The sequence below is a fragment of the Canis lupus genome, chromosome 28 (genome assembly GCF_011100685.1).
Source record: "Canis lupus familiaris isolate Mischka breed German Shepherd chromosome 28, alternate assembly UU_Cfam_GSD_1.0, whole genome shotgun sequence".
NCBI lineage: Eukaryota > Metazoa > Chordata > Mammalia > Carnivora > Canidae > Canis > Canis lupus.
The window spans coordinates 8,890,381-9,752,609 of NC_049249.1; the positions used below are offsets into that span (position 1 = coordinate 8,890,381).

Below are 862,229 nucleotides of genomic sequence, written 5' to 3' on the forward strand. Positions count from 1 at the left end.
AGACCCCAGATCGAGTCCCGTCAGGCTCCCAGCATGGAGCCTGTTTCTCCCTCTGCCCCTGCCCCTGTCTCTGCCCCTGTCTCTGCCCCTGTCTCTGCCTCTCATGAATAAATAAATAAAATCTTAAAAAAAAAAAAAGTGGTTACAAGAGAGAGTTTAATTAGGAAGAACAGAAACTCCTGAGATGCTAGCAACAGTAGATCATAATCTAAATGGCAGTTACACATAATCTAAATGTGCATACAACTGAGCACTGAAGATTCTGTACTTTTTTTTTTAATTTTATTTATTTATTCATGAGAGACAGAGAGAGAGAGACGCAGAGACACAGGCAGAGGGAGAAGCAGGCTCCATGTAGGAGCCCAATGCAGGACCCGATTCCAGGACTCCAGGATCACAACCTGAGCTGAAGGCAGACACCTAACAGCTGAGCCACCCAGGCGTCCCTATTTTTATTTCATTAAAGAACTCTAAAGCTAAAAAGGAATGAAATCTTCATCTGACCACCTTAATTAGGTAGGTGGTGGCAGAGTACTGAGCATGAAGAGAGGCAGGCATACTTTATAAAAGTTCTGAAATACTCTAGAAAGAGGAGCAGAGCTCATGAGCTCATGTAACAACCCCCCTCCCCTCAATAGATGGTCATATTTAACCAAAATAGTGACGGATAGTTAAGTTAACAAGACTCAGGAAGAAGTAAACAAGACTCCAGAGGCATGACTTGGAGGGTCAATCTGTTGATTGATCTGGCTAAGACACAAAAGATTTGTGAAAGAGAGATCAGGAAAAATTATGGACAATTTATGCTTTAGGGCTTTCTCATAATGGTCTCTGTGGACATAGCCCAGGAATTTGAGCTTTTAATTATGTATTCATTTCAATCAAAATCTAAACAAAATGTACACAAGCACATTCTATTTTTTTTAAAGATTACTTTTAAAATTTATTTATTCATAGACAGAGAGAGAGAGAGGGAGAGAGGCAGAGGGAGAAGCAGGCTCCCTGCAAGGATCCCGATGTGGGACTCGATTCCGGGTCTCCGGGATCATGCCCTGGACTGAAGGCGGCGCTGAACCGCTGAGCCACCAGGGCTGCCCTATACAAGCACATTATAGATCACATGAATGACCAACCACTTTATAATCAAGTACAGTGGTCTATAACCTGGATTTAAATGCTTGTAGTTTCAAATTATGTTGGTACCACATAACACCTAGACAGCATTTGTCATCTGGTAGCAGTGGTGTCTTTGCTTGGCACTGCTGTCGAACTCCTATCCTAGTCACACACAACTGGACTATATTATAACATGTAGTAATTTAAGCTTCGTTTGTCAACTATAAGCCAAACTTTTGTAAAATTCTAAGAAAATGTAAAAATATTTTTAATAATTTTAAAAAATAATTTTAAAAAATTTTATTTTTTATAATATTTTATTTATTTGACAGAGAGAATGAGCACAAGCAGGGGGAGTAGCAGAGGGAGAGGGAGAAGCAGACTCACTGAGTGGGGGGCTCAATTCCAGGACCCTGGGAGGTAACACACTAGAGGTGTATTATTCTAGGAAACGTTGCTTAAAGCAAACTGAGGTGACAGATACCAGTAAAAATTGTTCCAATGGAAAAACAGGGATGAAAATCTGACTGGAACAGGTTCAGAAAAAATAGAACAAACAACAACAACAACAAAACAAATAAATAGGGACCTCTGGGTGACTCAGTTAATCATTTGCCTTCAGCTCCGGTCACAATCCCAGGGTCCTGGAATTGAGCCCCCCACTCAGTGAGTCTGCTTCTCCCTCTCCCTCTGCTACTCCCCCTGCTTGTGCTCATTCTCTCTGTCAAATAAATAAAATATTATAAAAAATAAAATTTTTTAAAATTATTTTTTAAAATTATTAAAAATATTTTTACATTTTCTTAGAATTTTACAAAAGTTTGGCTTATAGTTGACAAACGAAGCTTAAATTACTACATGTTATAATATAGTCCAGTTGTGTGTGACTAGGATAGGAGTTCGACAGCAGTGCCAAGCAAAGACACCACTGCTACCAGATGACAAATGCTGTCTAGGTGTTATGTGGTACCAACATAATTTGAAACTACAAGCATTTAAATCCAGGTTATAGACCACTGTACTTGATTATAAAGTGGTTGGTCATTCATGTGATCTATAATGTGCTTGTATAGGGCAGCCCTGGTGGCTCAGCGGTTCAGCGCCGCCTTCAGTCCAGGGCATGATCCCGGAGACCCGGAATCGAGTCCCACATCGGGATCCTTGCAGGGAGCCTGCTTCTCCCTCTGCCTCTCTCCCTCTCTCTCTCTCTGTCTATGAATAAATAAATTTTAAAAGTAATCTTTAAAAAAAATAGAATGTGCTTGTGTACATTTTGTTTAGATTTTGATTGAAATGAATACATAATTAAAAGCTCAAATTCCTGGGCTATGTCCACAGAGACCATTATGAGAAAGCCCTAAAGCATAAATTGTCCATAATTTTTCCTGATCTCTCTTTCACAAATCTTTTGTGTCTTAGCCAGATCAATCAACAGATTGACCCTCCAAGTCATGCCTCTGGAGTCTTGTTTACTTCTTCCTGAGTCTTGTTAACTTAACTATCCGTCACTATTTTGGTTAAATATGACCATCTATTGAGGGGAGGGGGGTTGTTACATGAGCTCATGAGCTCTGCTCCTCTTTCTAGAGTATTTCAGAACTTTTATAAAGTATGCCTGCCTCTCTTCATGCTCAGTACTCTGCCACCACCTACCTAATTAAGGTGGTCAGATGAAGATTTCATTCCTTTTTAGCTTTAGAGTTCTTTAATGAAATAAAAATAGGGACGCCTGGGTGGCTCAGCTGTTAGGTGTCTGCCTTCAGCTCAGGTTGTGATCCTGGAGTCCTGGAATCGGGTCCTGCATTGGGCTCCTACATGGAGCCTGCTTCTCCCTCTGCCTGTGTCTCTGCGTCTCTCTCTCTCTGTCTCTCATGAATAAATAAATAAAATTAAAAAAAAAAGTACAGAATCTTCAGTGCTCAGTTGTATGCACATTTAGATTATGTGTAACTGCCATTTAGATTATGATCTACTGTTGCTAGCATCTCAGGAGTTTCTGTTCTTCCTAATTAAACTCTCTCTTGTAACCACTTTTTTTTTTTTAAGATTTTATTTATTTATTCATGAGAGGCAGAGACAGGGGCAGAGACAGGGGCAGAGACAGGGGCAGGGGCAGAGGGAGAAACAGGCTCCATGCTGGGAGCCTGACGGGACTCGATCTGGGGTCTCCAGGATCATGCCCTGGGCTAAAGGCGGTGCTAAACCGCTGAGCCACCAGGGCTGCCCTCTTGTAACCACTCTTATAATCTTTATCACCTGAACTAATTCTACACTGCAAAAATCTATGTCAGGTACATGAATCAGTGAAGCTTGGGAAACATTAAATTAATAAAAAGCACTTCTTCCAGTACAGATAAAACAAATGGTAAGAAAACCCAGGGAAAACAGGTCTGTTATATTTATTTTGCTTTTCTAACAGAGGCATTGGAAGTACCAAAGGTAATCAAAAATTCATAATTCATTGATTATTATTTGGATTTGATCTTTAGTCATGTTCCTCAATCGGATATCTGCATGGTTAATTCCCTTGCATTCAAGTCTCAGCTCACAGTTCACTTTTGAATGAATGTCCCTCTATCCCTTCTTCCTCCCAAAGGATCTCACTCACTTCCCAATCTGTCAGCCTCCTCATCTCCATGAGGTAGCGTGTACTGTATAGGTCTTGTTCACGGTATAATAGAGCGTGTTGGAGTCATGAAACCAGAATACAATTACCGAGAAGAACCAGGTAAACACACTGGATTAAAAAGTATTGACTCTCAGGGGATGCCTGAGGGGCTCAGTGGTTGAGCGTCTGCCTTTGGCTCAGGTCGTGATCCTAGGATCCAGGATTGAGTCCCACATCAGGCTCCCTTTGGGGAGCCTGCTTCTCCCTCTGCCTGTGTCTCTGCCTCTCTCTGTGTGATTCTCATGAATAAATAAATCTTTAAAAAAATTAAAAAATGACTCTCCTAAAATTAAACAGAGGAAGGACCTCTATTAGATTAGTTTATCAGGTGCTAAACAGAAAAGACAAGGGAAACTATACCAGGGTGCATTGTAGATAACACCAGAGAGAATCTTCTAAAGCTAGATACCTCATTTACAAAGGCACAGAGATACAGTAGATGGCACGTCTTATTTTAATTAAAAGATCATGAGATAGATTATCAACGTATTGAAGGAAAAAAAAATTACAACCTAAAATTTATATCCATTATTCACCATCCCTGGAGATTCACACATAATGTTCAGCTGATTCAGTAGGTGCTTGAAACTCCTATAGACAAAGAATAGAGAAGTGCCTGGGTGGCTCAGTTAAGCATCCAATTCTGGTTCTCAGCTCAGGTCATCTCAGGGTCGTAAGTTCAAGCCCCACACTGGGTTCCACACTGAGCATGGAGCCTACTTGTAAAAGAATAGAGGAGTGATGTAATTGTAAATATCTGGATAGATGTTAATTAATAGCAGGTGACCATGTAACAAAATTCATCATTTTGGACTACAAGAGAGTCTCAATCTTTAAAAAAAAAAATTACTGTAATGGAGATCATTTCCTATAATCCCATTTCAGGATAATTAAAAACAAAATGTGAACTTAAATAGAGCAATTACTTGGAAACGTAACTCCTAAGTCTTTTGGCTCAAAAAAGGCACCCAAAACAGTATTGCGCTATAATTTAAAATACTAGCAATGGATGTACTCACTGTAGACTAGAGCCAACATTCACTGAAGAAAGTGCCATCTAAAACTTAAGAGTGTGTATGAAAAGCATGTGAAGGGATCCCTGGGTGGCTCAGCAGTTTGGCGCCTGCCTTTGGCCCAGGGCACGATCCTGGAGACCTGGGATCGATTCCCAGGTCAGGCTCCTGGTGCATGGAGCCTGCTTCTCCCTCTGCGTATGTCTCTGCCTCTCTCTCTCTCTCTCTCTGTGTGACTAAATAAAATAAATAAATAAAAATTAAAAAAAAAAAAAAGAAAAGCATGTGAAAATGAACAATAATGTAGCTTAAAAATAAATTGAAAAAAAGTTAAAAATTTTTGGAATAAAATATTTTAAAGCTCTGGAAATCAGAATTTTTTTTATTTTTTTAAATGTTTTTAATTTTTTTTATTTTTTAAAAACCTCAAAAAAAATAAATAAATAAAAAAATAAAAACCTCATGGTTTAATGAAGCAGACTTTTTTTTTTTAAGATTTTATGTATTTATTCATGAGAGACACACACACACACAGAGGCAGAGACACAGGCAGAGGGAGAAGCAGGCTCCATGCAGGGAGCCCGATGTGGGACCCGATTCCGGGTCTCCAGGATCACACCCCGGGCCGATGGCGGCACTAATCCGCTGAGCCACCGGGGCTGCCCTTAATTTTTTTTTTTTTTAAGAGATTTTGCTTATTTATTCATGAGAGGCACAGAGAGAGGGCAGAGACATAGAGATAGAAAAAGGCTCCTCGAACGGGAGCCCGATGCGAGACTTGATCCCTGGACCGGGATTAACGCCTGAGCCTAAGGCAGACGCTCAACCAATGAGCCACCCAGGCGTCCCAGAAGTTTCAGAATTTCTGATACAAAAATGTAAGAACTGCTTCTTGGGTTATTTTTCTTCTCTGGATGCCCAGTGAATTCTGTGGTCTCTATAGGAAGTTCCCCTGCACAGTTTAAGATCCTGGTGGAAGGACGCCTGGTGGCTCAGCGGTTGAGCACCTCCCTTCGGCCCAGGGTGTGATCCTGGAGTCCCACATCGGGCTCCCTGTAGGGAGCCTGCTTCTCTGCCTCTGCCTATGTCTCTGCCTCTCTCTCTGTCTCTCACGAATAAATAAGTAAAATCTTAAAAAAAAAAAAAAAGATCCTAGTGGAAAAGCACATGCTCCGGGGAGGTTTGGGGGTCATGTGAGTCCAACTCATTTTCTGAGAAGAGCACTCTGGGAAGAGGAGGGAACTGTTTGTTGTTTTAAGTTTTACTTATTTACTCATGGGAGACCAGGGGGAGAAGCAGGCTCCCTACAGGGAACTTGATGCAAGACTCAATCCCCCAACCTTGGGATCATGACCTGAGCCAAAGGCAGATGTTCAACCTCTGAGCTACCCAGGCATCCCAGGAACTAGTTTTCCATGAACCTCTGAATTTGCCCTCCTGGGGTGTTCCAGTGGGTCAGATCTGCTAACACTAGCCTGGGAGGCAGGTGCACCTGTCACTTTAACCCCTAGTCAGCAGAGATCACCTGAATGTTGTTTGCATGACCTTTGCAAAGTGAGTGTAACTCTTCACAATCTCCGGCAGAGCATGAAAGTTCTAATTTCTCTACATCTACACTGATTCTTGTTTTCAATCTTTTTCAATACATTTGTGGTGAGTGGTATCTCCTTGTGGTTTTCTTTAGTATTTCTCTGATGATACTTATCACTTTTTCACACATTCCATGTGCTTTAATTTATTTGTCAATTGTCTTTTCAAGTCCTGCCCATTTTAAGTTTCTTTGTATTATTGAGATTTACTTATTTATTCATTGAGGTGTCAGAGTTTGAGGAAAGGAGGTTACTAACACAGATAGGGCTGCTTTGCAATGGGACCTAGAGTCGTGGTATGAAGAGGGCATCCTGCATCTCCATGGAGAGGCAGCCAGAATAGGGATCATAGTCCAAGTAAGGCAGGAAGGGCACCTACAAGGACAGGATAGAAGCTGCCTTGTTTGGGGAGCCAATGCCCACTCATGTTGATGTGAATGTCTTCATGGGCATGTCACCTTGATATGGGGATCAGAAACCCAGCAGGATAAGAAGGGCTTCCCCACAAATGACTGTCCCCAGTTGGAGTATCAGTGCCTTACATGGGTGAACGCTGCATTCCCAACAAGGGTTGGCTTGGCACAATTATTGTAGCCCAAGCATATTAAGGAGAAATCTTTAGCCCAGGGAGGGTTTGGTGGCAGAAACAGATTGGTTTCATACAGAGGAATTGATCAAATAAGTATATATGTTAAGAATAATGGGAAGCTAAGTTTATCACTGTCAGCAAAGGGAGGTAAAAATATAGAAAGGGAGAAAACAGAGATAAACCCTATGGTGTTGGATCAGAATAGAATATATGTGTGAATTCATTGTAGTCATTATATATAGGTAGTGTAATAAATAGAGGTATAAGTGTATGCATGTATTGGACATTTTTATGTCTATGCATGTGTATACAATGCATATATCCCCTAGTTCTATAAACTGAGAAGTCCTGGGAGCTGTTGCACTCCACAACAGTGAGCATACCTAGTACACACATTTTTAAAAATATTTTATTTATTTATTCATAGAGACAGAGAGAGAGAGGCAGAGAAAGAAGCAGGCATCATACAGAGAGCCCGACATGGGACTTGATCCAGGGTCTCCAGGATCACACCCTGGGCTGCAGGCGGTGCTAAACCGCTGCGCCACCGGGGCTGCCCTACACACTTTTTTTTTTTTTAAGATTTATTTATTTATGATAGACAGAGAGAGTGAGAGGCAGAGGGAGGGAGAGGCAGGCTCCATGCCGGGAGCCTGACGTGGGACTCGATCCCGGGGCTCCAGGATCATGCCCTGGGCCAAAGGCAGGTGCCAAACCGCTGAGCCACCCAGGGATCCCCATCTACACACATGTTTTAAACCACTTTTTTTTTTTTTTAAAGATTTACCCATTTATTTGAGAGAGAGGGACAGAGAAAGCATGTGAGCAGGGGGAGGGACAGAGAAAGAATACCAAGCAGACTCTCCACAGAACTTGGAGCCTGATATGGAGCTTGATCCTAGAACCCTGAGACCATGACCTGATTAGGAACTAAAAGTTGGACGCTCAATGAACCAAACCACCCAGCAGTCCCTCTAAACTACATTTTATTAAAGATTTATTTATTTATTTATTTATTTATTTATTTATTTATTTATTTATGATAGACATAGAGAGAGAGAGAGGGGCAGAGACACAGGAGGAGGGAGAAGCAGGCTCCATGCTGGGAGCCCCACGTGGGACTCGATCCGGGACTCGATCCCAGGACTCCAGGATCGCGCCCTGGGCCAAAGGCAGGCTCTAAACCGCTGAGCCACCCAGGGATCCCCTAAACTACATTTTCTATTAAGAACCAGGACTCTCTGAAGAAATAGCTAATTGGAGAGAAGGGCAGTAGAATGTATGAGACTGGAATATATCGTTCCTTTAGAAAATAAGGAGTTGTTCAAAGATTGATGGGGTTATGTGAAGAGGGCAAAGAATTCGGTCATTAGACAAGTTGAAAAACAATGATGTAATGGATTGGAAAGTAACTGAATGCCTGATTCCATGATGATTCATAAATACAATTGAAAACTTGGGGCAAAAAGAAAAAAAGAAAAAGAAAACTTGGGGCAGCCTGGGTGCGGTTTAGCGCCGCCTTCAGCCCAGGGCGTGATCCTGGAGACCCGGGATCAAGTCCCACATCGGGCTCCCTGCTGGAGCCTGCTTCTCCCTCTGCCTGTGTCCCTCTGCCTGTGTCTCTGCCTCTCTGTGTGTGTGTCTCTCATGAATAAGTACTTAAAATCTAAAAAAAAAAAAAAGATTTAATGGAAGTATTAGCAAATGTGTGTGCCACTAAGCAGTCTTGTGTATTGTTCTAAAGTTATCTTCTTTGTGAAGCCTATACCCTGAGATTTTTTTTTTTAATTAATTTATTTATTTGAGAGACAGAGGTGAGGAGAGCAGAGGGAGAGAGAAACTTTAGCAAACTCTGAACTCACCAGGAGCCCAGCATGGGCTCAATTCCATGACCCAGAGATCATGAGCGGAGCCAAGTGGAAATCAAGAATTGCACGCTCAAATGACTGCACCATCCAGGCATCCCTGCCCTGAGATTATTGTAAACTTGTAAACTCTACTCCATCATAACTTTCCCTCTCTTTTAGCTTTTGAGGCTCCTTATGGTATTTTTTGCCACTTTGCATGTTTCATGTTAATTAACCTTTCTCATAAACCTAAGGGGTGGATAATATTTGTATGTGTTTCCTAATGGTGCTATAACAAATTACCACCGAGTGTCTCCAAACAACACAGATTTACTATCTTATAATTCTAGAGTTCAAAAGTCCAGTATATGTGACCTTGGGCTAAAATCAAGGTGCTGACAGGGCTGCTTCCTTCTGAGACTCTAGGGAAGAATCCATTGCCCTGCCTTTAGCTTTGAGATGTGACCAGCATTCCTTGGCTCATAACTCCTTCCTCCCATCACTCTCATCCTCTTGCTTGTCTTCTCCTCACTCTGATCTTCCTGCCTCCCTCTCCTAAGGATTGGTGTGATTACATTTGGTCCATCTGGCTAATTTAGGATAACTTTCTTATTTTAAAATCCTGAACTCGGGGATTCCTGGGTGGTTCAGCTGTTTAGCGCCTGCCTTGGCTCCAGATGTGATCCTGGGGTCCCGGGATCGAGTTCCGCATAGGGCTCCTTACATGGAGCCTGCTTCTCCCTCTGCCTGTGTCTCTGCCTCTCTCTCTGTGTCTCTGTGTCTCTCATGAATAAGTAAATAAAATCTTGAGAAAAAAAAAAAGTTAAAAAAAAAATCCTGAACTTAATCATATTTACACAGTTCCTCTCACCCTTTAAGGTATATAATCACAAGTCCTGGGGATTAGAACATAGACATCTAGACAGGTAAATATAAGATACATTTCCCTTAATTCCTAGCCCAGACTCTGGTGTTAAAATGTCCAGTAAATATTTACTGAATAAACATAGATGAAAGAGTAAGCTTAGACCTTTATTTATTTATTTTTTATTTATTTATGATAGTCATACAGAGAGAGAGAGGCAGAGACATAGGCAGAGGGAGAAGCAGGCTCCATGCACCAGGAGCCCGACGTGGGACTCGATCCCGGGTCTCCAGGATCCCGCCCTGGGCCAAAGGCAGGCGCTAAACCACTGCACCACCCAGGGATCCCTAAGCTTAGACCTTTAAAGAGGGTTTTAGGATATAAGAAGTTCCCTCAACTCCTGTGAGAAGTCCTCGTATATCTTTTTTTTTTTTTTTTTAAGATTTTATTTATTCATGAGAGACACAGAGAGAGAAAGAGGCAGAGACACAGGCAGAGGGAGAAGCAGGCTCCATGCAGGGGAGCCCGATGCAGGACTTGATCCCAGGTCTCCAGGATCACACCCTGGGCCGAAAGCAGATGCTCAAACATTGAGCCACCCAGGGGTCCCAAGTCTTTGTATATCCTAATTATTTTTTTTCTATAAGGAAAAATACCCAAATTTCAGTAAGCCTGTTTAAAAAAGAACAAAACACAATAAACCACAGCCGCAAAATGGTGTCACTTAGGCTAAATTCCCAAACTGAGGCTAAATACATAATCTAATTGCAGTTTCAACCTCAGAAATGTAGTCTTCACTAGTCACCCAGAATTTTTCCATCAGCAGCAATGAGTCTGCCACCTGGGGTCCTCTCCACCCCCCTCAAAGAAAGTGAATCCATCTGCATAGTCAGACTTCTTGCTTTTCTACCTTTAGGAAGTAGCCACATGTTGAAACAATCCTTTTCTGCAGCTAGTAGCTCTCTTCCCCCACCCTGCTTCTAAGAAAACCTTCTATTTTGTGTATGTCTTTAGAGAGCCACCTATTTGGTAGATGGGATGCTGCTTGATTCATAAATCATTTAATAGGGGCAGTGGTTTAGCACCATCTTTGGCCCAAGGTGTGATCCTAGAGACCCGGGATCGAGTCCCACGTCGGGTTCCCTGCATGGAGCCTACTTCTCCCTCTGCCTGTGTCTCTGCCTCTCTCTCTGTGTCTCTCATGAATAAATAAATAAATTCTTTTTATTTATTTTATTTTTATTTTTTTAGATTGATTTTTAAAAAAAATTTATTTATGATAGTCGCACAGAGAGAGAGAGAGAGAGAGAGGCAGAGACACAGGCAGAGGGAGAAGCAGGCTCCATGCACCGGGAGCCCGACGTGGGACTCAATCCTGGGTCCCCAGGATCGCGCCCTGGGCCAAAGGCAGGCGCCAAACCGCTGCGCCACCCAGGGATCCCCTAAATTCTTTTTTAAAAAATCATTTAATAGAGCCAATTAGATAGATCCTCAAATTTCCTCAGTTGGATTTTGTTTTTTAACAAGGCTTGTTTAAACTGATTTTTTAAAAAAGATTTTATTTATTTATTTATTCATGAGAGACAGAGAGGGGCAGAGACACAGGCAGAGAGAGAAGCAGGCTCCATGCAGGGAGCCTGATGCGGGACTCGATCCTGGGACTCTGGGATCACACCCAGGGTTGAAGGCAGGCCCTAAACCACTAAACCACCCAGGGATCCCCTAAACTGATCTTTTTTGAAGTTGTTCTTTAAAAAGAAACAGATGCAAATCACACCCAGACTTCCCAGTAATTACTTTCCCTAAGTTTATTAGATGTAGGATACCCATATCTTATTCTTCTGTTATATGAATATAATAGCATTTGATGGTTGAGTCATGAGACTAATATCAGAGTATCTAGGTAGACTTCCAAAACTAGAAGGTTTCGTTCAATCGTTTTTAATTTTATTAAAAACAATTTTAGGGATCCCTGGGTGGCGCAGCGATTTGGCGCCTGCCTTTGGCCCAGGGCGCGATCCTGGAGACCAGGGATCGAATCCCACGTCGGGCTCCAGGTGCATGGAGCCTGCTTCTCCCTCTGCCTGTGTCTCTGCCTCTCTCTCTCTCTCTCTGTGTGACTATCATAAATAATAAATAAAAATAAAAAAAAAATTTAAAGACCTCTAATACGGTGTTTGCAAAGATCCAATTTCATCATTCAAGAATCTCTACTACTATGAAGTTCTAAATGAGGTCAAACTAATTTAATAGAGTTAGAAACCAGAGCAGTGTTTGCTTCTGAGAAGGAGGATTGCCATGAAGACATGTGAAAGGAGTTTTCCAGGGGGATAAGATTATTCTATACCTCGATAGGATGTGGTTACTTGGGTGTTGGTGTTTGTGAAAACTAGGCTGTAACATCAGTTCTTATCAGAAGGCCCCAGGGCCCCCCAAAATAAGCAAAATGTTTAAGGCTATTTCAAAAAGGGAAGGTGTTTCAATTCCTTGAAATTAATTTCTTACATCTACTCTGATCTAGTCTGACCCTATGTTTATACTTGTCCTTTGAGACACAGAAATTGAAGGGACCCCATGAAAAAAAGCCATTTTTCCCTCTTAGCTGCTTTCCCTGCTTATACTCTTGCTAAGACCTGCACCCCTACCTTCCACATGCCTTAATGTGTGTCCTCCTTGTAAAGATCAAGGAGTTAATGATTTCCTTGGAGTCTTCCGGCATAATAGGTAACATCTAAGGAGTGATGACACAGGATCATCATAAACGTTCTCTAAGACCACTGACTCCAAACACCTTGACTGCAAAACCCCTGGCTTCAAGGAACAAGTGACATAGGAAGGACTCCTGGACCCTGTCCTTGTTCTGAGCGGTTCTTGGATGCCTGAGAGGACATGTGCACCAGATCACAATCACCAATAAAAACTCCAGACTCCAAACAAGGACAAGACTCCTTCCTTTCCTTTCTGAGTTTCCTAGACACTCAATTTGTATCTGCTCTCTCTATATCGCCAATAAACTCTGCTTTCACCTCCTGTTGCCTCATGTTTGACTTACATCCTGAGTGAAGCCAAGGACCCTCTTGTCTGGTCCTACTGGACCCCCTCTGGGTCTCTGGACCTGGCCTGCTTGTATTACTTTCAAGATATAGTTTGGCTTCAGCTTTGCATTGTGGTTAAAATATTAATCTTGATAAACATGATTTCTGATGCCAAATAATAAAATATTTAAGACAAGATGGTAAGTGCATATGCAGAAACTTTTTTAAAAAAGTCTTTTAAAAAATCAAGCCATTCTTTCCAAGTAACTTACACTATTTTTTTCTTTTCAAATAAACTAATACATGTCCCAAGGGCACCTGACTAGCTCACTAGATAGAGTATGCAACTCTTGATCTCAGAGTTTACATCCAAGCCCCACATTGGGTGTAAAATTACTTAAAAGAAATATTAAACTAATACATGTTCTGTGCTGAAAGTGTCAAAACATCAGATACTTAAAAAGAAGAAAAGTATCACACATAATTTCACCACCCAGTGACTTCTTTTAAAAACTTAGAGGAAAATCCCTTTTTCTTTAAAATGGAAGGTGTCTACACATTTGTTTGCAACATGCTTTTTGGCTTTGTACGTTCTGAACATTTTGTTGCTAACAAAAATGTTTCCCTGAGAGGAAAGCAGTGAAGCCAGATTGGGAGCTGCTGGGAAGGGAGTGACAAGACAGGACTGACCCTGTAGCATGTTGCTGTCATTTGGCCTCTCCTTGCCACCATCTACAGAGAGGACTGTCTCCTGAGCTGGGTGCCTGGAGTTCTGTTAGACATGGAGGAAAAGTTGCTTTTTTTTTTTTTTCATAGAATCCTGGCTGCACTGAGCTATAGGAAGCAAAGGGAGCATATCTATGGGGAGAATCTGTTTGCCTACAGAGTGTTTTAGCCAAATTTAAAATACTTTTTTTAAAACAAATTTAAAATACTTAAAGCCTTTGTCAGAGAGATAAGAAGCTTGAGTTACAAGCTGTTATAATCATCCAATGGGTGATGTTGTTATCTACACGAAATCTCTCTTTTTTTGGTTAAGATTTCATTCATGTATTTGTGAGAGAGAGTGAGCAAGCGAAAGAGCACAAACAAGGGCAGAGGTAGAGGGAGAAGCAGGTTCCCCGCTGAGCAGGGAGCCAGATGCAGGCTCAATTCCAGGACTCTCGGATCATGACCTGAGCTGAAGGCAGATGCTTAACTGACTAAGCCACCCAGGTACCTCTAAGTCTTTAAATATAAATTATTACAAGCCATCTGTGAAGGATAATTCCATGTCAGAGTTCAAGTTACCAATCCAATATGCTTTTATTTCTTTAAAAATCAGAGCATATCAAACAACAGCAGAATGATTCTCTACTACCAGCTTTTACTTTTACGAATTTTAGGGAGTGATGGAGATTGGTGCTGTCTTTTGACAGATTTCTACTTTAATTACTTCCTGATTTTTGTTCACTTTGTCTTCTGTGAATCTGTCCTTAAGTCTTATTTCTTTTAAAGAAATTGCATTGGAGCTGTATAACTGGTCAACCGCTCTGTTTAGGCCTCCAGCTAAGTTGGCTCTTTGCACCAACTCCCCTCCCAGCATCATGACCTCTGTGATTACTGTGCCTGTGACCATCTCTCACTGGCCTGGGCTGAGTTTGGACTAGAGCCACTGAGTGGCTCTAATGGTCAGCTTGGCTTCTGAAGTGTCTCTCAGGCCTTTAATTTTTCACTTGACAATGAAAGGAAACCATTTCTTAGTGACTTTAGTCTTTTTCTCCAAAGAATATAAAATTCTGCTCCAAACTTAGAATGTATAGTATTTCACTTGAAAAGGAACTTTCTTTAGGAGTTGGTTGACTCGGGCAGCCCGGGTGGCTCAGTGGTTTAGCGCCTGCCTTTGGCTCAGGGCTTAATCCTGGAGACCCGGGATCGAGTTCCACATCGGGCTCCCTGTGTGGAGCCTGCTTCTCCCTCTGCCTGTGTCTCTGCCCCTCTCTCTCTCTCTCTCTGTCTCTCATAATGAATAAATAAAATCTTAAAAAAAAAAAAAAAAAAGGAGTTAGTTGACTCAAAAGATTTCCTATTATTGATAGTAGTGGTTCAGTAAATACACTTTATTTTATTTTTTAAAAAGATTTTATTTATTTATTCATGAGAGACACAGAGAGAGAAAGAGAGACAGACAGACAGAGACACAGGCAGAGGAGGAAGCAGGCTCCACACAGGGAGCCCGATGTGGAACTTGATCCCAGGACCCCAGGATCAGGCCCTGGGCAGAAGGCAGGCGTTCAACCACTGAGCCACCCAGGCATCTCAGTAAATATATTTTATTTTATTTTATTTTATTTTATTTTATTTTATTTTATTTTATTTATTTTATTTTATTATTTTTTAGTAAATACATTTTATTGATGAGTTTTAACCATCCCATTTCATAAACTTTTCTTTGCCTTGGTTAAGTGACATGAAATCAGTGGAGGCCCTCTCAAAGTGTAAGCTGGAAGTTAATCTCAAAAGATAGTACTGAAATGTATACTGAAAACAATTATATATGGCAATATACTAAAAAACCACAAAAGGTGGCATGATTTCTCCATTAAAACTGATCTTTGGGGGACACTTGGCTGGCTCAGTCTGTAGGGCATGTGACTCTTAATATCAAGGTTGTGAGTTCAAGCCTCACATTGGACATACTTAAAAAAATTTTTTTTAAATAGCTGAACTTTGGGGTTCTAAATATGATTTCAAGGAATCTTTCCACATTATAGGACAAAAATCTCAATTTATTTTGCCTGTTGAAATTAAGTTGAAAGTTATTCTATAAATTAAGCTGAAAGTTATTCTATAATTTATCTTTGCAATGTCTTACAGCTTCCTGTGTGTCTTTCAAATCATTTCTTAAATTATTTCTAAATCTTCTATTATTTTTGATGCTATTGATAGACGGAATTCTTTTTGAAATTTCATTTTTTTAAAGATTTATTTATTTACTTATTCAGAGAGAGAGAGAGAGGCAGAGACACAGGCAGAGACACAGGCAGAGGGAGAAAGAAGCAGGCTCCATGCAGGGAGCCCGACGTGGGACTCGATCCCGGGTCTCCAGGATCACACCCTGGGCTGAAGGCGGCACTAAACTGCTGAGCCACCCAGGCTTCCCTAAGCCCACTTTGTTGAGAGCTTTTATCATGAGTGAATGTTGAATTTCATCAAATGCTTTTTCTGAATTTATTGAGATGACCATGTGACTTTTTTTAATCCTTCATTTTATTAATGTAGTGTATCAGATTGATTTCTGGATATTGAACCATCCTTGCCTCCCCCAGAATAAATCCCACTTGATTGTGGTGAATGATTTTTTTAAAAAAGATGACAGATTGATTGATTGATTTGAGATGCACAGAGAGAGGCAGAGACATAAAGAGAGAAGCAGACTCCCTACAGTCAGCCCAATGTGGGACTCCATCCCAGGACACTGGGATCATGCCCTGAGCAGAAGGCAGATGCTCTACCACTGAACCACCCAGGTGCCACATGAATGATCTTTTCAAGGTATTGTTGAATGCATTTTGCTGGTATTTTGTTGAGGATTCTTACATCTATGTTCATCAGGGGTTTTGGCCTATAGTTTTTGTGTATTTTGTTAGTGTCTTTGACTTTGGAAACAGGGTAACATTGGCCTCATAGACTGAATTTGGGAGTTTTCCTTCTATTTTTTAGGAGTAGTTTGAGAATAGGTATTAACTCTCCTTTAAATATTTGGTAGAATTCACCAATGAAGCTATCTGGTCCTGGACTTGTGTTTATGAGGAGGTGTTTTTTTTGTTTGTTTGTTTTTGTTTTTTAAGATTTTATTTATTTATTCATGAGAGAGAGAGAGAGAGAGACAAGCAGAGGGAGAAGCAGGCTCCATGCAGGGAGCCCGATGTGGGACTCAATCCCGGGTCTCTAGGATCACACCCCGGGCTGAAGGCGGCGCTAAATTGCTGAGCCACCCAGGCTGCCCTATTGGGAATTTTTTGATTATGGATTCAATTTCCTAGTAATCAGTCTGTTCAGCTTCAGGCTTATTCTTGATCCTTGGGTGACTGTCATCAAGACCTTCAGGCCTTCAAATCAAGGGGTTTGCTTGGTTCTTCTTATTTGGCCAGCTCTGAACGCCTCATTTTTTTTTCTTTTAGCCCAGAGAATTTGCAAAAATTCTTTCCAGATTCTAAGGCTCCTAAATGATATTTTATATAGTTAGCCTTTCAGCCTCTCAGCACCTGATTTCTTTTTTTTTTTTTAAGATTTTATGTATTTATTCATGAAAGACACACACAGAGAGAGAGAGAGGCAGAGACACAGGCAGAGGGAAAAGCAGGCTCCATGCAGGGAGCCTGATGTGGGACTCAATCCAGGGACTCCAGGGTCATGCCCTGGGCCGAAGGCAGGTGCTAAACCGCTGAGCCACCCAGGGATCCCCTCAGCACCTGATTTCAAATCAGTAATCACCTCAATGGTAAAATCACACAAATATCAGGCTTCCCAATATGGATTTCCCAAGCCCTCTGTCATTTTGTCCCCACGAATCTTCACAGCTTTCATTGCCTTCCCATGCTGACAAATATATATATGTACATTTGTGTGATAAATCAGAAGGAGACACAGACATAGGTATAGATGTTATATTTGGAAAGTTCTGGTTATTTCAATGAAATGTTAACAGATGATAAGATTTCCTACTTGAAAATCTAAATTTTTAGTTAAAAATTACTAAATCTGTCAAAGAATTCAATCCTCAGTGTACACAAAGGTTTGGTCAAATAGTCTTTTTATTACACTCATGATAGAAAAGTAAGCAGATCCATAACTTTTCTTCTGTTATGCTTCAGTATCTATAAAAAATAAAGTTCACATATATGTGCAGCCACTTCATATCTATTCCTGAAGAATAATGAAAGATATATGCATATGGGACTTTTATATTAACAGAAGTTCAAAAATAATCTATTCTTGAATAAGGAGCCAATTTAAAAAATTATTATAGCCATTGCAACAGGGTATTATATTTATACCACTTGTAAAAATACCTATAATGTTATTATATAAATTTCACCACCAAATCATAGGTATATGATATATAAATATATAGGTATATACACATACATAAAACACATATTTCTGTATATGTATATTCAAATATAATCATATATACATATAATCCTCCCCTCTTCTTTGCCTTACTATGTCTATGTATGTATGTGTCTCCAATTGTGTGTTTAACCAGTAGGGGGAAGCAGGAAGGGCATCCTTGGACAGAGCAACAAATTCATATTTTATCACACATTATTGCCCCTGCCTGGAATGACCTTCCCCTGTTTTCTACCTGCATGGACATACTCATATATACATACCTATACAAATGTGTATCACAATTATTTTTTAATAACCACTGGGAAAAAACAAATTACACATGCTAAACTATCAAGAGATAAGAGGAAGAAATGAGTGAATTTCATGCATTTAAAAAAAATTTGTTTTTAAAGATTTTATTTATTCATGAGAGACACACACACAGAGAGAGGCAGAGATACAGGCAGAGGGAGAAGCAGGCTCCATGCAGGGAGCCCGATATGGGACTTAATTCCAGGACTCCAGGATCAGGCCCTGGGGCCGAAGGCAGGCTCTAAACTGCTGAGCCACCCAGGCGTCCCAATTTTTAATTTTTAATGGAAGAAAATATGACAATAAAGTACCTTACATTGGTATACACTGCATATGAGATACAGCATGAAATCTTAGGACTGGATTACAAAAAAGAATTTTGTTTCATACAGGGAAATTTGAACTGAATCTTAAAGGATAAAGACAATGAAAAGAAAGGGTCAGGAATGTCCTTCCTGATGTGAAAGGAGAGGTGGATGGTGGCTGACACATAAGACAGAAAAGCATCTGGCTTGTTCAGGTGAGGTCAGTGTGGCTTTGCAATCTGGCGGCCTGGCCTTTCTTCAGACTGGAACAAAACAGAGCTTATAGGAAGGTGGTGTAGCACCCAACCCATTGGCAATTGGGGTGGTGTCAATGTCCTTTGGATCAACCAGAGGTTTCAAGGTGAAATGCTGTAAAATATTGGTCAGTAGCAAAAACAGCTCCATGCGGGCCAGGCCTTCTCCAACACAAACTCTCTTCCCTAAAAACAACATATAAATTCAATATTCATTTAATTCTGTTTCTGAATTAGCACACAGGGAAGCTTAAATAAATATGGACTGAGAAAATAAATATGTTAATAGACTAATTAATCCATGGCTTCTTTTATCTACACCGAAATTTGGCTTCCTTCACTTCCTCAGTACGTATTTTTGTATGCACGTGTAGAGGCAAGGGCAGCTTGCCCCTAGATGGGCCACTTTGGCATAAAGATTATTTTAAATTAAAAGCAATTAAAACCCAGCAAATTCAAAAAAGCTCCTTACCTCTCCTTCAACTGCCTGTCTGTACCAGGAAGAGAGCAATTAACAGATTATTCTTTATCTAAGAGACTTCTCTGTATAACAGGGCAACCTTTGTTTTTGAAACCTCTCCTCTCACCTTCATGCTAATGGCTTCCTCCCCTTTGAATCCCCAGACTCCTGCCACTCTCCTTAGCTCAGAATGTCCCAGAGGCCTATATTGCTCTCTTTGGAATTTCATGTCTTTACGGGTTCCCTATACCTGTGAAACTAAATTTGATTTTCTCCTCTTAATCTGGCTCATGTCAATTTGATTTTTAGTCCCAGTGGGAAGAATCCTGAAAGGCAGAGGAAAATTCCTCTTCCTAGAAAGCTGGCAGAATTGGTAGTATACTTTAACACACTGGACACTGCTTGCCACAGACACAGCTGCAGCCAGAAGATCCTTGGGACATCTGACATACAACTGGCAGAAGGTAAGATTTCCTACCATGTCAGTCTTCTGGAATCTGAGGAGTCTGATGGAGCAAGAATGCCGAGAGTCCTTTTTCTGTCTTTCTGAATTTATTTATTTAAAAGATTTATTTATTCATTCATTCAGAGAGAGCGAAGAGAGAGGCAGAGACACAGGCGGAGAGAAGCAGGCTCCATGCTGGAAGCCCGATGTGGGACTCGATCCCAGGTCTCCAGGATCACACCCCAGGCTGCAGGCGGCGCTAAACCACTGCGCCACTGGGACTGCCCATGTCTTTCCGAATTTAGATTACCAGGAGAAAATACTTGTGGAACTAGTTCCTTGTGTTTAGCAACTCTTGGTGAATTTGGTAGAGTCCTCTTTGTGGGAAACAGATTAACTAGAGATGATCTTCGTTTTCCTTTGTGTCTTTTATGTCGTTTGTAATAAAAAGCAATTACCATAGTGCAGAAAGTAGGCATAGGCCCTATAAGCCTGCTGTTTGAGCCAGCCCCACAGGCTGGTGAGTTCATGGTTCTCATCAGACTGGCACCTGTTTAGATAAAGTTTGCTGTAGGTTAAGGATTGTTGCCAAGGGACATCTTGGAAACCAAAGCTCCACAACTGATAGGCATGAGTGGAACACATAAAAGCTATGATAGCACTCACCACCTCAAGATGGCTCCTGTAATAAGTTGGTCACAGAACAGGTTAGATTGACACTTGATCACTTACCAACCCAAGAAAATGAGGTGTGCAGTGAGGCACACTGTAAAAACACACTGTAAATCGTTAACCCTGTGGCACATCCCTCTTAGGTATTAGTGTGGATCCAAGAGACCCAAAGTTTAGCCAAAAGAAACACTAGGTAAAGTTTTTCCTTTTGTCTTGTTCTATGTCCCAAGAGCTTGGCTTTGTGACCAGTGAGAATATTCTCTTTGGTCTCCACCATCCAGAGGATGTACTTGCCAGGGTGCACTTTGGTGGCCAGCCAAACAGAATGGGATCTGAGTCTCTCTCTCTCTCTCTCTCTCTCTGACCACACCAGCTCTCAAGGGTATTTGTCATGAGAGGTCTCAGCCTATAGGAACCTTTATGTTCTCAATCTTTGTTAGTGCTGGAAAGTTCCATTACAGGAGCACATGCCCGGTGTCGCAGATTTACTGAGTCTGTGACTAGAGGCATCTCATGATTTCACTGGAGACCAGTAATGAAGGCCTCTGCTTTCTTAGACAAATTATGAGAAAAATCTTTTGGATCATAAGGGTTCCGTCATCTATGCCCTCTCACTGGATGCCTCTTGTGTCTTTGGTTAAAGCATTAAAAGCCTTATTAGTTTGAGTTGCTCATAACAGATCCCACTCATGGATTCTTTAAATTGGCTGTTTGAAAAAAGAAAAACTTTCTCTCTCTCTCTCTCTTTTTTTTTTTTTTTAAGATTTTATTTATTTATTCATGAGAGACACAGAGAGAGGCAGAGACACAGGCAGAGGGAGAAGCAGGCTCCATGAGGGGAACCTGACGTGGGACTTGATCCCGGAACTCCAGGATCATGTCCCAGGCTGAAGGCAGGCGCTAAACCACTGAGCCCACCGGGCTGCCCAAGAAAAACTTTCTTAATAGAGACCTCTCAATTGTCCTACTTTTGTTTGTTGTTGTTTTTTCAATTGTCCTAGTTTAATGGCTAGCCTCAGGGACTCCATTGACAAGATAAAAGAACAGAAATTAGAAATAAGAAAAAGAGGGAGGTATTTGAAAATTGGGCCTATGATGTCCTCCCCACAAATATTAGTAAAAACCTAAGCTATAAAAATATTTTTAGGGCAGCCCGGGTGGCTCAGCGGTTTAGCGCCGCCTCTAGCCCAGGGCGTGATCCTGGGGACCTGGGATATATATATATATAATCTTATTTGTGTGTATGTGTCCCATGTTGCAAATGTGAGATATTTTCTCTCATTTCAATTTGCTAAATTGAATTTGTAAAAGAGTTCCATTTAGTTGAAGGCAGCCCTCGTAAGGATTGGGCATTCTAAGAACTCAGAAAGATAGAAACTAAGATAAATGTTTTTCAAGTTTATGTGATCAGGGAAAATACTCAGTATTAAAACTAACTTAAGGGATGCCTGGGTGGCTCAGCGGTTGAGCCTTTGGCTGCCTTTGGCTCCGGGCGTGATCCTGGAGACCTGGAATCGAGTCCCACGGGCTCCCTGCACGGGGCCTGCTTTTCCCTCTGCCTGTGTCTCTGCCTCCCTCTCTCTGTGTCTCTCATGAATAAATAAATAAAATCTTAAAAAATAAAAATAAAATTAACTTAAAGTTGTTGGTTTAATTAAAATAGCTGTGTCTTTAGAGTTATCAGGATTAAATATAAAACTTGTAGCCTGCCCGTGTTTACTAAAAGTCAAATAAATTCATATTATCTCTCACAAACTTTATGAGAAAAAAATGATGGTTGACTTTGATGCCTCAAAATATTTTATACGTAGTCTAAACTGTTCAGAACAAGTCAGTTAGATGTAGATAAGATAAAAAGGTTTGTAGGCAAACTTTTATTATTATTTTCAAAGATTTTATTTATTCATTTGAGAGAGAGCGATCATGAGCAGGGGGCTAAGCAGGGAGCCCAACACAGGGCTCGATCCCAGGACCCTGAGATTATGACCTGAGCCCAAGGCAGATAGATGCTTAACCAACTGAGCCACCCAGGTATCCCCTAAAGATTTTATTTACTTTTTAGAGAGCAAGAGAGCAGGGGAGGGAGGGTGATAAAGAATCTGAAGCAGACTCCACACTGAGCATGGAGCCCAACAAAGGAGCCTGATCCTGCAACTTTGAGATCATGTGTAGGTAAAAATTCAGGTTACCAAAGATTTTGGTAGTTCTGTAAAAGTTTAAAGTTTTGCTAAATGTTAAGCTAAATTAATTGAATATCTAGATCATTTCCAAGTAAGATAAAATAATGAGACATTAAGTACTGAACATAAGTTTATCTCTGTTGGGCGGGTGGGATCAAGGGGGATGGGGAATGGGGGGGCACCAACAAGACAGCGGCGGACCCCCCCCCTTGTGGCCCCCACCTCAGAACCTTCCGGGCAGCACCACCCGCCCGGAGGACACCGGACACGTCATCAGGGGAGCCTGGACCTATGCAGGAAGCCTGAACCGTACTTTACCCAGACCCCATATAAGGGCAGGGGCAGTCGCCCCTGGCCTATCTCACCAGTAATAAATAAGCCTAATACCTGTCACCCCAGCAGACACCAACCCCTTAAAAAGCCCACTTGCCCTCCCAGCCGCCACTTCCCTGCTCTCTCCCCCTCCACTGCGGCTGTGGGGATTATGTGTTGTTTTACAATATATCTTACTGCCCAGAAGTTTTCCTGAGGCTGGCAGGTGACCTCCTGTCAATCCTAGGCAAGCGCTCATAAAGATTGGGCACTCTAAAAACTCAGAAAGATAGAAACTAAGATAAATGTTTTTCAAGTTTATGTTCTCTGACCAACTTATCCTATCACTGGAGCCTTCTTGAGGTGGTGAGTGTTCTAACAGCTTTTTTTTTTTAAGATTTTATTTTTTAAGCAATCTCCACACCTAAAATGGGGCTCGAACCCACAACTCCGAGATTAAGAGTCACACGCTCCACCAACCAAGCCAGCCAGGTGTCCTAGTTCTAGCAGTTTTAAGTGTTCAATCTGTGTCTGCCAGTTCTGCAGCTTTGGCTTCCAAGATGTCCTTAAGCAACAGGCTTTACCTCATGGGCCCATTAACCTATATTAAAGTTTGTATGACAAACAACATAAAAGACACAAAGGAAAACAAAGAGCGTCTCTTGGAGGAAAAGAGATCAGTTACCAAAGAGGACTCTACCAAATTTACCAAGAGTCACTAAGCCCAAGGAACTAGTTCCACAAAAATTTTCTCCTGCTAATCTAAATTTAGAAAGAGAGAAATAGGACTCTTACCATTCTCGCTCCATCAGACTCTAGATATTCTGAGAGACTGACATGGTAGGAAATCTTACATTCTGTCAGCAGAAGGTGTATGGGGTGAGCAGTGTCCAGAGAGTTAAGGTATCCAGCTGACATAGCAATTGTTGGGAGCAAGAATCCCCTGTCCCTTTCAAGGTCCTTTTAGCTGGACTGAGAATCAAATTGACATGAGACAAATTAACAGAAGAAAATCAAATTTAATTTCGTATGTAGAGAGAATATACACAGACCTAGAAATTCCAAAGACAGGCAAAATGAGGTATATACATCATCCTAACTAAGGAGGTAGGAAAAAAAGAAATATTACAAATTAGCCACAAGCATATTAACTAATCACTTATCTCCAAACAGTTTCTAATGTTATCTGGATTCCAGTCAGTCCTCCAGCCTTCCTCTCTGCTCTGCCTGTTGATATTTTCCATATCCTTCTAGATCCAGCTCAGATGTCTTTCGTCTACCCAAACTTATTTGATGTGCTCAGAGTATATAACTCCCTTTTCTGTTTTCTACAACACTTGTTAATGCTTCTAAAATAGCACCTTTCAGATGAAATTATAATTATTCATCTGTCTCACATACTGGAGCCTAAGCTCTTAAGGTAAGGCCTCAGATCTTGTAATAATACCCACAGTGTCAGGGCAAACGCAGGTCTACAAGCCCTGTGACTTGAGACTCCTTGAGGTTTCTCTTCATTATACAGTAATGGGCCCAAAATATAGGAAGAAAGATAAGGAGTAGTATAATAGTACCTTGCTTTGTGATCATCTCTGGGCATTGCTCATAATCTTGTGCAAGTGTTGCTTGACACTTATTTTTTTTATATATTCAATCAAAAGGAAATCTGTTTTTGTCTTGGTTTCAATTACTTCTACAGGAAAGGCCCTTTATCCTCCTCCCTCCCCCTTTTATTCTCCTTTGGAATGTGCTGAATATTCTCCTTTCTCCCACTTTCCAGCTCCATTTTGTGTTTAACTTTTGTGCCTACTCTGTTCAGGAAGCTGATTTCTATGGACTGCATAAACCGAAAAGTTAGTTCCCTTCTGGATTCTGAATAAATTCAGAGCATTAGATATTAACAAGGTCAGAGTATTTATTCCCTTATCCCACCCTGCCAGGCTACAATTTAGGCAGTGGCTATATTGCTCTGCTATAGATACATTTCCTGTTGAGGCATCCACTCCTTCTTTCCTAAAGTTCTATTTAGGTTCCAGTAATGCCCTCCTCTCACCCTTTCTGACCTAGGATGGTAACATCTTTCTGCTGATGCTGGTCCTGAATGCTTTATCACACCTTGTCACCTACCTTAATCCTGCCCATACCTCTGAAAATAGTCTCATGATTAAATTCTCTTTAATTAACTTTTGAATATGCCACCTGTTTCTTCCCAGGACTCTGACAAATTAAAGGGAGATACTCAAATTTCCCTTACCTTCTATCTACTCTACCCACTGCCTCTTCTTAGGAACCTCAGTGGTGGGTTCTGGAGCCAAACTTGGCAAGCGCAGCCTCCAATCAAACAAGAAGTAACCTGGGCATTGGGAGTGATGCCTCTAGCCTCATGCAAATGACAATTTATCTAGCCCAGAGTAGCCGCCATGCAAAGCCCTTCCTCATCTCACTACCCCGATACATAGATAAAAATGAAACTTGCTTGCCTGCTGAGAAGGCCATGAAGTAGTCACTCTTCTTAAAGCTGCCATTTTCATCCAGGAAGTGGCCAGGATCAAACTGATCTGGGTTGGGGAATCCTTTCTCATCATGCAGGACAGAAGTCAGAGATGTTAATATGGTTGTGCCCTGATATGAAAAACAAAAACAAACAGATAAACTGAATTATAATGAAGGTCATGGAGCTTGAAATCCTTTTGTTTTATAGATAAGGAGAGAGGTACAAAAAGAACTTATTTACTCCATGTCACAGAACAAACTAATGACCAACTCTAACAGGTTTTAAATCCTGTAATGCTAATCCAAGGCACTATTAACTGATTCCAAAGTCATTCTATTCAGTTTGTGGCCTGACTCTAGCATGCTCTTTTAAGAAAATTAAGGGATCTCCCTAGAATGCATTGTTCCTGACAAATAAATTGCAGTATTATCTAAAAGTGCTCATGCCACTGAAAATCAGCTTTCTCTTTGGAACCAAGTATGAGGTCTTCAAAATCATACTTGAGTGGTCATTCCTGAAAACCCTTCACTTTCAAGGATAACAAACTGAGGGTGTCTGGCTGGCTCAGTCAATAGAGCATGCAATTCCTGTTCTTGGGCTCGTGGCTTCAAGCCCCACCATGGGTACATAGCTTACTTAAAAATAGTTTTTTTTTAAAAAAAGATGACAAATGGTTAAATATCCCCTCCTCCCATTGTGCTCTTTCAGTTGAATTATTGCATATCTTTATTGAAATGAGAGCATTTCTGGTTTCTAGTAGGGTTTTCTTAAGCTCACAGATACGGTGTAACATAACGATTTGGAGTTTAGTTTTCAAAATCAATCCAATCTTTCTATTAAATTAAGCTCTGTGATTATAGGTTACTTGTTTAACATTTCCATGCCACATTTTCATTACTAGTAAAATGTAAACAATAAATCTGCACTAGTAAATAATACATTGCACACATAAAATGAGATAATACAAGAAATACTTTTGCACAAAGATTATTTTACCACATGCTATGGGTGCCTGGATAGCTCAGTCAGTTGGGCATCCTACTCTTGATTTTGGCTTAGGTCATGATCTCAGGGTCATGAGATCGAGCTCTGAATCTGGCTCTGCACTTACATGGAGTCTGCTTGAGATTCTCTCTCCCTCTGTCCCTCCCCCTGCTTATGCCATCTATAAATAAATAAATTAATTAATTAATTTAAAAAAATCCTTAAAAAGAAAAAAAGATTCTCTCTCTCTCTCTGCCCCTCCCCACTGCTCACATGCTTTCACTCAAAAAAGATTACCACTATTCTCTATAAGTCCATGGTTATAGGTTGGGTGACACACACACAGGAGGGGACTCCATGAAGCCTGTCCCTGTATGATTGCTTGAGAACTGAAGCTGGATATCAGATGTTATGCAGAGATGGGGGAGTTGAGATTCCAACCGAGCTAGGGTGAAGAGAACTTTCTTGGCACCTCAGATTTTTTGTGGTAGCCCCCAAACTTGTAAATTGTTAGGTTAAAGAACCCACACTGGACTAAGGGTCATGCATAAAAACTAAATTCAAAAGTGAAACTAACCCACAATGAAAGAATTATAGTAAGCTTAACAGACTGAAAAACTTTTGTCAGTAATTTAGCTGTCTGCCAAAATAAGTCAATGTCCTTTAAAGGAAGATAGTATAATCAGATTCTCCACAAGGCATCATTCAAAATGTTCAGCATATAATAAATTGGTTTTTTTTTTTAAGTAGGCTCCAAACCTAATGTGGGGCTTGAACTCACAACCCTAAAATCAGAGTTGCACACTCCTCTGACTGAGCCAGCTAGGTACCACAAACATGCGAAAATTTATTAAACATGTGAAAAAGAAGGAAATGTGATCCAAAATTAACAAAAAACAAAAACAGAACAATAACTAAGATTGAATAAACAAAACTCTCTCAACAGACACCATTCCCAGACCAGATGGCTTCACAGGTGAATTCTACCAAACATTTAAAGAATTCTCAAAAAAAAAAAAAATAAATAAAGAATTCTCAACAAAATCTTAGCAAACTAAATTGAATGGTACAATAAAAGGATCATATACTGTAATCAAGTGGGATTGATTCCAGGGATGCACGGATGGTTCAACATCCACGAATCATTGTGATATGAAGGCTAAAAATCATATGATCTCAGTAGATGCAGAAAAAAAGCATTGAAGAAATGCTCAACAAAGTAGATATAGAGGGAATGTACCTCAACATAATAAAGGCCATATATGATAAGACCACAGCTAACATTATCCTCAGTAGGGAAAAGCTTTAGCTTTTCCTCTAGGATCAGGAACAAAAGAAGGATGCCTACTCTCACCACTTTTATTCAACATAGTATTAAAAGTCCTAGTCTGAGAATTTGTCAGGAAAAAGAAAGAAAAGGCATCCAAATAGGAAAGGAAGTAGAACTGCCACTGTATGAAGATGACATGATACTGTAGATTTGAAAAAACCCTGGGCACCTGGGTGGTTCAGTGGTTGAACGTCTGCTTTTGACTCAGGTTGTGGTCCCGGGATCCTGGGATTGAGTCCTGCCTCAGGCTCCCCACAGGGAGCCTGCCTCTATCTCTGCTTATGTTTCTGCCTCTCTTTGTGTTTCTCATGAATAAATAAATAAAATCTTCTTTAAAAAGTAAAAATAAAAAAACCTTAAAGACTGCACCCAGGGATCCCTGGGTGGCGCAGCGGTTTGGCGCCTGCCTTTGGCCCAGGGCGCGATCCTGGAGACCCGGGATCGAATCCCACATCAGGCTCCCGGTGCATGGAGCCTGCTTCTCCCTCTGCCTGTGTCTCTGCCTCTCTCTCTCTCTCTCTCTCTGTGACTATCATAAATAAATTTAAAAAAAAATTAAAAAAAAAAAAGACTGCACCCAAACTGTTAGAATAAATGAATTCAGGATAAAAATCAATATACAAAAATCTGTTGCATTTCTACACATTAATAATAAACCATAAGAGAAATTAAGAAAATAATCCCATTCACAACGGCATAAAAAAGTCTAGTGATAAATTTAACTAAGGTGAAAGATCTGTACACTGAAAACTATAAGACACTGATGAAAGAAATGGAAGACAATACATAATAAGTGGAAAGATATTCTATGCGCATGGTTTGGGAAAATTAATATTGTTAAAATATCTATACCACCCAAAGCCATCTATAGATTCAATGCAATCCCTATGAAGATTCCTATGGCATTTTCACAGAAATGGAACAAACAATTCTAAAATTTGTATGGAACCACAAAAGATCCTAAATAGCTAAAGCAATCATAAGAAAGAAGTACAAAGCTGGAGGAATCACACTTCCTGATTTCCAATTATATTATAGAGTTATAGTCATTAAAACAGCATGATATTGGTATAAAAATAAACACATTAGATAAATGAAAAGGAATAGAGAACCCAGGAATAAACCCCATGCATAGATGGTCAGTTAATTACTAACAAAAAGCCAAGATATACAATCAAGAAAAGACAATCTCTTCAATAAATGGTGTTGGGAAAACTGGACCATATCTTACACTCAAAACTTAACTCAGAATGAATTAAATAATTGAACACAAGACCTAAAACCACAAAACTTTCAGAAGAAAACAGGTAGTAAGCAGTCTTGCTAATGAATATTATGAAGAAAATCCTGTGGGAGTCTAAGCACTATTATTTATAAAATTTTATCAAGAAAGTAAAAGGAAAGGAGCATGTGGCCAGAGGGTAAGATGCCTGGGTTATGACTATGTCATACCTGTACATGGTTAGGTAATCTATAATCCTACTGTTGTGATACTTGATAACCTAACATTCTTAAGGAGGGGGCCCTGGAGGGGCTCAGTGGCTTAAGCCTCCAACTCTTGATTTGGCTCAGGTCATGATCTCATGGTCGTGAGACTGAGCCCCTGGACACGCTCCAGGCTGGGTGTAGAGCCTGGAGATTCTCCCTCTCCCCCTGTCTGCATTCTCAACTATATATATATATATATATATATATATATATATATATATATATATACATATTTTTAATTTTTTAAAACAATTCCTTAAGTAGTAGCAATGAAATATCTCTCACCTTGGGAATAAGGTATTCTCTAAACTTGATGTCCTGAGTCACTGAATGGGGCAGATTGTTGGGGACAAGATCAATGTATCTCTGGATCTCATGTACCACAGCATCTGTGTAGGGCATGCAGCTCCTATCTTGCATGCAGGGGCTCCGATGTCTGCCAACTACACGATGAATCTCTTCCTGGACTTTAGCTGGCAAGACAGGAATCAGAATTTATGTGAAATGGAAATGTCTTTTGATTTGGTCTTCCTTTGTGTTTTTTTTTTTTTTTGAAAGATTTTATTTATTTGAGAGAGAGAGAGCTCATGTGCACTTGAGGGGAGGGGCAGAGGGAGGAGAGAACCCCAAGCAGACTCTGTACTCAGTTCAGAGCCTGACAGAAAACCAAATCTCATGACCCTGAAATCATGAGCTGAGCAGAAACCAAGAGTCAGACACTGAACTGACTGAGCCACCCAGGCACCCCTTGATTTGATCTTAATCATGGTTACATTGTGGGAGGATATTGGGAAAGGGGAAAAATCACATATGGCTACTTCCAAAGGGGAGAGAAAAAGAAATCTGTTTCCTGGGCAAATTGGAGTCTCATTAGAGAATTAAATAAATGTACATATAAAACAAACTATACCATGAGATCCAACTCTGATTTCTCTATTTTGTGTACTTTTGTTTGATAAACTTATGGATATTGGGTCTTAAAAGCGCACTACAAACCATACTGTTTAACCACTTTGTATATGCCAGTTTTTGTTTTAAATAGGTAAGTTCCAAGAGGGTAAGAACTACCCAGTGCAATAAATGTTTAATAAATAGAACAACTAAGATGTTTGACTCAGCACATAGGAAGTTAACATTTATTTAGAATGCAAAATATGACAGGCATGCTGTACAATGTATTACATTACTTTATAATTCCTCAAAACAGTCCTGTGTGTTGGGTATTATCTTATGTGTCTCAAAAATAAGGGAACAGACTCATACAAGTAAATATATTCCTTAAGGCCACCCAGGTGTTATGTGGTCTTTCTCATTCCCAAACCCACAATGTTAGCAATTGAGTAAGATTACTGAAAGTAATTTTGTTAGCAAATTACAATTTTTCCTTTATTTGCAAAATATTGCAAAATATGCTCTTTTACTAGGACTGTTCAGTAGTTAACCATTTATTAGCTTTCTCCTATGAGGGAAAGATTCTGTGAATGTATCATCTCCCCTAAACAGATGAGAGACCAAGATATGCAGAGTAGTCATGAGTCAGAGATCACATAGCTACCTACTAATAAAGTCAGAATCTGAAGTCACTGTAGTCAGTCTAGAACCCATTTTCTCCAGTATCATGTTGCTATTTGGTCAAATGGTATTTATCTACTACCTGAAGAGATGTCTTTATTAATGGAGCATGTGACAACTCTGTGGTTTGACAGCTATAAGGAAGACAGGAATTCTAGAGAAGTGTTAAACTTCTCGGATTGAGAAGCTGGAGTTTCATCTAGAAGAGAGTGACTATGTAAAGTGGTTTGGAACCTACTTATAAAATCAGAATGCTTAGAGAATGGCGAAGGGAGGGATGAAAATGGGAAGAAAGAAAAAATATAAATGGATATGATGCAAGAAGAAATGAACATGGAAGCAATAGGGAGCTAGGACACAAAACGGGCTTTTGCAATGTACACAAGATGTAAAGGTCTAGAGACAACTGTCATACGGTATTTGTAGTCATAATCAACATGGATCTAATAAGAGGGAAGTTACTTGACTTGAAAGAGTCTGTGTCACCTAAGGGAAACACAGTATTATATCCCATGAGTGAGAGCAAAGGAATTTCAAAGCTATGCTTCCAAATCGCACCATTTGGAGAGCACTTCTTACTTACCTTGGGAGGACAGGAGGACCTTACACAAAGGAGAGTAATGTGGTGCCGATGTCACAGGGATAAGCCTCCTGAGATGTAACTGTGTTAAAGTGTCTCGGGGCAGCCCGGGTGGCTCAGCGGTTTAGCGCCGCCTTCAGCCCAGGGCCTGATCCTGGAGACCCGGGATTGAGTCCCATGTCGGGCTCCCTGCATGGAGCCTGCTTCTCCCTCTGCCTGTGTCTCTGCCTCTCTCTCTCTCTCTCTCTCTGTGTCTCTCATGAATAAATACATAAATTTTTTTTAAAAAAGTGTCTCGGTGTGCCAAAGCACAGAACATGATATAGTAGGGAAGGAAATATCTCCTTAGATGAGTACTCAATAAAAAAAAAAAAAAAAAAAAATGAGTACTCAATAAAAAAGAGAAGCAAAAGGGGAAAGGTTGCATTTGCAAGAGAAGTTATGTTTGTGAGGAAGAATTTATTTGCCCAAAAGGATATATTTGAAAATAATTTATTTGTATATAACTTTTTTTAGAGAGTGAGTCTCTTTGATAAAGACACTGTAATTTTTGTTGAGTCAATCCTTACATTGCAAGTGAATTTGAGTAGAAATATCTTCTGACAAAAATATACTTATCTGACCATGCAAAGTGTATCAAATGGTATCTTCTTAGAGCAAGTGGAAGACTGATTCTTCCAGGTCCTAAGACAACTCTGCTATTTGCATCTGTTAGGAAGTAAATCAGGGACATTCCACCACAGCAGGGAAAATGGTGAGCTGTGCCCTTCAAATCTCTGCTGCTGCTTGAATATTTCATTTCCTTTTATGTACTATAAACGAATTTGAATTGATTTATCCAATGATGGGAAGATGTACCAAAGATAGAAAATTTTTTGTGTGTATTGTCAAGGCAGGTGAAGAGTGGGACAATTGTCAGTGTCACCTGTCACTTTCTACGTGGAATTGCACCCTGCCCAACACTTGTGACCATACCTGTGACATCTGGGTGCTTTAATAGCACCAATAGTCCGTATCTCAGGGTGGTGCTCGTTGTCTCTGTTCCCGCACTAAACACATCCCATATGGTAATGATCAAGTTGTCCATGGTAAATTCAGACTGTTTGTTGTGTTTTTCCTACAAACAATGTGTTACAATTACTTGGTAAATAAAAGAGTCTCAGAGGTGACTTAACTCAATATGACATAGTTATTTGGTGTGAGTGCTACAGCTGCAGGTCAATTAGAAAGTTGTTAGGGTTCCTTCCAACAGTTAAAATATAATCAGAGTTATAAACTTTCAACAAGTCCTTTCCGATTCTTCACTTTCTCATCCCCTAGAATTGATCAGTTGCTCTACAATTTCTTTGAAACACAATTTTTATCAACTCCTCACTGCTACTCGTTGTCACTTTTAGCATCTATTGCCTATTTAATAATGTCTAATTTTCCCATTCAAGCCATCTGAACCACTCACCCCGCCAGTGCATCGTTATTCCCAACTCATCAATCATTAAACCCGTGACAATTCATCAGTTACAATTAAGATCACCTCTCTGAAAATTCCACACACTTGATCACTGCGCTTATTGATCCCTGGACCTACTATGTTGTCTCTGTTCATCTAAGCTAAAGTTTCTTCAGAACCTACCTCATCTGTGAAGATTTCCTACTGCCTTTCCAAAGTAAGCCTTTGTAGATCCCTATCCATTCCTGTGTTCCCTCTCTGGTTACATCTTCCAGTTGCTGAGCTTATTCAATGAAGGATGATGTGTTGTGTATCATTAATCTTGAAGTGTGTGAGTGTATATTTCAATCTGCCCTCAAATAAAGAACCAGCTTTAACATGATAAATATAAAACCTGCAAAGCCATTTTCAGTGAGAATTTAGCTATATCTCAAGATACCCAATATCGTTTGCACAAGCAAGAGGTCAGACAAGCAATTAATACATCTTTCGGAAGGACCATTTGTTTTATTTATTTTTTTTTTGGACCATTTGTTTTAATATCGCAGTTTCACTGGGAAGAACAAATCTAATCCATGAATCACACACACCACCCACAAAGATAAAGGGTCACATTTTACCTTTTCTATTTTGATCAGGAAGTAGTCAATAAAGTCCCGAGGGTTACTAAAGTTTAGAGATTCTTCGTGTTCTTTTATTTTTTCCGAAATAAACTTAAATTGGTTAGCAATGTTTTTAAATAACACATGATGACTTCCTGGAAGGTAATGTATTAAAAGAGGGAAAGCATTGTAGAGCTGAAAGAGGAAAGAATCATTCATTAATTCACTCGGCAAAGTTTTACAGGCCTATGTTATGAATCAGACACTTAGTTTATGCTGAGGATATAAAGAGGAGTAAGATATGCTTCCTGTACTATGACGTACTTGGAGTTTGAAGGACAGGGAACTGACACAATCTCTGGACCTACAGGATGCACGAGTCACAAAGTGATTTCAAAACCATTTAAATTTCTTTCCTAGCCATAACTCTGTGAAGGAATCCAGGAGCATACCATCTTTTCCCAAAGGTGAATATTGAGGTTCAGAAAGGTCAGTCAACCTTCTGAGACATCAATCTCGTAATAGAGCTAGAACCTAATGTTCATCCCAGTTTACCTACATGTATTTCTACAGAGTCACCTAAAAAAGTTTACAAGGCTTACAACCTTTTTTTTTGTAATGAAGAAACTGCACCAGAGAGATTAAAGAAATGCCCAAATTACTTAGTTATTTAGGGATTTTATACTCTCAGGAATATGCACACTGCCCTTATTCATCAGCCCATGGCCAGTCCTAGAATTTACAGATTCTACTTTATTTTTTTTTATTTAATTTTTATTTATTTATGATAGTCACACAGAGAGAGAGAGAGAGAGAGAGAGAGAGGCAGAGACACAGGCAGAGGGAGAAGAAGCAGGCTCCATGCACCAGGAGCCCGATGTGGGATTCGATCCCGAGTCTCCAGGATCGCGCCCTGGGCCAAAGGCAGGCGCTAAACTGCTGCACCACCCAGGGATCCCTACAGATTCTACTTTAGACAGTACCTCATGAGTTAATGCTCTTGGTGACACTGAAGCAATTTATTCTTTCCAGTAGCTTGTATCAAACTACGTAGAGAACTGAGAACTCTAGATTCCAGGTCTATCTCATTCCTTGTCTTGGCTAGGCTATTTTAGTGATAGTTTCTTGTTCCAAAAAATGAGTAGACTCTTTGTTCTCTAGAGTCCTTTCCAGGGGGAACACATCATGACCTTATGGTTCACACATAATTTTAGTTCTTAGTAACATAAGTTACTAACATTTTCTGAGACTGTACTGTAGTAAGAAACACATTTCATATCATCACCCTCTTCATCTATTGGATATAGAAAAGGTTTCTCAAAAAAACACTTTGCTATAATTGATGTACTATACTACATTTCTCTATCACTATATTTCATGGTTTTTAAAATAATTTTTTAAAGATTTGTTTTAGAGAGTGAGAGAGCAAGTGAGCATCAGGTGGGAGGGAGAATCTCAAGCAGACTCCCTGCTAAGCATGGACCCTGATGCCAGGGCTCAATCCCATGACCCTTGAGATTATGACCTGAGCCAGTATCACCAGTCAGATGCTTAACTTGAGCCACCCAGGTGCCCCACTATATTTCATGTTTTAAATATCATTTCAATACATTAAATTGATTTGATAACTCACTCACTAATTGGTTGCAAATGATAGTCTGGTAAACATTATTTTAGCCATTTGGAAACAGGACAAAGGGATGAGGTAAGCATGAGCAACAGATTAGCTAGAAAATTATTTTCCATTTATTTATTTATTTTAAAAGATTTTATTTATTTATTCATGATAGACACACAGAGAGAGACACACAGAGGGGCAGAGACACAGGCAGAGACACAGGCAGAGGGAGAAGCAGGCTTCATGCAGGGAGCCTGATGCAGGACTTGATCCCGGGACTCCAGGATCATGATCATGCCCTGGGCCAAAGGCAGGCGCTAAACCACTGAGCCACCCAGGGATCCCCTTATTTGCCATTTAAAGAGAATCTTGACCTTACCTGTATCCAGGAGGTGCTTGAAATTAGAAGGTTTTCATGAAAATACTCTAACAAGGTTAAAAAATCTTTATCATCATACTCAAAACGATTCTGGAAAATAATGGAGCAAATCACATTGCAGGGAGCACAGCCCAGAAGGAAAGTAGGATCACAGGGAGATGCTAAAACAATATAATTTAAAAGAGCACAATTTTAATATTAATCTCAAGTTGATTGTTTAAAATGATTGGAGAAGGGCTGACTTTGGATATTCATTTAAATATCGGAATTACCTGGATGTGTCATCATTGCCATAAACTCAACATGCCTAAAATTGATGGTTTGCCCAAACAAAGCTATCTAATCCAGCTAGCCCATTTATTAATTTTCTCCAAGTGTTCTATTTATGTTATTCTCCAAATAAGAACCACTGGATAATTCAAAGGAAGTCACTTTAAAATATCTTGAAAGCTGTAAAGTTTAGCTTTTGGTGTGGATATTTCTTCATGATACCTGGAGGAAGCTGAGCAACCAAATAAGAAAATCAGGAGCCTGGAGATACTTGAAACCATATTTTATAAAACATAGTTGAAAAAAGTTGGGTGTGCATTTCTTGTAGAAGAGAAGATCAGGAAGTAGTCAATAAAGTCCCGAGGGTTACTAAAGTTTAGAGATTCTTCGTGTTCTTTTATTTTTTTCTGAAATAAACTTAAATTGGTTAGCAATGTTTTTAAATAACACATGATGACTTCCTGGAAGGTAATGTATTAAAAGAGGGAAAGCATTGTAGAGCTGAAAGAGGAAGAGAAAAATAATTAGAGAAATTGGAGTTCCATTTGGATATTTGAAGAAATACGTTATATAGTATTGGAACCTGGCTTCCTATATACAAAACATGACTCCATTTTTTTTTTTTAAGATTTCATTTATTTACTCATGAGGGACAGAGAGAGAGAGAGAGAGAGAGAGAGAGGCAGAGACACAGGCAGAGGGAGAAGCAGGCTCCCTGCAGGGAGCCCGACATGAGACTCCATCCCCGGTCTACAGGATCACGCCCTGGGCTGAAAGCTGTGCTAAACCGCTGGGCCACCCGGGCTGCCCAACATGACTCCATTTTTTGATGTTTGGCTGCCAATAAATTTTGAACCACACCTTTTCTTCTTCTACTCACATCTGGACAAACTGATAAAAAAGCTCAAGTGTTCCTTCCTTTGGAAATAAGACATTTAAACTATACAACCACTTACTTGCACACAGAAACTCTCATTCCCTACCCCATCCCTTAACCACCATAAAAACATCAAGCCACGGCAGCCTGGGTGGCTCAGTGGTTTAACGCCACCTGCAGCCCAGGGCGTGATCCTGGAGACCCGGAATCGAGTCCCACATCAGGCTCCCTGCATGGAGCTTGCCTCTCCCTCTGCCTGTGTCTCTACCTCTCTCTCTATGTCTCTCATGAATAAATAAATAAAATCTTTAAAAAAATTAAAAATATTGATAACTCACTCACTAATTGGTTGCACCTCCTCTCACACTCCTGCATACACACACACACACACACACACACACACGCATGCACGCATGCACCAAGCCAACTCGTGCTACTGAAGCTCCCTCCATTCACACTCACACTCCTCCAGGTGAGCTATAATGCAGCCCTAAGCACTGAGTTGGATTTGGCGTGAATCCTACCCCTGAACCACCAGTGCTTTCTTTTTCCCCCAGTTTTACGAATGTAACATTGACAGCCCTGAGTAAGTTTACAGTGCTCAGCATAATGACCTGACATACAGCTATAGTGAAATGTTTGTGATGTTCCCGAGAACTTACTAGAGAAATTACTTCATTTTGCAAGGTGTGGTGGCAAAAACTATTAGCTCATTACCAAAATCCATGTTCTCCTCATTGTCCTATGCACACAGATAACCACATTTCCCAGTTCCTCTTAGAGTTGGTGTGGCCCTGTGACTGAGTTAGAGCCCATGGGATGGGAATGGAGTTTGGTGTCCCATGGCCATACCTAGCCTACTGAAAACACAATTTACCCTTTTCTTGGGTCTTTGCTTCTTCTGCTACCATGCAAGGAGATAAATTCTGGATGACACTGGAATGCACATGTTGAAGAAAGACATCAGGTCTCTTATCAAGCTAGTGCCTGAAAAGGCTATCATGCCAACCACTTCACCTCTTAATACTGCTATGGGAGCAAAATAGAAACTTCTTTTGTGCTTGAACTGTCAGGTCGCTCTGTAACCTATCTGAAACAGCATATAGTCTTCCCAAACTATTACTGTTAACTACATAAAGAAATACACACCGTTGGTTTTTTTTAATGCTTCCACTAGATACAAGGCCTCTTCTTGAATTCTGTCTTCAACAGTCTTCTTTCCCATCCCCATATTCCGCAAAACTGTCAGGGAAAAACGCCGGGTTTGCTTCCATTTTTCTCCGTTGCTGAAAACAATTCCTATCAGAAGAAAAATTGGGGGGGTGGGCACCTGAGTAGCTCAGTGGTTTAGCGTCTCCTTTTGGCTCAGGTCATGATCCTGGGGTCCTGGGATTGAGTACTGCATCAGGCTCCCCACAGAGAGCCTGCTTCTCCCTCTGCCTTTGTCCCTGCCTCTCTCTGTGTGTATCTCATGAGTAAATAAGTATTTTAAAAAATAAAAAAAAATTTTTAAAAGAGAATGACTTCCATTACCATGAATTCCAGCTGAGAGTCTTTATCTCAGCAAATAATAATCACACGTAAACAGGGATGTAAATACAGTGGTGCCAGCCACAGGATTTTCCAATGAGCCCTGCTTTACCAGCCTCCTGTTAACCCAGCCTAGGATCTGTCAAGACTCTGGGTTTGACATATTGCTCAACCCTTCTTCATCTGTTGGCTCCTTCAAACCTCAGAATAACTGTGAACCAAATGTTTTGTCTGCATTTTACTGATGATCATGGAGACAAAATGCTCTGTGATCACACAGGTCATTGTGAATCCAAGTCATAGGGAAAATTTTCAGGGCTGGTTTCTGTATGTTGTAAATGAATTGTAGGCGAGGCAACAAAAAGAGTCAGTTCTCAAGAGGAGGGGAGAACGCACTGGAAAGAAGTTCATGAAAATATATTCCTCCTCATTTTCACATTTCCTCTCTCTGTGTTAAGTCTTTTTCATGAAATATGGTTTCTTTTTTTTTTTTTTTAGATTTTATTTATTTATTCATGAGAGATACAGAGACATAGGCAGAGGGAGAAGCAGGCTCCATGCAGGGAGCCCGATGTGGGACTTTATCCCGGGATTCCAGGATCCAAAGGCAGATGCTCAACTGCTGAGCCACCCAGGTGCCCCCATGAAATATGGTCTTAATACCATGGAAGTTCAGTCAGACTTCCAGAGCCATGACAAAATCAGGAGAAAAAACAATTTTCATAGGAAACTTGTCCATAAAGATTTTAAAGAACAATGTGGAAGAGGAAGTGACCCCATTCAGGCCTTATCTCTTTTTGCAGAACCCAGTGACCCACCAGAGGGCCGGACAGCATAAGGCCAGCTCCAAAAACAAATGGAAGACAGTTCAATTACTTTAATTTAAAAAGGTTTTCCTATTATCACTTGCAATCCATATGTACTCACTATGCTGTTTTCCCTAAACCTCTTTTCAGAGCATATTTGTACTTTATGCATTGTATTCTATTGGATTCAAATATATCTTATGCTTTTTTTAGAAAAATAAAAGATTGAAGGCAAAGCTGAAAATATCTTAAACCTATGTTGGCTCCATGCATACTATATGAATTTCCTAAAATAGCCTCTTGGTCACCATGACTCAGGCCAGAAAGCAAAATGTTTCGTGACTAGGATAACTGAGTCATTTCCCTCTCTTCTCTTTTCTCTCAGTCTCTTATTATCTTAACTGAAATTAACATTAGCTTAACTGGCCATAATTTAAAATGAACACAAATTCATACAACACTAACAGTGAGATGATTTGCTTCCATTGCATCTACTGTTTCACGGAGACTTTGAGTCCCCTTCATAATCTAAAATATGGATTAATGATCCTTTACTGAAAAATGTTGGAATTATGACATTTTCATAAATTTCTCTAAATATTTACAATGTCTCAATCCCTTAGCCTGTTTCAGAGTCTTTGCGACATACAAACCCACATACGTTCCCCAAATTGAGACATACCTAATCCCTGTATGGTCCAGTCCAACAATGGGAAATGGCCTCTGCCTGAAAACTCTTCACTCCGATCAATTAGAGCTTCCTTCACCGCTTCATACCCGTACAACACCACGGTAGGCTTCATGCCAAAATACACAGTGAACACAGGGCCATAATTCTCTGCTAGCTGGGAAAGGAATAGGAGGTACAAGAGTAGTAGAATTTCAAAATTAGAAATGTAGATAAGTGAGGGAAATAGCTTTAATCTTACCAAAGAGGCATTTTAATATTCATTCACCCATTACAAAAGATTTCAACTTCTAGAAATAGTAATTTAATAAATCATATTAAGTGGTAATTATCATATTGTTAGAATGTTGCTATTATTATTATCATTACCAACAGTTATCCTTTATTCAGCTTCTACTATGTGACAGGGACTACATTATGGATTTTATTCATACTATTTTATTAGCTTTTATCTGCCAAACCTATAACTGCATCAAATTTCTCCTTCCTTCCTATAGTTACAATAAATGATGTATTTTTTGTCCTGTTTAAGGGAAATCCCTCCTCTTGCCCCTGTGTAGACACATAATCATCCCTCATTATCCCCTCTCCACATCTTTTTAGTACACAGACTGCTACATAATAATACATAAGGATCTGACAATATAGTCATAGACATTTCCCAGCTTCCCTATGTGGCCATATGACTAAGTTTGCATGAACCGCTATTAACAGAAATGATGTGTGCAAATCCTACACTGGGTGTAGGGCATGCATTTAATGGTAAATGCATGCCCTCCATTTCTCCCCCTACCCATGGACTGAAATTTGACAGCAAGGAGATAGCTCCACTGTGTCCATACACATGAGAACAATAGCCTAGGCACCCAGGATGGTAAACTACAAGACTGAGAAAAACTGGTTCTCTGAATGACCTCAAGGAAGAGAGGCACTCACCTCTATATCATTCTGTGAGACAGAAATAAGTTCCTGTTTTCTTTAAAGCCATTGTGTTATTGGGATCTCTCTGACATGGCAGCTTATTTGGTACACTAAATGATGTAGGACCTATACTTTTTCAACTTACCTTACAATTCATTCTCTATAAAGCAACCAGAGCGATATTTTCACAAGGCAAATGCTAACATGAGAGTCGATGACATCACATTGCTCTAATGCTAACGACCAATATTCTTCTTTTTTTCTTTTTTTTTTTTTAAGTAGGCTCCAAGCCCACTGTGGAGCACAACACAGGGTTTGAACTCACGACCTTGAAATCAGACCTGGGCTGAGGGATGCCTGGGTGGCTTAATGGTTGAGCATCTGCCTTCGGCTCAGGTTGTGATCCTAGAGTCTGGGATTCAGTACTGCATTGGGCTCTTTGTGGGAGCCTGCTTCTCCCTCTGCCTATGTCTCTACCTCTCTGTGTGTGTCTTTTATGAATAAATAAATAAAATCTTTAAAAAAATCAATGTGCGCTTTTAGGAAAATTTAGTGTTGTGACTCTGTAAATCAGTAGAACTTTGTTTTTTTTTTTTTTTTAACTGAAAGCAGTTTCGTTGCCATTAGAGTTTACCAAAGAATAATTATTAAATAATAATTACTAGTCACATTACAGACAGGGAATTCCTTCTTTTGGAAATTTCAACAATTATCTCACGGATTTATTTTCTGGCAGCCTTCCAGCTGTATACCACTTAAAGTCACATCTGAATATACAATGGACACTTGCCTTTCTTTCTTTCTTCTTTCTTTCTTTCTTTCTTTCTTTCTTTCTTTCTTTCTTTCTTTCTTTCTCTTTATTTCTTTTTCTTTCTTTCTTTTTTAAGATTTTACTTATTTATTCATGAGACATACAGAGAGAGGCAGAGACATAGGCAGAGGGAGAAACAGTCTCCTCATGAGCTCCCAGGACCCTGGGATCACGACCTGCGCCAAAGGCAGATGCTCATCCACTGAGCCACCCAGACATCCTGATACTTCCCTTTCAAACCACTTCTTTAAAACATGGTGTCTGGGATCATATTTTATTTAGATATTGGGCTGTAACTGCAAACAACTGGAAGGAAAGTATCATACCTACCTTGCTTAGGGATTTGCTGACATTCTTAGTATTTATCTGTAGAATATTTCCAATGATTGGGAGAGGAGTGGGGCCAGGTGGCAGCTTCCCTTTGGCACGATTTTGATTCCACAGAAAGAAAGAAATCAAACAAGAAAGACATATCACCAGAACTATGAAGAGATCCATTGCTGTGCTTTGTGTAAATGCAGTTGAAAGCTTGGAATCCAAAGATTTTATAAATACTAAGTTCAAGTTGATTATCAAATACGCACAAAGTCTTTGAACTTTTGGGTAAATAATTATTTTATCTTCAGTGGACTCTGACCCATTGGTAGAAATTAAAACAAAAACAGTCATCTTAATGTTGATAAATATCTAGGTTTTCAGTAGTAATTTCAATTAAAACAATAACACTTCAGAGATGGTCATATTTTAATAGTGAAATTGAAAGCTATCAGATTTTCAAAGGGCTGGAATTCATGATTTTGACAAATGATGAAAGAATATCTTACGTCAAAATTTATCATTACATGAGCAGAAGAAAGAAGCACTCCTAGTGCCTTTTCCCAGAAAATCCAGGAAAAATGAGAATTAAGAGACAGAAAGGAGGAGGCAGGGTAAAAAAAAGAAAGGTATAGTGAGGTAGTCTCTTCTAGAGAAAAGGAGAGATATCCCAACTTTCTTGGCAGAGCCCTTTTCTGTATGTCAAGAGTTTTGACACTTAACTCCCAAAGGGGCTGCAGGATCCACAGATGGTAGATAGGAGACAGAAATCTACCACGTCAAGGAAAGAAATCACTCAAACAGTGGCGAGTCCCTTCGGTGATATTATCCATCCTTCCCCCTGCACATCCATTTCCAGTGAGAGTCCTATAACCAGAGCCTACAATGCTGGTTCTCAGTTAGGCAAGGAAATATACTCTAGCGTTCAATACTATATTTGAAAGTGTCTAGAAACTTAGAGATATGAACAAAACTTCAGGACTCAAAAAAGTATTTGAGAAAATCCAATGAGGCATAACAAACATCACACTTAGAAATCAGAACACTAACTCCTGAAGAAGCTAACTTTGAGAAAACAGAAAAAAATATTAAAATAATTTTAACATCGGAGGTATTAAAACTGTGCCTTCAGGGAGGAGTTAAGATGGCAGAGTATAAAAGGGCCCTGACCTTGCCTCATCCCTCAAACACAGATCAACATCAAATCAGTTTGAACAACTAGGGAATTGATCTGAGGATTAAGAAAACAAATATACATGATTGGAGGGAGAGGATGTGGCAGATGCAAGGCTTATCTTAACAAATCAAAGCACAACTAGTTAAAGTTCCAAACCCTCCCCACTGCAAACAAGGAGGAACACTGTGGAGGACTGAACTGTGGGAAAAAGCCGTTAAAACACAACAACAGGGTGCACACAGCATATACCAGAACACTTCCTGAAGCCCCAGGCCCCGGACAGTGTATGACTCCTTCTTAACACAGTATTACTCTCAGGAGCAGGTAACATGATAAGCTTTCTTTCTTTTTTTTTTTTTAAAGATTTTATTTATTTATTCATGAAAGACACACAGAGAGAGGCAGAGACACAGGCAGAGGGAGAAGCAGGCTCCCTATAGGGAGCCCAACGTGGGACTCGATCCCGGGACTCCAGGATCACGCCCTGAGCCAAAGGTGGCACTAAACCACTGAGCCACCCAGGGATTCCCCATGATAAGCTTTCTTAATATACAAAAGACAGAAACTTAGACATATGAAAAGATGGAAGAATTCTCCCCAAAAATAAGATCAAGAAAAAAATCACAGCTAAGGATTTGCTCAAAACAGATATAAGCAAGATATCTGACCAAAAATTTAGAACTACATGGGCATCTGGACGGCTCACATGGTTAAGCATCTGCCTTCAGCTCAGGTCAAGGTCTCTGGGTCCTGGGATCGAGACCCACATTGGGCTCCCTGCGCAGTGGGGAGTCTGCTTCTCCCTCTCCTTCTGCCTCTCCCCCTACTCATGATCATGCTCTGTGAATGTGTGTGTGTGTTTCTGTTTCAACTGAATAAATAAAATATTTAAAAAAAATGTAGAACTATAGTCGGAGGAATACTAGCTGGGCTTGAAAGAAGCACAAAAGTCACCAGAGAAACCCTGGCTGCAGAGGTAAAAGACTTAAAAACTAGTCAGGCTGAAATTAAAAAAATGGTATAACTAAGATGTAAAACTGACCAGATGTAATCACAATGAGGATGGAAGAAGAAGATCAAATACGTGATAGAGAAGATAAAATTATGGAAAATAATGAAGCTGAAGAGGGAAAGAAAACTATTAGATCATGAATATAGACTTAAGGAACTTAGCAATTCCATAAAGCACAATAGTAGCCATATCATGGGAATCCCGGGTGGGGAGGGTGGGGAGAAGGTTTATTTGAACACATTATAGCTGAAAACTTCCCTAATCTAGGGAAGGAAACAGATATTCAAGTCCAAGAGGTATAGAGAACTCCCCTCAAATTCAACAAAAACAAATCAACACCAAGATATATCAGAGTGAAACTTACAAAACACAAAGATAGAATTCTGAAAGCAGCACAGGACAATGGTCCTTAACCTACAAGGGTAGACACATAGGGTTAGCAGCAGATCTGTCTACAGAAACTTAGCAGGCCAGAAAAGAGTGACATGATATATTCAATGTGCTAAATGGGAAAAACAGGCAGCCAAGGGGGCGGCCCGGGTGGCTCAGTGGTTTAGCACCACCTTCGGTCCAGGGCCTGACCGTGGAGACCCGGGATCGAGTCCCACATCGGGCTCCCTGCATGGAGCCTGCTTCTCCCTCTGCCTGTGTCTCTGCCTCTCTCTCTCTCTCTGTGTCTCTCATGAATAAGTAAATAAAATCTTAACAAAAACAAACAAACAAACAAACAGGCAGCCAAGAATACTTTATCCAGCAAGGCTATCATTCAGAATAGAAAGAGAGATAGTTTCCAAGACAAGTGAAAACTGAAGGAGTTTATCAACACTAAACCAGCTCTCCAAGAAATACTAAATGGGACCCTTTGAGCAGGAAAGAGAGATCAAAAGCAACAAAGACTGGAAAGGAACAGAGACAATCTACAGGAACAGCAACTTTACAGTAATACAATGGCACTAAATTTATACCTGTCAATAATTACTTGGAATGTAAATGGACTCAATGTTCCAATAAAAAAAAATAGGGTATCAGAGCACCTTGGTGGCTCAGTGGTTGAGTGTCTGCCTTTGGCTCAGGTCATGTTCCCGGGGTCCTGGGATCGAGTCCTGCTTCTTCCCCTGCCTGTGTCTCTGCCTCTCTCTCTCTGTGTCTCTCATGAATAAATAAATAAATAAATCACTTAAAAAAAAGCCAAAGTAATGTTGAAAAGAAAAGCAAAGTGGAAAAAAAAAAAAGAAAGAAAAGGAAAGTGGGAGGAATCACAATTCTGGACTTCAAGTTGTATTACAAAGCTATAATCATCAAGACTGTATGGTACCAGCACAAAAACAGATACATAAATCAATGGAACAGAATAGAGAACCTAGAAATGGACCCTCAACTCTATGGTCAATTAATCTTCAACAAAGCAGGAAAGAATATCCAATGGAAAAAAAGTCTCCACAACAAATGGTGTTGGAAAAACTGGACAGCCACATGCAGAAGAATGAAACTGGACCACCATAAACAAAAATAAATTCAAAATGGATGAAATACCTAAATGTGAGACAGGAAACCATCAAAATCCTAGAGAAGAAAGAAGGCAGCAACCTCTTTGACTTTGGCCACAGTAGACACATCTCCAGAGGCAAGGGGAACAATGGCAAAAATGAACTATTGGGACTTCATCAAGAGAAAAAGCTTCTGCAAGTAAGGAAACACTCAACAATACTAAAAGGCAACCACCAGAAAGGGAAAAGATATTTGAAAATGACTTACTGGATAAAGAAAGGGTTAGTATCTAAAATCTATAAAGAACTTACCAAATTCAACACCCCAAAACCAGATAATCCAGTTAAGAAATGGGCAGAAGACATGAATAGACACTTTTCCAAAGAAGATATCCAGATGGCTAACAGACACATGAAAAGATGCTCAACATCACTCATCATCAGGGAAATACAAATCAAAACTACTATGAAATACCACCTCACATCTGTCAGAATGGCTAATATTAACTCAGGAAACAATAGATGTTGGCAAGGATGCAAAGAAGGGAAACCCTCTTACACTGTTGGTGGGAATGCAAATTGGTGCAGCCACTCTGGAAAACAGTATAGAGGTTTCTCAAAAAGTCAAAAAATAGAGCTACTCAACAATCCAGCAACTGCATTACTATTTATCCAAAGGATACAAAAATGCCGATTTGGAGGGGCACATGTACCCCAATGTTTACAGCAGTATTATCAGCAATAGCCAAATTATGGAAAGAGCCCAAATGTCCACCACCCGATGAATAGATAAAGAAGATATGGTATATATATACACAATGGAATATTACTCAGCAGTCCAAAAGAATGAAATCTTGCCATTTGCAACAATGTGGGTGGAACTAGAGTGTAAGTGAAATTAGAGAAAGGCAAGTATTATGAGTTCACTCATACATAACATTTAAGAAACAAAACAAATGAACATAGGGGAAGGGAAGGAAAATAAAATAAAAACAGGGAGGGAAGCAAACCATAAGAGACTCTTAAATATAGAGAACAAATAGGGTTGCTCGAAGGGAGGTGGGTGGAGGGATAGGCTAAATGAGTGATGGGCATTAAGGAGAGTACTTGATAGGATGAGCACTGGGTGTTATATGTAAGTGATGAATCACTAAATTCTACTCCTGAAACCAATATACTACACTCTATGTTAACTAACTTCAATTTAAATAAATAAATTTTGGAAATAAAAAAATAAGATTAATATCATAAAATAAAATTTAGCAGTATAAAATAGTTATTAGAAAAGAAAAAGTTATTAGAAAAAGAAAAGATCTTGGAATTAATATGATTTCAAAAACATTTTTTCAAGTAAATAAATACGCTGAGTAACTAACTAGAGTTAGCTGCAGTTCAATTTACTTAGCAGAAAGACATTGGGAAACCAGGGGTTTTCCAGGAATAGAGTACAAAATAATAATAATGAAAACTACACTTGATCTTAGCCAAAAGGCCGAGAAGCGATGATGAAAACTATAAACAAAGTTGGACAATAGTTCTAGAAGTACAAGTGAATTTATGACAGGAGTTTCAAGGACAGAAAATATAGTCAAATATAAAAATAAGCAAAGGAAATCAAGGAAAAATTTCCTAAACTTGTGAAAAATCCAAAGGATCCACCAAGTTGGTAGCAGGATTAAAGTAAGACTCATGTTCCCATAATCTTTTGAGACCTTAGAACATTAAGAAATAAAAACAAAACCCTAAAAAAATTCTGGAGCAGAAAAGAAGTTATAAAGGATAACACTCAGTTTAGAATAAGGCTTCCCATATATGATGCTTCTACATGACAGTTTACAGTGCGGTAAGGTCTTTGAAGATTCAATAGGAAATGATTTTCAAAATTATTATTCTATGCCAAACTAGAATTCAAATATGAGGCACACCTGGGTAGCTCGGTGGCTGAGCATCTGCCTTTGGCTTAGGGCTGATCCTGAGACCTGGGATCTAGTCCCACATCAGGCTCCCTTCATGGAGCCTGCTTCTCCCTCTGCCTGTCTCTGCCTCTATCTCTCTGTGTCTCTCATGAATAAATAAATAAAATCTATTAAAAAAATAAATAAAAATAAAAATAGGCTTGTTTTTCCAGAAATGCAGGGAAAAGAAATAACCATTAATAGGTTCAATGGTAATTTTCTGGCTTTTCCTTTTGCATCAAAAGCTATGTATCTTTTCTTCAAAGCACCTTCTAGCTAGGACAAGCTAATTCCCCTCCACCCCCATCCCTCCTACTTTCAGCCATACCGTTTGGGTGCTGAGGACCCCTGAACTCTGACCAGTGAGTAGAATTGTCCTGTAAGCTAGTGACCCCAGGCAGTGGAACCCAAAGGCCCACTCCCAGTCCCCATGGCAGAGGCCAAAGAACTGGCCTTGTTTTCACTGTCTCAAAAAGAAGGAGCCGAAAGCTGACTGCACAAATGAAGGCCCCATATGGAGAGAGAACGAGGCTCCTAGGCCCAAAGGAGACTGTAAACTAGGGGAAGGGAAAGAGAAGTTTTGAGTCATTCCATCTTTAGAAACAAAGGGGAAACTGGACCTTTGTCCACTGCTCTCATTCTATAAGGTACTTTATTGCTCCTGAGCTCCAAGGGGAAGTGCAAACACAAAAGGGTCTAAATTAATCAGGAGATGCTAGGAACTTCAGCTCTTCACGTGGCTGCCAGCCCTACAGGGGACAGCACAGTGAGAACCAAGATAGCCACTCCAGACTGGTACAGCTGGGGAACCTTCACTCCTCTCCCTGGGTCTCGCATCAAGTGTCGGATCTCATTGCTGATATGATACGTGAGAGGGAAGAAAGTGCAAACTTGGCTGTGCAGATCGGTGACGGCCCTAGACACAGGAACTTCACAAATGAGACTCAAAGTTCCCAGGGGCCCTCAGGCATGACAAACCAAAAAGAGAGACCCCTGTACCCAAGGCCATCCCAGTATCACAATGACAAACAGATACTACTATGTGAAGAGACCAACTGTAGACAGTGATATGGGGAGACAGAGGAGTTTTTTTAATCTAAATATTGACTCATAATGTGGTAGTAAAGCTTAAAGAAATTAAGTTATTTTTTATTAAAAAGGAAGGGGCTACAATTCTAGATGTTTTAAATAAAATATTTAAGATAATACAGAATGAAGGGAGTGTCAGCGTTCTGAGAGCTGTGTCCTGCCCTCAAAGTCAAGTTATATGTGGATTTCCAGCTATACAGGGGTTGACCTCCCTTGCCCCTGTGTTGTTCAAGGGTCAAACTCTATGACTTTATGAACTCTGCATTGGAAAGTATTTCAACTAAATTACCAAACATCTGTCGAGTAAATACCATGTATCTTGCAATCTGATTTTGACATTAAACCATTTGTTTAAATAGTTACAGAGCTGACAGTTTCACAGTGGGTAAATAAAAAGGAGAGTTCAGAAAAGTTTGTCCCTTTGCAATCTTTAGAACTCTCCCCCTCCTCCCAAGGCCGAGCATGAAGCCATGTGGGCACGTGCTGACAGCCAAGGCCTCTGCAGCTGCCCAGGTCAGCCCTGTCTCGTCCCAGGCTGCAACACCATGTGCACCTGTAGCTAGCCCCTCCAGCCGTGCACCCAGCTTCATTCACTGCAGCGTGCACACCTGGTAGGAGAGTGGGCAGCCCTGGGACAGCACACCAACAGCCAGGGGCCCTGCAACAGCCAACGAGCCCTTCGTTGGCCTGATCCTTGCTGCCAGACCTTGGTAAGTGAGATAAACCAGTCATGGAAGGACGTACCGCATGATTTAACTGAAATGAAATATCTAAAATAGTCAAAACTCAAAAAAAAATAAAAATAAAAATAAAATAAAATAAAATAAAATAAAATAAAATAGTCAAAACTCCTAGAAGCAGAGTAGAATGGTCTTTGCCAGGGGCTCGGGGGAAGAGGAAATAGGGAGTTGCTATTCAATGAGCAAAGAGTTTCAGTTACATAAGATGTAAAGTTCTAGAGATCTGCTGTACAACATGGTGCCTATAGTTAACAATACTGTATTGTGCACTTAAAATTTTGAGCAGACAGATCTCATTTCAAGTGTTCTCACCACAAGGAAGGAAAGGTGTTGTGCCTAAGATTGCGAATCCGAGAAACCACCAAGGAGCCGACACCGATGCAAACACACGAGGGTTTATTACAAGCTCGAGCTTGGGTCCAAGTATACCCGACACAGCGGAGCAGGGACTTGGGCCCCGAGACTAAGAGGCTTAGCAGCTTTATAGGGGCCAGTGGCCCATGGGATACGCAGAAAGATGCACAGTCATGTCGGTCCACACGCAGGTGGCCAATTGAATTACATCTTACCCTACAGTATCCACTTGAGCTGGCCTATTACTTTGGTCAGAATCGGGCGCAGTTTTGGCGGGCACAAGGCAGGGTTACATTTTTATGAGCCGATTTCCGATTAGGGTGTGCCCAGCGGCTTGACTAGGGTGGGGCAGCGCCTTAAGCAATAAGCAGGTCATGTGGGGGTCATACAGGAGGTGGCGGGTGTAGCGCAAAATGGAGTTAGTCCTGCTCTGCTTGTCCAGGGGTAGGGGATTTTTGTTAAATTTCCTGGGTCCCACAAAGGAAGGAGGGATTGAGGGAGGGAGGGAGGGAGAGGGGAAGGAAGGAAGGAAGAAAAGAGGAAGGAAGGAAAGAGGAAAGGAAGGAAGAAATTAGCTATGATCAAATGACCAGTTGCAGAATCAAGGACTGTAGTTATTATGAACAGCTACACTTTGTTATAAGTGTGTGTGTGTGATCTTTGTTAGGATATCAATGAGAAGAATAAACATCACCCAAGGACTTGACATCTTCTTTTGTCTAAAGGGTTAGTTTTTGGTTTTGGGGTTTTTTGTTTTTTGTTTTGTTTTGTTTTGTTTTAGTATGCAGGATAGTTGTATCATGTTAGATAGAAGTATGACTTTGTTATTTCTTTATTTAGAGATTACGTATGATTTAAGGAGATGTGTATGGGTGCCAAATTTATAAGAGGTGTATTGTGATGGTTAGTATTGTGTACCAACTTGGCTAGGCTATAGTACTCAATTATTTAATTGAATACTAATTTAATATTACTGTAAAGGTACTTTGGAGGTGTGGTTAATATGGACAATCACCTGACTTTAGGTTGACACACTGATTCACTCTAGACACATAAACTCCCAATGAAGTAAATACTGTAATAATTCATTTCCTTGAAGAGATGAAAACATGGTATTCCAGATACTAACCAGTATACCAATATCACATGGTTAGTAGGCCCCAGAGCTGGAATTTGAACTGATGCACTGGCTCCAGGGTCTGAGCTCTTAACCACCATACTATCCTGCCTCTGACTGAGGTAGATCTATGTGAACAGATGTGAAACAGTTTCCAAGTTATCCTAGTAACTGGAAAATCAAGGTGCAGATCAGGACATACAAGGTATTAACATTTATCATCAAAGATACCTAATTTAGTTTGACCATTATTCTCTCGGAATTTTATGCAGCTATGGCTGCACTGTTGATATACCCAGTGATGATTATACATTCTGAAAGCACTCTGACTCCAAAAAGATGATTGGATGTCTCTTTCTCTCTCTGGGAGCTTTTAAGATTTATTTAATCTAAGCAATCAAAAGTTTTATGATCGTTGTCTTGAGATTTTTCTTTCACTGTGCTGTGAGCTTTATAGTCTCTTTCTATCTAGGTATCAGTATATGGAAGTTTTTTCTCTGGGGATATTTAGTTTCCCTAGAAAAGAATCCTATAGTCTTCTGTTACCTGGCTGCTGGGTTATTGGGAGCAGAATGGAAGAAGGACCTAGGGATCCCAGAAATCAATATGTGAACCATTGTCCAATGCCCAGGTTTTCATCCCTGTACCTCATTCTGACTTCACTATGCCAGCTGTTGCAGGTCCAGGGGGTCTCGTTTTAGTTTCTCTAGAATAGGTTTTAACCTGGGGTGATTTTTGTCCACCCCCAACCCAAAGGACAATTTGGCAATGTCTTAAGATGTTATTTGTTGCCATTAATTTTGGCATCTGGAGGGTAGAGGCCAGGAATGCTGCTAAACATAGTACAATGCACAAAACAGCTCCCCACTACAGATATTTGTCCAAAATATCAAGTACTGAGGTAGAGAATCCCTACTCTAGAGAGTGAACATCCTATATCCTATAGGAACAAACATGATGTGATTGCAAAGGATAGTGGAAAAATGGAGGTAGCAACAGCTACGAATGCAGAATTTCTTTTTTTTTTTTTTAAGATTACATTTATTTATTCATGAGAGACACTTAGAGAGGCAGAGACACAGGCAGAGGAAGAAGCAGGCTCGTTGTGGGGAACCTGATGTGAGACTCGATCCCAGGACCCCAGGATCACACCCTGAGCCAAAGGCAGAAGCTCAACCGCTGAGCCACCAAGGTGCCCCAGAACACAGAATCTTAATACACTGTACTCTTTTAGCTTCATCTATGCTTTCTTCCTTGAGAACTGGCACTTTCAAATCTTGAATCTCTGAAGGATTCTGTATAGGTAATTTGACTTCTTTCTCATGGGTAAACTTCATGAGAGGTTTGGGTTGTAAATTCCTTCACTCTGCTAAATTACTTACGGTTCCAGGGCACTTGGGTGGCTCAGCTGGTTCAGCATCTGTCTGGCTTGGGCTCAGGTCATGATCCCATGATCCTGGAATCAGGTCCCGCTTTGGGCTCCCTGTTCACTGGGGAGCCTGCTTCTCCCTCTGCCTGCCATCCCCCTGCTTGTGCATGCTTTCTCTGACAAATAAATAAAATTAAATTAAAAATTCAAAAATAAATTCAAAAATAAAAGTTACCATTCCTCCAACTGCTTTTTTTAAAAGAAGTCATCATGACTTCTTTAAGAAAAAAAAAAAGATTATTTATTTATTTAATTTGAGAGAGAGAGAGAGAGATAGGGAGAGAGAGCATGAGCCAGGGCAGGGGAGAGAGAGAAGCAGGTTCCCTGCTGAGCTTGATCCCAGGACCCTGAGATCATGACTTGAGCCAAAGGCAGACACTTAACTGACTGAGCCACCCAGGTGCCTCAACCTCCATCTGCTTTTTTTTGTCTTTCACAAATAGATTGAAATCTTTCTTTAAAAGATTTTCTCAGGATGCCTGGGTGGCTCAGCAGTTGAGCATTTGCCTTTGGCTCTGGGTGTGATCCCGGAGTCTCAGGATCAAGTCACACATCAGGGTCCCTGCACAGAGCCTGCTTCTTCCTCTGCCTGTGTCTCTGCCTCTCTCTCTGTGTCTCTCATGAATAAATAAAATCTTAAAAAAAAAAAAAAGATTTTCTCATTATTTTTAAGTAATCTCTACCCCCAACATGGGGCTGGAACTCACAACCTTGAGGTCAAGAGTTGCAGGCTCCACTGACTTAGCCAGCCAGATGCCCCTAGATTGAAATCTTTTATTGGCTAATCATTCTAAGCCCTTTGTTTGAAAAGTGGTACTTGTTTCCAAGTCCCTTAGAGTCTTCTTAGTGTGATTTTGGAAGGAGCAGATACAGATTTATATATCAACCTGTCATACTTCATCAGCATTCCCTCAAGGATGGACTTTTATTTTTTAAAGATTTATTTTTTTATTTATTTATGATAGACAGAGAGAGGCAGAGAGAGAGAGAGAAAGAGAGGCAGAGACACAGGCAGAGGGAGAAGCAGGCTCCATGCCGGGAGCCCGATGCAGGACTCGATGCCGGGACTCCAGGATCGTGCCCCGGGCCAAAGGCAGGTGCGAAACCACTGAGCCACCCAGGGATCCCCAAGGATCAACTTTTATAAAGAATTTACTTATAGGGCCTCTGGGTGGCTCAGTGATTGAGCGTCTGCCTTTGGCTCAGGGCATGATCCTGGGGTCCTGGGATCAAATCCCATATCAGGCTCTTCACAGGGAGCCTGCTTCTCCCTCTACCTATGTCTCTGTGTCTCTCATGAATAAGTAAATAAAAATCTTTTTTTAAAAAAAGGATTTACTTATATATTATTACAATATTGACTCAGGGCACCAGGGTGGCTCAGTCAGCTAAGTGTCTGTTCATCTTAGCTCAGATCTTGATCACAGGGTCGTGAGGATCCTCTCAGCGTGTGGCCCACTTACAAAAAAAGTGAACTTATATAGATAGGGATGCCTGGTTGGTACAGCATGCTACTCTTCATCTTGGGGTCGTTGTGAGTTCACGTCCCACACGTTGGGCACACAGTTAAAATTTTTTTTTTTAAATAAAAATATTGACTCAGATATTCTCTGTACTTGCTACTCTTCTAGATATAGCTTTCTTCTGGAATAGTAAGTTTCCTTTAGCTACCTCTTTTGTCCTTCATAGCAATTCCCTTCTCCTGAAGCTAACTTTTTAGAATGCTTCTCAGACTGCAAAATCATCTGAGACCATTTCTCACAAAATTCCAGAACTTCTTTCATTCTTCAGTAATAGAAAAAAGTAGGGTATCCATGTTCCCACTCCCAACGCTGGAACATGATTCTGGACATTTTCACTATGAAGAATGAATTGTGAAAAAATGCACACCCATCAAGAAAGTGGCCACCTTAGGGGAAAAAAAAAAAAAAAAAAAAAAAAACCACCTAAGACAATTTGAGCCGGCTGTGCCTGCCCCAAACCACTACTATAAGGCTGGGATTCTGAACATGGTTTAGAGAATGATCACATCTCCTGTCCGCTCTGCCCTCCAGTTTTCTCTGACATTCTCCTTTTGATGTTATTTACTCTCTCCAGTCCCACCAGGCAATCTGAACAAAAGATGGCCATGGGCTCATCAATATAAATAATAATGAAAATTTTTTAAGAAAAAGAATCAAGAAAAAAAAAAAAGAAAAAGAAAAAGAATCAAGGCAAAGACTACTCATGGCTTTCTAACTTCTATTAATTCTAATCTATTCCAAAAATTCACCTTTATTATTATTTTTTTAATCAAATCTGTGCTCTTAGGATATTTCAACAGAAGAAAGTGTCTGTATCTCAGGATGACGTTCCTTATTTCTATCTCAGCACAAGTCAGATATAATCATTTCATGTTGTCATAGCTAAAGTTTTTAGCATTTAGTGCTTCCTTGGTGTGACTAGATGCAATTACTTAACAAAATCATTGCCCAATATATGACCCAATATAAAGAAACAGTAGTACAAGGTCCCCCTGGATATACCCATCTGTTCAAATGCATCAGAAGATTCAGTGGTTCTTACACCTGGCCTATCAAAATTATGCTAGACTCAAGATAAGATAATGTTTCCTAGAACAATGAAGTTCTATTTAAATATAGTACTGGGAAGATACCTTAGTAATTCAGATTCCAGATGACTTGGAGCCCTCCTTACCCTGGGAGTAGTGCAGAGGCTTCATAGCACCCATGACACCCATAGAAATGTCTACAAAAAATAAGTGGTAAATACAAGTAAATTCTTCCCAGAAAGAACTATGGCCTCCAAAAGGTTAGGAATCATTCCTTAGGGATACAAAAAAGGGCGGATACTGGAAGAAATTTGTTTCTTCCTACAGCTCCTGAAACCACATGCTTAACCCAAATCACTGCACCTCGTCCAGACTTCATGAAACTGGTGGTTCAGACCAAATTCAACAGAAAATTACTTGAATGTCACTCCTTCTGATCTTCTTGACTCTATCCATTTAGGGTCCTAGGTCCTGCCCACTAACCAATTTCTCCATTTCACCCAGTGTTACAAAAAGTAGTTGGTTAAAGCAACTATAATTTCAGAGGAAGAAGTGTCCTTTTGTCCTCGGAGAGTACCACTTCTCTAAGTGTTCTAGAATCTTCCCTTCAGTGGAAACTTTGCACCCAAACTTATGTCTTTATTTCCTTCCTATGCAATCTTTCCACCTGACCCAACCAACATTTAAATCTGTCATCCAGCTCTTTCCCACTTCTGTTTAACTTCTCGGATAGAACATCTCTCATTACTGAAATTTCTCCCACTGTCTCCTTCCTTCTAAACTGCTCTCTTTAATTAGGACTTCCCAGAAAATTCTCTTTACCCATCCAAAGGCCACCTGGGTGTCCACCTTCCTAACTAAAAATCGGATTTTTAAATGTTTTTCATTTCCTTTGGCTTCTTTAGACCTGCCCAAATGATTATCTTCCTAGATCCATGAGAACACAGAGAGACAATCTTCATGTTAATTTTGACTCCTTTATCATCAAACTTCTCTGTATTTCCATGGCTATAATGATTATCCAGACTCTTAGATGCTAGGTCTAGAAATTAGAGATCTTCAGCAAGGAACCCCATCTCAATGTATTCTCAAACACTTCAGGGAACTCCTGCTTAATTTCCCTCAAATATCACCTGCAAGCACATCTTTATTCTTGCTCAAATTTCTTTTTAAGATTTTATTTATTTATTCATTAGACGCACACACACACACACACAGAGAGAGAGAGAGAGAGAGAGAGAGGGAGAAGCAGGCTCCCTGCAGTGAACCTGACGTGGGACTTGATTCCGGGTCTCCAGGATCAGGCCCTGGGCTGAAAGTGGCGCTAAACCACTGAGCCACCCGGGCTGCCCTCTTGCTCAAATTTCTATCTAATCAAATTAAAAATTTCTTTTTTTTAAAGATTTTTTAAAAAAATTTATTTATTCATAGAGACACAGAGAGAGAGGCAGAGACACAGGCAGAGGGAGAAGCAGGCTCCATGCAGGGAGCCCGATGTGGGACTCAATCCCAGGTCTCCAGGATCACACCCTGGGCAGCAGGCGGCGCCAAACCGCTGTGCCACCGGGGCTGCCCTCAAATTAAAAATTTCTAACTCAGTATTAAGGTCAGACCGTAAATACCAAACTCCAATTCCTTGTCAGTCCAAAGCCCTCTTTCTCTCTACCCAGTCTCCTTCCCAGTCCACTTGTCCAGAGTTGAGCTTGTCTTTACCCCATCTGAAATTACCTTCCTTATCCTTTCTGGCCTATTTATGCCATCCCTAATTTCCTTTTAAGATCTATTTATTTATTTGGGGAGTAGACAGAGCAGAGGGAAAGAGAATCCTAAGCAGACTCCGAGCTGAGCACACAGCCTGATGCGGGGCTTGATCTCACAAACCTAAGATCACGACCTGAGCCAACCAAGAGTCCGATGTTTCACCAAACGCACCACCCCAGTGCCACTCTGCCATCATTTCTTTTAAGTACACTATGATTGCACTCTGGTCAGTCATCAATCACAGCTTCACCTTAGAACACGGTATTTTTTGTGTGCTGCTCCTTAAAAAAGACGATTATTTCATCCAAGATGTAAGAATGTATATATTCTGCCTTTCTTCAGTTACACCTTTACCACTTACCAAACAAGGACCATGTTTTCTCTCTCTCTCCCCTTACAAGACTGAAAGTCCCCCATGATGCTTAGTGTAAGTCCCTGCACGAGGTCCCTGCTGCCACGAATGCTTTTCAAGTAGTAATATTTGCCCACTCACCTCAATGACACCAGAAAGAACAAAAGGATGAACCTCATAACCCAGTTCACATTTCCTTACACTCCTATATAATTTTGGTGTTTATAATCAATTCACAATTGATTTTTTAAAACTACATAAAATTATATATCGAAAATATGCCTCAATAAAAATGGCTATATAAAAAGATTTTCAGACATTCCAAAATGAAGTAAATTCATCACAGCAGACCACACTCATAAGATTATGACTAAAATAAATTGTTCATGCTAAAGGAAAATGATCCCAGATGGAAGCATAGATCTGTAGGAAGGAATGAAGACCACTGGAAAGGGTCATGAAGGAATTACTTACATAAAATTGTTTAGAGTATTATAGACTAACTTTTAAATTTCTTTTAAAGGGATCCCTGGGTGGCGCAGCGGTTTAGCGCCTGCCTTTGGACCAGGGCGCGATCCTGGAGACCCGGGATCGAATCCCACGTCAGGCTCCCGGCATGGAGCCTGCTTCTCCCTCTGCCTGTGTCTCTGCCCCTCTCTCTCTCTCTCTGTGTGTGACTATCATAAATAAATAAAAATTAAAATAAATAAATAAATTTCTTTTAAAGACTATTGTTGGGTTTAAACACAGGTAGAAATAAAATATATAACAATATAAAAGATGGGAGGCAAGAAATGACTATGCTACTGTAAGGTTTATATACCATGCTTGATAGAGTATGATGATATAAATTATAAGCCAATAAAAACAACAGAAAGAATAGACGGAGCTTATAAATAATTGAGATAAAATGGAACCATAAAAAATCAACAACTGATCCAAAAAATGCAGGTTAAAAAAAGAAAACAAAGAACAAAAATGACTCTGAGAAAATCAGTAGCAAGATGACATTTACCCAATGACATCAAAAAATTCAATGAAATAGGGGTGCCTGGGGGGCTCAGATGGTTAAGCATCTGTCTTTGGCTCAGATTAAGATCTCAACGTCCTGGGATCAGTCCACATTGGGCTTCCGGCTCAGCAGGGAGTCTGCTTCTCCCTCTCCCTCTGCCTCCCCAACCTACTAATGCTCTCTCTCTCTCTTTCAAATGAATAAAATCTTTAAAAAAAGAAAAAGTAAAAAGTAAATGAAATAAAAATAGTCAAAACTAAAAAGTAGAGATCGTCAGGCTGAATGAAAAAGCAAGACTCAATCAAATGCTTTCTACAGAAAATCAATTCTAAATACAAAGACTAGAAAAATTAAAAGGATGTGATATTCAAACACTCATCAAAGAAAGCTGGGACGGCTTTTTAATATCAAAGTAATTTCAGAAGAGGGAATACTACCTGAGATAAAGATGTTCACCTCATAAGCACAAAGCAGTTACCTCATTACAAAATAGAAGAATCTTAAATGTATATGCACCTAAAAAAGAGCTTTAAAAGATATAAAACAAAACTGACAGAACCAAAAGACATGATCATAGCTATAGATTTCCAGTATCCCCTCTCAGTAAATGACTGAACGAGTAGACAGAAAATCAGTAAGAAGATAGAAGACTTGAGCCTAATTACCCTGAACCTATCAACCAATTTGACCTAATTAATGTAGTTTATAAAACACTTCATCCTAAATAGCAGAGTACACATCCTCTTCAAGTACACATAGAACAGTCACCGGTTTAAAGCATGATCTGGGCTATAAAAGAAACTGAGAGTTGATCAACTGAAAAGGATTTAGTTCCAATTCACGGTGGAATTGAATTCGATATCAGTAACAGAAAGACAGAAAACCACCAAGTATTTAGATATTAAACACAATATTCCAGAGGTCAGAAAAGAAATCACAAGAGAAATATTCCAGGGGTCAGAGAAGAAATCACAAGAGAAATTGGGAAACTATTTTGAAATGAATGAAAATGAAAACACAGCCTATCAAATTTGTGGCATGCAGCCAAAGGAGTGCATAAAGGGAAATATATACCACTAAACACTTGTGTGAGGAAAGAAAAAAAGTCTCAAACCACTGACCTAAATGTCTACCTCAAAATAACCGGAAAAAGAAGATCCTACTAACCCAAGGCAAAGAGAAAGAAGGAGATAATAAAGATGACTACAGAAGTCAAATAGAAACGAAAAAGAAGACTGATCCAGAGGACAGAAGACACAAATTACAATACAGGGTCCCTACGTCAAGAAGGGGTAAGTGACTTGGCTAAGTTCTCACAGCTAGGAGTGGTGGAACTGGTTGCCCTGGGAGAAAAGCTTGGTTCCTTTCAGAGTGGGGTGAGTCCAGGGGAGTGAAAGTCTGGCAGAGGCAGGTCTCTCCCCATGAGTCCCCAGGTCTCCAGATCCCTCTCAGGAGGGAGGACTCTCCCATGGCAAACAGGTATAGTGGGAGAGGGGAGAGCAATAGAAACAGGACTCCAATGTGCCCAACACACTGGAGCACAAAAAGAACACGTCATCTTTTCAGCCACAAGGTGGAGCCTACAGCCCGGATTCATTCTGCTGGTGGCTCCCTGTGCTTCAGTCCCTCCACTGCCCTTGGCCTTTGCTATCTGCACCCACCAACTACTGCAGGAAGGATAGACAGGCTCAAATCCAATCAAAGAGGGCCTCAGGGACAAACCAACAGAATCCCACCACAAAATAATTTACCTCATAATTTATGGTACACACACCACAGGAAACAGCCAGATGTGCAGCTCCTGTAACAGGCCAAGGCAAGAACAGACCAAGATTACTTTATTTATCAGTGTTTAATGGCCCACATGGCTTTCTTCCTTCCCACTGCTAGGCTTTGCCCACCTGTGTTTCAGCAATGACTGACCCACACGCCAGGCCTTGACCAGCAGCCTCCGACCACATGCAGACTGGTTGCCCTTTCTCCTTGGACTCCAGGCCTTCCTGCAGAAGCTGGAATGAGGTGGACTACTTTTTAAGCTCCTGTTTCTCTTGTAGCATCTCACAAACCTCAGATTCTTGGCCTACACCAAGGTTGCCAAGAGTGTAATGCTTTCATCTGTGAAGAGTGTATGGAAATTCATGATGTGTCAGAAGTTAGAAACAATTCACCATGCATCTCCCTTCAGAAAACATTAAACACAAATCTCAGGATATATACATGTAGCCACAATGGAATAAACTTTCTCTTAATTCAACAGATGTTTTTGCCAAGGTTTTGAAGTATTTTTATCACCAGAACTGGCTGTTGCTTCAATGCAGTGTCTTCTGCCAAATTGTTTCAGCAATTCAATTCCTTGTCGGCTTAATCCCATTGGCTAGAAAAGCTCTAATTCTTTTCCAATTGATTCAATGACATGGCACCAAGAGAATATTTAGAGGGAGGAGGGTAGTGGGCCACAACCTAACCACCGCAACAAATCCCCTGAAGCTCCCAGTCCTTGGCCACAGGCATTCTTCCAGAGCAGAAACCTCAGCGTTTGCTGTAACTTCCAGCACATGCTCATTCATGACTCAATACGTTCTAATTCTCATTTGCACAGAGTCCCTGGTTCCCCACCCATGAAATCGCCTGTTAGTAGGGTTTATCATGTTCTCACAGCAACACAACAAATATAAGTGCATTTTGTAAAGTACCATCAGTATAAGGGACCATCATACCTGATGTAATTTCTAGATGCTACTCTTTCCTCTAGAGCAGCGCTCCCGGAGGTGGATGATGGGGCAGCTGAGGGAGCGAACTCAGCTCATGCCTGAGGGATGGGGGGACACCAGGCTGCACCTGCTACACTTCCTCCTGCCATTGTGCACTCCTGGCATAGAGGAGTGGGGCTAGCAGAGTTGACAGGTCTCCTGCTCTAGGGGCCCACTGCAGAGGGAGACGCTCTCTGTTGTCTGGCTGAGGAAGGAGACAGGAGGAGGGCAGCCCGAGCCAGCCTGCTCTGTGTTAAAAATCTGCCTCAGATCCAGTGATTTCTCCCCACTCCCGCCTCCACTACCCTGTGCCAGTCTTTCCATTCCCCACCTGGACCAAGGCAGTAGTCTGGGCCTAGTTTGTTTCCCTCTTGCCCATGATGGTTAGTTTTTGACATGGAATAAAACCAGCCATTTGAATGGGTCAGTTTAAAGTATGTCCTTGTGAAAAAAAAAACCTCCAAATAAATCCCATCAAAGAAAAAAAAAATTCAAAGTTTCTGTCATGGTTGTCACAAGTTGATTTTCCTAGGAAGCAAACTGTGACCTGGTGGTTAGTGTGAGGAAAGTTTAGGAGGGGTGCCCTTGGGACCACGACCTGGGGTGGTGGGGGTGGGGGAGGGAGGGAAGTAGAATTGGGCAGGGGGAGAAGTTGGCTATGAGCAATACAGCCTGCATGAAGGCCTCAGCTGACCCTTTCAAAGCTCTCCAGGGCTGGGGCAGGGGGCCAGGCCCAGATATGCCTGCTTCCCCAAGCACTGGACCACCTGAGAAAGGCGATATGCACAGCCTCTTCAGCTCAGACACTCTGGAAGAAGGCTGATGGACGTGCCCTCTGCCAGCAACTCTCCTGGCAGCTCAAGAACAGAGTCCTTGGGTTCTGAGATGGTATCTGAGTGATGCAGCAGGTGTCAACTTTCAGTGTCATGCAACTTCTGAAGGCAGCCCCGCCTACGTTCTGGTGGGCCAGCTTCTCCTGTGGGAAGCTTAGAAAAGGAAGGTCACTGAGATACAGCCTCTGCCCCTTAAGACAGTTGATAACTCAGGCTCGTTAACTCCAGTTTCCATCACACATTCTAAATTCCCTTCACCCTCACCCCGTGCCTGTGTGTCTGAGGCTTACTTGACAGTATGACCCAGAGCCTCATCCTTGCAGGTCCCTAACCACTGGTCCCATGTCCTCCTTAAGCTGTGACTGCTGAACTTGTCTATTTGCCATTAAAATGCCACAAGGGACTACCAAGAGGTGTCTGGTATCATGTAGGTGATATCCATCCTCAGTTTGCTTCCCTTCACAAAGGAGAGGGGCTACGGTGGCAGCAACCAGCCTGGAGAGGGACTCATTAGGGAATATATATTTTTTTACATATTTTATTCATTCACTCATGAGAAACACAGAGAGAGACATAGGCAGAGGGAGAAGCAGGCTCCTGGCAGACAGCCCGATGTGGGACTCGATCCCAGAACCCAGGGATCACACCCTGAGCCCAAGGCAGACGCTCAACCGCTGAGCCACCCAGGTGCCCCTCATTAGGGAACATTCTAAGGCCAGCTGGTAAAACTCCCGTCCCAGAACAACCAGATAGAAAAGACATTGTTTCATTAAAACATAATGAGGTTGATCTTATGTTAGCACCAGAGAAAGATCATCTGGAGCAAGCTTCTAAGAAAGGTGAGAATATGGCTCATTCAGATGACAATCTTTTCACACCTGGAGAAGGCCTGTGAGGCTCAGAGAAGCGCAGAACCCAAAACAAGAGGGGAGGCCTCGGGAATCTCACCTGGCTTGAGACAGGAAAGAGGACGCATGGGGAAATGACAGAGACACCACACCGCCTTGGAGTCTATAAATTTATTGAGTAAAAACGAATCAATGTCAAACATATTCAGTTCGGTTTGGTTCAAATGTGGCTGATGTCCATCTGCAGCAGAAATGAACTGAGGTAAAGAGAAGACCCAGGGATGCTGGCAAGGGGGCCACTGAACAAAACAATCCTCTGTTAATTGTAAAAGCAGGCGTCACACAGCCAGTGAGTCAGTTAGCAGAGGCAGGGAGACGTGGTGTTTAATGAGCAGGGATAAAACCAGAGTCAGCAAGAACTTTCAAGAGAGGAGAGGGCCAGAGCATTTAGAGATCGAGTTGCAACAGGTGTGGGCCTGCCGGTTCACTTGGGGAACACTGTGACCACGTCGTAGCCTTCAGGGGGTGTGACCCGCTCCCGGGCGTGCTTTTCACAATAGATCTGATCCTCTACGAAGAAGTGGCCCTTCTGTTTCAGATTTGTGCCACAGTCAGTGCACACATAACACTCAGGGTGACGGTGGCGGTCCCGGAGCTTCACGAACACGCCGCTGCAGGGGGGAGGGGGGAGGCAGGAAAGGGCTCCGTTAGTGACAAGCACCTGCGAGAAGCATCATGGCCTTGGGGGCACGGGGTGGGGGTCCTTCCAAGAGGCCCATCCACAAGTGGATCAGGGCCTCAGACCCGGCCTCCAGTCACAAAGCAGCTGCTCACTCCTGGGCTCCACAGACATTGCTCCCGAAGCCCTCCTGCTTCCACGGAGCAGCCCTTATTCTGGCGTCACATCATTCAACCCTTAAGGTTCCAGGGCCAAGGAAAACCTTCACACCTGGCTCTGGACAGAGGGCCTACGTGGCCTCCCTGCTCCATTTTCCAGGCAGGAACTCTTCCCCATCACACCCAAAATGTACAGCATCTGGCACTTTCCACATCAGCATGGTTTACCAAGCCTGCAGGGCCTCCAATGCCTGGGCGAGGCTGATACTCACACAATGCCGGTGCCACATTTGTCACACATGGGCAACTTCTGGGCGTTTCCAATAGACGCAGCCACTTTGGTGACCGGAGCCTTAACACTTCTGAAACCTGATGGCTTGTTGGGATCCCCTATAACAAGGAAAACACTTGGGTTGGCCAGGAAGGGTGGGATTGCACAAATTTCATTTAGCTTTTTCAGAGTCACTTATACTATATTCCAGCAAGTTCCTGGAATCCAACAGACCTGACTCTGCTGCGTGATCCTGAAAAAGTTACATAACCTCTCTGGTCCCCAGATTCCTTTTATATAGAGGAGATTATTTTTCCCTTCACAGTGGCACAAAAAGATTAAAAAATACACAGAAAGCCCTCCCACAGTACCTGGCAAAAAGTCAGCCCTCAAAACACAAATTACATTTCATTCTAATTAGATGCACGCACATACAGATTTGGGAGCTTAAAAATGACTTATACAGTTGGAATAAATAAATAAATTCTCTGATGATCAAAAGACAATGTATTAAAAAAAAATGACAGCGTATTTAGATGCTGAAAGAAACCATATCACAAGAAGTACAAAATCATTACAGTTGAGCATCTACAAGCAGCCAGATAAAACTCCCCTGCTCCACAGTAGAGAAAGCAACCTTCCTGCCATCAGCCTTGTATGCATAAAATAAGCTCCTAGTCGCTGGGTGCTGAACCAAAGCCCAGTCCAGCACGTCTTCAGAGCCCTATATCATGGTAGCTATTAACAACAGCAGGCTATTAAAATTATTGTATTTATTCAGCTGGTTAGCAGTACTGTTGTCAGCTATTTACACGTCTCTGTGACTGGACTGCTAATTCCCGGGACACCAGAACCCTGTTTTATATACTTCATAATACTGCACAGAGCCTAGCATGAGACTGATGAGTGAATAATAGAGGCTAAATGAACAGTAAAATGCCGTGACAGATACTTGAGGGTCCCTACCTTAGTCCAACATACTGTGGCCCCAGAAGCCAGAGAAGTCTCTACACCAGTGGTTCTGAACAGGCATCTGTGAGCATGCCAGGCACCAGGAAAGATTTCCTAAAATTCAGAGACCAGGCTCTTCCCCAACGCTGCAGAAGGCACATCTCCAGGTACAGGGCCTCAGGAGACCCTGCTCTATGGCCCTGGTTAAAACCCACTTCTTCAAACTGAAGCAGCAGTTCTAAAATTCATTCTGTGCATCAGAATGATGTGGAAGGCTGACTCAAGGCCCTGCAGCTTGCTGGGCCTCCCCACCAGTTTCTAATTCAGTGGGCCTGAGGTAGGGTCCATGAATTTGCATTTCTAACAAGTTCTCAGGTGCCACTGATGCTACTGGCCCAGGAAACACATTGAGAACCACTGGACAAGAGCAAGAAAATGGTCTTCTGTATAAGGTGAGGGGGTGAAGAAAGTCATCCTGTAGCTGCAGCCAGGCTGGGCAATCCTGGGGCTGACAAATGAGGGGTCTGGTTCTCTTGTTCTTTTAGAAAATAAGTCCCCATATGTTGACCTAAAATTGATATGAATTCAAATAAGGGGCATTTATAATTAGTTAAGATGGTAAATTGTATATTTTGTCCACAATTACGTATACCGTCCCTACCCTTGCCACACATCCCAGTAGGATCGGTGATTCTCTACTGGGGGTGATTTTGCCCCTCAGGGAAGTTTTGGTTGTCACAACTAGAGAGCAGTGCTTCTGGCCACTGGGTGGAGGCCAGGGGTGCTGCTCAATGTCCTAAAATGCACAGAACAGCCCCACAACAAGGACTTATGTGGCCCCAAATGCCTATAGCACCAAGCTGAGAAACCTTGTTTGGTCCTGTCCCCATGTAGCTTCCAACCTCTGCCTAAAAACAGCAAGGCCCCAAGAGTGACACCTCCCTCTGCTGGGCTCCTGGAATGGGAAGACTCATGGAGCTACGCCCAGCCTTGCCAAACTGGGCCGATCCATAGCCCGATTGGCAGCCCCCATAGAACATGAACAAGAAATGCATCCTGCAGCCCACTGCTGGCTAATGCAAGCTGACAGCTGGCTGGGGATATTTTGATGCCTTATGGAGACTGGTAAGAGGGAATATTTAAAAGCAGCCCATTTTAAATGTCCTATCATGGATGTTGATGGCATGGTCTCTCAGGGTTCCCCCATTAATGCAGGGATGCATCCTGCGCCAAGAAACTGATCGACACAGATGTCCATCTGGAGACACAGGAGAATGGGCAGATGTCAGGAGGCTCCAGAGTTTCCATTGTTTTCAGCCAGAAGCTCTACAGTTAGGCTTAGGCTTGGGGCCCAGTCCCCATCCCGCCTCCCCCCGTCAGGTGCCTTTGGTGCTTTGGTAATCCCCAAGTCCAAGTACGTTTTTGCCTTCCCAAACCTTCCTCCCTTCCTTGGCCACAGTCCCAACTTTGTTACAGACTTTTTTGTGTTGTAATTTTAAAAAATACTGCATTGAAGTATCATTTTTGTCTTGATTATTGAGGTTTTTGGTGACTCCTTAAATTCTATACCCAAGGCAAATGCCTCCCTCTTTGTCACCCTAATCCTGGCTCCCTACAGGGATCTCAGAAAGGCCTGGGTGGCCAACATCATGACTCAGGCATCCCAAACAGTCTCATCCTCATGTGCGGGCTCCTGCTGCTGGAGCCACCCGGGCTGCCTACCCTGGGAAAGAAGGAAATGCAGCATCTCTGTGGCATCTCTGCATACCCAGATGGCTTGGAAGGGAAACTGACTGCCCAGGGAACCAGCTCAGTGAGGTTGTGGTCTCAGATGATGGGGCTGTTTTTCACATAATTCATTTGATCAGCAGAAAATTTACCAGAAAAGCGTTGCATTTGCAAGAGGGCAGGAGAGAAGGAAGGAAGAATATGAGAGCCCAACTTGGTAGGAGAATCCATATCTCTTTTTCAAATAAAGAGAAGTAACTGGACGAAACCGGAGCCAGAGGGCAGCCCCGGTGGCGCAGCGGTTTAGCGCCATGCCACCTGCAGCCCGGGGTGTGATCCTGGAGACCTGGGATCGAGTCCCACGTCGGGCTTCCTGCAAGGAGCCTGTTTCTCCCTCTGCCTGTGTCTCTGCCTCTCTCTCTCTGAATAAATAAATAAATATTTGAAAAAAAAATTAAAAATGACACACACACAAAAAAAAAACGGAGCCAGAGCGTGGTGGTGGTGGGGGGCCACCTGGTTGGCTCAGTCAGTAGAGCATAGACTCTTGATCTCAGGTCATGAGTTTAAGCCCCAGGATAGGTGTAGATATGTTTTTTTAACAAAGAAAGAAAAACAAACAAACTGGGCACAGCTTGAGAAGAGGCAGCTGTGTGCAGGACATAGCCAACCAGCAGCAGTGTGTTCAGCCCCGCAGCTCCACCTGCTGGCTCCATTTTCTTTTCTCACTTATAGACAATACTGCAAACCCAAAGAAATTTCATTTTGTCCTTCTGAACAAGCTTACAGTAAAAATATTAGCCCCCTTTAGACTCCGGGAAGCTACAAAAATTTCCAAATTTCTCTTTTTTCTGTGGAAATTTGCACGTCAAAGCTTTCTGGGAAAAAAAAGTGAAAATGCCTTCAGTAAAGCCCCTTTTTAATCCACTTTTTCTCTATCCACTTCACTGCTCAACCACCTTCCGTTGGTCCACATTATCAAAGAACCCAATTCATGGTCCTTAAGCAGCTGGTGGTCTTCCAGGATGGGACTCCAGGATGTGAGGATTCTCCTGCAGCCCTGGATACCTTGATACTTCCTGAGCATGTCATCTCAGAGCCCCTGGTGCCCACTGTGTTTTCTCAGTCCTTGATGCCTCCTTCTAAGTTTCCTCTTGTTAAAAGTCCCCTTAAATGGACGAACGGATGATAAACAAGATGTGCTATAGGCACATTGTAGAATATTCAGCCTTCAAAAGGAAGGAAATGCTGACACCTGTTACCACATGGATGAGCCTCCAGGACATGATGCTTAGTGAAACAAGCCAGTCATCAAAGGCAAATGCCATAAGATTCTACTCCCAGGAAGTGCCTGAAGTAGTCAAATTCATGGAAACAAAGTAGAATAGTTGTTTCCACAGGCTGGGGGTAGGGGCTCTGAGGAGCTAGTGTTCAATGGGTACAGAACTTCAGTTCTGCAAGACAGAGTTCTGTGGGTGGGCAGTGCTCATGACTGCACAATGGTATGGATGTAACTACTGCCACCAAACTTACACTTAAATATGTTCAAGACAGTCAATCTTATGTTAGCTATAGGTCACCACAATTTAAAGAAAAAAAAAGTATCCTTGTTCCCTGCAAATTTGGCATTTCATCCAGAGCAAGATAAAGTTTGAGAAACCTTGGGCCCTTTCACCTAGTCCAGAGGCTGAATTTCACCCAAAATAAGAAGACCCACGTTTTCGGAGGTTTGTTGGCAAACCCTGCTGCAGCCAAGCCTCCCATGTGGGCCTCACTGACAGTGGGCCTGGCGCTTTCCATGCACCATTTCCCTTAACACTCTAAACTGTCTGTAAAGTAGCCATTTATTAACCTCCCTCCTGGGACATGTGCAGAAATTAGGGCTAAGAGAGATGGGCAGCCTGCTTGGGGTCTCTACGTCACAGGCAGAGACCAGATGCCGGTGCTGCTGGAGCACTGCTGCTTCATGAACCTGAGGCCTTCCTGAAATACGGTAGCCCTCACTGAGTGCTTTGTTACGGACCAGACACTGCTCTGAACTTCGACCATTTCATCTCAAATAAAAATAGGCATTTGCGCTCCTTCCCCGGAGAGCCTTCTGCATGTATGTGATGGATGTATGGACTGGAACTTATACTGTTCTATTCAGTAAAACTTTACTGCAACTACATATTAAGAGATATGGAAGAGACTATAAAATCCATTATCTCCTTTCTTTTTAGCAAAATTTTTATTTTCTTTGGAACAAGAAGATATCCATCCCAAGGAGGAAAGAACTATAATTCCCAGACTCTCCTGCAACTAGATGTGGCCATGTGACCAAATTCTGGTCATGTGAAATGGAATGCTAGTGTGGGACTTCTGGGAAAGAAGCAGCTGGCGTGTCTGAAAGGAGGAATCCCTGCTTAGCTTCTTCCTTCCCAGTGCCTGGATGTGGTCATGATGGCTGGAGCACCAGCTGCCAACCAGGGCCGTGAGATAATTTTGAGAATGGAAGCCATGGGTTTGGTAGATGGAGAACAAGATGGAATGAGTTCAGATCTTGATGAGCATGGAACTGCCATATCAGGGCAGCTTGGTGAGTCTGGGCTTTAGGTCCTTCTCTACGATATGAGGGCATTTGACTAGATGTGTTCTGCACTGTCTATGTCTGAGTTTGGGCTAGAATGGACTGACTTTTCCTCCCTTAATTGAAGGGTTTTGCACCCACTGAATCAGAGTAGAATAAGTTGTGGTTTCTCATGTTTGATAAAACTGTCATCCTCCAGGGTTGGTCCCGAAATCACTTGACAGCCCTAATACTGGAACTTAATACAGACTATGACTCATTCCTTCCAAAATGCACAGGTACAACAAGCAAAGGGGGGAAATTGCTGGTAAAACAATATCCGTTCAGCATAAAAAGAGAACTTTTCCTGTAACTTCCTGTGCTTATAAATTGCCAATTTTTCTAAGGTACACCCACCCAAGTGGGGAGGAAGCCTGGGTCTGGGTTTGTTCAGTAGGGAACTCTCAGCTCATGAAGAACTCCCAGGAAGCCAAACCTGGAGCTGGGGGTCAGGGAGAAGGAGGTTCCTCTGGCAGGGGGTGCTGGGCTGTGGCTCCCACTGGCGGCTCAGAGCAAGCAAGTTGCTCCTTTCCTTGGGGCGGGGTGAAGCAGGTTTCACTGCACGCCTTGGGAAAGGGGGAGAGAACAGGGAAGGGAGGCCTCTGGGGAAGCACCTGAGCCTCAGGGAAGGCCAGAGACACGGGGGGGAGGGTGGTGCTGTGGGCCATGCAGAGCCGTACATCAGAGTGCACACTTGGGACAAGCTGAGGCTGGCCTAGTGCCTCTTGACAAGGTCTGAAAACAAAATCAGAGGCATGAAGCACCTCCTGCGTGCTGGTCACGCTGGCAGGTGTTGGTGCTGTGCAGGACCTGGATCCTCATGCCAACTTTAGAGGACAGTACTTCTGCCCCTGACTGACCAAAGAGAAAACAGGCCCAGAAAGGTCACACAAGGAGGATGTGGCCAAAATGGGGGTTCTCTGGCTCTCATCAGTCCATCTACCCAAGAGCAAGAACAAATGCACCACCCAGCAGCTTCACTGTGTTGCTGATTCCTTTTCGTTCTGCTTGCCACGGCCACGGCCTTCGCCCAGTCACACACATCAGCCACCACAGAATCATGGGGTATGGGCTCAAATCAAACCAATGGACAACAGACAGACGAACAGAATCCCACCATAGGCAAGCTCACCCTGATGTCAGCCTCCTAAACTCATGTAATAGGAAACAGCTGGCCAGGTGTATTTGGAAGCTCATGCTCTCTCTCTCTCTCTCTCTCTCTCTCTCTCTCAGAGCCTTTAGCATTTTAAAAGCCATGCTTTCCAACATGCTTCTTCCACCCACTCAGGACTGTATTCACCTTTGTTTCAGCTACGAATGACCCTGACCTGGGTCTTGCCCAAGTCTCTGACCTCATGCATGCATGCAGGGCTGATTACCTTTCTCCTCAGACTCTAAGATTTCCTGCAATACCAGGAATGAAGTGGATTGCTTGGGGGGCTCATTTAACTCCTGTTTCTCTTGAAGCATCTTGTAAACTTCAGATTCTTTGTCGATGACAAGTCCACTTGGAGGCTGAGAATGGTCTAAGCTGTAAAGAATGTTTGGAAATTCATTAGGACATGTCAGAAGTTAGAAAAATTTCACCCCCTTCCATGAAGACACCCCTGAATCAAAGGGGGGGCTAGAAATGATCCCATTGGACAAAGCCCTCTCTGAACGTAGCCACAGACCGCCTGCCACTATTATGAGGTGTCCGTAGTCTGGGCTGGCTGTTGCTTCAATGTAGTAAGAGGCCATTTTCCCCAAATAGTTTCAGTAATTTGATTACTTTTTGGCCTAATCCCATGGAATGGGAATGCTGTGCTTCTTTCTTAATTACATAAACAACATTACGTCAAAAGAAGATTTAGAAGAGGAAAAATGTTAGCCACAACCTGACCACTAAAAGTTCGGCTGGGTCCCCTCGGTATGGGCCGCACGCATTCTTCTCACGGAGCAGAAATCAGTGTTCTTTCTTCCTGATGATATCAACGTGTTTCGACGTGATACCAGTGGGTTTCTATCTCCACAAACTCTCACAGAAACTCTCTGGGCACCTCACCGACAACTCAGAGAGCAGCTCCCAGGGTGGCGGCAAGGATGAAAAACACAAGTGCCCGGAAGCAGTAAGTGCTGTCCGATGGAAGGGAGGGGCCGAGGCCTGAGCTCAAGACCCCAGGCCAGGACAAGGCAGGCCGAGCGAGGGCCACTTGCCCCCAGAGCCCATTTTCCAGGCCACGGGCCTCTGCTGCGTGCTCTCAGAAGGGGTAAAAGGGAAGGAGACTCCAGTCAACTACTTGCACAGTGTGTCCTGAACCCCCCGGGGCTCAGCACCACCACCTCCACCACGTGGCCAAGCTGCTACTGCTGACCAGCACAACGGACCACCTTTGTCACCTGTCCCTGAGCTGCCATTCTTAGCGCCGAGACAGTCTTATTTCCAAACAGTGATCTATTAAACACAAGAATTGCACAGTGTCGTGATGGGCTTCCAAGGGTTCTCATCTGACTTAGAATCAAATACTTACAGTTTTAATAACAAAATGCAAGTTTAATCAATTTCATCTCCTTTGGAGTAAATACTCATTACAGAATGTAGAAAGGCCCTGAAGAATGTGGCTCTGCTTCCCTCTCCAAACACATGGCCTGCCAGCCCTTGCTTGCTTGGCTCTAGTCACATCAACCTCTGTGCTGTTTCCAGAACACAGGCAGCCTCAGAGCCTCTGCACTTACTGCTCCTTGTGCTTGGAGGGCTCTCTCTCCAGATTGCCCCAGGGCAGCCGCATTCCCCTCCCCATCTCTGTTCAGATGTCCCTCCTCAGAGAGGCCCCCCCTTCCCATCCCACCCCTGCCCTCACTCTATGGCACCTTCCCCTGTTGTCTCTCACCCCTGTCCCACTGACTCTACATGCATCTGACGGTTTCTTCACTGCCTTTCTCCCTTCAGACAGTGAGCCCCATGAGGACAGGTCTTGGTCTGTCTTGTTCACCAGCACAGTCCCATTCCTGGATCAGTGCCTGGCACAGGACCAGGGCTTAGCAGGTACGAGGGGAGTGAAGGGAAAAGGCCAAATATATCAATTTGCTCCACCCTATCCCTACTCCTATGGCATCACAGGGGAGCCTATAGGGCAGCAGGACCTCCTAGGGGTATGCCGGGGCTGGAGGGTAGGGTGGTGGGGATTGGCAGCCCGGCCTCCTGGGCCCAGATCCCTCCTGCTTCTCAGCCTCAGCTGCTTTTTCAGAAGCTGCCACTCTCTAGGGAAGAGAAACAGTAGGCCTGATGGGGCCAAAGAGCAAACGTCAGGGGGCGATGCAGTGTACCGATGCAGATGCAGATGGTAGGTTTGTGCCCAAGCACATGGTAATCTGTGGGCAACAGAGCTCTGTGCTGCCCAGCCCGCCAGGCCACCTCCCAGGTTTAAGGAGCAGGAGGCAGCGGCCCCAGCAGTCTTCCTCAGCAAGCCTAACTACTCTGTCTTTGGAGCTGAAGCCACTTTTACAAGTGCAAGTGAATTACGCCACTGACATTTACTCACTCGCTGCCCACCCACCCGCCCATTGTGTCATTTGTTCACGTTCCCTTTTAAAAAGAAAACAGGTATATGGATAATTATAGAGATAATTCTCCTCAGGTTACTTCTCCTTCTCTCTCTCTCTCTCTCTCTCTCTGTCTCTCTCTCTGTCTCTTTCCCGGTCAGCCTCCCTGGGAGACTTGGGGTACTCAGGTCCCAGCTGGAAGCAGAGTCAGCTGCATCAGTGAAAGCTCAAAGAGTGAAAATGCTATGCTGCTGCCAGGGAAGGTCAGATGGAAGTAGGGAGACTCATCAGCGGGTCACTCATGCTGGCTGCGGTGGGGGGAAGGGAAGCCAGCCACCAGCCCCATCCACTGCTGCTGGTTGGTCCCTGCCTTTGTCTCTCTCCCTCCTACCCACAGGGGCCTGTGGGAGCCCCCCCTCCCCCAGGCAGGTGATGGGCCACCTGGACGAGCGGTCTGAGGTGGACTCGAGTAGAGTCCAGTGTCCCCACTCTGCCTCTGAGACACATGAGGTTACTCGAGGCTACTCCTCAGCGCTGGACGGGGGAGAGGTCTGGCTGCCCACGTGGCCCCCACCGCCGTCGCTGGGGCTGAGTGGTAGCCTTGTTACTGCTCAGTGGTGGGCCGGGTCCTCTCTTCCTACCAGGCTTTTTCTTTTTCAAGATTTTATTTATTTATTCATGAGAGACACAAAGAGAGAGGGAGAGGCAGAGACACAGGCAGAGGGAGGAGCAGGCTCCATGGGCAGCCCGGGTGGCTCAGCAGTTTAGCGCCGCCTTCAGCCCAGGTTGTGATCCTGGAGACCCGGGATCGAGTCCCGCGTCGGGGTCCCTGCATGGAGCCTGCTTCTCCCTCTGCTTGTGTCTCTGCCTCTCTCTCTCTCTCTGTGTCTCTCATGAATAAATAAATAAAATCTTTTTAAAAAGCTTTAAAAAAAAAAAAAAAAAAAAAGCAGGCTCCATGCAGGGAGCCCAACATGAGGCTCGATCTCAGGTCCCCAGGATCAGATCCAGGGCTAAAGGCAACGCTAAACCGCTGAGCCACCAGGGCTGCCCAGGCCACCAGGATTTTTCCGTCTCGGCTGCATAGGGCTGAAACTTGGGCCTTTTCCGATGCCACCCTGGCAGGTCCTCATGATCCTGGTCACAGCCTGGTGAGGGTGGAAGTCTGGACGGCCTGCTTGTCTTAGTTGGGATTTATAGACACATCATCGAGTTGCTGCACAGGTGCTGGCTCAAGTTTTAGAAAAATTAAAGAGCCCCTCCCATCTCCATTCTGGCCACCTCATTGTTTCGACGGAATGGATTTTCATCCCAGGGTTGTTGTGTGGATCCTGTCCCAGAGCCAGGAGTCTGAGTCACCCAGGCATCCTGGAGCTGTCTGTCTTTTGAAGGAGTTTTGTTTGATTAAAAGCTTGTATCTTATTAAATGGTGAAGACTGGGGATGCCTGGGTGGCTCAGTGGTTGAGCATCTGCCTTTAGCTCCGGTTGTGATCCCTGAGGTCCCGGGATCAAGTCTCATGTCAGGCATCCCTTGAGGAGCCTGCTTCCCCCTCTGCCTCTCTCTTTGTGTCTCTCATGAATAAATAAAATCTTTTTTAAAAATGGTGAAGACTGAGTTCAGAAGAATGTGGTAACTTTCAGTGACCCCCTCTCCTTTTTTCCTGGTGACTCAATCACATCCATTATATTTTTGAACCCTTATCACTAGAATCCTTTCTTCCATTGTTCTCACCATATGTGAAAAATGAGAATGATTTTCTTTTTCCTCCATTTCTTAGGCATGTTTTGTTCTGGAATTACTTTTTAACATATTCAGGATATTATTTTTATTTTTGTTTTGTTTTTAAAGAAGATATTGATTTTTTTTAATCCCAGTATATTTAAGTGTCCCCTTAATCCCCATCACTTGTTTCCCCCATCCTCTCACTCCCCCACCTCCTCCCCTCTGGTAACCATCAGTTCCTTCTAAGTTATGAGTTTTTTGGTTTGTCCTTTTTATTCTTTGTTTTGTTAATGATACTATTTTTTTAAAAGATTTTTTTTTATTTATTCACGAGAGAGAGAGAAAGAGAGAGAGAGGGAGGCAGAGACACAGGCAGAGGGAGAAGCAGGCTCCATGCAGGGAGCCTGACGTGGGACTTGATCCTGGGTCTCCAGGATCAGGTCCTGGGCTGAAGGTGGCGCCACACCACTGAGCCACCCAGGTTGCCCAAGGAATGGATATTGAATGTGCTTTATAAATTGTCAAATGGTAGAGTAATATAATCAGTACTTCAAAATAAATAGTAAATTGTTTTCCTTTTTTTTTTTAATCACAGAAACATATTATAGGATTATTTGTTGGAAGAGTACATGATGACCTTGTGGTTTGAGTTTTGTCATTTTTAGTGTTCCCCTGGTGGCTTCCAGACATAACAACATACACCAAAGAAGGGGAAGAATTCTCCCAAGAACATTCCAGGGTCTGATCTTGATTTTAAAATAGTTCTAAGTGTAATAGGAAAAATGATTTATCAAAAAGAATGTAATATGTTTACATAGGGCAAGCTCAGAACTCAGGACCCACAGAGAGAGACATACAAATCAAATAACAGGGCTGAACAGGTGGTCCAAGAGGAAGACCATGGCCCTTGGTGGAGACCGCTCGTCCAGGTGGCCCATCACCTGCCTGGGGGAGGGGGGGCTCCCACAGGCCCCTGTGGGTAGGAGGGAGAGAGACAAAGGCAGGGACCAACCAGCAGCAGTGGATGGGGCTGGTGGCTGGCTTCCCTTCCCCCCACCGCAGCCAGCATGAGTGACCCGCTGATGAGTCTCCCTACTTCCATCTGACCTTCCCTGGCAGCAGCATAGCATTTTCACTCTTTGAGCTTTCACTGATGCAGCTGACTCTGCTTCCAGCTGGGACCTGAGTACCCCAAGTCTCCCAGGGAGGCTGACCGGGAAAGAGACAGAGAGAGAGACAGAGAGAGAGACAGAGAGAGAGAGAGAGAGAGAAGGAGAAGTAACCTGAGGAGAATTATCTCTATAATTATCCATATACCTGTTTTCTTTTTAAAAGGGAACGTGAACAAATGACACAATGGGCGGGTGGGTGGGCAGCGAGTGAGTAAATGTCAGTGGCGTAATTCACTTGCACTTGTAAAAGTGGCTTCAGCTCCAAAGACAGAGTAGTTAGGCTTGCTGAGGAAGACTGCTGGGGCCGCTGCCTCCTGCTCCTTAAACCTGGGAGGTGGCCTGGCGGGCTGGGCAGCACAGAGCTCTGTTGCCCACAGATTACCATGTGCTTGGGCACAAACCTACCATCTGCATCTGCATCGGTACACTGCATCGCCCCCTGACGTTTGCTCTTTGGCCCCATCAGGCCTACTGTTTCTCTTCCCTAGAGAGTGGCAGCTTCTGAAAAAGCAGCTGAGGCTGAGAAGCTACAACTGAAACAAGATATTCAAAAAAGGACTAGAAGATATGCCGATGACAAATAAACACATGAAGATGTTTGACATCTTTACCTACTAGGGAAGTGCAAATGAAAACCACAATAAGGGATCCCTGGGTGGCGCAGTGGTTTGGCGCCTGCCTTTGGCCCAGGGCGCGATCCTGGAGACCCGGGATCGAATCCCACGTCGGGCTCCCGGTGCATGGAGCCTGCTTCTCCCTCTGCCTATGTCTCTGCCTCTCTCTCTCTCTGTGTGACTATCATAAATAAATAAAAATTAAAAAAAAAAAGAAAAAGAAAACCAAAATAAGATAATTACTATACTCCTATTCAAGAATGGTTAAAATAAAAAATAGTGACAACACCAAATGTTAGAGAGGATATGGAAAAACTTGATTATGCAGACACTGTGGTAGGAATGTAAAATGGTACACTCTGCAAAACAGTTTAGCAGTTTTACAAAATTGAACATGTAACTATCTTATGACCCAGCAATTGCACTCCTGGGCACTTATCCCAAAGAGATAAAAATTTATGGTTGCACAAAAACCTATTCATAAATGTTTATAGCAGCTTTATTTATAAAAGCTGAAAACAAGACACAATCCAGATGTCTTTCAGTGGGTGAATGGTTAAACAAACTGTGGTACATCCATACCGTGGAATAAAGACAAATGGGGATAGAACAGCTAGACAGAAGATCAATAAGGAAACACAGGTATTGAACCACACTGCAGATCAATTGGATCTAACGGACATATAGAACACTATACCTCAGAACAGCAGAGTATACATTCTTCTCAAGTGCATATGGAGTATTCTCCAAGACAGATTACATGTTAGGCCACAAAAGAATCCTAAATTTATGAAGACTAAAATCACCAAGTATCTTTTCTGGCCATAATGGAATGAAGCAAAAAATCAACAGCAGAAAGAAAACTGGAAAATTCACAAAAATTAGAAATTAAACAATGCACTCCTGAACAAACAATGGGACAAAGAAGGAATCACAAGGGAAATTACAAAATATTTTGACACCAATAAAAATGAAAAAAACAACATACTAAGACTTACGGGATGTGGCAAAAGCAAAGAGGGGACTTTATAGCAATAAATACCTAATTAAAAAAGAAGAGAGATCTCAAATAAGCAAATTTTATACCTCAAGGGAAAAGAAAAAGAAGAACTACATCGAAAGTTAGCAGAAGGAAGAAAGTAATAAAGATCAGAGCAGAATGGGGATCCCTGGGTGGCTCAGGAGTTTAGCGCCTGCCTTTGGCCCAGGGCATGATCCTGGAGTCCCGGGATTGAGTCCCACTTCAGGCTCCCTGCATGAGGCCTGCTTCTCCCTCTGCCTCTGTCTCTGCCGCTCTCTGTCTCTCATGAATAAATAAATAAAATCTTAAAAAAAAAAAAAAGATCAGAGCAGAAATAAAATAGTGAAGAGAAAAATAATAGGAAACCATCAACAAAACTAAGAGTTTTTTTTCAAGATCAACAAAATTGATTAACTCTTAGCTAGACTAAGAAAAAGAGGGAAGACCCAAATAACAAAAAACAGAAATGAAAGAAGAGACATTATAGTGGAGATGACAGAAATAAAAAGAGTCAAAAGAGATTATTATGAACAATATACACAAATCGGATAATCTAGAAGAAACAGATCAATCCCTAGAAACACACAACCTGCCAAAATCAAATTATGAAAGAAAAAAATCTGAACAGACCTATAATAATTAACAAGATTGACTCAGTAATCAAAAGTCTCCCAACAACAACAACAACAACAACAACAACAACAACACCAGGACCAGATGGCTTTATTGGAGAATTCTACCAAACAATTAAAGAAGAACTGACACCAGGGCACCTGGGTGGCTCAGTCAGTTGGGTGTCTGACTCTTCATTTCAGCTCAGGTCATGATCTTAGGGTTGTGGGATTGAGCCCTGTGTCAGGCTCCCCATTCAGTGGGGAATCTGCTTGGGATTCTCTCTCTTCCTCCTCCCTCTCCCTCTGCCTCTCCCTTCCCCATGCTCATTCATGCTCCCTCTCTCTCCCCCGTCAAAAAATCTTTAAAAAGGAATTGACACCAATCCTTCTCAAAGTCTTCAAAATAACAGAAGAGGAGGGAATACTTTCAAACTCATTCTAAGAGGCTAACATTACCCTGATAACAAAACCAGGCAAAGATACCACAGGAATATAAAACTACAGACCAGTATCTCTAATAGTATTGATGCAAAAATCCTCAGCAAATGGAATCCAACATCACATTAAAATGATTATACACCATGACTAAGTAGGATTTATTCCTAGAATGCAAAGATGACTCAAGATAAAAAAAAATCAATTAATGTAATACACTTCATTAGCAGAATGGAAGATAAAAACCACAAGATCATCTCAGTTAATCAAGAAAACACATCCCACAAAATTCAACACACTCTCATGATAAAAACCCTAAGCAAATCAGGAATAGAAGGAAATTATTTCAACATAATAAAGGTCATGCATGACAAGACCACAGCTAACATCATACTTAACAGTGAAAATCTGAAAGCTTTCCCTCTAGGCTCAGGAAAAAGACAAGGATCACTCTCATTACTTCTGTTCAACATAGTATTGAAATCCTAGCCTATGCAATTAGGCAAGAAACGGAATAAAAATCATCGAAATTGGAAAAGAAGAAGTAAATTTATCTCTGTTTACAGATGGCATGATCTTATATGTGGAAAATCCTAAAGATCCACAAACAAAACAATTGTTAGAATAAAGGGATTCAGCAAAGCTGCAGAATCAATTCTGATATCAACACATGAAAATCAATTGTGTTTCTATATATTGACAATGAACAATCCACAAAGAAAATTATGAAAACAATCCCATTTACTTTTTTTTTTAACAATCCCATTTACAATAGCATCAAATGAGTAAAATCTGTGAGAATAAACTTAACCAAGGAGATGAAAAATCTGTACAATGAAAACTAAAAAACACTAATGAAATAAATTAAAGAGACACAAATAAATGGAAAGACATCCATGTTTATAGACTGGAAGAAATAATAATGTTAAAATATATATATTACTGAAAGCATCTCCAGAGTCAATGCTATCCCTATCAAAAACTCAATGGTGCTTTTTGCAGAAATAGAAAAAAGCATCCTAAAATTCATATGACATCTCTAAAGGACCCCAAATAGCCAAAACAATCTTGAGAAAGCAAAGCAAAACTAGGGATATCATATTTTCTAATGTCAAGACATATTACAAAGCTATAGTAACCAAAATGGTGTGGTACCTGCATAAAGACAGGCATATAGACCATGGAAGAAAATACAGAGCCCAGAAAAAAACCTGGTAAATATAGTCAAATGACCTTTGAAAAGGATGCCAAAAATACACAATGCAGAAAGGATAGTCTCTTCACAAAATGGTGTTGAGAAAACTGGGTATCTGTATATAAAATAATGAAAATGGACATTTATCTCATCAGATACAAAAATCAATTAAAATATGGATTAAAGACTTACTATAAGACCTGAAACCATAAAAATGCTAGAAAAAAACAGAGGTAAAGCTTTGTGACATCAGTCTTGGTAATGATTTCTTGAACATGATACCAAAGGCACAGGCAATAAAATCAAAATTAGACAAATGGGAGTATATCAAACTAAAAAGCTTCTACATAGCAAAAGAAACAACAGGGTAAAGAGGCAATCTATGGAATAGGAAAAAATATTTACAAACATATATTTGATAAGGGGTTAATATTCAGAGTATATAAAGAATTCCTACAACTTCAGGACAAAAAAAAAAAAACAAAAAAACAAAAAAACAACCAAATCCAAATAACCTGATTTTAAAAATGGACAAAGGACTTGGACAGACATTTTTCCAAAAAGACACAACTTGGCCAGCAACCATATGAAAGGATATAGAACACCTGTGACAAATAAATAAATAATCCCCAAACCAAAACAAAATACCAATAAACCACAAATGTTGGTGAGGATGAAGAAATTGGAACCCAGTGTACTGTTGGTAGGAATGTAAAATAGCACAGTGCTATAGAAAACACTATGTTGGGTTTTTTTTTTTTTAAGATTTTATCTATTTATTCGTAGAGACACACACACACACACAGAGAAGCAGGTTCCATGCAGGGAGCCCGACGTGGGACTCCAGGATCACACCCCAGGCTGCAGGTGGCGCTAAACCTCTGCGCCATGGGGGCTGCCCTATATATAGAAAACACTATGAAGGTTCTTCAAAAAATAAAAAATAAAGTTACTATGTGATCCAGCAATCCCATTTTTGGTATCTACACAGAATAATTTAAGTCAGGATCTCAAAAAGATATTTGCACACTCATGTTCAACGCAGTATTAGTCACAATACCTGAGGTGTGGAAGCAGCCTACCTGTCCACTGACAGATGAAAGGATAAAGAAAATGTGGTACATACAGAGGATGGAATATTGCTGAGCCTTAAAAAAAATATCTTGTCACATGCTGCAATGTGGATGAACCTCGATGACATTATGCCAAGAGAAATAAACCCTTCACAACACACCAAATACCATATGATTCTACCTATATGAGGTACCTAAAGTGGTCACTCTTACTAGCAGAGTGGAAGGGGTGCCTAGGTGCCTCAGTTAGCATCAGACTCTTGATTTCAGCTCAGGTCATGATCTCAGGGTTGTGAGATGGAGCCCACACTGTGCTCCTCCCTGGGTAAGGAGCCTCCTTAAGATTCTCTCTCCCTCTCCCTCTGCCCCCTCCCTTAAGAAAAAAAAAAAAAGAGGGGAAGGGCAAAGGGGAGCTGTTCAGTGGATACAAAATTTCTGTTTTGCAAGATGAAAAAGTTCTAGAGATCTGTTGCATAATGATGTGCATATAGTTACCAGTCCTGTACACTTAAAAATGGTTAAGATGGGGCACCTGGGTGGCTCAGGGGGTTAAATGTCTGCCTTCGGCTCAGGTCATGATCCCAGGGTCCTGGGATGGAATCCCGAATTGGGCTCCCTGTTCAGCAGGAGTCTGCTTCTCTCTCTCCCCCCCTCCCCATTTGTGTTCTCTCTTTCTCTCTAGCTCTCTCTCTCTCTAATAAATAAAATCTTTAAGAAAATAAAAATAAATAAAAATGGTTAAGATCACATATTTTATGTTAAGTATTTTTTACCACAATGAAAAATATCCTTAGAACAGGAAAAAGAGGGAACTATTGGTACATGAAACAATCTGAATAAATCAAACAAATTTCCAGTGGATTATGCTGAGTAAAAAAAAAGCCAATTCCAAAAGGTCAACTCTTATATGATTCCATTAATAGGACATTCTTGAAATAACAAAATTATAGAAATGAGGAGCAAATTAGTGGCTGCCAGGGGTTAAGGTGGGTGCGAGGATGGGGAGAGTTGGGTGTGGCTATAAAAGGACAACATGAGGGCCCCTGTGGTGAAGGAAATCTCTGTCTTGGCCTTACTGACCTCAGTATTCTGCTTTTGATATTGTGCTATAATTTTCAAGGTGGTACCATGAGCAAAGGGCATGGGGGACCTCTATTATTTCCTACAGCTGCACGTAAATCTACAATTACTTTAAAATAAAAAGTTTAGGGCGTCTGGGTGGCTCAGTCAGTTAAGTGTCTGCCTTCGGCTCAGGTCATGATCCCGGGGGTCCTGGGATGGAGCCCCATGTGAGAGCTCCCTGCTCAGTGAAGAGCCTGCTTCTCCTTCTGCTTCTCCCCCTGCTTATGCTCTCTTGCTCTCTGTCAAATAAATAAATAAAAATCTTTTTAAAGTTTAATTAAGCTTAAGAAATCTTTTCCCCACACGAGGGACATTAAGTGCTAACTGGAAATAATGGAGAGATTTTGGTCCTTGATTGTTAGGTCAGCGGGGATGAAGGATGCAGGCTGACTCAGAAAACCTCTTCATGTTGGAGGTGCCTCAACACGGTTACCCCATTGTTCACCAAAACACACAGCACTGAGAAACCCTAGCTAATCCTTTTTGGGAAAGGAGCCTAGCTAGAAGTCTCCCTAAATTTCAGTCTTCAAAGGCCTAGATGAGGGACCTGTAATAAGAAACCAGAGGAGTGATTATGGGCACCAGGAGAGGAGGGAGGAACACCCAGACTCCAGAGCCAGTTCTCTGGGGGCCGTGAGCAAGTTTAGCTAGGGGGTAAACAGTCACCATCATGATGGAGATTTTCTTCTGATCCAGCTCTGAATGAGTCAGGGTTAATATAATCTCTCTGGTATCATTTGAATGGAGAACAATGCATCCCTTTATTCCCACTGCACCTGCTTAGCAGTATGCCTCCTGAGTATATGGGGGAGGGGGGAGGGTTCAGCCTGAGAACACAAGCCGGAAGAGCTGGTATCCTTGGACTACTGTGTTGGTGAAGGGAGCCCACTCTTTCCACGCGAGGCCACCACTCCATCAGGAAGGCGATAGACTGTGCTGGTTAGCTGGACTTAAGCTACGATGCTGAAAAGAAGGCAGTCTACCATAAGTCATAGCAAAATCTTCCCCAGAACATTAATCTACGTGCTTCTAGCCTTCCAGAGCCCCCAGTACTCAGAAGTGATGGGTATGGAGTCCTCACAGGCAGTGAAATCAGTAATAACCGGCATTCACTGAGCACCTGCCAGAGGCCAGGGGCTGTGCTGGGTGCTTTTTTTGCACACCTCACTGCATTCCTTAAATGACCTGCTGATGAGGTAGAAAGTATTAGGTGTATGTCAGAGATGGGGAGGCTGAGTCTCAGAGAAGTTACATGGTCTGCTCCAGGTCTGAGGCCTACCCGGAATTCACCTGCCCTCTGTCTACGAAGCCTGTCCCTTTAGGATAGTATAAAGCAGCATCACATCTACAAGGAAATCCAGGCCCTGAATTATCAGAAAATGACTAGAGCCCTTAAAGTCAGTTAGTTCAAAGAGGTCAGAGGGCAGGTAAAAGCTTTCGGCTGACCAGAGCAATATTTCCTCCAGCCACGTGGTACACAGTAGGTACTCAATAGATGATTGTTAAGCTGAACTGCCCCCAAGGCCCTCCCACTCAGCTGTGTGTGTGTGTGTGTGTGCGCGCGCACGCGCGAGCGTGCCCGCGCGCTGGGAGGACAGGCGACAGATGGTGCCCTCTTGCCTGCCATCCCAGTTTAATTAATTTGGAAACAGCAATGCTGTCTGTATTGTCACATGGGGACGCCCAATGAGACAGGGAGCCACACACACCCTAGGCTGCTTTGAAGTGTATGGGACAAAGAAACTCAGAGTGAGCCCCAGGGAATCGGTGATGACCTCAGATGCAAAGTATGAAGTGAGCCAATTCTGGAACCTCAGTGAATTTTACAGACTAAACAGTGGGAGTTGAGTGAGCGCTTGGGACTTCTGCTGACTGAGCAAGCAAGCTACCCAGGGGCTGCTGGCTGCGCAGGAGTCTCTCTCTGCTGAGAACACACCAGTGGCCTCTCTAAAGTGGGCTGGTAAGCAGAGCCCCACGACGGGCAGCATGGCCCTTTCAGGTTCTGTCTCTGCCATGGGCTGCTGGTATTCTGTTTCTAGATTTATCCTCAGAGTCTGGAATGAGGCAGAAGCTCGGCCCCCTGTGCTGAGAAAATCTGGAAAGAAAGCCGTGATACCAAGAAGACTCAGAGCCTGCTGTAGCCAGAAAGTCCATGACAGGAGGGGACAGGGTCTACAGGAAAGGCTTGCAAGTGCTCAGACAGTTTCAGACTTAATTGTTTCAGATTGGAAGGGGGGAGCAGGTGGGGAGCATGAGAGAAGAAAGAAGACATTAAGAAAGGAATAGCCACCAAAGCCAGACTAAAGTACGCCCCAGCTTCATATTTCTCCCAATGCATAGCAGCTCTTTCAATTAAGGATGTGTCATTTCCTGGGTTATTAAACCCAGATCATGGAACATTCCACTGCGGGACAGTAAAAGAGGGTCATGTTCTCAGCTTCCCCTGGCCCCAAAGCAGCAAAGAACAGGGATCATAGCCCTTGGAGTTTTGGCCATTTGACTCCCCAACGGAGCTGCCTAAGAGAAAGCTTCCCTTCAGGTCATGTTCATGGAAAGCCCAGGGTGGGGGGCAGCATGATGCTCTCTCTCAAGTACTACGTCACCTCGAAGGGTATCATCATCTTAAGCCACTAAGGCCCTGCGGAAATCAGAATTTGGGGGAAGAAGCACCCAAAAGCAAGGTAAGCCATTCTGCCTCGCTTACTACAATGTCAGTAACCTTGAACAGAGATCAGACAAGGTTTGGACCACATGGTATTTTCCAACAAATCTGTCACCTACATTTAAAAATTAGGAGGTCTTAGATTAAAAAAAAAAAAAAAAGGTTTTCTAGCTTCCGTTTCAGTGAAATTAAATCAGCAGAAACTAACTGAACAGAGCTGCGGGAGCCACTCTGGGCGTGTTGCACGTTCAGCTGCTTATAGGCCACTCTGTGCCCCCTTGTCTGCACTCTGAGCTCTGCCCTCAGGTCCTTATCTTCCCTCTCACCTTTGGGCACCTGAGGGGGCAACTCATGACCTAGTCCATCATCTTTTCACTCACAGAGAACTGGTCCCACCTCCTATTTATTCTCCATCCTCAAGCCCAGATCCTTTGCTATGGGCTGTGGTATCCCCAGTATTCCTGGGTTCATTTTCAAAGAGTCTGGGAAGGGGCGCCTGGGTGGCTCAGTCAGTTAAGTACCTGACTCTTCATCTCAGCTCAAGTCTGGATCTCAGGGTTGTGGGTTCAAGCCCCGCACTGGGCTCCATGCTTGGTGTGGAGCCTACTTAAAAAACAAACCAACCAGGACACCTGGGTGGTTCAGTGGTTGAGCGTCTCCCTTTGGCTCAGGGCGTGATCCCGGGGACCTAGGACCGAGTCCCGCATCCGGCTCCCCACGGGGAGCCTGCTTCTACCTCTACCTATGTCTTTGCCTCTCTCTCTGTGTCTCTCATGAATAAATAAAATATAAAAACAAACAAACAAACAAAAAACAACCAACCAAAGAGACTGGGATGGAGTGGAGACTGGGATGGAGCAGACACTGGGCCCTCTCTGCTGGGAAGCCAGAGGATACTTCGGATAAAGAGTCGGAGGCAACTATGGCCACATGGCTGGTGACAGGAGGGGACAGGCCTCCCGAGCCCTGAGGAAGATACTTCCTTAAACCTCTCTACCCTGTCCACCTGCAGCTCCCCCCACCCCACCTCTGCCCCAGATCAGAACCCATTCCGACTGACACACATTTATATCCTCACAAACTTCTCTTCTATTGTTTCCACTGGGCCACTCTGGAGAAGAAAGCAAACACTCGTTCACAAAAACTGCATCATGAAGTACTTGTCCCTTGCTCAGATCAGATGGTGAACACAAGCAGAAGCCCCAAACTATAAATACTAACGAATTTTCAAGAAATCAGTAGGGCTGTCAAAGAAGGAATACGATCACTGAGAAGATGGTAATGACCAGAGAAATCCAGAAAAGAACAACACAGGTCTCAGTGAATAACTGATTAGTTCGTGCCAGGCACAGTACTAGGTGTTTTCACACATTACTTCTTACGTTCACAGCAGACCTACAAGGCAGTGGTATTTGCCCCTTTATAGAAATAAGGAAAATGAAAAAAAATAAAAATAAAAGAAATAAGGAAAATGAATGCAGAGACAACAGCACTAAAGGAGACTTTTTTTTTTTCCTCTCTGGAAGGCTCAACCTCCCTTTATCTGTCTGGACAAACCTGGTCCTGCTGCGAACAGCTTTTTCCAGGACTGGTCTGTGGGGGATTTCAGGGGCCTACTTACGCTCTGCCATTTGTCTCCTGCCCACTGGCTGCTGTCTTTGACTCCAAGGCGTTGTTGAAGTTGGATATGTTTTCAGAGGAATAGAGGCCAGCTGGGTTGTTGTACTGGTTTGTGATGACCCTGGGGGCAGAGCTGGAGGCCGGCGAGGCGGTAAAGGGCATGGCACTCCGGTTGTGGGCGCTTCCTATGTGCAGGACCTCCTGTCGGCAGAGATCAGAAGAGAAATCAAGGAGGCGCTTGGTGCACACCCCTCGAGGGACAGTGCAGGCTGAATGCAGAAAGAAAGAAAGGTGTTCTGATGAGCTACAGTGGCCCTGGGTCGCACACCAGCTCCGGCTTCTCCTTTTTCCCTGGGGCCCAGTCAGGCCTGATCTGCAGCTGGGCACCCGTGGGCACGACACCCCCAGGTGCCTTGGGCTGTCATGATTCAAGCTGGAGCTGATACACCCTTTCAGGGCACATTCCAGAGGGATTACGGTACAAGGAGGAGAAGAACAGGCAGTCGCTTGGGTCAGTGTGGAGCAGGAAACGATAAAATGTGGAAACAAATTAGCTAGGATCCAGTGGGTCAGACAAGCAAGATAAGAAGCCTGTGAGGCCACCGGGCAAAGCAGCTGCTGAGATGACAGAGGTGGCTTGGTGCTCTGGCAGGAAGGGGTAGAAGGAGCTCAGGGTCTGTGGTTGCTTGCAGGAGAAGGCCACGGCTCGGCTGGGCAGGCAGAGGCTGGAGCTAGAGGCTGGAGCTACCGGTTAGAGGGGCACGTCCAGGAGCTCCTTGCACCCGGCCCCTCCCAGAACGTGAGCCGGTGCCCTCCACCCCTCCCCGGGCTGCCAGGAGCCCTGGGTAATTCCTGCCACTACAACAGCCCAGAGCTTCTTTGCAAACACTTACACACACACTTTTTAAACTAACATTCCTGTTCTTAAAAATCATGGCTTTTCTGACAATCCAACTGGAAAGATGCTTTTTCCGCACAAATATTCTGGACCAACCCGACTACACGGACGGTGCAGCTATTAAACTCAACATGCACCATGTTTTCTGTGTTCCCCAATACAGAACTTTCCTGAACCCTGTTCTCTTTCTTAACACCGAGGCCCATAACAACTGGCCCCCAAAGAGTTCTGGTCTTCTGTTGCTCTTCCTTTTTTTTTCCCTCTCTCTTTTTTGCCAAAACTTCAAGTCTTTTGTACCTTCTTAAAAACACTATGATGAAAAGTAATGGCCTACTTCACAATGTACTGATTTAAAATAAAAGACCACAAGAAAATATTTTGATTGCAATCTCTTTTTCACTAGTCAGATAGGCTTCCTTTTTAACCAGTTGGAAACAGTGAGGTTTTAATGTAGAAATGAAGGCTGAGTTCACTTTGTCCACCTTGGACAAAAGCAAAGTACACACAGATCCTTCATAAAGGGGGAGGTCTAATTAGTTAGGAGAGTAACTTCAGCAGTAACCAAAGCATGGTTAAGTGAATTTTACGGAATGACAACCCCTGAGGAATAGTCATTAACAGCAGGGGATTTGTAGATCAGCGGTGGATTTGTAGATTGGTGGTGGCTTCGGGACTTTGGTGCATGCACGTCAGGGCAGCGTGGGATAGACACACAGACACAGCCATAGTCGCAGTTCTATTCTCTCTCTCTGCAGCAGTTCCTCAGAGCAGGATGCTGAGCACCAAGGAAGATTCCAAGGAAGATTCCTATTTTTCTGTCTCCACTCAATTTTCCTATCACTTCCTGTTTGGCTTTGGGCAAGTTCTAGCTCTCTGAACCCATTTCTTTTTTTTTTTTTTTTTTTTAATTTTTTAAATTTATTTATGATAGTCACAGAGAGAGAGAGAGAGAGGCAGAGACACAGGCAGAGGGAGAAGCAGGCTCCATGCACCGGGAGCCTGATGTGGGATTCGATCCCGGGTCTCCAGGATCGCGCCCTGGGCCAAAGGCAGGCGCCAAACCGCTGCGCCACCCAGGGATCCCTCTGAACCCATTTCTCATCTTTACAATGAAGTAAATAAAACCTTGTCCATAAGGACTTGGTGTGACATACTAGCATACCAAGCACAGTGACTGGCACGTAGCAGACATTCAACCAGTGTTGGGTCCCTTCTCCCTCCCTAGAAACACCTTTTCAATTAGAACGGACGTCAACAGAAAATTATCCCAGTTGGAAATTCTGAGTTTTCACTTTATAGAGAATCTTCTGAGAATGTATCTGTTTTGTACATAAAAGGAATATCTCTAACCCCATGTGAATACTGGTCTGTCCAGAAGTCAGGCGGTTAATTCAGGGCCTGCCTTTGGGAAGGATGATGTAATTGTTTGGGCTTTGTATTTATCAGTCTCCAAGGAAACTCAATAATGAGGAAATATAAACTAGGTGTGTAACTACTCTGACCTCAGATAAGCTGGGGTGGTGGTTGGCATTACATGAACTAACAGATCTTTTAATTATAGATGAACTCTGCTCTTACTCATTCCTTTATTTTAGAATGACTGGAAGTGGAAGGTTTTGGAAAAAGGAGAGTGGGAAGTTTTTCATAGGAATGAAGAATTACTGGAATCAAAAGAAAAATATACTCAAGTTAGATGCTAAAGTATTTGTAAAGAATTTTTTAAATTCTTTTTTTTTAAAGAAGGGAAATACCTTTCAAAATATGAATACAGGGACCAGATTATATGTTTATGATGAAAACCCAAGCATAAGACATATAAAAAGTATTAACTGAAACATTAAGTATTACCTTATTTAAGCGAAGATAAGATTTTAGGTAGACCAAATTAAAACAAAATCATTCCTTATGTATTATAAAATGTATGAGAACATAACACATTAAAACTTAACATTTACAGTAAATTCAGTGAAGTAGCTAAGAAAGAACTCCTTGGGAAATTGGAATTAATGGTGATATGTTTAAAATCAGTTTGCATGAGGTGTGCCTGGCTGGCTCAGTTGTAAAAGTGTGTGACTCTTGATCTCGGGGTTGTGAGTTTGAGCCCCATGTTGGGTGTAGACCTTATTATAAAATAAATAAACTTTCAAAAAATAATAAAAAAATAAAATTAGTTTGTACAACTACTGGTTTATAGGCTGAGTGCCATTCTATCAGCTTTCCTTACAGAGCTATACGGAAAAACATGTTTATGCCAGTTTTGAAATGCCAGATGCAAAATGGTCCTTAATATAACTCTTAGGATTTCCTGAGTATGACTTTTATGTATTACTGAAAAAAATGTTGTGTAACTACATTTCAGAAATTTTAACAGATACCTTTGAGAAAACTGGACTTATAAAAAACTACTCAATTTATTCACACAATACACTCCATGATTTCGTTTTCTTTTTTTTCATCAGTTCATTTTTTTTTTAAATTTTATTTATTCATTCATGAGGTACACAGAGAGAGAAGAAAGGCAGAGAGACAGGCAGAGGGAGAAGCAGGCCCTATGCAGGGAGCCTGACATGGGACTCAATCCTGGGTCTCCAGGATCAGGCCCTGGGCCGAAGGCGGCACTAAACCGCTGAGCCACCCGGGCTGCCCATGAGTTCATTTTCATAGAAGTTTCCGTCATGTATAAAGGATAGCTAGCTATGTGTTATCTTTTTATTTTATCTTGACTTACCATAAAAAGTCATATCCCACATTTAGAAAAAAAAAGTTAAAATTCAAATCTTCAAATGGGGTTAAATGTATAACAACAATCACAAACCACCCTAAGAGTAGTTTCTGTTTTTTGTTTTTTTATGATTTTATGTATTTACTCATGAGATAGAGTAATTACACAGAGAGAGGAGCCTGATGCAGGACTCAATCCCAGGACCCCGGGATCACAACCTGAGCCAAAGGCAGACACTCAACCTCTGAGCCACCCACATGCCCCTAAGAGTAGTTTTTAAAAGCCAATTTATCAATTTATTAACTTTAACTTTAACTTTTTGTTTGTCTGTTTTTAAATAATCTCTACACCCAACATGGGGCTTGAACTCATAGCCCTGAGGTCAAGAGTCAAGTGCTCCACTGACTGAGTCAGCCAGGCTCTCCTCTTTATTGACTTATCATTAACAATTCATTCATGTATCCAAGACACACTTTGTAAAAGGGAGACAGGTCAGACATGAGGAATTTTGCAAAAATGTTCTAAACATTCTGAAGTTTGTTTCCCCCTTATTTCAAAAGAATACCCATTCGTTGTAGATAATGTAGAAGATACAATTAAGGAAGAAAGAAAGAAAATCACTTTTGATCTAACTACTGAGATTTGTTTACGGGATCTTCAGATAGTCTACTTTGCTCAGAAATTCTATCTGGCTGACAAGCCGTACACTGACTGCCTACCGCATTGTCAGTCTGAACTGCCACTTTATTTTGTGATTTTAGGGTCTCGCTTCTACAAAGAGGAGAGAGTCCACTGGAAGGCTCAGGACAACCAGAGAGTGGGGCCCAGGGAGGAGAGGCAGGCCTCAGGACCTACCCTGGTCTTCTCCCTGGTATGATGGGCAGGTCGCTGAAGCCCACCGGGAGCCGAGCCAGCTCCTTTATTTCACTGCTGTCCTGCCACCCTGTTCGGCGCAGGAAGGCTTCGGCCCACTTCCTGTATCACTTCCTACACTCAGGCGTCACTGCCCTGGGGCTTTCCAGCGCCATCCTCCCGCTCCTTACGGGAAGAAGGGAGGGAACCGGAGCCAGGTCCCTGCGGCGTCAGCGGGGGGCTCTCGGGGCCTCAGCCTCGCCCAGGCCTTCAGGGCAGGAGACATGGGAGCGCGCTAAGCCGTGTCAAAGGGGAGACGGCAGGCTGGGCGGGCGATCGAGTACTTACTTGGGGTTCCGAGGCCAAATTCATCTTGTACGGATGACGTTTCCCTTCCTCTGTCACCAGGGGAGACCAGATTTTTTGTTCAGATCTGTGACAGATTGACAACGTGGTTGTTTCATCCATGTTAAATAACATATCCTGAAGTCAAGAAAATGTGCCCTCTTGCCTGACCCCCGCCTCCAAACCAGCACTCGGCCGCCCCCCCTCCACGCGCCCCCAGCAGGTCTTTCCAAAGCACCAACCTGATGACATCTCGTCTGACGGCTGCCCGGCGGCCCGCACCAGCCCCCAAGGACTTTCCCTGTGGCCCGGACCTCTCCCAGCTCACCTGCTCTTACTACCCTCCGCCTTGCTCCTGGGCAGCCTCGTGCCGTCCCACCTCTATCAGGACGAAACGAGCTTCTCCTCTACCTCTCCCAGGGTTCTTGAGCCATACCACATAACCAACTTATTTGTGAATAACAGGTCACCACGCTGGCCCAAATAAAAGCAATGCCTCCCATCTTGAGCCGGAAAGGGTTTTTTTGTACTGATCACACAGCAACAACCTTAGTCTGGTCCCGGCTTTCAATAGTGTAGTTCTTTCCTCTCTGAGAAAAAGAACATTTATCCTGTATGGTCAGAGTGCCAAGCACGGTGCTGGACCGATACAAGATATACCTGTTGAATTCACTGGCAAATGAAAAAAAAAAGAATGAATGAATGAATGTCTTGGAAAGCACTTGGACTGAGGTAGAAAGGGAGATGAGAATGAGGGACAAATGTGCTTTTGAGGGGACAGGAAAAAAATGGTGCAAGGCAACTGGCTGGCTCAGTAGGTAGAGCACGTGACTCTTGATCTCAGGGTCACGAGTTCAAGTCCCACGTTGGGTGTAGAGCCTACTTATTTAAAAAAAAAAAAAAAAAAAAAAAAGGTGCACCTTCTATGGGACCAGGGCTCTGAAGTATACAAAATATCCTGACCTCCTCCCCTACATTTGGTCTGTCAGTCCTGTGGCACAAGGTAGAAAAAGCGATAAAACCTATTTCATAGATAACCTGAGCAAATGTTCACAATGAAGAACAGTAGAAGCAGGGATCCCTGGGTGGCTCAGCAGTTTCGCACCTGCCTTTGGCCCAGGGCACGATCCTGGGGTCCCGGGATCGAGTGCCGCATCGGGTTCCCGGCATGGAGCCTGCTTTTCCCTCTGCCTGTCTCTGCCTCTTTTTCTCTCTCTATGTCTATCATAAATAAATAAAAACAAATCTTTTAAAAAAAAACAAACAGTAGAAGTTAAGGTTAATGCCATTAAGCAGCAGGTTAACAGCACTCTTAGATGGCTCAGTTGGATGAGCATCTGCCTTCACATCAGGTCATGATCCCAGGGGCCTAGGATCAAACCTCACATTGGGTTCCCCCTTAGCAGAGAATCTGCTTCTCTCTCTGCCCTTCCTCCTGCTCAGGCTTTCTCTTAAATAAATAAATAAAGTCTTTTTTTAAAAACCCACAACCAAACAGCAGGTTAACAGAAGATCAGAATGAAGAGTATGGACTTGATTCAACAGGAAAGAGGGAGCCAGTAAGGGTTAAACCGAAGCTCTCCTGAAATCATGCCCGTGTAGGACCCCTCCCAAGACCTCACCCCGTCACAATTCCCAGGGCCCTCTCCTCACATGGCAACCCCCTGAGAACATCCAACTCTCCCTCTCTGTAGCACACAGAAGCTCACAGGCAGCATTTTGTGTAAGCTGTTGCTGACATCTTTCTCTGCGACTATAACCTGTTGGCATGGTACCCCTGCTTGGTGTGGGGTGGCATAGGCAGCACCCTCAGGAGATTCCCAATGGTTTCCAGGAAGAAATTTTCATTTATTTAAGCTAATACTTTTTAAAAAAGATTTTATTCATTTATTCATGAAAGACACAGAGAGAGAGAGAGGCAAAGACATAGGCAGAAGGAGAAGCAAGGAGCCCGATGCAAGACTCGATCCCAGGATCCCGGGATCACGTCCTTCGCCAAAGGCAGACACTCAACTGCTGAGCCACCCACACATCCCTCACCTAACAATACTTAACTGATTTTACTTCCCCAAAGCTTTGGCTGGTTGTGTTGAAGCAAGTGAAAATGCAGAGCTCCTAGAGAACGACACCCACTCTTGGTCCAACTAGAAGCAGCACTGGGAAAATGTGAGAGGAAAATGAGCAACCTGAGGAAATTCCACTCCTACAGACCTGCCAGCCTGTCCGAGGCACACATGGCACTGGACTGGGGGTGGCAACCTTGCCCATACACAGCCTCCAGCGGGTGGCTGAGCACTTCCATGGTCCTCACCTGGTGACTGTGAGGGTCATGTTGTCCGTGCAGCCCTTGATTTTGTTCTGAGCTTCCAGGTGTGTCATACCACTGGTATTTTCCCCATCGATGGCTGTGATTACATCTCCGATACATAAGTTAGCTGCCGCAGCCTTGCTTCCGGGAGTGACCTGGAAAAAACGAAAGAGCAGGTTAGTGCCTCTTTGCCACCAAGGAAACCACTGAGGAAGTCACTACTGGGTGAAGTATTCGCTCATGTGGATCAGAGCATTTGAAAAACAAGAGGGCTGAAATCATACGTTTCAATAATAACAACCCTTTACATCCACATCATTATGGGTCACAGAGCCCCATATACCCTGTCTATATATCCTGTCATCAGATCCTCAGGACAACCTTCTAAGAAAGGACACATACATTAGAGACTAGGACACTGAGGCTCAGAAAAATCTGTGATGTACTTGGGATCATCCAACTAGTACATCACTGTATTACTAGCCATCCAACTAGTATATTTACAGAGCCAGAACCCAACCCTGAAGCCAGACCCAAAGTTCTTCTGGCTGAACTTCACTGCTTCCTTAAAATAAGTTACCAAGTACATTAAAGACACACATACATATAGAGAACATTATGTACAGCAACAGCCTATTTCTAGAAAAATCTTAATATATTATTTATGCACAGAAAAAATTGGAACACTGCAAACTGTTCACAGTTATATATTTCTGTAATGTTTTTGTTTTTTACAATAATCTTGGATTACTCTTGTAATTAAAAAAAGGAACAGAAGGATGCCTGGATGGCTCAGTTAGTTGAGCCTTTGACTCTTGATCTCAGGGTCATGAGTTTAAGCCCCATGTTGACCTCCACACTGGGCCTGCAGCCTCCTTAAAAAAAAAAAAGCGATAAAGAATATTTTAAAAGGTGGTAATATGGTCCATTTCCTCTCACCCAAGAGGTTGATTATGACTAGGATCATCCCCTATAGGTGGCTGGTTTTCTGCAGGCCAAATCTTCCAAACTAGCCATTCCAAATTTATGGGCTACCAATGCTTGGGGAAAGCCAGTCCATTACTACAGTGAGCCATCAAATCCATCTGCCAGCTGAGCATGACACATGGATAGAATAAATATCATGCTTCACACACAGATGTGCAGCTATTTTTCAAGTGAATTACAGAGGATATTGTAATGAGTGAGGCACAAACTCATTCTGCAGTAGTACTAACCACAGAGCAATATTTTGAGACTAGGTATTTTCTAAACCAAGGTATACTAAAAATACTACTATTGTCCCAGTATTGGTCCATGACTTTGATATTAAAAGACCTTCCTTGGGATGCCTGGGTGGCTCAAGGGTTGAGCATCTGTGCCTTTAGCTCAGGGCATGATCCTGGGATCGAGTCTTGCATAGGGCTCCTCATGGGGAGCCTGCTTCTTCCTCTGCCTATGTCTCTGCCTCTCTGTCTCTCATGAATAAATAAAATCTAAAAAAAAAAAAAAAAAAAAAAAGACCTTCCTTGATGGCACTGCAAGAACTCCAGGTGCAGAATGGTGGCAACACACACATACAGACCCCCAGCACTCACAGGGTCCTAGTCCCCGCCCCTACACCCCCACATCCCCACCCAATGCCTATCCCCACCCCACCCCCACCTCCACTCTGGAGTCAACTGTGGAAGATCTTGTGAACACCTGAGTGTCTCCACAAGGCTGAACCATGAGTAAGAAGCCCCCTGAGGCACCAAACTAGAACACAAGGTTTACACCCTAGGCCTCCATATCTGATGCAGTTTTCAGCAGCCATGGTTTCTAATCAGCCCTTGTGAATCTGAAAATTTGTCTGCCCTTTGCGCTGTGTATCTCCAGGGACTGGCCCCTTCTGAGGCAGCTGCTGTGATGCTGCTGTCATGGTCCATACCCCCTTCCCCCACCACCAGCTCCTTGACCCCATAAAGTAAAGGGTGGATGGCTTGATACTTGGGGGTCTCTTCCGGTTCACATATGCTATGACTTTATCAGGCAAAATTCTTCTGGAATGTAGCAGGATGTGGAAGCCAGAGCAGAGATCTTGACCTCCTAACCTCCCTTTCTGGCTTTCCCATCATCTGTTTACCAGAGATCTGTCTTTGCAAAAAGCCCTTGGGGTGCCTGGCTGGCTCAGCTGGTGGAACATGTGACTCTTAATCTCAGGGCTGTGAGTTCAAGCCCCACGTTGGGTGTAGAGATTACTTAAAAATGAAATCTTTAAAGAGGCGCTGGGGTGGCTCAGTTGGTTAAGCGTCTGCCTTCAGCTCAGGTCATGATCCCAGGGTCGTGGGATCCAGCCTTGTGTCTGACTCCATGTTCAGCAGGGAGTCTGCTTTTCCCTCCCCCTCTGCCCCTTCCCTCTCCTGTGCTCTCTTTCCCTCAAATAAATAAAATCTTAAAAATAAAATAAAAAATAAAATCTTTAAAATACACAATATATAAACAAAAAGCAAGAGCCCCTGATCCAAGGTTCAGACATTCTTCTCATCCAGCCACGGGGAAAAGCTCTTCTATCTAGGCAAGGGCAGGCTGCTCTCCCCAAGTCCATATGGCAGAGTCGGTCCCTGGATGAACCTGAAAACAAATTCATTTTCTGCCCCTCTTCCTGAGAAGACTGATCTGGTGCAACTTCATGTTTATTTCACTTTTTTAAAAATCAAGAACCATATATACCCTCTTGTTTTAAAAATGGTCCTAGATGGGGCACCTGGCTGGCTCAGTTGGTAGAGCATGCAAGCCCTGATCTCAAGGTCATGAGTTCAAGCCCCATGTTGGGCGTAGAGCTTTACTTAAAAAATAAAATATAGGGATCCCTGGGTGGCGCAGCGGTTTAGCGCCTGCCTTTGGCCCAGGGCGCGATCCTGGAGACCCGGGATCAAATCCCACGTCGGGCTCCCGGTGCATGGAGCCTGCTTCTCCCTCTGCCTATGTCTCTGCCTCTCTCTCTCTCACTGTGTGCCTATCATAAATAAATAAAAATTAAAAAAATTATTTAAAAAAATAATAATAAAATAAAATATAAATAAATAAAATTTTAAAAAGACCTTGAAGCATTACTCTGGGACTTTAATAATTCTGTTGGCAAATTCTGTCTCCGGAGACAGCAGCCTGATGGAATCCATCTATCATGAAATCTAATAGTGTGAAATCGATTAGTATGAAATCTAATAGCATTAAAAAGTCCCCTTAGGATAAAATCCAAAATCATTAACAAGCCCATGCTTCCTTCCTCACCTTCCTCATGCCACCATCCTCCCCATCCTCTAACAAAGCTCTAGCTATAGCCCTCCATAGTTCTTTCCCACTGCAGGGTCTTAGCACCTACTATAACTTCTGCCTCATTAACCTTGACTCTTCCTCCAGGTCACATGTAAATGACCATTCTCAGGCCTTTCCTGACCTCCAATCCAAGGTAGATCCTCGCCTTCCTTTTAACACACTGTTCTTCTTCATGACACTTGTCACATTATGTTTACAAATCTATTTTGTGGGTTTATTTATTTAATGTCTCAGGGCCCATTTACTAAACAGTACGGTGTGGGAGGGCAGGACTTTGCCCTTTGCACTGTGTTATCGATAGTAGATGCTCAATAAATATTTGTCCAATGAATGACTGAATCTAAAATATCTAGTGTTGTTAAATATATTATCATGCTGCTTCATTATACTCTTTCAGGAATGACTATTTCAAAAGGAATCAAATAATCATTTCCCTCAACATCACTATCCTGGAAGGTGACCACCCACAAAACTAAAATGATGAGACAAGGGTAGTGGGGGAGGGAAAAGCTTGAAAAAATAAAAATAGAAGTTTCTTTTCCTTTCATATGCTCAGCTGCTAAGAACTCTGAAATTTCCAGCATTGATTCAAACTGTCTTGTGTGAGACGCAATTCTGTTAAGTACATCATCCTGACATGTCCTAGACAAGCTAGAACCAGCCTTAAGAGTCCCAAGCTGGAGTAACCGAAGCCTGGCCATCCCATTTTTTGGTCTGATTTTTTCTTTCTTTCTTTCTTTTCTTTCTTCCTTCCTTTTCTTTTTCTTCCTTCCTTCCTTCCTTCCTTCCTTCCTTCCTTCCTTCCTTCCTTCCTTCCTTCCTTCCTTCCTTCCTTCCTTTCTTTCTTTCTTGACAAAAGGATGGGAAGTCAAAGTTAGTCTCAGAAAGTTACAAGACAATATCATCAGCTGGGACTCAAATGGAATGACACAGAAACAGATGAAGTTCACATTCTCTGAGCCATCTACTATTGGGGGAAAAAATGAATTTAAACAATCCTAAAGCTCTTTTCCATACAATCTCATTTTGATGACCTTACCACCAACATATAAGATAACTTCACAGATAAGGAAACAGATTCAGAGAAGCTGTGACTGGTTCAAGTGCTCACAGCTAAAGACTTGAGCCTGAACTTGAAACCACATGCCCTCATTCCAAATCCCTTTCCCTTTCTGTTTACCAAGCAGATGCTCCCAATCTAACTGACAGAGCCAAAGAGAAATCCAAATTTAAAGCCACACCTCTGTCTCCTCTGCTGTGGCCTTCCACTGGAGGAACTGGCGTCACAACCCCCTGCCGCTGGCTAGGTGTTTCCGCATAGCAGGACAATCATCTCAACTGGCCTCTACAGGGCGGGGCCCAGTAACCCCACCCTACTAAAATACCCAAATCAGAACACAACCCTGGAAGGGTCTCTAAGAAAGAGAAGAGCCCTGGTTCTCCAACACTGGTTAGTCCCTATCCTGAACAGTGGGCTCTGAGCCTCATGACATATAACTGTTATAATCATAATCAATCATAATCACGGCTGTCAGTTACAAAGTGCTTCTTACGTGCCAGGCACAGTTTAAGTATTTAAAGGCGAGGCTTCACTTACCACTCCTCACACGGTGCTGGCGAGGGCCTGTATCATTACAGATGAGGCAGTGAAGCAGCAGAGATTAAAGCCCTCTGCATGAGGCTACACAGCTGGGGGGCTCCATCCACTTAACCCAGGATCCCACACTGTCTGGTTTAATGTCCTCCCGACCGTCAAGTGCCATTAGAACCAGCTCATAATGGAGCCAGCTTCAGTTCTGGATGTCCCTCCAAAGAAATAGATCCATTAGATCAATGAACATCCTTGAAAACTCTCTCGTTTGGCTCTATTCCCCAGAGACCATACAACATAACTCTTGCTGCGTGAGAAAAAATGGGTTTAGGCATGATAATTTCCACTAACGAACAACCTGCCATTTTCTGCAGAATTGACTCAGGTCTCTCTCGCCCTTCCAGGCCCCCAAGGCAGACACTTTGCTCAGTGGCCAACCTGGACAACCACCCTGTACTGTAGAACTGAATGTACTGCATACCCTCTGGCCATAAGTGAACCGATACTCTTGCTCCTCTGTGATAACGGCAGGTTTCTATTTTATCCCTCCTCTGTTCTTTCTTGTTCTTCCTCATTTTCTCTTTCTTGTTCTTTCATTCACCAGCCATTCCTTAAGTACATTCTGAAAGAGAATGTAGCTTGTTGATTAAGATGTGGCTTCTGGGGCAGCCCGGGCGGCTCAGCAGTTTAGCGCCACCTGCAGCCCGGGGTTTGATCCTAGAGTCCTGGGATTGAGTCCCACGTCGGGCTCCCTGCATGGAGCCCGCTTCTCCCTCTGCCTGTGTCTCTGCCTCTCTCTCTCGGTGTCTCTTATGAATAAATAAAAATTTTAAAAAATTATTTTAAAAAAGATGTGGCTTCTGGAGACAGACGGCCAGGGTTCGAGTCCTGTCTCTGCCAGTTGTGAGCTAAGTGTCCCTGGGCAGGATGTTTCACCTCTTCTCATCTAGGAAACAGGAGTGATAACAGTCCTGGCATCGGAAGGCTGTTAGGAGGATTACATGAAATGATTCAGGCAGAGTACAATGTCAAGCTCTAGAAACACAAGCTACTGTTTATAGATTCTGGGAACCACACAAGGCACTGAAACAAAGGCCTGAAAAGGATGGTGCCTACCATCAAGGTGTGCACAATCTCCTAGGGGAGACAGGCATGTACCATGGCTGGTAAGTGCTGTGATGGCAAAAGCAAGAGGCTGTGGGAACCTAAAGATAGAATCAGGGAAGACTCCCAAGAGAAGGTGTTGCTTAAAACCGTGTAAAGGCACTAGAGGATGTGGGGAATAGTGTGCCCTGTGTGGATAAAACACAGGAAGTAAAGGGAGAGAAGGGATGAGGCTGTAAGGACTCTGCAAGATTGTACTTTGACAAACAATGGAAAACTTGCCAATATTTACATATTGGTAAATTTCACTGAAACCCCTACGTTCTCAGCTTCTTGTGAAAAATCAGGCAATTCTGCACCCAAATAATCAGCACAGGCTGAGGAGCCTCTGCCCTCTTAGGTAAGGCATAGGCTCTTCATTTAGCACAGTCCCCACCACATTGTACTGCCCCTGACAGTACGGGAACGGGAACGTTGGACCAGTTGGCATTGATCATCAGAAAATTCACAGCTGGATGTAGTGTGCAATTACAGAAACCACTAACCACTCCTGCAGCTATTAATTTAATTTTCTTATGACCTCACCCTCCAGCCAAAACTCATTTGTATTGCTTTCTGACCCCTTCATGCAAATGTCCCTGTGACCACTGGCTTAGTTTTAAAATTATGTAAAGCAAAATTAAATGGAGAAATGTTTTATAACTAGGACCATGAGATATCCTGGTATGCCCAGGACACTAACCTATTTTCCCAGCTTCATTATGAAAGGCACCCCATTTCACTTTTACCAATCTTCCAGTCTGGATGATAAACTGAATTATAGGCCCTTTTGACAGAGAGGGGATTTTAGCCAACTATTTGTCAAATAGTTTAAACAGTTTTGTGCAGAGCCTTTTTTCCCTAAGGGAAAAATTATCTCTATTCAGGTTTTTACCCGTGGACAGGAATATAGGGCAACTTCCTGAATGTTCACAGGACACTGTTAACCTTGCCCCCTTGGAATTGGCCTCTACACTTCAAGCTAGAAATGGACCCAACTCACCAGTAATTCAGGAGAACTCTGATATTTGCAAGGATGAAGCAACTGTTCCCAAGCGGGTCAGTCATCAGATCCCCTGGAGTTTTTAAAAATATAAATAGATCTCTCCATCCCACCTCAAATCTGCTGAAGAGGTTCTACACAGATGCCAGGAACCTATCTATTTTGTAAAGCTTCCCAGAAAATGCTGAAGCTCTCCAGGTTTGGAAACATTCAGAAGGATGGTGACTACCCTGAAGCTCTCTCCCTGAATGAAGTTGTAAGATAAAAATACTTAGACTCTAAAATCTTAGCTCCTCCAGAAACAACCTCAAGGGCTTACACTCCTATTAAGTGATGTAGAAGGCCCTTGAAAGAAACATTAGAATAGTATTTCTGTATCTTACTAAAATAGAGTAAAAAAAAAAAGTATATATATATATGTGTGTGTATGTGTGTGTGTGTGTGTGTGAACAATATGATAGGGGCTGACATATATATATATATGAATATATATGTATATTATGTGTATATGCCCCCTATATATACATATATATGTTGTATGTATATGGCCCCATACACATACATGTGTGTGTATATATATATGCACATGTGTATATATATGATCAATATCCTTGAAGGTGATATAGAAACTGCAAAGTAGGGCAGCCCCAGTGGCTCAGTGGTTTAGCTCTGCCTTCAGTCCAGGGCGTGATCCTAGAGACCTTGGATCGAGTCCCACGTCAGGGTCCCTGCATGGGGCCTGCTTCTCCCTCTGCCTGTGTCTCTGCCTCTCTCTCTGTGTCTCTCATGAATAAATAAATAAAATTAAAAAAAAAAAAAAGAAACTTCAAAGTGTAAAAAGCAATTTCATTCCAGATGTTGAATCACTCAACATGGTTGCTATTTTGCCTTGGTTAGAACCTAACAGCTCAACATGCAATTACAGAAACCACCTGATTTAAAGGTCCTGGCACATTTCTTTCCTTTATTATGTTCCAACTTTTAAAAAATATTATTATGTGTGTTTTTGTGTTGAAATATTGTAAATACGTGTTGTAAATCACCTTAAATTCCTCTTAGGTGCAATAGTATAAATACTGCTACAATTCACCATTATATAAAACAAGACTGGTATAAGGAAAATTGGAATTCAAATTCAATCTCAGTGCCATGTGTCTTTAAGGTCAACCTCCATTGATTTAATGACTGTATCAAAGTAGAAGATAAATTTCTAAATTTCTTTTAGAAATTTAAAAGATTCTGAGCTGGCCAACAGCACAGCACCCAACCCTGCAGTATGCCATTTAGATATGGAATTTGAACTCTCCTGAGTCAGACTTCTGGCTCAATTTGTTTGTGGGCCCAGGCTATGGCACCGACTTTGAAGCTACATTATAGCCACAGAAGCTGTATAAGTTTATACAAGTTCCCCTGAAAATCCCCAAGAATGTTTCAAAACAGTCTTGGTTACTCTATAACCATTTAATTAACAAAAAAAAAAGGGGTAACAGAGTAGGGATCAGGTGCCTGTAGATGAGCTGTGCCTTAGTCCTGCTGAAGCTCACTGTAAAAGGAAGCTACTCATACTAAGGAATGGTGGCAGTTGAGAGTGACTGCTGTCCTAGTCTGAAAGATCAAACATCATTTCTTAGGTAGGAATATAATTAAAAATGACTTTAAAAAAAATGGAACACCCTAATTTGTCAAGAAATCACCAAATCTCTAAAACAAGCCCTTATGAACCCATGTGTTTTTTATTTATTAAGATTTTTAAGTAATCTCTATACCCAACATAGGACTCAAACTCACAACCCTGAGATCACGAGTCACATGCTCTACCAACTAAGTCAGCCAGGTGCCCCACCCCATGTTTTTAAATTGCTCCAATAATTAGCACCCATAACCCAAAGCCCAACCATTGACCAAACACATAACCTTGGGCAAGTTGCACTCTATACTTCAGTTTCTTCATTTATCAAATGAAATTCATAATTAGAATCAACCCCATTAGGTTGTTGGGAGGATTAAGTGACATCATAGGTGTCAAGAATTTAGAACAGTGTCTGGCATGTAATAAGCACTCAATGCACAGATCGCCACTGGTGTTTTTTTTTAATAATACCACTGTATCCTGATGCCTTCTAGATGTTAGCCACAGCACTAGGCTCTCCGTATACGTCATCTTAGTCCTCACCACAGCCTTTGAAAACAAGTACTATTATCCCCACCGTACAAGGGAGGGTGCTAACACAGAGCTAAGAAATGGACAAGACAGTATCTGAACCCGGAGCAAGCTGATTCTGAGATTGCATTTCTCCAAGACATCAAGAGATCTTTAACTCTTGATTTGCTTCAGTAAAAATAAGGCAGAAAGTACAAAACAGGGGCGCCTGGGTGGTTCAGTCAGTTGGGTGTCTGTCTTCAGCTCAGGTCATGACCTCAGGGTCCTGGAATCAAGTCCCGCATCAGGCTCCCCACAGGAACCTGCTTCTCCCTCTCCCTGTGTCTCTGCCTCTGTGTGTCTCTCATGAATAAATACATAAAATCTTAAGAAAAAAAAAAAAAAAAAGCAAAAAAACTGAACTTCCGAAGCCCCCTCCTGCTTTCTTCCCTTCACTAACCTCTGACCCTGACTTCTAACACATGGGTTAATTTTGCCAGTTTCATTTTATGCAAGTGGAATCACATAATATGTACCCTTTTATGTTTGACCTCTTTCAACACAGTGTCTGTCTCATTCATGACATTGTGCATGGTTGCAATTCCTGCAATTGCTGTTGGTGTCTTATACCCTATAACTATACTACCATTTATTTTTCCCTTCTACTGTTGTTAGACACTGAAATTATTTGAGTTTGGGGCTACTGTGAATAGTGCTGGTTTGGAAATTCTTGCCATGTCTTTTGGTGCCCATGTGGACACATTTCTATGGAGTATTTAGCAGAATTGTTGGTCCTAGGGCATGGGTATGTTCAGCTTTAGGAGCATGAGTATCTTTTATAATTTGTTTAAAAAAGAAATGGATATAAATCATTGTAGCACCATCTGAATTTGATCCATCTGATTACCTTTCAGACATCTTTATCTTCTATACGTCATATCTATGTCCTTATCATCTCATGTGGTATATGAGCAGTTATATCTGTAAGAACTAGGTCCTGAGTCCATGGTCAAGTACGCGGGCTCCTTCAAGACTAGAGTTCTTCAGGAAATCATTTTTAATGTTTATCGCATTTACCAAGAAGGCGGTGTACAACACCCATGAAAGTACACTGCAGGCCTCAGTACAGAGGAGTGTTCCAGCTCACCCACGATAAGGCTAACAACAATATCAACAATCACACAGGGTGCTAAGTGCCATACAGAAATTACCTTCTTTTCCCTTAGGGGTTCATGGTATATTTCATTCTGACTTTGGCTTGGCTGAAACTTTCCAGGCCCACTGGCTGGGCAGGCTGGATCTGTCTATCCCTAGTCATCTTCATTTGACACAAAAATTGTCCCCAAATCCCCTCTTACCCACCCTGGCAGCCTTCTCTCTAATCCTTCCAATCCTCTGCACTTCTGTTCTCCACTGTCCACGTGGGCATGGAATCCCACAGCTGGACTGTCAATTCTCGCAGGTGAGGCAATGGCTTCTGGCTTTTCAGGGGATTGGGGAGCAGAGGTACTCTCTGAGATGCTCTGAGCTCCAGGAGCCCCAGGACTGAGGCCACAAAGCAGGTGGAAGGCCACCACAGCTAACCCTCATGGGTACAGCAGGCTCTGGGGTGAGGAGCCCAAGAGAGTCCTCTCTACCTCTCATATTATACCTGCACCATCATTAGCACTTCTTGGAGCAGAGCTGTGTGCCAAGATATCACCAATGAAATACCAACAGTTATGGGTTGTCAAGAGGCAGAATATAGTGGTTAAAGCTGGCCTGGGATCCAGTCTGTCTCACTTCAAATCCCAGCTTGGCAATTTACTGATTGCCCTGTGTATCTGTGTCATGGGTTGTGAGGAGCACAGAAGACAATGCGAGTGCACACATAGCACAGGGAGAGCATTCAAGAAATGTTAGCCGCTAATAAAATGGTTATTACGGGGATAACCTGGGTGGCTCAGCGGTTAACCATCTGCCTTTGGCTCAGGGCATGATCCCGGAGTCTGGGATCGAGTCCCGCATCAGGCTCCCTGTGAGGAACCTGCTTCTCCCCCTGTGTCTCGGCCTCTGTCTCTCATGAATAAATGAGTAAAATCTTAATAAAGAAAGAAAGAGAAAGAAAGAAAAGAAAGAAAGGAAAGAAAGGAAGAAAGGAAGAAAGGAAGAAAGGAAGAAAGGAAGAAAGGAAGAAAGAAAGAAAAGAAAGAAAAGAAAGAAAGAAAAGAAAGAAAGAAAAGAAAGAAAAGAAAGAAAAGAAAGAAAGAAAGAAAGAAAGAAAGAAAGAAAGAAAGAAAGAGAAAGAAAGAATATTATGAAATAGAGATTAAAGCCATGGGTTTTGAAGCCAGACCAGTCAGCCAATTCCAGCTCCATCACCTACTACTGTATGAAGCAGGCCTAGTACTGAACACTTGCATCCTTCAGTTTCCTCATCTGCAAAATGGGTATCTTAATAATTATATCTGCTTCATAAGATATGTGTAAAGATCACTAAGGGAATATACTGAGCACACAGAACAGTGCCTGGCATATAAAAAGTCCTATATTTTAACTATGACCATTTTAACTATGGTCATTATCACAAGCTGGTCAAAAAATATTTCTCACACAATCAAGTATAAATCAAGACTCTTGTGATTAACATGAGAATCTTTTTTTTTTTTTTTCTTAAGATTTTGCTTATTTGACAGAGAGAGTGAGCACTAGGAGGGGGAGTGTCAGAAGCAGACTCCCACTGAGCAAGGAGCTCAATGCAGGACTCAATCCCAGGACCCTGGGATCATGACCTGAGCCTAAGCAGACACTTAACCGACTGAGCCACCCAGGCACCCATAATACAAGAGTCATCTTAACACGGATATTCACAGATGAGTAACGTAAGGTAAATCCATCTGAAAACATTCCTGAATTCATAATACGTTTTCTTAATCAACTTCTTAATAGTTGAAGGCACAACCAATGCCATATGCTGGAACATTTTTTTAACAAGAATCAGCCCGCATATGCAAAGGGTAAAAACCAGTGGGCTTGTTTATTATTTTATCTTTACAGAGAACTGACCCCTAAAGAAGGTGTGCGACTTGCCCAGGGTCACCCGGTGTGGTGCTTAGGACTGGACTGGAGCTCAGCTTGACTCCTGGCCCTGGACACGTTACCAGGCACCCTACAGATGTTCTGGCAGCTTCCCCAGGCTTTCCTCTGAGACACACCGAAGTCAAATCATCCTTTAAAAATTAATTTTCTGGGGATCCCTGTGTGGCTCAGCGGTTTAGCGCCTGCCTTCGGCCCAGGGTGTGATCCTGGAGTCCCAGGATCAAGTCCCACATCGGGCTCCCTGCGTGGAGCCTGCTTCTCCCTCTGCCTGTGTCTCTGCCTCTCTCTCTCTCTGTGTGTCTCATGAATAAATAAATAAAAATCTTTAAAAAAAAATAATTTTCTGACATAGCTGCTTTTGCTCATTTTTAATCAATTTCTACCCTTTCCTTTATAAGGAAGTAGTTCAGTCAATGAAAAATTATGTAAATTCAAGCAAATTTCCTAACCTATGGGCACCGAGCTTCCCCTCTTTTCCTCTCCAGGAGTAAGGAGATGGTGTAGGCAATGAGCACAACTTGGAAGCCAGTCCCAGCCTGCCCCGTGCGCAAGAGTAACTGTTCGGTGCTCTCCCAAGTCCTGATCAGCTGAGGAGAGTGTGACCTCAGCAGTTAGGTGATAATCTCCTCTTGGTCATCTGCCTTGCTATAATACCGGAGAGCCATTTTTCTCCCCTCTCCTCAAAGACAAACCCTGACATCTGGGAGGTGGGGTAAGAGGAGAGTATTTGTCCACAAAGTCCCAACACAGCTTGGTGGATGTCATGCCAGCAGGCTCAAGTATTCACTTAAGTGCTATTCCAGGGGCACCCACTACATTTGGCATAGAGATTACTGAAAAAAAAAAAAATTCTTTGGAAGCACTTAAGGGCTATTCCCTTTGATTGACCCTCTTCCTCCTCTGTTCATAGATCAACCACAATCAGCGGGAGCAGCTAATATTTCCCAGGTGAAAAAGTGCAGGGCAAGGGCTATTAATACATAATCCGCCTTTATGGACGTGTCTTGCCTTTCACAATTTGACACACAAGCCCCGCTCTTTCCACCTTTAGGACATAAGTCTACTTGAGTATGAAAATAACACTCTTAAAAATCTGAAAAGACCCTCTGGCTACAAAGTGTCCATTATTGAGCTTCCCTTAGGATGCCAGAACAAAGGGTAAGGCATTCCCCCATAAAACCACACTGCTCTTAGCAAAGGCTTACTCAAGAGGCAAATGACAGCTCCTCCCTCGAAGAGCACCCCCTTATCTCTGGCCCCACCCCTTCCTGTCTTTTGTCAGTTGCCGAGAGAGAAAAACAGTCAACATAAACTGAGCAGCAATTTTGGCCTGGGTGTGGATTCTCTGAAGGCTTCCCTTGAAAGCAACTAGAGGAAATAAGAAATTGATATGGGGAAAAAAAAAAAAAAACCCACACACAACCTCAAGGAGATGGACAACTGTAGATCTGGAGCAAGAAGCGACAGAAAAAAAATCTCAGGGGACAGAAACAATGTGTGGCTCGATCATCAGGGAATCCAAGGTAGGGGCCCCAAGTGAAAAACTGGGAAAAGGAAGAAAGTTGGCTCATGTCCATTTAAAGTTGAAAACCTGGATCGAAATTTTAAGCTTATCACAATAGCACACATGAAAACAATGAGTGAAAGCAGCTCTTCTCACAAACACAGCATATGCTCCATAGGATTCTGCTCAGAAACAGGTCAAAATTAAGCTATGGTGTTCAGGATGCATATTTAGGTGGTAAAACTATAAAGAAAAACAAGAAAGTTGGTTACCGTAAGTCAGGATCGGATTATGTCTGGTGTGCTTGTTCTATTTCTTATTGGGGTGCTGGCAACGTTCTATTTCTTGATCTGGGTGGAAGATTATACAGGTATTTACAAGTGTTTGCCATGCAGCTATATTTTATGACTTTTTTATTTCAAAAAAGAAAAAGAAAACAATCTCAAGTACACACAAGATTACAGTTACATTCAGGAGCTTTAGCAGTTTAACAGAAGATTGGAGCCAGAACCAGAATAATTCATGCAAGAGAAAGCAAACATTGTTACCTAAATGAAAGGCACTCCTTTCCTCCCCTAATTTTAGCATTTGCTTTGGTGTGGAGACTCACAGGCTACACACATAATACCATACTAACAAAGTGTATCTGCCCACAATGATAAGTGTAGCACACCTACCAACCAAAAGGTGTGTGTACCTCTTTGTCACTGCTCACACCTCCTCACTCCTGTCCGTTGCTTCCAAAGCACTTTCATCAAACAACAACAACAACAACAACAACGCACTTTCATCTTGTTTAACTCACAGCCAGTGGTTGGGGTCATCCCCATTTCAGAGACCTAGGACGGGGGGAAGCCTCAGCTAGTAGAATGCTCACATCCAGCTACGGCTCAAGTAAGCAGCAGAAAGCAGACCACCATCAGATCCCGACGACCACCACAGGCCCCTCTATGACAACGTTCCTGTCCCCAAGAGGTGAGGAGGCACACATTCCTTCCGTGTGGAAATAATGAGATGAAAAAACAAGTGAATTACCTTGAGCACGAGTGTCACCTCCACTGAGTCACTTTCACTTTTTAATTAAAGCAACTGCCAAGGGCATTATAAAGATTAGCTTCCCTCACTTCCCCATGAACACCTTGAAAATGGAGCTGTGTCCTCTCATATCTGGGGACCCCTCCCCTGGCTTTGCACAGTATATGCTCATTAAACATGTGCTCATAAAGAAATGAAGAAATACATGAAGGTACAAACCAATGAATTCAGTGCTGTGCTTTCCACGCCATTGCACAGTGCCACTCGCACTGACTTTTTAAAGCACTTAAAAAGATAGGCGGTAACTGCCCTTTTAACAGATTGGCAATCTATCCTCCTCCTCTTAAGAAAGGGTTTCGTGTCCTATATAAATTCAGAAGTGGAAAGGGCTGACAGGTTAATTATAGACACAAAGAGCAAGGACAAATGGACTATGAGGTAAGCAAGTTTAAATGTGCCTTCCCTGGACAACACTTATTAATAAGCCTGCCAGCGTTTACTGGGGACTGCCAGGTTCAGCTCTATGCCAGGCTTGGGGGGCAGGGGGTGGGTCTAGATAAGGGGAAGGCACAGTATCTACGCTTGAGTAATTCGCCTGGTGGCTGAGCAGACAGCATGTACCTGCAAGGATTATCAAAGAAGTCTCCTCAGGACAGCAGGTGGAAGAGATGCGGAATACGGCCTAAGAACCCAGGCATCTGCCCCTTAGGGGATGGGATGGTCAGAGAAGACCTGCTTACTGGGCTAGACCCACTTGGAAGGAAATGTGGCCAGGACTGTGGCTGGCAGGGAAGCCAAGTCTTTGCCTCCTGCACCCCCCACCATATTCCCTCAGCTACTGGAGGCAGGGATTCAAGCAAAAAAACAAAAAAGAAAACAAAACAAAACCCCACAGGGATCTTCCCCTTCCCACTCCATCCTCCCTACTAAGAATAAAGAGATGTTCAGATAGCGGAGGAGGCAAGTTTAGGGTCAGCTTCACCAAGCAGATGGCCCCAAGAATGGAACAGGAGGCTTCTAGGCAGGGCGTGAACACCACAGAATGCTTTTTGCTGTCCTTCTTCTTTAGGTCGGAAAGTATTTATTGGCCACTTTGTAGGCGCAGGCAGTGATTAGGGCAACCCCACCTGGACAGCACAGTTAGTCCAGCCCAGGTGACCAAAGCCTGGGCCTCCAAACCCTGAGTCTGAGTCTCCCTGGGGTTTCTGCTTTATGGAGGGGGGTAATGGGCCTGGTGGTCTCAGATGGAACCTGGGCCCTCCCAAAGCAAGGGGGCCCGGCCAAAAAAGTTTTCAGGTACCCGTCCCCTGGTCCCCTCGGGCGGCAGGGTAGGAGCCCCTCCCCACGCAGTATTCCGGGGAACGGCGGCTCTCCGCTTGCGACCCGGGAACGCCGGGCAGAACGCGGCGCGGCCACCTCCCCGGGAGGAAGGGAATGCCCGAGCGCTTACCTGAGCTGGTCTCAAAAATCTGGGCTTTTCTGCAAAACCTATGAGGGAGGTGAGATCTGGCCACAGAGCGAGCTAAGCGTTTACCAGTGGTTTCGGGAATTCACCACCTGCCCGGGCCCCTTCCCGCCCACTCCACCCGCTTCGGGGCTGTCCAGCCGCTTCCAGTCCGCCCCGCGCCACCGGGCGACTCGCGGAGAAGCGCGGCGGGTAGGGGGGCGCGGGGTCTGCGGGGACCCTCCTGCCCCGCGGCTGACGAGGCGCGTCCACAGCCCGGGCCGCGCTTCCGGGGCGAACCAACGAGCGCAGCGGCGGGGAGCGGGGAGCGGGGAGCGGGGAGCGGGGAGCGGGCTCGGGCCGAGGCGCACCTGGACGCGCGCCGCCGCCGCCTCCGCCCGGCCTCCCCGCCGCCCCCGCGCGCCGCCGCCCAGCCCGGTGCGCCCCGCGCCCTGCGCGCCCCGCTCGCCCTTACCCGGGAAACGGCCAGGGGTTGTTCGAAGTCTTTGCCCCCCACGAGGCGGAAGCCCCACGGCCCCGGGCCCTGGAGCACGATCTGCTGGGTGGCCATGGCGCGGCGACCCGCGGGAACCGACGCGGCAGGACGCGCTGCGCTGGGCTCCCCGGCAGCGGTCGGACCAGGAGCGCGCGGCGCGGGCCCGGGGAGCCTGGGCGGGCGGGAGGAGGGAGCGCGGGGGCGGGGGCGGCTCCGCCTCGGCCGCCCCGCCCGCCCTCCCGCCCTCCCGCAGCCGGCGCGCCCGGGGCGGGGCGGGGCGGGGTGGGGTGGGGGGTCCTGGGTTCGCCGCGGCCCGGCCCCAGGCGCCCCCCCGGCCGCCCCTCCGCTCCCCTCCCCGCCGCCGCCGCGGGTGCTAGGGGACAGCCCGCCGGCCCGGCTCGGCGCTCTCCGGAGGGAGCCGGGAAGTGCCGTGCCAGCGCGACCCCCTGAGGCCAGTGCATTTTCACGTTTGCTGCCTGTAAGGGGCAACGATGTTTAAAAGGTACTTTGGAATGGTCTCATTTGATGCGATGTAGCAGTCAGGGCGTTTAGCCCCATTTTACAGGTGAAGTAACTGAGCCCGCCAAGTTAGAAGACTGGTCGGTCGGGGCCACACGGCTGGTCCGGGATGTAACCGTACCGCGGCCTACCACTGCCGGGGCTCCGCGTGCTGGAGAACCTCAGCCTGGAACTTTTCTAATGCTAATAAGACCATCCCACGCCGTCGGAACTGGACTTCAAAACTTTCCTAGAAACTGTCCCTCCGGGCTGGAGTTCCCTGTAGGTTCTGACCTTCCCAACAAATCAGACCTCGGGTCTGGGGTGGGCCAAAAGCTAAGTGCATGGAAAGACCCCTGGGTTGAGGACAAAAACCTGAGTTCCCAGCTTGCTACCAGCCTTGTAACTGGGCTCCCTGCCATCCTGGCCCTTGAGTGCATTCCCCACACCAGACCAGCCAGACCAGACCCCCCCGCTGTCCCCTGGGTCTCCCCACTCCAAGTAAAGCTGAAGTCCTTAAAATGCTTATAGGGCCACCCACAGAATGGCCCAGCCCCCTCTCTGATCTCATATCCTCCTGCTGCCCCCCACCCCACACTGGCCTGGCTCCTGCCTCCAGGCCGTGGCCCTCCCTGTAGGGCCTCTGTCTGGAATGCTCTTCTCCCAGCCGTCCATGGCTTTCTCTTTGTTCAGACGTCATCACACCAGTGAGGCCATTTCTGAGCACTGTATTTGAAACCTTCTCTCTAGACTGCCCTCTCACCTTCTCTACATTATTTTTCTCCACTGTATTTATTACCACGTGACATATTTAATATTTTACTTGTTTGTCCCATTCCCATCCCTAAGCATTACTTCCGTGAGGGTAGCAGTATTTAACTGTTTTGATCACTGCTGTATCCCAGTGTCTAGAATAGTGCCTGACACCTAGTATCTAACGAATGCAATACACTGGCCAACCTTATGATCACTGGCCCTCTGTGGGGCCAGGGTCTTCATAGATTTCTTGGCACTCATTCATAGTGGCACCCAGGCCCCAGCACGATGCTTGGCACAGACCCCACGCTCGACGCATTTTGTGTCTCCCTGTAATCCTGGCATACCTGCCAAGGAGTCCTGTGCACAGATTTACACATAAATGGATTACCTCCCTTGTCCAATTGTGTCATGGCACAAATGCATATATCTGGGAGTGGTTTGCTTGTTTTTAGAAATCAGAGTGGATTTATGTTATCTACACATCCCTCTCATTCCCTTGCACCCTGGAATTCTTTCTTGAATCTGAGAAAAAGGAATGGAGGTACAGCCAGGAACCAGTCCCCTGCTTTGTCAAAGCCAAAAAGACACCTTCTTTGATTGGATTCTATTGATTAGAAAACATGTTGGTGTTTTGAGTCCGTGCAGACTTTTGGAGAATCCCTAAATTCTGAGTCTGCCCTGAGATGTGCAGCCAATTTGAATATTTTGTATCCTAGGAGGAGAAGAAGGTTGAAAAGCCACAGCTTCTGTGCTCCCCAAAGGTGGGGGCTGCCTCTTATTCCCAGGTATTATGCTAGCACGAACTTGATACATCATAGGTGCCAATAAGTGCTTATTCTATATAATATTCTTTACAAATATAGGGCACTAGTACTTCTGTGAGCACTTGGGAGTCAAGTTGCTTCATTTAGCTGTTAAATGTTCTCAGTTGCAGACTGGCTTTCCATAGTGAGAGCTATAAACGTCAACCCTTTGACCCACTCATCCTCTTTCTGGGCACTGATTCCCAGGACATAACTTAAAAGAAGAAAAAAAGCTATATGTACAAAGATATTTATAGCCACATTATTTATAATGACAAAAAACTGGAATCAAGCAATAGCAGAAAGTGGCTAAATATGGTATTACCATGAGAGAATAGTACACAGCATGAAAATGAGAACAGTGAAGACTATGCACAGGCAAGGAAATGTGCTTTCAAAATAGGTAAAAAAAAAAAAAGTTTACAAAATTACTTGTAAACCCAATATTATGATTTATAAACAAAATTATTTGTAAATTTTATGTTAAAAAATAAAATCCATGGGGGCATCTGCCTTTGGCTCGGGTTGTGATCCTGGGGTCCTGGGATTGAGTTCTGCATCAGACTCCCCGCAGGGATCCTCCTTCTCCCTCTGCCTGTGTCTCTGCCTCTCTCTCTATGTCTCTCATGAATAAAGAAATAAAATCTTTTTAAAAAATAAAAATAAATAAAAACCATGTCTACCTGTTGTTAAAAATTAGGAGAAAGTACAAAAACTAACTTTGCATTGGGGGGTGGAACTGGGGAAATGTTTAAAAGATCATTTCCTCTAATGATGATGTAAAGTTTTCAAAATAAAAATCAAGGTCCTTAGATGGAGACTAAATGCTAATCTAATCTTTGTGTGGGGGCTAGGGACTTCATCTGCTCTTTTGATCTTTCTTCCTGTGCCCCAGAAGGAGCTCTGAGCTGGGCACACAGCTTGTATTCAGAAAATACCCCCTAACAGACTGACAGCTCTGACCCCAAATGCAAGCAAACTTGTCTTAACTTCAACACTATTACTTATTTATCTATACCCTCTAGTTCCCTCTGACCCTTAACTCCTGCCCAATACTAAATGAATGGCCTTAAGCAATCTCTGAAATTCAGTTGCCTGGTGGTTGTTATTATTATTATGCATTCCATAAACGTTTGTTGACCTAAAGAGCCTCCATCAAATATCTGAGGGGGGGGGGCGGCAGGGTTGCAGAAGAATTCAGGAGAAATGGAAGCAAGGAGGGTAGGAAGAAGTGGGCTAGGAAGTCGGGGGGACAGTGGGCCTTCCCAGCTCTCAATTTTACAATGTGGACCCGGTGGAAGGTCACTGCCGTGGGGTCCCGGCTGCCTTCTGCAGAGCTAGCACCCCCCATCCAGGGTGCCCCTGCTAGGACCCTCCAGAGCCGCTCTGCGGAGATTTTGCTTCCTGGAACAACAGCCCTAGGTCTTAAGGACTGGGAGTCCAGGACTGTGCCCTTCGGCTTGACAGACGATGATTTTATTTAACCTCCGGGACAAGTCCTGTACTTGGCCAGAGGATGCAGAGCTGCCGTTCCTGGGGTGGCCGCGGGCCCGCCCCGGGCCGAGCGGTTCTTGCAGGCTGGAGGGGCAGCGTGCGCGGGGACCTGAGGCCGGCCCGGCCTGGGGCAGCCGAGGGGGACGCAGCAGCTCCCGGGTCCCCCGACAGGGGCAGCTGCCTGGGGCTCCCTGGTCAACCACATCCCCGCGACTAGCTCCTCTGTCCTTTCAAAAGATCCGAAACCCCCGCTCACGGGCTTGACAAAGGCAGCTTTCCCTGCCCCGTCCGAGCCCGGCAGTCGGTCTCCTTCAGTCCCCAGCCCTGCTCCGAGGGTCAGCGGGACCTTTCCCTGGGATGCGCGCTCCGGGCGCTCCGGGACCCCGGGGAACCCGCGGGGAGGGCGCCCGGCTGGGCCAGCGGCTCCTAACGCTCGCTCTTCTCCCACTTCCTGCTGCAGCCCCGAGGGAAACCCTGAAGTGGCCGCTTGGGATTGGGCGCCCCGGGATTCCAGCCCGCTCTGAGCATGCTCCGTGGCGCCTCGGGCCGTAAGGACACCCCCGCAGCACCCGGCGGCAGCCTCCGCGGCCTGGGGGGTGTAGACAGATGGGCTGGTGTCGGGGTTGGCCTTGCGCAGAGCAGACGAGCAGCTCTTTTGTCCACCCGCCTCCTGGCTCCCTTGACATGTGGCACAAAAGTTGCCAAAGGCAGAGAAGATGCCTGGACCACTACCAGTTTTCGAGCAACCCTGCATAGTAAAAGAAGAAATTCCAGGGGCGCCTGGGTGACTCTGTCGGTTTCATCATCTGCCATTGCTCAGGTCAGGATCCAAGGGTCCTGGGATGGAGCCCCTCGTTGGGCTCCCAGTTCAGCAGGGAGTCTGCTTCTCCTTCTCCTTCCAGCTCCTGTCTCTCACACCATTTCTGTCCCTCTCTCTCAAATAAGTAAATAAAATCTTAAAAAAGAGAAGAAATTCCAAAACTGGATCATAGATAGGTGATTCACATTAAATTCTTATATTGAAGAAGTTAAAACAAAAAGACAATGTCATGTAATAGTGTTGTTCACAAGATAATTAATGGATTAATAATGTAATTTATCTGCTAATGGGACCTGAATTTATAGGTCCCATTTATGTGTGATGAACATATTTCATTGCTGTGTTCTGTATTTCTGTGGCTTTATATGTAACCTCATCTAGACAAATTTCCTGTCTGAATTTGAGTCTTTAGCTCACCTGGAGCCACCTTTCTGCTCCTCCCCCTTGCCAAAGAGGAAAGGTAGCTTGGGGTCAGAGTTACCCAACGGACTCTAGCCCTATACCCAGACAATAAACATTGTCCTCGTTACTAAACAGTGACTATGAGTCAGAGTGTGCGCTAGAACTTGACATACATCCTTTCATTTCATCAGGACAAGAGAAGTGTCTTGATGCCCTTATTATGGGAGGAAGCAGAGGCACTGGGCCACTGCCCAGACCCCCTTCATCGGAGGACTTGTTGTTCCAGCTCCTGGGAGGTGAGCGGCCTCAGGCCTCCAGCCCTGTCAAGGACTGCCTCCAACTGTCAAGAGCAGCCTTGCCCAACGGCATGCCCAGCCCCAGGCAGCCTGTGTCTGGTGACTGATCTAGGTGGTGCTGATGAAGTGACCGTTTGGCCCAAGATGGGACAACTCTGATGGATCATTTGGCCCCAGAGCTCCCTGTGGAATAGGTCGAGCCTGTCAGGTCTAGGTGGCAGCTCATACTCCGTCTGCTCGATCCAGTTTCCTCCCCACTCTCTTCCACAGACATATAAGGACGCTTCTTCTTCTTTTTTTTTAAAAGATTTTATTTATTTATTCATGAGAGACACAGAGAGAGGCAGAGACACAGGCAGATCAAAAAGCAGGCTTCGTGCAAGGAGCCCAATGTGGGATTCAATCTCGGGACTCCGGGATCACACCCTGAGCTGAAGACAGATGCTCAACAGCTAAGCCACCCAGGTGTCCCTATAAGGACCCTTCTTAATAAATATCCTGCATGCTACACACTGTCTCTGGGACCAGTGAACCCAGCCTACAATAGGCCCAGAGAAGTTAAGAGACTTTCCTAAAATTACTCAGTAACCAAGTAACAAGGCAGAGTCTGGGCTGGAGAAGTAGAGAGGAGCAATAGGGTCTGAGGGCTTTGTGTTAGAAGAGGGAGGGGCAGGAGGCTATTCAGAGGTTCCTAGGATCCCAGAAAGATGCCTCAGGCCCAGAATTCATGAAGGGCCAGATCTTCCTGTTTTACCAGCAAGGACTCCCATAGCCCAAATGCCCGCAAATCAACTAGACTAGATCCTTAGGAATGGCTTTTTGGACTTCCTCCACGGAGGAAGTGGAAATTGCAATAAGCTTTTTCTTCTTTTCTTTTTTTTAAGATTTTATTTATTATTTGAGAGAGAGAGAAGGAAAGAATGAGCAGTGGGGAGGGGCACTGAGAGAGAGAGAGAGAGAAAGAGAGAGAGAGAGAGAGAAGCAGACTCCCCAGTGAGTAGGAAACCTGATGTGGGGGTTCATCCCAGGACTCCAGGATCATGACCCAAGCCAAAGGCAGACACTTAACCGGCTGAGCCACTCAGGTACTCCTGCAATAAACTTTAAAAGTATGAACACATATGGAAGTAGAGAGTCCATACCAAGTGGCGGAAACAGGACAAGGTAGTAGGAGGGGCAGGAGACAGTCAGCTGGAGTGACGTTATTGGATGTCAGGCAGGCTGGAAAATTCTGTGGGGAGGGCTCTGAATGTCAGTGACCTGATGTGTTGTGTAATGGGGACAGGCAAAGGCATTCCCTTAGCCTCATCTCATTCCAACCATTCTCTCTCTCTCTCTCTGTGATATCCTCCCCCAAATCCATTTCCTCTCAGGGCTGGCCTGTGCTGCTGGCGTGGTCTGGCAGTGGCTGATACTGAAATCAACTATTTATAGTATTTGAGGACAGACGGAATGGCAGGGCCAGTTTCCATGACGCCAGGGCTCCTACAGGGTGGCTTCCTCCCTGCTGAGTCCCCACCACCAGCTCTGGGTCCATCTACTTTTCTATAACCTCTAGCTCTCTACTTCCACGTAGTCGTTCCTTAGGCAGCATCAGGGATGGTGCCACGTGAGAACAGAGGAAGAGGCCAACAAGTGATGATAATGCCACCACCTGTCACCCTACTCCCTGTGTTAGACCACATTCCAGGCTGAGGAGAGGTCTCAGCTCTCACCACTGGGTGATGTGGGCCTGGGGTCTTCTCCTCCCAAGTCTAGCCACCTAGCCTCTGCCTTCACTTCCCACCTGTTGACCACCTGAAGTTATAAATCTCCAGACAGAAGTCTGGAGGTAGAAGAGTACAGAAAAAATTAAGGTGAGAAAATGAAGATAACTACTCCCCTAGTCAGATGTTCAGCTTCTATTTTGTGTCCTCCAAGCACCATGAAAAGAGAGTTCTGCCATTTGTCAGCTGTGACAATTTGACAAGTCATGTAGCCTATTGTTTCTCTCTTCTCTTTCAGTTAACAACGATTTATCCCATTTGCTACGCACCACCACCGTTCTATGTGCTAGAAAATCAACAGCAAACTAAACAGCCACAGACTTTCTCTCTTGTGGAGCTTATTGCATTTTAGTGTAATGGACAAACAAAATAAGTAAACTATATGGTATGTTTTGTGTACGTATGTTTATGTAGGTGTACATGTATTTAAATAAGTATATGTATGTGTATTTACATGCATATGTTTTTTCCGGCCAAAAGGGCCTATAAACAAAGATACTCCAGAGCAATGAGCATACCTGGCATCCTGATCTTGGTTTCTAAATACCATAAAAGGAATCCAGGACTTCTCAAAGAAATTCTAGAGCTGCAGCAGGAGAGCTACATGTTTAACCTGGGATAGATTGTTATATTGTAAGGAAGGGTGAGAACGTGGAGGGTGCACAGAAGCCTGTGAAAGGGCTCTCCCTGGCCAAGTCTGAGACAATTTATTAAATAATAAGGCATTCTAGCCTATTGGGAAAAATAAGAATCTAAAAGTCCATACAGTAGATAAATAGCTAGAGAGATTAGACAGACAGAAAAAGGCAGGTAGGGAGGCAGGAAGGAAGGGGAAGGAAAGGTTCTCGCTTACAGTAGAATTTTGAGTTCCAACCAGTAAATGTAGAGGGCGTAACAGAGTTTGAGAATCATCATTGTGAAGCTATCATAATAAAGATCAATTTGGGCACAAATCATTGCTGAAGGCAAAATCGAGGATGAGAGTGTGATGAGAAGCAGGATATTTGCATAGTCTTTTTTTTTTTTAAGATTTATTTCTTCATTTTAGAGAGAGAGAGAGTATGGGAGGGAGGGGCAGAGAAAGAGGGAGAGAGAGAGAAAATTGCAAGCAGACTCTGCACTGAGCGTGGAGCCCAACACGGGGCTCGATCCCACAACCCTGAGATCATACCCTAAAACCAAGAGTTGAACGCTTAATAGACTGTGCCACTGAGGTGTCCCTGCATAATCTTAAAGTAGCTCCCCAACAGATTGCTTATTAGATGCAAAGGGAAAAATAACAACAGGTGGCAAAATCTAACACCATCTTGCCAGAAGGTCAAAATTAACATCACTGATAAGGGGCAAAAGTACATTGTGTGGCTCAAATATGGAATCCAGAGAAGGACATGATATTATTCATGTAACATTCCATGTATACTCTAACTCTAATCATAAGGAAACATCATACCACCACTTTTGAAATCTAAAGGGATGGGGGAGGAACCATATTCTTCAAAAATGGTAATGTCATAAAGACAAAGTTTCTAGAAATATTCCAGACTAAAGGAGAATAAAGAGTCAGACCATATAAATGCAATGTATCTTGGAGGACACTTGACCTGGACTGGAGGGGAAAAATGGATACAGGTGGGAGGTTAGATTAAAGTATTGTATCGGTGTTCAATTTATGGGTAGAGAACTAGATTATGGCTGTGTAAGAGAATATCCCTATCTTTAGGAAATGAACACTGAAGCATTTAGGGGTAAAGGGCAATGTGTATGTAACTTATTCTCAAATAGTTCAGGAAAAAGTTGCGTGTGAGTACATCTTATGTGTGTGTGTGTGTTTGTGTGAAGGGAGGGAGGGTGCAAATGAGACAGGTAAAGGATAGATGGATATTCTTTGTATTGTCCTTATTCTTGGAACTTTTCTGTAATCTTTTTTTAAAAGATTTTATTTATTCATGAGAGACACACAGAGAGAGACAGAGACATAGGAAGAGGGAGAAGCAGGCTCCATGCAGGGAGCCTGACTTGGGACTCGATCTATGGACCAGGATCACACCCTGAGCCGAAGGCAGACACCCAACCACTGAACCACCCAGGTGTCCCCTTTTCTGTGATCTTGAACTGATCTCCAAATAAATTTTTTTAAAGGAAATCATATAGAATGACAGATGGTATTATACTCTATGGAAAGGTATTATACTCTATGGAGAAAAGTATGGATTGCAAATGTTAATAATGAAAATGATGAGGGAGGATTTCTCCAGGAAAGTGATCTGAGTCAAGACCTGAACAGGTGAGTGAGTATGTAGCTCTCTGTGGGGGAAGAGCATTCCAGGCGGAGGAAATAGCACGAAGATAATGGGAACCAGCCTGGCAAGGTGGCAGGGGGCTGGAGCAGAGCGCAGGCAGGTGTAGAGGTGAGGTCAGAGGAATGCTGGCACCTGGCTGGGCAGTGCGCTTCCTGCGTGGGGCTGTCTAAGAACTGCCTAAGAACCGCCAAGAGGAAGGTCTGAGAGCTTTGTGCTGTGGATTCACATGATCTGCCTTTCATTTCCCTCACCCTGCTGTGCTGAAACAAATGGAAGAGGAGGCAAGAGCAGCAGCAGGGGACCAGTAAGTGGGTTGTTACAATAATCTAGGCGAGAGGTGTTTATTGGCGGGGCCTCAGGGTGGGAGCAGAGTCTGTGAGCGGTGCTTGGATTCTGGCTCTATTTTAAAGCATTTGCTGATGGATGGGAAGGGCAGTACAGGAGGGGGGGTCACGGATGGCTCATGTGTTCTGGCCTGAACAGCAGCTACAAGGATGGAATTGCCATTCACTGAAATGGGGAAGCCTGTGGGAGAAGCAGCTTTGAGGGTGTGCTGAGGAATTTGGTTCTGGACATATCTAAGTATCAGTTGCCTGGTAGAGATTTCCATGGAGATGTGGAACAGGCAGTTGTAGGTAGGAGTCTGGGGTGCCTGGGAGAGACCCAGGCAAGAGATGGGCACAGGGAGGATTTTAGACCTAGGAGTGGATGAAGGCATTGGGGAGGGGGGCAAGAAGCAAGGGCCGGGGATTGGGCATTGGAGCCCCAACTGTGAATGCTGGCCCGGGGAATGGGTAATGAGGAGGAGCTGCCAATGCAGATGGGGAAGGATCCAGCTATGAGGTGGACCAAGACTGAGAGAGAGAGAGCGTGGTGTCCTGGGAGCCAAGGGGAGAGTATTTCAAAGAAGAAGGAGTAGTCAGGTGTGTTGGTGTGTTGGGAAAGTCCAAGGAGTTGAGAATTGAGAACCGTCCATGGGATTAATGCTGTTAAAGTCATTTCAATGACTAAGAGCTTTGGTAGGCTAGCAAAGTCCTAACACTTGTACTATGACTGCTTGCCTTGATCCCAATGCTCTGTGTTAAGGAGCCCCACTTTAATTCTTTGGAAATTTTCAAGAATACTAAAGCCATTCATCTACAATTGGACTCCCAAGCTGAAGGTGATGAGGGCACTTCTAAACCCACGATCATTTTGTGGGTATAAAGCAAGAAGTTTTCAGGAAGTGGTATCAGTTGAGGGAGGGTGTAAGATGATGAATTCTTAATGACTAAGAGGTAAAGACAAATCCAAGAGAAGTGCCAAGGAAGAACTGACAGGTCTTGTCAACAGTTATATATGATAATGTGTATGTGTTGAAAGCCCTAAACATGATGTGCCCTTTGATCTAGCCATTCCACTACTAGGAATTTGCCTAGAAAAAAAAAAGTAGGCATTCAAAGTACTAAGAGTATGTAAAGGGTTGTTCATCATAGAATTGTCCATAATTGCAAAATATTGGAAACATCCTAAGTGTCAATAATAGAGGACTGCAAGGTATATCATGGCACATTTATACCATGGAATACCATGTACCAGTTAAATTAAGGTGTAGGGGTGAATATATCTTGTCAAGAAAGGTGTTTTTGTTAAGTGAGAAGAGCAGGTTACACACACACACACACACACACACACACATATGTGTAGAACGCAGGAGGTTATATCTCAGTGGTAATGATAAGTGTTTGGCTTTGATAACTTTGTACTATTTAATTTAAAAAGTAGGAAAAAAGTAACATAGAAAAAGGGGGTAATGTTAAAGTTAGGAGAATAGATAAAATTGCCCAGGCAACAGATTATGGGAAGAAGCTTGGGGAACATCCATATTGAAGGAGTGAGTAGAGGAGGAAAAGCTGAGAAAGAATTTGAAGAACCAGTGAGGGGAAAGGCAGGAAGATCTGATGGAAGCCAAAGACCAGGTGAATGCCAGGAATGGCTTGCTTGTGATCTTCACTGCTGGTTAGCTACCCAAAGTCATTCCCAACTGTCTTCCACCTTGCCCATCGCCCTCTGGCAATTTCTTTACAGGTAGGAGTAGCCATGGGATCAGCACCAGCCAATGAGATGTGGGAAAATATGTACTGGGGGTTTTCGGAAAAGATTTTCCTTCCTCCAGGAAGGCGTGAACAGACCAAACCTCTGTCCTGTGTTGCTTCCTGTTTCCTGCCTTCAAATGCAGTTGTATGGGATGCGATGCTTGGGGCTGCCACCTGGCCAGCTTGTAATCACGAGAGAAAGGCCGGGGGGGTCAGATATACTAACCCAGAGCCTGTCTTCTTTTCTTTTTTTTTTTTTTTTTAATTTTTATTTATTTATGATAGTCACAGAGAGAGAGAGAGAGGCAGAGACACAGGCAGAGGGAGAAGCAGGCTCCATGCACCGGGAGCCCGACGTGGGATTCGATCCCGGGTCTCCAGGATCGCGCCCTGGGCCAAAGGCAGGCGCCAAACCGCTGCGCCACCCAGGGATCCCCTGTCTTCTTTTCTGTGAGATAATGAGACACATCTGTTACCATAAACTGTCACTTTTGGGGGCCATCTGCTATTGTGCTTGAAGTCATTCACTGGCAGATAATAGGGAGAGTACAAAGTTCTGGGGCCCCTCTGAGCTTTGCAGATCTATAAACGATACATACAGGAGCCACTGTGCAGGTGACAAAGGGTTGGTGTGGTGAGGAAGTACAGGCCACGAGGCTGGACCACACTTCTGAGAGGCTTGTGAGTGGTAGGAGATATGATGACATGTAGTCAGCAGGGATACCTGAAGACTTCTTCTGTGCCTTTGCTGCGATCTTGACTCTGGCAGGAGACTGAGGAAACAAACCTGTTTTTGAACTTTTAATGTTTAAACACACAGTAAGTGTTCATCAAATGGTGATCACTATTGTCATTATTCCATGAGATCATTCTTGGAGACGTTATAATCTCTAGGTGAAGTTTAGGTGTTCCGAGGTGTACTGGTTGGCAGATCCCTCTCTGCTCTCTGCCCCTTGGAGGCAGTGCTGTGTGATCCAGTTACTTGCTGGGTATCCTTGGGCCAAACCCCTCCGTCTCAGGTGCCTCCCCTGTTATTGGAGATCAGAATGCCTACCTTGTAGGGTCAGCATGAGAAATTAATGAAAAAATGCATGAGAAATGCTGGTACGGGGTAGACACTGGAGGTACAGGAATGCTCCATGGTGGGCACTGCAGGTTGCCTTTCAAACATCACATTGTTTTCCTCCTTCTTAACAGAACCAACCTTGGTTCAGGTATCTCCTCCTCCACCCTAGCTCAGAGAGCTGACGTAGAGTTTCTGAGGTCTCACAACCTAAGTACCAGAGGCAGCACTTGAACCCAGGCCTTCTGACTTTCAGCCCATTGTTCTAATACCTCTTCTTCCAGGAAGAATTAGCACATTTATCCAGTAAGATTACTAGGTTTTAGAACTTCTAAAGTGTGGTCCGCTTGTCCCCATGAACAAGAGACAGCAGCCACAATGGCTTTTATGATCTAGTCTTAGGAGTGACACACCATTTCTTCTGTCACATTCTACTGGTTCCACGATCAGCCCTGACAATGTGAATTGTGTGAATACTGGGAGGTGGGGTTTGCCAAAGGCATTTTTGGAAGCTGGTTACCACAGCCTCTTAACATTATTGTGAAGACAGTTTTGACTTTTAAAGCTGCTGAAAGGGCCTGGGAACTCCAACAGGTCCACAGGCCATACTTGGATATTCGGTGACCTTGATGATACAAGCTCATGTCAATCTACCTGTTTTCTGCTACTCTTTGTTTTTGTTTTTGTTTTTTTTTTAATTTTTAATTTTTAATTTTTTTAATTTTTATTTTTTTTATTTTTTTTTAATTTTTTATTTATTTATGATAGTCACAGAGAGAGAGAGAGGCAGAGACACAGGCAGAGGGAGAAGCAGGCTCCATGCACCGGGAGCCCGACGTGGGATTCGATCCCCGGTCTCCAGGATGGCGCCCTGGGCCAAAGGCAGGCACCAAACCGTTGCGCCACCCAGGGATCCCTCTGCTACTCTTTGAAAGATGATTCTCAGCTCTATCTCATTTTTGCAGATTCATCTAAGTTTGTCAGTCTCATTTTTTAAAAAAGTCATCTCTACGCCCAACTTAGGGTTTGAACTCATGTGATCAGGAGTCGCATGTTCCACCCACTGAGCCAGCCAGGAGCCCTGGTCAGTCTCACTTCAAAACCAGTAAGCCAGAGGGCCAGACTCCTAATCTGCCCAGTATTTTGCCTCTGATGACACCAGGGTGAGAGTGCTGGAGGAGCAGAGTGGTTGTCCTCCAGGACAGACATCATAAACCAGTGTTACACGGTTATGAGATATCTCATCAAGGGCTTTTTCCATCTATTGGGTTCCTCTTAAATTTTCTTGAATATTTTCAATCTGAACCATCTGCCTGGCTAATCCATTCCACAGATGACTTGTATCAAGCAGTAACTTGATGTAAGAAGCAGTAACTTCTTTCATTTGTCTTAAAGGCCTCAGCTAACTGTTCCTGAGACAGGTTTGATCTCTACATGCAAAGACTTAGCAAATATACTTATGTACAACTCACACGAACATTCTTTATGACTTTTGGGATGCTAATCCTTTTTCCTTCAGAAGAGTGCTAATATTTTTAGCATGTGATACAGTTGTGTTGTGCCCTCATGATCACATCAAACCACTTGTCTGGGTGGCCATCCTGTGCCATGTTCTTCTCAAGACTTTGGCCAGCAGAGCCTCAGTATGTGGCCTACATAGAGCTCACTGACATTTGTATTGATAGGCTATAGTATTCCACTTTCCAAAGCTTGTCACCAAAGCTTGTTAGAGTCTAGCTTGCAGTGTGGACCACTGGGTTATCGATCCAGCTGCCTTCTTTTTTCTTAGAGCAGCACCCCTCCCCTGGCCTCCTACTCTGTCCCAGTCCACATGGTGCTGGTGAGGCTGACATTCACACTGCACCCGCTTTAGCAAGTGATTATCAAAGGAAGGATAACTATCCAAGTTGGACATGGCAGGGTCTGGAATTGTTTTCAGGGAAGCGCAACAGGAAGGCCCTTTTGCCTGGAAAAAGGAGTCAGAGATCTGTAAGAATGAGTCCAGAGCTGCCTACAGCTCATGTTTCCTATTGCTGCACTCAGTAGGTGAAAACGTAGCCAAATAAGACCAACAGTGCCAAGAATAAGACAAATACCAGAGTTTGAGAATCTGGATTCACTCCTGCCTAAGGCTGGTTCCAACTCCCTTCTTTCCGGTGATTTCACCCAAGAATGGCCAGTAGTGTTAGGTTTCTACCACTTATCATTGACAGAAGCCTTCATACAACTGATTCTTTCTGCCAAATTACATCGTGAGGGATCTCCCTGAAGGAGGATGTGTTAGGAGAAAATAACAGATGGCTGGAAATGCAAGTGAAGATCTAGAGAGAGGGCTGGCCAGTGAAAAGGCAGGCGAACCATGCGTTCCACGGAAGCAGATAATTGGGTGGTGTGGAAACAGACACTCCCATGGGCCTGGCGGGAATAGAAATTGGTGTGCAATCTATTTTGGAAGGCATTTTGGCAGTATCTCAAGATTTGAAAGGTTATCGCTTTCTGAGCCAATGATTGTATTCAATGCAGCATTGTTTGTTGTGGGGAATAAAAGCTGGCAGTATTTGCATCATCAATAGGGGATTGGTTAAGTAAATTATGGAATCATGTCCAAGCTCTATTATTAAGGGGAAAAAAATGTAAGACTATTCGAAGCATTTGTTTACAGACGTGTGTGCTTACTGTGCAAAGTAAGCTCAGAGGACGGTATAGCGGGTAGTCAGCCACAGTAATATGTGGGGAGGGGACTGTCATTACAGAAAATTCTCACCTATTTGTACGAGCCCAGAATAATTTGAGATTAATTGCTGTTCTATTTCTGCTGCTGTAAGGAAAAGGACTAATAACATATCCCTTCTTTCACTATTAGTATTGTGAGTTCTCAGATCTCCGGCCCCAGGGGTTCATTCATTTATTTACTCATTTACTCAATCAAGTGACTGAGTGCTATCTATGTTAGGCACGCCTCTTGGTGCTGGGTATATGAAAGCCAAATGGAATCATTATCCTCATGGGTTCTATAGGATTGTGAAACAAAGAGCAGATGCTGACGAGTTATGAAGCCCAGAGGAAGAGAAGGGGGAGAGGATGCTGCATGGAACAGTAGGGTTCTGTTATATATAATGTGGTCAGAGAAAGCCTCGTTGAGAAGGCAACATAAAGATGTAAAAGGAGGGAGGAAGAAAGCCATGCAGCTCCAGCAGAAAGGGTCTTCTGGATACACACAGAAGATCCTGAAATGTGCTTGATGATTCTGAGGCCATAAGGACTGTGTGGGTGGAAGGAACAAGGAGAAATGAAGCCAGAGGTAAGGGACAGGGGTCGGACAGCATAATAATGGACCTGAGGACACGGTACTACTTAGTGATGTGAGAAGCCACTAGAGGATTTTGGATACACTTTCAAATGATCACTCTGGTTGCTCTGTTAAGACCAGAGTAGAGGGAGCAAGGGGATGGGTGGTGGGTGGGAGAAGCAGGAAGGTGAGTTAGAAAGTGAGCGCAAGGATCCAGAAAGAAAATGACTTGTCATGATTGGATTCTAAATGTACTCTGAGAGTACAGCTGATGCATTTGTTGTAAGGGATGAACAGCATGAAAGTAGTGCCTGTGCTCCCAGGCTCAGTCCTGGGGCTGTCAGACCCCGAGAAGACAACCCTTCTACTACTTGAGGCCTAAGCCTACTAAAAGGGATGCCACTGAGTCACCACCAGAGGTGGCAGTGCTCTGAGTTGACAGAGATGGAGGACAGAACCAGGGGAAGGTGGAGGTTTGGTTTATGCACAGCAGGCCCTGCCCTACACTGAGATGGGTGGGGTCCTTGCCTTGGGATGCCAGGAGAGGCTGGAGGCCTATGCCACCATCTTGACACACTTGGTTTGGGAGGGGACAGACTGCATTTTGACCCACCACAGCAAGAGAAGGCTCACAGCCAATTTAGCTCAATTTAGCAAAACCAGTGGTTTAGCGCCTGCCTTCATCCCAGGGTGTGATCCTGGAGACCGGGGATTGAGTCCCGCATCAGGCTCCCAGCATGGAGCCTGCTTCTTCCTCTGCCTGTGTCTCTGCCTCTCAATCTCTCTCTCTCTCTCTAAAAAAAAAAAAAAAAAAAAAAAAGAAAAAAAGAAAAAAAAAAGAAAAACCAAATTTTTTTTTTTTTTAAACCAAATTCTATATCATCTCCTGTGCCCATGTCTTGTGGAGCAAATCAAAACCCATTACACATCTTTTCACTTTTGCTTTTAAAGACATATGCATTATTTTTGTAATCAGAATAGAAAGAATGGTGAGATGGTCAACAGCAGTCAATTTAGAGAAGGTCACAGAGTTAGCTTATTGAGAAAGTAGTAAGGTAAGAAGCGGGGTCTTCCAAGAGCAGGATGGAAGCCAGATGGTATGTGATTGAGAATGGAAAAGGAGAGGATGCGATACTGAAGCAGTGAATATAAGCCTCCCTTGAGAAACTTGGTGAAGGAAGGAAAGAAACAAGAATGTTAAGAACAAACATATGCCACCCAATTCTGAATAAAGTTTATTAAATAATATGTACAGCAAATGTAGTAACTCAACACCTTCATTTATCAAATCAATCCACGGCAATAAAGAAAAATAAATGAATAGAACAATCTGTGTCGGCATAGTACATGCTCTCCGTGTGTAAAATGGCAACACTTTAACTGCTTTTATATAATGTTATTTTTCTTTCAGCATATAATCATCTTTGTAGTAACCTATTCTAGCAAAAGAACTTAATACCTACTGTAGATAAATAGGACTGAAAAAAAAAACCCCAAAAAAATAAAAAACAAAAAACCCCCTATAACTGAGATAACAATTACCTTCTCTCCCAGAATGATTATTTGAAATTTTAACACTTTACAATACAATGGCTATTTTTGTGCTAAAAATCTGCAGGTGAGTTATTTGGAATTCCTTCATTTAAATAAAAATGCAAAAAACTTCATGACTTCCTTATTTTACCCCCCTTCAGTTCAAATTTTTAAAATTATTTTTCTATACAAAGTAGGTACATGGACTATACAAAGTTAAATATACATATTTACAGTCCTACCTCTTAGGCATGTGATTTTTTTCTTTTACTGATCAGAGAGAGACTGCAAAAGATAAGTAGTTGGGGGCTTGTTATTACCCAGAAGCATGGCGAATATATCAAAATGTGTTGCAAGGCATGGTGCCAGTTAGTTGCACTTGCTATTAATAAACTTGTATAAATATTTCAGCATAAAAATAGGTATTTTATATTACTAAATGTCTGAAGACAAAAAGAGCAATTGGAAACCTTTGTTCCTTGTTTTGTCATACATAGGAAGCTGAAGTTTGATGCAAGTTTTAACATGATTTTGTTAAAGACGGGCAAATTGGTGAGGCATACCTGGGTATTTGGAGATCTACAAATGCATGAGGCTGGCATCATATGCAAATGTGGCTTTACAAATTGGTTTTATTTTCTAGCTGTATTTAAAGAGGTGTTCAAAATTACCTACTTAATTAAGAAGCACCCCTCAAAAAAACTATTAGGATAAAGTCGTTATTAATGGTTTGTATCTAAGAAAGACCAGGAAACACGTTAGCCAATATAGGAATTACATTCCAAAAATGAGTGAGATGCTGTAGTGCAAAACGCACGTGCATATGCACTTGCACTATGTTCCTTCAGGGAGAGTCAAATAGTGCCCTGGGATGGTGAAGTGGACTTTCCAAAACAATGAGTCTTAGTCAAAGACTATCAAAAAGGCTCCTTCTACCCAGGAAGCGCCTCCACCGCCACCTGCACTCCCTTATCACAGTTAGTTCCACAGCCTCATTTTTTGAGGTTAAGGCTCTGCTCTGTCCTAGTTAAAAAACAAATGTCTCTGGGAAGAAGTAACACATTCCTCTTATCACTCATTTCCACCCCAGTGTCAAGGACTCAGTGGCAGTTTCTTTCCTGAGACTGGGACTGGAAGGGAGGACAGGGAGAGAATGAGGCTGTCTGATGTGGGGTGGGGGTGGTGCACAGCTGATGGGTAGCAGATGGATGGCAGAGGCACTGAAGACAAACTCTCCACCTACTTGTAAAGACTCCAGACTTTGGGACAATGGTCCTGGGGCAATTATGAGCTATATGCAGACGGCCAGGGTTCCTGTATACACCCTACCACCTACAACTGCTGTTCCTATTTGTGACCTTGGATGTGTATTTGTGGGGAGGACGAGAGTTTGAAGACTCTGGAAACAGTTCCGAGAATTTCCAGCCATAAACTACCCTCAGATAAAGGTTCTTCTCACAGCCCAGTTGTTCAAGAGTGAGCTAATGGAGAAATACGAGAATGCTTTCTAGAGTCTCTCCAGGGAAAGGTAATCACCTCCTCTCTCATACCCTTCTTAGCACGTATCACAGTCTCTCTTAATCCAGTATCTTTGTATGTCTGCCTCTCCAATCACCTCGGAGTTCCTGGCAGGTGGGTGGGTCATTCTCTATTTCTTCAAGGGGTCTAACAGAGAGGCTGGTAAACATCCTTGAATTGGATGGAATTGTGACCAAGCACTCCAGGTGTCACACGGAGGTTCCCCCCCACCTCAGAGGTAGCCCCACAAAGGACAGACGTCCCAGGAGTGGCAGAAATGCTGCCTCGCACTCAGGGCCACTGCGTGTGTGCCTTCTGCTCCCATGAGGAGCCTCACCAGGGTGCATGGGATTCATGACCCTGAGCTGTCCCTGAACTACTGCGGGGAGTAAAAATGAAGGCGCGGTGAGTCCACGTCCTGCTCGTCAGTGGCCCTGGCATCAGCATACATCAGTGTATATTAAATATTCACTGAACGCCATCCTTGGTTCTCTTGTGAGAATACGCCTATCAACCTCAAACTGCCCGGGCCAAAACAATCCAGAAAAGAAAGGTTAGTATTGGCATTCTGATAAATCAAACTGTGCTACAGGTGACCGCTTTTAAAAGTCGGTGATAACAGGAAAGGATCACACTGCAAGTGACCTTGACAGCTACAGAACGTCTTCGCTTAGTCACTTGGCGATGCAAATTTACAAATACACCCCACTCCCATGGGCAAACCTCATGTGCTTTTCTGTCTGAACACCTGGGGCATCAGGGCAATGCTGCACGCAGGCTGAATGTACAGGGCACCTACGTTCCGCTTCCATTTCCCCGTGTACCCGGGTGCAAGGCACATGGTCTCGGGTCACCTGGGGACCTCCGTCACTGTCCAGGGATGGCTCGGCAGCCCACACAGATCTCTAGCAATGTTGGGAAATCGGTGGGCTCCGGGGCAGCTGGGGTGTGGAGCCTTTGGAGAATGGCTGGGGATCTATCTGCCTGGCACTCCGAGGGCTGCTTCAGGCTAAATGACTGCTTTGAGCCAGAGCTGGTCGAGGCTGGGGCAGCAAAAGGTGTCTCTGACCTCACTGATCCTGGACTGTGTTACAGGTCAGATTACCCAAGACGGGGAGAGGCAGGGAAGGCTTGGAGTGGCTCCCAGAAGCAGCTAAGTAAATACAGATTTGCCTCATTTCTTTTTCCTCAGTTCGGCCTGCCTGATACACTGAAGTGTAGATAGGCTCCAGCTTCAGACACAACACTTCTCTGTCCCTCTCTTTTGCTTCTCATTTTATCCACTGCATTAGTTTTCCTACTGACTCAACATTTAAATAAAGAGACCAGTTCATGAATTATGCTTCATCCTCCAATAAAAATAATCTCTGGTTTTCAATCTTCTTATAGATACAAAGGCTTTACATAGTTGCCTGGAAAAGTACCAAATTGCCTTGTTCTTCTTGAAGTACCTATAAAAAAACAAAACAAAACATTAGCAAAATCAGCAGATGCATCCATGTGAGTTCAGAGAGAGCCCCCCCCCCTTTTAAAAATTATTTATTTGAGAAAGAGAGTGCACACATGAGCGAGCAGGGGGAGGGGCGGAGGGAGAGAGAATTATTTTAAAAAAAGATTTTATTTACGAGAGAGAGAGAGAGAGAGAGAGAGAGAGAGAGAGAGAGAGAGAGAGGCAGAGACACAGGCAGAGGGAGAAGCAGGCTCCCTGTGGGGGAGCCTGATGTGGGAGTTGATCCCAGGACCACGACCTGAGCCAAAGGCAGATGCTTAAGCACTGAGTCACCCAGGTGCCCTGAGAGAGAGAATTCTAAGCAGACTCCCCCATTGAGCGCAGAGCCCAACTTGGGGCTCGATTTCATGATCCTGACTCCATGACCCAAGCCAAAGTCAAGATTTGGATGCTCAACTGACTGAGCCACCCAGGCGCCCCTGGAGAGAGCCTTTTGATAACAACCCTACAGCATGAAGGACAGTGTATGGTTTTCTCTATCTTATCTCAAAATAGAGATAAAATTAGGCTGCAAAAGAGTGATAAGCCAGGCAGGCATTCTCAATACTCCCTTTTTCCGATGAGGAATGCAAAGCTCAGAGAGCTTAAGCCTCACAGCTTAGCAAGCATCAGAAGCAGGCTCTGAACCCAGGATTTCTGACTCCCAGCCCACTACTCTTTCTGATACTTCTCCTTTTTGGAAAAATGAGCACATTCATTCAACACAAGATACCAACGATTTAGAATTTCCAAACTGTAGGATTTCTAAAAGTCCACTGGATATGACCACACATGAAAAGGAAATTCCTCTCAGAAGCTTGTGCCCAAGCCCCAGATCGACTCCCTGTCTTTGCTGCCAACCTCGTCAAGGTTCCTGCTGAGCCAGGAGCACTGAGCTACCTGGGCACAAAGCCCTTCCTTTGCTGCTCCACATCCCCAATTGCCGAATCCCTGACCTACTTTCTTCCCTTGGAACAGACTCTCTAAAGCTGGGGGTGGGGGTGGTGGCAGATATGTGCCATATCCTTATTCCCCTCACTGGCAGATATCACAATTTGATGACTGCATCCTTTTCCCAATTGGCTTGGGTACAGCTTCAAAACCCTGCTGAACAGAGCATTTCAAGCAGTCACTACCAGTAGATTGGAGTCATTGCCCAAAGCTAAAAGAAAGCGTCAAAGCTAAAGACATTGAAAAGAACTATTGAATCCCTAGGGAGAACTGCCAAAGAGGCTGCAGAGAACTGAGATGAGGGCTAGAGATGGGCTCCTTACAGCAGACTCGCAGCTTTCCTTATGGACGAGAAAAATGAGCTCCATTGGGTTTCTTATTTTACTTTAAGCACAAGGCTATGTTTTGAAGCATTTGAGGGATTGAGGAATATTTCCTTTACCTAGCTGCCAGGCATGCCTCCAGGAGAGAATTGGTGGCCATCACCCTACCCCATGTTCTTGTAAAAAATATAACTACTTTTGAAAAAGTTTAACAGCTAATCTTTTTTACTTTTTAGAAATTTTATTTAGGGCACCTAGGTGGCTCAGTGGTTGAGCGTCTGCCTTAGGCTGAGGTCATGATCCCGGGGTCCTGGGATCGAGCTGGAGCCCATGTTGGGCTCCCCTCAGGGAGCCTGCTTCTCCCTCTGCCTGTGTCTCTGCCTCTCTGTGTCTCTCATGAATAAATAAAATCTTTTTTTATATTTTTTATTTTTATTTATTTATGATAGTCACACACACACACACAGAGAGAGAGAGAGAGGCAGAGACACAGGCAGAGGGAGAAGCAGGCTCCATGCACCGGGAGCCCGACGTGGGATTCGATCCCGGGTCTCTAGGATCGCGCCCTGGGCCAAAGGCAGGCGCCAAACCGCTGCGCCACCCAGGGATCCCTCTCATGAATAAATAAAATCTTTAAAAAATCTATTTATTTATTTGAGAGAGACAGAGAGCATGCATGTGTGTGCAAGGGGAGTGGCAGAGGGAGAGGAAGCAGCAGACTCCCCACTGAGCAGGGAGCCTGATGTGGAACTTGATCCCAGGACCTGGGATCATGACCTGAGCTGAAGGTAGGTGCTTAACTGACTGAGCCTCAGGCACCCTGAGGTTAACAGCTAATCTATACCAGAGCTGCACTCTAACACAATAGCCACAGGAGGCTACTGAGCACTTGAAACAGGGCTAGTCTGAACTCAGCTACACTGTAACTGTAAAATATGCACCAGACTTCTAAGGCTTAGTGAGATATTCTACATTCTTCCTTCTGTACTAACAATTTTTTATACTGATTACATGTTCAAATGATAATATTTGAATGCATTGGTTTTAATAAGATATATTGCTAAAATTAATTTCACTGCTTTCATTTTACTTCTTTCAATGTGGCTGCCAGAAAATTTGTAATTTCACACATGGCTTGTATTCTGTTTCCATTGGACTGCACTCCATTGGAGTGTTGCTGACTTTTCAGACCTGGCTTTTTTTTTTTTTTTTTTTAAAGATTTTACTTATTCATGAGAAACACACAGAGAGAGGCAGAGATATAGGCAGTGGGAGACGCAGGCTCTCCATGGGAGCCCCATGTGGGACTCAATCCCGGGACTCTGAGCTAAAGGCAAACGCTCAACTGCTGAGCCACCTGAGCCACCTAGGTGCCCCAGACCTGGCCTCCTTCTGATCGGAGCAGTTCAAGGTAGTGAGGGGCCACAGGCTTCTGGGAGCCTGCGGAGGATGGGGCAGCTTTCTAAGAGGCTGGTGAGGCCCAGGCAAATCCTTCTGGTTTCCCACTTATGCTGTGGCCTTGCCATTCTTACTACCCCAGGCCTGATAGGACTTCACTTTAGCAAATATTTTTCTAGAGGCATCAGGAAAGAGCTAGTCTTAGAAAGAAGATAAAGGTAAAGCTATCTGCAGAAGAGGAGAACAGAGGCAAAAAGTCAGTCAGTGCCTCCCAATAGCGTATTTATGCTTGAGGAGAAAGAATAGAGACTTGGGGACAGATACACTTGAGTTCAAGTATTGGTCTGCTATTGGCTACCTGGGTGACCTGGGCTAGTTATGTAACCTTTGGGCTTCGGTTTTGAGTTTGTGAACTTAGGATAATTCTTGTCTTATAGGCTGTTTGTTGAGAACTTCAATAAGTATATTAAACAAGTATCTGCTTTTTTTCTGGCGGGGGGGGGGGGGGATTTTATTATCAATGTATATTGTGACAGTTGATAGCCAAAAACTGGCTAGAGGGCAGGGGTATTGAGTGGTCAGAAGGGAACTTGTGGGAGCTCACAGCACACAGGGACGAGGGGTGGGAGATGGCAGCCTTTAAAGGACAACTGTGGTTGTAGAGTGATCTCTCTGTCCTGCCCCCAATACCCAAGACCAGCTGTCAGGCTGCCTGGGACCCAAGACCTTCCATGAGCTTCTTTCTGACTGATTCCCAGACCTGTCTGAGACTCTCCTTTTAACTGAGCCCCTAGGACATTCCTGTAGCTGCCTTCCCCTGTCAGGAATTGTGAGTAGGTGTCCAGTGAGGATGGATAGGGCTGGGGGCTGGGCCAGAGTAAGGGGAGACAGGAATTGGGGATGACTACCAGCATGCAAGACACGTCTGGGGCCATGGGGGCCAGCCCACTGCATGGACACACACTCTCTTCCAGGCACCTCATATTTGGAGCCTTGTGCACTCGGGAATCTCACATACCAATCCTTGCAACACTTGGGGCTTTTGTACACAATCTCTCCCATTCTGGGGACCTGGAGGTCACTGAAGACTTCAGCCTACCAGTGTGGACTTCTCAGGAGCCTGCCTCAGCTCTCAGGGCTGGGCCTGCTAAGCAGATCCCTGAGATCACCTAGTGTGACCGGGAGGGAGTGGAGCGGAGATCTGGAAGGGGGACAGGATGGGTGTCAGGGCTGGGTTCCTTGGTCTCATGACTGTGAAGGGGCTGGGCACAGAGGGTTCATTTGTTTGGCAGTGGGGGAGGCTGGAAAAGAAGAGGATAAGAAGGCCTGAGAGGCTGCCCACCCCTCGGGGCGGGGTGGGGGTAGGGGTGGGCAAGTTTCTGCTTTGTAACAAAATCTCAAAAAATGTTGACCTCTCCTCTCCTGTTCTATAATGGTGAATCTTTTGTATTAAGCAGGTTGCTTTGATCAAAGTTATTAGAAGCCTGCAGTAAATGAGGTCTTTAGAATCTCTATACATACACTTGAGTTTCACAGTTGAGATCATGGCTCAAATTTTCTCATGTTGTTTCATAAGAGTTTTGAAGAAATTAAATTTTCTAATGTAGAACAGATATATGCATAATAGAAATACAAACAGAACTCAATGAATTTGACAATTGCCCTTCTGTGCAGTTGTGTTGGCATATTTGGGTTTTGGGTCCAGTATCATTAGCATCATCCACATTGTCTTCAGAACAAGCACAGAGTGGGTGGCCCAGTGTTCCTGACAGCAGTACAGGATCTGAGAATGCTCTTTCTTCTGTGCAAAGAATATTGCCTTTTGTGTGGCTCATCATTCCTAGTTACTCCTTCAATACACAACTAGTAAAAAATAGCATGAGGAGATCACTTACCAACAAACCATCCGTCATCACATTTTTCCATGACATCAACAATATCTCCATCTCGGAGTTCCAATTCATCATCATTCTGTGGTATATAGCTATATAATGCTTGGTAGCTAAATCTAAAAATCAGAGACATTGAGTCAAACACTGATAGGACCAAATAATGAATTTTCAATGCCCATTTCAGCTAAATTAACACTTTTTTTGTACACATCAGTGGGATGAGAGTTATTTTATTGGTTACTTCTTTAATACTGTAGCATTTGGGGAGATCCACTCAGCATATAATAAGGAAATAAAGACTGACGGATGGGGAGCCTCTGACAAGCAAGGTTATGATCAGTCCTTTTATTTAGTTTCATTTGGTTATCATAGCTAAGCATTTTGTCTAGATGTCTCCTCCTTAAAGTTAACCAAGACTTTTTCTTAACATAGGAGAATAGAGAGAGATTATCAAGGATAATCAGAAGTTACTTAGGTCCAGAGATAAACACTATATTCTGGTCACATAAGTTGGAGAGCATAAAGCAATTGCTGTATACATATAAAATTGCTGTATTGACTTAAAAGATGTAAAAAGTACATTCCAATTGCTTACCTTGAATTTCTTAGTATGCTGATACATAGTACGTTAATGGTTTCTATTTTTTTTTAAGATTTTATTTATTTATTAATTTAAATAATCTCTACAACCAAAGTGAAGCTCAAACTCACAACCCCCAGATCAAGAGTCCCATGCTCTTCTGATTGAGCCAGGCAGGGGCTCCTCATTAATTGTTTTTAAATATGATGACGTTTTTCTGAAATTCTTGAAAGCTTTTTGCTTTCTTTCTGTCCCAGTGATGTTTGCGATTCAGATTTTTATGTACTTGTTAGTTGGCCTAAGGCAAGTGCATCTGTGCTGCTCTGTCTGTCCTGACAGCGGCCCACTGGAGAAGCCTGGCCTACTTGTGGTGAAATCCAATATGTGCTTGGGCACCAAGGAAAACTTTCATTTATTCCTTTGACAAATACTTAAGGAGCAACTATGGTGGACCAGTTTACAATTCTGTGTATTTACTATTCAAAACACAACAAAGGGCAAAACTTGGCAAATGAGCCAACCATGTACCAATTCCAGTAGATGCCAGTGATTTCCAGAGAGTGGGCAAATGAGACTAGACACACGTAAAAGGAGCCAGCCTCCAGGAATGAGAGGTTCATTTTCCTCTGCTAAAACAAAGGGACCATTTAATTTTATACATTTATCCAAATTTATTGATAATTTGGTCGATGGAACTGTCTCCAATGAAGAATTAAGAGATGCAGACAGATTACCAGTTGGTAAGCAAACATATTTTTGATATTTCCATATTTGCCTACTGTCTCCATACAACTACTTGGACTCCTTAGAATGTCTTATCCTTCTCTTAACTTTCACTGTGGCTGCCTTGCTAGCCTCAACCCTGGGAAATAACTCCTGATACCTGCTTCTCTATCCTTACTCCCAGACAGTTGAGACTGCTGGGCCAACATCCCACAACCTTGCTGCTTGGGTCTCCCAATCAACTCTAATTTTGGATGAGCCTCATGCTGCTCAGGGTGCTGTTCCATTGAGTCCATTCCCCACATGGACCTTTTCCGAGTTCACCAAACACACTGTCTATCTTGGGTCTTTGCATATGTGGTTTCCTCAGCTGGGAAGATCTTTTACTTTCCTTTCTAGCTCTCAAACCCAATTTGTCTTTCTGTCTTTCTTTCTTAACTAAGCTCTACACCCATGTGGGACTTGAACTCATGACTGTGAAATCAAGAGTTGTATGCTCTACTGACTAAGCCAGTCAGGGGCCCCTTCAACTTGTCTTTCAATGCTCATTCCAAATCTCCCTTCTTCTGGGAATGGAATTTACCTCTATATGCTTAAAATATAGGAGATAACCAATGTCGCTTTTTTGTCGTCGTTTTTTAATGAGTGGATCAACTCTATTCTTCCAGGCAGAACCAATGACTCATTCCTCTATATTCCCACACTAGGACTGAAGCCAGTCAGCACTGCCCTCATTTGCCCCTGGATGGCAGTTCATTCTTTCCTGGTCTCTACTCTCAGTAGTCTGTGATCTCCTTTATTCACCTGCCCACCACCTTTTCATGTTGGCTGATGGGAAACATGGCCTCAACTAGAAATCCTCAGAGAAGCTGGGGGTGACTTGTTCATTCCCCCCAGATGGCCGCCCCCATACTTGGTCAATGACCCACTCTCTAAAACCAACAGTCTACTAAGAATGTAAGAAGGGAAGCTCGCCAAGTGTACTTACAAATCTTGTGAGGTTTGACTTCTGTCTGGGGTGACTCTTCGCTGCTGGGCTTGAGGTTGCTGAGAAATGATTAAAGATGATTTATTGTCAGAAGGGGATACTTTGTGATGAAAGTCAAGGGGATGAGAAACAGTGCTGCAGTAATGAACAGATTTTTCGGCAATGTTTATGATCTCATTGCAAACTGCTTCCTGTGAGTGGCCCCGAGATATCCAGAAACCCCCATAAAACAGTCAACGTGGGGACAAAAACAAAAAACAACAAAAAAAAAAAAAGAAAGAAAGAAAGAGAGGAAGAGATGTAACATTCCAGACGAAGCACATAAGTCCAGGAAAACAACAGAGTTGAAGATCCAGGTTATAAAAATAGATATTCCAGTAGTGGAGTGCAGGAGGGATCCAGGCGTAAGCATGGAAAAAACAGGTAAGATACAGAATTTGGAATTTAGTATGAATATTAAAAAAAAAAAGGGCAGCAGCATAAAAGCCTGTAATTAGTGAGTAACTACCACAAATGGAATAACTTCAGGATAGAAATGCAAGTAGGTATCCCCAGTCATGCACTAACCATTAATTTAATCCCATAATGTAGGCAGAGTACAAATATTGCCTCTAAAATTCCTCTGCTTTCTGAGAGGGAAGGGGGTGGCCAAACATTTCCCTCTAGGACAATAGTCATATAATTCTTGCAAATAATGCCTCTGTGAGTTAGCCAGGCATTACTCCAATGGAGACTCTAGAAGTCAGTAAGGATTCACTTTAGAAAAGCTACAGTCTTATTCAACAGGCATCTTACCACATAGCACTTTTCAGATTCTGTGAGATCAGGTCCTGCTCTCAATGAATGATGAGAAGGCTGTGATCACCAAGCAAATTATAAGGGAGACATTTTAGCAGATGTCACATTGGAATGGATTCAAAATAAAAGTGTGAGCAAATACACGTACCACACCATCACACTCAATGACACCAGATACTCGTGGCCTATGGCCATCGAGTTTCCATGACAACACGGTGGGTGCACAGGAGAAAACGCAATGCACAGAATTACAAGCAAGCATCCAGGCAATGAAATGGGAAGTTAGGAATATGAGTGCATGAGTTGAAAACGAACACAGGGTCCCCAGATTGGCAGGAAAGAGACACAGAAGGGCTGCCTTAAGGAACAGTTATGACCCTCCAGAAACACAGACATTGGTCCTTTTGCTCTCACCTGGTAAGCAACTTTGGAAGGGCTGCTGTACCCAAAGCTGGTTTCAGTTATCTTACTAACTGGAAGCCTCCTTTGGCAAAGAAGCCTCAGAACACTAACAGGTATGCCACATTTGTGTATTTATGAAAACAAACAGAAATGCTTCTGCAAAACTCCTTGGTAATATCTGAGGTATCAAACAAGACTGTTCCCCTGGAGAAATCTGCACATGACACACTCCAGCCAGGTATGAGTTCAGATATCTCACAGGGCAGAGCTTGCTTCCAGAAATAGGACTGTGGGTTCTGACACAGCCGTAGAAATGAAACCATCCCTCTTCACTCACCAGCTCAGGTACCATAGGCTGATACGGAAACACAGGTGCAATTATGGCCAAGCAGACCCACTTTTATTTTATTTTATTTTTTTTTCCATTTATTTATGATAGTCACAGAGAGAGAGAGAGAGAGGCAGACACAGGCAGAGGGAGAAGCAGGCTCCATGCACCGGGAGCCTGACGTGGGATTTGATCCCGGATCTCCAGGATCGCGCCCTGGGCCAAAGGCAGGCGCTAAACCGCTGCGCCACCCAGGGATCCCGCAGACCCACTTTTAAACTGGGTCTCCCAACAGGTCAGGAAGTGTGTTTGGAATCATTTCCCTGAGAAAGGATTCAATGCCAAGCTCTAAGAAATATCCCTAAATAAATATTTGACGAGCCATCTTCCTTGGAGAAACACTCTAGGTAATGTGTACTAATAGCAACAAATCATGGTAACTCCAGGTCCTTCTAGAAGGGCACTCAGAGATCTTTTATACATGACCCACTTGATTCACAGAGAGGCCCAGGGCCTCCCCTGAGGTCACACAGCAAGTCAGTGGGAGATTTGTTTTTTGGATTCTTCTACTGTTCCACTGGACCTTCTCTTTTATCCTTGGACCATTTCCCACATCATTAAGAGTACTCATTGATAATATTTCCATGAGTCTCACAGAAACCCAGAAAATAGGCAGAATAGGGTTTATCACCCTATTTGCTTTTAAAACCCAGGAAGCTGATGCTCAGGGGGCTTAGTGCATGCCCTAATGTCCCACGGCTAGCAAGAGGTCGAGTTGCTGGGCTGCCTCTTGCATGCCACCACACCATCCCCTCCGTCGTCTCTGCTGTAAAGGGGCTCATCCTTTAGCATGTCTTACAGGACCAACTTCAAACTCAGATATCACTTCTATACTCCTGTCCTTTTGGGAAACCTCTTCAAGTTCTCTAAACTTCTTCAAAACTCCAATCCTTTAAACCAGGGAGTCTGACAGGAGTAAAGGAAGATTTGGAACTGCAAGGAGCCTTTTCATTGGTTTTTCTCCAATGTCTCCGGATCTGCAGGCCTTTGCCAGGTGACCTTGTGTGGCCCCACTCACCACCCATCCAGCCTCGGGATCAAGGCTTCTGTGTAACAGAGGAAAGCAATGACATTTCCAAGTTCTGGCTATGGGGCTTTGATGTAGTAGAGGAAGGAAATATATTCTGGGTGATACCTATAGGCAGATTTTGACAAGAGGGAAAACTCTAAAAGCGTGAGCTGTCCAGTAGAAAGGCTGCCTGGGGAGGGAGGGAGCTACCTATCCCAGTGGCTGGTGAAACTGAGGCTGTGCTATGACTCCATGGGATGCTGTGGGGCACTGCTTCTCAACCTTTTGTATATGCTGTTATCACTCAGAAACCCTGTTAAAATGCAGACTCTGACTTGACACACATGGGATGCATCCTGAGACCCTACATTTTACTTTTAAAATTTTATTTAAATTCAATTAGCATATAGTATATTATTAATTTTAGAGGCAGAGTTCAGAGATTCATCTAGTTGTATATAATACCCAGTGCTCATTACATCACATGCCCTCGAGACTCTACATTTCTATTGGTAATGTCCATGATGCAGGTCCACACACCAATTCGGGGAATAAGGCTGTAGAGGACCTTCATTATCTTTCACTGAGATTCTTTGGCTACAGTGTGCCAAGACTGATCGGTGTGGGTCACACCACATGAAAATGAAAGTTCTCACAATAACCAACATATTTCCAAACTCTGGCTAGTAGTCTACTGACTACAGGTCAAAGGCAGATCAAAGAGAGGATGTGGACAAGACAACCTCTTCACATTCTGTCCATAGCTTACTGAAGCCTTGTAGCATCTTTTAATGAACTTAATCTCAAAGGAGTGACTAGATCATCATGCAAATATCTGGTGCTTAAGAGAGGTTTGGTACATCAGATATAGTAAAAAGGACCTAGTATTTTAAAAACAAATAACAACAGCTTTCAAAAGCACAGAGAGGTCCATTACCTCATCTGTTTTGTACTAATCCTTTGACTTGGAGAGGGTAGAAAAGGACTTTTAGGGCTCAAGAAAGTGTGAAGATTTGCACAAGGGGACAAAGCCACTGAGTACTGAGTCCTCGGTGTCTAATGGACATATAGCACCTTCCTCTCCAGTCCCGTTGGGATAGCTATGACCATAGCAACACCTACTTTCTGCCATTTGAGACAACAGGTGCTGTCACGTTTCTTCCTGAATACCTTTTCTTTATGTAAAAGGTACAGTGTATGGTAATGGATATGGTCCAATCCTTAACTCAAGGATTCACTGTACTAGAAGGGATACTGACTCGGCTAATACTTTCCTTGGTCTGGGGTCATATCCAATCAGAGTATAATCATCATCACAGCCTTCTAGACAAAGTTGACATCTAGTAAAATTTAAGTCATCCCTGAGAGGTAAGGATGGTTTGACTCCTCACAGTCTGTGGAATGAAGGACAAAGGCAAGATAAACATTTATCCTATTAGCTAAGAGTCAATTTCTCCTTGTTTGAAATGCATTCCCTAAGATTTACTTTTTATTTTATTTTTTTAAAATTTTTATTAAAATAAATAAATAATTTATTTATTTATTTATGAGAGAGAGAGAGAGAGAGAGAGAGAGAGAGGGGCAGAGACACAGGCAGAGACACAGGCAGAGGGAGAAGCAGGCTCTATGCACCGGGAGCCCGACGTGGGATTCGATCCCGGGTCTCCAGGATCGCGCCCTGGGCCAAAGGCAGGTGCTAAACCGCTGCGCCACCCAGGGATCCCTACTTTTTATTTTTAAAAAAGATTTTTATCTATTTGAGAGAGAGAGAGAGAATGAGAGGGAGAGAAAGTTCATGAGCAGGAGGGAGGGGGAGGAGCAGACTCCATGCTGAGCAGAGAGCCTGACATGGGGCTCGATCCCAGGATGCTGGGACCATGACCTGAGCTGAAGACAGATGCTTAACCCACTGAGCCACCCAGATGCCCCTAGAAAAGTTTAAGTTATATACGTGACTCATGTTCTATTCCTATTGGATAGTGCTGCTCTGCTCTGAACCCTCTCTTGCCCTTCCTTAAGCCTCATAGTAGACAAAATTCTAACTATGACTTCATCCAGGGTTAAGAATAAAGAGAGTATTATCTTACACCAAGTATATTTTAGACTTTTGGAAATACACCCCAGTTTTTTTCCCCCACGTTTAGAAAACTAGCCATCAGCCCAACACACACACACACACACACACACACACACACACACACACACACACACGATGCACCGCCCCCCACCCAGCCCAACAGTAAGCAGGGGTTAGGTGCTTAGCTGCTGATCCGGAAATTGCATTAAGTCCATATTTGCACATGCACTCATAAACCAACCCCTTGGACTGGAGTGCTTGTTTTATTCCCCCCCCCCCCGCCCCCCAGCAAGCAATCCTGCATGAATCCTTGGGCTGCTGCCCTTCTATGTTCAGTTCACAGAAGACACCCCCCCCCCCCAGAATTCCACACTGGCCTTCCTGGGACTATTCATCCCTGTTTTCTTTTCTTTCTTTTTTTTTTTTTTTTTTTAAAGATTTTATTCATTTATTCATGAGAGACAAAGGGGGGGGGAGGGAGGGAGAGAGAGAGAGAGGAAGGGAGAGAGAAAGAGAGGGAGAGAGGCAGTGACACAGGCAAAGGTAGAAGCAGGCTCCATGCAGGGAGTCCGACACGGGACTCGATCCCCGGACTCCAGAATCATGCCCCGGACCGAAGGCAGGCGCCAAACTGTTGAGCCACCCAGGGATCCCCCTATTATTCCCTCTGGATTCACAAAACACCTGGTGCTACCAAGGAGTTAGTACGCATTCTGTCCCAGCTTTGGGCGTGTGCCAAAGCCTTGAAACCCCAAATAAACCATCCACAGTGTAAAGAACAGCAGGAAGTCCTGGAGATGTGAACAAGATTAAGGAACTCAACCTCAGTGTGGCCCACACCCCGGGAAACATCACAGGTCCCTTCTGCCCTCCTAATGCCCCCACCCCAAGTTGCTCAGAGATGGCATTCCTCAACCCACCGCACACCCCTATCTTGTCATCTGCTCAGAGCCTACCCCACCCCTCTTTCTGGGGACCTCCGCTGGCATCCCAGGGGAGATCAGACTGGGTGCAAGGAAATCTGAGGTCCAGGCCAGGCTATGATACTAATTCATTGTCTTTCAAGTAAAATGCTTAATTTCTCTGGATTTCAAATTCTTAGTAAAATAAGAGGATTGGACATGAGTTATGTAAATATCCTTTTTGGCTCCAAGGTTCTAACATATGGGTCAGAGTGCATGCGTCCCTGTGAATTGAGAACCAAGGTGGGGGGAGGGGCTGACCTGGCTTAAGAATGGAGGCACTTCACTCGAGGCCCACTGAGGACTGGGAAGAGGGCCTCTGACTGCAGCCTCCAGATGTGGACAGAGGTGGGGGAGGGGCAGAGTCGCAGCTCCTGGAACACCATAGGCAAACTAGGCCAGAGGAGCTGGAGGCCTGAATTGATTCGGGCTCCTGGCTTTCGGCTCTAGAACACTTCCATAGGACCCTCAAAACAGGACCCCTCCAACTTCTCCCTGAGCTTAAGAAAAAGATCCCAGATTACCCCTAAAATAAATTACAACCAATTGCTTCACGTGTTCCCCACCTAGCCCAGACACAATCCCCTTGCCAACCACTCCACAGAGAACACATGCCTTTGTTGTAACTTGAATCTGATTGCAACACTAAACTCAGACGCTCAGCCTTCTTGTCATGGTCTGTAGCATGTGGTCTGCTTCCTCCCCTAAAGTAACCACACAAGGAATGGCAAACGTATATCCAAAGATGAAGAAACCGAAATCTTTCCAAAAGGATGCCTTCATACTCAAGGTGAGAGAGAACAGGAAGAAGCACTACGTCTACAGAAGGCAAATTCACAGTTTTCTAGATTCTGGATTTGTGTCACATAAAGTGGAGGGATTCTTCTCTCTCCTACTTTCTTCACTCCCCCCATCCCCATCTCCTCTTAGGTGGGATGGGGTAAAGAGGATAAAGCAAACTGCCTCCGCTGCTTTGCCCCATTACCTGGATATCACACAACAGGTATTTTTTGAGTCCCAGTGACACGCTCTGTGCTGGATGTGTTTGCCTCCATGTTCTCTCACTTCATCCTCGTAAGTCAACAAGGTGGTCCACATTTATCTCACCTTACAAAACTAAGACCCAACATGTCTGAGTTGGGAACTGAAGAGCCAGGATGTGAACCCTGGGCTCTCAGACCCCAAGTCCTGTGTCCCACTATACCCTGATTCTCTGTGCTTGTGTGGTACTTGAAGGACACATCAGAGTAGCTAGAGGGGTCACTGATCAGGAAGGAGGTCATCTCAGGAAGTACTTTGTAGCTGGCACCAAGGTTGCTCTGGGTACCTACCATTGCTCCTAACACCTTTTTAGGGGTGGATACTTCCAACTTTAACTCTTATTTCCGTACCTCAAGTGTTGAGAGAATACCCGCTGGTTATTTCTGTAACTGTAGCCAACCCCTCTCCCCATCCTGTAAATTGTTAAACACTCTCTGTACATATTTAGAGATTTCCCTTCTGAGTGAGTCAAAGGAAAATGTTTCCCATTTTTAGTTGGGTATCTTACCTCTTTTTATTTCCTTTTTGTTCTTGTAACTTGCATCACATGCTTTCCCTTCTATTTCTAATTTCCATGCCCAGAGCAGGCCTCTGTCTTTGTGCTGATTTTTTTGGGAACAAAGCTAGCTTCCACATAGGCATATTCCCTCTGAATCTCCCAAAGCCAGTTTCTGTCATCACCTGAGTATCTTTTTTTTTTTTTTTTTTTCTGAGTATCTTTCTCTACGGGTATGCAGTAGTTTGTTCTGGTGCTTCTCAGATGCTTTGAGGATATACGGCTTTCCTGAATACTGATTTTATTTTATTTTATTTTATTTTATTTTATTTTATTTTATTTTATTTTATTTTATTTATTCATTCATTCATAAGGATTTTTTAAAAAATTCAGAGAGAGAGAGCGCGAGAGCGAGAGAGAGAGAGAGAGAGGAGAGGCAGAGACAGACAGAGGGAGAAGCAGGCTCCATGCAGGGAGCCCGATGTGGGACTCGATCCCGGGTCTCCAGGATCACACCCCAGGCTGCAGGCGGCACCAAACCGCTGCACCACCGGAGCTGCCCTGATTTTATTGTTGATTGTGCTTCCTTTCCTTTAGAACCCAAACAAATACTACAAAAGTTTTGTCACTATTCTCATCTCATCATGAGAGTAGAATAGGCTGGGGGCTCTTGACGTAGGGGGCACAGACTCCTGGGAAGCTCTCAGATGGACTCAGGAGTGGATCTCCTGAAACTTGATGAAAAATTGGGTGTGTGCTATCCTCGTCGTCCCCAGACTACTGGCCTAGAGTCCTCAGCTGACCTCAGATTCTCAAAGGTTCTGTGATCCAGAAAAGGCTATGAGTCACTGGAGTAGATGATCTGCAAAGATGCTTTTTTAATTCAGACATTCTATGAGATCTCCCATGCCAATTTTAGGAACTCTTAAAAACCAAGGCTGGATACCAGTCAGCAAACAGTGCCTCTCTCTTGGGAAAGCTCAGTAAGTTGATGATGATGCTAATGACTGAGATTTGTAAGATGATCTTCCCCTTCACTGTCTTGATCACCCTAAATCTTCTTGGCCAAAATGATGCCCAACAGAATCCAAGAATTCTTTTTTTTTTTTCTTTTAAATCCAAGGATTCTGTTGATAATTCTGAACTCTTGGGCATTTTGTATGTGTGTTTTTGTCCTATTACACTCCCCAAACCAAGGGGAAAACTTTTCATTTTTCTGTTGTGAAGTCCTAAAGCTAAAGGTCTTCAGTAAACCCCTTACTTAAAATTTTGTAATTGTCCTTTTTTTTTCTGTTATTCACATGGGATTTTTAGCTAATCATAGAACACCAATGCTAAAAAGACCTTTAATTCCCTTGTCTACATCTTTTGTTTATGGATGAGAAAGCTCCCAGAGAAGGGAAGTGATTCATCCAAAGACACATGGCAGGCCAACAGCAGAGCTGGGCCAGAGCCTGGGGTCCTGACTTCCAACACAGTGCTCTCCCCACTATATCGTGGTTCCTCTAAACATCCCCTGTACATCATTCACGCCTTCCACTGTCTGAAGAACACCCACCGAAACACAGGCAACTGACCCAATGTCATTTCAGTTTGGGAGTCTACAAAGGAGTGAAAAGCCAGACCTTTTCACAAGTGTTCATACATCTGCAGAGAGTTGGAGGTCTGGACAGGTAATGAAGGGGGAAGGAAACAGCTACACAGGGACTTAGCACTGAACAGGGATGTCTGACAAGTGATTCACCAGGGGCATGTGACTGTGAGGAAGGGGACTGGTCAGTGTTAGGAGGGGCTGGTGAGTGTCTATGTGCCGTACCAAGAAGCCCTTCCCAGCTCTGCTCCCAGATTCTCCCCTTCTACCCACCTGTGGACACCCTAAGCCTCACCCAAAGCTCATGATTCCCCACACTCCCTTTCGCATTCCCACCTGTGGGTCTTGGCTGGGTTACTGGTTTGCCTTAAATGATACCCTCATGCTGTTCGATTAGAAATCTCCCTGTGCTTTAAGCCCCATGTCAAATGTTACATTTCTTACAAAGTCTACCAGACTGCCATCTTCTATGTCGCTTATTATTTCTCTTCATCTTGAACTTCCAGAGTGAACTATTGGACTCTGCATTATAATTATTTGTGAATATATCATATCCCCTCACCCCACAATGGAGAGCATACATAGCTTTAATTGGGGTCACTTTTTAATTTTTTTTCACTCAACAATATTTATGAGTACCTTCCATATATCAGGGGTCATGGTCCCTGACCTTAGGATGCTAACACTCTAATGGCAACACAGACAAGCAGAGGTAAGAAGACAATAGAGCTGAGAAGTGCCCCCACCTGCCCCCAAGTCAGGTGCAGGGGACATGGAAGCACAAAGTTGGAGTACTTAATCCAGTCCTGCAGGGGCAGGGGGAAGCTGGCAGGAGAGGCTTCCTGGAAGAAGTAACACCTAAGTGGAGAAGTGAAGGACAGGTGGGAATGATCCAGGCAAACCAGCAGGGAGGCTCTGGAAGGTGCAACTGGCTTGCTGTCTAAATAGCCAGATCACATGACACCCTCAATATATTAGCATGGAAGAATGATCATAGCATTTCAGAATGTCTTTTCATTTACTCAGCTAAATTCCCTCTACCTACTGGTCGTTCAACCTAGCTTCCTAACAGCTAAAATTGAACTTCTGTTCAGTTCGCCACAGCAAGGAGAAGGGTGACTGGCAAGCTTCCTGATCAGACACGCTGGTTTGGAATGCATTTGCCCAAATACGTGATACAGCCTGAGGCCACGGCAAGCTGACAGGCCACCAAAGAACAGCTGTCCCTGTAGTCCTTCCCGTCATTATTAGCTCCATCATTCAAGGGGCAGGGGGCTTCTGCAGGTCCCCCTTTTGCGAGTGGCTGGCTCCTATTCCCAGTCACAGGAGGGGAAAGTAAAGGGCTTGGGCGGGAGACATGGGGCAGGGGTCCCTTCCACACAACCTTCCAGCTCTCACCAGGGAGCAAGACCAGGGCCAGGGCTAGGCACACCCACAGAGAAAGGGCTGGCGCTGGGAGAGCAGCAGGAAGGGAGGGGACAGGAAGTGGTACACTTGAGTTCTGGAGGCCCACCAAGAAAGGAAAACCAATTTTGAACAGGCCTGTCTTTCCATGTTGCCGGCTACCTCCCCCCACTGCCCCTCCATCCTCTGTTAGGAAGTGGAAAGTATATACCTCTAAGCTCGCCCGGAGCTCCGGGCCTATGCGCACTTCCTGTACACGCTGGGTCCTGGAATCAGGCTGTGCTGATGACTCATGGCTGATGATAACGAGGTCTCCAGGCACTGTGGGCTGACTTAGAATGGTTACGGAACTGTTTCCATGTCAGAGACATTGAATTCTTTTCAACTAGCCCCTTCACCATCTCTCTACAACCAACTCTTCTTTGCTTAACTGGACACATTCTTTTCTTCTGGGACAGGCAAGGTCTTCCCCAGGTTCTGCTATTGCCCCTCGGCCCCACGCTCAGAGCTGGGAAACCATCTATTTTATGGAGCCTTCCTATGCCAGGCACCACACTTACCTCATTTAATCCTTACAACCACCCGATGAAGGAGAGACCGCTTTCGCTCCACTCCTACTTTGCACATAAAAAACCATGGCTCACAGTCTGATTACTTATCACTATCCCACACTGCTCTTCCTGTGGGGAGCAACCTTCTGCTCCCAACCATTAGGCTGGAGCTGGATGTCTGACCTCGTCTGTGTCTCTAGCTTCTGTGGCCCTGTGGCCTTCAGCAAATCTCTGATACTGCAGTCATACTGCTGCTGTGTCTGTGTTCCAGCGAGAAGGCACTGACCCTGGTAACCCTGCCCTGATACAGAGTGGTGTCTACAGGTCTCAAATAAATATCGGCCAAGTGGCTAAATGAAACTTTAGAGAAAAACTAAGGTTGTGGGTCTGAGGATCAAGCATAGTCTACTGTGGGCATTGTACACGGTAAATGACAAATGAGACTTCTTCAAGAAATTCCATCTGACACTAAAGGCATTCTAGAATGTTTTCAGTGCCAGAAGCAGCTCTAGATCACCCAAAATGGAGAGCTTCCAAAGTGCTGACCACGTTCTGTTCCCAGTGCCTGCCCTTGGCAATTCATACACATCACTTCGTGGAATCCTCTCAACCACACTGTGAGGCAGGTTATCATCTCTGTTTTACAGATGAGGCTCAGAGAGGGGAAGTAGCTCTCTGTATAGATGGTAAGAGGTGAACAGGCACTCAACCCCAGCTACTTTGGAGAAGCTGCCCAAAGTCTTTGACTTTGGGGGTATTAAACAGCATAGCCAAAATTAGAATCATGCTCTAATTGCCAAGTTCACCCTCATCTCCATCCCCAGTTTTTTAGCCCTCAAAACACCCTAAGGCCACTTGGGTCCTTGAGATCTTGGTAGCTGACCTAGAGAGAAAATGGGACAGTTACCCAAAAACCTGGTGTGCCCATTCAAGGACTCTATACCTGCCAGGGCCCCAGCGCTGGGCCTGCATGCACCTCCTTAGGACCAAAATGCATTTGTTCATCAGTGAACAAAAGCCCTGTGCTCCCACACGAACACGAGACAGGACGAAGACCTGACAGCCGAACACTGGCAGAGCGCCATGGGTTACGGAAACAAAGTGCATCTCACACAAAACCAAGCCACACGGAGCCAGACTGAAGCCTGGTGTTCTCAGCTGTGTTAGAGCAAATGGATGAAAGTCTCCAAGGCATGAGTGGGCGTGAGGAAGGCCTTCCTTCCCATGGGGCTTTTGCACTAGGCCAGGAGGCACCCAAAGTGGGAGCAACTCCAGAATCCCCTCCAGAGGCCAGAGTGCAGACTGTCATTTGTCTCCAACTGTCCCCAGACTGACACCTCAGCCAAGGACCCCTCCGTTCCCTCCTGGGTAATATTTCTGCCCCCAAGACAAGCAAAGGGCTCTCACCGGCATCCACTGGGACGTGGTAGACGGGCCACGGGCAACACGTCCAGCCCACCCTGCCAACTGAGATGCCAAGGCACACGTGGTCATGCTGCAGGCCTACCTGGCTCACAGCACTCCGAGTGGCCCTCCTCTCAGCCTGCTCGCCACCTCTATGCAGCTCTGTCTGCTCAGCCTCCCTTCCCGGAAAAGGGCTACCCAGGGGCTTGCTGGGCCGGCTCTCCTCGGGGGTGTGGAGATCTGGGAGTCTCTGTTCCGCGCTCAGGCACCTGACCACGTCTGAAGGTCTCAAGCAGCTCTTCTTAGAAATCTTGGGTGCTCCGGGCCATCTCTCACCTGCCTCCCGCTCTGCTCTCCTGTCACACTGTCCGCGCTCTTCTCGCCTCGGCTGCCGCTTACCCTGGCTGCTAAAGGCGTTGCTGAGCTCCGAGATGACCCTATCAGAGCTCCCCGGCAGCAGCTGCGAGAAGCTATCCTGGCGGACACCCGGGGGTGGCACGTGGACACCACTGTCCCCGTTGACATGAAGGGAGGCCGGGGCACCAGGCGCCAAGGAGGAGGCTTTGTGTGGGGGAGGCAGGGCCAGTGGGGAAGCCATGGAGCGAGGGATGGAACGGTCTGGCCAGCTTGAATGGGGAAGGCTGAGAGAGAGAGAGGAACCAGGCCTCGCCCACGAGGCGAGGTGGTCAGTGTCATAGACAGAAGTCTCCGGTAGTGGAGGCAGAGGTGGCGTCAGAGCCAGAGGTCGCCTGCCTGGAACCCCAACAGTCAGGGAGATCCACTCAGAGGTGACAGCGTGCATCTCGGGGGACAGGGCTCGGTGGGGATGGGGTAGAGATGAGGGGGCTGGCATGAAGAGCTTGCTGTGACTGGCAAACTTAAAAAGAAAAGGAGAGAGAGGAAAACAAAGAAAGAAGCAAAAGGTACAAGTGTCAGCATAAAGAAGAAAAGAGGAAAATAATCACAAGGGATGTACAAAAAGAGGAATGGAATGCAAAGGACGAGGACACTCTGGTGCCCCCCAAAATGAAATCGTTTGGTTAGATTGGAGAGAAAGTGGGATGTGGGTGCATGTGTGTGGGTGCATGGTGTGTGCAGGTGGTAAAGGAGGGGTGAAGCAGGGGGTCTGGAGATGGGAGAAAGGGGCGCATCAGGGAGGTTACAGATGGCACTGGCCCGGTTTGCAGAATCACACTTTCAGAGGGATCATTCAAAGATTTCCGCCCCACCTCACCCAACCACTTCTGCAACCGAAGAAGCCCTGACCAGCAACCACAAAGGGAAAAAGATGCCCTGCCACTGCCCTGCCCCTTTTTTGGGCTTTTATTTTCTCTAGAGTTCTCAGCAAAGAGCCTTCCAGGGAGGGGTACGAGCAGTGGAGTCCTCTTGTTTTAGAGTTGTACTTGGCTACAGTGAAGCAAAAAATCTCACTGAGTTCCTCTTCTTACTACAAAGCAGAATGACCTGCACCGACCCCACGCCCTCTCTCCATGAGATCTCACAAGACGGATCTCGCTGTGCAGGAAGCCCTGAGCCAGCCATTCTAATGCTTTCTGCCAAGAACCATCCCTGGGGTCAGTGATGCGCAGGTGGAAGAGGGCGGAAATAATGAAAGGATGGCAGAAAAGAGACACCATCCAAGTGTCATCCTGGGTCCAGGTCCTACTCTCACTCCTCTGGCCATTCTCCCTACAACTTACCAGAGTGGTATGCTTAGTGTCCTTCACAGGAAATCACCCCACCATACCTCTTCTGAACCCAACATCCTAATTCTTTCTTGGCTTTGGGGATAGGTTTGGAAAAATTTGTATTTTTTTAAAACAAGTTTGTTCATAATTAATGTTTAGGGATGCAAACATCTTAGGAACATCTTAGTATGCCTATAAGCCTACTTCCTTTTGGCCCAGTGTAGATGGAGATGCTATACCTTTCTTTATAGTCTGGTTCTTGCTTGCAAAGAATACTCCAGATATGGTCTATAAGTGTGAGGATGAGAACATGACATTCTCTCAATCTTTGCCTTTTGCAGGCCAGCCTTGACTAATGAGATGATGAAGAGAACCACACTGGGTCATCGTATGTTTGGGACCCTGGTGGTCCCCAGACAAGCAGCTTCACCCAAGGTAGGATGCTCCCACACAGAGTGTTGGACCAACTGATAAAGTCTCATTTTTTTTTTTTTTTGCCCTAATCATCTTATCCCCAGAACAATCACCTTAAGCTCTTTCTTTTCCCAAAGATAATAGTTCTCCCTCCCAAGTTCTCAAAAAATGTCATTTGTACACATGGAAACAAACCCTGGTGTGTATATTCTGCACTACTGCAGATGGTTCTTAACCACAGTGCTGAAGAAGCACCCAGAGGGGCTGTGTGCCATCAGCACTGTGGATTTGTCGTGAGGAGCATGAAAACTGGTGTTGAGAAGCTTAGGTACCTGTGGGCTCGCGGTGGCACTACGACTTGGGGAGGAGAGAGGCAAGTCAATGTAATCCACGGGGTTTTTCACCAGTGGCCGCTTGATTACGTCCACATAGGTGATAGGGAAGATGCCTTGTCGGGATGTCCCTGGGATCCTCCCTTCATACCAGTTCTCGTCCACTTGTCGGAGCAGTGTGATCCTCTCACCCTACAAGACATGGGAGACAAGAGTCCTTGATCCCTCATGCTTTGGCATGTCTGAGGGCCTTACCTCACCCTATGCTATCCTTCATTATTTATCACGTTTGTTCAGAAAAACCTTCCTTGCTAGACCCAGATAAGATTGGTATTGCTGAGATGGAGATGCTAACAGCAGGAGAGCTACCTGGAAGCTGGGAAGTCAAGCTTAGTCTTTAAATATTGCAGCACAGGAGTAAGTCAGATTCATCCCCTCCAAGCTAACAGCCAAGGGTAGGGTTTTTGCCTCATCCATCACAAAACTGATTTCCAATTTCACTAAAGCAAAGGTTTTGAGGGTTATCATTTTTTCTTCCTTTGTAGAACTTTATCTTTTCTGCTATAAAAATGTTAAAACACAAACATTAAGCAGAAAACAAATACTACCCATAAGGTTGTCACTCGGGGTAACCACAGTTAATATTTTGATGTATGTATTTCCTAGATTGAATTCTGGGCAAGTGAATTAGACTTGCACATTTTTTTTTCTTATGAAAACTGAGTATGCACTGCATCCCCCTTTCCAACCTTCTTTTTCATACTTTATAATGTAGAGTGAACCTCCTTCTTTGTCAAGAAATAGAATTCTACATTTTTAATGCTATTGCAGCAACAGCGTCATGGCCCACTGCAGGCTATTCTATTGTACACACATCTAATGACTTAATTCCTGGTCTCCTGGTAGTGGGCACTGAGGGTACTTCCAGGGCTTCTCTCTTCCATCAAGTAGTTCATCTTTTTCTAAGGCAGGTGTTCATTTCCCTAATCCTCACTAAAATTAGTGACTAATAACTTTAGCAAGCCAGAGAGTTTTGACACGAGAAGAGCGCGTCTGGTCCCACGGAAGAATGGCATCCCTGCACACCTGACTAGTATGCAAAACGAGCATGGTGAGCTACTTGTGGGCAATGATGAGAACTCTGGCAAGGCCTGTTCGCTGAGTACTGACTGGATGCCATGCGCCATGCTGTGGGGTTCACAGATGTGGTTTCACTTAATCTCTTAAAACAGCTCTAGGGGAAGGCCATTTGTCTTCTTTTTACATATGAGCAAAGAGTGGTTTGGAAAAATTCTTTAACTCCCCAAAAGCTGCATGGTTGATAACCTGTGACTTTTGGCTTCAAAGTTTTTCAAACTTCTCCTGTCATCAAAGGACTTGCTCTTTTCCAGTAGGCCATATTAATATGTCATAAAACCTAGTCATGAACACTTATCACATCTTTGGATGCTTAATAAATGTTGGCTGAAGAGGTCTGAGACTCCAGAAATACTGCCTCTAGTCAGTGAACTTAATGTTATTAAACCCTGACTAAGCCTAGGGTTTATTTTTTAAATATCTCACCTCGGAAGATTCTCCACTTGCCTGTAATGCAATCCTCAGTGGGGCACATCTCGTAGGCCCTCCGACAGTGCCACCAGACTAGTACATCGTGGTAACGCCACTTCCCCACAACAACAGGGCCATCCAACGGAGCCCCAGGGGCCAGGAAGAGAGCACGCTTACCTTTCTGAAGGACATTTCTACTTGCGTATCACCATTAAAGTTGAACTTGGCAACAGCTTCTCCATAATCCAACACCTGCACTGGAGCCAACTTCTTGGGTTGAGCCTTCTCGGCAGGAGGAAGGAGCTGAGGAAGGGCGAGAGGCAGAAAAGGCAAAGAGAAGGAAGTGAGGGGATGAGAGGAAGGGAGGCTACGAGACCCAGGCTCTTGGGACATGAGTGGTGCTTCGGGCGTGAGCGGGCTGTCCCATGGGAACAGGAGGAGCTACAGTACCTCGATGTAGGTGCGCGGGAAGATGCCCACCCGGCCGTGGTGCTCGCCTTCGTACCAGTTCTGATCAATCTGCTTGTAGATGTAAACGATGTCCCCCTTCTGCAGTGGAAGCTCCCTGTCAAGAGGGTGGAGGCATTTTAGCAGAGCTTTCAAAATGGGTAAGATGAAGACACTCCATTTTTTAGCGAAAGGAGACTCGGAGTGAGGTCAGAGGGGACAAATGATAGAAGAGAGGGCTCCATGTTTGGAAGTGTGGAGTCCGCTCTTCAGGAAGTTACATCTCCTTTGGCATCTTTCCAGTCTTCTGTGGGACGGATGTTAACTTTCAAAGGGACACCCCACTCCAAAGTGCTCACAGGCCTTATGGGTTTGTTGGGGTTTTCTCAATGTATTTTTTTGTGAATGCTGTCTGCTGCTCAGAATGTTAATGCAACACATAACAATGCACCCAGCAGACTCAGCTGATGTCCAGGGAACGATGACAAATGTTTCCTTGTGGATACTTTCACTGCCTCACTACCCTCCTTCTATGCCCTCTTTGATATTACCCTCAAATTACTTGTGATATACTGACATCCTTATATTGTTCCATCCGCCAGCCAGCCATCCACCCTCCACATCACCCTGCATCCATCCATTTATCTACATCATGTAGTCAAAAGGCTCTAAAATCAGGCAGATCTGGGCTTAAAGGCCAGGTATAACATTTACTAGCTCTGACACATCGGGTGAGATACTTGATCTCTCTGAGATACTTTATCTGAATATAAGAGCTAACTCAAAGTTGTTGAAAAAAATTTAGCAACAAACTGCAAGTAAAACACCCAGTACAAACAAAACAAAACAAAACAAAATAAACAAACAAAAAAAACACCTAGCACAGTGTCTGTGATTAGAGGGTTAGTGCTCAGTAAGTGTTAATTCATTACATCCCCCTTAACATGGGAGAGGAACCTTGGAAAGAAAAATGGATTTTCCTTAAAATATTCTTCACATATTTTTGCAGCTTTTCCATCTCCTTCCATCCCTTTGTTTGCCTTAATAATAATGCTGTTAACCTCTAACCAGGGCTCCTTTTTTTAAAAAGAAAGATTAAAAAGATAAATTATAAGCAAAATAGAAACTTGAAGATAACAATTGCACCTTGAAAAGTTTTTTGAATTAAAAAAAAAAAAAGACCTAGGGGCGTCCGGGTGGTTCAGTCGATTAAGTGGCTGCCTTGGGCTCAGGTCATGATCCTAGGGTCCTGGGACTGAGCCCAGCTTTGGGCTCCCTGTTCAGCGGGGAGCCTACTTCTCCCTCTCCCTCTGCCTTTCCCCTTGCTTGTGTGTGCACACATTCTTTCTCTTTCTCAAATAAGTAAAATTATTTAAAAAAACTGACCTAGATCTTTTCAATTTGCATCAAACCAACAGCATGGAAAGAAAAGCTCCACTGCAATTTGGAGGGGATGTGCCTACTTTGCAGCGTGCCAGGAAGTCCCACGGTTATGTGCGGGATGCTGGCTAAACAATGGGGGCACATCTGGAAGACTTTACACAAAGTCAGCACTGTTCTGAGTGCAAGAACAAGGCAGCCTTTGTGGGTCTCACACTGGTAGCCAAGATTCTAATCCTGAGGAGGCCCATGAAGGGGATCTGGGGCATGTGTCTCTGTAAGAATATCTCTGGCCAGTTTTTTGCTATAGTTCTCCTTGGGGGTGTTCTGAATTCCCTCCTCTCTTTACCCCCCAACCATGGGCACATGGAATGTGCAGGGCCCTCGGCATATCCACCTCTGCTACAGATCTGTACGCTCCCCACTCTGCCACACTAAGTGACTTGCAGCTGTAGAGGCAGGTGGGAGTGTCACAGCCCCACTGGTAAGTAAGCAAGGAGGACAGCTTGTGGGGGTGCTGAGAGGTCTGCAGTCATGGCCAAAGGAGATGTGCCATAGGGTGCTTGGGGCTGCCATCCTTCCTGCACTGTGGACCTCATACCCATCTCCCAGAGAACCACATGTTAAGGTCTGGTGGTAACAGGGTTCGAGAACCAATATGATATACTTCAGATCTTTTCTGGAGTGTCACCATGTATATTAGCATGGTAGAGGCTCAGAGAAGTCCTGCAGGTTAAGAAACCTGTTTAACTTTGTTGACTCCAGTGCTCCTACAGAACACTTTTTTGAGTAACACACTACAGAGAAAAGTAGAACCCAGTGATTAAAGGTTTTTAGAAGACTCAAGTCAATGGATCTGTCATTTACTCTTAAAAAAAAAAAGTTTTATTAACTTTTCTGGGAGGGAGGAAGGGATAATAGTAGCACCGAGTTAGGAGGAAGGACTCTTCTCTCCAGCATTAGCACTATTTTATTTATTTATTTTTTTAGAGACAGAGAGAATGTACTGGGTACGAAGGGGCAGAGGGAGAGGGAAAGAGAGAATCTTAAGCAGGCTCCACATCCAGTGCGGAGCCCGACATGCTTGATCTCATGACCCTGAGATCGTGACTGAGCTGAAATCAAGAGTTGGACTCTTAACTGATTGAGCCACCCAGGCACCCATCATTAGCACTATTGATAAATGGTGACAGTTCCCTCTCAATCGGCCTTCTCCCCTGTTATATCTGACAAAGTTGCTCTAAGAAGAAAATTGATCTAAGACTTTTTAATGAAACCTACATAAATATATTATCATCACAATACCATTCAATGATTCTGTGGACCTTTCTTAATTCAAAGAAAAAAAGGGGAAAGGGAAAAGGTACTGCTTGATTAGGCTAAAAATTAATTTATGTAACTCTGTTATCTTCTCTCTGGTTAAAAAGAAGGGGTAGGGGGAGATGCTGACTTTTGCTACATTATGCAAAATGTTTTATAAATATTACCTCAGCTGCCCTGCAAGGTGGCATTTTTATGTCCATTTTATAAATGAGGAAATTTGAGGTGGAGGTTGGTGACTTGTTCGTAGTCACAGAGATAGTAGGCACAGTCACAACTCAAACACAGGACTTCTTAATGCTAGAGCCCATCGTTCCAGCACACTAGGCTGCAGCCTCTGGTTAGTTGATGAGCTAAGAGACTGGAGTGATTATAAACAAATCCAACATGCCAGATTTGTGCCAAGTCTGGAGATTGTTGCCTGGTCACTCATTTTGGTTAGAGGAGATCAGAATTATGGGTGAGTTGCCTCATCATGGCATTTCTCAGTGTCCAATGAATGGAGAGCTTCTCCTCTCATCATCAAGAATGGAGAGGTAGGGCTTCTCCTCATCAGGGCAATGGGATGGCTGATTATTGTTACCAACAGAAATTCATGGTCCACTTTAATCCATAATTAGATAGGAAGTGAGCAGGTTCCTTGTAGAACCCAGTCTTTGGTAGCTTTTCCAAATTTCATTCCATGGAAGAGAAAGGCTTCCTGGTTATCTAAATTTAGATAACACTGGGTTAAACAAGCTAATCAAGTTTCTTCATTGAAAGCCTTCTAGAGCCATTACAATGCCAAGAGCAAAGTCTCTCTGGGGAGAAAGGGGCATGGGGAAGTATAGACATAGCGTGCAGTGGTTCCTAGGATGGAAGATTCATTTCTAGGATGGAAGACTCTTTTTGAGAAATCTTTTACAGAGCTAGCCTCTTGAGGAACATACTGGTTTCCTGTGGGTTCCCACGAATTTTGAATGTCATAAGATGTTGTAGCAAAACTGATAAAGTTATCATCCTAGATCCTGGATCTAGTTCCTTCCATAGAAAGAGTGGGTCAGATCAAGCCACCACTTCATCAAGCAAACTGAGTCCCTGTATAGGAGGTGGCAGGAGCCCAGACTCTGGCACCAGGCTACCCAGGTTTGAATCCCCTGCCTCTATCACTGACCAGCTTGGGCAAGTTTCTTAACCCCATAGCCTCTTGGTTTCCCCATTAGTGTGAGGCAGATAATAACAGCACCAACCCCAGAGGGTTCTGGTGAGAGCTGAATTGGTTACCATATGTTAGTAACTTGAATGGTGCTTGGCATGTAGCAAACTCTATAAATTACTGTTTTGAATCATTGTTTTTCTCCATCTCTTCACAAGTGAGCTGTGCTTCAAAGAGGCAGTTAAAAACAAAACAAAAATTGGTGGTACTTACTTTAGGGTCTGAGCTTTAAAGTCAAACTTGGCTCTAGCAGGTCTCATCTAAACACAAGAAACAGTGACAATTTAAAACCACAATTTATGTACAATGAAAAGGACACGTTTTCATAAGCTTCTAGAAAGCAAAGCAGAAAAATTCACTCTAACTAGTTCATTCTGGTGTAGAAATCTGGGCAAAATTCCACTTATCTGATCTCAGCAGAACATTAGATGAATGTTTGATCAACTATGTCATGCATGAGAATATCCCTAAGGAGGGCCAGATTTAGGGAGGAGATGCTTTGAGAAGTCCCAAAGCTGAAGGGCTGGCTCCCCAATGCTGATCATGGATATTAAAAACAATGTGTGCATGTGCGCACGCACGCACACACACACACACACACACACACACACACACACACACACCAGTCAGCCAGAAAGTTCTCAGACATGCCTACTCTTTGGGGGGACATCTTCTGTTCGACTGACTTAATTATGATCTGCAAGTGGATGAAACCCCGATTCACCTCTCACGTCATCTTTGACTCCATATAATTTCTCATGGTCTATGAGATATCCCAAAAGCCAAAGTGAGCCCTGACTTCCTTCTCTTTCTCTAAAGCTTCCCTTCCTTTGGGGCAGCTCTCTCTTTCTGGACTCCAGGCCTGGAAGTCCTCCTCGGACTCCAGCTACTCAAGTCTGTCACTAAGTCATGCCAACCCTTCCTCTAGAACCCTCCACAAGCACACTCAAGTCTGACTTGAGCTCCCACACACACAAAGCCTCCTTTGACTTCATGTTCTCTTCACTTTCATCTACTATTACTCAGGAGCACAAATAACATTCCTCAAATACTTCCGTCCATCACTTCCTTGCTTTGAAGTTGGCAGAGGCTCTCAAGTATCCCTCAGATCAAATTTCAATTCCTGACGTGGGTTAAGGTCTTTGAGTGATTTCTCCCCAATTTCACACACTTCCTCTTCAACATTAGAGGACAAAATGGAGGGGGTGGGGTGGGAATGAGACTCAGTGAGAGAAGAGTGGTATTTAAAAGCTCCATCAAGCTTAGTTTTAGGTCCTAAACCTCTCAGTGATATGTTCCCTTTTTGCAGGCTCCTCAAGCTGGGATCTTGTAGGGATTTTCTTAAGGGTGGTGAATTCCCCACAGGAATTTATTTTTACATTTTCATGTTAATGTTTTGTCTCCATCTATCTGTCTCTCTCTCTATAAATGTAAATAAAAAAAGAATGGATGTGGAATTAGTGATAAATGACAAGTTCACAAGAGAAAGCCAGATAACCAACATTGTGAGGACAAAAATTTCACAGTAATTAAAAAAAAAGGGACGCCTGGGTGGCTCAGTGGTTGAGCTCTGCCTTCAGCCCAGGGCCTGATCCTGGAGTCCCAAGATCGAGTCCCACATCAGGCTCCCTGCATGGAGCCTGCTTCTCTTTCTGCCTCTCATGAATAAATATTTAAAAAAGATAAATAAAAATTTAAAAAAATTTTTAAAAAGTGGTGGTTACCCAAGGACAGCCAGCTGTAGAGCTGTGGGAACTTTACAAAATGTATACCAAACAGCACCATATTCCCACTTTGAGTGGCAACTGAGTTTAGTCAAAAGGATATCACCTACTGGCTAAATTAGTTAAGTTTTACACAAATCAACTACTTAATTTGTAAATTGGCTTAGGCCCATACTGTGGATTGGTGAAAAAATTGTTTTTTCCATTAAACAGAAACATACGTTACTCAAAGCTAAGAAACACTGATTCCATGGCACTGTTGAGACAGACAATGAGTCATCGTTGTCTGTGCAAAGCAGCATCTCCCTCTTTCTCTGCCCATGTCACCCGTGGCTCCAGTAGAGACAAAGATCATGAGGGTGCCCTCCCCCACTAGTCTCCCAGCTTCCCAAGGGCACAGGCTGGGCCCTAATTTCCATGTCTGCACAGGGTCTTGCACAGAATTAGTGGTCACCACATTCTACTCAGTAGGGGTGAAGTGCATCTGGGCCTTGGTGGTTCCTGTTTTCCCATGTCTGTCACTCAGCATCTAGGGCAGTGATTCTCCAAGTGTGGTCTCTAAACTGGCATCATCAACATCGCCTGGGAACTAATTAGAAATGCAATCCTTGGGTGCCACCCCAGAATTACATTTGTGGATGTGGCCCAGCAATCTGTATTTTAACAAGTCCCTGGCAGATCCTGATGAGTGCTCAGGTTTGAGAATCACAGCTCTGGAAAGGAGGTGGGATGGGTCAGGCAGTTTGCCTGCTTTTCTCCAAGGCTGTTCTACCCCAGTGGCATTTCTGTGTGCACGTGTCACCTATACATGTAACTATGCAGCCCTATGGTGCCCTGCATGTTCTCTTCTTTTCTATCACTTGCAAGCGGGCAGGTGTGTGAACAAGGATAATCTATCACCAGAGGCTTTGGAATAGGGTGGTTTGGAGGAGCTGGGATGCTGGGGGCTGTCTTTCCCTTGCATCTGAGTAACACCTGCTAACTTCTTCTTTATAACATTTTTTTTTTCTCCATCACCTTAGTGTCCTTCCCCTTCTTCCTTGCTTTTCTTTCATTCTGGTTCTCCTTTGTCAAAGAAACCTTCCATTTCTTTAAAAACAAAATAAAAACCAAACCATTTGATGAAGAGCCAGTGCCTCTGTCACTCAGAAGGCAGAAGCATGAATACTAATCTATCACACTGAAACATTATAAAGCTGTATATGCTTTGGTGTCACTCCCCTAGTTCCCTACCTCCCAAGCCCCAGACATGCACACATCCCCAAAAGGAGCTAACCCTTAGGGGACCAGTTGGGGTCACATGGCAAAACATACTCTGACGCAAGCAGCAGCATTTGGCCGGCATAAGAACTTCAACACGGCCGTTGGGACAGGAGGCCAAGGCCTGGATAAAATCACTTCAAAGGTTTGTGCTTTCTTCGCGTCTTTTATAATATTAAGCTTTGTCATCTCAGCTAAGAAATGTCAAAATGAAGGGAACAAATGAAATGTCTCTCAAAGAGCTCTCTTACCCTCCATGGACTTATCCTAACTGCAAGACTCCTTGGGTTTCAAAATTCTTCAGTGAGTCTTCAGCACTACTAAACACCTTATTCAATGAATTCATCCAATACCGAGTGGCAATATTATTCTCTGACATTTCAGGACCTGGGTAAATGGCGTAAACAACGCACTGCTTGCTAACTTTTATAAGGAGATTCACAAAACTGTTTCTTCAAAGAATTATCTTGTAACTGCCCACACTATAGGTACTAACACACACGGACTAAGGTATAAGGTTTCTAGGCAGAATGCACAGGCAACATGGTGTCATGATAAAATGCAGGATGTAGAGGACTGGATTCATGAAGGCAGCCGATGCTCTCAAAGCATGCATGGGGGGGTGGGGGCAGTGCGCCAGCAGATTCGGTCCCACAGCCAGGCATGCTTGAACATACAGAGCACAGGACATAATGTGACTCATGTCCATGACCAGCCACAGAAGAGCCAAAGCAAGCCTACGGGAAGCCAGGATGACAGATGCCGTTCGGAGAACTAATTTGGCCTACGGAAGGCAATGCTGAGGGGAGGCAGATATTGCTTTGGGTCAAGCAGCAGATTGAGGCAACCAAAACAGACCTCTGACCCAGATTTCCTTTTGGCCGTATCGTCTATATTGAGGAGGTCCCCAAAGCGCTCATTAGTGATAAACTGATGGTGCGTCGGAATGACGCCCGTGTGGCGACGAGCTGCAATATCGGCCTCTTCTTGCTCACGCTTAAGTCGTCTCTGGTCCGCTAAAAGTTTCTGCCATGAAATTGCATAAAATGGGCAGTGAATCATCTGGTCCAGGGTACTGGAAAACTGCCAACAAAACAACTAAGGAAAAAGGTGCTGGGTGAAGAGGGAGGAAACACTAAGGGTCAGGTGGAGGAGGGGCTTTCTGGCCACACTACCACGTCTCCTGTGTAGCCACGTCCCACGTGCTCTACGGAGGAGGGAGACAGCACTGCGCACGGGATACTTGGGGATGTCACTGGGGGACGCGGAGGAGGGATGAATTCCAGTCACACCGTCTGGAAAACTATCCCCTGGCTCAGCCAAAGCCTCCAGCCCCCAATATATGGCCACAAAGTTCAGGCCCTCTGGTGGGGGGCTATATCCAGGGCATCCACAAACATGTTGGGCTGAAGGTGGGAGGCTGGGATTGCCCACCTCACCTCGCTTAGGCAGTGTTGAGCTCCCAGTGTGTTCCCACGGTGGGGCCGGGGCTGGCCAATTCCTCCCACCCAAATCCGGGTTCTTACTATGCAGGATCCATGGCAACTAGGTCATTTTTTTGTGCTTCCTAGGTCTGTTACTCTAATATGTTCCAGAGAGTAGAGATGCCCATTTCAGAAACTATGGTACCCTTCTCCGAGGCTGGCCAACCCCTCCTCTGGGCACAATGTCTAGAAGGCCTTAGTACACGCATCAAAGGCTGCCTATGTGACGGAGAGACAACATCAATTACTTTCTTACTGGACTTTTTATGTAACTCTTTCTTCATTTGGTGAAATGAGGCTGACTTTAAAGGAGTGATGTAGAATATAAATATAAAAGATGAACTCGGAATAATAACACCTCAGTTTAGAAGAAATATGCTCTCCCAAAGTAAGGAAATAGTCACCTACTTCTATTTCTAAAGGCTTTCTCAATAATTAAACAATGTTGCATTTTACCAAATGTCCTCATTTCCTATTGAAGTGACCCTATGGAACGGAATTTTAATGTGTTTTTTAATTCTATATCAATCATACATTCCTGGGATTAACATTCCTTGAAGAAAAGCAATAATTAGGACTGGTAATTCTTAGCATTTTCTGTAAGGCATTAGTCTTCTTCCAGCAGGCAGTTAAATGCCTCAAGTGACACCCAGCCTCAAAGGATAGTGGGCCTGATTTTTTCCATTTTTCTCCAGGGGCTACAAATACTCAAGAAACAACTTAATCAGGAGCACTTGGGTGGCTCAGTTGGTTAAGCTTCTGTCTTCCGCTCAGGTCACGATCTCAGGGTCCTGGGATGGACCCCCGTGTCAGGCTCCCTGATCAGTGCTGAGTCTGTTTTTGCTTCTCCCTCTCCCTCTGCCCTGCCTGCACCGGCTTGCGTTTTCTCTCTGGTTTGCTCTCTTTCAAGTAAACAAATAAAATCTTACAAAAAAAAAACAACAAAAAAAACCCAAAAAACCGACAAAAACCAACTTCTCAAATGGCTGTGGGATGTCCAGTGCTCGGATAAGTTGTTGTAAAGATTAAATAAGACATGAGAAAGTGCTTTGCAAAGCCCAGTGCCATGAAAAGGGCACTGGCCCAGGAATCTGGAGCCCTGGTTTCTAACTGTGCCTCTGGTGTCAGTTAACTTGCTGCGTGACCTTGGGCAAGTCACTACCCCACTGGAGTCCTTTCCTGGCTAAAACAAGGGGCTTGGCCAGAGAACTACTAGTGTCCCTTCCAGGACTGACATACTCACTTTCTGAAATGCCACCACCGTCAATATTAGTAACAAAGCATTTGCAAAGAAAAATGTCAGGACTGACACTTCGTTAGCTGGAAGTGTGAGCTGTTTCTGTAGCAGGGGGATGGACTGATGTTTGAGGCCGCCATGCCCCTGGCGCTCGGGCCATGGATACAGAAGATCAGGGACAGCAAACAGGAGTGGAGATCCCAACCCAGTTCTTGAATTGGACCTCAGCAAATCCATTGTTCCCACAGTTTAACCATGGAAGCTAAATACCATGAATAAAGACACAATGTTTTTAAGAATCTGTGAGCCAGTGTTATTCAAGGAACAGGCTTCCCACCTTCTGAAAGCACCTTGTAACATAGTAATTGTTAAACCAACTAAGTAAAACCTGCCTCCTGTGTGGTAGGCATGATCCTATCACAAAGGCTTCCATGCTGGATACTCCTATTTATACTAATGACATGGAATGTCACCTTCTTTTACCTTACATTGGTGGGAACCTTGTATCTCAGTGACAGTGACTAGAACTGAAACGGTCTGTGGCCTGATGGATACTCACTGGGAGTTTGTTGCCTCATTATTACCAATAAGTCTGCACATCACTTGCTTCCTTATTCTCTCCCTGGACAGATACAGTCTTAATGAAGACTGTATTATGCCTGGAGAGGGGGAAAGCTATGGTCTTTCTGTCTCAGCAGCAAGGACTATCATCCAGACCCACTCAGGGTCAGCCTTTATGCTAACTCCTTAAGGAAAATCCATCTCAACCCTGAAAGCACTCAACAAAACAGAACATAGGAAGGGGGCTTCAGACTTGACAGGGCAAGGGACAGAGTTGTGTACACACAGGCACGCTCTCCTCCTGCCACAAGGTTCAACGCAATTCTTCTACCTTCCTAACTTGATACAGGAAAACTGGTCATTGGAACTGGTTTAATCTATAGGACCCTTTCTCCTAAAATGCAAAATCCAGAAAGCATTCCTCAAAACACCACTTTATCACAGCAGAAGCTTGTGATTTTGCCCAGGGAACTGATCCGCAGAACTGTCTCTCCTGAAATCTCAAGAGAATGTGCTCCTTCCCCAGCCTGGTCAGTGATTTCACTGCAGTGTAGACATTTCAGCAACTGCTAGAAGAGGTGCATGTCCTCAAGTTCTTGGGGGTTTCCCAACATCTAAGGGGGTATCTCTTCTTCTGAGTTAAAGGCAACTTCTTCAAATTGTTTTATAATGTATCATGCAGTGGTCATTAGTTATTATTTTTCAGTTTCCTTTCTCCTGCTGTACCCTCCCCAATAGGAACTGTGCTTTGTGCCAACAGGAGAGTGGGAAATACTGGGGAAGTATGCGGGTGGGTTTCCCTAGAGAATAATAAGGCCGGGGTTGGGGAGGGGATGAGCGAGTAGAGCCAACTCGGAGTCCCCTCACATGGCACTGAATGCAGTGGTGAACCCTCCCTCCACCCCCAGCCCCTACCCGGCCAGTGGGACTTCGCACTGAGAATCTACTGCCTGTGGGGAAATCAGTCCTCCTTTTTGGACTGGTGGAACAACTGAGCTTATGCCACATAAAAAGCCATTTGTGAAAATGCTTTGCTTCCCGTTGCTAGGTCATGTCACCTCTCTGACAGATGTCTAGAATGTTTGTTTCCTCGTATTTTTCTCTAAGAGCTTAAAGATTTTAAAGATGGCATTTACCTCTTTATCATCATGACGCCTCCGAATAAATTCTTCTGTGGATTCCAAATAATCGGCAGGTATAAAATGTCTTGGTGATTCTGAATCTTCAAAATAATAAAGTAGAATTAAAAGACGCAAAGATTTAGTGGGAAAACAGATTGGGAGATTTCACCCTGCATCTGTTAGACATGTTTTTACAGTTCGTGGATTATTGCCCAATAATCAAATTCTGAAGAAGAACCAATCCCCCCCCCCCCCCGCTTTTGGATTTACTTATAAAGCCAGTTTAATACAAAGAAAACTAATTGGAAGGCAAAAAGTGAGCAGAGAGAGGACCTTCTTTGAAAAGTGTCCCTACTAAGAGGCGTGCAGGATCTTACAGGGACACACCATACACTCACACACACACGCACAGGGCCACCGAAAGAGGCTGCCTCTCAAAAAACCACAGGGTGACTGAGGATTGGTGTGAATTCCATGGGGTTCAAGAATTCAAATGGACAAATTTCTCAGATGAGCTAAACGGCCAATTTTTCTTTCGAAACAGAGTTTGGTGGTTAGTCTGAATGACATGGGGGGCTTTGTTTTTAAAGAAGTGCAGCCACTACGAGCCATGATTAATTGCCAAGCAAAACAAACAGAAAACAAAGGACAGACCAGAAAATGAGCACCACGGGGACAGGGGGAAGAAGGGACAAAGCAAGCAGAGTAGAGAGACGGGGGAGGTGAGACTGGGCAAATACACAAATGCCACCTCCGAGGGACGTTCCCAGTTCACTGTGTGGGTTGTTGTTCCTGTCCAGGCCAGGGTCTGAGTACGGCACGGAGTTGCCATTATGAGAGGCCCTCAGGCAGTCCTCTGGGACTGCGGGTCTCCCCTGAGGGGGCTCCGAGATCCGGCTCAGCCTCGCCATGGTGTGTCGGGAAGACAGGCGTTTGGGAACCGAGGGCTTCCCCCCAGAGGGGGTCTCGTCCTGACGGGGCTGGCTGGGGAGGTCTGGCTTCTGGCCTGCCGGGGGGGCTGAGAAGTCACCAGGGGGAGGCTGCCGGGGGTGGTACTGCAGGGGCTTTTTCAACCGGAAAGGGAGGGGGCTCATTAGGTAGATGTTCCTGAGGAGGGTGCTCCTGTCCCCCCTGGGATCTGGGCGCCAGTCAGGCTGTCTGGCCGTCTGCTGCTGCTCGTGCTTCCGGATGGTGGTGAAGCGGGTGTACGAGGCCGGGCAGGTGCCCTTGCACTTGGTGAGGCGGTGCCTGGGAAAGTCTCCGTGGACGCTGCTGCTGCTTCCCTCTCTGCTGTCGCTGGAGACGTTTGAACAGTGGTCGAGATCGTCAGAGCAGGCAGAGAGGGGCTCAGAAGGCATGAGGCCCCTGAAGCCCAAGGTGGGTTCGGCCACGTTGCTACACGTCCGGGAGGCATAGAGCCCCCCGGGGTTCATACCGTCCATCTCCCGGGGCCGGAGCTTGGTTGACTCCAGGAGGGACTCGGCCGAGCGGGCTGCGGTCAGGCCACTCCGGGACAGCACCGGCGTGGGGGACTTGCTCAGCCTCCCGGACAGGTCCAGGGACGGCATGGACCGGGACCGCTGGATCAGCTGCTCGAAAGCGGTGATGCGGGAGGAGACAGTGTGCTTGGGGATGTGCTCCGAGCCCTCCTGGCTGGGGCCCAGTTCGCCCCTGGCCAACGCCAGGCTGCTCCTTTCGAAGTGGGAGGCAAGATCTCGCACGCTGGAGGAGGAAATGGAGCCCAGGAAGAGGCCAGCACGGTTGATCTGGTGCATGTCCCGGTAGAACATGGTGAACTGCATCCCGGCCTTTCTGGAGAGAGGGCAGGGCCTCCTGGCGCTGGTGCCGCACTCCTGCAGGCTCACGGTGCTGCTCGACTTGCTGTCCCAATCCCTCCGCGAGCGCGTGAGCAGGTTCTCGATGCTCCCCCCAACTCGGAGGGGGAGACCTCTTTTGGAATCATTCAAAGACAGTGAAACACAAAGGTTCTCACAGCTTTGAGCCTTTTCTGCCGGCAATAAGATACTCTTCTGTTCCTGCAAAAGAGCGCTGGGAGCAGAGAGCCTGGGTTTGAATTTGGAGGGAAGGATTTCCGAAATGCAGGCTTTGGCAGCGGACAGGGGTTTCTTGTGCTTACACATGGGGCCTAATGCACTGCTAGCGCTAACTGTTCGGCTAGGAACTGAAGATGAAGAAATCATGTGAGCATTCCCACCTTTACGATCCACTGGAAAGCATGCAGAATAAAATAAACAGACCCATTAGGTTAAAGCTGAAAGCTGCTTTAAAAAAAAAAAGAAAAAAAAAAAAAAAGGAGAGGTCACATGCTTATTTATCATAAGGGTTGTTTGTTTTTTTTTTTTTTCTTATGTGTGTGTTGTTTTAATTTCCAGTCGCTGTCCGGAAGCAAAATAATCTGTGCTGCAAAGCAGGTGCGAAGATGCAACGAAAAATGGCCACCCTGCTAGAGTTATGAAAGGCTAAGTAAGGCTCAGCTAAGTTCTAAGAGAAGGGAATCAGAACAAAAAAGAGAGAGATGCTTTAGGGAGAGCAAGGTTGGGGTTCAAAGGAAGGGAAAATACTACCAGAAAGAAAAATGGCCGGTGAACACTGGGGGAAGGGGCTCAGAGGCCTGGAAACGGACCCACACAAGGCAAAGGATATCCCAGTAGCTGGAAGTCACCCGCTACTGACGGGCGAGAGGCATCCGGACCACTATGTGGCTGGGCCAGAGCCCCGCAGGCTTCACCCAGTTACCTTTCATGGAGGCTGAGCTGGAGGGTCGCTTGAGCCCACTCAGGCCCTGGAGAGGGATGTCTCCACCTTCCAAGACGCTTTTATAAATCTGCCTCTCGTTCTCCAGACTAGCAAGATCCCCAGGAGCCCCATCTGATTCCCTCTTCACTGCATGGAAGTTGGAAGAATATAGACTAAAGACAATGTAATTTTAAAATAGAGAAGAGAGGAAAAAAAAAAAAAAAAAAAGAATGGGACTTAGAATTTTTGACATTTTTCTAAAAAGCATGTTACCACCTGAGGACAAGCAGCACATTCTCTGGCACCCTAGGCAAGCACTGCTCTTTCTAAAGGGCATTCTTACCTAAGATAGAATTCTTCAGACAAGATGTCTAGCCAAGGGTGGCCCTCAATGCTCAGGAATCTGCCCAGAACAGCAAAGTGCTAATCGAGATGACTGCATGTGGGCTTCCAAAGAGTAACTCTGAGAAACTTCACCTGGGGAGGAGGGGCGGGGGTGGCTGCTGGGGGCCCAGTGGCTACATACAAGATGGTGCAGCCCAGGACATGAGTGGAGCCTCTGACGTGTCACCAGCCAGAGTTGGTGACTTCAAGTTCACCACTTGGATTATCTTGCTGGATTACTCTTCACAAGCACTTTGGCTGACGTTAATGATTTTTCTGGGTCTCCAGGAAAGTCAGCCACCAAGTGAAAGGGAAATCTGGGATTGTATACACTGTTAGCATCCCAGCCACATTCTCTATCAGCTTCTTTCAAAATTTGTAGTCAGAGCCTTATGACATACAATAGGAGCATAAACTATTGCTCACTTACATCTTTCATATATTTTTACCTTGTTGAAATTCTAGGTATTTTTGCAAGTTACCACAAATCCTTTTAGGAATGAGGTAGGGCACAGAAAAAATGAAGAGCGCTTACTCACTGTGCCCCTCCCTTCTCCTGATCCTAGTTTTCTTTGCCCTCGCCCACGGACACATGGAGACACACAGAATACACACTCACTCAGATGAGTGAATGGCCCCCTTCCCACAGAAGTACTCAGGCTTCTGCTTGGCTGCTTTTCAGTCCTATGGAATTCAGCTGACTGGTCTCAATATTGATTTTTTTTTTTTTTTTTAACTCTGAAGATGTAAAGAGCTTGATGGAATTTCTCTGTCCCAGCATTTTATGATGAACATTATCAAGTGTATAGAAAAGCTTAAGGAATTATAATAGTGAAGCCTCACATATCCTGGACCCCTAGATTCTACACAGAACTAGGCTGCATTTGCTGTATCGCACATCCATCTCTTTCCCTCTACCCATCCATCAGTGATGCAATTATTCTTAATTTCACACAACCTCTCAGTCCCTGTGGTCACAGATAATGGCAATGACGACTCTATCCAAATTGGTGAGATGTCCTATGTGGGAGGCTTGACAATCCTTCTCTCTTTAATCCTCACAAACAATCCTTCTTTTCCCATTTCTGGACGAGGAAAGGAGGCACCAGGAGATCCAAGCACTTGCCAAAGCAGGTCCGTGGAATGGCAGGGCTAGAACCAGAGCCTAGTCATAGGGCACTGCACAGCTGCCCCGACAACAGTTTTAAATAGAACATTTCCCTATGAATGAGGAGGTGGTGCCTTCCAGGAGCCCAGGCTTGCACACCACAGAAGGCCTAAGGATGCTGGAGCTCCACATCACTGCCAATTGTCCCCTGCCATGACAAGAGGCCCCAGAGCCCAGAAGTCAGAAATAAAAAAAAGGGGTGACTCTGGTGCAACAAGTAATGTCTCCACCTCAGGGGAGGTAAGTTTCCTGAGCAATACACTGCTTCTGGCACTAGGTAGCCACCACTTCCTAGCCCCTTATCATGTGCCCAACACTGGCTTTCAGGACTTTCCATGCTCAGCAGCCTGCCGACGGGGGTCAGGGTTCCCTCCAGTCCCTTCTTTTCATTCTCTCTGGCTTACGTCAGGGGATCAAATGCTTTTTCCCTTTTCTCCGCCTAGACAGAACATTACTGAACATTTAAGGGAAAAGAAAATCAACTCTCAAAGCCGAGACCATAAAAGCATGCAGACTGAAGTAAGTTAACAGAGTAGCCTCCAGGGTGTGTCTCAGGGAGGAGAAACCTCCGTCAGGGGCATGATAGGGCAAGTCTCCCCCAGGCCGTGCTTTTATTTGCAGGGGCCCACGAGAGGGTCCATGAGTACACGCAATAAATATCTGTTCAATGAATATGAGGTTACATTTTCTGAAAGTAAAATTGGCACACATGATCTGATTAAGATGTTTCTAGAAATTTTTCTATGAGAATTTCATCACAGTCACTTAAGCTCCTGGCTGCTGACATGGGTGACTGTGGAGCCATCAGAATGGTGGGAACAGTGACTACAGGGAATGAGCACGGTCCAGGTGTAGGCTGGCTGGCCTTACCGGTGTCCTAGCCTCTCACTGAATGTCCCCACTCTCACCCCTGGAGGTGGAGGCTTGGCTTTGCCAGGCTCACAGGCCTTGGGACAAGGGCTGCCACCCACACAGCTTTTGCTCTCCCACTCCTACCTATAGGGGTGCTTGAAGATGTCTCCTCCAGCCTTCTGACTGATAAAAGCATCAACACCAGCTAGATGGCAGGAGGACCGTTAAAGGTGACTCGGAAGGATGTGGCACTTTATGCCAACCTAGATCAATGTAAGCTCATCTAAACTGACTCTAACTTTGAATTTCGTAAGTAAAGATAAATCTGTTCCTTATTACAGTTTCTCTTTTAAAGCCTATCCTTGCTTTGGTTGCATTTTCTGATTCTGTCCTTCAATTAACCCCAGTTTAACTCCTTTTTATACAACCTCAACTTCTAAAATATCTGTGTACGGATATCCTTTAGCCATGCCGCCAATAGCTCTGGTGAGGAGACAGTCTCTTAGGCCCTGCTGGCCTTGGTTTGGGGTCCCCAGAGCTCCCGCAGCTCTGGAGAGGGATCGCCAGAGGCTTCTATCCTGCTGTCCTTTGAAGCGCCTCAGCCTTGGTCATAACTTCCATGGCAGCCTTCTCCAGCTCTGCCTAACTTCATTTGGTCATGACTCTTGGGTGTACCCAGGCTGCCTGACTTGGTATCTCCCCTACTTCACCACTCATCAGAAATCCCCTCCCTACCTGCAGCCACTCTAGTTTCTGGCTTTATTCCATCCATTATCACCATTTTGTCCTGCTTTCCCACCAGAATGACAGACCAGCACTCAGGAAACCTCTCAGAATGGATTTGCTATAGCTAATTGTTTTCTTTCTGATACCAAAGCCAACACACTTTTTCCAGATGTGCAATACTTCCCAACTGAGGCCCTCCTTGGTTACAAACACATCTACAGGCTCTGGAACAATGTTTTCAAAAGTATCCTTGGTTTCAGATCTCCTAATGGTGTAAAGACAGATCTCATTTGTCCCACTGTGGCAAGGAGAAACTGAGGACCAGAGGGCCGAAGGTCACAGAGCTGTTGGGTCTTTGCCGTGTTCAAACAGATCAGACAGGATGAGAAAAGCAATGGGGTTGATGAGAAAGACCTAATCAGTATTGGCAGCTACCAATCACATAACAGAAGAAGCCAAGTTCAGCACTGGAGCTCAGCTCTCAGCAGCCTGGGCTGAGCTAGTTCCCAGTTCAAAGACAGCAGGCCAGAAGGAGACAGCTTCATCAATTCCATCTCTGGCTAAGATGCAAAGGGGGCTGAGTTTCAAGGGGATTCAACAAAAAACACACTCACTGGAAGAATAAAGGGAGAGAATGGAGTGATCCTCTTAGGGCCAACTGTTTGCAATCGTGTGACCAGATGGGCTTTAGAGGACTCCAGTCTGACTCCAACGAACTAAGGATAACCCACTCTATTTGAACACTTGGAAACAATCTGTTTCTCAAGTTCTTGCATCTGTAAAACCAATAGGTATGGTAAGACTGTCCAAGAAATCCACCTTCAAATCTATTATCACATAGACCTTTCTTTTGAGCTCCAGACGTATACATTCAATTGCCTTCTAGACACCTTCATGTGGGTATTTCTCAGGTTTCTTAAATCCCACACGCCCCCCAAATGAGATCCTTGTCTCCCATTAGCCAAGCCAGAAAGGCCAGGGAGCAACCCCTTTCTTCCTCTCCTTGCTCCCCAAGCCTAAGTAGTCACCAAGTCCTGACACAGCTGGCATCAATCCCTTGCCTTCCCCAGACCTCCCTGGCCACCACCTCACCACTGCTCACATAGGCTTCTCCATTAAGCATACCCCCAACTCCTGAACCTTCAGCCCTCCAGTCAGTCATCTGGAGTCAACTCACTGCTAGGGATATTTCTAGAAAAGATCTCGTGAAGTCAATCCACTGCTCAGTTTATTCACTCAAATATTTACTGAGCACCTATTAGATGTGAATTACTCTCCTAGGCAGAGCTTCAACAGGGAACAAAACAGACACAAAATTCTAGCTTCACTGAATTCACTGTCCAAAACCATTTGTTGTTTTCAGAAAGGGGGAAAACAACAACAATTGCTTTTAACTATGGCTTTGGGGGAGGGAGCCTAGGAAATCTGGGGAGGGTAGTTTCATCTTTAGCCTTTATATACTGCATGAAAAAAAAATGATCTTTTAGATTTATGTGATAGTTATTCCTTCTCTCCTGGGTCCCATCACTGCATGTACCACACTGGATTCTAATTGCAATTTACAAGTCTGTGTCCCCGTTACACTCTGAGCCCCTTGAGGACAGTGGTTTATCTTATTAATCTTTGCATGCCTGGTGCCCAGCACTGCTTTTCAATAAATGTTAGTAGAACAAATGATTCTATAAAATTAAATGCTTGCATGCAGATTTCTGAGAAATGAAAATTACATTTTCAAGGCCCAGGGGAGTCTCTAATGTTTCATTTAGTTCTTCAGGTAATGATCTGTGTTTTGATATTAGGTGAAGAGAAAGAAGGTTTTTTTGTTTTGTTTTGTTTTTGAGGAAAAAAGCAGCTTGTTCTTTAGTGCCACTTGCTGGCCAAATAGAGGAAAGCTCTTTGGTTAGACAAAAAAAAAAAAAAAGAATAATCTTCAGGACTGCTTTAAGATCTGATAGCTCTAGGGAAATAAAATACAAAATTGAACACTCTGATGGCAAGTGTAAAAACATATTTTTTGAGAGTAAGGACTGGCAGTTATAAATCTCTTCCTCTCTATACCCATGTTCTTTTAACATTGTGATAGGTAATTGTGTTAATTAATAAAATTCTAAACTGCAAGTCTGTCCAAGATATGAAAGTGGACTTAACTTCTCCAGTGACTTTTTATTTTTTTTTTATAAATAAATGTTTTTGAACCTGGGCTGTCCTGAGTCTTCTCCTTCAATCCCTGGGGTTAAGTCAAGTCTTGCCAATGTTTCTTTCAACACATCCTTCCCAACCATCCAGGGAGAGGGGCCGGATTCAGTCCGCAAATTGCTGGCCTCGGTGCTGAGCGAGTTGGATGTTCATGAATTAAGACTCACAAGCACATTTGTTTATTCAGCAAACATTTGCTCTGCACTTCCCTGTGTGTCAGGCACTGCATGGAGGCTGGCTCCCCACCAATTCCAAATACAGAAAAACCTTACTCATTTGAATAAACTGGAGGAAAACCCCACCTGACTTACTGAAAAATCCTCAACTGGTAGAATAGCAGGAGGATAGAACCCATCTATTCCTGCCAAGTAGCTCATGAGAGCCAGGCTATGGCTGAAACACAGAGGTCTTTGGAGACCTGTTTCAATGACATAAATAAGAGTGCTTGATGAATTAACACAGCCAGTATCTTTAGGTACACAAATACTCAGAATGTCTGAAAGCAATTTGCTCTTTGAAGCAGTTTGCATTAGGCCCCCTCAATCCTACTAACACAGTATTACAAATAGTTACTTATATTCTTTTTTTAATCATTCAAAACCAGTGAATTGCAGCATGCTTTCTGTGAATTTACTGCCCACTTCTGAATCAGGATGGTGCAGAGGAGAGTTTACTGCTAGCACTATCCCTCGGCCTGGAACATCATTGTTCCACCTCCAGCCACAGCTCTGCCAGGTACCAGCTGTGGCATCACACGCTGTTACGTGCCTGTTTCTTCACCTATAAAGTAGGGTTTGAAATAATGCTCGATTCTGGAATGGTGAAAGGATTACATGGGGGAATGTACATAAAATGCTAACTGTAGGGCCTGGCACATAGTAAATGTTCAATAAATCATTAGAATTACTTCATTCAAGACCTACATTCCTAACTTTGACAGCCTGTGGGCACTGCTTTTTCTTCTGAATACATTTATGATTTAATTATAATTTATTATATTTATTAACTTATTATGTTGATTGATTATACCTCAGGGGGCCCAACCCCGAATACTTTTAATCCTTGGCCCCCTTCATTCATTTGCCACTTTGCCTTCTCATTTACCAACATTTTTTTTGGGGGGGGGGGGTGTTGTTGCCAAAACTACTAAGGGGACTGTATCTTATGCTCCTCTGATAATACTGAGCATAGTGCCTTATATCTAGTAAGAATTCACTAAGGGAACTGACTAAGGGATTCACTGAGCCAGCCACCAGAAGTGGCCTTTCCTGTCCTGTGCACTCTGGGGAGATGGGGAAAGGAAAGTAGTTTGAGGGGGGATACCAGGCAGAAAGGTTAACATTGGGCAACCCTGAAAACAGGATTGTAGGGGCAGGGAGAGATCTGGAGCAGTCAATGCGCAGTCAGGACTGTCCAGTGACAACCAGGTAGCCTCAGAGACCAAGGAGAGTTTGCAGGGAGCCGTGGCCTTGAAGAAGCGCTTTATCTGCAGGTAGCCTAAGGTCATCTGGTGGACTTCACCTCTGAAAGCACGTCTCTGGGGACCGAGAGGACCCATGACTGTCATTCTTGTAGAAGGCATCCTTCAACTAGCTCCTTAAATAGAGCGAGCCTCAGAGCCCAGCGTGGAGGGAGATCGGGAAGGGTGTTCAGATGCTGTATCTGAGCTGTAATGTCTGTCACATTGCTGGTCTGATGATCAACCCCACGGTATCACAGGAGGCACAAGATTTTATGCCTAGATTTTTCCAAGATTGGACTGTACCCTAAGGCAGGTAACTTCCCTTCTAGCTGCTGTTCTAATATGTCTTCTCAATTCCCATGCCGGGGCAAATTAATCATCATCATTAACGCATATTTATAGAAGAAAAATGAACAGAATGGATTTGGTTAGAGATTTGGTCACTATGCTAAAAGAAACAAGATTTTTCCAGTTTTCCACTGAAATACCTTAATCCCAGCTGGTTGATTCAGATCAAGCCAGGCTTCTATTTGAGGAGGTGAATTTTGCTCCTTGTGAGCTTACCAACCCCAGGGGAGCAACAAGCAACAGATGTGCCTTTCCTCCTCATCATACCTCAAAGAATGAGGTAGAGATATGATGGTGATGAGAAGTTGTTCCCATCAGAACAAGTTCCCAAACCCACTGGGTGCACCAGGTACTGTGGAGATGCAGCCCTTGCCTTCAGGGAGTCTATCAGCAGTCATAAAAATACATGAGTACGATTCAGGTATCCAGCGACAGAAGAAGTGCCATAAGAGGCCTTACGTTAAATTGGGTACAGGCTCAGGGCTTATTTATAGGAGCTTAGTGCTTACTACGTACTATGGGGAAGGGGTTGGGGACAGCACTGAGACCTCTCAACTGGGATGATGGCCACATGGCAAAGTACTGAGAAAAGTAATCTGGCACAGGGCTCAGGGGTTTGGAGAGGGGGAAAAGAGGCTGGTGGCTATGCCACGAAGTGAGGGGGTATGCACGTTATCACCCAGGCAGAATTATGATTGGTATGAGGAAATAAATCCACACCTTTCAGCATTAGTCAAGTTAGGCCCTTCCTGGGCCCATCTTTCCCTGTGACAGGTGCCGCCTGAGGACCCAACCCCACCATCCCCCCACCTTTATACCCAGTGCAGCCTCAAGTCACACATCCCACCCAAGAACCAGCAAATGATGTGAGCTTTGATTCCAAATTCAAACTCACATTCTAAAGGTAAAGATGCCAACATAGGCAAAAGCTTACCAAAGGCAATAGGAATCATCACAAAATTAATTTGGAGGAGGAGGAGAAAACAGAAGAAAAATAATTTCAAGGCTGTGATTAAATTGCTACTTATCACCAAAGCTACTAGACTGATACAAATAAAACATTCTTGGATTCAAAACATAAGCCTCTTCCCGTTTCTGACATTAATACATTAAGCCACATATGTGCTGGCAACTTACTATCCAGGAAGCTCTGAAGAAATTTCCGGACTGGGACTGATTGCCGAACTCTGTAAATGTCAAACAAACAAACAAAAAATGTAGATCATTTATTTTGTGTCAGATGTTCCAAGTCAAGGGGGAAAGAGAGCAGCCCCTTTTCCTTTCCTGATGCAGCCAAGGACCTTTGGGGGATGGGGCCCTTGGCTGGAAAGGTCTTGGTGCTGGAGGATTTCTGGGCCAACGGGCACTCTCGCTCTCTGGGTGCAGTGGAAGATGGTCCCCTGGCTTCGACTTATCTTTCATATAAATATAGATCCACGAAGTGGATAGCCCACCATCTGGCCAACATGCATCAGTGACATGGACAATATCATCTTCATCAGCTTAACCCCAATCCTCCGAGCCCCTGGCCAAGCCCACCAGAGACTCCTTCATGCACCCCAGATGCCATATCCAGAGAGAGGGTCACCCAACACCTTAGGTACAGAAAATACAAAAATGCATCTGAAAAGACCACACTGCATTTAGATCATTTGTTCATTCCTGTAGATTTAGAATGTGGAAATGAGGAGAAATGCAGTTGCACAAAACCTATGAGTAGGGGAGCATTTTATAAAATTACAGGCTACTATGCAAAAGAAAGAAACCAACCAAGAGTTACATGCAGAGAAAAGGCAACATAATCAAGTAGGTTAAGGTTTCTGTCTTGGAGAAAAAAAAAAAAAAAAAAAAAAAAAAAAAAGAGCAAAGGGCTCAATATATTTCTTAAAAAATAATGTGGTAGTTGCATAAATCATGAAAAGGTTAACTTTTAAAGACACTCCTATCTCTAATACTGAACACGTCAAGGAAAAGATGCTATCTGGAGGAGACGAGATATTGGGGGAAAGGAGAGAAACAGCAGAAGGAAAAGGTAGATTGTCCAAGAGGGAAGAGAGGAATGGGAGGGTAAGCCATCTTCACCAGGAGCTCCCCCACTCGGTGCCTGCTGAACACCCACCCTCAACCTGTGGGGTCCTCTCACTTTGGAGGGCACCTCTGCCCTAGGATGAGGACTCTGCCCTCCAGCAGCCCCAGTCGCCTGCCACTATTCTTCAGAGAAGGTACATCCATATCTATATCCATCCTTCCAGCCCTCTTGCCCACACTGGTGTCTTCTGCTCATCTCCCACACCTTGGCACCCTTCCCCTTCTGGGTCTTCATCCACTTTGAGGATGATGCCTTGGTCTCCATCTGAGAAAAACTTCTGTGTGACCCTGCAGAGTCCTCTGGGAAGTCCCTCCTTCCCTCCTTCCACAATCACATGTTTTCAATCAGTGCTGTACCCCTGGGGGATCCCCAGGGTTCTTCCCCACTCTAGCTCCTGGCAACTACTTACCCAGGAGCCTCCAAGGTTTTTAGAAACCTCCTGGTTATCAAATCCACTAACCTTTCCTCAGAGTCTACTTTCAAGGGACCTCTCTGGAGCACCAGGTAGTTGTCTTACTTTCTTGTTTCACCACTCAACTTTTCTTCCTACTTCTCTGAGATGCTCACCCTCCTATCCTCCCCTTCTGTTCCATGTCAGGGGGTAGGTGTTGCTCTCGTCCTTCCTGTCCTTCAATCTTTCATCTGCTCCTGGGGCTTCAGCCATCACTTCTCTTCAAGTGACTCCAATGGACTTTGTAGGCCCCATTCTCTCAGGAGACCTAATCTTCTATTTCCAGCTGTCTACTGGATATCCCCTAGGTGACACCCAATCAACACTTCAAAAACAAATCACCTAAAAATAACTCCATCTTACCTCTGCACTGATTCTTCTCCTCATCTTTCTTTTGTGACATACTGATGTCTTCATCCTTCCAGCTTCCTGGCCAAAACCTTAGCATTGTCTCTATCCCCATTCCATCCCCGGATTCTTTGTTCTTCATGCCAATTAAAATGTCCCACTGCAATGTCCTCTGTGAGCACTCTCACACCTACCCCTTCCCTCCCTTCATGCTGGTGCCACTGGAGTATGTGCTCATATCACTCCATGGCCTGACTAGCACAGTGGCCCCCTTGCTCTCTGCACCTCCAACTGGAGGTTCTCCCTTTAACTTGGCCTCTCTAGAGTAAGGACACTGACCTTTCTAAAACAATTCCTGAACTGCATCACTGGTCTGTGGACAAAATCATTTCCTGAACTGTATTTTCTGATGCTGTGAACAATCCAGGGTCAACCCTCTTGCCACACCTATCACTACTACCACCCCAAATTTTCTATTACAGCTGAATCTTTTACTTTATTCCATTTCCCCCTCAAAGATTTTATTTGAGAGGCAGAGCATGAGAGCGGGGGGACAGAGGGAGAAGCAAACTGCCTGCTGAGCAAAGAGCACGATGTGGGGCTCTATCCCAGGATCCTGAGATCACTACCTGAGATGAAGGCAGACACTTAACCAACTGAGCCACCTAGGCACCCCTACTTTATTCCTTGAATACATGCTAAACACGTTCACTTCTGTGCTCTTTTTGTGCCTCACATGGATGTTCCCCATTTCTAACCATGTACCTACTTACACTGTATGGATCCTGTCCTGGCTTTTTTGAGAAGTCTGCCTTACTTTTCTACAAGATCACTGTTCCTCCTGACACTTAGAGCCCATGCCATTCTTTCAGCTCTTCACAGACACTGCTGTGTACTCGGGGAATTTTTAATTTGCGTGTGCCTACATTGTCATGTTCCTGAAGGCAGAGTTGTTTCCATGCTGATTCAGAGCCTCTCTCAGCACGTCCTATACATATGAGGGACTGCTGGGGAACATGTAACTGAACCAATGTGAAGAGGACCCTTCCCTGTGCTCACCTTGCCCCGGGTAGGAGTCCAGGCACTAGATGCTGTCTCTAACCTCACAGAGGCCTCAACATGCTCAGTTATTCTCCAGCTGCCCTCCATCCTTGCATGTGTGACAGAGCTGCTCTTCTTAGACTACTCTGAAGAGTGACCCTTGATTCCTTTTATGACCTGTAATCTTAGCACTCCCCTCCCATCCCGCAGCACTTTAGGACTTACCTGCCTAGTTCTCACTCTTGAACTAGCTCAGACCTTCCATCCCACAGTGGCTACAGTTGGTTCCATTCTCCACCCTGGCTGAAACTGAGCACCCTATCTTCCCTGCTCCACAATCTATCTGCCTTGACTGTGCACACACTGTGGCTCACCTTTGTGCCTCCCTCAAGTTCTGAAGAGGGACCTGGGTGCTCTCATTCTTCCGTGACTTTGGATTTCCGAACCCCAACTTCCCTGATCTGCTTGCAGTTCCTCAGCGTCTGACCTTATCTCAGCCCACTTTAGCTGCTGGCATAACCCCGTGGGTTCTTCTCTCCTTCCCTGGCTTGAGGGTCTGGCATTCAAGACTTTTCATAACCCGAGTCATTCAGGCTTGGTGATCTGACCCTCTTTGTTTCAGTTCTGCTTAAATATAACACAACCCATAGCATTTTCCACTTTTCCTGCTGGTCTGTGGACCTTCCTAGCCTCTTTAGCAGTGTCTGCCTTCCTTTTTTATTTTCTGTAAAGATATTCTTTCCTTGTAAAAATCTTTTTTTGTTTTGTCAGGGAGCCCTGGTGGTGGTTCTCCAAATACTTGGTATTTTTCTTCCCCTTGGAAACCTGTTTACCTTGGACTGAGTCTCTGACACATCCTTTAATAAATCACATTTTGACATAGCCCCCTTTAAAAATGTCAATACAGGTTGAGTTTCAAATGCTTGTTTGTGGTCAGGCTGTCTGGTCTCTGGAGTGCATCTTTTCACTGAGAACTTTCTGACCTTTCAAATGACAAATACAACTACTCTGCCAGTACCATGCATGTAAGAGGCACTCAAATCACTGCCACCATGTTTTTGAAAATGATCTCTGAGGTTGGTATCTCCCAGGGCTGCAAACAAAGACAAGGAAATTGCCCCCAAAAATGGCTCCCTGAAAATTTGGAGAAAGAATATGGAGGCAAAGGAAGGGAAGTTAAAAGGGTCACCTCCTGAGAGCAGAGAAACAGAATGATAAGGGGGTGGGATCGTTTAAGTCACCAGCCACCCTGCATATATTTGAAAAACTCCCTTTAAGGAAGATCCCAAGCTCAAAAGAAATCCAAGCAAAAATTAGGTTAGGGGGAAAGGAATCGAAAAACAGGAGTCAGAAAGCCATGCAGCTTATAAAGAACCAGCATAACCATTCATTGCCTCGACTATATTGAAACCAGAGAGCAGAGAAGAAAACAAAACCGAGCTGGAAGAGGAATGGACAGTGTGAGAAAAACTAGGAAATACCTGGGACAGGTTTGCACTGGGTGCTTTATTAAGTGTCTCCGTGTTTTCTAAATGTGCCTCTAACTCTGCTGGGCAGAGGTCGAGATCTTTTTTTAGATTAGTCTGGTTCAAGAAAGAAAAGATGGGAAAGAACGTTTTAGAGAACAGGCAGAAAGAATGGCAGGTTAAATGTGAAAAATGAATTTGTTTAGTGCTATGTTTTAATAAGGCAAAGATGGCATGACTGAACACAAGAGCTCACTAGAAATCAGGTAAAGACGTGAAAACAGAGAATGCAACATTAGGCAGAGAAAATATAAATCCCGAAGTTATCAGAGCTTCAAAAGTCTATTCTACTTGCTAGAGAGAACTACAAATACCACGAAAACCTACCTTTTGCAGAAGACCTATTTTTTTTTTTCTCTTTTCAGAGTATAGTGACTGTGACAAATAGGATAGGTCAGGAGAGTAAGGCATTGCTTTAAAAACCTCTCAACATTAGTAGAAGTCGTAGAGACTTTGTTAAATAGTTTATCACCAAGCCAAAAAAAAAAAAAAAAAGTTATCAAGTTAAAAAAAAAAGTGATTTAAGAAAAGAAAAAAACAAACCCCACAACACACTCACACTAACCAGGCTAGAGAACACACACACAGCCCACGGAGGAGGCACAGCAGAATTACCTTTCTATCCTCTCTAGGAAGGATAGAGCAGTCTCCAGGAGTATAATCCCATATCTTTTTGGGAGGCTGACGGGAAGCAGAGGAGGAAATGAAGAAATGAGCATAAAGACATAAAGACAAACATGGAGACTGGCTCAAACAAAGAGGGGCACGCTAGAACTGTATCAACACAGAAAAGTGAACTCAAAAGCACAGGGAGTGGGCACTCTGCCTCCTGAGGAGGCTGCCCAGGGAGGGATTCTGTAGAACTTAGGAGCTGGAAACATTAACTGGGAAGTTTCTAGGTCTACATCTCAAGAGTAAGTCATTATTGGATTCTAAACATTGAAAACTTAAAAAAAAATAAAATAAAAAACAGATAAAGAAAATAGAAAAAAAAAAAAAAAGAAAGCATTACCACCAATTTGAACAAAAACCAAAACTTTAAAATTCCTTATTTTTCTTTTTTTACATTGAAGTACAGTTGACACACATCCTCACTTTGTTTTCAAACTGAGATTGACACTGAGAGCCTATGTTTATGAAGCAGTCTTCTCCATGGCAAAATTCATTATGTTTAATAAATGTGTGACTTTGGAGATTTGGCCAGGGGAGGATAAATTGAGACAAATGTGCTTTCTGTGGTTTGTGGCAATAAAACCCATGTACATAATAGGTGTTCAATAATGTGCTGTGTAGCTAGACAATTCTGCTAGACAACACTTACAGTCTCCTTTTACAGCTTAACCAGACTTTGATAACATGGCTGGTGGTATAGCTATGGCTTCCATTTACCTCAGAGAACAATTTATAATTTGAATTTGAACAGCAGACTATAGGGTTATGTTCATTTTCTCCTTTAACTCTGTAAGTTAAAATTAGAGCTGCATTCCTAAAACAAAACTCTGCCAGGAGAACTGTGAGCTTAAGAAGGGAAGGGTTCAGAGGGTAGGACATCTGGAAATTACAAGTCACTTGTAATTCTGGAACCTCTCCCCCACCGTCTAGACCTTCTTGTTCTATTTAGACCTGATACATCTTATATAATGATCCCTGAAAAAATGAGATTAGTAGCTCCTGGCATTTTGTGCAAATATCATTTTAACTCTATGCAAGCATTTACACTGGTTCACATTGTGACATTTTGCCTTAAGCTTACTTCTGGAAATCACATGGATTTCTGCAGAAATTAAAGGAGGGGAAAAAAAAAAAAACCTAACATTCAGACTCTTAGTAATGAATCTGCAAATGAAAAGTAATCTGAATCCAAGAGACTTTCATCACTGACAGTGACGGGTCAGTAATGCTATCTCTGCAGATGTATACTTTGTAAAGTGCGTGCTATGAACAATTACCATTCATCTTTAAGCACTTAGTACACTTGGACTGTTCACCTGGAGAAGCAGACTGTTTACTGATGATACCTACTCCTTTCTTTTACTACCAAAATAAATAAATAAATAAATAAATAAATAAATAAATAAATAAATAAATAAATAAGGCAGTGCTTACAAATCTAATTGGTTTTAAATTCTTACAAAAATGGTCCTCAGAGTCTTGAATTATTTGATATTCTATAGCAACATATCAGAGCTAAAAGGGACTATAGCCAGGATCTTGCTAAAATTTCAGCTCATTCTGGGTGGTGGGCTTTAAGTGCAAGAGTTGAGGAAGAAAGGAGTTCAGGGTAAATGTTTAGTGTCTAAGTTCTGGCAGGCTTCACTTGGGGGAAGTGGGTCCTGAGTTGGTATGAAATAAAAAATAAGTAGAAATGATGATCCACGTGATTCGGTAGGAGTTTTAATTTCATTCTGCTTCTAAACGACTGAAAAAAGCCTTCCAAAACAACTCCTATGGTTTACACCACTTTGTCTCTCTTACTTTTATTACAGCCTAGAGTGATGAAGGTAGGACAGAAGTAAAGAAAAAATCTCTCCCTACCACACCTTCTTCCTCAACTCTGGGAGTAAGAGCCAGGCATTAAGTCGTTTCAACTGGATGATAAGCCCACCCTTTGATGCTTCAGACCACAAGGAACTGTTCATCTCAGCACTGTTCTTCAGGATATGGGCTCTGATTGAGTTATTTTGGCAAGTCTTCAACAATATTATCCTTTATTACTTTAAAAGACCCTCTCAAAAAGTCCCATTTAAGAAGGACTCTAAAGTCTCTGCAAGGAACATCATAGCTTCAGAAGAAATGGCATTTTAGAAAAGCATCATTTAAATAATTAAGAGGCAGCTAGAACAGAGTAGAGCTACAAATTCTAGGAAGGTCTCACTACACAAATGGACTATGTTCTCAATATTTGTTTAGATGGGCTGTGTGTGCTCAGACCACGGTTTCGGGCAGAAACAGTGTTAATCTACCAGGCTATTTATAGAGTTGATTTAATGTATGCCGGGACTCAGAGACTGCCCTTTGCTAACAAAAATGGAATCATTTGCAATGACAGATTAGGTAAAACAAACTAATCACATTATAAGGATTGTTTCATACCTTTCCTTAAAAGTTAATATTTCATATAAAACTAAGTTATTCAGCAAATGAGAAATGGCTAGAAATGTGTAGATTCTGAGGGGGCTTTCCAAAATCAATGTCACAGACTCTTTATTATACATAATTTAAAGCTAATAGTTTTTGCTTTCCCTGATGAAAGGATAGCATTATTATTACATATTCTGGCCATGGTCTTTGTTTGGCAGAGAGGGGAAGGGACAACACAATTCAAAAATAGCTTTCTGTGTGAGATAATTGAGCAAGTTTTAAGAAAAAGACAAGGGGTAAGATACTGTTCAATATTTGAGTGTGGAGGTGGTTGCCCGAGGTAGACTTCTTTGATGTCTGAATGGTGAATAGGAAAAAGGGAGAGAAAGGAGAAATGAGCTATGCACCAGAGCTTTGGGGAGAGAATGGTGCAGACTCCAGGTTAGACACTTCCCTCTGCACTGGTCACTAGGTGGTGCTGTTTGATCAGGACAGCTTCGCAGCCACTAGGAGCCAGCGTCCAGCAGAGCACAAGGCAGGAGGAAAGCTCCTTCCTGCAGCGAGGGGGTGGGGTGGGGTGGGGTGGGGGCCGGACACCAAGGACGCTAGCAGGATGCTTGCAAGTCAGCCGCTCCTAACTCAGAAGCTGCCTCAACTTTCTAACAAAGCTCAGCACTGCTGAATCAAACTAGCAATTCCACAGCACCCACTTCATTTGTCTTTGTCTTCATCTTAACGAAAAATTTACACCGTCGAATTTAACATTCTGTTGAACTATAAACTCCTGTCTGCAAATAAAACTATCATTTCAAACTGCAGTGATTCCAATGGTTAAAGTTTTATGCAAACATCTAACAAAGTATCCTATTTTTTACATTTACTTCCTCCACCTGTAAATTCTTTTTGCAGCTGTAGTAAGATGTTAAAGTCACTGGAGGTTTAGAGTCAGTTTCTAGTTCTCTCCAGTGGAAAAATGAACTCTCCCTTCTGTTTGATAACAACGTCTGGTGCAGGGTGAAGAAAATCCTCCTTAAGTGCCAAAGGCCAGCTCTGCAATACCACAGGGAAACTGCAGAACAGGAATTCTAGCAAATACAGCATTCAGCCTAAGTCCCATTTCAAGTTTTAGAAAATGTTACCCTAACTCCTAGAAATCATTCCCTATAATGGGTAGGCATTCCTGGATCATATCTACACACAGTGGTTCTTTTGGGCACTTCCTTTGCAATGTACTTAAATCTTTGTAAAGCAGTAACAATGTTGCTCCTCTTAGTATGTAATGCATTTTCCAGCTTGTCTTCAGCTTGCCATGAAGACTTAGGGTAAGTAATTGAACCAATGGCCCAAATAATGCAAATAATGCCATCTACGAGGTGTGTGAAATGTGTTGCTAGTGATGGGAAGGTCCTAAGACAAGCAATGATTTAGTCATGTTCCTCATGATTTTCTGACAAGAAATAATCCCAGAGCTCACTTTCATTTCTTGGTGAAACAAAGTGAGGGAAAAGCTTACAGGTTGTAGTGAGAAGAGACAATCCCACTATTGCCCACTGAAATGGCTGCTCCCCACTTCCTGCATTCCTTACAAATAGATCTGATTCTTTAGCAGCAGCAATGCATCAACAGCATTATTTAAAAAGGTGTCTATAACCACTGAAGCTATTAAACTTACCGGTTTCCCAAACTCCAATTCCGAAAAGAATTTATACCAAGGTTCATTCTTTAAATCTATCTCTTCTGGGCTTATATCCCGACTCTATAGGGGTTGGTGATAGGGAAATGGAAGAGAGAGAAGGATAACATTATGCAGAGATTACATAGGAACAGGCCAGTAGAGATGCAGTGGTTTCCAGGGATATACAGCAACTGTATCCAATCGCAGCAATCATCCATTTTACGGACATCAGCAAAAACAAGGAGCTACAACAGGTGGGAGAGGATGAGTTTATAAAAACAGAAAAATGGAGGCAGGGAGCAGTGAGTGAATCACTCTCAGCCCTAAGGCAGAAGGCTAATGGGCCACACAAGAAGAATTCTGCACCGCACTGCTGCCCTCCAGGACAGAGCAGAACATGGGCATATTCCTCAGTAACTGCATCTGGAGAAAAGAAAGCCCTCTTTTTCCTCTTTACGAAGAACTGTTAGTTAGGAGCAAATAACCTGGTGAGCACACCAAACATTTAGCCATCTATGCCAGATGAGTAGAGCAAATAATTTTTATTGGCTAGTATAGTTTTAGTACTTAACTTACAAAGCTGCCTTAAGGCTTTCAAAATAAATGCAAATACCGACACTTTATCAAAGCCAATTTGTTAATACTGCATCTTTAATGGCACATGAGTAGGTGAGAAATCATGTCCCATACACAATAAAGTGGAAGATGGTGTAAGTCAAAACAGAGGACACAAGTGCAAACACATTTTAAACGAGCATCCGTAGGGGAGGAATATAGACAGAATATACTCCGTGTTTTCACAAATAGATGTGAAAGAACTGGGAAAAATAAAGTGAAGGAAAAGCTGAACAAGACAGACAGCAGAACGGGGGGGCGGAAAAAACTTCTGGGTTATGTTACAAAAATAAGTCAGATATCTCAACTTCATAGAACTCGAGGAGGCAGTTCACACAGGCTGAAAATTTGATTCCATGGGGTTTCATACTGAGTCAGATATTTATAGTCTTAATACCTTGCTCTGTGGAATAACATGTGTTTCTGGAAATAATTAGTTGGAAATGAATGCCTGGAAAGCAAATCAGGTTTCCCTTTCATAAACTGGAGATGCAAGTTCACATCAGACAAAAAGCGTTAGAGGCTCATGGCGTCACGAAATTCATATATGCATATCCACTTCAAAATACCTGGGCAGTCACTAAAGGACAGAGACATGGTGAATTTCTGGCAACCATATGAAATACAGAATGTACACTTTGCACCTAGATTGGAAACAATGCATAAGAAACTTCACTCCCCCAGGGCAACAACACGTGGAGGAAATTGCAAGTCCCCTGGCCACACTTGGCCACACTTTCAACGCCACTGCTTCACAGAGCAGCTCCTCAGGGACATGTTTCTCTCAACGTTCTGTTAACAGGCCTTTTGCAGTTTGTAGAAAAGGCTGTAAGCTTTCTTTGTGACCTTCACCAATCCCTTCTTCTAAAATCCTTAGAAGGGTCTTTACCATTAATTCTACTTTTGTTTTAAAAGGACAAAGATATGACAGAGAACTTTCTTTAACTGAAATTCACTGAACATAAGTTAGTTGGAAATCAGAGGGAAATGTCTACTGCAACAGAGTCTGTCCTCTTGCATCCAGATTCAAACCTCCTCTAACTATCTTTAGGGACCTAGGGGCTTAAATCTCGAAGAAGGTGTGCTCCTTTTCACTGGGTTCTGAAATGGTGTGAAATAGTGTGGAATAGTGTGAAACATTGGATTCCAAATGGATTCTTTATTTATTCAGTGAAATGAGGTACAATATCTATAAGGACACAGCTCTTCAGGAGGCACAGTTCAGACACTGGGACATCCTAGATCCTTATAGGATGGAACTTCATGAAACCTACCTCATGTTTATTATTTTTAAACACGCTTTATAAACTGCTCCCTGTGAATAGGTTAGGTTTTTGTTGTTTTAGATAAAATGTACCAACCCTTTCAGGAAATGGCCTGAGTGTCCTGAAAGAATTAGCCCATTTTACTGCCGAAGGGTGCTTGCGGATTGTTTTCCCTGTGGAGGTTAAACACTGTGCTGAGAACTGAATCAAGAGGTATGTCAACTGCTCGGGCCCAGAGCAGCTGTCTGGGGAGAAAGTGAAAGAGGTAATACCACACAGCACTAACATCTGCATTTGATTTTGTCATTTATAACTCAGCTGTAGATCCAATTACAGAACAGACAAATAGGAAACGTTCCTTCTACATGCAGAGCAGGATCTCTGTACTGTCAAGCAGAGCAGATTCCGCAATGCCAGGCTAAGTTATCTGCTACCGTGGGCTGTCTGCCCCAGCTTGGCAAAATCCTTGGAAAGGGCAGATGTCCTGCCAGAAAAATGCCTGATTCTCCTCAAGGACGGTTTTTGTTTTTTTTTTTTTCTTGGATGGGAGCCAGAGGCTAGCTTCAATTTTTAATTAAACAATCTGAGTGTGGTATGTTCCTTTGCACAGCCCATTATAATGTTCACAGCTTTTATACATTTTACCACACCTTAGTCCTCTCATTCGATACTTCAATGAGTATGCAATCCTGCTCAATACTCAGTAGCAGTGGCAGACTAAGTAATACTTCTTTTTTACAGATGAAAACCCTGAGACTGTGAAAAGTTAAAGGACTTGCCCCAAGACAGCTGAAGGCAGAATTTGAACTCAGATTTTCCAATTCCTAGCTCACTGCTCTTTATGGTATATAACATCCCCTTCTCAACATCCTGAGAAGGAGGTAGACCCTCTGCGTTTGCAGAGGATGCCAAGCTAAAACAGGGGTAAGCGACAAACTTGAAAAGCCAGGAAGGAACGCCAAGTGACCATGTACTGGGGAAAAACCAAGTTGGGTAAATCCGCTCGTTTTATATATCTGAATCTGTATCGTGTCCATAAGTTCTATTTTAATGTCTCTCCTTCCCAGTATAACCCTGTGGGTGCAGCAGGGATCTCCAACCTCTAGCCCAGGGCTTGGCACATAAAAGTCATTCTATATATATCTGTTGAATTGAGCTGAAGTTCTAGAAGGAACTTTGGAGTGTAAAAGAGATAAAGCCCAAAGGAGGCCATTTCGGACAAAGCAGGGCCTGACCACTAGATCTCCAATCCCAAGGCCAGAGGACAAGACGATGGACTCAAATTGCGATGACAGGCAGCTCAGGAGTTATGAAGAATGTCACAGGAGTTTGCGACGTGGCTGAAGAGGTCATAAGGCTGTAAATCTACTGGGGGGGATCCTGAAGGTAGCACAATGTTTCCTCTGGCTTTGATGTCTGGGTTTGTCCCAAGGACAAGACAAGCTCTTAGGTGGCCTTTATTGTCTACCATCAACCCTGCCTGTAAACAACAGGTACATGTGCCTGTGACATCATCATTTAACTTGTAGGCTAACAGGACAGGAGTGCTTCAAATCGGAAAAACAAAACAGTTTTCCCCTCAAAAGGAGTTGTGCGTTTCTGAGAGCAAATTTAGATTCTGTATCTGTTACTAGTTAGCACACTTATCCACAGTTGACGACAAAACAAAAGTGTGTGTATGTGGTGGTTGGGGTGGGGGTGGGAGGTGTCCTCGAATTCTGGCAGACCAGATACTGGATGCAGAAAGGCAGGCCACACTGACACATTCCAACTTTCCTGTTCACGTGGCAAAAATAGCAAGGAAAAAAATAAGCGAATAAAGGACTAATTCAACTGCTGGGAACAGGAGACTATGACATGCAGAGCTGGTTGAAATTTCTCTCTAAAATGAAAGGCTTCTCTTGGGAAGAACAGCACTAAAGAGCCAACGGCATGGAATTAAGTGGCCGCCCTGGTGCCGCACCCCCCCCCCCCCCCCCCCCCCCCCCCCCCCCCCCGCCAGCCCCCCATCTCGTCACTGGGCTGGCCCAGGGCTGGAACAACACAGGGGAGCTTCCTGTGTTAGAAGCACTGCATAGTGCCTTGTAGTCCCCTAGCGCGGTCGCCACAACCCTCCAGAGGCTCCCCACAGGGGCACTACTCTCACTTTCCAGGGTTTGTAACCAATGTGGTATCAACGAGAAAAACAAAACTCGTTTTTTTCTCAATGCTGAATAGTGGTCAAATTATAAGGAACCAAGATAGGAGAGGGGAACGGAGAAATTAAAGGTAGCAAGCCCTCCATTAGAGCAATGACCACCTAGGAACAATAATATCACCCAAACAAAAGCATCCAAAGGGCTCTGGAGTCTCCGACATCATTTAAGTGTGTGGCTATGTGATGGTGCACGCCTGGCTTGTTATTCAAGTGTCAGGAATGTTCCTAAAACACAGGACTATCTTTCTAGGCACACCTGTGTGTATGATCTAACAGGGAGACAACCCCTAGGGCAGGGTAGAGCCAGAGGCAAAATTCTCTGCTCCTTTCTGAACTTTTTTTTGCTTAAAATAACTGTGGTGCACAGTAAATGCTAAAGAATGACAACTCTAAAGCACTTCTGTGAACTGCTGACCTTTCTTCCTAATTAAAATTACTTATCCCTTTGTGCTTTTAAAGATGTCACATTTTTATTTTAGTAAAAGTCAAATCAATTATCACTTAAACCATGTAGAGCAGAAGAGGTGGAGGGAAAATAATTTGAACCTGCATTTCAGAGGCCTACTTAATCTGTTCTCAGTGTGGCAACCGCATTTTAATAAAAACCAATCTCCAGCATGATAATTCCATCCTGCTGGCACGGCTGGAGGGCTGCAGTATTTATAGAGCTTTGGAGAATCCCTTTAACCATGATCAGAATTCTGAGCCAGCTTTCCTAATGAAGGGTGAATAAAAGGAAGCGTGAGTGGCAGATAAGAAACTAATCAGTTTGTAAAAATTCTTTCCCATTTCACAGAAGAAGCCGTTTTTCTAGGGTGGTCTTCTATGCCCAGATAGGCCATTTGCCCCACTGCCAATTGCCTGGCAATGTGAATGTGTGTAGAGAATGAGAAACCAGACTGAATATGAAATTCATCTTCAATATTGCACTTGTCAGAAAAGGAAGACCTACAAGACATATTCTAACGGCCTAGGTCTTTTCTTCCCAAGTCACAACATCATATTCATTATTTAGCTTTTAATGATGTGCTCGTAACTTCTACAAAATTTATGCACGTTCAAATAAGAGTCACACACAAAAAAACCCCTCACTTTAGCCCAGTTAGTAATAAGCCTGATAAATTAATGGTTAGATGTTTTTAAAAAGACAGCAGCAAAATCAATCCTTCCATTAGTAGAACATTTTAAATTAGTTCAAATCATGCACACACAAAAAAACAACAAAGCACAATATGGCTTCTTTCAAAGCAGACTCTCAGGACTTATTTTATAGACACCTGCAGAAATGAAAAGGGTAAAAATACTTCATTTTTTCATTGTCTTCTAAACATAGCAAGTCTATCTCAGGGGAGAAAAATGTCATCCAAGTGCACAATGCATCTGGATTAGAGAACACGGCAGGGGAGACAAAGAACTTGAATATACACATTACCATCTTTTCGTTGGTCAGAACAGAAGACTTGCCCGGCTGATAGTCGTAAATGCTTTTGGGTTCTGCACGGTATTTTCTCGTATCCACTTTCTTATCTGGGGGCTCCCAGTCGTTTCTGTAGAAGGAAAATCCTATTAGAGCTATTTTCATGAAAATTGGCATCCGACATGGTCTGACTTTGGCTGACTGCAGTCTAATCAAGGAGTTTTTATATCCAAAGCATAAAATCAGGCTCTGTGCGAAGCATTTAGTTGTGCTGGTTTCTTTCTCAAAATAACCACTTACATCTCTGTGTTCGTTTCACAAAGGGCTGGAGGTGTCCCGTGCTCAAAACCGGGCACCAGACACACAGACAAGAGAACACAAGGAGGAGGGTGGGAAGCGGTGGCAGCAAAGCTGGCCCTCCTCTCAGGAGCTTATTGATCCCCAAACATGCCTGAACCTCCTACTCCTGCTAGTGCAGTCTGAGAGAATGGAGGTCCTGAAGCCAGTTTGCTGTGGTTCCAGTCTCCAGTCTCTGCTACACCACTTGCTAGCCTGGTGATCTGAGCCACATACCTTGCCCATGGCTACTTTAGTCTCCTCATCTGAAAAATGGAGCTATTGTAGGGATTAAATGAGACAGTACACGTAAATCACTTAGCAGAGCACCAGACCCATGGTGTAAGCACTGAATAAATGGGATTTGCTATTAATAACCATGTTCTTCCCTATTCCACACCCTGGCCCAGCAGTCACCCAAATCATAGCCTTGGGTGCAGGTACTTAACCTGAGCCAGCAGTGGGTTCCAGAGCATACATGAACCTTTGGAAGCTGTTTACTAATTTTTAATGCACATACATTATTGCATTTGGCACTGTGAGTATAGTTACTTTCCCCCTGCAAAGCTATAAACATCTTGAAGGCAGAGTCAGTGATTTATATATACTTATATTCCCCCACAGCTTCTGGTTCAATCTGCATACAGAATGTACCTAGAAGATGCCTGATGCATGCACTTATGTGTGTATCCACAAGAACCTAAGGGTATACCCAGCCTTCCTTTCAAATTGACTATCAAAACCTTTAGGCAGATGCCATTTGCATATATGAAATTCCTATCATTTGTCTATCAAGATGGAAAAGATATGGAGATGTGAAGTTGAGTGTGTATTTAGAAAAAAAAAAAATTAGTTTGGTCAGAGCCTTGTTGGGAAGTGGTGAGGAGGGAGCCAGAACATGCATGGATATCAGTCCAGATGGCATAAAAAGGTGCCACAAAAGAACTCAATAAAGAAAAATGGGTCATTCAGCACAGCTATTAGGAGATGACAAACACTATCATTAGAACCACTCCAAGCCTTATGTTTCAATGACTCTTGTTGCATAATTAATAATAAGCATGGCTTTGGGGTGCCTGGGTAGCTCAGTCAGTTAAGCAACCGACTCTTGATTTCAGCTCAGGTCATGATGTCAAGATCGCTTTTGAGCTCAAGCATCAGGCTCTGTGCTCAGCATAGAGTCTGCTTGAGATTCTCTCTCCCTCTCCCTCTGGTCCTTCCTCTGCTCACTTGTGCACACACACACACTCTCTTTAACATAAATAAATAAAATCTTTAAAAAAAGTAAGCATGGCTTCATTTTAAAATTATATTCTCTGGTATGAGCCCTGTCAGTATGCACAGAGTATAAAAACACATGATACATTTTATAGCTAAGATTTCTCTGGTGAGAAGGGTAAAAAGTCATGATGATCGTAGCCAACGTTAATTAAGCCCATACTGTGAGCCGGGCACTACTAGGAACATTTTAGGCATTTTATCCTTGCCATATACCATATACATCCCCATTTAACAGATGAGGATACTGAGACTCAGAATAAGTCACAGGGATTCAAAATCAGATCTGTGTGACTCTTGCCTCTAAGGCTGCCTGACCCAGGAGAGAGAGGGTACTTCACTGGTAGCTTGATTATGATGGGGTGGCAAAGCTGATTGTGGGTGAAGGAGCACTTACCTTTCTGGGCTTGATTTTAGTGAGGAAGAGCGGGCTGGGAGGGGAAGGGTGGCCGATCTCTTAACCACCTTTTCACTGTCGATGTAGCTCATCTCACTTTTTGAGCGAGGCACAGAAAGGGGAGATTTTGCTGGAGAAGAAAAGTGGATACAAAAGACTTTCAACAGTGAAGAAAAGCAAAAATGGGAAGATGTCTTCCCTCACCTGCCACCCCCTCTTTCTCCCCCACAAGCAGAAAATTCTCCATCACTTACTGTCTTCAGAAAAGGAGTACCGAGGTGAGTACAGATCTGAATCATCATCTAGTGAACAGAACAAAACATAATCAGGAGGAATCCGGCTGAGGGAAGGGAACCAAGTGGCATGTCCCCCGCTTGCACCATCCTGCACCGGCACGCAGCCACACCGGGAACCCGAAAGACCGAGGGGGAGCCCAGGGCCAGAAGCTACACCACCGTTAGCCCCCCGAGAGCCCACCCACCCAAACAGGGCCTGCCGACCCGCACTCTGGGAGGTCCGTTCATGACACGGGGCTGACTGCCACCTGACACCAAGGAAGCATAGGGACAAAGAGGCAGGGTCGGAAACAGGAGCAGGGACAGGCCCCCAAAAGCTCATGCTGAGTCTCTGGTCCAGTCTGCTGAGTTCCAGAGCCGGCCAGGCCCACTACTGGATAGGCCTGGGAGGCCCAGGGATGCGGTTTCAGCTGCCCACATTGGCTGTGACCTGTCTTATGTGCTGCAGTCCCATACACAACACCATTTACCAAAGAGGGGCTGCGGCTATGAAAACGGGCTGAGAAGACCCTCCTGATCACTTGTGTTGATTCCACCTCAACCCAGTTCCTGGAGTAGCTTGCTTTCTTCGCAACACAGCACACCCTGGCAGGTCTGCTCTGCAAAGGTACTGCTCAGGCTAAGTGTCTGCACTGGGACTCTGCAACAAATCAAACTCACACGGTTTTGGGGACTGCTTGCAAGGGTGAGACAAGCATCCCTTGATACAGAGAACTCTGGGACATGGACACTTACAGAATTGAGACGGGAGCGGAGCCCCTCAGGGAAGTGGCAGCCTTGAACTCAAAGTGAGAGTGCATGTACGTTTACGGAAATGGATTTTTAAATTGGAACTGTCCTGAGGATGTAGGATATTGAGTCACTACAGCCCCTGATAATCACCCCCTCTCCCCAAGCGCTTTTCAAACAAGAGTGAGGCTGCATCCATCAGCCTATTCCATTTTCTTTTTTTTTTTAATTTCTTATTATTTTTTCCTATCCTGTTTTCTAGTATCTTGTCAACCCGAATTCAGAATCCTTAAGTAGGAAATGAAGACCCAAACTCCCTCCCTTAAAGCTTTAATGAAGAACATGAAGTCACCTGCAAACATAAGCCAAAGAATCCAAAGTCACATGCTGACCAAGTCTTAAGTCCTATCTCTCTGCAAATCATTCTAAGTTTCAGAGCAGGAAAGGCTGGGATGTTTTGTGAAGTATAAATTAACACTGCTATTATTCTGAGTATTATTCAAAGATGGCTTCTCTGGCAGTCCTTCTTCCCCCCTCCTCTCCTCTCCTTATTTTTATCTGCCCCAGGTCTTCCCCAGCCCAATTAAAGGAAAGGTATATAGTACCAAGTTATCTTTCCCTCCCTCTGTCCATCCTTCTGCTTCAAGGATAAGAACTTGATACCAAAGTTGGATAAGACTTACCCTGCTATAAATGCAGGGTGCAAGCTGATTTACATTAACTATTGAGAATAGGGCAGAAGTAAAATGAGATCCAGGAATGTATTTCTGGAGTACTGTTCTGAAGAATTTTGTCTTGCTTGTTTTTGTTTTTTATTTTTAAAAAAGTTTTTGTTGATTTATTCATGAGACAGAGAGAGAGAGTGAGAGAGTGAGAGAGAGAGAGAGAGAGAGAGAGAGAGGCAGAGACGTAGGCAGAGGGAGAAGCAGCCTCTCATGGGGAGCTTGATATGGGACTCGATCCCAGGACCCCAGGATCACGATCTGAGCTGAAGGTAGATGCTCAACCACTGAGCCAAACAGGTGCCCTCTATTTTTTAATAGAACTTCTGATTATCCTACTGAAAACGCCATGATGTCAAAGAAAACAAAAAATCAGCTCTGCCTACAGAGATCTGACTGGAAAAACGGTGGCTGCCAAATGAGAAATTAGCTTACTTACGAACCAATGGGTGTACGTACTGCTTAAAATCCAGCCTAGCATTTTAGCTCAAAACCCTGTATCTCTCTGAATCACAGAATGACAGCCTATCCATAGATGGTAGTAAGGTCAGGGTTAATTTAAAATTATTACCTGGTTCTTGGAGGTAAGAAGCAAAGTTTTCATGGGGTACACATGGCATTTAGATTTAAAAAAAGTTTAAGCTCTTTATAAGTTTTTCTCCCTAGAGCTTCCTTATGTAGAATTCTATAAGATTTGTTGGAAGGAAGTAAATACTTCTTACAAGATGGAAAAAAAAATAGCACAGCTTGGGGAGTAAATTAAACAGGAGTGAAGGCAAAGAGAATTCGAATGACTGAACACTCTTAATACTACTACTTATTTGGTGGGGGGTGGAAAAAAAATGCCACCCAGCTAAGGCCAACACAGGGCAGGAGCACTTCTGAGTGAGCAAGCTCTTCATTTCTGTGTCCATGGGATCCGAGTCTGACATCTGGATTTCAGTTTGACTTTTAAGATGGCAAACAGAAGTTCACGGATACAAAAGAACACTAGCAAAGCAATCAGGGCAACTTCCAGGGGATGTAAAATTTACTTAAATTTTACCTCTGCTTATGAATACATATAATAGCAGCTTCCATTAAGTGCTGAACAGTACCTGGTAATTTCCTAATGATCTCTCACTTAACCCTCACAAACACTCCTGGAGGTACATAAAATCTCTCACCTCACAGACAAGGAAATGAAGCACAGGGAAGTTAAGAAAATGTGCCCTTAGCCACACAGTGAGAAAAAGACAAATGGAATGAATTCAAGCTCTATCCAACTACACTTCCCTGTGCTGCCTCTAAGCCCTATGACAGGTATGTGTGCTTTGTTCTACTTCTCCCCTAGCCTCATCTACCCAATCCTGGGAAAAGCTGTGGCCCTTCCATTATAATTTTTATTGTGGAAGAGGTGGGGGGGGGGGGTGTTGTTTTGAAACTCAAGTCACACACTATGGTGTTGGCCAGACTGACTTCTAGCCCTTGAAGCCTTTGCTCTATTTTTCTGCATCATCCTCTCCCTGGTTATGCTTAAGCAAGTTTTCTGAGTTACCCACTTTTGGTTTTTCTGCTGGTCTCCAGGGACAATGGGCCAAACTGAGTCACTCTTGCTACCCACTTGCTGCTTCTCTTGCTACCTTCTCCTGGCAGGCTAAGTCCACACTGGGGGAGATGGATAGATAGGATGTTAAAAATACCAATGAATGGGAAAACTGGGTACAAAGATAATTTCTCCTGCATTTCTGCAGAGTTAGGCGAATGTTTTTAAGTACAGTTAAGGCATAGTAAATGAAAGGTTTTTCAAGTTGTTTGTGAACACAGACATTGTCTATGTCTGAAATCCTGCCTTTATGGTTTCTTCCAAGGGTTCTTTAAAACTGTGCCTTAGGGGGCTCAGCTGAGCTGGGATCTTGTGATTCCTGCTCGTGGTGGCACTACATGTTGACGATGCCCCTCGGATCCCCAAGCAGCAAACACTAAGCCTTGGCAGCAACAACCAGAACTTCCGGTGCCAACAACTTCCAGGAAGCTCTAATGCTCAGCGGGATTTACTCAGGGTGAACAATCCACTTCTGGAACCCAAAGGCCCCTGCTGGGCTCCAATGTTTACACACTGATGACTGCCCTCTAGGTTTTGGCAATCTATCCTTGGAGGCTCAATTTGGGGATCAGCTACTCCTAAAACTGCCAGGAAGTACATAATTGCTTTTTTAATCACAGTGACTTTAAATGAACGTTAAAAAAAAAAGACTTTTTTTCCGGATTTGGGGGGTTTCTTTTTTGAGAATTTATAACAATCTTACTTTTCTAAAGTCAGGGGCTCATTTTTGACACAATCTCTTTCTATAGCTCAAATTAATTCCATCTCCTGCTTTTACTTCATACACTTAGGAAGAGAAAGGATCAAGGGGTCAAGAGAGACACACACACTCACCCCACAAAAATATGCAAAGAAAAAGATGTATGCAGAAGTGAGGACAAAGTCTGGGTGGGATCAGAGAGGAAGAATAAGCAAAAGGAGAAATGTGGCAAGGTGGTCAGGAATAAGGAATAGTCCAGGGAGCTGGGGAAGCATTCCCAAAGCTGCCTAATGTTCTGGTTAAAGGCAAATTTTAAGGAATTAGAAAAAAAAAAAAAAAAAAAAAAGATTCTGAAGCAGAAGAGAATGATGGGAGAAGGAAAGAAGTAAAAGGAGGAAGACCTGGGGAGGACCAGAGGGCTGGAAAGAGACTCACCGTCCTCATCTCCAGTGGCATTCCTGGCCCGTGGAGGTGGAGAGGGAGTAGCTGCTACTGTCTCTCAACTATCCTGCAAGACTGGCCAGGACTCGGCACTTGCTAGGCGGAGCCCTGGTGCTCTGCTCTCCCCAGGAGAGCAAAGGTGACCACCCCGGCCCCGCCTCCCCTGGGCAGTGCTAGCTGGAGCCATGGGCAGGAGGCACAGATCCTGCCCAGGCATCTTCACAATAGAACTATTTGCTTGAACTCAAGCGAAATAAGGCTATTCTTAGAAATCCTGTAAGGCCAGTAGAGGATTACTTTCCTCAAATATAGATGTGCCTGGGAAAAATCAAATATAGACGTGCCTCCTTACTCCTTGTCCCCGTACATCCTCATCTAGGAATGAGGAGAAAGCTCCAGGAGACGGATCACCATGGCTTGATAGGTCACCACAACCTGGGGATGCCTTGAGACACTTCACCAGAAGGCGGCAGTGGTCGCCATCAGCATCCAAATGCAAGAGGAAAAGCTGGTCTCTGGGACTTCAACCTTCGCTGACAGGACAGCCCTCCACTCCGACAAGGCCAAATGTATTCTCACAGGCCATGGACCATGGAATAACACACCAGATACTCGGTTTTTGTGCTGATATGGAGGCGTTATTTGAAAAGCTCTGCCATTTTGTGGACACAAAGCACATCAGGAGAGCCAACATCATTTGGCCATGTTCAGAGTGGGAAGGCTAGCTCTTTTGAATCTGTAGTCTCCACTCAAATTCTGTATCCAAATCCCCCAGATTGCACTGGCGAGTATGCCCTCTTTCTTGGAGTGTGGGGAAGGGTGGTATTCCTTCATTCCAGTAGTTCTCAGTCTTGGCCATGTGTTAGATCACTTGGGGACGTTTCTTAACTACACACTCCTAGACATCACTGTGGGAGACCCCAGCTCAGTTGAGTGAAACACGACTGATTTAGAAGCAGGGCAAGCTGGATGCTGGAGTTAGGGGTCAGACAGCCCTTCGCTGGAGGAGTTAGTCAAGAATACAGAGTGCAGCAAGGAGAGGTAAAGGAATTAGCAGTGCAGCAGCACAGAGTAAGAAAGTGGTCCTGTTTGGGGTCCCTATAGATCTGTGTTTAAAACCTGGTTCTGCTACTTACTGTGTGATCTTGCACAAATTACTTAGCCTTCCAGAGCCTTACAGCCTCTACTGATGAAATGAGGACTTACCTCGTGGGGTCCCTGCGAGGACGAAACAAGGTAACAGTTGTGATGCACTCGGCATGTGAGGCCTTGTATTCAGTAAGGGCTAAATAAATAGTAGTCGTGGAAGGCGCTGTGGTGGTTACGCTGTTGTTATTATTATTAATATTATTATGCCTGTGGGCTGCTGAGGTCCAAGCCACCACACTGCTGTTATTTAAAGCAGGAGGCAGGGGAACAGGCAGCCGCAGCTTGTCTAAGGCCTTTCCTCCACAGCTCGCTCCTCCCTCTCCTGCTCCCACTCCAGGAGGAAATCATGGGCAGGGCCTCTGAAGACCCACCCCTGCAGCCCCTCCACGTCTGGGTGTGGCAGTGGGTGGGGCTGGTTCGGGTGGCTGTCAACACTCTTCACCCCCACAATCCTTCTGACCAGACATCTCAGATGATACAGAAGGACATCTCTCTGCCTTGAAGAGAGAGAACAGGATGGAATTCACAGACAACCAGCTTTGGGTCACAGAGGAAGGAATGATGGGGAGGAGAGGGTGGGTCAAGGGAAGATTAGGAAAGAAAGAAAAAACTCATTTGCTTAGCCCTACTTGGAAGTTAGTCCCAAAGGATTTCTGGGAAGTTATTTTTGATAAGTTTTCAAGTGACCAGGGTACACAATGAAATTTCAAGAAGTCAGTCTCCTGAATTCATTCTGCTCTTCCTCAAATCCCTAGCCCCAGTTTCTCCCAACTACCTCATGAAACAAAGAGCAATCTGCTCCTGTCCCATGGTGGGTCTCATGGGTGTGAGACCATGAGATTAGCTGGGACTGCTCCCTGTTGGGAGTTTACTGATTTCTTCTCAACTACATTTTAAACTTCACGGATTAAGATGTGATAAATTCTACTTATCTTCTGAAAGTCTGGACAAATTTGCTTTTTCATTATAGTTGGGAGCGCAAGGGGAAGGTTGCTAAGCCGGCATAAATATACTTTCCTATAATCTTTTACTATTTAGGAAGATCAGCTTTCAGACACTTAGAAAGCTTTTTTTATACTCTATGAACAACGAGAATTTAGAGGAGGCAGCCCTTATGCTAGGTTTTGGTAGGTTTACTGCAAATAATCCTAGTTTTAAATTTTGAGTTCAAGCAAAACAAAAAACCCAGCATCAACGAGTTGCCTTGTGGCAGAAGACAAGACTCTGGAATGACAGCTCACATTTCTCAGTAAAGCCGTCTACTTTTTAATGCTCATTAAAATGTGTGGGTAGAACCCCGGCTAGGTGCTAATTTGTCCTTAACACCTTTCTTTGATAGGCATAAATATTTCCCACGTTAAGAACGGTGTGCAGAGCCCAGGGCCACCTGTCAGAAGCACAGGGCTGAGAAGGACCAGAGAATCTCTTATTACTTAAAAAAAAAAAAAAAAAAAAAGAAAAGAAAAAAAAGAAAAGAAAAATAGCAATTCTTTAAAGTGATCTAGCTCAAACATTTCACTCATTTGTGAAAAGCCTTCATGTAACTGAATACATATGTGGCCTATGTCTGGATCTGTCATCTTCAGCAGGAGCAGGGGTGAGATAAAATCTCCCCTATTTTTAAAAGATCTCCAGGGAAGAAAACTTCTTCGATGCTTGTGTTAAAGCCTAATCATCTTGGTTATTATTAATCTTTTATGTTCAATCTAACTTTTTTCCTTTTTATCTTTTATAACAATTTCATCATTTTTGGTCTTTGAAAATAAAAAATACGAAGATCTGCTTCTTACATTATAGGTGAAATGTTATCGTATCGTCCCTTACTGTTTATGCCTCAAGGCAAAATAACCCCAATTCCCTCTTGTGCCTGACTTGATGTGTACCAAAAAGCAGACGTCATTGTTAGCCAGGGTTGCTAAGTGTAGCAGCTAGTGGCATGGCAGCTCTGGGTGTGAAGCCATGAAACACCATCTTCAGACCAATAGCCAGGCTGATTGTGGAAGCTGCTGGCACCACCTACGGTGGCCTATGGCATTCTTCCAGTTTGACGGAGTCACTGTATTTCTCCACAGGACTTCTCCAGGTGGCCTTCCCCTGCCTGTGGGACACTCTGCCTTCAGGCTTGCCACGCACTTGTCATCTTCCCCACAAGGGAGTCCTACTCTAGAAGTGGGCTGCTGGATTCTCAAGTGCAAATGAAGCACCAGTCAAAAATCACATTTAGTCAAAATTACCCCCCCAAAAGTCTCCATTCAGCTCAGTCAGTTGTTCCTTAAGCAATGCTTCTGGCTAGAATCAGCACCCCAGGATAAAAAGACAAGGTCATCGCACGCTAAACACATTCTTTTTGGAAGAGGAGGTCACTGATTACAATGAAATCATCAGCATCCAGTTGGAAGTCTGGGTTTGTTTGGTACACTTCTTCTCATTCAAAACCAGATATGAAATGGTTGGAAACCACTGACCAGCAAGCACATCAAAGGGAGAACCAAAATGGAATCTGGTATTTTAACTAAAACCGTATCTCTAATGCATCCCAAGGCATCCTTTCATATATGAGAGGTAATAAGAATTTGGTGAAAGAGTGAATGCATGACTTTACCAGTGATGAGAAGGACTGTGGAGAATGGTTTGCTGAGCTAATTAGAGCAGAGAAATACCGAGGTGGCAAGACAGGGATTCATCCCTAAAAAAGAACTGTGGTACCATGGTCCCAAGGCTCACTCATCAACATTCACCAGGTATATACTGAGGATCTCTTTTGCACCAACCAGCTTTCCTCTGGCCTTCTGGACACATGCTCTTGCAAATGCCACCACACTGGACATAGTGCAGGGCCTTGTCCAACTCCCTGCCAGATATGCAGAGAACAGAGGACATATCTTTACTCATGGCACTATTTTCAGTTCCAACAACAATGCATGGGGCTTGCAAGTGTTCAGTACTAGTCGAATAAGTAAAGTTCAGAGTGCTCAACATCTCATCCTAGGAGAGCATTTAATGAAATTTCCTCTTGCATACCCCTTCTACTTCCCTCTTTTCGGGTCACTCATCCAAAGATCAGATAATCCCTGGGACTAGGGTAATTCTCAGGATGGTGCCTTTAACTTACCTTTTAGAACACTCTTTGATACCCAGATTTTTTGCCTCAGAAAAGAGTATCTCTTAGATACAAGTGTGGCCATCTTTCCCAGCAGGTTCAAATTCCTAGCCAGCTCTTCCATGAAACATTTTCTAGCTTGGCCAAAAAACCCTTATTTTTAAGAGACATCATCTCCTGCCATGAATGAAATTCATACCTGGATACCTCTTTGGAAATTCCCTACCAAGGAGATATGCCCTGAAGGTCCACGATAAGAGGGCCTAGTGACGGGTTGTTGCACATATAGAAACTGGGTAATTATTCTATTGTTGACAGCAGGCATGCCTACCCACTCTGCACCAGCCATCATGATTGCCTCCCTGAGTCACTGCCCAGCCATCAGCACCATGTGACCACCCCAAATACTGGCAGCTTTTCCCAGAGCCCCACATGTTCAAAACATTATAACTAAGCTACACTGGTTACCCCATTAATCATATAAGCTACACTGGTTACCCCATTAATCATGTAAACTCCAAGAGAACAGTACTAATACTCATCTGGATAGACTCAGGTAATACAGTCAGCGAGGAGTGAGACTACACCACAAAACACAAGGCTGGGAGAAGCAAATGACTGGGAGACAGCCCATTAGTCATCAGAAAGAACCCCAAGGTGAAGAAGAAAGTAACAGTACCAATACAAAGAGAGGCACGTGATTTTCCTTTAATTACCTTCAGATTTAGGACTAGGAGTAGATGCTGGAAACTGGTAGGTAGGAGTGTAAGGATTGTCCTCTGTAGCAGAGAAAAGCAGTGGATTTTGAAACTACCCACCATGAAGTGGAGGAACTGACAAATCCGCAATTGATTCTTTTGAACGATTACCTATTTTAGTGTTATTAAAGCACACAGCATCACACTTAAATGAGATTAATGAATTAGAAAGGTCTTAGTTATTTTAATACAGCACATCATGCAAATGAGTGAAAAAAAAATTTCCACCAACCAAAAAGGACTATTAAAACAAAATCTAAAAGCCAAACCTTATTCCTATAATGGAACTATAAGAATTAATTTAAGGCTAGGACAACAGATACACTGTCTAAGGTTGTGGTACCTTCAGAATTTTGCTGGATTTCAGGAAGTTCAGGGAATTGGTACGTAGGGAAATAAGGGTTTTCTTCAGGAGTGTCTAGGCAGAGGAGCAGGTTTGGGAGAGAGAATAGAGGAAGATACAAATGGAGAGAATGAACGAATAGGGATTCACACACAGTTAAGGCTCCTTGAATTCTGGAACATACTAAGCTTCACTAGCGATATGAAAGAATTCAGATTGCAAAATCCAGTCCTTTTGCCTGAATTACTGAGACACATCTAAAGAGACAATATCATTTTTCCTCTTGGACAAAGAATAACATATATACAGGCTCTAGTAAGCTTCAAGTTTCCAAACAAACAGTAGATTCTTAAATTTTTACATATCTCCGTCTACCATTAGGGCAGCTGGTTTTGTTTAGAACATGTAATTTAGGTTGAGTTAATCCCTTTAACAGAAGAGAAATGATGTTGCCTGCAGGGACAGAATCACATACTGTTCACATATGTACCTGTGGCTTGGCATTTGGGCTGCCAAAGCCAGGTCTCAAGATGACAGAGTCACAGAGTGCTGGGGGAAAAGGACTTGGGCTTAAGGAAGTGACCAATAGAACTGACGTCACCCAATCAGAGACCCAGCTTTTGGCATCACTACCATGACTGAGCTTATCCATCCAACCACAGTGGATTTACTCTTGGTTTAGAGACACTAAACACCGAACATCTCAGTATTTTGAAAGAGTTTGAAGAGAGGCACGGCCAGGTTCATTGTGAACATTGCAGGAGCTAATTAACGGTGATGTTAGCTGGTATCTGCAGCTAATCAGAGAGACTAGTTCTTTGCGGCTTAGGCCGACACTGACCAGAATGCTTTTTCTTTGCCTCCATGTGTCATCTGTGCCAGGCGGCCAGACTGGATTTGGTTACAGGGAACGACAGGATGCTCTGCCCATGGGAAGAGTGGTGCCCTTCCCATGGTGCAGCTGCATTCCTGCCTATCAGCTGACTGGCAGCACAGGCGGATGGGAGCTGGTGGGGTCAGGAGCTGCCCGAGCACTGGCCTGGGCTTCTCCCACCATGCTGGATCACCTGCCCCCAATTTGGAAGTGCTTCTCTTGAAGCTTGTGCGGGCTTTGGTGTGTCAGCTCTTGACTGACTCTCTGGGCTACCTGCCAAGTGTTGGCTCCCAGGTGGGGAAGATTATTTTTCATATTACCACCACCTTACAGGTGTACCATACATTCTACTTTATAAGGTAGAATTTGGTCTCATTTGGACCCTGCAACAGCCCTTGGAGGAAGGGAGGGGGGTTGAATGCAGGGAGCTACATGACTGGCCCAGGGTCACAGGTGTGCTTGGGGGTACTGAATCCAGGTGAGGCCAGTTTTCTTCACTCCTAGTTCAGTGACTTGCTCTGCCTACAAGGCAGTCATGGGCTGACACAGGGAGCTGCATCTAAAGCGGGAAGCAGATGGGAGTCAGAGCTGCTCACATCTCGGGCAGGCAGATGCTGGAGCACAGGCAGAGTGCTGGGCTCAACCTGCCACTTCCCACAATGTCTGGGAGGCAGGACTGGAGAGCTGACCTCAAATCCCCCATGTAAGGCAGGGCACAAGCGTTTCCTCCCTGCTCTGCAGATGTATGGCTGGGCTCAGGCAAGCTGGTGCCCAATAAGTTGAGTGTCAGGCCCAGTCTCTCGACATCCTAACAAACCAAGTTTAAGTCCTCACTATGATAGTCAACATATGAACACAGCATAGCTTCTAGAAATCAAAATTAGTACCTCTGTTTAGTTTGTGGATCTGTTTAAACATGGTCTTGTACCAGTCTTTTGATCTCTCGGTGTTCTAGAGAAAAACAAAGGCAGAGTGTAAAATACAATGGAAATGTCAGCACGTTTCAGAACTTCTATGATGACAAAATCATACTGGAAAGAGACATCTGAGGTCAAAACTCACATAACTCTATACATGTTAGTGATCCCACAGTTAAATCTTTATTAAAAATGCAAAACTTTTGAGGAAGAATAGTTAAACCAATGGGTGCCTGGGTGGCTCAGTTGATTAAGTGTCTGGCTCTTGATTTCAGCTCAGGTCATGATCTCAGAATCGTGAGATGGAGCCCCATGTAACCTCCACACTCAGTGGGCAGTCTGCTTCTCTCCTTCTTCCTTTCCCGTTGCCCCTCCCTCTGCTCATGTACATGCACTCTCTCTTTCTCTAAAATAAATAAAATCATTAAAAAAAAAAAAAAAAAAAAGCTAAACCGAGAGATTCAGATCTGAATCTGCAGAGTAATATTTGGCCAAAAAGCATGAAGGTTTTGAAAAAGTAAACAAAGATCCTCTTGAAATGTGTTCAATTTTTTAAAATTTCATTTTTAAAATATTTTTTATTTCTTCATTTAAGAGAGAGAGAAACAGGACAGCATAAGCAGGGGGAGAGTCAAAGGCAGAGGGAGACACTCCCTGCTAAGTTGGGAGCTTGACATGGGCTTCAATCCCAGGACCTAGAGATCATGACCTGACCAAAGGCAGATACTTAACTATCTGAACCACCCAGGCATCCCTAAAATCTCATTTTTTAGAGAGACAACTAAATGGAAGTAAAGCCTCCTAGAAACATAAGAGGCAAAGAATATTTGCATGCACCTACCCATTTCGGGTTATTCTGTAGAAGTGTAGCTATATTACCTAGGAGAGGGCCAGATTTAGAACACATACATTCAAACGTATCCCACTCTGCCAGCCAATGCCAATGCCAGAGAGTTTTCATCCTAACCACAAAGCTGGGCTGTTGTTGATTTAAGACCAAAATAATACAAGGAAAGGTGCAGATCGGTGGTTAGATCAGGCATTTTCACGTCCACTTTACAGATGAGGAAATGAGGTACAAAGTCAAAATGATGCCCAAAGTCATAGAGCTGGTAAGAAGGTGAGTGGGAAGGCCGCCTCGCATGATGGTTAGGGGTACGAGTTTGGGAGTCAGAGAGACTGCTCCATCACTCACAGGTTGTGCAATCCTGGACAAGGACCATAATCACTGAGTCCCTGTTTCCTCATCTCTAAAATGGGAATTACATCAGTGTCCACCTTGTAGAGTCAATGACAAGATCATCAGTCAGCAAGTGGTAGTGGCAATGACCATTCTACCATCAAAATTCCCTCTCTACTTATTATTGTTATTATATACTTAGTATTACTTAGGACCAAACAACAGTTCTTTCAAGGCTTAGCCCACTGTTGTTTCTACTCCTCCAAAGGGACACAAAAAACAGTCCATTCATTACATGGAGACCAGAGAGAAACATATTGTAGCTAGTGTTCTGAGGGGCCCATGGAATAAAAGGGGATTCACCATAATCCAGTTTCAAATTCCCTTGAATTCCATAGGGCCTGCCGAACACTGGCACATCTGTGCAGAGGGGTAAGAACTGGGGCAGCCTGGATTCATTCTGTGGCTTCTGTAGAGTCTGTTGCTCACCCTGAATGATGGGGTATCTCCCACTCGGGGGAACTTCTTCATAAACTCATAAACAAAGACCCTGAGCCCCACATTCTCCCCAGGGTTCCTGGACCTGCAATTTCTGAGCATGTTCCAAGGACAAAAGCCAGAGACTGGGAGACACTGCCCACAACATTCTCCCCTTGAACATGCACCAGCCTGAAGCTTCTCAGAAGTGCTGCTGCAGAGAAACTGCTCTACCTGTGTTCCACCCTGCTTTTCCTCGTGTCACTTGAACCCAAAACCTTTTTCTCATGAGACTCATTAGTGCCTAACATGCTTTGGAGAAAGCTGCTGCACTCTGAGCCCAGGACCAAGGTGGGACAGGATGCTGGCACACAGCTCGGGGAGGCTCTGCAGCCCTCAGTGGGTTTAGAGAGTGGACAGAGGTGAGAATTTTCTCATGAGGGCCACAAGTGGGGTCACATGTACTTGGATACACACATGTCCCTGGCGTAGGAAAAAGCCTAAGTAGGACTCATGGGTCAGTATTCATACCCGGAGTGGGATGCCCACTTCATCCATGGAAACATCGCTTAGGTCCTGAGCGCTCTTAACCACCCGCCTGCTGTCATCCTTTGCCTTTTTTTCAGTAGCTCTTCCAGGGGAGGTGGGTTTCTCCTGGGTTGGTGCCAAGTCCTGCTCTCCCACTCTTCTTTCTGACACAGGATCTAGAAGTGAGAAGTAGTCATTAGCTGAAGTTCTTCTGGTGGCTGTGAAGCAAAATTCTCCCAAACAATCCAGCTGGAGGAAGTGTGTTTGCAAATTCCCAATTGGAATGAGTTTCACTTAGAGCATGGGTCAGAAAACTATGGCCTGGCCACCTGTTTTTGTAAAGTTTTATTGGGGCATAGCCACATCCATTCGTTTATGTACTATTTATGTATGCTTTCAAGTTACAGTGGCAGAGCTGAGTAGCTAGAAATGAAACTATGGCTCATGAAGACTGAAATATTTATCATCTAACCCTTTAAACTGCTAAGTGCACATTAAAATTTGATTCAGGGGCAGCCCCAGTAGCTCAGTGGTTTAGCGCCGCCTACAGCCCAGGGCCTGATCCTGGAGACCCAGGATCGAATCCCATGTCAGGCTCCCTGCATGGAGCCTGCTTCTCCCTCTGCCTGTGTCTCTGCCTCTCTCTCTCTCCTGTGTATTCTCATGAATAAATAAATAAAATCTATAAAATAAAATGAAATGAAATGAAATAAAATAAAATAAAATAAATAAAAAATAAAAAATAAAATTTAAAAAAATAAAAATAAATAAAATAAAATAAAAAAAATAGAATAAAATAAAATAAAATAAAATTTGATTCAGAACTAGAGGTTACAGAGAGCTAATAAACATAACAGGTGTAGCCCACAGATTACAAAACTACTTTGTATACTCTGTAATTCCAAACCCTGTCACTTACTATGGGAAGGCATTGTGGCTATGCATGCACATGTCCTGTGGCCATGAGGGTAAACCTCCCAGAGTGCGAGCCTTCAAGTAGCTAATGGCCAGTGGACAGAAAGGGCAAGAGAGGTAGCTATGAGAATGCAAGATGACCAGAGGTGGGTAGAGTCCGCATCATACTTAGCTGAGGAATTTAGGTTCAGGGCTGACCTTTCAGAGCCAAACAGGAAGTAAAGGGTACCCCTGGCAGAGGGAAGAGCATTAGCAAATGCAAGGAGCCTCTGAACTATTCTGAGGTTACCAGGTGCCAGGCACTGTGCTAAATTCTTCATATATATTATCTCAGTTCTCCTCCCAATAATCCTATGAGGAAGAAACCATTACCTGTCCATTTTTAAAAACAGTAAAGACCTGCCTGAGGTCACACGGCTGCCATGTGTTCAAGCTGGGCCTTGCACTAGGGACACTTGACTCCACTGGTTCTCTCTGAGCCATATCCTGTCGTAGCTCCCTCAAAGATGGCACCAAGGCTTCAGGCCCGGCCTGATCCAAACAAAAGTTAGTAAAGGGACTAGGCTGGGAAGGCAGGGAGGGATGGCTGCTTCCATTCCAACACAGTAACTCAGTGAGACGTCCAAGTAAAAATGCCCTAGGAGAAATAGGGGAGCGGAGCCCTTGTGAGGGGCCCAGGCAGGAGTGCAATTCCTGAGCCATCAGCATAAAAGTGATGGAAGAGGTCAGGGAGATAGATGGAAGAGTTCGTGGAGTAGTAAACGTGAGCAGAATCAAGGGCTGACGTCACATGCTGAGGGATGCTACGGTGACAGGCTTGAGAGCAAAAGGGATCCCCCAAAGGATGCAGGAGTTATCAGAGGGAGAGGGGATGAACCAGAAAGGAATAGCGAGGCTTCACTGAAGCCAGAGAGGACAAGATTCCAAGAAGTGAGTGATTCCACCCATGGATGGATGGATAGATGGATGGAAGGAAGGAAGGAAGGGAGGGAGGGAGGGAGGGAGGAAAGTGGGGAGGAAGGGAAACTGAAGCAGAGACAGGGCCATTCCATTAGGCAAAAGAGTCACGGGATCACCCCGGGGGGAGAAAGTTCAAGTTCAGAGGGCAGTGGGATGGATGCCAGACCACAGAGAAAGGGACGAACATGTGAGCAGGATGTAGGGAGGTATCTAGGGAGGGGGTCAGCACACAAGCACAGACAATGGCAGGTGGGAACCACAGAGGTTGAGAGGTTAGGGGTCGAAAAGGTCTAAGCCAGGGGAGTCAAAGTCCTAGTGGTGATGCTCCCGTGGGGAGGCTGAACAGGGCCAAGAGGCGCCCTGGCAATCAGGTGGTGCTCAGTTGGGATCTGTTCATTGACTGAGGGAGAGCATCTCATCCTTGATAAAGGAAAGGGTGCAGAGTGCTGGGTAGAGACCAAAATCCGGTAAAAAAGGAAGGGCCTGAGGGCACATGTGAGGTTGTGCCCAAGTCAGAGATGTCCCTGCGTGTAGGAGGGGCTGGGGAAGTAGGGAACCAGTGCGTCCACATGCTCAGGTACGACAACCTTCACCACTGGCCCTGCTGGTAGAATTACCCTGCCTGGATTTCCAACTGACTTCCCACACAAGTACTCATTCTGTGACCGCAGAATGGTTTCTAAACCCTCTGTGCAAGACCTAGCTCAGGGTATGCTTCAGACAACCGGATCCCTGGCATCATAGCCATGAGCTTTGAAGGATGTTGAGACCAGACTGGACTCTTGGGATGAGTTCTCATGTTCCTAGGCAATTCCCACAGAAGGCCAAGGATTTGGCAGGAAGCCTGGAAGTGCAAGGGGATTTCAAGTTACTGAAGTCTACCCTAAATATGGCTCTGCTGAGCATTCTCCTCCTGCCTGGGAAGGTCTTCCTGAGTGTCACCAGGAAGCAGCAGGGGAGGCTGATTTCAAGCTGTCTCGCCTGGTACTTGGAGGCGCTGACACTCCTCACTCCAGCATCCTCTCTTAAGAAGTAACAGATCACAAACTTGGCATTCTCAGGGTTTCCAGACCCAGAGAAATGTTTTAAATTGTTGGGGCAGGTGGCTCCAACAACAATCACTTAACTACAAAACTCAAGTTGACAGTTCATAGATTTGTTCTAAAGCTATCAGAGTTCTTCGGCTCTACAAAAATTAGCCCTGAATTATTTTACTTTGGAAGACTGTGATCATGTGACTCATGGTTGAGTGGATTTCAGTGTACAGAGAGATGAACTGCAGCCTCAAAGAAAGAAAGTTGTTTCTTGTTTTACATATAGTGAAAACCTCACACAACAGGTCTTATACCATGAGGGTGACAGGACTACATTTGGCATGTATAGGACAATGAGGGCCTCGTGAGCTATTTCGTGAGAAATAGCTCACGAGGCAAATACCAAAACCTCAACAGGACATCCTGGAGCATTTCCTTCCAGTTTTACACTGAGCTTTTACAAGGAAGGTGCTGGAAAGGGCCACTACATAAGTGACAATGTTGGCAACCTGGCACAGGGCCTCAGTGCCTGTGGGCAGCTTCCTTTCCTTCACACCCAAAGCTCGGTGATTGAGGACCACAGAAATGCCGACACCTCCCTAAGGAAGGCTAGACCCTCTGCCCCAGCCCTGACTTGTTTCTCTGTCCATCTCCCCAAGGGAACCATGAGCTTGAGGTGGCCAAACACCATGTGGCTCTCGATTCTGAATGAATCTCATTGAACAAGAAGCCCCATAAAGAGGACACCTGGGTAGCTCAGTGGGTGAGTGTCTGCCTTTGGCTCAGGTTGTGATCCTGGGTCCTAGATTGAATCCCGCATCAGGTTCCCCACAGGGAGCCTACTTCAACTTCTGCCTATGTCTCTGCCTCTCTTTTTCTCATGAATAAATAAATACAATCTTAAAAGAAAAGTAAAAAGCCCCATAAAGGCTCAATAAAAACCTGTTAAGATTGGGGTGGGATGGGGCGGGGGGGGGGGGGGGGAGTGTCAAGGGAGGTGGCTGGCCCATCAAGTGCCATCATGACAGGTATGATGGGCAAAGCCCCACTGCTGCCAGGAGCAGACTGGAGTGAGCCCAGCCAGCCCTCTCTCCTTCAAGAGCTTCTGAACAGAACAGTGCTGCTTCTTTTTCAACAAAAACTAACATCTAGTGAGCACTTACTTTACGTCCCACTCTATCAAATATCGTTAATGGGTCTGTTCCAAAACTCAAGGAAGACAGAAACATTAGGCTTATTCTGAAGCCAAGGAAGTGGCCCGAGCCTGCCAGACTGGTGGAGAAGCCCTAACATTGCATAGCACTTTCCAGTGTGCAAAGCATACCCTGCTTCCTGTCGCACACGATACTCACAGCTCTGAGGAAAGGATGAGGATTATCAATCCCCATTTCCCACATGAGGAAACTATGCCATAGAGAGGTAAAGTCACTTACCCGGGGATAAACAACGTCATAAGAGGAGATAGCCAGGACCCAACTGTGTGCCTCCTAACTTGTGTCTGTGCACCTGTTTCAGCCGTTCCACGGCTCTTTTCCAAATCCCAAAGGCAGGAAGGTGTTCACAGGAGCTACCTTTGCTTCAGAGCCACCCTGTTCTCAGCAACCCGGGCTGGGACCAGGGAATGAAGTGATTTGGTGTGGCAGAGTCAGGAGGGGGCAGTGAAGGGCACCTTGTGTTCAACCACAGCCTTCCTGGCCCTGGGGCCAAGTCCCGATAAAGCTGAGAGGGTGTGAGAACCCCATGTTCTCCCCACAGGGCTCTCTATGAATCACAAGGGCAGCAAACATGAAGTAACAGAGAAATCGTGAAGCAGCTCAGGCTCTTGTGTATCTACCAGATAAGGGATTCTTGCTCCAGATTCACACGTATCTGTAAATCCACCAGGTGCACACTTGACCTTGAGGCTTTTTCTATAAATGAATCTACTGGCTTTATTAGATTCTCCAAATGAGTCCATCACCAAAAAATGGTTATGAACCATTATACCACACTGTGAGCTGCTGGAGGGCAGCACAGTTCCTGGATATGGATACAGAGCCTGGTTCAGGGCCTGATACAGAGTAGACACTCAATAAAATGAGGCATGAATCCATGGAGGTGCCTGCTGATAATGGAAACTCACATCCACCAAGCACTTAGTGAGTGACAATGCTCGGTGTAGGCTGCTTTATAAGCAGAACCTCCGAGGCATTACTGCGTTTCCCATTTGGCAGATAAGAAAACTGACCTGTGGTTTAGATCATTAGCAGCCTGCCTAAGGCTGCCAGCCCCTAACCATTGGGAAGGACTCAAAGCAGAATGGCTACAGAAAGCCGTAAGGACACGGTGAAACCTTCCCATCCCTGGGTTTCCCCACAGTTCTGGCCATGTGTAGCCACACTTTATTAGGGAGGGCACCCTGACACCTGATTATCTAGCAGATCAATGCCCACCACTGCCAGTTCTTGATGGGACTCGCTCCTCAAGGTGGTCAGTACACAGGCAGCATTAGCATCACTGGGGACCCGGGGAGAAACGTAAGTTCTCACCAACACATTATTATTATTATTATTTTTCTCACCAACACGTTAAATCTGAATATGTGGAGCTGTGGAATCTGGGTTTTGGACCAGCTTTCCAGGAGATTCTGATGCCTGCTCACACCTCCTTTCAGGCACTGCTGAGCTAGAGGCTCTCACCCGGGTCTGTCATGCAGGGTCATTTACTGGCACCTGGGCTTGCCACTCAACAAGAAAAGAACTTGCCTACATTCCCTAACCCTGACTGACTCAATCCTAGAAGAGGGATTGGAATCAACAGAAAGGGGACTTCTTTAGTAAGGCCTGCCTCGAATGCTCCACCTAAGGTATAACTTTTTGTTCTTTTTTATTCAGATTGTCCTGTTCTTACCCATCAAGGCACTTATCACAGCTGCCCAGGACATGTGTGCTAGTTGGGGTTACTGATCTGGTGTGCCTCCTGCACCCCTTCAAACTGCAGGAAGGAGGCAGGACCATCATGCTTCCACCGTCCTTGTGGTCCAGCAACAGAATCCCCAGCACATTGGAGGAACTCCTCAGACTGTGGCTCACACGTCAAAGGTGTTAGCATATAAATAAATATTTGGCACCTACCTGAAAGGCTACTGAGTCGTTTTTGCTGTTCTGTGATAAAAGAAAAGATACACATTGTGAGATTCACACAGACATGGTAAGACCAGGAAGTCCTGCCACAACTTGTTAGCACCCCAAACTGGCATCCTAACTGTCCCTTGGGCTTAGATGCTGAAATGTTGTGTGGCAGCCACCACCCCCAGCTGGATATCGGGGCATTGACGCGGCTTCCGTTACCCAGGTGTGGTGTCTCCAAGCCTCCCTCCTACATCTGTACCAAGATTCAGGGAACAGTCACTGTTTGGTTGTTGTTTACACCTGGTTTCAAGGTGATCTGATCATGGAAGGAGACCCTCCCAACTCCCCTGGTTGGTTGGTTGGTTTGTTTGTTTATTTGGTTTGTTTATTTATTTATTTATTTATTTATTTATTTATTTATTTATTTATTTATTTATTTATTTAACTCCTCTCGTTTTAAGGGACCAGGACCTTATAATGACCCCAGTCTCATTAAGTTTGAAGGAAATATAACTGTCATGGCAGCTACCACCTCCTGAGAGCTTTACCAAACAGCAGACATTGTTTTTAAGAGCTTTCACACATGTTAACACTTTAAATCTAGTGGGTTGAGACACCTCAGATAAGCAGCACAAACTACCCATGATGACACTGAACGTCAGAGGGGGAAGCTAGAACCTGGGTCCCCAACTCCTAGTGCAGAATTCTTTCCAATCCTGATCTCCAGGCCACCATGCTCCCCAACACGATGGTCTATCAGTTCCTCACTCTCTTGGGCACCCGCGGACGGAGGCCACTATCTCTTTTTGAAAGTTCTGTGTGTACGTGCTTTGGGATAAGCACAAAAATGACCTTTACCTTCCACAGCTGCTAAATTTAAAGCAGCTACGTAGATAAAAATAGAGCACTTGCCAGCCCATGGGTGCTGTCATCATCCCCCTTGGCTGCGGCCCCACCCTCCCTCCAGAATCCATGTGGGCAAGAAGTAAACAGAGCAGCAGGGGTGCTTCCAGCCAGAACAGCCTGTCCACCTCTGGATGTGGACGAAGTTCACTCGAGCTGGATAACATAAGCCCAGCTGAGCTCTTGGCTCAGCTCTGCCAGCAACCTGCTAGAGCATGTTGGCCAATCATGTAAACTCTTCCCTTAATTTCCTCATCTGTCGGATCAAAATGCCCAACGGATCTATGGTTCCAGAGTCCAGTCTGCCAACCAGATGCAAGGGCTTCCTCACCAGGCAAAAGCAAATTTATTCAACTTAAAAGACTATGTTCCTACTTCTGAGATTGGAAATGGCCCTTCTTTCAGAGAATGACATGTGATATGGATAACAGTAGTTGTTTTTCAGAGGTGTGATTTACTATAGTTAGAAATTAGCAACCCTAGGGTAGGCTCCAGGCTGTTTCATGTGACTGTGAGATCCAGAGTCTGGGAACCACTAAGCTCTTGTTCTCCAGTGTGGTCTATGGACCAGAAGCACTGATGTGTTCTGCAAATTGCTGAAAAAATGCAGAATCTCAGCCCTGCCTCAGACCTCCTGAATCCAAATCTGCAAGTATGTACTCCCAAGACCACATACACCAAAGACTGAGAAGCTCTGAGCTAGGGGACCCATGCACCTCGTCAGTCCCGAGTTTTCTGGTTCAAATCCTCCTTCTAGACTGATCGTAAGTCATCTGCCCTCACATACGTGGTATGAGAAGAGGGACAAGGAGCTGTGTTGTGCATACTCATCAGTGCCAGGGCAGATGTATAGCACCCCCTCATTTATCTACAGTTGGGGGACCTAGCTTGTAGAGAGAGGGTTGTTGTCACACTGTGCCCTGCCCATCTAGGCCAGAAAAAAAGGGAATCCTTTTTAGGATGACTAAACTAGACTTCCAGAAGTAGAGTAAAGTTATCATTCCCTCAGGAGACTTTGCAATAGTTAAATTGTTTTTACGGGTACTTTCTATGAGCACTGCTGTCAGGTTGGGTAAATTCCAAAGCAAGGCCAGAAACACATGACCTAAACCCCAGTGACAACTAGTAATCCAAGGCTAGGTGGCAAGGCGCTTCCATTCTCCTCTTCTCTTCCTGCTCCACCTCCACAGGGAACATATGGTTTGCTCTTTAAGAAAAGCTACTTTTGATTCCAAAAAACTAATATACTTGTATCCTTTACTGAAGGATGTGTGATTCAGGCAGCACAATTCTGATCTTTAAACCCAAAGGGCAGGACTGCACAAAAGAAAAAGGCAAGAACCAAAGGCATTTAGGCAAGTAAGAGGAATCCATTTGCCCAGGGAAGAAACAAAAAAGAACTACAAGCATTTTTGTGCCCAAAGATGTCTCACTAGGTGTCACCAGAGGGACCTGGTGGAAGCAGCTGACATTACACTTGGCATTTCCCAAAAACCAAGTTGCCTTGGGAATAAATCCCATTTTTAGAGAAACTGCCTTTCCTTCTTTGAACTAAATTGTTTCTGGATTTTTTTTAAAAGACAAGTCATAAAGAAGTTCATAGAGAACCAAAATTTCACTTTGTCCTGCATTATGGACACTGGGCAGAGAAAGCTCTTGCCAGTAAGGGGTATGGCCCTGCTGAAAGGAGAATGGAGTCTTAAATAGTTTAGTGTGGGGCTTGGGACCCTTATCATCTTTGAAAAAACAAGATTCGTGGAGGACAGTTAATATGGAGGCTATACATAGTGGAAAAAAAATAAAATTACTAAAATAACTAAGATTCAAGTGGGAAGATTTTAAGTGAGAGGAAATGTTTCATTCATCTGTTTTACAAGTTAGAAACAGGAAACAGAAAACTCCATTTAATATGGAAAACAATTAAAAATAGACTCCAGTTCCATTCTGATCCAAGTAATGTGGGGGTGGGGCAGGGGGAGCTATGCAGTAGGCAAACGGCGCATCAAGAAAAGGAGAGGTTTGGTGCCTAGCTTTTTTGAAACTCAGACTAAAAAACCCTTTCTGCTCTATGAAACAGCTTGACAATTTTACACTTTACACTGCAAAGGATTTTCGTGAAGGAAAAGTTTCTCTCTCTACTGAATTCCAACTAGTAAAAACCTGAGACTTAAGATCACCTTCTGAAATTTTAAAGCAGAAGGGTCAACATAGACAACTATTACCTCAAAGCACTTCCGCTTTACCTAAATGCCCCTTCAGAGAAGGGAAGAACCAGCCGGAAGCAGTAAGAGAACTATAGAAAACAAATGTGGACACCCTCAGCAGAGCTCTATCAGCCACACAGCATACGGGACACACACAGCCACGTGAGTCTCATGTCCCAAAAGGGTGCACTGAATGACAGCCCAGTGTGATAAATGCTGGCAAGAGTCTAGGCCAGTGAGTCACTAAGAGAAAGTCCAGTGCCTGCTTTAGAGGCACAAAAACATGTTTGATATTTTATAAAGGTCTCCACCCATTATGCTTTTTAAAAAAAAAATTGGGTACTCAAAATTTTGCTTTCTAGAAAATTCATGATGTCAAAGAACTACATGACTTATTAAACGAGATATTATTGCTATACCTAGATTTACCCAGCAAAGCTCTGATTCAAATTCTCATGATGAGGAGTTAAGGTACACAGACTTTTTCCCTTCTGTCTTTTCCTTATTTTGGTGCTACCATCTGAAAACAACCGTAAACACCCAAGGTGCGGAACACGCGCTACACCAGCTTACTTACACAGATATCTGACATCATCTCATATCAGGGGCCGGTCTCCCTGCTGTGGTCTACTCTGTGGGTCATGGGAGTGAGTAAACAGGGGCAGACAGTATCGAGGAAGGGAGGAGGTTTGTGACAATTTCTCTGGAATGGGAGAATTCTTGCCCCTGGAAGTCACAGAACAGCTTTGTTGATGCCAGTGAGTGGGGGGCGCTCTGAGAAGTTCCCTTACCTCGATTGTGTTGCAAGAGTACAATAGTAGGATTGACAATTGTCGTAGAGGGGTAGGCAGATGATGACTTGCTAACTGGTGCAGCGATCTGGGAATCGGTTCCAACGTGGGATGAAGAAACTTCATTTAGTAGAGGACTTGAATCCTGAAAAGTGAACAAACACTGTGACCAACTGTAAGTATGTGAAACCTAATGTTCTTTTTAAAAAAGAAGAAATGTATAGCTTTACAAGGACCTTAATTATAAAAAGAAATGTAATCAATGAGACGTCACTAATTCCAGTTAGGAGTTTAATCTGGAATGCTTAGTCTCTTTGTTGGTGTTAGTAAGGGTAGAGAGGGAAGGTGAGTGTTACTGGAAGTCTCAGCAACATCATTATTTTCGCCTGGTAATAGCCGTGGATCAATCCGGTTACTGAAAAAGGAAATTCAAAACAAAATAGAACAACATGCAAGACTCATGCAATTCCAAACGTGATCCGAGAATGAGAGCTGGTTTAAGGGAAAAATCAGGAAAGTTTAGTATACTTGTCTAAAGAAACATGAGACAACATGAGGACAAGAAGCCATCGATGTGAGTAGGGAAAAGTTACATATTGGTATTCCTAGAAAGCCACTCTTATTTATTTGCATCACTCAACAACCTTACTAGCACTTGATTCTGAGATTTGGGTGTTACCCGGTTCTATCCTGAGTCCCCCCGCCCCCCCACTCCAGTATTGAATGACAAAGATCTTTGAAATGGTAAAGACTTATAATAATCTTGACTTCAGGATGCCTGGGTGGCTTCATGGTTGAGCCTCTGCCTTCGGGCGTGGTTCCAGAGTCCCAGGATCAAGTCCCACATTGGGCTCCCCTCAAGGAGCCTGTTTCTCCCTCTGCCTATGTCTCTGCCTCTCTGTCTCTCTCATGAATAAAAAAATAAAATCTTAAAAAAAAAAAAAAAAGAAAATCCTGACTTCAAAAACCTGAGGTCTCGGCTATAAAAACCAATAGAACTGTTACTATTAACATTATAATCTGCATGAAGGGAATGATGCTAGTCTTTTTTAAAGACAGAAAAACAAGACCTCAATATGTAGTAAGTAAGGATATATACACAGTTTCACCTATCACACTTGTAACTCTTAGAAAGTTTCTATTCTGGACCTCTAGCCAGAATGTCATTCTTAAGGAGTTTGAAAGGCAAGACTTTGATTGTTACTCTCCAGATTAATGTATGGCTCAAAGCAATTAGTATGCTCCAGAGAAGACGAAAGCCATGCCTCCCTTCCTCCTTTTGACCCCTGCACCTAGCATAAGACTCTGCAGACAGTTGGTGCTTGTTAAATAAATATCACTTGAATGACTGGAGCCATCTATTTGTAAAGGTGTTTCCGAACAACTTTTGCAGCAAGAAAACATGTGACCATAAAAGAAAGAACGTATCAGAACCAGGGACAGCTCCTGACGCACAGTAGGGGCCTTCAGTCAATTCTGAAAGTGCCCTAATGTTGCAGCTGCTAGTTATGAGCAACAGCTCAATTTAGTGAATAAAATCTTTCCCCAAGGCTTGAGAGGCATAATATGATCTTGTTCAGAAGTGCTTCATCTCCATTTTTTCATTTGTAAAGTAGAAAAAAATTACACTTGCCTTAATTTACTTCCCAAGTGATTTAATAAAGATAAATGATACACCCGTGAAAACACTGCCATAATGCACCTGAGAAACACACACACAAAAATCAGGCATGTGGCTCCCTAAGGTATAAATGCCTACTGTGATGTCTGGATAGATCATGTGAACATGAAGTATTTTACAAAATTTTATTCTGTGGCCCAAGTCTTATTTCTGGAACATCACAAAAATGGCTACAGACAAAAAGAATCTGGATCAATTCACATGAATTTTCTTCTTCCCTCTTATTCTCAAATAGCTACAGATGGAGCAAATCTCAACTTGTGGCTTGGCCACCATCCCTAGGGGGCTCGTGCTCTTCCTCACAGGTCTCATTGAGTGAAGGATCCCAAACAGTTTCCTTTTTCACCTTACGGTTACTTGGGACCAAACCAAATAAGTCACCAGCTGAAGTCCCCCCTGGAAGTTTATACCAGGCTGATCAGTCAGGCTGGAGAAACTGAGGACACTGTCCTAACTGACCTGTCCTGGCACCCCTGAAACAAAACTCAGTATGAACATCTAGATCTATACAGATGATAAATTATACAGCATACAACAAAACTACTCACAATCGTATACTATGGCACTAAAAACATCTCACTTTATATACTGTTCTGGAGAAATACCCTGTGCCAAAGGGAAGAATATCTACAGATTATTCGGGTGCCCTCCGAAATAAGAGCAGCTTCTCAATATGCCTACAAGCTGGGCTAGGGTGAGGGGAGTGCTTAGAAACAATCTAGCATTTTCCTTCAACAGGGTTGAGCTGCAAAGCTCAAAGCTGGAAGGATATCCAAAGCCCCTGGACCATGCTTGGCTGAGTCCTGACCTAACTGCATTGTGTCGCACCTAGAGATTTGAGAAGAGGTCCCAGACCAGAATGAAGCCATTCCCAGCTCTGGTGTGCCTGGTATCTGGCTACAAATTCTTCTACAAGCCAAAAAGGAGTTTCTCTGCTTTTTGCATGACTGGCTTCAGCTCAATGAATCATGAGAGCCAGTTTGGCATAGGTGTAGGCATACATACACCTTTACACAAAGGGATGTTACTAAGCATTTAGCTGCATCAGCCAATTACATGACCCACTCTATCTCAAAATGTGATCCAAGGACCCTCAGCATCAGAATCCTCAGGATGTGGGTTATGAAATCAGAGCCCTAGGCCCCTCTGCATATCCACTCAATTAGGACTCTAGGAGTATAACCTGGAGTTGACGATGTAAACCAGCTTCCTTGACTCTCAGATAATCCCATGTATGCTAAGCTTCGGAGCCAAAATGCTACCCAAAAAAACCCTTCAAGAACAAAGGCTGTGCCTTGTTCATAGCTGTACCTACAGAATCTAGCAATATGCCTGGAACATTGTAGGAGCTCATTAATTGTTAATTAGCCAATAACTTATTTTTGAGGGACTCTGGTCCCCATTTGCAAGGGCAAGTCCTCAGCAATGTAGCTAATAGTTATCGAGCATTCTCTCTTTCTGTGGGAAGCACCATCCTAGCAACTCTAACAGATTCAGTCCCACTGCACCCCACAGGCCCCTGAGTAGATCCACACATTCCCATTTTACAATTCACTCTGAGGTTCTGAGATCCTCTTGATTCTCAGGGCTCCTGAGGAGAAATAAAGACCCTGATTCAACCTCTCCTGTAAAGCACTTGGACTTTCCCCACCTACAATGGGGACTCATCTCTCAAGGGATGGGACCTGACGTATCAAGGCCCTTTACCTTCACTTGACCCCTGAAGCAACATTTTGCCGCAAAGGCCCCTGAGAGCCACTAGTCAGGGGGACGCAGCACTTTTTTGCCTTTGGAGAAAACAGTCCCAACATTTGTGCAAGGCTTTTAGAGCCATTTACTCAATTAAACTCAACTTTTTTTTTTTTTTAAACTATTCTCTGCCATTGGCATATATAAAAGTTTACTTGCTAAATCAACAAAAGAGGGAATCTTCCTCCCCTAGAAGCTCACTGCTCCCTGGTGGAGAGGCTGCCATTGGCTTTCCTACATAGCTCTTCAGCCTTCCTCGGCTCTCAACGCCACATTTGCTTGGCCTCTCAAGAGCATCACGAGCCAAAGGAGAGGCCACGGAGGTTCTCAGAGGGAAAACGGGGTTCTTCCAGAAGATGTGCATTCCAAACAGGACAGGCAGAGGCACGCAAGGGGCTCGTGAGCAGCTGAAGGAGACGACACGCACACGCACAGGAGGCATGCACTCTGAGGAAAGCAAACAGGGGTCCAGTCACCACACGAGCACAGTGGCAGTGGACACTTCCCTCACGACTTAGTACTTCAGTGACAAAGGGGTTTTCACTGCCAGGAGCAGACATTCAGGAAAGCTGTGAGGAGGGGGTTCCGGCAAGCTTACGGTACTTGAAACAGCTCCCGTGAGGTCAGGCTCCGAGGCTCTGCGGAGGCCCTCCGGTATCGGGGGCACCAGCGGAGGAGGTGGTGAGAAGGATGGTGGTGTCTGGCTAACGGGGGAGTGGGGGCCAGGAGCGCTGGCTGGCTGGCTGTGGTGGGATCGCCTCTGCAGACGAGGGGGAATGAAATCATCTAGAGTCGGGAAGGTCAGAAGTGGGGCGGCAGGGGCAGTCGCCGGGCTTGGGGGGCCAAGAGGCCCCAGAGATGCTGGAGGTCTGGCAGTGCCTTCTTGCCCTCTGTCAGTATTAACCAGGTAGAGAGGGACAACTATTATCTCAGGCTGGGCTGAACTGGAGAAAGTGGCGTCCTGTAGGAAATAAGGGGTTCGTTATGTAAAGGGGCATGGCAGGGAAGAAGGAATTCCATATTTAAACAGTAGAGACTGGACATGCAGTGATGTACTCTGAGAACTATTTAATCGGTGCCCGCTCCTCAGAGTACATGAGACAGCCGGTGCTGGCCAGCTGGCCTCCTGACACTCCATGACACAGAGGGAACCCCATCCAAGTTTACTTTCCATCCATCTATTTTTGACTCCTTTTAACACTTTAGAGAGAGAGAAAAAGAACAACAGAACAGGCAGGCAGGCTATGTTTTACCCCCAAACTGCTTGCAGAGCCCGAAAGCTTGGGAGCAAATACAATTTCTTTGGCACCTTGTGATAAAACACCGACACCCCGAATCTCACCAAGTTATTAGTATATGGATCCCACACTCCAGCATACTTACATACTACCAGGAAAGAGAGGGAGGGGACAGAGAGGACTGTGCCGAGGGGTTTAGAGAGAAGAATTCGGGACTCAAGCTGCAGCAATGTTGACAAGGAGAGGGAGGGGAGGCAGCCCAGAAAACAAGCGAGCTGCTTGCATGAAATCTCAAGAGAGATGATGTAGAAGACACACACACATTCCTAAGTCCTTGCCTTGTCTGGATAACACGGCTGCAAAAGGTAAGGTTCTTTTCTCTTCCGGTTTTCGGGAGCAGAGGAAAGCTGGGGCCCTAGCACAGGTGGTGGTCTCATCGCAGCTGGGAACGGAGGCCGGGCACACAGGGAAGGACTCGCACCCCAGTTAGCAGCATCTTTATGGATGTCAGAGAATAGCTTGGGAGGGTCAGGAGGAGCAGAGGGTGGCTTTCCCGTGCCGGCTGTGCGGGGGACAATGCCGGGAGCCGGTGCTCGAGTGCCTGCAGCTTCCGAGGGAGTGCCCGTGGCTGGGTCACGTGCAACACGAGAGGCCTTTTCCGCTGCCACCCGGCAGATGTTATTGGATAAACAAGGTACATATAAGCTGCTGACCTTTTTATTCCCAACTGCCTCATGACGTGGGTTAGAGCTCACATTCTCACTGTCAACTGTCCTGGTGGCCACACAGTGGTGCCAGGGTTGGGAGGAAGCACGGGAGAACGTGGACCCTGGAAGCGACGGCCTGGGGTGCGGCACACCTTTGGGAGTGGATCTGGCTGCCAGGGAGACAGGGACAGGCTGCGGTCGTGAGGGTCTCTGCTGGCTGGGGGTGCTGGGGGGGACGTAAGGCTTTGGTGAGCTCAGGTAGAGGGAGTCCTTGGAGGGACTGGGGGTGGTGGGGCACTGCCATGCAAAGCGGTCCTCTTTAGGGAGAGGAGGCCGAGGGGGGGAGAGAACCTTTAGCATTATCTTCAAGAGATAGTATCAAAATGGGGAAAAAAGAAAGAGGAAGGAAATGGAAAGAAGGATGACCATTAGAAATAACAGCATAACATGATGTGAAGAAAAATAATTCTTGATATGTTTTTAAGCAAACCCTGAGCTTAGACTCCTTGTGGTCCCTACATTTCTCCTCTGGATGAGGCCAACGGCTGAGTCCTACTCACCTGGAGAGGCAGGCCTGACTCTCTCACATCTCAGCCCAGGAGAGGCCACGTGTTAAGTCAGTTTGACGGCGATCCTTGGCTGACCTGCACCCTTCGTCAGCCCTCCTGATTGATGGGTGCCCAAGGTCTCAAGGCTGGGGCAAGAGGCCCCAAGAGCCCCCCAGTGTTCTCAAACTCTTCTCAAAGATTTCCTTCTCCATGCCCTTAGCACTAAAAGTTTAAGTTCACTGAAACACTTGAATGTCTTTCATTCTCTTCCCTTAGGAAATAGAGAATTGGAAGAAGCATCCTTATTTGTGTTCACAGGAGACAGATGTCTTAATTGAATCACTGAGATTTAGCACTCAATTCCATAAGCATAACAAATTAAAGCTCACCAAGAAGAGAATGCTAAGGATTTAGAATCCACATGTGCTCTTTTCTCAAAGGAAACAATTTGATGGAAGTAATTATTAGGAGGAAGACAGGCATAAGATTAAAAGCACGTAGTCTCCCATTTTGATGCACACAGAACAAAGGGACCAGACAACGAAGCACTTGATTTGCCTACCGAATTGGACTGTGCCTGGTTCATCAAAGTCCAGTGGGGCTTGCCCCATTCCCATCCAGAGCACCACCAAACAGACAATCCCACAGTGGGGTGACCAGCCCCACACTCCTGGCTTCAGCCCAAAGCTCGGTTCTAGACTGAGAAGAAGCTGTAGGTCACATCTTATTCCTTCTCCCTCAACACAGCTCCTAGCTCCTCCTTGGGTCTCAGTGGGGTACAGGAAACGGGGTAAATCTCCTGAACAATGCTCATTTCAATGAGAATTGTCAACTGGTGGCTCAACTGGAAATTGGACCATAATGAGAACAGCTTATTTCCTAGTGTTATGGATTAAATGTGCATGTCCCCGCAAAAGTTCATATATTGAACCCCTAGCCCCAAGTAATGGTATTTTGAGATGGAGCCTATAGGAGATAATTAGGGTGAGATGGATAATTAGGGTGAGATGGGGTTATGAAGGTGAAGTCCCATTATGGGATTAATGTCCTTGTAAGAAGAAGAGAGCTCATTCTTTCCATCAGGTGAGGACACAGTGAAAAAGTATATGCCAGGAAGAGAGCCCTAACTAGGAACCATATCAATTGGCACCTTGACTTTGGACTTCCCAGACCCCAGAACTGTGAGAATAAATGTCTGAGAGTGCCAGGGTGGCTCAGTTGGTTAAGCATCTGCCTTTGCTCAGGTTGTGATCCTGGGGTCTTGGGATCAAGCCCCACATCGGGGTCTCTGCTCATTGGGGAATCTGCTTCTCCCTCTCCCTGCTGTTTTCCCTGCTTGTGTGCTCCATCAAATAAATAAAATCTTAAGAAAAAAAAGAAATGTCTGTTGTTTAAGACACCTATTTATGGTATTTTGTCATAGCAGCCCAAGCTAAGACACCTAGATTTTTCCTCACTGGTTCCTATTTTTAAAGGTACCTATCCTATCTTTAAAGACAGCAAAAGGGAGCACCAGGAGACAGGATTCCCCTCTAGCCCCTGGGTCTCCTGGACCCCAACTCATTTCTTATAAGAAGATGCCAGGCCTGTGGGGCTCTAAGAGCTATCTTCATCTGAAACTGAGCCAGGTACCAGAGGAAAACCAGAATGTCCTCTAAATTGCATAGATGAGGTTTATTAAGAGTTTGGTCACTACCTGGTATATGGGTTATATCCCCAAACTGGGAGAGTACAGGGGTAGGGGTCTATCTGAAGTTTGTTTTTTATTTTTTGTGGAGTGCAGGTAGAAAGGCGAAGGGTAAATAGGCAAGAAATCAAGCTTTTTGAGTCTGGATTAGAATATCAACCCCAGAACCAGGGAGCAACCTATCCCATAACAAATTCTGTTCTCTAGCTACAAATAACCTGGATCAAGAAGAAATGAGCTGGATAGGCTAGGTTAACTCGATGCCTATCCCTTCCACAGGGTGCCCATGATGGTGCCAGTGGAATGAGGCCATGCGTACCAGCCAAAAATACAAAAACAAGTGGCCCCATATCAGTAGTTAGTAGGGCTAAAACCCTCCAGTTGGGACTGACTTAGTTTCGGTGAAATGCACTGGAGATTGCGGCAGTTTCAGACTGAACAATACTCTCTATAAATAATAAACACTCAAACTAGCATGCAACAAAGGGACTATAGGCTAAGTTGAGTGATGGTTGTCAGGGAGGTAAGCAAAAGATAACTTTGACTTTGGCTCAGATTTACTCTATTTTGAGCTCCAGTGTCCCACATGTGATTCCTTCTTGTCCAAAGATAGGAATCGGTTTCAATGAGTTTTTAACTTAATTTGGTTACGGCCATATAAGGTGCCAGGGTTGCATTACATCAGGCACAAGCCCTCCCAGGGCTTTGGCCCTGTAGAGAGAATGCTTCCCCAGAGTGTTGACAATGTACTCAGAGCCAAAGGCCTTCCTGTCTTAAAGAAGGAGGGGGACAGACACTGTCATCTTACAGGGAAGGAACTTTCTGATTTATTGTAAACGTTGCAGGAACTACATACACTGTTTCCATTCCTGCCATCAGCTGGCAACTGATGAAATTCCATTTATCTTTGTAGAAGGTGGGGGAGGGGAAGAAATGGGGCTGCTTGAAGAACTGGATATGTTCCTCGTTTATATAGTTCCAGAAACTACCAATCTCTGCCTCCACTGGAGATCACCATGATGCTGTCAGAGAGAGGGAAGCCCTGGTTCCCTGTTCTTGGAGATGAGGAGAGCAGGGCAGCAGTTCCATACGAGCAGGAGGAAAGATAGCAAAAGGGAGCTAGCTCCAGGAGACAGGATTCCCCTCTGGCCCCTGGGTGTCCTGGACCCCAACTCATTCCTTATAAGGAGATGCCAGGCCAGCTCTAAGAGCTGTCTTCATCTGAAACTGAGCCAGGGCAGTCACTAGCCTAACCCAACTGGTTTTGTCTGAGCCAGTGTATACTTAACAGCTTTGGCGATGGCTATATGGACAAGAAGCCATTTTTGCTTTCAGAAAACAAATCCAAGAAATAATGTATGATCTAAAGTTCTTGTAAGTTGGGTGGGTGGGTGGGTGGTTTGTTTGTTTATTTATTTATTTATGGTGGTCAATTTTATACTGAATATACAGAATAAAACCTCTGTATCAGCAATTTGCCAGGTTCCCTTTAAGACACCCCAGTAAAAAAAAAAAATCCTGGATAGTGACAGACAAGAAAATATGCTATTTGTAGGGGTTTGGGTGGCATAGTCGGTTAAGCATTTGATTCTTGATTTTAGCTCAGGTTGTGATCTTAGGGTCATGAGACACGGCCCTGTATGGGGCTCCCGGCTCAGTGAGGAGTCTACTTGGGATTCTCTCTCTCCCCCTCTCCTTTGACCCTCCCCCTCTTATTCTCTCTAAAATAAATAAATCTTAAAAAAAAGAAGATAAAATACACGATTTGTAGGCAATATTACAGGATGTTCACCCTCATGATAAGGCTCACCCTTATAAACTCCTTGACGGCAATATTTCACATCATGGTCTGAACACACAAATGCTCAATAAAGCTGCAGTAATAAATGTATTTAAGAGGAATTTTTATTTACTTAATAGGCTTTTAAAATTCTCTTTTAGAAGAGCTCTCTAAGAAGCCAAAAGGAATGAGTGAATTAGCCTTTGGGCTAAGTCACTGATAGGGGAGGAGGATGGGCTTCCAAATTTGCCTTGAATTAATTAGCACCACTTCCTAACTCATATAGAGCCAACTGTACCCATTCCTGAGACTGCAGAGATAGGAGCCTGGCAGCACACTTACACACCAGGAAAGGTCTTGGAAATGGAACAACTATGGCAAGTCATTTACTAGACAACTGCATCCAATGAGGGCTTCAGGAGGCCAAGCACACCTGCAGCTCTGGCCTCACACGCACATGGCTGTGCCTAGGGGAGACGAGCATGGCAGTGGTGGGAAAGCTTAATGGAGCGGCTCAGAGACACCTGTATGCCTGGAAAGACAGGGTCTGCGGAGAGGAAGGAAGACATCATCTTTGACTCTGTGCAATTTTGCCCTCGGGAGCAGGAGCCAGAGGATCACTGGAGAAGTGGGGTGGGAACCAGAGTGGCCTTCGGAATCCATACACTCTTTGTGAGTTCTGGGAGCACCTTCACAGAAGACGGGCCCAGGGAAGTGGGCCACACAAGGAACATAGTCTCCCCACACTTTTTTGAGCAGCACAGTTTGCTTTTAAAGAAAGTACTGCTGTTCCACAGATGTGACTCCTATGTAAAAAAACACTCTTCACGTATCACCTGAATTAAAACAGGGACTATGTTCATCAAAATGGCAGAGTAGCAACAGGGAGGAAAAGGAAGAAAGATCAGGAAAACAACTTAGGGGATAGACTGAAGCAAAATTATCCCTACTGCAAGCTGTACAAGCTTAGGGGTTTTCTTCCTCAGGCTAGCACGGGGTGGTGGAGGCTGTATTGCACTGCCGGCCGGACTTCCGTCTGCCTGCTCTGGGCTGCTGGATTCAGGGCTGCCCACAGTTACCTGATCATGATCTGTATGGCTAGAGTTGCTGGAACCCTTACAGCAAATTAACAGAATAAACACAAGAATGTATTCTTCTTTTGACTATCATAATCCAGAATTTTTAACACGTAGGCTCAGACCTTTTCCCCCTTCCTCAGGGCTAAATGGACTCTTTCAGAGCATTTCCACATGTGTTTCAACCCTAGAAAACACTGGGCTTACATTTCCTATCCCCTGGTATAGACCCTCCTCATCCCATGCCTCTGCTACTCTCGACCCCCAACTTTTCACTCACTCTGGTCTTCGAGAGCTTTTCCAGAGCTGTCCAAAAGCATGACTCAGAATCTAGTCTGTTATTCAGCTGGGCAAGCAGGAAGTCACAAGTGTAGATTCAAGAACAGGTGCCACTCACAGATTCCCCACCCCACCCGTGGGCACATGCCTACCTGGGACTTGTCGGAAGGAAGGTTGGGATGCACACTTCTGTAGCCTTTGGCAGCAAGTGAGGAGGGCTGGGCGTTTCCATTGGCATCGGCATTGGAAGAAAGCCTCCACTCATCTGAGAGATGGGGGGAAAAGAAAGAGAGAAACCCCTCACTCAGAGGGTACACTCCCTGGTTCCCCTCTAATCTAAGTCCCAGGTGGTAGGCAGAGGCAGAAAGAATGCAAGAGAAGCCCTACCTGTTGAGGGAGTCTCTGAGTCCAGAACTACGTGTGGTGCAGAAGGATGAAAACAAGAAGAAATGGGGGGCAAATAAAAATGGTTACACTTGCAGCAAACGAGCATGTACCACAGAGAAAGAGGAAAATCCAGCACCCGTCACCGGACACAAAATGCCCTCAGTCACGATGGCCTAATTACCATAGGAACCCACTCTAAACCATGATGTGCTCACAGGCGCTGACCTTTGAAAACACAAGGCTCACATTCACAGTAATGAAGAAACAATTGTTCCTTGACATTCTTATTTTACAGACAAAAAGGCAACAGAACTCTCCCCTCCTGGTTCCTAGTAACTCCCATTCCCCTTTTCCAACCCTGATGTGGGCTTTGGAATGACCTCTCCTCATTAGCAGGCTGGGCTAATGAACAGACACGGGAGAGGAGAAGTTGATAAGCACTTTTTCTGTGGCGACTGGCACTGGGCTAGGGGGAGAGCATGATTTAAGCCCAGAGGTATCTGCTGTGATAAGGACTTTTTTTCTTTTCTCTCCCTGCCTGCTTTTCTTCTTTCCATTAAATGACCCACATAAACAATTCAAAATCTAATCACCCTGAGTTTTCATCATGCTACAAGGCACCCTTGTCTCCCTTTAGCTGGCTACCGTCCTGCCTTCCCAGCCATGCCCATCTCAGAGGCCCAGAACTTCTCCTAACATGACCCACCTAGCACCAAGAGCCAGCAGGGCACAGCGGTTACCAGCTTGACCTCAGCTCAAATCCTGGATCTACCACCAATGGGCTCTGTGACCCATACAAGTTCTAAGCCTGTTTTCCCATCTGAAAAGTGGGGATAATGATGTTCCTAAGTGTTGCTATAAGGATTAAATGACATAATGCATGAGAAATGCTTAGCACAGTGCCTGCCAGAGCTCAGTAAATGTTTGCTATTTATCATCTTCCGCATCACCTCGTCTCTATGCTCTTTCACCTAGCCCAGAGGTCAGCATACTTTTTCTATAAAGGTCCAGACAATAAGTATTTTGGGCACTGTGGGCCATACAGTCTCAGTCCCAACAACTATTCAACCCTGCTGTCCTAGCACAAAAGAAGCCACATATAATATGTAAATGAATGAGTATGGCTGTGTTCCAAAGAACTTTTATTTATGGACTCTGAAATTTGAATTTCATATAATTTTCATATGCATATAATACCATTCCTCTTGTGATTTTCCTTTTAACCATTTCTTCCTAAAAATATTCTTAGTTCATGAGCTGTACAAAAATAGGCATGAGCCAGATGTGGCCTTCAGTCCAGTTTGCCAACTCCTGAACTAGCCAATCCCTTAACTTCCTTCTTTGTGCCTTACCTACTCTGATCTTACTGGATAGAGACGAAGAGGGATTAACACAGCAGCTCTCATAGCCCCAGCCCCATCTCAATGTGGGGCCTGCAAGGACCAGGGGGTGGGCTTTCCAGGTGTCCAGTTGAGTTTACCAATATCACTGACCACCAATCTAAGTGCCAGACACTGTTAGTCACTTTTGTACCCATTTAGTATTTAATTTAGTGTATACAACAAGTCTGCGAGGTGGGTGATCACTCGACTTCAACAATGAGGAAACAGAGGCCATGTGACTTGCCACAAATCACACAGCCAGGAAACACAAAGTAGCCTAGGTTTCCAGAATCCAGTGCAGCACTCTGCCTACTACCATCAGCCACCAACCCCACCATCAGCCGCGGATGTTCCGGGGAGGTGGTAGGAGCCAGAAGGTGCTAAAACAGAAGGCAAGGCACAGAGGTAAAGGTTTCAAATGATTTGCATCCAAGTACAGTAGTTTGGCTGAATTAGAATCACTGGAGTGCTTGTTAGAACAGACTGTTGGGCCCCACCCCCAGCCTTTCTAACTCCGTTGACGGGAGGAGGTAAAGCCTGAGATTTGACAAGTCTAACACGATTCCCAGGTGATGGTAAGGTTTCTGGTCCACAGTTCACACTTTGAAACCCATGATAAAAGGATACTCAAAAAACATCCTTTTTTCTGGAACCTGTTTTCTATTAGCTTTTAACTATCCCATATCCATTTTTGCTTTCTTTTCTCCTCTAAAGCAGAGTTTTTACAGCATGTTTCAGTTGTATACTCCTTTAGCGGGTTGCTGGTTACATTTCTGCCATCCCCTTATACATAATCCTTAGGTATTTGTCTTCTCTTTCCAATCACATAGCTGGAGAATTTATAGGACTTGAGTTTTACACATATTACTACAATGTACTGGCTTCTGTGGCTGATGGCAGGCTGCTAATCACTCCGAACTTCCTTTTTCTTACCTATAAAATATGATCTTTACTCTATGGACACCTCACATGGTTGCTGAAGATCTAGAGATCAGGCATGTGAAGGACCCTAAAAATGACCAGATCCCTGGCTCAGAGGTCTCCTTACACTTGGCAGGCCATCAACCACTAGGTGACACAATGTGACAATGACTCCCCACCCCACCCCCCTACATCCATCAACTTCTGCTTTGTCTTCCTAAGTTATTTCTTATCCACCTTTGTCAAATGTATTATATCTACACACACATCCTGAATCTCAAGAGGTTCTGAGAGGCCATCCAGTGAAAGATGTGAGCTTTCAACGTGGATATGGGGACACATTATTTTCCATGCTCTCTGGTTCTTGGTTGGGTTGCTTCTATCTCAGGTGGCACTGACTAACAGATGTGTCATGGACAGTTGAGCGGAGTCTGTCTCTCCAAAGCACTAGTCATAAAGGGACTACCACTTTGGCATCATACTGCCTTGTTTGAGACCTTGCTAACTGCACATCCTGCAGCAAATGACAGCCTTGCCTGTGAAACGAGGGGTTATCTACCTATTTTGAGTCATGAGGACTAAATGAGAATATCTGGCATGAAGTATGTGCTTAGTAAAATTGGACTCCAAAGAATATGGAAAAAGTTTCCCCAAACACAAAAATAAGTAAGAGCTGCCGACATCTGCTGTGTGATAGATAGCTTTGAGAACATAATATCCTTAGGGATCAACCCTCTTTTTCTTCTCATTCCAAGTCATTAAAACCATTCCCCTCATCCTGCCCCAGAAAAGGCAGTTCCCAGGACCTCTCTAGGCATTCCTCTCTTCCTTATTGAAGGAAAGTAAATTTCCAACATATATCATCCTCTGCTACCTAGTCTTCTGTAACTTCAAGGTTGGCAGCAGCCCACAGCCATTTGTACCTGAGTGTGGCAGGTGAGATTTTACATACATAATCATCAATTATTAACTTTTGGTTGAAAAGACTGTCAAGGGATCCCTGGGTGGCACAGCGGTTTGGCGCCTGCCTTTTGCCCAGGGCGCGATCCTGGAGACCCGGGATCGAGTCCCACATCGGGCTCCCGGTGCATGGAGCCTGCTTCTCCCTCTGCCTATGTCTCTTTCTCTCTCTGTGACTATCATAAATAAATTAAAAAAAAAAATTTTTTTTTAAATAAAAAAAAAAAAAAAAAAAAAGAAAAGACTGTCAAAATGCTTCTTTCTATAAGTGTTACCTCAAAGCTCCTAAAGGGGGAGGAGAACCTAGGAAAGTTGGATTCTAGATAGGTTTCGCAGCCCTTTAAGAGACTGAGCCTTTCCAGGACAAGTATAATTTGTTTTATCTTATCTTTCCCTCTATCTCTTTTTTTATACGGCTGGGGCCACAGCCTCCTGATATTTTCTTTTCTCTCATTCTGTGCTAATTTCCTTTTGGTCTGCTTTAAAGTTGTTTTGCTGATCAGTTCTTCTTGGGATCTTAGGACAATTTTTACTGAGTCAGATCTGATGTGTTTTAGTGGAGTATCTAAGAATTAGATGAGGTATTAAAAGTGGGCCTAATGGTGTTTCAAATCTCATTTGTGTTTATTTTTTTATTCTAGTTGTGTGGTAAAGAATTTAACCTTACCCATAAAGAGGTCTGGCCTTTGCCTTCTGGCTTCTGGGAATTAATCTCTAAACCCTTGGAATGTCATCCCAATGGGGGAGAGGTCTGTGTGCCAGATCAGTAACATGATTTAGCATGGAAGCTTTGAGCCATCAAGAGCTCAATCTCCTAAATAGACTGGAGAGTGAGATCAGCCACATGAACAGTGGATAAAAACTCTGGACACAACAGCTCAGGAGAATTTCCTGGTTGACAACAGTCTAAATACACTGTCACATCTCAATGCTGGGAAGTAATACATCCTGACTCCCTAGGAGAGGTCAATGAAAGGCCTCATGGTTGGTTCTTCCCTAGACTCCACATTGGGCTTCTTCTCTTGGCAGATATTAATCTGTATCTTCTCCCTGGAATAAACCATAACTACGAGTATAATAACTTTCAATGAGTTGAGTCCTAGCAAATTATAAAACCTGAGGGTAGTTTTAGGAATCCCTTCAACTAGCATTTGGTGTCAGAGGTGAGAGTGTTCTCAGGGCGCCTGAGTGGCTCAGGTGGTTAGGTATCCAACTCTTGATTTTGGCTCAGGTCATGATCTCAGGGTTGTGAGAACAGGCCCCATATGGGGCTCTGCGCTCAGTGGAGAGTCTGCTTGAGATTCTCTGTCTCTCTTCCCTCTGTCCCTCCTTCCCTCATAAATACATAAATCTTTAAAAAAAAAAAAAAGAAGTAAGGATGTTCTCTTGTGGAGACTTTTCCTTCCAACTTCTTTGTTCAGCCCAAATTCTTGTACAGGCACATTCATAAAGAGGACTCTGAGTTATTAGGGGGCAGAGAGTATCTTTAACTGCTTCCATGTCAATTTTCTCATAGTATCTTTTTGCTACTACCATTTCTAGAGCACAAACCTGTAAGTCAAACCAAGGGAAATGGGTTTAGTTCCAAAGCTAATATGGTAGTCAAGAACCAAGAAGGACTGGAGCAAACTGACACATGATTAACCAAATGTAAGGGATGAACTGAATTTTGGCTTGTGGGTCAGAACACAGGGACTGATAACCTTCAGGCTAGACCAGAAAGGAAGCTTAGTATCACACCAACCAGTTCATTAGGCTCCCTGTCTCTTCTACCTAGACCTGGTAGGCAAATGATATCAGGAAGCAGGGATAAGGTAACACCTCTCCCAGAGGAAGGGAGTCAGCACTAAGATTACTCAAGCTCTTTCTAGATGCTTCTGATCCAACAATCAAGGTCCACACTGAGAGATTAGAAGGCTGGCCAGGAAGCCATGGTTGGGGATCCAGAGTCAAGGTACCACTTGTAGGCAGGAGTCTGGAGGGTAGGTTTAAACTGGGCAACTCCAAGGGCTCCATCTCGCTCCGCCTCAGAGAGCACCTCCATCCTCCCAGTGTTCGTCTGGATGCATATGATTCTTAAATCCACATTCTGAACTCCAAATTTCCAAATGCCTATTAGAAACTTCCTCCTAGGGGCACCTGGGTGGCTCAGTGGTTGATCAGGTCATGATCCCGGGATCCTGGGATCCAGTTCCACATCAGGCTCCCTACAGGGGAGCCTGTTTCTCCCTTTCCCTCTGTCTCTGCATCTCATGAATAGATAAATAAAATCTTTAAAACAACAACAAATAACTTCCTCCTAGAAGTCCTGCCCTTGCCTCAAAACTCAATATGTCCAACAATGGAATTCAAGATTCCTTTCTCTCCCTCCAGAAAGCCATAGTCTCCAGGAACACTATACCATTCTCCTGGTCAACCAGGGGAAACAACGCCTTCTCAGCAGGGAGTCCTGCCCTTCAGTGCTCCTCAAACACACTGCACCGAGCACTGCCACTTCACTTCACTCGTCCAAATGTACTTTCACCCTGGCCCCAGTTTCTCATTTCCACTGCCCTTGTGGCCTCTAACTGAAATTACTGGAAGGCTTTCAGGGCCTCCGGCTGTGCATAACTAGAAAGGTTGCCATCAAAGAACACCTGCTGTGTGCCTGGGCTCAGCGCTAAATCTTGGTATGAAAGAGCTCACTGAATCCCAAGGTCATTCCCATTTTATAGATGAGGAAACTGAAGCTTGCCAAGGCTGAATGAGTTGCCCACATCACAAAGACAGAAGAGGCAGAGCTGAGCCATGACAGGGGGGCTGTGTCCCTGCAGAACTAGACCACGTCTCATAGGATGAGGAAGTTGGAGCAAGGAGTGGGAATAGGAGACACTTCTGAAATGTGGGTGTCAAGGGGTCATGTAAGGGAAGAAACCAGGACACAGGTGCTGGGCAGTAGTACAAGACTGGAACTTCCAGTCTGGGCAACTGATCAGCCACTTGTGGACCTGCAGAGAAAGAAGGTGGTGGTGAAGCCAGGGAGCAAGGCAGAGAGGAGGCAGACAGAGCAGCTAGGGGACAGAGGTTGGCCCTGGGGATAAGGAAGGGAGCTGGACACTCTGTGACATTAGCTATTTGGGAAGGCACTGGGAGTAGGAAGCATGCCCAATCGTTCATTGGCAAGAGACACCTGCTGCCTTATATTTGGGCTCCTGGTCCAGGCTGGACATGGCTGCCTACAAATACTGTAGGAACCTGTTTTCATAAGGCCTATCAAGGTCCATGGACTCCCAGGCTCTATGACAGTACTGGAGACTGGTGGGGGAAAGCAAGTTGTCATCCAGAGGCCCAGGTGCAAGGAGCAGAGAGGGATGAGAGGGGAACTGGGGAGCCACGCAGACACAGCCAGTCAAGTGCCAGCAGACTGCTGGTCAATGAGCAGTATGGTAGGAAGACAAGATCTCCGGCTGGAAGGTCCCATCTCTAGAGTGACATCCCTTTTCAACCTCACTCCAGTGTTGACTCATTCCAGCCTCTTTGGAACTCCTCTCTGCTCAAATCCAGCTTGCTCCTTCCACCCAAAATGCCCTGGGATGTAATCTCGAATTTGTCCTCAGTGAATGGGATTCCATTTGTGTCAGGTTAATTTGCACACTTCCAAGGTCACAGAGCATTTTGGAACTAGAAAGCCTTGGAAACCATCTTTCCTAGATCCGTCATGCTTTACATGGGCTTCAAAGGTGTGGCTTCCCCACAGTTAGAAAGCTCAGTAGTAGGCTAGTAGCCCACACCTGACTCTTCCATTGCAAGCAACCGGACTTCTGTCCTCATCTAATGCACCCAGAATTACTCTCCTTTTCCCTCCCTTCTCTCTCTTTCTCACCACAATTCCCAGTGACTACTTAGTGCCTGGCACAGAGATGAATGTCTGTTGACTTGGAATCAATGATCTCCACTTACCAGGAAGAAAATAATCTATGAAAATTGATTCACTGTAGAGGTGTGCATGACTGACAGCTATCCCCTAATTCTTCAGTGTATTCATTTTAAAACAAGATTTTTTTTTCCACCCAAATTAGCTGTCAGAATTTGTAAGATAGGCAATTATTCAGAGACTAGGGAGCTTCCCAAAGTGCTCAAATCATTGCATGGCACTGTAAGCCCAAGCCCACAGACTGCTGGGTGAAGGCTACTCTCCAGTGTTCTATGTTAGTGCTACCCTACAACCAGGAGGGGGAGCTCAAGGACTCTCTCCTTCCACTGGTGCTACCTTTCACCACCAGAGGAAGGGACCTGCACTTGATAAGGTCATTTTATTGAGCCATGGGCTGTAGCCATGGTCTTTTCCTTCAAATTATCCCTTAGGATTCTCTCTTCCCCAAACATCGTTGGGAGAGCTGGATCTTCCTAGTTAGGCCAGGAGAGGCGGGATTAAGCTAGCCTTAGGAAGAAATTTTGCCTTCACTCCTTGGCCTACTTTCTAGAAGGCTAGAGTGGCTAACTGCAGTGGGGCAAAAGTCAGGCATGGGATGCGGGATATACGGCCAAGAAGCTACTTTCAACCTGTAGTGCTAGAGGCCACTTATGCCTTCCCTGAGACCAGGAAAAAAGAAGCCCTCCACAGGGCACATTATCAGAATGGGGCTGACGTGCAAACCCTAGCCTGACTTCGTCCTTAGGCATCTGCTTTGGTGCTACTTATAGGTGGCTGAGACAGGAAGTCAGTTTCTAGGATGCTGGGTGCTGGCCATCCCCCTCCCCAGAATTCCATCTCATCACAACACACTGCTCCCCACTGCACCAGAGTTTGTGTGCCCCACTGCCTTTTGTCTCCAGTCCCAAGGAGTAGTCTTCACCCCTCATTCCTTTCTCCCTTCATTTCCTTCAAGAAAGATAAGAAAATCCCCCTCCCCTATAGCAGGAGCTCTCAGATGTGATCCTTGGGCCATCAGCATGACTGGGAACTTGTCAAAAATGCAAACCCTTAGACCCTATACCTCAGACCTGTAAATGGGAGTAACTGCTAATCCTAAAGCCCTGGCCTGGGGTCCAGCACCCTGGCCTTTTACTCCAGGTGATTCTGATGCGGCTCAGGTATGAGAACTAGTGGGGAGGGGGGCGGGACTGCCCCACCCTAAGCTAGCTGCCCCTGTCACACCTTAGTGTTTCTCAACCCCCAGAACATGTGGGGGAGCTCTGGAACACTCTGTAGAGAGGTCAAAATAACCACAATCATAACCTAAAAGTAGCTCAAATCTAATGCTTATTCCGTGCCACTAGCAGGTGCAAAATCTGTACACACTCCATGCTCAAGTAATGCTATGAGGCAGGTACAATTATCAAGCCTGTTCTATAGAGGAGACCACTAGGGCTGAGTCAGGGAATGTCCTGTCCACAACAGCATGGCCATAGGTGGTAGAAGCAGGATGTGAACATAGATCTACTGGGTTCCAAAGTCCCAGGTCTCAACACCACTCTCTAGACACCCTGAACAATGGATCACAATGGGAGGTGGGCTACAGATGGGCTTGTCTCCCGTAGATCCTGGTGTGCAGCGGCCTTGGAATTGCTCTTCTGATCCTGCTGTTTCAGCTGCCAGGTCTCCTCCCCAGGCCTGAGCCCTGCCCCACCCCTGCCCACCCCTTCCCCCGGAGCTAGGTCAGTCAGGCACCTGCACTTCTTAACCTCCCTTGGTTTCTCTCCCTCTACCGCCCCAGCCCTGTTCCCAAAAGCAGGGATGGCCTCGGACAAACCTAATCTCTAGCCCATCTCACCACTCCCCTCCCATGTCCTTAAGACACCTCTGGTCCCTGGGAATGCAGTCTGCAGAGCCACCAGTTCTGTAACGAGGTTTCTCCCCCTCTCTCTGGTCAAAAGCTGACAAAATGGTGGCTACTGCCATTCCTCTGTCTGAAGCAAGTGAGTACCTGTTAATTCAGGGCACCGATCACCACCCATCATAGATGTAACAAGGCGCTGGTGTTCTAGAGACCTCTGGGATAATGGGAGGCAGCTGGTGAATTCACACCCTTCTGAGCAAAAGCACGAGAGCCTCGCTCCCTCCCAGTGGGACTGTGAACACCTCTCCCAGGGAGAGGTCACACACCTGGTTTGCTTTCATGCTGTGGGGTCTCCTGAGGGCTCGTGGGGCCGCTGCTCGGGATTTCCCTGTAGGAAGATGAGGCCCGAAGAGTCACTGCTCCCTTCCCAGTGCAGATTTTTGTAGGATCCATGTCTGAAAAGGAAAGATGCAAAAAAGAAGCCTGAATCCAAGGCTCTTGAAAGATTAAAGCAATAGTCAGCTAGCAACTCATTATAGCCGGGGAATGAGATGAACCTGCTGACAGCCACGCAAAGTCTTATGGTCAATGTGGTGGTCAATGAGAATTAATTTGTGGGTGGAAGAGAGATAAATCCTGGTTTCAGAGGTTTTACCACATATCATGAGGTTCAGGGAAAATGGAGGCAACAATGAGTTCTGTATGAGTTATAATTATCAGCTGAAAACATTTCAAAATGAAAGCAGGTTAATTCCTTTTATTAGATGAGACTTAGGTTGGTGAGCAGACTTCTGACCAATTAGTAAGGCACAATTCAAGGAAGAGTTTATGAGAGATTTCTCAAGCTTCCGTTCCATCCTTCTTATGAAAGAGCAAGTTGGCAACATTGGGAATCAAGTTGTTCTATGGAAAAGAAAAAGAAAAAAATCACTGCTCCCTGCAGTTCTCCAGTGGAAAAAGGAAAAGAATAGCTTCTACCAGTAAGTCAAGACCCTTAAAATGATGACAGGATATGCTGCCTGTGGAGAAAGATCATGGGTGAGAGCCTCACATTCCAAACTTAATGAAGAAAATTCACACCAAAGAAAATGACAAGAAATACCAAACCCTTCAGTGAACAGCGTTCCTTAGGCCCCCAGCTGAGCCTTCCCTGGGCCGACCTCTCCCACACTTCACAATGGCTTATAGCAAACTCAGGTCATCTTTCAGATTTCCACTGAGAAGGATTTCAAAATAGGCTTCAGAAGATCCGGATGCTCCTCCTCTAGGAAAACCAGTGATGAGGAGTCAAGAAACTAATGTAGAACCACACGGTTCTAAAAGGCCTGTGTTTCCTTCTATACAGCTCAGCTGAACTGAATCCCACAGCTCATTTTTTTTTCAAATTGCTCACAGCACAGCCTGGATCTCTGACCTAAAGTTGTCAAGGCTGGGATTTTGGGGGTAAGGCTTAAGGCGGGCAACGGGCAGGATGCAGGCTCAGACGTCAACTCCTCCCCATCCCTGTGCCAGGGCAGAGAGAAACACAGCCTCCTCTCCTCCTTTTCCAGGCCAGCAGCCTCTCTGATTCAGACGGAATGACCACTGGTGTTACAGAAGAGAACAGATCTGCCCCATCAGCACCTCTTCCCACTGAAAGCGAAGCACAAAAACACAATGTATGGCAGGGCAGGCAGTGCCCTTGGTGACCATGTGACTTGTCCAAACCTATCAAGAGGATAAGTGACTGAGGTCACAAAAGTACTGGGCAAACTGATACATGGTCTTTTCAAAAAGGACGAGCAGCCAAATGACAAATCTAGCCCATCCTAGATTCCTGGATGCTTGGCCAGAGTTGCCCAACTCATGAAAGCACCACTGGGAATAAAGCGCTACCTGGGCCTCACTTAGGCCGTTTCGCACTGAAGGAAGCTGTACACCAGAGCTGACAATGGAACGGAACCCCCTCCTTGGAGAGGAGGGCCAGGAAGTGACCGCAGGTGAAGTCAGGGGTTGGGGAGGGAATTGGCCCAGTGAGCCACCGGCATCTGAGGCAGCTGCCTCAAGTTCAGCCCAACTCAGCGGTTCCCAGTGTAGACACATTTATTCTCAGGGAAGTCTGAAGTTTGTTTGTTTGCTTGTTTGTTTTTAACTCTGAAGTTTTAAATAAAGTATTGGGAGCTGGAAGCTGCCAGGGAGAGCCATGTACCTCACGCACCTCTGTGTATCACATACCCGACATACCAGAGACCCACAGCAGCATCCGTGTTTAGCCTCTGGACTGACCCTTCTCCTAAAGACAGGAGGGGCAAGGCATCTGTCAGTTCTTCCCCAGACTTGCTGGCTCACAGAACACACACACACACGCACACATGCACAGGAAGAAAGGAAACCAGCTAAGGATGTGAGAGGGAATAGCTCCTAAACATGCAAGGATCAAACCTCCACGTCTTTGTTAGAAGAAAGGAAAACCATGCATGATCTGCTAATAATTAAAAAAAAAAAAAAAGGAAAAGGAGAAACCAACCCAAGGAGAGATACCTGGAGGGAGTACCAGGCCTGAAGAGCTTTTCACTGTCTTCACGGGAATTATTTTAACAGCAGAAACAGAGCGTGCACGTAAAGGGTCGGCAGTTGCTGAAAACACAAAAGGATAAATGGTGCATCCAGACAGAACATTTGGGAAACACTCGAGCAGTTGAGGAACTGGGCAGGGACAATAGGAGGAAGTCGCCCACACGAAAAGAACAATACGAAGAGCAGTAGATGTGGTCATTTAAAATAGCCTGCTTTCTCCCTGCTGAGTTCTATGCCGAGATGGCAAAACCCCCAGCCCCGACACCATACGCAGGGTCAGCGTTTATCTGTGTCTCCTGTCACACACACCAGGAATGTGCCAAAGCTCTGGACGAGGAGATTTCCAGACACACAGATGGCCTGGCACATAGAGGAAGGGGAGAGCACCCAGGGTCCAAGGGGCTCCTGGGAGGATGCTGGGGTGTCTGTGCCGGGGGAGAGGACCGCGAGGAATGGGGGACAGAAGGGAACAAGCTGGTGCACTGCCCGGTTCTCTCAGACATCACAGCTGCCTCCCCACCATCACAACTTCTGGGGTCCTTCCTGTGTCTGTTCTGACAACGATGGTCCTCTGTCCCCGAGCAAATCAGAACCTCCATCTGTTGGGCAGCAGATGGTCTTGCCTAAACCCAGCCTTTCCAGGACGAGAGGTTGCCAGGTATCCAGTGCATACTCAAGACTCAGGGCTGCACCCAAATACACAGCCCAGGATTCCTGACGCCCGGCTGTCAGAGAACTAGCATAACTTCCTGGGACGTGGTCACGGCTGCTCTCCTCATAGGGTGCCCCTACTTCTCCATCTGCAGGCCTCCCTGGGCCCCCCACCTTCCCAGACCCTGGAGCCTCCATGGTGGGCACATCCCAAACTCTCCTTCTCATAGCCTGTGGGGAAGCCTCCCCTCACTCTTTCTCTCTCTAATGGCAGCAAATAGAGATGGGAGGTCATGTGCCATGGCACCAGGGTCATCCCAACGGCAAAACTCAGAGGTCTCATGGCCCCACATCTATGCAATAACTGGGGCCTAAGGGCTGTTTGGGAAGCAAGACTGTCACTAGTACATCAGAATCATGCCAGTGAGCTGTCAAGGGGACAGGTGGGAGGCAGGCCCGTCAGCCATGGAGAGTTCACCTTCCAGTCCATCATGCTGCCACTTCAAAAGGCAGTCACATAGCATAAAGCCATTGACGACTAAGTAGACAATGACAAGGCTGCATGTATCGAGATACAAACATGCTTGCACAATTCCATTGCCTGCTCCTTATGACCACCTGGGAGACTGGCTGGTGGGAGATTCATGTCACCATTTTCAGAGGAAGAAGCAAGAGGCTCAGAGCTACTCAGAGTCATCCAGCTCCTAGGTGAAGAGGCTGGAGCTCCGCTGTCTGGGCACCTGGCTCAGTGACATCCCTAGGCCACCATGATGACCTTCAGGGTTACATCTGCTGCCTCCTTTCCAAAGGAGGGTTGAGTCTTCCCAAGTTGAGAGTGGAATCCACCCCCACTTGCCACCTTCTCCCACAGCCCTGAAGTGTCCTCTATGGATGAATTCACAGGGATGGGGTTAATGGCCTCACAGGTTTTAAAAGCATCAGAGCCCTAAGCCCTCCCCACGCTCCCTAGATACTTAAACATGCCCCTGGGGCCTCTCAATAGACATGGCCCTTCAAAACTCCCAAGAGTAAAATTGTCCCAGGCCCTGAGAACATGGTCCCACACCATGAGTGGAGAAGGGTAGCTGGGGAGGGAGCAAGGTGGCAAGAAGCACAGAGAAGCAGCAGGAGATACCTCCTGCCACAGAGGAACCGACCCCCAAACTCACTGGGTCCCCCATTCCCCAGCTCCTCATGTGTTCTATGCCTTCCCTTCCTGGCTGCTCTTCCCAACTTTATGCTTTACCTCGTCTCAAGAGGAATACCTGGCTGAACCAGATGGAAATTACAAAGGCCACACATGTCACTTTCTGAAGTTATTCTTTGAGAGATGGTGCATTTTGACTTGCGTGCCCAATGACAGGACTTTTACTCCCTCTCTTTGATACCATAAAATTTAGTGAGATGAGCATGGATGGAATCACTAAAACCCAGAATTTGAAGCAGGAATAAGCACTGCAGAACATCTAATTCCTTGATTTTCTAGATAAGGGAACTCATGCCCATAAAGACAATGGACCTCCCCAGATGTCTGTCTGTGAGAGCAGAACCAGGACTCATCATTCCACCCATGGCACATTGCCGAAGTGACATAGGGGCCCTGAAGCCTGGCTACTTGGGCAGCCATGCTGAGACACTGAGGATGAGAAACCACAGGGCAAACAGGACCTCAAAGGTCATCTGACCCACCATTCACTTCCCAGTGAAATCTTTTTTTTGTCCTAAAACTTTTAAAAACTAAACATTGAGGATGCACATGAAACAAATGCCATGGAAATAAGTTATTTCAGCAATCAGAGGTTCTTGCCTCAGGGTCAGGACTGTGAACGTGTCACTATTTACTGCCAGTGAAGGTAAAATGCCGGGAAAGGAGACTCCAGGTTGATAAATGCCACTCGCACCTGGCAAAGGCCTCATCTGTGTACTTGACCTGTTGTTATTCATATCCTGTGAGCGAGGGACAGTTTTCAACATGTGACCCCACAGCGGGAAAGAGTGGCCTTGGACCTGTGAGATGCAAGAACATGTGCCCAGTCTCAAAGTCGGCATCGGAAACAGGTCTCCAGTTCACAGACCAATGCGACCAGTGACTGCTCGTCCCAGGTCAGCGGCCAGGCCCCACATACTCTGTCCCATCTAGAACTGCTTTTGAATACCAGCCAGGCTTCCCTTCAAGAGCTTACCTTTGTCCTGCCCATTGCTGCCTGGTGCCAACCCGTTGACCACAGCTTTAGAAGCACCAACATCACATTCTGAAAGACACACAAGGAGAATAAGGCTTATAATTATGACTCCCCGACATTTATTGAGTCCTGCTGGGAGGACATGTTGGGGACATGCTGGCTTTCTCATGCCTGAGGAGGGCCCCTTTAGGTGCCACAGGAAAATTCTGAGAATGTTCTGTGGCTTGAACCAGGAGAGAATGCAAAAGCTGTCTGGCGATGGAAGGTATGCGATAGGTGACCTAAGTTCTCCTGCCTCCTTGCTGTGGCTTCATTTCTGACATTTTTTTTAAAAATCTGCTTAATTCCCCCAAAGTGGTACTTCCTGAATGACAAAGGCTTATCTACTCATTCAGAGGCCAACTCAACTGCATCCTGGGGCATCCAGAGTGAGAGCTGTTAGACGACAGAGACCTCGGGATCTTTGACACCTCCCTTCATCCCACGCACATCCCCCTTTCCCCCGTCTCACCCCCTGTCCCACATCAGAGGCATACTATCTGCCCCCTGGAACATCTCTGGACATGGCTTCTCTTCCCCCACCCACTGTCCATTGTCCCCCATTGAGGCTCTTATGTCACTGTCCCAGAGATGACATAGCTTCCTGACCACTCCCCCCACTCCGTTCTGTCCCTTCGTTTCTCCTACACTGTCAGTCTGCATCCAAACAGCAGTTTCTAGATCCTGATCTAACCATGGCCTCCCTGGGTTAAAAAGCCACAGGGTGCAGGACAGATGAAAGTGAAACAAGACACTGCAATAGGATCTTCTAAAAACAACTCTACTTTAAGTAGATGGTATTTTACTTCTGTTTTGAAAATAAAAATATTGGTCTTTTGTTGGGAATTCAGTCACGTATATTATTTCTATGAAGAAAAAATGTATTCTGAGTTCCCCAAAATGGTCAAATGATTGTTTGGAATACAAATTTTTTATTAAGTAGAAGGACTTTTATCTTGGCTTACCTGGTTATATTTAACTTAACTGATCTTCTTGATAGATTTTTTTTTTAAGATTTTATTTATTTTTTCATGAGAGACACAGAGAGGCAGAGACATAGGCAGAGGGAGAAGCAGCCTCCTTATGGGGAACCCAATGTGGGACTTGATCCCAGGACCCCAGGATCACAACCTGAGCCAAAGGCAGATGCTCAACCACTGAGCCACCCAGGCGTCCCGGATCTTCTTGATAATTAAGAGCAAGCAAACAAACAAGACCCAGTGGCCAGGTGCTCGCCCGGGGACAAAGCCTGGCGATTCATGCTGGATCCTGGGCTCTTCTACCCATTGGTCCTAGCATTTTCCTGCCATGTTTCCCTCCTCCCCTGCCTGTCATGCCCATCTCCTCCCAAGCCCTGAGCTTGTCAGATACTTCCAGACCTTTAGGTTTGGTTCCCTGCAAGGCCCATGCCAGGAACACCTCCCTCCCCTTTCCTTACCTTGGAGAGATTCTCCTCGTGGCTTGCTTACCTTGAATGTCACCTCCTCTAGGTCAGTTGAGACCTTTCTGAGTTCTGCTCAGCTAAAGGCTCAGAGAGCATCTAAGTCCCACCTCATTCCACATCCCAGAACCCATGCAGGCAGGCCCAGGAAGACAAGTGGGTAGGCAGACAGGACCTGCTGCCCTGAGCCATGTGACCCGTGTGCTTAGAGTAACCGCCCCCACCGACAACCAAGAACCAACCAAACCAAAAATATAATCATAACAGCTATGGTTTCTTAAACATCTATTTGCCTGGATCGGAGGATCCATGCTAACATTCCATAATTAGCATCTTATTTTTATCCTTTAGACCCGGTCTCCTGGAGCTGGGAGTTAGGAACTCCTCTTTCACAGATAAGAAATTTGAAGTTCAGAGAGGATGCCAGGCTTGTCCAAGATCCCTAAGTTATGGTCTGAATTCTGGTCTGCTCCGTCCCACAGGGCATCTTGCCCCCAGTAGGAAGAAACATTTTTAAAAATTTTAAAATAAAAACACGGCTCCTATATATTCTATAAACACAAGCTAAATATATTCTATATGAAATAGCTTATATACTATTTCCTCAAATCCCAGGCGCTCCTCTTGGCTGAGACTAGGTCACCCTCCCTGACACAGCTCATACTGATGGGCCAGCCCGGATGCTCCTGGATCCAGACACAAACAGGGCCACTGACCCTCCCCACCAGCAGCCTGGACCTCCGAACACTGGCCCCACAGGTTCTGTGTTACTCGCTGCTCCCTTCCACCTCCAGATGAAGGTTAATTCTCCCAGATGCCAAAATCTCCCTTGCACCTACATTTTAGGGGTGGATGGAAGGAGAGTGTTGGCAAGAAGGCCAGAAATCCAAGTGAAAGAAATATCACAGGTTCCATCATCCCATCTGTTCTTTCCGTAACTCTCTCTTCTCCCTGCACCTGCCCTAGTTCCTCTTCACTATCTCCTCTCTGGGGCTCTAAGCCTCGCTTCAGGGCCCCTCGTGCTAGCACTGGGGTCGGCTCTAAGCTGCTACACAACCTGGCCCCAAGCATTTCCTTTCCTTTCTTCTTTCTCATGAAACAGAGAAACTTGAAGAAAATTTGCCAAATAATTCCAGCACCTCCAATTCAAACCTCTGTGGCACAGCGTGTTGATCTCCACAGCCTGGATTTGCCTCAGCGCCACCACACACTGGCTGCTTAGCCCAGACAAATCCTCAACCTCTCAGGCCTCAGATTCCCCATCTACAGAGTGGGAGGGGCACACACCATGCTGGCCTTTGCGGGTTTGCTAGAATGAATGAGAGAACACAAGCAAAGCACTTCCCCTGCTGACTGGCAGCCCAGTCCAAACTTGAAATAAAAAGAATGCATCATTTTCATGCTTCTCTTTGCACCAAAGTTTAAAACACAAATGTTTTCTATATAGCTGCTTTCTTTCTAATGATCACTTTTAATGGTGGTATAACATTCCATCAAGTAAATACACATAATGAACTGACTCATTCCCCACCTTCATGTGGGTGATGTTTGTTTACTCCAAATTAAGACAGAAATTCCCAAGAATAGGATTATCAGGTCAAAGGGTCTTGATTTTTTGGACTCTTTCTATGAAATGCCTCCTAGCACCACGCCTGAGAGTGAACCTGGGAGAAGTCCCACAGGCCTGTCCACACCCTCACCCTTCTGCCGGGCCTTTCCCTTCTTCTTCCTTCTGCCCTTAAGCATGCCAGGATTGGCAATGCCAGCTTAGGCAAATTCTGACAAAAGATCTAGAAATTTTAAGCTGCGAAGCAGAAGCTTTAAAAAAAAAAAAAAAGGCGTCCTGGAGGGGGCACCTGGGTGGCTCAGTGGTTGAGCATCTGCCTTTGTCTCGGGGCAAGATCCTGGGGTCCTGGGATTGAATCCCACATCGGGGTCCCCACAGGGAGCCTGCTTCTTCCTCTGCCTGTGTCTCTGCCTCTGTGTATCTCTCATGAATAAATAAATAAAATCTCAAAAAAAACAAAAACAAAAGAAAAGCATCCTGGATTGTTTTAAATGACCACAAAACAAAACAAAAAAAAAAAACAAGCAAATAAAAAGAAATAATGAGTTACAAAGCAGAAGCTCCTGGCAGTACCCAAGCTGGCTTGAAGGGAAAAAGAAGGTATGTAGCCTCTTCATCTGCAGCAAAAGTGCTCAAGGAATCAGAACAAGCCACGTCCCCCTCCTTGCAAGGAGGAAATCTGAGCTAATAGCCTAGAATGGAACACTGGCCATGCTGTGGGCTTAGTACTTCAGAAGGACTGTGTCACTTAATCCTTACAAAGTCCTAACAAGCCAGTGCTTTCATGATGTCTGTTTCACAGAGGAGAATGCAGAGAAGTGTTCCCCACCGCCCAGAGGCCACACAGTTGGTCTGAAAGGAAGCCCAGTTGAACCAAGCCCTGCACTGTTCCACCTGGAGTCCTCCTTGGTCCTAAGCATACAGTGTCTGGCACAATTTAGGATTCAGCTAAAAGGGCACTATGTCAATAAACGGAAAGGCTGGGCAGCCTGGGTGGCTCAGTGGTTTAGCGCTGCCTTCAGCCCAGGGCCTGATCCTGGAGACCCGGGATCGAGTCCCACATCGGGATCCTTGCACGGAGCCTGCTTCTCCCTCTGCCTGTGTCTCTGCACCTTTCTTTATGTGTGTGTGTGTCTCTCATTAATAAATAAGTAAAAGTCTTTAAAAAAAAATAAATGGAAAAGCTTGTTTTTAATCTGCAGAGATCTCTGATCACACTCCAGAGATAATGCAGAATTAGGAGATCCATTCTTGAATGAGCTGCTACTTGGTCATCTGCCCAACACCCCCACAGCCTGTGGGCCTCAGGAGGCCCCTGGGCACACTCAGAGCCAAGGTGGGCCTTAATCTCCAGATGGAAATTTCTCTGTCTTGAATTCTGGGCTGGAAAGCTGACAGCTGCTCAATGAGCAGGGACCTGTTCCTTCTCTGACTTTCCCAGCCATGTGCTTTCTACCCCAGCTCTAGACTAAAAACACACAAAACCGGTCATTTCTTTAGGTCTTGATTTCCACTACCATAGGCCTACACCAAAAATGTGAGCAAACTGCTCTTCTTCTCTTTGCACCAATTTCAATGCAGGAAGTGTTCTATTAGCTGGGACCCCAGGGCAATTATCAATTTGTTTACTTTTGCTGCCATCACCCAGATTAAACAATGCCCCCCAGGTCAACATTTATCAAACTGTACACTGAAAATCTCTGCAGTTCACTGTAAGCCAAGTATATCTCAATAAAGTTGTCTAAAATTAGAGAAAGGGAGATATTAAAAACAATTAGGACATGATGCACATGAAATGTAGAGCCTGCTGCTTAGCACATAGTAGGCACTCATTAAATCATTGATGATGAAGGTGATGGTAGCAAAGATAACTTATGATGAAGCTCTGGCACTTGCCCAGGTTTCAAAAAATAAAAAATGAAATGCAGTTGGGGCCTTAAGAATAAGTGGGAAACCTGGATAAACTACTCAGTTGTGCAGATTTGTCCAGAAGCGAAAGACAGGGTTTAAAACGACTTACCAGAGCTCATGGTGGTGACAGGACAAGTCTTCTACAACTGGGGCTCCAAACTGCTCTGCAGGAAAACAAACAACAACACAAGAGAGCTGATGAATGCAGGGTCACAGTAAATTCCCATGGATATAACTCTTGATAAAAACAGAATAGAACCAGGAGTCACCTGGCCAGGCTTCTAGTCCTTGGTTGGCTACCTACAACATGACGTTGACCTTGGGTACAGCACTCAACCTCTGTGGCCTCGGTTTTGTCACCCGTACTTGGTTGAGTGAGATACTAAGCAAGGTCTCCTCCTTGGTTACTAAGATTCTACTAAAATCTACTAAAATCTACTTCTGAGATTCTACTAAAAACCTCAAGCTCCATGAACGCACATGGGTCAAGGAGAAGGTAAAGGAAAGAAAGAACCAAATTTTAGGAAAAAGTAAAATCACAACACAAAATGATTATCAAAAGATAGTAAGTTACACACGTACACATATTATTGTGCATATGGAAATGTTCTAAATGCTTTAAATATATTCATTTGATTCTCCCAGTGACCCTACAGAGTAAGCACGGACATTGTATTAGTTTACATGGATAAGGAGACTGAGGTACAGGGAGGGATACTGGAACCCAGACAGACTGCCTCCAAGGCCACACTGTTAGGTTCTATACTCTACTGGCCTGAGGTAGGAATGTATTCTATCTATCCACAAAGATAATTACCCCCCTCATTTAGTATGGTCGCATCCCAAGTCTGAAGTAACTACTGATCTACTTTCTATCACCTTAGTCTAACCCTTTTCCTAGAACGTTATACACATGGCAGCAGAGTGTATGGAACCTCTTGCAACTGGCTTCTCTCACTTAGCATATCACCATTCAGCAACTGGCCGTATGTGTGTGGGTCTATTTCTGGACTTTACTCTGTTCCACTGATCTGACTTGAGCCCATAACTCATTGTCTTGACTACTTTAGCTTTAGCATTAAGCTTGAAATCCAGTAGTGTGACTCTTCCAACTTCAATCTTTTTCAAAATCATTTTTGGCTCTTCTAGATCCTTTGCATTCTCACAAAGTTTAGAGTCTTACCAACTTCTACCAAAAACAAAACAAAAATCGTGCTGGGCTTTTGATTGGGATCGTGTTGAATCTATGTGTCAATCTGGAGGGGAATTAACATTTACCAACATTGAATTTTCTAATTCATGAGAGTAGACCCTCTGTCCCTTTATGCAGGTCTTTCATTTCTCTCCACAAGATTCTGTAATTTTCAAAGCATTGGTCTTGCACATATTTTGGATAAAAAGGCCTAGGGGAACATACTGGAAGGACAATGTGAAAAGCAAGACTTTGGGATACGCAGAACCTTGCTATTTGAAGTGTGGTCCACAGAACAGCAGCACTGGCATCAGCTGGGTGCTTATTAAGAATGCAGAAACTCAAGACTCGACCCTGCACCAACTGAATCAGAATCTGCATTTTAACAAGATCTCCAGCTGGTCTCTCTGCACTTTAAAATGTGAGAATCAATGAGGGAGAGGAAATCAACTCTGTAGTTCATGAATTCTGCAATAAGGCAGCCAAGGTATGGTCTGAGGGTCTGTGTGAGGAGTTTCCTTTTTAATACACTGAAGCCAGGCACCGGCTTCCTTTCTGGATGGCTGCCTTGCTTACTGTCCTTGGAACAGAGTAGAATGCTAAGGGCAAAAAGGAAATCATTCCAAGTCCTCTGCTGCCCAAATCAGCAGTAGCTTGTCTCCGCCAAACACACCTGAGACTATCCATGACCTTCCATAGCCTCCAACCTGTGCAAACATTTGTTCTTTTCGTTAAGGAACACAACTCGCTGTGTTCTGTATGCCCTAGTGGCTTCCAATCCTGGTTTCAGGGCACCCAGGTTTTTGGCTTCCAGGAAAGGCCAAAGGGCTATCAAGATAGCATCCAAATGTTTTCATTTCTAAAATAATTTTAATAATTTCATTAAGGTTTTCTTCACCTTTTTTTTTTCCTTTTAAGATTTTATTTATTTATTCATGAGAGACACAAAGAGAGAGGCAGAGACACAGGCAGAGGGAAAAGCAGGCTCCATGCAGGGAGCCCAAAACGGGACTCGATCCTGGGACTCCAGGATCACACCCTGAGCCAAAGGCAGACGCTCAACCGCTGAGCCACCCAGGCATCCCAGGTTTTCTTTACCTTCTAAAGCGATTAAAGAAGTGACTTAAGCATGAAGCTATTTTAACAGAATGTGTATTTTCTTTCTTTACAGTCCTTTCTGACCTCTATCTGTGGAGGATTTACACAGTCATAAATGTAATGTCTAGACAGCTTTGTGTTTTAATTTTTAAATCAAAGATTTCAAGAACATTTTTCTGGATTTTTACTATCATATCCATTCTTCTAATGGCTATATAATATTTTATTGTATGAACCTTCCATAATTCATTTACCAATTCCCTCTGAACAGTTTAATTCATCTTAATTTTAAAAATAAGTATATAGCACAAATGCCTCTCAGGCTAGGAAAGAGATGAATGGAAATGTCCCATGAACCAGACGAAAAAGATGCCTCAACTCACACACAGTATCACTGTCATATGTGGGTAGCCCTTTGCACATGCAATATTTTTCAAATAAACACTAGTGATTTCTAAGTGTCAACCCCACTCTTGCTTACAAACTGATCTAATGTACATCCAGGTCAGGGAAAATAACCAAAGTACCATTACTTTGCCGCAAGTGCCCAGCAACTTGCCAGTTGTAGCATTCTCTGGGAGGCCCCCTCACCCCGATGCCAGGTGTTAACTAGTTAGTGGCTAGATCATAAGACAGAAGGAGAATGGAGCCAGGGTGGTAGGATACCATTTTAATACCTTCAGAACTAGAATGACAGTGATAGGTGACAATGACCATGCATAGGGGAGCACGAGCTCTGGATACAGACTTTTTGGGTAGTAGGTTCTGTTGCATGCTCTCATTTGGTGACTAAATCTGTAGCAGGTGACACAAAGGAGGGGGCAGTTTAAAATAAAATCTGCAGCAAGGGTGGCAGTGGCAGCTGTGCCAAGGAGGGTGCTCAGTGTCCAGTCCTCACCAGTGGTGGCTATGGCCATGACCTCCTATCTAGATTATTGCAGGGCCTGATTTCAGCTCTCACTGCATCTAACTCACCCTCCTGAATTCCTGCCTCTGTTCTGAGTGCAGTTCTCCAGCCTCTCACAAATTCTGAACTACCCAAGATCTTACCAATATATCCCTTTTTGGTTTGAGTTAACTAGAGGTAGTTTCTGGTCATTTGCAACCCAAGAATCTTGACTGACACAAGATAAGGGGGAGGAAAGAGTCCCAAAGGTTTCTTTCTGAGAGGAGAATCTTCATTCCTCTCCCCTGAAGTGAGGCCAACCAGATCTGAATCCCAAGTGACTCAGCTAAGGGTTTTGTCTCTCAACCTGGAGAGCTCAGAGTCAGCATTGCGAGGATGGTTTCAGGAAGCTGCACAAATGGAGTCTGACCAGCAGGACGTAAGCCTTGAACATCCTAATCTAGTCTCCGTAGTTTATTCAGAGATAATGCAAGCTATTAAAATCATATGTAGAATGTGATAGTTTATTTTACATAAAACCCCCTGACACTTAATATTTACTTAAAAACTAAGCTGTAAAGGGTTTGATTTGGTTGTGAATATGATGGCATGTCTTTGGAATTTCTCCCACAAATCGCCTCCAAAGGAGGCAGGCAACTTTGGGTAAAAGCCAAAGAGATGAACAGTGCCATCTCGTGGCAAAACCACACAGTTAAACATGGACAGCTATCCCCCAGGAAATGGCAGGAGCCTCCAGTGTCACAGCTGGGGTGCGCCAGCAAGGATCAAGCTTGGGCAGTCAGGACCTACCGTACTTGGGTAAAGGGCCACAGCATCAACATAGACATTCCACCAGAAGAACAAAATGTGAAGTAGCCAGGCTTGTTAAGAATGCATCTGGATAATTAATGGTTCTGCATGGTCCCTCCCTAATTCCATGACCCTATAATTCTGAGATAAGTCTTGATGACACAAAGTGAATAATTACTAAAAAGCAAAAGTTATACTCATGCTTCCAGCTCAAATAGGATCCAATAACTAAATATGGGCTGTTTATTGGGGAAGGAAAGAAGATCCTTCCTTATATGGATGGTTCAAGGATATACGACCAAGGAAGAATTGAGTTTGTCTGTAAAAATGAATTCAAGGTCCAGCAAATATTCTTGGAAAAGAAGGAATCTTGGACAGACCTCTCACAAAAGGTGCTCCAGCTTCTCCTGGGCCCTTTGTGTTTGGCTTCCACTGCTTCTCCCACATACGTACTAAGGACATGTGTACATGTACACATACACAACACACACACACTTTTAAGTTTCCATAGGAGAGAAACTGTGTCATCCTCAGGGCCAAGCACTCAATGGGTGCTCAGTCATGAACTCTGTCCTGTCTCTATTTAGCCTTTAGAACAAATTTTGGAGTCTTCACTTCAAGATAACCAGGACCCTCCTTAAATCCAATGTAGCTGCCTAAAAACAAGCCAGCTCCCCATTCCAACCAAACTCTGGTTATACTCTGGCTTTGAAATCCAATCTGGGACTTGATTTGATATAGACCTGTAGCTACTTCCTTCCAATGGCTTGAAAAGAACAGTAATAGCTCACAAAGTCCCAGAATAAATGCTTGGCCTTATTGCTTTTTACACTTTGCTGACCCACACAGCAAAGTCAAAATTCTTCAACTTCTCAACAGCTCATCCTCTTCTCAATCTCTATTAATGGTCATTTCCCTCCCAATGCACTCTCTACATTGTTGAGGAGGGTGCAGAAGGTTCTTCAGAAAGCCAGAAAGGATAAACATCGAGTCGCGACATTGCCTTTTTTCAAGAAGACGACAGAATACATACTCAGCCCTGACATTAACTTAGGTATGGAACCCCATGGCATAGCTGGGAGCTCAAAATGTTGTGGTTTTCACAAAAACCAGGTTTTTGTGAAGAGACCAATGCTTCTGGATAGGGAGCCATAGAAAAACATATCAGAAAGGCCATCCCCCACATCCTCTCATTTCCTCCTGGAGTGTCTCCAACTGGTTTCCGCTCTAACCAATTATCTGAAATGGCCTTCAGAAAGATTTCCAGTGCACCCACGGCCAAGCCCAACACTGGCTTCTGCACTGGTCAGGGCCTCACTGACCTTTTCCAATGAATTTAAAACACTTAACTCCTTCTTCCTCCCACAAATACTTTTTGGTCCTGTTTCTAAGTGTCACTGTGGACTGGTTTACATCAGGCCGTGAGGATCTTCTTTCTGGATCAGGGCTTCCACAGTTCTTCTAGGAGTTTAAAGACCTACAAGACTGCACACTGGGTCTTCATTCCTATCTTCCTGCTCATTTCCTTGGGGAATTTTTTTCTGGAATACGAGAGCCAGAAGGACCCATGCAGTTCACCCAACCCATTTCTCTGGTTTTCTGCCTGTTTTGGAAGGAGGTTCCATGAGTCCCCTTGTACCACACTGCTGGTAACCCACTCACCCATTCCCCACCTTTCACTTCAACCAAGGCAGCTGTGCTTTTGTTGATTTCATTCACCTATATTTCCTGAGTTTTCCTTGGATGATTGGGCCCTGTGGCTATAAAAAAAAAAAAAAAAGAAAAAGGCTCAAAAACCAGAAATCTAATCCACACCCTTACTGAGGTGCAAAAACCGAGATTCAGAAAAAGTTTCTCTTTATCTTGCTTTTTATTCCTTCTACTAAACCCCCTATCTCTCTTCTTCCTCCTCAGGCCACCTACAGCCTTTGTCCTCTTGGCAATGGATACAGAATTCCAGATGAGAATCAGTCCTCCACAGCTAATGCACAGACTGGCCAGGGCCATTTCCCTTTTTAGATCCTTTCAACATCACCCCATTGTTCATTGAACACCAAGTCCTGATAATCAGCTACAAGAGATGGTTACCCAACTTGCCCCCATCTTGCCTTCCAATCTCTCTGCCCCTCCAATCAGGCCTCATGCACTGAGCCCCACAAACAGTGAGCACCTTCCAGCAAGGCAGGGTCTTGCTCATCACTGTGTCCCAACGTCTGCTATGGTGCCTGGCAAGCACCCAATTAACCGTGGAGTGAATCACTGCCCCCACACACGTCAGAATGCACTGCTTTCTCCTCTTTCCCTTGTCACTCCCCTCTCACCCCACACCTGACAAGCTGCCTGGTCTAGTCAATTCTTCCTTCTTCATGAGTCATGTGCCTCAGCCACCTCGGCCTTTCCAATCCCACACACAATGTATTCTAGCACCTCATTCCTAGACCATTACAGTGGCCTGAGGAGCCTCAGAACCACCCTCTACCGCCCAGGAGCGCCACATTGTGACTTTAGCCATGGAAGATTTCCTAGGGCTAATTTTCAAATTTTCACAGGGAAAACAACAATCCAGAGAGCCCCTATGAGCTCAGAGGGGCTGGCTGGGCAGTACAGGGCAAAACGAAAAAAGGGCACAAAAACTCCTAGAAAAGAATAATGGTAGCTAAGGCACGGACAGGCCTGGTGATACGGTTCAAATGGTATTTCTCTCGCTCCTGCTATGTACCCAGGATGGTGCTTTGCCCAGAGGAGACCAGCATGAATCACACAGCTGCGGTCTCTGAGGTCACTGCAGAGCTGGAGGGTGACAGGCACGGCCCACTGAAATATATAACATGAAGGTAGCCCTTCTGCCAGCAATCTGAACTAAGAGGTTCAAGACCACAGAGAGAAGAAATACATTCTGCAAGGGGACAGAGAATCAAGGAATGAATGCTAACATTTTCAAATGTTCAGTGACATACTGCTCAGCTAACTTCAGGTATTGCACTTTGGGAAATACTGGTCTGAAAACTTAGGTCCAGATTCCTGAGCACACCATAAGGCCGTGTAGGATAAGGTCCCGGTGAGTTGAGTCTTCCAGCTGGTCTCCCCCATGTACTCAGTGAGCCCTGAACTCCACAGTGCCAGATCTGCCATCCCTGCTGCACCTTGACCAAGGGTTCCCCTCTCCAATCTTTCATCTCGCGGTTTTGTCCCACTAATACCCAGTCCCTCACCTCCCCAACCTTTAATGCCAACCCTAGGTGGCCAATGCACTGGCCGAACAAAAAGGAAAGGGTTTTGGGGAGGTTTAGTTTTGTTTTTAATCCCCACTAGAAGTCATGCTACTAAGGAACTCATTTCAGTAAGACTAATTTCCAATCTCAGAATTTAGAAATCTGATGCCCAAGTTCCCACTAAAATCATCACACTCTCATCCCAGACCCTTCCCAGAGACGGGTCAGATCTAGAGCTGGAAAGCTAATTACCTAGCTGCATGTTCTATCTTTTACACTTAAATGGAGCCTTTAAATAAACATACAAAGTTGATTCTGCCAACAAAATTGCCTATAAGCAAAATACAGCCCTCAAATAGTTTCAAGGCTTATAAATGCAATATTATTTGAGCTTCAAACAATAGAATTTGGGTAACTTGTAATCATACGTTACATTATCTATGTATTAAAATACATGGTTTGCAGTATACATTATAGAGAAGATTAGTATCCTTATCTTACAGTATGCTCATATTTATTGCCAAGAAAAAAATTTTTAAAGGCATGAAGAAATAATTCCCAGAAAAAAATTCAAACAAACCCACCAGAAAAATGTTCACTTAACCTGATTTGTTTTTTTAATGCAAATAATAACTATTTTTTTCCACTTCTTAAATTAGTCCACATATTTAAAAATACTAACACTGTGGACAAAAGCAAAGGCATTAGCATTTACCTGCATGGCCACTAACACTGTAAATTGTCATCCCTGTTTTGAGAACAACACATTAAGAGCTATACACCTCAACCCCTTTGTGCTTTCAAGGGAATCTAGCCCAAAGAAAGGACCCCAAATAACAATGAAGCTACAGAGAGATGTTTCCCATGGCTTTACTAATAATAGTGAAAACCTGGACATTCTCTGGTGTTCAGTGACAGGGGATCAATTATATCGCCACACACACCCCTGGGTGGACTACTGAACTGTTATAAAAATAATGGTCATGTAGACCACACAATATGGGAAGACACCTCTTGTAAGGGCAGGTGAGGAAAGTAGGGTATAGGTCTGTGTGACATTTGTGATTATAGTTACATAAAAAATAAAACCTATGCAGGGGCACCTGGGTGGCATAGTCGGTTAAGCATCTGACTCGGTTTCAGCTCAGGTTGTGATCTCAGGTTGTAAGATCAAGCCCCACATTGGGCTCCAAGCTCAGCGCAGAGTCTGCTTAGTTTCTCTCTTCCTTACCCTCTGCCCCTACCCCTAGGCTCATGCGCACTTTCTCTGAAATAAATCTTCAAAACAAACAAAAAGACATAGACATGTATTTGAAAGAAAATAGGGATCCCTGGGTGGCGCAGCGGTTTGGCGCCTGCCTTTGGCCCAGGGCGCGATCCTGGAGACCCGGGATCGAATCCCACGTCAGGCTCCCGGAGCATGAAGCCTGCTTCTCCCTCTGCCTGTGTCTCTGCCTCTCTCTCTCTCTCTCTCTCTCTCTGTGACTATTATAAATAAATAAAAAAATTAAAAAAAAAAATTCCTCGAAAATATGACCAAATTCTAATAATGATTTGGTGGCGTGGAATTACAGACAACTTTTAAATTTTATTTCTATTCCCCAGATTGTTTATAATACATTACTTTTTATTTATTTTTATTTATTTATTTTTTTTATGATAGGTACACAGTGAGAGAGAGAGAGAGGCAGAGACACAGGCAGAGGGAGAAGCAGGCTCCACGCACCGGGAGCCCGACGTGGGACTCGATCCTGGGTCTCCAGGATCGCGCCCTGGGCCAAAGGCAGGCGCCAAACCGCTGCGCCACCCAGGGATCCCAATACATTACTTTTTAAATGAAAAGTAATTTTATTAAGCTCATACTAGCATTTTAAATGCAATTATGTGATAGAACAATCAAGAGAAAATTTAGGTGACAAACTAAAAAAACACGCCACTAACAATCTTGTCCATTAGAATGCAGCCCCACATGATGCAATCTTCTACAGGACTACCAGCAAATGCCCCAAATGTGGGATTCCATCATTAATCGCCAGTGATAGCTTTTGTTTAATGAAGCCAAACTACTCCCATGTAGTTCCTTATGAGGACAAGGTGGGGCAATAAAATGATTAGAATGTTCAGCCAGATTTCCTAAGAAGCAATTGCACCAAAACGTTTCATCTTAAAATAGTCAGCAGGAGCTGCCAGGTGACAACACACACAGTACCCCATTGCTCCCTTGGCCTGCTTGCTGCCAATTCCCTGCCCCTAACCCAACTCCATGGCATTCCAGAGCCCTGAGCTCCTTCTCAAACTCTTTATATGTACAACTCTGGGCACACGAAGTTTCTTAAACATGCATTGTTAACCAAGACAAGTCTTAAATACAAAAACTGGCCCATTTGTGTTTCCCAAATATGGCTGTGTCTACAGAACCAAAACAAAGATGTCTAATTGCAGCATCCCGCACATTTGGAACTCTCCACTGAGACAATCTAGATAATTCAAACAAGAGCAGATTTCCCAAATTCTCGAGATAAAAGGAAAACATCTTAGCTAGTTTTAATTGCAAACTCATAACCTCAAAGTCCAGGATACAGACAATGCCTTTCTTCTACAGATCACTAAGTGATGCCTACCTGTAGGGAAAGCACAGCCATGGGCATTCTAAATTTTCAGAAGAGTCAAGGATAGACCAGAGTTTGCAATGCAGGAAAAGGAGACTAAGAAGTTAATGTGTGTGGCTGAAAAAAAAAAAAAAATTCTAAAAGGCTGAAAAGAGGTCTGTTAGAAGCTGAGAGTAGAAAAGAAGGGTGGGTTTGATATTGCAGGAGAGGTGTCCACTCTTATAGACAGTCCATAGTTCCCACTCAACTTGGCTTTTGAACCACAAAACTCCTAAGACTATGTACCACATCATATATCACATGGACATCTGCGGTATAGGCCCATACCATGCTCAGGAATGAAGGAACAGAAGTTCTATTCAGTAAAAAGACTCTGGGTCTTTTGCAAATACATAAGTTAAATACTTCAATTCATAATACTGGCTTATTCAGGAATTGCTTGTTTTCCTTAAGGAGTTTTGAAATTTTACTGAAAGTAACATTAATTTAGCAAAGAGCCAAGAAGAAACACAGAAAACAGTATCTTTTCTGAGAAAATCTCTTCTTAGTGGCATCTGTTTAATAACTGAGGTGGAACACATATGGACAGGCCCAGAATGAATGATGCTTTAACTCAGGTCTTGGAAGCTGAGGACTTCATCAGATCGTTGGTCCCAACTAGTAATGAATGGGAGGCTCTGACTTCCATTAATCATTGAAGAGTCAGTAATTATTTTTTAAGCTACCTTTCTCTATTCTCACCATTTTATTTTGTACTAATTTTAGGCAAATTTTCAATATATCAGTATAAAAGCTCTCAAATGCATCTAAGCATTTGAGAATACAGTACAAATTTCCAAAATGGGTTTTCTTCAAACTAAGCTATAACCACTAAAATATAGTAGCATTTTAAGGAAATGCTTAAACATCGCCAACATTCAATAAAAGTATTTTTTCAAATATGACAACTCTCACACTAGACTACTTAGAAATAGGTTGGCATCTATTATGTATTTTCATTTAAATAGAAATTGTATATATATGCATATACACGTGCACATTTCTGACTTCAGTTGCTCTATGTATATCCAACTATACCAATCATCACTTTGAATGTAAATGGTCTAAATGTACCAATTAAAAGACAGATTGTCAGAATGGATAAAAAAGAAAAAAAAAAAAGCAAGAGCCAACTGTATGTTGTCTCTAAGAAACCCACTTTGACTACAAAGACACATATGGATTAAAAATAAATGTACAGAGAAAATTTACCATGCTAACAATTGCTACATGTGTTTAGTGGTTGCAAGAAAACAACAAAAATCAAGGATAAGAATGGGGTTTGAATCCAAACCTTGCCAGGGCTGTGCAAATTGGGAAATCCCTTAGTGTCTCAGTCTCATTTTACTCACCTATAAAAGGAAATTGATAATGCCTAATTTCATAAGGGGTTTCTACGATTATATTTAAAAATATATACGAAACATTATAAGTTGTGTTATAAAAGACAAACTGTTCTAGCAAAGAAGGTGCTGGTCTAATCCTGCTACCCTTTGTCTACTGCTTTGACAATGCTTACCTGTACAAAACATTAAGCTTTACAAACTGAAGTCGCATCTAAAAACCAAGAAATTCATCCCTGGCTCTGCCTCCCTCTGCAAAGTCAGGCAATGAAGGACACTCTCAATAAAGGCTTTGTGGTTTTTAAAGATACTGCATGGTTGCTCTCTCTTCAAGGTCAGGTCTCAAGGAACCCAGCCATTCTTACCCAGATCCATCTATTGTGCATGCATTCTGGGCGAGATGCTTTGCTCATGCTTTCAGAGCAGACAGATGAACCAACCACTGTACATGTGTCATCTCTCATTTTGAGAGTGCCTTGTAAAGTTTCCATACCCACTTGGCAAATAGAAAAACTCAGCCTCAATGAAAGTGAAAGAGTCTTGTAGAAGCAATGAAAGAAAATGGAATACAGATTCTGGCGCTGGCTGGCTCCCAAGTATGTGCTCTTTCCATCCCATTTCCATTCCACAAAGTGGCCTCAGAGAGGCAGAACATGGTCCCTGCCTGAAGAAAGATACTCCTACCTGAAGGCTGTTCAGAGAACATATGACCAAAAAAGAGAGATGATCATCTCACGCACATTTGTAACCAGCTGTGGCAATAATCAAATTAATCAACCAGAACAAGAGACAGTTCCTGCCCTCAGAGACTTTACATTCTACTTGGAGAGAGAAGACTGAGCACCTGGAAACCTTGATGAATGGCTGAAGACAGCATGGAAGAAGACCTATGGATTGGCATCTGCTGTACAAATATACAAGCTAAGAGGATGCTCCGGGACTTACTGGGAAAGACCAGGACGTGCTGACCAAAGCACCCCTTTCTGAATGTGCAGAACACCCTGCAGTTCTCATATCAACTTCTCTCTAGAAAGTGTTTATTAGGGGAGGCCACACTGAATGTGATAACCAGAACGTTTTCTAGCAGCCTTTAGGAACCAGTGACACCCACCAAAACCCCATGCCCTCCACCCACACCTTAAAACATGTGTAGAGATCTCTTAAAATCAGTTGGATTTCAGTTGTTGCTCTTGCCACTTACTAGAGGCTTGATGTGAGGTTTTCCAGGTAGACTCGCAAACCTGTTTCCTCAACTAAAAATGGGAATGACAGCAGCCATTGGTCTCAGAGGGTTATGGTGAGCATTAACCATGAAAGCGAGCATGTCGAGGGCCCATCACAGGACTAGAAAGTGCTCAATAAAAGTTAGCTGCTTGCAGCGTGATCGTCAGCAGCAGCATCTAATAGGGATGCTTAAAACCACTTCCTCCTGAGCCTCCTGTCCAAAATCCTTTATAACTCATAGAAGCTCACTAACCAGACACACTACAATTAACAACACCTAAAACAGAATAAAAGATGACAGAGTCAGTTACCATTTTCAAACTCATGTTAAAGAGAACAGTTCTCAACAGTTCTCTGAGCAGATATTCAACAACAGGGAGGGGGAAAGACAGACCATGGGACTGGCCTTTTCTTTCACAGATCAGTTCATTCTCATGGACGTTCCAGGCTATCACTCGACCCCCATATAAAATTTATCATCTTCTGTGTCCTTTGGGAGGCACAAGCCGCTCTCACAAAAGTGCCTGAGCTGGGCTTTCCAAGGCAGGTTCCACATAGATGGAGTTTGGTCCACAGCATGGAATGTATTCAGAATAGACCCATGTCCAGTCCAGCTGATAGAAAGGATTTTTACTGAAGAGTGTGTGGAAATCACATTGGGTAGATGGGGCGCATGGGCCACCAATTGGCCTCAGATGCCAGGCAACAGCATCTGTGCTTGCTTCTATCAGGCCACAGAACCCAAGACGAATTCTGTAGACCTCTCCTAATTCAAGATCAATTTGAGGGAGGCATGTAGGATGAACTACAGAGGTAGGGGCACTGGTGCAGGGAGTGTGTGAGGTGAGGCCAGGCCAAAGGAGGGGCATTGACCTCTACAATTTTTTTTTATCATATCTCCTCCTCCAATTTCCATCAACCACATGTATACCCTCTCTGCCCAGGAAAGCAGCTTCCAGCAAACTTGTTTTGCCCATTTTTTGGCTGTGAAAAGCTCCACACAGGCATTGATTACAGAAACCACAGCTGAGAATTTCTACATTTGTCTTGTCTTATTTGCAGCAAAAACTGCTGCTCACAGAGAATTTGCTTTTCTGAGCTTACTCCTTAAATCTCATTCTGCCACTTTTGCCCACAGCCAACCTTTATTTTTGCCCAACTGCCTTGGTGGCTGACATAAAATTATCAGAAAATAAAAGGTGTCCAAAATCCTTTATAACTCATAGAAGCTCACTAACCAGACACACTACAATTAACAACACCTAAAACAGAATAAAAGATGACAGAGTCAGTTACCATTTTCAAACTCATGTTAAAGAGAACAGTTCTCAACAAAAATGACCTTGTATTCACAATTCACTACTCATACAAATATGACAAAACATGCTGGAAGAAGAGAACTATGTCTCCAACTACAGTTAATATGGGATTTGGGGGGAGGAGGAAGTGATGACTCTGAGATCCTGATTAAGAGAATGTTAAATGCCTCACACTGAACTCTTTCAGCAAATACTTCTAGGTGTTTAGGCAGCGAGTGATCCTACCACTATGAACCTCCATTTCCCTTCCACGTAAAACACGGATTAAAATAGCACTAACTTCTCTGCTTGATGGGGCCAAGCATCATCCATGTAGCACAGTACTTGCACATGGTAAGAACTCAAACGATCCTGTGTTGACATTAATTGGTTTATTTCTCATTTGTCTCATTCTAACTCCAAAAACGAGAGTAGGATGTGGGTGGAAATGCTGGTTAATAAAAGGCTCTAGTTAGTCATTGCTTTACCACAACAACAGTTTACTGGGATTCTGCTAGAAGGAGGCAGGGGTACTGCCAAGAATGAAGGTTTTTGGTCTTGGACAAAAAACACAAAACTTATGACAGTTCCACCCAGCACCCAACATTTGTACAGAACTTTGCAGATTATAGAACAGCAGTGCCCTTGGCTATCTACAAGGTAGATAATTGAGTTCAATTAAAAAAAGAAAAAGGAAAAAAATGCAATGTGGTCTGTCTCTAAGAAGGTTTCATGTGGCCAAAGGACTCCCAGAACATCAGAATATGTCAGGGTTGGAAAGGAGCACAATTACCAAATGTTGTGAACTTGAAGTACTGACCAATCCATTGAGATGAGAAAGCAAATCCGGACACACCTCCTCTCTGAAACAGATAGAACCCCTACCCTGACAAGCTCTTCCAACCAGATGAGGAGTGGGGGAAAGCCAAGCAAGTCAGCGATAGATGTTACAACTCCTATGCTTGTGGTCCTGCTGTGCTTTCTGGAAGCTAAGCTCCCTGAAGACAAGCATCTGTGATCACAGGAGTTTGTAAGTCATGAGGGCATTAAAGTATTCTAAATGGCTTTTAAAACCTTCATCTGAATAAATAAAAAATAATAATAAAATCTTAAAAAAAAATTGGGGCACCTGGGTGGCTCAGTGGTTGAGGGTCTGCCTTTGGCTCAGGTTATGATCCTGGGATCCTGGGATCGAGTCCCACATCGGGCTCCCCACAGGGAGCCTGCTTCTCCCTCTGCTTATGTCTCTCATGAATAAATAAAAAAATAAAATCTTTAAAACTTTCATCATGGCATTCTCTTTCCTCAAAGGAAAAAAAAGGCACTAGAAAATTAAACTTTAAGGTTTCATAACATTTATAGTAAGTCCAAATGTCTTTAAAACGAAAATCTAAAATCTTATATAACAAGTACAAAGTTGGGGAATACATGGATTTCTCCTTTTTAAAAAATAAATCATTAATTTAAGGCAAGTACACAATCAAATGCCCTTTGGTGCTGGCTGAACCCATTAATTCATTCAATAAAAGTTCACTAAATGTGAGGAATGAATAGTGGTTCTTCTATTTTAACTTATAGTATGTTGTTACATACGTATTTGGAAGTCAAACCACCAGATTCTAACAGAGGGCATTTTAAGAAGACTGCAGAGATGGAGGAAAGATAAATGTCCCATACAAAATCTCCCCTGCTCTTTAAGTATGCAACAAAAATCTGTCATAAAAATGTAACTTTAGAACTCTTGGGTTGGTTCCCAATCTTCTTCCAGAGAGCTACAGTATTTGTGGAGTTCTGAATATATTACACTTCTGGAGGAAATCCAGTTTAAGAAGCACATAATTATAGACTTTCTTCCTGTTTAATAATAAAAGCACAAAAATAAGTTTTTTCTTATGTAAAAATGTAAAACCTAAGTAAATACACTCAATTATAAGGGGAAGAAACTAAAATAAGAGCTTAAAATTCTTAAAAACAGACATGAAAAATACTTGAACTCTCAGCATGGTGATGAAGCATTTCAAATTCCCACCTGCTAATATCACAGCTCTAAAAAAGAACTGGCAAACCTAAATATGAGAATCAGGTGCAGTGAGGGCTTGGAGAGTATGAAACCCAGGAGTACTACACGAAGGTTGCCAACAGGTTTTGCTAGATTGTCATGTCCAACCAGTGAATGAGGACAGAACATCCCAGTGATGCCAAAATTTACATATAGGTGTGATTTAAAATACTCATTGCTCCTGCTTCACTGCTAGTTACACCAAAGTCGAAAGAGAAAGGAGGGAGGAGCAGGCAGGCTCAGGAAGGTGCCCCAGACACTGACCAGACAAAAACCAGCTGGCAGGGTCCATTCTTGGAATTGCACAGCAGTGGGCATTTACTCATTGAACATGGACAAGTGGCCGAGTCCTTCCAATGAGGGGCCAGACAGGGAAACCCTCCTCTAGCCATTCGGCTTGGCTCCCTCATTAAATTCAGAGTGAAACCAGCTGCCAGAAAAGGCAAAGGGTGACCCAGCCATGGCTCTGGAAATTCCTAGCAAAGAAAACGGACTGCCTGGGTCGTGGGAGCTCACAGATCACAGTGCTAGATAGCAGATTTCAGGCAACCGTATGAAAGATAGGGAAATCATCATTAGAGTGCCGCTCTGCTCCTACTGGAAATAAAGTGTGGCTTCTCTTAGAATGTGCTGGGTCCATTGTAATCGGGGAGGGAGAACAGATGGAGGAAGATACAGGCGGAAGGGCAGGGAGTCCCCAAAGACCAGTAAAACAGCGATGAATAGCAGACCAACTCAAACAATATTTCAACAAAAAATACCAATTCTTTACAAGAATTATTATCAAAGTTATATAAATACATATAAAATTCTTCACTAAAGTAAAAAGCCTTTGTTTAACTCTTATTCATTTCTTCTATCACTGAAATCTAAACAAATGACAGTAAGAAATTATATTTAAATATGGATGTTATATGAAGTCATTTTTTAAGTCAAAGAAATTTTAAAATAACGTGATTTTTTTCTCTCATGTGCTGATTAGTTTTTCCTTATAAGCTGTATCCATAATATGGATACTTTCATTACTTTACTTTCATTGCTTTAAAAGCCAAAAATGCTATGTGGTTGGAAGAGCCTATTGAAACCATCATTGTCTTTTTGTAGAAAACTGGCTATTGTCTTTACTTTTGCCACCAAATAAATCATATCTGTTAAGTTAAAAAATGACTTAACCATCATTGATTTCCCCAAATGTAAGTTTTCTTTTGGATACGGAAAAAGTTTTCTTAAAGTACTACTTGCGATGCTATTCCTAGTCAACTCTGACAAATCAGCGAATTCGCAAAAGAACATTTTAAAAATTATTTGTACAATATGCCCTTAAGCTAAATTTCTAACTTGTACTTCAATTTTCATTATAAATTTGAATTCTCTGGATTTAAAAATATTCTCAATTCAAATTACAACCAAAATAACCTTTGCAAAAATGTTCCCTCTGTATTAGAGGACTGCAAAAACTGCTGCACACTGATCATGTGGAGGAAGCACTTGTTTAAAATGTGGATTATAGGTTCTGCCCCCAGACATGTGGATAGAGAAGTTCCAGGGGGGCCCTAGAATCTGCATTTCTGGCAAATAGGGTTTAAGGCCATACTTTGAGAAACACCAGTCAATATGACCAAGTTACTGTAGCACCAAGTATTAAACGCCCAACAGCTCCACCACCATACTTGACACAAAGCTGGAAATGACTATGAATTTGTTGCATCAAATTAAATATAATTTATAATTTGCATCGATTGTGTCAGAATTTCATTTAAGCAAGGCGACAGTTTTTCCTTTTTTCCCTGCAAAATGTTCGCAGCGCATAAGACAATGTGCAAATGCAATCCCACTTTCAGGGCCTGCCAGGCATGATTGCTGCCCCATCTGCACACTGTCTGGCACAGGGTTTCCAAATGAGAGACTTACTATGAGTACACTCATCTATTAGCTTAAATATTCCTAAACTGGATAATTGAGAAAGCCAAGAAATCAAATGTAACCCAAATTTAGGACTGTTTCATGCCATAAGCCATAAAACGACTATCCTCTAAAATAAAAAAAATAAAAAAAAAAGATATACTTTGATACATCTGTTGATGCCATCTAAAGAGCAATTTTTTTTTTTTTAATTAAACAGACTTTGAGGGACCCCTGGGTGGCTCAGTGGTTGAGTGTCTGCCTTTGGCTCAGCTTATGATCCCAGAGTCCTGGGATCAAGTCCCACATTGGGCTCCCTGAGGGGAGCCTGTTTCTCCCTCTACCTATGTCTCTGCCTCTTTCTGTGTCTCTCTTGAATAAAAACATAAAATCTTTTTTAAAAATAAAAATAGATTGTGATTTCTAAAAGTCCATTAATACTTTAGCATATTATTATAAAGGAAATGTTTTACCCAAGTCAAACTCCTAACTTCTCAGTGTGTTTCCACTAGACAGTTCTATTAACTATTCAGCAACAGGAAAGCCATTAAAACTGAAAAAAATTTCTAGATAGATTTCTATTCTAGATTTGATTGCTATCTTCTAAACTGTTTCTAGAAAAGCAGTTAAAACTGAAAAAATTCAAAAAGTGGTTAAGCATTAAACTCTTTTTTAGAAGAATTTTTTCATCTCAGAGTAGTAGTTCTTTTTAGATCTAATGGGTTTTTAATTTTTTTTACAGTATAAAAGAAATATAAGCAGAGAATTAAACATTTGAAAATTAAAGAAAAAGATCCATACTGCCACCACCCTAACACTACCTCTTCATCTATAGGACAAAACTTTGACAAATACCACTCCTCCCCTGCCAGGTGTTCAGAATTACACCACTCTGCAACATGTAAACTTTTTTTAACTTGGGTTGCTGGAGAGCCATATACTCAGGTCTGCTCCCTGTTTCTTTTGAAAGGTAGCCAAATCTGATTTGTCCCCCTAGCAATAAATAAAATATAATTATTTCTACCATCAATCAAGAGCTCCCCTTTTAAGCATAGGCACTATGCTTAGCATGTTACATATGATATTTCATTTAACACTAATAACCTTTATGATGTATGTATTGCTGCTACCAGTGTAAAAAGGAGGCAACTGGGGCACGTAGATGGCTCAACTGGTTGAGGGTCTGACTCTTGGTTTCAGCTCAGGTCATGATCTCAGGGTTGTGATATCGAGCTCGCATTGGCCTCTGCACTCCGCACAGAGTCTGCTTGAGTTTCTCTCTCCCCTCCATGTGTGCTCACACTTGCTCTCCTCTCAAATAAATAAATAAATCCTTTAGAAAAAAAAAAAAAAAGAAGGAGGCAATGGTTCAATGTCTTCCAGGGTCACATGACCAGTATGCTGTGGAACTGTGACATGAAACCTGATGGGACATTAAATCCCAGGCTCTTAAAGGCCACCTCATACTAGGATCGCATCGCATTTCTCTTCTTCCCACTTCCCCCACTCATTTTGTACCCATCATTCCACAGACATACCCGGCCTTTATGAAGTGTCAGCTTAGTGCCATACACATCGCTCAGCGCTGGCTACAGAGATGAATGCCACCATTGCCCTCGGGGGGCCTACAATCCACGCCGTGGAGGGTATTGGAAAGCGAGATGGTGTTTTTTTGTTTTGTGAAGGCCATGTGATCCTAGACAGAGTCTGTGGCTGGCTGCTGAGAGAGTGACACAGAACAGAAGCTTGGACCAACGCCTGCAAGCAGATACAAGTGACCCCTCTGGTCCATGGAATGAACTGAGAACTAGTTAAGGACTAGCCTTTCACAGCAGATTCCAAAAGTAGAATTTTGGGGTTCTACAAATGGAGATGTTAAAAGGGAAATGTTAGTTTGAAGTAAAATGGAGTTTTGGAAAATTTGAAAACAATCTTTAAAAACTTTTTATAGTTATGCTGTCGGAGTCACTCTCCAATACCATGTAGTTGTTTACGTTCAGCTGTTTACTTCCTTGATTTGACTCTTGTCAACTCAAATGGCAAAGATATCCCAAGTTCCAGTAAACACACACGGCTCTTTTTAGCTCTGGCAGGAGTGCTAGGGGGAGGCTAAAAGGGGTGGTTTTGGCCAAACGTGGGCTACAGCCTTACCAGGGAGGCAGTATTCCCCAGTGACCCAGCAAGGCAGGGAAGGTGACCTAGGTGAGAGTACCAAAGAAAATGGGTCTGTGTTGGTGGTTCATGGTCATGAGTGTCCTCTTCTTCCATCACTAACCCTTGGCAAGTCCATGCTTTCCTTCAGTGAGAGAGGCCTGCTGTTTCCCTCCCCCCATGCCCTCACCTTCCCTCAGAGATCTGGTGATTAAGAATGTAGTTCAGTATCAATGATACCCCCACATCAGTTACTAACTGTGAACTTAGGCAAGTTACCTCGGTTTCTACATCTGTAAATTGAGTAATCACAGCATTCCTCTCATGCGGAGGTTTGGCTTGGGGTAACACTGGTAAAACACTTGGAAGCACCTGGCACAAAGCTGGGCACAGTGCAGTGCTTGACTAATGACAGCTTTGATTCAGGGCACTCACTGCCTCATCTACTTTTTTCCCCACTTATGTGTCGACTCTCATATTGTTCACTCTTCTGTAAAAACAAGGATTGTTCTCTGAAGGGTGGCGAAGTATTCTACATGTTCACTCTATTCTTTGCAGTGGTCTGCTTTTATGGGATGGTCAATAAATGTTCTGGGGTTTTGTTTCTGTTTATCTAGCTCTGAGGAACCTTTAAAAACTCACAGAAGTACAAGACTCTCATACTTATTTGGAACTATCTTTGTAACTTACAAAGTGGGAAGTATTCAATAAAAATCAGTGTTGGGGAATACCTGGGTGGCTCAGTGGTTGAGCATCTGCCTTCGGCTGATCCTAGAGTAGGACCCTAGGATCTGGGATCAAGTCCTCCCTGTGGGAGCCTGCTTCTCCCTCTACCTATGTCTCTGTTTCTCTCTCTCTCTGTGTCTCTCATGAATAAATATATCTTAAAAAAAGAATCATGTTGGGTTTATTTTGTTATGAAAGACCTTAGAAATAATCCAGCTTGACACATTCACTGTAAAGATGAGAAAGCAATCCAGGTGAGAAAGGAGAGGCCTGCCCACATGGTTGGAGTGAGCTTGTGACCTGGACAGGAATAAAACAAAGGCTTTTAACTCCCAATTCAGCACTCTTTCCTCCCCCAAAGGATGTTGCCTCATTTTTCTGTTGGCCAAATGGTACAGAGAATGTCATGCTAACATCATATTTCGAGAGGAACAAAATTCTTTACTACAATTAGTCTTTCTGAATTTTTATACAGTGCCTTGAATTTAAGTAAAGAGGCAATGTATATTTTGATTTTATATAAAAAGGCACATGATGCGAAGAAATATACCCTGTGAAAAATTCTTCTAGATACTAACTTTCCATATACAAATAAAGAATGGAATGTTCTAGAAGATAAAGTTGTTGCCATAGTCTAAAGGCTTGGCCCCCCCCAACCAATTCATATGTTGAAAACCTAATATCCAAGGTGATCATACTAGAAGGTGAGGTCTTTGAGAGGTGATTAGCTCATGATGGTGTAGCCCTCATAAATGGGGTTAGTGTCCTTCTAAAAGAGGCCCCAGAGCGATCCCTCTTCCCTATCATGTGAGGCAATGACAAAAAGTCTGCAGCATGAGAGAGGATCCTCACCAGAACACAATCGTGCGGGTGCCTTGACCTAGAATGTCCCCATACTGTGAGAAATAGATTTCTATGGTATTGAATCCACCCAGTCTGTGGTATTTTGTTATAGTGGCCTGAAAAGACTAAGACACTGGTTAAGTACAATGTCCAATTTTTGAAAAATGAGAAATAACATGAAATGACATATCCTAGCATCCGTAATGCAGTTTACCTTTCTCTGAACCAAAAGGTGTCTAGAGAACATGACTCTGGGCATCAATGGCCATGATTCTGCATTGTATCACATACTAAAAACTATTAGGCCAGCTCCAAATTCAAATTTTCTCTTTGCACCAATAAATAATTTAAATTCTCCACCAAATTCCAGTTTTCCAGAAACTAGTAACCAAATAAAGTCAGTAAGCATTATGTAAATATAACCATTAAACAAAACAGTCTAAAAAAAAAAGTAACCTCCTCAAAAACAGGACTTTAAAATGTTCTTTCTTAGGGTCTAAGAGGAATGAAGCATTCATATCTGAAACTTCCTGAAGAAGGTAAAATCAGGTCTTACAAAATTCAACCCTTACCATTTTCTAACAAGGGTCTTGGGCTAAAGGAGACTTCAGTGGGGGATCCCTGGGTGGCTTTTACATATTTGTAAAAGCCCCCAGTGTGGAGCCAATGTGACAGCAGACACAGATTGAGCAGCAACGCAAATTCTACAACCAGAATCTTTAATCACCTATTTTCCTAAGAAGGTCGGTAACAGACTTCTTAAAAGACAAACCCCCAAAACCCCCCTTTTTTTCATGATATTAATGTGAAGCCAGAAAACACCAAGACCAAACTCCTCAACTTTCTTTACTATTATCAGGTTGAACCATAACAAATGCCCTTAGTCAAAAAGAGTCAAATATTGGGTTATCACATGACTCAAATTAACATACAATGTCATGAGGGAACATAAGACCTCAGTCAAAGACAGCCTCAAGCACAGTTTCAGGAAAATTGTCTCTACTTCATGATCATCTTCAATGAGTTCTGGGGTAGAGAAAGCAGGAGGGGTTAGGGTTAACAACTAAGTTACCAAAACCTCCATTGACAGAACTCATTTTCTAAGTGTCCCCATTAAAGTTTCACTGCAGAATAATTTATGAGATGTCTGAGGAATGTTGTGGGGAAAAAAATACATCTGACATTTAAGACTATTTTAAAACACCTCTCTTGTAAAAAGAGCTGGAGGTGTGGCAGGTCAGGCCTTGCTGGTGCCTGGGGGGGAGCTGAAGTTTTGAGCAGTTTGGGGCAGAGGTCTGGCACGGCTTCAAAGCTCCAAAGCCCAGGCAGGCTCTCCTGGCCCCTCCGAGGCATGGCTGGGCCAAGACGGCATCTCTGTTCCTATCTGGGGCCTCCAGACTCTGTTTGCCCTGCAAGGTTCCCTGCTGCCTAAGGAAACATGCAAAATATTTCCGTGAAGGACCGCTGTGTGGAAGCAACAGGAAATAAAGGTTTACTCCACTGACTCCCTGCTAATAAAGAGGCAGGGGTCGCCTCTGAGAATCACAGTTTTCCAAGTGACTTGTTATTTTTACCAGATGTTTTCAAAGGCAGGGCTTGTGCACAGTATTTGAGAGGTGTTTTTGTTTTCTGGAATAAAGAGGGCTTGACCATAAGATACCTTCTAATTGAGCAGTAAAAGCCAACCCAAATTCAAAATGACATGGGGAAAGTAACCTCCTCAAAAACAGGACTTTAAAATGTTCTTTCTTAGGGTCTAAGAGGAATGAAGCATTCATATCTGAAACTTCCTGAAGAAGGTAAAATCAGGTCTTACAAAATTCAACCCTTACCATTTTCTAACAAGGGTCTTGGGCTAAAGGAGACTTCACTGGGGGATCCCTGGGTGGCTCAGCGGTTTAGCACCTGCCTTTGGCCCAGGGCATGATCCTGGAGTCCCAGGATTGAGTCCCACATCGGGCTCCCTGCATGGAGCCTGCTTCTCCCTCTGCCTCTCTCTCTGTCTTTCATGAATAAATGAATAAATAAAAAAATAAAAAAAAAAGGAGACTTCACTGGACCAGTGGGACCCTAATATAAAAAGTGGACTCAGAAGCACCTGAGGGTCCCACCATGACCTCTTCCATCTCCCATATGCTTGCCCATCTCCTACCACCAGCACCATTTCCATCTGGTGGAGGCGCCTAGGAATAGAGCACTCTCATGCTACTCCCATAACAAAGCCTTCCCAAGTTGTGCCATATGTCTCAAAAGTTTCCCTCTACCTTGTCCCAGCCCCAACAAGCTAAGCTGCCTCATTCATGCCCTTCAAATGGCTCCTATATCCTTCCAAAAATATTTTCTAGAGTGGGACCGAGCCCCCTAAAAAAGGATGGATGACAGATTTTCACAGCCCCAACCCACCTGGACACGGGAACTACATGCTGACCGCCTTTCTTTCTCCCTCATTTACAGAGGCTGCACACTTCTGTTAATTTACGTATTTGTCTAATGTACTATCTTCTCCTGTCTTGGATTGCTCAGAGCAACACATCTGGTTCAGGACACGAGCTTCTGGAGAGCAGTGTTTTCAGCCTCATCACACAGAGAAAGATAGAGGGAAAGAGGATATTCCACTAAAGAAAAGTGTGGGGAAAGTGTGGGGAATCTGACAGAGCAGTTAGAACTGTGCCTCCATTCCTCAGCTAACATCCAAGGGTGACTTCCTCTGCCTCTTTGAACTTCACTTTCCTCTTCTACAAAGCATGAAATAATAAAACCTAACTTTGGGGTGATTATGAGGACTGGATAGGTGAAAAACCTTGCATATACAGAGGGATAAGTCCTGCGTCAACCATTGTTGCTTTAACCAAACTCTGCCTACATCTTTTATAAATAGTTGCTTTATTTAAATCTCCTTAAATTACCTGATTTGAATGTGCCATAGGATTCCTGCCAGGACTCCAAATATGCTCAGTAAGTGACATTTTCCTTGTCTTCCCCTCTTCTCCCCTAGTATTTATGGTTTTCTATCTAAGAAAAACTCACTGCTTTAAAAATATATAACCTTTTATTCTTCAATGTTTAGCTACTTCCATTTTGTTCCAATGCTCAAGTTGTTGTGTAAGTCTGGTTTACCCAAATTATAAATTCTGGCATCATGTCTGATTTACCCTATGTTTGAAGTTTCAGAGTTTCACATTTGTTAACAGGGTTGTAAAATCACAAGGCTAACAGGACCCTTCCACATCACGTAGGCCAGCAACTCCCAAAACATGCTCCACAAAACCCTGTTGCCAGAAAAGCTAACATACAGCAGAAAAGATGTTCTAGAATCTGACACATTCACAACATCTTTCCATGGCGACTCTCAGTGACCTTCAGTGAAATATTTAGGTATCTGAGAAGTCTGGCCATGAGGAATCCTGTTGAAATGGACTAAAGCAGCATTCTGTTAATATATTTGCCCATGGAACTATTTGCTTACCCCTCCTCCCTCCGGGGCACCCATTAACATCCTGCAGAACAAATTTCTACAAACTACCCCTGGAACAGGAGAAGAGAAACAGAAAATCTCCCTTCCCTAAGGTCAGCTAGTAAATAGAAGAGGTGGCATCTCCGACCCCCAAACCCCAGTCCTTCTCACGGTACCAGAGGGTCTCTAACTTCATCCCAGTGGATAGCCAGGAGTGATTGTTAAGTGGCAGACTGCTGAGCCCTGCCCACGGACTGTCTCATTTGGTGGGTCTGGTGTGTGTTTCGAAGAGTGTGTGGGGGTTGCGGTTATAGGAGGGAAGCCCGTTTTGAGAACCCCTGCTCTGCCCACCATCTACAGTGGCACAGGAGCTGCCTGAGGAGGGAAGACCTGGCGGGGAAGCCAAGGCATCGACACAGGAAAGAGCCTAGCGACAAGGTTAATAAACTACCAGTTCAACTAACAAATAGCCAAACAGCCCAGAGTCAAAAAACTAAAAAACTGGACAGTGGGAATTACCTAGATGTGAAAGGATAGGAAAGCCTGAGTAGGTTTAAAAAAAAAAAAAAAAAAGATAATTGGGAAGAGCATTCCCAGTGGCAACAATGGTTCCTATTATCCAAATATTTGTTTGCAGAATGGAAGGGACCTGGCTGTGCATGTCTTTGGAGAGCACCCTGGTTCTCACATTTGAATATGGGTGTGACTGCTATTTCAAAAATTTAGACAAAACACTCCATGCAAAAGAAAGCAGCTCCCCTCCCAAGAAGTGATTTGGAGGATCTAGCAAAGGTCTTCTGCTCCCTTTCCAGTGGTAGCTTCACTACCCCTGCTTGGGTCCCCAGCAGCCCACCTCTAAAACATTAAACCAAGGGCCAACCAAAGCTAGTCACTAAGTCTATAAACCAGCTGGCTCATGCTTTTCTTGGGAAGTGGGTATAAAACAGTTAAAACAGTCCTCCTGCAAGTGCCTTCTAATGGAGCTTTGATGAAGTGAAGCATTTTCAAGACATCTCCCCGATACGTACCCCCACCCCCAAAAAAGTGATCCAGGAAAACAATTTTTAAAAGTTGACTATAGCAAAGTTTCTCAAAAGAAATAGCCAAGAATGAAAATACCATTCTCTATGATCACTTCAGGAACTAGCATATAACTCACCATGGCCCCTAATTGCAATCCCACAATGTTGTTGCTAGCTACTGCTTTCAAACAGTAATGACCTCACTAGGGCGGGTAAATGACAAGCCTGACTCTCACTCACTCACTTGCTGGTGTCCACTGAAAACTAGTTAACATAAGGTAAAATGCTACTGAGAATCACTGAGATATCAACTGCCCTTCCAGCTGAAGCAAAGAAAGCACACTGGTTCATCATAGAGCAAGTCAGGAGGAGAGTGGAGATGAAGAACACTGGGTTTAGGTGGAAGAGGCTACTGCCAAGGCACTGTGCTGATGGCAGGAGGCAGTGGGATGCAGGACAGTAAGGGGAAAGTACTGATGATTCGTGAGCACCTGCTCTGTGCCATACACCATTGGGTCCTTTACCTACCCCTCCTATCATCCTCAAAGTCCTATGAGATGGATGGATGTCTTCATTTACAATGCCTTGCAAGGAGAAGATCAAACAGCTGGCAGACACCAACATGGGGACTTTAGCTTTGGTTTGTCTGCATCCAGAAGTGGTGGTCTTCTATGACGTAAGATTTACAGGTGACATAAGACCTTGTACCTTCCACTGACGTTAACTAAACCAGGGTCAGTATACTCTCCAGTCTTTGCCAAAGATTTATAATTTCAAATATGGTGAAATCATTAAATAAATGAGTCCTACACATACACACACACAAGGTATTTGCTTAAATGATATTTTAGTATCATAAAATTCTAAGCTAGTTATGGATGGGTGAAATTTTATCACCATGGGCAATATATTTTATGCCTTTGAAGGGGTCTGGACACATGAGTAGAGAGTCCAGAAATACAATCTTTCCTTTTCTCCTCCAGGATGTACACAAAGAAATGGGGAAGGGGAGGAACACCATGGCCTTTTAGTAAATTTAGGAGACAGAACCCACACAATCAAAAACTGTGTATTACTAGTGGTTCAGAAACATACAGAGATAAGTACATCTTCAAATTCAGATGTTTCCACATCATGTAAAATAATATCACTAGACATCTGTTGGCATGCCTGGCACTGTCTATAAGCTTTCTATCAGCTTGTCTATTAGCTTGTCTGTAAGACTAAGGTTTTTTTTAATTATCACAGCCTGCCACAAAGACAAATCTATCTTAGAAATGATGAAACTGAGGCCCAGAAAGAAGTAACTGGCCAAGACCATAGAGTTCAACAGTAAATGGAGAAACTAAGACTTAACCCCAGGCCCTTGGGCTCTAAAGCCCACCTCAATAACCACTGAGAGGCAGTGCCTATCCTATGGCAGATGTATGAGATTGTCAGTATTCCATGATTTTAGTAGCAAAAGAGGAAAACAGACTAAATACTACTCACAGACTACTGTTTATGTGCTCTGACACATCTACTCACCATAAACAAAATTGGTAAAGACCATGAGGTAGCTCAAAATGTGAGATGGAATTCTTTTTTTTTTTTTAAGATTTTATTTATTTATTCATGAGAGAAACAGAGGGGCGGGGGGGACAGACAGAGGCAGAGGGAGAAGCAGGCTCCACGCAGGAAGCCCAATGTGGGACCCGATCCTGGGTCTCCAGGATCACACCCTGGGCTGAAGGCGGTGCTAAACCGCTGAGCCACCGGGGCTGCCCAGAGATGGAATTATTTCTAAGATTATGGTAAAATAGAAAAACAAGTTCAAAACACTATGAATAGTATAAAGTCATCTGTATGAAGAAAATAGACATACAGATTTACAGAGGCTGAGAAAAATCTCCAGCATAGTTTATAAGAAACCTGTGCTCAGCATTGCTTCTGAAGAGAGGGCTGGATACAGGAATCGAGAGAGAGACAGAGAGAGGGGAAAGATTTACTTTTTGTCACAAATATTTTTCTGATTTTTGAATTCTGAACATGATCATGTATTACCTACTTATTTAAAGCAAATTCAAAGACACAAAGTATTTGAAGAAAATCGCTGTAGAAGGTCTTCCAACCTAATTCTGAGTTGGAGGGTGAGAAGTGACCAGAACACCCTGTGACAATTCTCTATTCATTTCACCAAATAATTTTTCATAATAGAAATTCTGAAATAGTTAGAGCTAAAAAATAAATTAAAAATGCCATCCAGGGATCCCTGGGTGGCTCAGCGGTTTAGTGCCTGCCTTTGGCCCAGGGCGTGATCCTGGAGTCCCGGGATCAAGTCCCGTGTTGGGCTCCCGGCATGGAGCCTGCTTCTCCCTCCTCCTGTGTCTCTGCCTCTCTCTCTCTATGTCTATCATAAATAAATAAATCTTGAAAAAAAAATGCCATCTAGGGGTTCCTGGGTGGCTCAGATAGTTGGGTGTCTGCCTTCGGCTCAGGTCATGATTCCAGGATTCTGGGATCAAGCTCAAGTCAGGCTCCCAGTGGAGAGCCTGCTTCCCCCTCTCCCTCTGCCTCCCCCCCTTGCTGGTACTCTCTCTCTCATAAATAAATAAAATCTTTAAAAAAAAATGCCATCCACTTTCTTCAATTCAGACACTTGCTTCTTAAAAAATGCAATGGATAAACAGCACGAAAGAATTTCCTGTGTAGATGGTAGTAAGAGGTATTTCAATGTTTGTGCATGGGGTGTACATGAGAGAGCATGAAAACTCCCTAAAAAAATAAAGAAGACAGGTAGTGACCCAGCACAACCACTGTGTGGTTAAAATAGCAATGGGTATGTCACCTCCATGCCACTAAAGAAACGGAGTCTCTCATGTCCTACAAAACATGCAAGGCATCTTGTCTTGCCAAATTTAAATGGGGACATTATTTTTAAGTTACTATAATTAGTTCCCATTTGTCTATGAATCAGCCTTTATGAGGCAAGAGCATCTAAGCCCCATCAGATGAAACCTGAGGCCACATCATCTCTGTTTATTATTTTGAAAAGAAAGAGAGGGTGCCAAGTTTCCTGCAACACCCGATTCAAAAGCTGAAATTTGGAGGACAGAATGTCCTGTTGTCCACGTTTGAAGATAGGACTATATTTTCATCTAATACATCAGCCCCAGGTTCAGCTGGTAACAGGAAGGAATTGAATTCCAGAGCTCAAAAATAGGACTTAAGTACTAAACCACCTTTCACTGCTCATATAGAATATTTATATTTTAACCCGACACTGCAGCACTTTTTTAAGTGTCCGTGTTCATGAACACACGTGAACATATTTTAACCTAAGGATATCTGCTTAAGTGATGAGAGACTGGCAAATGCAAATGTTTTAAGCCTATGTTCCCGTTCCTTGATACATCCCTTTCATAATCCAGTTTCTTATAAGAAGTGAAGAATGTCACTATCAAATACAAAGGCAGGGGGAGGAGGGTGTTCCTATTTAGCCTGGGCTTCCCCCTCAATGAAACAGCTCCTCAAAGGGGCTCTGATATAAGGTACCTAAATACAGTAAGATCTTTTGGTCTCCAAAGGGAGTCCAACCAGAGTAGGCAGTTAGAATCTGGAAGAGGTTTATTTTTTATTTTTATTTTTTTAAGATTTTATTTATTCATGAGAGACACACAGAGAGAGGCAGACACATACACTGAGGGAGAAGCAGGCTCCCTGCAGGGAGCCCGATGAGAGACTCGATCCCAGGACCCCGGGATCACTACCTGAGCCAAAGGCAGACGCTCAACCACTGAGCCACCCAGATGCCCCTGGATGAGGTTTAAACTGGCAACCTTAGTAATCTTCAGAAACCCGACCAGAGGGTACAAGCCCAATGCTGTAATTCACAGAAGGCATCAGTCAGCAGAATGCCAGGGGATTGTGGCACATTTGAGCAAAAGCAGTGGGTACAGAAGTCAATACACTATCCACTTATCATTAGGTTTACTATATCACACGTTTAATGTTTTTGTGCACACCCATATGCTCTTGATTGACGTGCATGGGTATACTGGTATCTTTTTATCGCAAACACCATGGATTTTAGGCCCACTTTCACTTTCAACATTTACTAGGCAGGTTCCCTTCAGCAAACCATTTAACCCACCAGATTCTCATTTCTGCCCCTCAAATGTAACAGCAAATAGACAACAAGGGAGTAACATCAGCGCTGTCTAAACTCACAGCAATTCTAGAATAACCAAAATAAAGTAAGTTTTATAGTTTATAAAATTCAGCAAACGTGGGACACCAGGGTGGCTCAATGGTTGAGCATCTGCCTTTGGTTCAGGGCGTGGTCCTGGGGTCTTGGGACCAAGTCCTGCATGGGGCTCCCTGCAGGGAGCCTACTTCTCCCTCTGCCTATGTCTCTGCCTCTGTCTCTCATAAATAAAGAAATAAAATCTAAAAAAATAAAAATAGTTTAAAAAATTTAGCAAATGTTTATGTAACACGACATGCCAGGCACAAGGTGGTGTATGAACTGTACATTTTCTAAGATACACATGTATATACAGCATTTAGACATACATGATCATGTATCAGAATAGGGGAAATGAGGGCGGGCAGGGTTAAAAATAAGGCCTGAGATTACATCGGAATTTTCACTGAACGCTGAGACCCAAACAATGGCTTTACTTTGCCAAAACTGCAGGCAGGAGCTGCCTGGAATGCTGTCATACTAACTTACCCTCTTAGAAGATTCACGGACTCACGTGCAAGTCTTAACTTTTAACAATCCACTGATATAGGTACTAGGATTATCTCCATTGCATAGATAAGAAAACTAAAGCCCAGAGAGGCTCAGTAACTTGCTGTGGTCACATAATTATGGAGTGGGATCTGAACTTCGGCAGTCTGAGTCCAGAGTATGTTCTATCATACGCTATACTACACAGCCTATCGTATTTGTTATGATGATGATGACATATTATAATAAACCCCTTGTATTAATTCCGATTCCACAAATGAGAACCGTGAGGCTCAGAGGTGAAGTTGCAAGCAAGCCAAAATCATAAAGCGAGTACATGGCAGACAGAATTTGAAACTGAGTCAATGTGACTCTAGACTCCGCACGCTTAACCGCAAAGCTAATAAGCTTTGATCCATAAATATTTACTCTGCACCTTCTGTGCCCTAAGACTTTTTTTTTTAAAAAGGCAAGGAGTTGGTAGTGGTGTCCCCTCAGGAGCTGGCTTTCACAGCACCTCAATGCTAAAGCAGCCCCACCTTACACAGCAAAGCCCAGAGCCCTGCACACAGCAGGTGCCCTGTGATAGCTGATGCCAATAAGGAGGATGATGATGACAGAAATACTTTCAACGTTAGTATGTAGTTTCAAAAGGGAAGCTGAATACTCAATTTGGACGGAGAAAAACCCTAATGGCAGAAAACAGACAATTTTTAAAACAGTGTGAACAGGTGTGGTCTCTATCAACACATAGAACATTTTAGGTACTTTGTTAATTCCTACTAATCTTTCAACTTCTGAGGTAGTGCCACTGATCACCCCAGTTCTCCCTGGACTTTGCTAATAGTCTCATGTCCCAGGAAACCCCTTGGTCGGTCAGTCACCCTAGAGGACAAACATCAGGTTTTGTACTCTTGACCTTTCCATGCCCAACCCCCTGGTTCTAGCCCAGTTCCCTGCAAACAGAAGATGCTCAATATGTCTTAGTTGGTTAGATGGATGAAAGGAGCAATACTTTATTTCCAAGTACACTCATTTCACTATACAAGTGTTGCCAAGCAGCAGTCCCTGCACTGCAAAAATGACTATGTGAGAATCATTTTAATTAGCACTTTCATTGTTTGTATGCAAATGCACATTCCTAAAGTGGGTCCTCTAAAAAGCTCTCCCTAAACCAACATTCCTTAACTGAGATTTTTCTCAGTAAATCCTTGTCCATAGACAGTAAAGAAATAAATTTCCACCCAGCCTGAGTCTTACTGATCCAGAATCTGTAATGAAGTTAAGATGCTTTTCTCTATAGGAATGGCAAGTCTAAAACGAGGAAATGTGAAGCACTTCCAGGCTCCAGGATAGAGCTGCTCCTTGACTTACTCATCCCAAAATAGGATGGCAACTCAGAGGGCATGCTCCCAATTCTGAGTTCCTCTTACAAAAAAGTGGAACGCCCTGTTGCTGTCCCCTGCCCGCCTGGATTAGAGTCCTCAGAGTTATAGTTATATAGTTATAGTTATCAAGCAAACTTTCCAGCTTCCCTCAGATGTCCCTCCTACAGCTCAGCCAGCCCGTTTGCTCCGCTGGCCCACCCCTGGACTATTCCCTTCCTTTGGCTCTCTGACCCAGGGGCTGGGGCAGCCTTGGTCTTTTGCCTCAGCTCAGGGAGAGGCCCACATGCTCCTTGAGAATTCAACTCTGGCAGACGCATCAGTGGACCCAGCCCAGTCCTGCCCTGGGTGGGAGTTCTGGAAGAGCTGGTCTCTTGGGGAGTCAGGGTGGGAATACAAGTTCTGGGCGGTCAACATGGCTGACACCGGTCCTGAGTGACTAACTCAGCCTTGTGTGGTTATGTACCAGGCAGCCCAGGGAGCCAGTCACTATTTAAAATTAGAGAGAACACGACGTCACGTGAGAAGTTTTGGGAAGGCAAACAGGGAGGCAGAGGCTATCTGAACTTGGAGAAAAACTCTCCCAGTCCGAAGAAGCCGGGGAGAACCACAGCCAGACGGCCCTGGAAAGTCCTTTAAACGGCTGCAAAGCACTCCTAGCATGGAATGCTCTATTTGCATGTCTGGGCCACAGGAGAACAGAGTTGAGGCTGAACAAATGACAGTAGCATTTATCAGTCAGAAGAAGGTCCAAAAGGCTAACGTCCAGGATGAGTTAAAACATGTGAGAAATGTGAATAACCATCGGGGTAGATTTCTGTTTGTTGGTTTGTTTGCAAAGCTACGATCGGAGTGACAAGGAAAGCAAAGAAGTATAGGCCTGCTTGGAGCAGCCCAGTGTAATGTTACAGAGAGCAGGGAAGAAAGGCAGCTCCTCGCCTGTGCTGAGGGAATGTTCTTCATACTCTGGTAAGAAATCCCTAAAGCGGAAGACAGGTGTGGAGCTGAGAAAGCCAGAACCACTTTAAGTCAAGTCAGGTTTCTAGGCTCAGATGAATCACATCCACAGACAGCCAAAGTATGGACACATGTCATAGATGAATCACTGTCAGGAGTCCTTCAGAAGCGTCAAAGAAAGGAATGGTGTTCAAAGATCGGGAACTAAATAATTAACAAAAGGAAGAACATATATATTTCTAGAAGTATATGCCAAGAGGCTTGGCATTAGTGACCAGCAAAATTCTAGCCTGGAGTATTAAACAGGTGAATACCCACGTAAGAGTGACAATCACCAAAAACAGACAGAGGTTCACTGTAAATATCAGATTGACCAATTCCCTTGTTTGTTAGATTTATAAGGCTGATAGTTCAGATGAGCATAACTTTCCTTGAACCAGGCTTTAACAGTTCAAGGATATTTTACAAATGTGAATACGAGTAATGAGGCAGATCAGTATAGAGATGAATGAGCCACCAGTCTGTAGACATGCAGACTCAGTCTTGTCTTGTACATTTGAGTCAACAACTTGTATCTAGAGGCAATATATACGAGGGAGGGCTCGTCACCTTGTTACAGGACAAAGGCTGGCTATGAAGAGTTCCTTGTAGGTTGTGAGATGAATCGAATCTAACAAGATGAGATTTATGATGAATACCTGTGAAGCCTACCTATTCCTGGGGGAAAACTGGGGAGGAGGACTAGAAGGTAGTACTTCGGCTGACCACATGCTTCACACAAACCTAGAGCCTGAAGTGGTTCTTGGGAAGAGCAGTCAAGTTTAACCGTAGGAGGGTCCTTGTGATGATCCTCAGAGAGCTTCCAGATGAGATCCCAACACAGTTCTGGGACCCCAGCAGAGCCCCTTCTAATGCTCTCATTCATAACTACAGAGAAAGATTACACACACCTGGATGAGAGCTCAGGGTTGGGGTTCAGAGAAGCCACTACTTAGGGTACCTTGAGGAGATACCAGCAGTGTGACGACTGACACCTTAGAAATACTTTCTGGTCTGCTATAGTCAAAGCTGGTTCTGCCCCAGGAATGCCATTCTCAAACTTACTGGCCAGCACATGAACCACTGCTGGCAGGGTGGGTCAAGGAGGAGCAGATGTCAGGAGCATTCTACATTTGGTGCCCTTCTCACCCAGTGACCTGTGACTGACAAACCAAGATTCCCTAAAGGGAAGTGCCTTCTTATTAGCTCATTGGTCAAACAAGCATCTTTGGAGTTATTTTTCCCAAGGAAGGGGATGTCCCTGAAGGAAATGAGTAGATGCCAAGCAGAAAATACAGCAAATCAAAATACTTCCTGATGCAATTCAAATCCTTGGCTCATGTACTTCCAGCTCAAATACCTGGAACTCAAGACCAGCCCAGGGAGAATCAGAAACAGGCCCCCTAGTGGCTGGGAGCCAAGAAGGTCCACAGTGGCTTCAGAAGCCCTATAAAACCAAAGACACTGGACTTGTTTCCAAGCCACAGGATTTCTGAGCTAAAGGGGGCAGTGGAAGAAGAAAGAAGAAAGAAGAAAGAAGAGAAGAAGAGAAGAAGAGAAGAAGAGAAGAAGAGAAGAAGAGAAGAAGAGAAGAAGAGAAGAAGGAAGAAAGAAGGAAGAAAGAAGAGAGAAGAAAAGAAAAAAAAGAAAAGAGGAATATGGAAGTGCTAAGGGAGAACAACACTGCAGAGCTCCCTAAATAAATATAAAAAATTAAAAATCTGAAGACCCTGGTCTCCAAAGCATTTTTCCCCAAAAGTGGCAATTGTTGCCATATATTGTTTGGTCAATTTACAGAGGAGCCCAAAGGTTCAAAACAGTCACCCCCACCCCCAGCACTGACTGAGTGGACTTACTAGTCCTGCAACTGACCCTGAGGTACTTCAGACCAAGGGTGATGGGCAGGGAGTTGAGATGATCTGCAGTGAACTGGAACCAACCTCACAAAACTGCGTCATCCATGAATAGGCAGTAAGAGAACTAGCCACACCCCACCCTCTGTCACACTGAGACTTTAACCCTTGACAGGACATTCTAAACATTAAATATGATCCAAAAGCTCAAAGATAAGTTCTGGAGATGGAAAATATACAACAAACATTTCTAGGTACCCCCAAACTTATCCCACTCTCCAAGGATGGGTCTGGAAACCAACAGATACCTTAGGTTTCTGATACAGAATGGTTCAGACCTAGGCCCACTCTCATTCTCTGAAGGCTTTCCTTTTTCAGAGCTCTGTCCGTTCTGCCTGCTCCAAGGAGGAGACTCCCACTGTGCCCTACCAGTCTTCGATATGTGCTAAATCAGGGCAACTTGGGAGACAGAAGCAGCAAAGACAGCAGCCAGGAGGGGACAGGCGAAAGCACCAAAAGCTGGAAACCACAAACCCTGAATCTGCAATTCCTCTATTTACTTAGAAACAGTTGCTGATGCTTGCCCTCGCCAAAGATAAACCAGGACAAACCCGGAAAGGGAAGGGGAAGCAGTGAGGTAAGGGCTGTTGTAAACCTGGCACAATGCAGAGGAAAAGTTCCTTGGGTTGTCAGGACACGGTTTTCCTCCCTAGGAGAAAAATGAGATAACACACCCCTACGAACAGTGACATGAGGCTGTAAGCACGCGCTCGGCAGAGGCCTGCCATCTTCACGCGCTTAGAGGTCATGCACAGACACATTTGGAAAATGCCATGGTGCAGTGCAAAGAACACGGACGGCATTTGGAGTCAGAGGAGGTGAGTCTGAGTCCTACCTAGCTCTGCCTTGAGCAAGCAGTGATGACATCAGCTCAGGCACTCAACCTCTTTGGGTTTCAGTTCTCCATGAACCATAAGAATAAGTTGGACAAGCTGATCTTATAGTTTTCCTCCAGGTCTATATTCGGTTATAAACTAATCTTGCAACATAGCAGTTGTTCCTCCATTCAGCAAACATTTTTGGAATGCATTTTGTATGTCTAGGTACTAGGACAGTCCTGTACTCAAGAAACCAATCGATCCACAGATCCCAGCAGCCTGTAAACAACTCTCTACAGCACCATGGAAGAGACATGTGGACAGGGCGAAGGGTCAGTTGACCCAGCAGAGACTGGAGCAGAGTGCAAGCTGGAACAGCTTCCTAGCAATGATGACTGGGCCAGTGCTTGGAGGAGGGAAGAATTTGGCCGGGGAGTATAATATATATAAAAGCACACAGGAGTGGCCCAACAGGGCATGCACAGTGGGAGGAATGTAGAGGTAAAGGGCCTTACATGCCATGCTAAGAAGAGCTACTGCCCAGCACCTCCAGGTCCCCTCACAACTTCTCTGCTCTCTACCTCTACAGCTCCCAGTATGGCCACAGTCTCAGGGTTGGGGTATGCCTATATCCGGTCAACCATCAAGCAACAGTCCAATCCCTCCCCACCTCAAGCCTCTCCCTTTATCCCTGAGTCACACAGCCAGGCCACACCTGCTATCCACCACGGCTTTCTCCCAGGCGCTCTCATCTCAGGCCTTGCTCCCAGCTCTCACTCAGCCCCTAATGCCCAGCCCATGGCAGCTGTTCCAAATAGTTTCCATCTTCCTCAGAGCCACAAGCGCATCCCACCCACCCCACTCATGCTCAGCAGAAGACTCCTACCTCGTCCGTTCCTGGGCATGACTGTCCAAACCCAGCTCATGTAGCAACCCTTCTGTCCACCTGTCCCAATGTCCTTTCTAAATAGCCCAGGCCAAGCTGTGGGTATATCTGCTCACAAGAACAAAAGAAAGTAAAAAGACTCTATTAAGAAACAAAAACCACAGTCATCAACCAATGCAGGCTATTGCCCATGCATCTGATTGGACTCTGAAATGAACACATCTAAGTGGGATAAGGTACATAGATACACTCCATATGCCAAACAACATTACATAAGTATCAGCTACTCCAGAGCTGTTGTCTGAATAAACCAATAAAGAAATCAGTGAGTCTGGGACATGTGAGTGGCTCGGTGGTTGAGTGTCTGCCTTTGGCTCAGGCGTGATCCTGGAGGCCCAGGATCGAGTCTCACATTGGGTTCCCTTCAGGGAGCCTGCTTCTCCCTCTGCTTATGTCTCTGCCTCTCTCTGTGTATCTCTCATGAAAGAAGAAAAGAAAGAAAAGAAAAGAAAAAAGAAAAGAAAAGAAAAGAAAAGAAAAGAAAAGAAAAGAAAAGAAAAGAAAAGAAAGAAAGAGGAAGAAAGAAATCTGATGTTGAAGAGACAATCTCAAGAGTGCAAAATCCACAGTACCTTCAGGCATGTGAACCAAGAATGTAGCCTAGGATCTGCCAAGAGCCTTTTAAAACAATCCCAAGGCCCTTGCAAGCCTAGACTCTGGTCCCTGCTGGGCCCCTACAGACACAGCCCATTTAGCACCCCCCTAAGCAGCACAGAATCATTGAAGTGCCATTTATTTCTGAAATTTCCTAAAATACACCAATATATTTAATATAAAATACATACACGTTTAATATATATCACATATGTTGTACGTGTATATATGTATATATATTTATATTTCCATGCTCTTTGTGTCATTATAAGTGGTCAGCCAATAAAAAGAAGCAGACCACACTCTCAGCCAACTGTGAACACAGGCCTAACAAAAAACACAGCAGCCTCTGTGGCACCATCCTGTGTTGATCATGTTCTAAAACATGTATCGTTTATTCTGTTAAAGCCTCTCTGCTGGGCATTTATTTTTTGTTCTGGTCAAGAGTTTTGCCACACAGGGGCCAAGAGGTATGTACCTGCCACAAGGACATAAAGGAAAAGTATGACCCAGGGCTGTCCAATTCAAGTGTTGTGACAGTCCAACCAGTGAACATGGATCCACTTACACACCTGGGAGCACCAATGATCAGAAACATCCTACAGAATGGCAAGAAGATAAAAATCCTTTTTTTTTTTTTTTTTAAGATTTTATTTGTTCATGAGAGACAGAGAGAGAGAGAGAGGTTGAGAGAGAGGCAGAGACACAGGCAGAAGGAGAAGCAGGCTCCATGCAGGGAGCCCGACGCGGGACTCAATCCCGGGTCTCCAGGATCACGCCCTGGGTTGAAGGCGGCGCTAAACCACTGAGCCACCAGGGCTGCCCAAAAATCCTCCTTCTTAGTTCATTTCTGCCCCATCCACAAAGCAGAGCTACCAAGTTCTCTCCAAGTGTGGTGAGTGCGGGGTCGTGCCACAAGCTTACGGAGTACAGATTTCATTACCCTTAGCTCTCCCATGGATATTAGAGGCAACCACGAGGAATTCATGATGACACGAGGAACACTTCTCCACTGAGACTCCGCTCTTCTAAGCCCCACAGAACCTATTACGTGGCCAGTACACCAGAGTTTCCCAAAACTCATGCCCAGAACTGAGAGTGTGCTACATGTGACAGAGCAAGAGAATTCTAGACAGCCTTTGAGAGAAACCCAAATACGATCTCATTTAATACAAGAAACAAATGAAGCCCAGGGAGGGGAGGTGGTTCTAAGGTAAGCGGCAGGGGGCCAGGGTGAGGACACCAGGCTCCTCTGTGATGGAGTGATGGGCTCACACTCTAAAACCAGAAAGCTGAAACACAGAGACACTGTATCCTGGATAGCATTTTGTTTTCAGAAGGTTACAAGAATAATTTTAAGAGGAAAAAAGGCATTATTAGAAGAAACAAACTGCCTGTCACAAAGCTCATAAAATGAGAATGGTTCAGATTAAAATCACATGGTTATTAAAGTTTTAGGTTGGCTTGTTGCTTCATCATGTTTGTGTGAAGTTCCTTTCCTGTAACCTACTAGTTACTTTGGAAGGTACCAGGGCTCAAAAACTAACAACTGTATTCTATGAAAATGGTGACTTCTGTCTTCCAGTTTTAGGTTTTGTTCTTATTATATAAAGGGGAAAAGGGAAAAAAAAAATTAAAAAATGTTCAGCTCCTTCAAGGTCACTAATTCAGTTCTATTTGAAAGAAGAAAAAGGCAAATATTTAAGAGAAAACATAATTAGATTTGTACAAATGTTCCCAACATGGTAATTTTACAGGCAAACCATATTATGCAGAGTACATGATACGCTTCAAAACTAATATAATGACTTGGTATTTGTAAAGGATGCTCTAAAAATTACATTATTGCTTTCTTTCCTTCCTCCCATTTAAAAACACACAAATCTCTTTAAGGAAAAAATATTGGTTTCACTACTCCACTGCCCCAAATATTTTTCTCCCTATCATTTTAAATTTATGCTTCCATTATTCAGAAAGGAAGATACCAAAATGATGTTTCGCTGAATCTCAAGATCCTCTGATTTTTCAAGATAGGGCTTTAAACTGATATTCTTAATCATGGGTTACAAAACCAAAAGTCTGAGAGGGCCAACCAGGTAACAAGTGGGTGGTGTGAAGACTACGGCAAACTAGGACCTGAATGCCCCCCGCCCCCTGCACTCCTCCAAGGAGAGGACAGTCCCTGGTTCTCACTCTACCCATGGTGCTCCCATGCAAGAATACAGCTCGATATTACAACATAGTCTAATTGTCAAGAGGATTTAGAAATCAAATTATGTGAAATCTCCTGACTTTTAAAATTCTGGCCACTTACTTCAAAAACTTAAAACTGGTGTTTTGTGGGCAGCTAATTTGCAACCTACCACAACAGATATGATGCCATAAATGTAATTAACTCAGGAAACAAATGCAACATCTAGAAACCCAAACTTTGTTGGAAAACGAAGGTTGATCTCTACACTTTTTTTTAAATCTATATTCCTCCATAATAACTCTTCTCTTGAAGAGGGAGGCAGAAAGAAGGAATAAATGAACTTGAGAAAAACATGAAATTAGTTGTCAGAAAGTAAAAAAGATAAAGGTGCCACTTACCTTTTTTTATTAAAATAATACAAGAGTATTTCCAGCTTTTGAGTCCACATTGGGACAAATCTGGCAGTTGCAAATTTCAATGAAGTTAGACTGGTTTGAACAGAGCTATCATCTTAATCTTTCTCTAATAGAAATGTCTTGCAGAGGGGCACCTGGATGGCTTAGTGGTTGAGCATCTGTCTTTGACTCAGGTCGTGATCCCGGGGTCCTGGGATCAAGTCCCACATCAGGCTCTCTGCAGGGAGCTTGCTTCTCCTTCTGCCTATGTCTCTGCCTCTGTCCCTGCCTCTCTCTCTGTGTGTGTGTCTCTTATGAATAAATGAATAAAATCTTAAAAAAAAAAAAAAAGAAATGTCATGCAGAGCAGGTAACCTGCCACTCAGAACCACTTTTATAAGGATATGCTAATGGTTTGTATGACTAAGTAAGAAGGCAGGACAACTGGGTGTCACCTCCTAAAAATGTGAACATATGACATATGCCAATTAGGTATGTGCATATGTACCTTAGAGGGGTTTCTTGATCTCTCTTCCAAAAATGTCTAAGAACTAATACCTGATTATAATAGTGAAAGTTCAATTGTGCAAGTTCGAGCACAAATAATGTAGTCATTTTTTTTTTAAGTGTACCTCTGCAGGAACCATCTTTTATTTAATCACTGCCATAATCAGCAAACCAGAGAAGATCTCTCTGAGGGAGGAAAACAGAGTGAGTCACCTCCTCGTTGATCAGGAGACTGCAGGATGAGGGCACCACACGGAGAGGTAGGTATCAGATGGTGCCTTGTCCAAATTACTCAGTGGAGGGATGAGAATCATTTCTTCCCATGATGTTCAGTAATCACAGGAGATGATGATGGGCTCTCCGTTTTAGTGACGGCCACAAGTACGATCTAATGTTTACTTCCCCAAGACAGGGAGGAAAAAGAAAGGCAAAAGAGGTTACTCACTCTTTATTTGTAATCACTGGCTAGAAAAGGAGAAAATATCTTGTTTTCACATGTGGCAGACAAATGTGATAAAACTTCCTGTTTGAAAAGTACAGAATCAAATGTGTAAATCTCCTGGAGAAATACCAATACCTCAAAAATGTTGCTGCTGACAGAAATGGATAGCATTCTTTGCAGGACATGATAACTTTGGCCTAAACGTGGCCATATGAAAGTCTGGTAACACAAACCAATACAGCAAGCCCAGAGAGATACTTTTAGACAGTGACCTCTGCAGAAGCTGCCCCCCAAGAGCTCACACAAATCAACAGAGGCATAGGGACCGGCAACATTGGTATTACAATCCTGAATTCCTTCACTTAAAGAAAGGTGACAACTCATGCAAACTCCATGTCAAGCATATCCCTTTAGTAGCTGAGATTCTTAAGGAATATGAGTTTAGGTTGCTTTTAAATTGGACTGAGCTCTGGGGTTAGAAACTATCAATTACTGGATTCCAAATCCTGTGTCTTATTCCATAGTGCAACAATACTTTGCTCTAAAGGGCGGCAGAGAGATGTCTGGGTGAAGCAGCAATAATTTGTAGCTCACAAATTATTCATGGCAAGTCCACTGCATTTCAAATTCACATTTGTCTAAAGCTGCTGAATAAAATATTAGTCAGAAACAGCCTTAAATCCTTTCTACAAAGAAGGGAAGGAAGGAGGGAAGAAAGCAACTGGACTGATTTTATGCAAAATATATGCAAAATTTGAAATTCAAGTTCAAGAAGCCCAGTCCCAACCTATTGATGAACATGGAACCTCAGAATGAATAAAGGCAATGGACACTCAACAGGCAGAGTCTTCAATCAAAATACACGTTGAACAAGTACTTAGAAAACTGAGTAATGAAGGAACTTTAAGCTTTCTAGATCATGTATTAAAAGCTCAAAGGAAAAAAAAAAAAAGCTCAAAGGGATCCTTTCCATGCTTTTTAAAGCTAATACATAAACAGGATACAAAAAAAAAATCATAAGTTGCTAAAATATAAAACAGAGAACGTTCAAAGATCTTACTGGTTTTATCCAATGATTCACAGATTGGGCAGTGCCCCATGTAGCAGAAAAGAGCTCTGAGGAACTAGACAAAATGAAAGATTTTTATAGGCAGAAGGAGGTGGGGCAATGAAGTTATCCTAGTAAAGAGTGGACTGTTCCAGGCAAGGTTGCCTTCCTCGGGAGGGTGGGGGGAGGTAGAGGGGTCTATCCCGCAGATTACCTCCCTCACTAGTGCTGACCAGGTAATTCCAGATTGACTCTTAAAGATTACATAATTAGGCTAGGTATTAAGTCTTGGTTTGCTGACATGGGCCTTAGCACAAGTGACTCCACTTTGGATCTTTTCTTTTCTTTTTTTTTTTTTAAAGTATAAAAGGGTATAGAGTGAAAGGCAAGCATCCTTCTTACACCACTGCCCTCCCCACAAGGCTATTTCTCTCCCACATGTCCTCCTGAGATGGTCTACCATACAAGCACTGAAGCACCATTCTGCTTTGCAACTTGAGAACACCACCATTTTCTAATGCCTGACTACTCAGTCTCCAGGCAATATGATAAGGTGCTTGCTTTTTTTTTTTTTTTTTTTTTTTTTTAATTTCTAAAAGCACTTACTAAGAAGGAATCAGGCAAGGAGAAATCCTCTTCCCATGACTGTCAGTAAATTTCATTCTTTTTAATCATATTTAAGTTCCACTCTATGAGAAAAGACAAACCCTGGGTTGGTGTCAATTCATCATGAATACCATTCCACTGAAACCTTCATTTTCCCATAAACCATTGGTTATGAGTAGAGAATGCTACATAATCAATGCTTATTAAATGCTCCAGAAGTCCCATTGAGAATATTTTCAGTGAAGTATGAGGGCTTTGAAATACATAAAGATGCAGGTTGGGACGCCTGGGTGGCTCAGCGGTTGAGCACCTGCCTTAGGCTCAGGTTGTGATCCCAGGTCTGGGAATCGAGTCCACATTGGGCTCCCCACAAGGAACCCGTTTCTCAGTCTGCCTATGTCTCTGCCTCTCTATGTCTCTCATGAATAAATAAATAACTTTTTAAAAAATTAAATTAAAATAAAATAAATAAAGATACAAGTTAGGGCTACCCACTGCCCAAGCAATTTGAAACAGCACATCCTAGAACCTAGTTGCTTATCACACTGCCCTCAACAGCTGCATGGGTTTCTTATTCTTTTGTCCACAAAAGGCATGAAAAGACTAGGTCTGGAGGAAAAATGACAGTGTCCAGAAAGAACGGATTCCTAAAAGACCCTGAAAAGCCTCTGGGGAGGGCTTAGCTGGGAGGTTTACCAGGGAGGCCAGAGATGAAGTCCAGGCTGACAGGGAGGTGGCCAGCCAACTTTGGTGACTTCGAGAAGGTTAAAAAGGTCTATGGGGCCTGGAGATTACAAGACTAAAGAAACTCACCAGGTGGCGTAAAAATGGAAAAACTAAAGAACCCAAAGAGAATGTACAGGAAGCTCAATGGGGTGATTTCTCTTAGAGGACAAATACAATATGAAGCAGCTGCATTTTGTGACCAAAGCCCACAAATAGATAAAAATGTATGTGATTCAGAACCGATTACCTCCCATCAGTCAACAACAGTTGAGGGATATGGGTACTACCTGAAACACCTCTCTATCCTACAACCATCATGGTGTATATATATATATTTTTTTTCATCATGGTATATTTTTGCTGCTTTTTTTTATCTTATAACATTTACCCTTGATATTTCAGAGATATTCTAAATATTTTCTACATGGTGGTTCTACAAACCAAAAAAAGGCATTTGGCCTTTTCACACAATGTTAGCACATCTAACTTTGATTGCACAAGAAATGACCTTCATGCTTTTTCACTTTAGTGAGCCTTCATCTAATGAACTTTTAGGGCATCTGGGTGGCTCAGTCAGTTAAGCATCTGACTCTTGGTTTTGGCTCAGGTCATGATCTCAGGGTTGTGAGATCAAGCCCCTCATCAGGCTCTGTGCTGGGCGTGGAACTTGCTTTTAAGATATTTTCTCTCTCTCTCTCTCTCTCTTTCTCTCTCCCCCTGCTTCCCTCTCTCCCTCTCCCTCTCGCCCTCTCTCTCTCTACCCCCCCACATCGCCCCTCCAAAATAAAACCACAAACTTTTGGATGGTATGGTTATAGGATGAAAAATCCAAAATGTATTAACAGTGAATTAAACTTAGTCATCAAAATGGCTTGCAGAAATTCCAGTACAGATAAAGAACAGTGTAGTTTACAGGCTATTAATGGCAAAAGATGCTGGAACCTTCTGCTTGCCAGCCAAAGGCAAGCCATGTGCCAATTGCATAAATGCAGTTTATAATTCACTCAGCTGACCTGATTTAAAATTATGTAACTAAAACTAATTCTCTTGATTCGGGTATTTCAAGTTTTTTTTTTTTATATAAGGTGAGGCTTTACTACTTTTATATCATTATCTCATTTGAGTAATTCATATTCATATTCCATGAAGTCATACCATATTCATTAGCATGTGTCTTCACTCACTTCTAAGGGATTTTATATGGAAAAAAACCCACCCTTTGCCTCGTTTTCTGTCCAAATCCGACACAGCCCTCCTTTCTCTACCTAAGTAATCTCAGTCTCATAGCTTTTAAATACCATCCACAGGCTGATGACTCTCAAAGGTACTATCTCCAGCCCCAGATGTCACCCATCTCAGTAAACAGCAACACCATTCACCCAGCCTAAAACACTGGGCTCACCCTTGACTCTTTCTGCTCACACCCCAGACCCAATCCAGCAGGGACAACCTTCAAAATATATCCTGAGCCTGACCCGTTCACATCATTCTATGATCCCCACACTAATCCAGGTCACGCCCATATCTCCTGCCTGGACCCCTTCAGTTTATACTGATTCTGTTCTTGCCTCTAAAGTCTGTTCTCCACTCAGGACCCAGAGAAATAATTGTAAAGCACAAAGATGATCACCGTTCTGCTCAAACTCTCCACTGGTATCCAATCACACTCTCCTTATCATGGCCAACAAGATCTGGCTCCCACCTGCCACTGATCTCATTTCGTATCACTCTCCCCATACCTACCGCCCAGCTCAAGGCCAGCCAAACTGGCTGCCCTCCTGTTCCTCTATCACACCAAGCTCAGCTTACGTCAAAGGCTTCTCTTTTCGCTCGCTGTTCCCTCTGCCTACACACTTCCCCCCAGATTTCTTCACTTCATTCAGATCTCTGCACATAATTTCTTCCTCTCTCTCCCCCATGCACAGAAGTCTTCTCAGGTCACTCTTTCAAAAACAGTCCCTCTAGCCTTTCATTTTGTCATTCTCCACCCACCACATGGCACTTATTACTACCTGAAATTATTATTTAGTGATTTACTTTGTTCATAAAATAATTTTTAGTGAGCACCCACCATGTTTGCACTAGAGGTGCTCTTCTAAGGGCTGGGGATATCCAGTGAACAAGATAAGCAAAGATTCCTGCCCTCATGGAGCTCACATTCTTATTTGCCACCCTATTTGAATTTAAGCTCCAGAGATATGCACAGTCTGCCTAGAGACCCCTGAATCTGCGGTTCCCAGAGCAATGCCTTTGCACAGAGTAGGCATTAATGCATATTTGCTGAATGGGTAGTATCCTGTACACCTGAGACCTTTTGCTTCTCTGAGGACCCCCACCATGGAGCTCTTCTTGCCCACCAGATGGGACTCTGGTTGTGCGATCCAGAATGTCCATTGTGTCGTTTTAGACACACCAATCTGGTTAGTCTCCCATGCCTGAGCTGGATCTTTAACCCTGGGCCTGCCTATCCTAACTGCCTGTCCTTCCTGTACCAACACCAGCACTCAGCAAGCTCCCCACATCACCATGCCACTGGGACTTGTCTCACTGGGTCATATGAGCACATTGGTCCACAGGGTGGCAGCTGACCAGCCAACAGTCAGCAAATAAACCAGCTTTTCTCAACAAAGAGTGATGAGAATCAAGACACACAGGTCCTACTGCTTCTTTGGCTCATGTGGTCCTTCCCCTCAAATAGCTCACTCAAGACCTTCAACAACTAGCCAGGGTGTCTTGGAGCATCCTCAGCTCAGCACTGATGCACATTACTGTAAAGGACGTAACTTTGCCTCTTTCAACTGCCACAGAAGCAAGATGCTTACCTGCTGTGATGAGTAATTAAGTTTCTTTTGGAAAAAAGAAGAACATCTGTTACTGAAATTATCTGATCTCACATAAAAATGAAGGTAATTGTGAAATGTAGTTAATTCAATCTTTCAAGACAACGGCAGTTACAGCAGTGCTGGGAAGGGGGAGAAAAGGAAAATGTAAATGTCTTAAAGGACCACTCTGGAAGACTCAGAAAACAGGTATTTAAAATTCATGTTTCCAATGTATGTGTTCACATTTTAATTTGTTAGCTTAGAAGTGCCCAGCTCTACATCTCAAAGCTAAATAGGATTACATTTGTCCAGCACTTTATTCTGTTTGAAGCATTCTCAGATACATAACCTCTCTTAGCAGGGCAGGATTCACTGCTCTGCCTGGGGCCCAGAGAGGTCAAACAATTCACCTGAGATCCCACAGGAGAAGTGATAGAACCAAGTAGGTACCAGAACCCAGATATGCCTTAGGCCCAGCCCAGTGTTCTTCCTTCTGTAACAGTAAGGACAGTGTGTTTTCCTGAAAATCACATTCTACAGTCCACCAGAAATATTTCCTTTTGTTACAGCAAAAGAAACAAAACGGGGGCTGGGTGGCTGGTGGCCTGGGTGGCTCCATCAGTTAAACATCGAACTCTTGATTTCTGCTCAGGTCATGATCTCAGGGTCATGAGATCGAGTCCCATGTCAGGTTACACACTCAGTGAATTCTCCCTCTCCCTTTGATCCTTTCCTGCTTGTGCACGTGCTGTCCCTCTCGAGAAGAGAAGAGAAGAGAAGAGAAGAGAAGAGAAGAGAAGAGAAGAGAAGAGAAGAGAAGAGAAGAGAAGAGAAGAGAAGAGAAGAGAAGAGAAAGAAGAGGAGAGAAGAGAAGAGAGAAGAGAAGAGAAGAGAAGAGAAGAGAAGAGAAGAGAAGAGAAAAAGAAACAAAACAAAACATGTATTTACCAGTTTAAGGTGGTGGGATGCATTGGTCCTGAGCTCTGGGCAGAGAGAAGGTTTCAAAGACTCCTCCAACAAATGCCAGCTCCTGCAATGACACACATAAAAAATATCTGGTGTGAATCAGGCACCCTATGGCCTCTCCCCAAGGAGGCCAGCCAAAAAACCAGTTGGCAGGCATCCTGTTTCGGCTTCAGCCCCCATCCTCCTCTTCTAGCCCCATTCCCTTCTCACCCTGACTTCCCCAAATAGAACAAGAATCCTTAGTTCACCAGTTGAAATGGCCGTCATTGGAATCAATGGACCTTGGGCAAAAAGAAGCTCTAGAGATCATCTAAACAGGGATCACAAACTGAAAGTCCAGTGGGTTACATCTAGCCTGTAACAGTATTACATTGATTTAAGGATAGAAAATTTAGAAAATTTGAGCCAAAACTTAAAAATCAGACAGGTCACATAAAAACCCAGACTTCTAAGTTCTGTTAAAAACAAAACAAAAAAAATCAGTCAACATGGCCCTCATACAGTCTAAAAATGATCAGCTATGCTAAGTAGCAGCTGCCTTTCACAGGCAGGCTTGGTTACACCAAAATGCCACAGTCCCTACCACTCCCTAATGTCTCACCATATAGAGAGCTATAGTTATCATTGCCTTTATATTACTGGGCTTTTTGGTCTTTTGTATGTGTATGATACAGAAATATTTCCCTCTACCCAACAAAAGTGGAAACCTAAAAGAAAAAGGGGCAGAGTTGCAAGAGGGAAAAAAGAAATGGTACAGCACCAATGACAACTTAAGTCAGTACTCCCACTCTGGAAGACATGCGCAATCCCTGAATAAGACAACACTTCCATATTATAAAAGCGTAAGCAGGAAACTGACTTGCCTATTCCCACAGTTAAAAGTATAGCTAATTCTAGAACCTAGGTCTTTTGATTGCCAATCCAGGACTCTTCCTCTATGCCCCACCATACAGTAGTCTTATATTATAAAACAAAAAATATTTTGGGGCACCTGGGTGGTTCAGTGGTTGAGTACCTGCCTTTGGCTCAGGACATGATCCCAGGGTCCTGGGATCGAGTCCTGCATTGGGCTCCCCCCAAGGAGCCTGCTTCTCCCTCTGCCTGTGTCTCTGCCTGTCTCTCATAAATAATTAAAAATAAAACAAAAAACAAAAATAATTTCATATACACATGCATGTATGTATGGGTCTTTCAAAGTTAATACTAAATTCAAGGAGCTACGTTGAAGTATCCAACCCACTCCACTGAAAGGCTTGCCACCCTCTTCTATTCTTTGACAAATGAAGGTCAATTCCATCAAGTTCCCTAAGGGTTCACTTCAAGAAAACTGCTCCTTTAAGAATTAATTAATTTCTCATAAATAGCATGCATCTTCTACTTCAAAAGTGCCCAATGTCCCAAGCTATCTGAAATACTCTTTATGCTAGAAAAATGTCCCTTAACATCCATTTTGGGGCAGCCCCGGTGACGCAGCGGTTTAGCGCCGCCTGCAGCCCAGGGCGTGATCCTGGAGACCCGGGATCGAGTCCCACATCAGGCGCTCTGTGTGGTGCCTGCTTCTCCCTCTGCCTGTGTCTCTGCCTCTCTCTCTCTGTCTCTATGAATAAATAAAATAAAATCTTAAAAAAAATCCATTTTGAATACAAGGCTACAAATAAGTTTATAGAGGTACTAGGCTATAATAATGTTCAAGTATAAGATCTTGGTAGGAGATATTTATATCATCCCCTCAAAGAATGTATTGATTCACGGATCACTCAACAGATATTTACTGAACCCTATTACACACCAGGCATGTACAAGGTGATGGAATCACAACAATGAACCAGACCCAGTCCTAGCCCTGAAGCTGCTGTCAAGGTAAAACACAGATGGGACACTCACAAAGAGCTCTAACACATGGGTAAACCTAAAGATAGGAGCACTGAGCTGGGGCTCCCGGAGCAGCTGAGGTAAACAGACACCGCCCAGCACGGACAGACGCTGAGGAAATCCTAAAGCAGAGACGAGAGTGGAGCAGGCAGGTGACAACAGAGAAGGTGGGAATTACAGGCCACGGGGCAACATGGGCAAAGGCAAGGAGTGAAGAGCCCCTCCAATTCGGTCTCATCCAGATTTCGTGTTACCTCATCAGTTGTAAAAGCCCCTGCCACCTGGAGACACCTGGGTGTGGTTAAGTCAGTTGAGGGCCCAACTCTTGGTTTTGGCTCAGGTCATGATCTCAGGGCCATGCAATCAAGCCCCACGTCAGGCTCTGCCCTCAATGGGAAGTCTCCCTGAGGTTCTCTCTCTCCCCTTTCCTGCCCCCAGCTTGTGCTCTAAAACAAACAAATCTTAAAAAAAAAAAAAAAAAAAAAAAGCCCCTGCCACCTGACCCAGTATCTGCTGAGATGTCATGTACACTCTTGGACCTTTATCTGTTCAAGTGCCCATATTAAGAATGCCACCAAATCAGCCCTGCTTTTTGGCAATGCCCACCTATGACTCCCTCAGGGCAACCAATGCTGTTCCAGAGCCTGCAGGGCCCAAGAAACATGGCCATAGAAATACTGACCTTTCTAGTATTTTTAGCACTTCCATGATGTCTCCGAGAAGACAGCTGATAGCTTGCTTTTTTGTCCTGTGCCAGTCACAAGACCATCCTGTATCTACCTCAGGGCCTGGATTTCTCTTGCCAGAATATACTACACAGTCAAGCCTCCAGCAGGAAGTTTTTTTTAAGAAAAGGTTCCAAATACCTGCCCATCAAAATTCCCAGGTGGAGTTCTTCCATTCTTCATGGAAGGGATAGGGATGAGACAGCAGTCCCAATCTAGGCTGAAGCAAAGCCAGGGGGTAGCACCCCCAAAAGACACATTTTGAAAGGGACATAAAGAGGAGTAAAGATGTGGCCATGGTTAGGGCTGCTCAGGGTTCAAGCCAAACTGAGCAAGCAAGGAGGCAAAATTCACCTCACCTGAAGAAGAGCTTCTCTGGATCTGTAACTGGTGGGCAGACCCCAAATATGGCTAAAAATTAGAATCACCAAGAAAAAAAAAAAATTCTGGACCACAGACTCATTAAGTCAGAATCTCTGATTTGGAGACCCAAGCATTGTTCAGGTGATTCTGATGCCCAGACTCCTACCCATTTGGAAAAAAAGAAAAACTTTCACTCAGGTGCTTCAGGAGCCCCAGAACAATCTCCTCAAGCTCATTAATTCAGAATCCTCCAGGCAGGATGCAAGGATCCAAGCTTTTGGGGGAACTATATATTCTTATTCTTAGTGTGTTTACCCACTCCCTACATCAATTATGAGAGCCATCACTTAACTCCTTTCATTCTAAATACATAAACATAGAATGCCAGCAATCAGTGAAGGGGGCTCCCTGTGCCTCAGTCGCTCTATACCATGACCCAATGCAAGCACCTCCAGATAAACTACTGGAGTTGTCCAGTCTCCACAGATTGGAGTCCTCACACTTATGCAGGCTCACCCTGTAGGGCAAAGGGTCTGGGAGCATCCAGTCATCAAGACGGCCTTCGAGGAACAGCTCTAAGGCACAAAGTACTCTGCCACAAGTCCTTACTGCTCACCAAAGAGCAAGATGCTGAAGATCAATGTAATGCCTAGAAACCTCCCATGCCAGCTAAACACTTCTCTTTCTAGATTTCCATTTTGTGGTTAACTGATGGCCTGAGCAATCTCAAGCCAAGAAGGGCAAAGTAAATGCTGTGTGCCACAAAGATGACAGACAGTATTAAGCTGGTTCCAGCCAACCTACAGAAGCTCTTTCCTGATATCACCAGATGTTACCAGGTGACCTCCAGACAGCCTAGCACCAGAGAAACCCACGGATGACCAACATTAACCTTCCTTTTTTTCATTTTATAATTAAAATTCAATTAGCCAACATATAGTACATCACTAGCTTCAGATGTAGAGCTGAACAATTCATCAGTTGTGCACAACACTCAGTGTTCATCACATCATGCAGAGAGTAGGTAGGTGGGAGTATGGGTGATGGGCACTGGGGAGGGCATGTGATATGATGACCAATGTCAGCCTTCCTGATCCCAAGGCCCAGCAGCAATCCATAGTATCCTTCACCAGAACAAGGACACTTACACATCCCCTTCAACCTAAGGGTCCTCCACTTGAGCCATAATGCAAATTTGGGAGAACATAGGTGAGACAGGAAGTCTAGGAAAAACTCAAGATACTAATCTGCCCCTACTGGCTGTCATCAATTTTTAGGAGATCCATTGTTTCCTGCAGTAACATTCTCCTTGCCTAAAACAAGACATCTCTTTGACTTATCCCTCCAAAAGAAATCACAAGAGTTGCCCCAGGCCCAGCCAAACACCTTGAATCATTATCTCTCATTTACATACTCCTCTCTATCCTACCCCAAGAATATAGAACAATGCTAGATGTTGTGAAAGTCACATTAGCCACCTTCATTACTACCAATCTAGACCATCTGAACAGGTCTGGTCCAATGGAAGCCTCTCAGGTTATAGGTCCTCAGAGCACCATGTACCTCTCCTTCATAGCACAAAGCACTGACTCATGCTTACCACTTTGTTGCTTTTAAGGAGTCTTTTGCTTGTTTGCCCAGCTAATTACTGTATGTGAATATAATGCCTTCAAATCCTCCAGGTTCCTTCAAGATACACCTCAAATTTCATATCTCCCAGCTGAAGGATGATCAAGCCAACCCACCCCCCCACTACTCAAACCTGCCTCTGCCTCTTGCCTCTGAAATCTAGGCACCCGCTAACTAGCTCACTAATTTAGTGGACTCAGAAGAACTCTGTTCAGAAACCTAGTCTAGAACTAAAGAAAATCCCCAACTGGCCCTGAGGCTGACCAACTTGGGAAGGAAACAAATCAAAATAATTATCTTTATTTCTTTTGTGCAGTGTTTATCATTTTATTTAAGATGATTTTCTAATATATGCAAAGTGAACTGTTTTGGCCAGGAAAGCCTTTGCTATTTCCCAGAACAAATCCCACTGGGACCATGCCCAGATGCTCAATGCCAAGGTAGCTCAAACAGGTCTTGCCTCTGGTCCCCTTGCCCAGCCGTCCTCCCTTTCCACCCATTGGCAGAGGAAAGTGAGTTTGGAGGAACTTTTTAAAGCCCTCCTACCTACTTCAGATTCAGTAGGAAGCAGAATGAAGGTTTCCAAGTTCTGTGAACGACACAAAGCTCATAAAATAAAATAAAATTAGTTGGAAAATAGCAAAATAATTTTTAGCTCCCCTTTAAAAAAAAAAAAAAAGCACGCCTACTTTAAGTGAATCATTTAGGTATGCATGACTACATACTTTCTTCTACTGGGATATGGTTTTCTTCCTCACAAAGATTCCCTCTCACCTCCCCCTCCACTCCCAAAGACAGGATACCTCCACAAAATACCTGTTCTGATTTGGAGGCCCCTGAGAAAATCTTGACAAAGCCCTGAGTGCTCACCTGCAGATGGCCAGAAGCTCCTTCCCTCTAGGGTCTTTGCATTTGCTATTCTCTCTGCCTGTGAAGCTCTACCACTATATATTCCCCTACCCCAACTGCTCAGACTTGGGTATTCCTCCAAAGACTCAACTCCCAAGTTTGGTTTCTCATACTCTGCTTCCATCCAGCCATCCTGAGCTTGAAAAATTCAGGCATCCACAGGGATAGCTGACCTGCAGAACTCTGAACCAAGCCCACTCTTCCAGCTATACCTCCAATGCCCCAGTTACCCATTTCCATCCCCATCACCACTAATCAGCTTACTGCTCAGGTGTGTGCACCTACCATTCCTATAGTTGAAATTTTTCCTCAGGCCTCTCCTGCTGCCTCAGTATTTGTTAGCTTCCTGCATCTCTCAAAGCCCCCCCACTTTGGGCCTGGTGCTCTTCCCCTCTACTCCACAGTCATAATATTTACCTTAATATCCTGAAATTCTTTCTTTTGTTTCCCTCAACTGACTATTCTTTGTTGGTTAGGGTCCAATCTAACTCACCCCTCTTGGCCCTGAACCTGGTACACAGTAGGTACCCAGTAAAAGCATACTGAATTGTATTATCTTATTTTCTCTTTGACAGTTTTCATTTCTACAGTGACTCCCTAAAGAACCTTAACACTCAGCACAATAGAAGACATTCTGTTGTTAGCATGTTTATTAATGTAGTTTTATCATATCAAAACAAACACCTGAATGGTGAGAGGCAGAAAGGTATGGTACCAAGAGTACTGTTTCTTGGTTCAAGTCCAGCCTTGGCCACTTACTAGCAGTATATTAGTGGGCACACCACTTTCCTTCTTTGGCTTCAAGTCTCATTCTCTACAAAATGAAAGGGCTAGTCAGACACAGAAGACCAGTACATAGAGTACTATGGTTCCATTTGTATGAAATGTCCAGAAGAGACAAATTCATAGAGGCAGAAAGTAGATACGCAGTTGCCAGGGAATAAGGGGAGGGAGAGAAGGAGCAAACACTCATGGGCATAGATTTCTTTTGGGGGTGATGAAGTTGTTCTGGATTAGGCAGTAATAACAGTTGTACAACATTATGAACATACTGAAAAACACTGAATTAGATAATTTAAAAGGATTAAAGTAGTGAATTCTGTTACATGAATTTTATGTGAATAAAAAAAAGAGAGAGAGAGAGGGAGGGACTAGAACGGAGGTTGAAAACAGAAGGCTCAGCAGGCTCCACCAGGCCTAGGGCATGTGCTTTAGACCTAAACAGACTTTTTGATATATCTGCAGAACTGAAAAGCCAAAGACTTTGTCTGTAGAGGAGGGGACACAAATCTGCACTTGATAAAATTAACGTAGAACATACACATGCATGCGCACACACACAAATGAGTGCATATATAAACTCAACTAGTGAAACCCACGTAAGCCCTGTAGACTGCAACCATAACCATTTCCTGGTTCTGATGCTGTGCTTTAATTATGTAAGGTCTTCCCATTGGCGGTAGCTGGGGGAAGGACATACAAGAACCCCTGGACTTATTTTGTTTTTTACAACTTCCTGTGAACCTATAACTACAGTTGACCCTTGAATAACACAGGGGTTAGGGGCACCCACCTCCTCACTCAAAAATCCATGTATAACTTTGACTCTCAAAACTTAACTACCAATAGCCTCTTGTTGAACAAAAACCTTATTTTTTTTTTTTAAGATTTTATTTCTTTATTCATGAGAGACAGAGAGAGAGAGAGAGAGGTTGAGAGAGAGGCAGAGACACAGGCAGAGGGAGAAGCAGGCTCCATGCAGGGAGCCCAATGTGGGACTCGATCCCCGGTCTCCAAGATCACACCCTGGGCTGAAGGCAGCACCAAACTGCTGAGCCACCCGGGCTGCCCAACCAGAAACCTTATTGATCACATAACCAATTAACACATATTTTACATTTATATATATTATATACTGTATTCTTACAACAAAGCTAGAGAAAAGGAAATGTTAAGAAAATAATTAAGGAATTAAAAATTAAAAATACAAAAAAAATTAAAAATACATTTACAGTACTGTAAATGTATCTGGCTTAGGGAAATCCATGCAAATTTCTATTGCTCAAGATTCATCTGTATTTCTAATTAAAAAAAAAAAAGAAGAAGGACCAAGATTTTACCTTTTAAATATTCTAGATGTGTGGCTTCTCCTTAAAATAACAAGATCTGATAACGCTAGGTGTCAAGGACAACAGCTAGATGAGGCTGGGTAGTAGCTTAGAGGCTCTTAGATCAGTCTCCCTAAACACCAAGTGTGTGTCACTGCCATGTATCATGATGCTTGCACTGCTTGTTCCCTTAGAGAAATATTTCTCTATTAACAGTAAGGACAGACCAAGAGGGTCTTGGATTTCCAGAAAAAAGGGGAGACCACAATATCTTTGTGAAAGTGAAGAACATTCCTAAAACAGGAGTTGAAATCTCTTGCCCTTCATCACTCGTTACCTGCTGGACCTCGGAGGAATTTGAGGTTTGGACCCCAGGACCGTAACTCTTTGGGACCAGACTTCTTCCACTAAGTCAGCAAATATTTAAAAACCAAACCACTGGAAAAGAACACAGTTTAAGTATACACAGTATCCCCTTCTCCCCTAAATATTTTTATTCTTTTCATCTTACCTTTCCCCAGAACACAGGATCCTGCTCTCACCACCAAAAGGGAAGGTCCCACCCCTTATGCATGATCACATCCAGATAAATAAGCAGTCCTTTTTTCTATTGAAACTGCAGTTCTATTTGGTAGGGGAGGAAAAGAGCCTTCAGGGCACACATTCCCCCACCTTTCCCATCACACCACCACCCCACCCGCAGAGAACGTGCTCGGAATGCAAGTGTCCCTGAAAAGGGGGCGGGGCAAAGCCACAGAACCCAGGTAAATTGCCCAGGGAATGCATTTAGTGTGGCTGTTTCCAATCAGGTTACACAGAAGAATCACCTGGGACCCTAAACGGAGGACTTGTAATATCCCCTTCCTCCGGTGACACTCATGCAGACTGCCCAGCATTGGGTCCTCCTGCGGCCTTTGTAAACCATTAATTTAGAAACCCCTTGCTACCTGAGACAGCAGGGTAGGAAGCACCTCTCCAGTCCAGAGGTGCTAGAGCTGTGCTGTTACATAAGGTAAAGACTCGACACACATTGCCACTGAGCCCTTGAAATGTGGCTAGTGTGGCTTGAGATGTTCTGTGAAGGTAATATACACACTGGATTTAAGACTTGATATGGAAATAAAGAAAGTAAAATAGTTTGTTGACATTTTTATATTTAAATACTGAAATATTTCGGATGTACTAGGTTAAAGAAAATACGTAGTTAAAATTAAGTTTACTTATTTCTTTTTACATTTCCAATGTGGCTACTAGAAAATCTTAACATATATGGCTCATACTGTACTTCTATTTCACAGCTACATTCGAGAACACACTCAACATTCCAACATGGGGATCACAGCCATAATGGAAAAAAATGAGGACTTTGGGACAAGCCTGGTCTCCACCTACCAACTCAAGGGCACAATCCTAAGCAAGTTACTAAACTGATACTGTTTCCTCCCCTGTACACAGCATCATAACATCCAGCACACTGGGTTGAGTATAAATAAAAATGGCATTGCATCTTCCAACAGCTGATACTCCTGCACACTTCCCTTCCTTCTCCGGCTTCCTTAAGGCCCTAAAATCTGCACCCAGGATCTCCTGGCATCAAATTTACTAACCACAATGTCCAATTCTACACAATGGCTACAGATGGCAGAGTGGTTCTCCATTCAGTGGGTATAAAGAATCACCAGGAAGCCCCGGCCCCCAGAGACTCCAACTCTGTCTACTTAGTATATGCATTACTTACAAGAACCATGGAGTATTCTGATGCCCATGGTCTAGGAGTCCCTCTGAGAAATCCATGTGACCAACATCAGAGTCCTGAACTCGGTGATTTGGGCCAGCCTGAACAAGGCAGGTGTGGCCCATGGAGAGGCCAGGAACTGAGCTGGGCCTTTCCCCTGCAGAGTGCTGCTTTCCTGACATCTTTTAAGGCTAGGTAGGAAATGACCGTGTGCCCTGAACATTGTTTCAAACACCAGAAGGCAGTTGACACTTCCTGCCCTCACATAAAGCCCCTTAAGAGGATCAAAAAATATAATTTCAAGGTCCCCAATAGCTTGGCAGTTGAGCTGAAACAACAAAAAATGTTCTACTTAGCATCCCGCCCCCCCCAAGCCACATGAGAGGAACGAGGGCAGGTCCTCTTTCTGCCCTTGCCTACTACCCAAAAACACCAATGCTTGCCTCAACTCTCTGAATTCAGGTCAATGCTTTGGGATCTTCTCTAGAAGCGTTCCTCAGCTCTCCTTGGAGGTCAGGAAGGGGCCAGGACTTCACACACAGACCTGCACGTTCCAACAGCCTGTTTCCTCCAGGACCTCCAGGTGCTGGAAGAAGGGTCTTACTGAATGTGAAGGCAGGACAGCAGAGCTCACACATCAGTTGGGCCCCTAGAGGCACACTGGCAGAAAAAAGAACTTTTATCTGAACTTGTCACTGTTTCTTCCCTTGGTTTAAAAACCCTGTTTGCTAAGCCATCTCCCTCTCAACTCAGCACAAGAGAGCAATTTCTCAAAGAACAAAAATTTAAATATTCTTCCCCAATAAGAGTTCTGTCAGTAAAACAGAGCCAAGAAACTCAACATTGTCGTTTTTCTTAGGGCAGATCTCTCTGGAAAAAATACAATCCGAATGAATTGCTGCACTCTTTCTCCACAGTCTGAACTGACTTGTATTTTTTTTTTTTCAAATATGGTACAAAAGCAATTAACCACTGAATCTGAGAACTCTGACATATTTATTTATAGTGCAGGAAAATGATCTAGAGTTTGTTCAGAGGACAGGAATATAATCTGCACACGGCCTCTAGCACACCCAACCCCACGACAGGGCATTCCCCCCAGATCGGCCTGCTCTAGAGTCTGCTTCTCACAAGCTTGTGCCCCACAATCAGCCTCCATCTCCCAGACAGAAAACACCAGAGGAACATTAATACAGCCTGCTCTCCACGTAGCCCGGTGTCCACTTGGTGGCCATGAAAGCGAACAACCCAGTCTAAACACAGTAACAATTCAAAATGTTACTGCATCTTTTATTGAACTTCAATGGGAGAGAATGAAAGTCTTCATGCACTGAGAGTGATCTTTTAAAGATCACTTTCTCCTCCTTTCTTTCTCTTTCTTTCTCTTTCTCCTCCTCTACACAGACAGCAATTATTCTTCCGAGTTGACTCCTCTGCTCCCCACTCTTCCCAACCCTCAGCCCCATAAAACACCTCTCCCGCCCTCTCCTTTCCTTTACCCTGCATGCCTTCTGTGACACAAGCATTGGGCCTTCTCAGATATGAATACAGCTCCTTCTTACACTTACACACGTAAACACACACACACCTCACCCCCAGCACCTGGTCCTCCACCTCTGCTTCTATTTCTTGCCCCGATTCTAGATGAAAAAGGCCCAAGAACTGAGGTAACCAAGATAAAATTCTCCAAAGAAGGTAGGGTAAATGGGTGACCTGTTTAGCAAAGAGAAGAGAAAGCCCACGGACATTCAGTGACCTGTGGCAAGGGGCAGTGCAAGCTAAGCTAATGCTCAGTAGTGCTGTCAACCATGCAGATCGGCTGGTCCAGCTTCAGAAAAGATGCTCTTTATATTCAGATTAGACCTCTGTTGCATACAGCGTACCAGCACAGCCATTAATAAACCAAGCTTGGCTTCCCAAAGCTTCCACTAACACATCAGCTGGGTAAATTCACGATCACATTAATGGGGATAATGTAGCATATGGAGTAGAGTATCTCCCAGATCTCTGTCAACAGCAGAAATTCATCCAGGTGCATGGAAAAGTTACAGGGATATGAATGTGTGGAACTTGTGGGCCTAGCACCATAAAGGTCTCCTGAGAAGGCTCTGCTTACACAGATGGCTTGGTTCCTTCATTCGCCACTCACTGAGGCGGTGAGAAGAAAGAGGGAAAAACTATGATGAGAATGACCCAGCTTCTACTTTCAAGGAAGCAAGTAGAAGGGATAAGGGAAAAACTGATGAAGAGTTGTATCTGCTTGACACAGGGACAGCCATATGACATAACTGAAAGATTGCTAACCTAAGTTCTGGCTCTGCCATGGATTAGCTGTGTGGCCTGGGGCAAGTTCCTATACCTCTGTGAGCCTATTTCCACTCCTGCAAAATAAGAAGACTGGCCATAGGTGATCGGAGTTCCTTTCCAGCACTCCCATTCCAAGTATCTATGATTTTAGGGAAACCTGCTGTGGGGGTCATGAACAAACTGGTGGAGAATAGAAAGGCAGCCTCGAAGAAGAGTACAGAATACAAACTATTCCAAAATCTTGTTAGGATCACTCATTGTCATGGTTTGGAAAATACTCGCTGTAGCTTCTAAAGCTGCAATTGTCAAACATGGTTAGCAACCACAGATCAGTCTCTGGACTCACTAATCTTAACAAAACGATGTGCACACTGTACTTGGCACAGGCCATTTGTTTAAGGGCAGTGCCTTCTTCCCATGGTGGTAAGACCTTCCTTATCCTAGTGAAGGCCAGAGTTCATCTTCTGTGGTTTGCAGGTGAGCAGACAGGCTCAGAAGCATCTGAGTGACTCCAGAAGCCACACAGCTTGGAGGGGCAAAACCAGGAGAGAAGCCCAGATTGTCTGACTCCCCACCCACCATGAAATGCCAATTAGATAACTGTGTGGGATCCCCACAGAGCTGGGACACTTAAAAATCCCACGCAGATGCACCTAACTGGTCCAAGAGGATGGGGGAAGATTCTGGAAGGGGAGCCAAGAGCAGCCTTTCCTTCCTCCACCACCTTGACTGAGCAGGTTGATCACCAACTGTGGGGGGGAGGGGAGGTATCTACCTGCTATCTTATTATACATACACACTTCCATCTGTAAGCAAAGCAGGAGGTGGTTTGTACCCTAGAACTGAGGCACTCTAGCTCCTGGAGTCCAACTGATATCCTATGACAAGTCCCTACCACTTTCTAAATGTGTCCACAGGCAAGCCATTTAACATCCCAATGCCTCAGTTTCCTTGACTGTAGAATAGGGAAAACAAGAGTATCCATACCTCATTGGGTTAAGAGGAAGATTAAAAGAGGTAATAATACGTGCTTAAGTGCTTATAACACAACATTAGTTATTATTACTCTAGTTTTTCTAGGGAGGAGTCCAAAGTTTTCATTAGATTCTCAAAGGGGTCTGGGACACAACAAAAAAAAAATCTCTGTTTCACATTTTCTCCTTGAAATGGAACTTATATGATCCTCTGAGCAGAGATGTTATCTCCCCTAGCTTCCTCACCTTTCCAGAAGAAAGGGATTGGAGGCTTTCTATGCCCCGTACTCCTGGAGGGAAGAAAAAAGCAAGAACTTCGATGAACAGCACTGAAGGTACAAAGTCATCATTCCTGAGGCTGGGCAATGCCTCCATTCTAAAAGTGGGAGATTAGAAGGAGAGACTAAATCCCAACTCCAATTTCACACACTTGGGGATAAGCCCCCTCCGGCCTGGCTGGTCAGGGTTCAGAGGCAGCAGCCACAGCCCCACAACCCCACTGTCGGGGTCTGTCCGCCTTCCACATGCCTCCTGCTGAGAACCCATAAACACAGAGCCCACAGACTCCAGACCCACGAGCAGGTGATGTGTTGGGATGTGAATAAAATCTGAAGCTGAGGTCCTGATCTAGAAAGAGCTGATCAAAGAGGAAAGGGATTAAAGAGAAGGGTATGGAAGGTGTGAGAGATAAGAAGCTATTTCAATTCTAGCTTTGCAGCTCTTTGGCTTCATGACCTTGGACAAGTTACTCAACCTCTCAGAGCCTGTTTCTCCATCAATAAAACGGGGGCTAGGGATCCCTGGGTGGCTCAGCAGTTTAGCACCTGCCTTTGGCCCAGGGCCTGATCCTGGAGACCCGGGATCAAGTCCCACATCAGGCTCCCTGCATGGAGCCTGCTTCTCCGCCTCTCTCTTTCTATGTCTATCATGAATAAATAAAATCTTTTAAAAATTGTTTTAAATAAAAATAAAAAAATAAAATGGGGGCTAATGAGCAGTCTTTGCTTCACAGAGGAGTTGTGAAGATCAAATGAGATCCGTGTAGACATTGAACACAGGATCTGGTACTCAGTATGTGCTCACTCAACTGAATGCCAACTGTTAGCATCGTATGATAATGATGAGGCAGACAAAGCTTAGCACAGTCACAAAGCCTTACTGCAGTATTGGTTTGGGGCTGTTTCGATGTTGTTGCATTAGAAACAAAATCAAGGCAGGTTTATGGAAGAGATACCAGTACTAGAGGGAATACAGGGTCCTGGGCCCGAACACATATGAGCTCTAACTGCAAAACCCGAATCTTGGGTCCCTGGCTCGGAAAATCCCACAAAGGCAGCAAAAAATGTGGAGAACATAGATGAGTGCCTAATAGGAGCACCAAACATCATATCTTCATCCCCAACTGGAATAGCATCAACTCCATAAAGCAATCCAGGCAACTCTTATAGGCAATTAGTCTATCCTTGAGGGATCCACCATGGGGGAATTACTAGTTAATAAACACAATGTTGGGTTAGATGAAATCTTTCAAAGCAGGGACATTTAGAAGACAAATAAGAATAAAAATAAAGGAGAGGCATCTTTTATGGTAAAAAGGCCAACAGTTCCCATGGCAGCGCTGGCTCCCAACGTGCCTGGGTTCCAATCTGTTATCCCTCCTGTATTCTCCACCTTAGTACCTCATTGGCAGATTAGGAATAGTTTTGAAAGCAACCATGCTTTCCCTCCCACCCCGAATAATTTTCTCTAATATAGATTAATATACGTTCATCATAGAAAGCTGTGCAAACAAAGGAAGTCTCAAAGGAAACACAATGATCCAACTACCAAAGTTAACATGTTAATTTATTGCTGCCAGTGTCTCTATGGCAAGCTATTTTTTTTTTATTATTTATTTATTCAGGAGAAACACAGAGCGAGAGGCAGAGACATAGGCAGAGGGAGAAGCAGGCTCCTCGTGGGGAGGCCAATGTGGGACTCGATCCCAGAACCCAGGGATCACAACCTGAACCAAAGGCAGACAGACACTCAACCACTGAGCCACCCAAGCATCCCTCTGGCAAGTCATTTTTATTTAAAGAATAATTATACATGGGGTGCCTAGGTGACTCAGTAGGTTAAGTATCTGCCTTCAGTTCAGGTCAAGATCCCAGGGTCCTGGGATCAAGCCCCATGTCAGGCTCCCTGCTCCGCAGGGATTTTGCTTCTCCCTCTCAAATAAACAAACAAACAAAATCTTGAGAAAATAAAAAGGTAGAAGAATATACACACTTTTCCTAAGATGGCAAAAATCCCTGAAAAATTAGTAAAAGCAGTAGGAATCAAGGAAAATTTAGACCTGGTTGATAAAGGGAGATAGTCATGCGTGTGGGCGAGCATGCACAAATACACATACACACACACACACACACACACACACACACACACAGGTCTCACTTCTGAGAGGCCTCTTAAACTCACAATACAGGATTATTCACTATCACCACCCCTGAACTAAGAAATTTAAAGTCAAAGGATCAAAAAAGAACTACACCCTCTAAAACAATGTTCTTTAAGTATCAGAAAGTCTAGCATTTCAAACAAGCATTTTTAAAAACACATTTTTAAAAACCTTAAACCTATGAAGTGTTCCTTGGCATGAATCTGGGTCGGTTCCTGATGGGGTTCCAGGATAGAATTTCAAAAGATACTGTAATTATTCTTCATGCCACTGATACCATTCTATCGGACTCAAATCAAAATCATAATGAAAAACAAAACTGAACCTCTCTGGCAAAATAACTCAGTGCTTAGAAAACATTAATTTTTACCAGCATCTTTTACAGCTGCCTCTTAAAACCCTTTTTAATACTGCTTATGTTAGAGTTATAGGAGGAATAATTTGTTGACTATTTTCAACAAACTGTACCTTCAAGGTTGCCCTCACCTATTTAGTGGGAGTCCCAAACAAGGTCATCAGTCCGGTAGGAAAGAACTTCCCAATGAGAGAGGCACCCCACATTGAAAGAGGTGGCCTCTTGGGACACCTGGGTGGCTCAGTGATTGAGCATCTGCCTTTAGCTCAGGGAGTGATCCCAGGGTCCTGGGATCAAGTCCCACAACAGGTTCCCAGCAGGGAGTCTGCTTCTCCCTCTGCCCCTGTCTGTATCTCTATCTCTGTGTCTCTCATGAATAAATAAACTAAATCTTTAAAAAGGAAAAAAAAAAAAAGGCAAGAAAAAAAGAAAGCAAGAAAGAGAAAGCAAGCAAGCAAGCAAGCAAGCAAGAGGTAGCCTCTTGAAAGAGTAGCCCCCTTACTGCTGGAAGTATGCACACAGAGCTGAACAAACCTTGTTGTTTCCAAGGTTCCTCACAACTTTAAGACTCAAAGTCTTCATTTCTTACAGTGGAAGTCCTGCCCTGTTGCCCTCCTCATTCTTTATGAATGAAAAAGATCAGGGCAGCCCGAGTGGCTCAGCAGTTTAGCGCCTGCCCAGGGCCTGATCCTGGAGACCCGGGATGGAGTACTGCTTCGGGCTCCCTGCATAGAGCCTGCTTCTCCCCCTGCCTGTGTCTCTGCCTCTCTCTCTCTCTCTCTCTCTCTCTCTCTCTCTCTCCGTGTCTCTCATGAATAAATAAAATCTTTTAAAAAAAGAAAAAGATCAACTTCTGTAAGCCTAGCGAAGTCTTCTCCAGAACTTAGAAGGGCCATAAACAGAGACGAATGACAGGAGGTAGAAGTCTCTCACCAGCCTAGAGAAAACAAGTAAGGCCAGAGGAATGCCCTCTAGGTTTGGATAAAGAATTCAGAGTTATCCGTCAGTGGCTCTGGGAACAAAGTGAAACTTTAGAGACTCAGAGTAGAGTCTACATGCTCTACCCAGAGCCTGGACTGTAGCAGCTTTTCTGAAAAAGGTGGCACTTTTAAGACTTCATATAAATTCCTCAGGGTTCCCAGACACCCTATCACCATCTCACAAACCTTGGTAATCACCAAATGTAGACAGACACCAAATGTAGACAGAAGCTATCTCCTTGGGAGTGTCCAAGATCCCCAAGTCTAGCCAACAATGGTCCACCATTAACTAGGATATTGGATTTTTCTCTACACTCTATTTTTATGGAAAAGCAAAGGATAACAGAATAAGTTAATATTTGGTCCAAAAAAACAACATCCCAGAGATGCCCTAATTCAATCAGATTCCAAAAGACTCTTGGTTTTGGTTGGTCCATGGAGCTAGAAACAACACATGGCTCAATTCAAACCCAGAGCTTAGAATTTTGGACTTACTTTAAAAGTCTCATTGGCAAGATCATGAAAAGCCAAAAAATGTGCATGTCACTCCACATAAGGAAACTGTCCCTCTGGGATAAGGCATGATACTCAGGACTTTTAGAGAGGACAGGATTTTTCTCCCTTCAGAGTCAAAAGGCAGTAGTGCACAGGAGGGAGGAGAGAGCTAAATGCTCATCTTCTGTGGTGAGGAGTTAATAGATAATGCCCCAAAGCAGCAAAACATGCAAGTTACTGAAAAATGTGGAAGTAAATACTAGAAGAATCCATTAAGATTTTTAAGTGAGTGCTACTGGAGAACTGGGGTAGAGGTGAGGGGACAGGAAACTGCATCCAGTGGAACTATTTGGTTCTTGAAACTATACACATGTGTAACTTTGATAAGAACTATAAATTTTAAAATAAAGAAAAGGGGGGGAAGGTTAGGGTACCTTGGATGCATCTATTTCCCAACTTATGTTTTTATAAAAAAAAAATAATACATTAGGGGCACCTGGGTGGCTCAGTTAAGCAACTGCCTTCAGCTTAGGTCATGATCTCAGGGTCCTGGGATCGAACCCCCCATCGGCCCCCTGTTTACTGAGGAAGGAGTCTGCCTCTTCCTCTATCCTTCCACCCACTTGTGCTTGTTCTCTCTCTCTCTCTCTCAAATAAATAAATAAATAAATAAATAAATAAATAAATAAAATCTTTAAAAAATATATTTTAGGGTTGGGGAGGGAGAAAAATACTTTAAATGATATTATTTCTCATTTTCCAGAGTATGTTTTAATAACTTTTTTCCTGATTAAAGTAATACTGTTCAATGAAAAAAAAAAGTTAGAAAATAATACCCTTCCAAAAAAGGGAGAAAAAAATACTTATCATCATCCAGAGAGAATCACTAGATGGTTTAGAAGTAGTTTCTTTTTACATATGTGCATATGTATATACATATATCAATAAAAACAGAAATTTCATTAACTCTGGATTCATCCAATGATAAGGCTTTTATTTTGAGGGAGAAAGAATATTTTCCAAAGTATTAAATTGGGCCTTAGCTTCTTAAGCCATCAATAAAGATTTCTTTCTGTAAGACAGGCAGATCAAGTTGTCCTATTAACTACATGGTACATTAACAAAGAAAAAACAAATGCTTTTGTGACAGTGGTTGGGATTTCCTCAGAATTCCTAGACATAAAATTGCAGCAATGTGGGGGGAGGGAGGGAGAGGCAAATTGCTTTCATCTCAAATTGTGTTGTTTTCTGACTCTTTGTGTCTTGTTTCCTTCTGTGCAAGTCTCTCTGCCTCTCTCTCTCTCTCCCAGCCTACCTGTCACTAGCTGTCTTCCCCACATTCTCCCCCACTTCCTGTTTTATTCCCCTCTCACACACCTGCACCTTCCTCCTCCACCCTTACTTAACCTGGTGCACTATGGAACTGAACACATATTCTAATTGTTTTTTGCACTGGAAGAACAGATTGTCTTTAAGTTTAAAACAAATACAAAGCATTCCCTTTATCCATTTTCTATAGATGCTGCTGCAGTTTTTTTTGTGTGTATTTTTTTTTTTAAACAAAGGCAGCTGTTAGCCCCAGAGCCTAGGGCCTGATGAGGAAACCTTCAGAAATAAGAGCTCAGACCCCTGCATGGAAAAGCCAGTGCAAACATGTAAAAGGCTCTGTGTAGGCAAGGTGGTGGTTTCTGAGAGGCCAGGGAGGAAGACCAATGTCAAAGCCAACTCACGTTGTACCTGGGTTGCCTGCAGGCAGAAGGGGCATGTACCCAGCCCAGCTTTACCTCGGAGGGTAGGAGTAGTAGCTCCAGAAGGAAACCTAAAACTGTCAGGGCATCCAGCTAAAGAACCACCTACTCCTCTCTCCATCCTTCTAAGAGGGACCTGCCTCTTTTTCTGATCTTCCAAAATGAGTCTTTTTTCCCCACAAGAGCTTCTTTTAAAATCAGGTCACCCCCATCCTACACATGTGAGATTTTTTTATAATCCAGATGCTGGACATATCTTAAAAGAGCTTTTTGGATTTGGTTACTCTTTGAAATGTAAGCACTCTCTCCCAGCCCTAAGAGGTCTGTGCATTTCATATGGCTGCCCTCAACAGCTCCAAGTGTCTGAGAAAAACACTAACCAGGACAGACCCAGGCACAATCCTAGGTCTGCAACAATCAGTCTCCCACAGAGAACGCGAATCTGTTGTGGTAATCTGGCCAGCAGTGAATCTACCTGCAGCTTTATCACCCAGCCCTCATTTCCCATTTTAGCCATAGGCTACTAACGAGCTTCTTCCCATTAGCTGCTTCAACACACATGGTGCTGTTATCTCCTGCACATCCCAGAGCCTAAAAATGAATATGATCTGTTTGACAGGCTTGTACTCCTGGAATTAATACTGGTCCTTTACTGCTGCGTTCTCCTCCGTAACTGTCCCCAAGCCATCTCCTCACAAAGATAAATAAAAACTTACAGGAAAAAAAGAAAAATGAGAGCTCAAAGCGGTTCTGCTTTCCTTAAGAAAGTCAAGCACTAGCTTCAGGTACGGGAAATAAACCAGTAAGGTTTCTACGTAAGATTTAGGCAAGATTAGGGGAAGGAATAAGGAGGGGTGAATAGAAGGATGGACCAGTTCTCATCAAAGAGCAGCAAGATGAGACGCGTTTTTATACAGTGGCAAATGTTCCTTTTGGATTTGCTTCAAACCTGTGTGTGGGCTGATTCTCTGAAATAAACAAAATTCTCTTGTCTAACAGAGGTTAGGGGTGACTAGGAGGGTGAGGATTCTGACGGAAAAGAAATCACACACAAATCACCTCTGACTAGAAGTGAGGTCCGTTCTTCCACCTGCACTGGGTCTTGACTTGACAAAGCCGACCAAGGACATGGAGCCATCTCCAAGTGTCCATGTAACCCCGGATGGGCGCATATGTGCTCCAGGTTAAGTTCAACAACCACCTGAACTGGTACAGCTTTTGAGAGCATTGAAATGCCCTGTCCCACCCAGCAAAGAGCTGGAATGCCAAGCCTGGCTTCAGTCAGCTCCCAGACGCCACTGCAGGAGGCATGATGTCCTGAACAACAGTTTGGCCAAACACGTGTGAGGGAGGTGCAGCTGCCAGGCTTTCATGTTTACCAGGAAGAAAGAGTGTTGATTTTGCAGATTTCTGATCATGTTTTTACAGCCAGTGTTATTCCCAACTCATTTTAAAATGCGATCTGAACACCACCCCTTTCCTCATTAGTCTCCTTGAACAGAAGTGGTTCCATTGGCCCTTGGCCCTGGAAGCCCTTTGTTCTCCACTGGCCACACCTGAGTTGGACCAAGCGGCGGGGTAGAAGGAACCAGGATCTCTGCGATGGCAGCATGGGCAGGAGAAGAGTATTCCATTCAGACGCAGGACTCCTGGGCTTAGGGCAGTGGCCCCAAGCAGCTGCAGGATCTCTATAGGCCGGCCAGGACCATCTGGGAAGAACTCTTGCTACTCTGACAGTCTTGGGGTCTGTGGATTCCATGCTCTCACTTTAAATTTAGTTACCCAAATGCAAGAAGCCATGAAAATTAAAAAGAACTAGAATGAACTGAGAAGTTACTTTAGACCAGCAGCAAAGAAATGGGCAAAGCAACTGACAATCTTGCCGGAGGGACCTGGCATGCCACCACACAGAGGATCTAGGCTAGAAAGAGCCCTTTGCAAAATGCTGAGGGTTTGCCCAGGCACTTTTGAAAATTGAGTTTTTGGGTTGTTGCCTGAAATTTTCCCCACAATCTCGAACACTGACTATTATGTAGAAAAAATGAAAAAAAGAAGCATTTGAAGGGACAAAATACATCCTTGGGAGACACAGGAAGAATGCTGTTTGAAGTAAGGACCTTTTCTTTCTCTTTCTCCTACACACACACTCAACTAGCCTCATGAGTAATCCACTGCCATAGATGATGCCCAGCTAACTCCGTCGTAGCCAGCAGCCTCTGCCAACCACTGATGCAGTGAAACAGTTATCTGACCAGCTCCCTTCCTGATGCTGGTCTATTTGTGGTTAAAACCTCAAGCTTCATTTAGGGCCCAGACTTGCCTGGAGCTCCCTCCTCAGAAGTACTATTTGACAGTAAATCTCAAAAGGGCCTGTACTAAAAAGAACACACACATACACGCACACAAAAGACTTTCCATCTAAGACACTGGAAATCAAGCCAGTTCTAGGCCCTCATTGCCATGATTGTGAGATCTGGACAGGCATCAAGTAGTGGCCATCCCAACCCAGAAATGTCAGAGTAAACCCACCTATCCCACCACTGATTAGAGATTTATATGCCCAGTGCCATGTAGACATTATAACTTTCCTGACACTTATAATAGAAATTCAGAGATAAAAACAGCCTAGTGAGAGCTAGTGAGACAGCAATATAAACCAAAACAAACGAAGTTAAAAACCCATTACCAGTCACAAGAATTTAAGAGATGGATCAAGTGTTAGCTACAAAGGTCACCCAGACTTTGCACCGGGCCTTGGGGTAGGCATAGTTTGTGTAAGTAGAATGATGGAAGGGAAAAAGCTCTCTTCAGAGGCCAAGACAGAAACCCGAGGCTTTCTTCTCCCCAGAGAACCAATGGCCAGGTCCAAGAAACCCAACATTAAGCAAACCTTCTCCCCTCCCAGTTCCACAGCTATCTCTCTCAGGGATGGAATATAGCCTCAAAGGAGGACGGACATACAAGCGGCGGCTCTTAGGTGATTGGAGTAAGAGTGCCCACCACATGTTGTCAGACTGAAAAGCAAGTCAACTTTTTTTTTTTTTTTAAGATTTTGTTTATTGGGGGGGACACCCAGGTGGCTCAGTGGTTGAGCATCTGCCTTTGGCCCAGGGCGTGATCCTGGAGACCTGGGATTGAGTCCCACAGAGGGCTCCTGCATGGACTGCTTCTCAGAACCTCTGCCTGTGTCTCTGTCCCTCTCTCTCTGTGTGTGTGTGTGTCTCTCATGAATAAATAAATAAAATCTTTAAAAAAAAAATTTGTTTATTGGGGATCCCTGGGTGGTTCAGCGGTTTAGCGCCTGCCTTTGGCCCAGGGTGCAATCCTGGAGTCCTGGGATCGAGTCCCGCGTCAGGCTCCTGGCATAGGAGCCTGCTTCTCTCTCCTCCTGTGTTCTCTGCCTCTCTCTCTCTCTCTTTCTCCCTCCTCCTGTGTCTCTGCCTCTCTATCATGAGTAAATTAATTAATTTTTTAAAAAATATTTTGCTTATTATCTTGAGAGAGAGAGAGAGAGAAGGGGGAGGGGCAAATGGAAAGGGAGAGAGGTAGACTCTGCTGAGCAGGGAGCCCAATGTGGGGCTAAATCCTAGGACCCTGGGATAACCTGAGCTGAAGGCCGACACCTAACCGAATGAGCCACCCAGGTGCCCCAAATAAATTTATCTTTAATTGTCTCCCTAAGTCTAGGTCTCAGATCCCTAAAAATCTCTCCAGACCTAAGAAATCAGTCTTTCATGGTATAGCCAGGGAATCTATTTTTTAAGCAAGCCACTCATTATGATCCCAAAAGTGTGAGAATTGCTGCTAGCCTGTCTTCTTCTGAAATGGGGGTAATTATGAGAAAGGCTGGGTATCTCAATTAGGAAAGAGATTTAAGTAGAAACCACACATGTCATGGAAAGAGGGAGGAAAGTGGTTGAGGAATTAGTGGGAAGTTTCTTAGGGTAAGAAAGAGAATATGAAGATGAGCCACTTAGCCCACCTAGCAGGGATGCTCTCCCTCCACTACAACCTATGGAAGATCATAAGAAAGGTAATTCCTTTAGTGGAACCAAAGAGGGCTTCAGTATACTGGAACCAAAGAGGGCTTTCTCAGCTTTAGACTGGCCCAGTGTGGATCTGGATGGGTGGATCCCAGGGTGGATCTGGGCCAGTCTAAAGAATGAAAGAGTTCACCAAGGCAGATGGACTGTCCAATTTGGCCCAAAGCAACCTGCAAGAGATACCTTCTGCCCCTGAGTAGTGGGAACTACCAAAAGCCATCCTAAGTCCTCAGGGATTCAAAGAAACACTGAGCTATTCCCACCTAACTCTAGACATCACAGCCACTGAGCTAGGGTCACCAATGCCATGCAGCTCCATGTGGCTACAACCTGGGCCTGCACGGACCACCACACATACCACCACACCTCCAACAGTCAATGGGTTTCACCAATCACTCTCTAGGCCTGGGAAGTGGCAGGACCAAGGGGCTCCAGATCTAATTGGCGTGTTTCAGTGGTTCTCAAAGTGTGGCCACACCAGCCCAACAGCATCAGATCACAGGGGAACATGTTAGAAATACAAATCCTGGGGTACCTGGGTGGCATAGTCAGTTAAGCATCCGACCCTTGGTTTCAACTCAGTTCATGATCTCTGGGTCGTGAGATCAAGCCCAGTGTCAGGCTCCGTGTTCAGCAGGGAGTCTGCTTGAAGATTCTCTCCCTCTCCCTCTGCCCCTCCCCCTGCTCACACTCATTCTCACACATGCTCTCTAATAAAGAAATTAAAAAAAAAAAAATTGAAATCCTCTGGCCCCACTCTAGAGCTGATAGATCAGAAATTCCGGAGGACCTGCCCAGCAATGTGTGGCTTAATGAGCCCTCTGGGTGATTCTGATACAGCTGAAGTTTGAGAAGCAACATGCTATGCTATTAATAATATGAACCATAATGGTAAATCAACAAGAGTGGCATCCATTCACATAGGCCTACAAAACATGCTTGTTTAAACATTATCTTATAGATATCCTCTTCTAGTCCTAAGGTCCTATAATTCATTTGAATCTCACAGCAATGCTGAAGAGATAAAGCAGCATTACCATCTCATTTAATAGGTAAAGAGATGGAGGCTCAGAGAGATGAAGTGACTGACACACATTACCCTCCCCCAGAGCCCACTCACTGACAAGCCACAGAAGAATGATGGAGACCTAACTCTAAGTAATTAAAAATCACCAGCCCACACCAAGTTCTTTCCCCATGTTCTACAGGGAGACTGCAGGCAGCGGGAATGAAATTGGCATTTCTTCTATTTGACCCACTGTCACTCATCTCAAGTGACCATTTCTAAGACCATCCTCCATTAATGCTGGATTTGAACTGAAAAAGTGATTTTAAAGCCACTGTGAAAAAAAATAAATAAATAAATAAAAATAAAGCCACTGTGAGACACGTCCACTTAGTCTCAGTGCTGACCTGACACAGACACAATCCTCAATGGACAAATGGGCCATGCTCCAAAAGTTCATTTATAAGTTGGAGGGCTGGCACTGAGTGCATTTTCCCCATGGACACAATATGGAGATAGTGGTTGGATCTCCAGGTCAAGCCACAAAATTCTATCTGCAAGAGGGAGAGGCAGAAGGCACAGGTAGGTTTGGCAGTGGCCTAAACGGGATCCCAATTTTCCCATCATTAACCAACAGAAGACAAAGCTCAAGTCCCTTCACCTTTCTGAGCCTCAGTTTCTTCATTTAGAAATCAGAATCCTCACCTTGCAGGGTTATTGAGAAAAAAAATTTTTTTTTTTTTAAAGATTTTTATTTATTTATTCATGATAGTCACAGAGAGAGAGAGAGAGGCAGAGACACAGGCAGAGGGAGAAGCAGGCTCCATGCACCGGGGGCCCGATGTGGGATTCGATCCCGAGTCTCCAGGATCGCGCCCTGGGCCAAAGGCAGGCGCCAAACCGCTGCGCCACCCAGGGATCCCCTAGAGAAAAATTAAATGACATTGTATGTACAGTGCTTGCCACATAATAGACATGTAAAAATATAAACTATAACCATTTGCTGAACTTGTTTTAAAATTTTTTTTTAATTTTTATTTATTTACGATAGTCACACACACACACAGAGAGAGAGAGAGGCAGAGACACAGGCAGAGGGAGAAGCAGGCCCCATGCACGGGGAGCCCGACATGGGATTCGATCCCGGGTCTCCAGAATCGCGCCCTGGGCCAAAGGCAGGCACCAAACCGCTGCGCCACCCAGGGATCCCGCCATTTGCTGAACTCTTAAAGTAGCACCCATACTATATTTTTGCCCTAAAAACTATGCAATTAAAAAAAAAAAAAAAAAACAGCAAACATTTGAAATTATAAAAGGATTGACTGGAGGAGGACTGATAGCCTCCCTAAAAGACAAAGGGAAAGGAAGGAAGGTGGCTGGTCACCCACTACTCTCCCCTCTGGTCTTCCAGCTCTTAGTTCCATGGTGACTTCTTTGGGAATCTTCCTTGGCCTCTCAGACTGGGTCAAATTTCTATAGTGTATGCTCCAAAGGCCCCCAAAGTACTTCTTTACAACCTTACAATTATAATAACTTTATTATTCGCTTAACATCTATCTTCCCCACAACCTCATAAGCCCCATGGAATCAAGGCCTAGGTCTGCTTATGCTCACCAGTGTGTCTTGCCCTGCACCTGAACACAGCAGGTACTCAAACATTCAGAGAATGAATCATATCAGGGCAGCTGGGCAGGGATGGGTACAGGGAACAGGAGGTCATGTGCAGCTGGCTGTTCACATGTGCAGATAACTCAGAAGCCAGTGGTCTGAGATGCAGGCCTACCTGGAGAAGCATGCAACTCTTTTCTTTCTGCCCCAATAAAATCAATCTGCCTCTGCCATATCCCTCAGCCAGTAAAGGAGGATTGTGAAACCCACAAGCGTCTTCTTCCAATGGGCACACATCCTCCAGAGCCTCCTCTGCTCCCAGGGCAAGTCCCTCACAAAGATGGTGCAGAGGTCCAGGCAGGTTTGGAGTCCAGTCCAGTTCTCCCTACCTCAATATCCGTTAAAGTGGAGGGAAGACTTCACACTCATCCCAGCCTGAACTCGGAACCAAGGCATGGCAATTGCTACTGCTAGCTGCAACGTAATAATTGTCTATATGCGCCAGGGAACGGTCCAGGGTGATCCACAAAACCTAACTGAGACAGGGATATGGCTGCCATTCTAGAGATGAGGAAATGGAATCAAGGAGGTTAGGAGTATACTCACACTCATATAGTTAATAATCAGCAAAGCCAGAATTGGAACCCAAATTAGATTGCAAAGTGTTTACTCTTAGTCATATTCAGCTACCTATCCCCATGCTGATGTGGTGCAAGTTTCTCCAGACTGTGAAGGACATACAGGCCTTGGTGAGCCAACGTAATGGCATAAACACACTGCAGAAAGCAGACAATTCTAGTCTGGGTTCTTCTGCTATCATGAGACCCAGAGTAAGTCATTTTACCTCCCTGGATTCCAGAGAAGCTTCCTCCCCAGTAACATAGAAGAGAGGACCAATGAGCATTACAAGAAGAGAGCCAATGCTGTTGGCCACATCCAAACACCTGCCCATCAAACTGATCATATCTGCTAGGCTCTCACCAAGGACCCCACCATGTGGCTGCTCAGCCCTCCCCCCAAAGTGGAGGTTGACTAGAGCAAAAGAGCTTACGCTTTCTGGTTGGGAAGGAAGGACAGAGGTCACTGACTTTTCTACAAGGCCCCCTAAAGCTGGCTTGGATTGAACCAAGGATAAGCAATAAAAGAAACCATATGTTTCATTAAACACAAACCTCCCTTCCACAGCAAGAAAATGAAAAAATATCCTTTGCTGTCAAAGAAGCAAGTGTCTATCCCTAAATTCCCTCGGGCTCATGCCCACCAGCAACCTATAGAGTACCAGCTCAGCTCTAGGACGTGTTCAACATATAAGCCAAGGCAAACTGAAGGATCAGCCTTTAGAGGCCAAAGCCATCCATTCAAGCAATGATCTCTCCCTGGTGTCAGCCCCTGCATTGCTGTACAGAGTGATCTGGGATTTACAGTCTCTCTACCAAGCCTTACAAGGTCAAAAATGCTCAAGTTGTGTAATTCCTAGGATGAAAAGGCTGTGGAACAGCACAGACCTGATGGCCAATACAAACGACACTTCAGAAGCCAAAACCCAAGGGCTGAAAAGCAGAGTCAGCAACGGGCACAGCAAGATCCAAAGAACCTGGTGCTGGCCACCATCCCCCGTGAAAGTCACCACCTCCTTCCAGTCCCTGCCAGGGGTGAGCACTGCCACTCCTAGCACCAAAATAGGAGTCACAAATAGTTGACATCCATTTTTGGGAAGGTTGCTGACCCCTGAGCCATCACATCTTTTGCAAAATCCATACAGACTTCTACAAGCACAGTAAGGCATGGGGAAATTACCAAAGCCATTTTGTAAAATGTTCATCAAAATAAAGCCCGAGTGGGGCACCTAGCTGGCCCAGTCGGAAGAGCATGCCACTCTTGACCTCGGCATCATAAGCTGGAGTCCCACATTCAGTATAGAGATTGCTAAACAAATAAACATATTTTAAAGTAAATAAACAATGCCTGAACTAGGATGAACAGCAGAAAGCAGAGTGGGGATAGAACATCCCCCTTCTTCACAAGCCTCAATGTGCTGAATCTAGCAACATATACAAAATACTTCAGTGGCACAGGAGTCCAGAGAAACAAGGAAAATCACATGACAAGAGAAGGAAAAACAGAATGGGGTTGGAGGAAGCCCAGGATCACATCAGCCCCCAACGCTGTCTGGGTAGCCTGGTCGCTGCCTCGGCCCTACTTACCCAGGCTGCTGAGGAGGGAGGTCTGCGATTCCCCCCTAAACATCAACCATCACAGACATAACAAACTGATAACCCTACTGTACTACATGAGCACCCAATCTCCTGCAAAAGAAGAAAAGCAAACAGACAAATGCTGGGGTGGACCCATCACCCAGATATCAGACACAGAATTTGAAGACATTTTCTAGCTCCTAAAATAAGTTCTAAATGCCTAAACAAAAAAAAAATAAAAAAGAATAAATGCCTAAATATACGCAGGCAACCCTTTTACATAACAAAATACACATTTAAAAAGTAAAAATGTGAAGGTTTATGAACATCAAGTGTTACCGCATGCACACTTGAAAGAGCAAACTGCCAGGATTGGGCATAAATGCTGGGGGGTTGGCAGGGACTTGCAGGAAGATCGAGAACAGACCTCAGCTGTCAAGTCCACAGATCTGGTCCCACAGAGCAGGAAACAGGGATGTGAACAGCTAAACTCAGAACGACAGATTTACACGTTCTAGAAACTGAGTTAACACGGTTATTTCCACAAAGATATTTAAAGTAGTTTTGATACACTGACCTGAGTCCTCTGAATAACATCTCCTTGCCTGTTCAGCTATTAAAAAGACCCAAAGGATGGTTCTAGTTCTATCGGGCCCTGAATCGAACATCATTACCACAAATGAGACCCGTGCCAGATGCCAAGACAGAAGTGTTTAATGAACACTATTGCATGCCAACTCTCAGGGCTAAGGTCCCATTTTTGCCTGACTCCTTGTCTTCCCAGTCCCCAAACAGCCGTGCCAAGGGTAAGAATGGAAGAAGAGGACTGAAGGTCACACCATGCCTCCAGTTACAGCTGATAGCTAACAGCACCAGGTGCACGGCACACAGCAAGAGCTCAGTGCTCCATGTAATGGAGGAACAGGTCAGCCCTAATTCAGAGGGGGTTTCTTCTTCTTTTTTTTTTTTTCTGATTTTATTTATTTATTCATGAGAGACACACACAGAGAGAGAGAGAGAGAGAGAGAGAGAGAGGCAGAGAGAGAAGGAGGCTCTGTGTGGGGAGCCCCATATAGGACTCGATCCCAGGACCCCAGGATCACTGGGATCACAACAGGAGCAAAACAAAGGCAGATGCTCAACCAACTGAGCCACCCAGGTGCCCCCAAGAGGGCTTTTTCATCTTAAGAGGCTGACAGTTGCTCAGAGCCAGCTCCCTCTACAGGTTAGAGAAGGACAAGAAGGGTGAGGAGCTTTCACATGGTCCCAAGACCCAACCCAGAAGGGCCACCTTTTCTCTCTTTTCCCCTGTTGATTATTTCCCTTTTGTTTTTATAGTCAATCAACACATATCTGAAGCCTTAACATTAAAAAAAATTTTTTAAGATTTTATTTATTCATTATTTTAAAAGATTTTATTTTTTCATAATAATTTATTATTATTCATTTATTTATTCTGTGTGTGTATTCATACACACACACAGAGAGGCAGAGACACAGGCAGAGGGAGAAGCAGGCTCCATGCAGGGAGCCCGACACGGAACTCGATCCCGGGTCTCCAGGATCACGCCCTGGACTGAAGGCGGCGCTAAACTGCTGAGCCACCAGGGCTGCCCTGAAGCCTTAACATTTACGTTTTTTTCCCCACTTGATCATCAACATAATGCAACTGTACATGGCACCTTACATTTTGACATCCAGCCTTCAAGGGTCTTGTAGGAAGTCTTTCATGAAACATGATCTCTCCAAGTTAAATTCCGCCAAATGTTATTTTACGTAGGTGGACAACTCCCATCAGTACCCCACACCCAACCAACTTCATGTCAGTATTCGGAATCATCAGTGCAAAGTACTGATAATGAATGCAGGGCCAGAGCTCTTTCTGCACAACCGCCCCCAGGACACACATGAGCCGATTTACAAGGCTGGCATTAACAATCAAATAGTAATAATGAATAACAGCTGCCATGATGTATTGAGCACCTGCTCATAGGTTGGGCATTAGGCCAGTGCTTACGTACATTACTTGGTCCAATCCTTGCAACAACTGTGAGGTCAATTTTTACCATCCCAATTTAATGGAGAGAGAAAACCGAGCACAAACACCTTGCCTACAGTCACACAGCAAGGAAAAGGCAAAGCCAAATCTGGCCCCAGGGCGACCCAACAACTCTCTTCTCCCCAGTGGAGGCGAGGGATGAGACAGGACTCAAGGTCTGCAGCACATGTGGCAAAGCCTTCCCAAGTTCTGGGTGTCTTTTTTCTGTGTATGGACATGGCTGGTGGAAATGAATGTTGATGACCAGAAATCTAGGTGCCAGAAGTATCATGAGGCATGGTGGCAGTAAATGCCTGGTTGTTTTCATGATTTTTAAGGGTGGGGGGGATGGAGGGAGAAATGAGAATGTAAACATCTTATGTCCCCAGTAATGTCACTTACCTCTCAAACCATTATCTCAAGCTTTTGCACTTGAACATTTTGAAAGTAACTCTTGGTATGTAAATGACTCCAGCATGGAAAAGCAAGGTCTGACCTAATCAGACTGGGTTGCAAAGAGGCAACCTGTGCCATTTTACTCAAGTGACATCCAAGAATTGCTTAGAACTTTCAAATGTCAAAGCTAATACTGGACTACTCCTAGGGATCTGGACTACTGGAGCATTATCAGCTTCTCAGCTTCACCCTCAGGTACCGCAGATGAAAGTGACAGGGCTGCACGAACCCTGCCGGCCTGGCTCGAGCTCCTGCCCCTGCAGCAGGCCTGCAGCCACGCTCTGCAACCCTGACTCACTGAAGACTGGGGCACATGTGTGCAGTATTAGGAAAAAAACTAACAAAGAGGCAATATACTGCCATTTGGAACACCAGAGAAAATAAAACCACATTCGCCAATATTCCTACCACAGTATTATTTTGGGACATTTCCTTGTGAGTTTTTTTTTTTTTAATATATATATATATACATTTAGCACATGGTTGTGACTGTAGCTTATATACTTCAGTTTCCTGTTCCTCCAACTACTGCTTTTGCTTGATTATTGAGAGTCACCTGTTCAGTGGAGCCTTTCTAAGCCATCTCCCTACCCAGGTGAAACTGACCCTTTGCTCCTCTTTGCTTCTACCCTCTGAACACACTTGAACCATGCTCCTCTAAAATTTTAGTAATAAGCTTATACATCAGGCTCCCTGACCTACAAACCAAAGCACTTCCAAAGCAGTCTGATTGTAAGCTTTGATTATTTCTCAAATAGTTGGCAGAAATGAACCAAAATGTTACCAGGGGCCAAGTTGGAGTGGTGCACCAGAACTGATTTATTTTAGCATTCCTTCCATTTTTGATGTGGTTCCAAATTTTCTTTACACAATCTATAATTTCTTTCACACATATTTGACTATAAAAGTTTCTTAGAACTGCAACTGGTCAACTTCAAAATCACACAAAGGAGAAAAGGGTCTGATGGCAGGTGACATGGGCAAATGTCCCTGTTTCAAAGTAGCAAAGTAGGTGATCTTGACACCTACAAATAAATAAGCCCTGATGACTACAAACCAATAATGACTCCTGGCAAAATTATATAAAAAATGATATGAGGACAGTTAGAAAAGAATATGAACACGGGTACTAGATGATCGAGTTGTGCCAAAAAGCAATCAATGTTTTCTTGTTGTGATAACCAAATTGGTAGGCCAGATAAAATGTGAGATAAAATGTATCATGATGTCAGCAAAGCATCTTCAACTTGCATGATTCACCAAAGTTAGGGAAATAGAGTCAAGCAGCTTGTGTTAGTGGAGGACTATGTAGCCTACTGAGCAACTACCTCCACAAAATATACATCACTCCCTCCTGCTTTGTTTGGGTCACACTGTCCTTCTTTTACACACCCATACCCCTCTCATAGCACTTATTAAACTTAACTAAGCTGATAGTAGTCTGCCTTCCTATTAGACCAGGGGTCAGTACACCAAGCCCACAGGCCAAATCCAGCCAGCCACTTAACATTTTACTAGAACAACCATGTTATTTGTTCCCCTGTTGTCTGTTGCTATGTTAGTGCCACAAAGGCACTTAAGAGTTTATGACAAAGACTGTATGACCCACAAAGCCAAAAATATTTACTATCTGGCCCTTTAGAAACAAGTTATCTAGCATCTGTACCAAATGATGATCTCTTCTCAGGCAAGAAGGTGCTCTCAAGCCTCTGTATGCCCTCAGCACCAGCATAGTGCCTGGCACATACAGGCACACATTAAATACTTAGTGAGTAAACACTGCCATCTTTAATGGCTTGATGACAAGCTAGAGAAAGGTCACTGACAGCATGACATGGTATTCAATTCTCAGCCACACCCTGTCCAATGTCTTCTTGATGATGACTTGACTAAAGATGGACACAGAAGGCAGGCTCATCAAACCCCCAGATGGCACAAAGCTGAGAAGAAGAGCTAATGCTACAGGCAACCAAATCTAGATTCAACGATCCCAACAGCCTAGCATCCTGGGCCAGATACAAAGCCAGTTGTGCAAAAATACAGACTGGGGGCTGTTCCAAACTTCCTCCAGTCTGAGGGACCTGACCTGGCAGCCACTCACACAAAACATAGCTAGGTGCTGTTGCTAAACAAGGTCCATCAAAGCCCACAGTACCAAGAGTAATGCAATCTTAAATGGCATCAAAAGTAGGACACTTCCAATTCACAAGAAAGTAGTTATATTCCTACTGTACCCTGCAGCGGTCCAGCCACAAGTGGAGGACTCAGCTCAGGACGCCACTTTTTTTTCAAATGATCTTTTCAATGGGTTACAATCACATAATTTAAAAGGCACCCAACAGTTACAGTGAAAAGTCCCCAATCTGCCCAATCCTGCAGCCACCCAGTCTCCTCCTCAGAGACAATGTTACAGATTTTTTCTGTCCCCTTCCATGGGTACTACATGCATATACAAGCACATAAATATATATCGTCCTCCCCTTTCAATGCACAAATGGTAGCATACTATATATGCCGTTCTGCTTCTTTCACCTAAAAAAAAAAAAAAAAAATCGATCCTACAGAGTTCCCTGCCTGTGTCAGAAGAGCAGGTTCATTCTTCCTGGGGCTGCACAGGATTCAACTGCATGGAAATTCTGGACTGACGTTTAGGTTATGCCAGTCTTTGGCTACCCCAGTGTGTAAGAAATCAACATACATCATCATTTCTCACCTCTGCTAGTCTGAGCACAGAAACTATAAAAAGCAGAGACATCTGTAATTGTGATGCATACTGTCAAATGGGGCACTGCCCTTTAAAGACAGTCATGGACAAAATGGAGTTTCCCAAAAGAAGGGAGTAGGAAACTATGCCCCAGAAGGAAGAACAGAGGCTTAGTGTGGAGAAAAGAGGGCTGGGAGAAAAGACAAGCAACATCAACTTCAAAGATCCACGCTACCACCAGTAACTTCAGTCCTTGGTTCACTTACCAGTATGCCAGACACATCCTCGGAGACTCACAGACATCATCCCACTTGACTGTTAAGACAACCCTAAGGGATGGGCATTTTTATCCTTGTAATACAGATAAGGAAACTGAGCCCAGAGTCTCCTTGCTAAAAGCCACAGAGCTGATAATGCACAGAACCAGGACTCAAAGCAAAGTAACTCCACCACCTGCGCTCCTTACCCTATAACCACTGGTTCCTCCAGGCCTGGCTGCGCAGGAGAAGTTCCCAGGCAGTTTCTACATGGCTCTACCTTCGGATTCTGACCTAACTCCTCAGGGCACAGCAGCCAGAGGCTGAAAAATCAAGCTCCCCGATGAATCCAAGGCGCAGTTCAGTCTAATGATTCTCCAACTACGCAGGCATCAGAATACCCTGGAGCCCTTGATAAAACAATTTACAGCACCCACCCCACCCCCTGAGTTTCTAGGCCAGCAAGTCTGGGGTGGTACTACAGAATTTGCATTTCTAGCTGGCTCCCAGGTGATGGTGATGCTGCTGGCCTGGGTATCTGCCCAACCCCAGCTTTGAGAACTACTGCTCTAGAAGCAACAGCTACCACTGCTCCTAGTAATAATCATCAATTAATACTCTGTAAGATACATCAACCTAATGAACTTTTACGGCTTTAGAAGGTCCGAGGGGATAACGTCCTCTGTAAGATGAAGTGGTACTCAAGTGTCTTAGCCAAGTTCACACAGGTTGCAAGTACAAAAACCTTTGCTTTTTTCTTTCTTCCTTTTAAAGTAAATTTCTTCATTTTCTGACATTTAGTTCAATACTCCTTCCACTATACTAACAGGAGACTCCAAGCTCCAGGAGGCAAGAACTCTATCTTACTCTTATTTCTTTTGAATCTAAAACCTACCTTGGGATACCTTGGTGGCTCAGCGGTTGGGCATCTGCCTTTGGCTCAAGGCATGATCCTGGAATCCCCGGATCGAGTCCCACATCGGGCTCCCTGCATGGAGCCTGCTTCTCTCTCTGCCTGTGTCCCTGCCTCTCTCTGTGCCTCTCATGAGTAAATAAAAAAAATCTTTAATAAATAAATAAATAAAACCTACCTTGTGCTCAAGGCATATGCCTGAATGAATGAATCGTGGTGTGCAAATATAGTGAGAAATGTGTCCTAAAGGAGAAAATTAATAGACAAGTTGATGATAGCTCGTATTAAACAATTCTAATAATTAGAAGCATTAAAAAATATAAGGAACTGTCTCTGTGAATAGTGAGTGAGCTCCTTGTACTTGGAGACACACCAGCAAAAGCTAAACAGCTAAGTGACAGAAATGCCACAAAGCAACAATAGACTCTAAGGTGACCTCCTGCACCCCTAACAGTTTTTGCAAAGCTAAACTTTAATTCCTGTGTATTCTAGTAGAATGGTACCCTAAATCTCCTTGATTATTAGTCAACTGGTCTGCCAATTCTTTCACTATGGACATTTACACAAATTACTTCGTTCCCATGCCTCAGTTTCCCAGGACACAAAATGAGGGGGTTTGTCAGTCTCTGAGGATTATCTAATGACTGGCAAATAATAAACAACTAACAGATGTACCAAAGTACTTAACATGCACACCACGTCTACCTTTTCTCTTTGCTGCCATTCAGCAGTGCAACTAATGTTGCATCTAATGATATTTCCATGAAAATTAAACTTAAGAACCAAGGGCAAATTCAAAATCATACTGTCCACCCTCTGAATTCCATACTTTCACCAGTTTAATCACCAGTCTATCATTCTTTAAAAATCCATCCTCCCAGCAGCCACACACCAGGCATACACCATGGGCAGAGAACTGGGCAAGCCCCCCAGGGAAGGCAGAGAAGCGTCATGCCAGCCCTGTCTGCTTGCACGCATTCCTACATCTACCACTTACATTGTTTAAAACCAGCTTTGGATTTCTCCCACCTGGGTAATGCTGAAACGTTCGTCAGAATTTACTAGTATAGAATTGTGTTTATGGATTGATTTTGACACGGAAAACCATAACACAGAATAGTAGAACCAGAATTGAACCAAGATCCAGAGGAAAGTTCTCAATTTTTAAGGTCTGGAATACCAGGTGCCTAGGTTTCATCATTACAATGGGCCAAACTACAGCAATGTGCCTTGTCCAGCCTTCACCGAAGGCTACTTCATTCACACCTGAATACAACAAGGGGCTCAGACTGAGAATGGTCTTAGGCAATAGCTTCTCAAAGTGACCAGCACAGTGGCATCTCAGGGGCTATTAGACTTTCGTGGTGGATGGGAGGGTTGGATAAGAATATGGTGAAGATTCCCAGGCAGCTATGTACAGCCCTTATTTTTTTTTTAAAGATTTTATTTATTTATTCATGAGACACACACAGAGAGAGGCAGAGAATAGGCAGAGGCAGAGGGAGAAGCAGGCTCCATGCAGGAAGCCAGATGCGGGACTCGATCCCGAGTCTGCAGGATCACACTCTGGGCAGATGCCCAACCGCTGAGCCACCCAGGCGCCCCTATATAGCCCTTATTTACTCTGAATGTTACAGACTGTGTGTTCAGGTACAATATCAAAAAATAAGTTCATACATGGCAGTTATTAAAATATTGTGAACTTCCCTTAATAACCTCGCAATGATCGGAAGGGAATCAAAGCAGAGGTGACCTTGTAAGGATGCAGGTGGCCGAGGGGGAAGGGCCCCGAAGAGGGAAGTGGGTCAAACATTCAGAGCCAAGATGAAAAGCCAAGATGTGTTGGTGATCGTAATGATTCATGGACAGATTCTGACAGTCACATTCGGGTGTGGGTTAGCAAGGCTTTTCTTTCTTCAGCAAGATCAAAACCATCCTGTGGATTAGGTCCAGCCAGGACACCTCAACTATGAAGCAGCTTGGTGAAGGCATCTACTGTATGGATAAAACATTAAGGAAGCTAACATTTTGTCTTCCCAGTTCCTGTGGACATATATGTGACTGAGGAGATCAGGGCTGAAAGGATCAGAGGTTGCAATCATGTGGTATAGGTGTCCCGGAACTCTAAGATGTCTAGGAATCACCTGGAGTGTCTGTCAAATGCAACATCCCAGGCCTTACAGGGAGGGATGGCGTTATGAACAGAGAGGAGGTGCCACTCCAAGAGGACTCTGCATTTCCACAAGCACCTCTGCCATCCTAAAGTAGCTGGTCCCTGGCTTGCTGTTTGAGAAACACTGACCTGATCCAACAGCCTTTCTTTCGTAAGTGGGAAAAAATAAAAGCCCAGACCGGTGAAGGGTTTTGCCTAAGTCCAAATTCCTAAGCCCAGCGCAGACTCCACAAGGAAAAAAAACTGTACGAATACATGTCTCACAGAATAATTCAAATTATTGGATTATTACACAGTCCACCCTAGGGCAGCATTCAGCAAACTAGCTCCCTCAACAGAGCCTCTCACCAATGAAAGACCGGCAAAGGGGCCTCCTAGGAAAAAGGCCGATAAGCAAATATCACAACTGACTTAAGCAGGGCCCCAGTTTCCACAGACTCTGTCCATATGCCAATCACACTGTCACCTGCACTGTCATTTCTAATTCACCCCTGACTGTGAGCACCTGCAGGGCCAGGACAGAGTCCCATCAACTCTGCCTCACCACTGTCACACAGCAGGCTTTCAGGAATTGCTTTTATTGTCAGGTGAAAGCTATTACTACCCTCTGCCTAGATTCCCTTCCAAAAGCCTGGTCCACCTGGCACATTTCCCTCCCAGCCTTCAAGCCCCAGCTCAGGTGTCACCTCCTCTGAGAAATAACTGCCCTCCCTCACCTGACCCAACCAGGTGTTCCCTCCTACTTCTCCCAGAGGACCCTGTACATACCTGTTAACACTTATCACACAGTTTTGGAACGATCCCATTTATCTACAAGACTCCTCCTCAAGGGCTATGATTTTGGTCTTTGAAACCTCAGCACCAAGCTCAGCTTGCTATGCAGAAGTTGTCACATATAAATGGGAAGGATAGGAAGGCTGGGAGGGAGAAACTAACGCTAAATCTCTTACTGCAGACTCAAAATCCTATGAAGCTGCAAATATGCTTCATGGGGGTGCAGGGATTCCCTATTATTTCCTACACTCATATTTGAAAAGTCAGGTCACTATGTCTGGAGCACCACCACAATCAGAGAGGTATGTTGGCTGCCCTTGGAAACGGCCTCACCTGTCTCTCTCTCTCTCACACACACACCCATGATCCATCCTCAACATACCTTGCTAGCTCCGTCCTCCAGCTTGTCCAGCACTTCCTGAGTCCCCAGGGTCCTCCCACAGCAGTCATGGCCTGTACCTTCTGTACTGAGCATGGGGCACTTATCTCGGCCCACTTTGTACTATCGTTATCTCCCCCTGGGCATCTGTGGACAATACTCCCCAAGGCGTAGGCCGGGACTCCAAGTGTCCAGAGCTGAAAAGGGGCTTCCCCCCACCAGGCAAGGCTGATTTCTCCTTGAGATGAAGCCGAAGCCAGACTCAGCAGCCCCTGTCATGCCCGCACTCGGCAACTAATAGCTCACAACCAGGGAGAGCTGCATTAAGTCTAACACTCTGGGGTGTCAGCTCTGTGGCATACACCTGACACTCCTTCACCCCTGCAAAGCCTGCATGGCTGGCCAGGCCCGCTCCACCCTTTACGTCTCTGGCCCCCCTGCCCGCCTGGCTGCCAGCCGGGACGCTGCTCTGAAAGGCTCAGTGACTTGCCCGAGATCACCCAGTGGAAAGCTGAACCGGGGAAAAAGCGAGGTGTTCACTCTCCACCCAGCACTCCTGGCTCCCACATGGTCCACATTCATCAGTTTCCCAAACCCATGGGGGTTTCCAACCCTCTCAATCGAGGCCATCCATTTTCACATCCAACAGGACTTTAGGCTTTTTTGAGGGTTTTCCTAGTCACGTTTTAGCTGCTTTATAGCAAACCAGATTTCCTGTTTCTTTCTTGTGTATACTATGCTCAGGATATTTTTTTCCTGGTGCCCTGAGAATTATTCCCATAGGAAACATTCAGCCCCTAGGAACTCTTTTGACACTAAAACCCCTTTCCCTGAGAACCTTCCTCCAGGGGCATAAACAAGGCTGGCAGCCGCTGATAAGCCCCAGTGTGGAACAGGGAAAAGGCATGGAGTTGGAGCCGGCAGGCTTGACTCCACTGCCCCTGAACTGTGCAACCCACCACAATCGGCCTCACCTTCCTGAGCCTCAGTTTCCCCATCCATAAAATATGGAGGAGAATAAAACCTCATAGGTTGTTGCCAGGACTTAAGATGATGAAAGCACTACATCTAGCACAGGGGCTGATGTGGAAGCCACCCCTTTCCCCCCAAAATTGGGAGTCGATAATCGTGATCTCAACTGCTTTCAGGTACAACCAAAGTGGAGGTGGAGGAAGCACAGTATAGATTTTTCCTCACACCTTGAGAAATCTTCCCATAGGAAAAAGAGAGGAAGGCCCCCTGCCATGAATAATGGCACTCACGGAAGAGAAATCAGAAATGAAGGAGGCTGCTCTGACGCATCAGAAAACAAAAAACAAAAGTATGATTACTCTCCTCGGGCTCAGAAGGACTCACAAACACCTCAAGCTCCCTCCCGGCCAAGCCCCACATGCTATGGCCATGTTATCTGCAAGGCACTGCAGCTCAGGGAGTCTCATTTCCTCATCTGCACAACAGAGATAACCTTACCCACAGCCTGGCTGCTCAGGATGATGGAGGCGGTGTCCCTCGGGCCACCTGCATGCTGGGCCCTGGTAATTGCCTTCCCAACCTCCAGCCCCTGCTCCGTCCTTCCTCACAGAGCCTCCATTTTGTTCGGATACCTGCCTCTCCTCCAGATGGCTCCAGAAGCGTAAGCACCTTCCGGTCAACAGTGATGAACTCAGGGGTGGATGTGAAACAAAGCTCCAGCCAAGGGGGCATCATGGGAGAGTGCTGGAGGGGCCTCGGGAAGCTTCCTGGCTCTGGAGAGAGCAGAAGTCCATCTAGAACCCTCTTCTTCCTCTGGCTGTGATTGTCTAACTAAGATGTTTGGAAATGCTACAGCCGTCTTATTCTCTGCAGGTGAAGCCAACGCCAAAGATGGGAGAGATGGGAAGAACCTGGGGCCTTGCTGACGTCACTGAGCCACTGAAACAAGCCCACCTACCTCTAGATTCAGAAGCGTCCTCCTGCCAACTCCAGGGGGAGCAATCCACAGCCCACAGGACTGGTGGGTCTTGGAGTTATACAACGTGCCCCTCCCATTTGAGAAACGAGTTTTGCTATTAGCCAGTCTGAGCTGGAGTTTGTTATTCGCAGCTGACAACCTCCGGAGATAACTTGCATGACCTAGAGAACATGTTAAAAATTCAAGTCCTTGGGCCTCACCAGGGAGTGCTATGCATTTTCAGCAAGTACCCCAGATGAATTCAGATGCTCCCCAAAGTCTAAGAACCACTGCTGGAGCAGAATGTGAAGACGCCCAGTGCAGTGCCAGGCATGCAGTCAACAGCATCAGTCCAAAGCAGACTTACCTGAGAAACACCATCCCACCATCCTATTTCCTATGTAAAGATACTGCAGGAAGAGCACATGAGGGCAACAGAGAAGGAAGAGTGTAAGTTGTCAAACAAATCTCACCTCTTCCAGCAAAAGGCTGCTCTGCACATTTTTAGAAAAACATCTGCTAACCTAAGAGCCAAACGCTCTTCTGTGACAACCTGACTCTGTTCCCTCCTCAGCAGCTGCAGCTGCCGGAGTCACTACCTGGGACTCTTTCAGTGCAGACCACAGCACACAGCACGGTGGCTGGCGGCCACACGTCTGGCCATCCCTGCTCTCTCCCAGTGGCCCTTTCAACTTTATTAAAAGGTCATTTTCCTGGCCTGGCTATTTCTTATCCTGGACTGATCACCCCCTGTGGCACCAGGAAACTGCAGGGGAAGCTGCATTTATTAGAATAAAAGAAGGAGCTGGCTGAGCCACAGCGGATTCCTGAAATCATTGTGTTTGAAATGTCAGAGGTGTCATTCAGTGTCCTTGGGGGTCATGCCCTACCCCCCTCATTCCAAGGGCAAAACCAAGACCAAAGGGAGGGTGGGACTTGGGGCTCCCATTCACACAGCTCTTTCTTGTCAGCATTAGTCAGAGTCGGGTTCCTTACCGCCGCGAAGGTAACAGACAGAGGGTGGACGCTTAGCATGGAGGGAAGGAGATCAAAGAGGGGGCAGGCATTAAGTTAGAGGGGCTTTGGCAGGATACCAGTTACCTACATAAACCATGAAGGACAACGGCAACAGAGGACATCTCACCTGCTCTTTTTTGATATTAAGATTTTTGAGGCGAGGTCTCCTTAATTTGGACTTTTTTACTCAATAAATATTTAAATGACTATTAAATGCAAATGACTACACCAGGTGTGCAGTGACAGGGGAAGGGGCCAGAGCTGAGGATGATATGAAGGACCTCAGTGTAATAGTGAAGATAAGGTAAATAGAGAAGAACGTAAAAAGCAAGTCCCATTACGGGAAATGTCTTCAGAAAACCTCCCTGTTCCTCCCCAAGTTCAATAGGATTTGGGCACCCTTCACTCTGTGCTTCCTCAACAGCTTGAGCACTGCCTTGTAACTAACTGCCTGCTCACACACCTGCCTCTGTCTGCTACAGCAAGGGGCCCCTCATCTGTTCCTCTCTAGCAAGGATCCTGGCACAAGGATGCACTCAGTGAAGGCTGGTTACTGAAATGGATGAATGGATAGATGATGGACAGATGAGTGGACGGATGAGTGGATGGATGGGGATGCCAAAGAATTCTGACCAGGAATCGAGGAAGGCTTTCTGTAGGGCTGAGGTATCTGAGTTGGATCTTGAAACATTTAGAGAAGTGGAGATAAAGGCAGGATCCACCTCATTCAAAGTGCCCGGTACCATCTTAGGCAGAAAGCTGGTGCCTTAAATCTTCCTGGATGAGTTTACTCCTAAACTGGCTTTCCTAAGGGAAGGAAGCTGGCTTCATTTCCCACAGTCTTTTGTTTCTCTCTCAGTAAACAGAAGCAACTCCTACATAGCAATTAAACTGATAAGGGGAAGTTAACTGCCTAACTAGTCTCTACAAACACAAAGATACTTCAGCAGAATGGGGACACCCCAATTCTACTGATAGGTAGTTTTCCAAGGATAATCAGTGACAAAGGCAATGTAAGTCACACACACACCCCTGACATATATATCTGCATATAGAAATACTGGAAGGAAATCTAAGAAACTAATAAAAATAATTACCTGTCTGTAGAGGAATATATCATTTAATACCTAAACTGGGACTTTTTTCATGAGAGGCACAGAGAGAAAGGAAGAGACACAGACAGAGGAAGAAGCAGGCTCCCTATTGGGAGCCTGGTGCGGGACTTGGACCCTGGGATCACGACCTGAGCCAAACGCAGACACTCAACCACTGAGCCACCAGGTGCCCCTAAACGGGGACATTTTTTAGGGTGAAAACAGGTGTTACTGATCATTCACTGGGATGGAGAGAACACAAACTAGGGCTGTCATAAGTAAACTGGAATATTACATTCAGCCCACCTACCAGGGGCCAAGTTGGAGGAGGGAATGATGTGGAACATCACAGGAGTAAGAATAAAAATTCTCAATGCAGGGGAGCCTGGATGGCTCAGGCGGTTAAACATCTGCCTTCAGCTCAGGTCTTGACCCTGGGGTCCTGGGATTAAGTCCCCACATCGGGCTCCTTGCTCAACAGGGAGTCTGCTTCTCCTTCTCCCTCTGCCCCCCCACTCCCTCGCACATGCATGCTCTCTCTCAACTCTTAAAAACAAAGAAAATTCTCAATGCATACATTTAGTATTTTGACTTCTGAACCATGTTATGTATCAACTACTTTAAAATGTAACCATCTTTTGGTGTGTCTGGCATGGCTCAGTCAGTGCAGTGTGCAACTCTTGATCTCGGGGTTGTGAGTTCAAGCCCCACACTGGGGGTAGGACTTACTCAAAAATAAAACAAAATCTTAAAATGTAATCATCTTTTTAATGGGAATTTAAAGAACCAAGGAATTTGGCCTTCCGACTCTGAGACAGAGGAAGCTCATTTGGGGGCAAAACGGAATAGCCGCCCTGAAGAGCACCCCTAGATACAAAATGAACTCACTGCCCAGAGCATAGCCCTTTTGCAGCATGCAATAAAACAGCCCTGTGAGAAGTGAGCTGTGCATGGCCTAAAAAGGCTTTGACTCCGTGCAGGGCCAGTTGAGATGGGGAACATCAGGGGAATATAAACAGCATGAGACGGACATAAAGCAGTTCAGGTTTTACACAATCATGGCAACAAAGTGAGATTGATTCGGGACTGAATGAAGCTCTTTATATTGTTTCTACTTAAAAAGGAAATGTATTGACTACAGTCCTCCTCACAGATTTATCTTTCCTGACATCAAGCACATTCATAACCTATTTTAAATTCCAAGGAACAATGCTGGGGTTTAGGAAAGTGAATACCAGTGTGTTTTCACCAGAACGTTTGAGAGGCTGGGGAGAAGCTTCTCTGACTCTTAATTGCTCAGGAAACAGGCACAATGTAGATGTTTTTCTTATCAGTCATAACTTCAAGTTAGAATACCACTTATCCAGCAGGTCTGAACTTCAGAATGCATCTATCGTCAGAAGAGCCACTCTGGGGCCATCTTAGAGACCATGGGTGGTATCACTTTGGCCTTAGTCCTTTTGTAACCCTCTCCTTTCAAACACTACTGCGCCTTCTTGGGCTCAAGCCTTCTCTACCAGGACCAGAGAATGTCTTGTCTCCTGCCTCCAGGCGCCACCAAGCACTGACCTTCCCCACACCAGCGGGACCACATCCCATTGTGAACCCTTCAGGGGCTCCACATAGCTTTTAGGATTGCAGGGCCATACAATTTATCATCCAAACAGGGACACCTACGAGCAAAAGGGGGCATTATTACTAATGACATGGGGACAACCGACAAAGCCACGCTGGGAAACTGGAATATGAGGTCATCCTACTGTAGGATAGATAAATCCAATCCTTTTTTTAACACAGCTTGAATTCAGGACTCTCTTGAATTACCTTTCTAGCCTTTTTGATACTGATCATATCACAGGGTCCAGTCACAATGGACTGGCAAGTTACCCAGCATGCCTTGGGCCTTGCTACATCTGTGATTTGCTTATACATTTCCTTCTCCTGCCACCAACCCACAGATATCTATCCCCCATCAGTTCCATAACCCCCTCCCCCATCTATGTGGATCTAACTCCCACCCTTCCTTCAAAACCCAAGTCAATGGCACCATTTTTTACTGTACTCATTCAACAGAAATCTGACTGCTCACTCTGTGTTAGGTACATAGTGAACAAGACTGAAGATATTCAATCTCCAAAGAACTTTAATTCGTGGGCAGGGGAAAGTGAGGGTGTGTACAATTGTGATAACTGGTACTAAGGATGGACAGGGGGTGATATGCTGGCAAGTCTACTCTGTCATGATATAGACATACCTGGCCCCTACAAGGCTGTGAGCTCCTTGAGGACAAAGCCCAAGAGGCCCCATCTTACAGCCCTACTGAACCTACCACAGACCCTTGATTATAGCTGACACTCAACAAACATTTGCTGAGTAAAGAATTAATATTAAAGAAGCTTGCTTAGTTGGTCTGAAGATAGTTTCTTAATAAGCAGTTCTGAGTCCTCCATGAATCTGCATGGGATCAAAGGGGAACCTGAACTGCCAACAACCTTAGAGAAACACCCCAGGTCCTACAGCTGTGATTCTCATTCAACACTGATGCTGGAAGCAAACTGAAGTCACCTGACCTGGTTCAGTCCTATGCTGCTTCTCCAAAGGTCTCCTTTCAAACACTACTGCGCCTTCTTGGGCTCAAGCCTTCTCTACCAGGACCAGAGAATGTCTTGTCTGACTCATCAAGGTCACACAGCTAGTGACTGAACCACTGGAAAGATGACACATGAAACCTAGAATTTAACAACTGGAAAAAGACTAAAGGACTCATTGGAGCAGAGGGTATCTGGAGGAGGGAGGGGATCCTGCTAGCAGGAGTGGCCAGAGAGCTTTGGGGTGGGGCCCAGGGCTGGAAAGTGGTAGGGGGACCGCTTCTGTCAGCGAGGCCAGCAGGAAGAAAGGCACTGTGGGAGGTAGCTTGGCCAGGGAGGGCCTGTTAGGAACCAGGGTCACAACAGGAGGCGAGAATCTTACCTGGTGATGTATATACCATCTAAGCCCAGGACACAGACACAGCTTTTCCATGTCTGACCTGACAGAGAAGCCTGAAGGAAGAGCAGTTGGGGGTGAAGCAAGCAGGCTTTCCACAGGACTGCCCAAGCAGTGCCCCCTCAGGAGCCAGGGCCGTTCTGGCCAGCCTACTGGGATTCAGCAATGCTCAGCTGAAGCTGCTCGGAGAAGCTCAGGTGAAGGCCAAGGGTCCTGGGGCTTCTCCAAGTTTGTTTGTTGCGCTGCCCTGTGTGGCACCGGGCAGACCAGATTATACAGTAACCAGTAACAAAGGAGTCTGGCAAGCAGCACAGTAGTACCCAAGTTTACACGTGCAACATGGATACCCCTTTCTCAGACCGTTCCGATGCTGAGTAGTCCTAGTAATAATTTAATAAAGGCATTTTGAATGACACAATTCCCTGGACCTTGGTTATTTCCGTTACATGCAAAGAAACAGCCAAATTGGTTCTCAGCAGCCAGGGCCTGGGCCCCACCTGCCTGTCACCTGCTGTGGCTCATCTGTAGCCCTGGGCCACCCTGGCCTGCCACGCCACGCTGGAACTTTTCTTCCTGGCCTCCATCCACCATCACCACCATTCCAGCCTCTCAGGGCTCAGTAGGTGGGGGCCCAAACTACAAACATCCACTAAGGTACAACAACGTAAGTCCCTGAAGGTAAGAGACCAACCTGAGTTCTTTGGATGGACTCTCCGAATGGCCTTCCACTAGCCCTGTGCTCTGAGGTAAAAACATAACCAGGTCCCCAAAGGGCAAAGTTCCTCAATCTCAACACGCTGACATGTGGCATGTGATACTTTTTTGTTGTGGGCTGCCCTGTGCATTGTAAGAAGTTCAGGAGCACGCTGGCCCCCACCCGCCAGAGGCCAGTAGCATTCCTATACACTGTGACAACAGAAACGGTCTCTCCAGACGTTGCCCAATGGCCCATGGGGATAACACTGCCCTTTGGATTGGGTGGGCCTGGGTTGGAGCCCTGCCTTTCTGTGTCTTATTACCTCTGCTACTTTAGGTAGGTCACTTAGCCACGCTGAGCCTCAGTTCCTTCATCTTTAAAATGGGAGCAATAAAACAGCTACCTCATAGGGAGGCCCTGGCAGTTACCTAACATGAAATGTAAAGATTGCCCGGCACGGAAAGTGAATTTAACATTCAGTAAATGTTAGTGATTATGTATGGGCTTGGGAAATTCCTTTTAGTCAAACCTAGAGTGTAGTCTTCTATTTCTGGGGCTTCTGATCTTCCCCCTTCTTCCTCTGCCCTTTCCACCTGTTAAATGCCTTTGCTCTTAACCTTTGGTCTTAAGGAATCCTTCCTGCTGGTTCAAAGGCATCTGAGGTTAAAATGAAGGAAAGAACACACACACACACACAGAGAACCTTTCAGATCCAACCCTGCCCAGACCAACTCACCAGACAAAGGTTTCCATTGTTGTCTAAAAACAAACTTTTCCACAGGGAGGCCTTAAAAGAGCCACAAGTCTCGAAGCCTCCAGACTCTTCTAGTTCTTACCCCACTCTGCCCAGATTCTGGCATACGCCTTCTCCTTGCTGGGTCTGTTTCCTAATCTGTGCAATGAGGAGCTCTAAGTAGCCCCCATTCCCATTCTCCAAGATGCCATCTGTGTCAGAGTGTTGTGTGTGGACACCAGCTGTCTCCACATTTCAAGTAAGTGCGTGAAGTGGGCAGAAGGGTCACAAAGACAAATCAGTATCTTTTGCCCTACGTCCCAAGAGACAGCAGAATATAGTATTTACAGAATATATTAGTGGGTATTTGTTGCCACTGGAGTCAGGTCTGAACAAAATGAAATCCAGCCAGACCACTGAGACCTTGAGCAAATTAATACTGTCGCCATATCTGTAAAATGGGATAATAATAGAGGCAGAAATGGTGTAAAGATTATGAGACAAACATCATGCAAGCACCTGGTACGGAGCTGGTATACACACCCATCTTTTCCTTTCTGGACTCTATTCGAAATTGTATAATAACTCCATGCCATCCTCCTCCTCCTCTGGAAAGTCTTTCCTTCTCTCCATTACCAGGGCTCTGCCCAAGTCCTCCTCTGCCAGGAAGCCTTCTCTGCATGGACTCTGTCTCTAAAGGTCCAAGGCCATAAGTTTCCCATAGACTGGGTTGGGGAGGGAAGGAGAGGAGGGGAAGAAGTTCCCTGCCCTGAGAATTTCCTTTCAGTGAATTCAGAAAGATTAACCCCTCCCCTGCTCTACCCCCAAAATGGAACACTGACCACAACATCTGTGTAGGCCTGGAGTTTACATACTCATTACGCCAGAGTCTCATAACCACCCTGAGATGGACAGGATGAGTCGGGACAGCATCCTCTCCCCCTACAACTCGGTCACCCAGAGTCCCTCCCACTGCTCACTGCCTACTCACTCCAGGAAGGCAAGGAAGATTATGTGGTTTCTCCTCCCACCCCCAAAGGGAGGGCCTTGCAAATCTCCAGTCCAGACCCTTTCTTTTGCCCCAAGTCTAGGACTTAATAACTCCATGGTCACCTCTGCTTCTTCCCCTGCCCTATTTCTCTCATCTTATTACCAAGACCAGTAGCGCTCTGTAATCAGGGCCTGCAGACAGCCAGCCCCACCCTCCCAAGCCCATTGCCTGGTTCCCATCACCTCATGACAAAGAACCTAGGCTGAACTCCCAGAAGCCTATTCTACACAGCAGGGCCAGATTCCTCTTCCCTCAATATACCGCTGCCATGCTACTCTCCTGTCCAACAACCCACCATGGCTTGGGAATCTAGTTCACCTACTCCAGCCCACCTGGTTTTGCCCTGTTCCCCTATGTGCCCCCTCGCCTCTCTCCTGGATGATCTCCTGGCTCCCTCCCTAGACCTTTGCCCATGTCACTCCCCTCTTTTGCCAAGTCCTCTGTTCCCCTCTTCCTCCTATCCTGTTGGCCCCTCCATGAGGACACCTCCCCTGACCTCCATAGCCCACAGCAATCTCTAACTCCTCTGCACTTAGTCACCACTATGTAGTTAAAGGCCTGGTATCCTCTAGGTCTCATGCTGTCCCCATCCTGCCTGAGCTGAATGAACTTTACCTCATCACCAAACTGTAAATGGCCACCCAGCAACTTGGTCATTTTCCTTCCACCTCCAACCTCAGCCTGGCATTCATTTCACAAATACTCTTTGTCTTTGTCCTTGCTCCTGAAACCCTCCTACCCTTCAAGAAATCTTAAATGCCACCTGCTCTGTGAATCCTTTCCCAACCTCCCCACCATCTCCCTCACCCCCACAGAGGAATCTTCATCTCTCTACCTTAGGACCTCCTGGTTGTTCCCCAGACAATCTTCCCATTACTCCCACGTCCTCCCTGGATCCAGACTTTCCTTTCCTCACCCCTGGCTGGGCCTCCTACAATACCCTATACCAAGAAGATGCTCAATGAGTAGCTTTCACAATGAACTGAAAGAAACAGGATCTGCTCAATTCCCAAGCCAGTCTGGGTTCTTGGGTGGCCCCAAGCTCCGTACATCCAAACGACCTCTTACTGTTCTTCCACGATTGGATCTGGGCCCAGACTGAATCAAATGACCTCTTATCATTCTTCCAAAATTAGGCTTTCCTCTTTAATTACACCTTATCTAACCACACTCTATGTGGATTCTAATTACATAATTACTTCAAGCCTTGAGACTTAAGGAAAAGAAAGAAGAAAGAAAGAAAGAAAGAAAGAAAGAAAGAAAGAAAGAAAGAAAGAAAGAAAGAAAGAAAGAAAGAAAGAAAGAAAGAAAGAGAGAGAAAGGAGTATGATTACACAGGTAAGTGAACACATCAAATACACATATTTCTATATACCATATGCCATTTTTCTGTTCATATACAATTTTGTAACCCAGAAAATAACCCTGGAGGTGTCTAAGTCACATTAAGGTAAAAATCTCACCAGGTAGGCACAGATGGAGAGTTTCGTGGAGAGCTAACCCAGAGATGGGCTTCGAAAGAGGCCTGAAATCAGTGGCCAGCCTGCCCCCTTCCCTTTCTGCGAAAGAGAAGGCTGCGTGGTTGGGCAAGGACAGTTTTGAAAGCATGCCCAGTCTGATCCACCTTCCAACCCAAATATCCACCTTCTTCGGAATCCAGGCACTCACTCACTGTCTTCCCCTTAGGGTGTGTGTGCCAATTCTCTCCCCAACTAGACTACATCCACCCCGCCATCCACCCTGCCAGCAGGGGCCCTGTCTCAGCGATCTTGGTATTCCCAAATCTCAATCCCTCCACAAACCAGTAGGGGCATCTAGCAGCGCCCCACCACCACCACCACCACCACGGCCTTAGACTCCCAGCCCTGTTAAAGTATTGACCTCTCAATACAAAGCCTTCTCATGCCACCTGCCTTTGTTCATGCTGGCACCCCTGTGTTTTATCAGGAACACTCTCCTCTGGTCCTCTTCCAGCCCCCTCCCACCTCCATGGTGGCCCTGGTATTTGCCCTAATGACTTAGTGTTTATCACACCTGGGCCCAAAAACCTTTTTATGTGCCTACCTCTCCCGTCATACCACTGGTCACCAAACTTTTCGATCATACCTTCCTGTTAATAAAATAGCTTTGAGCATATTTACTTTTAAGTTAATTATAAAATCTGTGCTACTATAAATAGGAAAGATACATTCTACTTATGTTTGAATTAAAGAATAAATAGAACTTTAACTGATGTTTTCTTCCTGCCACTCAATCGATCTCTTGAGAGCTCACCCACTGCTCCAGATTAGGAACAACGTGAGGACAGCAGGGGTGTTTTGTTCTCTTTATATTCCCAGAATCTGCTGCTACAGAAGCCAAAACTTAGTAAATGAATTAATTTGCTCACAGATAGTCAACCCTTTCTGTGGGCCAGGCACATGCTGGGCACTGGGACAGAATGTGGCCACTGTCATCGTGGATCCTACAGACTGGTGGAGGGGGATGCAGACAAACAATGATTTCCCAAACAAGTGTAACAAAGCAGTCGAGACAGATGCTATGAAAAATGATCTGTCCAGAACCACTGAATCATGAGAGCCTCAAACAGGAGGTTTTAACCTGGCCAGAGGATCAGAGAAGGGTTCCCCAGGGATATGGTGTTGCAGATGACATCTGAAGGATGAGCAGAGCTAACTAGGCAAAGAGAGGAAAGAATGCTCCAGACTAAGGAAACCATACAGGCCAAAGTCCGGAGCTGAGTGGAGAAGCATGAATGCCAGGAACTAACAAGCCAATAAAACAAAATGAATGAACAAGCCCCAAAAGGATAGCAAGTTCTCCTCCCCTTTACTCCTCCACTACTTACCAAAACAGACTCTAGCTTCCAACTTCTAAAGGAGTTGCTCAGTCCTAATACTGCTGGGCCTCTGGACCAAGCAGGCAGTGGGCTGTAGGCCTCCCAGGTGGTCTTGCCAGGAGTGAGGTCCCACACCCCTCCTAAGAAGCTGAAAAGCCCTAAGAAGGCTCTCCTTCTTAGGTAAAAAAAACATGCATGTTGCTATGGGCACCACCAATCAAAGGCTCCTGGGCAGTTTAATTTTTTAAAGAGAGTATTAAATATTTTACATCTCCTAACAGCACTGTTTCTTCCTTGCTACAATCGAAAGGATCACCCACAAAAATACCCTACAAGCTGGCCCAAGGAGGCGCATACCCTGCCCTCCAGGGTAACCTCTGGATTTCCTGGTTGCCAGGTGTATGTTCCTTGAGGGAGCAGCCTGGGGAATCCAGAACCATGGTCACAAAACCTCTTCTATACCAGAGCTCCTTCGACTCCAGGAAGGGAAAATTATTCATAACGATGCTTCAGGTGAGTGCTGAAATAGCCCACAACCTTAATAATTCAAGACAAAACCAAGACTGTAGATTGTAACGTAGGCTGGCGGGCTGCAAGGCCTCCCCCTGCGGCAGCTGTTTTGAAGAGAAGCCGTATCTTCTATCCGTGCTCAGGCATGACTAACATTTCCCAGTTCCTGGGGGACCTCGCCCCCTCACACCTGCCAGTCCTGGCTCACTAATGCACCATGCCCAACATAAAGGCCCCACAAAGCAAATACACAACTGTCCTAGAAGGCCTGAGACTGTCTTGGCCCAGGCTCACGGGGCTGGCAACCTGACTGTCAGCAGCCGGCACCCAACCCTGCTTCGGCCCTCAGGCCTCCGGAGTCCAGCTTTCTCTAGCTACTCTATTTTCTGTCCCTGGTGGGGTTTTTCTTTCTTTGGAGACTCTATTCATTGTGTCCTGCTTAGAGCGGCCCAGTTCCCACTTTGCCTTGGCTTCTCTATCCAGATCCCTGGCCTGCTCTCAAGCCCACTGCCTAGGCCCCTGGGGCAGTGACAGATCTCCCAACTCCAGTTCGGGCCTGTCTCACCTCCCCACCCCCCATCCCTCCTCACCTCCCGCACCAGCTGCGGTATCCTCTCCTATGGCCAGCTTTCTATGTGTACAGCCTATAAAAAGAGGCGCAGGCACAGAACAGCCAATAGTGTATATGTTACAGCAGCCTGGGAAAGACTCCTGAACATCGACATAACATGAAAATGTTTACCCTGTCCCCCTCAAGTTCACATAAATAGCTAAAACCCCTGACCATCATTCTGTGCTCACAGGAAACAGTCACCCAGGCCTGGATCTGCCCCCAAGAAAGACAAACTAAATGGAGAAGCGAAATCTGCGAATGAATTACCCATTTACATGTCACACTAAGAAACTGCTCATAGGCTGCCAGGTTCCGCAGAAATTTCAGGCAACAAGAGAAACTATTTGGATTTCAAAAGATATGTCCTAGTGACCCTACTGGGAAGCCAACTCAAAGGTTGGCCTACAGGCTAATGTTAATAATCAATGCACAAGGCATTATATAAATGAGTAATGAGTTTGTGCACAGACACGTGGGCAATTCCGGGATCTTCTAAGCACCCATGCCTGTTGCAGCTGCTCCGAGCTAGCACATCATCCATGAATGCTGGAAAGTGACGACCCAAACGAGAACGAGATTGGCAAAGCCAGTTAGAGGTTAACGCGCAAGTGCTCAATCCTCCGGATCGTGGGTCCTCAGGCTGCATGGTTATGGCATGATGGGAATCCAGGTCGCCAGGAGTGGCCTCCACCAGTTCAGCCCCCTGGCCACCATCAGCAGACACCTGATTCAGGTCTGTCCCTGGCCCTACTCCAGAACCTGCCCTGTGTGCCTCACTTGGCTGAAGCAAGATGCCGTATCAGTTACATGCATCTCCAAGGCCGCCACTGCCCCCCCTACACCCACAAACACACACACACACACACACACACACACACACACGTTGTCAAACCAGAACCTTCCTACTTCAAAACCTGCGACAAACTGCCAAATGCCTGAAGGGGAAGACAAGAGCCCTGCACTCTCAGTGTTAAGGAGGAAAAAAGTCCAGGAGGGTGGGGGCCATGTCTACACATTGAGCAACACTTGTTCAAAAGATGAAATGCACCCATCGCTATTAAAGCACTTCTTCAATTAAAGTTCCATGTGCAAGCAGGGATTCACCTATCAAATAAGGCACCCTCCTGGCCCAGGGGCTAACAGCAGAGCTCTCTTCCTCCTCAAAACAGGGCACCTCGAGTGCATCACGCCCCACCAGGTGGACCTGCTTGCAAGGCTGAGCAAATCATCGAGCAACAGAAACCTCAAAGAAAAGCCTAGGATCCAACCACCAAAGTACCCAGGATCTGGGTCGGACCACCCATAATCCTGTGCGGTAGGTACCATTATTTCCTCCAGTTGACAGGTGAAGCCTGTGAGGCACAGTGGAGTATAACCTGCTCTAGGAAGCAGCAGGTGCAGGATTTGGACCCAAGCAGCCTGAGCAGAGACCATATTCTCGGTCACTCTGCTCCCCGCCTCACTTCCAAGCAAGAAGAGCCAAGCTCCATGAGAAGAGATCTGTTCCAGCTCGGGACCATCCAGTGACATGACCTTAAACAAATGGCTTTTCTCTGCACCAGCTGCCTCCACTGTGAAACAAGGCTAATCCCAGATGCCCGGTCTAGGAACACAGAAGCTTAGCTCCCTAGTCCAGCGCAGGCTGCCTAAGAGAACTTCCTGAGATGACAGGAACTTGTGTCTATGAGCACTGGAAATGTGGATGGTGTGACCAAGAGACCGAATTTTAAACTGTATTTCAGGTCACCTGGGTGGCTCAATCGGTTAAGCATCTGCGTTTGGCTCAGGTCAAGATCCCAGGGTCCCTGGATGGAGCCCCCTCAGCAGGGGACTCTTGCCTCTTCTTTTCCATCTGCCTCTCCCCCTGCTCATGTTCTCACTTGCTGTCTCTCTCAAATAAATAAATAAAATATTTTAAAAAGACAAACTGTATTTCACTTCAACTAATTTAAAATGAATATGGCTAGTGTCTACCACACTAGAAAGCTCAGCTCTAGTGTATAAATTCTAGGATAGCAAGTGCCAAGTCTCTTTGCTCACTGCTATATTCCCAGAGCCCAGCACAGACCCTGGTGTATGGTTGGTGCTCAGTAATTATTTGTTGAACAAATCAAAAGCAAAGGACTTTTCAGATGCTCTAATGAGACGGCATCTCCCACTCCGGGATTGATTTCCCAGGCTCGCTGGCCAATGGACATCTAACCTCAGCTTGACTAGGAGCTTGGGGCCTCCCAAATGCAGTACAGCAGGGAATGGCTCTCACGATGAAAAGTGCTTCTATGAAGCCAAATTTATCTCCCTGAAGTTACTACTTACTAGTTTTGGCACATTAGCTCACAGGTTTAGGAAAACCAAAATAAATTATGAAAAGGCACTTAAACATTTGTAAACACTATAAACACAGGATTATATCTACAATTCACTTTCTTAGTTAAGATGAATCTGATCTTAACTTGTAACAGTATGAGGCTAGTTAAACAAATACATGACTGTGACCTGTTTAGGGGAGACAATCCTCTAATGTCAGGGCTGTGGTACAGAACCACCATCTCTGCTGACTTTACCATCAAGTCATTTGAGATGTGAGCCCCCAGCTCTGTAAGTGAGCCAAGGAGTATGCAAGCTGGACTCCCAAGGAGCAAGGCCTCTGTTCTCCAGCAGGGTCTGGGGAATCTGGCAGAGCAACTCCCGTTTTCATATTTCCTTGTGGAAAAGCCTACCATTAACCATATACCTCCTATGTACCAAGGGCTATGTCAGACGCAAAGATACAAAGATGACAGCAATGTGGCCCTCATATGGAGCCTGCCGTCTGGAGAGGTCAAATCTGCAGAGTACTGACTGTGCAAGGCACAGAACTACAATCAGGAGAAAGACAGACAAGCCACAGTCATTCAGTGTGACAAATGCCCTAACTGACCTCACTCCCTTAGAAGAGACACCCAGAAGAATCCTAGCACCAGGCCTTGACACCACAGGTATTTATGGCAGTGAACTGAATCAAATCTTGACCAAGAGCTCATTTTAAGGCTGGGGAAACCGAGATCTAGATAGGTTAAGTGACTTTTCAAGGTGACCCAGGTCATGAGTGATGGGGCTGGAGATAGCACCTGAGCTTTGTCACTCTCCAGCCCAACAGCCTACAACGCTGCCTCACTGTGGTTATCCTACACCACACAGGCAGCAGGGCAGGTTCCGCTGCCTGTTACTACGTCTATCTCAGAATAAACAATGGATTTATTTTTGTAAGACTGTATGCTTGGGACTCTCTTGAAATCTCATGACTAACTGTATGAATGCCATCTTAGAAACATGTGAACATGTGTTTCTCCAAAATATACACTACATCTATCAGGTAACAAAGGGTTTGGATAAAGAGATGAAACTTCTGGTCAAATCAGAAGCTTAAACACCCGTATTTATCCTTACTCTCTCCTAGAACCCCACTGAAAGGACAGGAGAAAGCTTTGATTTTTTGATGGAAAGAAGACAAGGGCAGATGGGATCTAGCAACAAAACTCTGGAAGACAGACCGCTGACTGCCCTGCAGTAGCTGATTCAGGTTTCTGCTCTGCTAAGTGCAAGCAGGGAAGGAAAACACTAAACAAGTGGGGGCTTAAGCCACAGACACAGAAGAAGCCTCAGGAATTGGAGGCACCAAGGGCTAAGAGGCAACGGGACAGGGGCTAAAAAGAGAGTCTGCTAAAAGTTTGTTGAATGAGCCACTGCAGCCCAGGGAAAAGAAGGCAGAGATGCACTGTTTAGGCAAACTACCGGGGCGACTCTTGATTCAGACACAGTGGAGGGAGGGACACAGCAGAGATAAGAAGGGAGAGCAGGGGGCAACCTCAGGAAAGAGCCCAGTGAAAATCTGCATACCAAATGGGGTACCCAGCCTCTTTCCCCATCAAGGCTCCCAGAATGCAAGGCATAGAGCTATTATACCCCCAGGCCACATTTTTCTCCATGAAAACCCAACACCCCAGAGAAAAGATGTATAGGCACTGATGTTTAAAGTAGGCTCTCGGGCAGCCCCCGTGGTGCAGCAGTTTAGCGCCGCCTGCAGCCCAGGGTGTGATTCTGGAGACCCTGGATGGAGTCCCACGTCAGGCTTTCTGCATAGAGCCTGCTTCTCCTTCTGCCTGTGTCTCTGCCTCTCATTCTCTCTCTGTGTCTCTATAAATAAATAAATAAAATCTTTTAAAAAATAAAACATAAAGTAGGCTCTCTCCTGGACCCCTACAATGAAATCAAGCCCTCTTCTTTGTCACACAAATGACCAATCGGCACTCTTAAAATATAAATGGACAGTCAAGAATCAGTGGAAGAACACCTCCAATGGGAAATTCAATAACCGAAACAAGCCAAAAAAGGGGCTGGGAGGAAAGAAAGACAAAGCAGAAAACAGCAGAAAAACACCAAAAACAAAAACAAAAACCTAACCTAAGTGAACTTACTGCACCCATGAAACAAGAACAAGATACTATTAAAAAAAAAAAAAAAGTGAGCTTCAAACTAGGGAGTTCTAGAAAGTAAACATGTAAGCATGTTTCATGCAAAACCATGAAAACATAAATTTGAAAATTCAAAAGGGCTAAGAATGAAGCTGAAGAGGTCTCTCAAAAAGTAAAACAAAAATAAAATGAAAAACAAGAAATAAATGACTTTAAAATTATAAACTGGGGGAGCCTGGCTGGCTCAGTTGGTAGAGCATGTAATGCTCATCTTAGGGTTCTAAGTTCAAGCCCCATGTTGAGTGTAGAGATAACTTTAAAAATATATATTTAAGGGACGCCTGGGTGGCTCAGCAGTTGAGTGCTTGCCTTCGGCCCAGGACATGATCCTGGAGGCCAGGGATCCAGTCCCGCATCGGGCTCCCTGCCTGGAGCCTGCTTCTCCTTCTGCCTGTGTCTCTGCCTCTCTCTCTCTGGGTCTCTCATGAATAAATAAATAAAATCTTTAAAAAATAATAAAATAAGAGCAGAAGAGGGAGAAAGAAGTGAGGCAGAGGAAGATGAGAGACTATGTGAGAAGTCAGAGTGATGCAATGGGATGGAATTCAACAAGCCTTTGGCAGCTCTGATGGCAGAGGAAGGGGGCCAGGAGCCAGGGAATGCAAGCAGTCTCTAGAAGCTAGAAGATGCAAACATGGAAAAAGACTCTTCCGAGAAGGGAATACAGCCCTGCTACCACCTTCATTTTAGTCCAGTGAGAACCTTTTCTGACTTCTAACCTACATAACCAAAATATGAATGTATTTTGCTTCAAGCCACTATGCTGGTGGTAATTTGTTACTGCAGCAATAGAAAATCTCATTCAGTGACTGACTCTGGGGAGTAATCCCTGGAATGAGAAGGGGTGACACAGCGTTTCTTTATAAGCCTTGCAGTGTTACTTGACTTTTAAAAGTATAGACACACGCATATATATACTTATGTGTGTGTGTGTATATATATATAAATACACTTTTAAGAGTATATATCCACACGCATATATAGACATATATATATAAATAAAGACTTTGATGTAAATTAAAATTGAATTTAAAAAGACATAAAACACAGATTCTATCTTGCCAGGTCTCACAATCTGGTAGAAAAGAGAGACAGGGAACCAGCTACTGGTGAACATAGAAAGAAAAGCACCTCTTTCATATGTGAGGAGGGTCTGAAAGGAGAAGGAGGAGTCACCCAAGCAAAGCAGAAAAAGGCCTGGTGGTGAGGGAACAAGCCCTGGTGGGAGGGAGAACCTAGTCTTTAGGGACGTGGATGAGGTCTTAGCGACTGGGATATTCAGTGGTTCTGGAAGAGCTGGCGGCAGTGGGCAGCTCTCCACACCACCAGGTCTGATGCCTGCCCCACTGCTGGCTTCTCCAGCTGGGGTTTGGGACCTGCTGTGCATAATTAAAGTGGACATGGACAACTGAAAGCCCAATATAAACACAACATTTTCCTGGATCATCACTTGTACTCAATAGTAACGCACATATTTTTTTTAAGATTTATTCATTTGAGGGCAGCCCGGGTGGCTCAGTGGTTTAGCACCGCCTAAGGCCGGATCCTGGAGACCTGGGATCGAGTCCCACATCGGGCTCCCTGCATGGAGCCTGCTTCTCCCTCTGCCTGTGTCTCTGCCTCTCTCTCTCCCTCTCTGTGTGTCTGTCATGAATAAATAAATAAAATCTTTAAAAAAAAAAAGATTTATTCATTTGAGAGAGAGAGAGAGCACTAGCAAGGAGAGGGGCAGAAGGAGAGGGAGAAGCAGACTCCCCACTAAGTGGGTGGCTGGAATGGGGCTCCATCCCAGGACCTCAAGATCACAGCCTGAGCCGAAGTCAATGCTTAACTGAAAGAGCCACCCAGGCACCCCAACAGTAAAGCATTTCAAATACCTTTATACTAAACCCAGCACTGACATATTATAGAGTAGAATACAAAACTCATGTGAATTTTTAACATATTAACTAGAGATTTCAAGGTGACTACTTGCTTGCAAGGCCAGCTGTAGATGCTAAACTACCTGCTGACTACTGAGCACCAAGACTCAATCTTCTCTGTAATTAATCTGAGTCAGAAGAAAATTTTAAAGCACTACAACATGCATGCATCCATCAAAGCACCTGGGACTTCACACCTGCAACCTGTGGGTGGATACCTACCCTCCTTGTGCCTAACCTGGGTCCCAACCGAAATGAATCAGAAAGTTGAGAAACACCTCATTCTTTTCCAAAGCGATCTGGATCTTTACACTGACAGTTGGGTTAGCCCAGTTTAGGAAAACAAAGAAAAACCATCACAATGAATTCTTAAATGTACCCTCTTGGTCCTAAGCCAACCCCCCTCTTGGACTCTAAGCATTACGAGAATGCAGACAAGAGCCCCAGCTTCACCATCAGCACCGCGAACTTTTACAGTACAGCCTTCTATTGGAGAATACATCGCAGACACTCTTTCCATGGAAGGAAGTCAAGAAATAGGGCACATCTCTTGGGAGAGGGTGTCCCTTGTGTCCACAATACAGGGGTGGAAACTTTTTCTATTGTTGTAACTGTTTTTGTTATAAAAACAATAATATCCACATGACAGTGAGCTGGGAAATTTCTTTTTCTTTTTCTTTTTTTTTTTTTTTTTTGGAAATTTCTTTTTCTATAAAGAGCTATTACCAACCCCAGAAGAAAAGGGGCCGGGGGGGGTGGGGAGCAGAATCAATGGAGGGCCACACATAAAGAAGTAAAAAGCAATTTAATTGGGTTAGGGTTGTTTGTTTTGTGTGTGAAACACATAACCACACATCGAAAGAGAGTGAACTCAACTGACTGTAAATTAAGAACAGAGAAGATTAAATTTTAATAACAGTAAATACATTAAAATACATTACAAAAAAATACATTACAAAGCTCTATTATTGAAAGTAAAGAAAGAAGGTGGGGAGGAAGGTAAGAAGAAAGAGAAGAGCAGGAGAGAGAAAGAAATGTAGAGAGGAGGAAGCCATGGGAAAGCAAGAATGGGAAGACGGGAGATACACAGACACGCATGCCTCTCCATGTACAAAAAGAGGGAACAACTCAAGGAATCCACAGACACTTCCGAGGCATGAAAAAAACATCCAGCCAAAGGAAACTACATCATACAGGCCAGCTGTTGGCTTGGGCTATAGACTTCAAAGTATTAGCACCTTTCATCCTTGCCTTTGAATGGTTACTGATCAGGTTAACCACTGTTCACAGCTCCTTAATTGCTCATTGAAACATTCCCAGGCTTTAGCTCTGTCCCAGGCCTGAAGCTCCCCGCAGGTGAGCTACAGCTCAGTGAATCAGCCACCTCCTGAATCAGCTACCTCCAAGCCTGCCCTTTGAAGAGAGGATGGGAAGCAGGGTCCCATAAAACATGCAAAATACCGATGACAGAGGAGAAAACACTGCTTGAGTTGAAAATAAATACCACAGAGAACTTTCTTTCATGTTGCATTTACAAAACAAAACAAAACAAAACAAAACAAAACAAAAAAAAACCTGGGACTTCAGCATAACTGGGTCTCACCTCAGCATTCTCCTGCATCACCAGCAGCACACCTGACTTCCCGCATGTTCAGGTTCCATGTACCCCAGTGGCTCCAAAGGCCTCAGCTCAGCTGACCCTAAAACAAAGCAGCCTCTCCCACACTCAGCGGTTGGAGGGTCAACGGGAGAGGTCTTAAGGAGACCCCACATCAGCCCCAGCCCCGACAGGCCTCTCGGTCCACCCACTCCATCCTCTAAGTCAAGCCTCTCCTCTCTTCCTTCACTCCAAGAGCTGGCGAAACCTGATTTCACCGCTGGCAGAGCCCCATTTCAGCTCCATCCCTCCCTCCTCCAAGTTTGGAGGCTGTGTTTTCCCCTTCTCCACCTGACCTGCCTCCAATCTCTCCCTTCCTCAGCCCCATTTCCTCCTCACTTTCTCTATCCCATTTTAGAATCTCATCAGAGGAGGAGGGAATAAGAACTACATCTAGAACACAGGACCTAGAAACTCCCCGCCTGGCCTCCTGCCCCAGCTGTGCATCTTGCTACCTGTGTGACTTTGGACAAATCACCAAACTTCCCCAATCCCTCAAATTCCTCAGTGGGGGGGAGGGGAATGTGAAACCTGGCAATCAGGGTTTTCTTCCAAGGCTCATACTCTAAATCCCTGAACATTCACCTGTATAATCATAAATAAAGAAGGGAGTTAAACATACACAGGAAGACAGAATGGATTCTAGAGGCTCTTTTTCCTTAGCATCCTGCCAATTCAAGTCTCCCCAGCCCACCGCACCTCAGAAGGTCTGTGCCTCCCACTCCAGGCCATTCTGGCTCTGAATTATGGACGTACAGTAAATCCTCATAAATCATACTAATCAAAGAAAAGGTACGTCTGAAGCCACCAGAAGCCCGAGTCCTGGAATACTTCTTTCATGCCATTGAGCAGTACTACGAATTTAACATCGTTTAACAAACAAAACAATCTTAAAATGCTCTTACAAACTGGACTTGTGAATCCAAGAACAGTAACGCTGTCAGGAACCCTCCAGAGCCTTCCACCTTTTTTCCAACAAGCACACAGACCAGAGAGTAGAAGCCACTATCCCAAAGCAGGTTGGTGGCCCTGGCTCAAAGCCAGCTGTCCTATCTTTGGTCCAGAGCTCCTCCACCAAAGTTTTTTGGGACCATCCATTTCCTTTTACAGACAGATTAAATCCCAAATGACTAGTGAGTGCCCTATACAGCAAATCTATTTCCATGTCCAGAGAAGGGTCCAGAGCTAAGTTTGGATGACCAGACCAATGTGGCCTAATAAAAGCCTTCTTTCCTGAACCCTGCCTATTCATGCTCTGCAAAGAAAACCCCAGACTCCACTATCTATATGGAACCCTATTTTAAGGAGGCTGAACAGTTCTTTGTTCTGCCAGTAAGAAGCATCTGCTCATCCCTTCCCAGAACTCCAACCTCACTACCTCCCCCCTCCCCCATTATTCCCAATCCCTTAAAAAAAGTTCACAGAAACTCTCCAACTACCATGAAAGAGAACAGGTAAAAGACAGGGCCAACAGGGGGTAGGGTCGAAGGGAAAATGACAATACCCTCCATATCTTTGCCCTATAGGGTAGAAAGCATTTCTTTTCAGTTGTATACTCCATGAGGGGAAGTCACCAGAGACAACTCAACTCTGGGCCCTCCAGCTGAGAAATGAGCTCTCCACGACCCCAGAACTACCCCCTTTGCTAACCGTCCACTCTAAAGTGCCCAGAGCAAAAGTGCCAACAGACCCACCCTTCTCTGCCATCCCCTCAGGCCAAGAGCCTGAGACAGCAGAGCCTGGCTGGCAAGGAGCTATTTAAGGCAGCATCAAGAGGGTGGGGCAGAAAATTGCTGGCAGCATCCTCTTCCTCCACCCCTCCCTCAAGCTCGCTCGCTCACACACACACACACACACACACACACACACCTCTCAGTGGGTAGACAGCCATCTATCTCACCTGTGTCTCTAAGGGCTGTAGATCTGGAGTCTCCAAATGTCCAGCATGTGCTTTTTGTCATTGAGGCTGCTGTCCCCATCTGCTGCCCACCCCACTTTTAAACCATCCCCTTCTCTTCAATCACCACCAAGCTGCCTTTCCAATCAAAATAAATAAATAAATAAACTGAATCTAAATAGAGGAACTTGAAAACCAAGGAGAGTGGAGACAGACAAGCCATCCCTGGCCTTCACTTATGAGAGGAAAAAGGATGCGAAGGTTTGGGGGGGGGGGGGTGATGTCAGAGGCCTGACTGCCAGATAGGTTCCATGATATCTCTAAATGAACCTCCCTCCTATTGGCAGTGAAATCAATTCTGGCAATTTCAGCAGGTCGGCCCTGTGACAACAGGAGCATCCCAGCGCTCATTTTAAAACAAAAATCCAAAGGTTCAACCAGAACATGCTGGGCAAACCCAAGGTCTGGATAAAAGAAGCCACACTCAGTGGGATCCCTTCTGCTTTTATGTAGCAATGTAATAGCGTAATAAATTCTGTCTGCCCAAAGGAAGCATGCGCTGGTGAATTTCAAAGCCATCTTACAGCAGCGGATACAGGGGAGATGCAGGATTCGACAGTACATTCCCCCATGGAAGGTACACAATGACTTCAAGCCTCATCCCCCAATCTTGAATGGCGCTACCGCTCATCAAGGAAGCCACATCGGAAAGCAGCCAGGTGGGCGCCAGGGATGGCCCGGGAATTCGGGGAAAGGAGTTGCTTTTCCGTCCCTGTCGGTGGCGAGCTGCCTAGCAAGATGCCCGTCACTCCGGGGGACGAAGCGGCTCGGGCGGATGGCACCGAGTCCCCGGACCCACACACCCCCGCTCCTTCAGGCGGGTCGTAGGCCAGACGGATCGTCCTGGCGCACCTCCTGCCGCCCTCCGGTCCGGGGGATGCCGATGAATGAACACACCTGGACGCCTCCATCCTGCCGCTCGCTCCCGGCTTCTTCCTCTGGCTGCTGCAGAGGAGCCCCTCCTCGGTAGTTTCACTTTACAGCGCAGACCTACCCGGGCTTGGATGTCTCCTCCACCCACCCATACTGCAGCCAGCCTGAAGCAGGCGGACGTTGTCTCCTAGCAGTGGCCATGATCGTACGAACCCCCACCCACCGAAAATAAAACAAAACCTGAATCCCGGGGACCCCCCCCCCGCACCCTGGGGAACTTTCCTGGAGAGACAGGGGGTCCACCGCGTAGGAAGGAAGGTCCGGCCGAGGGGGAACCACGGCTCTCCCCGTGACCGCGGAGGATGCTCTGGCGGAGGGCGTCCCCCAAGTCCTTCCAACAGCTGGCCCTTTAAACGCGCCTCCTCCGAGCTCCGAGCTCCGAGCTCCGAGCGCGGAACAAAGGCGCCGCCCGCGGGGGCCGGGCCGCCGCACGCCCCCCGCGCCGTGGCCGCCGATCGGGCGAGCGCGGGCGGGCGAGCGGGCGGCTGGCGCGGGCTTACCTTGCGGGTCTCCGGGCGGGCGGGCGGCGCGCGTCCTGCCCCACTCGCACTACACGCCGCAGCTGGCCCCGCGCTGTTTTTCTGGGACTCGGCGCTGACTTCACCGACACTCCGCGGCCGGCCAATGGGCTGCGGCGGCCGCCCCCTCATTAGCATGCGTCTGGAACCCTCCACTCCGGCGGCGCCCGGGCGGGGGGCGGGGCCGGGCCGGGGGCGGGGCCGGGGGCGGGGCCGGGGGCGGGGCCGGGCCGGCCGTGACAGGAAGGGGCGTGTGCGCCAGTGGGAGGCGGGGAAGCGCCCGGCCGCCCGGCCCCGCGGCGTCGTGAGCGGAGGGCGCGGGCCCGCGGATGCTCGGTGACTCTTCCTGTCCTGGCCGGCGGTCGGCGAGCCCCGAGGCTGGCCCCGCGAGCCCTCTGCCCCTCCGAGGGCTCCGCCGCGGACAGCTGGGAGGGAACCCGGGGCATAAAGACAAAAGCCAACCTGTCTTGAGCGCATGTGCTACTGAACCCCTGTGCCCAGTTTGCTCATCTGTAAAATGGTCTAACAGTAGGATGCAGTGAGGATGAACACGCTTAACCTGCGTCAAGCATTTAGATAGTGCCTGGCCGTAGATGTTTGCTACTGTCATAATTATACTCTGTACCAGTGTCCTTGATGCTTCCTGGATGTTTTCTCATTTGGTCATCAGAGCTTCATCACAAAGGCACTGTCACTAATCTATTTTCTTTTCTTTTTTTTTTTTTTAAGATTTCTTACGTATTTATTCATGAGAGACACAGAGAGACAGGCAGAGACATAGGCAGAGGGAGACGCAGGCCCCGTGCAGGGAGCCTGTTGCGGGACTCGATCCCGGGGCTCCGGGATAACCACTCGAGCCAAAGGCAGATGCTCAACCACTGAGACACCCAGACACACACACCCCCATTTTCAAGTGGAAAAACCGTTGAGGTTTATATGGCTTGCTCAAGATTACAGAGAAAGCAACGCAATTGGGATTTGAACCCAGGCGCGGAGATTTCATTCAGGCAACACACGTTTAGGGACTCCATGACAGGCATGTGATAGGCCCTGGGGTTACAGCAAAAATCAGTGAAGTTTCCCTTCATGAGGCTTCCATTTTAGTAAGGGAGACAGGCAAGTGAAAAAATAAAATCACTACAGTGTGAAACTGAGTGAATAGAATAAGAGAAGGTAATATGCAAGGAAGAGAAGCGTCCTTTGTTAGGTTGAATTCAGAGCTAACTGCTGGACACCCTGACCTCCTCCGATACCCGCTCAGTGTTACAGAAAAGGAATCAGAGAGGGGAAGTTGCTTGCCCAAGGTCTCAGGGCCGCAAGCAGCCACGCCTAGCTTCTAGCATCCCTGAGACATCCCCCAAGATAGAGCAGTCATCCCTTGGGCTGAACAAAACTGACTTTTGTCAGCTGCCATTGACAAGAATCTTCAGCCAAAGCACATTCCCAGTTAACAAGCTGTATGTGGGGAGGTAAAGACAGGCCTTAATGACTGCATGGGCTGATAGGAAACACATCTGCTAAGGTTCTTAGATGTCAAGGAACGGTGACAAGTTTTTGCTGAGCATCGGCTGTCCTCTTCTGTGTAAAGAAAAAAAAGTTAGAACACTCATAGCCACCTGGGAGCTTATTGTACAGCTGAGGAGACAAGACGCCACCAGGAAACCACTCAGTCTAGGGAGCTCCCAGCCCATGTCTCCTTCCACTTTCACCTTGTCCTGCTGCTTTGCAAAGAAGACTAGATCAGGAATCAGGCTTCCCAGGCTCCACGATTGGCTTACTCCACCATCCAGACAAGGCAGTTCCTTCTGGGCCTGTAAAGTAATAACATGACTTTTAATCAAGCACATCTAGTCTGCTAGGCACTATTCTATACTTGCACTGAGAGCTTTACATGCATTAGTTCACACCACACAGCAACCCTGGGGATGGAGTCCAATTGTTATCCTGAGGTTATCCACGGAAGAGGAAAATAATAGGTAGAGAAACTAAATAAGTTGCCTAGCTCACAAATTCAGGGCAACGCCATTCAGAATAGAAAAAAAAAAATCAAAGCAATTCAAATGTCCAGTTTTAGTTGCATATGAATATGTATTCAGTACAACCATATGACAGATTACCACACAGCCATGAAAAATGACCCTGACCCGTAAAGGTGTACCAAATACCTTATTGGACAGGAAAGTAGATTGAAAGCTAGTTTAGTACTGCAATCCCATTAGAGTTCTATGGGATTGCAAGTAATTATTTTTTGCTCATCTCTGTTTTTTCATCATAAACATCTATCAAATTGTTTAATTAAAATAAAACAAAATAATTATAAAATGCAAAACTGGACTGTACCTCTGGAAATTCTCTATATAGACAAGGCCATCGCTATAAGTGGGAAAGTGCCTTGAGGAATCTTAAGTGAAGTCTAAGTCTTTGAGTCATCCCTCAGATATCAAACTCTGCTGGTTCCAGCCTGTATGTTTTCAGATAAATGGAAAAATACTGGAAGGACAGGAGGAAGAGAAGAACAGAAAACAGAGAGAAAGAAAAATCCTACTATCTTTCAAGGCTCATTTCAAATGTCTCCTCCAAAAAAGTATTCAGAGTCACGGTCTAATAACATCTTAACACTGAAAGTCACCCAAGAAATCAGCAGGCATAATTGTGTCAATTAATTCTTGTCTCCAGTCATTCACTGACTCATCTGAGTCTCGGGCCCTGTGCTGCTGGGCTGGTGAGACCCAACTCCCTACCTCCCAAAGGTAACCCCTGAGGAAGCAGCGGCAGGGAAGGCCAGCTCCGTGGGTGTCCGCCCTGTGCTGAGAAGGGTCCCGCTCTTGGTTTATAACCATCTTGAAATGCCTCATGTCAAGTGAGGGGCCTCACATTTTTATTTTGTACTGTGTCTTGTAAATTCTGGGGCCTGTCCTGGGAAGGAGAAACACCAAGCCGTTCTCAGTGTATCAGTAACCAAGCCTGGAGCTCAGGGCTTTCCATTCTCGTCCCATCTCTCTCTCTCTTTTTTTAAAGATTTTGTTTATTCATTCATGAGAGACACAGAGAGAGAGAGAGGCAGAGACACAGGCAGAGGGAGAAGCAGGCTCCCCACAGGGAACCCGATGTGGGACTTGATCCCAGGACTCCAGGATCACACCCTGAAGCAAAGGCAGATGCTCAACCGCTGGACCACCCAGGCACCCCATCTCATCCCATATCTTAATATCACATGCTCATTCCTGGTTCCCAGGGAAAGTGAGCATTCTTGCCTTCCAGTCCTACAGTCCTTCACTTATTCCTTCCTCATGGAATTTACCATATTTGGCATGAACTCACGTACATATGTGTATAGTCCTATTCTTCATCCTCTCTACCTACCAGATTGTAAATTCCATGAGGTCCTGGCTTGTGTCTGCTCATCTCCAACAGTGCTTAGCACTGTGCTTTACATACTGTTAAAAATGTGTTTAAACTTAATTTAATCTTATTAGTAACTCCTCGTTTTCTCTTCATGTGCATCAGATTATTCCCAGCAGTCCTTCCGCTGCTGGAGAGAAATAACAGTATCAGGCAGGAGAGTTGAGCACACAAACTGGCATCATAAACATGCTGTAGGAAGCATCCCCCAAGCAGGCCGTAACTGTGAGGAATTAGGGGAAGAGAGAGAATTTTGCAGAGGAAATGCCAGAGTTGTCAGCCTTTCCTCCATCTTTAGGGTCACACAGACTGCAGGAGAGGGAAGTAAACAAGACGATCTAGAGATGGCAGTGAGCATGGTGGTTAAGCCTGTGGACGGAATCCTGGTTCCAACACCTAATATGGAATCTCATGTAAGCTCTTGGGTCCCTCGTCTGCAACGTGAGGAATACACAACCCTCCAAGGTTTACTTGTGAGCTGTAGATGAAAGCATGCATATAAAGTGCTTATACACTGCCTGACGCATAAGCACTCGGTAAGTGGATATTATTACTAATATTACTAGGAGGCCAAGTCATGAGAGATGCTTTCCTAAAATGTGTTGGCTTTGTTAACTTGTTTCCCCAGTTACCCAAAAGCTGAACCATAATCACTTTCAGAAATATCAGCTGGAGAAAGCCAGGATGGGGGAGAAGAAAATAGGCTAAGAGAAAGGGAATTATGTATCAAAGAGTTTAGCTGATATATCACTAAAGCTCTGGTGACCATTTGTACCTAGTTTCTTTTGTAACATCTTGAAGAAAGCGAAGCAAGTAGTGGAAAGAGCAAAACTTTCTTAAAGAACAGATTCTTGGGATACCTGTGTGGCTCAGTGGTTGAGCGTCTGCCTTTGGCTCAGGTCGTGATACTGGGGTCCTGGGATCGAGTCCCACATCAGGAGGGAGGGAGCCTGCTTCTCCTTCTGCCTGTGTTTCTGCCTCTCTCTGTGTGTCTCTCATGAATAAATAAATAAAATATTTGAGAAAGAAAAGAAAAGAAAAAAGAAAGAAAGAGAAAGAAAGAAAGAGAGAAAGAAAGAAAGAAAGAAGAAAGAAAGAAAGAAAGAAAGAAAGAAAGAAAGAAAGAAAGAAAGAAAGAAAGAAAGAAAGAAAGAAAGATTCTCTTATTTCTTGCTGGTTAATTACTGAGAAAAAGTGAGTTTTCACTCTCATGCCTAAGGGCACAGAACTGACTTGAAGATAGGGGAAGGCCATACCCAAGAATTCCACATTCTTTGGAGGTCAGGACTGGCAGATACTGCCTTAGGGAAGTTTGATGAAATGGGTGGAGGTTGGTCAGAAGTCTATGGGACCAGAAATGAGAGGAGCCATGGTGATGACTTAGAAAGCAGCACTGAGATGAGCATGAACCAGTAACCCCAAGAGTCTAGTGACAGACTTCCATTTATCAATCTAAAAACACTTGCTCTGGGGCACCTGGGTGGCTCATTAGGTTGAACATCCATGCAACTCTTGGTTTCAGCTCAGGTTGTGAGATGGAGCTCCACACTCAGCAGGTAGTCTACTTGAAGATTCCCTCTGCCCCTCTCCCTCCATAAATAAATAAATCTTTAAAAAATATAGAAGATAAAAATACTTGCTCCAGCATATCTTGTGTTGTTTCTTGGATGAAAACATGTGTACGGGGACACCTGGGTGGCTCAGCGGTTTAGCGTCTGCCTTCAGCCCAGGGCATGATCCTGGAGTCCCAGGATCAAGTCCCACATCAGGCTCCCTGCATGGAGCCTGCTTCTCCTTAAAAAAAAAAAAAAAAGTGTACGGAATAGAATAGAATTCTAATTCAATGCAATTGTATTTGACCAAGTACATATGGTTTGGTTTTGAGAATTTTTTTCTGCAATTAGTCAAAATAAGACATTTAAAATGTCAAACAATTGACCTGGGTGGACCTTTGAGAGAAATCAGAAGTACAGAAACACATGTCTGTCCACTGTCACTGAATTAATGGGAGGGCCTGACTAGGTCAGGAGTTTTGGAGGAGAAGAAGAGGGGCCATCTGACTGGGCAAGGGATTCATTGATTAGAATATGCTGGGTTTACTTTAGAAGTTCTACTACTCTGAAGTAATTTAGGCAATGAAGTATTTCCTTGAGGAAAGCACTTTTAAGGTTGGTGGATCCAGCTGCCAACTCTGAGACAGGCATTCTGACTGAAGCTGGAGAAACAGAGGAAGCCAAGAAGGAGGAACAAGGAGGGAGGAGGAAAAAGAGGGTGGTTCAAGGAGAGCAAGAGAAAGTAAGAGCGATGGCAAGTAAGACGAAGAGAGATCATTGAATGTCCTGAGGCCAAAAAAAAAAAAAAATACACAATTTCAGAAACAGGGCAACTAGCCTCACTAAACTGCTATAACCTTAACAAGGTTAAAAAATCAACAACAATGGTGTTAAGGGAATAACTGACATTCTGGAAGCTGTTGGAAGCTTGTCAGAGGTGATTGGAAGAGTTCACTGAAGGAACTCATTACATAGGGCCAAATTGAGTCACATAGATGCCCTGGGAAGGTTAATAACTCTTTGTCAGCATTTATCAAGGGGAGATGCCAAGTGCTGTGTGGGGAAAGGGCAGGAGGAAAGATGGCGGGTGTGCCCACCAGGTAACAGCCCCTTCTCCATGACCTCAGCAAATCTCTTCTGTCCCCAAACTTGTTTGCCCTGTCTCCTAAACCTGGGTCACCTCAACCCACTTTTGTGAATAGCAGTTTAGTGACCACCTCTAGTCATCGTGCCATTCCCTTAGGGATCTTACCATCTGTTTCTCCATCAGGCAGAACCAAGCGATTCACCCAGGCATACAACAGCTCTTTGTGACAAGAAGTCTCAGAAAGTCATCTATTTCCAGGGATATCTGGAGCCCTCTTCAAACTGGCTATCTCAGCGGTGCTTATGTGGCCTACCTGCTTATCTGGCCCTGTAAGAAGGAGATAATCTGAAAGAATTGTGTTCTACAGCCAAGGGATTGAAGGTAACTGTACTTTATACAAGAGAGAAGTGGACAGATAAAACGATCTCCTCCCTTAGGCGGAAAGAACCAAGGACTCCTTCATTTGACCCTGATTAGAAGTAGAGCAGAACCAGAAAGCATGCTAAAATGAGGTTCCCAAAATCTGTTACAACCCAAGCTGCCACCTTCAAAGAAGGAAGTTATTATTCCTGGTGAACCCTCCAATAAGAAGATAGTAAGGACCCCTGGGAGGTCAGTGCCAGCCCCATTATTGAACTCAGTGACCCTAAGACAAGGCTCAATGGAGTTAAACAATGTGATACCACCAGTTGGTATTCAGACTGCTGGGATAAGCTGCTCCACTCTTTGGTTCCAGAGTATTCTATATTTGGATGAGAGCTTCTAACCCCCAGGTGATTCCTTGAGAGTGGGGAGCTGAGCCATCAGGTAGCCCTGGCATTGTGGGAAGAGGACTCTCAAATAATTCAGTTAACCAATATCATGTGCCTACTGTGTTCCAGTCCCTCTACTCAGTGCTGAAAAACCAGAGAATAATCCTCAAGATGCTACAAGCTACTGGGAGAGACCAATAAATACACAGGCAATTACTAGACAGTGTTCTAGAAAATTTTTAAATTAAAAAAAATTTACAAGACAGTATTCTAGAAAATTTTTTAAAAATTGAGATGGACTCCATGTAGCAGAGCATTTATCTTTTTAAAGTATATGATCCAGGGCAGCCCAAGTGGCTCAGCGGTTTGGTGCCACCTTCAGTCCAGGGCGTGATCCTGGAGACCCGGGATCAAAGTCCCATGTCGGGCTTCCTGCATGGAGCCTGCTTCTCCCTCTGCCTGTGTCTCTGCCTCTCTCTCTCTTTGCCTCTCATGAGTAAATAAATAAAATCTTTAAAAATAAAAAAATAAAGTATATGATCCAGTGGTGGTTTTTTTTTAGCATATTCATAAGGTTATACAACCATTACCATAATCAAATCCCAGAACATTTTTATCACCACAAGGAGAAACCCTATACCTACCAGCAATCATCCCCCTACTGCCCAGGCCATCCCCATTTCCCTCTCCCCTCAGTCCCTGGCAACCACTAATCTGCTTTCTATCTCTATAGATTTGCCTGTCGCAGACATCTCATACACATGGAATCATAGAATATATGGCCTTTTGTGTCTGGCTCCTTTCACTTAGCATCATGTTTTTGTTTTTGTTTTTTTTTAAGATTTTGTTTATTTATTCATGAGAGACACAGAGAGAGGCAGAAATATAGGCAGAGGGAGAAGGAGGCTCCCCACAGGGAGCCTGATACAGAACTCAATTCCAGGACCCTGGGATCACGCCCTGAGCCGAAGGCAGACGATCAACCACTGAGCCACCCAGGGGCCCCTAGTTATCATATTTTCACGGTTCATCCTTACTATAGCCGGTATCAGCACTTTGTTGCTTTTTACAACTGAATAACATTCCACTGCGTGTATTATCATAATTTGTTTACCCCTTCGTCAGTGGAGAGACATTTAGGTTGTTTCCACTTTTTGTTTATTATGAATAATGTCGTAATGAAGATTTTTGTGTGGGCATATGTTTTCAGTTCTCTCAGGCATATACCTAGAAGTGGAATTGCTGGGCCATATGGGAACTTTTTGAGGAACTGCTGGAGTAACTTTTATTAAGTTTTTGCTATTTTAACTGGCAGAGGCCAATACACCTTGCTGAGTGAAAAGCATGGACCACGTTACTTAGTTGTGTGTGTATTACTGCTTTACGTATTTCTATAAGATTTTCCTGAGGGTAAAGATACTACTAATCATTTCGGACAATGTTGAAAATACAGAAAAGCTTAAAAGAAAAAAAAAATGAAAATCATCCATATCCCTACAGCCTGAAGCTACCACTGTTCCCACTTGGCTTTTTTCCTTTTAAACTTTTTCTTTTTTCCTCTGTATGCTTTTTAAAGAAGCAGTGTCATGTCGTATGTTCAGTTTAATATATTCTATATTTTGTATTTTATATTCTCCTTCTCTCTCTGGTCATCATAAGTAGCTCAGTGTTCATTGGTTTATAAACTAGTCTTCAAATTTATTTTGTGTTTTTCTTTTTAAAATGTTACTTTTATTCTTCTTACCTTTGAAGGGGGTGCAGAGGTGACAGAGAGAGAGAGAAGCATTTGAGGAGTGAAATGTCAAGGAGGATACACGAGCGGAAAAGAAAAAAGAGCAGACAAGACTCTTGTTTGCTTTCTTATAGCTCCATATTTTATCCTGTCTGGTTGCAGAGAAAAATTGAAGAGGCCGCTCGCTTTGTAGCCTCACACCAGCTCTCCAGCCTCTTTCTCTGGTGGGGGAGCCTACAGCAGCTGCTGTGTTGGGTGTGCTGCCCCCGAGGCTGAGCCAGAGCTGGCTTCTGCAGCCTGCAATTCAAGATGGCCAATTCGCAATCCTAGCAAAATCAATCTATTGGAAACTAATGAGGCACAAATAGTTCATGCACTTTGAGGCTGATCTGCCAAATGAGATAAACAGGGCTCAATCAGCAGGGAAAAATCAATGATGCAAAAATGCATTTCAACCTACTGTCATTTCCCCCCTGGGATGCCCACGACATCACATTCTATTGTTTTGATGCTTCTGTGGCAATTCTTGTCTAAGCTTCTGTAGGCCAGGCCAGGAGAACTCCCTCACCCAGGGTTTCATGTACCCAGGGCTTGATAAATGCCAAGATCTGGTGGCTATGACAGAGAGGTCTGGGCAGCCAACATGTGAGAAATGAGGACTTTTAGTTTTGTAAGCAAACACTAACCTGTGTTTCTAAACCACCCCTTCTAACAGGTGATGTAATTAGCAGGGAACATAATTATGAACTTCCCAAGAGAGCAAATCACAAAAGTATTGTGTTAGTAATTCACATTTATAAAACATAAAATATAGAGTGATGTTTTTAATATTCCATCATTCTTTGTGCCACCAAGTTTATTTTCCCTTAAATATTCTACTGGTGAGATATGATCATTGTGAAAAATTTAGAAACTATTGATGAGCAAAAATTAAAAATATAAATAATTTCTATTAAATTTTATGTATATCTTGCCAGATTTCTCTCCACATAGAATTCTTTAAAAAAAAAATAAAATAAAAACAGGTAACACATATCTGTTCTATATAACCTACTTAAAAAAAATTGTGATATGTTGGAATTGCTTATTCTAAGAAGGCCTTCTCCACAGTTGCTTGGGAAGGCCAGGCCCCCAGTGCTGCCCTGTTTTTTTGGAAGCCCATTTAGTCCTTGGAAGGACTGGCTGGAATGGTTGAGGTCAGGGAAGTGGGGAAGGATATAGGTCACATGAAGTCTGATCCCAGACCAGGGGTGTCCTGCAGGAACAGGGTTCCAGACAAGGAGAGTCCAACAGGCCTCACCAGTCAGCTCACTCCAAGGAAACCATTAGAGCTAAACAATGGCCCATTTCTCCTGCAGGGTCAGCAGGTAAAACTCAAAGGTGGCCAAAAAACCAAGGGCACAGGTTAACACCCCAAACTCAGTCTGACCAAGGAATCTCACAGGGAGGCCATTCTAGGGTTCCAGAGAACCTGTGTATAATCTGAAGTAGTTTAACTCTCTCCTTGAGAACAAGGGCTGGAGCAACATATGCCAGCTCCAGTGCCCAGCAGAGTGGAAATTCAGTATTTGCTAAGTAATAGAATGATAGTTCTACTTCCTCCTCCTCATGCTTCTGATCTTAGCTTAGATATTATCTCCTCTGGAGAACAGGTAACATTGAGAATCTCAGTCTGGACCAAGAGAGGGGCCTGAGAATCATCCCAGAGATGGTCGAGTATGAGATGTGTGAGAACAGAACTGAGGTCTAGGAATGGGAGTTTTAGGCATAAGGCTAGAGCACAGTGGCCTTGAAAGCCAAGCTCATGATTTCCAAATATTTTAAAGATTTTATTTATTTATTCATGAAAGACAGACAGATAGAGAGAGAGAGAGAGAGAGAGAGAGAGAGAGAGAGAGGCAGAGACATAGGCTGAGGGAGAAACAGGCTCCATGCAGGGAGCCCAATGTGGGACTCGATCCCAGGACTCCAGGATCACAGCCTGACCCGAAGGCAGATGCTTAACCACTGAGCCACCCAGGCATCCCCGTGATTTTCAATTTTATCTAACAGCCAGTGAGGAGTCACCAAAAATTTTTAAATAAGGGAGTGGTGAGACAGGTGGCATGGTGCCACCTATCTGGTGGCAGCAGTGAGATGAATTAGTGCCAAGAAAGGCCAGAGACAGAACAACAGATGGGAAGTGACTGCAATAGTCCAGCTCTGAAGTAATAAGAACTAGAACTAGGGAGGTGACCATGGGAATGGAAAGAAAGAGACACTTCATTCATTGACTCATTCATTCATCAACAAGTATTTATTAATCACTGAGAGCCAGATACTGTACTAGATCTAGTCACCAAACTCATAAAGGAAGATATGGCAAGACTTGTCACCTGCTGGGATACAAGTGACTGTCTGCTACACAGAGAGCAACCAAAGATGATCCCCTAGATGATGAGGATCATCATGGTGCCGGTAAGAGAAACAGAGAAATCAGAAGACCTAACTTGGGCATCTGAGAAGTAAATTCTGAATTTAGGGGCACCTGGGTGCCCCACCTGTCTCTCATGAATGTATAAATAAAATCATTTTTAAAAAAATCTGAATTTAGTTTGGTGATACAGTAGGACAGGAAGATGAAACAATCCAGTAGGCAAATAGAAATGTGGGATTTGAGCTGCAGAGGGTAGTGAAGGCCAGCTGGACACAGGGCTGCCTCTGTGAGGAGCAAGGCCACAAACCTGCAGGGATCACCATGACTTAGGAAGGTCTGAACCCCCCTACCTGAACTACATTCCAGGCTCTGAGCAGAGAAAGAACAGGATAGACCTGGTATAAACCTGCCACCTCCCTCCTGTCATTCCTGACACTACGGCCCCACCACGTACCTTGAGATGAGTTTTCAGAAGTTGATTATTTAAATCCTCAAATCAGACTCCCGTTTCACCTCTGGCTTGAATAGTGCTCCTCCCCCTCCCGGCTAGGAAAGGGTGTGCTGCAGCCAGATGGTAAACTGGGAGCAGAAATAAAATCTCTTCAGATGTAGCAAGTATATTTATATCCAATCCTATAATATCGCTGCAGGCATAATTATAGCCAATCCTCTAATTGCGATGCGGATATCAGACACCAAAAAACAACCAAATGTGCTACAGAGTCCAGGGAGATAGGGCTATTGGGATGGGGGCTGCTGGGCCAGCTGCTGCCCTGTGAGATGAATGGATGAAAACAGGGCAGGGCGGTTTACAGATTACCAGGGGCTCTGCCTCCAGAGGTGGGAGGGGGTAATGATTCCAGAGGACATGCAGCTCATGTTCCTGTTTCAGTAATGCAGCATGTTTTTAGCCTTATTTCTTTTTTTAAAAAAAAATATAAAATCAATGCTTATTCACTGTATAAGGTTAGGAAAATGAAAAATTATCCATAATCCACAATCCAAAAACAGCACTGTTTAACTTTTATATTTGTCATTGCAGCATTGTATTTTGAATGTATGTGTTTTGTATTAGACTGTAAATAATATGTTTTGTCTTGTTTTTCTCACTTAATATCGTGAGTGCTTTCCTTTATTATTAAGATATATTCCCAAGCATTATTTTAAAACCTCTTATTGTGACATATTCATTCACATGATGGAATACTATACAGCAGTTAAAATGGATAACCTAGAACTTCACATATATACAAATAGTTCTTTTTTTAGATTTTTTCTTTTTTTTAAAGATTTTATTTATTTATTCATGAGAGACACAGAGAGAAAGAGAGGCAGAGACACAGGCAGAGGGAGAAACAGACTCCATGCAGGGACCCTGATGTGGGATTCGATCCCGGGTCTCCAGGATCACACCCTGGGCCGAAGGCAGGCACTAAACCACTGAGCCACCCAAGGATCCCCTTTATTTTCATTTTTAAAAGACTTTATTTATTTGACAGAGAGAGAGAGAGAGAGTGCAAGCATAAGCAGGGGGGAGTGGCAGACGGAGGGAAGGGGAGAAGTGGATGCCCCACTGAGTAGGGAGCCAGATGTGGAGCTCAGTCCCAAGACCCTGGTATCATGACCTGAGCTGAAGGCAGATGCTTAACCGACCAAGCCACCCAGGTGCCCATATAAACAAATTATTCTTGATATAAGATTAATAAAAAGGTAATATTCACAAATATAACCGTATATCATTTATGTTATATATTGTTAATGTTGACAAACATGTAAAAGGTCCAGGAAAATAAAATAGAAGGAATTTTCTTTGGAGAGGGAGGTTAGAGGTTGAAATTAGGGACAGATGTAAAGAGGCTTTGATTGGTTCTATAATTTGTAATTTCTTTGAAAAATGATCTAAAGAAAACATGTCAAAATCTTAAGACATTAAATCTATGTGGTGAATAAATGTGTGCTCGTTATAGTCTCTGTATTTTTCTGCATGTGTAGAATAGGTTATTACTTTTTGAGTTAACAGACTTTATTTTGTAGACCAGTTTAGGCTTACAAAAACTGAGCAGGAAGTATAGGGAGCTCTACACATTCTCAGCCCTCTCCCAACACGTACACAGGCGCCCCATTAGGAACACCTCGTCTGAGGTGGTGTCTTGGCTACCGTGGAACTGATATCGGTACGTTACTATTAACTAAGTAAGGTCCAGGGGATCCCTGGGTGGCGCAGCGGTTTAGCGCCTGCCTTTGGCCCAGGGCGCGATCCTGGAGACCCGGGATCGAATCCCACGTCGGGCTCCCGGTGCATGGAGCCTGTTTCTCTCTCTGCTTCTCTTTCTGTGTGTCTCTCATGAATAAGTAAATAAAAATCTTAAAAAAAAAAAAAAAAAAACTAAGGTCCATAGTTCACATAAGGGGGCATTCTTTGTGTTGTACGTTTTATAGGTTTTAACAAACGTATAATGACATGTATCCATCATTACTATATCATGCAGAGTAGTTTCGCTGCCCTAAAAATCTTGTGCTCCACCTACTCATTCCTCACTCCTCCCTCCCTCCACCCAACGCCCTGGCAACCACTGATCTTTCCCGCATAGTCCTGCCTTTTCTGAGCGCCCCAGAGTTGGAATCTCACAGTACGTATAGCCTTTGTAGGTAGGGTTCTGAGAAAAAAAATTTTTTTCAGGATAATTTACATTTATTTGCTGATGACTCCAACATACTTCAAATGTGGCAGAAGTTAGAGTCTGTCAGGTGAAGCCATTTCCTGCCAACAGCTAAAGGTGACTGATGAAGAGCAACCTGAGCATCATCTCCAAGCTGAGGCACCTGGTTCTGGTGCGTGAATCTGGTCCTTTCAGCGTGGGTAGGGGTCTCCAAGGAACTAGTCCTTATTCTCGTCCTTGTGCTTGATGTGTCTCCATAGCTTCCCCTGGTTGATGTGTTGGTAGAGCAATGCTGAGGGCTGAGGGCGAAGGTGGAGGTCCTGAGAACAGTCTCGCAGTAAACAGCCGCATGTTTCTCCCGAGAGAATTATTTTCAAATCTAATATGCAAAGCCAATCATAATGAAGAAAGCAAAAACCATCAGGAATTTCACTATTTTAAGGTGATCACTCTTAGCCAGGAATACCATGTATCTTTTTTTTTTTTTAATGTAAACGGCATCATAGTATCCAAACAATGTATTATGGAACCCATGTGATTCAGAATTCTTTTGAAAGCCTTCAGGAATGTTTCCTGGTATGGAACCTTCTATCAGTGAGTTAACCAATCCTTTACTGTTTTCATCTGTGCCAGGAAGCTTTTCTGCCCTTGTTAGCCCCTCAGACTAGAAAAGACCCTTGAAGTCTCTCCAGAGAATTGGGATAGTCAGCCTTCTAGATATATGTCACCTGGCAACATGCTTGACATTTCATTCTGAGTTCCCTGCAGTCAAAGACAATGTTTACCAGTTTTCCTCCCCTCGTTGCAAACATGGAGTCTAGCACATGGCAAGTACTTGGTGAACATGGGTTGAATGGATCTGAAATGCCCTTAATTGGATTATTTTAGGGTCTTCAAGGAAATTCCTAAACCATGGAGGGGGTGAGCGTCTTTAAGAGCTTGTGTTGTTCGCTAGAAACCTAAGAATGGGATCAGGGAGCCCTATTTTGTACAGCAGATCAATATGGGTGCCCTGCGGAATGGGGTGGCTGGGATTGGGTGGAAACAGAGGGCAGTGGGTGCGTCTGTCTACTGAGAGGCTCAGTGGATGGGGATGAGAACCAGCCCTGCTGCTCTGGAGCTCGACAGCAGGGAGTGACTGCAGTTTTGTGTAGGCAGAGGGAGCATTCAGGCTCCAACTTTTCTTCAGTTGGTCCAACCATACCAGTTGAGAACTTGGGTTCTGGTATGGGACTTCGGGTTCCAATCCCAACTTAGCCACTTTTAGACTATTTGGTTCTAGACAAGTGGTGAAGTCATGATGGTTTCAGCCTCCAAAAGGGCTGCAAGAGCACCACCTGGAAGAGCTGTTAGATGAGGTTATACAACCAAAGAACTAAGCAAACTGCCTGGTGCTTGGCAAGTGCTCAGTAAATCAGAGGAATGACAACAACAGCTTAGCATCCGTTCTTTGAAAAAGCAAGGTGATCAGTCAGCAAGAGCATGAGACAGCCAAGCCAAAAGGCCAGCTACTCACTTTCCTCCTAGTCAAGGCCCAGCACACTCCACAAGGCCAGGTGTGGTCTGGATTCAAGTGGGTGGGGTCCACAGGAGCAGGACATGGAAACCCCCTATTAGATGACTCAAAATTTATTTGGGGGGCTTTGATGAGTTTTGCAAGCTACCTGCCAGTCTGTGCATTCCCTGTGTTTTATGTTTACTCTCAAGTGTAGCTATCTTTCAATGCTAAATCCAGCCTTTGCAGATATATTTTCAAATGGATGTTAGGACTTTGGAGTCACCTGATTCTACTTCCCACTCAATGAGGGGATTTCTTTTTTTTTTTTTTAAGATTTTATTTATTTATTCATGAGAGACACACAGAGAGAAAGAGAGGCAGAGACATAGGCAGAGGGAGAATCCAGCTCCATGCAGGGAGCCCAATGTGGGATTCAATCCCGGGACCAGGATCACAGCAGACCACAGACACTCAACTGCTGAGCCACCCAGGCAACCCAACGAGGGGATTTCTATGCATAATATCCCTATATATCCCTTGGAGATACTCTGGATTCCCCCTTTCCTTTTTTTTAAGATTTGATTTATTTATTCATGGGAGACACAGAGAGAAGGAGGCACACAGGCAGAGGGAATAGCAGGCTCCACACAGGGAGCCCAATGTGGGACTTGATCCTCGGACTCCAGGATCACTCCCCAAGCCAAAGGCAGATGCTCAATCACTGAGTCATCCAGGTGTCATTGGATTCCCACTTTCTCCCAGTCATTTCCTTTTTTTTTTTTTTTTTAAGATTTTATTTGTTTATTCATGAGAAACACAGAGGGGGGCAGAGACACAGGCAGAGGGAAAAGCAGGCTCCACTCAGGGAGCCCACATGGGACTCGATCCCAGACTGGGATCACACCCTGAGCCAAAGGCAGATGCCCAACCGCTGAGCCACCCAGGCAACCCTCTCCCAGTCATCTTAATCTGCTTCTCCCTCTGCCTATGTCTCTGCCTCTCTCTCTGTGTCTCTCATGGATAAATAAATAAAATCTTTTTTTTAAAAAAAAGAACTGATCTTAGATCTCTCCTCTTCCCACTATTGCCTTTGCCACACTGCCAGAGCCAGCCTCCTCTAGCCCTTGCCTAGAATACTAGCCCCAACTGGCCTCCTTCTGCCCACACTTCCAACTCCCCAGTCTCTTCTCTCCCCGAAGCAGGGTATTTTTTAAAACTGTAAATCTGACCATGACTCTCTCTCTACCTCAAGTTGAGTTCCCCAGAGGCAATCCCTGAGACAAGGATTCATGAGAAAGTGTTTTCATTTAAAAATGCTCCCGGGGGGTGGGGGTGGGGGGTCCCTGGATACCTCAGTGGTTTGGTACCTGCCTTCTGCCGATGGCGTAGTGCTGGAGGCCCAGGATTGAGTCCCACATCGGGCTCCCTGCATGGAGCCTGCTTCTCCCTCTGCCTGTGTCTCTGCCTCTCTCTCTCTCTCTCTCTCTCTCTCTCTCTCTCTGTGCCTCTCATGAATAAATAAATAAAATCTTTAAAAAATAAAAATAAAAATGCTCCTGGATGGGCAGCCCGGGTGGCTCAGCGGTTTAGCGCCGCCTTCAGCCCACGTGTGACCCTGGAGACCTGGGATCGAGTCCCATGTCAGGTTCCCTGCATGGAGCCTGCTTCTCCTTCTGCCTGTGTCTCTGCCTCTCTCTCTCTTTCTCTGTCCGTCTCTCCTGAATAAATAAATAAAATCTTAAAAAAAAATAAAAATGCTCCAGGAACAGCCAGTAAGGGATTGGGGGAAGCTGAGCAGGGAAACACAAGACACCAAGCAAAGAAGTCTGGAAGCCTACATTGTTTCCAGAACGTTCTTCCTGCTGAAGATAAGGGCTGGGCTTTCATATTCTTACTCTACTAGCTGAGTCCTGGGCCAAGGAGGCTTAGGAGGAGCTCTCTGTGGCCCAAGAGCTTCAGGGACTCAAGGGCTATCTTTGGAACTAAGTTGCAAGAACCAGTCACTTTAGCAAAAGTGCATGGAAGCTGGGAGACTGGCACGATGAGAGCATGACAGGGACCCCCGACAAAGCACCAACTGGGTCCTCTCCTGTTCCCTCCCTATGTCCTGTCTCAGGCCTTTGTTCATTTCCTTCAGAACACTACTTTATAAGTAGTCTATAGAATTGTCTCTCTCTACTTGTTTATTGTCTCTTTTCCTTTTTTTTTTTTAACTTTTTTTATTTATTTATGATAGTCACACAGAGAGAGAAAGAGGCAGAGACACAGGCAGAGGGAGAAGCAGGCTCCATGCACCGGGAGCCCGATGCGGGACTCGATCCCGGGTCTCCAGGATCGTGCCCTGGGCCAAAGGCAGGCGCCAAACCGCTGCGCCACCCAGGGATCCCTATTGTCTCTTTTCCTGACTAAAATGGAATCTCTGAGTGTAGTTAGTACGTTTGTCTTGTTGCCTTTCATACTCTAATCCACAGAACAGAGATGGCACATTGTGAATCCTCCACAAAAATTTGTATCAATGGATGAGTGAATGATGGGAATTGGTTTGGACACCTTCAGCAATGGGGATCTTCTACAGTATAAAGAAGCTCATCCCACTTCCAGGAAACCTTAATAGGAAGCCTGTCCCAGTGCTCGCTTTGGCAGCATATATACTAAGATAGAAAGCCTGTCCCAAGACTGAACTGTAATCTGCTTCTTTGTCACACCAACTGGTCTCCTCTCTGGGACAAGTCAGGCAACCATGGCCTCTGTCCTGTCAGTCCCTTAAATGTCCACTATGCCACCTTTCTCACTTCCAGATTAATCAACCAGCTCTTCCAAAAGTTCCTCCTATGACATGGATTTTTAGAGTGTTGGCATCCATAATTTTACTGCTCTGAAAAAAATTCTTTTTACCTAGCTACACAATGCATAGCTATCTGTCCCATACTGTGCTGAATACACCCAGTCTTGGAAGGTAAATTGGGTCAAGCCAGATAAGAATCTGAGCTAAACCAAAGCTTACCTAGCCAGAGTCAGCAGACCCAGGTTTGAATCCTTATTGTTAAATCACTGATCTGGAGTGAAATACTTAGTTTCTCTGACCCCAATTTCTTTATCTGTACAATGGGAAGAATAAAAGCACTTAAGTAACAGGGCGGGTATAAGGGTGAATGAACTAAGACAACATATATAAACCACTGAGCAGAGTACCACGCCTGGGAGCTTCCCCAGATTTTACCTCTGATCTGATGATAGCTCTCCTTTTTTCTGGTCACATCCTCCTGCTAACCCAGCTCCATCTCAGACACCTCTGCACCCCTTAAGTCATGATGAGGCTTCCAGGTGCTGCATCCAGATGTTTTTCTGGTTATTATTTCTCCTGTTTTCTCCTCACTTTCCACCTCTGGATTCTACTTCTCCTACTCCTTGCTGCTCATGCATATCCACCACATATCCATCCTCCCTTTCCTCCTTACTTGCTCACTTAATTCTTTCTTGCTGTTTGTGTTCTCCCTTATCTTTCTTTTTTTTATTAATAAAGATTTTTATTTTATTTATTTGACCGAGAGAGCCAGAGAGCACAAGTGGGGGAAACAGCAGAGAGAGAGGGAGAAGCAGACCCCTCGCAGAGCAGGGAACCCGATGCAGGGCTCCATCCCAGGACCCTGGGATCGTGGCTCAAGCCAAAGGCAGATGCTTAACTGAATGAGCCACCTAGGAGCCCTGCCCCCCTTGTCTTTCTTTATGTCATGGAAACTCTAACCAGAAATTTCAATTTCTCTCTCTCTCTCTCTTTTCCATTTTTTTATTCTGCTTTCTACCTGGGCTCCAGAGAACCAAGAGGAAATGATCGACCTGGTGACAATGAAATCTGTACATGCTACCTCTCTCACCACATAGTCATCTTAAGCTACAGGCATTTTCTATCTGCTCCTTGCCACAGACTGAGTGGTAAAATCCAAGGTCGAACGAGGAGACAGCAGCTGTGAGGGCAGAGGAGAAATAGGAAGCTCTCCTTCCCCTGCCCCTATGCATGTGCTTCTGGTTGCTTTTCTTGCCCACTGCATTAGTACACAACGGTGATAGTTGTCTGATAGGGCAAGAAAAGCAGGCTGACTTTAATGGAAATACCTTTAGTATTTTCCCATTAATTATGAATTTTCCCCCTCGGCTTTGTGCTAAATAGCTTTTATCCAACGAGGAGAGTTCTCTTTTATATCTAGTTTGCTAAGCTTACATGATATGTCATTGTGGTTAGTAGGCTTGAGTTTCTAGATTGGAAGTAAAGCACTGAAAACCAGGAAAGCAGGGTAATAAGTAGGTTGGTTTGGGAGGTAGCCCAGGAATATCAGAAGAAAGAATTAAGGCCAAGCAGGTAGGCTGGAGGATGATGCAGTATCTGGTCCTGAGGGACTGTCATGGTACCAATAGTATTCTTCATACTCTGCTCTCAGATCAGGTGTGATACTGTGATTCAAAGACTCTACTAGACCCTTGAGGGTAGCAATGACAAAACTTGGCTCTAGTTATAGTTCTCGTTTCTTCTTTTATTAATTTAAATAAGCAATTCTGGATTTTCAAGAAGCCTTTGGAGCTTCTTGAATTGGAGCACATAACTGAAACTTCATCCCTTTTCACGTGAAAGCTTTTTGGAGGTGGATTTGATCCTGGTTTTCCATTCCAATCAGTTGCTGTGAAAGCCACTTCTTGTTCTGGCTGTGGGCAGATCAAGCCTCTTTTTTTTTTCCCCCGATGGAAATTCAGGAAGGAAACCAAATAATTCCCAACAGAGACAAGAGTTGACCACAGTACCATCCAAAATGGCTTTTAAAGATTTCAATCTTGCATGTGAGAATATTGGCAACTGAGGTTGGCTTGCTCACTCTGTATTGTCAGCTTGATAGAAATGTGGTTCTGCCATTTTGACAGGAAAATCTTTTCTGATGGAGAAGAGGTTGCAATCGAAACATTGCTGAGGTACACTTTAACAATGAAAAACTTTGGTAAAAGCATTTGTGACACACATCCAGAATAAAGTGCTAAACACTCAGATAGATATTTCTCAATAAACCAACCTGCATGTACTGTGGAATTGGTGAAAGGAAAGGACATGCTAAGCAGAATTATACTGTGTGGCATCTATTGATAGTTATTCTACTCCTATTACATGGTGGCTTTGTGGTTTTTTTGTTTTGTTTCTACCATGATTGACAGAAAATTTGTCAATCTGCTCCTGGATCACCAAGAGTTGATTGTGCTTGACTTCCTTAATTAGTTCCACTCTTAACTGACGAGGGGTGGGAGAGTAAGTGCTAAGTAACCCGTCATAAGGGGAAAATTCAAACCAACTGGTAATGTGTCAGACAGTTTTGGAATAGTCTCAGAAGGTGACAAGTAAATAAAATCTATGAGGAAAAGTTGAAGGAACTAACATACCTCTCAGCCTTAAAAAGAGAAAGTGACAGGCTAATATAGTGACTGTTTCTGGAACAGTAAACTAGATCATCGACACACTCCAAAAACACCTTCTGTGCTCAGTGGACAGTGGTGCCCTGGAAAAAGCAATAGCCTCAGCTTAGAAGGAGGCTCTGGTGACACCCCTGCCAAAGAGGGACTTTGGCAGTTTCCCTGTCTATCTCAGTTTCCAACTCTGTCAAATTAAAAACTTGGATCACTTTGGGGTTCCCAGGTAAGCGTTCCTTTAAGGTTTTCTAAAAGAAAAATGAGTATTTCAAACCACACAAAGGATATAGTACTTTTAAAGTATTACATAACAAGTGCATTTACTTAGTGATCAGAATCATTCAAACATGAAGCTCATCAGGAAAAAGAGGTACTTGGCAGTAACAGTTTGGGAACTATACTGTAAGACACCATAGAGTAGAGACCCTGCTGGCTTTGTTTTAAAGATCTCTGCTGGGATCCCTGGGTGGCGCAGCAGTTTGGCGCCTGCCTTTGGCCCAGGGCGCGATCCTGGAGATCCGGGATCGAGTCCCACGTCGGGCTCCCGGTGCATGGAGCCTGCTTCTCCCTCTGCCTGTGTCTCTGCCTCTCTCTCTCACTGTGTGCCTATCATAAGTAAATAAAAATTAAAAAAATATATAAAGATCTCTGCTGCCAGCACAGCACCTCCTTAAGTGCTCATTAAGTTTCCATCAAATGCAGATGCAGAGAGACCACCAATAACCTCCCGTGTACTCATCACTCAGTATCAAAAATGATTCTTCTAGCTTTTCTGTGCTTCTACCCAAGTGACGTCTAAACCTCTTCACAGATTATTTGATGCAAGTTCCAGATACCATATAATTTTACCCACAAACATTTCAATGCGTCACTCTGAAAAGTAAGTATTTTGTAAATACGGTATCATCATGCCTAAAATAAATATCATCTAATATCAATTCAGTACTCAAATTTCCCTGATTGTGTCCTAGATATTTTTTAAAGGTTTATTTAAGCTCTAAAGATTGCAAACTGGGTGAAATGTATATTAAGTTTTGTTTAAGGGACACCTGGGTGGCTCAGCAGTTGAGTATCTGCCTTTGGCTCAGGGCGTGATCCTGGGATCTTGGATTGAGTCCCATATTGGGCTCCCTATGGGGAGCCTGCTTCTCCCTCTACCTATGTTTCTGCCTCTGGCTCTCTCTCTCTCTCATGAATAAATAAATAAATCTTTTTTAAAAAGTTTTGTTTAATCTAGAGTCACCCTACGTGAAACCCCCCACACATATATTCTTTGTGATTTACTTGTTGAAGGGACCAGATCCCTTGCCCTAGACTTTCCCAAATTCTGGATATTGCTGGTTGCTTTGTATAATTTTTTAAGGATTTTTTTTATTTATTCACAAGATGCAGAGACAGAGAGAGAGAGGCAGAGACACAGGCAGAGGGAGAAGCAGGCTCCATGCAGGGAGCCCGACGTGGGACTCGATCCCAGGTCTCTGGGATCACACCCTGGGCTGAAGGCAGTGCTAAGCCGCTGAGCCACCTGGGCTGCCCCTTGCCTTGTATATTTTATTATTTACCTTGTATTTCCTATAAACTGGTAGTTAGATCAAAAAACTTAATCTAGGGGCACCTGGGTGGCTCAGTTGCAAAATGTTGATATGCTAATTCATGTCTTAGCTTCATTTCTTCTTCATTTACTTCTTTTTTTTTTTTTTAAGATTTATTTATTTATTCATTCAGAGAGAGCGAAGAGAGAGGCAGAGACACAGGCAGAGGGAGAAGCAGGCTCCATGCAGGGAGCCCGATGTGGGACTCGATCCCGGGTCTCCAGGATCACACCCCGGGCTGCAGGCGGCGCTAAACCGCTGTGGCACCAGGGCTGCCCTTCATTTACTTCTATAAAGAAAAACTTTATATTTATATCTGGCATATTTCTATACAGAAAAACTTCTCCTAATCAACTATTTTGTTATTCTGGCACACCGCTGGAGTAAGAACAACAGAATAAATGCTATTTCTTTCCCTTTGTTTACTAGTTTCAAAATAATAGGCTGATTCCCTAGCATCTTTCAAGAGATGATAAATGAGAGGGTCTTTTTTTAAGCATTACTATGAACTCATGGGTTTAAACATATTTGAGGAGTTTGAGTTTGATGCAATTATAATCCTTATTGATTATCCCATCATTGACCAGTGGCGTCGTGGGAGCCTCCAATCTGCTCCTGAGTCCTGCAGACCAGCTCTGGTGGTGGTTGGTAGGTTCTTAGTTTCTGTAGACTCAACTTTAGAGATAATCTCTAATGTCCTCCTTACCACTGCCCTTGGACCAGGGAAATAGGAGCCCTTGTCCTTGGCCATATATATTAGATACATTGAGACAAAGTATTTTTTCCTCTTTTCAGGTCTCATAGGAAAGTTTTCTGAAATGTAGGTGACTGATTGAATCAGGGAGGGGAGGGGTCATGTGTGGGCCCAACTGGTCCCCTCAGGCCAGAGGATGAGGGCGAGGCTGCCAATGATTTGGCTAGGAGGGATGAAGAGGAAGAATGGGAGACAAAATCATAGCCTCTGCCCAGGGAAATCAAAGAAAGCATGCCTACCTCAATTTAAAGTTGGCCCCTCAAATCAACCCAAATGGGTGTCTACTGAACTCATTCCTCTGTAACTACCTTCCTGCACATTCCCCTTTCCCCACTCCCTGTTCCTTGGCTGGGTTGCCATAGATTTGGGAGGCGCTTAGAACTGCCTGGCACTTTTGAATTGGAAAAGTAAGATGTGGAAGAGGGTATCTGCCTGCCCTAACTTTAATCAGTCTGTATCCTGGGATTGGATGCATCCAGCCATCCCCCAGGCTCCTGGGGCCAGCTTCCGTCCTCCCCAGCATGTCCATGAGAACTATGACTCAGGTGTCCATATGGCAGGAACAACCCAGGGAGAACCTTGTTCCTTTAGTTTCCATATCTCAAAGAAGTGGAGTTGGCTATGGGGAGAGGGAAAAGCTTGATTGGAGCACAGGATGGAAGTGGGCATAGCTTAATTTATAGCTTTTACACTTTTAGGCATATGGTACATGGGGCAATATTTGCATTTTTACAAATGTTAGGCAGCACTGGTCCTTCTGGCTTGGACATTCCAAGTCAGTGTTTGGATGCTCTAAGGAAGGAGCTCTACACTCTATAGTCCAGTCTAGTCCCTTAACCCAGTTCTTCCTCTTCTGTTCCAAGGCATCATGAAAGCAGTCTGTCTTTGGCATTATTGAATTCTGAGCATGCTTAGAAATTGGATTGGGGCTGCTGCTTTTTGTTTAAAGTTGGTGGAAACCTGCAGTTTTGGAAGAGCATAGTGGCAGCAGCCTGAGGCATATTTTGGGCTCACCATAGTTCTGCCTTGTTTCAGAAGGGTTCTGATAACCAAGGGGGACTTCCTCAATGGTCACATCTGCATGACTCTGCCCCTTGGCCATAGCTCATTACTCTTGGTGCAGACACCTCAAGCAAACTCTCTCATCTGAGAACTTTAGATGGAGAGATGCAGAGGCCAAGCATTTCTGAAGCAGTCACATCAATGGCATGAGGTCTATGGCTGCTGGCTACTGAGCTGCCTGGAGTTGTCCTAATATCTTCCTTGACTCTATTTTTTTTGTTCATCTCTTCCTCCAGATAGGTGACACACTCAACAGCCTTCAAAAAGATTATTTTTTATTAGTATGAGCTAATCTAAGTCAGTTTCTATTGCCTGCATGCACACATACATGTGCACAAAACTATTAATTAAAACCATTGTTTAAAAAAAAAAAAAAAACCATTGTTAGGGGACACCTGGGTGGCTCAATGGTTAAGTATCTGACTTTGGCCCAGGGCGTGATCCCAGAGACTTGGGACCAAGTCCCACATCGGGCTTCCTGCATGGAGCCTGCTTCTCTCTCTGCCTATGTCTCTGCCTCTCACTCTACATGTCTCTCATGAATAAATAAATAAAATCTTTAATAATAAATAAATAAAACCATTGTTATAAGGAGCACTGGAGGGGAGGGGACACCTGGATGGTTCAGGCAGCTAGCTAAGTGCCTGCCTTTGGCTCAGGTCATGATTCCAGAGTCCTGGGATCGAGCCTTGCATCAGGCGTCCTGCTCAGCAAGGAGTCTGCTTCTTTCTTTCTCCTCTCTTCCTCTGCCCCTCCCCACTGCTTGTTCTCTCTTTCTCAAATAACTAAAAAAATCTTTAAAAAAAAAAAAAAAGGAGTGGGATGTTGGGTGGCTCAGTGGTTGAGTATCTGCTTTTGGCTCAGGTCGTGACCTCAGGTTCCTGGGATTGAGTCCCGCATCGAACTCCCTGCATGGAGCCTGCTTCTCCCTCTGCCTGTGTCTCTGCCTCTCTCTCTGTGCCTCTTGTGAATAGATAAATAAAATCTTTAAAAAAAAAAAAAAAAAGGAGCACTAAGGAGCCAAAGCACCCAGATTCATTCCTTTACCTCTGACACTTACATCCTATCATCATATCTTTATTTTTTTTTAAGATTTTATTTATTTATTCATAGAGACACAGAGAGACAGAGGCAGAGGCACAGGCAGAGGGAGAAGCAGGCTCCATGCTGAGAGCCTGACAGTGGGACTCGATCCAAGGTCCCCAGGATCACACCCCGGGCTGCAGGCGGCGCTAAACCGCTGCACCACCGGGGCTGCCCTCATCATATCTTTAAATGCCAGACTTATTATCCTCTCTTATAATCAGAGCTGAAGCAATAAGGTGAAATAGAAATAATAATGATAAAAAAATGATGATAGCACTAATACCTATATTTTTTTAGCACTTTTTTTAAAGATTTATTTATTTATTTATTCATGACAGAGAGAGAGAGAGAGGCAGAGACACAGGCAGAGAGAGAAGCAGGCTCCATGCAGGGAGCCCGACGTGGAACTCGATCCAGGGTCTCCAGGATCACACCCTGGGCCGAAGGCGGCGCTAAACCGCTGGGCCACCGGGGCTGCCCTTTAGCACTTTTTATATCAGGAACTGTTAGGTGCTTTACATAAATTATTTTATGAATCTAATCCTCAAAAAACAATATTGGGTTCATTAAAATGCTTTTGACTCTGCATAAGAGAAACCCCAAGCACAAAATAGCTTAAATATGAGAAAATTAGTTATTTTATTGTAACAAGAAATCCCTAGCAAGGGCAGCTTCAGGCTTGGTTAACTTAGAGGCCCAATGTTATCAGGGACCCAGGTTCTTCTCATCTTTTTGCTTGGTTGGCTCTGGTCTCCAGGCTAGTACTCTTCATGATTGCAAAATAGCTGCTGAATTTCCAGGAGTCCCATGGTACATGACAAGATTCAACAGAGGGATGGTCTCTTTCTTGTATCTCTTTTTTAAGTAAGAGAAAGCTTTCCAAGAAGCTTCCCCTGGATGAACCCTCCCATCAGAACTGGGACATACACACATGCCTAATCTAACCATTGACCAGGAATAAGATTACTGCCATGGGCCTACACTAGGCCCATGGTGTGATTCACCCCATTCACCCCAGGGGAAGAGGTGAAACATTCTGGAAAAAAAGAAAGAGACCTTTCCCAGCAAAGAAGGGAGGAAACTGCTAGTTAACCAACGGTGTCTGCTACAAACTTGGTGAGATGTATAGGAAAGGGAAACAACTAGTTAAGGGCAAATGGAATCTGAACCTAGAACTGTCTCTCAAACTGAGTTTCTTAACCTATGCTCTGGGAAGCAGTTAGTCCTCACTAGGTTCTGGGCTTTTTGTTTTGTTTTTTGTTTTTCAGTCCTCACTAGATTCTTTGGCCTTTGAAGAACTCAAGTCACTAAGGCTATCCTGGCTGTTAACCTGAGAACAACTGGTATGGGAACTCCCAGCAAGTCAGATTCAAGGGACCAAGCAACAGAGCAAATTTATCCAGCTAGTCCAACACCTCATTTAGTCCCTTCTCCAATTGCTTGCTCAATTCTCTTCAGCCATGGTGGAGAAGGAATATAGAACAACAGCAGGCTCCAGTCCAAGATTTCTGGCTTTCTGAGTGAGTATCATAAATGAGTCCATTCCAACACTGACTTATCTTGTTCCTTAGAAAGAGCCCATGTAAGCTTTTGGTTGACAGCCTGACAGATCTCTGTCTTTCCAACCCTCAAAGCCTGTGAAAGATTCAGCTCTATTCCTAGGACTTCAGGCTTTTTGATCTCTTGCCCCACACAGCTTCAAAATTTAGCAAATATCTTGAGGGAGATACCCATCTTGTGTTTGATGCAACCCTCCTCCTTCTAACAGGACTTTGTTTCTTACATACTGCTGGCCTGGAAACTTTCCTTCACTAGTAGATACTTCTAGCCCAGTGTCACCTGCTCCATCTCAGAATTCAGCAAGTGTACCCAGGAGGAAAACTGCCTGTGTGCTTAGAACTACTCTAGATTCCAGTGTTAGGCTGCTCCAGATCACATTGACCAACAAAAGCTCTGCCAGTTTCATTTTGTCCCAGTAAAGGCCTTACTTCTGGGCCAACCTCTATCCTTGGCCTGCCCCAGAGAAGCAAATGGTCACAGATTATCACCTCATTCAGAAAAGGCTCTTTTCTCTCCAGAATTTTATTTTACATTTAAAGATTTTATTCACTTATTTGACATACAGAGTGGGAGAGAGCACAAGCAAGGGGAGCAGCTCCCATTGAGCAGGATGCCTGATATGGGGCAAGATCTCAGGATCCTGGGATCATGAACTGAGCCAAAGGCAGATGCTTAACCAAAGGCAGTTAACTGAATGAGCCACCCAGGCATCCCTCTCTCTAGAATTTAATTAACCAGTCTTTCTTGCTGCTTCAATTCTCCAATGTCTTTTAAAATATGATTTTTATAACTTACCCAGTTTTTTTCTAGTTGTTTCAGCAGGAACATCAGATTGTTGCTACCCATGCTACATCCTATCCAGAGAGGAAGTCCTATGAAATTATTTCAAGATTTAGCCATGCATAGTCATACAGATATATGTGGGTGAATCAATCCAGATCATGGCACGGCTCCTCTCTGGCATTTCTACTACGGTGAGGACAAGTGGCCCAAGTAGACCAACCAAAGTTCTTCTGCACTAGAACTGGGAGCCAGAGCCTTTTTATTTTTGCAGTGGGTGGGAGGTAGGATAAAGCTGTGAGAATAAGTCTGGAAGTTTCCATTGGCTCAGTCTCATGCTCAGGGAAGAAGCCAGTTTCTAGCAGGAGGAAGTGAAGCACTCATGCAGAAAGGAGAAGCACAGGAGCTTCTCAGACGATGCTGGAGTCCTTGATTCTACTCATTCATGTTTGCTGTGGTTTGCTTACCAGAGCCACAGATCTCTTTTTTTGCCAAAGCTAGTTCCAGTCTCTTGAGAGGTTGAGTTAGCTTTGTGTTTTTTTGCCCTTGAGTTTACAAAACATTCTAGGTCCATATGATATGTTATCCTTTCCTTCTTAAGCAAGGCGAAGGTGGCTTATGTTACCTGTAACTCAGAGTCTTAAATAAGACTGCTTCTTTAATGATGGGCAGGTGTAGAAGGGCCTGGTGAAAGCTGTCTCCCTTATTGCACAGTAGGAAGAGATGGGGGATGATTGCTGACTAGTGCTGAGATCTCAACTTTGAATCATGAATCCTTACCCCAAAAAGAGATGGATGCTTCTGAATTCTGGATACCCAGCCTACCATGGGAAGAACTTCAGACTTGCCTAAGAAGTTATCCAAATCTGTCTGCCAAAGCCATGATGTTTTATGTTAACCAAATTGGGAAACTGCTTCCTACCCTCAACACTCAAAGATGGGAAGGAACGGAAATAGAAGATTCCTGGGTTTGTACATTTTACCTACTCCTGGGGCTCCTGACTTGCAGATGAGCCTGAGGTTTACACCAGAGGGTAAACAAGATAGCTATTTGGACATCACACACCACTTTGCCAGTTTCCGTTCTCTTGAATTATTTACCATCTAATTGCCTGCGTTGAAACAGAATCTGGAAACACAGAGTCAGAGATGTAGCCTTCTTTGTGAGTTAGAGAAGGAAAACTAGAGTCCAGAGAAGTACCCAGAGCAAGAAAACTTCATGGCTTTCTGAAGTTCTCTTGCTTTGGGAGGGTTGTGAGCACAGGTCAGGGGAAACCAGAGCATCAGCAGACAGCCACAGGCAAGGGTTGCCCTAGAACTAACTAGTTCAGTCTCTCCTTTGGGCCACCATCCCTGGGTGCCAGTCTGGACTTATCCACTGAGCCTTGATTTCTTGTCTGTAAAAGACAGTTTACAAAGGTGGATGGCATAGAAAAATAAACCTCTATTTAGATTGAAAAGATTGTTATGACAAACCTTATTTTTGCCATCATACCAATAATTTCCCATAGGAATAAATACCAGTAGCTGTGAAAAAAGGAAAAATATTCTAAAAATAATTCAGTCAGTAATGTAGAAACTTTGGAAAGTTTAGAAAAGAATAATGACAAAACTCACTAGTAGTCTCACTGGTAAGAATGGCTCTTTATATTTTGACATATTTTAATCCAGTCTTTTTTTTTTCTAACCAAATATCGATAATTGAGAAATATTAATTATACAATAAAAAAATTATACGATTTTATAGCCTAGCTTTTTTCTATTCAGCTTTTTGTAGTGAGCCTCTCCCCCACATCAATAAATACTCTTTCAAAACAAGATTTTTGGGGATCCCTGGGTGGCTCAGCAGTTTAGCGCCTGCCTTCAGCCCAGGGCGTGATCCTGGAGACCAGGGATCGAGTCCCTCATTGGGCTCCCTGCATGGAGCTTCTCCCTCTGCCTATGTCTCTGCCTCTCTCTCTCTCTCTCTCTCTTTCTCTCTGTGTGTCTCTCATGAATAAATAAATAAAATCTTTAAAAATAAATAAATAAAAACAAGATTTTTAGGAGCATTTGGGTGGCTTGAGCCTACTTAAAAACAACAACAAGAAGAACAAGATTTTTAATGGCTAATTATTTTCAAATAGTTCACTGTAAAGAGATCCAAGATTAAAATATTATTAACTAGGATTCAATGGATTCAGTTTGATTTCACATTGAAATCTAATTGGGGGGATCCCTGGGTGGCGCAGCGGTTTGGCGCCTGCCTTTGGCTCAGGGCGCGATCCTGGAGACCCAGGATTGAATCCCACGTTGGGCTCACGGTGCATGGAGCCTGCTTCTCCCTCTGCCTGTGTCTCTGCCTGTGTCTCTGCCTCTCTCTCTCTCTCTCTCTCTGTGACTATCATAAATAAAAAAAAAAAAAAAAAAAAAGAAATCTAATTGGGGTATTGCAAAGGATATTGATAACAATATGGAGTCACAGACTGGATAGAGAAGATCAGGAGCAGATGTGGAAATGATTTTTCGCCACTAGGACAACTGCAGGTTGCACAGTGGTCCATGAACAGGAAGTGAGAGAGAGGACACGGTGGATGGATGGTCAGGTCGAGAGGTAGATGTGAGCAACCAGGTGAGCATGCGTGAGTGGGGAGCGGTTCCTAGAAAGCCCATGACCCTAATCATTGGATTTATTAACGGCTATTATGCTATTCCTTATGCTGTTATGGGCTAAAATCTATAGTCCAAGTCTATATATAGACCTTTATGTTCATGTTTCCTTCCAGTCTTTTTCCTAAGCATAATTGTTTTGTTTTGCTTTTTTACATAGGTGGAATCTATAGTCTGAATATTTATGTTACCTGCTGGGGTTTTTTCAACCTTACAACCTCAGTCTTCAAGTTTGACTTACGTAAACTTAGGATAGAGGGAAAGGACCTGTGTATCAATAGGAAAAGACAACTTATCCTTTTACTAGTTGGAGTCTTGGTTACACTAATTTCCACTCAGATCAACATGATTTTGAAATTTGCAAGAAATATGGTCCACTTACAAATAATTTTCAGGAGGAGATAGACATGTACACACTGTGGAGAAGGCTGATGCCTCCTTTTCCTTATAGGCAACTAAGCAGAGAGAAAAAAGGTAAGTAGAGGCATGTCAGGGAAAGTCAGAGAAGCATCCACACCTGCTCATCATATCAAGTGTCTAGAGATTCTTTAAATAATTCAGGTGCAGCCGGCTCCCTCCAGGGGCAGGTGCTGAGGAGAGTTTCCAGACAAGCATCTCCTCTTGCAAACTGGAGCAGACCTGGGATCTGATTACTTGAAAAGGGGTCCAGTTAGTAGCTACAGCAACCTCTTTCTTCAGCCTTACAACTTACCTTGGTTTAAGGTACAAGAAGCTTCTAGGGAAATATTACTGCTACAGCCCACTGTGGTGGGGAAGAACTCTGAAGCCCGACTGTCTATGTTCTAAAATAGGTTCTACTACTTCCTAACTGTGTGACCTTGGGCAATATACTCAACCTCTCTTATCCTAGGGATAATAATTCTTTCATTGAGATTGCTGTGGCATCACATGTAAGGCTCCTACTACGGTGCCTGATACATAATAGATATCTCCTCAGAGTGTCCCCAACCACATTTCCGAGGAAGAGATGTTTGTACTTTGAATAAAAGAGCAATGTCCAGAAATAAGAAAAATATATTTCTTAGAACAAAATAAATTTAACAACTAACAGTTATTGAAGGCTTACCAAAGGGTGGACATTGTGAGTGCTTTACATATAATCTCAGAAAATCCATTTATGAGTAAGTATTATCAAAGTTCTGAGAAGTTAAGACACTTACCCCAGGGCAAACAGCCAGAAGATGGCAGAATCAAGGTCCAAACCTGTTCTGTCTTTAAAAAAAAAAAAAAAAAAAAAAAAAGCCTGCATTCTTATCCTCTCGGTAAATTGGTTTCTCAAAGTTATTGCACTTAGTCTCCAGGTGAGCATCTGAGGATGGCCTTGTGGTATAAGGCAGACCTTCTTAGGTCCACGAGGCCAGACTGCCCTCTAGTGTTAGAGGAATCTTCAAACCAGATGGAATAATGAGTATTTTACTTTTGAGGTGGCAGTGAACCCTCCTCTCCTCCATCCTGGAGTGTGTCTGTAGTACCTATTATTGGCCAAAGGGTTCTCCTAGCAAAAGGGGGCAAAAAGGGCAGCCCGGGTGGCGCAGCGGTTTAGCTCCACCTTTAGCTCAGGGTGTGATCCTGGAGACCCAGGATCAAGTTCCACGTCGGGCTCCCTGCATGGAGCCTGCTTCTCCCTCTGCCTGTGTCTCTGCCTCTCTCTCTCTCTCTGTCTATCTCTGTCCCTCATGAATAAATACATTTAAAAAAAGGGGGGGGGGGCAAAAAGGTGGTAAGACTGGGAGCTACAGAAAACTATCTTGGGGAAGAGCAGCAATTCTCAGGTTAAGCTTTGAACCACTGGGTAGAGAGGGAGTGTCTCCTAGTCTCAGCACATGGTACAGAATAAGTGTTCAGTGAGTACTGAACAAAGTTTTAAATCTCATTCTCACGAAAGAGGGAGTCTTGACAGTAAGAGCAGTTATAAAGTTATTTGTTGATTTTTGCCAGAAGCACTAGCAGAAAAGACACTATAACGTGTAACACACCTTCCACTCCAATGGACTCCAAGGGCATGTTCATGGTCATGATCAGGTGAGAATGATGACACTCCTCAGTTATTTAGAAATTAGTTGGGGTCAGCAAAGATGTGTGATCATTTTAGGCTGCCACCCTCACACCAAGTCCCTAATGGGTGCCCCCCTCCCCCAGTCCAGCATCTCCTGCCATATCCATAACTCTGCCAAAGTGGTTTGTTTCACCGGGTGGCCAGCAAGCACCTGTAGGCGTTTCTCCTAGCTGGGCTGCTGGGGAATATAAAGACAGGTATACCAGGAGGGGCCCTATTGCTAATTGTGGCGAATACTGATGGAGCTGCTTCTCTGAACTGGGTATTCAGTCCATTACTTGAATCTCTCCTGACAGGTAGGTGTTAGTCTTCTACTTTTTCCAAATAAGGAAACTGAGGTCCATTTTGGTAAAAATAACTCTGTTAAGTTCACACAATTTATAGATGGCAATGCAGGTCAGTATTACACACCCCAATGCAAACTCATTTCAATATGTCCCTGGCTAATTTTTTGGAATAACTGTTACTGTTGCCTTTTTCTAAGATTCAAGAATCTTCAAGAGAATTAGCCCCATGGAGCCATCCCTTTACAAACAGATGGCTTTTTTTTTTTTTTTTTTTTAACACTTTGGTGGTCTAGCTTTCTCTGGGCTAATTTCCTGTGGATGCTCAGTCTGTACCCTCTGCCTAGGGCAAGTCTAAACTCCCACCCTCCTCCCCAGAAGTGCCAAGGAATTCATCTTTTCTCCATCTCCTACAGAGCAATTCGGCTTTTCCACATCCTACCATAAAACTTGATTTACAAAACCCGACAATGAGCTCAAGAGAACAAAGGAGGCTTCTGGTAAAAGCTACTCTTTAGAAGAGATTTAGGATAATTGTGGCAAACGGTGCTAGCAGCTTACACAATGTTTATCCTTTTTCCTTCCTTATGAAGAGGATCCTGATTTTTCTTCAGGTAGGACTGTGCCCAACTGTAAAACTGTATTTCTCAACCTCCCTTGCAGCTAGAGTTGTCCACATGGCTGCACAAAACAGTTCCTCCCTGTTGTTTAGATGAATGGATCCCCTCCAGCTCCCTGAGTCAGAATAATTTTCTTCCCTTACCCAATTTCTCTTCTCCTTTCTCCTTAGAGGTATAGACTCCTTCTTAGAGGTATAATATGCCCAGATTAAAAAAAAGTCACATTCCCCAGATCCCTTGCAGAAGTGGGGGGTGGGGGGCAGCCCTGGTGGCGCAGCGGTTTAGCGCTGCCTGCAGCCCAGGGTGTGATCCTGGAGACCCAGGATTGAGTTGCACATCAGGCTCCCTGAGTAGAGCCTGCTTCTCCCTCCGCCTGTGTCTCTGCCTCTCTCTCTCTCTCTGTGTCTCTCTCATGAATAAATAAATAAAATCTTAAAAAAAAAAAAAAAAGAAGTGAGGAGGGGGTGTCATGAGCCAGTTCTGGATGAGCAATTGGATGGGCCTTCCTAGAAAGTCATTTGGATGAGGCAGCTGGTATGTATTCCTTTGCCCATGGTTCCTCTCCTACCTGCTGTCTGGAATATGGTCCTGATGGTAGGGATATCACTATCACGTGGATGGAAGAGCAGAAACCGAAAGGAGCCCGAGTGCCTGATGACATCCCACAGCCTTGGCCTCAACCCTGGGATGTCTACCTCCAGACCTCTGCTTCTTACATGAGGCAAAAATGAACTTTTATTGTGCTCAAGCTCTAGTTGTTTGGATTTCCTGTGACAACGTAACTCAATTTCTACATTTACTACAGTGATTCAGGCCAGTTTATTAAGATTGGAGCTTAGGACTTCCATCTGATGGTACTTTTACTTGACGCCCTCCCATCCCAAATACACAATGTGGACAGCTTTGCTGCTGGCAGACATCTAGAATTGCGGTTCTCAAAGTGTGGTTCTTGGATTGGTGGCAGCAGCAGCAGCTGGAAATTTATTAGAAATGCAAATTCTTAGCCCTATCCCCAATCTACGGAACCAGCAATCTATTCTAATAACCATGCAGGTGATTCCGAGATTCTCAAGTTTGAAAACACCACTGATTTATAGAGCTTTGCAGAGAAAGAAAGCCAAGCCCCGATCAAATCATGTCTGAACTACATGTCTGGAGTTCCTCAGTTATGTAACCCAATAAATACCCTTTCTTTTGTTAAACTAGTTTGAGCTGATCATTGGATGTCCCGCCCTGTTACTTGTACTTTCCTGAAAACACCCCCACAGTTAATGCCTCATGGTCACTATCTGTACAGGGCACAAGATACTACCCAGAAATATTCTATGTACATTTGAGAAGCAGAAGTGAGTAGTAATCACATCAACGACAACTGCTCTGAGTCAAAAAAGAGACTTGATTAGATGTAAAGCCTTAGCCAGGCAAGACTGCCAGGGGACTCATCTAAATATGCAAAATCTTTGTGTTTGCTTGGAGATTTAGAAATGAATTTCTACTTCAGAAGCATGCACACTCCCACATGTATCCTGCACTGTACTGCAGTGCTCACAGGTTAGGTACCTTGAAACCAAAGTCTCTTGCTTTACTCCCATCCCCCTGCATAAAGCAGGCCTGCTCTCCTCAGCCAAACCAGGACCACCTCTTCTTTCAGGCAGAGCATGACGTTCATCCGGGTCCACCTTCTCCTTCCCAGACCCCACATGAGGTCTGTGCTGCTCATTCCCTTCTCAGTGGCAGCTGCCCACAGGCTCTGAGTGCTCAACTATATGATCTCAAGCTCAGTGCTCTGCTGCTTCTCACTCATTCAGGGGGCAAATTTGGGCTTCTGGTGACCAGATAAAACTGGGGTGGGAAAATCCGGCTTCTGAAAACTGTCTTCATGAATAACAGGAGCACACTCTGGTTTCTTGTGGAGTACAGAGCCAAGCACACAGCCGGGCACTTGAAAAATCACAGCAAGTGACCATCTTGCACCTACTGAGTGCGTGCGATGTGCCCATGCTGTGCCAAGTATTTACACTGCCACTTAGGACAAGGGAAATGTTAATATTCCCACGGGGAAATGGAGGCTCCCGGAACCTAAGTAACTCACCCAAAGTCACTTGTTTAAAAGTGGCAGAGCAGACATTTGAACACACGTATGTTATCCAGGATCTTCTATGATGCAAGGGATAGAACTCAACCAAATTTAAACCAGCTTAAGCAAAAAAAAAAAAAAAAAAAAAAAAGGAAAACCATGGAGTCCAGTGGGAGATTTCAGGCACTAATGGAGCCAGGTGGGCAAAATCTCTCTATATATCCCCTGGCTCCCTTTCCTCTGTGTTGGATACTTCTCTCTACATGGAAAGGGGACAATTTATTTTTCCTGATAACAGCAGTAAAAATTTAGTTCTACTAGCATGCCATTTCGCCAAGTTTAAATCATTGGATGTCCCGCCCTGAAGCAGTCACTGTAAGCAGGGAAACAGAGCACTTAACAGAGCACTTAACAGAGCTGAGTCATGTGGCTGCCACTAAAAATAGTGAGGGAGGGGGGTGATCAGCAGAGCCTCCCTTGAATCACAGAGATTGAATGGGATTACTAGAAAATGTGGGAGAGATGGTTCCACAACAAGGGATATAGAGTAAATGATACCTATTATAATCTAGTCCTTGGCTGCCTACCTTTCTTTCCATATGAATACTTAAAAAAAAACAAAAAACAAAAACTTGACAGAAAGAGAAGGAGAAAGCACCAGCAGGGCAAGGGGCAGAGGGAGAGGGAGAAGCAGGCTCAGCGTTCAGGCTGGACACTGATGCAAGCAGAAGTCCAGAGGCTGGAGAAGTGCTAAAGCTCAGGACTCTGGGATCATGACCTGAGCCAAAGGCAGGTGCTTAACAGGCTGAGCAACCCAGGCGCACCCATACGAATACTTTTCTAAATGGCCCCATAATGTATGTACATACTGTATCATTTACATTCTTTGGGCTGTAACAGAAAACCTAAACTCAAGTAAAGTTGGCTTGAAGAATAAGAACATTTGTTATCTTACAAGCCCAGAGGGCTTTCTCCCCCCTCAGTGGAGGAGATGGAAGCTTCAAAATTGGTGGTTCACTTTAGTGCTGCCTGCAGCCCAGGGTGTGATCCTGGAGACCCGGGATCGAGTCCCACATCGGGCTACTTGCATGGAGCCTGCTTCTCCCTCTGCCTATGTCTCTGCCTTTCTCTCTCTCTCTCTCTGTCTCTCATGAATAAATAGAAAAAAAACAAAATTGGTGGTTCAATAGCCTGTTGTCCACTCAGTAGCTAGGAAAAGGGCAAGATCACAGGAGGGATTTCAGGACAAAAAGCCCCCCTTCTACAGGACAAACCAGTAAGTACCAAAGACTGCCTGGGTGGGGGGTACTTATGAGGCTAAGGCTGCCTCCTGACCTCTCTTGACTTTGGGTGGAAAAATAAAAGAATGTTGGGCAGCCCGGGTGGCTCAGTAGTTGAACTCCGCCTTCCGCCCGGGGTGTGATCCTGGAGACCTAGGATCGAGTCCCACACACTCCCTGTGTGGAGCCTGCTTCTCCCTCTGCCTGTGTCTCTGCCTCTCTCTCTCTCTATCTCTCATGAATAAATAAAATCTTAAAAAAATAAAATAAAAAAATAAAAGAATGTTGATGGCCCACGGCCTCTGTAGAAGATGAAGGCTGAGGTTGCTATAGGGGAAACGGCCTTGTTGGAGGACTGAGTTCAGTTTTCCAGCTCAAACCCCATTCCTGTCCCATACCCCAGGGTGTCTTCCTTCCCTCACGGATGTTAACTGGGATCAGCTGTCTGGGAGGTTAACACCTTCCTGTTTACCCACATGAGCTTCTGTCCCCACCGGTCTGCCCCGCAGACTTGTTTCTTCTCGCCTCTAGACTTCTGCTTGCCCCAGTCCCGCCTGAACACCCTGCCCACTCCTTACTCCTAGGACTCATCTTGCCCAGGGCCTAGATCCAGGTCTGCCTCCTCAGTGGAGTCTTCCCCAAAGGCCCCAGCCTTCTTGGGTTACTTTCTATTTTTGACTCCAGGGGTACTTGGCTGTCTGCTTGGGAGCTGAGTGTGGTATTTGCCATACAGTTTCAAGCAAGACTTTTATTGCCTTTTCAGGCAAGCTGTCAGAATTCCCCATTCAGAGGGGAAGGCAGGCAGGGTGGCTTGCCAGACCATGTAAGGGTCTAGATGAGAAGTACAGTTTGGAGCCAGCCTGGGAACATGTTCCACACGACACCATAATTCTTGGGCTCATAAAACATCCTCAGAGGATAGGATGCAGTATGTGAGTGAGTGCTTATTTTTTTGGAAGGGCCCCCATGAGACAGGAAAGCTTTCAACTGAGACTGTCAGCCACCAGGGACCCTGTAACAGGAGCTAGATGGAGGGAGGGAGGGTCTTCCAAAGTGGACTAAGGATGTCGGCTGCGGCCATGGCTGTCCATGTGGATGCTCTGTGGACCTGGCACAATGGCGACATGCTGGTGCTATACACACCCACCGACTTCACACTGCGTGCTTCGGCTCCCTATGCTCCTGGGGCTCTATCCCCTGGGATCTGCCTGTGCGACCTCCACTGACACATCCAGCCGACACACTCTCTCCAAACAACTTCCAGAGAAGAGTCAGTGTGTAAAAGCAGGTGTGAGGGCCACAGGGAGAGCAGAGGGCCAGGACAAGTGAGGGTGCAGACTTTTAACCATCCACACAGGCTTTTCATAAGAACTTTATTTCTCAAAAAGGGGGAAGAATCCAAAGTATTAAAATAACCCTCTAATTTTTGTTTTGGAAGGAAAGGGTAGGATGACAAAATAATTTATATAAAAATTTCAAGCATAATTGCTGTAGATCCTTCATCTTGGGACTCGCAGCTCCAGGTTCCAACTGCATCCCCAGTAATGCCGAATCTTCTGGGTCCAGAGATGTGCAAGCAATTGGAATGTTGCTTTATATTTACTCCACAATAAATATAAAAGGTCCATCTTCCCAGTGGAAAAGATTCAGTTCTCTTTTGCAACTGTTTCTGATGAGAATGCGAAAAAGAAGAGCTGCCTCTCTTCTAAATTCCAAACCTTTCCTCTTTGAAGATGAGTGTGAGCATAGAGAGATAAAATGTGGAAAGACATATTAGGTGTGATGGGGTCTGGTGCCAACCCAGTGTCAGGGGAGACGTTACCTCATTGAGGCGATAAAAAGGTAAAAGCGGCCATGATTTTCCCACTGCCTTTTATGTGGAGAAACTGCACCTGTTTGTTTCCATCATGAAGGGAACTAGACCACGTAAAGCAAAGTCCCTAACTGCAGCAATTAAGCAAAGTCCCCATTCACGGTGATTATTTTCTAATTTAAAAAGAGAAAGGTGAATTGGAATCTGCACATTACCAAGACTAGTAGAGCCAAAGAGAAGCATCTAGATGGACTTCCTAACAGGCAGACCCTTCCAGGAAGTAGGAGATGAGACCTGGCTCATCCCCTGAGATTCTTAAGACACGCTTAACTGTGAAGACCTCCTGAATCTTTCCCGGCTCTTCTTGGAATGCTTTCAGTTGGTGTTTCTCTGAGGCACAGGGAGGTTCTCGTGAAGGTATTTTAAACTTCCATGCTCTGAGAAATCTGAGACCACGTGGTCCTGTCCTCGCAGAAGCCACTTAGTAGTGAGCAGTCCCTCCAGTCCTACTGGTCCCCGCGCGTGGATTCTCGATGTGCTGATGCCCACTTCAGCTCCTGAGAAAAAGCACAGATGAGGATGTGGCTTCTCCCAGCCTCTGCCTCCTATCCACCCACCAGACCCACATCTCTCCTTTCTCCCTGTCTGACACCCTCTCACCCTGCCCACTCCTGCTCCATTCTCCCCAGATCAGCAGGAGTTCCATGGTCCCCATCAACGTGCACCCCAGTTGCTATGAATCACAAGCCCTAACCCCCACAATGAAACACAATGCGTGGGATCTCTTGTACACTTTTATCCCAAATGCATTTTTGACAATACTAGCAGTGCTGTTCTAATATCTGCTTAGTGTCTAGACTGTGTATCATAATTTGACCTTTGGGGACACCTGGGTGGCTCAGTGCTTGAACATCTTGTCTTCCTTTGGCTCAGCATGTGATCCTGGAGTCCCAGGATTGAGTCCTGTATCAGGCTTCCTGCATGGAGCCTGTTTCTCCTCCCTCTGCCTATGTCTCTGCCTCTGTCTCTTGTGAATAAATCTTTTTTTTTTAAAAATTGACATTTGGGCATTTTCTGAGGTATACAGCAATGTCTAGTATAAAGTTTCATCTCAGGACTCCTGGGTGGCTCAGTGGTTGAGCGTTTGCCTTTGGCTTCCCAAGATCTGGGATTGAGTCCCACACTGGGGTCCTTGCGGGGAGCCTGCTTCTCCCTCTGCCTATGTCTCTGCCTCTGTGTCTTTCATGAATAAATAAATAAAATTTTTAAAAAGTTTCATCTCAAGTGTTCTCTAAATCCCAGACATGTTCTCAGTATCTCCCAGGATTCTTAGCACATAGGTTCTCCTTAGACAGTTATTGAATACATGCTCATTCTCCTTCCCTCTTGCTCTAAGCTTAGATTCAGGGCATAAGGGGCTTTCCTGGGTCTGGCTGGGTATTCTGCATGGTATACAGTGAAGGCAGGGCTCCCTTTTCCAACACAACTTTACTGAGCACATACTGTGTAAGAGGCACCATGCTGGACCCTGGGGAGGCAGTGGTAAATAATTAATGTGAAGGCATATTTTCTTGGAGCCCATACTTTTGTGGGCAAGGCAGCCGAAGAAGAGTTCAGCAAATAATTTCATGCGGTGACAGGAGTGCAGGGATGGGTGCTGTGACAGACTGCATGGCTAGGGTGGCCACCACACTAGTAGAGTAGTTAGAGGGAGCTTCCCTGAGGAAGTGCCTTTCCTCTTAAAGCTGAACGATGACAAGGAGCCGGCCAGTGGAGGTGGCAGGCAGAAAAGCACTACAGGCAAGAGACCAGCAGGGGCAGAGGCCTGAGTGGGAATGAGCTGGGAAGTAGTGGTTGGCAAGGAGAGTGTGACTACCAGATCCTAAATCTGGTTTAATAGCATAGGGACCACTTGACTTTGGGCACATGCCCAAACCATCCCTTGTGCTTCAGTTCATTTGGAAAAATGAGAAAATGAATAGTACCCAAAATGAATATTACCCATCATAGAGAATTAAGTGAGACAATGCATATGGTATACTTAGCACAGTCCTGGGAATATGTAAATGCTCAATAAACATCATCTGCCACTGTTATTAATTCACTGCATAAGAACTTAACAAGAGTTTGAGCAAAAAAAAACAAAAACAAAAAACAAACAGAGTTTGAGCATTTGCTCTGAGCAGGCAACGGAAAGACAATGGAGTAGTCTTTTGCTCTTCCCCCATCCTGGACTTTCACTTGAAAACTGGGCACCATGGGGATCCCTGGGTGGCTCAGTGGTTTAGTGCCTGCCTTTGGCCCAGGGCGCGATCCTGGAGTCCCAGGATCGAGTCCCACGTCGGGCTCCCGGCATGGAGCCTGCTTCTCCCTCCTCCTGTGTCTCTGCCTCTCTCTCTCTACGTCTATCATAAATCAATCAATCTTAAAAAAAAAAGAAAAGAAAAGAAAACTGGGCACCTCAACGCTTCAAAGTATACTATTTCTTTTTCAACAACATGGAAGTCAAAAATCAATGCAAGTGATGTGACAATTAAATCAAAATCCCAATATAACACAAACAGGCAACTAATAGTAGAGTCTAATGACTAAGAATAACAGTAAAATTCTCTTTAACAACCTTTAGTAACTTAGTGAGAACTATTCTCTAGGTAGATCTATTCCAAAGTTCAGAGGAATTAAAATGTCTTAAGTGGTTTTAAATAATTCTCAGATGTGTCCTAAATGCCTATTGGTACTCTGTATAATGGTACCTCTGAAAACCAGAGACTGTCTGAAAAATCTCTATACTGGGGAATGGAGATTTTCTTTCTTTTCTTTCTTCTTTTTAAGGATTTTATTTTTAAGTGATTTCTACACCCAACATGGGGCTCAAACCCACAACCCTGAGACCAAGAGTTATATGTTCCACCTGAGCCAGCCAGGTGCCCTTGAAGATTTTATTTCTAATGATGAAAGGGGAGAAGGGTGCCTTTCTTTTTTTTGTTTTTTTTTTTTGTTTTTTTTTTAAGATTTTATTTATTTATTCACGAGAGACACAGCAAGAGAGGCAGAGATATAGGCAAAGGGAGAAGCAGGCTCCATGCAGGGAGCCCAACGCATGACTCGATCCCAGGACTCCAGGATCACACCCTGGGCCAAAGGCAGATGCTCAACCACTGAGCCACCCATACGTCCCTGCTTTTTTTTTTAAAGGGTGTTTTTCTGAAGCTTTTTATTTCAAAGGTGTACTTTAGAAATCAACCTTGCACCTCTGGGGTTCCTGTTTGTTTCTGATGCTAATTTAAGCCCAGCATACGTATTAAAACTTTTTGTTCAGTCCTCAAGGGGAATTCCTCCTCTCAGGCAACCTGGCTGTGTCTCTTCTGAAGGAGTGAGTCTGCAAGTGAGGACTTCGGCATGTACGCCTGTCACAATGTGTGTACATAGACATGTTATGGTCTGCCCACACTGTAGTGGGAGCAACTCAGGCTTTGGACTTTAGTATAAGTTTGAATCTGAGAGACAGCTGGGGGACTTTGGGCAAGATACTTCACTTCCTGAATCTCAAACGTCTATGAAAACGAAAAACAAGTACCTACCTTCTTAATATGCAAAATGCTTAGAGCACAGGACTTCTCCTGGCTCATGGTTGTTCTTAGGATTCTCTCTCATCAAATGCCCTCCCACAATTCTTCCCTTTTATCTTAATCAAGCATGTGACTTCAAAGGACAGGTGTTTCCTCCTTCCTCACCATGCTCCTTGGACCACACAGTAATTCACAATGGAACCCCTTTCTCTCACGACCACAATCCTTACCCAGCCCAAAGCGGTAGCCATCAGAGAAGCGGGTGCTGGCGTTCCAGAACACACAGGCACTATCTACATGCTGGAGAAAGAACTCCGCTGTTTTTTCTGCAGTAAAAAGGGAAGAAACTGAATTAGGGTGACCCACAGGAAATATCCCACCTTCCAGTCATGCACTGGTGACTGACCAGGGCTGGGCCCAGGCCCCTGAAGAGCTTCCCCATATATTAAACATGCAAACTTGTAAAAACTCTGATGAGGAAGAAGGCCAACCAGCTTCATCAGTCCCTGTTGTAGAAAGAGTCTTTCCCAGCCTGGGAAAGACTGGGTTGGAATCTGGATCTCCCCCTGTACGTAGACCCTTGATGTTGCAATGGCCTGACTATACTATCTCTTTGTAAGGCTCTGGAGCCAGAATGCCTAAGTCTGAATTCAAATTCCATGCCCACTAGCTGGGTGACTATGGATAGGTTTCTGAACCTCTCTGTGCCTGAGCAAAATGGGGACTGACAATATTACCTCACTCACAGGGTTGTGTGAAGATGAAAGGACTTGACATCCATAGAGTACTCACCCCAGAGTCTAGTACACATAAGTGCTCAATAAATGTTAGCTATTATTATTGGTGGTGTTGTGATTCCCTAATAAACCAACTACAGGTCCCTTGAGAGGCTGTGCTGGCTGCCTTTTCTGCTGGGCCTCCAGTGCCTGACACCTCAGGTCTCTCTGGATATGTATCTGTGCAGTGAATGAATGTGTGTGGAGAGCTGCTTCTGCCCTTAACCTCCTGAGCCTGGGTTTCCTCAGCTGTAAATGGGTTGATTCTAAAACCTGGAGAGACAGTTCTCTGGATTCAATGGTAATCCCTGTGACACAGAGTGAGTCATCTCCAGAGTGTAGCTAATCATCTCTTCCCTGCCTCCTCCCCTGGGGCCGCTGTGACAATACTTTGAGGTAGCAGATGCGAGAGAACTCAGCAAACCCGCAAATACAACCAACATCAGGCATTATCATTAGTCTATTCAGACTATGTTTTCCTGCTGCTGGAGGGGCTGAGAGGAGCAGGATCCCATAGGGACCAGGATGGAAAAAGCAGGCACCAGATTCCTCAAGCACGTATGCATGTGCACACTGACCGTTCTCCGTGACGATGACATCTGTGTGCGAGCTCCCATACTTGTGGATGTGGTCGATGGCCTCCTGGACACTGTCCACCACTTCAATGCACAATTCCAGGTCCCCATATTCCGTTCGGAGGGACTTCACTTCAGAGGGGCTGAAGGTCAGATAGGAGGCAAACTTGGGGCCTGCATGAATTTTCACCTGGAACAGAGGAAATCGAGGGGTGACAATATAAACATAACAGCATTAAGTCAGCTAGCACTTCTTCCTCTAGGACCAAACATCCAGATGAGCCCAAAGGTATGAGCTGCTATGGCATGGATGATTAAACCAGCCCTGCTTTCCTTTTAGAAGCAGCCCATCACACTCCAGGATGCTCTTTTAAAAATGCTGACTGGCCACTTGCCAGCAATGGGCCCTCAGGAAAACTGAAGCAGTATTTGAGCAGGAAACCTTTGAATGTTAAGGACATTGAAGGCATTTAACAGGCTATCGACATAAGCCCTTACTGCTTGTATGTTATTAAAATGAACACCTGACTACAGAAATCCCATCCCCTGCATATGGGACTCAGGCATGGACTCACATGGAAAGAGGGAGAGGGGGCTCATATTCATTACTACTCCCTTCCCTCCAGAGAAGTCCTACGTGTGCTTCAGAGTTAAAGAGTATTTGGTTGGTAGCCAGGCCCACCTCTAGGCTCAGCTCACCAAAAGACTCTGGTACTAATCCCTTGCTCCTGGCTGGAGGAATTTAAGAATCGGAGGCTGGCCACTGAGGCTCCCGTCACAAGTCTGATCCCATGTAGGCTTCATTATCTAAGACCTCTCCAGGGCTGTATTCACACCTTGATGTTTTGGGACCAAGCTCTTGCTTTTGCTCAAGTTACAAGCGGTTGTCTGTCCTGTTCTCAATGTTCCTGAGGTCCTTCTACCTGGGACCCTGCTCCCTCCATGCCTGGGGTCCAACTATATTCCTCAGGGATAGGAAACCCATTCCCAAGCCTTAGCTCTGGACAAGTCACCCTGACATGCAACACAAAGGAGTTGCATGAAGTACACATTTTGACTGATTTTGATTTAAGGAATTTCAAGGCAATCTTGAAAATAACTACAGATATTCATGGATTTATCTGAAGCAGGATTAGGTGGTTTATTCCTGGCTAAAGGAAAGTCTTCCTCTTGTCTAGTCCAGTCCAGTGTGGTGTTTGGCATACACATGTGCCCAATCACACAAGCCAACAGTGTCAAGGAAGGCCTCAAACATGAATCATCATGTGATTTCACTCCATTTTACTGTGTGGGGTACATTTTCATTTTCAAAATAATCCTTGCAGTTCTCTTTGGGACCATGACCATTTTTAAGCTGACTGGAGCCTTCCTTTCCAGCGAAAGGATGAAGGGAAGAGACACATTCAGGGTCATAGCACACCCATAGCACACATTAAGTCCAGTAGTTGCTTTCTCCAAATGCTATGCTTATTTATATAATTACGAAAGGGTGCCATGACATCAGATATTAAAGCTTACATTATGCCAGAAAACTTAAGATTGTCCATTTTTGCCTGGAGAGTATCTTTTTTTTTTTTTTTTAAAAAGATTTTATTTATTCATGAGAATAAAGGCATCCCTCTTTTTTATTTTTTGCAGTTATTAATTTAAGCTGGAGCATACATTTGTCTGAAACTTACTGGCACTGGTTTTTATAACCTCAATGAAATGGTAGTAAGATAATCCAGAGAGAACATTATACAAACTGTTGACTCCCAAATATTACTGTATTAAGTACATTAATACTGGTAGTTGAAGACACCGGTGGAGGGTTAGACACATACAAATTTCTGGTTTAAAAACAGTTCTGGGGATGCCTGGGTGGCTCAGCAGTTGAGCGTCTGTGTTTGGCTCAGGGTGTGATCCCGGGGTTCCAGGACTGAGTCCCACATCACGCTCCCTGCATGAAGCCTGCTTCTCCCTCTGCCTATGTCTCTGCCTCTCTCTGTGTCTCTCCTGAATAAATAAAATCTTAAAAAAAAAAAAAAAAAGAAAAGAAAAGAAAACATTTCTGCACAATCTTTTCAAATCAAATCCAAACAGGAATGTGTGTTCAGAAACAAACTTTAAACTATGCTGCTTGAATAAAATGATTCCAGAAACATTCAGTGACCTGTCTTATCTTTGACCTCTCTTAGCACTTACACATTCCACTTTGTAATACAGCTATTTGAGTATGGGTTTCTTCCATCTATTGGACTGTGAGAAGGCAGGAATATGTCTTATTCTCTATGTATTTAGCACAGAACTCTGTACACAGTACATGCGAAAAATACTGCTTCTAAAATTGCCTTAAATGGTATGGCAGCTGCTCCTAGTCTAATCCCACAGGCTTCTAAATCTCCAAATGGAAGACAGGAAGTGATGTAGGAATCCTAGGACTTGTCATACCTGTTCCACTCTCAGCATGTCAATGATCTGGTCAAATAATGGTGTTCTCAGCAGATCTCGGTGGATTAACAGAGTCTCCAAAGCATTACAGGCAGCTGGATATTCACATTTAGAGTCTCGGACTGAAAGAAGGAAGACAAAGAACTGTTTCTAGTAACATGCTCCCAAGCCACAGAGCATCTGATAAATATCTCATCTCCATACGGCAGGGGCCCCATCTGGCTCACCCAGTCTGGTGACTTTATCGACACTGGCTTCTGAATCCACATACATGTGGCAGATCCCCTCACTGTGCCCCATCACCGGAATTCCCTTAGCAGCCTTCTGGATATCTCTGACCAGCTGGGAAGAGCCACGTGGAATGATCAGATCTATCATTTTGTCTAGGCGACAAAGATCTTCCACTTCTTCTCTGGTATTCACCTGAAGGGGTATAGAATAAAAACAAAAATCACATCTGACTGGGGCATCTGGGTGGCTCAGTGGTTGAGCATCTGCCTTTGGCTCAGGTCATGATCCTGGGGTCCTGGGATTAGGTCCTGCTTCGGGATTCCCCATGGGGAGGAGCCTGCTTCTCCCTCTGCCTATATGTCTGCCTCTTTGTATCTCTCATTAATAAATAAAATCTTTTAAAAAATGACATCTGACCTCACAAAATACATAGTAGCAGTACCCCTTTTATAGATAAATATCTGTATCTCCGAACAACTAAATCAGGCACTATGACAAATCAGGCACTTCCAAAAACAAGATTAAGTTTCTGGTATCATGGGAATTGAAAAGTCATCTAGCAAATGCTTACCAAATACTATATATTAAATGCTGTGCTCTGCATTACAAAACAGGCAGAACATGGTTCCAGCCCTCAAAGAGCTCCAAGTCTAGTAGGGAAGACAGGACTAGAAGACAATAAGCTATAACTCAAAGCAGGTAATTTTCAAAATGTCAGGAGAGGGGGATCCCTGGGTGGCTCAGCGGTTTAGCGCCTGCCTTTGGCCCAGGGCACAATCCTGGGGTTCCGGGATCGAGTCTCACGTCAGGCTCCCGGCATGGAGCCTGCTTCTCCCTCCTCCTGTGTCTCTGCCTCTCTCTCTCTGTGTCTATCATGAGTAAATAAATAAATAAATCTTAAAAAAAAAAGTCAGGAGAAGTACCAAGTGCTATCTCTGGAAGTTAGAGGAGATACAGATTATGCCTGGCTCAGAGGATCACAAAGGAAGTACTGTTCTGCGGCTTCTCCAATCATAGCCTTAATGATAGGCTGGGTCTTGCTAGGGAGTCATGGTTCTCCACAAGTGCTGCTGGCCACCTCTACTCTGGAATGAAGTGCTGGTGTCAGAACACTGAGGTGATGGCTGTTTTCCCTCCTGATTTGTAATTTCACCCATCTGTCAGGTTACTTACAACAGAAATACAAATACATATGTACAATAACATTCATAGCAACTTTATTCTGTGTAGCCCAAACCTGGAGACAGCCCAAAAGCTGGCCAACAGAAGAAAGGATAAACTATAGCATATACATGTAAATGGAACACCATGTAGTCATAAAAAAAAATGACTGCTGGAGGTAACGAAGTGAATGACCTTCACAGACATAAAAATGAACAAAAAATGCAACACAATTTGTATGGTGTATTTTGTATGATTCCATTATAATTAAGTTCAAAAACAAGCAAAATAGATTGAAAGTGAAAGAAGTAAAGAAGTGGCCATCTGGTAGTGGGGTGGGGCATACTGATCAGGAAAGGCACAGGAGCCATCTGGGATGCTGCAAATGCTCCAAAGCTGGATGTGGCTGGCAGTACGTATATGTGTACACCGATGCATGGAAAAAGTCATAGAGTTGTTCACATAATACTTGTCTACGTTTTTTTTTTTATAAAGATTTTATTTATTTATTCATGAGAGACACACACAGAGAGAGAGGCAGAGACACAGGCAGCGGGAGAAGCAGGCTCCATGCAGGGAGCCTGATGTGGGACTTGATCCCGGGTCTGCAGGATCACGCCCTGGACTGAAGGCGGTGCTTAAACCGCTGAGCCACCAGGGCTGCCAATACTTGTCTACTTAATGCATGGATGTTATATAGCAGTAGGAAGAGGGCTGGGAGGAAACCTGTCTAATTAAGCGAGGATGTGTTAGAGCTGGGATTTGAATCCCTAAAATCTCTGCCCTTTCCACCCCCTATGTTGCCATAAGAAAAAACACCCAATTCTTATCAGTGAGCATGTAAAGCAGCGGGTTTATAGACACTGTCCCAGCAGCCAATAGAATCCTGGAATGTCGGAATAAGTGGGCCTCGGAGAAAGAGAAGGATCTGGAGTCAGCTGAACTTCAAATCTAAACTTTACCACAGGCTGTGTGATTTTAGGTGAGTTACTTTTAGTATTCAGCCTATTTTTTCCCTAATACTAATGGTATCTTCCTGCTATGGTTGTTTTGAGGACTAAATGAGGTAACGGATGGAAATTGCCTTGCCCACAGCAGGTCTCGGTAAACTCTGGCTATTACTGTCTAGTTCAGAGACTCCAGTTGTCAATTGAGGAAAGTGAGACGATGGTTAAAATAACAGGCACGATAACAATAATGATAATAGCATGACCTCATATTCACATGTTGCATGATGGTTTCATAACATTTGTTTCATCTGACTTGCCCTAAATCACTGTTAGTGAGCAGAACCCTGACCTCATACTCTAGGTGAATGTGCCCTAAGAATGAAGGGCTAACAGGCATTCTTGTAAATCACAGCGCTAGGACACAGCTGTATGACAGTGGCCTTCCCAAGCCACTAAAGACCACCTGGGTCAAGGAAGCCTCTGGCATTGTCCAGTGTCAGGAGGTGCACAGGACCTGCTTCTGTTCCCGTCAAGCTTGCCTGTGGAAGTAGCTTGGCTTTAGGTGACCTAAGCTTTGCTTCAAACACCCAAACACCTGACCAGACCCCTCTGAGCCTGATTTGGCTCATTCGCAAGGACCTACCAGCTGTATGGCCTCTTTGACTCCGTGGATTGAGAGGGCCTCTTGGGCCAAAAGGTGAAGAATCCGATTGCTGTGTGTGGCCTCCTTCCCTCCTTTGAGTAACAAGCCGTTACCACTCGCAATAGCCAAGGCTGCCACCTGCAGATCAAATGGGAGAGCAGTGAGCCAAAGGGAAAAAGTAGTAAGTTAGCACTCACTGAACACTGAGCACTCCTCCTATGCCAAGGACAGTGCTAATCACTTTATAAGGTCTAATCTGTTTAAGGCTCACGACATTCCAGTGAATTAAATGCTTGTTGTACCCCCTGCTTTACAGGTAAGGACACCAAAGCCCAGAGAAGTTGATGACTCCCCAAAGTCATATAGCTTATAACTGGCAGGGCTAGAGGCCTTGACTCCAGGGCCAAAGCACCCAATCTCAGGAACTAAACTATACGGCTTGCTCAGCACCATTAAGCAAAGTAACCTAAGTGGCCAGCATCACACGGCCCTCTTCCCACTTTGGCCATGGTTGGGGACAGGCGGCTCAGCTGCCTCTGGCTGAGACTGAGTAGCATCTCCAGCCACTTCCTATTCTGGCCCCGCAACTGTTCTGAGAACTCTAACTGCCTGGTGCTGAGAACCTGGAGAAGACTAGACTTCCTGACACCCCCTGGACAAGCTGTGGCAGAGGCTGCTGGGAAAGAAGCACAAGCAAGGAGCATAGGGTGAACCTAGGAGACTGGAATGCTTTGTGATGAATATTCCCTGACATGACCTAAAACCATGCTGTTTATCAAGGACTCCCAAAACATCAGGGTCTGTCCTCAGGCCCTGGCTGGTGCTAGCACACTGCCCCCTTTGGTCACAAATCTCTTTGCAGAGATAATCCAGTGAAAAGCAGGCCACCCAGGAGGGTTAGTTATCCTCTTACAGCAAAGAGCTAATGACACTGACCTGATCATCCAAGACCTAAAGCTTAACTTTCTGAATGTTTTTGGGATGAATGAAAATTTTCCCATTTTTATAATGTAATAAAAGAAACTTTACTAAAAAACCTTGCCTGAACATGTTAATCTTGATTAGTTCTTTTTTTTTTTTAAAAAAGATTTTATTTATTTATTTATTCATGAGAAACAGAGAGAGAGAGAGGCAGAGACACAGGCAGAGAGAGAAGCAGGCTCCATGCAGGGAGCCCGATGTGGGACTCGATCCCAGGACTCCAGGATCATGACCTGGGCTGAAGGCATGCCCTAAACTGCTAAGCCACCCAGGGATCCCTTGATTAGTTCTGAATCCTTTTTTGTTCTTATTGCTCATGGACTCCTTATAAAATGTAAACCTTCTCTACATGAATGTACTAGTACACGGTATTGCATACAAATTTAAGAATTCATGGATTCTGGGATGCCCAAGTGGCTCAGTGGTTGAGTGTCTGCTTTTGGCTTTCAGGGTGTGATCCTGGGATACCGAGAGTGAGTCCCAGGATGGAGTCCCACCATCAGGCTCCCCGCAGAAAGCCTGCTTCTCCCTCTGCCTATGTCTCTGCCTCTCTGTGTTTCTCATGAATAAATTTTAAAAAATCTTAAAAAAAAAAAAAAAAAAAAAAGAATTCATGGAATCTGTGATGCCATCCAGAATTAAGATCCTAGAAGAGGAACCTTAGCTGTAGTTGGCTAAAGAAGAAATCTTTCTCCATGTGAAGTATCAGCTAGTATGGATGAAAGGAAGCAGAGAAATATGATGGACCCATTCCTAAAAGCAGATTAGGGTTCTACCATGACAGGAATAGTAACTTCTATAAGTTTCAGTTTCTTCAACTGTAAAATATACATATGAAGACCTACTTTAGAATCACTGAAAGAATCAGTAACATAATTACTTTAAGAACAACCTGTGGGCGGCCAGGGTGGCTCAGTGGTTTAGCTGAGTGGTTTAGGAGACCCTGGATCAAGTCCTGCATCGGGCTCCCTGCATGAAGCCTGCTTCTCCCTCTGCCTGTGTCTCTGCCCCTCTCCCTCTGTCTCTCATAGATAGAAACAAAATCAAAAACAAAAAAAAACAAAAAAACAACAACAACCTGAAAAATCTCAAAAATTATCTTTGGGAGAGGAAATAACAAGACTTTCTTACTAAAAAAAAAGAAAACTATCTTTGGGAGACTTATTTCGAGTCCTGAAAACACATTCTTCCCGCACTCCAATGGCAGGCACATACCTGGGGCAGACAGTCAGGGCGGGACTCAAAGATGACTAGCAGGACTCCAATTGGGACAGTCACTTGTTCTAGTTCCAAGTTCTTGGCAATTCGGGTTCGGCGCAAAACACGTCCCACACTATCCTGTGAGGAGGCTGCAATTTGTCGCAGACCGATGGCCAGGCTGTTCAATTTAGATGTGGAGAGGCTTAAGCGTTTCAGCAGAGGAGCTGCGAGTCTCCCTAAAGATGTGTGAAGAACACATGATAAAGGAGCCGCTATGGGTAGATTGCAGCCGCTTTACTGAACACATGGCACTGTGTTAGGAATAGACATGAACTTAGGGACCTTGAGAAGACAATGCCATGCCACTGCTACAGCTTTTCTAGGGGGCTTCTGGCAAGATATTCATCAGGAAAAGGCATGTATACCCATACCCACTGTGCCAGCAATTCCAGTTCCCAGAATTTGTCATTTTGCATTAGCAAACTTGCATGTAATGAGGATAGTTGTCACAGCATTTTTACAATAGAAAAAATCAAATTCAACTTAAAAATTTAAACAATGAGCTATAATGCAGTTATTACAAATAATGTATCTATATGTACTGATATAGAAAGCTGAAAAAGGCAAAGTTATGAAAAAGCATGCATGATAAAATCTTATTTATCAAATGTTGCATATATGCATGTGCACAGGGAGATGTCTGGTGATGATTTCTATCTTTCTGCATTATTTTAATTTTTTCTAATGACTAACTTATTTTTATGATCAAAAGCAAGAATCATGTTTTCTTCAGAAATAAAAACTTCCATGTAAGTTCATATACAGCATTTTCTTTGAATTTAAATACAACCATTTGCATGGTGTGGTTCTCTCTACACACACACACACACATTCATAACACACATATATTCACACAAGGAAAATCATCTGGAATCATATATCACAAATCATTACTATGGTTAATGTTGGAATGTGATGATGAAAAATTCCTCTTTCTTTTTTATAGTCATATCAACCAAGGTAAAATAATAAGTTTTCTACTTAGGAGGGGAGGAACCAATATTAAGAAAAAAGTTAAATCATTTTATCAACCAATTAAATCAATACTTTACTTTTCCCTGTGCGTTAAAATCAAGTTTTGAACAGTGTGTGTTAAATGTTACATTCCAATTTTCCACCTCACAATGCATGCATATTTTCTATATTGCCAAAACTGTTGTAATTACTGCTAAATATTCCACTGATTTGATATAGCTTAATATACTTAACCAGAAGTATGTTATTAAATACTGAGGTTGTTCGCAGGTTTCAGGGTGATAAATAACCCTGCTCCAAGAATTTTTATGTACAGAGCAGTTTTCTCTTCTTGAAATTGTTTTGTTGTTGTTTGTTTTTTAAAGGATTTTATTTATTTATTCATAAGAGACACACAGAGAGAGGCATAAACAAAGGCAGAGGGAGAAGCAAGCTCCATGCAGGAAGCCTGATGTGGAACTCGATCCTGGGACTCTAGGATCACGTGCTGAGCTGAAAGCAGACACTTAACCGCTAGGCCACCCAGGCATCCCCTTGAAATAGTGTCTTAGGATACATTTCCTGAAATGGGCTTACCAAGTCAGAGGGGACCACCATGCTCATGTAAACCCAGGACTTTGTTTTTAAGCCACTGTGTGTTCTTACAAATTTCCAAAGAACTATAACTAGGATCCTAAGTCAGAGGTCTGCCAACAATTAGTTGTGTGACCTTGAGCAAAACCTTTAACCTCAGTGGATCTTAATTCCATTAAAGAACTGGATAAGATTATCATCAAAGATTTCTTCCACTTTTGAAAATCTATTTTATGACTTTCCAATACTGCAAAAATTCAAAAGACCAGATGTAAACTGTAAAGGAAACTCCAAAGCAATACTCAAAGTGTTTTAAGAAATCAAAATAATATTGATGAGCCTTGCAAGGTTTCTTTGAAGGGAACACCACTAATCTGGCTGTTTAATTCAGGGTACATTTATTCAAGAGAAAGAACTCTAAACCCAATAAAATCACCCTCCCACTTTTTAGGGTGGAAATTTAAAAAATTATGAAGAAGAGAAAGACTGAGGGCTGACCTGACTCTACCTAGTTAGCTGCCTGCAGTGTGAGTTCGGCCACGTCACTCACCCAACTATCTGTACCTCAGAGGCATTTGTGGATGGCATCTGCTGTCAGCCCTGGGCAGACTGCGCACTGATTAACTATAAGAGAAACTGCCTTTCATCACAGGCCCCACAAACTACTTACACAGCTATTTTATATGCACAGTCCATATAATCCTGGATCTGTAACTAGCCATATGGTTTTAGGCATATGACAATTTGTTTGTGCTTCAGTTTCCTCCTCTATAAAATAGGGATAATAAATAGCAGCTAACTCAAAGATACCATGTTGTAAAGATAAAATGAAATTTTGTCTGTAACCTTTAGCATGACAACTGGCAACATAGAAAGGCCTCAGTAAGTGTCAGCTGCTATTTGGGGAATGTCCAAAATGATGGGGTGCTCAATCTTTTCTTTTTTTGTCCTGAAACTGCCATAGTATCCATGGCTCATGACTTGTAGCTACAGAAAAAGCCCTATGGAGGGCTGTACTAGAGTATTTGGGAAAGGAGCTGGAGATGGTATGTGTAATTTGAAAAAGCCCAATGAATACTGGCAAGCAACTTTTAATAAAAATGAGTATATGATTTCTTCTATAACAATCTTGTCTTTAGGCACACTTTGATACCAGAATTATTAGTAAAACAAAGAACAAAAACCAGAACAAAATCCTTCACAACAGACTCCAAATCACTTGGTCTCTCTACCTTCTGCCTCTTCCATGTCTTTTTTGTTGGCTAACAGGATCTCATCACGTTGGTCTGTCAACAGATCAGCCAGATGATGGATAATCTCTGCTCTCTAGGAAGAAAGGTAAAACATTAAACAAACAAGTAAACACATTAATCCAAGAAGAATGCACAGCATACTTTTAAATCTACTCCTCTGAATGAGTCAGGTCTTGCTCCTAAATCCAATGTCACTACTGACTGAAATCTCCTTACTTCCTGTCATTCTCCACCACCTAGGCTCTCCTCATTTTTCCTTCTTCTCTCACTAATCTCCCCAATGAATGACAATATCTGTCCCCAAGAAGGGGGCAAGCATTTTGAATCAGCATGATATATCCATCTCTGTATACTCAATATCGCTATATAGTTTACTTCCCAGGTAGGTTTTCTTTTACACAATTATTTATTAAATGAATTCAGCTAAAGGAAGAACACCCAGTCCTGGATGCTTGAAGAGATCCCAATCCTTACTTACCTACCTAGATTAAGAAGTGTGGCAAATTTGTATGATTAATGAAGGAGCAAAGGAAGTGGTTTAAGAGATAAGCTAAAAAAAAAAAAAAAAAAAGAGAGATAAGCTAAGCTCTTCCCTTGCTTTCCTTTCTCTACTTGTAGTTATTTTAAATTCTCTTCTTTCTCAGGCCAAAATACTTCCTAGAAAAAAACCTAAATACACCACTCTCAAATCCATCCTTAACAACACAAGCCTTGAGAAGCCAATCCCCAGCTTCCACCTGACTGCCTTGCATTTTTGGACTCCTCGTGTCTGCCACTTCACTATGGGCAGGACTCTTATCTGAGAGCAGGCTCTTGAGTTTGCATCTAATGGGTACGTTAGGTGATTCAGTTAATCAGTTTTCCTATATTTCCATACCTGATATATAATAGTGAACCTCTTTGGCCTCATCATTTTCATAATGTTTTTGATCAAAACAACATAGTGATGAAAAGCTACCTTAGCCTCAGGCTACAAAGACAAAAGGGAAAATAAAATTTGGAGAAAGAAAAAAGGCAGAATAACTAGAATAACTGTGGGGACATGAGGAATGAAGGAGGAGTCACCCTTGATTCACAGCATGACTCACTCTGAAAAATCAACAAAATTATGTTAGGATTACTACCTGTTCAGGTTCCAAAGTGGCCAACATCCTTCCTCCTGATCGAGCCATATCTCCCTGTTGCTCAACAGTAGGACCTATAAGAATATTTGCAAATATCAGATCATGGACAGCTACCTCAGCATGTACAAAGAACAGATGCTCAGTGTCTTGGTGTGCCTGTTTCCCACAGGTCACTCAGACCAATAAAATGGCAAAAGAATATACAAGACAACTCAGGCATAAATAAAACAAACTTGTCTGTATTTCTTTTTTTTTTTTTTTAAGGGTTTTTATTTATTTATTTATTCATGAGAGACACAGAGAGAGAAGCAGAGACATAGGCAGAGGGAGAAGCAGGATCCATGCAGGGAGCCTGATATGGGACTTTATCCTGGGATCACGCCCTGAGTCCAAGGCAAATGCTCAACCACTGAGCCACCCCGGTGTCCCACTCGTCTATATTTCTAAAGTAGACAATACAATTTACGTCTTGTAGAGTTCTTTCAATTCCACCTTGGCTTATATTCTCTAACATGTTTGCATTTCTGAATGTAGATTATAGGGCAATTCTATCTTTGTGAACAATTGAGCGTACATACCATGTCTTATGCATCTTTGCATCTCTGGGCATCTCTAAGCAAATGTTTCTTAAGAAAATGGATGCTTGGGCAGCCTGGGTGGCTCAGCAGTTTAGCACCGCCTTCAGCCCAGGATGTGATCCTGGAGACCCAGGATTGAGTTCCATGTTGGGCTCCCTGCATGGAGCCTGCTTCTCCCTCTGCCTGTGTCTCTGCCTCTCTCTCTCTGTTTCTCATGAACAAATAAAATCTTAAAAAAAAAAAAAAAAGGATGCTTTTATTCTTTAACTTATTGGTTTCTGAGAAAACAGGGAGCCTAGTTGGGCAGGTTAGCTAAATTTTACAAAAGCAAAGCAAATTCCAATTTTCCAAAGAATGTTTGAAACAATTCCATAATTCATAACATCAACACACTGATTTTGTGATCTCTATTCCTAGAGGAGAACTCAGTCTATAGTCTCATCTAGCCATGGTATGGCTACCTATCATCCATATACCATGGGATTCTATGAAGAATTACTTACCTGCAGGCTTTACTTCAGAAAAGAAGGTGCCAACTTTCTTCCCCTCCACGATGTCTGTGATGACATGCCCAGACACCTTTGGGTGGGTTCCGTTGGCAATAACCACAGAAGTGCCACCTTGCAAAGCCCAGAGGGCTGCTTTCACCTAATAGGAGAGGTTAGATCCCAACATGAGATTCAGATCTTTGCAGGTCTCGTCATCCTTTAAACTTGCAAAAAGAGAATATAATGTGGTATTGAACAATTGAAGCAATTTTTTTTTTTTTTAAAGATTTTATTTATTTATTCATAGAGATGCAGAGAGAGAGAGAGAGGCAGAGACACAGGCAGAGGGAGAAGCAGGTTCCATGCAGAGAGCCTGATGTGGGACTTGATCCAGGGTCTCCAGGTCACGCCCTGGGCTGCAGGCGGCGCTAAACCACTGCGCCACCGGGGCTGCCCTGAAGGAATGTTTCGAATAGCTCGGAAGCTCTGAAAACACTCAGCCTGTGCACTCTCTCCCGCCCAACTTCAGCACATGCTACCTAATGATAAGCCAATCTGCCCTCTATGCTCTGTTCCAAGACTCTCTAGTTCTGGAACTCCTAAGTTCTACATTTGACCTACTTGCCTCAACTTAGTGTCCAGCTTGGTGTTTGACCAGAGTCTGATTCTGAGTTCTTTTAGCTTTTGTCTATCTCTTTTGCAGGTTTCTGCCATTGCCACATATGATTCCCTATCTTAAGGGTATTGCTTCTTAGAATAACTTAAGGGAGAGAAGAATTTCTGAAAGACTTCATAAGGCATATTTGGGCTGGGATGCCTGGCTGCCTCAGTCATTGAACTGTGAGACTCTTAATCTCAGGGTTGAGAGTTTGAATCCCATGTTGGGCATATAGATTAAAATTTTTTTTTAAATCTATAAAAACAAAAAAAAGGAAAGAAATATTTGAGTGATAACATTAGAGGACTTATGAATTATGAAAAATATATAGACCTTGCCCTTGACAAGTTTACACATTAATGCACTATGTAACATTAGTAAAGAGAATACATACATAGACATGACTAAACATTGTTATACAATACACATTAAACCCACATTTAGATGCGTGCATATTTAAGTATGTATGTGCTTAGTATTGTAATCATTAGCCCCCAAACACTCACAGAAGTAAAAAGGGTAAAATACTGTTTGGTATTACATCTGTTACAGACAGTAAGAGCATCACACCCTTACCTTGGCTTCCATACCACCCATTCCTACTCTTGACTTGGTTCCAAAGGTCACAGACTGCTGATCTCCCGGATAAAATATATCAATAAGCTTTGCATCATCTGACCCGGGAGGACTGTCAAAGAGACCTAAAAAGTAGACAAGACTCAGTAACACTGCTTTAATGGAAGTGAGTGTCCCCTAAGACAGACCCCCTGGGAACTTGCCAACCACTCTGTACGTGAGTGATCCAGATGAATTGTGTCCTATCAGCTCTAACCAGAAAAGAGATTGAGGGATCTGTATAGTCTACCCATGCTGAAAAGCAGCAACAGGACGACTCTCCTTACATACTTTTATAACCTGCCTTTTTTTTTTTTAAGATTTTATTTATTTATTCATGAGAGACACACACAGAGAGAGGCAGAGAAACAAGCAGAGGGAGAAGCAGGCTCCATGCAAGGAGCCCAATGCAGCACTCGATCCCGGATCCCGGGATCACGCCCTGAGCCAAAGGCAGACGCTCAACTGCTGAGCCACCCAGGCGTCCCTATAACCTGGCTTAATGAATGAATGCTTGCCAGCATCACGGCACGACCATATCCTTGGCACAAAACTTACCAGTCCTGTCCACTGTCTACCGGCAAGCTGTCCTCACCTCTGCCACTGGTACTTATGATGCTGAATTAAGGAAGTAACTGAAAAGGATGACTGGACACTGCAGAAACCGAGCAGCAGCTATACACTATATATACTGTATACTATAATGTGACTATCTCTGAGTGGGATAAAATGGGAGATAGGTTTTATTAACTCTCACAGCATCCTTTGAAACAGCCACTGACCATACTCCCCATGTTATGGGTAAGCTGCTGTGAAGGTTAGGTTGTGTCAGCAGAAGAGTGCAGACTCTTGGCATTCAGTCCAGATTTATCATCACAAAGCCTATGCCCCTTTTATAACTGAATAGAATAACATAAAATACGAGTTACATGAAACATTATATACATACAATCCATGATTTAAAATCTTCACAATTTCACTTGTAAAAAGGACAAGTTGGAGCCTTGGAGAGAAAAATCATAGGCCTGTGAAAATGGAATCACATCAAGGCCTAAGTGGGATGTATACAGGGAGGAACTGCCCAGGGCTGGGGACTGGCTCAAGGACATTTGGTATGTGTGCTGCCGAAGCAAGCGTGCGGCTTAAGGACATTTGGGCAGTGATGTTTTTGGTTTAAGTTACTGCTTTTCCTATGTGATAATACAGCCCTCTCTGCTTCATTATTCCAAATCTCTAACACAAGCCTGCTAAACATGTCCTTGCTGGGAAAAAGGAATCAGAGGAGTGATGAAACCGGTGTGCGGTATGGAATGAAGCAGTGCTAACCATGGCAGCAATTACAGGGAGAGGAAAAACCATTTCTCACAACCTCTGTCCCTCGCATCCCCGTACTCATGGCTCGTGGATTCAGGGCTGGCGTCTTCTCAGTAGGCACTATGCTATGAAATCACAGGCTTCAATTCTGAGGCTGTTCTGGTTTTATACAGAAATAGCACAGGCAATGTTGCACAATTCCAGGCCAAACCTCCTCCAGAGACGTTTGACGAGTACCTAGCATTGATATGCTGCCTACCCTTCTTTTCCCCTTATAGCAGCTTCTCAAAACCGCCAATGATATTTAAAATTCTAATATTGTGCTAAAAATCAACATTCAGTGGATAATCAGGGTTAATATAGCACAAGTCTGATTTTTGTACATCTATATACATCTGTACACGAATATTCATAGCAGCGTTAGTTGTAATAGCTCAAATGTCTATCGATTGCTGAATGGGCAAATAAAAGGGGTATATCTAGAGTACAATATTATTTGGCAATAACAAGAAAAGTACTGATACATGCTATCACCCTGATGGCCAATTTTGATGTTCAAGGCTGCATTAAAAACGTTTACTAGAGTCTAGTTCAAATTGGGCTTTATATATTGATCTCTCAAACTCATGTCCTGTACCTTGCCAGGCAGCATAGAAAACAGGGAAGAGATTTTTAAACCGAACAGATTTAGTTTTGAAACCAGCCTCTGCTAAGTACTATGTGACTTTGGATATAACATTTAACTGATCTGAATTTAATTTTTAAATTCTTCATCTGAATAACTGAGCTAACCTACCTGCTTTGCAGGATTGCTATAAAGATTCAATAAATTAACGTTTATAAAGCACCTAGCACAGTATTTGTGCACAGTAGAAATTTAATAAAAATCTGTTGATTAACTGAAAAGCCACCTTCTCTAGAGTGGCTCACTCTTATGCCAATCTAGCTATTCCTATCCTGAGATTTCAAATTTACAGAGAATTAAAATGCTACCAAGACTTCTTATAGGTAAAGAAACTGACATGTAAGTATGGTATATATCAGACTTCCCACATGGGCAGAAGACAGATCAATCCACCTGTATCTGCCCCTGCCTCCACTAGGCAGCCCCCTGCTCTGTACACCACTGTACACCACTGGAGTGTAAATGGAAAAAAAGTCCTGCCAAAGGAGCCTGTCTTGGGTGTGGGCTGAGGAATTAACAGGTTTTTCTAATCTCCTGGGAATGTAAGGGGGGACTTTGGGATCCTGTAGGGTTAGCCAATTTTAGACGCAGCTACCACATTCCTTATGGGTCAAAATGTAAAATGGGAATAGCTTAAGAAAGTGAGAAGAGTAAATGGAGAATCAAACTGGAGTTAAGAGGGACCCCTCTATGAGGAAGGGAAAAGCAGGGAAAAATAGATTAACATATAAGACCATGGTGGCTACATAGCCTGGACTTCTGCGCTGGCTCCAATTTAATATCATCTGTCTCATGATCTACATTAAAAACTGAAAGTGATCAAAACCACAATGAAATAGCACTTCACACCCACTTAGATGGCTACAACCAAAAAGGCAGATTGTAAGAGGTAAGTATTGGCAAGGATGTGGAGAAACTAGAACCTTCATATAGAGCTGGCAGGAATGCAAAACGATGCAGCTGTTTTGGAACCAGTCTGGCACTTCTTCAAAAGGCTAACCAGGGGGTCCATGGGTGGCTCAGCGGTTTACCGCTTGCCTTTGGCCCAGGGCGCGATCCTGGAGTCCCGGGATCAAGTCCCATGTCAGGCTCCCAGCATGGAGCCTGCTTCTCCCTCCTCCTATGTCTCTGCCTCTCTCTCTCTATGTCTATCATAAATAAATAAATAAAATAAAAACAAAAAAAACCCCAAAAAACAAACAAAAAAACCCAAAAGGCTAACCATACACAGAATTACTAAATGATCTAGCAATTCTGTGCCTAGGTAATCACGTTCGCACAAAAATTTGGACACGAATGTTCACAGTAGCATGTCTGTCCACTAATGAATGGGTAAATACAATGTGGTACCATGTACACAATGGAGTAGTATTTGGCAATAAAAAGAAAAGGAATACTGACAGATGTTGTCGTCGATCAATGAACCTTGAAAACATTATGCTAAATGAAAGACCCCAGTCACAAAGGATCACATATTGTGTGACCTCACTTCTACAGAATGTCCGTAACAGGTAAAGCCATAGAAAGAGAAAGTAGATGAGATGTTGCCTAGGGCTGGAGAGTCGGAGGAAATGAGGAGTGACGGCTAAGGGGTACGGGGTTTCTTACTGGGATGATAAAAATTTTTCTAAAACTGTTGTCAGGGAGCACCTGGGTGGCTCACTCAGTTAAGTGTCCACCATTGGTTTGGGTTGTGGTCTGGGGTCCTGGGATTGAGCCCCACATTGAGCTCTGCATTGGACTCCCTGCCCCATGAAGAGCCTGCTTCTCCCTCTCCCTCTGCCTGCTGCTTCCTCTGCTTGATCTCTCTGTCAAATAAATAAAGAAAATCTTTAAAAATAAAAAAATAAAACTATTGTCAGGGTTGAGCAACTGTATGAATATACTAAAAATCAATGAATTAAATTTTAAGTCTTAAATAGGTGAGCTGTGAATTACATCTATATAAAGCTGCTTTTTTTTTTTTTTTTAATTTATTCATGAGAGGCACACAGAGAGAGAGAGAGAGAGAGAGAGAGGCAGAGACACAGGCAGAGGGAGAAGCAGGCTCCATGCAGGGAGCCCAATGTGGGACTCGATCCCGGGTCTCCAGGATCATGCCCTGGGCCGAAGGCAGGTGCTAAACCGCTGAGCCACCCAGGGATCCCCAATAATGCTGTTCTAAAAAAACAAAACAAAACAAAACCTGAAGTTCCTGGAAATGACAACATTTCAGCATTCACACTGTATCTCCTAGATTCCCTTACCTTCTTTAGAGCCATAAAAACCCTTTGTCAGGCCAAAGGACTCAGAAAATAATGGTCCACAGTAAAACAAAAATAAAAAAACAGAAGGACTCCAACAAAGAGGGGAATTCATGTGCTCACATGTTTAGTATTTAAAACAAAGGCTGAATAAAAGGAAAGGACATTACTTTGTACCTTCTACATCTGAAAGAACAATCAGGAGGTCAGTTTTCATTTCCACAGCCAGACGTGCAGCCAGGCTATCATTATCTTTAACACTAATAACCTGGAATGCAGGTAAAAAGTCAAAAAGTGAGTGAAAGCCATACAGTTCAAGAAGACATTCACAGAAGCACTCTGCTGGTTTTGGCAGGCAAAATTAATTTTCAAGTGTGTAGATAACAGCTCTCATAGGCCCCTTCTGTCTGTAAAACACTGTGTCTACTGGCCACCCCATTTCCAAACATGCACCCTTTTCCATTGCTACACACAAGCCATGCTCATAGCACCATGTGAAATCACTACAGCACCTCACCCTGCAGAATGAGACCCCTTGACTTCAGAAGAGCTTATGCAGCCACTGTTCCATGAGGCCAGCTTCTATCCCAATTTCTCCATCTTGTTCATGCCAAACTTCTGGTGTTAGTACATGCAGCATAGCATGGCATTAGTCTCCAGCATGCTCAACCCTTAGGAATACTTTACCCACATTTACCCCCTGGAGATCACTATTGGGCTCAGCAGGGGGTACAACAGCATCATTTGTGTTGACAATGGGGACAATGTTCATTCGGAGGAGCTCATGAAGTGTTCCATTAAGGTTCCGGCGCTTCTGCTCATCGTGGAAATCCAAGTTGGTCACCAAAATCTAAAATTAAATGGATCAAAAATGTAGAAAGGGGGAAAATTATGAATGTCCCAGCAACAGCATACAAAAGATGCTAGGAGGAGAGGAGTTAAACTCTAGGTTTCTGGATCCCATACAGATTGCAATGGAACATACATCTTTGGATGTTTAACCAATTCTTTTAAAGATGGGGAAAAAAAATGAATCACTTGGAATATTTAAGGATGCTCAAGACTTCTTGTAAAAGTACTTTAATTCTCAAAGAGCTGTTAAATCTCTTCTATTTACTGAATTTAAAAAATTAATGTATGAACTTTCAAGAGACACACTTTCAGGGAAGAGATGGCCATCCATTAATCTCTAAAATATCTCTGTATTCTAGCATCTGATTCAGGAGCTGGCCACAGTAGGCACTGAAATATCTGGTGAGTGAAAGATGGCCTGCTCTGCTTGGAGAAGTTTATGGGACAAAACAGAATCAGGCTGGGCTGCCACTGTTGCTCTAGTAGCTGACCGTTGCTGCACTTAGCAAAGACTATCTGAGTAGTGGGATTGGTCTGAGAGGTTTATGAAGGTGAGTCTTTAGCCACAAACTGAAAGAAGAGCTAGACAAAACTTAGTTCAGGGAAGAGCCCTAAAAGAGAAAAGTATGTGAGTGGAGAAGGGAAGTCTGTTAGGATACAAATCAATTTCATTTTTATGAAGAAAAAATAAGCTGCTGTACTTAAGGTTAAAATGTGACAAACAACCTGGTAGAGATTTCCAAAAGCCACTTATAGTGATCTTTTTTTTTTTTTTTAAGATTCTATTTTTAGAGAGGGAGAGAGAGAGTATGAACGTACATGTAAGCAGGGTTGGGGAAAGGAGGAAGAGGGGGAGAATCCCAAGCACACACTGCTGAGTGTGGAGCCCAATGCCAGGCTCAAGCCCAGGAACCCAAGATCATGACCTGGGCCAAAATGAAGAGTCAGATGCTCAACCAACTGAACCACTAGGCACCCCTGATAATGGTCTTTAAAACAGGGTTACTAAAGACAACAAGAAACCACAGGAGAGTGGGACATCTGGGTGGCTCAGTGGTTGAGCATCTGCCTTTGGCTCAGGGTATTCCCAGAGTCCTAGGATTGAGTCCCACATCGGGCTTCCTACATGGAGCCTGCTTCTCCCTCTGCTTATGTCTCTGCCTCTCTCTCTCTCTGTCTCTCATGAATAAATAAATAAAATCTTAAAATAAATTAAAATAAATAAATAAATAAAAATTAAAAAACAAATAAAAAAAAACTCAAAAAGCATCATACCCGGGAGAAAAAACCAAAAGCATAGTCACTGGACCTAAGTTTCCTCATTTGGCTCCAGACACTTTTAAAACACTAAAGACTCAAATTATCATTGGATTGTGGATAAGAGAGGTGATAATTGTGGCTGACAGAAATTGAGATTTCTATTATATTTATGCTAACAGGAAAAAATCTAAGAGAGTGGGGTCCCCAGCTACAGACAACAAGTAGGCAAGTCCATGCCTTTCTGCTTCAGTTCAGTTACTCAATGACACTTTGGAACAATACTACAATATCACTGTGGATAACACTGTGAGAATTATGGAGAAAACAGAAAAAGCAGTAGGAAATGAAAAGACCAAAGACTTGAAAGGTATGTACAACAACATCAGATATGTAAAATAATATCTGTGTAAATGGTAGGATCAGGGGCAGCAAAGGCAATAACTTGGGGAGTTCAAAATTTTTCAAATGTTTTGTGAAGTGACTGTTAGTTGTTTTGTGATATTTACATGTTTTCTAGTGTGTAGTTGTACTGATGACTAAAGATATAACTGAAAAAAAATTCTGGAAATTTAGGTAAAAAATGTGGTAAGAAGGTTCTAGAACATTCAGGGGTGACCACTCACTAAAAATGTATAATTTCCGTAAGGACTAGAACCATGGTTGATTTGTTTACCACAGTATCCCCAATGCCTAACACACTTTTTGGTACACCGTAAGTGCTCAATAAATATTTGCTAAATGAATGAAAACAAACCACAGACATTACTCTTTTTTTTGAATGCCTGATAGAAATTTATTATACAAGGCAATCAGGTACAAAGAGAAGCAACCCAACGAAATAAAGACATCTAACTTTATTGTCTTTAGGAATATAAACACTTATAGTAGTAGCCATTAAGTGTTACTAGTACAATAACAAATGCTAATAACTACTGGGAATGACACTACATTAAATGCTTTTCATATATTTTCTCATTAACTTCTTCCAAAGACCCTCTCAAGTAAGCCCTGATATTACCTTCTTTTTTTCAGATGAGGAGACTCAGGCACAAAAAGGTTAGACCTCAAGACTTTCTCCAGACTTCCCAACTAACAAGTAGTAAAGTCAAGACTGTATCCTAGCAGTCCGGCTCTGGAGCCCAGCTCATCTTTCCTTTGTTCCATGGGAATCATCCTTATAGGTCCTACACCTCTCTGTAAAGGTAAGCCTCTCACCTGAGCAGCACAGATGCTGTACTGGGTAAACATGGCCTCATATAAGGCCATCAGTCCACTCTGTCCGGCGGCTGCGCAGGCTCGTGCTTCTAAGACTGGAATTGCCTGTAACACACAAATAGATATAGTGCAGTTGGGAGTGAGGGAAGGAGGCCTGTGGACCCATTAAAGGGCTGGGGAAGTAACACTCACCATCTCTTTCAGCTGGTTCTGCCCCGAGTGCAGGGCCTGCCGCACACTCTGAGACAGAAGGATCTCATGGCGCAAGCGTTGCTTGCCAAAGGCTACGGCTCCACTGGTCACAAGCATCATCTCTCGGCCTTGATTCTGTAGCACTGACACCTGACATTGAGAAAGGAAAAGGCGCAAGTCCCTATATCATCTCTTTCCTTTCTTCACAAGAGACTCAAGTAGGACAGATGATGGAGTGGATCCCAAATGCTGGTTTAAGGACCAGCACTGGGCTGGCTTTGGAAGAACCACCCAGGTTGTTTTGTAAAAATACAGATTCCTAGATGCTAACTCAAATCTGGTAAGTAGATAGCAGACAGGTATCAGGAATTTTGAGTAAGCGGATTCTGCTGTGCAGGCAGCTTTGACATCCACAGCACTTGATGGTATCCACTGGGAGTCTATAGTATAGAAGGCCTAATTGTTCCAGAAAAAGAAGTCTGGAACTAGGAACTGCAATGTAAACTTAGCAGATGGCTTATTAGGTTCTAAGACATGATCTGGGAGATTGAGGCTCTTTCTGAGGTATATTGATCCCTATGGGTCATCTTAGGCTAGACCAAGGACAGATGCTGACCCCACTCTGTTCTGTCTGCCCAGACCAGCTGTCGTCACTTTGTTCCCTACTTTGGACAGATGTGCATTGAAAGAATCAAAGATTCAAGCTACAAATAAAGTCCGTATTCCTAATGTGTCCCTTCTTCCTGATGTTTGAGCCCTCTCAGCTGGCTCAGGAACTCAAACACCTATGATGAATCATTTTGAAAAATAACTTTTTATCATACAAAATTTCATACTTGGGGTGCCTGGCTGGCTGTCAGAGGAGCATGTGACTCAATCTCAGGGTTGTGAGTTCAGGCCCCATGTTGGGTGTAGAGATTACTTAAAATGAATAAATAAATAACTTAAGAAATATTAACAAATGCACTATACAAAAAAGAAAATTTCATACTTAACCATAGTGGTAACAATAGTTTTATAATTCCCCGTGTACCCATCGCCGAGCTTCAACAACTATCTCTCATGCCAATTTCCCACTCTCTAGTCCTGCCTTTACAGCCAGCTCTGCCATTATTTTAATACCAATCCCAAGCACCAGACATATTTCATCTATAAATATTTCAGCAGTAACTGCTAAAAGACAGACTATATATGCATATATCCAAAAAACCAGTGTTACCTAAAACATTTCAGTATCTCAATAGAAAAGATCCAATCAGTTATAACAGTGCTCCAATCGTTTTTTTAAAATTTTTATTTATTGAGAGAGTAAGCAAGGAAGAAAGAACAAGGGGAGGGGCAGAGGAAGAAGCCAACTTCCTGTGGGGCAGGGAGCCCAACGTGGGACTCGATCCCAGGACCCAGGGATCACGATTTGAGCCGAAGGCAGACGCTTAACCTACTGAGCCACTCAGCTGCCCTGCTCCATTTTTTTAGCTTGCCAAATGACAATGACTGAGGAACCCAAAGATGGGAAAGTCAAGTCAGAATACAGTTATGCTCATTAAGGCCCTCTGGGACTCAGCCTGGGCCTCCAAGACTGGTAGGATTTGTATCTGCTGCTAAGTGCAGTGTGAATGGTGCCCTTGGAGTTGTGCAACCAAGCGGTTCTGAGGAAGAGGAGGCTCTAAGAGTGGATTCCAGGTGGGAGACAAAGGCAGGAATGAATACGATATGCTGGTGGGCTAGGGAGGAAGTAAGCTTGAAAGTAGTGGTAGTGGTCTTGCCAGGGAGAATGGGAAATAAAGTAGATCATTCTATTAGGCAGGAAGTCATGTAAAGGAATTGTGTTTCAGTCTTGAAAGCAGATTGAAGGTTTTGAGCAGAGGAGAAGCTTGATGAAAACAGTGGGAAGACCCTGGTAATGGTTTGCTTAGGTCACCAATTAACCATGGACCCCAGGGACAGGCTTTCTAGATCAGGGCACTACTAATACATAGAATCAATGGTCTTATCCAAGGCATTTGATCATGTTAGATGGACTCAGGAGCCAATGTAAAGTGGCTTCCACTGGCCACAGATTGTAAGAACTGAACATCAATAAAGATTTAGGCCCATTCACTTGATTATTTACTGCTTTCAACAATCACCTAATTGCTTTGGGAGTCCCAATTCCGGCCCAAGGGCAGAGATAACAATTACACATTGGTAAAGTCTCTCACAATATGGCCCTTTTATAAATATCTGTTATAATGATCTGGGGTACCTGGGTGGCTCAGCACTTAAGCATCTGCCTTCAACTCAGGTCATAATCCTGGGGTTCCATGTCAGGCTCCCTATTCCGCAGGAAGTCTGCGTCTGCTTCTCCCTTTCCCCAACTTGTGCTCTCTAATACAATAAAACAAAACAAACTTTAAAATGAATTGATCCCATCCAAACTCAACTGAATACACTGAACTGAATCTCAAGTGCACATGGAACTTTCTCCAGAATAGACCACATACTGGGTCACAAATCGGGTCTGAACCGATACCAAAAGATTGGGATCGTCCCCTGCATATTCTCAGACCATAATGCCTTGAAATTAGAACTAAATCACAAGAAGTTTGGAAGGACCTCAAACACGTGGAGGTTAAGGACCATCCTGCTAAAAGAGGAAAGGGTCAACCAGGAAATTAAGGAAGAATTGAAAAGATTCATGGAAACTAATGAGAATGGAGATACAACCATTCAAAATCTTTGGGATGCAGCAAAAGCAGTCCTAAGGGGGAAATACATCACAATACAAGCATCCATTCAAAAACTGGAAAGAACTCAAATACAAAAGCTCACCTTACACATAAAGGAGCTAGAGAAAAAACAGCAGATAGATCCTACACCCAGCAGAAGAAGAGAGTTAATTAAAATTTGAGCAGAACTCAACAAAATCGAGACCAAAAGAACTATGGAACAGATCAACAGAACCAGGAGTTGGTTCTTTGAAAGAATTAATAAGATAGATAAACCATTAGCCAACCTTATTAAAAAGAAAAGAGAGAAGACTCAAATTAATAAAATCATGAATGAGAAAGGAGAGATCACTACCAACACCAAGGAAATACAAACGATTTTAAAAACATATTATGAACAGCTATACGCCAATAAATTAGGCAATCTAGAAGAGATGGATGCATTCCTGGGAAGCCACAAACTACCAAAACTGGAACAGGAAGAAATAGAAAACCTGAACAGGCCAATAACCAGGGAGGAAATTGAAGCAGTCATCAAAAACCTCCCAAGACACAAGAGTCCAGGGCCACATGGCTTCCCAGGGGAATTCTATCAAACGTTTAAAGAAGAAACCATACCTATTCTACTAAAGCTGTTTGGAAAGATAGAAAGAGATGGAGTACTTCCAAATTCGTTCTATGAGGCCAGCATCACCTTAATTCCAAAACCAGACAAAGACCCCACCAAAAAGGAGAATTACAGACCAATATCCCTGATGAACATGGATGCAAAAATTCTCAACAAGATACTGGCCAATAGGATCCAACAGTACATTAAGAAAATTATTCACCATGACCAAGTAGGATTTATCCCCGGGACACAGGGCTGGTTCAACACTCGTAAAACAATCAGTGTGATTCATCATATCAGCAAGAGAAAAACCAAGAACCATATGATCTCATTAGATGCAGAGAAAGCATTTGACAAAATACAGCATCCATTTCTGATCAAAACTCTTCAGAGTGTAGGGATAGAGGGAACATTCCTCAATATCTTAAAAGCCATCTATGAAAAGCCCACAGCAAATATCATTCTCAATGGGGAAGCACTGGGAGCCTTTCCCCTAACATCAGGAACAAGACAGGGATGTCCACTTTCACCACTGCTATTCAACATAGTACTGGAAGTCCTAGCCTCAGCAGACAACAAAAAGACATTAAAGCCATTCAAATTGGCAAAGAAGAAGTCAAACTCTCCCTCTTCGCCGATGACATGATACTCTACATAGAAAACCCAAAAGCCTCCACCCCAAGATTGCTAGAACTCATACAGGAATTTGGTAGCGTGGCAGGATGCAAAATCAGTGCCCAGAAATCAATGGCATTTCTATATACTAACAATGAGACTGAAGAAAGAGAAATTAAGGAGTCAATCCCATTTACAATTGCACCCAAAAGCATAAGACACCTAGGAATAAACCTAACCAAAGAGGTAAAGGATCTATACCCTCAAAACTATAGAACACTTCTGAAAGAAATTGAGGAAGACACAAAGAGATGGAAAAATATTCCATGCTCATGGATTGGCAGAATTAATATTGTGAAAATGTCAATGTTACCCAGGGCAATATACACGTTTAAGGCAATCCCTATCAAAATACCATGGACTTTCTTCAGAGAGTTAGAACAAATTATTTTAAGATTTGTGTGGAATCAGAAAAGACCCCGAATAGCCAGGGGAATTTTAAAAAAGAAAACCATAGCTGGGGGCATCACAATGCCAGATTTCAGGTTGTACTACAAAGCTGTGGTCATCAAGACAGTGTGGTACTGGCACAAAAACAGACACACAGATCGATGGAACAGAATAGAGAACCCAGAAGTGGACCCTGAACTTTATGGTCAACTAATATTCGATAAAGGAGGAAAGACTATCCATTGGAAGAAAGACAGTCTCTTCAATAAATGGTGCTGGGAAAATTGGACATCCACATGCAGAAGAATGAAACTAGACCACTCTCTTTCACCATACACAAAGATAAACTCAAAATGGATGAAAGATCTAAATGTGAGACAAGATTCCATCAAAATCCTAGAGGAGAACACAGGCAACACCCTTTTTGAACTTGGCCACAGCAACTTCTTGCAAGATACATCCACGAAGGCAAAAGAAATAAAAGCAAAAATGAACTATCGGAACTTCATCAAGATAAGAAGCTTTTGCACAGCAAAGGATACAGTCAACAAAACTAAACAACAACCTACAGAATGGGAGAAGATATTTGCAAATGACATATCAGATAAAGGGCTAGTTTCCAAGATCTATAAAGAACTTATTAAACTCAACACCAAAGAAGCAAACAATCCAATCATGAAATGGGCAAAAGACATGAACAGAAATCTCACAGAGGAAGACACAGACATGGCCAACATGCACATGAGAAAATGCTCTGCATCACTTGCCATCAGGGAAATACAAATCAAAACCACAATGAGATACCACCTCACACCAGTGAGAATTGGGGAAAATTAACAAGGCAGGAAACAACAAATGTTGGAGAGGATGCGGAGAAAAGGGAACCCTCTTACATTGTTGGTGGGAATGTGAACTGGTGCAGCCACTCTGGAAAACTGTGTGGAGGTTCCTCAAAGAGTTAAAAATAGACCTGCCCTATGACCTAGCAATTGCACTGCTGGGGATTTACCCCAAAGATTCAGATGCATTGAAACGCCGGGACACCTGCACCCCGATGTTTCTAGCAGCAATGTCCACAATAGCCAAACTGTGGAAGAAGACTCGCTGTCCATCGAAAGATGAATGGATAAAGAAGATGTGGTTTATGTATACAATGGAATATTACTCAGCCATTAGAAACGACAAATACCCACCATTTGCTTCAACGTGGATGGAACTGGAGGGTATTATGCTGAGTGAAGTAAGTCAATCGGAGAAGGACAATCATTATATGTTCTCATTCATTTGGGGAATATAAATAATAGTGAAAGGGAATATAAGGGAAGGGAGAAGAAATGTGTGGGAAATATCAGAAAGGGAGACAGAACATAAAGACTCCTAACTCTGGGAAACGAACTAGGGGTGGTGGAAGGGGAGGAGGGCAGGGGGTGGGGGTGAATGGGTGACGGGCACTGAGGGGGGCACTTGACGGGATGAGCACTGGGTGTTATTCTGTATGTTGGCAAACTGAACACCAATAAAAAATTAATTTATTAAAAAAATAAAAAATAAAATAAAATGAATTGATCTGATGGACTCAATCTGGGAGGCAGATCTGATAAACTGATTACAGAAAATATTAAAAAAAAATTCCATCAAGTTTCAGTTAGCAGTTTCCTAATACAAACTTCTTAATAAACTTGTTTTTTAAAACCTAAAATTATGGTTATGGAGGACAGAGATGAGCTACAGACAGGAAGAAAAAAATCTAGTTTAACCATGATGCTTGGATGTCTGGGTTTTGACTCTTGGTCAGGGGCTGGCAAATTTTACCCAGCAAGTCAAATTTCGCCTGCACCTGGTTTTGTAAATAAAGTTTCACTAGAACACAGCTATGCCCTTTCATTTACATATTGTCTATGGTTGCTTTTGTTGCTACAATGGTAGAGACAAGTAGTTGAGGCAGAGACCATCTGGCCTACAAAGCCTAAACTATTTACTATTTGGCCTTTTGTAAAAAAAAAAAAAAAAAAAAAAAAAGGTTTACTGATACCTGCTCTTGGCAAAGATAGGTATGGGATCTGTAATATGTTTAAAGTCTAAAATCTCCAGGTTAACTCTGAAGGTCAATTTTTACTGATAGTCTACAGTCAGCCCGGCTTGCTTGCACAGCCAGTGGGGCATAAAATCCCCACTGGAAACTTCTGTTCTGAGCTCTCCCAAAGGTAAGATTCCCTACACAGATCTCTTGGTAATTCGATCTGGGGACAGACTGCAGTCTGTACAAATAAAGACACTGGAGGGCTTGTGCATAGATGTCCCTCAGAACCCCAATGCCTACTTGCACTCTCTCTCTTACTGCCTTCTATCCTTTGCCTTTAAATGAAAGTCTTATATGGTATTCTCTGTGGAGTCTGCTGAATCCTTTCAAATATCTCAACTTGGAAAATCTTTGCAATGATAGCTCATATTTACTTCAATATTATTGGCCTAGTTAAAAAAAAAAAAAAAAAGCCTAGCAAAATAGAAACAAAAAAAGCTCAATATTCACAAACATCCATTTGGGTATTCAACCCTGAGTACCTATTAGTCACCTGGGGAACTTTAAAAATCCAGGTGCTTGAGCCCCTTCCCAGAGACTGTGAAGCCTAGGAATCTCTAGGCCCCTCAGACAATTTTTATGTGTAGCCAAGATTAACAATCACTGACATATACAGCTCCTTATCACTAAGAAGCCTGAGAGATGAACTGCACGAAATCGACTTTACTCCTTGACATCTCCTTTGCTTGCCCTGGGATACAGGATGCACTGGTGCCTTTACTGGAAACAGTTTTCAGATTGGGTTACATCTATTGTACTCAAATTATTTTTACAAAGTGACACACCTGAACTGATGGTTTACGGTGGGTTAGGGATAAAATTAGGGTTGGAAAAAACCAAAACCACCTGAACTGACAGCTTAAAAATAAAAACCCCATACTGTTTTTGTCCACTAGAATTTTCCACCTTGGCAAATTACCTGCTCAACAATAGATGCCAGGCGCCCCAGGGCGAGGCCACACTCATCCCCCCGGGTTACTACAGCACTTCCAAGTTTCACCACGATTCTCTTGGCATGCTTCAGCTCACTGCGGTGGGCAAAAGATTTGCCATGTGCACGACTGAGGGGAACAGTAATAAAGGGGATGTTGCTCCAAGAACGGACATGCCTGATGGTTGAAGGCTGGACACGATCTGCAGCTCCCAAAGTGAAATGCAAGAAAAAAGACAAATATAGAAGATAAATTTCTCATTAAAAAGGTACATGTACAATATTCACTAGGTCAGCCAAAAAGTAGTTTTATCATTCTTAACAGAGTAAAACCAGTAAATCAAAAAGCCAGTACATCCAGCATGTTCTTATCTAATCTTGTGTGGAGTTTTATACCAGTACACAGGTCCTAGATATACTCAAACATTGTGAAGAGTTTAAACAAAACAATCTTTCCTAAAACAAGTTGGTAAAATATACCAAGTCTTTAAAATGTCCACATCTTTTGACCCAGTAATTCTATGTCCAAAAATTTATTATAAGAAACTAACTGGAGATGGAAACAAAAAGTTGTATCAGAAGGCTATTCATCAGTGTTATTTATAACAGGAAAAATCACAAGCAAAGTAAACATCCAAAGAAGGCAAAAGAATAAAATAACTTTTTCAGAATTTTTAATAACATAGGAAAATGCTCATATGTTAGTTCCCTATATGTGTCTAAATGAACAGAAAAAAGATTAAAATAAATCAAAATGTTAGTGGTTTTATTTTTGATGGAATTACAAGTGATTTTAATTTTCTTCCTTATTCTTGTCTATGTCTTCCAAATTTAAGCAATAAAAATATGTTGCTTTCATCATCAAAAAAATGTGTGCTTTTAAAGAAACCACACCATTACAAAGAGAGTGAGCCTGACTAGCAAAGACAATAAAGAGCAAAGTAACTGGTATGAGTAGTAAAAAAATGTAACTAATCCACCTACAAATTTTCTGACATGGTGGTATGATTCCAGATATCTGTAACAATGGTTAAAAAAACTGGATAGCTTTTTTTTTTTTTTTTTAAGATTTTATTTATTTATTTGACAGAGAGAGAGAGGGAAAAAAAAGCACAAGTAGAGAGAGCAGCAGGCAGAGGGAGGAGAAGCAGACTCCCTGCTAAGCAGAGAGCCCAAGGCAGGGCTCAAACCCAGGACCTGGGATCACCTGAGCCAAAGGCAAATGCTCAACTGCCTAAGCCACCCAGGTGGCCCAAAACTGGATAGCTTTCTAAAGGACAAGGAATGTTGGAGTCAGATACTTTCAATCTCTTTGGATATCTGCCTCTAAGTAATCCTATACAGGAATTCTAAGGAAGCAAGTATTTTACATACATACACACACACTCATATATATTTATATATAATCTTAATTAAAAAGCTAAATATATACCTGTATAAAGCCAAAAGTAAAACAGGCACTGAATCCCTTTACCACTATTCATGCATCCAACTCCTCCTGCTGGCTTCTTACTAATTATGCATTATCCTTTTCTCTCACTAATTAAGAGACTTCTCTACTTTGAGCGGGGCACAATGCCCCCAGTCAAGACATTTCCCAGACATTTTGTGCAGCTAGACATGGACATGTGCCTAAGTTAATGAGATACATGTGGAAATGTCATGTGGGACTTCTAGGAATTTCCTTCAAAAGAGAAATGCTTCCTTCTTCCTTTATCCTGCTGCTTAGAACATGCATATGAATGAGGTAGGAGCTCAAATACAATTTTAGACTACAAGAAAAACATCAAGAACTCTGGAATAACAGGAAAGGAGGAGTATGGATGCCTAATGATTTCACAGAACTATTCTGAAAGCCCTGGATTGCCTCTCTTCTTAGAGAACCCCCAGCTTCCTTTCAAAAGAGAGAGAGGGGTGATCAGCTCACTCTGTGGGTAGAACATGCAACTCTTGATCTCAAGGTTGTGGGTTTGAGTCCCATGCTGGGTGTAGAGATTACATAAAAATAAAAATCTTGGGCAGCCCCGGTGGTGCAGCGGTTTAGCGCCGCCTGCAGCCTAGGGCGTGATCCTGGAGACCCCGGATCGAGTCCCACGTCAGGCTCTCTGCATGAAGCCTGCTTCTCCCTCTGCCTGTGTCTCTGCCTCTCTCTCTCTCTGTGTGTGTCTCTATGAATGAATAAATAAATAAATAATCTTAAAAAAATCTTAAAAAAAAAAAGAGAAATATAGACTTCTATCTTGTTTGAGCCATTATTATTTTGGATTTTCTATTACACCTGACCCAATTTTAACTGATATAGAAGAAGGAGTGCACAGGCAGAGGGACAGGTGAGGTCTTGCTAATGAATAGTCTCACTCACAGCAAATGGATCTTCTCATGGTAGGAGTCCTTGGTTGCAAGAAGCAAGTCAAGATGAGTAATACAAGTCTTTGGCAGAACTAAACTTCAGGTACTCCCACCTCAAAGAGTTCTCTATGTGTCATTACAGACAACTAATAAATATTTGAATGAATTACTATAGTAATCATTCCAAGCTACTTTTTGGACCACCATTCTATAATGGTACTATTACAGAGTAACTTTGTCCACTCGAATAAACCATTATCACCTCCCTTTATATTTACAGACAGATTTCCCAGATTTCTCTAGAGCCACTATCTCTAACTCCTGACCACTAACTTTTCTAACTATAATATAGCTTATACGGTTCTCTCTATGCTGTAACAATGGAGGGTAAAGTGAGCAGAATCTTATTCTCATGGACTAGAAAATCATTGTGTGTTGTCCTCCCTCTTTGCCTCCTTCACACACAAATCTTAGAATGTTTTTTTTTTTTTTTTTTTTTAAGATTTTATTTATTTATTCATGAAAGAGAGACAGAGCCAGAGAGTCAGAGACATAGGCAGGGGGAAAAGCAGGCTCCCTGCAGGGAGCCCAATGCGGGACTCAATCCCTGGACCTGGGATCACACATTGAGCTAAAGGCAGATGCTCAACCGCTGAGCCACCCAGGCATCCCTAGAATGAGTATTCTTCTTTCTTTCTTTTTTTTAAAAAGATTTTATTTATTTATTCATGAGAGACACAGAGGGAGAGGCAGAGACATAGGCAGAGGGAGAAGCAGGCTCCTCGCAGGGAGCTTAATATGCAGGACTAGATCCCAGGACCCCAGGATCACACCCTGAGCCCAAGGCAGACCCTCAACCACTGAGCCACCCATGTGTCCCAGAATGAGTACTTTTCTTTTATTTATTTATTTTCTTAAAGACTTTATTTATTTATTCATGAGAGACACAGAGAGAGAGAGGCAGAGACACAGGCAGAGGGAGAAGCAGGCTCCATGCAGGGAGCCCGATGTGGGACTGATCCCAGGACTCCAGGATCATGCGCTGAGCTGAAGGCAGACACTTAACTGCTGAGCCACGCAGGTGTCCCTGGAATGAGTATTTTTAATGAATCAGTAAAAAGGCCTTTCTGCCCTCTCTTAAATGACAATTTTAAAAAGTGATTATGTTTCAGGTTTGTGGAGATACAAGAAAGATGATACTTTTTTTTCCACAATAGGCTCGCAGTATAGTTCCTGGCACAAAGATGCTCAGTAAGTCCATTGTCTGGGATGGAACTGGGACCTGGCACTCTTCCTAGACCCACAGATGGGGTTGCTCTTCCTGCAGGGGGAGTCCCAGGGCTACTTGGCTGGTTTGTTGCTGGGCCTAAGTTCTGTGGAGAGTCCTCTTTCTTCATGAAGTTCATCAATATAGTTACTGTGGCTCAGTCCTCAGTGATCTTATCATAAACAATATATATGCCTAAGTCTAAGCTTTAAAGTTGTAAATATAATTCTGGCCTCACTGACCTGATAGAGAGAGGGTTGGTAGACGGGGAGACTTGGGGTTTGGACCTGGGATCATTAGTGGCTATTTGCAAAGCACAGAGAGCTACACCCAACTTATCACGAATCCCTTTGATAGCTGTCAGGACTAGGCCTGATAGCCATTTTTCTTTCCTGTCCCTGCAGGCCTTGTCCTGTCCTAGAGAGTGCTAAACATGGGTGGATCAGTGTAAGAGGGCACCTAGGGACACAGGTAGTTGGCAAGCATGTCAGTGCAGGTGATCAAATGGCAGACACCTATCAGAATCTAGCAGCCAGGTTAGCATGAAAGAGGCTCCTGATCCACAGTCTTTATCAGCAAAGATACCAGCACACCTTGGTGCCAGGCAGTCAAGGGTCATTCTGGCTGCAGGCAACTGGGTCACAGCAGACCAGGGCAGACAAGATTCAAGAGGAGGAAACAACAACGAATAAGGTTTCAATCAAGTCCAAGGCTCAATTACATCTGATGGATTCTAGCATCAGGTAGTTCTATGGGATCCGGGGCTTTTTGGGTTTCCTGTTCCACAATGCCAAGGACCTGTATTACTCTCAGATTGACCCTACCTTTCTTGGGGATATTTTTTATGTTCTACAGTGTATTCTACTTTTTTAGAGTCCATATTGGAGACTGAGAAGGCCTTGATAAGTTAGGAAAAATCCAAGGCTTCTGGAGAGGCAATCTCTTCCCATCTTCCCAGCCTTCATTTAGGCTCTAAGTCCCACAGAAAAGCCATTTCCTCCTGGTTAGTATGAGAGGATATTGAAAAGTATGTGTGTGCAACATGTGGGGTGTGAGGTGATAGTCATCCACATTCCGGAAAAGTCCATTACCTTTTCAGCATCAGAGTCCTTATGCTCAGCAATCAATGAGCCTCTGTTCCAGGCCCGAACAAAAGAGGACTGATAGGATTTCTATCTCCCTTCCTGGCCTTCCGTTTCCTTCTGTTTTTATATGTATACGTTCTGTCACTTTGCCTTTCTTATTTCTTTTCTGCCCTTCTGCTTATCATGGTCAGTGAACAGAGGGCTCCAGAATCCAGAAAAATCTGGATACAAAAATTGAAAAATCTAGGGAAAAGATTAGAAAGTACCTCCTTTAGTGAATGACACATATGAGAACAAACAATAACAACAACAACAGGGGATCCCTGAGTGGCTCAGCAGTTTAGCACCTGCCTTCACGCCAAGGGCGTGATCCTGGAGTCCCAGGATCGAGTCCCGCATCGGACTCCCTGCATGGAGCCTGCTTCTCCCTCTGCCTGTGTCTCTGCCTCTCTCTCTCTCTATCATAAATAAATAAATCTTAAAAATAAAACCAACAACAATAAAAATACTGAGTACTTAATATACTAAGAGTTTTGTTAGGTATTTACACACCTTTTACAGAGGCAGAGGATATATAAAAGGACAAGTGCAGGTTCTCGAGCTAGACTGTCTGGGTTGGAATCTCAATCCCTCTGCTTATTTGCTGTTACCTCACCTATCTCTTAAGGTTACTGTAGAGAATAAAATGAATTGATGCATGAACAAAAATTGGCACAGAATAAACACTGAGTATTGGCTGGTATTATAAAAAGTGTCTCCTATTGCTACCATCATACTAAAATTCTCATGAGTTAAGCCTCATTAGTTAGGTATTATTATGAGTTAGTTGGTGTTATTAGACTCATTTTATAAATAAGGAAACTGAGGCCCAGAGAAGCTGAGTAACTTGCTAACATTATCAGATTGCAAAAATAGCCACAATACATTGAAGCTTCTTCCATCAAGATGTGGAATCTGTTTTCCCACTCCTTGAATCTGGGCCAGCCCTATGATTTGCTTTAACTAATAAAATGTAGCAGAAGTAAGACGGCATAAATTCTGAGCAAGAGGCCTTGTGGTTTCCATGCATGCTCTACTTCGGAACCCTACAATCATTGTATGAAGAAGCCATGTTTAGCCTGCTAGAGGATTAGAGACCATGTGGAACAGAGATGATCCATCATCCCACCAGAGGCCATCCAGCCCTCAACAATCAGCCCTGAGCCAATGAGTTCTGACACAGATATAGAACCACTGTGCAGCTGAGCCAGGTCCAACACAAATTTGTGACTTAAATCTATAGTTGTTTTAAGCCACTAAAATTACTAAATAAGCAGAACAGTTAGTTTTAAAACCCCAGGAGCCTGGCTCCAGGCCTTGATCTTTTCTCCCGTATATTCTTCTTCATGTGAATGGGAAACAGGTTTTTGGAATAGAGATTTTTTTCTGATAAGCTTCATTAGTGAAAAGAAAGTCCTCTTACAATAAGGTCTGGAGACAGACTTTGGTAAGATTTAACTGATATCAAGGAGGCAGCCACTCAAAACATGATAAACAGCCTTTTGACAAATGCTGCTGGACCTAGATATCCACAGGCAAAACCATGAACCTTGACCTAATAAACCTTACACCTTATACAAAAATTAACATAAGATGGATCATACACTTAAATGTAAAATGTAAAGCTATAAAACTTTTAGAAAAAAACATAGGAAGAAATCTTTAGGATCTAGGGCTATACAAAGCTCTGACTCGACCCCAAATGTAAAGCAATGAAAGAAAATATTGATAAATGGAATGTCATCAAAATAAAAAAAATTTCCTCTGTGAAAGAGCCTGTTAAAGGAATGAAATGACAAGCCATAAACTGGGAGAACATACTTTCAAAACACATATCTCTCTCTGTGTCTCTCATGAATAAAATCTTATTTTTTTAAAGATTTTATTTATTTATTCATGATAGACAGAGAGAAAGAGAGAGAGAGAGAGAGAGAGAGAGAGAGAGAGGCAGAGACACAGGCCAAGGGAGAAGCAGGCTCCATACAGGAAGCCTGACATGGGACTCGATCCCGGGACTCCAGGATCACACCCTGGGCCAAAGGCAGGCACTAAACCGCTGAGCCACCCAGGGATCCTCCCCCCCCCCCCTTTTTAAAGATTTTAAAAATAAAATCTTAAAAAAAAAATGGTACAGGCATTCTGCAAAAAAAAGTTTGGTAGTTTCTTATATAACTAAACATGCAACTACTATATGACCCAGCAATTGAACTCTTGGGCATTTATCCCAGAGAAATGCAAACCATGCCCATACAAAATCCTGTACACAAATGCTCATAGCAGCCTTATTCATACCAGTCAAAAATGGAAACAACCAGATGCCCTTCAACGAGTGAATGGTTATACTAACTGTGGTATACCCATAACATTAAATACTACTGAGTAATAAAAAAGGAAACAATCAATACACACAACTTGGATGAATCTTCAGAGAATAATGCTGAGGAAAAAAACCCATCCCCAAAGACCACATACTGTATGACTTATTTATATAACATTTTTTGAAATAATAAAATTATAGAAATGGAGAACAGATTAGTGGTTGCCAGGCATTAGGGATGGGGAGGAGAAGGATAGTCAAAAGAGGAAACTAAAGGATCCTGTAGTGGTAGAAATTTTTTTTTTTTTTTTAAGATTTTATTTATTTATTCATGAGAGACATACAGAGAGAGAGAGAGAGAGAGAGAGAGAAAGAGAGGCAGAGACACAGGCAGAGGGAGAAGCAGGCTCCATGCAGGGAGCCTGACGTGGGACTCGATCCCAGGTCTCCAGGATCATGCCCTGAACCGAAGGCAGGCACTAAACCACTGAGCCACCCAGGGATCCTGAAATGTTCTTATCTTGATTATATCAATGTCAGTATCTAGAATGATATACTGGAAGAATATGTAAAGGGCCTAAGGGATGTCTCTGAATTAGCTCTTACAACAGCACATGAATCTACAGTGGTCTCAAAATTAAAACTCAACCATAAAAACAAATAATGAATAAAAATAGCCTGTAAAAAACTTTGAGGAAATGAATATAAGTAACATCTTACTTGAAAAACTTTGAGCTTCCCACAGGGAGCCTGCTTCTCCCTCTGCTTGTGTCTCTGCCTCTCTCTCTTGTCTCTCATGAATAAATAAATAAAATCTTAAAAAAAAAAATTCTAAAATTTTAAATTAGACATACAAAAAGCTGTACAAAATTAATGTGTACAGTTTGATAATTCTGTAGGTAAGCATATACCTATAAAACCACCACCACAGTCAATACCATAAAGCTATCACCTCCAAAAGTTTCATTTTATTGATAAATACAAACACTCAGAGCATTTCATCATTAAGCTGCTTTCTTGCTTACTGTCTTTGTCCAATTCTGCCAAATTACTTTTTTTCTCCTTTAAAGCCTTGTTTGAAAGACACTTCCAAACTTCCCACATACTTCTAAGTTTCCTATGGTACATACGAGATCTGGAGAGGGCTGTGGATTGGACCCAGGGTAGGAGACGCTGGTGGAAAGGCTGGAACCCGGAGCGGTAGACTTGACTCAACATCCTGTGATGTGGTCACTGATCAAAGTATCTGTAGAACACATTTTTAAAATGTGAATTTTTAAAAGATGAAAATGAAAATAATAGGCAATTAACTTTGTTTTTCTCCCACTTCCTCATACTCTCAGAGTAAAAATGGGAGGCTTCTGCTCCAAACTCCTTTGTATAGGGACATTCTCACCTGCTCCGTAAATAGGAAAGAGAGACAAGAAATGGCTCCTTCAGGGCAGCCCGGGTGGCGCAGCGTTTTAGCGCCGCCTGCAGCCCAGGGTGTGATCCTGGAGACTCAGGATCAAGTCCCACGTCAGGCTCCCTGCATGGAGCCTGCTTCTCCCTCTGCCTGTGTCTCTGCACCCCCCCTCCCTCTGTCGCTCATAAATAAATTAATAAAAAAATCTTAAAAAAAAAAAAAAAGAAAGAAATGGCTCCTTCCCAGGTTCCAACTCTATCCTTCCTTTCCTAGGACCTCCTTAGTTTTCATGCAAGCAAATGACAATTAAGGATTATAAATATTCTGAGTGACAAAAAAAGCTAAGGTACAATGTTTCTGTATTGATACTAAATCTTTACTACAATTCCTACGCCATTAGAGAGTCTCAAACAAAAAACACATCCAATATCCAATAAGCGGCCATCTCCACCTTCCTGCTATGACCTCCCCAAAGAACTCTGAAACCATATATTTATTTTCATTTTATTTTTTGTTTTATTTATTTTGAAACCATATATTTGAAATATCTGGAAAAAAAAAAAAAAAAGAAATATCTGTTTCACTCTTGCTGACACAAGAAGAGGATGGAAATGAAAGGCCACAGGTTACTGTCATCTTTCTTCCTGCTGCCCACAGGAATCTTTTTTTTTTTTTAAGATTTATTTATTTATTTATTTATTTATTTATTTATTTATTTATTTATTCATTCATTCATTCATTCATTCATGAGAGAGAGAGAGAGAGACAGGCAGAGGGAGAAGCAGGCTCCATACAGGGAGCCTGATGTGGGACTCCAGGATCAGGCCCTGGGCTGAAGGCATTGCTTAAACCGCTGAGCCACCCCGGCTGCTCCTGCCCACAGGATTCTAAAGCACACTCTTGCATTCCTGGGAGGGAGTGCAATGCCTGCAAATGGCTGGATCTTAAATGACTATGGGTACATCCTCGTAATAGAGGATGTGCACGGCTAGAAACCTGCATTGGGAATATGGAGGTTACAGGCATTTTCTGGCTTAAACTTGAGGCTCTAGATAAAGAATACTTTATTTCACAAAAAAGAAGGGGGCTCCCTCCTATATATGCACAAGAGAATAAGCTATTTATTATTGCAGTTCTCATGCCACAGAGACATTGCTGTTTTCACAAGAAAAATACTGCACCCTCTTTGCTTACAAGCTTCTTTTTAACTTTTGCTCTATGGATTGGTAAACATATTTCAATCCTCTTAAACATCTCAAGAGACTAGCAGTTAGCCCCATAGTGAAGAAAAACAAGGAGTGGCATGTATTGCTCTTCAATTTATACTGCACTAAGGCATAGAAAGGGGAGAGAAGAGATTGGCAGGATACATCTGTTGTAAAAGACATGTCATCCCATAGGCAACAGAAAGTGTTAAGTGCTGACCTTGTTGACTTCAGTTTGTGACAGCCATTAAGACCCCAAGAAAAAATTATCTGCACGACATTTAAGGAGGGCATAGGTCCTCCTCTTTGTGTGCTACTTATATATGTTCCTTCAGTATATTACTACAGCAAATATTTACATATCAATTCTCCAAAAGGAACACCAAAAGGGTAAAATAATCAGATTGTAACACTAAAACTCTAGTTCTGTCTCCTTCAAGAAAACTTTCTCAGCAGCTCTAGCATTCAGAATTGGATTTAATCCTACAGGTTAGCTTTTAACTGGTTCATGGGTTACTGTCACTTTTTCCACCTGGATTATAAACTTCCCACTGACAGCATGGTAAATGGGACAAGGAACCTGGATTGTGGAGCTGGGCAGATTTGGGTTCCAGCTCTGCACCTGCTAGCTGTGTGCCTTTTGGAAAGTTACTCAATCTTTCTAAGCCTCAGTTTCCTCTTTTGTAAATGAGGGATAATAACAGTAACGGCCTCATGAGATTATTTTGAGAATTAAATGAGACAATGCATGGAATGCTTGGGTATAACAAATGCTCAACAAATGTCAGCTGTGCTCCTTCTTTTAGGCACTAATGTCTACAACTTTCTCTTTATTTCCTTTAGGATGTGTCACAGGCACAGAATTCAATATATTCTCAAATGTATATAATTACAAATTATACTTGTTTTCATCTCTCTTACCTAAGAGTAACTGACAGCTCTGAATGCTCAAGGTCACTAGCTTGTTAGGTTCAAGACTGACCTAGAAACTAAGCCTTCCTGGCCTCTCCCCTGCACTATACAACCTCTGACTGCAACGAATGGTTCTCCTGCCAGAGTTTATTATGCTCTCAAAACGCAGACGGCTGATTCTTGGGAGCAAAGGCTATGTGTGTGTCTAGACTGGATGTCATCAGTTGAAAAAAGTTTCCATGTTTTGACTCAGGCAGTTTCCCAAGTACTTCTTTTACTCGTTTTAAACAGAATGCCTTTATCTTACTGATTTGGACAAAGAACTAACTTTAGTCCCAACAAACCTCACCCAGGACCCACAGGCTTGGTCTATGGTTCGCCTCTCAAAAGAGAAAGATGGGGTGATAAATCCGGCGGCCTCAGAGCAGAATAATGATGGGGGTGGGGGAGTCTGGGTGAGCCCTGGCGTGCCACATTGCAAAGGGTGACTGTGAGCCAACTACCCCGCTGCTGGGGGCTCGGTTTTTGCTTTATTTTTTTCCCCCCTTTTTCTTACAGATTTTATTTATTTGAGAGAGTGAGAGCGAGAGCGCACAAGTGGAGGAGAGGGGCAGAGAGCGAGCAGGGAGCCTGCCTGGGGTGACCCTGCCGTCAAGAACCTGAGCCACCTGGGCAGCCCTGGGGCCTGCTTTTGAAAGAGCGGGTCACGAAAGCCCGCGCGGGCCGCAGAGACCGCACACAGGCCGCTGCGCGTCGGGCGTGAGGCCGGTTACAAACCGCGGCGGCGACGCAGGTGCGCTGAAGCTGCTGACGCGGACTCCCGGGAAGGGATCCACCGAGCCGTCAGGCCTCCGCCGGGGCCGGTTCCTCCACGTGGGAGAAACCAAGGGTGGCCGCCGAGGTCAGGTACCCCAAGCCCCTCGGCCCCGAGGCCTCCCCGCCCGGGCCGCTCAGGCCGCTGCCGCGGGGCCGGCGCCCCTCAGCCCCCTCACCCCGCCGCGGGCCGGCGCCCCTCAGCCTCCTCACCCGCCGCGGCCGAGCGCCCCTCAGCCCCCTCGGCCCTCGCCCACACCCCCTCGCAGGCCCGGCTCCGCGGCCGGCCGGCGCCCCTCAGCCCCCTCACCCCGCCGCGGGCCGGCGCCCCTCAGCCTCCTCACCCGCCGCGGCCGAGTGCCCCTCAGCCCCCTCGGCCCTCGCCCACACCCCCTCGCAGGCCCGGCTCCGCGGCCGGCCGGCGCCCCTCAGCCCCCTCACCCCGCCGCGGGCCGGCGCCCCTCAGCCTCCTCACCCGCCGCGGCCGAGTGCCCCTCAGCCCCCTCGGCCCTCGCCCACACCCCCTCGCAGGCCCGGCTCCGCGGCCGGCCGGCGCCCCTCAGCCCCCTCACCCGCCCGCGGCCGAGCGCCCCTCAGCCCCCTCGGCCCTCGCCCACACCCCCTCGCAGGCCCGGCTCCGCGGCCGGCCGGCGCCCCTCAGCCCCCTCACCCCGCCGCGGGCCGGCGCCCCTCAGCCGCCTCACCCCGCCGCCCCTCAGCCCCCGCGGAGGCTCGGGCGCAGCGCCATGCCGCCACGTACCTGCTGCACGCCGCCGCCCGGCCCCGCCGCCTGGTCCGCGCTCCACGCCGCGCAGAGCCTGGCGCCGGCTTACTCCCCTTTTTCTTCCGTCCACGTCCCGCAAGATGACGTTACGTCAGCGGCGCCGGAGTCAACGCAGGCCGCGGGGCCTCCGCCGCTGACGTGGGGCGAAGGGCCGAGCCGGAGCCACGCTGCGGCAACAGCGTAGGCGCCGTGGAGAATCCGGGCTGCGCTCCACGTGGCGGCGCCCCCCGCCCGCCCGGGCCCGACGCCGGGAGGCGGGGCTCGCAGCTCGCGGCGCACGTCCTCGCCGCGCCAGGGGCCGGCCGCGCGGGCTTCCCGGGGAGGCGGGGCCTCCGCCTGGCTCCCGGAGCTGCTGGTGGACGCCGCGAGGGCGGTCGGTGTGGAGCGTCGTAGCCCAGGCGCGCCTCCGAAATAGGTGGGAGCAACTTGCACATACCTGTACTTAAAGAATCCACACTTTCGGCAAACTTCTGTTTAAACGCGAAGACTTTGTCACTGCAATAAAACGATTTGCCCCCCTGGCCGTCTGGAGGTTTCCCCAAGGGTCCTAGCCCAACTCTTGCTCCGCAAGGCGATTGGTGAAAGTATTGCATTTAAAAATAGTTGAATTAAAAAGAAAATAAAAAGTTGCATTAAATCCCTGACAATTGGGAACTGTTCCAAAGGTGAGTGCAGATCCACCTTTGAATTTAGAACTCAGAGTCCCCCTCTTTCTTACTTAGGTTTTCCTCAGAGCGCATGTTTTGTACAGGCGCAGGCAGGGCTGGGCAGGTAAGGCCGGGAGCTGCACAGCCCTTGACTGCAGAGGTCAGAGACCCTAAGGAAAAGGTCTTCCCCTTCTTGAGAACATTGCTGGGCCTGCTTATTCATTTCCTCATTCATTAACATTGCCCACTTTATGTGCCAGGCATTCCCTTGGTGTGGAGGAAGACATGGTCCCTCCCCTAAGATGAACTCACGTCTTCGTGTGAGTAAATGATTACAACACAGTGCGACTGACGCTAGAGAAGGGTACCCAGGGATTCAGGCAAAGCTTTAAAATGACAAGAGACATTTGAGTTGTGCTTTGAAGGACAAAAAGTAGGTCACTTACCTAGAAATGGGAAGCAGGATCATATGAGGAAGAAGGAATGCCGTAAGCAGAGGCATGAGATGTCTTAGAGAGAAGAGACTGCGTATGGGACGTGACAGGAGAGGTGTTTGGAGGTGGAGGAGGAGCATCTTGCAAGACGATTTCTGTGCCATGCTAAAGAGCTTGAATTTTACCATCCTCAAAGATACTTTTACTTATTTTTTGTCTTGCACATTAAAAAATTTTTTTTATTTAAATTCAATTTGCCGGGACGCCTGGGTGGCTCAGTGGCTGAGCATCTGCCTTTGGCTCAGGGCATGATCCCAGGGTCTAGGGATAGAGTCTGACATCAGGCTCCCTGCAGAAAGGCTGCTTCTCCCTCTGCCTATGTCTCTGCCTCTGTGTGTCTCTCACGAATAAATAAAATCTTAAAAAAAAAAAAAAAAACACCTCAATTTGCCAACATATAACACCAAGTGCTGATCTCATCGTGTGCCCTCCTTAATGCCAGTCACCCAGTTACCCCATCCTCCCCCTCCCCTTCTGCAACCCTTTGTTTGTTTCCCAGAGTTAGGAGTCTCTCCTGGTTTGTCTTCCTAATTTTTTTAAAGATTTTATTTATTTATTTATGAGACATACACGCACACACACACAGAGAAAGAGAGAGAGAGAGAGAGAGGCAGAGACACAGGCAGAGGGAGAAGCAGGTTCCATGCAGGGAGCCTGACTTGGGACTCGATCCTGGGTTTCTAGGTTCACACCCTGGGCTGAAGTTGGCGCTAAACCGCTGAGCCACTGGGGCTGCCCTGTCTTCCTAATTTTTTGCCACTCAGATTCCCCCCTTCCCTTATGGTCTCTTCCACTATTATAATCCGCATATGAGTGAAACCATATGATAATTGGCTTTCTCTGAATGACTTATTTCACTTAGCATAATTCCCTCCAGTTCCACCTAGGTATGTGTCTCTTCTGATGGCTGAGTAATATTCCATTGTATATATAGATGTATGTATATACATCTTTATTCATTCATCTGTCGAAGGATATTGTGGCTCCTTCCACAGTTTGGCTATTGCTGCTATGAACATTGGGATGCAGGAGTCCCACTGTTTCACTACATCTGTATATTTGGGTAAATACCCAGTAGTGCAAGTGCTGGGTCATAGGGTAGCTCTATTTTTAACTTCTTGAGGAACCTCCACACTGTTTTATAGAGTGGCTGTACTAGCTTGCATTCCCACCAACAGTGCAAGAGGGTTTCCCTTTCTCCACATCCTCGCCATGTGTTGTTTCTTGTCTTCTTAATTTTAGCCTTTCTCACTGGTGTAAAGGGGTATCTCATTGTCGTTTTGATTTGTATTTCCCTGACGGCAAGTGATGTGGAGCATTTTTTCACGTGCTTGTTGGCCATGTGTAGATCTGGAATCTTAAAGTACTGGAATGGCACAATGATGAGACTTGTGTGTCCAAAATCATTGAAGAGGGGTAGAAGCTGGGAAGCTGGTTAGCCTAGTGCAGAGGCTAAGTAAGAAATGATGACTGGAAAGGAAGCTCCAGCAGTGGGCATGGGTAGCATAAAGTGGGGAGAGCTGACAGTTCTTACTACTTTAAAGTGGGGGGTGGTGGTGAGAGAAGAGAAGGGATTCTTGCCAATCTGGTGATGCTGCAGTATAGTAAGTTAGGAAACAGATGGGTTCTTTGAGGTGAAAGATGAGAACAGTGAACATGGGTTGAGTTGTCAGCTCTTTGGGTTTGAAGTAGGCTGGAGGATACAAAAGTAATGAAACTGCTTTCCAGTAAGTTTTTTTTTTTTTTTTTCCCAGTAAGTTTCATCTGGTACTTCAGCTTTTAAGATTCTCCCCGTAAGCTTAGAACATTAAGCAACCATGGGGGTAGCCAAAGCCATTAGAAGAAGGCATTTTCCACTTGGGAAATCCTTCCCTAATTCTTCTCTTAAACCTCACATCACCTTAAGTAATTGCTTATCTGCCTTCCTTGCTAGAATATAAGCTCTTGAGCATAGAGAAATATCTTCCTGGCATATAATAGACAGTCAATATTTGATAAATGAATGAATTTAATTCATGTGGGTTTAGTTTTCTCAAATGAGAAATATTATTTCTCAAATAACACTGTTGTCTATGCCATAGGGCTTTTAGGAGAACAAATATAGACGTCCTTTAACACTGTACAAACATTTCCTATGTTCTCATTGTTACTTGATTTTTATTACTATTTTACTATTAATATTCTACTCCACCAGTGAGGAGAAAGGAGTGGGATATGTGATTATGGATTGGGAAAAACCAAATGTGGAAATATAAACTAGTTTGTGCCTCTGCAGTAACAGAGGAAATAACTCAGCCATGGTATCCTTCTTGTATATGATTTCTAAAATGATTTTTTTGGATTGGAGGGATCTAACTTTTGTCTCAGCAAATGGGAATAGAGCTGAGCATGACTAGAAAGCCACATAGGAAGTGGACTATTTAGAATTGGACTCTCAGAATGCATGATTGAAGACGACTTTTTTTTTAATAAATTTTTTATTGGTGTTCAATCTACCAACATACAGAATAACACCCAGTGCTCATCCCGTCAAGTGCCCCCCTCAGTGCCCGTCACCCATTCACCCCCACCCCCCGCCCTACTTCCCTTCCACCACCCCTAGTTCGTTTCCCAGAGTTAGGAGTCTTTATGTTCTGGAAGACGACTTCTTTACATGCTAAGGAGTATTAGTTTAAGTTATCTTACTGTCAGGTTCTTTAATTGCTGACAACAGAAACATTCAAATAAGGCAATTTACTAGGAGTAACATACAGTCTCCAAAAGCAAGAGGTAAAACTGAATCCCATGGGAGACGGGTACAAGGCCCTGGAAGTTAGGAACCCAAAGTACCCTTCCTCCCTGGGTGTCTTATTTACATTTCTCTCTGCATATTTTTTTTTTGGTCCCTTTTTAAGGTAGGCTCTCATCAGTGAGCACTTGGTAGAAAATGGCTTCCTCAGCCCTCAAATATCTTTAGTTAGTGCCGGCTCCTAAAGTTCTGGGAGAGAAAACCTTACTGGCCTAATGTGGTCCAGGACTCCATTTTTGGGCTGGTGGGAAGGAGAGGCAGGATCATGCAGGATCATGCAGGATCATGCAGGATCATGAGCCTGGAGGCTGGGCCCACCTTTGGCAGAACTCTGAGTGATGGGAATTCTCAGGGCAAAGGCAGTAGGTTAGGCTGGTAGACATATCACACAAGTTGGCAATGATAGAACAGACCCTTAGATGAAATCCATTTCAGCCACACTATGCAACATCACTTTGTAGTTTTGCAAACCAGGTTGCACATCGGAAGTACCAGGAAAGCCCTTTAAACAGATTCTTAGAGCCTCCTTTTTCTACCAGTGACTCAGAATATCTAGGGGTAGGGCCCAGAAACCAGTATTTTTATGAAGTACCCCAGAAAATATGATGTGACTGGCATTTCAGAACCCGATTCCAAAGACAAGCCCAGAATGCTAAATATATCAGTAGAAAAAGGAAGTTACTCATAAATATAGAACATTCTTTTTTAAAAGATTTATATATATTTATAAATTATATTTATAATTTAAATTTATATACTTTATAATTAAATTATAAAATTATATAAATCATATATAATATATATTATATAAAATTATAAATTATATATATAAAATTATATATATTTTAAAGATTTTATTTGTTCATGAGAGACACAGAGAGAGGCAGAGACACAGGCTCCATGCAGGCTGTGAGAGAGAAGCAGGCTCCATGCAGGGAGCCCAATGTGGGACTTGATCCCAGGATTCCAGGATCACCCCCTGGGCCGAAGGCAGGAGCTCAACTGCTGAGCCACCCAGGCGTCCCTAAAATATTTTATTTATTCATTTGAGAGAGAGAGAGCGCACGCACGCAAGAAGGGGGAGGGGTAGAGGGTGGGGGAGAATGATGATGTAGGGGTCAATTTCAGGACCCTGGGATCATGACCTGAGCTATAGGCAGACACTTAAGTAACTGAGCCACCCAGGCACCCCAATGTAGACGAGAGCATATATTGTCTTCAAAATAAGTTTTTGGAGAACATATATTTTCTTCAAAATATAGTTTTATTTTCTCTGATTATAAAAATCAGGAGCACTTACTATTTTTTAAAAATCTCAATTTTGACATGCTAGCTTTCCAAACTTTTTTTGTTTGCCTAAGTATACATGTATTGCTTTTGTTTTTTAAAAAATGAGATCACAGTATAGATGCTCTATTTTGTAGTCTGTTTTGTTCACTTAGAAAAAGATCATACTGTTGGATATTTTTCCTTCCTCAATAATGTCCACTAAGTGGAATTGTTAGATCAAAGTTTATGAACAGTCTTAAGGTTTTTGATACATATTATCAAATAGTTATCTGCCCTTCTCTCCAAGTTTCTACTGTTTATATTCCCAAAAAAGTTTTTGAGAGTACCAGTTTCTCCACACCTACAATGTCTGCCTGGTATTTCACTTTCATACTATCCAAATTGTACATAGCCCTTTACAATAAAACTTTTTTCCTTAAATTGAATGCATGGTTACAATACAGACCTTTTGTGCAGTAAGTCAAATAGCTGATAGCCTGTATAGATGAAGGGAACTAAGACTGCATTGTTCTATAGATGGTTTTAAAATGTCTTGAAAGGGGATCCCTGGGTGGCTCAGCGGTTTGGAGCCTGCCTTTGGCCCGGGGCACGATCCTGGAGTCCCGGGATTGGGTCCTGCATCGGGATTGGGTCCGGGTCCTGCATCGGGCTCCCTGCGTGGAGCCTGCTTCTCCCTCTGCCTGTGTCTCTGCCTCTCTCTCTGTCTATTGTGAATAAATAAATAAAATTTTAAAATAAATAAATAAATAAATAAAATAAAAATGTCTTGAAGGTCTGTTACTAGGACAGTGACTAGAGATAACCATAAAATCTTATCTAAAGTACATTAAGTAGTCTAGTAATTGGAAACTAGGTTTACAAGCTAATTAAATTAGCAGAAAGGAAGAGAACACTTGAGGTATTCTTCACTTGGAAAAGCAAAGATGCTGATTTCTGGTGTAAGATCTCCATGTACTACACTTTAAAAAGGCATGGTAGAGCACAGGTGATGCCATTGCATATCCCTCGGATGGCTAAAATAAGAAATGAGAATAACAAGTCTTGGCAAAATGTGGAGAAATTGGAATACTCATTCACTGCTGGTAGGATTTCCACTTTGGCAATTTTTCAACAAGTTAAACACAGAGTTACCATATTACCCAGAAATTCCACTCCTAGGTATATACTCAAAATAAATAAAATCTTTAGTCCACACAAAAGCTTGTACATGAATGTTCAAAGCAACATTAATCATAACTTCCAAAAAGTAGGAACAGCCCAAGTGTCCATCAACTGATGAATAAAATGTGGTATATTCATACACTGGAATATTATTCATTCATGCTACAACAGGAACCTTGAAAATATGCTAAGTGAAAGAAGCCAGACAGAAAAGGTCACATATTGTATGATTTCATTTATAGGCAAATCTATATATAGAGGAAATAGATTTGTGACTGCTAGGAACCTGGGGAAAGGGGAAATGGGAAGGGACTGCTAATCAGTATGGGCTTTTTTTTAAATTTTTTAATTTTTTATGACAGTCACACACACACACACACACAAGAGATAGAGAGAGAGGCAGAGACACAGGCAGAGGGAGAAGCAGGCTCCATGGACCAGAAGCCCGACGTGGGATTCAATCCCGGGTCTCCAGGATCACGCCCTGGGCCAAAGGCAGGCGCCAAACTGCTGCGCCACCCAGGGATCCCTTTTTTAATGTGATGAAAATGTTCTGGAATTAGTAGTGATGATTACATAACTGAAATATACTGAAATACCACTGAATTGTATACTTTAAAAGGGTGGCTTTTATGATATGTGAGTTACATTTAAATTTTTTTGGTAGGGCAGCCCCGGTGGCGCAGTGGTTTAGCGCCGCCTGCAGCCCAGGGCGTGATCCTGGAGACCCTGGATCGAGTCCCACATTGGGCCCTCTGCATGGAGCCTGCTTCTCCCTCTGCCTGTGTCTCTGCCTCTCATTCTCTTGTGTCTCTATGAATAAATAAAATCTTTAAAAAATAAGAATTTTTTTTTGGTAGAGGCATAGAATGGTTTCATAGCACAGGGGCACGGAAATAAGCATGTGAATAAAGAAATAGAGGGACCAGATTCTGAGAACTTGTAGACTGTCAGGAGTAAATTAGATGTGCCCTACTCCATAATATGGAATGAATTGTCACGGAAGTTTTTTCCTCTTTAGGAAGCCCAAACTGGAGACCCTAAATACTCTAATAGCTTTGTGGTCTGGTTTGGTACAGGCCTCTTGGGAGGCAGGGTTGCTGATTAACATTAACATCTACATAATGGACTCTAGTGGGAACCATGCCATCAGCATTCCAGGTCCCAACTCCCCCTGTGCATAATTTCCCTCTTACAGCAGCACTTCCTCCTAGTTTGGTAATAACTGCTATGAGAAACTTGCCACTTTCCTGCAGGGAAGTAGGTTACTTTCAGAGTACTTTGGAATGGGGCAAAAACGATAAACCCATCAGAGATGGTGTTTACAATAGCACTGTAACTTAAGATTTATTATAACTAAGTATATGCTTTATTAAAAGGCAATTCTAGATTCAGATCTTTACTATGTTGTAAAAAAAAAAAAAAAAAAAAAAAGTAGACTATTTTCAGTTCTCTCTGCCTGGCTTTCAAGTCCCTATATGATGAGCTCCCATGTTATTGACCCCATCTTAGAGTCTATTTTGCCCATTCAGTGTTTCTACTATAGTCACTTTAGGCTCCCAACCCTCTGGCTCCTGGCATCACCTCCACCCTCCCAGTCTCCTTCCCAATCTCACCTATCCTGCTATATTTAGCTCTAATCCCAGGGAAAGAGCTTAAGGACTTTGATCTGAATGCCATTGTGCTATGTATGGACATTTTTTCCTTCTTTTTAAACCTCATGCACATAGATAAGTAATCATGAGGTGATCACATGTCAGCTTCTGTGTGCTGCTGGAATTAGCACAACAAAGCTCTCAGTTTCATTTCTACTCACCACAATGGAAGGAAGGAAAAATATAGAAATGGGTAGTAGGATCAATCATTTGCTAGCAAAAAAAGGAGGCTGGGATTCCTCAATCATTTTGGAAACTGACCTGAAAGAACTGTTTTCCTTACTCCTGCCCAGGCAAAGAGTGTGGCCCAAGGGAGTAGGGAGGGGCCAGATGGAATCTATAGCCAGCAGTTTTCTGTTCCTAACAGTTACTCTTAAGTCCAGAGGGCATCTATTCCCAAATTCATCTGGGGGATAGCGGGAGCATGTTCCTTTTTATGCTGGGCCTAAGTGTGCCTATGAGCAGATGGATGAAGATTTTGCAAAACTTTAGTCAGGCATAACAAAACCTGAAGGGCTGGAGGAAGGGCTCTTTAGGTTCTTCCTAGCTTGATAAGTAGAGAACCTAATGTGTACTTGGTGGTCTGCAGAGTCCTAAGCAGAGAGCCCTAACAAAGATGATGTTTTTATTGCTTTTCAAAAATCTCTTCTTTCATATACAAACATTCCTTCAGTTAGGTCCTCTGTTATTTTAAATGTTGTCCTCTGGTCACAAGCAGGTACGGACCCATTTAGCCAAGATAAGCAGGCTGTCTTAGAACTTCCCATAGGGAAAATTAAAAAACTGACTCTCCTTGTTTCACATGGTATCTAGCTTGAGAACTCCAAGCACTAAGAGACACAGGATAAGGACGGGAGAGGCTGAGCCTTTTTGAGAGTCTACTCCTCTGCTGAATGCCACTTTGAAGGGGAAAAAGAAGTCGAATGGCAGTTTCCAGTCTATTCTAGGTTGGCCCCTTGGAGGCTCTGGCTTCTGGGTAATGTCCACAAAGGTCACAACAGTTGTCAAAGGTACTTCTGTTACTTGTTGGTAATCCTGTGGGAAGAAAGTCCATGACAGGTCAATACTTTACATAGCTCTCTAACTTAATTGTTTTTTTTTTTTTTTAATTTTTTTATTTATTTATGATAGTCACAGAGAGAGAGAGAGAGAGAGAGGCAGAGACACAGGCAGAGGGAGAAGCAGGCTCCATGCACCAGGAGCCTGATGTGGGATTCGATCCCGGGTCTCCAGGATCGTGCCCTGGGCCAAAGGCAGGCGCCAAACCGCTGCGCCACCCAGGGATCCCGTCTAACTTAATTGTTATTACTTTCTCTGAGAAAGACCCAAACCAAATTGTTCCAAGCAGGCTATGCCTTTTTCTCATATTGGTCCTTTGTATGTAGTTCTCATTCTACGATATATAGGGAACAAATTTCTTAGCAGTAGTCCACGACACTAGAACTGTGAATAGCTACACCTACATAAAGGGCGAAAGACTGACTCTAGCTTCCCCCAAATGGGGAGTTGGCTGATATCAGAGAGGCCAGATGGTAGAACTGATGCTGTTACATGCTTAGCAGCTTTGCCTTATCAAGTCCCAAAAGACTACAGGCTCTGAAGTACACATGTGGAAATAATAGTGGCAATTCTATTCCATCTTCAATTGTAGAAAGAAATGTGAAACTTCATGGAAAAACAAAGAACTCCATTATGTAGATAAAAAGCCCATCAGCTTCACAGAATTTCGGGGTTAGAAAGGATCCTCTCAAACGCCCAATGATTCAAGTCAAATGAAACAGATGCTCCTGGAAGAAGGGACCTTATCAAGCTGATTCAAGTATTTGATCTAATATGTATCACTTTTGGTAGATACAGTTGTAGCCTGATAACTAAAACAAGTTTATCTAAAATGAATTCTTTTTGTTTTGGCTCTGTGGTCACCAGACTTCTGATTATAATTCGACAGTGAATAACTATCTTGCTGAATAGGAAATGAGTATTTTCTCCACTTACCTTTGTTTACCCTGATGCTACATATTGCCTGTGGTCTTTGGCAACAGTAAATACCAAGCTCTGGAAACACAACTTTGCCAGGAATAACCTTTCTAGGTACTTAAAAAAAGATGGGTATGAAGCCAGTGCTGTGATAATCTTACATGTCATATTAAGACATTTTTTTTTTTTTAAGATTTTACTTATTTATTTGAGGGAGAGGGGGAGGGAGAGAGAGAGAGAGAGAGAGCACACAAGCAGGGGGAGGGGCAGAGGGAGAAGCAGACTCCCCACTGAGTAGGGAGCCTGACGTGGGGTTCAATCCCAGGGCCCTGAGATCATGGCCTGAGCTGGCAGATGCTTAACTGACTGAGCCACCCTGGAGCCCCTGGAATCCTTTTTTAAAGCTGTGAATTTCTGGACATCTGGGTAGCTCAGTTCTTGAGCATCTGCCTTTGGCTCAGGTTGTGATCCCAGGGTCCTAGGATGGGAGTCCCACATCAGGCTCCCTGCAGGCAGTCTGCTTTACCCTCTGCCTAGGTCTGTGCTTCTCTCTGTGTGTCTCTCATGAATAAATAAAATCTTAAAAACAAAAACAGTGAAGTTCCTAAGATACTTGGCACAAAAATAATATAGCTTTTGAGGCACTGAAAGAACCACATGCATTCTGGGACAGTCAGCTTAGGTTAAAACTGAAAAGGCAATCCTGACTCTAGCTAGGCACGGAAGACTGGCTGAAACTAACCAGACAAAGAAAATGGGGAGGCCAGGATTTAACATGGTGGCAGGTATGAAGTAGGGACAGAAAGTGGCTACTACGTGATACCCTCTCAGTGTGATCAGGCAAGTACCCCTTCCCCACTTCAACAAGAGATTGGACAATTTAAACAAGAGAAATTCTGGATTTAGGGACATTGGGCATGAAGAAGAGCAGAGCAACATATAGAGCTAAACTTAGGAAAATTATTCAGTATAATGAAATCCCTTCCCCCATCTAGCTCCAAAATGCTGACAGATGGGGCTTTAAAAAAAAAAAATCTATATCTATATCTATATATATATAATTTATTTATTTGAGAGAGAGCATGAATGCACAAGAAGCAGAAAGGGAAGAGGGAGAGGGAGAAGCAGGCTCCTGCTGAGCAGGGAGCCCGACTCGGGGCTCAATCCCAGGACCTTGGGATCATGACCTGAGCTGAAGGCAGACACTTAACTGACTGAGCCACCAGGCGTCCCTGATAGATTTTTTTTTTAAAGATTTTATTTATTCATAGAGACACAGAGAGAGAGAGAGAGAGAAAGAGAGAGAGAGAGAGAGAGAGAGAGACAGGCAGAGACACAGGCAGAGGGAGAAGCAGGCTCCATGCAGGGAGCCCGACATGGAACTTGATCCCGGGTCTCCAGGATCAGGCCCTGGACTGAAGGTGGCGCTAAACCGCTGAGCCACCAGGGCTGCCCTGATAGATGGTTTTATATCCATACTTGTCAGTCAGGAATCAAGAGGGTCTTTTTCTGGAGAAAATGATCCATTTCAGCAACAAGTCAAAAAGATGACATCTGGCAGTTCCAAAACCCAAAAGCAGCTGCACCTAACTGCCCTACTGTGAAGGCCACCAGTCAGCAACTTTCATTCATGATCACAGAGCTTTCAATGAGCTTAACAGCTTACTCTTATGTTGGACAGACAGCTAGAGGTTGCCAGATGTGTGGGGGAAGGTTCTCACATTAAAGAGAAAAAGTATACCAAGTGAGCAGAAATAAATAAACTCAGAGGAAACAGACAAGGAAAAATAAAGATGAAAAGTTAAGATCTTTATTTTTTTAAAGTTTTATTTATTTAAGTAATCTATAACCAAGGTGGGGCTTGAACTCACAACCAAGAGTCATGAGCTCTTCCAACTAAGCCAGCTCAGTGCCCCAGATCATTAAATTTATATAAGAAAAGGTTATTATGAAATGAAACAAAATAAGAGCTCTTAGATTTTAAAAATGTGATAGAAAAAAATCAGTAAAGAAGTTAAAAAAGAGGGGTACCTGGGTGGCTTAGTGGTTGAGCATCTGTCTTTGGCTCAGGTCATGATCCTAGGTTCCTGGGATCAAGACCCACATTAGGCTCCCTGCAGGGAGCCTGCTTCTCCCTCTGCCTATGTCTCTGCCTCTCTCTGTGTCTCTCATGAATAAATAAATAAAATCTTAAAAAAAAAAAAGGAAGTTAAAAAAGAAAGGTGGGAACTCTCCTCCTAGAAAGAACAAAAAAGTAAAGAAATAGACAATATGAGAGAACAGAAAAAGATTGGAAAACCAATCTAGTGACCCTTTAACAGATTAACAGGAGTTACAAAAATAGGGGAGAAAACTGTGTGTGTGTGTGTGTGTGTGTGTGTGTGTGTGTGTGGTTAATTACTAAACAAATAGTAATAATTGAAAATTCTCAGAGCTTTCAGTATAAAAATAATCCCCCAAATTGCTTGGCATAATGGAAAAAAAATGAAGAAAAAAACCTACCCAAGGTGTAACATTTTAGAAGCTTCAGACTACTAGGAGCAAAGATCTTAAAACAGCTTTTGAATGGTACTGAAAACTAGAAGACAATAAAAGAATGCCTTCAAATTATGAGTGAAAATCATTTCCAATCTGGAATTCAATCTAGAATACCTGATCAAATAAGCAATCATAATTGATATAACAGTGATGATGATAGTTGAATAAAGCTATCCTTAGACATGTGAATTAAAGAAAATGTGCCTTTTTTTCAAAGAAGTTATTAGATTTTGAGCTCCATCAAAACAAAAGAGTAAACCAAGAAGGAAAAAGTAGTGCCCAATAAACAGTGAATCTAACACGAGACGCAAGAGGAATTCCTAGAGTGACAGGAAAGTTCCATAACAACTGGTGGGCAGTAAGGAGTTTATACTACACCAGGTAATGGAGGTTGCCATGAAGAAAATATATAGGAAAAGTAGAACTGATAGTATCACATGGTAAGTTGAACTGCATTGAGAGAAATTTTACAAAGATATCAGAGAGTGTGAGACATCTTAGCATTTAGCTCAAAGAAAACTAAAGAAATGAAACGGGATAATTACTAATTTCAGAAGTAAAAAATTTCACAAAAATTTAATGACTTGGTTCAGCATATTTAGGTAATCATAATAATGAAACACAATATTGATTTAATAAAATATTTTTACTTAACATACATTGGGAGTGTAGTGGGAGGAGGAAAAAAAAGAGCTAAACTCACCAAAATAGAAGTCCATAAATTACCTACAACTCATAATTCAAGAGATAATCATTCAATATTGCTTAGAAGCAAGGCAAGAGGGAATATAGCATTTTATTTTTTTGTTAAGAGATCCTCTTTTCTGGCATTTCCTTACCTTAAAAACATATATATATATATTATTTTGATAAATTATACAACTATTAATTAATTTGATAAATTATAGCATTATCTAGCATTAGTCCAATCTGCAGGGGAACTCGGAAATATAAAGTAGGTTTCACAGTCCCAACAAGTTGTATTATCCCAATCCAAAGCAAGGGGGCTGAGTTTTTCTATGCCTGCATCTTTCAGGCATTGGTTAAGGGCCATTTGGGAGATGTATATTTCCAGGCACTTTACAGGCAAAGTGGGTTCAAGCAGGGTGAAAGCAGTTTTCTACAACAGACATAACAAAACAAAACAGAAAGGGTTAGAAAACCTCAGGCATACCCACTAAAGTTAAAAAAGGAGGGTGAAAAACAGAAAAATAATTGCAAAAAGCAAAATTATTTCAACAGGGTATGATATGCCCAAACTGAAAACTATCCATTATCATTGGCTCATTCTTCCTCAACTTCCATGTCCTAGCAGTCAAGTCCTATCTGTGGCATCCCTAACTCTATCTACTTTCTGCAGCCCTCACAGCTCCCACCTGGGCCTATGTTATCAGTATCTGTTGATGAATTTTTTGTAACAGTGTTTCTAAATTTTACTTCAGTATTGCCACCCTGCACCTTCTGTAAGGCAGGGATGATATCTACTTGTTTACCATGCATCATACCTAGAGCATCAGCCATAGTACTTGGCACAAAGTAGGCACTCAATAAAGATTTTTTTCTTTGACAAATGAGTAGAGGTATTTTTGGAGAAAAGGAACTAATACAAAGTAGCAAGAGGTAATAAGACACAAGGAAGAAAGTATGCCATAGCTATTTAATAGTCAGCAATTATAGACTGACCCTTTATTCTCCTCATAACACTATAATTAGAATCCCTAAAGGCTGTGCCTCCCTCCCTCCTTCTTTCCTTTATTTATTAATTTAAAGATTTTGTTTATTTATTCATGGGAGAGAGAGAGAGAGAGAAAGAGAGAGGCAGAGACACAGCAGAAGCAGGCTCCATGCAGGGAGCCCAATGTGGGATTTGATCCCAGGACTCCGGGATCATGCCATGAGCCAAAGGCAGACGCTGAAACCGCTGAACCACCCAGGCATCCCTCCTATATTTATAAACTAATATTTCAAGTGAAATGTTTTTTTTCTTCATGTATTAAGAATATTGCCTCCATAATTGTGTGGAGGTTTGGAACAAATACAGTCTAGTAGACAATCCAGTAATTAAAAGGAACTTGAATGCACTTGCCTGGTCACTGGATACTACTGAATGTTATTGATCCATTTTAGATTTTTTTTTTTAAGATTTATTTATTTATTCATGAGAGACACAGAGAGAGGCAGAGACATAGGCAGAGGAAGAAGCAGACTCCCTATGGGGAGCCTGATGCAGGACTTGATCCCAGGACCCCAGGATCACAACCTGAGCCGAGGGCAGATGCTCAACCACTGAGCCACCCAGGTGCCCCTAGAATTTGTGTTTTAGTATCACAAGAAGAACAAGGTTGTTGTTGTTTTTAAAGATTTTATTTATTTGAGAGAGAGAAACAGAGAGAGAGAGCAGGGAGGGGTAGAGGGAGGGGGAGAAGTAGACTCCCCGCTGAACAGGGAGCCAGACTCAGGGCTCAATGACAGGACCCTGGGATCATGATTTGAGCTGAAGGCAGACATTTAACCCACTGAGCCACCTAGCTGCCCCAAAGAACAAAGTGGCTTTTTTTTTTTTTTTTTAAGAACAAATGTGTTACACATAAATTCTGAAGTACCAAGTTTTCTATTTGCTTTTCAAAAGTTATATATAAGCAAAATTAGAGAATTCATTCTAGTGAATGTGTAGCAAGAATACTGGAAAAAAAAAACTCAACCCTCAAAGTCTGGTCATATGTCTTTTATCAAAACAAACAAAAGACACACAGCCAAGTCAGCACATTTCTTTTAATGTGGATCCAGTTCTGTTCTGTATGGTTGACTTATTTCTACTTAAATGATAACATTTTATGATGTTTACTTTGGAAATTACTACCAATAATTTTGTTTTAACACTTTGTAAGGTTTCTTTTTAAGATTTTATTTATTCATTCAAGAGAGATACAGAGAGAGAGGCAGAGACATAGGCAGATGGAGAAAGCAGGCTCCATGCATGGAGTCTGAGGCGGGACTCAATCCGAGGACCCCGGGATCATACCCTGAGCTGAAGGTAGATGGCTCAATCACTGAGCCACTCAGATATATTAAATTAAATATTTAATAATAAATATTAAATTTTGATAAGATATATTAAATTTTGATAAGACGAATACGTCAAATTTTTTAGTTTTATGGCTTATGATTTTTGTTTAAGAAATATCTGCCTACTTCAAATCTACAAAGACATTCTCCTGTGTTTCTTTTAAAAGCTTTATAACTCTGGGTTTCATATATAGGTTTATGATGCAAGAATAAGTACTTTTTGTGTATGGAGTCAATTCCTTTTTTCCCCAATGTTCATCCAGTAGTTCTAGTTTTATTCAGTTGTTTGTTTGTTTTTTTAAATCCTTTTCTCACTGAATTTATTTGGGGATCTATCATTGGACTCTATTTTGTCTCACTGGCCTATTTCTATTCTTATACCAGTACCACTCTATCTGAGATTTAGAGTATATTCTGTAATAAATAGAGTAAGTCCTCCAACTTTGTTCTTCTTTTTCAAAGTTGTTTTAGTTAGTCTAAATCCTTTGCATTTTCATGTAAATCTTAGAAGCAGGCTGTCAATTTACGCAAAAATGCCTGCTAGGATTTTCTGTGGTTTGCATTTATTTTATAGATCCATTTGGGAACAGATATTTTAATGTGAGGCGTCTTCTCCATGAATATGGCATATCACTTCATTTCTTAGGTCTCCTGGAATTTCTCTCCATGTGTGTGTTGTTTTTTTAAATATTTTTATGTATTTATTTGACAGAGAGAGTAAGAAAGCACAAGGAGTGGGAGCAGCAGAGGGAGAAGCAGGCTCTCCATTACACAGGGAGCCCAACGCGGAGCTTGATCACAGGACTCTGAGCTGAAGGCAGCTGCTTAACCGACTGGGCCACCCAGGTGCCCCTCTCTATAATGTTTTATAGTGAACAGACCTTTTGCTAAATTGGTTCCAAAGTATTTTATGTTTTTTCAAGCTATTGTAAGTGAAATTGAATAAATTCATCTTTAAAGTAACATCTAGTTATTTCTAGGTTTTTTTCTAGTGACCTTAAGTGTATCACACACACAAAAAATTTATTACAAAAGCAGCAAATCATAATGTAAAAGTTAAGACTACTGGTAAGTAAAAATGGGAAATAAAAACACCATATTTCCACCTTTAAGAATGCCACTATTAACATTTATATCTTGACTTATACACACAGACATCCATATATGTTTTTAGCCATGTGAAATCATATTGTGCAGGCAGGCTGTTTACTAACCAACTTAAAAAAAAAAAAAAGAAACTCTACCTTTTCTGTTAATAATATTTCTTTCTAAAATATAGTCCATACTCAAGTTTCAGAACTCTTCCAAAATGTGATTTACAAATGTTTGTCCAGGGGATCCCTGGGTGGCGCAGCGGTTTGGCGCCTGCCTTTGGCCCAGGGCGCGATCCTGGAGACCTGGGATGGAGTCCCACGTCAGGCTCCCGGTGCATGGAGCCTGCTTCTCCCTCTGCCTATGTCTCTGCCTCTCTCTCTCTCTCTGTGACTATCATAAATAAATTTAAAAAAAAAAATTAAAAACAAAAACAAACAACAAAAAAAAAAACAAATGTTTGTCCAAATCAGAAACCAATGAAAAAAAAATGAACTGCATCTGATTGTTTTATTCATGAGTCTCTTTTAGTCTAACACAATTAGGTATGATGATTTCTATTACAATGATTAGAACTTATTTAACTACAAAACCTATTATAAAGGTAATTTTCCTCAGATAAGTACATGATCTTTAAGAAGGAAGCTGAGGGGCACCTGGGTGGCTTAGTGGTTGAGTGTCTGCCTTTGGTTCAGGTCGTGATCCCAGGATCCTGGGATTGAGTCCTGCATCGGGCTCCCCGCAGGGAGCCTGCCTCTCCCTCTGCCTGTGTCTCTGCATCTCTTTCTGTGTCTCTCATGAATAAATAAATAAACCTCTTTATAAAAAAATAAAAATAAAAAGTAAGCTGATATCCATTGTTGACCCTATGACTTAATGAGAACTAATGATTTAAATAAAGTGAAATTAAGGAATAATAATTTCTGAAAAATAATGAATTATTTATGTACAGTATTCTGCTAGACAATGTAAAATTATTTCTCCATATTTTCTTAGGGCCAAATATATATTTGAGGGAGAAGCCAACAAAAAATTATAAATTCCCTCAGTATTTTAAAGATGTCAGTGAAATAAGATTTTCAAATGAGTTAAAGAAAACAAATATGTTAAAGAGTAAATGTGGTTCAACATCATGTATCAGGGAGATATCTCAAGGGGTTATACATTTTAACATATAGAACAGTGAGCATAACTTTCACAAGTTCTTAAAAAAAGATGTAAAAAAGAAAACACTCAGTGAACTAAGTAAGGTTCTTCTATACAGGTTATTAAGAACTACAGAAGAGGGGGCACCACTGGTGGCCCAGCGGTTTGGCGCCACCTTCAGCCTGGGGCCTGGTCCTGGGGGCCCGGGATGGAGTCTGGCATTGGGCTCCCTGCACGTAGCCTGCCTCTCCCTCTGCCTGCCTGTCTCTCTCATTATCTCTCTCTCTGTCATGAATTAAAAAAAAAAAAAAAAAAAAAGAACTACAGAAGAGGGATGTCTGGGTGGCTCAGTGGTTGAGCATCTGCCTTTGCCTCAGGTTGTGATCCTGGGGTTCTGGGATCAAGTCCTGCATCAGGCTCCCCGCATGGAGCCTGCTTCTACCTCTGCCTGTGTCTCTGCCTCTCTCTGTGTGTCTCTCATGAATAAATAAATAAAGTCTTAAGAAAAAAGAAATACGGAAGAGGGCCAAGTAATTCTATAGTCTTATCATTCATTAAGAGATAGAGGCAAATAGTGCTTGATTGAAAAAGGAAGACTTTAGTGACAAACTTTACAGGCTCTCACAATGATCTAACGGTGGTGATATTCTCCAAGACATCAACAGGTAAGAGAAATAGAACTCCTTACTAATCCAGCCACTTCCTAGCCCTTTCCCTTATAGCAATTATCTCTAAAATCAGTAAATTTCATTCTTATTTTGTTTAGTGTTATCTTTCCTAATATAGTTCTTAGCCTGGTTTTAAGAAATCAATAAATCCCTTGAAACTATATAAAGGACATTGTACGTTTGCGTTTTTCTAGCAGAACAGCTTTCAACAGATTCTCAGTGGAGTCCGTAAGATTAAAAACCTTTATGATAGACTGGGGGGTAGACTGGCAATTATACTAGCATATGCTATGACTGATATATAAAACACTGCCAACTTTTAATTATAATTAATAAAATAAATTATTAAATAATACAATATAATTAGCTTTAAAATGTAGTCAGAGATGTATTTCCTAAAGGTGTTTTTCTTTTTTTTTTTTTTTTAAGATTTTATTTGTTTATTCATGAGAGATAAACAGAGAGAGACAGACACAGGCAGAGGAAGAAGCAGGCTCCATGCAGGGAGCCCGACGCAGGACTCGATCCTGGGACTCCTGGATCAGGCCCTGGGCTGAAGGCAGGTGCTAAACTGCTGAGCCACCCAGGGCTCCCCCCTCCTAAAGGTGTTTTTCAAATTGCAAATTGTGATCCTTTAGTGTCTAGCATTAAACAAATAACAAAATCAACTACAACAGAATAGATAATATCACACAGTGCGTTGCATAAAATAATGTTTTCTAAAACTTTTGTGTCAGTTTTATATATGTGTGTGCTATAATGTGGGTTGTGTTGTAAAATATATTTCTTACCATGGGTGACAGCCAACAAAGACTGAAAAACACTGCTCTAATGCCTGCTTATACCTTTGATTTTTTTGCTTGAAACCTTTTTCTTCTTCTTTTTTTTTTTTTTAAGATTTTATTTATCTATTCATGAGAGACAGAGAGAGAGGCAGAGACACAGGCAGAGGGAGAAGCAGGCCCCATGCAGGGAGCCCGATGCGGGACTCAATCCTGGGACTCCAGGATCATGCCCTGAGCCGAAGACAGGCGCTCAACCGCTGAGCCACCCAGGCGGCCCTTGAAACCTTCTTGATACACTACTTCTATGGAAGTTTGGAACCAAAAAAGTTATGATGATAAAAATAGCAGTGATGATATGATTAGCAATATTTACTGAATATTCACTATGTGCTAGGAAATTTGCTAAGTGTTTTATGATCTCATTTAATCTGCACAATCCAATGAAGTATTATTATTAAACTCCATTTTATAAATGAGAAAATTTAGATTTAGAGAAATAAAATAACTTGATTTAGATCTATGTCTGACTGACTCAATGCCCATGCTCCCTAAACTGCAGACAATAGGTCTCCTAGATAATCTAAAAAGCTTGATGATCCATTTAAAGATAAAGATGAACTGAATATTAGATCCTGTGATGCTACATTGTTCTTATCATTCACTTGTTTTGGTTTTGACTGATCCAGAAACTCTGCAAAAGTAGTTGTTTTTTTCTAGAGATAACTTTCTTTTTAAATTAAAAAAAGTTTATATTCAGATAGCAGACATATTGTATCTTATTCACTCCCAAACCTTTTTTTTCTTTTTTAAGATTTTATTTACTTATTCATGAGAGACACACAGAGAGAGAGGCACAGACACAGGGAGAGGAAGAAGCAGGCTCCATGCAGGGAGCCTGACATGGGACTCGATCCTGGGTCTCCAGGATCACACCCTGGGCTGAAGGTGGTGCTAAACCGCTGAGCTACCTGGGCTGCCCATTCATTCCCTAATTTAAAGATCCCTTTAAAGGCTCAATTAGTATAAATTATAAGCAGCAGAGTACTATATTAGTAAATCCTATTTACTTCATGGGTTTGTTGTGAGAATGTAACATTTATTTTATTATTTTATTTTTATTTATTTTAAGTTTTTTTTTTAAGATTTTATTTATTTATTCATTCATGAGAGACAGAGAGAGAGAGAGAGAGAGAGAGAGAGAGAGAGAGAGACAGGCAGAAGGAGAAGCAGGCTCCATGCAGGAAGCCCAACGTGGGACTCGATCCCAGGTCCCCAGGATCAAGCCCTGGGCTGAAGGCGGCGCTAAACCGCTGAGCTACCTGGGCTGCCCTGTAACATTTATTTTAAAAGATTTGTAGGGATGCCTGGCTCAGCAGTTGAGCATCTGCCTTTGGCCCAAGGCATTGGGGTCCCGGGATTGAGTCCCACATCGGGCTCCCTGCATGGACCCTTGGGGACTTTACAAAAATTTTGCTACTTCACTTTTTATAGTGAGAGGAATTTAAACTGTTTCTAATGCTACATTGGTACGATGAAGTCATTCCGATAGTTCAGTTCAAATTTAACTGACCATTGAGCAGCTCCATTCCAATGGTCATAAACATAAATGCTTACTGCTCTAAGCAGATAACCCGAATGAGAGAATGGGATGGTTAAGGGTGGGTAGGCATAGGTTGTGTGAAAGGGGCACTCTATTTAAAAGTGGAAACCATCATTTGATGACAAGAAATTTATTCATGGAAGACATAGAGAGAGAGGCAGAGGCAGAGACACAGGCAGAGGGAGAAGCAGGCTCCCTGCAAGGAGCCCGATGTGGGACTTGATCCTGGGTCTCCAGGATCACATCCTGGGCTGAAGGTGACGCTAAACCCCTGAGCCACCCAGGCTGCCCTCCTTTTATATTTATAGGGGTATGGCAACTTTCATGACTGTGAGTTTCTCAAGTTAGCCCTTAAAGTGAAGATTTTTGTATAGTAAAAATTCCCTTTGCAAAGCCTTTAAATCATCCTAAGTAAAGGACATGATTTTGTATATCGCATACTACCTCTCAGTAAGTTCGACACAGTTAATTTTTGTTCCCTGATTGGAATAGATATTGTCTTTAGTTATACATGAATGAAGCACAGCTGAAATTCTCAATTGTCGACCACTTAAGCCAGTAAGATGTGAATGACTGTAAGGTGATTTTGTAGAGGGGGAAAACTAACCAAAAAGCTAACCTCTACTAAATACTAGAAAATGATAACAATGAAAACATCTACACAAGAAAGGCACTGGGTTGCTTCTATGCTTAAGAGAACCAGAGATTCAGAGAGAAAAAGAATAGTCCTGTGGGTATCTTCCTAAACTATACAGGTTCTTCCAAATATACAGTTTAGAAAAACAAAACAATATATTCAGTGTAGAATCTGTAACAGATTAGAAGGGTAGAATCTATTAGAAATAGGGCTATTTTATTCAGTAAACCAATACAGAGAAAAATGGAATGCTCTCAAAGGTTCTGGTAACCTGAGTATTAACACTATTTGTAGGTAAGAGCTAAGGTACTCAACACTGTTGTAAGAAGGAGCTAAAGATATTTTATTTCTGGCCTACATGTAGTCTCTAGTTTATTTATTTTCTGTGATGTCAATGCAATGACTTACAGGTAATAATTTTGATACTAAAATCAAGGCAGATGTTAATACATATCATAAATAACAGGTAGATGTTTACTACATAGTAAAATTATTTATTTTAATGGAGTGCAATCGGTCATGAATTGATGACTATAAACTAGCCCCAGCAACATCTTTAAGCTATCAACAGACTCAGAGACTTTGACAGTGTGTGACTGTCATAGTGAATGCATAGTTAGGGAAAATGTTTTCTGTAGTTAAATCAACTGGTATAGTAACACTGGTATGATAATTGAAAAGAAATTAACCTATACTATACTAGGTTCAGGAAATTAAAAGAGAAAACAAACTAGGGAAAAGGATATAGACTGTATTTATCATGACAACATGCTAATTTCAATAACTAGGCAGGAAGGATTGACTTAAAGAGTTATTCAGCTCACTCTAACCAAATGTTGGCTGGCAGCATAAACTGGTTCTCATTGTTAAAGTGGTCTGCTTATCATGTAGCTGATAAGACAATCTGGGTATTGAGAGGCTTAGTGGTCCTTTATGAGCCATGACTTACCTTTATGGATTGGCACCGGTATAGGAATCGGGTTCCTGACACATGAGCTTGTGGGTTGGACTGGAGGCCTATATACGCCCACAATACCTGGATCTCCAGGGAAACTGGTATGACACAGCAGGAAGTACAATGCATAGCCTGTAGAAGGGTAAAGAAGCATCTGCTTGAATTGCTTGCTGATGATTGCCTATAGTCAGTTACCATGCATTAAGTAACCATTGTTTCTTTCTTTTTTTTTTTTTTTTAATTTTTATTTATTTATGATAGTCACAGAGAGAGAGAGAGAGAGAGAGAGAGAGAGAGGCAGAGACACAGGCAGAGAGAGAAGCAGGCTCCATGCACTGGGAGCCCGACGTGGTAACCATTGTTTCTTAAACATTATATGTAACAGAGAAAGTAATAGGATTTAGAGAAAAGAATGCAGAAGTTCACAATAGATCATATCATTGTCCTGGATCTTAACAAATTACTATTCTAAAATGGGAATGACTATTATAGAGATTTAAAAAATGTGAGTTCACATACAATGCTTATAAGTAGTGCTCCATGAGTGGTGCATAGTCAGTGTTGTGGAATGCCAGGAGTAACAGCCATTTCTGGTTGAGGATGGCTTCGTGGGACTAAGATGAGTAATGTTTGACTAGAAGAAATGGTGATTAAAGGAAAATTCAGGTAGAAAGATGGCATATAAAAAGGTGTGCAAGTAGAACAGCACATGATGCCATGGAGGGACAATCATTGATTAATCTGAGTAATAGTTACTGAGTGTATTCTATGTGCCAGGCATGATGAAGGCACTGGCCTTGAGCAGACCACTTGAGTAAAGCAAAGGATTTGGACACAGAAGCAGTGAAAGGTTAAAGAAGACATTTCAGAGTTTGATAATGAAGTCCAACCAAGCAGTATGACTCTAGGAGGATTAATTCCAAGAAGTAAGAAGGATTGACAGAAGTGAGTTACTATAACTTAGCAGATACAAACTATCCTCAAATATGCCTGTGTTTTTCCAGCCTCATATTTTTTTTTTTTTAAGATTTTATTTATTTATTCATGAGAGACACAGAGAGAGAGAGAGGCAGAGACACAGGCAGAGGGAGAAACAGGCTCCATGCAGGAAGTCTGACGTGGGACTCAATCCTGGGTCTCCAGGATCATGCCCTGGGCTGGAGCCGGTGCTAAACTGCTGAGCCACCCGAGCTGCCCATCTTAAACCTTTTTATAGTAAGGCTCAGATTCTGGCAAGAACATATAAACTAGGAATGGGGGAGACAGATCATATTTAAGTTTACTTTATTTATTTTTAAAGATTTTATTTATTTATTCATGAAAGAGAGAGAGAGAGAGAGAGAGAGAGGCAGAGACACAGGCAGAGAGAGAGGCAGGCTCCATGCAGGGAGCCTGACATGGGACTCAATCCCGGGTCTCCAGGATCAGGCCCTGAGCTGAAGGCGGTGCTAAACTGCTGAGGCACCTGGGCTGCCCCTTAAGTTAATTTTATTCAGGAACTATCAAACTGTTTCTCAAAGTGGCCACACCATCTGCAGTTCTGCCAACAATGTGTGAAGGTTCCAGTTTCTCCACATTATTGACAGCACTTGTTAGTGTTTGTCTTCCTAAGTATAGCCATCCTAGGGATGCCTGGGTGGCTCAGTGGTTGTCATAACAGTGCTGGTGAAGGGGAGAAGGGCACTTCCAAAATAATCACTAAGAAGAAAGGCCTTTCAAAGTCTAAACCAAAACTGAAAGGTTAAAAAATATAAATTGATATCTTTCACAATAGAAAAATCAGTATCCACATGGCAAAAGACCAAAACCAAAACCAAACCAGAAACAAAGTCAAAAGACAAATGACAAACTGGAAAAAAAAATCTGCAAATCATACCACAGAAAAAGGTCCATTTCTCATTTCCTGTAAATAAGACTAGTAATTCGATAAAAATGGGCAAGGAATATAAATAGATAATAGTGAATAAAATACAAACTGTTCAACTATATGTCAAAATAATCTTACAGTAAGAGAAGACTAAGACTATACTGGGATACTATTTTTCACTTATGAAAAAAGATTAAAAAGTTTCATGACATAGTGTTGATGAGAGTAGAAGGAAAAAGTGGTCTCACAGATGAATGATGGGACTGTAAATTTTATGTATGGGTAATAAACTGAAATTATTAAAAATTTAAATCCATATACCTTTGATCTGGCAATTCTAGAAGTTATCATATAGGTTTATTCTCTAATGTACAAAATGGTGCCTGAACGAGGTTACAAAATACAAAATGTCGCATTGTGTATAATAGCAAAAGACTGCAAACAACCTGAATGTCCACCAAAAACTCTGGCTAAAAAATTCTGGTTCATCCATGTAGTAGAATACTATGCAGCTATATTACCCAAAGAATGAGGACACAGATTATGTACTGATAAAGAAGAAACTCTAAGATCAAGTGGAAAAAAGCAAGGTAGCAGAGCAGTGTTTATGATATTATATCATTTGAATAAAAAAAAGTACCTGAGTATTTACTTGTGTGACTATGCGGGATCTAATTTCAGTTGTCTATGTGGGAGGGAAGAACTATTTGCGAGAGAGATTTTTATTTTGTACTTTATGAATTTTGAGCCAAGTGTATGCATTACTTATACAGAAAAATAATTTAAAATTAGAAAGGAAAATTAAATTTAGTATGGCTGACTAAAGTGAGGAGATAGGGGGTAAGCAAAAGAGAAAGAAGACAGACTAGTACAGTAGATTTACTTATTTCACCTGGGCTGGTCAAGAGATATACCTGTTAAAATGGATCTAGAGGCCACCAGAAAAATTAAAAACAGAAATAGCTAAGTGCGGCTCTTTCCATGGCAGGGGGTCTTGGGGTTTTTATTCTTCATTTAATACCATTATACATGGTTTGATTTTTTTAACCTGATAATGTATTTTTATTAAATGTAAATATGTAAACTTTTATAACAGAAAGAATACAATTTCAATCTGAAAGAATCTGTGTTGACCATCATTCAGGAATATAAGAGAATATTTGAAATACATATGAAATAAATTTTTCTCTTATGAGTAAGTTGATTTTGAACCACAGAATAATCTCTACCTTCAAGTATTTTTCTGCCTTTAATTTTTTTTTCCAAGTAAGGAAAATAAGTTAGGTATAAACCTAACCTGAAATAATGACTTCAAATGGGCATGATTTCATGTATTCTTCCTTTTATGACAACTATATTATCTTCCTTCTATGAGAGTTACATCATCTACAGAAACAGGGTTGGTTTTAATTTTAATATCCATAGTTTACACACAAATGGGGAAAGTGAATCTTTGTGAGAATGTGTATTTCTCTCCTTACTGAAACACTGCAGTTCCTGCTGAGAATCCGCATCCACTCTCTCTTTTGGGCTGGGTCAGCATTACCAAAGATGGCAACATGTTCTGGGCTGGTCTTTCCATGAAGAGTCTCATAAATCTCCTGCTGTAAGTGGCTGCAGTCCATCTTTTTCAACCTGAAATGAAACACCACGGAGGCTGGAGTCCCATGCTAACATATTAATCCAAACATTAAAAAATAGTATTATAAAATAAATTGGAGAAAATAATCCTATTAGATAAAAAAGACGGTCAGAAAACTTTTAGCAATATTAATATTTTTTTATTTTTTATTTTTTTAGCAATATTAATATTATTTAGATTATAAAACTACTTCTAACTAGCACTGTCATTCAAAATATAAAAGTTGTTACATCAACATATTCCCTACAGAGACAAAATTATGGGAAATGATGAAGAAGCAAAGAATTACCTGAACTTGCATCCAGATATTGCATTCACTCCAAATTGTACTTCATGTCTCTTAACAGAGCAAATTCCATCACCCTTACTTTTCATGAGGGTGATCTGAGGTGGAAAAAAATGGTCAAGGAGAGTATAACGGAATAAAAAGAAGGCAGACTGGAAAATCTATGCTCTTGTTTCCTTAACACTTTATTTTACCAATGTCATAACATTGTTCAAGTCACAAATTTTTTTCCCTCTAGTAATTAAAAAACACAGACAGTAACTGTTCTCCCAAAAATGGCTAACCACATAGCAGTATATAAATATTTCATTAAAGCAAACAGAAATGAGTCATGATCCTTTACCTTCAGCCAGTTTAACATGCATCTACAGCCTTTGTTTAGTAACAATTCTGAAAACATAGTTTATTAATGGTTCGGTAAAGAAAATCCTGAATATCTACAAACTCAGGGGACCTCAGAACTGCGAAACCCAAAAGATCAGCAGCTGCAGCTTTTCTCATTAGGCTGCAACAGGCTACCCAGCTACAAAAAGGATACAGAGTGACTTATATCACCAGTTAGGGCCAAAAGTGGCTTCCCAACAATATAGCCAGGATTCCCACTTCTAAGACTAGTAAGAGAAGCAGCTTTGTTCTGTTGAAAAGCCTGCAGAAAGAGTGAAAGAAAGGCCCTTACAGAGAAAAGCATGCTCTCCCACCTTCCACTGCTTGGCTTCATACCCTTCTTTATGGCAATGAAGTAAGTTAGCTGCACTGAACACTCTGGCTCCCTTCCACAGTTAAGCATACTGCAGAAATTTCTTGCAAAGCTTCTGTATTTTACTTTTATTCACTAAAATAGATTGTGAGTGATCTGAAAATTGAAATTACTACATGCTACTTCTACCAAGGATTACAACCAAGGATCAACCAACTCCGTTTCTCCAAAATTACTATCAATTGAGGGCTATGTTCAGCCTGGATGAAATAAGAGGAATTTAAACATAATTTAAAATATTTTTTAATGAACTACAGATGTTCCAGAGACCAACTCTGAGAGACATGAGATTTGGTTGATCATTTGAGGGCAGAGTTGAGAAGAAACCAGATTCTGCTGGGTTCAAAAAGAAGAAAGCCAAAACATAGTGATCAAGATTGGAAAGTTAGATTAAGTGGGAAATGAATAAAATGTCTAATGCCATCACATTATATTTTGACATATTCATAAATACATACAGGCAAAAATTCATTATAAGCACATAAACTCAAATGAGAAATATAAAGAGTAAAAGTGAAAAACAAACAAAAACCTGCTGAATGCCCAGAAATATGAAAAAAAGCTGGTTTAAGAATTTCTGTGGGAGGTTCACTGAATTTATGATTCAAAGCGACTTATTTAAAGAACAAGTTTGGATTTGAGACTAAAGTCCTGCTTCATTGGGGGGCCAGATAATCAGAGAAAATATTACTGAATAAACATTGTTGAATCTCTATCACTTGCAGTTAAATTATCAAATACTAAATGTTGAGGCCTCAACTAACAAACTGAACTAGGCCTTCATGTTCTTTTTTTTTTTTTTTTAAGGCTGGGCATGGATCCCTAGGCCTTCATATTCTTAATCTATTTTTCATGCATCATAGAAGCACAGGAACTATTTCTAATCCAGTATTTCCTCCCCTCTTAATCCCCTATAGAAAAAGGGCCCTAACCCTGAAGCGAATGAGAAAGTGTTGCTGTAAGGAAGTGCCTGGCTTGATAGTCAGGTTGGTTTGTCCAAAACTGACAGAGACTTTCTGGATTCCCAAAGTCCCATTGGTTTCTATCTCATAGATGACCTGAAATACAAAAGTAGAATGAATTAATAAAAATTATTCAATGGGCCAATTATACAGATTTTCTGTCTTGAAGAGTTTTATTATAACTGAATGTGAGGGTACAGCATAGTGACTATAATTTACAATAGTATTATATACTTGAACGTTGCCAAGAGAGATCTCAAAAGTTCTCATTGCAAGGAAAAATGTATAACTGTGTGGTGATGAATATCAACTAAACTTACTGTGGAAATCATTTCACCATATATGTGTATGTGTATATATGCATGTATGTGCGTGTATGAAATCATTGTTTTGTACATCTAAAACTAATATGATGTTATATGTCAATTATATCTCAATTAAAAAAATAACTGAATGAGTAAAACTAAACAAGTAATCTTAAAAATGCCAAACACAAATACCATGAAAAGATAGACTATGTATTATATCTACAGATGTAAAAAGAGACTGGACAGAGCTCTTTGAAATGGTTCATGGGAGAAATTCATTTATGATAAGAACTGAAAGGGAAGAGAGATGAGTTTTGATTGTGTGCAGAGGTGAGTGGAGAGGGAGCATGGACAGCTGGTTTCCTTGGCTCTCCAATGTCTGAGGATGAATGAAGATAATAGCTGGAGATGGGAGTCATAAGCAATTAAAGGTAACATTAGATTTCTAAGCACTCTTTAAAATGATGCTTAAGGTTATTCTTCCTCCTGCAGGGTGATCAAAAGGGAGAATGGAGGACAAGAAGTTGACTCTTCTATTTCAGATGATACTAATTTTGTTAATAGAAAAAATGTAATAAGAGCTACAATAAACTGCAAATGGGTAAAGAAAGAAGAGTCAGAAGTAACTGTAATATTTTGGACATGAAATACTGGAGGATGGTAGCAATGGAAACTGAAACATGATTAAGGAAGAAGGTGATGGGCGCAATTCTTGACATGTTAAGTTCCACACACAAAAATTCATGTGGGGTTGGTCTGGTACTTAATAGAAGATGAGGCACTTCTGATAATGTTGATCAACATCAGTCCAGAATCTGAGGTCAGCATCCTCACCTGGGAAACCACATTCTGACAAGTGTTTCCAGACAAGAGAGGAGAACCAGCTTGTGAGACAAGGGTTACAGGAACCTGGAACTAGCAAGGGAAAAGAAGCAAATCAACTGAAATCGAAAGCAGTGTTTTCTCTCCTAGCTACATATTACGCTGAAATGAGTATTTTTCATTTTTGATCACCGCCTTCCTCTCTCCTTCCATTGCCAGCCTACACCTTAAGATAAAAAATCATTACTTCTCAAAACCATATTTCTCAGAACATTAATTCTACTACATATAAAATTAAAGTTCCATGGTCAAATAAATTTCACAAATTTTTGTGGGTTTTTTCTTAACTTTTTATTTTAAGTAATAAAAGTCTACACTCCATGTGGGGCTTGAACTCACAACCCCAAGATTAAGAGTTGCAAGCTCTACTGATCCAGTGAGGCACCCCCAATTAAATTTTAGAAATATCATATCCGATATTCCCCTCTTGGAGAGTATCAAGTCCCTTTAGCACAATAAAGACTCTAGGAAGTCCACGCTATAGTATTTAATTTTACGTAACCCAATGTTTCACAAACTTATCTAACATATTTTATTTCATGTGGTGCTTATTAATCATATAGAACATACACGGGAAAACAATGTTTTGGATTTGCACTTAACAGTTTGATACATCACACATAATAGACTTCCTTTCACAATTACAGTCCAGACTGAAATTGCCTCTGATGCAAAGGGACCAAATAGTCTTCTTCCTTTTCCCTGATAAACAGTGTCTTACCTTCATATTCTGCAGATCAGTCATACCTCTTGGAACCTAGAATAAGAGGACAGCAAGAATCATGAGTGTGCATACACCTCAGAGAAAACCTCCAGGAGCTTGTGGTTTCACATGTGGGGAGGAAAAATCAACATATTAGATTCTTCTCTTCTGATTCTTCTTTATACTAAAACGCTATGAGTAAAGCTGAGGGGAGGTTGGGCAGCAACACACCTACTCTGAGCAGAGCTCTACTTGAATGGCAAAAGCAAGAGGTTTTGGTGAAATAGTGAAATGTTATACCCTGACACTCTCTCAAGCCAATCTCATTAGCCAGGAGGATAAATCTCTTAACCCAGATGTGTATCTCCCACCTCTTTCATCTTTCTTTAGATGGGGCTTCTGGGCCCAGTTTTTTATGTAGTTCTTAGGCATTCTGACTTTCAGTTCAGTGCCTTTTCCACAACCCAATAGCAGAAAGCATGCTGACTTTATATCCCCAATGGTGACGGCAGGGAGGGAAGGGATACCACCTTCAAGACTGTGAAGTTATAGTAAGAGGCAGCATTGAGAGCTGGATCTGAGGTGCAGCTACTTGTCAGATTCTTGAAGAAGCGAGCACACGTGGTACTTTTACTCTCCAGGAAACCTTAGAACAGAAAGAATTAAGGGAGTGATAAAAGAGAATGCCTATTTTATTTTTATGAAAAGCAATCTCTTTCTGTCTTTTTAAACGGTTTCTAAGAAAGCCTATTTTAAATAGCAAAAAATTGGCACTTCTGTTTGAGACTCACCAGCAGGATTGCTCTCAGCACAGAACCCCCCAGCTCCAACTCCTGCAGGCTGCCTCAGCAAGCTGATTACAGACCACTCGGGGAAGTAAGTCAAAATGGGGTCCCCAGCCTGAACAAAGTATGGTAGAAATTTATTCACAGTGAGCTTGGAATGAACGCCACCAGAAAAGAAAAAGTAGAAACAAAATTAACTCAAGGGCTTGTGAATGTGGATAATACTGTCTTCTAAAAGAGCTGACAATGGTTGACCTAGTTGAAGGGGCGGGGTACCTCAAAGACACCAGGGTCAACTGTCAGCCATGAGGGAAAATACACATAACAATCCCATCCCTATCTCTAGGCTCACCCTGTAATGAGGTGGTGGGGACTGGGTTTGGATTGTTGAAGTGAACGATCCCCCTCCAAACTCTGTAGCCAGGGCCTCGAAGTGGGTTGCGTTGACCTTCTGGAGCTTCTGGAAATAGTTTAATTTTGCTGAAATGTTTTTTTTTAAGAGAAAAATAAGTTTAGATAAAAGAAAAACATTTATTTAAAAATATCTGGTACACCAAGTAAATGCTTTTAAAAAGTATCCTGACTGGGGCATAATACACACACAACAAAGTTTGCAAATGCACTCATCTTAAGTGTAAATTCAAAAGAATTTTTACATATTACTATACTTTTATTCTTACTACTCAGATTAAGTTTTAGAACATTTCCGCAGAAGACTCGGTAACACTCCACTTGCAAAGATAAAAATTCTGATTTTATCACCTACTACATATGTAATATGTTAAAAGAACTATTGTTTTTTATTAAGATCTAAGAGGGAGCAGGGTCCCTGCATCTCCCTCTGCCTGTGTCTCTGCCCCTCCCTCTGTGTCTCTCATGAATAAATAAAATCTTAAAAAAAAAAAAAAAGGATCTAAGATAAGAATATGGCCAATGAATGCCAAGCAGTTCCAAGTGCCTAATGCCAGGAAAGTGAGTGATTAGCAATCTGTGATGAAAACAGAAGGTCCAAAATTGCTCACATTTGCCCCATACCAGATGAATCTCTAGTACAACAAAATAGTACTGTTTCTGTCAGGACATGGCAAAGCTGGAGTTAACATTCAATCTGTCTTCTCCTTCCTGCTTCTTTTAAACTTCAACTCGCCATTCCTAATAATGTTTCCATCTCTCAAGTATATGAATTGGTTTATATTTTTCTCCTTTCACTTCATACTTTCTACATTTAAAATTTCAGACACTCCAATGAGGTATATTCTGTAACGATTCTATAACTTCTATTATAACAGTATAAAAATCTATTCAAGTTCCTGCAGCCATCTCCTTACAGCTAACAGGAATGACTGAAATTAAAGTTCTGTATGGGTTTTCTGATCCACAGCCAATAGGGCATAAAAAATCGCAAATGTTCACTAATAAAAGAGAGGGGGCAGGTGGAGAGGTAGAAGAGGGCAGATGACAGAAACTCAAAGACAACAGAAAAGTTTAAAAACAAAAATCCAGACACAAAGCCAATTTTCAACAAATGTTAGGTAACAAGAAGAACAGCCAACACATTTCTACTCACAGTTGTTCGCAAGGACACAAAACTGCTTAATTCCACTTGAATCCATGAAAACCCTTGAAGGAAATGGGGAATTACTCCTGAAGATAAGAGAGTTGTCCACACACATCCAACTTGAAGACCTGAGAGTAAACAGGATGAAGAACAGACACATTTAGAAGCGGAGCATTAGGGATCCCTGGGTGGCGCAGCGGTTTGGCGCCTGCCTTTGGCCCGGGGCACGATCCTGGAGACCCGGGATCGAATCCCACGTCGGGCTCCCGGTGCATGGAGCCTGCTTCTCCCTCTGCCTGTCTCTGCCTCTCTCTCTCTCTCTCTGTGACTATCATAAATAAATAAAAATTAAAAAAAAAAAAAAAAAAAAAGAAGCGGAGCGTTAGGGATCCCTGGGTGGCGCAGCGGTTTAGCGCCTGCCTTTGGCCCAGGGCGCGATCCTGGAGACCCCGAATCGAATCCCACATCGGGCTCCCAGTGCATGGAGCCTGCTTCCCAGTGCATGGAGCCTGCCTCTCTCTCTCTCTCTGATGTGACTATCATAAATAAATAAAAATTAAAAAAAATAATTTAGAAGCGGAGCGTTAGGTCCAAAAAGGTGCGGCACGGCGGACCGTCGATGTCTAGGAGAAGCCTCCTCGGGCAGCCATAGGACAGCAAAGAGGTCCTGTTCTATCGGACAGCCCTGCTCTAGAGAATCCAAGGGGGAACTTCACTCCTGGGAAAAACCAAAGTAATTCCACTTATAGAAGCGGAAGCGGGGCGGGAGGCAGGAAAGGCAACTCTTCTTAGTTCCAGATATGACCTATCCTAGGGTCCCAATCTCCTTTAGTATTCATCCGGCACACGGCAGCTCACCTCACGCTGCCTGGAAGGCAGAAGGAAAAAACCGTTCTCGGGTGCAGAAGATAGCAGTCCTTGTCGCAGCAGCAATTTATGTCGCAGGTACCAGGAGTCAAGTCACAGACACAGACAGGTAAGGCTATGAAGACAACGCAGAGCAGAGGATGGGATGAGGGTTCCCAAACTTCCAAGCGCGAACCCCCTCTGCCGACAGCCCCCCTCCTCACTCTGCGGAATTCACTTTGTCCACAGAATTTTATCTCTAAGCCAGTGGTTTCCATCCCCACATCTCCTCCCCTCACCTGGCAACAGGTGTACGGTCCCATTCCCAGGTGCAGAGAGGGTCACGGCCGTAGGGCCCAACGTAGAGATCCCAGGTACAGGCCACGGAGTTTCAGACCCCTCCGAGGAGGACTGAAGGGTCCCGCCCGGCGACCCCGGCCCCGCGTCCGAAGGGGTGGGCACAGGCGCTGAAGGAGAGGAAGCGGGCTGAGGCCAGACGCCCCCGGGGAGCATCAGGAAGAACACCTGCAGCAGCTCCAGCTGCGAAGTACACATGGGGCGAACTGCACAAGGGGCAGTCGAGACCCCCACGAGTTTAAAGTGGGCCGCGGCGGTCGCCAGGCGCTCGGCTAGAGGGTGGAGGGGAGGAGGCGCATCTCGTGTGACGTCATCCGCATGCATCCGCTCATTGGCTCAGAGCGACGGCCGAGAGCTCTTCAGCCAATAGGAAGCGGCGTTGTTACAGCTCTTTCCAGCATCTTTTAGTGTGCGCCCTCCTCCTTAGGCCAGGCGGCGCCGCGCCTCCGTCGCTTGGTAACGGCCTAACTCGCGGAAGAGCCCTTGCCCCTTCTCTCCGCTAGATGACAGTAGAAGGTCCGCGGAACAACAGGTGCAGCGGAGCGTGCACACGCCGGCTTCCTGGCCCAAGGGACCGCGCTCTGCCTCCGCACAGGGAAACCCCAGAGGCTGGAACGAGAATTGCATATCTTTTCTACCCCGGATTCTAAAGGTGAGAAACTCTAAGGAAGGATAATGACCTCAGGGAGGAAAATACACAGGTCATATACATCTTAAAAAAAAAAAAAAAAAAAGAAAGTCCCCTCTAAATATTGTATTCTTTTGGAAACAGATTAGGTTTCTTAAATTTTAACATCGAGTAATATTTAAAAACATATGCTGCAATCATTAACTGTGGACTGCATAGTTGTTATTACAGAAAATAGAGAAGTGATGACAAATGGGGTGAGAAAACATGTGAGAAGCTAGGGAGACAAGGAGTAAGGAAAGGAGAGATAGGTTTTCTAGGAGCTGAAGGGAAAATAAGACACAGGAATGGAAATAGCCAAAGCATCAAGAATAAAACTTATCCTCTTGCTATTATAAATCGCCACCTGTTGTAACCCTTTTCGGGAGGTTTTCGTCTTTCCCAGGAGTGGCGGCATTTTCTGGAGCAGCACTGTCTAAGAGAGCTTTCTGCAGTGTGGGAAATGTTGCTTGTCTGCTCTGTTCAGCATGACAGCCACGGGCTGTGTGGCTACTGTGACTAGGGAGCTGAATTTTAAATTTTTAGGTAATTAAAGTTAAATAACTACATGTGACTAGCAGCTACCATATTGGACAGCAAACTCTGGATGATCAAAATCTTGCTCCAGATAGACCCAGTATTTTCCTCGGTCTGCATAGGTCTGACATCTGTATGATTTCAGTTGCCTAATTCAGAGAAATAAATTGAGATCTGGTAGGAGTTGTCTAAAATCTGGTATGCTTATCTGAAATCTAGCTGATACCTCCTTTTCCCAGTGAATCACTTAGGCAGATAAATTTTAGGACCTCTGTCCTTTTTCACATTCTCTGACAAGGTATTGACTTGTAATGTTTTGAAATCAGTAGTTAAATGTATCTCTGTGTTACAAGTGTTCTCAAACACATTTTATTTATTTATCTATTTGATTTTTATTGAAGTATGATTAACATAAATGTTTCAGGTGTACAACATATTGATTCAACAATTCTGTATATTACCCCATCCTCACTATGCTAAGTATAATCACCATCTGTCACCCAACAACATTATAATGATAATATTGACTATATTCCCTATGCTATACTTTTCATGCCTGTGACTTATTTATTTTATAGCTGGAAGACAAAGATATTTCCATACGGTTGTGTGATGGACTGCTATAAGAAATACATATATTTGTGTGTGGGCATAAAACATTTATCTACCTTATTAGTAATTTTTGTAGGAAAGGACCAAGTTCAGATTACTCAAATTATATGTATTTACTAGAATATGAACTCCATAAATCAGAAGATTTTGTCTGTTTTGTTCACTGATACATCCTGTGCCTTGAACAATACCTAGGACATGTTAGATGTGCATTAAATATTTTTCAAAAGAATGTTTTGTTGAACTCTTTAGGTTAAACTCAAGAATATTTAGAGTTTATATTATTTCAGGACTGCATTTATTTATATAAAATTTCTATTGTGCAAACAACTGGAAATTATTTTAGATTTTTTTTTATTGGTGTTCAATTTACTAACATACAGAATAACACCCAGTGCCCGTCACCCATTCACTCCCACCCCCCGCCCTCCTCCCCTTCCAACACCCCTAGTTCATTTCCCAGAGTTAGGAGTCTTTACGTTCTGTCTCCCTTTCTGATATTTCCCACACATTTCTTCCCCCTTCCCTTATATTCCCTTTCACTATTATTTATATTCCCCAAATGAATGAGAACATATAATGTTTGTCCTTCTCCGACTGGCTTACTTCACTCAGCTATTTTAGATTTGAAAATTTGGAATTTACACTGTAACAATCAATGGTAAATAAATGATAATTATTCCTGAATTTATGTTGGTAATGTTGGTAAATGAGTCTGTTGATTGAAGTAATTCTGGGGTTGAGTACAGGGAAATAACATCTCAGGATCTTTCTTTTTTGTCTCTCAGGATCTTTCTTTTTTTTTATTTATTTTTTATTGGTGTTCAATTTGCCAACATATAGAATAACACCCAGTGCTCATCCTGTCAAGTGCCCCCCTCAGTGCCTATCACCCCCACTCCCCGCCCACCTCCCCGCCCACCACCCCTAGTTTGTTTCCCAGAGTTAGGAGTTTCTCATGTTCTGTCTCCCTTTCTGATATTTCCCACTCATTTTTTCTCCTTTCCCCTTTATTCCCTTTCACTATTTTTTATATTCCCCAAATGAATGAGACCATATAATGTTTGTCCTTCTCCGATTGACTTACTTCACTCAGCAAAATACCCTCCAGTTCCATCCATGTCGAAGCAAATGGTGGGTATTTGTCGTTTCTAATGGCTGAGTAATATTGCATTGTATACATTAAACCACATCTTCTTTATCCATTCATCTTTCTTTTTTTAATTTAAATTTATTTTTTATTGGTGTTCAATTTGCCAACATATAGAATAACACCCAGTGCTCATCCCGTCAAGTGTCCACCTCAGTGCCCGTCACCCAGTCACCCCCACCTCCTGCCCACCTCCCCTTCCACCACCCCTAGTTCATTTCCCAGAGTTAGGAGTCTTTCATGTTCTGCCTGCCTTTCTGATATTTCCCACTCATTTTTTCTCCTTTCCCCTTATGCCCTCTCACTATTTTTTATATTCCCCAAATGAATGAGACCATATAATGTTTGTCCTTCTCCAATTGACTTATTTCACTCAGCAAAATACCCTCCAGTTCCATCCATGTCGAAGCAAATGGTGGGTATTTGTCGTTTCTAATGGCTGAGGAATATTCTATTGTATACATAAACCACATCTTCTTTATCTATTCATCTTTCGATGGACAGAGAGGCTCCTTCCACAGTTTGGCTATTGTGGACATTGCTGCTTATAAACATTGGGGTGCAGGGAATCCCTGGGTGGCTCAGCGGTTAAGCGCCTGCCTTTGGCCCAGGGTGTGATCCTGGAGACCGGGGATCAAGTCCCACGTCGGGCTCCCTGCATGGAGCCTGCTTCTCCCTCTGCCTGTGTCTCTGCCTCTCTCTCTCTTTCTCTCTCTCTCTCTCTCTCTCTCTCTCTGTGTGTGTGTCTCTCATTAATAAATAAATAAAATCTTAAAAAAAAATAAACATCGGGGTGCAGGTGTCCCGGCGTTTCACTGCATCTGTATCTTTGGGGTAAATCCCCAGCAGTGCAAGTGCTGGGTCTAGGGCCGATCTATTTTTAACTCTTTGAGGAACCTCCACACAGTTTTCCAGAGTGGCTGCACCAGTTCACATTCCCACCAACAGTGCAGGAGGGTTCCCAATTCTCCACATCCTCTCCAATATTTGTGGCTTCCTGCTTTGTTAATTTTCCCCATTCTCACTGGTGTGAGGTGGTATCTCATTGTGGTTTTGATTTGTATTTCCCTGATGGCAAGTGATGCGGAGCATTTCCTCATGTGCTTGTTGGCCATGTCTATGCCTTCCTCTGTGAAATTTCTGTTCATGTCTTTTGCCCATTTCATCATTGGATTGTTTGTTTCTTTGCTGTTGAGTTTGTTTTTTTTTTATTTTTTAATAATAAATTTATTTTTATTGGTGTTCAATTTGCCAACATACAGAATAACACCCAGTGCTCATCCCGTCAAGTGCCCCCCTCAGTGCCCACCACCCAGTCACCTCCACCCCCTGCCCTCCTCCCCTTCCACCACTCCTAGTTTGTTTCCCAGAGTTAGGAGTCTTCCATGTTCTGTCTCCCTTTCTGATATTTCCTACCCATTTCTTCTCCCTTCCCCTCTATTCCCTTTCACTATTATTTATATTCCCCAAATGAATGAGGCCATATAATGTTTGTCCTTCTCCGATTGACTTACTTCACTCAGCATAATACCCTCCAGTTCCATCCACGTCGAAGCAAATGGTGGGTATTTGTCATTTCTAATGGCTGAGTAATATTGCATTGTATACATAAACCACATCTTCTTTATCCATTCATCTTTCGATGGACAGCGAGGCTCCTTCCACAGTTTGGCTATTGTGGACATTGCTGCTATAAAAATCGGGGTGCAGGTGTCCCGGCGTTTCATTGCATCTGTATCTTTGGGGTAAATCCCCAGCAGTGCAATTGCTGGGTCGTAGGGCAGATCTATTTTTAACTCTTTGAGGAACATCCACACAGTTTTCCAGAGTGGCTGTACCAGTTCACATTCTCACTAACAGTGCAAGAGAGTTCCCCTTTCTCCACATCCTCTCCAACATATGTAGTTTCCTGCCTTGTTAATTTTCTCAGGATCTTTCTGAATTACTTTTTTTGAAAATATTTTTTAGAATTTATTTATTCATGAGAGACAGAGAGAGAGAGAGAGAGAGAGAGAGAGGCAGAGTGAGAAGCAGGCTTCCCACAAGGAGCCCGATGTGGGACTTGATTCCGGATCCTGGGATCACACCCTGAGCCGAAGGCAGATGCTCAACCGCTGAGCCACCCAGGCATCCCATCTTTCTGAATTACTTTTTCTTATTTTTAATTTTAGCACTTAACAAATTTTGAAAAAAACAGTTACTTTCCCCCTCAGTTTTGTTATAGTTGAACAAAAATACTATTTCTGTTGTTACTGTTATGTGTTTGTAGGAATCTGTAATACAGAACTCTTAACTTTTGAGATATAATATTAAAATCTAAAAGGTAATTTCGATGAAAGAGAATGAAGTTTATTCACATGTGTCATACAGATGCCAGTTTTAACATAGGAACCAAGTCTTAAATTGCAATAATTTAATATGACATCACTTTATAAGCAGAGATTTCCAAATTAGATCATATGTTACTAGCAGCTGTTCTTGCTTGGTATTAAAAGAGTTCAATATATGCTTAAAATTTTAACTGAGATTGAATCAGGATGGCCAACTGAGAATAAGTTCTAGATCTCCCAATTCCTCCCATCTTTTCCAAATCTAAAAATTACAAAAAATTTATACAAATATAAAAATTCATGTGCATCCATGCACATACCTGAATGTTGAAAAACATGAAGGGGTGCTCTCAATGGACCAGACATTGTGAGAATCCTTGAAAAATAGGAACCAGGTGGGATTGGATTGAAGGTAGACAAACAAAAGTTGCATAACAGAGGCTTAGTGCAGAAATGCAGCTGGCTCTTGGGGGTGTTCTAAGTACACAGAAAAGAACTATCGGCATGAGTAGGGTCTTTGGACAATGTGTGAGTTATTGATTGAGGTACTGCTATAGGAAGAAACAGGTCAGCCTCTCAACCTTACTCCCACTTGTGCATGCAGTGGGTAGCAAAAGAACTTGGTCTTAAAGGGGACAGGGGCAGTCCATAGAGGTACTTTTGCTGAAAAGCTGTGATGGCTTTTTTTTTTTTAATTTTTTATTTATTTATGATAGTCACAGAGAGAGAGAGAGGCAGAGACTCAGGCAGAGGGAGAAGCAGGCTCCATGCACCATGGAGCCCGACGTGGGACTCGATCCCGGGTCTCCGGGATCGCGCCCTGGGCCAAAGGCAGGCGCCAAACTGCTGCACCACCCAGGGATCCCTGTGATGGCTTTTGATACCTGGGAGGAAGAGAGAGATTTTACGTCTTGAAGACTGATATTAACTTACCTTGTCAAGCTGCACATGCACCGTTCCTCCTTCACAAACCCTCAAGGCAGAGTGAAAAAGAGAAAATCTATTAAATATATAGGTTAAAAAGACACTATTACCTTCCAAAGAGAATAATAAGACTCGAAAATGGCTTTTTAACAGAAATGAGGAAAGCCATAAAAAGTTGAGTAATGTGGGCAGCCCTGGTGGCTCAGCGGTTTAAGCATCGCCCTCCTGCCCAGGGCCTGATCCTGGAGACCCCGGATTGAGTCCCACGTCGAGCTCCCTGCATGGAGCCTACTTCTTCCTCTGCGTGTGTCTCTGCCTCTCTCTCTCTCCTCTTTGTGTATTTTCATGAATAAATAAATAAAATCTTAAAAAAAAAAAGTTGAGTAATGTCTTAGAAGGAGCTACCCTATAATTCTATACCTAGCAAAATATCCTTCAGAAATGAAGATAAGATAAAAATGCGTTTAGAAAACAAGCATTGAGATAGAAGATCACCACCAACAAACCCACACAAAGAATTGTGTGTTATTCAGGCTAAAGGAAAAATGATCCCAGATGGAAGTACAGAAGTGCAGGAATAGCTTAAGAGCAATGAGAAAGATAAACAGAAGGTCAGTATATAAACTCAATTTCATTATAAATATCATCTAGAATTTTAAAGATTAATTTTGTTTTAATTTTTATTTATTTATGATAGTCACAGAAAGAGAGAGAGAGGCAGAGAGAGAAGCAGGGTCAATGCACCGGGAGCCCGACGTGGTTCGATCCCGGGTCTCCAGGATCGCACCCTGGGCCAAAGGCAGGCGCTAAACTGCTGCGCCACCCAGGGATCCCTTCATCTAGAATTATAGATGGGAAAATTTATAATAACAAAAAATTAAAGACCTACTAGGAATAAATCTATGATAGTGCAAGATCTCTGCATACCAAACTATATATGATTTCTGAGAGGAATTAAATAAAACCTAAATAAGTGGAGAGCTACATCAAATTAATGGCAAGGAAGACTTAAGAATGGAAACATGTCAGTTCTTCCCAAATTGATGTATAGATTCATTGAAATCCTAGTAAAAATCTCATCATTTTCTGGTAAAAATCAACAAGCTGATTTCAAATGCTATATATAATTGCAAAAGACCAAGAATAAACAAGAGAATCTTGAAGAACAAAGTTGGAGGGCCTATTCCTACTATATATTATCTCTTATTATTAAGATAAAATAATTTTTAGAATAGAATGGTATGGCTTTGGCTGTAAGATAGACTAATGGGAAAGAATGGAGTCCAGAAACAGATCTATGACTTGATCTATGACAAAAATGATACTACAGTGCAGTTGCCAGGTAATGATCTCAGGGTCCAGGGATAGAGCCCTGCCTCTGGTTCCCCACTCAGTGAGGAGTCTGCTTGAGATTCTCTCTCTCTCCCTCTGCCCCTCCCCCTGCTCATGTACACTCTCTCAAATAAATAAATAAATAAATAAATAAATAAATAAATAAATAAATCTTTAAAAAAAAACTGGGCAGAAAAATAACTTATCATAAAGAAAAAGATTGCTTAAATAGTATCTCATTAAAATTGATAAGTTTTAAAAAAATTAGCTATGAATATGTTTTGTATCATTTTCATCAACTGACACTTTAAAAAAATTTTAATTTTGTGACAAGTGTAGATTCACATGAAGTTATAGGACATAAATTTAGTTCTATACAGTTTTATCATACATGTGTTTCATGTGTCCACCACCACAGAGCAGTTCCATTAACTCAAAGATCCCTCCTTTTGTTTTTTCATAACCATTTCCTCCTCCCTTCCACTTCATCTCCCCAGGATCCATTTTTTTTAACCATTACTAATTTTTATTATAACCATGATTAAAATAACTCTAGTTTAAACAGTGGTTCACAGTATTTATCCAAGTAAATCGAATAAATAGTGCCTACATACCTAACAGAAAATGAAAGTTTCGTAGCTCTGGAGGAATTAATTTCCTCGCTTATGAAGAAAGAGATTAATAAACAATGCAACACATTGTAGAGGGAAGAAATAATGTTTTCACTTTGAAAATTTTAAGAAAAAACCTTTAACTGTTTGTATTAATCACAAGCACTATACTACTTAGACGTTTCTAAATAGATATGCATTTGTGATACTATGTTTTTCTTTAATATAAAAGGGGCATCTACTTCTTTTTTTTTTTTTTTTTCCATTTCCATGTCATTTCATCCTCTGGAGACTGCCTGTAGTTCCGTCTTTTCTCCAGTCTGTCTCTGTGTAAGGTTTCTTCTAGGCAGAGACTCCTAATTGATGACTACTATTCGTTCTTCCTTCTCCCTCAGATGCACAGAGCCCCAGTTTTTTACTGAGCACAATGTAGCTAAAAGATGACGATTCCCAGCCTCCTTTGCAGCTAAGTGGGGCTGTGCATATAGTCCTGACCAATGAGATATACATTAAAGAACAGATGGGACTTTGGGGGAAATCTCTTGAGAAAAGAAGGCTATTCCTCTTTTTCTTCCCTTCTACATCCTGCTGCTTAAATTTTGAGATGGCTGGAAGCTTGAGCTGTCATTTTAAAACATAAGAAGACATGCTCAACATGCTCAAAGGTAAATAGCAACATGGAAGAAATTTGGATTTCTGACAGCCATGGAAACTTCAAGCCTGCCTAGGACTCCTACCTCTGAATTTCCTTCATATGTAGGAGAAAGAATTTTATAAAAGACACTAGGTATTTTCACTTTGCCTCCCCTACATTTCACTTTGATGTAGGTAGACATTGCTGGTTATGGCTACATACTATTCCTTGCACGAATATACTGTAATTTATTTAACCAATCCCTTATTGATGGATAATTAGGTTCTTTACAATTTTTTAAATTATAGATATAGGTATAATTAACATCCTTATAGATATATTTTGCTGCCTGTGTGGGTATTTCTATAGTATAAATAACTAGAAATAGATTTATTGGGTTATGGAATGAGCACATTTAACATTTTGAGAAATACCACCGAAAAGATACTAACTTACAGCCCCATCAATAGAGTGCCCCTTTGCCTACACTCCTACCATTCCTGAATTCTTAAATAATCTTGCCATTCAGACAATGTTTATCTTTCTTTTCTTTGATTACTGATAAGGAGGAACATCTTTTCATATGTTTATTGACCACTTGCATTTTCTATTGTAAGTTGCATTTGCCTATTTTTTCTTTTTTTAGTTATGAAAGTATAAATGACTACCATTTCATTGTACAAAACTTAAATGGTACACAAGTATAAGAGCAAAGAGAGACACTCTTCTTCATTGCTTCCCATCACATTCCACCACCCACCGTTTTATGTACATCCACCTAGTCCTCTTCCTTACATTTCCATATAAATATACATACTTATATAAGTGCTATTTATATATAAATAGGACCATATATATGTACTGTTTCACAGCTTGTTTTTCTTTTTTACAGCTTGCTTTGTTTTTTTTTTTTTAAATAGGATTCAGTAAAACGAAAAACCCAATATTTAACTGTTCCCTTATTTTTTCTCTTGCTATTACATTGCCAAAGTAAATATCTTTTTCATATATTTGTGGGCATGAGTGTGAATTTCTTTGGATGGAGTTGCATAAGGGAAATTGTTGGGTCAAAGGATGTGCCTTCTGATAGATCCATCCTAGCTTTCCAAAAAGTCTGCCTAACTTTCTACTTTCACCAATTATATGGTAAGTGCTCATTTCTCCATAAACCTCACCTACATTTGATAGTTTTCTCTGATGGACAAAAAGGAAAAAAAGAATCATCTTGTATTTCCCTGGTTCATGGTGAGGTCAAAGTTATTTTCATATTTATTGGCCATCTATAGATTTATCGAGATTGATTGTATCCTTTACCTATAATAGTTTTCTATTGGATTATTTATGGATATATATTGTTTTTTGTTCAGCATCTCTTTCCCCATATCTGGTAACAGAATTCTTATTTATTATGGGGAACCCATTCCCTGTGTCTTAGATGATGAGTACATGACCAGGCCTGGCCTTCCTGAGTCCTGCAGCTCCTTAGCCACAGTGATGAAAGAACAGGCAGGCATGTTATTCAAGACAGGCTAAAAAGAACTTTCAACAGAACTTCCATGGGGACTATTGGAAAGAAGCTTCTGCAGAGATCCCACAAACTAAGGACTATGTAAGCCTGAATTTTGTGCCACGTGCAGAGTCTAAGGAGAAACTCAAGCGGCTAGCAGAAAGCAATGAGAACTGTTGTCCTGTTGTCATTTTTCTGGAGGCCCTAGATCCAGCTGTGCCTAAAGCCTCCCCTGCTTCTGAACTTTAAAGTTTTGTGAGCCAATAAAGTCCCTTTGTTGTTTAAGGTAATTGAATTGGGGGCACCTGGTCGTTCAGTGGTTGAACGTCTGTCTTTGGCTCAGGTCGTGATCCAAAGGATCTTTTTTAAGAACCTATCTTTAAAATAAAGATAATTGAATTGGGTTTCTGACCTTATTAATATATGTTATTTGTATTTTTTATTGATTTCTAGAAAAGTTTAGGATGTTAAATTCTAGACTTACATTTTATGCACTGTATAGGTTAATAAAATAAGCATGGCCTTCCACAAAAATGACACCAGCTATTTGAATCATAACATATTTTTGTGGTTTATCTATACTTATGTACTAATTAGAACTCTTTTTTTTTTGTTTTTAATTCAGTTTTTAAAAACTTAATTAGGTCTTGTGTATTTTTATAAACCTGAAACTATTTATAATTTTAGTTGTCAATGAGAATAGGTTCTGTGTCTCATATATGTTACATCTAGACTTACATGTATACAAATTTAGATTTAATTGTTTAATATCACAAATTGTTCCTTAGTTGCCACATGCAACTGTTGTAAAAACTGTGATAAATTTTGAATAGTGGATATAAGGAGTTCAAGAAAATGAACACTTTGCTCTACTGGCAAATATTTCACTATTCAAAAACTCTACTGTAGTCATTGTATTTGAGAGGAAAGAAATGATGATCTAATTTTTTTTCCTAATTATTTCTCCAACTGAAATTCTCCCCACAGTCTGAAACAATAACCATTTCTGATTTGAGTAATGCCTCAATCTTCAATTCTTCACTTGGATACAGTCATCTTTTCTTCCATGTCTACAGGGCAAGAGATATGACAGAGCTTTTTTTCTGGAGCCTGAACGGTGTGAATCACAGCAGCAGATATGTAACATTGTGAGTTTCCCGGTGCTATCACTGAGCCTGCTTTCCTGAGTGACAGAAATGTCCATGTGATTTTCACTAAATTCATAATTTTGGGTTTCTGGTTTATGGGTCCCTGTAAGATGTAGGAAGAGGGCACGGGCCCCTTACCTGGGTTGGAAAGTGGTGTGACTTCTCTGGGAGCATGAACTTTTAAATTTTGTCTGCCTGGTCACTCTAACTGCTAGCTCTAGGTCAGAGTTTATAATCCAGGAAGTCTCCAAGAACATGAAACTCCTTCAACAGTGTTTCCACAGTAAATTATGGCCCAGTTCAGGTTCAGAAATTGATAGGATGCCAATTTGTCCCCTATGGTGTTAGTCCAGCAAATCCAGTCAAATGGTGGGATTTGGGTAAAACATGGAGCTTCAACATCTGGAGATGTGATCACACTTGTACTCACAATGTTTCCTGACCTTTAGATTTGAGTAATAGTTTTGGTACATTGAAATTTCTTATTTGTTCAAGGGAGAAAAACGGACTAGTTTAACCAAGAGAAACTCTTGTATCAGTGAGCCTACACAACCTCCAAAAAATGAAGCCTCCATTTAAATTTACTTTCTGGAAATTTCCTCTCCATATCTGAGAATTGTAGTCAGAATTCAGTCTAGAGATGATTCAAGATCTCTCTAAAGCTTGATATCTAAGGAAAGCCATCTTAGATTTCTTTCTAAGTCAGTATGAGAGTACATACACTTTGTTTATTATTTTTTAAAGATTTTATTTATTCATTCATGAGAGACCCAGAGAGAGTGAGAGAAAGAGAGAGAGAGAGAGAGACAGGCAGAGGGAGAAGTAGGCTCCATGCAAGGAGCTGGATGTGGGACTCAATCGCGTCTTGATCACCACGCCTGATCACGCCCTGAGCTGGAAGGCAGTCGCGCTCAACCACTGAATCACCCAGGCATCCCCATAAACTTTGTTTAAATCAAAAGCCTGACTTATGGCCCACCAAGCATACATTAGTCACCTGCTTTGTAAATGAATAGCCTAAAGCAAAACTGTCTTGTCCTTAAGATGTTGATCAACACTCCTCCCCTCTGCATTCCTTGTTAAAGTTTGTGATTCTTGCCTATATGTTAATCTATAATCTTATAAGCTTTTACAGGTTGTATAAAAGGACCTGACCCTGCAAAAACTATTCACTCTCTAGAGCACTTTCTTCCCTGTGAAGAGTGTTCCCTGGGCATCTGTCCTAACTCAAATAAAACTTTCTTTTTAGAGATTCTAAAAGGTTTGTTCATTTTGTGTCAACAGCAGTACTGTAAAAATAACACCAAAGTAACATTATCTATTTATTTGATTACTCTTAGCAGTCCAAAACCCAAACAAATTTAAAATGTCCATATTTGGAGTGTCAGTTGTATAAATATTAGAGAATTTATATAAGCACTATGTGTAAATTGTATCCATTCTATAACACCCCCCCACAATTTTTAAAAATCCTAATGTAAGTTTTATTTGTTATTAGGTATTATAAACCAGAGCAATCTATAGCAAGTTTAGGAATATAAAAATAGTCGCTTACTAAGGCTATCAACCACTGAATATATTTAATTTTATTTAAGTTCCTCAGTTCTACTTCAGTATTTCTCTCTTCTCTCTCCCTCCCTCCCTTGCTCTCTTTCTCTCTCTTTCTAAACATATATTGGATATTCTAGCATTTTAAATGACATTCGTACCAATACTATTTCAGAGAAATACAAATATGAACAATCAAAATTACCTACATGGAAGATGGCTTGTCATATGCTAGAGTTTAAAAATTTTGTTTCCCTTAGCCTTACTGGGAGGAGGATCTATGTAAAAACTTTCTTCAGTCCCCAGCTGTTAGGCTTCTCACCAGAGTTCAGGAGGGCGGTACTGTTTCCTCAAGATGGTGTGATAATGGGGTATTACAAAGTTCCTGGTGTGAAGCAAAGAGATAACAGCCAGAAAGTTAATTAAAAAGAGTAGATTTGTTTTAAGGAAAAGGGTAAAGCCTTTTCCTTCCCTATATTTTTAAATCTTCTAGCTCCCACCCTCACAAAGACTTAAAACAATAGAGTCAACAGTAAGAATGACACCTTTATGTTAACTGTTATGAAATATCTTCTTTTGTTTCCTTAATGAAACATTTGTCTCCATCTTCCTCTACCTTCTCCCATGGGTAAGAACTGACAAATGCATTGTCTGAGTGGTAGTACATTTAAAAACAAATCATCTCCTCTCCCCCAAAGTTCCTTTTGTGTATCATTTTAGGCTGGCCAAATGAGGGACTGCACTGCTATACTGTTTGGAATCTTAAGGCATTAACAGTGTGATAGCCCTAAAGGAAATATTGTCTTTTTTTCACTACATTTCTCTGGGTTAGCGATATCCTAACAAGGCAGAAACTCTGAAATCCCCATTAAGGAACAATAGCTATAATTTTATTAATTCCTTGGATGTAGTCATTTCACATAGACGTTCTGCCCAGCATTCCTTACTGTAACCTAGCAGTATCCTGTCATGAGGCTTATTTCCTACATTAGAAGGGAAGTTAAAAAGAGAAAGGACAAAGAATTGTGATCTTGCACATAATTACTGGATCATCAGAAATGTTGAATCAAATAAGGATAAAAGAGGAAGGTTTTTTTTTTTTTTTTTTTTAAGATTTTGTTTATTTATTTATAGGGACACAGAGAGAGAATGAGAGGCAGAGACACAGGCAGAGGAAGAAGCAGGCTCCATGCAGAGAGCCTGAGGAGGGACTCGATCCAGGGTCCCCAGGATCACACCCCAGGCTGCAGGCGGCGCCAAATCGCTGCACCACCACCGGGGCTACCCAAAAGAGGAAGTTGTTAAAAGTGAAGCACACTGTCAAAAATAAAAGAAAATAACTAGGGAAATAAATGACTATTTGTTAGAAACTGATATGCAATTAATTGAAATCGTTTTTTGAGAAGGGATTAGTGGTAAGAAAATAATTATATATAAATACATGTTATTTATTTATGCCCTTTCTCATTTAAAAAATACCATGGTAGCAGATATTTGTGTAAATGTCTTCCTAATTAAAAAAACATAGTGAAACAAAGTAGTGGCCTTTCCTTCCTGAATTAGTTTAGAAATGGCATTGCTTCTCATCTGTCTGGAACAGTATGGGTATACTGACACCTCACATTCATTATTATAATAACCTTTTAACTACAGAGCATTTCACATTCTTTTGATTCTTACAATAGCTTTGTTAGATTTATGACCTAACAAGGAAACAGTACGAACTAAGTGACTTGTTTAAAGTGGCATCATTTCTGATTATTAGACTGAAGTTTCTATTCATTTAGGTAATGCTGGAACTCATTTCTGCTGCTTGAACTCACAGAAGTTTTCCAAAGTCCTTTCCACTTACAAGATCTTTTCTTTGGTCTTAGCAAATATACAAATGGATCACAATATTTTTATTTTTATATTTTTATGGTATTTTTATAGTTGAATAGTATAATATTTTTAGCCAAACCGTGCTTTTAAATATAGAAATTTAGAAATAGTGGTAGGCAGATGTGCTAAACACTCTTGGCCCTGCAGATCTGATGTTCATTCTCCTCTTCCCTGCTCTGTGTCTTGAGAGTGAAGGTCATCAGTGGACTTCTGGTTAGGTTCAGCAGGAGATGTGAGTGTGGGGAGAGTAAGATTAGGTATTTATTCCTCAGCTTCTTTCCCTGCTAGGCCAGACTGGCAGTAGCTATCCTCTTTAACTGAAGGTGTAACAGATCTTGTGGGCCCCCACCTATGTTTAGCCCTCACCACTCCTTATACATGGTGGTGGCTCCTTCCTGTGTAAACACCTGCCACTCTCTGCCTGAGGCCTTCTTCTGGCCATGCGAGCATGCCCAGCCCATGCACAGGGCAGGTCAGTGGTGCTACATAGTTGTTCCCCAAGGAGCAGCTCTTAACCAATGATGTATGGGAATTGGTGGATAACACTGCAGCTTCCTCTTCCATAGGTCAAGGCAACTCTGCACTGTGTTCTTTATCATCTCTCAGGGGTTCCTATCAAGACTGAGCCCCAGCTGCACTCATTGGTGATCTCCTGATCAATTTACTTGATATTGGCCTCCTTCCCTGTCCTGTCTCACCTATCCCCTTCCTGTGCCTCCTGGGATTGCTTCCTAAATAAGATTCTTGTGGTGGAATCTTAGCATCAGGGTCACCTTCTGGGTGACCCCACCCCAATAAAGAAGCCACACTTCTTGTCAGGCAGCTATCTCCTACAACCACAGCTTACTTTGTGGGTTCCAAGAACCTCTTTCTTTCTCTCCTTGCCGCTTCAGGCCAGACTTCATCGTGGACACCCATTGTTGCTAGCCCCCAGGTGATTCACCATCCTATGTATACACAGCTGTAAGACAGCTGGGCACTGTTATCTTTAGGCTGGGCAGCTAAACAGTAGGTACTCTTTTAGTTCAGAAGAAAATTAGAATAAGAAGAGTGAACATCTAGCAGTCTGCCACAGGGGCACACTTCAAATTCTAAAAAGTTTTGAGACATATTGCATAAGATGATTAAATGATTGAAAACAACACTAATCAAGTTGACAATGATTATAATGCATTGGCCACCATAATATCAATAAAAGCATCAGGGTCATCTACATGATGGCTATTGAGAAGATCTGGTTCTGCTTTGGCTGTGTTCCTCTTCTTGGAGGCAGAGTTCTTGCAGTGTCTCTGTGGTGCCAGTCTGACAATGTGCTGTCCTAATACACTTAGTTACATTACAGCAAAGCAGCTCCTACACCCAGCTGCCTGATGTGCTTAGTTTCACATGTCAGGCACTGCTGTGACAGGATTTATACTTATTTGTGGCAAAAATAATTTTTTTACACATCAAGAAAAATTTGAGGGATTTGATTTCTTGAACATAGTAAGTGAAAATCCCCATGTTAGGTATCTGAGAGGAATGAAATGAATAATAAATAATCCCTTCCCTCCAGAACCCCAACTTTAATTGTGATGGAGGATGGGGGAAGAAATTTGGGGAAATTTGGGGTGGGAAGAAATGATGACCAGTGTAAGTGTCAGGATACTTTGTTAATATGTTAATTATAGGAATGCCTGGGTGGCTCAGAGGTTAAGCATCTGCCTTTGGCTCAGGTTGTGATCCTGGAGTTCTGGGATCGAGTCCCACATCAGGATCCTTGTGTGGAGCCTGCTTCTCCCTCTGCATATGTCTCTACCTCTCTCTGTGTCTCTCATGAATAAATAAATAAAATCTTAAAAAAATATATTAAATATAGTGGGTTCCCAATCCTACCTTGGCTTATTGAAATTACACAGGGTGCTCTGAAGCATAGGGTAATGGGGAAGAAATAAAGGGGTACCCTTGAGGGCCAGGAAAGAGCAGAAATTCTGGAGCACTGGAAAGGGGATAGAAGTTGGTGGGCCATAGGTTGTAGGGACTCTTGTTTATTTTGTGGTTGTGTCCTGATAGGTAAGACCTCAGAAGGATGGCTGGATGCTGCCTTAGGGAGGCTCCCCTGTAGGTACCAGGGTTTCTAGTTGAGGCAAAGCTCCCTTTCAGCCCTATCCTATTTAGGCTTAGCATTGGAACAGAAAGCCTAACATTTCAAGTTGGGCAGTAAGAATATCACAAGTGATTAATATAGGTGAGAGATTAGAAGTCTTTCCCCCATTTTCTGATGCATGCACTTCTCTCAAATTCTGGTGTAAACCAGGGAAGTAAGGGGACCTCAATTATGATTATGATGGACTTTCTTGCCAGCTCAGGGGAGCTAATATTGGTCTTAAACTGATAGAAAGAAAATAAAGATAAGAAAAAATTTTGGACACCTAAATGCCATGGCTTAAGATTGAATGTGTTCCTTGCATAAATGAGACAAAAAGCAGAATATGACAAGGTTTCTGCAGGAGGCCAAGCAGAGTAGCATAGGTATAATAAATCATAGCATATTATTAGCTGTTTGGGAGCATTGTGTTTCTTTTTCAGTTTTTTTCCAGGCTAGGGAAGTTAAATAGGAGAGGGGGAAATCATTATTTTCCTCACTGATTTTGTTCTAGCTTGCTCCCATTTCATAACACAAAGCATTGTAACAAACAATTGTACAAGTGGTAAAAATTTATGTGTTAGTCAAGTATTAATGAAGTATTTTCTGGTAATTCCTTCTACTTTCCCCTAATCATATATATCATTTGAGCATATTCTGTGAAATCCATGTTATCTATCCTCTGGAACATAGAGGCTGGAAAAAACTAGTTTGCAAGGTATTATGGCACGCAGAGTACAGATCCCTTTGCTCCCCCATCCCTTCCTCCCACAGACATCTTTCTTAACTGGCAGCTTTCTCTTGTCATTCCAGAGGCTTCAGAGCAGAGACCTCTATGCATTTTCTGTTTTTCCTCAAGAAATCATGGCGAACAGTCGAGTGGGTAGGCTTACAGACATTTTCTATGTAGAAAATATATATAGTCTGTATATCTTTGATTCTAAAGCACTTGATAAAAACAGATTTTTATTTTTTGAAATTCAGAATGTGTCTTGCAATCAACGTCAAAAGCAATCTATCTGTTTCCAGGCAAAACTGTGTGTTATGCTGTTTGTCATTGTTGCACGAGCATGCTTAGTGTTGTGCGGAAGATATCTTTTCGTCTGATTGCCAACTCAGATGAGTTATTTGTAATGGTACTTAATGCAGGTGAATTTTATTTTTATATTCTATTTATATTCTAAAAATTAAATTTTATTTTTTACCATAGGTATTCACATTTTTTTGGTTTTATCTTCTCACTCATCTCCTTACCTCTCACTCCCAGCCTCTGGCAACCACCAATCTGTTCTCTGCATCTATGAGTTTGTTTTTTTGTTTTATTTTAGACTCTACATACAAGAGAGATCATACAGTATTTGTCTTTCTCTATCTAACTTATTTCATTTAGCATAATGTACTTGAAGTCCATCCATGTTGTCACAAATGGCAACTTCTCATTCTTTTCTTATGGCTGGATAATATTCCATTATATATGTACATACACACACACACACACACACATACACACACACCACATCTTCTTTATTCACTCATCCATTGATGGATACTTAATTTGCTTCCATATCTTGGCTATTGTAATTAGTGCTGCAATGAACATGGGGTTGCAGATATCCTTTTGAGGATATCCTTTTCATTTTCTTTAGATAATTACCTACAAGTAGAATTGCTGGATTATCTGGTAGTTCTATTTTTTATTTTTTAAGTAATCTCCATACTGTTTTCCATAGTGGATGCACCGTTTTACCAATAGCATGAACAAGGGTTCCCTTTTCTCGACACCTTTTCCAACACTTGTCATTTTTATTTTTTTTGATAAAGAACCATTCTCTTAGGTATGAGGTGATGTCTTACTATAGTTTTGATTTGCATTTCCCTGGTGATTAAAAGATGTTCTTTTCACAGACCTGTTGTTCATTTGTATATCTTCTTTGGAAAAATGTCTATTCAGATCTTCTGCTATTTTAAAATCACATTGTTATTTGCTATTGAGTTGGAGGAGTTCTTTATATATTTTGGATATCAGCCCCCTATCAGATATATGATTTGCAAATACTTTCTCTTATTTGGTAGGTTGCCTTTTCATTTTGTTGATGGTTTCCTTTGCTGTGCAGAACCTTTTTATTTGCTGTTATTCTACTTGTTTATTTTTGGTTTTGTTGCCTTTGCTTTTGGTGGCACATTAAAAAAAGTCACCGCCAAGGCCAATGTCAAGGAGCTTATTGCCTATGTTTTCTTCTAGGATTTTTTTGGTTTCAGATATTACATTCAAGTCTTTCATCCACTTTGAGTTAATTTTTGCGTATGTTGTAAGATAGTGGTTGAGTTTCATTCTTTTTTCACGTAGTTGTCCAGTTTTACCAACAATTTCATGTGAATTTTCATAATTCCAGACTCCCAAGTGGCTTTTAAAAATTATAATTCAGCAAACCTAAACTCATTTTTTTTAAACTGTGGAAGATTGCCTGTTGTATGTCAAACAATGAATTTAAAAATAGGGATGATCACATACATTGGACTAGATCAGAAAACTTCAGAATTGGGAGAGATTTGTGTGACCAGTTCATGTGCTGAGGAGTTTTACTTGGAAGTAGTACATGTGTTAAAGTGTTCTAACTTTTTCTCCTAAAGTTCTTATGAAAATGTTTAAAATTTAGTGTAAATAATATATAAATATATAAAGAAAAATCGGTAAATGAATGCAGAGATGATGCTCCTTAGGATAAATTGTGCATGAACTGATCAGCAGCCTCACAGGAAAAGGAAAGATGCTGTTTTGCATCAGGCCCTGGACTCTGTGTGAGCATGATGATCTAATGATTAGAATTTTTTCTGGTAATTCCTGTGCCTGCCTCGGTTTCCAAATACTATCAGCTCAGGTAAGAATACATACTATCTTTCTTAAGATGGGGGAGGTAATCAGATATGAATGGGACAGGGGAGAGTGGGCAAATCCAGGGCCCTGGCAGCGGTGAGTGCTAGGACTGAGCATCCGGGGTTGGATTCATTTTCATGGATCAGATCAGGGGTCACTGTCTGGAGGTTAAGATAACATCATCTTCCTGCATCAAAACAGGATGCAGCAGTCAGTTGTCTGGAAACCAGGGAGTCCTGTGTGACCAGAGTTGTGAAAGACCAGTTTGGGCAGGAGATGATGCATAACCCTGTTGGTGACCGCTGGAAGACCTATTTCTTCTCACCTCAAACCAACAATCATAAAAGTAAGCTGGACATAATCATGACAACCTCCTGGCTATTTTAAGTGGCTAACCAGAAGGATAGGGTGTACAAAGGATCTGATTTATATTTAATTTTTTTAATGGTAGTTTGAGGGAGATCGGAAAAATTACTCAAGATCAGCTCTTTAGGGGCAGCTAGGTGGCTCAGTGGTTGAGCATCTGCCTTCGTCTCAGGCCATGATCCCAGGGTCTTGGGATCAAGTCCCACATCAGGCTCCCTCTGGGGAGCCTGCTTCTCCCTCTGTCTATGTTTCTGCTTATCTCTCTGTGTCTCTCATGAATGAATAAATAAAATATTTTAAAAAGATCAGCCGTTTATTAAGATATGTGCAAAACATTGGACTAGGCGCTATAGGATATGAAAGGATATGGATGGGGAGGAAAGAAAAAAATTGCAGTCAGATTCAAGAATTTGAAGTAAAAAAAAAAAAGAATTTGAAGTCAACTCTAGGTTATATAAGTGAGATGTATTACACATGAAAAGAAGCTAGTAATGCAAGGCATTAAGCAAGTGCCAAGTAACTTGGCATTTCTGAGAAGAGAATTATGCTCTCAGAACTTGGAAGAGGGAGGCTTAGCTGGAAGACTAAAGATTTAAGCTTTAAACTAGACCTTGAAGGACAAGCTGGTAGAACCACCTAGGCTATGTAGTGCTGTCAAAAGTCTGAAAAACCGCTCTTATCTTTTCCTGCTCTCCTGTTTATTCAGGTTCTGCTGTGCACCCCCACACCCCATGGATAAGGGGCCTAATGTAAAGGAGAGCAGGATGCCTGACTTTGGCTTTGTCCCTGGGCTTTGTCACCCCTGGCTGATTTCTGCAAAGGTGGAGGCAATATCAAGCTTCCTGCTATCGACTGGCCTGGTATTGTGGGCTATTATTGTCTTCAAAAACTGGGTGTGTGAGCCATGCTGTGAAAGTTTTGATCATAAAATCCTAGAGGCCATGTGTTCTTTAGAAATTTATCCTGCCTCCGGGGAGTAGTAATGTCCAGAATTCTGAAGACAGAGACCTAGGCACTTTGGAGTCTTGTTTGCTTTAGCCAGTAAAATCCTGGGCACTTAGAGTTTGTAAGGTGTAGTAAGTTTTTCTTAACTCTAGCTCTTTTCCTTCTCAGAGCTACTTTAAGTTTTCTGGCAGTGTTCCCATTTGAGGTTGGCCCTCTGGAGAAACGTAGGCATTTTCCTTCCTTTTATTATTATTATTTTTCAAATCTGGAACCAGCCATTGCTACTCCTTCCTGCCCTCCCCTGGTCTCAGAGTTTCTGACCTCTCCCTAGAGATACTTATTTGGAAACTTTTCGAGTCAGTAGAGAATCAACTTAGAGGCTTTTTTTTTTTTTTTTAACTTTTAAACTAATGGGAATAATGTGTGTCATGGTTAGAAAGATTTGAGCGCTACAATGATCACATTGAATCTATATAACAAGGCTATTTCCATGTCTTGGCACACAGCCTGAGTTAACTTTGCTTTGCTGGATGTAGATATAATGAATTTTGTTTAAACAAGAAATCATGTGTAACAAATGCTTTTGCAAAACTATATGCATTTAGCAGTTACTTTAATAAAGATGTACTTCAGCAAGGGGGTCTCTGTACAACAGCTGGGTTTAAACACCTATATGTTGTTTAACTTAACATTGTAAAAAATGAATCTTTTATTTTAGAGTGGTTTTTGGCTTATGTTATGTAAGTCAAACTTAAGTTATGAAGATGGTACAGCAAGTTCCCGTTATACTTCCTACCCAGTACCCCCTGTTATTAACATCTTAAATTAGTGTGGTACATTTGTTACAATCAATGAACCAATATCGATACATTATTATTACTGTATACTGTATGTATCAACCATTATTGATACATTAATATTACATTATTAAGGTTCATAGTTTATTCAGATTTCCTTAGTTTTTATGCAATGTCCTTTTCTGTTCCAGGATCCCATATTTCATTTAATCCTCATGTCTTCTTAGACTCCTCTTGGTTGTGATATTTTCTCAGACTTTCCTTGTTTTTTTAAATTTTTAATACTTTCTTTTTTTAAGATTTTATTTATTTATTAGAGACACAGAGAAAGAGAGAGAGGGAGAGAGAGAGAGAAGCAGAGACACAGGCAGAGAGAGAAGCAGTCTCCATACAGGGAGCCCGATGTGGGACTCGATTCTGGGTCTCCAGGATCACATCCTGGGCTGAAGGCGGTGCTAAACTGCTAAGCCACTGGGGCTGCCTGACTTTCCTTGTTTTTGATAACCTTGACAGTTTTTAGAAGTACTGATTAGGTATTTTATAGAATATTCCTCAACTGATATTTGTCTGATGCCTTTCTCATAATTATACTGAAGTTATGCAGTTTAATCACAGAAGTGAAGTGCCATTTTTATCACATCACACCAAGGGCATATACTATCATCAGCATGATCTATCGCTGTTGATGTTTTCATGATCATCTGGCTGAGGTAGTGTTTGTCAGGTGTTTCTATTGTAAAATTACTCTTTCTTCTTCCCTTCCCATACTTCACTCTGTAGGAGGCGGCAAATAAGTTTAGCCCAGACTTAGGGACTATTAGGCTCTATCTTCTAGAAGGCAGAGTGTCCACATAAGTTACTTGGAATTCTTCTTGTCAGGAGATCTGTCCATTCTCCCTCATTTATTTATTCAATAATTTATATCAGTATAAACTCAGGGATATTTGTTTTATACTTTGGGTTATAATTGAATACTATTTTATTTTGTTGCTCAGAGTCTTCCGGTTTTGGCTATTGGGTCTTTCCTGTGTCAGCTTGATCTCTCACATCACTATGCATTTTTTTTTTTTTTTTTATCATTCCCTCACTTTCTGGCACTGTGATACTCTAGGCTCACCTTGTATATTTCCCACCTGGTACTAGAATCACTGAGCCACCCAGGGATCCCCTAGAATTGCCAGTTCTGAAGGGAGTTCCGGTTCCTTTTATTGGAGAATGGTTTTAGAACAGAAAGATTGAGGGGCTGCTTTGCTTATTGCTACTTGAGTATCATTTTTAGAGGCCCTCTCAGCCACAGAGCAAGGAAGTATTTACTTACTCTAAACCTTGCAACTGTAAATATTGCTGCATTAAGCAATCTGTATATTAAAGTAAACATGAGTTCATACTGATGTCCCCAAATATAGCACATTACCACTTGGGTCATTCTAGCCACCTCCCTTTGCCTTTGTAAACTTCTACTCCAGCAGTAAGAATACTGAAGCCCACTGTCATCCATTGTTCTACCCTACTATGTACAGTGGTCTCAGAACTATGAACCTGTAACCCCATGGGAAGCTTTATCAAGTAATGCATTTTTGAACAGTTCCTTTTGTTTTTAGTCTTGCAAACTTCACTTCTTTCCAGATTCAGCATCCCTTTTCCTTTCTTCCTTCAGTGACATTTTCTTTTTCTTCTTTCTTTCTTTCTTTCTTTCTTTCTTTCTTTCTTTCTTTCTTTCTTTCTTTCTTTCTCTTTCTTTTTCTTTTTTAAAGATTTATTTGAGAGAAAGAGAAAGAAAGAGAGAATGTGCACACATATGAGTGGGGGAGGGAGGCACAGAGGGAGGGGGGAGAGATAATTTCAAGCAGATGCCCCACTAAACGGGGAGCCTGGTGCAGGGCTGGATCCCAGGACCCTGAGATCATGACCTGAGCCAAAATCAAGAGTCAGATGCTTAACCAACTGAGCCACCCAAGTGCCCCCAGTGAGGTTTTTCCATATATTTGCAGTTAGATTCCTTTGTCACGATCTACATTCCACTCTGGGATTCTTAACCTCCTGAATGTTTTTTTTTTTTTTTAATTTGTATACATTAAGGCTCATTCTTTGTCCTTAAATTTTCTATCAGTTTTGACAAATGCATATTTCATGTATCTACTACTACATATTATACTGAGTAGTTTCACCACCCTAAAATCCCCTATGTTTCATTTATTCAACCTTCTCTCCACCCCCAATGACTCTCTGGCAACCAGTAATCTATTTACCATCTCTAAATGTAATGTTTAAAAAATATTTAAATTTTAAAAATTTATAAAGTTAGAACTTTTATACATTGATTAGACTTTCATAGATAATGATTACTGTTTTGGAAATGAACATCTTTGATCTAAAAGAAGTTACAGCTGTTATTAGTTATCATACCTGATTTGGGGGACTGCCTCTTAAAGTGGCCATAAAATCTTACTGTAATGGAGTGACAGTTCACTCATTGTTTCTACAGACCTCTGAGATGTTTAGAGGAATTGGGGCACTTGGGGTTGGGGTAATAGGGTGAAGGAGGTAAAGAGGATATTTCAACAGAAAATATAAGAAATTTCAATTCATACAGGGGAAGAGATGGGGGCAGTTCTTGTAGCTCAGATAAGAGTGGTTATGAATCAGTTGTGAGATACTTGATGTAAACTACTATAATCCCTATGCCACATAGGTTCCATCAAGCACTGGGGTCAGGTTACACATTGATCTATAGTTTGGGATCTTCCTTTCAATTCTGCAAACTCCTTCTTGAGGTCTGCTCTGCTTACAGTTGCTGTGATGTGTGCTTGAGGCCTGCCTTCTTCTTCCTCTTTTTTTTTTTTTAATTTTTTTTATTCATCCATTCATGAGACACACACACACACACACACACACACACACACACACACACAGAGGCAGAGACACAGGCAGAGGGAGAAGCAGGCTCCATGCAGGGAGCCCGACGTGGGACTCAATCCCAGGTCTCCAGGATCAGGCCCTGGACTGAAGAGCCACCCAGGCTGCTTGAGGATTGCCTTCTTCTGATACTACTGTTTGATCACATAATACTCTGTTGGAAGAGCTGGACATTCTGCATCAAACAAGGGATTTCTCTAGCTCAGGGTTCAGGGCATTCCTCTGACTACTAAGGCTTATCCTGGAAAGTTGTGGGTGATCTCAGGTCATACTTCACTACCCATTCCCATCTCTTAACATGGCCTCAGTCCACAGTTGCTGTTGAACGTATAGGATTGCTTTATATTTGGGGAAGGGGATGATAGGGAAATCCTTTGTGCTATAGGATGAAAGGGACTTCTGCTTTCATTCTCTTCAGGGGCCCTTTGGCTATACTTCTGATAAACAAATGGAAGATGTTAGAGGGGAAAAAGTAAGAGACATAGAAGAGATGTTTTGTTTAATCTAAACATAGATCTAGCATGTAAATTAATAGGAAAGGAACTCATAATTGTTGAGTACCAGCCATGTATTAGAGTCTCTGTTGGGCGTTCTCACATATTTTTTCTCCTTTTCCCCTTACAGTGCCTCTGTGATATAGATTAAAAACAAAATCTTTATTTTACAGATAAAGAAACTGAGGTTCAGAGAGGCTCATTAACTTGTCTAACATCACACATTAAGAATTGAACCTAAATCTCCTTAATTCTGAAGCCCTAACAGCACATTAAAATCATCTAGGCCCTTGGGGTGCCTGGCTGGCTTAGTTGGTAGAACATGTGATTCTTGATCTCAGGTTCATGAGTTCATCCCCCAAGTTGGGTATGTAGCCTACTTAAAAAAAAAAAAAAAGGCATCTAGGCCCTTAAAAAACAAAACAAGCAAACAACAAACTTTACCTGAGCCCTATCCCAGACCAAATTAAATCCTAATCTCAGAAGGTAGGGATGGGCATTAATATTTAAGTGCCCCAAGTGATTTTAATGTGTAAGCCAAGGTTAAGAATCCTGGCTCTGCTTGCAGAGACAGCGTCTCTCCTATTTTTCTCATAAAAGAAGGGAAGGGGCATTTTCTGAACCAATGTGCATTCTAACTACTTTGAGATCCACCCTTATTCCCAATTTTCTACCCTTCACAGGGGTTCTTATCATCTCTGAATAACTGTAAGCAGGCAGATGGAGTCAGTGCAGAGGTTATACTAATGGAAGAGAAGTAAAATTCAATCCAGTTAAACTATTTTGTGTTTCCCTTTTGATAAGCCATGTATATATTGTATATGTATATATTGTATATATTGTCAAATATGTATATATTGTCAAAGCATGATGTATAGTATCAAGAAAATTTCATATGATTTTCAAAATATCCTGGCAAATTTTGTTTGTTGAATATTTATACACCAACACCAAATAGTACTGACTTAATATCTTGGTTTGTATGGGGTGAAAGAAGATGAGCTCGGGTCTATTTCTTCTTCTTCTTCTTCTTCTTCTTCTTCTTCTTCTTCTTCTTCTTCTTCTTCTTCTTCTTCTTCTTCTTTTCTTCTTCTTCTTCTTCTTCTTCTTCTTCTTCTTCTTCTTCTTCTTCTTCTTCTTCTTCTTCTTCTTTTCTTCTTCTTCTTCTTCTTTCTTCTTCTTCTTTTTGCCAGCATGAGAGGTCATTTATTGTTTGGTGAGATTAGAATGCCCATCTTCTGTTCCATCCTGCCAGCAATCTTCCCTATCATGACCCAGACCCTACCATCACTACTCTGTCCGATTTATGTGATTCCTGCTTGCTTGGTCATTGTTGGGTGTATAGAGAGTTCTTCAAGTTGTCAAACCACACTGTGGATATTGCATATTGGAGAGAGTGCCTGATTATTGTGCTACAAACAGCACAGTGAATATATTTTTCTGGCTTCCACTGGCATAACAGCTTTTCAATTTTGACCAGTTTGTTTTTCAATTTTATTTGTCTTGCAGATGATCTTTCTTCTATTTGCTACTTAAATGAAATGCTCAGCCTATTTTGTGGTCATCATCTTGCCAGACTGTGGCAATTTTTTTTCACTGCACTTTGTCACCTTTCAGCCCCAGGCTGGTTTTGCATATATGACTTAGTGACTCAGTGAATATTCATCTGTGTTCTTTAAGTCCCTGGAGCAATTCCCTCATATAGCTATTGCATATTATCAGATAACCTCCCACTTTTTGCCTGAGATTCTTACCAGAAAATTCCAAACACACAAAGTAGAGAAAATAGTAAATCAAATCCCCATGTACCCATCATCCTCCTTCAGGAATGGTCACCTTATCCCCACTCTTGTTTTAGCTGTTCCTTACCTGTGTTTCTTCTTTTCAATGCTCATCCTACATTTCTTTTGAACATATTTCTATATATATATATATCTGCAAAGGACATGGGTTTCTGAAAAATTACAGACACAATACTATTAAAAACCTTTAAAAACAAATAGTTCTTTAATATTATAAAATAATTTCCAAATAGTATTCAAATTTCTTCAGTTGTCTTGGAGTTTCTTTTAAATTGATTTGAATCAGAATTTCAAGATCCAGATAGCACATTTGGTTAGTATATGTTTTAAACCTCTTTTATTCTGTAGTTACCCTATCCTCTTTTGTCTTCCCTGACGCTTACTTCTTAAAGAACTTAGACTGTTTTGTAGTATTTCCTCCAGACTAAATTTTACTGATTGTATTCTGGAAGTGTCTTCTAACATGGTTTTCTGTGTCCTATATTTTCTGTAGACTGGTATGGATTTAGAGCTTCAGTTTTTTGCAAGACTGCTTTAGAAGGTGTGTGTGTGCTTCTATCAGAAAGCCTTCAGTGCTGCTTGTACCTCCTTTTGTGACGTCAGCAGCCATTGATGATTATTACTCAGCTTCAGTACTTTATTCAGTACTTTATTTGTACAATGGTGATACTCTAATGCTATCAATTTTATGCTTTCATTATCTGGAATACTTTAAGGAGAAACCTTCCCTCATCACGGTCATTTGTGGTACACTCTGTGCAGCAAAGGCATGTTGATTTTTAATATTTCCTCCTTTTATTTGTTTTCCAAATAATGAATTGGTTCCAATTATGGACAATGGTTTCTTTAGATTATTGTTATGAACATGTAGGTATCAACATATCTGATGTGTTTGCATCCATTGTAGTTATTTTTCTTATTGCTGTTCTAATTGTTATTTCTTTCAGCTCTTGAGTTTGACACAACCCTAGTGGTTTTATATAGTGTCTTTGCTTTCTGATATGACAAAATATTCCAATCTCAGATACTTTCTGCCTCAGACTTGGAATCACCCATTTCCCCAAAGAGCTTTGGTTTATTTTCATGGAAAATAGTATTTAGAGATCACAATTTTGAATTGAGGTAGAAGATGATAATTTAGTAAAGACCTACAAGGAATGAGAGAATGAGTTGTGTGGGTATTTGGGAGAATAACATTCCAGGCAGAAGGAACAGCAGGTGCAAAGACGATGAGGCTGGGACAGAGGGAGCAAGAAGAGAGAAGTAGTGGGAAAGAAAGCCAAAGAAGTGGAGAGAAGGCCAGGTAGGGCCTCGTAGGCTGTCAGAAGGACTTTAGGTTTCCTTGGGGTAGATGGGAGCCATTGGAAGATGTGGAGCAGAGGAATCACATAATCTTTTGTTTTAACTAAATCACTATAGGTGCTGGGTTGAGGATGGACTAAAAAGAGTTAAAAGCAGAATCTGGGGGAGCAGTGAGAAGGCTATCACAGTAAACCAAGTGAGATGTGATGTGGTTTGAGCTAGTGTGGTAGTAGTGGAGGTGATTAGGAATTAGGTTCAGGATATATTTTGAAAATGGAACCCACAGAATTTGGTAAAGGACTGGACTTAGATTGGGAGGAAAGAGAATTCAATGTGACTCCAAGGTTTATGGCCTGAGCTATTAATGAAATCGTGATAATATGAGTGGCATCTCTTTTGTGGTTCAGTGCTGTGTTTGGGGGAGAAAGAAGAGAACGGTCAGGCAAAGGCCCACAGAAGACTAGATGCATAAGCTGAGTCATGAAGGATATGTAGGAGGACCAGGTAAACAAGAGGGGAAAGAACATTCTGAGCAGAGGGAGCAACAGAAGAAGTAGGAGGTGAAAATTTGGAAAAGGGTATCTTGCATCGGTACAACTTGTGTAAATGTAGAGTCCTGAAAGGACTGTGGATTTGGAATTACAATTTTTTTTTTTTTTTTTTTTTTGAGCATAGGGATCTGGCAGGAAATGAAACTAGAGAGGCAGAGATGGGGCAACCCGGGTGTCTCAGCGGTTTAGCGCCACCTTCAGCCTGGGGCCTAATCCTGGAGACCCGGGATTGAGTCCCATGTTGGGCTCCCTGCATGGAGCCTGCTTCTCCCTCTGCCTGTGTCTCTGCCTCTCTCTCTCTCTGTCTCTCATGAATAAATAAATAAAATCTTAAAAAAAAATGGAGGCATAGGGGGGACCTTATATATTCCATGATAAGAATTTGAATTTTGCTTTAATTTGAATTTTGCTTTATGGATAATAAGGAGACTAGAACTTTTTAAGCCTGAGGATGACGTTATCTGGTAGACACTTCAGGAAGATCATCTGGGCAGTTCAGTGAGAGAGACTGAAGTGATAAAAAAATGAACCTTTAATCATTCTAAGAATTTATCAAAGATCCTTTTATCATTAAAAGAAAGGTAAATATCTTCACCCCTTTCTAACAACTCCCTCCATCCTTCTGAGGGCAGTTTAAAAAAAATTCTTTTTTAATTTATTTATTTGAGAGAGGGAAGGAGAGGGAGAGAGAGGGAAAGCATGAGCCCTTGCTCATGGAGCAGAGGAGCAGAGGGAGAAGCAGACTCCCCACTGAGCCGGGAGCCCAATGTGGGGCTCGATCATGGGATCATGACCTGAGCCAAAGGCAGATGTTTAACCAACTAAGCCACCTGGGGGGCCTCTGACTGTAGTTTTTATTTTCTACTTCCTATTACAAATAACATGAATAATGATGATGATAATTTTTTGTTCAGAAATAAGGTTTATTTTTTTAAGATAAATTTTCAGGCCTTTAAAAAGACACACATAAACCCCATGTGTTTTGTAATCATTCTTGGATGAATGAGAGGCAATATTTACTTAACTATATAGTGTTTTCATATGCCAAGGAGGGTGTGAACATCAGACAGTATGTTTTAACTGTAGTATAGAAAATGTTACCATAAGAAGCACTTGACATTTAGTCAGAAGGTTCTCATATAGTCAACTCTGGTGAACTTCAAATTTTTATGAGGTACTAATTAATATGAGATTTTATCTTTTCTGGTTGAACCAGAGTTGGATACTTTACTCCTGACATGACATTAAAAGAGAAATGAGTCAATTGTCAGAGTAACCTTTAGTCAACAATATGATGTCTAAGTAGAACATGGTAGGAGTTGCTTTGAATTTTATTTTATTTTATTTTACTTTATTTTGAACTTTATTTTTGGTTGAAATGGAGAACTGTTGCCACAGTGCCCAATGTGAGGCTCTCTTTGACATGTTTGGTGCTTGTTGCTTGTTTCCCACCTAAACCCTCATCCACTGTGATCTTCCACTTGATCATTCTTTTCTCCTTCTAGCTTTGTTAGTCTGTTTTCCAATCTGTACTTCACAGGATATTTTGGGGACATGCTGTTTTTCACATTTTTTTCCAAAATGGTGATGCCAAGACAGTCATAAAGCAATTATAAAAATTGCTGATTTTAAAAAATATCTCATTATCTTACTTAAAAATAATTTTACCACAATAGGACAATATTAAACCAATATTCCTTTAGTAGAAATGTAACCTAAAGTGGCTCTGGAGAAGGCATCCATGGATTTTTTCATTTAGCATAATTAGTTATTAGTATAAATGCAAAGTCCTGTAACTATGAACCATTTAGTAAGATAAAAGAAGACTTTTGTTGTACACACTCAGATTTATTAACACATCAAAGAATTATTGAGTATATACTATGTGCAAGTTAACAGAGATGCCTGTACTGAAAAGTCATCCCCTGCCTTTTTATTGAAGTATCAATATATTTTATCAATATATTTTCTATAGAGAGTCAAAACCAATTTGTAATGGTCACCAATTTAACGGTTTATATGAAGAAAAATGTCTTATGGTGTAATTCTTTTTAGACACAAATACTCATGTTAGGCAATGTAGAAAAAACATGAAGTAGGAATCAGAAAACCTACTTTGCTGCTTTTTATTCATTAATTCAACTGTTTATCAAACATTTATTGAGAGCCTACACTGTGGAGCAACTCTATTGGGTGCCAGGGAGCATGGTAGCAAATAAGAGAGACCATGGTGCTCCCTGCTCTCTTTTCTCTCTCTCTGTGAACATGAGCAGATGGCTTAACTTTTCCTTGCCTCTCACCTTGGTGAGACTACACGTCTGTAGTATCTTTTCAAATCCATAATCCTGAGATTTGTGTTAGCCTTGTGGAGGGAGAATCTGCCCAAGGGGCTTTGGGCCTTGAGTACTTATCTTCTTCTGGGAGGATTAGGTCTTATCCTAATTTCAAAATCATATCTAATACACAGAGTTTTAAAATGTTTTGGTTAGCCTCTCATCTGCATTTGGTCATTTTGGCAAAACCTGAGTGTGGCAATTCGTGGTCATAAGACTTCAGAGGTAGGAGGTTAGCCTGGGAAAGGTGTACGGCTTGCATCAGTACAGCTGGATAGCTGTTCCCAGGGAGCAGCCTCCTCTGCCTTCCCACCAATAACTTGGCTTCTTCTGCCACAGCGTCCATCCGTGACAGGACCTGTTGCTCTTCTGGTCTAATGAGCCTCAAAAAGGGATTGTTCATCAGAGGACCAGAGGTGATCGGCTTTATGGGGCAGAAAGGACTGAATCCCACAGTTTTTCCGGTGGGTATCAGGTAACAAGCTTCTTGCTTTCTGGTTTCAAAACTGCCCTAAGTAAATAGCTTTTCTGCTTGCAGCCAAGATACATTTCTCAAGGAGAAAAATGGATTTCTGAGGCAAAGAGAGAGAGAGAGAGAGAGAGGAGAGGAGAGAGGAGAGGAGAGAGGAGAGGAGAGAGGAGAGAGGAGAGAGGAGAGAGGAGAGAGGAGAGAGGAGAGAGGAGAGAGGAGAGGAGAGAGGAGAGGAGAGAAGAGAGAGAGAGACTTGAACATACATTGCTTAAATAGCACAAGAAAGTTACAAGCCGGGTAACTAACACTTCGTGGTCTTTAGGGAAATGAGCAGCTGGACTCAGCCAATCTCTTCTTTCCAGTCGAGTCGAGTCGAGTCAATGAAAGAGACATAGGGTTTGATGTTCCTTCCGAAACGGGGCTGGCTAATTTAGCCCCTCCCATGAGCCGGAGGGTCTGTTATATCTCGGTTCCTTGAGTACCTCTCTTACTGAGACCGACCACAGCAAGCAGAGGCTGAAAAATAAAGAGCAAAGAGGAAGAAAACAAAAGCTGCCAATTATGGAAGATAGAAAGGGTAAGAGCAAATTGATTTGATCTGAATCCTTAAGAACAACAACAACAACAAAAAAAAAAAAAAAAAAAAAAAAAAGAAAAAAGGAAAAAACCCCTGAAAAGCCCAGACCAAAAGCAAGTACTTGAAAGAGCAAGAGGCATAAATCCCCAAATGGACTTTCCCCACCCTCTCCTTTTGAGGGGAGGCAGAGAAAGAACTTTGGGAAACCTTTTGGGAAGCAAAGCCTGGGGATTTTAGTCAGGGGTGGTTCTTGAGCAAGCTGGAGGGGCTCATGAATATTCATGATCAATTTGCTTTCAGATCTGGTGGTTTAGCGGCAAATGACTTCTTCCAGTTAAGAAGTAGCTGCCTCATTTATAGTCCAGAGTCATCTTGCTTCGGGTCTGTACCTCAATGAGTTTGCTGAAGATGCTGGTCTCTGTGTGTAGATTTGTTTTGTTCTCAAATTTCCTGCATGCTTTCCTGTTGTGAAATTAGCAAAGACTTCTCTGCCAGGAGTTAGATAGAGAAGTTAATGTGGCAAGAAGCTGTCACAACAGGACCCCAGAGTATGTCTTGCAAAAGACTGAGTATTTCTTGGATTGTGTGTATGTGTATGGGAGAGGGGGAGAGGAGTGAAGGGGTGAAGAGATAAATAGTTTTAACTTAAAATAACAAGGCATATCTGAGTGACTATATTTAGATTTTTGTCTAAAAACTATAAGAGCAGCCTGGTTTTTACAGATGGTGTGCAGTCTCTGTCTTTTACCTCTTTTGGGCATTTTCTGCCACAGCAGTGAACCAGCTGCTTGCCAGCCCATGGGAGCCAAGAAGAGTCTCCGGCAGCAGTGTGATTGTGTAGGGTTGGAGAACTTCTTCTTTTTTATCTCTAGTTTCTGATATTCCCCACACGTTTTTATCATATAGAATGCAGAGCAGTGGGATAAGTAGCCAATGGATTCTTAATAATGATAAATAATTGTAGCTGTTAATGTTTACTAAGTCTCTATTCTGTGCCGGGAGCTGTTCTAAGCACAATACGCATATTATTTATTCCTCACATCAGCTTAAGAGGTGAGTGCTATCATTATCATTCCCATTTTTCCAGCTGGTGGAGTTGATATAATGAGAGAGTGGCTGGCCTTGGAATCACACAGTGAGTGAGTGGTAAATGTGGATGCAGGTGGTTGGACCCAAGGTCTGTGGGCCTTTCTTTCTGTACTCTCACACTGTTACTCCACCTGGAGGCTCTGGGTACTGCCCTGACATGGTTGATTCTGAATTTCAAAGCCTTGAAGCTACTGGGGAAATGAATGATACTTAATGAAATCTAAAGTCAGAAGGAATCTGTGCTTTACTGCTAGTTCACATTCATTTTTCTCATTTGGTCCTTATGACCATTTTCTATGGTAGAGCCCAGGTAGTGTTATTTTTACCCTTTTATAAAAGGGAGAGAGTTTGGCTAGGAGGGATTCGGGGATAGTAATCACACAGACTAGAAATCTCCTGTCTCTGGTTTCTGCAGAGTGGACCCAGTCATCTCTGAACTTCTGTCCCCACCCCCAGCCACTTTCAGTTCCTCAAGTGACCTTGCTCCTTTCCTCCCGGTCAGACTGTTTTATGCATGGCACTTGCCTCTGCCCTGAAGGCCTATCTAGCCTTCTCCTTCCCCTTCAGTCTGGAGCCAAGCTGCCTAGGTTTGAATCCCAGCTCCATCATTTACTAACTGTGTGCCTTAGTTTCTTCATATGTAAATTGAAGAGAATAATATATACCTCATAAGGTTATAATAAGGGACTAAATAAGAGATGCATGCAAAATTCTCAGAACAGAGTCTGATGTATAGTCTATGTGCTCAGTAAATGTTAGCTGTTGCAGTCATTCCCCAAGTTTCATCTTGGTTGTTAATCCCCTGCTTTAAGCTTTCTTCAACTCTTTGAGCCTTAGATTAGCGTGTCTTGGATGTTTCTACAACACCTCACTGCTTACGCCTAAACCATTGCTCATCATACTCATCCACTCTGAATTCTTGCCCTCTGAATTGCCTCCTCCTTACCCTGATGATAATCTATCTGTTTTTGGATTAGCAGTACATAATGGGAACTCAACAAATATTTAATAAACTAAGTATTATGTTAGTTGATGTTTATCCAAGAAACAGGAGGCTGGTTTAAAAGGGGATCTATGACTCTTTTCTGGTTATTGTGGTGTGTGGCACTGAAAGCAGCACAGTCTCCCATGACGCCCTGTATCAGGGAGTGCGGGAAGTCCTGCAGGGGAACCAGCCTAAGAACTGGCAATGTTTGGAGAGGGTGGAGCTGCAGATCAGCTTGAAGAAGTATGATGCTGTGAAGGACAGACACTTCTTAGGCACCATCAGGCTTAAGTCTACTCCCAGCCCAAGTTCTCCATATGAGTTTTGGGGGACTGGCAGCACTGTGATGAGGCCAAGGTTGTGGATATTCCCCACATGAACATTAAGGTGCTAAAGAAACTCAACAAGAATAAAAAATCAAGGAGCTGGCTAAGAAGTATTATGATGCCTTTTTGGCTTCAGAATCTCTAATCAAGCAGATCCACAAATCCTGGACCCAGGCTTGAATAAAGCTGGCAAATTCCCTTCCTTGCTGACTCACAGTGAGAACATGGTGGCTAAAGTGGATGAAGTGAAGTCTACAATCAAATTTCAGATGAAGAACATGCTGTGTCTGGCAGTGGCCATTGGTCCCATGAAGATGACAGATGATGAGCTTGTGTACAACATCCACTTAGCTGTCAATTTCCTAGTGTCGTTGCTCAAGAATTGGCAGAACATCTGGGCTTTAGACATCAAGAGCACCATGGGCAATTCCCAGCACCTGCACTGAGACACAGTTTAATAAACCTTAGTGCTACCAAAATAAACAAACAAATAAATAAAAGGGGACCTATGAATTTGCAGTAGAGATCCTGCTGGTATATACTGCTCTTTTATGTGCTCTATTAAGATATCCCTCAAAGTGAATACACTGAGAAATGAGATGCATCCCTTCTAGGTGGGTGAGCTTCAGAGTTGATGTGGCCAGGGCACCCACTTTGGCCAGTCCAGCCTTAGCAGAACTTCAGCCCCCACTCCCCATTCAGCCAGGGGCCAAACTGGAGATCTCAGATGCCTCATAGTACAACCTTACCATCTTTGAACAGAACATCTGGTTCCAGAAATAGTGCCTCCCTAACCCTGTTAAATAGCAACCTTATAGTCTGAGACAATGTACTCTGGTAATAGAAGAAAAACATACTGCAGGGTAGGCCCTGGATAAAATCATAAAGTACATTAAATTTGTTCCCAGCACTCTCCTTTTTCTCTTTCTGGCATACCTTCAAAGCAATTTGATGAATATCATTGTGTGTCTACCATTATGTCCCTATGCCAGATGTGTGGGACTATAAACAGTTTGCTCACAGTCTAGTGAGGAAGACAGACTTGTATACAACACACTCTAATTGAAACCAGACCCTGTGAAGTGCTAATAATAATAGCTCATAGTTTATGGTCAGTTGACCATCATATATGACATAAATCAAATAAACATTGATTATTATGTGCCAGGCACTGTCCCATGTAATCTTCACAAGAAACCTATGATAGAGGTTTCTGCATCTTATAGCTGTGGAGGGAAGTGACTTGGCCAAGGTCACAGAGCTAGGAGTATAGGAAGAAGGGGAATTTATTCTAGTCAAGGGTAAATAACATATAGTGTTATGTTAGTTTCAGATGTATAATATAATGATTGAATAATTCTATTTTTTTAAATATATTATTCATTTTTAGAGAGAGACCGAGGGCAAGGTGAAGGGGGTGGGTGGCAGGGAGAGTGACAAGCAGACTCTGCGTTGAGTGCAGAGACTGACATAGGGCTAGATCACATGACACTGAGATCTTGACCTGAGCCAAAGTCAAGAGTCAGATGCTTAACAGACTGAGCCACTCAGGTACCCCAAGAATTCAGCTGTTCCGTATGTTACTTAGTGCTCATCATAAGTATATTCTTAATCCCTTTCACCTATTTCACCCATCCTCCCACCAACCTCCCCACTGGCAACTACCAATTTGTTCTTCGTATTTAAGAGTCTATTTTTGTTTGTCTTTTTCTTTGTTCATGCGTTTTATTTCTTAACCAAATGAGTGAAATCATATGGTATTTGTCTTTCTCTGACAGACTTATTTCACTTAGCATTATACTCCTTTTTTTCTTTTTTTAAAATTTTATTTACTTATGATAGTCATACAGAGAGAGAGAGGCAGAGACATAGGCAGAGGGAGAAGCAGGCTCCATGCACCAGGAGCCCGATGTGGGACTTGATCCCGGGTCTTGAGGATCGCGCCCTGGGCCAAAGGCAGGCGCCAAACTGCTGAGCCACCCAGGGATCCCGCATTATACTCTTTGGATCCATCCGTGTTGTTACAAACAGCAAGATCTTATTCTTTATTCTTTTTGTATGGCTGAGTAGTATTCCATTGAATATATATACCACCTCTTCTTTCTTTATTTTATTTTATTTTTTTAAGTAAGCTGTATGCCCAATATGGGGCTTGAATTCACAACCCTGAGATCAAGAGTTGCATGCTTCACTGACTGAGCCAGCCAGGTGCCCCTACCACCTTTTCTTTATTCATTCATCTATCAAGGGACACTTGGGTTTCTTCCATATCTAGGCTATTATAAATAATGCTGTAATAAACATAAGGGGGCATATACTTTTTAAATTAGTGTTTTTGTTTTCTTTGGGTAAATACTCAGTAGTGGACTTATTAGGTCATATGGTAGTTCTATTTTTATTTTTTTGAGGAAGCTCCATGCCATTTTCCACAGTAGCTGTACCAGCTTGCATTACCACCAACAGTGCATGAGGATTTCTTTTTCTCTACATCATCCCCAACACTTATTATTTCTTGTGTTTTTGATTTTAGCTAATCTGACAGGTGAGAGGTGCTATCTCATTGTGGTTGTGATTTACATTCCCTGATGATGAGTCATGTTGAGCATCTTTTCATGTGTCTGTTGGCCATTTGTACGTCTTTTTTGAAAAACAACTATTCATGTCCTCTGTCCATTTTTAAATGGACATTTTTTTGATGTTGAGTTGTATAAATTCTTTGTATATTTTGAGTATCAACCGCTTGTCAGATGTGTCATTTGCAAATATCTTCTCCCATTCAGTAGGTTGTCTTTTTGTTTTCTTGATTGTTTCCCTTGTTATGCTTTTTATTTTGGTGTGGTATCAATCATTTAATTTTGCTTTTGTTTCCTTTGCCAGAAGATACATATCTAGGAAACTATTTCTAAGGGTAATGTCAAAGAAATTATTGCTTGTATTTTCTTCTAGAAATTTTATGGCTTCGAGTATCACATGTAGGTCTTTAATGTATTTTGGGTTTATTTTTTTGTATGGTGTAAGAAAGTAGTCCAGTTTCATTCTTTCGCATGTACCTGTCTAGTTTCCAAACATCATTTGTGGAAGAGACTATCTTTTTTCCATTGGATAGTCTTGCCTCCTTTGTCATAATCTATGACATAATCAATTGACCATAAAATTGTGGGTTTATTTCTGAGCTCTTTATTCTATTCTATTGACCTATGTGTCTATTTTTGTGCTAGTAATATACTGTTTATAGTGTTATAGCTTTGTAGTATATCTCGAAATCTGAGGCTGTGGTACCTCAGTTTTATTTCTTTTTTTCAAGATTGCTTTGGGTATTTGGGGTCTTTTGTGGTTTCCTACAGATTTTATGATTATTTGTTCTAGTTCTGTGAAAAATAGTGTTGAGGACTTCATTAAATATGTAGATTGCTTTGGGTAGTATGGATGTTTTAACAGTATTGATTCTCTCAATCCGTGAGTATGAGATATCTCATGTGTCATCTTCAATTTCTTTAATCATTGTTTTATAGTTTTAGAAGTTTTTTTGTCTCCTTGGGTAAGTTTATTTCTAGATATTTTTTTTCTTTCTGGTACAATTGTAAATGGAATTGTTTTCTTAATTTCTCTTTCTGCTATTTCATTATTAGTGTATAAAAATGCAACACATATCTGCATATTAATTTTGTATCCTGCAACTAAACTGAATTAATTTATCAGTTCTAGTAGTTGTTTTTGTGGAGTCTTTAGGGTTTTCTATATATAGTGTGGATGTCATCTACAAATAGTGAAAGTTTTCCTTCTTCCTTACTAATTTGGATGCCTTTTATTTCTATTTCTTGTCTGATTGCTGTGGCCAGGACTTCCAGTCCTATGTTGAATAAAAGTGATGAGTGGGCATTTTTGTCTTCTTCCGGATTTTAGAGGAAAGGCTTTCAATTTTTCACCATTATGATGTTACCTGTAATTTTTTTTTATGTTGAAGCATGTTTTCTCTAAACCTACTTTGAGTTTTTAGCATGAGTAGATTTTGTACTTTGTCAAATACTTTTTCTGCATCAATCGAGATGGTCATATGGTTTTTATTCTTTCTCTTGTTTTTTTTTTTTTATTCTTTCTCTTGTTAATGTGATATATCATGTTGATTGATTTGCAAATATTGAACCACTCTTGCATCCCTAGAATAAATTCCACTTGATTGTGGTGAATGATTTTTTTAAATGTATTGTTGGATTAGTTTACTAATATTTGTTGAAGGTTTTTTTAATCTATGCCCATCAAAGATATTGGCCTGTAGTTCTCTTTTTTTGTAGTGTCTTTATTTTTTTTTTTCTTTTAAGATTTTATTTATTTATTTGAGAGAGTGACAGAGCAAGCACGAACAAGGTAGTGGGGGGATGGGCAGAGGAAGAGGGAGAAGCAGACTCCCCTCTGAGCAGGGAGCTGATGTGGGGCTTGATCCCAGAACCCTGGGATCATGACCTGAGCCGAAGGCAGATGCTTAACCACCTGAGCCACCCAGGCGCCCCTGTAGTGTCTTTATCTGGTTTTTGGTATTAGGGTAATTCTGGCCTCATAGAATGAACTTGGAATTTTTCCTTCAGCAGAGGGGGAATCTAGACCCACATATTTATGCTGGAAAGCCTGGGTTCCTAATAGATAAATTATCTTACCTCCTTAAGACCTTTAATAGAAGTCTAAAGAAGGGATCCCTGGGTGGCACAGCGGTTTGGCGCCTGCCTTTGGCCCAGGGCGCGATCCTGAAGACCCGGGATTGAATCCCACGTCAGGCTCCCGGTGCATGGAGCCTGCTTCTCCCTCTGCCTATGTCTCTGCCTCTCTCTCTCTCTCTCTCTCTGTGACTATCATAAATAAATTAAAAAAAAGTCTAAAGAAAATGCCATGAGAAACATAATAGAGAGTGATGATTTCTGACAGAGATTCTCCAAGAATGGGAATTTCAGTTCGACATAGAAAGATAGGTAGAGACTGGTGCCCACAACAAGCTCCTTCCAAGTCCCAGCAGTGCTTAAAGACCTTTTCTTTCTCTTTTACCAAAACTACAGCCTATATTTAAGAGTAAAAAGCTCTATTACCATTTTTAAGTTCCAAGCAGGGAATCTATTCTCCTGTCCATCCTGGTGATTTGAGGGCAGAAGTCCAAAGTGTGGTCTTGACTGTGAGGTTGGGATTACTTTCATGTAATTGAATTAAAACCTTTGCAAAGTAATCAGCTGCACATTAAATGATTTCTTGATCATGATTGTATTCCATGGTCATTAGGCACATATGATAAAGAGGTTTTGCAAATGATGGCGATTGGTCTTAATTTTACTTGGCCATACCACATTTTAAGAGTATTTTCTTCTTTTGTGTTGTCTTTTTGGTTGCCTCTGTACTTTAAAACCAGTGATTGTGCCTGGGGACATTAGCATGTAACTCCACCTGCCACGGGTTGAGCAGTGCTCGGCTCAAACCTGTGTAGAGTGAAGGTGAGGCCTGGAGAAAATCAGGGTCCATTCTTTGAGAGTCTTTGGAGGGAGGCTAGAATTGAGGGCAGCTCTTGTAGTAAAGAAACATCAAACTTCTTGAGGTTTGATAGAAGTACAGAAGAGCAGAGGCATTAATTAGCTCTATCTTAGTGAATCAGTGTGTGGGTTCTAAGGCAGTGTTTCTCAAACTCTAATGTATATGTGCATCATTGGGGATCTTGTTAAAATGCACATTCTGATCCAGTAGCCTTTGGGTGGGGCCTGAGAATCTGCATTTCTATTAAGCTCCCAGGTGATGATAATGGTGCCCTCCACTGGCCACACTTCAACTAGCCATATTATAGGATCACTGCATGCCTTAGTCTCAGGGCTCATTTTCGTACCAAGTGACCAACTTCTTTCTCCCTCAGTGCTACCCCACCCCCACCAAGCTGCTGCTTTGGGCCCCTGATCAGCTATGTCATTGCAGGATCCTGGGAAATCTAATTCATTCATTCATTCATTCATTCATTCATTCAATATAGGTCCTAGAACAGGAAGTTGAGGCCTCCAATTTGCCATAAAGAAGTCTGAATCTTTATTGTACACAAACTATTATTACACAAAAAGATCCTGTGTTGGAGTTCTAAACATCTCCCACCTTTTCTCCATGGCTCCAAGTTTCCCTAAGCTGCTTTCATTCCCTGCCTCCAACCTGAGAAGTATTGGAGCAGAACTTTGGCTGTCTCTAGAACAGTTTGCTGGATGTTTGTTGTGCCGGGGACCTGGGGGAGAACTCAGGGCACTGAGACTGGGAACAGTGTTTCTGGGGCATTGTCTCCACTCTACAGAAGTGAGGTGGGAATGATTCCAGGTAAAAAGGGGGGAAGTGGGTGTAGAGAGGACCAATGGAATTTCTTTAGTTTGAAACATTTAGAGAATATGAGGAAAAAGGAAGCTGGTGGAGAAAAGAAGGCAGAGGAGAGTTTGCGTAACAAGCTGCCATCCTGCAGTTTTTGTGCTAGAATATCATAAAACTTTAGAGTCCCAGGAACAATGGCAGTACATGTCCTTCATAAAAAAGTATTTCATTTTGATTCATAGGAAGGATGTGGACAATTCCTTTATGTCCATGAGAGTGTAAGTAATAAGGCACATGCCCATTAAAGAAAACATGAAAATAGAGATTAGGAGAGAGAAGAAAAACAATCACTTCTGACAATATCTTGGTGTATTTCCTTGTAGTTACTTTTACTATGCCTATGTTGTTTCTCTCTTTTAGCATTTACTTGGCTAAGATCTTGAAAAATTATGAGGTGGCATTGTGATCATTAGGCTGTACATACAGTTTTATTTTATTATTTTTTAAAGATTTTATTTATTTGTTCATAAGAGACATGCAGAGAGAGGCAGAGACACAGGCAGAGGAAGAACCAGGCTCCCTGAAGGGAGCCTGATGTGGGACTTGATCCCAAGGACCCCGGGATCATGCCCTGAGGTTAAGGCAGACGCTCAACCACTGAACCACCCAGATGTCCTTGTACATAACAGTTTTAAAGCCTGGCTTTTTTTTTTTCAAAAAAATTTTTAAAAATTTATTTATGATAGTCACACACAGAGAGAGAGAGAATCAGAGACATAGGCAGAGGGAGAAGCAGGCTCCATGCACCGGGAGCCCGACGTGGGACTCGATCCCGGGTCTCCAGGATCGCGCCCTGGGCCAAAGGCAGGTGCCAAACCGCTGCGCCACCCAGGGATCCCTGGCTTTTTTTTTTCTTGTCCATTCCATGGTTTATTTTTATTAAAAAAAATTTTTTTTTTTGGAGTTCAATTTGCCAACATATAGCGTAACACCCCGTGCTCCTCCTGCCAAGTGCCCCCATCATTGCCCATCATCCAGTCACCCCAACCCCCCGCCCACTTCCCCTTCCACTACCCCTTGTTCATTTCCCAGAGTTAGGTGTCTCTCATGTTTTGTCACCCTCACTGATATTTTCACTCATTTTCTCCCCTTTCCCTTTATTCCCTTTCACTAATTTTTATATTCCCCAAATGAATGAGACCATATAATGTTTGTCCTTTTCCGATTGACTTATTTCACTCAGCATAATACCCTCCAGGTCCCTCCACATCGAAGCAAATGGTGGGTATTTGTCGTTTATTATAATAAATAAATTTATTTATTAATAATAAATTTATTTTTTATTGGTGTTCAATTTGCCAACATACAGAATAACACCTAGTGCTCATCCCATCAAGTGCCCCCACTCAGCGCCCGTCACCCATTCACCCCCACCCCTCCACCCTCCTCCCCTTCCACCACCCCTTGTTCGTTTCCCAGAGTTAGGAGTCTTTATGTTCTGTCTCCCTTTCTGATATTTCCTACCCATTTCTTCTCCCTTCTCTTCTATTCCCTTTCACTATTATCTATATTCCTCAAATGAATGAGAACATATAATGTTTGTCCTTCTCCAATTGACTTATTTCACTCAGCATAATTCCCTTCAGTTCCATCCACGTTGAAGCAAATGGTGGGTATTTGTCATTTCTAATGGCTGAGTAATATTCCATTGTATACATAAACCACATCTTCTTTATCCATCTTTCGATGGACACCGAGGCTCCTTTCACAGTTTGGCTATTGTGGACATTGCTGCTAGAAACCTTGGGGTGCACGTGTCCTGGCGTTCACTGCATCTGCCTGGCTTTTGGTATAGAAGTGAAGCACAAGTATTTCTTTATTAGCCTAGTATCTGTTGCCATAATTTTTTAGTCATCATAGAGTTTATTTAATAATTCTCCTGTTATTGAACATTTATGTTGTTTCTGTTTCCAGTAAGCATCTTTATGCATGATGTTTTTCTACACGTAGGTTGCATGTTAGGATAGGATCCCAGCAGTAGAATTATATGGATTAAAAAAACTGGTGAATAGGGGCACCTGGATGTGCAGTTGGTTAGGCATCTGCTTTTGGCTCAAGTCATGATCCCGGGGTCCTGGATCAAGCCCCACATCAGGCTCCCTACTTAGCAGGGAGACTGCTTTTCCTTCTCCCTCTGCCCCTCCCCACTGCTTGTGCTCTCTCTCCATATCTCTCTTTCTCAAATATAGAAATAAAATCTTTAAAAACAAACAAAACCCAAAAACTCGTGAATAGTTTTTAAAGTTCTTGATTACTGTTGCCAAGTTACTTTCTCTAAAGCTGGACCCTCCATGCTCTCACAAGCCTTTCGGGTTTTGCTACATCCCTGACACCTTCCATGTGTTTTGTATTTTTTTTAAATAATCTCATCTACTTTTATGTTGTTTTAATTTGTATTTCATTAATTACCAGTAAATTCAACATTTTTCACATTATATGCTTCTTTTTCTATCCTTTGTCCATTTATTACTTATTGGATTTTATGTTTTCAAATTAATTTATGTGAACTCTTCATCAAATAAAGATATTCAAGTTTTTCTGCTATATCCACAGCAGCTTTAATGAATCTTCTTAGTGTTTTTTTATACAAAGACTGATAGCTATAAATAGATCCAGTACAGGGCAGCCTAGGTAGCTCAGTGGTGTAGCGGCGCCTTCGGCCCAGGGCGTGATCCTGGAGACCCGGGATCGAGTTCCACGTTGGGCTCCCTGCATGGAGCCTGCTTCTCCCTCTGCCTGTCTCTCTCTCTCTCTCTCTCATGAATAAATAAATAAAATCTTAAAAAAAAAAGATCCAGTACACTTTTATCTGTGGTAGTAGTTTGATATTGCATTTTTATTGTCTCTTTAATGTAGAATAATATGTATTTTATAAGTTCCAAGTAATTGTTATTTTTGTTTAAACCATTAATTTTAATTAATCTTTCATTTTATTTCACAATGGTTAGAGAATATGGCTTTATAATTTCTGAGGTTTCTCTATGTTTAAGCATGTAGTGAATTTTTATAAATCTGTGAATGGCTATAAAGAAGATATATTCTGTTTTTAAGATGTAAAAGTGGGTATTTACAAATCTATCTAGCCGTTTCAATCATATGGTAATCCTTCCCCAACCAATTTTCTGCCATGTGAAATTATAGTCTATATACATTATTTTCAGTTCCAGTGGGAAAAATGTGATGTGAATAATTTTTATTGTGGCTTATTAGAAAAGTGGGGGCAGGATGGAAAGTTGGGAATATGGAGGGAAAGTAAAGTAGATGCAGAGAAAGAGTAATTCAGTGTTAGGGAAGAGAAAAGGAAGTGAGATGAAGTGCTCAGAAGGCTTTTGAACCTTCATGGCTGAATCTTGAAGCTGAATCTTGCAGCTGAACTTTGCATGGCTACTTAACTTTAGGAAGTATGGAATGGGTGTGAGTGAGAATTACCAAGCCTTTCTCTTCCAACTAACCATGGCAGGCCCCAGGAGGCTGGAACCAGGTCCTGGGTCTTTTGGCAGAATTTAAGAGGTGGGGTCAGAATTCTGAACCGTAAAATTGAAACAATATTGCTTACATGGATAAAGACTCAGACACATGCACAAGAAGACATCTGAAGCAATGTGTCATCAGCAAAATAATTTTTTTAGGCTTCGTGCTGAAAAGGCAGGGTAGGGAAGACCTGAACAACCCCTGTTTCCGGTGAACAGAGTTAGTTAACAGAAATTAATAGTGCAATACTTACAGTTTCTAATTTAAGCTATGTAAAAATGTTGTTGGTACCATCTTTTGCTAAATGTCTTCTTTTTATTGCTTTATTTTGATGAGTTTAGAAAGATATTTTTCATAGAAATGGTGCTTTTTTATAGATTTACTTTCTTTTTCTTCTTTTTCAGTTAATATAGTAACTGAGGTAGGCTGCAAAGATTACAGCTCCTAATCCCTAGAATTCACCTATGTTATCTTATGTTGAAAAAGAGTTTTTGCAGAAGTGATTACATCAAGGATCTTGAACTATGATTATTCTAGATTATCCAGGTGGGCTCTAAATGCAACCAGAAATGTCCTTGTAAGAGGGAGGGAGTGGGAGATCTGATATAGAAGGCAGTGTAACACTGAAACAAGATGCTACAGGGCTGGCTTTGAATATGAGGGAGTGGGTCACAAGCCAAGGAATGTGTGGAACTTAGTTTAAAAGGTGGAAAAGGGAAGGCAGACCTGCCAATACCTCGATTTCACTACAGTGAAACTGATTTCAGACTTTGGACTTGTAGAACTGGAAGAGAGTAAATGTATATTTTGCTTTAAGCCACTGAGTTTGTGGTAATTTGTTATGGCAGTCATAGGAAGCTAATATATTAAGTTTTTAATAAATGGAAGTGGTGGTGGCTTTAGTTAGTTAACCTATAGGTTTAGTGTGTATTGGGCCACCTGCTACTCTTAACAACTGTTAGCTCAGTTTTCAAACACTGTTTGAAATTGGTACTGTTTACTGTTCCTATCTTACAAATGAGAAACTGAGGAATGAGTAGTTAAGTGACTTATATAAAGTCTTTCCTTTAGTAAGTGTTAAAGTTGAGATTTGAACCCATAGTTGTTGATCTTATTATTATTTTGAGATATAATTCACATACTACATAATTCACCCACTTAAAATCTACTTTTCAGTTTTTTTTTTTTTTTTTTTTGGTCATCACCACAAACAATTTTAGAACACTTTATTATCCTCAAAAGAAACCCTGTATCCATTTTCCATTCCCTCCCTATGTACCGTTTCTTCCCCCACAGCCCTTGGCAAACACTATTCTACTTTCTGCTATAGTTTTGCCTATTCTGAACATTTCATATCATATATTCCACTGTATGGATAAACCACATTTTATCCATTCATCAGTTGATGGATATTTGGGGTGTTTCTACTTTTTGACATTATAAATAATGCTGCCTTGAACATTCATATACAAGTTTTTTTATGAGCCTATGTTCTTAATTTCTCTTGTATATATACCTAGAAATGGAATTTCTGAGTCATATGTCTATACTTAACCATTTGAGGAACTGCTGAACTATTTCCCAAAGTAGCTGCATCATGTTACGTTCCCACCAGCAGTGTATAACATTGTCTCTCTCCATCCTTACCTAAACCTTTTTTAATTGATCTTTGATTATAGCCATTGAGTGTGAAGTGGTATCTCATGGCATTGATTTGCATTTTCTCTATGGCTAATGATTCTGAACATCTATTCATGTGTTTATTTATTTATCTATTTATTTATTTTTTAAAGTGTTTTTTTATTTTTATTTATTTATGATAGTCACACAGAGAGAGAGAGAGGCAGAGACATAGGCAGAGGGAGAAGCAGGCTCCATGTACCGGGAGCCCGACGTGGGACTTGATCTCGGGCCTCCAGGATCGCGCCCTGGACCAAAGGCAGGCGCTAAATCGCTGCGCCACCCAGGGATCCCTGTTTATTTATTTATTTTAAAGATTTTATTTATTTATTCATGAGAGACACAGAGAGAGAGAAAGAGAGAGACAGAGACATAGGCAGAGAGAGAAGCAGGCTCCATGCAGGGACCCGATGTGGGACTCAACCCTGGGACCCCAGGATCACGCCCTGGGCTGAAGGCAGATGCTCAACCGCTGAGCCACCTAGGCGCCCCTATTCACGTGTTTAATGGGTATTTGTGTATTTTCTTTGGAGAAGAAATCTTTGCCTAATTCAAAGTCATGAAGATTTGCACTTACGTTTTTTTCAAACAGTTTTGTATTTTTAGCCCTCACATTTAGGTCTTTGATCCTTTTTTTTTTTTAAAGATTTTATTTTATTTTTTTATTTATTCATGAGAGACAGAGAGAGAGAGAAGCAGAGACACAGGCAGAGGGAGAAGCAGGCTCCCTGCAGGGAGCCCAGTGTGGGACTCGATCCCGGGACTCCAGGATCACGCTCTGGGCGGAAGGCGGCACTAAACTGCTGAGCCACCCAGGGATTCCTGATCCATTTTTTAAAAAAAGATTTTGTGTTTGTTTGAAAGACAGAGAGAATGAGTGAGAGAGAACACAAGTGGAGTAAGGGGCAGAGGGAGAAGCAGACTGAGCTGAGCAGGGAGCCTGATGTGGACCTTGATCCCCAGCTCTGGGATCATGACCTGAGCCTACAGCAGATGCCCAGCCAACTGAGCCACCCTGGTCTTTGAACTACTTTGAGTAATTTTTTGTATGTTGTATGAGGCAGGGGCCTAACTTCATATGAATATCCAATTGTTCCAGCACCATTTATTGGAAAGACTGTTCTTTTCCTCAGTGAATTTTCTTGGCATCCTTGTTGAAAATAAATTGTGAATTGAAAGGACTCTCAGCTCTATTCTACTGATCTGTATGTCTATCTCTGTGTCGGTTCCACACTATCTTGATTACTATAATTTTGTAGTAAGTTTGGAAATCAGAAAGTGTGAGTCTTTCAATTCTGTTTTCTTCTTCAAGATTGTTTTTACTATTTTGGGTCCCTTGAATTTCCCTATGAACTTTAGGATCAGCTTGTCAATTTCTGCAAAGAAACCAGCTGGAATTTTCATTTTATTTTTCATGTAACCTCTATGAACCACTTGCTTTTAAAAATCCAAGTTGAATCTGTTTTCATGCAGGAATTTAAATACATTAGTGCACATTTATTTTACTTGCCATTCTTATTTTATTCTCACATTATGCTTTTTGCTATATAGACACTGCACTTTTGCTTATTTGTTTTTATCTGTATTTCTGCAAAGCTGTGCATAGCAGGCATCTTATTTTAATTTTTATCTGTGGCTATCTTAAAAGAAAAGAAAACCATTCCTGAGCTTCAGTTTATCTTAATATCAAAGTGAAAACAGGAGTAATTTTGACTGTCTCATGAAAGATAATAATTTAAGAGCTTTTGGTTCCCTGGCTCCTCCTTTCTTTTTGTAATTATTTAATCTGATAATATTATAAATTCAAATATTGAAAACCCTATTAATCATTTATTTCACAAGTTTTCCCTTTTTATTTAGACTTTAATATTTATACCCATCCCTCCACGATGTTAATTGGTTTCAATATAGTTCTTTTCTCACTGTGCCTTTAAATTCCATCTTTGAGTTCTTAATTTTGTTTCCCTTCATAATCTAATAGGTGTACCAAAGTAATTTTTCAGAAAGGGCATCAGTGTGGTAAACGAGTGACAACTTCTCTAAATATAGAAATCTTATCCCCATCAAGTAATTGAAGATATTCCTCCATTGTCTTGAGATGTCTGATGCTGAAAAGAAGTTTGAGGACAGATGTTTTTCAGCCTGAACTTTGTTGTCTATTCCTGACATTTATACTTCTTACAGTAAGACAACTGAATATAGACTTCCTTTCGTAGATTTTTGCCTAGCATATGGTAAACCCTCTTGATTCCAAGTTCAGGACATCTTTAGGAACAAAAAAGATTTCTCTTGTCATAACTCTCATAAGTATCCCTGCTTTGTTCATTATTTGCCTTCAGGGACCTATAATTTGGATCTCTAATTTTTGAACACCATCTACCTTTCCCTCCCTTCTTCCTCCTCCTTCTCTCTCTCTTTTTCTTTTTTCCTTTCTCTCTTTCTTCCTTTCTTTCTTTCCTCTCTCTTTCCTTTTCTTTCCTTCATTTGTTTTTCTTTGTATTCTGAAAATATTTTCCTGAGACTGTGTTCTACATCACTGATTCAATTTTCCTTAATTATCTCCAATATAAACTTTCATTCAGCTGCAGTGTTTTTGGTTACCATGAAATCTTTTATCTTAGTCTGTTCTCTTCTCATAGCAACATCCCCTTGTATCTAACTAAAAAGTAAACAAAGAAAGATTTCTCTCTTTCCTGTATTATATCTATTTTAGAGACAAGCTTTTCCTTACTATTCTTTCTACTTTACTGCAAAATTTGTTTTTTTTTGATGATTGTGTTTTTTGTTTGTTTGTTTTTTATTGGAGTTTAATTTGCCAACATATTGCATAACACCCAGTGCTCATCCCATCAAATTTGTTTAACCTGAGGCCTTACCCTTAAAAAGGGGAGATTCCTTTCGTATGTGTGTACAAATGAATGTGTATTTTTTTACCTTATTCTAAAAATAATTTCAAGAAGTATGAGGGTAAATTCATCCTAGTCCAATGTTAGAGATGATTGGAATGCGTAGTCTACCCTTGGCTCTCTCAGATTCCCCTTGGATCCTGGAAGAATGCAGTCACCAAGTGCTAGATCCCTTACTATGTGTGGGAAGACATTTTAGTCCTCTAGCCAAAATAAGCTCACTCAGATCCAGGAAAGAAGTCAAAAGTCCTGTTCTCATATAGTGATGTTTGAGAGGATAATCTACAGTTGTCAGAATTTTTCTCAGTCTTCTTGCCCAGAGGCATAGAGACAACCAGGAAGGACCCATCTCAGGACCGATTTTCTTGCTCTTGTCCCTTCCGCACTAAAAGCAATTTATGTTGAACTGGAGAGTGAGCTAAGTAATACCTTTTTATGGAGATCAAGTCTAAGATCTCTATATTCATGATAGACACATGGCTGCCAATTCATAGAGGCAAAAGCAAACACAAACAAACAAAACAAAGCAAGACAAAAACAACAAACCTGGGGCTTTCCAAAAAGTTCCCCATCCTTCTCCCATCACATGCTACTGTTCTCTCATAATACTCTTTTGTTGTTTCTAAGTTAACGGGTGTTGGGAGGGCTAACTTGCCTCTGCTTATGCTGCCATGTCTCAGAAGAGATGATCCTGGCCATCAGTGTCATGTCTTAATTCTAATGGATTCACATTTCATTTGGAGGAAAACTCCATTTTTTTCAAGGCATAGTTATAGATTTTCACAAGAATGTGGGAGAGTGTGGCAAAGTATTTTCACTTATACTACCATTGTGCTCAATGGTCTAAAACTTGACTTTGTGAGATCACCTGGACAGAGGTCTAGGGAATGAACCAAGAAGTTGGTGAGCAATGGGAGAACAGTATTGGGTTTCTGCAGAGCTTAGTAGGTGAGACATGATGGGGATCTGCACTAAGGCATTGATGGTGCAAGGTGTGAGGGCAGGGGAAGGATGGAAGGAGCTGGATATTGTCTAAATCCTACCTCCTTTCTGAGGTAGAGTCTGAAGTAGAGTGCTAGATGGTTTGTTGGAAGAGGGATATATCAAGACTTATACTCAAGTTTAGATTTGAATGGTTTGGTCAAGAAATATTTATAAAATAAGGCTCGAAAGGGGGGAAGGAGAGTAGATTTGGCAGAGGAAGAGAGAGATAACAAGTTCACACTGGTACATGCTAAACATGAGATATTTATAAGACCTCAATAGAGACATATTCTGATGGTTGCTGGAAATTTGGATTTAGAGCTTGGAAAGGTCTGGCTGAAATCCAGAGATAATAAAAGTTAGAGTTGGAGCGTGGTTGAAAGTATGGGCATGAAAAGTATGCTCAGTGGTCTAAAACTTGACTTTGTGAGATCAAAGTACTGAGTACTTTTCCCTGGAAAGTATAGAGAATGAATACAGAAGAGGATTAAGAATAGGACCTAAGAAACACCAATACTAATAAAGGGATGGAAAGTCAAAGGATTTAAGAAAAGAGATTCAGAATTTCTTTTGGTATTTGTGCTTATACTGTTAATTTATATGTTTTCTGTTGCTTATATTGGTAGCTGAGTACTTTGGTTTCTTACATTCCTGCAGGGGTGCCTTCTCCACACCATCCCTATATAGTGATATAGCATGTTTGGGTTAAATCAGTATCTAATATTTCCTTTAGCATGACTAGTTAAGTATTGTTTGTGCCTTAGATTTTCTTTCCTCTATGATTTTTTATTTTTACTGTCATTAATAAGGCCTCATTTCTTTACTGCTTAGTTTTTCTCTCCATATATATTAGTAATTCTTTTTTGCAAACCTTTGATATAATTTCCTACATAGTCAATAGTTTTTCTTTTTGTCCTTTTCTTGTCTGTTCTTTTTTTTAAAACCTCCTTTCTGAACCTACTGTCCTATCCCCATCTAAGCTGATTCCTTTCTTGGACTGCTGCATAGCAGTGTTCCTGGGCTTCCCCTGACCTTTCTCCTGTGTTGATTCTCCATTTGTACTACATCTCTTCCTTTTCCTTGGTTCACTACCTCATCTGGGTGGAGCACATCCTTCGGTAACTTCCTGAGAAAAGGTGCATGGAGTAAAAATGCTGAGGCCTTTGTGTCTTTTGGATTTTTAAAGTCTGATGCCATTCTTATTCTCAATTATTTTTGTCACTTGTTACTTCTACCCCACCCTCTGTTTTCTAGGAAGTATTTAGGATTTTTTCTTTATCCTTTAGGTACTAAACATCTATGGTGATGTACTTTGGTGCGTGTTTATTTTCATCTATTGTGTTGGGTACTCAGCCCCTCCCATTTGGCAACTCAGATTCTTCAGTTCTGGAAAATTTTCTCATACAGTTTCTTGGGTAACTTCCTTTTCATGATTTCCTCTGATCTTTCTTTCTGGAAGGTGTATAAGTTGGGTGCTCTCTCTCGTATTAATAATTTTAATTTCTTGTGTTTTCTCCTTATACTCTGACAGTTGGCTCTATGAGGATATTTTCTCAACTTTATCTTTCAAATTTCAAAGATATTTGTTAATTTCTTTTTTCAGTTATTATAGTTTAAATTTCTAAAAACTTGCTTTTATTTTCTGATGTTTCATTTAAACAAAACTGTACAGACTTTTGGTCTCATAAATGCCATATTTTCTTATCTCTATGAGGTCAGTAATTTAAGGTTTCTTTTCTTTTCTTTTCTTTTTTCTTTTCTTTTGTCTTTCTTTTCTTTTCTTTTTTTTTTTTTTAAAGATTTTATTTATTTATTCATAGAGACACACACAGAGAGAGAAACAGAGGCAGAAGCGTGCTTCATGGGATCCCTGGATGGCGCAGCGGTTTGGCGCCTGCCTTTGGCCCAGGGCACCATCCTGGAGACCCGGGATCGAGTCCTATGTCGGGCTCCCGGTGCATGGAGCCTGCTTCTCCCTCTGCCTATGTCTCTGCCTCTCTCTCTCTGTGTGTGTGACTATCATAAAAAAAAAAAAAAAAAAAAGAAGCGGGCTCCATGCAGGGAGCCCGATGCAGAACTTGATCCCAGGTCTCCAGGATCATGCCCCGGGCTGCAGGCGCCGCTAAACAGCTGCACCACTGGGGCTGCCCTCTGGGTTTGTTTTCATTTCAGTCTTTCCTGTTGAAAGAAGACTTTTCCCACATATTATTATTGTCTTTACACTATTCTTTCAGGTTGATATTATTATTATTATCCTGTTTTATGGCTAATGTGTCTTAGAAAGTGTATCACTTTTATTTTTCTTACAATAGATGTCTGAAAAAGTTATCATGGATCAGCCAAATCCATAGTACAGCTTCTCTGTTGAGTCCTAAAGTCTCTTTTTACCCTCCTATACTTTACCTTCCCCAACCCCCAGAGACAGTTGTGTTACTATATTAGACAGCTGTTTGAAAGATTTGCTCTTTTTAAAGTTTAATGGAAATATTTCTCCTTCCCTGCATCTTTCTTCTGCCATTTGCAATAGTTCTTCCCTTTGAGCCCTAGAGATGGACCAAATCTGAATCCCTTTCCATAGGATAGTCCCTCAGATTTTTGAAAGGATATTACCATGACTCCTCCATATCTGCTATTCCCCAATTGAAGAGGCCTTGACTTTCCTACTGTATTTCACTGTTTTGTCAAGCTCCCATTGGCTAACATTTTTAGAAAGCTTTGGATGAACTCCTGGCTGTCAAGGTCTCACTTTAAGTGTGTTGTCTATAACTTAATACAGAGTCCAGGTGTGCTTTGAAAGCCTGAGCCTTGATTGGGGTACTGTCACTTTATTAATGTGTCCTACAAAGTTCCCTGTGCTCTAACATCTTTTCCTAGTAGGTGATAATTTTGGTAAGTTTCTCAGATTTTAATTTCTAGGACTCAGGCTGCTTACTTCTATTTACCTCCTTTTTTTTTTTTTTTTAAAGAGAGAGAGCACATGTGAAGGGTGGGGAGGGGGCCACAGGGAGAGGGAGAGAGAGAATCTCAAGCAGACTTCGTGCTAAGTGCAGAACCCAACTTGAGGCTTGATCTCGCAATCCTGAAATCATGACCTGTACTGAAATCAAGAGTTGGACCCTTAGCTACTGAGCCACCCTGGCACCCTGACTTAGTTTTTGATTAGGGTTATGGGTATGTTGTCCTTCTTGGTTACTGCTTTTACATCTTAGAATCTCCTTTACAAGGCCAGTTGCTTTTGACCTTAGATATTAACTCCAAATGGAGGTGCTAAGGTGATACTGAAAAATGAAAAGATCTTGTTAATGTAAAGTACATAAAAAATAACATGGGCATATTTGAAAAGGAAGATACAATGTAAACAGGAGTTTTCTAGGCACCATGTTAAGTACTTTGTACACATAACCTTGACCTTTACAACAATCTTATGATATAAGAAATATGATTTTCCCATTTTAAAGCTGAGGAAGTGAGGCCAATGCCATATAACTAGGAGGGCCAATGGTGTGATACAGTCCTAGAAATGCCAGACTAAAGGCTGACAGTGCTGTTACCTAGAGAACTGAAGTGCACATGTTACATTTTGTGCTAATTATAGCTAATATTATTGAGTGGAACTATCTTATATAACCTACTGAGATGTATTGGACCTTTCTCTTTCCTTTAATAGAGCATACCAAGCATAAAAAGTTTCATTTGATAGATCAAGGTGATGACATTGACATTCTGAATATTAATTCTTATGGTTCCTTAAGAGCAAGGATTAGGTATTATTCATATTTATATATTTAGTAGCAAGCACATTCTAGACAATCGAATGTTATTCAAATCAGTGCAAACATGAATATATGAATGAGTATATAATGAATGAATTAATTAAATTATAAAATAGCAGTGACAAAGTTTTTAGGCCTCTTAAACTTTTTAGACCTATTTGGCCTTATATTAAAACTTCAACAGGCTGCTTTGCTTTATGAACTCATATGTTTGCTCTTTGTAACGTTTTTCATCCTCATTCTCAGTGTACTAAGTGGAACATCAATAGATATGAGATGTGCCTGAAGGGGGAAAGTAAAAGGAAGTTGCCCTAGGTAATCTAGATCACTGTATCCAAGGGAGAAGAATCTAGGACATGGTTGTATTCAAGGGCTTTGATTCAAGGTGTGGGGTCCAGCTGCAGCAGCATCTGAGGAGTACATTCTTGGTCTGTTGCCAGGTCATTGAGCAGAAGGTCTGTCTGAGAGTCACTGGAAACTGAATTCAGATCCTACATAAGAGGAGTGGACTGAAACCAGCAGAGAAAGTCAGCCCCCTACTAGTTTTGTCAACATCAGTGGTCTGACTAGTCCTATGATGGAGATAAAACAAGGATGAAGACCTGGGTAGCTAGACAGACTCTTTTTTTTTTTTTAAACATTTTTAAAAAAAATTTTTATTTATTTATGATAGTCACACAGAGAGAAAGAGAGAGGCAGAGACACAGGCAGAGGGAGAAGCAGGCTCCATGCACCGGGAGCCCGACGTGGGATTCGATCCCGGGTCTCCAGGATCGCGCCCTGGGCCAAAGGCAGGCGCTAAACTGCTGCGCCACCCAGGGATCCCTAGACAGACTCTTATGTACTCTGGGATGGATTTACCTAAGGAGGTTTACCCAGATTCTCCCAAAAGGGAGGTTTAATTCCTTCCAGGACACTTGACCCAAGACATGGAAGCACTCGTGGATTTTCAGATGCTCTCCCATAGGGATGAAGAAGTTCCTAATACACTGCAGGAATTAGGTAGAGTTAATCCTCAAGAAATAAGCTTATTATGTATTCACCAAAGCAGGGCAAAGTGGGGGAACAGGCACAAACAGAAAGGGATAGGTTGCTAATGGAAGAATTTCTGTGAGTAGGAGTTTCTTTCTCTCCTTTCAACCTTCTGCCCTCCAGTTTGTTGATGTCTCTCTCAAAATACACTGCTCTGAGCTGAAGATAATACTGCAGACAGAGTGCCATGAAGGCATTGATTTGCAGTGGTCCATAAGGGACTTACATTGTACTAGATCCTATATTAAGTGCTTGACTTTCACTATCTCATTTTATCTCTACAACAATGCTTTTGGCCCTCATCAAGCTATAGAGCATTTCTACCACCCATAAAAAGTTCCGTCATGATTCAATACTTATTTGTTTACTTTTTGTTGATTCATTGAGTGAAGAGCTGGTAATCACTATGGGTGGTACATTCCTTTTCTGCATCACATTGGAAGTGAGATGTTGACAAACTGGGTGAGTGGGTATGTCCATAATGGGAAAGGATTCAGAGACCATGTCATATAAGGAAGTAGTGACATGAATGTGACTCGTACTAATATGGTAGTTCTAAGAAAAACTGGAAACTTGTTCCTGGTCAATCAGGAAGGTTAGCCAAAGTATTTTAAGAGACTATCCAATATTGGAGGAAAGAGTTATTAAAGGGCCATTTGGGAAAAGTCCTAGGTCTTAGGACTATCAGTCATGAGCAGTGAGGATGTGAAGGAGGGAGTAAGAGTTTTCCCTGTTGCCTTAGTGACTGCATCCTGCATTAGTTCATCCTAGCTCCTCCTGTTTTCTCTTCCCCCCACCCCCACAGTCTTTCTATTATTTATCTGTTTATGTATTGATTCTCTAAAAGCTCTAAGTCTGCTTTATTGACTCCTTCTATTCTATTGATTGTCTTCTTCTTCTTCTTCTTCTTTTCTTCTTCTTCTTCTCCTCCTCCTCCTCCTTCTCCTCCTCCTCCTCCTCTCCTGGTCTTCTGTATCACAAATTCTACTGGTTTCAGGATTCTCGGATGATAATGGGGATGGTGAGGTGGAGGCATAAAGCATATCTAGGATAAAAAGACATGGGGGTGGAAGTAGAAGGTTTGGTTGCATTGGACACCCAGCCACAGACAGGTCGGGCAAGTTCCCTTGCTCTTTAGCCTCAGCTTTTGCATACCTGTAAAATGGGTGTGTTTGTAAAATGGGATCCTCTGTGTCCCAGGGAGTTTCTCTGAGGATCAAAAAGAGAGAGGACATAAATGTGTTTGCAAACTGTTATTAAGACCATTGAAATATAAAATTTTCTATTCCTGTTGCTATCAAGACACTACCACTTGCAGGATCTTATTTAATTTAGAAACCCCCTAAGCCACAGTGATTTGTGTAGTGGGGTCATTACTATGTTGGAGCCTTACAAGGAGACTTTATCTATGATTTCTGAAAGGTCATCCACTCAGAGTCATACGAGAACAGAAAGCCAAGCTTGTTTGTTAATTGGTTTCAAGTTCTGTCAGCTTCAAATGGAGGTCTCTGGGAGTCTTTGGCTGACACATCAACGGGGCATTTCGAAGGAAGGAGGCTAAATCCTGACAAGACCACAGAGCAAATGGGTGCTCACTATTCCCTTTCAGGAAAACAAATTCTACTTGTTTGGGTGCATGTGAGCATATGTGTACCAGCTTGTTCGAATCCTTTCCCCCCATCCCTTCCTTCGCTTGTTCCATTTTAAAGGTGGAATAATCTAACATTCCCGCTTTTATATAATCTCCTACTTTAGGATTTTCTCAGCATTCCTAGACATTCTGCCTAAGTAGCATTACACCTTCTTTATTTCACAGGTATGCATAAAAAACAATATCCATTTGCATTCTTCATGGCATTCTGATGGTAGGAAAAATATCTGAGTTTATTTTTAGGGGAAATCACATGACAAAGAATAACAAATATTTGTGGTTGCCTTGGTAACTCAGCTTCTAGATATTACTGGCTGTGGAAAGGAGGAACAGATTTGGAGCTGGGGCAATTGATGACTAAGAGAGCCCTGAAAGGGGTGGAAAGAAGTAGATCTATGTAAAACAATGGGTGCCTCATAAATTCTTTTCTTTTTGTCTGTTTCTGATTACTATATTCTACCTTCCTGAGGGAGGAATACAATAGGATGCTTAATATAACCAAATGATTTTCTTAGGGGTTGTGTGTGTGTGTGTGTGTGTGTGTGTGTGTGTGTGTGTGTGTAAAGATCAGGGTAGTAATTTGACCTTCTGCCAGATTGTCCTCGTAAGACAGGGTTTCAAAGGGAAGACACTGAAGCCAGGAAATCCAACTTTTTCTATTCCTGGATCTTTCTTGGGACAGCCTCTTATATGTGACATTTACAGATGTAGCATCAGCTGCTCATGGATATAAGTTCCTCAGAATACGCAGACTTTATGGGAGCACTAAAAATGTCCTATGTGGCTCTTTGCCAGCATTTCCAACACTGATACTTACCAGCAGCTCGTTGCTCTGGCCACCTCAGAAACAAGGGGATTTCTGTGAGCTCTGATGTCTCTTATAGACAGTGGGGCTAACTAAAGGGTGAAAGCCTGGAAAAAGATTCTGGCTTCATTCTGCAGTCACACCAAGGCCTTGGTCGGGAACATGGAAGTTCTGTACTTATATGGCCTTCTGAGTTGCACACTGCATTTGACTTGCTGCTCCTTCAGAAAACATTTGATGTACACCCAAACACTCAGGGCCTGTTGGAAAGCCCCGTTAGGCCTAGTACTCCTTTTCCTACAGCTGGAAGGCAGTAAGGGAGGGAAGAGTTACTTGTTGGGGAAAGAAGTAAAGCTGGAGGTCATAGTGGGGATAGGAGTCAAGCATCAGAGTCTACAAGGCTCCAAGGCTCTCACCACTCCATTCCAACAGGCCAAGATAGTGATGGGGTGTGTTGCTGGGAATTTTAGCCTAAGGGAGTGTGTATATGTGAGGCAAGGTGACAAGGACTGGGTTAAGTTATTTGAGGTGATAGGGGTTGACAGTCCCATTCAAAGAAGTCAGAAAATACAGGTAACAGTTTCTATTGCATCATATAAGGTGGTGGGGCCCCTTTAATGAGGGCACCCCATGACTAGCTCACATTACTAGACAGCCACTATGTCAGTCATCCCTTCTGATCACTCTTCCCTTGCCAGAACTCAGCTCTTCCTTAATTCTGTACTTGGTCTGCATCTCCTGTTGCAGTGGCTGGACAACTCTTTTCTGTTGTCACAAATTGCATTCAAAAGTCTCTTGTTCCAGGCCAACTCCACTGATCTTCCAAGAAAAAGAGGTAGAGCAGAATGTTCAAGGGTTTGGATGAACCAGGCTTCCAATCCTAGTTCTACTACTAGCTTTATCACTTCAGGCAGGTAATGTAACTTCCCTGTGTCAGTGTTCCCACCAGTACAGTACAACTGATATTGAACTGGTTTGTTAAGAGGATTAAATGAGGTAATGCAAGCCCAATCCTGGCTTTGGCTCAAGCAGCAGTTACTGAAACAAGCTATTGTGGCCAAGATCATGAGGTCACAGGACATGAAAGGCAGCCATAAAACCCAGTATGAAACATATGTGGCAGAAACCACCTGTGATGACCTTCTTAGAAGATGGCTAAGTAAACTGGCTGTACTTGACTGAAGGAAGTGGGGAGGTGGGTAGTTGGGGGAGGGTTGGGGGAAAATAGAAAAGGGAAGAGTTAAATGAGTGTCAGTTCCTCCTAATAACTAAGAGCATAGAGTTCCCAGCATCAGACAGGCTTGTGTTCACATTTCAGCTCTGCACTTACTGTGTGACCATGAACACTTTGCTAAACATTCTGACCCCCAGGTCCCTCAAGTGCAAATTGGGCTAATGATAGCTACAGTGTTATGAGGATTTCATGGATAATGCAGGGTGTGTTTAGCACAGTGTCTGGTACCCAGCAAGCACATAACAAATGATGACTGTGAGGACAACAGTGTTTCTGGTCTAGAGTCTTGTGGTGCTGCTCTTTCCATCCAAGGTGGCAGGAAAGAGACAGTGTAGTACTTGGTAAAAGTGGGTGCTGGTAAAGTAGATGTAGTAGCTAAGGGCTTCATTTATGGGCTGTCTTCTACCCCCTGAGCCTTGTGTTCTTCCACACTGCTGCCCAGTTCCTGAGTGTTGCCTAAAGGCCCTTTGCTGCAACCCATCATAAAGGATAGTATGCTCCTGATCACTTTCTATACTGCCTCCAAACCAAACTCCATATTCCTTCTGTTCAGCTTTGCTGCACCCAGGTTTGGGGAACATTTCACTTTAAGGTGTGAAGAACCACACAACTCCCGTCTACTTTTAGGGATGCCAGAAGCCTTTATTCTTTACTCTCTAGAGTGAGAAGCAGTAGAGAGGGAACTTTGAGCTCAAGGACTTCCATATCGCCCTGAAAGCCAAGCCCAGATAAGGGCAGGATCAGCAGGGGAGAAGAAAAGTGTGGGTTTCCCCAGACTCCCTGTAGCATCCCCGGTGGACCCTGATTCTAGAACCTGAAGGTGATGTTGCTCCCCAAGGAATCGAGTGTCTCAGTACTAAGAACCACCAAGCCAGGTTCAGTCCTAGATTCTGGCTCCCAGCATCCACTGTCAGCAGCACAACCTGGCTCCCAAAACACCAAATCCAGTGAGGAAGAGTATCAACAAATACTCAAGTAACAGGAATCTTCTCATCCTAGAAAAAGAAGAACCCTGGAAATTTGGGAAATTAAAAAATTTTTCAACATCATTTATAGCTGTAAAAAAAAGCCTCTGGGGGCACCTGGGTGGCTCAGTTTGTTAAGCATCTGCCTTCCACTCAGATCATGATCCTGGGGTCCTGGGATAGGGCCCCATGACAGGCTCCCTGCTCAGTGGGGAATCTGCTTCTCACTGGCTCTCTGTCTCTTCTCCCCTCTCCACACGCACTCTGTGCATGCTTACTCTCTCTCTCTTGAATAAATAACATCTTAAAAAAAAAAAGAAAGAAAAGAAAAAAGCATCTGGTTATGTGGGTATTGCACATTTGCATTATTTGATTTTATACATTGATTAAAAATGAAGTTTTGTCCTTGTAGACTGTAATCATCATTATTATAATAATCATAATGATTGGATTTACAGTTCATATGACAATTTCATATATTCAGTCCTTTTATTAGCCCCATCAAGTAGCTATTACCATTAACCCTCCATTTATAGTTGAGGGAACAAAGGCTGAAAATGGGTCTTACTCAAGATCCCAGATCTAGTAACCTGTAGGTGTTGTTTTGCTGTTGCTTTTCCATTTAGGTAATGAGCTACCATAGTTGGAATAATGCATGGAAAGGTCTTGGTTTCTGAATTTTGCTTCTTCTAATGTGAAGCATAATAAGTTGCATTAATTTCCAGGAAAAGAGGGCAGCCTGGGTGGCTCAGCAGTTTGGCATCACCTTCAGCCCAGGGCCTGATCCTGGAGACCCGGGGGTTGAGTCCCATGTCGGGCTCCCACATGGAGCCTGCTTCTCCCTCTGCCTGTGTCTCTGCCTGCCTCTCTCTCCCTCTCTCTCTGTGTCTCATGAATAAATGAATAAAATCTTTAAAAAAATTTCCAGGAAAGGAGCTGAGAGAGAAGAAAGGGTAATAAATTTATGATTCATTGATACGACTTTCAAGGAAATTTGATCTTAGAATTCCAGGCTTTATTTTGACCATCTCTCTCTCTTTTTTTTTTAAATCAAAGTTTAACCTATTGAAATTATTTCTTCTTCTACTGTACATAAACATGAAGCTCCACATGTCACAGGGATGAGTCTCCTAATTGGAGGCAATGAATTATATTTCTTATTCAAAGTTAAATGTTTTAGGAGAGGGAGGGAATGTCAAAATATTGTTTGTATGAAAGTACAGAAGCATGAGATTGGCAGCTCGATGCAGGGCTTTGGGTGATGATATGAAGGAGGAAGAGTGAAAAGGATATTGTTGTATGAGTGTAAGATAAACCACTGCAGTCAAGTGGAGGCTTTGGATGAAGTATTTCTCATACAAATTACAAAGCAAGGACAGAAGCAAAATGAACTATGAATAGAGTTTTTAAACTAAAGGAGGGCTTTGTAAACTGGATAAGCTAATTATTAATATTTCAAAGATACTATACCTAGTCTTGGGGAAGTTGTTTAACCTATCTCATTTGCATCTTCTTTATCTGTAAAACAGGAACTAAAACGGTACTTAACTTATAGTTCCTTTAAGAGTGTTAAATTAGAGAAGACATGAACAGACATTTCTCCAAAGGAATCCTACAAATGGCTAACAGACCCATGAAGAAATGCTCAACATCACTCAGCATCAGGGAAATACAAATCAAAACCACAATGAGATACCACCTCATATCAATCAGAATGACTAAAATTAACAAGTCAGGAAACAACAAATGTTGGTGAGGGTGTGGAGAAAGAGGAACTGTCTTACACTGCTGGTGGAAATGCAAACTGGTACAGCCACTCTGGAAAACAGTATGGAGGTTCCTCAAAAAGTTAAAAATAGAGCTACCTTATGACCCATCAGTTGCACTAGTACATATTTACCCAGAAGATACAAATGTAGTGATCTGAAGGGGCACATGCACACAATGTTTATAGCAACAATGTCCATAATAGCCAAACCACCCGAAGAACCTAGAGTCCATCAACAGATGAATGGATAAAGAAGATGTGATACACACACACACACACACACACACACACACACACGGTGGAATATTACTGAGCCATAAAAATGAAATATTACCATTTGCAACAATGTGAATGGAACTAGAGGATATTATGTTAAGGGAAGTAAGTCAATCAAAGACCATTATCATATGATTTCACTCATATATATTATTTAAGAAACAAAACAGAGGATCATAGGGGAAGGGAAGGAAAATAAAATAAGATGAAATCAGAGAGAGAGACAAGCCATAAGAGACTCTTAACTATAGAAAACAGAGGGTTGCTGGAGGGGAAGTAGTTGGGGGGAATGGGGTAACTGGGTTATGAGTGTTAAGGAGGGCACGTGATGTAATGTGCACTGGGTGTTATATACAACTGATGAATCACTGAACTGTAGCTCTGAAACTAATAATACACTATATATTAATTAATTGAATTTAAATAAAATAAAATTAAGTTTTAAAAAGAGTATTAAATGAGAAAAAAAATATGATGTGCCTAGTACAGTGCCTGGCACAAAGAAGGTTGCAATAGATGTTGGCAATACTTTCCTCCATTACTCCCACCCAACCCCTTTCAGTTATGAAATTCTGAAACATTGTAACTTTATCTTGATATTTACTGGAAATCTAATTTTCCAAAAATAAAATATATGGAAAATTCCTGATATTCCTTGCAAATAATTTTTGCAAGTTAGAAGATTTTAGTGCCCTTCTTCCTTGATTTAACTCTGGTTCAAAAGGAAGATATGGTTTAGAAGTAGGAGAAATGACTAGTTCATTTAGGCATTAAGAATCCTGAAGGAAGAAAACATAAGGCAATCAAACACACAGCCTCAATTTTTAGGAAGGCAGATTTAAAAAAAAGCAGAAAGATGATAGGTGAGATCTCATGGTCATATTTACCAAAGAATATGGCTCAAAAAGGATAAGAGTCTAAAAGTGAAATAACCACCTATGTGAGAAATCTGAATATGTGACCATAAGTAATCTTAATGGGTAAAAAAAAAAATGAAAGGCATTTAAAATACTTATTTGACCAAGAGGGAATTTTGAGAAGGAGCTTGGAAATTATGGGTGAATTTTATTTTATTTTATATATTTCACTATTTTCTAAAAATTTCTATGATCATATGGCTTTATAAAATAGTTTCCCCCCAAGATTTGTATAGTATAGAAAAAGATGGCAAATAATTGAGAAGAATGTTTAGAAGCTAGGAGATTCTTTTAAAAGTAGCATCCCATAAAGACTCTTAACTCTGGGAAACGAACTAGGGGTGGTTGAAGGGGAGGAGGGCGGGGGGTGGGGGTGAATGGGTGACGGGCACTGAGGGGGGCACTTGACGGGATGAGCACTGGGTGTTATTCTGTATGTTGGTAAATTGAACACCAATAAAAAATAAATTTATTAAAAAAAATAAAAGTAGCATCCCTTGGGCTAAGTATTACTTGGAGATGAGGCATGCAGGAAAAAATGCTAAGGATAACAAAAAAATTATTTTCATTATGGTTCAGTGCAAGACATGAACAGGAAGGGGATTCACAGTGGTAAGGGATTACGCAAAGGAATTGGAACCTCTATTTTGCTTCAGTCTGGAAAAATGCAGTTCAATCAATTCAAAGTAAAACATGCATCATTAAGAAGTCACTGAAAACAGATAGGAAGTTATTAAGAGAGTCCATGACTTTTCTAAATGAGTTTAAAGAACTTTACAGACATGATGGTCTTTAAGTTCTCAGAGTTAGTAATCTAAGTCACAAAATATGGGCGAGGATGGATTCAGGAAACTTGACATGAGGTTGATTCTTGGCAAAATCTTAAAATAAATATGGAAGATTGGCTAGCACCTAGAAAATAAAGCCCTGATCACTTAAAACTGGCATGGGTTAAATCTAATTATATCAAATTACCCCAATTTGGAAAATGTGTAGGAGGGTGTTTGAGTTAATGTTTGGCAGTTTCTCAAATTCATAGAAATAGTATATTTTATTTCAGCAAGAGGTTCATAAAACTCTATAGAAAATTTCAAACAAAACCAAAAAGAATAATATACCTCTAAATACCCATTACCCATCTTCAACAACTATTAATTTTCTGAGGTGTTTGTTTTCCCTGTTACTCTCCCCTCTACTAGTATTGGAATACTTTAAAGCAATCCCAGGTATTGTATCATTTGTTAAGTACTTGATTATAAGAAAAATGTGTAACATATAACAGGATGAGAAAGGTGTGTAACAGTTTTTCATGATATGTTTAAAGAGAAGTTGAAGAAGCATGAACTGGAAAAGAATGAACTTAGAGGATTAATATTAATGTGAATTATGGCTAAATCATGTCAACAAATGGCTTGAAATCCACCTTGAGGAAAAGTTATAGTTATGTATAGGGGAATATACCACAAGGTTCTATCCTTGTCCCAGTCTTTTTAAAAAAATTTATTTATTCATGAGAGACTCAGAAAGAGAGGCAGAGACACAGAGGGAAAAGCAGGCTCCATGCAGGGAGCCTGATGTGGGACTTGATCCTGGACTCAAGGATCCGCCCTGAGCCAAAGGCAGTTTCTCAACCGCTGAGTCACCCAGGCATCCATCCTTGTCCCTGTCTTATTTGACACATTCTATCAATGATTTGTATAAAACCATAGGAAGTACATTGAGCAAATTTGCCAATGATACATAGCTTTTAGTGAGATTGCAATATATTAGATGAAAGATTTAAGTATCCTCAAACTAGAAAGATCAGCTGACATATAAATGATACACACATAGAATCCTGACTTGGAGATAGGTATTTGAAAAAGATCCGTAGGTTTTACTGGACCACAGTTCTCAATATGAGTATCTAAAATAACTAGTCATATAAGATGGCATCAATTAAAGTTAACTTTCCAGATCAAGGATGTAATAACTTCACTCTTGCTGCAGTATTACCCTCAGTTCAGACCAGTTTAGAGAGCGCATCTAGTGGTGGGTGATTAGGGTAACATGAGATCTGGCTATCATGATATGTAGAGAATGGTTAATGGAACTAGGGCTATTTATCCTCAAGAATGAGAAACTGGAGGATGGGATTTGTATACTGACTATCTTTGAGGATTTGGAAGGAAATTTGTTAACGAAGAAGAAGTAAACATACTGCATTGTGTTGTAGCTTAAAGTTGAGGTCAGTGGGTGGGAGTTAGAATGACACAAAATTTGGATTGAGAGATAAGTTTCCTAGAAATTACAAATGTCTGGCAATGGCCTGGACTACATGGATATAAACTTCTGTCAGTGGATAAAAATACTACAAAGGTTAAATACCCAGCTTTCAAAAATTCCATAGAAATAGGTTTGCTGAGATGCCTGGGTGGCTCAATGGTTGAGCATTTGCCTTTGGCTCAGGGTGTGATCCTGGGATCAAGTCCCACATCGGGCTCCCTGCAAGGAGCCTGCTTCTCCCTCTGCCTGTGTCTCTCATGAACAAATAAACAAAATCTTAAAAAAAATAGGTTTTCTACTTAGATGAAGTTCAAATCCTTGGCTGCACATTTCAATCACCTGGAAGGCTTTGAAAATGACCAGTGCCTGAGCTCTGACCATAGGGATTCTGATTCAGTCACTCTGGATGGGATTGGAAAAAGTCCCAGGTGGTTTTCCTGTGCATCTGGGGCAGGGAACCTTGAAGTGCATGGACTCACTTGGAGATTTTTTTGATCTAAAAAAAGATATACCATTTTCATGGTGAATTAAAAAGTCAAAATGGTGGAAAGTCTGAAGATGACTGTGAAATCTGACACAAAACTGAGATCAAGGAAGAAAAGAGAATTGTTTAAGTGAGACTCAAAGTGCAAGATGTTACCAGGAGAGAGTGCATCTTAGAAGAGGGGGTGCCTGTATCTTTGGGAAGAAGGTAGGAATGAGGCTGAGTGGGAATGGTAGAGAAAAGAGACTTCATGACTCTTCATGACTGAAGAGCAAGGGGGTCTGAAGAAGATGCTAAATCCAGGACAGGCCCAGGCAAACTGGTATGGTTGGTCACCCTCAGAATGAGGGCAGCACAGGAAACCTTTTTGTTACCCCCGTCCATCCCCCTTGAAGCTGTGTTGACACATTCTATCAATGATTGTTGGCAAATTTGCTCAGTGTATCCACCTGAGTGCCTCACATTGGCATAGTGAGCAACAGCAGAAGTTGCAGTTCATTCTCCTCTAGCTGTTGGTTCCGGTGATGGGGCCTTACCTGCTTGCTGAGCATCTTGCCAGCAAGCCAGGGTTGGGCTCACTTCCTTTGGGGTGCCTGGGAATTCCTTACCCCACCTGTACCTGAAGCCGCTGCTGAAACCCTTAGAGATTTTGAAGTTTGTTTCTTTGAAGAGCTTCCTAGCAGTTCTATTATTTCACTTTTTAAAAATTAAAAAAATTTAAATTTTTAAATTTAATTTAAATTCAATTTGCCAACATATAGTATTATACCCAGTGCTCATTCCATCATGTTGTTATTTCATTTTTTAATAAAGATTTTATTTATTCATGAGAGACACAGAGAGAGAGAGAGAGAGAGAGAGAGAGACAGAAACATAGGCAGAGGGAGAAGCAGGCTCCCTGTGGGGAGCTCGGTGTGAGACTCAATCCCAGGACCCCGGATTATGACCTGAACTGAAGGTGGACACTCAACCACTGAGCCCCCCAGGTGTCCCTCTCTGTTATTTCAGTCCCCCTCACATCATGATGTTAAACAGTCTTGAAGGGGACTTCATGAAGCTGACTGGCTTCAGGAAAAGTGAACAGGGTCTACCTTTAAAAATTAGGCTGGAGGTGGCTGAGGGATGGCCTATTAGGCTAGAGGTGCTGCCCCCACATACTTTAACCTTTTTCTCATAAAAAGAGAAGTATGGGTGGAATATGTTGAGTTGTTTGCAAAAACAGCACAGAGAAAATCCCTCTGAAATCATAGGAAAAATGCCCATGGTTGTGCTTTAAATATAAGGAATAAATTGTATGGTCTTCACTCACTGTAACCCTAGAAGGCTTCACCACTGCTGTGTACTTTTTTTTTTTTTTTTTTAAATATCAATCATTAACTAGGGGGTAACTAAAGACCATTATGAATTAAAGCAGTAGTTTTCCAAGTGTGGTGCCTTGGCCAGCAGCCACAGCACCACCTGGCAACTTGTTAGAAATGCAAATCTCTGGCCTCCACCCAGATGTACTGAATCAGAAACTCTGAGGATGGGTCCAGCAGTTTTGTTTTAATGAGCCACCTACATGATTATGAGCTGGTTTGTGGTTGAAAACTGGATTGAAGAAACTGTCCTTCAAGGACTCTAAAGGCCCAGCTCTTTGACACAAGGCTGAACAGGAAGACTGCAAACTAAAGGAACTTCAGTTCTAATCACTGAGCCAGGGTGGGGAGTGGGGTTGACATTTGCTTAGTAAAATAGGTCATGTGACAGGAGAGAAAAACTAACGAGTAAAATCAACTGGAATTAGAGTGACAAAGCAGTAGCCAATCCAATTAATCCATGTCATTACAAAGTCATTATTCAAATGACTATAATTACTAATACATACTACATAAAAAGGGATTGTATGATATGAACTGAATTTTTAAATATGCCGTATTTTGTTTCATCTTGGAGATGTGGCTTGAGGGGAAAAAATTATGTCTAGTAGGTTCTGGTCAGTCCTTAATTAAAGTCCTATGTTGACAGGAAAATAGAAACTTGCTGATTTTTAAGAAGATAATTTGGGTGCTGCAGGTTTATTTTCTTGGAGTTATGTGGTAAAGAATCACAGATATCAAAAAGTGTGAAAAAATTATCTTAATCATGACCATATCAGCCATAACAACAACAACAATCATAACTACAGTTACCATTTATTGAGTGCCTACTGTGTGCACACACTGCTGTATGCTTGGCACTAGGAATGAAGTTGTGGATAAGCAGATTCAGTCCTTACCCTCTGAGCCAGTGATTCCCAACCTTGGCAGCACATTAGATGCACCAGGGAGCCATTAAAAAACAGCAATGTCTGGGCCCTACCTCCCACAATTCTGATTTAATTAATTTGGGGTGTAACTCAGGAGTTGGTATTTTCTGAGTTCTCCAGTGAATCTAATATGCAGCCAGAATTGAGGCTGGCTGGTGTGGTGAAGACCCAAGTGTGGAGTTAATTAATTATGATAGCTTTTTTTTTTTGCATTTATTTATTTATTTTTTTATTGGTGTTCAATTTACCAACATACAGAATAACCCCCAGTGCCCGTCACCCAATCACTCCCACCCCCCGCCCTCCTCCCCTCCTACCAGCCCTAGTTCGTTTCCCAGAGTTAGCAGTCTTTACGTTCTGTCTCCCTTTCTGATATTTCCCACACATTTCTTCTCCCTTCCCTTATATTCCCTTTCACTATTATTTATATTCCCCACATGAATGAGAACATATAATGTTTGTCCTACTCCGACTGACTTACTTCACTCAGCATAATACCCTCCAGTTCCATCCACGTTGAAGCAAATGGGGGGTATTTGTCATTTCTAATAGCTGAGTAATATTCCATTGTATACATAAACCACATCTTCTTTATCCATTCATCTTTCGATGGACACCGAGGCTCCTTCCACAGTTTGGCTATTGTGGCCATTGCTGCTATAAACATCGGGGTGCAGGTGTCCCGGCGTTTCATTGCATCTGAATCTTTGGGGTAAATCCCCAACAGTGCAATTGCTGGGTCGTAGGGCAGGTCTATTTTTAACTCTTTGAGGAACCTCCACACAGTTTTCCAGAGTGGCTGCACCAGTTCACATTCCCACCAACAGTGTAAGAGGGCTCCCTTTTCTCCGCATCCTTTCCAACATTTGTTGTTTCCTGCCTTGTTAATTTGCCCCATTCTCACTGGTGTGAGGTGGTATCTCATTGTGGTTTTGATTTTTATTTCCCTGATGGCAAGTGATGCAGAGCATTTTCTCATGTGCATGTTGGCCATGTCTGTGTCTTCCTCTGTGAGATTTCTGTTCATGTCTTTTGCCCATTTCATGATTGGATTGTTTGCTTCTTTGGTGTTGAGTTTAATAAGTTCTTTATAGATCTTGGAAACTAGCCCTTTATCTGATATGTCATTTGCAAATATCTTCTCCCATTCTGTAGGTTGTCGTTTAGTTTTGTTGACTGTATCCTTTGCTGTGCAAAAGCTTCTTATCTTGATGAAGTCCCAATAGTTCATTTTTGCTTTTGTTTCTTTTGCCTTCATGGATGTATCTTGCAAGAAGTTACTGTGGCCGAGTTCAAAAAGGGTGTTGCCTGTGTTCTTCTCTAGGATTTTGATGGAATCTTGTCTCACATTTAGATCTTTCATCCATTTTGAGTTTATCTTTGTGTATGCTGAAAGAGAGTGGTCTAGTTTCATTCTTCTGCATGTGGATGTGCAATTTTCCCAGCACCATTTATTGAAGAGACTGTCTTTCTTCCAATGGATAGTCTTTCCTCCTTTATCGAATATTAGTTGACCATAAAGTTCAGGGTCCACTTCTGGGTTCTCTATTCTGTTCCATCGATCTGTGTGTCTGTTTTTGTGCCAGTACCACACTGTCTTGATGACCACAGCTTTGTAGTACAACCTGAAATCTGGCATTGTGATGCCCCCAGCTATGGTTTTCTTTTTTAAAATTCCCCTGGCTATTCGGGGTCTTTTCTGATTCCACACAAATCTTAAAATAATTTGTTCTAACTCTCTGAAGAAAGTCCATGGTATTTTGATAGGGATTGCATTAAACGTGTAAATTGCCCTGGGTAACATTGACATTTTCACAATATTAATTCTGCCAATCCATGAGCATGGAATATTTTTCCATCTCTTTGTGTCTTCCTCAATTTCTTTCAGAAGTGTTCTATAGTTTTGAGGGTATAGATCCTTTACCTCTTTGGTTAGGTTTATTCCTAGGTATCTTATGCTTTTGGGTGCAATTGTAAATGGGATTGACTCCTTAATTTCTCTTTCTTCAGTCTCATTGTTAGTGTATAGAAATGCCACTGATTTATGATGGCTTTGAATGATAGAAAAAGTTTAGAGTGCTAGCTTGTGTGGGGGCTCATAGAAGGGGGTCTCTGAGGCATCCTTGAGGAAGAGACTTTCAGTTGGGATCTGAAGGCTGAGTAAAAAATAGCTAAATAAAGGGGGTGGGAGGAGAATGTTCCAGGCTGAGTAAAAAAATTTTGCTTGGGTGCTGTGGCAGGGGAAGAGTGGTGCAGTGAGGCTGAAGGGAGGCAGAGTGAGTGAATGGTGGTGATAAGAGAGGCTGGAAACCTGGGACAGTAGAGCATGCAGCACCTATGGCATAACGAGAAGGGCTTTGGCTTTTATTCTAAAGTAATGGGAAGCTCTGAAGTGTTTGAGTAACTAGTGGGTGATGTGATCATACAGGCACTTTGAAAAGATCACTCTGGCTTCGGTGTGGAAAGTAAATTGTTGAGAAGCAAGAGTGGATGCAGGGACATCAGTTAGAAGCCTGCTGTGGGAATTGGTGGTGGTTGGACTAGGGAGGTGGCAGTGTGATGGAGGGGGATGGGTAGGCATCAGAATTTTTGGGAAGTGGGACCTAGGACTACACACAAGGTCTCAGAAACATTTCCTGAATGAGTGGGATGCTTGGATGTGAAGGGTGACGGTGAGGAAGAAATTGAGATGCTGCTGCTGTTTTTGCTATCACAACTGGATGAGTTGTAGAGATGTTCACTGAGCTGTGAATGTTGAGCTATGGGAAGGTAGAGGAGGAACAGGTTTAAGGGGAGGGAGGAGGAAGCATTCTATTTGGGTAGAATATGTTTGAGGTGTCTGTGAGTCATCCAAGCCGAAAGGGCAAGGAGGCAGCTGTAAAGTTAAGAATATATGTGTCTGGACTAAATAGAGGTTAGACTATTTCCCACCTCTGGACAGTAGTAATAGGCCACAGGGAAAAAAAAAAAAAAAAGGCCACAGGGCCAGTTGGGATCATTCTAATCATTCTTTTGATATCAAGCTCATCACATCTTCACATCAGCTTCCCAAAGTAAGTGATAGATGTTTTAAAAATTTTGTTCTAGAAAATGAAGATTTAAAAACTTAAATAAGTCAAGTCAAACAGCTAGTAAGAGGCAGGGTTGAGAGTCCATCCTATGAGATTACATACTCATAAATAAGGAGATGCATTACTACTTAATCATACCATAACCTCTCTTTAATCAGAATGACTCATTCCCAGGGACAAAGTAGAGTTAACTATGCTTGCTTAGAAAGAACTAGCTAAATGTCAAGCTCCTTCTATTATAAACCTATCATTTGGGGCTATTATTCTTTGTAATTCAGTGGGAAAATATTCCATGGAGTTTATGACTAAGCCCTGGGATCCAGGTTTGGGATTTACTACCCAAACATTTGTCCTCTTGCTTCCTACAGTACATGCAGATTGAAGTTGAGATTTCCTGGCAACTCACTAAAAATAGAACCATGGCTTTGAGAAGTTAAAACATTTGGAATAATCAAATTCTCTACCCCTTTTCTTGATGGGAAACATTGTATACTAAAAATTCAAATAAATTCATTTATTCAGCTGACATATGGAGTACTGACATAGGCCAGACCCTTTATTGGTTTCTGGAGATCTAAAAGATAACACTGTGTTCTCAAGGTGCTTGTTTTCATAGAGGAGACTGACACAGGTTAAAGACCATTGTAGCTCTGTGGGTGGGTTCCATGAGATAGATGCAAAGAAGAGGCTTTCTGGAGGCTGCTTATTCTCAGCCTCAATTTCCTCATAAGGTAGAGTTACACAGAGAAGGGAGGAAGGAAGAGTGTTTTAGGCAGAAGAAAGAAGCAGAAACATTGTGGTGTGAGGATATGAAAAAGAAGGGCCCAAGTGGAGACCAACACCTTGAGCTGCACCTGGGACATGGACTCAAAATTGTCATTAAAGACTTTTATTTTGAGACATATTGCTCAGAGAGTCGTAAGTTCACACTGGTAGGGTTGTAGAATCAGGTTTGCATTTTTAGGATGATCATGCTAGCTCTAAAGTAGAGAATGGATTGGAAGGGGAAGAGCCAGATGTGGGACCCTTTATGAAAGCTGTTGTAGGAGCCTGGGCAAGGAATTAGGAGATAAGTAAAAGGATTTGAGAACTATTTACTGGGTAGAATCAATAAAACTTGGAGGGTCTCTGTGTGTGTGTGTGCACGCGCGCGTGTGTGTGATTGGAGGAAGGAGTTTAGGGAGACTGGTGGCATGGGTGGGGACCTTCACTGAGTAGATTAAGCGAGAAAGAAAGTTAAGTTTTAGACATGGTGATTTTGGCTGTAGAACATGAAAGCAAATATGTTCAGTAGGTGACAGAATTATAGATTTGGAGCTTAAGAGAAAGTTCTGGACTGGAAATATAGATGAGGGCATCCTCACCATAGAGATTAGGGAGTCATCTTCATTCAGATTAGGGAGTCATCATCACTGAGTTGGGAATATGTGTATAAAATGAAATGAACCGAGGTTCCAAGATGGAACATTACAGAATGTTCCTAGTTAGAAGTTATGTGAGAAAGTGGAGCCAGCAAAGTGGGGGCCAGAGAAATAGGAAGACAATTACAAGAGCCTGGTGTTATGGAAGCCAAGGAAGAAGAGACTATATGTAGTAAGAAATTAACAGTGTCAAATTCTACAGGAAATGTAAATACTGAAAAGCATCCATTGGATATTTCTGTGAGTGGCTTCAGTGGAGTGGTGGGACAGAAGCCAGGTGTGGTAGATCAAGGAGGGATGGGTTGTGAGGAGATGGAATTTAGGAAAGCACAGCGTATAAGGAGGAAAAAAAAAGAGGAAGTCAAATCTTAAGAACTTCGTGACATGTGTCACATGGAGATGCTTGAGGGGGAGAGCTGGAAGCAAGAGAAGTGGAATGAACATACCAGTTTCATTCAAAGATCTAAGAAGAGAAGAAGTGGCCTTTCCCTACCCAGTCCTGAGAGAGAGAGAGACCCCCAGGGTGGGCCTGATAGTGTCTTTATTATCTAATTTAATCCCATCCCTAAAGATGGGTCTACCAGTGTGTCATTCCCAGAGGTCAATTATAGGCAACAAAGACTTTCCCAAAAGGTGGAGTAAAATTTTCCTCTTCAACTCTTGTGTTCCCCAGAGCCTTTGGGTTTGCAAGAATTTCTGTAAATAATTTAACTATTTTAGCCATCATTTCCAAGGACCTTTTGTGTGGTATCCTGAGCTTTTGCTGAGGTGGAGATACTTTCCTTTCCACTCAGAACAATATGATAATTCCAAAGAAGAGAAAGCATATGGAATCACTCTTGTCTGCTTTGCCCCCCCCCCACACCAAGTCTTGTTTTCTTGTCTGGCTGCCTACCTCTATGAGTCTGAGCAAGTAAGATAGCTGACTGGGTCTAATTGGCCCATTATATATTTAAAGTTGGGAGGGGATTAAGAAGAGCAGCAGCTTCCCAGGTATTTTGGAAACAAGATTTCCAGGATCCTGAGGGGGCTAGCTATTGTTAGAAAGGGTCATTTATTACTGTTTAGTAAAATCTCAGTCATGAGACTCTTCAGATGTATATGGGTGGGTCATATACTTGGAGGATGATTGCCAACATGTATCTGGAGAGGAGGGGGCAGAGATAAAGGAAGTTTCTAAAGGAATTCTTATATGTTAAAGTAGACTTACAGGACCCTGGGGGTCGGGCTAAGATTGCCTTTTGCCCTTAGCAAAGTATTAACATTGAAGCAGCTGAGTCCCTAGAGGAATGTGACTGCCTATTTTAAGGACTTGTCAGTGGGCTGTAGATGGTAAGGAAATTTAATAATTTTTCTTCAGCCTTTGTTTCCCACATCAACAGGGCTGAACATACATTTTTTAAAAAGTGGTGGTGATATTGGTAGGTGCTGCTCTCATCTGTTATGTGTTGTTGGTCTTACTAGTTTTGCTCTAGGAGGACACCTTTTCTCCAAGGTTCAAGGACCTTTCTTTAACTCCTCCTTCCTTCCCGCCTCATTGAATGAGTACAGGAAATAAGCTAAAAAAAATCTAGGGGGGAATCCCTGGGTGGCTCAGCGGTTTAGCGTCTGCCTTTGGCCCGGGGCGTGATCCTGGGGTCCCGGGATCGAGTCCCACGTCAGGCTCCCTGCATGGAGCCTGCTTCTCCCTCTGCCTGTGTCTCTGCCTCTCTCTCTCTCTCTCTGTCTTTCATGAATAAATAAAATCTTAAAAAAAAAATCTAGGGAACTCTTAGATTGTTCCTCCCAAATATCATTTGTTACACCCTTGACAAGACCTAGATACTAATCGATTGAGTTCTCACATAAGTGTCTAAAGTGCAAATACTCTGTTGATAGTTAAAGAGAGCCAGCTGCTTAGATACTGATGATCTATGACAAAGTTACCATGGGCATTTAGAAACTTGACCGTATCTTATCCAAAGAGCTGTTCCCTCTTGTATTGTTACATAACAACAGAGATGCCTGAGAGGAGATGCCAAGTTTCCCTCAAAATAAAGCTCTGGACCCACCCAAAGTCTGGCCAAGTTACACCTGACGATTTTGCCCCAAAGAATACAAAAGAGATTACACAGACCTAGGAAAACTGAAGAAGTGGGGGCCCAGAGATGGCTGCTTGGCCTCATCAGGTTGGTGAGTGGGCAGCAGGGTGGCAGAGTGAGTAGAGAATCAGCAAAGTCAGCATCTAACTACCAATGGACAACTTCCTATTTACCCATACCCTACCTTCTGAGTTCCCAGTGTTTTTGCCTCTTTACTCCAAACTGGAAACTCTCTATAAATTTTTCTTCAGCTCAAAGCCTTTGGGTTTTTAGGAATTTCTATTAAGAATTTTAAGTTACTCAGAGAATCAGGGAGGAAGGAAAGAAGGAAGGAAGGAAAAAAGGAAGGAGGATAATGAAAGGAGAGAAAAGAGAGGGAGTAAGAAAGATCATGTGGTAAAATATTTAAGAATTGCTCATGTAGGTGTGAGACTGCTATCCTTGAAGGGACCTGCTGGGTGCATTGCTCCTTGGATGTATCTGGATTTCAGAAGGGTCTTCACCATTCTGAGGATTCATGGGGATGGCTTACTTGTGCTTGGATTGTGCAGGTAGCATGGTTTGTGCTGGGTACCTGCTTTCCTTTTGGGAGTCTGGAATATTGGTGAATGCTGAATGGAAGGTGCCTATGTGGCCAGCCCCCAATGAAAGCCCTGGGCCCTGGGGAGTTCCCTGATTGACAAGATTTCACATGTCTTGTCCCAGCTCACTGCTGGTTGAATTAAGTATGTCCTGTGGGCTCCAGTGGGAGAAGACCCTTGGAAACTTTTGCCTGGTTTCCCTGAGACTTAGTCCCATGCTTTTTTTCCTCCTTGCGGATGCTTCATATCCTTTCACTATAATAAATCTTAGTTGAGAGTATGACTATATGCTGAGTCCTGTGTCCTAGCAAACCCATATTCTTCCAGAGATGTCTGTCTTTACTCAATAAGAACACACTGTACATCTTCACATTTTGCTTTGCATGTATAAAATATTTCAAAGATAGTCTGCATCAACATTCATAGATCATAATTTTTTTCATGCCTGTATAATATTATCCATAGTGTATAGTTATCTAACTACCATCACAATCAAAATACAGGGTATTTCCATCATCTCTGAAAGTTCCTTTGTGATCTTTTATAGTCAGCCCTCTGTCCCTGAACCTCTATCCGCTGCTCTGATTTCTGTCTTCAATTTTGCCTTTTCCAGAATATCATATAAATCATACTGTATATAGCCTTTTGAGTCTATCTTCTTTCACTTAGCATAATACTTTTGAGATTCGTCAATGTTGCCCTATATTGGTGATATTTGGCCAGTACAGATTTTCTTAGTTTGTCTCACTGGCTACAGATAACCAAAGCTTATTTGCAAATGCAGCTGCTTTGAGAAAGGGTAGAGTCCCAAGGGTGCAGTTCTTCAATTCAGATGTGGAAGAGGATTCATTTAGTGGAAGCAATGTACTTATTGCAGAGACCATCAATACACGAGATTGTTACACTTGTTGGCTGGGACACAGGGAATTCCTGTCTGCGGTTTCAGTGATATCATTTTGCTGGAAACAACCCTCCTCCTTGCCAGCGCTATACTTGAATATGGAATTCCATGATAACCACAAAGACTTATTGTGCTCCATGCAGCCTACAGGGAAAATAATTCAGGAGAGGCCAGAAGGGGTCTGAGTGAGGAGGTAGATAGTATGGTGGGAGGAAGTAAGGAGAAGAGTGAGGAAGGGGACTCCTTTGCTTCCTTATTTCCCACACAGAGCCCCTGCTGACATTTGATTTCTGCAGTTGTTTTAACATTTTAGAGTCAGGCACAGCAAGTGCAAAGTCAGTTACTTGCTGCTAATCTGAAAAGAGCACAGGTCACAGCAAGAACTGTGGGGTAGGGAGCATGGGATTGACAGAATCTTATTTGCAGGAAGAGCTTGTTCTACACCCCACTCCCATTTCCACTGCCTAGTGTCCTGAGATAGGTTCCTCCCACCCAAAGCTGAGCCTCTGAAGGTGTTCACTCAGGGATCAGCCAGGCTATTTGTTAAGATAAATGCACTCCTTTTCTAAAAAGCTGTGGACTGAGATTAACCAGCTAATTGACATTCAAAGACTAGGAATAAAAGATCATAAATAAAATCAAATAACTTCCTCTGAAGTCTGTGGTTCAAGAGGCCAGTGGGATAGGACATGGGTAATCAATTATTCAACTCTACATCTCTTTCCATTCTCATCTTCCACCTTTTTAAAAAATTTTTAATTTTTAAGTTTAAATTCTATTTGCCAGCATATAGTATAACACCCAGTGCTCATCTCATCATGTGCCCTCCTTAATGCCCATCACCCAGTTTTCCCTTCCCCTCTAATTCTTGCTCAGATCTCCCAAGCCTGAGCCAATTGTGTTTTCCCTCCCTCTCGTTTGTCTTTTGCCTTTTAACTAACTGATCATCATTGAGGCCTTGCAGTTTATTTTTAGCATTTGTGTATTTATTGATATTGTACTGACTTCCTTGACTTAAAAACACAGGCAGGAAAAAACCCCCACCAAATTAAACTGCTTTGTCCTCAAACTTGACTCTAGATTAATTGAGAAAATATGGGGAATGTGAGATGGAGTAAGATCTTTACATATGAACAGACCTCGAAGTGAATTCTTTTGCACTGAGTCAAGGAACAAAGCTGAGTAATTTCTACACATCCCTAATGCAATGGCTGAGGCAGTGGACATGAGAGAGTTGGATAAAATTCCTCTCTGCTACCTGCAAGATGTATGACTTTGAGCAAGTCCCTTAACCTCTTGGGGAATTACAATCTCAACCTCTACTACTGAGCTCCAAGCTTCTAATTATCATGGACCAAAGAATCTATTTTAAAAGATTCAACATTGGTATCGTCTGTGACAACAGTCCCAACAAACCCTCCAGCCAAATCCTCAAAATCAGTCACTTTTCACTTCTGGATGATGGGGGTGGCTCCCACATACAGAACTATTAGTGTGTGCCAGGCACTGTACTAAGCCTTAGTCATGTGGTCGAGGAGTTAAAATCCTGGCTTCTGGGTCCAGAATACTTCCTAGTCCCAACATCTACATCGGTGTAACTTTCAGCAACTCACTTAACCTCTCAGTGACTCAGTTTCCTCAGCTGTAAAATGACAATAATGATGATGATAATAGTACCTGTAATTCTGACCTTATTTAGAAAAAGGGTCTTTGCCAGTGTAAAGATCTTGAAATGAGATCATCCTGGATATAGGGTCCCCCCCCTTTTTTTTTTTAAAGATTTATTTATTTATGAGAGAGAGAGAGAGAGAGAGAGAGAGGCAGAGACACAGGAGGAGGGAGAAGCAGGCTCCATGCCAGAAGCCCGATGTGGGACTCGATCCTGGGACTCCAGGATCGCGCCCTGGGCCAAAGGCAGGCACTAAACCGCTGAGCGGGATCAGGGATCCCTGATATAGGGTCCCTTAATCCAATGACTAATGTCCTGATAAGAGAAAAGAGAGGGAAATGTGACCTACACAGACACAGAGAGAAAGGCCATGTACAGACAGGGACTGCAGAGATACAGCCACAAGCCAAAGGACACGAGGAGCCAGCAGAAGCTGGAAGAGGCAAGAAAGGAATCTCCTCCAGAGACTTTGGCCCTATTGACACCTTGATTCTGGACTTCTGACTTCCAAAGTTGTGAGAGAATAAATTTCCGTGGTTTCAAGTCACCAAGTTTGTGATAGTTTGTTGTGGTAACCCTAGGAGGTTGACACAGATGATAATAGTACATCTACCTTACAGGATTGTCAGGAGGGTTAAATAAGTGGCTATATTTAAAGCTAAGAGCAGAATTAGGAATACAGTGAGGGCTCTTGAAGTGTAGGCTGCTATATATTGTTAGCTCATTGGATCTTACCTAGCAACCCTATGAAATAGGTACTATTATGACTCCCATTTTGCATATGGAGAAATGAAATGAAAGTCTTAGAGACTTAGAGAGGCTAAGCAAAGGTGAGCTTGTCTGGACTCTGCTCGCTTGAACCACCCTTCAAAAGTCTGTGGAGTTTAACTTTCTGCTCATGGATACTGGTGAGTATTGGCTTGGTGACCCCTCATTATGATGTTCTCTCAGCAAAGATTCTCTAGTCCTGATCCACCAAGACCAAAAGATATAGGGAAGACCTTCCATGTAATGGTATTTATTCCTCCTGGATTCATCTTACCAGCCCTAGTCTTGGCACAGACTCTACTCCAACAGAACCATTATCTATCTACACTTGATTGTTTGATTGTCCTATGACCTGACCTCATGGAGGTAGCCTCAGCACCTCATTACAAGAAACAGGTGTGTGCTGCCTAAAAGGCCACATCCTCCCTCTCTAGGGACTTCAAAGGCCCTTGATGATTTCTTATTTACCCGTATGGTGCTGAATGTAGATTATACAAATGACTAGAAATAAATCAGATCACTTAGAGTAAGGCAGAGCCCTTGCTGGAACCTGCAAGGTCCTACAAGCAAACAACCTAGTTACCCACCTGACCATCTTTTACTGTTCCCCCCTGTGTCACTCTCCAGCCACACCCAATCTCATGGCCAGGTACTTTTCCACCTCAGGGCTGTTGCACATGCGGCCTGGTTGCCCTTAATGCTATTACCCAACAGGTATGCATACCTTCTTTTTAACTCTCTTGACTGTCGTCAATATTACCATCTCAGGCCTTCTTTTCTTTCTTTCTTTCTTTCTTTTTTTTTTTTTTTTGTAAGATTTTATTTATTCATGAAAGATACACACAGAGGCAGAGACACAGGCAGAGGGAGAAACAGACTCCCTTCAGGGAGCCTGATGTGGGACTCGATCCTGGGTCTCCAGGATCATGCCCTGGGCTGAAGGCAGTGCTAAACCGCTGAGCCACCGGGCTGCCCAGAGAGGCCTTTCTTAATCAATTTATCCTTCTTCTTCACCTTTCCTGTTTCCCCCTCTCCTTAGCACTTATAATTATGTAACATGCCATACATTTTACTTATCTTGTTTATTGTCTTTTCTTCCAAACTAGGATATAAGTACCATAAGGATGGGAATGCTTATCTGTTTTATTCACTGCTACAGTTCAGAGCCTAGGACAGGGCTGGTGCACAGTATAATGCATTCCATAAATAATTGTTGAGTAACTAACTGAAAGGACGAATGAAGCATAGCCCCTCCCCAACAATAGCTATGGAACTCCCAAACTCAAATGGGTCAATCCATGAAGTATCTAGAAGCAGCACATGGAGAGAGAACTACTGGAAGCATATAGAGGGGAACGTAACCTCTTACTGAGCTTGATTTTAAAGGAGACAAGAAAAAGGATGTGGTGGAGAAAGAGGGGAATAGAATTCTAAGTGATGGAAAAGTCAGAATCCAAAAGTCATATATTCATTCAACTGGAAATACAGAAATGAACAAGCCAGAAGAAAAGTCCTAGCATGCAGGGTACGTTCTAGTGGTCATAATGTCAGGCTTGATCTTGGAGAAAAACATCTGCCTATTGGTGAGATAGGAATGGCTTACATCTCCAGAGGGCTGAAAAGTCTAGGCAGATCAGTGTGGCTTTCATCTGGCAGCCTGCAGGAAGCTACCTTAAATTCCTGATCCAGTAGAGCCCTGGGAATGTTGTTATGAGAAATTTCTGCAGCCACAAGAAGGATAGATTCTAATAGGGAAGGGCATTGGAAAGGGTAGGAGTACTAAAGAGGGCTGTTGTAGCAGAGGTGGAGGTGACTGTGGGGGTCAGGGGGGTCAGGGTGGGGGTGGATATTGCCATAGAAGAGGAAGAGTCAAAGATGTCTGGAATGAATGGAGAAATTGAGAAAGGATCTTAAAGCCCCAGAGCGTGAGAACAATCTAAATGTGTGTCACCAAGAACAACTACTTGATGGAAAGGAAGAAAGTTAGCTGAGATGCTGCAGGGACTTCGATGCTGGGATTTGGGACCAGCTTAAGGTCAGTCCCTAACTTCAGTGGCTGCCCCATCACCTGGCTTTGTGAAGGCCCACAGGAAGGCCCACAGTACTCTACTGGTGTTTATCCTCCAGCGTTTGTCTGTGTTTGCTCTTCTCTATGTGATAAGCCAAGCTTAGTCAGATGTGACCCATCAAGCTGGAAATGGTCTGAAACTAGTGAGTCACACCGGATCTGCAGAGTAAAACTTTGGTTGTTTTTCCGGAAACCCACTACATCTGTAAACACTCCAAATATTTTTATTAATGGAGTAAAATTTTAAGATATTACATCTTTGGTATCATGAAGTAGAGATGTCTGGGATTTTTTGTTTAGCAAAATTTTGACTAAGGACAAAATTAAATTATTTTGATCTTTAATAGGATGCTAGCTATAGATGTCAGGATGGCTGTTTGTGTAAGAATCAAAAGATCATTTTTTTTTCTTTTTTGTTCTTTTCCTCTGACATAGCTAATTGGCTTGAAATCGATCTGTTTTCTCAAAGCTTGGGTTTCCTTCAGTTTTGTCCCTTAGGTGAAGAGCTGAACTTTCTACCTGACTTTCACCTTAAAGAGAAACATTTACTCGCTCCTCATATGAAAGGGAAACAATGGAAGGGAACTGGTAGTCTTGAATTCTCTAGTAGAGTGAGACAACTTAAAGGAAAACAAATACAACACTTTACTATTAGATATTTAAATAAGAAGTGTTTCTTAAAGTTGTTTTTTGAAATGCCACTTCAGGGATCCCTGGGTGGCGCAGCGGTTTGGCGCCTGCCTTTGGCCCAGGGCGCGATCCTGGAGGCCCAGGATCGAGTCCCACATCAGGCTCCCGGTGCATGGAGCCTGCTTCTCCCTCTGCCTATGTCTCTGCCTCTCTCTCTCTCTCTGTGACTATCATAAATAAATAAAAATTAAAAAAAAAAAAAGAAAAAAAAAGAAATGCCACTTCACATTGTGTGATAGAAACTGAATTTCTGTTATCCACAAGGTAAACAAAGGCCTTTCAGGGAAGTGGGGGAGAGACAGTCACTGTGAATTTTTCATAACAATTTGACTATAGCAGTCATGGCATCTGAAAGAGCTCTGGCGGCCAGAGAAGAGGGGGCAGTAACCTAAGTGGTTCCCTTTTTATGAGCACATCCAAGCTAAGTCCCGACTGGATCCCCACATCTAGTGATATGGCTAGTACTATTTCCTAAAAGAGTCTGGCTTCCTGCACGTGATAAGGGCTTTTGAAAACTACTTGCCATAATCTATAGAAAACATGGTAATCTAGCCAGTTACAAGAAAAACAAATCTAGCCATTCTTTTTTTCTTTCTTTTTTTTTTTTTTTTAAGATTTATTTATTTATGATAGACATAGAGAGAGGCAGAGACACAGGAGGAGGGAGAAGCAGGCTCCATGCCGGGAGCCCGACGCGGACTCCATCCCGGTACTCCAGGATCGCGCCCTGGGCCAAAGGCAGGCACCAAACCGCTGAGCCACCCAGGGATCCCCTATTTTTTTCTTTTTGGTAATAAAGATTTTTAAAATTGTGTATAAAAAATAACTCAAGTTTCTCTCTGATCTAAGTTCTTTTTCTTATCATATCGGTAATAACAATATGATGAATATTGTTATAATACAATATGTAGAATATCGATATAGTCTAATAATATGGATGTCATTACAAAAGCTGGGCAAATGTGGAAAAGCATATTTCCAACTGTTCAGGAATAATAATGTTAGTAAATAATCTCATTAGGAAATGGAAAAGACAGAGTCATGTCAAGCTGTTTCCTACCTCAGGACTTTTGCAGCTGCTGTTTCCTCTTTCTGGAGTGTTCTTACTCCTCCTCATAGCTGATGTTTTCTCATCATCCAAGTCTCAGTCAAATGTCACTTTTCGGAGAGGCTTTCCTGACCATCAGTTGAATCCTTTCACCCCAGCTCTGCTACATATCCTATTCCTTGCTTCTAATTTCCATTAAACTATATAACATCCCTTAGTTTTAATTTCTTCTTAATACATATCATGACCTGGAGTCACTGATTTATGACTTCTGTTCTGGTTTATTTATCTCTCCAGCCAAATTGTGAACTAAAAAGAGCAGGGACTGTGTTGGTCTTTGTCACTACTAAGATTGGTGCCCAAATAGATGTGGAAGGAAAATGGGATAGCAAAATTATTATATTTATGAAAACAAAATAACAGGTTTTTGGAACAGCTTGAGGAAGTAAAACGTTCAGAATTCAATTAAAATAGAAACTGCTGCAATGTGCTACTCTTAGGTATTAGATTTGTTATTATCCATCCAAAGTTAGAAAACTTTGGATGAAAGTAAAGCTGAGTTTGTCAGTATCATCACTTTGGGAACTAAGGCAGGTATTCTAGGGTTGTTGTTGTTTTTTTTTTTTTCCAGATTCCAGAGCCCTGGCATCAAACAGGAGACTTCTGCAATACCAGTCATATCAGGATGTTATGGCTTCAGACTTCTAACTAGGTCAAAGCATAAGTCTCATGGGAAGATTGGAGTAGGGATTATTGTTCTAGCAGTTCTAAATGCTATCAAAGACTCAAGTTCTGTCCATCTCTCAGTTCTACCACCATTGAATGTCATCTTATCCAGGCAGGCAATGTCTGAGGAAGACAAGAATGCTGCCTTTCTTTTCCTAGATTTGCTTGTTCCAGCAGACTTCCTCCAGGGCTTCATGGGTCATTTTTGGGTACATATCTATTGTTGAACTAATCATTGGTGAGGGAATGAGATTATGCACAACATTCAGGCTTGACCCTGAACCTGGGGCCAGGGGGCAGGGTGGAGTGTATCCTTTTCCCATGAGGTGTGTGGACTAATTGGGGAGAGTGGAAGATATATGAACAAAACTGAGGTTCTTTGAGAAGGGAGAAGGGGGGATGTGCTATATATTTCATCTATTGTTCCTGTGTCTGGAAGCAGTAGCTAATGTGGTTGCTAAAACTTTTTCTCCTAAGTTTTGTACTGTTTGGTATGATGAGTAAAGACTAGTTCAAGATTCTAGAAGTTGATGAACAGACTGGAGACGCATACAGTTCCAGTCCTTTGGATTAAGCTTCTGTTCAAGAAGCTTGAGGAGGAGCTCCTGTTTCAGCAAGTGGTGGCTGCTGCTTTTCAAGAGGGAGATCTAGAGGGGGGAGTCAGTTGAGCTCCTCTTTCAGCTGTTTTTTTTTTTAATAATAAATTTATTTTTTATTGGTGTTCAATTTGCCAACATACAGAATAACACCCAGTGCTCATCCCGTCAAGTGCCCCCCTCAGTGCCCGTCACCCATTCACCCCCACCCCCCGCCCTCCTCCCCTTCCACCACCCCTAGTTCGTTTCCCAGAGTTAGGAGTCTTTACGTTATGTCTCCCTTTCTGATATTTCCCACACATTTCTTCTCCCTTCCCTTATATTCCCTTTCACTATTATTTATATTCCCCACATGAATGAGAACATATAATGTTTGTCCTACTCCGACTGACTTACTTCACTCAGCATAATACCCTCCAGTTCTATCCACGTTGAAGCAAATGGTATTTGTCATTTCTAATGGCTGAGTAATATTCCATTGTATACATAGACCACATCTTCTTTATCCATTCATCTTTCGATGGACACCGAGGCTCCTTCCACAGTTTGGCTATTGTGGACATTGCTGCTATATAAACATCGGGGTGCAGGTGTCCCAGCGTTTCATTGCATCTGTATCTTTGGGGTAAATCCCCAACAGTGCAATTGCTGGGTCATAGGGCAGGTCTATTTTTAACTCTTTGAGGAACCTCCACACAGTTTTCCAGAGTGGCTGCACATTCCCACCAACAGTGTAAGAGGGTTCCCTTTTCTCCGCATCCTCTCCAACATTTGTGGTTTCCTGCCTTGTTAATTTTCCCCATCCTCACTGGTGTGAGGTGGTATTTCAGCTGTTTTGATCCTATGCCCTGTCTTTAGAGAAATGCACTCCATTCTGCAGAGCCCGTCTCATTCCACGTGTTTCTTTATTGCTTTATCCTACCCTTCTTTCCCAAATCATAAGAAAAAAGTTTAGGGATGGTTTGGGAAGTTGAGAGAAGAAGAGAGTGAGTTCTCAGAATGGAAGGAATGGGACAGCTTTCCATTTCTTGTTCACTTCTGCTATATTCTCTGTTTGTAATGATCAAAGTAACTTGTGCCTTTTATTCTCTGGTTGGAGTTTTTTTTATGTCCTATGACAGGTTGAGACTAAGAATAGAATAGATGAGATAATGTGAATGCTGAAATGTTCAAAACTCCACAGCCTCTACACCATTACCAATTACAACATATAAGTGTGGTTGAAATGCAAGGGGTGTGTCAAACCAGAAAATGACATAGAGTGTTGGGAGTTTGATGTTTGATGATATATTCTGAATATTTCTTAACATCTTAAACATTTTGTGGTAGATTTGAAAAATGAGGGTAATCCTTGCTTTTTTGTTGTTTCTTGTACACTCATAGACTGGTATGACGTATTAAACTGCCAGTTTGGGATTCTTCACTGTCTTCATTCCTTACCTGGTTATTGATCTGAATCTGTCTATTCTCCTTACCACAGCCACTAACTCAGTCTGACCCTTACCACAGGACGAACAAATCCCTTTGTTCTTGAATTATTTCCCTATTATTCTGCAAGTGTGGTATGGATAAAGATTAGCTTTGATCTATCTTTGATGTCTCCAGATATCTAGCGTAAGACTTACTGAAAGTAGAGGGAAATCAATGTTTGTTGATTTCTTGTTGATATTTTCTTTTCTGCTCTTGGTTTTAGAGTCTGAACTGAAGAGTTTTTGTTCCAGAAATATACTGATCATCCTTGGCTTCTCCTGTATCATGGCTGTAGTTGCTTTGATTGCTGTGGGGCTGACCCAGAACAAACCATTGCCAGAAAATGTTAAGGTAACTCAAACCTGAGGGGTTCAGGCTGGGGTGCCAGGAGAGGGTAAAGAAGGTTATGGTAAATTAGAGCATACAGGAGGGGTAGAGGTTCTGGCATCCCAGGAGCAAATCAATATCTACTGGATTAGGGAGGTAAAATGGAAATGATGCTCATTCTGGTAGAGGGAATGTCCTGAATCAATTAGTGGTAGGAAGATAATGGTCTTTATACTTGTTCAGCAATTACTGTTAATACTTTAACAGAAACAAATACTTTATTCACATCCAGATATGTGCTGATATTATGTGGTGACATTTTGTGCTGATATTCTATAATCTAGTACTATCTCTACCTCTCATTCATTGTTTCACTGTGGATGTGTCACAACATTACACTCTTTGTTCTTCTTACTCAATTATTATTACTATCACAAAAGTAATATTTCTTAGAGAGCATTGGATAAAGCACTTTGAAGTCAAAGATTGTGGAGAAGACTTTTTCCTCATCTCCAAAATATTAAAGCAAGCAGCAAAATCAACTAAAAATACCCACAGAGAAAACATACATGTAATCAAATATAGTGATATGAAATGAATTCATAGGTGGACAGATTTCTTGGAAATTTCCACATTTGAAGAGCTAGATAATATCATTAAAAATAATTAGGGTCGTTAGCTACTGTGATTTATTTCTGCTTCCTTTCAAATTCATCAAAGTGAAATTTCAAAGACATGAATATCTTAAAAGTACCTTGTAATGTGGTCATTACTTTATTTAATCTGTTAATTAAAAAGCATATAGAAAATTTAAATTTATGTTGTAAATACACCATTGTATTTACACTTCCATTGTATTCAACTTTCATTGAAATTAAATAAATGTAAAAGGGCCCAGAATATATACCAATATGCTAATATTGTACATATTGACACATATGCACACATAAGTGATGACATGTCCAGAAGTTAAGTTGACCATGGAGACTCTGGAATACATGTGCAGAAATTTATTTTCTTGTATTTGAAGATGCTAAACTGTGAGACTAGAAAGATGAATGTATATGCCAGGCTTCTAAAACTTTTGCCATCTACCCAAATCAATTGCCTAATAGCAGAAGCCTGGATGTTACATTGGCATTTCTTTGCAACATGAACTCAACTCTGTTGCTGTGCACAGCAACCCCTTTGTCAGCATAGAAGGCTGATATTATCTCTTTGTCAATGGTCTCTTGCCTTTTAATGTTGAGTGATGTTGGCTCTCTTGGCAAAACTTCACTCACAGTTGAAGCCTCGTGACATCTTGGTTCTGCTATTTATTTACCAGCTCCAAAAGTACATGATTGCCCTCCTGATTTGACCTTTTTACATGTTAATTATTACATTTTTGGAGAGGGGGACTGCCTAGGAGGCAAAATCCGTGATAGACTTGAGCTCTGTGTTCCCAGTGAATACTTCTGGTCATGGATGACCTTCCTGCATTCACAGTGGTTATCATTGACTCAACAAAGTGTGTTGTGTTGGCCCCACAAAATGGAATAGGTCTTTAAATGGGAGGTATGAGTATTTGAAGAGTAGACACTGGCATATGAAATGAATCTTTATAGCAATATCACTGATCTAGCAAGATCCTTTTATATATGCAAACTAGTCATTTATTAAGGTCATACACTAATTTTAATAAGATTGCTGGCATATATTAAGGGCAAAATATTTTAGGAATTTGTGTTTGGTGATGGCTTTAAGCTATGTATGCTGCCCATTTTGATAGTCACTAGCCATATGTAGCTATTTCAACTTAATTAAAATAAATAAAATAAAATAAAATAAAATAAAATAAAATAAAATAAAATAAAATAAAATATTTTGTCCCTTAGTTGCACTAGCCAGATTCCAAATACTCAATAGTCTCACGTGTCTGGTGGATACTAAATTGGACAATGCAGACATAGAACATTTCCATTGCTGCAGAAAGTTCAATTGGACATTGATGCTTTAGAGAATACTCTTTGATAATATTTCTGAAATCATTCCAAACTAAGTTTGATGAATAAGGTATATAATAAAACATTATAAAATATAAAATAAGAAATAGTAAATGAGACTTTTTTCTTGTGTGATTTGTAAGCTAATACCAGGACATCCCAGATATCATGAGCTACTAAAATGCTTTGAGTAGTTTGTTGAATAAATTTATTTCCTTTCAAAAATGATAATTTAAAAGATAACACTTATTTCAATATTCATACCTGGTACATTTGTTTTAAAAACATGTAACATCAAACTTCCAGGGAAAATGGTGGAGTAGGAGGACTCTAGGCTCACCTAACCTCATGGAACAAGAGAACACCTGATCAGTGTAAATAACTCAGAAAACAATCTGAAGACTGAGAGAATTTCTCTACATTCACAGCTAAATGTAGAGAAGAGGCTGTATCAGAGGGAGTAGGAAGGTTGGAGACACATTTGGAAGTTAAATGGACCTGTCTGTAGGAGGGAGAAACGACACAGGCATGGCAAGGGCAGAGGACCGGGCCCTCATACCAAGTACCCCAGATGCACAGGGATCCTGCATGAAACCAAAGGGGCCCAATTTCCTGAGTTCTTATAATCAGCAGGAATTAACACCTGGAAGTTTGAAAATTAGTGGGCTCAGTTCTGGAAGAGCCAGGAGGGCGAGAGTAAACAGAGACCAGACCCTACACTTAAAGGACAGCACCCTTAAACAAATAGCCCTGTGGAGATATAGCATAGAAGCAGCAGTTTGAAAAGCACCTGTGTGTGCAGGAGGGAGATTTGTTTACTAATCTCAGTGCATGTACTTGGAGGGGTAGGGATCATTGGGAGACCTCTCTAGGTTCAAAGGAGCTGGTGGATATCATTTCCTTCCCCCATCCTCCAGCATAAACACATGGACACCTGTGAATCAGCAATTCTCCAACACTACCTAACTTGCTAACAGTCTGCCCCACCCTTGTGTTCTCCTGTGGACATGCTGGCTTCAGCTAGGCCTCACTCCAAGTCTCCTATCATACAACAGACCTTGCTAATACCACCCACCCTGCCCCCAAGTGCTTCTTGGGATCCACCCCCTCCAATCCAGCCAGCCTTGGTTCTGGTGGCTACCGGTCCCCTTTCACAACAGACCTCAGCAAACCTTGCTGACACTGTGTGCCTCACCCTCCCCCCCATTCCTGCATTCTCCTGTGTACCTGCTCCTTCCAGTATGCCCTTGGCCAAAGCCCACCCAAAATGGTGCCATAAGCCTGGCAGTGTGCAAGCAACTCTGCTAGGCCAACAGCACTCCAAAGTGAGTCCAGCCCTGGGGAGAGTGGAAGATAACCACACACACTGGTCTGACTGTAGCCCCAGCAGTGGGCTGAGGGCAAATGTCTGGTCTGACTGCAGGTCCTGCCCACCAATGAAAACCTCTCAGAAGACAAGGAAAGTACCCTACAGTTTGGTGTTACAGCATCTCTGGCAAACTCCTGGTCTGATTCAACCCCAGCTAAAAGTGGCCCTAGACTGGCCCACTAACAACACAAGGACCAAACTCTACTCACAATAGGCAAAGCGAGCCATCACAGACAACTGGATTGAAGGCAAATGTGGCTCAGCCACAACAGCAAGACATATGCATCACACATAGCAAATACCCCTGAAGCTCCAGATTCTGGTGAACAGGGGACACTGCATGGCAAGGCACTACAGGACCTTTTACAGGCTATTACTGTCAAATACATAGCTGTCTTTCTTAACACACAGAAACAGATGCTGAGAGTTAGACAAAATGAGACAGAGGAATATATCCCAAATGAAAGGATAGGACAACATTGCAGCAAGAGAACTAACAAATGGAGATAAGTAATATCCTTGATATTTGAAGAGAATTTGAAGTAATGGTCACAAAGATATTCACTGGATTTGAGAAGAGAGTGACATCCTTAACAAAGAGATAGAAAACAAAAAAAGAGGGGTGCCTGGGTGGCTCAGTCAGTTGAATAACCAGCTCTTGGTTTTGGCTCAGGTTGTGATCTCAGCACAGGTTGTGGGATCAAGCCCCGTGTTGGGCTCTGTGCTCAGCACAGAGTCTGCTTGAGATTCTCTCTCTCTTTCTCCCTCTGACTCTCTCCCCAGTCACACACACACACACACACACACACACACACTAAATAAATAAATAAAATCTTTGGGAAAAAAAGAACCAATCAGAGATGAAGTACACAATAACTCAAATTAAAAATACACTATGTGGAATAAATAGTAGGCTGGAAGAAGCAGAAGAATGTGTCAGTGACCTGAAGGACAGAATAACATAAAACAATCAGGCTGAATAAGAGCAAAGAAAGAAATAATTAAGTAAAAACAGGGAACTCAGGAATACCATGAGGCATAGAAACATTTGCATTATAGGGATCCCAGAAGGAGAAGAGAGAAAAAAGAGAGCAGAAAAATTGTTTGAAGAAATGATAGCTGAAAGCTTCCTGTATCTAGAGAAGGAAACAGAAATCCAGATCTAGGAGGCACAGAGAGTCCCCAACAAAATCAACCCTAGGCAGTCCACACCAAGACACATAGTAATTAAAATGGCAAAAAGTAGTGATAAGGAGAATTTTAAAAGCAGCAAGAGAAAGCAGATACTTATAAGGGAAATCCCATAGGGCTTTAGCTAAATTTTCAGCAAAAACTTTGCAGGCCAGAAGAGAGTAGCATGATGCATTCAAAGTGCTGAAAGAAAAAAACCTGCAGCCAAGAATACTTTATCTAGCAAGGCTGCCATTCAAAATAGGAGAGATAGTTTTCCAGACAAACAAAAGTTAAAGGAATTCATAACCACTACAAGAAATGTTAAAGGGGACTCTGAGTGGAAGAGGAATAAGAAAAGTAGGAAACACAAAAGCTTAAAATAAGTATATCTATAAAAATCAGTCAAGGGATTCACAAAATAAAAGGATGTAAAGAATGATAGCATATATGTAAAACATAAGGGAGAAAGATTAAAGCATGGCTTCAAACTTAAGAAACCATCAATTTAACATCAACTGCTGTATGCATAAGATGTTATATATAAAGGTAATGGTAACCACAAATCAAAAACCAGTAATTAATATGCAGAAAAAAAAGAGAAATGAATCCAAATATACCACTAAAGAAAGCCAGGAAACCGTGAGAGAAAATAGAGAAAAGAAGAACAAAGAAGAACTATAAAAACAACCATAAAGCAAATAACAAAATAGCAAAAGTATGTATCTAACAATAATTAGTTTGAATGTAAATAAGTAAATGCTACAATCAAAAGACATAGAGTGACGAAATGGATAAAAAGGAAGACCCACCTATATGCTGTCTACAAGAGACTCATTTCAGACCTAAAGACATATGCAGATTGAAAGTGAGGGGATGGAAAAACATTTATCATGCAAATGGAAGTGAAAAGAAAGCTGGGCTAGCAATAGTTATACTTGTACACAATGGCCTTTAAAATAAAGACTGAAACGAGACAAAGAAGGACGCTATATAATCATTAAGGGAACAATCCAACAAGAAGATATTTATGCACGCAAATACATAAAACTAATAACAAACATAAAGGAAGTAATCAATAGTAATATAATAATAGTAGGGGACTTTACACTCCATTTACATCAATGGATAGATCATCCAAACTGAAAATCAACAAGGAAACAGTGACTTTGAATGACACATTGGACCAGAATAATCTAACAGATATATTCACAACATTCCACCCTAAAACAGCAGAATGCATCTTCTTCTCAAGTGCACATGAAACATTCTCTAGGATAGATCACATATTAGGCCACAAAACAAATCTCACAAATTAAAAAACATTGAAGTCATACCATGCACTTTTCCAACTACAACACTGAAACTAGAAATCAACCACAAGCAAAAATCTGGAAAGAGCATGGACATGAAATAACATGCTACTAAACAATGAACAGGTCAGCCAAGAAATGAAAGAGGAAATAAAAAAAAAAACCCTTATAGACAAATTCAAATGAAAACCTAATGGTCCAAAATCTTTGGGATGCAGCAAAGCTGTTCAAAGAGGGAAGTTCATAGCAATGCAGGCCTACCTCAAGAAGCAAGAAAAAATCTTAAATAAACAACCTACACTTATACCTAAAGGAGCTAGAAGAAGAACAAACAAAACCCAAAACCAGTAGAAGGAAGGAAATAATAAAGATGAGAGGAGAAATAAATGAATAGAAACTAAAAAGACAATAGAATAGATCAATAAAACCAAGAGCTGGTTCTTTCAAAAGATAAACCTTTGATCAGGCTCATTAAAAACAAAGAGATGTGACTCAAATAAACAAAATTAGATTTGAATGAGAAGAAATAACAACCAATACCACAGAAATACAAAGGATTATAAGAGACTATTATGAAAAATTATATGCCAACAAGCTAGACAACAGAAGACATGGACAAACTCCTAGAAACGTATAACCTCTCAAATCTCAGCCAGGAAGAAATAGAAAAAGAGTAAACCTATTATCAGCAATGAAATTGAATCAGTAATCAAAAAACTCCTCCCAACAAACAAAAATCCAGGACCAGACAGTTTCCTTCGTGAATTCTACTAAACATTTGAAGAAGAGCTAATACCTATCCTTCTTGAACTATTTCAAAAAATAGGAGAGGAAGGAAAACTTCCAGTTTCATTCTATGAGGTCAGCATTACCCTGATACCAAAGCCAGATAAAGACACTACAAAAGAGAGAGAGAGAGAGAGAGAGAGAGCTATAAGCCAATATCTCTGATGAACAGTAGATGCAAAATCCTCAACACAATATTAGCAAACCAAATCCAACAATACATTAAAAAAATCATTCACCACTATCAAGTGGGATTTTATTCTTGGGATGCAGGGGTGGTTCAGTATTTGCAAATCAATCAACATGATACATCATATAAAGAAGAGAAAGGATAAAAACCATATGATCATCTCAATAATGAAGAAAAAGCATTCATTTGACAAAGTTCAAAATCCATTCATGATAAAAACTTTCAATAAAGTAGGTTTAGAGGAAATATATGTCAACATAACAAAGACTATATATAAAAAAAACCTACAGGTAACATCATAATGGTGAAAAACTGAAAGCTTTTCCTCTTACATTAAGAACAAGACAAAAATGTCCACTCTTACCACTTATATTCAACATAGTACTGGAAGTCCTGGCCACAGCAATCAGAGAAAAAAAATAAATGGCATCCAGATTGGTAAGGAAAAAGGAAAACCTGCATGTATATAGCATGATATTATATATAGAAAACCCTAAAGACTCCACCAAAAAACTGATAAATGAATTTAGTAAGATCAGAGGATACAAAATCAATATCTAGAAATCCATTGCATATCTGTACACTATACATCTGTAATGAAGTGACAGAACAAGAATGTAAGAAAACAATCCCATGGGGCATGTGGGTGGCTCAGTGGGTAAGTGCCAGCCTTCAGCTCAGATCATGATTCTGGGGTCCTGGGATTGAGCCCTTCACCTTCTTTCTCTCTGTCCCTCCCCCCTGCTGGTGGTCGGTCACTCGTTCTCTCTCTCTTTCAAATAAATAAAATCTTGAAAAATAAAATAAACAATCTCATTTACAATTGCACCAAAAAAGAATAAAATGCCTAGGAATAAACTTACCCAAGGAGGTGAAAGACTTGAACTCTGAAAACTATAAAACATTGATGAAAGAAATTGAAGGTAACATAAACAAATGAAAGCTATTCCAACCTCATGGATTGGAAAAAACCAATATTGTTAAAATGTCTGTACTACCCAAAGCAATCTATGGATTTAATGCAATCCCTATCAAAATACCAAGAGCATTTTTCCAAAACTGCAATGAACAATCCTAAAATGTGTATGGATCCACAAAAGACTCTGAATAGCCAGGGCAGTCTTGAAAAATAACAAAGCTAGAGATATCACAATCCCAGACTTCAAGATGTACTACAAAGCTGTAGTACTACTATAAACAATATGGTACTGGCACAAAAATAGACACAGATCAATAGAACAGAATCAAGAGCCTAGAAACAAGCCCACAAATATATGGTCAATCTTTGACAAAGGAAGCAAGAATGTGCAATGGGAAAAAGACAGTCTCTTCAACAAATGGTGTTGGGAAAACTGAACAGCTGTATGCAATGGAATGAAACTGGACTACTTTCTTATGCCATCCACAAAAATAAATTCAAAATGGATTAAGGACCTAAATGTGAGACCTGCAACTGTAAAAATCATAGAAGAGCAAAGACAGTAATTTCTTTGATGTCAGCTGTAGCAACATTTTTCTAGATACATCTCCTGAGGCAAGGGAAACAAAAGCAAAAATAATCTACTGGGACTTCAGCAAAACAAAAATCTGCACAGCAAAGGAAATAATCAACAAAACTAAAAGACAACCTACTGAGTGTCTTTCAAATTTATTTTCAAATGATATATCCAATAAAGGGTTACTATTCAAAATATATAATGAACTTATACAGCACAACACAAAAAAACAAATAATCCAAATAAAAAATGAGCAAAAGACATGACCAGAAATATCCCAAAGAACACATACAGATTGCCAACAGACACATGAAAAGATGTTCAGCATGACTCATCATCAGGGAAATGCAAATCAGAACCACGGTGAGATTTCACCTCACACCTGTCAGAATGGTTAGAATCAAAAACACAAGAAACAACAAGTGTTGGTGAGGATGTGGAGAAAAAGGACCTGTTGTGCACTGTTAGTGGAAATGCAAACTGGTGCAGCCACTTCAGAAAACAATATGGAGCTTCCTCAAAAAGTTAAAAATAGAACTACCGTATGATCTGGTAATTCTACTTCTGGGTATTTACCCAAAGAATACTAAAACATTAATTCAAAAATATATATGTATCCCTGCTTTTGTTGCAGCATTATTTACAATAACCGAATTATGGAAGCAGCCCAAGAGTCCATTGATAGATGAATGGATAAAGAAGATATGGTATATATACACAATGGAATATTATTCAGCCATAAAAAGAATGAAATCTTGCCATTTGCAACAACATGGATGGAGCTAGACGAAATAATGCTAAGTGAAATAAGTCAGAAAGACAAATACCATGTTTTCACTCATATGTGGAATCTAAGAAACAAAACAAGCAAAAAAAGAGAGACAAACCTAAAAACAGACCCAACTATAGAGAACAAACTATGGTTACCAGAGGGCAGCTGGGGGTAGGAGGATAAGTGAAATAGCTGAAGGGGATTAAGAGTATACTTACCATGATGCACACTGAGTAATGTATAGATTGTGGAATCACTATGTTGTACACCTGACACCAATATAACATTGCATGTAACTATATTGAATTAAAATAAATAAAAACATATAACATCATCTCTTCATGACCATACTTCATTCATCTGTTCATTTGTTCACAGATTCATGAATCAACAATTAAATATTCACTGAGGGGGCACTTGACGAGATGAGCACTGGGTGTTATTCTCTATGTTGGTAAATTGAACACCAATAAAAAATAAATTTATTATTTAAAAAAACAAATATTAAGTATCTATATTAGGCACTGGGCTACAGGATATGATTGAGCTTACTATCTGGAGAAGGAAACACATTTAATAGATGACCCAAATTATTAATTATAGTTGTCATGAATGCCACCAACTGAAAGTTGGGAGCCAGGGCAGTCTTCTCTGAAAGAAATGACATTTATAGTAAAACTTGAAGTTAGCTGAGGTAGAGAAGGGTAGAGAATATTCCAGGAAAAAGGAAAGCAAGTCCAAGAATCTCACAGATAAAGATGGTGAGGGAGGTGGTTTCGTCAGGGTCTTGCAAGTCAGATTGAGGATTTTAATTTTAATCTTAAGAGCAATAAGAAGACAGTAACTTGATCAGATTTGTGTTTTGAAAAGATCACTCTGGCTGCAGTGAAGTAGAGGGTGGGAGATAAGAACAGATATAGTTTAGAAGGAGGTCTTGAATTAAATTTTTGAAGAAAAATTTTTTATTTTTGAGGTACTGGACATCCAAGGAGAAATGTCAAAGCAGCAGTTGGATAATCAGATCTGGACCTCATAGAAGAGGTATAGACCTACAGTGCACATTAGAAATATAATGCAAGCCATATTTTAATTTTTCCAGGGGCCACATTTTTAAAAAGTAGAAGGTTGAAATTAATTTAATAATATTTTAGTGTAATTCATTACATCTCAAATATGTCAACATTTCATCAAAATAATTATTAATAAAGTATTTTCCATTATTTTTTCATGCTATCTTCAAATTCCAGTGTGATTTTTTCTTCTTTTTTTAAAGATATTTTATTTATTTATTTATTTATTTATTTATTTATTTATTTATTTGACACAGAGAAAGACAGAGAAAGAGAGCACAAGCAGGGGGAGCAGGAGAAGGAGAAGCAGGCTCCCTGCTGAGCAGGGAACCCAACTAGCATTTTAAAGCAGGGCTCAATCCCAGGACCCTGGGATCATGATCTGAGCTGAAGGTAGAAGGTTGACCAACTGAGCCACCCAGGTGCCCCTCCAATATGATGTTTAACTTAAATCACATCTCATTCAGACTCCTTTAACAACATGGAGATTAGGAGTGCCACCTCATGCCACATAGTCAAAAATCCATGTATAACTTTTGACTCCCTCAAAACCTAATTGCCTACTATTGACCAGAAGGCTTAGCAATAACACAAACAGTTGATTCACACATATTTTATATATGTGTTTTATACTTTATTCTTACAATAAAGTGAACTACAGAAAAAAATGTTAAGAAAATCATAAGAATAGAAAATACATTTATAATACTCTACTGCATTTATTGAAAAGAATCCAGAATTCAAACCTGTGTTGTTCAAGGGTCAACTGCAGCTAACATTTCAAGTGCTCAATAGCCACATGTAGCTAGTGGCTACCTTATTGGACAGAACATGTCTAAAGATACGTCTCTGATGCCACTGATGTATTGAAGCCCTAGAAAAGGATGAGATTATAGGAAGGGGGTAAAAAGCAAGAAGAGGGCAAGGACCAAATCCTGAGGAATTCTATCATTCAAATATAGTGCTTGCAGTTTAGAAATCATTTACATTTTTTCTTTCTAGGAATACTGTGAGGAATAAAAGATTATCCTCATCTTATAGATAAGCAAAATGAGGGCCTTTGAGGTTCTCTTGCTCAAGGCTCAGTATCTCATAGATTACTGCAAGAATTAAGTGGGGGGCAGCCCCGGTGGCACAGCGGCTTAGCGCTGCCTGCAGCCTGGGGCGTGATCCTGGAGACCCTGGATCGAGTCCCACGTCGGGCTCTCTGCATGGAGCCTGCTTCTCCCTCTGCCTGTGTCTCTGCCTCTCTCTCTCTGCATCTCTATGAATAAATAAATTAAAAAATCTTTAAAAAAAATTAAGTGGGATAAATAAATGCAAATGTGAAGTGCAGAGCAGGAGTCCTGGCCCACTGTGGACAATCAGTGATTGATAGCTCATATGTTATCATCTTTGCAGCCTGTCTGGTCACAAATTGCCATTTTATCTCCAGTTCTTCCTATCTAATTCACCCTTGTCTAACCCAGCCCATGTCAGCCCTCTCATCTTGATGATCCAATCCTGTCATCCTCCTACCTAATCCAGTTTGGGTTCAGCCTTGCTGGGGCAGTGGTGGCCTCATGCCCAGGCCACATCTAGCAAAACACAAGAACTCCTTATTGGAGTGACGTGTTGTTTACTTGTCCAGTTACCAAGGTGGTAAGCATATTGAGGGCAGTGCCGGGGTTTCATTTGTCTTTGTGTACATTTTATTATTCATTTACTCAACTTATTCACTTAACAAATAGTCATTGACCATCTACTCTTATTTTAGGTCCTAGGTATGTAGCAATGAGCAAAACTGGCAAAGTCCTTACCTTCATGGGGCTAATAGTGTAGTGGAAAAGATAATCACTAATCAAATAATCACAAAATAAATGTTAAATTACAACCAGTAATCAGACTTGGCTGGTTGCCTCATAGAAGTTTGCTGCTGAGTCAATGACTAGGGTAACATCTTGAACAGGTAAAACTGCTTCTTCCTTGGATGTGAAGAGCATGTTGAAGGGCAAGTCTTATGGCAGGATTTGTCAGTATAAGAGGCAGGCCCCTGCCTCCAAATCCCCTGGGAGACCAGGGTTCCCTATTCTTACCACCAGACCCTACCTGGTTTGAACCTCCAGATTGCAGGATCTGAGAATCTACATATTGAACAGGCATCCTGGAACATTCTCATGCCATTAAAGCCTGGAAACCACTGTCCTGTAGATATAGAATGGCCAGTTTTAAAAAAATAGGCCTTAATGAACTGAAGAGTCATTTAGCAGTACCTAAGTGCCCCCTGGGAAAGTGCCTTTGTCCAGTGGAACTGGGTGGGGAGGTAGCTTTCAGATCTGCTCAGTTCATCACTTCCTTAATTTCCTGGTCACTAGTGAAGACTGGCATTTAGTGAATTGTCAGATATTCCTTTTAGCACAAACATTCCACATTCTGGCACACACACATCCCCACAGGGTTCTCTTGAATGTACCAGACTGACCCAATACCAAATCATATGGCTTTATTAACAACTGCCACTTCTGTGGAATGCCTGCTGGCTCAGGGACCAGATGGTTTTGATTTCAGTCCCAAATCTGCTACTTTCTGCTGTGAGACTTGGGCAAGTAAATCTCTCTCTCTATTCCTCAGCTTCCTCATATGTCCAATGGAGGTGGTTGTGAGGATTATAAGGAATGATACCAGTGACTCACTTATCAGAGTGTCCAGCACATCAGAAGCCATCAGTGGAGACTAGCTGTCCACACTGCTTTGAGGGAGATGAGTTCTAGGGAAGGCCCTTTGCTGCTAATGTGTTAAGCTAATTGAGCTGGTGCTCCCAGGATTTCCAGCTGCTGCTAAAAGGTGATGACCTATCCCCAAACATCTGCTTTTTCACAAGGAACTAAAGTGCTATTCTTCGTTAAGCATTTGTGATTGTATCTTTTCATAGAGAGTTTGGAAGGACTTGCTCCCAATTTACAACCTCAAATACTCCCAGAAAATATCTACATTATTTTTACTTCACTGGATTTTAATGTTGTCTTGTTTAAAAAACAATACCTGGAGGGGCACCTGGGTGGCACAGTCAGTTAAATGGGTGACTCTTGGTTTCAGCTCAGGGTTGTCATCTTAGGGTTGTGGGATTGAGCCCTGCAATGGGCTCTGCACTCAGTGCAGAGTCTACTTGAGATTCTCTCTCTCTCTTCTTCTGCCCCTCCCACTTGTACTTTTTCTCTCTGGAATAAAGAAATCTTTAAAAACACACATATACACACAAAAGAAAAAAAACAAAACAAACAAACAAATAAATAAATAAATAAATAAACAAACCCCACAATAGCTGGAGATGGATGGTGGTGATAGTTGCACAAAGTGTGAATGTACTTAATGCCACTGAACTGTACACTTAACTGTACACTTAAAATGGTAAATTAATGTTTGGTGTATTTTACCACAATTAAACAAATAGCAATATAACTGTGGTTTGTATTGAATGTCTAGTAATTCCAATTAGAGAAAAAAGAAAAGCAGAAAATGGTCTTTAATTGTTTACAGGCCTTGCCAGCATTGCTGTAGCTAATGGAGACCTGATTTGTTTATAGAGTACTAGAGTTAAATTTGAAAGTATTAGCTTTGTTTATTCAAACAGACTCATGGATGGACTGATGATGTTGCTAAAAGTAGAGTTAAAGCTACAGGGACTTTTTAAAAAGATTCTGAAGAACCAATATGTCTGAAGCAACCAATAGAAGTTAATTATCTTACTGACTTATGGAGTTTTTTTTGGGTGATGGTGGAACTCAATATCAATGGCACTACTTTATATTAGACAATGAATATTAAGTTCTCTCAGGACTGGAAGGAGTTCAGGAACCATACAATTCTACCTGCCCCACCCCCCCATTCACTCATTTGATTCAACAATTGTCTGTTGAATTCCTTCTTTGTGTCTAACCTATGGTAGGATATACTGTGGTGGATGCTGGATATACCATGGTAAGCAAAACAGACCTGCCCTAATAAGGCAGCTCACATCCTTATGGGGAAGGTTATTCAAATAGCTACATAGACATGTAGTTATGTATCATGGTAAGTGCTTGTCTTTAGAGCAAAAATATGGGTACTCTGAGCCATGGATGAGGAGGGTAGAATCAAATCTGAGAAAGTCAGAGAAGGCTGGGGTCTCAGGTGAAGGGCATTCTGGGAAAAGGCCTTGGAACAGAAGCTACATGGCTTATAGGGAACTGAGAGCTGACCGGTGTCAGGGTGGGTGTTTTCTGAATGAGAAGACTTAAAGGGTTGAATATCCCACTTCTGCAGAGCCAGGAATAGAAGCAGATCATCTGACACTCAAGTTTTCTAGTTCTTTCTACATCTAGGGAGATTTACTCAGACACCCAGACCTATAACATTTGTGCAGAATAGAATTCCATCCTAAGGAGGGTTTTGGCCCACCTCCCCTTGACCTCCAGCCTCTGTGAACTCTGGGTCTGTTGCCACCCGCATCTCCAGGTCTACACCAAAGGCTCTACACTGGTGTCTTCATGAACCAAGCAAAGTCATTTTTACTGTTCCTTTTTCTGGAACACTGCCTTTGTTTACTCAACATAGCTTATGAAGATCAGTTATGATTGCTAATATCATGTGCATGACCAGAAACTAGCTTAAGATAAAGTTGTATGCACAGTTAAGATTGCAGCCATATAAAAATTTATGTATTTAGGAAAGACTGGAAAGAGATAAAGCAAAGTAACAGTGATGTCTAGTTGGTAGGATCTTAAATGTCTTTTTCCCTGTTTCCTCTTCATTTTCTAGATGCCATTTAGTAGTAAACCTTTAGTACTCTTAAAACAGAAAGTAATATTGAAATAATGTTAGGGGAATGTCCTATCTCTTTGTCACCACACAAATCTTTGATTTTTCTTTAATATGAAGAATGTACTCACAGGACTCTTAGAAGTACTTTAAATATGAACTATAGAGAAACACTGGATAGGAGTGATAGCATGGTGCAAGGCACAGCATTTGTCAAAACATTTCTGTTGGGTAGAGATTTTTATTTTAAACATAATTCTCTTATCACAGAGTCTGGGGAATGCTGGCTCAAACAAAGTTAGGTGAATTCTCCACTGCCAAAATCTCTGAAGCGGGATCCCTGGGTGGCGCAGCGGTTTGGCGTCTGCCTTTGGCCCAGGGCGCGATCCTGGAGATCCAGGATCGAATCCCACGTCAGGCTCCCGGTGCATGGAGCCTGCTTCTCTCTCTCTCTCTCTCTCTCTCTCTCTCTCTCTCTCTCTCTGTGTGTGACTATCATAAATAAATAAAAAAATTAAAAAAAAAACTCAAAAATCATTAAAAAAAAAAAAATCTCTGAAGCATTCACTACCTAGTTGGTTTGTGAGGCCAGGAGACAGAGAGAACACTCAGCCTTCCCCAAACTTCTGGGAAGATTTATTTGCCTAGATCCTTACAAGCTTAGTGCTTTGTGGAACATGCATCGAAAAATGCTGATGTGGTGAAAAAGAACAAAAGATGGTGACTACATAGGCTCTAGATGGGTCTTCAAAGCCCTTCACTATCTGTACTTGTTAGGTAAGTCCTTGAGCTGGACTGGACACGGGTTCTCAGCTATCAAATAAGAAGATTACATGCAATGGACTTCTAGCTCTAAGATGGCCAACTATGAAAATGAGTAAATACACTGACAGTTTTGTAATAATGAAAGGCAAACTTCCAAAAACTCAAACAGAATTTTCACACCATCAAGCTTTTATCTGTCTCTCAAGCTGCAAACCATTTCCAAAGACAAAAAATATTTGGCAAATTCAGCAGGTTAGCATTCCAGTCTGCTGTATACACAAGGTAGAATGTCCTCAATTCCCATGTTACAGTATACACTGCCTCCCCCTCAAACACTTGATAAACCAAATGTAGTGAAAATTTTAATTTCTCAACCACCTTACTGTGTAAGGCCTTCTAGAAACACAATGATAGAGGCAAGGCTGATTCCTTTTCTCTGCTGAAAGAATAACTGTCATGTCAACAAAGACAGAATAGAATGTCCTGATTCCAGATAAGGGCTGCTTGCTGCTGCCGCCTCAGTTTTTATCATATGCTGCTGTGGTTGGAACACTTTCTGGCAGGAAGAATTCATAGACCCTTCTAGGGAACAGCAGAATTTTCTGCTGTCTAACCCCTGAGCACCTCTCTCCACATTGGGAGGCTGCTCACAGTTCCAAAGGCCCCAGACCCCAGGCATTCTTCAATGGGTCTGCGATAGTCACTACCTAAGTCAGTTCTTGGTTTCCTCTCACTGCAAGCCTGCTTGTAGAGGAGTCTATCCAGCTTGCTTTCTTGCCACGAATACAGGCCTTTGTCTTTTTAAGGGCATAATGAATGCTCATTGCCATAGGGAGTCCTGCTGTGTGTAACTAAGCTGAGAGCACTGGAGGTTATGGAGCTTCAAGGACCTGCCCACTGCTGCATCACTGGTGCTCCCTGCTAATCTGGAAAAACAGAATAAAGCTTGACACCTCAGCAGACTCAGATTTTAGCTGTTCCCAGTGATCTAGGGAGGTCTCTTGAATTCTCATTCTTGTCCTCATTCCTCCCTGGAAGTCTTAGGTTCTTACCAGGTGATAAGACAGTATGGGAGGACATATATAAAACAACTGCGGAGTTAAGCACTATCAAGAGGCAGACTGCACTTCAAGGTCCACAGCAGCAAAGTGTGGTCAGTGCGGTTGGCTCACATTTTAGAAGTGCCTCCTTTTTCTCTTCCTTCTGCTTCCCCATTTACTTTCCTCCATGTTTCTCTCTGGTATAGGGATGATAAATAAAAGTACAGACCAGTACCATCAGGCTGTCCTTACAAGCCCATGGCAGACATTGTTATTTAACCTTGGCATTTTTCCTGATTAAACTTAGGGATGTAACCAAAGATGAACATAAAATGATCAAAAAGGGCACTTGGCAGTCTACTCCCAGGTAAATACCCAAAAGAAATGAGAGCTTGTATCCACAAAATGACATGTGCAAGATTGTTCCTGGCAGATATATTCCCAATAGTCCCAAACTGGAAAAAACTCAACTGTCTAACAACAGTAGAATGGATAGAAATGCAGTGCATGCAATGAAATAGGAAATATTCTACAGCAATGAAAAGGGATGAACTATAGCTACACACAGACTGGATGCATCTAAAAGACAATGTAGAGCAAAAGAAGCTAGACATAAAGGAGGCACATGGTGCAAGTCCCTTTATTGCAGCTCAAAGATAGGCAGAAGTCACCTGTGGTACTAGAAATCAAGACAATGGTTACCCTCAGGAGAAACTGACTGAGGGGGCACTGGGAAGCCTTCTGAGGAGTAGAAAACGTTTTCAATCTTGATCTTGGTGGTGTGGTATATATGGATATGCACATATGCAAAAATGCACTGGGATGCACACCTAAAATGTGTGCACTTTGGTGTAGTTACCCCTCAGTGAAAGTCTTTAAGAACTGTTGTTCTGAGGGGGTAGTGGAAGGGGAGGTGAGCGGGGGGATGGGGTGACTGGGTGACGGGCACTGAGGGGGCACTTGACTGGATGAGCACTGGGCATTTTACTATATGTTGGCAAATCAAAACTCAATTAAAAAAATATACAAAAACAAAAACAAAAACAGAGAGAACTGTTGCTCTGCCCTTGCTCCTGTTTCTCTGTATATGGAGCATAAGGTCTTGGATCTGACTCTGATCCAAATCCAGGCTCTGTCACCTATAAGCTGTGTATCTTGAGTAAATTACTTAACCTCTTTGAACTTTAGTTTCTCACTTATATAGCAGGGACAAACAGAGTACCTACCCTATAGCACTATTCTGAGGGGTAAGTCAGATAACGCTCATGAAAGAGCTTTGTGCAACACCTGCCCATTACATTTAATGTTCTCAAGAAACGTGATGTGGGGACTTTGCTCTTTCCCCTTTCCCCCCTGACCACCTGGTGCTTTCTCATGCTGTCTTTCCCCCTCTTTCTTCACACCTTCTTTTTTCCTTTATCCTTACTTTCATCTACCCTCAGTTACAAGAGCCCAAAACACAAAAATACATATCTTTTAAAATTTATTGAATACAATGTATAGTTATATTCATAATGAAAAAGCGAGCATCCTTAGTATTTTCCATGTCTCCCTTCCAAAGCCCAGGCCACATACCAGACCAATTAAATCACATATCTGGGAGTAGAACACAGAGATCACTAGCTTTTGAGGCTCTCCAGGTGATTTGGACATGATTCCAGTGCGCACACAAGCTTGGGAACTGCTGGACTGATGGCTTTCTAGTCCCTCCATGATATCTCAGCTGCCTTAGCATATGGTTCTGGTTCTTGGCTACCCATTAGAATCACCTGGGAAGCTTCTAATCAGTCTGAGGCTCAGGCCCCACCATGGGTAAGGCTTGGATATTTCTAATGTGCAACCAGCACTAAAAGCCACTATTCTAGGGGAATTGGTGTCATGGTAGTTCTTGTGATCAGGGCGGCAGCAGGCAACCCCTTTCTGCTCCTCATGTTCCTCTTGAATTAAAATACTTATGTTTCCTTTCTGTTGCAAGCTGAGTATGGAGAAGCATCATGTAATCCTGATGAATTCTTGATTTATTTTACCCTCAGTATGGGATTGTGCTGGATGCAGGCTCTTCTCACACAAGTTTGTACATCTATAAGTGGCCAGCAGAAAAGGAGAATGACACTGGGGTGGTGAATCAGATAGAAGAGTGCAAGCTGAAAGGTAAGATGAAGGAAAAGGGGAGGGAGACAGTGGGGTGGGAGAGCATACACGACAGCATGTATGGCAAGTGAGCGGAACACAAGAGATAAAGTACAGGAGATAAAGGAAGTTTGGTGAAGAGCATAGTGGAGCAGCTGCTGTTGTTATTTTATTGTCATTATACAAATTATATTGAAATCAGTCCTGAATAATGGAGCCCTTGAAGAAGAAACAAACCTAGAAATTGTTGAATAATAGGAAACTTCTGTATGCCATGCACCAAGTACTGAAAATGCATGATTTCTTCTTCATGGTCTCCCTTGGAGATATGTATTACTATTCCTTTTTTTTTTTTTTAAATGAGGGCACTGATGTAAAGAGAGGTTATGCCATTTGTTAAGGTTGCTTGATCTAGGAAGTGATGGAACTGGGGTTCAAATGGAGATCTGTCCAACCTTGAACTCATGACTTCTCTAGTGGTTCTCAAATTTGAATCTGCAGCAGAGCCACCTGGATGGTTTGTTAAAACACAGATGCTGGACCCCACCCCCCAGAGTTTCTGATACAGTAGGTCTGGGACAGGCCCTAGAATTTGCATTGCTGACAAGTTGCCAGGTGATATTGATGCTGTTGGTCCAAAGAATTGTTGCTCTTAGTCTTTGTGTCCTCTAAGCTACAGCTTGGAAGAAATTTTCAAAAGCCTTTGGCTTTCTTTCTTTCCTTTTTTTTTTTTTTAAAGATTTTATTTATTTATTCATGAGAGACACAGAGAAAGGCAGAGACATAGGCAGAGGAAGAAGCAGGCTCCCTGTGGGAAGCCTGACATGGGACTCAATCCCAGTACCCCAGGATCATGCCCTGAGCCAAAGGCAGACCCTCAACCACTGAGCCAACCAGGTGCCCCAGCCTTTAGCTTTCATATCGGTAGGGAAGGCCAAATCATAGATTCCTAGGGCTGGGAAAAGGACCTCGTGGATCATTTAAATCCAGAGGAAGCAAAACCATGGAAGACTAGTGACTTACAAGTAGCAACAGAACCAGATCAAGAGTTAGGTCTCTTTACTGCACTCAAGGCTCCCTGCATTGCTGAAACACATTACACATTGATATTTTTTTTCCTAGTTTTTTCTAAGGTCACAGAACAGGTTAGAGTCAGTTCAGTTCCTTCCACTCCCTCTACTCAACACTCCAGCATGCACCAACTGTTACCGCACTGCACCATCCTCTCTCTGACCTTTATCTTATCTCTCTTGGCCTTTTGAGGCAGGGACCCACTATTTATTTTTAGCCAGGTAATCTAACTTACTTTGATGGCCTGTGGGGTCCCCCAATTTTCAAAGTTTGTCAAGAAAGCAGTAGAGAGGAGGTGTTTCCAAGAGAGCAAGTCATTTTATGCAATAGCCAAATATCCTCAGATATTGGTGCCATCCAATCTGAGACAGTATGCTGAGCATTTCTTAAAGCCTAAATCCCTCATTTCATTGGCTTTTTAAAAAGATTTTATTTATTTATTCATGACAGACACAGAGAGAGGGAGGCAGAGACATAGGCAGAGGGAGAAGCAGGCTCCCTGTGGGGAGCCCGATGAGAGACTCGATCCCAGGATCCTGGGATCACTACCTGAGCCGAAGGCAGACACTTAACCACTGAGCCACCCAGATGCCCCCTTCATTTTATTGCCTTCTATTTAATTCGCTGCCTTCCATTTTTTAAAAAAGTGTTGGTATTTTTTAAATTTAGCAGCTATCATTTTTCTGAGACTTATCCCAGGTATGTCTGGCCTAGTAATTACAGGATTTTTTTCCCCTCTCAAAAGAGAGAGTTCTCTGATCAAATATTTAGATGAAAGGTGAGTGGAAAGCCACCAGTTCTTCAAGCCCAGAATTTTTAATCAAAACAAGTAGCTGATAACTTAGAGCTTATCTTTCATTACTGTTAAATAAACAGGCTTTTTAAAAGCCTGTGAAAGATATGGATAACATACCTGGACAATTATCTTTAACGCAATCTTCACTAGAGTGTAGATGTTTATTTTAAAGTGAGTTGAAATTGTTAAGCATAACTTCAAAAAGCTTAAGGAATCTTGGCTCTAATCTTCTTCTTAGCAACAGTTAGTTTTGCTCTGAAACTAGGAAAACAGTGTCACTGGGGAAATGATTTTCAGAGTGGAAAAACTGCTAAGCAGTCACGGATTCTACACCTGTTTATTCTAAGAAAGGAAGAAACTCCGCTTCAGAAATTTTAGGGGACTGGCCATGATCACACAATTAGTTAGCAGCAGTTCCTGTCTTTTTTAGTACAAGCCCGTGTGCCTGGTGATTATTTCAATTTTTGTTCTAAGTGTCTTATTTCTCGTTTTATGTCTTCTAGGAATTATTGTTGTTAGTTACAATTTTGTACAAGAAACGTCAAAAAGCAGATGTAGAGGGTAGCTATCTATAAGATCCCCATTAAGTTTTTTAAATTAAAATTTTTATTTTAAACGTGAGAGAACCTGTTAGGGAGGTTATGCAATTGAATGTGAAAATTGCGCCATCCAGCGGCAAAGTTATTGAACAGTGGACAGACCCAGCCTAAGGTCTGAAACTAGATCCTACCAAAGTCAGGTTCAGAGAGTTACCCTCTTAAGTACAGCAGCCTAATATACATCACATCAAGAAACTGTCTTCTTTGATTTTCTCAGAAAACAACAGTATTTTGCTCTAATGTTGTCAAGGTGTGTCCTGTACTTTTAAAAAAGATTGTCATCTGCTTCTGCATCTTTTCTTAGGTCCTGGAATCTCAAGATATGCTCACAAATTAAGTGAAATAGACATTTATCTGACTGAATGCATGATAAGAGCCAGTCAGGTGATTCCAAAGTCCCAACATGAAGAGACCCCTGTTTACCTGGGAGCTACGGCAGGCATGCGGTTGCTCAGGTATAGCAGCATGTGAAGACGAGTGTCTGGGGGTTAGGCTGGGTAGTGCAAGAGCCTCTGAAGTTAAGGGACAGCACCACACTTCCCTAATACTCCAAATTCTAAACCTCCTAAATGTCAACATTTCAGAAAGAAAATCTCAGTAAGTGCGTAAAACTCTGAAACTCTTAGTGTGTGTAATGGTGGGAGTTTACATATGTAAAAAAAAAAAAAAAAAAAGAAAAGAAAGAAAGAAAAAAAAAAAAGAAAAAAGTCCTCTTGCCCATCTCCCCGCAGAGAATTTAAGGGGGGTAGAGGCCCAAAGAGAAATGTTGAGTCTATGTACTCCGGGATTTGAGGCTACCAATGTAGCCATCCATTATCTGGGAAGAGAAAGACCAGAGGAGACCCACAGATGTTCCAAGACACAGATAATCACAATTAGCACATCTTCATTGGTCACCACTTAGTACCTGTGTGCATTATTTGTTCATTCATTCATTCAGCTTGTATTTGCTGCTTACTCTGTTCTAGGACATGAACTCAAGGAGATCAGAGTTTTGATACAGGTTATCAGTTCTTTAACAGAAGAGTGCTCAGAGCTGCTATGGGAGGATACTTGGCCCTGTCCAGAATGGGAAGAGGGAACACATGAGCTGAGTCATAAAGGATGATTGGAGGGCAGGGGAAAAGCATGTTAGAGGCAGAGAAGATGTCATGCATTCCATTACCTATGTTTCTTCAGCACCTCTTATATGGCAGACACTGTTCTGAGTGCTGGGGATAGAGAAGTGAGGAGGACAAAGTCCCTGTCTTCCAGAAGCTTGTGTTCTAATATTTGTGCAAAGGCAGGGATGAGTGAGAGACCAGGGTATATTCAGAAGACTATAAATAGTTCTGCATAGACAGAACATAGGATGCATATAGTAAAATAATAAGAATAAGAATAAAGCAGCTTATATTGTTGTGTCCTTACTATGTTGTTAGCACTGTCCTTTAATTTAGTCATCATAATTCTTATGAAGAGGCATTATTAACTATTCTTAACCAGATACAGAAGCTGTGGCTTACAAATGTTGAGTAAGTCGCTCAAAGATCACATGCTTGGTATGTGGTAGAGCCAGGATTCTGAGTGGAATTCCGAAGAGACAGGGTCTGGCTCGCAGACTGCCTTCTGGACCACAGTGGGAATTTGGTGTTCATCTGAGAGATTATGGGAAGCCATTACAGGATGGTACACAAATGGTGACACTGGGAGACAAGTGGATTGGGGGGGTGGGGAAAGAAAACTGGGGATAAGGCAGCCAGGGGTAGGGTGTGAAGCTATTCAGATGAGTAGTGAGAGGATTCAGTACTGGTTGGAAGATGGCATTCTCTGACCTAGAGGCTCTCAGTGTTGTGTAGCCTAGATCTTGGAAGCAGTTGCACCCCATTGTCATTATGACAAACCCGGAACATTCCTCTAGGTCTCAACATCTCAGACAGACCCAAGAACTGAGGTACAATATGAGGAAGACATTTTCCCAGTCTGACCCCAGCGGAGGTTGGGTATCTGTCCCAGGACATTTGCCACCTGATGTCTACTACAGCTATAATTAAAAACTTCAAGCAGAGCATGACTCTGGAACCAGCTGGAAGCCATCCAGTGATGGCTAATGTAGCATTCATCATCTCTAGGTGTGGTGATTAAATAATATCCATCCACAACCACTACAAAAATGAAAATTACTTTGATAATATTTTGGAGTCAGGGAGCAAAAACAAAAATGGTATTTTAGGAAGAGCAGCCTATGTAGGGACTGGAAGGATTTGGATTTGGAGAGGGTGGCCAAAGGCTAGTTCGGCCTCACCCAAAAGCAGAGCTCCTCAGACAGCCATGTGGGGGCATCTCCATCTCTGTTTATTCCAGTGAGTTATGATTTGCTTTCTAGGAGAACTGCTGGAAGCTGTGACTGAAATGAATACTTGTAATCATTCAAACAAAACTGGTAAACTCAACTCTTCCTTTGTGCAGGATAGAAGATGCACAGCTGGCAGACAAGGTCTTAGCTGCAGTGACAAAAAGCCTCAGCAACTACCACTTTGACTTCCAGGGTGCCAGAATCATCACTGGCCAAGAAGAAGGTGCCTATGGCTGGATTACTATCAACTATCTGCTGGGCAAATTCATTCAGGTGATTATCTTGTAGCACCCAGGGAGGCGACTCCCTGGGGGTCAGTGCCATTGCTGTCTCAGGCAGTTTTGGATCTGTAGCTAGAACGAATGCTGCATGAATGGACAAATTAACTTATGCCCGCCAGAGGGTCACCAGAGGTATTCTGGTGAATTTTATTACAAGGATTTTTCCTATTGGAGAATAAGGAAATCATATCTTTACCATAGAGAGACATAGAGGAAATTAAAAATATATCACTAAAAATAATAGCTAATATTTGCCTAGTGCTATGTGTCTTGTGCTGTGCTAAGCACTTTTCATATACTGTCTGATTTCATCTTCAGAACAACTACATGAGGAATTTTCTCATTTACAAGTCTCAAATTGATACCTAAAGAAGGGAATTATTCTGCTCAGGATCACATGGCTAAGGAACAAATGAGTGGAGATTTGTACTTGCATCTCTTCTGCCCAGACTCCTTGTTCATAAACACTGGCTATGCCACTTCTATGTTGCTGCAGCCTGAGCTCTATCGTCAAAGCCCCTCTTTTCTCACTGTTGGTGTGATGCAGACTCAGGAGTGTCCAGTGAGCTTAGTGTCACTTTATGCCCCCTTTCCTTCACCTTCAGGAAGTCCCCAAGTCTAAGATAGAGTGTGAAACAGGGGTCTAGAGACTGCTGCCACTGGTGACTGTACTCTCTTTCAGAAATTGAATTGGCTCTACCTGAGGCCAGATGAAAACGGTGCTCAGGAAACCTTCGGGGCTTTAGACCTTGGGGGAGCCTCTACACAAATCACTTTTGTACCCCAAAACAAGAATATTGAGTCTCCAAGAAATGCTCTGCACTTTCGCCTCTATGGCAGGGACTACAGCGTGTACACGCACAGCTTCTTGTGCTATGGGAAGGATCAAGCACTCAGGCAGAAACTGGCCAAGGACATTCGGGCAAGTATAACTGAATCCAGACCCACCCTCCCCACATCTGGGCCACCAGCCCCCACATCCTGTTGTTCTCTTTCTACTTCAGTAATTGGTCTGAACTTGGTTACTGTCCTTTCCAAAGCTTTTCAAGCAGGATATCTAACTCCATGTAGTCAACCCCTGTCAATCGTCCCATCCAGACATCACCTCCTGTTTGTTTACTGCACTGTCTCCAAGGACACAACTCAAATCCTGTCTTGCAAATAATTTCTCACCCCTGTGGGCTTGACAGTGAAAATTTTATGCTAGAGTATTGTTTGGAGAGGTGTGTAATTTATAAGCTTTTTAGCACTTTTTAGTCTCCATTTCCTACAAACTGCACAAAACAGCATTTTTAGAAAGAACCTGTAGGGGAGAAGGAAAACACTGAGGGAAAACAGAGTTTATCCATCAACACTTCGTGTCTTGTCTCCAGATGCTTTCTGTCTTCTGAAGACAAGAAAAGTTGTTTTTTTTTTTTTTTTAAAGAAAAGTTAAACATACTCAAAATCATGTGAGTATCAGGCACACCCTGACAAACACACACGAGCAAGGATGTCACATCCAGCTGTTCCCTTTCTCCACTGAAAGGACAACCAGTTCTCTGCTCTCCGCCAAAGCTCTTGCTCTGGTTCTTGGAAGCACTGTTAATAGGTGGCTCCCATTGGAGTAGGCGATATTGAGAGACACCTACTGAACCCCAAGGCTCCACTAAGCCTTTTATCTACAGCAGCCCCCTTCTCTTGTACATATTGGGTTGTGGGTTAAAAATCATTTTGATACTCCTGGGTTAAATGATCTAAGGTACTTTCAACTCCTAGAGCTTCTTATTTTTTGCTTGGAGGTGGGGACAGGATACAGGCAGACTCTTCCTTGAGAACTACCCCAGGCTCAGACTTTGAGGGCCTTGAGAGTTTTCCTTATGAATCTGCTTCTGACCTATGTATTTCATTTGTGCTAAGTGCCAGGGAACATTCCAAACTAACGGCATTTCTGCCAGCTTGAACTCCATTAGCTTTCTATGAATAGCGAAAGTTCATTTACATCTGATACCATTTCTGTTGCCTATTATATAAATATGACTATTCCCAAGGAAAAGGCATGTCTAGGGCATACTGATGCCAGAGCTATGATATTATAAAATTCCTACAAATTAATGGAGTCAGAGTGGTGCTTTTTGTACCCAATGCATTTGCACATGATTTTTTCAAATGATTTTTCCATTCAGGGTACAGATGGAATCCTCAGGGACCCATGCTTTCACCCTGGATATGAGACAGTAATGAATGTAAGTGACCTCTACAGTAGCCCCTGCACCAGGAGATTTGCAATGATTCATCCATTCAGTCAGTTTCAAATCCAGGGCACTGGAAACTATCGGCAATGCCAGCGAAGCATCCTTGAACTCTTCAACACCAGTTACTGCCCTTACTCCCAGTGTTCCTTCAATGGGATTTTCTTGCCACCACCTCATGGGGATTTTGGGGTAAGTTTGTAAAATAATAAGGTATATTGGGTAGATGATTTGAGTTACAAGTTATAGAGTATATGCCTACAAAGGGTTTAAATAATCAGATTTATTTTTCTCTCATATAATAAGCCTTGAGATAGATAATCCAGGGTTAATTCTTTGGTTTAGCAATGTCAGGACTTGGGATCAGCTTTTCCATTATCTCGTTGGCCTTTTTTGTGGTGCTAACATGGAAGCTACTGCTTCACTGATTTTTTCATGAAAAAAAAAAAAAAGAAGGAAGTTTCTCTTGTATACATTTCTGTCCAATTTTGCAGAAGTGCCAACAAATGTCTTTTCAGATGCCATTGGCCAGAATTTAGTTAAATACACACTTCTAAATCAATCTGTGATAAAGGGGAATGGACTACCACGTTTGGTTTAAACTAATAATTGTTCATCCCTTTCCTACACATATTGCTTTCTTCTACATGGGTAAAACCAGGAATCTCTAGGCCAGAAGAAGGGGCTGGCTGTCAGGGAGGCACACCCATTGGGATCCGCCATTGTTGGCTTCTTAATGTCAGCAGGAGGCAGGAGGAGAGGCAAATGTCTTGGTTAAAGGCTTTCCTCTATAAACTGAAGTAGAAACTCAAGAAATCTCAAGGAAATGAAGATAGCATCATTTGCATTACATTTTGAACAGCTGGGGGACTATTTGAATCCCAGCTCTGATTCCTTCTTAATTACTCTAGAATAAGGTAAAATATTTGAGCAGAGGTAGAAGAGGTGCCCCTTAATCTGCTCATAATTCAAATTTCATATTTTGGTCCTACAGACAAAACATTATTATAATTGTAGTTCAGTAGTATGCTGCAAAATTAGCTACCATCAATGAAGAGCCAGTTATTGACTATATACTGTATATGCATTATCTCATTAATTACTTAAGATATCATGCATAGAAGCAAGGACTTTTGTCTGCCTTCACAGAAAACAGAGCAGCATGTGAGAAGGGAGGTGTTTAACTCTCCTATGGAACCCCAGCAGGAGAGTTTCTCCCAAGGCTTCCTGGCTCAGCCCAATGTCACAGAAAGAGCTCCCTGCATAGAGAACAGGCCCTGTAGGAAACATACCAGCTTTAAATTCTGGTTTTGCCACATGCAAATTATATGAGCTCTTCATTCCCATGATCGCTGGGAAAACAACAATGGGCAGTGGATCCAGGCTTACCTTAACTACGGCACAGACCACAGTTCCTCCTCCCCTCAAGGTTTCTGAGGGAAATAACATGCCAGGACAATGCCTGGCAGAGTAATACCTGGTGATAAGTTAGCTCCAAACCTAAATTCAGAACAAACTAGAACCTCTCCTGGATGCCCTATAGCTGAGCTGGCATTGGCAGCCCATATTGGACTTTTTTAGGCCAATGCCCTTGCCTTGGATCTAAGTGCTAGAAGATAAAAGAGGGGGCCACAGAAGGGAGGGAGGTGGCTAGGGCTGCTGGGGACAGCCAAGGGCACTTTTCATTCCAGTCACGGTACAAAGTACATCTGAAGAAAAGAAATAGGCCATTGTGTTTTGACTTTTTAATTTTTCTGAAAGCTTCACCTCCTGAGAAACGGTCCAATTCTTGTCTTCAAGCTTGAGCAAACCCTTTCTACTTGAAGATGGTGGTAGTGAAATTTCTTGCCTTTGAATGTGATTCCTCCAACCTAGGTAGGGAGCTGTGGAGTTGGAAGGGGTGGAGGAGACTGTGCTCCCCTTTTTGTTTGGTCTCTTAGTCCCTCACTGAAATTGTTCTCCTCACAGCCTTCTGAACCTCAATTTGGCAATCTTCTTAGATTAGCTAGCTCATTGCTTTCCTCCGAATAGGACCTTTCTCATCTGAATATAGCCCTTAGAGTTAGCACTGTATCTGTACCTATTCCTGCATTGGCAGTTTCTGTTACAGAATTTTTTTTTTCACCATTGTAACTTCTCCCTAAAGCCTACAGATTTTTTTTTTTTTTTGGTCTGTTTCCTCATTTATAAAATGAGGACAGAAATGCCTATCTCCTTGCTAGTTGTAAGTGATAAGCCAGACAAGTGGTAATGGACTGGTAAATGTCTCACAACCAGCTCTCTGGGGATGTAGGGGCTGGCTTGTGGCATTTGCCAGTTTACATGGTATAAGTACTCATACCATGGTTTAGCTTAATCAACATAACATCAGCTGGCTCACAAAACTCTTGAAATTTTAATAGTTAGTTCTTGTGAATGGGTAAGAGCCACCTCTAGCATATCACTGACAGTAGCAAAAAACTAATATACTCTAGCACCAGGTGGGCCCTTAGTAAGGTTAATTCTTTCTCCTAACAGTCCTTTTTCTAGGCTATTATACCTGAAGAAGTTACCACTGCCCAGTCCTGCATCTGAAAGCATAACTATTTGCAACACAAAAATCCAGCTGTGTTCCAATTATTTCCAGGACCAATTAGCCTGGGTATTCTCAAGCCTCAGAGAATTTGCAGGGAAGGAATGTTTACCACAGTTGCATTCAGCACTGGTGATTTAATTCTTACTCTGTATATAGAGTATTAAAAGCTGTCAATGTTTTTCTCACTTTAGTTACATTGGTTGCTAGACAGAATCCAATTTGTAGGCAAATTAGAAACACACAAAAGGAAGAGGGAACATCTGTGGGGGAATTATGAGGTAATTTAGGAAATTTTTAAAAGATCACATTGTATCATTTATATAAACAAGAAATAATATAAAACAAATTCAAGAGGGAATTGGAATTAAAGAACGAACATTAAAAACTTGTTTGTTTCCATATGTATACATGTACTTTGTGTGTGTGTGTGCTTCCTAGTAGCCAAGGGGAAAAAGAAGACATAATCAGATACATAGTTTTCATTATGCCCAGCATACCAGGTTCCAGGGCAAAGCAGAGCTATCCCAAAACTGATTCCCAGGGATATTTTATAAAGAAGATTTTATTAGACAATGTCTTTGACCATACTTCTTAAAATCTTAATTCTCATAGAAACTATAACTTAGAGGCATAATATTAAGAATCCAACTCAGTCATAGGAATTCTGTGATGGACTGAGGCAGTATAGGCCTTTGAAAGATACTCAACTTGATAGAAGAAAAGAATTAAGAGTGGCTGAAAAAGGGGAGACATATTTTTTGAGTCCTCTTCCATAAATATTAATTATCTAAGCTGGAAACTGGAAGATGAGGAGAGCTGACCTTTTGAGGCTCTCTGTTCTCTAAAGATGACCTATCATGTTACTATTCTCAGTTGTTGCTTAAATATGGGCCCACAGGTAATAAACAACCAATCACATAAAAGTTTATAAAATAAGGTTAATCCCTAATCTGTAGATTAAGAAGATGATCACAGATTTTGATCTAAGCAATATGGGCATCCCCCCAATACCTAAAGGCAAGGTCAGAAATTCCTGGAGTTGAGTCAGCATTTCCCTCAAGAATCACCTTTGGGTCCATTCTGGCAACAGAACATCTACTTGATGTATTGAGTCTCCCAAGTCATACCCCAAGAACAGAATTAGGATGATTTTTTTTTCTTCAAGACTTTCAGAGAATCATCTACCACAGCCATAGGAAGAAACTTGCTGATGTGTCCTTGAACCATCTGGTTTTGATCAGGGTATCTTCATGAGGTATTAAAAGAAGGTTGAGTTTTGTCATTCAGTATAATTTTGGGGATTAAAAATAGAAGCATTCTGAATAGGATTGAGGTTTCTTTTTCATTATATAATATAAATAAATCAAGGAAAAATGTTCATTTTAAGCCTCATCATCCAACACTTGATTTTTCTGGGTTCAATTCTTTTTTTTTTTTTTTTCTGGGTTCAATTCTAATGTGTGTTCATGTAAGCAATATTCCACCCTAGAAGAGACCTTTCCAAGGGGTTTAAGAGGCCAGATTAGATTTTAAACTCAATTGGGTGGGTTTCTGAAGAGCATATACAGACAGGAAAACTGTCAGTTAGGCCTTGACACATGGAAAACTTTCACAAAATATTGATAAATGAAAAAATAAATACGAATAAGAGTATGAATCTGGAGTAGGGGAAGAGAAATGGATGACCTTATTCTGGAGCACAACTGTCTAAGAAAGAACAATGAAGAGACACATTCCCAGCCCACACAGAAAGCAGGATTTTCCCTTGATTCTAATTCTATAACTTGATCTCCACTGTGGCTACAGAGAATTAGACATATCTATAGTCTATTTCTATATGGAATATGAAAGTAACATTATTATCTGAGAAAATTTTGAAAATCTATAATGAAGAGAGTTTTAAGACATTACTTCATATTTGATTCAGGTGTTTGTAATAGTTAGAAGGGCATATTTTGTATTTTATTTTCTATTCCTTATATAATGGCAGTATTCCACAGTTGTATATCGCTTATTTGATTCTTTTTTGAGAAAAGAATCTATATCATAACCTTCACAGTCAAGGCAACAGCCTGAAGCAAAACATCAAGGTTGTCTAGACCAGCTATTCTTGTCTGTGTGTGTGTGTGTGTGTGTGTGTGTGTGTGGTAAAATATACATAATAGAAAGTTTACCATTTTAATTACTTCTAATAGTACAGCTTTGTGGCACTATGTACATTTACATTCTACATCCATCACCACCATCTACCTCCAAGACTTTTTTGTCTTCCCAAATAGAAACCCCACCCATTAAACAAAACACTAGTTCCCCACTCCTCTTTTCCCTCATCCCCTGGCAATCACCATTCTACTTTCCATTGCTATGAATTTGACTATTCCAGGTACCTCATATAAGTGGAATATCATGTATTTGTCTCTTTGTTATTGGTTTATTTCACTTAGCATTGCCAGTTATTCTTAATTCTTCAAGGGACCACAAGACTCTTTGGAGAATGTGTTGAAAGCTAAAGATCTTCTAAACAGAAAAATAGACACGTAAAGGTATACTGAAATTTTTGCATACAATTTAAAAAACGTGATTCATTGAGCTATACCTGTGAGCCCCATGTTAAGAGCCCTTAATCTAGAACAAAATGTATGTAGAAAGTAGAGATTAAAGTAGAATCATGAGCCCAACCAAGCAGGGCAGTGGCTAGGATTGAATGCCACACAAATGTTAGAGGTCAGTCTCTTTAGAAGTATGGAAAACAAATGCAGTCACATGTGCCTGAGACATGACCCTGAAAATGATGCTATGTCTGCTTCTAAGATGCTTCCTGCCAGGGTAGAGCAAACCTAGTATCTAGTAATAGAAGCAGGCAGGCCATGCTAGAGAAGCAAGTTAGCATGAGTAATCAGGTTAGATGAGAGGGTAGGTGAACATGTCAAGTAATCAGTTTGGGGCAGAACTTGCAACTAGACTGTAATACTTGTCCCTTCTGTGACTATGAATGCTTCATTTAATCTTTATTCCAAAGTGCTAGCTAGCAATATGTTTTTGATTGGATCTTTGGAAAATGACGTGACAAATTCCCTTTCTTCTGTTATGGACAAATTTGGCTGTGGTTTATTTTCTGGTTTGTTTCCTGGAAACATGATAAAGATGGGAGTGTCGGTTGTATTATTAGGCAACAGTTCTTCTGAAAAAAAAAAAAAAAAAAAAAGACCCCTGAACTAAACTGCTTCTGGATTGGAAGAAACTAATGAACTATGCCTACTCTGTGAGCTTCTCTAATTTGAATAAAGGCTCTCTCTATATATATGGAGTATGTAACAAAAGGCTTTATTTTTATAGCAGTTATTTACTCATCTTTCATACCATCAGTTACTTGTTTGAGTTGTGTTGTCTTCTACTGGAAGGCAGGGATTTTCATCTGTTTCTGTCACTGCTTGGAACATAGTTGTTATTCAGTTAATAGTTGAATGAATGAATGAATGAATGATATGCAGCCAAAAGTCAAGGAAGAGGTGGAATGAAAAAAATGGCTATTGATATTTTTTTAGATTTATTTATTTATTCATGAGAAACACACAGAGAGAGGCAGAGACATAGGCAGAGGGAGAAGCAGGCTCACTGCAGAGAGCCTGATGTGGGCCTCAATCCCAGGACCCTAGGATCACGCTCTGAGCCGAAGGCAGATGCTCAACCACTCGGCCATCCAGGCATTGCATGGCTATTGACTTTGCCAATTAGATTACTAGTGATTTTAATGAGTATAGTTTCAGAAGCCATGTCAAAGTAAACAGCTCCCTGGGAGATAGTCCAAAGTTGGGGAAGTAGAGTGGGTAATTGATATCACAAAAACAAGAAAAAATTTGAGAAAGAATAGATGCTGCACTGAAACCAGCTCAGTTAAGTTGAACAGGAATGCATGTATTGCATTTTGTGTGGGTTAAAAGAGCCCACAAAAATTTGTCTGGCAAGAATGGGTATTGTCTTTATAGGTTAACGTGCCTGTCTTCCTGACTATATCCTGAGGCCCTGGAAGACAGGGATGGTGTACGTATCATCTTTTCATTTTTAGGCCTGCTAAAGTTCCTGGAATACTGTATGTTCTCGGTAAAAGAACTTCAGTATTTGGAACATTCTAGTGTGGTGACCAGAGTGCAGAGAAGCTTGGAGGGGGCAAGGAAGAAGCGGGTTCAGAGACCTGAAAGTAGTTGTTGGGTTTCCAGGTGGACATGAAGGAGACTTGCATCTGGTATTTTAGAAGCTTTTCCCCCAAGCTTAAAGATCATCTTTTTGATCATTAGATGCCTTTGTTTGAGGTTTATGAGCTACAAACTCAGATTTCTATAGTACAGAAAAATGGTGGTAATTTTAGGAAGATTGAAGATATGGTTCAGGGGTTTAGAAAGAAATGATTCCAGGTTTTGTAGGAAATGAATAACACTGTTTGAGGGGCATATAAAGGATCATTTGTGGGACTCATAGAAAATAGAACATTTTTTAAGCTTTAGGGGGAAATTACCCCCTATAGTTATAAAGTGATCCAATCTTTTTTTTTTCATTTTTTAAATTTTTTTATTTTTTATTTTTTATTGGTGTTCAATTTACTAACATACAGAATAACCCCCAGTGCCCGTCACCCATTCACTCCCACCCCCTGCCCTCCTCCCCTTCTACCACCCCTAGTTCGTTTCCCAGAGTTAGCAGTCTTTACGTTCTGTCTCCCTTTCTGATATTTCCCACACATTTCTTCTCCCTTCCCTTATATTCCCTTTCACTATTATTTATATTCCCCAAAAGAATGAGAACATATAATGTTTGTCCTTCTCCGACTCACTTACTTCACTCAGCATAATACCCTCCAGTTCCATCCACGTTGAAGCAAATGGTGGGTATTTGTCATTTCTAATAGCTGAGTAATATTCCATTGTATACATAAACCACATCTTCTTTATCCACTCATCTTTCGATGGATGATCCAATCTTTTTGAAAGAAGATCTCACTGAGGGGACACGTGAGTGGTGGCTCAGTTGGTTAAGCGTCTGACTCCTGGTTTCAGTTCAGCAGGGAGTCTACTTGAGGATTCTCTCCTTCTGTTCTTCACGCGCCCCACCACTCCTGGTGTCTCTCTCTCTAAAATAAATCAACCTTTAAAAAAAGAAGATCTCATGAGATATGTATAGATATTTTTAAAATTTAGGTCTAACACACTTCAGTAAAGTGTGTACATTTTAAGTCCACAGCTTGATAGCTTTTAAGGAATACACCTGTGAGTCCATCATCTGGATGAAGGTACAGAACATTCCCAACATCCTAAAAAGTTCCCTTATCCACTCTCCCAGTTGATAAACCTCCTCCAAAGATAACCACTACTCTGACTTCTATCATGATAGATTAGTGTTGCCAATTTTTGGGTTCACAGTGTGTATTCTTTTTTGTCTGACTTCTTTCACTAAGTATTGTCTGAGATTTATCTGTGTTGTTGCATGTAACAGAAGTTCTTTCTTTTATTGCAACAATGTAGTATTCCTTTGCATGAATACATTAAAATTTATCTATCTGTTCTATAGCTAATGGACATTTCAGTTGTTTCCAGTTTGGGAATATTATATACTGCTTTATGAACACTTCTATTCATGTCTTTGAGTACATATTTCTATTCGCAAAATATGTTTACCTCCTGACCAAACATTTTACCCCAAGGAAATTGTCTCAAGGCAAAAGTACAAAGATGCAAGTACCTTGTAGCATTATTTATAATAGTGAATTATTATTAAGCCTAAATACTCATGAATAGGATAATAAGTAAATTATGATATATCCATACTTAATAACTTTTATAGTCATTTAACTGGTTAAGGTAAAATCTACAAGGAAACTTGTAGTATTATTACCAAGTGAAACAAAGCTGGATTATAAGACGATGTGTTTAGTATGATCATATTTAGGTAAAAATATATACATGTATTTTAATATTTTACATATATTTGCTGCAAGGATTAAGCAGTAAATTATTAAAAGTGGTTTTCTCTAGGGAATGGTTTGAAGAAGGGGAAACTTACTTTAACTTGTAATAATTAAATTCTATACAATAAACATGTTACCTTTGAGTAAGCCAGAATTAAAAAAAAAAAAAAAATATATATATATATATATATATATATATTCTGAAGGAAAAGAAGAGGGCAACTTTTATATGTTGAAAAATAAATAAGAGCAGAATTCTGAGATGCTAAAGGGAAACTTCTATAGGTCAGAGGAAAATTTTCAAGAGTCCATGGCATGCAGAGCTTTGGGGGTAGGTAGTGGCATAGGCCAGGAGTTCCTGCTGACAAGCTCTGTATCCCACAGAAGGCTCAATATTTTGCTATATCTGCCTACAAAAATTTTCTGTTTGTTAATGTTTTTAAAAATAATTTTAACAGGGTGCCTGGATGGCTCAGAGGTTGAGCGTCTGCCTTTGGCTCAGGGCGTGATCCTGGGTCCCAGGATCGAGTCCCACATCAGGCTCCTTGCATGGAGCCTGCTTCTCCCTCTGCCTGTGTCTCTGCCTCTCCCTCTGTGTCTCTCATGAATAAATAAAATCTTTAAAAAAATAATTTTTATTTCTTTAAAAAGCACATGTCACACTTAGAAAAAGCAAGAGAATTTCTAGGTACTTAACCCATATGCCCTTTGCTGGTAGAATGAGAAATATCAGAGAGTAATATCAGAGTAATATCAGAAAGTCTTTTGAAATGTAACAATTTAAAGAAAGATTTATTATAAAAATTAAGATACGCTCATTATTTAAAAAGTCAAACTATACAGAAAGTTTAAAGATCCAACTATATGTTCCACAAGAAACTCACTTTAGATTTAAGAAACTCAATTAGCCAACATATAGTCTAACACCCAGTGCTCATCTCATCTTGTGCCCTCCTTAATGCCTGCCATCCAGTTATCCCATCCCCCCACCCATCTCCCCTTCTGCAATCCTTTGTTTCCCAGAGTTAAGAGTCTCTCGTGGTTTGTCTTCCTCTCTAATTTTTCCCCAGTTTCTCCCCTTCCTTTATGGTCCCTTTCACTATTTCTTATATTCCACATATGAGTAAAACCATATGATAGTTGTCTTTTTTCCAACTGACTTATTTCATGCAGCATAATATCCTCCAGTTCCATCCACATCAATGTAAATGGTAGATATTCATCCTTTCTGATGGCTGAGTAATATTCCACTGACTCACAGAAGCCAAAAGTGAAGTGATGGAAAAAGCTATTTCATGCAAGTACCAACCACAAGAAAACAAGGCTGGTCATATTTATATCAGACAAAGGATACTTTAAGTCATAAATTGTCACCAGAGACCAAGAAAGACATTATATAATGATAAAGGGTTAATTTACCAGGAAGATACATTAATTATGTATATACTTATCCAAAATCAGAGCATCTGAGTCTGTGAAGCAAACACTGACAGAACTGATGGGAGGAAGAAACAGCAATGCCATGGTGGTAGGAGACTTGATGAGTGCCTCACTGTCAACAGTGGATAGAATAATTGCAGATTCGAACCACGCTATTGACCAAATAGACCTACCAGACAAATATAAACATTCCACCCAAGAGCAGCAGAATATACACTCTTCTCAAGTGCACATAGAATATTCTCCAAGACAGATCACATCTTAGGTCACAAAACAAGTCTCAACAATTTAAGAAGACTGAAATTATAGCAGATATCTCTTCTAACACAGTAGAATAAAAGCAGAAATCAATAACAGAAGGAAACTGGAAAATTCACAAGTATGTGGAAATGAAAGAACACCCTTTGGAACAACCAAAATCCTCAACAGAAGACCAGCAAACTGAATTCAACAGCCCACTAGAAGGATAATATACCATGACTAAGTGAGATTTATCCCTGGGAAGCAATGATGGCTCCACATACAAAAATCAATTCATGTAATACACCAAACTAACAGAATGAAGGATGAAAACCACATGATTATCCTAATCAATGCAGAAAAAGCATTTGACAAAATTGAACACTCATTTATAACAAGTTTCAACAAGGTAGAAATAGAAACTGCATCAACACAATAAAAGCCATATGTAAAAACACAAAGCTAACATTAACTCAGCAGTAAGAACTGTTTTTCCTCTGCGATCAAGAACCAGGCAGGGATGCCCACCCTCACCAGTTCTATTCAGCATAGTACTGGAAGAACTCACCAAGCAATTAGGCAAGAAGAAATAAAAGGCATTTACATCAGAAAGAAAGAAGTAAAATTGTCTCTGTTTACAGATGACAAGTTCATACATAAAGAAAACCCTAAAGTCCACATACATAGCAAAAGAACCCTGTTAGGCCCGTCAATACAGACAACAAACTGGTGGTTGCCAGAGAGGAGGGAGAGTGGGGGAATGGGTAAAATGGGGAATGGGAATGGGAGATACAGGCTTTAGTTATGAAATGAGTAAGCCACAGGGACAAAAGTTACAGTAAGTGTAGGGAATATAACTAATGGTATTGTAATAGTGTTGTATGGTGACGGATGGTAGCTATACTTATGGCAGGTATAGCATAATGTACAGATGCGTTGAATCACTATGTTGTACACCTGAAACTAAAGTAAAATTGTGTGTCAACTATACTTCAATTAAAAAATAAAGAAAAATAAGAAACCCATTAGAACTAATCAATGAATTTAGTAAAGTTGCAGAGTACAAAATAAACATCCAAAAATCAGTTGTATTTCTATAGATTAACAGTGAGCTACCTGAAAAGGAAACTTGGGAGGGGGGCCTGGGTGGCTCAGTTGTTGAGTGTCTGCCTTTGTGATCCCAGGACCCCTGGGATCAAGTCCCACATCAGGCTCCCTACAGGGAGCCTGCTTTTCCCTCTGCCTCTCTCTCCGTCTCTCACGAATAAATAATTTTTTAAAAAGAAAAGGAAACTTGGAAAACAATCCTATTTACAATAACATCAAAAGGAATAAAATACTCAGCAACAATCTTAACTAAGGTGGAGAAAGACTTGTACACTGAAAACTACGAAACACTGGTGTAAGAAATTTAAAGACATATGCAAAGACATCCCATGTGTTCAGTGAATAGAATGGTGGCTAAAGAGGGAAGGGATGGGGAGTTGCTAAATAACTAAAGTTATTGTTGTACACTCATTAAAGTATAAAGTTTCAGTTATTTAAGATAATTAAGTTCTAGAGCTGTACAACACTGTCCTTATAGTTAACAATACTGTACTGTACATTTAAAAATTTGTTAAGAGGGTAGGTCTCATGTTAAATGTTCTTACACAACAAAAATTAAAAACTTAAAAGTAAACCCTAAAAAGTCCTCCTCTCCCTCCTGTCCCACAATAAGTTCACTAGAGGAATATACTCTGAATAATTTTAATTAATAGGGGGGAACATTTCCAAGTATTAGCTATGCATATCATAGCTATCCGGGCTCTGGATTTATCCAGTTTCTCAGTCAACAGAGATCCAGCCAGTGTCTCTTACATTCTAGGCAGTGCTCTAGGAACCAGAGAGAGCAGTTTCTGCCACTTACACATTTATACAGCTCTTCCATGTGCCAAGTGCTATGCTAGTGCAGTAGATTCAGCCGAGAACAAGGCAATGTGATCTTTGCCATCATGGAGCTGGCGTTCTAGAGGGCAGACAGATAAAAGACCAGAAACACAAACAAAAGCAAATTAGACCGTGGCAACCACAGGGAAGAAAGAAGCAGAGTCTGGTGAAAGGGAATAACACAGTGTCCTAACCGGGTGGATGATCAGAAAAACCTCTCTGAGTCAAAGTGAAGGGAATTGCAACAGAGGGAATAGCAAGTGTGCAACCCCAGGGGAGGAAAAGCTTGGCGGTGACGAAAGGCCTGGGGTGGGGTGTGTGCAGGTGGGCAGGGATAGGAGGTGGTATTGATATGGTGGGAAGGGTTGGAACATGTCTGCCTTTGAGAGGCCCGGTAGAGTTTGGACTTTAACTAGGAGTCACTGAAGGCTTTATGTAGAGGAGTAATCTGATCAAATTGCTTTCTAAGTGGCCACTGGAATTGGTAGGTTAGTGGAGAAGGGGTACAAAAGTTCCACTGCAAGGTGAGAAGGAGTAGAAAATGAAGACATGGAGCTCAGTATTGTAGAAAACTCTTCCAAGCACTTATTCTGTGAATTTTAATTGAATATTTTCCTTTTTACTCTTTTGTACTCTTTTTTTGTATTTCTCATGTGATCATAATGATTTTAAAAAACATTTCAGTTGTGCTTAGTTCAAAATAGACTTCAACAAATTATTGTTAGATAAAGGTTGACCATTTAAAAGAAGCAGTACATGTACATAATAGAAATAGGCCAAAAAAGCAGAAATTAAAAGGGAAAAAACACAATTGCCATCCAGAGATAACTTTTAAAGATTTTTATTTATTTATTCATGAGAGACACAGAGACACTGGCAGAGGGAGAAGCAGGCTCCCTGTGGGGAGCCAGACGTGGGTCTCGATCCCAGGATCCCTAGGGGTCACGACCTGGCTCAACCACTGAGCCACCCAGGCGTCCCTAGAGATAACTTTTAATATCTTTGTATAGAAATTCCCAGTTTTTATTTATTAAAAGCTCATCTGTAATACACAGTTTTTAAAAGATAGGGTTTTTTAACCTCTTCTTCTCTCTTTTCTTCTCCCTCATTTTCCTTTCTTCCTGACTCTTCCATTAAAATCATAGAGACACTTAGTTACCAGGTGGCTCAGAAATGCATGTCAGCAGTAAAGGAACAGACACAATTCCTTCCTCTTCCAGGAAGGAAACAACTTTTGGGTCTGGAATATTATTTGGTTCATTCATTTACCCAACAGAGATTTCCAGGCACCTTCAGGAGTGTGGCCTTCTGAAGGGTGAGTCAGTATCCCTCCGTGGCAGACGCAGTGCAAAACCACATCTTCTCTTACAGGCATTTTCGGCTTACTACTATGTGATGGATTTTCTGAACCTTACATTAGAGGAAACCACCTCTCAGGAAAAGGTGATTGACACGATGGAAAAGTTCTGCTCTCAGCCTTGGGAGGAGGTAAGTGATGAGACACAGCAGCTGTTTCGTATTGCCCTGCGCCCTTGGGGGCACAAAGGCTGTGATTCTGCTCTTCAAGTCCTGCTAACTGGACGGAGACCAGCCAACATGTTAAAGAAGCCCAGAGGGCGCGCTAGGTTAGCAGTGAGTGCATCAGCATTTCTTGATAACTGAGCAGACCATGGCTTAAGCAAAAACGGTCTTACTTTTCTCACCTGATACCGAGTCTGGCAGTCGGGAGCTGCTGGCCTGGGGTCAGCAGCCGCTCTGTCTCAGCCATCATTTCTCCAGTTGTGGTGTTCTGCCTATTTTCTTCATGGACACAAGATGTGGCTTCAGAGATTACTTATGTTCAAGGTCAGAAGAAGGGTAGAGCCAGATCCATCTGTTCCATTCTACAAGAAAGTATAAAACCTACCCCAGAAGCTCCTTAGCAATCTTTCTCTTACCTCTCATTAGCAGGAACAGGCTGGGAAAGCAGGTGCAGGATTTTAAGACTGGCGTAGAGCCTTAGATCCAGTCTGAGCTACTCTCTGGGGCTGGGTACACTGTTGCACATCCCTGTCTCCAACCCCCAAGTCCGAGTTTTATTAGCAAGGAAGACCGGCGATTGACAAAATCTGCTAAAAATTAAACACCCCTGTGGCAAGTCCCAGGTATATCCTACTTATCACAAATTTGAGGCACAAATTTTTTCTTGTCCGAGGCACTGAGTAATTCAAGATCTAGTACTGCCTGATGAAAGTTTCCAGGGAGGAGAGAGGTATGGACTCTATTCTTATCAAAAAAGATCAGCTAGGGATAGTTTGAAATAGCAGTGGCTTTAAGGTGACAGGGTTGCACATGTGAATGGTACTTTCATTCTGAGGGAGTGTAATGAACTAGAAATGGATGTTTGTCTCCTTGGCACTGACAGAGAGGAAGGAAGGTTGTGCAAGAGCATGAGGCGTGAGGCGTGGACTTCTCCCTCCGTATTTTGTTTGAGAACAGGAAAGAAAGGGATTCAGGGCTTCCCGAAAGAGACCCTTGAAATGCCTCAACACTTGACAGTTTACTACACTCCAGGGAGCCTTTGTGCAGCTCATAGTGATCTGTGGAGGAAGGTGAGCATCTTGGAGTTAAGGCAACTTGAAACAACCCCAATGTATACCTGTGAAGGAGGTAAATTTAAACTTCTTTTCGGAAGAAATTCTTTTTTTTAAAAGTGGGCTTTACACTCATTATGGCACCCAATGCAGGGCTCAAACCCATGACTCTGAGATCAAGAACTGAGCTAAAATCAAGAGTCAAGACGCTTAACTGATTGAGCAACCCAGACGTCCTTAGAAAAAAATTACTTCTTGTTCAGACTGAAGTTCGATCCTTTTTTTTTTTTTTTTTTTAATTTCATTGGTTACATTAGGATGGCAATGCCTACACACAGACCTATAGGTCTGCTCAGATTAGCCACATGAGGAGCTGGCTAGAGGTCCTGGAAGTAGACTTATTAAGGCATTAAGGCCTGCACCTGGGAGAAATCCGGAAATCTTTTGCAGGCTAAGACCTAGACCCTCACCCAGAGCCTCAATGTTGAGGAGGGTGTTACAACCCTGGGTTCATTTTTCCCAAATGCATTGTCTATCCATATGGAATGCAGCATAGGTCTCGAGTATGCTCTTACAGGGCAACTCTTTTCCTACTATTCCTGTGTAACTTGAGTTTGGGAATGTCCCTTCTAGACACCTTTGGCCTAGAGAGAACTGACAATTGTTAAGCATATATTATATGCTGAAAAGTAAGCTAGATGCTTTGTACATATATCATGCTGCCCGTCCCTGCTTTGGCAAGAGAAATAAAATGCAAACTACACCTTTTGATGTCCTCCAAATCCTTGGAAGTGCCCCCATTCCTTGGGTCCCTTGGGAGGAGAGGTTAGGAAAGTGAGTGAAGGGGACACTTCATGCTTGTCTTCTGATAGGTTAATTAGAGGGCTGGGAACCCTCTAATTTTGACAACCAGAATAATCACTTCTGCACCAGAAAATATATGCATTCAAGATCTGGTCTACGAGAACAGTGCTATAAGATTCTGTGTATACACTAACTAGGATTTCTCCATATACTCTGGGTTCTGACATTTAACCTCATGGATTTTTACCCTTTCTAGAGAACTGCATCCCATTCTTGAAGACTTGCCATACTGCTTCATATGGGGGAAGTGGTAAGGGGAAATGGGTGAGGAGGAGAGAAGCTGGTACTGTCCCACTGCCCTGGGAATAGAGAGAGGAGAGAGAGGCAGAGAAAGCAGTGTGTGTGGGAGAAAGGCAAACCATTGCCCCCCCCCCCCCCCCCGATTTGGAGAGCACATAGTATTGAGTCCACAAGTATTATCATGATCAGATCTGGACTGATGAACCAGGTAGATGCCTTTGGCTTCCACATTTTTTGGCTACTATTATAATTAATCCTCAGAAGATTAGATGGCACGGGAATGTACATCTTTCCAGAAGGAGGAGGGGGTAGGAATGTTATTGAATTCAGGGAAGTTGGACCAAAATGGCATTCCCCCAAGGGATAGGCCAACTTTTAAGGACCTATGGGTTGCAGCAGTTTCAAGTCTGGCCCTAGTGGATTCCTGGAATTCCAGAGCAGTTTTTGTTTGATGGGCCTGCTGAGACTACATCAAATGAGAGAAGTTGGGCAGCCTGGGTGGCTCAGCGGTTTAGCGCCATCTTCAGCCCAGGGTGTGATCCTGGAGACCTGGAATCGAGTCTCCTGTTGGGCTCCCTGCATGGAGCCTGCTTCTCCCTCTGCCTCTCTCTCTTCTCTCTCTCTGTGTGTCTCTCATGAATAAATAAATAGAATCTAAAAAAAAAAAAAAAATGGTAGAAGTCTTTCCATGAAGGAAAAACATAGTGCAGTTACCGTAAGAAGGGAATAGGGATCTGGGTAGGTACTGATGTTACACCAAGGTCTTGGGAGAACCTCACATGCAGAGGAATTGATCAAAGAGTCATTTCTAGGACTGTGATAAAAAGACAAGTTCCAAGTTGGGTCATTCAGAGAATTACATCAGAGCAGGACAAAGCCGGCTAGGTGTGGACTTAGCTTTCCAGAGACTGGGGGCTGGCAGAAACCAAGTGAGAAACAGAAACCAGCTGGTTGTTAGGGGGTTCAGAAATGGGGGTGTTCCTTAGGAAGAGAGAGAAATCTGGGCAAAAGTGTGGTGGTGGTGATGGGTGGGCAAGGTAGCCAGGAGGTCCTACATATGAAACATCTGGCATGATTCCTAGTACTTGATATATGCTTAACAAATAGTAGTTCTCTCTCTGCCCTGGGTGCCCAGAAGGAAATGCCTGTTTGAAGGCCTGAGGAATAGGGCTACAGACAACTCTGGGCTGAGTTAGAGATGTTCTGGCCTGTTGTTCTCTGAGGGCCAGAGAAGAGCAGAGCAAGCTGGGGGCATCTGGGTATATATTTACAACAGGAGGAGAGATAAGGGTAAGGGTCAGTAGGCAGCCCTTCATTTGGGAGCAGGGTGAGCAAACACATGAAGGACTCAAGAAGACCCCTTTGCATGATTCATTAGCAAAAAAAGAAGTCAAGTAAGAGCTGAGGACAGAAGGTGAGATGTTGGCACTGTTAATAGTCCTGAGCAAAATGCCTCCTAAACTATGTTGTAGATCTGTGTTTCTCAAACTACTGTGCATGTGATCACCTGAGGATCACATTAAACAGCACATTCTGCACTGATAGTTCTGGGGTGAGGACTAACAAGCTCCTGGGAGGCCCCGATGTTGCTAGTCCAGGTACTAAACTGAGTGGCAAGGCTTTTTATGACACTCTTGCCTTAAGATGCTTCAGATGCACTAGTTCCTTCAGAGACTCTGAACTTAGACTCTGGTCAAGAGCAGAGAAAAGACTAATTAAACAAAGACTGATGGATTTCTTTCATGTAAGATTTTTCAGTTTTTAAAAATGCTAATGTGACTGTGAAATGCAAGTTTCAGAGAGGTGAAACAGTATACTGAAAGTCCATGCTTTGAACCTCCGAGACCACAGAAACCACTGTTTTCCTGGAGCACTTGTTAATATCCCACAGAATCCAGTGGAGGAAAAGTTTCCTTAACACTGTAAACTATAAGCCCTGCACCCACTGAAGGAGTGCAGCACCACTCCCAGAGCTCACTGGAGAAGCCAGCACCTGGGCCTGGGTGAGCCAGGCCTTTCTCCTGTCTTAATCAAATCTAACCATAAAGAGAGCCATGGAGCGGTGCCTGCTGTATGTGTGTGATATTTCCTTCACTTCACTTCCAGCTGAAGACATATTTTGGTGACGTGAAGGAGAAATACTTAAGTGAATACTGCTTTTCTGGAACCTACATCCTCTCTCTCCTGAGTAGCTATCATTTCACAGCGGATTCCTGGAAGAATATTCATTTCATGGGCAAGGTAATTGGAGTACTTGTTGGGTTGTGGGGAGATTGGGTGACTGAGGCAGCTTTGGGCTTGAAAGAGGTTGGAGTCAGTGTGATGTCCTTTTCTACCATTTCATCTCTAACCCAAGCTGACATTTTGTGTCAAGCCCTCCTATGTTGACCAGCTGGTGAAGGATATCCTATGTAAGGGGAGCGACCTGCATTCTCAGCCTCTCCTTTCTGCTCATAAAACAGTGACTAACTCCTTGTAAAGCAAACAGTGTGATATTAAATGTAACAGTATTACAGTAGCTTCAGTGATCGTTTGCTGACTTCAACATCCATCCCAAAGGCCCCTTCCATGAATCTGGAAATGACTATCTTGGCTTCTCATAAAGGCTGAAGGCCTTGCTGGTTGTAGCTTCAAGGTTGCCTAATCTGAAAGCTTAGCAAAAAAGGAAGAGATGAGTGACTGTGAATGGGGGGGGGGGGGTCTCTGCTTAGAAGTCAGGTTTAGCAGGAGCCTTACCACAGCGCCACCTGCAGGGATCCAGGCATAGAGAAATATATTGATAAGCTGCATGAAAAACACCAAGAGCAGTACTTTTCTGCCCTTTAAACCCATACCCACTAATGGGAAAAAGTTTATTCCATTTATTAAATATGGTGTCTTTAAGCAAGGCAAAACATTGAGGCAGAGGTCTGTAGCAGCCTAAAGGATTCACACTAGTCAATATTGACTTTGCTGATTCAAATGCAAATCTTTTCCTTGATTTAATTCCTAATCTTCCTTTCATTTTATCACAATTTATTTTGTCTGTCTGAAGGATATGTCTATATCAAATTTACAAGTGATTTCTATTCTTTGGACTTCAGTGAATGGTCCAGTATTTCTACACGGTAGGTGGTAACTCCTCTAACTCTGGAGCTTTCCTTGATACATGTAGTCAGGTAAGATTCCTGTCCCCCATAAGGGACGTGGACCTTTAACCAATTGTTAATTGCCAGTACTGGTAAAGGTTTAGGGGACAGGAGCATCTCCACATGGAAACTGGCTGGAATGTAAACTGGCACAACCTTTGGGGAGACTGTTTTGGCAATGTGTGCTAAAAGCCTTAAAATATGCAAGTCATTTTATCCAATTACTCCATTTCTAGGATTTATAAATAATTGGATAAAGTAAGTAAAAATAAACATAGAAAGCATTTCATGCGGGATCCCTGGGTGGCTCAGCGGTTTGGCGCCTGCTTTTGGCTCAGAGCGCGATCCTGGAGTCCCGGGACCCAATCCCGTGTCGGGCTCCCTGTGTGGAGCCTGCTTCTCCCTCTGCCTGTGTCTCTGCCTCTCTCTCTGTCTGTCATGAATAAATAAAATCTTTAAAAAAAAAAGAATCATACAATAATCTATAAAAAAAAAAAGCATTTCATGCTAATGATGATCCCTTGAGACATAAGATATTTAGAAAGGTACTGTTAAGTGAATAATTCTACACATAACTTAATTCCATGCTATGTAAGAAAAAAATGCACAAAGAAGACTGGAAAGACAGGTCATAAAAAGATAACAGGAGCAACTTCTGAGTGGTGAAATATAGCTGGTTTTTTTTCTTTTTTAGGATTATCTGTATGTCCTAATTTTTCTACTATGAGCATGCACAACTCATGTAATAAAAACATTTTCAAAATTATTTATTATTCATAGACTATATAGTCTATACGCTATAGACTATATAGATAGTCTATGAATAATAAATTTTCACATATGTGTTTTTCACATATATGTACAGTCTTTCAACAGTCTTTCAACTTCCATAAAATAACACCGATTTGCTGGGAGTCTTCCCCAATCTTCCCTCCTGAAATGATAAGGGCATCCTGGTACAGAAGGGTGAGATTCCTGGGCCTGACATAGATGTAAGAGGCCAGGGACAATCATAATTCTCTTATCCTTTGCCTGCTTGTCTGTCCTTTTCTGCCTTCCACACCCTTCCTTCCACATTCAAACAACAAAAGAGGAATGCAAATCTCCAAACGTTTTCCTATGTAGAGGCAGGAGAATTGGGAAGTTATTCACCAAAGTCCTCTCTGAATTTCAGGAGTAGAGCAGTAAGACTCCAAACCCTCCTTAATCACTTGCTCCAGCTCCATTTTCCCCACAACCATATTCCCAGCTGAGAATGTAAAAGTAATCCATTTAGAGAACAGAACACGGTGCTCTCCACCTTCTGTTGCTAAGTGTTCCGGATAGGATTGCACGAAAGCTCATTTAATCCTCAGACCCGAAGCAACAGCCTTTTCCACTGTTTGCAGATCCAAAGCAGCAATGTCGGGTGGACTCTGGGCTACATGCTGAACCTGACCAACATGATCCCAGCCGAGCAGCCGTATTCCAAGCCTCTCTCCCACACCACCTACATCTTCCTCATGATCCTCTTCTCCCTGATCCTGGTCGCAGTGGTCATCATAGGCTTGCTTGTCTTTTACAAGCCTTCATATTTCTGGAAAGACATGGTATAGCAGGATCCGCTGAAATCTGCTGGCTGGAGTGAAAAAACAAACTTGCCCAAGAAGCACTCTCCTCCACGTTGGTGCACAAGGTCATCCTTCCTTGCTCACGAAGGCCAGCCTTGACCAGCACGAAGCTTTTTGACTTTCGCTGAAGCCTCTCCGTGGAATGTATTCACCACCTCTGCCTCAAGGACTACCTGGCAGACATCGTCTCTTTTGTGAGTCCTACCCAACTCCCCTTCTCTCTTTTGTACTCTGAGCTTATGTAGGTCTTAAAGACTTGCTACCTTTTGTGATCTTTGCTTTATAAAAAAACAATCATGACTTTATCTCAAAGAACTCAGAGTCCTGAGTCCTGTGCTGGCAAGTTGCACTGGCTAAAAGAAGAATCTCAGGAACTGGTTGTTGTACTCGTTACAGACCCTTTCTTTCTCCTATTGCCCGTTTATTAAGAATGCTATACGATGCCTTTGGAGAAGGCAGACACACATCTCATTCCTATCCTGCCGTTTGCATGGGAGAATTTTCTAGACTAAGCAAATATGTGCTAGGGCCAAAGAGTCTTGCAAGAGAATTTATGTGCTTATATAGTTAATACAGTACTTAAACCAAGCCAAAACAGGGATGTGGATGAGTTATATGTTCCTAGGTGATGCCGAAATGCTAAACAGTGGGACCCCCCCCCCCCCAGACATTTTTTTTAAAAGCTGATATAACATATAGGTATTCAGGTATCAGGGCATACTACATGGTAGGTATACATGTCGGGAAGAAAAATACAAATACAATACTCCTTACAATGAAGTTTGGAAAATGCATCCTTCAATGCATCTGTTGGAGTTTTATTTTTATTGTAGTAATACAGATAACATAAAGTCCACTATTTTATGTGTACAATTCAGCTGCATTTCAGTGTTGTATACAGTCAGTTAACCATCACCACTATCTAATTCTGGAATATTTTCCCCACCTAGAAATTAGTTGGAGACAAGACCATCCCTGGAAAGGTTCAAACCACCAACTTTTCTGTTAACAGCCAAATATGCTAATCAGTTGTACCACAAAGATGCTCATGGAGTTTAAAAGCCACGCTGTATCTTTTTGTCCTGGGTTTAATGTAGTGAGAGGGCTATAGCATGCCTTTTCACTGTCACAGTATTTGCTCATCAAAGTGTGCCAGGAACCAGATCTGAAAGTGAGGTTGCCACACCAGTATTGGCTCTATTTATTTACTCCGTGGACTGTTTTGTGGAAGAAGCAGCAACTTAAAGACCTTGTCACAGAAACACGAAGAGACCCATACTGTCTTCCTTTAATGACTCCTGTGAAAAGGTGGAGTGGTGGCGTGTTACTCTGAAGTTGTCCCAAGCTCCCTAACTCTGCATCTGGGAACTGACTGTTGAGCTGATGCAGGGTGGAACTGGGGTGAGAGAGGAAAAGCTTTCCCACAAACTGGAAGCCAAATGTCCTTCTATCTAGCGAATAACCAAGTCATTTTTTTTTTTTTTTTTTTTTTTTTTTTTACATACGGGTGAATACAAGCTTATAAAGCTGTGGACAGGAACTTTTTCTTTTCTGCTACTCACAACTGCATTTGTTGTACTTGGATTAGGAATGAGAAGCCAAGTTTGGACATGTCTAAATTCTTTCTAGTGCTAGTAGTTATATTGTTACAGTTAGTATTTATTGAGCATTTGCTGTGTCCCATGTTCTGTGCTCAAGTGCATTACATTCATTTTCTCACTTAATCCTTACAACAATCTGAAGGGAGCTACTACCATTCCCACTTCATAGAAACAGAAACTGAGGCTTAGAGAGGTTAAGTCACTTGCCCAAGTGGCTGAGCTAAAAGTCTGTAATGCACTAAACCATTATTTTCTCCCCCTAATATACTAGACTGTCTCCTTATAACTTCCAAGCACATACTTCACTTTGTATGAATATAGGACTTAAGGGCATGGGAGAAAGGGAAGTAGACAGATGAACTGCTCCCCGATGGACTTAAGTCCACAAAGGCTGTCATGGGAACATTGATGTTCTGTTCACTTACTCTGGAAGGTAACATACAGAGCATATGATGCTAATCGAGGATTCCCATATTCCTAGCTTCTTATAGTGCTTGCTCCCTGCACAGCAGTTCTGCATCAAATAAACAGTAGTTGATGATACTGATGAAAATAAAAGGTCATAAAATAGAGCTACAAGCAGCTAGCTCCTTTCTTATGTCTACATATAAAAAGCACTGTCATGCACACTCTGATTCTAAAAAAAACCCTGTAAGGGTGTAAATACTATTTCCATTTTATGAGGGTTACACAAACTAGAGCAGATATGCAAATTCATGTCTTCTGTCCCAAGTTTATTGTTTTGTCTTTTCTAAACACTGCCCCTCAGCAAGTTGGAATTAGAATTCACCAGTTTATAAAGACTCCTAACTCTGGGAAACGAACTAGGGGTGGTGGAAGGGGAGGAGGGCGGGGGGTGGGGTGAATGGGTGACGGGCACTGAGGGGGGCACTTGACGGGATGAGCACTGGGTGTTATTCTGTATGTTGGCAAACTGAACACCAATAAAAAATAAATTTATTATAAAAAAATAGAATTCACCAGTTTCCGTCAATAAACTGAAATCTTTTCTTACTCCATTTCTGTCTTGCAGCCTGGGTCTAAAAAAAAAAAAATCTATTAAAGTATTTGGGAGTCAAATTTCACTTGTTTTAAGTCTTAACTCAGGGAGATAATCAGCAGTCACAACCTAATCTCATTTTTGTTGGAGGGAAACATGGTTTCATGGCAGATTCAGGAATCTGCTTTGGGCCATTCTAGATGAGGAGGGACAAATAAAATGGGTCACTGTCAACTGATTTTAATATTGGCCACTGGTTATTAATGATTATCATTCCTTCCTGGCCATTCACTTAAACTTGGTTCCACCATTTCTTTAGAAGGTAGGAAACTTTTTTCTATGAACCCATAAGGGGGAAATATCAGAAATAGTTACTTATGTAGACAAAAGAATGATATTACTTAAGTAGGCTGTGTGTGTGTGTGTGTGTGTGAGTGTGAGAGAGAGAGAGAGAGAGACAGGGAGAGAGAGAAAATTTTCACCTTACCCAATTCTTAAATTAATAAGAAATATAAAAAATGCAATATAAATAAAAGTTTTTAAAAGTATACTTCATTCTGATGTTGCATCAGTCATGACCTCTGCAAGTAAAAAGAGGGTGCAATCAACCCAGGAATGGAGAAGAGTTTAAAAAAGTGACTACAGCCAACGTATTATCATTTCAACATGTAGTTTTTTAAAATACATACATATATATATATATATATATATATATATATATATATATATATTTATGATAGTCACAGAAAGAGAGAGAGAGAGAGGCAGAGACACAGGCAGAGGGAGAAGCAGACTCCATGCACCGGGAGCCCGATGTGGGATTCGATCCCGGGTCTCCAGGATCGTGCCATGGGCCAAAGGCAGGTGCTAAACCGCTGCGCCACCCAGGGATCCCTCAACATGTAGTTAATATAAAAACTAGTATTTGTTTTTTCATATTAAGTTTTGAAACCTGTGTTGTATATCGCAGGTCAGGACTTAATCAGGACTTGCTACATTTCAAGTGATGGAGAGCCATGTATGACTAGTCACTACTACACTGGACAGCATGTGTCTAAAAATACATTCAGAGCTAAGAAAACCTAAGCAATCCTTTCTTTCTACTGAGGGATTTTTTTTCAGAACCAGCTATAGATACTATAACATCTTCCTATTATTTATTATATATGAAGTTAAAAAATTCTTAGACATTATTCTTCTTTAAGATCTCAGCTCAGGAGGGCAGGGCAAGATGGTGGAGGAGTAGGGTCCCCAAGTCACCTGTCCCCACCAACTTACCTAGGTAACTTTCAAATCATCCTGAAAACCTACCAATTCGACCTGAGATTTAAAGAGAGAACAGCTGGAACGCTACAGAGAGAAGAGTTTGCGCTTCTAATAAATAAAACTCGCTTTTAGCCACTCTGCACTGAGCAAAATGACTAGAAGGAAGAACTCACCACAAAAGAATCAGAAACAGTACTCTCTGCCACAGAGTTACAGAATTTGGATTACAATTCGATGTCAGAAAACCGTTTCAGAAGCACAATTATAAAGCTACTGGTGGCTCTGGAAAAAAAACAAAGAATTCAAGAGACTTCATGACTGCAGAATTTAGATCTAATCAGGCCGAAATTAAAAATCAATTAAATGAGATGCAATCGAAACTGGAGGTCCTAACAATGAGGGTTAATGAGGTAGAAGAAAGAGAGTGACATAAAAACAAGTTGATGGCAAGGAAAGAAGCTGAGGAAAAAAGAGAAAAACTAAAGACCATGAGGAAAGATTAAGGGAAATAAATGACAGCCTCAGAAGGACAAAATCTACGTTTAATTGGGGTTCCAGAGGGCGCCAGAAGGGACAGAGGACAAGAAAGCATATTTGAACAAACCATAGCTGAGAACTTCCAAACGTGGGGAGGGAAACAGGCATTCAGACCCAGGAGATAGAGAGGTCCCCCCCTAAAATCAATAAAAATTGTTAAACACCTCGACATTTAATAGTGAAACTTGCAAATTCCAAAGATAAAGAAAAGATCCTTAAAGCAGCAAGAGACAAGAGATCCCTAACTTATATGGGGAGAAATATTAGATTAACAGGAGACCTCTCCACAGAGACCTGGCAGGCCAGAAGGGGCTCCAGGATATATTCAGGGTCCTACATGAGAAGAACATGCAGCCAAGAATACTTTATCCAGCAAGGCTGTCATTCAGAATAGAAGGAGAGATAAAGAGCTTCCAAGATAAGCAGAAACTGAAAGCATATGTGACCACCAAACCAGGTCTGCAAGAAATATTAAGGGGCACTCTGTAAAAGAAAGAGGAATCCCAAAGAAATAAGCCACAAAAATAGGTAATACCTGAATAGGTATTATGATGACACTATAAATTCATATATTTTAATAGTAACTCTGAACGTGAATGGGCTTAATGATCCCATCAAAAGATGCAGGGTTTCAGACTGGATAAAAAAACAAGACCCATCTATTTGCTGTCTACAAGAGGCTCGTTTTAGACCTAAGGACACCTACAGCCTGAAAATGAAAGATTGGAGAACCATTTACCATTCAAATGGTCCTCAAAAGAAAGCAGAGGTACCCATCCTCATATCACATAAATTAAAGTTTATCCCAAAGACTGTAGTAAGAGATGAAGAGGGACACTATATCATACTTAAAGGATCTATCCAACAAGAGGACCTAACAATCATGAATATTTATGCCCCTACTGTGGGAGTTGACAAGTGTATTAATCAATTAATAACCAAAGTAAAGACATACTTAGATAATAATACACTTCTACTGGGAGACTTCAACACAGTGCTTTCTGCAAATGACAGATTTTCTAAGCACAACATCTCCAAAGAAACAAGAGCTTTAAATGATACACTGGACCAGATGGATTTCACAGATATTTCCAGAACTTTCCATCCAAACACAACTGAATACACATTCTTCTCAAGTGCACATGGAACTTTCTCCAGAATAGACCATATAGTGGGTCAAAATCCGGTTTTAACTGATACAAAAAGATTAGGATTGTCCCCTGCATATTTTCAGATCATAGTGCTTTGAAACTTGAACTCAATCACAAGAAGAAATTTGGAAGAAATTCAAACACGTGGAAGTGAAAGAGCATCCTGCTAAAAAATGAAAGGGTCAACCAGTAAATTAGAGAATTAAAAAGATTCATGGAAACTAATGAGAATGGATACAACCATTCAAAATCTTTGGGATACAGCAAAAGCAGTCCTAAGAGGGAAATCTATCGCAATACAAGCATCCCTCAAAAAATTGGAAAAAACTCAAATACACAAGCTAACCTTGTACCTAAAGAAACTGGAGAAAGAACAGCAAATAAGACCTACACCCAGCAGAAGAAGAGAGTTAATAAAGATTCGAGAACTCAATGAAATAGAGACCAGAAGAACTATAGAAGAGATCAACAAAACCAGGAGTTGGTTCTTTGAAAAAATTATTAAGATAGGTAAATCATTAGCCAGCCTTATTAAAAACAAAAGAGACTCAAATTAATAAAATCACAAATGAAAAAGAAAGGATCACAACCAATACCAAGGAGATACAAACAATTTTAAAAGCATATTATGAGCAGCTATAAGCCAATAAATTAGGCAATCTAGAAGAAATGGATGCATTTCTGGAAAACCACAAACTACCAAAACTGGAGCAGGAAGAAACAAAAACCTGAACAGGCCAATAACCAGGGAGGAAATTGAAGCAGTCATCAAAAACCTCCCATGACACAAAAGTCCAGGGCCAGATGGCTTCCCAGGGGAATTCAATCAAATGTTTAAAGAAGAAACAATACCTATTCTATTAAAGCTGTTCCAAAATATAGAAAGGGATGGAATACTTCCAAACTTGCTATATGAGGCCAGCATCAACTTAATTCCAAAACCAGACAAAGCCTCCACCAAAAAGGAGAATTATAGACCAATATCCCTGATGAATACAGATGCAAAAATTCTCAACAAGATACTAGCCAGTAGGATCCAACAGTACATTAAGAAGATTATTGACCATGACCAAATGGGATTTATCCCCGGGATGCAAGGCTGGTTCAACACTTGTAAAGCAATCAATGTGATAGATCATATCCACAAGAGAAAAAACAAGAACCCTATGATCCTCTCAATAGATACAGAGAAAGCATTTGACAAAATACAGCATCTGTTCCTGATCAAAACTCTCCAGAGTATTGGGATAGAGGGACCATTTCTCAGCATCTTAAAAGCCATCTACGAAAAGCCCACAGCAAATATCATTCTCAATGGGGAAACACTGGGAGCTCCCCTAAGATCAGGAGCACGACAGGGATGTCCATTCTCACCGCTGCTATTCAACATAGTACTGGAAGTCCTAGCCTCAGCAATCAGGCAACAAAAAGAAATAAAAGGCAGTCAAATTGGCAAAGAAGTCAAACTCTCCCTCTTTGCAGATGACATGATACTGTACGTAGAAAACCCAAAAAGACTTCACCCCAAGATTGTCAGAACTCATACAGCAATTCGGCAGTGTGGCAGGATACAAAATCAATGCCCAGAAATCAGTGGCATTTCTATACACTAACCACGAAACTGAAGAAAGAGAAATTAAGGAGTCAATCCCATTTACAATTGCACCAAAGAAAGAGAAATTAAGGAGTCAATCCCATTTACAACTGCACCGAAGAAAGAGAAATTAAGGAGTTAATCCCATTTACAACTGCACCGATAGACCTCTCCGAATTGTCTCTGCAACAGTCTTTAGATGTATAATTCTAAAATAAAAAGTTTAAAAATGTAAAAAAAAAAAAAAAAAAAAACTGATCAGATGATGACAGGGGTCAACTAGACTTTTTTTTTTTTTTAAGACTTTATTTATTCATGAGAGACAGAGAGGGAGGCAGAGACCCAGGCCGAGGGAGAAGCAGGCTCCATGCAGGGCCCCGACGCAGGACTCGATCCCAGGACCCCGGGGTCACGCCCTGGGCTGAAGGCGGCGCTTAAACTGCTGAGCCCCGGGCGCCCTGAGACTTTCTGTGGATATTTTGCGACGTATGCAAATGTGGAATCGTTATGCTGTAGACGTGAAACTACCCTGATGTTATAGGTTAGTTACACCTCAATTTTTAAGAAGAAAAATAAAAGTTTCCGTCGCGTGTGTTCAAAAAAAAAAAAAAAACAAAAACAAAAAACAACTGCACCAAAAGCATAAGATACCTAGGAATAAACCTAACCAAAGAGGTAAAGGATCTGTACCCTAAAAACTACAGAACACTTCTGAAAGAAATTGAGGAAGACACAAAGAGGTGGAAAAATATTCCATGCTCATGGATTGGAAGACTATTGTGAAAATGTCAATACTACCCAGGGCAATTTATACATTTAATGCAATCCCTATCAAAATTCCATGGACTTTATTCAGAGTGTTGGAACAAATCATCTTAAGATTTGTGTGGAATCATGGGCAGCCCCGGTGGCACAGCGGTTTAGTGCCACGTCGGGCTCCCTGCATGGAGTCTGCTTCTCCCTCTGCTTGTGTCTCTGCCTCTCTCTCTCTCTGAATAAATAAAATCTTAAAAATATATATTTGTGTGGAATCAGAAAAGAGCCCAAATAGCCAGGGGAATATTAAAAAAGAAAACCAGAGCAGGGGCCATCACAATACCAGATTTCCGGTTTTACTACAAAGCTGTGGTCATCAAGACAGTGTGGTACTGGCACAAAAACAGACACATAGATCAATGGAACAGAATAGAGAATCCAGAAGTGGACCCTGAGCTTTATGGTCAACTAATATTCGATAAAGGAGGAAAGACTATCCACTGGAAGAAAGACTGTCTCTTCAATAAATGGTGCTGGGAAAATTGGACATCCACATGCAGAAGAATGAAACTAGACCATTCTCTTATACTATACACAAAGATAATCTCAAAATGGATGAAAGATCTAAATGTGAGACAAGAATCCATCAAAATCCTAGAGGTGAACACAGGCAACACCCTTTTTGAACTTGGCCACAGCAAATTCTTGCAAGATACATCTATGAAGGCAAGGGAAATAAAAGCAAAAATGAATTATTGGGACTTCATCAAGATAAAAAAGCTTCTTCACAGCAAGAGAAACAGTCAACAAAACTAAAAGACAACCTACAGAATGGGAGAAGATATTTGCAAATGACATATCAGACAAAGGGCTAGTATCCAAGATCTATCGGGAACTTAGTAAAATCAACAGCAAAGAAACAAACAATCCAATCATGAAATGGGCAAAAGACATGAACAGAAATCTCCAGAGGAAGATATAGACATGGCCAACAAGCACGAGAAAATGCTCTGCATCACTGGCCATCAGGGAAATACAAATCAAAACCACAATGAGATACCACCTCACACCAGTGAGAATGGGGAAAACTAACAAGGCAGGAAACCACATATGCTGGAGAGGATGTGGAGAAAGGGGAACCCTCTTGCACTGTTGGTGGGAATGTGAACTGGTGCAGCCGCTCTGGAAAACTGTGTGGAGGTTCCTCAAAGAGTTAAAAATAGACCTGCCCTACGACCCCGCAATTGCACTGCTGGGGGGGGGTTTACCCCAAAGATACAGATGCAGTGAAACACCGGGACACCTGCACCCCGATGTTTCTAGCAGCAATGTCCACAATAGCCAAACTGTGGAAGGAGCCTCAGTGTCCATCAAAAGATGAATGGATAAAGAAGATGTGGTTTATGTATACAATGGAATATTATTCAGCCATTAGAAATGACAAATACCCACCATTTGCTTCAATGTGGATGGACCTGGAGGGTATTATGCGGAGTGAAGTAAGTCAATTGGAGGACATATGTTATATGGTTTCACTCATACAGGGAACATAAAAAATAGTGAAAAGGAATAAAGGGGAAAGGAGAAAAATGAGTGGGAAATATCAGAGAGGGAGATAGAACATGAGAGACTCCTAACTCTGGGAAACGAACAAGGGGTGGTGGAAGGGGAGGTGGGCGGGGGTCGGGGGGACTGGGTGACAGGCACTGAGGGGGGCACTTGACGGGATGAGCACTGGGTGTTATGCTGTATGTTGGCAAATTGAACTCCAATAAGAAAATGCACACACACACACACACACACAAAAGATCTCAGCTCAGAATCTCAGTTTATTCCTCAGGTTTTGTTGCCTTTTTCACGAAGGCAGAGATGCCTGATACTCAGGCCAAGATGTGTGATGAAAGACCTTTGGAAAATGTAATCTGGATTCAAGTTGATACAAGATAGTTTTGATGATTATATTCTATAATCAAATAGTAAATTTGAGTATTAAAATAAAGATTAGTTTTTTAATAGCTCACATAGATTACTATATTAAAATTACTATTAAAATATATTCTCATTTATCATCAGTTTGAAAGATGAGCTGGATTTCACTCAGATTGGTCTGGTCCCTCTCTGATTCAGATTCTAATAGCTGCTATCTCATTAGAATGGGACAGTTGCTTATGGTTAGTTGTGCTCACTAACCATGTTTATTTTCAGTTTGTGTGAGCTGTATCTTTTAAATTTATTATAACCTTAAAGTTTCAGTGGCTTACCACAACAAATGCTGATTTTCATGTTCATGGGTCTGCATGTCAGCTGGGTAGCTCTCCTTCAGGTAGTAGGTCTAGTTCAGGCATGCTCCCATACCTTGCATTCTCTTATGAATGGCAGGAACACCAGAGAGGAAGAGCAGAAACAGGATGCCTTTTATAGCTTGGCCAGGACAGGCCCCTGTCCACATTCTACTGACCAAAATAAGTCATATGACTAAGGGCAACAATTAGCAAGTTGGAGAAATACGGAGAGGAATGGCTAGGTCATATGGCAAAGGGCATGAATAGCTTATTCTAATACAGAAGAGGAGTGAAGCAGTGGGCATAATGACAACCTACCACACAGTGTCTCATTAACTAAAACATAAAGGCTGTTTTCTATAAATTAGAGTCTATTTATCTTGCCAAGGAATATTTTTTAAAAATGTCATTACTTCCAAGATGGCATCAATCTGCAACTTCTTTCCACAGCCTTAATCGGGATGTTCTAGCAACCTGCAGTTAGCCTTGTGTTCTATTACCATAGAACCATTCTATGGTATGGTTCTATTACCATTTCCTAAGAGAACATTCATCTATTTATTTTCTTTATTTTATGTATTTAGGAAAAAATGTAGCTAACTACCCAAGTTTTTCTTTGTACCTGAATCTAATACAACTGAGTACATTTAGTTTTATCACAGGTATAATGGATTTTTTTAATAATGGGAAAAGGAGTATCTCTGTGAATCTTCTCTAGAAAAGTAGCACTTAAGACTGTACATGTGATAGAAGCACTGCTATACGTTTTGCATTTCTCTATGTTAAATAAATGTCTAACTTTAAATTGATGATACAGTGATGGCATCACCCTCATCAGCATCTGAGTTGACTTTCTGTTTTTATATCCCTATTGAATGTATAGTGAATAGCAAAGGTCACCACAGTACATGGATCAGTCAATAAAAAATGAGATACAGTCACCTAAAAAACAGCATCACTCCTTATAATGAAGTCCTAAGAAGAAAGGGTAGGAAACCCTGGGAGCTGGGTGGGGAACACTGAGTACTCAGGGTGACCTAAACCAAATTCTATTTTTCCTCCTAAACCCGCCCTGACTCCTGAATTATATGATAATTAATGCCAGCACTGTGTCAAGTAACCAGGACTTCATCAACTCATCAGCACTTGCCCATTTTATCTTTGCAACATTTTTCATTTTGATTCCCCTTTCCAATCTTATTATCATCCCAGTAAAGACCTGACACCAGGAATGGTGGTTGTGTCTCCAATATTAATGACAGAGTGAGCTTTATAAAAAAACAGGCTTTGGGGCAGCTGGATGGCTCAGTTGGTTGTGTCGGATTCTTGCTTTTGGCTCAGGTCACCTGCTTCGGGCTCTGTGCTCAGTGCAGAATCTGCTTGTCCCTCTCCTCCTCCTCCCACTCTCTCAAATAAGTAAGTTAAGAAAGAAATAAGTAAAATCTTTTCTAAAGAAAGCAGGCTTTCTCACATTGCTCCCTAAAATTGCTAGTAGGTGTCCATTGCCTACAAAATAAGGTCAAACTCTCCAACGGACATTCAAGCTACCTGAACCATGCCTATAAGCGCTCTCCAGGCTTACATCCCACTCCACCCCTCTGATGTTACCTACACTCCAGGCAGGACAGACTGCTTGTTCACCCAACACTGTTCAGGTTATTTGCTCAAGTTGGAACACCTCTGCCCCACTCTACCTGTAAACCTCAGCTCAAATGCCTTCAGTGGAGCCTTCTTCACATCTCCAAGTCAGAATAAACTGTTTCTTCCCTGTGCTCCTGCAGCCCTTTTTCTAGGCCTGGATTAGACCTCAGATCCTTCTATTCTGGGTCTAGGTTAATCTACCTCTCCACTGCCAGGAAGACTGGTCCATACTACTATTTCTGCTTTGGTATACTTATTTCATTGTCTCTTGACATGACCTACATCTTCCTCCAGCTCTTAAGGACCAGCTCAACTCCTGCTTCCTCAGTGATGCCTCCTTGCATTACTTACGCTGAACTTCTCCTTGGACCATGCATTTCGTTTCTGTGTAGCTCTTGATCACACACATTATTTAAGTAGAATTTTAAGGATTAGAATGCACCTTAAAAGGCCGTGCTTATCAAAACTTAATGTGTATATAACTCACATAGGAATCTTGTTGGAATAGAAATTTTAATTAATAAAAGATGATTCAATAGGTCTGGGGTGAAGCTGAAGTTCTCCATTTCCCACTGGCTGCCTGGTAATGCCAGTACTGCCGTCCAGGCACACTTCGAGCATCAAAGCCGTAGGCTACTTTAGCATCCAGAGTTCCTTCTACTGGCTCTCAGGTGACTGCCATCATCATTTGGCAGCCCACTCCAGTGGCCAGCTCAAGGGCAATTCACAAAGCTTAACTTTTTCTCTATACTCAACATTCCTCAACGGTTTCATCAATTCTTCTGTGCCTCATTCAGATTTGTCTGCCTTGCCCTCTGCCTTTGGGGAGCCACAGCCTACCACCCAGTGAGAGCCTGGTGTGCCACCTAGGGATTTCTTCCAGTTCTCCTGCCAGCGTGTTATTCCTGCGCTTCTGCTAGAAACCCGTGGGAAAGAGCTGGAAGTGATCCATAATACAAGCCGACATGGAACCTTTAAAGACTTCATAAAGTTCAGCTGGTTTCTTATTATTGCTATGATGGATTCTTCCTTCTCCCGGCACTATGAGCCATAGAAGAGTTACTGGCTGAGAAATTTAGTTCTCATGGGCTTTTGAGCTCTATGATTTTGTAGTTTAACCATGGGGTGGAATCTATCTCCTGCTCTATGCACACAATAATCACTTGTAAAATGAATAAATAAATCATAAGGAAATTATTTTTTATGAAGTTTGCAACCAGAAATGCAATTCATTAGCATATATAACTAAAAATAGAGCCTCAATAAATCAAATTTCCAGTGCTGCAAAAGCAAAAACTACATGTATTCCACATTATAGTTTCCTTATATTTATAAATACTCTTAGAAAAAACTGAAAGATGTAGATGGCTAACTTTGTAATAACACAGGCTGCCTTCTGACATACAGCTTATTTGATTATGAAATTATTTTTGGCCCAGTAATAGTACAAAGGGAGCAAGTATAGATAAATGGTGGGCAGTTTTAAAGTGAACTACTCGGCACCACTTGCAGTTTTTTTCTAAAAGTAAGTCCATAATGCTCTCTCTCCAGCTCTACAATTGGCAGGCATACTGTAATTGTAATCAGTAGCTTAAAAATATGAACTTTTGTCCTGTTCCATATCTCTTGGGTTTCTGATTCCACAATAGTCAACTGAACCATCTTCTTGGAATTCACATAGAGATGAAAGTTCCTGTGAAGAATATGCTGTCAATCTGCTCTGTTTTCCGCAGCTAAATCCACCTAGAAGATGTATTCTTCGATTATCTTCTGGATACACCAGTCTAATAATGTAATATATAGTTATTTTTAGTTTTTTATTATTTGAGCTTTCAAACATAAACAATAGTAGGATAATACACATCCATGTGCCTAACAGAACTTAAACACTTGTCACCATTTTATAAGTGTCACACAAACAGGAGTTAATTATAACCACAGAACAAGATTCAAACTTTATAGGGGGGTGCCATGCTGAAAGAAGTGAGTATACACCTTTTTACCAATAATCAAACAGTGAAGGTGGGCAGAGCCCCTGTGTGATGCAACATGGTAACGTAAGCCAAGGGCTTAGGTCCTTAACCACATGGAAGAACATACCTCACATGAAAGGGGGTGGGTCCCTCCTCACCCTGCAGAGATTTAGGACCACAGCAACTATATTTGCCTATTCCTTTGTGAATTATGAAGTTAAAGACATCAGCAGAATCATTCTGGTGTAGCAGCAACTCAGTGGGTTATATGACCATAGACTCTTTTAGAATATTTCTTTGACACCGAGAAGCTAAAGACTAATGAGTCACCTGTTTTAAATTGTAGTTTTTGCTTTTCATACATGTTTAAACCTAAAATTTTTCTTTCGATTAACCTCAACTAAAATATACATTTGTGGGATAATTCCAGCAGGTTTTTAGTATAAATATTTGATAGTGTCTATATAAAGAACTCATTTTTTTTTCCTACTGCAGCCCCTTCTCCAAGTTGCTAATATGTGTGTTATACTGTCAGTAGTGGGTAAGTTGAAAGGAAGAGGGCAGGAGTCCTGTCTTGGCTGTCATTTGCCCTTTTTACCCTCAAACCAAGGTCTCTTTTGGTCTATCTCAATTTTTCCTCTCAGTCTATTTGATCAGAATACCTTAGAGCCATTTTAATCCTGTTAATAGCTGAAGAAGTTAGGAAATTAAGAAAAACTAGGTAATTTAAAACAAAAACTCCAATATGATTTCTACGGAGTAGTTTAATATAAATCAGTATTGAATATACTTTTATTTATTTATTTTTAAAGACTTTATTTATTCATGAGAGACACACACACACAGAGAAGAGCAGAGACACAGACAGAGGGATATAGGAGGCTCCACCTAAGGGAGCCCTGCAGGGAGAAGCAGGCTCCACACAGGGAGCCCAACTTGGGACTCGATCCCGGGTCTCTGAGGATCACACCCTGAGCCGAAGGCAGATGCTCAACTGCTGAGCCACCCAGGCACCTGGAATATTATTTTATACTGAAACTTCTGTTTTTTTCACATAGAATGCTTGTAATCCTGACCCCAAATTTGGTACTAAGTGACAAGATGGGAGAAAAAAGTAAGCCAACCAAAGGCCTTTTCTTTTACATGCCCTCTTTTGAATTCTATAATCCTCCTAACCCAGAGCATCATCAGTAAGAGAAAGGCTGTCCTAAGGGGAGTGAGAGATTTTTATTGACCAATCTTGTATTTTATCTTGTCCATTGGAAGACAGTGGGCTCGGGTTAGGTGCAGACTTATAATCATGGAATAGAGCTAAGCTATTATGAAGGAAATGAAACAAATTTCTAACCTAACTGGTACCAACTAATAGCCACTGGTAACCCAGCTGCAGATAAACCAATTAATTGGTTTTGCAACCCCAAGACCACAAGGGAGGAGTGACAGTCATTTCCAAGGCAGTGGCCGGGATCTGCAGAAGTTGTATATAAACCTTGAATACAAGTGGATTCAATAAATATGCATTTTCTAACATGTTTATGTGTCAATGGTAGCAATCAGGGATAGGATTGATAAAGATGGTTGCACAGCTCAATCGGCATTTACCTCTGACTTTTGCTTCTGCAGTTATCAGTGCCATGGTCCCTGTGAAATGAAGAAAGTGAGGAAGACAAGTGAGAGGTTGGTAGGAAAGGTAGGAGAAAAAAAAGAAAAGTTTCTAAAGAAAACCAGGATAACCTGTAGGAGATTCAGGTAAAAATTCACACCTCTCCAGGTACATGTAGAATGATTCTGTACAACTGGAGGAAACATTCTGAATTGAAAGGGAAGCACATATTCACTTTATATTCTTCATCTCCTTTCTCAAACTTTTCCCCTCTTCTATGGTCTTATCCTCTATCCCACCATACTGCTCTCTTTTCCTGGCTTGGTTTTTTACTTCCTTCCCTTTTTATATCCTTTCTTATATTGTACTTTCCCTTTAGAATGTCAGGCTTCCCCTCTCTCCTTCTGCTTGCACTTTAGTTTCACTGTAGTCCATGTTCTCCTGATGCTCCCATCTAATGGCACAGAAGACAATTACTGCATGGCAGAGAAAGGACTCCTGGCACATGTATATTAAAAACTAATTTGTAAAAAATAATGATAAAAAATAAAAAATAATTTGTAGCGAACAAAAGACAAACCAAAAAACAAACTTTTAACTATAGAAAACAAATTGATGGTTACCAAAAGGGAGGTTGGTGGGACGCAGGTGAAATAAGTGATGGGGATTAAGAATACCAAACTTATCCTGATGAGCACCAATATATAGAATTGCTGAATTACTTTATTATATTCCTAAAACTAATTTAACACTGTATGCTAACCATGCTGAAATTAAAATTTTAAAAAATAATTTGTAGCACATCTACAAGAAATACAGTTGACCCTTGAACAATTTGGAGGTTAGAGGTGCTTATCCCTGCATAGTCGAAAATGCACATATAACTTATGACTCCCTCAAAACTTAACAATTAACAGCCTGCTGTTTACCAGAAGCCTTACTGGTAACATAAACAGTTGATTAACATGTGGTCCTAAATAGTATATATTATATACTGTATTCTTACAATAAGCTAGAGAAAATATTCTTCAAAAATCATTAAGAGAAAGTACATTTACAGTACTGTAAAACATCCACATAAATGTGAACCCGCATAGTTTAAACCCATGTTGTTCAAGGGTCAACTCTATTTTTAAAAATCCTTATGTAGGGGATCCCTGGGTGGCTCAGCAGTTTAGCGCCTGCCTTTGGCCTGGGGCGCGATCCTGGAGTCCCGGGATCGTGTCCCGGGATCGAGTCCCGCATCGTGCTCCCGGCATGGAGCCTGCTTCTCCCTCCTCCTGTGTCTCTGCCTCTCTCTCTCTCTGTGTCTATCATGAATAAATGAAATAAATCTTAAAAAAAAAAATCCTTATGTAAAAGTCATGGTATTTCTTTGAAGTCTGTTCCTGATATTTTTTTTTTTTACTATTAGCTTACAGTGAAGGGTTAAACTGTTTAAATCTAATTTGTATATTTACTTCAATGTTGGGAAAAAAGGTAAATTTTTAATTCACAGCATCAAAAATAAACCTTGATTATAAATTGAATCTATTTAAGAATAAATCTGAATTTTAGTTTTAGGTGATAATTTGTATCACTCTTATACAAATACCTTAATTTGAAAGAAATCTGAGTGTTTTGCTGGAGTTAAGTATCATTCCTTACTGTGCAAAACAAAATGACTCACTTATCTAAATGCCCATCAGGATTTATGGTATCAGGAAGTAGAGAGTCCCGAAAATATTGTGGTAAGGATGTTTCCTGTTCAAAATTCAAGTCTTCCAATAGAATCTGTTCTTGTGGATCATTAGTTGGGTGGGTACAGGAGGTTAATTGCCATGGTCCTGTTTTGCTGTTCAAATCAAAATTTCTTAACTGTGTTTGTTTTTGAAACCTTGGAAAAGGTGGTCTTTGTCCATGATCTCTACTAACATATTTTTTCAATGACATTTTCTCTGAAAAATCATTGTTGGAATGGTCATGTAGAGATCCTTCATCAATACATTCTAAATCTTCCAAATTCATTTCATCATGAAAACAGTCCTGGTGGAAAGGTTTTTGCCTTTGAAAACCACCACCTCTGTTGAGAAAATGAAAGCTTTGTACTAGTAACTGGTCCTGAAAATCACCATGGAGTGGGTACTCACGGTTGTTAGAGAAAGGTTGTCGTTTTTGTTCCCAACTTCTGTTAGTAAAACCAAAATCTTTTGTTGGAAATTGTTCCCAGCAATTACTATAGGCCTGATGTTTCTGAATGGAATGTCTCCTTTGTCCATCAACTTTGCTAACAAAATCAAAATCATCTCCAGCATCTGGTTCATGACAGCCACTGTGACACTGATGATCATGAAATGGTCTCGGTCTTGTTCCTTGTATCTTGTTGAAATCTGTTTCTTCTCGGGAGATGCCATAACACTGGTGATTAGCAAAGAATGAACATCTTGGTCCTGGTCCTTTGTTACCCATATCCCAATTTCTCAAGTGTCTCTCTTCTGCCATGCTGTCACTACACTGGCGTTTGTAAAAATCCCTAGGACTCTGGACAGGCCCACTGTTGACATAATCATAATCCTTTACCTGTGTATCATTTCGAGGGTGCTGGTCATTAAGATGTCTTGACCTTTTCCCAGTCCTATTAGGGGGAAAATATGCTATAAATGCTAAGTATTTGAATAATAAAGGATAAATGCTATGCCTTTAGTAAAATCTCCCCTTGTTCAGTTCAACAGGACACAAACTATTGTTTCCCTGAACTGAATTGCACCACATTTTCATTTTTCTCTTCTGTTTGTGCTTAAGAGCCCCGAACTCTCTCCTGCAACTATTAACTTGTAAATTTCCAAACAAGTGTGTTGGTATTAAATAGTAATTTTTCCCCCTAAAAACTAGAGCACAACACATTTTCACAGCATCTTTTCATTTAAAGGAATGTGTCATAACCAGATCACTTTTATCATAATCTATGATAGGTTAAAGAAGTAATCTTACACATATGGCTGATAACATTCTGTATTATTGTACTGACTTCATGTCAGAAGAAATAAAAAACATGTATTAATTTTTATATAATTACTCCTAAAAACTATGAATAGAGCTTATAATATAAAATATTTGGTATAAATAATATATTTGGTAGTTCCAGTTTTTTTACTTTTATAAATAAAGCTGCTATGAGCATTCATGTCAGATTTCTCTATGAACAAGTTTTCAGTTCTCTGGGATAAATGCTCAAGAGTGCAAATGCTGGGTTGTATGCTAAATCTATTTTTAGTTTTATAAGAACTGCCAAACTGTTTTATAACATAAACAAGACACCAACTTGAAAGAGTTGGAAGAGAAATAGATAGCATTTGGAATAAAAATAACTATTTAAAAACCCTAGGATAGGGATCCCTGGGTGGCGCAGCAGTTTAGCGCCTGCCTTTGGCCCAGGGCGTGATCCTGGAGACCCGGGATCGAATCCCACGTCGGGCTCCCGGGGCATGAAGCCTGCTTCTCCCTCTGCCTATGTCTCTGCCTCTCTCTCTCTCTCTCTGTGACTATCATAAATAAATAAAAATTAAAAAAAAAAAAAACCCTAGGATAAGATACTAAAATTGACCACAAAGTTAGTTAGAACTTTGCTTCCTAGCAACAAGAAAAGGAAAGTTTCATAAAAACAAAACACAACCTAAACAAAAATAAACAACAAAACCCCTCAATGTTGTCTGAAAATTTCTGGCATCAAATTCTGAGAGGATTTTATTCACTGAAGATAAACAAATGCTTCCTTGGAATGTGGGGCGCAGACATTATGTGAAGGAAGAACTTGTGTCAAGGCAGATATGAACTGCCGTGATAAGCAGAAGAGCTCTGTACAACCCTTCATGTATTTCATGCACATCCTGTGATGTTGCTAATGCCTAACAAAATGCCTGGCATTGCTCAAGCACTCAGTGAGGGGTGGAGGGGAGAAATCGGTACCTTCAGGTGGCAAAACGCTGCCTGTTTTAAGATAAGATTTGAAGCCAGAAGAAAGAGGCGAACAGGAGAATATTGTCTAGTCTAGCTTATATTAAATCAGTTCATAGAAGATAATCTCAATTTATTGCTACTTCAGTTAAAAAATACAAATACCAAATATTCCTCTTGATTTAAAATAGTAAGTATTGTGTATTCTGTGATTAGTTTATAGAGAAAAATGCCAATAGAGAAGAATGCAATTTTTTTTGAAAGATAGAGGAACAAAAAGGTTTTAAGATAAATTTTAAATTCTCTATCAGTTTATAAAGATATGTGTATATATGTGAGTCATAGAAGAAATTCTAGTACCATTTGATAACCTTAATCCACTTTCTGCTAATATTGGTAGAATAAATACAAATTATTACTTAGAATTGGAGCATTTTAAATTTTGAAGGAATCACAGAGATTACCTAGTTTAATATTTGCCAAATAGTTTGGAGAACATTAGTCTTGTTAATACTAATGTTAATACTTATTCTGTCAAGGGGAAAAGAGTTTTGTGCTTGAAAAAGTTAGGAAAATGCTAGGTTCAATAAAATTTAATAAATTTCTTAACTTTAGGAATTCTAAGGGCTTTTGATAAGCTAGTGTTCATGGTGACATCAGCAAGCATTTCCAAAATTTATCTTAAAAAAACACTGTTTATTCCTGTAAAACAAATAATACTTCACAAGATAAGAGTTTTATATGTCCTTAGAATACAGCTTAAGAAAAGCTAACTGATCTTGTCCAATTTATGTTACAAATTAAACAACAATGGTCTGAAAAGGTTGTGTCACTGGCTCTATATTATCTACAACTTAAAAATGGCAGAATCAGATTTGGTTGTAAACTTCCCGATTCCCAATCCCATGGGTTTCCCCCATATTAATATGTATCTAAACTTTCATAAAATATTCATCTACAATTATGTTACTTTTACCCATGAAAGTCTTCATTTGGGGACCAATCTTCAGAGTCTTCCACAGAATTAGATGGGAGATTTGCATCTTCATCAGAATACCAGACATCCATTCCAAGATTACTAGAGGAAAAATATCAATAAAAAGTTCTAATTCAATCAGAAACAAGGTCATATGCTTTTAGACACATAAGTTGAGCACAAAATAAGATAAAAAGCACATCTGCACACCATTTGCATCTTGGAAAAATCTGTGAATATTTTTCCATTTGGCCTTATTGGACAGAATAAAGCTTAAGAACCTTGAGGTAGAGGTCATCAGTCAAGCAAAATTTAGGATGTTAGGATTTTAAACTTGGAGGATGTAAACATCTCCTGTGGCCAAAAGATCATAAAAATAAAGGGCTTCAGGAATAGGCAGTATGAGGAAGGGCTGAAGGGAGAGATAAAGGGGGAATGGGAATAAGTCAGGGGTACTAAAGTACCGGACCTCAGACATCCCTAACTCTCCCCTTCCATATACCTTCCCTGACTACCCATACTTCCATTATCTGAAATTACCTTACTGAATGCCTTTCTCCAGGACCATGCATTCAATCACTGACTTTTCCATTCAGCAAAATTTGTTAGGTGCCCAACATGTGCCCGGCACTGTTCAAACACTTAGAGACATGGTCATGATCAAAGCAGGTGAAGTCCCTGCTCTCAAAAGAGAGACAGACCACAAGTATGTAAATGGTATCATTTCTGATAGTAGTAAGTGCTCTGTAGGAGCTCTGGGGTAGAATAATAGTGATTGGGAGAGAGGGACAGGAAGGGCTGACTCTCTGAGGTGGTGACATTCAAGCAAAGTCAGTCATGCAAAGATATAGCATTCCAAGTAGAGCAAAGAGCAATGCAAAATTCCCTCACATAAGGTCTTGTAAGACTTCACAAAGACTTAGAAGCCTCACGAGGAAAGGGAGCTGGTCTGTCTTATTCACCTGCTGAATTCTCAGGGCCAAGCAGAGTACGCGGACACAGTAGGTACTCCATAAATACTTGTGGAATGGAAAAAGATGGGTAATGTGTTCTGCATCATAGCACTTAACACCTTCTTATATCTGCTGGTTTACTCACCTGTCTCCTGGAGGGCAAGGGCTCTTCCCAGCCCCTATAGCTTTAGCATCATGCCTGGCATATAGAAATACTTAACAGAATTCCTGAGCAGCATATAAGAGATGTTGAATCAATACTGTATCTTTATTGGAGAAGATAAAATTAAATGGAAGGTATTTAGGAATGCCTCATTGAATTTATGCTAAAAGACACTTAAGGTTTTTGTGTAGCTACAATGTTGTTTAGTTTCAAAAAGTAGAAAGATGATATCTGAACATGTTATAAAGGCAAGATCTTCTCAGGGATAAAGGCCAGAGAAGGTAAGAAGAATTATATCTGAGTGTCTATAAATGACAATCAATACCTTAGTAGAATTTTAATATGAGTTCAGAAATTATTTTTCTAAATTCTAGTAAAAAGGATACTAGCGTTGTTGTGGTGTATACGTTATCTATTGGAAATAACATTTCCTCAGGTAAAGGCTATAAACAAGTACAAGGAAAAGGTTTCAATAGAAAAAAACACATGAGAGAGAAGATTTAATTGAATAGCTCTTATAAGAAATAGAAAAGAGTAACCAATAAGTTTTCCTCCCAGAGTACTTGATAAATACTAAGAAGGAAATCTCTAGCTCTCAGGCCAAATTCAGGTTTTGGTTAAATTTTATTTAGCTTCTTAAATTCTGAAAGATGATAATGCTTTAAGTGCATTATAAAGTAGATGTGATCTTTAAAAAACAAATATAAAAGTCATTATTTTTATGAGCTATCGTATAAACTTTCCCAAACATCTATGATTTGAAAAGAAAATGTTCCCTACATAAGTGTGAGATTTTGTATGAAGTTCAGGTGTGAGCAAGATTTGGAGGTCATATGATAGAAATAAGAGCTGAAGTGACAAGAAAATGGAGTATAGGAATAAAAGCCAAACACAGTCTTATCAAACATCTGCAATAGGATGAAGAGGAGACCACTAAGGCGAATGGAGCTATGAGAAAATTAAGAGGCAAACTTGAATAGTATTGTATCCAAAATAAAATAATTTAAAGTATATGTAGAGAGAATTAATGATGCCAGATGTTGCAAAGAAAAACTGTAGGATTTGGCTAGGTGGTTCTTGACCTCTGAGAAGGAAATTTTAATTAAGTGGTAAAAACAAATGACACATTTAGGAGGAGAATAAGAAGGTAAAGAACTTGAAGTAGTGATCCTAGACAAGTGCTTTTTAAAATGTGATAATGGATCAAAAGAATGGAATGGTAATTTGTACAAGATGTAGAAACCAACAGAATGGTTCTAAGTATTTTTACAATTTTGTATACTTAAGGTATACAATTTGATGATTTGATATACATATACATTGTGAAATAATAAGACAATTAACATGCATCTCTTCACATAGTGTGCACGTTTGTGTGGTAAAAATTTCAAGTATATGGTATGTTATTATCTATTGTCACTATCCCGTATGTTAAATCTCTAGAAATTACTCATCTTACATAACTGAAACTTAGTACCCTTTGACTGACAACTCCCTATTTTCCTGCTTCCCTACTCAGTCCCTGGTAACCATTCTACTCCCTGCTTCTAGGAGCTTGACTTTTAGATAACACAATGTAAGTGAGAATATATACCATTTGTCTTTGTGTGTCTGGCTTATTTCACTCAACATAATACCCTCCAGGTCCATCTATGCTGCCACAAATGGCAGATTATTTTTTTTAAGGATGAATAATATTCCACTGTGTGTATATATCTCATTTTGTCTACTAATCTGTTGATAGACATTTAGGTTGTTTCCATATCTGAGCTATTGGGAACAATGCTTCAGTGAATTAAGAGTGTAGGTATCTCTTCCAGATCCTGATTAATTCCTGATTTTCAATATCCAGAGGTGGGATTGCTGGGTCATACGCATAGTTCTATTTTTAATTTTTTAAAATTAATCTGGGGCAGCCCAGGTGGCTCAATGGTTTAGCGCTGCCTTCAGCCCAGGGCATGATCCTGGAGACCTAGGATCGAGACCCACGACAGACTCCCTTCTTCTCCCTCTGCCCATGTCTCTGCCTCTCTTTCTCTCTGTGTCTCTCATGAATAAATAAAATCTTTAAAAAATAAAATAAATAAAATAAAATAAAATAAAATAAAATAAAAGCAATCTGTATGCCCACTGTGAGGCTCGAACTCACAACTCCTGAGATCAAGAGTTGCATGCTCTACCAAAAGAGCCAGCCATTTTTTGAGGCACTTCCGTACTGTTTTCCATAATGACTGTACACATTTACATTCTAACCAATAGTGTACCAGGGTTCCCTTTTATCCATATCCTGAGTTATTATTATTATATTATTATTTTTTAAAGATCTTACTTATTCATCCATGAGAGACACAGAGAGAGAGAGAGGCAGAGGGAGAGGCCGGCTCCATGCAGGGAGCCCGACTTGTGACTCGATCCCGGGTCTCCAGGATCACGCCCTGGGCCAAAGGCAGCCGCTCAACTGCTGAGCCACCCAGATGTCCCAGAGTAATTATTGTTTTTAAATAATGGCCATCCTAACAGGCATGAGGTAATATCTAATTGTGGTTTAATTTACAGTTCTCTGATGATTACTGACATCAAGCATCTTTTCATACACCGATGGGCCCATTTGTGTGTCTCCTTTAGAGAAATGTCTATTCAGACTCTTTGCCCATTAAAAATTTCTTTTTGCTACTGAGTTTGCAAATATTTTCTTTTGTTCTTTAGATTGCCTTTTCAACTTATTTCCTTTATTGTGCAGAAGTTTTTTAGTTTGATGTAGTCCCACTTGTTTAAGTTTGCTTTTTTTGCCTGTGCTCTTGGTACCTTATCAAAGAAATCACTGCCATGACCAATGTCAAGGAGTTTTTCTCCTAGGAGTTTTATGATTTAGGGACTTATATTTAAGTCTTCAATCCATTTTGAGTCCATTTTTGTGAGTGGTGTAAGATAGGGGTCCACTTTCATGCTTTTGCATGTGAATACCCATTTTTCTTAGCACCATTTATTAAAGAGACTATCCTTTCCCCATTGTGTATTCTTGCTGCCCTTGTCAAAAATTGACTGTATATGCATGAGTTTCCAAGCTCTCTATTCTGTTCCACTGGTCTATATGTCTGCTTTATGCCAGCACCATATTGCTTTAATTATAGTAATTTTGTAATATAATTTGAAATCAGGAAGTGCAATGACTTTGGCTTTGTTCTTCTTTCTCAGGAATGCTTTGACTATTTGAGGTCTTTTGTGGTTCCGTGTAAATTTTAGGATTTTTTTTTTCTATTTCTGTGAAAAATGCCATTGGAATTTTATTTTATTTTATTTTTATTTTTTTAATAAATTAATTTTTTATTGGTGTTCAATTTACCAACATACAGAATAACACCCAGTGCTCAATAGGGACTGCATTGAATCTAGTATGTTTCAAAGTAAGAGAAAAGTGGCAAGGGAGGTTTAAGATATGAGAGGGCAAAGAGATAGTGACAATTAGATCCTAGAGTTAAAGAGGAATAATATCCTATAGAGATGGAAGTTAAAAAAAAAAAAAGGAAACTTTTTTTCTAAGAATGAGGTAGAAGCTATTAAAAAGAGAAGGGGGTAGTAAGTCATATATGGGAGTGACAACTAGACTCTATTGCGAATAATCATAAACCCTTTTCTAACACAAAATAAGGTAATTATATGAGGTGATGGAAGTGTGAACTAACCTTCTTGTGGTAGTTATTCCACAACATACATGTGTGTCAAATTATCATGTGGCACACCTTAAACGTATGCAATGTTATATGTCAGTTATATAAAGCTGGAAAAAATTAAGCGCAAGTCTACCACATGACCCAGCAATCCTATCCCTGTAAGACGTGAGAAAACATATCCATACAAAGACCTTCACATGAATGTTATTAGCAGCACTACTGACAATAGCCAAAACCAGAAACAACTTAAATGTCCATTAACTCATGAATGGATGGATGAAATGTGGTATATCCATAATGAAAATATTATCCAGCAATAAAAAAGAACCAACTTCTGATACATGCTATGGCATGGGTGAACCTCAAAATATTATGCAAAATGAAAGAAGACAAATACAAGAGACCACATATTATATGATTCTGTTTATCTGAAATGTCCAGAAAAGGTTAAATATATAGAGATGAAAATATGTAGTGGTTGCCTGGGGTAGGGGAATGGGAATTAACAATAAATATGATGGATTTTATTAGGATGATGGAAGTAGTTTAAAGTTGATTTACAGTGATGGGTACACAACTTGGTAAATTTACCAAAAATTATTGAATTGTACCCTTGAAATGGGTAAATTATATGGTATATAAAATATGCCACCCAGGCATCCCAGTTGTTAAGATATGTTATGTGTAATTTGGTTTGTGCATTAGGCAACCAATTTAAATTATTTGAATTAAAACATTTCAAATTGTCTTTAAATTATATTTTTTGTAACAAATAAAACTAGAAAATCCCTCATGCTGGATAAAAACAGTAAAACCCACCATTAAACTAAGTAGAATCAAGTAATGTTTTCTGAATTTAATGTTCTTGATTCCTTTGAACAAATATAGAAGGCCTGAAGACAACAGAATTTAAGCTTATTTAAGGGAGCTTCAGGGGGCACCTGGGTGGCTCAGTCAGTTAAGCATCTGCCTTCGGCTCAGGTCAGGATCCCAGGGTCCTGGGATTTAGCCCCACATTGGGCTCCCTGCTCATCAGGGACCCTGCTTTTTCCTCTGCCTGCAGCTCCCCCTGCTTGTGCTCTCTCTTTCAAATAAATAAATAAAAATATTTTTTAAAGGGGTGGGGGAGCTTCAGAGTGTGTTTGTTCCAAATCCTTCAGTTTACTCTTGAGATAACTGTGCCAGGAAAAAGGAAAACTTAACCAAAGTCACATGACAAGTTAGTGGCAGAACCAGACAAGAATTCAGCTCTCCTGACTTTAATATATATATTTTTTACTATACTGTGTAACCTCCCACATTTTTGGAACAGAAACTGAGAAAAATTAGGAGAAAAATAACCTAAATTCATGGTGTTATATATTTTGTTATGCTATAAATATTCTTGAGCTTTGTGTCAAAGGTAGTTAAGTTACTTGGAAATAATTTGATCCTTTTACATGTTGCTTTGAAGAATTATTAGGTAAATTAAGGATAGTGTTTGGTCTAGGTCTAGCTATTCCCCACCAGTGAGTGAGACAAGACCCTTCTGAATACTCCCCAGAACCCTATCAATTAGGCAGTTTTCCAATCTGGCTGGTGGGAAAAGGCACTATTCCTGGCTCAGCGTAAGAACCATTCATTCCCTTAAATCTTCCAGTAGTTCCTACCCTGGCCTCCACGCAGTTTGCTTACATGCAGAGCACCTCTCTACTGATACAGAGAATTCTCTCTCTGTGCAGCTTTCCTCTCCAGCACGAGTTGCGTTGGTCTCTCTGATCATTGTCTCCTTAACTCAGGGTATCCATCTGGCTCTGCCACGACTCCTCCTTTCCTGTGCCATGGCCTGCAAACTCCAAGGCTGTAAACTGCAACAATCATAGGTCATCTATGTCCACATTTTGCCTAACTGTCCTTTATGCTTGGTATCTTTATGCTTTTTTTTTTTTTTAATACTAACCATTTTAATTTAAATTAATAGCATTTCTGGAAGTCAAATGCAGTTGATAGAAAATATAAAAACTTTTACTGTACAAATTTTACATCACATTCAAAAGAGCAAGTATGTGCCTGTGGCCACGGAAGACACTGGTTTTACACACACTAATGAAATCTGGGCTAACACTGCAGCATCACACAAGCTCTCTAAACGGCTTCACATTTACATCTCCACCCAGCCCCCTAATCAACTCAGAACAGCAATGCAGGCTTACAGGACACACGGCTGCCCCCTGTAGTCACAAGGAGAGATGCCACTAAGAGTGCAGAGGGGCTCCAGCACCCTGCATGGATTTGGTGACATGGAGAGGTCAAAGTTGCTACACTGCCCACGACCAACAGGGAGCTTGCTAGGACTGAAGACCTTGAGTTGGACAGAGACCCACGGACTGCAGCTCTGGTGGCTAAAGGCCACCAGGCTTGGTATCCAACTTCTTGAAAATTGTCTTTTCATATATTTTCTCTGCTTTTTAAGTTGTTTAGCTGTTAGGTGGGAGAGTAAATCTGGTTCCTGTTATTCTCTCATGGCTGAAAGCAGAAGGTCTAGTCCTATCATTTTTTTTCTGCTCTGAAATCTTGGGTCTAAGAAAGATTTATACGTTATAAATTGGCTAATAAAAATTCCTCTAATAGCCTTTTATCTTTTCATTAATTAGAAGCACAATTAAACTCTTACAAATTTTTTTTACTTATTTTGAGGAGAGAGAATAAGAAAGGGAAAAGGGAGAGACAAAGAGAGAGGGAGAGAGAGAATGCCCAGCAGGTTCCATGCCCAGTGTGGAGCCCAATGTGGGGCTTGATCCCACAACCCTGAGATCATGACCTGAGCCAAAATCAACTGTCTGATGCCTAACCAACTGAGCCCACCTAGGCACCCCTCTTATAAATCCTTATAAATAGTTCAGTAAGAAATACTTGGCAAAAGTAAACACTGGATTTAAGTATGGTGACTACCATATCCAGTTTTAAATAAAATCCTTTTATAATAGCATACATAGAAATTACAGCATTATACATATCTAAGCTGGAAACAGTCTTTCATCTCTTAAAATTAATATTGTATAGAGGTGTTATGTTAGCAAGATGGGAAGGGTAAGAGATACCAATGCTCATCTCCCTCCAAAACAACAAAACAATAACTAACGACAAATAAAACCGATCTAAGAAAGCTCTGGACTACAACGAGGAAGCAGCAGAAAACTTGTGGGGTTCTATGGCCACATAGAAAAGCATAGAAAGAATTTTACCCATCCCCCAGTTCAAAGCAGTTTGGTGTCAGCAAATCCCTTGGAGGGATTTCACCCCACAGGGAAAAAGAGAGCAGGAGAACCCCAGCAAACCTCATCAGTGTAGCTGATTGTGCACTGTTGGTGGGAATGTAAACTGGTACAACCATTATAGAAAACAGTGTGGTGGTTCCTGGAAAAATTAAAAATAGAACTACCATATAATCTGGCAATCCTACTCCTTGGTATTTATCCGAAGGAAATGAGATCATCATCTTGAAAAGATCTCTGTACTTCCATGATCATTATTATGCAGCATTATTCACAATAGCCAGAATATGAAAACAACCTAAAAGTCCTTCAATGTGTGAATATAATGAAAAGGTGGGGAGCACCTGGGTGGCTCAGTCAGTTAAGCATCGACCTTCAGCTCAGGTCATGATCCCAGGGTTCTGGGATCTAGTCCCATGTTGGAGCTCCCTGCTCAGGGGGGAGTCTGCTTCTGCCCCTCTCCCTGCTCATGCTCTCTCTCTTGCTGTCTCTTTCAAATAAATAAATAAAATCTTAAAAAAAAAAAAAAGAAAGAAAAGAGGGCAAGGTGCACGCACACACATGCACATACCCACACTGGAATACTATTTAGCCCTAAGAAAGAAGGAAACCTTGCTATTTGCAACAACACAGATGAATCTGAAGGGCACTATGCCAACTTAAATAAGCCAAACAGAGAAAGATAAATACTTTCTGTAGGATCTAAAAAAACAACAACAAAAACCCAAACCAAAAATACCCAGCCCATTTCAAAGAACAGAATTGTGGTTGCCGGGGATGGGGATGGTGGTGGTGACGGTAAATGGCCAGGGAAACAGGGAAAAATGCAGTTCAAAGGGTACAAACTGTCAGTTATAAGAAGCATAAGTTCCAAGGATTTAATGTACAGTGTGGTGAATATAGTTAATAAAACAGTATTGTAAACTTAAAAGATGCTGAGAGTAGATCTTAAGCATTCTTACCACAAAAAAAGAGTTAAGTATATGAGGTGGTAGATGTGTTAATTATTTGATCTTGGTAATCATTCCACAATATATACGTATATCAAATTACCATGTTGTACAGTTATATAAAGTTGGAAAAATGTTATGTAAATACTAAATTTTAAAAATTGCTAAAATTTTGCTGCCTTTGTCTTTAATTTTAGGCTCTGGAGCTATATCCCTACTTGTGTGCTTAAAATATAAACACCTGATGTGTTTATGTCCCATTTAATAGTTAGTTTCCACATTCCCCTTCTGCACACTGAGAACTCATTTCTATATAAGCAATAACCAGGGTCAATAAAAATTTTCTTCATTGCATTTTGGAGCCAAAGGGCACCCGAAAAATTTAGTACTTATTTTTTTGTGAGGCTCAAAAACCAAAATGCTGAATTTAACTGCCCCACTGCTATGCTATAGGAGAGATGAGACTCAGTTATCACTCACCTTGGTTTTTCAGTAATTTAAAATGTGATATATCGAACTGAACTCAAGACTTAAAATGTGGCAGAACCATATAATAACCATATTATAACCATAATAAAACTACTATCTCCTAATCACATGGCTTGCTCCCTTTCTTCCTTCGGGCCTTTAGTCACATTTCACCTTTTTAGTGAGGCTTTCCTTGGTGATCTTTCTAAATCTTCACCTTCCCTGCCATCACCTCAACATCCTCTATTCTCCTTGCCAGGTTTATGGACTTCTTCCATAGTAATTCACACCACATCACAAGTTACATTTTTTATTTAAATTGTTGGTTGTTTGTCTCCAAGTAGAATGTAAGCTCTATATTTTAGTCTGTTTGCTCACTGCTATATCACCAGCATCCGGAATGGTACCCGGAATATATCAGATATTCAATAAATATTTGTTGAATTACTAAATTTCACTCTCAAAGTGAATAAACAAGCAAGTTGTATCCTAGCCCATCGTTTAAATTTTTTGTCCAAGTAACTTGCTTGATGCAGTTTTTTTTTTTTTTTTTAAGATTGTATTTATTTACTTGAGAGAGAGAGAGAGAGCATGAGCGGAGGTGAGAGGGGTCAAGGGAAGAGAGAAGGGCTGAGCAGGGAGCCCAAAGTTGAGTTCCATCCCAGTATCCCAAGATCATGATTTGAGCCTAAGGCAGACATGTAACCAATTGAGCCACCCAGGCATCCTGCTTGATGTAGTTTTTAAATAAAGTGGGCATAGGATTTCTTGCCCAAAGAAAAATATGCTCCTCTATGATGATACCTAGTATCATGAATTAGTATACATCTCAAGAAGCAACTGCATCTTTTATCTATTCACTATTAAACTGTGCTATTTCTGTTTTTTTTTCTAAGATTTATTTGAGAGAGAGAGAGGAAGAGAGGGAGCATGCATACATATGTGAGGCAGGGAGGAGCAGAGAAAGAGGGAAAGAGAAACTTTAGCAGACTTCCCACTAAGCATGGAGCCCCACTCAGGGCTCTATCTCATGACCCCAAGATCATGATCTGAGCCGAAACCAAGAGTCAGATGCTCAACTGACTGAGCCACCCAGGTGTCCCTGTGCTGCTATTTCTAAAAAGCAATCTCAAAATATTATGAGATGATGATCAATAGTTCTATCAAGGAAGTCAAATCATTTATGTACTAAAGGGTACATTCTTCAATTTACTCAGGTTGGCAGCCCACAAATTATCGAGTCAATTTATATGGTCTAGCACATTGGCTCCCAATACTGAGAAGCTTTTAAAAATCAAATTCCTGACACTTCTCTTCCAAAACACATTAAACCTATTAAATTAGCAGCTTATCTAGTGGGACCTAGAAATCTTTTTTATTTTTTATTTATTTTTATTTTTTTATTATTTATTTATGATAGTCACACACAGAGAGAGAGAGAGAGGCAGAGACACAGGCAGAGATAGAAGCAGGCTCCATGCACCGGGAGCCCAACGTGGGATTCGATCCTGGGTCTCCGGGATCGCACCCTGGGCCAAAAGCAGGCGCTAAAACACGGCGCCACCCAGGGATCCCTGAAATCTGTCTTTTTAAAACATTCTCCAGCTGTATCTACTATATCTTCGAGTCAAAGACTACCATTTTAGGAGAGGCATTTCAAGGCTCCTCTGATGTGGTAAAGGTCACTGACTGGTAATACTTTTATACTTAAAGCTCTTCCAGTTCAAATTAATTTCTCCAATGCCCTCTGATGCTAAATTTAGGAGATGACAAAGTATAAATTTTTTGACAGGGTAACAATGGTAGCTTTTAACTATGATTACTATTCTTCAGGATAGTTTCCTAAAACTTATGAATATATTGAACACAAGAATTGGTTATGGCCAACAGAGTGTCCAAATGGTATACAGATTAGTTTTCTTTTGGTTTTTATATTTAACAATGAGAGCTGTAATGAAGGTTTTAATTTAAGAAAAGTGCAAAGCATAAGAAAGAAATTTACTAAGGAATAAGATCCTTGGATAAGATACAACTCACAGTCCAGGTTAAAATTTACCTTCTCATGGGTCGAGTTTTGAGATCCTTTAAGTACACACATCCATTTATTCGATGACCACGGGCCTCACCAAATGCTAAGAACAATCAATGAAGGATTAATGTTGATCAAATAAAATTGAGATAAATTTTGTGACAAGATCCTTGGATTTCGCTCACAAGCTAATAAATTATGTAATAAAATGATTTATTTTGGTAGCACTGATGAGATCCTAAAAATTTATACATATCTTAATATAAAAACATTATTACCTAAATTTTTAATGTTCCCATGTTCTTTTGTTGAGTAAATTACTATACGAAAAATCTAGTTAAAATGTATTAAGTTAAAAAAATGTATTAAGTTGAAAAGATATTAACAAAAAAGCAATAATTAGAATAAAAAAGAAAAAATCATTATTATACATATTTTGATCCATATTGATTTACATGGCACTAGACACATTTTCATAGCATAGTTGAACTTTCTAAAAATACCTTGAATTGCTGTATCTGGATCCCAGCCTTCAACATCGATAAGGTACCTGAATTAAAAATAACATTTTAATTTTATAGAATAGGTAAGGTTGAATTTTAAAATTTTCTTCTCGAGAAGACAGACCTAAAAATTTAGCACCTACATCATTCTTACCTACATATAAGGTATCCTGTTCTGTTAATTCCATTGGTACAATGAACTCCAATGAGTTTACCTATAAAATGTAAAAAAATAAAAAAGGTATGAAAAAATTCAGTGAAAAAAGTATAACATGTTTTATACACAATTTATAATATAATTTTCAATAAAAATATCTACCACTAGTTGAATTCTTAGTCATTAAATTTAAATCTTGGAACGCCTGGGTGGCTCAGCGGTTGAACGGCTGCCTTCAGCTCAGGGCGTGGTCCTAGAGTCCTGGGATTGAGTTCCATATTGGGATCCCTGCTTGAAGCCTGCTTCTCCCTCTGTGTCTCGCCTCTCTTTCTGTGTGTGTCTCATGAATAAATAAATAAAATCTTAAAAAAGAAATTTTTAAATCTAATATGTTAGAGGCATACTATCAAAGATTCAGGAAAGAAACAGGCTTTCTGTGTTCACCCTATAGTATTAAAAGGTGAATTTTTAAGGATAATTAAATGAAGGACAAAGTTTATATAAAGCCACCCTGGCAGCCCGGGTGGCTCAGCGGTTTAGTGCCGCCTTCAGCCCAGGGTGTGATCCTAGAGACCCAGGATCGAGTCCTACGTCAGGCTCCCTGCATGGAGGCTGCTTCTCCCTCTGCCTGTGTCTCTGCCTTTCTCTCTCTCTCTCTCTCTCTCTCTGTCTGTCATGAATAAATAAAATCTTAAAAAAAAAAGTTTATATCATGATCATGAATAACATGCTTCAAACATCATTCAGAAAGAAATAATTTTTAAAAATTTTGAAAAAAGAAAAATAATTTTAAACTTACTTCTTTGATATATGTATTTTTTGAATTTTATTTATTTATTCATGAGAGGCACAGAGAGAGAGAGGCACACACACAGGCAGAAGGAGAAGCAGGCTCCGTGCAGGAAGCCAGATGTTGGACTCGATCCCAGGACTCCAGGATTATGCCTGGGCCAAAGGTGGCGCTAAACTGCTGAGCCACCTGGGCTGCTCTACTTCTTTGATCTTAATTGTCTTTGCATTCAATGAAATGTACTCATACTTCCTGGTTAATAGTAACACCATTTCTCCTGTAAGGCACATTATTTGATACCACAGTTGAAGAATTAAAAGATGAATCTACTGACCTTGGTGGATGGGCCAGGAACCTTTATCTGCATGGTGGAAGGGACCTATCTTTTAAAGAGTTTCCCTACCCATGATGTTAAAATTTGAGTACTTCCCTAGAGAAGATGGATTCTAAGAGTCATATTCATCTCCTGGGTATCAATTCTAAGGAAATGTTTCAGTAAGATTCATGCTCTAGATGTTTTTTTCTTCACTTGTATTTACCTTATATTCACCTTTCCTATCCTCTCAACTGCCAGAACTTCTCAAAAGAGCTAATTTGCTACCTCTCTTAAGGGCTATATGTGAAGGAAAGTTCAGGAAGCATTCATTTAGTGTTCGCTAGGGCACTGTTTGCTTTTTTATTTTTTTTTAAGATTTTGTTTATTCATGAGAGAGAGAGAGAAAGAGGCAGAGACACAGGCAGAGGCAGAGACACAGGCAGAGGGAGAACAGGCTCCATGCAGGGAGCCCAACATGGGACTCGATCCTGGGGTCTCCAGGATCACACCTTGGGCTGAAGGCGGCGCTAAACCGCTGAGCCACCTGGGCTGCCTTAGGGCACTGTTTTCAACTGACACAGAGTCAAAACCCGTATTTCCAGGTATTTAAATTACCTTCAAATACCATAAATTTCCAGGTGAAAATATTTAGAATCAATTTATAATAGATTTTAGAAACCTGTTTTCATTATTTTATAGTTGGAATGAAATGGAATTTATTTTTGTAGAAAATAATAGAACTAATTTATGGCCTTTGCATGTAGAAGAATGATGACTATCTGAAAATTTTTTCCTGTTAAATACATATTTTTTTCAAATATCTCCATATGGCTTTACACACACATACACACAACACAAAGGTGAGGTTTTCATTTAAACAATGATAGGCAGGTTAAGTCCAGTTGAATCTATCTGGCACCTCAATGAATTTAGAGTCTAGTAGGGGAAGAGCTATAAGAAAACAAAGCATTTATCCTAAGAATACATGATGAATGTACACCAAGGTGTTATGAGAATACATAAGAGTCCTTAAATTTGCACTGGGGCAGAGGAGGTTTCAGAGTAAAGTTTAAAAGAAACACTGAGATAATCTTGAGAAATGAGAGGAAGTTCATCAAAAACAAGATGGGAAAACATTTCAATAGGACAGGTGAGTGTGCAAATGCTAGGAGTACAGCACTTGTGTGGGAAATAGACACATGAAACATATGTGAAAAAAATATAAGAGGCTTTTATAGGGTGCCTGGCTGGCTCAGTCAGAAGAGTGTGCAACTCTTTTTTTTTTAAGATTTTATTTATTATTTATGCATGATAGACATAGAGAGAGAGAGAGAGAGAGAGGCAGAGGTAGAAGCAGGCTCCATGCTGGGAGCCCGACGCGGGACTCCATCCTGGGACCCCAGGATCACACCCTGGGCCAAAGGCAGGCGCCAGCCACCCAGGGATCCCGAGTGTGCAACTCTTAATCTCGGATTATGAGTTCGAGCCCCACGTTGGATGTAGAAATTACAATAAATAAATAAATAAATAAATAAATAAACTTTTTAAAAAAGAGGCTTTTAAAAAGGAAGCCAAAAATCAAGTCATGAAGCACTTTGTTAAGGAATCTGGTGCTTAATAGATGGGATACCACTGAAGGATTTTAAGTAAGACCTGATTACATGTGCATTTTAGAAAGAAATTCATGCAAGTTTGGAGGAATGACTGGTGGGAGTAGAGACAAGAAACCTATGCAGGAGGCCATTAAAATAACCCAGATCAGAGGGATGAGAGTATATCTGGGGAGATAGGGGCAGGAGAAGGAAGATTAAAGAGTTCTGTTTTTGACTTGTTCAGTTTATTGGTGCCAGATAAACCTCATGGTGGATACAAGGTACATGTGAACATGGAACTCAGGAGAAAGGTTTGTGCAAGAGATACAGGTTTGGAGGTGAAAGTTGAAAACAGGAAAAGATGAGACAAAGTGAAGTGAAAAGACTTCTTTTTTTAATCAAATCATTTTACTGAGGGGATTGGGGAAGGAATGGAAGGACTGGGAAGACAATGAGATCTGACATCCAGGATCTCTCCCCAGCTCTGCAGTTGCCAAAAGCACAGAATCTTAAGAACAGGAGTCATCAAGGATTTGAGTAGAATAAATGGCAGAGAGGAGGTGGGGGGGAGAGGGAGGAAAATTATTAGCAAAGAAAACTAGGAAAAGGAAATTACTGGCTAGAAAACTGAAAACATTGAAGAACAGGTAGGAAAAAAAATGAGGAAAACAGTATCATAGAAGCCAAGAGGAAAGTTTTAAGGAAGGAATGAACAGCAGAGGTTAAGCTTAAAGAGATCTAAGCAATATACAGATAGAAAACTATTCTTTGGATTTCTACAAGCTTCCAACTAAACTACAATTAGAGAGCTGCAGAAATCAGATTATGGGTGGTCAATAAGAATCTCCTTGGTGAACAGTAATGAAATGGACACAATGAGTGGGGACAACTCTTCTAAAAGTGTAATCAACAGAAGAAGGAAACAGTATGAAAGAAAGAATTAAGGTTTCAAGATGGAGAAGGGAGGATTATTTTAAGACCTAGGAGAGGCCCGTGCATGTTTATACATTGGTAGTACAGAGCTGAGAATATGAAAAAATGTCCTGAAGGCAGGGCTGGAGCAGAGGTGGAGGTCTGGTCTGCTTTTCTTAGGAAAGCAGAAGGAAGGAAGAATATGTGAGTATGGATGCAGGTGAGAGTAAGAAAGGGATCTCTGTTTTCCCTGAGAAGTGGGGAGCTATGCTACCTGAGCATGAAGAAGTGTGATGTAGCCAAGATTCAGAAGGAGATGAGCGAGCTGGCAGGGGACAGGGAGAGGACTGCCAAGCAGCACTAAAAATCCAACTGAAACCCTTAACCATTGCCCCATGGTGGCACCCAGCCATACTGTGGAGGCATCTTCCCTAGCATGCAGGAGAAGGGAAGGAGGACTGTTAGATTAAACTAGGGTTGAGTATTTACATGGTATTTTAGAAAATATTTCTTGAAGATCTGCTGGTGATTAATTTTTAGAATAAAGATAAAAAAGGGATGTGTATTGTTAAAAAGGAGAGAACAGGCCCAAACTGGAATCACTTATGCTAAACCCCACCAAAATTTAATACCTAAGTGCAGCTTCAGCTTCTCCCAGAAATGTGACTTTTATTTATTTTTATTTATTTATTTATTTATTTATTTATTTATTTATTTAGGATAGTCACAGAGAGAGAGGGAGAGGCAGAGACACAGGCAGAGGGAGAAGCAGGCTCCATGCACCGGGAGCCTGACGTGGGATTCGATCCCGGGTCTCCAGGATCGCGCCCTGGGCCAAAGGCAGGCGCCAAACCGCTGCGCCACCCAGGGATCCCCGAAATGTGACTTTTAACAGCCAACTTGGAATGTCCTGAGCGGCAAAAGGAGATAATCAGCTGACAGACCCTTTGAGTTGCCTAAAGGAGAGTGGCCTTACCTAAAATGCGTTCTTTGCGAATAATTTTCTCTCTGCCTTTAAAAACCTTTCTTTTTCTGGATAGAGCTCCTTTCTATTTGCTAGATGGGATGCTGGCCATTTCATGAATCACTGAATAAAGCCAGTTTGATCTTTAATTTACTCAACTGAATTTTTGTTATTTAACAGTGTCTTTTCAGCCTACATATAGATTTTTCTTTTTACAGATTTTTTTCTCCACTTGGTTTTTAAAATCAAGAACTTAAGATCACAATGTTCTAGTACCCAAAGCATTACAAACTCTTGGTATCATAAACTAAAATGTAACTTTACACTGCTTAGCAGTATCTAGTAGGAACAATGTTCTGATTCATTAAATCTGTCTTCCTAAAATAAATAGTCTAACAAACAGGAATTACCACACCCCCTCCAATCCCCTTTGCCTAGTTATTGGGGTAAATAAGCTTAAGAAGCTGTTTTTTATTTGCTGAGACAGACAAAGGAAAAATTAGAAGCAGCAGGTCCAGAGTAAGGCTGCTGTGTGCAGCTAGCATTGTAACCATTCCTATCAGCCTGAAACCCTGAAACCAATTCTACTTCTCAGGCTCCATTAGCAATGCATCTGAAATAAGCCACTTCCAAGAAGAAGTAGGGCTTGTCTCCTGAAATTCTTCCCTAAGGCCACAACACTAGGTAGGAAGTACCAACCTCATCCTTTTCTTTCTGTTCATTTACCTCAAAAATAGGTTTCTTATCATTTTTACATTTCTAGATGTAAAAAATTGCTTAGTTCAGGAGACTGATGCAGGAAAGTAAGGAGCAATTGATATTTATTGTAATTACTTAGCTCAGGTACGGGGAAAGGTCAAAAAGAAGAGAGAAATTAAGAAAGCTAAAAGTGTTGGGAAAGCAGAGTTGATTTTTTCAGCCAGCAGGGCAGGCAGGGTAAGGAACATAAAAAAAAAAACCTAGAAGGACTAACAGGTGGGGAGAGAAAGGACGGCATCCAAAGTGTTAGATCTAGTGGGAGTAGGAGAATGAGAACTTCGCCGAGTGTAGGTGTCACCTGAGAAATCTATGCTATAGACATACTGTCCATAAGTAGTATTTATTAGCCATTGAGACTAATCCTAGATACACTCTAGTTTACTAATTTTGAAGTTTAGTAGCTCTTATGACCCAGACAAGCAGGCAATCACTACAGTGAGGATGCTCATGTGGCTAGATCACCTCTGAGGTCTTCCACAGTCTATGGTAAAGCCTCTACCAGACAGAAGTCTTTGGCTACTAAGCATTAAGACAATTGGATAGGGCCACATGGGTGGCTCTGTGGTTCAGCATCTGCCTTTGGCTCAGGTAGTGATCCCGGGGTCCCGGGATAGAGTCCCACATCAGGCTCCCTGAAGGAAGCCTACTTCTCCCTCTGCCTGTATCTCTGCCTCTCTGTCCGTGTCTTTCATGACTAAATAAAATCTTAAAAAACAAAACAAAACAAAACGAACAATTGGATATAACACTTTGTTTTTTTAAGCAATCTTTTAAAACTATAAACACGTCCATTATAAAAAACAAAACACCTAAAACATAGGAAGTACAAATATGAAGACAAAAATCACAATCAGATGCCACTACTAACATTGTGATGTTTATCTTCACGGGTATGTTTGCTCATGTTATTTATAAATATAATTATGCAGTGAAATCGCCATTTACAAATATTGCACAAGCATTTTGCCAAGTCACTAAGAATATTCTTCTACTCGGTTTTTAACATCTGCCTATTTTTCCATATGTGTATGTAAATGCAGGAATTTAATCAATTTCATATTAATGATCCTTTAGATCCCTTCCAATATTTCAGTATTATAAACACATCAGTGAACATTCTTGTTCACATGTTTACCTATACTTCTGTTTATTTAGGGAAGACATTCCCCAAAATACATTCATGGAATTAAAAGGTTTACATAAGGCTGTAAGTTTTATCTTTCTTTACTATATGAAGCTAAACTGTACACCAAAAAGACTAAGATGTACCTTATTTTATGCTATATATTCTTTCAAGAAAAGTTATTTATAAGTCAATTTTAAAATACTGAGTTATATTTTTATCTGTCCCGAGGGTGTCAGCATTTAAAGAATGCTGTAGGGAATCTATTTGCAAAGCAAAGTCAATGCACCTTTTCTGTATGCTTTACTTTCTCCAAACCAAGTCTTTTTTAAATGAGGGTCATGCATTGTAATCTAAGGGGAAATCTTTGATAATGTCCTTTTAACTAGAAGTATATAAACGAAATATATATATTATATCACCTTTAAGTGGTCTACAATAATTTCTACTAAAATTCTTTATCAATTAACTAAAAACATTTTGATTACATTAAAGGTTATTACCATTTTCTGCATTTTCCCACAGGAACTTTCTGACCCACTTTTTGAACTGTAGAATAGTAGCATTGTCAGGGACTTCAAGTCCAACAGTATAAAGTTTTTTATAATGTATACTTTTAGGTAAATCCTAGAAATGGGAAAATAGAATGCAACAATTATAAGTTATTAAAAACAAATTCTTCAACTTAAAACTTACCAGTAATTCAATATTTTTAAAATCAGGTACAAAGACTATACTGAAGGTACACCTTAAATCAATTTGTGTTGAACTTTTTTTTTTAATGTTAAAGATTTTATTCTGGAAGAGAAAGAGAGAGAGCGCAAGTGTGCAAATGGGGGGCAGGCGCAGAGGGAGGAGAATCTCAAGCAGACTCCCTGCTGAGCACGGAGCATGACACCAGGTTCCAGATCATGACCTGAGCCAAAATCAAGAGTTGGACACTCAACTGACAGAGACACCTAGGAGTTTCTATTTGTGTGGAACTCTTTTGTAGTCTACATGAAAAGAAGTTATAAAATAGCCACATTCCTAGTGGCCAATGACAGTCATGAGATTGGGATTCAAGTGATTAAGCAGGCACAGGGTCAACCTAATATACAAACAGGGCAGCCCCGGTGGCACAGCAGTTTAGTGCTGCCAGCAGCCCAGGGTGTGATCCTGGAGACCTGGGATCGAGTCCCGCGTCGGGCTCCCTGCATGGAGCCTGCTTCTCCCTCTGCCTGTGTCTCTGCCTCTCTCTCTTTCTGTGTCTCTCATGAATGAATGAATGAATGAATGAATATAAATAAATAAATAAATAAATAAATAAATAAATAAATAAATAAAATAAAAAATTACAAACTTAGAGTGTTAACTCTATAGTTAGTGTTACGATTCTAGATGTCAGCTTAGGCAATGTTTAGTAAGGCTGTTTTAAAGTGGTTACATGTTTGCCTGACTCATTCTTAAGTTTGCAAGAAGTCTAAAGTGGAGAGCCTAAAAATAGAAGGGCTAATTTCATCATTCAAGTAAACCAATTAATCAATTAGCAACATTCATTTAAAGAATATCAAGGTTGGCAGTGAGTGTAAAATACACACAGTAAGATCCTAGGCACAGTTAATAGTTTTAGAAAAATAAGAATAATGACCTCTGAATAGTTATATGCTGAATAAATATGCACAAGAATTCACGAGAAGCTGTAAATGTTAAGCCTTGAAGAAAAAGTAAAGTTTTGGATAGGGAGGGAGAGAAAAAAATTCCAAGTTTATGGAATGATTTGAGGCACAGAAAAATAAGAATGTTCATGAGATAGTGAAGAGATGGTTTGTTGTAAGAAACAAAGAGCATGATGAGAAGGGAGTCAGATTAAATTGGGCTTTGAAAAACAGGGAGAGGAGTTTAGATGTGATACATTTAAACAGTGGGGAGGGCTGAGAGAACTGAGATTTTTTTTTAGAAAGGACCTGGAATGGGCATGAAAATTACATTTAGAAACAACTACTCAAAGAAGAATTAAAAAGGTTAGCTCCTGAAGAATGAGGCAAAAAAGCTAGAGAATATGAGACACACTTTAGAAGAAAAAAATCTATAGGGTTTAATTCTTGATAGAGGGCACCAGGAAGACAGAGGACTCAAGTGATTTGAACTTGACTGATAGGCTCAGGAGAAACAAGGAAGCTGAAGAGATTATGAATTTGTATTTTTGAGAAGGAGTGGTATGGAACTAAAGAAATGATAGTATGTTTAGTTATACGTGTGATGAAATTTGACAAGGCAGCAAAATATCCAAGACTAAATGTCACCTAATCAGGGCAGGAATGACAGAGACACCTTGGATAGCACCAATCCAACTGAAGAGCAAGGCTCAAGAGTTATTCTCTCTAGAACAAGGTTTTAAAATTCTCTTGCTCTTCAGAGCCCTTAGCTAAGTCCTGTCACCAAGACTTAGGGACAGGGAGGAGAGGATTGGAGGATGATGAGGCCTAGTGGATCCTAATCTCCTGCTTCGGCCAGTACACTTCCCAGTTTATCTGCTTTATATAATGGGTTTTGGAGCAAGATATAATTGAAAGGATTTTGCTGCAAAAGAAAGTTAAAAAAAACACTATTGTAGAGTAATATGCATCTCATGTTTTTATCTTTTTTCTTTTGCTTTCTTTTCCATCATGCTGCTCTTTCCTTCTGTTTCCTTGCTCCCTTTTTTGCTTTTCCTTTCTTATTTCTATGTATACTCCTTTATTCTATGTTTGTTCTCTTGAAAGAAAACATTCCATTTTTTCCTCTCTAAACAACCCTTTTCAAAAAAAGGTATTACATGATCATGTGAAGGATTAAGAAGATTTCTAAGAAATTACACATGGAAAATTCTGAAATTTATATTGACATGGCCACAAGAGTTACTTTCTAAATGCCATATTAAAAAACCTTTTCTATTTCAAGACATATCTAACTTTACCTTAACTTCATAATATCTTGTGGTATATGTTAGATCGATAATTAATCCAAGCTCCACATTTAGTGCTTTTATTGCACTGATCAAATCTTTTGGTGTAAACTTCTGGGTTGGAGTAAGTCTCTGATTAACTGCCTATAATGAAAAATGAACAGCAATGTTACAAAATACAGATAAAATGTACCTAACATAAAACAAACAAGGAAAAGAAAACATAAGAAGGCAAAAAGAATCAATGAAAACTGTCATAGCTTTAAAGAACATTGTCAAAGCTCATAAGGAATTAGAGCTGTGAGAAGAGCCTAAACATACTTACATCTTTTGCTTCAGTGATTTTACACATGTCCTTCTCACCAAGGACTCAGAACACTTCAAAAAGAAACTATCCTGCTTTGGTGCCCTGGAATTTCCTTGCACCAAGTTCAGTTTGAAGTAAAGTATTAACTCTGAGTGAAAAATAATTTTGTAGTAGAATTCTCATTTGAGCTGAGACTTTGAAAAGTTAAATTAAAAATTAAAAAAAAAGAAAGAAAGAAAAGTTAAATTACTTGTCCAACCTCACAGGCTAGATGGCAGTCAAGATTGTAACCCAGAGATTTTCATCTTTATCCAGCACATGATACCAGTTTGACTCGTTTGATTAAATGCTCATTTTTCTCCCAGGTTCTAAATTTCCATGTTTATATTAAACAGAGAAGAGTATAGAATTTTTAAAATGTTATCAAATGTTATATATGGATTGTCTGGAGATAAATCTATAGTTTTGGTCAGTGCCTATAAACTTATCAGCATTCTTCTAGACTGCTGTATTTGTTATTGCTCTAAGTAGTGTGCACTGATGGTACAAAAGATTTGATTTTTGTATTATATGATTAATAAGAAAAAAACTGCAGTTAATAACGTACTACAAAGCCAAATATAGATAAGTTTTTAAAATTAATTCAATTTGGAGATAAAAAGAAATGAATTGTATGCTGTAAATGAATGAATCTCAAAAATATGCTAAGTGAAAACAGCTAGCCACAGGCTGCAAGATTCCAGTATATGAAATGTCCAAAACAGGAAAATCTACAGACAGAAAGTGGATTAGTGGTGGCCAGGGGGAGGGGAAATGGGGAGTAACTACCAATGGGTACAGGGTTTCTTTCTGATAGCATGAAAATGATCTGGAATTAGTGTCGTTGATTACACAACTCTATGAATTTATTAAAAACCACTTGATTATATTCTTTAAAAGGGTGATCTTGGTGGTATGTGAATTAAAGTATTAATTATATTGGGACACCTGGGTGGCTCAGAGGTTGAGCGTCTGCCTTTGGCTGAGGGTGTGATCCTGGAGTTCTGGGATTGAGTCCCACATAGGGCTCCCTGCATGGAGCCTGCTTCTCCTTCTGCCTATGTCTCTGCCTCTCTGTGTCTCTCATGAATAAATAAAGGAAATCTTTTTAAAAAATGTATTCATTATATTCAAGTATACTTGAAAAGTAACTTCAAGTTACTTCTCAATAGACTAAAATCTCAGTATGTTAAAATCTCAATATACTACAAAAGTAACTTAAAGACCAGTGAAAGAGAAAAATCTAAGTTAAATTAGGAGGCCAGTATGAAAGATTCTGAACTCTGCTCACACATTACCAATGTCAGAGCAAATAGGAGAAACTAAAGCTGCCATGGGTCTGAGGCCATATAAAACATGGCATGGGGTTCAAGTATCTTTTGATTCTTTTAGGAAATGCTGTACAATGGATTTGACAAATCAGTAAAGGAATGCTGATTTGGGGGGAGAGTACTCAAAAGTTATCCATCTTTATTTTGGACTATCACTTTTAAATAGGTCAAAACATGAAAAGCAAAAATAACAATAGGATTAAAGATATTTTCTCTCAGGGGATCCCATGGTGGCTCAGCGGTTTGGCGCCTGCCTTTGGCCCAGGGCGTGGTCCTGGAGTCCTGGGATCGAGTCCCACGTCAGGCTCCCTGTGTGGAGCCTGCTTCTCCCTCTGCCTGTGTCTCTGCCTCTCTCTCTCTCTCTCTCTGTGTGTGTGTGTGTGTCTCTCATGAATAAATAAATAAATCTTTAAAAAAAAAAAAGATATTTTCTCTCAAAAAGTATTTAATCTTGTTAAATGTTTTCAATAAGTTAAGTTGAATTGTTAAAAAATTAATTTAACTTGTCAATAAAAAGAAATGAAGTATGATACACACTACAACATGGTTAAATCTTGAAACATTATGCTAAAGAAGCCAATCACTAAGGACAGATATTACATGATTCCATCTACATGAAAGGTCCAGAACAGTCAAATCTATGAAGATAGGAAGGAGATTAGTGTTTGCCTACAAGGTGGCAGGTGGGAGTGAGGGAGAAAGGGGAGTGACTGCTCCTGTGCATGGGTTTTTTGGGGAGGAAATAAGGAGTGATGAAAATGTCCTAAACTTGTGGTGATAGCTGCCCAATTCTATGAATATACTAAGAAATCACTGTAAACGTTAATAGGCGAATGTGATTAGGTGAATTATATACCAATTAAGCTGTTATTAAAAAAAATAATTCAAAACTAGTCTCTTACACTAGCATGAACAATTAATAATTACATGGCTGAAAAGGTTTACTGTTACCTCCATAATGTCAAACATTTGCTGGAAATTTCACATATTTTTATGAAAAAATAAGTAAACATGGATCATATTAGTCTCAAGTCTCCTTATAACATAGGTAAGAAAATAATATACTTACTCCCTTTAAAGGAACTTTAAAAGCAATAAATCGTGTTCCAGGTACAGGATGTCCAATTGGCGTCACAGTCCTCCACCTGCAATGAAAATAAACAACTACAATTATAATAAAAATATTTTAAGGACTCAAGATGGTAAATAAGGTTTTTTTTTTTAAATAAATAGAGCCTCGTTTGTTGGTTAGTTGCTTTTTGAGTGCTATCATATACAAATTTTAATTTACTGCATCCTCTGCCAAAAAACACAAAAACAGGGGGATCCCTGGGTGGCTCAGTGGTTTGATGCCTGCCTTCGGCCCAGGGTGTGATCTTGGAGTCCCAGGATCGAGTCCCACATCAGGCTCCCTGCATGGGGCCTGCTTCTCCATGTTTCTGCCTCTGTCTTTCTCTCTGTGTCGCTCATGAATAAATAAATAAAATCTTAAAAAAAAAAAAAAAAAGGAAGGTTTTACATATATACAGCACTCCTATAGTAAAAAAGGTGGGATTCATTCTTGATACAAACTTCCAATACCCAAAATGGTATTTTGGGTTTTTTTTCTTGGGCAATAGTAAGAGAAGGAAAATAGTTTATGAATTTTTATACCATTGTCATTGATTATATATAAAATAAAAAGTGGTAATAGGTATTAAATATGAGGATAATAAAAGTAAAATATAAAAATCTACAGTCTTTTTAGTAAGTAGGAAACAAATCATTTTCTCAACGTGATTATTTTGGAGATGTCATGTTTTAATTTCTGATTTATCTTTTTTTTTTTAATCTCTGATTTATCTTGAATTAAGAACTAAAGTTCATTAACTGTCACGTTTTAATTTCTAATTAATCTTGAATTAAGAACTATAGTTCATTAATTTTAAACATTTTCATTTATCTATGATGACTTTTTATGAATAACAAAGTAGAGAAACCAATTTTTTTAGAAACCAATATTAAAAATAACTTATATAATTATTCCCAAGCTATTTTTGACAAATTCCAATTATAACATATGCAGATTTCTTAAAATTCCCTGCTTACTTCTCCAGCTTCATTTCTGTACCATCCTTCCCTTCTGCAGGTTCTGGCTTCACATTATTTCTTTTTCCTCAGTCCTTCCAATGCTCTGTGCTATTCCTTCCACCCCCTTCTCCCATTTCACTCTTTCAGTCACCCTCAGCTTATAGCTCCAGTATCAGTTCTCAGAAGTGAGACTGTCATCCCTCACCCAGTACCATTACACACATACCTTTCACCTTCCTTCTTGGTACTTAACAGTGTTTAAAACTATACACATGATTATGTGATTTTTTTTGGACAAATCATGATTTCTCTCTTGATCATAAACTTTGAGGGTGACCATATCTGTCTTTCTTCACAGTACAGTACCTGCCACCCCAAAGAGAATTCATAAATATTATTATTATTTTTTTTTTAATTTTTATTTATTTATGATAGTCACAGAGAGAGAGAGAGAGAGAGGCAGAGACACAGGCAGAGGGAGAAGCAGGCTCCATGCACCGGGAACCCGATGTGGGATTCGATCCCGGGTCTCCGGGATCGCGCCCTGGGCCAAAGGCAGGCGCCAAACCGCTGCGCCACCCAGGGATCCCGAGAATTCATAAATATTAAATAAATGTTGAGTAAGTTTGGTTTCATAAAATCACTATTTAATATACTGATTATATATGATTAACAGCTGACTTCTCATTAGAAACAATGAACATCAGAGGTAGCAGGATGACATTCAAATGATGAAAGAGGGATGCCTGGGTGGCTTAGCGGCTAAGCATCTGTCTTCTGGCTCAGGGCACGATACTGGAGTCCCGGGATCGAGTCCCATGTCGGGCTCCCTGCATGGAGCCTGCTTCTCCCTCTGCCTATGTCTCTGCCATTCTCTCTCTCTGTGTCTCTCATGAATAAATAAAACCTTTTTTAAAAATGCTGAAAAAAATACAGCAAACTAAGAATTCTATATCCAGCAAAACTATCCTTCAAAAAGGAGTGATAACTATGTTCCAGGGTCCTTTGTTTTGTAGGAACAGAAATTTGATTTTGATGACTTATCTGGAATTTAAAAATACAGTTTGTCAAGTTTTTAAATAGACTCCAAATGCTCCCAAAATCTAGTAACAAAACAATGATGTTGGACTAGGTTTCTTTCTCTTTAAAAATTAGAAAGTGATTTCTAGCACAAGTAAATAAAAGGCCTCACATTTTTACCTTTAAATAACCCATTAACTCTGAGATTTTTGCTCGTGACATTTTTAAAAGATCATTTTTTTTGATGGAATTCTTCACTTGAGAAATAAGATGCCCTGAATACTTAGGACGTTTATCATTTCCTTGATAGTACATCAAATTCCACTATTATGAATGACATTCGATTATGACTATGATAATTTTTTAAGATTCTATTTATTTATTCATGAGAGACACACAGAGAGAGAGGCAGAGACACAGATATAGGAGAAGCTGGCTCCATGCAGGAAGCCTGATGCGGGACTCAATCCCGGGACTCTAGGATCACACCCTGGTCCAAAGGCAGGCACCAAACTGCTAAGCCACCCAGGGATGCCCTCTGATAATTCTATAAACATGTTCATCTTTGGTTCTGACATCAGTTGGAAGCTGTTCTTTTTGCATTAACAATACAAGAGAACCGTATGTTAGCAATTTTAGACCATCTGCTAATATTGCTGACATTACTATAATATGCACTTCTTCCATTCATTTCCACAACTAGTGTTTCCACAATGACATAAATGATAATATCTAAATAAGCTGGTGCTTCATTTAAATTATCTAGCCAGCTACTTTAAAAAAAAAAAAAAAAGAAAAGAAAAGAAAGTGCATCTATAAACATTCCCAACACTTGCTTCTGGAATGCACTACTTTTGGGGTTCTGGTTTTCATATAGATAAAATTTTATTAAGCTCTGAAAGAAGATAGAAATCTTTAGAGTACACTATACAAAGCCAAAAAAACTTGCTTACAGAATTCTTGGACACAGTGTAAGATAAAAGGCAATTACCATTGCAACATTAAATAAATAAAAGATAGAGACCGCATGGAGAAAATCTATAATGTTCTGATTGCCACCAACAGATCAATAAGTTGTTAAGCTATCAATCATTCCAGCCATGTGAATGGATGAAAATACTAATTTAGAATTAACAGAAGCAGTGACAGAAGAATATTATAGACAATGTCTACTAGAAAAATCTCTCCACCTATTCAAATACTATCCTGTCCTTGAGGATTAGTTTAAAACATCATTTCTTTCATGAAGTCTTCCTTTATTACAATCTCCCTCCATGACTTAAAATCACAAAGAATAAGACAAACTGACCTCATGTGCCTCCTGTTGTAGTATACCGAGTAAGATATAACAATACTAATGTAGTGTTGTTGCCAAAAGACAAAGCAAAAAAAGTTTTTTGTTTTTTGTTTTTTAATTTTTATTTATTTGTGATAGTCACAGAGAGAGAAAGAGAGAGAGGCAGAGACATAGGCAGAGGGAGAAGCAGAGGGAGAAGCAGGCTCCATGCACCGGGAGCCTGACGTGGGATTCGATCCCAGGTCTCCAGGATCGCGCCCAGGCGCTAAACCGCTGCGCCACCCAGGGATCCCAAAGCAAAAAAAGTTTAACCTGAATCTTATTAAAGAAACAATCATCAAACTCAAAAAGAGGGTCATACATAACCAACTGCCTAGATTAGGGATCAGCAAACTTCCTAAAGGTCAAAGCCTGAACATTTTAGGCTTGTGGGCCACATATCTGCCACTGTAGTACAAAAGTAACTATAGGCAATATGTGCATCAATGAGTATATAGCTGTTTTTCAATAAAACTTTTACTTATAGAAACAGTTGATCAGGGATCCCTGGGTGGCGCAGCGGTTTGGCACCTGCCTTTGGCCCAGGGCGCGATCCTGGAGACCCGGGATCGAATCCCACGTCGGGCTCCCGGTGCATGGAGCCTGCTTCTCCCTCTGCCTGTGTCTCTGCCTCTCTCTCTCTCTGTGACTATCATAAATAAATAAAAATTTAAAAAAAAAAAAAAAGAAACAGTTGATCAGCCCATGGGCCATATTTTGCCAACCACGGCCTATAGACTCTGAATAAAACAATGTCATGAAAGACCAAAAATAGACTATTGTAGAAGAGATAAGTAAATCTATGCATGGCCTTTTGGGGATCAAAAACAAACTCCATCATAATTATATTGGGAAATCTGGATATGAACTATAAGAATATTGTATCACCGTTTAATTTGCAAAGTTTGATTATTATATGTGATTAGACAGGGACTTATCTTGTTTATAAGAGATACATGCTGAAGTATTCAGGAGTATACTGTCATGGCCTCTGCAACTAAATCAAGTGGTTAAAAAAAAAGTGTGATAAGTGCATATGTATATATACATGAAGATCAAGCAAATGTGGCAAATTAGATTGTAGGGCAAAGGTTATACAAATATTTACTCTATTATTCCTACTTTTCTGAAGGTCTGAAATTTTTAAAAATAAAAACAAGAAACAAATAATAAAAAATATAATTGTAATACTCTGCCCTAAAAAAAAAAAATCTCCTTTGAGTTCTTTCTTCTCTGAATTGCTATTTCTGTTAATTAAATGAACTGTAGAGTTCAGCAAGCTATTATTATGTCTGAGTACCTAAATTTTTTCTGGTTAAGTCTTATCCTCACAAAGCACTTGGTATAGGCAGTATGTATGTACCGTATGTTCAATAAACTGTCTGTTAATAAAGATTAGAATATGGCCATAAAAATATATGAACAAGTATTTTCCTGAGCCATAAACCCCACCAAAAAATGACAAGTAGCAATAACTTACTTGATTGAAATAATATTTATACATTAAATAAATAATATAGTAATTCTGGGAGAAATTAAACAGAAAGTCATGGTAAAGTAAATGAAAGTACAGATAACTGAGGTAATTTTACTAATATTGATTAGCCACTTCTGGAACCAGAGCTTAACCACATTCTGGTGAAAATTACAAGGTAGTAGTAACAATAATTTACATTCCTAGACTTTGAATTTTTTTCAGAAACTTTCATTAATATTATCTCATTTGTTCCTCATGACTCTATATGGAATAGAATATAAATTTTTTAAGGTAGTATTACTTATCCCTACTTAAGAAATGAAAAAAAATGAGGCCAAGAGTTGATTGAAGTTACCTAGTATCCCAGTGAACTAATAGTAAAGTCAACACTTGAAGCTAGGTCTTATTACTTCTCTGCAAAGCCACATTCTATATTTAGGGCAAAAAAGGCAGGAGAGTATAGGCAACTCTTTGTTTAGGAAAAAAAGGCAAGGAGGGAAGGATTTTACACTTGAACTTTTAGCTTTTTAAAGAGAACACTGTCCTCTATAGGCACCAAGTAGAAACTAAAAAAGACGCCTCTGCCCCATGGTACAAATTTAAGCTTTTTAGAGTTTCTTCTCGATTCCTGTGCTATTTTCTTAGGACCTTCAGCTTGATTCTATTTTTATTTTTTTAAAGATTTTATTTATTTATTTGGGAGATAGAATATGAGCAGGTGGGAGGGGCAAAGAGACAGGGAAAAGCAGATTCTTCATTGATCAGGGAGCCTGGCATGAGGCTTGATCCCAGAACCCTGAGATCATGACCTGAGCTGGAGGCAGATGCTTAACTGACTGAGCTATGCAGGCGCCCCTTGATTCTATTTTTTAAAAATCCCCAACACCACAATCTTATTACAGACCCCCATGGAAATAAAATTTGGTTATAATTTGCATTCATAAAGAACATATATATAGAGAGAGAGGATATATATTTTTGAATTAATTTTTACCTGCCTTGCTAGATCTCATTACATTTCTATGATTAAATAAGCACATATTTAAGTTCCCATTAATAAGATGGGAATGATGGGCAGCCCAGGTAGCTCAGCGGTTTAGCGCTGCCTACCCAGGTCCGAGTCCCAAGTCGGGCTCCCTGTATGGAGCTTGCTTCTCCCTCTGCCTGTGTCTCTGCCTTTCTCTCTCTCTCTGTGTGTGTGTGTGTGTCTCTCATGAATAAATAAATAAAATCTATTTTAAAAAAATAAGATGAGAATGATTAAATAAGCACATAATAAGTTCCCATTCTACAGAAAAGGAAACTAAATCTAATTATTTTAAAATTATTTATCTGAAGTTATACATCTCCCTAGATGGAGATAAGATAAAATAGAATCCAAAGTGCTCCCATTTCAATGGCTTCCAATTTCTAAACTGTAACATAAAAATAAAAAATTTTCATAACCATACTATACTTAGGAGCAGCTATACTTAAAAACAAATTTTAAGATTTATTTGAGAGAGAGAGAGAAAGCGCACACACGCCACGTGTGCATGGGGGATGGTGAGGGAGAGGCTGAGGGAGAGAGAATCTCAAACAAATTCCCCACTGAGGGTTGAGCCAGACACGGGGCTCCACCTTATGACCCTGAAATCATGACCTGACCTGAAATCAAGAGGTGGACACCTATCTGACTGAATCACTCAGGTGCCCATAGAGTGGCTATATACTTTCAAAAGAGGATAAGAACCACTAAGACTTTTTTCCTCAAATATTTTACCCAAATTGCCAATAATTTGGTATATAAAGAGATCAATTTTCCATCTAACCAAACACTGGGTTACTGGTAGGAAGGGATATTTTCAAAGAAGGCAGAAAACCAGTCTTAATATCAAAACTTTACCTGCCACGTTTTGAATCCGTCTTGAAACCCTGTACATTTTTAGTCTATACCACTTCCTTGGTTAAAATGTATCTACTCACTAGATAAGGGAGCAGATGGAGAAAGAGATCAGTCATTGCTATTTGACATATTAGAGAGGGATGGATTGTGGAATTCAGTGATTAGAGCACTGGAAAGTGGTGTGAAATAAAAAAAAAATCACTTAGGTGTCCTTCCTTTCCTTAAACTCTCAAATCTCACTGTTAACTTCAATTAGTTTTTGTTCTGATTACTATAAAATTTGGAGTCAGTTTGCTTTTATTTTTTAAGTAACAAAGATGGAAATCACAAAAGATTTATTGAAAGCTCTTGATTTGGCAGTATACTAAAACAGTTCCTTTCTCATCTTAGAATGAATTTTTTTCTCCCCTCCCCTCCAGCCACACACACACTTTGTGTGATTGTTTTGGAGAGGAAGAAAATGGAGGAAGTAGAGACTAGTTTCCTACATTTACAGAGAAATTTCAATTAAAATAGATTTCTTGGATTCCCTCACAGAGATGGATTGAGAAATTCTGTGATGGAGGCCAGGAATCTGTATTTAAACAGGCGATTCTGCTTATTAAATTAAATCAATTTAAATGGTAATTCTGATTCTGGTAGTCCAGGGACAACCCTGAAAAAACAAGATCCACAGACAAGCAGTACATGGCCAGGTAGAATAATTCATTCTAGATAGAGGGAAGAACAAAAACAAAACATGAAGGCATCCATACATATGCTGTGCCTGACAAACAGGTGCTTCGTTCCCTTAACCTTCCTCATCCTCAGTTTCTGTACCTGTTAAATGAAGAGCTGGATCACATAATCGCTGAGGACCTTCCCAAATTTAATATATGAGCATCACCCAAAATATCCAGAAATCATGCTTCACTGTTACCTGATGATACTGTGCTCATTGCTATTCATTTATTCACTCAGTAAACTTATTAAATACTAATAAATGGAGAAAGTGTTACTCCTCAAAAATGTTTAGTCTGGTGGAGAGAGAGACAATTACCACAAAATGCCACACGACAGCGATTTAGGGACGGCATCACAAAGAAAGTAATCTTGAGCAGAAACTTTATGAGGGAAAAAGGAGTGTCATTCCATGAAGGAATGAAACATGAAAAGGCATGCAGGCATGACGCCACATGCCAGGCCCAGGATACAGTGAGCAGTTTTGTATGATTTTAGCGTAATGTGCATGCTGGAGAGCAGAAAAAAAAAAGAAAGAAAGAAAGAAAGAAAAAGAAAGAAAGAAAGAAAGAAAGAAAGAAAGAAAGAAAGAAAGAAAGAAAGAAAGAAAGAAAGAAAGAAAGAAAAGAAAAGAAACAGTTCATATATGCCATGTAAAGAGCTCAGATTTTACCAGATGGAAGAAATGAAAACAGAAAATCAGGCTTGCATTTTAGGAGACAGTTTGGTGACAGTACAAAGAAAGAACCAATGACATATTGCCTTACACCTGTCAGTATGGTTAGAATCAATAAGATAAGAAAGAACAAGTGTTGATGAGAATGTGGAGAAAAGGAGCCCTTGTGCACTATTGGTAGAAGTAAAAATTGGTACAGCCACTATAGAAAACAGTATGGAGAGTCCTTAAAAAACTAAAGATAGAAAAACCATATGACCTAGTAATTTTACTACTGAGTATACCCAAAGAAAACAAAAACACTAATTCAAAAAGATATATGCACCCCTATGTTTATTATAACATTAATACAATAGCCAAGATATGGAAGAAACCTAAGTATCCATTGTAAGATGAATGGATAAAAAAAGATGTGGCATAATAGTGTACAGACTTGTCCAATCACTATGTTGTATACTTGAAACTAATGTAACATCATGTGACAACTAACTATACCTTAATAATAAAAATAATGTGATATATATATATACTTGTACATATAGTGAAATATTACTCAGCCATAAAAAGGATGAGATCTAGTAATTTTCAACAACATGATAAACCTAGAGGATATTACACTAAGTGAAATAAGTCAGAGAAAGCCAAATACCATATATGGTATATGCAGAATCTAGAAAACAAAACAAATGAGTAAACAAAAAGCAGAAACAGACCCATAAATACAAAGTGATGGCTACCAGAGGGGAAGAGGGGGAGGGGATGGGCAAAGTGGATAAAGAAGACTGGGAGATACAGGTTTCTACTTATGGAACAAATAAGTCATGGGGATAAATGGTACAGCATAGGGAAAATAAATCATACTATAAGACTGTTGTACGGTGATAGATGATAGCTACACTTGTAAGCAAGGCATAATGTACAGACTTACTGAATTGCTATGTTGTATAACTGAAACTAATGTAATACTATATTAATTATACTTTAATTAAAAATTTAATTACTTAATTTAATTTTAAAAATAAACAGAAGATGACAACTTGGAGAAAAAGACATCAATTTAGAGGCTACTATCAAGAGACCATGGCTACTAAAACAGAACAATGAAGACAAAAGTAAGCTCCAAAGATCAACTGTTTAGGAGACAGAATCAAATAACCTGCTGACTATGTGTGAGATGTTTAAAAAAAATTTAAATTTCGGAATTGTTCTTAGTTTTAGCTTGGGTGATTGGATACTGGCTTCATTCAAAAAATGGGAAATAAAGAGAATAAGTTTTGTGAGGAAAGGCAGGTTTTAAATACTGCATATTCAGAGTTTTGAAAATTGGGGTAAGGGTACCCATAGTAGTGTAGAGCTCAGGTCAGGAGTATTGGCTAAAGAGTTAGAATTCATTACCCTACAGATGGTAGTTGAGGCTATGAGACTACTCAAGAGGATAAAATTAAAAAAAGAACAAGATAAAGGACAAAGCCCTAGAGAGCAACAGTTAATGTTTATTTTTTTGTTTTATTTTTTGCTTTTCTAAAGATGAACTTCAAAGTGTTCATATGCCAAAGAGAAAAAAAATGGCTAAAAAAAGAAATCATAGAAAAAAGAGACTAGAGCAAGATCCCAAAGGAACAAGTATAGAAAATTCAAAATGTTCTAAAGAGATGGGAGAAGAAAAATAGAAATTGATGTTAGAGAAATCAAAGAAGGAAAGTTCAAGACTGGGCAATGGTCTACAGAACCAAGTGCATTTAAAAGGTCTAAGAAGATACACTGGATTTGTCAATTAGAAAGTCCTTAGTGGCACAGTAAGTGATGGAAGCCTGAACTTTGCAGGTAGAAGAGTTAACAGATATGGGGAATGGGAGATTACTCTCTCCACAAATGTGGCAGTAAGGGAGAGGAGAGAAAGCAGAAATCAGAGGATAGTCCAAGTGAAGGCATTTTCTCTTAGTTTTTTGCTGCTGTTGAACAGGGGAGATGAAGCTGGTACAGGGAACTAGGAAAAAGTATACTGAAGATTAAAGAAAAGGTTAATTGATGAAGCAGGGGCCCGGGGAGACAGAATGGTTGGGATCTAGGATACATACAGGATCAGTTGTGGATAGAAAAAGCATCTCTCTTTAGCTGAGACAGGAGAGAAGGATATCTGCTGTTAAAGTTAAGTTGGGCTGGTGGTCACTGTCGCAAATTCATTTCTGAGACTTGATTTCCTCTGAAAAAGCAAAACGAGCTGCTGAGAGTACAAGGTCAAAGGTGGGATAGAAGGCTTAAGGTTAGAATAGCAGCTCTGAGTGGAAAAGGAAAAGAACGGCTGATCTCTATTATGGACCATGATATAGCTGTCATTACAATAATAATCCAGTTTTGTGATTTTCAGTACTAGAACTTGATTATCTTTAGATATATGAGTTGAAAAAGCAAATGACTAGGGATCCCTGGGTGGTGCAGCGGTTTGGCGCCTGCCTTTGGCCCAGGGCGCGATCCTGGAGACCCGGGATTGAATCCCACGTCGGGCTCCCGGTGCATGGAGCCTGCTTCTCCCTCGGCCTATGTCTCTGCCTCTCTCTCTCTCTCTCTCTGTGACTATCATAAATAAATAAAAATTAAAAAAAAAAAAAAAAGCAAAAGCAAATGACTAAACTGAACGAGAGCGAAAAGCAAAAGTAGGGAACGACAAAAAACAAGGAAATTTTATTTCTTCTTATATATATTATTTTAGGCAAGGAAATTTTAGATACTGATGTGAATAATAAACCAAGCAGTGTGGCTAGACAAGAAAGTTAAACTATGTAGAGGCTGATGATGATAAAATAGTAGTCAAGGGGAAGGGCCTTTATGAGGTCACATTAAATATAGAAAAATAAGAAAGAAGGAGAGATGAATAAACAAAGATGAGAGGACAATGCTGGATTGTAGGATTTTTAATATGGAATAGTCTTAGACATTCAGGTCCCACAGACAGTCATTTCAGGTGCTGGAACTGTGTGATACACATGACTGCCTTAATCCCACCATGATCTTATAGGACTTGAGTAATGAATGCTGAGTTGGGTGCTAAATTCATTAATAAAAGTGAGTGAGTGACCAGGGAGCCGATAAATGATGGTGAAGAGGAAGGTAGATGGTAATTAGATGAGGGTTTCTGTTGTTTTACAAGTGCAGGATGGAGGGGCCTAGCAACAGCAATGAGGAGATGGAGCATATCAATGCCCTCTGAGGTATGTGGGGCATGACTTCCAGTGTTGAGATGCTAGAAAAACAGTAACCTTATGGGAGAGTCAGGTTCCAAATATCAGAAGGAAGATGTTCTGTAAGAAGATAGATAGGGATAGGGGTGTCTGGGTGGCTGTCAGTTAAGCATCTGCCTTGGGCTCAGGACATGATCGCAGGGTCCTGGGATCAAGCCCCACATCGGGCTCCCTGCTCAGTAGGATGTCTGCCTCTCCCTTTCCATCTGCCTCTCAACCAGCTGATGCTTTCTCTTGCACTTTCTCTCTCAAATAAAAGCTTTTTAAAAAGATGGGTATAAAGAGGAGTTTATTTACATCACATAAGGGGTGTCCAGAGAAAGAGTTAATATCTCTGGAAGAAGGTTGACAATCAGATGATCAACAGAGAAACTATGGGGATAAGGCTTTAAGAAATGATCAGCGTGATTACCAAGTATGATGGAAACAAGAAGGGTGGGATTTACTGATCTCTGATCTTTTTTTTTTTTTTTTTTTTTTTTAATTTATGATAGTCACAGAGAGAGAGAGAGAGAGAGAGAGAGACAGGCCGAGACACAGGCAGAGGGAGAAGCAGGCTCCATGCACCGGGAGCCCGACGTGGGATTTGATCCCGGGTCTCCAGGATCGCGCCCTGGGCCAAAGGCAGGCGCTAAACCACTGCGCCACCCAGGGATCCCACTGATCTCTGATCTTAAATAAAACTCTTATAATACTGTTTCAGTATCAAGCTTCCAGAGACACTAGGACTTTATTTGGTTGCTGAGGTTAAACAACAGTGTTAGTTTTATTGACTACATTATTAAAAAGTAAAAAGGACTTCAAGAAACTCAGGCAATCAATGAATCTCAGAATAAAAAGATTAATGATGTTTATACTCATCTGTCATTAATATGGACTTTCAGAAAATAAGATTAAAGCTTACAATCTCATGAGAAACTCACAAATTTCATTCCATGAAGCACGAAAGAAATAGTATGGAACATAAGGCAGTATTTTGATCTCTAGATGGTATGTTTATAAAATACTGCTTGAAAATACAAATCTGTTCTGAATATTTACATTATACAGTGAGGTTGCAGCTTAAATTCACCCAACGTTTGGCAAGAATCAATATGACAGTACTGTGCTACCAATTTTAGACCTCAAAGACTTTCATCTCCATACAGAGCTATAGCTGTGTTCATGGCAGACCCTCTGGTTTTGTGATAGAAAAGCTCTAAAATATGGGCAAACGAGTGGAGGAAAACATAGTATGATAGGACTAAGGATTCCAAATTATTTTGAGTATGAATATAATGGAATGAGGAGTAAAAATCCTCAGTGTGATTATTTTGTCACAATATATATAATACCTATTAAGATTCATATAGCAAGGAACAGAATTTTACTTGGAAAAAAACTGGATCCAAAGCATAATCATCAGGAACTGACCTTCTAACAGAGGAAAATTTCTCAAAGAAAAAAATAATAAGGCAGAGAGCTTAATAAAAGAGTATTCCACTCTTCAAAAAAAGAGAGGGACACCTGGGTGGCTCAGTCAGTTAAGCATCTCCCTTCCACTCAGGTCATGATATCAGGGTCCTGAGATCAAGCCCTGGGTTGGGCTCCCTGCTCCACAGGGAGTCTGCTTCTCCCTCTCCCTCTGCCTTTTCCCCTGCTTGTGCTCTCTCTCTCTCAAATAAATAAATAAAATCTTAAAAAAAAAAAAAAAAAAGAGTATTCCATCAGAACAAGTGAAGAGGGCATTTTTTAAAAACGTTAAAATACTGCATAATTTAAAGGGGCAATTGTACATTTTTAATTCTTGTTTTTAAAGATTTATTTATTTATTTATTTATTTTAGAGGGCGGGGGAAGAAGCACAGGGAGAGAGAGAATCTCAAGCAAACTCGCAACTAGTTCATTTAGAGGCTTTAGAATCTCCAAAGCATTTTTCCTATTGCACAGTCACATTTTACCATAATCCCAGGTGGGCGGTAGGACAGGGTATACACTATGATCACTCAGGCTACTCAGATGACAAAACTGCAACTCACAAAGTTAAGGGACTATAGGGAGATCTGAAGTGGTGTCATTTTCTGAGGCTCACATTATGGAAGGTAACCAGGCTTTTTAACAAAATAGTCCTTCATAGCACTGCCTGGCAACATTCAATAGGATGTTTTATTCTGGAAACAAGTAATATACTGAACTAAGTTCCTCCTCTCATTTACCCTTTACAGCCAGAGTTACAAATTCAAATGCCAGGCTGGTTGACATACCTAAGTAAAACATAGCCCAAATAAAGAAATGATAAAATAATAAAAAAGTCAACCAGTGCTAAGTCTCAGTGCTGTGGAGGCTAAAGAGGGATGGGAAACTGGAGAGGCTTACTCTTCATAGAGAAGACAGCTGCAAATCATTTATTATTGCCATGTACAGATCTGGTTTCCTAAATCCGATTTTTCAAGAAATCTAGATTTTCATGTGAAAGGTCCAGACCTTTAAAGGACAGGAACCTAAAAAAAAGAAGAAGAACTGAAGCAAACACTTTGGCAAGTAAGATTTAGATGAGTAGTCAGTGAGATATCTGCTGGACGAATACTATTTTCCTTTAAACTTGAAAATATTTAAGGTTGGGGCACCTGGGTAGCTCAGTGATTGAGTGTCTGCCTTTGGCTCAGGGCATGACCTGAGCTCCCTCCTCACAGGAAGCCGGATGTGGGACTTTATCCCAGGACCAGGATCATGCCCTGAGCCAAAGGCAGACGTTCAACCAATGAGCCACTCAGGAGTCCCTTTTTTTTTTACCCCTCTCAATTAGATCTCAAGTCCTACACTACCTCATTTTAGTCTATTCATTCTTCTGGCATATATACTTTATAACACACATGAAAGGGTAGTTATAACAATACATCTCAGTAAATACACATCATTTGTATTTTTAAAAACAGTACCCCTGCTGGGGCACCTGGGTCGTTAAGCCCGATAAGCTTCCCACTGTTGATTTCTGCTCAGGTCATGATCTCAAGATCATGATCTCAGGGTCCTGAGATGGAGCCCTCCATGTGGCTCCGAGCTCAGCCGAGAGTCAGCTTGAGATTTTCTCCTCCCTCTCCTTCTGCCCTTCCCCCACACCCCTCTCTAAAATAAATACTTAAATCTTAAGAACAAACAAACAAACAAAAATACCCCAAAAACCCCACCCAGTTGTCCTGTATAATAATTCGAGAAATTAGGTGAATTTAAGGAACAGCACAGATTACATGTTATTTGCATATGCACTCCTATTCTACATAACATTGCTATTTAAGGAAAAAGTATTGACTTTTTCCTTCTTTCACCACTACCATTGCTCCTAAATTCTCACAGCAGAAGAGCCGTAGAAATTCAAGATGGGAGACCCATTAAGGATCTTATCCAGAATTACCAGCCGGCCAAAGGATTTCGAGGCCTGGACACATCTAGCGGTAGGCAGTCACTTCAGATGATAACGCGGGCAGCAACGAGGTCTAGGTCTGCGTCTGCCACAACGTCCCGACATACCCCGGGACCTGCTTTCTTCCCTTCACATCTCCCCTCTCCCGAATACACACGGCCACACACGGCCGGGAGAAGCTGCAACCGCCTCCGGGGTTGCCCCGGAATCCCAGCGCCGAGCACGACGCCCGCTGCAGAAAGCGGCGGGGAAACGTCAGTGGAATGTGTGGATGGACGCAAGCCTCTCTCCTCACCAGCAGGTTTCCTCACTTCATCCCTCCGCCAGTCTCCCAGGACAAGTTTCAAAACACTGAACATTGTACTTAACTCGTTATTTTAACTTGGGGTGAGTCGCTGGGAAAAGAAAATAATGTCAGCTGTTTTCGTTTATTAAGCAAAGATGACACGACACGAGCGCGCAGGTCCTGCATGCCCTGATTCACCGCGTTTAAAAGTACTACCTTGCTGATACTCCTAGCAAGCGCCGGAAAGGAACGAACCCCTGGCATCTGATGCCACCTCCCAAGACGACTGAAGTCCAAGAAGCCCTCTTCTCCCGGCGCGGTGGCGGAGGGGGGTCCCCGGGGGTGCCCGCGGGCCCCGGAGCGCCCCCTCCGCGCCGCCCGCGCCGCCCGCGCCGCCCGCCGGCAGGGGACCGCAGGGGCCCGCAGGGGCCCGCAGGGCGCAGCTGGACCGCGGACAGCCGGCTCGGGCCGGTGCTCACCCGTCGGGGATGCTGTTCTTCTTCACCATGATGCCAGAGGTGCGGGGCTTCCACGCGCCCGCACACGCCGCTCTCAGGCCGCCTCCGGAACAGACCACTCGGGCTCACAACGCAGACGCCGGGTGAGCAGAGCGGCTCTCCTGCCGGCGCTGTAGGCCCAGCCCGGGGCGGGAGTGACAGACTCCGACGCCCCAGCTCGAGTCCCAGTCCCCGGGGCGGGTGAACAGACGTAGCGCACCGAAGATCCCCGAAGGCGCACGCTCCGCGCTCGCAGGGACCCCGCCGGCTCAGGGGCCGCATCGCGCATGCTCCGGGACCGCCTTGACGTCAATCCCCGAGGAGGGAGCGCTCCGCGGGCGGCGGGCGCGGTGCCGAGAAGCCCTTCGAGGCGGTTGGTGACCTCTCCGAATCCACGGTAAATGGTGCGTCCTTCCTTAACTGCTCATAACTAGCAAGAGTGCCCTGCCATCCAGGTGAATGTTATGCTGCCTGGTAAAGCCCCCCCACGCTTCCCTGTCACCCGCCCCGGTATCTTGTCCGGTTGGAGCCCTGCGCTGTGCGCCGAGCCAGAGCTAGGTAGCCCCTATGACCAGACCGGGCCCGCACAGGCCGCTGGGACTTGTAGTCCCCACAACCTGGCCCGCCGTCCGTCCCATTGTACAGCATTCCGGAGTCGTGCTTGATTTGCGCCAACGTCCAAGACCATGTTGTTTATTGAGTGCCATTTTGTGCTGAACATCCTGATGGGGTTGCTGGAGGGTAGATGAGTCCGCACCCCAGCTCTTGTCTTCCCTTTAGGGTAGGCAGAAAGGTGAACTTGCAAAGCAGGATGTATTGAACGAAAATTACAATCACGATGCCCCTGGAGATCACACAAGGGCAGAGGCAGAAAAACATTTCCTGGAAGATGTGGCGTTTGTATCAGGCTTTGAGACATGGATTGCTGTAGGTTAGAGGAAAGTTGCAAACATCGAAGGATGGATGTGGCAAGGAGTGTAAAGGAAGGTGATCAGGCGATAGTCAGGGTTTTATGTTCGAGAGTGCTGAGCAGGACGTAGGCTGGGAAGTTGACACGGCGGTCTTTTGGCCTCATCTTCAGGAAGGGCCTCATTTTGACTTTCTCTCCAGTTGAGATTCTGACTATAGACACTGAGATATATTGTCGAGTTTATATAAAAGACAACATCACCGGACTTACCTGTGTCCAGTTTTTGGACATTATTGGCCATGTTGTTCTATGAATTAATACATTTTTATGAATCCTGTAATTAACTTGGTAGTGGCTCAATTACATTTCATTGTGTGTTAGATATAAACTTTAAAAATATACCGCAGCTTTTGTAACCTCTTGGCATTTATCAATCTTTATGCACCTAAGGCCCCAAGGGAAGTGAACCCAAATCTTTCTTGACCTATAAGAACAGGTTATGGTGAGTTGAGGACTTAGTATGGTGGATGATTTAGTTTTGATGCCTTTCAAAGAATTATATATAATTCACAGAAAATTGTTTGTCAGGCCACTTGTTCCTAGCTTTTTTTTTTTTTTTTAAGAAAATAAGATTATAGTTAACAAAAAAGTATTCATTTTCAAATTTGTGAGATGACAAAACACTTGGAGTCACGATGCTTCCTGTAAAACATTGTGAAATAAGGCTATTATATTTACCTAAAGGTAGAATTTCTTTTCGTTAAATTCCACCTTTTCTATACCTTAGTACCAGTATATATGCCATATATTTAATAAATTTAGATTTTTTCAAAATGCTAGCAATTGCCTTAATTTTACCATAACTTTGAACAAGACTTTAAATTTTTTGTATAGTATCACAATGCAAATCAAAGAAGTCTGGAAAAGCATGCTTTGAGAAACACTGCTTGCTATAATGGAGTTCAGAAAGGACTGGTCATACTATGTGATAATAAATGAGCTAAAATAAAGATAAAGTTGGATTTAGGACTGAATTCCTAAGGCAGGAAGGAAGGTGGATTGAAGCATTTGGAAAGATTTCCAAGAGCTGGGAGAAAGCTAAAAGAAAAACAAATTTCAAAAAAAAAAAAAAAGAAAAACAAATTTCTAGTTAGTTCATAATTAACCAAAGAAATGTTACCAAATATCAGAACGTGCATATTGTGACCATTCCACATACTAGAGATTTTTCTGTAATTTTATTCTGCTAAAACTCCTGACACCAAATGGCACGTGACAGAGTTAACCAAGGTGATTGAATGTTAAATTTACACACAACATAAAATTTCATTTCAGGAGTCACCATAGTGATAAAGGCACAACTGGATAAATTTGTAGAACCCAGAGATTTCTGAATGCTAAGCAAGAGGCAAACATTTACACACATAAATTGCCTTATCTTTGCTATGGATCAGAAAGGCTGGATGAACTACTTGACTTTAATTCTTAGGTTTTGATTATGAACCTCCAGGTCATCTGATACAAAAATAGCTAATCCTCAATTTCCTTACCCTTTAGAAAGAACTTTAATGGGCAGCCTGGGTGGCTCAGCGGTTTAGTGCCGCCTTTGGCAGGGGTGTGATCCTGGAGACCCGTGATCCAGTCCCACGTCGGGCTCCTTGCATGGAGCCTGCTTCTCCCTCTGCCTGTGTCTCTGCCTCTTTTTCTCTCTGTTTCTCATGAATAAATAAAATTTTAAAAGAAGACCTTTAACTATAAGAATTATAAATTAACAATAACCTTGAATAGAAGATTAGGTTTAACTGTTGGAGCCAGTTTTTCAATAAAAAGAATAGAATTGCTGTTAGAAGGTGAAAGTCTGAGTTACAATTTTTCCTTACTTCTGCAAGATTTTCAGAAAAGCAAATTCAGGGGCACCTGGGTGGCTCAGTCGGTTAAGATCCTGGGGTCATGGGGTCCAGTCCCAAGTCCAGCTCCCTGTTCAGCCCAGAGCTTGCTTCTCCCTCTCCCTGCGCCTGTCACTCTGCCTACTTGCATGTGCACTCTTTCTCTCTCTGTCAAATAAGTAAATAAAATCTCTAAAAAAAAGGCAAATTAAATTTTTTTCTAGATCTTCAATTTTATTTATTTTGTTTTATTATTTTGTCTATAATCATTTGTTTATCTTGTATCATTTAGGGAATGATAAGTGAACCTGGTTAGAAACATTTCCAGATCTATAAAATAATACCTTGTTAAAAATTTCTTATAGGATAATTTATTATAAAATAAAATTATAATAAAATTTATTATAATTTATCTATAGGATGTACTATCACTAATGTTTCCCCTAGTTTAGCAGATAAAATATACAGATGTAGGTATCAGTAAGCCAAGTATTGATTTGAAGTTCATTTAAGACATTCTTGCAGAAAGCAAAGTAACTTAAAAATTCTCTTTTCCTGGCATCATATTCCTGTTGTGCGTAGTTTTGCTATGTTAGTAGGAAAGATTCTTAAAGATATTTTAAGGGGTCTTCTATTAACTTCCTAAATGTCTATTTATGATTAAAGAAAGAATTTAGGCCTGATTTTCTTCTGTTCTTCTGTTCTCTTCTATACAGTATTTTTAATCATCTTCTGGATTTCTCACCTGAATGTCCCGTAAACATCCATTAGCAACATCCAAAAACTGAATTTATTGACCCCTACCTCAACTATATTCCTACTTTGACAATACTTGAAATGACATTACCTTGCAGTGACTCAAACCAAACACCTGGAGTCCTTGATTCTTCCCTCACTGTCCTCTACATCTAATTGTTCATCGTGGAATCTTGTGATTTCTACCTTTTAAATGAAAATTTCTCCACCTTCCAGTCCCACTTCCATTTTTGATTCAGATCTCTAGCACCTCTCATTGGGACTATTATAATGGCCTCTTAATCAATCTCCTCTGTTAATCAATAATCTCCTCCTTAATCAATCATGCCTCTGTTGAATATCTCCAAGTTTAATCAGACATTTTTTCTCACTAAAGTTTTGTATTTTTTGGAGGGTTCCCACATATTTTAATTGTAGTTATTCCTAGGTATTTCGAAAAGATTTTTGTTGTATTGCTATTATGAAACTGATCTTTTTCTATTATGTTTACATACAGGGAAGCTATTAACTTACACATATAGTCCTCTTGATTCTGCTACCTAACTTTCTGATTGTGTCTAAACTTTGTGTGTGTGTGTGTGTGTCTAAACTTTTTGATTGTCGGGGATCCCTGGGTGTCTCAGTGGTTTAGCACCTGCCTTCTGCCCACGTTGTGATCGCATGATCCTGGGGTCCTGGGATTGAGTTCTGCATCAGCTCCCTGCAGGGAGCCTGCTTCTCCCTCTGCCTATGTCCCTGCCTCTCTCTCTCTCTCTCTCTGTGACTCTCATGAATAAATAAAAAAAAATCTTAAAAAAAAAGAAAGTAGAAATGAAAGAACCATCATGAAAAGGATTTCAAAGAAGATATGAAAGAAAAGCTATTAATGGAGTTTATAAGGATCTTGATTATACTATTAGCCCAATTATAAATGTAGGATAATCCTGAACAGTGTGATATATTTTGTTCTATATTTTAATCATAGTTCACATTTAAAAACATAGTAAGTTTAAGAATGAATTATAGTCTTTGATGTGTTAGTTATGCAGAAGTATTAGAGGTGGGTTGTTTATTAATCCCCTTATGTAAATATTAATTCATTTACCTGTTCTCTCAGCCAGCAGTCCATTTTCTGCTTTGTTCAAAAAAAAAGTTTTCCCTTTTTTTAGTCAGTGAACAAAACATTTACAGGGCCAATATCTACATGTCTTTTGGAGTAACTCCGGTTAAGACTCATATTTTATCCCTGCCTTCTAGATGGGGATGGCAAGTTATGAAGAACTGTGCAGAATCCTGGAAATGCTATGTGAAATTATTGGAAATTAAAGGGAGACCTCTATCAGTCACTTGCCAAGGTTATTTCCTCACACCTTTCCTCACGCCAAGGGATTGCTGTCTCTTGATCAAGAATAGAATTAGGTGGGCAGCCCGGGTGGCTCAGTGGTTTAGCGCTGCCTTCAGCCCAGGGAGTGATCCTGGAGTCCCGGGATCGAGTCCCATGTCAGGCTCCCTGTGTGGAGCCTGCTTCTCCCTCTGCCTGTGTCTCTGCCTCTCTCTCTCTGTGTCTCTTATGCATAAATAAATACAATCTTAATTTTTTTTAAAAAAAGAATAGAATTAGGTATTTTTAATAGTACTGAAGAAGGGATGCCTGGGTGATTCAGTGGTTTAGCGCTGCCTTTGGCTTGGTGTGATCCTGCGGTTCCCCGGATGAGTCCCACATCGGGCTCCCTGCATGGAGCCTGCTTCTCCCTCTGCCTGTGTCTCTGCCTCTTTCTCTGCGTTTCTCATAAATAAATAAAATCTTAAAACATTTTTTTAAATAGTACTGAAGAAGATACTGAACATCTCTCATTCAATAGTTCTTAAGTGTGATACAGGAAGCACTGGTAGATTTTGAAGTCCTTTCAGAAAATCTGTAGACAAGGCTCTTATTGTGATAATGACTTTTACTTTAATTGTTATTTAAAGAGTCTTGGGACACCTGGGTGGCTCAGCGGGTGAGCATCTGTCTTCAGCCCAGGGTGTGATCCCGGAGTCTCAGGATCCAGTCCCACATCAGGCTCCCTGCATGGAGCCTGCTTCTCCCTCTGCCTGTGTCTCTTCCTCTCTCTCTCTCCATGTCTCCCATGAATAAACAAATTCTTAAAAATAAAAGTAAAAATTAAAAAAATAGTCTTTTGTTATTGTATTTCTTAAAATGAAAAACAAACTCATAGTCTATATAGCTCTACAAAAGAACTTAACGTTGCTAGTATGATTTAATTTCAGAATATTGAGGCTTAAAAAACTTAAAAGGAGCGGCGTCTGGGTGCCTCAGTCCATCAAGCATCTGTCTTCGGCTCCTGATCTCAGGGTCCTGGGATCCAGCCCCACATCAGGCTCTCTGCTCAGCGGGGAACCTGCTTCTCCCTCTCACTCTCCCTCTGTGCATGCTCCCTTGCTCTCTCTCTCTCTCTCTCAAATAAATAAATAAAATCTTAAAAAATAAAAATAAAAAACTTAAAGAGAATAAATGTTCATTTGAACATACTGAGTTTTTTATAGTGGTAGGATATTCTATTAGAAATACGAGCAGGCAGCTAGAATAGGGTATTCAGGATAGCAGTAAGGTTGGAGACAGATTTGGGAAGCCCTGGGAATACATACACTCTACAAAGCCTTGGAATGTGCCCACATGTAAGATATGAAGAGAAGTGTGACCATTGAAGAACACAGGGAATAAGTCACCAGAGAAGTACAAGAGTAAAGAACAATGATATAGAAAGTTTTCAGAAAATAAAGGTGCCCAACATTATCAGATGCTACAGGGTAATCAAGTAATAACTAACAGGCGTAGAGTGTTGATTTCAAAGTGTTTTTATATGTCTGATCTTATATGGCCCTCCTAAAAGATATAAAGTTGGCAATATATGAACACTAAGAACTAACCATTGGATTTTATCATAAAAAGGTCTTTTTTGGTATTACAGGGAGAAATTATTTAAAAATCAACTGTATTTAAAGAGTTCATACCAATTGATAAAGAGGTGAAATTTAAGAAAACAGGCAGAGGATATGAACTGGCATTTTAAAGGTGATGGCTTGGGTGTCTAGGTGGCTCAGTTAAGCAACTACATTCAGCTTTGGTCATGATCCTAGGGTACTTGGATGGAGTCCCACATGGGGCTCTCTGCTCATCAGGGAGTCTGAATCCCTCTTCTCCCTCTCCCCTGCTTGTGCTCTCTCCAGCTTTCTTCTCTCTCAAATCAATAAATAAAATCTTAAAAAAAAAAAAAAGGTGATGACTTTAAAGGGCTGATGAACATATGAAAAGATGTTTAATGCCAAAACAAAAAGATATTAAGGTAACCCCCCCAACTTTTTTGCAGATGTCAGAAGATAACAGTGCAGAAGAAAATGTAGACAAGCATCTCCAGAAAGGTTCTCAATAAGTATACCACAACTCTGATACTATTGGTTTCTATTTTTTAATGATGTAAATGACTAATCTTATCCTAAGGTTTCAGCTGGGAACACAGGTTTCTTAAGAAATGAGTTCAAACAGAAATTAAACTTCCTAGATACAAGATGGACGTAAGAAAATACACAGTAGTAAAGTCAATACATGTAAAAAATCAAATTTTTTCTCTCCCTTCCTCAAACACCAGAAGCCCCTAGTGCTTGAGGCTGCATAAACATAATACATAAAAAACCTGCATCAGGAAGCTCCAGATCTCAGGGGGAAACATACATAAATATGGTTGAACCGTGGTTCATTTATCCACCAAATATTTATTGAGCCCTTACTTTGTGGTATCTGCCATTCTGAGTTCTGGGAGTAGAATATAAACAAACTAGTAATTTTAAAATTTACCAAGGAATACTGTGGTTAAAAATGAAGATTCTCATTATCTATAGTGATTCAGCTTTATACTTATTCTTTATTTCCATTAGCCTCTATGCAACCTTTGAGTACTCAACAGAGAAGAAAGAGAAAAATGCAAAGCAGACTAACCAATGGGCCCTCAATTTTCTACTGTACATAGGACTAACCAAATCCCTGTCTTTCTCAATCCATCTGGTGGATGAACAGAAAATAACACATGGCTTGGAGTGCACACACTACCTGGAACCTTTATATTCTATGTTTCATATCCTTTAAGAGCTGGCAGAAATAGAGATTGACAATATTGTACTGATTTTTCAGAACTGACATAAGTAGTTAAAATGAGTACCTAGAGACTTATCTCTCTTCTTCCAGATTTATTTCTCTCTAGTTTAATCAGATTAAAGTAACTTGGCTTTATTATTTGTATACCCTGTGGAACAGTCTATATAGAATATAGCTGTTCTCATGCTTATCTGAGCTTGCTTTTTTTTTTTTTCTTTCTTTTTTTGACTGACAATAAAGAAAGATCGTCTCCAGTAGCTGAGAATATAGAAGGTAGGGGGGAAAGTTACAAGAAGAAGCAAATTTCAGTCCTGACTACTTAGTCCAGATTGGAATAAAGGGGAAAGAACAAAAGCCTTTGGTCTTAGGTTCTAAGTTCACATGGGGCAATGACCCAGTCTTTGTAATTGTCATGATCTTTAGAAATGCATACAATTTAGCTATTTAATAAGCAATAAGCACTTTTGCCACTGTTGCTGTTTTATTATAAGAAAGTGTCATGAACTCTATTATATTGACTTCTTGATAGATTTAGATGCAGAAGAAAATCAAAACGTAATAGAAACATTGAGAGGCAAAGTAAGAGAGAAGCTAAAAAATGCTAAGGTAATGTTTCTTTGTTTCTTTTTCTTTCTTGTTTTCATATTTACTGTTTATTGCAATATGTATTATAATAAACTTCTCTTGTCAAAAAAAGATTGAAAATTCAGTCTTGATATGGTTCCTTAAATCCCAAAAGCTTCAAGTTCTTTCCCATCCATTTTTTTTTTTTTTTCAAACCTAAAGACCAGAAAAGTTGAGTTTGTCATGGTAATTATATATGACAACTTAAGGGAAAACATGTATATACTTGTTAAAAACTGAGAAATCTTGATTTTCATCCATTTTGGACAAAAGAGTTACAAGCACAATTATGTCTATATTTGTGAAGATTAAATTTTCCATGCCGTTTACTTTATGTTGTCTTTCAGATTAATCAAGGTGAAAAATCCTCAACTCAGCTACTCATTGATGATAATGTATATCACTGGCCTAAGGTAAATAACTTCGTTTACACTTTTTAAAACAGCTTTATTGAAGTATACTTTATATAGCAAAAATTCCCTCATTTTAAGTGTATGATTTAATTATTCTAGTAAACTTACTATATGATGCATTCAACACTATAATCTGTTTTTGTCACTCCGCAAACATCCCTCATGCCAATTTGCAATCACTGTCTGTTCTTACCTGACATTATTTTTATCTTAAAAAAGTATAATAAAAGATACTCCGACTTACAGATTTTGTTTTACAATTCAATGTGTAATTACATGTTTGAAATGCGAAATGACAAAACAACTTCCGTTTGGGGGAACTATCTTACGTAGGGTGAATGCTGCTGAGCCCCTTTAACCAAAAGATTCCAAGTAAAATGTCATAATTAGGACCGTTTTATTTCTGTCTAGTTTAACAAATAAGTAGCCTAGCTGCTAGGTGACTTCTGCCATCTACAGCAGATGACTTTCGTCTCAGAGTCCAGTGGCAAAGCTCCAGTGTCTTTATTTGCTAGCCCCAGGGAAAGAAGAAAAGAGCCAGATTTCTTACAGGAGAAGACCTACAAACTGCACACATTATTTCCCCTAAAGGAATGTAGGGAAGATGTTTAGGTTCCCCACATTCCCCAAAAGTAGATTCTATTATTAGAGATGGGAGAAAAGACAATAATGAACAATTAGTCATTTCTGCCATAAGCAATGATACTAATTCTACAAATTTTAAAATGCAAGGATTTTTTTCAAACTCATCTTTGTCTCTGCCACAGTGCCCATTTTGAGTACTTAGTAAGAATTATTTTAATTAAATTTAAAAGTAAAAGCAGACTTAAAAGATGTGTGTGTACATGCTATTCAACAAATTAAAAAATGTGCCTAAATTGGATTTAATGTAACTGAATAATAAAACGTTGGAAGCTTGTCAAAGTCGGTCCATTGAGTATCAAAAGAGGTGAAAAAATCAGAGAAATTGGCTTCTCAGACTCTCCATACTGACTGCTAGATAGGAATATCTGCTCAGGAAGTTGAGGATTTAGCAAGTGGTTTTTTGATGAGCGGAGATGAAGGGAGATAAGGTATATACTGACAATTTAGATATGTTGCATTGTTGCAGGGTGAATGACTTTTAATGTGGCAGCTAAATTTTAGGTACAAACAAGATAAGTTTTGTATTTTATATATTTAAATTTCTTCGATTTCTAGTAACTATGAGTTATTATGAGTTATTCTTTGTTATAGAATTAATTTCTTCCCAAATCTCCCTAAAAACAGTTCATTTTAATATGTGTGTGAGAGAAGTGGTATGTGATTTACATTTAAAAGATTCAGACTTGGGGCACCTCGGTGGCTTAGTCAGTTAAGCATCTGCCTTCCACTCAGATCATGATCTCAGAGTTCTGGGATTGAGCCCTGCATCAGGCTGCTGCTTCTCCCTCTCCCTCTGCCCGCCATTCTCTCTACTTGTGCGTTCATGTGCTCACTTGCTCTCTCTGTCTCTCTCTATCAAATAAATAAATCTAAAAAAAATCAGACTTGACCGTACCAAAAAATGAAAGCTTATTTGTCAGCAAATTTATGACTAAGGATATGCCACTTTTAATAGTTTTAACTATCTATAACGACAAAAGACTGTAGATGGGCTGGGATGGTACTTGCGTGTGATCATGCACATACATGAAAGCACCCAAAAACAGGGAGAGAAAAGAAGAATTTGCCTGGGGTCCTCATTTTGATCAAACTCTAAGGTAATACTCTTAATGCTCTAACTAGAGAGAAGAGATAGTTTGGGAGGCAGAAGATTTGGGCTCTACTTTATTCTATTTCTTATTGCAATTACCAGAACTTTCAAAATAAAACCTAAATAAAAAATAATGAACCAGATAGACTCTTGCTGCTCCTTGCTTGTGAATAAGATGACAGTTACTGTTTACCATATTACAGAAAAGTATTTCTTCCACTTATCAGCAGAAAAAATACTGATTTCCCCCCTAAATACTGGTTTCCTGTTGTTTAATCCACAGACTGAAGTCTCATTGGATGAAGGTCTTTTGTTTTTCATGTCGAGTGGTGAAGAGGGCTCAACTTTGGACTGGTACTCAGAGCAGGTTGGATTTCTCCCCCTTCCTCTCATGTTTTAGGCAAATTAGCTCTATATTAAAGATATAGGATGAAACACTTGGATGGGAGATGAAATTTTTATTATCAAGACACCTTCTTTTTGAATTAAGAATCAGTTCAAAATATTTCCAAACATTTTTTGAGTACTTAATGTTCTGCGCCATGTTATACTAAATTTTTAATATGGATTACGTCATTCAATACTCACTTAATAATCATGTGAGGCAGGCGTTATTAGAATGTTTCCTTTATAGGAGAGGAAGCTTAGACATAGAGGGTGAAATATCAGTAGAGCTGGAAGCACTGGCTGTCAGCTGAAAAGCCTGTGTTTTCTTCTCTGCAAGGCAGAGAAGCCTGTGTTTTCTTTTCTGTTCTCCAAACTCTCCATTACTCTCCATAGCTTCCTCATTCTTCACCCCTCCCAGTCGGATCCCAGATGCTTCTAATTTCCAGCAATTCATCTCAGTGTCTCCCAAACTCCTCAGCCCTCTGTTATTCCCTGGTGATCCTCTCTTCCCACACCAGTCAGTCTCATGGGTCTTCCCCATCTCTTGACCGGCCATCTGCCTTCTCACCCTGTCTGCTCTCTTGTATTCTTCTACACGTTCCCCAGTTCCTCTCTGCCTTCAGTCTTTGCACCGTTTCCTTGGTTTCCTCCCCCAGTATTACTATGTCCTGGAGTTCTACCCAGTGTCTTCTGATGTAGCTCAGCACTGTCTAATCCCTCGGGCCTCCTGAGTCTCTCTTGAACACCCATTTCCATTATGATTTACTTCCCAGTCCCTTCTATCCCTCTCTCTTTGCATCCTGCCCCAGTCCTTTCATTCCTTCTTTGTTATTGTTGGTTTTTCTACAATAAAAAGAGCGTCATCTTTTAAAAGTTTTAAGAAACTATGTACATTATTTTTTTAAGTGCAGAAAACCATATGGAAGAAACTAAAAATCACGTGAAATCCCTCTGCTCTGAGATGAACCACTATCATTTTTCACACCTTTATTAATGTTCATGTCCAGACTTGCACATACATAGACTTTTATTTGAATAGAATCATATTTGTAAATCGCAATTCCATTTTTCCAGGTGCTCAGCCAAACCTTGGTGTCTTGCTTATATCCTCTTTTACTAACAGACTTCAAATCCAACTTATCACAAATTCTGTTGGTTACCTTCAAAGTATTCCAGAATCTGACCCACTTTTCCCACCTCCACTGGTACCACCCTAGTCTAAGCCACCATAACCTCTCATCTGGATCATTGCCAATGTCTTCCTCTTTTCACAATTTGCTTCCTATATCATGCAGTGTTCAGAGTGATCCTGTTAAAATCTGAGACAGACCATTCTTTTACTTATACCTTGTAATTGTTTCCTATCTCACTCAAAATAAAAGCAAAAGTCCTCCAAAGCCTGTATGTCTTGGCCCCTTGGTACCTCTCCAACCTCATTTCTTACTACTTTGCCCCTCACCCACCCAACTCCAGCCAGATTGGCCTCCTTCCTATCCTTACAGCATTCTCCTGTCTCAAGGACTTTGTACCTTTTATTTGTCTAGAAAGCTCTTCCCATATCCTCATGCACGCGCGCTCGTGTTCTCTCTCTCTTGCTCTCTTTCTCTCCCCCTTTGGATCTCTGTTCAAATGACAAATCATTTAAGATACTGTATCTGACAACCCTGTCTACAATCGTGCCCTCCACCCACCTAGCCTGTATTCTCTGTCCTCTTATCTTGGTTTTTTTTCTTCAACATACTTCTTACCACCCAACATATATTTCTATATCTATTTGTTTATTTTCTTGCTGAAACATACAAGGTACTCAATGAATATTCCAATGAATATTGAATAAATGAGTTTCAAACATGTGCATGCTCTGCCAAGTCATCTAACCTCATGAAGTCTCACAATATGGGTTAAAGAATGAGATTTTCTGGGTAAATAAGAGAAAGTCCACCCAGCAGATTCCAGGGTCATGGCTGGAATAGTCATGGCAGGGTGGTTATGGCTGCTTTTCTTCTCAGAGGGCAGGCATGAGAGAAATGAGGCAAGGTAAATAGGCTACTTAGGCTTTAGTAAGTCAGGTTTAGATAGATGCAGGTTGTTTAGAGGTGTTGTCTTCAAAAGCCATTGCCCTGTGCCTGGTGACTTTGAGGTCCATAGGAAACTACTGCTCTCATCACAGGGAAGAGAAAGTCATTGTTTGGGAGACTGAGTTTCTTCCTATGGGAGAAAGGGGAGTCCTAGTCCCAGATATGTTGTCTGGGCAGCCCAGAGTGAGGTCCAAAGTTATTTTCTGACAGTTCTACTTATCACACCACAATTAACGAGGCATGTTCCTGTGGCATGGGGAGGGAGAGGTAATATCTCTTTTTTACCACACAAGCTCAGGTGTATCCATCTAGAGTTATGAATGGAAAGTTAGGTGGATGCCTTCTGACCTCAAACTCCCTGTCACACAGTACCTAACAGCACAGACACTGCTCTGCTGTTAGCTGCATAGTAAAGACCAGGAAGGAGAACAGCTAGCCTTAGATAAAGTGAGGAATAATCGGTCAGATGGGGCTTATATTGGTTGAAACCACAGTTTGTCTCAGGCTAAAAAATATAGGCCAACTGAATAGGGTAAGATTTATAAAAGAGACCTGTTTGGTTATAAATAAAAGGCTGGGATCCAAGACGAGGGCTGACATACTCAGCCATCAGTCCTTAGCTCTGAAGGCAGGATGAAAGCCCACACCAGGGATGTTGTCACGGGTGCCTGATAATAGGAGCTCCTGGTAGAACAAAGAGCCCCTTTTTTTTGTAGGTGATTGGCATCTTCATAGATCCCCCCAAATCTTGCTTCTAGATGTCAATGTCATACCTGGTTTGAATTCTGGAAAAGATGCCACAAGGTTTTTGAATGTAAAATAACTTTTTGATTTCATGATGGGGAGAGGAGAAGGATATGATGTTGTGATGACTTGATATGAACCTAGGGGTTGATTAACTGTTAATTCCTTAATTTTGTCAGAGCTGGTCAAAGCCATGTAAGGTTCTCTATTCAAAGGAATTCTGTGATTATTTTTTTAATTTAATAATTTATCTTCAAGTGTATATTTTGGAAAATTGAGGGCTTTTATTTGCGTGACTCACACACTTTCTGTGTCCTTCTGTTCTTCAATATATGTAGATTTCAAATTAGACAAGTAAAGTTATCCAGAATAAATTGGTGATTTTTTTGTGTGTGAAGAGGTTCATATAAAATTTCTGATCCTGATATAAAAATATACATTTTTATATTTAGTAATACACCTGTCTAGATACCTATGTTTGGATTGTTTGTAATTTTTATAGTATCTATCATATTTCAGAATTTCACTATAATCATTCTGCCATAGACTTCTATGGTTTTTTTTTCTTTTCAATACCATCCAGAAACTAGCATGATTGTTCCATATCATTTTAGAAAACATTGCTTTCTGAATGGTGAAAAAAGAGTGGTTTAAGACTGCGTGCCCTAGTGTCTTTGGACTTTGCCTTACACTGTGAATTCTCAGTAGTTGAAATATCATAGTCCAATATCTCAGGGCATTTTCCATGGAAGAGGAGGGGCTTGAATTGTAGTTCTATTTCAGTACTCCTGCATTGTGAATTGCAAAGAAAGGTTTTAGAAAAATCATTCTGTGTACTATTAAGCCATAAATGAGTTCTATGTTCAATGAAATTTTATTATGTTTTTTTTTGTTTTTTTTTTTTAATTTATGATAGTCACAGAGAGAGAGAGAGGCAGAGACACAGGCAAAGGGAGAAACAGGCTCCATGCACCGGGAGCCCTATGTGGGACTTGATCCCGGGTCTCCAAGATCGCACCCTGGGCCAAAGGCAGGCACCAAACCGCTGCGCCACCCAGGGATCTCCAAAATTTTATTGTAACAGTTTAAGCTTAAACTCTAACTTAGGTGGCTTGGCTCAGAAAGACAATTCCCAGCAAGGTCCCAATACATCTCACTTATCTATATATTAATCACTTGGGACAGCATGCTTACTTATTTTTCTTTTTGGCATTCAACAGAGATCAATAAATGATAGTTACTCCAAGCATTTTTCACTTGGTGATCACTTACAAACTTTTGCTGAAGGCCAAGATGAAGATTTTATGGAGGAAGTCATTTTTCCAGATTTATTTGAAGTAAAAGCTGCTGAATATGAAGATGATCAAGAAAAAATCAAAAAACAACAGGCATACATTTTTGTCCCAAGTAGTGCTCCAGGTAGAATTCTTTACAACAAAATGTTTAAATCATTAATAAATCATATTATAGAATAATAGTTGCTTTGTATGCTGGATAGATAAAGTGTACTGATTTAATATTACAGAAAGTTTTCTCTATTTGGTCTTTATGTCTTCTCTGACTTTAGGGAAATTGGTTAAAGGAACTCATTTCTGATACATATATATTTAGATTTCCTGCTAAACTTCAGTGATAGAGTATATATTACCTTTTTTTTTCTTGTTTGGTCAATACCAGTTTAACATTTTGGACTTCAAAGTAATATCTAGGTTTTGTTGTTAAGTGGTCAACCAGCGTAAACTGCCAAAAGATATGATTCCACGCATTTTAGAAGATGAAGGATTCTATATTCAGAGAAAGCCACAAATATATAAAAAGACCTGCAACAAAATGGAAAATCGCCTGCTTACTCTAGAAGAGGCAAGTGCACCAGCTAACAAGTTATACCGTTTCATTGATAGTATGTAACATTTGTTTTTAGTGAAATATTTTATTATGATATTTCATGAATAATTTTGATAGGGAAAGTGTTGGTTTGAAGAAAGTGGAGAAATTATGTCATTACCTTCGCCCATTAGACAGTCATGGAATTTCAGGCTAAACACAAACAAGGGATCTTTAAATCCAGCGCTAAAGACCACATACAGAAAGGTAACCAACAACAGTTTATTTGTTATTATGATGAGAAGAATTCTTGTAATAACAATTATAACTTATGTTTTTGTGATATTAATTCACCCTGTAAAATAATAGTAAATCTAGTAATATAATGGCAAAACTATGATGAAATGTAAAATAGCCATTTTGTTTTTGAAGAATGTTCAGTGATATGGGGAAATACTTAAATTACAAAGTGAAAAGAGCAGAATGCGAAGTTATAATATGATCCTAATTTTATAAAAACATAACGAATGAATTTATCAATAAATGAATAAGTACATAAATGTGTAGACATATTAAAAGATTGGAAAAATATATCAGTTAATAATTATCTCTGGATAATAGGATATAGAATTATTTTAATTTTCTTCTTTATTTCTTTCTCCATTTTCTAAATTTCAAAAATGAATGTATATTATACTCATAAGCAAAGAAACAAATTTTATATGTATTCTAAGACATTATGAAAATTAGTCCATTAACCTAACAAGAAGAAATATTTAGACAGAAATAGATGAACATTACATCATATGATATAATAAGCACTAGGTATTATATGCAACTAATGAATTATTGAGCTCTACATCTAAAACTAATGATGTAGTATATGTTGGCTAATTGAATTTAGAAAGAAATAGTTATATTTATTTATTTTTTTATCTTATTTTTATTTATTTATTTATTTTTTTAGAAATAGTTATATTTAAACGCTGGTTTGAAAAATTTAAATCAGGACTATGTACAAAAACTCAATTTCCCATTCACTTTCCTTAACTGTTCCATATATAAGAAATATGGCTGTAAGTGGATATAAAGTGGAAAAACTATACACTAAAAACACTTAATAGGATGTTATTCTTTATTCCCTCTGTTGTTTTGAACCTGTGAGTTATTTATCCTCTCCCAGTAATTATATGCCTTCTGTAGTTAATGCTTTTTCTTTACAACTGTAGTTCTTGCATATTCCAATAGCAGGGACATTTTAATAGCAAGGGCACTTATGAGGTTGATACCTCACAGCCTGAGGAAATGAGGGCTCTCCCTTACCTGAAGAGATTAATAGTTTTGAGACTCTCTTTGTCTTTCTGTAACATGTGAGGGTCTTTATATATGACATATGGTCTCTTTTCTTCCTTAGTTTCTATGTCTTGCCCAGAGAATTCAGGAAATTAAAATTATTTTCTTATATTGTGATATGTTTTTCATATCTTTATACTGTTTATAAATTGTTTCAGGATCTTCTAAAAATATACCAACACTTTTTGCTGCTAAGAAAGCCTTTTATTATTTTACTATACAAAATGCCTTTAGGCTTTACTTTATTTTCCCACTTTTATAAATTACAGACATATACAGTTGTCTACCAGAACTTCTGATCATTTGATGAGCAAAATTTTGTACCCAACCCAAAGCAAAGAAACTCAATAATGAGAATGTATAATTAAGTCCTTGGTCTTTTATTTTTTTTTTTAATTTTTTTTAATTTTTTTTTTTTTTTATTTATGATAGTCACAGAGAGAGAGAGGCAGAGACATAGGCAGAGGGAGAAGCAGGCTCCATGCACCGGGAGCCTGACGTGGGATTCAATCCCGGGTCTCCAGGATCGCGCCCTGGGCCAAAGGCAGGCGCCAAACCGCTGCGCCACCCAGGGATCCCGTCCTTGATCTTTTAATTGTCTTTTTCTTCATACTCTTTACCTGATAATCCCAATTTAATGGCTGCTGCTACCATGTGCTTGCTGGTGACTCCCAAGCATATATTTCCACAGACTTCTGTTCTGATCCTCAGTTGCATATATAGAATCACTTTTAGAGAGCTCAATTTGGTGTCTGTTTTGTTTTTTTTAGTTTTAAGATTCATTTATTTTAGATGGAGGAAGGAAGGGGAGAGGGAATCTCAAGCTGACTCCCCACTGCATGCAGAATCCAACTTGGGCCTCAGTTTTCGTGACCCTGAGATCATGACCTGAGCCAAAACCAAGAGTTGAACGCTAAACCGACTGAGCCACCCAGGCACCCCTCAATCTGGTGTCTTAAGATCAGATCTCTAAAAGAGAATTGTCATTGCCTCTGATTGAGGCAATTTTGCTGTGAAGTTTGCTGTGAACACACTAAGGAGTGTTAAGCTTAGGGTCCCTAACTTTGCAGAGGTCCCTTTCCAGGACTCTGAGAGGGATTTTAGCAATGTATTCACTTATCTTTATTTACAGAAATACAAACATATCAAGTATATTAGCTTGATGGGATCCCTGGGTGGCGCAGCGGTTTGGCGCCTGCCTTTGGCCCAGGGCGCGATCCTGGAGACCCGGGATCGAATCCCATATCAGGCTCCCGGTGCATGGAGCCTGCTTCTCCCTCTGCCTGTGTCTCTGCCTCTCTCTCTCTCTCTGTGACTATCATAAGTAAATAAATAAAAATTAAAAAAAAAAAAAGTATATTAGCTTGATGAATTTACACGAAGTCAACAAACCTGTGTAACCAGCATTGAGATCATTCCAGAAGACCCCCTCATGTCCTTTCCAGTAACTGTTTCCCCTCTAGGTAACTGCTATTATAACCTTACCACTGTAGATTATTCTTATCTGTTACTTTTGCCTGTTTTACATAAATAGAATAATAGAGTAGGTATTCTATGTTGTTGCATGCAACAATAATTTGCTTAATCTTCTTGCTATCTAGAACTCCATTGTATGAAATATATTTTTTCTTTTTCTCTTCTCTGAGAGAATTGTACAATATTAGTGTTATTTATTTCTTAAACGTTCGGAAGAATTCACTGATGAATCCGTTTTGGCTTGAAAATTTATTTGTGGGAATGTTTTTAATTATAGATACAGTTTCTATAAGAATAAAAGATTGTCTAGTGGAAAGACATCATGTGTTCATGGATTGGAAGACTTAATATCATTAAAATATCCATACTTCCCAAAGCAATCTACAAACTCAGTGCAATTTCAATCGAAATCCCAATGGTATTTTTCAGATCCCTGGGTGGCGCAGCGGTTTTGCGCCTGCCTTTGGCCCAGGGCGTGATCCTGGAGACCTGGGATCGAATCCCACATCGGGCTCCCGGTGCATGGAGCCTGCTTCTCCCTCTGCCTGTGTCTCTGCCTCTCTCTCTCTCTCTGCCTCTCTCTCTCTCTGTGTGACTATCATAAATAAATAAAAATTAAAAAAAAAAAAGAAATCCCAATGGTATTTTTCAAAGAAATGGACAATCTTAAAACTCATAGGGAACCACAAAGGACCCTGAATAGCCAAAACAATCTTGATAAAGAAGAAGAAAGCTGGAGAGAATGGTATCATTATCATAACGGTATAAGAATTTTCTATTTTCTTTCTCCCCAAAGTTCACTGATTTTGACAATACCCACGGAGAAAAGTGCCTTTGTAGAAGTCTGCAAGTCCAGTGGAGAATTCTAGCACATCTCTGAAGTAAATAAAATAAATATATAAAATAAAAATCTGAAATGGAGTATTTTTTGTTAGGTCTAGAGTTCTAGGTTGGATGTTATTTTGCTTTTAGCACTTTGAAAAGAGCTTTCCACTCTTTTGAATTGCATTGTTTCATTGAAAAGCCATCTTTTTTTTTTTTTTTTAAGTATTTATTTATTTAGAGAGTGGGGAGAGGGGCAAGGAGAGAGGGAGGAGAAAATCTTAAGCAGGCTCTATTCCCTGAATGGAGTCTTACGTGGGGCTTGATCTCACAATCTTGGGATCCTGACCTGAGCTAAAATGAAGAGACGTTTAACTGATTGAGCCACCCTGGCACCCCTTAAACAGCTGTCTTAAAGTCTTATTTTGGTTTTGAGTTTTTCTATTTGGTGTTCAGTAATTTCCAGTATATGTTAAGCTGTGGGGGTTTTTTCAATATTTATTCTGCTTTGGGCTATTAGAGCTTCCTAAATGTAAGACTCCATGTCATCCATCAGTTTTAGAAAATTCTCTGCCATTTTCTTAGCTAATATTACTAATGCCTTAGTCTCCTCCTCTTTTTTGTTCTGGGACTTCAAGTACACATGTCCCTTGTGTCTTATTTTGCTTTTATTTTTTTATTTTTTTATTCTTGTCTTTTCTCTGATCTTTAGTCTGAGTATTTTTTATTTGATCTGTCTTCTAGTTCACTTATCTGATTTTCTGGTCTATTTTATCTCCTATTAAATCTGTTGAATGAATTCTTTCTCTTTATCCATTTCTTTTTTATTTGGAAAGATTTCTCCTTTTCTACCTTAGAAGAAAGAGTGGGGTGTTTCTTTGTTCTGGTGCTCCTTCTAGTTTAGGCTTAATTTCTAAAATTTTTAATTTTTTTTGTCACTTTCTGTCACCTCATTTCTCAGTTTTTCTAATTCTGATTTATGTTCTTAAATGTCATAAAAACTTTCTTTTAGCTCATTCAAAAATACATTTCTATTTTTATCTTTATCTGTTTTTGGAGTTCTTTCTGTTGTACTTTGTAGGGATATTCTTTTACTGTCTATTCATTTTTCTTATTTCTTTTTAAGATTTATTTATTTTAGAGAAAGAAAGCACAGAGGAGGGACAGAGGGGGATGGAGAGAGAGAATCTCAGGCAGACTCCCTGCTAATCAGAGAACTGGATGCAGGGCTCTATCCCATGACCCTAAGATCCATAATCTGAGCTGAAATCAGGAGTTGGACACTTAACCAAATGAGCCACCCAGGTGGCCCCTGATAACTTTTCTAATGTCACAGAACTCTGTTGTTTTCGTGTAATGTTAAAAAAAAAAATAGTGCCTGGATTTCTGAAATTTCTTGGCTATATTTCCCTCCCCAGATATCTTTCCGTACCTTCACTTTCCTTAATCTCTGTGGTCCCTGGCTTTCTCAATTTTTATTTCACTCCTAGCAGTTTCTCTTTAATGTGAAGACTTGTCCTAAAAATTCTTAGGAAGTAAAAAAAAAAAAAAAAAAATTCTTAGGAAGTAGGTTCCTCTAAGCCCCTTTAGTCCTCACCAAAACTCCTTCCACTACTCCAACTCTATCTAGTAGGAAGACAAAACCTCTTACAGTTTTAGCTACTGTTTTAGAGTTGGCATGCTGCACTTTATGGTGAACAACTATTGACTCTTTGAGATTCTCTTGCTGTCGTTGCTTCTCTGTTTTCTTCCAGGAATCACCAATACTATGCGTGCCTTTTTTTACTGTTGATGGTTTGTCTCCATCTACTTGCATTTTGGGTTTCATGAGGGATTCTTAGAGATGTAGTTTTCTTATGCATCTTGTCCATGGATTTTTGGCTTTGCTATCTAGTTGCTCTGTTTTAATGGTAGAGATTTGGGAGTATCTAAAACTATAATGCCACCATATTCCCAGAAACACTTGTCTAATGAATTCTTAATTTCAGATATTTTCAGTTTATTTTTAGCCTTTTTAAAAAATATATTATTTATTTATTTATTTGACAGAGTGAGAGAACACAAGCAAGGGAAGTGGAGTGGCAGAGGGTGAGAGAGAAGCAGGCCCCCTACTGGGCAGGGAGCCCAACATGGGGCTCCATCCCAGGACACCAGGATCGTGACCTGAGCCAAAGGCAAATGCTTAACTGACTGAGCCAACCTGAGACCCCTATTTTTAGCTTTAAAATGTCCACTTGACATTTGATTCTTATGTATATATTCCAGCTTTCTCCTAAAATACACCATGTTTTCATTCTTATTTTTTAAGACACATTAATAATAGCCCCTTTAAAGTCTGTACCTGGTAACTATAACATCTGGGTCCCTGTGAGTCTGTTTTTATTTTTTTCTCTTCATTTTGCTTGTTTAAACTTGTCTTGTATTATGGTTGATGACTTTTTATTGCATTGCAAATATTTATGAAAAGTTATAAGAGCTCAAGAGGATGTCTTCTTTCAGGAAGATTCTGTTGCTTGTTTTGTTAAGCATACTGAGGATAATAATATTTAATCCAATTAGGTACTTAACTCATTTCCGCTGGATTGCAGTTCTCTCAAGGCTCAATCTGTATTTATGTCTTCTATTTACCTAATCTCTTTCCTGCTAGACTGCAGAGTAGAGTTTCCTTCCTTCCTTTCTTTCATTCGTTTGTTTGTTCTTTTTTCTTTTAAATCAATTGCTAACATATCCAAATGCTTAGTGTATAGTAGACACTCAATGGGTGCTTATATAGTTTTTTAAGATTTTATTTATTCATGAGAGACACACAGAGAGAGAGGCAGAGACACAGGCAGAGGGAGAAGCAGGCTCTATGCAGGGAACCTGATGTGGGACTACATCACACCCTGGGCCGAAGGCGGACACCCAACCACGGAGCCACCAGGTGTCCCATTGAGTGCTTATATTATTTGTAATGCAGCCTCAGTAGATGTAAACTTTTATGGTCCTAGTGTACATTAGAAAAGACATCATTTGACTGGCATAATCTTAGAAAATATTATTTTTTGCATGGTGCTCGTCATACCACATCTCTGCCCCATCCTAATTTATAACACATGTACTGACATTTTATAAAGTCATAAATGAGCCCCCCTCCCCAAACACACATACACACCCAACATCGAAATATCTCTGTTTTCTCTAGTTTGGCTACTAAAAACCCATCTCCATTAAAAATAAAAAATAAAAGAATAAAAGAGGGAGGAGAGAAAATCCCTTGTTCTTTGCTGTTATATGACATAACTTTTATATCTTAAGGTGACAAAATGTTTTATCTAAATTTTGCTGAAGCTAAAACAGATATTTTGACATAATTATCTGAGACCATTGTTCTTAGGGAGACAGATCCTTGAAATAATGACAGTTTGGTGAATGAATGAATGCATAAATGAATAAACAATTGGATGATAACAAATAAATGCAAAATATACAATTTATGGAGAAATTATTAACCATATCCAAATTAACCTTTGTAACCACCAGAATCCCAAATTGGAAACCCACTGGGCTGAACAAGTACCTTTTTCCTCAAGTGCATCTGTTCTAGCTTCATCCAAGCATAATTTCAATATTTCATGGACCTTTAGACTTAGAAATAAATGGAAATGTCATTTAACCAAGCTTCTAAACAGTATTAAAATTCATTCTGTAGCATCCTTAACAGACAATGTTCTGGAATTTATGTCAGATAAATGCTTCTGGGGACACCTGGGTGGCTCAGCCGTAGAGCATCTGCCTTTGGCTCAGGGCGTGATCCTGGAATCCTGGGATTAAGTCCCACATCGGGCTCCCTGCATGGAGCCTGCTTCTCCCTCTGCCTGTGTTTCTGCCTCTCTCTCTCTCTTTCTGTGTGTCTCTCATGAATAAATAAATAAAACCCTTTAAAAAAAAAAAGATAAATGCTTCTGTTTGCTTTTCCCTTTTATTGTCTCCACATTTGTTACTCTGCCCAGTTAACCTTGGAGGCAAGGCTCATTTGGGGTTTCTCACCAGAATAAAAGATATAAGGGCGACTGAAGCACAGATAATAGCTGCCCCAGTACCAAAGTCCTCTCCTCTCTTTGCTGTTACCTCTGCCAGATTCCTCTGCCCCAAGTCTTTTTGTTGTTGTTGTTGTATTTGTTTATTTGACAGAGCGCATAAACAGGGGGAGCAGGAGAGAGAGAAGCAGGGTCCCTGCTGAGCAGGAAGCCCCACGCAGACCTGCCCCAGGTCTTATTTGCATGTTGTTTGCTGACTGGTTTTGCCCAACCATTTATTTGACTATGCCCTTTACTCCATCTTCTAACATTTCATATGTGTTTGCATAGATTTTACACTTGTCATCAGCTTGAATGTTTTTGTGCATTTATCTGGCCTTTGATTTATTATTGCCTAGATCTTTGTGCTCTTGGTCTAACACACTTAGTTCCAGAGGTTCACTTAATCCCCTCACTTAATTCACCAGTGCTGAATCTGTTTAATAAGATAGGCCTCTCTAGCTTAGGAACTTTAGTTTTCAAAAGTTTATTTACAATTTGGTTACTTAATACTAAACTTTTTTTTTTTTTTAAGATTTTATTTATTCATGAGACACAGAGAGAGAGAGGCAGAGAGGCATTGAGAGAGGCAGGCTCCATGCAGGGAGCCAGATGTGGGACTCGATCCTGGGACCTCAGGATCACACGCCGGGCCAAAGGCAGACACTCAACCGCTGAGCTACCCAGACTTCCCTAACTAAATCTTATAAGTGGAATCAAAAGCAGGTTTTCTCCTCTGAGTTGGTCCTTCCATAGAAAATAGAGACTGACAAGATAAGGGTAAAACAAAAACAAACTTTATGGCTCTTCTCTTGCCTGCCCTCAAGCCAGTAAGGAAACAGGGTAAGATTCCTAGCTCAGGAGAGAGTATGGAGGAAGAAATGTAGGCATCATACTGTGACCTGCAGTCCTTAAGAAGCACTGGATCTGCCACACCAGGCCAGAGATGGGATAGCAGTTTTTCAGTATAACAGCTGCTGTAGTAGCAATGGCACAGGAGACCATGTTTTATTACACCAGTCCAATCCAGAGAGAGGGCTTGTGCTCTCTTATTTAGGTGGATGCAGTTATGGATCTTATTGGGAGTGGCTAAGCATTCATGAACTAGACTGTACATGCTAAGGAACCCATTAGCCCTCAAATTACATCACCAAAAACCAGTCACATATTTAAACAAATGCGCTTAAATTCAGAATAGTGTACTAAAACATAATTGAATCATTTTATATATAATTTAAGGCCTACAAACCTCAACTAGTTTAGGGGCAATCTGGTATACAAGTGGAGACCATCTCATGCATAAAGAAAGATGGTATCCTTATAAGGTAGTATTTGCTTAGAGGGTCCAAGCCCCTTCACAGAATTTTCCAGGGATTACCGATATATTCACATAAGAACAATGTTTTAATAACGGTTTACCACTTAACTCTGACCCATAGATGACTATTAGATCGTAAGGTAGTTGGACTATTGACCCAACCATCTAAAGACCATTTGTCATAGTGTTCCTATAGGAAATTGTTGTGGGGGTTTATAACTTGAAAATCAAAACTCTGCCAGCACACAACAATAAGGTATATGACAATAATTTACAGCAAAATGATTAAGGTGGATGTAATATATTTTATTAAATCAAGAGCCAAAATCAATTTCAAGAAAGAAGAATCAAATTATTCTTTATTGCTTCTCTTACAGTTAACGTGTTACTTTTATAAGGAAAAGTCCCTTGTAATTTCAAAAGGAATACAAAGAATCAAATTAACATTGTGTACATATTTTTCTTTAAAAGGCAGTGAAACCTGATCTAGAAAGCTCTATTAGGAACAAAATGGAAGGTCAAAGGGAAATGTACCAATTAGATCTCAACATAGTGGGTTTGCAATTCAGCCATCATCCTCTCTTCAATCAAGAACAAGTATTATGTGCTAGACTGCTTCAACTTTATGAGTGTTTTCAAGACAGGCAGCAACAGAATTTACCTCAGCTGCTTTATGAGAAGGTGAGAATAGCTTATTCCATTAGGATTTTAAATATTTAAACAATTAGAACAATAGTTGCTTTCAGTTTTTCTAAAAAGAAATTCTGTGAGTTGACTGGCCAGATAGATAGCCTCAAATATATTCTGCAGAATATTTCACTTACACATGGTTTACTAACCAGTGGTATTCTTGGAACCAATGGTATTCTTGGTCCTATGACTCAAGAAGAGTATTTGAAAAGATTACTATTTAAAAGAGCCATATGATTGTTTTAAGTCTTCTAATAAAATATATTTTTTAAAGATTTTATTTATTTATTCACGAGAGACACAGAGAGAGAGGCAGAGACACAGGCAGAGGGAGAAGCAGGCTCCATGCAGGGAGCCTGACAGGGACAGGATCACGCCCTGGGTGGAAGGCAGGCGCTAAACCGCCGAGCCACCCAGGGATCCCCTAATAAAATATTTTTGATAAAAAAAAAAATTAGAGATTTTGAATCTCATATAAAATGTGAAACATCTTGGTCTGAGAATGATTAACCTAGTCATCTAATGTCATCATAAAGAGTACATAAGGGCAGCCCGGGTGGCTCAGCGGTTTAGCTCTGCCTTCGGTCCAGAGCCTGATCCTGGAGTCCCGGGAACGAGTCCCACGTCGGGCTCCCTGCATGGAGCCTGCTTCTCCCTCTGCCTGTGTCTCTGCCTCTCCCTCATGAATAAATAAAGTCTTTTAAAAAAAATAAAATAATAAAATAAGGAGTACATAAAAATCTGGGGGGAAAAGAAATCAAAGGAGTACTCACTGATTATTTTTATGAATTTGTACCTCTCATGTACTTGCTTTTTAATTTCATCTTTTCTGTCTCTTGGCAAACATTACAATTTTTATGAAGTCAGATCTTTCGATCTTTTTTTCCTTGTGTATTTTAGGTTTCGTTGTTCACTTCCTAAGACCTCTACCCCAGATACATCAGTCAGCAGGCCTTAGGCTGCAATTCACAGAGAACCCTATCTTAGTTGCTTAAACAATTAAGGAAAAGGTAATACCTCCTGTATCACAAGTCCCAAGTTAGGGCAGCTCTAGGGTTGGCTGATTTGGTGGCTCTGTAATATCAACAACTCTAGCTTTTTTCCCTCCCTTTCTAATGTTCATCTTCAGCATATTGACTTGATTAGCTCCTCTCAGGTTAACAACTGGCTGCTCCAGTTCAAGGCATACTGACTAGACACACAATATGTATAGTATCTAACTTTGAGAGCCCTCTTCAGCCCTTCCTCCCACATCTGGGCAAATTTCCCCTTGTGTCTCCCTGGCTAGAATTATCTCACATGAGCATGCCTAAACCAGCACCAGCAAAAAGAATGAAATTGCTACAAATGGCTAATCAGGGATTACCTCTGAAACATATGGAAGATGATTAAGCAATTAAACAAAATTGGTGTTCCGCCAACCAAGAAAAGTGACCTTTCAAGGGCAACCAATAGTGTCTGAAAGACCAAAATTCTAATAGAGTCATCTTGTTATATATTCTTCTAATAATATACGTGTGTGTGCATATATTATTTCTAGACTTTTATTCTATCTAGAGTTTGTATCTGTGTCTTGTGGAATTGGGCTCCTATTCAGTTTCTTTCCCCAGAAGATTATCCTAATATTCAAATACCCCGATTTCCTAATAATTTAAAATTCTGTCTTTTGTAAACCAGCCTAACATATTTACATAGATTTAAGGACTATTTATTCCATGGACATAATGGTCTAGTCCTGCCCTGTTTTAATTACTATATTTAAGGGACACCTGAATGGCTCAGCAGTTGAGCATCTGCCTTCGGCCCAGGGTATGATCCCGGAGTTTCACATCAGGCTCTCTGCATGGAGCCTGCTTCTCCCTCTGCCTGTGTCTCTGCCTCTCTGTGTATGTGTGTCTCTCATGAATAAATAAACAAAATCTTAAAAAAAAAAATTTAAATAAAAAAAGATCTTTAAAATAAATAAAAATAAGGACTCTTGGGGATCCCTGGGTGGCGCAGCGGTTTGGCGCCTGCCTTTGGCCCAGGGCGCGATCCTGGAGACCCGGGATCGAATCCCACGTTGGGCTCCCGGTGCATGGAGCCTGCTTCTCCCTCTGCCTGTGTCTCTGCCTCTCTCTCTCTCTCTCTCTCTCTCTCTCTCTCTGACTATAATAAATAAATAAAAATTAAAAAAAAAAAATAAGGACGCTTGGATGGCTCAGTGGTTGAGTGTCTGCCTTTGGCTCAAGGCATAATCCCAGGACTCTGGGATCGAGTCCCACATCAGGCTTCCTGCATGAAGCCTGCTTCTCCCTCTGCCTATGTCTCTGTCTCTGTCTCTCTCTGTCTCTCATGAATAAATAAATAAAATCTTTTAAATAAATTTTAAAAATTAAATAAATAAATAAAAATAATAATTACTATATTTAATTATTAAATTATGTAGTAGGACAAGTGACTCCTCGTTTTTTCTTGGATGTTTCTGTATGCTTTTCAAGATTTGATCATCCATATGAACTTTAGAATTAGCCATCAAAAACTGCAAGAGACTCTTAATCATAGGAAACAAACTGAGGGTCACTGGAGGGGAGGGAGATGGGACAGGGTAACTGGGTGATGGACATTAAGGAGGGCATGTGATGTAATGAGCACTGGGTGTTATATAAGACTGATGAATCCTTGACCTCTACCTCTGAAACTAATAATACACCATATGTTAAATAATTGAATTTAAATAGAATTTTTTAAAAAGAAAAAATAGGGATCCCTGGGTGGCGCAGCGGTTTGGCGCCTGCCTTTGGCCCAGGGTGCGATCCTGGAGACCCGGGATCGAATCCCACATCAGGCTCCCGTGCATGGAGCCTGCTTCTCCCTCTGCCTGTGTCTCTGCCTCTCTCTCTCTCTGTGACTATCATAAATTAAAAGAAAAAATAAAGGATACTATTTTTTTTTAAGATTTTACTTATTTATTCATAGAGACACACAGAGAGAGAGAGAGAGAGAGGCAGAGACACAGGCAGAGGGAGAAGCAGGCTACATTCAGGGAGCCTGACATGGGACTGGTTCCCGGGTCTCCAAAACACTATTTCTGGGCAGCCCTGGTGGCGCAGCGGTTTGTTTCTGGGCAGCCCTGGTGGTGCAGCGGTTTGGTGCCGCGTGCAGCCTGGCGTGTGATCCTGGAGACCCGGGATCGAGTCCCGCATGGGGCTTCCTGCATGCAGCCTGCTTCTCCCTCTGCCTGTGTCTCTGCCTCTCTCTCTCGCTCTCTATGAATAAATGAATGAATCTTAAAAAAAAAAAAAAACACTATTTCTTTTGAAAAAATAATAAAACAGATTCATTACATTTGTATGCAAAAAACAGAATTAGCCTGTCAATTTTTATTTTAAAAATTCTATTACTATATTTACTGTGATTACATTATATTGTTGTATTAATTTTGAAAGAAATTTTATCTTTATAAAAATTATGTTCCCTCATCCAGAACTATAGTATGTCTTCCTATTTGTTGAAGTCTTCTCTGATTTCCTCAGTAAAAGTTTGTATTAAATGATCCTAGTCTTGGAGTTCCTACAAACTGTCCCTAACTGTAACAGATTTCTCCTATACATGTTTTAGAGTACAGGTTCATCCAGTTTTATTTCTCTATGAATATTCCCTGTAGATATTTCTGTCTTATGCTTTCCTCAGTATATCTTTTTCTCTTGATTTTATTTTTTCTTGTTTTTCTATGTTATAATGCATTTATTTTTCATAAAGAGATACAGATATAAACACAAATATACACATATAATATGGATGTGATGTTGACAGTGGATATGGATAAACAAGATAGATATCTTTTCTGTAACCAAAGGATTTTAGGTGGAAGATAAGGTAGATTCCTGTGTTCAGACTGCTATCTTGATTGGCTTTTTTTTTTTTTTTTTTTTGACTGGCATTTTTTCACATTAATTGATGAACTGGCCTAGAGAGTTCTAAGTATAATGTTTATTCCTTAGATATTAGACTCTTCTCAGTTCTGCCCCAAGGTCCTTATATGAAATATATTTTGGAAGATACAACAGTAATACACAAAAGTTACACACAAGAACCACAGTTGTGCTTCTACTGCACAGGCCTAGACCTTTGGAGAAATTGGAGTTCTGGTAACAGTGGATGAAATGTACAAAAAAGCTCTTTTCTTTGTTGTAGCTGAAAGCACTGACAGATGCTACCAAATTAGCAAATGAAAATCCTGAAATAAGGCAGCTGACCAAAAAATCTTTACAAGATTATTATTGGCAGATAAGGTAGGTTTCGGACCATTAATGTATTTATCAAGCATTTATTAAGTAACTTCTTTAGAAAAAAAAAAAAAGTAACTTCTTTAGGCTGAGTATTGCACTTGCTATGGAACATATAAAATAAGAAAAAGACAAGATCCCTACTCTTTAGGCAATTACAGAAATGGCTCCAAACTTCCTTAAGACCTAGTTTTGTGTAAAAATATATCATAGAAGTGTCACATGAAAGTAGTTGCAATTTTATATCCATTGATTTTTTAAAAACATGTTAATTATAAACCACCATGAATTCACTGGTATTTTTAGGATCATATTAGTCTCAAGCATTTGTATACCTTTAAGAATTAGTCCATATATACATATATCTACAAGATATATTACTATTTCAGTCTAAAGATAATACTCAAAGAACAGTTAGATTTAAGAACCTCTGTAAAAAAAACATGGTCTACAAGTTGGGAACCATTAGCTTATAGAGTAGTTGGGAAGAGAAGTTAGGAAAGTATGAAGCAACTAGAAAAACAATTCTAAGACAAAACATAATTATGTGTCAAGGACTCCTCGAAAGCAGAAAAGCTCACTGGGAGATATTTACTGGATAGAAAGTTCACCTGTGCCTAATGATGTAATAATTGTCTATATAAGAGAGTGATTTGATTGTTAAAGAATTTCCCTGACTGCCTGCTCAATGATTTTACAACCTCTAGAGGCAACAGTCAATTTAAAGAATTGGTTTCCTAGAATAATCTAGTTAAATGCAAACAATGTTGCTTGAAAAGATTGATATATACCTTGCACAAGGCCTGGCACATAATGAGTGCTCCCTATTACTTGGATGAATGAGTGAGTGAATGAATGACTAGAAGCCATCAGTATTTACAAAACAATAAACTGGTATTGTTTATTGCCACCATAATTAACACAGAACATGAAAGCTTTAATGCTGGAAAGAGAAAAGTAGGCTTTAGATGGAGTCTGATGGTGGTAGATAAGGATCTACTATTATATTCATGTGTGTGTGCACATGCATGTGTGTGTGTGTGTGTGTAAGGTTCACTGAAGACTTCATTGCTTTATCAGACCAGAAAAAAGCGATATAGTGGTGTTGAAATTCAGGAAAATTTTTGGAGTGGTGTTGAAATACCACAAAGAGTATTTATGGACATTTGAGAAATGGACTCAAATGGACTGTTTCTTTTAGGAAAGATATATATTTAACCTTTAATGACTGTCTACTAAGTGCATGGTACCCACAATCAGCTGGTGCCCAGTATAGAAAGCTGTAAGTTGTTCATGACCCCCCTTCTTACCTGTCCTCTCATCCCTCACATCTAACCAGTAACCATTCCCATTGATTCTGCTTTCTTTCAGGTGCTTATCTCATATAGAGCCTGACTACTCCAACAGTCTCCTAAAATACCTCTTTTTTTTTTTTTTTTTAAATACCTCTTTTAAAGCCATGCTCCATATTGAAACTAGAGTGATTTTTCTATATAAATAAAGCCACATTAGTGGCTATTACTTTCATAATAAAATTTATTTTATTGGAACTTTGCTTTGGAATTCCATAGGTCAGTGCCCTAAATGGCCTATACTCTCTAATATCTATATAGCTTTGTTTTAATGCCTCTTTTCTCTAGAAGGTTCTTTCATTGTTTTCTGCCTGACACTTAGTCAACATACTCATTTTATTCAATTGCATGTTACTTTCTCAGGGGAGGCTCTTACTTGCCCATTTTTTTTTCTTACTTGCCCATTAAATATCTCTCTCTCTCTCTCTCTCGTACTCACATAGCATTTATGTATTTCCTCTTTCAAAATATCCATCATGTTTGTAATTACTTGTTCTGTATTTTTCTCTACTGGAATATTAGTTACTAGCACCCAAAATATTTCCTACCACATAATAGATATTTATTATGTGTTCATTGATTTGAATTGAGTATCAAATACTCTGTGAAGTTTTTCCCTACCTTTAATTCTCTTATTTATTCCCACACTCTAGCTGTGTAAACTTCTACTATAGCACCTATACCATTTTATTGGATTGATTAATTTACATGTTGGTAAGCTTCTTGAACCTGGGGAGCATATCTATTTATCTTTGCATCCGCCTTAACCAGCATAGTGCCTGGCATGTAGTAAGCATCCAATGAATATTTGCCGAATGAATAAATGGTAGTAAGCTTCTATCTCTAGGACACTGGATTTCATGAATGGCACTTTTAATGAAAACCACTAAAAATGTCTGATAAAATACAAATATTATTTTATAAACATATTGCAAAAATAACAAAAAAAAAACCCAAGGAATTTGCAAAAGCCAAAAACAAAGTGAAAGGAGAAATAAAAATTAGCGAGTGGTAAAGCCAACGTTTACACTAAGGGTATTTGTTGAATATTAGTAACCTTGAGCTATTAGTAACCTTCAGACAGCTTTATGGAGTACCAAAGCAAAAGATAAAGCCAAATTCAACTTAATTAGAAAGTCTAGTAAGAGATCACTCTCTAATGGATGTTAAACCTCATGAATGGGGAGTATAAAGGGGATGAGAAACTTGTCTTTGACTTTGACATTTGGCAGAAGAGGGGAAATGCTCCTTTGAGCATTCATAACCACAAACCAGCATTCATGCAGATTTATAAAATGAATATATAGTATTTGTGTAGTCTAAGATATCAGATTGAGAATTTAATTTAAAATAGTCCCAAATCAGTAATGACAGCAGACAATTGGCAAAGCCAACATTTTAGTATATGTGCTGCCAAAGTGAGCACATTGGCAAAGCCAATAAATATTCTTTCTGTTAGCTGAGAGATTTTCCACAAATGTGAAATTCTAAGGAATATGAGCTGACAGTAAAAAATGAATCAGGGAGGATTGAAGAGAAAAATAAGTGGTAAAATATACAGGTAAGTGAGCAAATGATGTAATGCTGTCTCATCAGATACAAAAATATAGAAAGAGTTCAAATATATACCTTCTAGAATAGAGTAAAAAATGGAGGAGGGTAAGTGTAATTAAAAATATTTGCACTGATCAGGAGGAGAGTCAAGGTAAAATTTAACATTAGACTTTGATAAATCAAGGGCTTAGATTTTAACTTATAATATCTAAAAGAAATATTCAAACAACCCAAAGGAAGGCAAGAAAAGAGAGAAAGAGGAACATAGATGCAGATGAGATGAGTATAAAACAAAAGAAAATGGAGTTAAAACCTAAATATATGTAAATGGACTGAGTGCTCCATTTTTGTCTAGACTGATAGACTGATTAAAATTTAAAAAACAAAATCCACATGGAAGCAACCTAAGTGTCCATCAATAGATGAATGAGTAAATATATATATATATACACACACTGTATTACTCAGTATATGTATTTACATATATATATATATACTGAGTATATATATTACTCAGTATATATATTTATATATATATACTCAGTATATATATTACTCAGTGTGAATATATATATATATATATATACACACACACACACACACACACACACTATATTACTCAGCTATAAAAAAGAATAAGATCTTGGCATTTGTGACAATGTGGATGGACCTAGAGGGTATTATGCCAAGTGTAGTGAATCAGACAGAGAAAGAGAAATACAAGGAAATACCAGGCTCAGATGACTAAATTAGGATTCTTAAAATGTGGTTCTCCAGACCAGCAGCATCAGCTTTACCTGGAAACCTGTTAAAAATGCAAATTATCAGGCCCACCACAACCTTACTGTATCAGAAACTCCAGGGATGGGGCTTGGCAATCTGTGTTCAACAAGCCCTCTGATGATTCTGATACAGGAAACGTTAGGAGCCTCTGATTTAAAGATAACTTGTATTTTCACAAACTCTTTCAAAGAACAGAAAAAGAGGCCAGATTCTTAGCTCCATTTATGAGATTATTTTATCCTTGAAATTAAAACCTGGGATGTCTGGGTGTTTCAGTGGTTGAGCATCTGCCTTTGGCTCTGGTTGTAATCCTGGGGTCCTAGGATCAAGTTCTGCATCAGGCTCCCCAGAGGGAGCCTGCTTCTCCATCTGCCTATGTCTCTGCCTCTCTCTGTGTGTCTCTCATGAATAAATAAATTAATTAATTAAAATCTTAAAAAAAATAAATTAAAACTTGATAACAATATAAAAACTATTGCAACCCCATTTCATTCATAAACATAGTTACAAATATGCTAAGCAGAATTCTGTATACAAATAATATCAATAATACAAAGTTGGAATCATTCCAGGAGTGCAAGGATGGTTTAATGTTAGAAAGTCAATTAGTGTAACTTATCATATAAATAGTGTGTTTGCAAAGTCATGAAACAGAATAAGCATCTTTTAAAGCTGTATATTATCTCCATATCCAAATAATATGATCATTGATGTAGGAAAATAATGTTAGGTTTCAAAGCCGATGACCAAGAAAGAATTCTTGACTGTTTGGTGCAAAAAGGTGATTTTATTAAGGCATAGGCACAGGACCCGTGGGCAGAAAGAGCTGCATTAGGGTCAAGAGGAGTGGCCCATTATATAGTTTTAAGTTGGGAGAAGGTTAGGGATAGCATAAGTCTCTAAGGAATTTTGGAAGCAAACTTTCCAGGACCTGGAGGGGGCTAGCTATTGTTGGGAAAAGGTCATTTATTACCATGTAATAAAACCTGAGTCATGAGACCCGTCAGATGTATATTGGTGAGCCATATGCTTGGGGGACGATTGCCAACATGTATCTTGGCAGATTGAGATAAAGGAAATTTCTAAAGGAATATTTATATGTTAAAGTAGACTTACAGGATCCTGGGGATTGGGCTAAGATTGCCTTTTGCTCTTAGCAAAGTAGTAACATTGAGGCAGACAGTTGAGTCCCTAGTGGAATGTCACTCTGCCTATTTCAAGGACTTGTCAATGGTAGTAAGGAAATTAATAATTTTTCTTCTGCCTTTGTTTCCCACATCAGTCACTACCCCACCCAGCAAAGTACCTATAAATTTGAAGCAATGGTTTCAATCATTAATCTGAAAAAAGTATAATAAATATACTCCAGAATGACCAGAACATCTGGAAAAATCTGGATTTTAGCAGAGCACTTTTAAATAGTGAAAAAATCATCAAGTCATAAAGGAATTAACTTCTAAATGGAGTTTCAGTAGCTATCTCAAGATGTGGATAAAATGAAAAAAAATCATAAAGTGGGGATATCCAGAAGGGTTGGTGCAATACATTCTTCCAAGCCATTTTAAATGACTTATAGTTCTGGGTTCCTGGGTGGCTCAGTTAGTTGGTCTTCTGCCTTTGGCTCAGGTCTTGATCTCAGAGTCCTGGGATAGAACCCAATGTGGGACTTCCTGCTCAGTGGCAAGTCTGCTTCTTCCTCTGTGTCCCTCCCCCTGCTTGTGTTCTCTTTCTCAAATAAGTAAAATCTTTTAAAAAATGAGTTGTAGTTCTAATCCACTAATGTACTTTTTATCTACCATTATTGTTGTAGTGATACAAAACAGCTCTATGACTTAGAAAGAGGAAAAGACTTCTCTCTATTACACAGTATATTACGAACTTGGAAACAAATAAAATTCCTTCGACAACAGCAAGGATTTACAAGCACCCCAGTAAAATTACAGTTTCAAAGGTGAGTGGCTGCTTTATTTGTTCTTATAGGTCTCCTGAGGAACTGTGCATGAATTACTGAGAATTTACAGTAACTAGGAGAAAATCCAGAAGCTAGACAACTATTTGATGTAGTCAACAAAGGACTTGTATCTTGAATATATGAACAATTCTTACAACTTAATAAGACAACTCAATTTTTAAAATGGGCAAAAGATTTGAACAGACACTTCACTAAAGAAGGTATATGGATGGCTAATGAACACATGAAAAGATGTTCAGTGTCATGTCCTGTCAATAGAGAAATGTAAATTAAAACCGCAATGGGAGTATACTATAGACCACTTAGAATGGCTAAAATCCAAAACAAAATGAAATTAAAAAGACAATAATAAATACTGACAAGGATACTGAACAAAAGGAACTCTCATTGATTGCTGATGGAAATGCAAATACTAATAGCCATTTGAAAACAGTTTGGCACTTTATTATAAAACTGAACAAGACGGGATCCCTGGGTGGCGCAGCGGTTTAGCGCCTGCCTTTGGCCCAGGGCGCGATCCTGGAGACCCGGGATCGAATCCCACATTGGGCTCTCGGTGCGTGGAGCCTGCTTCTCCCTCTGCCTATGTCTCTCTCTCTCTCTCTCTCTGTGACTATCATAAATAAATAAAAATTAAAAAAAAAAACTGGACAAGATGAGTAATCATACTCCTAGGTGAAACATACAGTCATAAAAACATAGTGGAGGAGATAGTTACAGTTAGAAACTGTACTTGTTAATCACTTAAGCTGTCTGTGAACTCAGTGAAATAGCTGGTTCCCTCCTCACAACCCACTATCTTATTTTCAAAGCTGTAAGAGATTAATGTTACTTGAGCCTGTTAAGAAAGATGTTTACTTTGTTGATTTTTTTCCCTACTGCAGTGGTTTTTAATGACAGTGCTTTTTTTTTTTCTTTAAGATTTTATTTACGTATTCATGAGAGACACAGAGAGAGAGAGAGGCAGAGACACAGGCAGAGAGAGGAGCAGGCTCCATGCAGGAAGCCCGATGTGGGACTTGACCCCAGGTCTCCAGGATCAGGCCTTGGGCTGAAAGGCAGCGCTAAACCGCTGAGCCACCCGGGCTGCCCAATGACAGTGCTTCTGACAATTTCTAAACCTAACCCAGCATGAAACTTTATCGTAGAGTCCTGAATTCACGTATACTGGCGTACTTGCCTCTGTGTCTTTAAACCAGTCTGATACACATATGCATTATGAAACCCTGAGCACAAAAGGAAAGCAACAGATGCCATCAGTTTAGCACAGTAGCTCTGGACCAACATTTGCTTACTTGCCACTCACTCTCATTGTCAGTACCGTCGACCTTGAGATGTAAAATTGTGTGTTGGAAGTGATTGGTCATATGCGTCGTATGTGTGTTAGCAACACCAATCCAACCACTCTTTCTGCTTCAAATAATTATATTTATTATTAATTAGGATAAAAATGAATAAATGTGATGAACAAAACCAAGAAGAATTGCTAGGAATGTCTGAGACCAAGAAGGAAACTGAAGGAAAAGTATTGGAGAATGGGGAGAAACAGGAGGTATTTACATTACAAAATACCATTCAACTCCTCTGGTGAAAATATTTAATTGTTTGGTAGAATAGAAAATCATTGTATTTGTAACAGTTACCCAACGGAATGACAAATGTAAGAAAGAAACAAAAGTTTAAAGAATAGTTGTCTTAAGCAAGGAACTTACATTGTAAATTATATATTTATATTTTGGTTTCTAGAGCTTCTCATATTTAGCTTCAGAGCTTGAAGAAACAGATATAGAAAGAATAAAGCCAATTACTTTGATGCCACAACTTTCTTTCACTGCAGAATTAACAAACTTATCCAAGTGTTCACTGTAAGCATTTTAAAGGATTATTTCTTCATTATATATTATCTCTTTATTGTATTGTTTTAATAATAGTGTTAGCTTTCTTGAGTGCGTACCATATGTGGGGCACTTTACTAAGTTTTTAAATACATTTGCACATTTAATTGCAACCATAGCTCTGTGGTATTATCCTCCTCTTAGAGATGGGCGAATTTATGCTTATGGAAGGGTAAGTTGCCCAGGGTCACACTTCTAATTCATAACTGAGGTGTAGGACATAAACCTGTTTGATTTGATTATTGTTTTTTGTTTGTTATTTGTTTTGCTATGGCAATAATTTTTGTTCAAGTATAGATAGGCAGGATATAAAGCCATTGTAAAAAATAAGACTACGTGGTTGCCCTTGCTTATCAAGGGAGCCTCTTGCTTTCATAAAAGTATTCTGTATCTGGAGGATCCTCTGGGAAGTTTTCAACTTTGACACAAATTTCTTTCCTTCCCATTTGTGACTTTTTCCATGAGCTGTTTTCTCCCTATTCCTAGGACCTTCATGCAAAAACAGATCTAATACAGATCCCCATTTCTCCCATCTCTAGGCCTGTGGATCTCATCTCCTTAAAAGAGGCTGTGGCAATTTAGAACACTGAATTAGGTCCAACTTTTCAACATCTCTGTCCCATGGGACACTTTGTACTAATTCATCTTTGAGTATTGTGAATGTGCATCATTTAAGCAGAGTTGGAGGGTAGCAAATGCCCAATAAATATTCATATTTATGAAATGAACGGATGAATGATTACATTTAAAATGAACATAAAGATATTGGCTAATTGATTTTAAATATAAATAAATAAATAAATAAATAAATAAATAAATAAATAAATAAATAAAATAAAATGAACATAAAGAGTAGCAGACACAAAAGCACAATTACCAGTTCCCTCTTTCTGATTAGCAAAGTGCAGCAGTGGAGGAGTGCTTTTGTTCTACACCTACTTCCAAAGAGGGCCTGAGATAATCTTTATGTAAGACATGCATACAAAAGGACCATCTTAATGAGGATAAGATAACAAGAGCCCTAAAACAGGAAGTTAGAAGTAAAGAGCGGAAAGAGAAGGAGGAAGATAAATGTACTGGAAAGCCAAGGCTAAATCTTGGTGGAAGTCAAGGCAAAAGGAAATAGGATGTGTTCTATCTTTTCAAAGCTATTGTTATTGTGGGGCATTACTCATTATCCATTTAAAATGTCCAGTTGAGGGGCAGCCTGGGTGGTTCAGTGGTTTGGCGCTGCCTTCAGCCCAGGGCGTGATCCTGGAGACCCGGGATCAAGTACCGCATCAGGCTCCCTGGATGGAGCCTGCTTCTTTCTCTACCTGTGTCTCTGCCTCTCTCTCTCTCTTTCTGTGTCTCTCATGAATAAATAAATAAAATTTTAAAAAATAAAAATGTCCAGTTGAATTGATTCTCTAGAAAAGAAGAATATTGTTATTGTTTTGCTATGGCAATAATTTTGATTATTATCATGATGTCAAGGATAGAGATGAAGGGAAGGATTAAAGAATAATTATAAAGGGTTTATAGGTAATGAAAAAGGCAGGATTTCCTGAGGATGAATATAATCATGAATTAATGAATTTTCATAATCAGTTCACAAGCTCATTATTAAAACTACTTTCAGAGGGCAACATAAAGAGCGAATATACCTGACATATTTCTCTAATGGTAATTGAGAAGATAGTTAGAAGAGGCCAACAGAGAGATAGGAAAAATAAGTAATCTACATGGGCAGATACGGGCACCACTGGGAGATACTGGACCCACAGGGTGATTAGCGTGGAGAACAGAAGGGCTTGTTACGTTTCAACCCAGAGCCTTATCTCCCAACCAGTCCTCTCCCTTCTGAAAAAGAGAAGTCCTAAACATCATTAGGTCAGTTACCTTGCAGCTGAGAAGATACTCAATGTTGGAAATGAATGAATGACTGGAAGACTCTCTTTAGGAGTTTTATATCACTTAAGGGATTAGTTTATTTCCCAGCAAATGTTTCATAGAAGGCGCAGAGAATCTGGCTTGCCTCTCTGATCTTTGCAGTTAGAGAAAGAATGTCTGGGAGAAAGAGTGTATGACCTAAAGCCTAAAGGGATTTATAAAGACCTTAAAGAGGACACAGCAAGCCACCTCACTGAGGTTATTGAAAAATAGCATATTTCTTTTAAAAGTGTGTCTTTCTTCTAGAAGTCAGAAAATATTTTTGAATTTTAATTTCAAGCTCCTCCACCCCCAATCCTAAGTCCCTCTGTTTTCTCCTCTTAAAAAATCTCTTATGATGGGTAAATGTCATCATCTAAGTTTCAGTTTAGTAAAATAAATAGCTGAGTGTTTTATGGTTCCTTGATCTTAGTTCTTTCTCTATGTTTGAATAAACATCATTAAAAAAACACATTTGAAATCGAACTCCAGTAAAAAAATATACAAACCGCCCCCTCCACATTTGAGTAGGAGAGGCTTTAATTCACACATAGGCAAGTGTTATTGGGCTTAAAGATAGCATTTGTCCTCTAAAATGGTCATAATTTAATATACTTAGGTGCATTTTGAAAAGAACAATATTTTGTATCTATTTTGTTTTTCAAGGATCCTTTAAAGATTTATTTATTTTTTAGGCACGAACAAAAGAGGAGAGCCAAAATACAGAAGCTTAAATATTTTATTAAAATATTATACAACGATAAACAGGTTTCTTGCAGTTCAGTATCTCCCCTTCAGTTTGATTTTAAGGTCATGTTTCAGCAAATTTTCAATATTCAGTTAATATGTTGGCCTGAAACAATTTGCTTGGAGGTATGTCATTATCATTTACTTTTGTGTCTTATTTTATGCCATACATAATTTTAAATTTCTTGTTAGTTACTGTTTTATGTGACAAGTAATTTCTATTTAGAGATGACCAATCTATATGGGTAAGCAAGATACTTACAAATAATATATTTATAACAGCAATAGTCTTTTATACTACAAGTACAAAATTATTTGATTTGTGGTTCTTCTGAATACTTCCATTCTCTCCTGCTAAAATTCCTACCAACCTTGGATGTGCAGCACTACTCTTCATTTGCAGTGAGATGGAAAAGGGCTATTTAAACTGTAATGTGTAGCATAGCTGTTGTTAGCGCGGAATGATTTCTCCAAATTGTCTCAGCCCTGATTAGTGTTTTCAGTGTCTTGCTGAATTTGTAGGTATGTATGTGTGTGTTTATTTATTTATTTATCTGTTTGTTTATGTTTTGGATCCCTTTAAGAATCTGATGAAACAACATACAGACTCCTGATCCCTGTCAAAAGACCCCACCATAAGAACCCCTGCACTAAAGGAAGAAGAAAATAGGACAATGGAGAAAATTTAGAGACATTAGAGTATAGATAAGAAGTCTTGATGCCTAACATAGAGGTTAAATTTGCAACTAGATCTGAAAGGAAAGTTAGGAGGGAATAAATATTTTTGTATGTGAGTGTTGAGTGAGGTTTGGGGAATGGGGAGAGAATTATAAATCTAAATCAGAGGTATTTTTACAATACCTATAATAATTTTTTTCTATCCCTGATCAGAGGCTACATTCATTTTGTTCATCTATATTATCAAATTTCTATCATCTTAAAATGTACTTCTGTTGAAATTCCTATTTAAAAAATATACTGACTATACCTTTCTATGATACCTAAAATAAATTGTGATGTAATAATACAACCACTTGAAGTGTAAAACTTGCCTCCACCCTAAGTAGATAAATGTGTATTTTGAATCCTTCATCATCCTACTACTTAGAACATGATCTTAACAACCTAAGAGGCAGGGAAAGAAAGGAATCTAGCTAGGAATAAAGTGCACCATGAGCAACTGCAAAAATTGCAAAATAAATCTATATGCCCTAGCCTAACAGATTCTGACCTACGTTTTGAATTTACTCCTTATCATTCCTCTTTATTCACTTTAGCAAAATGAACTGCTTGGTTTTTTTCCCCCATATATCCTTGCAATTTCCTACTTCTGAGCTTTTGAACATTCTAGTTCTCACACTTACAAGGCCCATTTTCATTCTTGACACTCCAACCCCACCACACAATGGCTTTGAGAGCTGCCATCAGGGGACAAGTCTCTCCCAGAAGACTTCACTCATGGAGATGGAATTCTCTACCTTTACATTTACTATTCATGATATGGCCTCCAGCCCTCAGGGGTCCCAGCAGTTTCAGAAACTGGATTTATCGACAGTCCCATGAAAATATATCTATATCCTCTAAACAAATCACAAGGCTGATGTGTAAACTCAAAATGCCAGTTCAACATTTGAATATAATTATCAGTGCATTACCCCTTTTCAGTTAGCCAGGTTACTGATTTGCAGTAAGAAATTTCTTTCATAGACCTAGATACTGTAAGTCCATTAGCTACAACCCCTACAAACCTTTCTGCATTAGGTATAGATACCTTTGTCAAGGAACTACTGTGCTAACTTATAGTAACTCTTACAGGGACAAAAATTAGATGACCAGAAAAATTTTTATATTTGCTTCTTTGACTTCCTTTTTTCTTCTGCATTAATTAACACATTTCTTCCTTTGGTTAATTAACCAGCCTTTTGATTGACACATTCTTATCTTTGAAGAAACATGTTTTCCCTCCTTGATTTCCTTCTTCTTTAAGTACATGTCACTGTTTCCTCAAACACTGACAACACAATATAGGTCAAAATAAGATTTTCTTTTCTTTTCTTTTCTTTTTTTTTTTTTTTAAGATTTTATTTATTTATTCATGAGAGACATAGAGAGAGGGATCCCTGGGTGGCGCAGCGGTTTGGCGCCTGCCTTTGGCCCAGGGCGCGATCCTGGAGACCCGGGATCGAAACCCACATCGGGCTCCCGGTGCATGGAGCCTGCTTCTCCCTCTGCCTGTGTCTCTGCCCCTCTCTCTCTCTCTCTCTCTCTCTCTCTCTGTGTGACTATCATAAATTAAAATTAAAAAATTAAAAAAAAAAAAAAAAAGAGACATAGAGAGAGGCAGAGACATGGGCAGAAGGAGAAGCAGGTTCCTTGTGGGGAGCCTGATACGGCACTTGATCCCAGGATTTCGGTATCATGACCTGAGCCAAAGGTGACACTCAACCACTGAGCCACCCAGGCGCCCCAAAATAATGTTTTCTTAAAAAAATTAGGTTTGTACTTATGGCAGTGATGGAATTCTAGGAGAAAGAACAGCATACAGAAGCAGAAGACCTGGGTTCCAGTAGACATCTATGGAGTTGTCTACTCGGCACCTCCCTTACTCCTTCTTCTGGGACTCTCTCCCTCCCCTACCTCCCATAGATTTTTAACTTGTCCTCGGACTCCATGAGCTAATTAATCTCCCCTTTTCCAAAGCAATCCAACCTGGGTTTCTATCATTTACTAAAACTAAAACTAATGTAGTTTCATATAGAAACTCAATTTCTTCATTTATAAAATTGGAAGAGTAATACCTATTTCCTATAGTTTTTATCAGTCTTAAATGAGATAAAGAACTTTAGAAGTGCCTACAAGGGATCCCTGGGTGGCTCAGCAGTTTGGCACCTGCCTTTGCCCCAGGGCATGATCCTGGAGTCCCAGGGAGTGGGAGGGAGCCTGCTTCTCCCTCTGCCTCTCTCTCATGAATAAAAAAATGAAATCTTAAAAAAAAATGCTGTACAAATTAAGTTATTTGGATATTGTGTTATATATACCTATATGCTCAGAACTGTATTTGTAATCCTTTTATTCAACTCATTTTCTTTGAAACTAGTAAAAGATGTTATATTTTTAAGGACTTAAGATTATCTCTTTTCTCATAATCATGTGGATGAAATGCTCTAGAGAAATACCTATTTTATATGCTAGTATTTTTTTAAAAGAATAAAAGTATGTTATTGAGGGTTCTCATTTTAACTCTCCCCTCCCCCATTTTGTGCTTTCAGTGAGCTATCATTCATTTCTTTTATATTTAGGTTTATGAAGTAAGTAAAAGGACAAGCTTATTGGCAAAACTATATTTACCTTTACCTAACAATACAGAGTTGAAAAGCAAAACTGTTTTGGAATATGTAGAGTTTAGCTCTGATGAGCTAGTCATACCTGCATATGGAGAAGTAGGAAGCAGTAAGTTTATTTAAAATGTCGCCTTCCCCACCTTCCTTCACTTTATGAATTCCATATCCTACACGACTCTGAGTCATTTATGTGATTAAAGAATGCTATGTTTGTAGTATATATATTTTTTAAGATTTTACTTATTTATTCATGAGAGACACATAGAGAGGGGCAGAGACATAGACAGAGGAAGAGGCAGGTTCCCTGAGGAGAACCTGATGCAGGACTCTATCCCAGGACCCTGGGATCACAACCTGAGCCAACCACTGAACCACTCAGGTGCCCCTGTAGTATTAGGTTTAAAGTCTATTAAATTCTCTTTTCAGATGTTTAACTAACATTTAAAAAATAGGGATCCCTGGGTGGCGCAGCGGTTTGGCGCCTGCCTTTGGCCCAGGGCGTGATCCTGGAGACCCGGGATCGAATCCCACGTCGGGCTCCCGTGCATGGAGCCTGCTTCTCCCTCTGCCTGTGTCTCTGCCTCTCTCTCTCTCTCTCTCTATCATAAATAAATAAAAATTAAAAAAAAAAATTTAAAAAAAAAATAAAAATAAAAAATATTTTATTATTTGATAGAGAAAGAGTACAATCTTGGGGGTGGCAGAGGAGAAGCAGACTCCCCATTGAGCAGAGAGCCTGATGTAGGGCTCCATCCCAGGACCGTAGGATCATGACTTGAGCCAAAGACAAACACTTAACCAACTGAGCCACGCAGGCACCCAAAGTAACATTTTTTAAACTTTGTCTTGAATCAGATCTTTGGGAAATCTAAAATTTGGAATTAGCACCTGTAATTTTCCTAAATCATCTGAGATGAGAGCAGTATGCTCTCTGGAACAAGGGCTCTGCTCCTGAGTGGAGAGATGGCTCTGCTTCTGCCTCTCCTTTAGGAAAGCCTACAGATGCTCCAGGATGTACTGATTCATCTTTGAGTATACAGAAGGGAGGTAGAGAAGAAGTGAGAGAAAAAGAGAAAAGAAGGAACAAGAAGGGATATTTCTGTTCACTTTAAAAAAAAATTAAGATTTTATGTATTCATGAGGGACACACAGAGAGAGAGGCAGAGACACAAGCAGGCTCCATGCTGGGAGCCTGATGTAGGACTTGATCCTGGGACTCCGGGATCACACCCTGAGCTTAAGGCAGCCGCTCAACTGCTGAGCCACCCAGGCATCCCTGTTGACTTGTTTTTCAAAGGATTTTACTCCTCATGCAATTAAATTCAAGTTAGGGTGTCTGTGAGAAGACTGCCATTCCTCTCCTTCTCCCCCGGATTCCTTCTCTTTCCCTTCCTCCTCCTAGGATGCTTGTGTCCATCTGGTAAAAAGGAGTTATGAATAAGTGAGCAATGAGAGAGAAGAAAATAAGTAGGGAAAAGGCTGGAAAGGACAGGAATAGAGAGGAATATAGTTTGTTGAGAGTCTAGCTGAAACAGGAAAACAGGGTTGTGAGAACACAGGAGAAAAGACTTAGGGCAAACAATTTAGGAAGCACTAGGAAGTCAGCAGAAGTTTTGAGGAGTATTGTTAAGCTCTCTAGAGATTGAGAAAGAAAATGGATAGAGGGGACGACTCAGGAATGTAGAGAAAGGGAAAGTAGTAGCTAGTTTGCCTCTAGTTCTGCAGTCAGCAGTCCTTTCCCTGTTGGAAGCCACTTCCAGAAAGAAAGGTTAAAAAAGCTTCTAGTTTTAAGAAGAGGACAATAGAGATGTTCATCCCTAGATCTTCAGATTGACTGATATTTTCCTCTCTTTTGTAGTCTGTTTGAAATGATCTCCCTTGAGGTACCTTAGATGGGAAGTGGGGGAGAGATCTAAGGTTAGAGCCTGGGGTCACCACAGAGCAGCCTGAGTTCCACAAGTAGAGTCATGGAAAAAATCTACAATGTGTCAAATTCTATGCTTTATTAAAAATTCATGTGTTAATGCTCTTTATAAACAGATGTGCCTTTTCTTCTTGAGGGGAATGGAACTGAGGAGCTTTGTCTTTTGACATCAGGAAAACTAAGTTACTCTCTATCATGGGCTTTAGACGAAAATGGTATTCCTCTGACACCCACGTCACAGTCCTTAAGATCTGCTTACTGCAGGTAATCAACTTTTATGCTTGAAAAATAATGCCACTCCTCAGCAAAGTATCACACAAAACCTGTGTCTGTAAAGGGAAAACTGCAGCAGTGGTAAGAGCAAGCTAGTTTATTTAGACTATTTTTATTTGGATTTATATGTAAGTGAATGTATTTCTTTAATGCTTAGGCTTATAGTTACATGGATGATGGGGGAAGTGGTTCCACAGCTCTTGCAGGCAGAGGCTAAGACTCCCAAGGATTTTATTTCTGGAATCTTTGTATCTCCCAACCATTCTGGACTATGAAAGTATCATTTATGCATTATCAATTTGCTAGAAGAAAAATCCTAGAAATCTTATTCTATGCTCTAGGACTTCTTAGGGAAATTGAGATTAATTTCTAGTTCATACCTCAAATAAGATTGCTAGAATGAAGTACAATAAAAATCTATAAAAATTATATACTGATTTATATACTGTGTTGTGTTTAAAGAAAACAGTTAATATAAAGGACCAAGTAGATTCCATAATTAAAAATTAAGGAATGATGATAACAAAAAGATGGCCTTCTCCTCCCAATCTAAACACATATTAAAGAAAACATTGTTATTATACCCAACTATATGACATTATGGAAAAGTCAGAACTATGGAGACAGTAAAATATCAGCGGTTCCAGGCAGGAGGAGACAGGGATGGATAGGCAGGATTTTTAGGGCAGTGAAACTACTATTTGTATGATACTATAATTGTAGATAAATGTCATTACATATTTGTCAAAACCCATAGAATGTCAACACCAAGAGTAAACCGTTAAGATAAACTGTGGACTTTGAGTAATAATGCTATGTCAGCCATTTACTATATAACAAATGCAATTCTTTTATTGCAATGAATGTAATAAATTATAACTCTGGTATGGGATATTAATGGTAAAGGAGACTGCATGTTTGGGGAAATAGGGAACATATGGAAACTATGTGCTTTCTGATTGTTCTTGGTCTGAACTTAAAACTGTTCTAAAAATTTCAATTTTTAAAATAAAATAATTTTTAAAATTTAAAGCATTGCTATAAATAACTTGGATTAGACAGGAAATCAAAACTGAGAGACTATTTTAAAATAACAGTGAGAGAACACTATAAATAAAGCCAATGGCATTTGGCCAGAGTCATAGTAAGAGTTCATAAATGCTTTTCTTGGCAATAGTTTTAGAGAAAAAAAAACAAACAATTGTCAGTAGTACTCAGCAATTGATGGTGAGGAAGCTGAGGTCACAGATGTAGATTACTTACCAAGAAGTTTTAAAAAGAGGCTGAAAATAAGAGAGACAACAGAATCATAGTATAGGTTTCTTGAAAATTAGGGCAATTTTTATCTTCTTATAATAAGTGATGAAATCCATAGAAAAAAGAGCCAGAATGTATTAGAGTATGAGATCCTTTAGAGTCCAGAAGATTTTGAATCAGAATGCAGGAGATAGCTTGGCTGTAGAGAAGAGGAAATATCTTTTCAAATCAGAGAAGGAAACAAATCACTGTGTAGACAGGAACATAATTTTGATGATGTCCTTGTTTTGCTAAGTATGCAAGATAATCTTAGAGACCTGAATAAGGGCATTTTAAAGAAAAATAGACAATAAAGGTAATCCATTTTGGAGCTAGTGAATAAGCTCTTAAGACTCTGAACCATTATTTGCTTGTATTTCTTTGTTTTTCCCTAGCATCATCCCTACTGTGACTCTTTCCAATCTTTGCCTCCTCATACTATTTTCTGCTTTCTTTTTGGAGTCAAATGTTTGTCCTCTTTACTCTAAAGCTAACATTTAGACAGGTAATTTGGAACTTTCTTTGTCTCCTTTAGGACCTTGATGACATATTTATATCCTTTTCTTTCATTATGTTTAACTCTTCCATTTCCCTAAGCTGTTAGTCTTTTGTATTAAAGAAGCCCTCTTTGTTTTATTTTTATTTTTTTTTAATATTTTTTTTTAATTTTTATTTATTTATGATAGTCACAGAGAGAGAAAGAGAGGCAGAGACACAGGCAGAGAGAAGCAGGCTCCATGCACCGGGAGCCCGACGTGGGAATCAATCCTGGGTCTCCAGGATCGCGCCCTAGGCCAAAGGCAGGCGCCAAACCGCTGCGCCACCCAGGGATCCCGCCCTCTTTGTTTTAAAACAAAGAAAAACCCAAGCATTTGATTAAACCCTGAAAACCTGTCTTGGCCATTTTTCGTGTCCAAGTTGTCATTTGTGTGCTGATCTGTGTACAAGACCTCCACTTTTTATTCCGCATTCCCTCCCTGATTCAACCCATTTATTCCTGAAGAGTACCAGTGACCTTTGAGCCATATTCATGGCCTACCCTTATCATTTTCTTCTTGAAGTCTTTTCTCCTGTGGCTTCTGTGATGCTGCAGTTAGCAGTTCCAGTTACTTGGGAACTCAGGTTCACAAAAGATTGAAAGCAGTTCTGTGAAAGATTGGGACAAATGACAAATTTTAAGAGGCAGTGAATTCTAAGAGAAGGCTTCAAAGTCCAGAAAAGTCCATTTACCCTTAAGAAGCTTACTGTCTTTTTTTAAAAATTTAAATTCATTTAATTAACATATAATGTATTATTAGTTTCAAAGGTAGAAGTCAGTGATTCATCAGTCTTATATAACACCCAGTGCTCATTACATCATCTGCCCTTCTTAATGTCCATTATCCAATTACCCTATCCCCTACCCCTCTTCCCTCCAGCAACCTTCCGTTTGTTTCCTATGATTAAGAGTCTCTTATGGTTTGTCTCCCTCTCTGATTTCATCTTGTTTTATCTTTTCCTCTCTTCCGCTATGGTCCTCTGTTTTGTTTCCTAAATTCCACATATGAGTAAAATCATGGTAATTGTCTTTCTCTGATTGACTTATTTCGCTTAGCATAATAACCTCTAGTTCCATCCATGTCATTGCAAATGGCAAGATTTCTTTTTTGATGGCTGAGTAGTATTCCATTGTGTGGGTGTGTGTGTATAACAAAACATATATATATATATATATATATAAAAGAAAAAAATATATATATACACACACACCTATCTCACATCTTCTTTATCCATTCATCTGTCAGTGGACATCTGGGCTCTTTCCATAGTTTGACTATTGTGGACATTGAAGCTTAGTGTCTCTTAAGGGAGAGAGTAGACATTTATCAAAAAGCTAGGATACAAATTAGAATGTGAGAAGAACCAAGAGAGATATCACACCTAAATCTTCTGTTTTACCCTTAAATGCAGGGGATAGATAGGTTTTATCTTTAACTACCTGGAATGAGTAGGTTTTACCCTGTGTAACAGATGAATAACCACATTTTATATGCAAATTCACAAAATATTTTCCTCTATGTTAGTGTGTTAAGGAATGTAGATGCAAGAGGGGTTCCTGGAATTCCATGGTTCATTAATGCACAGAAGCTTTTTGAATGGGCAAATGAAGTAAAAATTGATCCAAATAATCCAGAATATTCTGATTTAATGGAATTTATTATGGTAAGTTGTAGCAAATATCAATAATGTAAATATATTCTATTTCCTAAGCTCTAACCTCCTATACTTGATAGTTTGCTGTGTATGTTTCTAGGCATCAGGAGGCAGGTAAAGATAAATCTAAGGACAGATATGATTTTCAACCAGTTTTATACGGTATTGTAAAGGCTAGAAATTCAGCAACTGAAATAATTGCTACTTGAGGCCTGATGGTTGGTAGTCTGCCATTAATTAGTATTCTGCAGTACATCCTATAGGCTAACCTTCAGGCTAGCATCTCTTGTTACAACTACTGAGTACCCATGGTATTATATATGCTAGGGATATACAGATGATTTATAGGCACATTCCTTCCCTCAAAGACTCAATGATCTGTTCACTTCTCCTATTCTTCCTTACAACGAACAGAACTCTTCTGTGTGCCTCAAACATGCATTCTTCGTACCTTTATTCATGTCATTCCCTCTGTCTTGAAGGATACCTAGGTGGCTATCTTATCTACCATACATGTCTGATAAGAGTTTCCCTGATAACCTCAGTGACACATGGGACTTTCTTTCCTTTCCCTCCTGTTAACTTGTTTTTCTTTTTATAACTTTTTATACCATTCCTCCTTTTATTGTAGCTATTCATTCTGTGTTTTATCTTTCCTTCTAGAACTACAGTGAATAAATCCTTGGTAGATAGCACTCGCCTTGCATGTACCATGCACATCTTTGCTTTTATTCAATAAAGCAATGCAAAAATTATCGCAATTAGTTGGAATCAGAGCTTCCCAACTAATGTGCTTCCCATCTAATGTGCTTCCCAACTAATGTGCTTTCTGTACACGTGTACAGAAATAATGATCCTCTCTCCACACTTATGACAAACAGATATGAATAATCTTTTAACCCAGTTGCAATACAAGTATTTTTATTTTTCTTTTAAGTCATGACCATGAAAGGTTAGGAAGCCATGTAGGTTAGATTCTGTTTTTTCTTTCTTTTTTTTTTTTATTCAGATTCTAGCTCTGTATAGATTCATTGCTCCATTTCCTACATATATGACAAATCTAACATTTCACATTTGAGGGGAAAAAGTGTTTTGAAATAATTCTCGAATTTTAAAAAGTTAATATTTTAATACTTCTGTGACTTATATTTTATAGTACATGAAACATAAAGGACAGGATATTCCAAAATATTTTCGTCTTGAACAGTTGCAAGATGAATTTAACTTTGTTTCTGAAGAAGAAATGAAAAAGAGTAAACGTTTCCAGCTATTGCAACTTAGAAATGCAGGTCAATTAGATGTTTTCCTTCTGCAGCAAATACCCCTTTATGACAAAGAGATTCCAGACTTAGTCTTCCAGGTACATGCTTTCTATTTGAATATTGCTTATTGTATGATAAATTCATATTTTTGCTGCTTTTAGAAAAACAGTTTTATTTATTTATTCATGAGAGACACACAGAGAGAGGCAGAGACATAGGCAGAGGGAGAAGCAGGCTTCCCGCAGGAAGCCTAATGTGGGACTTGATCCCAGGCAGATGCTCAACCACTGAGCCACTCAGGTGCTCAATATTTTTGCTGTTTTGAATCTAAACTTATTCCTTTTTTAACTTATAAGTTTATATAAAAAACCCATTTTAAAAACTATTATAAAAATAGGTTATAATAGGCTTATTAATTTCACTTGTTATTATCAATAAGAAAAAAAATGGATAAACTCTATGATATTTGTTTTCATTTTATCCTGGACTGAAAGTAAATTGCAATAAGCCACTTAACATTAAATAAGTAAAAGTTGTTTTAAAAAATAGTGTGTATTTTTGTTGTTGTCAAGCCATCCCTTAGCTTGTATACCCTAATTTAGAGGATACACAAACAATACACTATATAGGACTCATTATATTTAAAACTCAAGTTGCAGGGAGAGGACACTCATGTTCTGAACTGTCTGAAGGCTCTTTTGTCTCAGAGGTGAAAGGGGAAATGCAAATTAATGATTTTTCAGGGATCCCTGGGTGGCGCAGCGGTTTGGCGCCTGCCTTTGGCCCAGGGCGCGATCCTGGAGACCCGGGATCGAATCCCACGTCAGGCTCCCGGTGCATGGAGCCTGCTTCTCCCTCTGCCTGTGTCTCTGCCTCTCTCTCTCTCTCTCTCACTGTGTACCTATCATAAATAAATAAAAAAAAAAAAATGATTTTTCAATGACAAAGTCCTAGCACCACCAGTTAGCACAGTTGTTTGACTGTTCTAGTCCCACAAAGATAGGATTTGCAGATAATTTTTTACTTTCACAAACATGACTGAGTGCAGATATATGTAATCACAAACTGACCAGTTGGTATTTGGCTTTGGAAAGCATTTCCCAACTTTAAATTATGGTCAATCTCCTGTTTTGAGACCTTAGGAGCTTCAGTTAGTAAACTAGAGTAGAAAGGCCTGAAAATAGCTTGGAATAGCTAGAAAGTTATTCATTTTCCTTCTGCTGCTTTTCTCAATGACTGAATTCAGTTCTACAGTCCCATAAAGTGACAGGCAAAGCAGAAGGCTCAGCATAATCATGAATATAACACCATAAAAGAGGAACAGTTTCTGCTCTTGAAATCAGGGGCATTCCTTATCTTATTCAAATTATTCAGAGAGCAAAAAAGGAGGGAAAGTAATCCTATTCATTTTTGAGTCTGATATAACTTTCATAGCAAAATTGGGCAAGGAGAGCAAGAAATGGTCATTTTGGATCATTTTACTTATGAGCATAGTTGTAAATTTTCTAAAAAAAATTTCAACAAATTAAAAAGCCATATATTGTGAATAAATATATAATTACACTTTATAATCTGAGTTTGTTTTCACATAGCAAAGCTAATTTAATTAGAGAATCTGTTAATATAACTTACCATATTAACAGAATTAAGGAAGGAAAAATATGCTCCTCTTAATAAATGCCCATTAGGCATTTAATAAAATCGGTGCTCATTCATGATGAAAGCTCTTAGTATACTAGAATTAGAAGAGAATTTCTTCTTTGTTTAAAGTTTTTATTTTAATTCCAGTTAGTTAACATATAGTGTTATATTAGTTTCAGATGTCCAATATAGTGATTCAACAGTTGCATACATCACACTGTGCTCATCACAAGTGCACTGTTATCTCTATCACCTATTTCATCTGTTCTCCCCACCCCTCTCTGGTACCATCAGTTTGCTCTCTATAGTTAAGAGTCTGTTTCTTGGTTTGTCTCTCTCTCTCTCTTCCCCCCACCCTTTGCTTCTTTGTTTTGTTTCTTAAATTCCACATATGAGTGAAATCATATGGTATTTGTCTTTCTCTGCGTTATTTCACTTAGTATTATACTCTTTAGCTCCATCCATGTTGTTGAAATTGGCAAGATTTCATTCTTTTTATGGCTGAATAATATTTCATTGTATATATATTACCCCATCTTTATCCATTCATCTATCGATGGATACTTGGGCTGCTTCCATATCATGGCTATTGTAAATAATGTTGCTATAAACATAGGGGTGCATGTAACCCTTTGATTAGTGTTTTTGTATTCTTTGGGTAAATTCCCAGTAGTGCAATTGCTGGATCATAAGGTAGTTCTATTTTTAACTTTTTGAGGAAACTCCATAGTGTTTTTCAGAGTGGCTGCACCAGTTACAGTCCCACCAACAGTACAAGAGGGTTCCTTTTTCTCTATATCCTACACCTGTTGTTTCTTTTGTTTTTGATTTTAGCCATTCTGACAGGTGTGAGGTGATATCTTGTAGTTTTGATTTGCATTTCCCTGATGATAAGTGATGATGAACATCTTTTCATGTGTCTGTTTGCTTCTATATGTCTTTTTTGGAGAAATGTCTTCTCATGTCTTCTGCCCATTTTTTAATTGGACTTTTTTGGGGGGGGGGGATGTTGAGAATTATAAGTTCTTTATATATTTTGGACACTAACCCTTCACTGGATATGTTATTTACACATATCTCCTGCCATTCCTTTGGTTGCCTTTTAGTTTTATTGATTGTTTCCTTAGAAGAGAACTTCTTTAAACTGATTGAGAATGTTACAACATTTTGGGTTTTTCTCCTGATGTGAACCACATTGAAAGAAATGCTTCTTCTAAATTGTGGAATTGAGTGTGAGGAGACACAAGAAGGCAACATCTACATGCCTACTGAATGATTACATTAAATTTCAGATGTAATTAGCCAGTAATATAGAAACATGAAGAAAGCAGAGCAGAACAAAGGATAAGACAGCTACAACAAATTTTGATGCTGGTTTTTCCTGGGCTTTGGTACCCTAATGGGGAGTAAGCTTCTTGTGACATGTCCTCACAGAGTTGGGTTTTGCCAGAGTTAGCAAAACAAAATGAAAACAAAAACAAACAAACAAAAAAACCCTGTGTACAATAGGCAAGGTTTACAGATTAAGCAGATGTGTCAAAGGACATAGTTCACCCCTTAATGACAGGGGATTAGGAGTACCAAACCCTGAGCAATCGAAAATCTACGTATAACTTTTGACCTCTCCAAAACTGAAATAATAATGGGCTATTGTTGATAAGCTACCTGATAACAGAAAGCGTTGACACATTTTTTTAATGTTACACATATTACACACTGTATTCTTACAATAAAGTAAGCTAGAGAAAAGAAAATGCTATTAAGAAAATCATAAGGAAGAAAAAATACATTTTCAGTATCATACTGCAAAAAGTCTTCATCCGAGTGTACCTGCACAATTTAAATCCATGTTTTCAGAGGTCAACTATAATTACTTAAGAGGATGGATATATGGATTTTAACATTCTTGCTAATTTTCTATAGTTTTGAAAAAGTTGAGGAAAAATTAAAGACAAAAAATAAATAGCATTCTGTACACCAGTAAAAACCCACTAATTGTAACTTAATGAAGATACCCCTTGCAATGGCAATGAAAACTCTAAGATATATAGAAATATATTTAACAAAAATATATGTAAGAACTTGAGAAAATTACAAAACATTTTGAATGATGTAAAAAAAATTCTGAGTAAATGTTCACTGATAGGAAGTTGCAAGGTGCCAGCATTGTAGGATGCCAGTTCCCCCAGATTATTTCATACACATAGTAATGCAATTCCAAACCAGTGAAATAGAACAGAGGGGCTCAAAACAGACTTATACATGTGTAAAGACTTTTTATTTGATAGGTATCATCACAAATCAGTTGGAAAAGAATGAACTATTTGTTTAGTGGTTCTGGTCATCTGTCTAGAAAGAAAATTAAGATTCAGACCTCACAAAAGGAATAAATACCATATGTAATGAGGACTACATGTGAATTATATTAATTATACTGGAATTAAAATAAAAAATTAATAAAAGCAAAACTTTGTAAAAAGCAAAACTTTAAATGGATATCTTAATCTTGGGGTAAGAAAGTATTTCCTAAAACACAAAAAGTATAAAGAAAAAGGGGGCAGCCTGGGTGGTTCAGTGGTTTAGCACCGCCTTCAGCCCAGGGTGTGATCCTGGAGACCCGGGATTGAGTCCCACATCACGCTCCAGGCATGGAGCCTGCTTCTCCCACTGCCTGTGTCTCTGCTTCTCTCTCTCTCTGTGTCTCTCATGGATAAATAAATTAAAAACATTTTTAAAAAAGAGAATATTTCAGTCATTTTCACATTTTTTTCATAATTTCTCAATCGCAAAATTCTTTTTCTCAACATTACTCTAATTTAAAAGATGAATGGACCTCATCCCAGAAGCAAATAAAATATAGTCAAAAGCTGTTCTTACCAACACTCAGTGGGAAACTCTGAAAGAAATATTTTCTTCTCTGTGATCCCGGAGTCCCAGGATTGAGTCCCAGATCGGGCTTCCTGCGTAAGCCTGCATCTCTTTCTGCCAATGTCTCTGCCTCATTCTCTGTGTCTCACATGAATAAATAAATAAAATACTTAAAAAAAAAAAAAAGAAAGAAATATTTTCTTCTCTTGTGCCAGAGTGTTGCCAGTGTCTCCTACACATGAACGAAAGTGAATATTCATTATTTAATATTTTATTGCAATGTATCATAGCTGAACTCTGTTACATTGAAGAGGTAAAACTAAATTCTCTGTTTAGGAATATGAAAGTCAGATAGAGAAGGATATCTCCATTTCAGATGTCAATTCTATTACTACACAAAGAATTAATTCTGCCAATTTTCTGAAAAAGGTAATGATAACAAAATAACATCATCAGTATGTTTGCATCTACTTTTGTGAAATCTTCCTAATTTCCCTTTCCATTCATTACTTACAAAAATCGAGAGTAAAAAATGTGAAACCAGTAGCATTGTAAATTCTTAATCTTCAAATATAAACTATTATTTCCCTAAATTAAATTTACTTTTTTGTAGATGAGAAGATTGATAATGAAAAGAATTGTTAAAGTTAGCAAATTTAACTTATCAGATGTTGTAGCTGATTATGAAGAAATTGTATCTGCAAGGTATATATTATTTAAATATGAAATATAAAGCTTTAAACTAGTGCCTTCAAAGTTCTTTGTTTTGATTTTAAGTTACATGTCAGAGGATGCATTTACAAGGCATAAAGTGAAATATAGTGTTTAAAATATATTGGGTTTAAAAAAATAAAATAAAATAAAATATATTGGGTTATTTTAAAATTGCATTTTGGACATACCTATATGATATGTATTTTCAATTACATAGTTTGTAATGCTCTCCTTATTGATAGTTTTTAGGGCAAGAAAGAAAAAGAAAAGAAATACCTTTGTCCCAAATTAGTTTTGCCCCAAGATTTTCCTGTCCTGGAACTGCTATTAGAAAAATGGCGGAGGCGGGGCAGATGGCGGAAGAGTAGGGTCCCCAAGTCACCTGTCCCCACCAACTTACCTAGATAACTTTCAAATCATCCTGAAAACCTATGAAATTCAGCCTGAGATTTAAAGAGAGAACAGCTGGAATGCTACAGTGAGAAGAGTTCAAGCTTCTATCAAGTACAACTTGTTTTTGGCTACTCTGCACTGAGCAAAATGACTAGGAGGAAAAACTCACCACAAAAGAAAGAATAGAAACAGTCCTCTCTCCCACAGAATTACAAAATTTGGATTACAATTCAATGTCAGAAAGCCAATTCAGAAGCGCAATTATAAAGCTACTGATGGCTCTGGAAAAAAGCATAAAGGATTCGAGAGACTTCATGACTGCAGAATTTAGATCTAATCAGGCCGAAATTAAAAATCAATTAAATGAGATGCAATCGAAACTGGAGGTCCTAACGATGAGGGTTAGTGAGGCAGAAGAACCAGTGAGTGACATAGAAGACAAGTTGATGGCAAGGAAGGAAGCTGGGGAAAAAAAGAGAAAAACAATTAAAAGACCATGAGGATAGGTTAAGGGAAATAAATGACAGCCTAAGAAGGAAAAATCTACATTTAATTGGGGTTCCAGAGGGCACCGAAAGGGACAGAGGACCAGAAAGAATATTTGAACAAATCATAGCTGAGAACTTCCCTAACTTGGGGAGGGAAACAGGCATTCAGATCCAGGAGATAGAGAGATTCCCCCCTAAAATCAATAAAAACCGTTCAACACAGTTTAATAGTGAAACTTTCAAATTCCAAAGATAAAGAGAAGATCCTTAAAGCAGCAAGAGACAAGAGATCCCTAACTTATATGGGGAGAAATATTAGATTAACAGCTTATCTCTCCACAGAGACCTGGCAGGCCAGAAAGGTCCAGGATATATTCAGGGTCCTACATGAGAAGAACATGCAGCCAAGAATACATACTCTATCCAGCAAGGCTGTCATTCAGAATAGAAGGAGAGATAAAGAGCTTCCAAGATAAGCAGAAACTGAAAGCATATGTGACCACAAAACCAGCTCTGCAAGAAATATTAAGGGGTACTCTGTAAAAGAAAGAGGAAGCGCAAAGAAATAAGCCACTAAAATGATGACTGAATAGGTATTATGATGACACTAAATTCATATCTTTCAATAGTAACACTGAACGTGAACGGGCTTAATGATGCCATCAAAAGACGCAGGGTTTCAGACTGTATAGAAAAGCAAGACCCATCTATTTACTGTCTACAAGAGGCTCATTTTAGACGTAAGGACACCTACAGCCTGAAAATAAAAGGTTGGAGAACCATTTACCATTCAAATGGTCCTCAAAAGAAAGCAGGGGTACCCATCCTCATATCACATAAATTAAAGTATATCCCAAAGACTGTAGTAAGAGATGAAGAGGGACACTATATCATACTTAAAGGATCTATCCAACAAGAGGACCTAATAATCATGAATATTTATGCCCCAAATATGGGAGCTGCCAAGTATATCAATCAGTTAATAACCAAAGTTAAGACATACTTAGATAATAATACACTTATACTTGGTGACCTGAACACAGCACTTTCTACAATCGACAGGTCTTCTAAGCACAACATCTCCAAAGAAACAAGAGCTTTAAATGATACACTGGACCAGATGGATTTCACAGATATTTCCTGAACTTTCCATCCAAACGCAGCTGAATACACATTCTTCTCAAGTGCACGTGGAACTTTCTCCAGAATAGACCACATACTGCATCACAAAACAGGTCTTAACTGATACCAAAAGATTGGGATTGTCCCCTGCATATTTTCATACCATAATGCTTTGAAACTTGAACTCAAAAAAAAAAAAAAAAAAAAAAGAAACTTGAACTCAATCACAAGAAGAAATTTGGAAGAAATTCAAACACGTGGAGGTTAAAGACCATCCTGCTAAAAGATGAAAGGGTCAACCATGAAATTAGAGAATTAAAAAGATCGTGGAAACTAGTGAGAATGAAGATACAACCGTTCAAAATCTTTGGGATACAGCAACAGCAGTCCTAAGGGAAATACATCGCAATACAAGCATCCATCCAAAAACTGGAAAGAACTGAAATACAAAAGCTAACCTTGGACCTAAAGAAACTGGAGAAAAAATAGCAAATAGATCGTACACCCAGCAGAAGAAGAGAATAAAGATTCGAGCAGAACTCAATGAAATAGAGACCAGAAGAACTGTGGAACACATCAACAAAACCAAGAGTTAGGTCTTTGAAAGAATTAGTAAGATAGATAAACCATTAGCCAGCCTTATTAAAAACAAAAGAGAAAAGACTCAAATTAATAAAATCATGAATGAGAAAGGAGAGATCAACACAATAAATACCAAGGAGACAATTTTAAAAACTTATTATGAGCACCTATAAGCTAATAAATTAGGCAATCTAGAAGAAATGGACGCATTTCTGGAAAACCACAAACTACCAAAACTGGAACAGGAAAAAATAGAAAACCCCAACAACCCAATAACCACGGAGGAAATTGAAGCAGTCATCAAAAACCTCCCATGACACAAAAGTCCAGGGCCAGATGGCTTCCCAGGGGAATTCTATCAAACGTTTAAAGAAGAAACAAAAAAAAATAAAAAATAAAGAAGAAACAATACCTATTCTACTAAAGCTGATCCAAAAGATAGAAAGGGATGGAGTTCTTCCAAACTCGTTCTATGAGGCCAGCATCACCTTAATTCCAAAAGCAGACAAAGATCCCACCAAAAAGGAGAATTATAGACCAATATCCCTGATGAACACAGATGCAAAAATTCTCAACAAGATACTAGCCAATCGGATCCAACAATACATTAAGAAGATTATTCATATGACCAAGTGGGATTTATCCCCGGGATGCAAGGCTGGTTCAACACTCATAAAGCAATCAATGTGATTGATCATATCAGTAAGAGAAAAAACAAGAACCATATGATCCCCCCAGTAGATGCAGAGAAAGCATTTGACAAAATACAGCATCCATTCCTGATCAAAACTCTTCAGAGTGTAGGGATAGAGGGAACATTCCTCACCATCTTAAAAGCCATCTATGAAAAGCCCACTGCAAATATTCTCAATGGGGAAACACTGGGAGCCTTTTCCCTAAGATCAGGAACAAGAAAAAGATGTCCACTCTCACCACTGTTACTCAACATAGTACTAGAAATCCTAGCCTCAGCAATCAGGCAACAAAAAGAAATAAAAGGCATTCAAATTGACAAAGAAGAAGTCAAACTCTCCCTCTTTACAGACGACATGATACTGTACTTAGAAAACCCAAAAGTCTCCACCCCAAGATTGCCAAACTCATATAGCAATTCGGCAGTGTGGCAGGATACAAAATCAATGTCTGGAAGTCAGTGGCATTTCTATACGCTAACAATGAGACTGAAGAAAGAGAAATTAAGGAGTCAATCCCATTTACAATTGCACCCAAAAGCATAAGATACCTAGGAATAAACCTAACCAAAGAGGTAAACTACAGAACACTTCTGAAAGAAATTGAGGAAGACACAAAGAGATGGAAAAAATATTCCATGCTCATGGATTGGAAGAATTAATATTGTGAAAATGTCAATGCTACCCAGGGCAATTTACACATTTAATGCAATCACTATCAAAATGCCACGAACTTTCTTCAGAGAGTTGGAACAAATCATCTTATTTGTGTGGAGAGCAGCCCAGGTGGCTCAGCGGTTTAGCGCCACCTTCAGCCCAGGTCCTGATCCTGGAGACCTGGGATCCAGTCTCACATCAGACTCCTTGCATGGAGCCTGCTTCTCCCTCTGCCTGTATCTCTGCCCCCCCCCCCCCCCAATCTCTGTGTCTCATGAATAAATAAGTAAAACCTTAAAAAAAAAAAAGAAGATTTGTGTGGAAATAGAAAAGACCCCAAATAGCCAGGGGAATATTAAATAAGAAAACCATAGTTGGTGGCATCACAATGCCAGATTTCAGGTTGTACTACAAAGCTGTGGTCATCAAGACAGTGTGGACTGGCACAAAAACAGACACATAGATCAATGGAACAGAATAGAGAATCCAGTAGTGGACCCTCAACTTTATGGTCAACTAATATTCGACAAAGCAGGAAAGACTATCCACTGGAAAAAAGACAGTCTCTTCAATAAATGGTGCTGGGAAAATTGGACATCCACATGCAGAAGAATGAAACTAGACCATTCTCTTACACCATACACAAAGATAATCTCAAAATGGATGAAAGATCTAAACGTGAGACAAGGTTCCATCAAAATCCTAGAGGCGAACACAGGCAACACCCTTTTTGAACTTGGCCACAGCAACTTCTTGCAAGATACATCCATGAAGGCAAGAGAAACTAAAGCAAAAATGAATTATTGGGACTTCATCAAGATAAAAAGCTTCTGCACAGCAAGAGAAACAGTCAACAAAACTAAAGGACAACCTATAGAATGGGAGAAGATATTTGCAAATTACCCATCAGATAAAGGGCTGGTATCCAAGATCTATCAGGAACTTATTAAACTCAACAGTAAAGAAACAAACAATCCAGTCATGAAATGGGCAAAAGACATGAACAGAAATGTCACAGAGGAATACATAGACATGGCCAACATGCACATGAGAAAATGCTCCTCATCACTGGCCACCAGGGATATACAAATCAAAACCACAATGAGATACCACCTCACACCAGTGAGAATGGGGAAAATTAACAAGACAGGAAACAACAAATGTGGAGAGGATGTGGAGATAGGGGAAGCCTTTTGCACTGTTGGTGGGAATGTGAACTGGTACAGCCACTCTGGAAAACTGTGTGGGTGTTCCTCAAAGAGTTAAAGATAGACCTGCCCTATGACCCAGCAATTGCTCTGCTGGGTGTTTACCCCAAAGATACAGATGCAGTGAAACACTGGGACACCTCACCCCAAGGTTTATAGCAGCATGTCCAGAATAGCCAAAGGGTGGAAGGAGCCTCAGTGTACATCGAAAGATGAATGGATAAAGAAGATGTGGTCTATGCATACAATGGAATATTACTCAGCCATTAGAAATGACAAATACCCACCATTTGCTTCAACCTGGAGGGACCTGGAGGGTATTATGCTGAGTGAAATAAGTAAATTGGAGAAGGACAAACATTATATGGTCTTATTCGTTTGGGGAATATCAAAATTAGTGAAAGGGAATAAAGGGAAAGGAGAGAAAATGAGTGGAAATATCAGTGAAGGTGACAAAACATGAGAGACCTAACTCTGGGAAATGAACAAGGAGTAGTGGAAGAGGAGGTGGGCGGGGGTTGGGGTGTTTGGTGATGGGCAGCATGGGGGGCACTTGGTGGGATGAGCACTTGGTATGTATGTTGGCAAATTGAACTCCAATAAAAAAATTTTTTTAAGAAAAATTGCTGGCAGCACCACATACTAAGCCTATATATAATCTCCCCCTTTCAAAACTGACTCCTCGGCCAAATGTGAGTATGATCCACAGACAGCAGTTGGGGGAATCTTTTGGCTCAACTCAATTCTCATATTGTCCTACCTCTGAATCTTAGGGGTAAGACCAGGAATAGGGATGCCTTGTTTCTGGAAATCCTCCCTGGGGCCACTTGCAGATTCCTAGTGTTACCAAAAAACAGTTTTAATTGGTTAAGATGCTGAAACCTATTGTATTTTATTTTCAGTTTTTGAGGGGAAAATGAATGTGACCATAAAACTGTAATTCCATGGATTTTTGTTGGCAGCTTGTATAACTAATTCTTGTTTCAGAGTCATGTAGAAAAGTTGAGTATCTAATCACTTTAAAGAGAATGATTCCTGAAAAAATGAATAACATTCTGAAAGAACATCATGTTTTGTGGAATTACCTCTCTATGTGGCTATCTCTTCTTGGACCATGTACCCAATTGCATGGAGCAATCACATTTTCTCATAACATGGGAGTGAGCCAAGCATCTCTTCTGTGCTCAGAAAGAGGTTTTTACCTTGGGTTTAAGACAACTCTGTCTCCCCTCTACAATGGAGAGAATATGGTTCAGAATAATGGCCTAATTTACAATAATTAACTTTACAAATTGATGTCTTTTAAAACAAAGTTATCTTGTGTATATGCAGATGATCCCTTTTTTATCTTTAGCCAGTTGACAGATGCAGTTTGTAAGCTAGTTGAACAACACAGAAAGTTAAAGCCTCAGAGGAAAGAAAGGAAAAAGGTAGCAGCACAAACCATCTGTGATGGAGATATTAAGATTCTTGTCAGAATACTGCGGGCTTATAATATTCCTACCAGGAACATAGCAGTAAATAGGTAAGACACTGTGCACCAATTTTTACAGTTGTAAAAGCTCTATTAATTTTAATTTTAATTTTTTTGCAAAAAACTCTGTCTTAAATGTAAACATTTAAAATAAATAAATAGGAAATTCTATCTTATGTGTGAAATTTTGCACTTGGTTAATGCTCCATATTACAGAAACGGAATGAAAGTTGAAATCTTCATTTGGATAGTCGTACTGTCGTTGCTATGTATGAAAAGTTTTCAGAAGTTTGAGATGAGCACAGTAACTTAATCATGTGTATTTTGGGGTGCCAAATGTCAAATAAATGCCTTTTGCCCATGTTCCCTATCGTGAGAATTTGTGACCTTACTGTTGCCACCTGCACTGTTCTCTGCCACTGGCCCCTCTCAGTACTGCAAAAGGAACACAGAAGAGAGTAGGCTCTGTTTTGGATTTGTTATTTTAGTTGACCTCTGCAAAAATCATATCTTATCCAACTCTTCTGCAGGCACTCAATGGGTTTTATTTTCATTTCTTGAGCAGAGGATCTATGGGGCCAGAATGGTATCACCATTTAGTGGCCAAATTAAGTCATTATGCGTATTAAATGCTCGTGAATTTAGTGTGTCTTGAATATTGAGTGTCTTATGTATTTTGTCTCATGCATGAATCATATATTATTGATATTTAGAACCCAGGTGTCTCAGGAATATTAAGTATCTCTCTTTATGTGTAACATATATGTGCTTTACTTGTTTATCTTATGTTTACCACATCCCATGAATTCTACATATGAAAAATATTTTTACTAGGTACTAAGAGTTAAAACCTCCTAAGAGTTTTTCCTGTGTTTCATAAGCTACAACCTTATTTATCTAATAGAATTGATGTTCTCAAAACAAATGCACATTCCAAAGGCTAACTTTTGTGCAATAAGAATATCATAAAATCACTACCAGTTTCTATAATCATCAATTTGTAAAAAGAAAGAATATTGTAACACCAAAAATAGGAAGGATATAATCTCAAAGTATCACTTGCCTTATTTTTCTCCTTTGCTGAAGACCAGTGAAAACTTTATCACAGACTGAATCCAATCCATGGTTCAGCATTTAGGAGCCCCTCTTCCAGAGTGGTGATCATCAGATGTTTAGTTCTAACCACCAACAATAAGAAGATCCAAAACAAACTCTGTAAGACCCATGGTAACCGAATTATTTATCACCATGAATTGAGGCAAAAATCTTGCTTATTCCTACCAAAACTAATGTTAAAGTTATTTATTTATTTAAAAATTTTTAAGATTTAAATTCAATTTAGTTAACATATAGTGTTAATATATAACATATATTAGCTTTAGGGGTAGAATTTAGTGACTCATATATAATATATACCAGTTCTTCTTTATCCATTTATCTGTTGATGAACATCTGGGCTTTCCAAATTTTGGCTATTGTGGATATTGCTAATATAAACGGGTGCATGTACCCCTTCAAATCACTATATTTTTATCCCTTGGATAAATACCTGTAGTGCAATTGCTGGATTATAGGGTAGTTCTATTTTTAACTTTTTGAGGAACTCCATACTGTTTTCCAGAATGGCTGCACCAGTTTGTATTCTGGTCAACAGTCTAAGAAGGCTCCCCTTTCTCTGCATCCTTGCTTTACTGATTCAATTTCTTTGCTGGTTATGGGTCTGTTCAAGTTTTCTATCTCTTCGTATTTCAGTTTTGGTAGTTTATATGCTTCTAGGTATTTGCACATTTCTTCCAGATCACCTAATTCCCTGCTCATAATATTCTCTTATAATTATTTGCATTTCTTTGTGTTGGCTGTGATCTCTCCTCTTGCATTCATGATTTTATTTATTTGGGTCTTTTTTCTTTTTAATAAGTCTGGCTAAGGGTTTGTTAATCTTGTTAATTCTTTCAAAGAACAAATTCCTGGTTTTGTTGATTTGTTCTACTGTTTTTTTTAATTTTTATATCATTGATTTCTGCTCTAATCTTTATTATTTCTCTTATCCTGCCGGATTTAGGCTTTATTTGCTGTTCTTTTTCCAGATCCTTTAGGTGTAAAGTTAGGCTGTATATTTGAGATGTTTCTTGCTTCTTGAGGAAGGCTTGTATTGCTGTATACTTTTCTCTTAGGCCCATCTTTGCTACATCTGAAAGGTTTTGAACTGTTGTGTTTTCATTTTCCTATGTTTCCATGTATTTTAAAATTTTTTCTTTAATTTCCTGGTTGACCCATTCATTCTTTGGTAGGATAGTTCTTTAACCTCCATGTACTGTGGTTCTTCCAAATGTTTTCTTGTGGTTGACTTTGTTTCATATCATTTGGTCTGAAAATATGAATGGTATGATCTTAATCTTTTTGTACCAGTTGAGTTCTTATTTGTGACCCAGTATGTGATCTATTCTGGAAAATGTTCTATGTCCACTTGAAAAGAATATGTATTCTGCTGCTTTAGGATGGAATACTCTGAATATATGTGGTAGGTCCATCTGGTCCAGTGTGTCATTCAAAGCCCTTGTTTCCTTGTTTATTTTCTGCTTAGATGATCTGTTCGTTGCTGTGAATGCGATGTTAAAATCGCCTATGATTATTGTATTATTATCAGTGCGTTTCTTTAAGTTTGTTATTGATTTATATATTTAGCTGCTCCAGTGTTAGAGACGTAAGTATTTACATTTGTTGGATCTTCTTGCTGGATAGATCCCTTTATTATGATACAGTGTCCTTCCTCATCCCTTATTACAGTCTTTGGTTTAAAATCTAGTTTGTCTGATACAAGGATGGCTACTCTAGCTTTCTTTTGATTTCTATTAGCATGATAAATGGTTCTCCATACCCTCACTTTGAATCTGGAGGTTTGGGGTCTAAAATGAGTCTCTTGAAAGAAGCATATTGATGGGTCTTGTTTTTTTTTTTTTTTTATCCATTCTGATACCCTATGTCTTTTGATTAGGGCATATAGTCCGTTGACATTCAGAGTAATTATTGGAAGATATGAATTTAGTACCACTGTATTACCTGTAAAGTCGCTGTTCCTGTAGATTGTCTCTGTTCCTTTTTGGTCTTTGTTGCTTTTGGTCTCTCTTTCCTACTCAAAAGGTCCCCTTTAATGTTTCTTGCAGGGCTGATTTGGTGTTCATGAATTCCTTTAGTTTTGTTTGTCTTGGAAATTATCTCTCCTTCCCTTCTGAATGAGACAGTCTTGATGGATAAAGTATTCTTGGCTGCATATTTTCCCATTTATCACATTGAATATATCATGCCAGTCCTTTCTGGCCTTCCAGGTTTCTGTGGACAGGTCTGCTACCAGTCTTATGTGTCGACCCTTATAGGTTAAGGACTTCTTGTTCTAAACTGCTTTCAGAATTTTCTCTTCATCTTTGCAATTTGCAAATTTCACTATAATATGTTATGGTGTTGACCTGTTTTTGTTGATTTTGAGAGGAGTTCTCTGTGCCTCTTGGACTTGAATGCCTGTTGTCTTCCCCAGAGTAGGGAAGTTTTCAGCTATAATTTGTTCAAATAAACCTTCAGTCTATAATATGGATATTATTTCACTTTACGGAATTGCTGAGTTCCCTAAATCTATCTTCATGATCTAATAGCTTTCTTTCCCTCTTCATTTTAGCTTCATTATTTTCCATAATTTTATCTTCTGTATTAACTGATTTTCTCTTCTGTTTCATTCATCCTCATTTTTATGGCCTCCACTTGGGCCTGCAGCTCAGTTACAGCATTTTAAATTTCAGCCTGGCTAGATTTTAGTTCCTTTATCTCTACAGTGAGGGATTATCTAGTGTCTTCTATGCTTTTTTCAAGCTCAGCTAGTATCTTTATAAATGTTTTAAATTCTATTTTAGACGTCTTAGTTATATCTATATTGATTAAATCCCTGGCTGGGAGTACTACTTTCTGTTCTTTCTTTTGGGGTGAATTTGTCCATCTCATCATTTTGTCCAGAAAAGAAAAAAAGAAAAAAAAGAAAAAACAACAACAATAGCAGCAGCAGCAACAACAACAAAACAACAATTAAAAACTAGATCTTGAATTTGTTTTGGTCTGCTTATGAAAAGAAACTAGATCCCAAGAAGAAAGAAAGAAAGAAAGAAAGAAAGAAAGAAAGAAAGAAAGAAAGAAAGAAAGAAAGAAAGAGAAAGAAAGAAAGAAAGAGAAAGAAAGAGAAATGAAACAAAAAATAAAAAATATTAAGTGTATGTAAAAATTTTAAAATAATTGAAAAAATAAGAAGCTACCTGAAAAAAAAAAAAACTAAAAAGCTAAAGAATAAAAGTACAAAGGATGCTAGATACTGTTTTGCCCTAGGGCTGAAGCTTTGCAACTCTCTATGATCAGTAAACTTGGTGGGAGTGAGTTGTTTGTGCTGGTCTTCTGCAGGAGGGACCTGCAGCCCTGATTCTCAGGTTGATTTGACCCAGTGAAAATACGCTTTGAGGGTACAGAGAGGCAAGACTTGATGTAAGCGGCTCTGGACTCCACTATCTGGCACTGTTTTTGCTCCCTGAGGGCTCTCAGCATTGAGATGGGTGGGATGAATATGGCAGTGCTTTCCTCACTAGCCCTGGAGCTGAAAATATGTGCCCCCTACTCTTCAGTGAGTCCTCACATAAGAGCAGTCAATCACACTTGTCTCCCCAGTTTCCATCAGAACTCTGCCCTGCCTGGCTGAGTTTCAAAATTCCAAATTTTAGGGACTCCCATGGCATGGTCCAATGCTGTTACTCCCAAGGAGTGTCTCACCTCACTTCTGCCTTTTGCTGGACCCATTCCAGGAAAGTGGTTGCATGACCATGCAGTGGTTCTCAGTTTATGGCAACACAAAGCAGAAAGATGGCACCTAGACTCGCTGTTCTCAGCCAGGTTCCATGCTCCCATGCCTGGGAACAGTGCATCGCCTAGGTGCCACCTGTTCTTGCATCCCAGGGGTTCCTCAGAACACAGTGCCACATCTGAGATCCTGCCCCACTTTGCCAACTGAGCACCTTTAAACCAGGCAGGGCCCCTGCTGTAGCAGACTTCTAAAACTTTGATTTTGCCTCTGCTGCTTATGATACTTTGCAGTACCCTCCTTAAGCAGGCTCCCTTCCCACCACGATACCCTCAGCTATATCACACCAGAATCAAGCCTCCATACCTCCTACCTTCCAAAAGGTGATAGCTTTTTTACTTGTAGACTTGCAGTATTTGTTTTCTCAGAACTCTGATTGATTTCTTCAGTGTTCAGAATGATTTGATAACTATCTAGTTGTATTTGAGGTATGAGACAAACTTAGGGTCCCCCCACTCCTCTGCCATCTTAATTCCTACTGTCTGTTAAAGTTATTTAACATGTATATCTCTATATTGTTTTTCGTGAAGAGTCTTGGATCTACCTACTTATTTGAAATCATCAATATCTTGCCTCAGACATAAAGAAACAATCAAATCTGTAGAATCAGATGAGATCTTAAATGAGGTAAGTTTTAAACACTTCTGTAAAATATAATTTTGATTATGTTTGCTCTGGATAACAACTGGCTCATAATTGGTCTCTCCATCTCTAGAGTCTTAAGCTTCCAGTTGATTTTCTAGAACACAATGAAGGTACTCTGTATAAGATGTAATCCTAACTGATTCATTCCCTGATCCCCTGCTCTCAAGGCCTATAAAATAAAGTACAAGCTTCTTTAGAATGCCTACAAAAATCTATCATCTGACCCTTACCTACCAGTCAACCACGTCTCTCTCCTCCCCAAGACAGTATCATCATACCACTACTTCTAGAAGGCCTCTTTACCTTTCCTTTGCCTGGAATGGCCTCCACATAGCTCCATATTATTGGCCTCATAAAACTTACTATTTAGTGTTTCAAAGCTCAAGGTCCAGCAATGTTTTCTCTATGAAGTTCTCCTTGTCTTTACCTTAGAAAATTAATCATTGGTTCTCCTGAGTAACTATTATACCTTAAATATATTTCTTTTATTTTTCACATTTGATTGAAATTGTTTACCTGTTTATTTTTCTGATAGACTATAAAGTCCTTAGGGGTAAGTTCCATTTATCTTTCAATCCTAGAAAAGTATCTGATATTGAATAGGACCAATAAATGTTTATTAAATGAATGAATGAAAAATGGCTGTTTGACAATCTAGAAAAAGTAAGCCATCCAGTGGTCAGCCAGTATTCAAGTAATTTCCTAGCCTTCTACCTTTCATTAACTATATAAAATAGTGCAAAAAGCTAGTCAATGTTTATTATTTGTTTCAGGATACTGTACAACCTTTTGTGGAAGTTTCCTTTCAACACACTGTATACAAAACCAGTACTGCAAGTGGATCTCATCCATGCTGGAATGAAGAAATTAAAGTAGATTTTATGTAGGTTGGAATCTATTTTTACCTCAGCTTCTAAAAAAAGAGCAGTAACAAAATTGCTTTCTTCAGCCATTTGTTGAAAATAATCATTGAGATAGGCTTTATTGTTTAATCTTACAAATTATGAAATATCTCTTACATAGGTATTGATATATATCAATATACATATTGATATATATATAATGTATATGCAAATGTAAGTTCTGAGGAAAAATAATAATATGAATACTTGGGTGTATCTACCACCCAGCTTAAAAAATTGAATATTACCATTACCTTTCAAGGCTAGTACCTAGTTGTTACTAAGCCAGTTCCTAATTGTATCCCCTTCTTTCTCCCTAGAGGTAACAAATAATTTGTGTTTAACATTCCCTCTCTTTATGATTTTATATTATAAATATTTGTCCCTAACTATGTGTTATTCATTTATGGATGTTTCAACTTTATATAAATTGAATCATCTTTTGCAATCTTGTTTATTTACTCTTAATTATTTTGAGAGATTCATCTATATTCATACTCATAACTTTCTCCTGTCCTTCCTCTCTTCTTTTTTCTTTCCTACTTTCATACCTTTTCTCGCCTCTTCCTCTTTTCTTTCCTTCTTTTATTTTCACTTATGTATAGTATTCTACTGGACTAAAGTGCCATAATTTTTATACATTTCCCTGTTGATGTACATTTGGCTTGTTTTAATCTTTTGCTATTGCAAATAATGTTGCTTGGAACATTCTTATACTTGTCTTCTGGAGCATACATGCAAGAGTTTCTTTTTAAGACAGTAGCTCTCAGGCAGCCCGGGTGGCTCAGCAGTTTAGTACTGCCTTTAGCCCAGGGTGTGATCCTGGAGACCTGGGATCGAGTCCCATGTCAGGCTCCCTGCATGGAGCCTGCTTCTCCCTCTGCCTGAGTCTCTGCCTCTTTCTTTCTCTGTGTCTCTCATGAATAAATAAATAAAATCTTAAAAAAAAAAAAAAAGACATGAGCTCTCAAACTTTTCTGTGCATTAGAATCACCTGTATGGCTTCTTAAAACATTGCTGGGCCCACCTTCATAATTTCTAATTCAGTAGGTCTGGGGTAGGTCTTGATGATTCCACTTCTCACAAGTTCCCCGGTGTTACTGATGCTACTTAGTCATGGGGATACTTTGAGAACCTCTGCTCTAGGATATATGTCCAGGAGTAAAATTGCTAAGTTGTAACTGAATTCAGCTTTAACTTTATTAGATAATACCAAACTGTTCTAGTGACTGTATCAATATACAATCCCAACCTAACATATATTGTGCCATATCTTCAATAATATTTTGTATTTTTAAAATTATTATTTCTAATATAACAGATCTAAAGTGATATTCTCATTGTGGTTTAATTTGCCTTCCCTCATTTCTAACTAGAGTGTTTGTTTTTTCCCATTTAAAAAAATTGATAGACTACTTTTTGAGCAGTTTTAGTAAAATTGAGGTAAAATTGAGTATAAAGTACAGAGAGTTCTCATGTACACATTTACCACAATACACAAACATAAAACCTCACGCAGCCTTAGTGTGGTACGTTTGTTACAATCTGTGAACCAGTGTTGATGCATCATTATCAACCATTACTTTGGAGTTCACTCTCATGTTGTGCATTTTATGGGTTTTGACAAATGTATAATGACATGTACCCACTACTATAATATCATCCAGCATAGTTTTACTGACCTAAACATATTCTCCACTTCATCTATTTATCCCTTTATCCTTACCCTGGGGCCTCTAGAAACCACTGATGTTTTTACTGAGTCCATAGTTTTCTCTTTCCAGAATGTCATTGCATTAATCATGGTTCTCCAGAGGAACGATCAATAGCGTGTGTGTGTCTACATGTATCTTTGTGTCTTTGTCTTTCTTCCTCTCTCACCCTTTATAATATGGATGGACCTTACCTAATCAATTGAAAGTTTAGTGGAAAAAAGACTTACCTCTTCCTGGGAAGACGTGAACAGCAAGTCTTCTCTGGGCCTCCAGCCTGCTGGTGTACCCTGCAGATTTTGGACTTAGCTACCTCACACTCATGTGAGCCAGTACTACAGAGGGTAATTTGCTTTACTCAGGCTTACTCAATTTTTTTTTTTTTAACTTGGAAAGAACACTAAACATGAGATCTTCCTTATTAACAAATTTTAAAATGTGCAGTATATTATTGTTGGCTATAGGTACAGTGTTGTACAGCAGACCTCTAGAGCTTATTTTTTAAAGATTTTACTTATTTATTCATGAGAGACACAGAGAGAGAGAGAGAGGCAGAGACACAGGCAGAGGGAGAAGCAGGCTCCATGCAGTAAGCCCGATGTGGGACTTGAACCTGGGACTCTAGGATCACGCCCTGGGCCGAAGGCAGGCACTAAACTGCTGAGCCACCCAGGGATCCTCTCTCTAGAGCTTATTCATCTTGCTTAACTGAAACTTTATGCCTGTTGATGAGAAACTCCCCATTTCCCTTCTCCCAGCCCCTGGCAACCAACATTCCACTTAGTAATTTTATGAATTTGACTATTTTATATATCTTATATAAGTAGAATTATGGGGCAGCCTGGGTGGCTAAGTGGTTTAGCACGCCTTCAGCCCAGGGCCTGATCCTGGAGACCCGGGATCGAGTCCCACATCGGGCTCCCCGCATGGAACCTGCTTCTTCCTCTGCCTGTGTCTGTGTCTCTCTCTGTGTGTGTCTCTCATGAATAAATAAATAAAATCTTTTTTAAAAATCAGTGGAATTATGCAGTATTTGTCTTTCTGTGGCGGGTTTATTGAGTTTTTTCACTTAGCATAATATCCCCAAGGCTCATCTGTGTTGTCACATATTGCCAAATTTTCTTATTTCTTAAGAGTAAATAGTATTTATTTCATTGTATATGTATACCACATTATCCTCATCTGTCAACATTTAGGATGTTTCCATCTTGACTATTGTGAATAGTGTTACAATGAACATCAGAATGCTAACATCTCTTTGAGATCCTCATTCAATTCTTTTGGATAGATTCTGAGAAATGAGATCAGATGGCAAATCTATTTTTAATTTTTTGAGGAACCTCCATACTGTTTTCCATAACAGCTTCACTACTTTGCATCCCTACCAACACAGTGCAAGGATTCCAGTTTTCTACATCTTTACTAATACTTTTCATCTTTTGTTTTTTTGGTAATAGTCATTCTGAGAGGTGTGAGGTGGTACCTCACTGTTGTTTTGATTTCCCTTTCCCTGATTATTAGTGAGCATTTTATTATTAGTTAGCAATTACTGAGAATTTTTTTTTATTTTATTAAATAATCTCTACACCCAATGTGAGGCTCGAACTTACAACCCCAAGATCAAAAGTCATGTGCTTTAGTCACTGAGCCAGCCAGGTGCTCTAAGCATTTTTTCATATATGTGTCAGTCATTGTAGATCTTCTTTGGAAAATGTCTATTCAAGTTTCAACATAGTTTAAAAATTGGATTATTAACTTTTTTTATTATTGAATTGTATGAGTTCCTCATATGTTTTAGTCATCAATCCTTTATGATATATATGGTTTGCAAGTATTTTCTCCCATTCCCTAGGTTGCCTTTTCACACTGATGATTGTTTGCTGTGCAAAAGATTTATATTTTAATATAATTTCACTTTACTTTTGCTTTTGTTGCCCATGCATTGGTGTCATATCCGTGTAATAAGATCATTGCCACAACCTGTGCCATGAAGTTTGTTCCTTGTGTTTTCTTCTAGAAGCTTTACAGTTTCAGGTCTTCACTTACATTTTAAGTCTTAAATCCATTTTGTCTTTTTTTAAAATTTTATTTATTTTATTTTTTAAAAAATTTATCTACCCATTTGAGAGAGAGAATGAGAGAGAGCACAAGCAGGGGGAACAGCAGAGGGAAAGGGAGAAGCAAACTTCCTGCTCAGCAGGAAGCCTGATGGGGGGGCTTTATCCCAGGACCCCAGGACCATGACAGGAGCTGAAGGCAGATGTTTAACTGACTGAGCTACCCAAGTGCCCAGTCTTTAATCCATTTTGAATTGATTTTTGTCTATAGTGTAAAATAAGAATTGATTTGATTATTTTTGCATGTTGATAGTTTTACCAACATCATTTGTTGAAGAGACTATTCCTTCCACATTGTATACTTTAAAATTTTTTTTAAAATAGTTTATTTATTTATTTGAAAGAGAGAAGAGAGTGAGCATGGGTGGGGGGAGGGGCAGAAGGCGAGGGAGAAGTAGACTCCTCACTGAACAGGGAGCCTGACCTGTGGCTTGTCCCAGGGATCAAGACCTGAACCCAAGGCAGACACTCAACCAACTGAGCCACCCAGGCACCTCTACATTGTATGTATATATTTTTAAAGATTTTATTTATTTACTCATGAGAGACACACAGAGAGAGAGAGAAGTAGAGACATGGGCAGAGGGAAAATCAGGCTCTGGGACTCAATCCCGGGACTCCAGGATCATGCCCTGGGCCGAAGGCAGGTGCTAAATTACTGAGCCACCCAGGGATCCCCATACATTGTATATTCTTGACATCCTTGTCAAAGACCAGTTGACCTGATGGAGATGCAGGGATTTATATCTGGGATCTGTATTCTGTACCATTGGTGTATATGTCAATTATGCCAGTAACATCCTTTTGATTCCTGTAGCTTTGTAGTGTATTTTGAAATCAGTAAATTGGATGCCTCCAGGTTTGTTCTTTCTCAAGATTTATATGTGACACTAAAGTTGTATAAATAAAATTTGGTTATTGGAATTAAAGTACATTGATCAAGACAAATATGAAACGTAGAACTTAAAATTGTTCTCTAAACTCAATTAGCCATTTTCAGTTATCACTTCCTAAGTATCTTTAGCTCTCAGTGGCGTGAAGGAATATAAAGAACTGTCAACCACATCCATTATCAAAGTATTTTCTCTTGTCCTGGTGCCCTTTCCCCCTTCTGCCAGTCTTGTTCAGCCATCTCAAGTTCTGTAGATCATGTGGTTCCTATTTGCATTATTCTTTGATGGTGTCACTGTATTAAATAAATGGATTTAGGAGAACACAAAATAGTCAATAATATAAATTTAAATTAAATAAGATTAAATTTTACTCTTTAGTGAACTAAAGAGAAGGAGGCTGTAGAGTATTTGAATTCTCGTAGTTATAGCAGTAAGATAAGCCAAAAACAGGTTTAGAGTATAACCAAGTTGATTAGAGGGTCAGCTAAGGCACAACGATTCAGTTAACATTTTTTGTTCCCTGAGATACAAGAGCTCTTTTTCCTTCTCCACATGACATTTTAGTGAATAAAATCCACATGCAAATGGGATAGAGAGTAATGATAAATAAATAGTATATAGTAATTAGGCTTGTGATCTCTACTTTGGACAAGAAATTATGGTGAAATTTGAATAAGGCTTTCATAGAATACAAAATGCAAGACAATGCAGGACTTAAGAGATTTAAAGGACATACTAAGTTGACACACTCAAAAATGTCTGGATGATGATAGTGCTCACATAGTGTTGTAAGTATCCATTGCCTCCTCTCTCCTGTCAAGCTTTTGCCACATGAAAGGGATCTCTTGAAGAGCAGGACAGGGAAGTCAGCTTATCACTTAAAAATATAAGGAAACTTCAATATAAAATTGTTCTCTAATCTCAGCTAACATTTTTCAGTTGTCACTGGCTTTGTGTCTCAAAAGTTACAAACTGTTGGAGATCCTTTGAAATGGTGGTTGCTTCCTTAGCAACAATCTTCAATAAATAATATCAGTGGCAGTTGGTACACTGAAAGAGCCTGGCCTTTAGAATCAGCCAGAATTGCGTTCACATACAAGCTCTGTCATTTGCTGATGGCTTTACTTTTTTTTTTTTTTAAGATTTTATTTATTTATGACAAACAGAGAGAGAGAGGCAGAGATACAGGCAGAGGGAGAAGCAGGCTCCATGCAGGAGCCTGATGTGGGACTCGATCCCGGGTCTCCAGCATCACGCCCTGGGCCAAAGGCAGGCACCAAACCACTGAGCCACTCAGGGATCCCCCTGATGGCTTTACTTTTAAGCAAGTTATTTAACTTCTCTGACTTGTTAGAAGTTTGATCAAGGTTCAAGGTTCCACACACAAGCTGGAGCTAAGAGTGGAGGAAACTTCTAGGTTTGTGGTATATTACACTATCCTTTGTCAAGTACGTCAAGTAAGCCATCAGCAGACAGCTTGCAAAATGCATTCTACTATCCCAATTTCTAGTTGGAGAAAATGGATGTGGGAAAAAGAATAAGTTCTGTGGTTAAACAGTCGTATCTCTTAGCTGAGAACAAAAGAGCAATTTAAATATATATGGGAAATAGAAGAATGTAGTAGAATTTAAGGTATTTGGAATATCTTGATACACCATACTTTGGATAATTTGTTAGCAATGGATGTCTGTAGTGAAAGTCTTTCTGCTTGACATTTAAACATTTTATTTTTCATGCAAAATACTTTGAGATATGTTACAAAGCACATGATTTTTTTTAAGATTTTATTTACTTATTAATGAGACACACACACACACACACACACACACACACACACACACACAGAGGCAGAGACATAGGCCGAGGGAGGACCAGGCTCCTCGCAGGGAGCCCAGTGTGGGACTTGATCCCAGGACCCCAGGATCATGCCCTGAGCCAAAGGCAGACGCTCAACCATTGAGCCATCCAGGCATCCTGCACATGCTGGTTTTATTGAAAGATAACAGTCATCTGCAAAACACATAGCTTTTTCTTAGTTTACCCTTTATAAAAGAAAAGATCACAGGTAATTTTATGGTTCCTTATGAAAAATGCTCTTATAAAATAAGTTAAGCATTTACATATGTTTCTCTTATTTACAGCTCACCAGGACATGATTATAGCTTCTCAAGCTTATCTAAATTAAAAGATAATATATATATCAACATTTTTGATGAAATGATTATTGAAAAACATGAGGTAAATTAGAATAATTATAATAATCAATGTTGAACTGATTCTAAAGTCAAACTGAATGAAATCTAGTACCAGATTTGTAAATTTGCTTTTAGATGCAATGTCTATTTCCAACATTATAAAAAAGGATTTGGGGTAACTTGAAATAAAATCAGACATATGGCAAGTCAGTTAAAAAATAATAGAGATCATAAACCACATATAAGAGGAGGAGTAAATATACCAAGAATTTGGGAGAAGTAGGTTTCTGCAATTGAAACTAACACTTAAATGTGAGCTTCCTGGTACCAAAATAAATGAAATGAAACAAAAATTGGTTATATAGTTCTCATTTTCTGATCAAAGAAAATACACAACTTCCTTAGAAGACACCAAATTATTCTTAGGACTAAAACCCAGTTCTACTCAATCAAATTTTAAAAATTACTGAATGTCTTCCTCATAGATAAGCAAAAGCTCCTAACAACACTAAGTGCAAGCTCTCAAATAAATATTAGCTTCCTTTCTACTAAAGTTGGCACCAGAAGTATAAAGATGCCTATCCATTATGTCTCCTCTTTTGGGACTCTGAATTTTTGTTTTTGTTTGTTTTTTAAATTGGAGTTATATTTGCCAACATATAGCATAACACACAGTGCTATCCCGTCAAGTGCCCCCCTCAGTGCCCATCACCCAGTCACCCCAACCCCCTGCCCACCTCCCCTTCCACTACCTCTTGTTCATTTCCCAGAGTTAGGTATTTCATGTTTTGCCACCCTCACTGATATTTTCACTCCTTTCCCCTTTATTCCCTTTCACTATTTTTTATATTCCCTGTATGAGTGAAACCATATAATGTTTGTCCTTCTCCGATTGACTTACTTCACTCAGCATAATACCCTCCAGTTCCATCCATGCCAAAGCAAATGGTGGGTATTTGTCGTTTCTAATGGCTGAGTAATATTCCATTGTATACATAAACCACATCTTCTTTATCCATTCATCTTTCGATGGACAGCGAGGCTCCTTCCACAGTTTGGCTATTGTGAACATTGCTGCTAAAACCTTGGGGTGCAGGTGTCCCAGTGTTTCACTGCATCTGTATCTTTGGGGTAAACACCAGCAGGGCAATTGCTGGATCATAGGGAAGTCTATTATTAACTCTTTGAGGAACCTCCACACGGTTTTTCAAGGGCTGTACCAGTTCACATTCCCACCAACAGTGCAAGAGGCTTCCCCTATCTCTGCATCCTCTCCAACATTTGTTTCCTGTCTTGTTAATTTTCCCCATTCTCACTGGTGTGAGGTGGTATCTCATTGTGGTTTTGATTTTTATTTCCCTGGTGGCCAGTGATGCAGAGCATTTTCTAATGTGCTTGTTGGCCATGTCTATGTCTTCCTCTGTGACATTTCTGTTCATGTCATTTTCCCATTTCATGATTGGATTGTTTGTTTCTTTGCTGTTGAGTTTAATAAGTTCCTGATAGATCTTGGATACTAGCCCTTTATCTGATGAGTCATTTGCAAATATCTTCTCCCATTCTATAGGTTGTCCTTTAGTTTTGTTGACTGTTTCTCTTGCTGTGCAGAAGCTTTTTATCTTGATGAAGTCCCAATAATTCATTTTTGCTTTAGTTTCTCTTGCCTTCATGGATGTATCTTGCAAGAAGTTGCTGTGGCCAAGTTCAAAAAGGGTGTTGCCTGTGTTCTCCTCTAGGATTTTGATGGAATCTTGTCTCACATTTAGATCTTTCATCCATTTTGAGATTATCTTTGTGTATGGTGAAAGAGAGTGGTCTAGTTTCATTCTTCTGCATGTGGATGTCCAATTTTCCCAGCACCATTTATTGAAGAGACTGTCTTTTTTCCAGCGGATAGTCTTTCCTGCTTTGTCAAATATTAGTTGACCATAAAGTTGAGGGTCCACTTCTGGATTCTCTATTCTGTTCCATTGATCTATGTGTCTACTGTCTTGATGACCACAGCTTTGTAGTACAACCTGAAATCTGGCATAGTGATGCCCCCAGCTATGGTTTTCTTTTTCAATATTCCCCTGGCTATTCGGGGTCTTAGCTGATTCCACACAAATCTTAAGATGATTTGTTCCAACTCTCTGAAGAAAGTTCATGGCATTTTGATAGGGATTGCATTAAATGTGTAAATTGCCCTGGGTAGCATTGACATTTTCACAATATTAATTCTTCCAATCCATGAGCATGGAATATTTTTCCATCTCTTTGTGTCTTCCTCAATTTCTTTCAGAAATGTTCTGTAGTTTTTAGGGTACAGATCCTTTACCTCTTTGGTTAGGTTTATTCCTAGGTATCTTATGCTTTTGGGTGCAATTGTAAATGGGATTGACTCCTTAATTTCTCTTTCTTCAGTCTCATTGTTAGCGTATAGAAATGCCACTGACTTCCAGACATTGATTTTGTATCCTGCCACACTGCCGAATTGCTATATGAGTTTGGCAATCTTCGGGTGGAGTCTTTTGGGTTTTCTAAGTACAGTATCATGTCATCTGCAAAGAGGGAGAGTTTGACTTCTTCTTTGTCAATTTGAATGCCTTTTATTTCTTTTTGTTGCCTGATTGCTGAGGCTAGGATTTCTAGTACTATGTTGAATAAAAGTGGTGAGAGTGGACATCCCTGTCATGTTCCTGATCTTAGGGGAGCTCCCAGTGTTTCACTATTGAGAATGATATTTGCAGTGGGCTTTTCATAGATGGCTTTTAAGATGGTGAGGAATGTTCCCTCTATCCCTACACTCTGAAGAGTTTTGATCAGGAATGGATGCTGTATTTTGTCAAATGCTTTCTCTGCATCTACTGGGGGGATCATATGGTTCTTGTTTTTTCTCTTGCTGATATAATCAATCACATTGATTGCTTTACGAATGTTGAACCAGCCTTGTATCCCGGGGATAAATCCCACTTGGTCATAGTGAATAATCTTCTTAATGTATTGTTGGATTCTATTAGCTAGTATCTTGTTTAGAACTTTTGCATCTGTGTTCATCAGGGATATTGGTCTATAATTCTCCTTTTTGGTGGGATCTTTGTCTGCTTTTGGAATTAAGGTGATGCTGGCCTCATAGAATGAGTTTGGAAGTATTCCATCCCTTTATATCTTTCAGAACATCTTTAGTAGAATAGGTATGATTTCTTCTTTAAACGTTTGATAGAATTCCCCTGGGAAGCCATCTGGCCCTGGACTTCTGTGTTGTGAGAGGTTTTTGATGACTGCTTCAATTTCCTCCATGGTTATTGGGTTGTTCAGGTTTTCTATTTCTTCCTGTTCCAGTTTTGGTAGTTTGTGGTTTTCCAGAAATGCGTCCATTTCTTCTAGATTGCCTAATTTATCGGCTTATAGCTGCTCATAATATGTTTTTAAAATCGTTTGTATCTCCTTGGAATTGGTTGTGATCTCCTTTTTCATTTGTGATTTTTGAGTCTTTTCTCTTTTGTTTTTAATAAGGCTGGCTAATGGTTTATCTATCTTATTAATTCTTTCATAGAACCAACTCCTGGTTTTGTTGATCTTTCTACAGTACTTCTGGTCTCTCTTTCATTGAGTTCTGCTTGAATCTTTATTAAGTCTTCTTCTGCTGGGTGTAGGATCTATTTATTGTTCTTTCTCCAGTTTCTTTAGGTGCAAGGTTGGCTTGTGTGTTTGAGTTTTTTTCAATTTTTTGAGGGATGCTTCTATTGAGATGTATTTCCCTTAGGACTGCTTTTGCTGTATTCCAAGTATTTTCAACGGTTGTATCTTCATTCTCATTAGTTTCCATTAACCTTTTTAATTCTTCCTTAATTTCCTGGTTGACTCTTTCATCTTTTAGCAGGATGGTCTTTAACCTCTACATGTTTGAATTTCTTCCAAATTTCTTCTTGTGATTGAGTTCAAGTTTCAAAGCATTATGGTATGAAAATATGCAGGGGACAATCCCAATCTTTTGGTATCAGTTAAGACCTGATTTTGACCCATATGTGGTCTATTCTGGAGAAAGTTCCACATGCTCTTGAGAAGAATTGTATTCAGTTGCGTTTGGATGGAAAGTTCAGGAAATATCTGTGAAATCCATACACTGTGGTCCAGTGTATCATTTAAAGCTCTTGTTTCTTTGGAGATGTTGTGCTTAGAAAATCTGTCATTTGCAGAAAGCATTGTGTTGAAGTCTCCCAGTAGAAGTGTATTATTATCTAAGTATGTCTTTACTTTGGTTATTAATTGATTGATACACTTGTCAGCTCCCACATTAGGGGCATAAATATTCATGACTGTTAGGTCCTCTTGTTGGATAGATCCTTTAAGTATGATATAGTGTTCCTCTTCATCTCTTACTACAGTCTTTGGGATATACTTTAATTTATGTGATATGAGGATGGGTACCCCTGCCTTCTTTTGAGGACCATTTGAATAGTAAATGGTTCTCCAACCTTTTATTTTCAGGCTGTAGGTGTCTAAAATGAGCCTCTTGTAGACAGCAAATAGATGGGTCTTGTTTTTTTATCCAGTCTGAAACCCTGTGTCTTTTGATGGCATCATTAAGCCCATTCACACTCACAGTTACTATTGAAAGATACAAATTTAGTGTCATCATAATACCTATTCAGTCACCGTTCTAGTGGCTTATTTCTTTGGGCTTCCTCTTTCTTTTACAGAGTACCCCTTAATATTTCTTGCAGAGCTGGTTTTGTGGTCACATATGCTTTCAGTTTCTGCTTATCTTGGAAGCTCTTTATCTCTCCTTCTATCTGAATGAGAGCCTTGCTGGATAGAGTATGTATTCTTGGCTGCATGTTCTTCTCATGTAGGACCCTGAATATATCCTGGAGCCCTTTCTGGCCTGCCAGGTCTCTTTGGAGAGGTATGCTGTTAAACTAATATTTCTTCCCATGTAAGTTAGGGATCTCTTGTCTCTTGCTGCTTTAAGGATCTTCTCTTTATCTTTGGAATTTGAAAGAGTGGGGGGAGGGGCCTGCAGTGCTGATTCTCAGGTATGTGCACAGCTCGGTGGGAGCTGTTTATCCTGTGAGGTCCCTGTTCCCTGGAGGCCCCGCTCCATCACAGGAACAGAGTGACACCAAGAGGTGCAGCCACACTGGCAGCGGCCAGCTCTCCAGCCCTGGAGTCAGCTCCCGCAGTAACTACTGCAGTCTCCCAGTCTGCACTGGCCTCGATCTCTGGGGTGGGGGACGCTGACCTGCACAGCTGGGGGCACCCAGCGGCAGCGGCATCCTCGCTGTTTGTGCTCTCCCCGCCTCTGCCTCTCCCAGTGGGGGGGGGGGGCGCGCAGGATCTTGGGCTGTGTCCCCTGGCACCCTGGGATCCAGCGCCTGTGCTGCTGGAATCGCGCTCCCGGGGCGCAGCCCCCTCCGCCCGGAGCCACCGCCCAAGCTGCTACCGGGGCCCCACCGGGCGCTCCAGGCCTTTACCGAGCTCGGCCTCTGCTGTGCGGCAGGCTCTCCCCAGGGAGCCCCTCCTCTGTTAGTGCCCCCGGAACCTGGAGGCCCCCCTGACCCCTGCGGTTCTGCCCGGTTTCCCTGCTGAGCACTTTTCCATCCGGGAAGAATCCGGTATGGATTTTTAAAGTTCCTGCTTCTCCGGGGCTGTGCTTTCCTGTCCTGGAGGCTCTCACAGCCCGGCTTTAGCCTGGTTCCTCGCGGGAGGGGGGCAGGGGGCTCCCCAACTTGATTCTTTTTTATTTTATTTATTTTTCCTTCTTCCTACCTTGTTAGAAGCGCAAACTCTTCTCTCTGTAGCATTCCAGCTGTTCTCTCTCTAAATCTCAGGTCGAATTCGTAGGATTAGAGGATGATTTGAAAGTTAACTAGGTAAGTTGGTGGGGACAGGTGACTTGGGGACTCTACTCCTCTGCCATTTTGCCCGCCCTCTCCTGGGACTCTGATTAAATGCCCTAATAGAAATGCTCTCCAAATCCTATGGCAAATGCTGCTGAAAGAGCAATTAATTCTATCTGGAGGGATTGGGGATAAGAGGGAGAGAAGTTGAACTAGACCCTTCAACTATTGTTCAAGAATGAGCCTTCTCAAAGAAACATAATGTCAGTGTCTTCCAGTGCAGTTTTCCAGGAGATGCAGACACACATTCTTATTAAAACATTTTCAAAAAAAAAAATAAATAAATAAAATAAAATAAAACATTTTCTATCAATTCTACATAAAGGTTGGAGATAGAAATATTGAACAGTAATTTGGTGATGGCCATTCTCCAAAGAGTTTAATTGAGTAGTTTCTGATTATCTAAACTGTTAATGGTTAGAATTTGGGAAACCCAAAACAGTGCCTAACAGACTTTCTCCTGCAAAAGTGAATTATCTCAATGATCAATTTGACCAGAATCGAATAGTAGTTAATTAATAGTTCAATTCTTATAAGTGCTTTGTGTTGTTAGTGAATGAAATCTGTAGGCTTCAGGTATCAGACATCTGTGACAACATTGGTATGCTCTTTAGGAAAGGAAAAGTGTCTGACATGTATTCTTGCTTTCCTCTCATGCAATGGTTTACAAGGTAACTATAGGCCCAAACATTCCATTTTCTCATAAAAGACCAGATCTAGGCTGAGCCTCAAGTTGATCACCCAGTTGAAAGAAGATTTTGGTTTATCATCAGTCACTATTCTTTAGAAAACAGTTTCTTCCCATGCCTCAATCTTCCTCTTTTCTCTGCATTTCTTTCTTCTTCCTGCTGTCAACTATTTCTTACTTCCTGTGGGTCTCTCCTTCATTAGTTAACTTGTTAGCAAGAAGCTGAGGACTTGGAAGTCTCACAGACATGTGGCCTAATTTTAGCACGGGGGATGAAAAAGCTGGGCTGAGATGAATTTGAATCACTGTCTCTCTCATAGTAGTAGGAATATTTTAAGACCATGAATTTATCTCTAAAATATCTTAGGCCAGATTTTTTATATTAGGTTATTTTTATTTTGTGTTATTTTCTATATATTTTTATACATTTATATCTTTCTTGATCTACTAGTTATCTAATACTGTGTTTTTATATTTTCAAATGTTTAAGTGACTCCAGTATAAATTTTTGATATGATTTTAAAAAAATATTTTATTTATTTATTCATGAGAGACACACAGAGAGAGGCAGAGACATAAGCAGAGGGAGAAGCAGGCTCCCCACAGGGATCCTGATATGGGACTCTATCCCAGGACCATAGGATCATGCCCTAAGCCGAAGGTAGATGCTCAACCACTGAGCCACTCAGGCGTCCCTAAAGTTTTTTATTTTAAATTCTAGTTTTATTTTAATTCTAGTTTTATTGGATTATAGCCAAATTTTGTGATTTTTAATAATTGGTACTATGATTTTTGAAAAACATAACTCTTTAAACATGTTATTTTTAAAGTTTAATTTTATGCTTTTTCTAGAGTTTACAAGCCACTCCAGACAAATTTAGATTATTCAGATGCAAGAAATTCAACCCTATATTTCCTAACTGAATTTGTATTGGCAAAATTATTCTGGCAAATATTTTGCTTTCTATCCAAGGGGAAATAAATAGTAGAGACAAAAGACTAAAAAGGAAAAAAAAGTCAGCACTTCAGATCATGAAACCACATATTGCTAGTATCACCCCGGAAGCCTCTTTTGTGCTCTCCCCCAAGTTACTTCCTCCCCACGAGTAACTATCCTAGCTTCTTTTTTTTTTAATAATAAATTTATTTTTTATTGGTGTTCAATTTACCAACATACAGAATAACACACTATCCTAGCTTCTAACACCATGGTTTAGGTACTACTTATTTTTGAACTTTGTATGATTGAAATCTCATACAGTTTGCGTCCATCTGTGAATGACTTAGTTTTCTCTACCTTGTGTTTGTGGGAATCATCTGAAATGCTGCTCATAGTTGTATAGTATGTTTTTGTAGGAATATACAACAACTTTTTAATGCATTCTACAACTGATAATTTGCTTCTTTCTAGTTGTCAGCTCTTATATTTAACACTAATATAATTGGACTTGGGGAAATGAATCTATTCATTTCTGTTGGAAATATACTTAAGAGTGAAATTGCTAGCTCAGATTGTGCATATGCTCAGCTTTAGTAGTATAATACCAGTTTCCAAAATGGTTGTGTCAGTTCATACTTCCACTACCAGTTTATGAGAGCTCTGACTGATCCATGTCCTTGTTACCTAGCATTGTCTGATATTTTCATTTCAAACATACTGATCAAAGTAATCATATCACCTTATGGTTTTAAGTTGCATTTTAATGATAACTTATGAAATTGAGCACCATTTTCTACATTTATTGGCCATTTTGATATCCTCTTTTGTGAAAGATATGTTCAAGTATTTTGCCTATTTTTTCACTGATTTTTAACAGTGTATAATCTGGATATGAGTACTTTGTCAGATATACATTCTATAAGTATTTTTCCCATGCTGGCTTGTCTTTTTTGACTTTTAAATGTGTCTTTCTATGAACAGAAAATCTTGATTTAATATAGTGCAATGCAGTGGTGGTGCTTTTTTGGTCCTTTTTAAAAATATTGTCCACTTAAGGTCATGAAGATATTATCCTGAGGTTGCTTCTAAAACCCGAATCATTTTACCTTTTTCACATTTAGATCTAAAATCCAACTGATTGATTTTTATGTGTCTGTGAGATAGAGGTCAAGATTACTTTTTTCCCGTAAAGATATTCATTCAGTTGACCCAACACCATTTATGGAAAGGAATGTACCCTCCCCCATTGCACGACAAAGTCACCCTTTGTTGTAAATCTGGTGACTGTATAAATGTGGATTTATTTCTGGACCCTCTATTATGTTCTATTGGTCTATTACCTATTCTTACATTGATACCACACTCTTTTCATTACCAGAGCTTTGTGATAGAAACCTGTTTTTCAGCTTTATTTTTCTTCTTCGAGATTGCTTTGGCTAGGAGTGCCAAGTGACTCAGTAGTTAAGGTCTTTCTTTGCTCAGCTCATGATTCCAGGTCATGATCCTGGGATTGAGCCCTGCACTGAGCCCTACATGGGGCTTCCAGCTCAGCAAGGAGCCTGCTTCTTCCTCTGCCCCCTTCCTTGCTCATGCTCTTTCTCGCTTTCAGATAATAAATCAATTAATAAAAATTTTTAAAAAGACTGGCTACTCTTAGCCATTTGCATTTCTATATAAATATTAATATATGTACTATATATAACATATATAGTATGTACTATATATGTACTATATAGCATATATATCATATATATATATTATATTATATGTATATATATATATGTAAGCTGGAGAACCAGAAAAGCAAGTGCTGTAATTCAGTTTGAGTACAAAAGTCTAAGGATGGAGAGACTGCTGGTGTAATCCCCAGAGTCCAAAACACTTGAGAACTGGGAGCTCTGATGTCCGAGAGAAAGAGATGTCTGAGAGAAAGAGAAAGAGAATTTGCCTTTCCTCCACCTTTTTGTTCTATTCAGGCCCTCAAAAGATTGGATGATTTCTGCCCACATTGATAAGGGCTGATTTTTACTCAGTCTACTGATTCAAGTGCTAATCTCTTCAGGAATACCCTCACGTACACACCCAGGAAACATGTTTTACCATCTCTGGGCATCCCTTAGCTCATTCAAGTTGACATGTAAAATTAACTATCACAATTTCCTTTTCCTAATTTACACCACAATGGGGCCTAAGCACGCCTAGAATCTATCATACTATTCTAAACAGACCAAAATGGTTAATTTCTCTTTGTACACAGATGGATGGTTTAATTTAACAGGATGGCCTATTGTTTACTTCTTTAATGATAGGTCCTGGAAGTGAAAGGCAAGCTCTAGCCAAGGCTAACAAGGGGACAGGGAAGAAAGGAAATCACACCAATCTTGCAAATCTGAAATTCCTGTGATAAAACGTGATTAGGATCTTGGGAAAAATAAAATCTGTCAACTAGCATAAGGAACAACATATCAAGCAGTCTATCATTGCAATCACTTCTCAATAGAGAAAACTTTCTTAGAAACTCACTGGGCTCAGAAGATTGGTTGGTAAATCAGAGAAAACTGAATTGCATGGTCTTAAGGGCTTACGTTGAGGTAGCCTTGGGGATCACCTGTTTCCAGGAGATATGCCATGCACTTAGATTACTTAGCTGTGTCAGAAAACCTGCTTCTTTTTGACCACATTATATCAACCATTAAACTTATACCGAGTCTATTTTTCTCATTAATCTAGCATCCATGATGCTATTCTCCTCTTTGAAAGTGTCCTCATCATTTCAACATATTTTCACTACCATTTAACATCTTAAAATGTTGTTAATGGTGATGATGTCTTTGGGGTTGAATTAAGATAATTTTTTTCTCTGTATTCTGTAGTGTATTTTCAAAGTTTGCTGCATAGAGCATATCTACTGCAATCATGTAAATAGCTGTCCATAGGCCATAAACTCCATAATAGGTCATTATTTTGATTTAAATAGTCAATTATCTTTTAAAGAAATTAAAAAGAGAGAAAAAATGTTTTCTGTTTACTCTTTGGTTTCTTTATTTAAAAAAATGATTTTTATACTTGTAAATTGGTGAAATTATTCATCACATAGTATGAAGTACATAATAGAAAAATTATTCATATTAATAGGATCCTTATTTCAAGAGCTGCAGTAGTCATTCACATATAAGGAAGAATTGGCTCGGATCCATTGTCTTCCCTTTCTCTGCTCTTCTGCAACAATCTGAGGTAATAGAAAATGATTATTTGCTAATTATTCTCAGTTTTCACCTCTGGCTAATAGAAACTTACTGTTTGTTTATCTTTGAATTAGATTCTGTGATTGACATGTTGGTAGGTCAGTTAAAGTGATCTTGTGTTTGAGTGCCACTGAGATGTTGGAGTGTTTAAATGTTTACCTGTATCAAGAGACACCCACAAATTTATTTCTTACATCTTTAGAGTGTTCATTGATAAAGAATGACCTAGCCTTAGGTCATTTTTTTTTTTTTGCATAGCCTTAGGTCTTAAAGCAACATTTATATTTATATTTGCATATAATAGTTTTTAAGGACTAGAGTCACAAATGTTCTTTAATTAACAATAAATGATTAATAATGTTGCTTTGTGACCATGGGTTCCAGGAATTTCAGCTCCTCAGTGTTGTTTATTGGTAATGAGACAAATAATTAGCACCAGTCTCTGTCATATTCCAACAAGATTCTCCTGTTGAGTTATGTAGCACAAATATGCCTTCGTGACCAGCAAAATATAAAAGCCCCATCTTAGACTCCATTTTGGGTTTTGTTACTCACAGAGCTATGCCAGACACAGAAGTTTCAGAAATGAATTTTCTACCTCAAGGAGCTCACTGTCTGTAGAAGAAAGCTAATACTTGAGTACAACCTGATAATGCTTTAGTGCCTTTGATAGGGGCATGAGATAGATACTACGAGAACATACGGTAGGGAGTACCTTATTCTTCCTAGCTTGGAGGATGTGGGGGGTATACAGAGGAGTCAGGGCTGAGTAAGATGGGTATGAGGAGGAGAATGAATGGTCAGTACAGAAGAGATAATTTTTTAATCAATTCCTTAAAGACGATTTGCCAAACAAAAGAGGGCATTTGACTCAGAAGGAATTATTTTGCATTCAGCTATTTGCCACAGAATATCTGACAGTGATTCAAGCAGTCTATTTATCTCACTTAAAAAGAAGTCTAGACAACAGTGCAGCAGCTCAAGAACATCATTACAGGCAGCTCAGGTGGCTCAGCGTTTTAGCATCGCCTTTAGCCCAGGGCCTGATCCTGGAAACCCGGGATTGAGTCCCACATCAGGCTCCCTGCATGGAGCCTGCTTTTCCCTCTGCCTCTCTCTCTCTCTCTCTCTCTCTGTCATGAATAAATAAATAAAATATTTTTTAAAAAAGAACATCATTACATCACATAAATATCGTGTATCTTTCATCCTCATAATTGCAAATTGTTTAATGCACCTCCAGCCTCATATTCATGTTGTAGACAAGAGCAGGGTGAAGCAAGAAGGGGCAGTGCCTGTATCAGGAAAATAGACACTTTCTCAGAAAACCCTGGTGGACTTCTTACATTTATGTGACTTGGCCACCATGTGCCTGTTATGTTGCTACCTAAAATTGTTGGTGAGAAAGGACAAAATGGATATTAGGGAGGAGAGGAGAAATGTCTGCATAATGTGCCATCAAGAGGGATGTCATGGAGGAGCATGTTTCAAGTACAAGGGCTGCAAATAAAGAGCAATAGAAATTTAAGTTGTTGGAGGTACAGGGCTTCCTACATCTATAAATTTCTGGATATCTCTCACTCTCAGGCCAGACTCTAGGATAGATAGTTGAGAATGTGAACTTCAAAAGTAGACAGACCTCATTAGCTGTCTGAGTTTGCATAGATTACTTAAATTCTGTGAGCCTCAGTTTCCTTATCTGCAAAATGGAGATAACTCTATCGACTTCATTGAAAGATATGATCTATATCAAGCACTTGGCACAGTGCCTTGACCATAGTAAGTGCTCAATAACTATTAGCTATTACTATTAGTTATTATTATTGTAAATCAGCTCCTACCTTCACACACACATTCAAGAATAGCCAGGGAAATATTAAAAAAGAAAACCATAGCTGGGGGCATCACTATGCCAGATTTCAGGTTGTACTACAAAGCTGTGGTCATCAGGACAGTGTGGTACTGCCACAACAACAGACACAGAGATCAATGGAACAGAATAGAGAACCCAGAAGTGGACCCTGACCTTTATGGTCAACTAATATTCGACAAAGCAGGAAAGACTATCCCCACTGGAAAAAGACAGTCTCTTCAATAAATGGTGCTGGGAAAATTGGACATACACGTGCAGAAGAATGAAACTAGACCATTTTCTTACACCAGACACAAAGATAAACTGAAAATGGATGAAAGATCTAAACGTGAGACAAGGTTCCATCAAAATCCTAGAGGAGAACACAGGCAACACCCTTTTTGAACTTGGCCACAGTAACTTCTTGCAAGATACATCCATGAAGGCAAGAGAAACAAAAGCAAAAATGAACTATTGGGACTTCATCAGGATAAGAAGCTTTTGCACAGCAAAAGATACAGTCAACAAAACTAAAAGACAACCTACAGAATGGGAGAAGATATTTGCAAATGACGTATCAGATAAAGGGCTAGTATCCAAGATCTATCAGGAACTTATTAAACTCAACAGTAAAGAAACAAACAATCCAATCATGAAATGGGCAAAAGACATGAAGAGAAACCTCACAGAGGAAGACATAGACATGGCCAACATGCACATGAGAAAATGCTCCACATCACTTGCCATCAGGGAAATACAAATCAAAACCACAATGAGATACCACCTCACACTAGTGAGAATGGGGAAAATTAACAAGGCTGGAAACCACATATGTTGGAGAGGATGTGGAGAAAGGGGAACCCTCTTGCACTGTTGGTGGGAATGTGAACTGGTGCAGCCACTGCGGAAAACTGTGTGGAGGTTCCTCAAAGAGTTAAAAATAGACCTGCCCTACGACCCAGCAATTGCACTGTTGGGGATTTACCCCAAAGATACAGATGCAATGAGATGCCGGGACACCTGCACCCCGATGTTTGTAGCAGCAATGTCCACAATAGCCAAACTGTGGAAGGAGCCTCAGTGTCCATCGAAAGATGAATGGATAAAGAAGATGTGGTTTATGTATACAATGGAATATTATTCAGCCATTAGAAATGACAAATACCCACCATTTGCTTCAACGTGGATGGAACTGGAGGGTATTATGCTGAGTGAAATAAATCAATCGGAGAAGGACAAACATTATATGGTCTCATTCGTTTGGGGAATATAAAAAATAGTGAAAGGGAATAAAGGGGAAAGGAGAAAAATGAGTGGGAAATATCAGAGAGGGAGACAGAACATGAGAGACTCCTAACTCTGGGAAACAAACTAGGGGTGGTGGAAGGGGAGATGGGCAGGGGGTGGGGGTGACTGGGTGAAGGACACTGAGGGGAGCACTTGATGGGATGAGCACTGGGTGTTATTCTATACATTGGCAAATTGAACACCAATAAAATATAAATTTATAAAAAAAAGAAAAGAAATTGAAAAAAATAAAATTATGTCATATGTTACTCAAGTTACCTATCAATAAAAACTACATTTTGCCTGATTTAAAAAAAAAAATCCCTCCTCTTATGGGCCTATGGGTTGTCCTTTCTGCTGTTATATTTTCTCTTCTCTTTCTAGACCCAATATAAAATGTAACATGGTCTTTTAGCATCTTCTCTGAGCCTGAAATGGATCTTCTAAGAACTTCTATGACTCTGTTAGGGTAACTTGCATCCTCATTTCATCCCTTTCTTACATTTGCCCTTTCCACATAGTGCATATAAAACAGGGACTCAGGGTGTCAAGGGTGTCTGTGAATAGACCACCATGAAGAACCTGATCATCCTTGTGCAGGTATATATTAATAGACCTAGCACGTACTTACCCATGCAAACCTATTTTCTCCTACAGTATAGAAGACTATACTGTACTTGCTGATGTATGTATATATTTGTACAAAATCTATTATATTGCTATATTCTTTCAGATTAGTGGAACATTTCAAGTAAATATTCCACCAGTTTTGCTTGGATATACTTGGAGTAAGACTTATGTGTCTCCAAAAGAAGATAATAATGGGCAGAATTTAAAAGAATGTATTTTCTTAAATATTTTTGCTACCATTGAACCTCAAATATCATATGTCACCTGTAATCCAGAACTAGACAAGGTAGGTTTTGCATTGAATTGTTTTTATATGGGATCCCTGGGTGGCGCAGCGGTTTGGCGCCAGCCTTTGACTCAGGGCGCGATCCTGGAGACCCAGGATCGGGTCCCATGTCGGGCTCCCGGTGCATGGAGCCTGCTTCTCCCTCTGCCGGCTTCTCCCTCTGCCTGTGTCTCTGCCTCTCTCTCTCTCTCTCTCTGACTATCGTAAATAAATAAAAATAAAAAAAAATTAAAAAAAAAAAAGAATTGTTTTTATGTGTCCTATTAAAGAAATATAAACTGTCTTAAAAACTAGTAATAATAATTTCAAAGCTGGTAAAAATGAACATCAGTTCTTGATATTTTCCTGTGGGAAAAATATAGTACAATGTTGAAATATTTTGAATTTTATTTTAGTTTTCAGATCTAACAGATGTCTTGGAGAGAGCACAGATTTTCAAAAAAACTTGTAAGGCGATGTTTCCCAACCGAAGAATCACAACTACTGTCTTTAATAGTGAAGGGATACAGATCTTAGTAACAAGATATATCAAAGCATTAAATCCACCTCAGCAATTCCTGGATATGTTTCTTCATGATTCTAGTGCCACACTTGTAAGATACGTATTTTGGTAGCTTTGTTGATATATAATTCACATACATAAAATTCACCCATCTAGGGTGTACAATTCAATGGTCTTTAGTGTATTCAGAGTTGTACAACCATCACCATAGTAAATTTTAGAACATTTTCATCACTCTAAATTTATATTCATTTTCATTTGTTTACTGTTTTATATTAACTTTGAGCATAACTTTCTTCCAAAATTGCTTTGCTTTCAAAGACAGTTTCCTGAGAGAGAAATCATTTATGTTGTAGTATGTCCTCCTGAACCCCACATAGGGGAGAAGATTTCTTGCAGATTCCCTTCATTCCGGCCCCCTTGGACGAGAGTCACTGTTGCTACAGGAGTTCATGTGACCACACTAGTTTTGTAACATTTCTACCAAACTTTGAAAAATGGCACAGAAAAATTCCTTTGACTTCCAGGCAAAGTTAACAGTTATGTTGCTAAAGGGTTGTGTCCTTCTAAGGATTGCTTCTCACTGTATGTGAGAATAAAGAAAGTAGGTTATATTATTCCCTGTAAACTGCCAATATAGCACTTCCCACTCCATCCCTATGTGACTTTTTCTTTATGCATATTTATTTACCAGCTGACAAGAAAGACATATACTCAAAATTGAATTTCATATAAAATGAAGATTTATTCACTTGACTCAAAACCTCCTTCCACTTTGAGAAAGGAAAATGTGATATCAGAAATATATCTCCTCTTTGAGAAAAGAATAAGCTTTGCTTAAAGGCCATCCATGAAAAATTGCTTATATCTTTTGTTTATTTGGGTTTGATTGAGTCAATTGGTTCACCTCAGAATATTTATATTATTTGTCCACTATCAAGCTCCCTTAGCTGGACTCTTCAGGATAAAATCAGAAGTTCTAATTTAGGTTGCCTTTTGCTACACTCTGCCTTTCCATCATGAGTTATGAGTTTCTTCCTGCCTGTTTCCTGTCACCCAAAGTCCAAGGAGATAATAATGCTTTAGATTTATTTCAAAGACAATCTTTGTCTTTTTAAAAAATACATATAAATAACTCAGCAACTTTGCTCATGAGGGACTATGAACTATGTTTAATAACTGCAGGAAGTCAGAAACATGACCAATGCAGGAGGTAATTAGTGCACAAATAATGGTTATTATAAATCATTGGAAATGTCAGTAAACTTTCTGTATTGACTCATTATTTATTTGTATCCCTTTCTCATTTCCTACATTAGTCTGAGTCCTTGTCTCCAGCCCTGTAGGGGGAACAGTCCACAGTTGCACCAACATTTTCCTACTTCAACAGCTTGTAACAAGCTTATATTAGTAAAAGTAATTCTGATAGATTTGGAACTTAAAAGCAAATCAAGGGCAGCCCCGATGGCGCAGCGGTTTAGCGCCGCCTGCAGCCCAGGGCATGATCCTGGAGACCCTGCATGGAGTCCCAGGTCAGGCTCTCTGCATGGAGCCTGCTTCTCCCTCTGCCTGTGTCTCTGCCTCTCTCTCTCTCTCTGTCTCTATGAATAAATAAATAAAATCTTAAAAAAAAAGGCAAATCAAATTTTTGCTATTCTTCAATATTTTTCTTTTAAAAATTTAGCAGTTTTTAAATTTTTTTTAATTTAGCAGTTGTAACTTAAAGTATATATGTAATCTATATAATGTATATATGTATACAATATATATAATATATGTAATATATGTAGTATATACCATGTTTAAAAATTTAATAATTTATTACAGTGAAGTGTAATGGTTAACAGGCATGTTCTGGAGTCCAACTAATTTGGGCTTCTTCCTGCAAGACTCCATACATTGTGTTGGCTCTGTGACCTGGGCAAATTATCTTAGCACTCTATGCTATTTCCTCTTCTGGAAAACAATAATAATAATAATAATAATAATATGTATTTCATGGGCTTGTGGGATACATTTAATGTGATGGTATTGCATGTAAAACACTGTGCTTGGTGATGGATATATATATATATAGTATACACTTAATAAATGTATGTTAATATTATTTTAGGACCTCATTGCTCGCTTTGTATCTTTGATTCCTATCGTGCCTGATATTCTGGATGAAAATGATGGTTTTGATATATGGATGACATCAGAGGTAACAAATTGTATTTTATATATTTTTAAGATTTATTTATTTGAGAGAGAATGCACGTGTGTGTGAGTGGGGGAAGGGCCAGAGGGAGAGAGTGTCAAGCCGACTCCCAATGAGCATAGAGTGCTCACAACCCATGAGATCAAGACCTGAGTGAAAACCAACAGTTGGATATTTAATCAACTGAGCCACCCAGGTGCCCCATTATGTTTTACAACTAAAATATATAGTACTCTTGCTTTTTTCCTAAAGAAACACTTTTTTTTAAAGAAACACTTTTTAAAAGTATTATGCACTTATGAAATACTTTGTCTTGTGAAATTTGAAAGCATTTGATAATTTAATATATCATTTTTAGCTCTATAACAATCCATAGAGATAATTCTTAAACTGGAACAATTTTATTCAACATTATAAATGGTGGCTTATGAATATTTTAATTCAATGGGAATTCCAGGAGTATGATATTATGACATCCTCCAGAGAGAAATATGGTTTGTCACTATGGAGCTGGACAGATGCTGAGTCTAGGGCAAATATATTCCATTTCTCAGAAGCTTTCCTCAGTCTCTCCACATCTGAATGAAGAGCTTACATAGCAATGTTCTTTTTTAGCACTTGGATTAAAATTCTCTTTAGATCAGTTGCCAAATAGAATACAAGCCCCATGAAATATTTGAGACACATTTATACTAAAAATTTGTAGATTTAATTGGTCACCCTATTTTTTCCCAAAATCCAGCAACTCTAATTAGAGCAGTTTTTTCATTCCACCTTAAATTATATTTAGTTGTTTCTACACCACACTCTGTATATATAGCTCTCAAGTTTAATCTCCGAATGAAGAGGTAGTCCTGATTATTTATTTTTATATTTTTATATACATTTAGCAAGCATTCAAGAAATAACTTTTATTTGAAAACTACTAGTATGACAGGAGCCTAAGAGAGGGGCACTTTCCACCTGGAACCAATGGTCCTGGCACTTCTCTAGAATGATTTATTTATTTATTTATTTATTTATTTATTTATTTATTTATTTTTAAAGATTTTATTTATTTATTCATGAGAGACACAGATAGAGAGAGAGAGAGGCAGAGACACAGGCAGAGGAGAAGACTCCATGCAGGAAGCCCAACACGGGACTCGATCCTAGGACTCCAGGATCACACCCTGGGCGGAAGGCAGGCACCAAACTGCTGAGCCACCCAGGGATCCCCTCTAGAATGTTTTAGAGGCTAAAGTTGAGCTGAAATGGATTTAGGGGGGGCACCGGGCTAACTTAATAAGTCAGCTACCCAGTCTCCTGCTATGTGAGAACAAGGGAGACACAAGCATGTGTTTCCAGTGATTCAGTTATTAAAATCTAGTAGAACTCAAAGAGGTGTCATTAACTTTAGACTCTTCTGAGACTTTCAGACCTAACAGAATGTATTCATGGATATTATGATCCTGCAGAACATTGAAAGAGCCTCTAAGATATCTAACAAATAACCATAAAAATAACTATTTGGGTAAATACCTAATACTCCCGAGTCTCCCTCCTGCATACCCCCAATCCAAACAATGCTCCTAACCAAGAGGTTAGTGATTACAAGTGGGATTGATTACAACGGAATTCCTCTTGGCTAATGTCTTCCCACTAACGTGAACTCTTTAGCCATGAGATGCCCATGTTGTATGACTAACTAGACTGCCACAGGACAAGTGATATTTTCTCCTACCTAACACACAGTCTCCTTCAACCACTTAAGAGCTGTATGACCTAAGATAAGGGATTATACAGGGATTTTGAATGGATAGCACATATGCAAGGTATCTGGAATTCAGTATGTTAGTTACCTGTTCTCCCCTGTTCCCTCCTCCTATGACATCCAGTCAGGGGAGCCTCCTTGGCCTGACACTGAATACTACTGGTATTCTGCTCTTCACTCTTCTGTTCACACTTTTTTTTCAAAGGAGCACATTACCATCCTCCCTAATCTCCATTCCTCACCATCACATTCAGCCAGTGTGTAAGGATGTAGCCATATCAGTTTTTAAAACATTGAAATGCTTTCATACTGATTGGTAAATAGTCACTGCCAAGAGCTCCTGGGGTCCCCCCATCCCCCACCTCCCTGGCCACCAAAGCCCTTCCTCTAGGACTATACTGAACGGAAAGGCACAAGTCCTGTCTAAATGTTGCAGCTGCTATTCAATAACAATAGACTATTGCCATATAAACATTTGGGCCCATATATGTAGTTAGATCTTCTTGATTTTTTTAAGGGAAGCCAGAGCTCCCAATTTTAAAAGATATTTCAGGGCCAAGCAAAAAACACACTTATAGACTAGAACTAGATCATAGACTACCAGTCTACCACCTCTGCTATGCTTTCCTCTTTTGCTACAACTGTTTTACTAGGCACCCTATATTTGACTACAGATCTTTCAGTTGAAGAAGTTTCAGTCATTTTCCTGATTGGGCTTCAATTTAGTCCTCTTCCTCTCCTTGAGTTGAGAGCACTCTGCTGGTATGGGACAAACCAAAGGATCCCTTCCTCTAAAAACTATGTGATTTCCTATCAGATGAGGTTTCTTAAAATAACAGTCTGTATGTCTCTGTTTGCCAAAAGCAGTTTAATATTTGTCCTAAATATAAATATCCTATTTTTGTTTTTGTTTTGTTTTGTTTTTATTTATGATAGGCACACAGTGAGAGAGAGAGAGGCAGAGACACAGGCAGAGGGAGAAGCAGGCTCCATGCACCGGGAGCCCGATGTGGGATTCGATCCCGGGTCTCCAGGATCGCGCCCTGGGCCAAAGGCAGGCACCAAACCGCTGCGCCACCCAGGGATCCCTAAATATCCTATTTTTGGATGATGAACTATTTGGTCACTTACACAGTATCCACATTAATTGTCCCATAGTAAAGGTGATCCCTATAGTCCAAGTTAGTGTTCTCCACAGTGTTTTCTCAAGCAGAAGGTACCAGAGCTTTCAGCTTTTCAGTCAGTCATCCTAGCAACCTGGCAAAAATATGTGTATTTGAAGCTGGGAAGAGTAGAGGGGCTCTCAATCTATTGGATGCTTATATTATTGATCTTTCTCTTCTTTTTCTTTTGGCCTTGTTCCTTTTGCTTTGCCTCAGCGCTGTATCAGTCTGGCTATTGGAAATAAGGAAGAGCATGCCATACTACTCTGTAATTTCTTTCTGTATTTTGGAAAGAAAGCTTTGGTCCTCCTGGGGACCTCAATGTTGGAAGTAAGTGCTGGAGTTAATATTTAAATAGTGTAAACAAAACTAATCAGCCTTCAGCTGCAAGTTTAAAAGACATCAACCCTGGTTTTCCATCTTTTCACAAGCTAATTGAGGAATTTCATGGGCAACCAGTTATTTAGTTAAGAGGATAATGATGGCTCATCAAAATGATCACAATGTAAAGAAAGGCTTTACTTTTGTCTGTAAAACTGTACTAATGATAGTGCTTCTTCATGGGGTTAAGAAGATATTAAGTTACATTGTGCATATGTGACACTGAGAACAGTAGCTTGGTTCATGGTGCCATTTCAATAAATTTCACTTCAGTAAACGGTGGTAGTGGTGGTGATGTAGTAATAGTTATAGTAGTGGTTGTAGAGGTTGGTAACCATCATCACCACCATCAATCATCTCTACCTTTCTAATACTATATTTAAAAATCCTTAAGAAATACTTCTCCCTATTCTTCCTTGCTCAGTTTTAGTCATACAAGATGTGGGCCTGAAATTTGTTTACCTACCCAAAATTTTTGCAACTTAATTATATGCTCCTACATCCATACTTCCAGAATGCTATCTTCTTTTGGACTGTTCCTATTTCTACCACAAATATCTTGATAAGGCTAAAGATTTCCAGTCTGTTTTTAGGCTTTCTGTTATTATCACTTATTTCTCTATATTTCCTTGGCATGGCTTATTATTTTTGTCACATTTGCAAGCTAAAAGCCTGTGGTTAATTCCCAGCGCCCCCCCCCATACACACACACACACACACACACACACACACACACACGGGCGCACGCACGCACATGAAATTCTCCTGTGTAGTTTTTTTTTTTTTTTTTTTTTTTTCCTGTGTAGTTTTAAGTGTCACTAGATGGCAGTAAACGGTCGATGGTATTTCAACAAACATTTGCACTTTGGTTGCTCTGGCTGAGGTGAAACCTCTTCTTTACTGTAAAGATGAGCACAGTGATAAAGAACAAGAGCTTTGAAGAGTCCAGGCTACATGGCACGATGTTAAAATTTGTTTTTGAGAGTTGGTCAAAGAGGGATTTAAACCCAGCAGTACCATTTACTAACTGTGTGATCTCAGCTTGTTTACTTCCCTGAAGTTCAGGTATCTTCTCCTTAAATGTGACTAATGCCATTTATCATTCTGCTAGACAAGCCCCTCCACCTCTTGACTCTATCTGAAAGATGGCCATAAAGATTACCCCCACCTCAAAGAATTTAGAGTGAATGCAAATGAAAAATTTAGTGTGAATGCTGAGCATGGTACCTGGTGCACATAAATTCCCAAAAAATATTCAATAGTCTTTGTTATTATTATTACCTGAAATTGTTATTCTTTTCTAAGAAAACTTTGCACTTAAAAAGGTATATTCAGAACCGAATAATAACATAATGACTACTTTTATTCCTCAGATGGTTTCCTGTATACTTTCTCTCTAGCCTCTCATTCCAGATCTTGTTCTCAAAATTAACTTAACAGCTTTTTAACTTCACTTGGCTTTTTTCAGGGCATTAGGCAAGTGTCTACTTCCTAACTCTGTGTGGTGTTCCCCTTTAGTCCCCAAGTATATTCCACTCAAAGCAGGGCTAGTCCATATAGTACCTTGTGTGAATTAGACCAAAGTATCCCTGCCTCAAAACACTTTAGAGCTAACTGTTGGGAAATTATCACAGTATATTGATTTTTCTAGATCAACATGCTTTATTGCAGTGAGGGCACACCCTACAGGGCTGTACATGGCTACACCAGCTCAAAAGTTCTCTTATTTGAATCTTCATGCTGGTCTGGGCTTGAGGATTTCTGGAGCTTTGGGGTTTTTTTGCTTTTCAAAAAGAATTTGAAGACCCTAAGAAAAGACTTTTATAAGTCAAAGATATCACATGCTTACATTATAGTTCCACATGCAAAAATGAGTTAAATCAACCACCCACCAAACATGACTTTAACTCTTTTTCCTCACACAGGGGCAAGTGGCTTATGTATTAACTCAAGAAACTAATGAATATTTGCTTTGGAATCCATTAACTGGGCAATGTCATAAGCAGTTTGACCCATTTTGTCCTTTACAAAGTGTAGACTGTTTGTTTGATGATGGAAATGTAAGTATATGGGGGGAAAATCTTATTTTGAGTTATCTCATCAAGAGTCAGTGGCAGTGGTCCTCTACACTGGCTCTGCAATAGAAATGTATGGAAAACTTTGAAGAAACTACAAATGTTAAATTAGAATCCCTGGGATATGGGGTCAGGTAAATCTTTTATCCCTAAAGTTCCTCAAGTGATTCTGTAGTGCCTCCAAGGTTGAGAACCAGTTATCAGTGTAATGTTAACATACCCCTAGAATCCCTTTACCTCCTACCTCAGAACTTCCTTTGAAAAAAAAAAAAAAAAAAAAGAACCTCCTTTGACCTCCACCACTTCATTGGGCAATAGAACTGTAAAATTTTGCTCCATCCTAAACAGGTAACAGCTTTGTGCTCCCATGTGCCTATACTGATTTTATGGTAATGTTTTAATAGGTCTGGTTTAATATTCAACAAAATAATACACCAATGGCTGTACATTTCGACTATTTGAAGGAAAGTTTCTGGAAACAATTGCTTCCAAAAAATTTCCAAGGGACAAAACCACATACCATACAGGTAAATTCCAGGAGTGCTGTATTTTACCACTGGTTCTAATCTTTACCAGTCGTGCCAGCTCTTGTTATGTTTATATAGCTGATTGTGTATTGATTTACCTGGCAATTTAATAAAATATAGTTTTCTCTGCCATCCATCCTGAGTTTGGGCTACTCTGGTCATACTCCTCTATTTGCAAAAAGGAAGAATTAAGAATGTATCATCTTAAATGTGAATTTAGATTTTAAAATAAAAATTTTTATTATTTATTCTAAAACTGAAAATATAATGTTAAGATGGTGTGGTAAGTTTACTTTGACCTAGCCCTTCTGTTCCACATCCATGGCAATGATAAAATATAAAAATTGAAAAATAGAAAGTTTATTTGAGCTCCAAACCATGACAATTGTCTCATGGAATAGAAACAGGACAGAAATACTAGCAGTGAATAGGGCTGAACAAGTGACGGAAGTAGGGTCTGAAAATGGTTCATGAAATCCAGGGAACCAGAATCAGTCACTTTTTGAAGCCAGGTATTGTGATGGGGCTCCCTACTTCACTACTCTTGAAAGAAGATGGGGAAGAAAAGCTACAGACTCACTCCCTGGGGCATAGGAGGCAAGAGGTGGAAGCACAGACCTGAAGTCAAGAACCATGGAACAACGACCAGACGGCTCAGCCAGTGGATCTGGATGTATTCAGTGTTACTTTGTGAGGGCACTCCAAATTTCACTTCAGTGGCTGTTTCTGCATTAGGGCCATGGTATGGCAGGGTGCGGGCTATTGCAAAATCCATAGACTAACAGCTGCGAGCCCAGAGAAAGTGAGAGAAAAAAATAGAGAAATAGGCAGAAAACAATTCATAGAAGTAGAAATTTGAATGCTCAATCTCACAATCAGAGAAATACAATTTAAAACAACAAAACACTACTTTGCATGTATAACACTGACAAAAAAATTTTAAGAGTGATCATACCAAGTGTTGGCAAAGAAGCAGAGAAATGGTGGGAGGATAAATGGCTATAAATATTTTAGAAAACAGTATGATGATATCTGATAAAATTGAAGATGCTCGTTTTGATCCACCAATTCAGCTTCTAAGTATATACCATACAGGAACATGCCAGAAAGACAAGTACAGCAATGTTCATTATAGAATTGCAAGAAAGAAAGAAAGAAAGAAAAAATTCATCAACCAGAAAAAGAATATATGAATTATGGAAGTACTCATATAGGCAGTTCCGATGGCCCAGCAGTTTAGCGCCGCCTTCAGCCCAGGGCGTGATCCTGGAGACCCGGGATCAAGTCCCACGTCAGGCTCCCTGCATGGAGCCTGCTTCTCCCTCTGCCTGTGTCTTTGCCTCTCTCTCTGTGTGTCTCTCATGAATAAATAAATAAAATCTTAAAAAAAAAAAAAAAAAAAGAAAGTACTCATACTATGAGATCTTCTATGTAGTAGTTAAAAAAAAAAAAAGAACCAATTTACACTAGTTCTCAACTCGGACTGTATATCCATTACATCAGAACCCCTGAGGGTAGAACTCACACATCTATATTATTTAAGCTCCCCAGGTGGGACACCTGGGTGGCTCAGTGGTTGAGCATCTGCCTTTGGCTCAGGTCTGATCCCAGGGTCCCGGGATCGAGTTCTACATTGGGCTCTCCACGGGGAGCCTGCTTCTCCCTCTGCCTTTGTTTCTGCCTCTCTGTCTGTCTCTCATGAATAAATAAATAAATCTTAAATCTTAAAAAAAAAAAAGCTCCCCAGGTGATTCCAGTGTGCAGCTGATGTTGAGAACAACTGTTCTAGAGCCATGCACATCAGCATGAATGAATATTTAAAAAGTAACATTAAGCAAGATAAAGAATATGCGAATGACACATAGAGTACAAAATCATTTATATAGAGTTTGAAAACTATGTGTAGTTTATCTAAATGGAGACACATAGTGATAATGTAAAAGCATTCATAGGAATGATAAACACTAAATTTAGATTAAAGGTTACCTTTGGAGACAGAAAAAAAGGAATGAGGCAAGGGAACAGCATACAAAGTATGTCAAGTCTGTCTGTAATGTTTTACTTTTTTAAATTTTTTTTTTACTTTTTTTTAAGATTTTATTTATTTATTCATGAGAGACACAGAGAGAGAGGCAGAGATACAGGCAGAGGGAGAAGCAGGCTCCATGCAGGGAACTCGACATGGGACTCAATCCTGGGTCTGAAGGCAGGCGCTAAACCACTGACCCACCGGGCTGCCCATACTTCTTAAAAAAAAAAAATCTAAAATAAATATGGACAGATGTAAATATTAGATATAGCTAAGTGGTAGGTATGTTGAGTGGATGTTCATTACATTATTTGCAATGCTTGTCTGTGTATTTGAGGTATTTTACAATATCAAAAAGAATGCATGGCGGTTTGCAGGGAAGGGATCAAACAGTACCAAACTGTATAAAGAATGTCTCTCCCCTTCAACATCTTTTTCCCACTCTAAGAAATAACCACTTTTAGTAGTAACTTGTGTGTCCTTCTAAACATCCTCCACATGATGCAAGCGTGTATATATATATCCTGTTTGTAAAGTCATTTTTTTAAATTTTTTAAATTTATTTATGATAGTCACACAGAGAAGAGAGAGGCAGAGACATAGGCAGAGGGAGAAGCAGGCTCCATGCACCAGGAGCCCGACATGGGATTCGATCCTGGGTCTCCAGGATCACACCCTGGGCCAAAGGCAGGCGCTAAACAGCTACGCCACCCAAGGATCCCTGTAAAGTCATTTTAAAGGAGAAATGAAACGTGCTCATCTCTCTTGAGCAAACACTTGCAGCATCCACAGGCCAAGCCTTGCTTGTCCCCTCCCAGAGTTGTGACTGATGCATTGCTGCCTCCTAGGGGGGAGAATGGTATATTTAGAGATGAGGTTTTTTTGTTTACTATTAATCACTCTATTAGGGGTTTAGTGAACGTTCCTTGTATGCCTGCTATGAGCCAGTGCTACATCAGGCATCAGTACTACAAGGAAAAGACATGTCTCAGTATTCCCCAGACTTGTGTTCTTAAGAGGGAAGGAAGTAAGTGAGCGATTGCAGGACAGAATGGTAAATGTGATTACAGAAGAAATGTGTGTGCTTTGGGAGCATGCAGCAGGAGGACCTGAGGGGAAGGACAGTTACTGGGGTTACTGGAGCTTTTCGGGGGGAAAAAAGGATGATAGGCAAAGTGAAGGCGGTGAGCAGGAGCTGGCCTGGAGGGCGATCATGGTAGAGAACAGTGCCAGCAGAGAGAGGACACAGCAGGCAGGCAGACCTGCGGCAGAAGGAGGGATCTGTGGAGCTGTCGGAAGGCCAGCTTGGCTGCTGCCAGGGAGCAAACAAGACAAGCTCAGAGGTGAGCAGAGTCCTGCTAAGGATGTGGCCCTTTGTCCTCAGGGCAGTCAGAAGCCAACAGCATGAAGGCCAGGGCTGCCACGATCAAAATTGTAGTTTTTATAAAGCCACCCTGCCTGAGTATGAAAACTAAACCTTTTCCCAAATTGAATCTATAAATATAAAACTCAGAACTGCATTCGACTTGTATCTACTACTGATTTATTTCCTGTGGGTTAATGGTTCTCGATCTTCTGTCTTGCCACAAACACACCCAAGTAAACTGCTAACTGTAGTGAATAGTGTTGTGTTTTTTTTTTTATCACAATTGCAAACACAAATTTGAGTGTGTAAGATGAACATCTGGGTACTCGGAGATGAAGTTAAAAGGGAAATCTTCTTGAAGTTTTAAAAGATATGAATTCCCTTCTAGAAGGGGCCTTTGCCAAAAAAGGAAAGGGAGACTAACACCTCATAAATTTATCAAGTTAACATAACCCAGGTCTCTCTTTTGGGCCTGAAGGTGGCCTAACTAATCCTTACCTGCTGGAGGGAGGAGGTGGGGAGAAGCAGGGAGGCACTGGAGGACTGGACAGTGGTTGGTGACAGCCATCAAGGCATTGGGTTTGCCCATCCTGTCTGGGATAGCTGGTGGTCCTATAAGGTGACAGTGGAGTTCATTGTTCCCTTCTTCCTGTGTCTCTCATCTCCTGCTCAGATGTGTTGTGGGGAAATCCCTGTGCCCCGGACTCTTCTCACATCTGTCTAGGGCAGGCACCAGAACCCTGTTGGCTTTGCTGAAACATGGAGTGTTCAGCTTCGCCCCCTGAATTTCTGATTCAGTGGGTCCCAGTGGGGGCTAACAAGTTCCCAGGTGTAAGGCTGCTGGGCCGGGGGGCCACATTTTGAAACCACTGGCTTTAGATCATCATGTGACAGACTGAATCTTCTCAATCACTCCTGAAATATTCTAGCACCTAGAGGTCTAAGAACTGTTGCCTGCTTTTTGCACGACCCTCATGTCCCTGTCTCTACAGCTGTCTCTATTTCTCAATTCAGGAATGCCTAAAGTAAAAATGTTTAAACTCAGTTCCTCCTTCTTGTCCATGTGAGCCCTGGGAGATAGGGCAGGGAGGGCTGGTTTGGGTGGTAGACTTAAGGAGTCCTCTTTCCACATAGCAATCCTGCAGGGCAGGGAAGGGAACGTGGGAGAACATGGTAGGGCATGGCTCTCTGCTGTTTTTACAGTGCCTGGAGCAAAGGCTTGGAGATAGGGGAGATTGAAATGGACACACACACACAAAGACCTGGCTCCTGCCAACTGAGAAAAAAGGATATTCAATCAAAGAAGGAAGATGATAAACCATGTTGAAAGAGTAGTAGTAACAATAATACCTGATTTTATTGAACAATATGTGCCGGTTTTGTTGTATTATTTTATTTCAAAATCTTCACAAGACCTAGGGAAGTGAGTACTATCATTGTCCCTCTTTTAAAGATGTGGTAACAGAGACTCCGAGAGATTAAATAACTTCACCAAGACCCCAGTTAATAAGTGGAAGGAACTAGAGCAGCTGCCAAAGACTATCTGGAATAATTAATAAGCATGTCAAGTGCTTCTTTGAATTAATGGATGTGGGCAGCAGATCTATCTTTACCCAGGAAAAACACCTTTGTAAATCCATTCCTCGCCCCATGCTCTGGTAAAGTAGTGTGAAAAAGCACTGTGATCTATGTTTTACCTTTGTGCTTCTGTGGTGGAGGGATTTTGTCACGTGAAAGTGGTTTGGGTTCCCCTCATTATAATTAGCACTCCAGGGGTGACTGTGATGTAAAGGTGGTCTCCCTAGAAGCCTTTCTAACTTTCAATTACCTATATATTTCAGCCTGAAGAAATAATTTATTGTGAGACTAGTAAAAGCATGATAGAAGATCTAAAGAACAGGTACAACATTTATTTATATGTTACGATTGCTATGTTTCTCCCCAAATCTTTCAGCCCCCTTTCAACCTTTCAGTCCTCTACCCCAGTCTGTCAAAATAACTATTCCATTCAGCAATAGAAGCATGAAATGGAGTTTTTTAAAAAAAGATTTTATTTATTTATTCATGGGAGACACACACAGAGAGGCAGAGACACAGGCAGAAGGAGAATCTGGCAGGGAGCCCAGTGGGGGACTCGATCCCAGTACTCCGGGATCACGCCCTGAACCAAAGGCAGATGTTCAACCACTGAGCCACTCAAGTGCCCCAGAAATGGAATTTACAGTAGTTTGTTCCACTGAGTCATCTGTCTTTTGGTATGTGCATCAAAAAGCAGCCCTTCTACCTTTCCAGAACACTTCTTAAAAAGACCATCTAAGTAAAAAAATGATCGCCTCTGGGAACATTGTGGGGCTGCTATTGGGAAGTTCTTGATATAGACTCCTGTTGATGTTATAGTAATAATAATGTGGTAGTTAATACTTCTGGAAAGGACATGAAGGTAAATGGCCCACCACTTGGAGTATGGGAAAAACATCCAAATCTGGTGGTAATGTGAATACTGTCCTATCCCCAGCCCCGGCACTGCCTCCTTCCCTACACACACACACACACACACACACACACACACACACACACACACGTAGCCTAAGGACTTATTCCGTCAAGCTGAACAAGTTTATCAAAGCCACAAATTTTGCAGCAGGCCTTACTCCTACAGCAAATGTGTCAGAAGCTTCTAGATCTTACTGCCTCCAGTGACTCATGCTGACATAGTAGGCTGCCATATAAGCCGCTGCCCACTGATCAAAACAAAGCATGACAAAAATAATTTTGCTACTCCCTTCCCTCATGAGCACAAAACTCCCACTTCTTATTGCCTTCCTTTTTCCCCAATTCTTAACAAAAAAGGAAGAAATGCAGTTGAGAAACGATTGCCAACTTCTGGTTTTTATCAGAATCACTTCTGGAACTGTTTAAAAATACAGATGCCAGGGTCCCAGACCAGACCTGCTTAATCGACATCCGGAGGTAAAATACGTTGCTAAAGCCTGACAGGCGATCTTGATGCTTAGCCCCTACTGAGGCTGCAAACTCCAAACTGCTCAGTGACGCTACAGACTCAGCCATGAGGAGACTGCCAGTGGCTTTTTTTTGTTTGTTTGTTTTTTGTTTTTTTGGCTTTTGTTTTTAAAGCACACACGGATTCTGTGCACAGATGAGGCTTCCCAAGTGGGCCCCATCAACAAACCTGCCCTGTCCCTGGAATAGTCGACCAGCAGGTATTATTCTAGGGGCTGAATACACAGGCACAAATCCCTGCCCTTGCGGAGGGTACATTCTAGTAAGGTAACCTGATCATCATACTTATCAGTCCGTGCCTTGTTTCCTTCCAACTCTGCCTGCTGAATTAACTAATGTAATAAACCCATCCCTGCTCACATCAGCCAGACCAGATATCTAAACTTTTGTAAATGCAGTTTCTTGGAAACACCATGTTTTATGACAGGGGAGGGTCCTGGAGAATGGGGATGTCAGTCCAGTGATCAGACAGGTAGGCAGCTGCCTACACACAGGTACCTGGAAAAGAGCTCTGCCCTTGAGATCTCATTCTTGGCTACCCCAGGAAGCTTCTTGCTTTCCCAAGCCAAGCAAGAGCTTGCTTCTCCCCAAGTTAAGTAATATGAACGACGGCAGATATCCTTAGCCATAGAGGTCTGGCTCATCCTAAAGCAAAAACAATGTAATTCTCATACTTGAGTAAAGTGACAAAACTCTTATCACATTTATGAAACGGGTTGTAATTTGTCATAAACTAATCTTTGCATTGTTACGTTAGGATTGAAAGGACTCTGAAACGTAAAATGATGGAATGGCGACCTAAACAGCCGACACGTTGGAATCGACAATGTACTTATATTTTGCGAAAAATTCTTCCTACACTAGAACTTGGCACTGGAAGCTTTGTATCATCTGAAGAAGAGAGTGAATTTGAAAGACTGCTACAACTTTATTGGGTGTGTGTATGATTTAGTGCATTAATGGCATTTGTTTTATCTATGTTGTTCATTACTTGGGAATAGTAACCTCAAATATCCCTCAAGTGCTTTTTATCTTGATCCTAGATAATAGATGATATGGCATTAAAATACATTTATTTATAGAATAAGAAATTTCAAGTATACCAAACAACTATTACCATGACCGCAATGTATGACATTTTCTTGGAATCAGTCATATTGATGATTGTGGTATATTACATAAACCACAACCTTTGGAAAGAGATGACCAAAAGGAAATCACCTGCAACTAAGAAATTGAAAGATGATCCCTCGGTGGTAGTAATAGAACAGATTCCCTCTCACTGGTTCTGAGCCAGAGGACTCCAGGCAAGCGTTAATATCTTTTATAATATCCAAATATATGTACCCAGCCTGGACTTCTCTCCTCTCTTATATATTTACCAATGCATTTAACATCATCCCGGATGGTTAAAAGGCATCTCAAACTCAACAAGTTCATAACCAAACATGGTGGGCATTTGGTATATTGCTAGGGTCCTCTCCTCTTTTTTTTCCCCTACCTACCCCCAATTCTGAGCATTCTCTCACTGACTCTTCCCTAAGAACTGGTCCAATGAGGTTTTGAAAGCCCCAGTCTCCCAAGAGTGAGTTTCTTTCCCCCTCTATCATCCCAAACACTAGGGGATATCTCCTAGGGAAACCCTTTGAGAGAAGAAAGGAAGGAATCTGTTGGTGTTGAGTACTTAGGCTGTCAGGGAAGGATCTGCAAGTGCTATTTATTCATGAAGAGGGAGGAAGTTGGTTTTTTTGCATTAAAAAAATAGAATTAGGGGTAAACAGATGAGCAAAGCAATATAAGCCAAGGTTTAAAACTTGGAGTTTCTTTGTAAAATTATGTTTAATAACACATAATCAGGGACACCTGGGTGGCTCAGTGGTTGAGCTTCTTGCATTTGGCTCAGGTCGTGATCTCAGGGTCCTGGGATCCATTCTCACACTGGGCTCACCATAGGGAGCCTGCTTCTCCCTCTGCCTATGTCTCTGCCTCTCTGTGTGTCTCTCATGAATAAATAAATAAAATATTTTTAAAAATAATAACACACAATCATAAACCTGAGCTGAATCATGTGGCTTGGATTCAAACTCTGGTTCAACCACTTGCTAGCTTTGATCAAGTTACCTAACTTCTCTCTACTTTCCACCCATTGGGCAAGATAAACAGGAATAAAAATCATTATCTGGTTTGTGGTTATGGTGAGGATTAAATGAGCTGACATTTGCCACAGCACCTAGCACTTAACAAGTATTTAGCAAATGTTATTTGTATTCTATGTGCCAGGCACTGTGTTAGGCACTGGGGTTATGACCATAAACAAGACAGATATAATCTTGTGAATTCATAGAGACTATAGGCTAATGAGACAGACCATAAAGCATGTAATTGCAATATATTTCATTAAATAAGTTAGGGAAGGATAGCATCCTATTGCAACCACATGGAAAGAACACACGAACAGATTTAAGGATCAAGAAAAGCCTTCCAGGGGCGCCTGGGTGGCTCAGTCAGTTAAGTGTCTACCTTCTGCTCAGGTCATGATCCCAGGGTCTTGGGATGGAGCCCCACAATAGGCTCCCTGCTCAGCGGGGAGCTTGCTTCTCCCTCTCCTTCTGATCCTTCCCCCTTTGTGCTCGCTCGCTCTCTGTGTCAAATAAAATCTTAAAAAAAAAAGAAAAGAAAAGCACCCTGAAATAAGTAGTCTAAGGCTTGAAAGAGGTTTATGATTGTGTATTATTAAATAGATAATGTTACATACAACCATGTGCCATAATCCTTTAATCCTGTCATATGGTTGTCACTTAAGAAATATGAACCAAATCAATGTGAAATGAATTCTTCCATAATGCTCATTTAGATACCTCATTTTAGGACCAAGTAATTTTTTTCATTGTCAGTTTGCTATTCTAGAAAGGGTGCAAGTATGTGGAATATGGAGGGTGCATGCTCTGTTATCAGTTCTGGCTCTGTTCTTCTCTCTCTCTGGAAAGTGGGGATTATAGTAGAACTTACTTCATAAGGTTGTTTGAGAATTAAATGTGTGTGTGAAGCATTTAGTACTGTTCCTAGAACATCATAAGCACCTATAAAAATAACTTATTATTTTTTGCCTACCATTTTCTGAGGCTTCTGTAATATTTTTGTATACAGTGATTCTTGATTACCTACATAATTGTATCATGGGTTTACACGTTATTCTGTCTTTTTTCTAGGTCACAGGATTTCCTATCCAGATGCCATACACTGATGTAGAGTCAATTATTGATGCTGTGTATCAAACTGGAATTCATTCTTCTGAATTTCCCCAGACAGAATTTGCTCTAGCTGTATACATTCACCCATACCCAAACAACATATTATCTGTGTGGGTCTATTTGGCTTCCTTAGCTCGATATCAGTAAAAAGGAAGAAGGGAAAAGGAAAAAAAAAAAAGTGCTCAAGACTTTTCTGGTACCCTAGGATTTTGCTACTTATCCGTAAGTCCAGCCAAGTATGAACCCAAGTTTTGGTTCTTTTATAGAGTTGGGCACCATGCAGACTCACTCTCTGAACCTTTGAGAATGAGTATAGATGATTTCCCCATCAGGGACCTCTTCAAGGAGAATGCTTTGGGTAGTCTAGTAGCCTTGGTTCACTCTCTACAGTAGGTCTTTATTATGGGAAAGAAGCAATTCTGGCCCCTCCCTTTGAAGCCAGGATTACTCAAATTGTAGGCTTCATACCACCTCCATCAAATCACCTGGGGAGCCTTGTTGAAAATGCAGATTCTAACATCCCCCTAAGACCTACTAAATCCAACTTCTGGGAGTGGAGCTTCAGAACCCACATTATGGTAAACAAGATCTCCAGATAATTCTAATGACCTATTAAGAGTGAGCCCCCAGCCTTACAGAATGTTTTCATTACCAAAGTGAGCATGGCCCATTTGATGCTGGTTCTGATGCCATTCCAGGTAGAAGTTATTTAAGTACAAACTTGAGGTCATTGCCTCTTATAAGATAAAAGATTATTGCACTCTTGTAGAGTAAAAGGAAAATCTTCCAGGTTTGGCTAAAGGCTGAGGCCAGTTTCTGGGGGCTTCCTAAAAGTTTTCACTTGGGTTGCTACTGACCTGAAATTCTTTCAGCTCCAAGTATTTGGAAGGGCCTCCTAAGAAACTCTGTCTGATACACTTTGCTGATTCTATGAGAAAGAGAGAAAATGGTCTTATCAAATCTCCAGACTTCTTTTTCCTTTTGTGAGCAATCTGCCTCTAGCACTTTTCTGCAGCTTTCCTATCCCAGTGGTTGCTCCAAAGAGGCCTATCTAGATCCTAGGAGCCTCAAGAGAGAGTGGATAGGGATGTTGAGTCAGAAGCGCTGCCCTTTCCTTTTATTTAAGTGTTGTACGCTTCATTGAAAAAGATATTTATACACTTTACTTAAATGGCACAGAACAACTTATTTTTGAAAAACCAAAGGATACAGATTTCCAAAGGTTGATGAGAGCACTTTTATATGAGGTAAAAACAGGAGAAAGAAAATTCACCTATCACAGTGCAGGTGTGCTGGAGCCTCTTGGGTCACTTTCACAAGCAGAGATCCCAGGTTTATCCCCGGGGAATCCTCAGTCTGAATTCTGTCCTGCAATGTGCCTGCATGGGCTACCAGAGAAGATCTCATTTATTTGCAATGATGTTAGTCTTGGACCCAACTTGAGATTACTAGAAGAGTGAAATAAAATCGTAGTAATGTAGGTGAAGAGAGTGCTTTCTCTCCAAGGATAAAACCTAATTGTGTGTGTTTCTCTGGCATGCATACAAAAATTGATTAGAATTCTTGTTCTTATTTGAATGTTTGTGTTTAAATGCTAAAGGAAGTTTTGTTATTAACAAGTCTCCCGCAATGATTGGGGTAGCATAAAACGTCAATGGAAAAACAAGGTTACCAAAAAAATACTGAACTCATGCAATTTATTTCTGTGACACCTTCAACATTTACCTATTTTGCCAGTTGTTTATGGTTTTCAAATTGATAGGCCACTTGAGAGTAAGGTAGAAAGTGTTCATAGGCAAGCATAGAGGACCCTTCTGTATCATATCCCTTTCTTTTTCTTACAGGTGTCTGGATTTCTCAACGAAAATTTTTCCCTTAAAATTTTTGAAATTGTCTGTAATCATTTTTTTTTCATTTGTCTACTTTAAAGATACATGATTTTATTTTTAAGTTTTTAATTCCAGTTAACATACAGTGTTATATTGTTAGTTTCAGGTATATAATAGAGTGATTCAGTGGTTCCATCCATCACCCTGTGCTCATCATGAGAAGTGCCCTCTTTAATTCCTGTCACCTATTTAACCCATCCTCCCACTTACCTTCCCTCTGGTAACTGTAAGTTTGTTCTCTATAGTTAAGAGTCTGTTTCTTGGCTTCTCTCTCGCTCTCTCACTTTCTCACTCTCTCATTCTCCCTCCCTCCTTTTTGTTATTTTTGTTTTTTTCCTTAAAAAAAAAAAGAATGAAATCATATGGTATTTGTCTTTCTCTACTTATTTCACTTGGCATTATACTCTCTAGCTCCATCTATATTGTTACAAATGGCAAGATTTCATTCCTTTTTGTGGCTGAATAATAAATATTCCAGTATGTAATATATCTATCTACCACATCTTCTTTATCCATTCATCAGTCAGTGGACATTTGGGCTGCTTCCATATCTTGGCTATTGTAAATAATGCTGCTATAGACATAGAGGTGCATGTATCCCTTTGAATTAGTATTTTTGTATTCTTTGGGTAAATACCCAGTAGTGCAACTGCTGAATCATAGGGTAGTTCTTAAAAATACATGATTTTAAATGTAACATCTAATTTTAAAGTTCTTTAAATCATTCCACAAATATAAATGGGGCATCCATTATGTATCAGACACTTCGGTATGTGCTAGAGTACAGCAGCAAAAAGACAAAGGTCTCCCCTCTGAAGCTTATATTCTTCAGGGGAAATGCACCATAAGAAAAAAAAAAAAGTAAGTGAGATAATATCAGTGTGTACTGAGTGCTATAAAGTAAATAAACAGGATGGCACAATAGGGAAGGACATTGGTGGGGTTGGAGGGAATAAGCAGAGTAGTTAAGTCCTCTCTAAAGAGACAGTGTTAGAGCCAAGATTTGGAAAATGACTTATCAACTGGAATTTTATTCAGTTGCATGGAACAACAATTCAGTTGCATGGAACAGCATTAGGATTAGATACCTAATCACGGTAGCTTTAACCAAATAGAAATTACTTTTTCCACATAACTGCCAAGTCTAGAGGAAGCAGTCTAAGTCTGATATAGTTGATCTGTGATGTCAGAGGTGTACTAGCCTTCATCTTCTTGGTATCTCTACGGAGGCTTCTGTCCATTAGCTCCATAGCTTTCAAACTTCAGCATGCTTAAGCCTCACCTGAACAGCAGTTGACACAGATTGCTGAGCCTTAACCCTCAGCCCTCAGAGTTGCTGATTCAGAAGATTTGGGGTAGAGCCCAGCAATTTGCATTCACAACAAGTTCCCAGGTGATACTGGGACTGCTGGTCTGGGGACCAAACCTAAAGAACCTTTGTTTTAGCTTCACATCCGTTTCCATGGTAAGAAAATGCAGAAAGAGAAGGCGGAGGTCAAGGACGCAGCTGGTGTAACTCTTTTAAAAAGCTTCCCAGGAGGCCATCCCTAGTAACTTTCACTTATATCCCATCGACCAGAATTATCACCCTAGCTACAGGGGAAGCTTGGAGGTCAAGTACTGTAAATGAGATTTTGCTGTCCCAGTAAAATCAGTGTTCTATTGTAAGGAAGAAGGGGAGGGTGGCTTATTGGGTAGGCATATGTGGCTTCCACAGATGAGAGGAAGCCAATAGTGCCAACCTATAGCAAAAGCATATCAGGCAGAGAAAACTGCAATCGCAAAGGCCTTGAGTCCAGAGAGAAACTTACACAGGGAAGGCACAGTAGAGGCACATAAAGTTGGAGAGGCAAAGATCAGATCACATCCGTCATGGTAAGGAATTCAGATTTTATTTCATGTACAAGAGCAAATCTCCAAAAGGTGTTGGAGTAAGATATTTTTCTTTTTCAAATTTAAGACTACTTTAAAAATTACTTCTACAGATACTAATTATTTTATGTAATTGCATAAATATCATGTTTTTAAAGTGTGACTCATTTTTTCTCTTTTCTTTTTCTTTTTTGCTTGGGTACCTATCCCACCGTTCTCTCTCCTCCATCCATCTTATTCACTTCACTTGCCTGTCCACTAACCAAGTATGATCCTTCCACTTACTATCATTTTCAAATATACACATATATATACATGTATGTGTGTATATATATATATTTGTGTATATATATATATTTGTTTGTTTTATAAAATGGGACCATATTATGTATGCTTTTCTGTATGTTGCTTTTCTCCTTCAAAAATAGTAGAAATACCTCCCAGTGAACTAATTCCTATTTCTTGGGACATCTGGGTGGCCCAGTGGCTGAGCGTCTGTCTTCAACTCAGGCTGTGATCCCGGGGATCCTGGGATCAAGTCCCACATTGGGCTCCACACAGAGAGCCTGATTCTCCCTCTGCCTATGTCTCTGCCTCCCTCTCTCTCTCTCTCTCTCTGTCATTAATAAATAAATAAATAATCTTAAAAAAATTTTTAATTCCTATTTCTTAAAGGATCCATAGTATTCTAAAGTGTGGGCAGAACTGCTACATACACTTAAGCAATTTATGCATCACACAATTCATTATTTATGTGCAAGGACCCCTGGAGTTGTGTAGTATGTGGTAGCCTTTGTTGTGAATGTATTAGGGTTATATTATTCTCTTATTGAATATCTTTTGATGTAGTTGATAAAAGTGTTTTTTAGTTTTTCTATATCCTTGCTGTTTTTCTGTCTACTTAGTCAGTTACTGAGAGAAGTGAAGTTGCCAACTGTAATTATGGCTTTGTCCAATGTTTCTTTGAGTTCTGTCAGGTTTTGCTTCATGTATTTTGAAGCTCTGTTAAATGCACATACATTTAGAATTTATTTCTTCTTGGTTATTTAACTCTTTTATCATTGTGCAACGTCCCTCTTTATCCCTAGTAATTTTCTTTGCTCTAAAGTCTATTTTGTCTGATGTTTATATAGCTATTCAGCTTTCCTTGGATTCGAGTTTACTTGGCATATACATATTTTTTCATTTTTTCATTTTTAACGTATCTATAATTATAGTTGAAGTGAATTTTTTATAGATAGCATATAGTTGGGTTATTTTTTTACAAAAACCTCTGACAATCTCTTTTTTTAATTGGCATATTTAGACCATTTACACTTAATGTCATTATGTTTGGACTTAGGTCTACCATTTTATTATTTGTATTCCATTTTTCCTGTTTTTTCCCCCCACTGTTTTTTCTTTGCTACTTTATTAGATTATTTGAACATTTCTTAGTATTTCATCTTAATTTACATATCTTTTTGCTATATCTTTATTGTATATTTTTAAAGAATTCTCTAGGATTGTACTAAACATACTTAACTTTTCACAGTCTACTGTCACCATATAGATTTCTTTATCCTTTATGTGTGTGTGTGTGTGTGTATATATATATATATTATCCTTTATGTATATATATGTATATATATATACATATATATATACATAAAGATATGTTAAGATGAGGTCATCCTGATTTAGGATGGGCCCTAAATCCAATGATTACTAGGACCCATAAAGAGGAAGGTAGAGATTGGAATGATATAGTTACAAGGTGGGGAACACCAAGGATTGCCAGGTACCACCACAATCTAGGAAGAGGCAAGGAAGGATTCTTTCCTAGGGCTTTCAGAGGAGCCTGCTGACAACTTTATTTCAGACTTCTAGCTTCCAGAACAGTGAGAGAATGAATTTCTGTTGTTTTAAGCCACTCAGTTTCCAGTAATTTGTTATGGCAGTCTTGGGAAACCTAATAGAATAGTAAACCAATTCAAGATATATTTTGGAGGTAGAACCAACAGAGCTGTAGTTATGAAATATACTTTTGAAATATCAAAATAAAGAACGAAATGTAAGACTTTTACTGGAAATAATTCAATTTCAAGTTAAAGATAGCAGATTGAACACAGAATTTATTCTACTCCCTCTCAAGTGGACCACAAGAGTAAATAAAATAAAAGCTTAGAAACTAGATAGACTCATAATAACCAACTTTCCAGACCAGAGAAAGCTGAAAATAAAGTGCCTATAAATTTAGGGATGTTGGGACTTTTCAAAGTGAACATCAGAAAATTCCGATACTTTAAAAAAATATTTATTTATTTATTTATTTATTTATTTATTTATTTATTTATTTGAGAGACAGCACAAGCAAGGAGAGGGGCAGAGGGAGAAGCAGACTCCCCACTGAGCAGGGAGCCCAACATGGGCTTGATCCTAGGACCCTGACTGGAGCTGCAGTCAGTCACTTAACTGAGCCACCCAACTGTCCTAGGATCTGTGACACTTTAAAGATGGAGGGAGTGGTATGGAGATGAAGTGAATTAAAAATAGGAGGATTGTAAATGAGATTTTGCTGTCCCAGTAAAATCAGTGTTCTGTTGGTAAGGAAGAAGGGGAGGGTGGCTTATTGGGTAGGCATCTGTAGCTTCCACAGATGAGAGGAAGCCAGTAGTGCCAACCTATAGCAAAAGTGTATCAGGCAGAGAAAACTGCAATCACAAAGGCCTTGAGTCCAGAAAGAAACTTAACACAGGGAAGGCACAGTAGAGGCACATAAAGTTGGAGAGGTAGACAAAGATCAGATCACATCAGTCATGGTAAGGAATTCAGATTTATTTTTTTAAAAATTTTATTTATTCATTCATGAGAGAGAGAGAGAGAGAGAGAGGCAGAGACACAGGCAGAAGGAGAAGCAGGCTCCATGCTAGGAGCCCAATGCGGGACTTGATTCCAGGACTCCAGGATCACACCCTGGACCAAAGGCAGGCGCCAAACCGCTGAGCCACCCAGGGATCCCCTGGAATTCAGATTTAAAAGTCTTTAAAAGGAATGACTAAGCTATAATAAGATCTCCCTCCTCAGCCTTTGTAGCCAGGCAACTCTACTTACCAACACTAGAAGTCTGAAAGCTTATATTCTAAAGAGGTTGGACTGTGGGGAAAGAAACAAGGGTGCTACTGAGAACAGAGAAATCATGTGAAAGTCTGTTTACTGTCTGGTGAGGACGGTCTTCTAGGCTGCTTTTCCATGTAGCCTCTAAAACATTATCAGCCAGTCTTAACACCATCTTCCTATCCCCTTAGCAGAAAATGAGAGGGCTAGAAGGCACTAATTAGAGCATAAATTCAAAATTATGCAGGGAAGTGGTTTCCACGTTAGAGTTTCATATCTAGGCAAAGAATCAAGAATGAAGGGAGATTAAGGATATTTTCAGACATACTAGGTCTCAAAGATTGGCCCTCAGGTACCCTTTCTCAGTAAGCTACTGGGCTATGTAAACCAAGGAAAAGAAAGACATGAGATTCTGGGAAGAGGAATCTAATCCAGCATAGGTAGGCAGAGAGAACTCTTGAGAGAACCCCCCCAAATATTGGATCTGGAGCATCAGAGTAGATGGTTCCAGAAGGATAAATCAAGAGCAGAAAGATGAAACTAATAAATTATCTGAAGGTTGACTGTTTTGAAAGCTGAATGGAAACATTTTACAGAGCTATTGGAGGATATAGAAAATTTACAATTCAGGCTTGAAAAAGCTAAGAAAAAAAATCCAGAAAAACAAAAAGGGAAACCTTATTATAGGACACCATGTGGCTCAACAGTGAACAATATTTGTGTAGTCATTACAATGAAAACAACTGAAAGTGGATGTAACAAAATGTGTTAAACTTATATACTGGGGAGAGGTGTCTGGGTGGCTCAGTTGGTTGGGCATCTTCCTTTGGCTCAGGTCATGATCCCAGAATCCTGGGATTGAGTCCCACATCAGAGTCCCTGCTTGGTGCAGAGCCTGCTTCTCTCTCTCCCTCTGCCTGCCACTTCCCCCTGCTTGTGCTCTCTCTTTCTCTCTCTCTGGCAAATAAAATCTTTAAATAAAATTATATATTGGGGAGATGGAGGAAGGAGGAAATGTGTGTGTGAAAGGTAATGTATAGCATCTAAATCTTCATTTTCCAAGACAACATGTAAATATATCTAAAAATGACAAATTGAAATCATAAACATGACAGCTTGAAAGATGATAGCAAACACCATGAGAAATAGCTAAAAGAGATCAAAGTGGTTACCTTTTGGAATGGGATTTGGGAGTAGGGAGGGATTAGAATAAGGAATGGCTACTTTCCATTATATGCCTTTTAGAAACATTTGACTTCTTAATGGGTGTATATACATGAATTGCCAGGATACACTTGAAATTTAAAACCTTTAAAACTGGGTAATGACCAGACTTTTATTGTGAGTGTTGGGTCTCTTTCCCTACAGAAGACTTTGTCATGTGTGTGGCAAGAGCAAAGAACCTAAAATTAGTTAAAGTCAGAAGCAATCTGAGCCATCATCTAGTTTACTTTATAGATAGCAACCTGAGTCTCAGAGGAGATAAAATACCAGCACTCTACTTGGAAGCAATAAATCAAGATCCAGAACCAGAGTCAGGGCTTCTGGCCCAGTCCTTTGCATCCAGTAGAATACAATGTAGCCATGGAAAGGAATCCTGAAAAAAAAAAAAAAAAAAAAAAAGAAAGGAATCCTGGATGTTCTGTTATTGAATGTTCATCAGAATATATTGTATGCTAAAGCTAGGTACACAACAGAGTGTAAAGTGTGATTATTTGTGCACAAAATGGGGCATGTATTATGTATATGCATGGTTATAAGTACCTGGATATTCCTGGAAGGGTACAAAAGAAAATGGTATTAATGCTGCCTGGAGGAAGAACTGAGATTAAGTAAGAGAGGAGATTTGCTAGTCACTGTGTACACTTTTCTGTTTGACTGTTTTACCTTTTGCATGCATTCATTAAGAAAAAAAAAAATCCTCAACTTATCATCAGTTGCTTTTCACTGCCTAAAGTTTGAGTTTTAAAAGCTTTCCAGAGAATCTGGTCCTAACCCTCATCTTTTGCCAATCCATTTTGTGCCTTATGCAGCAGGCACAATGGACCCCTTGCAAGTTTCCTTACTCTGCTCATTGTGTAGTTCATTTTTTTTTTTTTTTTTTTAACTTCTATCCTTTCATGTCTTTGCTGGTTGCTGCTTCCAAGACTTCCAAGTGTTTCCTAACTCTTCATTCCAGGCAGACACTGACTTCCATATTCATTTCAAATATGCCTTCTCCTTAGGGCCTTTGAATTTGCTGTTCCCTCTGCCTGGAACACTCAGCCATCAGCTATCTGCATGCTCCTTCACTTCCCTCAGGCCTTTGCACACCTCACCTTATCATCAAACTGTCTGCTCATTGTCACTCTATTCTCTATTTCTGTTTTTCTTTACAGCACTTGTCACCATGTGACTTGTTGCTCACTTATTGTATTTCTCTCTCCCCATTAGAATATAAACTATGAAACCAGACATCATTTAGTAATTAAGTAAGTACCTAATTGTGTCCAGCTTGCCTCAAAGGAATTAATGAGGAAATCATAATAAGCCTGAGTTTTACACTTTAGGGATTTATAATCTAAGACACACTAGGGCAAATTTGTGTGTATATAATATATATGTAATACATACACATACATGTGTGTATATATGCACACAAATCTATAAAATGAATGAACATTAAGGTCCTTTCACCATAGGAGGAAAATCCAGAAAATCTGAGAACTGTTTGTGAACAAATATCTTCCAGTGAATATCCTTAAAGTAAACCATGAGAGACAACCTACTCATTACACTGATGATTATAGTCTGTGACCTATTTTTCTGAAAGGGTTCTTAACTAGACCCTGCACATTTAAGTTATTGGGATGCCAAATTATTGTCATAAAGTTGCTTAGTGCACATGAGTTAGAACCTGAGGAGGTAGGTACTATTTAAAGATCATCATAAATGGCATGGAGCTTTTAGCCTGATGTGTTCATCTCCTCTCCAAGGAAACCCTGCAACTGAGATAGGTGTGAGAAGCCTCTCCCTGACAGTGCTGGGCTAGGCTGGGTTCTGCCGACCTCTGCTTCTGACTTTTCCTTCTCTTGCCATTAGTTCCTGTAGCCCTGCTCTCCTGGTCATAAGCATTGCCTCCTCACACATCTGCAGCTGTTCTTCAAATATACCAAGATGTGATTGTGATAAATAAGACTAACTTATGTAACATACATTCATCACTTTATAGTAGCTCTTTATCATGCCTCTTTGGGGGACAAAGAATTCTAAGGAAAAGGAGGAAGTTTCCATGATTCATTTGTTAATAAAAGAGGTTGATCTACATTCTCAGAAAAGTGAGCATCAGTGTCCTGGGTTGACCATACACTTCTGTTGTGATATTCCACCGAGAGGTTAAAATACAAGCGATGAGGTTTCTGCGAATCGTATTCCAGGTCATCTTACTTGATGATGTAGTGTTCCCATAGTTTTGCAGTTTCCTAATTTAAGACCACAGATGGCTAATTGCATCCACTTTGGATTTCACAAACGAGGTTGCTAAAGGTAATCTCAAGTCTCTTCAAAGCCCTTGGTTATCTCTAAAGCAAAGGAAATAAGTAGGGGGTAATGAAAAATTACGTTTCTAGAAGTAGGAATAGGTTTTGAGGTGGAATTCAGAGACAGCAAAATTTACCGAGAAAGCAAAGCTTTTAGGAGCTTCGCTAACGGCTCAAGCATTTATGGAGGGAATAATAATCCCAGGGAGCAGCTCCTAGGATGTAGAGGCGGCTGTCGGGATGCGAGACAAAGCAGAGACTGAATCCACACTGTAAAGGGTTTAAGGGCCAAGCTGCGGCTTCAGAACTTTCCTCCGCGGGCATCGGGGCCAGCCAGGGTTCTCAGCAGGTGAGCGGCAGGAGCAGATTGGTCCCTGGAATGACCATCCACGTCGGATCTTCTGCGGCGCCCTCCTCGGGCCGGCTCCCGCGTGCGGAGCGGCCGAGCCGTCGGGGGCCGCGGGGCACCGGGTCCTGCGGGGTCCTGCGGGGTCCTGCGGGGTCCTGCGGGGCCGGGCCGGGGCCGCCGAGCCGCCGCCGCCGCCGCCGCCGCCGCCGCCGCCGCACCTGGGCCCGGCCCGGCCGCCGATTGGACGGCGCGGGGTGACCCCGCTGTATCGCGAGACGAGATTGGCAGCGGCGCGGCCGCATGTGCCCCCGCGCTGGCTTTGTACGCGGAGCCGCCTGCCGGTCCTTTAACAATGGGCGGCGCGAGCGCCCCGGCGCTGGGCCCGAGCTGAGGCCGGCGCTTCGCGGCCGACTGTCCGCATCATGAGCGGGGCCGGCTTCCCCCGCACGCCGGCGGGGCTGGCGCTGTGAGGGCCGCGGTTCCGGGTAAGGGAGGCCGCCGTGCGGACCGGCAGGCCTGCGCGGGGCGCGGGGCGCGGGGCGCGGGGCGCGGGACCCGGACCCGCCCGGCCCGGCCCGGCCTTTTGTTCGCCTTTCGGGGGCCGCTCGGGCCGAGGAGGGAGCGGCCTGGCGGGGAGGCGGGGAGGCCCGCAGGCCCGCCCGGCAGGAACGCGAGCCCGGGCCCCTGCACCGGCCCCGGCGCGGGGTGGGCGCTCGCCTCTCGGCTCCCGAGGCCGACGCGAGAACTCGCACCCGGGACGGGGAGCCCTCGGCGGGGCCTCCCCCTGCAGCCTCTGTGCGCGCCCCCGGGCCGCGCCTTGGCAGCTCGGGGCCTCGGCTCGGTGCTCGCTCTCGGTGGGGCCGGGTGAAGGCAGCAGCACCCGGGGGGCCCGAGGTCACAGCCCTCGGGAGCGGGCGCGGACGGTGGCGGGGAGGCGCTGGCCGTGACCGCGTCTGGGGTGTGTCTTGCAGACTGAAGTGGCCGCGTCCGGCCAGGCGCGCCGCCCGGTCCCATGGAGCTGGAGGGACAGTGGTGGCGGGGACAGCTGGCCGCCGACATTCATCAAGCGCTTCGATACAAGGTAACCCCGATGCCAGACTTCTCCCTTCAGGTGTTTGGTGCCAGTGAGTAGAACTCGCGGCTCCCTGGGAAGTGCGGTCACTGGGTTGCAGACCAGAAAAAGCGCCTTGGCTCGTTTGCTGGAGGTTAATTGACTTCTCAGTTTCCTCCCCCGGAGGTATCAGAAGAACCTGCAAGTGCACTGGGGAAGGGGGTGGGGCGCGGCGGTGTTTGGGAGAGGGACGGTGGAGCGGGATGGATTTGATACCGTGTTTAAACAGAAATGTGTGCTGGCTTTTTATTGGGCAGGGTGGCCCTCCTTGTTCTGCGGCTGCTGTCGCATTCCGGTCGTACGTCACACCTGTAGGTACATCAGTTCCCCAGCCTGTCCACTAACTTGCTGGGAGACTTTGGACGAGTTACTTAATTTTCTGTTTCCCGATTTCCTCATCTGTAGAACCAGTAAGAATAACAGAACGTGCCCTGTGGGGGGATCGTGAGGTTAAATGAGCTGATACAGCGGTTTAGAACGTGCTTGCTTGGTTTATAGAAGCCCTAAGCCATAACTGTTGTTATTTTCCCTGGGTAAACAGCCCTTGTGGGCTGCTCAAAATGCCTTAAGGTAGGTGTTAACTGCCCCTTCCAGCTAATAGAAGGCAGAAAATTGACATATTTAATAGTTAATGGGGGGGGGGGGCGAAGAACGGGGGGAACATACAATTTTCTGTATATTGTTGCTCTTAAGTAACAATTTTATTTTGTATGTCACATCTCAGCTTAATGGGTCATCTCTGCCTCTTTGATAACCAGAAGAGAGACCAGAACCAAAACCATCCTTAAGTCATTTTCACCGTGGATGGAGAGAGCCATTTGCTATGTATAGAAAATGAGAGAGAAGCAAAACAGCTGATTCTTTAATAAAAGGAATGCTGACTGTTGGAGTTGAGAGATCCTGGGATGAAAATGAACTTGTATCTTGATTTTTTTTTTTTTTTAAACCAGGTTAACTTAGAAAATCTAATTCTGACTTTGTTACAACTGTACCCTTTCTAAGGTTTGAGATTTCTGAATGCTACTTATTAGTTCTGACATTCAGCCTCTTAGATGCACAAAATACACTTCATCCTCCTAAGAGATTTTTCCTACCACAAGAAGTCTCAACTATGGAATGGTTCTCTGGAGTGTTAGGAAGAGAGTTTCAGGTTTTCCACTCTAAAAATAGTCCATATACTTTTGATTTTTCTTTTTTTAAGGTGTGGTGTTTTAGTTTTAAGTGTTCTCTTTTTCTAAGTGTCAGCTCTTTATCCCTCTGCTTTGTGGTGGAATTAATTATTTGATGTTAATGATACTTTTGTTTTTTTAGTGACCTAAAACTCCAAAGTTTTTTCAAAAGGATTTCCATGGTTTTTTTATTCTTTTATGTGTGTTTTTATTTATTTATTTATTTATTTATTTATTTATTTTTAAAGATTTTATTCATGAGAGAGAGAGAGAGGCAGAGACAGGTAGAGGGAAAAGCAGGCACCATGCAGGGAGCCCAATATGGGACTCAGTCCCGCGTCTCCAGGATCAGGCCCTGGGCTGAAGGCAGGCGCTAAACCACTGAGTCACCCAGGGATCCCCTTTTATGTGTATTTTTAATCCTGAATGACTACCTGAATTAGTATTGCCAGTTGAAGTTGGAAGTGGATTTTTTTTCCTGCAGATTTCTTGAATACTTCTGTGTATTAGGCCCTCAAGAGAATTGAAGGAATGACACAACCCTACGCCAACATTGCTTACAGACTATCAGAGGATGCGATAGTGGAGGATCTGAGGGAATGCCACTGAAAATTACCTTGTGCCACCTGTGGCATGTTGCCCTGGGTTGTCTTTATTTTATCTTTAAGCAGTGTGTAAGCCACATTTGATACACTGGCCACACTTTTTGAATAATTTATATTAATCAGTAAAACTTGAATGTCATGGAACTGGAAAGAGTCCTGGTTGTAGTAGACTGAAGTCAAGGAAAGTTAAAATAAACTTTTCTTATATAAAATACATGTTAATTCCAAGCTGATTTAGTTGAATAGTCATACGCTTATTTATTCAACATATTTGAGTACCTGTCATATATAAGGTGCTATGCCAGGTATTACAGTTATTACAGTGGTAATAGTGAATGAGACAGACATAATTTGTCTTCGTGGAGTTTAGGCTCCTATAACTCAGAGCATCTTGATTTAGGTCTTCCTTTGGGTAGTTGCCATTCAGACACTATGGTAGGTATTCTGTCTTTAGATCCAAGGTGTTTGGAGGAACAATTGCTTTGATCAGCATTGTATCTACTAGGGAAGGGTAAAAATTACAACAATTGGATATTTTCTTCAACCCCAAATGCCAACTGTACTGTTTTTCTGAAATATAATTACACCCCCCACCAAAAATTACAAAGAACCTATCTTCTCCCACCCGTGTGTCTTCTCTATTTTCTCATTGTTTTGCTGTACTTACGAGGGCCTTAGGATGCTTGGGAAGTATTTTCAGGAGCTTTTATGACAGATGAGAACAATGCTAGCTTGTGAGAAACATTCAGAAAATATCCCACAGAATTGCGTTTACATTTGTGAGTATTCCTTCTATCCCTTTATTTCCATCCTGGCTGGACAGTAACCTGTTCTGGGAAAAGGATAGCATTTGGGGTGGTGAACTGACTAGTACTTGAGGAGATGGAGATGACATGTTCAGGTCTCTGTGCTTTGGTCCTATGGGACTCCGAGAAGCAGAGAGGAACAAGACTGTAAAATTCTGGAGGGTCAGGAATAGATACTAGAAAAACCTTGTAAGCTGAGAGAAGCACAGGTCATCTTCTCATGCTTGCCTAACTGCCCTACCTGGAACAGGAGAACTAAATTTGACTGCCATCTGGTAAGCACTTATACTTTACCATTTAAAATGATGTAAAGAGAATAGAGAATATATTAGACACACTTAAAAATCTCTTGTTGGTCTTTGGTGTTCTTGCCTTTGTTTTGTCTACATCTAATAAAGTTAATATAGTGAAAAATAAAGTCAGCCAAGAAAGTGTTTCCTAGCGAGCCTTTGAGACCTTGTTCAGGCCTCTTTTAAAGAAAACTTTCTCTGGCTTTGTTTTTTCCCAGTGCTCCATCCCCTGAGCTGGGTTAGATCTTCCATCTCCATGTTCCTGTAATACCTTGTGATTACTCTATTACCTCCTAGTCATCTCTGTATTTTGGTTTACCTACTCAAGAGAGGCTTGAGACTGTTTTCCAGCTTTTATCTCTGGGGTTAGCACAGTATCTGCTACATAAGAGATGCTCAATAAATGTCATATGATGACAGCAAAAAAAAAAAGTGAAGTTTGAAATTGTAATTCATTTATTCCATTCTAAAGATCTACAGAAATGGTGAAGGAGAGAAGAAAACCCTGGGGGCTGCATGAGAAATAGGCATGTTCCTTTTTTTGGGGGAAAAATTATATATTAATTTTATATATATATAAAATTAATTTAAAAATTATTAATTTTATTTTAAATTATTTAAATTATTAAATTAATTTTATTTTAAATTATTAATTTTATTTTAAATTATTAATATTAATTTTATATGTATATAAAATTATATAAAAATTTTATATATATATAAAATTATATATATAATTATATATTAATTTTTTTCTCTTAAAAAAAACAAGCAAGCCTAAGCCAATGATTTTTCTTTCCTAAATAATGTTTGTATATGCTTTTCTCACATATGTAAAAAAAATTTTTTTTTCAAGATTTTAGTTATTTATTCATGACAGACAGAGAGAAGCAGAGACATAGAGGGAGAAGCAGGCTCCATGCAGGGAGTGTGATGTAGGACTCGATCCTGGGGCTCCAGGATTATGCCCTGAGCTGAAGGCAGACGCTTAACCGCTGAGCCACCCATGCGTCTCTAAAAATTTTAAATGGCTGATGAGTCTTTCTCCCAAGTAACTCCTACTAATATTTTTTAGGAATTCTAAGCGATAACATGCATGTGGTTAAAAAAATCAGATAGTATAAGGTTTAAAATGAGCTTTCCCCAACTCACTATTTTCTCATCCCCTAAGGTTACCACCATTGTTCTTTTCCTGAAAAGATACCCAGTCAATAGGTATATATGCAAATATTTTTTGTTGTTGCTATAAGAGGTCGTATATGTTATGATACCTCTTGTACCATCGTTCTGTATACTGTTGTTGTATACAGCTGTTCTGTATACCGTCCTTCCCCCCAACATCATTTCAACTCACTCTTTTTTTTTTTTTTTTGTATCAACACATTTAGGTCTATTGCCCTTTATTAATTAATTAATTTATTATTATTTTTTTAAGATTATATTTATTCATGATAGACATAGAGAGAGAGGCAGAGACACAGGCAGAGGGAGAAGCAGGCTCCATACCGGGAGCCCTACGTGGGACTCGATCCCAGGACTCGAGGACCGCGCCCCTGGCCAAAGGCAGGCGCTAAACCGCTGAGCCACCCAGGGATCCGCATATTGCCCTTTATTTTAATGTCCACATTGAATCACTGTCCTACGGTTTATCAATTCCCTATTGATGAATGCCAAGCTTTTTATTTTATTTTTAAATTTTTATTTATTTTTTAAAATAAATTAATTTTATTTTTTTTTTGCCAAGCTTTTTTTAATTGCACTTTTTATTTTGAGATAATTGTAGATTTACATGCAGTTGTAAGAAATGATACAGAGAGATCCCCTATACCTTTTACCCAGTTTCCCTCAATAGTAACATCTTGCAAAACTTTAGTACAATATAACAACCAGGATATTAACATTGATATAGTCAAGATACAGAACTTTTTTTTTCAATCACAATAGGAATCTCTTATGTTATGCTTTTGTAGCCACACCCTCTTCCCTCGCACCCTTATTCTCCCCCTTAACCCGACAACCACTAGTTTGTCCTTTGTGTCTGTAATTTTGTCCTTTTAAGAATGTTATGTAAATAGAATTACAGAGTATGTGATCTGGGATCGGCTCTATACACTCAGCAGTAAGTTCCTGGAGATGCATCCAGATTGTTGGATCAAGCTTTTCCCACTATTTTGCTATTAAAAACATTGTTGCAAAGGACTTCCTTATATATAGGGTAAATTGCTTGGTAAAAGGGTATTTGCAATCTGCACTTTAAAAAATTTATGTTACCTGATTGCCCTCCAAAAGGTTCTATCAACCTGATCTATTAAATATATGGTAGTTCCTGTTTTCACTCTCAGTAGCATAAGCAACAGTTAATAAAATATAATCGGGGAAATGAAAAACTATGTAATTCTTTCATTTTGAATGAGAGGAGCCATTTTTTGGTGTTGGCCCTATTTAATTGTCCTATAAACTGTTCATAAATGTTGCCTTTTCTTTATCATCAATGTATAAGATTTCTCTAAATAATAGAGAATTAATTCTGTCCTGTCAGAAACATTTATTAAATTCATCTATTCTCCTGATTTGAAGTGCCATTTGTTATCAAATAGATTTCTTTATCCAAGAAAAAGGAGTGCAAAGACACGTATGCAAGTTTTCCATACTTCTTCAGAATTTAAATGTTAACCTTCATAGAGTGCTGAAATACAAGTATTTTTTCTAGATGTTTTAATTTTTATAGTCCCTTTGTATGGAATCTTCTACTTTCTAACTAGTTACTAATTTACAAACAGGCTGTTGATTTTAATGTTAATTTTGTAAACAACCATCTTACTGAATACTGTTTATTTTTTCTATTGGTTTTCTTAGATATAAACTCTGTCATTCAAGAAATAATTTTATTACTGTAAGTGACTTTTGACTCTTCCTTTCCAGTCATTAAATCTTTTCTTTCCTTTTTCTATTGTTCACAGAATAATATTAAGTAATATTGCTAATAGCAGGCACTAGAATGTTAATCTTTTTATGGTTTTATCTCCAAGTGAGAATGCTGGCTCTTAATTTTTTACTTCCTTCCCTACCTCCTTTCCTATTCTTCATCAAAGAAATGTACATCCGATATTATTTCTCCCAGGGTCACCTTTGTCTAGATGCTATTTTGGCATCTATCAAGATGATTGTGAATATTCATGTGTGACTTTTAAATTATGATTTATATTAGTAGACTTTCTGATTAAAAAAACCATCTTTGCATTCCTGGGATATACTACAATTTTTTAAAAGAAGATTTATTTATTTTTAGAGAGAGCAGGCATGGGGGAGGGAGAAGGAGAAAGAGTTTCAAGCAGACTCCATATGGAGCCCAACTGGGGGCTCGATCTCATGACCCTGAGATCACAATCTGAGCTGAAACCGAGTTGGATGTTTAACCCACTGAGCCACCAGGTGCTTAGGGATGTATTACAATTGATGACAATATATTCTTTGGATATACTATTAAATTACATTGGCTAATATTTATCTGAAGTTTTATATATTATTAAGTTAGATATATAACTTCCATTTTTTGTCTTTATTGTAAAATGTCAACAACATTAAACCTTAACCATTTTGAAGTATACAGTTCAGTGACATTAGGTACGTTTACACTGTGCTATTTTCACCACTCTCCATTTTCAGAACTTTTTCATTTTAAATTAAAACACATTTTGTTTATCCATTCATATGTTGCTGAATTGTTTCCACCTTTTGGCTTTTGTGTATAATGCTGCTATCAATATATGTACCAATATGTGAGTCCCTGCCTTCAGTTCTTCTTGTTGAATATCTAAAAGTGGAATTGCTGGTAATGTTTAATTTTTTTTTTTGAGGATTGCAATAGCATTATTCAGTTACTGTATAATTTTATATTCTCACCATTACACAAGGCTTCCAAGTTTTCACATTCTTGTCAACATTTGTTAATTTTTGTTTTTGTTTTTGTGGTTTTTGTGGGGTTTTTTGAGAGAGAGAAAGTGAGCGTGCGAGAGACAGAGGTAGAGGGAGAGGGAAAGGAAATCCTATGGAGGCTCCACACCCAGCATGGAGCCCAATGGGGAGCTTGATCTCACAACTCCAAGATCATGACCTGAGCCAAAATCAAGAGTCAGATGCTTAACTGACTGAGCCACCTAGGTGCCCTTATGTTTTTTTTTTTTTTTATAATAATCCCAGTGGGTGTGAAATGTTACCTCATATTGGTTTTGATTTACATTTCTCTGATGATTAGTAATGTTGAGCATCTTTATATGTTTATTGGCCATTTATATATCTTTGGAGAAATGTTTAGCAAATCTTTTGCCCATTTTTAAGCAAGTTGTTGTTGTTGTTGGATTGCATGTATAAAAGAGTTCTTTATATAATCCGGATATTAACCTCCTGCCAGATGTATGATTCGCAAATATTTTCTCCCATTCTGTGGATTGCCTTTTCACTCTATTGAAGAGTGAACTTTGATATACAAAAGTTTTTAATTTTGATGGTCTCATTTATCTTTTTTTGCCTGTCCTTTTGGGATATCTGTGTAACTTCCTGTGATTATGATACCTGTTCGGTTTAGTTTTAGTCTTATGCTGATCTCATGAAATGCATTTAGAACTTGTCTTTCTCTGTGCTGTGGAAATACCTCAAAAGTATAGAAAATTTCTAATTAAAAAATAATTTATAATATATATTAAAATATATAATTCTGAGATTGAACAGCAATGAGGGGAAAATTTTGAGGTATATGAAAAGGTAATGGCAAAGGAGAGCATCATAAAACTGCTAAAAGGGAAACGTGCTTAGAAGATACTAGTGGATGAATACTAATCTCTACCTTCCACATCTCTGCAAGTGTAGTGTAATATGTATCATACCAGGAGCATATTCACTTCCCTGTTACCTTCTGACCCAAAGCTTTGAGCTTCCTGAATGGGGTGTATATGTGTTGTGTGTTAGGAATTTGGTAAGGATATTTTTCTGAAAAGAGCTGGTAGGGAAAACAGGATACAAAAATCTTGCTGGAATATATCCATTCTGGAATGCAAGAAACACAATTTGTCACATCAGAGGTAGTTAAAATTGAAGGAGAAAAGCTTGGTTTTAAATTTTAAACCAAATGCTATTAATTAATGCTATGCATTATCCTTCCACTGAACTTTTCATACTTGTGTTTCCTTCAGGAAAACTGTTTGAGGCACTTGTTAACACTAATTTGGGGGAGAAAGTTGTCTTTGCATTGTGTAGATACTACTCCTACAGGCTATGTTAGACTAAATGTTGTTCCTCTTGATATAGGAGCTGAAGTTGCCTTCCTACAAAGGCCAGTCCCCTCAACTAAGTCTCAGAAGGTATTTTGCTGACCTGATTGCCATTGTGAGCAATCGCTTCACCCTCTGCCCTTCTGCCCGACATCTTGCTGTCTATTTGCTGGACTTATTTATGGATCGATATGACATCTCTATCCAGCAGCTGCATTTAGTTGCACTTTCCTGTCTGCTTTTAGCAAGTAAGTATGAATCTCATCTATATGACTGGAAATTTCCATTGTTTATAGTAAAGAAAATTTATGTAGAGTTCAATGAAATATCACCAAATTCCATTTATTCCAGTTTACTAGTATCAGAAAGTTTATGTTGAAAGTGCTTCTTGGAATAATAATTTTAACTCGACATTAAAAAGTGGCTCTGAAGTCTTTTGAAAATATGTTCTTAAGCCCTACATCCTGAAGATTCTGATCCAAATGTCTAGGCCACTCCAGATCTACTGACTCAGAATCTGTATCATGGGGCTCAAGTTCCAAAGGTGGTTCTGATGTACCTTTCTAATTGAGAACCATTGCCTTGAAGTTCTCAACTGGAAAGAAAGGTGCCCCACAGGAAATAGTTGTCTTTGGATGAAGATGATTTTAGTTGTCCTCAACCTCACAACCTGGGAGGATGCTGCTAGCATCTAGTGAGTAGAGGGCTGGGATGTTACTAAATATCTACAATGTACAGGACAGCCCCCAATAAAGAATTACTGGCCCAAAATGTCGGTGGAACCGAAGTTGAGAAACTATCTAAAAGTTATTATTATCCTTTTGTATTGTTAGAAGAACCTTCTACTGACTACATAATGAGTTGGTTTAATGAACTAAAGATTCACAGGCAACTACTACAAATGGGAAAGACTTTACTTCTGCAGTAGGCACAGCTCCATGGTCAGCTGCAAACTTGACTCTGATAAACCAGATTTGTTACCTGATGCAGAATGTACTGGTGGGCCATTTGGTGCCTCTTTCTTGTAGCTTCTTCCTGTAACTCCTTTCATGTTAGTACCTTGACTGAAGAAAAAGAGGGTGAGTAAAGGAATTGTAATTGGGTTTTTCTTCTTTTAGTAATGTGAGAAAGATTGTATTTGATGTTGAAGTTGAATTCATTACTTTTATATTATTCATGTCATTATACTAGGAATATAAACCCTGCTTTAAGGTAGGATGTAGAAATACCTACTGCCTTCATCTCTAATCCCCACTTGAGGGTTTGGGATCTTACGTGACTGCTAAGGAACATTCCCCCTATAACCTGCCACCAGAGTTCTTTCTAGAACAACTTTGTGCTTTGACCACAAGTAAACCTAAAACCAAATGCAGGCCTGTGTGATAATTTCTTTTTTTTTTTTTTTTTAAATCTTTATTTATTTATTTTTTTAAATTTTTATTTATTTATGATAGTCACAGAGAGAGAGAGAGGCAGAGACACAGTCAGAGGGAGAAGCAGGCTCCATGCACCGGGAGCCCGATGTGGGATTCGATCCCGGGTCTCCAGGATCGTGCCCTGGGCCAAAGGCAGGCGCCAAACCGCTGCGCCACCCAGGGATCCCTGTGTGATAATTTCTAATACTGATTTCTTCTCAGATTTTTTTTCTACCCTTATTATTCCTTTGATCTCATGACCTCAACTACTTATTTTTTCTCCTTGGAGGTCTTTTGTAAGTTATTTCAAATCCTTTGTGGACTGAGCTGAATATAAATAAACACAGCCCTGGTAATGATTTCCCACTGCCTGTGGGTTAAGGTAGAAACTCCTTAGTGTAATATTTAGAACCTTTCATGTGGACCCAGCCACTTTTCTAGTCTTTTCTTCCCACCCTCTTCCCATGCACCTTGAACCAGTCTTATCAGAATACCATCTAGTTCCTGAAAATCTATAGCTCTCCTTTAATCTTTTGTCCTCTAAGATCCAGAAACATCACCTGTTCCTCTCTACCCAGAAAGCTGGAGAGGTAGTACTTGGACATTTATAATTAACCTTTAACCTTTAATTAGAGTGTCATTCTCATAAACAATCTCATGCACAATTCTGTATGTGTTTCATCACTGGCAGTGAAGCTCTTTGTGGTTTCATAGTTTGCATAGGATTGAAAAAACTCATACTTGACATATTGGATGTGTGAGAATCCATAAATAGAATGGTTTCTTGTTATCCTAATAGGATCAGTTTATAGTAGAGAGACACTGGAAATCACATACACAAATTAGATTATTTTAAAAACTTCGGATCGTTAATGAAAAATGATTTTTGCCTGTTGTGGCCATCACTGTGCTTTTACCACCACCAAGCCCCATCGGCTCTATGTCTAAGAGTCTTAAAAGTGTGATGCAGACCAAATAGGAGATTCCTCCTGGCGAACTGTGAAATTATGAATGATGCAGAATCCGTTTCTGGACCAACTTACATTTGTGACTAAAGTTTATTTACCGGTAACTTATATTCATAAACTACATGTTATTGCTAAAGTTCGCTGGGGACTCTAGTTAAATAATCTAATAATGTTTCTGGCCACCATGCAGTGTTTGGCATTGATGTCAAGTTTCTGCAATTTCTACGATTTGGGGAAAGGATAATTTATTTGCACTCCATTTTAGGTCGACTGGAATGGAGTTAACTCTTACTGTTTTTTAATTATCTATTGTTTATGGTTATGATCAATTTATTTTATTGAAGATGATTTTGCACATTTTCCGGGAACTAGGCTTTTTTAGAATTTGTATTTGCTGTGGTTCAAATATGAATTGTTGATCAGCTATTACTAAAAGAGTCAGATACCTCCTCCCTTTGTCTTACTGACACCCCGTGAGAAAGGATTGTTTTTCCATTGTTCCTTTCCCACTAGAGAATGGAAGAGTGTGAAGTAGGTATCCCCCAGGGTCTCAGCCCCTCCATGTAAGGCAGGGGGCAAGAGTTCAATCTGTCGGCTCTCTGCTTGGGTCAGGAATCGCAGAGGTTGGCCCTTAGTAGTTGGCTGCAATCTCTCTTGCCTCTATTCTGTAACTTTACTACAACAAAAGTACTTAAGATGCTTATAAACTGATAGCCTGTTTTCAGTGTCTGATGCCTGTTTTTAGTTTTTTACATTCTTACACTCATTTTACCTTTGGCAGCTCTCCAGTTAGGTTTCATAAACTTTAAGTAATGCTTCCCTCCTCCCAGAATGATTGAGCTCTGTATGTCCCCCCTTCTCCAGCTGCTCTCTGCTTTGGGATGGACAGCCTGTTGTGTAAAACTGAAGAACAGCTTACAGCTGACAGGACTGGGTGATAGTTGGATTCCACTTGTTAAGTAGGATGGGAGGAGGCTGTCAGTAGTTTGGCCAAAGATGGAGCACAGCTTGTGAGTTCCAGGTAATATGCATACCCAGCTGCCTATGGGTCTGCACTATTTGGAGGTAAGAAGAAACAGCCTATGGACTGTCGCTGATTGGAGAGGGGTGCACAGTGTTTTATTTATTTTTTTTTTTTTTTATTTTTTTTTTTTTTTGCACAGTGTTTTAGAGTAGGGATTACAGTGATGAATTTCATAGGTTTGAATCTTTTGTCAACAATATGAGTTTCAGCAACCCTTAAGTCTGAAGTTACTTGTTTATAAAATGAAACTAAAGACATTTAACTAACAAACTTGTGAGGATCAAGATGTTTAAAAGCACATATGGATCCCTGGGTGGCGCAGCGGTTTGGTGCCTGCCTTTGGCGCAGGGCGCGATCCTGGAGACCTGGGATCGAGTCCCACATCGGGCTACAGGTGCATGGAGCCTGCTTCTCCCTCTGCCTGTGTCTCTGCCTCTCTCTCTTTCTGTGTGACTATCATAAATAAATAAAAATAAAAAAAATAAAATAAATAAAAGCACATAGGAAATTGAAACAGAAAAGTCAGATCATAATGATTAATTCTTCCATAAACTGTTCTATAATCTTTAGTCTGGCTCTCTAGCCCTAAAGATTCTGGCTCTTTCTAAAAAAGTCTCTGATTCATCCTGAGAAATTCTCAAATTCCAACTCTTTGTCATGCATATGCTGGCTTCCCTTGGCTTCTATGATCAGCCCTGAACTTGTGGAGAACATGGAAGCAGTCTTGGAGATGAATGAGGCTTTTGATAATTTGCTCAGGGTCTTATGTAACTAAGAAATGATCTCAGAATCAAGATGAAGCCAAAAGTAAGATTATAGGCTGTTAATAGTAAAAATCTGTGACAAGTGCTTGTTTCTCCTTGCTTAGCAGTAATAGATTGACAGAGCTTTTTACTTGATTAACTGAAAGGTGAAAATTTTATCTCCTAGTTGATTTGATGTATGCCTCAATTTTTAATGAGAATAAAACCTTTATTCCCCCTGTGAATTGTCTTTTCCTGTTCCTTACCTGTTTTTCTATTAGATTGGTAGTCTTACAAATTTGTGAAAATCCTTAGTATATATTAAGGATGACTTTTTTCCTACTCAGTAATAACAGAATTGAATGTGAATTGGCAGAGTTTACAGTGACATCTGATCCTTGCCCTTCTGCCACCTACCTGCCATTCACTGCTGGCTTTGAAAATGTGCTGGTTTCCATGGCTGATCTGAGCATTTCCTCTAAAGGAAAGAAAGTCTGGTGTTTTGTTTCTGTGGCGTCTAATTCTTTATTTTCTGGGAAGCAGATGTGAATTTCCTGTGCCCTTATTTCCTGTTTGAGGCCTTTATCGATATAATCACATGGCTTCTGGTATTTCCTTTCAATTGAAGAAACTGATCTTTGTGATGTGTATGTGGTATTGCAGATAAGTAGATTTAAAATATCCATGCACATAGCTTTCAGCACAACAAAAACTATGGATATGAATGCAGATACTTACTGACACTGTCATTCCTTTTTAAAATCCTTTATTGTGTGTGATTCTGAGTATTTTTATCACTGTATATAATGAAAAAGTACCAAAAAACTTAAGCCCGAATAAAATCCCACGTATGGTTATTTATGCAGTACAAGATTATTTTTAACTCTGCAAGTTAGGTTGCAAAGGCTTTCATGCTTGTAATAGCCAAGTACTTTTATAAATACAGAAACCCTACAGGTATTTAGTAATATCGAAGTCTTGTCTATTTGGATAGTTGTCGTTTCCATATAAGCCAGTGCAATACTTTGATCTAGAAGTACAAATTTGGGAATTCAAACATAAGTCTTCCTTTTTGGCTTCCATTTTTGGCTTGGTTCAGCTTATTTGATCTTCAATGAATTGGCCAACCTCACTAAATTGGTTTTTTGAGCTTTGAAATTGGTGTATATGGTTTTGTTTTCAAGGTTGAAAATTTCAAGGAGATAATATGGAACATTCTTAATCCTTGAATTAAACAGTGAATTATAGTGTATTAATTTTTCAAAGGAACTCAAGCATGATATAAAACACATTAATTTTTACGATATTCCTTTGAAGTATACTGCTAGTGTTACTGCTGCTGCACAAATGGCAGGGTACTTTAAGAGCCTTAATGATTCATCCAGAGGGAGACTGGACTAAATTCCGAGGGCCTTCTCCATTCTGACACTGAGAATACTCCTTCCTTTCCTGTATCTTTATGCAGTGCTGATGCTGGATGACTGTGTCATAAAGACCACTTTTGTGCTTTCTGCTGTACTAAGTATATTATATTGGAAAAACTTGTAAATTCATCTGTATGTGATTTGAATTGGGAAGGGTTCTTTATCTAGGTTCTTTTAAAGTCTGAATTGTATGTGTTTTTTTAGATCAACTCCTAACTGCAGGAATATTTCGTTAACAGTAGTTTAGAGCTCAAAAAGCTCCAGAAGCTCAGAATTTCTGAGGTGGGAGAATAATTCTTTTTGGGGTCCGAGTCTTTTTCAGGTCATGGGTTTTGACTCTCCTGGCATAGAAGACAAAACCCCTCTACCTAAGTTCCCCCACCCTCCAAGCAAAGACCCAAGGTAGTCAGCAGTGCTTTTTCCCCAGCCCTGAGGCAGGCTGGCTTGAACAATGCCACTGGCTCCAGTATACTGAACATCTGGGCAGATGGCCACTACCATTTGTTGTAGCACCTCCAATGTGTGATATAAATCCATCCTTTCTGGAAGAGAAATTTCACAGGGAAGCTTGTCTCATTTCTGCTGCTTGGCAGTCTTTCTGGCTCTTCTCCAAAATATATATTTTTAAATGGATAAAATAAAATTACAAGATTTCCAGGGAAACCAAATATGTTGAAAAGAATTACCAAATAGTAAAATAAAAAATTATCTACAGTAATATGTAACATAGTCTTAACAACTCTGATTTTGAGCAAGTATAAAAGCTATTGTGAGAAATCTGTATGACAGATTATATTACATATAATACAGTTAGAAATAATTGCAATATAATATGACTATTTTAAACTTAAATGTAAAATAGAACATAATACTAGAAAGTAGAAGGTTTAAGTTAATTTCCCTTCTTCTATGGACCACCATGGAACAAACCCAAAGAAACTTGAAATCAATATTTTGGTTCTGTTGCTGCCTCTGGAAAACCATACTGGCACTTGGCAGTTTGAATTTTCTCCAGCGATAAATTCTAGAGATACTAAAATGAATGATTTAAATGTGAGATGGTACATGATCTATAGAAATGTTATTCTGGGGCTGGAGAGGGAATTCTATTCCTCAGCTGTACATTTGGATGAGTATTTCCTGAAAAGAAGTGAATGCCTTGGAATAATGAAGTTTAGCCATCTGATTGTCTACTTCTCTTCTGCTTTCGGTAATGGGATGTAAAAGTAAATATAAAGTATCCTCCCCTCCCTTTTCTGATAACAGACTTAGCTAGGTTTTTGTTGTAAATTCTGAAGAGGAGGTCTTTCTGTGGAATGAGAATGCCTATTAGATACTCACCCAGTTTTTTTCTCCCACTGTCTCTCTAGAATTGAGATTGTGCTGAAACTATGCCAAGATGAAACACTTGAAGCTTAGCTACTTTTGATTTCAGATAACTCCATGACATTAAATTCTTTGTACTTTCTTCTATTCTAAAATAATTTTCTTCCACCAACCACTGCCTGCCCTCCTCAAAAGAAATTTCCTGGAAAGATTTGGCTGGTGAAATTTGAGTTACTTTTTCATTGGCACATAGGACTATTTTCATTACACAGTGTGACACAGATCAACATGTTTACACGAGAGAAAACATGCAAAATGTGAGAGCCAGAGTTCTGGCACAATTATATCTGTCCAAGGTAGAAGAAGGAATGTCTTTGGATCTAAACCTTTGCTGTGAGACCACAAATCCCATTAAAGTGACTAGACCTATAATGATCACTTCTGGTAACATTTTCTCTCTCTCTCTCTTCCCCCACCCTTTCCTTATAAGGTAAATTTGAAGAAAAAGAAGATAGCGTGCCTAAGCTGGAACAGCTCAACAGCCTGGGTTGTATGACTAATATGAATCTAGTATTAACAAAGCAAAATTTGCTACATATGGAACTGTTATTATTAGAAACCTTTCAGTGGAACCTCTGCCTTCCAACAGCTGCTCATTTCATTGAGTATTATCTCTCTGAAGCAGTACACGAAACAGATCTTCATGATGGCTGGCCGATGATTTGCTTGGAAAAAACGAAACTCTACATGGCCAAGTATGCAGATTATTTCCTGGAAGTATCTTTGCAAGGTGAGTCATTGTGAATGCCAGCAGGTGACTTGTGAGTTTGTGACTTGTGTATTCTGTTGCTTAGGTTCATTTTTGATGTCTCCACAGATTATGCCTTTCTAAATTATGCACCTTCTTTAGTAGCTGCTGCATGTGTGGCTTCTTCAAGGATTATACTTCGTCTTTCTCCAACGTGGCCCACAAGACTGCATCGTCTTACTGCTTACTCCTGGGACTTTTTAGTGCAGTGCATTGAACGGCTATTGATGTAAGCCTCCTTGATCTTGTGTTTGTGATTTCTCAGCATTTTTCTTCGTGGCTAAGGGGCCCTAAAAAAAACTTCTCACAAGCATAGCAGAGCTTGAAGACACTGGCTCTGACAGCTGTCGGCTGCCGTGAGCAAGCTACTTCAGGTGCAGTGCTAGGTGGAAGGCTTTGGCTATTTTCCAGTGAGAGGCTGTCACTGCTGTCATGGTTCTGGGTGCATGGAAAGGAAGGGAGCCGCTCTTATGTGAGTGAGCCCACAACCCAGATCTTGCCCTGGTCTTCCTTTCCACATCTTTGAATTGTGGGGCCACCAGGATGTTGCCAAAGTGGCAGCCGTGTTTAAGTGCTTATGGTGGACCTATTTCCCAAGCAGGAAATAGGCCCCAAAGCTACCAGCAGTGAGTTCCCAAGGTTTGTGCCAAAGGAACGGGGTTCTTAGAAGGATGAGAGTGAAATCTCACCGTTGTTAAAATTATGGTTATAGTGGCTGCTACGTAGGCAGTGGGGAAGTCCGCAGAGTCAGCCATTGAAGAGTTGAAGTGCTGTTACTAACAGTTTTCTCTCTCTCCATACAGCGCACATGATAACGATGTGAAAGAGGCCAACAAGCAGAGAGGACAGGCAGGGTCCCAGCCGGCGCAGCTGAGTGTGCTGCAGTCAGCCTCCCAACCCTCACGGCCGGTTCACTTTCAGCAGCCCCACTATCTCCATCAGACGCACCACACCTCCCTGCAGTACCGCCATCCTGTAGCAGAACAGCCGAGCTGCCAGCAGATTGGATCTACCACACACACCTCGTCTTACACACTACAGACGTGTCCTGCTGGCTTCCAAACTAGTGTTCAGGGCCTTGGGCATGTGCAGACTGGTGTTGGGATGTCACTGGCAATACCAGTAGAAGTGAAGCCCTGTCTGAATGTTTCTTACAACCGGAGTTATCAGATAAACGAACATTACCCTTGCATTACTCCATGCTTTGAAAGGTGATTTTATGTGAAGGTAATTCCTGACGCAGACTGTTCTGTGACTTGAAGCTCTGGGGCAAGCTTTTTGTAATCTTCTCTTCAAAAAGGAAAGGGATTCAGATTGCATCAGAACTCTTCAGATACCAGCATCAGGAAGACAGAATTTCCCTTTCAGTGCACCACGAATACCTGGGAGGACTGAACAAACACTGCAAACACTTTAACAGTATGTATATCGAATCCTGTTAAAACACATCCCTGTGTGACAAAAATTTTAAGCCCTGGCTGATGGTCCAAATATTTCAAAAATACTCAATACAACAGAAAATTTGGACAGACTCTAAATCGCCATTTTGAGATTTGACCTGTGGTGGGCTCTGGGCCTAATGTTGGTTTATACATCAGAGACTAATATTTATCTGTGGACTTGCCAAACGGTCTTTTTATGAAGGAAAGTTACAGTATTAATTTTTGAAGAGGTCTTTTTTTTTTTTTCTTTTTAATTCTGCAGTTTTGAGTTACATTTTTGATCTACAAATGAATTGTTGACTAAGTTTAAACTCATGAATTGCTATGCTATACCGATCTGTGCAGTAAAAAAAAAAATTTTTTTAGATGAGTTATAACTTCCTATCACAGTATGTAGGTATCTGGATTTATGTACTAAAATTAAGGGTGGAGTAGATCTCTTAAAATCATGGTCATAAATTTTCATTGTTTTTTTCACCCTAAGCGATCAACCTCAAATCTTTAGGATTAAAACACATTTAACTCAGGGAATTTGTACTACTTGGAAACACTTAACTGTAATGCAACATGCTTTGGGAATGTTATAGTATGAACTACCTGTATAACATAGGTTAAAATACTCCTGCTAGGATGTGTTTTCAACTGAGAACATAATTGTAGCTTAGAATGAATGAAGTGGTTCCTATCACTCATAATCCATACATAGGTTTTGCATTTCTCAGTGCAATCAATGATTTATACTCAGATTTGATATTACACTCGAAGTTTTTTCAAGGAAGGCATAACTGTAAAATGTCAGTACTAGAATAAAGTCCTGTAGGTTTATTTTGAAGTGGAATGTGGCCAGGGTAGTTCTCAGGTTGTGCTAGAGCAGCACTTTGTTCTGTGGAGGACAAGTTCTATAAGCAGCCTTGCAATCCAGCCAGTCTGTGTATTAGGCAAAGGCCACTTGCATATATTGGCCCCAGAACTGCCCTGGGACATTTCACCGTGTGGGTAATGAGTGAAAACAGCAATAAGAAGTCATTACAGCAAGGGCAATTTGGGGGGGCGGGGAGAGTTCAGAGGGAATAAAAAGTAAAAAGAAAGCAAGCATTGTAATAACTGAAACTATACATTGTGCTCTTATCTGTGGGAGAAGAGAGATTTGGTGGAGGGAAGCTTTCTGATTTAAAAATTAGTAAGGTGTGTCTTTTTGTTTGTGTTTTTTTTTTTTTTTTTAAAGATAGCACTTGAATAGAAGGGAAACTGCATGGCAGGTATGTGACTGCCACAATATGCATTTGAAGACAAACTTATTATAAAGATGTTGTGGGTATGCAGCAGGAGTCTCCGTAATCAAGCCAATGGCTTCTGTTAGGAAGGGAAGGGACTCAACGCAGTAATGGACTGATCCAGATGGCTCCAGTGGATAAATGTGGGTGGGTGGCTTCTGCCAGCATGAATTCCTAGAGAATGTCCTCTCCTTAAAAGAATGGTAATCTTTATAATTAGAGTACATAGGGCATGATGTGGATTTATGAGTCTGGTAGATTAAAAAAAAAAAAAAACACTCAGGTAAGAACACTCACTCATGGCAGTTTTCAAGCTTGAAAATTGTTTTCTGAAAGTATCATCGCTTTTCCTCTTTACAGAAGGCTGCTAATTGGATTTTGGTAGTTCTTACCTCAAGAGAGTTTGAATTATTTGGGGGAAAGTGGGTTCAAAAGAGAATATATCTTTCACATTCACATTCAGAACCCAGCACCTGGAGTCCAATTTTCAGTATTTTAACTACCTCAATAATGTTATGAATGTAAGATATTGGGATAGAGATCCCAACTTGAAACAACAACCGGTGCCTATGGTAATTTAATGTCTTGTCAAATGCTTTTATTGATTGGTTTAAATGTCATTCTTGTTATAGAAGAATATGCCTTTTAAAAAGCTTATAACACTTTCCCAGTTTGTATTTAAAAAAGCTAAAGAACACTGGATTAATTTTGGGGGGGGGTAGAATAAAATAATTAATTGGTTACTATTGCTGCATACCCAGGGTGGGGTGGGATGGGATGGTTGGAGAATCAGAACTATTTTTAAAACATTAGGTTTCAATATAAATACAACTCACGACTGCTAGACTTGGGGGATGAGGGTGGGGGGAGTTGTGTGGGTTTTGTTTTGTTTAATTTATTGGTTAGTCTTTAAAGTAGGTCAATTTTCTTTTTTTTTTTTTTGAGATTACTGGACCATCATTAAATGTGTACTGTGAAGAGATTAATGATATGTATAAAGGGCTTTACCAAAGTCCACTAAATAAACACTACTCAAGTACAGACTGCAAACCAAAATGTATCTGTGTTGTGACATTAATTGCAAATAGTGAGTATGGTGCTAAATTCTACACCAATGGAATTAGATGAGTGCTATGCACTTAATTTTAAAATAAAATAGTTTTCAGTAAAATGGTTTTAGTGTTTTGCTTTAAAGATATATATTTGTAGCTTCAGTGAACCATGTCTTCGTATTAGCCTTGGAATTCTAAGTATATTTACTAAAAGCCATCCAGATGTAGAGTATAACTAAAGTGGTAGCAAACACTTGTCCGTTGATTATCCTGTACAGAGCATCAAAGCCCACAAAAGTATATTGGACACAGCTTTTGGCCTTTTAAACATAAAATCAGTATATTAGCAGTAACAGCACATAGTTCAGAAGTTGTGAAGTCTGATCTCAGAAAAGTGGGGACACTTTTGTCAGGGTCAACAGTGGATGATCATGGTCTGGTCACTAAGTATGGGTATCATTTGCCACCTACACTTAAAACTCAGCAGATAGAAGTTGCTTTGAAGAGTAAGAGTTGTACTTTGAAGAGTAAAATTTTCACAGGTTTGTATGTGTGCATCAACAATTCTCACTCCCAAAAAGCATTTTTAAAAAGAGTTCTCTGTACTGTCGCTTGCTGTGGCACAGTGCCACCATTTAGCAACAGACCTCGAGGGTCCATTAATAGACAATGTTCTTGAAGGCTGAATTTAAGAAAACAACAAGCATTCCAAACCAGGGCAGGCAGCTTTACATGGCAGTTCTGAACCCCATGTAACAAGTTTATATGCATCAACTGTCCTCAAGCAGCTCATATTTAGCTTGATAGGACTATCACATTGTATCCAGCTTGGAACTCAAGTTTAAAATTCCTTAGAGGGCAGCCCAGGTGGCTCAGCGGTTTAGTGCTGCCTTCAGCCCAGAGCCTGATCCTGGACACCTGGGATCGAGTCCCATGTCGGGCTCCCTGCATGGAGCCTGCTTCTCCCTCTGCCTGTGTCTCTGCCTCTCTCTCTCTCTCTCTCTCTCTCTGTGTCTCTCATAAATAAATAATAAAATCTTTAAAAAAAATAAAATCCCTTAGATTTGAAAAAAATATATATAGTAGGTCAAAAACATGAAGACCAAGCTCCAGCTTTCCTATGGGAAAGTAAGGGTAGACTGCTACCCTATCCATACACCACTGCCATTCTTTATTTATGTAAAAGACTTTTTAAAGACAAAACTGACAGGAAAGTACAGATTTCCCATGTACCCACTACCCATACGTGCACATTCTCCCCCATTATCAACACCCTGCCCCAGAGTGGTACATTTGTTACAACTGATGAATCTACACTGACCCATAATCACTCAAAGTCCATAGTTTACGTTATGGTTTACTATTGGAGGTGGACATTCTGTGGGTTTAGACAAAAGTATAATGGCATGTATCTGTGATCACGGTATCATATCATGTATTTTTACTGCTAAAAATCCTCTGTAATCCTCTCATTCATCCCTCCCCATGCTGTCCCTTTCCCTCACCCCCAACCTCTGGACACCACTAAACTTTTTATTGTCTCCATAGTTTCTCCTTTTTCAGAATGTCATATAGTTGGGACCAGACAGTACACATAGCCGTTTCAGATCAGCTTCTTTCCAATTAGGGGAATGTATAAATTTCCATCATGTCTTTTCATAGCTTGTAAGCTCTTTTTAGTCCTGAATAATATTTCATTGTCTGGGTAGATCACAGTTTGTTTAGCCATTCACCTGCTGAAGTACATCTTCGTGGCTTCCAAGTTTCAATAGTTATGAATAAAACTGCTATTAACATGTATGCAACTTTTACTGTGGACCTAAATTTCAGCTCTTGGGGGTAAGTACCAAAAAAGTGAGATTGCTGGGTTGTATGGTTAGGAGTATGTTTAATTTTGTAAGAAACTGCAAACTGTCTTTCATCATTTGCATTCCCATCAGCAGTGAATGAGAGTTCCTGTTACTCCAAATCCTCATCAGCATTTGGTGGTGTCAAGTGTTTAGGATTTTGGCCATTCTACAGGTGTGTGTGTGTGTGTGTGTGTGTGTGTGTGTGTGTAGTATCTTACTATTTTGATTTGCATTTCTCTGATGATAAATGATGTGGAGCAACTTTTCATATGTTTGTCATCTGTATATCTGAGGAGGTATCTGTTAAGGTCTTTAGCCCAATTTTTAATCCGGTTCTTTTTTTTTTTTTTTTAAGTTTTATTCGCTCATTTTAGAGTGTGCATGCAAGTGAAGGGGAGGGGCAGTGAGAGGGAGAATCTCCAGGAGACTCCGTGCTGAGCACAGAGCCCAATGCGGGGCTCAATCTCTTGACCCTGAGCTCTTGACCTGAGCCAAAATCAAGTCTCAGATGCCCAACTGACTGACCACCCAGGCGTCCCTCGGGTTATTTTCTTATTGTTTAAGAGTTCTTTGTATATTTTGGGTATTCCACTTTTTTTTTTTTTTTTTTAAGTAATCTGACCAATGTGAGGCTCAAACTCATGACCCTGAGATTAAGAGTTGCATGCTCTATGAACTGAGCCAGCCAGGAACCCCTCTTTTTATATTTTGGGTAACAATCCGTTCTTAGATGTGTCTTTGCCAGTCTGTGGCTTGTCTCCTCATTCTCCTGACATTGTCTTTCACAGAGCATAAGTTTTTTTTATCTTCATGAAATCCAGCTGATCATTTGTCATTACCTATAAAAGGGAATTACAAATACTGAAAGTGTGGCTGAACAAATACAGAATTGAGGTTATTATACAATCAGGAACAACAATATAAACCTTCTTAATTATCAAAAGAAATACAGAAAACAGGGCACCTGGGCGGCTCAGTGGTTGAGCACCTGCTTTCGGCCCAGGGTGTGATCCTGGAGTCCAGGATCAAGTCCCACATCGGGCTCCCTGCAGGGAGCCTTCTTCTCCCTCTGCCTGTGTCTCTGCCTCTCTCTCTCTCTCTCTCTGTCTCTCATGAATAAATACATAAAATCTAAAAAAAATAAAAAATAAAAAAAAAACACACAGAAAAAACCCCCAGAAAACAAAGCAAGCAGTCTATATAGTAAAATATTTTTAGAAGGCATAAATACAGAAAGTGTAACAATAGGACAGAACTAAGACCAAACATACAAATTAATATTATATAAAAGAGCTAAACTCAATTCTTAAGAGAAAAAGAATTTCAGGCTGAATCACATGGCAAAACTCAAATCTATGCTATATAACAGACCTACAACAAAAATAAAATGATTCTGAAGGGTTGTAGACAGAATGAGTAAAGAGACTCTAAAAAAAGCCCCTCAATAACAGACAAGGCTGACTTCAGGCCCAAGTGTATTAAAAACAGGGCACTATACAATGCTAAAGGTTATAATTCACAGTAAAGATGAACAGTAATAAATATGAATCAAATAATCTTACAATATTATGTGAAGGCAACAGAGGATGTGAGGAGACAAGAAAAACATGGGTAGTAGGAAACTATAATTCATCTCTTTTGGTCCATGGCAGATAAAGATATCGAAGATCTAACATTATGGGTGATCTAACTGACATATATGGAGAGATTCTTAGAAGGGGGATGGTATAGACTTGGTGGACAAGATCACAGAGCACACTGACAGTGTCACCCATGCCAATAGCATGCCAATAGCATGGGTGACAGTCTCCTCAAGTTTTTAACGACTGGAATTGCTTTCTTTGCTGAGCCAGCCAAGTGCCTATGATCACAATGCCTTGACTGGCCTCTTTGCTAGCTGCCAGCTAATCTGCAGCTCAGCCAAAGAAAAGAAAACCCATGGTTTTCAAACTGCAAAAATATTCCCATTTTTGCCTTCATTAGATGAAATTAAACCGCTACTAGTTTCTTTCATGCACAAGAGCATGCTAATAATTAGTGTATTTAAGCTTTTTTGGTAAGATTAAGCTCTAATGTGAACTTTCATAAAATGTGACTATATTAATCCACAAAGAAGCAATCAATTCCAAAATATAGAATTAATATTGTACAGTCACTGTAGAAAATGTACTTCCATGAAAATGCAATGAAAAAACTATAATAGGAACACAAACAAAAAAGCCAAAACACCAACAAGAACAAGTAAACCGAGCAAAAACAGAAGGAAAGAAATAAGATAAAAGCAGAAATTAGGGATGCCTGGGTGGCTCAGCGGTTGTGAGCATCTGCCTTCGGCTCAGCTTGTGATCCAGGGGTCCAGGGATCCAGTCCCTCATTGGGCGCCCCACAGGGAGCCTGCTTCTTCCTCTGCCTATGTCTCTGCCTCTCTCTGTCTCAAGAATATATAAATTCTTAAAAATAAAAAAAGAAATTAATTAGAAAAAAAACCTGATACATGTCTGCAGTGCAGCTGAAGAAAACAGTTTAAAAGTTGAAAAGGAGGAGGTAAAATTGCCACTATTTGCAGATATGATTGTACACCTGGTAACTCCAAGATAACCAACTGAAAAACTACTATAGACAGTAAGTGAATTCAGTAAATTGAGTACATAATTAAAATAGCTTTCATATACACAAACAGCCACCAGTTAGGTTTAATGAAATCTATTCAATTGTAATGGCCACCAAAAGATAAAATGCCTAGCAATAAATATAAGAAATGTGCAAGATCAATATGAAGAAAACGTTAAATAATTATGAGTGACACAAAATAATACTTGAACAAGTCACTCCATTTTTTTTTAGGATTTTACTTATTTATTAGAGAGCAAGTGAGCACACAAGCGGGGTCCGGGATGGGGTGAGACGGGGGTTGAAGGAGAAGCAGACTCCCCAGTGAGCAGGGAGCCCGATGTGGGGTTCAGGCTCAATCTCAGGACCTTAGGATCATGACGTGAGCCAAAGGCAGATGGTTAACTGACTGAGCCATCATGTGGTGCCCAGTCATGCTATATTTTTAGAGGAAGCATCAACATAAAGATGACAATTCTTATATTAATCTATAAACAATCTCACAAGCCAATTTTTAAAAAATGAACTAAACAAGAATAACTAGGAAAATTCTGAAAAAGGATAATGAGAGAAGGAGATAAGCCCTCTGACATACTATATTATAAACCTGCAGTAAATGTCACTGCACTATTTGCAAATGAGTTGATAGCTAATTGAACAGATATTCCAAAAATAAACCTAAACATACATAGAATTTAATATGTGATAAAGGTAGCATGCCAAGTCAGTGGCACAAAGTATGGATTATTCAATAAATTGAATTTAGTCAACTGGGGTAGCCATCTGGAAAAATAAAATTGATCCCCATCTCAAAAATTTTAATTTTTTTAAAGGTTTTATTTATTTATTTGTGAGAGACACACAGAGAGAGGCAGAGACATAGGCAGAGGGAGAAGCCGGCTCCCTGGGGGGAGCCTTATGTGGGACCTGATCCTAAGACCCTGGGATCACAACCTGAGGCAAAGGCAGATGCTCAACCACTGAGCCACCAGGTGCCCCTCAAAAATTTAAATTTTGATCAAAGAGAAATGACGGAAGAATTATTTTATAACCTCAAGGAAGGGATTACCTTTCTAAGTATGTATAAGAAATCTAGAAGCAACAAAATTAAACTATATAAATTAAAATTTTTTTCTACATGACAAAAATCACCATAATCATAGTTAAAAGATGTAACAACATGGGTCAAGTATTTGCAATTAATCTCTAGGCAAGAGCAAATTTTCTTAACATATAAACATGGAATGATATAAATAGGCAGTTCCCAGAAAAAGAAATACTGATGTCTTTGAAGAAAAGATGCCTAACCTCATTTTTAAGTTTGATAATGGTGTTGGTGAGGTAGTAGGCCTTATCCTACTTTACTTATGGGAGTGTCTGATAAAGCAAATTCTATGAAGGGCAATTTGGCAATAAATATCACAATTACAAATGCAAAAATATTTATTTTTTTGAAAAGATTTTATTTATTTATTTATTCATGAAAGACACACACACACAGAGAGGCAGAGACACAGGTGCTAAACTGCTGAGGTACCCAGGCTGCCCAATCAACAATATTTTTCATGAAATTAAAATACATGCAAATTAAAGTATTCCAAATATATGTTAGAAGGGTTTTTAGTATTAAATTATATGAATACAATATATTTTAACCATTTTCCAATGTTTTGAAAGGATTAAAATATGCTCTAGTAACATGTTTTTTACTACTTTCCCATTAATGACCAGGGGGTGTTGGTTATGAGGCTTAAAAATGTATCTCGGAGGAGCCTCGGGGTGGTTCATCTGTTAAGCATCTGACTCTTGGTTTCAGCTCAAGTTATAGTCTTGGGGTCATGAGACAGAGCCCCATGTCTGGCTCTGCGCTCAATGGGGAGTCTGCTCAAGATTCTCTCCCTCTTCTCTCTCTAAAATAAATAAATCCGAAAAGAAAAGAAAAGAAAAGAAAAGAAACAGAACAGACCGCAAAGCAACCGAAAGAAAAGAAAGAAAAACGAAAAAAAAGAAAAGAAAGAACGAAAGAAAAGAAAAGAACAGAAAGAAAAGAAAGAAAGAAAAGAAAAACAAGAAAAGAAAAAACACGGAAAAAAAATCAAGAACGAAACCTAAAGACAGCCAAATCCAGAGACGACCACACCTAAGCAACCCCTAAATAACCAAGAAAAGATAGAAGAACGAATAAAAAAAGAAAAACTAAGAAAGAAAAAAGAAAATAAAGAAGACAAGAACATATCTCAGAGACCAAAGATCTAAATTGCTCTCCCAGGAGTGTTTTTTTAGGACAAATTCTTTTGTATGAAGGCAACTAAGATAAAAATGTAAGAGCAAGAATCAAGTATTTGCATCAACATTCACATGATTTCTGCAGTACCCTTCCCTCTAAAGCCCATCCTCGGGTAGCCCGGGTGGTCAGCGGTTTAGCGCCGCCTTCAGCCCACGGCCTGATCCTGGAGACCTGGGATCGAGTCCCACATTGGACTCCCTGCGAGGAGCCTGCTTCTCCCTCTGCCTGTGTCTCTGCCTCTCTTTCTCTCCGTGTCTCTCATGAATAAATAAATAAAATCTTTTTAAAAAATAAATAAATAAAGCCCATCCTCCAGGAATCAAGGAGAGTGTAAATTATGATCCGAAAGTAACAGCAGGGATCCCTGGGTGGCGCAGCGGTTTGGCGCCTGCCTTTGGCCCAGGGCGCGATCCTGGAGACCCGGGATCGAATCCCACGTCGGGCTCCCGGTGCATGGAGCCTGCTTCTCCCTCTGCCTGTGTCTCTGCCTCTCTGTCTCTCTCTCTCTCTCTCTCTGTGAGTATGGTAAATAAATAAAGATTAAAAAAAAAAAAAAAAGAAAGAAAGTAACAGCAGGTGTTATGAGAGAGGTGCCCCAATGTCCAAATGTTTTCAAGTACAATTAATGTAAAGGGATATTATTACATTACATGGATGCATTACATGGATGTATTACAATTAATGTCATATCCACGTATGCTTTTAGAGTTCACAGAGCTTCCTCATAGTTTTAATCTCATTCAAGAGATTTTATTTACTTGAGAGTTTGCATACACACAAATGGGGTGAGGAGGGAGGACAAACAGACTCCTCTCCGAGTGTGCAACCCAATATGGGGCTCGATCCCATGACACTGAGATCATGACCTGAGCTGAAATCAAGAGTCAGACACCTAAATGACTAAGCCACCCAGGCACCCCTCTCATTTGAGAATTTTTAAGAAATGTAAAAGGAATATTAGCTTCACGTTATAGAGAATGAAAACCGAAGCCCAAAGATTTTGATTGTTGAAAGTTGCAAGACAGTAAAGGCCAGGTATGTCATCTGTTGTGCTTCTATGAATTTTGACAATCTTCATATTGGCTACAGTCTGAAAAGAGAGAAAAATTAAGATGAAATTATTTTCTGTGTGCTGTTCAATTCTTCGTAGCTGGAAAATATTTCATGTTGAAACATTAAGTCATTGAATCTGATTTTTTAATTCAGCATTAGTGGGACATGAAATCAACTCAGTGGATCAGTCAGTAAACTGAATAGAAAAGAATGGAAAAGAATATATGAATGCACTGGCCCAGTAGGAATAAATATTGTTTTATTAAACATTTCTAACTCTAGGTCACAGTCAAAAAAAGCTTGGCATTAGAGGAATACAAAGATGACTGCCCTGGAAGTCTTCATAGTCAGCTACTACCACTACCCTATCCCAACACACAGAAAGCAAGAAAGTGGCTCGGCAAATATTTTGTCTTTGTTTTTTGCAGCAGTCCCTCACGGATTTCAGATACCAGGGAAGTGGCTTGTTATAATCTGAGATGATGAGACTATATCCTCCAACTGCACACCTTTCCTTCCTTCTTTCACACAGCCAAAAGAAATACTGTTCCTGTCTTTAAGGAAATATAACCTATACTGCTCCTGTTATCACAAAGTAATATGTCATCCTAGAAACCATGTTCTCCAAAAGGTCTTGAGAAATACAAAATGAAAAGATTGTTTGGGTATGTGCTACAGTACTAGCAATTAGTCCATTTAGGAAGACTCATGTTTTACAGATACTCTTCCCAGGGAGGTGCTAAGTGAAAGCAGTCTCTGGAAGAGAGGTTCAAAGCCCTACCTTACTCACAAATCACTTTAAGATAGGCCACTGGGTATGTCTAACTGGTTCAAAGACAACTAACTTAATTTGATCATCTCAAAGGCTGTTTGTCAAAGGGTTTAACATAGTTATTGTTGGGTAGTAGCTCTGTGGATGATTTTAATTTTTTCCTTGTAACTTTGTGTTCTTTTTCTACAATAAATATGGATTACTTTTACAATTGGGAAAAATACATCTTATCTTTTTTTTTTTTTTTTTTTTTTTTTTTTTTACATCTTATCTTTTTACAGATAACGACAATCTTCTCAGATCAAGTAGATTGACTTCTTCACCATCCTTCAAAGAGGTTCTAGGTTTTTAAGATTTTATTTATTTATTTATTCATGAGAGACACACACAGAGAGAGAAAGACAGAGACACAGGCAGAGGGAGAAGCAGGCTCCATGCAGGGAGCCTGACTCAAGCAGGTTTCTTTTTATTTATTTATTTATTTAAAGATTTTATTTATTTATTCATGAGAGAGAGACACACACACATGCGGAGGCAGAGACACAGGCAGGGGGAGAAGCAGGCTCCATGCAGGGAGCCTGATGCAGGACTTGATCCCGGGACTTCAGGATCCCTCCCTGAGCTAAACGCAGGTGCCAAACCGCTGAGCCACCCAGGGATTCCCTGCAGGTTTCTTTTTAATAGGATGCCATTCTCAATGCCCAAAGATACTGTATTACTTAGCAGCAAAAAAAATAAAAACCAGCAGGCTTTAGAGAATGGTCACTTATTGATTCAAAACCTGCAATACATCAACTTCACAATAAATCAATTTGGGGTGCCTGGGTGGCTCAGATGGTTAAGCATCTGCCTTCAGCTCAAGTCATTATCCCAAGGTCCTCAGGATTGAGTCCCGCATTGGTCTCCCTGCTTAGCGGAGAGTCTGCTTCTCCCTCCTCCCCTCTGTCCCTCCCCCCTGCTCATGCATGTTCTCTCTCTCAAAATCTTTTTAAAAAATCAATTCACTCAATAACTACAGACACTCTAGGTGACCCCAAACACATTAAAACCCAGAGGTCTCTGGCTAACATAACAATAACACCCTCAAATAAAGCCCCTGAGAAGATGGTCATGTTTTTCCATTTTGGAGGATATATTTTCAGCATAAAGTGGCTTTGGAGGTGGGGACTCCAAGAGACAAACATGTGCTCACACTGTTTCCACAAAAGCAAAGCAGTTTTGCCAACTGTTAGAAACATGATAAAATCATAGTACATAAATTATAAATAAAACGTGTTTTTCTAAGCCAAATAGAAAGGCTTAACCATCTAAATCCAAATAATCTAAGGCCCCCATTTCCATCCTAGTATTTTTTATATGGTATGCCTAAACTTTTGGGATGCCCTCTTCTGTGGGCCTTTGAAGAGGAGTGTGCTCTGTGGAAGCCATTCCTGCATGACTCTATGACTTTGGAAGAGTTTCCCGTGTATCTTACTAAGTACTATCTGAATAATAGGCAGTCTGACATCTTGAATAAGATTAGGTCTATCGGGAATCCCTGGGTGGCTCAGAGGTTTAGTGCCTGCCTTCTGCCCAGGGTGTGATCCTGGAGACCCGGGATCGAGTCCCATGTCGGGCTCCCTGCATGGAGCCTGCTTCTCCCTCTGCCTGTGTCTGTGCCTCTCTGTGTGTCTCTCATGAATAAATAAAAATCTTAAAAAAAAAAAAAAAGTCCCACATCAGGCTCCCCATAGGGAGTCTGCTTCTCCTGCCTATGTCTCTGCCTCTCTCTCTGTGTCATGAATAAAGAAATAAAATCTTAAAAAAAAAAAAAAAAAAAAGATTAGGTCTATCATGAAATCCTCTAGATATGGTCAACCAAGGCTCCCTCCACTCAAATGTTACTACCACCAATTTTTTAAAAAGCTCCTGCTGTAGCAGGAAACAAGCATTTAGGGAGAAAAAAAAAAGCCCAAGTAAAATATTTAAAATAATCATACCTACTAATTTTGAATTTTTACCGAATAGCAGGGTACAAAAAGTCCATGCTGACATTTTGTTCACTAATGCATTGCCATCACCAGAAATAGAAGAAACCTCAGAATCTGGTCGAGAACTTTGGGAGAAAATAGAACATCACAGAAGAGATCTGAAATGGTAACACTCTAAGGATTTTGGGGATGACATTTTTGTCAATACTAATAGTTTTCACTGATTGTATTGAGTGTCGCTAGACTTGGAAATCTGTTTTTGTTTTTGTTTTGTTTTGTTTTCTCATCATAACTTAACAGACATCCTTGCTCCACAGGGCAACTCCCAAACAGGTAGCTGTGACTGAAGGGAGTGTCTAATTTAATTCAGGAGCCTATTCTAGGGCTCAGGGAATATCTGGATAAGGCTGTGGACAAGGAGTGTATGGAACAGGCTGCATGACTTACCCCCAGACCCATTCAGTCTCTGTAACAGAACCCAAAATTTAGCTGGGCACATGGGTCATGTAGCTAAAATGACTTTCCCAGCCTCCCTTTCAGTTAGGCATGGCCACGTGACTAAATGAGATAGAAGTGGAAGCACTGTTCAGGACTTCCAGGAAGTCTCCTTTAAAAGAGAGGGGGAGAGGGATCCCTGCGTGGCTCGGCGGTTAGGCGCCTGCCTTCGGCCCAGGGCGTAATCCTGGAGACCCCGGGTCGAGTCCCACGTCGGGCTCCCTGCGTGGAGCCTGCTTCTCCCTCTGCCTCTGTCTCTGTGTCTCTCATGAATAAATAAAATATTTGAAAAAATAAAATAAAATAAAAGAGAGGGGGAGAGAGATGCCCAAGGACACACAACCAGTAAGTGGGGAAGGTGGACTCAAACTCCTCTGCTGTGTGACTTTATCGCATGCTAAGGACATGCTGAAATCTTATGAACCATCCAGAGCAGAGTTTGGAGCTTAGGTCTGCAAGCTAAGAATAATTTTCACCTTTTTAAATGGCTGGAAAACAGTCTAAAGAATGTCTTGTGGCAATTTCAGGGTCTCTAGGTAAAAGGTTCACAGCCACATTCACTCACTTACGTGTTGCCTCTGGCTGCTTTTACAATGACAGAGCTGAATAGTTGTGACAAAACTGCCACGACCTACATAGCCTAAAATATTATCGGGCCCTTCACAAAATTTAGGTGTATTGATCCCTGACCTAGAGAAAGATAGGAGGTATGGCACCAAGAGGGTGAATGGCTGGGTAGGGATAATGCAACTCTGATAGCCATTCTAGAAGTTCAAGTGGGCCAGGAGATGAAGGGTCACACTGCCTAGTAAAATCAGTTGTTCATAAATATTTGTTCACTTGACAAAAGATTAAGTATGGCCAATAAGCATATAAAAAATCCTCAGCACCAGGAGTCATCAAAGAAATGCAAATTAAAATCACAGTGAGATACTACTACACATCCACTACAATGGCTATAATTGAAATGACTACATATTGGTGAGAATGTGGAGTAACAGGAACTCTAAGATATTGCTGGTGGAAGTATAAAATGACATAATCACTCTGGGAAAATAGTTTGGCAGTTTACTATAAATTTAAGGATCAACTTAACCACATGACCTAGCCATTCCATTCTTAGGTATTTATCCACAACAAATGAAAACATATGTTCAAACAAAAGCTAGTCCCAAACTGGAAACAATCCAAACGCCCATCAATATGTGAATGGAAAGACAAATTGTGGCATATCCACCCAGTGGAATAATACTCAGCAATAAAAAAGAGACAACAGGTACATAAACAACATGGATGAACCTCTAAAACATAATGCTGAGTGAAAGAAGCCAGACCCAAAGAGGAACACATTGTATACATGGTCCCCACTTTTTGAAAGTTTGTGTTACACTTTGCTTTTAGGAAAGACCTACAGGAGTACCTGTTTTCACTAACCAAAAGAAATCCAGAGAGGATATTTACTTTGATAGAAAAGGTGAAAAACAAAAATAGCATTGTTGTTTTGCAGCAAACCACGATAGGGCAGATTGTACCCCAAGTACTGAGAGCAGCCCCGCCAAGCTCCCTCACCGGGAACTACACTCAGTATTTAGCATCAAGTTGCCAAAACTTTGTGTTTTTTTTTAATAATAAATTTATTTTTTATTGGTGTTCAATTTGCTAACATACAGAATAACACCCAGTGCTCACCCCGTCAAGTGCCCCCCTCAGTACCCGTCACCCATTCACCCCCACCCCCGACCCTCCTCCCTTTCCACCACCCCTAGTTCGTTTCCCAGAGTTAGGAGTCTTCCATGTTCTGTCTCCCTTTCTGGTATTTCCCGCTTATTTTTTCTCCTTTCCCCTTTATTCCCTTTCACTATTATTTATATTCCCCAAATGAATGAGACCATATGTTTGTCCTTCTCCAATTGACTTACTTCACTCAGCATAATACCCTCCAGTTCCATCCACGTCGAAGCAAATGGTGGGTATTTGTCGTTTCTAATGGCTGAGTAATATTCCATTGTATATATAAACCACATCTTCTTTATCCATTCTTCTTTCAATGGACACCGAGGCTCCTTCCACAGTTTGGCTATTGTGGACATTGCTGCTAGAAACATCGGGGTGCAGGTGTCCCGGCGTTTCATTGCATCTGTATCTTTGGGGTAAATCCCCAGCAGTGCAATAGCTGGGTCGTAGGGCAGGTCTATTTTTAACTCTTTGAGTTGTGTCTGTGAGCATGTTCTTTATCCTGACTTATTTCATGCATCCTTTAGAAAAACGCATCCTTTTTGATCTGGGAACACTCAATCTTCCATATAAATTAATGGTAAATGCTACTTTGCTTTACACCATTTTGGCATATGAAAGGTTTCATAGGAATGCTTTCAGATAGTGGGGGAAATCTGTATTTGTTTGAAACTCTAGGAAAGACAGGTTTATTCCACACTGACAGATCCTTGTCTCAGGAGTGTTACTCCCAAGGGCTGCTTGGGTGGGAGAGGATTTAGTGGGGAAGAGAACGTGGAAACCTTTTAGGCTAAGGCTAACGTTCTATATTCTGATTGTGGTGGTGGTTCCGCAGGTATATGTATTTGTGCATTTTGTTACAAGTTTTATTTCAAAAAAGGGAGACCACATCTTCAGGACCCAATAACAGCGAGGAGCATTGATGCTGAGTATCACTATGAATCCATGCAGCCAGCTGCAAGAAATCCACATGGAAGAGAAGAGATGAAAAGCTTACTTCCAGACAGAAATTCTTCTGATCCTACAAGGAAGTGACCTTAAACAAAAAGTCCTCTTTGTAGGCTCCTTGCCATGGGGCATCTTTGAGCCAGGACAGGTCCAACTTTTGTCCTATATCAAGGGTTGCAAAATCCCTAGAAGTGAGGCCTTTAATACTTGGATCTCTGGATTTCCTTAATTGAATAAAAACTATGCATACTCTCTTATTCAGTTCCCCTGAAGGTACCAATTAGCAAGTTGCCTACTTGGACTCTTCAACTGGCAAAAGAAACACATTTATTAGCAGCAAAAATGAAGTCAGTTGGTTTGATCTAAGTCTCTGTGGGAAACCTGATCCACCAAGGTAACCGGACCTAATCAGTTGGAAGTTCAGAATGTAGTTGTTGGCAACTAAGTCTGCTTTAGTCTGCTGAATCAAAGTGGTCACCCTTCCTCATAAGAAACATAGTTGCCTAGAGTTGAAAGAGTAACATTCCAGCCAATCTGAGGCATAGGGACAAAGTTCAATAAAGTTAGAATCTGAATTCTCATTTTAGGTAAAATATGGATGATGGGGAGGTTGTGTCTTTGCCACTGGAGTTATGTAGACATGGAGGCAGAATGGTTTTATTTGGGGATGGCCAGATAGAGTGGACAGTTCTTAAGGAATAACAGAAAAATTTCTCTGAGGCTCTTTCCACAGGAAGCCTGAAGCAATACTCAGGAAGTGAGGATTGTTGAAGAAGCCAAAGCAATCTGTATTTGCAAGCTTTACCAGAGTAGAGACAAAGAAGGCCACTTCATTTTGCCTCTCGATTGAGTTAGAACTTTAAAAAAAATTTTTTTTAAATACCAGTTTTAAATAACCAAGATAAACCCCTAAGACAAATCACAATAGACTATAAGGACTTTAGTCCTAGGATAATGAGACAGGTAAGGAGAACACCTTCAAAGAAAGGTACTTGGGAAAATGGAAACTAGAGAAATTTATGTTTGATCTAGGTTCTTTGAACCCTTGTGCAAGTTCAGGATAAAGGGTGGGACCCTTATCAGTGATCTGTAGTGGGTGGTAGTAAAGCGAAAAAGGGGCTTAATGTAAGGCCTCTCAGGAGACACACAACTGCAGAAGAGAATAGAATTTATAAAGCTATACATTAAATCTATCCACTCCAGAGTTCTGCTGGTGAGGGTTCCAGGTTCTGGAGCAAGTCCTTAAAAGTAGCTAACAACAAATAAAGAATTAGTTCATGATCAAAAGAGGCTATGAAGACCACTGGCAGTATGCAGTGGGCAGTGCCAGAGCAGGAACCTCAAAAGCAGTGTCAGAGATCATTTCAAAGGAGAAAGTGCAAAGCTTCTAAGAAACCAGATAAATTTGCAGAATGTTGCAAATTATGGAAGAAGCAGTGGTATAGCTCTGGATGTGATGTGATGTTGGAATCATAATTATATACTTTCTCCCACAATGCAACACAAAAGATAGCAGAAAAAGCTGGAAAGAGTCTGTTATTGATGACATCACTGTGCCCATGAACAACGGCAACCAACCCTGAAGCCTGCCCTGAAGTTGGAATTGAAACAAAATAAAAATACAGCTAGCTATACCAACCCATCTGGTGCTGTCATCTATGAATGTCCTATACCAATTAATATGAAGCAACTGTACATCTTACAAACTCAGTGAGATATATAGACATAGTTAGTGTCCCTGTTATTCAAAGCTTGCTGGTTGCCCTCAGTGAGAAATACAACAAACCTTCACTATCACAGAAAATATGCTAGGGAAGATAAACAACCTCTTCTTGCAATTTTACCACAGGTATTTATCTTTTAGAAATCATGTCTAAACTTGCATTTAAATTAAGGGCACTAAGTTACAGATGAGTTATAGAAGGGGTAGGGATAAAAGAACCACTTAAAATATTAACAGAAGAATATTCCATTCGGCCATCCAAACAAGCTAAAAAATCTCAAACTTGGTTATAAAAATTAGTTTTACTCTTGGGGTGCCTGGGTGTCTTAGCTGGTTGAGCAACCAACTCTTGATTTTGGCTCAGGTCTGGATCTCAGGGTCATGAGATCGAGTCCAAGGTACTACTATGCTCAGCAAGGAATCTGCTTCCTCCTTCTCCATCTCCCTCAGGACCCCCACCTGCTCTGCTCACACTCTCTCCTGCTCCCTCATAAAGAAAGAAAGAAAGAACGAAAGAAAGAACAAAAGAAAGAGAAAGAAAGAAGAAAGAAAGAAGAAAGAAAGAAAGAAAGAAAGAAAGAAAGAAAGAAAGAAAGAAAGAGAAAGTTTTATTCTTAAAATTTTACTGTAGAAGTATTTTTTAATTTAGAGGTTGAATCTCGAAGGTCCGTGATTTAGTTTTCTACAATTTGAGGCTTTAGCTGTTCATATTCAGTGTATATAATAAGCTTCAAGGAGGGTCTAACCTGTGTCCCAGTACGGTCTTCCATAACTTTTTAAACCAGTAATTCTTATTTCACTGCCAAAAGGAATAATCAAAATTTGCTAAACTATTAGCGAAATTTATATCCAATCTAATCCAGTATTCATACTCAAGATCAATTACCAAATACAATCAACTTCTTCCCTTGTTTCCATCCCTACCACCCATCATTGCACACCTGCGTGACTGGTCTTCTCACCTGAACTCTACCCTGCTCTTGGCCTTTCTTCAACTTCAGCCAAGGAGATCCTCTCAAAACTCAAGTCTGGGGATCCCTGGGTGGCGCAGCGGTTTGGCGGCGCCTGCCTTTGGCCCAGGGCGCGATCCTGGAGACCCTGGATCGAATCCCACATCGGGCTCCCGGTGCATGGAGCCTGCTTCTCCCTCTGCCTGTGTCTCTGCCTCTCTCTCTCTCTGTGTGTGACTGTCATAAATAAATAAAAAAAAATATTAAAAACAAACAAAAAAAAAAACTCAAGTCTGACCTCAAGCTTCATCTCCTCACTCTCTACCCTGTAGCCACCCAGCTTTTCTTCTCATACCTCTTTCCTGAATGTTCTCTCCTCTCAGAAGTTCTTGCACATTCTAGCCCTTTTAATTGGGGAACTCTATCCTTCCTTCTTCACCTAGATAATATTTAGTTAGTCTTTAACCTGATCATCATCTTAAGACTTCCCTAACATAGTCAAATTCTCTTGTTATATAGACTCATATAACTTTGAACTTTTTCCTACTACCTGTTAAATTTGCATTTTTTTGTATTTCTGTATGGTTATCTGGTTACTGGTAACGTGTTACACTAAACTATAAGCTTTATGAACAGGTGTTTTATGTTTTTAGTCATCATTACATGCCCAAGAGTTGAGCACAGCAGTGGATGCTCAATATATATGCTGGATGAAAAAAAATTGGGGGCAACATTTTATCTCATATACAATAGTCCCAAAAAGAAACTTGAATCTTACCATTTGTTTGTTTGCTTTTTTCCTGGTTGTTTCCAGTGATCAAAGGAACTCAACATGGACTCCGTGGCTAAAAGATTTTTACTTTAAAAACATGCAATAAGAGGACAGAGCTGGATCTTCTCAGACCCACACACTTTGGAGGCTACTGGAAAGACTATGGATGGCATAGAAAGATAGTGCCCAGAATGCAAATATCCTATTACTTGTGACCACAAGATATCAACACCAGGACCATTTCCTTCTTTTGTCCCCAGAAATAGCCTCATCAAGTGAGGAATTACTCAGCCTCCTGCTTGCCCCCTTCTCTGAAGCTGACATCCTATGCATCATTTGAACCCTAGTAGAAGCTAGAATCTTACTCAATCTAATTTCAAAGTAATGATACCAGCTCTATTAATTACTTCACTTTCTCCATTTTAAGGATGAGTTATGACACTCCTGAATATTCTTGTGACACCAATCAAGGCATATAGGAGTGGGGGTTGGAGGGTAGGGAAACAGTATCTTGACCACAAATGTTAGGCTGGAGGAACTGGTTTAATGTTAACATCTTAGAGGAAGTATCCAATGGTTACAAAATTTCTCTTTTGGGAAAAACTTTTTTTTTCCAAGTTATTTATTTATTTATTTATTTTATTTATTCATGAGAGACTTGGGGTAAACTATTACAGTTGGGTGGAGAATAAATAATGTAAGGAATAATGAATAGAGACAACTCTTTCATAAACCGTGTCTGTGAAGAAATAAGAAACAGAATGGAGAATGATTAGTTCCTATTGGAAGTTTTTTTTTTATTTATTCTCTTATATTTATTTTTTTATTTTATTTATTTTTTTATTTATTCATTTATTCTCTTTCTCTCTGTAGAAAGAGAGAGAGAGAGAGAGAGAGGCAGAGAGACATAGGCAGAGGGAGAAGCAGGCTCCATGCGGGGAGCCTGATGTGGGACTTGATTTCGGGTCTCCAGGATCATGCCCTGGGCTGAAGGCAGCGCTAAACCGCTGGGCCACCAGGGCTGCCAAAAAAACTGCTTTCATTTTCATTTTTGGCACCCTTCACCCCCCTCTTTTTAAAAAAAAAATTAAGCAGCTGGTTTTGTATTGTTTTTTTAATGTTTTTGTAAAAGCTTCTACTAAAGAAATTGCAAGTTCCAAAGCAAGGTCTCTTAATCTACAGTGATAAACAAGTATTTAGTGATCATGAAACCCTTGAAAACATATGCTAAATTTTGTGTGTATGTTTGGGAGTGTGTTTTTCTGGAGAAAGACTCCAGGTTTTATGTCAGATTCTGTCGCCAGCACCTAGTACAGTGCCTGGGAGTAAATATATGAGTAAAAGAATGAGAAAAATGAATGAATGAGATGCCCTTAAAGACACTGAGAAGGAATGGTTGGAGAACTAAGTTATCTGATACCAGGGAAACAATGGTGTCAGAGAAGCCAAGGAAGAGAAGATTTCAAGAAAAGAGAGTAGTCCAACTGTCACTTGTTGAAGAAAGGTCAAGTCATATAAGGTCTGAAAAGTACACAGGGATATAAAAATAGAGTGGTAGTTGGAGATCTTTATAACTGATAGTTTCAGTTGGGGTAAACTATTACAGTTGGGTGGAGAATAAATAATGTAAGGAATAATGAATAGAGACAACTCTTTCATAAACCGTGTCTGTGAAGAAATAAGAAACAGAATGGAGAATGATTAGTTCCTATTGGAAGTTTTTTTTTTTTTTTTTTTTTTTTTAAGCTAGAAAAGACTTGAAAATACTTAAATACGAAGGAGCCACAGATAGGTAAAGGACAAAGGTACTAAAAAGCAGGGCTGGGAAGAAATCCAGAGCCTTGTATCAGAAGAGGGTTACCTTTTCCATTGTGAAAGGAAGGAAGGACAAAGAATGGATACCAATTAAGTAAGTTTGAAGGTTTGGTGGTACTAATTTGAAAGAGATTCCATCCTACAGTTTCTATTTTCTCTGAGAAAATGAGAGATAAAACAATCTGCTGAGAATGAAGGGGTATAGGTTGGTGGACACAGGGGTAAGGTCTTAGGTGAGCAGAAATTTAAATATCTCCTGTGGAGAATGGGAAACAGTGAAGAATTGCCAGGCAAAGTCATGAACATAAATTTGTTGTGCTACTAATGTTTTCTGATGTGTGATTTTTCTCTAGGAAGTTTTTTAAGCAGAAAGGGGTTTTTAGGGAAAATCCCTACTTCACTAGGGGCTACCTTCTCTCTTGAAATTGAGTAACTAAAATTCAGGTTCAGAATTGTGGTGAAGATGTTATTTCTGTATTACATACAGAAATTGTGATGAATTTGATAATAAAGAGGTCATGTATTTTAAGTACATAGAAATAAAATTCACCTTTCAAGTACCTAAGAATGGCAGCAGGTAAGGCTTTTTGTACAGGGAACCAAAATCACTGTCAAAATCAAAGCCCTAAAATAACTACTTAGAGGGCCACACAGGTAGGCCCATTAACTGGAGCCATCAGCTCTCAAAAGCCTTATCCTGTCACTTAAAGTGATAATGTCTGGGTCATCAAATCCATGACAAAAAGAGGTATATCTAGAGAAAAAAGTTCAGAGGAAAAACTGGTGAGAGTGACTATTCTCAAAACAGAGGACTCTATCCTGTCTACTCCACTGCAGATAAAGCCAAGTTAAATCTCTCAAGTTCAGTAGTTACCTGGTCATCAAGCAGAGGTGACCTATCATGTCCAGCTCCCAAACTGATGCATATTCTCTGTAATTTTCCTCTCTCCAGCTACAGACACCCAAAAGGAGCTGAGGGGATTAAATACCTTATCACTATTACTTCCCTCTATGCTTCCAGCTTTGGCTTGAAACTTAGCGTCAGAGGTAGTTACTGAACCAAAGGCTAAGGGGAGTACTTTCGACACTCTATCTAGCCAAACCCACTCTATCCCTAAAACAGCTCAGCAGTCATGCATGGAAGCACAGAAGACAGCTAGTTTGGAAGGCAGTCTAAGTGGTCATGAAGAGCATGATTTCTAAGGGGCAAACTGCTTGGATTCATATTCTGGAGATACTACTCAGTAGATAGAAACTGTGTTTTAGTTTCCTCATCTGCAAAATGAAAATAATGATAATGCCTATCACATAGGGCTGATATGAAGGTTAAAGAAGACAATCCAGGTCAACTTAGAAAAAAGTGCTTGGAATACAATAAACACACAGTATGTATTAGCTACTATTATCATTTCTGATCTATGGTTGAGTTTTCTTGAGTAGGTTACAAAAGTGCAGTGGTTGAAATGATGGGAAGTGAAAAGAAGAAACTGATAGGGAAGAGTAGCACAGTCAAGGTCCTGGATTTCCTGAAGTTGAAGTATAGATGCACTAGAAGTCATTCAGTTAGGAAGCTGGGATGGGAAAATGGACAAAAAAGTAGAAGAGTTTATTTTAAGCTTTTAAGGGTGAAGTTGACATAAGTGATGACAAGGTCCAGGAGTGGGTGGTTTTATAGAAAAGGTAAAGGTCATTGAATTTGAGGTCAAGCAATCAAGAGACCAGAGTATCACCTGGGATTTTATGTAACCTGGCTTAAAGGTAGGACTTGGGGAAGGGAGAGAAACTGTAAGTCAGGTACCAAAACCTTTGGAGAATGCAAGGAAGGAATGAGAATGACACACATGGACAGAAAGTATCTGAAAGCGATGCGGTCTATGGGAGCATATGCATTAACATCGGTACTGAGGAGCACAGAAGCCAGCTGCTTCTCATGATGCCAACTGAGGCTAGTTGGTGGGAAAAGACCAGAGAGCCGAGAATACTAAATATTTTACATGGCTTAGGGGAGTCCAGTACAGTAAAAAACTGTTCTATCCTATGTTAACACTGCCCCGTTAAGACACCACAGCCACCAAATTATTTAGAGTGCTTCCTCAAAGAGCCTGGCTGTCCAAGGTATCACAGTTCTAGGAAGCTCCTCTTCCACCTTTTAACATGCTCTCCAGACATCAGGAAGGATCACCTGTGTTTCTCTCTACCCAGCACATTCATCACAGTATAGTACAGGTCATCCTTCATAGTACTTACACATTTAAATTGTTGCTCTCATGTAGGTACTTCCAGGGTTGTGGCAAGGTGTAGTGAGCTTTTCACGTTTGCCTCTCAACCCTGTATAGGCATTCATAAATGTCATTTATTGAACAAGAGACTTCTCACAGTCACCAAGTTAGGAGGCAGAGCATAAAAAGAATTTTCTGCCTATGGAAATTGGTCATCAAACCTTTAAGTTCTGACTATAAAGAATGATTTTTCTGGGATGCCTGGCAGGCTCAGCTGGTGGAGCATCTGACTCTTGATCTTGGAGACATGAGTTCAGGCCCCACAATGAGTATAGAGATTACTTTTAAAAAATGATTTTCAAATAAAGATTAGAAAGAAACGCAATAATTTCTTCACCAACTTGCAGCATAACATTTCTAAACACCTTCTATTAAAAGAAGTCATGGTTGAGATCTCAAGGGGAAAAAAAATCAGAATTTTAAAACTAAAGCTAAGTAAACTTGTAAAATCCTTTTTCTTTGATATACCATACTAAAAACAATAATTAGCAACATTCCATTTGTATTCCTTTTCTAAAAATTTTTGAGATTTACTTGCCCTAAAATTTAAACGTGATACTTGTAAATTCACTTTTGTTATAGGTAAATAATCAGAGGTTTTAAATTTTTGTTTCTGGTTTACTTTCAAGTGTCTCATTGCCTTTCTGATTTCATTACTTTGATTTATATTTATTTTATCCAAATGACAGATTGACAAATCATATGTATTGGGCATAAATCCTTAAACATGTGGAGAAAGTATACAAAACAAAATGAATGTATCCTAGGATTTTATTCAAGACGAAATCATATGAAGTCATAGGTGGAGGGGAGTGGAGACAGTTGGCAGCCCAGGAAGGGGGAAAAAGGTTTACTGTGATTTATTTTAGAAAACAAAATGAAGAAAAAAAGATGTGACTTTAGAAGTTTTAAAGAAATGGTTTTTTGAGGTAGTATAGAGCACTACCATTAGGCACTTTAAAAAATTCTTTAGTTATTGAACTCGATGACTGTATTTGTCCAAATTTAATGATAAATATCACTCCTCCTTCACTTCTCCAAAACTGTAGAGGAATAAGCCTTTAATAAATACACATAAACTTATGTAAAGACCTCATAAAATGAATTATTTCATTAGAACTATAATGTCTTGTGGGCTCTTGGCCTTATTCTCCTTTGAGTTTGGTGATTTGCAAAAGGATACATTTACCCAGCCTGTACAAGAGTGTACATACTAAGAGAAGTGAACATTACTCCCTCATTATTGTATAGGCTTTGACTTATAAAAGAATAAAAACTATGTTTTTCCATGAAAAGGTGTCCTAAAAAAAGCAAACTGATAGTAGAAATTTATAGAGAAGGTCACTACTAGCTAATGTTCATCCAGTAATAACATGTTGTAATGTAGCATTTATTTTAGTGGCAGAAATTTTAGTAGCTATGTAAATTTTACTAACTTTATGTATGTTAGTCTTTAAAAGTTGGGTATGTAGGCATATAGGTATTCCAGAATTATATGAGGAAAACTGTATCTACAGTCATATTTAAGAATTAAAAGGATTTTGAACATCTAGATCTATCCATCATGAATATAAAGTAACTACTTATACCTTTATGTTTAGGTAGACCATTGTGCTGTTTCAGGGTAAGATATTTTTTGTTGATTTTCCCAAATCCTTTTATTTTATTTTATTTTATTTTAATTTTTATTTTTAAAGATTTTATTTATTTATTCATAGAGATGCAGAGAGAGAGAAAGAGGCAGAGACACAGGCAGAGGGAGAAGCAGGCTCCATGCAGAGAGCCCGATGTGGGACTTGATCCAGGGTCTCCAGATCACGCCCTAAGCTGCAGGCTGCGCTAAACCGCTGCGCCACCAGGGCTGCCCCTTTCTTTTTCTTTTTTTTTTTTTTAAGATTTTATTTATTTGATGGAGAGAGAGAGAGAAAACACAAGCAAGGGGAGCAGCAGGCGAAGAAGGGTCCCTGTTGAGCAGGGAGCTGGGACGCAGGGCTCAATCCCAGGACCCTGGGATCATGACCTGAGCTGAAGGCAGACACTCACCCAACTGAGCCACCCAGGCACTCCCCCAAATCTTTTTTGATGATATTTCACATGTTGTTGGCTTTTCTGGCCACAGCAGAACACTTGGCTGAATATCACCAGAGAATAGTCTATACTCTATAATAATTACTGTGTCCCCTCCCTGGTTCTAACTGAAAGAACAGACCTCATCAGAACTACTATAAATATAGCTGGGATAATCTCTTTAGTTACATTATCTTACACTTAGCCACCCCACAATTTGAACACTTTTCTGCCCGTTCACACAGTTTCAAAATATCTTTCAGGGATCCCTGGGTGGCGCAGCAGTTTGGCGCCTGCCTTTGGCCCAGGGCGTGATCCTGGAGACCCGGGATCGAATCCCACGTCGGGCTCCCAGTGCATGGAGCCTGCTTCTCCCTCTGCCTGTGTCTCTGCCTCTCTCTCTCTCTGTGTGACTATCATAAATAAAAATTAAAAACAAAAAACAAAATATCTTTCAATTATAGTTTATTTTCATCATTCATAACTCAGAAATATTCAATATTATTTGTATATTTGGAAGAATGGTATGTTTAATCACATCCAGAAAATTCATAAAAATTTAATAAAGACATCAAATTATTTTTCCAACTTTCATTAAAATGAAAATCTACATATTAATCAGTGTTCCTATACTTTTGCTGGTTTAAACAAAGTCTGATGCCTTGTTAAAAAGTTTATGCCAGCATTTCGATTTTTACCATACCCCTTCAAGGAACAAAATGTACCACACACTTGACAACACACAGAAAACATGTTTGGAAACAAAGACTGCTGTTTTATGGCAGTACACTCCTGAATGCAAAAAATGTTAGTTAAGTATTTTTGCACTATTAACACTATTCTGTTTTATGTCATATTCAAGTCACTATTTTTTAAGAAGTTGTATTTGTGATATAAAATGAAAATTTGCTTATTTCATTCAGCAAATGTTTACTGAACATTTACTACATGCATTGTTCTGGGTATTGAAAATTCAGGTAAGAAAAAGACAAGAATGGTTCCTACTTTTCCACTACCAAGAAGATAAAATAAGCTTGTTTTATCTTGAATCATTCATATTAAAAAATGTATAAACCAACAATAAAATGTTAGATAGTCACCAATGTCATAGAATCGGGGTTGAAAGGAGCTCAGAGATCATCTATGTTATCAATTCCAAGCCACATCTTTTTTTTTTTAATTTTTATTTATTTATGATAGTCACACAGAGAGAGGGAGAGAGAGGCAGAGACACAGGCAGAGGGAGAAGCAGGCTCCATGCACCGGGAGCCCGACGTGGGATTCGATTCCAGGTCTCCAGGATCGTGCCCTGGGCCAAAGGCAGGCGCTAAACCGCTGCGCCACCCAGGGGATCCCCCAAGCCACATCTTACAATGTGGTCAGACCAGGCTATACTCAAGGAGATTTGTCACTGCCTGCACATGTGCTTCAGAACTCAAGGAAGTGTCAGAGGCTTGGAAGAAAATATGGGAGACAATGGTGAAGGCACTCTTAAGGATTTTTGATGATTCAACATCAATAAAATGTAATAGTTGGAAGTGTTTATTGCTTATAGGAGAGAAAAATGAAATTCAGAGAGCTTAAATGACTTGCCCTACTTTACAAAGCAGAGTAGGTAGTACTAGAGTCCAGGTTCTAAGTTCCATTCTTTTCTTCTACCTAAGTCTTCAGAAAAATGAAAAGAAAGGTTCTAGAATATAGCTCTAGTTTTGGGACCAGGGACAAGGAACTTAATCCCTCTTTGCCTCAGCTTCTCCATTTGTAAAAAAAAAAAAAAGGGGGGGTTTAACAGACCTAACTCATAATACTGTACTAATGAGTATTAAGATAATGTATGTATAAGTAAGAAAGATAATGTATGTATAGGACTTAACACAGTTTGGCATCTAGTAAGCGCTCTGTAAAACCTAACTATTTGAAATCAAACTTTTCATTTGGTGGGAAATTTAAAATGACCAATTACCCTACAAATATTGCTTACTATATGAAGCCTACATCTAGTTATTTGACTAAAATACTGGAAAATAAATAGACTGGCAAAAGTTTGAACTGATTAATACAATAAAAATTTCCACCTTAACAATGCTTTGTCCAGGTCCATATGGTACTATGCCAAGAACCCAGTAGACCTACCTGAAAAAAAAACATACAAAAAGTAAGAATTGACACCAACTAGGATTATCAAGTTACTAAGAACTCTAATGTACACTCTAATGTGTACAAATGCATTTGTAAATACAATCTGAAACAACATATAAACAAGAAAAAATATTCAAAATGTATAAACAGTTCATTATTTTTGCTTTCCATAACACAGAATCATAACCATGTATATTAATACTTGTACAAGAAAAAAAAATACTTGTACAAGAACCACAAGTTCTGGAGTTTAAAATGTACCATAAGGAGACATGAATTGGTCAGAAGAGTGAGAGTACTAACTGTTCATGATTATTATATTACTCTATACGTTGTAAAAGCGCTTTCTCATCTGTTATCAACTCAGTGCCTTGCATATAGTACATAAATAACTAAAAATAAATCCCAGATGCTTTCCAATGTCATTTTGCTTTCTGCTCAAATAACGGCATGTTTGGAGAAAGGATGAACGTCTACATTTCTTTTTTAAGCCTTTCTGGTCAGCTCTTCTAATTTTGGGAGTTTAAGTGAAAAATCCAAATTACAACACACTGATTTTTGTAGAGTCAACTTGCTTTAAGTCCTAGTTTCTATATTTTTGTTATAAAATAACATTCTATATGTATACTTTACATTATGAGTTCATTACATATTTCAGACAAATAAAAATGGTTTCAACTGAGATTCTGGATGCAAGAGACAGACAGTTAAGCACTTAAAAAGTAATTTTACCTAGTAGGAAATCAACTCACATTTGTTCCTGTTTCACCTGAAGACAACACCTATAGACCACTCTTCAGAAAGAACTAACTTAATAAATTTATATTTAGAATTACTCTATTTGCAGAAGCCTCTCGCAAAGTCTTATGAGGTACAATTCTGATGTCTTCGTATTTCATCATGACAACTGCACAGTAACAAAGTGCAACAATTTTCTGAATATTTTAAATATTAGCCTATTTTCTCATACCAGTTATTTTAAAAATGCTTTTGTTAAAAACAATCTCACAAGCACTAACATGGTATCCGAATTTAAACCTTACAGAAAACCAACCCCATACTCAACATGTAAAGTTTCCCTATGAATTCTGAAGCTTAAAATTAACATTATTAGTATGCTTATGTTTGGGATTTAAAAAAACAAAAACCAATCGCATTCTTCACTATACACATCTTGGATGTTATTCGAGGATCAAAGTCTAATGCTGGGGCGTGGTTAGGGCGGCACACAAGAGCCCTATGGCCAATTATGGAGCCCCACGGCAAGGTGCAAGTCGCCAAGAAGGCCAGGAGCCAGACTCCGATGGGTGCCGAGCTCGAGCCGCCTGCACTCGGTGGAGGTGGGGCGCCCCAAACCTCTGCCGCCGCAGATTTCCCACGGCTCCCACCTCGGTGTCAGCCTCGCCCCCCCACCCCCCTTCCTCCCCGGCCAGCGCCCGCACGGCCCGCGCCCACATCGCCCGCGCCACTCCAGGGCCAAGCGAGGTGACGGAAACCAAAACCCGGAACAAAAGGAAGGCCTACGTAAGAAGCGAGGCCCCACCCTGTCACAGAGGAGCGACTCCTCTAGAAAGACTTGGCGGCCAGTTAGCTTCAGGAAGCGCGCAGGCGCAGTTCCTAGGACGTTTGGGGCAGCCTGCCGCCCAGTAATCTCATCTTTTGCCCTTTGACAGGCCTCCTTGAAGCTCCATATCTGGGCACTTTCCGGGTAACTCTTGGCTCGGTCTCCATTGCGGTACCTTACTGATGGCAGCCATGATAGTTGCATCCGGGTACTTCGAGGCCTCGTGACCAGAGCCTCCCGGAAGTGACGCGAGCGCGGAGGGATTCGCGTTCGGCTGAGGTGAAGGGGCTCCGGAAGCGGGTTGGGTAGAGAGGCTGGCGGTGGGGCGGCGGGGGGTTTGGGGTCTTACTTATCATCCTCCTCCTGTAGCGCGGCTTACGTGTCCTGAGTTGTGCCCAATAGCAGCACTGCCGCGCCGTTTAAATCCTCTTTTCACAACAGGCCCAGGGGGAAGAAATGATGCCGTTTCCATTATGGGGAAATTAAGACCAGGACAGGGCAAGTGGTTGGTCAAAAGTAGTAGCAGCTCGTGTGGGAGTTTGCCTAATCCCGATCCCCTCAGTTTGGCTCTGCTATGAATTTCTTCCGTAATGCATCCGTGTAGAAACGCCCCAACGCCTGGCGCATCCTGGCCGGCCACGTCTGCGAGGCGTCCGCCCGCCTTCAGCTCAGCCTTGTTGCCCATGGAGTAGGCCCAGCCGCCGCCATCGTGGTCTTTGCGGTGGATGCAAGGCCGAATCGTGCGCTTCGCCCACCTCCACTGCCAGCGTCTTGGGATTTCGCTTGGTCTCCTACGCCTTGACTCCGCACATAGAGGGTTCTTGCCGCCCTCGACCGGTTAACCGAGGGAGCCGGCACGCACGGCTCGGTGCTGGCAAACTGACTCCCGCCAGGAGCTTGTAAAGTCAGGACTGACGGCTGGAGGTCTGTCATCGTTGGCAAACAGTCTCTGACCGTAATAAAGGACGGACGACTATGATCTTGGACTTTCCACCGAACCAGTTGCTTCTCCTGGTTTCCATTCCTTTAGAATATGACTGAGAACCAGTAATTCAATCTTATGTCAGCATTAACTATAACCAGCCCTCTATCAAGTGTGAATAGCCACTCGGGTCTCTATTTTTTTTTAAAACACAGAGGCGATCAGGTAAGAAAATAGCCACACACCCCAGCATCTCCCCAGAACGGGACCTCTCCGACTCCTGGGTGTCAGAGGTCCCAGGGGCACCGTGTCCTCAGGGGAGGTCAGAGCCCAGCGAAACATCATGGGGAAAGTAATATTTTTATAAAAACAAATTATGCATAGAAAAAGCACTAAACAAATACAAAGGAATTAAGAATGATCATATTTGAAGAATAGCTGTTTCTTTTATTTTCTTCTCTCTGCTCTTTATTTTTTAGTTTTATTTTTTTTAAGATTTTATTTATTTATTCATGAGAGATAGAAAGAGAGAGAGGCAGAGACACAGGCAGGGGGAGAAGCAGGCTCCATGCAGGGAGCCCGATGCGGGACTCAATTCCGGGGCTCCAGGATCACGCCCTGGGCTGAAGGCGGCGCTAAACCGCTGAGCCACCCGGGCTGCCCCGTCTCTCTGCTCTTTATATTCCATATCTGCTACAATTCTTTTTAATATAGGGAAATAAACAAATTGACTAGGGTAGGGGCACCTGGATGGCTCAGTGGTTGAGTGTCTGCCGTTGGCAGACGTGATCCCAGGACCCTGGGATTGAGTCTCTCTGCAGGGAGCCTGCTTCTCCCTCTGCCTGTGACTCTGCTCCCTCTGTCTCTCTCATGAATAAATAAGTAAAATCTTAAATTAAAAAAAAAAATTGACCACAGTAAACCTTTCTTACTTGCCTGCTATTATAATGAAGACAAAGACATGTTGTCACATTTTGACAAGTAACAGTCTTGAGTACAAATTACAGAGAGGATTTCTTTTGCTTGGAGAAGCATTGTTTTTTGGTCAGAATATCAAAATACAGTATTGGTATTGATGTCTTTCACACACCTTTATATAAAAACATTTCAATTGGAAGTTTTTCTTCTAAAAAAAGAGAAGGATTTGGGACACTTGAAATTCTGGGGAACAAGTATAAAAAGCTACTTTTATTCTTCCTTCTTTGGAGTACAGCTTTAAGCAATTTAGTAGGTTCAGATAAAAGCAAAATAAAGCCTCCTCAATTATATATCTGTATTCTACTTTATAGCATTGCCTTTTGGCGACCTCTCAAGCAGTGGCACTACAAGAAATACAGCGAAAAGAAAGAAGAGAAAAATGAGAAGGGATTAGGGAGGAAGAAAATGTAAAGGAATAAAGGAGAATGCTGATATTGGGGTTGAGGTTGGTTTGAAATTCCAAGGTAGCGTGCAGCAGCGCTTTCATCCAAGTCCTGGCACAAGACCAGTTGCCCACGCAAACATATTTGCATATACAATGTTCCCACTCACACATTGAGCACCCACTATGATACCTTACCAAAAATTTCAGCTTTATACTCATACAACTTGACATATATTTTGACAAAACCTGGAGTGGATTGAACAACAAGAAATGAAAAGTAAAATCCTATAGTTTTTCCTCTTACCGCATCATTCATTCATCTTATGATTAGTAGCATAAGTGGATATTGAACTGGAAGTGTTGCCTGCTGCATTAGAATACAACTATGAAACACCAAGTGAAGTCCTGACGAGGCATTATTTTCAAAGGAAATATCTTTATGTGAGTCTGGGCCCTCTAAAAAGCAGCTATTAAGATGACATTAAATGTGCAAGAATTTTATTAGAGGAAACACTTGTAGGAGAGAATGGGGAGGGAGTTGGGGAAGGCTGGGAGAGGCATCAGACTGATGGAAGTCAAACGCAGGGAAGGAGGTGGGGGGAGGTTGGTGGAGGAGTCCTAAACTGCTGCAGAGTCTAAGGAAGATTTGGCAAGACTGCTGAGAACGCTCAAGCCAAAATTGCCACCAGAAGGGTCCTCCTAGGAAGGAGCTTGCGTTATTATCTGTGCTGCATGCACTCAGACACTGGCTGGAACAGCCCATGGAAAGCTTGATCCTTGGTACAAGAGTGGCAGATTTCAGAGTGCAGCATCTGGGCCCTTGGGCAATTTTGCTCCCTATATTTGGTAACCACAGTCCAAAAACTGGCTTTTCAATTATTGGAGCTTTTCACCAGTTTCAAAGATTAGAAGAAGATTATAAAAGAGGTGATTTCATGAGGAAGATTTTTGGAGAAAGCCATTGTTATGCTTCCTCACACCTCTTTAGGTCTACTGAGTGGGGCTTCAATGGCACTACTCAGGATGCTTAATGTGTGTCCCTTGGGTTTTGAGAACTACACTAGTGCCTGATTCACATCTGAGAAATCCCAGGGTAGGAGAAGTGGGCCAGTAAGAGGTTGAAGCAGAGGAGTAAAGGAGAATTGCTGTATTGGGATCAGCCCTGTCTACCATAGTTTGTCAGGACAAATGATGTTGGTGTTTCTCTTGCACCAAATGTGTACCACATGAGAGAAACATACAGCTGGCATAGTGCTCTTTTGATCTTGTCCAAGAGGGCTTCTCTGAAAGGGAAATGGGACTCCAACCGAGAGAGTCTAAGTGGTGTGGATTATGGGAAAATTTGGAGCTGTAGAAGGAGCAGTAACTGGAGAAATGGAATGTGTTGACCATCTATGATGACCAACTTGTCCAAGTTTGCCTGGAGCTCTCCCTGGTCTAGCACAAAAACTCCTAAGTCTCGGGAATCCCTCAATCCCAGACAACTCAGGATGGTTGGTCATTCTACATGTCACAGGAGTGACATTTCATGGCAAATAGTCAGAAGGCAATGCCAAGTCATCCATGAGAATAAGAGTCAAGTTGAAATATCAAGTCTGGTTCATACCATCCTTTTGGAGTGTGTAGAGTATGCTCTGGCTGCCTAACAAAATACCACAGACTGAGTAGTTTGAACTACAAAACTTCATTTTCTTACAAGTCCAAGATCAAGCATCTAGCCAATTCAATTTCTGATGAGAACTCTTCCTCCCTTCAGGTGGTCATCTTCTTGCTTGTATCCTCACATGACCTTTCCTCAGTCACTGTGTGAGGAGAGAGGAGGGGGTCAGAGGTATCTTTGTTGTTTCTTCTTATAAAGGCACTAATTTTATAGGATCAGGGCCCCACCCTTGTGACTGTATTTAACCTTACATTTTCAGAGGCCTTGTCTCCAAATATAACATTTGGGAGTGAAGGCTTCAACATAGGAATTTTAAGGGGACAAAAACATTCAATATATACCAGTGTAACTCTGGAATACAGAAATACTTTTCTCAGGGTGGAGATCATGAAAATATTAGGTCTATTTCATGCCTCACACCCTTATAGAGAAGATATGCTTCACGACTCAGCAGCCCTATATCTTTTTATGTACAAAAGTAAACATTATTTTGTATTTAGAGATCATTCATGACACTTTTAGAGCTCTTCAGACATTATCTTAATCATGTCAAGGTAAAGCTGAGCCCCATGAGAGGCCTGTGGTGGTGGTGGTGGTGGTGGTGTGTGTGTGTGTGTGTGTTTCTGTTCTGTTAGAGCAGAAGAAATGACAAGCTAATGTTCACTTTATTGGACCCATAGAGAAATCCACAATAGACTGTGTACACAATAATCAGGACTTGGGTGAAACAGGGATTTAATAAACAATGGAACTGTTCTAAATGATCCTACCTGTATTTATGATATTTGACATTTTTTAAAAAGTCACAAAGGAGGGGGTCTGGGTGTCTCAGTCAGTTGGGCATCTGCCTTTGGCTCAGGTCATGATCCCAGCATCTTGAGATAGAGTCCCATGGTTGGGATCCCTGCTCAGTGGGGAGTCTTCTCCCTCTCCCTCTACCCCTTCCTCTGCTTGTGCTCTCTCTCTCTCTCTCTCTCACTCTCAAATAAATAAAATCTTAAAATAGTTACAAAGCATTGGCTTATCAAAGAATTGTCTTGCTGTATCTTTCTTACAGATATGAACCCAAGTAATTGCAAGACACTTGATCAAAAGGCCAGTAAAATCAGAATGAAGTGTTATAATCAATTCTTGGCCTTTAGGCTAAGAGCAAATGTAGGAATAAAATGCTGTTTAAAAAAACACACATAGGGGTGGCTCAGCGATTGAGTGTCTGCCTTTGGCTCAGGGTGTGATCCTGGGATCCGGGATTGAGTGCCTCATTGGGCTCCCTGCATGGAGCCTGCTTCTCCCTCTGCCTATGTCTCTGCCTCTCTCTGTGTCTCTCATGAATAAATAACTAAAATCTTTAACACACACACACACACACACACACACACACAATTAGATATTGGATGTCTCTAGTATCTATTTGAATCCCTTTAGGAAGCAGAGTTGGTTTATTATTCCTTGAGTCTTTCATAGTAGGAAATAGGTTTAACTGTGAGCACAGAGTAACAGGAAGCACCAAAATAAAAGTCATTTATTATGTTTTTTATCTGACATAATTTTTTTTTCTTTTAAGAAATCTGGTGATATTAGCTTGAGGTTAGAATGGTGATTCATGGGGTGCAGATTCCAGGCTTCTGCTACCTTGTTGCCCCACTGTGTGTGATTTCCATTTTCCAAAGTTATTTCCTGGCCCAAGATGGCTGCTAGAGCTCTAGGCTTCTAGTGAAAAGGAAGGATGGAGATATATAAAGAGTAGTACACTTCTTCCGTTTAAGGACAATTTCTGAAAGTTGTACACAAGCTTCTACAAGAGATGCTGGGATAGGTAATACTTTTTACCTCGCTAAAAGTTATGGGATTTTATTACTTTAGAAGAGTGATCAGCAAACTATGGCTCATGGGCCAGCCACCTATTTTTATAAATAAAATTTTATTGAAATATAGCTCTGCCAATTTTACCTATTGTTTGTGGATACATGTTTTGTTGTTGTTGTTGTTTAAACACTCTATTAAAATTTTTAAATTTTAATTCCAGGGTAGTTAACATACAGTATTGTATTAGTTTCAGGTGTACAATATAGTGATTCAAAAATTCAGTATATTACTTAGTGCTCATCAAAATAAGTGTATTCTTAATCTCTTTCACCCATTCCCCCCACCAACCTTCCTTCTGGTAACCATCAGTTTGTTCTCTATATTTAAGAGTCTGTTCCTTGGTTTGCCTCTTTTTTTTTCCCTGTGATCTTTTTTGTTTCTTAAATTTCACATATGAGTGAAATCACATGGTATTTGTCTTTCTCTGACCGATTTAATTTCACTTAGCGATATGCTTTCTAGCTCCGTCCATGTCATTGCAAATGGCAAGATTTCATTCTTTTTTTACGGCTGAGTAATATTTCATTGGATATATATACCACATCTTCTTTATCCATTCATCAATCAATGGACTGATGAGCTGCTTCCACATGTTGGCTGTTGCAAATAATGCTGCTATAAAAATAGGGATGCGTATATCTTTTTGAATTAGCATTCTTGTATTCTTTGGATAGATACCCAGTAGTGCAATTGCTAGATCATAGGGCAGTTCTATTTTTAACTTTTTGGGGAACCTCTGTACTGCTTTCCACAGTGGCTGCACAAGTTTGCATTCCCACCAACAGTGCATGAGGGTTTCTTTTTCTCCACACCCTCACTAACATTTTGTTTTCCTGTGTTGTTGATTTTAGCCATTCTGATAGGTGTGAGGTGATCTCATTGTAGTTTTGATTTGCATTTCCATGATGATGATTGATGTTGAACATCTTTTTATGTGTCTGTCAGCTATCTGTATTTCGTCTTTGGAGAAATATCTGTTCATGTCTTCTGCCCATTCTTTAGTTGGATTATTTGTTTTTTGGGTGTTGGGTTTTGTAAGTTCTTTATATATGTTGTATGGATACATTTTTATTTTTATTTTTTATTTTTTGGATACATTTTTAAAACAGGTTTACTGATATATAATTCGCATACTATAAAATTCACTCATTTAAAGTACAATTTTTTGGCTTTCAGTGTCTTCACAGAATCATGCATCTAGCACCCAAATCAATTTAGAACATTTTTATTATGAAAAGAAATCCATAGCACTTAGCTGTTGTCCTTGAATTCCCCATTTATGCCCCCCCCCAACCAAGACATAGGAAACTAGTAATTACTTTCTGTCTTTCTAGATTTACCTAGTCTAGACTTTTCACATCAATGGAATCATAATATGTGGTCCTTTGTGCCTGGCTTCTTTCACTTCACATAATGTTTTTAAGGTTCATTTTAGTTGTAGCTTGTATTAGTACTTCATTCATTTTTATGGCCAAATAATATTCCATTGTATGGATATGTCCCATGTTGTTTATCCATTCATCAGTTGATTGACATTTGAATTGCTTTGAGAAAGCAATAATTCTTTATTCTCTTAAGACACTGAAATAAAACAAACCAGCAGGTAGTCTATTCTAATACATCAACAGTTTTGAAACATTACCTTATGGATTTTGATGGGACTGACTGATCTGGGCAAAAACATTTTGTAAAAATGTCAATGATCTAAATGTTATTAAGATTTAACCAAGGTTCATAAGAAATGATATAGTACTGCAGCTATTGGTAGTCCCTATTCAGGGTTACATAGCTCCCAAATTGTTTGTGGAAAGCTTCTCAACAATGCTTAAGGATGAGCCTACAGAGTACATGAACATAAAGACATGGGTGATCTTGAAGACAGAGTCAGTTACCCTAATGATGGTGTAAAAGTTCTCACCATGTATGTCTAACACTGGAATCTTGCATCATTTGCATATTCTTAATGTATTTTGTGGAAGCAAGAGAAGTCAGAGCATCAGTTTGAGTTTGACAATCTATCTCTCTGACTACTTCCTCTTTCGCCTAGGACAAACTGCAGGTAAATGCACAGGTTCTATGATGGTTCGAAGACATCTTTCATAAAGCTGAAGGGGGGCAGCTTTCTCTAGTGCTTAGCCACCATCCCCAGCTTGAGACTCAGGCAGCAGAAGTATAGCAGTGAGATGGAGTGAAGCTGACATGTATAGAGAAGGAAGAGACTGTTGGAAAGAGATCTGAAAAATTTTACATCCCTGTTTCTGAGAGTTTCTGAGACCCTATCATTTCTGTCCTTTCAGTAGTTGTGTGTCCAACTTTTCCTTTCATTACAAAGGATTTCAAACCTTAATGTTTTTCTAATCTATTTTTTTCAGAGAGTTAATTTGTTTGTTTGAAACCAAAAGATTCAATGCATGCATGATTATTGCACTAATTAAGTAAAAAGTGGGAGGTTTCTCTTTCTACCTTAGAATTCCCATTATACTGAGTTAATTATTTTGAACAATTTGTTTAATATCTTCCCATATCATTTCTAGGCATTTTATATATATGAAATATCCTCTTATATTTACTTTTATTTACATTTGACTGTTTTACTTAGCAGGGTTGTAGAATTCTTTTCATGTTAAGATATAGAAAATGTACCCCATCTTTTTAATAGGTACATAATATTCTATTGTATGGTATGCTCCAGTTTATTTAACTAACTTCCTATTGATGCATATTCAAAGGATGGTCCTAATTTCGTAAGTATTACAAGACAAAGATAAAATTCTTTCATTTGTTTTGCAAATATTATTGCACCCATATCACGAGCCGGGCACTTTCCCAGGCAAAGTAATTTCTGCAGTTTCTTTTTGTGTGGAGGAGAACTAAGCAAGAAAACAAATATGTGTGAACTAAATAGTTTCACCCAGTAGTAAGTTCTGTGAAGAAAATAAAACATGGATATTTGCTAAAGAATATTAAGTGTGGGTGTGGAACTTCTTTAGATGGGGGATCCCAGTTGTTTCTACAAGATGACATTTGACCTAAATCCTGAGTGATATAAAGGAACCAGCCCTGAGAGATCAGGGTAGAAAGAATACTAAGAGCAAAGGTCCTATTATGGGAAAAGAAATGAAGCCAGTGTATCAGTTACAGTTCTTAGTTACACTCAGTAAAAACAAACGTAACAGTTTAAAGAGGAAAGGAATTCACAGAAAAATACTGGGCAACTCACACAATCTCTTAGATGCCCAGAGAAGCTATCTTGGAGACTGACAAGGTAAACTCTCAAAATCCCACCAAAGAACTGGTCTAGAAGGCCTTTGCTTCTGTGACTGCTGGTTGGAGACACCATAGCTTGCACTAGCGACAATATTAACCACTGCTGGCTCTGAAACTTAAACCTACCTGCCCCCATCCCCCAATCCTTATTTGCAGTACCTGTGTCTAATTTAAAGCCTGTAGAAGTGACTCACTAATGTAGACCTTATAGGTATACCTTTGCATATTTGTACGGATATTTCTCTAACTAAACTCCTAAAAGTGTTGGGTTTGAACAGAAGTGCATCTAATTTTTTTACTAAATTGTATTCCCTGAAATGTGATTGTGATTTACACTCCCACAACACAGTGTATGAGTTGCCAATTTCTTTGAAGCCTCATCAATTCCATATTTGTGTTTTAGAGTAGTTTTGTAAAGCTGGATACACCTGGGCTTGACTCTGGCTCCATGTAATTGTGTGTCATCAGGCAAATTAATCCATTCCCTGGGTGTCATTTACCTTGTATATACGGTATGGAAGTGATAGCCATTTTGCTGAGACTGCTAGTTGTCCCCTAATATCCATTCTCTTATTCTATATTCATAAGACCCCAATTTTTAATTAGACCCATAGCTATCCAGAATCAGTACTAAGCTACTAGCTTCTCTTAGTCATAGTCAGCGTCAACTCTGCAGAATGGGTGTGTTGGCTGTTTTTAAGAAAATGCCAGAGATAATAGTGAGGTACTTTTTTTTAAAAGTGGGTGCCACACCTGGCACAGAGCCCAATGCAGGGCTTGAACTCACAACCCTAAGATCAAGACCTGAGCTGAAATCAAGAGTCAGACATTTAACCAACTGAGCCACCCAGGCACCCCAAGTAGTGAGGCACTTTTTAAAGAAATGCAATGCCACAAGCATTCTTTATGCGACAGAGGATAATACTGTATAGAAAAATTCAGATATTTATGCTTCTGAGTTAAGGGAATTGTGAAAAGTCAGACTCTGAATGTGAAGGAAAAATTTTAATATCTTAAATGATTTATTTTGCTTACATATCCTTTTTCATTTGTGAATAGAAGTGATATAATTCAGTTTGTGTCTAAATTAATCAAAAAGTTATATTTCGGGATCCCTGGGTGGCGCAGCGGTTTGGCGCCTGCCTTTGGCCCAGGGCGCGATCCTGGAGACCCGGGATCGAATCCCACGTCGGGCTCCCTGCATGGAGCCTGCTTCTCCCTCTGCCTATGTCTCTGCCTCTCTCTCTCTCTGTGTGACTGTCATGAATAAATAAATAAAATCTTTAAAAAAAAGTTATATTTCAATAAATACACAATAAAATTCTAAGGAATAAGAAAGTATTGTCACAATTTAATTGGAAGTGTTTTTTTGTATCTTAGATTCATTTAAAATATAAACAGTAATGGTGTCAAATCGTCATTCTTACCTTCTATAGTAATAGAACTCTCAAATTTAGTAGGGCACAGGACTGCCAAAAATAAAGATTCAGCCTCCCTTGCAATTCGACCATGTGACTTGGTTTTGGCCAATGGGACAATAGCATAAGAGATGTGTGCAGAATTCAAGTCAAGCCTTTAAAAGGAAAAGCTGTGCCCTTTCCTTCTCCCTCTCCCATCCTTACTGATTGGAATCAAGATATAGTCATGTTAGTATATAAACCAAGGGTAGCAAACTCAAAATGACTGAGCAATGAGACAGAAGGAGTTTAGTTCCCTGACACTATAAGTTACCATGCCAATCCTTGCTTAAATCTATGTTGTTACATAAGGGAGATATAAATTCCTATTACTTATAGGCTACTGTATCCTGGGTCTTTATAACATGAGCTGAACTTATACCCTAATGAATACAATTCACTTTACTGAATTGTGAATATTATTAATTAGATAATGTATAAAAAATACTTAGTAGAGGAATATAGTAAATGTGTGCTACAGTAACTTGCCTTAAAGTCTCAAAACAAGCCATGGCAGTTTTTAAAATTTAATTGAATTTCTGTTTTTCCTTTCTTTGTGCATTTAATAAACACTAACTGAGCATTTACTATGTGCCAACTACTGTGTTTGACCTTGGGTACAGAATGGGCAATAGATATAATAATATAGAATAATAAAATACAATGAAAAGCCAAATGCTTCAGAACAGGTGTTTACTCTCCAGGAGCAGGCTTTGAGATGAAGGAACATGTCTGATGTTATTGGGTAAGAGTGAGGAGCAACATAGGGAACTCACAGATACCAAAACTGGCAGCACATCTTCACCCCATGGCCTTTTGGATAACACAGACAATAACTCTGAGCAACTTGCTTTCATCTCTCCTACTGAGAAGGCTGCACTGAAGATGAGCAGGAAATCATAACTGCAAGGATGAGTTCATTTACATGAGTAAATGCTCAGTTAGTGTTTATTAAGTATCTAGATTATCACTAGATACTTAAGGACTGTAAACTCTAAGAGAAAAACCAAATTGGAAAGCTCACACTCAGTGTAACAACTAATAACTAATAAGTAAAATTAATATTCTCAGAGAAGAGGGTATCTGATACATAAAGCAACAAATAACTTTTCAAAAAATATTTAAAGATTTTTAGAAATGAAAAATACAATTGCTGAAATAAAAGCTCAGTACATGGGCTGAACGGTAGAGTAGACATAACTGAAGATTGGTGTAGTGAGTTGGTCCATTGAGCAGCAAGAGGGAATGATAATAAGGTAAGAATAGCTTACTATATATAGGGCTCACTATTTTCAAAGCATTGTTCCAAGCTACTTACAGATCTAAAACTCATATAATTCTCATAACAAGCCTGTCAGGAATGCACTAGGATTATTCCCATTGTACTGATGAGAAACATATGGCACAGAAAGGATTATAACTCACCCAAGATCACACATCTAGTAAATAGGAGAGCCAAACTTCGAATCCAGAGTCTGGTTCCAGAATTTTTTAAAAACTAGGCTATACTGGGATGAAGGAATGTTTAAATGAAAAATCAAGACGCAAAAAGGATCAATCCAAAAGCATTAACATCCATGAATTCCAGGAGGAGAGAATACAGGGAATAGAGGGGAAGAAATAACAAATAAAAGGAATCCTTAAATTAAAAGCATCCTTCCTAGTACAATAAATGATAGACATTGAACATAGTATGGTGAAACTTGAACAAATTGTAGTGATATTTTATAGGATCAAGAATGAAAAACAACCCTAAGAGAGTAGATCTTAATTATATTTGAAAAAAAAAAAAAAAAGTAACCATTAGGGACACCTGGGTGGCTCAGTGGTTGAGCATCTGCCTTTGGCTTGGGGCTTGATCAGTCCCGGGATTGAGTCCCACATCAGGGTCCCTGTGAAGAGTCTGCTTCTCCCTCTGTCTGTGTCTCTGCCTCTCTCTCTCTGTGTCTCTCATGAATAAAAAAATAAAATCTTTAAAAAAAGGTAACCATTATTTGAGGTGATAGAAATGTTAAGTAACTTCTTTGTTGCAAACAATTCACAATATAGGGGATCCCTGGGTGGCGCAGCGGTTTGGCGCCTGCCTTTAGCCCAGGGCCTGATCCTGGAGACCCGGGATCGAATCCCACGTCGGGCTCCCGGTGCATGGAGCCTGCTTCTCCCTCTGCCTGTGTCTCTGCCTCTCTCTCTCTCTCTCTGTGACTATTATAAATAAATAAAAATTAAAAAAAAATCACAATATATACATATATCAAAACATCATGTTGTACATCTTAACAATATGCAGTTTGATTTGTCAATCATACCTCAGTAAAGCTTAGAAAAGAAGAGGCAGTCCAAAAAGTTATCAGAGATAACCTACAAAAGGGATACACATCATTGAAGTCTGATTTTCAGCAGCAATACTGAAATAAAAAAAAAATCTTCAAACTGTTAAGAAAAAGAATTTTGATCCAGAATTCTATAGTTATCCAAAACATCTTCCAAATTCAGTGGTGAAAAAAAGAATATTTTAAGACATCTCAACGACTCAAAAATTTGTCACCCACATATCTTCTCTGAGCAAACTGCCAAAGGAGCACTTCTACAAAGAAAAGGCAGTGAAATACAAGAAAAAAAGTTGGACATAAAATTAGCGAAATTTATTAGTAAGTCAATATTATTAATAAAATGCTTATTAGTAGCACTCTGGCATATATACTTTAAATGATATTGATGTCAGATTGTATTTTCCAGAAATGGACATAGGAATTCTTTCAGTTCCACATGCTTTTCCAGAAACTTGTCACTCTACATCAAGAGGTGTAATTTATTTCCCCTCCCTTTGAAGAGTGGGCAGGTTAGTGACTGCTCTGATCAGAGTGTATGGAAGTAATGCTATGTGACTTCCAAGGTTATAACTTCTGGTTATAAGGATAGAACTTTATCCTAGTTCTCTCTTTTTGGGAAATTTGCTTTGGCAAAACCAGCCACTGTGCAGTGAGGAAGCCCAAACTAGTTTACAAAGAGAGGTTGTACGGAGAAGCCTATGTGGAAATGTACCCTCCAGCCAGCATCCACCACCAGACTTCTGAGCACATTAACCATCACATTCTAGTGTCCAGCCTTTGAGTCTTCCAACCAAGACACAAACATTAGAGATCAGAAGCAAGCCATCTGCTCTGTGTCCTGTCGGAATTTCTGAACCACAAAATTCATAAAGATAAAGACTGCTTGTTTTATAACATGTTCTGGGGTGAGTTTTTCACAGTTATAGCAACTGAAACAGATATCAGTGCAGTAGATAGTATATACAGGAAAGGATGCGAGGGAAGTAAAAGCATGATATGTTTTTTGTCATTTTAAGGGAATTAAATAAATATTGATGAACTCTAGATATGATAGAAAAAGGAATAAGTTTAATAAAGTGATAAGGATAGTTATTAAGTGAAAAGATGCAGATTTAATTTTTTTTTAGATTTAATTTTTTAAAATCAGCTTTATTCTGTTAATAAGAGACATCTGGAAAAAAATGTCATATGAAAGGTTAAATGTGAATAGTAATAAATATACCAAAGCCTAGCAAAGATAATATCAGACAAAATGGAGTTTAATGTGAAATTATTAACAACAAAAGAAATTATTTCTTAATGATAAAAGTAATAATCCATCATCAAAATTGTGACCTTTGCTTTGTGCAACTTTATAATTCCACATACATGTAGAAAAACTGATGTAATTAAGGGGAAGAATAGTCAATTTCAAACCATGGATAAAGATTTAACATACTCTGTTTCAGAAACTGATTACTCAACCAGAAAAAAAAAGGTTATAGGGATCCCTGGGTGGCGCAGCGGTTTGGCGCCTGCCTTTGGCCCAGGGCGTGATCCTGGAGACCCGGGATCGAATCCCACATCGGGCTCCCGGTGCATGGAGCCTGCTTCTCCCTCTGCCTGTGTCTCTGCCTCTCTCTCTCTCTCTCTCTCTGTGACTATCATAAATAAATAAAAAAAAATTAAAAAAAAAGGTTATAAAAATGCTTATCTAAATTTATATGTAAATTTAAATAAATATATGTAATACTTTGAATCCAACATAGAAAATATATTCTTTTCAAGGATGCACAAAATATTTACAAAAATTGTATATTGAGACACAACACAATCTTCAACAAACACTTTAAAAACTGATAATATGGAAACAATGTTCTCTGACTAACATAAAGTGAAATTAGAAATCAATGCAAAAAGATAGTTTAAAAATTAATTTGGAAAACAAAACCCTCACTTCTAAACAACTCAGTCCAAATAAGAAATCAAAATGGAAATTATGAAATTTTTGGAAATGAAAGGCAATGAAATCATTACTTACAAATAAATAGTGAGATGCAGCTAGTTAAAGAGAAGCTTAGAGGGAAATTTATAGTCTTTACATATTAGAACACAAGAAATATAAAAAGTAAATATGGTGAACACTTAATTCACAAAGCTAAAAATTATATAGAGTAAACCCAGAAGATATAGAAGAAAGTAATAAATATGAAGGTGGAACTTAATTATTTAACAAACAAAATGAGAAAAAATACTATGAGGAAGTATTTAAAAATAATAAACAGATCAATATAAAAAGGTAGAGAAAGAGAGATGGCAAACAAAGGATCAAATTAAAAAAAAATAGCTATAATGGAGTTAAAAGTCCTAGAAGAGTAAATTGAATTGGCTATATTCAATAAATTTGTAAAAGCTACATGAAATACATTATTTTCTAGGAAGATATAAATCAAACAAGCTTAAAAAATCTGGTCAAATAATCATTCAAAAGTCATAATTAGTATTAAAATTTCTATACTCTACAATAAAGATGCCATTTTTAGATGTTTAAAGTAGTTTTAGCAAACTTTCAAGGAACAACTAATCACTATCTTCTATAAACTGTTGAAAACATTACTTTCAAAAAAGGAGGAAACTATTCAATGAGACCATACAAAGTAAATGAAAAGTATTATAGCCAACTTTAACTTTGGAGCATGGATGTAAACAAGCTATATCATACTATGTCACACTATATCAACAAATTGAATCAAACAACGTACTAAAAAAATATATCCAGACCAAATTTACATCAGACATTCAAAAATGGTTCAACAACTAAAAATTCTATCAATGTAACTCACTGTATTAACAAATCAAATTAAAAATATGACCATTGAAATAGTCAAAGAATGAAGGAAATTGATGATATTCAAAATCTATTCATGATTTTATAAAATAACCCTTTAGCAAAGTAGAATAAAGAGGTAACTTTTAATGTTGTAACTGATGTCAATGCAAAACTCCCCAAAACATATTCATGATTAAATTTAGAAGTATTTGCATCAAAATTAAGACATGGTATGGATTTTTTGTTTTTGTTGTTGTTGTTGCTATTGTTTTATCACCACTACTACTTATGATTAATGGAGACATTAACCATTTTCAGAATACCTTCACATATATTTAAGATTCTTTTAGGTCTTTCTGGCTTGCTATCTCATTTATTTTTATTGCTGAATAACATTCTACTGCATGAATGTCCTATGGTTTGTTCATCAGCTCCTTCACCTTTTCAAAGACCTGTTTGTTTCCAGTTTTGAGCAATTATAAATAAGGCAGCTGTGAATGTTCATGTTTAGACTTTGTGTGAATGTAACTCTTCAGTCCATTTGGGTAAATACCTAGGATGGCAATTCCTGGATCATATTATAAAACTATGTTTAGCTTTGTAAAAAACTGCCAAATGGGCTATTTGCATTCCCATCAACAATAAATGAGAGTTCCTGTTTCTTGACATCCTCCCCAGTGTTTGCTATTGTCAGTGTTTTGGATTTGAGCCATTCTAATAAGCATGTAGTGGTATCTTATTGTTGTTTTATTTTGCATTTCCAACATATGAAGTTGAAAATTTTCTGTTCTTATTTGCCAATTGTATGTCTGCTCTGGTGAGGTATTTGTTCAGATTTTAGTTCATTTTTTTATTTGAGTTGTTTTCTTATTGTTCAGCTTTAAGACTTCTTTGTGTATTTGAATAAAAGTTTCCTATCAGACTTTTACAAAAATTTTTGGCAAATATTTTACAAATATTTTCTTTCAGATTTTGGATGGGGTTTTTTTTTCATTCTTTTAACAGCGCATTTCACAGAGTAGACTTTTAAAATTTAATGATGTCCAACTTATCAATTTTTTCTTTCATGGATCATGCTTTTGGTGTTGTACCTAAAATGTCATTGCCAAACCCATTGTTACCTAGATTTTCTCCTGGGTCATCTTCTAGAATTTTTATACTTTCAAATTTTATTTTTAGATCTACTATCCATTTTGAGTTGTAAGTTGTGAAATGTATAAGCATCTTTGAGACTAAAGAGCTGAACAGAGATTCAGCAGCTGCAGGGTACTAGAGAGACAGGATGGAGTTAGAGAGTGTGGAGAATGTGGAGAAACTAAATACAATGCACTTTTAGAAGAAACCACAGGAAAGCCATATTCAAGGAGTAAGGAAATAGAGTAAATCGTCTTTAGCTAAAACCAAGCCTAGACAATTAAGATGATCTACTTGAACTATATCTGTCTGCTAGAAGAAAACTGGCTCAAAAAAGAGGTAGGATAAAAACGTTTACATTTTTAATACACAATGTCTGGCATCCAGTAAAAATTATGAGACTGTTATAAAAGTGTCCATATAACCACAATGCAGATTAAAAATAGATGGTAGAAATATATCCACAGATGATTCATATATTGGAGTTATCAGACAGAGAACTTAAAATAACAGTAATTAATATAGTCAAGAAAATGGTGAAAAAATATGGAGAATTTCAAATGACACTTAAAGCTTTTTGAAAAGGTCAATTGATGGTCTGGCACTGAAATTATAACTAATACTAAGAAAGAAATGGATGGGTTTAATAAGAGATTAAACATCAAAATAGGTTAACTAGGGACGCCTAGGTGGCTCAGTGATTGAGCATCTGCTTTCGGCTCAGGTCATGATCCCAGCATCTTGGGATCGAGTCCCCATCAGGCTCCCTGCGAGGAGCCTTCTTCTCCCTCTGCCTGTGTCTCTGCCTCTATCTGTGTGTATCTCCTGAATAAATAAATAAATATCTTAAAAAAAAAAACCTGGCTAACTAGAAGACATGTAAGTAGAAAGTATCCAGGTAAAGGTATAAAGAGAAAAGAATGAAAAATATAGAACAAGGATAAGAATACATAGAACACGGTGAAGGGTTCTAACTTGCGTGTAAATCTCAGAAGAGGAGAGAATAGAATAGTAGCAATATTTCAGAACATATTGGCTAAGATCTTTCCAAAATTGATATAAGGTATTAAATCACAAATTTGAGAAGCTCCAAGAATCTTAGGTACGATAATTACAAAGAATATAATACCTGGGATCATCATAGTCAAAGGCTCCCGCCTTTGAGAATTCAAAAAGAATTCCAAAAGCAAAATTCCAAAAGCAACCTGAGCAAAATAAAATGTTATTTTCAAAGGAGCAGCAAATGATTTCTCAATGGAATCGATGGAAGTCAGCAGGCAATAGATTGAAAACTTCAAGTTGTTGAAAGAAACTATCTATAAAGCTAGAATTCTATAACCAGCAAAAACATCCTTCAAAAGTCAAGCAAAGTAACAAAATTAAACCAAAGTAAAGACATTTCCAACCCTTCCCCACCAAAGCTGAGAGAATGTATTGCAGGCAGACTTTCACCAAAAGAAATACTGAAGGAAGTTTTTAGAGAAAAGAAAAATGACCCACATGGAACAACAGAAATGCAGAAATAGTTCTGAGAAGGATAAATATGTGGCTATCTAAAAGTGAATGTTGACTTTATAAAATGATAATAATAATTCTTTGGGTTTAAAATATATAAGGGGCGCCTGAGTGGCTCAGTTGGTTGAGTGTTGGACTCTTGATTTCAGCTCAGGTCTTGATCTCATGGTTGTGAGTTTGAGCCCTGCATCAGGCTCCGTGCTGGACATGGAGCCTACTTAAAAAAAAATTCTTTTTAGGGGCAGTCCAGGTGGCTCAGCGGTGTAGCACTGCCTTCAGCCAGGGGTGTTATCCTATAGAGCCGGGATCAAGTCCCACATTGGGCTCCCTGCTTGGAGCCTGCTTCTCCCTCTGTCTGTGTCTCTGTCTCTCTCTCTTTCTGTCTCTCGTGAATAAATAAATAAAATCTTAAAAAAATTTTTTTTAAATTAATGTATACAGAGAAAGAAAACTATCACAACAAAAGGACACACTGGGAGAGTAAATGGATTTAAAATGTGTAAAGTGCTTTCGTTGTTTGTACAGAGGTAAAATCACTAATATCGGAGAGACTCTAATCAGTCCAGTGGGCATAATGTAATTTCTGTGGTAAACACTACATGACTGATTAAAAGCTGTATGATCAGGAAGGTAATAAGAAAAAAAATAAATAATAAAAACACTTGAGTCATTTGAAAGAAGAAAAGAATTAGTAAATGAGTTAGTAAACTATGAGGAAAGAATGAGGTACAGAGGGTGCCTGGCTGGCTCAGTCGGTGGAGCATGCAACTCTTGATCTTGAGGTTGTATGTTTGAGCCCCATGTTGAGTGTAGTGATTACTTAAAAATAAAATCTTTTAAAAAAGGATGAGGTACAGAGAGGCAAAAGGGTGCAGGTGTATATAAGAGTATAAGAGACATAGAAAATAAAGTGGAAAGGTATTACATATTGTCTAATATAAGAGTAATTGTAGCTGTAATTCCAGGAAGAAGGGCAAGAGAGAATAGAGCAGCAATGGTGCGTGGAGAGATCACGGTTGAGATTTTTCCAAGGTGAAAGGTGGTCCCCAGCCTCAGAGCAGTCTCCACTGATTTCCACCTTCTCATATTCTCCTCCCATGTGTAGTTTCCTCTCTCATTGTTGAAGGCTGATCTGTATAACCAATAAGATTATGGAAATGATGGAGTGGGACTTCCAAGGCAAGGCCGTAAAAGACACGGCTTTCTCCCTTGCTCTCTCAGATCACTTTCTCAGAGAAACTACCATGTCACAAAGACATTCAAGTAGCCCTATGGTGAGACCCATGTGGCAAGGGCCTGAGGTCCACACTGGTGTGGTATGCACTTGGTAGACATAAGTAAGCTACATTGGAAGCAGATCTTTCGGGCCTTGTTAAACTTTCAAATAACTACATTCCTGGCTGACATATTTTTTTTAAAGATAGATTTATTTATTTATTTATTTATTTATTTATTTATTTATTTATTTATTTATTAATGAGAGACACACACAGAGAGGGAGAGACACAGGCGAGAGAGAAGCAGGCTCCCTGAGGGGATGCAAGACTCCATACCTTGACTCCAGGATCACACCCTGAGCTGAAGGCAGATGCTCCACTGCTGAGCCACCCAGGTGTCCCCCTGGATGACATCTTATATTTAACGAGACCCTGAGTTAAAACCATTATGCCAGGGGTGCCTGGGTGGATCAGTAATTGAGCGTCTGCCTTTGGCTCAGGGAGTCATCCCAGGGTCCTGGGATTGAGACTCATATCGGGTTCCCTGCAGGGAGCTGCTTCTGTCTCTGCCACTCTTTCTCTGTCTCTCAAGAATAAATAAATAAAATCTTTAAAAAGAAAAAAACCATTAAGCTAGGCCACTTCCAGACTTCTCAACCACACGAGATCACAAATGTTGATTGAATTATGCCACTAAGTTTGGGGTAACTTGCTATACAGAGACAGACAACAAATACAGATTGCTGAGGTCTGGAAGTGTAGTTTTGGTGTAACAAATACATAAAATATGGAATGGCTTTGGAACTAGGCAATCAGTGATACCTGGGTTAGGGAAAGCAGAAAGAGGCTTTATGTGTCTGTTACTAGAAGCCTGATGGCCTTCAAGGAGACTTAAATGAAAGTGAGCTAAAGTCTACTGAATGTTGAAAAAAGTCGATCCTAGTGTAGAAACAAACTCTAGCAAACAGTTGCTTATAGTAACATGGAAGTTAGAAAACATACCAGATGAGCTGGGTGATCTGGCTATGAAGAATTTTTAGGCAAAGTATTGAGAGTGCCTTATTTCTTCTTTTTTCTTATAGTAAAGTATAAAAAGGAGAGACATAAGCCAGAGATAAACTGTTTTAAAAAGTGGGGGAGGAGAGCCAGAAATCATTGACAAGACTTGTGGTGTGTCCTTTATCAATGGAGTATAAACTCCGATAGCATCCATAGCATATCCACAAAATTAGAAAGATATTTGTATTAGCAGAAACACCACTGACTTGGACTTAAAGAATTAGAGACAGTAACAAGGAAGAGGCTTTGGATTCTGAAACTTCTATAAGCAGAAAGCTAGCTGAGAAAATCATCCAACCAAAAACAGTGGTATGTTTAATAAAAAAAGAAAGGATAACAAATATAAGAACTAGAAGCCCAGATGGGGAGGCATGATATATGGAGAATCATTTCTTTTCTTTTCTTTTCTTTTCTTTTCTTTTCTTTTCTTTTCTTTTCTTTTCTTTTCTTTTCTTTTTCTTTTCGGATTTTATTTATTTATGAGAGACAGAGAGAGAGAGAGAGAGGCAGAGACACAGGCAGAGGGAGAAGCAGGCTCCATGCAGGGAGCCTGACGTGGGACCTGATCCTGGATCTCCAGGATCACGCCCTGGGCTGAAGGCGGCACTAAACTGCTGAGCCACCCAGGCTGTCCTGGAGAATCATTTCTCTGCAGGAGTAGAAATGAGTTCTAATCAGAGAACTTCTAAACTTTGCTCAGTCTGAAGTCAGAATTGCTGTGGACCATGCATTGTGCCCATAAATCCTTTCTGAACAAGAGCATTGATAGCAGTTATCCTCTGCTGTCCAAGTATTCTATGTTTGACATGGAAAGGGCAGATAACTTGTCTCTTTAGCTCACATAACTTTGGATTAAAAGGAATAGTACTCAAGGGGATCTTATTAAGGACCTATTCTCAAGGAGACTCATACACACTTGGAGTTGATCTAGGTAAATAATTTTTACTTTGAACTCATGCTGTAATGGAATAAATCTTTTGGGGGTGAGTATGTGTTACATGAGAGGGAGAGAGGGTAGAATGTGGTAGCCAGCCACCAAGATGGCTTCCAGTGATTCTTGTCTCTCAACACACTTGTATAATTCCCTCCTACATTGAATATAGTTGAAGATATAACCAACAGGATTTTGTAGAAATGAGAGAGTGACTTCTGAGACTGTCATGAAACAAAATGTGTCTTCTATCTTGTGTTCTCTTGGATCACTTGCTTTAGTAGAAGCCAGCTGCCATTCTAGGAAGGGCACTTAACTAGCCCCATGGACAGGTCCGTGTGACATCGCATTGAGATCACCTGCTAATAATTAACATTATTTACTTAACAAACACTTGAGTAAGACACCCTGGGAATAGATCCTTAACCCTAGTCAAGCCTTCAAATGACTGTGGTACTGGCAAGCATCCTGATTGCTACCTCATGTAGACTCTATGCCAGAAGCATCTAGCTAAACTACTCCAGGGTTCTTCATCTATACAAGCTGTAGAGATAATAAATGTGTATTGGTTTTGTCTGCTAAGCTTTGGGTAATTTCTTGCATTTATAAATAGCTAATACATGAAAAATTTCCAAAACTGAGGGTTTTTTCCATATTAAAAAAAACACAAGCAGAAGAAATATAAGAAAATCATACTAAACACATAAGAATTAAACTACTGAAGTCTAAGACAAAGGGAAAATTTTTTCCAAGCAAAATTATTTTCTTTCAAAGATTTTTAAGACATGTTTTCTTCAATGGAACAAAAATTGGATAGATACTGTGACTTTGCAATAGCAACAATAGTGGCCAGAGATCACATAAAGGTAATTTCAACATAGCTCAGGAGAGTAATGGCCAACCTAGAATTCCATACTAAGCGAAAAAAAAAAAAAGTGAAATAAATATATATTCAGAAAAAAGAGACCCTGAAAAAATTTCATCATCAGAAAATCCACTTAACAGACATAATAAAGGGTATTTCTTTTAGGCAGAAAGAAAGGATCCACATGAAAACTTGAAGTTGTAGGACATTAGAAAGCAAGAAATTTGAATCAATTATAAGACAGTAATGACAATGTATTTTGGGATTTAAAATATAAGGAGAATTAGGGACACCTGTGTGGCTCAGCAGTTGGGCGTCTGCCTTCGGCTCAGGGTGAGATCGCGTGGTCCAGGATTGAGTCCCACATCGGGCTCTCTGTGAGGAGCCTGCTTCTCCCTCTGCCTATGTCTCTGCCTCTTTCTGTGTGTCTCTCATGAATAAATAAAATATTTTAAAATATATAAATATAAGGAGAATTAAAATACATGGACAAAAATAGCACATAAGTCAGGAGAGATGGGATTCAATTGAATAAAGTGTTCTCTATTTATTGTCCAGAAAAAGGATAAAGTACTAATACACAGTAGACATTGATAAGTCAAGGGTGAATAAAATAAGCTATAGGTAAAGCACTTAAATAGTAGTAAAGAATAAATAAATACATGCCAAGCTGATAAAAAATAGGAACAATAATCAATTCAAAAGAAGAAAAATAAAGGAGGAAAGGGAACCCAGAAAAGGTAGGACAAACAAAAACAAATACATGGTACATTTAAATTCATAAAGGACTATGAGAATCCAAGAATTTGTAAGAATAAGAAGGGAAAGGTGGGAAGAATTTCTCATCTTATATCAAGACTAATGTAAAGTTATGGTAGGGGCACCTGGATGGATCAGTGGTTGAGCATCTGCCTTTGGCTCAGGTCATGATCCTGGGGTCCTGGGATCAAGTCCCATATCAGGCTCCCTGCAGGGAGTATGCTTCTCCCTCTGCCCGTGTCTCTGCCTCTCTCTGTATCTCTCCTGAATAAATAAAATCTTTTTTTAAAAAAAAGTTACAGTAATGAAGACAGGGTTTAAAGTATCTGAGTGGCTCAGCTGGTTAAGCGTCTGACTCTTAAAAATAAAAAAAAAAAAAAAAAAAAAAAAAAAGCGTCTGACTCTTAATCTCAGCTCAGGTGTTGATCTCAGGGTGATGAGTTCAAGCTCTGTTGGGCTCCACACTGTTTGTGGAGCCAATTTAAAAAAAAAAAAAGACTGTGTTCTATTGTTGTAAGTATAGAGAAATAGAATAATTGGCCAGAAAATAGTCTGAAAATAGGCCTCATTCATGAGGACACTTGATTTATGAAAAAAATAGTTCTGTAGAACAGTAATGAAAGGTCTGTCTTTTCAATAATGTTAGGCAAATTGGATATCTCAATGGCAAAAGAATGAAGGAACTTCTACTTCTAAATGTGAAAGTAGGCAATAACACATCTAGAAGGTCATATATGAAAAACATTTTCTTTCTTGGGGTGGGAACACAATTCTTTTTTAAAAAATTGAGATATAATTGACATATAATGCTATGTTAGTCATATAGAATTCAACAGTAGAGTGATGATTACCATGGGATGAGGGGAGTTGTTCAATGAATATAAAATTACAGTTTTACAAGTTCCATAGATCTGCTGTACAATATAGTGCCTATAGCTAACAATATGGTTTTAAAAATTTGTTGATGGGCAGCCTGGGTGGCTCAGTGGTTTAGCGCCTCCCTTCAGCCCAGGGTGTGATCACGGAGACCCAGGATCTAGTCCCACATCAGGCTCCTTGCATGGAGCCTACTTCTCCCTCTGTCTGTGTCTCTGCCTCTGTCTCTCTCACTCTCTCTCTCTGTCTCTCATGAATAAATAAATCAAATCTTTTAAAAACATTTTAAAAATAAAAAGATAAATAAGTAAAAATTTGTTGGGAGTAGACATTATGTTAAATGTTCTTACAATTAAACAAAACAAACCACTAAAAAATATGAGAAAACCTTTGAAGGTAATGGGTATGTTTACTACTTTGATTGTGGTGATGGCAATATGAGTGTATACATATGTCCAAATTCACCAAATTGTATTCATTAGTTGTGTGCAGTTTTTTGTATACGGTTATACTTCATAAAGCTGTGGGAAAAGGGAGATTGAGAATAATCTATGAAGGACGAGAATATATTTATAACACATTTAATCTACAAAGAATTCATATCCAAAATACTATATCTAAAGAACTCCCATAAATCAGTAAGACCTACAACCATATAAAAAAATGGGCAAAGACTTAGACACCTCACAAAAGAGAATCCAGCTAGCCAATAAATATATATAAAGATCTCAATATGAGATGCTCAATCATATGGTATTTGTCTTTCTCTGACTCAATGTTTTTCTTTTAATCGTTAGTTTTTGCTTTATAAATTCTAATCTTATGTTGTTATGTATAAGTTCAGGATTGTGAGACCTTGGTTGGTTGTTTCTTTTACTATTTATATGCAGTCACTTTTACATTTCTATTATAGCTCTGTCTTTAAATTCTATTTTGGGCTCATTTTAAACCTATCTTCCTTTAATATTTTCCTGATGTATCTTTCTATCCCTTACTTTCAAACTTTCTATATGGTTTTAAGTTTTCTCTTGTAAGCAGTACAGAGAAGGAATTTATTTTTGTGATGTATTCTGAAGATCTGTCTTCCAGTATCTAAGCTTAATCTATTAAATTGATTATTTATATATTTGGACTTATTTTGATTTACCATAGTAATTGCATTTTCTATTTATCAACTTTTACTATTGTGTAACTCTCTTTTTTATGTTGGATTGAAAAAATTTACTGCCTTTTGATTCCTTTCTTGGTTTGAAAACTAGAGCATATATATATATATAGTCTTTTAATAGTAGCCTTCATTTTTAAAGTACATACATACGTATAAAATTTTCTGACAATGTCTGTAATTACTCAGTATTTCTATTTTCTTTTTTTTAAGTTTAATTTTTTTAAAGATTTTATTTATTTATTCTTGAGAGACAGAGAGAGAGAGAGAGGTAGAGACACAGGCAGAGGGAGGAGCAGGCTCCATGCAGGGAGCCCAACATGGGACTTGATCTCAGGACTCCAGGATCCCACCTTGGGCTGAAGGCAGGTGCTAAACCGCTGAGCAACCTGGGGTGCCCAGTATTTCTATTTTCTGAATACAATATGACCTTATTCATTGAACCACCAAACCCAACTCCAAACCCTGTAATTGTATAAATTTTCAGCTTCAACTTTTTCCAAAGAAAATGTTTTTTTGAAGAGTTCATTAATTTCCAGACCTATTTTGTAAGTTTCAGAACTCATTATTTTTGTTACATCTCATACCTTCTCTCTAGGTTTACTTACCTTCTGGCTAAAGTTCATTCTTTGAATAGTACTTTTAGGGAGGATATACGGGGAATAAATTAACTTAATCGACATATGATGGCATTTATCTTTATATTGCCCTCATTATAATAATTTACCTACTTATGAAGCCCTAGGTTGATAGTCAATCTCTCTCTCTCTCTCTCTCTCTCTTCTTTTTTTTTTGATAGTTAATGTCTCTCTTATGGCATCTACCATAGTATTGAAAAATTGGGGGGCGCCTGGGTGACTCAGGTGGTTAAGCCTCTGTCTTCCACTCAAGTCATGATCTCAGGGTCCTGGGATCAAGTCTCACATTGGGCTCCCTGCTCAGTGGGGAGCCTGCTTCTCCCTCTATCCTTCCCCCTCTGTTTGTGCTCTGTCTCTCACTTTCTCTTTCCCAAATAAAATCTTTTTCAAAAAGTTTGTTTTTAGTCTGTCATTCATTTACATTTAATCTGTCATTTGTAGTTGAAAATTTTAAACAATTTTCTCTGTACTTTTGACATTCTTAAATTTCACTAAGGTGTGCCCAGGTGTGTTTTTATTTATCCTACTAAGTGCTTATAGTCTATTTTAAAAGGAAGGACTCTTCTATTTCTTCAATTCAAAAGAAAGGTCAGCTTTTATCTGTTTAAATGCTACTTTTCCACTATTAACACATTTGCATACTTCTGGTTCTTTTCTTATAGGTATGTTGGAGACCATATATCTCCATGTGTGTTAACTGCTCTTTCATGTATTTTAATGTATTTATCTCCCTTTGCTGCATTTTGGGAAAATTCCTCAGGGCTATCTTCATATAGATTCTCTTTCCTGTTGTAGCCACTGTAGAGTTTATCCATGTTGTAACATATTATTTTAATTATTTCAGTGGTTGTTCCAAGATGTTCTCATTGTAATTTTTAAAAAATATTTATTTATTTATTTGACACAGTGAGTGTGTGAGCACGAGTGGGGGAAGGGCAGAGGCAGACTGAGAGAGAACCTCAAGCCAACTGCCCGCTGAGCACGGAGCCTGAGGCAGGGCTCCATCCCAGAATCCTTGAGAGTATGACCTGAGCTGAAGTAAGAGACTTAAACAATTGAGCCACCCAAGCTCCCTCCTGTTCTTTTTAATAACATCATTTCTTTGTTTACCTTTGTGAGACAGTTCATTTCCTTCCAGAGTGAATTTAGGTTCTGATTCTATAAATTGCTGTCAAAGAATTTGATTACTTTATGGAATCTAGAATTTAGTTTAAATCAGTGAGAAGTTTATCTTTTGTTAATCCCCCTCTTCTCTCCTCTTTCCTCTCTCCCTTGTATAGTTATTTTGAAGTTGTCTTTCTGAGCCTATCCCAGCCTATGTGGGTGAACAAGATTTTATATTGCAGTTTATAGGTCTTCTATTTCAGAGTATTGAGGCTATCACAGTTCCCCATAGAGCCAATGGATGATTTTATTTTGCTCCTGGGACTTCTTGGATTTTTCTCCTGACTTACTTCCTATTTCCTAGTTTCTGTGTCTTCCTCTTTCTTGTGAGGAAGCAGTATTTTAGTGAAGCATTACTTTTTTGGTAAAGAGTACAAGAGAGGTAAATTTTGGAGATTTTGCCTTTCTGAAAATGTCTTGATTCCACTCTTATTTTTAATTGACAATTTGACTAATTATAGAACCTTGTTGGAAACATTTTTTTTAAAGGTACTTAAAATTTGAAGGTACTACTCCATGGTGGACCAGCTATTTGTGTAATTGTTGAGAAATATGATTTTATTTTTATTCACAATCTTTTGCATGTGATTTGCTTTTTCTCTTGGAAAGATTTTAGGCTTTTTATATCCTGAATTTTATAGTGATATATCTGTGTATGTCATTGTGGCAGATATTCAGTGAGTAAATTCAGGATAGAAATTCATGTCCTTCAGTTCTGGGACATTTTCTTGTGCTATTTATTTAATAATTCTCTTTTTTTTTCTTTTTTTCATTTTCTAGAGCTCCAATTACTTGAATGTCAGATTTTAACTTTTTATGTTTTCTATCTTTTAATTCTGAATTTTATTCTATTTTGGGGAGTCATTTTTTACTATTTTATTTTCAAAACTGTTTATTGACTATTTCACAGCATTCTTTAAATTTTCAAGATCTCTTTCTTAGCCTCAGGATATCCTCTTTTCACAGTATTTCTGTTCTTCTTTCACAGATGCATTATCTTTTCTTATCTATTTGGGGCTGTTATAGTTGCTTTTGTTTTGCTTTGCTTTCTTCTGCTTGCTGCACCAACTTTCTTCAGTTACTTTCTTGTTTGTTTTTTTACAAAAAAAAATCTAATTTTTCAGAGCTTTTTCTTGCATTTTTGGTTATCTTTGCCCCCCGGAGGTTTATATTGAAAAGTGAGGCAATTAATTAAACATTGATTGGATTGGTTATTAACTGATGGCCTTTATTGTGGAGTCCTACAGTTTTGTTGGCAGACTCCTGCATGTCAATCTCTGTTGAGTATTTTTCTTGAATACTTTCATTTCACCAGAGAGGAAAAAGGCAGTGATTTAATTTCACATGAGAATCTTTTACACCTGGGTGGCTCAGTGGTTGAACATCTGCCTTCAGCTCAAAGCCTGATCCCGGGGTTCTGGGATCGAATTCTGTTCTCCCTCTGCCTGTGTCTCGGCCTCTCTCTGTGTCTCTCATGAATACATAAATAAAATCTAAAAAAAAAAAAAAAAAAAAAAAAGAATCTTTTGGATCTTTGCCTTTTGTCTTGAGAGCCAATTTGCATATTCTTGGTTTCTTGGGTTTGAGGAACATTGGCCATCTTGGTAATAGGATTAGTTAAAGTGAAGACCTATGCTTGATGGATACATTTCTTACTCTCAGTTGACTTACATGGTAAACGCAAAATTGTCAGGATAATGTTTCCCTTTTCTGTTATGGTCCAGTTTTCCCTCCAGCTTTCCTCATCTGTTAGGAAATCTAGTGAGTGAGTGTCTGTTGGTATGTGAATTAAGGTGAGAGAAATGGAAGAACTCCAGATCTGAGAAACCAGGTGCCCAAAGCCACTACTGCACTGTTGCCAACCCACTCAGCCCATTATATCATGAATAGCTATTTCCTTTTTGCTGATTAGCCTTAAGTTCACTGCAATAATTTTTGCTGCTGCCTTTCTTTCTTACTATTTACGAATTGTTTAGTTTCTCTGAGCAAGAGCAAGGCAGGTCAAACATGTCTCAGATTATTTGCCCTTAACAGATAAGATTTCTATCAGTTTTCCTTTATCATTACAGTGATCATGCAACTATCATGCACATTGAGATACTCTTGACTGAAAAAGTAAGAGCTAGGGACAACTGGTATAAATCAGGGCTTTTTTGGGACAAACTAAGTTGCATTGTCCCTCTATTCAACATTGATAAACCTCATATCTGAGAACAGTATTTGTATCCTCTAGCACTTAGAAGATATTCCAAAATGTTTATTGAACTCTGGGTCACTCTTGTAATTTATTTTGTGATAGTATCATCTGTCTCCTCCATCTGTCTGAGTCATTTTGAAATCTATTCTCATATCAATCCTAGCTGTGTTTTGTGTACCTTTATATTCATTCACGTGCTCTCCTCTGTGTTTTCAGCTTCCAACTGAAACCTTTCTATATATATCTATAAAGTTTTAGAATAGAGCTTTTTCCTTCTTCCTTGCATTTAATATTTTCCTCTTGGACAAATTGTGCTCTTCCTATTGCTGTAGTATTACTTTTAATTCCTAGTCTATCCTAGCACTCTAGGATTGCCTCACTGCCTTGAAGTATCCTAATGTCAACAGGAACAAGGCACATAAAACTAAATGAAATGAGTTGTTGGTTCTTTTCTGTTTCATAATTGTTTGTCATTTACTCCATCAGGCATTCTAGGATATACAACGGAGACCTGTGTATCCCCTTACCTCCCACTGCCCCAACAAACATTAAGAAAATGTGAATGTCAACATTAATATAACTTTAGGAACTCTGAGATACTATATATAGCAGTATTAAGGAATATGATTATTTAAAACAAGAAAATCTGGGATCCCTGGGTGGCGCAGCGGTTTGGCGCCTGCCTTTGGCCCAGGGCGCGATCCTGGAGACCCGGGATCGAATCCCACATCGGGCTCCCGGTGCATGGAGCCTGCTTCTCCCTCTGCCTGTGTCTCTGCCTCTCTCTCTCTCTGTGACTATCATGAATAAATAAATAAAATCTTTAAAAAAAAAAAAAAAAAAAAAGAAAATCTAGGTTTTTGGTTTTGTTGGGAGAAGTTAGAAAAATTTGCGGGTGGATGCAACTTGATCTACTCTTATAAGTTCTTAAGTGTAATTTATTGATATTAACATGGTCCATTGTCATTGGTCTCATAGAAATTAGAGTTACCCTTTAAAATTTTAAAAAAATTTTTTTAGGATCAAATTAGTTTAGGTAGCATTTAATCTCTATCAAATAGCACGTGTGCATGTACACACACACAAAAGTCTTATACTTTTTTATTCTTTTAAAATATCAAATAATGAAATGTATTACACATATGAAAGAGTATACAAAAAAGTATGTATAACATATATATATATAGCAGATTTGTTCTTAAAAGAAATATAATTAACAAGGATTACATTTCCCCTTTTTCTTCTTTTTTAAAAAATGATTTTATTGATTTGAGAGAGAGATGAGAGAGTGAGCACAAGAAGGGGGAGGGGCGGAAGGAGAAGGAGAAGGCAGACTCCCCACTGAGCACCGAGCCTTAAGTGGAGCCTTAAGTAGGGCTCAATCCCAGGACCCAGGATCATGACCTGAACTGAAGGCAGACGCACCTCTCTCTTTTTGTTCTTCTAAGGACTTGAATTATTTGTGTCACCTGTTCTCTTGCCCTCAGGATACAGGAATTCTTATAAAGAATTTGATGTGACTGAGGAGAGGGAGAGATACCCTAAAATATTTAGGTAAGGCCAATATAGTTCATATAGTTTAATGCTCTTCACAGTTGAATTTGGTATCCACTGAAAGAACTAAGAGAAAATGACTATATCTTTAATAACAACTTAATAAAAATAGGATATTTAAAGTCTTAATCTTCTAGGAAGTTTGAGTTGAGAGGAAACTGGCACAAATACCTGCCCTAAAAAGATCTTTCTCATCTCCCATTACAGTGTCTGAAATCCCATTTTTGGAATTGCTCTGTTGAATCATGAAATCTTTTAGATATTAAGAATCTCTTTTTATGGGCAACCCGGGTGGCTCA

The 862,229-nt window shown here is 41.4% G+C and overlaps 9 protein-coding genes, 4 long non-coding RNA genes, 1 other non-coding gene and 3 pseudogenes across 145 annotated transcripts; 6 read left to right on the top strand and 11 right to left on the bottom strand.

The window, feature by feature from the left end:
- Positions 1 to 18,219: 18,219 nt before the first annotated feature.
- Positions 18,220 to 41,662, bottom strand: CYP2C18 (cytochrome P450 2C21). Its single transcript, NM_001197044.1, has 9 exons — positions 41,484 to 41,662; positions 39,416 to 39,578; positions 37,547 to 37,696; positions 35,251 to 35,411; positions 33,272 to 33,448; positions 32,180 to 32,321; positions 29,338 to 29,525; positions 25,237 to 25,378; positions 18,220 to 18,876 (listed from the first exon to the last, which is right to left on the bottom strand). Exons 1-9 carry the CDS (start codon positions 41,649 to 41,651, stop codon positions 18,695 to 18,697), a joined length of 1,473 nt encoding a protein of 490 aa, NP_001183973.1. The 5' UTR covers positions 41,652 to 41,662; the 3' UTR covers positions 18,220 to 18,694.
- Positions 41,663 to 46,514: 4,852 nt separating this feature from the next.
- LOC119877707 lies at positions 46,515 to 46,648 on the bottom strand (annotated as a pseudogene).
- A 1,183-nt stretch (positions 46,649 to 47,831) lies between these two features.
- On the bottom strand, positions 47,832 to 48,937 carry LOC102154905 (annotated as a pseudogene).
- Positions 48,938 to 62,091: 13,154 nt separating this feature from the next.
- Positions 62,092 to 109,124, bottom strand: PDLIM1 (PDZ and LIM domain 1). 3 transcript variants are annotated; one of them, XM_038578241.1, is made up of 7 exons: positions 108,940 to 109,124; positions 92,233 to 92,384; positions 89,925 to 90,009; positions 85,106 to 85,305; positions 69,710 to 69,861; positions 63,045 to 63,162; positions 62,092 to 62,606 (listed from the first exon to the last, which is right to left on the bottom strand). In XM_038578241.1, the coding sequence occupies exons 1-7, from the start codon at positions 109,033 to 109,035 to the stop codon at positions 62,420 to 62,422; spliced, it is 990 nt and encodes a 329-aa protein (XP_038434169.1). In that variant the 5' UTR covers positions 109,036 to 109,124; the 3' UTR covers positions 62,092 to 62,419. The 3 variants fall into 3 exon arrangements, with proteins under 3 accessions (XP_038434169.1, XP_038434171.1, XP_038434170.1); XM_038578243.1 differs by lacking the exon at positions 108,940 to 109,124 and adding an exon at positions 108,471 to 108,600; XM_038578242.1 differs by lacking the exon at positions 108,940 to 109,124 and adding an exon at positions 101,178 to 101,268.
- Positions 109,125 to 125,737: 16,613 nt separating this feature from the next.
- SORBS1 (sorbin and SH3 domain containing 1) lies at positions 125,738 to 354,803 on the bottom strand. 50 transcript variants are annotated; one of them, XM_038578246.1, is made up of 38 exons: positions 354,660 to 354,801; positions 292,504 to 292,585; positions 291,556 to 291,695; positions 288,008 to 288,090; positions 286,125 to 286,309; positions 245,691 to 245,745; positions 240,624 to 240,692; positions 237,754 to 237,849; positions 235,560 to 235,688; positions 226,212 to 226,238; positions 225,977 to 226,089; positions 220,086 to 220,817; positions 219,108 to 219,470; positions 215,080 to 215,224; positions 211,185 to 211,214; positions 205,166 to 205,338; positions 202,948 to 203,011; positions 201,187 to 201,261; positions 200,802 to 200,864; positions 191,618 to 191,665; positions 191,364 to 191,493; positions 189,368 to 189,482; positions 183,856 to 183,939; positions 179,718 to 179,783; positions 179,058 to 179,159; positions 174,785 to 174,834; positions 166,512 to 166,684; positions 163,770 to 163,855; positions 160,210 to 160,377; positions 156,581 to 156,627; positions 152,476 to 152,590; positions 152,203 to 152,328; positions 150,478 to 150,669; positions 148,147 to 148,920; positions 136,716 to 136,775; positions 135,921 to 135,979; positions 133,633 to 133,745; positions 125,738 to 129,027 (listed from the first exon to the last, which is right to left on the bottom strand). In XM_038578246.1, exons 6-38 carry the CDS (start codon positions 245,698 to 245,700, stop codon positions 128,960 to 128,962), a joined length of 4,665 nt encoding a protein of 1,554 aa, XP_038434174.1. In that variant the 5' UTR covers positions 245,701 to 245,745; positions 286,125 to 286,309; positions 288,008 to 288,090; positions 291,556 to 291,695; positions 292,504 to 292,585; positions 354,660 to 354,801; the 3' UTR covers positions 125,738 to 128,959. The 50 variants fall into 50 exon arrangements, with proteins under 50 accessions (XP_038434174.1, XP_038434176.1, XP_038434177.1 ...); XM_038578248.1 differs by lacking the exon at positions 354,660 to 354,801 and adding an exon at positions 351,216 to 351,439; XM_038578249.1 differs by lacking the exon at positions 286,125 to 286,309.
- A 778-nt stretch (positions 354,804 to 355,581) lies between these two features.
- Positions 355,582 to 366,202, bottom strand: LOC119866514. Its single transcript, XR_005380259.1, has 3 exons — positions 366,074 to 366,202; positions 356,387 to 356,488; positions 355,582 to 356,255 (listed from the first exon to the last, which is right to left on the bottom strand). It is a non-coding gene; the product is annotated as an uncharacterized LOC119866514 (long non-coding RNA).
- Positions 366,203 to 375,930: 9,728 nt separating this feature from the next.
- On the top strand, positions 375,931 to 388,871 carry LOC111093079. Its single transcript, XR_005380260.1, has 4 exons — positions 375,931 to 376,102; positions 380,985 to 381,236; positions 387,483 to 387,680; positions 388,740 to 388,871. It is a non-coding gene; the product is annotated as an uncharacterized LOC111093079 (long non-coding RNA).
- A 3,528-nt stretch (positions 388,872 to 392,399) lies between these two features.
- Positions 392,400 to 439,214, bottom strand: ALDH18A1 (aldehyde dehydrogenase 18 family member A1). 5 transcript variants are annotated; one of them, XM_038578336.1, is made up of 18 exons: positions 439,004 to 439,214; positions 435,039 to 435,154; positions 426,840 to 427,063; positions 419,458 to 419,607; positions 419,266 to 419,370; positions 416,636 to 416,788; positions 416,116 to 416,206; positions 411,658 to 411,782; positions 410,439 to 410,583; positions 409,358 to 409,431; positions 408,213 to 408,306; positions 405,388 to 405,608; positions 403,192 to 403,329; positions 400,434 to 400,629; positions 400,207 to 400,328; positions 397,780 to 397,966; positions 396,656 to 396,751; positions 392,400 to 393,413 (listed from the first exon to the last, which is right to left on the bottom strand). In XM_038578336.1, exons 2-18 carry the CDS (start codon positions 435,124 to 435,126, stop codon positions 393,232 to 393,234), a joined length of 2,391 nt encoding a protein of 796 aa, XP_038434264.1. In that variant the 5' UTR covers positions 435,127 to 435,154; positions 439,004 to 439,214; the 3' UTR covers positions 392,400 to 393,231. The 5 variants fall into 5 exon arrangements, with proteins under 5 accessions (XP_038434264.1, XP_038434263.1, XP_038434266.1 ...); XM_038578335.1 differs by having other exon boundaries at positions 416,630 to 416,788; XM_038578338.1 differs by having other exon boundaries at positions 426,840 to 427,054; positions 439,004 to 439,213.
- A 6,955-nt stretch (positions 439,215 to 446,169) lies between these two features.
- Positions 446,170 to 472,782, bottom strand: TCTN3 (tectonic family member 3). 3 transcript variants are annotated; one of them, XM_038578340.1, is made up of 14 exons: positions 472,422 to 472,782; positions 472,135 to 472,258; positions 471,286 to 471,404; positions 470,071 to 470,198; positions 469,725 to 469,833; positions 469,464 to 469,579; positions 468,952 to 468,987; positions 468,183 to 468,263; positions 467,011 to 467,136; positions 465,860 to 465,967; positions 465,325 to 465,419; positions 464,875 to 465,028; positions 461,521 to 461,658; positions 446,171 to 448,097 (listed from the first exon to the last, which is right to left on the bottom strand). In XM_038578340.1, the coding sequence occupies exons 1-14, from the start codon at positions 472,675 to 472,677 to the stop codon at positions 447,861 to 447,863; spliced, it is 1,827 nt and encodes a 608-aa protein (XP_038434268.1). In that variant the 5' UTR covers positions 472,678 to 472,782; the 3' UTR covers positions 446,171 to 447,860. The 3 variants fall into 3 exon arrangements, with proteins under 3 accessions (XP_038434270.1, XP_038434268.1, XP_038434269.1); XM_038578341.1 differs by lacking the exon at positions 446,171 to 448,097 and adding an exon at positions 452,205 to 452,697; XM_038578342.1 differs by lacking the exon at positions 468,183 to 468,263 and having other exon boundaries at positions 446,170 to 448,097.
- A 140-nt stretch (positions 472,783 to 472,922) lies between these two features.
- On the top strand, positions 472,923 to 604,647 carry ENTPD1 (ectonucleoside triphosphate diphosphohydrolase 1). 12 transcript variants are annotated; one of them, XM_038578351.1, is made up of 12 exons: positions 472,925 to 473,131; positions 483,860 to 483,931; positions 557,499 to 557,626; positions 567,657 to 567,724; positions 576,368 to 576,485; positions 579,235 to 579,385; positions 581,379 to 581,538; positions 582,229 to 582,468; positions 583,712 to 583,969; positions 597,292 to 597,408; positions 601,704 to 601,838; positions 604,114 to 604,647. In XM_038578351.1, exons 6-12 carry the CDS (start codon positions 579,297 to 579,299, stop codon positions 604,318 to 604,320), a joined length of 1,206 nt encoding a protein of 401 aa, XP_038434279.1. In that variant the 5' UTR covers positions 472,925 to 473,131; positions 483,860 to 483,931; positions 557,499 to 557,626; positions 567,657 to 567,724; positions 576,368 to 576,485; positions 579,235 to 579,296; the 3' UTR covers positions 604,321 to 604,647. The 12 variants fall into 12 exon arrangements, with proteins under 12 accessions (XP_038434282.1, XP_038434281.1, XP_038434279.1 ...); XM_038578345.1 differs by lacking the exon at positions 567,657 to 567,724; XM_038578353.1 differs by lacking the exons at positions 567,657 to 567,724; positions 576,368 to 576,485 and having other exon boundaries at positions 472,924 to 473,131.
- On the top strand, positions 505,639 to 508,712 carry LOC102153062 (annotated as a pseudogene).
- On the bottom strand, positions 591,432 to 665,005 carry LOC102151298 (RNA/RNP complex-1-interacting phosphatase-like). 12 transcript variants are annotated; one of them, XM_038578356.1, is made up of 14 exons: positions 663,669 to 663,903; positions 662,633 to 662,757; positions 648,925 to 649,000; positions 646,191 to 646,322; positions 643,756 to 643,879; positions 636,794 to 636,854; positions 636,640 to 636,686; positions 636,164 to 636,239; positions 624,649 to 624,750; positions 622,299 to 622,353; positions 621,869 to 622,136; positions 619,739 to 619,777; positions 595,901 to 595,999; positions 591,441 to 591,492 (listed from the first exon to the last, which is right to left on the bottom strand). In XM_038578356.1, exons 2-13 carry the CDS (start codon positions 662,659 to 662,661, stop codon positions 595,932 to 595,934), a joined length of 1,077 nt encoding a protein of 358 aa, XP_038434284.1. In that variant the 5' UTR covers positions 662,662 to 662,757; positions 663,669 to 663,903; the 3' UTR covers positions 591,441 to 591,492; positions 595,901 to 595,931. The 12 variants fall into 12 exon arrangements, with proteins under 12 accessions (XP_038434290.1, XP_038434289.1, XP_038434284.1 ...); XM_038578362.1 differs by lacking the exon at positions 646,191 to 646,322 and having other exon boundaries at positions 591,432 to 591,492; positions 663,669 to 663,912; XM_038578355.1 differs by lacking the exons at positions 662,633 to 662,757; positions 663,669 to 663,903 and adding an exon at positions 664,443 to 665,001 and having other exon boundaries at positions 591,444 to 591,492.
- Positions 664,733 to 772,932, top strand: CC2D2B (coiled-coil and C2 domain containing 2B). Of its 50 annotated transcripts, none has more exons than XM_038578296.1 (34): positions 664,749 to 664,857; positions 671,363 to 671,414; positions 672,674 to 672,750; positions 673,116 to 673,181; positions 675,200 to 675,283; positions 679,346 to 679,544; positions 679,849 to 679,985; positions 680,088 to 680,216; positions 689,448 to 689,657; positions 693,843 to 693,940; positions 699,434 to 699,574; positions 701,039 to 701,147; positions 701,342 to 701,460; positions 704,097 to 704,274; positions 707,448 to 707,598; positions 709,530 to 709,677; positions 713,046 to 713,184; positions 714,332 to 714,535; positions 719,283 to 719,375; positions 719,560 to 719,651; positions 726,157 to 726,327; positions 731,695 to 731,791; positions 732,583 to 732,692; positions 739,575 to 739,671; positions 750,274 to 750,372; positions 754,256 to 754,438; positions 754,834 to 755,031; positions 757,054 to 757,143; positions 760,273 to 760,386; positions 762,363 to 762,497; positions 762,917 to 763,039; positions 768,276 to 768,334; positions 770,213 to 770,390; positions 772,665 to 772,932. In XM_038578296.1, the coding sequence occupies exons 2-34, from the start codon at positions 671,363 to 671,365 to the stop codon at positions 772,851 to 772,853; spliced, it is 4,269 nt and encodes a 1,422-aa protein (XP_038434224.1). In that variant the 5' UTR covers positions 664,749 to 664,857; the 3' UTR covers positions 772,854 to 772,932. The 50 variants fall into 50 exon arrangements, 40 of the variants coding, with proteins under 40 accessions (XP_038434244.1, XP_038434228.1, XP_038434224.1 ...); XR_005380453.1 differs by lacking the exon at positions 772,665 to 772,932 and adding an exon at positions 769,285 to 769,404 and having other exon boundaries at positions 664,756 to 664,864; positions 770,213 to 770,340; XR_005380454.1 differs by lacking the exon at positions 772,665 to 772,932 and adding an exon at positions 767,888 to 768,092 and having other exon boundaries at positions 664,756 to 664,864; positions 770,213 to 770,280.
- Positions 772,933 to 782,750: 9,818 nt separating this feature from the next.
- LOC111093059 lies at positions 782,751 to 783,584 on the bottom strand. The gene is made up of 2 exons (XR_005380261.1): positions 783,219 to 783,584; positions 782,751 to 783,123 (listed from the first exon to the last, which is right to left on the bottom strand). It is a non-coding gene; the product is annotated as an uncharacterized LOC111093059 (long non-coding RNA).
- Positions 783,585 to 783,772: 188 nt separating this feature from the next.
- On the top strand, positions 783,773 to 804,273 carry CCNJ (cyclin J). Of its 4 annotated transcripts, none has more exons than XM_038578368.1 (6): positions 783,773 to 783,915; positions 784,402 to 784,511; positions 792,716 to 792,926; positions 800,069 to 800,368; positions 800,489 to 800,615; positions 801,190 to 804,273. In XM_038578368.1, exons 2-6 carry the CDS (start codon positions 784,443 to 784,445, stop codon positions 801,599 to 801,601), a joined length of 1,119 nt encoding a protein of 372 aa, XP_038434296.1. In that variant the 5' UTR covers positions 783,773 to 783,915; positions 784,402 to 784,442; the 3' UTR covers positions 801,602 to 804,273. The 4 variants fall into 4 exon arrangements, with proteins under 4 accessions (XP_038434296.1, XP_038434297.1, XP_038434295.1 ...); XM_038578369.1 differs by having other exon boundaries at positions 800,492 to 800,615; XM_038578367.1 differs by having other exon boundaries at positions 783,775 to 783,915; positions 800,456 to 800,615.
- A 27,209-nt stretch (positions 804,274 to 831,482) lies between these two features.
- Positions 831,483 to 833,514, top strand: LOC111092987. Its single transcript, XR_005380465.1, has 2 exons — positions 831,483 to 832,329; positions 833,394 to 833,514. It is a non-coding gene; the product is annotated as an uncharacterized LOC111092987 (long non-coding RNA).
- LOC119866654 lies at positions 832,370 to 832,457 on the bottom strand. Its single transcript, XR_005380826.1, has one exon. It is a non-coding gene; the product is annotated as a small nucleolar RNA SNORD88 (small nucleolar RNA).
- Positions 833,515 to 862,229: the final 28,715 nt, after the last annotated feature.

Bases quoted from the DNA above. Each gene is read 5' to 3' on its own strand.
- TCTN3 (XM_038578340.1), bottom strand. From the start codon at position 472,677: ATGTGTACTTCGCAGCTGGAGCTGCTGCAGGTGTTCTTCCTGATGCTC. The intron at 465,968-467,010 runs GTTAGGGCCCTT...CTCTTTCTGCAG, and splicing joins ACTTTCTCATTCGCTTCAGG to GCTTTTCAACAGAACAAAGC. The intron at 465,420-465,859 runs GTATCCTTTTTG...TTTCCACCTCAG, and splicing joins CTGGTGATATAAGTCACTCT to ATCACCCTCATGAAAAGTAA.
- CC2D2B (XM_038578294.1), top strand. The intron at 693,941-699,433 runs GTAGGTTTCGGA...TTATTGTTGTAG, and splicing joins GATTATTATTGGCAGATAAG to TGATACAAAACAGCTCTATG. The intron at 701,461-704,096 runs GTAAGCATTTTA...TTTATTTTTTAG, and splicing joins AACTTATCCAAGTGTTCACT to GCACGAACAAAAGAGGAGAG.
- ALDH18A1 (XM_038578335.1), bottom strand. From the start codon at position 435,126: ATGTTGAGTCAAGTCTACCGCTCCGGGTTCCAGCCTTTCCACCAGCGT. The intron at 409,432-410,438 runs GTAAGTAATTCT...ATATTCTTATAG, and splicing joins TTCTGAAGTAAAGCCTGCAG to GTCCTACTGTTGAGCAACAG. The intron at 396,752-397,779 runs GTCAGTGTGCAC...TTTTTACTGCAG, and splicing joins TGTCATCGTCACGGAGAACG to AAAAAACAGCGGAGTTCTTT.
- CYP2C18 (NM_001197044.1), bottom strand. From the start codon at position 41,651: ATGGATCTCTTCATAGTTCTGGTGATATGTCTTTCTTGTTTGATTTCT. The intron at 35,412-37,546 runs GTGTGTATTTCT...ATATTGTTTTAG, and splicing joins AGCATTAAAAAAAACCAACG to CATCTCCCTGTGATCCTACT. The intron at 18,877-25,236 runs GCAAGCAAGTTT...TGTTGTTTTTAG, and splicing joins CTTCATGGCCTTCTCAGCAG to GGAAGAGAGTTTGTGTTGGA.
- LOC102151298 (XM_038578356.1), bottom strand. From the start codon at position 662,661: ATGATTTGCAGCTGTCTTCTCTATGAAGA. The intron at 636,240-636,639 runs GTATTTTTAGAA...GATTGTTCTTAG, and splicing joins TCCAGATACAGCAATTCAAG to CATTTGGTGAGGCCCGTGGT. The intron at 596,000-619,738 runs GTAAATGCCGAT...TCTGCCCTCTAG, and splicing joins TGCAGAAGCAAAAGTCAGAG to AACGCCAGCTCCATGATGGC.
- CCNJ (XM_038578367.1), top strand. From the start codon at position 784,443: ATGGAGCTGGAGGGACAGTGGTGGCGGGGACAGCTGGCCGCCGACATT. The intron at 792,927-800,068 runs GTAAGTATGAAT...TTTCCTTATAAG, and splicing joins TTCCTGTCTGCTTTTAGCAA to GTAAATTTGAAGAAAAAGAA. The intron at 800,616-801,189 runs GTAAGCCTCCTT...CTCTCCATACAG, and splicing joins TGCATTGAACGGCTATTGAT to CGCACATGATAACGATGTGA.
- ENTPD1 (XM_038578343.1), top strand. The intron at 557,627-576,367 runs GTAACTCAAACC...TTTTACCCTCAG, and splicing joins CATTGCCAGAAAATGTTAAG to TATGGGATTGTGCTGGATGC. The intron at 597,409-601,703 runs GTAAGTGATGAG...CTTCACTTCCAG, and splicing joins GCTCTCAGCCTTGGGAGGAG to CTGAAGACATATTTTGGTGA.
- SORBS1 (XM_038578287.1), bottom strand. The intron at 226,090-226,211 runs GTAGGGCTTCTC...CCCATCTCTCAG, and splicing joins CTCAGAGACTCCCTCAACAG to ATGAGTGGAGGCTTTCTTCC. The intron at 129,028-133,632 runs GTAAGTGATCTC...GTTTTTTTATAG, and splicing joins TGATGACGGATGGTTTGTTG to GTACTTCAAGAAGAACAAGG.
- PDLIM1 (XM_038578241.1), bottom strand. From the start codon at position 109,035: ATGGCCACCCAGCAGATCGTGCTCCAGGGCCCGGGGCCGTGGGGCTTC. The intron at 92,385-108,939 runs GTAAGGGCGAGC...CGTTTTTTCCAG, and splicing joins AACCCCTGGCCGTTTCCCGG to GTCACTCCCGGAAGCAAGGC. The intron at 69,862-85,105 runs GTAAGTAGGCCC...CATTCTTTACAG, and splicing joins CAGGAGACAAATGGCAGAGC to CTTAGACCATTCTCAGCCTC.